The sequence below is a fragment of the Sus scrofa genome, chromosome X (genome assembly GCF_000003025.6).
Source record: "Sus scrofa isolate TJ Tabasco breed Duroc chromosome X, Sscrofa11.1, whole genome shotgun sequence".
Classification (NCBI taxonomy): domain Eukaryota; kingdom Metazoa; phylum Chordata; class Mammalia; order Artiodactyla; family Suidae; genus Sus; species Sus scrofa.
Window position 1 is genome coordinate 74,300,673 of NC_010461.5, and position 1,153,433 is coordinate 75,454,105.

Sequence of the window (1,153,433 nt, forward strand, 5' to 3'; positions counted from 1 at the left end):
TTAGCCCACTGAGCGAGGCCAGGGATCAAAACCCACAACCTCATGGATACTAGTCAGATTCTTAACCCTTTAAGCCACAATGTGAACTCCCCAGTTTGCAATGTTTTTAACATCAGAGAGAGAGGAAAAGGCTTTTTTTCTTTGCAAATGATACAAATAGATTTACTACAATAATTTCAAATATAATATAAATATTTATAGCCAATAATAAAAATTTAAGTTCTCTGTCATCCACTTGGTTTTTAAAGCATTCAGTAATTTGTAATTTTTAGTTTAAAAATTTTTATTGTGTAAAATACATAAAACAACCTATCATATTATCTACTGCTATAGATATGTTTTACAATGATTTTCACTAAATGTGTATAAAATACATAAACACTTTATGTATAAAGTATAAATACATAAAATAAAAATGCAATACATTATTCCCTATATTTATTTAAAAACTTACACTTGGAGTTCCCGTCGTGGCGCAGTGATTAATGAATCCGACTAGGAACCATGAGATTTCAGGTTCGTTTCCTGGCCTTGCTCAGTGGGTTAAGGATCCCGCGTTGCCGTGAGCTGTGGTGTAGATTGCAGACGCGGCTCCGATCCCGTGTTGCTGTGGCTCTGGCGTAGGCCAGTGGCTATAGCTGCGATTAGACCCCTAGCCTGTGAATCTCCATATGCCGCAGGAGCAGCTCAAGAAAAGGCAAAAAGACAAAAATAAAGTAAAATAAAATAAAATAAAAACTTACACTTGAGGCATTGATTCTATATTTAAAATACTCTTTAGTTATTGAAGTTTTATTTCCCAATTGCAAATATTCAGAATTATTACCACTTTCAATTATTTACCATAACATGAATTTAGAAAAAACAAACTATGTTTAAGATAAAACAGGAAAATTGTTCTTAATGAAAAAATGTCATCAGGGAATTTCTTTAACAATGTATTTCCTGACATTGCTTAGATTTTAATTTCAGGTTTTATATCATCCTGTTTTAAAATATCTAACACTGGGGTCTGTCAATAATGATCAATTTTCTTTGGTAATTTTTGTTTTATATACAGTACAAATAACTTGAAAAATAGTGCATTTCTGTAAGGTAAGTAAGGAATTTTCAATGAGTAATCATGATTACCTCTAAACCAGGAGAATAAATCATAAAAGAAAGTTCATGTTCTTGCATTTGATGGAAATGCAGTACATGCTGAAATCAACTGACATGGGAAAACGAAGCTGAAATTGTTTTACTTTATTCTTGTTCTTTCCATAAATTCCAGCCCTAACTTTTCTCCAAGCTTGAAGATGCAGAAGGAGAAAGATATAGGAGAGTTAAAGAAGTGATAGAGGGAGAGGGCCTATGGCTGGATTGATTTAGACTCAATCTCACAAATGTAGCTACAGAGTCAAAATTTTTTTAAGAAATTACTTCTTCATATATCCTTACTTCTCTATTATCCCCTAAATCACTAGGCCCAGATCATATGTGTCCTATAATGTTTTCTATACAGTGTATGCATTTAGTGTGCTACAGATTTTTTTTTTGCATACTACGTGATAGCTTTGGATTGTTATAATGCTCTTTCTTAAGATGAATGTGTTCTACTAAGGCATAAATATGATATTTTCACTTAATCCTTGAACATTTTGAAAGTGATCTAATTTATATGACACTGAATTAATTACAATCCCTGGATGATTAGAGCTACTGTGCTAACAGAAGTAACTAGCATTCATGTAAGATACTACTTTTTGAAGAATACTCCAACACATTGTATTCTCTTTTATTAGATATTCATAACTATTCTACAGAATATAGAAATTGAGTATCTCTACTTTAAAGATGAAGAAATTGAGACATGGTAAGGGTAATATAAAAATAGGATTGAAATTAAAATTTTAATGTAATCTTTAATATAATTTCACCTGAAAGACCAGAGTTTACTGAAGTTATCTAGATCATTGGCCGGTGTGTGTGCAATGTGTCATGCATCCAAGCTGTTGTATTATTTTCTGCAACTTCATCTATTTTCCATAACTATTGGAAATAATACTGCTATACACTTAAAAGATATAACATTATGATAAGTGAATCTATTTTTAAATGATTTATAATGAAATAAACAGTCGATAAAGTATAATTTTGAAATTGATTCTAATAGTTATAACATCGAATTTAAGTATGAGTATAGATAAGAAGGGGAAAAGGTGTGTGGGCATACACACAGGTGTTTACACACATTTTTGAAAGAGGGTTGTCAGATGAAGTCTATATGTTAATTTACTTTGCTTATTTCAATATAAACCTTACATTTACATTTACTTTGTTTACATAAACTTTGTTTCCCCTATCTTCATTCTCATACATTCTACCACAATTTTTTCTATGTTCTTCAGCCTTGCTCTATTTGGGAACCCCTGTGCCATGCTCCCCTTTAATTTCCACTGATTCAACTCTTCATCTGACAACCTTAAAACAAGAGTGTATCAGATATAGAAAATTTCCATGAAGTCAGCAAGAGGTTCCAACTATAATCTTCTTTTCCTCAATATCCCTACATTTGTACAAACATGTGCCACATATATTTTGTAAGTAAATTTTACCTATATGAAATGGAAACACCCCGTGTAACTCTTAATTTCAGTTATCTAGATTTACCACCAATACTTTACAAGAATGCTAATGAAGCATTAGACTGATTTATTAGTAAAGGATTTATTGGAACTTCCAACAGGGAGTAAAATGAAAAGTAAAGTAAAATTATAGTAACTCATTGCTCTAGGGTCACCTCAACCTGATTATGTGTTTAACATTTATTTTATTAAAATTAAACAAAATAGTATAAACTGATATATTAAAATTGAGAAAAATTGAAATATAAAATTATATATGCCACCAGCAACTTAATTACTGTTTCAGCTTGAAATAGTAAACATATCTCCTTAGAATTACAAAATCCTCAGTCCTAATTATCATTTTGATAAATAATTCACTAGTTTGATCAATAAAAGTACCCCTGTGATTTCCATTATCTGAAAGAAGAGAAAAAATTATTTCTGTCTCATTTATAAGCATAAATTGATAAAAATTTATAATATCAGTGTAAAGTTTAAGAGCATCAAGCAATAGCTGATGTAAATTCCCACTTCGAGATACCTTTATTATGTCTCCTACAGTTTCCCTGTAGAGTAAATAACAATGGAATCAATTTCAAGTGAAAATACTATTCAGAGCTTTGAGAAATCAAAAGTTGTATTAACTGAATCAAAGATATTGTTGAATAATAGCTATCCTTTAAATGGCCTCAAATACCCAAATAACTAAATTCTCTCTGTCTTTTCAGAAGCAACAGCCATTGAATGTACAAACAGTGTAAAAATTCTAGTTCCCTTTTGACTGTTTCCTTTTAAAAATTGGGATGTCCAACACGATGTTATCAATGTTTTCTTAGCCATATGGACACATTAAAGTTTAAATATTGATTTCCTCTTTTAATGTGCCAAATTTATTTCAGATATGGTACACTAAAATAAGAGTGCCTTAGGCTTAGTTTCTTTGTCCTATTTTGACAGTGCATTTTTCCACTTCCTTTTCATTTCATCTATTTTATATTTTCCCCAATTATTAATAACAGAAGTGGACAAGATATTAGGTGTACATCTTTTGTCACTTTGGAAATTCTGATCTGACCCTCCCAGATCTATTTCTAAATTTGTTCCATGTGCAAAACAAGTGAAGGCAGCATTGTGCTTTGATTCCAATTTTAGATAAACAGTAATTATTAAAAATATTTTCCTAACCATACTCTGTCTTCACTTAATAAATCTGGTCTCAGACTTGTGTAATTCTTACTTCTTTGTGCTTTGGTCTCTGCATTTAAAATATAAAATATTCCCATCTACTAAGTGAATTTTTTTATTAAAGTATATTTGATTTACAATGTTGTGCCAATTTCTGCTCTACAGCAAAGTGACTCAGTCATACATATACATATATTCCCTTTCTTATATTATCTTCCATCATGGTCTATCCCAAGAGACTGGATGTTGTTCTCTGTGCCATACAGTAGGACCACACTGCTTATCTGTTCTAAATGTATAGTCTGCATCTATTAACCACAAACTTTCAGTACCTTCCTCTTCCTCCCCCTCCCTCTTGGCAACCATAAGTCTGTTCTACATGTCTGTGAGTCTGTTTCTGTTTTGCAAATAGGTTCATTTGTACCATATATTTGATTCCAGATATAAGTGATGTCATATGGTATTTGTCTTCCTCTTTCTGACTTCATTTTGTATGAGAATCTCTAGTTCCATCCATGTTGATGAAAATGCAATTATTTCATTTTTTATAACTTAATAGTATTCAATTGTATATATGTACCACATCTTTATCCATTTCATGAACATTTCAGTTGCTCCCATACCTTGGCTATTGTGAATAGTGCTGCTATGAACATACTCGTGCATGTATCTTTTTGAATTGTAGTTTTTTCTGGATATATGCCCAGGAGTAGGATGGCTGGATCATATGGTAGTTCTATTTTTAGTTTTCTGAGGAATTTCCATTCTATTCTCCATAGTGGTTTTGCCAATTTCCATTCCCACCAACAGTGAAGGAGGGTTCCCTTTTCTCCACACCCTCTCCAGCATTTGTTATTTATTGACTTACTAAAGAGAGCCATTCTGACAGGTGTGAAGTAGTACCTCATTGTGGTTTTGTTTTGCATTTCTCTAATAATTAGTGATGTTGAGCATTTTTTCTTGTGCCTGCTGGCCATCTGTATGTCTCCTTTGGAGAAATGTCTATTTATGTCTTCTTCCCATTTTTAAATCAGTTGTTATCGTTGAGTTGCATGACTTGTTTGTATATTTTGGAATTAAGCTCTTGTAGGTTGCATCATTTGTAAATATTTTCTCCCATTCCATAGGTTCCATAGGTTGTCTTTTTTTAATGGTGCAAAAACTTGTAAGCTTGGTTAGGTCCTATTTGCTTGTTTTATTTCTATTGCCTTGGACAACTGACCAAAAAAAAAAAAAAAAAAACCACTTGTACAGTTTATGTCAGAGAATGTTTTGCTTATCATTCCTTCTAGGAGTTTTATGGTGTCATGTCTTATGTTTAAGTCTTTAAGCCATTTTGTGTTCAAACATTTTTGTGTAAGGGTATGTTCTAGTTTCATTGATTAACATGTAGATGCCCAGTTTTCCCAGCACCACTTGCTGAAAAGACATTCCTATCGGAGATTAATTGATCATAGGTGTCTGTGTTTATTTCTGAGCTCCCTATTCTGTTCCATTGATCTGTATGTCTGTTTTTGTACCAATATCACACTGTCTTGATTACTGTAGCTTTGTAATATTGTTTGAAGTGTGGGAGAGTTATGCCTTCTGCTCTTTTCCCCCTTCAGGATTGTTTTGGCAATTTTGTTTTTTTTAAGGTTCCATATAATTTTTTGGATTATTTGTTCTAGTTCTGTGAAAAATGTCATAGGTAATTTGATAGGAATGGCATTAATGCTGTAGCTTGTTTTGGGTAGTGTGGCCATTTTAACAATATTAATTCTCCCAATCCAGGAGCATGGGATATCTTTCCATTTCTTTTTATCTTCTTTAATTTGCTTGATTAATTTTTTTTAGTTCTCTGTGTATAAGTCTTTCACCACCTTAGCCAGGTTTATTCCTAGGTATTTAATTTTTTTGGATGTGATTTTAAAAGGTATTGTATTTTTATATTCCTTTTCTAATATTTCATTGTTAGTATACATAAATGCAACTAATTTCTGAATGTTAATCTTGTATCCTGAATGTTAATCTTGAATTCATTGATGAGTTAGAGTAGTTTTGGTGTGGAATCCTTAGGGTTTTCTATATACAGTATCATGTCATCTGCTTATAGTGACAATTTTACCTCTTCTTTTTTAATTTAAATATCTTTTATTTCTTTTTTTGGTAAAATTTTAAAATGTTCCAAATTAATGTGAAACAAATTGCTTTACAGTAAAAACTTCATTAAGGAGTGAAATATATTTTCTCTTTCTCTTCATTAACAGAAAGTACAGATTTTCTTCCCAGGGTAAGAGATGTAAGGTTATGAACTCTGCTTTATAGATAGCAATGACTATGCCTTTAATCATTTCATAAATATCATTAAGAGAATTGGCAGTGTATTCATTAGAAGTCAGGAAACACCCTTTAGAATTTCTGTGAATAACAGAAAATTTATTAAATACATCAGGAATCATTCCAATACTTAAACAGAATATCATCTCTTTTTTTAATATTGAAGAACTAAAGAATTGCTTTGGTTACTTATTTCATTTCTTATGATAGTAATTAAATTAAAAAAATTGGAGGAGTTCCCTGGTGGTTCAGCAAATTAAATACTTGGTATTGTCACTGTTGTGGCATAGGCTCAGCCAACAAAAATTTGAAAAGTCACTAAATACTGTGACATCTTTTGATATAAATAATTACACTCAGGTAATCACACTCATGTCTGTATAGAGAGGTGACTAACATAATGGGTCATAAAATACAGTGAAGACCAAGGTCAAACTGGGTTGCCAGGAGATCAATTGGTATGCTGAACCCTTCTCCCATTCACAGTCTTCGTTCTAGAGCTACACCAATCACTTTTGTTTCCATGAATCCCTGATCATCCCTTTCTCTGTAACTTTGCTCATGTTACATCTATCCCTGGTAATTCTCTTTCTTATCCTGAACTTTTATGCAGTGCTTTCTATTGCAAGCTCAGGGAGCCTTTCTTAACTACTTCAATTTTTAAGTATCTTTCTTTATTTGAACTAGTGTATTTTCAGTCTACAACACATAGTTTAGCATACAATTTATATTTTTTTTTTATTGTTTCACTAGTTAATCTAGCCTCAATAGTTATATTGTAAACTGCTTGGAAATATGTTTGTATATTTGAATTTTTGGTGTCTACCATAGTTCTAAAAACAAACTAGCAAATAAAGAGTTATTGGTATTTACTAGGTGAAATAGTCCAATCTATATATTCTACCATGAAAACTGCTCACTGATTTTTTTAATTTGGATCTTTGAGATTTTATTATATTTTCCAAACCCACCTACAAGGTTTTGGTGGATTTACATACATGTAATTGAGCATTTAGTTTTATCAATGTATAATATCTTTTTCTGAAATTCATAAATTTGATAAATATTTGTTGGGCACCAAAGTGTGTTGCAGATCTTGTATTAGATGTTGGAATTAAATGAATAAGACTGCATAGTATATACCCTAATATATCTTATAACTTAGTGGGGAAGAGAAATCATGGGCCTCAGAAACTAGATCCATGAATCCTAGGTATCTATGGACCTCATTTTGGGAAACCATGATGCAGCAATTTCAAAAGTGTATTTAGAGATTTAGGAAGAGAATACAGAGAGAAAGTTGCCTCCAGAGTTAAAATAGGAGATACTTAAAGAATGAGAATGTGATCAGGACATTACATGAGGTTAAGTGAAATGAGAAATGGAAATGAAATTGTCCACTACTGACAATCTTAGAACAGTTTAATTAGAATGGCAAGAGCACAAACAAGATTGCAGTGATCTCAGAAATAAATGTTAAATAGGGTAATTTCTCTTCCGGGGGGGGGGGATTAATGGAAGGAGAGATATTAAACTGTGTCAACATACGGTTTTCAGTGCAAAGTGTGATCTTCAAAGTAGCCTAAGTTTTGTTCATTTTACTTCTGCCAAGTAGCATCCTAGAAGCATAATAAAAATTTATTTTATTATAAAATAAATCTCAGCAAGAAAATGAGTGCAAATACTGAATTCACCATGGTATAAAAACAAGGAAAACAAACAAACAAAATGATGTAGGCTCATAAGCATTTTTATAGGGAAATTATGAGGACTATACCAGTTTATAACCTTCCTAAGAACACAAGCAATTTCCAATTCTTTTCTTGTGTATCCTGGAGCCACTATAACTGAGATCACAGATGTTCATTCACAGTAAGTACTAACTAGCTAAACCGAATTGAGACAATAGAGCAAAATGCTAGAGCATGAGAGAAAGGCCAGGTTTCATGCCGTGGCTCCAGCACTTATTTGACAAATAAATTATATTGTCCTCACTTTCCTTTTATGCAAATGGAGATGATTGTATTTGTGCTGTGGTTATTGTGAACATTAAATGAGGTAATGGATATAAAATGCCTATCCCAATCATTCAGTAAGCACTCAGTGAATGTTAGATAGTTGTAATAATGATATAGTATTAAATATACCAATAAAGTATTTCATCAGTGTGTTTCAGTGAAAGACCTAATCAATTTACACTCTATATGAAAACTTTTGTAAATATGTTTCCATCTAACATATCTCACCAGAAGCTTTTATTATTTATCACCAAGATTCAAACAGGATGTTAATAAATATAAAAATTAAAAAGCAAGTGTTCAGAATCTTAACTAAATTAATCAGATTTGACCTTGATTAGTAAAACTGCATTGCTATGTTGAATCATAATATGGTTAAGGTTAATTATTTGGTCTCTATTCTGTACACTCCTTACAGAGTCAAAATTTTCACTGAAGAAATTTAATTTTTAGAATCTGATCCTCAACTATCAAGCTATCAAGAATCAAAATTTTTCAGTATTTTCTTATTTACATTATATGTTCAACCCACTTAAGAGTTATTTTTGGATGTATTATATTTCTGGAATATAACTCTATGATTAATAAACCTACTACTATATCTTCCTGATAACTGTGAAAACAGATACAATTTTAAATGCATTACCCAAACTTACCAGAAATAATGTAGGATGTATTACAGCAAAGTGCTTAAGAATAAAAGCTTGGGCATAAAGTAGACCTAGGCTAGAGTACTGCCTCTTGTCCTTACTGTTTCTTAGTTTCCTCATTGATAAAGCATGGAAAGTAACTTTACCTTAATTAAATAAAATAATGCATTACACTCTTTACTCCAGTGCCTGACACTGAGTAAAAATTCAATAAATGATAGCCATTATCATTGTTTGAAAAAAATCTCAGATCTCATGACATGCTTATGATGTATCACTGTATCGCATTTGTGTAAGTATTGATTAACTCTAAAACATTGTGGTAAAATTCTGATTTAAATTATTCACTCTTGCATTAATCTGAGCTGTGACTTTAAGATTTTGCTGTTCTTTTTATCAGATTTTAAAATATAGCTCTTGTACTAAATATAATTTAATTCAAATGTATCAAAGACATACCTTGAGTGAGAATTTAGAGAGGATACCTAGTTCCATTCACTTAGCTAAATCATTTTGATAATTATATCTTATGTTTATTTTACAAAGTAATCAATTTTACTTTTAGAGACATTAAGCTACTGAATGTTATAGTAAATACTTAAGAGAACAATATTGTCCATAAAGGTGAGGAATAAAGTAATCAATTGGCTAAATACCAGATTTTTAAAATCTAATTATGATTAAGTGTCTAGCATCTGTGGTGGGTCCATGTATGTATAAGCAAAGCAGGGACAGATTGTTGTTGCTTTTTGTTGTTGTTATTGTTGTTTTGTTTGCTTTAGTTTCAGGAAATGGATATTTGGCATTTCATCTAAAATACTGAAGTAGTCACCATGGGATAAATCCAGAAATGTGTTGGGCTTCCTTCTCTTAATTTTGATATTACTATTCTTTTTATTTCAATTCATATAGAAAAGGGTGCCCTCCAATGTATACACATATTTTTGTTGTTGTTTGTTTAAGTTTTCTAAAGGCACTAACTGGATTTGAATTCAAAACATTTAACTTGAAGGGCAGTGGAAGTTATGTGGTAGGACAAGGATACGCTCATGGGTTCTGGTTCTTGGTCCCTCCAGAAATTGGGATATTGACTTTGTTTATCATGTATATCCCATGGACAGCTAGATGTGAATGAATTGAGTTTATATGTGCATATTGAAAACCATTAAATGGCTTAATTTGTAGTAATTATTATTATTTTCATCACCATCATTGGCTATGCAGTTTGTTTTGTTTGGTTTTAATTGCTTTTTAGGGTTGCACCTGTGGCATATGGCACTTCCCAGGCTACAGATTGAATCATAGCTGCAGCTCCTGGCCATTGCCAGAGCCACAGAAACATGGGATCTGATCCCTGTCTGCAACATACACTCACATGGCAGCTCATGGCAATGCAGGATCCTTAACCCACTGAGTAAGGCCAGGGATCGATCCCACATCCTCATGGATACTTGTCAGGTTCTTAAGCCACTGAGCCACAATGGGAACTCCTGGCTATGCAGTTTTGAGGCACGTCCATTATTGCTACTGAGCTTTTTTTTTTCCACATAAATACTGTCTGTGACATCAGAGAGCCAAAGTAAAAAGTATTTTCAGGTAAATAACTGTGCTTATGTACTCGTTTTCTATTCTGCTATGACAAATTTCTACAAACTTACTGGCTTAAATAACACAAATGTACTTATTATCTTACAGTTCTAGAGATAAGTCAGAAAAAAGTTTCATTAGGATAAAATCAAGGTGTTGGTAAAGCAGTATTCCTTCTGGAGGACCTTGGGGAGAATTGGTTTCCTTGAGGCACCTACATTTCTTGGCATGCGGTCCATCAGTCTGACCTCTACTTCTATAATAACATCCCTGTCTCTAGCTCTGACTGTCCTGCCTCCTTAGGGACACTTGTGATTACATTGGGCCCACTCAGATAATTCAGGATAATGGTCTCATCTCAAGATCACATTTGCAAAGTCCCTTTGCTATGTAAGGAAAATTTTCCAGTTTCTAGGGTTTGGATGTGGACATTTGGGAGGCTATTAAACTGCTTCCCACAGCTTGTGTGTTTTTCAGGAGATAAAAAGTTAATGGTTTGATATATGAATATCTTCTATCTAAATGCTTATATATATTTTTTTTTCATTTTTTGTGCCATCTTCTTGGCTCCTTTATTAGCAAATTAACATTTCGCCAGGAGCTTAAGACATTGTTTTTTTCGCAATTAAAATATTAAAAGAATTCACCTGGAAAACCACCTAGGCCCAGCACATTTTTCAAGCTGTGGTTCCTTTGATTTTTAAGGAATATTCACTTTCTTGTTTGTCAGTTTATTCAAATGTTGGAGAGAGAGTCCTGAGATAGTAACAAAAGCTAACTCTCCTTTACACTTCTCCTATGTCCTGTTTCACAGTGCGACCTCATCTAATTCTGAGAGGTAATCTCTGAGTCCCAGTTCTCAGGTGAGAAACCACAAGTGTTGAAAATTTAGAAAACCCTGGAGTACTTCAACAATCAACAACAAAATAGAAGTCGTGTCCAGGACCTTGTCCATGAGGCTGCAGCCTGCGACCTTTGGTGGTCTCAAGAAGAAACCGTGAGACTTGGGGAGCCCTTCCCGTTGAGGTCCAGGTAAGAGGAGAACAGGGACCCAGAGCCTTTCCAGAAAGTGGAGGTTGGAGCCCAAGACAGCCAGAGTCAGGGACGCTTCCTCACCCACAGGGTTGTGATGGCCAAGAGGGATTCAGAGAGCTCGGGCTTCGCAGGCAGCCACTCCGCCCCACCAGGCGGCTAGCCGCCGGACCCACCGCATCCCTGGGCCTAAATAATGGTGCAAGACTATTTTCCAGTTACCAGTTATAAGCGATAGGAAATTTATTTTAAGACACCGACACTTTAAAATGTCTGTTGACTTTAATGGTTATGATTACTAGTTAAAAATGAAGCACTGTTCCATAATTTAGTGTTGTTCATCTGTGGACTAGGTACAGTCAAATATTTCTAATGATTTATTAATTAACCTTTAGCCCTTTGTTGCCATACTTTTTCTTTTTTTTTTTTTTTTTTTTTTTTTTTTTTGTCTTTTTGCTATTTCTTGGGCCGCTCCTGCGGCATATGGAGGTTCCCAGGCTTGGGGTTGAATCGGAGCTGCAGCCACCGGCCTACGCCAGAGCCACAGCAATGCTGGATCCGAGCCGCATCTGCAACCTACACCACAGCTCACGGCAACGCTGGATCGTTAACCCACTGAGCAAAGGCAGGGACCGAACCCGCAACCTCATGATTTCTAGTCGGATTCATTAACCACTGCGCCACGACGGGAACTCCATACATATTTTTACTTAATTTATTGCAATCAGCTTACCCAAAGTATTAGGCTTTGGCTTTTGTTTTATTCAATTACTTGCTCTGAGATTGGGTCATCTCAGCAGAACAAAATAATTTTGTCTCAAAATAGCAAAAAAAAAAAAAAAAGAAAAAAAGATTAATGTATGGAAATACTCCCTTCTGTTTCAAGAGGACAATAAACATATTTTTCTCTTTCTTTTAAATGGCTAAAACTGGCACTTTTTTGTTGGATGCTGTCTATCAACTTCTAAGGTCATGGTTGAGCCAGGACTAAGCCTCTTGGATAATGTTTATGATGTACTCGAATTATTTGACAATGGAACAAATTGTTTTTGATTATACAGTAGTAAAGGTCAAAGAGAAAATTGATTTAGTTAGTCTTGTCTGTTTCCTAAGTACACATAGTAAAATATGCTGTAAAGAATAGTGAGAGATTTTTAACTTTAGAAGAAATTGGTGGCATAGTGATTAGAATGCATGTCTCGTGTCTTTAAATTGCCGGACAGGGACTTTGAAATAAGGTTTATTGTTAAAGGTTTCAGACCAGTCAATTCTAGATTTTTTTCGTTTTATGTTTTCAGTCTTATTCACATTAGAATACATTATTTTTATGAAAAATATGTAACTTATCCCCTTTTCAAGTTATTGGGCATAGTTATCACATGTGGGAGAGGAAGGAGAAGAAATACTCATGATTCCCTGTTGTTACATATATAATTTGGAAAGCCTATATTTATCCTTGTTTAGGATTTTATTCTCCTAATCAGGAATCACTTAGGAACAAAATTAATAAATAAATAAACTGCTCTCTCTCGTGGCTTAGTCCTAGTGAACTTGGCACGATTTTTGCAATTGTAATCCAATAAAGTGTCAATTCAGAAATACCTCAGAAGGATTATTAGCATTAGTCTCCTCTAGCAAATTTCTGTGCTGCATCTGCAAAATCTATGAAAATAGGATCTTAATAGACTTGTAACTTATTCATTAGTCAGAGTTCTACTTATTTAGACTGTCAGCAATTATACAAATTTTCAAGTAAAGTTTAAAGATTAGTTATAGTTGAAATGTGTAAGTGAGAGCCATTATTGTGAATTTAGCTCAGAATATTTTAATGATGTTTCTGGTTTTGAGAATGGGCCAGAAGCAATGATTTTCTTCATGCAAAGCACCCCACTGTAATGTAAGTTGAACATCTGAGAAAAATAATAGGAAAGAGATAGATTATTTTATGAACTCCCTCTATGGCTTACTAGTTCCTTTCATCTGAGACCAGAGGATGCATATTAATGATGTCCACACATGCATATAGTAGTATCTTACTATATGTAAAACATGTAGTCTTGGAAAAAATCATATTCTTTCCATGGGTAAATACCCCAACTTGGGATGCCTTTTGCATTTCATTCCATGTATTCCAAATCATAGCTGTGTTTCTGTTCTATATCATTTTTCCATCAAGGTATTAAATTTCTCGAAACTAGTCTACCACCCAACTTAAAAATAAAAATTTACAAAACTACTGGAAGCACACTCCCTATAAACCTCTTAGTGAGTATATTTCCTCAGCACCCCACAACATGAAGTAAATCCTATGATTAACTAACATTTAGCATCACTAAGCAATATTTATACTTTATTAAAAAATTAATTTATATTTTTGGCCATGCCCACAGCATGTGGAAGTTCCCAGGCCAGGCATCAAACTCAAGCCACAGCAGTGACAACACTGGATCCTTAACCTGCTGTGCCACAAGAGCATTACAATATCTACCCTTTTAATACATATATATGCATCACTAAATAATTTTATAATATTGTTTTTCCCAAGGATTTTATGAAAAATTTTAAAACTTCAACAAAAATGAAAGAATTGTACAATCAGTACTTGTACACACACTATTTAGATTTTACCCTTGCCATTTTACTCTAAGTGATTTATTATACATCTATCCATTTTAATATTGTTTTATGAGTTTTGAAACTTTACACAAATTGTCCTTTTTTTTCAGAGAGCAGATTCATACATTAGTCCTAGTACTTTATTATTATTATTACTTCAGTTTGACTGGCTTAAACATATATACAAGATAAATTAAAATTAAAAATAAAGGAGAAAGAGCATCTGTACAAAAGAAAATAAGCATAGGAAAGATAAGATGGTAAGATACAGTAATAAAATATATGCTATGAAAGCCTGTACACTTGCTAGAGGATGTTCAAAAATTTGACTTTCTATATTTTAATAGCCAAAGTGGAGAAGGAAATATAGCTAAAAGATACATTTATTCATTTATTTAAGAGTATTCATTGAGTTCTGTTAAGATACTCCATTGAAAGTTTCAGTATACTCAAAAATAAAAACAAAATAGTTTCTCAGGAGAAACATAACTCATCCTGGGCCTGAGGCCAAAGTGAAATTTCTTTCATGGGTCACCATAAAGGAATAGTGTGTAATGTAGTGAACAACATATCCACCAACATTCTCACAGTAAATAGAATGATGAGTTTCAGAGGATAGTTTTTATAATGTCCTTCACTGTAGGTTGATTACCTAGTGCCAAAGAGCCATTCAGAGAAAGCAATTATTTGAGAAATCAAAATGATTTGGCTCTATCACACAGCTCTCTGGTTATCTGGCTTCCTGTAGGGATAGATTTTAAAAGTATAGTCAGTTCTGCTATCACATGCTTTATTGTGACCTAAAAAATCACCACATTTTGCAAAATTGCACAGTATAAACCATAGGGCTCATAGGGAAAAATTAGGCTAGAGGCACAATATTCATACACTTTGCTAGTGACACATAAAAAAAAAAGACAAATGATGGGAACCTAATAAATATGGTACCACAGTTTTACATATGTTAAATGGTTAAACTGTAAGGTACATAAATGCTACAATAAATATGGCACTTTATCTTGAAAAAGATCTGGTTATCTTGTGGAAATGGGTTTTGGAAGAGTAGCATTTTGTGAGTTGGCATTGGAGTTTGCATGGAGGGATTATCTGAAATCACATGGAAAGTTGTAGCATCACATTTTGATGGGTATGAGTCATTTTCCTGGCTTTGGCACTATTGCCAAACATCACAATTAGAAATCTTTCCCAGTCTTATATCCTGGCCATGTTTCTCTGCAATTAAGAGCGCTCTAACCCTTTCCTGCAGCTTTTTAAGGCATAAGCTTATAATAGTCATTTAACCAAAATTGAAAATTTGATCCAATGTATAGATTAATTTATGTATCACTGCTGGGAATTATTTTGTGGATTTCTCATCTGCATTCAAGGTTTTGTCTAACAGCTAAAGGGTTCTAAAATTAAAATTGTAGTCATAATTGAAACCACTAAAGTAGCCACCACTAGGATTAAAAGAAGTCACTTCTGCAGGATTAGGTGATTTTTATTTAAAGTTGTTGTGTATAGATAGTTCATTCTCTTTGTGAGAAAATTTATTCCCAGTTTTTGCATTTTTGATCTATTATACACTCGATATTTTTCACTTTCTCAGTTTCTTCGGGTCTTGTTTTTCTTGACTTTACAGCAGTACTTGAATTTTTTCAGCCTGTATGGAGGTTTTTCCATACCAATGACCAACTCTCTGATTCTCCAAACTAACTGCGTATCCAACAATTTGATTAATTTCTGACACTACCTAGAGTTAGCATCAGATCCCATAAGACTTTCCCCACTTCTGATACCAGTAGTAATTTATAGGGACCACTCATACATCTGATTGGCCTGCTATAAATAGGGGATTCCCATGACTCCATCCTCAGGTTTGATAATTTGTTAGAACAGCTCCCAGAATTCAGGAACATGCTTTACTTATGTTTCCTGGTTTAATATAAAGGATACAACCCTGGATTTGCTGAATGGAAAAATGTTTAGGAAAGCTTAAGGCTGTGTGGTGTGCAGCTTCCATGTCCTATTTGGATGCATGATTCCTTTAACACCTTCATTTGTTCACCGACCTAGAAACTTCTTGATTCTTACTGTTCAAGTGTTTTTATAGAGCACACTCTCCAGTCCTCCTTGCCCCTCAAGGTCAAGGATTGTAGCTGAAAGTTCCAAGCCTCTAATCACTTGGTCTTTCTGGTGACTTGAACCATCCTGAGACTAGACTATCTAGGGTCCCCACTTTAAGTCCCTTCACTAGCAAAAATTCAGTTGTGATGAGAAGGGCTCATTATGAGTAACAAAAGACACTTCCGTTACTCATTAAGTTCTAAGAGCTTTAGGAGCCCTGTACCAGTAATCTTGGACAAAGCTCAAATATATTTTCTATTATACCACACCATAGACCTTTCTTTCATTTTTGCACTTAGTTAATGATGGGTCACAAAGTGGATTCCTTTCCCTCTGTTGCTTGGAAAACACATGTCCTTTCACTTATTTTCCTTCTAAACACTTCATAATTTCAAACTTCTCAATACTTAAAATTTTCCTTTTCATGCACTTTGTTGTTTTTGAACTAGAATACTTATAAAGATGTTCACAGTTGCAGAAGAATGGCAAAACAAAACATTGTGGGATGATAATACATGGTGAACTAAGGTAGCTGATAGATTTTTGAGACACAAGTGTGTGTATTTTTACACTGAGCATAGTTCTTTGCGTTCATCTACTGATTTTTGGACTATAGCTGAATAGGAAAGTTTCTTTTAATGGGGGGATGGGGGTGGCACACCTGTGGCATATGGAAAGCTATGGGTTGAATTGGAGCTGCAGCTGATGACCTATGCCACAGCCACAGCAATGCAGGATCCGAACTGAGTCTGTGACCTATATATACCACACCTCATGGCAATGCTGGATCATTTAACCCACTGAGCGAGGCCAGAGATTGAACCTGCATCCTCATGGAAACTAGTGGGGTTTGTTACTGCTGAGCCACGATGGGAATTCCCATGAAATTCTCTTAATTCTCATATTGTTCCTTAATATATCAGTGGTGTTAGAACAAATTCATATCTTTGAAAAATGTTATGGAAAGAGCTCCCATTGTGGCTCAGTGGATTAAGAACCCAACATAGTATCTGTGAGGATTTGGGTTCAATCTCATCTTGCTCAGTGGGTTAAGGATCCTGCATTGTGGCAAGCTGCAGCATAGGTCACAGGTGTGGCTGGGATCTGGCATTGCCATGGCTGTGGTCTAGGCCTGCAGTTGCAGCTTTGATTTGACCCTCAGCCTGGAAATTTCCATATGCCACAGGTGCAGGTGTAAAAAGAAAAAAAAATGGTATAATAAAACTGACCACATCTTGAGGAATAGGTGGGCAGTGTATTCTTTAGACAATACTACCTAAATAATGTATACTTGTATCATCTAAAGTTTTTTATAGTAATGAACAATAGAGCTCAAGTTTGTCTTCTCTAATAAGTACCTGGAATGTAATTATTCTATATTGATATTTACATGAAGTACCACATGCCTTAACCTGGTAAATCAGAGCTAGGGTTTAGGACATAGCCACCTATCCTCTTTGCCAAAATTAGCTAATTAGCTGCAAGAGCATCCTTTAGCGGAAAAAATAAAAGCATCCTTTAGCAGAAAAAAATGAAAGTTTAAAAAAGTTAAAGGCACCGATTACTGATACTACTGCCATCCTTTAGTATTTTAAAATTTAATATAGCTTATAATGCAATTTCAAAGTAAGTCAGTATTTATCATGTTTTTACAAAGTCTAGGAAAACAAGCCATTTACCCAATTAATCAAGCAACAAATATCTGAGTCCAAGTATAAGCAATAAGTTTAAACTCCCTCAAGAAACATATATCATACTTCCCATTTTTCTTTCCTTGCATCCTATTTATTTACTGCTACTGCCACAATATTACTAATACAAAATTTGTTTCTATCACCATTAGATGCTTCCCTATAATTGACTAAGTGCAACTTAGGTCTAGGATTCTTTATATGAAAACTACTGTGGAAATCTTTACCTTAGAAAAAAGCACAATATTATGGTTATGCCATACTTTATCAGCTAGTCTCCCATAAGAGAAAAATACTTTGAGAAAGTCTCTTGCTTTTTGTCATTGTATAATTTATCAAATAAAATGAACAGCATCATCAGCAAGAGATATGTGAAAAGCTGAGTGACTGATTTGAACATTAGCCTCAAAATATTCCCTTTCTTGTCATTTCCAGCAGACAGTATGAAACTTAAATTTGAAAGCTTTCTGTTTAGCAGAGCTTTTGAAATGTCAGCCACCTTTAGGGTATGGGACTATAACTTTTGATTCTACCTAGTGAGAGAGCACTATAATATGAGAAAAAAATCACTATTGTGAACATTTTGCAGCATAAAGATGAATGCTTACTATTAAAACGGGGAAAAAAAAGAAAAGCACACCATTTGAAAAATGGTGACTTTTTTTTCAGAGAAATCCATGATATCATGAATCAGCATATAGGAGAGTGTTCTTATTTCTATTTCAAATGGGTAGAGTCTTTGAAACACTTAAAAGTTTTGATATGAGGTATACTTGTAAAATGTAAATTATAAAGATACATGGGATATGGAAAATATTACTTAAACCTACAATCTTCCGTTCTTATTCCTGGTAGGAAAAACTAAAGTGTTTACTGTTTTTATCTTAAAGAAAAAAATAGAATTGATGGAGCTCCTATCATGGCGCAGTGGAAATGAATCCAATTAGTATCCATGAGGATGAGGGTTCCATCCCTGGCCTCGCTTAGTGGGCTGAGGATCTGGTGTTGCCATGAGCTGTGGTGTAGGTCACAGACACAGCTCGGATCCCAAGTTGCTGTGACTATGGTTTAGGCCAGCAGTCATAGGTCCAATTCTACCCCTAGCCTGGGAACCTCCATATGCCGTGGGTGAAGCCCTAAAAGAGCAAAAAAAAAAAAAAAATGATTTGATGAAAAATATTATTTTAAGGATGAATGTCCCCTTGAGTAGGAGCAGTGTTCCAGGGAATAATATTTAAGTAATCTAGCTACAAAAATATATTTTCTGTTACAATTCTGTAGAGTAATAAGCCAATGTGCTAATATGTTTAATTATTCCTTTTAAAACATTTGAATGAGATATTTATATAGTATATTTAAAAAAATAACTGACCAATAGCTTATACTGTGTTGGATAGTCTTAAGGCTATTTTACTCTTATATTTAGGTTTTATTAAAATTTAATATTTTTATTCAATAAACATTTTTAAGAGTTCCCGGGTGGCTTCATTGTTAAGGATCCAGTGTTGTCATTGCTATAGTTAGAGTCACTGCTGTGGTATGGGTTCAGTCCCTGGCCCAGAAACTTCCACATGGCATGGATGCAGCCAAAAAATAAAACCATTGCTAAGGGCTCTTTTAAGCATTGGGGAAACATAAAAGTCAGATATGATTTCACATTTTGGGATATAACAATATAGCAGGAAGTTCTTCAGACTCTTTGACACATCCTAGTATTACTAAGAAAATACATCGTTGATTATAAGAGAAATGCGAATCAAAACTACCATGAGATACCACCTCACACCAGTCAGAATGGCCATCACTAATAAATCCACAAATAACAAGTGCTGGAGGGGCTGTGGAGAAAAGGGAACCCTCCTGCACTGCTGGTGGGAATGTCAACTGGTACAGCCACTATGGAGAACCGTTTGGAGATACCTTAGAAATCTATACATAGAACTTCCATATGACCCCACAATCCCACTCTTGGGCATCTATCCGGACAAAACTCTACTTAAAAGAGACACATGCACCCGCGTGTTCATTGCAGCACTGTTCACAATAGCCAAGACATGGAAACAACCCAAATGTCCATGGACAGGGGAATGGATTGTTAAGATGTGCTAACCTATATATAAAATGGGGTACTATTCAGCCATAAAAAGACAAAATAATTCCATTTGCAGCAACATGGATGGAACTAGAGATTCTAATACTAAGTGAAATAATTCAGAAAGAGAAAGGCAAACACCATATGATATCACCTATATGTGGAGTCTAAAATATGACACAAATGATCTATCTACAAAACAGAAATGGATCACGGATGTGGAGGGCAGACTTGTGTTTCCCAGGAGTGAGGCGGGAGAGAGGGGAGTGGATGGGGAGTTTGGAGTTGGTATATGCAGACTGTTACATTTAAAATGGATGGGTGATGCGGCCCTGCTGTACAGCACAGGGAACTCTGTTCAGTCTCTTGGGTTCGAACATGATGGAAAGTGAAAAGAAAAATAATAATGTGTGTGTATGGATAGCTGGGTCACTTTGCTGCACAGCAGAAATTGAAGGAACATTGTAAATCAACTATAATAAAAAAAATTTTACAAGAATCAATTTATATGAAGTTTAATTTTTAAAATTGAAGTATAGTTGATTTACAGTATTAGTTTCAGGTGTACATCATACTAATTCAGTATTTTTATAGATTATGCACCATACAGACATATTATATTATTGACTATATTTCCTGTGTTATACATTATAGCCTTGAAAACTTATTTATAGGAGAGAGTTTTTACCTCTTAATTCCCTTGACCTATTTTGTCCATCTATATCCCTATCATAACCACTAGTTTGTTTTTTATATCTGTCTTTCTCCTCTATTCATATATAAGTGAAAGCGTGTTTGACATATTTACTTAACGTAATACCTTACAGGTCCATCCATGTTGTTACAAATGGAAAAATTTCATTATTTTTATGAGTAGTATTCCATTGTATATAAATACCACATAATCTTTGTCCATTCATCAGTTGATGGGCACCTAAAGTTGCCTCCATATCTAGGCTGTTGTAAATAATGCTGCAATGAACTATTGGGTACATATATGTATTTTTGAAAATAGTATTTCATTTTTCTTCAGATAAATACCCAGGAGTAGAATTGCTGGATTATATGGTAGTTCTATTTTTAATTTTTTGAGGAACTCTGTAGTAGTTTTGCATTGAGAATGTACCAATTTACATTCCCATCAACAGTATATGAATGTTCCATTTTCTCCACATTCTTGCCAATACCTGTTATTTCTTGTTTTTTGGTGATAGTCATTCCATCAGTTATTAAGTGATACTTCATTGTGGTTTTTATTTGCATTTCTATTATGATTAGTGATGTTGAGCAGCATTTCCAGTGCCTGTTAGTTATTTGTATATCTTCTTTGGAAAAATGCCTATTTGAGAACTCTGCCCAATCTTTTTTAAAATTGAAGTCAGTTGGTTTACAATATTATTTAGTTTCAGGTGTAAAACATAATGATTTATAATTTTTAAAGATTATATTACATTTATAATTATTATAAAGTATTGACTGGAGTTCCCTTTGTGGTGCAACAGAAATGAATATGACTAGAATACATAAGGATATTGGTTCGATCCTGGGCCTCGCTCAGTGGGTCATGATCTGGTGTTGCCATGAGCTGTGGTGTAGGTTGCAGTCGTGGTTTTGATCCTGCATTGCTGTGGCTGTGGCCTAGGCCGGCAGCTGTAGCTCCTATTGGACCCCTAGCCTGGGAACTTCCATGTGCTGCAGCTGCGGCCCTAAAAGGCAAAAATAAATAAATAGTATTTACTATATTCCCTGTGCTATACAATAAATCCTCATGGTTTATTTATTTTATACATAGTGGTTTGTACCTCTGAATCCCTTATCCTTATCTTGCCCCTCCCCTCTTCCCTCTCCCCACAGTAGACACTAGTTTGTTGTCTATATCTTGGAGTCTTTCTCTTTTTTCACTAGTATGTTTAATTTTTATATGCTGCATATAAGTGATGACATACGGTATTTGTGTTTTCTCTGTCTGATTATTTCACTAAGCAAAAATACCATCCAAGTCCATCCATTTTGGGGCAAATGGCAAAATTTCATTCTTTTTTATGGCAGATATATATATATATATATATATATATATATATATATATATATACATATATACACACACACACACCACATCTTGTTTATCAATTCATCTGTTGATGGACACTTAGGTTGCTTCCATATTTGGCTGTTGTAAATAATGTTGTAATGAACATTGAGGTTAGATGTATCTTTTTGAAGTTTTCATTTTCTTTGGATATATACCCAGGAGTACAGTTGTTCAATTAAATGGTAGTTCTATTTTCGTCTTTTGTGTAACCTCCACATTGTTTTTAACAGTGACTGCACCAATTTAAATTCACAAAAACCATGTACAAGTGTTCCCTTTTCTCCACATTATCAACAATACTTACTATTTGTTGTCTTTTTCATGATACCCATTTTGACAAGTATGAGGTAATATCTCATTGCGGTTTTGATTTTTCCTTCTCTGATGATTAGCAATGTTAAACATCTTTTCCTGTGCTTGTTGGCCATCTGTATATCTCCACTGGAAAAAATGTTCATTCAGGTCTTCAGTGAATTTTTGAAAGAGTCTTTTTTTTTGATGTTGACTTGTATGAGTTGTTAATATTGGATATTAACCCCTTAATGGTCATATCATTTGCAAATATTTTCTCCCATTCAGTAGGTTGTCTTTTCATTTTGTCACTGGTCTCCTTTGCTATGCAAAAGCTTTTAAGTTTAATTAGGTCCCATTTATTTATTTTTGCTTTTATTTCCTTTGCCTTAGGAGACATATCCCAAAAAATGATTGCTACTATTTATGTCAAGGAGTGTTCTGCTTGTGTTCTCTCCTAGAACTTTTATAGTTTCCAGTCTTACATTTAAGTCTAACTCACTTTGAATTTATTTTTTAATATGGTATGAGAAAATGTTCTAATTTCATTCTTTTACATGTAGTTATCCAGTTTTCCCAGCACCATTTATTGAAGAGACTATCTTTACTCCATTGTGTATCCTTGCCTCCTTTGTCATAGATTAATGGACCATAGATATATGGGTTTATTTCCAGGCTCTCAGTTCCATTCCATTGGCCTATGTGTGTGTTTTTGTGCCAGTACCATACTGTTTTGATGATTGTATCTTTGTCATACAGTATGAAGTCAGGAAGCATGATACCTCCAGCTCTGTTCTTTCTCAAGATTGTGCTAGCTATTCAGGTGTTTTGTTTTTTTACGCAAATTTTAAAATTATTTTCTCTAATTCTTTGAAAAAGGCCACTGGTATTGTGATAGGAATTGTATTGAATCTATAGATTGCCTTGGGTAGTATAGTCCTTTTAACAATATTAACTCTTTCACACCTTGAACAAAATATATATTTCCATATGTCTGTGTCATCTTCAGTTCTTTCATCAGTGTCTTAAAGTTTTCTGAGTACCTCCTTTGATACGTTTAGTCCTAGGCATTTTATTCTTTTTTGTGACTGTAAATGGGATTGTTTTCCTAATTTCTATTTCTGAAGTTTTATTTTTATTGTATAGAAATACAACATATTTATGTATATTAATTTTGTATCCTGCAACTTTACTAAATTCAAATGAGGTCTAGAATTTTTCAGTGGCATATTTAGGATTTTCTATGTATAGTACTATATCATCTGCAAAATGTGACTGTTTCGTTTTTCCTTCCCAGCTTAGATTACTTTTATTTATTTTTCTTGTCTGATTGCTGTTGCTAGGACTCCCAATACTATGTTGAATGGAAGAGTTGATAGTGGGCATCCTTGTCTTATTCCTTATTTTAGAGGTAGTGCTTTTAGCTTTTCATCATAAAGCATGATATTATCTGTGTGCTTATCACATATGGCCTTTATTATGTTGAGGTAGTTTTTTTTAATAAATGGGTGTTAGATTTTGTCAAAAGCTTTTTCTCCATCTATTGAGATGATCATATGATTTTTATTCTTCAGTTTGTTAATGTAAAATATCACATTGATTGATTTGTAGAAATTGAACCAACCTTGTGTCAATGGGATAAATCCCATTCGATCATGATATATGACCTTTTAAATGTATTGTTGAATTCACTTTGATAATATTTTCATGAAGATTTTTGCATCTGTAGTGACCAGTGAAGTGGCCAGTAATTTTCTTTTTCTGTGACATCTTTGTCTGACTTAGGTATCAGGGTGATCCTGATCTCACAGAATGAATTCCAAAGTACTGCTCTCTTTGTAATTTTTTTTTGTAATAGTTTGAGAATGATAGATATTAACTCTTCTCTAAATATTTGGTAGTATTCACCTACAAAATCATATGGTCCTGAACTTTTTCTTGTTAAGAATTTTCTTTTTTAATTACTGACTCAATTTCATTACTGGTGATTTGTCTGTTAATATTTTCTATTTATTCATGCTTAAGTCTTGGAAGATTTGACATTTCTAGTAATTTGTCTATTTATTCTTGGTTGTCCATTTTATTGGCATGTAATTTTTGTAGTAACCTTTTATGATCCTTTGTATTTCTGTGGTGTCTCTTTGTAACTTCTCCTTTTTCATTTCTGATTTTATCGATTTGAGCCATCTGTCTTTTTTTTCTGGATGACTCTTGGTGATGGTTTACTGATTTTTTTTCTTTCCAAAAAACTAGGTCTTAGTTCCATTGATTTATCATTTACTTTCTATTTCATTTATTTCTGCTCTGATCATTATGATTTCTTTCCTTTTACTAACATTGGGTTTTGTTTGTTATTTTTCTAGTTCCTTGTATAAGGTTAGATTGCTTATTTGAGATTTTTCTTGTTTTCTGAGATATCACTATAAATTTCCCTCAATTGTTTTTGCTGTATCACAAGATTTTGGATTTTCATTTTTGTTTTTCTCCAGGTATTTTTTAAATTTCCTCTTTGATTTCCTCACTTATCCATTGTTGTTTAGTAGCATATTTTTTAGCCTCCATTTGTTTTTTTTGCAATTTTTTTTTCTTGTGGTTGATTTCTGGTCTCATAGTATTATGATCAGAAATGTTGCTTGAGATAATTTCAATTTTCTTAAATTTACCAAAGCTTGTTTTATGGCCTACCATGTGATATATCCTAGAAAATATTCCAAGTACACTTGAAAAGAATATGTATTGTGCTGCCTTTGTTATAATGTTCTGTTAAATCCATCTGGTCTAATGAGTCATTTAAGGCCATGTTTTCTTATTGATTCTCTGTCCGGATGATCTGTCCATTGATGTAAACAGGGTGTTAAACTCCCCTACTATTATTGTATTACTGTTGATTTATCCCTTTGTATCTATTAATATTTGCTTTATGTGTTTAGGTGCTCCAATACTTGATGCACATATATTTACAATTGTTATGTCTTCTTCTTGGACTGATCCCTTGATCATTATATAATGTCCTTCTTGTTTCTTGGAAGTCTTTGTCTTAAAGCCTATTTTGTCTGATATATGTGCATTGCTATCCCAGATTTCTTTTGATTTCTATTTGCATGGAGCACCTTTTTCCATCCCCTTACTTTCAGTCATTGTGTGTCTTTCAATCTGAATTGACTCTCTTGTAGGCAGCATATATATGGGCATTGTTTTTGTATCCCATCAGCTAGTCTCTGACTTTGAATTGTAACATTTAGTTCATTGACATGTAAAGTAATTATTGATAAATGTGTTATTATTGGCATTTATTAATTAGGGGATTTTTTTTGTCTTTTGTCCTTTTAGGGCTGTACCCATGGCATATGAAGGTTCCCAGGCCAGGGGTCTAATCAGAGCTGTAGCTGCTGTCCTACGCCAGAGCCACAGCAATGCCAGATATGAGCCATGTCTGTGATCTACACCACAGCTCACAGCTACACCGGATGCTTAACCCACTGAGCAAGGCCAGGGACCAAACCTGCAACCTCATGGTTCCTAGTCAGATTCGTTTCCACTATGCCATGATGGGAACTCCTGGGGAAGTGTTTTTGTAGTTCTTTTTTCTTCCTTTCTTCTTTTCTTCTCTTGTGATTTGATGACTATCTTTAGTGTTATATTTGGATTCACTTCTCATTTTTATGTGTGTTTCCATTATAGATTGTTGGTTTGAGGCTACCATGAGCTTTATATAGCAATATGTATATGATTGTTTTAAGTTTTTGATCTTTTAATTTCAGGTGCATTTTAACAACCTTGCATTTGTACTCTACTCCCCTCACAATTACTGTTTTTAACCTCATATTTTACATCGATTTTTTTATGAATCCCTTAACTGCTTATTGTAGATATAAATGATTTTTACTACTTTTATCTTTTAACCCTTCTTACCAACTTTATACCTGATTGATTTTCTACCTTTACTGTCTATTTTCCTCTACTGATGAGATTTTTCCTTTCCTAATTTTCATATTTGTAGTTGTGGCCTTTCCTTTTTGCTTAGGTAAGTCCTTTTCACATTTCTTGTAAACCTGGTTTGATGGTGTTGCACTCTTTGCTTTTGCTTGTCTGTAATACTTTTGGTCTCTCCATCAATTTTGAATAAGAGATTTGCTAGGTAAAGTGTTATTGTTATATATTTTTACTTTTCATCACTTTATATATATCATGACATTTCTTTCTCGCCTGCAGAATTTCTGCTGAAAAGTCAGCTTATAGCCGTATGGGAGTTCCCTTGTATGTAACTTGTTGCTATTCTCTTGATTGTTTTAATATTCTGTCTTTATATTTAATTTTTCCATTTTAGCTACTATCTTTTGGTGTGTTCCTCTTTTTTCAACCTATTTGGGACTCTCTGTGCTTCCTGGACTTGGACGTATGTTTCCTTTCCCAGGTTAGGGAAGTTTTCAGCTATTATGTCTTCAGATACGTTCTCTGTCTCTTTCTCACTTTCTTCTCCTTCTGGGACCCCTGTAATATAAATGTTAGCACATTTTTTGTTGTCTCAGAGATTTATTAAACTATCTGTATTCCTTTTCATTCTTTTTTCTGTTCTGCTTCAGTGGTTTCACTACTCTGTCTTCCAACTTGCTGATTTGTTCCTCTTTATTATTTAGTCTATTGTTGATTCCTTCTAATCAGTGATTGTATTCTTCATCTTTGTTTGGTAATTATATTTTCCAACTCTTGTTAAAAAATTCTAACTTCTCACTTTGTGCATCCATTCTTCTCCTGAGTTCTTTGATCATCTTTATAATCATTACCCTGAACTCCTTCTCAGGTTGATTGCCTATCTCCACTTCACTTAGTTCTTCATCTGGGGTTTTATCTTGTTCCTTCATTTGGAACTTGTTCCTCTGTCACATCATTTTTCTTAAGGTGCTGTTTTTATTTCTATATATCTGGCAAATTAGCTATGTTTCCCTAACCTTGGAGAAGTGGCCTCTTGTAAGAGACATCCTATGCATCCCAGTAGTGCACTCCCATCTTGTCCCCAGAGCTATATGCTCTAAGGGTGACACATCTGTAGACTGTGTGGGTCTTTGTTGTGATGGGCTGACTACTGTGGGTGGTCTGGTAGGCTTGTTTTTATCCCAATCCAGTTGATTGCCAGGCCCTGCCTTGTGCTGGCTGCTGGTTGGTGGGGTCAGGTCACAAGGCATCTGGCTGCAGAACTCTGGGGGGCTTTGAGGTAGTTCTGGCTCACTTGTGGGAAGAGTCAGCTTCAGGAGATCCTGGGACTTATGCCTGCCCCCTGGTGGGTGAAACCAGGTTCTGAAGCTAGTGCTGGCCCACTAGTAGGCAGAGCCAGGTCCTAGTGTCTGGCTGCAGGGCCCAAGGGTCTCAGAGCTAGTGTCATACCACTGATGCTTAGGATTGATTCCTGACACAACTGGTAGCAGAGTTTGTGTTGTCTCAAAGCTTAGCTTGTGTTGGCTTTCTTATGGGCCCTACTGGTCCTGGGGCCAGTACTGGCCAGCTGGTAGGTGGGCTGGGTCCACAGGCTGTAGAAATGCTGTTGTGCTGTGGCTGGTTTCTGCCTGCTGTTTGTGGAGCTGGAACTCCAGATCTCTGGTTGCAGGGCCCTGGAGATTCTCACATCTAGTGCCTGTGCATTGGTGTGTGGGACAAAGTCCTGGGCTCTCTGGTGCACAGGGCCATGTCTCAGGAAAGTTGTGGACTCATGAAGGTCTTAAAGTAGGCACACTACTGGTTGATAGGGTTGTATCCCCAACCCGCTAATTTGCTTTCCACTGGACATCCCAGTATTTGTGCCTATAATCTGTTGTGCTGGTGTGGGGCTGGGTCCTTATTTTTGTGGATTTCAATTAAGGTAATAGGTTTGTGGTAGAATTATCTATTTTTAACAGAAGAGTATTAGTTTGGAACACTGAGTTTTGGTTACCAGAAGGTACATTAGTAATAGTGACACCTCAGGAAAATGTCCTAAGATGTTTGTATTCAGGATTTAATTTTTCCCTAAAGTAGATCCCTTTCTTTTTCTTATTTAAGTCTTTTCACTCAGATTAGAGCCTCCATCCTTGTCTGAAATTTCTTTCCATCAACTGTTGTGATTATAGCTGTTTCTCTCACACATCAGTAGTACCCGAATTTTCTCTTTATTTAAAAAATCTTTTTCAATTCAACCCTGACGTACACATTTAATATGTATACACATTACTCCTGTGCTTGAAATCCTTCAATGGCTTCCCTTCTTAGTAAGTTTAAAAGCCAGAGTTCTCTAAAGCATTATACAATGTGAATATTCTGAATATTGAACTTAATAAGGAAAAACAAAAGTGAAAGATAACCCCATGTTTTATCTTTAAATTGTCCAGTAACTTTTTTTACCCTTCTGATGTTTCCTTAAGATATAAAAGTTTATTTTAAAAAATATATTTAAAAATCACTGTCATAATACAGGACAAGCATTGTACTATCCCATTAACCAAATCTTCATGAAAATCTTTTTGGCATCAGCAAAGGTAAACTTCCCACAAAATTTGCCTTAATTTGGTGTTAATCATGCAGCTTGCATTAATACATTTACATTTCAAAATAACTCAGAACTGGCAGAAATCTTTCCTTTTTCTTCAACTTCTAAAAATGGAGATATTTTAAATATTTTAGAAATAAGAAAAAGTTTCTTTATGCCTTATGACATCACTTATCCACACAGCTGATGATGAAGTTTGAAGAACAATTGAATTCCATTCTACACAGAGCTGAATTCTATAAAAGTCTTTGGACACACAATAACGAATATCACAGTAATATGAGCATTTTGCTCATCATTATACAATTTGAATTCATAGTTTTAGTAGTGTATTATGCATTTGCATTTAATTTGTCTACACTAATATACAACATAAAATACAGTTATAGAAAATCAGTGGGTAGATAAAAGAATTGACAATCCCAACGGGGATAATGAACAGAGATTTCAATTTTAACAAAAAGACAGAGAGATACCACTGAGGCTGAGAAACAAAGGAAATACACTTCAACTAGTAAGTTTTGCTAGCTTTTGTTTTATCATTTGGGACATATCAAATCATAACCCCTCTGTCGTAGTATGTTCTGGTTCCTCTAATAAAATCCCAAAAACTGGTTAGCCTATAAACAACAGAAATATCTTCCATTCTAGAGGCTGGCAGTTTGAGAGCAGGATGCCAACATGGTCAAGTCAGGGCACTTTTCCATATTGTATCCTCACATGGTGGCAGAGGCTAGGAAACTCTTGAGATCTCTTTTTTTTATTTTATTTATTTATTTATTTTTTAATTAAAATTTTTTTTTGTCTTTTTAGGGCTTCACCCATGACATATGGAGGTTCCCACACTAGGGGTTGAATAGCTGTAGCCGCCAGCCTACACCACAGCCACAGCAACACCAGATTTGACCTCCAGCTGCAACCTATACCACAGCTCATGGTAACACCAAATCCTTAACCCACGGAGCTATGGCAGGGATTGAACCTGCGTCCTCATGGATACTAGTCAGATTCATTTCTGCTGAGCCATGACGGAAATTCCTGAGATCTCCTTTTTATTGTTGTGTAACTTTTTAAAATTACTTAATGAATTTTATTACATTTATAGGTGTACAGTGATCATCACAACCAAATTTTATAGCATTTCCATCCCAAACCCTCAGTGTATCCCCCCTGTCTCCTTTTGGAAACTGTAAGTTTTTCAAAGTCTGTGAGTCAGAGTCTGTCCTGCAAAGGAGTTCATTGTGGGAGTTCCCGTCATGGCGCAGTGGTTAACGAATCCGACTAGGAACCATGAGGTTGCGGGTTCGATCCCTGCCCTTGCTCAGTGGGTTAACGATCCGGCGTTGCCGTGAGCTGTGGTGTAGGTTGCAGACACGGCTCGGATCCCGCGTTGCTGTGGCTCTGGCGTAGGCCGGTGGCTACAGCTCCGATTCAACCCCTAGCCTGGGAACCTCCATATGCCGCGGGAGCGGCCCAAGAAATAGCAACAATAACAACAACAACAAAAAGAAAAGACAAAAGACAAAAAAAAAAAAAAAAAAAAAGGAGTTCATTGTGTCCTTTTTTTAGATTCCACATGTCAGTGATAGCATATGATGTTGGTATCTCATTGTCTGACTGAAATCACTTAGCATGATAATTTCTAGGCCCATCCATGTTGCTAAAAATACCGTAATTTCTTTCCTTTTAAGGGCTGAGTCATATTCCATTGTGTATATGTCCCATATCTTCTTTATCCACTCTTCTGTCGATGGGCATTTAGGTTGTTTGCATGTCTTGGCTATTGTATATAGTGCTGCAATGGATATTGGAGTACATGTATCTTTTTGAGTCATGGTTTTATCTGGATAGATGCCCAGGAGTGGGATTGCTGGATCAAATGGTAGTTCTATTTTTAGTTATGGATAAAAAGGAACTCTTTTACACTGTTGGTAGGAATGTCAGCTGGTGCAACCACTGTGGAGAACAATATGGAGATTCCTCAGAAAACTGAGATCTCTTTTTTATAAGTACCAATTCCATTCATTAGGGTTTCACTCTCAAGATCTAATCACCTCACAAAGGCCCAACCTTCCCATTAATAAGGTTAATGGAATAACCTTCTTATCTCATTGTACATAAGGATTACAACATGTGAATTTCAGGGAGACAAAAACATCCAAAATATAGTATCCTCTGCTTAAAATATTTCAGAGGTTTCCTATCTCTGTGAAGGTTAAAGCCAAAGTGCTGCAAGGTCCTATGAAATCTGAACGCCTTATTTCTCCGACTTCAACTACTTTGCTCATTTCACTCTGTCAATATTATCTGTCTCTTTATTTCTGCACAGTCCTGCTCAGAGCTCTTGCATTTGCTTTTCTTTCTGGTAAGAATTATCTTTTCCCAGCTATTCATATAGTTCACTCTATTGCCTCCAGATCATTGCTCAGATGTCACCATCTCAGTTAGCTATTCTCTGACCATCCTATATAAAATTTCAAATTCCACCCATGCCTCTTTCTTACTTCTTTTTTTAAACACTTAACACCTTCTAACATGATATATAATTTACTCCTTTATTGGTTATATTCTATTTTCTTCCACAAATATGTGAGCTCCATGGGGGAACTCTGTTCTATTTTGTCATTGCTATTTCCCCAGTACTTGTAAAAATTTTACACACAGAATAGGTGCTCATAAATACATGTAAATGAATGAATAAAAGGTGGATAGTAGCATAAAGGAAAACATCTTTATATTACACTTACAGTATATGACCTTGAAGCTTTCTCACAGTTAAATATATGCAATATTCTTACCAAAAAATTGTATAAGCCACCTCCCCCTCTTTGTCTCTAACTGAAACTTACCTTTTACAGTCCTAAAATAAGTATGATTCATATTTTCAAACTAATGATTTGCATTTTCCATTGAAGAGCAAACTGGAATGTTTTTGAAAAGAAAGATAACCCCATAAGTGAAAGTATATTTGAAATCCACAACATAAACAGCATTTCAATGCTCTTTGATAGGGTACAATATTACAGGAAGCTAAATGTCAAAGTATAGAAGCTCTTCCTTTCTTGTCATGTAATATAGCCCTAAGAACATGCTCTCTTATATGTTTGAAAATTGAGGGTTATTCATATTCTAAATGGAACTTCCAGGAAAATGTGTGTATATTGGGGGGTGGGTAGACAAGACGGGGGATGTCCTTAAAATTAACAGAAGCCCATGAGATCTGATATAAGATCAATGCCTTTTATTCTTATAACTTTGTGTAGAATTTATATGAATTATTTATTTAGCAGTATATCATCAGCTGAAAAGGACTGGTAAGTACAGTAAATGATTAATTTACAACCCCTTTGAACAAAAAGCTATCTTTTTAATCACTACAGTGCTAAAGAATCTCTTAGCATAAAATAATAGGTATCATTGCCAACATGGGAAATGTCAGTGTGATTTTTAAAATAACTCTTCTATTATCACCTAGATTTTTACAGAAAAAGCATGCTGTGAATTCATCCCTGAAAATTGATTCACCCTATATCAGTCACATATGCTAGAAAAGATTGTAAAATGATTGTGAGAAAGGACTATTGTCTGCACAATGTGAATGAGTAGATTTGAACTGCTATTAAAAAATAAATTACCAAATTTGGGTTAAAATATTTCATGTGGTAAAAATTTATTATATAGCACATTATTAAAATATGCTCTATTTTCCTAATGGGCATCTGGCATTCTAGTTAATAAGTGAAATCCTATGGACTGGGTTGCAATCCTGTGCATCACTGGTTGTATATTCCCAAGGCTAGAATAAGTCCGTTTGTGCATTGGATTGTTTGAAAAGACAAAACAATGGAATATTTTCTGAAAAAAATCTCCAAGACAAGACACCACTTAAATTAATTGTTTGTTGTTTTAGGTTATGGACTTTAATATATTGACCAGGAGAATGTACAATAGCAAGTTATTTCCCTTAGTAGAAAATATAAAGAATGGAGATTTTAATTTTAAAATTATATAGAGAATTATCTTTGTACTCTAATCTCTTGTTTATAATAACTTTTCTTTTCTGGGCTTCTAAATCAGGAGTTTAAACATCTCAGATTAGTTAATCTACTATACTAACAGAATTATACTCTTCTCCAGATTACACTGGACTGGAGCAACTGCAGAGTGAGGATTTTGTGAGAGTTATTAATGATTATATTGTAAATACACATTTGCACATGCACTGCCCTGGGAATATTAATTATTAAACATTTATTCATTAAAAGAACATTTATTTATATACACTGAGATGCGAAATATGGCCATGCTTTCAAGGAGCTCACTATCTGATTGGAGAGCATCATATAACACAAATAACCTATACTCATAATATATTGTTCTAAGTGCAATTATAGAGATATATCTTTAGGTTTAATGGTATTGTAAGAGGACTACTAAACTCTGCTTGTTTGGTTCAAAGGAATTTTTATAGTGGAAGTAACATTAGATCTGTATTTTGAAGGAGTGTCATATAACTATGTGAAAGATTCCTTTCCACCGCTCTCCATCACCTATTCTAGATTTACATTTTTTCCCCCTCAAATCTAACATTCCACCTTCTTCAGTCTCAGCAAAAGACAACCTCCCACTGAACTGAGAAAATTAAGAACACAAAGCAAAAATTCTTACAATGTTTTTCCTTCCTGCTGACTGTTTCTCCATATCCATGTATTCTTGTTCTTCATCACTCATAATTCAAATGTAAGAGGGGTTCCCTTATTCTCCACATGATAATTTCTCTCCTTTCATTTATTTTGCTTCTCTAAGGAACATGTTCCACTGGATACCTTCTTTGCAACCATTGTAAATAGCATAAATCTTTCTAGCTATCAAGCTGTTTTTATTTTTTTAATTTTTTATTACTTAATGGATTTTATTACATTTATAGGTGTACAACAATCATTACAACCAAATTTTACAGCATTTCCATCCCAAACCCCCAGTGCATCTTGTCACCACCAACCCGCCTCCTTTTGGAAATGATAAGTTTTTCAAAGTCTGTGAGTCAGTATCTGTCCTGCAAAGAAGTTCACTGTGTACTTTTATTAGATTCCACATCTCAGTGACAGCATTTGATGTTGGTGTCTCATTGTCTGACTGAAATCACTTAGCAGGATAATTTCTAGGTCCATCCATGTTGCTACAAATGCTATTATTTCTTTCCTTTTAAGGGCTGACTCATATTCCATTGTGCATATATATGTACCACATCTTTATCCACTCTTCTGTCAATGGACATTTAGGTTGTTTCCATGTCTTGGCTATTGCAAAGAGTGCTGCAATGAACATTGGAGAACATGAGTCTTTGAGTCATGATTTTATCTGGATAGATGCCCAGGAGTGGGATTGATGGATTCTTCAATATTCATAAATCAATCAGTGTGATACACTGCATTAACAAACTGAAGAATAAAAACCATATGATCCTCTCGACAGATGCAGAAAAAGCCTTTGACAAAATCCAACACCCATTTCTGGAAAAAAAACCCTCAGAAAGTGGACATAGAGGGAACCTACCTCAACATAATAAGGGCCATATATGACAAACCCACAGCTAACATCATTCTCAATGGTGAAAAGCTGAAGGAATTCCCGCTGAGATCAGGAACAAGACAAGGATGTCTGCTCTCGCCACTACTATTCAACATAGTTTTGGAAGTCCTAGCCACAGCAACCAGAGAAGTAAAATAAATAAGAAGAATCCAAATTGGAAAGGAGGAAGTAAAACTATCCCTATTTGCAGATGACATGATACTATACCTAGAGAATCCTAAAGACTCTACCAGAAAACTGTTAGAGCTCATCCGTGAATATGGCAAAGTCGCAGGATGCAAAATTAATACACAGAAATCGATGGCATTTCTATATACTAACAATGAAAGAGCAGAAGGAGAAACTAAGGAAGCAATCCCGTTTACCATCGCATCCAAGAGAATAAAATACCTGTGAGTAAACCTACCTAAAGAGACAAAAGACCTGTGCTCTGAAAACTATAAGACACTGATGAAAGAAATCAAAGGTGACACAAACAAATGGAAAGACATACCATGCTCTTGGATTGGAAGAGTCAACATCATCAAAATGACTGTACTACCCAAGGCAATCTACAGATTCAATGCAATCCCTATCAAATTACCAAGGACATTTGTCACAGAACTTGAAGAAAACATTTTAAAGTTTGTTTGGAAGCACAAAAGACCCGGAATAGCCAAAGATATCCTGAGAAAGAAAAGTGGAGTTCGAGGAATCAGACTCCCTGACTTCAGATTACACTACAAAGTCGCAGTCATCAAAACCATGTGGTCCTGGCACAAAGGCAAAAATATAGATCAGTGGAACAGGATCAAAAGCCCAGAGTTAAACCCACGCACCTACAGTCAACTAATCTATGACAAAGGAGGCAAGAATATACAATGGAGAAACGAAAACCCCTTCAATAAGTCCAGGGAAACTGGACAGCCACATGTAAAAGAATGAAATTAGAACACTTCCTAACATCACACACAAAAATAAACTCAAAATAGATCAAAAACCTAAACATAAGAACAGATACTATAAAACTCTTAAGAGGAAAACATAGGCCAAACAGTCTCCAACATAAATGAGAGCAACATCTTCTTAGATCCACCTCTTAGAGCAATGACAGTAAAAGCAAAAATAAACAAATGGGACTTCATTAAACTTAAAAGTTTCTGCACAGCAAAGGAAACCCTAAACAGAATGAAAAGACAACCCACAGAATGGGCGAAAGTCTTTGTAAATGAAGCGACTTACAAGAGATTAATCTCCAAAATTTATTAACACCTTCTGCAGCTCCATACCAAAAAAACAAAAACAAAAAACAAAACAAAACAAAAAAACAACCCCATCAAAAAATGAGCAGAAGATCTAAATAGACAGTTCTCCAAAGAAGACATACTGATGGCCAAAAAACACATGAAAAGATGTTCAACATCATTCATTATTAGAGAAATTCCAGTCAAAACTACTAGGCAGTCCCACCTTACACCAGCCAGAATGGCCATCATCAAAAATTCTACAAACAATAAATGCTGGAGAGGGTATCGAGAAAAAAGAACCCTATTACACTGTTGGTGGGAATGTAAATTGGTGCAACCACTGTGGAAGACAGTAAGGAGATTCCTCAGAAAAGTAAAAATAGAACTACCCTTTGATCCAGGAATCCCACTCCTGGGCATCTATCCAGAGAAAACCATGACTCCAAAAGACACATGTACTCCAATGTTCATTGCAGCAATATATATAATGGCCGAGACATTGAAACATCCTGAATGTCCATCGACAGAGGAGTGGATAAAAAAGATGTGGTACATATACACAATAGAATATTACTCAGCCCTTAAAAGTAAAGAAATACTGGCATTTTTAGCAACACGGATGGACCTAGAAATTATCATGCTAAGTGACGTCAGTCATACAGCGAGACACCAACATCATATGCTATCACTGACATGTGGAGTCTAAAAAAAGGACACAATGAACTTCTTTGCAGAACAGATACTGACTCACAGACTTTGAAAAACTTATGATTTCTAAATGAGACATTTTGGGGCATGGGTGGATGCATTGAGGGGTTTGGGTTGGAAATGCTATAAAATTTGGTTGTGATGATCATTGTACAACTATAAATGTGATAAAATTCATTGATAAATTAAAAGAAGAAAAAACATGCATAGTGTATAATTTATTGTTGATCAGATTAAATCGTACTTGAGAAAGAGGTTCTAAATGCATAGGCAACTTTACTGAATATTCCCTTCATATGGTCTCTTTCTACTTTAGATATAATTTAATGCAGAGATGGTTACAAAGTGCAAGGCAACATAGGCTCCCTGAGCGAAACCGAATGATATTGACTAAGTGTTGTGTCACTGGAAACAGACATTCAGACTCCCTGACATTTTAATTTTGGCTTTAATTTTTTGATAATGCACATAGTTGCATCTCTTTCTCAGACGGTAATGAGATAAAAATGACAAACTAAACCATTAGGCAGTTTGTATCTACTTTTTAGAAATACTTTCTCTATTTTTAATATCCCAAATCTTGATGCCTCCCTGGATAATAAAAGAGTTGTGATTGAGTTATTATCTGTTAAAATATAATGACTCATAAAAAATTAAATAAAAGAGAATTGTTCATTCTAAAGTGATATCACTTTTTCCACATTCTCATAATCAAGTTCTCATTTACCTTGGCTATATAAATATTCAGTTATATGCTCTATCTTTTCCTATTTCCTGCACTCTGATCAATGTTTCTGTGACCTATTGCTATGTAGAACACATCTATTTCATGAGCATTTATTCAGATCATAAAATGAAGCTTATGGAAAAAGTATATTTTATTCTAAAAACATTTAGTTTATCATATAAAAGTCAATATTCCTGAAAATTTTCCAGTTGCTTGATTTTCTTTTTTTTTTTTTTCCCACTGTACAGCAAGGGGGTCAGGTTATCCTTACATGTATACATTGCAATTACAGTTTTTCCCCCACCCTTTCTTCTGTTGCAACATGAGTATCTAGACATAGTTCTCAATGCTATTCAGCAGGATCTCCTTGTAAATCTATTCTAGGTTGTGTCTGATAAACCCAAGCTCCCGATCCCTCCCACTCCCTCCCCCTCCCATCAGGCAACCACAAGTCTCTTCTCCAGGTCCATGATTTTCTTTTCTGAGGAGATGTTCATTTGTGCTGGATATTAGATTCCAGATAGAAGTGATATCATATGGTATTTGATTTTCAAAATTAAGGCCAAGGTTCAACTCCTCCACATTTGTAGCAGCTTAGAAAGTTTTGTTTTGTCTGTATCAATTTAAGTCACTGATTTTATAAAACTCAAATTCTTAGATTATAAAATTGTATGCTTTGCTACTAATACTGAGGGTCTTTTAAAAACAACTTTTTCCTAATTATTCAAAATGACTCCAGATGTGTTGGGGTCAGAACTAAAGTATGGTGAGAAAGAGATAAGAGCTAGAAAAGAGAATAATAGCCACTTTAAAAATTATAATATACACAAAAAATAAAAATGAAGTTTGTCATCACATTTTTTGCCTACTGTGATAATAATGAAATAAAATGAATAGTAACCTTTATTCAGTGTTTATTATTTGCCATGAACTCTGCACTCAGTTACCACTGTACATAGATATTGTTATTTATATTTTACAGAGAGAGCAAAGAACTAGGTAATTAGACCCCAAGTCCCTCAAATATTAAGGCTAAGGTTAAATAAAATTCAGTTAAGACATCCAGGCTTGCTCTCATGGTTTCTGCACTGCACTGGTAGAGTAGGGTATAACCTACTCTTCATATTCTGGTGAAATTCAACTTAATCTTTCAGCACAAATCATGTGAATCTCTTACTTTGTAGCAAAGGCTTTTGTTTTATCAATCTACTAATAAGATGAGATAAAGCTCTATATTGTTAGACTTTGTGCAAAGAGTTCAAGGGATGATCATATTCTTAATTGGCAGATAAAGTTTTCCTATATAAAAGGTATTTTTTTCTGACTGTAGCAGAGAATATACATTTATTCTCAGGAGAGTGGTAAAAACCAATGGGAGTCTGTGTGTGTGTGCGATAGAGAAGCAATTTTGTGACACTCAGATTTAAATGCCAAGGAAGGAAATATAATCTATTTAGCACAACACTAACAATCTCTCTTACAGAGAAACATCTGCAAACAACACACTGAGAGGGCTTGTTATTTTGACCTATCTTGACTGTGCATCTTGATAATGCTCCCTATTAGCAAGTTTTGCTACAGTAGGTAACTCCTTACAAACTGTTAGTGACTTTTGAATAGATCAAGTCCCAGGTCACTTAGATATCTGTTAAGAAAATTATGGGTAGGTGTGGACTTATTCTGCAAGGAGCAAAAATCTCAGAGGCATAGAGTTGCCTAGAGACCTAGATAACGTCTTGTAGTGCATTCCAATGCTATGATTTTAAAGTTCTGTGGTAATAGTGATGAGGATAATTTCTGTTCTTTTTAGCTCCCCAAACCCATTGCAGAACACATTCTGAAATTTCCCAGGTGATGGAAGTTAAAGTTTGATTAAATTGACAGTTGTGAAACAGTGGCTAGAGGGCATACAGCACAGTTAGAAAAAGAATAAATCTCGAGTGAGAGTTTACTGTCTTCCTCAAAAGAGGGCCTAGGGTCATGGTTCTGTTCTTGTTCTATGAATATCTGTAGTGCCAGGTCTTTTTATTTTCCTGAAGCTTTTTTAGCACCATAGAGTGAAACGAAGATTATTGAACAGGAAGTTCAAAGTTGTGAAATTGTTTAACAATTTCATCTATACATTTGACATTGAATTAAAATAAGGAAAATAAATGATGTGGACTCTGAGTTAGGCAGTTCTTTAGAGAAGAAGGAGCATGGGAAACTGTTTAAATTTTTTTTTTGGCTGCACCCACAGCATGCAGAAGTTCCCAGGCCAGGGATCAAACACTCACCATAACAGTTAACCACACTGGAAATGCTAGGCCACCAAGGATTCCAAAACAATTTGATTTATTTTTTTTCTGTGAAAAAGTCTCAGCCTTAGATTCAGAGAATTTATCTGATCAAGGAAGAAAATAAACTTAATTTAATTGACTTCTGAGTGCCTGCTATGTGCCGGCAGAGGTTTTAGATGAATGCAAATACAAGTTAGAGAAGATCTTTACTTTTAAGGTGGTCCGAATATAACCAGAATGACAATTAGCAAAAAAAAAAAAAAATGGATTTTTCCACACACTTTAGTTAACTTTTGGATTATATAAGTGTGTACTATCTAGCAATAATCTTGTAAGGCACAGTGAAACCATTTATAAATTCATTTCCAATGTATTAACTAAAAATTATAGCCAGAAAAAAAAATTTCACTATTCCTTTTTTTTAAGATCAAGAGAAATCTTGCTCCTTTTTTTCTGTCAAATTCTGAGGCTGTGCTTTCATTCTGTGTGGCATTTTATTTATCTATTTTTAAATGATTTTTATTTTTTTCATTATAGCTGGTTTACAGTGTTCTGTCAATTTTATACTATACAGCATGGTGAGATTCTTTTTTCTCACATTATCATGTTCCATCATAAGTGACTAGATATAGTTCCCAGTGCTACACAGCAGGACCTCACTTGAAGCAAACAGGGAAATCTCTGTTAAAGAAGTGAGGTTTTTTTTATACTACTCAGCCATAAAAAAACTCACTTCTTTAACAGATTTCCCTGTTTGCTTCAAAGTACACACACAGTACAAGTCTTTGACTTCCTTGGCTAAGGTTATTCCTAAGTATTTTACTCTTTTTTGATGCTGTTGTAAATGTGCTTGTTTTCTTAATTTCCTCTTAGATTGTTAGTTATTAATGTATATGAATGCAACTGATTTTTAAAGTTGATTTCGTATCTAGCAACTTTACTAAATTTATTAGTTCTAATTTTGTTTGTGGAGCCTTGGGTTTTTTTAATTTTTATTTTTTCTAGTCCCTTCAGCTTTAATGTTAGATTCTTTATCTGAGATCATTATTTCTTTTTAATATAGGCATTCATCATGACAAACTTTCCTCTTGGTACTTCCTTAGTACTTCCTATAAGTTTAGATACTTTATGTTTTCATTTTAGTTTGCCTCAAGATACATTCTAATTTTTTTTTTATTTTCCCACTGTACAGCAAGGGGATCAAGTTATCCTTACATGTATACATTACAATTACATTTTTTCCCCACCCTTTGTTCTGTTGCAACATGAGTATCTAGACATAGTTCTCAATGCTATTCAGCGGGATCTCCTTATAAATCTATTCTAAGTTGTGTCTGATAACCCCAAGCTCCCGATCCCTCCCACTCCCTCCCCCTCCCATCAGGCAACCACAAGTCTCTTCTCCAAGTCCATGATTTTCTTTTCTGAGGAGATGTTCATTTGTGCTGGATATTAGATTCCAGATATAAGTGATATCATAGGGTATTTGTCTTTGTCTTTCTGGCTCATTTCACTCAGTATGAGATTCTCTAGTTCCATCCATGTTGCTGCAAATGGCATTATGTCATTCTTTTTTATGGCTGAGTAGTATTCCATTGTGTATATATGCCACCTCTTCCGAATCCAATCATCTGTAGATGGACATTTGGGTTGTTTCCATGTCCTGGCTATTGTGAATAGTGCTGCAATGAACATGCGGGTGCATGTGTCTCTCTTAAGTAGAGTTTTGTCCGGATAGGTGCCCAAGAGTGGGATTGTGGGGTCATATGGAAGTTCTATGTATAGATTTCTAAGGTATCTCCAAACTGTTCTCCATAGTGGCTGTATCAGTTTACCTTCCCACCAACAGTGCAGGAGGGTTCCCTTTTCTCCACACCCCCTCCAGCACTTGTTATTTGTGGACTTCTTAATGATGGCCATTCTGACTGGTGTGAGGTGGTATCTCATGGTAGTTTTGATTGGCATTTCTCTTATGATCAGCGATGTTGAGCATTTCCTCATGTGTTTGCTGGCCATCTGTATATCTTCCTTGGAGAAATGTCTATTCAGGTCTTTTGCCCATTTTTTCGTTGATTGATTGGCTTTTTTGCTGTTAGGGTGTATAAGTTGTTTATATATTCTAGAGATTAAGCCCTTGTCCGTTGCATCATTTGAAACTGTTTTCTCCCATTCTGTAAGTTGTCTTTTTGTTTTCTTTTGGGTTTCCTTTGCTGTGCAAAAGCTTGTCAGTTTGATGAGGTCCCATGGGTTTATTTTTGCTCTAATTTCTATTGCTTTGGAGACTGACCTGAGAAAATATTCATGAGGTTGATGTCAGAGAGTGTTTTGCCTATGTTTTCTTCTCGGAGTTTGATGGTGTCCTGTCATATATGTAAGTCTTTCAGCCATTTGGAGTTTATTTTTGTGCATGGTGTGAGGGTGTGTTCTAGTTTCATTGCTTTGCATGTTGCTGTCCAGGTTTCCCAGCAATGCTTGCTGAATAGACTTTCTTTTTCCCATTTGATGTTCTTGCCTCCCTTGTCAAAGATTAATGGACCATAGGTGTCAGGGTTTATTTCCGGGTTCTCTATTCGGGTCCATTGGTCTGTCTGTCTATTTTGATACCAGTACCACACTGTTTTGATGACTGTGGCTTTGTAGTATTTCTTGAAGTCTGGGAGAGTTATGCCTCCTGCTTGGTTTTTGGTTCTCAGGATTGCTTTGGCGATTCTGGGTCTTTTGTTGTTCCACATAAATGTTTGGATTGTTTGTTCTAGTTCTGTGAAAAATGTTATGGGTAATTTGATAGGGATTGCATTGAATCTGTAGATTGCTTTGGGTAGTATGGCCATTTTTACAACATTGATTTTTCCAACCCAAGAGCATGCAATATCTTTCCATTTCTTTACATCTTCTTTGATTTCTTTGATTAAAGTTTTATAGTTCTCGGCTTATAGGTCCTTTACCTCCTTGGTCAGGTGTATTCCGAGGTATTTGATTTTGTAAGGTGCAATTTTAAAAGGTATTGTATTTTTGTATTCCTTTTCTAATGTTTCATTGCTGGTATACAGAAATGCAACTGACTTCTGAATGTTCATCTTATATCCTGCTACTTTGCTGAATTTATTAGTCAGTTCAAGGAGTTTTGGGGTTGAGTCTTAGGGCTTTGTATGTATAGTGTCATGTCATCTGCATACAGTGACAGTTTTATCTCTTCTATTACTATATGGATGCCTTTTGTTTCTTTTGTCTAATTGCTGTGGCCAGGACTTCCAAAACTATGTTGAAGAGCAGTGGTGAGAGTGGGCATCCCTGTCTTGTTCCAGATTTGAGTGAGAAGGCTTTCAGTTTTCTCCATTGAGGATTATATTTGCTGTGGGTTTACCATAAATGGCTTTTATTATGTTCAGGAATATTCCCTCTATACCCACTTTGGCGAGGGTCTTGATCATGAATGGATGTTGGACTTTGTCAAATGCTTTTTCTGCGTCTATTGAGATGATCATATGATTTTTGACTTTTTTTTTGTTAATGTGGTGTATGATGTTGATTGATTTGCGTATGTTGAACCATCCTTGTGAACCTGGGATGAACCCAACCTGGTCATGGTGTATAATTTTTTGGATATGTTGTTGGATTCAGTTGACTAAGATTTTGTTGAGAATTTTTGCATCTATATTCATCAATGATATTGGGCGATAGTTTTCTTTTTTGGTGGTATCTCTGAATGGTTTTGGACTTAAGGTGATGGTGACCTCATAGAATGTCTTTGGGAGTATTCCTACTTCTTCAAACTTTTGAAAGAGTTTCAGGAGAATGGGCACCAGATCCTCTTTATATGTTTGATAGAATTCACCTGTGAAGCCATCTGGTCCTGGACTTTTATTTGTAGGATGTGTTTTTATGACCTCTTCAATTTCATTTCTAGTGATCAGTCCGTTCAGTTGGTCTGTTTCTTCTTGATTCAGTTTTGGCAGGGTGTAAGATTCTAGAAAATTGTCCATTTCTTACAGATTTTCAAACTTGTTGCTGTATAGTTGTTCATAGTATTCTCTTATGGTTTTTGGTATTTCTGCTGTGTCCATTGTGATTTCTCCTTTTTCATTTATAATTTTGTTTGTTTGGGTTCTTTCTCTCCTCTTTTTAGTGAGTCTGGCCAGGGGTTTGTCAATTTTGTTTACCTTTTCAAAGAACCAGCTCTTGGTTTTATTAATTTTCTCTATTGTTTTTGAATCTCTATTTTATTGATTTCTTCTTTGACCTTTATAATTTCCTTCCTTCTGCTGATTTTAGGTCTTTTCTGTTCTTCTTTTTCTAATTCGTTTTGGTGGAGCGTTAAGTTGTCAATTTGGGATCTTTCTTTTTTTTTGAGAAAGGCCTGTGTTGCTATAAATTTCCCTCTGAGCACTGCTTTCACAGCATCCCATAGATTTTGAGAGGTTGTGTCTTCATTATCATTTGTTTCAAGTTATTTTTTAATTTCCCTCTTGATTTCCTCATTGACCCATTGGTTTTTTAGTAGCATGTTGTTTAGTCTCCATGTAGTAGGTTTTTTCTCTTTGCTTTTCCCATGGTTAATTTCTAATTTCATGGCATTGTGGTCAGAGAAGATACTTGAGATAATTTCTATGCTCCTAAATTTATTGAGATTTGCTTTATGTCCCAATATGTGGTCCATTCTTGAGAATGTTCCATGAGCATTTGAGAGGAATGTGTATCATGATTTTTTTGAATGTGGTGTCCTGAAGATATCCGTTAAGTCTAATTTTTCTATTGTTTCCTTTAGGATCTCTGTTGCTTTATTGGTTTTCTGTCTAGAGGATCTGTCCATTGATGTGAAGGGGGTATTAAAGTCTCCTACTCTGATTGTATTCTCATCAATATCTCCCTTTAAGTCTGTTAATATTTGTTGTATGTATCTGGGTGCTCCTATATTTGGGGCATATATGTTGACGATAGTAACATTCTCTCCTTGGATGGATCCCTTAATCATTAAGTGGTGTCCTTCTTTGTCTTTCTTTATGTCTTTTGTTTTAAAGTCTATTTTGTCTGATATGAGCGTTGCGACTCCTGCTTTTCTGTCATGTCTATTGTCGTGAAATATTTTTCCCCACCCTTCACTTTCAATCTATATGTATCTTTTGTCCTAAGGTGAGTTTCTTGTAGGCAGCATATTGAAGGTTTTTGCCTTTTTATCCACTCAGCCACTCTGTGCCTTTTGATTGGGGCATTCAGTCCCTTGACATTTAAGGTGATAATTGATAGATGATTATTTATTGCCATTTTGAACCTCGTGTTCTAGTTGATTCTATGGTTCTCCATTCTTCCTTTCTTTTTTTTTTTTTTGGTTGGATGGTACTGTTATTACCTTCTTGAGTGTTTTTTTTTTTTTCATTATATTGCGAATGCAATATTTGGTTTTGGCTTGTGATTGCCCTGTTTTTTAAGTATGTTAACCCCTTCCTATAATTGTGTTTTTTAGCCTGATGGTCGTGTAGGTTCAAATGCTTCATTACTATATTAAAATTAAGAAGAGAAACATACAAACAAACAAACAAAAAGCGTCTATTTATTTCCTAACATCACTTGCCCGCATTTTATGGTTTTGATGTCTCTTTTTTATTTTTTTCTTTTTATTTGAAGAAAAAAGCATGCTCTTGATTGAATCTGTATGCTGGCTCATTTGTGACTGCTCTCTGATTGTGGTTTCCTCAGTCCTAGTTCTTTCTCTTCTTTTTTTTTTTTTTTCTTCCCTTTCCTTCCTTTCTTTTTGTTTTAGAGAAGCCCTTTCAGTATTTCTTTTAGCCTGGGTTTTGTGTTGCTGTATTCTTTAAGTTTTTGTTTGTTGGAAAAAAAATTTATTTCCCCTTCTATTTTAAATGATATTCTTGCTGCATAGAGTATTCTAGGTTGCATTTTTTTTTCCTTGTAGCACTTTAAATATCTCTTGCCATTCCCTCCTGGCCTGTAGTGTCTCTGTAGAGAAATCAGCTGATAATCTTATGGCGGTTCCTTTGTAGGAAACATTCTGCTTTTCTCTTGCTGCCTTTAGGATCCTCTCTTTATCACTAACTTTTGCCATTTTTATTATGATGTGTCTTGGTATGGGTCTATTTGGGTTTAATATGTTTGGAGCCCTCTGTGCTTCCTGTACCTTGAACCCAGTATCCTTTAGATTTGGGAAATTTCCAGTGATAATTTTTTCAAATGTATTTTCCATCCCCTTATCTTTTTCTACTCCTTCTGGAATTCCTATTATGTGTAGATTGGCCCGCTTTATATTATCCCATAGGTCTCTTATATTGCTTTCCAGTTTTTTGATTTGGTTTTCTTTCTGCTGACCTGATTGAGTGATTTCCATTATTCTATCTTCCATATCACTGATTCGTTCTTCTGCATTATTCATTCTGGTTTTTACTGCCGTTAGTTCAGTTTGCATCTCTGCAAATGAATGTTCTAGTTTTTCTTGGCTCCTCCTTATATTTTCTAGTTCCTTTCTGAGGGTATCTGCATTACTGTTCATATCTTCTCTTAATTCCTTCAGTATTTTCACTATTTCTCTTTTGAACTCCAGGTCTGTCAGACTGCAGAGATCTGTTTCATTGTTGACTGTTTTGGGTAAGTTCTCCTGTTGGTTTGACTGGGGGTGGTTTCTCAGCTTCTTCATCTTGCTTGTTGTTTTCTTTCTCATGAGGGAGTTGTACTCTCTGTGATCGGGCAGTGTTTGCCTTGTCACTGCCGTGGAATGTTTCCCAAGGGCTGGCATTGTTGGTCAATCTTTTTTGAGGCAGTGTGGCTTTTCTGGAGTGTTGATGGGGCTAACAGTGTTTCTTTGAAGCAAAGGAGGCCTTCCTGAGAGCAGACAGGACTGGGAGGTCCACACCACGATGGTAGCAGATTTCACTTGGTCAGGCAGAGCTTGCTCTGGTGTTTTTAGGCTGTGGGGTTCTTGCAGGAGGTTGTCGATGTTGTGCAGCTGTTCCTCAGGAGTGCAGCACCCCCTGAGGGCTGTAGCACCTATCTGGGCCACTGTGAAGCCAGGAGGCTCCTCCCCATGGCAGCCTGACTCAGAAAGACTGTCCAAGAATTAGGCAGATTTTTTTCATATCCTGACCAGGCTTGTTGTACCTTTTCTGGGCTTCAGTGGGTGCTGCCTGAAGCTGGCAGTCCTATGCAGCTGATCCACTAGAGCTCAGCTACCTCTGAGGGCTTGGGCAGCTGGCTGGGCCAATTCCAACCCAAGAAGCTCCTCCCCAGGGCCGCCCAACTCAGAAAGACTGTCCAAGAATTAGGCAGATCCTTTCATGACCCAGCCAGGTTTGTTGTAGCTTTTCTGTGGTGCGGGGGTGCTGCCAGAAGCTGGCAGTCCTGTGCAGTTGATCCACAACAGCTCGGCTCCCCCTGAGGGCTTTGGAAGCTAGCTTGGCCACTGCCAACCCCAAAGGCTCCTCCCCAGGGCAGCCCAACTCAGAAAGACCGTCCGAGAATTAGGCAGATCTTTTCATGGCCTGACTAGGCTTGCTCTAGCTTTTCTGGGCTGCAAGCTTTTCCTCGGGTGCTGGTGCTGTTTGGTGCTGCCCTGCGGGGGTGTAGCCCCTCCAAAGGGCAAGCAGCCCTGTGCAGGGACAGCCCCTGCAGTGGTAGACTTCAGGCAATTGTTGAGGCCAACCCTCCCGGATGGCAGGCAGCCCCAGGTCCGGCAAGAGCATGGGGGAGGGGTGGGGGTGGGGGGAGGGGATGCACTGGGAAGCACAGCTTTCTGCTAGCTATTGGGCCTGTAAGCTTGCTGTGGCGTGTGGAGTATTCTATGGGGACCCACTCCTTCCCTCCCCTCCCCAGCACGGGCGCAGACCAGCCTCTTCTCCCAGGTTCCCTCTGATGTGGCTTTCCACTTCCCTGCCCCTAGAGTATTGCTCCCTTCCCCTGTGACAGCTTTGCTTTCTAGTCTCCCAGGCAGTCTCTTCCCCGTCAAACTTGACAGATCGGTTTCTAGACCTCCCAAGCAGTCTCTGCTCCACCCCACCCCCCAGGCCTTTCCTGGGGACCAACCTCCAGAGCCGAGGTCTCGGTGCCCAGCCCCCCCCAGGCGTCTCAATTTTTGGTGACTGTGCCCATAGTTTAGAAGGTCCGTTCAGTTCTCAATCTGCTTTTTAGAACTCCAACTTACTGCTACACTCTTCTCTGCATCTGGAGATTCCTCTGGTATTTTGATCTTTCCCCCGAGTAGGTGACTTTCCTGGGTGCAGGATCCCTTTATCCTCCACAGTTCCCTTTCGGGAGTGCCCGTCCTGCTTGGATTCACCTTCTGTCACTCCTCCTTTCTCTTGTTTTACCTAGTAATGTCATGAACTTCTTGCCGTTATTGGGGTTTAGGTTCTTCTGCCATCAATTGGTTGCTGTTCTGTGCGAGTCATTTATCCTGTAGATGTGTTTTTTTTTGTTTGTGGGAGAGGGCGATCGTGTACCCCTACTCTTCCACCATCTTGTCTCCTCCCCATCTCCTATTTTAAATTAATTGATTTTTATCCTTATCTTTATGATTTTCTTCCCTCTTGCTTTTGGTGCATTTTGCTCTTTTTTTTCCAGTTTCTATAAGCAGAAACTTAGATTACTAATTTGAGTTCTTTATTTTTTTTCATATATGTGTTTAGTGGTATACATTTTCTCCTCAACACTTCATTTGCATTCCATGTTTTAATATGTTATATTTTCATTTTCATTCAGTTCTATGTTTTTTTTAATTTCCTTTGAAAATTCTGTGACTAATGGAGTATTTAGAAATCTGTTTACCTTTTTGTATATATTTATTGATTTTCCTCTTTTTTTCCATTAATGATTCCTAGTTTGAGTCAATTATGATCAGTGAACATACTTTGTATAAATTCAAGCATTTTTAAATTTGTTGAAGTTTGTTTTGTGACTTAAGACTGTCTATCTTGGCAAATATTGTATGAGTACTTAATAAAAATATTGAATGCTATTGTTCAGGTGGAGTAATCTATAAATACCAATTAGACACTGTTCATTAGTCCTATTTAAATATTCTTTATCCTTGCTTACTTTCTCTTTAGTAGTTATAGCAGTTACTAAGGAGGGTATTGCAGTCTTTGACAATCTGGGTATGTGTTAGCTCCAACTATATTTATTCTTATGTGCATACACTTTTGAAATCATGTTAACTTCTAGTGTATTGACCTTTTTTTCATTGTCTAATGTTTCTTGTCTCTAATATTTTCTTTTGCTTTGAATTGGTGATTTGTATCCAATTAATCCAATACTAATACAGCCACTCCTTTATTTATTTGATTATTGTTGACATGATATATCATTTTTCATGATTTTGCACTGAAACTATATGTGATGCTGAACTTGAAGTGGATTCCTAAGGCTTTAGTTGGTGTATTTAGACTTTTTATATTTAATATAATAACTAGTGTGTTAGTGATTAAGTCTGCTCTCTTATTTGTTCCCTGTTTCTTCTGTTTCTCATGCCTCTGTTCTCTCTTCTTGCCTTCTTGAGGGTTATGTAATGTTTTTTTAGGGTTCAATATTAATTTATTTACAATGTTTTTGAGTGTATAGCATTGTATAGTTTTTGTAGCCATTCCTCTAGTTATTATTATATATCTTTTTTTTGGTCTTTTTGTATTTTCTAGGGCCACACCCAGGGCATATGGAGGTTCCCTACACCAGGGCCACAGCAACATGGGATCTGAGCCGCATCTGCAACCTACACCATAGCTCACGGCAAAGTTGTATCCTTAACCCACTGAGCAAGGCCAGGCATCGAACCTGCAACCTCATGCTTCCTAGTCGGATTCATTAACCACTAAGCCACTATGGGAACTCCGTTATTATATATCTTTGTATCAGCATTTTACCACTTTCAGTGAAATTCAAAAATGTTACTTCCATTTAGATTACATTACCTCCCCCACTTTTAAACATCATTATTTTGAATTTTGAAACATGTTTTAGTTTTGTTTTAGTCTTTAAATGTGGTGTTTAAAGCTCATGGGATGAAGGCTGGTCTATTATATGCATCTATATTTCTGCTCTTCCCTCTTTGCTTCCTTCTTTTCTGATACTTCAAGATTACTCGTCTTATCACTCATTTTATGTTTAAAGAAATTGCTTTAGCCAAACTTTAAATGTTGGTCTGCTAGCTTAAAATTATTTTGATTGTCTTTGATCTGAGAATGTCTTTATTTTCCTTTTTGCTTTGAAAGAGAGTTTTGCTGGATATAGAATTCTGGATTTTTTTTTTCTTTTTAGCATTTGCAGGTAGTGTGTCACTTCCTTCTAGTCCCTATTATTTCAGATTAGAAACCCGAATGCAATTAGTGTTGACCTATATATAATATATTGTTTCCCTCTGTAGCTCTTAATAATTTTTGTTTTTAGTTTCCAAAAGTTTAATACTGAAGTGTTGTGACATGGACATCTTTGGATTTCACCTGCTTGGATTTCAAAAATCTATAGGGTTTTGTCTTCAACTTGAAATAGGGAGGTTTGAGAAATTATTTATTTTAATACTTTTTCTGCCTCACTATCTTCCTCTTCTCTTTCTGAGACTTTGATGACACAAATATTTTGTCTTTTTTTATTGTCCCACAGATCCCTGAAGCTATTTTTTTCAGTCTATTTTCTTCAGTTCTATTGACATGGCCTCAAGTTCACTGATTTATCACCTGTTATCTCCGTGTTATTGAGCACATCCTTTAATTAATTAATTTTATTTTATTTTTCTAATTATTTCCCCAATACAATTTTTTTCTACTGTAAAACATGGTGACCCAGTTACACATACATGAATACATTCTTTTTTCTCATATTATCATGCCCCATCATAAGTAACTAGACATAATTCCCAGTGAGTGTTACACAGCAGGATCTCATTGCTAATCTATTCCAAAGGCAATAGTTTGCATCCATTAACCACAAGCTCCCAATCCATCCCATTCCCTCATCCTCCCCCTTGACAACCACAAGTCTATTCTCCAAGTCCATGATTTTCTTTTCTGTGGAAAGGTTCCTTTGCGCTGTATATTAGATTCCAGATATAAGTGATATCATATGGTATTTGTCTTTGTCTTTCTGACATTTCACTCAGTATGAGTCTCTAGTTCCATCTATGTTGCTGCAAATGGCATTATGTCATTCTTTTTTATGGCTGAGTAGTATTCCATTGTGTATATATACCACTTCTTCCGAATCCAATCATCTGTTGATGGACATTTGGGTTGTTTCCATGTCCTGGCTATTGTGAATAGTGCTGCAATGAACGTGCAGGTGCATGTGTCTTTTTTAAGGATAGTTTTGTCCAGATATATGCCCAAGAGTGGGACTGCTGGGTCATATGGTAGTTCTATGTATAGATTTCTGAGGTACCTCCATACTGTTCTCCATAGTGGCTGTACTAGCTTAAATTCCCACCAGCAGTGCAGAGGGTTCCCTTTCCTCCATACCCCCTCCAGCACTTGTTATTTGTGGACTTATTAATGATGACCGTTCTGATGGGCATAAGGTGGTATCTCATGGTAGTTTCGATTGGCATTTCGCTAATAATCAGAGATGTTGAGAATTTTTTCATGTCCTTGTTGGCCATTTGTACTTCTTTTGAAAAATGTCTATTTATGTCTTTTGCTCATTTTTACATTGTGTTGTTGGCTTTTTTGCTGTTGAGTTGTATAATTTGCTTGTATATTCTACAGATTAAGCCCTTGTTAGCTGCATCATTTGGAACTATTTTCTCCCATCCTGTAAGTTGTCTTTTTGTTTTCTTTTGCTATGCAAAAGCTTGTCAGTTTGATTAGGTCCCATTGGTTTATTTTTGCTCTTATTTCTATTGGTTTGGGAGACTGACCTGCGAAAACATTTGTAAGGTTGATATCAGAGAATGTTTTGCTTATGTTCTCTTCCAGGAGTTTGATGTTATATGGTCTTATATTTAAGCTATTTGGAGTTTATTTTTGTGCATGGAGTGAGGGTATGTTCTAGTTTCATTGACTTACATGCAGCTATCCATGTTTCCCAGCAATACTTACTGAAAAAACTGTCTTTTTCCCATTTTATGGTCTTGCCTCCTTTGTCAAAGATTGATTGACCATAGGTGTCTGGATTTATTTATGGGTCCTCTATTCTGTTCCACTGGTCTGTATGTCAGTTTTGGTATCAGTACCACACTGTCTTGATGACTGTGGATTTGTATTATTGTCTGATGTCTGGGAGAGTTATGCCTCCTACTTGGTCTTTGTTCCTCAGGATTGCTTTGGCAATTCTGGGTCTTTTGTAGTTTCATCTTAATTTTTGGGTTGTTTGTTCTAGCTCTGTGAAAAATGTCCTGGGTAATTTGATAGGGATTGCACTGAATCTGTAGATTGCTTTGGGTAGTATGCCCATTTTTACAATATTGATTCTTCCAACCCAAGAGCATGGAATCTTTCCATTTCTTTACATCTTCTTTAATTTCCTTGATTAATTAATGTTTTACAGTTCTCAGCATATAACTCCTTTACTTCCTTGATCAGGTGTATTCCCATGTATTTGATTTTTTTGGGTTCAATTATAAAAGGTATTGTATTTTTGTATTCCTTTTCTAATATTTCATTGTTAGTATACAGAAATGTGAATGGTTTCTAAATGTTAGTCTTATATCCTGCTACTTTGCTGAATTTGTTGATCAGTTCAAGTGGTTTTTGTGTTGAGTCCTTTAAGATTTATGTTTCTGTCATACGTTGTTATATATACATTATGTAATTTCTGTATGGTTTGTGTAAATAACTTGTAATTGTCAAAGCTCCTCTATGGTGACTGCTTTTACATCTTTGACATATAATTTCACCATCTGATTCACTTCATTTTTGACAAGAGTTCATTTTCTTTTTGCAGTCAATTCTGATTTTCCTGGTTATTGCTATGATGGATAATTTTCAGTTGTACTCTTGTCATTATGTCTATTACTTTAGAAGAGAATTCCTAGGCCAGGCTTGGTTTTGTTACAGGTTCTCTCTTGCAAGTATCATTTGGTCACCGTAGAGTCTTCTATGCCATGCCATTTGTTTTGGCTGAATCACTATTGTAGCTGCCTTTGGTCTCTGAGTATCTCTCAGTGTGAAATGAGAGTCTTTGGCCTTTGGGACAAAGGAGATACCCAAATTTGGCTACCTTTGTCATAAAATCTCTCTTAATGGTGCTATTCTACCATGCTAGTTTCCCTCAGTGGGAGCATGAGAGTCTCAGACAGAAAAGAAGAGCACTACCAAGCAGGTGGCATAACTCTCCCAGACTTCAAGAAATACTACAAAGCCACAGTCATCAAAACAGTGTGGTACTGGTATCAAAACAGACAGACAGACCAATGGAACAGAATAGAGAACCCGGAAATAAACCCTGACACCTATGGTCCATTAATCTTTGACAAGGGAGGCAAGAACATAAAACGGGAAAAAGAAAGTCTATTCAGCAAGCATTGCTGGAAACCTGGACAGCAACATGCAAAGCAATGAAACTAGAACACACCCTCACACCATGCACAAAAATAAACTCCAAATGGCTGAAAGACTTACATATATGACAGGACACCATCAAACTCCGAGAAGAAAACATAGGCAAAACACTCTCTGACATCAACCTCATGAATATTTTCTCAGGTCAGTCTCCAAAGCAATAGAAATTAGAGCAAAAATAAACCCATGGGACCTCATCAAACTGACAAGCTTTTGCACAGCAAAGGAAACCCAAAAGAAAACAAAAAGACAACTTTCAGAATGGGAGAAAACAGTTTCAAATGATGCAACGGACAAGGGCTTAATCTCTAGAATATATAAACAACTTATACACCCTAACAGCAAAAAAGCCAATCAATCAACGAAAAAATGGGCAAAAGACCTGAATAGACATTTCTCCAAGGAAGATATACAGATGGCCAGCAAACACATGAGGAAATGCTCAACATCGCTGATCATAAGAGAAATGCCAATCAAAACTACCATGAGATACCACCTCACACCAGTCAGAATGGCCATCATTAAGAAGTCCACAAATAACAAGTGCTGGAGGGGGTGTGGAGAAAAGGGAACCCTCCTGCACTGTTGGTGGGAAGGTAAACTGATACAGCCACTATGGAGAACAGTTTGGAGATACCTTAGAAATCTATACATAGAACTTCCATATGACCCCACAATCCCACTCTTGGGCACCTATCCGGACAAAACTCTACTTAAAAGAGACACATGCACCCGCATGTTCATTGCAGCACTATTCACAATAGCCAGGACATGGAAACAACCCAAATGTCCATCGACAGATGATTGGATTCGGAAGAGGTGGCATATATACACAATGGAATACTACTCAGCCATAAAAAAGAAGGACATAATGCCATTTGCAGCAACATGGATGGAACTAGAGAATCTCATACTGAGTGAAATGAGCCAGAAAGACAAAGACAAATACCCTATGATATCACTTATATCTGGAATCTAATATCCAGCACAAATGAACATCTCCTCAGAAAAGAAAATCATGGACTTGGAGAAGAGACTTGTGGTTGCCTGATGGGAGGGGGAGGGAGTGGGAGGGATCGGGAGCTTGGGGTTATCAGACACAACTTAGAATAGATTTATAAGGAGATCCTGCTGAATAGCATTGAGAACTATGTCTAGATACTCATGTTGCAACAGAACAAAGGGTGGGGAAAAAATGTAATTGTAATGTATACATGTAAGGATAACTTGATCCCCTTGCTGTACAGTGGGAAAATAAAATTAAAAAAAATGAAAAGAAGAGCACTTCCCTTGACTGTTATTTTACAGCAAGGATTTTGATCAGTCACATTTGCTGATGGCATTAGTTCAAATGGTTTTGTCAGAGGGATTCACATTCAGTTAGGAGCAAGAAACAGCATACTTGGGATGCCTATATAGCTAATCAGGTGTCAGGAAATGTTGAGACTGGATTGCCGTATCAGTTTCCTATGCTAATATAAAAATTACCAAAAACTTGGTGGTTTAGAACAACACAAATTTATTATCTTATAGTTCTGGAGGTCATAACAACAAAATGGTTTCACTGGACTAAAGTCAAGATGTCAGAAATAGTATATCTATTCTGAAGGGTCTAGTGGAGAATCTATTTCCTTGGTGTTTCCAATTTGTAGAGGTTTCCCACACTTTTAACTCATGACCTTAAATCACTGTGACCTCTGCTTTCATTGTCATATCACTTTCTATATCCCTCAAGTAAGGACCCTTGTGATATTATTGGCTCCCAAGGTAATCAAGGATAATTTTTCCATCTCAAGAACCATGATTTAATCACATCTGAATATACTATTTTACCATATAAGGTAAGATATTCTCAGATTTCAAGGATTGCTCTGAATATTTTGCAGTGGGAGGGCATTATCAACCTAACTACCACATTATCTATCTACCACAGTTGCTTTCTTCTCTTTGGTGGAATTTTATAAGATTCCTTGCCACAGTCCTGGAGTCCCTAACTAGTTTTCCTCTCTCCTTCTATTTCCCATAGTTATCTCTTAATTTTCTTTGCCTTTTTTTTAGGGCTTTATACTTATACTTAGGGTGGAAGAACATGGTAAATGAGATTATGCCCTATTGTCCTGATCAGAAAAAGCCTTATTGTCTTTTATTCTTTTTGAACTGCATTTCAGTGATTTAAAGGCCCTAGCATTTTTGACCCCTGAATATTTCATTGTCTTTCCTGCCAGTTCCTTAGCTAGAGCCATGCTTACTATCCTCCTGTCTGAATGCTCCCAGACCACAGAATGTTACTGAATAAAATTATGTAATAAAAATGGTCTTATCCATTACATACTGTGTAGAACTAAAGGTGTCTTTGTTGGACTAGATGGTTTTATTGCTGAGGATCTAGCATAAACTCTACAGGTTGTAATCTAAATACAGTACCCTTTACTGATTCCTTGAAAGTTTCCATCTATATTTGGCAGATATTATTTAGGTGGTATTGAGATCAAGAACATCTGGTTTGTCTCTGGTCCATTTACTTCAAAATATCTTTGTCTTTTTATCCTATCCTTTCTTCTTGATTTAAGGGGAGAAGAATACCTGTCATTTCTAGTGCTAATATTATCTCATTTACTTTTGATAGTATTTTTATAACCTCTTTCAAATTTTTGCTAATGTTACTTCTCTTTTTAGGCTTTCCTACATGCATGTGTTTTCTTATCTAAAAAAATATTTTTATAGGCAAATAGAATTAAAGAAAGGTAAAGTAAAAAGTCAGTTCTGCTACATATTTGCTCTCATTTTTCTCTCTAAGCCTCAGTTACCTCTTTCTAAAATTATGATAGCAATAACATCTACCTTATAAAATTGAGAAAATTAAAACACTTATGTGAGCAAATTTCTTATTACAGTGTCTAGCATGTTATTAGCTTCCAATAAATTGTAGCTATTCATATTAATATTAATTATCACCATTTTAATAGCATCTGTAAACCACTTTGTTCTTTTCTTACTTTAACTTCTTTATTGCTGTATCTTTCTCCTATTTTCCTCCAAATAAGAACATTATCCTTAAATGTTAAGTTTTCTATTCTCTTTTAATACTTTAAATTACTACAGGTGGTTCCAAATTTTACCTTCAGCTATTGTCTCTTTCATGAGCACCAATTAGCAAATTCTTACTAATACTTACTTTATGAAGCATATTCTCCATGTAATTGGAGTTATTTCCACTCAATCCATTCTAAGTCATTGCAAGAGCCTCCTAATCAACATCTATGCCACAAATCTTTAACTCTTAACAACCTATACTGTATTTTATTTGGATCATGACTCTTTTCTGCTCAAAAAGTTCAATGTCACCTTGTGTGAGATAAATATACTACTTGGCTGACATTTAGAGACTTCCAAATTTATTCCTATCTTATTTTCTAGCCCTTTACTTAGAAATTCAATACTTGAGGCCACCACTCCAAATAAGCTGCCTGACTACTCACTGTCCCTTGAATATACTTAGTGGTTTGAAATGCCCATGTATTCACACCCACAAATTTCCTTGCCTTGAAATCATTTTCTTCCTTCTTGTTGTATTAAACTTTATAGATCCTTCAAGGCTGAACTCATCACTTCAGTGAAGCTTTCCCTCAATAATTCTTCCTCTTATGATCTCAATCTTATTTGAACTTCAGTTATATTTATGTTCATTCTTTTGCATTTGAAGCTAATTTTCTTGTGTGCATGTTTATTAAGCAAGCATTTATGAATGTCTCCTATATGAAAGACACTGCACTAGACCCTTGGAGGAAATGGTCTCAATTCTTCAAGGATTTTCATACATCGCCTAAATTAACTGCACATTCATGGTGGGCAGGGTTGTGCTTAATCCTTAGCTAGTCCACAGTACAAAGCACTATTGACATTATGGATGTTGTGACAAAGGTAACTGTGGCATTCTAAACCATTCCAGGTTGTCATTCCACTAGACCAGCTGTTGGTGAGCCAATGGCAGAAGTCTGCTTCCCACAACCACAGGTATGTGACATAAGAAGAATACATTATTGTAGGTACACTGATCTTCCTGGGAAATGCTAAGGACTATGGTATTGGGAGTATATGAGACTAAAGATGTGAAAAACAAAGTATTTGAGACTGGCTGGTAAAAATAAGTATGAGAAATAGGTCTGTTACAACACAATGGTAACCTAGAGAACACGCTCAATTTGTCTGCTCACATCACCATGGTGTTGGGTTTAGGCCTGGCTCTGGTGATAGCCCTGACTATGGCTGCTGTTTTCCTGGGTCTTGCCAGGAGACATCATGCTCCTTTCTACATTTGATGTGCCCTGCATAAGCTTTCAATGAAAAATAAAGTGAACAAGTTTTTAGATAAAAAAATTAAAAATCACCTATTAGGCCCAGTGCCATGCTGTGCATCAGACTCAGTGATCAATAAATTTTGTTGATTACTAAAATTTTGTTAGAAATTTTAGTTGAATAAGTTTTTAGAGGCAGGGTTTTTTATATATTAGAGTAACTGTCTTCAGATTGGAGAAATTTCAGCTATGCTGGCATATGGGGGCATGTTAGACAGTAGAGGAAAGTAGAGGAAGGTATAAAAAGTCAACTGAGTATGATACATGTATGAAAAAGTTTAACAAAGAAACCAACAAACACTCCAATATAAACTTGCATTGGAGGCTAATTTGCCACACAGACTAGAGGACACTTTTTCTATTGATACCTAGGGTGTCAATAACAAGTATGACTACCTTTCCTACACCCTATTGGATTGCGCCTTTAGTTGTCTCAATTGTTCTTGCCATTTTGGTGTTAGCTTGTTGGACTATTGAATGCACTCTATGATGGCAACAGCTGGACAACTGCTGGACTATTGTGTCTAATTATGGCAGCAGATGGTTCTGCCATGACAATTAATCTTGAAATGTGCAACATGCTGAGGATATGAATTTTATCCTATTTATGCTTATAGTTTTAAGTTTTAAGAATTGTAAGGAGCAGTACATAGCAATAAATAAAAACAAAAGTAAAACAACCACTGCTAACTATATTTAAATTACTTTTTAAAAAGATAATGAAATCTTCTCTTTAAATCCTGCCCTATTTAATGACACCAATGTTATATAATGATAGTTCTAGCATATTGTCAAATTTGATTTTTTTCCTCCAAAAGACACTCAAGAGAAGAATTTTATGAAAATCATTTACCAAAATAATAAAAACTACTTTCCCCTTAATTAATAAAATAGATAAACTTCTTTAATGCCTAACTATATCTGAAAAAAATAGCCATTCTTTAGTGAGAAAATTCCTATAAAAATAGAGATTTTTCAAGATATAAATAGGTTCAGGAATTTTTTTTCAATGGCCATACCTGTGGAAGTTCCCAGGGGAGGTGGTCAAATCAGAGCTGCAGCTGCCAGTCTATGCCATAGCCATAGTAACTCCATATTCAAGCCATGTGGGACCTACACCACAGCTCATGGCAATGCTGGACCCTTAACCCACTGAGCAAGGCCAGGGATTGAACGAGTATCCTCATGGATACTAGTCAAGTTCTTGACTCACTGAGCCACAACAGGAACTCCAGGAAACTCTTTTTTGTTGAGATAGTTTTTTGCCAATGAGAGGCTTATTTATGTGATCAGTTTTACCTGAGTCATGGTGAAACCTTGTCTGATGGTATTAAATATTAGTAAATCGAATAAATCCCATCAGGTATTGTGTATGTTCATTTGTAAATTATTAAAAATTCTTTCTTCACTATTACAGCTCAGCCTTTATCATTGAGTTTATGGTAATTTCATGTCAAAAACCACCATGAAAACAAGATATTTTGATGGAAAAAGCAATATATGAGGAGTCAGAAAAAATGAATTTAGTAATGTCTCTTGCTGATTAATCATATCACTTTTGTAAGAAATAACATTACTGAATTTCAATTTTCTAAACAGTAAAATAAAACTAATAATATCAGCCCTGTTCTCCTTAAAGTTGTTCTGATTTTCAAATGAAGTCATGTCAGTGATAACATTTTGTATATAGTATAGATATAGGAATAAATTTTAAATAAATTAAAATATATTTAAATATATTTAAAATAAATAAATAAATTTTAAAATAAATAAAAGTATAGATATAGGAAAAAATTTTATCAGTACCTTATTTGGGCAATTTCTACCCTTATGTTCTGAAAATTTTTTAAACTACTGCTCCTTCTTTAGAAAGAGTTATCATAACAGCTGAATCTTCAAAGAAGTTGACTCATGGCCTCCATAGTCATTGACAGTTTAAACAATGAAGAAATATCATCCTAAGATTTTTACAGGTAATTTGGATTTGCTGATTTGACAATCTATTATTGATCTTAAATTCATAGATAAGAAGGAATCTTCAAAGTAATGTAATCCCTCTCCAACATCCCTGACTTGTCTTCCAGCCTGGGCTCAAATATCTAAGAGTAAAAGGGAGTTTACTTCCTTAAATAAATATCTGAAAAAAAAGGTTTTTTCTTTTTTTTTTTTTGTCTTTTTAGGACATGGCATATGGAAGTTCCCAGGTTAGGGGTTGAGTTAGAGCCACAGCTGCTGGCCTACACCACAGCCACAGCAATGCAGGATCCTTTAGGCCACTGATCCAGGCCAGGGATCAAACCCGCATCCTCGTGGATACTAGTTGGGTTCATTACCACTGAGCAACAGGAACTCCAAAACATCTTTATACTGACCCCCCAAATTCCATACACTTCTGCCCTGGGGCCCTGGCTTTCTTGAAGACTATATAGAATAATTATAATCACTTTTCTACATTACAACTTTTCAGATACTTAAAGGTAGCTTTCAAGGCTATCTACTTTACCCCAGCTTAAACATTTGATATTTCATCAAATGCTTTCCATGGGACCCAGTTCAATTCATAGAAATGCTATTGCATTGATAGAGAGGAGAGGCAGTGAAAACCTAACCTAGGATACTTGCTGTGGGAATGAAGAGTAAGAATCAATGCAAAAATGTGTTACAGAACTTGGATCAACATGATCTGAAAAATAATCGCTTTTGTGTGTGGCAAAGAATGAATCGAAGATGACACTGAAGTTTCAAGCCTAAGCCAATGTGAAGATAGGAAATGGGAAGATATTGACACTTACAGCATAAATTAAGAAAATTGGAAAGAAGAGTTTGAAAAGGGGGAAGCTAAGTTGATGTTTAGAAGTATAGCTTTAGATACTAAGATATAGAAATGGAAATGGGTAGCCCAGAGTTTAAAATGTGGATTTAAAACTCAAGAGATTATATGAGACTAAAGATGTGAAAGAAAAGGTATTTGAAACTGGCTGATAAAAATAAGAATGCAAAATAAGTCAGTTACAACACAGTGGTAACCTAGAGAACACATGCTCAATTTGAATTCTCAACAAACAAATCACATCTATGAATCATGCTTGGTATAAAGACTTCAGTTTACATGTTCGTTATGTATAGAGAAGAGAGCTAAGGAAAAAAAAAATCCAAAGAAACAGCATGCTTTCATAGGAGGAGGACATGTGAACAGAAAGGCAGACTGCATATAAGTACATGAGAATGAGAGGGAATGGTCAGAGGAGTAGGAATACAAAAGCTAGGAGAGTATACATAATTGCAAGAGCCAAGAAGGAGTCAAGAAATTTAAATTAAATAACAGAACCTAAGATAAATAATGAGGAATGCTACTGGGTTTTTTAGCTATTGAGCTTTGAGTGCCATAGCATACTTTAGTTAGAGAGGCATGGGAAGGATTTATAGAATGATTTGGGTAATGGAAGATAATTCTTTTGAGAATCTTGAAATGAAGGGAATTGAAAAAGACATTGTAGTTTTATTTGCATTTCTCTAATAATCAGTGATGTTGAGCATTTTTTCATATGCTTGTTGGCCATCTGTATATATTCCTTGGAGAAATGTCTATTCAGGTCTTTTGCACATTTTTCCATTAGGTTGTTGGCTTTTTTGCTGTTGTGTTGTATAAATTTCTTGTATATTTTAGAGATTAAGCCCTTGTCAGTTGCATCATTTGACACTATTTTCTCCCATTATGTAAGTTGTCTCTTTGGTTTCTTTTTGGTTTCCTTCGCTGTGTAAAAAAGCTTGTCAGTTTGATTAGGTCCCATTGGTTTATTTTTTCTTTATTTCTGTTGCTTTGGGAGACTAACCTGAAAAAATATTTGTGAGATACCACCTCACACCAGTCAGAATGGCCATCATCAGGTCCACAAATAACAAATGATAGAGGGGATGTGGAAAAAAGGAAACCCTCCTGCACCATTGGTGGGAATGTAAGCTGGTACAGCCACTATGGAGAACAGTATGGAGGTACCTCAGAAATCTATACATAGAACTACCATATGACCCAGCAGTCCCACTCTTGGGCATATATCTGGACAAGAGTTTCCTTGAAAAAGACACATGCACCTGCATGTTCATTGTGGCACTATTCACAATAACCAAGACATGGAAATAATCCAAATGTCCATTGACAGATGATTGGATTCGGAAGATGTGGTATATATACACAATGGAATATTACTCAGCCATAAAAAAGAACAAAATAATGCCTATTGAAGCAACATGGATGGAACTAGAGACTCTCATACTAAGTGAAATAAGTCAGAAAGTGAAAGACAAGTACCATATGATATCACTTATATTTAGAATCTAACATACAGCACAAAGGAACCTTTCCACAGAAAAGAAAATCATGGACTTGGAGAATAGACTTGTGGTTGTCAAGGGGGAGGAGAAGGGAATGCAATGGATTGGGAGTTTGGGGTTAATAGATGCAGACTATTGCCTTTGGAATAGATTAGCAATGAGATCCTGCTGTGTAGCACTCACTGGGAACTAAGTCTAGTTACTTATGATGGGGCATGATAATATGAGAAAAAAGAATGTATACATGTATGTGTAACTGGGTCACCATGTTGTACAGTAGAAAAATGAATTGGGAAATTAAAAAGAGAAAAAGACATTGTACCTTGAGGAATCTGAGGATTTAGGGAGTTTTTGGTTTTGTTTTCATTTTTGAGTGGGGACATCTCGAATTTGTTTTCATAATGAAGGCAAAAGATTTGATGTCAAGTGAGAGATAGAAAACAAATTAAGGAAAAGGCAGGTGAGAGAGCAAGAATAAGAAATATCAAAAGTGAAAAAAGAAGAAATATAGGGCCTTCAAAAGAAAGAAACCAGATGTTTTCTCTGAGACAGGAAGAAAAAAAGATGATAGGTATAAATAAAGATACATTTTGAAATCCATAGCAACATTGAGCATACTCATGCAAAGAGTGATACATTTATTTCTTAGGCATCAAAGAGGGCTAAGACAATGTATTCCTTTTCTATCACAAGATTTTTAACAGCTTTATTGAAATATAATTGACACATAGACTGTGTATAAGTTTAACATGTACAACCTATGTTTTGATATATATACATTGCGAAAGGATCACCACAATCAAGCAAAATAATACATCCATCACCACCACATATTACCATTTTCTTTTGTGTATAGATGTATATTTGTGTGAAGGGGTAATAAAAAGACTTAATATAAGATCTACCTTCTTAGCACATTTCAAATATACAATAGAGCATAGTTAACTGTAATCACAATGCTATATACATTAGAACTTATCTACCTTGCATAACTGAACTTTGCTGATGTTGGTCAAAGGATACAAAATTTCACAGGATTTTTGATCAAAATTTTTTCATAACTTTGACACCTAGAGCTGCTTTGGAAGCAATGGATTGATAATCCTCTATGCCAACGGAAGGTAAAATTTGCAGCTTAGTAATATGAATATATTTTGTAACAATAAAATGATTTTCTTCTGTAGTTTCTTCCAAATATTTTTATACATTTCCACTATATATCCCAAAATGTGTGAATATAGCATCAATTATATACTCTGTGACTAAGAGTTAGTAGTTTAAAATATCATTAGGGATCTCAGAAGAACAGTTTTGTTGTACTTACTGTGCACCATGGTGTGATGTCCACTTCATGGAACTGAAATTTTATATTTTGCTGCAGAATATTTGGTCATGGAAAATCTTTGAAACATGTGTTTATATTTCAAAACCTGTGTTGGATATTCAGGTTTCTCTTTATAGATAAAACCAAATACAAGGTGCAAATGCCAACACTTGTACCACTACATTTTCTCCTCTATGGAAGAAATAAGTAGGTGAAAATTCACTTCTCCTAGCTCTTAAAAAACACCTATTTTCTCTAAACTCATTTAGCAATTATATCCTATTATCTAGATAATATGCTTATAATGAAGAGGAATCTAGTTGTAAGGCATAAAACTGTGACATCATTATGTGTGAACTTTTTAAAGAGTAACAGCTCAAGCAGAACTGATCCTCTCAAAAATATTACTGAAAACTCAGTATAAGGTAAGGTATATTGAAGACCTTATTCATTAAAACAGAAGTGCCAGAGTCATACTGACATTATGAAGTGTTGCTGCTAAATACTGGAACACTTGCATACAACACCTGAGTCATTAGAAGTCTCCAAACTATTGTTCAAACAGGATGAGAGCAATGTACTGTACATAATGAGGTTTCATACTGCAGTGCAAAATAACCTTTTTATAAAAGGGTAATCACAAAAAAGTACTTTGTTGGAAAGACCTTATTGATTGCAGAGAAGTAATGGAATACTTTGTGATAAAACCTGCTCTGTATATTTCAAATTACCTAGAGAGGAAAGAAAAGATGTGCTTTTGGCTTCATACCACCAAAACAGGGCTTTCTTTTTTTTTTTTTTTTTTTTTTTTTTGTCTTTTTAGGGCCACACCTGTGGCATATGGAGGTTCCAAGGCTAGGGGTCTTATCAGAGCTACAGCTGCTGGCCTACACCACAGCCACAGCAACACAGGATCCGAGCCATGTCTGCGACTTACACCACAGCTCACGGCAACGCCGGATCGTTAACCCACTGAGCAAGGGCAGGGATCGAACCCACAACCTCATGGTTCCTAGTCAGATTCATTGCTGCTGTGCCATGATGGGAACTCCCAAAAGAGGGCTTTTATAAACAAACTTCATGTGCTTCACAAGTTATTAGCTTCTGTTAACAGACTTCTTTGGCAGGCATTTTGAGCCATATGCTACTGCATAAATATTCATCTAAATTAAAATGTCATTTTCTAATCAATGGTCAATTTTTCATTTACATATCAAATGGATAACTAAAACTCCTACATACTCAAATGTTATAAAATAAAACTAGTTTACCAAAACAACAATCTCTGACTGTACTACAAGCATAATTTTCAAGTAACTTACATTTGTTTTTAAGTAGAATATTTACCCCAAATTACTTCCTTGATGATCTGAGTTGGCATTTGTTTCAATAAAGTTATTCAAGAAAATATAAAGCTGAATCACAGAAAACTTAGAGAGGTCCTAATTATGACAGGTAATCTTAAAAAGTGATAAAAATTAGGCATTTTGAATCTATGCACTCAGCTCTAATGTCTTTGCATCTGAATTAATTAAACAATACTTTCAAAATTTTTTTGTAGGGAAGTCATGGAATCTTATTGCTTGAACCCATGTCACTGAATTCGTTTTGAACACAGAGCATAAAAGAAAGAATGCTACTAAATGTTAAATACCTACTTGCTCTCACATCTACTGTCAGCACTTCTGAGTGTTCTCTAGGCTTTCAAACACATGGTCCTTAATTGGCATCTTAGTTGGTAGTTAATAAAGTTTTCCTTATATCTTAATTGTGGAAAAAGCTCCTAATTTAGCTTGTGATATCAAGAACTTATTGGGAAGCAGAGGTGAGCTATATTTGGCTCAGCTCAATCTGCTTGAATTTCAAGCTCAGCAAGAACAATGAGAGGTTGAAAGGAAAAGTTGTTATACATTCACAGTAGAGGGTAATGGTTAAAGAGCAAAAACTCTGGAGTCGCATTGCTGTGGTTCAAATTTCAGCTCCCCCACTTAATAGCTGCATGATCTTGGGCATGTAAGTGATATTCGGTGTGTCTTTTTTTCATCATCTATAAAATGAGGTCAATCACAATGTCCTACTTATAAAATTAATATGAGAGTTAGTGAAAATGATTTATGTCAAAAGCTTGTTACAGTATCTGATATAAAATAAGCTTTTAATATTTGAACTTTTGGGTGTTCATTATTATAGTATTCATTAGAGCACTGAATAAATTCAAATTGTGTAATCATATTGATTATGTCACTTTGTTCTTGCTGTTTTTGTCATTTCCTCTAGGAACTGATTTTAAGATCTTTTTTTTTTTTAAAAAGTGGCTTCTCAAGTGAAATAGAGGCATGTATGTAGAGCAATTAATTTTATGAAGGGATTACTCTCAATAAAGATTTTGACTCTGCACGCTGGAACCATGGGAGGGTGTTTCATTGTTCATTGGGTGGTCAGGCAGTACCACAAGATAGAATAAAACATGAGTGCAGCCAAGGTTAAAAGGTTATATAGACTATAACAAAAGTGCCACCCAAGGAAGAGACCAGTGCATGAATTGAGGTCACTGAGAACAGACAACATGCACACCAGTCACAGTGGTACAGTGTTTATCTAGAGAGAATGCACAAGATCCATCCCCTTGCAATGCATTTGTCCTTCACGGCCAGCAGAACCACTCAAAAGCCAACATGTTGGTGTACCTATACACACCCTAAATTGTGCTGCAGTTGTCCCCACTGGCAACAAATATAGCAGTGGGGTTGGCCAAGTGCCATGTGCTTCATACCTAAGTAAAGCAAAGCATACATCAATGCCTGAACAGGGAAAGAAATTCCCAAACAATGATGTATGCCCAGTACAGGCTGTGAGGGTTCTTTATGTCTTTGCAAGGAAATGTTCCAGGCCCAAGGCTGCTCTTATATGACCATGCAAAAGTTGACAAGCTGAAATGACTATCTTTCCTAACAGAGAGCTTTTAGAAAAATGAGAAATATTAAACTATGTTTGTTTGTTGATTTAGATGAGAAAGCAATACTTGCAGGATGATTGTAGTCATGAAATTTTGGGTCAGGAGTGGGTAAGATTCAGTGAGCAGGTGGAGTCATTCACTTATGATAAGGACAAGGCAGAATATATGGGTCTGCAGGACAATAGTATGGTCGATACAATAGGGGAAATTAAAGACAATTTTTTTCTGTTTGTACTATGTAGTGAACAAGAAGCAAGGGCTTTAGTCAAGAAAAAGAAGAGGGAAGATGTGCTAGGTGTTTGAGAAGAACTAAGAAGGTGATATATAGTCGCCTTAGAGATTTGAGAAAGTTTACTGACAATGGAATTGAATATGACTGCCAGGCTGCACTAAGGAATTGCTTAAGGTTTGTGTTCATAAATTTAAAGTAAAAGCAATCAGCATGATTGAATATTTTCCTATTTTTTTGTATTCAGCTCCTTAAGTTTGGTACAGGGAAGAAAGACAAATTTAGTGATATGAGTATGTTGGAGGCATAGAAGGTCAAGGTAGTTCAGGATATAGGTAAGAGAGTAATTACAATAATGGTCCATGGAATCTAAGATGGAAGTTAAATTACTGTTCTAATTTGGATTTTAGGAACAAGCCTTTTATTTTCTCACTCTCTTTTTTTATTATACTTGATTTACGATGTTTCTTTGATTTCTGTTGTACAACAAAGTGACCCAATCACACACAGCTCCCTGTGCTGTGCAGTAGAACCCCCTTGCCCATCATTCCAGATGTTACAGTTTGCATCCACCAACCCCAAACTCCCCATTCATCCCACTCCCTTCCTCCTCCCCGCTGGGAACCACAAGTCTTCTCTCCATGCCCATGGCCTATTTCCATTTTGTAGATAGGATCATCTGTGATATATTTTAGATTCCACATATAAGTGCTACCATAGGGTTATCTGTCTGATTTACTTCACCTAGTATGAGAATGTCCAGTTCCATCCATGTTGCCCAAAATGGCATTATTTTGTCTGTTTTATGGCTGAATAGTATTACATTGTATATACATACCACATCTTCTTAATCCATTCATCTGTTGATGGACATTTAGGTTGTTTCCATGTCTTGGCTATTGTGAAAAGTGCTGTGATGAACATAGGGGTGCATATATCTTTTTGGATGAATGTTTTGTCTGGATATATGCCCAGGATATTGGCATATATCCTGAGATTGTTGGATCATATGGTAGTCCTATATTTAGTTTTCTGAGATACTTCCATACTGTTTTCCATAGTGGTTGTATCAATTTATATTTCCAGGAACAATGTAGGAGGGTGTGCTTTTCTCCACAGCCTCTCCAGCATTTGCTATTTGTTGACTTGTTAAAGATGGCCATTCTGACCAGTGTGAGGTGGTACTGCATTGTAGTTTTGATTTCCATTTCTCTAACAATTAGAGATGAGTTTTAAAATTTAAGTTAAAATGATTGTTACTGTAGCTATTATTATGTCCATATAATTTTGGACAGGTTAATTAAATTCTCTGAGCCTCAGTTTCTTCATCCAAAAAATGTGGTTCTATCAATCAAGGTAGAAAACGAAAAGAAATTATTCTAGGTATTTTAAGCATAAAGGGATTTACACAGGGAACTAGATCCTTAAAAACTGGAGGATAGTCTAAAACAGCAAATGTCAGAAAGTTTCTACTTGCTTTCATATGTCATTGAGAAACATTGGGCCAGAAATGTGTTCAGCATTTCAGAAGAGATCAGGAAACTAGTAAATCATGACTGATGGAGCTTGCCCATAACTATGGGACAACTGAGAGGAAAAATCTCATGTTAATTTTCTTACAAGGTGGGCAAATATACAGGGAAAATTGGAAGAAAATGTATGGGAGACAAAAGATTAAAGGGAGAATAGGGCGGTAATGGTGATGAGCTGTAGCAGATACTTAGGGAGCAGGAGACCAAGATGCAGTGAATCATAATGATAAATGGGCTACCTTCTTCTCACACTTCAAATTCTGGGAATTGGTCTCCTTCTTGTTATTGACTTCTCTCTCCCTCTCACCCTTTATATCAGTTTCTTAAGCTGACTTCTCTTTTTCAAAATTAAGTTCAAAAAATATTTATGGAATATCTACTGATCATTCAGCTAGTCAATTATTCACTCATTCGCATAACAGATATTTATTGAGTACCTAATATATGCCAGACACTGAGAACACAATGCTGATCTTTACCATCATATGCAACTGAGGGTACTAGTGCTGTGTTTGGGAACACCATTTGAGTATTAGAACATTTCCTTTGGCAATTGACAATACATGTAGGCATATTCAAGGCTCTGGGAAATGCTGAAGTATTTAATCTAGCATTTTCCAAACATACTGAACAACAGAATCCTCTTTCTTTCATTGAAACACCTATTAACATTCCATAGAATATCACAACCCTCTCTTTAGAATAAAACCTAATTAATTAGTTTAGCATACTAAGCCTATCTGTCTAATCCAAGTGCTCTCTTTCTCTCTCTCTCTCTCTCTCTCTCTCTCTATATATATATATATATATATATATATATATATATATATTTTTTTTTTTTTTCTGTTTTGGCTGCATTGTGGCATACAGAATTTCCCAGGCCAGGGATTGAACCTGCAGCATAGCAGCTGCCCAAGCCTCTGCAGTGAAAATACCAGACCTTTAACCCACTGAGCCACAGGAGGATTCCTGGTCCGAGCTGTATTACTGATTTCTTTCCCACTCTCCTCCACAAACCATATACTTCATTTAAAATTCTGAACTACTCGAAACCCAACCCCACCTTCCAGAACACAATATTCTTGTTGCTTTGCCATAGTGATTCCCACAGGGATTTGGGCTGGAATCTAATGAGATGAATCTCTGGGTAGTAGTGAAACTACTGCCTCTATCCATCATTAAAATTGATATACTCCTTATCTGTGATTTTCAGAAATGCTGTGTGTAAAGAAAAATATCAGAGATGAGAGTGTATTTTACCTCTGAATGTTCTATAGGCTCTGTTTAACACCAGATTAGAATGCCATTACCATTCTTATATTCATATCAGGATCATGCCCTTTTTTCAATGTTTGATGTTCTTTGTCTTTTCCTTTTAAGATGTCAAGGATTCAGTTCATGTTGCTTTCAGTTAACTACACCTTTCAGCAAGAAAATTCCAAAAAAGAGAGAACTTTCATATCCAATTCACTCTGAGCATCCATATTTAAGTCATCTGGTTTTGTATATCTCAATCTTTCCACCTGTGAAAAGGGAAATGTACTGAATATGTATCATTAGCTATTTGTAACAAAAATAATGTACTTGAATATAGAATGTATTAAATTAATACAGCATTATTCACCATTCTCATGAGAATTTTGTACTACTAAGTAAGGTCATATATATGAAATCTCTTTTATACATGTAGGTGTAACTGGGTGACCATGTTCTACAGTAGAAAAAAAATGTATTGAGGAAATAACAATTGATTACAGTTTTAAAAATAACTATATAAAAAAATAAAACTGTAAAGCATTAAACATAAAGTATCATTATAGAAGAACAATATGGTATTTACATCTTTGCTAAGTACTTTATGAACATTATTTCATTTAAAGTTCTTAGCAAAGTTGTATACAGTAAATGCATGGTAACTTCACTCAGTAAATCTAATTTAATAAAATCTAATTCTAAAAATAATTTAACAATAATTTAATAATTCTAACAATAATTGCTGCATATAATTAGTATTATTATATATTAAATATGCTTAGTTTCAAGTAGGTGTTCTAGAAATAATATACTTTTTCAACTGGTTAGGGAAACCTAGAAAATAGGTAGACCATTTTTTGAACTATCTTGTCCTAAGAATAAATGGCCATATAATTTTAATATGTTGTCATATAAATGCTAAGATAGTATTGACTTAAAAAATATGCACAACCTAAAATTTGAGAGTTAAGTTTTATTTGAGGAAAAATGAGGTCTTAAGGCTGGGAGGCAGCATCTCAAGTAAGCCTGAGAAACTGCTAGAGGAGATGGGGGGAGCTAGGATATATAGGAGTTTTGCAACAAAGGCCAGGTAGTGGGAACTTCAAAAGATTACTGTTAATAAAAGAAAACTAGATATCTCAAGTTAAGGAATTTTTTTCTGTGTAGGGGAAGATGCAAAGGTCTGGGCTTACTGAAATCATTCCTTTGATATGTATATCAGCTATCTGGGGACTGTATACTGTGTTCTCACATCCTGAGTTCCCTAAGGGCTCAGTGGTTGACCATTGGAGGTGGCTGCAATCCCTGATGACTCTGACATCTTTTGTTTACTGATATGGCAGGCAATATTTAATTTCTCAGTAGTAACATTCTTAAAAATGTAATGACTAGAAAAATAAAAATACTAGTCTCTGACTATGCTTAAATGTAGACAACTAAAAAATACTTACTAGTTCTTATTTCAGTAAATTAAGGGTAAATCAGTGTAGCCCATTGTGGACTACATCTTTATTGACATCCAAAGAAGTCCCATGATCTGCATACATGGACAGTTTATATTTTAAGGAGGTGTGGCCTTTTGAGATATGAATAGTGTCATTGGAAGATGTCCCACAGCAATGATAGCCAGTATATTGAAAAAATATAACTACTCATTATTAGATACAAACCATCATTTAGATATTATTTTACACATGTATGTTAGTATGTTAGTAATGTGCATGTGTATACATATACCTGCATTTTTTATTGATTTTCAGTAGCATATATGTACATATGTATCATAAAGAGAAAGAATACAGGGCAGGAAGATGAGGACATTTCATTAGTCAATTAAAGGAGTGGAAGACTTCTGAGCCCCTTTCTAGTCCTGGATTTGAAAATGATGGTAATAATGACAATGTTTTTAGTAATAGCTCCACTTATTTAGTATTTAATGCATCTCAAGATTTTCATATTTTATCACTTCACAATAAATTTGCATATTTGATATTATTTGTCCCCTTTATGCAGATGACAAAAATTGAAACTCAGAGAGGCTTGGTAATTTGCCTAAATCCACACAACTGGTAAATAGGGGAACCAAATGAGCTTTATTTTGTATATTGTGCTTTCAAATGACATAATATTTATATATTGAGATATAATTTACAGATTGTAAAATTCACCCTTTTAAAGTTCACAATTTATAGTTTTTTAGCATATTCACAAAGTTGTGCATTCATCACCACTACCTAGTTCTAAACATTTTCATAAGAATCATTTTCCATTCCCTCCTCCCCTCAGACCCTGGCAACCACAAATGTACTCTCTTTCTCTATAGTTTGCCTATTCTAGACTTTTCATATAAATAACATCAAACATATGAGATCTTTTGGTACCTGGATTCTCTCACTTAGTATAATGTTTGCAAGGTTCATTAATATTATAGCATATACCAGTAGTTCATTACTTTTTCTTATGGCCACACACACAACATATGGAAGCTCCTGAACAAGGGCTAGAACCCTCACCTCTGCAGATACCCAAGCCACTGCGGTCAGATTCTTAACCCACAGTCCCACAGGGAGAACTCCAGTAGTTCATTACTTTTTAACATCAAGGGATATTCCATTGCATAGATATTCCATATTTTATTTATCCATTCATAAGTTGATGGACATTCATTTTTATCCATTTTTTATTATTATGAATAATGCTGCTATGAATATTCATGTTCAAGTTTTGATGTCAACTTATGTCTTCAGTTCTCTTGGACATATACCTAGGAGTCAAATCCATGGTTATATTTTAACTATATTTTTATTTTTATTATTGACATATGGTTGATTTACAATGTTGTGTTAATTGCTGTTGCACAGCAAAGTAATGTCATATTGTAATTCTATGCTTAAGTTTTTGAAGAACTGACAAGGTGTTTGTGAAAGACCAACTGACTTTTTAAAACAATTTTTTACTTAAGAAATAGCATTTATAAAATAACCTCCAAATTCATAGCAACAAGATGAAAAAACCACTGTGCAGTTCTCCCTTTTTATAAGTAAAAATGCCCCAGGGTAGCTCAATGAACTAAATGATAAATGGTTATTCTAACCACTAGTATAAATATTGACCAAATAGCTCTGGGGTTTTGAGGGTTCAAAGTGGTGCAAAAAAAGATAAACCTCTCTAGTGAAGATCTGCTCATTTTCCTAATTACACTGTCTCAATTTTTTGTTTTGTTTTGCACTTTTAATGTCAATGTGCACACTATCTTAAATTATACAGATAGCATTAAAATCTACATTAATTCATTTACTGATTACTCTCTATATTTAAAGCCATATGTTTGAAAAGCCAGCATTATTTTGCAACAATCATGAATGGAAAATTTATATTCTCTCTATTACTTGTACAAAATCAGAGGAAGAAAAGTCATTGTAAGAGGAATTTATAACTGATCATTCTGTGGAAATTAGTACTCTTTTGTATTTTTGTGAAGATGCAGTTTATTGTTTTGGAATGTCTATATATCACATACCTTCTCTAAGAGTCATTTTGTTTAATTTGACTTCTCTTAAAATTTGCCACTTGCAACCATTAATTTCTACAGTGATCTCTATTTCTTCTCTTTGTACTTTTATTCAGTGGATCCATGGTGTTAAAGAACTGGTAGTTAAGTGTTTAACCCAAGATCCCAAAGCTAATAAGTTGGATGAGGTACTTGAACTTATTTCTCTATATAGATATGTGGACCTTATGCTTTAAAAAAATTATTTTGAAAGTTTTTAGGAGGGTGGTAATTGGGAGCAGTAACCAGAAGCAAAGTAAAATCTGTCATGCTTTCAATACTGAAATGTTAAAGACCAAAAAATAGGTCTTATGATGTCCAAAATAATTCTCTGGGAAATGAAAATAAACTTGGGGCTAAAGTTCCTCCTTTGGAAGATGTAGAGAATGTGAGCTTTGAATGGATTGGGGAATTTTTTTTCTCTTCCTTTCTAGTTGTTTTAAACCAAATTGAAAGCATTAATTTGCTATGCACTGTCATCAGTATGGTTTACTCATGTATGATTGAACTGAGAAATGTATGTGCAAGAAAAAGAAAGTGGATGAATTAATAGTAAGATAAAGAGAAGCATGTCAAAATACACAATTGAATGAGATACTGAAGAAAGGGAAACCAATTTATCCCAACATGCAAAACACTTCAGATCTGATAATCTACCACTCAAGGGTTAATGAGAACAATTTCAAACTAAGCATGAATAGCAAATAGAGCTCCATGCATTATTTATAAGTACATAGGGTGATCTCAAATACTGATTGTCCTTTATCAGAGCTCAGTCTATAAAAAGGGGACTTTTACAGTGATACTGTCTTGTTAGATACTTCATTGCATGGCATAAACAAGCTACTCTCAAGTGTCTTTTACTGCAATGCTACAATAAGGTGTTCCTTAACATGGAAAAATAAAACTATTTCTTAGGTTTCTCTGTAAAAGAGGCTAAAGGTATGAGCTTGATTGAATTTTAGTGAAACCATTTCCTTGTTATATTTTCTCATTACTAGTTAGGAACCATGTGAATAGATTGTAACCTCCACTGAGGGCAAGTGTTTTTGTTGTATTATCTTTTGCTGACCACTAGATCCCAAGCACCTATAACAGTCTCTGACACGTAGTAGGTACTTAATGAATATATTTTGAAAAATTAACTTTATGGCTAATGAATCAAAAATTATTAAGAATGATTTTAACTCTGAAGTAGTTATACACAATAGAAAATCGAGATTCCTGGCAGGATGAAAATGCTGTGCATTTTTCTAAAATGTGAAAAAGGTAAAATTAGCTAGAATTATGTCAAAGATATTTACTTTTATAAATGAATGATCAAGACGACATCTAAATACAAAAACACATTTCTACTCCAGTATGCAAAAATCACACAAGTTCTCAAGAGGGATTAGTGAGAATAATAAGTACAGTTTTTATCAAGGCCAATACTCTTTACAGGATTTTATTTTTTGCATTCATGGTAAAAACTCCTTAGTTTTTTACTTGTTTTTGGACTGAGTCTCTGAGAACAAATATCTATGATCTGTGTGGGCTTCTTGCAGTTTGAGTTTCCTTGGTACATTTGGCTATTCCTCCCTTTTCCCAACATGAATAGGTTACATTATCTTCAAATAGCTTTGATTTTTCCTTAGAATGTCAAATTAATACATTATTAGGAATTTTCTTCTCACAGAGGGGTTCCTATTGTTTGGGGCAATGGATTTTTTGTTTATAAGAGTGATTGTTTTGTTATGAGGCTGTTTTAGCTGCTGTAACAAAATAACACAGACTGGGTCTTTTATAAACAACAGAAATACATATCTCACAGTTCTAGAGGCTGGAAAGTCCAGGATCAAGGCACTAGCATGGTAAGGTTCTCTTCCTGGTCCATAGCTTATGTCTTCTGACTTTGTCTTCACATGGTTGAAGAGGCTAGGGAACTTTGAGAGATCTCTCTTATAAGAGAATTAGTCCCATTCCTGAAGGCTCCACCCTCATGTCCCAATAACCTCCCCAAATACCACTTACTAATACCATCACTTTTGAGGGTTGGGGTTTCAATATAGAATTTGGAAGGCATACAAATATTCAGTTCATACACAACTTTTTTTTTAAGAGTAGTTTTAGGTTCACCACAAAAATGGGAGAAAAGCACAGAGATTTCCCATATAGTCCTGCTCCAGCACATGAATAGCTTTCCCCATTATTAACGTCCCTCATTAGAGGCATATGTTTGTTACAGTTGATGAACCCACTTACATTGATACAACATAGCCACCAAAATTCCATAGTTAATCTTAGGGTTCACTCTTGGTATCAGATATCCTAAACATTTGGATTAAAATATAATGACATATATCCATCATTATAGTATCCTATAGAATAGCTTAGTGGTCCTAAAATCCTTCATGCTCTGCCTATTCATCCATCTCCCTATACCATCCCTGGTAAACACTTATCTTTTTACTATTTCCATAGTTTTGCCTTTTCCAAAATGTTATATAGTAGGAATTATATGCTATGTAGCATTTTCATATTGGCTTCTTTCACTTAGTAATAGACATTTAAGGTTTTTCAATGTTTTTTTCATGGTTAATAGATGATTTCTTTTTAGTGCTGAGTAATATTATGTTGTCTGGATGTACTACAGTTTATTTTTCCATTCACCTACTGAAGGACATCTTGATTATTTGTAACTCTGGCAAATATGAATAAGGCTGCAATAAACATCCATGTGCGAGATTTTGTGTGGACATAAGTTTTCAAATCCTTTGAGTAAAAACCAGAGGGCATAATTTCTAGATCATATGGTAATATTATGTTTAGTTTTTTGAAAGAAGACTACCAAATTGTCTACCAAAGTGAGTGTAGGTAACATTTTACATTCCCCCAGCAATAAATAAATGTTCCTGTTGCTACACATCCTTACCAGCATTTGGTATTATCAGTGCTCCAGATTTTGGCCATTTTAAGAAGTGTGTATCTCATTTTAATTTGCATTTTCCTGATGACATGTGATGTGGAACATCTTTTTGTATGCTTATTTGCCACCTTTATATCTTCTTTGGTGAGGTATCTGTTAAATTCTATAAATTGTTTTTGAGTTGATTATTTTATCTTTTTTGATTTTTGAAAAATTTTTTATGATTTTATTTTTTCCATTATATCTGGTTTACAGTGTTCTGTCAGTTTTCTACTGTATATCAAGGTGACACAGTCTCACACACACACACACACACACACACACACACATATACACATTTTTTTCTCACATTATCATGCTCCATCATAAGTGACCAGCTATAGTTTCCAGTGTTATACAGCAGGATCTCATTGATTATCCATTCCAAAGGCAAGAGTTTGCATCTATTAACCCCAAATTCCCAGTCCATCCCACTCCCTTCCCCTCACCCTTGGCAACCACAAATCTGTTCTCCAAGTTCATGATTTTCTTTTCTGTGGAAAGGTTCATTTCTGCTGAATATTAGATTCCAGATATAAGCGATATATGGTATTTGTCTTTCACTTTCTGACTTACTTCACTCAGTATGAGTCTCTAGTTCCATCCATGTTGCTGCAAATGGCATTTTGTTGTTCTTTTTATGGCTGAGTAGTATTCCATTGTGTATATATACTACTTCTTCCTAATCCAGTCATCTTTTGATGGACATTTAGATTTTTTCCATGTCTTGGCTATTGTGAATAGTGCTGCAATGAACATTTGGGTGCATATGTCTTTTTTAAGGATAGTTTTGTTCAGATATATGCCCAAGAGTGGGATTGCTGGGTCATATGGTAGTTCTATGTATAGTTTTCTAAGGTACTTCCATAGTGTTTTCCATAGTGGTTGCACCAATTTACATTCCCACTAACAGTGCAGGAGGGTTCCCTTTTCTTCACACTTCCTCCAGAGTTTGTGATTTGTAGACTTATTAATGATGGCAATTCTGACTGGTGTGAGGTGGTACCTCAAAGTAGTTTTGATTTGCTTTTCTCTAATAATCAGGGATGTTGAGCATTTTTTCATTTGCTTTTTGGCCATCTGTATATCTTCTTTGGAGAAATGTCTATTCAGGTCTTTTGCCCATTTTTAAATTGAGTTGGTGTTTTTGCTGTTGAGTTGTGTAAGTCGTTTGTATATTTTAGAGATTAAACTTTTGTCAGTTGCATCATTTGAAACTATTTTCTCCCATTCTTTAAGTTGTCTCTTTTTTTATGGTTTCCTTTGCTGTGCAAAAGCCTTTCAGTTTGATTAGGTCCCATTGGTTTATGGTTGTTTTTATTTCTGTTGCCTTGCGAGACTGACCTGATGTCACAGAATGTTTTACCTATGTTCTCTTCTAGGAGTTTGATGGTGTCTTGTCTTATAAGTCTTTCAGCCATTTTGAGTTTATTTTTGTGCATGGTGTGAATATGTGTTCCAGTTTCATTGATTTACATGTGGCTGTCCCCGGTTTTCACAGCACCATTTGCTGAAAAGACAGACTTTTCCCCATTTTATATTCCTTCTTCCTTTGTCAAAGATTATTCGATCAAATGCAAAAACACAGAAGCAATATAAGAGATCTATGGGATAATATGAAGTGGGCCAATCTATGCATAATAGGAATTCTAGAAGGAGAAGAAAAAGGGCATTGAAAATACATTTGAAGTAATTATGTCTGAAAACTTTCTAAATCTAAAGGAAACTGATATCAAGATACAGGAAGTACAGAGGGCCCCAAACAAGTTGATCCCAAATAGGCCCACACCAAGACATATTGTAATAAAAATGGCAAAAGATAAAGATAGGATTCTAAAGGCAGCAAGAGAAAAACAAATCATTAATTATAAGGGAACCCCCATAAAGCTATCAGCTGATTTCTCTACAGAAACCCTACAGGTCATAAGAGAGTGGCAGGATATATTCGAAATTCTGAAAGGAAAAAATTTGCATCCCAGAATACTCTATCCAGCAAGAATGTCATTTAAAATAGAGAAATAAAGAATTTCTCCCACAAAGAAAAGCTAAAAGAGTACAGCCATACTAAACCCATTCTAAAAGAAATACTGAAAGGACTTCTCTAAATAAAAAAAGAAGAAAGAAGAAATAGGATGGAGGATACCACAATTGGAAAGCAATCACTTAAATAAGCCAGCATTCATATCTAAAATTGGGAAAAAATCTACTGTAAAAGTGATGATAAACACAAAGAACGGAAAAGGAAAACATGAAGATGTTAAAAAGGGAATTTAAAATCATAGAATGTGGGGAATGAAAGTAAGAAAATCGAGACTCTTTTTTTTTTAATGATGTGTTTGAGCCTATATGACTATCAGGCTAAAGCAAGCAGATACAGAAAGGGGTAAACATAGTTAAAAAACAGGGCAACCACAAATCAAAACCAAATATTACGTTCACAAACACTAAAGAGAAAAGTACACAAGAATAAAATAAATGGAAATCATACAACCAAAAAAAGAAAGGAGGAAAGATAAACATAGAATCAACTGCAAGACAAGGTTTAAAATGGCAATAAATACATAGATATGAATAATTGTCTTAAATGTCAGTGGACTAAATACTCCAATCAAAAGACACAGAGTGGAAGATTGGATAAAAAAGAAAAAACCTACAAATTGCTGTCTACAAGAGACTCACCTTAGGGCAAAGCACACATATAGATTGAAAGTGAAGGGATGGGAAAAGATATTTCATGTCAATGGACAAAACAGGAAAGCAGGAGTAAAAATACTCATATCAGACAAAATGGACTCTAAAATGAAGGCCATAAAGCAAGACAAAGAATAACACTATTTAATGGTTAAAGGATACATTCAAGAAGATGATATTACAATTGTCAATATATATACCCCTACTATAGGAGCACCCAGATACCTACAACAAATACTAACAGACATAAAAGCAGAAATTGATGGGAATACAATCATAGTAGGAGACTCCACTCACTTCAAATGACAGATCCTCTAGACAGAAAATCAATAAGGCAACAGAGATCCTAAATGACACTATAGAAAAGTTATATTTAATTGACATTTTCAGGACATCACATCCAAAGAAAATCAGAACATACATTCTTCTCAAGTGCACATGAAACATTCTCAAGGATCAATCACATACTGGGGCACAAAGCTAACCTCAACAAATTTAAGAGTACAGAAATTATTTCAAGTATCTTCTCTGACCATAATGGCATGAAACTAGAATTTGACCACAGGAAAAAAATGAGGAAAAACTAACGACAAGGAGATGAAACAAACATGCTACTAAAAAACCAATGGGTCAATGAGGAAATCAAGAAGGAAATTAAAAAATACCTGGAGACAAATGATAATGAAGACACAACCATTCAAAACCTATTGGATGCCACAAAAGCAGTGCTTAGAGGAAAATTCATAGCAATACAGGCCTTCCTCAAAAAAGAAAAAAAAATCTCAAACTGATAACTTAACCTACCACTAAATGAATCAGAAAAAGAGTAACGAACAAAACCTTGAGTTGATTATTTTCTTATCACTGAATTTTAAGTGTTCTTTGTATATTTTGGATAACAGTCCTTTATCAAATGCATCTTTTGCAAATATTTTCCTCCAGTCTGTGACTTGTCCTCACATTCTCTTGTCCTTTTGCAGAGCAGTGTTTTTAATTTTAATAAAGTCTATCTTATCAATGGTTTCTTTGTGGATCATTCCTTTGGTGTTGTACTAAAAAGTCATTGTCTGACCCAAGGTCTTTCAGATTTTCTCCTATGTTATCTTTTATGAGTTTTAGAGTTTTGCATTTTACATTTAAGTCTGTAAGAGTAATTTTATCTAGACATTTTATTTTGGAATAATTTTAGATTCATAGAAAAGTTACACAAATTGTAGCATGTCCTATACCTATACCTCCTTCAACTAATTTCCCTCATTGTTAACATCTTACATCACCTTGGTACCTTTGTCAAAACTAAGAATTTAACATTGGTTCATTACTATTAACTGAAATCTGTTATACTTTAATAACTTTATGCAACTTACTTGATAAATAGAAAATGATTTTGAAGATAGAGACTTCAATACAAAATATTCAAAAATTAGTTGATAAGACATTTTTGCATAGACATTCAATGGACACAGATCTTTCAAAATAAATTAAGTAGAACTCTCCAGCTTTGTATATCAAAAATTCCTCCGGACAAAGCTCTACTTAAAAGAGACACATGCACCCGCATGTTCATTGCAGCACTATTCACAATAGCCAGGACATGGAAACAACCCAAATGTCCATCGACAGATGATTGGATTCGGAAGATGTGGTATATATACACAATGGAATACTACTCAGCCATAAAAAAGGATGACATAATGCCATTTGCAGCAACATGGATGGAACTAGAGAATCTCATACTGAGTGAAATGAGCCAGAAAGACAAAGACAAATACCATATGATATCACTTGTAACTGGAATCTAATAGCCAGCACAAATGAACATCTCAGAAAAGAAAATCATGGACTTGGAGAAGAGACTTGTGGTTGCCTGATGGGAGGGGAGGGAGTAGGAGGGATCGGGAGCTTGGGGTTATCAGACACAACCTAGAATAGATTTACAAGGAGATCCTGCTGAATAGCATTGAGAACTATGTCTAGATACTCATGTTGCAACAGAAGAAAGGGTGGGGGAAAAAACTGTAACTGCAATGTATACATCTAAGGATAACCTGACCCCCTTGCTGTACAGCGGGAAAAAAAAATTCCTATGGGAAACACAATGGAATAATGTTAAAAATAATATAATGTTAAATTATGTTAATAATGTTAAATAATGTTAACAATGTTAAATAATATAATGTTAAAACTATATGAATTCTGTGGGATACTCATTTTGCTTTCCTTTGAATTATCCTTATACTGGGCAACATTTTATGTAGATTTGAATTTAATTGCAATATTCTGGTTTTTCCTTATAATTTTTGAAGTTCAAGGATCAATCTGCTGATTTTTTTTCTATTTGTGTTTAAGAACCAGTTTAGGAATCCCATCTCTGCTGAATAGCCATTGAACCTGTCCTTAGATCTGTGACTGGAATATGATGATATAATAATTAAAAACCCAAAGTTTGCAAGCTGCTTTAGGAAGAATTATAATATTCTTCACTTTTTCCCACCAATTGAAGTTATTTTTGTAAAGTGAAAAGATTAGTTTCTAGGTTAAATCATAGAAGTTAAAAAGGAATAACAGTCTATTACAACTAAAATTGTGGAAAAATGTCTACCAGAGCAAGCATGAATTTACATAAGTCACACATTTGCTCTGATATTTAATGCATTTGGGATTCTTTTTTAAAAATTATAATGCTGTCTTATCATTTGGAGACTTTGAGACCAACTTTCTCATTGGATTCTGGACTTATAGATTCTTTTTAATCCAAGAAGTACTTCCCTCAAAACTGTTGGTGTATGGAGTTCCCGTCATGGCTCAGAGGAAACAAATCTGACTAGTAACTACAAGGTTGCAGGTTGTATCCCTGGCCTCGCTCCTTGGGTTAAGGATCTGGCATTGCTGTGGCTGTAGGTCACAGATGCGGCTTGGATCTGACATTGCTGTGGCTGCAGCACAGGCTGGCAGCTACAGCTCCAATTCAACCCCTATCCTGGGAACCTCCAAATACCACAGGTGCAGCCCAAAAAGCCAAAAAAAATTGGTGTAGTTGCTCTTATAAACTAATTTTTCATTTGGAACACAGTAGTGTTTTTCCTTTCAACCTTCTGTATGTTGTGTTATTAAATATACTACAAAGCTGTATATGGAAATTCTCTTTATTTCAACTATAATCAAATGTAGGTAAATGCCTTTGAAAAAAGAAAGGTTTAAAATTGAACACTGGATGTGACAATCTAAAAGAAAAATTGTGAGAAGTACAATTCTAAATATGATACTTACATGATAGGAAAAGCAGAGTGTCCCTTTAAAATTATTTATTTTGAAATTTTTATATTTAAAAAACCTCTTACTTTATGTAAATGGTAAAAATTATACACTTGTCCAACATGATTCTAACATACTAAGAGAAAGGACACTTATTTTTCAATTCAAAATGAAAGCAAAATCATTTTTTTCTAGAGCATGTTCATAAAGAACTCACAATGTATGTGTAAGTGTATATCTTCATTTTTACTAGAGAAAGAAACTGTTTTATTGTAACCTGAGCCAAAGCATATACACAATTTTTAAAATACAATTTTCCATTTGAGTACACTCATGGAAAAATAACTTGGGGAAATGAACTTTCTTAACCTCTAATTGTAATTTGACTGTTCTTTAAACATTTCAGAATAGAAAGCAAACTACTGAATATTTCATTTGGCAGTTACTTTCTGTATGAAAGCAAAAAAGACACCATCCTTGTGGAGAAATACACTAACTTTCTCACTAATTTCACTAAAAGCCATTCTATATACCATGAATTAATTGACTAACTGGTAGTCTATCTGCCAGAATGTTCATTCCAAAAGTTTACATATACTCCTTTGGAGAACTTCTTGACTGACTGCTACTCTTCCTACCCAAAACAGAGTTATATAAAGTTTGATCTCAGTCTTAAAAAAAAAACTAAATATTTCCAGGTTTGATTTCCATTCTCTTATAGTATATCTTCCAAGAACTGTTTCTAGAGAGTGAACACAAGTGGGACTATACATGAGAAGTGTGAAATGAATCATTCCATAAATTAAGATAAATCTAGTGGTGATTTGTTTAGTCTACAGATTGATAATTCAAATTTGCTCTACTTCTGGTCACTTTATTAGCACTTCTGTAAATAGGAGTTAAAATTCAGTTTTGTCAAATATATTTCAATTTCATACTTTTCTTCCAATGAAGGTAATAGAGGAGCTTATTTGGTGGATTGGCAGAGGCTTCAGGTCATGTCTAATTTTCACATGCCTCCTTGGGCTAGCAGAGACAATTAAGATTAATCTATATGTGAAAATATATCACATATTTACTTAACACCAGCTTATTTTGTTGTGTCAGATAACAGGTTAAAGCAATTACTGGAGCACTGAATTGTGGCATTTTGTTTTTCTGAATCATAAAGTTAATTAATTTGTAAACACAAATATGAGGCATTTCTAAATCCTAGATAACATATATATTCTTTAGAACAATACTTTATATCCTTGATAAAGAATGGCTTAATAGATGAAATCTCCATTTTCAGTAAGTTGTTTGCCTCAAAGGATTCAATAAAATGTGTTATATTACAATTCTATTTTTCTAAAATAGTAATCTTGTTTGACTTAAGATTTTGAGTTATAAACATTCCATTTTTCCATCAGACTTGATAGCCTTTGATATGATGAAATGACATGTGGAATTACTCTAATACAGAACAAAAAATAAGTATCAAAAAGAAAGGTAGAGCAGTAAAGGAGAATAAAAGGACAACTAGAACCTCATAAACATATTTCAGCATCTGTGTGCTTTGTATTTTAGTTACTTTTATCATTCTTAGAGTCTGAAGCCTTATTTGTATATAATGGGACAAAACAATCAATCCATAGAATGAAAATGAAATTGCCATGCCATATGTATATGCTTATAATAATTCTTTAAATTTTAATGAAGATATACTAAATTCAGGAACAAATTATTGTAATTGTAGGCACCAATAATTAAATTCTGAAGGGGGTGTAGAGAAAAGGGAACCCTCCTGCACTGTTGGTGGGAATGTAAGCTGGTATAGCCACTATGGAGAACAGTATGGAGGTACTTCAGAAATCTATACATAGAACTACCATATGACCTAGCAGTCCCACTCTTGGGCATATATCTGGACAAAACATCCTTAAAAAAGACACATGCACCTACATGTTCATTGCAGCACTATTCACAATAGCCAAGACATGGAAACAACCCAAATGTCCATTGACAGATGATTGTATTAGGAAGAAGTTGTATATAGACACAATGGAATATTACTCAGCCATAAAAAGAACAATATAATGCCATTTGCAGCAACATGGATGGAACTAGATACTTTCATACTAAGTTAAATAAGTCAGAAAGTGAAAGACAAATACTATATAACATCACTTCTATCTGGAATCTAATATACAGCACAAATGAACCTTTCCACAGAAAAGAAAATCATGGACTTGGAGAATAGACTTGTGGCTGCCTGGAGGGAGAGGGAGGGAGTGGGAGGGATTGGAAGGTTGGGGTTAATGGATGCAAACTATTGCTCTTGTAATGATTAGCAATGAGATCCTGCTGTGTAGCATTAAGAACTGTATCTAGATACTTACATCGCAACACAACAATGGGAGGAAAAAGTATGTATACATGTGTGTGTAACTTGGTCCCCAAGCTGTACAGTGGAAAAAATAAATAAAAATTGCATAGAATAATCACTGGGAAAAAACCTCAATCTTGGTTTAAAAAAAAAAGAATACAAAGAAACACTGAAAAATCTAGGACTTCTAGATTAAAACAAATATCAGTTTAAGCACTAGTAAGGAAAAGGTAGTTGTGGCACAGCTGAAATTTTACCCTCCTTTATTTAGGACAATCACCTGTGCCAATTGCTTTATTTAGTATGCATTCAACAACTATATATTTGTTGGAGTTCCTGTCGTGGCACAGTGGTTAACGAATCTGATTAGGAACCATGAGGTTGTGGGTTCGATCCCTGGCCTTGCTCAGTGGATTAAGGATCCGGCGTTGCCTGAGCTGTGGTGTAGGTCACAGACGTGGCTTGGATCCCATGTTGCTATGGCTCTGGCATAGGCTGGCGGCTACAGCTCAGATTAGACCCCTGGCCTGGGAATCTCCATATGCCATGGGAGCAGCCCTAGAAAAAACAAAAAGACATAAAAACAACAACAACAACTATATATTTGTAATAACTTGCACACAGTTTAATTAAAAAACATATTTTTTCTTTTCATTTGAAGGAACTATTACCACTGCTAAATTGTAGTTCAGCTGTTAATATTTCAGTGACTTATGACTGGTCACAGTACTCAACTACTGCTAGATGGAGTAAAAAGAGGGGAAAAAGTACACATAATTTGAAAAAAAGAACCCATAGTCATACCATTAGTACAGTTATGAAAGGAGTTAAGATTCAATCACTCCAGTGTTTATAGGGACATATACAGGTGTATTTATTGTTACTCCTGCTTTGGTGATAAGCTTGGAATTCTCTTTGCTTAAGTTGCCTTCATGTTGGTCTATGCTTTTCTTCTTGCAGAGGTAACAAACAATTTTGAATTGATCACAAATCACTGAGTGAATTTTCCAACTCCAGATCTATATAGAGGGAATTTGTTGTATTTTAGTGATAGTTAGATTTTCATCTATCTTTAGGTTACCAGATAGTTGTATCAAATTTTCATTTTTAAATTGTTTAGAGATGATTATTTTATTTAAATATGACCAAGAGTCCCCATTACATTTGAAATGATGGGAAATGTGTGCCATTTTACATTAGGTGCCTTTCAGGAAAACAAGAGAAAGGAATTTAATAGCCACATGAGACATGGTAATCATTGCCCCTCCCTCCAAACACAATTTTGTTGTGGTTATTTAGGGACTATAAATATTTGAGACTATGGAGAAGTTTGCCTTAGGACATGAAATATATTGTTCGAAAGATAAAAATATTTGTTTTTTAATGCATTTGAATATTTCGTACAACATAAAATTAAGACTGTGTATTCGTTAGGTATCAAAAATGAAAGAAACACTGACTCCTGTGAAGCTTAATAAAATGAATTTTGTGCCTCATAAATCAAAATCCCACAATTGATTCTACTTTCTCTAAACTGGCTATTTTTCTTTTTACATACTCTTAGCCTGTTAGAAACTTTTGTGAACTTTTGCAATATTTTAATTTAAAACTCAGACATTTCTTTGGGTGCCGAATACAAGCAGTCAGTTAATTATCCGATAAAGATTAAAGAAGGCATACAATACAAAAGTCAATTAAATTGCATATGATTGCTTAATATGTTGAGAGCTGTTTCTACAGGCAACAAAAATTATAATTATGCAAAGCTAACGAAGTATTGTTTTGTCTTCCATATCTGTATCTCCCATTGACTCCCAGAGCTTTTGCTTCATTTTTATGTGATCTCTTCCCAGTTGCCCTAAAAAGCTATTGCTCTAGTCATCCTCTTAGTTATTTTATTGCAGTACTTGCCCTGGTGGTTTTATTAAATCAGAGGAAAGTGTTTAATCATCAAGATATTTCTAAAGCAGTTTAATTACCAACACTGAAGCAGATGGCAGAGCTACACACAAGTCATGTTTATGCCCCCCCATTTAATTAAGCACCCACACCTTTTAGACATAGTGAGAATACTTTGCTCTTTAATGAAGTGTTTATTGCTCTGTATTCTCCAGCATCATAATGACTTTCATATTTGAGGATATCTTACCTGTGTTTTATAGGTAGAATGGTCAATAGTCATGTAAAAGCAGGAGCCTTTTCTTAATAAGAGTCTGTATTTACAGATCAATTCAAAAGTCTACCAACTGAAATACACACTCCAAACTATCTAAGATGCCAGTTACCCCTGGGTGATAAAATTAAGAGGGTAAATAGGGCTTTGGGGATTTCATTCTTTTACACCTTGCTGTATTATTAAAAATTGTTACAATGAACACACAACTTAAAATGATTCTCCTGATACAAAGCAAGCCAGCAAGTGTTTACTAGTCAAAAAATTTCACTCTCCACCAAATTCAGCCTAGGCAGTGTCTTACTTGCTTTGGCTTTTCCATACTTCATCACTTTACAGTCAAAATTTACCTATGTATAGCTACATTTCTCCTAAATTGGCAATACATATTTTTGGGTTAATCTGCTAAATTAATCCTCTGATTGTGTCACCATTCTCAAAGGTTAGGTTCTTTTCTCAAGGAATTCAGAGGAAATTGTGAGGATTTATTTAAGTGAGGAATACACCTCTTAAGGAGTGGTGGGCAGAGAGGTGAGCAGCTGCTTTTCATATTTGGCCCACTAGTTATATGGGCATCCAATTGCATGGGTGGGAATTTCACTGGGACTGTGGGATTTGGGAGTTTTATTCCTTAATTTTTATCCCAGCTTCAGCTTCCCAAAGAGAGGAGCGATTTTTGTCCTTATTTGATTTTATCGGAAGTGACATTGTGTCAGTGTATAATGGGTACTTCTTATCTGCATAGCTAATTTTATTGTAATGAGGGCATAATGAACAACAGATTACCTGTAGCCTTTTCCACTTTTCTTCATCTGTCTCTAAGGCACTTATCACCTCAAAAGGTGTGGTTTTCTATCAGTCTGCAGGTTCTGGCGTTTCTTTGTCTGCCCAGGACCCTGCTGTTTGCATGATGCTTGGATTCCTGCCATCTGGCCCCATGCCCCACTTCTCTGTTCATGCCTAACTATCTGCCCGCTATAACACCACTAGTAGTATTTTATAGTTGTCTAAATTCCTCTCATATATTGGCTCAGGTAACTTACAGCCTAAAAGAAGAACCCTAAGGTGCCAGAGTTTTTTAATCAGGATTTAAGGATTTAAGTGTAGATGGTGAAATATTTGGTAACTCTCATTTTTTTTTTTTTTTTTGCTTGCCTCTAAGGCCAGCCTTGATACTGTACTATAGTTAGAATATATCAAATATACAGAAAATACAAAAAACTCTTGTAGAACCAATTGAGTTGTACTTTTGCTTTTTATTTTAAATGGTGATTTTATAATATATAGGTTTTTCATCCATGCATTACTGATATACTAATTTTGGGGGTTTTGAGAGTGACAGAATCTCATTATACCAAAGGAGCAATTTTCAAATGCAATTACTGAAGGGAGAGATAACATACTGAGACACTAACACCTTAGTGAAAATTAGATTTTATTAGCTCAAAGAGTTTGGTGAAGAAGAGTGAACATTGGTCTCATATATTAATCGATTCTCTTTATTTGTAGAAAAGCACTGTGTTACTCTTTTCCAAATTATGGATTTGATTTTACAGTTGGAATAAAAGTCCTTTGGCATTAACAAGTCACAGTTACCAATTGCTCTATTAAAAGTTACACTATCTTGAGAAAGCTCGTTACAAGTATCCTCAAGTGTTTTCATACATTCTTTGGCAAACAGGAGTTAACACAGTACAAGGTTCTTAAGTACAAGTAATAAAGGAAGTTTTGGGACTATTTGAAAGAAGGAAACTGGTTTTGTTTACAATGTTGAAAGATATTTTTTTTTGTCAATATATTTGTGTTCAATAGAAGTTACATGAATCTTCTGATAAAAATTGCTGTCGGCATTGATACCTATCCTAAGCTTCTGCCTTTCAGTAGCCTAGGGGCATCTTCAAAATTTTATTTGTGTAAATTGCCTTTAGATGTATTACATCGAATTTTAGAAAATGCCTTAAAACAAAAATATGGGAAAATAGTGGTGAATGGCACAAGCTTCACTGTTTCCTCAAGGCACAAATGACACTGCTAATAAACATGGGTGGTTTGTTTTTACACTAACCTTCTTGCTGCTCCTGGCCTTCTCAGTTGTCAATGATCATGTTTGTGTTTTGCTTGTTTGTGTTTAACTTGCCCAGGGTCTCCTAGTACTTTTGCAGAAAATCATTCACATATCCTGATTCCTCAGATAGTACTCTTTCCACTGACCCATGCTGTTTTTCTCAATTCTCTGTTCATAAATGATATGTCAGAAAGGATTTCTGTACCATTTGTTAACTCTCTAAATTGATCTCTAAGAGCAATTCAGCGACTTGAGGCAGATTACCTTTTTTCCTTCCATATTCAATCATGAATAATATTAAAAGAAGGGCTTTTGAATAAACTAAAATTAACTGTGAGATGTAGATTTATATATCACAAAGCATAGAATCACCCTTGCCTCTATTCTATATTTTTTTTCCTAGCCATCTCTCAATTAGACTGTTATGAGTTAGAGTAATAAGAATTTGGAGTGGAAAGGGTTTTTCCCTAGCTCAAATCCACATTTCAACACTGTCTTACCCTAATAAGTTCTTAATGTACTGGTAAAATTGCCTTTTTTGCCTGCACGGGCTTATGCCTAGAATCATAAAAATCCAGCATCTTGGAAACATTCCCTTTGTCCAGTTATAAATTTTTATCATGAAAGTCTTCAAATTTCCCCCATATTTCTTTTGAGATGTTGGGGAGAAGGGATAGTAAAAAAAAGAAAGCAAAGTAGGACAGAACAGAGAGGTCAAAAGGGATTTTTCAGAGTAATATATGCATGGTGACAATTGGGGGAACAAACTTAAATTTGCCACAAGAATAACTAAATTGACACAATATTTTAAATCAACTATACTTTAACTAAAAAAGAAAAAAAAAGAAAAAAACACTAGTGCTCATTAAAAAAAAAAAAAAAGAATAACTACCCTTTCTTTCTTTCTTTCTCTAGCTTGCCTGTTTCCTTAAAGATTTCACAATACATTTTAAATCAGAAAAAGACTTTTGCCACTATCTTATATAATACTGTAGAAGTGGTGTTATATTTATAAATTGATTACTACACCCAAAGTCAGATAGAATTTGGTTTGAGTAACAGACCCTCCTCTGTTAGTTTTGTGAGCTAGTATGCATTTTTGTACCTCTCAAAGCATGCATTTCCCAATCTTTAAGCATGCACAAGAAAGTTTTCACTCATAAGAATGATGTGATGATTCCATGAGATAATTTTTTTGAGAATGCTTTCTAAATTGCAAAAAGCCATTCAAATGTAAAGTATTTAATTCAACATGCTCTGGATCCTGTTTATCTCTCCAAGCATATCCCATTACTTTCTTCCTTGCTAATTTTTCTTCATTCCTACTGGCTTTCCTTCTGCTCTTTAAATCCACTAAGTCCATTTCTGTCCAAGGGCTTTTGCACAAGCTGTTTCCTCTATCCTGGCATGTTCTTCCCTCCTGTCTTTACATAGCCGGATCTTCCTTGCTATTAGATGTCAGTCAGCCAGACTAAAATTATAGTCAATAATACTGTATTAATAAATATCAAAGTTGTGGAGTTCCTGCTGTGGTGCAACGGGATCAGCAGTGTCTTGGGAGCATTGGGACACAAGTTCTATCCCCAGCCCAGCACAGTGGGTTAAAGATCTGGCCTTGCCACAGCTGTGACCTAAGTTGCAACTGCAGTTTGGATCTGATTCCTGGCCTGAGAACTCCATATGCCACAGCACAGCCAAAAAAGAAAAAAAAAAAAGATAAAATGTCAAAGTTGCTGAGCAACTAGATGTTAATTGTTCCCACCACAAAAAAGAAATGATAATTATGCGGCAGAGTTATTAGCTAATGCTATGGTAGTGATCGTATTGCAGTACATAAATGGATCAAATCAACACATTGAACACCTTAAAGTTAGTGTTTTATGTCAATTATATTTCATTGAAATATAAATGTGTGCAGCCTGAGTTCAAAACTCTGCTGTAATTCTCACTTAACTATATGACCTTGAGCAAGTTAATTCAATTATATGATTAGTTTATTCACCTATAAAATTTCTTCAAAAGTATACACCACATGCAATTATTTAGGGGATTATATTTGTTAATATTAGGACACAAAGAAGCTGTATATAAATGGTTGCCATTTTAAAATGTCACTTTCTCAGAGAGGTCTTCCAGACCACTCAATATGGAGTAACTACCCACTCAATGTAGAGTAACTACCCTTAGCACACATTTTAATTATTGGCATAGTACTTGTTATTCACCAGTATATTTTGTATATCTGTCTGTCTATATATTTGTTCATTTTTCTCTCCATCAGTCTTTCTTCCCCACTAGAATCTAAGCTCCATGAAGTTATGGACAGTGCATCTCTTGTTAAATGCTATAGCTCCAGTCCTCCCAAATTGCCTAATATACATAAAAGGTATGCAATTAATACTTGTTGACTGAATTAATGACTCTTTTAAAGTACTTTCATCCAGTTTTATGTTTGAGACTCCAAGGAAGGAAATAACTTATCCAGGAGCAGTAGGTCTAGTTAATGTGAGAACTGAGTTTTCTTGATTCATTGCCCAAGCCCAGGGCCAGAAGAAGTCTTGTATTCAAATCCCATTTCTCACTCTCATTCATCTCTCTGGATATGGGAAAGTAATTTAAACATACTAAGCCTCATTTTCTCGTCTGTAAAACTACTAAAGAAGTATGAGATGGCCCCTTGGGGTTAAAAGTTTAAAAAAAACATGATCCAGGAAGGATTTTTGTTTCCAATTCAGCCAGGTAGTTGGACTTGGCAAGGTCCCTTTGAACTATTAGGAATCCTTGATCCATTCTTTCTACTTAGAGGTGATGGAGTGTCATCACACTCTGTATAGTGCTAAAGTCATCTCTTGGTATGTCTAAACATTTCTCTCTAGAACAGTCCTGACAATCTTTTTTTCTCCTCAAAGTGTGTTTCTTCTAGTCATTTTAATTTGACATGATCTACTGATCTCTTGTCCAGATATTGCACCTATGAAACTGTCATATAAGGTAAAAATATTTTGAACATGAAAAATACAATTACCAAACCATTTTAGCACGTCCTTCATATTTTAGGCAGCTCTTGGTATTCTCGATTTTCTTTGAATCTTTCAAAGTACTCATTATGCCTTAATTCCTAGAATGCAACTATTGAAGTTAAATATTGATAGATAATCTATAGGTCAAATTATTTGCCTAGTTTACATTTTTGTTCAATCTGTAGGCCATCTACATGCTTGGTGTAGTCATCTTTTCCTTTCTTAGAGTGCGATACATTTGATTGCTCTGTGATAGGTCTGATCACCCTCCCCCCTTTTTTCTTTTTATGGCCACACCTGTGGCACATGGAAATTCCCAGACTAGAGATTTACTCTGAGCTGCAGCTGCAAGCTGTGCCGCTGCAGTCAGATTCTTAATCCACTGTGTCACAGTGGGAACTCCCTGAGCCCTTTTTGATGACAATCTTTATTTCTTTCTCTACAAAATTTAGAAGCCATGGTAATGAGATGTTGTATAAATTAAAAGTGGAATGAAGTGTTTGGAAAAATAATCACTCATTTCATTCATAAGTATGGATGCTGAAAGAAAAAATTCTATAAATTAAAAAAACTACATTAGGCATTTTTTTCTTCCTGTTTTTAGTATTTGAACTATTTCTTACTTATGTTCAAAGTAAAAGACATATTTCCAAATTATCAGAAAAATCAAAGTTGGGGTATTTATTGCTTTTGTAAGAAATGTAAAACTCATGTCCTCTTAGATAATATTAAATCAAACTCAGGTGGTGTTTCTGTGCTTGGCTGCAGCAGGGTTTTGACCATCAGCTTAGGTCACACTAAATTACACAGTGGAATGAGATGTCTGGCCAAGAGGCCTGGTCAGAATGAGTCTTGGAACAAATCTCAAAACCATCTGGCCTCTGTGTGAGTATTGTCTTGTCTTAAAACAAGAGGAAACCAGGCTACTAGGCCAGCAAGCTAGAAAATGATTCTGAATGCTGGAACACAGTGTTGTAAAATACTGAAAGAATTAAGTCTTCTCCTGTTTTGTGGATTCCTGCCAGGCAAGGATTTGTTTCTTTTATTTATATTAGAGTCAATAACATATTTTTGAATTATCATGAATTATGAGGACAGTGGTACACAGTAAGAGAAGTGAGTTTGAAGTCTTTTTTATTTTTTGTCTTTTTGCCTTTTCTAGGGCTGCTCCTGCGGCATATGGAGGTCTAGCGGTATAATCAGAGCTGTAGCCTCTGGCCTACACCAGAGCCACAGCAACACAGGATCCAAGCCATGTCTGTGAACTACACCACAGCTCAGGCAATGCCAGATCCTTAACCCACTGAGCAAGGCCAGGGATTGAACCCTCAACCTCATGGTTCCTAGCTGGATTTGTTAACCACTGAGTGATGATGGGAAATCCAAGTTTGAAATCTTGAATGCTGATTATTTTGTGTTCCATTGGGGAAGGCAATATATGAACACATTAACTTATTTTTAATGATGATTTCACAGATTGTACAAGTCAACTGGAGAAGGGCAGTTTAAGTGCAAATGTATTTTTCAGATAAAATAAATAATCATTCATTTCCACATTTCAGTTGTAACCATAAGAAAGTAAATATACAGTAAGGGAATTATAATAAAAATGCAGCAAATTCCCTTATTTTTAGTACTAATGGAATAAACATATGAAAATAAAACCCTTCATAGTATTATAAAATAAAACTGGTATTTATGATATTGAGTTAAAAATAGGAAATTATGTATGAGTATGTATATGAGATAAATATATATAGTCCACATATAAAGCATATATAACTTTTTTCAGGCAGTAGAACATTAAAAAGTTTTAAATAACTGACTGACAGCTCTGGAGAATTGTTAACAAACATCAAATATATAAATTTTTGCTACTACTCACTCTGCAGTGAATCACATGGAAGAAGCAGCAGGCATTTGTGAGCATTTTGGACTGATTTAATAAGTAACTTACTTTTGTTTTAAAAGCTGCTGTTGTGTGTCCCAAAGGAATCCCAAATATATTTGGTAAGATTCGGTTAAATTGTCTAATTTTGTTAAGTGATGCAGTATAATAGAAATTTTCAGTACAAATAGAAAATTTATTTTGTTATTTTTAAAATTTTATTGGAATATAGTTGACTTACAAAGTTTTATTAGTTTCAAGTGTGCAGCAAAGTGAATCAGATATATATGTGTGTGTGGTGGGGGTATATATATATACATATATATTTTTTTTTCCCATATAGGTCACTACAAACTACTGAGTAGATTTCCCTGAGCTATAGGGATTCTTGTATAGCTTATATATTCTTGTATAAGTATAAACAATATACTTTATACACTAGTGCATATGTTATTTCCTTCCTCTCAATTCCCCCTCCTCCCACACAATTTCCCCTATGGTAACCATAAGATTGCTTTTGAAACCTGTGCTTCTGTTTATAATAGGTTCTTTTGTATCATTTTTATTAGATTCCACATATAAGTATGATCATGTGATATTTGTCTTTCTCTGTCTGACTTACTGCTCTCAGTGTGATAATCTCTAGGTTCATCCATGTTGCTAGAAATGTCAGTATTTCATTCATTCTTTATGGCTGAATAATATTCCATTGCATATATATACCACTTCTTCTTTATTCAACCTTCTGTTAGTGCACACTTAGGTTTCCTCCATGTCTTGGCTATTGCAAATAGTATTGCAGTGAACAAGGGGATGCATGTACCTTTTCAAATTATAGTTTTTTCTGAATATACTACCAAGAGTGACACTGCTGGATCATATGGTAGTACTATATTTAGCTATTTAAGGAAACTCTATACTGTCCTCCATAGTGATTGCACCAATTCGCATTCCCATCAACAGTGTCAGAGTGTTTCCTTTTCTCCGCAATTTCTCTAGAATTTGTTATTTGTAGAATTATTAATGATGGCCAACAGACTGGTGTGAGGTGGTAACTAAGTGTAGATTTGATTTGCATTTCTCTAATAATTAGTGATGTTGAGCACATTTCATGTTATTGATTTTTTAGCCAGCTGTCTGTCTTCTACGGAGAAATATCAATTTAGAGCTTCTGCCCATTTTTTGGATAGGGTTGTATGTTTTTTCGAAATGAGACTGTTTGAGATATTTTTATGTTTTGGATATTAAACCCACGTCAGTTTCTTAATTGGCAAAGATTTTCTCCCACTCTGTGGATTGTCTTTTTTTTCATTTTTCCTTTAATTTTTCATATTACTTAGTGATTTTATTACATTAATAGTTGTACAGTGATCATCACAACCCAATTTTACAACATTTCCATCCCACACCCCCAGCATACCCCCACCCCACAACCTCTCTCCTTTGGAAACCATAAGTTTTTCTAAGTCTGCGAGTCGGTATCTGTTCTGCAAAGAAGTTCATTGTGTCCTTTTTTCAGATTCCACATGTCAGTGATAGCATTTGAAGTTGGTGTCTCACTGTCTGACTGACTTCACGTAGCATGATAATTTCTAGGTCCATCCATGTTGCTAAAAATGCCGTTATTTCGATCTTTTTAATGACTGAGTCACATTCCATTGTGCATATGTACCACATCTTTTATATCCATTCCTCTGTCGATGGACATTTAGGTGGTTTCCATGTCTTGGCTATTGCAAATAGTGCTGCAATGAACACTGGAGTACATGTGTCTTTTGGAGTCATGGTTTTCTCTGGATAGATGCCCAGGAGTGGGATTCCTGGATCAAAGCGTAGTTCTACATTTAATTTTCTGAGGAATCTCCATACTGCTTTCCACAGTGGTTGCACCAATTGACATTCCCACCAACAGTGTACTAGGGTTCCTTTTTCTCCACACCCTTTCCAGCACTTACTGTTTGTAGAATTTTTGATGATGGCCAATCTGGCTGGTATAGGGAGGTACCTCATAGTGGTTTTGATTTGCATGTCTCTAATGATGATTGATGTTGAACATCTTTTCATGTGTTTTTTGGCCATCTGCATGTCTTCTTTGGAGAACTGTCTGTTTAGATCTTCTGCCCATTTTTGGATGGGGTTGTTTGCTGTTTTGGTATGGAGCTGCAGAGGTATTCAAAAATTGTGGAGATTAATCCCTTGTCAGTCGATTCATTTGCAAAGACTTTCTCCCATTCTGTGGGTTGTCTTTCCATTCTGTTTAGGGTTTCCTTTGCTGTGCAGAAACTTTTAGGTTTAATGAAGTCCCATTTGTTTATTTTTGTTTTTACTGTCAATACTCTAAGAGGTGGATCTGAGAAGATGTTGCTGTCGTTTATGTCAGAGAAGGTTTGGCCTATGTTTTCCTCTAAGAGTTTTATAGTATCTGGTCTTACATTTAGGTCTTTGATCCATTTTGAGTTTGTTTTTTGTGTGTGGTGTTAGGGAGTGTTCTAATTTCATTCTTTTCCAAGTGGCTGTCCAGCTTTCCCACCACCACTTATTGAACAAGCTGTCCTTTCTCCATTGTATCTTCTTGCCTCCTTTGTCATAGATTAGTTGGCTGTAGGTCAGTGGGTTTGACTCTGGGCTTTCTATCCTGTTCCACTGATCACGATTTCTGACTTTGTGCCAGGACCACATGGTTTTGATGACTGTTGCTTTGTCATATAGTCTGAAGTCCCGGAGCCTGATTCCTCCAGCTCCATTTTTCTTTTTCAGGATGTCTTTGGCTATTCTGGGTCTTTTGTGCTTCCAAACAAACTTTAAAATGTTTTCTTCAAGTTCTGTGACAAATGTCCTTGGTAATTTGATAGGGATTGCATTGAATCTGTAGATTGCCTTGGGTAGTACAGTCATTTTGATGATGTTGACTCTTCCAATCCAAGAGCATGGTATGTCTTTCCATTTGTTTGTGTCACCTTTGATTTCTTTCATCAGTGTCTTATAGTTTTCAGAGCACAGGTCTTTTGTCTCTTTAGGTAGGTTTACTCACAGGTATTTTATTCTCTTGGATGCGATGGTAAACGGGATTGCTTCCTTAATTTCTCCTTCTGCTCTTTCATTGTTAGTATATAGAAATGCCATCGATTTCTGTGTATTAATTTTGCATCCTGCGACTTTGCCATATTCACGGATGAGCTCTAACAGTTTTCTGGTAGAGTCTTTAGGATTCTCTAGGTATAGTATCATGTCATCTGCAAATAGGGATAGTTTTACTTCCTCCTTTCCAATTTGGATTCCTTTTATTTCTTTTTCTTCTCTGGTTGCTGTGGCTAGGACTTCCAAAACTATGTTGAATAGTAGTGGCAAGAGCAGACATCCTTGTCTTGTTCCTGATCTCAGCGGGAATTCCTTCAGCTTTTCACCATTGAGAATGATGTTAGCTGTGGGTTTGTCATATATGGCCCTTATTATGTTGAGGTAGGTTCCCTCTATGTCCACTTTCTGAGGGTTTTTTTTCCAGAAATGGGTGTTGGATTTTGTCAAAGGCTTTTTCTGCGTCTATTGAGAGGATCATATGGTTTTTATTCTTCAGTTTGTTAATGTGGTCTCTCCGACTGATTGATTTGTGGATATTGCAGAACCCTTGCATCCCTGGGATGAATCCCACTTGATCATGATGTACAATCCTTTTAATGTATTGTTGGAGGTGGTTTGCTAATATTTTGTTGAGGAATTCTGCATCTATGTTCATCAGTGAAATTGGCCTGTAATTTTCTTTTTTTGTGGTATCTTTGTCTGGTTTTGGTATCAGGGTGATGGTGGCCTCATAAAATGCATTTGGGAGTGCCCCTCCCTCTGCGGTTTTTTGGAATACTTTCAGAAGGATAGGTGTCATCTCTTCTCTAAATGTTCGACAGAAATCTCCTGTGAAGCCATCTGGTCCTGGACTTTTGTTTGTTGGAAATTTTTTAATCACAGTTTCAATTTCAGTACTTGTGATTGGTCCCTTCATCTTTTCTATTTCACCTTGGTTTAGTCTTGGAAGATTGTACTTGCCTAAGAATTTGTCCACTTCTTCCAGGTTTTCTGTTTTATTGGTATATAACTGAATATAATAATGTCTTATGATCCTTTGTATTTCTGTGATGTCCATGGTAACTTCTCCTTGTTCATTTCTAATTTTATTGATTTGAGTCCTCTCTCGATTTTTCTTGATCAGTCTGGATAAGGGTTTATCAATTTTGTTGATCTTTTCAAAGAACCAGCTTTTTGTTTCATTGATCCTTTCTGTGGTTTTCTTCATTTCTATTTCATTGATTTCTGCTCTGATCTTTATGATTTCTTTCCTTCTACTAACTTTAGGTGTTGTCTGTTCTCCTCTCTCGAGCTGCTTTCAATGTAAAGTTAGCTTGTTTATTTGAGCTTTTTCTTCCTTCCTGAGGTGGGCTTGTATTGCTATAAACTTTCCTCTTAGATCTGCTTTTGCCGCATCCCATAGGTTTTGGAGTGTCGTATCTTTGTTGGCATTTGCTTCTAGGTATTTTTTAATTTCCTCCTTGATTTCTTCAGTGATCCGTTGATTGTTAGTAGCATGTTATTTCATCTCCACGTGATTGTGTTTTTTGCATTATTTTTCTTGTTGTTGATGTCCAGTCCTATAGCATTGTGGTCGGAAAAGATGCTTGATATGATTTCAATTTTCTTAAAGTTACCGAGGCTTGATTTGTTGCCCAGGATGTGATCAATCTTAGGGAATGTTCCATGTGCACTTGAGAAGAATGTGTATTCTGTTGCTTTTGGATGGAATGTCCTATAAATATCTATTAAGTCCATCTGGTCTAATGCTTCATTCAGGGCCTGTGTTTCCTTATTGGTTTTCTGTCTGGATGATCTGTCCACTGCTGCAAGTGGAGTGTTAAATTCCCCCACTATTATTGTGTTATTGTCGATTTGCCCTTTTAAGGTTGTTAGCAGTTGCCTTATATATTGTGGTGAACCTATGTTGGGTGTGTAGATATTTTAAACTGTTGTATGTTCTTCTTGGATTGATCCTTTGATCATTAGGTAGTGACCTTCCTTGTCCCTGAAAATAGTCTTCATTTTAAAGTCTATTTTGTCTGATATGAGTATTGCTACTCCAGCTTTCTTTGGATCCCCGTTTGCATGAAATATTTTCTTCCATCCTCTCACTGTCAATTTGAATGTGTCCCTGGAGGTGAAGTGGGTCTCTTGAAGACAGCATCTATGTGGGTCTTGTTTTTGTATCCATTCGGCCAGTCTATGTCTTTTGGTTGGGGCATTTAGTCCATTAACATTTAAGGTAATGATTGATATGTATGTTTATATTGCCATATTGTTAGTTGTTTTGGATTTGGTTTTGTTGCTCTTTTTTCTTCCCTTCTTGTCTTGTTCTCTCCTCTTGTGTTTTGATGACTCTCTTTAGTGTTGTATTTGAGTTGATTTTTCTTATTTGTTTGTGTATCAATTGTAGATTTTTGGTTTGCAGTTACTCTGAAGTTTTGATATAAGAGTCTTTATGTATATGAGATTGTTTTAAGCTGTTGGTCTCTTAATTGCAAGTGCATCTCCAGTGTCCTGCATTTGTACTCTCCTCTTCTCACGATTTCTGATTTTGGTGTCATAATTGTGCATGGATGATTTTGTATCTTTACAGTATATATACCTTTACTTGTGAGCCTTGTTATTTGTAGAATTTTTGTTTCCTGTTGCTGTCTTGTCTTTTCTGACTAGAGAAGTTCCTTTAATATTTGTTGTAAGGCTGGTTTAGTGTTGCTGAATTCTCTCAGCTTTTTCTTATCTGTGAAGGTTTTGATTTCTCCTTCAAATCTGAATGAGAGCATTGCTGGGTAAAGTAATCGTTGTCTCTGCATGGATTAGAGGTGGCAGTGTGCCTGAGGTGTCTTTAGGCAGCCTGTTAACTGAGGGGCGGGTCTGTGATCTTGCCTGCATTGTTGTTTTCCCTGGGGCTTCTCTATGCTGATGGGTGTGGCCAGATTTTCCCAAAGTGGCCACCTCCAGAGAAAGGCACACTGCTGAATATTCCCAGTGCATGTGAAAGTCTGTGTGTACCTTTTAGTAATGGTGTCTCCATTTCCCCCAGTCCTCTGGTGCACCTGTGCACAACCCCACTGGCCTTCAACACCAGATGCTCCATGGGATCTTTCTCCCAGTGTCAGATCCCCACACATGAAAGTTGTGGGGCTCAGAACTCTCACTTCCTAGGTGAGTCTCTGTGAACCAGTTAGTTTCCAGTCTGTGGGGCTTCCCACCCAGGATGTACAGCATTGTTTATATCACATAATTGCCCCTCCTACCTCTTGATTTGGACTTCTCTTTGTCTTCTGAGGTAGGATATCTTTTTTAATATTTCTGGTCTATTTGGTTGAAGACTGCTCAGCCTTTATCTGTGAATTGTGTTGTTTTTAGGAGAGAAGTTGAGCTCTAGTCCTTCTATTCTGCCATCTTAATCCCATCTATTTCATTCTGACCTGAGCATAATTAAAACTTAAAATGGCTCCACAATTTTGTATTTAATGTACTTCAAGATATGGCTCCAAACTATTTTTACACATATCTCTTTCAATTATATCCAATGTAGGGGGCAGAGTAAGATGGTTGAGTAAGAGGTTGTGCACACCTTCTCCCACAAACACATCAAATAAACACATCTACATGTGAAACTACTCACACAGAACATCAACTGAATGCTGGTAGAAGAACTTACATGTCCAAAAAGGTCAAGAAACTCTTGACATAACTGGGTAGAACAAAAGAAAAAAAGAGAAAAGGAATCAGGATGGGGCTAGCATTCCCAAAAGGGAGCTGCGAAGGAGAAAAGGAACCAACTTCCGGGGAAGCCACCTAACTGATGGATGATCAGATGAGTTAGCAGGACCCCAACATCACTGAGAAAAGCACAGCAGCTGGACTGAGAGCAGAAAAGCAGAATGAGTGCCGTGGGATCTCAAATTTGCCAAGAAAAATGCAGCACCTGGACTGAGAACAGCAAAGCAGAGTGAGAGCTGCACAGAGCATCTGAACCACTGGCCTGGACACCACAGCCTGAAATGCTTGGGTGTGGGCTGGGTGATGAGACTCAGGCTCCGGAGGTCCTTGCTTTTGAAAGCCCAATGACCATTCACTGACTGCTGACCCTACCCATTGCCTCCTTTTCCCTGAAAACACACTGAGCAGCCTGGGAACAACAGCCTGCTCACACTGAAGAAAGAGACAGCAAATATTCAAACTCCCACACCAAAAATAAATAATAACCCCCCAAAAAAACAGAAAGGGATATTCTTAAATAGAAGTAGCCTTACAAGACTACAGTTTGGCTTTCCCAAACTCACGGAAAAAGAAAAACACAAGCAAGATGAGGAAGCACAGAAACCATTCTCACTTAAAGGAACAGGAGAACTCACCTAAAGCAGTCAACAATGAAACAGACCTCTGCAGTCTGATAGACTTGGAGGTCAAAAGGGAGATAGTGAAAATACTGAAGAAATTAAAAGAGGATATGAACAATAATGCAGAATCCTTTGAAAGGAACTATAAAATATAGGGAGGAGCCAAGAAAAACTAGAAAATTCATTTGCAGCAGAGATGCAAACTGAGCTAAAGGCAATAAAGAGCAGAATTAATAATGCAGAGGGAATGTATTAGTGACATGGAAGATAAAATAATGGAAATTACCCAATCAGGATAGCAGACAGAAAACCAAATAAAAAAACATGAAAGCAATATAAGAGATCTATGGGATAATATAGCGCAGGACAATCTACACACAATAGGAATTCCAGAAGGAGAAGAAAAATAATAGGGAATTGAAAATATATTTGAAGAAATTTATGGCTAAAAACTTTCCAAATCTAAAGGAAACTGATATCAAGATGGAGGAAGCACAGAGGGCCCCAAATAAGCTGAACCCAAACAGGCCCACACCAAGACATATTATAATAAAAATGGCAAAAATTAAAGATAAAGAGAGGATTCTAAAGTCATCAAGAGAAAAGCAAAGCATTAATTATAACTGTACCCCCATAAGGCTATCTGGTGATTTCTCTACAGAAACACTACAGGCCAGAAGGGAGTGGCAAGATATATTTAAAGTGCTGAAAGGAAAAAAAATTTGCAACCTAGAATACTCTATCCAGCAAGATAATTATCTACATTATAAGGGGAAATAAAGAATTTCTCCAACAAACAAAAGTTAAAAGAGTATAGCAATACAAAATCCATTCTAAAAGAAATATCGAAAGGGCTTCTCTAAATTAAAAAAGGGAGAGAAGAGAAAAAGAGAAAAAGAAGAATTAGGATGGAGGTAACCACAATTAGAAAGCAATGACTTAAATAAGCCAACATACAGATCTAAATATGAAGGTGTTTAAAAAAAAAAGAGACATCAAAATCATACAATGTGGGGAAAGAGTGTAAGACAATATATTATTGTTTTATTTTAATGATGTATCTGATCCTATATGACTATCAGGCAAAAGCAAGCAGATATAGGAAGGGCTTAACAAGCTTAAAAAATAGGGCATTGGAGTTCCCTTTGTGGCACAGCAGAAACAAATCTGACTAGGAACCATGAGGTTGCTGGTTTGATCCCTGGCCTTGCTCAGTGGGTTAAGGAACCGGTGTTGCTATGAGTTGTGGTGTAGGTCGAAGACATGGCTCAGATCCCAAGTTGCTGTGGCTATGGTGTAGGCCAGAGGCTACAGCTCTGATTAGACCCCTAGCCTGGGAACCTCCATATGCCATGGGTGTGGTTCTGAAAGACAAAAAAAAAATATAGGGAAAACAAGGAATCAAAGCCAAACATTTCATTCACAAAAACTGAAAAGAAAAGTACTTAAGCATAAAATAAATGGAAACCATCCAACCCAAAAAAGAAAAGAAGAAAAGGGGAACATAGAATCAACTGGAAAACAAGGTTTAAAATGGCAATAAATATATATCTATCAATAATCACCTTAAATGTCAATGGACTGAATCCTCCAATCAAAAGACACAGAGTGGCAGATTGGATAAAAAAGCAAAAACCTACAATTTGCTGTCTCCAAGAAACTCTCCTTACAGCAAAGGACACCTATAGATTGAAAGTGAGGGGATGGGAAAAGATATTTCATGCCAATGGACAAGACAGGAAAGCAGGAGTTGCAATATTCATATCAGACAAGATAGACTTTAAAGCGAAGGCCATAAAGAAAGACAAAGACACTATTTAATGCATAAAGGATCCATTCAAGAAGAGGATATTACAATCGTCAATATATATGCCCCTAATATAGGAGCACCCAGATACCTCCAATAAATGCTAACAGACATAAAAGGAGAAATCAATGGGAATACAATCATAGCAGGAGACGTTAACACCACACTCATAGCAATGGACACATCCTCTAGACAGAAAATCCATAAGGCAATCCTAAAGGACACAATAGAAAAGTTAGACTTAATTGACATTTTCAGGCCATTACATCCAAAAAAATCAGAGTATACATTCTTCTCAAGTGCACATGGAACATTCTCAAGAAGTGATCACATATTGGGGTGCAGAGCAAACCTCAACAAATTTAAGAATATAGAAATTATTTCAAGTATATTCTCTGACCACAACTGCATGAAACCAGAAACCAACGATAGAAAAAGAAATGAGAAAAAATTTACTACATGGAGACTAAACAACATGCTACTAAAAAGCCAGTGGGTCAGTGAGGAAATCAAGAAATTAAAAAACACCTTCAGGAGTTCCCGATGTGGCGCAGTGGTTAACGAATCCGACTAGGAACCATGAGGTTGCGGGTTCGGTCCCTGCTCTTGCTCAGTGGGTTAACGATCCGGCGTTGCTGTGAGCTGTGGTGTAGGTTGCAGACACGGCTCAGATCCCTCGTTGCTGTGGCTCTGGCATAGGCCAGTGGCTATGGCTCCGATTCGACCCCTAGCCTGGGAACCTCCATATGCCGCAGGGGCAGCCCAAGAAATAGCAAAAAGACAAAAAATAAAATAAAATAAAATAAAATAATTTAAAAAAAGAAAAAAAAAACCTTCAGACAAATGAAAATGAAGACATATCCACTCAAAATCTATGGGATAACACAAAAGCAGTTCTCAGAGGGAAATTCATAGCAATACAGGCCTTCCTCAAAAAAGAAAAAAAAATCTCAAATCAACAACTTAACCCATCACCTAAATGAATTAGAAAATGACGAACAAACGAAGCCTAAAGTCAGCTGAAGGAAGGAAATTATAAAAATCAAAGAGGAAATCAATAAAATAGAGATTTAAAAAGCAACAGAAGAAATCAATAAAACCGAGCTGGTTCTTTGAAAAAGTAAACAAAATTGACAGACCTCTGGCTAAACTCACCAAGAAGAGGAGAGAAAAAAACCCAAATAAACAAAATAAGAAATGAAAAAGGAGAAGTCACAGTGGATACTGCAGAAATACAAAAAAAACATGAGAGAATACTATGAACAATTGTATGCCAACAAATTTGACAACCTAGAAGAAATGGTCAAATTTCTGGAAACTTACAGCCTGCCAAAACTGAATCAAGAAGAAATAGATCAACTGAACAGACAGATCCCTATAAATGAAATTGAATATGTCATAAAAATACTCCCTACAAAAAAAAGTCCAGGACCAGAGGGCTTCACAGCCGAATTCTACTGCACATATAAAGAGGAACTTATACCCATCCTCCTTAAACTTTTTCAAAAGGTTGAAGAAGGAACACTCCCAAAGACATTCTATGTTGCCACCATCACCCTAATTCCAAAACCAGACAAAGATACCACCAAAAAAGAAAACTATAGGCCAATACCTTTGATGAATATAGACACAAAAATTCTCAACAAAATTATAGCCAACCGAATCCAACAGTATATAAAAAAGATCATACACCACGACCAAGTGGAATTCATCCCAGGTGCACAAGGATGGTTCTTCATACACAAATCAATCAACGTCATACACCACATTAACAAAATAAAAGTCAAAAACCACATGATTATCTCAATAGATGTAGAGAAAGCATTTGACAAAGTCCAACATCCACTGATGATAAAAACTCTTACCAAAGTGGGTATCGAGGGAACAGATCTTATCATAATAAAAGCCATTTATGCCAAACCCACAGCAAATATGATACTCAATGGAGGAAAGCTGAAAGACTTCCCACTAAAATCACTCCTCTTTCTAAAACAAATAATAACATGAAATATCAGCTGCTAAATTATAGGAGCAGAATTCAAAGTTGGACCCCAAGACTTACTGCCCTCAATGCACACACATTGCATAAAACCTGAGATTGTAAATGTAAGGAATTTTACCCTCAATGATTAGCTTATATGACACAGTTAACTTTAAATAGGGAAATTATCAAAGTGAGCCTCATTTAATCAAATGAGCCCTTTAAAAGAAAAAGGTGTTTTTCTTTTTTCTTCTTCTTCTTCTTCTTCTTAGGTCCCCAGCTGTGGCATATGAGAGTTCCCAGGCTAGGAGTCTAATCAGAACTGCAGCTGATAGCCTACACCACAGCCACAGCAACACTGGATCCAAGCCGCATCTGTGACCTATGATGCAGATTGTGACAACACAGGATCCTTAATCCACTGAGTGAGGTCAGGTATCGAAACTGCATTCTCATAGATACTAGTCAGGTTCTTAACCTGCTGAGCCACAATGAGAAGTCCTTTTCTGGCTATTTTTCCAGACAAAGGAAGAAGTCAGAAATTTGAAACATGGGAAAGAACATGCTATTCCTGGAGGTCATGGACTTAACTAGGAATATGAAGTGGCCTGTTTAGCTGAGAATCTCCCCAAACGGACAGCCTGAAAAAAATAAGGACCTCAGTCTATGACCAAAAGGAACTACTGTATAGCACAAGCAACTATATCCAATCTCTTGGGGTAGAACATAATGGAAGATAGTATGAATAAAATAATGTGTATATATGTATGACTGGGTCACTATGCTGTACAGAAGAAATTGACACAATCCTGTAAATCAACTATACTCTAAGAAAAAGAAGAAGAAGAACAGCATTCTATCAACAATCTGAAGGGGCATGAAAGCAGATACTTCCCCAGAACTTCCAGGTGAGGACTTAGCCTGACCAATACCTTGATTATAGAGTGAGCAGACAACTCAGCCCGGCTGTGTCAGATTTCCGACCTACAGAATTTTGAGATTAAAAAAATGAATGTGGTTTTAAACCTCTAAGTTTGTGATAATTTGTTATGTAGCAATTGAAAACTAATATACCACCTTTTGGAGGAGAAAAATAAATCTGGAAATATGGGTTAAATTTTTCTACTGTTTGAAAGGCTAACATCTGAAGAAAAACACTTCTACTTAAATCATGTCTTCCTTTTAAAATATGGTCTTCTAAGTTGACCCATTAGCTCATATGATGTCTGAAATACTATACTGTAACTTCCACTGCTGAAAACGTTTTTGGAATCTTTAATCTTTTAAAATCTATCTGACTCTTGAATACATGCTGAAAATGCTGATTATTCACTTATAAATGCACCAGGATAGGAAAAGTAAAGTAATGGATATTAGCAGCACCATATATATGATATAAAAACAACTCAAAGCACTGAAATATTGTTAAATTTTAGGGCTCATTTCACAGTTCGTACGTTGTTATGGGTTGAATTGTATCTCTCCAAAAGATATGTTGAAGCCTCAAACAACAGTACCTCAAAATGTGACCATATTTGGAAATAAAGTTATTGCAATGTAACTTGCTAAGTTAACATGAAGTATATTGGATTAGGATGAACCCTTAACCTAATATGACCAGGGTCCTTATGAGAAGTAAAAAGACATATTCAAAAAGTAGATGGCCATAGGAAGATAGAAGCAGAGATTAGACTTATGTGGCTACAAGCCAAGAAACACTGGGGCTACCAGAAGCTGAAATAGGCAAGGAAGGGTCCTCCCCTAGAGGCTTTGGAGGCAACATGACCCTGCCTACACATTAGTTTTAGACTTCTGGAAGGCCCAGAGGACTGAGCATTAAGTCATTTATAATATTTCTCAGGAATTGAAATCTAGTGAAATTTGTCCTATTGGGTTTTGGACTTGCTTGGTTCCCACAATCTCTTTCCTTTCCATTTTTCCCTTTGGAAATGGGAATGTCTATCCTATGTCTGTTCTACCACTATATTTTGGAAGCAGTTGAATTGTTTTCTTGTTTTCTGGTTTTACAGGAAATTCCTCAGATAGAGAGGAATTTTGATCCAACATGAATCATACTCAGATCTCATTCATACCTTATTTAGATGATTTACAAGGTAAATTTGGAACTTTCTGTGTTGATTATATTTACATTAGTTGATGCTAGGATGTGTTACAATTTTGAGGGATCTGGAGATTGTGTGAATATATCTTGCACATAAGAAGAATGTGATTTTTAGGGGTACACAGGTGGACTGTTGTGGCTTGAATTGTATCACTCCTAAAAGATGTATTGAATTCTTAATATCTAATGCCTCAGAATATGAACATATTTGAAAATTAAAGTCACAGAGGATAAGGTAAAATGAAGTCATTCTTGAAAAGGGTTCTTAAGCCAGTATGACTGGTGTCCTTATAAGATGGGGAAAGACACACAAAAAGACAGCCATGTGATGATAGAGACAGATTATGCTTCCACAAGCCACAAAACACCTGGGGTTACCAGAAGCTGGAATAGGCAAAAAAAGATGTTTTGTTGAAAGAATGGCCCTGCCAACACCTTGATTTTAGATTTCTACCCTACAGAACTGTGAGAAAATAAATTAATGTTATTTTAAGCTATTAGTTTGTGACACTTTGTTAAGGCAACACTAGGAAGCTAATACAACAATATGTAAATAATTTGTAAGGATAATATGCAATTTTTGATAATAATTTGATAATTTTTGTCATGTATAGAACTAAAACCTTGTGAAATCATTCATGTTTAACATCTTTTGCTTATATCACCTTTGGAAATAAACAGCAGTTCAATGCTCAGATTATCTTGAAGGAACAGAAAGCAACATCATAATCTATTGCCATTTTACATGTAATAATACAAGGTATTATTGGATCTTTCTTTCCATAGCTGAATTCAATAAAGCTTTAAAGAGTCTCTATTGTTTGAGATAAGTAAAGTGAAAACATCTGTTCAGATGACATATATTGGTTTATGATATCTTTAAAATTTAATTTCTTATTAGTGTTGACCTATAGGATGAAATTTCTGGCTGTCGATGTATAATGTTGCATAATGTTTTAAAAAGTCAGGATCCAATTTCAACCAAATATATACTGACTTCAACCATAAATAAAGACGTAATTTACCTTTCCAAAAAAGCATATAATGAAACATCTCAAAATCAAACTCCAAAATAATGAATGTTTGATGTAAATTGAAATACTGAGGTTAGGCTTTAATTCATTCATTTACTAGTGTATTTAGAAGTAGAAACTGTTAAAATTTGAGACCTTATAAAAGTTGTCCCTTATTCTTGGTTTCCATATAACTTTACCATATAAGTAGATGAGAGAGAGAGAGAATGGCTTCATTTAGAATGTTTTCCTAAAGAATTTTATTTTTCTCTGCAAGTAATAGGGAATACACCAAAGGTAACTACTCTATCATTAATACAACCAGGGACATAATAATACACATTTATCAAAAGCTACTCATTTGCCTTCTCCATTGGTCAGCCATTATGCATATTAATACTAGGAAGATAAGCAGAAACCTTAGTTCTGCAAGATATTTGGGATGCTGAGGGAGGGAGGCAAGAAAATACTAATATTTGAGAGAATTCTTACTATAGGTCAACTATATAAATGAGTTAAAAGATCTTCATAGGTGAACTTGAGTTCTAAATAAAGCTCTGAAACTGCATAAAGGAGTAAACTGTGTAAAGCTGTTTCAAAGGGCAGAGAACAATAATGATCCAGGATCATGGGGTTAGAAGTGATATAAAATAAAATGGTTATTTATACAAGGCAATGTCCCAGTGCTGAGCATAGTTTGTCCTGATCCAAGCTATTATAATCAGTAAACTAGTCTCAGCTTCCACATGACTTGACTTTATAAGCTTACTGATGCAAACTAGATGGTCCAGTCAAGTCTAGTATTGCTTGGTATTCAAGTGTCTTTCAAATTAAGGAATCACCAAATTATTTTCCATAAATTGTATTCCTTCAGAAAAGCTTATTTAGACAATATTTATTATTTATAACCTATTCAAATTAGAAAATTCTTAGTCTCTAAAGCTTTAAACTCATTTATAAACTTATACAACATGAGTTCTTGCTCTATGACAATGCCTTTAATAGTAATAAATATCCAGATTACTTCATAATTCAAAGAACTATGAATTACCTTCCCTATGGAATAAATAGTTGGCTTTCAAATATTTATTCCATTTTTACATTTGTGGAATTGTATGATTATCTCTTTGCTATCCAAAAAGTGGATGTCACAGCTAAGGATGTACCAACCAAATACTTTCTGATTGTTCAAATCTTCAAGTCATACTATTAATAGAAATAGCTATTTTTAGAAAAAAGAAATTATAAGAAGATATAGAACACATTTTCTATTTTTTCTTTTGCTTGCTAGAAGATAAAGAAAGCCTGAATCATAGTAATGTAATAATGTAATTCCATGATAAATATTAGAATAGCATAGTGTTTAAGAAAATATTGTGGTAGTAGATACATGTGCAAAAAGACATGTAAAATAATGGTTATAAAAACACTATTTATGATAGAAAATGATGAAAAAACCCTAAATATCCATAAATAGTAGATTAGAAGAAGGAATTGAAATATACAATGGATTAATATGCAGTTATAAAAAATAGTGAACTATACTGCTACACACAATGGCAGATTGAGGATGAATCTCACAAACATAAGACTGAACCAAAAAAAATCCAGACACAAAAGAACATATAACATATAATCCTATTTATATATTTTTAAATATGCAAAAATAATCTTTGATAATAGAATTGAGAATTGTGGTAATCCAGAATTGAAGCAAAATGGGAATGATAACTGAAGTGTGAGCAGGTAAAGAGCCGTAACACCATTTTTTGAAGAGACTGTCTTTTCCCCATTGTTTATTCTTGGTGGCTTTGTCAAAAATTAGTTAACTATATATACTTGGCTTTATTTCTGGACTTTCGATTTTGTTTAATTGTCTATGTGTAGGGTTTTTTTGCCAGTACCATACCATTTTGATTACTATGAGCTTTGTAACATAATTTGAAATCAGGAAGGGCAGTGCCTCCTAGTTTGTTCTTCTTTCTCAAGATTGCCTTGGTTTTTCAGGATCTTTTGTGGTTCCATATGGATTTTAGAATTGCTTATTCTATTTCTATAAAAAGTGCCTTTAAAATTTTGATAAGGATTGCACTAAATCTGTATATTGCTTTCAGCGGTATGGACATTTTTAACATTAATTCTTCCAATCCATGAATATGGAATATCTTCATTTATTTGTGTCTTCTTCAATTTATTTCATCAATGCTTTATAGTTTTCAGTGTACCTATATTTCACCTCCTTGATTAAATTTACTGTTTTAAAAGGAGTTTTTGGCTGCAACTGTGGCATGCAGAGGTTCCCTGGCCAAGGATCAAACCTGTGCCGTAGCATTGAAAATGCTAAATCTTTAACCCAATGAGCCATCAGGGAGCTCTTACATTTTTATTTACTATAGTTAACCATACTGTATTATATACTGGAAATTTGCTAAGAGAGGAAACTTCAAGCACTCTCAACACACATAAAAAATGGTAAATGTGTGAAAAGATGAATATGTTGATTAGATTTACCATAGAAATCATTTCACTATATATATGAAAAAATCAAGCTCTAATTCAAATATATGTAGTTGTTTTAAAGAAATAAAATAAGACATATATATATATATATATATATATATATATATATATATATATATATAAAGAAAGAGAGTGAAGAATTCAGAAAAGGAAACCTGGCGAAAAATATTCTAGGGAGAATAAACAACATCAATAAAGACATGGGGCTATGAAAGTATGCCATATGTTCGAAAAATCAAATACTGGTTTCAAAGTATGAGCTCTAATTCAAAAAGCTGGAGTTCTAAGGTCATGCTCTGCCACTGCCAATAAGACTTAGGCCTAAATGTCTAAGCATTACCTCTCTTGTCTACAAAATGGAAACTGCATTAGTAACTAACTTTTCTGAGTATTTGAACCCAGATAGTCTGTTTCAAAAGCCTGAGCTCTAACTTCTACACTATGTGGCCTCTCCCTGGTTTATAGAGACATTTAATTCAATTGCTTAATTAAGGATCTCTGTTTATCAAATATTGTCAATTACTGTCATGTTTTGCTAAAAATCAAAGTGAAAGCTGCTGCCACAACTGTTGTTCTAAATTTACAATTATAATAATCCATGTGATCATTTATCTCTTTTATCCCATAGTCACTCATGTCTTAGCAAGGAAAGAACAACCATCACTCTACACTTTCTCTTCCTGGAAGTAATACTTGAATTCCTCACAATGTGCTTGTTCTCATAACTCTACCTTATTATCTTTCAGATTCACAATAGTCTCAGGACTATTAGTTTCATTAGTTAATTTCAAATCTCTGCACCAATAGAATACTAACTCTTGCTCAATCATAGTGCATTAGGGATTATGTCAATGTACATAAATATAATAGTATGAGCAAACAAAACAGATGCAATATTTTTAAACATTGAAGGTAAGCTAATCTTACAGACTGCCAAAAATCCATTTTGTCAGCAATTGCCTATAATTTAAAATAAATTACTTGAAATAAAAATTTTAAAACTCTTTTGTTCTAAATATATTTATTTGTGAAAGTGTAAAAATATGGCATTATATAATAATTCCATTCACCAGAAAATGAAATATCCAGTAAATTTATTATTATATGATGTGATCCAAGAGAAGTGGGAGAGGCAAAAGAAATAATCACAAGTCTTATAAAGACTAAAGAAATGTTCACTTGTTAAAGATCTTTGTGAAAACAGTAAGGGATACTGTCTTATTTGGTTGATTTCACCTAGAAGAACCTGTATGTAAAATAGAAATGATTGAAACCTTTAACAAAAATTGACCATGTTCAACCTAGTCTTTAGAATGGCTATGGAAGCACAATTACTATGGATTAAATGTAGGGTATTAGAGAAATAGAGGAGTCAAGAATGACTATAATTTGGAGCATGAACATCTGGAAACATGGAGTTGCCATACATGAAATGAAGAAAACTTGGGAAGGAGCAGGTTTGAAGAAGAACTCTAAGAGTTGAAATTGATGGCAAAATAAAAAAGATTATTACATGCATAGTTTAAGATAACATGCCAAAGAAATCAGTTATCACTAGAAGGCAAGAAATGGGGGTGAGAGCCAGGGAAAACAAATTTCTTTTTAATTGAGTTACAAAATTAGTAGATCAGAAAAATTCTCTATTATCTTAATTAAAGCAAAAAAAATGAGACAAGTGAAAAAATGTGACCTAGGTAACAGGGTTAGAGGAATTTCTAACTCAGTGGGCAATTGGTCTTAAAAGCATATTAGTTATCGTATCAACGACAAAAGTGGAGAGAGCTTTCTAGAGGTCTGCCATAGGCTTTTGAACTTGGTTCAGTCTTGTTCAATATTAATAATATAAGTTACAGTTGAAAAAGCAGAGTGATATAATAAATACATAGATGACAGAATTAAGTTTTTTAATCAATAAATAAATACTCAAGCAAAATGGCAGACTATGAAGCTCCAAGCCCTTGTTTTCCCTTTGATAGATGAAAACAAACAACAACAAAAATAAAATAAAAAATAAAAAACAGGCTAAAATAACCTTGCAGGTGCTTTGGGAAACAAAATTCTTCAGCAACCAGGCAAACGTCCTATTATGAAAAGCAACATTCAAAGGAAAAGGAAAATTCAGAGCACTTTTGCTTTCTCTTACTCTGTTCCCTCCCTGATGCAACTTGATCTTTGTCTGCCAAAAGCTCTAGCCCAGTTTTCAATTCTCTACCTTAAATTGGAGGGAAAAGACGACCTTATTTGCAATATTCTAACGTGTCCGGAGGCCACCTGAAGGACTGGTCTCTGTTTTGCCTAACTCAGAACTCAGTTGGAAAGACATAATGTAACTCATATCTCAGGCTGAGAAGCAGCAGAAAACAGTGGACGCTGCTTATAAAAGCAGTAGGAAAACCACAGACCTGCAGGAAAACCATAATCCCTGGGCCAAGAGATTATAGAAAGGGTATAATAGACCATCAGAGGCCTTGAGGACAAGCTCAGGTGAAACTCTTTGGGAAATTAAGACATTTAAAAGAATCTATGTATTGGGGAGGGGTGTGAAAAGCAACACACAGGCCAAACAAGAAGCATGGTCAAAAAAGGTATGAATGCACTTTAAGTTTTCACCTTGAGGCTAATATAAGGCTTGTAGCAAATGTACAACTAATTAGTAAAGGACATTTCCAGCAAATAGACTGGAATAAATGGCTATTTTTTCAAAAACCCAATTTTGAACAACAAAAATCATAATGCATAAAAAGAAACTTGAACATATGGCCCATTGAAAAAAAAAAAAAAACCCAAGTAGCAGAAACCACCACTGAAGAAACAGAGGCATCAGGATTACTAAATACATACTTTTGAACAATTGTTTTAAAAATTCTCAGAGAGCTAAAGGAAAGAATGGGGAAAGAAGTAAAGAAAAGCAGTGTGTTCATGTATAACTGAATCACTGTTTTATAGCAGAAATTATCACAACTTTGTAAATCAACTATACTTCAATAAAATTTAAAAAAAGAGAAAATCAGAAAAGCAATATATGGGAAGTTCCTGTTGTGGCACAGCGGAAATGAATCCGACTAGTATCCATGAGGATGTGAGTTTGATCCCTGACCTCTCTCAGTGGGTCAGGGATCCGGCTGTGGTGTAGGTCACAGACAAGGATCAGAAGGTGGCACTTCTGGTTTTAACCTCTTGCTTATACTATCAGGATAAGTGATTATAGGCTTTACTCTTTCATTTTTGGCTTGTTGTTGTAATGGGCTAATGTGGCATCTAACAGCTCAGTGTGCTCTCTCTACCTCTCTACCAGCTTAGCATAGCTTGTGACATCTATTGAAAGAAAGGAAGGGAAGGAGGAAGGAAGAAAGAAAGAAAAAAGTTAAATGTTGGTAAAGATAGGGGGAAACTGGAACGCTTTTGCAAAGCTGATGGAAATGTAAAATGGTGCAGGCACTCTGGAAAATGATATGACAATTCCTAAAAAAATTAAACATAGAATTATATGATCCAACAATTCCACTTCTAGATATATGCCTCCAAAAATTGAAAGCATGATACTCATGTTCATATAGTATAGTATCATTATTCACAATTATCAAAAGGTAGAAGTAACCCAGGGGTCTATCAACATTTGAATGGATAAGTAAATGTGGTATACCTTAAAAAAGAATGAAATTTTGACATATTACAACATAAATGAATCTTAAAGACATTATGCTAAGTGAAATAAGCCAGTCATGAAAGACAGATATTATATGGTTTCTGTTATATGAACTTCCCAGAGTAGTCAAATTCATATAGACAAAAAGTAGCAGAGTAGTAACAACGGGGTGAAGGTGAGGGAAAGAAAGAGTTATTATTTAATTGGCACAAAGTTTCAGTTTGTGGTGACAAAAAAAGTTTTAGAGATGTACAATGGTGATGGTTGCACAACAATGAGAATATACTTAATGCCACTGAACTGTGCATTTAAAATTGGTTAAAATGGTAATCTTTAAGGCCTGTATATTTATTTTGTTCTAATAAAAAATAATGTATAAAAAAAGAATACAATACTTAAGGATAAACTTAACCATGTAGATGAAAGAATTGTACACTGAAAACAATAAAATATTGCTGAAAGAAATTAAACAACACATGAATGGAAGAACATCTCGGTTCAAGTATATTTTACCACAATAAAAAATACTCAATAAAATGAAAGCCTGAAATTAATAATATTAAACCAATCAGGATAGAATAATATATAGTATGATAAAAAGATAACACCAAAATCTCACTGGCTTAAAAGCAGTAGTTTGTTTTTTCCTCATATCACATGTGGACTAAGGAGGGATGCTCTGCTCCACGTGGTCCTCACTCAGGGACACAGTTTGACTGAATATCCACCATCTGGACCATTGCCATTTACTTTGACATTGGGAGTTATAGGGATAATAAGATGCACATTTTTAGGGTCTCCACTTGGAAGTAATACTCATAACTTTTGCTCACATTTTATTTGCTGCTCAAGGCAACTCTAGTGGCTATACCTGTTTTCAAAGTAGAAGAGAAGCCCCAATCTTCAATCATACCTTGAAAGGGAAAAGAATCAAAAAGGCTGGTGAGTAGTAATGTCTTCCACAAAAATAAAAAAAAAAGGAACAATTCTCACATTTGCTGTAGTTATAATTACTGTTGTTATTACCACATTTATAGGTTTTCTAAACATTTCATACAAATACTCTCCTTTGAACATAAGAATAGCTCTTATTACCTTCACTATTCATACAAAACCACTGCAGCTAATAAAAGTTAAAATGTTTGTTCAAAATTACAACAGGAATGATAATAAAGGACACTGTCAAGAATACCAGCAGGGAGTACACTGGAGATATTAAGAAATTAAGTGGCATGTCAGAAGTTTTCATATCATGCCACACAGGTAGCCATTCATTCATAACGATGGGCCATATGATTCAAATCAAGAGAGAATAAAATGGGCTGTTTGTTCCTACTGGGATGAGGTAGACTGATACTAGAAGCATGGAAAATGCTCTGAAAGTGCAGGTAGGGAGAAAACCACACACTCTCTACTAATTATACTTTACCTTCCACGTGTTAATTTTGGAAAAATGCCGCTGGAGCCTGAAAATTGTTTTGAAAAGGCTTATGGAACCAGAAATTCGGTTAAGATTAGGACAGTTAAGGTTGGAACACCTCAGGGCAGCATAACCAAAATGTTCAAAACTCTATGAGTGACTTAGTACCAGGAATTTACGTTTTCTCTGAAATATTAAAATGTATGTTAATTATGCTTCAGTGTTTCCCACCCACAATCCTAAATGTGCTTTTTCTTTATTTCCATATGTAATATTCAACATTACATATATTTGTCTCTATATCAGCTATGCTTTATTATCAAGTTTTAGCTCTATAACTGAATGTCATTCCTTATGGTAATCCTCAAGTAGAAAAATGATCTATTTTATTTCTAATAAAAGAAAAATTGAATGAAAATCTCATAGAAAAGATTGCTCTATAATCAAAACAGTTGTGGGCACATAGGAATAAAGTCATGGGCATTTGTCACTCAGAAAGATATTAACCTACCTAAAACAACTCTGTTCTTCTGATAAACTGCTAAAGAAAAAGAAAAAAAAGAACCTTCTGCCAAAATCCCCACAATGGATGGATAAGCAGAAAACCATGCATCTGAGGGACAGACATTCATCCAAGAGCAATATTATGACCTTAAAATTTTATGTAATATTTGTACTCAAAATTTTTAATATTTCATACTATACTTTATAACAATTTAAACCATAACTTCTTTACCAAAGAAATGAATCCTTCTAAATGGATATTAACAAATCAAAATATTGCAGCTTTAAATTTTGTCACTTGTTTTTTTCTTAATATGTTTGTGTCTATGTTTTATATTTTCTTCATATCAATAGCAACTCCTAGTTCACATCTGATCCTATACAAGGTAAGAGTTTCTCATGGTTAGATTTGCAGAGGTGTGGTTTAGTTAAGGCAGGCTCTAAGTAAAACTGTAAGAATTATTGACCTTTCCTTTCTACACTTCTCTCCAACAGAGAACTCCCCTCTCATTTGGATGGGAAACATCTCTTGACTCTCTTAACTCCTCACACTGCCCATTCTTAACAAACCAACTCACACACAGATCTTATTAAGAATTCCCTGATGAAGTATTTGGGGCTTAAGATAAAATCTTTCCATTAAGCATTTGTCTCATTCATTTTTAAAAATTTGTTCACACATATGTATTGAGTGTTTTTTTTTTCTAGGCACTGTGTTAACTATTGTGAGGACAAGTGCATTAATCTGATGCTACAACTAAAGTGTGGGCAGGGAGCAGTGGGAGAATGAGGGAAATTTTAATTGCCTTGAGGAATCAAGTTGTTCTCAGAGAAAATGAAATTTAATCTGGGTCTTCAATGATTAGAAAGGTTCTCTTGAACCTGGGGAAGCCATTAGGACCTAAAGCATTCTAAAATTTGCTTAACACATTCACTGTACAGAAAATTAAGGATGGAGCCATTTTTAAGAGAGCCATCCACAAAGGGTGTATGAGGACAGGGGAGAAGTTACAGCATTTCTCAGAGGAAAGCACATGTGTGGCCTTATATTCTATTTGAAGACACTCCTGTCTTAAATTATTTTAGGACAAATCTGCATCACAGAATGTGTTGTCATACAGCTTTGTGTCCTACCCCTCAGGTAATTTAAATGGCACAGAGTCAAATGGAAAAAGAAAAAAAAAAGACAATTCATATGGGTGTATTAAACCATGAGAAGCTATAACATGACTGAGTTGACAAGAAGCATCAGATAAGTCTCAAGAAAAATTTAAAGACAAGTAAATGTGAGGTATTTCACTTCAGGAGGGGAAAAAAATAAACTAAACTCTTATCTATGCTGTCATTTAAGGCCCAGGAACAGGAAAAAGGTCATCATTGACTGTGAATTACTCTAGAAAATAACAAAAACAAAGAATCTTACTTACTCTGATATCCTTATATTATATACACTGGGATTTGCAGCATCCATACTACACTAAGTTTGGCCACTTCGGAGTTCCCTTGTGGTGCAGTGGGTTAAGGATCATACATTGTCAATGCAGTGGCTTAGGTCAATGCTGTGGTTCGATCCCGGTCCTAGGAATTTCTTCATGCTGCAAGAACAGCCAAAAATAAATAAATAAATAAATTTGACAACTTCTATTGGAGAAGTAGGAACAGAGAAGGAAAAAGTTTAAAGGAAGGTATGTTAAAGAATTAAAAGAATGATAAATTTACAAATATATAGTGAGACTTAAGAAAAGATCACGAATAAAACACGATGAAAATATATTCTTTGACATTTGAAAAAGATGATGAAGAGATGATGATGGTGACTACAGCTCCAATTTAGTGACCACCAGTCATTGGCTATGCAATTTACATATATTACCTTACTTTAACTTTACCGCACAATGAAGGTAACTTAAGATCTAATTTACAGATGAGAAAAATAGAAATACACTGTATAAAGAGTGATAGCTACAGAAATATGATCCTCCTCCATTGTTATGATCAATACAAAATGTCCTAAGGGATACCATGTTCTTAACTCAATATGTAAAAATAGTTTATAAGATCTGATTTTAGTAACAGTATATAAACTTACTACTTGTATTTTACATTAAAAATAAATTCATGGACAAGAGTCAGTAAGATAATGGTAAAAAAATCAAATTGTTTCAAATATCCTAGATAAAATATATCTTTAATTTTTACTGACATGACTACTGTCAGTTGACTTTTTTCCTGTTTGATATTCCTGCACTTCCACTTTCTGCACAGCTTTTACATGGCTCTCACAGGAGTGCTTTCCACACTGATATGAAGTACTGAAATTATCTCTTCTTTTTACAGAACTCAAATATATCATTCTACTGCACAACTTACCACAGACACTGCATTCCCTAAAAGTTGTTTCCTGACTATCCACTACAATCACATAACTCAAGTAATGATGAAATAATTTTGCATTTGGACACTTACATTTTCATATACATATATTAACATGAATGTCTGTGTTATGATGTAGGACACGGGAAGGAAGGCATTTATTAGAGGAATTTTACATCTGTGTGATGAATATATTGAGAACTTACAATGTGCAACATACTATGAAAGTCCCTATTGCCATATCTTCTCCCAATAAAAAGTTCAACTGGACCAAGAGGGAAATGAAATTGAGTAGGATAATGAAAACATACTCACTGATCTTTCTGATCACAGTGCTTATTTATGATGTTACATCCAAGGTAGAGGGAATCAATCATTATGCAAGCTTTTTTTCTTAATAGTTGCAAACAATTTTTTAATTAATTAATTTATTTTTCTGCTGTACAGCATGGGGGCCAAGATACATTTACAGGTATACATTTTTTTCCACCCTTTGTTCTGTTGCAATATAAGTATCTAGACATAGTTCACCATGCTACTCAGCAGGATCTCATTTTACATTCACTCCAAGTTGTATCCAATAACCTCAAGTTCCCAATCCCTCCCATTCCCTCCTTCTCCCCCTGGGCAGCCACAAGTCTATTCTACAAGTCCATGGTTTTCTTTTCTGTGGAAAGGTTCATTTGTGCTGGATATTAGATTCCAGTTATAAGTGATATCATATGGTATTTGTCTTTGTCTTTCTGGCTCATTTCACTCAGTATGAGAGTCTCTAGTTCCATCCATGTTGCTGCAAATGGCATTATGTCATTCCTTTTTATTGTTGAGTAGTATCCATTGTGTATATATACCACTTCTTCCTAATACAATCATCTGTCGATGGACATTTAGGTTGCTTCCATGTCTTGGCTATTGTGAATAGTGCTGCAATGAACATGCGGGTGCATGTGTCTTCTTCAAGGAAACTCTTGCCTGGATATGTGCCCAAGAGTGAGATTGCTGGGTTGTATGGAAGTTCTATGTATAGATTTCTAAGGTATCTCCAAACTGTTCTCCATAGTGGCTGTACCAGTTGACATTCCCACCAGCAGTGCAGGAGGGTTCCCTTTTCTCCACACCCCCTCCAGCACTTGTTATTTCTGGACTTCTTAATGATGGCCATTCTGACTGGTGTGAGGTGGTATCTCATGGTAGTTTTGATTTGCATTTCTCTTATAATCAGCGATGTTGAGCATTTTTCCATGTGCTTATTGGCCATCTGTATATCTTCCTTGGAGAACAATCTATTCTGGTCTTTTCCCCATTTTTCCATTGATTGATTGGCTTTTTTGCTGTTGGGGTGTATAAGTTGTTTATATATTTTAGAGATTAAGCCCTTGTTGGTTGCATCATTTGAAACTATTTTCTCCCATTCTGAAAGTTGTCTTTTTGTTTTCTTTTGGGTTTCCTTTGCTGTGCAAAAACTTGTTGGTTTGATTATGTCCCATGGGTTTATTTTTGCTCTAATTTCTATTGCTTTGGGAGACTGACCTGAGAAAATATTCATGAGGTTGATGTCAGAGAGTGTTTTGCCTATGTTTTCTTCTCGGAGTTTGATGGTGTCCTGTCGTATATTTAACTCTTTCAGCCATTTGGAGTTTATTTTTGTGCATGGTGTGAGGGTGTGTTCTAGTTTCATTGCTTTGCATGCAGCTGTCCAGGTTTCCCAGCAATGCTTGCTGAATAGACTTTCCTTTTCCCATTTTATGTTCTTGCCTCCCTTGTCAAAGATTAATGGACCATAGGTGTCCGGGTTTATTTCCGGATTCTCTATTCAGGTCCATTGGTCTGTCTGTCTGTTTTGGTACCGGTACCACACTGTTTTGATGACTGTGGCTTTGTAGTATTTCTTGAAGTCTGGGAGAGTTATGCCTCCTGCTTGGTTTTTGTTTCTCAGGATTGCTTTGGCGATTCTGGGTCTTTTGTTGTTCCATATAAATGTTTGGATTGTTTGTTCTAGTTCTGTGAAAAATGTCATGGGTAATTTGATAGGGATTGTATTGAATCTGTAGATTGCTTTGGGTAGTATGGCCATTTTCACAATATTGATTTTTCCAATCCAGGAACATGGAATATCTTTCCATTTCTTTACATCTTCTTTGAGTTCTTTGATTAAAGTTTTATAGTTCTCGGCATATAGGTCCTTTACCTCCTTGGTCAGGTGTATTCCGAGGTATTTGATTTTGTGAGGTGCAATTTTAAAAGGTATTGTATTTTTGTATTCCTTTTCTAATGTTTCATTGCTGGTATACAGAAATGCAACTGACTTCTGAATGTTCATCTTATATCCTGCTACTTTGCTGAATTTATTAATCAGTTCAAGGAGTTTTGGGGTTGAGTCCTTAGGGTTTTCTACGTATAGTGTCATGTCATCTGCATACAGTGACAGTTTGATCTCTTCTCTTCCTATATGGATGCCTTTTGTTTCTTTTGTTTGTCTAATTGCTGTGGCCAGGACTTCCAAAACTATGTTGAAGAGCAGTGGTGAGAGTGGGCATCCCTGTCTTGTTCCAGATTTGAGTGAGAAGGCTTTCAGTTTTCTCCATTGAGGATTATATTTGGTGTGGGTTTATCATAAATGGCTTTTATTATGTTCAGGAATGTTCCCTCTATATCCACTTTGGCGAGAGTTGTGATCATGAATGGATGTTGGACTTTGTCAAATGCGTTTTCTGCGTCTATTGAGATGATCATATGATTTTTGACCTTTTTTTTGTTAATGTGGTGTATGACGTTGATTGATTTGTGTTTGTTGAACCATCCTTGTGAACCTGGGATGAACCCTACTTTGTCATGGTGTATGATCTTTTTGATATGTTGTTGGATTCAGTTGGCTAAGATTTTGTTGAGAATTTTTGTGTCTATATTCATCAATGCTATTGGCTGATAGTTTTCTTTTTTGGTGGTATCTTTGCCTGGTTTTGGACTTAGGGTGATGGTGGCATAATAGATGTCTTTGGGAGTGTTCCTTCTTCTTCAACCTTTTGAAAAAGTTTATGGAGGATGGACACCAGATCCTCTTTATATGTTTGATAGAATTCGCCTGTGAAGCCATCTTGTCCTGGACTTTTATTTGTAGGATGTCTTTTTATGACATCTTCAATGTCATTTCTAGTGATCGGTCTGTTCAGTTGGTCTGTTTCTTCTTGATTCAGTTTTGGCAGGCTGTCAAGCTTTTGATCAGCATAACACCTTTTGCCAACATTGAAATAAAGAAAGAGTATATAGTAGTTTCCATGCTAGTGCAGCTGGTTACGAATCGGACTGCAGCTCAGGTTGCTGTGGAGATTAGGTTTCCATTCCTAGCCCAGGTGCGGTGGATTAAAGGATTTGTCATTGCCACAGCTGGAGCTCTGGTGACAGTTGGAGCTCAGATTCAATCTGTGGCCTGGGAACTTCCATTTGCCTTGGGTGCAGCCATTAAAAAAAAAAAAGAGTATAGGATAATATCTTTTTTTCCCAATCCAAGTAAATAATTATTTCAATTTTTTCTTTCTTAATGACTGAAAAACATTTATTTTTGTATCCAAACTCTGTATATGCTTTACTAATACAGATATTAATAGAATCATAAGGCTGAAAAATAACACATTCCAGAGTCTCTAATTTTGGTAGAGTCACAATAGGAATTAAATTAATTGAGGAAAAGAGAAAGAACTGAAACTTTAATTCTACTAATAAAATGAAAATCAATTTTTTCACATCTATGAATAGGTAGCTTAAAATAATGTAATATGTATTATAATACGTGTCCAGATATTTAATTTGAGTATGTGTCAAAAATTTTGAGTGCTGATGATAAACACACACAGACATATTCACACACAGATATTATTAGAAAAACTAAATTATTTCAGTAACTAAATTCAGAACAGTATAATTCATGCCAAAGAAATGTAAATTGTTAAATTTGATGAAATAGCAATTCAAATGTTCAAATATACTTATGCTTTAGAAATTATAATTATTTTATCCTTTATTCCCTGAAGTGATTCAACCGATAAGTTCAAATCATGGTTAATTAAGACAAAGTTATATACTTGAAAGATATATTAATTTTAAAATTGTTTCAGTGTTATTTTTCTTGTTCATACCTTGAGACCTTTTATACATTACCCCAGAGGATGAATAATCAGAGTGATGATAAATTTCTTGGAAATTTTCCCCCAGGGAAGAAGGATCCAGAAAGCCAAATAGAAGGACTAAAGTAAAGCAAGCCAGAGAACAATTTTTTTCCCCTTGATTCCTTATATTTGTTCAGAAATACATAACAACATAAATAGAATTCTAGTTACAGGTAAAAATGAAGCCATCTCTTGAAAAATGCCTCAGATGGCTGGGATTAGCTCCAGTTTTATTCCCTCTCCCTTTCACAAAATGGATATTCTATTGACTATATATATATTTTTTTCTCTATTAGTGATCAAATGGCATAGACACCTAATTTCACCAGAAAATCTGTGCAATTGGTGGAGGGCTGAGGGAAGATATTCTTCTCTCACACTGGAATAAAGAACATTCACTAAAATTTAAAAGAGTAATAATGCTCTTTGTACTTGACATTGGAATTAGAATTAATATCTGCTGAACGTTCTACATTTCACAAAGCATATTAATATATATTATCCTATTTGCTTTCTCAGCCAAACTGTGAGGAAATAAATATTATTCCCAATTTACAAATAAGGTTCAGAATTCCTGTCTCTTATGCCTGAAACTTTTTTCTAAAAGCAATTTGATTTACTACATCATGTATACCAAAAGAGAACAACTGCAATGCTGTATGTTAGACATTCAATGTGTATTCCTACAGAATCTGTTAAATATCAAAATGTTGCTGTTATTTTTGATAGCATCTTCCATCTAAAACACTAATTGGTAACCTCTAATAGGAATTGGCTTACCCTCTAGAGCAATAACTACAAATAAACAGCTCTTCATGTATACTATTTCCTCAAACCTTTCTTTAAAGCCAAAGTACCTTGCAAAGAATTTTTCACTAAGGCTCTAATATTTTAACAGTGAAGTGTTTTTATGTGTGTGGCAGAGAAAAACATTGAGTGCAACTGCTTTGGAGGAATAAGAGCGTTTCCCCAGTATGAAAGTGGTAACTGATGAAGGGACCTTTGAGAACTCCAAGGCTTGTTCACCTCTTATTTTACTTTCATCTCATAAAATTGTGGCAGCTTTCCTAGTGCTACTATCTAGTTTAGTAGTCAAGGACTTTGTTTTACAATAAATCATTCCCAACCATTTTTGATATCCCTTCTACCTGGGCTACAGAATCCCGAAAAAGCAAAAGTTGAATAAATCTCTCTCTGGGAAGGTTTCACGTTATACAGCTGTGGCATATCTGACATACAGATGTGCAGGTTACAGGAATTCTTCTGTGTAACAATTTCAAATGTACTCTAGTTTAGTGCACACATCATTTTCTTTCCCAAAGAGAAATTAGAGACAGAGATGGAATATGATGTTTAAGTATATCCCATGCTTTTAATTTTAAGCTTTTGTATATAATCAACAGCAATTTTAATTGAAAATACTTCCTATTTCATCTTCCTCAAATTTTCACTACCAAAAAAATGTGTATCATGATCACCTTGAACATGATCCCATACTAGATGTGATGGGGGTTTGCAAGAGCCTCTGTATAGACAGTAACAGCCCTCACAGAACTTCCAGTGACTGTCAAATATATTCACATCCTTTTACTAAGGGGAATCAGTATAAAAGTGACTCTTAACTCTTTTAAGTAAGGAGTTAAATTTTAAAGATCTTTGTGAAAATTCCTTGAACTTAATTAACTATTACTACATTAATAGCATTTGACCAGTATTATATCTTTACATTTAAACAAAATCCTTTTCTTTTTTTTTTTTAACTGAAAGGTAGCTTCTCAAACCAGTGAAGTTGTATGTATAGAGATCAGATCAGAGATAAGAATGACATAGATTCTGCATTAATTTTAAGGGACCATTTCTCATTGGAGTAATCCTCCATGTAAAAAATGGCATGAATCTCTTTACTTAACCCTAATACAAGGGGCAAAATTCCCAATTTACAAGCACTTTTGCCTTAATGTGACAAAAGGATGTTATATTAAAATGCAAAGGTTGGGGTTTCCACCATGGCTCAGTAGTTAACGAGCCCAATTATTATCTATGAAGATACAGGTTAAATCCCTGGTTTACATAATGGGTTAAGGATCCAGCATTGCCGTGAGCTGTGTGTGGTGTAGGTCGCAAATGCGGCTCAGATCCCACTTTGCTGTGGCCGTGGGGTAGGCCAGCAGCTACAGCTCTGATTCAGCCACAGCCTGGGAACCTCCATATGCCTAAGGTTAGGCCCTTTCTTAGGACAAAAGACAAAAAAATAAATAAAAATAAATAAAATGCAAGTATTAATTACCTGGTATTTTGGCACAGGCAGATCCTTTCCATATAGAGTAACACAGTGAAACAATGGAATGGGCATCAAAACCATTGTGAAACAGTTGATTATTAAACAAAGTTCTGGACTACCCTAATGCTACTAAAAATCTCCAGAGCCTCTTTGATTTATATAGTGACCTAGAATGTGCACCTCAAACCTGATATGGAATAGTTACTAGAGCAAAACCCCTTCTACATCCTCATCCTGATTATACTTACTTCCCTAGTACTGGTACAGCAATGAATACAAACCTAGCATTTCTGCTATAAGCAATAAGTGCATTATTTATTTTTTTTAAATGGCTGCACCTGTGGCATATGGAAGTTCCCAGGCTAGGGGTTGAATTGGAGCTGCAGTTGCCTGTCTACAACACAACCACAGCAACACTAGATCCAAGCTGCATCTGCAACCTACACTGCAGCTTGCAGCAATGCTGGATCCTTAACCCATAGAGTGAGGCCAGGGATTGAACCTGCATCCTCAAGGACACTATGTCAGGTTCTTAACCAGTTGAGTTACTACAGATACTCCAAAATGTGCATTATTAAGTGAAATTCACAGTCTGCAAAATCACTCATGGAAAAGGAAAGGTGCTGTAGGGAAAAACAGGTTTGAGTAGTCCACTGAAACACTATGCAAATTGTGAAAAGCAAACAAATTTTTTAATAAATCTTAATAAAATAATAGCACTGATTACAAAAGATCCATTAAACTCCTAATAAATGAAGAACTAAAACAGTAAATGTAAGCTTAAAAGAAAAATGTAATGATAGTTCAATGGAAAAAGTTGTGAGGAGGGTTGGAGTTCTTGAAACAAGACCAAAATGCACAAGAATGTGAAAAATAGCTGCAATAATCACTTCCAAGACAGAACATATACATTAAGCTTAGAAAAAGACAATATTGAGAATGGACACTGTGTGACGTGCAATAGTTTTCTGTGATTAGCTACATTAGGCAGTGTTAGTGTACTTTCGTTAGGCTATTGTTATATGGTGGAACAGACCATTAACAATCTAGGAAAATTTTGAAACAATGGAATGTCTGTCCATCCAAAAATAGCCATAAATTTGGCTATATAAACATGCTTTGCCAAATAAAATGTGTTGGTGGTTTACTTTCTTCCCTGCTCCTTCCCCATTACTGTAATTGTAGAAACTGTCTTAACATAGAGTTGCCATAAGCAATCCAGAATGCCAAGACAACACATGGAGGCCAAACTGATTCGTGGAGTTGCCTGAACTCACAGGAGAACAGGTCTGAGCAAAGAAGAAACTTTGTTTTAAGCTACTGAGATCAAGATTTGTTTTTTTACCACAATATAACCCAACATTTCCTAACTAATATAAGGAAATTACAGGAAAAGTTGAAAATGTTTCCTAAAAGAGGCAGTGATTAATATTTTCAAGAAAATCCTTTTTCTTCATAACGAGAGTGTCCTACCTTAGATTTTCCACCCATTTGCAACATTATGGCACCTAGATGTGTTGGACAACCACAGAACTTGGCATCCACAATAATGGAGACTTTGTGGCATCATACAAAAAGAGATAATTTCTCCTCTGGAATATGACCTCTGCTAGGAATTCAAGGAAATGTCACATACACAAATATAGTGACTGGAATGACACTCTAATGCTTGTGTCTTCCATAGGAGAAGTAGTGTCTTTCACAAGTGACTACTCTTTACTTGCTCTCAAAAGCTGGAAAGACATCTCTACTAGTCTCTATTCCTTTCCTTGCTTTCTTTAAATTTGAGTGAAGTTCCCATACCAGCAGATTTTTAAACTATTCTCCATCTAAGGTCCTGCCTGTAATTTGTGAAGTGGTGTCAGATATCAAAATTGTATGCTAACTAATAGAGGTTACAAACTACCGTTAATTTCAAAGACATTATTTATTTTGAATGTTCTAGCAAATGCCTAGGTTTTCTCTTTCCTATATAGTCAGAGTTGGTACACTAGTACATTTTGTTTAATATTACTCAAAGGATGAAGGAGCTGACAGCAATCAATGCCATGTATTCCATAAAGGAAGGAAATTGACAAATTTAGCAACATATTGCTTCATTTTACAAAAACGCCTAATTTCCAAGTACAATGATTAACATCTGCTATGCCAACCTCCAACTAATTCAATACGAAAATGGTCTCCTGAAACGTTTTTCTCAAAATAAAAGTCCTCCCTAGCTAATTCAAAAAGTTTAATTTTTGTTCTCAATTCCGTACAACAAAAATTTATTAAAAGATTACTATGTGCCAAGTACTATGTTAGACTTTCTGAATAGAAAGTTAAATAAGACATTGTTCCTGGCTTTGGAGAAGGACAGTGTAAATGTCTTTTCTGGGTCCCTTAGAACTATTTTTCTTCAAAAATAATCCCTTAAGTTTCTATCTTACCTGAGTTTTGTCTCCTCTTCTTCTATCAGTATATGTTCTTATATTGAAGCTAAATCTTTCATGGTCAACAGGAGCCTTGACCTGATGTACCCAAGATTTGGAGGCATCTGCATTTCATTCATTGTAAATTTGATGACTTGGAGCCCTTTATTCCCTCCAGGAAAATTCGGTGAGTGTTAAAAGGAGGGAAGTAGTGTGCTTTTATATAAAATCCTTCTGAGAAAGATTAGGCTTATTATTATCTTAACTATAAAAAGAAGACAGGAAATGTGTGGCCATAGTCACAAAGGAAACCAGTGACAGAGATCAGGATTAATCTCTGTCCTTTCTGCTCCCTAATTAACTAAGATCAAAATGATCTTATTATTCTGGCATGTGAATGCATACTTTTAGTATTATTTGAAATTCATAACAACAAGAAATTTATTTTTGCTTAATGCTGATGGAAAATTTGCCCTTTTAACAATCTTTCATTTCTATAATAAGTTCTCCCTGTCAAATAAGTTATCTATTAAAATATTATACAAAGTTTATTAGTGATGTAAATGTCATGAATTAGAGTCTAAGAATAGGCACAGATTAATAATTTACAAACGTATGCATTTTAAGATAAATAAATAACATGAGGAATTGTTAACACTTTACTCTCGATCGTGTATATTTAGAAAGAAATAAGTATTTGCATGTCAGAGTTGGTGCAGCAACATCTATTTCAGAATCATTTTCTTTTTTCCTGCTACCAGATGGATCCTACTGTTCATTTTGAATCTAGGACATTTTAAAAGCCTGTCTCCCCTTTCCATCTGACTGAGATCTTTTTGGGAGCGAAGACAAATCTATATCAATACAGTAAAGAATCTTATTTTCCATCTTTCAAAACACTCTCATGTAGGTGAACAAAGCAGCAGTTAGGTACAAACAAATTAGTTCAGGAGACTGAATATTTTTATTTCAAATTTTTAAATTCAAAAAGGGGAGTTTTCTTCTTCTTATAATATATGGAACATATGGAAGCCTTTTTCCCATATCTTTTCATATGCCCTGTGTATGCCACTACACTAGTAGTTAAATATTTAGAAATGAAAGGTCTCACTATATAAGACTTTGCCCTCCTGAAGAAAAAAAAAAATAGCAAAGATAGATACCAATGGGAAAAATATTTTTTTTTCAAATTGGGTGTAGGGATGAAAATATCAGGTTAAATATAGGATGTATTCATTGACACTCAATAACTTTTAAGCTTGCTAGAGTTTTAGAGCCACTGTTTCCCTAGTGACAATGAGTTGAAGAAGAAAATACTCTTGTACAAAGACTCATGGACATAACCTTCAATCATGGCTGAGTGATGTCCTACTCATGTAGATTTTGAAGGAACATCTTTTTCTAAATGTAAAAAATAATGTCCACCATTTCTCAAGTGAATGTATTATTGTTGCTCAGAAATACTTGACTTTTTTCTGCAGGGTACTGTAAGTCCTTACTTTAGGTTCAACTTTCAAGATCCTTTCCCACTACATATTAATAATTGAAATTACAGGGAAAACAGAGAAAGGGTCTTTTTCTTTTAGTCACTTTCTTGATTCTCTAGTCTTGATGAGAGGAAAAACTGATTCATTGGTTTAATTTACTTCAAGGATCTTAGTGAGACAGAGATAGAAAGAGATAGATGGGGGCACGGAGAGAGAGAGAAAGAAAAAGAGAAAGAAAGAATAAAAACAAGATGAGTGCATAATAGAATGCAGAATAATGAGAAGACAGTTGTCCTTGTGCATCTGCTGTCCTAATATTATTTGACAATCTGCTTCATTTTAAATCCTAATCATATGAGTGAGATGTGTTCTAAATTGTATACATTTATTGCCAAATGACTGGAAATTTGCTCCTTAAGTGTCAGGTGGAAGAAAACACTTTCTCAGGTGCAGAAAGAAGCAATGCTTGCAGTCAGTGGAAAGAAACATTCAAACAATTATACACCCTACTGCTCCAAGTCATATTAAAATAATATGTAAAGTAATGCAATACTAACACAATACTTCATAAATGGCAAATGGGCTCAATGAACAGCTAATCTTCCAAGTTAAAAAAATACAGTATTATTGATTTGTTCTGTAAGTGTTTAAATGCCATATCTGTTTTTATTCATAGTATGTATAATCAGAATTTTGTATATGAATAATATGGTCTTTATAAAAAAACACATGATAAATGTCTCATTTTTATGGGGCATCTTTCACAAAATAACTGAAAAACATCACAAGAAGAAAGCTTGTAGCACTTGTAAAAATGTTTATACTTGAATTTTTGACATCCAAATATCTATAATTTTCTTTTGCTTTGCAAACATGTGGCCATGAACCAGCATATAAAGTTTAAAGTTATAGATTTTATAATTTCACAGTTTTGGCTTCTAGTGTTTATTATAAATATCAATTAAATCCTCCTTGCTACTCAAAGTGTGTTCCACAAAACAGTAGCATAGGCATCACCTGAGATGTTAAGAGAAATGCAGAATTTCAGGTCCTATGCCAGACATACAGAATCATAACCTGTATTTTAACCAGGTCCCCTGATGATTTATGTGACCACAAAAGTTAGAAGAGCACAGGGCTACAACAGTAAATTCGGTGTGACAGAAAAAAAACAATGAACCTGGTTTAAAGCCTAGCTCTGCTTCTTCTGCCTTTCTAAGTCTGTTTCCTCATCCTAAAAAAAGTGACAATAATTCTGACATGACTACCTCAGATTTAATCTATGGATCAAATTAGCATCTATGTGAAAAATATTATGATGCAAGACACTAAAATTGACTGAAAAAATATGGTGGTTGATCTCCTTATAAATGGATTCAAAGGTGGAGGAGTAACAGAGAAAACAGATGGGATGGTGAGGACTTAAATCAATATCTACCAAAAGTAAGTGAGGAAGAAAAAAAGAAGAAAGGCAATTATGTCAAGGAATAAAGTATAAACTAGCATGATGTGCACTTTCCAAACAAATTGTAGCTCTTTGTTAACTAAAAATGATAATGTTGATGGTAATGATAATAATCAGAGTAAGGTCTAAACTTTTTTCATTGTGTTGAAAAAAGTCAACACTGGAGCTATTTCCCTCTACCAGTCAAAAAATGCTGCAGACAGTCAGTTGAGAGGGGAAAAAAATCAAACAGAATGCTTAGCATAAGGTTAAAAAGAAGAGCTAGTCAAAGAAACACAAGTAAGCTAAACAACTTGTTTGGGTGTGTTAACTTCCTAGTCTTGCCGGAACTCGGCCTCTACTCATGAACAGACAAAGTTTTGGGTGAAGGAGAAAAAATAGCTTTATTGCTTGCCAGGCAAAGGAGGGTCACAGCAGGCTAATGCCTTGAAGACTGTGTCTCCCCTAGGAGATTTTGGGAGGTGGTTTTATAGTTTTGGGAGTGAAAAATAGGGCCCCAGATACAGATCAGGGAACTGGTAAGTTTGCATTGTTTTTCAGTGGTCTGGTGGACTTCTTTCTGGAATAAAGAATGCTTCAATACCATCTTCCATTTGTTGGGGGTTTTAGTTCTGCTGAGGAACTCAAAGCTATTTTTATCTATATTCCCAGAGGAGGGACCAGGACTCTGCCCAAGGCTGCACTATTGTTTCGTGACTGCTCCTCTCTGGTCTCTGCATTCCCTCCCTTCCCTGATGAGCAACTGTTTGAACCTGCCCTTTGGAACTCAGGGAAAGTCATGGAGGCTGAAGTTTATTCCCTAAAAGCAAGAAATGGCGGGGGGGGGGGAAGTTCCCATTGTGGTACAGCGGAAATGAATCCAACTAGGAAACATGAGGTTGTGGGTTCAATCCCTGGCTTCGCCGGTTAAGGATCTGGCATTGCCATGAGCTGTGTTGTAGGTCGCAGAGGCAGCTCAGATCTGGCATTGCTGTGGCTCTGGTGTAGGCCGGAGCAACAGCTCCAATTATACCCCTAGCCTGGGATGTGGCCCTAAAAAGACAAAAGACAAAAAAAAAAGAAAAAAAGAAAGAAAGAAAGAAAGAAATGGTGGATACAGAAAGGCTTGTGTGCTCAGGAGCCCCACAGGGCCCTGCTCCGTTTCACTAGGACTGTCATAACAAATTATTGCAAACATAGTGGTTTAAAACAAAAGATACTTATTTTTTCTCAGCTATGGAGGCCAGAAGTCTGACATCAAGGTATCCTCAGGACTGTGCTTACCCAGAAGTCTCCAAAAGAGAATCTGTTCTTTGCCATTTTCAGCTTCTGGGCTCCAGGATTTTTTTCTTATCGTATGACTTTTGGCTTTGCCTCCATGGTCATATTGCTTCTCAATCTGTCTGTTTAATGTTCTTCTGCCTCATTCTAAAAAGGACCCTTGTCATTGGATTTAGGACCCACTGAGATAATCTGGAATAATCTCCTCTCAAAATTCTTAATCACATTTTTCTGTCATGTAAGGTTATATTCACTCTTGCCATATAAGATAAGAGTCACATGTTCCAGCATCAAGGAATGAATCTGTCTTTTTGAGGGCTGCCATTCAGCCCACAAAACCTAGTTACCACATAGTTTAGATAGAGCAGATTCATGTTCAAAAAAAGATGAAGTTTTTTTGGCATACTATGATAGCAAACATTTATTAAGTGTTTATTCTGTGCCAGGCCTCATCTTAAATTTATATATATTGACTCTTTTTATCTTCCTAGTAACTTCATGAAACAGGTACTGAAACTGACAGCACTAATGGCTTGAACCTAGCCGGAATCCAGATTGGGACTCAAACCCACATGCTGGGACTCGAACCCAGATTGGGATTGAACCCATGTGCTGGGACTAGAATCCAGCCAAAACCCAGATTGGGACTTAAACCCACAGTTATAAATTAGAATCACTCACCCAGTGTCCGGACTTAATGAGGTTCAGATTCTTTATGCCTCTGTGTAGAAAGAGTTCAGTGAGAGACAAAGTGATAGGGAAGAAATAGATTTATTAAGATAGGATGCTTGTGAGAGATGCAACAGGTAAGGTGTGTATTCAAATCAGCAGAAGGGCAGTCCTCAAACTCAAAATGGAGCCGCTGCTGATATCCTACACCACAGCCACAGCAAAGCCAGATCCAAGCCATGTCTGTGACCTACACCACAGCTCACAGCAACACCAGATCCTTAACCTACTGAACAAGGCCAGGGATTGAACCTCCATCCTCGTGGATCCTAGTTGAGTTAGTTAACCACTGAGACATGAAGGGAATTCCCAGGAAGCATAGTTTTATACACTTCTTGCTTGTTTTAACCTGGAGTCTCATCTAATGCAGAAAAAGCTTCAATAATATAGAGGAAAAAAACTGTGAATTGGAGATTACAATGAGGATGAGGAGGTTATAAAAAGTGGCCTAATCAAAAACTAAAACTTACTGAGGTCATATCGAAGTGTATAAGAAAAAAAAATATTCCAAGAGGTTTATGTTCACCTTCAAGGCATTTCCCACAGTGGTGCAGCAGAAATGAATCAGACTAGTATCCATGAGGATGCGGGTTCAATACCTGGCCTTGCTCAGTTGTTCAGGGATCTGGTATTGCCATGAGCTGTGGTGTAAGTCGCAGATGCAGCTCGGATCCCACCTTGCTGTGGCTGTGGTGTAGGCTGGCAGCTGTGGCTCTGATTAGACCCCTAGCCTGGAACTTCCATATGCCATGGGTACAGCCCTAAAAAGCCAAAAAAAAAAAAAAAAAGGAATGTAATGTATCTTAAGCAAGAGGGAGTGAAGTGAAGCAGAGAAACTATAACACAAAAGCAGATGAGGCACACCGCTAACCTAGAAAGGGCTGTACTATTGCAGACTTCTTGATCTTGAAATAGATATTATTTTTTTCTGGAAGGCATTTTACTTTGGAAATTCAAAGCATTTTTTAGTAATTCTACTAGTTCATCTCCTCCTCTCCCCCTTCTAAAAACACCACTCAACCTCGAATGTGGCCTCCTTTCTGAGCTTCTCCTACTCAGCCCATTCCCGTAAGTATCACTGTTTATCAGAGCTCTAATTTACTGATAATCTGGAGTCTACAGACCCCTAAAAGCCTAAGGATAGTATTCATGTGATTTGGATGGGGGAGAATTACATCGTTATTTTCATTAACCTCTTAGAGTTTAAATGAAATTATTATCTTCAAAAAATCAAAACATTATGAATAGTATCCATAGCTTAGTCACCTATAGAAATCAGATAATTTCATATTGCATCACTGTTGTTAAAAATATCCCATATTATCATTTGGAGTCTTCATTACTTTGAAGTTATGGTGATCATTATTTGTCAATAAAAAGTACATATATTTTTATAACAAAAGATTTTAAATATTTAGAGAACTTTATTTTCAATATAATCTATAATTATAGTATTATTGTATACTAAATTATATTACTAATATTAAATATATAATTATGTAGTATAATATGTGTATGTTTATGCCTATGTATCATATACACTGGCAAATACACACAATTATATAATTAGGAAATGTAATTCTGAAAGGAGTTCCTGTAGGCTTCACCAGACTGCTGAAGGCATTAATGGAACAAAAAGGTTTAGAACCCTTTGCTCTATCATAAACCATTTTTTCTTGTAGGCTTATACATTCTCTCAGGGCCATCTCATTTTTTTTCATGGTTTCACATGCCATCTCTGCACAAATGACTCCCAAATCTCCAGCCTTAATCTCTCCTCCAAACCCCAGACGGCATATCCAGCTGCTCACCTCATATCTCCAAGTATGGATAAACCTAAAATGATGGCCTCCATCCCCCAAATATGCTCCTTTTTGTGCCTTCCTTACATCAGTGGACAGTACACCAGCTGTCTAGTTGCCCAAGCCAATAACTTGAGAGTCATATCTAACTCTTCCCAATCCCTACATCCAATCTATTTTCTAATTCCATTGATTCAATCTATTAAATAGTCTGAAATTTCCTTCCATTCAGTCTTATTTCTTCTTCCCTTGTATCGGCTGTCATCATCTCTCACTTTCACTACTACAACTTATTCTACATGGTCTCATCTCCAGCTTTACCCAATTTAATTCTATTTTTCACGTTGCAGTTAAGGTAATATTTTCAACATACTAATTCTATCTTTCTATCTTTATTTTATATTTCATTCCCCATGTTAAAATAGTCAACTGACTCTCCTTTCTCTCCCCCCAACATATTATCTTAACTTTCAGGTCATCGTGGTCATCTGATCCCATCCCTATCTAGCTCTTCACCCTTATTCATATTCAGTTTCCACCTTATGCTCTGTCCCAGCCATCCTGAAATTATTTCATTCCTCTTCATTTTATTGGGTTTCTCTAGAGTCTCTTTTCTTATGAATTTGCTCTTTCTTCCATCTTTCTCACCCCATCCAAACTCTTATTCATGCTTTTTCTTTCAGCCTGAATGAACTTTATCCAGGAAGTCTTCTTTGAGCCATTATCTTTCATCCACTATGCTCACCAACACCCTCTTTCAGTCCCTTCCCATGCATATACATACGCACACAGGGAAGGTGGCTTTTGAATGTGCTCCCTGAACACACTGTAATCCCCACAGCGTATCATTAATGACACTGCAGACTACTTATTTATTTGCCTGCTTCCCACAATAACTGTATCTTCATCATGAGTCAAACAGAGAAGGGGTCCAAATGATATTTTGGACGAATGAATATACTAATACATGAATAACATTAAGATACGAAGCATATAACTATGGTAATGTCTAACATTTATAATGTGCTCTTTATGTGCCAAGTACTGTTCTAAGTGTTTTATATATATTAACTCATATCCTTACAAATAACCTATAGTATATACTCATTGATATTCCCATTTTATAGACCAGAAAATTGAGGCAAAGAGAGCAAATAGAGGGAAAAGTAACACAAGAAGTAAATGGTGAAACCAGAATTTGCATCCATGCAATCTCACTCCAGAGTCCATGTTCTCAGCCATTATTTGAAAAACATACAGACATAGAATTTATGACACACCAACACTGTTCTCACTCATATACACATATTGATCCCCTTAATCTAAAAACAATCATCCAACAGCTGAATGATACATGTGTAATACACTAGTACTCCCTGCATTGCTCAAATTTGGGGGAAGGGCATAAAAGGAGATCTCTTTCCCCAGGGAACTATTTATTTTTTAGCTAATAGAAGGTAGTGCTACCAATTCACATTTGTGAAGCAATTGTATTCAAAGCACTTGCATGAGTAAGGTGACCTTTTTTGTTCTGGGGCCCAATAATTTGAAATAATAACATTAGTGATATTATTTACTAGTTTTATTTTACATTATAAATCTGATGGTGTATGAAATTGTATGCCCTTTAAGCCCACTACAGGATACAAAGTAACAACTTCCAAAGCAGCCTTTTAATCACCAGAATGAATATTTCAGTAGTTTTACATTGCAGGTGCACCATATGACCCAGTATAGCTCTGTAATATGTGATGATGAAAACTAGCTTCATGTTAAAAGATTTTTGATTGAGAGTCAAAAGTGCTGGCTTCCATACCCAACCTGACACTAACTAGAGAATATAAATTACCTGAACCTTAGTTTTTGCATCTGTGAAATTAGCATGGTGGACAAAATGAGCTCTTTATGATACTGAACATCTGATTCTGTAAAGCCACTAACCACTCACAAAAAAAGAGTGTAATTATTTTATAATACCTCTTCTAGCCATCTTGAAAAATTAGTAAATGGTGGCTCTTTTTTTTCCCTGTTGGTTAGACATACAAGATTATAAAGCAAGCATTATTTACCCTTCATCACAGTTTTGAGTAGTAAGGTGACACCTGCTTCAAAAACCATAACGTTGGATAGAAACTCATTTGAAAATATCTATATTATGTCATGTGTGAGCAGGAAATTATCATCATGATACTAGTAGATGGAGTGGTCACAGAGTATTAATTATGAAACAATGCTAATTGAATAATACATAGCAGTTATTAAGAGGAGATTTTTGAAAGCTGATATGGTATGACTCCACTGCCAGTCAGCAGTGAATTATTACACTACAGAGCCTAAGTATAAAGAATTGCTGGTACCAGTGATAGGGATGTGTGAAGGCTATCTGGCACCAAAAATCATGGTCTATACAGGGTGTGAGCTGACTTATAAAGCATCTGCTGGCAGAAAGAGCTATCCAAACAGTTATAAGCCACATATTTGGTAAGCTGTTTTCATAGACCTTGAATGCAAAGCTGATGAGATCAGGATAAAACTTTCTAGGAGGTCATCCTATAGGATTTGTTCTTTACTCTTCAAGCACTGTATATAATAATAGTAAATATCATATTTCAACAGAATTACTAAGCAAGAACAGCTTACCTACCTCCTGAGTGAAGGAGACAATAGAAAAAAAATGCATAAAAGGACAAAAGAATCTGTTTTCAGAGCTTCTTACAGGGAAGTACGGTTTTAATGAATGTTGGTAAGTACAAAGAAGTCAGTCATGCCATAAACTCAGGAAGCATCAAATTTACTAAGCATTTATTTTTAGCTCTAGCAAGACCTAAATGAATGCACTAGAATATTAATCATGGTAAAATATAAAACTAAAAAAAGATATCATAGTTACATGTTTTATTTTTAACAAGAAAAAAATTTCCATTAACACTGACTTATAGTATTTCCCTGAAATATAAAACATCTCTCTCTTCTTAGTTAAAGGTCTTTTAACCAGAAAGGACATAGCCTTATAAAAAAATTTCCTGATAATGCTATTAAGGAAATTACCTTCTAGCATGGGTTGGGGATAGGGACCACAAAGAGGAGTTCCAGGTTAACAGACCTATGAAGTTCCAAAAATATATTCTGAAAAAAATTTAATTAATATAATTTCTTTACTACACTGTTTTTATTTTCCATGGTCTCAGTAGTCACCAAGGGCATTCACAGAGAAAAAAAAATACCAATTTAATAAGCTGCTTCCAGAAAGCACTATTCTTGATGAAGGAATATAAATTCAAATAGAAGACAACAGTACTAGATGTGGAATTATAGTCTTTCTGAGCTGAAAGGGGCCTTAAGATCTTCCAGTCATCCTTGGAAATTTTTCAAAAGGAACAATTTTGTTTCTCTGAGCAGTCTGCTCTCTAACATATTCCAGCTGTCCAGTTCCATAAGCCAGTTCAGTCAGGGAGAACAAAGATGAACAAGATCAACAATAACAAGAAAATCACTGGGAATAAATGGGTTCCCGTGAGGTAATTCAGACTTTGTAATATGAAAATGTGAGTGTGATAAAGCTGCTGATGAAATAGCCTGCAGCCATTTGGCCACAGCATGAAGATGGCACTGATGTTTTTACATAAGCAGACAAATCATGCTTGTTACTCCAAGATTTCTATAGTCATTATTTGGAAGGATGAGGTAGCAGTAGTTCTGAACTACTGAATAGTAATACAATGCACAATTTTTGCAATGGATAAGCCAGCTAACAAAAGGGAGGAGATTTATTTCATGAAATCTCTCTCCTGTCAGTGTACAATTTCCACTTGGAGAAAAGCAAGGCAAGGAGTCCTACAAACTAGGCATGACTGACAATATACTCTTCACCCTTTGGGCATGGCCTTTAATTCCTGTCCTTGCCCTTCACTCTTCTCTGTGATGCTCTCTTTCTCATGCTATTACCACCTGCTTTCTTTTAGCATTCTTTCTTGCCCCAACCCATAAGGGAAAAAATAAAACTCTATAAGATATATAATTTCTCTAATTCTTTACTACCATAATGTACCCAAATATTTGTGATTGTTATGTTCTTCTTCCTTATTTCTCTCTTTCTCTTACATAAACACAGAAAATTATTTCTAGGACTAAACGTCCTAGAAGGCAGATATATTTCTGTGTGTGTGTACGTGTGCATGTGCATGTGTGTGTGTGTGCATGTGTGTGTGTGTGTTTACCTATCTATTATATTTACTACAGAGTTACCGCTGCCATGTATACTTGAAAAGACAAGTGATAAATTAATAAGCAGAACTGTTCTAAAACCAAATGAAATTTAGCCTTTTGGGGAAAATAGAGAGGATTATGAATTATAATAACTATAAAGATATTTTAGAAATTTCACATACAAAGTATACCTCCTCTGATCCAGAGCCACCCATCTAAGTTCAGATATGGAGACTAGAAAGATAATTTAACCAGAAATTTCCTTTATCAAAACACATATGATACCCATTGATGTTGACAGGAGCTATGAATGCACATCCAAAAAAAAGGATTTGGTTTACAGTAACGAGAGCTACAGTGAATGAAAAGGCTTTTGTTTAGGATTACAAAATTACACAGATCACACCTGTACATGGATTACCTGCTTTCTCAGGAAAAATTGTAATGAGTAACAAAACACATCTGAGAGTGTCGAGCATCTTAAAACAACTTAGGGCAAAAACTACACCTTTTAAATATTCTTAAGAATCAAAAGGAAATTTTTCTTTAGGACCTAAGAATCAGCTCTAACTGAGGCATGACAACATGCTCCAAGAATAGAAAATGAGAACTGACAGGTAAAAGGCTTTGCATAAAACAAATTGAGTGTACAGGGTATGTACACAGTTAATTTCCTCTTATCCATATCAGTGAGTGGGGGCAATCACATAGAAAGTCCACAATGGTGGGTCTTGAAAAACACATCAATATTTGGTTTTACATGTCTGGAGCTATATTTGAATACGAAGACCATAACTGCCCTATTCCTTTCTTTTCCCCCTACTTGTGCTAATCAAAAATATATTAACATTTCAATATATTAGCTAAGAAATATACACCTTAATTTATATCTGTATCTATATCTTTTTTTTAAGCTCTCTCTGGTTTACTCAAAAACCATGGTATATAGCAGAATGACTGAGTTAATCATTACTATTACTATTAACACTTCACTAATTCAAACTAAATAGCTGAGCAATCTAAAAGAGAAAAGAGTTTGAATTAGAGAAACTATTAAAACTTGACTACCTCATGTTACCAACAGGTTTTTGAAGAGAAAAATAAATCCAATACTTCCTGGCCTTACTGAGGCATTTCACATTACTTTCCAACTCTTTCTTGACATCCTCTCAACTTACATGATGCTACACTATCATAGTATATCTCCTACCATTTGTATCAGTCCTTCATGAACCACTTTTAAGACTCACTGTCTTCCTTCAGCCTCTAAAGTTATATTGATAGGTGTCAGTTCATTTGGGCTGCTTCAACTGGGTAGCTCTCTGGGGTCTCTTTTAAAAGGGCACTAATCCCATTTAGGACTCTATCTTAGGGACCTAATCTCCTCCCAGAAGCTCAATCTCTTAAATACCATCACATTGTGGGGGGGGGGGTAGGAGTTCAACATATGAATTCGGTGGGGATACAAACATCCAGTCTACATCAAAAAGTTTTCTCCAGCTCTGCTCTTTCTTCTTTTCATGTTTCCTCTCACAGTTCACATCTTGCTATGTGAACTTGAACAAATAACCTAACATCTCTGTGCCTCAGTTTCCTCATATGCAAAATAAAGACAATAACTTATCTACCCTATAGGGTTATTAAGAGGTTTTAATTAGTTAATACAGACATAACATGTGGAATAGTACCTGGCACATAGAAAGCATACATCTCCAGTTCTTCTGGAGATTTTTCCAAGCTTCACAACTAATAGATATTTTTTTAAAAACTGGACACAATCCTATAAATGCCTGCTTTTTCTCATAGCTTATTGAATACTGATGTTAGCCTTTCCCTGAAATCCAGCTGTCTATCCCTGAGTTTTCATTTCCATTAACATCACCATCGTCAACTAGATATCTGAACTAAAACCCTCAGTCAACTTCTACACTTTATATGCCCCTTGTTCAGGTCCTATCAAATCTTTCATCAGTTACCTCCTTTTAATGTCCATTGCTACCGTACTAGCAGCTCATCTTTTTTCTTCTCACCATTGGATTACTACACTAACCTAACAAAGCTTTCTTTCTGTACCCTCTCCTGCTCTACTCCTAATTCATTATACTAATCACTATCAATCTAATGTCCTGAAGAGTAGTTCTTATACTCAACATTTTTCAATAAGTCTTTGCCATATGGCTCCAAAACTCTCCAAAATCTGCCCTCTACTTTTAAAATCCTTACTCTTCTGAATTTATAACTTATATTGCCATTAATTTTGTAATTAATCAATTTCTTTACCTTGTAAAAATATTAGTATTTAAAATTTATGGGATCATATCTTAAATGTACATATAAAATTGTAGGCTTCTTGTGGACAATTATAAAATATTATATTTTTCTCCTATAGTAACTTGCCTTAAAATATGTGCAATGCCTATTAAACCACTTTCTTTAATATTATTACTTGTGTATTTATAGACTGAAGTTGATTTGCCATCTTAAATATCAAGTTAATTGGTAACTGTACCTCTCCCGTTGACCTTATAAAGAATAATATCTTACACAACAAAAAAATATATTGGTAAGATATAATTAGTCATTGTGGTCACTAACATTTGTATTAATATTCAAGGGCAAATACCAGACCACTTTAAGGACACTTTTCAGTGGGACTTTAAAGTCTCTTTTATTGGTGCTCAGAAACAGCCTCCTGCTCTCCACTTCAAACTCTTCAGAGATATGTTTAGGCTTCTTTTCCTAGAGCAGAATGAGGATATCCTGTACTCTAGACAAGTGATTCCCTACCTGGGGCAGTTTTACCTCTCAAGGGACATTTTGCAACTTTTGGAGATGTTTTTGGATGTCACATCTGGGGAAAGGGGAGTGCTACTGGCATCTAGTAGAGTAGATGTCAAGGATGTAGATGCTAAATATCTTATTCTGCCTAAAAAAGCCCCCACAATGAGGAATTACCCAATCCCAAATGTCAGTAGTTCCAAGGTTAAGAAACACTTTTGTAAATACTTTGACACTTAAAGCTGGTTTCTTCTTTATAGGTCCTTTTCCTCCTCAGATTCAGCTATTTTCCCCTTTAACTACTGACTTAGCCATGCCCTAATTATTAAATCAATCTCATCTTTGGCTAGGAGAGATCTAATGCTGACTTTATGCCCTGACAAGTGATTTTTTTTTTATTTTGAAGATCAAGGATATTTTAGTATAATTTTGATAAATGATTCTATATTTTGCCCTGTGATCTTGACTACTCCAGTAACTCAAGGGTTAGAGTTTAAGTTACTCTTGCTAGTTGTCTTCCTAAAAAAATCTTACTCCCTAATATCCCATGGCTGGTCTCCTTATTAGCTATCAAACTTCCCTTACTATTGCCTGCTTTTGGATATTCCAATTTTATTCTCCACCTGTCTGTGGAGTTATCTGCTTATCTCTGCAGTTGACATTGTCATTATACTGAAAAATCCATTCAAAGTTGGCATTTGTCATAAAAATTCTGTCAGCTCTATGCTTGGAAATAATTCTCTAACATAACTACTGTGGTAACACAGAATATTACCAATTCTCTTTAGCCCAAATTTATAATAAATTTCAAGAGAATAATGGTAACATCTTTATCAACATCTCTGCTTATGTCTTAGATGGTGCAGAAGAAAGTAGATGCAGCACTTAAAAAATGCTCAACATCGCTGATTATAAGAGAAATGCAAATCAAAACTACCATGAGATACCACCTCACACCAGTAAGAATGGCCATCATTAATAAATCCACAAATAACAAGTGCTGGAGGGGCTGTGGAGAAAAGGAAACCCTCCTGCACTGCTGGTGGGAATGTCAACTGGTACAGCCACTATGGAGAACAGTTTGGAGATACCTTAGAAATCTATACATAGAACTTCCATATGACCCTGCAATCCCACTCTTGGGCATCTATCCGGACAAAGCTCTACTTAAAAGAGACACATGCACCCGCATGTTCATTGCAGCACTATTCACAATAGCCAGGACATGGAAACAATCCAAATGTCCATCGACAGAGGATTGTATTAGGAAGAAGTGGTATATATACACAATGGAATACTACTCAGCCATAAAAAAGGATGACATCATGCCATTTGCAGCAACATGGATGGAACTAGAGACTCTCATCCTGAGTGAAATGAGCCAGAAAGACAAAGACAAATACCATATGATATCACTTATAACTGGAATCTAATATCCAGCACAAATGAACATCTCCTCAGAAGAGAAAATCATGGACTTGGAGAAGAGACTTGTGGTTGCCTGATGGGAGGGGGAGGGAGTGGGAGGGATCGGGAGCTTGGGGTTATCAGACACAACCTAGAATAGATTTACAAGGAGATCCCGCTGAATAGCATTGAGAAGTATGTCTAGATACTCATGTTGCAACAGAAGAAATAGTGGGGGAAAAACTGTAATTGTAATGTATACATGTAAGGATAACCTGACCCCCTTGCTGTACAGTGGGAAAATAAAATAAAAAATTAAAAAAAAAAAAGAAAATGTAGATTGGTTTCCATTCACTATCTGACATTTTCTGGATCAGGATTTCAGTTTTAAAAAATAATGACAAATAATTACTTTGATATTTCAATTTGGTTGTAACTGAAGAGTAATTTTAGAAGGAAGGAATGCTAAGAATAAGCAAAAAATAAACTAATGGGTAATAAACAAACCAACCCCCTAAAAATCCATTAGCAAAAAGAGCTACAAATTTTCAGGATCTCAGAAAAATGATTATACATATATTTTTCTCTGAATTCAAGCACATGCAGTTTTGTTTGAAAGTCACAAAAAGCACATGTAGTTTACTATTTTAGTTGTTATGACTGCCCCGTAGTGGTAAATCTAAATATTAAGGAATAAGACTTCAAAATTTTTCATATTCTGTTCATAGAGACAGAGAAGAATTATTTCTTTCACCATTCCATATTAATAGTCAATATTTATAGGCCAAACCAAACGTAATCCAACATCACATTACTCTAGGGTGTGTTTATTAGAGAGATAAAGTATCTTCTCTTGAATATTGCTACATTTTCTATTTCTAAATGGTAGTTTAGATGAAATGAAATGGAGACACACATATAGTAGATAAATGATACTGATTCAGAAAACAAGCTAGTCACTGAATCCTAGAAATAAGGAATGATATTTAAATAAGAACTCATGAATGGTAAAAGTTTCAGGGCAAGCACTTTACATGTCTGAGTATATGAATGTGTTATTTTAGACCCTGCCTGAGTCCATCCAGCCTGAGTGTGACATTTTAGGTAACATCACTTCTATTTTAGAATGCATAATAATTTAGACATAATGACTAGTGATCATTACATAACAGAACAACTACTGCCTTTGCCGTAATAGCACTTCGTTTATTATAAAATTTATCTTCACCTAGTCATAGCATATATGAAACTTCCATTTTCATCCATTTCATTAGAGATTATGGCCTTAGGTGACAAAATTATTTTTTCTTTCGAGTGCATTAAGTTATAAAAATCAGCAGGCTACTGCTAGATCTGTACTCTATTCAAGTCTAAAACAACAAACAAATAAACTGTTCATAAGTTGGACATGTTTGCAGCCACAGGAGTTCATATTTCAGGAGTTCGTATTTTAGCATTTTCTCAGGAAATTTGAAATCTCTAAATCTGACAAAATATAAATACAATAAAATACACTAAGGAAGCAAATAAATTCTGTTCATAACATTTCATGTAACACTACTGTTTTTTCACTTGTTTTGGTTTGATTTTTGTTTTTGTATCCAAAATGATGCTGAGATAACTAGAACTTTATAATTAATAGGGTTAAATGGAGTTCTTCTCCAATTTTATTATTATACTTTGAACTGCTATGACACTTGGGGAAAACTGGAAAGGCTAGCCTATGAATGCACAAAAGTAAAATAAAATACAACATATAAGTTAGCTTATAGTAGTTTAAGTCCACAGTAGGATGGCAAAGTTGCATTTTTGTTATAATAGAAAATATTTCAACAGTATCCTCTCAACCACTTTTTTTTTCTTTTTCTTGAAACATCTGTGTGATGAATCATAAGGGTTCTGACCTCTTTTATTTCAGAAAGGTTATTAGTTACAAGGCTTTGGTTTTTAGTTTACAAGGCTAGGAATCAAACCTTATACCCTCTGGTCACTTTAAACATACTGCACTGCCCAACCAGAGCCCTAATGAATTATTACCTCTTTTCAATAAACAGGATGCTAGTTCTAAGAAGCACCTAGTGACATTCACAATTAAAAGTCTTACCTAATAAATCTGTTTATGGAAAAATTAGCCTCATTAACTGCTTTGCCACAAAGTCACTCTTAATGATGTTCTGTGGAAGAGATTAAAGGTGAAAAGGGAAATGAAATTGAAAGAGAAAATAAGTATGGGAACAAATAACCTTCTACTTGTGATTGAGTTTTTCAGGTCAGTAGTTGCATTGACAATTGTCACAACTGCCCCTGAAAGCAATGGTATTTGGGATGAGAATCAAAAGAAAGTCATGTGATAGGATGTGACTTTATCCTGCTTTTCTGAAGAACTTGGCCATAAAGCTATAAAGGGAGCTGCCATTAGCTCATAGAGCATCTTCATATGATTTTTTGAAGGCGTTTATATTGGTTTTTCTATTGCTATCATATATTGCCACAAATATAGATCCTTAAAGCAACATCTATTTTTATCTCATAGGTCTATGGGTCAGAAATCTATGTGGACTAGACTGGGTTCTCTGCTAAGGGTTCACAAGGCTGAAACCAAAATGCTGGCAAATCTGTGTTCTTTTAGTACAGGTTTTGGGAAGAATCTGCTTCTGAGCTCATTCAGGTGGTTAGCAGAATCCAGTTCCTTAAGGTTATAGGACTGAGGTTCCTGTTTCCTTGTTGGCTTATGGCTGCTCTCAGCTCCTAATGGCTATCTGTATTCCTTCTCATACAATACCTTACATATTCAAAGCCAGAAAAAGCATTCTGAATTTCTCATGTGCTTTGGATTTGTCACTTTCTCTTTTGTGACCAGCAGGAGAAAATTCTCTGCTTTTAAAGAGATCATGTGATTAGGTCAGACCCACCTAGATAATATCTGTATTTTATGTTCTATTGACTTGGGACTTTAATTGCATCTGCTAAATCCCTTCATGATAGAATCTAGATAAATGTTTGATTGAATAGCTAGGGCATTAAAATTTTGAGCAGGATTCAGGAGTGGAGGGTGTTAGAGAGCAGGGGGGCGGGGGGGGGGAAGAAAAACAGTTGACCAGAGCAGTGAGATCTCAAGCAAGATTTATTGCCTAGCAGAGTGGCTGGGAGCCCTAAGCAAGAGGAACTCAGAGCCCCCCATGGTGAGAGAATCAGGTTTTATAGGCAGAGGGTCATGTGCTGAGTTCTATGGGTCTGGGATGGTGGTTGAGATCATAGTATAAAAATTTAACTTTCTCCTTGGGGCTGTCTTTGTCCTTGGAAAGTCAACAATTTCATGGGCTTGGTTGTTTCACCTGTGGAGGTCCAATAAAGTGGAGACTGCAGGTCTAGGTCTAGGTGGGTCAATGAGTCATGCGGACTTATTCTTTTTTAGGCCTTCATTTAAGTTTCCACTGAAGAGAGGTATCTTTAAAATTCTGGCTGCCATAGTAGTCCTTCCTATAAAAGAAAAACTCTTAGAATGCTCATCTTCAATTTAAGTCCCCACTTATCCTGGTAGTAAATCACTTGTGCTGTGAAGAACCGCACAACCATACATAGCAGTCCTGAGCTATACCTTCTAGGGGTCAAGTGTTATTGCCCTTTCCCTTTGGCTTCTTAATTTTTTTAGAACCCTTCCTGCCCTGTCCAACAGTATTTACTGAAGAGACCTTATCTTCATAACCTATCTCCTTTTCACCTTCTCCTAAATTCTAATCATTGTTTCCCTATATTTGAAAATTTCTAATCTATTATTGGTAATAATTTGTACATAATTGTTGATCTGGAGTATACCTCTATGCCTAATTTATTTCTGTTACTGGAGACATGTTTTTCCACAAAGAACTACATCATTCAAATGGATCTTCTTCAATAATTGCTTAATTTAATTTCAAATAAGTGAAAAGCCACGAACCCATGAGAATAGCTTTTGTTTTTCCTGTTTACTCTTTACTGGCAAAAATGTAGTTGCTAAATTCCAACATAGACAATGGTCAATTGAAAAGTATATAAATGCTGCTAAGATTATTATCTCTTGCAAATGTATTTGTGAAAGAGGTTCTACCATTAAGAAGGCATCTGAGGTGACATAATAATAGAAACAGAGTACATATAGTAACCATGAAAAATACTTTTTTTGTTGTTTTTTTGTTTGTTTGTTTGTTTGTTTTGGTTTTTAGGGCCACACCTACGTCATATAGAAGTTCCCAGGCTAGGGGTCAAATCAGAGCTGCATTTGCTGGCCTACACCACAGCTCACAGCAACACAGGATCCCCCACCCACCGCATGAGGCCAGGGATCAAATCCACATCCTCATGGATATTAGTAGGATTCGTTTCCAATGCTCCAGAAGGGAAACTCCTGAAAAATACTTTCAATAGATCTAGTAGAGATTTAGAAAAAAACAATTGTTTTAATAAGCACAATCCTAGAGTATGAATTATCTAGGAACTAAAAGGAAATTTATTTACATTTCAGAGGAGTTAAACTTCTAGTGAAGTGATGCCTCCTTTAGAAACATGGAGACAATCTCTCTACTGGATGGAAAAGTAGATATGAACTTATTCACTTGAAAGCTCTCACAGAAATTGACCAAGAAAATTACTATTTTATGCAAATAGCACATGACCATAACCCCTCCTCAAACATTAGCATTTCTTTATTCTTTAGGGTCATTGCAAATCATGAAAGGGCTTATCACACCTATTTTAGAGGATCCGTAAGTTTATTGCAGCGAGGTCTTTTGGCACTGTAAGACAGAGGAACTAAATAATTAAAAACAAGGTGGCTGGAACTCTGGCAAGAATGCGTATTTTCACTGGTCTGCATATATTTGTCATTTAAGATGCAATACAGTTTATTAGGAAAAAAATGCTAGCTTGAATTTAGAATGTGTGGATTTTAATTTGAGCCCTTTTATTTAGCCTGAGTTTCAGTTTCTTCATCGATAAAATGGGAAAGTGAGCCTAGATATTTTAAAGTTCTCAGTGAGTTCAGAGAGTCTATAGTGACAGCATCATGGACTTCTGATAAGCATTTTGTAAGGGCATGTGTCACATCTGTGTAAATTGGCACTTTGTAGACAAACCGCTATTAGAACAAACTATGGAGTCCCTGTTGTGGCTCAGCAGTAACCAACCCACCTTATATCCATGAGGACACGAGTTTGATCCCTGGCTCTGCTCAGTGGGTTCAATATCCGGTGTTGCTGTGAGCTATGGTGTAGGTCACAGATGCAGCTCGGACCCTAGGTTGCTGTGTTGCTCTGATTCTACCCTTAGCCTGGAAACTTCCATCTGCCTCAGGTGCAGCCCTAAAAAGCAAAAAACAAACAAACAAACAAAAAAACTATGATTTAGGGCAAACCCCTGGGTGTGACAAGAACTTAGTTTTCATCCTGTCTCTGCCAATAATGTTGTACAACCCTGGCGGTTTTATCTCTTTCAACCTCATCTCCTTATGTCTAAAACTGAACTAAAGTTTTCTTTAACCAGTAAATACTGTTATTTCCTGAAGATCAAATCAAATAAGACATAAAGCTGTTTTGAAAAGTTCAAAATAATGTATAAATATAAGGAATAGTAAATATATCCTAGTTATTTACTTTGATGAACAATTTATTCTGCCACTCAGTAAATGGGTATGCTCATAAATAAGTTATTAAAATCCACAGGGCCTCAGTTTTCTCAACAGTAAAATGAGGATGATGGCCTAGATCAATGATTTTTTTTAAGTTGCTTTTCATTTTTTAGCAGCAGAACTCTGACTTCATTCAAAATATGAAGTGGAACCCATATCTACATCAGGAAAACAAATGAACAAACAAAAAAAAGCAATTCTAAATAAGGATGACCCAGGGTCTTTCCCAACAAGCTTATTTCTCACTGCACCTCACACCTTAGCTTCTCAGGCATCTCTCTTGTCCTAGGATTCCGAGGAATACAGTGTAAAAATATGTGGAGCAGATAGATAATCATGAATATGTCTTTCAATTTCAAGTGCATATTTAAAATTATGACAACTGAAAGGATCTATTCAGTTATTTTATATAGAATTTTTTTTTATTATCTAAGACTAGAATAGGAAGTAAATCCCATACTTTTATGGTAATGTTTTTTTCATTTGTGTTATCTGTCCTTTGATTTTCATACTTTAAAAGATCACAATTCCACAAAATACGATACCTTTTATAATTGCACCTCACAAAATCAAATACCTCGGAATACACCTGACCAAAGAGGTTAAAGGACCTATAAGCCGAGAACTATAAAACTTTAATCAAAGAAATCAAAGAAGATGTAAAGAAATGGAAAGATATTCCTTGTTCATGGATTGGGAAAATCAATATTGTAAAAATGGCCATACTACCCAAAGCAATCTACACATTCAATGCAATCCCTATCAAATTACCCATAACATTTTTCACAGAACTAGAACAAACAATCCAAACATTTATGTGGAACAACAAAAGACCCAGAATCGCCAAAGCAATCCTGAGAACCAAGAACCAAGCAGGAGGCATAACTCTCCCAGACTTCAAGCAATATTACAAAGCCACAGTCATCAAGACAGTGTGGTACTGGTATCAAAACAGACAGACAGACCAATGGACCCGAATAGAGAACCCGGAAATAAACCCTGACACCTATGGTCCATTAATCTTTGACAAGGGAGGCAAGAACATAAAACGGGAAAAAGAAAGTCTATTCAGCAAGCATTGCTGGGAAACCTGGACAGCTGCATGCAAAGCAATGAAACTAGAACACACCCTCACACCATGCACAAAAATAAACTCCAAATGGCTGAAAGACTTACATATATGACAGGACACCATCAAACTCCGAGAAGAAAACATAGGCAAAACACTCTCTGACATCAACCTCATGAATATTTTCTCAGGTCAGTCTCCCAAAGCAATAGAAATTAGAGCAAAAATAAACCCATGGGACCTCATCAAACTGACAAGCTTTTGCACAGCAAAGGAAACCCAAAAGAAAACAAAAGACAACTTTCAGAATGGGAGAAAACAGTTTCAAATGATGCAACGGACAAGGGCTTAATCTCTAGAATATACAAACAACTTATACACCCCAACAGCAAAAAAGCCAATCAATCAATGAAAAAATGGGCAAAAGACATGAATAGACATTTCTCCAAGGAAGATATACAGATGGCCAGCAAACACATGAGGAAATGCTCAACATCGCTGATCATAAGAGAAATGCCAATCAAAACTACCATGAGATACCACCTCACACCAGTCAGAATGGCCATCATTAAGAAGTCCAGAAATAACAAGTGCTAGAGGGGGTGTGGAGAAAAGGGAACCCTCCTGCACTGCTGGTGGGAATGTCAACTGGTACAGCCACTATGGAGAACAGTTTGGAGATACCTTAGAAATCTATACATAATACTTCCATATGACCCTGCAAGCCCACTCTTGGGCATCTATCCGGACAAAGCTCTACTTAAAAGAGACACATGCACCCGCATGTTCATTGCAGCACTATTCACAATAGCCAGGACATGGAAACAATCCAAATGTCCATCAACAGATGATCAGATGAGGAAGAAGTGGTATATATACACAATGGAATACTACTCAGCCATAAAAAAGAAGGACATAATGCCATTTGCAGCAACATGGATGGAACTAGAGACTCTCATAGTGAGTGAAATGAGCCAGAAAGACAAAGACAAATACCATATGATATCACTTATAACTGGAATCTAATATCCAGCACAAATGAACCTTTCCACAGAAAAGAAAATCATGGACTTGGAGAAAAGACTTGTGGCTGCCTGATGGGAGGGGGAGGGAGTGGGAGAGATCGAGAGCTTGGGCTTATCAGACACAACTTAGAATAGATTTACAGGGAGATCCTGCTGAATAGCATTGAGAACTTTGTCTAGATAGTCATGTTGCAACAGAACAAAGATGGGGGGAAAAATGTAATTGTAATGTATACATGTAAGGATAACTTGATCCCTTTGCTGTACAGTGGGAAAATAAAAAAAAAAATGAGTTCAACAGAGCAATAATAAAAAGAAAAGAAAAAAGACAGACTCCACAGGTAATTAATTTGGGGAAATTTGGGGTTATAAAATGTTGAATCTACTTTGCTGCAATACAACTCAGAGCCTTTAAAGCTAATATTAATTACAAATTCAAGGAACATGCTTTAGAAAACACCATCCTAAGTAAATGTATCATTGAGGTAATAAGATTTAGCAAGGGTTATGTGGTTGTGTAATGAATCTTTCAGGTAGCTTAATCAGCAAACCGATGGATCAGTTCTCACTCTTCTTGCCCTGAGTATTAAAATCATTGAAATGGTAAATGAGCCAAAAAATTAATTGCCCTATTTAGATTTGTTGATCCCCTAACACTAAATTTGGTGGTGCATGACCTTTGATTCAGCATCAAATGTTTCAGAATAGAAAGCTTAATAAGTTTCTTAGGTTTCCAATTTAGTTTGTGTTCCCCCTATCATCCTTCACTTGTATTAGTATTATCAACATTTGGCCAGTAGAGTACTGAGTTTTGACATTCTCTGTGTGTATGAACAAGTACCAGGAGGAAAAGAAAGACAATTCTTTCTCCTTATTGTTATTGTGATCTCAGGAAGTGTTAGCACATTTTTGGCATCCTTGCTTAATTGTCTGTATCTGTTTTAACAAGCCAAGTTAAAGAAGAACCTTATTCTTTCAAACTTGGGATTTTGAGATTCATTAGTTTAATTAGTTAGAGCATTGTGCTAATGAATCCAAGGCCGTGGATTTGAGTCACATATAGGCCAGTTAATTTTGTACAGAAAAAAACATTTTGTTTCCACCCACATTGAGGCTCTTTGCCATTAACCAAACCTCTAACGAATGTCTATTTTTTGATCTTAAAGGAAACCCATCGCTAATGTTATTTTTTTTAAAAGGAGCAAGCAGGATCATATGCATATGTAGGTATCACACTTGTTCATCATTATTAACTAATAGATCTTCAGCTATACCTCTAAACACATACTTTACTTACAGGAACTTCCCCAAGGGGGAAAACTCAAGATTTAATCACATTTTAACTAAAAAATGTTCCTTCTGAACAAATTTCAAGCTGCTCTTTCTCTTATACAAGTAGCAACCATTTTTCCAATTGAAAAATATGTGTAGTTTTACAACAAACATAAAAACAATTAAGAGATTCATGGGCTATTATTATCTGCTAAAATCTAATTACTCTGTATTTTCATAAAAGAATCCCATTCACTTTAATTTAGTCTATAATTTATAATTCCATTTTTTTCTTCTTAGAGCAGATTGTAAATAACAGCACAGAATTTCAATTGGAGTGGATAAAATTATTGCATTGCTTCCTATCCCTTGTCATTTAAAAATAAGCAAAAATGACAGCTGTTCTGAAGAAAAGTTTTGAAGTTTGACTAATGTTCCTTTTGGGTGAAATATACTATACTTAGCAGTTCAAAGTGGAAAAAATCTAATCCAAGGGAGGATTGTCATCACAGAACTCAAAAGTAAGATTTATTTGATAGTTTTCTATTTTATGTTCAATACAAAATTCCATTTCATTTGATTTCTCATGAATTTCATATATTCTTTAAACATGACAGATGATTATCTGAGAAGAAAAATGTCCTATAACCAAAAGTCCAAAACCTGTACAAATCTTACAATTTCCAAGACAATAAGGGCAACTCCTAGTTTACAAGGCTCCATATTGTATGGATTGTAGGCTTTTTGTCCTTTAATGAAAGGACTGAAATCTCTTCCATAAATGTGTGGAAATTTTGTTTTTTATTTTCCCTTAATTGCTGATGTGGCTAAGAATCATATTCCAGAAGGCTATAGAAATGAGTAAAAATTTTTCAGAATCAAAAATTGAAGTCATTTTGTAGGTTTAAATTAAACTATGCAATAAAGACCCAAGCCTGTAACTTAAATTCTATTTTTAATGGTATTTTTTATGTCTTTCAGAAGAATAAAAGGCAAGTATTTTTTATTCTTTTTTTCTGTGACATGTGGAAGTTCCCAGGCCATGGATCAAACCCATGCCACAGAAGTGACCTGAGCCACAGCAGTAACAATGCCAGATCCTTAACCCGCTAGGCCAGCAAGGAAATCCAAGAGGGAAGTATTTGGCATGAATAAATAGGGGATGAAACCTGGTATTGTGGAGACTGAAGCTTATACACAGGGACACTCTTTAACAAAAAGATACAAAATTACTAATACTGCAGAGTTCCGGTGGTGCACAGTGGAAATGAATTCGACTAGGAACCATGAGGTTGTGGGTTCGATCCCTGGCCTTGCTCATTGGGTTAAGGATTCGGCGTTGCCATGAGCTGTGGTGTAGATCACAGATGTGGCTTGGATTTGGCATTGCTGTGGTTGCGGCGTAAGCTGGCAGCTGTAGCTCTGATTCGACCACTGGGAACTTTCATATGCCGTGGGTGCAGTCCAGAGACACACACACACACACACAGAAAAAAAAAATTACTAATACAAAATTTGCTATAAACAAAATAGTAATTTATAGACAAAAATAATCACAACAAATGACAGATTTATAAAAGCTGATGTTATAAAAATTGCAAGTGTCATATATGTGTACTAATAAACTGTTTGATATACCTCTGTAATACTTTTTTCGCAACATTTTTGGCTGCATGTCATTTATCTTTTCATATGATGATTTTCTCGTATCAGGCCTCGGAAGATGTCTATGCAAGTGAGGTACCTTAAGCTAAAACCTGATTTGCTGTGTAGTAAATCTTCTTCTGTTTATATCAGTCATTTGATCACTGTGTGGCTGCTCAAATAGTCTAAAGTGTGACAACCTGCTTTTTCAAAATTATCTATCTATCATCCATCTATCTAATCTATTCATCTATCTATACATACATGTGTATACACACACATACATAATACAAAGAATTAATTTCAATTTTGGAGTGTGTTTAAGGACAAATGGTTCCCCAGGAAAGATGTAAATTATATGTTAGAGGTGGGGTAGAAGGGAGATATTTATTTTCTGCAAATGAACTGAAGTTATCAATCCATTCTCCCTTCCTCCCTCAATTAATGGGGTTGTACTCAGCATTATATAACTCATCATCTAGATCTATAAAATGCATGTGAGATGGAAAGACTCTTGAAGAAATTAATTTACCTAAAATGTGCCTTAAATATACAGGTCTTCATTAAATATTTGTGTATGAATGAATAAATGAACTAAAAAACTAGTTGATGAATAATAAAGCAATCACCAACTCCCATTTTCTTTTACCTCAGTGACTGCTTTTAGATGTGTAATGAAGTCTAAATCTATTGGAGCATTCAACTACATTAAACTATCTGTGTCAGGTACTCCATTAGCTGTGTTTATATTCATTATCTCATTTATTCCACAAAACGATTCCCAAGATAATTATATTTCTCAGTACACAGTTACTGAAATTGGAATTTAGAGAGTTTAAGTAACTTATCAAATGTTCTGCATCTAGAATGCCACAGAATCACAAACTGAATCTAAGCTTTCTAGACTCTTACATAAAACACACCAGAGCTGTTTTTGTTCCTGTCATATCAAGATGCAAAAATATAGCCCCCTCAAAAAAAAATTATGAGAGACTGTTAAATTAAAATTGTATTCTAGGCAAGTTCAATACAAAAAATGAATATATTATGGCAAAAAATAGTTACAACAAAATCTCTCATTGTGCTACAATGCACAGATTTCTTCAATTTATTCCTTTTAATTTCCATAACCATAAATTGATCTTTCTATCCCCAGTTTTGAAATGGAGTCTAGTCTGCTTTGGGCAACAGCATACAAGGGTAACATGAATGTTAATAGCATGACATTGCTATATGCAGAGGGATTAACCCCATCACATGGGGCAAATAGGTTTGAAGAGCTGAAAGGTGCTTTTAAAACTGCTTAGTGGCAGAGTTCCTACTGTGGCACAGCGGGTTAAGAATCTGACTTCGATGGCTCTGGGCCTTGCAGAGGCACAGGTTCAAATTCCTGACTGGTGCAGTCGGTTAAGGATCTGCCATTGCTGCAGCTGGGCATAGGTTGCAGCTGTGTGGCTTGGATTCAATCCCTGGCCTGTGAATTTTCACATACTGTGGGTGTGGATGTAAAAAGCAAACAAACAAACAACTACTTAGCAACATTTTTCATACTATTTCAAAAGGGTTCCTAGTTTGAGTAAACTCTGCATAGGCCACTGCTGAAGAGTCACTACCCATATTAAAGACATAGGCTGTCCTATTCCAAATAAACCTGTTTCCCCTCTGGGCAGCACCCCTCCTCCCTCCTCCCCTAACTCCAAATTTATTCTATGCTGCCCTTTAAAGGGCTTCAGCACACACACTCTCATTGTCATTTCCCCTCCTACTTATACTTCTACTTCCACTATCCTGCTGGCACTCTGGCCCGGGAAGCTCAAAGTAAAGAGGGCCTTAGGGACATGGTTCAAACATGGATCCCTATCTCTCCATGGCTAACTGATAACTCCCTTTGTTTCTTTCCAGAGTCTGCCCTGTGAAAGTTATTGTGAAGAGAATGGTGACTTCAATTCCCTTTTTATTATCACTTCCACTTCCCCCCACACTACTCTCAAATTAGCATTTGAGGACCCTGAGTTTGCCTATTCTTCATACCCCTTCTCTTCCTCCTCCTCTTGGAGACACACATGCTTTGGACGAAAAAGACTGTCTTCTAGTTTTGAAATGTCTTTTCATTTATTATTAGTTGAACAGCAAAATTAAGCCAAGTTAATTTTGTTAAGATTTTATTGAACTATAATTTATAGCTTCTTGTTAGAACAAATCTAATGTAACAATAAAGATGTTTGACAACTTTGCCAGTCGACTTCATCTCATGCCTAGTTGTTCTGTAAAGTATAACAAGCAAGCAGAGAAAATTTTAATTTATATTATTTTTGTGCATTGTTAACCCAGAAAGACCTTAGAAGAAGAGACTAGAATGACACAGAGTTAAAAATAAAAGTTAATTTAGAACAAACTATTTAATTCTCTATGAAATGTAAGTTGAGAACAACAGCTGACAAACACAGTTTAATACTTTCAATATAATAAGTACATAATTCTTGAGGTTCTTGACTAAATTTGGAGGTACATATTTCATTGTCTGTGTCACTAATTGACATTTACTTACCATACATCTTAACTTGTAAATGTATTTTAAAATATTATCCCCTTTTCAGAAATCCGCTCAGGCTCCCCACCTCACGTGATCCTTGTGAAAAGGGGTACATTTTAATAATTCATAGGACATTTGGAAACTTCTGTCATTTAATAAGTTTATGACAAAGTTAATTTCATATTTTCTGATATTTTATTTGTAATTTTTTTATGATTGTTATATCCCTATGGTTATTTTTGGAGAATAATTTGTAATTGATGGGAGTAGAAGTGTGGGTGTTAATTCAGTTGCACTTTTCAAGAATAATAAACATCTTTGAATAACATATCATTACTTATTGTGATGAACTGCAAAAGGCTTACCAACATAGCCTACCCACTTCAGCATCTTCCATAGAATAAATGGCCCAAGAATGTAAAACAAAATGTGAGGCCAGAGTCATGAGTTATTTTGGTATTTACAGGGAAGTTTTAAGAAAGTGTTCCTGTTGGGATCATGACCCCCAGCCAAGAAGGTAATATTTCATTGATACAGAGCCTATGGCACCAGGGACATGGACTGGTGGAAACTAGGCAGGATTCGAATACTCCAACTGAGTATCAGAGCCTGCACAGTGGTCCTATGCAGTGCGTACTAAGTGGACTTGGAGTAAAACTTAGATTTGTTGGATTCACTACTAGAACACTGAACAGTGGGTCTGAAAGAGATCAAATTAAAAAACCCATCAGTTGACAAGGTGGAAATTTCAAAGGATTCTTCAGTATGACGGGATTAGGTTCAGTCTGAAGGGAAAGTCCTTTAGCACTTTGAGCTCCAGCAACAGATCTAGGGAAGATGGCTCCTAATATTAACAATAATCATGGGAGTTTCCTGGTGGCCTAGTGGTTAAGGATTCCACGTTGTCAATGCAGTGGCGTGGGTTCAATCCCCGGCCTGGGAACGTCCACATGCTGTGTGTGGGACCAAAAAATAAATATATTCACAGTGGAAGGAATCCAACAACAACACTTTATTTTCATTGCCAATTTTAGGCACACTTCTTTTTTTCCCTTAAAGGAACCATTCTATGTTCCAAACACTTTTCCTTCCCTATCTAGCCTGTCAAAAAAGATAACCACGATAGGATAAATACTGTGCCAGACTCCATCTGTGTTTCACTTTATTTAGAAGTTAGTCAAGAAAGGAAAATTAATTGAAAAATTCAAGACATTGGCTTTTTATTTTTTGGTGTAAAAGTAAAATGAATCACCATTTTTCACCTTATGTGACAGGAAATCTAAAAGGAATAGTTGGGACCAGCTGCATTTTGGCAACTAAGAATTCTTGTTCTTCATATCTTATCCAAAGAAACTGACATTCAGCTAAGTTTAAGTAATGACGAAATAAAAACTATTCAATCTTAAAACAGAAGCCCTATGTTGATTATCTAACTGCATGTCTAATCACTTAAAATGGGATGTCCTCATTACACCGGTCAATGAAAAATAGCTCAAAGTAGCCATCTATTAAACACTATGTTGACTAAACCACAGCCATGGTTGTTAATAAAAAACATAAAGCAGTTTTCTTACATGTTTCAATGAAATGCTTCATATATTTGTTATCATACATCAGAAAATATAACTGATTTCGGAAACCATACAAAAGTTAAATCTACGTACTTCATAGTAATATCTTGTAATAGAAATAAAGAGGCTTAAAAAGTAAAGAAGGCTCAGAGTGGTATGGGATTAGTCCAGGGTTCTTTTAAAATGTATATTTTTATCAATCCCAATATATTGCTTTGGAAACATTATGTGATTGTTTTAATAGGTGTGTGTATGTCCTAAATTTTAGAACAGTAGCTAATGCCTATTTGCTGAAGACATGACCACATAGGAATTTTGGTAGGATGGAAAAAAATTCAATCTCGACATTAAAAGAAACAACAAAAAGGAATCTGCTTTCCTCAGCAATCAAAATCTCTCTGAATCTTTCACCTCACCAAGCAACATCTGGATAACTCAAGCTAAAGCCTGTCCTAAGGAAACAAGAAGGATAGAAATCATTAATAGCATTCTGATCCTTCTACGCTTTAAAAGACAGGATAATTTTCCCTGCTCATGTGCTTCCATCACAATACAGGCCTTATGTGGTACAGTTTGCAACTATTCATCTGTTAAAAAAAAAAAAAAAAGAGAGAGAGTACAGTAAGGAGAAGTGTGTTCTTTAGTAGGAAACTGCAACCTTGAGGACAACACCACGTACCTTTACTCATTTAATTGCGTTAATCAGAACTCAGTGCTTCAGCAGAGTTGAGCTATATACATAAGGTCATAATACCCAGGCTTCTCTGAAAGAAATTCAGCTGCACATGTGTAGCCGTTCAAGCCTAGAGAGAAAAAAAAAATCTTATATGGAATGATAACCAAAAAATCGTCTCACCCATACTTAATTGCAGAGGTTGTTGGAGTCTTTCCTTCATTGAAAGCCCTTTCCTGTGTATTCCCCTCTTTGGGCTCTAGTAAAGTGTTTTTCTCAGAACAGGGAAACATTTCAAACTTTTCCAAATTATTTGCCTAAGTACTATAGCAAATTTCTAATATTTTATTATTTTAGGAAAGCTGTAAGGCCAGCCTCAGGACTAAAAAAAGAAAACAGATGCAAGTCATGTTCAGGAAGGAATGGAGAAGTGTTAGTTTCGTTTCGCAGGTATGCCCTTTTCAAATTCTTATAATCTATAGCAGTGGAGGGGGGGAAGGGTGTTGGAAGATTTTATTTATCCTTCTAAACGCTCACTAATAGCACCCTCTAGTGTCTCCAGTGGAGCTATGCATTTTTGTAATTAGCTAAGTACAGTATTTCTGCTGCTGAACTACTGAAAACAGAACTCTGTGACTACCAAGTTTCTTCTATTTCTGGATCTTCTGCAGAAATTCACTTGCTTTATGTGTACCTGCACCAGTTTCAGTCTTATTTTCATTTTTGACTTGAATTTCTCAACACTAGAAATATCTTCCAATTAAATATAAAAGTGCCTTGCAACTTACTATAGTAAAAACGCTTGGAATTGAGAAAGTACTTTTAACTCTTCAAAACACTTGCACACGCAGTATTATTTTTATATGTCGCAAATATTGTCCTTCCCCCCCCACAACTGTATGTTTGCCCTTGTTTTTAGAGGGAAAGGTAGAATGATTTCACTTGAGTTAAAGAAAACTAATTTGTAACTAAAGCTTTTCTCTTTGAGCAGTCCCTAACCCATTCAAGTTTATGGACTTTGTTTTTTAATTTTACTCATCTTTATGTCCTAAATCTTGGAGAGTGGCAACTTTTAAACTAAATGTCAGGCCCTGTGCTAAGCATCTGAGGTGCATTATTTTATTTAAATATCAATATAACAATTTGAGCTGAAAAAGATTAGTTGTAGATGAAGAAACTGAAGCTTTTTAGGATAGCGCCCTGCAACAAAAGTATAATTCAAGCCACATATGTAATTTTAAATTTTCTAGTAACCCATTAAAATATTGAAAATAAGCAGATTAAATTATTTAATGATATTTCATTTAACCAGTTAGTCCAAATATTATCATTTCATATGCAATTTATATAAAATATTGATTATATATTTCATATATGTGTGTAGGTACATGTGTTAACTCTTCAAAACCGGGTGTGTACTTTGTATTCACAGCCCATCACAATTTGGGTAGTCAAGTTTCACATACTCAATAGCCACATGTGACTGGTGGCTGTATTACACAGTACAAGTCTACAGATTAATTTGCCTACAGCCACACAACTAGAAAATGCCAGAGCCAGAATTCCAAATTTAGTTTAAAACTAGTTCTTTTCTTAATCATTGGGCTTCACTGCCTCCTACTAATTGCTGTTGTTGTTGATGGCTAACAATAAATATGAAAAATATCATGAAAAATGTAATGTATCCATTCTTACAGTTTCGTGTCCATACATCCACCTATTTTCTCAATAACAATGATGATTTTTTGATTGTAACATTTGTGTGCAATGTAAGTGCAAGTTGTTGTGGACAACATAAAAATGAATGAAATGTGATGCAAAATAACTGGCATGTGGCGCAAAGTACTCATTCTCATCCATCTGCAAGACCTGTGCATTCTCTCTCTAGACAGAGTACATGGGAAGGCAAATCACAATCAGATGGTAAAATGATTTATAAGGCGTGTTTCAGTGCATAGGGCACTGAAATCTCAGAGTATTTGATTAACTTCATCAATCTCATATCAAGGGTGGTTTTGTCAGTGAGATGAAAATGTACATGTGTTACCAATGTAACAAAGTGTTACCAATGCTCATTGCTTTGAAACTTCTTTCACTAAGTCTGATGAAACTTTTCTTTAGATTAACACATTATTTCTCAGTTTTAATTGATTCTCACTGGCCTGAGAAACATCTTAACTCAACTGAAGTGTTTTAATTATCTTGTATGAGCCATTCTCTAAGTATATAATGGCTGTATAGTTTAATCATCAGAGATTGGACATATGGTTCCATGTTTATAGGGTACACATTACCATAATTTTCCTTTTCTGATCTTAGTGGTACCCTAGTTGAAGTTCCAAATTGGAACACTCAACAAACACATGCAATAAATATAGCTTATTTCATGACATCTCCTCCAAAAAACAAATTCCTAAAGTTTCCTTTAGTTAATTATAAATTTTTTGATATAATGCAAATTCTAAAAATGTGTAATCACACAATCTGGGAACCATATGCTGAGGGTCAGCACAGTGGACTGGAAATGACACGGGTTTGAATTTTCCAGCTCATATATTTTATAGCTATATAACCTTGGACATTTTACCTAGTCTCAGTGAGTCTTTGTTTTCCTTATTTGTTAAAAAAAAAATGAAGCTAATGATACCTATCTCATGGAATGATTTTAAGGATTAATAAGACAATGTGTATAATGCAAATGGTGCATAAAAGGCATTCAGTCAAGGAGTCCTCTCTGTAACCAAGCAAAATAGAATTCTCATCAGTCCTTTTAGAGTTAGGGCACCAGGTGGACAGCTTTGGCCAGGTGTCCTTGCTTTTGGTTATTCCATTGCTCATTGGTGCCACCATCAGACAGAACAATGAGAAGAGAAAATGAGAACTTTTTTTTCATTATTTTCAGATGTGGATTTCTATCAGTTTTATCAACAAACTGAATTTCTCATGATTTTCTTGGTTGCTTCCTTCAACTAGTAGTCTCCTTGGTCTGTAAGTGATGCTTCTACTCTACAGAGATCATTTTCTATTGGACCATACACTTAAAACTAAATGTTGTGAAGAATCCAGATTCATTATAAAGTTATCATGTAGCTGAATTTAGGAGTAAACACTGAATAAAAATACAGAGTCTGCTACTCTTTAGCTCCATGGTCTTGTGCAAATTACCTGTCTGTGAGCTTCAGTTTCAGGAACTGTAAAATGTGGATAATAATATAAATCTCACGAATCTGTCATGATGAGGACTTTAAATACTTCATAACAGTCACTGAATAGTTCTCTCCCCCTGCCTTGGGTTTAGATGGACATGTCTAATGTGGATGTTATGAATGATTAGTAGTGCCCTGAGAGTGCCTCCATGGCATGGCTTTGCCACACCTTCCTAGATCAATCACTGATTTTATTTTCATTGAATTCCTGCCATCACCTATGACTGAGTCTTATACAGCAGTGCAAACCCCAAGAGTCAGAACTGTAAGCTGTAACTATTTGACAGCTTCTGGTTTCAGCTCCAAAACATCCCCTAGCTCTAAAGAAGAGGACCATGCCTGTGCTGAATACTGTGAATAACAGAGGCAGAGTTACAGGAGGAATGAAATGTAATAGTAAATCCTTCCTTGAGTCCTCTTTCACACAGACTGCACTGAACTGTGGTGCTAACATCGCTCCCAGCAGTGACTTTAGGTGAAAAAAAAAAGCAAAAGGAAAAATAAAAAGGTGATGTGAGGATTATTTGAACCTGGGTTTTAACCTTTAAAAACACCAGGAATTGAAAAGAAGGCAGTTATGAAGAAGGAGAGAGACATACTGGGGAAAAAAGAAAGATCTGTCCGTCAATAAAAACAACTTTCCATGAAGAAGCTACTAGATAAAATCTACTCACGATAATTTGCAAAATTTTTCCTTCTTGATGTTCTACCCCTATGCAGATGCATTCCGCCTTCCATTCAGTAGAAGGAAATAAAAATGGATACTGTGCTCTTGGTGCCCGAAAACATTATCTACTTTTCCTCCTTTTATTTCAGGAAAGAGAGCCTCCTCTTTTCAAAAACAAAGCGGAGCACTAGAAAGATAAGTTTTCTATTGATTAGGCATGGAAAATGGATTTTTCGCTTAAAACCCTGCACTTTTCTGGAGAGGAATTTAAAGAATTCACCTGGTTCATTCTCTGGCCTCTGGGTAAATTTAGGACTTGCTCCTTGGAGCAAGAATCAGAGTAGACCAGCATGGAAGGTTTTGTTTGTGGTTGCTATTTGCTTTTAATCCCACTACAGGGACGGAGGAATTAGCCCTGCTTCTACATACCCACGACATATCCGAGCCAGAAACCAACCACAATGCCCCAGTTCGCTTTAGTGGTCTTGGAAGACTTGACACTCCGATGCCTGCCCGGGCGTCGCTGACTACGCAGCCAGAGAGCGCTGGCAAGCACTAGTCCTGCGGCTGGGTTCCTCCCTCATCTGCATCCTTTTCCACCTCAAAACGCGCTGTACACGCCCGCAATGCTGCACGGTCCCTGGCAGCGAAGCGGCTGGACCCCACTAAAGCAGCCCAAAGCCTTCGACCTGCTTACACTCACCCGTACTTGCTCTCTGGGTTAGCCAAACGTTAGGTCTCCACCCTAACCCTTCTCTCCGCCATCCCCAGTAGGACAGAAGGCAATCGTGGTACCAGACCCGGCTCACAGCTGAGTATGATATATGCAGACACGGTCTCCCGGCTCCAACTGTGGCTTTGCCCGGCTTCTGCCCTTGCTTCCATTGGTCTAAGTACCCTTTGTATGATAAAATGGTGCTGCCGGATGCTTGTTCTCTAGCTGGGGTCAGGGTGGTCAGCGGATGGAGAGCAAAGCACACATAACAAGAAAAATAAAACTTCTGTAAGATAATGTGAATGAGTTAAACTTAAAGGGAGGCCTCAGAGAGCAGCCAGCGGAGGATCGAGTGGAGCAGTCCCTGTCCTCGATTTTTGCTCTGCAAAGCGAGAAGCACGAAAGCGGCGCGTTTTTCCCAGCAGCGGGTCCCGCACGCAAGGGTGCCTCCAGCACGCTTCCTGCCGCCTTATTGGGGCGGCAAACAGCAACTTCTTAAGCTTACCTCCATCTAGCCCCCGCCCTTCTTCCCTGGTTCAGCGTTAGCCGAGAGGAGCCGCCCCCGGAGCAGCCGAAGATGTGGGGTGCAGGGAGTGGGGACCAGAGGGGGGTACCCAGCAGTTGGTGCTGCGCCATCCCCTCCCAGCAGGCGGCCCGGGCACTGGTTCACTTTTCTCCCCCCTGTCCGCCCTCCACTCGCTCAACCCCCTTCCCGCTTTTCCCCCTCTATCTAGTCCCTCCCCCTCGCCATTGAAAAGGGCTGGCTCGGCACTGGCTCCTTGCAGTCGGCGAACTGTCAGGGCGGGAGGAGCCGTGAGCCCGAGCTGCACAAGGCGGCCCGCGCGGCAAAGCAGAAAGCGAGCGGAACAGAGGGCGCAGAGTGGCAGTGATAGCGGCGACAAAGGCAGCCCAGGCGATCCGGGCGTCCCAAAAATCCTCAAAGGAAGCCTTCGCGACTCCAGCTGCTCCGCGGACTGCGAGCTGTGGCGGCAGAGCCCCGCTACGGCAATCGCAGTCTCCGTGGAGCTAGCGGAAGCTTTTCTCTTTTTCATTTCCCACCTCATTTCTACTCTAGTGGCTTCGACAACAAGGTAAGTATCCGGTCCGGGTGCCAGAAATGTGCGCGGTGTGTGAAGCGTGAGTCCCGCACTTGCTGCGCGGAGGCTTCCTGATGTCTGCTCTTGGTGTTTTGCCAGTGACCACAGAGCGGTTTTAGAGACGCTTCCTGTGTCCTCCCTTACCCTTCCCCCATCGCCTCCCTAGAGATAAGAGAAAGAGCAAACCCCGGAGGAGAGCGCAGCTAGAATATTTTTTTTAGCGCAGCCACCAGTCGGCTTGGCTTGGTTACTTTGCGAAAACTGTCACTTCTGTCAGAAAAGTGTCCGCGCGTGAATTTCCCCCACATTGGCGGTGCTAAAAGGTCTTTCAATTTAACGGAGGCAGCCAGCTTCAGCGAAGCTGAGACAAACTCTATGGTTGGGGCAGGGGATTGAGAAAAGATCATGTCCCGTACTCTCGGGTGAACCTAGCAAAGCGGTCTGAGCTGAGGGGCAATGCCGCAAGCCCGGAACCGTCTCGGAATTGGCGCGTGGTCTGGCCTCGCTGCGCTTCAATCTCTGGGGGCTCCGGTCTGGATCCCTGCCAGGCTGGTTCTAATCCTTGAGGGCCCGACCCTTGGCGCAGAGAGAAGGAGAGCGCAGAGCGCCCCGGGCCCCCGGTGCCATTCCGCCCACCGCTCGCCTCCCCGCCCTTCCTTCCCTCGTTACTTTTGGGGCTGTGCTCAGCCAGCACCCGCTGGATGTGGAGATGGTAGGTGTGGAAAATTTCTGCTCATATTTTTAAAAAGGAAGTTCTTATAATCGCGTTGCCAATAAACGGAACCATTTTCTCATCAAAAAAGGGGGGGTTCCTCTTTCTCTAAAGAAATGACTTTTCATCCCTTTGCCAAAACCCGCCTACCTATCCCATAAATGAATGACGTTTACTAAGCTAGAACCTCAAAACATTTTATGGATTCCCCAAAGGAATTATTTCTTTTTTTAAGCGCGTGGCCGTGAAACAGCCCCCTTTCGCGATGATGAATACCTCTTAAGAGCGTAATCGGAAAAGGTGACTTTTGCAAAGCGCAAAGCCGCAAATGGGTCTTTTCTTTACAGACTTAGAAAAGCGGAGCGGCAGTCTACCCTTGGTTGGAGGCACAACTTGCACGTGAGCGCTTAGCCTCAAAGCGACATCCTCCCTCTGCAAAAAAATAAGGGGGGGGGGGCGAGGAGAGGATGTCACTTTCCAAGAGTGTATAGCTCCAACCACTTCCTTTCCTCTCCAAAGGAAAGATTTTATAGAGCTCCACCGAAAACGGCCTCTCCTCTTCCCGAATGAATTACTCCGCCCTTCAGTGTTTTGGCCGCCTTTGCGGTTTGGGGTGCGGGGCACTGGGGTGTGCGTGTGGAGTGCGTGTGCGAGCGCCTCTGCGGGCGGGCCTTCGAATCTCTGAACGGGGTGCCCTTCCAAAATGTTGGATGGATTGGAGGGGATGGCTGGGAACTTGCGCCACTGCGGCACACACCCACAAAGCAAAGACTTGAAAGCAAGAAGGGCTAGGACAAAAGAATAAATAAAATTAAATAAGAAGAGCAAAACAAAACGAGTCCTTGTGTGGAAACATCCCAAGGTTGTGTTGAAACCTGGCATAGGAGCAGTTGCTGTGCGAAGGAAAGCGTGTGACGGAAAGCGCTGAAAACCTGGGATAGGCGGGGACAGGGGCAGGAAGTATGGGGAGGGGGATGGTGGTGTTAGAGGAGCCACAGGCGGGCTCTGAGCACGGCAACAAGGAAACAACCTGAGGAGCGTACGGAGAAGAATCCTGGACACGGAGCGAAACACCGGAGAAGGTAACGGCGCTTTAAGACTAAAGCGACTCTCTCCCCTTCCATAAAAGGTTATAACAGGAGTGACTCAAAAAGAAAACAGCAAAAACCACCAAATCGGGTACTTGCAGGCACCTTCTGAACTTTATGAAGACTAAATGCAATTGCAATTCTACTCTTGACCTTGTTTGAAACAGCCAGGGCAGGAAATAGCCTCAGGGCTGTCCTTCCGTGGTCAGGGATGGGGGTGCGGGAGGGGGACACGTGAAAGCAAGTCAAAGTAATAATAGTATCTGTACTTGTTCCCGCTTTCTTGCCTTTGTCTGGTTCACCGGAGGAAGGCGGACAGTGTGCGGGCGGTTCTGACGAATGAACTGAGATGGACGCGCTAAAGTCTAAAGATACGTTTCTCCCTCCGCTAAATTAAGAATTGCCACGCGCAGCTCAACGCGGGCCGAGTCTGGCCGCCACCGCGCTGCGCCTGCCAAGCGGCAAGGGAGCGCCTCCGCCGGCGAGGCCCGAGTCTCCTTCTCCACTCGCCTTTGCACTGGCAGCCCCTCCTGACAATGATGTCAGCCCGGGAACGGCTCGGCGGGCAGAGAGGAGGAAGAGGAGCAGCAGGTTCTGACCGGGAGCGCGAGCAGCCCTGCTCCGCGCGCTCCCAGTGCGCAGCCGCCCTCGGTTCTCGGTTTCCTTCCCGCGCTCTCTCTCGGCTCCTCCTTCCCGCTCACTCGCTCCCCAGAGGCGCGCGGAGGCAACCCGGGCAGGGGAGGTTATTGCGGCGCGGGCCGCGGCCGGTTGGGAACCCCTGAATCCGACACAGATTTAGGATTTTCCCGCCCTCCTTTCCTCCTTTTCACTGTCCCTCCCCTGCGCCCCCCTCCCTGTTCTTTCCTCTTTTCAGTTCGCACCTTCACAATCCACTGTGAACATACTCATTTAGCGGCATTCTAGAGGGCAGGTTCTTCAGAGGAAATAATAATAGTTACCAGTTTTAAATTTCCGCTGTTTTCTCTCTTCCCCGGGTGATAAAGAAGGAGGATGTGAAGACCGGCATCCTTAAAATCCTATGGCTGTCTCTGCCTTCAACAGAGCAAGCTCCCTAGAAGGCGAAGAGGGTTGTCTTCCCAAAGAAATGGTGCGAAGGGGGAAGGGGACAATCGGAGGCGCTGGCGCAGGATGGAGAGTCCCCTTATTGAGAGGGACTGGAAATTGGAAGTTGCGCAAAGGCTCTAGGAGCTGCTGCCGCAGGTGAGATGCCACCGTCCTCTTTATGATAAGGCTGCGCAGTCGCTTCTAGAGACCGGCGCGCCACATTGGGAAGCTTCAGTAATGGGATTTTACAAGACCGAAGCCCGCTGCGGCGCCCCTTCGGAGTTTGCTCTTCTCATTTTAAAGAGCAACACCCTGCTTTCCCGAATTGGAGGCTAATCCGTTTCCCCAGATTGCAGACAATTCTTTCTTTAGCTCCGGGAGAAGGACCACATCGCGCAGGTGGAGAAGGTTGCACAGGGCAAGGGGTGGGAGTTGGAGGAGAGAGGAGGACAGAGGCAGGGCATGTGGAGGCATCTGGGCCTCGGAGCTGAGTTTCCTTACCAAGGAAATTACAGCAAACTGCTTCCCTAGGAAAACTCTACAAACCGTTTACCTACTGAGTATTTTGGTTTGGAGGCAGGTGGGGGATTTGGGGGAAAAGTGAGCAGGAGCAAAGACTTCGGTTTTATAAATCTCCGGTTTTGTTTTCTTCCCTTGGATGGAAGGCTTCCTTTATTTGACTTAATCAGCACAGGCAGCAAACTTAAAGTTGCTGTGCGTTTGAAATACAGGGATAGGAAGGAAACTCAGACCAAGCATAAAAGCACATTCATTTTCTAGAGTTAACTCATTCGCTAAGGGTTGAAAGGAACCTTTTTTTTTTTTTTTTTTTTTTTTAAATCACCCGAATGCGAGTCTGATGGATGCCCAAGGACTGTGGAGCCCTGGCATAAGAGACTGCAGTTGTCACCTTATTTCTTCTTTTGGTATTCAAAACTTTATGTTCTTGGTTAGATAGAAATTCCTGATAGAGAACTTCCAGCATGCTGGTGGCAGGAAGAAATCTGGTACAGGATTTAGAAGGCAGAAAATTCTCCTTTTCTCAGTGTAAGCAGTCCACGACAGACTTTAGCCAGCATTTATAAGGTTCTTGGGGAAGGGAGGGGAAGCACAGGAACAAGGAGACTCTATATAAAGCACTGACTTTAAAATAAATTGACAAAATATGTATGGCCGCCGCATTTTCTACTAATGGCAAGGGGAATTATTCAGGGGATGAAATTTTGAAGTCTAATTTTCTCCAGTAATCTTGCTTCATGTATTTTAAAGGAGGTGTCACCTGTTTGTTTATTCACCAAAGAATCTGCAAACATTAATTAGTCACCTACTGTGCCAGACAACATGCTAGGATCCAGGAATACAAAAGAACTTGGAAAGGTAGCTTGAGCCTCTGTGAGCCAGGAGACTGACAAATTTATGATACAGTGTGATTAATGTTCTAATTGAACATTATGGAGGGAGGAATTAATTTTTGCTAAGAGGTTGAGAAAAGATTCATAAAGAAGGTGTCTCTCTGGCTTTGAAAAATAGGCATTCCTAGGCAATGGCTAGTCAGGAAGTAGACCTGAAAGAGCCTGATATAAACTAAGTAAGGAAAGGTGTGGGGGCTTGATGCCCCATTGTGGAATTAGGAGGTTTGTGTGTATTTTGTAGGCATAGGTCACTTTGAAGATTTTTCAAAGTAGATGTGTTAAAAACAGCAAAACAGGGTGAGAAAATTGGGCAGTAGGGGGCACACAATAGAAACATTTTTGTTGTCTTTAAATGTATATTTGGATAAACTAATGCATTGGAATAGAGAATAGAGGCAAATAAGTTAAGAAAATAATGTAACATCCAGAAAAGAGGACAGATGAATGAAGAGGGGCTAAGGTACAGCAGAAGAACTACAAAAGTAGGGAATGTTATGTTGGAAAGAGAATTTCTCTTTTGTCATAATCATCTCTACAGTTATATCTTTATGTTCATCTCACTTTCCCCACTCAGCCCTCCAAACTCCCCATCTTCCACCATTGGAGTAAGCTCCTTCAGCCACTTGCAAGCATACTTATGCTCACTGCACTCCATTTTCCACACACCTCTCCACATCATATCTGAGCCCCTATATTATCTCTCCCACCCTTATCCACTTGAGCTCATTTCTGTACCAACAATTAGACGTCCTTAATCTTGGCTTTTTCCTCCTTTTAGACATTAGCACACAGCTCTATCTCTACTCTTTCTCCTTTTCCTATCAGTCTTCCCTCAGTGCTTCTTCCCTGCATTGCCTAGATAATTTCTCCACTCATTCCCATTTTACTTCTTCCTTTCCACTAGCCACCTTGGACTCCTCCCCTTCAGTGACCTCAAAGAAGTTAAAACAAACAAACAAACAAAAAAAGGAGCCAGTGAGTGTCTACCTCAAACTTACAGATTTGTCAAGTTTTCCTCATCAAGATTTCTTGCTGTTTGTCTTTTGCTGTTTTATTTCCAAAAAGATTTAGAGTGTAATTTCTCAGATTTCTTATATTTTTTATTATGCCTACAAATGTCTGTTTTCCTTTGGTTACATCTAGGGATTTAAATATTGTATTTTGGGGAGTATGTCTACCTTTTCTGAATTTCTCACCACACACTCCTTAAACTGTTTCTCTGCATCTGATCCTTTCTGCTGTGTCCTCTTCCCATGGATCATTCTTTTTATGTTTTCAGTGAAAGTTTCTTGTTTTTATTCCCTTCTCTTTTTTTGCAATGTAGGATTGTCCAAGTGGCTCGAATTTAATTATTTTTGAGGGGGCAGAGGGCGTCCTCAGACGCCCTGTAACACACCACACACACACACACACACACACTTTTAAGGCCTTTGTCAAAGCATGCTCATACAAAAATACAGTTACTATGTCAATCTTCATTGGCAAAGGAACCCTTGTTTTTTACTGTATTCATTCATAGAAAGTTATTTTTGTATGTATGGAAATGGGCAGTTCACAAATTCCACATGCACTGAGGTTAGCTCAATGTTGTAATTGGGGAAGTAAGAAAGAGCATACTGTTAAAAATAGATGATACATTCTATCATCAATGACGTGTAAATTTTACCTTTGGAAAAAAATTTATAAGTACATTTAATTGGATTGACTTTATAACATTCAAATTACATATCATAGTCTGAGAAGAGTTCTGTTATCTGAAGGCTTTATTGATCATTTGGTATCCAGGATGAAAAAAACTAGGTAAGATGCCTTGATATTCCAGACTGGCTTGCATTGTTTAAATTAATCTAACACAGTTTGAAATGGTGCTATTTTTCACTGGAAGTTCATCACAAAGGCACTGTCCCCAAAATGTGGTCATTTTTTGCTAAGACAAAATGTCAAATGACCTGTATGCCATTGTCCCTCAAGATTTAGGCCCTGTGAAGCATTAATTGTAAAGCACAGGTATATCACATGGAGAAAGCTATTTTAGGATGAAGTGTCTTGAGGTTTGGTTACATCTGTGGAAAGGCTGCATTCTCATTATCAAACAGTAAAAATAAATTGCATAAAGAATTTTTTTCAATTATGGTTTTTGAATTAGAAGAGTGATTTGGCAGAAACCATAAATGCTTCCATTATCTTTTGCACTCTAGACATCCTCAACTGATCAAGGATTTAAACTGCCCTTTTAATTGTCTTTAATGTATAAGCATCAAATCAGTATAATAAAATTTGAAACTAAGAGTGACAATGGCTATAGTTGTCATTTCCAGCCCAGATCTGAAAGAATGATTTTTTTCCACCTAATCTGCTCATCTTAAATACGTAGATTTGAGAAAACAAAAAGAGGAAAGACAAAAGAAGGAAGAGAGAAAATCCTGGGAGAAGATTTTTCTCTCTTCAATAAAAACTAATTTTATTAATCTAACATTCTTTAACGTAACAACAATAAAACTAATTTAGTGATGGATTTTAATTAAACTATATGAAAATTCATTTTTTAAATCTTAAGGTGATTAGAATGCAAGTTGAGATTTTACCTATTTTACAATTCATTTCTTGTCATCGTATGAAATGAAAACAAAACATTTTTTTCTACCTTCTTGTTTTAATTCATTCTCTTAGTTTAATTCATACAGTATTCTCTACTTTCTATACTTTTAAAAGTAAATATATTATTTTAATCTCATAAAAACCTTTATGAATAGAAAAAGCACAGTTATACCTATTTTTTCAGTGGAGAAACTGAAGGTCAGACAGGTGAAATCCTATCTCTAAGGCTTTCTCATTAATAAGAGGGGACACCTATACAAGATTTTTGATTTCCAAAGGGGGCTTTTCCCAACACCTTGCCTTACCTCTCATTTCTTTGAGTATATTTCCTCAAAGTTCTTAATGTTAAAAAGAAGACTAAAAACCAAAATGCTTCTTGATTTAAAAAATAAAAATTTCCAAGTATATTCAAATATATTCAAAAATTCTAACAATTAACTAATTGTGTCATTCTCCTCTCCTTCAGAGTGTTTGTGCACTATACATGTAAATAATATGTGATAAAATATACTATTGAAATTTACATGTTCAAAAATGCTCATGCACTTCCTCTTTTTTATTTACAAGAATAATTCAAATTATGACCCAGTTAATGACACTCCATAAAGTTTACTTGATGTGGCAAGTATTTAGTGTTGTTGCCTGATTCATTTTCCTTTTAGGATATCTATTTTTATATATGATTTATTTTAGAGAATATTTGACATTTATTTTCAAATAGCATTTTCCTTCTGACATGCCGTCTTTGAAGCAAAATATCTTTGGAAATCACTTATGTGTAGGTTTGTATAATATCAACCAAAGGACATTAAGCTCCCAATACGCAACTCATTTTCTATTCTCTTCAGGATTGTAAACTCCTTTTTCTCATGGTTTTTAGTACAGTAAATAAGAGCAGAGGTTTATGTAAATTGTGTGAACACAAGGTATTTTATGATTTATATTTTATTAGTATCCAGAGAGTGACCTTAGACAAATAACTTCATTTCCCTGGAATACAGTTTTCCCAAAAGTAAGATGAAGAAATTTGAAATTATTTCCAGGCCCTTTCCAATGGGGAAAAAAGTTATATGATGTTTTACAGAAAGCTGTACCATATATTCCTTCCTGGTCCCTTGGCTCTGCAGGTATTCCCAGTTTCAACACAACAGTTCATTAACCATCCATATCTAAAATGTTGTTTGTCCAGCATTGCAGTATTTCAAATGTGGTTGTTAGGATGGGTTGAGAAGATGGCCCTTAAAGTTCATCACAAAGGCATTGTCCCCAAAATGTGGGGAACTCATGTAAGGTATTGGGTGATAACATTAATTAATTTACAACCCTTCCTCTTCCCTACTTTGCTCAAATGTAGTAATAGTCCTATACCTTATCAGAAAGTTAAATATGTCCAGGACTTCATTTCTTTGGCTTTATTAAACTAGACAATTTCTCAATCTGACTTAGATATAGAAAATACTATATTTTGGAGTTCCCATTGTGGCTCAGAGGGTTAAACTCGACATAGTGTCTGTGAGGCTTCAGGTTCAATCCCTGGCCTCACTCAGTAGGTTAAGGATCTGGCGTTGCTGTGGCTGTGGCATAGGCTGGAAGCTGCAGTTCCTATTCGACCCCTAGCCCAGGAACTTCCATATGCCCCTGGTTCTGCAGTAAAAAGAAAAAAAAAAAAAAAAAAAAAAAAAAAAAAGGAAAATGCCGTATTTTCAAGCCTTTTTAAAAAAAACTTAGATTATTTTAAAAAAAACTCTATTGTGCATATTATGTTATAAAACATGAAAAATGTAGTCTTGACATGAAGGCAGAGTGAAGACTGAAGCATTAATGTTCTAAAGTATGTAAATATTTTAACTCTTTAAAAGTGACTTGAGGAGTTCCTGTCATGGCTCAGTGGTTAATGAATCCAACTAGGAACCATGAGGTTGCGGGTTCCATCAGTGGCCTCGCTCAGTGGGTTACAGATCCAGCGTTGCCATGATCTGTCGTGTAGGTCGCAGACACAGCTCGGATCCTGGATCCTGCATTGCTGTGGCTCTGGTGTAGGCCAGTAGGTACAGCTCCGATTAGACCCCCTAGCCTGGGAACCTCCACATGCCATGGGTGCGGCCCTAGAAAAGGCAAAAAAGGCAAAAAAAATTTTAAAAATAAAAAATAAAAATAAAAATGACTTGAAAAGCACATTTACTTAAGACAGCAAGAAATGTACGAATGAATTTACCTAAGGACTTAAATTTACATTTTCCTGAAGGTTTAAATATAATTTGAGAAAGATTTTAAATGAATTTTCTGAACTTTAGTCTGTTGCATGATCTTATTGCTCATGTCAAGTGGTTGTGTGTGTTAGGGATCAGGCAAAGTAGGCAGGCAAAACAAGCCAAAGTAAAGCTTTCCTTTCTTCTGTAAATAACCTTAAACTGCTTTATTTTACTTTGTGACAGAGGGAAAGGAAGAGAAAAATGAAGAAAATCAAATAGGGAAGAGCACTGCCAGAGTTTTAGGTGATAGGGCCTGGTTTTCAGTTTAGGGTGAAATATGCAACTTTTGGGATACCTTAACTGTTACTTGATACTTGTTTGCTGGTTTTACGTGGATCAAAAATCTTCAAAAAAATGTGAACACATTAAAATTTTTAAAAGAAGCTTAGCAATGGGTAATAAGCACACACAAACAGGATAAAACTTTTCTACACAGGAGCTTGCTTTATGGTCATCAGGCAGAATTTCCATTGTTTTTCTGTTTACGCCAGGAAAAAAAAATTGCTCCGTGTAACACTGATATTTTAGCCTTCAGTCAGGCTACATGATTCTTACAGCATCCCTTCTCCTGCAACTTTACTTAGCCCATGAATTCAGTTTTAACATCATAAGATAAAACAGTTACAATATATGCTAGCCATTTTATAAAGTGAATGAGTGCAAAGTAGGATTATTTGAGGAAGGGCGTTTGAATCCATTAAATACCTTAAAGCTTCTGAATGCCTTAGAATTGCATACAAGAGTAAACAATTATGGGAATATAAGGCCAATTCTAAAAATATATGTAGCAGGTTAGCTATAACAGAATCTAAGTACTTGAGAAAGAAATAGAGCCAATACACAACTTCTAATCAATCACTGTCACTGCTGATGACTTGTTATTTTAAACTCCAATTTCTAGGAAGTTATATTCTATTTCTGTGCTTCTCAAACTTTAATGTGCCTACCATTCATCTGAGAACCCTATTAAAGTGCAGATTCTGATTCAGTAGATTCTAGCTGGGGCCTGAAATTCTGCATTTCTGACAAGTTCTCTGGGGATGTAGATGCTGCTGCTTCTAAGACCACACTGAGCGACAGGGGGTTAATACTTAGTCTGGTAAACAAGCATGAAAAGGGTGAAAGGTAACAGATTTTTAAAAAAGATTCAGTGTAGCTCTTTTGCAAATAATGAAATATTTAAAAAGTAAAATGATATACAATTTTTTCATTTGGATATTAAATTTGATTTTAACCTTTGATGTAACTTAGATCAGTTGAAACTGTAGTTCAGAATAAAACAAAGTTGCTTGCTGGTCTCTGACATTTTTCAGGGCAGGAACAACGACAAAAGAGACCTGGTAGAGGTTATTTTATATTTGCTACCCCCCCCCAAGCCCCCCTCAAAGCAGGAACAAATGGTGGATTAGACACCACTTTACACCTAGATTTTGATCGTAGACTACAGCAGAAAGCCATTCAATCTAAGCTAAATTTTCATTCATAATCCACTTAGGAAATCTTCATAGTTCCTTTTTTTTTTTTTTAATGTGTAGTACATCTGGGTATGGAACCAGTGTCAAATTAAAACAAAAAACATTGAAAGCAGCTATTGAGATAAATCAAGTTGTAAGTGTTTAAACTGTGTTTGTTAGGAGGCACAGTTGTGGTTTTGGCAGAGGTAGGGAATCAACTGAAAAAACTGTCACTTCAAAGCTGGGATTCATGTCTTAATTGTGGCATTGGGATTCAGCAGCTACTGCCTTCCTAATGAAACTATATTAGTCTTTTCTAAGCTCTGATACTTTAATAGCAACAGAAGAGCTTGTTTGGTGGTAACTTGAGGATCCCAGTGAACTAAAGTGCCAAGTGGATTAGAATGGTTTTTGTAAGTGCTAAATGAGCTTGGATGTCTGCCAAAATTGCCTGGATTTCATTACTCTTAACATTATTTAATAATGTTAAGCATAGACTATTTCCATGTGCCTGAGGAAGGCAAATATATATATATTTTTATATGGCAGGCAAAATATATATATATTTTTAAAGAGGAAACTCCAAAATACATAAAAAGGAAAAGAAATCCCAAAACAAAACAGAACAAAAAACAGATGAGAAATAACAGACCTCTTCTATTTTCAAGGAATAGAAAATGGAAACTTGCTCTATAGGAAGTAGAGATATCACTTCTATGAAAATATGCCTGTCAAGACTTAAGACAGGATGAGAAAAAAAAAAACTATGTTAATTTACAATGGCATTGGAACTCAAATATTGTATAAAATTCATATGATGTTAAAAAACCACACTACTTCAGGATCATAACAACTGGAAAAAATGAGATAATTTCTTGGACTAATCTAACAAATATTAGAAGTGCTAAAAACGTTAAAGTGTTGTTAATTAGAGTAATAAAACCCAGTAGTATAACTTTAGGTCATTTTTCCTTTTTACTCTTTCAGAAGCAATGTGGATATATTTTTTTTAAAAAATGAGATTTTTTTTCAGTTAGAGGAAAATATTGATTAACTGGACAAATTTTAGTAAGTCGGTAAAAATTTAAAATAGATATCAGTGAAGATTAAATGCAATTGGCCAGTAAATAAAGCTATTTAATGTACATTAAATGTTGACAGTACTTATAATTGCTATTAATATGATAGGATTGCAAAAGCTAGTAATAGCATTACTAAGGAAATGGGTAGATTATATTCATTAGAAAAAAAATAGATTTCCAAGTTAAGTTAGGTTCCAGGATGGAGATTTGACAACTCAAGGAAGCATCATCATTCAAAAAAGTGGAAGACACTCTTGGGGATATGTTTAATACTTTCTTTGAAAATGTCTTCACATTTTATATCTCCTTTCTATCAAACACTAATGATAGCTACAAAATTGTTTAAGAACATGCCTTGCCAGTAATTGAAATAACTAAGGTTTTGAAAACAAAATGAAACTAATAATTTACAAAAAAAAAAACCCACAGTGGATTCATCATGAGTCTTTGCATTAAATCTTAAGAAATTAACTGAAATAGCACTCCTCAGGAAGTATGAAAGGCACTACCATCAGGATTTTAACTATGTGAATGATTACATGATCATTTAAAAATTGTTTTCTTGGAGTACCTTCATGACTCAGCAGTTAACAAACCTGACTAATATCCATGAGGCTGCAGGTTTGATCCCTGGCCCCTCTCAGTGGGTTAAGGATCCGGCCTTGCCGTGAGCTGTGGCGTAGATCACAGTCAGATCTGGTGTTGCTGTTGCTGTGGTATAGGCCAGCGGCTACAGCTCCAATTTGGCCCCTAGCCTGGAAACCTCCATATGCCGCGGGAGCAGACCAAGAACTTCCAAATGCCTTGCGTGCAGCCCTAAAATAGCCAAAAAAAAAAAAAAAAAAAAAGAAAAGTTTTCTTTGCACTTTAGGGTTTTACAGATTTTATCTCATCTGAATCTCACAAGAGTTCTATGAAACAGGTACTAGACCATTTTGATACACGAAGAAAGCCACACAGACAGGTTGTTTTATTTTTGTTTTTTATTCCTTACAGCCACATACCTGTAAAGATAGTACTAGATCCTTATTCTAATGATCACTGGAACAATATTCATTCCATCAGTCTGTACTCAAATTTCAGGTTCAAATATGATTAAGGCTGTAAATCAAAGGAAAACAATTAACTATATGTTTATAATATTTAATCCTTTAAAAATTTTGAATTTGTATTAGAAACTCGTAATGAGCACTCATTGGATCTTATCTGGCATAATTAGGATAATATTACTGGCTTTAGTAATTTCAAACATGTAACACAGATATGCAAGTGCACAACAGTCATAGTGGACTGGGAAATAAGGATGTGATCATATTGAACAAAAAAAGACTACCAGGATGGATAAATCTGATAAACCGTTTTAGGGAAAAAAAATGAGGATTTAGTACCAATTTAAAATAGGCTCAGACACAAGAGCCAAGTTCCTAGAGTTTTCTTTCTCAGAAAAGATAAAAATATTTGTTAAAATAGGTCTGGAGGGAGAGAGTTTGGAAGAAAAAAAAATGGAAATCTATTATGGCTATGGGTTGGCTTAGATATGGAATGTTAAATCACAAACTAAGGTGTATTGCTCTGCCTAAGTTCTGGCAATGCTTGCAACCTGGAGCTTTGGGAGGTTTCGATTTCTCATTTTATTTGAATTACATTTAAGCATTTCTGTAAGATAGATTTTTGTAATAGTAGTTAACCACGTGGGGTGAATAGTTTTACCCACTGGGAGATCATACTTGTTTTCCCTTGGAAGAACTAGATTATTAGAAGGTATTACAAAAATATCTTTTGTTGTCAGAGAAGCAAACCCTGTTTAGTTTCTTTAATGAATCTCATGAGATAATTAGTAGACTTAAAAGTATAAGCGATGACACATATTCTGCCAAAGTGCTACTGGATATGAAAGACAAACACTATCCTTATTGCAGTTTCCTCTACTTAAAATTAATATTTTTTTGTGAATTTGTACCTGACAAATGACTTCACTTAAAATCCCTTAACACTCCAGACAACCTAGTTAGTTAGGTGGCGCAGACATTTTTATCCCCCTTTTCTTTCTTTTCTTTCTTTTTTTCTTTTATTTTTTTTAAGTGAAGAATCAGTGTAGTCCAGAATTAGCTAAATTAAGCTTGCCTAAGACCATCAAGTTAGGAGTAACATCAAATTCCATGAGCTTTCACTATGCTAAATAGATTGGGTCACTGGTTGTAGATAACTTATCCGTGAATTATTATGCAATGATGTAAAATTTTTAACAAAGGAGGAGAAAGGAAGTATTTTTTAGATTTGGACTATAGCTTAGGGTTAACCTTTCGCTGAAGACAAAAATGCGAAGGTTATGAGATACTCAAGCTTAATAGAACTAGCAGTATACTGAGATAACTCATAACTGGCAGTGTTGATGAAAATAATTTGTTTGCTGCTAGGATTGTCCTTCTTTTCTCATTATTAGTGCTTCCAGCTAGAGAAAGTAGGGACATCTCAGTGAAACATATTCGTAGACACTATATAATATCCTTGAATCTCTTGTTTATTCAGTTTGGGGCTTTTTTGTTTGTTCGTCTGCTCGTTTCTTTTGCTTAAGAAGGTCATCCTTGGGGACTTTTGGTCTTTGTACATACCTTGCACTTTTTCTAAAATAACTTAATAAGACACATAGACTGTTTAATGTGATCAGTTACACTTAAGTTTTGCTGTTTTCCAGCTTACATTTTTTTTTGTTGTTGTTGTTCTCACCCATGGATTATAGAAGTTCCCAGGCCAGGGGTAAAATCCGAGCAGCAGTTCTGCCCTACACCACAGTTGCAACAATGCTGGATCCTTAACCTGCTGCACCACAGCAGGAACTCCTCTACTTCTTGTTAAGTGACTTGCCCAAGGTCACAAAAGGTAGTTAATGACAGAATAGAGTAGACTTTAGGTCTCTCTGGCCAGCCTTCTTTTCACTATATCATACTGTCACATCTTTTACCATAGTAAAACGGCTTACATAAATAATACAAAATTAGACGTGTAATGATCATATAGCCTGAAATGTTCCAAAGTGCTACTATTAATTTTGGTTACAGATTTGGATAGTAAATATGAAACAAAAGTGTATTAAGTAGCAAAAATGGTGATTCTTTTTGAATAAGGTAAAGACGTTAACTCATTGACAAATTTTATGAAAAAAGCCCTACATTTTATAAGGTAATATTACATATTTTAAAGAATTTACCAACTTGAATATTAGATATATCTTCTACATGAGTTTTAATGCTGCAATTTAATGTTGACTGAAATTTCACTGTAATACTCTGCTGTGTTGCAACACACATCTGTATTGAATCCAAGAATTTTATTTTGAAAAAAATGACATAAAAACAGTTTTATAGTCATCTTAACTTTAATAGCATGCCTCTATTTCTAGGACTCCAAAATACATTAGTTTTAATGTTTCATAAACTCTATGAATGATTTAATTTATTAAACTTTGTTTTGTTTATTTACTGAAAATTAAATATTTTCCCTGTTTATTTTAGAGGTGTTTGCTTTCCTGCTAAAAATGTCTAACATGTTAGCCTTTTAATAGATTAAATGGAGTGGAATTGTAAACTTTGGCTTAGGAAACACACCTTCAAAGGTCATGCTGCTTTTCAAAATATAAATTAATGACTTTTGATTAAATATAAGGAAATAGTCTAAAATCCAGAAACCTCAGTCATATTTTGCTCTAGTTATACTTGTTTGGATGATAATTTATTTTACATAACTAAGATTATATCTTTTTTCTTTCAAAATTTAAAGACTTTTCATTATGAATGGTCAATAGCATTTTATCTTCCATAGTTATTGGTCTACGATTTGTTACTTTTTTTTTTGGTCTTTTTGTCTTTTTAAGGCCATACCCGCGGCATATGGAGGTTCCCAGGCCAGGGGTCTAATGGGTTCTGTTGCCTCCAGCCTACGCCAGAGCCACAACAATGCCAGATCTGAGCCACGTCTGCGGCCTACATCACAGCTCACCGCAATGCTGGATCCTTTACCCACTGAGCGAGGCCAGGGATCGAAGCGGAAACCTCATGGTTCCTAGTCAGATTCATTTCCGCTGAGCCATAACGGGAACCCCTGTTGACTTTTTTTTTTTTTTTTAAATCAGAGCCGTCTATTTTTCTCCATAGCATAAACTCTGAAATTCTTTAAAGAAATAATTTGGATGTCAATTTGAATTACAGAGAAAAATTTTAGGTGTAATTTTTTAATACCATGACTGTTATGGAACTATTATACAGATAAATTTGGAAATACTAGTTATGTGGTAAAAAAGTCAACGTAGACGAATCTTTTCCTTTCAAAAGCTCCTCAAGACAAACAGGTAAAGTTGGAAACTGTTAAATGACTAAAAGGGGACAAAAATTTTCTCAGCGCTTCTTCTACAAAAGGCTTACTTGATAAGCTGATTCTCAAAACTAACAAGTTTTAATAACTGAAAAATCCAAGTCATTAACCAAAATGATTACAATATAAATGCATATTTACTCACAGCTATTATTTATTGCACACTTGATAATCACTGCATATATATATTTGTACTATGTATATATTGCACATTTGATAATCACTCTGTATATATACTAAATACTAAAGGAGGTTTCTGATTTTATATATATATACATGTGTGTATATGTATATATTACATATATGTTGGTTAAAAATAATCAGAAGCCTCCTCTATTATTTAGTTACCTTTATCTTAGATATCTACATTAGTACCCCTGTGAGGTAGGAGGTATTCTAACTATTTCCATGTTATAAATATGGAAATTGGACTTGCCCAAAGTTCAACAGAGAGTCAATGACTATGTCAGATATTTTTTACTTCACAGACCAGATTTTTAACTGCAATGATAGAGTTTATTTTTATCTACATTTTTGAAGTATCATTTAACTATGTTAATAATGACTATGTATGTGAATATTTTATTTCTCTTCAGACATGTTTAAAATTATAGCCATTTCTCAGTTTTATTAGTTGTATTAGAGCTGTAGAACAGCATGCCTTGAGGAAACAAGAAACTATATCAGTCAAACTAAATATTAAGGTTTTTTTTTCTTTCTGGACATCTTAATTGTAGGATAAATAATCAATCTAAAAAGTCACCTGTCATTAACAATTCAGTTATAGCCTGGAAAATGGACACATACTTACTAGTCTAATTTAAAACCTAGACTTTATCGTTTGATAATTCCATTTTTGTTGTAGATTATATAATCAGTTTAAAAGTTAAAATTATAGATGGCTTATGATCTTTCTCATCAAAGATGGTTGCATTTTTATTTAATTTGTATTTGAAATTTGACAGCTTTGATGTAGAGGCATGTAGCAATTTTATTTTTAATGGATTTGCTTAGACTACCCCAAGTTAAAATAAAGCCTTCAAGTCTAGTCTCTGTTCAGAAATCCTTATACATAATGCTAGGATTAATACCAGAAGGATATAATGTCTTTCTTTCAGCATTAAACAGCTAAATCACTAACATTCTCTTAAACCACTTAAAACTCAATTGAACCCAAAATTAATCTGTATAGAATTATAGTTTATTATTTTAACTGAATTTTCAAATTAACTGCTAGTTTTATTTTTATATGAGCATTAGACTTATTGTCCAAATAACTCAGTCTGTATTTCTTCTTTAGACAAATACAATACAGCAGTTCCTTATTATTTAATCATGACCTTAGGGCTGATCAGCCAGGATGGAAAACCATGAGTCAAGCACATTGATCAAAGATCAGTCAAGGAGTTCCCATCGTGGCTCAGTGGAAATGAATCTGACTAGTATCCATGAGGATGCATATTTGATCCCTGGCCTCACTCAGTGGGTTAAAGATCCAGTGTTGCCGTGTGAGCTGTAGTGTAGGTCGCAGAGGCGGTTCAGATCTGGTGTTGCTGTGGCTGTGGTGTAGGCTGGAGGCTACAGCTCCGATTTGACCCCTAGCCTGGGAACCTCCATACGCCACAAGTGTGGCTCTAAAAAGACAACATTAAAAAAAAAGAGGAGTTCCCGTCGTGGCTCAGTGGTTAACGAATCCGACTAGGAACCATGAGGTTGCGGGTTCGATCCCTGCCCTTGCTCAATGGGTTGACGATCCGGTGTTGCCTTGAGCTGTGGTGTAGGTCCCAGACATGGCTCGGATCCCGTGTTGCTGTGGCTCTGGTGTAGGCTGGCAGCTATAGCTCCGATTGGACCCCTAGCCTGGGAACCTCCATATGCCGCGGGAGTGGCCCAGAAATGGCAAAAAGACAAAAATAAAAAATAAAAAAAAAAGATCAGTCAAAAGTTAAAATGTTTTGTCAGATTTTTTTGTAATTAATATTATTATCATGCAGTAATGATGCACATGCAGTGTAAATCAGAGAACATAGATGAATACAGATGCCTCTGCTTGATACCTACAAACAGGGAAGCTTAGCAGGGTGGAATTTTGCCTAAGTGGACTCTTATTCTGTAGGCAGACTATGAGTTTTTATATTATTGTGATTTTTAAAATCTTGAAAAAATAGCCTCACTTCTCTAAAATCCAAATATACACACACAAATATCTTAAAATTTATGATATAAATTTCATATATTCATATATTCTGCCTAGGTATTTATGAACACTAGAATTCCCAAGTTTCAAAGTGGCATTAAATATTAGTAAGAAGGATAAATTTTAAAGTTTTATTAAATATAAATGTTTATCTATACCTATATATTTTAAAATAGAATTTTCTCTGATAAACCAATAAATATATTATTAAAGATTTATAGATAATAAATTTTAAATAAGCTTAACTTTTTTCTAATAAGTTAATGATATATTTAAACAATCTTAAACTTGTTCTTACTTCTTCCCTGGTTAATTTTAAATGACAAGAACCACTTTACATATATATATAGCACTGCTATTTCATGTTCTATGGAATTCTTGTAGATAAAGAACATTTGGAATCACAACAAAATGGCAATCCAGACTTTTTAAACAATTTTTATGAATTTTTCAAAAGAATTGGCACCAATGAACCAATATTTCCTGAATATACTTTTCACATATGCAGATTTTTCAAGATCTTTACATGAGGCTTAAGTAAAAATTACTGTTGGAGAAATCTTTATGAATAATGCATATCTCTGGAGAAAGTGAGATTTGTAAAGTTGGGACTTCTGATTTAATTTTCATATAAGTTCCTAAAATGGAAACATTGTTCCATTTAATGTCCTTAGTGCATATTATCCAATTATGAAACATCAGTTTCCATGAGATGTAGTATGAAGCAAATCTATTTTCCAATTCAATTACTTATTGAATGAGTAGACATTTTTCTAATAAGAAGCTAAGCAGTTGGATCAGAAGATGATATTTAGTTCATTTTACAGGAGATTTATAGTGGTTTTAGTTTAATAGAGATTATAGAAACATGTGGAATGAGACGTTCATGTATTTGTTTAGCCCATTATCAGAAAATTGAGAAAATTCAATTCCTGAGAAAAAGTTAAATTAACAAAACCATTTGCCATCAAGTACCTTTCCTATTTTGCCTAGAATTATATTTTCATACAAACCATTTAGTGGGTGATCCCCTTGATAATCTTGATCTAGATTCTAATTCTAAGACATTGCTAAGTTTTGTTTATAATAAGTGAACACATAAACATGTTTTGTAATGTATAAAGTCTGTTTAATAATAGTTAGGTAAATAATATAAATCTTCGACTTCTTGACTTGGTGGCAGTGCTAGCAAAAGAAATCCTAAGTCACTACTGATGAACCTATCTACAGAACAGAAACAGACTCACAGACATGGAGAACAGATTCATGGTTGCCAAGGAATGGGCAAATAGGATGAACTGGGATTTGGGTGTTATTAGTGCAAACTATTACATTTACAATGGATAAACAATGTGTGTATAGCACGGGGAACTACATCCAATCACTTGTGATAGAACATGATAAAGACACTATGAGAAAAAGAATGTAGATATATGTATGACTCGGTCACTTTGCTGTACAGTGGAAATTGACAGAACATTGTATATCCACTATAACAAAAATTTAAAAAAAATTTTTTAAATAATTAAGATTAATCTTACCAAGAGTGTGAAAAGACTTGCATTTGTAAAAAGGGAGATCATACCACATTAACATTGCTTAAGCTGACAAAGAATATTCTTTATTTGTAGTGACTTCTACACAGAAGATGAATTTTTGAGGTCCCAAATTCTTTCTCCACAAACTTTAGTTTCATCATACAGTTTTCTGGCATTCTTTAAATTAGACACTTGCTTCTTTTGACTTTAGATATTGTATATTTCATATATACATATTAAATATATACACATATACATACATACATATACATATGAGTGTATTTTTAATCAGTATTTGTACTAACTTATTTTAAAAAGGAATTTCAAATATTCTAAGGCTCTAATATTAGAATAGAACCATTATATTTACCAGAGTAATTTTCATTGGTTACATGTATTATATTTAGAGCAGGTTCACACTAAATTAAGTGATCAAGACAAAAGATATAGGGCAAAAGAAACAGAATGTTTACCCCTCCCTCTAATAAAGGGAAAACAAGACTCGGTAATATGAAAGTGACATTGGATAAGTGAAGTACCTAGGACATTTTTCTTGAATAATTTAGTACATTTTATGTGAATAATTTAAAGGACTGCAAAGTGGGGAGATCAGCAGGACTATAACTGAGGGGCAAAAGAAAGGTTACTATTCAAACTTGATTTAAATTGATTGCCTTTGTAAAGACAGATGGTCGAGCATTTTGATCTCATAATGAATAGTCTAAAACTTTATTAGTTTTTGAAAATTGGGATGAAATACTTATGTTTTTCTGTCTTGTCTTGGGGTATGCCAGAAAATCTTGCTAGAAGAATAAAGAGAATGAAGGTGAAGGAATGTCTTGTATTTGCTAAAGCACAACAACTTAAAGGGTTTGATTTCCACAAGAAAAAAAGTTGTTTTGTTTTAAAATGAGAGCATGAGCATTTTATGTTTCTCACCTTTCATGGTTGTGACAATTCTTTTAGATATCTTAAATTCTCTTAAGTGCAGATTTGTCATAATCTCCACTCTACACCTGTTTAAAAAATTGTAGCCCACAGAAATCTGAAACTACAAAAGAAACTTTTCTCAAGATGACAAGTCACAAGGAGTATAAATTTCAGTTACCTCACCTGTGGGAATTTCTTTTCCTATTACTTTTCAACTAATAAAGCACCTAGGTAATGGGAATTTTAATCTTACTGAACTAAATCTCTCTGTGCAAATTAAATATGCATAAGCAAGTTAAAATTTGAGTTTAGGTTGAGGCTTAAACTGGTAGAAAGATAATAGGCAATGTGGAATTGGTACTTGACCACAATTACTGAGTATAGAAAAAAATACAACAAAACATTCATAAACTTTTTTTCTTTTTTTAAAATTATAGTTGCTTTATAATATTAGTTTCAAGGATACACCATTGTGATTCAGTATTTTTACAGATTAGTACTCCAGTAAAAGTTATTACAAGGTAATGGCTATAATTCCCTGTGCTATACAGTGTATTTCTGTTGATTATCTATTTTTCATAATTTTTTTGATATTGACAGGGGCTAGTGTCTAGTTTCCCGTTTTCTCTTACCAACTGGATTCATGCAATCATATCTGAACATGTGCAGAAGAGCAGAGGGTAAACCACATTTTACTCATAGCGTCTGTGAAATATGAGTAAGGAGGAAGGTTTTCTACTATCAAAAATACCAAGGATGTGGTCTCATAGACCTATGCATCTAATGATCAGAGAGAAGCAATGAGATAAATACTTCTAATACAACAAAGTTCAAAAAGTTTAACTTTTAACAGAAACTTCTTAGTAAATTTTACTGATGTAAAATTGAATAGGGAGAATCAATATCTAAGGCAGGCAGTGACTGGAACTGATAAATTAATGCATAAGGTTGAATCAACCACTGAAGATGCCTATCTAATGGAGACTGTTGAGGAAGAGAGCCCAGTCTGTTTCCTATAGCTGATAAGTTAGTTTCCTCTCTCCCTAGTCATCTTTATCTGATTTTCTTGTGTATTAGCAAAATTTTAGGTCATACCTTTCAACCTCCTTTAGCTATGTGGTTGACTGTCTCAACTCTAAAGTCATTAGAATAACTTTTTCTTACACCTAGAAATAGTTATGAAAGACAGTTCTTTTAAGCATTTGTTGGAGTTCCCATTGTGGCTCAGTGGTAACAAACCTGACTAGTACCCATGAGGATGTGGGTTCAATCCCTGGTCTCCTCGCTCAAAGGGTTAAGGATCTGGCATTACAGTAAGCTGTTGTGGTAAGCTGTGCTATAGATCACAGATGTGACTCAGATCCCGAGTTGCTGTGGCTGTGGGGTAGGTCTGCAGCTGCAACTCCTATTCAACCCCTAGCATGGGAACTTAGGTGCAGCCGTAAAAAAAAAAAAAAAAAAAAAAAAAAAGAATGTTTGTTTTATTCCATGTTTTCTTTGGTAAGTTCTCAGAACCTCATGGAAAATATTATGGAATTTCATCTGATCTGGTGAAAATATTTTGGCCAACCAGAAGAAAGTAACTTATGGAAGTAGTATATTGCTTTCTATTAACCTTTCAAACATCCAGTGATATTATTGTAATCTCTTATTTTCTTCCTGCACCTGAAAATTTGCATAATCTCTTGCTGTTCTGTACAGTGCACACTACTGTTGGTATTGCTAGACAACTCTTGGAAGGTAGTTCATCTTAGTAAAGCTGTACCTGAAATTTGGTTTTTCACCCAATATCCAATTTTCCTACAATAAATGTGCTTAAGTAATTTTTGCTTTAAGTAATTTTTGCTTCACTTTGCAATTATACAAGTTTATTAGTAGTCATTGGCTAGCAGGATTAAAATGGAGGAACCGAAAGCATTAAGTATTAGCCATTCTAGTTTTATTGTAACAATTTATCAGGGCAGAAGCTATTCTTTGAGAGGAGGTCAATTGTAGTTAGCTATATTTCGGCTTCTATGGTATAAAGCAACTTCATATTGAATTCCAGAGAAACTACATCGCTACATAAAATATGCGTATCCTAAATGTACCATCAAGTCAATTACTATTAAAGCTAATCTCATAGCCAGTTATGTTTAACGTTTTGTTTGGAGTGAATTAGGCACATTGATGTGTTGCATTACCAGGAACTAAAAGTAATTTGAATAGATAAATATGATTCAGTCCTCAGACATTTGCATTTATACTCTTAATTAAGAATAAAAATAGTGTGTTTGAGTGTAAGAAATTGTGATTTCTGTGGTGTGTGTGTGTGTGTATGCGAGGGGGCACGGGGGAGATCAGAAAAGTGGTATTTTAATTCATTCACCAACGTACTATTGGGTGGACAAGCTAATAGAGATACTTTTTATTAGACAGCAGAACTTCCAGAAGAATCCATGTGTCAGCAGACTGTATATTCACAACCTCTTGATCCTCATATATCATTCTGGTAGGAAGAAAATTCCCTACATAGGCATAGCCCCTAAGTCATAAAGTGCACCTGAACAGTTCATAAAATATTTAAAATCTACAACTCGTCAACTTTCAAATTTCTTATTAATGGAAGAAATGAGCACTCACATTATTTAAATTTCTGGAAATCAGAATTTTCTCAAAAGAAAACACCATATCTGTTAGCTCTGTAAATCCAGAGAAAAAAATTCAGCTGTGAAAATAACTTCAGCCTGTTACAGCCTCAGGCTTTATTAAAGGCAAAAATAAAACCCCAATTATTTCCCCCACTTCAGAGTACATTCAAATTAATTAAGTTTTGATATTAAATACCTGATCTTTATTTAAAATCATATTTATTCAAACTATGGAAATCTTCACTTTTTAAAAATTTTTATTTTTTCTATTATAGTTGATTTACAATCTTCTGCCAATTTTTGCTATACAGCAAATTGACCCAATGAATTCTTTAATTCTCTATTTGCAAAGGAAGCAAAAAGTATTTTTTGGTTGAAACAGTGAATATTAATTGAGAGAAGCAAAATGAAACTAACAATGAGGTGTGCAGATAAATGTTCACTTTTATTCAAATTTAATGCAGGTTTATAAATTTATGTCCGAAAGCAATGTGTGATAGATATGGCAGCAGTAAAGCCATCAGTTGGGTTCTATATTTATGGCATTTGATTAGCTGCCTACATCACATTAGAAGGATGTCTACTTCCTCAAAGTGTTTTGATCTTTGCTTTCTGAGGAATTTAAGGCACTCTCCTATTGCATGGAAAAAATTTTGTATAGCTTAGGTTATCTGGTACTGCCCAATAGGAATTTTATATAAGAATTAAGAGACAGTACACATATGTTTGTGTTTGGCTGTTCTTACTGTAGCTATCTTAATATTTAGTCTTTGGAGAACAAGATGGAAGTTTAGGTAAATGATATCAAACCTCCCCACTGATCTTATTTATCATTTGTACAATAACAATTTTAACATATAGAGTTAGTTTGATGGCTAAAATTTTAACTCATTTTAAATTAAGTTTTATAACAAATTTTTATAATCAAAAACTTTCATAAATATCTTAGATTAAAATACATTCTCTTATTTAACCTCAACATTTTCCTACAAAACATGTTCATTCTCCTGACTATCTGTTTTGACACAAAATTTTCCAGTCATTCAGACTTAAAAAGCCTTGGAATATCCCTTTTTTCTTATCCCCACATTTCAGTCTAAACTTCAGACTTTGCTATCATGCAAATTCTTTCCCTTATAATCTTTCTTGTGCCTTGCAACCACTTATCAAAAACATTTAACTCCAAGAATCTCTTCCTAACTCCATTATCCAAAAGTGTTCTTTGGATAGCAAGTTGCTCTTTCCTTTGTCAGTTAGCTTATTCAATGTACAGTATTATTTATCTTTGTACAAGTCCTGTCTTATCTCCCCTAAGGTAAAAATTTAACCTAATGGAAAGCCCCTCTATTATATAAACTTAACATAGTGCTTTAACTACTGAGGGTGCTTCAAAATTAAAACTCAACTGGATGGATCAATGGATGGATGGCTTGAAGGCTGGACGGATGAATAAAAGCATGGGGAATCCTAACAAAATGCATTTTCCATATGTAAGTCATGCATATCTTAAATTAAATACAGAATATGAAGTGTCTCTGTAGAGTGTTGTTCAATACTGTAGTTAGTAGCAATTAGATACTTAAAAATTAGTTAAAATTAAATAAAATTAAGAATTCATTTTTTCAGTTGCACTAGCCACATTTCAAGTGTTTAATAGCCATTTGTGGCTACCATATTGGACCATGGAGGTATAGGCTATTTTATCATCACAGAAAATTCTGTTGCATAGCACTGCTCTAGAAAGGTTTGATGGAAAAATCAATGTGTGACACGTTTCTGGAATTAGAGGATTCCCATTTCCCATTTATTAAGTTTAAATTATAGCCATTTACAATGTAAATAATTATCCCCTGAAGAACATTTATATTAATATCATTCTAATCAATTGCCATTTAATCTATAAATTTTTGCAACACCAATATAAAACTTAAAATGCAATAGAAATATGTAATAAGTTGCCATAACTTCTTTGCACATATGCATTAAATACTTTTCTTTTCCTTAAAAGATTTGTGTCAAGCTTAAAATGTTAACAGAGAGAATGGATGCGGGGAAAGGGAACATATATATTCTAGGAATATATTCTAATATACTGATTGATATCATGTGGGGAGAGATGTAAAACAGCAACAATCAAAACATCCCAAATTATAGTAAATATTTATATTGACTTGGATGACCATGTACACCATCAGTGTATTGTAAATTTCTAAAGAATCAATTCTGAGAAAAGAAAATAAACTCTAGCCTGATTGATGGTAACCTATGAAGATATAAAGGCCCTTTTGGATCATATAGAGGTATCATTAGGACCATTAGTTATCCATGTACTGATAAATTACAGAAAAACCTACTTTCAGAACAGTTACCTCCTTTGTAGACCATGAGCACCCTAGCTACAGGGACTGTTCTTCCTTATTTTTGCATTTCCAATGCCTGGTACTTAGAAGGTATTCAATAACATATATCAAACTAGCAAATGGGATTTTTCTAATGAATAAATATATGGGATTTCTTGTACTGATAAGATGATGATTTGATTAACCAAGCTAGAAGTCTATACCCCTATCTTCATTTAAGTGTTTAAAACTTTTTAAATTCTATTGAATTAAATGAAATTTTAAATAATGTTCAAAGTGTCATGGGAAGTATTAAATTTTTCAAAAATCATTTAAGTTTGTAGACTCAGTGACTAATATGTCCTCTGGTGCAGTCCCTCAACCTTCTCACAGTACTAAACAGCATTGCAATAAAGTAGTACAATATATTTTATATTTTGAAATAATTTAAGTTCATTGTCACAAATTCCCATTCTCAGTTTTTCTTTTCCACATGGCAGAAGAAGAAGGTAAAGTATGTACTATGCCCTTACCCACTGCCACCCCTGACATTCCTGAAAGAGGAAAGTCAGTGCAAAATTTCTCCTGTAATTTAATATTTACCTATGGCAGAAGAAATTTAAACAAGCTTCTTTTAGTTTTTGCATCATTATCTTCATTGTTCCCTTCTGTTATCTCCATCATCCCTCCATCTTTTCCCACCATTCCCGTCAGGTACTCAGATCCACCTTCACTGGGGCCTAAGACCTTCCAGATCTATCAAATCACCCCTTCCCTGTTCTTTTCAATCTGTCAAGTCTCCCATTCATTGAAGTCATTCTCAGTTCATTAGTTTCACCAAATTCTTCACTGGGCATTTAAGTTTCTATGAACTTCCAAGTTTCTACACACTCATTAGGTTCCTCATCTTCGACTTGCCCGGATAGTTTTCATCTATCCTTGTCCTGCCTAGATTTTAGGAAGACTTCTCATTCTCCTAGTCCATCCCAATACTCAAAATCATTCCTTGGCTCTCCTTAGTATTCCCATTCTTTTCACTTTTCCTCCATAGACCTTTTCATACTCTCTGCTCCTCCTAGTTTCCATAGTGCCTTGCAGTCCTTCCTGAATTTGTTCAAGGCCCTTGCAGGTAGTCGGAATATAACTTGCCACAATGTTAGTACATTTATAAACATCTTGGGTTTACAAACTATTATGAAAAAGACCATTTGTAGTTTAATTATTGGTAGGCTGATTCAGTCCTATTCTTTATTACTCCTTAATATGCACACAATGTTTTAAAGACCTGACGTTTGTACCAGGTTTGCTTTCAAAAGGACTTGAGATAGTAGAGTAGAATTACAAAAAAAAAAAAAAAAAAAAAAAAAAAAATTAGGAGGTATGGTCCCCATTGTCTTAGTGGTAGTTTACCATTAAGATATCAAAGCCAAGTTAAAACAAGGTTAAAAAAAATTATTAAATAAAACATTCAGTTCAAAACAATATTCTGTACACCTTTACAGGATGAAGAAGAAAGAATAGATAAGTTAGGGAATGTGCTATTCAAATGCACATGACACACAATAACTATTAAAGAGTTTTTTTTCCAAATTAAAGTTAAAAAAAAAAAAAAGACTCCTCCATGACTTTGTTGACTGCCTTCTCCATAGTAGCCACATTTTAACTAAAAGTCCCTTAAGCACGTACATTTAGCATTATCCTTTACCCTTATGCTTATGCTTATTCAGATATTCCCCATGTGATGTTAATATGTGAAATTTTCTTAGAGGAAATGAGTTGTGAAAAGCAGATGATGACCTTAACTATCAGAGATGTGGAAAATGTTATGGCTAGAAGATGGGTGTTGTCTTGGCTAAAGAGGGGAAGTCATGGCTTATAAATTGATAAGAAGGACATATGTTAGATGCAACTAATTAAGGATCTTTGAATGCTAGGCCGAGTTTAGATTCTGTAGATCTTAATAGGTAACACATTTAGTTTTTGTTTTGTTTTGTTTTGTTTTCAGTTATTGTATTGGTTTTAGTTGTATATTTTGTTTTACAAAATAATTAGTATTTACTTTCCATCATTAAAAAAGTAAAAGTAGTCAATAAAAAAAGTACTGGTTGGATAGATAATATATTTAGAAATGTTTTGTTTTTAAAAAGCTTCTTCTGAATAAAAAAAGAGGTGGAGATGCTATCCTCATGTCAAATCTGACTCACTTTAACAGTTCCTCTTAAAAATTAGCAGCTGTAACTAGTGGAAAATTTTGAAGGTGCAATGTCGTAGTTGTCAGCTGTAACAGGTTTTAATTATCTTTTTAATTTTAAAGTGATCAACTTTATAGAAGTTGAATTTTTATCATTTTCAATACAAAATCATGGTGACATTTTAGTTGGAAATGCTACTGCAAAAAAAATCATTTGATTTTGTGAGATTTGTTTAATTCAATATTTTAAACACAGTGCTAGATTATAGGGATTCAAAATGTATTATAATTATTGGTGAAAATAAACTCCCACTTTCTCTGATATTTGTTCTTAAAAAAATCAAATGTAAATTAAAATCATCCTATGAATCAATATATATTGCCTAGTTCATCAAAGGCATAAATTGGCCAATTTATGCATTTGAAAACTAATCATATCATAGTAATATCTAAAGATAAATGTCATTGCAGTATATCCTTTTTGAAAATGTTATCAAGAGATATAAAAATTTGAGGAGAAAGTTTATTACCAAAAAACTTTGAAAATGGAAAATAATAATTAAAATACTCTTTTAAAACAAGGTTTCCATTCTAAATTATATGAAAAATTATTTGTTGCCAAGCTAGAAACAACCATAAAATCACTACTATAGGAAAAAAGGCATAGTCTTTAAACCTTATAAACATAATTTTAAATCAAGCATGATTACATGAAATATGCAGATGGTAACTAAACAATATTTTGGATTTATACATGGAATTGTGATATAAAATTTTTTAAAGCTGTAGCATTCCGTATAATTGAGATCCATTAGGCAAATGACTAGAGATTTATGATGAAAGCTTATTTCAATCATAAAATGCTAAAACAAGAAAAGATCTTCTAGGTGAACCTCAATCCTACTCACTGTAATGAAGAAGGTGAGGCACAGATGATTAAATGACTTGTCCAAAGTCATAGCTATTTAAAGGCAAGTTAGTACCAGAATTCAAGTCGATTTTTTTCTCCCATGGGATTAGACTTATTTATTTGCCTTTTGAGTACAGAATATACACTTTTGTTTATTTTCTTCAGTTTAATATTGACAACGATTGCAAACACATACAATACCTCTTTGGTTCCAGGAACTGTTCTAAGTGTTCTACATATGTTAATTCATTCAGTCTTCATAATAACACTATGAGGTAGATGCTACTGTTATCTCTATTTTTTAATGAGACAGAATTTTTTTGAAACACTCATGAAGTTATAAAACTAATAAGTAGTGGATGGTGGATTCAAAAGCAGGTGATCCATCTCCATAGCTCATGCTACAAAATCTTAAATATATCTTTTTTAAATTTCGTTGTGCCAGAGCAGTTTATAGTTGGATATAATAACATTTTTGTGACTTTGATTTTTAAGTAGAGAAATGAATGTTTGTCTCAATTTCCATGTCCAGTATATTCAACAATAGCTCTAAATGAATGGCCTTGCTACAATGTATGTGAATCCCTGAATCAATGATTTGTCTGAAGTCAGGTCATTACAACAGTAGCAAGTATGGATCCATATAGGGTCTTTTGGCTCATTCTGCTTAAAGATAAATTTTCATTTTTAAAACAAGAAGCTCAAACCAAAAGTGTATTTTTATAGTGCTTCTATAAAATGATTTTGTGTGAGCATGGTGGAATTGGCTATCAATGAAGTATTTTTTCATACGCTTGATAAGGACTAAGAAAAATTGATTTTACATTTTCTCATAAATATGGCACAAAACAGAAATAAAAGTTCTATTTTTCTCTAGTTTTTTTTGAGTCTGTCAACTCAATACCTACTTTGAAAGTAATATTGGATAAAATCATGCCCTTTTAAAGAGCATACTTTGACATTGACATGTTAACCTATTGACATATGAGAAGGAAATAAGTAATAAGTAAATGAAAAGCCATTACAGAAACATTATATAGTGTAAAAAAATAATACCTTATGCACAAAAAAATGCCCAGGCTAATTTACTGTTTTATATATAATGTAATAAATTGTTAAACTTATTATATAAATATTTCAAAAAAATTAGAAAGTTAAATCTTCCTCCACTCATTGCTTCTATTTGTTTACTTTTTTCCAAATAGGATTTAAAGACAATAAGATTAAGTTTGGGAATAACTCACTTATAAGAAATAGGAATTCTGGACAAAAGAGACTAGGAGGGAGTTCCCATCATGGCTCAGTGGAAATGAATCTGACTAGCATCCATGAAGATGCAGGTTTGATCCCTGACCTCACTCAGTGTTTAAGGATCCCGCCTTGCTGTAAGCTGTGGTGCAGGCCGGCAGCAGCAGCTCTGATTTGACCCCTAGCCTGGGAACCTCCTTGTGCCACTGGTGTGGCCCAAAAAAGACAAAAAGAGAGAGAGAGACTGAGAGATTAGGAGCCTGACTAGCTATTGCACAGAGAAAAGGAAGGATTCCATTTCCATTTCAGGGGATAAAGGCTTTTACTAGTGGTTTAAATTACTTTGTCTAAGTTTTTAAACTCTCAGAGCCTATTATTTATTAAATGGTATTTCTTTCTTTCTTTTTTTTTTCTTTTTTTTTTTGTCTTTTTGCCATTTCTTGGGCCGCTCCCGCGGCATATGGAGGTTCCCAGGCTGGGGTCGAATCGTAGCTGTAGCCACCGGCCTACTCCAGAGCCACAGCAACGCTGGATCCGAGCCGCATCTGCGACCTACACCACAGCTCATGGCAACGCTGGATCCTTAACCCACTGAGCAAGGGCAGGGATCGAACCCGCAACCTCATGGTTCCCAGTCGGATTCGTTAACCACTGCGCCACGACGGGAACTCCTAAATGTTATTTCTTAAAGTGTATGTATATATAATATATATAAACACATAAAAATTAAAAATCAGCATTTGTTAAGACTATCCAGCACTATGTAGGACTTGGAGGTCGAGAGTTGTCTGCACAACAATAGAAGTATGAGGAAATTTGTAAACTATACCAGCTAATTCAGTGCTCTGTGTGTTCAGAGAAGGAAGGGAGCAATATGGACTTGGTGACAATAGAGAGGTATTGAAAGTAAAAGTAAAATGGTAATTAGGTATATTATAAAACAGTTGCTTGCATTGCATGGTCCTCTATTGTAGATACTTACAGTATGCATGCACTTCTGATATTATAAAGTGAGACAAACTTATATAGTTGTATACTAGGATCTTTATACTGTGCCCTTCAGTTTCCTGTCTGAAGTTCTTGAAGACTTAATGATTTCTATCATGCATTATATTCTTCGTATTATCCATATAAGATTATGATGATGTTACATAAGTCAGGAAAACATGGTGAGTACCCCACACTCTGTTGACCCTACACAATATACTGAAAACTATCAAGTGGGTAGTTGTCTTGGTATATTGCATCTTCATAATTTTAGTGTCTCAGATACAGCACATTTATTTATATAGTATTTCTTCTAGGTTTTATGGGGATCATATAATGTTTTGTGAAAATAATTTAAGGTACTATTTATAACTAAAACTGCATACTTTTTTCTCTCAGGTGATCTAAGCAGTTTGATTTCTAATTTAAAATGAGGGGAAATTTGATTGTTTGTCCTTGAATTAGCAAGTTGCCAATCTATAAAAATATCCACTGTCTAATAATAGTTTCAAGATTTGATATCATAACATAGCTTCCTTACTAAATGATTCAATAATAAATTTTACCACATAATCCCATTTTATCCTTTTTTGTTCCCTGCCTATGAATCAGGTACCTCAGCCATCATTTCACTTTCCTAGATGCATGCATAGCTCAAGATTATTTTCCTCTTGCTTTAGATCAGTACTGTCTAGTAGAACTTTCTGCCATGATAGAAACACTCTATAACCTGCAGCATCCAAAATTGTAGCCCTTAGCCACATTAGCCTATTGAACACTTGAAATGTGCCTAGTGCAACTAAACAATTGGATTTTTTATTTTCATTTAATTGTTATGGTTACATATGGCCAGGAGGACTACACTGAACTGCACAGCACCTAGTGCTTATAGTCTAAATATGACTATAGAGTGGAAAAAAAATCTCCTTTTTTCTTCCAAGGCATAATCACATTTGCTTCTAATTTTTGTTCTTTTGCCATCTATAATATCAAGTCTTGATACAAAGCAATTTTACGGTAAATAGCACTGGCCTTCATTTTCCAGGACTGTCAATTTATAGGAAGGATTAATGCAGCATGTGATCATAATTTCCTAGAGTGAATACCAGGTACAGCAAGTGTGAGATAGTTCTGGTTGTGATAGCTCCTTCTATTATCTCCTTTAAGGTTTGAATACCTTTGCAGAGGAAATAGTCTTTTCAATATTTCAAATATTTCTTGGAATAATAAGAAAATGTGAGGACAATATTATGTATTTATCACCTATACAGAAATTGTGATTTACCTTATTTAAAATAAGACAATGGCCATTTTTCACCTATTTCATACTCTATTTCAAGTTGAAATCATCACAATGTGAGTTGTAATTCTAAAATCCAAAAATATTTTCGAGATAAAGTAACACAAATAATTTGTGTACCTAATAGGAAGAATGATGTCTTTATTTGAAAAACTTTGTCGAAACAAATGTGAAATCTATTTTTCAGAAGATAAATTTAAGTTTTTTCACAAACTTTCCTAAATAAGTAAAATCCACGTTATATTTTTCATGAGCAGGGCAAGAACTAAATTTAAAAAATAGCAGTGACAGCAAATGCCTAAATAAAATATCTATTTGGTCTCCTTGTGTATTAGTGTGGGACACAGCGAAAGTATTGCATGTGGAGACTGCCTTAGTATGAGAGTAATTCTGACTACACCACTTGGATTTCAACTATTGTCTTATGTATTGGCATCTCAATTGGCAATTTGCATTGAAACAGTCTGTGCCCTTGTGCATGTGAGCATGTGCGCACACACACTCACATACAAGGATATACCCACAGTGGAACATGAAGATGACCATTTTAAACATAAAAATGAGCTATCTCATGAATATTCCACAATGAGGATTTGGCTATCATTTGCTAGTCCAAAGAACAAAACTGTATCCAACTCTGTGGAAATGTAACTTGTTTATTCTCGCCTTCCTATTTGAAAGTTAAAGTCACTTAGAGGTTAATGTACATTTATAAAAAAGTAGCATAAAATTCTTCCTCCAACATGTGAGCCTATTACTGTGTAGAGGGAAGACTCTTCACTTACGGTGGGAGAGAATGGAGTATAGTGAATGAAGTCTAATGATGAAAGTAATTGCTTTTGATTCTTTTATGAAGCTAAGTGGAATTTGTAGTACTCCAAAGTAGAAACCATGATAGAAAAATTCAATAAAAGTAGTCTACAATACTTTGAAAATGTATTGGATTTGTTAATTAATTTAAATATTTTTTGTACTTATAGTTGGGAAAATTGCTTGCTTAAATACAATTTAGTGTAATTTGTAATGAAAATACCTGCAGGAGAAGATTGTACTTAAAATACACTCTTATTAGAAAAATGTAGGGTTTTTTAGTAAAATACAATGAATACTTCAAGTTGTTGTATAGAATTTCTGTTGTCTTAGAATCTTTGCCAGTCCTTGTAGTAATAGGATCTTGAAAAAAAGAGTGCGAAACAAAAAACTTGGAAATCCAAAGACCTAGTAAATATTTCTTAAGCATTTAAGTATTTGGCACAGTGCCCATTCATTGCTAAACTGAGTATAAAGGCCTACTAATAAATTTTGTTATATATTTGAAATAATTCATTTGCAAGCAGACTAAAGGATGACACTATAAAACATTATGGATCTATATAATCATTTCAATTTATTTTCATGAAATATGAATTTTATTCCTAAATTTCTGTTTTTTAAAGACTAAATCTTTAGGGATTATTTAGGTTTTTACACATAAAAGCATCCAATATACAACTGACCGTTTCATACACTTTCAGATATACATTCAGATATACATGTAATATTGAGACAGGACCCAACAGATCTCTAAAATAAGGATTTCCCAACCTTAGCATAGTCTTTTTGAATGCCCAAATTGAAATTTGAATGATTAGAATTATATTTATATTTGGAATTAAAATGAGGTAAGACAAAATTGAAATAATAACTCACTACACGTTCTAGGGATATTTCTATTTCTTTTTTTTTTTCTTTTTTTTTTTTTTTTTTTTGCTATTTCTTGAGCCGCTCCCGCGGCATATGGAGGTTCCCAGGCTAGGGGTCGAATCGGAGCTGTAGCCACTGGCCTACGCCAGAGCCACAGCAACGCGGGATCCGAGCCGCGTCTGCAACCTACACCACAGCTCAGGGCAACGCCGGATCGTTAACCCACTGAGCAAGGGCAGGGATCGAACCCGCAACCTCATGGTTCCTAGTCGGATTCGTTAACCACTGTGCCACGACGGGAACTCCTAGGGATGTTTCTAAAACAAGACTTTTCCTCATGTGAAAACTTAAAAGAAAGAGAAAGGAAAAATAGTAGAAATACTAACATTTACAATTTGTCTTGTGTGAGCTATTTATAAATGCATTTGAACTGTATTTGTTATAGAAAAAAAATTCCTTCATGAAAATGGGGCTAACCCCAGAATGTGAATTTGTTGTGCAAATTAAGAACTGACAAGAAGTAGTGTTTAATATAATTCGTAAATGCTAATTCAGTTTTTAAAGCTAGAATTCTATGTTATTACTGTTCTGCCCTAAATTAAATGTATCAAAATGTAGCCTTTGTATGTCCCATTTATGGTTCAAGTGTTTTTCTACCCATTGATTCATTGATGTCATCGTTTTTAACCTGTCATCCAGTTTGTTTTGGTTTTGAGGTGACACAAAGTGAAAATCACAGAAATAATATTAAAATATGTGTCAAAGAATAAGGATAAAAAGAGAAGGGATTCTTGCTGAACCTTTACACTGAAGCACTTGTTATTAAGCAGTTGATTAACCAAGTAGCAAGATTGGTTTCTTAAAAGTTACTATGTCATTTTTGCTTAGTGGTCTATGATGTGCAGCCACTGATTGAGGATTTATGTCACCCTAAATTCATCTTACCAGGAAAAGCTTCTTTGTCTCCCTGGGTGAATGAATACAGCTATTAAGGATGAAAGTCATCTCCCCGGTCCTTGGAACAATAGGTTGATAGATACTATTCATCTTCTAATAACTAATATCTTACCTTGATTCATTTTTCAGACTATCAGCTGGGATCTTGTTTTCAACACTGCTTCCAAGATATCATTTGCTTTTAACTGTTGATTTTATTGCATCACAAGTTTGATAAATTAACAGCTGATACAAATAAAAAATATACTAGGTCATCACTTATTTTTTTTCTGTTTAGACCTACACTGTTTTATTAATTCTTCAGGACAGGAATTAATAAAAGTAATCACTTATCCTTACATATCTAAAAACCCATAAATTCTCGGTAAAGTAAAAAATTTATCCCATTTATTTACCTGTATAAAACATGATCTTAAAAACATAACCATCTAGAGGATCTATAGAGTGTGAAAGTACTCTCTAGTTGATATATACATTTAATATGTAAATTAATGCCTATAGAGATTCATATGAAACATGTAGTTGTTATGAAATAACTGATTTGAATTTAGAGCAATTAAAATACTATATCAAATGGAGATTATCCTTTTAACCTCAGTGAATCTAAAAACTATTTGTTATGATAATATGTTACCTATAGACCAAAAATTTTACAGTAAGTAGTAGACGCTGAAATAATCATGATTAAATTCACCCCAAGGTGATAAAAAGATACATGATGATAGACAAGCATTATAATTTTGCCATATGGAATATGTCTCTTGCTTGATTAATCTGTAAAGCCTTTTATCAAGGCTCCCTAAGTCATATATCAACAATCCAGAAAATTAATATAGAAAAGTAGCCTTCATAAATTATCTTATAAGTGATATTTGAGCATTGATTATTAACAGAATTGAAGGTCTCTTAGAGAACACTGCACTAATTGTTGTTAGAATGAATAAATAAAATATAAACATTTCAGAGAAGAAAGCAATATTGATGGAATCCACTTCTTGGAGAAAATTAGACCCAAATGTGGAAATCAGACCCATTTAAAAAGTAATACAATAAATGAGCTCTTTTTGGAATAAAATTTAATAAAAATATCAGTTTTATAGAATTAAAGTTATACTATTTAATCTTTCATTCTGACATTTAAATTTTTAGAATGCATAGGAAATAGTCATGTCAGACAGGACAGCCAATGCACTTACCCCATTCTATTTGTTGTGGTCAGTCCCTTTGAAAATACTGAGTTTCTCAGTTACTCCAGTTTGTTTTTCTCCAGATGTGGTGACTTTTCTTGCAACGTCCTAGATTCCTTCCTGTCAACCTGAAGAACTACCTTACTGTTTTCCCAGTCTGTGAAAGAAACTTTGTGCATGAGAATGAGGACATATAACTATATAATACATTATGGCTGTTTAATTGTGCATTTTTCACTTCCTGGGACATTAAAGTAATTAGAATGAGAACCAAGTGGAGTTGGGATCACAGGCAATGTATAGATTATTTCTTATTTTCATATAATACCCAAATTTGTACTATTTTTAATAATTTGTTTTTGAAGTCTGTAAGCCACTCATTCATATAGAATTAAGTATATTACAAATTAAGGATAGCACTATAATGAAGGAAAGTGTAACAAGTATGTCAGGGAATGGTGCATTGGAATCCTGACAAACCATTTGGATATCACTTTTATGGTTTGAAATCTTTAGAATTGCATAGAGTAAGGACTTAGTTCCCCTACCTACTTACCTTTTTAGAACTAAATTGCTCAGAGACTATAAAACAAACTTGCATTTTTGCTTTTCATATCTTAAACTTTCAGAGTTCCTTTTATTTTGTTTCTGCTTTTGCTTTCTCTGATTTTCATGATTCTGTCCCTCCAACTATGACTATTGCCTACCCAACCCTCACCACATATTGCCTGTAAAAACATCACTTAAATAATGCTGGCACTGCTAAAACTTGATGAAAAATTTGTCTCTGTATCTGCTTTCATTGTACCTTCCTTATTAACTTCCAAACTAAACCATACACAATAGTAGCAGTGGGATGTTGGGAGAACAGTAAAGAAATTTAAAGTTTTGTGGGGTTTTTTGGATTTGTAGGGCCACACTTGTGGCATATGGAGGTTCCCAGGCTAGGGGTCAAATTGGAGCTGCAGCTGCTGACCTACACCAGAACCACAGCAACACGGAATCTGAGATGCGTCTGCGACCTACACCGCAGCTCATGGAAATGCTGGATCCTTAACCCACTGAGCCGAGGCCAGGGATCAAACCCGCATCCTCATGGATACTAATCAGGTTCGTTAACCTCTGAGTAAAGACTGGAACTCCTAAAGTTATCATTTGTTCATGAGAGAGAAAATTAGAGCCAGGTAAAGGTATGTGCATATTCCCTGAATATCTGAGTTAAATTAATCATCTTTCTAAAATTAAGCACTGACTCTTGATACCCATATTTATTTATTTATTTATTTTATTTTTTGTCTTTTTAGGGCTGCATCTGTGGCATACAGAGGTTCCCAGGCTAATTGTTGAATCAGAGCTGTAGCTGCCAGCCTACACCACAGACATAGCAACGCCAGATCCAAGCTGCATCTGCGACCTACACCACAGCTCATGGCAACGCCGGATCCTCAGCCCACTGAGTGAAGCCAGGGATTGAACATCCTGATGGAGGCCGAGTTGGCTTTGTTATACATTGGTTGAAAACTGAATCAAAGACATTCGGAATATTTATATTATCAGATATAAACTCGGTGAAAGCAAAGGTTTTTGCCTGTTTTGTTCACTGATTTATTATCAGTGCTCGCAACAGTGACTGGCGTATACAAATTGCTTAAATATTTGTTCAAAATGTGACTACACTTTCATGAAACTACTTACTAACTAGACAGTAAATATTCCTTCTAGATTTGCAGTATGTATATTTGCCTAAATTTTAAAAATTCAGTTATTTTTTCACAATTTTTTTCCTGGTTTTAAAAACCTCTGAAAGAATTTTGTGATGAAACATTTTAAAATGTTTTTTTGATGCTGTTATTAAAGGTAGAGTAGAACATACTTAGAATGGAGTGGGAGAGGGGAATTGCTTAGAATTAGGTCACTTTCTTAATCCCTCCTCTTGTGTAGAGGTATTGCAACATTCATGCAATGTTTTTAAATTAATGGTCTGTAGTATTCTTCTGCCAGTTGTAATAATGTGTAATACCTATGAGTAAGATAAGAACAGAGTGGTAGTTTTAATTTGAATCATCACTGTCTCATTTTTATTTTTGCTTATGTTTACATAGTATTTATTTATTTATTTATTTATTTATTTATTGTCTTTTTGCTATTTCTTTGGGCCACTCCCATGGCATATGGAGATTCCCAGGCAAGGGGTCTAATCGGAGCTGTAGCCGCCGGCCTACGCCAGAGCCACAGCAACACGGGATCCGAGCCGCGTCTGCAACCTACACCACAGCTCACGGCAACCCCGGATCGTTAACCCACTGAGGAGGGGCAGGGATCGAACCCGCAACCTCATGGTTCCTAGTTGGATTGGTTAACCGCTGCACCATGATGGGAACTCCTATGTTTGCATAGTATTTATAAAATTACTCACATAGACACTCAAATTCTTTTAGATGTCCTAGATTCACAATAGGACACGTATATGTATGCATATTAACTCATAGTAAGTAAAAATGAGGTATTTATATTCTCATATTCATAAGGAATATAAGCCCAGTAATTCACAAGAGAATGAATCTTGAAAAGGTTTTTATATTATGTAATCCCAAAGCTCATCATTGAGTAAATGATGCTAAAAATACCACAGGCAAGTCTTTTTGTGTTGTTTACTAAGATAGAAGATGTCTTCAGCATTACCCAATATTTACTATTATACTTAACATTTTTCAATAAATAAAACCAGTTATAGGAAACAGGTTGGACCCATAATATGTAATTTTTAATTCTGTGATAAAAATTTATGAAATGAGATGCTTCAAGTCTCTTTAGCTCATTTCTTGGTTCTATTCATGACCCAAACTATCTCAGTTGTTGAAACAAATGCATTTATTCTATTACTGATTGCAAATAGTAAAGTTTCTTTCTCCCTACTTTTTTTTTTTTCCCACTGTACAGCAAGGGGGTCAGGTTATCCTTACATGTATACATTACAATTACATTTTTTCCCCCACCCTTTCTTCTGTTGCAACATGAGTATCTAGACAAAGATCTCAATGCTATTCAGCAGGATCTCCCTGTAAATCTATTCTGTGTCTGATAACCCCAAGCTCCCGATCCCTCCCACTCCCTCCCCCTCCCATCGGGCAGCCACAAGTCTCTTCTCCAAGTCCATCACTTTCCTTTCTGAGGAGATGTTCATTTGTGCTGGATGTTAGATTCCAGTTATAAGTGATATCATATGGTATTTGTCTTTGTCTTTCTGGCTTATTTCACTCACTATGAGAGTCTCTAGTTCCATCCATGTTGCTGCAAATGGCATTATGTCATTCTTTTTTATGGCTGAGTAGTATTCCATTGTGTATATATACCACCTCTTCCGAATCCAATCATCTGTCGACGGACATTTGGGTTGTTTCCATGTCCTGGCTATTGTGAATAGGGCTGCAATGAACATGCGGGTGCATGTGTCTCTTTTGAGTAGAGTTTTGTCCGGATAGATGCCCAAGAGTGGGCTTGTGGGGTCATATGGAAGTTCTATGTATAGATTTCTAAGGTATCTCCAAACTGTTCTCCATAGTGGCTGTACCAGTTTACATTCCCACCAGCAGTGCAGGAGGGTTTCCTTTTCTCCACAGCCCCTCCAGCACTTGTTATTTGTGGACTTCTTAATGATGGCCATTCTGACTGGTGTGAGGTGGTATCTCATGGTAGTTTTGATTGGCATTTCTCTTATGATCAGCGATGTTGAGCATTTCCTCATGTGTTTGCTGGCCATCTGTATATCTTCCTTGGAGAAATGTCTATTCATGTCTTTTGCCCATTTTTTCATTGATTGATTGGCTTTTTTGCTGTTGGGGTGTATAAGTTGTTTGTATATTCTAGAGATTAAGCCCTTGTCCGTTGCATCATTTGAAACTGTTTTCTCCCATTCTGAAAGTTGTCTTTTTGTTTTCTTTTGGGTTTCCTTTGCTGTGCAAAAACTTGTTGGTTTGATGAGGTCCCATGGGTTTATTTTTGCTCTAATTTCTATTGCTTTGGGAGACCGACCTGAGAAAATATTCATGAGGTTGATGTCAGAGAGTGTTTTGCCTATGTTTTCTTCTCGGAGTTTGATGGTGTCCTGTCATATATGTAAGTCTTTCAGCCATTTGGAGTTTATTTTTGTGCATGGTGTGAGGGTGTGTTCTAGTTTCATTGCTTTGCATGTTGCTGTCCAGGTTTCCCAGCAATGCTTGCTGAATAGACTTTCTTTTTCCCGTTTTATGTTCTTGCCTCCCTTGTCAAAGATTAATGGACCATAGGTGTCAGGGTTTATTTCCGGGTTCTCTATTCGGGTCCATTGGTCTGTCTGTCTGTTTTGATACCAGTACCACACTGTTTTGATGACTGTGGCTCTGTAGTATTTCTTGAAGTCTGGGAGAGTTATGCCTCCTGCTTGGTTTTTGTTTCTCAGGATTGCTTTGGCGATTCTGGGTCTTTTGTTGTTCCATCTAAATGTTTGGATTGTTTGTTCTAGTTCTGTGCAAAATGTCATGGGTAATTTGATAGGGATTGCATTGAATCTGTAGATTGCTTTGGGTAGTATGGCCATTTTCACAATATTGATTTTCCCAATCCAGGAACATGGAATATCTTTCCATTTCTTTACATCTTCTTGATTTCTTCAATTAAAGTTTTATAGTTCTCGGCATATAGGTCCTTTACCTCCTTGGTCAGGTGTATTCCGAGGTATTTGATTTTGTGAGGTACAATTTTAAAAGGTATTGTATTTTTGTATTCCTTTTCTAATATTTCATTGCTGGTATACAGAAATGCCACTGACTTCTGAATGTTCATCTTATATCCTGCTACTTTGCTGAATTTATTAATCAGTTCAAGTAGTTTTGGGGTTGAGTCCTTAGGGTTTTCTATGTATAGTATCATGTCAGCTGCATACAGTGACAGTTTTATTTCTTCTCTTCCTATATGGATGCCTTTTATTTCTTTTGTTTGTCTAATTGCTGTGGCTAGTACTTCCAAAACTATGTTGAAGAGCAGTGGTGAGAGTGGGCATCCCTGTCTTGTTCCAGATTTGAGTGAGAAGGCTTTCAGTTTTCTCCATTGAGGATTATATTTGCTGTGGGTTTACCATAAATGGCTTTGATTATGTTCAGGAATATTCCCTCTATACCCACTTTGGCGAGGGTCTTGATCATGAATGGATGTTGGACTTTGTCAAATGCGTTTTCTGCGTCTATTGAGATGATCATATGGTTTTTGACTTTGCTTTTGTTAATGTGGTGTATGATGCTGATTGATTTGCGTATGTTGAACCATCCTTGTGAACCTGGGACGAACCCAACCTGGTCATGGTGTATGATTTTTTTGGTATGTTGTTGGATTCAGTTGGCTAAGATTTTGTTGAGAATTTTTGCATCTATATTCATCAATGATATTGGGCGATAGTTTTCTTTTTTGGTGGTATCTCTGCCTGGTTTTGGAATGAGGGTGATGGTGGCCTCATAGAATGTCTTTGGGAGTATTCCTTCTTCTTCAACCTTTTGAAAGAGTTTCAGGAGGATGGGCACCAATTCCTCTTCATATGTTTGATAGAATTCACCTGTGAAGCCATCTGGTCCTGGACTTTTATTTGTAGGGAGTGATTTTATGACCTCTTCAATTTCATTTCTAGTGATCGGTCTGTTCAGTTGATCTGTTTCTACTTGATTCAGTTTTGGCAGGCTGTAAGATTCTAGAAAATTGTCCATTTCTTCCAGATTGTCAAACTTGTTGCCGTATAGTTGTTCATAGTATTCTCTTATGGGTTTTTCTATTTCTGCTGTATCCGTTGTGATTTCTCCTTTTTCATTTATAATTTTGGTGATTTGGGTTCTTTCTCTCCTCTTTTTAGTGAGTCTGGCCAGGGGTTTGTCAATTTTGTTCACCTTTTCAAAGAACCAGCTCTTGGTTTTATTAATTTTCTCTATTGTTTTTGAGTCTCTATTTTATTGATTTTTTCTTTGATCTTTATAATTTCTTTCCTTCTGCTGACTTTAGGACTTTTCTGTTCTTCTTTTTCTAATTCATTTAGGTGGAGAGTTAAGTTGTCAATTTGGGATCTTTCTTCTTTTTTGAGAAAGGCCTGTATTGCTATAAATTTCCCTCTGAGCACTGCTTTCGCAGCATCCCATAGATTTTGAGAGGTTGTGTCTTCATTATCATTTGTTTCAAGGTAGTTTTTAATTTCCCTCTGGATTTCCTCATTGACCTATTGGTTTTTTAGTATCATGTTGTTTAGTCTCCATGTAGTAGGTTTTTTCTCTTTGCTTTTCCCATGGTTGATTTCTAATTTCATGGCATTGTGGTCAGAGAAGATACTTGAGATAATTTCTATGCTCCTAAATTTATTGAGATTCGCTTTATGTCCCAATATGTGGTCGATTCTTGAGAATGTTCCATGAGCATTTGAGAAGAATGTGTATTCTGCTTTTTTTGGATGTAGTGTCCTGAAGATATCCATTAAGTCTAACTTTTCTATTGTTTCCTTTAGGATCTCTGTTGCTTTATTGGTTTTCTATCTAGAGGATCTGTCCATTGATGTGAGGGGGGTATTAATGTCTCCTACTCTGATTGTATTCTCATCAATATCTCCCTTTATGTCTGTTAATATTTGTTGTATGTATCTGGGTGCTCCTGTATTTGGGGCATATATGTTGATGATAGTAACATTCTCTCCTTGGATGGATCCCTTAATCATTAAGTGGTGTCCTTCTTTGTCTTTCTTTATGTCTTTTGTTTTAAAGTCTATTTTGTCTGATATGAGCGTTGCGACTCCTGCTTTTCTGTCATGTCTATTGGCGTGAAATATTTTTCCCCACCCTTTCACTTTCAATCTATATGTATCTTTTGTCCTACGTGAGTTTCTTGTAGGCAGCATATTGAAGGTTTTTGCCTTTTTATCCACTCAGCCACTCTGTGTCTTTTGATTGGGGCATTCAGTCCATTGACATTTAAGGTGATAATTGATAGATGATTATTTATTGCCATTTGAACCTCGTGTTCTAGTTGATTCTATGGTTCTCCATTCTTCCTTTTTTCTTTGGTTGGATGGTCTCCTGTTATTATCTCCTTGAGTGTATTTTTTTTTCATTTTTTGCAAATGCAATATTTGGTTTTGGCTTGTGGTTGCCCTGTTTTTTAAGTATGCTAACCCCTTCCCATAATTGTGTGTTTTAGCCATTTACTTCCTAACATCCCTTGCCCACATTTTATGGTTTTGATGACTCTTTTTTATTTTTTTCTTTTTAATTTTATTTTGTTTGAAGCATGTTCATGATTAAATCTGTATGCTGGCTTATTTGAGTGACTGCTCTCTGATTGCGGTTTCCTCAGTCCTAGTTCTTCCTCTTCTTCTTTTTTTTTTCTTTTCTTTTTTCTTCCCTTTCCTTCCTTTCTTTTTGGTTTAGAGAAGCCCTTTCAATATTTCCTTTAACCTTGGTTTTGTGTTGCTGTATTCTTTAAGTTTTTGTTTGTTGGAAAAAAATTTTATTTCCCCTTCTATTTTAAGTGATATTCTTGCTGGATAGAGTATTCTAGGTTGCATATTTTTTCCTTGTAGCACTTTAAATACCTCTTGCCATTCCCTCCTGGCCTGTAGTGTCTCTGTAGAGAAATCAGCTGATAACCTTATGGCAGTTCCCTTGTAGGTAACATTCTGCTTTTCTCTTGCTCCCTTTAGGATCCTCTCTTTATCACTAACTTTTGCCATTTTTATTATGATGTGTCTTGGTGTGGGTCTGTTTGGGTTCAGTTTGTTTGGGGCCCTCCGTGCTTCTTGTATCTTGAATCCAGTATCCTTTAGATTTGGGAAGTTTCCAGTGATAATTTCTTCAAATATATTTTCCATTCACTTATCTTTTTCTACTCCTTCTGGAATTCCTATTATGCGTAGATTGGCCTGCTTTATATTATCCCATAGGTCTCTTATATTGCTTTCCAGTTTTTTGATTCAGTTTTCTGTCTGTTGACTAGATTGAGTGATTTCCATTATTCTATCTTCCATATCACTGATTCGTTCTTCTGCATTATTCATTCTGGTTTTTACTGCCCTTAGTTCCGTTTGCATCTCTGCAAATGAATGTTCTAGTTTTTCTTGGCTCCTCCTTATATTTTCTAGTTCCTTTCTGAGGGTATCTGCATTACTGTTCATATCTTCTCTTAATTCCTTCAGTATTTTCACTATTTCTCTTTTGAGCTCCAGGTCTGTCTGACTGCAGAGATCTGTTTCATTGTTGGCTGCTTTAGGTGAGTTGTCTTGTTGGTTTGACTGGGGGTGGTTTCTCAGCTTCTTCATCTTGCTTGTTGTTTTCTTTCTCCTGAGGGAGTTGTACTCTCTGTGATCAGGCAGTGTTTGCCTTGTCACTGCCGTGGAATATTTCCTGAGGGCTGGCGTTGTTGGTCAATCTTTTTTGAGGCAGTGTGGCTTTTCTGGTGTGTTGATGGGGCTAACAGTGTTTCTTTGAAGCAAAGGAGGACTTCCTGAGGGCATACCGGACTGGGTCTTTCTCCCTAGTTTTGTGTCTTCAGGACTGTCAATATGCACAGTTTCTAAAGTTATTTAATGTAATACAATGTCTGGCCTAATCAGTAATATCTGTAGTAAATTATTTATACCATTTCATGAGTCCTCCTGTTTTTAGAACTATTAATAAAATTTTTGTAAATTTTTTAACTGGTTATCAATTACCAAGAAAAAATGAGCACTTCTTTAATTAGACACCTATATGAATTAATAGTTTTAAGTAATGGATTTTTAAATGGCTATCTGTCAGCTGATCCTTTAAAACTTATGAATGACCTGATAGCTGCATTAATCCCTACTTAATTATAAAAATAAAATATCTGATAGGGTTTAATGTAGTGAAATACAAATTTCACTTTGTTTTTATATAGTATATTACCTACAAATAACATCAAGAAATGTATTAAAATATTTCATATACTAGATATTAAAAGATATTTAATGTATGAAATTGAGACTGTATCCAACAAATCAAATCGAGAAGTGTAATTGAGAATTAATAAAGGAAATTGAAAACAAAATTTGCAAATTATAAAGAAATAAAAATGCCTTATTGAATTTTTTCAGAAGAACTAGAGAACTAAAATAAAATGGCAGATTTCACAGTTCTCATCATGGTTCAGGGGTAATGAATTCAATTAGTATCCCAAGTCTGAGGGTTCGATCCCTGGCCTCACTCAGCGGGGTTAAGGATCCGACATTGCTCTGAGCTGTGGTGTAGGTCACAGATACGGTTTGGATCCTGCATTGCTGTGACTGTGATGTAGGCCATAAGCTACAGCTCGACTGAACCCTTAGCCTGGGAACCTCCATGAACTGTGAGTGCGGCCCTAAAAATACAAAAAAAAAAAAAAAAAAAAAAAAAAAAAAAAAGGCAAATTTCAGTGAACGGAAAATAATAAGCAAAGGGGGGGGGGGGAAGCAGCCAGAGATGTTGTTTGTTTTTTGACTCTTGGTAAAGTCTTTTAAAATGCCGTTCTTATTTTTAAACCCTAGTCAAGCTGTTGCTTGTATCTGGGTAATTCTTTTTTTTTTTTTTTTTTTTTTTTTTTTTTTTTTTTTTTTTTTTTTTGTCTTTTGTTGTTGTTGTTGTTGTTGCTATTTCTTGGCCGCTCCGCGGCATATGGAGGTTCCCAGGCTAGGGTTGAATCGGAGCTGTAGCCACCGGCCTACGCCAGAGCCACAGCAACGCGGGATCCGAGCCGCGTCTGCAACCTACACCACAGCTCACAGCAACGCCGGATCGTTAACCCACTGAGCAAGGGCAGGGACCGAACCCGCAACCTCATGGCTCCTAGTCGGATTCGTTAACCACTGCGCCACGACGGGAACTCCGTATCTGGGTAATTCTTATGTCAGTTTATAGATGTGAAAACTCATTTCCACATGGACTTCTTCATGCAATCTATAAACAAATTCCCAGAGTTGTGATGTCTTCTAATCCAGTTCTCTTATTGAATGTTTGGATGTTGTCTAACAAATCATAAATATGTAGATCTAAACTGATGATATGGCTTCTCTCAGTTCTTTCAAATATATGGAATTCAGTATCTCCTGAAAACATTTTTCCAGAATGCTTTAATAGGCACTTGTTTTTGTTGATCCGAAAGTTGCCTCTCTGTAATTGTAAGCCTATTCTTGTTCCTCTTACCCATAGAATAACTTTAATCCCCTTTTTACATGATTCCTCTTTCTTTAATCCAGACTTCTTAATCTAGATCAATATTTATATTTTGATGCCCAGAGCTGAACACATGGAATACTCTATAAAACATTCACTACATACAGAAAAATTGCATTTGAAAACCATATTATAATGGAGTAAATGATTATTTTTTTGTTGTTAATAACAAATAGCCCTTTACTTTTCATTAACTATTGAATTAAATGTCTTAAATTATTTTTATTACTTTTAACTACCTGGTTATAAGATTATCTTTTATATATTTTATCTTTTATATATTTATATATATATTTTTATGTAGTGAACACCTTTATAAATACTCTGGGTCTCTTAATTAATCAAGGTATCTTGCTTAATTTACCTTTCATCTTAATAAAAAATGCATAATATCAGATTCAAAGCAAACCTGTCATTAGTTTATTTAACAGTGTCTATTGTGCTAGTATTTTCATTTAATGATTTTAATTTAAAACAGTATTTAACATACATTTAATGCTTGGCTTTAATAATTTCTTCTTCCTCTTCCTCTTTGTCTTCTCTTTCTTTTGGTCTTTTCTCTTTGACAGTTCTCTGTGGACTGATAGAAGGAACTAGTGCAATCGAGCCTGGTATGGACTTGTTGTCCGGGACGTATATATTTGCGGTCCTGTTAGCATGCATCGTATTTCAATCTGGCGCCCAGGAGAAGAACTACACTATCCGGGAAGAAATGCCAGAAAACGTCCTAATAGGCGACTTGCTGAAAGACCTCAACTTGTCGCTAATTCCAGACAGGTCCCTAACAACTCCTATGCAGTTCAAGCTAGTGTATAAGACTGGGGATGTGCCACTGATTCGAATTGAAGAGGGTACTGGTGAGATCTTCACTACTGGAGCTCGCATTGATCGTGAGAAATTATGTGCTGGTATCGTGGTGGATGCTCATTGCTTTTATGAGGTGGAGGTCGCCGTTCTGCCTGATGAAATATTTAGACTGGTTAAGATACGTTTTCTGATAGAAGATATAAATGATAATGCACCTTTATTCCCAGCAACAGTTATCAACATATCAATTCCAGAGAACTCGGCTATAAATTCTCGGTATGCTCTCCCAGCGGCCATTGATCCTGACACAGGAATAAACGGAGTTCAAAACTATCATCTAATTAAGGTGTGTTTTAAAAATACTTTGTTAAATATAGCTCATTTTTTAAAAGGGAAAAAAAAAGGATCTTAGCGTATCTTTTTTTTTTCAGTGAATTTTATTACATTTATAGCTGTACATCGATCATCACAACCCTATTTTATATCATTTCCATCCCAAACCCCTGGTGAATTTGAGTAATTTTTGAGTAAGCCATCACCACAATTTTTCAGTTTAATCAAAGCATAGTGTAGAAAATTTATCAATGCAGTTTTTGCAATTGCATGGGGTTTATGAATCTTCATTTTATGTATATTCATTTTCAAGCAGTTGTTTGTATTTCCACTAACAATCTGTTATAGGGGTTGGATAAGGAGCTCAGCCTTGCTGTTTACAAATCAATATCCTACCCAATATCTTACTTTTAATCTGTCTAGTCATGATTCTGTCTCAAACATGGCCTAAACAAGCAAATCTAAATGTCAAGAATGAATCTACAAACCTCTCAGTTTTTCCTAGTTATTACTTTAGACAGAAAGCATTATCTTGCTATTTGAAAAGATACCAAATAAATTTATTTTAGAACATGTTATTACTAGCATTTCTACACATATGTGGAGTAATAACAAATATTTTTTATGTTAATTTCAAGTCAAGGCAAGATCTTTAAGTATCTCCTGAGTCACAAAATGAGATTATATTTTAGCCATGTGTTAATATTAAATAATTTCATTTTGTTCCAATTCTTTGAAATCACAGAACACTCATTTACTGTAAAGTAAGTTTTTTAGCCAAAAAGCTTCAGTTAACCTGAAGAAACCATTCTGGTATGATTTGGGTCTTGGGGTGGATAATACAAAGGGAAGAATAGATGGAATATTTGGTATTTTTTGAAATATGTGCAGAGGGCCTGCACTTACCAAGTGAATGGATGATTACCTATATGGTATATAGAGTAGTAGAAAACTCTGATTTGGCTGTGAAATAATACAGTGAAATAATACAGTGTACCTGAATGATCTTGGCAAATGGTAAAAGAACAAATGTGCAGATATAGTACAGATATGGCCAAGGGATTTTCAAAGTTTTATAAACATTTTCTGACTATTCAGTACCATATTATGATTATCATAGTGACTAATGTTAAAAATGTTCAAAGAACGCATAAATAAGATATGGTGAGGTATATCAGCTGAAGGTCTTAGCTTGGAGGATGAACAATATTGGAAGACTGCTTAGATGATGCTGATATGTTGTGAAGATATATTTGTTTATAAATACATTCAGAAATCAAACTCTACAGATCTTTTGAGTGATTTCAAGTGAAATGCAGATTTATGTGTGAATATAAAAAGTAAAATCTGAAAAGGGATTGCTGATTTTTAAATTAGCATCTTTAGGTAACGTCTCTGCAATGGAAACTCCTTATCTAATGAAATGGAAAAACATGCAGGAGTCAGAAAGATAAGGATCACAGCTTTGTGCTTACCACCAACTAACAAGCCATCTCCAGCTTAATCTTGCTGACTTTTAGTTTCTTCAGTCATAATATAAGGATGATGATATAAATTGGGAAGAATAAGCACTAAGTACAGGGTAGATGCATAGAAGATTTTTGGAGATGCTTTGAAACATTCGACTGTTTATAGAAATGTGAGGCTTATTACTTTAAATAATAAGTTGTGTAGCTGAGTGGATACTATCTCTGAAAAAACACACTGTCCAATAGAACTTTCTGCAGTGATGAAGGAAGTTCTATAATCTGTGGTATCCAATATGGTAGCTACTGGCCACATGTAGCTGTTCAGTACTTGAAATGTGGTTAGAACTGAATGTTTAATTTTTCTTAATCTTAATTTTAATAGCCACATGTGGTAAGTGGCTACCGTATTGGAGAGCAGAGCCTAAACAAAGAAGAAGTTTGTTTGGAAATTGGAAATTGACAGGTTAAAAGCAAAATGGGACCTTAACAGATTTAAATCAGGAAGTGGTAATAGGGTCTCTCCACCCAACCATCCTAACAAAAATGTTATTTTGAAATTCAAAGCTTTACTCAAAGAATAATTTTGTCATATCTCCCTCAGGGCATGTTAACTAAAGATATTTCTGATTTGTCTTAAAAGCTGCTTAACAAATTCACATAAAACAAACCCACTAGCTTAATTTCAGTTCGTTAAAATCTATTTTCATTTGAACTTCTTTCAAAGATTTTCAGCAAGTGACATAAAGGCAGACTCACTAGAGGTTCTTAGATGAGTCTTAGAAATAGATATGCTCTAAAATTTCATCCTATTTTAGAGTGTGTGATAAGCCAAAAGTGAACTATATGATGTACCTAAAAGTACTAGAGCATTTGTATGGCCCCATGGGCAAATACTGTCCTGACCGCTTGTTAAAAATAATGAGTATGAAACACAAAGCATAGCCCTGGGCTTTCAGAAGGTCATGACATGGGTTAACTGAGTGCCCTTTGACTTACAAGAAGGTCTTATCATGCATGAAGGTGGTACGTTCGCTTGGTGGGGGGGGGGGGTGGATAGGGAGTTTAAATAAAAAGAAAGAAAAGAAATATGTTATGATTCATCCATAAACTTTAATAAATGTTAATTTGAAAATAAGTAGGCCAACCATAATAATGTAAAGGCCCTCAGTCCTGTAGAATAAGATGAGAATTTCATTAATATTATTCTATTTTTGTTGAATAGACAAAACTAGCAAAATCACACTTTATCTTAACTAAGGAAATATAAAATTTATATGAAAAGTTCAGATAACAAAGGGATGATATAGAGAAAAATTCTAGGAAAAATTAGGTCAATTTACACATGAAATGTTCTTGCTATTGACAATTCTATGTTAACTGACTTAAGATAATTACCTTATAATAAAAGCATTTGATAAATATATCAAAATGTATATAATAAAAAGTAGCATAAGACAAAATTTACAGTATTAATCTTCAAAACTTTAATAGATTTTTTATTTAATTTATGCATTTTTATGATATAAGGTGTGCCTTGACATAAACATGGAAAGCATTATTATCCCACATTTTAAGTATTTAAAATGGAAAAATATATAGGAGTCAGAAAGAGTAATAATTTATTTCATTTATGATCATATGACCAGTAAATTATAGAACTGGGAACCAGAATAAGGTCTTCTGACTCTTAGATTTGATTGATACACAGAAAGGCAGGCAGACAAACCTTTGGGGTAGATCATAGCAAGTTCATGACTTAACAGGAAGGAAGAAGAAAAAAAGAAAAAGAAAGTGAGAAATGAATAACATGATCACCAAGTGATTCTGCTTTGTAAAAAGAAAATTATGTTAAAATAAAACTTATTTATGTGACCTTGGCAAGGTTAATTTTCAATTTTTTGAAAAATTAGGTTACTCTAAAGAAAAAAATGATTCATCTATAAAAGTTTCTGATGTGAACTGTCACTTAAAATCTAGAAGTGAAACCTCTTTTCCCTGTTTCAAGTAAAGACATATAATAATGAGAATTCCCCATGATATTTTGATATCATTTCCCTTAATTTGAACTACTTATGCTAAAGATTTATATCCATATATATTCTATATAGACACACACATAGATGTATATATGTCATTTTATATATCTTATAAAATATATATTATATACAATGTATACACTATACATACAAATGTACACAGTGTGTAACATATATATATATATATATAATTATCTGCATCTGTATATATACAATTAAGTCCTTGTAGTATTTGATAGAGTTGTTGTCCAGGAGTAGGAAATTACAGTATTTCTTTAAATTCCATTGTATTATTCTGATGTCCTGTTATTTATAAAGCTTTTTTTCATATTCAAAGACTTGTCAGGGAAGCCAGTATTTTCACAAATAGAAATATACTTCAAGCACCTAGTCTGACTCAGGATATGGATACAAACCACAGGGACCTACTTCTTCCCATGGTTGGAACTCAGGGGAAATTAGTTTGTGTAATGATGCTACATATATCTTCATTTTCTGCTTCAGATTTTCCTCTTCCCTCACATGTATCAACAGTAGTATTTCTATACTAGCCCAGTGACAGTGTGTTGATTGGGCCCCTCGAGGCAGGGGTGACAATGTTTCAAAAGTTGACTGTGCTGGCAGAGCATCATGAAGATCAAGTTTTTTTCAGACTGGTGACCCCACGCAAAGCCTTCAACACATTTTTGCCCATCTCATAAAGCATCCTCATCTTTCCATCCACTTCAAAAAAAATTCAGTCTTGAGGAGTCTTTTCACATCATCAAGGTTTGGGCCCTTGTTTCTATTTTATTTAAAATAAGATACATTTGGTCTTTACTTTTAAAACTAAATAAACTGGGTGGATGTGATTGGCCAAGACTCACAACTATATATGGAATAAATGAGAACCAAACATCTTCCCTGTTGATCAAGAGCTTGGATTTACTTAAGAAACTAAGATTAGATTTAGATTTTCTTTAAAATCTGGGATTAGAAAATTCAAATTGTGAAAAACTTATCTACCATTATATTTAGTAATCTTGAATACTAAATTGCCAAGAATGAGACATCAAATAATATATTTTGGAGATAAAGTTTGAATATAGAGATTTCCTCCATTTTTCCAACTATAAAATAAAGTATTATTTGGAAGTCCATCCTTTCGGCTTTAAGATAACTTCATTTTATATTATCTGAATTCCATGACGTGCAGATTAACATTTTTGATCTGTGCTAAAAAGCAAAAGAGATGACAATCAAATGCTAATGACCATTAGGTCCCTGAAAGCGGAAGGTTATCAAAGTGCACATCCAGTAGGGAAAAATGACAACATGAGGCTCACTCTCTTCATGAACGGATCTTTATTAATGCTGTCAGGTCTTATTAAAATGAGAGTGTGACACTAATAGGATTAAGTAACTTTTGATTTCATTGCTATTATCAGAGTCTTGGTTAATACTCATAGCCCACTAATGCCTTTTATTAAATACACGTTATTAATAGTTCCACATAAACCACATATATGTAGGACATTTCAGATAGCTCAATTCTAGAATTTATAAAATGAGATTCTGAACAGCAAATGTGTCCCCAAGTTTGATTAATTTACTCACATTCTGCCCTTTGACCTGATGATAACTATAAGAAATGTCTAAATTTTATGTCAATTAAAATTAGTTACAGGTTTATTTCATCTGTTGTTATTCCATTATTCACTCTCTCTAAATAAAAAACAATTTGATGTTTAATTTTGTGTCTGCCAAAGGGAATTACTTAAAAGCTAAATAAATATACATTTATACAAGACAAAATTCTTTGGTATAGGACTCTTTAATGAAAACATGAGGTATGGCTATACAGATCTACTTGGCTCTCATAATTCTGATCAATACTAATAATCTAAGATAATGAATGTTTGTTCCAATGTGGGTAGTTAGTTCAGCATAAATTATTCTTTTTGTCTACACCACTATATACTGACTATATAACAACACTCTGAAGTATGATCTTTCATTGAATCTTAGACCAAAAAAATTGATGGATCAGTAAAATTTTTGTACCAAAGGTAATAACTTCTTCAGAAGTGATGATAAAGCAATAAGGTCATTTTGGGGGAAATTTCTTATTTTGATTTAATTTGAGCAGTAAAATAATTTATATAGCATTATGCTTTTGTGTGAATTTGGACCAATTTTGAATAAATTATTCTTTAGCAAAAATGTAAATTTCGTATGAAAGATAATTCTCATTTCAAAATCAAATGCCATAAATGCTCTCTTTGCATTTATTAGTTAACAGTCATCTTCATAACTCAATAAAAATGTGTGAGTAATTCAATAGCATAATAGATCAAATAAATTGCTTTGACCACAAATTAAATTTCAGTATATCTTTGTCTAAGTGTCTTTTAGCTTCTGAATGCCGGTAGAAGGTGCCAGAGGAAGTAAAGTATTAGGTTCAATGTAATTATGACATAGTGCTTAAGTAACTATTTTTGAAATGTTCTTTATGTATTGCTCTTTTGCTTGCAGAAATTAAAAATCTCCACCAACATTATTCTGCAATTATGTGACAATGTATTTTATCCATAAAAGTTAAATGTTCATTACTAGAGAGCTCAATGCATCAAAATATAATATCCAAGTGTATGCAAACAGAAATATGTCTTTTAGTAACTAAAACAATAAAACTATAGTCATCCATATACTTTTCATTTGTTGTGAAATATAAGATGTAATTCTAGATTATCAGTCATAAGAAACCTATTTCTCTCCTTTAAAATGTTTAGTGGTATTATACGTTTTGTTTTGTTTTATTATTATTATTTTTTAGTAGTTATTTCCCCAATACAATTTTTTTCTACTGTACAGCATGGTGACCCAGTTACACATACATGTACACATTCTATTTTCGCACATTATCATGCTCCATTATAAGTGATTAGACATAGTTCCCAGTGCTACACAGCAGGATCTCATTGCTAATCCATTCCAAAGGCAATAGTTTGCATCTATTAATCCCAAATTCTCAGTCCATCTCACTCCATACCCCTCTCTCTTGGAAACCACAAGTCTATTCTCCAAGTCCATGATTTTCTTTCTGTGGAAATGTTCATTTGTGCTGTCTATTAGATCCCAGATATAAGTGATATCTATGTATGGTATTTGTCTTTCTCTTTCTGACTTAAAGTTCACTTAGTATGAGAGTCTCTAGGTCCATCCATGTTGCTGCAAATGGCATTATTTCATTCTTTTTATGGCTGAGTAATATTCTAGCTATAGTCCAGTATGTGTACATATGTACCACATATTCTTTATCTGTTCATTAGTGGTATTAAATCTTAATCACTGTGTGTAGACGTCTGTAAACTTGCAGGTAAACTAAGAAAAGTAGTACAAAGTTACATAATAGGAAATACAAATACAAGAATTTTGAAAAAAGTAATTTTAAACTTTGTTTTATTCAACAAGAGAAGGAGTTTTAAAAGTTGAATATATAAGATGAAATTTTGGGTTATCTAACCTAATTTACATTCGTCCTTGAGATCTCTTTTACTCAGGAGTTTTATTTTATGGAGGATATTCTCATGAACATTTCTGATCCTTTTGCTTATTTTGAATATGGAATTTAATTGTTTGAAGCCTTTCCAACAGAATGAAGTATAGCTCTAAAAAGTGGAATATTGTTGTACTAAATATTTTCTTAGTCTAATTCCTGTCATCTAATTTAACATATACTTACTTAGTGCCCAGTGTACAAAATCTTGAGGGATAAAATACGTTTGAAAAATAGTCACTGTGACCAAGGAGCTTTATTAGGGACATTACGGCATTATGGGGAATATATTTCTACATTAACGATAGTAAGGAAGAAAGCATATTTATTACATTTAAAATACATTTTATTTTAAATTGCTCATTCTGACATTAAGCAAATCTTCACAGTTTCAGAAAAGTTAAAATTTCCCAGTCTACTTTTAGTAGATTTTTATTTAGCACCTTCATTAATTTATGACATTTTATTTTTTAGAAGATCTGCAAGTATGGCAGTGATGCTTTCTGCCAGTGTTTATCTGCAAAACAGTTTTGAGACTGCAAATAAAATCTTTTTATTTACTTTTTGTCTTTTTTTTTTAGGGCTTCACACACAGCATATGGAAGTTCCCAGGCTAGGGGTCAAATCAGCACTGCTGTAGCTACTGGCCTATGCCACAGCTCAACACACCCCTTAACCTGCTGAGTGAGGCCAAGGGTCTAACCTGAATCCTCATGGATACTAGTTGGGTTCGTTCCCACTGAGTCACAGCAGGAACTCCTGGAAATAGTCTTTTTGATGAAAATGTTAATTCCTGTGAGTTAATTCCATGAGTCTTTCTATTACCTTAATTCTCAAACATGTTATCTATGATTCCAGTTTCCCTCCTATACAATGGAAAAATTAAAATTGTCCTTATCCAGCAGACAGGGATATTATAAAATTAATGAAATAAGAAAAATATAAAATTTGCTTAGTGCCTTAAACTGTTCTATAAACAATAGTTATTGGTTTTGCTCTATAATTTAAGATTAATTATAGTCTTCCCCAGTTTTTCTGAAATTATGCTTTATGCTCTTTAAAAAGCTTATTTTACAACCTAAACTTTTCATATATATGTTATATATGTATGCAGAGAAAAATATGACAACATTCTTTCTTTCTCAATCAATGCACTGGTTCTGCATTTATTTCTGGACCTAGTTCAATTTAAAACAAACTTCAACTTACCTTCTTTAACTTGTCTCTTGGATCAAATGTTTCCTTCTCTTCATTAGTCTTTCCATCCTCCTGGCCCTCCATATGACTATGATACTGCTAATGTGAATACTTTCTCATATACAGCTTCTACCATCTGCAATTGCTTTATTTACATCTCATTCATACGCCATTTTAAAAAATAAGATGTCCTATCTTGTCTTTTCTTTTTTGCACACTGAAATTTTTTCTTTCTATTTTCCTCTTTTTTTTCCTCGTGAGTCAATAGCGATTGTCTTTTTGCAGTGGATTCTGTAGGAGAGATATGTAATAAAAATTTTGAATTTTAGAGTTTTTAATCATGCTAAATTAAATAGGCTTTATTTATTTATTTATTTATTTATTTTTGGTCTTTTGTCTATTTAGGGCTGCACCCATGGCATATGGAGGTTCCCAGGCTAGAGATTGAATTGGAGCTGTAGCTGCTGGCCTATGCCACAGCCATGGCAACATGGGATCCGAGCCATTTCTGCAACCTACACCACAGCTCATGGCAATGCCAGATCCTTAACACATCAGTGATCGAACCCGCATCCTCATGAATACTAGTCAGGTTCATTAGCCACTGAGCCACTATGGGAACTCCTAAATAAGTTTTAAATATCATTTTTCTTGCAGGAGATATGCTAGAATTAGCCTTTCATGGATACTAGTATGTTTTCCTGGCTTATGAAGATGGCCATTATATTCTCTGAGGACGAGAGTTTACTTAGAAACATTGATTTAAAATGGCTTAGTCAGGGTCAAGAAGAATTTTGCTGTCAGTAAGGAAAATAATTAAGTAAATAGTTAACAGAAGAACAAAGTGATGCTCTAGACAATCCAGGGATGCATAAATAAGAAAATTAATGGATTATAAATAAAGCAGTTTAGAACTTTATTACTTTTAGTTGAACATAGTGCTTTATTGAAGTCTCTGAATGATTGTATGAATGAATATGAGAGTGCATGTAGCTAACAAAAACCTGGAAAATATCACGTTTAGTTACAAACTAATGAATATTCAATTACCTCAGATATTCAACTCCTTTCAATAAATAAATAAATAGATATAAAATGAAGGCTACTTAGGTTGGTTGAATACACAAAAAGGTAAGACTCTGACGTCGATTATTATATTCTTGATTTAGTGGTATCACTCTGATTTTTCTCTGAGGACTTAAATATTTAACAGATTTTGTGAGTTTCAGGAGGCAATTCAGACCTTTAATTTTACTGCGAGGAAAGTGATTCCTAAAGGATCAGCTACAGATAGCCCTATCATTTCCTTTAACATCATATCATCCCTTAAAATACATCATTATCCTAGATTCCAATTAAGTTGAAGTAGTAGCAATGACTCATCTTATTTTTAAGCCTTTGGAAGCCACTGTATGAGAATGCACCTTTAACTAGAATGCCCCTAAACTCGTGGGACTGAAAAAGTGAGAATTTCCTCATTGGGGCTGGTATATATGGCACTTAGTTGGAACATTGTTGTCTGGCTTCTATTTAGGCTGAACTAGTTTATCCATCTGTAGCTTTTAGGATTCTAGACATTACTCTGAAATCTATTCTCTCCAGAAAACCCATCTTGAGTTCTCAGGCACATGTAACTGTCTAGAGTTTTGCCTTAGTCCTTCAAATAATGCTTAAAATCAAATAACTAACTCTTATAATGAATGGATTTTTTTATAAAGCTAGAGGTCTCACCTAGAAAACCAGTTTACATGCAAAATGGGTAGATTAATAAAACTGAGAGTTTAATCTCTTTAACTCTTAGAAATATGATTTCTTTGCTATCTAACAGACATGACTTCTTGAGCTGTATTTGGCTACATAAATATAACCATACTATGGCGAATTTAAGTAATTTAAAGTAATTAAAAATTTCATTTGTTTGATGCTTGACTTTAAATATATCTGGTCTTCTATAATCTGAACTGTTAAAGGTTTGAGGCAAAAAAAAAAATTGACTCCTATCTGGGATAATCTTCTACATACCCCAAAAATTAGTGCCTAGCCTTATTTGGGTATTGATTAATATAAAAATAGCATTTTACCAAATAACATCCTGATATTAGCAGACAACTGTGGAATTTGGCAAAGCAATTATTTTTGTGTTTTTTCCCCATTTTAAGGTATAGTTTATTAATTAGATACAGCTGAAAGTGAACATAAACTATTGCCTTACATAACTTCATTCTTTGCTACACAGTTTATTGGCAATTGTTTCATGTGCTGCAGCTGTTAAGCTTTCTTAAACTTGATTGCTCCAATGAGTTAGTGATAGTTGATTTACCCATATTTACAGTGCATTGCCACACTGAATTAATGACAATTCTTTTTACTAACAATAGCTTTTGTATTTTGTTAGTGTGATATTGAAAGATTTTCTCATTGTTTTCTTCTCCACAAATAATTGACTGCATAACTCTGTGCTTTCACACGTTTAGCAATTTCCATTTCACAAATAATTGGATCTGCTGACCTAGTTGCAGTTATTAGTAGTTGCTTTAAAAGATGGCTGCTTATTTTGATTATTTCTTAGGCAATATTTGTAGTAATTTCAAGTGTTGTTTTCTCAAATGATTTCCACAGAGACAGTGGACAAATTGTAGATTAAAAGAATTATCATTGAGTTCTTTCTGTATATCTTTTTGTGTATTTTTTTTACCTCTACTTTTTCCTCATCTGATTTTCTCTTAACTATTTTCATTGTATATAAAATGAGAGTAACCACATAATTTATCCTCCAAATAAGGACAATTTTGAAAGTGAAAGGTGTTACTCAATAATTAAACAGGGACAACAGGATATATATTCACAATGCAGAAAACCCAAAATACCTAGATTAATTTCTTCTTTGCCATTTTATGTTTCCACGTCTTCCTGAAGGTCTGAAAAACCTTGAGCCAGAGAGCTGCCACTTCCTGCATAACATCAGTGAAGTAAACTAGTACTTGCACATACTCAAACTGGATTCTCCACTTATTTTAGCTGAACATTCTCAGGTGAACAATTCTGAGTTAGCTCAACTGGCATAAGATTAGCTTGTGAAGAATTATCTGGCAGCATATGCTATCCTAAAATTTATATAGGATGAATCCTTTTCTGAGCTGACATTATTCATCTCACATAGTGTTCGTTAAAGCTAAATAGGCAAGAGAATGGCATGGAAAACAGATGTAACTGTATTAAAAATTCTTTTATTTTGGACATAAGATGTCCTTAATCATTATTCAACTATATGAACACTATCTGATCTTTGCTTCCAAGCTTTCACTCATAAAAATTAGGAGGGCTTAGACTTCTGGCCATGGTTCTAAACAAGGTTTTAAGTTAAATGTTATCCCATTTCTCCTTTTCTACAGTTTTCATTAAATAGCTATTTATCTAGGGGCCATTTGAGTATAGCCTAAATAGTTAATGAGTTAGAAAACCTCCAGCACTTCTTTTTTTTTTAAGATTTTTATTTTTCTCTTATACTTGATTTACAATGTTCTGTCAATTTCTGCTGTACAGCAAAGTGACCCAGAATATATATATATATAAAAGAATATACATGTAAAAGAATATATATATATTATTTTTCTCACATTATTCCCCATCATGTTACATCACAAGTGACTAGATATAGTTTCCTGTGCTATACAGCAGATCTCATTGATTATCCACTCCAAATGCAATAGTTTGCATGTACTAACCCCGAACTTAGTCCATCCCACTCCCTCCCTGTCTGCCTTGGCAACCACAAGTCTGTTTTTCAAGTTCATGAGTTTCTTTTCTGTAGAAAGGTGCATTTGTATGTTTATTAGATTCCAGATATAAGTGATATCATATGGTATTTGTCCTTCTCTTTCTGACTCTTGCAGTTCTCTTCAAACTAAGAATAAAGTTGTAGATAAGAACCTTGAGTGGTTTTTCTAGGAGAGGAATAGTGATTTTATTAGCATGGAATAGTCTTCATAAATAATTTTAACAGAATAGTTTATATTTACCTTTATTTTACTGATTTGAGAGTAACTGATACTATGAATGCACTATCAAATTGTACTATGTTGCTGTTTCTCCACTCACTAACATTAAAAAAACATGATGTCACCAATAATCATTTAATTATTTTTGCATCATATGCTTTGGTTTTCTTCATCAGTTTGCCTGGATTTCAGTCAGGGTTTTGAAGATTATACATATATGTATTAGATATACATATTTTTAAATATATAAATATGGGAACTTGTCACCATCAGAAAATTTTATTATATATAGGATAACTATATATTATATAGTAAATATATCAAGTATATTCTGATGGTGACTTGAGAGTGCCTCTATATGATTCTAGTCCAGCTAATCATTTTTCTAAAGATACATTTAAAATTTTTTTTTTTTTTTTGTCTTTTTGCCTTTTCATGGGCCGCTCCCGTGGCATATGGAGGTTCCCAGGCTAGGGGTCAAAACGGAGCTGTAGCCGCCGGCCTACGCCAGAGCCACAGCTGCATCTGCAACCTACACCACAGCTCACGGCAAAGCGGGATCCTTAACCCACTGAGCAAGGCCAGGGATCGAACCTGCAACCTCATGGTTCCTAGTTGGATTCATTAACCACTAAGCCATGATGGGAACTCCGATACATTTAAAGTTTAATCCTAGACTGTTCTATACAGATTGAGTCATTAAACCAGATGTGATGTAGAATTTTATTTTAAAATTCATTTGCACATATCAGGATTACTGATTTTTATATGACATTATCCATGAAAAGCGAAGTTATTCAATGAACTAGTAAACACATTTCAAGTATGTTTATTTTGAAACCTCTCTTTAATTCCTAGAGATTGGCTGAATATTTTAGCATAGTCACTAATAAAAAATAATTGAATTATATTCAAATATCTAGTTAATAGAGTTAGCAGCAGTTGCTACAAAGCTAAATAATTCTGATGATAATAAAAATGAAGTTAAAAACAAAACATGGTGTAAGAGTTCAGTTAGTTAAAAAATACAGTGGTTTAATAGTATACATTTGATTTTAGAATAATGATGTTTTAAAACGCAAATTGATTAATTATTAATTCCTTAACTTTATGTTAATTAAGTGTTCTTCTTCCACCCCTTGGCAGTTTACCAAATCACAAATGATTTTGATCAGAGAAGAACGTCTTTTTTCAGAAGTTAAAAACAGTATTTATTAAATGTTTACCTGTCTACTATCGATAGAGTGTTACTATATTTCAAAAATACATATTCCAGTGTTGTCAAATTTTTGAAAAATTGTGATTACATTAAATTAGAGTTTAATAGTCAAAACATAACTTCAAAGTCAATCACCTGAGCACCGCTTTAATACTGAGGCATCTTGTGCATGTCTTTATGTGCATGAGTATAATTGATCATAATTCTCTAAGTTATTCATTCTGAACTATAACCAGTACTTTGTTATTCTGTAGTTAATCAAATCTGAGTGAATCATATTCCCATTACATTTTATTTTTCTTCAAGATACTTTAAAAATACTTCCTAAAATTTTTCTACCTCAGCAAAAGTGTATCAAGACTCCCAGACTGTACAGCTGAAACTAATGCAATATTGTAAATCAACTGTACTTCAATTAAAAAAGAGGAGACTCCCAGAAAGCCTTTTTACATTCCAGAATTATTCATGGGATTGGATAAACTCACGTGTCCATTAGACCTTTTGCCATGTTATTAGTATACTCTCCTCTTTAGCTCAGATCAGTGTTTAGCACCCTTGTCCTTGGTTTTTATTACATATAGAATATTTTACAAGGAACAGCATATTCTCTCTTCTAAGAAGATAGGTCAAAGCAAATTGGTGTGCTTATTTAGAACAGCAGAAATTTTTAAAGGGAATTTCAAACTTTGTAGGTGCCACAAACCTCAATGTATTGGGCATCATTGATAAAGAATTTCCTCTTTTAACTTTTTTTTTTTTTTTTTTTTTTTTGGTTTAGCTACATTCCCTTTGAAGATTTTTTGGTAGTTGTAAGTTTCTTTAAAACATTTTTTTCTTCTAGCTATTTGTTTACTGAGGTTGTGAAAACATACAGAGGCTGTAGATACTTACAAGTTTATGTTCTGCTTTGATTTCCAGAGGGGAAATATATATAAGGGCTTTGACATATGAGCTCTTTATTAATTTTTAGTCACGCCAAAAAATAATTTTCCAATTTTTACCAAATTGCCCAATTATCATTTTTAATCAAAGTAACCTATTAGGAGTTCCCGTCGTGGCGCGGTGGTTAACGAATCCGACTAGGAACCATGAGGTTGCGGGTTCGGTCCCTGCCCTTGCTCAGTGGGTTAACGATCTGGCGTTGCCGTGAGCTGTGGTGTAGGTTGCAGACGCGGCTCGGATCCCGCGTTGCTGTGGCTCTGGCGTAGGCCGGTGGCTACAGCTCCGATTCGACCCCTAGCCTGGGAACCTCCATATGCCGCGGGAGCCGCCCAAGAAATAGCAACAACAACAAAAAAGACAAAATAAATAAATAAATAAATAAATAAATAAATAAATAAAATAAATAAAATAAAGTAACCTATTAATGCTCCAGATAGTACTCATAGGCATTATAGTTTAGAACTCTATTTTAAGACTATTTTATTCTAAAAATATTATCAAGACCTGTGACTTTCCAAATATATAGTATTTTCATATTACAGTTAAATTGTACTTCTTTTTGTCTTCTCATCCCACCCTTTTAAACTAAGACTTGTTGCTGCATGAGGACTGAAAATACCTTTGCTTATTTATGACCTTAATTGGTAAACTTTATTTAATGTAAGTCTTTAAAGGGAAGTGAAACCACTAAAATGCCCCAATTCAAAAGAGGATTATACTAAAAATTCCTTTCTACTAACTTTATATTTTGGAATATTTATTTTATAATCCTTAACTGTCACGAATTGTCATATCTTTGACATTTATGATAGCTCTTTTAGTAGAATAAGGGGAAAGCATTATTATAATAAATAAAGGATAAACTAGAGCAGCTTTCTGGTAGACTGAAAACAGTGATAATTCTGCTGTCATGCCCTCATCTTTTCCTGTACTGTTCATTGGGTTATCCATTATTACTCAATATGATGCAAATTAATTAAGATATATATTGAGGTGTGAAAAATTTCTTATATTTTGTCATAAGCATATGTTTATTGACTGTACATTAATAAATCACTAAGCAGTGCATGTAACTCTAAGAATTAGATCATAGTATTATGAAAAAATCTATAAAAACCTAGAAATTTAAACCACTTTGATCTTTCATGATATTGTCACAGATCAAATATATGTATAATTTTCATTGAAAAATAATAAACAGTATTAGATTTAAATTAATATAAATGTGCAATAGTTACACATTTATCCATATCAGATAAATAATGTCTTCTATGTATATATAATATTTTCCATATGTTCAGTTTTTCTTTGTTATCTATAGATTTAGCTCTAATTGAATGCCAATATGTCTTAGAACCTGAATCAAAACCTGATTTTAAAATTTTACTTGGTTGGAATTCCTGTTGTGAGTGAGTGGGTTAAGAACCCAACTAATTTCTGTTAGGATGTGGGTTCGATCCCTGGCTTCACTCAATGGGCTCGGAATCCAGCATTGCCACAAGCTGCGGCATAGATGCGGCTTGGATCCGGCGTTGCCGCGGCTGTGGTGTAGACCTGCAGCTCCAGCTCCAATGTGACCCTAGCCTGGGAATTTCTATATGCTACAGGTATGGCAGTAAAAAAATTAAAAAAAAAATAGTTGATAATCAAATATCAGATTTCTCCGGTTCTATAGCTAGATGATCTGATCATTAGACACTAGTTGGATTCGCTTAATTTCAAGCATTGTATTTTAAAAGTGTATTGATTTTTACCACCTGTAATTTGAAGCTATTGTATAAACCTTGGAACTTTTAAATAGTACATCCATTGGTCACAAAGAGAAATAAGTTTGCTGCTATTCTGGCTTAGCATGCAAATAATCAAAGTCAAAAGCTTCTCCTCTTAGAAACATTTTAAATCATTTGCACTTTCATAAAATTAGGTATTAGTGGTGACATTAGGGTTTTTGATAGTATAATTAACCACAAGACAGGGATAGCCTATACAAAAATATGTTTCTATTCAGCTTACTGTCATAGAAAAGTGATGGTTGTACAAATGATTCTAATGACCAAATGTAATTAATTTCTTTCCATTTATATTTCTGAGGCTCTCCTGATTATTTATTTGCTAGACCCTACAAATATAATTGTAATTACACATATTTCAGAGTAAAACCTTGTATTTGGACACAATTTAGTCTTTTTCTTTTAGCATTGTAATTCTCAAAGTGTTGGCCCAGGGTTTCTTGACCTTGATACTATTGACATTTAGAGATAGAAAATTCTTTCTTGTGAGGTAGGGTAGGACAGTACGGGGTGTCCTGTGCATTGTATGAGGATTATTAGTATACCTGGCCTCTACACTCTAGGTCCCAGTAGCACCCTCCTGACTAGATGTGACAACCTAAAATATTTCCAAAGTTTGCTAAACATCCCCTGTATGTGTCAGGGTGGAGTGGGATGGGGTAAAATTTCCTCAGCAGAGAATTACAGCTTTAGCCCATCCTTGCATGTTGTAGTGTGGTAGGAGTAGATTTTGTCCCTTTTTGTAACTCCAAGGACATATCATGGTTTGGAACACTTCCCCAAACCTTCAAATGATGAGTACTTCCAGATGAGAAAATACTTCATAGATGTTTAAACAGTAAATGCAATTTTAACAGTTTCTTAAACCTTAGGATTCATAAGTGGGAAAGTATTAGCACACAAAAAAGTGTTAGCACCTTTGATAGAGCTTTTATGAAATAATAGTGCTTTTTATAATTTGTAAAATGTTATAATTAATTTTCAATGTAGAAGTTACTTTCTTATGTATATAACTTAAGGGGAAGCAAAGTAGCGTGAGAGATGGTGTTCTAATTTCAAGTGGTAAAAATTCATTAATTACACAAAGGTATTTCACTATTTATTTATTGTTTTATTATATATCAAGAAAACACATTTATTATCAGCCCTAACAAAATCTCACTTTATAAATTGAATTTTATATTAAACAAATGTTTGAGTACTTTACCAACTGAATTTCTAATCAGAATAAAAATTAGAAGGATAAAATTAATATGTATGAGTATGTTTGCAAAATGTTATAAATTATAGGAGCTCAGCTAGTAAAGTAAATTTATTCTTTTCATTAGTAAAACATTATTTTTCTGACTTGATTTCATGGTCATATAAGAACTATTAGTTAAAATACTTAAACTTATTACAGTTAAAATAGTAAGCTTTGAAAAAAATTGTTATCATTAAGGATAAGAAATGCTAAAAATTAACATTTTTCTAGTATTAGACAAATTAAGAACTGATTGAAGACACAGTATATGAATGGAACACAGTCTTCATTGTTGCATGATAGCACTAATATGACTATCTTATTAAAAGAAGCATTTATTAAGCCAATGTTTTACTAATGGATTTATTTATGGTCAAATATTCTTAGAGCTTCAGTTTTATTATTCTTTTCTTTTAGTATTGTGGGACATAAAAATATATTTTAACCTAATGTCTATAATAATTTTATCTAGACTGCTATATTCATCATTGAAAATATCTATGCTTAATTAGTTAATTAGTTAATTAATAGCTGTACCCCCTGGCATGTGGAAGTTCCCAGGCCAGGGATCAAACCTGTGCCACAGCAGTGACTGGGGCCGCTGCAATGACAACACCCAGTACTTAATCCATTGTACCACAAGGGAACTCCAAAAATGTCTATGCTTTAATGTGTAAAACGGGGACCAATTTCATTAAGTTTGTCATTGGCTGTGTCTGTAAAGAACTAATTAACATAATAAGGCTGGAATTTTCAGATGCTTGCTTGATTGACATAGTTGTTAGATGTTGCAGCATAAAAATACTAGTTCTGCTTTTCAAGGCATCACCTTAATTTTGGAGACTTTTATAAACATTACTATTCTCTAGATGGAGTTAAATTTTATAGGGTATTGATGCTCTAATTAAAAAGTGTGATTCAGTGCACTTGAGGGAAAAATAATTACTAGTAGTCTGAAAAATACCATGGTCTTTCCTAATTCAAAATGATCCCATACATAATTTAAATCAGCCCTGGAATAAGTGCCATGGGGTATAGTATTTGCTGATATTAAATACATCTAGTAAATTTGAGTAGGTTAAGGCTCCTTCAATATATAAACATAGTTAGGCTTATAGAACACTGATGGCTTTTTTCACACCAAGAAGCTACTTTAAGAAGTCATGATTTTTTTTTTTTTATTGGAAGGTAGCAGCAAAAAAGTATTTTTGTCACCTACTATGCTAATTACTCATTTAGTTAGCACTAGCTTATGTAGTTTAGCTTTCAAAGTGAATAGATATTAAAATTAATTTTGACTTTGTTGGTTCCTTCTGTTTTTATGTAAAAGATACCTGTTTTGGCCTATGGGACTGTTCGTGTCAGTTGTTCGGAAAAGGTAGTGCCTTCAGAGAAGGAAAATTACTACAAAAATCATGATAATGATGACTATAATGACGATAATAGCAATAATGATGATACTGCTGGTGATGAAAACAATGAATTTTATGATGATGATCACTTATTTGATGATATAAAAATGGTACCCATGAATTGCTTAATGTCAGCGATCTGGGCTTCACGTTTCTTCATGAAAACATGGGCAATAATGAAGAATCAGAAATGATCTCAGAAGACGTGGTTCTTCCTTCGAAAACAGAAATCATAAAAACACTTAGGCAAATGTGCATGAGTTCCTCTTGTCCTTAAATTAAAACAGAAAAGCATAGGTCAGAGAGCAAAGGAGTTGATTTATTCTTGCAATGTTTACCCATTTTCAAGAGCATGTAATTCATGGGCAACTTTGTCATTGACTTAACTTCTCTCAAGAAAAGTTGCCACCATCTTTATTACGACATTTGTTTAATCAATATTCAGATATCCTGACACACAGAAGACATGGCCTTCCCATATGGTGTAGCAACTGAAATCCCTTTTTGGATTTCTAGGCTTTGAAGATTAAGTCCAACAGAAATTGATTTAGAACTTTTCACAGTTCAGAGGGTAAAACCAATCAGAGTTATAACCACTCAAGAAGCTCTGAGACTTAAAAGATAAAATGTGTTCATAAGACCTTAGATTTTCTAACAGTATCTTTCCTGACCCCCAGACTTACCTTATGTACTGACTGTTTTTACCTGATGTTTTCTCTGACATATTGGACCAGAAGCATCTTGAATTTTATCTTCCTGATAAGCAACCAGGTTTGCAAGAGTTTCTATTAGTAAAAGATCATATTTCCATTTTTTGATGACTAAACTTTTGATATGGTTTGACATAATCATGAATTTTAATTAAAGTTAACCATAAGGTCTTTACCTTATTTATTTTAAACAATAGTTCAAGTGAAGTATGTAGCAACGTAAAAAGCTTTTGGATTGTCTTCCAGAAAGTGTTTTTTACTATTTTTTAAAAGAGAAATTTAAGAAAATATTCCATGAAATATAGAAGATTTATATTGATTATTTTAAAAAAGTAATGATGATGTGAGCCACATGGGAAGTCATGTATATGTAACTGTGTTACCATGCTGTACAGTATAAAATTGACAGAATACTGTAAACCAGCTATAATGGATAAAAATAAAAATCATTTTATTAAAAAAATAAAAATGTAAAAAAAAGTATTGATGAATGCCATTTTGAGAATCTGACCCTTCTTTATGTATAGAAATAATGTAACTTTTTATATTTTAGAAGGTATTTCTTTGCTTTCTTTTTTCAGTAAATATTACTCCTTAGGGTGGTAAAATAGATTTGAAGGGAACAAAGAAGAAAACTCTTTGTCAGAGGCTCAAAGTGGATTAAGGAACAGTTTTGTTTGTTTTGTTTTGCTCTTTTTTGGATAATGATTACCTGATGATTATCTCATGTCCAAGAACTCTCCATAGTACAAGAATTCTTGCCAGCATCAGTAAGGCCTCCCTTTTCAGAGTTAACCATAGTTAAAACTATTGAACTCAAAATCAAGAGACTTGGCTTTCAGATCTGGCTCTGCAGTAAACTAGTTGTGTGATCATGAGCAAGTCACCTAATCTCACTGAGTCTCATTGTCCTTTTTGTAAAAGGAGAAGAAGGAAGGCTAGATGATATCTGAAGTTCCTTCTAGTACTGGTATTCAGTGATTCAGTATACTGTGTTCTTGTTTTCTTATGAAACCAGCTAATCTAACTTGAGCACAAGAGAAGCAGTTGCTAAAAAGAGCTGATTAACAACAATTAGGAGTGACATTTCATTTGTTTTGCAAGTCTTTTCAATTAAAAGCAGTTAGTGATTAAAATCACATGCTTGAAAATGTATTCCTTAAAATATTTTCAAATAAAATGTAAAACATTAAAATCTCTGGGATCAAGTCCAATTTGTATTTTAAACATTTATCTAGTATTGAAGAGTATTTTTTAATATGGTAAGGCATGCTTAGTCTTTGCAAGTGTTAAAATCTGCACAGAGAGAGAGAGAAAGTGAGCTAGCAGGAAATGGAACAAGTAAGAAAGAGAATGCTGAATTATTATACATGCTGGTAAAAAATGATTTGTTTCTTCCTGAGATGTTAGAATCAATCAGATTATGTCTTTTGTTTCATTTATATATATCTCATATTTAGTCAATTGTTTAAGATTTTCCCTTTTTGTCTGAAAGTGGAAAATTTGGCTTTTCAAAACTAAGTGAAGAATAGACTGAAAAAATGGAAACCTGATGAATGGATTTGTTTCAACATCCACCTGTTCTCATGGATATAACCACCCTGATATCTTCAATTAAATTGCCTTTGTTCCAACCCATAACATTATGAATTTAAGTTAACCCTTTAAAACATTTCAATCTGGGGAGTTCCCTTGTGGGACAGTGCATTGTCATTATAGGGGCATGGAACTTTCACATGTCATTGGCATAGCTAAAAATATTTTTTTCAATCTGAATACTTATTCCAAATAATATGATCAAGTAGTTTGATTATTCTCTCAGTTGGAGGACACAGAATAATGACAGGGACACATGGTCATAAAAAAGGAAATCGATAGTATTTACCATGTATCACAAAAAAAAAATCCTGAATTAAGGGAGGAGTACATATGAAGACAGAAGTTAGTATCAAGATGCTATCATTTTCAATGACCTTCCTGAGTACCTACTCCTTTGTCAAAGAGAAAAAACAAACACACTGTTCCTAGTGTTGAAATCTGATGAAATAGAGGGGAAATAAGGCAGCGTTAGGAATTACTTTTCTTGGGACTAACGTTTAAAAAAAGAACCATATGCTATAAATATCATTGTTCTACTAAATAGTCTTTGGTAAATATCAAATAGATAAAATAAACATGTGTATATACTAAACCTTGTGCATAGCTTTGCAAAAGTGAAAGCCAATGCTATTAGTGATTTCTTGTAAATTCATTTCTTCCAAAGAGAGTTGATATTTTCTTAAAAAAAACATGACTCTCCATAATTTAACTTTAAAGTAGGTAAGGACTTGGTGATTTCAAAGTTATCATCAAATGTGTGACTAATGGCTCAGGTCATTTTACTTGTAATCCATTTTTATTATATTTCCCTTGACAGTGCTACAAATGAAAGCTAAAAGAAATGTTTTGGAAATAGTGCATAGAATCTAAATGACATCACAAAGCTGAATATTTCAGAAACAGTTGCTATTCTCTTCAGTAGTTCTAGGCACCCTATAGCAAACCAATAAAATTTTTAATGGAATTAAAGGAAATTTATTATAGTACCCATTACATTTGTATTGGGAATACTAAATTTATTTTCCTACTCTTTTCTAAAATAGACATATCTCTGTGGTTTTATCCATTTGAAACTATGTCCTTGAGTTTCACTGACCCAAAGGTGTGTCAGCAACAGAAAGAAAAAAACAACTTTTTTTTTTAAAGTCAGGTTGGTTCTTGGTGAATCAGCAGTGGTAAAGCTCAGAAATAAATTTTTAGTCTTTCCCCAGCATTCCTCGATCTTCAGAGTAAACAGGTTTTATTTAATCAGTTTTAGAATCCAATCTCTTTGGAACTATTTTTAGTACTTACTGGCACTGTATGCATTTTCTGGGCAACTGTACTAGATTTATAGCTCTGGAAGTGCTGTGTTATTTATTACCTTCCAATAGGCAATGAAGTGGTTGGTGTCTTGCACATGCATATGTCAAAAAAGTTTAGTACAATGGTTCAGTTAATTCTTTCCCAGAGCAGTAGGCCAAAAAATTGCTTTTAATTTGGCAGGGGAAATTCCTTATTCATTTTTTTCAAAAGCAAAAATATTTCTCTTGGGAATTTCATATCCAAAACCAACATTCTCTTCCTTGATTTTACAAATCCCTACAAAGAACTAAAGTCTCAGATGAGCTTAATAATACCTTGCTTATTTCACCAATTATTGTGCTGAATATGCCAGCTCAAAGCTTATTTTTAAATTTAGGAAGAAATATCACTCATAAATGAAATTAAGTTTTTTGTAATTACATGAAGTTATTAGAAAGCCGTAATTTTTTCTTAACCTGAACTGGAATTGGTAATTTTGTGTACTTGAAATCAAACTAGTTTAAGATATCAGGATCCAAAATCAACATATAACGTGTTGCATCCAATTCATATAATATGTTGTTTTCTTCTCTGAGTTTTTGTTTTCTCTCTTATTAGTACATATGTGTGTTTGACAGATGTAGGGTTTTGTATTTTATAAGTACTACACTGGCCACTTACCACACTAAGTACTTATCATTATTTCTTCTGAAAATAAAGGTTTACAACCAGGTTTTAACTTTTTACCAGAGAGTGACACTGAAGCTTATTATATCCCTATCAGAAAAAAAAGCAGTTGTTTTATAAAATAATTTCGAAATTAAAGTAAAGAAAAGGACAACCTAAGTCAACAATTACAATATATTCCCGTGCTGGCACAGCGGAAACGAATCCGACTAAGAACCATGAGGCTGTGGGTTCAAACCCTGGCCTCACTCAGTGGGTTAAGGATCCGGCGTTTCCGTGAGCTGTGGTGTAGGTTACAGAGCGGCTCGGATCCCGCGCTGCTGTGGCTCTGGTGTAGGGCAGCAGCAACAGCTCCCATTAGACCCCTAGCCTGGGAACCTCCATATGCTGCGGGTGCGGCCCTAAAAAGAAAAAACAAAAACCAAAAAAAAAACCAAAAAAAAATCCAAAAACAATATATTCCTATTCCAGCACAGACTGAAAGTTAAAAACTCTGCTAACCAAACTCTGCTCTTTCTCTTTTTATGTTTTAAAATAGGACTCATCCTTTTAATTCATGCATTTCTTCATCTAACAAATACTTATTTAATGTTTTTGTACACACTGGGTGTTATGTCCTTAGAGATTACACATATGAAGGAAGCTTGATGCCATTTTATTCTAGACTTGCATCCATTAGTGTAATACAGGTTTAAGTATATTACTAAGAGATACACACATGTGAATGATAGCCAGTGCTATCACCAAAGAAAGACCATTTGGGAGAGATAACAAAGGGTTTAAGTATATTACTAAGAGATACACACATGTGAATGATAGCCAGTGCTATCACCAAAGAAAGACCATTTGGGAGAGATAACAAAGGGTTTTTTCAGGCTGTTTGTCCCTATAAACAAAGGGAAATAATTTTAAGTAGGTTTGGAATTTAGTATACTACAGGTCAATTATCCCAAACTTCTAACTTTTTTTTTTTTTAACATATAGGACACATCTATGCTAAAGTTAGCAAGGTGATGAATTAAGGAGCTGTATATCTTCATTTTCCTTTTTCACTTTTCCCATTGTTTTCATGTCATAGTTTCAAATATGGCAAAGGCCTTCAGTTTTTTTCATTGTTCCTGTGGCTTTGAGTTTCCGCTGAGCAAATTGACATGGGATAGAACTAATGTTGGATCCAGGTGTTAGTCGTTCTTTATTCCTAAAGAAACAAGACAAAGGAATGTCCTTGATATAGTTATTCAATAATGGTAGTAAGCTCATATTGGTACCACACTTTGGCATCAAACTTATGTATATAGCCAAAACTTTGTTGAAAAGTATTTATGTCTTACATGTGGGCAACTCCTCTTCGAATTTCTTGGACAATATTAAATTTAAATATGCAAGCCAGCAAGTTATTTGTAGAGCTCTAAATATCTGAGCAGGGAGTATGAACCCAATCACCTGACTAAACACAGATTTTTGTTAAAGAAAAATATGAGATCTTAAAACAGTCCAGTCCAGTAGAACTTGGTGTAATGATTGCCAAATTCTATATCTGTGCTGTCCAATGCAGTAATCACTACCCACATAAACTGGACAATTGAGTCCAAAACTCAAGAACTTAAGATATTTACCTGTTCTTTTAATACTATATTATATATGCCAGTTTCCCTTTATATAACCTCTAATAATACTTTATAATCTACCTTTATATCTCTTATTAAAGATGTAATTATTCTCAACTAACATGAATCTATTAGTATCAACATCAGTACATACTTAGATTGCTATTGATTTTCTCTCCTCTTAGCTAAAATTTAATTTCCATTACATTAGTAAAATATTTTTACTCACCATCATATCCCCAGTGACTAGAAGAATGCTGTGACTGTATTAGCCACTGAATATTGACATGCCAAGAATTAAGAAAATTTTATTAAGTGCCATGCATTTTTGTGAAGTGCAATTCAGAAACTATTTTTTCTACTCATAAATAAGACATTCTAGATTTGAACCTTCCTAAAAGCCTTTTGAGGGAGTTCCCATCGTGGCTCAGTGGTTAACGAATCCGACTAGGAACCATGAGGTTGCAGGTTCGATCCCTAGCTTTGCTCAGTGGGTTAAGGATCCAGTGTTGCCATGAGCTGTGGTGTAGGTTGCAGACACGGCTCAGATCCCGCGTTGCTGTGGCTCTGGTGAGGGCCGGAAGCTACAGCTCTGATTTGACCCCTAGCCTGGGAACCTCCATATGCTGTGGGAGCAGCCCAAGAAATGGCAAAAAGACAAAAAAAAGGCTTTTGAAATATAATTACAAAAATGAAACTATCATTAATCACTAAGTTTATTTAGATGACGTTATCATTAAAGTTAACATTATGTCTATATTTAATGTTGTTGTAAAATACTGTTTTTCTTGAAATAAAAATCTGAAGAATAGATTATAGTTTGCTAATTTTCACACTTGTCAATAGATATGAAAAATATTTCCCTTGGCAAATAAAGGCAGATTTTTTATTGATTTATATGAATAAAATATTAATAGAATGCTCATTTTAGTTTACAAATTAAAAACAAAATTAATACACACCGTTTACGTCATATGAAAAATTTTTTAAATTACATGGAAGCATAATGATGACTTTAATTAATATCTCTGAAATGCCAACTTAAATTTTGTAATAAATATTTAATTTTTCCTTCAAGATATATTATGGTTCTGGATTTGAATAAAAGTGGAAGTGAATCTAAACACACATTAAAAAAATAACAAAAAATGCTGAAATATCTTCAGGCAATTCACTACGAAAAAGGTAGTTGTACTTGAGTATTGTACTAGATTATATGTAAGCAATTATTACACCTTGGTAAGTTAAAAAAAATAATATGACCATGTAATCTCACCATATTGTAGTGATCCCTGAAAACCTGATATTGTTCATTTGTTTCCAACTTTTAGGATCTTGTTTTAGACACTGGTATGAAAAAACTATGGGGAAAACCCTCAGATATTATCCCATTCTTCAAACAGAGCATGTAAATGAGATCTGAATAACTGATCTTCACCACATGCCAGCAAGTTTTCTGTTAAAAAATATATGGGTGAATTAAAAATTGTAGTGTATGGTTATGTGTGTGTGTATACATAACGGTTCATAAATCACTCATGTATTAGGAATTTTAAAATCTTTTGATCTTTTCTTCATAGCCTCCAGTAGCTTTTTATCTTAATCATTTCTGTCAAAGTGCTGCAAGTAACATTGGATAGGACTGCCCCTGAGAGCCTGTCAACACTATTCCTCAATCAGCTAGCAAGGTCACTATTTATGTGTGTAGGGCTCATCTTACTGCAGTTCAGAGGAGGGACTTAAAATTTTTTTATTGTCTTTTGATAAATTGGACTTTATCAAAATTATTTTATTTGACTATTTTTAAAGCTTAACTGTATGCTGAAAAGTCTCTTAAGAGAGCCCAAGCACCTTAAGTATTTTAGAGTTTTTTTTTTTATTAATTGAACCACTTCCTTGATGGTTTTGAACCAGTGGAGATTTATTTTAAACATTCCCATAATCTGACCTTACAGGCAAGAAGAGACTATAGATAACTGTTCCAAGCTATATCTTCCATTTTGACATTGTGGCATGTGAATTTCAGTCCATCGTGTCTGTTCCTTAAAAATAAGAAAGTAAATAGCATTGTGTTGTTAATCTCCAAGAAAATTTCATTTTAACTCCTGTTTCTATGGGGGGGAAGGAAAGTCTATGTATTTTACTTAAGGTTTTATTCTTAACAGTGTTTGCATATTTTCTCCCCATGCCAAAGGTTTTACCTGTATTTATTACATGTGATATATGTTCTTTGAGATAATTATTTTATACTTGATTGTTACTTTGGTGGTCAAAAACTGTCCCAGACAACTAAATCTACAATAAGATATTTTAATTCATTTGAAGTAACCATGGTTAACTCACTTATAACTTTGTTCCTCATGTGAAACTTAGTGACAATTCTTAAAATTCTTCATACTTCTTGCTTCTGAAATCTTTAATAGTTCACATAAAAGAGTTACATTTATCACCATAAAATGCTATGGCCTGAAAAGCCCTCAGAACATCTAGCACGACTCTAATTTCACAAATGTCTGGAGAAGTTAAGCAACTTGTTTGTGGTCACAAAATTAGTTATAGACAAAGTTAAGACTTAAAACTGAAGTCTCTGGCACTCACTTATTTCTAGCTGATGCTATGTCATGTGGCTTCAAGAAATTGAAAACTGGTCTCATTAAAAAGACAAGTAAGTCAGAAAGAGAAAGACAAATACCATATGATATCACTTATATCTGGAATCTAATATAAGGCACAAATGAACCTTTCTGCAGAAAAGAAAATCATGGACTTGCAGAATAGATTTGTGGTTGCCAAGGGAGAGGGGGAGGGAGCGGGGTGGTTGGAGAGCTTGGGGTTAATAGATGCAGACTATTGCTTTTGGAATGGATTAGCAATGAGATCCTGCTGTGTAGCACTGGGAACTATGTCTAGACACTTATGATGGAGCGTGATAATGTGCGAAAATAGAATGCGTATATGTATGTGTAACTGGGTCACCATGCTGTACAGTAGAAAAAAATTGGAGAAATAACTATTACAAATAATAAAATAATAATAATATAATAAGCTAAAGTATTTCATTCTCTGTTTTCTAGGGTCAAAGTATTTTTGGGCTTGATGTCATTGAAACACCAGAAGGAGAGAAGATGCCACAGCTGATAGTTCAAAAGGAGTTAGACAGGGAAGAGAAAGATACATATGTAATGAAAATAAAGGTTGAAGATGGTGGCTTTCCTCAAAGATCCAGTACTGCTATTTTGCAAGTAAGTGTTGCTGATACAAATGATAACCGCCCAGTCTTCAAGGAGAATGAAATTGAAGTCAGTATACCAGAAAATGCTCCTGTAGGTTCTTCAGTGACACAGCTCCATGCCACAGATGCCGACATAGGTGAAAACGCCAAGATTCACTTCTATTTCAGCAATCTAATCTCCAACATGGCCAAGAAGCTGTTCCACCTCAACTCCACTACTGGACTTATAACAATTAAAGAACCACTGGATAGGGAGGAATCACCAAATCACAAATTACTTGTTTTAGCAAGTGATGGTGGATTGACGCCAGCAAGAGCAATGGTGCTAGTCAATGTTACAGATATCAATGATAATATCCCATCAATTGACATAAGATACATCATCAATCCCATCAATGGCACTGTGGTTCTTTCAGAAAACGCTCCACTCAACACCAAAATTGCTCTCATAACTGTGACAGATAAGGATGCTGACCATAATGGTAGGGTGTCATGCTTTACAGACCATGAGGTCCCTTTCAGATTAAGGCCAGTATTCAGTAATCAGTTCCTTCTAGAGACTGCTGCATATCTTGATTATGAGTCCACAAGAGAATATGCCATTAAATTACTGGCTGCAGATGCTGGCAAACCTCCTTTGAATCAGTCATCCATGCTCCTCATCAAAGTAAAAGATGAAAATGACAATGCTCCAGTTTTCACTCAGCCTTTCCTAAGTCTTTCTGTTCCTGAGAATAACTCTCCTGGCACCCAATTGACAAAAATAAGTGCAATGGATGCAGACAGTGGGCGTAATGCTGAGATAAATTACCTGCTAGGCTTTGATGCTCCATCTGAATTCAACTTGGATCATCGTACAGGCATTCTGACCGCAGTGAAGAAACTGGATAGAGAAAAACAGGAAAAATATTCATTCACAGTTCTAGCAAAAGATAATGGGATGCCACCTTTAATGACCAATGCCACGGTCCTTGTGACTGTTCTTGATCAGAATGACAACAGTCCAGTTTTCACGCACAATGAGTACAACTTCTATGTTCCAGAAAACCTTCCAAGACATGGCACAGTAGGACTAATCACAGTAACTGATCCTGATTATGGAGAAAATTCTGCAGTCATTCTCTCCATTTTAGATGCAAATGATGACTTCACCATTGATCCACAAACTGGTGTCATCCAACCAAATATCTCATTTGATAGAGAAAAACAGGAATCTTATACTTTCTATGTAAAAGCTGAGGATGGTGGTAGGATATCACGTTCTTCAACTGCCAAAGTCACCATAAATGTGGTTGATGTTAATGACAACAAACCAGTTTTTGTTGTCCCGTCTTCCAACTACTCTTTTGAACTGGTTCCACCATCCACTAATCCAGGTACAGTGGTCTTCACAGTAGTTGCTATTGACAATGACACTGGCATGAATGCAGAGCTTCGTTATAGCATGGTAGGAGGAAACACAAAAGGTCTATTTATAATTGACCAAACTTCAGGCAACATTACACTGAAGGAGAAATGTGTCTTTGCAGACCTTGGTTTACACAGATTGGTAGTCAAAGCTAAGGACTTAGGACAACCTGATTCTCTCTTCAATGTTGTAAATGTCAATCTATTTGTGAATGAGTCAGTGACCAATGCTACACTGATTTATGAATTGGTGCGCAAAAACATTGAAACACCAGTGACCCAAAATATTGAGACAACTGATGCATCCTCACCATCCAGTGACTATGTCAAGATAGTGGTTGCCATTGTGGCTGGCACCATAACTGTCATCCTTGTTATTTTCATCACTGCTGTAGTAAGATGCCAGCAATCACCACACCTTAAGGCTGCTCAGAAAAACAAGCAGAATTCTGAATGGGTTACTCCAAACCCAGAAAACAGGCAGATGATAATGATGAAGAAAAAGAAGAAGAAGAAGAAGAAGCATGCACCTAAGAACTTGCTGCTTAACTTTGTCACTATCGAAGAAGCTAAGGCGGATGATGCTGACAACAATAGAAGCAGCATCACACTAGACCTTCCCATTGAGCTGGAAGAGCAAACCATGGGCAAGTACAACTGGGGCACTACACCTACTACTTTCAAGCCTGACAGCCCCGATTTGGCCCGGCACTACAAATCTGCCTCTCCACAGCCTACCTTCCAGATCCAGCCAGAAACTCCCCTGAATTCGAAGCACCACATCATCCAGGAACTGCCTCTTGATAACACCTTCGTGGGCTGTGATTCCATCTCCAAGTGTTCCTCCAGCAGTTCTGATCCCTACAGTGTTTCTGAGTGCAGCTATCCAGTGACAACTTTCAAGACCCCTGTGTCTGTGCACACCAGACCGGTAGGTAATCCAAGTTTCTAACTGATCTTTCTAACTTTATTTTATTTTTAAAAATTATTTTCAGTTGAAGTAGGGGCTTTACAGAATCTACTGATTCATCATGGGATCAAAACGATCATATTCTACAGAAATATCCTAAGAGAAACATGGATTCATTTTAAGTTTGGCAGAAAATCAGAATAAAATGACTCCTGATTATAGGAAAATTGGGTGCAGAACGATGATTATAATAGGGGAAGTGTTGTTTGTAGATGGCAGTGTGACACCTCTTGCTAGAGAATATCCTGGAAAAACTCCAAAATAAAGGGTCATGACACTGTCCTCAGTAATAATTGTGTGCATGAGGGCAGAAGAGTCAGGGCTAGATACATCACAGTAAAGCCTTTTGGAATCTGATAAGCAGATCTTAATGGTGCTGAGACTTCCAGCTTCACTTGGGGAAATATGTGTCTACCCAAGATAATCAAATAACATCAAGATATTCTCCCTACCCACCATTTCCTCAAACCACCACAATGAAAAGAGAGTGTCATTTTCAGATTAGGAGCTCACCATTACTCTAGTTCATCAAATCTGCATTGACACCATGTAGCAAAAATGTGATTAGGAAAATGAAGTCATGCTACTCACTTTTATCTCCAAGCCAGAGGATGAAATATATATGAGGTTTCTATTTTAGATATCTATTTGAGTACTTGCATATCTATGCAAGGTATTGAGAACCCTTCAGTAGACATTCTTAAAAGATAATGATTTTTGGAAAATGAAGTATGCTTGCTTTCTCTAATGGGCCTGAGGGAAATATGAGCATATTAAGACCCAATAAATCTGTATATGATAATTTAAAACCCAATAAATTTATGAAAACAAGTTTATACAGTCCTTTTTATCTGTATTCTATGGAGAAATGAATTAAAATGTATCTAGAAATTCATAATTAAATGATTTAAGTAAGGTTATTACGTTAATGAAGTCAAGTGATGAAATTTTATTTTTTCTATCAAAGTCAACACCACATGTTGACTTTATTATTTCATCTGTGTTACTCCTAACAAGGTCTTCTTCATCTAAGTTTCAGTGAATAAAGACTTCTGGAAACCCATTCAGGCTTAATAAAATGGTAGTAACGTGAGAGTCAAAATAGGTTCCCTCTCACCAAAGTTAGAGATATTAAAGAAGTCTATCAGGATTTAAAATAACAATGAAAACAATTTACCATAATTTAGGCAATGGTTTTAGGAATTAACATCACGCAAGGATATGCACGATTAAATTACACAATAACATTGACCTTTCTCTCTTAATCACACAGTGAAAAGAAAGTAAGGTACTAATTCAGTTGTGCGTGCATTTTTTTACGATAGGTTCATAATTATGCTATTGCAAATGGCAAAATAGAACCCTACTCTTTTTGTGGAGAGTTCTGTTATGCTTAGAATGAGTTTATTTTTACAGTTCACAGCAGCCCTGTGTTTTCTGACCAAGATGGATCTTAAATGGGTGGCAAACATAGATGCCTAACATCTCATCATGGTGTGTTTTTGTTTATAACATAGACAAAGGAAAAAATTGAGGTGTTTTTCAAATATCTTCCTCTTTTATTACCTTTTTGAATATTTTTTAATCCTGAAAAAGTAAATAAAATTAATTTTTTTCATTATGCCATTTTATTTAGCTAAGAAATGGGACAATAACTTAATGACATAGGCAAAATACGGAAAGTAAATGCTAATAAAAATAAATTCTTGACTATTATTGGGTTTTTATTAGTTAAAAGGACTATCCTGGAATCAGTGAGTTCTCAGATGATGTATTCTATTTTCTCACATCTTAAAAAAGGTAAATTGTACATTTTATGTTATTGGTTCACAGATGTTTTGGATTAATTACTAAATATTTTCTGGACATGGATTAGTGAACTTAGGCAGACTAATATGATACTAAAAATAATTTGAATCCTTGTATTTTGTGCTACATTTGCAATGTCCTTCACCCTTTCTATACACACTTCAATTTCTGATTAATGCCAGGAGAGGCATCTTATATTCACTGATGTTACAGAATGCTAATAAGGTAAGTAAGCACTGAAAATGAACTCATGTATTTATAAAAATTCAAATACAGTAGGTGTGTCCTTTTTAAAGAAACATCCTACAAAATGGGGAAAAGTGTCAGCCAATAAAATTCATTGCCCCTTAAGGAAATTCTGACAGTGGAATAAAATACTACTGTTAACAGAAGGCAGAATTATATTCAATTGATTTTAAACAACGTGAGAAGTGCATTTTCAAAACGATGGTTTAGGGTGATATTTACTTTTAGTTCATTACCCCTTTGAACAGAAATATGAAAGTGAAGAAATGAAATGGTTCTAGTAGGCTATAAAATATAAGGTGATTTATCAGAAATTTCATGTTTTAAAAATGGAATCAAATACATTTTATAGTTTTTTTTTTCTGACCTATGTTCTGAAAAAATATGGTACATTCATCAGATAGAAATGTATCTATTGCATAAAGCCATATATACCTGGGGAATATGATGGATTCTCCTTTTGATGTAAATTTTTACAGATATTCTGGAAGGCATTTTTATATAGTAGTAGAAATTAAAAATGTGAGGAGTTCCCGTTGTGGCTTCAGTGGTAATAAACCTGACTAGTATCCATGAGGACACGATTTCAACCCCTGGCCCCATTCAGTGGGTTAAGAATCTGGTGTGCTGTGAGCTGTGGTGTAGGTTGCAGACATGGCTCAGATCTGGTGTTGCCGTGGCTGTGGTGTAGGTTGGCAGCTGCATCTCTGATTTGACTCCTAGCCTGGGAACCTCCATATGCCGTGGTGCAGCCCTAAAAAGACAAAAAAAAAAAAATGAAATTTGGAAGATGATATTACTCTTTACTTTCTGTTAACGTTTTTCAGAGCAAGCAGATATTGTTTGGTTGGTGCAACTCTAGAAAAACAGTAAGAATAATCATTTAGAATCAATTTTGATAATTGTTGTATAAAAGAGATATAATGCCAAAACCAAGTCTTGCTTAACAAAGCTGTCACATTATAATATTGTGAAGGTATATATTTCAAAAATAAGAGAATAAAAATGAACTTATTACTTTGAAAGGAACTTCTATGTACAAGTCACTGTCTTAGCACAGTGTCACATGTATTTGAGGTATTTCATTTCAAAGAAAAAATTCACCATTATATGAATGTAGATATTATACATGGATTCAAAATGGTAAGAGGAGTCTGAGTTAGCTTGGAGTAGGATTGGTATTCACTACTGTTAAATCCCATAACTTTGATTTTTATGCGTCTGTATTTTAGTAATGTGAATTTTAGCCGTGTAGCATGCTTGGCAACTAATACTCCTAGAACAAAACCATCTGATTTTGATAACATTTTATTTTTCTTGTCCTAGACTGATTCCAGGACACCAACTATTGAAATCTACAGTGAGATATAACTTTCTAGGAACAACATAATTCCATTCTCCTTCCAAAAAATTCCAATGATTTGTGATTTCAAAATTTGGCTAAGATCATTAATTTCGTAACCTGAATTTCCCACTATAAAGGCAAGCAAAACAAAAACCACCTTAAAAATTTTGTCCCACTGAGCCTTGTGCTCATTTTAGCTATAATCTTGCAATGGAAATTTAAAATTTGTGGAAGAAACAGTGCAGTATAATAAAAGAATTTTATCATGCTGTGTCTCCATTTGCTTGCTCTGAATGTCAATGAGTGTGATATAATGTGTCTTGCTGTACAAACTGATGGTTAATATATCAATCACAAAACATGGAATTACTTGCCCTGTCTGATTGCTGAAGAATTTAAAGATCATCTCTGGGAGTTTGGAAGTGAAGCTGAACTATCCAAGCTACCCTCTGAAAGGTATCCAGGGCAAGAGATTTTCCTTAATACCAAAAGCAAACAACAACAACAAAACACTTTAGCACATTTTTTTGAAAATATTCTCATTATATAGTGTTGAAAAAATAATTATAATTATCCATCACTTTTCTTAAAAGTTAGCTGATATAAAATAACTTTAATGTTTTTTATGTTGATTGAAATCATGTTGTTCCACTACTTTAATCATTAAAGATATTTTTGTTGTGATCATGTTTCCTTTTTCTTTAAATACTGAAAAAGAAGCTTTATCTATTTTTAATCTATCAAAAGGAGAATGTAAAAGTTCTTTATACTCCCCAATATTTTGGGAAAAAAGTATTGATATATCTTACATAATGACATAATTCTAGTCATATGAGAGTAGTCTCATAATTCTAGACATATGAGAGTAGAGTCAAGGGTTTAAATAGGATATTTTGAAAGATTTTATCTTAATTTTGAAACTACCTAGAAAAATGTAAGATACTAAAGTTGAAGCTAAATAGATTTATTTCTCTGACATCAAATTACTGAATGTATTTCTTTACTTTGAGTAATTTGCCCTTTATCTCATCCTTCACACCATTTTGATTAATTACTTTCCTACACAAATGACTAAATGCCTCAAATTGGGTGTACATTAAATTTATTGAGGAAGGAATGCTGTCCCAATTTTACACTGTATTCTTTAAGCTGCTTATAACTTAATAACAGTACTAGTACTAACAGAATATTTTAAAAACATGATTTTTCAGGGAAAAAAAAGGGAGTATAAAGGACCCTTATAATCATGACATATGTTTCCTGACTTCTCATTCAAATGCTTCATTGTGTTACATTTTATCTTGCAAAGTGTGAGTAGGATTTGGTCTATATGTATGTACATTAAATTAGTGTATTACTTGTTCTGTGGTGTAAAGGTGTTTAGAAGAGGTTTATGCTCTATTTAGCATTTTTGATTAGTGTAATTCTTGGATATTTAATAAATGGGCAGGATTTTGAAAAGATTTTTGTTAAAATTCAACATTCCCATTTACTCAGTACAGAATTAGTACCTCTAATAACGTCAAGTTCCTTGAACATGCTTGCTATCTGGCTTTTTAAACATTACTTAGTTAATTATAATGACTGAGTGTAACTTTTTTACTGGTAGTGAGATATGTCTTATAAATTACAATATTGTGTTACATACTTATAAATAACTATTGTATAATAATACTTAAAATTAAACTTTACCTTTGTGAAAGTTATTCATATAGAATAATTTTGAAATTCCTCCCCCATTTTTTCCTGATAAATATTTCAGTTTAATTCAAATCATTTCAAGGAATGTCAAAATTGAGCCAATTTACTATGCCCTTAGAGTTAGTACCCTGCAGGCACCAAGATGTACTAAGAGTAAAATTCGTAGTCTCAATTTAATTGTGAACAAAATGATGATGCCCAAGAAAATGAATCAATATTTCACTTGTCCTGTGACAGACTACTGTGGCTTCATGACCATTTGTATATGTAATTATTATATAAACACATTTTAAATGCCTGTGTAATGGCCATGCTTGTCTCCTTTTCTGCACATTTTGTGAGCTAGAGGAGAATATCTCATTTTTCTTCTGCTTCTGTGACCTTTTCCTTTCTGACTGTAATAAGGAAAATTCCTAATCACTCCTTTGTGTATATGAAGATGAAAGTGTGTTGAAAGAGTTATCCAGAATCTCTAAAAAAAAATTCCTCAATATTTTTATGGGTGTCATCTTTGCAGAAGATGAAAATAGAAACTTTATTTTTAAAGCTGCAAGTGATTCCATCTCTCAGAATACAACTTGTGTGAGAAAGGAACTTCTAAACTGATTTCGTTCCTGCTCTTTGAGGCTAAAATATTTACCCATATAAACCAATAATGACTGAGATTTAACTGTATTTAGAATTTGGCCATAGATGAAAATGGATTCTGCTTTTGATTATTAACTACCTTTGATCTGTCCTTTGCTTATGCTTATGGAAATAATATTATTGGAGAATAAGATGGATGGCATTGAAACTAGTTTTAGACAAAAGCTAGAGAAAACAAAAACATGCATTTTCCTACTTGTTTCCTTCTTATCAGTTGATTTGATGAAACTTTTAATTTAAATATTTTTGTTGTTACATGTTTGGCCTACAAGGTCTCAGATATCTTCCCATCTCTTGTTGTAATAGACTCCTGGAATATTCTCAATGAAGTGTCCTTGACTGTCTCTGTTGTTCTTATTCTAGTCAGTGTATAGAGAAAAACAAAAGGAAAGCAAATTTTAAGACTAGTCATAAAATAAACTTTTAGGGACTAATTGATGAACTACAATGGCCTGTACACTTTCACCCCTATAGGCACTCAAATTTGATTAAAATTCATGGTGGTCTTTTTTTGAAAAAAGCTGCTGAAATACGTTTTCTTATTTTACATTAAATGTAAAAGTTTATTTTTAGAAGTAGAATATTCAAGCCATTACATCTCGTAAATTAATTTTACTTTCAATGATTTAAATTGAAAAAGTTATAAAGCAATTTAAATTCTGTCCAATAATAAATCCTTTATATATACTTCTGTTTTCTCTGCTGACTGTCATGTCCACATCATTACTGAGAACACCTATACTCTAGAATAATTTTTAAAAGTTGAATTAAGATTCAATCAATCATTATTTTGTACAATAGTTACTAATCTTTTTATTTTGACACAAAATAATATTGTCTCATTCTACAGTTTGTCACCTGCACTTTTCACTGTTTAATTAGCTTTTGTAATTGTGCATCTAGCTAGGTGTGATAAAAAGCCTGATTTCAGCAGAAGTGCTTCAGGACAAACAGCTCTACTAAATAATCTTATATAAATTTAAGCCACAATCTGTAAAAGCTTCCTATAGGTGCTCTTGTGTAATAGACAGTTTTCCTTAGGTTTTATGTAACTTAGTTTTTGTCTACTTTAAATATTGTTTAGATTTAGGTTTCTAAGATATTCAAAGGTGCTGCAGTAATATAAAGCTGTGTGTGTTGTGTATAACTAGTATTTTAAAAAAGAACTATTGTGCAATTTATTTTTTCATACATTATGGGTGTTCATACCGTGGTTTTATGTGCTATTTAGAATTTGGAGTAGGCTTTTTAAAATTGTGGGTAGATTTTGAATGGAGGATTTTAGATCTTTGTTTTTATTTTAAGCTATACCAGTGAGTTTTTCTTTATAACTTGCTTAGTAATTCTGTTTAACCTCTGGAGTTGGTGCACTTTAAAATTACAGACATATTCTGTTCTTTTTTATTTTAAACTATACTTGAAGAACTTTTTTACACATAGTGGTTATTTATTATGCATATTATTTATTTTATAAATATATGATTAGACATTATGTAATAGTGTAGCCTAATTAGTTGATGGCATAATACAGAGACATACTATATATCTCCATCATAAGACTAATCTCCCCTCAGTTAAAATACCCAATCTTGATGAAAAAGCTTTTTCATTAAAAAGAATACCATCAAGAAGTCCAATACGCTACCCATTGCACCACAGCGCCTGATTAAGAATCCTTTCTTAATATCAGCCAAAACTTCCCTTGGAATGAACATTCAAGTTATCTAATTATTTCCAAAAAGTCTCATAAGCAACTCTTACCTTTTTCTTTTTCTTTTTCTTTTTTTGTCTTTTTAGGGCTGCACATGCGGCATATAGAAGTTCCCAGGCTAGGGGTCCAATTGGAGCTGCACAGCCACAGCAATGAAGGATCCAGCCATGTCTGCGACCTTGCACCACGGGACACAGTAACAGTTACGCTGAATCCTTAACCCACTGAGTTAGGCCAGGATTCCATCCTCACAGATACTAGTTGGATTTGTTACCACTGAGGCACAGTGGGAACGCCACCTTTTTCATATTCTAGATCTTCTCAATTAAAATTGTTTTAACTGTCCTTTTTTAAGTGATTAATTATATTTAATTATCTACACATACACTGGTACCATCCAATTAGGAGTAAGCCTTTTTTGGTGAAGTGAAAAAAATCACATTCTATTATGTTTCAGCTAGTCAAAATAACACAGTAAGGAAAATGAGGTATTTCAATGTATATTCTGGAAATACTTGCACTTGTGTCCTTTGTCCTGGAGCCTTGTATTTATTAATTATTCATTGATTTACTTCATAAAATGCTATTCTCCTTGAAATGCATTTTAAAAGCATTTTCCTTTTTGTCTTAATACTTGGTAAAAACATTGGATAACAAAATAATGTTTTCATTAGATACTTAGAGAAAATTTAATACCAATTTTACTCTATTTGGTAGTAGTTAGAAATAAATGAATGTTCAGCACTGGTGAAAGTCATTTTCAGAAATTCATAAAATAAATTTTAAAATGTATTTACTTGTCTTATCACATACCAGTTTTAATCTCAATTTCAAAATCAGTGCAGATCACCATTTCAATGATACTTTTAACTAAACAGAATTGATTATAAATACTATCAACTTACATAAACATGTGTCCAATAATTCAAATATACAGCTCAAATAGTTGTTCAGTGTCACAGCCTCAGAGTAATTCCCCCCACACACACAAATCTAACCAGCTCTTTTGGCATGTAAACACAGATATAATCTCATAATCAAGGAAGAAAAAAACTCACAAACATTGCATGGACTTTGGAAAACTAGTTTAAGAATTCCTAAATGAGAAATTATATTTCATTATTAATTTTATTTATTTGATCACTCACTTATAATCATGTATTGGGTCCCTTTTGGTAAAAAATTACATAAATTATTTATGATGTTCAAATTGAATAATTACATTTTTCACACAAATATAATTATTCAAGAGAAGGTGCTCAGTTCTCCTTCAGGTATCATAGCTTTGTCTACATGATACCAAAATATCTGGAAGCATGTTCAGTGAACATGGGAATATTTTGTCTACCTGACAAATTGTTTGACTTTATAAAGCTGCAGATTTTATCTAGTACTACAAAATAATATTATAATCATTTCATTTTAGATAGGAGAAAAAAATTGACGTGCTCTAGAAAAGTATTATCTGACACTAGAGCAGTTGATAACATTTAACAACAAAATTCTTCACGGTACTATAATTCAACTTTACATATATAAATTGTAGTTGTTTGTAAGACTATACACATATTTATTTCAAAATGCATACCAATTATAGAAATGATGAGGTACATAACAATTCTTTTTAGGTGTGAGACTTAAAAGACAAACATACCAAAGTCTTAAAATTAAGACACCTAGGAGTTCCCATCATGGTGCAGTGGTTAACGAATCTGACTAGGAACCATGAGGTTGCAGGTTCGATCCCTGGCCTTGCTCAGTGGATTAACGATCCGGCATTGCCGTGAGCTGTGGTTGCAGACATGGCTCGGATCCCGAGTTGATGTGGCTCTGGTGTAGGCCGGTGGCTACAGCTCCGATTAGTCCCCTAGTTCGGGAACTCCATATACCACAGGAACGGCCCTAGAAAAGGCAAAAAAAAAAAAAAAAAAAAAATTAAGAGACCTAATTGTCAAACCAGAGGAAAATTCATTTTGATTTGATCTTTATGTAATTCTAATACAGTGGGATTAAAATGGGTTAGAGTATGTATAAGCACACATACATTTGCATGTATATGTGTGTATTTAGGTTTTTCAAATTTCTAGCAGAAAAAATAATATAAACTTTAACCTAAAGACAACTTGTTCAGAGATCATACATCTACATTTACAAAGTTATTCTCTCTTCTTTTAAACTCATGCTTCACTTACACACTTTAACCATCCTTTATCCCTTATGTCATCTTATACAGCACCTTTTCTTTAATAAAATACCTGTCCTATCCAGTGATTCTGAATATGTGCTCATGTGTTTTTAAATAATTTCAATCAGATTATTTGCCTCAAATGTAACAGTTCCCCTGTTTTCTAAAAGATCACAGATCCAGTAACATTAAATTATACATTAAAAATTAAACCATTTTTTCCTATGTAAGTACCAGTGTAGATTCTGCTTTGTTTGTATACAAAAAAGCTAAGATAAATTTGCCTGCAGTAATGGTCAACTTCTGCTCAGCTGGTATATCAAAAACATATAGAAAAGAATCCATTAGATTAACCCTCCTTATTTGCATTAATACCTTACTTAATTTCAACACTTCTGAAACCAAAAATGAAATAAGTAATTCTCTCTTAGTTCTCTGTACAATGTCAGATTTTCAGTTTCATAAATCTGCAACTTTGTGTGTTAATGTTTCTATCAAATGCTAAGATATGGATTTACCATTATCATATATAGGCATACATATTATCTATGTATGTAAATACAAAATACACTTTTATAAATGGCTCAGTGTGGACTGTGGATTGACCTAATTCATGGAAATATTTGTGAGGATAGATTCAGTTTTTTGATTGGGTAATGTGTACAATTTATTGTCATTTCTGCTTTTAAATGGAGTTAGTATTAAGAACTGCAATTGAGGAAAAGCTGTGCAAAGTAACATTAAAATTGTGAAGATTTAAAATGCAAGAGCATTCACAAACATTCTTTCTTAAAATTTTGTTTTTGCTTTACTTGTAGCTGTAATTTAAAAAAGTCAATAACAGGTTTATGTGTGAATATATTAGAGTGAAAATCATAGAGCATCTTTCAACTAGAATACATGTTGATACTAACACTGGTTGTATTTGAGGTATTTTCAGTGCATAAAGTGTGTGTAATCTGTATTAAGTGAAATACATACAAATAAAGTTGTTTCTGCATTCCAATAACAAATCTTCTGATATTTTTTGAAGTGCTGCTTCAGTACAGTAGAGGCTACCAATTTCATTAACATCATCAGGGATCCTAAAATACATTTTAGTACATTAACATCCTACAGTTTCAGGGTATGTCTTGTTATCTGAGTTGTATGAACTGGAACTTTATATATTCTCATTCTTCGTCACTAACATTGGGAGATTACTGGTCTTTTCCAATTAACCCAAAGCAGTGAAGTATATAGAAATGATTCATATTCACTAAAGTTTTTAGCTCTGTGCATTTTATTGTATTCAAATACTTTGAGCATTGGTAATATGGTGCTACTTATTAACTACTATTTTTCATAAAACATACTAGATAATGGAGTTTACCATGAGTTCAAGTGAGATTAGTTGAATATTTCTCAAACTCCTCCTATGAACAAAGCAATGTAGAGAATAATGGTGGTTATGGTGAAGGGTGGGTTATAAAGGGTAGGTAGGGATGTGGGACAATAAAAGAATTCCCCTGGTTGCTAGTAGTGTAAAAATCCCTTTATCCGAGAAAATTATGTTAAAAAAAAACTTTCAGTTTTTCTAGAGCAGAAAATCCCTGAGTATACAATGTTAAAAAAATTGAGAAAAATTAAAATGTTTTATCATAATAATTAGGAGTGTGTGTGTGTTTGTGTGTGTGTGAACATCACTAGTAGAGTACCTTACAAGTATGTAGTAAGTAGATACTCTTTCCAAATCTCTTGAAATCTGAACTGAGCAAGCATATACTTAACCCATTTCAGGAAGTATCTTAAAGTCATCAACATTTTCCTGAGTCACATCCAAATAGTAACCAAATACTTTTAATCTTGCCTCTACAGTGCTTTGGACATTTTCTCCTTTGCCACTTCTTTATTTTTATTTGTTTGTTTTGTCTTTTTGCTATTTCTTGGGCTGCTCCCGCAGCATATGGAGGTTCTCAGGCTAGGGGTCGAATCGGAGCCTACCCCAGAGCCACAACAACGCGGGATCCGAGCCACGTCTGTGAACTACACCACAGCTCACGGCAACGCTGGATCCTTCACCCACTGAACAAGGCCAGGGATGAAACCCACAACCTCGTGGTTCCTAGTTGGATTCGTTAACAACTGCGCCACGACAGGAACTCCGCCACTTCCTTATTTAGGTCTTCATTATGAGTTACCAGCTCCACTACTAATAGGTCGTTCTGCTTGTTACCTTCATTTGTCCAATTTATTTTCTATCCTGTACCCATAATACTTTTTTCTAAAACAGATCTAATCAAGTGAAGCCTATGGGGGAAAATCTTCCAAGGCTTTCCCAATAGCATATAGAATAAAAACCATTACTGTATTTTTCAAGGATTTTACAATTTTAACCAAGTCTATTTGCTCATCCTTATCTCCTACTACTCCATGCACCCTATATTTTTGTCATGCCTACTACCCTTTTTCCTTGACTATGTTATGTACTTTTATGCTTCCACAAATCTGAACAATTTACCAGAATTATATTGAGCACTTCCATTGGTTAAGATTCTTCTGTGTGGACAACAAAAATAAGCCATGGTCAGAGAGTTGGAAATGTAATTGTGGAAATAAGGCAAGAAAACATACTTTTTAAAATGGAATATGATAAAAATCAGAGTGCTACCTATGATTTTATTAAAAATGGAAGAAGCCTGGATATTTCTTTCTTCAATATCTTTTCTGTTTCTTTTTTCTTTTTTTTTCTTTTTGTTTTTTTGCCACCCCGCGGCATATGGAGCTCCCAGGCCAAAGATCGGATCCAAGTAACAGCCTCGAACTGAGCTGCAGCTGTGGCAACACCAGATCCTTAGCCCACTGTGCCGGGCTGAGAATTGAATCCATGTCCTAGGGCTCCCAAGACAATATTAGTGTGCCCCAGCAGGACCTTCTCTTTTCTGTTTCTTAACATTAACCTTACATAATTCTTGTAAAATTAAATGTGTCAATAAATGAGTAGGTCATAAAACTTTTCAAACAGTAGTTTCTGGAAACTATTTCCAGCAAAATTGATGTCATATCATTTTTCTCCATTAATCCTAGAATATTTTAAAATAATTACCTTAGATACTTTGATTCTTATTTTATTTCCTGTCCAGAGGTTGCACTTAAAATGAAAAGTATCAATGGAAAATTTTACCCCATTCGTTGATCTTAATGTAGTCCATATACTGAAGAACCACATACTGCGTTTAGGCATTTTAGCAAAAGAAGCATCTCAATGTGACATTTCTTTCAAATATGGCAAGAAAAAATGTGTTTTTCTTCTCAGAGGAAATTTTTCTAGTGAATGGTAACAGATATTGGGAACTCTGGTTAAAATGTGCTTGTTTAGGTGTTCCCTGGTGGCTCAGCAGGTTAAGGACCTGGCATTGTCACTGCTGTGGCTCAGGTCACTGCTGTGGTGTAGGTTTGATCCCTGGCCTTGGAACTTCTACATGCCACGAGTGTGGCCAAAAAAAAAAATGTGCTCGTATATATATAAAAACTGTCACAGAAGTACTGAGATAAAATGGTCATCCTAGATAGAAATCATTTTATCCCTTTCACCTCATATTGAAAGTCAAATTTATTAAATTTGTCAAAACAGCATAGACGCAGAAAACCATGAGATATTAAATGTAGATAATAACGAAATTATAACATGATAGAGCTACTCTGAAAATTCAGAAACCATATATCCCTATGTTGTATGCACACACACACACATCTTTAAGTAATGCACTTCTTGGCACATATACTGGAAACAAGTATGCCACCTGCTTCCTAGAAATAGATGAAAATAAACCACATAGTTCTCACATTAGCCCTTTTTTCTTTTGTCCTTAATGTAACAGAAAAAACTTTCTAAGTGTCATGCAGGAAACATCCTTGGGTTTTGGGGTTTTGTTTTGGTTTGTCTTTCATATATTTGCTAAATAGTCTTATATTGGGATGCTGGAATTACTATAAAACATTTCCATTCTACCTGATGATGGTTCCATTCTACCACTCATTATTTATTTCACCTCCTTATGTAAAGTGAATAAACATAATCATGAGTAGGCACATGTTTTTTTAGCTCAGTTATAATCATTGAGAGTTTTCCAACTTTCCCATATAAAATAAAAGCAATTACTAACATTCTTCAAGTTAAAGTCAGTGGCTACTTTCTTCAGTACATATCCCTGGAGAATATAATATAAACTGGTAATAAAGTGGAAGATTGGATATAAAGACAAGGCTAAGGACTCAATAACATGAGTAACACATTGCCACATTTCTACTGAACAAACATTCTCTTCATATTTGTATGTTTTTTTTATATATTTTTGAAGTGCTTCTATCATGGCAGAGGGAAGATTATTATTCATATTATTCACTTTTAATTTGTTAGAGCCAAAAAACATTATTTTTTACTATGATTTATTTCTTGGGAACAATCCTATGTAAAATCAGTCTAACTCAAAAATTACCACAGCTATATGCTAAATCTGCCTTAACTGTATTCCTACCATAACTGTCTTAGCATGTGTGTATGAAATTTTAAATTTCATGGTGCATTTTACTTTTCATAGAGAAAAATTCCATATCCCTTCTCATATGAAAACCTAAGAGAAAATTCTGAAAATAGAGTTGTCAGCATTTCCTTTCTTCTTCAGGTTGGCCTGGCTACTAAAATGTGTTAGAACCCAAGGTGGACTTTCATATATAAGCATGGGAAGTATTGGACCCACTGAGAGATACTTATCCTCTTATTGCATAAAGGGAATATGCTGTAAGTCTGTCCTCTCTATTCTCTGGGAAACTTTTGCAGCCCCATATTCAGATAGGAACATGTGTCTGGTCTCTTATCCAAACTCTGTCAATCCAATAGGAGAAAAACTTCAGTTACTTAGACATTTACTTGAATAGTTGAAAATACTTTTTACTCTTCTGGTTATATTATGCTGACCATCTAATTCCCAGATCTGTATTATTTCCTATAACCTTTATGGGCTATATTGTTACATCTGTGACCTGCTTCTATTTCAGAGATTATGCGATATCCTAGTCCACTTCTACTATTTGGCAGACAGTAGAACCAAACTTTATTGAGCATCTATTTTATGTCAGGCAGTGTGCTAGTCACCTTACATATAACAGTTCTTTATCTCAGAGTAAGTGGCCAGGAGAAGCTGAGGCTCCGTGGTTAGATCTAAGTAACTCTCAAGTTCTCCTTCCTCTCTACGTCATGTCTGGCAGAGTTATGGCCCCCACAACTCTTGTTTTGAAGTTCAGAGGTTCTTCACTTTTACCACCTTCTCATTAAATTTCTTCTCAGCTGTAAACTGGTGTACATTTTCCCAACTCTTTTTGCCCCTTCCTGGACTCATCCACAAGTATTTAAACTCAGACATGATCTTTTAGACGACTCTCGTTACAAGATTTTCATAAGCTTAGCAAGTACCACGCTCATTCTGGAAGCTATGGGGCATAATTCCCTGTGAATAGATCAGTTGGAAAAATGCAAATAGGATAGACAAAGAAGACTCTCTTCTTCCATCTATTTCCACTCTCAATATATGAACTCCTGAATAAACTTTGAAAATAGCAACTATTCAAAAAGTGTTTAACTGAACTGAACTTTGAAAGTTCCCTTTCCATTCCACCTTTGCAACATTTAAAACATATTATTCTAATGTCCTGCAGTTTGGTGAGCCATAAGATGAGTTTGAGAGAGAAGAGTATATATGTGTGTCACCAAATATAAATTAATTTCTATATCAATTTATAATAAAAAGGATCATTGTAATATTCAGTATAGTTATGAATCCCTAATAAACCATATGAGATGTATTGGAAATAACCAGAAATATATATCAAATATGGACCACCAGATAGTTATAAAAAGTATTTAAAATTATCAACTCAAATACATTATGAATTTCTTTTAGTCATTTAGAATGAATAACTTTGGATTACATAGGAAAACTTGAAAAAGTATTTTGTTTCTAGATCATGCTTCCTAGTTTTGCCAATTCATATGTAGCTAAAGGAACACTAATTTTTAACAGTGACCAATATGTCCTAAATTATATTACGTAATACTTTTTTTTTCAAATGGGAACAGTTTAGCACTTAGGAAGCTGCATTAATTCCTTAATAACAATCAGGGAATATATATATATATATATATATATATATATATATATCAGATGCCCATGATACATTAACTTCTGAAAATAAAGATGAAGGGAAAAGAGGAAATTAGGAAGGTATAGTTCAAGGAAAATTTGGCGAGTGCCTTCTAGGCACTGGGAATAATATTAGGCTGTACCATATTTTCCAGTTAAATGGATTGTTAAGTGAGGATTTGAAGACATTAGGTATAAAAACGTGCATTGTACAGTGTCTGGCATAAAGTAGACACTTAATAAATGTAAGTCTGTTCCACATTGATGAACTCATCTAATATTTGGAACAATACAGTGAGATAGATGTTATTGATATCATACCCCTTAAAGACAAACAAACAAACAAACTGGGTCTCAGGGAGCTTCTAAAATTTGCCTAAGCTCAATTTAAACAATTTAATTGTGCCTTCCCTACATCACAGCTATTTCAAATTAAGAATCTAGACAACCATATTTTTTATTAACTGCTTAACTAAAGCTGACCCAGACAGCAATCTTGCCTTTTGAACCCTATCATGTGTGTTCTTTACAGGAGCCTGAGCAGAGTTATTGAGTATTGCTCTAGGCAGTAACGTTAACTTCAAAATCCTTTCAGTTGTAGGTGAATGAATTTTTAAATGTGGCTGTTGGAAATAAAGTTTGTCGAAAACTATTGACAACACTAATTTAGTGTTAGAATCATAAAACGTTAGATGAAGAAGATTAGACTCCCAAATGTGAGAGTGATTTGCCCTAGGTCCTACAGTTAGATTTTTAAAGAATCAGGTCATGAGTGTTAAGCTCCTGACTTCCAGTTCAAGATTCTTACCACTGCATATCCAACCTATTTAGTCTGTGATAACTTTGTGCCCTGAATAACTGCTATATGAAGTGATACTGAATAGTATTAAAATTGTGGAAAAAGCGAAACTAATAAAAATAAAACTGTTGTAGGAATCAGTGATTGAAGTTTAAACTTTACTCTGTAGTAAATCTGCTATGACCTTGGAAGATCACTTAACCATCTCTGAGACTCAATTTCTTCACGTGCAAAATGAAGATGATGGGTTTTTCAGAACCTTAGATGATGTTTCAAATAGTATTTGAAAAATGAGAGATTTACATGTGATAATTATTATCAGTAAAACTAAACAAGTCTTTAAAAATGCTCTACACTCAGGTTTCTTCCCTCACAAGACACTGAAAACGATGAGTTCTTGATTACAAATGCTCTATTAATATTTTATGCAAGTTCCCAAAGTGGCCAGCTTGTGATTATGTGGGGAGACTGGGAGACTCCTGTGTTTCTAAAGTGCACTTTGTAACTCTTGAACTAAGCTATACCAAGTATTTCTTAGTATAGTTTAGAAACACATGAGATCAAATTATTTAAAACCATGGGTTTGTATGGCATTTAATTAAGGAAGCTGAGACAGCTTTCAGTGACATGTAAGAGCCATTTTGGAAATGATAGTGCTATAGTGAGTCTTCTCAAAAAAAAGTGGGGGGGGGGAACTGTTCTTGCCTACTCTGGATAGGCACATTGGAGCAGTAGGAAGGGGATTAGCTTCCAAATCAGGCAATGTGGGCTTTAACCATGACGTAATGGTCTTTAGCTGTTGGGTCTTGCATAACACTTTTTAATGTTTCTGAGTCTGGGGATCTTCATCCATTAAAATGACTATAATAACGTCAAACTCATAAGGTTGTGAAAACTAAAAGAGATATCCTATAAAATGTGACTGGCACATAACAGGCACTTACTAAGTGCTAAGACCCTTCATTGATTGTCTCAGCTAATCCACCCAACTACCTAATGAACAAGATATCTTTAGGGTCATCCTCACACTGCAAATCAAATTGAGAGACTGAGTCTCAGAATTTCACTGATTTGCTCAGGCTCAGGCAACTGATATGCGGCCTGTCTGGAATTTTACCAAGATTGGCCTCTCAGTTTCAAGTCATTTCCTGTCCACTGTTCTGCCTCTGGCATAGGACCCAAAATGCCTCTGTTCAGATGTAGTTTAAAAACTCAGAAAATTCAAGTTTTTATGCATGGCATTAAATATATACTTATCTTTTTTCACATTCTTTTTCCTTAGGCATAGGGAGATATGAGCAAGACTGTTTATTCTTGAAACTATGAATAAACAATTTTAGAGGGGAAAGTTTATAATATAATGATAAGAATCTGACTTAATATGTGATTTTAATATTAGCCATTTTACCTTATTATCTCCATATACATGAATGACTATCTTACAAAGCATAGTTCTAATTAAAATAGGTATCCAGAAGTAAAACATTAAGATGAAATTTTAATAGAGTCCAGGTTCAACATAATTGGAATTCATATGCTATGGAAACTAAATTGCCTAAAAAGCTTTTTGAAACTTTATATTATACATTGTTTAGAATCTATTAAATAATTTTTTAGTTAAAGTGTTTTATTTCCATCACACCTGGAATGCTAAGTTGTTTATATTGGTTTAGCAAATCAAATTGCACATCCATAAAATTTCAAATGAATAGTTTATAGATTTTCAGCTCAGGAACACAATTATTTTATTTCTACTACACTTAATTTTTCTGTCTATAAAATTTTATGATAGAAGTTTAAAAAAAAGAAAAAAATACAGTGATGGAAAAAGGAATCATTTTATAAGCCTGCTATTCAAAATTAACCCCTTTTAGCATTTTGATAAATACATCTCTAATTTTTTTCTAATCATCAGCTTATAATTTAAAATTGTTTATTATTAAAAATTGTATATTATTTAAAATGACAGGGAGTTCCAGTCATGATGCAGCAGAAACAACTAGGAACCATGAAGTTGTGGGTTGTATACCTGGTCTCGCTCAGTGGGATAAGGATCCCACTCGCATTGCCGCGAGCTGTGGTGTAGTATGCAGATGCGACTAGGATCTGATGTTGCTGTGGCTGTGGCATAGGCTGAAGCTATAGTTCCAATTAGACCACTAGCCTGGGAACCTCTATATGCTGGGAGTGCACCCCTAAAAAGCAAAAATATATATATAAAATAAAATAAAATGACAGAATTCTGACAATTTTGAGACTTTATAAATGATTATAAATGATTTCTTCATTTAACAATTGAGTAATTCGAAGACTGGTTTTAAGATTGAAAACACATTATTGAGACCCATAAATTGTACGCCCATGAAAATTAATACCTAAAATACAAAGCAGTATAGAAGTAATTTTTATTTTATGTTTGAAGAGAGAAACCACTGTGAGCTCAGGTAGAATGAGAGAGAATCATGGAGGAGAATGAACATGATTTAGTTTTTAAAGTATGGTTTGGAAATATGGAGAGGAAGAAGTCGAAATCAGTAGCAATTAAATGACCTAAAGTACATGTCATATTTTTAGAAAAGGGTTTTCATCTACCTTTGAGGTAAATTTAGGAAGATATGTTGGGACTATATTATGGATAACTTTGAGGAGGCAATAAATACCAGACTAAAGGAGTTTTGATATTTATTTTTGGAACACTGTTTCTTGTATATCCTTCTCAAATGGCAGGATTACATTTATTATCTATACTTCTTCAATTCCCATTTATTCCTTAAAATGTAACATCTGCTTACTACTCACATTTTTCATCTAGTTTGCAGTGGCTTCCTATTTACTAAACTCAAAAGACATTTTTCATTTGTGTTTCTTTCTCCTTCATTTGACACTTTTCCTCATTCATTCACTCCTTTTGGATTTCTGTTTTCTTGGCCTCCATGATTATATTCTTCTCTGATTTTTCTTCTGCCTTCTAACAATTTTATTTTCTGTATGTGAGTGGGTACTTCATCATCTGTCCATGGCATCAGTGTTTATTTTTCTTAGAATGATATCCTTCATTTATTGTTCTCATCACTTTATACTCTCCCTGATTTTTCATATGTGACCTATATCCTGATGAGTTCTAATCCCCATATATAGTCCCTACCTCTCCCTGCAATTTTGACAGATATACAAAACTTCTCTATGGACATCTTCCCATCAGTGGTCCATGGATCCTCAAACTCAATGTTCTCCAAATGGCATCAATTCCCTCTGACTTCCTTTTTCCAAATCTGGCTCATTATCTGTATCAACTAATTGAGTCACCATTCACTCAAATTATTGAAGTTCAAAACAGGTAATATCTTCTTTCCTTCCGTGTGACCCCTCCCCATTCCAATAATTCAACAATTTTTTTCCTGATTTTCTGTTTGAAATATTCTTAATAGAATGAAAATAATAGCTGATTATTATTATATTTGCAACTTTATAAATGATTATAAATGACTTCTTCATTTAACAGTTGAGTAATTCAAAGACTGGTTTGAATAGACAACTATTATATTTTGAAAATTTCCTAGAGGCTAGGCATGTGCCAAGAACTTTTATTTTTGCATTTATTTCTTTTGCCTTGGAAGACTGAGCTAATAAAAATATTGTCACAACTTCTGTCAGATAATGTTCTGTGTATGTTTTCTTCTAGGAGTTTTAGGTGTCAGACATATCTTACGTTTAGGTCTTTAGACTATTTGAGTTTATTCTTTTATATGGTGTGAGGGAGTGTTCTAATTTTATTGATTTACATGAGGCTGTCAGCTTTCCTAATACCACTTGCTGAGGAGACTGTCTTTTCTCTATCGTATATTCTTGGCCTCTTTTGTCAAACATTAATTGACCCTAGGTGCAGGAGTTTATTACTGACTCTCTATTTTGTACCATTGATTTATATATACATATATGTCTGTTTTTGTGCCAGTACCACACTGTTTGATTTCTGTAGCTTTGTAGTATTATCTGAAGTCTGAGAGGGTTATGCTTCCAGATTTGTTCTTTTTTCCTCAGGATTGCTTCGGCAATTCCATTTTGGTTTTTTGTTTGCTTGTTCCTTTTTTGTGGTTCCATATGAATTTTAGGAGTATTTGTTCTAGTTATGTGAAAAATGTCATGGGTAATTTGATAGAGATCACATTAGATCTGTAGATTGCTTTGAGTACTGTGGTCATTTTAACAATAATAATGTTTCCAATCCAGGAGCATGCCAAGACCAGCTCAGCAGGATGGGGCTGAAGAATGGGTGCTGTGAAACTTAAGGAAAAAAGTTAACATAAGACACAGAGACATTTATCTTAAGTAAAGGTGGGAACTGGGGGACTCAAGAGCCCTGCCTCAAGAATCCACACAGCTTTTATTGTGCTTTTTAGGATTATGTCAAGTGAGAAGGGGGTTTTAGGTGCAGGATATAGGTTTTTTTTAAGTTATTTTAAAAGTCACATAGCAGGTTGCTGATTAAGCTTTTACTCTGACCTTTAGGCATTTAACAATCATTAGCATTTGAGGAAGCTTGGCATCAGCTATGTATGCATAGCATCTAGAGAATCTCCATTGTGCTTCTGCAGACTGCATGCCTATCTGCAGCACCCCAGTGTGCCTAGGTTTGCACCTCGGTTCTTCTTTGCTAATGCATATCCTGCTAATGACCCCTCATAAACACCTTGGGGCCATAGGGCTCCTCTTTTATTCTTAAGAGGATGTATCATGCTGTGCAAATGGCTTGCCAATATGCACAGGTCTGGAGTGCCTAGACCAATGCATTAAGTCCTCATTCAGCTGACCCTATGAATAACTTAAGCCTTTAGGTCTTTGTCCTTAAGCTTAAGTCATTTAGCAGCACTGTGACTGTTTTCCAAGCAGGAAGATGGGGTAAAGTAAAACAGGACAATATAGAGTTTTCAGCAAAGAGGCTAAGAAAATATTGTAGAAACATGTCTTGCGATAGGAGCATATCAACCCATTAGTTCTTAATCTTTATATATGTAATGATCTACTTGTTAATTTTATATCTCAAAACTAAGAGAATTCACTTCGAAAAATTGCAATTCAGGGTGCAATTTTCAATGTACATTTAATATCTTTAAATTGTTGGGCCATATTCAAAATAAAGACTAGTATATTAAAAGCTAAGAAAAAGTATAACACTGTCTATTTAATATCGTGATAGAGAAGACATCTTTTGCTTACAAGTAGCTCTAGAAGCTGATATTAACATATCACCAATATGTAGATATAACTTTAAATCTCATTTTACTATAATTAAACATAATGAAGTCTTTGTTTTCTATGTTGGACATAGAGAATTAAACTATCTAATAAGCAATTTTATATTGAAGATTCTTCAGTATTTTGCCAATTTGTTTTTACTTAGAGTAAAGCAGACTTCACCCTCTCCCATTTTTAGAATGGGACAAACAAGCTGAATCATCATTGACCCATTTTATTAACCATTCTGTTAAAAATGATTTTTTATTTGATCACTGTCTAGACCAATGATTCATAACACTGTCTGTGCATTAAAATTGCATGTGGAGGTCAGAATCTCTCCCAAGAGATTCTGATAGAGTAAGTCTGAATTGATGCCTAGCTATATTTATTTTATTAGCTTAACAGATGATTTGAATGTGCAGAGATATTAATACCTCCATTAAATGAATCCTTATTTACATATCTGAAACATTGTTCATTAATAAGCTTACTCACTAGACTGAGCTTTTTTTTTTTTTTTTTGTCTTTTTTTTTTTTGCTATTTCTTTGGGCCGCTCCCGCGGCATATGGAGGTTCCCAGGCTAGGGGTCCAATCGGAGCTGTAGCCACTGGCCTACGCCAGAGCCACAGCAACGCGGGATCCGAGCCGCGTCTGCAACCTACACCACAGCTCACGGCAACGCCGGATCGTTAACCCACTGAGCAAGGGCAGGGACCGAACCCGCAACCTCATGGTTCCTAGTCGGATTCGTTAACCACTGCGCCACGACGGGAACTCCTAGACTGAGCTTTTTGATGGCAGACAAAATGTCTGTATTAGTTCTGTACCTCTAGTAACTAGCTCAGTTTTCATCATATGGTCACTTAGGGTTTTTTTTATTTGTTTATTTATTTGTTTAACATAGTAATAATAACTCATTAAATCAAAAAAGAATAATGATATAGTTAGATTCATAGTAAGTGACAGGTAAAATGATTATTAAATCCCTACTTAAAAATCAAACAGAAAACTACTTTTGGAACAAATATTATCATTGCTCTTTTATTGTTCTTTTTTTAACAAGGATATGTCTCCTTGAAGAAAATCAAGGATAATTTTACTGGAAAAGCATTTTCACCATTAAGGTGCTAATAGTCTCAGTGTACATTGCCAAGAAATAAACTTTAGGAGCTCCACCAACTCAATGATATTCAGACAATGTATAGTTTGTAATTTTACTTTTAAAATAAAGTAAAATAATATGGCAAGTTGAAGTATAAAAATCATGTATACTATACAACCATTTTTATAAGTATAATTTTAAAGTGTGAGCAAATATTAAACTGATTTTAGTAGTTTTGTAAATAACAGATCTTTAGATACAGGTAAGGTGAATCTGGTACTTAATTTTTATTTGTTGAATGGCTTCTGAATTTCTCTATTTCTGTTAATTTTCCAAAGACCAACCATTGGTACCCACATACACCTACAAGTACACATCACTCTCAACACACACACACACACAAACATACCTTCACCTACATGTATTGTAATAGAAAAATATAGATTTGCAAGCTGACATGGTCTTAACTAGTATAGATATTTTTTTCAATTTATATTTTAAAAAATCAAATGTAATATATTGCCAATGTAAAGGACAACTTTATTCACTTTAGTTTTTTTTTTTTTATTAGAGTATAGTTGATTTACAGTATTGTGTCAATTTTGCTGTACAGCATAGTGACCCATTTCTTTACCAGTTCTTCAATCATACATAATTGTGTAATTCTAAAGCTGTACAAAATATTCAAAATTAAGTAGAAAATAGCACATTGTAAAGTCATTTCTTTGAGAAGAGGCAGTTTTATACAACCTATTCAAAACAAGCTATTCCAAATGAACGGTTTTTTCCAAGATTTATATTCAAATTAAATCTCAGTGGAAATGTGATTGTTCTCAATTAGCTAAAGAACCTTTTTGGGAAAAAATAAGTTTCAAATGAGAAATTTAAAGACAAAGTTCAATCTGAACAATTAGATGCTTCCATCCACAACTACTTTGTAAAATATCAACTTGTCTTTCTGATACCTCTGCTTCTGTCACATTTGGTAGCTCATATGTTGCTAATATGTCCCATCTTTTAAACATTCATAATCATGAGAAACTCAATGCATCCAAAGGAAAATGCATTAAAAATATATACAGCAGCTCATAATATTGAAGGAATCCACTTAAAACTTTTGCAGTGTCTTGCTGGTTTAAAAAAGTCTCACTGATACAGTGAAAGAAGGTGCAGGCATTTCTTATGGCTTGGTAACTTCAAAGGAGTGTAATTCAGGCTAAAATAAAAATCAAATTTAGCAATCTTTTTGATGCCTCACTAGATTCAGAATCTTACCTGGTATTGCCTAATAAATAGTTGAAAACTTCAGCTCAAGAGAGAACTTGGAAACTGGTACGTCACATCCATTTTTTAATTTGTCTGTGAAGGTGGCACATTATATGATTAGGTTGCCAATTTTAAGGTAATTTTACTCTGTAGTAATGTCTTCTTTATAACACTTTCCATTTTTGGCTTGCAGAGAGTTATTGCCCAGTAGTACTCAGCTATTTAAGCCAGATTCACTAAGATATGATCCCTGGAATATACATTTTTTTTTAAAACAGCATCTGTCAGTGAAACAAAATGTTCCAACTAATCTGAAAGGACTGCTTATGAGCACACTGGCCTTTCTATCTCTGGCTTGTCTATGGATATCACCATAATAAGGTTTTATTTTATGTGAAGCAATAAAAATAACAACACTTATCTTTCCCTTGCTGGGCCTTATTACTTCCCAGTAAAGTCTACCTAAAGTGGGAAGAGAGGAAATTAGAAGGCTGACACTAGCATTGAACCATGGCATACATTCCTTTTATAGGCATAGCCAAAAACACCATCCTTTTTTGAACTTGGTGATTTGCATGTACAGTGAAATGTTACTATAGGAAATTTCAAGTTTCCTTGGGGAGAAACATCCATACACAGTTTTCAGCAAGTCCTTAATTCTTCAAATAAATATTCACCAAAATAAACATGAAAAGAACATCTTCACAAGCTTCTAGATAAATAATATTTGACTTCTTTAAATAAGTAACATCCTATTATTGACACTTGCAAACCTCACAGAGGACATTACATGACAATCTATAAGAACAGAAAAACATCCAAGAAGAAAATATTGGAAAGATTTTTATATCAGATCACATTTACCAGTATCATTGCCTAGTTTGCAAAGTTCACCATGTCAAATGTATATTTTGTTTTATATGAAAATGTCTAAACTTTATTTAAAATGTCATTATCACCTTATTCCCTAAATCATAATTACTTTGTTTAATTAATGAAGTATAAAGCAGTTTGGCTTTTTTTTTGGTACCATACATCATTATGAGATAAAATTCATAAAACACTATCAAAATAGTTCAATATGGACCTCATGCAACTATTACTAATTTGAAATTTGTTTTAGGAAGTCTAAAAATAGAACAAAAGCTAGACTACTTTGGAAGGTTTTGAAGCCATGTTTCTGTTTCAGAAATTCTAAATTAATAAAAGCTCATTGTCTGAATTTCAAAGACAGCTTTTTGTAAGTTTATAAGCTTTAAGCTTATTTATTTGGAAGTAAAATCACAAAATGCCAAAGGTACTATAATGCTAATCCAATTAAATCCTTTCTTTACTATTACTACATATACATGATCCTTTCTGATTATTTTAGTTAAAATCTACTTCCAATGTCCAAGAATAAAACTATTACCTTGTTATTTATATCAAAATAAATGTTCTAACATTTGAAAGAATTTGTTGAGCATATTTAGTAGTACTTTCAAATACACTTTGTAAAGATATTACACTTTTGTCCTTTTTTTTCAAATTTTGAAAATGCATACATACATGGCAATTTTATATGCCTGCTATTGTCACTGAATATAGCATCTGATCAGAAAAAATTATGTATAATTAAATAACATAAAAATTGGTTAATGTACATTACAAAGCCAGGACTAATTTGAGGCGAATGAGGCACCGAGGGCACAAAATTTGAGAATATTCAGTCTCCAGGGCCTGCAAGTACCCTGATGAAGAAACCTCCTTGTCTCACTGCAATCCTGACTTTGGAACATTGAAGCTGACATATACAGAATTAATTATGTTTATTGCTTTACTTAAAAAATAAATTTAATCTCATCAGATCAAATGCTCATACTTGACTCAACAAAATAACTATTATAGATAAATGTACTCAGTTAATGTAACCAGTGCACTTGGCACAAAGCCTACCAGTGTGGTCATGTCTACCAGGCACCAAAATACAGATGTGGATAACAGTAGAAAGAATTTTCTCAAAAATAATGATTTATTTCCACAAAAATCAAACCATTCTGTGTCATGGTCCATAAAACTGTAAATTCCAGATCTTAAAGACAAACCGAGAACAATTTGAATAAAATAGAACAATTTGTGTCAAAGGAGTGTAGAATCAAAGGGAAGGTAGGTCAGACTCAAGTTCCACTGACTAAAAATTCTAGGTGCATTCTTGTTATAACCTTAAGCATTATAGTGCTGTGACCATTATAAGCGTTATAATTATGGAAGAGGATAGGATTTATAACTGAAAAGAATAAAATCTTATATATGAGAAAATGTGGCTTAATTAGGCCCACCAGTAAAATGTACCCATAAAGTGGAAGGTGAATTACAGAGAATGCAGACTGGGAAATAGGATTCATGACAGTCTAATCAAATCTCCTGACTGCTACCTAGTTCAGCGATTTTTTTTCCAAGACACTAACCTACCTTCTCGGTTCATATTACTTGCTTTATCAGTGATAATGCCAAGAAGCATTCATAAATATACATTCACACACACACACACGCAGTGTCAAATAAACTGGTGTTTGGACACATTCTGAAGGCTTATTTTAATTTTTCCACTTTAGTTGGCTGAAGAATTCTAATATAACCATAGTTTGATATTTTTCTTATCCCTGACAAACTATTTAGAACACTTCCAAGTCAAGCAAGTGACAGACTTCAGAATCACATCAGTGGTTTCTCTTCCTTAATAGTATTACTGAAACTCCATTAATTTTATTTAGGTCTATACAAAGATAGTTGATTTTATATTTATTTCTGAAATTTGCAAACACATAGGGACTTTGCATATTCATTCAATATGAAATAATGAAACTAGTTAAGTCAGAGTAATTAAGCTTATTTCTAGAGGTTATTTTTAAATAATTAATTGAATATATATGTAGAAAAGATATTTTGGACACCCAAAGAGTTTGGACCTATTAAAAAAAGGGAGTATAATCAGTTTATTACCACCAAGGCTAAAAGGAAAGTTGTTTCAATTAATTAGAGTAAGGAGATATATAACAATTCCCACATTAATACATTTGATAACTCAGTAATTTGTGTATTATTTCCTTGTCAGCTTTTTATGGCCACTTGACTATTTAAAAATCATTGGATATCTTTGTTTTGTGGGATTCGCACAGTTGCCAATAAAGGAACACAAACCAAGTGTGTTCGGTGGAATATGAAGAAGGAAGTGTAAGCACATCAATTTATATTTGTAGACTTCTCTGAGACTCAGTTTTCTTATCTATAAAAAATTGAATGCTGTATTAGTGTCTGTGGTTGTGTAGTAAATTATCACTAACTTAGCAGCTTAAAACTACTCACTTATTATCTCACAATTATGTAGGTTAGAAGTTCAGGCAGGTTTGACTGGGTTCTTTGCCTAAGGTCTCACAAAGTCAAAAACAAGGTGTTGACCAGGCTGCCTTTTATCTGGAGTCTCTGGGGAAGAATTTGTTTCCAAGCTCATTCGGGTTGTGGAAAAATTTAGTTCCTGGGCTGAGTTCCCATTTTCTTGCTGACTGTCAGCTAGGGACCCTTCTCAGTATCTAGAGGCCACTCTTAGGTCCTTAGTCCAAGGTCCCCTCCATCTCTGCAAAAGAAATACCTCTCAAGTGTTGAATCCTTCTCACATTTTGAATCTCTGACATCTTCTACTGTCAGCTAATGAAAATTACCTACTTTTAAAGGGTATTGTAATTAGATTAGGCCCACCTAGTTCATCCTTTTTGTTGAACTCTAAGCCAATTGATTAGTAACCTTAATTGAATCTGCAAAATTTCTTTTGCCATTTAACACATCGCAGATATCTCATCACATTCACAGTCCCAGAGACTTTGATGTATAACTTGAGAGAGGGGCATTTTAGTATTCTGCCTATCACAAAGCTGTTGAATGAAAATGATCTCTTAAGATCTAAATACAGTTATTTTAATCAATTAGTCTCTGGAAATGAAGTGGACTCTAGGTAATTCATTTTACATACCATCAATTCTTCAGGGAGTTTTCATTTTATTTCTAACTCAGGTGAAGAAAGAATAAACAAAATATACCATTGTATGCTCTCTTGCTAAATTAATGAAAGATTTAGTCCAACAGTTAACTCTGCAAGAGATAGGAACAGAATATTAGACTTCATTACTATCGAACAGCAATTTTAGCTCTACTGAGAAGATAAGGCTACCTATTCATAAGTAAACTATAGTCTATAAAATAAATATTCAAAAAGGAAAGAGGAAGAATCTCATTTGCATTAAACCTGGTGTCAGTTAAACTATAGGGTCTCCTGCTTTTGTCTTACATGTTTCTATATACTCAGTATAAATATCTAATAGGTTAGATGAATAGTGCTTTGTCAGTGGAATGCTAAAATTCTTGGTGGCTCCAAGCATCTAGATTTTTTTTGTATTATGGGAACATAAAAAATAATTTGCATATGTTCTGTAGTATTACTTAGGCAGAGCATATAACCATGTGCATTGCAATATTTTGGGGAATACTTGGGACACTTGATTACATGTAAATTGAGCTTTTCTGGTAACATTGTTTAGTAAAAGTTACATAAAATTATTAGATGAACATGGAGTTCCTGTTGTGGTGCAGTGGTTAACAAATCCAACTAGGAACCATGAGGTTGTGGGTTCGATCCCTGGCCTTGCTCAGTGGGTTAAGGATCCAGCATTGCCAGTGAGCTGTGGCGTAGGTAGCAGATGGGGCTCAGATCCCACATTGCTGTGGCTCTGGCATAGGCCGGCGGCTACAGCTCTGATTAGAGCCCTAGCCTGGGAACCTCCATATGCCACGGGAAGTGGCCCTGGAAAAAGGCAAAAAGACAAAAAAAAAAAAAAATTATTAGATGAACAGATGTGATTACAAATTTTGTAATATTTATTTCAATTTATGAAAATTGAATGATGTACAACATTTCCGTTAGAAAAATTTATTATATTAATGCAATTCTTTTCCACTGAAATACGTGTCTTTAATGTTTTTTTGCTACATCTTCACATCATTTTCACTTAGTGTTTTATATTTAAGCATGATGGAACAAGTAAAAAGGAACTGCAGTATTATGAGAACTTTATTTTTCATACTTTAGACTTTTGTAAATTTAACCACTGTATTTATAACACTTGTTAACCTACCGAGAAAATAGGAATTAAAATTATGAAATTAAAGAGTGAATTAAATAATGAAATTAAATGTCCTGAAACAGTAATTTTAAAGAAGTGGCTATACTTAAAATAGATTGATTTATGAATCATGATTTTTGTAGGCAGTTGAAAATATCCCAGTTCTGTGAACCATATCACTCCATAACTAATTAGTTAATGTTTAAAATGATTTTGAAGATATAATACTTTTTTGGAGTTATTTCACTTAGCATGTAACCAGACTTTTAAAGCGTCCAGTCAAATCATTTAGAAATTTTCAATGATTAAAGTCAACATTCCAAAAATATCACAAAATATTTATGGTACTTTACACTTTCTATATCTCTACCGATTGTTTGAACTTCTAAAGATAAATCTGCCCCATGGAAAGAATGAAGCAAAATTGTTGTTTGATGATACACATTTTGTTGGATTGAAAAATACCTGGATTATTGTGAGTCATTCAAAAACAACTAAGGTATATATTGGGGATCTATTTATACTAAATTTTGGGTGCTTGGACTACAATGCATATATATATATATATATATATATATATATATAGTGGTTGCCCTAGATGAGTTAACAGTTCAATAAACAATCATAAGTTGCACAATCCATGAATTTAGTGACTTTTTCCTCTTATATATAACAACTTTTAAAAGATTTTCATAGCTTTTACTATTCAGCCAAGGATGTTAATTACTTTGGAAAAAGTTGTCTAGTTGATTTTGATAACAAAAGAAGAAAGCAAGGAGATATGGAGGCCACAACTGTTGTGAATATAGCTCTAAAATTATTCCAAGGGTTAGAACTTCACAAATTGAATCTAAAAGACATGGATAGGAAACAACCTAAATGTCCATCGATGAATGAATGGATTAAGAAGATGTGGTATATATACACAATGGAATACTACTCAGCCATAAAAAAGAACAAAATAATGCCATTTGCAGCAACATGGATGGAACTAGAGACTCTCACCTGAGTGAAATTTGTCAGAAAGAGAGACAAATACCATATGATATCACTTATATCTGGAATCTAATATATGGCACAAAGGAACTTTTCCATAGAAAAGAAAATCATGGACTTGGAGAATAGACTTGTGGTTGCAAAGGGGGAGGGAGAGGGAATGGGATAGACTGGGAATTTGGGGTTAATAGATGCAAACTATTGCCTTTGGAATGGATAAGCAATGAGATCCTTCTGTATAGCACTGGGAACTATATCTAGTCACTTATGATGGAGCATGACGGAGGATAATGTGAGGAAAAAGAATGTACATATGTATATGTGACTAGGTCACCTTGCTGTACAATAGAAAATTGACAGAACACTAAACCAGCAATAATGGAAAAAATAAAATTATTTAAAATAAAAAATGTACAAAAGACAGAACAAATTCTGTAAAAACTTTGTAAATTCAATTGAAATATACTAAAATTATGATAAAAATAACATAAATTAACATTTTAATGAAATATCAAGTAAAAATAAACAAACTTCAGGATAAATAATTGGAGTTTAGACATTTCAGTGTGTATATACGTAATTTTAAGGAGATTTATTTTCAACTGCTGAAGTATGAAACATTCAAATATTTCTCTCCAAACATGGTGTAAGCAGGTAACCTTATGGAAATAATAATCCAAACTCAAACTTCAGCCATCCATCATCTATATTCTCTAAAGAGAGTTTCTTCATCACTGATAGTTACAATATAAAAACATTAAATATACAGAATCAGGCCAGTGAGATTTCCTTTAACTTTGCTTTCCTGCAACTTGTTTTATCTTTCAATTTAAGTTGCTTTTGCACAAAATAAGTGACAATATAATTTTCTGAAGTTAGCATTGAGTTAAAGCATTATTGAAGTAAATGTAAGTAATCTTTACAGCTCTTAATTCAAGGCTTTATAATTATGTGAGTTATTTACATATAGGGATCCAAATGCACAATAGTCATATAGCCAAGATGTATTCATTTGTATAAAAATAGTTAATTTGGGATGTCTATATATTCATAATTTTTGTTAAGATGTTTATGTGTCTATTCATTTTTACAATATGAAATAAATGAAAATTAATCACAAGCAATGGGTTTCTGAGACCTTTGAAATAAAAGTAATAAAGCTACTTCATGCTGTTCATATCTAACTAATTCCAAGTTCTCTTGTTTTCAAGTTCAAAATAGCTCACATATTTCTATTACCAGTACTGCCATCTTAATTCAGGTCCTTATTTTCTTATTTTTGGTAAATTTTTTTGTGTTGAAGTAAAATATACACTTTCATTACCTTTAATCTTAAATATTTAAATAATTTCCTAAATGATTTTCCTGGCTCCAAGCTATGTCCTCTGCAGCCTATCCAACCAATTGGTATGAGAATCATCCTCCCATAGTCATATTCTGATAATGTCATCCTTTATTCCCAACTTACCACTTAGTAAAGAGAGTTCAAACTTCCTCATCATGCATTTAAGATCTTCCATGATCTGGCTCTAATCTGAAATTCATAACTCATTTCTCAAATCACCTTATCTTCTATAACATACAACCAAACAGTACTAGCTGCAACCTGTAGAGTATATTCATCTAAAACAATTAAAATCATTTATCAGAGTTTTGTACTGTTAGAAGTTACAGATATTAGAATTTGACTCTAGGATTATGATAGATAGGTTGAACTAAAAGTATTTCTTAATATTTATAGGGAATCTTTAAACTTTATGATAAAATAACAAGGCAACATATTTATAATAGTATTCTGTATTCATAAAATATATGTGCATTATACAATAAAGGAACTAAATTATTTAACTTAAACTTATGAGAATCTTTTATGAAGTATGTGTTTTAATATATACATTAAATTATAATTCTATAAAACATTCAATTAGAATCATCTTAATCTGGGAAAGTGATGTATAATTAGTAAGAGAATATTCTATATATAAAACCCAAAATATTTTTCTAGAAATCTTGAAGCTACTATATTCCTGTCAGCAAACATACAAACTTTTTGCTAGTTTCCCATTGTAAACTGCATAGAGAACTGAGATCCTATTCAGAAAATTCTAGTGAAATGAAGTTCTAACTGTAAGTTCCTTTCTGTTAGTAGGGTATTTAATTAAAAATTGTTTGCTTTGCTGTATCCTACTTATATTGTTAATTTTTTTTTCATTGTTCTTTGATATATTAGCAAATGAACATAAAGAATCAAATACATGTTTATTCCTAAACGTCCTGTAGAGAGAAGAAATCTTACTGTTTGTTACTTTTTTACCTGACTGCTTTTATTGTGGTATATTATTACCACATTTAAGTCTGCTGTTTGGCCTTCCCAAGGAAATCACTACTTAGTAAATAGTCAATCGAAAGTCTCATTGTTGTGTGTGTGTGTGTGTGTGTGTGTGTGCGTGTGCGTGTGCGTGCATAATTATTACAGCACAAAAGATACATTACTTGACACCTAAACATTGGAGTATAAAAGAAGGAAGACAGCTAATGATGAAAGATAATTATGAGCTTGGTGTAGATCAAGATGTAGTTGATCAAGAGGCATTCTACTGGGTCTGAAATGTGTTCAAGGAATACTGCTGTGGGGATAATTACTCCAAAATTTTTTTTTTTCACATTTTGTTCTAATGGAGGGTTTTCCACTTTTAATCATGGAAAACTCTCAATTTCTTCAGGGAATTTTTGCTTTATTAAACCCTCCTGGAAAATCAACCAAAGTTGTATCTCATGTATGAGATTTTCTTTTTAAATTTACCATGACTTCATGATAAATGACTTCTTCAAATAATCACTGGTATTCTATTTTATTTATTTATTTTTTTGGTCTTTTCGAGGGCCGCACCTGTGGCATATGGAGGTTCCCAGGCTAGGGGTCTAATCAGAGCTGTAGCCGCTGGCCTATGCCAGAGCCACAGCAATGTGGGATCCAAGCCCCGTCTGCGACCTACACCACAGCTCACTGCAAGCCACATCCTTAACCCACTGAGTGAGGCCAGGGTTTGAACCCACAACCTCATGGTTCCTAGTCAGATTCGTTACCCACTGTGCCACGACGGGAACTCTCATAACTGGTATTCTAGTTCTGTCTCTTTCTTTTCAAATTTCAAGAAAAATTCTAATCCACAGAATAGTATTCAGGACAATATAGACTTAAGAGAAGTGCAGTACTTCCCACTGAGGCAGTGTAGATAGAATATCACCCATAGGAGAGGATAAAAACCCTTCAGGGAAACTGAAAAAAAGAAAGTCAGAAAATTAGAAACTACAAAGGAAGAGATTACTTTTCAATTCAGTAAGGGTCTGTAATTCTACACTGCTCAGGTGCAGAAGAAAACTCCTCAGGTCAGAATCGAGTCAGTTCAGTAAGAGATGGCACTAAATAATGAGCTGTTCTCTGGTGAGTCACTCACTACCAATTGCCTGTTTAAAATGTCAAGGTCAATTGGCATTCAGCTAATGGCAGCACTGACCTAGTGTCACTTACACACAGTCTTTAAATTCAATTTGAAGTCTCAAAAAAGGATTATCTTTGTTTTTAGAGACAATATTTGAATCAATAATGTTTTGGGCACTGCAGTTAAAGAGTGGTGTGGGTTGATTCAAGTTTCCAAGCTGTAGACAATTGTCCATTAAAGCAATTACGTTAACCCTTCAGGCTGGTTAGAAATCAATGTTGAGGCAGAGGCAGAGTATTTGCATATTTTTTCTCTGTCATTATGTCCTCAACAAAGCTTTTGGAAATTGTTGTTTTCAATGCATTTTACACTCCACAACCAGAGCTAAAGAGTGAGGCACTGAGAAAAAGAGAACCCAATCAGGAAGAGAAAGAAATACACAGTAGAAAGAAATGGAATGAAATTTGGTTAAAAAAAAAAACTCTTATTATAAATATTAAAGGAACAAGGTATGTTTCCTCCAAAAGAACTTGATTAGACACTTCTTGTGACTTTTTTTAAATTACCTTTCATGTACTTTTCAAGTAGATAAGTGATGTGAACCCAGCTTGTTGAAAACTTGCTTAGTTACACATTCAACAATCCTGATGGACTGTGTTGATTATTTTTGCCCTTTATGAAGTAAGTGTAAAGTAACACTAATTAAAAGCTTTTCTACTGAATAATCTATGTGCATTACCTTCCAAAGTCTAGCTTAAGGGGTCTTCATTGACACAAACACATTTTATTCCCTTTGCTTAATTTCATTAGTGGGACTCCACTTCGACTTTGTGGGAACATTTAGATTTTCCTCCAGAGCATGTTAGAACACAGAATGATTAGCAGAGCATTTGGAATAACCACAGCTCAGGGATAATGGGAATGAGCCCTATAGAACTGTGCAAGCACTGGGGCCATTTATAGATGTTCTGTGCAATGGTGGATAAAATAGAGATGCATTATATTGCGCCAGAAACATTTTCTCTGGAGCCCTCAATAAGTCTCTTCTATGCTAAATAATTCAAACTTATATTTTGCATGCAGTAAACAATTGAAAAGAAAAGGCAATGAAGTTGTAAAAGGAGTGTTGCTCAATCAGTATACTTCTTTCACTTTAGAAAGAAAGTGAACATGAAAAACGTTCCCGAATTGCCTGGCACCCTACAAAAAATTTAAAAGTTTTGGTCTTTATTGCAACTGTTATAACTTGCTTTGTGACACTTTCTTGACAATTGAGACATTTTAGACTGCATTTATTATTTACATTTTTATATAAACATAAGTGATGAGAAAAAATATATTTGTAGAAAAAAAATTCCTGAATTTATCTTGCTTTTGCCTTAAATTTTTGTCTCCCACTAACTCTAATTTTACTGTTACTGAGTTCATAATTTGAAAAATTCTATCTTAGGGAATCTTGGAATCATGTAGATTCTCTCATTAGCAGACCTATAATTTTAGGTAAACCTCAGTTGAGCCCTGAATAGCCAGTTACACTAATTAGTCTGTAATTTCATAATCTGAGTGTTTGTAAATAGCACATACTTGAAAAATTCTAGATATACAAATGCTTTTGGCTGTATGGATTTCTAGACAAAGTCAAAGTATCACCCAAAAAAATATAATAAAAGTTGCCACAGAGCCTCCAGTGGTGATTCCTCTATGAATGAATTTCTCATTTACAAACTTGCCCCCAATGAATCTCTCTCCTTAGAAATAATCTATCCTCTTACATTTTGATGATAATAGCAGATATTTCAGCCATTTCTGATTCAGTGTTTTCTATCTTATAGAAATGGCTTTTTAAAGTCCCATATTTTGCATTACACATGCACATATACAATTTCCATTTTTAAGTGAGGCTGTGTTCTATAATATAATTAGTAGTTGTGAAATCAGTCAAGATCTATTATATTAATAATGCATTGTATTAAACATTTTAAATAGATAATTTCAACATTTATCATAACTTGTTAATAAGAACTAAAGTAACATGTATATAGCACTTTACTGTGTACCAGGTTCTGTTCTATTGACATATATTATCTCATTTAGGTAATATTTTGGATTCTGTTTTACAGATTAAGAAACTAAAGCATAGCATGAGTGGTAAAGATCAGATTTAAACCCAGTCAGTTTAGCTCTAGAGTCCATGCTCTATTTTGAGATTATGGTAGAAATTCTTAAGATATTGTCAATGACAGAATCTTAGGCCTCTGGTAAATATCTTTCAGAGTTTAAAAACACTTTTGCAGCATGTAACCATCATCAAAAGCAAGAGATGTAAAGTATCTCCTACTTACTCTTAAACCAGATTCAGAGGATCTGTAATTTCATATAGACTCTGAAAGAGAACACTTTCTGGAAATCCTAAATCAAAAAAACCAAATAATTGAATTAATAGAAACGAAAAACTAATTCATATTTTGTGGGCTTTGATGTAAAAACTACATGTTCTACTATGATGAAAAATGTCCTCCCAAAGATGTTCAGGTTGTAATCCCTGGAACCTATGAATATGAAGAGCTTTCCTATCATATTTCTTCACTTTATTGATAAGGAATCTCAGGCAACCAGAAAAGTCAAATGACTTGTCTCAGCTCATGCAGTATACCTTTACTATCCGTAGTAACCTTTCTGAGAATTTCCCCCATTGCAAATGGCCGCTGGCAGAGAGAGAAGTCGGGGAAAAAACTTTTTTTGTTTACTTTTTTCATCTATAATGACTTTTATTTTTTCCATTATAGCTGGTTTACAGTGTTCTGTCGAGCACCTATTTTTCAGTTAAAAATAAAAAAGTTGAGACTAATAGACACTTAAACTGGAAATTAAGTTTCAAGGTTTATTTCAGTGATTCCCCTTATCTCTACTCACTACTGATAGCAGCCTGTGAATATGTTCCTGACTGCTGCAGTGAGTAACACTTCCCTCACTATGCATATAAAAAAGACTAAACTATTTATCCTGGGGTTTTGTAAAATGAACAACCTAATGAAACTTGGCTCATGTGGTTTGTATTCTTTGCACGCACCTATAGTAAAAACATCATGCTGAAGAGCATCATTTATTCGTATATATTATATAAAGAGTAGTTTCTTTGCTAAAAGGGCTATGATTAATTTTATCAGACATGAAATATATAATGATTACTGTAAATAAGAAAAAAAAATGTAGCCTAAATCAAATGCAAATATTTGTCTGAGAGGAAGGAAATAAGGATTTTATTACATTTACTGAACTTTAAATTTTAAATCGAATGCAAATATTTGTCTGAGAGGAAGGAAATAAGGATTTTATTACATTTACTGAACTTTAAATTTAAGGAGTTTACCCAGACAGTACACTTTGAGACAGCCTCAAATTGCAATTCAACAATTAGTGGTTTGATGTGTCAGCAAACATCTTTATAGATGGAAATGAATGGCTGGTATATCCTAGCTGAGAATGTAAATGTCATGGGTAAGAGTTCATAATGACTGATACATGCTCTGAAAATTATACAAAAGGATGTTGACTTCTTTTTAAGTATCGTGATCTGAAATTATCCTTGAAACTGACATTAAGTAGCATATTTCAACTTAAAGAATTCACTGCTCCTGGATGTCATAGAATTAATCAAATGCCATTGGTAGATTAGGGGAACAAATGAATTGTATAAGCATGTGAACAAAATTTAAACAGGAGCAAATAAATCAAATATTTAGGTTCGTGCATTTACATAAAATTTTGTTTTTTTGTTTATGAATCCCCTATATATAGATGTTTTAGGATATTAAAAAAAATGTTTTTGAGTTAGAGAACTTGAAAACTATCAGCTGAGTCTGATTAAATGGCGCCTAGCTTAGAAGGTAATGAACAGCCTATTTCATATACAATTTAGTAAATTTGAATTATAAGATGAAGTAATAAATTCAAATTCTGACAAATCAATTAATTCTATTTAATGGATTTTTTTCCTGAAAGCTGAAATGTCCTGTTTCATAAAATCACCTTAATCATTTTGATAGTTGGTGTGAATTATTTGGTTTATATTTAGTTTTAGCTAACATATTACATTAACAGTCCATCTGAAGGTCATGTACAGAGAGACTCTAAAGAGGAATAATAGAGTTTATTGAGTTCTTACTATGTACCAAGTATTAATTTAAGCACTTGAATATGTGTAACACAATAGTCCTATGAAATACATTTCTTTATATCCCTATTTTCTAGGTTAAAAGAAAACAAAACTAAAGCCCAGAAACACTAAATTGCCCAAGATCATCCACCTATTAAGTAATGGAGCTAGGATTCAAGCCCAGGCAGTCTGGCTAGAGAAATCCAGTTTTAACTATCTTTATTGATTACTATGGCTATATTGTCAGCAAAACAAATAGCATTATTACCAGTACACTTATAAAAGATTCAAACATGCTATAAAAATAGAAATCTGGGGCAATTTGTAAAATTAACTTCATAGTAGAGAAAGTAAAAAGGGAGTGAAATTGGAATTAGCACGGTTAATAACTTCAGTCTTTCAGATTCCAAGATTCTTTATGGACAGATATGTGGTAAAGATTTAGTTGACTCTAGAGATTTTGGTTCCCAGAAAGTTGGTTAGTTTTTAGTACTGCTTTACTTCTATCAGCATTATACAAATTCATGATATGTTGATGATTCTGTGTTCTTCAGCTACTTTACAGGATCACAAATAATCACTGAGGAGAGTGGAGGGATCTATTTAAAAAGAGAATGTTAGAAATGACAGAAAGCAAGTTGGAAGCCAACTTGCTTCCAACTTTAGTAGTAGGAAAACTAGTTAATAATTAATAAATATAATCATTTAGAATAAATCCAGGAATTAGACAAGAAAAAAAAAAGACCCCAATAGGAGCAGTTTCTTCAGGCCAGAACACTCTTTTAAATATGTTAGATCCGCTCACATGTCTTCAGATAACTCTGAAGTATAGAATATTTAATGCATTAAAGTGATAGAAGAAACTTGGTAGAGATGGGTAGAAATTCATTTTAAATATTAAAAATTGGCGAAATTTCAAAGCTTATCTGATAGTAGTGGTAAATTGTTCTGTGTATGTGTATGTGAGAGAGAGAGAGAAGATTAGTAAAAGAATAAAAGAAAATATTCCCTCAGGAACTATGGAAAGATATATAATTCTGAAAAATAACAGATTAGACAATATAGGAGGGAAAGATACTTAGAAAAAAGACTAGAGACAAAATAAGAGATCCTCTTTAAAGAAACATTTCTAATTTCTTTCTTTTTCTTTTCTTTTTTTTTTTTTTTTTTTTTTGATGAGAAGAAAAGGAAACTTTGGGATCCAACTTGTAGTTGCTGTAAGTGAGAAGTGGCTTCAGTCACCCTTAACTACCAGATGCAACAGAGCTGGTGCCCCTGCAGCCCATTTAGGGTTCTGTTTTTCATAAAGAGAACTATTCATTTGGACTTGCAAATAAGTTTGATGCTTTAATTTGGCCCTTGATGCTGGCACCAGAGGGCATGGTGGATAAACTCTGAAGCTGGCCTAGTGTCTTCCCAGGATTGGTCATTATAATGTAAATTTCTTTGTGGTTATAATGTTCAGACATGAAAATCTAAGCATAAAATTTATATGCAGATGGGGAAATTCTGTGTGCCACTCTATGGTTATTCTCAGGTAGATGTAGATCTCTAAGTATATAACATTTCAAAGTCCAAAGAATCCCAGATGAAATATTCAGAAACAGTGTTTAGGAAAGTGGAACTTAACTGAATTTAGTCTTTGGGGTTCATTATGGGTAACATTTTCACTTGTCTTTTTTTCTTACAAAATTGCATGTGTGATCCTTAATCTTAAATTAACTGTCAACATAAATCGGCATGAAAGAAAACCATGGAAACTTTTTCAGTTCGTTTCAATTAACTTTTATATAATAAGATGCAGTAAAAGTATGTGCATGTTGGGCTGCCATAAAAACAAATTTTGAAAAGCAGAATTAATTATGTTGAAAACATTGTGCTAATGTACTAGGAGTAATTAGTAGTAACCTATGAGGGGAGTTTACACAGACAGATTTTATTTCATTAGAAGGCAGAATTTTCTAATAGAATGGACTGAGCTATCTAATGAGGTAGTTAGATTCCCAATACTGGAATTTAAACATCAAAGGCCAGATGGCCACTTACAAAGGATTTTGTTGAAGAAGTTCATAGTAGGTTGTACTGTATTAATGGTATTAATGCTAAGGCTACTCCTGTGGGTTTTTTGTTTTTTGTTGTTGTTTGTTGTTGTTGTTGTTTGTTTGTTTGTCCTTTTGCTATTTCTTGGGCTGCTCCTGCGGCATATGGGAGGTTCCCAGGCTAGGGGTCTAATTGGAGCTGTAGCTGCCAGCCTACACCAGAGCCACAGCAACGCTGGATCCGAGCCACGTCTGTGACCTACACCACAGCTCACGGCAACGCCGGGTCCTCAACCCACTGAGCAAGGGCAGGGATCGAACTCGCAACCTCATGGTTCTTAGTTGGATTCATTAACCGCTGCGCCACGACGGGAACTCCCGGGGTTTTTTTTTTTGTTGTTGTTGTTGTTTTTTTAATGATTTATTTAAATATCTCTAGCTGCAAAAGAAAACATTTTAGATGTTCATTATCCAGTCTTTCATTCAGGATTGGATTCAGCAAAAGATGTCTGAAAATTTTTCCATGTTTGGTGAATGCAATTGAATCCCACAGAAAAGTCATATTTTAGGGGGTTAAAATTTTTCCACTCAATAGAAAAATATACCATTTTACTGTTTTATGATCTGTCCCTGACCAAAGCTGAGTCAAACAAAAATTGTTGCTGTAGAACACCATATATGATTGTGTGTTAAAAAAAAAAAAAAGACAAAAAATACCATGAAGTTTTGTGATTTTTGGCCAGAGAAACAGGGAGAGAGAAAAAGAAGAAAGAGAGAGGCGGGGTAGGAGGGGAGACAGAGGGAAAGGAGTACAGTAAAGATGAAGTGGAGAAACATGGGGAAGATGGTGGAGGTGGGATAGAGAGGTAAAGTTAAAAAGAGTGATGATAAACAACACACTACTGTATAGCATAAAGAACTATATTCAATACCCTGTAATAAACCATAATGGAAAAGAATATGAAAAAAGAATGGCTATGTATAACTGAATACTTTGCTATATACCAGAAACTAACACAATGTTATAAATCAACTACAATAAAAAATAAATTAAAAAAGAAAGAATGACAGGTGGAGAAAAAATCTGGGATACATAGAGAGAGGCAGAGAGAATCTACAACAAAAGAGAAAAGAGTGAAAAGGCAGGGAGAACATGATGATGGGGAAAAGAGAAACACAGGTATGGAGAACCATGTGGAGGACAGAGACAGAGAAAAAGAAAAAAAAAAGATAATTTCTAGAGCTACTCTGGGATGAAACAGTACCCATCATTAAATAGTATCTACTTAATAATGTAAAATATCTTATAATCATCCTATTAAATTAATGATTTAATTACAAGTAACATTTCAAATAGGAGGTATAGATTGCTTGTATGCTTGCTCCCTGCCTTTCTCCCTACAAGTCTTATAGGAGTGTAGGGCTTCTGGAATTATACACCTCCTGTTGTTACTCTTGATCCATCACCTTTGGATAGAAAATCCTCCTTTAATGATCAATTTTGAAACAATGCATTTTTTTGCAGATGTCAAGAAAAATGCTGTCATGAAAAACATGATTTCAATTCTTGATTTCCTAAACATCATTCTCTTGAATATAAGATTGTTTTAGGATCATCAAGTGAGGCCTTGATTTACCTATTTTGAAAATCCCCTCTAACTGGTAAAAGCAGACTTGTACCTTGCAAAGCAGTTGCCACTTCTTAATTCCTGATTAGAGCCAATTCCAAGACTGAAGTAATTAACAAGCCGTATTCAGAACATTCAGACACAACCAGACAAAATCATTTCCTTTGGAGAGAGAAGGGGCTACTCATTGACCATGACTTCCTAAAATGTGTAGTAAAAATATTAGAGGATGTTTATATGTATAATATTATTTCATGCTGGTGGATTTTTATTATAATATAGGCATTATAATAATAAATACCTACATTATTTCAAGCATGATTTAGCACTGTTTTCTATGCAAATATTTGAAGATATTTCCACACTTGATATATTTTAAAACAAATTTCTCTAAGAAAAAAGACTCCAGCTTATATAGGAAAAGACAGCATTAATGTGAGTTAGTAATCCTGATATATTTAGATGCATTTTTGTTAAAATATACTCTAGTTTCCTAGTTTGTTGATAAAAATCAATGCATATTTATGAACTGCTTAGGTAGTAAACAATTATTTCTAAATTTGTCAGTGAATAAGAATTGCTGAATGGGATAGTTGGTGTGAATAAGTGAATATTTTAGGTGTCAGACATGCCTAAGGAAATTGCTTGAAATCAGTGTTAAATTCTCCCCTTCAAAAAGTTTCTAGCTATAACATGTGAGCAATAAACACAAATCACACGAAATAATCAGGTTTCTGAGTAGAAACATTATTAATGGCCCTTTTGTCAAGTGTGCTTTAGAGAAAGGATGATAGCAAAAAGATAGAAAGTTGTCGTTAAAGATATGTATCCGTCCAAAGAAAACATCCTAAGCCTGTTAATCAGGACAACAATAGAGCTAGCATCCCAGACACCCAGACACATTCTTTTCTTAAAAGATAGCTAAATATTTCACCTCAGCTGTTTAAATCTTTATTTCCTTTTAAGATGGAAAATGTGTTCATCTTACTCTTTGCTGTTTCCTTTGTTCATTGTTCCTAACCATGGAAATGTTATTGTGAAAGAATTGCACAGCCCAAATGATAAGAATCATTGATTAGTGCCATTCAAATTTTACCAGCATTAGGGGAAAACTTCAGCCTGAGTTCCTCCAGCCTGAGTTAGAATAGTACCCACAATTAAAGATGTAATGCCTCTAGTTTTAATGTTTTAAAAAGATAATCTGCTCTTTCTGAGAATGTGGCCTTTTTTCCCCTGAGACTTAGAGGTCACCCTTTGTTTCCTGCTATAACTGGAAATTCTTGGCACAACACTCCACTGTTGCCTAGATTACTTCTGACTGTAGTAAGGTTTATAGACATTAGTTATAGGATATGTTCTTCATGTCTCTCTGGGCTATGCTAAAATAAGCTAGGAAGACCCTATCCAGTTCTTTAGAACTATATGGAAACAATTTAAGTTAGATTTTAAGTCAATATATGATTTTAAAATTTCACTTTGGGACATACTAATTCAATTAATACTTTACACAAAATCCTAATAACTTTGTTCTATCCATCAAAGTGTTTGCGTTCACATGTCACCAATCCAATGAAAACCATAGTCATTGTTTTTTCCTCAATGAAGGACTTTTGGTTGCTCTTTACTGAATTATGTGTTTTCCCACCTGAGAGTCCTAGACTAATGAAAGAAGTTAGACTGGAATCCCACTGTAGATCTGTCAGTAAATTTAAACTGAAATAACACTGTGTTTAAATCATCTTAAAGCTGGAAAATGAACAAAGAGAGACATTGGGCTTTTAGGACAACAGTTCATTTTGTAAGATGCAACTCAAAAAAGTAACAAAGCAATGAAATTCAACAGACACAGCTTAATGAAGACCAGAAATTTGAAAGGGAAACAAGTATTTTTCAATGTATGCTAATTCGGGTAGAAAATATCTCCACAAGATGTGTCATCCCAATTATTTACAAAGCCTAAGAAATTCGAGTTTAAAAAAAAAACATTGTATAAAAAGATAAACTATGCAAGTGAGAGAGAATACTGTAACATATTTTCAATTTATCGTGCCTATAGATATAAGAAATGTCTGTTACTGGAAAAAATCTACTACAGAAGTTTTAAGAGTTATTCGGTGAAAAAATGTTTCTAAAGAAATAAGTGAAAGGGACATCATGAAATAAGAAAGAGATAAAAGAAAATATTTCAGTTTTTATAGATAGCTAAAGTATTTTCTTCTAATTTTAGTATACCACTCTTTATACTGAAATGTCCCCCACTATAATGTCACTTATTCTAAAGATAAATTACTTCTCTTAAGCAGCATTAATTCCTAAAAGTATATGCTATTTTATATTATCAGTGTGTTCCTATTCATTTAATAATACAGAATTAAATCTCCATAGTGTATTAATACTGATAATATCTACCATATCTACTAAAACTCTGTCACCTTTTTCTTGATTACTGCTGTTTTGGGGAGTGGCGAAGTATCAGTTTCTTTGTTCTGTCCAGGTGCCCTATGTTTTTCAATCAAGCTATGTAAGATCCAGGAATCCAGCTATGTATGGGTTGTTTCAGTAGAATGGGATCTACTGAGATAATGTTTCTCTTCAATCAACAGTGCCTAAAAATTGGAAAGTAGTTAAATAGTAACTGGTAGTCCTCTGAGATGAAAGTTAGATTTTCCTGAGTAATGTTAGCCCTTCTTCACATTCAGCTGATTCACACACTCAGAATCATATTTGACCTTTTACAATTATCTCAAACTCCTACAAATCACAATTGTATTTTCATTCTTAACTTTCATGTTTTTGAAACATCTAGCTCCTCTTTGAAATATATAACCTGCCCCTTAGAAAGTATAATTTGAATAACATTGGAAAGGGTCCTTGTCTATGAGTCTTGCCATTTGCCATTAACTTGAAGATAACATTTGAAGTTTTTTGTTTGGTTTTGGTGTTTAAGAATCCTGAAAAGAATGATTTCTGATTGATTTATTATTTAAGTTCAGATGTAGGCCAGATTTTTGTATTACTCAAGCCTTGCATAAGTAAAATTCATTGTTTATGAGTAATGAAGTGTTATTAAGAAAATGATAATTGGATAGGCTTAATATTTTATCTCTTTTTAGGATATTCAGTGAGGATGCTTACTATTTTCCTACTTTGTTAGAATTAACTGTTAACTGTTATTTCAATAAGCTTAAATATGGTATATGTTTTTGTAATTATTTAGATAATGACAAGTATTTTATTCAGTCACAATTGGCAAAAGAATAATTTTTGTTAAATTATAAAGGTTTTTAATAGTATAGATTGAAAGTCTATATATCTGATTATATAATGCCACCTAATACAATATGAATCCATCTTTCTAAGACTATATATATATATATATATATATATATATATACAGATTTTGTAAGGATGACTTTAAACTCACTGAATTTTTTCATTCAACGGTCCATATACATAATAAAAAGTAAAACAATAGAAAGAGCATCTTCTGTAACTCAGTCTATATTACAGTTTTTCCTTTTAAATAATACTAAGCACCAATACTGTACTGTTATACTTTCAGAAGCATAGTAGGATTTAAATATACTTTTCTTATATAGTACATGAAATTCTTTGTCTTCCTCTTAAATGCTATCTGTCCAGTTATCTTATGCAGTTTGTAAAATGAATATACCTGTTGATTAAAGTCAGAAGAATATTTACTCTATAATCAATAAAGTGCATCATACATAGGAACAAATATTAAATGTCCAAAATTTATGCATCATGATAAAAGTGAAATATCATTTAGTTCGAATGAATGCAACACCATTTAGGAGGTCTAAATATTGGCCACTTGTGAAATTACTGCTATCAGTTTTATTAATTTTTTTATCCACATTTTTATGAATCTAAAAAAATAATATGAGAAAACATATTTGATAATCTTGTATTACTTTCAATAATCCTCTGACTCTAATATGCATAGTAGTGATTACATTTATTAGTCTCATTGTTTAAAGCATTACAGTATCACTCTTTGCCTTTAGTGTCTATATGCGATTTTCCTTCATCTGTAGTATAATTTCAACATACTGTATAATTTCAGCCATTTTTCTTTTCTTCATCAATTTTTTAAAAATTAAGCTCAATTTCCTCATGCAAATAAGAACTTTATGCCTCATGGAATTTAATCGAATTCATTATGTATTATTATTTGTCCAGTTGGCCCAATAAAGTCACCGTTAATTTGAAATTGGTCATTTGTTATACAATTCTTCTCATATTGTGAAAACTAGCACTAGCACTAGAACATGATAAAATGAAACTGTGTCAATCTCTTCAAAAAACGCATAAGCTTCTATTATGTATTCATCTTCATGTCAAATTTTCAAAAGAATGATAATATGCATAAATAAATATTGTCTTGAATCAAAGTTGCTATAATTTCCCTTTTTTTTTTTTTTTTTTGTCTTTTTTTTTGCTATTTCTTGGTCTTGGGCCGCTCCCGCGGCATATGGAGATTCCCAGGCTAGGGGTCCAATCAGAGTTGTAGCCACCGGCCTACACCAGAGCCACAGCAACGCGGGATCCGAGCCGCATCTGCAACCTACACCACAGCTCACGGCAACGCCAGATTGTTAACCCACTGAGCAAGGCCAGGGACTGAACCCGCAACCTCATGGTTCCTAGTCGGATTCGTTAACCACTGCGCCACGACGGGAACTCCTATAATTTCCCTTTAAAAGCTAAAGTTTTGAGGAGTTAGAGTAGCTTGAAATTTCTAAATTGGAATCTGCATATTTGTACAAGGTACATCCTTAGAAGCACAGTTGAGGGTTTTGAAATTACTTCTGCCTCAGCCCAAGATGGAGTAAAGGGAATCAGCTTTTACCTTATCATCTGAAACAACCCAAAGAGAGAGAGAAGGAGGGAGAGAGACAGACAGACACACACACAAATATATATATATATATATAACAAAACTGTGAACATCTACGAAACTGTGAACCTCAGGAAATGAAGGACAGTGTTCCATTAGAGACAGGAAATGATTACCACAGTTTCAATCTTGAGGGAGTTTCCTCAAGACACAATACAGGGAGAGGTAATCCAAATGGAGCCTGGAAACTCCCTGAAATGAGGAGACAGGGATGAGAATCCAAAGAGACCAAGGGGTCTAGAGTTTCCAGACACAGTGTTGAAAAGAAGAGAGCTACACTACAAGGAAACCCTGAGAATCAGTAGAGCATCTCCCTCAGATATTCATCAGTTCACCCATCAGTGTATGTGTGAGGAAACCATTTGAGGCCAGTGAAAAACCATCTGGTAGTATTATAGAATGGTGCCAGGTGCTTATATAAGTTGGGAATAGTACTTGTTCCCACTAGCCAAACTGAAAAAATTCATACTTCTGGGGCATTGAGTAGAATTCTCAGGAAGGTCATGATTAGCAGTAGGGACTAACTAGATCTCAATGGCATATTACTTTTGCTCTATCTAGCAAATAATAAAAGGAAGACTTAAAAGGATCAAACTATTTCCGAGTAACTTAAGTGCATACTAGTAAAAGTGCAATAATATTTATGGGACTAGAAAAACATCCAACATACAGAAAAGTGAATGCAAAATAAATGGAATCCAAAGAAAGATTTCAGGCATACACAAAAGCAGAGAAACATAGCATAATGAGGAGAACAATCAAACAATAGAAACTGACGCAATACTGACATAGATGTGAGAATTAGCATAAAATGACACTTTGAAAATGTATTATAAGTGTATTCTATATGTTCAAAATGCTAAGTTTAGATTTGGAAGATATTTTAAAAACTCAAATAAAACTTCTATAGATGAAAGCTACAGTGTAAGAGATGGAAAAATGGCACAGGATAGGATTAACATGTGATTAGACTTGGAAGAAGAAAGATTAGTTAATATGAAGAAATTGCAATACAAATTATCCAAGATAAAATACAGAGAAATAAATTTAAAGTGATAAAAAGAGTGGAGTTCCCGTTGTGGTGCAGCAGAAACAAATCCGACTAGGAACCATAGGGTTGCAGCTTCAACCCCTGGCCTCACTCAGTGGGTTAAGGATCCGGTGTTGCCACGAGCTGTGGTGTAGATCACAGATGCGGTTCGGATCTGGTGTTGCTGTGGCTGTGGTATAGGCCAGCAGCTGTAGCACTGATTAGACCCCTACCCTGGGAACTTCCATATGCCACAGGTGTGGCCCTAAAAAGACAAAAGACAAAAAAGAAAAAAAAAAAATATATATATATATACACATATGTGATAAAAAGAGTAATTGAGCTGTGGGACTGCTTTAAACAGCTTTATATGTGAGGAACTGGAGTCCAAGAAGGAAAGAAGGTGTGGAACAAAAAAAAAATTTGAATTAATAACAGCAATATTTTCCAAATCTCATGACAGTTTTTAACTCGCGAAGTCAAGGTTAGTGAACATCAAGCAAAAGAAAAATGAAAAACTACAGCAAATTCATAATAAAATTTCTCAAAATCAGTGATAAAGAAAATTCAAAAGCAGCTAGACAAATGAGACACATTATGTAGACAGTAGCAAAGATGAAAGCAGGCTTCTTATCTGAAACAATACAAATGAGAAGATGGTGGAGGAACACCATTGAGGTGCTAAAAGAAAAAAAAATTATACCCAGCTATTTATTTTTTTTAAAAAATATACTTTAAACCTAAAGGCAAAATAAAGAAAGATATCATTGACATATAAAAGCTAAAAGAATTTATTACCCACAGACATGCATTACAAGAAATATTAAAGGGAGTTCTTCAAGCAGGAAGAAAAAATATAAGACAAAAATGTGAATGTATATAAAGGAATGTAGAGCACTAGAAATGATGATTACAGGGCAAATATATAAGGTATTTTGTTGTAACTTAACTCTCTTTTTAGGTAACTTGACTACACAAAATGAATGACAATATATTGCATGGATCATAGCACATACAAGTAAAATCTAAAAGGTATTTCAATAATAGCTAAAGATTAGGAAAGGAAAATAGTATATCATTGTAAATTTTTATATTACATGTGAATTAGTACAATACCAATTGAAAATAATCTGTGATAAGTTAAAGATGTATAAAATTAATTATAAAGCAACCAATTAAATAATAGTTTAAAAATATCTAAAAGACAAAAAAAGAGGACAAAATTGAATCATAGAAATGTTCAATCTAAAAGAAGGCAGAGGAGTTCCCTTTGTGGTGCAGTGGAAATGAATCCGACTAGTATCCATGAGGACTCAGGTTCCATTCCTGGCCTTGCTCAGTGGGTCGGGGATCTGGTGTTGCCATGAGCTATAGTGTAGGTCACAGTTGCGGGTCAGATCCCGCTTTGGTCTGGCTGTGGCGTAGCTTGGGAACTTCCATATGCCACAGGTGTGGCCCTAAAGATCAAAAAAAAAGAATTTAAAAATAAAAATAAAAATAAAAGAAGGCAGAAAAAGGAAAATGAGAACAAGGGACAAATAGAAAACAAACAGAAAAATTATTAACTCAATCCTGAATATATCAACAATAAAATTAAAAGTAATGAGTCTAAGCACCTCAATTAAAATGAAGGGACTGTCAGATTTGATTTTAAAAACTGGCTACTGTAACTCTGTCTATAAAAAATGCATTTTAAACATAAGGATAGAAATAGGTTAAAAGTAAAATGATGAAACATTATATACTATTCAAATAATAATCAAAATATCAGAAAAATAGATTTCAGAGTAAAGAATACTAGTAGGGATAAAGATATTTCATAATAATAAAGACATTGATTCTTCCAAAGGACATAATAATACTACATGTTTATGCACCCAAATATATAACTTCAAAATACATGAAGCAAAACTGATAGAATTGCAGAAAGATATGAAAAATGAACAATTTTAATGAGGGATTTCAATACTCCTCTCTCATTAATTGATATAACAAATAAAATGATAATCAGATAGGATGTTCTAGACTTGAACATCATTATCAGCCAATTTGACCTGATGGAATTTATTGAACACTCCACCCAACAGAAAACATTCTTTCCAAGTGCTGCCAGAGAGTTTACTAAGATAGACTATGGAGTATAAAACTTTTTTTTTTCAGTAACTTTAAAGAATTCCAGTCGTTCAGAATGTATTCCGTGGTCAGTGGAATTAAAGTATGCATCAATAGGAAAGGACTTCTGGAAAATGTATTCAAATAATTGAAAACCAAATAACACACTTATAAATAAACCATAGCTCTAAGAAGAAAATGTTTTGAACTGAATGAAACCGAAAACAGTTTATCAGGATTTGTGGCATGATACTAAATGAGGAAATAGGAGGACATTTATTGTGCTTTAATTAGAAAAGATGCAAAGTGTAAAATCAGTGACCTCATGCTCTACTTTAACTGGAAAAAAAAATTAAACTCAAAGTAATCAGAAAAAAAGGAAATAATAAAGATATATATAAAATAATAGATACCAAAACCAATGAAACTGGAAACAAACAAAAAAGAAAATCAAATAAATTTAGACAACAGTTCAAACTTTAAGACCTATTGGAAAGTTATAGTAAAGAAATGCATGTAGTATTGGTAGGAGAGACACTTAGAGCAGTGGAATAGAAAAGAGACTCCAGAAATAAACCTACATAGATAACTGAATTTTGATAAAAGTGCAAAGGTAATTTAAATAAGGATAATATTTTCAATAAATTGTGCTGAAAAAGATGGATATGAAGGTGCAAAAAAAGAATGTTGATCCAGGAATTCCCGTCAAGGCTCAGTGTAAATGAATCCAACTAGTAACCATGAGATTGTGGGTTTGATCCCTGGCATTGCTCAGAGGGCTAAGGATATGGTGGTGCCATGAGCTGTGGTGTAGGTCACAGATGCAGCTCGGATCTGGCGTTGCTGTGGGTGTGGGTGGTGTAGGCCAGCGACTTCAACTCTGATTCAACCCTTAGCCTGGGGACCTCCATATGCCTCATGCACAGCCCTAAAAAGACAAAATAATAATAATAATAATAATGTTGATCCATGACAACATGGACATTAACTCAAAATAGATCATAGACTTAAACATAAAACCTAATAATATGAAACATTTAGAAAAAAGAGTGGGAGAAAAATTTATGACTTTGGATTAGGCAGTGTCATTAAATATCATATCAGAAATCATGATCTAGGAGTTCCCATTGTGGTTCAGGAGTAATGAACCCAGTGAGTATCCATGAGGATGCAGGTTTGATCCCTGACCTCGCTCAGTAGGCTAAGGGTCTGGTGTTGCCATGAGCTGTGGTGCAGGTTGCAGACGTGGCTTGGATCTCGTGTTGCTGTGGCTGTGGTGTAGGCCCGCAGCTGCAGCTCTGATTCCACTCCAGCCTGGGAACTTTCATATGCCATGGGTTCAGCCCTGAAAAGACAAAAAAAAAAAAAAAAAAAAAAAAGAGAGAGAGAGATAGTTAAAATGTTAAAAATGTTAAAAACTGACCATACTGATCAATTATTGACCAAGGGTTGGTGGGGTGTGGATGGATGAACTGGAATACTGCTAGTTGAAATGCAAGTGGTTCAAACACTTTGGTAAACATCTTGGAAGTTTCTTAAAATGATAAATTATACACCTGCCATTTGATCTAGCCATTCCCTCATGACTATTTATCCCAGATAAATGAAAGTTTATGTCTCTACAAAGATTTGAATAGAAATATTTCTAGCAGCTTAATTTGTTATGGTCAAAAATGGTAAACTCAAAAATGTCCATCAGCTAGTGAATGGAAAAACACACATTGATATACCCATACAATAGAATATTACTTAGCAATAAGAAAGAAACAAATTAAAGATGCATGTATAATATGGAAGAATCTCAATTATGCTGAGTGGAAGAATCCAGAAAAAAAAAAGAGTACACACTCTTTGGCCTATTTACATAAAATTGTAGAAACTGTAAACTATCCTATAATGGCAAAAAGCATGAAATAGTAGTTACCTGCAGAGTGGGAAGTAGCAGGGATCATGTAGAGTGATGAGTATGTTCACTATTTTGTGCTCTTGGTTTCAAGGATGTATACATATTTCAAAGCTTATCAAATTGTGCACTTTGTGGATGATTTATCAGGCAACAATTATATCTCAATAAAGCTGTTACAACTACATATTTTAGAAATTAGTAAATTTAAATCATTTCACTAAAATCACATTATTAAATCATACTTGAGTTAGACAACAAAACATTTAACTTTTAAAAAGATATTCTGTTTATTTATTGGTAAGAAGTACTCACAAAAACAATTGTTTGAAATTCTAATAGGAAAATATAGCTGGATAGAAACTTGTGAAATGTAGTGGTCTCCAGCACCTCAAAAATTGTCAAAAAGCTTATATTTTGAGTTCACTCAAAAAATTTATACATTAATAGGGGAGTTCCCATCATGGCTCAGTGGTTAACAAATCCGGCTAGGAACCATGAAGTTGCAGGTTCGATCCCTGGCCTCGCTCAGTGGGTTAAGGATCTGGCCGTGCTGTGGCTGTGGTGTAGGCCGCTGGCTACAGCTCCAATTAGACCCTTAGCCTGGGAACCTCAATATGCCGCGGGTGTGGCCCTAAAAAGACAAAAGACAAAAAAATATATATATAAAGTAATAATTTTTTAAATATTGAGACATAAAATACACGAAGGAAGTAATTTTGATTAGAAAACTTTCAATATATTTTTCCGTATTATGGCATTTCCTTGTTTATATTTTTTTGAAGACTTAAAACTACTGTTAAAGCAAAAGTTTCAATTGGTATATTTGGGGGTTAAAATTATATTTGATGCATACACAAATAGTTGCTTAAATGTATTTTGCAACTAGTGTATTAAGCTAATGATGTAATTTTTAATCTATGAGTATTTCACATTTGACATTTGAAAACAGAAAAATATTGTTGACAGACTTAAAAAACAAAAAATATGTTAACCATGATACTCTATATTTCTTTCAGGCTGAAAAACAAAGAACTGCAAGTCTAAAGGCTTATTTCCAGTTTTTGATATAACCATTAAAATATTTGACATAAACAGAGAGAACCATCTGTGATTACACCTTACCTTGCTTATCTGTTTTTCTCCTTTTAGAACTGTGTGATCCAAAATGATATGCCTTCATGGACTTTTGTTGTAGTTGCTATTGTTTTGGTTCAGTGCTTAGTAACAGACTTAACAACAGCTTTGCCCTTTTAATATACAACTTCCTTGATCACATTGTGATAGAATTAGTTAACTATTCTACACACAAAAGACGAAATTGATACTAATGTGTGAAATGACTGAATTTAAATAAGGAGCACTCACCAAAACAGTTTAGTTTGCGATTTTAATAAGTAAACATAGCTACACTGAAACTGTTGTGGCTAAAGGAAATGGTCAGTAGCACCTCAAAAACTGTTAAAAATGCTTGTATTGGAGTTCCCATCATGGCTCAGTGGTTAACAAATACGACTAGGAACCATGAGGTTGACGGTTCGATCCCTGACCTCACTCAGTGGATTAATGATCTGGTGTTGCTGTGGCTCTGATGTAGGCCGATTCAACCCCTAGCCTGGGAACCTCCATATGCTGTGGGTGCGGGCCTAGAAAAGACAAAAAGAAAGAAAAAGCTTGTATTTCAATCCAGACAATAGGCATTTTCACCCTAAAAATCTATACATTAATAATTTTTTAAATATTAAGAAATATAGGAGTTCCCGTCGTGGCGCAGTGGTTAACGAATCCGACTAGGAACCATGAGGTTGCGGGTTCGGTCCCTGCCCTTGCTCAGTGGGTTAACCATCCGGCGTTGCTGTGAGCTGTGGTGTAGGTTGCAGATGCGGCTCGGATCCAGCGTTGCTGTGGCTCTGGAGTAGGCCGGTGGCTACAGCTCCGACTCAACCCCTAGCCTGGGAACCTCCATATGCCGCGGGAGCGGCCCAAGAAATAGCAACAACAACAACAAAGACCAAAGACAAAAAAAAAAAAAAAAAAAAAGAAATATAAAATATATGAAGGAAGTAATTTTTCAAATAAATCATGAAGTGCATCATTATGTAACATCAAATAATTCTTTGATATTTCCTCATTTTATACACTGGCTCTATCTGTGGATAATAGATTGGAAGGGAAATATTCTTATAGAACACAAATTTTATTTTAGTTGATCCCTTAAAATCCCCTGGTAATAATGAAAGAATTATGTATGGATTTACTTTTGAAGTGGACTTACACATTTAACCAATCCACATAATATGAAATTAGTGTTTTTATTATTTAGCATAATGTTACCATTAGTTGGCAGAAAATAATCCTTTTGTGGAACTTTAAAAAAGACATTTAATACTATTAAAATTAATGGTTTTACAAACACAAATCAAATACATCGATCCATTAAGTAATCACATCAATAATTAGTTCAAAACCATAACCTGACACATAGTTCTATAAAATCGTACTTAAAACCCCTATTCTCTGAAATTCTTTATATTAAATGCAGCTATCTCACTTTTTCTTTTTTTCTGTCTTCATAGGAGTTATGTTTATCTTTTAAAATGTCAGGATGATGTCAGTGTTTTCATATACATTGGAAATAATCAGATTTTTAAAAATACACTGCCCCTATGGAAAATTAATCTCTCAAGCTTAAAGAAAAATGCTATTATTCCTGGTGATAAGGTGAAAAACTCTGTATGAAGTAACTAATTTTTATTTCTACTTTATGACCTTTCAGGAATAAAACTTTAAACCTCATCCATAAAATATGCAAATAAATATTGCAGCAACACTAGAATGCCATGTTAATTTGCCTTGCAGTCATGTGCTAACAGTCGAAACTGAAAGATTAAGATTTTATGGTGGTGAGAAGGAAATAGAAATAACTCTGGCCTTTACAACTAAAGTCAAACATAACCCCTAAGTGAAATTCCTAATTTTACAATATCCTTGTATTAACCTTGAAGGAATGTACTCTATTATTTAAACATCGTTTTAAATCAGAAGACAAGTACATTATAATAAATCTCAAATTTCCAAGGGTGAAAAAATGTATTTTCTGATATTCTGAAAATGCAGCCTGTTCATATCATATTTGATAACTATTATAAGTTCAAAATAATGGCAAATTTACAGTTTATTATAGAGAATGAATTATCTTACCCTTTCTCAAAAACTGAAATTCGTCTCCTAAGTTTAGGTAATAGTAGGATGAAACAATCTTTAGCTGCTTTGAAATTGCTTCATGTTTCCAAACTCACTTTGGATTTTCCATACCTCTCACCCATTCCTAGTTGTGTCACCAGACTTCAGTTTAAACATTTAGGATGAACTACTTTTTGTATGAATCGATTATTCTGGAAGTAGCTACACAATTTTTAGTTTGTAGGTGCTATACCTATAAAATATTTTTAAATGAAGTACACAACAAACACACTGGATGAGGAAGATTATCTATGTGTGCACATAAAAAAAAATCTCCCATTGAAATTGAATACTCTTAGCTATTTTATTTAGTACACTAGGATGTTTGGGTATTTTATATTGACTGCAGTCCTCACAATCCCTACAATACTCCTTTTGCTACAGGTATTATTGTTGTTTCCATTTGACAAAAAAGGAATACATATAGATTACATCACCAGGCCAGAATCACATATCTAGGAGGCAGTTTGTAAGTGCCCATCCACATTATTTTGCTCTAACTAGATGTCAAACTTTGCTTTTTATGCATACTCTTAGTGTTGGGGATATTATAATTTAAACATTATCCAATTAATGTAATGATGCTGAAGAAGCTTTCTCAGTAACATGATCTTGTTCTTAACCAATTTTTAACTGAAAAATCTTGAAATCTCACACAAGGTTAAAAAAAAAAAAAATAGCCGTATTGTATTTGACTGCAGGTATAGTGAATGACCGTAAAAATTACAGGGGAAGTGTGCTTCTCTCACCCATGATTCATGTCTGGAGTTTGGATTTGGATTCAAATCTATTCCTTTGTTTTATTTTCTAGTATTTGAAATGTTCAATTCGGAAAATCTTGTCATCTCTTTTTAAGTAAAGCACAGGTTGAAGCAATGTTCATTTTTAAAATTTAGCAGTGATTTGCATCTTATTAATTATGAATTCATTCTTTTACCTTCTCTCTGATCAATTCTTCTTTTCTTCTTCTTTTGATTCTTATTCAAATTGCATCCATATGATATTAAGGTGTACTTCTAGGTGTTTAATAAAATAGGCCCGGTTAAAATCTCTGAAGTTGGACATTAAAACAATCTTCACTTTATGTGTTCTGCACTCCTACCTGAATGCATGTGTTAATTATTGGGGTTTAGAGAATGAAATTTGATTCTGAAACACCTAATGCAATCATATCTATAGAGGGTGAGGATAAACCCCAGGTGCCGGTATGCACAAAGTTGATTTTGCGTAGTGGTCAACTAGGGGGTACAGTTACCATAAAAAAAAAAACATGCTATCAGCCTATTCCCCAGGAAGAGTTTTTACTTAAGCTGGGACCTTCTATAAAAATGTCAACACTAAAAGTTTTTGTATGTGCGTGCACTTGTGCTTGCAAATTAGGGGGAAGTGTGTGTATGTGTATGTGTGTGTGTGGTGGGAGGAGGAATATAGCAGTCTAAAACAGGTCTATTCAGGTCCCGTAAATAGTTGATTAGACCTTACCTAGGTGAAAATCTTGATGCAAATAGAACACAAGAAACTGTAGGTGTTACTGAATGCAAGTTCCTATGACCAACTCACATCAAGCCAAACAAACCAGAACGTTGGCGTTTGGAGTAAAGAACAGTTTATTGCAGGGCCGAGCAAGGAGAATTGGATGCCCCAAAACCTGGAATTCCCTGATAGTTTGGCAGGGAGCAGGGGGGTTTATAGTCAACATTTGGGGTGAAGACTGCAGGTTGTGTAACTTTCTTCTGACTGGTTAGTGATGAGGTAACAGGGCAATGCTCCAGGAATCTTGTGCTCAGCCTGAAGTTACCATCCTCCACCTGGTTAGGACTTATTTCCTGCAGAAGAACTAAAAGACATTGTTATGCAGTTTTTTTTTTTTTGTTTTTTTGTTTTTTTTTGTTTTTGTTTTTGTCTTTTCTAGGGCTGCATCTGAGGCATACGGAGGTTCCCAGACTAGGGGTTTAATTGGAGCTGTAGCTGCCGGCCTACACCACAGCCACAGCAATGCAGGATCTGAGCCACATCTTAGACCTATACCACAGCTAACAGCAACACCAGATCCTTAACCCACTGAGAGAGGCCAGAGATCAAACCCACAACCTCATGGTTCCTAGTCGGATTGGTTAACCACTGAGCCACAACAGGAACTCTTGTTATGCATTTTCCTTGAGGAGGAACCAGGACCCTGCCCCAAGGCAGCAGTATTGTTTCTGGACTGCTCCTCCTTTGTCTCTGCATCCCCTCCCTTCCCTTGATTATCAGCTATTTGAACCTACCCTTTGGAATTCGGGAAAGGTCAAGGAGGCTGAATGAGACCTATTTCCTACAGAAAAGAAAATTGGTTAGGGAAAAGATTTGTACCCCAAAGGGCCCCACAGGGTCCTCTTCCAGTTCATAGGTAAGAAGCAATCTAAGAATAGGGAGGATAGAAGTCATCCATTTCTCTCTATTCACACTTAAGGAATATTTGTGCACTTTCATGATATGTTTTATATAAATATCCTCTACAAAAAATTACATTATTTTTCCAGACATTTAGTAGTTGGTGGAGATTTATGTTTGACAACTCCTATATTCGATTTGGTTGTTTTAGATGCAACTGATAATTTTGCAGATTGAAATTGATCTAATTTTTCAGTTAATGATTTAAAATATAATTTTATTAAAGACATAAATATAATTTTGCACTGAGGGGTTTAAAAGAAAGGAAATCTTAGGGAGGAGGAAAGGCCTATAAAGGTTTTTATCCATGGAACTACAAGGCAGGGTTCTGTGTTAGCAATTCCTTCCTCTTATCACTCTTTTGGTAGCACATAGAGTTATTTTGCCTCAGGCCCTGGCATGGAAAAGGTACCAAAATGACTGAATCTAATCACTTCCAATTCTCTGATTGGTATGTGGGATATGGTTACCTTAAACCATAGTCTCTTTAGGTAACTAAGTCTCTCTAGGTAACTAAGTCTCTCTTAGGTAACTAAGTCTCTCTGGGTACATCTAATAACTACGGTAACCTGCTAGTATCTTCCCAATTATCCAAATATCCGGAAATCAGAAGGCAATTCTGCTTCTATCTCTAAAATCAGAGCTGACCACTAAGGAATTCTTAAGTCATTCCACTCAACCCACATCACCTTCCTATTCTAGACCCCTGAGGCTTCTGAGATGTTTTGAATTTTGCAAGATGGCAACCTTCATTTTAGAATATCCTAGAAGTAAACCTCAGGTACTTGCTCTGTTTATATATTTCACTGACTTGTAAAGAGTCTTACTATTCTTGGATTCTTAGCTTCCAGTGCTGTGCTTTATCTGTGAGTTTTTAATTGTTATTAGAATAAAATTATTTTTAAATGAAATCTTTAGTTTTCCTACCAATATTATCTATTTAAAGAAAAGAAATGCCAGTAAAAAAATAGACACAATAAAAGCAGCAAGCAAAGCAAACAAAAAGGAAAAAGCTGTGTTTAAATAGAAGTTGAAGATTTGCCCATCACATGGGCAACATGGAGATGGCAATAATATGGTGGAGCTGTCGTTTGAAGTTTAAAGGGAAAGGAGGGAGCAGTAAGAAGGTATTATGTATGACCTCTGGGGGTTGATTACCTTGAGGAAGATTCTTACAAAGATGAGTTTAAACAACAGCAGCTAAACAAGCACAGGAAATGACTAAAACAGTCAATTTTAACTAAAACAGTTAATCAGATAAAAGTTTCCAAGGATTTTTCAGAGGCAGATGTAGGAAGAAAAATCTGCAATAGAAACTACTGTGCATTCTAAATAAATGAGCTAACCTGAGAGATATTATCATAGCCTAACGCATTTGGAATTTGCTTGCATCTTATTATTATAAAACATAGATTAGTGACCAGGAAAAAAATTAAAATAAAAGTGTATAAGCAGTTTGGTGGAGTGAAAAAAACTTCACCGGGAATAAAGTGCTAAGGTTTCAGACCCAGTTCTGCGTTTATAACCTAGGTGACTGTGAGTAAATTATTCAGCCTCTAGGACCCAGTTTTCTCTGCTGTAAAATGAAATTAGATTAGAAGATCTTTAAAATCCATTCCAGAAGTGTTCCCATTGTAGTGCAGTGGTAACAACTCTGACTAGTATCCATACGGATGAGCGTTCAATCCCTGGCCCTGCTCAGTGGGTTAAGGATCCTGTGTTGCCCCGAACTGTGGTCCCAGACACAGCTTGAATCTGCTGTTGCTATGGATGTGGCGTAGGCTGGTAGCTGCAGCTCTGACTTGACCTCTAACCTGGAAACTTCCATATCCTGGAGGTGTGGCTCTAAAAAGAAAAAAAGATCCACTCCAAATATAATGTAATGGTTTAATATTTGAGAATTTAACTAGAAAAGAACAATAATTATTTAATTAGTTGGTATTATAAAAGTTCAGAGGAGGAAGAAATAAAGGCTGAAGTAATTGGAAGGATTTTAAGGATGAGGTAGAATTTAAATTACTTATATCACCATTGCTTAAAAAGCTGGGTAGCCTTTTCATAGGCAGAGAGAAAAAGAACAAAGCAGTGTTGTAGGAAGGGGGGAGGCCTTCCAGGGCCCCTTGGGAGTGGGCTCTTTTTTCACACTTGGAAATGAATTGTCCAAGGAGACGCAAGTGCTAACAAAGCAAAATATATCTGTACGAATGCCTGGGTGGAAAGCAGCAGGGTGAGGGAACCCAGGAGAACTGCTCTGCCTCATGGCTTGCAGTCTCAAGTTTTATGGTAATGAAGTTAGTTTCTGGGTTCTCTCTGGCCAATCATCCTGTTCGTGCCAGTATTTGGTCTGACTCAGGGCCTTTCCTGGCAACAGGTGCGTCTCTCTCAGCCAAGATAGATTCCAGTGTGAGGGCTTCTGGGAGGTTGGAGGACATATTATAGGCTGGCATCTCCTCCTTCCTTTTGGCCCCGCCCATTAGTTTTCCTGTGACAGCACCATTTTCCTTATTAGGGCCTCCTCTTGTGAGACAGCTCATGCAAGTGGTTATTATCATGCCTGGCCAAGGCAGGCCATTCCAGTCAGTGTTTAGGAGTTCCTTAACACTGGTAAGTGAGTGATGAAGAGAAATGTAGGTGTATTTGACAGGAATAGGAGTGCTTTGTAAGTGGACCACTAAAGAGAAACCTCAGAGGAGAAGAAGGTTGAAAAGGACACATCAGACAGGATTGAATGACTTGGCAATTTATACTACCATATTAAGTTCTCACAGAACATATTTCAAGACCAAAATATATTTCTACATTTCAAAGTATATTTCAAAACACAAAATATTTTAAAATACATAGTCATGAGGGGAGTCTTTGCTCTCTCCATTAAGATGTAAGCTCCATGTGATTATTGTCTACTTTGTTCCTTCTTTAATCACAGAATTTAGAATAGTCCTTGGAATATGAATACATTTTATCCAGGTTAAAATTTTCTTTTAAAAATTCAGAATTGGTTTTCACATCTTGAAAAATGGGATATTACATTAAAGGAGACTTGTGAAATCACTCCTATATATAGAGAGATATAAGGAAGTTAAAATTGCTCTGCGCAACCTTATTATTTTTTTTGAAAGGAGATCTAGACATTTTTGTAGCTTTTCAGCGCTAGGCATTTATGACTAAATCCTAAGTATCAGTAAATAACGGATCTTCATTTTTCAGGTAGAAATGATAACTAGCCAACCATGGTTTATTATTTTTACTCTCAGGGCACTGTGTTAAATGTGAGTGTACCTAGACTATAAAACAACCTCTGCCACTGGAGTGAAAGCCATCTCAAAAGTCAGTACAACTACAACTCAGTACAACTACAACTGCTGCTTATTATGGAACACTGTGTGAGACTACTATTCGAAACAATTTAAAACAGCAGGACAGGAGCTCTACTCAAAGTCCAACAGCATTTGCGTGGACTTCATTTTCTGCAGGCTTGGAGAATAGTCTTTCCATTCTTCTATGTGATTTTTAATGAATTTCTATTGCAAATCAATGTTATGTGTTGAATGTTTTCCTCCTTGGTGCATGAAATATCCCAATTTCCTGGAATTTTTTTTTTTTTTTTTAATTTAAAGGGTTTTTTTTGTTTTTTTTTTTTTTGCTTTTTTTTAGGCCCGCATCTATCTGTGGCATATGGAAGTTCCCAGACTAGGGGTCAGATCAGAGCTATAGCTGCTGGCCTACGCCACAGCCATAGCCACAGCAATGCTGGATCCGAGCCGTGTCTGCAGCCTACACCACGGCTCATAGCAATGATGGGTCCTTAACCCACTGAGTGAGGCCAGGGATAGAACCCACGTCCTCATGGATACTAGTCGGATTTGTTTCCACTCTGCCACAATAGAAACTCCTGAAATTTATTTTTTACAAGACAAAATTTTCAATGAAATTCATATGACTTCTGATGTCATTTTTTTTGTTTTTTTATAATTGTCCCCATCCAATAATGACATAATAAACAGTTAATCAATATGTATGAATTTTCCTCTCATTGAATAAATAAAGCCATGGAGAAAAAAATTTCATTTTCTGATGATTCTCGGCTAAGGGTTTGGGAATTTCTTATGCTTTCATTATTATAGATGACCATTAACACTGGTGGGAAAGAAAGGTTCTGGTTGCTCTTTGAAGAGCCCTTGCCTGCTGCTCATTGGTATGGCTGCTACTATGTTAGTATCATGAGTGTTGTAACTGTTGATACCTTGTTCTTCCATATTTCTTCCAAGTTCTGTTAGTCATCAGAGCTGGATGCCAAAAACAAATCTCCCTTAAGTACACCAGTAACATGTTCTACCCCTTTGCCATTGCTTTTTGTACAGAAATAGGCTTCCTGGAAATTCACTCTGTGGCAAACTTTCCAGAATATCTACCCAATACCAAAGAATATATGCTCCAAATATATTTTAAATGAGTTAGATAAGTTTGTTGCAAATGAGAGTTGATGTGACAATGGATTAGTTATTAATCAGTAGTATTTTAGTATAAAGGTAATAACACTTGATTCTTTTATGGCACATAATGTTTGAGATAGATTGAACAAAAGCATTTTATGACTTTTTCTTGACTAAAGTTCAGCAACAAGTAATATTTTTCTGTTTATCCCTTTTCTTAGGTTAATTTAATGATTTCTCATTTTTACTGAAAAAAGTTACTATTTTTCAACTTTGAAAAACTATAAAGCTGGCATAATAAGTAAACAAATAAGTAAATAAATAAATAAAACTAGGCAACAACAGTTCTTTTGGTGCATTGTTTGTGTAACTATATTGGAAGGAAAAAACCATTTGCTTTGGTACATATCTATCAGTGGAGATTCCAGTCACAATCTAAATGAAGGAGATGCAAAAGAACCTTGAAGAGGTATCAGATTTGTTTTTTTAGTTTTTTGTTTTTTGCTTTTTAGGGCCACACTTGTGGCATATAGAAGGTCCCAGGCTAGGGGCTGAATCAGAGCTACAGCTGCCGGCCACAACCACAGTCACAGCCACAGCCATGCAGGATCTGAGCCACATCTGTGACCTACACCATAGCTCACGGCAATGCCCGATCTCTGATCCACTGAGCAAGGCCAGGTATCAAACTCACATCCTCATGGATACTGGTGTGATTTGTTTCCATTGCACCAAAACAGGAACTTCCAGATTATATATTTTAACTAAAATAAAATGAATTGGTACACTTGGTAGTTAAATAATTTCCAGGGAACCTGTGTTAGTTACACTTCGGCCCTTTTAATTTCAGAGAAAGTTATCACAGAAGGAAAAAAATCAGAAAGTCAGCATCCACTATTAATTTCTCATTAGAGGTCTAGACACAAATACAAGTTGCCTGCTCTCCTTGAAATTTGAATCTTGTTTCTCCATGCAATTTAGTATCTTACCAATAGGTTTTATTTTTCTACAGCACTGGGAGAATCAGTGTATCCAGATATTGGTATATTTCTTAATGGTCTATTAATAAATGAAGAACCAGATAAGATTGGTTTGCTATATCACTACTACTTGGGTCAGGAAGTCAGGTTGTTTCTTATGAAGTTCTACTATGTAGTTTTGATAACATGGGTCACGTTGACATCTATACGAATATAAGATTAATGCTTATTATATGTGTGAAAGGCAGCATTATAGAAAAGTAGACATTGTAAGGAACATTATTGTAGCTCTCAATCTTGACATATAAGCTAATATAATAATGAAAAATATTAGAAATGCTAATAAGGTACATGTCAGTATAAAGTGGCATTGTTCCAACTAGACAGAAAATGCATTTCTATTAGCATCTTATTGATAACATCAATAGCAACAGTAACAAATCCATAAGCCTTGCTTCTTTTCTCCTTGAATTGATTCAGAGAAGTTCAACCTGATTTTTGTTAAAAAAGTAAAACTTTCACAATATTTACTTTTTATTAGTAAGTTGACTTTAAGTTGTCAAGTCCTGCCTAAGACTCTTATACTACAAGGCTTCATCCCGATTTTTAGCTAGCATAAATATATGTTGAATGCTAATATGATTAGACCATGTTATATTAATGAACAAAAGCCCTTTTACTTTGAAAACTTAGTTACTATGGCTGCATGAAGGCCACTTAAGAAAGAATCATGATGGTTATGCTATAGAGCTTCATTCTCATTGAATTTAAAAGTTTTTACATCCTCTTTTCTACTTAAATGCTCTTGCTAAACTGTGGTTTTCTCTTCTAGGCTTTTCTCAATCAGCAGCACTTACATGTGCTTTGTTTAGAGAACTGAAAGATTTTGCTAGATCACCGGTCATCTCATATATGTTCCTCTGTGGTCCAGCAACATGCAATGTGAGATGACCTGTAATGAACAGGGTACAAGCCTGGACCCTTAGGATCTTCAGCAACAGTAGATAGCTCTTGAAAACAGGAGAAAGAGATAAGGCCTGAGCTGAAAAAAACTGCTTATATTTAGTTTAAATGGTGCCAAGTCTAGCTATAATTTGTGGGTCACTGAGTTTCTATCTTTCATACAGATGTTTTTATATAACGATGACAGATACTGAATTTGAAGTAGTCTTAACATTTTAAAGATGCATAAAAATGGGAAACATTCTACTCGCTTTTGTTTTCAGTAGTTTAAAATGCATCCTGCTCTTTAAAAAAAAAAAAAAACTGAGGATGCATTTAAAGTTATTGCAAATAGAGGGAATGAATGTGGATGCAAAGTTATGCTAATCCTCTATTTTAACGAATTATAATGAGAGTTGAAGATAATATAAAATGAAGGACAGTGAATGGGAAAGAAGAATATAGGATGATAAATAAAATTATAGCGGCTAGGAAGATTGTTCTTTATTTTATTCAATTTGTGAGTAAGTTACATTTGAGGGCACACAAGAGTAGAAATAGACATTTACACAAACACAATTTATCATTCTTTTATGTTAAGCATGCTGATAGGTCCTTGTAGACTTGGTTTTGACATTCTTCTTTCCCTCTGCATTCATGGCCAAAATAAGATTTAGAGGCCATGTAATGACAGCAAGCATTAAGTTCAGTGCCTTCTATACACACTTGTGAGTTAATTTATAGTTGAATAAGAAAAGGACCAAACAATTAGGGGACTTGCCAAAAACTACAGAGTCAGTTCCACAATTCATAGAACCTGATTTCCTTGCTTCAGGTTACAAAGAACTGATTTTCCACTTTCTGTTTCCTTGTATCTACCTCTTAATAAAGGTTCTGCTTCAGTTAAGAAAGTCCTTTAAGCAACTGTTACACTTTCTGAAGTCAAACACATTGACTTATAAGGGAATGGAAGTCTATAGAATGGTACTTTTGGTTCTCTTGAAGTTTTAGAAGGCCACATTCTGTAGAATTGAATGCATGACTATTTGGTGGTTTTGGAGGTAAATTAACTTATTCAGAACTTTCTTTCCTAGAGTATAGAGAAGATGTGTTTCTCACCTCAAGATTTTATCCTATACTTTTTCCTATTTCATTTGACAGTTTGTTGGGTGAAGGGAAATTAAATTTAAGAAAGATTTTGGGGATTTCCCATCAAGGCACAGCGGAAATGAATCTGATTAGGAACCATGGGGTTGCGGGTTCCATCCCTGGCCTTGCTCATTGGGTCGATGATCTGGCATTGCCATGAGCTGTGGTGTGGGTCGCAGACATGGCTCTGACCTGGCGTTGTTGTGCCATGGTGTAGGCCTGCAGCTACAGCTCTGATTGGACTCCTAGCCTGGGAACGTCCATATGCCGTGGATACAGCCCCAAAAAGGACAAAAGACAAAAAAAAAAAAAAAAAAAAAAAAGAAAAGAAAAGAAAGATTTTTAGGGGGAACTATTTTATTTTGTTTTTGGTTTTTTTGGTCTTTTTGCCTTTTTCTAGGGCTGCTCCTGGGGCATATGGAGGTTCCCAGCTAGGGGTCTAATCAGAGCTGTAGCTGCAGGCCTACACCATGGCACAGCAACGCCAGGTCAGAGCCATGTCTGCAACCCACACCACAGCTCATGGCAACGCCAGATCATCGACCCAATGAGCAAGGCCAGGGATGGAACCCGCAACCCCATGGTTCCTAGTCGGATTCGTTAACCACTGGGCCACGACGAGAAGTCCAGGGGGGAACTGTTTTTATGTCAGTTTCTTTTCTATCTCCTCTTTTGTTTTCTCAGTTACCTGTGAGTACTTACTGGAAGGGTGTGAACAGACTGTATGGTTAAGAATCCTGTGGGAAAAAGAGATAAAAAGAAACATTTCCTTATTTCATAGTCAGCTTTCAACATTCCCAGAGAGCTGACAAAGTAGAACAGAGGCAGAACCCCTTAACAATATGACATGAATAGGCATCTTGAATTTGGGCATACTTTATCCCATTGTCCCTATTTAGAAAGACCAATATTTAACCTTTCTAAAAACTATATTGATAATAGCAACTTAATTTTCACTTATAGTTTAGAAAGCATGTTCAAATTCTTATTTCATTAACATCTTTGAGAAGAAATATTATTCCGATTTTAGTGATAAGAAATTTATACTCAAAAGTTTCCCCTTTTTATCCAGCAACCCAGCTCAAACAGGGTCTTTTGAATATAATCTATTTGCTTTTCCCCCTGGCCCCCATATCTGAATTACAAAGTAAATTAGAATTCAGAGTTGTGAATTGGGTTGGAAAGGCAAGCCTTCAAATATGAGCTGATTTAAAAACTGAACTCTCCACTCAAATAGAGCTTTAGCATTGATTTTTAAAAATCTTGTAAAATAAGAAATTGTTAGCAGTGGTGATTTCTGGAGAATGGATTTCAGATAGGGTGTTCACTTTTCCTTATAGTTCCTTCTGTGTCATGTTACCGTTTTTCTAATTTCTAATGTGTTCATTCCATTAAGTATTTATATGCAATATATCTTCAGTAATAAATAACAAAATAAGAATAAAATACCTTAAGTTTGTGTATAGTATTTCCTCTCTTAAAACACTACTACATCTGCTTTTTTTTTCTTTACTTTGTTATCCCATTTAACTGTTTAAAGCAACTGAGTCCCAAGCAAGTAAAGAGTGTTGCACAAGATCTCACAGCTAGTTTGTGTACAACATCAATTTCATGTCCCTGATTCTAGACCAGAGCTCTTTTGACAGTAAAAGTATTTTTTTATTTCTCTTGTACATCTCCTCTTAGGCAGTCTTAGCTTAATTGTCTTGAGGCTGATAGGACTTTAACATGACATATTACAGCCGTGCTTAACCATTTACCATTCTAGGTTATTATCACATATCCTGATAACCCAAAAACTCTTCTAAGAAACGTTATTTTCAACTCCAGAAAAAACTTATCCATTTGGAAGGATCTGGTTCACAATGCTGCATTGAAATATTACAATAAAACATTGTGATTTATGACACCATATTTTTATAAATCTAAAAGTGGGTGACCTAGTTCAGTTGGACTTTGTGGATTCAAATACAGCATATACATATAAATATATAACATGAAATTATTCAACTTTAATTAATGTTGGTAGAATTCAATGTAGCTTAGAACTAAAAAAGGGCATGTCTGACTTTTTATATCTGTTAGAAAATGTGAAATCTTCAGTTTCAGCAATGAACTTTCACAATCTAATTGAAATGTAAACAGAAAAGATGTGTATTTTTTTCCCTACTCCCTTTCATTTGCATAATGATTATAGGTTCTGGCAGACACAGAATGTTTAAGTATTTAGTGATAACATCTTTTAATTAAAATACTATACAGCATAATTGCATAATACCAGATAACCTGTTATTACCCAAAGGAATGTAGTTGATGATATAAAAAATAGTTGGTTAAAAAGTGATCACCTCAGAAAGGGTAGTTTAATTATATTTGCATTTTGTTGACTCTAGAAAAGAATAATTTGCAAGCCCAAAGGCAACATTACAAATATATCCACATGTCAAAGCAGCTTTCCCTGTACCAATTAGTATCCAAACAAAATTTTGTTCTTTTCACATGCAATTTCTTGGAAAATAATGTCTTATTAGATATGAAATAGTTGTGATTGCTTTAAAACATAGTGTCCTGTTAGAAAGTACAAGACACATTGCTTAGAATTAACTGAGCATCTAGGTAGTAAGGATGATCAAAGAAGAGTCTTCCTGTTTGGCACTATGGTCTGGTGGAAAGACAGTGGCCTGGAACCCTGATTCTGCCAATTCTTGCTGTGTGACCTGGGATAATTTATTTAACCTCACTGAGCCTCAGTTTTCTCATTCACAAAATAAGTGTAATAATACCTCTAGCATAGTTCCAGTGAAGATTAACAATTAAGTAAATTTCATAGTGCAATATGTAGCAGATACTCAATAAAGGCAGTTTGATTATTATGCTGCTTTTTAAAGAATCAAATGCCATAAAACATGATGCAAAACCACAACGATCCTTTGGATCATAGATTAACAAAATGGGAGAAAGTGCTTAATTTATAAGTGCAATTGAGAATACTTTCTAAAAGTAGAACCTTTGAGGGTATGAATTCTACTTCTTTCCCTAATTAGTTATGTGGTCGTCTGTGATTTACTTGATTTATGTGACTCTGTTTCTGTATCTAAAAATTGGGGTATAACAGTACCTATTTCATTGAGAGTAAAATGATGTGATATGATGAGTGTACCTACCACAGTGTTTGACACCAAAAGTTTCCAATGAGTGTCAGTTACTTTCAAATTTTGAATGGACTGTAATGTCCAAATGCAAGTGAAGGTTCAGGGCATTGTAAACTGTAGTGTCATGCAAATGATACTTAGTATTACCATAATCTTAAAAATCACTGAAATTCTCATAAATGTTTTTGCTTACAAGAATAAGTAAGGGAGAAAAAAGCATAACTACCTATTCTGTACTAATTTTCATTATTTAAGAAAACATTAAAGCAACAGTAAGACAAGATGTACAGTTCAAGTAAGCAAAAAAAGCTTTCTTTTTGATTTTGCACTTTGGGGATTTTTCTTGATCTTACTCTTCAAAGGGAGCAGCAAATTCATTTATGAGAGGCTGAGGTCATGATTATTACAAAAAAAAAAGAGAAGAAACTGAACAACTTTGCATACTTTAGTAAAACGAAACAATTCAATTAAGTGTTTCAGTGCATCCTGGTGTTTTAGCAAGGTTGAAAAGGACATTGACTTCTGTTGTTGAGGGGGGCTTTAGAGTCGTTTATATCTGTACAAACACGTTACTCAGTTTTCAGCATGTGAATAAGGTCTAATCCAGACACTTTTGTCAGTTATGTAAACAATGAATCCAGTCTGGAAGATAAATTGTACACTGAAGTTAAGGTGGCTGAATTTCTGATATAAGTGGCCATATGATCATGAGGGATTTTACCTCTAATGATAACACAGGTGCTTCTTCTTGAAAACAGTTACTTCTCCCTTGGTGAACACTTTGTCTTGTACACTTAATGCATTAGCCTCTTAAGTGACACATTTTTTTGCCTGTTCTGAAAACTCGTTGGCAGAGTTCTGACAGTGAACAGAAGCAATCAGACAAGCCCTTGATATTTCTTCAAGTAGCTGATCTGTTAAAATTTAAGCATTGAAAGCTTTATTGAAACTGGAAGAAAACTTGTTTTACTGTTTTAGTATGACTTTTCATATACTATTCTATGTCAGCATAGACAAACTGTTAGCTATATGTAAGCCATACTTTAAAAGTAAAGTTAACAGATATTTTGTGAAGCTTCTCTATTAAGGGTATTTCCCATTTGTATAAATTCCCTATTCTTAATTTTATAGTAGTGGAAGCCTTTTTACAAATATGAAGAAATTTTTTTCTATAATATGAGAAAATCTTTAAAAGAAATGTTAAAATTTAAATTGATGACTTTGATTAATTGTACCTCAACCTCATGACCAGTAATCCTTACCTTTTCATGATTTATTGGATATTGGTATAGTAATAATATTAAAGAATATATGACGTACAAGTTCTTTTTGAACATCGTAGATTTTAAGTGACCGTGGGTTCAAAACTTGACTATGGAACTTACAACTTATTTGACTCTGGTTTTGTTATTGGAAAACAGGATCCATTATAACATTCTGACTTGATTGTCATGAGGATAAAATGGGATAATATATGTAAATATCTTAGCACAGTGACTGACACATAGAATGCATTTAACCCTCTCTTTGATTTTGCTTACTTTTTTGATAATTATTCTAAAAATAATACCAAAACTCTAAAAATTAAACATAAATTATCTGATAAATTGCCTTTTATGATAATTTAATAGGCCATAATAAATATTTTCTGAGTATTTTTGGCCCAGGCATTCTTCTAGATGCTTGAGATGAACAATAAAAGCTGTCTGTCTTTATAGCACTTTCAGTCTAGCAAGGGAAGAGAAAATATTAAATGTTAATCAAATTACTAAATTATAGAGAATGTGATAGCCGTTTTAGAGCAGTGTAAATGGGGTTAGAAGGACCAGGGCTTGTGGGGTGTGTGTGTGGCAGTTTTGTAGGTGGTCAAGGTTTGATTCATTTAGAAGGTGACAGTTGAGACAATATTAAATGTGGAGAGGGAGTTAAAGTAAGTATTTAAGGACGAATTTTCCACCTAGAGGGAATAATTAGGTCCTTACCTGAAAACATGACAAGAATGTTCAAGGAACTATAAGGAGGCCAGTGTAGCTAAGGCAGCTTGAACTGAGGGGAGATATTTAGGGGCAAGGACGTGAGGGGAGGGGATGTTGATGGTGGCTGGGGAGAAATTTTTAAGGTCCATATAAGAAGCCACTGTGAGGACAATGGCTTAACTTGGTGTAAAACAGGGAGTTGTGGCAGGCTTTGGCCAGAGGAGTGAAATCATTTTACTTGGATTTTGAAAGGATCGCTTTGGCTTGTGTGTTGAGAGTAGTGTCTGTGGGGTAAGGGTACAAGCAGAGACCTATTGCAGCAATCCCCAGGAGAGAAGCTAGTGCTCTGGAACATGATGGAAACAGTGAAGTTGCTGAAAAGAAGTTAGATTTTATATATTTATTTGAAAGTAAAATTAGGATGATGCCCTGACAGACTAAGATGTAAGGTGTGAGAAAAATAGAGATGTCAAGATAACACCAAGATTTTTGGCTTCGGTAACTGAAATAATAGAGTTCCTATTAACTGAAATTGAAAAGCATCCAAGTGAGGCACATTTGTGGAAGAGAACAGGATTTCAGTTTGAGATATCTTAAGTTTGAAATGTCTATTAGACATTCATGCCAAGATGTTAAATGGTCAGTTAGATATAGGAATCTGGAGTTTGGGAGAAAAGTCTGGTCTGGAAATATAAATGTGTTGGTTGACAGAATATTGCTGTTATTTATTTATTTTCATCTTTTTAGGGCCACACCTGCAGCATATGGAGGTTCTCAGGCCAGGGGTCTATTGGAACTGTAGCTGCTGGCCTACACCAGAGCCACAGGAACACAGGATCTGAGCCACATCTGTGACCTACACCACAGCTCATGGCATTGCCAGATCTTTAACCCACTGAGCGAGGCCAGGGATTGAACCCACAACCTCACTGTTCCTAGTTGGATTCGTTAACCACTAAGCCACGAAGGAAACTCCTATTGCTGTTATTTAAAGATGAGAGATTGGATATCACTAAAGGAGCAGATGTGTAGAGACAGAGGGGAAGAAACAAAGTTCTCCAAAATTTGGGGATCTGGGAGAAGAAGATGAACTAGCCAAACATGAGGAGTGGCTCAGAAGAAAGCCTAAGTATGTGGTATCTGGGGAGCCAAGTGATCAAAGAGGAGAGAGTGAGCCAATGCGGTAGATGCAGTTGACAGCATCAGATAAAATGAGGAATAAACTGGCCATTGATAAGATAGTTTACTGACTTGTGTAAAGCAATATGACTACTAAGTGAAAAAATATACTTTAAGACCATTAATAATAGATGACTTTGGGTTCAGAGGTCCCAATCTTATGGCATGCTGGTCAAAGATGAGCTTTGACAATGTTAAGAAAAAAAGGAATTGAATATGAGATTGGGAGATATGTATTCTCTTATTGGTCATAGACCCCATCATCTCAAATTATCTTGTGTTTGGGAGACTTCCTATATTTATGATGTTTACTCGGCTCTTGGAGTCTTTTGAATTTTCGACCCTTGGCTATTAATTGCATTTTTGCTTTGACAGAGAGAAAATGATCAGATGTAATTTTTGAAGGCAGAATTATTTCCTTTCTTATAGACATAAAAGTCTTTGATTTTTAGCTTGGGGTAATTTAATTTTTTATCCAAATTACTTCAAGACCAGACATTTTTTTCTCCCTTTTTACAAGTGCATTGAGTGATAGACTGTTTGTTAAAAGGAACTCTTGGTTTGCAATTAGGCCTTCTTCACAAGAGAGGAATCTGAACACAGAGATTTAGTGTCTTACCTAAGGTTGCACAACAAGTGGTCAGCTGTGGTATGATCAAGAATTTATAAATTCTCACTCGGCTCTTGGATTTTTTGTTAAGTGTATTATATCAGTCTTCTAATACGAAGTTTGCCATTCTATTCATTCTATTATGCTGTCTACTGTTCACTTAACCTATTCATTAATCACCTGACATATACGAGCCTTACTATGTCTATGTAAGTGATACATGTAAATTGCAGTCATTTTTGAAAGCAGGAAATGCATCTTAATTGTGTGCTTAAATGTATCAGAATTGCATATGGTGCTTTTTAAAATAAAATACAGTAATTTTAAGATATTTATCCATATTACCTCAGTAATAATTTATGATCAGGTTAGCTTAAGTGAGGAAAATCATTTTAACATTCCACTTTGGTTTTGAGATAACCACCTGTATTCAATCCACTATTCTTATTATCCATTAGAATTATTGTTTTGTCCAGAAATTATTCAACTCTTAGAATTGTCTCTGCACTTCCTCATTTATGTTTCCCTTACTCCAACTCTTAAGTAGACTCCATGTCTGCAATCTTTCCTGCCACACATGGTTGTAGATAATATGCCTGTTTAGAAATAGATCAAAGTGAAGGATTAATTACTTAAACTTATAGAAAAATTGCAATTGAAAATAACTTTTGTTTTTTAATGTCTACACCCATGGCATATGGAAGTTCCCGGGCTAGGGATTGAATCTGAGCCATAGCTAATGCTGCAGCTGAAGCAATGCCAGATCTTTTAATCCACTGTGCTGTGCTGTGGATCAAACTTGTGCCTCCTCAGTGACCTGAGCCACTGCAGTAGGATTCTTAACCCACTGCCCCACAGAGGGAAATCTGAAAATAACTTTTAATGATATAGTCATTTTGGTCTCTATAACTGCTCTAGCATAGGTTTTGTTTGTTTGCTTGCTTTTTTTTTTTTTTTTTTTTGCCCAATTGCTTAATTTAGCCACTGTCCATCTTAAGAAATAGATAATGTAAAAAATAAAACACCATCTGACTAAGGCTAAGCAATTTTCTTTATTTCTAAGACGAAGCTATGGTTTCAGTATTTTTTTAATGGCATCTATTTGAGGTTTCCACTGTGGTGCAGTGGTTTAAGAACCTGACTGCAGTGTTTGGGTCACTATGGAGGCATGTGTTCAATCCCTATGGAAGAACTTCCTTGTGCCATGCGTGCGTCCGTAAAAAAATGGGATTGACTTATACCTATAAGTACCCAGAATTTTTTGCCACTGACAGTTCATAAGGGGCAGGGTTTTCTCTCTTACTCTTTGCTTAGCCATTACTGGATGGAGTCAGTAAGCATACATTATGGCATTTTTAGTGTATATTCTAATTTCTTAGTGATTCAGAAATAGCTGGAACAGTTCTATTCACCACTCAAGTAGATCTGGAATTCATTATCTCTTTTTCATTCCTCATTTCTCCATTACATAATTTAAAATGTTATCCTCCCTTCTCCTATATCTGATTAAAAAAAAAAAACAAAAAACTGGCATCCCTAAAGCAAATTTAAACCTAAGTGAAGCTTATCAGGATAGTTTATGTATTTATTTACTTTAATGTAATGCCCAGGGTACGGGGTCGGTGTCGGTGTGGTCCAGGTTCACAATTGCATTATTTGTCAGGACTTTGAAAGCATCTAGATTTTCAATCTTTGGCTAGACCATTGTAACCCAAGTCTTCTAATTAGCATTTCCCCCTTCATTGTGGCAGTCCTCCCTATCAAGTTACCACTCCACACTTTCCCCAGCTACACCATTGTAAAAACCACTTCTTTATAAATCCTGTTGACTTCCTTTTAACGTGGCAGACCCTCTGACATGGCAGATGAGAAATTTCATCACCTGGTTCCAATCTACTTTTCTAGTTACTTCATTTCTACTTTTCTTTATGCGTGTGTGTGTGTGTGTGTGTGCGCGCGCGCATCTTTTTTTTCTTTTCTAGGACCTCACCTCCGGCATATGGAGGTTCCCAGGCTGGGGGTCTAATCGGAGCTGTAGCTGCTGGCCTACTCCAGAGCCACAGCAACACAGGATCTGAACTGCATCTGAGACCTACACCACAGCTCACGGCAATGCCAGATCCTTAACCCACTGAGCAAGGCCAGGGATCGAACCTGCAACCTCATGGTTCCTAGTTGGGTTTGTTAACCACTGCGCCACAACAGGAACTCCCATGTCTACTTTTTCTTATCCTCCTGCCTCTACAATATATACACCATGAGCTCTAGCTTAGAACACTACACCTGGTCCCTTTAGCCTTAGTGCTTTTTCCTGTCCCTTTCTTTTACCTGTACTTTTCTTTGCCTATACTTGCTTTGACTCCCTCCTCCAAGTAGAAAATTTCTATTCTTCTACTAAGTGCCAAATCATGTGACAGTCCCCTCGTGGAGAGTTTCCTGAGCCTCTTTGGCAGTTGATTCTTTTCCTGGGCTACCAATCACTTTTTGCACATAGCTTTATTGTAACACCTATCAACACTAAATTATTTAATATTTATGTGTCTCAGCTTCACTTGCTGTAAAGGGAGCTCTCTGATAAGCAAGGTTGGGTCTAATCCATTTTTGTATCAACAGCACCCATCAGTGCCTGGCACATAATAGGTGCATAAGGGATGATTCTAGAATAGGTGAAATAGTGATTGTCCTATTTATCTCTACTTATACTCTGTGGGCAGCTGTTATGCCACTGCTTGTCTGCCTGAGTCTCAATCTCTTCCTCTCATCACTGCTCAGACTTCCTCATGACATTGTGCTTATTCATCTCAAACCCATGACCTCTGGTTTTGGAGATGGTGATAAAGAGAGGGCCCAGGGCGCTGTAGACATTGCAGTTTGGTTTGGCTCCAGCATCAGTGAGAGCAGCTGCCATCATTTTTCTCAATTTCCAGGATTTTTTCCAATATCTTAGGCCATAGTATAATTCTAGAGATACCTCTTATGATTTGAGGCTTATGGTATGTGTAATTTAGTACTTCATGTCTGAATTTATTATACAATATAAGCCTTCCATAAAGGGCAGTTTTGTCAGTTTAAAATTTAACAACAAATCAAAGATATTGAATTTCCTATAACTCTGAATGCATTATTGGGAAACTGTTTTAACATCATACAGATAGAATTTAGATTGAAAACATGGTATACTAATGATATCTTGTTTATGTGTCTGTAACAAACATGGGAAGGATATTGGTTTTGAATAAATAACCATGATAAAAATCAGTAGGTTTTTTCTTGAGAGTGAGATGACACAAATTCTAAAAGAGCATATCTGCTATTTGGCAAGATGTAGAATATGAATTGGGCAGTTAGTCTTCTGGGGTTTAAATTAATGTGTAATAATTTGTATGGCTTAAAACTATTAAAGGCACCTTAATACTTTTGCTAAAGTGTCAGTGCAAGATAAGAAGAAGGACAGGCTATTACTTTTTATGCTGTCTTCTTTACTGTATTTCTGTTTCTCCTTCCTTTCAATAACATTCATATTACATTATTTGTACCATGAAAATAGAGCATATCATCTTATAGATAAGGAAACAGAAACTCAGGGAATCTAAACGACTCGCTCAAAGACATGCAACATTAATAACAGGGCTGGGACTAAAATCTAAGTCTTTGCTACCACATTGGGGATCTTTACCCTGTTCTATGCTGTTCCCCTTCTTTTGACTTTTTTTTCCCAGAGAGTGTACAGTTGTCTTTATGACACAAAAAAGATGTTTGTATTTCTCTATAAAGTGATTATAAATTGTTTGGAACTGTAGTCATCGTACATGTTCCTACCAATAATTGACATACAAAAATTTAAATAAAAATCTTAAAAAAAAGAAATACAAAAATTTGAAAATGCTTTATCTTTACAGCCAATGGACATGTAGCCAAATGTTAATTACTGAATAGCAAGAGTCATATAGCAGCCAATCAATTGTCAGATATTATGTCTGAAGGCAAACATTTTTTAAAAAGCAATGAATCAATACAATTTTTCAAATTCTGGCTCAACAAATAAGAACTGAAGTTCTTAATAGTCAATGATTAGAGGGCTACATCAGAAACTGAGGAGGCACCAAGTTTACTAAGTGATATATCCTATCCTGAATTGCCCTGGTTTAAAATTAGCAAGAACATGCTTGGTCTCTAATTTCTAAGAATTAAAGATAGCTGTGGCTGTTTACCCCATATTTAAGGCAAAATTGAATTGAATGAAAGCAAGATGTGGAGTAGAAATGTTACCATTTAAAAAGCTGACAGCTCTAACCTGAACCAGAAATATTTATCTTTCAAAAATAGTCCCAGGACCCTGGATTAAGCCATTCTTGCTTTCTGAACTGCCCTCCTCACACATCTCCACCAGTGATAGGCAACATGTCTCTCAGAGTCAAGCTGACCCAAATAGCAGTGATGCTTCTTGACCAATCACACCCCATTTGAGTGATTTCTAAATAGTATTCAAGGTTTCTTCTATCTCTTTAATTATATCTCTTAATGGCTATCTTAGGAAAGCAATTTTAACAAGTGATAATTTGAGCTAGGGATTTTATACAGTATTTTGTGTTGCCTTGATGAAGGGTCTATGTAAAAATAATAAAACTGCATTACTATTTATTTTCTATTAAAAAAGGAAGGAAATAAGAGTTGGAATTATTGATTTATTAATTCAGTAAATATCATTGAGTGCCTACTATATTTGAAAATTTTTGCTAGGCTCTGGGTATAAATATTAAGCAAGATTTGTTCCATGTCTCCAAGAAGCTCTTAGTGTAGCAATAATATTACATTTAGTAAATGTTTAATACTGGACTCTACAGTACTATAACCAACATGGTTTTTTCTTCTTTTTCAAATTGTACTTCCCTCCCCATTCAATCACTGAATGAGGAATTAAGAGGAAAATGAAGAAGAACCAAGTTCCATCAAACATATAACTACCTCACTACCTCAGATAAAGTTTTTTTTTTTTAATCCAACAGAAACTTATTTGTCCTTGTTAAAATCAAATATTCAACAGGGACTTAGAGTTGTGGTGTCTTAAGTGGCCTGGCTGTCTTTTTATCGCAAGATCTGATAAAAAGCATGAGTGGCTACTTAGTAAGTCCTCTATAGCCCGCTATTGTTGCACAAAAGATGAATTAATTAGAAAAAAAATCAAGTCAGAAATTATAGGCATTAATTTTTAATCTACTACTTAACCATTTATACTGCTACTAAAGCCAATTTAATAAAATGTAGAACATACATCCATGTGAAAGATACATACTATATTATAAACTGTAAACAGAAAATATCATAAAATTGCTCATATGTTTGACAATATTTATCATATAAGTATGCACTATTAAAATTTAAAGTTTCATTTGAAATCTTTAATTTGACTATTAAAAATCATCCTGATTTATTACTGTGTATTTCCTGTGGAAAATTGCTTTTCTTTTTTTTTATTTTTTGGAACTACAAATATACATCTAGATTTGTATAAGTCAGTGATGTTCTTTAACCTTGGGACTGTTAAAGTATTTTATGTTTTTAATTTATTTATTTTTTTGTCTTTTCTAGGGCCACACCCACGGCATATGGAGGTTCCCAGGCTAAGGGTCTAATCAGAGCTTCAGAGCTGTAGCCACCAGCCTACGCCACAGCCATAGCAATGCAGGATCTGAGCAGTGTCTGCAACCTACACCACAGCTCAGAGCAATGCCGGATCCTTAATCCACTGAGCGAAGCCAGGGATAGAACCCACAAACTCATGGTTCCTAGTCAGATTCATTAACCACTGAGCCACAACAGGAACTGCAGGACTGTTATATTATTTTTAAATCAGGGGAAAATCTAAGATAAGGTGAACTCCATGTGGCATGACTGTCCTAATTTTTACTGTTATCTTATTAAAATGTTTTAATAGTTTTTTTACTCATTAGAATCATATCGCCCTTGAGATTTTCACTTGTTTAATAAATATTCTGCTAGATTTTAATTTTGATAGATACATATTTATTTTTTACTAGTTTAATTTCTTTTAAACTATTTGTGTTTTGTGATCATGTTTCATTCTTTGCTTATGCTTTAAAAATTATTTTGTTATTTCATTGATTGATTTAAAGATATTTCTTTTCTTCTATCTAATGACTCTCAAAAGTTCCTGGAGGTAACAACAGGGATATTTGTGTGGCTATTGACTCTTTTTTCTGGGAAATTGTGAACTTGGAAATAACCTTTAAAGATTGTTTATCTGTAGGAATTCTATTCTGCCTGGATCAAACATGCATCCTTCTGAACAAGTTTCAAGTTTACAACTTGCCAGGCAACCCAGGAATATTATGTATTGGGGACCCACTGTTTAACTCTTTACTTTGGGCATCCCTTGATCATGTGAATAGCATAAATTTAGACCACAACCTGTTAAAATACAAGTCTGTTTGTAAATTCTCATGAGAGACTTTTTTTCCCACCCAGAGGCCAAAGTTAAAAACAGATTCTTGGAATCTCATTGCTCTGGCTGGTAATTAAAAGAAGAAGAAAAAAATTCAACCTATGTATAATTCTTTAAATATCTTGACTTTATTCACTGATCTCCTTTACAATTCACACCTCACCTAGTATGCACCTAAGACTAGGCCTTGCAATAGAATCACAAACCCTTTGATTTCAGAACCTGTAAATTCCTCCTTCTCTAATGTGGTAATCACCAGGGAAACCCCTATGTCAATTCCTCATTTTCCTCTCTCTCTCTCTTTTTTTTTTTTTTAAGTCCTCTGAGCATTTTTTTTCCCTTTTCTTTTTCTTTTTGAGTTCTTAGTATTAAGGTGTTGTCATATTTTACCTTCCAATTCTTCCAGTTCTGAGTTCTGTATCAGGAGAGTTTTCAGGTGATTTATTTTGCCCTATCACCAGAAATGGAAGTCTACTAGGTTTACATACTCAAAAGTTTCATTTGTGATATACAAGGGAAAATACTCAAAATCTATTTCCTTGGAAGGTATGCTTTCTTCAAAGAATATTGACATCTTCCCACAGAAACTTAGAGATTTCTCTGAGCTTTTTGTTTGTTTTCCTTAAATCTGGACTTTCAAATACATTCTTCTTGTATTCTTTCTTGTTTTCTGAGTTCACATAGTTACCATCTCAGAAGGAAGGGATACTCTTTATAAAACTAGAAAAAAGCCGTGTCTAACTTGAAATCTATTTTGTGGGAACATTTAAATTAATTCAGAATAAAAATAAGCAAAATGCTAAGTTAAATGCTAGTATGGAAAATAGTCTTTTTTAAATGCATCTTTTTGAAGACCTTGAAATGTCTAGTGGAGAAGCATAATTCTTTCACAAAACAGTTTCATGAAGCACAGATGTTTTTCAGCCTCCCACAGGGATATATCCCACCACAGTGAGGACAGCAGATGCCTCTTCTCCCACTTTTTTATCTGGCTCCATTCCTTGGGCATCTATTTCTTTCAGTGATTAGCTCAAATAAGATATTTCACACAGTGAACCTCAGCCTTTTCTTGAAAGTAGATTTTGTGATATGAGGAAAGGAAGTAGACAAGCTCATCCAAAAATTCTGGCAGCTCCAACTGCTAATTTTTTGGAGGTAGCAGTTTAAATTATGCCCACCAAAAAAACCCCTGAGAATTCAAAGTCCCTTAGGAAGATAAAGTTAATATGGATTTAAACTAATGGGAAACATTAATTTGCAAACTCTAAGTTAAATTATGTATGAATCAACCGTTTTATAACATATTCTCTATGTATGTCAATGACGCTGTGTCAGTGTTAGTATGCAGGAACTGAATCGTATGTATAGATATTCATTTTCTAGTGATGCCATATCAAATTATCACAAATTCAGTAGATTAAAACAAGGCAAATAAGAAATCTTACATTTCTGAAGATTAGAAGCCCAGCACAGATCTCAACGGGCTAAAAGCCTAGCAGTCAAAACATGTTCCTTTATGGAGGCTCTAGGAGAGAATCTGTTTCCTTGTTTTACCTTCTTATAGGGACTGGCTCATGGTCCCTTCCTCCATCTTTAAAGCAGCAACTTTGCATCTCTGTCATTCTTTTTCTCCTAATATCTCCATTTGACTCCATCCACGAAAACCTAGAAAGGTTTTCATCTTTTAAGAATTCATGGGATTAGATTGGGCCCACTTTCATAATCCAGAATAATCTTCCCATCTCCAGGAATTTTTTTTTTCTTGACTTTTTAGGGCTGCACCAGCAGCATATGGAAGTTCCCAGGCTAGGGGTCAAATTAGAGCTGCAGCTACTGGCCTACACCACAGCCACAGCAATGCAGAGTCCCCGACCTACTGGGCAAGCCCAAAGACCAAACCTGCATCTTCATGGATACTAGTCGGATTCCTTCCCAATGAGCCACAACGGGAACTTCCACCATCTCCAGGAATTTAATCACATCTGCAAAGTTCTTTTTTTTTTTTCCTTTCTTTCTTTCTTTCTTTTTTTTTTTTTTTTTTTTTTTTTTTAGTGCCATGGGAAGTAATGTGGTTACCTAGGTTCTGTGATTGGGGCTTGAACGTCTTTGGGTGCCATCATTCTCTCTTATCACGGTGTATGTAATTAAATCTTGCTCTTGGCTATATTAAAGTTTGCCTGAGCAAAATGAAATGCAATGTAATCAATCCAATTCAGTAATATTGTCATGAAAAAAATTTAACTGAAATATGATATATAGAGCCAGACTTAAAATGAAAACCATGTCATACAAAAAGAATGAATTGAATATTCAACAAATATTTCTTGAGCACCTATAATGTGCCAGACATACTGGTTTTTAATCAAAAACATTAAATTGGCCTAAACATTATTCGACTTGGTGAGTATCTACTGTTCACTGTAAAACTAGGTTACAATGACTAAATCTCATAATTATTTATATAAAAGTTTGTATTTTAAAGTTTTTATCTATAAAAATATATAATAAATTTTCATACTATTCATTATGAATATTTTACATTATATGAGAAAAAAGATAAAAAGCTCCACCATAATTTTATTTTACTAAATATTAAGAATATTATTGTAAAAATTGTTTTCATTTTAAGAAATAAAATACTGAGGAGTTCCTGTCATAGCACAGCGGAAACAAATCCAACTAGGAACCATGAATGAGGTTGTAGGTTTGATCCCTGGCCTCATTCAGTGGGTTAAGGATCCAGTGTTGCCATAAGCTGCAGTGTAGGTCACAGATGTGGCTCGGATCTGGAGTTGCTGTGGCTTTGGTGTAGGCTGGCCTGCACTTGTAGTTCCGATTAGACCCCTAGCCTGGGAACCTCCATGTGCCGTGGGTGTGGCCCTAGAAAAGGCAAAAAGACAAATTAAAAAAAAAAAAAAGACAAAAAGAAAGAAAATACTGAGAGATCCACTGTGGAAATAAAAAATACAAAATCTGAAGCAATTAATTATTACCAAAAAGGGGCTCTTTTTATATTTCAAAAAAGAATAGAATTTGTAATAAAAGCAAATTTTATGACATAATCTAGTAAATCACTCTTTATTCAGAACCAGACATTATATACTGAAAGTTATTGTAGTACTCAGTCAACGATTCATTTTGTTTTTCCTTTGTGTGAAGTTTTCATTAATGTAATAAACCTTTTATGAATTAAGTAATTTGCATTTCACTGAGGTTTAAGAATTGAAACATTTTTGAAACATACTGTGGTCTCTAATAAAACTTTCACAATGAAAAAGTAAATTCCTTTGGAGAGAAATCAAGTCTTATTCATTTTTGTTTCTCCCATGGTGTGATGATGATTTTATTGTTGTTATTTAATTTATGAGCTGTGAAGATATCCAAGCCATTGTTGTTTTTTTTTTTTTTCTTTTTAGGACTACCCATGTGGCATATGGAAGTTCCCAGAGTTTTTAGAAGTTAAAATTTTAAAACACAGGAGTTCCTGTCGTGGCGCAGTGGTTAACAAATCCGACTAGGAACCATGAGGTTGAGGGTTCGATCCCTGCCCTTGCTTAGTGGGTCAACGATCCGGCATTGCTGTGAGCTGTGGTGTAGGTTGCAGACGTGGCTCGGATCCCGTGTTGCTGTGGCTCTGGTGTAGGCTGGCAGCTACAGCTCCGATTCGACCCCTAGCCTGGGAACCTCCCTATGCCGCTGGAGCGGCCCAAAGAAATAGCAAAAAGACAAAAAAAAAAAAAAAAAAAAAAAAAATTTAAAACACAGAAAAAATGTCTCAGAATAGAGTTTCACTTATTAGAATACTTCTTTTGAGTAGCAATAATACAAGAGATAGCATCATTATTACAGCATCAGATTAATATTTTATGCAGAAACTTATATTTATTTTCTTTTCCCTTTTCTTTCTTTTTCCTTTAATTTTCCCTTTTCCCTCTTACTTTCCTACTTGTTTCTTTCCAATTTTGCCATCTCTCTCTTTGCTCTATTTTCTCTTCCTTTCTTTTACCCACATCTAGCCCTCCCCCTTCTTATTCTTTTTTAATATATTTATTGCTAAATTAAAATATGGCTGATTTACAACGTGCCAATTTCTACTGTACAGCAAATTGTCCCAGTCATATATGTATGTTCCTTTTCTTGTATTATCTTCCATCATGGTCTGTCCCAAGAAACTGGATATAGTTCCCTGTGCTATACAGTAAAACCACATTGCTCATCCATTCTAAATGTAATAGTTTGCATCTATTAAACCCAAATTTCCAGTCTGTCCCACTCCCTCCCCACTCCCCATTACTGGCTGCAACCACAAGTCTGTTCTCTATGTAAAAGAGTAGTTTTAGAGCAGTGCACTTTTAGGCTTACAATGAAATGGAGATTAAGATACAGTGATTTCCCATATACACCCCGCCACCCCCCCAGCCCATCAACATCCCTCACCAGAATGGTCCTTTTATTCTTTTTTCTTTTTTTAAACCAAGGATGAACCTATATTGACACTTATTTTTTAATTTACAAAGAAGAGAAAGAGGAAAAAAAGCTAAAGTCCATTCAACACCTCAGGAATGAGTGACCCACATGCACATCACACTTTGCACTTTCCTTTCTTCTCAGCAAAAAACATCATTTATCAAAAGCAAAAACAATCTTACCTTGACCCTTCTCATTCTGGAGTCATTTACAACCTTGCTATTTAAAAATGGTTAGTCAGGTTAATGGTTAAACTGTTGTGGCTCAGCAGTAATTAGCCTGACTAGTATCCATAAAGATGTGGGTCTGATCCTTGTCCCTGCTCAATGGGTTAAGGATACTGCCTTGCCTTGAGCTGTGGTGTAGGTCACAGATGCTGCTCAGGTCCAGCTTTGCTGTGGCTGTGACATAGGCCAGCAGCTGCAGCTCTGATTCAACCCCTAGTCTGGGAATTTCCGTATGCTATGGGTGCAGCCCTAAAAAGAAAGAAAATGGTTAGTTAATACATACTAAAACATATGTAATAATGATATATGATATTAACTTAATGTATTTTCCCCTTTATTTGGTTGCTGAGGGATATATTGCCTAATCTTTTCTCCAAAAACCCTACAGACAATTTACTTTTCTCTCTCATACAAATAACCATAGCCTAATGATAGTAATCAATTTATATGCAGTAATCACATTAGCTGTGATAATTATAATATGTATCACCTGGATCTGTATTTGTTTTAATAGGAAGAATCAATAATTCTCAAGTGGGCAAAAGTGTGAAGCTGATTATATGTTCAAATGATCAGAGATTAGGCAGCATTTGATTAAATGAACTGCTTGGAGATTTTGTAATTACATTTCATCTGCAAAATAGAAGGTACTTATAACAAATCTATATTTTAAAATCATATTCATTTTATCTTTGCAGCTCTGTTGTCATATTTTTAAGGAATTCACCTGCTATAGATTCTCCATGTACTGCCTAGTATCTCCATGTCAAATAACAGAGAATAAAATTATGAACTCTATCTACAGATAACATACTTATTTCAGTAAAATGGTCAATATAACTTACTTTTTCAGTATTTCTTTTTAAATTTAAACAATTTGCCATTGTCTTTTAAACCACTTTAAGTTGGGGACAAGTACTGAAGGCATACATAAGAGGATTTCATTAGGAAACAATTTATTTGTATCTAGGGTTCTAGAAACATTGATACATTCTCTTTTGAAGCAGTAGAATGAAGCATTAAAATTCCACACAATTTAAAAAAGTAAATATGGAGTTCCTGTCGTGCCACAGCAGGAATGAATCTGACTAGGAACCATGAGCTTGAGGGTTGGATTCCTGGCCTCGCTCAGCGGGTTAAGGATCCGGCTTGCAGTGAGCTGTGGTGTAGGTCACAGACATGGCTCGTATCCTGTGTTTCTGTGGCTCTGCTGTAGGCTGGCAGCAACAGCTCCAATTAGACCCCTGGCCTGGGAATCTCCATATGCCATGGGTGCGGCCATAAAAAAAGACAATAAATAAATAATATTTTGAGTAAAATAATATCGGATTTTAATTTTAACTGTAATATACAGCGACATATCCAAGAATGAGTAAGAGTGGAGGTAAACTTGTTGGATTAATCCGGATCAACAGTATTACATTATGATTATTTCTAAAAGCTTGGTTTTAATAGAATGATTAGAGCCCTTGACAGAAAGAATACTGTTTCAGAGGGAGATAAATAGGACCTCTAGATAGTTTGGGGCTCATTGAGCTTTATTTTAAAATTATAGTCACCATGGGAATTTATCTTTACTGAGGTCCTTAAATAGTACTTTGGTGGTAAGAAAATATCCTTTATATTCACTTATGAGGTAATTTCTATAAAATCTTCCAGAGAAAGGACATTATCTGATTTCATGTTGTATTTCTTTTAGAATACAAACATATAAAAATGTTTATGTGGATCTATCAGGGTCCTTTCGACAATCTCGAATGCAACTGTTTTCTACAGTTAGTCCCACAGGCAGAGAAAATCACTGCCTTTTTTCATGTTTCCACAGTAATTTATCCACACCTTTTATAGTACTTATCATACTGTACTGTAATTCATAAGTTTGTATTTATATCTGCCATAGTATATTGTGGACTCCTTAGGGGCAGTGATTATGACATTAATTTCTATAATATCTGCCTGTCCATCAATGTGTCTACGAAATATATAAATAATATCAGCATTGTCACATATTGCACTTTGCCCGAACCATACATATTAGGCTCTCAATAAAGATATATTGTGTGACTTGGGAAGGAGGATTAAGATGGCAGAATAGAAGGACTGGAGCTCAACTTCTCTACTAAAAACAACAAAATTCACAACTAAAGGCTGAGCAATCTCCACCCAAATGGACCAGAAGCCTTAAAAAAAGATACCTTACTCCAGAAGAAAAAGAGGAGGCCACATCAAGAGGTAAGAGGGGTGATTTCACGATATAAACAACTTCATACCTCCAGGGTGGGAACCTCCACAGACTGAAAACTAACTGGTTCACAGAGACTCACCTGCAGGAGTGAGAGTTCTGAGCCCCACATCAAACCCTCACCTGTGGGGATCTGGCACTGGAAGAAAGAGCCCCCAGAGCATCTGGCATTGAAGGCCAGTGGGGCTTGTGTGCAGGAGTGCCACAGGACTGGGGGAAATGGAGACCCCATTCTTAAAAGGCACACAAGGACTTTCACGTACACTGGATCCCAGGGCATAGCGAGGTCTCCATAGGAATCTGGGTCAAACCTGGCTGCAGTTCTTGGAGGACATCCTAGGAAAACAGGGGTGAATGTGGCTTGTTGTGAGGGACAGACATTGAAAGCAAAGCTCTTGGGAATATTCAGCAGCATGCCTTTCTCTGGAGGGGGCCATTTTGGGAAAACCTGGCCCCACCCATCAGTCAGCCCTGAGAACCCTCAGGGCAAACAACAACCCAGGTGGAATCACAGCCATACCCATCAGTAAACAGGCTGCCTAAAGACCCCTCAGCTACACAGCTGCCTCTAATCCCATCCAGAGACTAAGCCCCACCCACCAGAGGGATAGGAATCAGCTCCACTACCAGTGGGCAGGCATCAGCCCTTCCCATTAGGAAACCTACAGCAACCCCCATTCTGACTTCAGCCACAAGGTGGGCAGACATCAGAAGTAAGAGAGGCTACAACTCTATTATCTGTAAAAAGATCACCACACCAAAAACCTATAAAAATGAAAACACAGAGAACTATAACTCAGATGAGGGAGAAAGGAAAACCCCCAGGAAATCAGCTAAGTGATGAGGAGGTTCTCAGCCTCCAGGAAAAAGACTTTAGACTGTTGATGTAGAAGATGATGCAAGACATTGGAAATAAACTGGAGGCAAAGATGGATAACTTACAGGAAACACTGAGCAAAGAGATACAAGATATAAAACTTAAACAAGAAGAGATGAAATAAAAAACTCACTAGAAGCAGCTAACAGCAGAATATAGGAGGCAGAAGAACGAATAAGCGAATAAGCGAGGTGGAGGACAGATTAGTGGAAATTACAGATGCAGAACAGAAAAGAGAAAAAGATTGAAAACAAAATGAAGAGAGTCTCAGAGAACTCTGGGACAACGTGAAACGCACCAACATCCATATTATAGGGGTGCCAGAAGGAGAAGAGAGAGAGAAGGAGACAGAACAAATATTCCAAGAGATAATAGCCAAAAACTTCCCTAACATGGGAAAGGAACCACTCACTCAAATCCAAGAAGCACAACGAGGACCATATAAAATAAACCCAAGGAGGAATACCCCAAGACACATTATTAATCAAACTGACCAAAATTAAAGACAAAGAGAACATTTCAAAGCAGCTAGGGAAAAGAAACAAGTAACATACAAGGGAACCCTGATAAGGTTATCAGCAGATTTTTCAGCAGAAACTCTGCAGGCCAGAAGGGAGTGGCATGATATACTTAATGTGATGAAAGGAAAAAACCTCCAACCAAGGTTACTCTACCCAGCAAGGCTCTCATTCAGATTTGAAGGAGAAATCAAAACCTTCACAGGTAAGCAAAAGTTGAGAGAATTCAGCAACACTAAACCAGCCTTACCACAAATACTAAAGGAATTTCTCTAGGCAGAAAAGAAAAGAAGCAACAGGAAACAAAAATTCCACAAATGACAAGGCTCTCCAGTAAAGGTATCTATACAGTAAAGATACGAAATCATCCATGCACAATTATACCACCAAAATCAGAAATCATGAGAAGAGGTGTGTACAAATGCAGGACACTGGAGATGAACTTGCAATTAAGAGAACAACAACTTAAAACAATCTCATATACATATAGACTCATATCAAAACTTCAGAATAACTGCAAACCAGAAATCTGCAATTGATGCACAAACAAGGAATCTCTGGAGAAGAAATATATCTCATAGTAAATAAGTGCATAATCCACCATGAAGGGGGTCATTTGACATCATTCTTGGAATGCTGAAATCTCCTTAGGTCTGATTCTGATTTCCTCTCCATCAAAGAATTTATGATAATTATAATTAAATAATGCAACTGTACAATTAAATAATATAGTTTTACAATTGTATTAGTAATAACCATTTCTCTCCATGGTACAATGTAAGATCTATAATGTCTTGTTTATCACATCACCTAGAATGGTGTAATGCCTATATTGAAGAATCAATAAGATGTAACAAATTGTGAGGACATATCTATATAATTACACTGTTTTTTAACCAATTTATGCATTTTATATTTTACTTATTTTCAGAGGGTGTATTATTTTTGATATTCTTACCAGTTATGCTTTTTATTATGCTATATAAAATATTTAATGGTATATAAGGCTTTCTTCTTTATAAATTTTAGTTGCATAATATACACAATTTTAATATAATACTAATTTTTAAAGAAAAATTGAAATGTAATAGTTAATACTAAATAGTAAAGATGAAAGCCATACAAAATGGGATAAAGTATAGAATAAATTTCCTATTTGTCTCAGCATATTTTCCATTCCACTTCTCCAGAGGGAGTCGCTTAATCTGTTTAAGATCCATGATATAATAATCTGTGTGACAGTAATTGTGTTTAAATATATGTGTTTTATTCTGTAAAAAAAATAAAAATAATAACATTAAAAAAAAGAAATACCTCAAAATATCTGCAAATTATTAGAATGAAGAAGAATGTTTACTAAGGTGTTGGGTTTATAACCAATGTAGACATAATCAGTGAAAACTTTACAAGGTGGTCACAAATGCAAATTGTAGTTTGTAAAGGTATACAATTTACATAATAGTAACAAAATGTAAGATTCAGAGCAAAAATAACCAAGGAAGTACAAGACTGTACTGCAGAATTGAAAAGCAAATATTGAAGGATATTTATGAAGAGACAAAAATAGGTGTGGAAATAAACTTTGCTCTTGGATAAAGATTCTCAAAAAAAAAAAAAAGATATATTGCATGACTGAAGCAGTATCTGAACATCAGAATGACTCAAAAGAGTAGTAAATATTCCTGAGTATAAGCAGTGTAAACTGTCCCAACAAATACCATTTAAAAATGAGGTCATTTATCTTTATGTTTTCTACAAGGCGGCAGTGACAGGGACAGCAATTAAAGCACTTTGTTACAACTTGGTAATGGTGGGAAACTAGGGCTTGTGCTAAGCTAGTGTGTGTAAGGATGGTGTCACATTTTTTTCTGTAGTGTTCAGCAGGAGTCAAGAGGTTGTTGTCTAACAATTTCTTTCTGGCTAAGCTGTCCCTTTCCAGGAACTTTGGTTACTGAGAGCAGGCTTTTGATGGGTTTTATATATTTTTTCTATGTCTGTTGGTATTTCCAGGTTACTGATTTCTCCAGTATGCAGTCTGGATACATGAGGCAAAAAGAAAACTCAGGGCCTCACCATTTTTGGGTTCTGAGGTCCCTGGCCACTGGTCTGCCCTCTCTCCAACTTTTAGACACTATTTTTTTTTAATTGATTAAAAAAATTTTTATTATGACTAATTTACAGTGTTCTATCAATTTGTGCTCTACAGCAAAATGACCCATTCTTTTTCTCACATTATCCTCTATCATGTTCTGTCACAAGTGGTTAGATATACAGTTCCCTATGCTGTATAGGGAACAGGATCTTATTGCCTGTCCACTCCAAATTGAAGAGTTTTCATCTGCTAACCTGAGACTCCTAATCCATCTCACTCCCTCGCTGCACCCCCTCACCCGGCAAATATGAGTCTGTCCTACATGTCCATGATCTTTTCTGGTTTGTAGATAGATCATTTGTGCCATATTTTAGACTCTACATATAAGTGATATCATATGGTATCTGTCTTTCTCTGACTTACTTCACTCAGTATGAGAGTCTTTAGTTCTCTCATGTTTATTTTACATATAATGTTTAGTGTTTTGAGCTGTAGTTAGCAGAAAGAACAGGGAAAATAATGTCTTCTTTATCTTTTCTAAAAAATTTTTATTATAGTATACTTGATTTATAATGTCGTGTCAATTTCTGCTATACAGCATAGCAACCCAGTCATACACCTATATACATTCTTTTTCTCATATTATCTTCCATCATGTTCTATCCCGAGACTGGATATAGTTCTCTGTGCTGCACAGTAGGACCTCATTACTTTATCTTTTGATTGTATCTTTTATGTTATATAAGAAATGTTCAGGAGTTCCCATCATGGCTTAGTGGTTAATGAACCTGACTAATATTCATGAGGACACAGGTTTGATTCCTGGCCTCGCTAAGTGGGTGAAGGATTGGAATTACTGTGAGCTGTGGTGTAGGTCGCAGACATGGCTGGGATCCCACATTGCTGTGACTCTGACGTAGGCTGACAGCTACAGCTCTGATTCAACCCCTAGCCTGGGACCTTCCATATGCCACAGGTATAGCCCAAAAAAACAAACAACAAAAAACAATAAACAAAAAAAAAGAACGAAAGAAATGTCCAGTGCCCAAACCCATTATTACACTGTGGTTGCATCATAATTTTATTACAATTCTATTATTGATATTTATTTATTTATGGCCCCACCCATGGCATGTGGAAGTTCCCATGCCAGGGATCCAACCCACACCACCCTAGCCACTGCAGTGACAATGGATCCTTAACCTGCTTTGCCAAAAGAGAACTCCTTTGCTTTTTATTTATTTTCCTGAATAAAAGAAATGCTACCCCTCATCTATTATTTGGTTGCCTAGTGGTACAATTCACATAAAAAAAAGGAAGATAAAGGTGTGATTATTTCACTCTACTTACCAGTTTCTAAGCTGGCGAATTGATTCTGTCAAGACCAAGTAGATTATTTTTGTATCATTATGAATTTATAGATTTAAACATATTTGATGTGTTTCATTGAATTATAATTCTTATTCTTATTTATGCTCATATTGTCCAATTTCTGGCCAGTGAGCATCTCTTCAAGTTGGCTCTCGAGTTCTTTTGGCAAGATCCTAATAATTTTGACAGGTATTTGTCATCTGGTAAGATAAAATGTTTTAAGATTACCTTGTATATTTTGTTTTAGATCTTAAATGTGCCATTATTCCAAGAAGGTGTTTTTTATTTTTTAAGTGAGTAATATTTTGAAATCATAATATAGATGTTAAGGATCTTCATTGCTCTTGGTTGGGTCATTCTTTTAAGTCTTTTGAGTGGACAGAGATATGAAATGTGTGTGTATGTATGTGTATACACAGACATCTATATATTTAAGGATAAAAACACTTCATAGATTTACACTGAGATTTCAAATTCAGGACTGAAAAATTTTCAACATAATGTCATATAAATCTGTACCTTCTTTCTTTAAGATCTATAATCCTCGTTCTCAGGGACATAAGTTATGAAAAAATCAGAATAGTCTCTGATTATTATTTGCTTCATACACTTCTTACACTTCTTCACTTCAATCATTTCAAAATAATAATAGTACATATACTAATAAGACTAATCATTGAAAAGAGTTAAAAATATCTTGGGCTATTCTCCCTCATTGTACACTCTTTTAAAAATAGTTGCTACCTTCTCTTTTAGTTTGAATTTAGTCTTCATTCTACAATAACTTTATGCTTGCTTGATGCTTAGTACTAGTGTCTATTTTTTAAGTCTCTCCAGTCTTTTGGTTGTCTGAAATTTATTATCCAAGGGAATCATGGACCACTCATGGAAACAATATTCCTGAGCACTTCCATATTGATAAACATGGTTTATGTTTTTTATAATAGTTTTACTAGATATAAAATCACCATATGCTCCATTTCCTTCTGGCATAGTTACTACTGAAAAGTCTCATGAAAATATGTTTCATTCTGTAATAAATCACACATAGGTATTTTAATATTTTTTTCCCTCTTTTGTTAATTCTAGTGTTTTTCAACAAAAATATAATGTATTGGTCATTCTGGGTTAACATTTTCAGGCATGTGTAGTTTCTTTTTTTTTTTTTCCTTCAGTTTGTGTTTGTTCTGTTCCTTCAATTTAATTTTCTTCTTCAGTGAGTCCTATTATTTGTGTATTGGATATTCTTTACCTGCTTTCAATAACTGACACATTCTATTAAATCATGGTCATCTCTTTTTTAAATGTCTTTTTTGTTTGTAAAGTTTTTTCCTCCATTTGGCCTTTAATTATCTTTTATGTTTATTTTTCTGTTTCTTTAAGTTTAGAAGGAACATTTCTGAAATGAATTCTTCTTTTGTTTCTATTTTCTCCTGTCTTCTGTCACCTTGATTTTTTTTTACAATTTATAAGTCTACATTTCATTGTTCTTTCATGTATTATACAATTTTAATGTCTTTTAGCTTATCTGAAAATAGCAAGTTATAGTTTTAATCCATTTCTATGAACTGTAAGAATGTTATTCCACTCCTTATTTTCTTTTGTCTTATAGCAACTTTGTACGATGCTTACCCCAATATTATTTGATTGTTCATTCTTATGTAGAATCATTAGATTTCTTGAACTTTTAGAAGGAAGCAGTATACAGGGTAGCTCATGGGAGCTACATACACAAGTAGGTCTCACTTCACAGAACTCACTTCACTATCGTTGTGCTAAAAAAAAAAAAAGAAAAAAAAAAAAGATGATTGGAGTTCCCGTCGTGGCATAGTGGTTAACGAATCCGACCAGGAACCATGAGTTGTGGGTTTGATCCCTGGCCTTGCTCAGTGGGTTAAGGATCCATCATTGCCACGAGCTGTGGTGTAGGTCGCAGACGCAGCTCAGATCCTGTGTTGCTGTGGCTGTGGCATAGGCCGGAGGTTACAGCTCCGATTAGACCCCTAGCCTGGGAACCTCGATATGCCCTGGGAAGTGGCCCTAGAAAAGGCACAAAGACCAAAAAAAAAAAAAAAAAAAAAAAAAGATGGTTTCCTTTCTGAGATATAATGGTATTTTCTTCACCCACTTTATTTAGACTTTCTTTTTCCTTTGTCACTCTTGTCCCTTTAGTGATTTCACACCCAGAAGTTTTGTCTCAGTGTAGCACCCTGTCCTGGAAGGGACCTCTGACTGGTCATTTTCAAAAGTTTGTTAGGGTACAGTACTGCAGTCCCTTCCATTACAAATGTTGGTTTTCACACTTACTTTTGGAGTGAGCTAAAGCCTTATCAACTTCAGCTGCTCTCTCAATTTTGTTCACTGTGCTCTCCACTGAATACTTCTTTGCTATTTTGGGATTTTCCTGTTTAGTAACCCTGTTGCTTCTGCTTCTTCCTGCACAGACCTTGATAAAATGCTGGTCTTATAATTATTGGTGATTTTTCCTCAACGACTTTTATTTTGAGAATCATGGGAATACCTTGTCACTTAGTTCAGTTGTAAATATTGTCCCAGTATTTTGGTTTTGCAATCTAGTTGCTCTGTCTGTTTTTCTATGGGCATTCTGGAAGTTTCAATAACTTCCACCACCACCATCTTCCAAGCAATATCCTCTATTACACTTAACTCTGTGCTCATAGGTTGAGAAGTACTATTTTGTTCCAGCTTATCAATGACCTTATGGGACAATTCTTATTATTATCTCTATATTTTAGATGAAGTAACTGAGGTTGAATGACTAAAACAACACAGCTAATAAATGATGGAGCAAGGACTCATCTCAGGTCTTATCAACATTAAATGCCATTCTTTTAATTTTATAGAGCTACTTCTATACTATTGTTTTTTTGTTTTTTGTTTTTTGTTTGTCTTTTTAAGGCCACACCTGTGGCATGTGAAGATTCCCAGGCTAAGGGTCTAATCAGAGCTATAGCAGCCAGCCTACACCAGAACCACAGCAATGCTAGATCCAAGCTGCGTCTGTGACCTACACCATAGCTCATGGCAATGCCAGATCTTTAACCCACTGAGCAAGGCCAGGGATCAAACCCGCAACCTCATTGTTCCTATTCTGATTCTTTTCTGCTGCTCCATGACGGGAACTCCCTATACTATTGTTAATAGGGATCTATTTAAGGGTAGAACTTGGAAGCAATAACTTATGTTTTTCATTAATTAATTTATACATGCATCAAACATTTAATGAAAACATCATATGCTAGATATTGGGCTTGGCCCTGGAACTGTAAAAGTGAAAATAGTGGTAGAACCCTTGTTATCAAGAATAAATAGGAGTTCCTGTCGTGGCGCAGTGATTAACGAATCCGACTAGGAACCATGAGGTTGCGGGTTCGGTCCCTGCCCTTGCTCAGTGGGTTAACCATCCGGCGTTGCTGTGAGCTGTGGTGTAGGTTGCAGATGTGGCTGGGATCCAGCGTTGCTGTGGCTCTGGCGTAGGCCGGTGGCTACAGCTCCGATTCAACCCCTAGCCTGGGAACCTCCATATGCCGCGGGAGCGGCCCAAGAAATAGCAACAATAACAACAACAACAACAACAACAACAACAAAAAAAAGACAAAAGACAAAAAGACAAAAAAAAAAAGAAAGAATAAATAGAAGTCATTAAATCAGAGATGGCATTGGCCACGCAAAAGTTTTACCAATGTTTGTTTGCAGGAATAACTAAACATTTTACAAGCCAGCTTAGATCTGTTTGCAAAGATGAACATACTGAGTACAATAAGGTGAAATTTGTTGAAGTTTGTAGTCTTTTCAGATGAACAAATTTGCCGAGACTGCGAGACTGTGTTCTTGTTAATTAGTTTCACAATGTGGTATGTTAACAGAATGGCCTGTATTTTATGAAAAGTAACTTTGAACAAATATTACCTAATGCTTTTAGCAGTCAAACTTAAATTTGAACAGTGTATATTCTATTAACTTTTTCCTCACCTAAAAGGACTGTGATTTATTTCAAAGATTAAAGTTGCTATGACTACCAGTGTTTTGAATTATCCTTTTGCAGATGGAAAGCTGCAGGTTAAATGAATGATATACATATTTTAAAAAACTTCATTCTATGAATTCTGCTAAAATTCAGATTACAATCTTGGCTTCTCTCTCTGCTTCTTTGAGAAAAAGAGATGGAGGGGGATGCCAGTACATTAAAGTTGTGTTCCTGCGAATTGACAAATACAAAGCTGATGGAATTAGGAAAACCTAATTTTCTTCAGGACCTGAAAATCTGCAGGAAGGCTGACAAAGCTGCTTTAACAAGGCTACTTTCAGGGAAATATAAACAAATAGGTCTGTTAGGGTCTTCTTCTCTTCCCCTTGGCTGTAGGAGTGATTTTCCTTTATGCTAATTCATCTGATTTCACTTATATTTATTATTAATGTCTAGAATAATAGTTTCTGTTAGTTACTGTGCTTATTTGTGTATACTGATCCTCTGATACATTCTTCCAATTATTGCACTGTGCTTTTTACTTTAGTTTTCATTAGTGAATCTTGAAGAAGATGAACATAAATTCTATGTCTATAACTACCTCTTCTTTTCTTTACTTGAGAACTTTTGATTTAGGATGTAAGTTTATATTTAACTATTCTTTTACTACTGAAGATTACTGCAAAGATATTGACTGTTTTTAAAAATAGAAAAATATGAACTAAGGAGTTGAAAGCGCCAGAATATATTGTAAGTTTATATGAAGTAAAGTAAAATTACAAACAGATGAGCTTTTGAAATTCTATAATTTTAATGACAGTCCACAGGAGAAAAATGTATGGGAAAAAGTTTTTCAAAAATGACTATAAGATCTATATTTACACCAAAGGTATATCTTGATTTAGGAGGTGGTGTCTTGTCTAACTTTAATACTTAGATTGTGAGCAGAAACACTACATTAATACACCTTCAGACTGTCCATTTAAACCCATGTCCTACTGTTCTCAGAACATTCCACACGAAAAAGCTAGCTTTCCTCATTATTTTTTTTAAAATCAAGATTGCCTAGACAAAAGACTAATTATCAATATAAGCAGAAAAATAAAATGCTTGCATATATGTGTATAGGTATGTTTGTGTGTATGTGATTACTGTTTTTATCATATACATCCAATACATTGATTAATATATATGCTGTTAACAACAGCCAAAAGTTACAAACAACCCAAATGTCCACTGAGTGATGAATAGATAAGCAAAATGTGGTTTATCCATAAAATGGAATTTTATTCATTCATAAAAAAGAAATGAAATACTTCTACATGCACAATATGGCTGAAACATGAAAACATTATGCTATGAGAAAGAAACCAGTCATAAGAGCCTATACACTGTATGATTCCCTTTATATGGAACACCCAGTATAGTCAATACTATAGAAAAGAAAAGAGAATTAGTGATTGTCTGTGGCCTGGGAGATGAAGGAATGGGGACTGACTGCTTAATGGATATGTGGTTTCCATTTGAAGTGATGAAAAAGTTCTGGAACTGAGTGGTGGTGATGGCTGCACAACACTGCAAATGAATGTCACTGAACTATGTATTCTATACTGGTAATTTTATGTTGTGTATATTTCACCAAAATAAAAGTATATAATATGTATATTGTAGACTTACTCTGTATCTGTCCTGCTTTAAAATGGAAGCTCAACAGAAGCATAGGCCATTGACATGTTGCATTTCAATCTTTCTTCAATGAAAGAATAATACATGGCTTAAATGATTTTGTAATTATTTTGCTTTATCATCTCCATTTTTGTTTCTGTATTCCTATCATGGTATTTGTTTATACTACAAAATTCTCACACAATTCTACTGTATCTTAACTTTGTAGTTTTAGTCCATTCAAACTAATCATTTCTTTTAAGTATGTATCATAAGATTTTGAGTGACTGCGTGTGTGTGTGTGTGCAGATAATTTATGTATTTATATTTGTGTTGTCCTCTGACATAATAGTTTTCTCTCCAACCAAGTTATAAGCTTCTTGATGGTTAAGATTTATATGTTTGATTTCCATGGCTAATACAGTACTGAGCATTTACTAGGTATCAGTAAATCTGTTTCCTGATTGATAGCACATTTTTGTAAAAGAATAATACAGTAACACTTCAGTTAACTGGCATGTTGGTGACTATGGTATTTTGATAAATTAGTTTTTCATTTAATGCTTTTCATCATTTTATGCAGCACAGTTCTTTAAGATGGGATACCCCCCAAAGAGAATCCCGGGATCAACCACCAAAACACTCAAATCTGTGTGTTGATATTTGCTTGCAATCTTAATTACCATTTTTTTTTTAGGAAGACAACTATGTTTCTCATGAAACTTCAATCAGAGCAATATGCTCAGAAAGAGGCCACATCAAAATACTCAACTTGGAGTTCCCATTGTGGTGCAGTGAAAAACGAATCCAACTAGTATCCGTAAGGATGCACAGGCTCCATCCTGGGCCCCGTTCAGGGACCTGGCTGGTGTTGCCTTGAGCTGTGGTATAGGTCACAGATGCAGCTTGGATCCCCCGTTGCTGTTGCTATAGCACAGGCCAGCTGCTGTAGCTCAGATTTCAACCCCTAGCCTGGGAACTTCCATATGCCACAGGTGAGGCCCAAAAAGCAAAAATAAATAAATAAATAAATAAATAAATAGGAAGAGGGAGGTCTCTGTCTCTCCCTCCTCTTAAAAAAAAAAACAAAAAACAAACAAACAAAAAAACCCCTCAACTTTGTTATTAAAGAAGTCACATAAAAAAGCATAATGTTAAAAGAAAAGTTAAAATAATTCTTCCAAAATTCACAAGGTTCAAAGAGTGGAGAGACTGGAGTTTCATAAAAAATGAGAGCTGCAAACTTTTACTTGAAGAATATAAAATTAGCATTGGTTCTGCTTGAGGATGGAGAGTTGGGTGTTCCCTTGTGGCACAGTGGGTGAAGGATCCAATATTGTAATTGCTGTGGCACGAGTTCTACCCCTGGCCAAGAATTTCCACATGCTACATGTGTGGCCAAAGAAAAAGAAGTTATTCACAGAATCCGATGGAGAGAAGAGTGACCCATTTATGATAATTGAGATTTCATTGCTCGTGTTCATTCAAATAATCCAGCAGGGCATATCTTTCTCCCTTAGCGTTTCTTTCTTTCTTTTTTTTTTAATCCTTACCGAAACTGCATGTTCTTGGATTAAGGCTATAGGAGTAGCAGGCTTGCTCCCATTAGTTCAGAGTAAGCAGCTTGGCAGTGACAACATTGTAAAAAAAATATAAAGTGAAAAAACAAAAGTCTAACATTGGCTCTGGTTCTCTTAGCTAGCCAGTTTTCATGACTGAAAAACATAAGACAGTTGAGAGGCAAACAGGTTCTACCCTCCCCAGGTGAGAAAGTAATGATTATGTATGACAATGGCTAGAGCATACATAGGGTACTCTGAAGTGATGTTCCTTAATTAATGTAAATAACTCAGTTAACTAGAACCCAGTAGTCCACTGGCATTTGGCAAATCTGTATGTGAAAAATGAGTTGTAGTTAATTGAGGTATTACTGTATACAAAAAATAAAATGGAATTTTATGTGTTGTTTCTCTTACATTGAAAGTTATATTAATTATATTAATTAGAGTCTTGTTTCCTAATGAATATGTTAAATTTCCCTTTGGTACATTTATCAGTAGATTAAATATATATTATTACACAAATGACACAAATCATTGTACTGATCAAAAGTAAAGTATATTTACAAATAAATCAACACTAATTTGTCCTCTTCAGGAAATAAGTAAACGTGAGCAAAACTCTGCCTAGGCCATTTTATGGATATATGTTTGATGCTTGGTAGGCACTGATAAAGAAAAGCGTATCAGACACAACTTAGAATAGATTTACAAGGAGATCCTGCTGAGTAGCATTGAGAACTTTGTCTAGATACTCATGTTGCAACAGAACAAAGGGTGGGGAAAAAAATGTAATTGTAATGTATACATGTAAGGATAATTTGATCCCCTTGCTGTACAGTGGGAAAATAAAAAAAAAAAGAAAACAAAAGGAACAAACCCAAAACAAAATAAGCAGGCTAATCCCACCAATAATTTATGTTACACAAACAATAATGTAGCCAAATGTGAATACAGGAAATATAACTGTGTTTATGGATAAGGAATAAATTCTCTATCTCCTTTATACTAACTATATTAAAAAGTCTAAGTTTATTCCCATCATTAAGATTGGACATAGTTATGATTAGAATTCCCTTCAAAAGAAATATTCTAGTGCATTTCTCCTAGCTTCCAGGTAAGAATAATGGAAATATTAAAAAAACAATTGTTATTTGGAAAAATTAAGCAAGATATTTTGTGGTCCCGTTCTGAAAGCATAATTTTATGTCTTTGAACTTTAATTTTTAATAAGATATTCTATCCTAAAGCTTAAATATAATAAGTAACAAAATAGCATAGAATAATGAAATGTATGTGGCTTCTTACATATGATATACTGAGGGAATGCCATCATCGTGCTAAAAGTAAAATGGAATATTTTATTATTGATTTATTTCTGCCTCAAAACAGTCCATTTACTTTCCTCCTATCTTCATATGAATGTTCAGATGTACTTATCTTTAATCATTTACTACAAAGTTTTCCACAAAAGTTAGATTATATTCTGCACATAATTAATTGCATTTTAGCTTAAGAAATTGCTTATTGAAAAATTAATTTTTCTCTTACAAGTAATATTATAAAACATTCTTATAGAAAAATAATTTTTGAAAGCTATAATTTTACCCAAACATTTAATAATATTTACTAATATTCAGACAAACTTTTTCAATATATATTTAAAATGGAGCTAACTGTATTTTGGGGTGGGATTATGTTGAAAAATTTACAGAAACTTTTCACATTAATCTTTTATGAAGTATTTAAAATAAAATGAAATTATGATGTAATTACAAGAAATTCTTGAGGCATTCCTGTTGTGGCTCAGCAGTAACCAAACCGACTAGTATCCACGAGGACACTGGTTTGATCCCTGGCCTTGTTCAGTGGGTTAAGGATCTGGTGTTGCTGTGGCTGTGGTGTAGGCCAGCCACTACAGCTCTGATCAGACCCCTAGCCTGGGAACTTCCATACGCCATGGGTACAACCTTTAAAAAAAATAGAAATTCCTAAGTATTTCAATATTTTAAGTATACTGATATCTTGGAATTTCTCAGCAAAGAGTACTATGACAGGAATGTGCGTTTTCAATGTGATGAAAAATAACGTTTTCTGGAGTTCCCATCATGGCTCAGTGGTTGGCGAATGCGACTAGGAACCATGAGGTTGCAGGTTTGATCCCTGGCCTCACTCACTGGGTTAAGGATCCAGTGTTGCCGTGAGCTGTGGTGTAGGTTGCAGACGCAGCTCGGATCCCACGTTGCTGTGGCTCTGGCATAGGCCAGTGGTTACAGCTCTGAGAAAAAAAAAAAAGAATCGCAGTAAGGAACGTGGCGAATGTGACTAGTAACTATGAGGATGCGGGTTCTATCCATCAATCGCTGGCCTTGCTCAGGTTTGTTAGGGATCCGCCATTGCCATGAGTTGTGGTGTAGGTTGCAGATATGGCTTGGATCCTTCATGGCTGTGGCTGTGGCTAGCAGCTGTAGCTCCAGTTTGACCTCTAGCCTGGAAACTTACATATGCCAGAATTGCAGCCCTTAAAAAAAAAAAAAAAAAAGACCGAAAATTATTAGTGAAAACCATAGTCTTAGAGATGAAGCCATTAAAACCCAAAGAACAACAATGACTTGCCCAAAGTCAAAAATCGTGTTAGCAATAGAGCCAGCCTTAGAATCTATGCCTCCTGACTCTTGGTCAAATATTTTGCCTATACAGTAGTTCCAATACATTTTAAAGTCACCCTGTGAAACTTCTAATATCCAAGAAGTAATTCTTATTTTTTTATGATAGCTTTAAAAAGGTAACCTTGATATATGTGTCCATTACAACCTAATAGGTAAATCTAGCACATATCGTTTTTATTCTAAAAACTTCAGACACAATTTGATTCTTTGCTTTATATGAAAATAATGAATTGGTGGTGAATATACTGAACAGCTGTGTGTTCATAAAGACCATGTGTTATTTTTGTTTAGTGTTGTAATGTTTTGATGTGCTGCTGAGTGGCTTGTCTTTGGGAGACAGTAAAATGGCAGCTGGTTTTACCCTAGAAGACCTTTTACTAATGAAATTCCAGCTGTGAATATATGATGCTTCCTTAAATGGGCAAAGAGAAGTTAACCCATATGTAAAATTGTTCTGCACATCTGTACTGCTTTAGGAACCATATTCTCTTGGAGTCTATAAGAAGTTGTTTTTCTCTTGAAAATAAAATGTAGAAAACTGAACTTACATAAAATGTTTTTAATAATTTGAAAGAAGGTTTTAAAAGTAACTTTTGCAAATGTGGTCTTCTTGGAAGTATAAATGTATACCAGTATTTGAACAGAACTGAGGACAATCAGTTTAAGTACTTAAATTAATCTATGCCTTACTTTATAAAATCCCTTCTTAAAAATCACTTGTGGATTTAAAAAGCTAAACCTGGTATAGTTCCATATGCCCACAGAGAAAAATCCTCTAGATTTAATGGAAATGTTATATTGCATACCCTTAATAGTAAATAAATATTTATATTTTATACAAAATAGTAGATATTTATACTTTACCAGGTTATGAAATGTATGGATGCCAACAACCATAAAAAAGCAGGAAAATTTTTAGGTTAAGGTAACTACATAGATAGTACAATATCTATACTACACCATACCATAGTCATTATTGGGCATCTGTTTGTCTTATTCTTACTGTCTTCTGCCAGAGCCAATGGAGTCTTGTAAAGGGTTTACCATAGAAATGAATAGAGAATGACTAGCTGAAACCATTATCCATTTGTTGAGTCTCAACCTCAAATTATATTAAAGATTGCTTTTCAAAGTATTTACTAAATAAGTATGTGTCAATAGTAATAATTTAAGAAGTTAGTTAAAAGAATGAATAAATCAATATTCATACCTTGATGGAATTATAAATGGAGTTATAATTCATGTTGTGCATCACCAAGTAAGACATTATTGCAAAGGTAATATTACCAGTGTTTAAACAAATATATGAGAATGTAGAGTCTGAAATGCCATTGCCTTCATAGCAATTACCTTGAAATACAATTTGAAATCAAACATTCCAAAAATGGTGTGAGCAATGGAATTCTCCTTGTGAGTAATGGATATAGCTTCTCAAGATAACTACTTGGAAATGGCTTTTACTCAGATATGTACGTTCTGTTAAGTTTGTTAATAATCAGTTGCGTTAATGTATAGCCATGCCTTATTTATTTATTTATTTTATGGCCACACCCATGGCATATGGAAGTTCCCATGGTAGGGGTTGAATTGGAGCTAAAATTGCTGGCCTACACCATAGCCACAGCAATGTGAGATCCCTAACCTACCAATCGAGGGATCGAACCTGCATCCTCATGGATACTAGCTGGATTCGTTTCGGCTGTGTCACGATGGGAATTCCATCATGCCTCATTTAGAGTCTAACTGTGTTGTGTGTGCAGAAACATGCATGTACACACACACATAGTATATTTTATCTCCCATCCTGTTGGAAATGAAAAGATATATCCCATTGCCTCTCTTTCATTTCCACTCTACTTCTAGTCATAATCTTACATGTGCAAGAGAGGACCTCGGGGACTGTAAATCTGGGGTTAACAAACTATGACTCCTGAGCTACAACCAGCCTGCCTATGAGCTAAGAATTGTTCCTACATTTTTTAAAAGTTGAGATAATCAAAAGAAGGATAGTGTTTCATGATGTGTGAAAATTAGATGGAATCAAAATCTCAGTGCCCATAAGTAAAGTTTTATTGGAACATAGCCAGATTCATTTATATGTCTTCTGTGTCTGCTTTCACAATTCAATGGCAGAGTTGAGTAGTTGAAACAGAAACCATATGGTCCACAAAGCCTAAATTGTTTATGGTCTATCCCTTTACATAAAAAAGTTTGCTGACCACTTAGCAAATTGTTAAATCATCTATTTAGGAAAAAGATGTGAGTGTAACTGGGGATACACTTCCCCCTGGACTCAAAGAACACTCCTTATCTAGTCTTGAGATAAAATTGCATGGGTTTAACAAACAATATGAAGGAAGCAAAATAGTATCTTCATGGATTTCCCTTAGAACTTGGAGGAAGAATACCTTTCCAATCTTAAGCATTAAATCACTGTGAGCATATTTCTGAGTACTATAGTTCTTAATAGGGTAGGGCATGGGTGGAAGGAAGAAAAGATGCCTTGTGATTCTACTCTATCACCTGATTTTTTCTTCTTCCTTCATGTGAGGGCAGAAGTTGTATCTGCTTCAAAATGAGTGTAGTTCTTACCTGGTGGTCTTATTCCCTGACTAGAATGCAGATGCAGGGAGGCAAATGGCTACCCTGAAGCCACAAAGTAACACTTCTAGGCTCAAAGGGAAGAATTGTATCCACTTGGAATTTAGCCTGTTTAATTAACCTCTGACCTTTATTTCATGGAAATAAAACTGTGATGAGCATTTATTTTTCACAGTCATCAGGGTTACATATTGCCATTTTTGTGAACATGTCTTACCTTTTCCTGAGGAATATGCTTTCTTTCTTGCGTGAAAATCAGTGTGTGTGGGTATATTCACATTATACACAATGTATACATGTGTATTTACACACACGGTGCAAACATTAAGTGTGTGCATATATATAATGTGTTATTTGCATATTATATTTATACATGCATGTGTCCCAATGATAGTGTCATTGCCATAGCAACATGGTGATTATTGGTATGATCTAATAAAATTTAGCTTTCTTATTTCACTGGAATACAATCACCAAGGGGCTTGTTGATCTGTATAAGAAAACTCCTAATTGGTATCTAAATGCCCTCATAGTAGCTAAATTTCCATCTACTAGCTGTACAGAAGCCAAATAATATAGAGGATAGGGGGGCAAAGCAATTTTCACTGATTGCTTCTTAGTTGAAGAATAGGAAATACGCAGAACTAGTTAAATAGCCCTAGGGACCGTGAGTATTATCACTAAGAAAGACAGAAATATGAGTCATAAATTAGGTTTATTAGATCTTGTATATGGTATAGCAAGAGAAGCATGAAAGTGATACCATATAACTCCTCTTTTCATTCATCTATATTAGATTTATCAATTATGCTTAGTGGTTAGTCCATGCATGAAAGAGGCATTATAAAATCCATATAATCTTATAATATAGCTGCAAAAATATAAAGTATCTGACAGTCACTTATATAAACTAAACTATAATATTCCAGAGGGGACTGACTTAACATTCAATGTTTTAGCCGGAATATGAGATCAAAGTTATTGTTATAAATTTCAATGACATTGAATTGCAAGAAAAGCAACTACCTAAATTTCTTACCATCTGAGTTATGCATTTTTAATATTTAATGGATTTTTTTGCTAAAAATTATAGACCTGAACCAGCTTTCCTATCATCTAGCCTTCCCACTCCAGTCTAAGTACAGAGTTTTCTAAATATTATTATTATATTATCTCATAGTGTCTAGTGTAAACTCCCTGCACAGTTAGTGCCATCAAAAGCTTATTAACTAATTAAGGAAAACAAAAGTAAATGTTAAAATTGATTTAAAGATCACAGTGAGGGAAGTCTCTGAAAACTGGCTGAAAATTCTCCAAAGCCTCTCTATGGGTCCCATTACATATCTCATATTCTGTAAGATAGTGACAGCAAAGATTAGGGCCAACTTGAAAATTTTAATCATTGTTTTTAAGCTTACTACTTGTGCCTTTAAATCAGACTTAGAATTTATTAAACAATTTCCCACCACCTTTACTCTTTGTACCCTAGTCTGAACCACCATTTTCGTTTATCTGAATTATTTCAATGGTCTTCTGTAATTGTCTGCTTATTTTCCCACTTTCTTTCCCACACTCTCTTTTCAAAAGAGTCTCCAGAGAGAGATGGTTAAAAAGAAAGTCAGCTAATTCTTCAATTCAAATTTCCAAAACTCCCCATCTCATTTAGAGTAGAACCCAAGGTTCTTACAGTAGTGTAGAATAGCCCTATAAAACCATCCTTCAGTTTACCAATGTGAGTCACTTCTGTTTAGCGTCACCTCCTTTCCTTCTCATCTAAACTAAACTCTATGCTCTTCTCTATAAATTATCATGATGAGTTCTTTTTCACATTTCCTCTTTTTGAACCCCATGAAACTAAAATACTCACGAATAACTTTCTAAATTCTTGTTCTCTAAATAGTTTCCCTAGGACTCAACAGGTGTAAAGATTGGTGCAAAGGAGACTCCCCAACCCAGCCAGAGCAACAACAAGCTGTCTGTCCTCTCATTTTGAGATCTTTTTGCTTAGACTACAAATTATGCCAGATTGGAGTAGAGGTTCAATGAGCCATTGTGAGCAACCTACACACACTGTTGGTTTTGACATTTTCTTGTCTTTTTGGTGGGCCAGAGGGTACCATTGAAAATTATTTCTTCAGCGCCTGAAAGGGTTAATGTAGCTGCCAGAAATGATTATTACACTCCCCAGGAGCAGCTTATGCATTACGAGAATCTGGCTTAGTTTGTGGGTAAAATGCACTTCTGCTGCAGGATAGGATAGGGACGACTATCAAATAAAGGAGACTTCAGTGACTCTGCTCCTTAGCAGAGCACTATCAGAGCAAGTTTACTGATTATGAAGTGCTTAAAGATTATATTCAAAGTACAAAGCGCCTTTTATTACCCCCTCCCACAGGTAATTAAATGAACATAATCAGTTACTTTATACATTCAAATCCTCTCCCCCGCCTCGTCCCTTTTAGCTGCCTTTCCATCTCAGTTCACTCATCTCTATTTCATTTTGGACACTCAAATGAGGCTGAAATCCCTCCCTTTATGTAGTTAAAAATCTAAAATTTGTGAAATCATCAGAAATTGGAGGAGATCATGCATTTATAATGGATATAAGATTTGGGGGCTGCCAATATCATTCAGATTCCTGTGCCATAATTTTCCCAGGTCCACTATATTTGAGGGATTAACATATCTATTCCCTTAACATTACCAATTCAATCTGACTTTAGGCAAGTTATTCTTTAAACGTATTGTAGCATATGCTATTTTAGGAGTTTTCTTTGCAAAGAAATACAGGAGAAGGATTACATTATGAAACTGTTATTGCCTTTAAGTAGCACTAAGTGTTTCTGAATATCAAGAGAAAATGTTTTTTAATGCACCTTTAATTCATTATAATTTCTCATGGTGTAACCTTATTTTATTACCTATTACATAAAGAGAAATCTTACCTGATTTGTTTGTCCATTTCACACCAGGGTCCCTATTAATATTGATAAATCATGCCAATAAGACATAAAGAGGAGTTCCCGTCGTGGCTCAGTGGTTAACGAATCCGACTAGGAACGATGGAGTTGTGGGTTCAATCCCTGGCCTTGCTCAGTGGGTTAAGGATCCGGCGTTGCTGTGAGCTGTGGTGTAGTTCACAGACGTGGCTCGGATCCTGAGTTGCTGTGCCTCTGGCATAGGCCGGCAGCTACGGCTCTGATTAGACCCCTAGCCTGGGAACCCTCCATATGCTATGGGAGTAGCCCTAGAAAAGGCAAAAAGACCAAAAAAAAGAAAAAATAAAAAAGAAAAAAAAAGACATAAAGAGGTGCAACAAGTAGATTTTAACCTTTTAGTATTTATAAATAGTAACTGAGATGTTTCACATTTTTATACTATTTTCTGATGGGGCAAAGATTTTACCAAAAAATAATGCATTTTGAAAATATAGAACTGCCGGGGCCAGCTCAGCAGGATGGGGAAGAACGGGTGCTGTGGAACTTAAGGAAAAATAGTTAACATAAAACAAGACACAGAGACATTTATCTTAAGTAAAGGTGGGAGCCGGGGGACTCAAGGTCTCAGGGACCAAGAGCGCGGGACTCAGGGTCTCAGGGACCAAGAGCACCGGGGAACTCCAGATCTCAGGGACCAAGAGCACTGCCTCAAGAAACCACACTGCTTTTATTGTGAGATTAAGTGAGGAGTGGCTATGGGTGGATGATACAGGGTTTGTTTAGAAAGCCACTTAGGTGGTAAAGGGTTAAGCTCTTACTCTGACCTCTAGGCACATAAGTCATTTATGCCTTTAGGTCTTTGCTCTTAAGCTTAAGTCATTTACCAGCACTGTGACTGTTTTTCCAAGAAGGAAGATGGGATAAAGTAAGACAAGAAGATGGGATAAAGTAAAGAAGGACAAGATGGAGTTTTCAAGGAAACATGTCTTGCAACATAGAACAATTCCTTTTTCAATGGTTTTAAGATTTTGCCATTAAGGCAAAGCTATGGTTCAGTATTTTGGATATTTTAGGAGTTACTGCTCATGCTTTTAATCATTTAAAAAGAAAGACTCTTTGAAAGGTATACCTGTTTATATAGTAGACCACAAAATATAAAACCTTAAGTTATTTTCTTATGCAACCACCTTACTGGTACTGTTTCATAAGAACATTTTTCTGTTTGGTCTTGATATTTTGTCTCATAATCATCTAATGCAAACCACAACATAACTTAGTTATACAAACATGCATAGTTTTGAAATCACAGTCCAGGGTGTCTACTTCTCCCTAAATTTTCACATTAAAAAAGATAATGTAAGGTAACATGTTTATGTAGTTAGATCAATAAAGGAGTAAATAATTCCAGGTTCTGTTACTTGCATTTTAATTGATTTTAATATATCATGTATATATTTTGTAGTTGTAAAAGGGTGAATCAGTAACATATAAATGACGAGTATTAGGGTTTTTAAAAAACTCTTCACTGGCGTTAATCTTGTGGCACATCAGGTTAAGGATCCCGAGTTGTCACTGCAGTGGCTTGGGTCACTGCTGTGGCGTGGGTTGGAACTTCCACATGCTGTGGGGGGGGTAAAAAACAAAACAACTTTTCACTAATTTTGATCCCACAATGTTTACTGATATACCAATTTTAATGAATGTGATGTAATTCTAAAGCATATGTTATCTAAATTTACTGTTAATTAAAATACTATGTGATAAGAACATGAGTGTGAATATTTCCCATTTAATCCATTAAAGTTTAATGTTCAGGAGTTCGCGTCGTGGCGCAGTGGTTAACGAATCCGACTAGGAACCATGAGGTTGCGGGTTCGGTCCCTGCCCTTGCTCAGTGGGTTGACGATCCGGCGTTGCCGTGAGCTGTGGTATAGGTTGCAGACGCGGCTCGGATCCCGCATTGCTGTGGCTCTGGCATAGGCCAGTGGCTACAACTCCGATTCGACCCCTAGCCTGGGAACCTCCATATGCTGCGGGAGCAGCCCAAAGAAATAGCAAAAAGACAAAAAAAAAAAAAAAAAAATAGTTTAATGTTCAAAATTAAGAAACAACCCTGTCTATAAGTAGCCTATATCTTAAGTTATTAAATTAAAATATACTGTGGAGTAGGGTGCTGTCACGCACGTACTTTACTAAATGATCAGAATTTTTGTCTTGAATAAATTTATCACCTAAGCATATTTAATTTTATTAATAGAGGCATAATTCTTAGTGGAAAATTAATCTGTATTAAGCGTATCTTTCTGAAGATTTCTCTATATAAAATATTGTATGACTCATTAAAACACATAGTTTGTGAAACATCATCTCTGAGTGCAAAAACTTTTGACAAGTGGTATAATTTATTGTTTTCTTCTAATGGACACCTGCCATAGGTTTTTATAGTAACATACATACACTAATTTTCTATCAATGAACTACATTTTGCTATTGAGTAGATCTTTCCATATGCAAATAACTAAAAAAAATATGGTGGTTCAGAAAGCTATATAGTAGTTGCTCCTTTTTTTTTTTTTTTTGTCTTTTGTCTTTTTAGGGCCGCACCTGCGGCATATGGGTGTTCCCAGGCTAGGGGTCTAATCGGAGCTGTAGCTGCTGGCCTACACCACAGCCACAGCAATGTGGGATCTGACCTGCATCTGTGACCTACACCACAGCTCACGGCAACGCCAGATCCTTAACCCACTGAGCAAGGTCAGGGATGGAATCTGCAACCTCATGGTTGCTAGTAGGATTCGATTCCGCTGTGCCATGACAGGAAATCCATGTTGCTCATTTTTTAGTAGCACATTTTAGTGATTTTATGATACAGCTGTAGCTGACCTACATATAATTATGTGTGTTTCATATATTAGATATTTTATATTGTTACTGGAGAAAGATGCCCTAGCTTTCTTCTTGAAAGGAATGATGATAATTACATATTAATACATATCTAGTTTAAAAGTAAGCAAGTATATTATTTTTTAGAAATTGGTATATTGGCCTGTAAGAACAATAGCACTTGAATATACAAAAAGTCCTTTATCACATTTTACTTTTATTGGCTTTTTTTCGGTGAAGTTTCATTGAAATTTCTGCAATTAGTGGTTTTTGCTCTATTTGTTTCCCTGTCAGTGCAAGTATGTAATGGTTGAGTATACAATAGAGGACTGAGGTGTAAAACATTGAATCTATATACACAGCTGAGGGCTTAAAAAATCTCCAGCAGGTTGTCAGGGTTGTTATCCTATAAGGCTCATACTTTCTAAAATATTTCAAAGCTTGTGTTTAGGAATGAACATTTTTCCAAAATAGATATACTGATATTCTCTCAGCCCTTCACCAGAGTACTAAATGATTTTTCCCTCTCAAGCTTTCATGGGCCATTGCTCCATAGTGATAGACCTAAAACCCAGAGCTAGGAAAAGGAAATTAATATATGCAGAATGAAAATCCCTTGGCTGCTATAATTTATAAGCAAATGTTCTCTGTATGAAAAAAACTTCACAGAAATAGAAAGTTGTCAATTTATCAAAGTGACATATAATACCCATAGAAGTTCAATCATCTACAAACCCTAATATAAAATTTTAATTTGCCTTTAAATGGTTTGAGCTTCACTGACAAACATGCTATTATACACATAACTTTCTTGAGGTTTAAAACAGCAGCATCAATGTATTAGGTATGTATAGTCTCATATTTATAGATGATTGATAGAGTTAATGAGAAAAATCCCACTTATTTAACATCTTGCAAGGCTGAAATACTCAATAAAGTATTTGTTTAACTTGTCAATTTAACATAGGTATGTTGTTGAAATTCCTAAGGATAGAGCCTAGTTGCCTGGCAATGGATTGTAGTGAAATTCATTTAAAGTTCTTTGAACATGGGAAAGATGTAATTTATTCAAATCCGTCACTTATTAAATCAGGATTTGACTTTTTAAAATATTTATTTTTCCAACTAATAAAATGGACTTTAAAAGAATTAGCAAAATCTCTCTAGAATTGTGATAGTAATTCTGATGACTCTTTTGTCTATGAAAGTTTTCACCTACAGGAACTGAGGGCTGAGTTGAGATGAATATATTTACTACTGTTTAGAGGATTTGTTTTCATTTTGATTTATTTTCCAGAAATAAATTTAGTTCTAAATGCTCTATAATCTTGCCAAGGCCTCCCTTTCAAGATAAATAATGTGATCCTATATCTGCATATTTAATGGGCATATGTAGTTTAAAAAAAAGTTTCCTGGATTTCTTAATACATAACTAATGAGGTAGGTAATAGAAGGGCAGAAATTTTCCATGGCTTTACTGTATTGATAAGTAAAGATAAACTTTTAGGGCCTAAATATGTGGCAATTAAAATATGTAAACTTTTAGCATTTGACTTTGAGTTTGCTTTTATTCACCTTATACACTGGAGTACACAGCTTTTTGTTGTATTTGTTGCAGTTGTTATTCTTTACATGTAGGTTACCTGCTCACAACCATGTTTGCATCTATCCTCTTGAGTTTTCAAATCTTAAACCTTGTGTTTCTTAGCAATCTATGGTCAAGACCCACTGTTGAATTCTTATTATTAAGAGAAATGTCTTGTGACTTAGTCAAGAGTTACCACTACAATGTTTTCTGAGTAATGTAGGTACAGTGGGGCTAAAAGTCAAAGAATTGGGTAGAAAAATGAATTATTTAAGGACTTCTTTATTTGCATCAAATAATGTATGTGGTATGTAATCATATCTATGTGGTCGTGTGTTCTCAGCCCTCTCATTATTTCTTTCACTGAATTACAGAACAGATTCTTAAAGAGAAAGCTACATGGTCTCTAACTTGATATTTAGCAATAACCAAGATAGATAAGCTTTAAGTCAAATCTTGACAGAACTGATAATACATATTCAAAAATGACAACACTGTTTTCTTGATGTTTTTGCTCTAATAAATAATGTGTGAGTACTGAAAGAGTTCACAGTGTCTAAAGCTCTAGGAAATATAAATATGAATTACATCTGGTGCCTGCCCTTAGGAGGTACATAGTCAAATTAGGGGAAATAAGAAATGTAGGCCAATAACTATAAATTGAGGGAGAAACTGATTGATTCCAGAAAGGAAATTGAAAGTCTAAGCCATAGGAGACCAAAAGAAGGAAATATTTGGGCAAGAGAAGTATTCTTAGTTCAGGTGGCACTTGAGCAGGTTGTAGAAAGATCAAGTTTAGGCATGTGAGTCATGAGGAAAAATGTGTTTAAGAAGTAAGAACAAAACCATAAAAGGCACAAAAGCAGGACATTTCTGGTGTACATTGATATATATATAGACTAGTTCAGTTTTATTGGATTAAATATATGAAATAGACTTGTTGGAAGGCAGCTACACTCACCACTGTACAACCAGCACTGTATTCTACAGAGGAATGGATAGAGATGATGTGGTACCTATATACAGTGGAATACTACTCAGCCATAAAAAAGAATGAAATAATGCCATTTGCAGCAAAGTGGATGCAACTAGATATTAGAATACTAAGTGAAGTCAGACAGTGAAAGACAAACATCATATGATATAACTTTTATGCAGAGTCTTAAAAAATGATACAAATGAACTTATTTGCAAAACAGAAACAGACTTGTAGACTTTGAAAACAAACGTATGCTTATCAAAGGGAAAATGTGGTGGGGAGGGAGGGATAAGTTAGAATTTGGGAGATTATATATACACACTACTATATATAAAATAATCAATAAGAACTCACTGTATAGCACAGGGAACTCTACTCAATATTCTATAACAACCTGTATGGGAAATGAATCTGAAAAAGAATGGATATATGTATATGCATAGCTGAATATGTATATATACTTTACTGTACACTTGAAACTAACACAACATTGTAAATCAACTATACTCTAACATAAAATAAAAATTAAATTAAAAAAATGAAGAGTTGGAAAAATTTGGAGAAGTGCTAGATTTAGGTCTTGGATCTAAGTAAAGGAGCTCTGTTGACATTTATGATTTAGGGGTTGGAGAGTCAGAACTATACTTCAGGAATTTTATTTTGGAGGAATACTAATAAAATATCCCTTCCTAATATGCTTCACTCTCTTCATAACCACTGCTACTAAAGATATACTGACAGTGGTATCTTGGAGCCAACTAATCTCTGCTTATAAAAGTAACAAGATATCTTTGCAATGATGTCTTACATTTAAATGTTTTTTGGGGAGTTCTCTTCGTGGCTCAGTGGGGGAGAGTATGATTAGGAACCATGAGGTTGCAGGTTCGATCCCTGACCTCGCTCAGTGGGTTGAGGAGCCAGAGTTGCCGTGAGCTGTGGTGTGGGTCGCAAATGTGGCTCAGATCTGGCGGCGTTGCTGTGGCTGTGGCATAGGCTGGCAGCTGTAGGTCTGATTAGGACCCTAGCCTGGGAACCTCCATATGCCTCAGGTGCAGACTTAAAAAGCAAAAAAAAAAAAGTAAAAAAAAAGTTAAAAAAAAAACAAACCAGGTTTTCTTCTTTGCATGATATATCCTCTGTTATAATATGCATTATAAGGCTAAAGGAAATATATATAGTGATTATAGTAAAATAATACTGCACAATTTATATATGGAAATAATTTTATTTGTATTTCAGTTTTATTATATGCCTTGAAACGTAAACATTTTTGTACACTATACTCCATGTGCGTAACATGGAAAAACTGGGCTTCCGCCTCAGCCATTCTCTTTTTGTCTTGATTGATCTTGTTTTGTACACCTAGACTGGGTCACTACTGGGTGTCAGGATTGATACACCTTCCAGTTTTTTAAATAATCAGTACATTTTAATTTATCTGTTATTTATCTACTTTGACTCTTTGACTAGTTATAATTTTACTTGATCTGGGATTTGTGCCATATGTTAAAGGCTGATATGTGGCAAAGTGTAACTTAGAGTATATTTATGGCTTGCACTTCCAGATAACGTCTAGAAGGGTGAATCATATTTTTTCTTTTGTTGTTGTTGTTTCTTAGAAGTCAGAGTAAATAGTTTCCCACATCTTCTCTTTTATCAGACAGAAATTTGAAACCCATTGTGGTAAAAAGAATACAGAGACAGATTTTCGGAAGTCAGATTTAGAAACATTCACACAATGTGTTTTTGAGCAGCTAGAAAAGAAGGTTTTAACAGCCCCAAAAAGGCAGGCATTATCCAGCTCAATGAATTGTCAAAATCAAAGTAGATATATGCACAGGAACCACTTTGCTCACACAGTCCTTTTGTGGATGAACCTTAAGTGCAAGGTGGATGGAATCACTGCATTCAGATGTATAGAGGGAAAAGAATATTTGTTAACTACTTTTTTTTTCAGGTCAGGCTAAAGTTCTACTATTTATCTCAACATCAGATGTTGGAGTTCCTGTCTTGGCTCAGTGGTTAACGAATCCGACTAGGAACGATGGAGTTGTGGGTTCTACCCCTGGCCTTGCTCAGTGGGTTAAGGATCTGGCGTTGCCGTGAGCTGTGGTGTAGGTCGCAGACGCGGCTCGGGTCCCGCGTTGCTGTGGCTCTGGCGTAGGCCGGGGGCTACAGCTCCGATTAGACCCTTAGCCTGAAAACCTCCATGTGCTGTGGGAGCGGCCCTAGAAAAGGCAAAAAGACGAAAACAAGAAACAAAACCAAATCAATATCAGATGTTGATTTTTACCTAGTTATATATCATGCTTGTGAATGTCTTCAAATTCAGGACTTTCATAATTCAGAAGAAATGACTGATAGACCTATTTACTGAGGTTTGGAGGAGTCATGTGATCATCTGAAAACATCATTTCAAAATACGAATCATTATTCCTTGTAAGGTGATATGAAACTTTGCTTTTCAAGAAAAAAAAATTTTCTTCTCTTTCTCAACAGCTACTTATTCACTTGGGCCATATTCAAAATGTTCTTTCTCTCAAATATTCATTAAAATTTTGAGACTACAGGGCCTCCATTTTATATGATAAGCTCAAACTAAATGAAAAAAAAATAGCTCTTTCTTAAAGACCAAGTTATTCAGTTTCAATGAGTAAATTCAAGGCACTTAACATTTATGAGCCAGATATTCAGTACCAAAGACTTCAAAGCTTAGTTATATGAAATACTAAAAATGAAAATACCTTCTTTTTGCACAGTTTCTTACCCAAAGAAGCTAAATGTGGCAAAATGTCTGAATTTTTTGGTTAAAAGTAACACTTTTTTTGATTAAAAGTGCCATGTGAAAATATCTATTAGAAAATAAATTTATTTTATGGCATTAGCCATTATAATTTCACATTGAATGCAGTTTTAAGGTATCTCCTCTGAAATTAAAGAGATTCACATTGTTCGAATTTCTATTATAGCAATAGTGAATTAAGCCTTTAAAGGGTTCAAATTGCATTCATAGATGGAAAAGACCAATATCTGTAGAGAGATATGCATTTTTTATTTAAAACTAAATATATCACCAATGTTTTATATTGACTATAAAGATTGTTTCTTTCATATTTATTATAATATTTCCATAATTCATTACACAAAATTATTCAGTGCAATTTAAAAATATTTTATTCATCATATTAAGTTTATCTTAGCACCAATGACTGCTGGTGTGGTTTATTTTCAAATTTATCAAAAATTTGGCATCAAAATAGAACTTTTATTGATATAGACATACCAAAATTTTGATGACCTAAAAACATACATTGTTATAGCTGTAAGAAATAAAATTATTTTTCCTTAGGAAAGCTGGAATTCATACTTCGAGAAAAACATTTTCATAGCATGTGGCAAGATACTAAAATAAATTGAAGTTATGTCTTTTCTTTTATTGCTTATCATTTTATTGGCATAAACTTGAAAGATTGTAGAATGATTTCCCAGGATAAAATTCATAGGCTACTGGAATTATGTTCTTATACTTTTTCACTTATTAAGTATTCACTGTAGAAAACGCTATGTATAGAGCCCATTTTTAAAAAGAGTGGACTCTGGGGCTAGATTGTTTAGGCTTGAATTTTTACTCCTTGACACTTTCTAGCTGTGTGACTTGGGCCAAATCAGGAAATTGTTCTGTGCCTCAGTTTCCTCATCTTTTTAAATGGAGTTATTAATAATAGTACTTTATTTACCATAAATGGTATTTAATTTAAGTACCAGGAAAGTAGACTATAAACCCCTCAAATGCAAGGCTTATGACATATATCTTTAAATACCAAGTACCTAGAAGAGTACCCACTAGATAAGCAAATAAACATTTTGAAGTAAAATAAATGCTCCATTGCATGTTGGAGTTAATTTATAATTTCCTTACAATTTCTGCCTCAGATTACACTGGAACCCAATGTGACACCACTTTGGACCAAGTTTTTTGGCTCACGTTTTTTTTTTTTTTTTTTTTTTTTTTTGCTTTTTTAGGGCCACATCCACAGCATATGGAAATTCCTAGGCTACGGGTCAAATGGCAGCTTCAGCTGCCAGCCTACAACCACAGCCACAGCAACACAGGATCTGAGCCACATGCGTGATTTACACCAGAGCTCATGGCAATACCAGATCCTTAAACCATGGAGTGGGGCCAAGGATCAAAGCTGCCTCCTCATGGATACTAGTTGGGTTTGTTACCACTGAATGACAGTGGGAACTCCCTGGTTCACATTCTAATGCAAGAAATATTTGTTGAAAGAACTTCATAACATGATGCCCCATTTCTTTTGTTTGTGTCAACACTATTAGATGACATCCTTTTTTTTGATACAATAAATGTTTGAGTTTATTCATACAAATTTCTATAGCATGAAAATTAGCATTCCAGGGAGTTCCCGTTGTGGCTCAGACAGGTCAAGAAACCGACTATTATCCATAAAGTTCAATCTTTGGCGTCGTTCAGTGGGTTAAGGATCCAGTATTTCTGTGAGCTGTGGCATAGGTCGCAGATGCAGCTCGGATCTGGCATTGCTGTGGCTGTGGCATAGGCTGGCAGCTGCAGCTCTGCTTCAACCCCTAGCCTGGGAACTTCTATATGCCCTCGGTACATCCCTAAAATGACCAAGAAAGGAAAAGAAAAAGAAAGAAAGAAAGAAAGAAAGAAAGAAAGAAAGAAAGAAAGAAAGAAAGAAAGAAAGAAAGAAAGAAATTAACATTCCTCAATTCAATAGAGTTGACTCATAAGTTAAAGGATGGATGAATGGAGGGATAAATGGGTGGATGAAAGAATAGACAATCGGATGCAACATATAGAATATAGTTTGAGAACGTTACTACCCATTCAATTCCAAACACTTAACCAGTGGGATACTTTTATCCATTTCGTCCCCTTTCGTTCATCAACATATGACAAATCTTTCTGTCCTAATGTCTCTTTTCTATATCTCCAGTGTTGGTTTACAATTGTCATTACCTCTTTACTACTGAAAATTGGATAATTGAAATTGCTGTTAAACATTTAATGTAAAAACCATCGATGCTTCAGAATAGGTTTCCTGGAGTTCCCGTCGTGGCTCAGTGGTTAACGAATCCGACTAGGAACAATGGAGTTGTGGGTTCTACCCATGGCCTTGCTCAGTGGGTTAAGGATCCAGCGTTGCTGTGAGCTGTGGTGTGGGTCACAGACGTGGCTTGGATCCCACGTTGCTGTGGCTCTGGCGTAGGCTGGCAGCTACAGCTCTCCTTGGACCCCTAGGCTGGGAATCTCCATGTGCTGCAGGTGCAGCCCTGGAAAAGACAAAAAGACAAAAAAAAAAAAAAAAAAAAAGAAAATGTTTCTTTATGATTGTGTAATGATAAATGACCCAGAAAGGATTTCCAACACAGTATGTTTTAAGTGCCAAGCTGACGGAAATGCACCTATATGTTAATTAGGTGTTTATTATTTACGATTGGGAAAAAATATCACCAATGGTTGAGACACATATATATGTGTATATTGACATTCATATTTTTACTGTACCTGTAAAATACAATGAAAAATAGGCAAATCTACATTCTTCTTTCTAGCTGTATGGGAAGATGTAAGGATGTTTGGGATTTCATTCTTAAGATTGTACAATATTGGTCTCAACAAATCCCCAAAGTTTCAGATGGCTGTTAGGGTAGGAGTTTCTAAAGCTAAAGGATATTAAAGTTTGATAAGAAGCTAGAGTGATCCTGGGTAAATAATTCTAAGCATTCAAGTGAATAACCAAAAGAACATGTTTGATAGTGCCGATAATTGCACAAAATTGAATACACACAAAAAAACCAATGAATTATACATTTAAAAAGTGAACTTTATGGCTTTTAAAATTATATCTCAATAAATCTGTTCAGATACTAAAATGCAAACACTTTAAAAAATGTAAACTCTATTTTGAACACTTTCAATTCAACAATCTCACAAAACCTTCTGCTTTAGTCTCTCCATCCAGCTCCAAGTTGAAAGCCATCACCTACACATTGAGGGTAACAACGTGGGAAAATCCTGTTTTCTTTCTTCTTCCAAGTTTGCTCCTCACATCATTCTTATCCTCTTAAGTAGCACAGAAGAGTTGGAATGAATGTTCTATCCCCTATTTGTGCTGTCTTAGCAAACCTGCTTGTTTTATATATTGTGCATTGACGCATGTTTTGGAATTTAGATTCTGTATGATTAAAGACACTGGTAGGTACAGTATTTTTGAAAACTGTTTATTATTGCAGGAAAAAATGAGGAATATTCTTATGAAGGACCATTTATTAAATTATATTTATATGTAAGCGGGTTTTGTTGGAATTGGTGATACTAGTCATTGAAATTATTTGTTTTGGAAAGGATATATAAATGTGTGCTGTTTTTCAAGTCTTCATTTATTGATTTGCCCTTTTTAATAGATTATAATTCAGAGGAATAAAAAATCATGGTGAATATATCATTCAATTCTGAGGGAAAAAAACTATGAAAAACAGCATCATATGTATAGCCCAGTTATAAATCATTCTCTCTCTCTCTGTTTAGTTCTGGATTTATATATACTAAGGCTACATAAGTAGAGTAGAAACTAAACTCTCAGACAGACATATTCCTTAAAATTCTAATCAACTTAAGTTTAGATTTGTCTTTATTTAACTTAGTTTATATTTTTCTTTCTAAACCATAGTAAACATCTTATGTTAACATCACAATTTTGCAGATTATATTCTGTCTATTGTGATGTATTTGAACTTCATTATATTTATAATTTTGATTCTCCAAAAATTTTGTTTCCCATGGAATTCCTAGATTTCCCCTCTCTATTTAGGCTTCCTAGTGTATACACTAACAAAGCTTTATGAAGCAAGAAAATTTTATTATTTACTATGGACTTTTTCTTTGAATTAAAGTCACGAAATAATTTGAAAAATAGATTCTTTTTTTTTCTTTTTAGGGCCACACCTGCAGCATATGGAAGTTCCCAGACTAGGGGTTGAATCAGAGTTCAGAACTGTAGCCACTGGCCTATACCACAGCCATAGGAACACCAGATCCGAGCCGTGTCTGCAACCTATACCACAGCTCACTGGCAACGCTGGTGGGATCCTCAACCCACTGAACGAGGCCAGGGGTCAATCCTGCGTCCTCATGTTTACTAGTCAGATTTGTTTCTGCTGAGCCATGATGGGAACTCCCATTGTATTTTTACTGCTGGAATTAGGTGTAGAAATATTTTTCCACTGTGAAAAGAAAGATTTATTAATACATGTTCACTGAGTGGTAAATGCATTTTTATTCACAGAATTTATTTCATGTGTGCTAATATTAATTATAATACCAATCATGTATTTACATACTTGAGTTGTAATCTGAATTTAGAAAGGTATTAGGAACACTTTATTACATCTCAGGTGTTTCTCAAATCTCCCGTCTTGTTATTACACTAACAGAAGACAATTTATTTTTAATTGGCATATTGAATATATGCTTTAAGTGCATGATAAAACACAGGGTCACAAACTACGTTAACAGGCAATGATATGAAAATAAACCCCAGAAATCAACCTATTATTTTTAAAAATAGTTATGAAATTGACTTTATATCAGATTTATAAGATTTTGTATTCTTCATAGTGGTAATTCATAATTGGTGACCTATATTTCTGTAATTATTAAAAATTTCATAATATGGTGTGATCAGGGATGTTTTGAAAATCATAAAACCCTAAGATGTTTGGTTAACTAGGATTTTTATGGTAATTACTTTTCAGATAAGAGGCAAAAGGCAGAGCAAACATTGAAATGAAAGTCTAACAGCTTTTTAAAGTTTCTTGCCTAAGTGTTTTCTTTTCTTGTCTTTTTGCCTTTTCTAGGGCCGCTCCCAAGGCATACAGAGGTTCCCAGGCTAGCGGTCTAATCGGAGCTATAGCTGCCAGCCTATGCCAGAGCCACAGCAGCACAGGATCCGAGCTGCATCGTCGACTGAGCAAGGCCAGGGATCGAACCCACAACCCCATGGTTCCTAGTCAGATTCGTTAACCACTGAGCCACGATGGGAACTCCATGCTAAGTGTTTTCATCTGCACTTACTACATCATTTAAATTTTCAGAATATTTAGTTGAGGTTGGTACTGCTATTCCCATTTTCCAAATGAGAAAATGAAAACTCAAAAATAATTTAAAAAAATAAGAAACTTGGCCAAGATCACAGAACTCCTACTTTGTAGAACTAGACCTATCCTCCTGATTCCCCTTCACAGACAACTGTTTAATTGAAAATGTTTAACCTTTCAATGTTCAGCATTGCTATGAGGATAATTTGAAGTGTGTCAAGAGCTTCTATAAATGCCTCATTCGTTCCTAAATCATTTACAAGTGTAAATTCATCTTAGCTTTTTATCTCTTTAGCTCTATTTTGGACCTAGAAGTAAAGAAATGCAATTTACAAGAAATTAACAAGGTCAGTGTTCTTGTCATGTCCCGGTTTTTTAACCTTTTCAGTCACTTCATCTATTAAAATATCCCATGGAGATGACATACACCCAACCTACAGGGTTTTGTGGGAGTCCAATGACGTATTTCATATGAAAACTTTTGCATCATCATTCAAAGCCTCATCAGTAAGAATTTTCCACATTATGCCCAGTTTCATGTAGTTATTGTTACTCCTGCAGTTCAAGGGAGAGGTACTTAAAAAAAAGTAAGCTCAGTGTGATTTTTCATTTAGCCTTTGAAACTGAATACAAAACAAATATTTTAAAGGAAACGAGTTGCTCAAAAGAGATTATCAAAGTGTATAAAGTATACTTTAGAGAAGGGGAATTTGTCTTTCAACTAATATGAAATACCCATTGTGTGGTTATCAAGAGCACCAAACTGGTATGCCCAAAGCCTTGCATTTCTTATTCCAGAAAAGGTAAAGTGGAATTTTTAAAGCAATCATTGCTTTAACTTTTCCCAGATGAGGGTGGCTGTGAAGAGCAAATAGACTTAAAGGGATATGTTGGCATGAAATATACTGATAAATATGTCTGAAAAAAATTTGAACTAAGTTCTTTTATTTTACTTTGATTTATACTGCCACTTGATACATATTAGTATACACATTGCAAGACCATATTATTATTATGTGTCATTAGAAAAAGATCAATTTAAGAACCATTCATTGACAACCGATTTAGAATTTTATTTTTAAATGGAAAGTCAGTATTGAAATTAAACCAGACACTGTGGAAAGTGTCTGGAATGGAAAAGACTATGAATCTTCTGTAGGTTATTTGAAATGTAAACAAATATCATTATGCTACTTTAACTGAGTATATTTCTATCATGCCTGTCTTGAGCTTTACATAACAACCATGTTAGCAGTCATTTAAATTAATATTCATGTATTTAGATTGAACTTTTAAAATTTGCATTCCTATTCTAAAAATTAAGCTACTTGAATTTTTTTGATATTTTACTGAAGAAATAACATGCACAAGACTTGAATATTCTTCATTTATATGGAAAAGTTTTTTTATGTTTCAAGCAATAACATTTTTTTCTTTCATATGCATTTATATTGTTATACTGCATTTATGACCTTATTCTTCATTTTGGTCAAAGTTATATAGTTATGTTTTTAGGTGTAAATTACACTTGAATGCAATAAGGTAGGTTTTCCAAACATTAAAATGGACTCTGAAGTGAAAAAGGAAGCATGATATTCTTTTCTGTAAAAATGATTTTAAGAAATTAGCCAACATTAAAGGAAATTATGAGTAGCTTTTCTTTTATACAGGGGATTATATGTGCATATTGATGTCTATATTTATAGAGATGGTCTACAAATTCTCTGCTTTAAATCTATTGGAGGGTCAATTTCTACTCTTTATTATGAGGCTTCTTTTTGTCCCAGCTAAGAGGGAGCTAGTTCTATTTGACCAGTAAGTGACACAGGCACAGAATCCTGCCATAGGAGTTTTCTGCTTAATGTGGTTAAAGATAACTTGTAGTATGTATAAAAAATCATAGCAAATTTGACAGCCTTTAGCATTTAGCACTGGCGAGCTTGATATTGAAACTAATTTTACTTTGACAATTGGAAATAGTATTATCTTGATATTTTTCAGGTATTGAGAAATGTCTTTCAGTTTACACCAAGCTTTCATTTTATTATTGAACTGGGACTGAAAACTACAAAAAACAAACAAAATAAATAAAATAAGGAACATAAATGGTGTTTAGCTCACTTGTCAAAAACTAACAGAGCAATCTTTGAAAATTGATTTTTCAGTTCTGAATTTACATTGTTTGCCATATGTTCATCTCGAAGTTATATAGCATAGCTCATTTTTATAAAGTTATACCATCTACATATATTGAGGGTATGATTTATAGCTCATCTTTATAGATAAGTGACTAAATGAGTACTGGCACTTTTTAGAGAATAGGCATTTTGCTCATTATATTGTAGATCCAATTCTGAAGCCAACTATTTTGCCTTTGCAGTTGAAATTATTTTTTAATCATAATGATAGTTGATAATTTCACAGCCACATATAATAAAATTGCAGAGTGTATTTAATATGCTTCAATTCCTCCTGTAGCTCTGCTGCTTTTCTCATTTCCGTGTTGTCTTAAATATTCAAGTCTTGGCAGGGATCTTGGTCCACTTCTCTTGGGCCTCTGCGCTGTAACTCAGTTCTCTAGAATCTGGTGGCTAATGGATGGATGTTTCCCAATTAGACATCTACGTTTCTATTTTTATCAGTGACTACTGATGCCTAAAAGTGAAAGCCCTGGTGGTGAGAGGTATATTTTATAAACTTACTTAGATGAGCTATTAGAGGTTGCAAATGCTTGAATAAAATCAGTTATATATACATAAACATATATGTGTATGTGTTTAATTTTCAAATAGTGTGCCTAATTAGTCTATAAACATGCATGGGTCTCAGTGCTTATACAATGACCACAGCCAAATTCTCTTTTACTTGTAAGACATACCTTTAAAAAACATTTTGGACAAGAGATACTATACTTAGTTGTTGATATTGGTATTATATTTCAAATTTAAGTGTTCAGGTACATGTGTGTTTATGCTTATGAATTTTTACCAGAATTCAGATTTACAGTAAAAAGATAACTAAGAAATTTAAAATACTGGCTTTATGGGTATTTGAATTTGATATCACAGTTCAATCAAGGTGCATATATTTCTTTCATCTCTGAATGCTTTCCGTCATCATTAACAGTGGCAGACTCTTGGAGGAGTAAGAAAAATACAGGCTATTAAGTGTTGGTAAAATATAAAAATCCAAAGGTTATAGAATTAGGTTTTGGATCTAAGTTAAACCTAAGCTTGTAATATGGTGCTGCTATAGAACTATTAAAAGCTATTAAAATGCTGATTCCCTGTGTCTAATAAAGATTTGGCTGTTATGACATGAGTGCATTAGTTTTGTACTTGAAAACAAAATGTCTAATTTAAAGTTCTAAAATTTTTTAAATAATATAAACAGTAAAATTCTGATACATACTTCTTGACAATAAATATTATGTAGCAAAAAACAAGCATGAGGATGATACTACTTAATGTTTATACAGGACTTTCCCATATGTTACATTATTTGATCCTCAAAACCCCTGTGAATTAGCTGAGACAGGGATTATTAATCTCCACTGAAAAATGAGAATTCTGAAATTCTAGAAGGTATTTTACTTTTCTAGAGTGCTAACAGGTCCAACGATATTTTTAGTACACCTCACTGCTTCTGTGTATTCAGAATTTCATTTTCACCTAATAAAGGGCAAGGAAGAATCATAAAATTAGAATGGTTTTAGGCCTATATATCCTTATAATATGTGGGTAGATATTCATATAGCAAATGAATTCTAAACCAAAGCAATTCTAGCAACTAAGTGTTCTATGTTGATTCCTCATTTTCAATTTTTAAAAATTATATAAATGTCATATTAGAGGAAATATCATACCTGCAAATGAGGCATTAATTTTTATGATGGGAGAACAAAGCAGATCTCTGATCCTAGATTATAATCCTACAATTTAGACCTCTTCAACATGATAATTTTATAATAACTGTGTAAGCATGGGGATAGCTACTACTTAGACTTTCTGCTTAACTATTTCACAGGCATTTAATGTCTATTTACTCATCATTTGATAAACATATTCTAGCCACAGCTAAATGCATCTCTTCTGCTTGCATATGCATTGTGATATGCACAACTCATTGAATATCTAAGCACTTCCCTTGATCCAATTAGGCTTTTCTGTTTTATTCATAGGTACAGAGTGTTGCAAGTACTAAAATTGCATCCCTGAGAAAATGTTTGCCTCTAAAAAAATGGATTAGCTAGTTTTTGAAACAATTTCTTCCATACCCTGGTTAACTCTCAATTTAAAACACTGAAAAAACTTTAACCCTTAAGAAAGAATTCCAGACAAGTTAAATGAATTGTTCATGGATAAGGCAAATGATGGAGCCAGAGCTGGAACCATGGTCCTTGAGAGGCATTAGTATATACTATTTCCAGACAATATGAGGACAAAAAGAAAGAGCACTGGAGCTTGTTATAGTTGACAAGATCAGTGATTTTCAACTGTAGCTACTAATTAGAAGGACTAAGGGCCCAATAGTATATCTTTTAGGAAATTCCCAAGAAATTCCAATGTGCAGCCAAAGTTGAGGATTGCTGTTATAGACACAAAGACAGTGATATGGAGGCAAGTTCCAAGTAAAAACTTTCTTGCCTCCTCCATTCTCTTTTTTTGTCTTTTTAAGGCCGTACCCATGGCTTATGGAGGTTCCTAGGCTAGGGGTCGAATCAGAGCTGTAGCTGCTGGCCTACACCACAGCTACGGTGATGCCAGATCCGAGCTGGATCTGCAAACTACACCACAGCTCACAGCAATGTCAGATCCCTAACCCACTGAGTAAGGTCAGGGATTGAACCTGTGTCCTCAAGGATGCTAGACAGATTTGTTTCCGCTGAGCCACAATGGGAACTCCCCCATTATTCTGCTCTTTCTTAGCATGAAATTCAATTATGTATGAGAGGGTATATCTGCATATCTACGTTAATACTATTACTATCAAATAAAACTTGAATATCCTCAGAACTGCTGTTCCCTATATCTTCTTCTTCAGAGGTACCTACATGAATATTTACCTAAAAAGAGAAGATGTAATTGTTTTAAAATTGCTGCTGCTGAATTCAATTGCCTAATGGATACATTTAATTTAGTATACATCCATCCACTTAGAAAAAGTATACTCAGTAATAAATAATGTAAGCTTCCTGCTCTTAGAAAAGTATATTGGACTCAGTTTCATCTGATATCATCCCTGTGATTATCTCTATCAGTCATTCTCCTGTGGAAGAGAAGCTGTGTATCTGATGCTAATTGTTACAATTGTTACTATAAACCTGCCATTGCTATGAGTCAAACTTGTTTTCTTTTCTAAGCATGCTTACTTTAGCCACTATTTATCTGTTCAGTTATTGAATCCTTAAAGGCACAGTCAAATGATAAATGCTTAAATATCTATACTTCCTTTAAAATCAATTTCTTATGCATATAGTTTAAAAAATAAGTTTACAGTGTCTAAGAAGACTGAATCTAAAGCAGTTAGAGTGCCATGAAGAATTGTCTGATATGCAGTAAGACATGCTTAAGGATAATGGTTTATCAAATTTGCAAAATCCAATTATTATAAATTTTCAGGCCTCAAATAAATTTTGACTTTTTCAAGACATGGCCATTGATGTAAAATAAATTATCAGAAATTATTCGGAAATAAAATAGCACCAGATAGACTCTGCCTACTGAGATCAGGGAAGAGCGGCAATGTCCTTCTTAAAGAAAATTGTGTAACATGCTTTGACTTTGAACCAATGCCAAAAATGAGGCAGACATTAATCATCCTATATCTAATAGAATGAGTGGAACCTAAAAAGCCAACTGATAAAAGGAGTGATAACAAAATAGGCTATATAACCATAGTTTATCTAGCTTACCCACTTTTTCTTTTCTAATTATCTGCAGAGCAATTATAGAGGAAACTGGAGGTGATAGAGGGAGTAGATTTGTCTGTGTGAACAGATGCAGGGCAAATGGTGAGATCAGTGGGTATCTGATGGTTATTTGCTGGAGGGTCAGTTTTTCAGATGCAGTAGGAGACTAGATAAGGTAAGTAGACTCATTGATGATGGGACAATTAATCTAGATGTTTCAAGAAAGGTGGGAGTGGTTTCTTTTGTATAGGAAAACAGCTGTCTGAGATGTGCTGAGAGGCTGTACCCATTTTGGAACTGTAGCAGTTGAGAGTAATGTAGACCAATCCAGCTGCGGCAAAAGCTATTAATATGTACAGGACAATGTTAAGGTGCTATTTCCAAATGCTTTGCATATGTATAATAGAATACAATTTGATGCTCAATAGGTTCATTTATTTTCTTAAGATGTCATTTTCATCTGCTCATTGAAAGCTACTTTATTTCCATTGGTATGTTTCTCAAAGCATCATCTATAAAAAACTGAATAAGAATTATCCGGGGAGCATAATAAAAGTATAATTTTGATTCAGGTGTTTGCTGGATCCACAAGAAACACCTATCTCTTTGATTCCTCTTTGCCATGGTGCTACTTTATATTAAACTCTTTCTCTTGTTAGCCATTAATTATAATACTTCTGTAATGGAAAATCTTTTAAAAGCAAACTATGACATTGGACATTGGAAAACAACAGAAATAACAGCAATTATTCTGTATTCCAATAAAGTTAAAATGGGGCAAAATTAAAAGACATAATTTAGCTTCAGATATAAAGTAAATTATGCTATGAAAGTTTTACTATTTTTAGGAACTTTAAATGAACTTACGTCTGAAATAGAAGAGGAAAAACAAACATCCATGTTTCCTATTGCACACACTGAGTTTTAAAAACTTTAAATGTATTGATGTATCCTATAATAGTTTATCTTTCTTGGTGTATTTCAGTTGTCATTCTCCACTACCCGTGGGTCTTTTATGTTATTTGAACAATACTCTTTTATTTATTCACCTATTGTCCACTCAATTTAGTTTATTGGAAAACATCTCTTTGTGAAATTGCAGTTATAGAAATAGAAAGCAGGGATGGAAACAATGCAAGAGATCATCCATTCCTCTTCTAAATAATCAATATTTTTACATATAATGCACTTTTATCCAATATTTAATTTAATAAGTAATGAATCATCTATTAATTTGGAATGGTGTTAATTCCAGCTAAAATCATTGTTTTACTTTCTATATTAGAAAAATTGCTTTTCTTTCCTCCTTTATTTGTTTTCTTTCCTAATAGCTTTGCATTGCTCTTACTTCTATTTACCCTGGAGTTATAAACAATTGTGTGGTGTGACATCACAACCACTGAATTTACTCATCTTAGCAACACTTCCCAATTCTGTCTCTCTATTTATGTACTCAAAGGAGATAGGTCTTATAAGGAAAAATCTATATCAAACATGAAGTAAAACAAAGTTACATAATATATGCATGGTGGTACTTGCATTCTTAGTAGTAATTACAAAATGGGGTTATTTTCTCCCTCATGCAATGCTGGACTCAAGATTCAAAGATCCTTGAAATAACCTTTCTAGTTTTTACTTAAATCTCATAAAGTCCTTAATAAGAATGATAAAATAACTAATCATTTATTTCCTTAGGTCAGTGGGTCTCAAAGTTTTAGCATTCAGAAAAATCACCTGAGAATCTTGATAACATGTAGATTTGGTAGGCCATGGGTAATGTTCAGAAAACTGTATTATAAGTAGGAACCTCAGCACCTTTGACTGCAGATGGGTCTCGGGTTCAGCTCTGAGAGGCACTGATTTAGGTTATGCCTATTCTGAGAAAATACTTTGTATGGGATTTCTGTTTGAATGAACAAATCATATTCCCCTCTGTGGCATCTCAGTATCACATTTGAAAAACCATGTTGAGGGAGTTCCGGTTGTAGTGCAGCAGGTTAAGAATCCTACTAGTATCCATGAAGACATGGGTTGGATCCTTGACCTCGATCAATGGGTCAAGGATCTGGCATTGCCGCAAGCTGTGGTGTAGGTTGCAGACACAGCTCAGATCTTGCGTGGCTGTGGTGTAGGCTGGCAGCTTAAGCTCTAATTTGACCCCTAGCCTGGGAACTTCCATATGCCACAGGTGTAGCCCTAAAACTGTATTGAAGTAAAGCAACAAACTTTCAGAAATTACTCAGACTTTATATTACTGTAGATATTTATTTTTTCTTTGAGCAAATTTAACTTTTTTCAAGGGAATTTTAGTTTTCATAGACAAATAAAATTTCTGTTCAAAGGTCATTCTACTTAAAAAAAAATCAAGAACCATGAAATGAACTGGTAAGAGTTGAACAAATTCCAACCACATTCAAAAAATCTGATTTAATCCCTACAAAAATTAAATAAGAGTTACTATCCACTTTTTCATTTTACAAATGGGCAAATGGAATTTCAGTGTGATTAATTTCCCCAAGGGGAAAAACAAATCCAAGTTTCAGATGTATTCATTTTACACTGTGACTCTCTTTCCACTGTATCAGGTACTGGTGTACAAAGGTATAGTGGATAGTATATTTATAATGAGAGGCTATGGGAAGGTGTGTGTGACTTTTTGTTGGTATCTCATTCTTTATTATGGAAATGAAGGAATAGTAAGACTTCCGTGAAAACAATCCAGTTGAAAGACATGTGGTACCATCCTTGTAACTACAACTGATTATCTGAATAGACAAAGGAGGAGTTAGAGAGACTTGCTGATAAAAGATGAAGAGAAAGGAAGTCTGTGTAAGGAAATATGTTAGCTTCTAGCTCAAACATTGTTCCAATGACAGTAGGTTTATGACCTCTAAAAAGGTTATGCATCATTTTACATGAATTCTGTTTCTAACATTTTCCCTGTCTCTGAGAGAAAACCAATGAGAGACCACAGCAACTGTTCATAATCATCTTCATCAAATGAAGATAAGCCAAACTTAGAAGTCATTCCTAGTGCAATGTAGTAAGAAGCCAATGTTTATTACCCAGAAAGAAAGCAAAGGACTCAGCTATAAACTGTTTGGGAATTTTGCCAGTCAGGTCTGTGATCAATTAAGTGGTTCCTCTGTTGGATTTTATTGAGATCAGACTTGGATGCTCACAATGTGGAATAGATGTATTAAAATGGTTGGGAAAGGATCAGTGTCATAAAGGCAGAATTACACCAAAAGGGAAAAATAACTGGAGCCCCATAGCCTTGTGGGACTGAAGTTTCCCTCACCAAATATGTAAAAATCTTCAAATTGTATTATTTCAGTAAAACCCAGTTTGAGTCATTGATTTTTATTGGCATTTGGCTTTTTTGTTTCCTGCCAGCTAACACAATATTCTGAGCTGAATACATAAATACAGTAAAATTGACATCTGCCCAGCTGGATTTACTCAAAATTTCTAGATTCTCAGTTTTTATTTTCTGGCACTCAAAATACACAAAAATCTTCCCCTGTGCTTTCACATGATCTCCTAGTTACAAAGTTAGACTTAGTGTATTAGAAGTATGGGCATGGGAGCTCCCGTCGTGGCGCAGCGGAAATAAATCTGACTGGGAACCATGAGGTTGCGGGTTTGATCCCTGTCCTTGCTCAGTGGGTTAAGGATCTGGCGTTGCTATGGCTGTGGCATAGGCTGACAGCTGTAGCTCGGATTAGACCCCTAGCCTGGGAACCTCCATATGCTGAGTGTCCAGCCCTAAAAAAGCAAACAAATAAACAAACAAACAAAAAAAGAAGTATGGGCTGAAAATCTTTGGGGAAAAATAGATTTATTTGATAAAGAAAGCTCTTTTCACTTGAAATATTAGAAATAACTTCACAAAACCCCTCTATATTCTAAAATACTAATGTTCAATGAAATAGGCTCATTGTCTTTTTTCTTCTTCATATACCTTTTCATGCATATCATTCAAACAACAAAACTCTTTAGCATCATGTGCCAAGAATTGTGCTAGGTACAAGGGAATAATAGTGAGCAAGACAAAATTGTTACTGGCCCTCCGAGAGTTTATACACTATCCCAGACAGCTATTCAAAACTCCCTATAGCCATTAAGCATTCTCATCTTTTATTGATGGTAAGTATTATGACAAGAGTCTTTTTCTGACATATATAGCTATTTACATCTGTCTGCTACCATGTCCAGAAGACAATTACTCTACCATGCAAATTTCTTTTGTAAGTTCATACATATCTTAGTCATCAGCATGTCTAAAATTAAATTCTAATTACTATCATTTTAAACCTTATCTGGAAACCTTGAGTACAAAGAGGTGAGCCAGGCCCACGATCATAGCCTTTGCATGACCCTTGGACCATAGTGAGCAGTTAGCGCATCCCTGTCCTTATATAGAAGACACCATAATGCAATCGAAGGAACACCGGAGCAGAAGTAAGGAAATATTCATCCCAGCTTTAGTTCTATTGTTGAATCACAATGTTATAGTTGCAAAATTGTTTCCACTTCATGGGCTTCAATTTCCTTAACCGTAAATTCAGGACGGTGAACTCCATGTAATTTATTTCCTTCTAGTTCCACCAATATAGAACTATATAATACTGAGAATATCATTTGGAAGAAAGTGTTTTTGATTGCTTCCATAGATGTCCTTATTTCTGTTGGCTGCTTATAGTAAATGTTTCAAAAACAGAAAGAGAGAGAAGGAAGGATGAAAGGAAGGAGGGTAAGGAGGAAGGAAGGAAAGAGAGAAGACATTAAGTGAAAAGAAATTGATCACATAAATTCCATTGTAGCATATAGTTCAAAAACTCCTAAAACGTAAGAAACACATAAGGATATATCTATGCTTGGTTCTTAAGGAATTTAAACTAAAGCTTAGTGCTAAATACATTTAATCTGACAAACTCAGGAATAATTTTATTTCTGTTAAGACTTTGGATCCCCCAAAACTTAATTTAATCATTTCCACAATTTTTCACTTAGTAATTAAAATGTTAAAGTTTTAGTTATGATCGTATTTAAACTGTCACATTTTGAGTGCCTCAGTAAGGAAAATGAGTGCCTTATAAATATTATTATTACTGCTCTCATGAGTGCTATGCTTATTCCTGGAAACAAAGTAGAGTACTTTTCCCTGTGAATGCAATAGATTAGTAAAACTATTTTGTCTCTTTCCTGCACACTTTACAAAAATTATATTCTCATTTGCTGTTTGAGCAGAAGTATATGTATTGCTAAGCCTTCACCTTTAATTTTTATAACAATCATAGTTATGAATAAATTTGTCTTTTTATTTACTGAAAATTGAACTTCAGGGTCTTTTTTTTTCTTTTCTTTTCTTTTTTTTTTTTTCAATGAAGATGCTGGAAGATTTGGCATCCTTACAATATTTCAGTTTAAGCATTGCAAAGATCTGCTCACATTGCAAAATATTTATAAAATGTTTTATCTATTGCAAATGAATCTCAATAGTACAGAAAGCTTAAATCCTTCCTTTCTCTTCTTCGTTTTTTTACTTGTACAGATAATATACTCATTTTAGGCATCATTTGTTTTACTTTTTGAAATTCAACATTAGGCATGTATTTACCAGTGTTGTTGATTTAGGTAAGTTTTCTTGAGACCTGCTTGTAATATTTGCAGAGGGTACTAGATACAAGTTGTTTTAAGGCTGCTAATGAGTGATTCTTAGGATTTTTGGCAGAATGAGGACAGTTATAAAAAGAAACAGCAACTATGTCTGTATAGCATGGTACCACTCTTCTAATTAACAGTACTTTACATTAAAACTTTTGCTCAGCTGAGCAGCTGACTATGCTAATTCTTCAGAGTTGTGTTAAGCCTTATTTATTTATTTATTTTCTTTTTCTACTAAGCCTACTTGCTGGGAATAGTAAGAGAAAATGAAATTGTTCAAGGTTAGGGAAAATGAGATTAATGGCCATTTCATTGGCATTGTCATTCAGTGTATTCTAAAATATTTGCATTTCTGGAGATCTTGGTCCAGTTGTAGCTCTTTCATGATCTTGTACACACGCATATATACCCATATAGAACTTTCATGGTACTGTATCTATCTATCTATCTAAATACTTTCTTTCTTTTTTTTTTTTTTTTACTATCATTAGCTAAAGATTCTGCTTTATTCAGATATCCTTAGTTTTTACCTAATGTCCTTTTTCTGTTCTAAGGTTTCATATTATATTTATGAGATATAATTGGCATACAACATTGTGTAAGCTTAAGTTGTACAAATGTCGATTTGATACATTTATACATTGCAAAGTAATTCCCACCATAGTGTTAGCTGCCATCTCCATCCAGTCATGTAATGTAAGTTACATTTCTTTTCTTTTCTTTTCTTTTTTTTTTTTTTTTTTTTGTCTTTTTAGGGCAGCAACCATGCATATGGAAGTTCCCAGGCTAGGCGCTGAACAGGAGCTGGAGCCGCTGGATGCCAGAGCCACAGCAACGCCAGATCCAAGCCGCATCTGCAACCTATACCACAGTCCATGGCAACGCCAGATTTTTTTTTTTTTTTAACAAATCCAACTATGTTTTATTTGAAACAAAGAAGGATTGAAATTTGTAAAACCTGGATTCAAATTTTGTAGCTAAAACTCTTTTTTTATTTAAAAAAATTTATATAATGATTTTTATTTTTTTCCATTATAGCTGGTTTACAGTGTTCTGTCAGTTTTCAACTGTACATACCTTTTTTTTTTTTTTTTTGGCATTTTGTATTTTCTAGGGTCACACCTGTGGCATATGGAAGTTCCCAGGCTAGGGGTCCAATTGGAGCTATAGCCGCCAGCCTACTCCAGAGCCACAGCAACACAGGATCCAAGCTGCATCTGCGACCTACACCACAGCTCATGGCAACGCCGGAAACTTAACCTACTGAGCAAGGCCAGGGATGGAACCCGCAATCTCATGGTTCCTAGTGGGATTTGCTAACCACTGAGCCACGATGGGAACTCCCATAAATACTTGTTTGATTTACCGTATGTGTTATGAGATCAAGGAATATGTCTCTCTTCCTAGAACCTAGAACATTTCTTAGTACACAGAGATGCTTAGAAAATAGAGCTGGTCTTCATTATTTGCAGAGTCTGTATTTGCGAATACACTTTCTCACTAAAATTTATTTGTACCCCCTAAATCAATACTTGTGATGTTTTCACAGTCATTTGTGGACATGCAGAGATGTGAAAATTTTGAATGGCTGGTGTTCATATTCTTTGCTGAGACCCATCAGGTGCCACTCTGCCTTGTTTCAGCTCTAAAAAATGATTGGAAGATGGGGCCAGTGGAAGCAGTGCAGTGCAGTGTAAGATGCTTTGGCTAGGGCCAGCTGAATGGGATTTAAATTTCAACTATAGTAACTGCTAATGTTTGTCCTCAGACAAGTTAACATGTATGAATGTCATTTCCTCCTTTGTAAAATAAATAGAATATAATAATTGTATTTCAGGCTTTAAGAATATATATGTGTGTGTGTGTGTGTGTATATATATATATATAAAATATAAATATATATACGCATGCTTCTCCTGGGAATAACAATTCAGTATTGATTAATTCAGCATTCACGGCAACTTTATAGAACTACTGCTAATAGAAGTAATTGTATTTGATGAATAAAGGAATGAATCTCTGACCAGAAACTGTAATCTATATTATTTATTTTGTGACCAATTTACACAAATGAATTCTAATTATTGCTCAATTATTTCCCAAATAATGTTGTGGTGGGCAAAATAATAGCCTCCCAAGGAGTTCCACATTCTACTCTCTGGTAATTGCGAATATGTTAGGATTCATTGCAAAGGAAAATTATGGTTGCAGATGTAGTTAAACTGATCTTCGACTGACTTTAAACTAGGAAAATTGTTATGGATTATCCTTAAAAGTAGAAGAGGGAGGCAGAAGAGGGAGAACCAGGGATGGTAGTGTGACAAAGACTCAGCCCAACACTATTGACTATGAAATTGCTGGGGAACCATGATTCAAAGAATGTGGGTGGCCTCTAGAAGCTGGAAAAGGCAAGGAAACAGAGCTTCCAGAAAGGAATGCAGTCCTGCTGATATCTTGATTTTATGTCCATGAGATCCATTTAAGATGACTGACCTCCAGAACAATAAGATAATAAAGTTGTGTTGTTTTAAACAATAAATCTATAGTTTTTTTTTTTACAGTAGTGATGGGAAGCAAATGCAGTATCTTCGATTAATAACTTGATATTTGCTGCTCATGTTGATATTGTATTGGTTAAAATGATAAAATTAAACTGGTACTAAAAAGAGTCAAATGAGAGCAACAATTTAGCTGAAAAAAATTTCCCTTCAACATCATGTTATCTTTGAGTAGAAAAGTTTGGTGATGACAGCACAGTTTGGGAAATTTAACGAGGATTCACTCTTGGATACAAAGGATTTACTTTGACGCCAACAAAAACACACCATTCATTTCAAGTCCAAGAAGGTGTTGCTTTCCTGTCAATGTGTTCCGTGGTCATATGTTTTTGTAAAATAATATTATTATTTTCAAAAATAATATTATTAAAATAATAATACTAAGATACTAAAAAGTGGCTCTCACATAATTTTCAGGGCCCAGAAAACCTTGACACACCCCTACTTGAATACTTTATCAGGAAACTGAGAGACAGAGGAAGAGAGATTCATTCTGAACGAAAACATGTCAGCAAATTGAAGCGCCTGTATCTCATATACACCTGTGCATGTTTTGCTCTCAAAATTCATTTTCTATTGTAGAGATGCATATGACAATGATATATGAAGAGTGAGAGATGGAGAGCTGGTATCAAATACATAATTCATCTAGTGTTGATCAATTAAGTGCTTACTATGTGGCTAATCAGTGTGGGCTACAAGAGAGATCTATAACTCACTCCAATTTCACTAACAACTTACAGTCTAATTGGGAAGATAAAATGCGCACTGACACATCATCATTAATATGATCTAATATATAATTAAGCACTAATATGTAAGGCACTGGAAATTAGAAAATAACATAATAAAGAACAGCTTTAGCTGAGCCAATAAGACATACACACACACATGCACACATACACAGAGAATTGGAGATTAGTTTTTTTTTTTAATAATTTTTTTTATTTTCCCACTGTACAGCAAGGGGGTCAGGTTATCCTTGCATGTATACATTACAAGGAGATTAGTTTTATAGAAGAGGTAAGAACTGAACTTCTTAAGGGATGACTATTACATGATGTCTATTTAATTTGCAGCAGCCACTCAAATAATGTCATAATAGATGAAGTCTATTCATCTTATGAATACTACAAGAAAAGGCTTGATTAGAAAATGTAAAAATACCTAACAAGCTGAGTGTCTCACATTATTTATTCAATTTTATCTTTGTTAAATCCTCTATGGCAGGTATTATTTACTATCCTTGTTTCACTGATGGAGAAACTGAGACCTAGGATTATTTAACAGTTTTCCCAGCGTCACGTATCTATTGTGACAAAGTCAGGACAGAAACTCAGGTCTGTCTGACACCAATCTGCTCTCACACATTTGAGGAGTTGGGAGATAGAGAGGAAATACGATCGGGTAGGTTTCAAACACTTAATGAAGACTTTGTTCAGTTTATAGTAAGCATATTTCTTTTCTTTTCTTTTTTTTTTTTAGATCATTTTATTTATTTATTTATTTATTTTGTCTTTTTGCCTTTTCTAGGGCCGCTTCCCATGGCATATGGAGGTTCCCAGACTAGGGGTCTAATCAGAGCTGTAGCTGCCGGCCTACGCCAGAGCCACAGCAACACAGGATCCGAGCCACGTCTGCGACCTACACCACAGCTCACAGCAATGCCAAAGCCGGATCGTTAACCCACTGAGCAAGGGCAGGGATCGAACCTGCAACCTCATGGTTCCTAGTCAGATTTGTTAACCACTGTGCCATGACGGAACTCCAGCATATTTCCATATAGGTCATATCTTTGCATATACATACACCTAAACTTTGAGAAATTATTATTTCCTCAATAGATTAAACTAGCAATCTCCAAGAGACTTCTGTATTTCTTTGACATAACTATGTAAATTGTCGAAGTATGTATTAAGTAAAATCATTTGAATGCCCAATAGAAATGAAGTTAATACTTTGCTCTTATTGTCACAAGGATAATATGGAGTAGTTAAGTGATAGGATAGTCAAATTAAATATTCTATAAGTCATATTAAAAAGATGAGTGGACTTAGGAGTATTGCTTTTGTTCAGAAAAAGTATATATGTTTGTGTGTGTGTGTGTGTGTATGACTGGGTCATTTTGCTGTACAGCAGAAATTGACAGAACACTGTAAATCAACTGTAGTGGAAACAATAAAAATCATAAAAAAGAAATGTCAATTATTGATACTTAAATCAAGTGGGCAAATGAATTGGAGTAATTTCAGTGCATGTGAAAGTTAGTACATGACTAAGAGCTATATAAATCTGAATTATTGTTTAAGGTAAAATTTGAAATGCTTTAGGAGAGTATACAAAATTTTATTGTCAGTAATTAGAGACATTAACAAGTGATGGGATGTGCTATTAATCTCTGGTTGATAATAAGTGGAAAAAAATATATTCTGACAATTAGCAGCTTTTTTAGGCTTTTAAACTTTTTATTCACTATCTTAAAAAAGCTAGGTGTTAACTTCACAAATACAGAAATATTAATGGCATAATTATGCAGAATTTAGAGAAGCAGCTGTGTAATTTTATAATTTAATTGAAACATATAACTGAATATGTAAATTTTGATATATGAGGAATTAAATCTCATCAAATAGTAAAAGAATGAAGTATATTAGATATGAAAGTTTGCATTCATCTTTGAGAGCACTAGTGTTATGTATAAATGAAAAAAGAAACTGGCTGTCAATTTTCTGTATGTATTTCCACACAATTGGAAACCATTTTGAAAAAACAAGTCCTGATAGCTGTCCATTTTAAGTCAATATATTTACCACAAATTAAAGAAATCTAACTACTATGTTTAAGATAATTGATGTGAACCATCAAGATTTGTTAATTTCAGAGTAATCTAAACAACAAATGTTGTGTCTTGACTTCACGATTGGATCACTTGTTGCCTAGTATAGCCACAGCTTCTAACTAGTGTGACCTTGAAAAGGACTTCTCAACTCTACTAACATCATTTCCTTATCTTTCAAGTGAGGGTGTTGGTTAGATTTTTATCCAGTGCATTTCTCAGTCTAAAATGCTAAGGTTCTTTGATTTTGTTGACATTGGCTGATACCAAGGCATTCTACATTCTCAAGAAAATGATGAAATGCAGTTGTTTCAATTTGAAAAGTAAAATTGGACACATTTATTTCTTCTGTGTTTATAAAAGATGATACTTTCTCACATATTTAATGTTTATAAAGACTATAAATAATTGTAAAAAGTAATAAGGGAAAATAATAGACATTGTTAAGCAATTCAAAATATTTGGTCTTTAGATGTTATTATATGATAACAATTTGTATTTACTAAATAATTTTAGAGGAATGCAGATTTAAAATAGTTCAGGACCACAGCAGTGCGTAGATGACAAGGCCAAGGTTGTGGTTGAATGCCTAGATGATATTAACACTACAAATGATCAGAGTTAACCCTAATACTGTAATATTAGAAAAGGGTATCTTGTCAGTTATGATGCATTTATCTAGGAAATATATGGTTGGATGGAACTGTGTCAGAACTGGCAAGAACCACCAGAAATTTATGTGGACCATGCAATTCTTTTTTTATTATTATTATTAAAGTGCAGTTGATTTACAATGTTGTGTCAATTTCTGCTAGCAAAGTAACTCGGTCTTTTTAAAAATATTACATCCTTTTTTAAATATTATTTTACATCATAGTCCATCCTGGGAAGTTGGATAGAGTTCCCTGTGCTATACAGTAGGACCTCATTGCTTATCCATTCTAAACATAATAGTTTGCATCTGCTAACCCCAAACTCCCAGTCCATCCCACTTCTTCCCCCCTCCCCACTTGGCAACCACAAGTCTGTTCTCCATGTCTGGGAGTCTGTTTCTGTTTTGTGGATAGGTTAATTTGTGCCATATATTTCACGTATAAGTGATATCATATGGCATTTGTCCTTCTATTTCTGACTTACTTCACTTAGTATAATAATCTCTAGTTATATCTGTGTTGCTATGAATGGCCTTATTTTGTTCTTTTTTATGGCTGAGTAGTGTTCCATTGTATATATGTACCACATCTTCTTAATCCATTTATATGTTGATGGACATTTACATGGTTTCCATTTCTTTGCTATTGTGAATAGTGCTGCAATGAACATGGTGTGTATGTATCTTTTTGAATTATAGTTTTGTCTGGATATATGCCCAGGGGTGGGATTGCTGGATCATACAATAGTTCTATATTTAGTTTTCTGAGGAACATCCATACTGTTTTCCATAGTGGTTGTACCAATTTAAATTACCATCAACAGTTTAGGATGGTCCCCTTTTCTTCACATCCTTTCCAGCATTTGTTATTTGTGGACTTATTAATGATGGCCAGTCTGACTGATGTGAAGTGATACCTCATTATAGTTATGATGTGCATTTCTCTAATAATTTATGATGTTTAGCATCTTTTTATGTGCCTAATGGCCATCCATATGCCTTTTTTGGAGAAATGTCTACTTAGATTTTCTGCACATATTTTGGTTGTGTTTTTTTTTGTTTTGTTTAGTTGTATGAGTTTATATATTTTGGAGTGTGATGCTTTGGTTTACTATATATTACTTATTTTTAAATTTCACTAAGTGCTGAAACTGTGTTTCATAAAAACCTTATTGCAATGGGATTTTAGCTCACATTATTGGTTAAGAGAAGTATATTCCAACCTTGAAAGTTGCACTTAAATGAAGCTGTATGCCCATTTAAGAATACTGCAGAATAGGAGGGAGGGGGCAAGAAGGCAGAAGAGTAGGGGGACATGCTCGCCCTCTCCCACAAACACAACAACAAAAAAACACATCTACAGGATAAATGACTCGCACAGAACAGCAACCAATCGCTGGCAAAAGAACCTAAACTCCAATAAAAGCAAGAAGTTTGTGACATTACTAGGTAAAACAAGAGAAAAGAGGAGAATGACAGAAGGTGAATCCAAGCTGGATGGGCGCTCCCAAAAGGGACCTGCGTAGGAGAAAGGGATCCTGCACCCTGGAAAGTCACCTACTCGGGGGAAAGATCAAATGAACCAGAGGAATCTCCAGATGCAGAGAAGACTGTAGCAGTAAGTTGGAGTTCTGAAAAGCTGATCAAGAACTGAATGGACCATCTGAACAACGGGCACAGTCACCAAAAATTGAGATGCCTGGGTGGGGGCTCTGGAGGTTAGTCCCTGGGAAAGGGCTGGGGGGTGGGGTGGAGCGGAGACTACTTGGGAGGTCTAGAAACCGGTCGGTCAAGTTTGACGGAGCAGAGACTGCCTGGGAGACTAGAAAGCAAAGCTGTCGCAGGGAAAGAGAGCAATACTCTAGGGGCGGGGAAGTGGAAAGCCACATCAGAGGAAACCTGGGAGAAGAGCTGGGTCTGCACCCGTGTTGGGGAGGGGAGAGAAGAAGGGGTGGGTCCCCATAGAATACCCCCCATGCCACAGCAAGCTTACGGGCCCACTAGCTATTGGAAAGCTGTGCTTCCCAGTGTATCCCCTCCCCCCACCCCCACCACCTCCTATGCACTCACAGACCTGGGGCTGCCTGCCATCCAGGAGGGCTGGCCTCAAAAATTGTCTGAAGCCTACCACCACAGGGGCTGTCCCTGCACAGGTCTGCTTGCCCTTTGGAGGGGCTTCCCCCCCCCGCGGAGAAGCACCAAACACCACCAGCCACTGAGAAAAGGCCTGCAGCCCAGAAAAGCTAGAACAAGCCCAGCCAGGCCGTGAAAAGATCTGCTTAATCTCAGACAGTCTTTCCGAGTCGGTCTGCTCTCAGGAAAGAGCTTCTTGGGTTCACAGTGGCCCAGGTAGTCGCTCCAGCTCTTTGGAGGAGCTGCACTCCCGCGGAACAATGGCACAGGACTGCCAGCTCCAGGCAGGACCCCTGAACCCTAGAAAAGCTACAACAAGCCTGACTGGGCCGTGAAAAGATCTGCCTAATTCTCAGAAGGTCTTTCTGAGTCGGGCTGCCCTGAGGAAGAGCCTCTTGGGTTTTCAGTGGCCCAGCTAGCTGCTACAGCCATCGGGGGGAGCTGCACTCTTGAGGAACAGCTGCAGAGGACTGCCAGATCTCTGCAGGACCCCCTGCAGCACAGAAAAGCTACAACAAGCTTGGCCAGACTGTGAAAAGATCCGCCTACATTCTCAGACCGTCCTGAGTTGGCTTGCCCTAGGGAAGAGCCTCTTGGGTTCTCAGTGACCCAGATAGCTGCTCCAGCCCCCAGGGGGTGCTGCACTCCTGAGGAAGAGCTGCCCAACACTGCCAACCCCCTGCAAGAACCCCACAGCCTAAAAACACCAGAGCAAGCTCTGCCTGACCGAGTGAAATCTGCTACCATCGTGGTGTGGACCTCCCAGTCCTGTCTGCCCTCAGGAAGTCCTCCTTTCCTTCAAAGAAACCCTGTTAGCCCCATAAACACTCCAGAAAAGCCACACTGCCTCAAAAAAGATTGACCAACAACGCCAGCCCTCAGGAAATATTCCACGGCAGTGACAAGGCAAACACTGCCTGATCACGGAGAGTACAACTCCCTCATGAGAAAGAAAACAACAAGCAAGATGAAGAAGCTGAGAAACCACCCCCAGTCAAACCAACAGGAGAACTTACCCAAAACAGTCAACAATGAAACAGATCTCTGCAGTCTGACAGACCTGGAGTTCAAAAGAGAAATAGTGAAAATACTGAAGGAATGAAGAGAAGATAGGAGCAGTAATGCATACGCCCTCAGAAAGGAACTGGAAAATATAAGGAGGAGCCAAGAAAAACTACAACATTCATTTGCAGAGATGCAAACTGAACTAGGGGCAGTAAAAACCAGAATGAATAATGCAGAAGAACGAATCAGTGATATGGAAGATAGAATAATGGAAATCACTCAATCAGGTCAGCAGACAGAAAACTGAATCAAAAAACTGGAAAGCAATATAAGAGACCTATGGGATAATATAAAGCTGGCCAATCTACACATAATAGGAATTCCAGAAGGAGTAGAAAAAGATAAGGGGATGGAAAATATATTTGAAGAAATTATCGATGGAAACTTCCCAAATCTAAAGGATACTGGGTTCAAGGTACAGGAAGCACAGAGGGCCCCAAACAAATTGAACCCAAATAGACCCACACCAAGACACATCATAGTAAAAATGGCAAAAGTTAGTGATAAAGAGAGGATCCTAAAGGGAGCAAGAGAAAAGCAGAATGTTACCTACAAGGGAACCCCCATAAGATTATCAGCTGATTTCTCTACAGAAACACTACAGGCCAGGAGGGAATGGCAAGAGATACTTAAAGTGCTAAAAGGAAGAAATATGCAACCTGGAATACTCTATCCAGCAAGAATATCATTTAAAATAGAAGGGGAAATAAAAATTTTTTTCAACAAACAAAAACTAAAAGAATACAGCAGCACAAAATCCAGGCTGAAAGAAATATTGAAAGGGCTTCTCTAAACCGAAAAGAAAGGAAGGAAAGGGAAGAAAAAGGAAAAGAAAAGGAAAAAAAGAAGAAGAAGAAGAGGAAGAACTAGGACTGAGGAAACCGCAATCAGAGAGCAGTCACTCAAATAAGCCAGCATACAGATTTAATCAAGAACATGCTTCAAATATAATAAAATTAAAAGGAAAAAAAAGAGTCATCAAAATCATAAAATGTGGGCAAGGGATGTTAGGAAATAAATAACCCTTTTTGTTTGTTTGTTTGTATGTTTCTCTTCTTAATTTTAATATAGTAATGAAGTGTTTGAAGTTACAGGACCATCAGGCTAAAACACACAATTATAGGAAGGGGTTAGCATACTTCAAAAACAGGGCAACCACAAGCCAAAACCAAATATTGCATTCCCAAAAAATGATTAAAAAAAACAACAACACTCAAGCAGATAACAACAGAGATCATCCAACCAAAAAAAAAAAAAAAAAAAAGAAGAATGGAGAACCATAGAATCAACTGGAACACGAGGTTCAAGATGGCAATAAATAATCATCTATCAATTATCACCTTAAATGTCAATGGACTGAATGCCCCAATCAAAAGACACAGAGTGGCTGAGTGGATAAAAAGGCAAAAACCTTCAATATGCTGCCTACAATACAAGAAACTCACCTTAGGGCAAAGGATATATATAGATTGAAAGTGAAAGGGTGGGAAAAAATATTTCACGCCAATAGACATGACAGAAAAGCAGGAGTTGCAACACTCATATCAGACAAAATAGACTTTAAAACAAAAGACATAAAGAAAGACAAAGAAGGACACTACTTAATGATTAAGGGATCCATCCAAGGAGAGAATGTTACTATCATCAACATATATGCCCCAAATACAGGAGCACCCAGATACATACAACAAATATTAACAGACATAAAGGGAGATATTGATGAGAATACAATCAGAGTAGGAGACCTAAATACCCCCCTCACATCAATGCACAGATCCTCTAGGCAGAAAACCAATAAAGCAACAGAGATCCTAAAGGAAACAATAGAAAAGTTAGACGTAACTAATATCTTCAGGACACTACATCCAAAACAATCAGAATACACATTCTTCTCAAATGCTCATGGAACATTCTCAAGAATGGACCACATATTGGGACACAAAGCTAACCTCAGTAAATTTAGGAGCGTAGAAATTATCTCAAGTATCTTCTCTGACCACAATGCCATGAAATTAGAAATCAACCATGGGAAAAGGAAAGAGAAAAAACCTACTACATGGAGACTAAACAACATGCTACTAAAAAACCAATAGGTCAATGAGTAAATCAAGAAGGAAAATAAAAAATACCTTGAAACAAATGATAATGAAGACACAACCTCTGAAAATCTATGGGATGCTGCAAAAGCAGTGCTCAGAGGGACGTTCATAGCAATACAGGCCTTTCTCAAAAAAGAAGAAAGATCCCAAATTGACAACTTAACCCTCCACCTAAATGAATTAGAAAAAGAAGAACAGAAAACACCTGAAGTCAGCAGAAGGAAGGAAATTATAAAGATCAAAGAAGAAATCAATAAAATAGAGATTCAAAAAACCATAGAGAAAATTAATAAAACCAAGAGCTTGTTCTTTGAAAAGGTGAACAAAATTGACAAACCCCTGGCTAGACTAACTAAGAAGAGGAGAGAAAGAACCCAAATAACCAAAATTATAAATGAAAAAGGAGAAATCACAATGGATACAGCAGAAATACAAAAAACCATAAGAAATACTATGAACAACTATATGCCAACAAAGTGGACAACCTAGAAGACATGTATAACTTTCTGGAGACTTACAGCCTGCCAAAACTGAATCAAGTAGAAACAGACCAACTGAACAGACCGATCACTAGAAATGAAATTGAAGATTTCATAAAAACACTCCCTACAAATAAAAGTCCAGGACCAGATGGCTTCACAGGCAAATTCTATCAAACATATAAAGAGGAATTGGTGCCCATCCTCCTGAAACTCTTCCAAAAGGTTGAAGAAGAAGGAATACTCCCAAAGATATTCTATGATGCCACCATCACCCTCATTCCACAACCAGGCAGAGATACCACCAAAAAAGAAAACTATCGCCCAATATCATTGATGAATATAGATGCAAAATTCTCAACAAAATCTTAGCCAACCGAATCCAACAACATACCAAAAAACTTATACACCATGACCAGGTTGGGTTCATCCCAGGTTCACAAGGATGGTTCAACATACGCAAATCAATCAGCATCATACACCACATTAACAAAAGAAAAGTCAAAAATCATATGATCATCTCAATAGACGCAGAAAACGTATTTGACAAAGTCCAACATCCATTCATGATCAAGACCCTCGCCAAAGTGGGTATAGAGGAACATTCCTGAATATAATCAAAGCCATTTATGATAAACCCACAGCAAAGATAATCCTCAATGGGGAAAAACTGAAAGCCTTCTCACTCAACTCTGGAACAAGACAGGGATGCCCACTCTCACCACTGCTCTTCAACATATTTTTGGAAGTCCTAGCCACAGCAATTAGACAAACAAAAGAAATGAAAGGCATCCAAATAGGAAGAGAAGAGATCAAACTGTCACTGTATGCAGATGACATGATACTATACCTAGAAAACCCTAAGGACTCAACCCCAAAACTACTTGAACTGATTAATAAATTCAGCAAAGTAGCAGGATATAAGATGAACATTCAGAAGTCAGTTGCATTTCTGTATACCAGCAATGAAACATTAGAAAAGGAATACAAAAACACAATACCTTTTAAAATTGCACCTCACAAAATCAAATACCTCGGAATACACCTGACCAAGGAGGTAAAGGACCTATATGCCGAGAACTATAAAACTTTAATCAAAGAAATCAAAGAAGATGTAAAGAAATGGAAAGATATTCCATGATCCTGGATTGGGAAAATCAATATTGTGAAAATGGCCATACTACCCAAAGCAATCTACAGATTCAATACAATCCCTATCAAATTACCCATGACATTTTGCACAGAACTAGAACAAACAATCCAAACATTTAGATGGAACCACAAAAGACCCAGAATCGCCAAAGCAATCCTGAGAAACAAAAACCAAGCAGGAGGCATAACTCTCCCAGACTTCAAGAAATACTACAGAGCCACAGTCATCAAAACAGTGTGGTACTGGTATCAAAACAGACAGACAGACCAATGGAACAGAATAGAGAACCCGGAAATAAACCCTGACACCTATGGTCCATTAATCTTTGACAAGGGAGGCAAGACCATCAAATGGGAAAAAGAAAGTCTATTCAGCAAGCATTGCTGGGAAACCTGGACAGCAACATGCAAAGCAATGAAACGAGAACACACCCTCACACCATGCACAAAAATAAACTCCAAATGGCTGAAAGACTTAAATATATGACAGGACACCATCAAACTCCGAGAAGAAAACATAGGCAAAACACTCTCTGACATCAACCTCATGAATATTTTCTCAGGTCAGTCTCCCAAAGCAATAGAAATTAGAGCAAAAATAAACCCATGGGACCTCATCAAACTGACAAGCTTTTGCACAGCAAAGGAAACCCAAAAGAAAACAAAAAGACAACTTACAGAATGGGAGAAAACAGTTTCAAATGATGCAACGGACAAGGGCTTAATCTCTAGAATATACAAACAACTTATACACCCCAACAGCAAAAAAGCCAATCAATCAATGAAAAAATGGGCAAAAGACCTGAATAGACATTTCTCCAAGGAAGATATACAGATGGCCAGCAAACACATGAGGAAATGCTCAACATCGCTGATCATAAGAGAAATGCCAATCAAAACTACCATGAGATACCACCTCACACCAGTCAGAATGGCCATCATTAAGAAGTCCAGAAATAACAAGTGCTGGAGGGGGTGTGGAGAAAAGGGAACCCTCCTGCACTGCTGGTGGGAATGTCAACTGGTACAGCCACTATGGAGAACAGTTTGGAGATACCTTAGAAATCTATACATAGAACTTCCATATGACCCCGCAATCCCACTCTTGGGCATCTATCCGGACAAAACTCTACTTAAAAGAGGCACATGCACCTGCATGTTCATTGCAGCACTATTTGCAACCCAAATGTCCATCAACAGATGATCAGATGAGGAAGAAGTGGTATATATACACAATGGAATACTACTCAGCCATAAAAAAGAATGACATAATGCCATTCGCAGCAACATGGATAGAACTAGAGACTCTCATAGTGAGTGAAATGAGCCAGAAAGACAAAGACAAATACCATATGATATCACTTATAACTGGAATCTAATATCCAGCACAAATGAACCTTTCCACAGAAAAGAAAATCATGGACTTGGAGAAGAGACTTGTGGTTGCCTGATGGGAGGGGGAGGGGTGGGAGGGATCGGGAGTTTGGGCTTATCAGACACAACTTAGAATTGATTTACAAGGAGATCCTGCTGAATAGCAATGAGAACTATGTCTAGATACTCATGTTGCAAAAGAACAAAAGGTGGGGAAAAAAAATGTAATTGTAATATATACATGTAAGGATAACTTGATCCCCTTGCTGTACAGTGGGAAAATAAAAAAAAAATATGTGCAGGCAAAACTATCACAGTCATATTGCATTATCTCTATTGTTTTATTTAATTTTTCTTACTGAAATAATTTAGCTGTCACTTTTATAATCATCACTTGCAAATTCTTGCTTTAAGCAAAATTGAAGGTGTATGTTCTTTTGCAGACTTAGTGATAATAAATCACCCTTTATAAAAATTAAAAAAAAAAGAATACTGCAGAATAAATCCAAGAAATAAATTGAAGCAAACACAAAATTTTAACTTCAGGGTATATTTGACTTTTGAAAACTAATCTAAATAACGCTTATTCTGGATTGTTTTAAACTCCAGAAAAAAAAAAAAGGACCTTTTCTCTTTTAAATATGTGAAGAATTTTCACATACATGGTCATGTAATGTACAAAGTAGGAAATCTACAAATTTAAGTATTTGTTTCCCTTACACAACACTGTTACTTATATCTGCATTAAATAGGTCAAAGGAACACTACAAGTTTATATAACCATTATTTTGGTTTGTGTTAGACTTTACATTCCTTTTTAAACTTATAAGGCCTCCTTCTCAAGCCCAAATTAAATTTTGTTTTACCTGAGTTGAAAGTGTAAATATGTGATACCTACTTTACAAAAGGAATCTTGCAGTGGAAAGAAGCGCTTGGTAAAACCACTGGAGTAGCTTACTTTATTTATGTAATTTACTCAAACATTTTTGTGGTCACCCGTTTTTAATAAAGTTTTCTGGAGCCTAGTTTTTTGGAGAATTTGGAAGAATTCAGTTAATATGATTGAATTTACTTCTGAACATTTTGTTTCATTAAAATAGTCTAATATTAACAAGAGATCAAAGATTTTAACTTTAATAATTTATACATATCAAATTAAAAGAGATTTGATTATAGCAATAAGAAAATTTGGGGGTGTCTTTAGCTAGTATGCAGTAATTGCATCTCTAGAGGATCGCAGGCACTTAGTTGGACTACCAGAGTTGGAACTCATCATGACTTAAGAGAGTTTTTAAAAGAGTCATTACATAATGGCACATCAGTGGAAATAGTTATATAATTGCTTGAAGCTATAGTGTGTTTATGAGCGAACTTAGCTTACTTTCTTTAATACCATCTGAGTCAAGTACTCATTTGACCAGAGGTTTCTTTATTGGTATAAGATAAATATTATTTGCTACATGTAGCACTAATTGTTTGGAGTTAAAATTAACCTTTCAGTATGTTATGCAGACTGGAGTTAAAATAACCTCACCATCACCCCCAATCTGACTCCTCTTGTGGTAGAAATTCATTCGCTAAATTCGCTTAATGTGGTGGCCAAAAAAAAAAAAAAAAAAAAAAAAAAAAAAAAAAAAAAAAAAAAAAATGCCACCCACATGCTATGGCTGCCTGTGTTCTTTTACCCTGGAATTCTGCCATTACTTAAAAGTATGTGCTCAGCTATGTTAAATCTTTTACAACCCCCACCCTTATATTGTAGAAGCAAAAGAAAAAAAAAAAAAAGTCCACAGAAATTCTACCATCTGGCATATTGAGACTTTGAAAACTAAAGAAAGAATGTTAAGTTGTGTCAGAATTTTTTTTTTCTTTTTCCAATAGCACCTCTGCAAGAAAGAAAAACAAAAATATCACAGAGCTGGGACTTTATAGGCTTAATTCACTTATATTTATCCAAAGTATAATACCTTTGTAGGAGATCTTTTCCACCTCTGCTGGCAAGTATGGTATCTAGTAGTCATGTATGGCTATTGAGCACTTGAAGTACAGTTAATCTGAATTGAGATGTGTTCTCAGTGTAAAATATTTACCAGATTTTGATCACTTAGTATGGATAAAAGAATGTAAAAATATCTTATAGATGATATTTAAAAATTTTATTGAAGAATAGTTGATGTACAATGTTATATAAATTATAGTTGTACAGTTTAGTGATTCACAATTTTTTAAGATTATACTCAATTTATAGTTATTATAAAACATTTGCTACATTCCCCAATATATCTAGGTAGCTTATTTTATACTTAATAGTCTGTACTTCTCAATCTCCTTGATTGCATATTGAAACAAAAATATTTTAGATATATTAGGCTGAATATATTCAATAAATTTCACCTATGTCTTCTTGCTTCCTCTACTGTGGCTCTTAGAAATTACATAAGTCTTACGTTTTTGTTGGACAGCTCTTTCCTATAACAAAAGTAGTAAGGAAGATTTTCTTTGAAGGCTAATTGAAACTGATTATTTTATATTATGGCTGATTAAAACATAATATCAAAGGCAAAGGAATACACTATTTATGGATTTTAATATTATATATTATTATAAAATTACTGTTATTAATCGCATGTGTATTAACATTAAATATGCTTTTAAGGATCCAAAAACTTAAGAATCAATTAAGGACTCCACCTCTCCTTACAGTACATTCTAAAGGGGATTATTTTTTAGGCCATAAAAATGATGATAACTGCCTAATTGGAAATGATGCTTATGAAAAGTTTGTCTTTTAATGATAAGGAGCTACCTGAACTTCAAAATAATAAATAAACTTAAAACAAATTTTTTCTGAGGACATGCTCATTTTGCCCCTTGCATTTCATATATGTTTGCACTCAAAAGCACAAGGTATTTTTCCTTTTTTAGGTGTTTTGGAATTATGAGAAAGACAACCACACACATTTCTTTATTTTAATATATCAAGTATATTTTATGACAGACATATTTGAACATGATTCATATCTAATCAAATCATGATACTTATTTCCAAATGTTTGTTGAAATTTTTCATCATTTAATGTTGGAATTATCAGTGAGCCAGCTAAAAAAGGTACTCATTTCATAGCATATCTACTGCTGTTTTGCCCTCCAAGTATGTACATGAAATGGCAAATAATGATTATGCTGTATGATTAATGGGAGTAAAAGAATGTTGATTTTAATTAGTTTGAAATTTCTTACTTGCTTAGTCAGCAATTTAACCGCATAAATAAGGTCTTGATTGCTTGGGTTCTCCTAAAGCGCCAATAATTTTGAGTGTGAAATTTCCAGTTTGGGTAAATTTCATGGAAATTTGAAGTTACGTCAGCTATATTCAGTAGAAGTAAATAAGGAAATATATATTATTATAAAACTATACTTAAAGTAAGAGATTAAGTGGATTTAATAAATTTGCATGGTTATAGAACTATTAGGCTATGTAATTCTGAGCAACACCTTTTTTCTTTGAATGTTGTTTTCAATTATCTTAATAGTTGCAGCAGTTTTTTTTAAAAAACAATGTTACCAATTATGTCATTATTTTAGATTAAGTGTTAAATATTCTTCCTTTAAGGAATTCTCCTTTTTTCACTACTTTGAACTCGTCCTGGGAAATCATTATGCATGTCTACTCATTTAGTTAGTCCTTGAATTATCTGACAATTCTCATTTTAAATAAGTAGGAAACAGGCTATAAGAAGAGAAATTACTTTTGCTTATTACTGTTCCCCAAAATTATGCTCTAAAGCTCAAAGACACTTTCAATTTATTAGCTAGTGTGTGATTGGAGGAGCCAACATACATCTGGGAAATATATAGACTCAAATCAGAATGCCCAAGTATAGAGTAACTGACTGGATTTCCCTAGTGCAGAGTGTGTTTCTGTGAACTGATTGGAAAATACTCCAATAATTTTTTATATTATTTTTCCTCAATTCTATTAGAATTGGGATTTCTTTCCCTCTACCTCCTTAGGACTATTAATTTTTTTTGGCATATCCATCAAATTTGGAGATCTTTGGACAGTTCCACAAAATACCACCATCTTAAAGGTAACCCATTCATACATTAGTATCCTAATGCTATTTTCAAATTCTTATGCTCAGCTACCAGAAAAGAGGAAATTACCAAAACAAAACAAAACCTAGGATAAGTTTTGGAATGAGGAGACAGCTCATCTGAACAGCTGAAGATAACTTCTTGTTATTAGGCAGTGTGCAATGATCCTTTCAGATATTTACAGATAAACATATTGGTTTTCTTTTTTTTTTTTTTTTTTTTTTTTTTTGTCTTTTGTCTTTTTGTTGTTGTTGTTGTTGCTATTTCTTGGGCCGCTCCCGCGGCATATGGAGGTTCCCAGGCTAGGGGTTGAATCGGAGCTGCAGCCACTGGCCTACGCCAGAGCCACAGCAACGTGGGATCCGAGCCGCATCTGCAACCTACACCACAGCTCACGGCAACGCCGGATCGTTAACCCACTGAGCAAGGGCAGGGACCGAACCCGCAACCTCATGGTTCCTAGTCGGATTCGTTAACCACTGCGCCACGACGGGAACTCCAATATTGGTTTTCTAATTGTATACCTTGAATATAAAACATTCACAAGACAATTATATGCTCTGGTATAACTATACATATAATATAGGAGACAATAATATTCTTTAATACAAAGAGAATTATGGTATCCATTCATTAAATTGAAGAATATGTAATCTTCTTAAATAACAATTTAAATATTATATACTCATTTGATTTCTGAATAACATGAATGTGGGTAGATGTTAAATCATTTTTGCCTATTATAGTTACAGGAAATTATATGGTATTAGAGTCATTATGTTTTTAATGTTTCATAGTCTCTTGAACTCAGCTTATGGGGGATGTCTAAAATACACGTCTCTATTTTGAACCACATTTGGAAAGAATAGACTCTGATTTAATGGCATTGCTAAGAGTGGTAGATGTTAGAAATGTCAAGATTTACAATTGAGTGTATAAAGAGCTATACAGATAATTGAACACTTTCAGATACAGCTTTAGATACATTGCTACCATTTTATTGAGGGCATGATAAACCAGCAATGCAATTTTTCGAAGGTTCTGTACAGCAGCAATGCTTCCAGTAATAAGGACTGCATGAGAGGAACTCCTTGCAAAAATGGGTTCTATTTGAGTTCATGTTTCTAATCTAATCAGTCCACAGCTTTTACAAACACCTAGACAGGAGTTTCCGTCCTGGCACAGTGGAAACAAATCCAACTAGGAACCATCACGTTGTGGGTTAAATCCCTGGCCTCGCTTAGTGGGCTAAGGAACAGGAATTTGCCATGAGTTCTGGTGTAGGTCCCAGATGTGTCTCGGATCTGGCATTGTTATGGCTGTGGTGTAGGCTGGCAGCTGTAGCTCCAATTAGACTCCTGGCCTGGGACTCTCCATATGTGGCAGGTGTGACCCTAAAAAACAAAACAAAACAAAGCAAACAAAAAAAACACCTAGACAAATGCCAGTTTTGATACTGATATTCCAACTTCATCTTCAAAGGTAATTGCCCTGGATTTTAAAATGGTAGCATAAAGGGCTACTGACATGAATGCATATAAAAATGAAAAGTGGGAAAATAGTTACATGAGTGAGTCAGACACAAGAAAGTGGAGGCTAGGCCTTCACGTTTTTCAGAAGTAACCATTACTGAGAAATGGAGACAGAATCAAGATAGACTAGAAATCCCTGAAGTAGGAAATACATAACAAGTTTTTTTAATTGCTAATGCATTTAATTGCTAACACAGGGCAATCTATGACAAGTGTGCTATCAATAATTACTGAGACATAGTTAAGGAATAGACAAAGCAACAAGAGATGATACTGCCAGACAAATGGAGGTCTGATAATTGTTTGCAGTATCAAACTCTCATATATAATGATTTCTGAAGGGTGAGGTTTATGAAAGCAGTTCATTATGTATTTCAAACAAAGCTCTATTTTGCTATTGTTCTTCCATTGACTGGAGTAGTAACTGCATCTGAAATTTTGCCCAAGGGAACTCATGTCTACTGGTTGGTTAACCTTGTGACATTCCACTAAGAAGCACCAGGGTTTGTTTGTTTGTTTGTTTGTTTGTTTTGAAATACATAATTCATGAACCTGTCTGATTGTTTAGCATTGATCAGCACTTGAATAAATTGAGTTGCTATCGTATTAACATACGTAGTAATGCTTTAGTGGGGTTTTTGCTTTTTCTTTTTTTTTTCCTATGGTCGATCAAATGGTTCAGAGATTTCTAGTTCTTAGAACAGGAAGTCAATTTAGAAGACTGCAGTTAAGAATCCAACAATGATAGCAGAAGGCTGTGAAGTACATCCTTACAACTGTTTGCATATTCCATTTTAATTCCCAGATTAGGCTGCCAGTATAGATTTGTTCTCAGACTTCTTGTCTTCTCTGTTGTCATATATGTCTATTTTTGCATTTTTCAGCTCTATACATAATTACTCTCAAATCTAGGTAGGTTGATGTGATTACATAATTGACCAATATGTTAGCAGACAAGGAAATGTAAGTTATATCCTTCAGGACCTGACAAGACAAGATTGATGAAGACATTAATCTTTCTCTAAGGAATGCAAATGGAGCTAGCAGTGATCCCCAGGGATATGGAGAATTGTGACTATTGTGTGCCAAGGGACTGAGTTTTCATCTTCACATGTTGAAGAGTGAGAAGAATCCATTTGAAAATGTGATTTAATGCATAGGAGTCATTTTGCTGTTTTTCTCTTTTAAACCAGGTAACCATTTTAGCAAGAAGAAATCATTATTAACTATGAAATAATGTTATGTGCAGTTTGAGCTAGAGAAGAAATTTATTACTATAACAATGTGAGTTGTGCCATATTTGAATAGACCATTTAAGATAGGGACAGGTGGGTTTTGTAGTGATAGTAAGAATTCTCTCAGTGAAACTATGCTTATTCTTAGGACAAAGTTCCCCCTATGAAAACTAAATAAGCGCAAATGTCTCATATGATTTCTTACCTAATCACTGTAGAGGGTCATTTATGTGCACCCAGCCCTTCAACTCTAAGCTTTAGGAATATCTCAGTGTGAAAAGCAGTAGCCTTGCAAAATGAGTTGTAGATTGCCACCAAGGATGCCAAGTGTCTAGTGAGCCAAAAAGGAGGCAGATTTATCAGAAAGTAACTCAATTTTCCAGTGTTATCAGTATTTGTAGGACAAACATATGATGATATGAAAGAGATTTACTCTCCAAAAATTTTTAAAGTCATTTTGGTCCTGTGTATTAAAATGTCCACATTCCTCACTTAGTTAGGTTATTATTTGGCATAAATAATTTGGTACACATTTGCTTAAACTCATGACTTTATTTTTGTCATAAATCTACCTCTTTTGAATAAATCTAAATTGCTATGAATTTTTATTCATAAAACTTTATTCCTTTCCACTTATTTATATCATTTCTTCAAAAATACTCACCATAGTTGTTGAACATCCCACAGATAGTGGCTTAAATAACCAAAAAGAGAGAGACCATAACATCTTATCAAACCTTTGCTTTGAAAAAAATATTTGAAATATATACATAAAATAGAGATAAGTTTAATAATCATTACTGAATCTATTTATAGTGTATATTTAAAATAAAAATTATACTTTGACTCATCATCCCTTGTTACAAAGTCCTTTGATGCCCTATGATACGCTTATGTTACTTGGATGTAATTGCTCATATCTAACTTTGAGGATATCTAGCTCTATTTGAGTACTAGCCCTTTTTTTCTTTCTAAAGGAAGACACAAAAGATCAGGGTGTTGGAAATATGTCTTGTTTCTCCCTCATTTTTTACCCTAGGCCAATTTGAGACTCCTTATAATTTCCAACTACTCTATCATCTCCATTACTAGGCTCTATGCCAATTGGAAGATCATACTTTCCAGTTCTCCCAGCCCCTAGCAATTCAACATTTAGAACAGTTTGATTTTGCCAGCAGAATTCTCCAGAACAATATGCTGTGCCTTCACAATTATTTCCTAGCTTTAGAAAGAATTTTTTTTTTGTCTTTTTTTTTTTTTTTGCTATTTCTTGGGCCGCTCCCGTGGCGTATGGAGGTTCCCAGGCTAGGGGTCTAATCAGAGCTGTAGCCGCAGGCCTATGCCAGAGCCACAGCAACGTGGGATCCGAGCCGCGTCTGTAACCCACACCACAGCTCACGGCAACGCCGGATCCCCAACCCACTGAGCAAGGGCAGGGATTGAACCCGCAACCTCATGGTTCCTAGTTGGATTCGTTAACCACTGCGCCACGATGGGAACTCCAAAAGAAAATTTTGAATGTTTTTGAAAATATGCTTATAGAGAGTGTTTTAAAATTAGTATTATAATAATTTCTAAAATCTAGAGATTAAAAATATTAAAATACATTTTTGATTGGATTGCTTGCAATGGCACACACATACACACACAAACACACACACATTATTATCAATGCTTAGATTAAAGGTGTTTTTTCCAAGAGCAAAGCCTTTTCATTACAGTATATATGGTAACTCTTTCAGTATCACCAAATGAACATAGACTAACTGAATTCTGGGGGTGGGGGTGGGGTTTCATTCTAATGAAAATGCAAAGTCAAATCCTAAATCTCTATACTTGAAACTCACTCAGTTTGATATCTTTTCAATCCCTGTCTTCTCATGTCATTTTCACCACAGAAATATCTAGATTACCATTAGTGTTTGATAAAAGCTAGTGCATTTGCTCTCCCAGAACCCTCTATTTTTCACATTTTTCTGTATTTTATGTCTTCCCTTTGCCTCTTTGCCTGGTTTTTTGTATCTGGTTACTTTTATGAAACGTTGTACTATATGTCTTCATAATTCAATTCTTAATACAAAATATATTTTTATTCTCCAATAATAACTTATTTACTTCATAATATTCTAAGTTGTTGTTTATAAATATAGATCCCTAAAATTTTATACCTTTTAATGTGTATTTAAAAAAATGAAAGAATTTCATTTTGGCATTAGTATGGTACATCCCAAGTGATGAAATTTATATTTCGCCCTCTTACTATAATTTTAGTGGGGTTTCCTATCTAGAAGTAACCTCTTTTTCATGTAGTGATCTCTGTAGTCCTAAAATAAATCTAATTCAAAGTTTAAAAAAATAAGAAATCTTAATCGAGCAGTTACTTGGTAGTTTATCATATCTGAACATGTGCCCTACACTTCAACAGTAGTGACTTTGTGCTGTTTAATAATTAAATTTGTATACATTGTGAAATTGCTTATGGATCTTGACAAGCCAGAGATCTTTACATTGGGAAATCTTCCCTTTTCCTGGAAAATCTTTGAAATGTTCTTTAAATGGCAATAGTGTTGACTCAAAATTGCTTTTTAATTCAATTTCCTGGACAAAGTGGATCATTGAATGTTTTTAGGCCAACCATTATGTATATCTTGTCAGAAAAATCTAAGATGTTTCACATTTTCAGCAAAATCTTGAAATCCATGATATAAAAAATATTATAAAATTGCAAATAACAGAATTAGTCACCAACATAAGTTATCACAGTGGGCATCAAGAACAAGGAATTTTCCTTGCAATATATTTTAAAAGAATGATAAGCTAGAATTAAAATAATATTTAATACATTCTATAATAGAGTCACTTGCCAGATTAATCTTCATTCAAATTTTAAATAATCAAGAGAATATCTACTGATTCATGGATGGAAGAAATAGAGATCCATTCTATATATGAGCTCCTTTCACTGTTCTGAGCTAATTTAACAAGACGCTTTGAAGATATTACATCTCCTTTCTCTTACAGAGTTTCTGTGAGAAGACTGAGCAGCCAAGCTACACATAGTTAGCGGGCCCAGAGTGGTATCCATGTGTTGGGGGGGTGGTAGGATGAAAATCTGAGAGAATTTAGATTTAACAGGGAACTGAATCTTAATACAGCTGCCAAACACAAGTCAATCATTATTAGAGATGTTTGTCTTTTGATAACATTTTAATTAATAAGAAGGTATAAAATATTGATGATGATGCTTCAATCTGTCTTTAATTTTATTTAGTTTCTCATCTCAGATTAGAAAGCAAACTTTAAAAAGTCCTCACGGAAGAAGCAAGGAACTACCTTTCACTGCACTGTTCCCCTTAACATCAACAAATTTTCTTTTTTCTTTTCATTTCCTTTCAAGAACTTTACATCTCTAATAATAGTGTATATCCATGTGAGAAATTCATTATTTAGCAGAATTAATACTCTGTTAATATATAAGATTATAGATTATGACTAGATAGCTAAAAATGAGTTAAGTAGAACTTCATGGAGTTTCAAGACACGAATCTTTATTTTAGTTGTGCTATCTCCCTATACATAATATATAATAAACATTCAAATAAACATTGTATATATTTATTGTATATTATATATTCTATCTAAATATATTTTATTTATATTAAATTAAATCAATTCTAAAGCATAGATGTTTAAGAAAAAAGGTAATGTAGCAGATAATGTCCATTGATCTTAAGGATTTACTTTTTTTCTCTCTTGTACGAGCATTTTCTCACATACTAATCAAAGTAGTGAAAAACTACATTTTATGTTGTGAAGTTGTGTGGTCAGAACTTGAGAACAGGAACAAATTTAGGTGGATTTAGATTCAATTCTAATATCAAGTCCTCAGTAAATGTGTTTCGAAAGTAGGCACAGAGAACTAATAAGATATGACTATTTCTTTTTTTATTAAATTTTATAAACTCTTATTTAGATATATATGTAGTTAGCCATTTAAACCAAACAACTAAACTGAAACATCATGTTTGAATTTGCTCTTCATATTTTTCTTCCCTGGGGCCACTAGCTTGGATCTTACCCATTGTTAAAGCACAGAGACAATTCTAGAAATGTACTTAGGATTGCCAGAAATCAACTGAGCAAGCTGTGCTAGTCCCATAAAGCTCCAAATGCCCTCTTTTATTTGATCATTGCATATACATATGGATCTGTGTGTTCCTAAAATCATAACACTGAGTCATATTGGCCACATCAAGGAAACTACTACCTTGTAAGTCATATCTATTTTACAGAAACATCTCCAAAAGCTGCTCTCATACCCTAATCACTTTTTGTTCTTGGATTTTTTTTGTCATTTCCTGGTTTGAATTGTTTGTTCACAACTTGGCTTGCTAAGTGCATTGTGTTATTAATTCCATGTGTACAGCTGTTTAGAAACTTTTACAGAAAGTCTGTATTTGTTTGGAAATGGATCCAATTAAGAAATATAAATGACATTTCTTTCCAGCTTGGCAGAAACTGTGAGAGAGAAATTATTGCCAAAAGTTTATTGCTGTGTCTTCTTTTCAGTACGCTCCCTTCAAACTTCATGGCAGTAAATGCCGAAGAACCTCATGTATCAAACTTACAGCAAGCTGTGAGCCAGGTGTCTTCAATTGCAAGTCATATGCTGAGCTACATTAATCATTTTAATCTTTTGAATAAAATTCCCCCAAATTGAGTAACCTTAATCTCAGTGAAACTGTGGTTGCTAAATTCTTTATTCTTCCACTTCTGAATTCTGTGAAATCTTCTGCCTGCAATAATTGTAGGAAAAGGAAAAAGCACAGTTTTTGACCCACAGAAGGTAGGCAGTAAGTGTTTTGAGTAAATTTAGGCTGTTAGCACCTTGAGAACAGGGGCCAGTGCCACACTTTTATACAAAACTCAATCATTTAATCCATTGCTATGTCTCCTGCTATCACTCAGTGAAGATCTGTTTATATTTACCTAATAAAAAAAAATTGTCCAGGGGAGTTCCCATCGTGGCTCAGTGGTTAATGAATCCAACTAGGAACCATGAGGTTGCGGGTTCGGTCCCTGGCCTTGCTCCATGGGTTAAGGATCCAGCGTTGCCGTGAGCTGTGATGTAGGTTGCAGTCACGGCTCTGGTCCAGTGTTGCTGTGGCTCTGGCATAGGCTGGTGGCTACAGCTCTGATTCAACCCCTAGCCTGGGAACCTCCATGTGCCACGGCAGCGGCCCTAGAAAAGCCAAAAAGCCAAAAAGCCAAAAAAAAAAAATAAAATAAAATTGTCCATGGTTTTGTACTGCTTACCATAGCCATCAAAACAAATTGCAGTGTGCACTATGGTATGATGTTTAGGTAAAAAGAAGTGATCTTCTCTATAATTTCTCTGAAAACCAGCCCCAAGTTACAAAGAGACAAAGAAAAATGATGGCTGAACTCTAGATTGATTCCAAATTATCATTAAATCAAATATATTCTTAAAACATTTCCACCATATTAGTAAGACAACCATGAGCAGCACTTAGTAGAATGTATATTCTGTACCCTTGCCCTTTTTTTCTAGTGTTTAACTTTTTTAATTTAGCTTTTTGGGGTTTAAATAGGTAATGTATTTGAATGGTTCAGAAATCAAAACCATGTAAAAAGGTACACGTCTAGAAACCTTATTTCCATGCCAGTCCCTGCCTATCCCATTTATCTTTGCCTCTATAAGCAATGATTTTCAGTTTTCTTATGTATGCCTCCAGAGTTTCCTTATGTAGAGATAAGTAAATATTCATAGAATGAATCCTAGTTGTTATAAACAATCCCCTGTAGATGGATACCAGGATTTTATTATAATTTTAAAATGGTAAAGAGTGCTATAATAAATAACAGAAATAACAGTGCACAGATATCATTCATACATATTCCCATAAGTGTGATTGTTGGGTCAAATGAACTTGAAAAATCAATTTATCTAGTTCTAGAAAAATGTTACTATTGTTTTGGGAATTATATCAAATTTAATATTAATTTAGGGAGAAGCATCTGCTTTATGAGGTTGAGCCTTCCTATCCAAGATTATAGCATGTCTTTTCCTTTGTTCCACTTTAAGTTTGTGTGCTGAAGTTTTTTTATTTTGAGTGTTTTGTTTTGTTTAATGTTATGGCCATACCTGAAGCATATGGAAGTTCCTGGGCCAGGGATTGAATCAGAGCCACAGCTGTGACCTATGCTGCAGCTGCAGTAACATGGGATCCTTTAACCCACTGCATCAGGCCAGCACCTCTGCGGTAACCTGAGCCACTGCCGTCGATTCTTAACCCAACGTGCCACAATGGGAACTCCTGAAATATTTTAAAGATTTTTCTTATTACCATTGCACAATTTCAGTTATGTTTATTCCTAGACACTTTATCTTTTTCATTGTTGCTGTTGTAAATATTCTTGCAATCTTAGCAAAGTAATTTCTGCAATGTAAGAAGTATGAGAATATCAAGCAAAATTGGTAGCACACACTATATTTTTATCAAATATAAGCTAATCCAAATACTTTATGAATAATTATTTCTCTTAATAAGTTTATGATACCATAGTAAAGGACTGGGAATTCTTCAAATACTTGCTGATTAATACATTATCATAAAAATTTTCAAATTAGAGAAAATAAAAAGAGCCTTATTATTATTTAGTGATTTATCTCCTTAAACAAATTCAAACACTGAATTAATTCTATAGTTAACAGGATATCACTTACATTTTCTAAGCTGTTTGTTGGGATTTAGCTGTGTGACACTCTGTGATGTTAATGGGATCCATTGCCTAAATCTCCATGAGTAACTTTTAACATGTATGTGAGGAACTAATGTCACAACTGCTGTATTTTTTATACACTTCTTTATTCATTTCATTATGTATGTATATATATATATATATATATGTATTTGTTAGTAATATTAAACACTTTCATCTTTAAAGCACTGTTAACTCATGAAATCTAACACCTTTAAAAAGAGAGTAAGTATTTTACCTTCGTGTTAGCTGAAGGACAGTAAATTACTGAGGCCAAGTCATTCACAATATTAAAAGTTGCTATTTGAATTGAATGGCTGTTGAATGTAGGCATAGGTCAGATCCGAAGTAAAAACTTGAAGCAGAAAATTAGTGCAAGAACCTTGCAGTGTGTATCGACACTTGCTTTCAGCTTCCTAGCCCACAAGCTAGCCTGGCCATCCTTGCACTGCCGAGCCTAACTTGTCACTTTCTTTTCTCTTTTTCCCAGCTCTTGCTGTAGAATAACTCAAACCTTCTCTAGTTATTTCAGTGGATACTGCAAAATATCAAGCATTGTTTTTCTTAAACACGCACACACACACACACACACACACACACACACACACACACACACACACACACACACATCATTTCAGGACTTCCCTTGCAGTGCAGCAGGTTAAGGATATGGCATTGTCACTGCAGCGGCTCAGATCACTGCTGTGGCATGGGTTTCATCCCTGGCCCGGGAACTTCCACATGCTGTAGCTGTGGCCAAAAAAATATGTAACTTCATATCATAAACCACAATTTTAATTTTGTTCATAACAAACACTTTCCCACAAAAAAGCTGTAAGTAGGGTAGTCTTAAGATAGTATTTTTAGCAGAAGGGAGAGGAGTGGTAGTCAAATGAAGAGTTATAAAGGCAAAGCTCAATTAAGGTATGGAATAACTGAAAAATAATATTTGGATAGACAGCCAGAATGTCATATTACCCAGTTTAAAAAAGTGTAAGTTCCTTGATCTAGTAACCTTTACAATATGCATAGAAAATTACTGGTCAGATTAACTTGTTGGTGTTAATATTTTACAAAATGTCTTTGTGTATAAGTAATATGAACTGATAAAGAGAAAACATGATTCTGATTATTAGGAAGCAGAGTTCTTTGACAAATCCAGAGAGTAAGACTTAATAATGGAGTCTTAGTTGTGACTTACTTTGTAAGCATCACACTGTTCAATATCCATCCCTGAAAAGATACCGGGTTCAAAACATAGATTCGCTCACAATGTCTGCATTGGTATCAAAGGAGAAATATAAGACAATTTAGTTCTCTAGTTTATTCCCCTTTTATATTATGGTGTTGCAATGGCAATAGACTGGTGAGCGTATTCAGCTAAGCTCACTCAGGAGAATTTAGCATTGTGATAAGAAAAGGAATAAAGGGAATGTAGTATTTCCAAGTCTGACTGCCTTGGGAAGACACTGTATTTTAAATCAACATGCATTAATTCAGAGTATTAAGAATGGAACGGAAACAAATGTTTAGCAGAGTCTTAGAAAAATAAAAAACACTATCATCCTGAGGTTAGTTTTCTGCTGCATTGTTTTACCTTCCATACTTCAATATGATAAAAACTGTCCCTCAATCTATCAATATAGATTAATGTTTTACCATTATGGTATGAATATAATGCAGAATGCTCTGTTTCCAATTCTGACCTTTACCACAAAACTTTTTTATAGCAGACTATGGAAGGAAATAATTTTTAAATAGAATTCCAATAATGCATTTGTAAACACAACCTCTATCCTTTGAACTACCAAGTGTTAACCTTGCTATAAAATATGTCATTCCTTTAGTTTTTGAATAAGCTATTAGATTAAAGGACATAGAATTAAAATGTAAAGGTAATTATGGTCAGAATTATCTAAGATTAATCTAAAATTTATATTTCTAAGCATTGAATAATGCTATATAAAATGTTTAATTACTATTATGGGTTTTAAGTAGGGTGAAGTTAGTTGAAATTTCATTTGGAACTGCAATTCTTTTTAGCAGTTAATCTTTTCTAAGTTACTTCATAATTCAAATGGCTATTTTTAATACTTTGATTAGCCTCTAAATATAAATTAATCATAACTTTTAAAAGGGTTTTAATTTTAAGCTTATACTTGTAGATAAAACTTATTGGAAATTCCAGCTTATGAAAATGAAGAGAATTTTTCATGTACTCTAAGAAATTCAGTTGGAGTAAGAAATCTTAGGATCGCCCAAAGAAAGAGAAAAATAAAATCCTAGATTAGGAGTTCACAGGAGGTATGCGAGTATAGACTAGATATCTAAAAAAATCAAAGAGAAAATATTGAATTTCAGAAGACATATTTTTGACAACTCTAAATATCCCTGTCAAATTCTACTTTGTTTTCTTAGTGGAACCAGGGCGTACAGATAACATTTCTTAAGGCAGGCAATGTATAAATCCAGCCAGCATCTGGGGTATTCTGGGACTTTGGTAGCTCAACAAACAGAAAATATTTTCACCTGAAAAGAGTGTCTGTATTCTTAGGCTTCTTGACAAAAACATAATAATAATAATTATGAGTCTAATTTAGTGTAATTTGCGTCAGTGATATTTTATTACTAACACTCTCTCTGTAGGTTTGGAGGCTATGAAAGTTAGCTCTATATTAGCTTTAAACATTCCAAGCTGGCTTTAAATCACTTAAAACTCAATTTTAAAGAATTTTCTACCTTTTTTTAACTACTTAAAAGTTAGCATTTTTTTCCAAAACACCTGAATACTCTGAGTAAAAATGATTTTAAAAATGTATCTACCTGGAGTTCCCGTCATGGCACAGTGGTTAACGAATCCAACTAGGAACCATGAGGTTGCGGGTTTGGTCCCTGGCCTTGCTCAGTGGGTTAACGATCCGGCGTTGCTGTGAGCTGTGGTGTGGGTTGCAGACGTGGCTCGGATCCCACGTTGCTGTGGCTCTGGCGTAGGCCGGTGGCTACAGCTCCGATTCAACCCCTAGCCTGGGAACCTCCATGTGCTGCGGGAGCGGCCCAAGAAATGTCAAAGAGACAAAAAAAAAAAAAAAAAAAAAAAATGTATCCACCTAAAATTTTCCTATCTTAACTTAATGCTTCTGGCTATTGGTAAGAAAGAAATTTTTCCAAATCATATATATATATATATTTTTAAGGCCACACTGTGGCATATGGAGGTTCCCAGGCTAGGGGTCGAATCGGAGCTGTAGCCAATGGCCTACGCCACAGCCACAGCAATGCGGGATCTGAGCAGTGTCTGCAACCTACACCACAGCTCACAGCAACGCAGGATCCTTAACCCACTAAACGAGGCCAGGGATCTAACCCCTAACCTCATGGTTATTCTTTGGATTCGTTTCTGCTGAGCCATGAGGGGAATTCCCAAACCACATACTTAATGACAGAACTGGGGCTAATATGTGTCTTGCAACCCTCTCTCTAATGCTCATTTCCCTAAACTGCACTGGCACTGATTATCACTCAACCAATCATTGTTGGGAATGCAAATATGTATATAAAAGCTATAATCCTTGCTCTTATGGAGCTGATAATTTAGTAGGAGAGATACGTACACATGGTCAGGATAGGCTAGATGTCTTCTATTTGTGCAGAAGACCGATAGATCATGGTGAACTTGTAGGGTTGTGGGAGGTTTGACAAATAGTATCTGGGGGGAATTCCCGTCATGGAGCAGAAGAAACGAATCCCACTAGGAACCATGAGGTTGCGGGTTCAATCCCTGGCCTTGCCCAGTGGGTTAAGGATCTGGTGTTTCTGTGACCTGTGGTGTAGGTCGCCAATGTGGCTTGGATCTGGCGTTGCTGTGGCTCTGGTGTAGGCCAGCAGCAACAGCTCCAATTAGATTCCTAGCCTGGGAACCTCCATAAGCCATGGGTGCGGCCCTAAAAGAATAAAATAGACAAAAATAACAAACAAAAAAATAGTATCTGAGAGTAGGATAAGATTGTGGTAAGAAATATTACTTTACAGTTGTTATCTTGTCATACTACTTTAAAATTTTTATTTTAAATAATAATTTTAAATAATAATTTAATTTTAAATAATAAATAATTTTAATTTTAAATAATAAATAAATAATAAGTGATTTCCCCCAAAGTAGAAGAAATGTTTGGTATTTTGTTTTTTCTTTCAATATGAAAAGCAAATGAACTGAAATATTAATGATTTTGATCATATAATTGCTACTATTCTCATTTGTAGATAATTTGAATAGGCATGTTAATTTTTCAGCTAAAGAGATTTATTATAATGTTTTCATATGTCATTGTTATCATTTTTATTATTTAAAAAATTATTTACTTCTCTTGTTTATTCCACCATGATACTCCATTTGGGTTAATTCACTGTTATTAAACTTCTAATCATGAGTTAAGAAAATCTTTGCTATTAATTTGTTCAGCCATTTTTCTCCTTTATGTTTTTTGTCAGGACATCTGAGTTCTAATAATTAATTTTTGAACTTAATCATTTGGAGATTCCTTGAAGCATTGCTCAAGTTGTTTCAGTGTAAATCACTTAACTTTAAAGAAGACAATGATTTATATTTTGTATTTTTGGTGCTAGGTATTAATACCAGTGGTAGATTATTTTTATCTAAAATACTTTAACCAGGGAACTCCCCAAGGTTTTTTTTTTTTTTTTATTTTAAGCTAAACTTCTTCCATGAATTCTTTTCACTTATAATAGCTGGAAGTGACCTTTCTATTCACCGAACTCCAGTACCATTTATCACTCATCATTATCACTACCTAATATTAGAGTTATCTATGTAAACTAGATTAAAAAATTCCTTATTTTGACGATTAAAATGTGTTGAATGAAGGAAAATACTTATATTTTTCATGCATCACAAGTTTTGCAAGAGTAATAAAGTTTTATTATTCTTCAAGCTTCAAGGAGTATGAGAAAACATATGTTTAACAAGGAGGGATTTCTACAAAATCACTATTGTGTAATGTTATCAATCTAGGAGTTACGATTGTCTTATAATCTCGGATTCAGAGTTTCTCAGATAGTTGCTTATAATTTAAAATGTATTATTCTGCAGCAATATTTTTTAAGAGTTGTAGCTTAAAAAATCAGCTCTTCAACACTTTACTTTTTAACACTTAGAAGTGAATATTTGAAATACATTTTTTAATTTCTCTTGAGAATTTGCCTAAAGCTGGGATTAACCTATTAAAGACATAGGTCTTGCCTTCATTTATTATCTTGAAGGCATGTTTTTCTTGTAGCCTGTAACAGTTGATTTAATTTTAAAAGTTTTTAACTTTAAAATTGACTCATGATGGCATCAAGATTAAGTTATTGAAGTAAAGAGAATCAAGAAGCAGCCTTTTCTATGATCTTTTTGGGTTATCAATCAACCCATTTTAACTTTTAATAGCAATGGGGGCCAAAACCAATACTAATACATTGGCATTAATGCTGTTGTAGACAGATATAGAAAGCTACAGGACAGGAAAGTTTTAGAAAATCAATCTAGCTGTTTTCTTCTTGCAACACATGTATTTTATCATTAAAAATATCAGAGTTCTTGTCATGGCTCAGGGGTAATGAACCCGACTAGGATCCATGAGGATGCGGGTTTGACCCCTGGCCTTGCTCCATGGCTTAAAGGTCCTGCATTTGCATGAGCTGTGGTGTAGGCCGGCAGCTGCAGCTCCAGTTCAATCCCTAGCCTGGAAACTTCCATATGCCATGAGTGTGGTCCTAGAAAAAAGCAAAAAAAAAAAAAAAAAAAAAAAAAAATTCAATGTCAGCTCTTTGTAGCCCAGTGGGTTGCACAGCTGGCATTGTCATTGCAGTGGCTTGGGTTGCTGCTATGGCACATGTTCGATTCCTGGCCTAGAAACTTCCATATGTCGGTGTGGCCAAAAACTTATTGTTAGAAGGGCAGTGTTCTATAGTACAAAAATACTATCCTGAATATTAGGAATCCCATGTAGGAATTACCTGTGTGGGTCTGGGAAAATCTGGACCTCCATAGTCACCTGAATTTGTCTCCTCTCTAAAATGAAGGCTTGGAATTTGTTGATTTCTTTTTTTTTATGATTTTTACTTTTTCCATTGTAGTTGATTTACAATGCTCTGTCAATTTCTACTGTACAGCAAAGTGACCCAGTCATGCATATATATATAGATATCATATATATATATATATATATTCTTTTTCTCATTATCCTCCATCTTGTCCAACCATAAGTGACTAGATATAGTTCCTTGTGCTACATACATAGCAGGACCTCATTGCTTATCCACTCCAAATGCATTAGTTTGCATCTATTAACCCCAAACTCCTAGTCCATCCCACTCCCTCTCCCTCCCCCTTGGCAAACAGAAGTCTGTTCTCCAAGTCCATGAGTTTCTTTTCTGTGGAAAGGTTCATTTGGCCATATATTAGATTCCAGATATAAGTGATAGCATATGGTATTTTTCTTTCTCTTTCTGACTTACTTCACTCAGTATGAGTCTCTAGTTCAATCCATGTTGCTGCAAATGGCATTATTTTGTTCTTTTTTATGGCTGAGTAGTATTCCATTGTGTATATATACCACATCTTAATCAGTTCATCTATGATGGACATTTGGGTTTTTTCCATGTCTTGGCTATTGTGAATAGTGCTGCAGTAATATTGGTGTGTGTATGTTTTTCAAGGAAAGTTTTGTCTGGATATATGCCCAAGAGTAGGATTGTTGGGTTATATATTGGAACTTGTTGATTTCTAAGTTTTCTATAGTTATATCCTTTTATGTCTTTAGACTTGCAAAAAGAAGGAAAAATCCTCAAAAGTAATATCACATTTACACAAATGTTCTCCAGGAGAACAAATACGAAAAGATCTGTAGATACTAGTGGAAGTTGTTTTTCAAATTTCAGTATCTTATTCCTTCATGTCATGCATGGGAAAGGTGGTAAGTTAATTTTGTGCTAAATAAAGAAAATAAAAGTAATTAGAAATATAGGGGTTGATTTCTGTGGCAGTAGAAAGTCTTCTTGCATTAAATAGAGGAAGAAAAACTGCCTCCGAAGTGCATTTTAAGAGAGCTATATTCATTTTCTCAGGAAAGATTCAACATCTCTAGTAACCCCTGGGTCCCTTCAATGTAGTGCTCTAATTTATACATCAAAGTGAGAACAGACATGTTGAAACATAAGGTCTGAAGAAACAACTCAATGTTTCTATCAAAATGTAGTTCAGCAGTTACACAGTCCATGAAGTGCTCATTAACAAGCTGAAGTAATATGCACTGAGTATACAGGTTCACCTTTGCATATTAATGAGCAATGTGTAATAACATTTATGGCTCTTGCTGTTCCACATGCAGGGAACATTGAGATTAGAGCTGGGCTATATAAATGTCAAATGGATGGATGGCCATGCATGCTGCTGTTTTAAAACAGTAGTCTCTTAACAGCCACAAATGTCCCATTTATATGCAGGTACTTGGCACCTACCTTATTTCTTGAGCCACAGATTACTTTAGCTATAGATTTCCAACCTACAACACAGATCTACCACCAACAGCTTTATGGAGCCACATGCCCTTTAGAAACAATGCAATTTTGGTTTTCCTGCCATAAAAATGTACATTATCCTAATGTTTCATAAAAAAGTTTCATTTAGAGAGGGCAAACCAAGATATCGAAATGAAAAAAATTCAGCTGACATGTAACTAAACAAGACTGTAAGTGCTGGAATTAAAATACGGTTTTCTGTTTTACTAGCAGCTTGAGATCTCTTCAGTCTAAAAACTCCAAGCCCACAAGAAGGAAAGAGGGTAGAATATAGACATTTATTCATTCCTTTCTAAGCATCCTTTGAGACCTCAAAATCAGAAAACAATGATATCAACCTCTTAGCTGCCATCTCCATTTCTGTGAAGTCTTGCCTGGCCAGCCTCCACTTCACAGCCCTCCTCCACATGTGCTTTAGAATATGAATTAAACCTATATCATTAAAAATTAATAATTCTACATTTTCTTTCAAATTTATTACATTCCAAAATTTATTGAATTTTGTGTGCAAGCTAGGCATGCATAGTTTTCAGTTCAGTTCTAATGCAAAGTATTGAGAAAATCTTATAATTTATTTTTAAAATTTACATGGTAGAACCAGACATTAGCAGCAAATTGCCTATGTGGTATTAACTTTTTGGAGTATAGTATTGGATGTCAATATTCCACATTAACAAAAAGTACTTTTTTAGAATAGATAGGAAATCAGAAAAATGGAGGTGGGATTGTGGAAGGCCTAATGCAATTCAGTAGCCTCCTAAAACAAAGTCAACTCATTAGAAGTAGAGCCGATTGTTTTTACTTATTATTTCTATTATTTCCAAATAAACTTCTTTAAAGAATACATGCATTCAAGACAGATTTAATGGGTAGTACCTTGCTTGGCAAACTGTCTGTGCTCTTAAGTATATGTCAGATAGCTAAGATTTATTTATACATTTTAAATATATACATTTCTTTGTTTATCTGTAACGGAATTTAATTTTTTACAAAATAAAACTGGAGGCTTTCACATAGTAGTATTTTTGTCTTTTTGTACTTTTTGAGGGAAAAAAGTACTTTTGCAGTCTTGATCATCAGGTCCATCGATATGATATATCAGAAAACTGCTTCAAAATACAGTGTCACAATGGAATAAGAAGAAAAGGGGCAGGGAGAGTATACTAGGATATTTTTCTAAATATCCAAAGTTATCCATAATATGTACTATGAAGTAAAGATAATCTATCGTAGAATGGCACCTTTTCCTAACTTTCCTTAGACGCTTGGGTAAACAACAACAACAAAAAATAAGTATAGTTAAATTGGAGTTTAAGAAGAGGTAGAATTTGGAATTCCCATCGTGACTCAGTGGTTAATGAATCCTACTAGGATCCATGAGGTTTCAGGTTCGATCCCTGGCCTCACTCAGTGGTTTAAGGGTCCAGCATTACCATGAGCTGTGGTGTGGGTCACAGATGCAGGCTCAGATCCAGCGTTGCTGTGGCTCTGGTGTAGGTCGGGGGCTATGTTTCTGATTGGGAATCTCCATTTGCCGTGGGTGCAGCCCTAGAAAAGACAAAAAAAAAAAAAAAAAAAAAAAAAAAGAATAGGTAGAATTTCATTTCTAGTGAAGTAATTTTAGATGCTAATTGTCAAATTCATATTTTATATTTTTGGATCTCAAGCTTTATATGTTTAGTGATACCTTTAAGAGCCACGAATGAAGGCAGACCATATGAATTTGGGGGCTAATGTCTTATTGCAGAAAATGGCTTATCCTTCATGAAGTGACAATTATAACATGACTATGATTGGTGAAAAGGGAATTTATTTGAACATAGTTTTGTCTTAGGCATAAATGCTTGAGATGAAAAAATTAATAACATAGAGTTCTCCAAAGGATTCATTATGTGTAGAGTGTGCACAGTGGATTATGACACCTTTTAATCATGTAGACTTTATTTAAAAGAAAAGTATTTCAGAGGTCTAGTACACATTCAAGCATTTATTTCACTCTATTCAATTATTAATTTTCTGACCGTACTACATTGTCTTGATTGTATGAACATGTAGCCTTGGCCAATAAGCTAATTTATTTAATATTTTTTATGATAATGTTACTTGTTATAATTTTAATAACATGATATTCATTTTAAAACACATCTTCTAACTTTTTAAATTAACCTTGACACTCAAGTAATTTAGGTCTTTATAAATGTTATATCAAGTTACTACGGTGTCTATACTCAGAATGCATATTTTCCCTAATCTGTGTATCACGTGTTACATGATGCTTCTCTTATCTCTTGCAGTTCTTTAGGAACAATTAAATAGTTGGGGCAAAAGATAATTCCTGTATTCAAACAATGATAGCATCATTTTTTTCCTTTCTTAAGTGATTTTACCTTTTCACTATTATTTTCCTTTAAATAATTAGAAATCAATAAAGCAGAACATTGTATAATTATATAGGGGTTATATGATTAGAAGAAAGTAATACTTTTCCTAAATTTCATTATATATACTTTTAATTTTAAATATAGGAGTTCCCGTCGTGGCGCAGTGGTTAATGAATCCGACTAGGAACCATGAGGTGGCGGGTTCAGTCCCTGCCCTTGCTCAGTGGGTTAACGATCCGGCGTTGCCGTGAGCTGTGGTGTAGGTTGCAGACATGGCTCGGATCCCGCGTTGCTGTGGCTCTGGCGTAGGCCGGTGGCTACAGCTCGATTCCACCCCTAGCCTGGGAACCTCCATATGCCGCGGGAGTGGCCCAAGAAATGGCAAAAAGACAAAAAAAAAAAAAAAAAAATTTAAATATAAAGGGTAAAATCACAGTAGAATATGCCTTTATGATCCACCTTTTTCCCCCCTACAAGAAAGCAAAATTCAAAAAAAATTAAATAAAAATGCCAAATTCATAAACAAATAATTTGAAAAGGAGGTAGAAAGGCCCTTTATGACATCAATCTTCAAAGAGCAAATGAATATAAAAGAAGCAGTCACCTCTTGAAAAACAAAATCCAATTAGAATTTTAGCCACAATATTATTCCTATGCCTGAAATAAACATGAGACTACTTTGGAAACAATTTCTGAGATTATTGAATTTTGAACAGGTTGTTTTCTTGGTCTGCTTGTAACTAGTTTCAAAATGGTTTCTAAGATAAGAATTCTGTAGTTCATAATTCTGAGTGTTTCTTTTGTACTTAACATGCTTATTATATTTGTGAACCCGGCTAGAAATTACCTCTACAAAGAACAAAATAAAAAGAATCAACGGATATCACATTAAATGGTGGTATAGTGAGAATGAAGCCCAAGTGATACTCTTGAGTACTTAATGCTTACATTTAAGAAAATTATAACCTCAAAGTATCACCCTTCATTCACCCTATACTTTAACCAGTTGGACGACCTATGGTTCCTGTAATGTGAACAACTTTGTCCTGTATACTTATTTTTGGGAAAATTTATTCTCACCTGATATCTCTTCCATTTATGCCTGTCACCTTGGCATGTTGCCCTGTATAACTTTTTTCTTTAATACCACATCAACTTTATCTACCCAACATTGTCCTTTGATTTTCCCCACCTATCCCACCTATAAGAATATTCCTTTCCTTCTGTCTTATCTGCCACAGTATATCGTTGCTGTTCCTCAGTTTATCATAATCCAGTGATTTTATATATATATATATATATACACACACACACACACACACACATATAATTAGACTGTAAGCCTGTAAGTTCTTTGTGAGCAGGAACCATAAAATCCATCGTCACAGCATCTACTAAACCTGTAAATATTGTCTTTCCTCAGATATCAATGCTAGACTACTTTCTACTTTTCCCCCGTGATTTCTCTCAATGTTATTATTCCCTAGGGCATTAAATAGTATCTATATGCTGATGACACTTCTTCATCTCTAAACATGTGTATCTAACTGCCTACTTTATATCCACACTGGCATAAGTCACAGGTATCCTAGAATTTAACTGCTATTCTACTGTGCCAAACCTGGTTACTTCTTCATCTTCCCTTTATCAATAAATAGTAGGAACATCAGCTCAATTTATCTCTATTTCCACTATCCAACCTCCATTCTATCTGAAAATCAAACCCTATTGATTCTGCCTCAAAATTGTCTTACTCATCAACTTCTTACCATCTACACTGCTTCAACATTAATCCAGCCATTGTCCACCCACCACGCATCATTGTACTGATCTCTTAAGCAGTCTCTTCAACTATAATTCTCACATCTCTTTACAATTACATTCTTTTCAGAATAGCTAGAGTGATGTTGAAAAATATAAATCAGATTATGGTGACCTTCCAGTGCATTTAGAATAAGCAACAAATCTTAACTCATCTATAATACCCTACATGATTTTACTGACTCTTGTCTGTCATTAACCTATTTCATTCCCTTTTCCTCCTTGGTATGTATATTCCAGGCACACTGGCTTCCTTTTTAAATTTTTTTTATTTTTATGCAAAAAGGCAAGCTTTGTCCTGCCTTAGTGCCTTTGCCCTTGCTATGCTTTCTTGCCAGGACACTTGCCATTCTTCTCACACTTCAGGTTTCAGCATCCTCAGAGAAGCTGTCCAGAGCCCTACTAGCTATTTTTTTTTCTTTTGCTTTTTAGGGCTGCATCAGCAGCATATGGAGTTTCCCAGGCTAGGGGTCCAATTGGAGCTATAGCAGTCAGCCTACACCACAGCCACAGCAACCTAAGATCATAATAATCACAGATTTTTAATTAAACATCGACGGTAAAATACTCCCTCTTTTGATTTGAAATAAAATTTTCAGCAGAATGAAGATGCGCGTGTGTGTGTATGTGATTCAGTTAGATTTTAAGCGCAAAGAGGTTAAAGTGTGACATAATGTAATTTAAAGAATAATACATTAAAAATCACAGTTTAGGAGGAATACCCTTTTTTCATATTGTTTGAACTATGTAAACAAAAGTTTCACTGTTAATGATGTCAGTATTTCAAACAAAAGTAGCTAAGTTTTGTTGCCAAGTAGCAAGATTTTGATAAATATATTATCTGATTCAGTTCTAATCCAAGTCTTTTCTTTTTCATTTTAACCTTTCTTAATGGGCATATCTGATACAGAAAAGTTCATAATTGTTTGAAAACTAATTCCATGTGATAAATAAAAACTTTTTCAGGATGATATGATAAAATGAGATATGTGGGCCTAATTAATTACTGCTTCTAGGAAGCATATATGTTTTATCTTATGTATTCATTGCCAAGCCAGTGTTTATTATTAAAATGTATAGTTATTAAATTATATATTATAAATATTAATAAGTATCTATAATATTCTCATATTTATTAATATTCTCATATTTTTTCAATATAGAGAAGTTGATGCTGAGTGACTGACCTAAACTGAAAAAATTTTGAATCTCCCTATTACTGGATTCATTTGTTTTATTTCTTCCACTGTTGAATTAGACTGATTACCTTTATTGTATTTGATTATAATTATGCTGTGAGTTTATTTTGGTAATTGAAATATGAGTGTTAAATTCTCTGTGGAATAAGGCAGGGTTTAAATAAATAATTTAAATAATGCATCAGAAGCAGCCACATAGTTACACTTTCCTCTTTCTTTTTCCCCTTTAGTTACATACCTCCAATCCAAGTGTAAAATATTATCAGTGTAGAACTTTTAGTTTTATGTTACTGTTATTGTGATTATTGAATCAGACAAGACTCATGTAGAAGTGGGGATATGGTTTTTTAAAAAGAATAAATAAACATTCTCTATGTGGTGTGTGATGTTTTGTAACTTCTTAAAATCTCTAGTCTTCAAAATTCTGGCACCAATGGATCCACCAAATAAGGTGTTGCTGTTAACTATAATAAATGTGAAAGCAACTTGAGAATATTAAATGCCATAGAAATGTAAAACATTCTCCTGGGAGTCTGAGCTAACTAGTACTTACAGAAAGAGAAAATAAAGCATTGATCTGACATCTCTAAAATCATTCTCCTGGGGTTTCAGTCACTTAGCAGCACACTTGAACGAACAGGTAATGTTCTAGGAATTGTGTGTGCCTTGGGCAGGGAAGGAAGACCCAGATAACTAAAAAAATAAGGTATTTACCTGAAATCTCTCAGTATTAGTTCTTTAAGATGATTCCTGCGTCATCAGAAAATATTTTTCACAAATTAAATGAATAATCGAAAAGAACACATTATCAAAATTCATTTCACATTTGCTGATACAAGGATTTGCTATTAAAAGGACATATTTTTACAGGTGATATAATCAATATTAGAAGAGTATAATCTGGAGTTCTTGTTGTGGCTCAGTGGAAATGAACCCACCTAGTATCCATGAGGATGTGGTTTGATCCCTGACACTCTGCTCAGTGGGTTAATGTTGCGGCATTGCTGTGAGTGTGGCTCGGATCTGGCGTTGCTGTAGCTGTGCCTTAGGCTGGAAGCCTTAGCTCCTATTCAACACTAGCCTGGGAACTTCCGTATGCCACACCTGCTGCCCTAAAAGACAATAAAATAAAATACAATTAAATTAAAAAATTTAAAAAAGAATATAATCTTCCAAACATACCTACTTAAGAACCCAAGCACAATATATTATAGCTATTAGAGTTGTCATTGTTGGAATTGATGTTGCATGATATATCCAGAAAATAAGTAAATTAATAAAAATAATGAAATCATTATTTTCATCCAGTTCTTATGTAGAAATAAATACCTTATATAATATATATTTCTAATTAATTCCTTACCATCATTATTTTTTGTGCCATTACTTTTTTATTACTCAATGAATTTTATTACATTTATATTTGTACAACGATCATCACAACCAAATTTTATAGCATTTCCATCCCAAACCCCCAGTGCAACCCCCACACTCCAACTTGTCTCCTTTGGAAATCATAAGTTTTTCAAAGTCTGTGAGTCAGTATCTGTTCTGCAAAGAAGTTCATTGTGTCCTTTTTTTAGATTCCACATGTCAGTGATAGCATTTAATGTTGGTGTCTCACTATCTAACTTCACTTAGCATGATAATTTCTAGATCCATCCATGTTGCTGCAAATGCTGTTATTACTTTCCTTTCAATGGCTGAGTAATATTCCAATGTGTATGTGTACCACATCTTCTTTATCCACTCCTCTGTTGATGGACATCTAGGTTGTTTTCATGTCTTGGCTATTGCAAATAGTGCTGCAATGAACATTGGAGTACATGTATCTTTTCAAGTCATAGTTTTCTCTGGATAGTTGCTCAGGAGTGGGATTGCTGGATCAAATGGTAATTCTATGTTTAGTTTTCTGAGGAATCTCCATGCTGTTTTCCACAGTTATTGCACCAATTTACCTTCCCACCAACAATAGGGTTCCCTTTTCTCCACACCCTCTCTATCATCCAAGCCATCTACCATATCCAGTTTGCTCATGAGCCCATTGAATGATGACAACGATCCCTGAGGAAAAGAGATTGATTATTCTCTACTGAACAGGCAATCTAATCTATTTGATTTTCTAGGATTCTCCTCTGCCGTGGGCACCCGTTGATGAGCCTTTACATGGGACAAAGCATAATGTTTGGGTATATGTATACATTGTAAAAAGATGACCACAATCAGGTTAGTTAATGTATCTTTTACCTCACATAATTATTCCTTTTTTTTGCACGTTGAGAACACTTGAGAATTATTCTTATCAAATTTCAAGTACACATTATTAATAACTACAGTTACCATACTATATATTAGATTTCCAGAAATTACTCATAACTGAAAGTGTGTACCCTTTGACCAGCACCGCCCATTTTCTCACGCCCAGCACCCATTTCTCACCACCATTCAATTCTGTGTTACTGTAACTTTGACTTTTTAAATTTTTTGTTTTATTTTAAAATGTATTGAAATATATTTGACATAACAATAAATTTAAGAAGTAAAACATATTTATTTGATATATTTTTATACTGTAATATAAATGTAAGTATAGTGATAGTACCTCTATCACATCATATAATTTTCACACTGTTATCCACAATGGCTATACCAATTTATTTTTCTTTTTTGGTGGTTAAAATAATTAAGATCTAGTCCCATGGCAAGCTAGATTATTAGAATACACTATTGTTGTCTATATTCACTATACTGTGCATTATATCTCTAGGTATTAGCACTCATTACAAGTTTGTAATGTTAATCATCATTTTTTCTATACAATACCATCAGCCCCTGGTAACCACCATTTTATTATTTTTTATGAATTTGGATTTTAGTTTCCACAAAAAGTATTATCATGCAATGTTTGTCTTTCTGTGTGAATTATCTCACTTAGAATAATGTCCTCAATGTTCATCTATGTTTTCCAAAATGACAGGGCTTTCTTTCTAGTGGCTGAGTTTGATGTTTTTAGATTCCATATAAAGCGAGCTCATTCAGTATTTCTCTTTCTGCCTTGTATACTTCACTTAGTGTCATGTCCTGCAGCTTCAAACGTTTTGTCAAAAATGGCAGATATCCTTATTTTTAAGGTAGAATACCATTTTATCTTGTGTTTGTATATATTTATGTATATATATATATTGCACATATATAAATATATATACATATATAAACTATATATATTTTATATATACATACACCATACATACACATACACATATATATGTATACATAATCTCACATTCTCTTTATTCTTCTTAGGTTGTTTCCAATCTTGCTATTACGAATAATGATGAAGTGAACATGGAAGTGCAGCAATCTCATTGAGATACTGATTTCATTACTTTCATATATATATTCACAAGTGGGATTGCAATATAATGTGGTAGTTCAATTTTTAATTTTTTTGAGGAAACTTCATACTGTTTTATGTAATTGCTATACCAATTTACATTTCAACCAATAGAATAAATAGAACAAAGAGCAGATATTCTTTGCACATTCCCACGCAAACTAATCTTTGGTCTTTTTGATATAAAACATCAAAATAGATTTGGGTTTATATCTCAGTATGGTTTTGATTTGCATTTCCCTGATGATTTGTGATATTAAGCATATTTTTATACACTTGCTAGCCATTTGTATGTGTTCTTTGGAAAAATGCCTATTTGAATCCCTTGCTACTTTTTAATCATGTTATTGGTGCATTTGATATTGGGTTGCATGCCTTCCTGATATATATTGGATATTAACATATTATATATATAATACATATAGACATATACTGAATATGTATGCATATGTATATAATGTATATGTATATAAACATATAAATAATTTTATTCTCCAAATATGTTAGGAATATTAAGAATGCATATAACCCATATATATGTGTATATATATCTATAAATACACACAGATATTATTTTGCAAATTTTTTCCATTCCATTAGTTGCCTTATCATTTAGTAGGTTGTTTTCTTTGCTGTGCAGAAACTTCATAGTGTGATATATTCTCACTTGTTTATTTTTGCTTTTATTGTCTGGGCCTCTGGTGCAAAAATCAAAAAATCATTGCCAAGAAGACCAAAGAGAAGGAGCCCTACAATATTCTTTATACTATCTTCTAGAAATTTTATAGTTTAACGATATATCTTTAGGTGTTTAAGTAATTTTGAATAGATGTGTTTTTTTGTGTTTGTGTTAATGGTCCAATTTCATTTTTTTGCATGTAGATATCCAGTTTTCCCTAAGCAATTTATTGAAGGGCAATGTCTTCTCCATTGTATATTTTTGGTGCCTTGTCAAAGATTAGTTGACCAAAGATGTGTGGATTTATTTCTAGGATATCTTTCCTGTTCTATTGGTCTTAGTGTCTGTTTTCATACCAGCACAATGCTGTTTATATTACTAGAGCTGTGTGATATAATTTGAAATCAGGAACTGTGATACCAACAGCTTTGTTCTTGCTAAATGTTATTTTGGTCATTTGAAGTCATTTGTGAATCCACATGAATTTTTACATTGTTTTATATTTTATGTGAAATATGCCATCGAAATTTTAATAGCAATTGCACTGAATTTATAAGTTGCTTTGGATGTTATGAACATTGGAAAAATATCAAATCTTCCACTTTAGGAAAAATAGATATATTTTGCATAATTGTTCTTGATCTTTGGGGACATGATTCAACTCTTCACCATTGAACATGATGTCTTGTCATACATAGCCTTCATTATATTGAAGTTTACATTCTGATTATTTTTCTCTTCAATTCTGTTAATGTTTAATTTATATATTAAGTTGTTCCAGTGTTGGGTGCTTATATACTTACATTTTTTAATCTTTTTGTGAATTGACCCCTTTATCATTATAAAATGGACTTTGTTTCTATGAACAGTTTTGATTTATCGAGTATAGCTCATTTGTTCTTTTAAAAATATAAATTTTTATTGAATATCTTCTTCCATCCATTCACCTTTCAGCCTATATACGTCCTTAGGTGAGTCTTTAGTAGGCACTATATAGTTGGATCTTGGATTTGTTTTATATTTTCTTTTGTTTTGCTTTTTTTTGCTCTTTTTAGTTTTTTTAGTGAATTTTGTTACAATTATACTTGTACAACAATCATAAAGACCAAATTTTATGGCATTTCCATCCCAAACCCTCAGTGTATCCCCTGATCCCCCAACCTGTCTCCTTTGGAAATCATAAGTTTTTCAAAGTCTGTGAGTCAGTATCTGTTCTGCAAAGAAGTTCATTGTGTCCTTTTTTTAGATTCCACATGTCAGTGATAGCATTTAATGTTGGTGTCTCACTATCTAACTTCACTTAGCATGATAATTTCTAGATCCATCCATGTTGCTGCAAATGCTGTTATTACTTTCCTTTCAATGGCTGAGTAATATTCCAATGTGTATGTGTACCACATCTTCTTTATCCACTCCTCTGTTGATGGACATCTAGGTTGTTTTCATGTCTTGGCTATTGCAAATAGTGCTGCAATGAACATTGGAGTACATGTATCTTTTCAAGTCATAGTTTTCTCTGGATAGTTGCTCAGGAGTGGGATTGCTGGATCAAATGGTAATTCTATGTTTAGTTTTCTGAGGAATCTCCATGCTGTTTTCCACAGTTATTGCACCAATTTACCTTCCCACCAACAGTGTAATAGGGTTCCCTTTGCTCGACACCCTGTCCAGCATTTATTGTTTGCAGACTTTTTGATGCTGGCAATTCTGGCTGGTGTAAGGTGGTATCAAATAGTGGTTTTGATTTGCATTTCTCTAATAATGAGTGATATTGAACATCTTTTCATGTGCTTTTTGGCCACCTGTATGTCTTCTTTAGAAAACTGCCTGTTTAGATCTTCTGCCCATTTTTTTTTTTTTTTTTTGTCTTTTTGCCATTTCTTGGGCCGCTCCTGCGGCATATGGAGGTTCCCAGGCTAGGGGTTGAATCGGAGCTGTAGCCACTGGCCTATGCCAGAGCCACAGCAATGCGGGATCCGAGCCACGTCTGCAACCTACACCACAGCTCACAGCAAGGCCAGATCATTAACCCACTGAGCAAGGGCAGGGACTGAACCCGCCACCTCATGGTTCTTAGTCGGATTCGTTAACCACTGTGCCACAACGGGAACTCCTTCTGCCCATTTTTAAGTGGGGTTTTTGGTTTTTTTGGTATTGAGCTGCAGAAGGTGTTTATAAAATTTGGAGATTAATCCCTTGTCAATCGTTTCATTTGCAACTATTTTCTCCCATTCTGTGGGTTGTTTTTTCGTTTTGTTGTTGTTGTTATTATTTTTAAAGTGTTTCCTTTGCTATGCAGAAACTTTTAGGTTTACTTAAGTCCCATTTGTTTATTTTGTTTTTATTGTCATTACTCTAGGAGGTGGATCTGAGAAGATAACATTTGATATATGCAAGAGACTGTTTGGCCTATGTTTTCTTATAAAAATTTTATAGTATCTGGTCTTATATTTAGGTCTTTAATCCATTTTGAGTTCATTTTTGTGTGTGATATTAGGAAGTGTCCTAATTTCATTCTTTTACATGTGGCTGTCCAGTTTTCCCAACACCACTAATTGAAGGGGCTGTCTTTTTTCCATTGTATGTTCTTGCCTCCTTTGTCACAGAGTTGTTAACTGTAGGTGTGTTGGTTTAATTCTGGGCTTTATATCCTGTTCCACTGATCTGTATTTCTGTCTTTGTGACAGTACCTTTTGACTGCTGCTTTTTTGTATAGTCTGAAGTCCAGGAGCCTGATTCCTCCAGCTCCATTTTTCTTTTTCAGGATGTCTTTGGCTATTCTGGGTCTTTTGTGCTTCCAAACAAACTTTAAAATATTTTGTTTGAGTTCTGTGAAAAATGCCCTTGGTAATTTGACAGGGATTGCATTGAATCTGTAGATTGCCTTGGGTCGTCTGATCATTTTGATAATATTGACTCTTCCAATTCAAGAGCATAGTATGTCTTTCCACCTATTTCTGTCATCTTTGATTTCTTTCATCAGCATCTTAATAGTTCTTGGAGTATAGGTCTTTTGTCTCTTTAGGTAGGTTTATTCCTAAGTATTTTATTCTTTTTGATGTGATGGTAAAAGGGATCATTTCCCTAATTTATCTTTCTAATATTTTGTTGTTAGTATATAAAAATGCAGTCAATTTCTGTGTATTAATTTTGTATCCTTTGACTTTCCCAAATTCGTAAATGAAATCTAACAGTTTTATGGTAGCATCTTTAGGATTTCCTAGGTATAGTATCATGTCATCTGCAAATAGGGATAGTTTTACTTCTTCCTTTACAATTTCGATTCTGTTTATTTCTTTTTCTTCACTGATTGATGTGTCTAGGACTTCTAAAACTATGTTGAATAGTAGTGGTGAGAGCAGACCTCCTTCTCTTGTTCCTGATCTCAGCAGGAATTCTTACAGCTTTTCACCATTGAGAATAATGTTAGCTCTGGGTTTGTCATATATGGCCTTTATTATGTTGAGGTAGGTTCCCTCTATGCCCACTTTCTGAAGGGTTTTTGTCAGAAATGGGTGTTGGATTTTGTCAAAGGCTTTTCCCGTGTCTATTGAGAGGATCATATGGTTTTTCTTCTTCAGTTTGTTAATGTGGTGTATCATACTGATTGATTTGCAGATGTTGAAGTATTGTTGCATCCCTGGGATAAATCCTTGATCAATCACATGATCATGCTGTACAATCTTTTTAATGTATTGTTGAATTTGGTTTGCTAGAATTTTGTTGAGGATTTTTGCATCTATGTTCATCAGTGAAACTGGCTTGTAATTTTCTTTTTTTGTGGTATCTTTGTCTGGTTTTGGTATCAGGGTGATGGTGGCCTCATAGAATGAGTTTGGGAGTATCCCTTCCTATGCAGTTTTCTGGAAAACTTTCAGAAGAATAGGTGTTAACTCTTCTCTAAACGTTTGATAGAATTCACCTGTGAAGCCATCTGGTCCTGTACTTTTGTTTGTTTGGATGTTTTTTGATAAGAGTTTCAATTTCAGTACTTGTGATTGGTCCATTCATCTTTTCTATTTCATCTTGGTTTAGACTTGGAAGATTGTACTTTTCTAAGAATTTGTCCATTTCTTCTAGGTTGTTCGTTTTATTGGAGTAATGTTGCATGTAGTAGTCTTTTATGATCCTTTATATTTCTGTGATGTCCATTGTTACTTCTTTTTCATTTCTAATTTTATTGATTTGAGTCCTCTCTCTTTTTTGCTTGATAAGACTGGCTAAGGGTTTATCAATTTTGTTGATCTTTTCAAAGAACCAGCTTTTCGTTTCATTGATCTTTTCTACGGTTTTTTTTTCGTTTCTATTTCATTGATTTCTGCTCCGATCTTTATGATTTCTTTCCTTCTAACTTTAGGTCTTACCTGTTCTTCTCTCTGGAGCTGCTTTAGATGTAAAGTTAGCTTGTTTATTTGAGCTTTTTCTTGTTTGCTGAGGTGGGTTTGTGTTGCTATAAACTTTCCTATGCACCCCACAGGTTTTAGAGTATCGTATCTTTGTTGTCATTTGCTTCTAGGTATTTTCTAATTTCTTCTTTGATTTCTTCAGTGATCCATTGGTTGTTTAGTAGCATGTTTAGTCTCCATGTGTTTGTGTTTTTTGCAGTTTTTTTCTTGTTGTTGATTTCCAGTCATAGAGCGTTATGGTAGGAAAAGATGCTTGATATGATTTCAATTTTCTTAAAGTTACTGAGGCTTGATTTGTTGCCCAGGATGTGATCACTCTTAGAGAATGTCCCATGTGCACTTGAGAAGAATATGTGGTAGGCTGCTTTTGGATAGAATGACCTATAAATATCTATTAAGTCCATCTGGCTAATGCTTCCTTCAGGGCCTGCGTTTCCCTGTTGATTTTATGTCTGGATGATCTGTCCATTGCTGTAAGTGGTGTGTTAAAGTCCCACAGTATTATTGTACTATTGTCAATTTGTCCTTTTAAGGCTGTTAGCAGTTGCCTTATATATTGAGGTGATCCTATGTTGGGTGTATGTATATTTACAATTGTTATACCTTGTTATTGGATTGATCCTATGATCATTATGTAGTGTCCTTCCTTGTCTCTTAGACTATTCTTTATTTTAAGGTCTATTATTTCTGATATGTGTATTGCTACTCCAGCTTTCTTTTGATTCCCATTTGCATGGAATATTTTCTTCCATCCTTTCAGTTTCAATTTGTGTGTCCCTAGAAGTGAAGTGGGTCTCTTGAAGGTAGCATATATATGGATCTTGTTTTTATATCCATTGAGCCAGTCTATGTCTTTTGGTAGGGACATTTAGTCCATTTTCATTTAAGGTAATTATTGATATGTATGTTCTTGTTGACATTTTATTAATCGCCTTGGATTTGTTTTTGCTACTCTTTTTTCTTCCCTTCTCTTCTTCTCTCCTCTTGTGGTTTGATGACTCTCTTTAATGTTGTATTTGAGTTGATTTTTCTTATTTGTGTATGTATCAATTGTAGATTTTTGGTTTGCAGTTACCCTGAAGTTTTGATATAGGAGTCTATATATATACAAGATTGTTTTAAGTTGTTGGTCTCTTAATTGCAAGTGCATCTCCAAGTGTCCTGCATTCGTACCCTCCTCTTCTCACGATTTCTGATTTTTGTAGCATATTTTTAAATGGATGATTTCCTACCTTGGCTGTATATATGCCTTTACTGGTGAGCGTTGTCATTTGTAAAATTTTTGTTTCTGATAGTGGCCTTTTCTTTTCTGCCTAGAGAAGTTCCTTTAGTATTTGTTGTAACACTGGTTTAGTGTTGTTCAATTCTCTTAGCTTTTTTATCTATAAAGCTTTTGATTTCTCCTTCAAATCTGAAGGAGATCTTTGCTGGGTAAAGTAATCTTTGTTAGGGGTTTTTTCCCTTCATCATGTTAAGTATATTATGCCACTCCATTCTGGCCTGCAGAGTTTCTGCTGAAAAATCTGCTGATAACCTTATTGGAGTTCCCTTGTGTGTTATTTGTTTGTTTTCCTTAGCTGCTTTCAATATTTTCTTTTTGTCTTTAATTTTGGTCAGTTTGATTAAAATGTGTCTTGGGGTGTTTTTCCTTGGGTTTATTTTATATGATACTCATGCTTCCTTGATTTGAGTGAGTGGTTCCTTTCCCATATAGGGAAGTTTTCAGCTATTATCTCTTGAAATATTTTTTCTCTCCCTTTTCCTCTCTCTTCTCCTTCTGACACCCTTATAATACAGATGTTGGTGCATTTAACATTGTCCCAGAGTTCTCTGAGACTCCTTATTTCTTTTCAATCTTTTATCTCTTTTCTGTTTCACATCAGTGATTTCCAATAATCTGTCCTCAACCTCGCTTATTTGTTCTTCTGCCTCTTGTATTCTGCCATTGGTTGCTTCTAATGAATTTTTTCTTTCAGTTATTATATTTTGCATCTCTGCTTGCTTAAGTTTTAAATCTTGTATTTCTTTGCTTTGTGTTTGCTATAAATTATCCACCCTTGCCTCCAGTTTATTTCCAATGTCTTGCATCATCTTCAGCATCATCAGTCTAAAGTCTTTTTCTTGGAGGCTGATAATCTCTGGATCATTTAGCTGTTTTTCTGGGTTTTTTTTCTTGCTCCCTTATCTGAGTTATAGTTCTCTGCATTTTAATTTTTATAGGTTTTTGAGGTGGTCCCCTTTTTGCAGAAAATAGAGTTGTAGGCTCTCTTACTTCTGATGTCTGCCCCCCTTGTGGCTGAAGTTGGTATGAGGGCTTGCTGTAAGCTTCCTGATGGGAGGTACTGGTGCCTGCCCACTGGTAGGTGGGGCTTATTCTTCTCCCACAGGTGGTTGGGGCTTTGTCTCTGGCAGAGATTAGAGCAGATGTGCACCTAGAAGGTCTTTAGGCAGCCTGTTTACTGGTGGGTGGAGCTCTGATCTGACCTGGATTTTTACTTGGCCTGGTGCTTCTCAGTGCTGATGGGTGTGGCCAAATTTTCCCAAAATGGCCACCTCTAGAGGAAGATACCCTGATGGATATTCTTGAGAGTTTTGCCTCCAGTGTCCTTCCCCCACAATTAGCCACAGTCACTCCCTGTTTTCCCAGGATGTCCTCCAAGAACTGCAGTCAGGTTTGACCCAGATTCCCATGGAGACTTTGCTTTGCCCTGGGACCCAGTGCACGTGAAAGTCTGTGTCTCCATTTCCCCCAGTACCATGGAGCTCCTGCACACAAGCCCCACTGTCCTTCAATGCCAGATGCTCCGGGGACTCTTCTTCCAGTGCCAGATCCCCAGGCATGGATACCTGATATAGGGTTCAGAACTCTCACTCATAGGTGAGTCTCTGTGATATAGTTACTTTCCAGTCTGTGGGCTTCCCACCCGGGAAGTATGGGGTTGCTTATATCAAGTAGTTGCCCCTCCTACCTCTTGATGTGGCCTCCTCTTTGTCTTCTGAAGTAGGATTTTTTTTTTAAGGTTTCCAGTCCATTTGTTTGATGGTTGTTCAGCGTTTGATTGTAATGTTGTTGTTTTTATGAGAAGGTGAGCTCCAATCCTTCTATTCTCTCATCTTAATCCTGTCTCTGTTCTTTAATATAAGTTTGTACTGTTAGAGTATAACCATTTGATGAGTAATATGGCTCATATATATTTATAGATATTTTCAAATTTAAGTTCAGGTTTCTTAATATTATATACATCTTTCTATAAGAATATAAAATATATTTAATATATACGTTTATATAATACTAGAAAAATCAGAACAAAGTTTTGAACTTTGGTGATTTATTTCTTCATTAAAATGTTATACATATTGGCAAGATTCTTCTTTGGGTTATTATTGCAAAAATAACATTAATTCTTTTAGTGCACAGATGCCATGTTACTGCTTGTAGAATATAATTATCTGTGGAAATATATAGAAGAAACACATACATGTTTATTTGGACTGTATATTGGAATGCTTTCTCTATCCTAATGTGAATAAATAGTCTTCCTTGCTTAAAAAAACTTCATTAAGACTGTAACTATATCTACTTTGTTTACCTGTAAATCTCTTGGAATAAACAGAATACCTGGTATGTGATAGTTATTCCTAAATATTTGTTGAATAAATGAATGATTATATTGTTTTCATGGAGATTGGGAGAAACAAATTATTGCTTCAAAAATATCATATGTTATATTCATCAACTGAGGAGTAGTTTTGAGCTGGAGAAATTGAGGTCATTTTCAGATTTTTAGAGCTGAAATAATCATAATGTAGTGTTCAAATATAAAGTTAGAATATTTTCTAATCTTTTACAAACTTCTTAGAGAAAATCAGTCATGAGTGCAAAATACATTCCACTTCTCAGAATGTTCTCATAATATTGAAAACAACACACGTATGAATCACAGTATATATGTGAATCAATCTTACTGAATCAGTGTCTGGACAAGATGATTTTCTAATGTCTTATATCACATCATTTCAAAAGTCAATAGTTTTATTCTATTAAGGTGTTATTAATATTTATTGAATTTAAAAATATGTACAGTGTTCATTTTACCTTTCAAAGCCTTAAGGTCAGAGTAAATTTTTTATGGATTCAAACGTTAAATAAAAAGACAGAAAAATAAGTAAAGGTTAAGGGGGATTTACTTACATGAGACACAGCAAGAGTTAGAAACTTCTTCACTCTGGGAGAAAATAACCTACTGTGACATGGCATAATTATTATTTTTTAATTTCCAACTTTATTCACAGTTTGCTCTAAAGAATTAATAAGAAAAATAAACTTTTGGATTAAGAATAATTCATATCTTTTTCAATTAATAATTTAAAAATCTGACATTTCTTAACATTTAAAATTGTTGTCCAATAAGTGCATGTTTAAAAGCAAAACAACACAAATTCAATATTCCTGATTTTGAGTTTTTGAGGGCCTCTTAAAAGGAAAAGCACTTAGCTTTATTTCAATTTCATGTAAAATAATTCCTCAATTAATGACATTGTACACTGATTTATATATGTAGAGAATATAATCACATTAAGTAGGTTTTTTACTTTAAAAATCATGGTAATTAACTTACAACATTGTCTAATGCCATTGTGCTGACTGGTTGTAACTTTCTCTACAAATTGTGAATGATTATATTTTGCTACTATCAAGTCCAAAAGTTTTGTTCACATTGATCTTAATAAACTTTAGATACTTTTAAAAAACTTATTTTTAAATTCCATGTATAACTTGTATGATAGGAAGTTATGAAGTTTCTTGTTATTTTGATAGATGTATTTTTATTAGAAGCCACACACCAAAGGATATAAAAACAATACTTGTGGTCCATTTGTATAGATGGACAGATTGTTTCAGAAAGGAACAGTATGTACATTCTGGAAATGAATTATACATTCTTCATAATAGAACTAATAGTTATGATAATGTGTTTTGGAAAAACAGCCACCCTCCCCCAAAAAAGAAACAAATATTTTCTCAGAAGAAGGGATGTTTTTGCTATTACAAAGTAACAAATATTTGGAAATAAAAATAAGATAACCCGGAGTGTTTCCATTCTATTAAAGTATGATAGTCTGCTAGGATTTGGGTACTTCATTTTATTGTGAACTAATAAGACAGCATGTAATGTATTTTATAATGTAATTTTGTGATTTGTTTTCTCTAAGTCCAAAGTTCATTATTATCCTGTATCTGTCCTTCTCTTCAATGTAGCTTAACTAAAATGGAGATTAGCGTTGTTCATTGTCTCATCACATCCAATCTGTCACAATGATAGCTTAATTAAATGCATTATTTCCATTCAATGAAATCCTATCCAAGAATGAATAATTTCTTCAAATATAATAACAAGTGCTTTTTACTCTATAGGCCATGATGATTTTGTGCAATAAAAAGTCCTGTGTGAAAGCCTTAATTTTTTTCCTAAGTAAGGCTCTACATTTCAGTAATATTCTGCTTTATTATTCCAGTAAGAGTGCTAGAATATGTCCCTCAAGGTCTTATGAACGAGTAGGGTTTATATTTCAATAAAAATATTATTTTGAACACTGCCCAAGGAAATTATCATATATCTCCTGGAAAGAACAGTGTACTAGTACAAGACAAGTTGTACCTACCCCATAATTTAGACTTTAGTTCTGTGATTATAGTGTACATATGTGTGTATTTGTGTGTGTGTGTGTGTGTGTGTGTGTGTGTGTGTGTGCTGGTAGCAGCTGTACTAGTAGTGGAATACATGAAATCAATTGGAGGATCTGCCTTCTGAATAGAGTAATTACAATGAAAATTATAATCTTGGTGAAGAAAATCTGAGCTTTCAATCTTTGGTAATGAGAAAGAAATAACAGCCAATAATACACATAGTGTCATTTGAAGATGACATTAGCAAAAATGTCATTAGCTCTAAACAAAAATATTTGGGAGCAGGTGATAGGTTGCTCACTTGTAATTATTCAGTCAATAATTGGTTTTCAGTTACAAATTAGAAGCATGTGTCAAAGTAGTCTTCTTATATGTTCAAATTACACTGAAATGCTAATTAGTCCCACATTAGCTCATAAGCACTGCTCATTAGCAAAGCAAAGAAATAAGCCAAACACCTTGTTGTGGATATTGTGGGTGACAAATGAGCAAAGATGTGAGAGAGAGGAGAGAGTCAACCTTGTGATTGTCTGGGCTAAGTGGATTACCTGCAGAAGGAACAAGATTACAAGGCATCCCCCCCAACCCCACCCCCATCCCCTGCCATATGCCTGATGTAGACAGAAAGATGAAGAGCATCTCTTGAGTCAACCTAAATCATTTCCTAGGAGCAGAGGAGTAAGGGACAGGGCAAGAGAGACAGCAGGAGTCTGCAAACTAGGCCTGTTTTTAGACAGCCCAAGAGCTCAGACTGGTTTTTAGATTTTTAAAAAGCCAGGAAAAAAAATCCCAAGAAAAATATTACTTCACATGTAAAAATCTTATGAAATTCAAATTTCAGTTTCATAGATAAAGTTTTATTGGCACCCAGTCATGCTCATTTTCTGTGCTGCTTATGGCTGCTTTAGTCCCACAAGTGCTGAATTGAGCAATTGCAATATGCACCTTAGGGCTCTGTAATGCCAAAATATTTACTATCTGTCTCTTTGCAAAAACTGTTGGCCTGCTGAAACCCCTGTTGTAGAGCCTAATCAGAGTGAAATGAGAAATCCTTTGATGGTTTTTAAGCAGAGGAATGATATCAGCTTATTTACTTTTTAAAAAAGGGTCCCTTTTTTTGCTACATGCCATATTAACTTGGCAGGGTTTGGGGAGGGGGTAATCGGGTGAGTGGCTTCTATTTTCCTTACTCCTAAAAAAAAAAAAAAAAAAAAAAACTTCCTAACAGGAAAATGAATCTTCTAACAGGTCTTCCTTTTCCTTCTACAGGTCATTTTTCTTATACTATATGCAAATATATATATAGACGACTGTGTATACCAAAACATGTGTACCTATATTGCTATACGTGTGTGTATAGGAAATGTAATTATAAAATGAGTTGGTTTTTGTTAAACTGTAGAATGAAGGAAAAATTTTTTTTTTTTTTTTTTTTTGGTCCCTTAAAAAAGTCACCTTGGAGAGCTTGCAATTCAAGTTGAAGAATGTATGCAGTAGCAAAGGTCAACTTGAAGTGACTTTAATGGTTGTAAATTACGTTGTCCTTAGTTTCGCAGGCAATGAAGCATAAAGGCATCTCATAAGATGTTTCCCTATATACTGGAGTATACGAAGTCCTTTTCGGTGGGAATAGATTTATTGAGATATAAATTACATACCATACCATTTACCCATTGAGTATACAATTCAACCTTTTTTATTACATGCACAGAGTTGTGCAATCCTCATCACAATTAATTTTAGAATCTGTTCTTCACTCTAAAAAGAAGTACAGTATCTATTACTAGTCACCCCTCCTACTCCCCCCCGACCCAGCTGCTGTCTGTCTTTATAGATTTGTCTATTCTGAGCATTTCATGCAAATAGAATCAAGCAATACAGAGTCTTTGTTGCTAGCTTCTTTCACTCAGCATGTTTCCTGAAAGCTCTTTAGTGGCATGCCATGTTATAAAAACAGGCATGCCCTCAGTTTTACTCTAACATCAGAATCTATTTTCATTTCAATAAATTGTTGCAGCATAGGCACTTGAGGGGAAATATCCTTTAATATGTGCATTGGAAATATAGTATCAAATGTGGTATATGTTATACTCTCTGGATATCGAAATAGCCTAGAGTGTCAAAGCACATTGTAATTTTTAGTCCTTATACTAGTCTTGGCTTAAAGAAATGTCTAATGTATCCCAACCCTGAAATTAAAGGAACACAATATAATTATAATATGTTATGGGCAATCATTTGTAGTATTATCCTCAAATGCAAATATTTATTTTAATGTTAATCTATCTAATTAGTTTCTCTAATCATATGCATAATGTATTGAACAGCATTTATATGCAAAAATAATTATGCCAAGATTCCATTTTTCTAACACATTTAGGATAGTGTGTAACAAAAATATATTAGAGTAAGGTCTATCATCAGCTTTATTTTTTCACCAACAGTCTTTCTAGGCATTTCACACATGCACAACACATTTGAATTTTATTGGATGGAGCAAAATGTTCAATCTGGATGCAAATGCTTTGGCTAATTGTTAATAGCAGTATCATGGTGCATGTCCTTGAGAATGCACTTACAAAGAGATTATTTTCACCTCTCCTCTTTGATTGGTAAATGTAGATGCAGTGAATGAACATTTTGATTTTTCATGAAAATTCAGCTCAGTTTTTTTTTTTCCATTTTAAGTCCCTAACATTATCTGCAGATAATATTTGGTGCTTTTAGAAAAAAAGTCAATTTTACTTCACTTAAAGTTTTAATCAGAATGACAGCTGTAGGCCCATGTATCTTACTCAAATAAAACCTGTAGTTCTCTATGAACTTTTTATACAGAAGACAGAAATAAGAAATGTTTATGAGAAAGACAGTTAATCTGTGCACTGTGGCTGTCACTTTTCACAAACTTATTGAAAATGTTAATAATTAAACACAGTATACACACTAGTGTTTATGTGGCATGACTCAGCAGAGAATTGATATACATACACTTTAATATTAAAATACTGTTTAGGATCTATTATCTAACAACAAAGAGGGGACAATTTATATCATTCCCATTTATTCATTCTTGTTTTAGCCTACCCTACTGCGTTTATATAATCACTTTTAAGTAAGGGTTGAGATAACCTATTATCCATGCTCCTTGACTCCTTTCATGTTTTCTTTGACCTCAGAGAGAAAACATGAAAGGAAAAAACAATCAGGATTAATACATATTGAAAAAAGAATAACTTTTAAAGTACATATGTAAATACTTTCTGCATTTTAAAATGTCTTCAAAAATAGAGTAAGGCATTGCTATGAGCTGTGATGTAGGTCACAGATGCGGCTCAGATCCTGTGTTGCTGTGGCTGTGGCGTAGGCCAGAGGCTACAGCTCCAATTAGAACCCTAACCTGGGAAGCTCCATATGCCACGAGTGTGGCCTTAAAGAGACAAAAAGCCAAAAAAAAAAAAAAATAGAATCTTGAAATGCAAAATATAAATATATGTATAGGAGTTCCCGTGGTGGCGCAGTGGTTAACGAATCTGACTAGGAACCATGAGTTTGCGGGTTCGATCCCTGGCCTTGCTCAGTGGGTTGAGCACCTGGCGTTGCTGTGAGCTGTGGTGTAGGTTGCAGACGCGGCTCGGATCCTGCGTTGCTGTGGCTCTGGCGTAGGCTGGTGGCTATGGCTCCGATTAGACCCCTAGCCTGGGAACCTCCATATGCCGCGGGAGCGGCCCAAGAAATGGCAAAAAGACAAAAAAAAAATAAATAAAATAAAAATAAATATATGTATATATGGAAAAAACATATCTGTGCACATTTACATGTGTGAGTATGTATATTTATGCATGTTTGTATTTGTCATACTTATGAATATAATGAACAGGAGGCATTTATGAGTTCAACGATTATTCCAAAAGATGTTTTTTCAGTATTAATTTTCAAAAAGTAGATTTTTTATCTCTGTTCAAACACATATTTAAAATTTTGTTACATATTTTTTTGCTATACTCTATCATATAGTTAAAGTATGCTTACCTTTAAATGAAGTTATTTCTAAGACTTCACTAGCTGTAGATTTTATTAAAGCAGGACACACTAAAAGAGATGTTTTTTAGCGTTCTTGTGTAATTTACCCAGGAACAGTGAATGAAATAAAACAGTGAATAAAAATAAAAATAATGACTGTGCTTTTACATCACTTTTTCCTAATCTTTAAATGAAGATCCTTTTATAATTTTTTTCTTGTGTTCCAAACACCCACTCATGAAAAATCAAAAGTCTTAAGAAATAAAAACCTTGCATTTAAATTTACAGAACAAGTAGCTCCTCTTCCCTCCATGTTATTTCTCCCGTGAATTTATCCTCCCCTCAACGCCCTATGAACAATGTTCTTAAAAACAATCAGTTCTGTACTGCAATGCATGGATGCTCCCAAATCATTTATTTAGGGTTAGTGCATATTTAGTCAGTGATTCTTCTCCCCTCTTAGCATTCAGTCTAAGAGGTTCCTGAGAAAATTGACATTAAATGAATATATAGTAGTAAACATGTATTTTGCTTTTATGAATACAGAGAAAAAGTTAATGAGTATATAAATAAAGCTATAAAAATAGCTGATATGGGTAATATATATTTTTACTCATTAATAGCTTATCATTCATTTTACTTGGGAATAAATCACCATCATTCTGTTTAATTTGTGTCTGGATCCAATACCATCCTCTATAAACTTATTATAGTTTTTTTTTTTTTTTTTAGGGTTGTACCCGAGGCATATGGAAGTTCCCAGGCTAGGGTTGAATCAGAGCTGCAGCTGCCAGCCTATGCGCCACAGCCACAGCAATGGCAGATCCGAGCTGTGGTGTCTGTGACCTAAGCAGGGCCAGGGATCAAACCCACAGCTTCATGAATACTAGTTGGGTTCATTTCTGCTGAGCCACAACAGAAAGTCCTTTATTGTTATTATTAAAGAAGGAGAGACAGGTGGAGAGTAGAAAACTATGCTGACTTGATTTAACTTAGCCCATTTTTAACATTCTTCTTATACAAGTGAATTAAATTAATTGAAATTTGATCTGAAATGCATGCAGGATTATATTGGTAATCAGTAATATTGAATGTTGCATAGATTTTTTTAATTTAAGATTTTATTTTTCACTGTTTATGACATTTGCTAAAGTGTTAACATTGCACATTAGTATGCTATGTTATTAAGAGATCACATCTTGACATATTGCTGGATCAGCAAGTGTGAAGAGGAACATGATAAATTATTTAGTTTATTAAAAAACATAAAGGCAAAACAAGGGATTGCTGTCAAGAGATTATCACATCTTAATTTAAGCCAGACAAAGACAATGTTTTAGTTCTAAAAATTAAAGCTATAGGCTACATTGAAGATGAAATTTTTCCTTTCCCATTTTAAATTCCGTATTGTTTGTAAGTTTGATACAACAAAAAGACCATTTAAACCCAATCTTGGCTTTGAGATATCATTTTTCTCTCATATCAATCGCATTAGCATTTTATATTTATAAATCCATAGGCTCAAGTTAAATAATTAGCATTTTAAAACTAATTTTGATTACAATATTTCTACAATACATTCATTATGTATATAATAGTCTGGAAAGCCAAGTTACAGCAGTGATACATATTCTAAGGGAACCCAACAAAGTTAAATTTGAATATAGTTCTATATTTCAGAACATGTTTCTAGCTGCCTATGTTGAATATTGCTTCTGACCTAATACTATATGTAAGTTTTAAGATGTGACTCTTTACTCCATAAAGTTCTGCATCATTTGGTAAATACTATTTTCTATGTTTGGGTAAGTCTTATGAGACAAGGGAGAAGTACATAATTTTATAAAATTTTACATTAAAAACTAGTTGTGTAAGTTTAGCTGAATACATTTTAGAGATTGTCTCAAATTCACCAGATAACTATAAAACATCCCTGTCCTAGTATGAGCATGTATACAAGGTACTTTAAATAATCTAGTAGCCTTGTTCTTTGTAGATCAAGTACAGAGATAGGGATTAAATGAATCTATTCTCATGACTGAAATCATCAAAGTACAATATGGCAACCAAAGTATTTCATAGTTTTAGTGTTTAACTGAAATACTTGGGCATAGGTTCTTATGACTCACACACCTACAATTACATACACAGGCATGCCTACACACTATATCTTTAAAATACTTAATCTGTTTCACAAATACAAATAACTTTTTGGCAGTGAATTACTGGATCATGTCACATCCTATTTTACTTTCCTTTAATTTTCTTATTCTTGGCAGTCATATAGGATGGTTCCAATCTTTACTTCAAAACGTTACACTAAATTTTACACACACACACAGATGCACTTAAAATTCTATACGACTTACTTGCTCCACCCTACTTTTCCTAATTTCCATTTTCTTTTTCCTTCCTTCTTCACATGTTCAAAAAGTTTGATAAAATACAACATATTATTGTTACAAATGATTTCAAAAATAATGAATTATATATTAATTTTACGGTTTAAGATCATTACTGATTCTTTTGTATGATGTATAGGAACTGGTTGCCTTGATATATGTTTATCTCTGCTTTTTTCACATGTGCAGAGTTTATATTTTTAAAACACTCATCAAAAATATACCTTCCAATGTTATGAGTTTTTTAAAAAATATTATTTGGATTATAGAGAAAAATCTGCCATTATTACTATAGAAATTTTAAAATCAAGAAAAGGGGATTACTCTGTGAGGGGACTGCATGCTGATCTCAAGATGCAAATTAATACTGACAATAAAAACAAGTGAATGCCCTGAATATTCCTATTATGTTAGTAAATTTCGGTTCTGGCCCCAGTGTTTTAACAGTTGTACCAATAAATTCACAGGACAAACTCCAGAGAAGCCACTTCAATTGCCAAAAGATTTTTTTTCTTTTCTATAGTAGGAAAGGAAAACCAATTTCCTAGAGTTTTCATTGTCTCCCAGAAGCCAATAGAATTCAAATCTACTTCAGAAACATTGTTTTTTTCAGAACATAATCTGAGCATCATTTTGAAATGATAACACAGAACTCATACTTTAGTGTTGTGCTTTTTACAGTCCAGGACACTGATGTCTGCAAAAGTTGTTTCAGCCAGTTATGGATAGAGTAACACAGAACAAGTCAAAATCCTCAAATAAGTTCAGTTAATCAAAGGGAAGGAAAGAAAAGAAAAAAAGTCATGGAATATGTACTTTACAATGCTCATTTCAGGAAAGCTGTTGCCCTACTCTGAACATAAACAAATATGTGTTTTGGGTTTTTTTGTGTGTTTTTCAATTATAGTTGGTTTGCAATGTTGTGCCTATATGTGGTGCTTTAAAATACCATTACAAATTTAGTTATCCTTGGCTGCTCTCCTTTGGTTATTGGGTAGTTTTGCACTTTGACATTTTCAGACAGTATCACTCAACATTTCAGATTTGTTCTCCTCTTATTCCATAATTCCCTATAGACAGCCATCCTAATGTTATTACTCCTAGGCTTTCACTGGACTACGTTCTTTACCTCTGAATTTTTCTTTGTTCTTCATGAAATCAGTAGAAAGGGATGGAACAATACATGGACTATGTTAGAAATTTAAGCATTGCTAATTTTCTGTGTATGACTTTGGCCAGTTGATTTAAACTTCTAACTTTGAACTAGATCTACAGAATTGCCTGTTGCATTTAGAAAATCTAAATGGCATGGTGTCATTGGAGTATATATAAACATCTTTGGGGAACTACCAAACTATACCACCATTCTACCCATCATTTATTCTGCTGAGCACTATTGATCCATCATTTTTCATTGCTTTATCTATTTAAAATCATTGCATAATCACCATAGTGTCAGTGTGGGCAATAAACTTGGCTTTCAAATGAACATCACTTGTTGACAGTGAGTGATTGTGCAAAGTAAATAACTGCTTGTATTTAATTCAAATACATATACAATGGCTCCAATTTTATATTAATTAAATATAAACAAAGGGAATCAAAAAATGTGAGGACAGCCCTCAAACAGATTAAAAAAGAATTGGAACTTTCAGAGAAGTTTTGCTGTAGTTACTTGATGAATATTTATCAACCCGAATATCTACAGTTGTTACTTGTTTTCTTTCTATTATTTATTTTGCTTTTTATAGTGAGGAGGAAACTATAGAACAGAATTTAGACTTCATGGAAATCATCTGACATTGCAAGTGAAAGCAATGTTTCCCAGAGACTTAAAAATATATTAGCAAAAGGCTCTTGTATCAAATAAGATTTCTTTCTTTATAAATTGTGTATGTAGAAAATAGCTAAATTACTTATTGAAAAAATATATAAGTGTAGCTAGATTTTTTATGTGAGCATTTTAATTAGAGGTGGCAGATTGAAACTTCCATTCAATAATTTCAGTTGTAACAGTATCATAAACTTTATGTCTATCAATGCCTGACACAGGCAGGTACTTAAAATTTGTAAATAAGCAGATTAATGACCTGGTCTTATTCATTTAAACTATCACTGTAAAAATTCATTAATTTCCTTTGGAAATAGAGACTTGAGAGTCAGATTTAACTTTGTATAGCTCCAGAATTCCCCATTCCATTGGACTGTTGAATACATTTGTGATGACTTAATAATGCTTTTTTTTCAGCAGTTTTATAATCTCTTGAAAGATGGTTCCATTCTACATGCTTAGAAGCTATTTTTCAAATAAAAATGTCAAGCTGTTCCAATGTTTTTATTTTTTTAATGTGTAATATATCCATTTGGAGACTGCAGAAGCATTAAATTGTTATATTGCCTCTGGTCTAGTGCCGTGCAAATGTGCTTTGCACGTAACAGACAACCCCTGAATATTTTTTTCCCTCATCCAAATCATAAGACCTAGGAAACATTCAATAGAACTGACATGAGTAATATTTTTTCATAAACATCACATTTAGTGGATGTTTTAGTATATTCCTCTTTCCTTCCTGCCTATGATGAAGAATAGGCCAATAAAAACTGAACTATTATTTTGAAATTTAATTTGGACAACTGAAAATCCCTAAAGACATTCTAGTCAGGTACAACAATCTTTTCTGTCACCCTGGTAGTCTATTAAACTGGAAAACACTGCTGCACACAATTGCTTGCTTTTTGGAGATAGTGGAGCAAAGTTAGAGCCCTTATATATGTGCAACTCATGCTGTAGCCAAAAGTCAAAATGTTTCCCAAAAAGGAACAATAGAGAACAACGGTTTTTTTCCTATTAATTAAGGTCTTTATTTTCCAAAATGCTTGTTTCTTTTTTTCTGTAAAAACAACACTAAGCACTTTGGGGTGGACTTTGGGGGCATGTCCACGTTGCAGAATTCCCCTGGTAATTCTTAGTTCCTTGTCTAAAAACACTCTAAAATTGTAGAAGACCTGTTAATATACTATAAATGCCACATAGAATTTGAGGTGTGGATAATTTAGAAGTAAAACTATTGCTTTGGTAATATATACTCATAGAATGTTGCTAATAGATGTAAAGATACATGTTATGAGGGTACATTTTGATTTCTTTTAAATGGAAAAGAGATAGCTATTATTTGAGGCTCTATTATAATGACTACTATTTTAATCTGAAAAGGAAGAAATTGGAGTTTGGGATTATAAATTTTTAAAACCTTCAGCAGAAACAAAACTGTGAATGGAACCACTGAACTACTTTAGGTCTAAAGTAATTTTTTATCTTTTTAAATATAATACAACTTGATAAAACAAATCTTATTTGATCATAATCTCTAATTGCAACATTTTCTGAATAACCTTATATCTTCAGAGTTTTGGGGAAAACTTTTCAAATTTCATTCCCAGGGGACTTCTTTTCAGATTCTACTTTAATGTGTACTCTAAAAGAAGACATTTTTTTTGACTGGGCTTTGGGCCAGTAAAGCTTGACAGTACAATGACAAATAATTGAAGGGGTGGGGAAAAGAAAAATGAGGAACTTTTCTTGTAAATCCTGCTATTCTTTAATCTATTGGCAAGGTGTTCCCAGGTCTTTCTCATATCCTGCAGAGAACTTGATGGCAGTTTAACTTCTTCCAGCAATAAATCATTGATTAATTTGCTGTATGCCTATGTATCAAGAGGGAAGTTACTACGATTGCCAAAGGCAAGCTGACAACTTTGGAGCAGAACACTGGAGAAGTGTCAGAGCTATGATTAACGACAATGACACATTTTTCTACTCTTATTTTCAGGCAAAATAACAGAATTTTTTTAATGTTGGCAGTATTTAATGAATCATAGATTTTTAGATAAATACAAGGAAGGACACATTTTTATAAGTTAATGGTAGAATAATACAGTTGTACAATGTTTTCTTTTCAATTCTAGGCTCTGTGTCTGCTTTTTTTGTAACACCTAATGTTATGACTTGTACATAGTAAATGCTGTAACATATTTCAGGGACTTCAGGCCAGGAAGAGTTCCTAAAACCTTTGAAATCTGGGCTAGAAACCTCTAGCCCCAAGTGGCTATTGAACATTTGAAATGACAACCGTCTGAATTGAGATGCACTATGAATGTAAAATACATACTGGATATTAAAAGATTAGTACCAAAAAATCTTATTAATAGCTTTCATATCTATTACACTTTAAAATGATTTTTGTATATATTGGGTTAAAGAAAATGTATTATTAAAGTTATCTTCACCTGTTTTTTTTGGTTTTTCTAATGTGGCTACTAGAAAATTTAAAATTTCATATATGGCTTATATTTGAAGTTTACGATATCTCTTTTGAATAGTGTTTAGTAAAAGAATGAAACAAAGTAACTTTTCTAAGGTGATAAAACTTCAGATGAAGGGAAGGCTGGTAGGACAATCCTAGATATTAGGAAACCTTTTTTTTTTTTTTTTTTTTTTTTTACTTTGTTAATTGGATACATAGCAGGCACAGGCAAGGCCCAAGCAGACACGAAGCAATAACAAAAATGAACAAACAAAAATGTAGGCAGGTAGTAGCAGTTAGTTTGAGAGATCGTGGCAAAATTTATTGAATGGAACATTCATCCCAAAAAAGTTACTTAGGTAAGAGGCAATTTTAGAAATACAAATCTAAGAAATTCAATTAATCTTAAAATTACTCAATATTGAATCTAAACAGCTGCTACAATAAGGTCACCTAAGTGCCCAGATTGTAATGAAATTTACTGTATTATGTAATTTGAATTTGACATTCTAAACTCTGCCTTTACCCTATTTTTACACCATTATATATTAAATAAGCAAAGTTTTATGTTCCTATTTTCTCTTTAGCTTCAGAAGAGAGCAACTTGTTAGGGCATTTTAGTTATTTAATGCTCTTGAAAATACACCAACTGGTTTTCCATTAGCACGGAAGAGACTATGGAATGTTATTGTGTGCATGAAAAACTACTTATAAAATTTCTAAAAATCTACTTTAAAAATGGTATTGTCGTCCTAGCAAAAACCTTCTCAAGGTTTTTTTTTTTTTTCTCCTACTATATATTTACACTCCTCACTGAAATTTTTAATATTCAGGAATAGGATTTATGATAGAATACATCAGAACCACTTAGCATGTCTAATGTAGGCACATCTATATTTACATAAAATATACATTAGCAAATTATTTTTTATTTCACATTACATGTTCTTCGGCCACTTAATTATTTTTTCTTTATAGGGTCATCTGTAAGAATAATTTCAGGAAGTCACTTTGGATAATATTTAAAATTTGTAAAGTATAATTTGATCATTTTTGACATGTATGAAAGAAAGCATTGCCACAGTCAAGAAAGTTAACATATTCATCATAATCAAAAGTATCTACATTCCTCTTATAATACCTTCCTCTTCCCTCAACCTTAACCTGAGCAACCACTGATCTGGTTTCTGTAACCATATTTATTTATTTATTTATTTGTTTATTTATTTATTTTTGTCTTTCTAGGGCTGTACCCATGGCATATGAAGGTTCCCAGGCTAGGGGTCAAATAGGAGCTTAACCCACTGAGGGAGGCCAGGGATCAAACCTGCATCCTCATGGATGCTAGTCGGGTTTGTTAACCACTGAGCCACAAAGGGAACTCCTCTGTAACTATATTTTAGTTTGTATTCTCAAGAAGTTTATACTTATGGAGTCATACAAATATGTCTCTTTTTTTTTAAATGCCTGACTTCTTTCAGTTACTGTGTTGATGTCAAGGTTTATCCATGTTGTAGAATGCACTTTATTCCATTTTATTACTGAATAGTATTCCATTGTACAGACTAAACACATTTTATTGTCAGTTCATCAGTTGAGGGCCATTTTTGCTATTTCAAAGTTTTGTCTAAACAGATCCATGAACATAATATACATTTCAATTATGTAGTTTTTTTTTTTTTTTTTTTTTTTTTTTTTTTTTTTTTTTTAGGGCTGCACCTGTGGCATATGATAAGGAGTTTCCCAGGCTAGGGGTTGAATTGGAGCTGCAGCTGCCAACCACAGCAACACCACAGCCACAGGAACACCAGATCTGAGCTGCGTCTGTGACCTACACCATGGCTTATGGCAACGCCGTATCCTTAACCCACTGAGCAAGGCCAGGGATCGAACCTGTGTCTTCATAAATATTAGCCAGATTTGTTTCTACTGAGCCATGATGGGAACTCTCAATTATGTAGATCTTATTAAATTTACCTTGAAAATATTTTCTGATTTTTAATGTAGAAATCATAGGTAACTTTGTTAGATTTATTCCTAAGGTGTTTTATGTTGTTTGGCATTACCGTCTATGTGGTTTTTTATTATTCAAGTTATAGTTATTTTGTGTTTCTATATAAGAATACAATTGATTTATGTGTATTAATCTTGTAACTTACAATGTCACTAAATTTATTTATTAATCCTTATCATTGTTTTGTAGGCTCCAAGATGTTTCATGTAAGCACACATCATTTGCTGATAAGAGCAGTTCTAGTTTTCTCTCTCTCTCTGATCTTTATTCTTCTATTTTGCTTGATTGTTGCTTTATCCTAATTGCTATAACTTCCACACATGTTGAATAAAAGTGATGATAGTAAGCATTCTTGCCTTGTCCCCAATCTCAGAGGAAAGGCATTTATTCTTTCATCTTTAAGAATGATCTTAGCTATAAATTTTTTCTTTATTTTGTTAAAATGATGTATTATATTTATTTTTTAGTATAATTTGGGTTTGAAACAGAAGCTGTCAATCTATAATCTGTCTTACTGTGCTGCTAATTTTAGAGATAAAAAGTGAATAACAAAGCTTCACTTTAGTATTTATTAAGATTTAATATTTATTATTATTACATTTATTTTATCCTATTTGTAGGCATGGCTGAAGAAAAAGGTTTTTCACATTCACAAGCAAATCTTAGAGTTTATTTACATACTAATAGTTATTTTATCAATCCAATAAATTTCTATAGAACTATTTCTCTGAAAACTTGAAACAGTTTAATATGGTATTTACTTTTGACATTCTAGATCTAAAATTTTAGGAGGCAAATCTCATGAAAGTAATAGATAAGATACTACAAAGGCATTACAAGAGAAAGTAAGAAAAACGTATAGTTGATGCAAACAGAATATATTTCAGTATATGTGCTCTGAAAGCTCACCTTTTTTTTTTGGTTCTGTATCTTTTGACTCTGGCATCATAGCTTTTGAATGGCATCATGACGTACTAACAGATGTATTGATTGTGCAGACATGCCAATGAGGCAGAATATACTTAAAACATGAAAGAATTTGTGCTGGTGATTAAGAGGACTTCACTGTAGTAAAGAAATGCCTTTACAAACATCAATGAACGCATTTTTAAAAAAATATTTGAATAGTTTCTTCCAATATTATACCAGAAAGTGATTAAAATGTTACCAATTTTTTAATTTATTTTTAGTATTAGCCACATAGTCTAGTAAAAATACTTTAATTTTATATACTTTTCAATTGTAGCTCAATGTAGGAAACATTTCCAAATTTTTATGTACTGGAGCAGATTGATATTTTGCTTGTTTAGCTTCAGTTACACTTCAGGAACACTTCATGAGTACTTGGAATACTAAAATGTTTTGAATGGTGGAAAGAAAGTCATAAAGACAATGTGCTTTAGAATTACACTTTAAACATTTATTTCAAGAGCCTTTGCTTATTTAAAATATATGAATGTTTTTGTATGTTTATGTATATACATAGCCACAAAATACAGATAGGATAATCTTATGAAGCCCACTTCATAATAGCAAAGCTTTCTTCAAGTTTCATGAAAAAAGTTTAAAAAATGTAAAGATTCATTGCATCTGTTTTGGTAATAGTAATATTATTATTATTCCTAATAAAATATGTTGAAATTCTTTTGAGAATACATTTTTCTCCCAAAGATGTACTTGGGGGACATATTAAAATCTATATCACTATATCACTATAAAAAGTCTGATATTTGACACACAGGAGGATGCATCTGTACCTTTCCTTTATGTGGAATTTTCATTTTCATGAACCAAATCCAACTGAAATAAAATGCCATTCCTATCTTAGACTGTGATGTTATCCTATATGCTGTATATAAAAGGAAGATAATCCTATAAAACAGAGTCTCATTGGACTTTGTATGCTGCTTGAAAGTAGTGATTGTTTTCCAGCGATTTGTTGTGTTTTTGGTTTTGTTTTGTTTTGGTTTTGGTTTTTAGGGCCGCACTTGCGGCATATGGAAGTTCCCAGGCTAGGGGTCGAATCGGAGCTGTAGCTGCTGACCACAGCAACACCACAGCCACAGCAATACCAGATTCAAGCTGTGTCTGTGACCTACACCACAGGTCATGGCAAAGCCAGATCCTTAACCCACTGAGTGAGGCCAGGGATTGAACCCACATTCTCATGAATACTAGTCAGGTTCATTACTGCTGAGTCACAACAGGAACTCCTGTTGTGGTTTATTTTATTAAGTTGAGAAAGAAATAATGTAAGAGCAAATTTAAGAATATTAGGGGTGTATTGAAATCCAAGACACTTCTTTCGTAGGCAATTTATCTGTAGAATGGGGTTATTTTTTTTCATGCTATTTATTTATATTTAAAATATTGTATTGTTTTTATTATTTAAAGGATTTCCTCCATTCATTGTAAGTGGGAGGCTAGCAATGGACAGATTTGTATTGGGATTGTGAACATGGCAGGGAGTATAAGAATTCTATCACTAAATAAATCTAGGGTTTTTGTAAGGACTATATAGTTTAATACCAACACTAATTTTATAAGAATCAACAGATATAACAGAAGTAATAAGAACAAAGTGCTCTTGTCTATAAAGCTGTTTTATTACAAATTAATTCATTCTTTTTGATGAAAGCATTCACAAAGAAAGATAGAAGCACCATAGCAACAAACCACAGTAAAGTAGATATACCAAAAACACCAAAAATTAATGGCCATGGAAAAGTTTTTAAAGTAGAACATAAACGACCAGCCTAACTATAAATAAAGCATCAAAATATTTAGGTTTAAAAAAACTATGTAAGAGCTGTACTATAAATATGTTACTCAACTTTGATGAACAAAATCTGCTATGGCTAGCCATGTATTTGTAAATGTAAATACATCTACCTATATATTGGTTGGAAAGTAGGAAACCTGACCCCCTGTTTTCTCAAATTTCCTTCCATTATTGATCAATTGTTATATAATTGTATTAAGATAGTTTAAGTGATTTAAGATACTTCAGAAAAAGGTATTTAAGGCATTCCTATATAGAATCTCTTCTATGTCTTGAAGAACAATTCTATTTGGTACATAACAAATTAAATTCCAAGTAGTTAGTCTTTGTCTTAATCTACTTTTGTTAGTTTTTCTGGGCCAATGTGGTTTATACCTGCTGGTATGGTATATGCTATGTAAACACTGCCTTTCACTCTCGAGTATACAGGTTGAAGGGAATATATTCTCTTTATCTGTTACTTTCTCATAAGAAAATACTTCTGGGGAGGACCAAAGGACCACAATGTCAAGAAGGCTTAACCCTAGGCTAAATTGAGATGAAATAATTCTAAAACTCCTCCAAGTAAGCATTTTATCGCTATACCTGGTTTTTCAGTAGTAATCTTCTTAGATTAGCAAGTGTCAACACCATCTTTCAAGTTGCTCAAACCCAAAACTTTGAAGTCACTCTCTGTCTTTTGTCTTTCATACCCACATTCACTTTGTCTAAAATCCACCCCCTCTTTTTTGGGAGAAAATATACCTAGAAACTTCTCACATTTTATCACTTTTATCACTACCACTCCAGTCCAAGCCTCCACTTACTTGCACCTGGATGACTTCAGCAGCCTCCTAATTAGTCTTTCAGCTATTACTCCTGGCTTTTCATGTCAGTTTTTTACACAGTAGCCAGAATGACTGTGATAAACTTTAATTAAGATGATATCATTCCTGTTGAGAACACTCAGGGTTTCTTACCATATGAGATGTAATATATATATAAAATTATGGACTATCACTCTGTCATAAAAAATAAAATAATGCCATTTGCAACAACATGTATGGATCTAGAGATTATCATACTAATTGAAGTCACAAAGAGAAAGACAAATACCATATGATATCACTTATATGTAGAATCTAAAACAATGATACAAATGAACTTAATTTACAAAACTGAAAAAGACTCACAGACATAGAAAACAAACTTATGGTTACCAAAGGGGAAAGGGTCAGGGGAGGGATAAATTAGGAGTTTAGGATTAACATATATACACTATTATATGTAAAATAGATAAACAAGGATGTATTGTATAGCACAGAGAACTATACACAATATTTTGTAATAACCTATAGGTGAAAAAAGGTGAAAAAATGTGAAAAATGAAAAACATATGTATAACTGAATCACTTTGCTATGCACCTGAAACTAACATAGCATTGTAAATCAACTATACTTCAATTTTAAAAATTATTTAAAAATAAAATTAAATAAAAATAAAAAATAGATATAGTCTTCAAGGGGGCATAGGGCCTTAACACAATCTGTATCCTCTCCAGTGACCTCTCTGGCTTCATCTTCCTTCTGCCTTCCAAGCTCATATACCTCCAGCCACCTCTGCCTTTCTGTTGGTTGAAGCTGCCTTAGGGCCTTTGCATTTTACTAATTTATTTAAATAATGCATTACCACCCCTAAAAATCTATCTCCAGAATACAAAATCAAATGGCTGTAGTATGTTCTGTATCAAAGCAGAGATCTAATTATTTAAAAGACCATTAGAGCACATTTTCCAAACCACATTTTCCAAACTCAGCACAAGTCATCTACCCAATCTCCTAAGCTTCGAGACGTATACCAAAAGGCATTTCTCTGGTGTGTAGGATTGTGTCTTTTATGAGTGTCTGAATTAAACCAGTTTCCTATTACTAAGATAAAGGCCCTACCATCCCTCACCTTAAACTTACTAAATAACCAGGTTTGTTTTCTACCATTCTTCTGCTGATCATCATAGGTACTGGTTTAATTGCACCATCAACAACTTACAAATAGTCTACTTATTTTCCCTATTGAGATTTAGAATTATTTGCCATTACTTATTAGGTGAGAGCAAAAGTGGAGGATGTAGAACCATTTAATGGCAAAAGCTAGAATCATTGGTCTATTAACTAAATAAAAATGACATAGTGTAAAAGAAAGTTGTTACATGGTCAATTGTTATAGTAAAACAATTTTAAAGCACATCAGGGTACCATTTAAAATGAAGTAGTCTCTAGCAATATGCTTTTTTTCTGTTAAAAATGATGTTTACATTAAAAAGAAATAAATGTTGACAGACTCAAATATTTGCTTTTTTGGCTATTGTTCTGATGATCAGCATTATTCAGAAACTCAATTAAAACATAAATATATTTTGTATTACTAAATTTTTATTTTCATTATATAAATTTTCTTTTATAGTTTTTATTGTGTTCATTCTTGTAATGTAAATAAATATTTGAACAATAGCAGTAATAATATTTGTTACTTATAACATGGAAGAGAATGAATTATATATTAAGAACCAGTTCATCAATGTCTTTCTGTTCTGGATTAGGGAATATCAAGAATACTTTTTAATAGTTTATAAAATTTAAATGCTAATATAGTTGTATTTCACAAGAAATTTATTTCATAGATAATTGGCTCTATTCACCTTATTTATCTTTATGATCATTAGCTTGGGTTTTAAGACTGCTCGAATAGTAATGCACTTTAGAATCTTCTCTAGAATAGAATTTTTTTCATATTTTACTGAACCACACTCATTTTATTTTCCTCCATTTTTCTGCGCTAAATGCCTCTGAGATTTCGAGGACAAAAGCAAGTACATATTATAAAAAGAACTTATTATCTCATGGATTTTGTAGCCTCTATCAAATTAACATGCTAATCACATTCTTGCCCTTCTAATTTAAATATTTGAAAGTACAGATACTTTAGAAGGGATTTAGGCTAAATAATATACAGGAATACATGAAGTAATAATGAATAAAGTTTGGAAATATTAGCTGTGGGTTAATACATATGTGGAACCTCTTGGTCTGCTGTTAAATTCAGATATGCATGTAGGAGCATGGTTTTGCTAGGTTCTCATGGGAGTCACTGCAAAAAGTTTAACAGGTGCTTAGTGGAGAAAAACATCCTTCTTAGTGAAGAAGGATGGCATTATGAATTCCTGGTTTGTATACAATAAGCTCATCATATTATTATTTTTTAAAGTTTTCATAGTTCATTTGGTAACAGTCTGTATAGTTTATAATCAATCTGTTATTTTGTTTGATGAAGTAGAAGTTTGGGATTAAAATATACACACTATCATATATAAAATAAACAACAAAGACCTACTGTATAGTACATGGAATTTTACTCAAAAATCTTGTAGTAACTTACAATGGAAGAGAATATAAAAAAAAGAATGCATATGTTTATATATGTATAATTGAATCACTTTGCTGTACACCTAAACTAATACAGCATTGTAAGTCAACTTTATTTCAATCAAATGTTTTTTAAAAAGAAAATAAAGATTGCAGAAACTGTAACAATAAAGGTTTTGTTGCTCAGAAGAATAAAAAACAAAAGTGTCAGTATGTTCTCAGTATAGAGAAGAATTATTGAGAGAAAATACAAAGGAATTTGGTGGATAACTCAATCTTGGGAACAAAAAGATGGCAATTTACGAAATTGGCTTTAGTTTTACATGACAAAATAATCAAAAGCTTTAGTAATTTCAGGATTTTAAAAAATTAAGTTATCATCTAGACAGACTGTACTTTCTAAATATAAATGAATAATCTTGACACAAATTGAAAACTTTAATAATTGGATTATATTGTTTACAATCCTCTGAAATTTAACTTAGTAGTAAGATGTGTTTAAGTTGACAAATTATGAGGAAAATACCTTTCTGACAATAAGCATAAATGTTTTTTATGAAAAGAACTAGGAAAATACACAAACATGAATGGAACACAATCATCCATACTTCCACCACTCAAAGATAACCATTCTTAACCTTGTAATAAGTAAGAGAAAGAGAGACAGAGAAATACAGGTAATAATACCTAAGAATGTCTTTCATTTCCTTTACTTTTCAACACCAGAACAGAGAAACTATGAATAAAGATTTGACTTCCCATGTCATGAGTTTACAGAGTATGTAAATAATTTGTCTTTATTATTTTCTCCTATTGTTAACTTAAAAACATTTATTGAAGTACTAATTTACAATGTTGTGTTAATTTCTGCTGTCCAGCAAAATGACACAATTATATGTATTCTTTTTTGTGGCCACACTTGTGGCATATGGAAGTTCCTGGGCCAAGGATCAAGTCCAAGCCACAGCTGCAACTATGCCAGATCTTTAACCCACTGTGCCACAGTAGGAACTTTATATGTATATTCTTTTTCATATTCTTTTCCATTATGGTTTATCACAGGATATAGAATATAGTTCCATGTGCTATACAGTAGGACCTTTTTCTTTATCCATCCTATATATTATAGTTTGCCTCTGCTAATCACAAACTTCTAGTCCTTCCTTTTCCCACCCCACTTGGCAATCATAACTCTGTTCTCTCTATATATGATTCTATTTTTGTTTCATAGATATGTTGATTTATGTTGTATTTTAGATTCTGTATATGTGATATCATATGATAGTTGTATTTTTCTTTCTGACTTAAGACTATAATTTCTACAACCATCCATGTTGTGGAAAATGGCATTATTTCATTCTCAGCAAAATACTTTTTTTCATTTTTTTTATTACTCAAATGAATTTATCACATCTGTAGTTATATAATGATCATAACAATCCAATTTCACAGGATTTCCATCCCATAACCCAAGCACATCCCCCCACTCCACAAACTGTCTCCTCTGGAGACCATAAGTTTTTCAATGTCTGTGACTCAGCATCTGTTTTGCAAAGAAGTTCAGTCTGTCCTTTTTTCAAATTCCACATGTCTGTGAAAGCATTTGATGTTGGTGTCTCATTGTATGGCTGCCTTCACTTAGCATAGTAATTACTAGGTCCATCCTTGTTGCAAAAAATGCTGGTATTTCGTTCTTTTTAATGGCTGAGTCATATTCCATTGTGTATATGTACCACTTCTTGATCCACTCCTCTGTCAATGGACATTCAGGTTGTTTCCATGTCTTGGTTATTGCAAAGAGTGCTGCAATGAACATTAGAGTACACGTGTCTTTGCAAGTCATGGTTTTCTCTGGATAGATGCCCAGGAGTGGGATTCCTGGATCAAAGGGTAGTTCTATTTTTACTTTTCTAAGGAAACTCCATACTGCTTTCCACAGTGGTTGCACCAATTTACATTTCCACCAACAGTGTACTAGGGTTCCTTTTTCTCCACACTGTCTCCAGCACTTATGGTTTGTAGACTTTTTGATGATGGTCTTTCTGGCTGGTGTAAGGTGGTACCTCAGAGTAGTTTTGATTTGCATTTCTCTAATAATGCAATAATGAGTGATGTTGAACATCTTTTAATGTGTTTCTCCTCTGCCCATTTTTGGATGGGGTTGTTTGTTTTTTTTTTTTTTGTATTGAGCTGCAGAAGGTGTTTATAAATTGTGGAGATTAATCCCTTGTCAGTTGATTCATTGGCAAAGATTTTCTCCCATTCTGTGTGTTGTCTTTTCCTATTGTTTAGGGTTTCCTTTGCTGTGCAGAAACTCGTAAGTTTGATTAGGTCCCATTTGTTTATTTTTGTTTTATTTTATCCACCACTCTAAGAGGTGGATCTGAGAAGATGTTGCTGTGGTTTATGTCAGAGAGGGTTTGGCCTATGTTTTCCTCTAAGAGTTTTATAGTGTCTGGTCTTATATTTAGGTCTTTAATCCATTTGGAGTTTGTTTTTGTGTATGGTGTTAGGGAGTGTTCTATTTCATTCTTTGCCATGTGGCTGTCCAGTTTTCCCAGCACCACTTATTAAACAAGCTGTTCTTTCTCCATTGTATATTCTTGCCTCATTTGTCATAGGTTAGTTGACTGTAGGTGCGTGGGTTGAATTCTGGGCTTTCTATCCTGTTCCACTGATCTATATGTCTGTCTTTGTGCCGGTACCATGTGGTTTTGAGGATTGTTGCTTTGTAGTATAGTCTGAAGTCAGGGAGCCTGATTCCTCAAGCTCCATTTTTCTTTCTCAGGATGTCTTTGGCTATTCTGGGTCTTTAGTGCTTCCAAACAAACTTAAATATATTTTGTTTGAGTTCTGTGAAAAATGTCCTTGGTAATTTGATAGGGATTGCATTGAATCTGTAGCTTGCCTTAGGTAGTATAGTCATTTTGATAATATTGACTTTTCCAATCCAAGAGCTTGGTATGTCTTTCCATCTATTTGTGTCACCTTTGATTTCTTTCATCAGTGTCTTATAGTTTTCAGAGAAAGGTCTTTTGTCTCTTCAGGTAGGTTTACTCCTAGGTATTTGATTCTTTTGGATGCGATGATAAAGGGGATTGCTTCCCTAATTTCTCTTTCCGCTTTTTCATTGTTAGCGTGTAGAAATGCCATCGATTTCTGTGTATTAATTTTGTATCCTGCAACTTTGCCACTTTCATGGATGAGCTCTAACAGTTTTCTGGTAGAGTCTTTTGGGTTCTCTAGGTACAGCATCATGTCATCTGCAACCTGTGGCACATTGCATTTCCCAGGCCAGGGGTTAAATTGGAGCTGCTGCAGGCCTACGCCACAGTCATAACAATATCATGTCTAAGCCACATCTATGACCTATACTGCAGCTTGTGGCAGCACTAGATCCTTAGCCTACTGAACAAGGCCAGGGATCAAACCTGCATCTTATTGACACTATGTTGGGTTCTTAGCCTGCTGAGCCACAACAGGAACTCTGGAAAGTACTTTTTATTAGTATTATTATTTGGTTTTCAAGTACTCTGCAATGATACCTGCACCTTGCAAAAAGTTAGTAATAATATTTATGGCATTGTCTTCTGGTTACTGACATATACTAATAAAAACATATGTTTTTTTTATTGTTGTTGCTTGTTTTGTTTTATTTTGGTTTAGTAAACATAAGGACTTTTTTTTTTTGGTCTTTTTTGTCTTTTTCCTGGGCCACACCCATGGCATATGGAGGTTCCCAGGCTAGGAGTCGAATCGGAGATGTAGCTGCTGGCCTACTCCAGAGCTACAGCAACATGGGACTGAGCGTATCTGCGACCCACACCACACCTCATGGCAATGCTGGATCCCTAACCCACTGAGCGAGGCCAGTGATTGAACCTGCAACCTCATGGTTCCTAGTAGGATTCATTAACCACTGAGCCACGATGGGAACTCCTAAACATAAGGATTTTATTTTTGGGTTATAACATTAGAAAAGTACATTTTAGCTTATATGTAGGGGGCAAAGTAGAAAATTAGTTAAGAAGGGATATGCTACCAGCTAAATAAGTGAAGTTATAAAATTAAGATAACTATTTTTCATTTGTCTTACTAAGTATAAGCAATTATATTTTTCTATGTATGGTTTCATTAGAAATTGTCTGAGATATGAAAGAAATGAATGATGTATTTATGAATGTTCTTGAATGAAAACTTTGGAGGGAATATACATGAAAAAGCAATATAAATGTGAATATGTGAATAAGATAAAAAGTAAAGACAATTGCTTAAAACAAATACTAATACATCTCACCAAAAAAAATTCTTGAGTTAAATAAAAAGTAGTATTCCTTGTAAGTTTGATGCAAGAAGTCCATTAGTATGATGTATGATAAATAAATTATCCTCACAAGATATTTTAGGATTAAGTCATTGACTTGATAAAAAGTAAAGCATATAATTTAAAAATATCATAGAGAGTTCCCATCATGGTGCAGTGGAAATGAATCTACTAAGAACCATGAGGTCGTGGGTTCAATCCCTGGCCTCACTCAGTGGGTTAAGGATCTGGCGTTGCCATGAACTGTGGTGTAGTTCGCAGGTGCGGCTCAGATCTGATGTTGCTGTGGTTGTGGTATAGGCTGGCAGATGTAGCTCTGATTCGACCCCTAGCCTGAGAACCTCCATATGCTGTGGGTGTGGCCCTAAAAAGCAAAAAAAAAAAGAGAGAGAAAAGAAAAAATTTAAAAAATCATAAATAGTTATTACAAAGAGTTCTTTATATATAATAATGCAGAGTGTTATTGTGGACTCAATGTAAAATCTCTGTAATTTAAAGATGCTGTGATAAGCAGTGATCTCTATGTATATTTTAAGGATGAAAATGAGTTGAAATTACAATCTGATTTTCTATTTGATTGATATTGTTGACAGTGCACATGGACTCCCTCAAATAAAGCAGCTTCTGCAAAACCCTTAATGTATTCTCAAGTCATCTTGCCTATGGGATTTTGATCTCTGTACAGGGTATTTGTCATTATAAAATCTATCTTTTTTTCTTGCTCTATTACATATGTAATGCTCCACTTAAACAGGATTAGCCAGCACAAGTGAGAGATTCAGTCCAAGAGGCAATTGGCTTTGCTGTAAAGTGCCATGGATGTACCATAATTATATACAACCCTACATTGCTTCTGATGTTCCGTAATTATGACCATTGATATATATTATTGATTTTAAAGCAATTTAGAACTGGTCCATGTTCAGATTTGAGTAGTTACGTGCCCTATGATTGCCTTGGTAATATGTCTGTGTTATGTTTAAATCCTTGAAGATGGCTTTCCAGCTAATGAAAAATCATTGTTCGCACTTTTGCATTTGTAGTACCTCCTGTTATAAATGCATCGTTCATGGCAGGAAATAATTTTTTCATGAAATTCCTAAAAGGATTATGTGACTATCACTAGACACAGGATTTGCAAAGGGAATTTGGCCAGAAAGGCAAACTAATAACGTTATATCATTTGCATTACAGAAAGGCTTGAATGCTCAACATTGGCTGAAGGACATTTACCTGATTTTTTTAGTTACTGTGCTGATAGGATTTGCAAATGACATTACTTCTATTGTGTAAACTTATGAAAATCTGTTTTAAATAAAGATAGCTAAATGTAATATACAGTAATATTAATAATTAAATATAAATTGTTTCCATTTTTTTCTTTGTATATCATATATTTCTTTTATTAAAGTTCTAAAGCCACTGTTTTGTTTTATTTCATCATACATCCATAAAATGTATTTTAAAGGAAAAAAGTCATCATTGTTATACATTAGTACTTATGAGATCATGTTCAGAAAATACACATTTTTATTATGTTAATGTAATTACTTCATCAACCTTATTTTTGTAAAATGATATTCTACATATAGTTTGATGTTATTTCTGATACATAATGATTTTGAGTAGATACAGTTATGATTATGCCTTTGAATAGCAGAAAATAAATTTTAATTTTACAAACCCTTTATGTGGGTTTTCCACAGACCTTACAATCCTATATTTTTGTATAGTATTTCACATGGAGCTCTTGCTAATAAATTAGCTTTTGCTAATAAATCCCACTGAAATCATCTGAGCACCCATATATCAAAAAAATGTTCAAGCAGAAGTTTTTAAATATCAAAACTTTTTTTGCCCAATTAGAATTTCCTGTAATGTTTCTGTTGTAAGAAATTCATCTGACAAAAGAGGCAATTATTTTGCTGAATGACAACAGAAAATGTCACCAATGGCTGTAAATTGATGAATTCTATTCATTATTATGTTGGCAACTCTCCTTTTTATGAACATTAAAGTGATCATTTTCCTGTTATTTAAACCCGCACCCGCATATCTTTTTACTAAAACATCTTAACCTCAATTGTATGCTGTAGTTTTACCTGCTAATTTTTGTTTCCTTTTCCTCCCTCAATATGAAGTGCCATATTAACCCTCAGAGTATGTATTAAAAGGATTCTCTAAAAACTATAAAATTGGAAGTTATATTGCTGACAGAGAATCTTCTCTGAAGAACTTTTGAAACAGACATTGAATGACACTACAGATGAACAATTTTAGTCTAAATCAGAAAATAAATAAGCTAGAGACTCTCAAGTCGAAGAATCATTAAAAGAAATATTTATTCATGCTTCAGTTGAAAATAGACATATAATAATAGTTTATTTCAGTAAAAGTTCTTTTTTTAAGTATCTACTTTAGAGGAAAGTATGTCATATTTAATTTCAGGGAATTGTATGTTTCTTAAAAGAGTAAAAATCAAATTTTGTGTTATAAATTTTGCCTTTTATTCATGTTCCTGTAACAACTATTTTCCTATGTTGTCTTAGGATGAAAACAAAAGCCAAGTCATAGAAAATCGGGAATAGATATTTTTTTGCTTTTCAATGGTAGATGACTTTGGCCACCTAGTGAAATTCCTGGAAAGATCTTGTTACCTGTTTTGTTATTTTGTGGTTTCTTACCATAATCTCTTGTTTATCTTCTTCCTCTTCTAAAAATAGGGCAATTGGAAACATATAGAGGGTGTGATATCACTACAATCTGCTTTATAAATGTTTAAATAAAATTAGTCACTGTATAATAGAAAATGGAAAAGTACATATCCAATGCATTCTGAATGGCATTATTATTATTATTATTATTATTATATATTTTTTTTGTCTTTTTGCTATTGCTTTGGGCCGCTCTGGCGGCATATGGAGGTTCCCAGGCTAGGGGTCGAATCGGAGCTGTAGCCACTGGCCTACGCCAGAGCCACAGCAACGCAGGATCCGAGCCGCATCTGCAACCTACACCACAGCTCACGGCAATGCCGGATCCTTGACCCACTGAGCAAGGGCAGGGACCGAACCCGCAACCTCATGGTTCCTAGTCGGATTCGTTAACCACTGCGCCACAACGGGAACTCCCTGAATGGCATTATTAAAGAAAGAAAACAAGTTAGAGCTTCTAGGATGAGGACGACATCAGCCTGTGGTGCAAAGGTTAACACTGTTGCTTACTTTGCAACAAATTTGGAGTACATGATAATCCCTTAAACTATGTATGTTCCAAAATGTTGGCAGAAAATAAACTTGTGAGTGTGCCCATTCTTTGTAGTTTTGAGGATAAAGGACCAGGTTTCTATTTTGTACCATAAAATCATTGAGTGGTAGCATTGAAAGTTATTTTAGATATCATCTGTCCAGTAATTTCATTCAAAAGATGAGGAAAAGTTTGAAGGGTCATCTTGCTAATGAAAGACTAGAAAATCATGTTCTTGATTCTATATGGACAAAGAAATAAAATAACAGTGCTTCTCTATATATTTCTTATCACCCTCAATTCCTAACAAAGTTGTCCCTATTAACTGTCTCAAAATAGGGCTAAGCTGTATAAACAATTACTATCTTTTCCTACCTAGATATTAAGGATAAATTTAAGGGAAATATTAATTTTATGAATATTTTACAATTTATCTATGTTTTTCTAGCCATACTATATTATATAAAATATATGTATAAAAATTATGCATCCACAGAAGTTTAGTTCTGTAGTCAAATAGAAAATCTAAAGTTACTAAAGGACAGTTCAAATAAAAATGGAAATGTAAGAAAATATATCAGTCCCTGTAATAGAATCAGTTCTCAAACTTTGTTCCAAGTGCGGAGAAATGAAAATTTTTACACATACGGAAAAGAATTTAACATTGAGTTTAAGAATTTAATAGTAGATATCAGTATACTCAAGACCTAGATTTTACCACTAACATTTCCTTTTAAAACCTGATTGTTTTCATTTTTTTTTTTTTTATGGTCAAAAAGTACTTTCTCATACAAATTCTCACTTCTAATACTAAGCACAAATATTATTATGCTGATTTTACAAATAAAGGAACTGAGGTTCAGAGTCATTTTTTAGTTCAGTGCCTGGAAGTGTTCTTTACATTTACAATGTGGTTCTTGATCTTGGCTGTGCATAGTATTTGGTCAAAAGCATTAAAAATATTGATAACCTTATTCCTTCCCCCAGTAATTTTTAGAATTGGTCTGGGCGAGTGTCTGGATGTTGGGATTTTTAAATGCACTTTGGGTGATTCTAATGTGCACATAATATTGAGAAATTAAAAGTGGGTTCTCAAAAAAATGATCATTGAATGAATGCTGAATACATTTTTAAGAATTATTTTTACAACAGCTTTTTTGAAATACAGGTAACATGCTGTAAAATTCATTCATTTAAAGTGTACAATTCAAAGTTTTGGGGGGTATATTTACAAAGCAACTGTCATCACAAAGGATTTTAAAGCATTCTTATCACTCCAAAAAGAAACCCGGTATCAATTAGCAGTCACTAACCAAATCCCAATATGCCTAGGCAACCAGTGATGTTTCTATCTCTATAGATGGGCCTATTCTGGACATTTTATATAAAAAGTAACTAAATAATAAGTGGTCTTTTGTGTCTGACTTCTTTCACTAACACAATATTTTCAAGGTTCATGCATTTGGCATGTATTCAGTACTTCATCCTTTTCATGGCTGAGTAATATTTCATTGTATGTATATACCACAATTTTTACCCATTCATCAGTTGATGGTCATTTAGACTACTTCCACATATGACTATTATGAATAGTGCTCTGTGAGCATTCATTTGTGTACAAGTTTTTGTATGGACATATGTTTTCAATTCTCTAGAAGGGGAATTGATGGGTCAGTGATATCATAACTCGTTTTGAGCAAAACTATTGTCTTGAGCACCTGTACTATTTTACATTCCCATTAGCAATGTTTGAGAGTTCCAATTTCTCTACCTCACATATATAATTTACAAATTTTTCCATATTTTGGGGTATTGTTTTTTCACTTTATTTGTGGTATAATTTAGAGCAAAAAAGTTTTTAGTTTTGATGAATTCCAATTTAATTTTTTCTTTTATACTTGTGCTCTTAGTATAACATCTTAGGCTTTGCCTAATCTAAAGTCATGAAAATTTCCTCCTGTGTTTTTTTATGAGTTCAAAGTTTTAGGTCTTAAATTAAGGTCTATGATCTATTTTGAGTTAATTTTTTCATATGGTGTGAGAAAGGAGTCCAATTTTTTTTTTTTTTTTTTGTATGTGGATATCTGGTTTTCTAGCAACATTTGCTGAGAAAACTGTTTTTTCCTATTGAGTTGTTCTTGGACACTTGTCCAAAAGGAATTGACTGAAAATGTGAAGGTGTATTTATGGACTCTTAATTATGCTCTGTTGATATATATTTCTCTTATTTTTAGTACTGGACTTTTGTGATAATCTTGCTTTGTAGGAAGTTTTAAAATTATTTTTCATTTTCAAGATTGTTTTGGCTTACTTCTTTCAGTTACCCTATAAATTTTAAGATCAACTTGTCAAGTTCTTCTAAATGATACAGTTGGAACTATGATAGGGATTATGTTGAATCTGTAGATCAATTTGAATAATTTTTGCCATATTAACAATATTAAGTGTAAGATCCATGAACATGGGCTATCTTTCCATTTATTTAGTATATCTTTGATGTATTTCAACAGAGTTTTGAATTTTCACTGTATAAGTTTTTCACTTTTTTGATAAATTTATTGGTATTTTATATTTTAGATGCTATTATAAGTGGAATTATTTTCTTAATTTCTTTTTTGGATAGGAATTGCTACTATAAAGAAATTCAGTTAGGATTTTCTGTATACAAAACCCCATCATCTTCAAATAGAAGTAGCCACACTTCTTCCTTTCCAACCTGGATGCCACTTATTACTATTTCTTGCCTAATTGTTCTAGCTAGGCTCTCCAGTACAATGTTGAAGTACAGGATCAAATATTTTTGACCTTAGTAAGGAATAATTTATTCTTGCACCATTAAGTATGATGCTAGCTGTGGCTTATTTTATAGTTAGCCTTTGTCAGGTTATGGGAATTTCCTTAAATAGTTCTTGTTTATACTTTTATCACCAAGGTCTGTTGGCTTCATTGAGATGTTAGTTAAGAATTTTAATTGACCTTAGATTTCTAGTGAAACTATATGTACCATTGCTCAAAGTTCAGTGGAAGAGAAGCAAAACAAAACAAAATACCTCATGAGCAAAATGTTTAATCCGCATTGTAAATTTCAGCACATAGTTACTGCTGATTAAATGTGGAAGACTGATCTGGGCAGCAGATGGTTCCAAAGAAAATCAGTTGCTTAGAAAATACCTGAAAAGTGTTCTTAAAGGAATATAGATTTCCTTCTATGTTTAAAATGAATAAGTCTTATCTTTACATGTTTGGAAATATTGCAGTCACTGGATATTGTATGTTTATTCCAAAGTTATTTAAGGCAATTGTCCATATAATTATGGTTACCAACTTTCTTCAGAAGATCGTTTTCCACAAAATATCCAAATGATTGACAGATTTATGTTTGAATTCTATGGAAAATTATCTCAGTACCTTATAATTGAAATTGTTCATAATTTTAAAGAAATTATCTTTATAATTATTCTATTGTTTTAATCTTCTATGGCCAGATAGAATATCTCAAATCATATTCCCTAACTTTAGTTTTTAATTGAAGAAATATTTTAACTAAATAGTGCCAGGAAATGAATTAATCTTTCTTTCCAGAGGTCCTAAAACAGTAAGCAATACAGGGTATTGAATTTGAAATTAGATTGCATTTAGATGATATATCCTAATAGTCTAGGACTTATTGCAGGTAGGTCTGTACTGACCTCAGTGCTAAAGTCTTGTTCAACCATGAAATAGACCCTACTGTGTGATTTTTCAGAAGTTGAAAAGAGCCATTAATTTCATTTGCTTATTTGTTTGAGGTAATTGTTTTAAATGTCTTCTTATTGCTTATGAACTTGTTAGAAGTGATAATGACATAATCTGACAAGTCAAATAATATTAATTCATTCCCTCTTGAAAATAACCAGTCAAAATTGATTATGTCACACACTAGGGATGATTTCAATGTACACCAGGGTAGTGGACATGTAGAAAAATAAATATTTAAGAGTCTCTATTTTCCTATTTAATTGGCACAAGTTATTTTTCCTGGAAAGTCTGATTTTCAAATCTGTGATTTCCAAATATATTTGTAATTCTGCAGTGTATACGGAAATAGAAATATAGTGTTTACATGTGAAACTTATATAACATTATAAACCAATATAAAAATAAAATGAAAAAAATGAAAAATGTAATGTAAACTAATCATTCAACCTAAACAGAAGCTTTGGTAAAATGAGAATAAAGATCAGAGCACATCTATTTAAGGAGAAGGACAAATGCAATAGTCCACAGAATCTTGGAAGGAAACTGGGGGAAAGGTACTTTTATTTTAGTGTCAAAGGTGATCCTATAAACAAGAGACTATAGACAAGAGTGATTAAAATTAGTAATACAAGGAGGTAACAAACTCATAAAGCCCAGCTTTAAATAAGCAAAAAGGGGTAAACAGAGCAAAAGGTAAAAATGTTGTTATATGGCTTGGAAGAGAATGTGATGATTTTACTAGAGCCTTTCTTGAATATGAGTTCACATTTTTGGAGTAGAGGCTACCAAAGATTTTGCCACTGCTTGAAAATGATACGAAACATGATGGGTATGGGAAAACAGGGAATGGCTGAGCATTGATGAGTTGTTTTTGATAGGTTATAGGTCTCCTGGCACATGCATGTGAGAATCAGAAAATGTAGAGCATCAAATACTGGATAAAGAGCTAAGACATAGTTGGAAATGTAGATTTGAGACAATTATATGCTGAAAATTAGAAAGTGATTTTAAAAGATCTAATTGGGAGTTCCCTCTATGTCACAGTGGGTTAAAGGATCTGGCCCTGGCTCAGATTCAATCCCTGGCCAGGGAACTTCCATATGCTGTGGGTGTGGCCATTAATTAGAAAGAAAAAAAAGATCTAATTGTCTAAGAATGACAGATTTTATTGCATCTCCCAAATCTATGATAAAATATATATTTTTGCATACCATCCATCTTTCACCTATATTTCTGAGTCCTCTTGGATGCATATAGTTAAGTCCTTAAAAGTATCCAAAATAAATGCTTCTTTCCTGATGTTAAGATCTAGAGCCTTAACCATTTTTTATCTAAAAAAGCATGCAAAATTATAACTTCATAGCTCTTAGTACTTCAGTAATGAAAAATGATAGTTTCCCAGCAACTATTAAATGTGGCTAACCACAATAGAATAATCCTAAGAAACTTATTTTCAGCATAAAAGCATTTAAAAGGTACAGAACTTTAAAAGTGTCATTTAATCATTCAGGGAGAAGAAAAGTAGATATTGTTTATCTGTAGCTTCCCGGCAAAACTGCCATAGCCTAGCACATACTTCAGTGTACAGGAGTGGAAAATCTAATTTTGCAAGAAAGCCATGAAGAATAATATACTTTTGGATGATTAATTAAATGGCCCTACCAAGTCTGTAAGATTCATATGTTAGATCAATAACCAACAAGGTCCTACTGTATATCACAGAGAACCATATGCAATATTGTGTAGTAACCCATAATGGAAAAGAATCTGAAAAATTGTATGTATATATGTACATATTAACTGAATCACTGCTGTACAGCTGAAAGTAACAGAACATTGTAAATTAACAGTATTTCAAGGAGTTGCCGTCGTGGCGCAGTGGTTAACGAATCCGACTAGGAACCATGAGGTTGCGGGTACACTCCCTGCCCTTGCTCAGTGGATTAACGATCCGGCGTTGCCGTGAGCTGTGGTGTAGGTTGCAGACACGGCTCAGATCCCGTGTTGCTGTGGCTCTGGCGTAGGCTGGTGGCTACAACTCTGATTTGACCCCTAGCCTGGGAACCTCCATATGCCGCGGAGCGGCCCAAAGAAATAGCAAAAAGACAAAAAAAAAAAACCCTAAAAAACAGTATTTCAAGATTGGTCCTATTGTACAGCATAGGGAAATGTGTGTGATTGGGTCACTTTGTTGTACACCAGAACTTGATTAAACATTGTAAATCCACTATAAGTTAATAATAATAAAATAAAATTTAAAAAATAATAATTAGACCAAAAAACCGATTCAAATATTAGGCACTTTTAGTTAAAATTTTCTAACTTTTTGAAACAGGTAGGGATAATAAATAAAATTATTGCTAAATGAGTAAGATATCCTCTCTTCTGAAAAGGACACACATATAAACAAAAATATGCATGTATTCATATGCCTCTGTGATAACCTAAAATCTCCCAAAAAAGAACTTTCCAATCTATAATTCCATGAAGGCAAATTTTTCAGATTGGTTTCCTCCTTTGGTAAAACATTGTAATTTTTCTATTTAACAGTCAAAGTGACTGCCTTAAAACCACAGAAAAAGTTAGTGGCAAAATAAAACTAAATCCAAACTTCTGATTTTTTTGTGTACTCTTCCACTATAACACACTGACTTGCTACAAATTTACTGGAAGAAGCAAAATGAACAAAAGCAGCTGGCATATGGTTCATCACTGGAATGTCACTTTGGTTTCCAAAAATTTAGGATGTACTTAGGAACAGCCTTCTCAGATTGGGTCTGGACAAAAATGAGTAGATTTAGGGATACTTTTGACTTGATTCTTATTATTCATTGTATTGGATTTCAGTAGAGCTTTAAAATCCTCACTGAACATGCCAAAGGAATTTAATGGATTAGTCAAATCACTGGCTTGTAGATATTTTCAGGCAATGTGCTGAGATGCTTGAAAAGTAAAGCTTCCTTAATCTTCCAAATTTAACTTCCTTCAATTCCTGCAACACCTGCCAATGCATACAGCCATACGCAATATAGTAGGGAATATTGTTTCAAGAATGAGATCCAAATTCAACTTGCAGAATATTTGCCAACTTTGAAAAGTTAACCTTTATATCCTTGCTCATAAAACCACATGCAGTTCTGTAATTCAAGCTCTCTACTACTTTTACATGGGAGTGGAAGAAGAGAATAAAATTATATACATGGAGATATGATATCCCTATCTAAGACCTTCTGCCATGTTCTCTAATATTCTCTATCCCATACACCACAAACACTTAGGATAGACTTCCATATCTTTTTGGGGGGCTGAGGAGGTGGGGAGGCAGTCACAACCCTCACTGTAACTAGCAGCTGTTCCAAGCTATAAACCAAATGATTCAAGTGATTTTTAATCCAAACTTAATTTGGGACATTGTGCCTTGTGATTACATTTCTTTGGAGAATTTCTTTTATAGGTAATGAGCCTAGCTCTTAGAAAACAGAAGTTAAAAACACAGCCTATAGACAGTGGCACATGACTTTATTACAAAAGCATCCTTGGGAATTCTTTTGGAGTTCTCAATTCTAGAATCCAGAATTGAGATGATCTACAACCCTCTCATGCTGGAGGTGGTCTGTTTTCTAAAAGACAGTGTAACTTATAAATTAGTTGAGTGATGGGGCCATTTAAGTTTGTCATTATTCAACCAAGTAAATTTTATCCTTTGGGGCTTGTTCATATATGTTTTGGGAACATTTTGATGTGTTCAAAGCACAAATGTAATCCTGAATTTCAGTGCAATATTCAAACAAAACCTGGAATGATTTAGTTGAACCAGTTTTTTGGTATGTATTCTTAGAAGGTGGTAGGGATTGTATGCAATCGCAATCACTTGAAGGATTTTTTATTTATGGATCCACACACATATATATATATGTATAATTTTCAAAATGTTCTATATTTGATAATAGTACTTAATAGTTGTTTTGTTTTGGTTTACTCTTAACACCTCTCACCAGCCACTCACCACAACTGCATGACTGTCTTTCCATGGAGTCTTCATTCATTTCAAAGAAAGACTATAAGCCATGGATAAGTGAATTGTGAAAAGAATTCAGATTGATTTACTTCCCCATTATTTTAAATATAAAATTCACAATTACAGAACAAAAGACATTTTTACAGAAATAATTTGAAATCTATTTTGTGGATAGTAGGAATCTCAGGTAGAATGAAAGCACTTAAATCCTTGGTACAATCTCGAAGGATCTAGTGACTCTCAAAATAATGAAAATTGAAGAATAATGTCTGGAATTTGCAGCTTGTTGTTTAACACACAGTGGTGTGTTTCAATAACACAGGGAATAACCATTGAATATTGTTCAATAAACTAGGATGGCTATAGAAATTCAATTTATGTTAATTATTTGCATCTATTCTTTCTTGCTTCAGATATTCTATAGCCATAGAATTACATCTAGCTTCAGACATATCTCAAGAATTAAACATGCATTTATTTGGTATTCATATTCTTGTGATATTATTCTGTATTATTTAAAGCAGTGACCTAATGGTATGTCTTCAGACTCCAAATTTTTGAAAATTAGAGTTCCTATCATGGCTCAGTGGTAACGAACCCGAAGGGACCCATGAGGACACCGGTTCGATCCCTGGCCCCACTCATCGGGTTAAGTATCCAGCGTTGCTGTGAGCTATGGTGTAGATTGCAGACACAGCTCAGATAGCATGTCGCTGTGGCTGTGGTGTAGGCTGGAAGGTACATCTTTGATTTGACCCTTAGCCTGGGAAACTCCATATACTGTGGGGTTGGCCCTAAAAAGACACTCCCCTAAAATAAAATAAAATAAAATAAAATTTTTGAAAATGGCAAAATATTATGGCAACTTCATGCAATTTGGAAAGGTATATTTAAAAATACTTCATCTCTAATTTGATTGTTTACCTTGCTTAATATTCAACAGATATTTGTGCAGTTTTCGCTTCCTATATCCGATATTCCATGGTTTTCAGGTTCTAAGTTTTATTCAAAAATTCACATACATTGAGCTTCATGTTTATTTATCAAGGATGAGGCTTAATATTCCTTCGTGTAGACAGATATTTCCCAAGTTCAAAAAGACTTCATCTAATGATTTAAATAATGGATTTTACCACATACTACAAGTCAAACAAAATTCACATCATTAAGAATAAAAATTATAAAGAAAAGGGTTTTTTTCTTTCAAGTTGAAGTCAGAGACTATTTCAGGATTAAATGAAACATTTTATGAAAAATAGTCAAGGATTTTTTCATTGCCATTATTAATACTAATTAAACACATGGATTCCAGATGAAATGTTTTCAAATACTAACTCTTTTTTTCCATCAGCTTTTCCGTGTATGTATACTAAGTTTCCCAATCAAGAATAACTCATGTTTTCCCATGTACAGGAGGTAGAAGAATGAAACAATTTAACTAATCCAAGCTAAAAGATCATATTCCCTGAAATTTATAATGAACAGAAGTAAAAGCTGGATATTTTTTATTTTGTTTTTGAAAACTGCTTTATTAACTCTCAGTATATAATGAAAATTTCTCCATGAACTAGGTAAAACTCTCCTGCTGACAGAAACTTAAGATTGGGTCAAAAACACAACATTCACTTAGAAGCTGGTAAACCTGAATAGTTTTTTTTAATCTTAAAGTACTTGAATTATTTCTTTAATTTTCCATTTCATTTTGTACATATAAGTAAAATGATATTGGCGGTTTAAGGCAAGTGAATATTAATATTTATAGTATGCCATTTTATGAAGGATATAAAGACATAAAACTATCAGTTTTAATTTTACAAAAGCAAAACTATTTCAAGTAACCCTCTTTTCAGGAGCATTTTTTGTTTTCCATTTATTTTATTTTATTTTATTTTCAGAAGGACTGCACTTATTTCATTTTTTAAAAAATTTTGTTTTATAGTTGATTTGCAATGTTCTGTCATTTTCTACTATACAGTAAAGGGACCCAGTTATACATATACATACATTCTTTTTTTGCATTATCCTCCATCATGTTCTATATATCCACCTCTAATGATGACAAAAACATTTCAAAATTGTAATCCATCTGAATTTCAAAAAATGAATACAAAACCATATTATCATTGACTATAAAGACACATGTATTAAAAAAACACATTTAAACTGCTCAGCCGTATAATTAGAATGATGTGGAGAAAGAAAGGCAGTGAAAAAAAATAGTGCAGTTTTATTGAAAGAGCTTTGGTTTGAAGTCACAGTTTCTCATCAGGAAAGTGCTTATTACTTTGTGTATATAGCTTATTTAATGCAATAGGCAGTGTTAAAAAAGAATCCATGCTTCTATCATGGTATCCTTTTGAGCTTATTCAGAAAGCAATTAGAGGTAATATAGTTGAAGAAATGTGAAAAACGTTTGGAGAGCCTGACAGATATCTTATCCCCTTTAGTCAGGAGTTTCCCTTACCACTTGACTGAAGTAGCTATAGCAAGATCAGTATTTATCTCTCTGTGGCTATATATAGTAATCAGTTCAAAATTCTTACCTTACTTCACCTGCCTACAGCATTTGGTTCAGTTGGTCACTCATTCCTACTTGAATTACTTTCTTCCATTGGCTTCCTAGACCGTACACTCCTTTTTTTTTTTTTTTCTTGGTGGGGGCCACATCTCTGGTACCCCCTGACATTTTGTTATTTTATATTGCCGCTCTAACCCCAAAGACACTCATTCTAAGTGTCTGTTGCTGAATCTTCGTCTCCCCAGCCTCTCTACATTGCAGTGGCCAGGGCTCAGTCCTCAAACCACTTCTCTTTCCTCTTGAGTCACACATTCTTGGTGAGCTTATACTCTCTCCTGGCTTAAATAACATCTACACACTGCTGACTTCCAAATGTATATCCCTCGATCATCCTTCTCCCCTAAACTCCAGAGTCTCCACCTGATGTCTTATAGGTGTTTCTAACTTAATATGCCGGATTCAACTCCTGATTCCCTTCCTCCAAATCTGTTCTTGCTGAGGCTTTGCCATCTCAGCCATTCCTGCAAAACCTTTGGTATCAATCTTGACTCCTCTGTATCTATCACACCAACAACTTCTTTGGGTGCTACCCTTAAGACAGATAGAATCCAGACAGCTTTGACTCTTTCATTGCTACCACCCTTGTGCAAGCCACCATCATCTCTATCCTGGATTGTTAAAATGGCTTTCTAACAGGTGTCCCTACATTTTCCTTGTCCTCAAATTCATTTACATGGCATCTAGAGAAATCCATTAAAAACTCATGTCTGATGAGGTCTCTCCTCAGTTTAAAGTTTTCTGACTTCTTATCACTCATTTGGAATAAACATCATTGTACTTATAATGGTTTGAAAGACCCCATACAATCATATAGGCCTTGTGTCTCTTCTCTAATCTCATATATATCTATCCTCCATAATCATTATACTTTAACTACACTGGTCTCTTTGCTATTCATTAGACACATCTAGCACACCAAATATGTTTCTCTGTCAGGAACATTGTTCTTGCTGTTTTATTTGCTTTTCCCTAGATATCGCTGTGGCTTGCTTTTTTCACTTCCTATTTAAGTCTCTACTCAAAGTCAATGAGACCTTCCTTGATTGCTCTATGTAAAATAGCAACCATACTCTCTGGAAGTTTCTATCCCTCTGACTTGTATTAAATTTTGTCCCACAGCACAATATAATAGACTATGTATTTTGTTTATTTATTGTTTTTCATTCCTCCTATAGCATATAATCTCCATGAGGACAGAGATCTTGATGGCCTTATTCACATTTGTATCTCAAGCATGTGGAGCAGTGTACAGTTCCTAGTACAGGTGTTCATTACATATTTATTGAATAAATGAGTAAATGAATGTTCGTCTTAAGCATCCTTGTCTTTAGTGTCCTGCACAGATTGTTGGTGATCTATTCTCATGAGATTTTATGTATTTTGAACTTTGGTAGAGATGTAGATATTACAAAAGCCATTGAATTTTCTTAGGTCCCAATATGTCAGCACTAGCCAGTATTTTCAAGGCTGCAGTTGCATTTTTTAATGTTTTGTGTCTATCCTATATATTTACACATTTCAGAATATCAATGGTTTGAACTTAACACTTAGCGGGTATATTTGTTTCCTGTTTTTACCGTAATATATGCCACAACACCAATGGCTTAAAACAATTTTAAAAAATTATTTTACAGTTCTGGACATTGGGAGCCCAGAATGGTACTTATGAGGCTGAAATCAAGGTGTTAGCAGGCCTATATTCCTTTCAGAAGCTCTTGGAGTGAATCTCTTTTCTTGCCTTTTCCAGCTCCTAAATGCTGCCCACATTCTTTGGCTCATGGCGACATCAATTTGACTTCTGCTTTCCCCTTTACATCTCTTTTTCTGACTCTCCTTCTTCCTTTTTTACTTCATAAGGACCCTTGAGATTACATTGCACCCACCATGATAATCCAGGGTAATCTTTGCACTTCAAGACATTTAATCTAATCAGAAAGTTAAATGTTCACAAATTCAGTGTTTAGGATGTGGACATGTTTGAGGGGTCATTAATGTGCCTACCACAAAAGGCTGAATTTTTAATGAAGTTAATTTAAAGTGGTGATAGGAAATACTGTCAACATCTAAGCAAATAATGAAATTATTCCAAAAGTAACATGTGGATCATAATATTTTAAAATTTGGTGTAAAATAGAATTTTTGTGCTGTCTTATAATTCTACCAGGACTTTTGAAAGAATACATGCTGCAAAATAGTCTGCAAGTATAGGTTTGCATTTCAACAGAGGAGAAAATGCAGATACTTCTGAAAATTTGATTTAAAATATTACCAGAGCTTTATTAAATAGCATGATTGGTTTGTTTCTAGTCTGGGATGAAGTTTCAAGTGACTTTTCTTTGTTCTAAACCAAGGCTAATCTTGAATATAAACATGGGGATATTTGTTCTTCTCTGTGTTAGCATAGACTTAAAAATCCCCTGTATCAATTTTTATAGTAATTGTAAATAGGGAGCAAAAGGTGAGAACTTGGATGAGGTGCCTAGGGAGAGTGAAACATAGATGAGAACTGATTACATAAATTTCTTATAAGCCCAGGAGTCTAACCATCTAATTGAAATAATTCTCATCTCCTTCCAAGGGTGGATTTTATACTCATATTTACCCATTGGATAGAGTAGGAATTCCTAAAACCTATGTGTCAGAGGTTGAGAAAGCTGTGAGTAGATACCCCAAATGGGGTAACTGGGGTAATGATAAGACAGAACTACGAGGAGTTATCCCCTAGTTTCCCTGCCTGCCTTTCTTCTTTCTAGATTCTTCTAAGAAAGTATGTTAAATGAAGCATCTTTGCAAGTTTCTACTTTTTAGGCAACTTAAAAAGACATCCACATGTAATAAGTTTATATGCAAAAGTGATCTCAAAGGAGATGCTAAAGGCATTGATTTTATGACATTTACAAGGGAGAAATTTGAACAATAGAAAATCTTTACAGTAATAGGTCTTCAATATGATCACATATTTGTGTGATTTTTACCATGATTATGTATACTTAGAATATAAATTTGCATGCTCAAATGTGGTTAGCATTAAGCCATAAATGTAAGTGATCTTAATCTAGCTACTTGACTACAATTCTAAAACCTGTAAGCAATCTTAAAAGTAGTGTTATACTAAATATATTGAATATATATTTAATGTAAATATATTGAATATATAAATTTATATATAAATATAAATTATATTTAACATAAATATATTAAACATATTTAATATAAATATATTTAATTATTTTAGTACTTGGCATAAATATATAATCTGTATTAAGATCCTATAGAAATAGTTTTGGGGAGCAAGGATATTTATAATTTAAACAGTAGAATTGCATTTATTATTTGTGCAGATATTATACAGATACTGAGCTATTAATGATGAAATTTTTGTCAGCCTATTACATCCACATTTTAGAAATGATTTTTAGAATTCTGTATTTTGGCACTGTAGCAAATTCCTCTGTTGATGATCTCTTGGTCTAGAAAGTATGTCTTATTTAATTAGCGGATGCAACTTTATTTTTAATGCCAATCTCATATATATATATATATATTTATTATTATTATTATTTTTGCTTTTTAGGGCTGCACGTGCCCCATACGGAAGTTCCCAGGCTAGGGGTCAAATAGGAGCTACAGCTGCAGGCCTACACCTCAGCCACAGCAATGCCAGATTCAAGCCACGTCTGTGATCTACACCACAGCTCATAGCAACACCGGATTCTTAACCCATCGAGCAAGGTCAGGGATCAAACCCACAACCTCATGGTTCCTAGTTGGATTCATTTCCACTGCTCCATGACGGGAACATCCCCAATCATATTTTTAAAGTATATATTACTAAAGATATTTATTTTTTCTTCTTAGTATATAATTTGATAATTTAATTTAACATTTTATACAATATTTTTATATCTGACTTTTTTAGTGTAATCATATCCATTTTAGTATAATCTAGCTAACGCTTTTATTTTCAGCTCTTATTCTTGACACAGTATTTTGGCTGTGTCTGTAAAATACTTAATATCTTAATGAAAATGAGGGTGGTATATTAGTCAGTTTTTCAAATGTCTCTAAATCCTTGAGACAATGATATTGAATGAGAACTTATCAAACATCATATAATAATGAAGACCCAATCTTAGACAGCTATCTTTTACTCTACATCCTACAACTCTGTCTGGCATGTAGTGGTTTCTCAGTTAATGCTGATTGAGTTAATTAAAGGACATAATCCTGTCTCTCCTTACCCCACAGTCTTAATATCAACTTGCTCATTGCTAACAAATAAATTACCAATACTAGTCACTACTCTAGGGAATGAAGTGAAAATTATTTTCTTTTTTTCCTTTTCTTTTCTTTTCCTTTCTTTCTCATGTAAGTACTTTGACTTCAGGGGCTCCACTCTTTTCTGTATTTCTTAACACAGTCTTACCCCTTTTTCAAATTCTCTTTCCCTTTCCTTTTCTATTTTTGGCTTCAATTATCTTGATAACCCCTGTCTCATCCACATTTTCTTCTTCTATTTATTCAACACATATTTATTAAACTCCTACTTTGCGCCAGAAATTGTCGAAGGCACAAATTTAAACAAAACATTTTTAATTCTTGTCATGGGCAACATTCTAGTGGGAAGACTAAGAATTAATAGATAGATCAGTTGATAGATCAATCAATAGATTGATAGATTGATAAACTTATATAGAAAATTAATCTAGCAGGTTAATATGTGTCCTTGAGAAAGATATATCCAAGTCTTAATCCTCAGTACCTGTAAATGTGACCCTTATTTGGAAAAAGAGTCTTTGCAGATAAGACCATTATGGATTGAGAGGGGGAGATTCTAAAGCCAGTGACAGATGTCCTTATAAGAATAGGGGAAGACAGACACAGAAAGAAGGCCATGTGAATGTGGCAGAGATTGGAGTTATGCAGCCTCAAACCAAGGAATGCCAAAGGTTACCAGTAGTTATCAGAGGCCAGGAGAGAGGATATGTGGTACAGATTTTCCCTCAGAACCTCCAGAGGGAAGCAATTCTGCCAAAACCTTGATTTTGAATTTATGACCTCCAAAACTGTGAAAGAATTTTCTGTTGTTTCAAGCAGTCAAGATTATGATAACTTGTTACAGCAGCCTTAGAAAACTAATATAGTCAAGATGCTGAGAAGTACTATTGGATAAAATAGAGAATGAAGTTAAAAATTGTGAGAGCATATTGAGGAATTGCAAATTTAAATATATGAGGCTATGACATTTGGTCAAAGATCTGAAAGCAACAAGGAATTGAGCCATATAGAAATCTAGAGGAAAATATTTTCACATTCAAAGAACAAGGGCCCAGAACTTGGCTATACATTAAAAGAGCAGTAAGGACAGTGTGGGTGGGTCAGTATGAGCTAGGACAAAGGGAAATAAGGTCAGTTACATAGCCTGAGGCTGCTTCATAGTCTGTCTTGCAGGTGATATTATACATAATGAGATGTAAATTGTTAGTAAGTCATGCTCAAAGAAGTGATATGTAATAATTCAAGCACTGTATTGGACTATGATTTTCTTCCTTCGTGGACTCTATAGGAAGCTAAAATAGACCCTCTTATGCTCAAATGTTGATTTACAATGTAAGTGATTATATTTGCTTTTGACTGACATGAAATATATGGCAGCATATACTGTATACTAATGATACATTCCAGGTGATACATTAATTGCTGTGGACACAGGTCTGTTCAATCCTAATACCAATCCCGTGAGAGAAGTGTTTTCATTCTCCTTTTTAAGGACGAGGAAATTGAGATTTGGTAAGTTAACTAACTTGTAAAAGGTTTTAGAACAAGTTAGCATGCACAAATGGCAACTGATTCAGATATGTGTGATTCTAAAACCTGTCTTCATAAATTGTGTTATTTTTACCTATCTATTCAAACTATTTATATATCAAAAAATCTTATTACAAAGTCAAACTGATTAAATATTTAAAACAAAATATTATATGTAGGTCTTTAACTAGAAGAATCTTTATGTTCTTATATTTTTTGAAAACCTCTTTTTGACATATTATTTACTCATGTTAGGCTTAGGGTGAAGTAGGCAGCTTAAGAAATTGTCGCTTAAGGAGTTCCCGTCATGGCTCAGTGGAAACATATCTAACTAGCATCCATGAAGATGCAGATTCCATCCCTGGCATTGCTCAGTGGGTTAAGGATCCGGCATTTCTGTGAGCTGTGGTGTAGGTCAGAGAAGGCCCAGATCTGGTGTTTCTGTGGCTGCAGTATATGCCAGCGGCTACAGCTCCAATTCAACCCTTAGCCTGGGAACCTCCATATGCCACAGGTGCAGCCCTAAAAAGACAAAAAAAAAGAAAAAGAAATAGGAGTTCCCAACGTGGCTAAGCAGTAATGAATCTGACTAGGAACAATGAGGTATGAGTTCAATCCCTGACCTTGATCAGTGGGTTAAGGATCAGGCATTGCTGTGAGCTCTGGTGTAAGTCGCAGATGTGGCTCGTATCCTGTGTTGCTGTGGCTATGGTGTAGGCTGGCAGCTTCAGCTCCAATTCAACCCCTAGCCTGAGAACCTTCATATGCCACAGGTGCGGCCCTAAAAAGCAAACAAGAAAAAAAAAGAAAGAAATAGTAGCTTAAAACTTTTTCTATTAATTTAGTTTACTTCTGCAATCACTGTACCCAGTCAACACTGCCAAGCAATTGCATTTTCCCATGACTTTAAAAGGATTTCAACATTCTGGTCTTTCTCATCAGTCTCAATATTGTTCCCATGTATGGATATAATGAGTGTGCATTCTTTTAAAATAAAATTCCAGTGAGTGTAGTAAATAAATATTTCCTCAATACACTTGATAGGAAAATAATATTACAGTGATCTCAATATTTGAAATGTTTTCTTTCTCAGAAATATAGATCATTCAGCTTTACTTCTCCTATTTTAACTAGTCCTTAAAGACAATTTATTATGAAATCAACTGTGAAATAAACCTCAGATTTTAATCTAGCTTAGGTTTAGAAATCTATTATAAAGAGATATAATTGTGGTGCTGGTGTTTTGTTGATGTTTTAGTTATTTTTATTATAATGTTATAATATGTAAATCTTTCCTAATGCTCTGATGCAAAGATAACTAGTGCTAATTTTTCTACCCTTTGTAAATTAACTCTAATTTTAAAATTCCATTTTCATATTTGCTTATTATTCCTTTTGTTTTGGTCAAGGTAAATTTGCTCTAATTAAGCTAATATGGCCTCTGTTTTGTTTTCATTGTTGACATTGGAATATTACCTCTTTCCCCAACTTCCTTTCTAAATTCAATAGATAATTGCTTAGGATAGGTATCCAATTATAGAAGTCACATCTCTATTTTGCCTAAATTATTTCCTGACATATTTTGGATAGCTTAACTTCTTTCTTTCCTCACTAATTATAGTTACTATTTTTCCATTCTTACTTATTTGAATAACTCTCCATTCCTCCATTTATTTGTTTCAGGCTTTTAGCTGGTCGATGTAGGTTATAGACTAATTCAGGTCAATATATTTTTTTAGCATATCACTTGAGATTCCTAGAAGGATCTCTTGGGGAGTTAGAAATGTAATTTTTATGTGAAGGGCTTTAATATAATCATAATGCATATTTTGTAGTTTCTTACAAAAGGAAATTAGACTTACCAATACCTTAGTCTAGCACATTTTTTAATTGTAGAAATTGTCTTAACAGTTCATTACTGGCTTATTGATATCAATCTAGAGATTGGAGATACATATCTTTTGAAAGCAGTACTGATGAGTGGTTTTAAAATTAGTAAGCTTTTGGTGCTGAAAACCAATTTTAATTAATAGCTTAAATAGTATGTCTAAATGGATTGTTTTTAACTCTTTAGTATTGAATTTGTACTTACATAGCCAAGTTCTCACAGTAGCAATGGGGGGGTCCCTATTTGGCCATGTTTATGTTGCCAAATAATTTAATATAAGTGAATCTTTGAAAAATTCAGAAGACTTTCATGATAGCAATCTCACAAGACAATTTTCTTTTGGACAAGAAATCTAGTAAGACTTTTTTTTTCTACCTAGCATATACATCTTGATTGGAGTTGAAAACAGAGTTTCTAAATTTTTAACATAACTTCACTAAATTCTAATGTTGAGAAGAAGTCCCTTTTTGTGCCTTATGATATAAATGTTGAGGGGAATCATGATTTCCATAATGAAATAAGCCTGTTCCCTCTCTGTCCCACACTTGAACCTAATGTCCTGACATTAGGAGACAAAAATTTGTTAATTATTTAATTTTTGACTTGTAATTTGATTTGGGGAGAAGAAAGCTAATTCATAATTGCTGTGGCCACCAGCTCTCTGATAAGCTTTTTTTGCATAGATTTTGTGTTCACAGGGAAAACTACAGAAGAAAAACTTGATAATTCCATTCTCTAAATAATTGGTGTCATCATATTCATGTCTGAATGATAAGTTAGAGTATGTACAGATGATACAATTATAATTCATGTGTGGTTAAGGGCAGACATGTTTAACATTTAGGAATTACCAATCCAGATTTTAATATGTAAATGAAAAATATTTCTTCGGTTAGCATAATCATTAGGAAGACTTCTGGCAAGATTAAAGACCGATGGCAGCGATGACATTATTTTGTGTGTGTGTATTGTGGAATATGGTTAATTCATCTTTACCATAGATTGTGGGGTGATGTGGATATTAGTACTATTGATATACAGCAGATCCTCTTCATGATGACATCTAGTTTATACACAGTAGAGTTGCTCTATTGGAGACAAGAATGATTCCAATAACCTAAACTCTTCTTAATGTGTCATGTTTTCATTGTGGGGCATAGTTAAATCTTTAGAAGTTTAGCCTCATCTGTACTGTATTTATTTCTATGAATAATAGAAACATTATAATTTTTGATTGATTGCAATCACATTTAGTATTTTAAGGATATATTTGGCCAAACTTAACTGTATTTTTCTTTCCAACTACAAAATAATACTTTTAATTTCAAATTAAACATTGCTATAACATAATAAATTATCATATATTTCTCCATTAAAGGGATTTATGCATGGAAATATTTCCAAGTGAAAGACGCTTGTTTAAAAATGTTCAATAAACACATGAATTAATTCTGCTCTGATACTTCTTAGAAAAAATATAAAAATTAATGTTTATATAAAAATGGCCCTATATTAGGCTGCTAAATAATCAATTAATCTCACTCTTTTGAGTTCTTTCAATTACTACTGGAAAAAAAATTATTTTAAACAAAGCTTTACCACTACCTCTACCCTTGCACCAACAATTTATAAAATATTTGAAAATGTGTAATTATTATTTCTGCATCATAAGTTTAGAATAGTTTTTATTGCTTTCCACCTTTAACTAGTTTGAAACCACATTTAAGAGATTAGCCCAGATGCTACTTATATTGTGTATTCTTAGGAATTTATGGTGACTGCAACAATAATTACTTCGAAATGAGGACTAAATGAAGTTTCTAGTAGTGTGTGTGTATGCATGTGTGTGTGTGTGTCCTTGTGCACACTCGTGCCTTTATTAGGGCCTAGTTCTAGAAAAATAATTGGTAGCCATTAGTTTGAAATATCTGTGTCTACTTTGAGGAGTGATTTCCAGCCATTCTCAGAGAGGTGAAAGCAAGAAATAATCTCATGAATATGCACACATAAATTATTCTTTTAAAGTGTTAATAATTTACTGTTATTTTTTGATAAGTGTTGATATTTAAGAAATGAAAGCTCAAATGATCTGATGTTAAAAATCTGATGATGGCATAACTCTTCTGCATATTTGAGGCTTGTTATTATGGCATATACCTTTTAATATAGGCTTTCCATAGAAATTTATTTTTCCTTTTTACAGCTGCACCTGTGGCATATGTAAGTTCCCAGGCCAGGGGTTGAATTGGAGCTGCACCTGCAACCTATAACACAACCATGGCAACACTGGTTCTGAACCACATCTGACCTACACCCCAGCTTGTAGTAATGCCAGATCCTTAACCCTTTGAGTGAGGCCAGGGATCAAACCTGCATCCTCATGGACGCTATGTTGGGTTCTTAACCTGCTGAGCCATAATAGGAATTCCTCAGTAAGAATATTGAAATATGAAAATACATACACAATTATAGTTCTGTGTATTACTCTTTTGGTACTTTGCATGTTTATCAGAATACATATTTTTAATGTGTAGTAAGCTTAAATTATGTAAAATTGATAACGTCTTCTTCTTCAAATAAAATTAAGTTGGGACTAAACATAAATTACCTAAGAAATAAATAATATACTTTATCCTTTATCTTTTTTCCAGTAATGTCTGTGACATACAATCTCTCCCAAGCATCTGGGGTAGGCCATCTCATAGAGCTATGATCACTGGGTCTTGTTATCTAGGTCTGGCTGCTTGTCAGGATTGGATCTCTTCAAACAAACATTAAGAAAAAGCTTTTGCAGTGTGAACATTTCAACATGTACATATAATCTGTGTGAAAGCATTGTTCCTCTATGGATGACCTCTTTGCACAGAGTGATAGCTTTATCCTTTTTTACACCATTATGTTTGCTGGGGAAAAATCCTGCTGTGCTACATCATAATAACATGTAATCTTCTTGCTTAGTTTAGCTGAGATTTAAGGAGACTCTGTTCATAGAAGCTGTTCTGGAGCCTGATCTATAATTTTGCAGAATCACCATAGTAGAAGAGCAAGAGGCTTTATAGGAGAGATACAAACATTAAAACTCTTAAACGAAGATTAGTTTCAAGTTTTACAGTCTGGTACCAAACCATCTGGCAAATCTCATGTCAGGTTTTGTTAAACCTCTGAGCTTTTAAGTGTTAATTCATCCCCCTTTTATAACATTCCCCTTTTCCTAGACACACAAGCATACACTTGACTTGTTGATGATTAAGATAATAGGTCTAATTAAGTGTTCCAAGCTTGTTGATTTTTCCACCTGGTGATTTGTTACCCTTGAAGACAATTTCAAAATAGCTATTTACTTTTGGCAGAACCCTTGGAATCCTTATGGGTAAATGATATACTTCTTCCAAACTACTCCCCTTCTTTTGCCACATTTTGCTTAGGTTGATCTACAACCAGAAGGAAGATCAGCATATTCTTTTGATGCCAAACCACTTCTGAGGGACTCAGTCCAGTATGGAAAATACTGGACATGCACATGGAATAATCCAACACTGTTTTCCTTAAACCCTCATCAATGTAGCTTTGATGATAGCAGCTATCCTAGAAAAATATATGTAATCTTAAAATAAATTTTATGTTAACCTGGTATTAAATCTTTTCTACACCATTCCATCTACCTCTATCAAATGTGTGCTTTAATTTTATAAACCCATGTCTCTTAATATCAAGGTACAAGTAAAAAGCAAAATAAACAAAGAAAAAAAGATCAAACAATAAAGGAGGATTAATCATAAGGCATAACATGTTCCAGATCCACATTATGCTATCTATGCCAGAATGCTGATAAGCATAGGTTTTCTTACCCTTTAATTCTGACAAATGTGTCCCAGTTACCTTATGGAAAGGTAAATTGTGTACTAGTAAATTGTGTATTTTCTGGCCTGGCCGTATCTCCAAAAATATGATAAAATTTAGTTTGTGAGTTTATATGGGAACATTTTACTCTGTATAACTTATTAGAAAAAATGTGTCATATTTCTTCAAGCATGTTATCTATACAGTACTTTTAGGAAACAATATTTTAAGGAGACCTGAAAATTTTAATGAATACCAAATATCAAATTCCATCTTTAAATTTATTCACATCAACCCCTCTCCTTTTCGCCTCAATCCAAATAAATTTCATTGAATTTTAAGCAAATTTACAACCATTCTATAACATTTTAATTAGTCAATTCATTTAAAAATTCAATAGTCAGTTTGGCTTTGTCTATCTTTAGGCATTCATAAATATGATTAATATTTGTTCTCAGATTTTCAAGATTTCAGGAACTCTCCAGTTCTGTAAACCAACTTGCTGTTGGAATGCTAACTAAATTCACAAATATTTATTTTTATGTGGCTAAGAGGAATTTATCCATAATCAAAAGATGTCTCCCCAAATATGAAGTTATGCAATAATTGGAAAAACTAAAGAATATTATCCATAATCAAAAGATGTCTCCCCAAATAAGAAGTTATGCAATAATTGGAAAAACTAAAGAATAATCCCTCCATCCTCAACCATCACATAACTGTGATATTTTATTGAAGCCATTGGTAATTTTAATATTTCAAATATACAAAAACATTTTATAAATAATGGGAATTTCTAGTTTCAAAAATGTTGAGGTGAAAGAGAGGGGGAGAAGGAGCGAGAAAGAGAGAAAGAGGTGGATGGCTCTAGTTGGTTTCCACTTCATGTGATTAGGGAAGATATATCCATAATAATAGCTCAAGTGAAGGGGGTACTTATAAAGGGCCTGGCACTTTGCTATAGTAACTCAGTATAATACAATAATCCTAAGAGGCTCATATTACTATACTCATTTCATAGATGTTGAAACTGAGAGTCATCTTTAATTTGACCATTTGTTAAACTAGTAAGATAGAGAGCCAGATGCAGATTCCAGAGGCCCTGCCTTTTCCACTATTGAATCATATTGCTGAGTAGATGTTCATTTCTCTTAAACACCTGTCTTTTTTTTTTTTCTTTTTTTTTTTTGTCTTTTATTTTGCTATTTCTTTGGGCCACTCCCGCGGCATATGGAGGTTCCCAGGCTAGGGGTCGAATCGGAGCTGTAGCCACCGGCCTACTCCAGAGCCACAGCAACGTGGAATCCGCGCCGCGTCTGCAACCTACACCACAGCTCACGGCAACGCCGGATCTTTAACCCACTGAGCAAGGGCAAAGATCGAACCCGCAACCTCATGGTTCCTAGTCGGATTCGCTAACCACTGCACCACGACGGGAACTCCTTAAACACCTATCTTTTCCTCCATAGATATTGCCTACACTTTGCTAATTGTCAGACAGAAAGGCATGCAGAAGGACTTAAGTAAGAAACACCAAGGATAGTAGGAGTTAACTAAGGGATTTGTCCTATTTCAAGAAATCTCCAGAGTGCATTCACTGCCATTGAAATGTTCCCTATAATTTATTACAAAAATTATAAGTTGATGTTTTGCCAAGGATTTTAACATGAAATCCTTCACTAAATATATCATAGGCAAAAATAAGGATCAAATTATTCTTGATACTTGTAAATATCACCATAGTTTTAAGATTTTGATTTATTTTAAAGAAGCAAATGAGAATAAGGGAAAGATTTTATAAATGTCATCACCAGAAGTATTACCTACATAGTTACAAGGCTTTAGGCATATATCATTGTGGTAGATATTACATAAGACTCTCCAAAAAAATGTCTCATATGCTTTTTTTTTCTTTTTATTTGCTTTTTTTGGGGGGGCACACTTGAGGCATATGGAGGTTCCCTGGCTAGGGGTCTAATTGGAGCTGTAGCTGCTGGCCTATACCACAGCCACAGTGACGGGGGATCTGAGCAGCATCTGCAACCTACACCACAGCTCACGGCAACGCCAGATTGTTAACCCACTGAGCAAGGCCAGGGACTGAACCCGCAACCTCATGGTTCCTAGTTGGATTTGTTTCCTCTGGGCCACAACTGGAACTCCACATATGCTGTTTTGAGAGGACTTATTTCCCTATCCTGTCAATATGTAAAATATATGGCAATAAAATAACAATAATATATTAGTTAAGCTCACTTGTAGTCTTTGGTAGCTAAAATAAAAGAATGATTGTGACAATTCAGAATGTCATACTTCTGCAAAATCTGAGATGTATGATTATCAAGAAAATGGAAGCATACTTATATTTCTAGTGGATTATCAAGAAAATGGAAGCATACTTATATTTCTAGTGGAACATCTGCTACATTTGAGAAAGAAATGTAATTGCTGAGTCACTGAAGCTCCTCTGGATTCTCTTTCTCCTAAGCTTTGAAACAATAATGTAATGCTGAGACTGTGGTCAGAAATATCTTTATCTTATTCAACTGTGATTTTCTTACCATTAGATTTAAGTGGCAGTAAAATTTCCCAAGAGGAAGAATAAAGGATGCATTCCACATGTCACCTTAAAATTATCACAGAATCAGTTTGGGTTTACCTAACCCAGTAGTTTGGAAATTAGGTTAAGGAATGCAGTTAATATGTTAAGTCTCCAAAGCTCAGATTCTGTGTGACACTGTCAGAAAAACATTTAGGAAGACCAGGTAAAAGGTCTTAAGCTTTTTTTTTTCCACAAGGCAGTTATATTTGGGGAAGTGAATTTTACTTTTTTTAGGTCACCTCTAACAGTCTATTATTTTTTTTGAAAGACTAAATTCTTTGGAAGCTGAAAATATTTTCCCATTTATCACAAATGTCTATCACTGTATATATTTTGAGCTATAATTCACATTCGTGAATGGAAATTTGGCTGAAAATTGCCTTACTTCTTGCCCCAGACAAAAAAATTGAGAGAGATTTAGTAGAGCTTCAGGCATTTACTCTGAATCATTGCTCCTTATTAGCCAGACTCTTCCCACAATCACAGATAAAATCATTGAAGCAGACTATAGACAACTTTTTTTTTTTTTTCTCTTTTTGCTATTTCTTTGGGCTGCTCCCATGGCATATGGAGGTCCCCAGGCTAGGGGTCGAATCGGAGCTGTAGCCACCGGCCTACACCAGAGCCACAGCAACGCGGGATCCGAGCCGCGTCTGCAACCTACACCACAGCTCACAGCAATGCCGGATCGTTGACCCACTGAGCAAGGGCAGGGACCGAACCTGCAACCTCATGGTTCCTAGTCGGATTCGCTAACCACTGCGCCACGACGGGAACTCCTATAGACAACTTTTTAAGCCACGAAATTTCTGGATTCTGAAAGAAGAAATAAAATAAATGGCCTTTTTTTTTTCATTCACATATGACTATTTCATTAGACCAATAGGGCATCACTGGTAAAATATTAGTTTTAAATGTGTTCAACATGTGGGAGGTTCCATCATGGTGGAGTGGAAAGGAATCCGACTAGGAACCATGAGGTTGTGGGTTCGATCCCCGGCCTTGCTCAGTGGGTTGAGGATCCCGCATTGCCGTGAGCTGTGGTGTAGGTCGCAGACGCGGCTCAGATCTGGTGTTGCTGTGGCTCTGGTGTAGGTCGGCAGCTACAGCTTCAATTAGACCCCTAGCCTGGGAACTTCCATGTGCTGCAGGTGTGGCCCTAAAAAGACAAAAATAAATAAATAAATAAATAAATAAATAAATAAATAAATAAATGTGTTCAACATGTAAACTATGTACTAGTAATATCTGAGTCAAGAATGATAAGGAAATCCAATATCTATCCATTTTTCTCTTGGAAGTATTATTTTTTATTTTTAGCCATAATGCCAGTGACACTTCTCAAAACTCTTTAAGATCAATGGTAAGACATACTTCTCACTTTTCACTTTTGAGCAGTCTTAATATGAACGGCATTCGAATGAGGCTTAAATCTATAAAGGTGGTGATTATTATAAAGCACTTTATTCTTTACTTGACAGCTTGACATCTGATTCCATAAAAGGGATGATACATTTTGGTTCAGTATGTGGTGCCTGTAAGGAAACAGAAATGTAGATCTACATTCTATTTCTCAGGTGTCAACAATGAACCATATTTCATTTTCTTAAAAAAGTCAAGCAGAAATGTTTTGAGCATTAATACTTCTTAGAATTGTCATTTCTCTCACTTGCACTATAATTCATCCCCAGCAGTTTTGTATGTTAGAGCTATTTTTTTTTAGATGATTTCCTAGTTATTAGTGTTAAAACTGTGGGATTTGATGGAAGAAGGAGAAGTAATGGGAAAAACATTGTTAGGGGTGGGAGTACTATTTTACCTTTAAACTGTCATTTTTGTACAATAAAATTCAATAAACTTTTCCTAATATTTGACTATTGAAGTATATTATTCTATGGGGATGTTTAGTTTCCAAATTTAAATGGACAAGACACAGCTGCATAGCCTTAAGCACTTACCCATTTAAAACACCATCCCTATTTAATTCAACAGATATTTGAATGTTGTCAGGGAGGAAAAAACTTTCCTCTACCCTTCTAAGATCTTCTGGCTCATCTAAGGATTAAATTAACATAAGACTGATAACAGAAGAAAAATCAAACAAAATTTTAATAACATGTATACATGAAAACGACCTAGGAAAACTGAGTAACTCACCAAAATGGCTGAAATCCTCATCATCTTCAGCTGTAGACAAAGGAGGATGTTGGTAGTAGCGGTTTGGGAGTTCAAAGTGGAGGAAGGCAATTTGCGTGGAGATGAAAAATAATATGTTTGGTAAACAAATGTTTCCTGGGCCATGTGGAGAGGATGGAACACACATTGGACTCTGATCTCTAAGCCTTGTGGAGTTTCCCCTATCTCAAGTAGTCCATATTCTTTGCAAATATCTCTGGTGATAGCTCTATTTGTGGAATAAGTCCTTTATCTAAATTCTTCTAGGAAGTTAAACAGGAGGTAACAAGAAAAACTTCCTGGGTTTTCTGTTTCTTAGAAATAATCAGCTTAAATTAATCCTTCAGTCAGACACATTTTGGAGTGGCAAATTTTGCTCCCCTACTATGTGGCATTATACATTTGACAGAGGGCCTCCTAGACAGACATAAAACTGCTCACAATTGACAGAAAATTTTAAAAACAGCTGCTTAAAATGTGCATAGGAAATGCAACTCTAATACTTAGTTTAAAAATAAAGTTAAATCTGAGACCTGAGCACAAATCTGTTTAGAAATTCCTGTAGCAGAGGAGACTTTGATCAAATACATTTGAGTGTTTTGGCTTTGCTTAGTGTATAACTATAAAATCACCAGCTCACTTCACAAGCCCATTAGGAGTATGTTTTTAATTCACTTGCTCAATTATTTGTCCCATTATTCAGCTACATCCTCATGGCTCCCCAGTAATACAGAACACATCCTGGGTTTCCCTACCTTAGACCATATTGCTCTTTGCCAAAATAATCTCTTCTTCACCCTCTGCATCAACTGTTTACCAGACTTTATTGATTCCATAAACTTGTCCATTAATCATAGTTATTAGTTTTTTTTCTCCTTCTAGATTAATGGTCTGAAAACTTTTTCAATAGAGGTCCAGAGTAGGTACTTATATATAACAAAAGAGAAGCCAAATTTCCACAAAATTTTAATTACTGATATTCAAGTCTCCATATCTCATAATAATGAGTATAATTTTTTTACATAATAGAGAACCAATAATGAAATGAATGGACTTGTGTATCTGATCTCTGAAAATGTCTTTTCACACAGATAGTTTCTTCCAAATACTGACACCAATCCACAAGCATGTAGTTTTACCTCAACACTATCTATCTCTTGGAAGGTATGTGAAAAATTCTATTAGATTATTTTCTTCATATTTGCTATTTAGCATGTCATTATATTGAAGAGTAATCATTTCTAATTGAAAATTTGGTAAAAGCTTCTCAATTCCATATTTATCACAATCTACTGCAAATTTGTGTTTTGACACAAATGAAGGTTTTGCTTCTTTTTTAACTTCTACAAGTCTGGAATGTACAAAGTGACTGAACATTACTTATGATTCAAGAAATTTTAGTTGTCATCAAAATGACTTTACTGCAGTATAAGTTTTGTGTATAAGCACTGTTTCACCTTAATTTATAGATTAATTTATTGAGACTTTATCAAATCTACAACAAAAACTAATTGCCAGAGTGATTCACTGGTTGATAATAGTGGTCAAGGGTGTGACTTCTTATTCAGCAAAATTTCAGTCTTGGCTTTGGACTCAAAAAATCTCAATAAACCTTTGCCATCCTGAGGGCAAGTCAGGATATTCAGCTTGCATTTTTGACAAATAGAGAATGGCAATGGTTCCATTACCAATAGTAAATGAAGTTCACTATTGAAAGTCCTGGTTCAATAACACATAATAGACTCAAACATTTTGCACAAAGGACCTGCTGATGTATAATACAATAAATAACCATAGGCTTTGATCACTTTACACTTCCCTAAACCTTGTATATTTACCCAGCTAAAGTATTTTTTTCTGCACAATATATATATTTTACCCATCATTAGTTGTAACACAACTTAAGATATCCCACATCAGGTCTTACTAAATTAATGTCTTCTCAGATTCTTTGAAAATATTCTTGCCTGTTATGTTCCACACAGACAATCCATTCATAGAGGCTAATTCTTCAGTCACTTCAAACTTGCTATTGCTTCCCCAAGTAACAGCAATTGAACATTGTTGGTAACATCTGTTAATTCGGGAAGACAACAAGGAAAACCACTCAATATTATTTGCCCCCCCTTTTTTTTTTAAATTCACCACTAATGTTGCTCTCAATATCCTCAACTTTTTGAGTAACTGTACTTGGTGAAATGTTAATTGTCTGAAGTTTATTTTCTCTAGACATATTTCTTTGGTTGTTGTAAGCAAACATGATTTAATAACTCATCATCAGTAGGTGGTTCTCTCTGCTTGACCAACAAATTAGCTTTTTAGAAACTTACTTTAGTCACTCATTTTCATTTATGTTTGTGACAAAATTCTTCTATGATGAGACATTTCTTTTCTATTTCCTAATTCTTCTGTTATTTCCTTTGATTTGGAATATTGTGATGAGTGCTTAGTCTGATAATATCAATGTATATTGCATTCCCTTACTCACAGCTATAGTGTCATTGCATAATAAATAAAGTTTGTCATTTGACAACAAAATAATTATTGTTCAAATGGGCCTTCAAAATGTGATGTTCCAAATCTGATTGTCTCTTCTTGATCTGATATAATGGGCATGCACAAGTAATAAAAATATAAAAAATAAACTGTCATGGTAAGGCAATATATGGACACTTGAAACTGTGGGGAAGGAAAAATAATTTTCCCTCTACCCTTTTGGGCACTTGGCTGCGACCTCCCGTTGCCCACCTCATAATAAAAGACAGATTAACAGGATAAAAACAAACAGAGGTTTAGTAATATGTACACTTCCTGTATACATGAGAGATACTCAGGAAAACTGAGTAAATCTCTGAAATGGCCCAAGCCACCACCTTAAATACCATCTTAAGCTAAAGACAAAAGAAGATGCTGGGGGTGGGAACCATGGAAGGCTATGATGAAAGCACAATAATCAAGGTTAAGGTTGTTATGAAGATTTAGATCTGTTACCTTCTCCACTGACGAAAAAGTTTCTAGAGATTCAGTCATCCTTCTCTTCTTGGTAAAGAGAGGAAGACATCCTTACAAATGGAGATCTCCCTCACAAATGTACATACCCTTTACAAAAGATATTCTCTTGGTTTTCAGAGCTTTTTTCCTGTCAACTGTTTCTTAAAAACAATCAGGTTAGGAGTTCCTGCTGTAGCACAGCCGGTTAAGGATCTGGCATTGACTTTGTAGTGGCTCTGGTCGCTGCTGAGTTGTGGGTTCAGTCCTCAGCCCAGTGCAGCCGGTGAAGGATCTGGTGTTGCCACAGCTATGGTGTAGGTCACAGCTGAGGCTTAGATTTGATCTATGGCCCAGGAACTTCCATATGCCATGGTGCAGCCAAAAAAAGAAAAGGCCTAAAATAATCTTTATGTCAAAGAGACATACTTGGGGTGGCAAATATGCTCCCCTTCAAAAACCCTGTTAAGTAATAATTGCATAACTCTAATTGGCAATATACCAAACATCAGTACAAAGTCCTGAAAGTGTGACATCAGATCTCTATGATTACTACTAAATTCTATATTCTGCTATTATAACCCAAGAGCTTCCAATAATCACTGAGCTGGCTTTTCTTCCTTGGGTAGATAAAAATGATAACTTTTTAACAAAACCCTCTACCTTATATACTAAAATCACATATACAGAAAATGTGTATAGTATACATTCAATATTTTTAAAACAGAGCATATTCTCTCTGTCCTGAGGAAAGTGAAATAGATATAGATATTGTCTTTTCAAGACCTTGATAATTATTCTGATGTGGTATGCTAGTATCTATGCATTGGTTCATAAATTTCTTGGCATTTATAATAACTATTAAATATATTTATATGATATAAAATTTGTGATTTGGTGGCAAACACAGGATAGATTTTAATTTCAGACACTGAAAATTCACAAATACAAGCTGTTGATGCAATTGAGTTGTGAAAGCATTGGACTGAAAGTCTTTCCAGCTTAAAATTTTAGCCATTGAAATATTTTAAACTGTCCTCCACAATCCCAGTCATATCTTAATGGAATTCTTAACAGTAACACTGGAATATAAGCTCCATGAGAAGAGGAATTTCTTTTCTTCTTTTTTTTCCTCTTGTTTATTCCCAGTACCTTAAGCTGTACTTATCACATTGTAAGTCCTCAATAACTATGATGTCGAGAAAGAAAAAGAGATATTTACCCAGGCATTGTTTTACTTTCCTGTATTTCATGCATGCGTGCAATGCACTATGTTTTTTACTTGTAACAAACCATTTAAAAATACTTCTATTTTTTTCCCTTTCTAAAGCCAATGAAGGAGGCTATACGATCTCACACTCCCATGAAAGAGACAACTACTGTGGAGATCTGGACTCATCCCCAACCACAGGTATGAAGGGAACACTTGATTTCCTCTCTAATTGATTTTTATGAACGCATAAAAATATTCTTAGGTTGTATTTCTTGATGTGTGTTCCATGAAGTTTCTTTAGGTGATTCTGTGGTGGGCTTTAGTGTGGAAAATATGACAGGAAATACATATTTCTTCCTAGTATGGTTTGATAATAGTGGGGATAGTTTATTTGTTGGAGGTACAAACATTCCTCTACCAGTATCTTCTAAATAACTGTCTATTCCACTGATGTTTAAATCTAATTGTGAGGTCATGGAATGAAAAAAAAATTGAGAACTGAGGTTTCATAATATGACTTAAATAAGTTTTAGCATAATATAGGACAATTTGATTTTATACTATTTAAGCATATTTTAGTAAATCCTCCCTAAAACAATCCAGTTTGAATTTTAAAGGAAATTGGCTTATAAGTTATTTTTAAAGAATTCATTTCAATCACGATATCTCAAAATGTGACTAACAAATCCAGTCAAATTTATTTTCCTCATAGGGGCCTAAAGGGAATCTAAAAATAAAGTGAGGAGACCAATCTAAACATTTGTATGCTATTTGTTATTCTGTGGCTGGTTAACTTACTGTTGTTAATAACATAGAGGTCCTGAATCTGACTCCTCTGTACCAAATTAATAACCATAAATTATCTTCTATCGAGTTATTTTAAAATGTCTTCTATGTGCTACAAAGGATATAAACCTTGAAAAGGTAACTATGTAAATATATATCTACAGCATTAGAAAACAACCCAAGTGGGATGAAAATAGAATCACATTGTTGTTATTTATTATTTCTTTACTTCATGAGTGCTTCTGAAATTCATGAACATCATGTGTTCTATAATAATAACACCCTATTTTACTGAGTTAATTTGTTAATTTATGCACTTTAGAAGAGCTGCAGAAATAATACATGCACTATGGGAAGAAACAATTAATTAAATAAAGGTTCATTGCAACCCGGGAGCTGTCCAAATTGCTACTAGTTTTAAATTACTCATATCTGAATTCATGAAGTTTTGCCAGATTTCAAAATGACTTGCCAGTCTTGAATCTTTGATATGTTCTCAAGAAAATTGATGAGGATGTTGAATACACAGTGATAAAATCCACATCTATATCCTTAAGAAGCTATAGTCTTCAAAATAGCAGTTTTGAGGAAAAGTACAAAATTTAAAAATATGCATATATATATATAGACAAATATGTATATATTTGTCTTTTCTAGGGCTGCACCCGTGGCATATGGAGGTTCCCAGGCTAGGGGTCTAATTGAAGCTGTAGCTGCCGGCCTATGGCACAGCAAGGCCAGATCCAAGCAGCGCCTGCGACCTACACCACAGCTCACAGCAATGCCGGATCCTTAACCCACTGAGTGAGGCTAGGGATCGAACCTGCAACCTCATGGTTCCTAGTCAGAGTAGTTAACCACTGAGCCATGACGAGAATTCCTAAAACATGTATTTTTAAGGTCCAAAAATTTGAACTACTAGGGTAAAATGAGGTAGGACTAGGTTAGCTATATGTCAGATGAAATTATACATTATTATTAACACTCTTCCTCTATAAGTTTCTGCTCTATGGGCAATATTTTTTATCTAGCTAGTTTTTCCTGATTGTATCCAACCAAATGGAGTGCAATATAATTAACTCTACTAATTTCTTACCAATTACTGATTCTTTCGTTTGTTTACAACCTTAAAAAATCTTGTTGGAGACACAGTTTTTTCTTATATAGTGGGTCCTTTTCCTTCAGGCTCTTTTATTAGGTTCATCTTTTAGGTATCTGACAGCTTTGACTGTCTTTACTGCCTGAGACTTCAGTTGAAAATTAAGATGTGCCACAACGCGGTGGATTACACTGGGTAGTATTACTATGAATATGACAGAGATAGGGAGTTTTCCACCTCATTTGTAATTACAAACTGTGCTTGCCTCTGAAAAGTTTAAAGAAAATATGTGTTTTATGAATAAGCTTTTACGGTTTCTTATGAAATACATTTAGTAAGATATTTAGTACTCATTTGTGGGATTTCAAAAGCAACAATCTGAAAATAGAAACTACTAAAACTAAAGTGCAACCTGAAAATCAAATTATTTCTATTCCTCCAATGAAATCTTTAAACTCTTTGATAATGCCTGACTCAACCATTCAGATAACAATTAATTAAAATTCATGATACAGATAGTGACTTGGAGGGTTTATTTCTTTTAAATGGCAAATATTACAATGGTGTCCCATAAAGCAGAATGGCTTTTAGCTGTAAAGGCCAACTATTCAACTAATTAAAATAACTCATGAACTGTAAAATAGGTCAACTTCTTTGAGTAAAGAAAATCAGAATGAGAATTTCCATTTCTGTACAAGAAATATCCTTGTAAGTCCACTTCCTTTAGCATTTTTATTAGAATCTATATAAAATATTTATGTACACACCTACGATGCATGTCCTGAAGTTCCAAGTTAGATTTTTTTTTAAATTAACGTGACTTTGAAATAACATTGGAAAACAAATCAAATGACCCATAGCAGTTTTTAATGTGAAGGGGATAGCAATGTGGTCGCAAACATTCACTGTAGCTAACATCCTAGCATCTGCGTAGTACTAGGGGAAATTGCTACTCAGAAATGGCTGTTGACCAGCTTTGCACATGCCAGTGTGTATGGAATTCTTACTTTTTTTGTAATGAAGCATTTTATAATGACTTGATCTTTTCCCCTTGCATAATAAATTCTTCCCACCCAATCACCTTCTCTGTCCCTTCTTATTATAAGTTACAATTCTCAATGTGCCAGCAGGTCTAAAAATAAATAATGATCTGTCAAACATTTGAAACAAAATAAAACTAGTATATTTGTGAGGTGAACCTTTTTCCTGGTTTTATATGACTTTCAATAACAATAACTTTGCTTGTGAAAACACTCTGAAGGCAGTCTTATTATGAATATAAACATTAATTTGGCTACCACTGTACTTCATTAAATCCATATATATTGTGATCTTGACATATTCATATTCATTGAGAAATAAGTAGCTCAGAACCATAGTATTAGGCAAATGTTGTGGAATATGTGAGGGTGGGGGATGGACCCATTGCTTGACAGTAATTCCCCAAATCTTTTTTTTCTTTTTTTTGGCTGCACCTGCAGCATCTACAAGTTCCCTGGGCCAGGGATCAAATCTATGCCACAGCAGAAGCCAGAGCCACAGTAGTGACAACATCAGATCCTTAACCCATTGAACCACCATGGAGCTCCATAATTCCCCAAATTTTCATTCCCACAGCTAGGGATTCATATCTCCACAAGAAGCATAGTTGACCCTTAGCACAGGAAGAAAGTAAAATTGTGCAAACAGTGTGAAGTGATACCAGAGAAATAAGAAAAGTAGAACAAACTTTGACATTGGAAAGATGATGGAAGTCATATGTGGCAATGGAATTTATTTCTTTTATTTAACAAAATCTATACATACTTACTATATACCAGATAGTCTTTTAAGCAATGAAAGCAATAACTCAATTCTCATTACAAACTTATAACCATTAGTAAACCTATTATTATTATTGACCCTATTTTATAAATGAGTAATTTGGGGCACAGAAAGATGCTGGCGAGTACCAAAGACAGGATCCAGATTCCCTGGGTCTGGCTCTAAAACTCCTCTTTTAACAACTATGTGATAATTTTTCATCAAGAATGAACATTAATAATAGAAAGTGGTCCCTGGGACAAGAAATATTTTAAAGGATTCTCTTTTATGGTGTCAAACATAATTTTCTATTCAGCTAGAACACCTGCACATATTTGCATATGATAAAATAAAATGACCCTTTTATGATACTGGAATGAAAATAAAAGAGCAATAAGACATACAAGCCCTAAAGCCTATAAGGTTTTAAAATTATAAGAAAAGCACAATTTTTAGAAATATTAAATCTTTGATGGTAATCCTTAATGAAAATCTTTCTGCAGGATGAGAAAGGCTAATTAACAGTCATAGAATGCAAGAATGCCTACAGTTTTAAAGAATTACCTTGTAATCTTGGAATAGTGTCTAACAGGATCACTAATTCAATATGTTAACAGTAAATTCATTTGATGAAGGAATTGCTACACTAATCTTATATTTTACCACAGCATGGTTAGGAAATCCACAGGGCTTTGGTTAATCAGTTTTTATAAAGTAAAATCAACTCTTATAATTCTTTCATATTGTAAATGGCCTACAACTATTGATAGAGTAAGTCACATAAGTTTGGGTTTTTTGTTTTGTTTTTAAATAAAGCAACCCTAAAGGAAAGTTTAGATGCTCAGGTTAATGTTCAATACTAATGTTCAATACTAATGTTCCTTCTCTTGCAAGGAAAAAAAAAAAGATAATTCTAGAAAACTGCCTTCCTAGACTGCATAATTGAATCATGAAATGTTAGACTACACTTAGGCAGCATTTTGTACTGATTTCAATATGTATCTACTCAGTGGGGCCACTTATAATGTTTCTTCATTAGCAGCCAAAGTATCTTGAAAAAAATTCATTGGGGTCATGAAACCACAAAACAATTTCTAAGGTACACATACCATTAACTTCCTTATTTGTCAGCCTTGATTTCACATTAGATGATATTTTTGATAATGCTTTTAAGATATATGTGCATTTAAATAAAAAATTTTGATCCACACATGCTTCATAATTCATGTTTTCCTCAAAGCCCAAAGCACTTATCTTTTGGCTGGAGATTCAGGAAGTGTTTTTTTATGTTATTGTTAGATTTCTTGATGTTGTAGAGAAAAGTATATGTTCTATGGGAATGTAAGCTAATGATTACCATGCAAAGATCTGACATCAGAATGTTTCCAAAACTTAATCTGGGAACATTTGTGGCTTATTTTCATCTTCAAGGGTTATTTTGTGGAAGACTTTAACATCATGCCAATTTTAGATGTAAGTCTTTACACAATAGGAAGCCTAATTTTTTTTAAAAAGCCTTAATGTCATATTACATAAAGGTTTTATTTTCAAACATATGGAAAATATTCAACATTGTTCCCTCACCAGAGTCCTCAGATTTAGCCATTGTCCTTTACCTTTAGTGCTGTAGTGGTGTGAGTACTTTTAATTGTTAATAAATTTTATTTTTATGTCAGCACAAAAGGCATCATGTTAGGTGCTCTACAGTAATTTCCTTTATTTCAGTCCCTATAACAGCTTTTTTGAGGTGTTATTGGTTTTTTTTAGTTGAGGAAACTGGGGCTCAGAGAAGTTAAATAGAGTTTGCCCAGCTTGCAAGTTTTAGTAAGAAAGATTCAAATATAAATGTTTTGATTCTAAAGTCCATGATTTGTCCCCAACCATATACTGCCTATATTCACAGAGGATGTCTCTTCAATAAATATGCTTCCCATGTGTGACCTGGCATTCCACTGATCCCCATGGCATTTTAGTGAATCTCAGCAATGTAACAAATTTGTGCCATATTGACAGGTAAAAGACTTGTGCCCACGGCAGATGAATTCACACACACTGCATCAGATGGGGGCCATTCTTCTGGAGCACTTAGACTGCAAAATATTGGCAACCGGTTTTGAAAAGAAGTTACTAACTATGATATTAATATCTACTGGTTATTAAGCTTTAAAATAGAAAATAGACTTAAAACAGCATTTGGTTCAATAGCAATTCAAATGAATAAAATATATAGAGTCTCAGTTTTCAAAAATATAAGGAAGAAATCAAAGATGAATTTTTTCATACATTATTCATATTAATTGTTTTCATATTAAGCATTTCTTTACATGGAGTCCAGATTATGACTTGACAGCCTGCACGAGTCCTCTAGCAATGCCCAGCACCCAAGAAAAATAAATTGTATCTGTAATTACAGATGAAACCTTTTTGATGACAATGAAATCAAAGTACTGAAATCTCATCACTTGGTTCATTTATCATGTGGCCTCACAAGTAAAGCATGTTAGAAGTTAAATGTAGGCCAGATGGGGGATGAATAAACATCAAATTCGGAAGAGCTTGGATTTGGGGGGAGCATCATTCAGATATGGGGGACTGATGAGTGTGTGATCCTCAAAGGACAGTTGTCGATAACAATTTAGAGTGCTTGAGGGGGAACACCACAAATTTGGACTACCTTTCAGGAGCCAAAAGTACTGAACTGATGGGAGGGATTCTGTGAAGAAGTTGTTTAAGCAGTGCTGATATGTATGGTCAGGAAACCATATTATTGGGTTCTCTTTGTAGAAAAGACTCCAGCCAATGGCCCTCCTGTTAACTGTATGTGAAGCCTGGGGCCAGTGATAAAGTATAAAATCCACAGATACTTTATCACTGTTTCCACATTTGTAATATGAGGATATTTATATTTTCTTATAGAATTGTCATGAAAGTTAACACAATAGATTCTAAAGCAAGCACACAATAAATGCTCAATATGCAGATATCCAATTTTTTTTTCTCCAATTGCATTTACAAATTGGAAAGTAAAACAAAAAGCAAGGAAAAATTTCAGGTATGTTAGTTGGGCAAGTGACATTGGCATTAGCAAACATGAACATTCATGTGTCCACGATCCACTCTAGCACATTCAATTCCCAGTGAGATGACTAGGCATCTTAAAATATTCCCAGATAAGTTACAGATCATTTCAGGACCAAGGGAGAGCTGGTTTTCATCTCCTGGAGTTCAGTGTGCTGACAACCTTCAGAAGTATCTATAAAGCAAAACTAGATAATTGCCAGACATCATATGTCCATGCCTCTTTGTTTTGATAGGAGATATCCTGAAGGAAAAAAATTGCAGTTGATTCAAGTTTATACATTGGTTTCTCTAAAACTAATGTAAGCAAATTAAAGAAATTCTTTTTTTTTGTCTTTTTAGGGCCTCACCCGTGGCATATAGAGGTTCTCAGGCCAAGGGTCGAATCAGAACTGTAGTCACTGGCCTACACCACAGCCACAGCAATGCTAGATCCGAGCCACATCCATGACCTACACCACAGCTCAAAGCAATGCCAGATCCTTAACCCACTGAGAGAGGCCAGGAATTGAACCTGCACCCTCATGGATGCTAGTCAAATTCGTTTCCGCTGAGCCATGAGGGGAACACCCCGAAATTAAAGAAATTCTATTGGAGGAAACATTGCTAAGTTTGGTCAGACCCATAGTAACAAATGTGTAAAGTCTCTAAGTCACTTTAATACATTTGCTGATGTAATCTAGTGCTAAGTTAAAAATTAATAAAGATAAAAGTAAACTATATCAAAATCTCATCTATAGGTCTATCCTATGAACAAATCATTAGACCAACTCGATTTCCAGCATAAATGTTTTATATATATATATGTAAAATCATGTATATGTACATATATGTGTGTATATATATACACACATGTGCATGTTTTTTAAGGAATATATATATGACTATATGCAATATATATATATAGACAAAAATTTCCTTAATGTGATGTGGAAGTATTTCACATCATGATTTTGACAGATAAAAATCTGAATAGTACATCTGTCATTCTAGGGCTTGTTTGTTTAGAATATCTTTTGTCTCACATGCAACAATGTCAAATTGCCTCATTTAATGTTAGTATGTCAGGGAAGCAATGCTAGAGCGATTTAGCAGTTTGCATGCCTCCGACACTAAAGATTTTCCTTTTTTGTTTTGCTTCCTGTTTTATTTGACTTTGGTGTAGATCATCCTTCTCCTCTGCTGCTATTTCCTGCTGATAATTCCTATTAGCATACATTGTAGATCATCCTGATCCCTTTGCAGTTGTCAGCCTTCCTCTATGATATAGAGCTCTTTTTTTGTTGTTAACTAAAGTTTTTGAAAAATAAGTAGGACAACTAAAGACTTTGTACTCATACTAAAACTCTCACCAGGTTTCTACAAAGATCTTTGGTCAGATTTATCTAGAAAGAATTCATCAGAGTGAGTTTGCAAACATATTTCATCTGCATATCCTTTATGATAAAGCTGCAAAAACACATCACCTGGACTACTGCTATAAAACTCCATCTCCTCCCCTCTCTCCTGGATTTCTCTTATCCATCTGTTCTCAGAGAGCTACCTATTTTCATCCTGAATCCCAATTCTGATTGGATGGTCCATATGGAGACTCCTACTTTACAAATCTTCAGCTGTCTCTCATAACTCAGGAAAAGAAGTTTAGTTAGTTACATCCATACTTCTCCATGTCTTGGCCCCCACTTTCTTTCTGGTCTTTCTATACTTTTATTTCTGGCTAATTGCTTAATGCCTATTTATTTTTCAGTTAAACTAGACTCTTTACTCTTCCTTTGATTTTCTTATTATTCCCTACCCGATTATTTGTATTTATTTCTCATTTTCCAAACAATGCTTCTCCCTTACTCCTCATTTGCATAATACTCACCTTTAAGGTACCATGTGAGATACTTTTCAATTCACCCAAAGGGCTATTAGCTCTCTGTTCTCTGGGCTCACCTAGCCCTGTCTGTACCTCTCAAGGTTTCTTCAATCACACACAGGGTTACATTTCAAATATCTGTGCCCGTGTCTTAGTCTCCCACTACAATGTTAGTTCTCATAGAGCAGGGATGGTTTTCAACTCATGACTCCACACCTAGTGTGTAGTATCTTGAATTCACTAAGAGTTCTTCAGTGCCAGGCACAGTATTCTTCTCCCCCTTAAACCCTGGTATTCAATCACACTTTTCTTGAAGAGGCAATATGTCATGTTGGATGAGTTTGCACTTTGGGTTCAGATAAGACTAGGTTTAAATATCAGCATTGCTGCTGACTAGTTATGTAAACTTTTCCAAACTATTAATAGATCTGAGCTGTATTTTCATCATTTGTCATGACAATAATAGTATGTCTCTTTTATCAGGAATTTATAGAGAATATACATATGTGTGTATGACCTGTAAGTTCTTAATACAATGTTTGGCACATAGTAAATATTCAATGTGTTAATTATATTATATATAAATATATATTTAATCATATACATATGCTCCAGGCCACAAATCAGTATTTTATAATTAAATGCAATTTTATTCATTTACTTATCCACTCTCAAAAAGTCTATGCTACCCTCTTTTCATCCCAGGTCATCTCACAGAGAGGTTTCTCTTTTTGTTTTAAAGTCTCTAAAGAGGAAGATTACTTAGCCTCCAAAACAACTAATTCATTAAACTCTGCCCTTCTTTGGCAAAGAGTCAAATGGTGGGACCTAACAGAACAAGAGACCCATGAAGCAAAGCTGACTGTCCTACTTTCCATCCATCATCACTGCTACTCTTCAGAATTCTATCAGTGTTCTTGGTCTGTGAAGCTAAATCTGAAGCATGATCAAATGAACTGCCACTTGGAGGCCCCAGTAATTGACATCTTAATTAAAGCTACTTTAAAAAAATCAACTGTAACTAATTTGCCTGATACTATCAAGTGATCTCTTAAAATACTCTATAAACTAATTTTTAGGGCAGATTATTTCTAAAGTATCTGCTTATATGTGAACCACTTTTATATTCTGTATATTTTCAAAAAGGAGAACCTGCTTTCTAGGCATAAATACTGAAGGTACACAAAGAGAGGATTTAGTGATCTGCCTTGCCACTTTAGTGCACGTGTTATTTGTACCATGAGAGATAATTATGAGGACCTCTTGGGTCACTGTCTTTCAGCTTTATTGAGATATAATTGATACATAACTTTGTACAAGTTTAAGGGGTCCTTCATGTGTAGAAAAAATTGGTTGTTGTAAGGAGGGTCTCAAGAATTGTGATGCAAGAAATAAGACAGGCAACCCCTCCGCATCCTAGCCCCCCATCCTCCTCACCCACTGACCATAGGACAAGTATCTAATTGAGTTATGTTGACAGTTAGGGAAGATGAATATTTAGCCCCACATCTATGCTGAATCTTCTTTGAGGCAGTGATGCATATTCAGGCTTAAGATACTTGAAGACAACATTGGGGTCACTTATCCACTAGCATACCTTCTCCCTCATGCGCTAAGGAGAGGATAGTTTATGAGGAAAGGGTGGTAAAAAAATATTGCAGATTTTTTTTTTTTGAGCTTCAAAGGCATGTTACACTTGCATTTCTACCTACAAGAAAATAATTACATGAACAACTCCAGCAACCCCTTAAAAGTGGTACTCAATCACAGAACAGACGCCCTAGCCATCATTTACCTTTGCTCTGTCTAAAATGGTTATGTCTTAGCTAGTCAGGGGTGCTTTGAGAATTCTGTGGGTGTTCTCCACCCATGCAATTGCCCTTCCCCCTCCGTTGTATCACCTCTGAGTGTTTGACATTGTTGTTAATATGTAGCATGGAAACATATTGGGCTCCTGTTGATTTTTTTTCTATTATAACAACTTTTAAAAGCTCTGTTGTTATTTTGAAAGGGAGTTTTACAACATGTCAAATGCAAATTTTTTCTTTGAATATTCTAATAAAAACGTCTTTGAGAGTTAGCTCTTCTGAGGTGATATAATTTACACCTGTACAAAATGCATTTTGCTCTAAATGAAGGTAAATAAATTATTTGTGCCATATGTCTCATTCTGCCTGTTTGGTCTAATATTTTCCAAAGTAAAGCTGTTTATACTATTTCTTCCTTGCTTTATTGTCACTTAACACAATAATTCAAAAAAAGTATTTATTGAGTATTTGTGCGAAGTCCTGAGGCAAGTACCAGATATACAACCATGAAAACAGAAAAAGGGAAAAAATAATGCAGGCCTTGTCTTCCAGTAGCTCACAGTCTAGTAAGAAAAAAAAAAAAATGTGCTAACCACTAACTATAAAATGAAATGGAAATAAATAGGTGCTAAATATTTGAATAAATGACAATACTATAATCATGCAAAAATGATTGCATTTGACTGGGAGTCGAAATCCTGAAAGATTTCTGGTTGATGGTAGCATTGGACCTGGAATTCAAAAGAGTAGAATGGTAATACTGAAATTAGGATCAATGGCACATTTGCTTTTTTTTTTTTTTTTTAAGCACAGTTCTTTGTTTTGTTTTTTTTGTTTTTTTTGTCTTTTTTTTTTTACTATTTCTTGGGCCGCCCCTGCGGCATGTGGTGGTTCCCGGGCTAGGGGTCCAATTGGAGCTGTAGCTGCCAGCCTACTCCAGAGCCACAGCAACGCGGGATCCGAGCCGCGTCTGCAACCTACACCACAGCTCACGGCAACGCCGGATCATTAACCCACTGAGCAAGGGCAGGGACTGAACCCGCAACCTCATGGTTCCTAGTCGGATTCGTTAACCACTGCACCATGACGGGAACTCCTAAGCACAGTTCTTTGTATTCAGCAAACCCTCTATCAGTAGTAATAGTTATTATATCACGACCTCACACAGGTATTAAGCGATAGAGTTGGAAACTGGATCTCCTGTTTTACATAGTAATTTCTTTCTACAATATTTTTCTCTCTCTCAAGATTCTGTCCTGATTAACAAAGTTGTCTCAATATCAACAGAAAAAATTTTAATTTGAATTGGATCAATTTTAGTTTGAACTGGATTACCTTGAGAACTTTCATTTTGGGGAACAAGTACATGAGGGAAATATTTTAAGATCAAAAATCATTCTTGATTGTGAGGTACTGAAAAGTCAGTTGAACCCCAAATTCAGAAGAACTTAAAAATAACCTTTTGGGAATATTAAACACACACACACACACACACACACACACATACACCTTGTGTCTTTTGTAATATTTGGATTCTGAACTTTCATCATGGAAGCACATTAAAAGATTCAGAAGTAAAGAGGCCAAAACAGGTGAGCTCTTAAATGGCCTGTATTTTAAAATTTTAATCCTTAGAAGAAATTTTTGAAGCAGACAAGGAAATGCTCCCAGTTAATCTATACTGTAAATATAATTTAAGGACACATTTAGTTTTAATATTGAATAGGTAAAGTATTAATTTTGAGCATCAGCAAGTTTACAAGTGACTGTATATATTATTGTCCCTCCTGTCATATACACCAAGATGCATAAATATCCAACTTCCCTCTAAGAGTACACCTAGAATGTCTGCATTTAAATTTTACTCTTTGGCTTTTCCCCAGATTTCCTCTGCTTATTTCATTACCAAATGTAACACCTGATCCCTGCATTGATCCTATGAAATATGCTAGTTTTAACTCCTCTTTCTGTTGTTTTTCTTCTTTTTTTCCACCCCGGCATTACTTAATGTGTCAAGATCTATAAACTTGATGCAAATTTCAATAAATTACAGTCATTTGTATTCACCCAAGTTTATTTTCTGTTCAGAAATATATTCTTTAAGAGAATGTGACAATGCTTCTGGATATGCCTAATATTTATTTGCATGGAAAACAGGTTATAGAGTGGCAGGGTGAGGATTGGGTGATGTTCCTTCCCTAGTAGGGAGTGAGAAGCCCAGGCTGGTCAAGGTGGTGGAAGGAGCATTATAATGAGACATGGTCAGAGGCTTTTGTGTTTAATTTCCTTAAAGAGGATTTGAATCCTATAACAGCCTCAAAGAAGTTAATGATGTTTTCCATGTTCTCTAACAGATACATAGAATATATTTAAAATCCTTGCAAGACAGAGGAAATAGGTACTTAAATTTGGGGGTTCAGACAATATATAAGAAAATTAAATATTCATTAGTTATTTGATGTACTGTTACTATCTTCTACTAGTCTTATAATAATATATGGGCACATTATGGGCAACAAACATGTTTTTTCACTTCTGGTACTCCTTTTACATATTGTTGAATTCCTGTAATCATATTACAGAAAGGGTAAAAGAAGCTTGTTAAGTGAATATATATTGAGTTTAAGGAAATATATTGTACAGATACTACAATTTGATTTGTGCAAAGAGAATTTAAACAATCTGTAATTAATCTAAAAATCTTGAGGTTGAACTGCTTTTTAAAGGAAAAGCCACCAGATACGTACCAGCAGGGCTCAGCAACAGACTAAATAATGGTATACTTAGAAGACAACATGGGAGTTCTCATCGTGGTGCAGCGGAAATGAATCCGACTAGGAGCTATGAGGTTGTGGGTTTGATCTCTGGCCTCGCTCAGTGGGTTAAGGATCTGGTGTTGCTGTGGCTCTGGCATAGGCCAGAGCTCCCATTTGACCCCTAGCCTGGGAACTTCCATATGCCGCAGGTGCGGCCCTAAAAAGACAAAAAAAAAAAAAAAAAAAAGACAACAGTAACCGAAGGAGTAATTTATGTTTGTCCCAATAGCAGGGACTAAGAATAGACTTTTCTTTTAGCCGCTCATTCCTAGCCTCCTTTTTTTAAATTGAGATCAAGCTATTTAATAAATAAAAAGAATAAACTTAAACTTTTCTGCTAGAGGTACAGAACTTCAAGTGACAATATGAAAGTAAAAGAAGTAGATATAGAATCTAAAAATTCTAACATGAATTCAAGACTTTATATTTGGGCTATGTTTAGAAACTCCCATACCTGGCATTGCTATTCAGTCATTTGTAATCTTAAACAATGCATAAGAAATTTGTGGACCTGCTCTTTTCAATGGGGCTTCAGTTCAGCAGCTTTGGTACATACAGTCAGCTAACCTTGTGCATACCAAGTAACTTTGAAGGTTAAGTACAAGGGTTTAGCAGAGAGTACTTCCCTCGGTTTCTCTTTCCTCCTTTACTAAATATGTCAAAATGAGAAGGTAAGTTTCAGTCACACTCAAATGAGAGATTCAGATACTGCTTTTGAACTGCCAGAAGAAAAGGGATCCAGGCAGGGAGACCTCAGGGTATCTCTTAAATTCTGCACCTGTGATTCTATTTATATTCAAATTTGAAAGCAGATATTCTGCATTTACTTGCTCTCCATTGAATTCAGTTTCACTCTGGGGAGACAGTAAAACATACTCCAAGCTTAAAATACATGGGCTTTGTAAACAGTCACACTGAGGTTTGGATCTTAATCCCATTTTTACTAACTATACAACAATGGACAAACTAGTTAATTTCTAAGTCTTGGCTTTCTCCTCAGGAAAATGGAGATAACACCATACCTGTGTGCTTGGGCTGTTGGAAGGATTAAATTCAACAATGCATGTGAAACAGCTGGATGAGTGATAGGACATAGTCAAAGCTCTAAAACAGCAGCTGTTATTATTCCTTGAATCTTTTTTTTTTTTTTTTTTTTGACATTTTAAAAGGGACTTTATCTGGGCTGCTTGCTTTATTTATCTTCAAGGACTAGTAATAGCCTTTTTTTTTTTTTTCACTGAAAAGTAGTAATTAATTCCTTCACTATGAGAGACTTTATCAATTCATATAGACATCTCACCCAAAGCAATTTATCAGATTCTCAGGTGTGCATTGTATGAGCTAGGAGATATATAGATACTCAAAGGCAACTTTTTTCCAACAAACCTATGCCTTGGTGTGGGAAAAAAAAGTCGCATTAAAACTCATAAATGTGGAGTTCCCTTTGTGGCTCAGAGGTTAACAAACCCCACTAGGATCCATGAGGACGCAGGTTTGATCCCTGGCCTTGCTTAGTGGGTTAAGGATCTCATGTTGCCATGAGCTATGGTGTAGACTGCAGATGCGGCTCGGATCTGGTGTTGCTGTGGCTGTGGTATAGGCCAGCAGCTGTGGCTCCAATTCGACCACTAGCCTTGGAACTTCCATATGCTGCAAGTGAGGCCCTTAAAAAAAAAAAAAAAGAAAGAAATCACAAATCTGTTTTAATCAAGAGCTAACTAAAATCATGTATCACAGACTTAAGATAATGTAGGAATCATGGATTGGTATGACTGATGTGTGCTTTAGTACCCAGTAAAGCTTCTTAGAAAAGCTGATATGAGTTCTCACTGTGACCCATATCACACTCTCAGCAGGATAAGAACTCAACCTAGCTGATATGAGTTCTCACTGTGACTCATATCTCACTCTCAGCAGGATAAGAACTCAACCTAGTGTCTATGAGGATGTGGGTTCAATCCCTGGCCTCACTTAGCTAAGTGGGTTGAGGATACGGTGTTGCCACAAGCTGTGGCAGAAGTCACAGATGTGGTTTGGATCTGGCATTGCTGTGGCTGTGGTTAGTTAGATTCAACCCCTAGCCCAGGAATTTCCCTATGCTGTGGGTATAGCTGGAAAAAAAGAGAAAAAGAAATAAAAACTGATATGCCTTCAGAGATGAGTATGATTAGGATAGAAGAAAAAGAAAAAAGGGAATATTCACTTGAGCTGTAAAGTGGGGAAATTCGTCCAAAAATGGCCTCTGTGGGGGGGGGGGGGAGTAGCAATCAGATCATAAGGACAACACACAGTAGCCATTAGGTCTCCTGTCATTTGCCAAGATCTCATTTTTCTTTTCAGATAATCCCAAAAGATAACTGAGTGGTAGGATTGCTTGGCACACAAGAGTTTAGATTTGTTTTCTTCTCTGCTAAGTGATTTTGAGATATAAATGCTAACGCCTAGAGAGTTGTGCTTTCAGCTTACTGTGTGATTCCATAAGGGAGCCATTAATAATGTCAGGATGCATTAACAGCCTAGAGAGGAAAAAAACTCGAGAATTGAAACTTTCATGACAGCACCTGAAATAAATTGTTAGCTAATATCAGAGGAGTGGCAGAAGTGACATAAGATTTTTTCTGGGTATAATTATATCATGGCTTTTCCAATTTTATATTAAGTTATTAGCCCTTCAGGTCTCTGACAAGTCTAATATAAGATTTTAATATTTATTCTGGGTAAGCTGAAATAAAAAATAGAAGGAAATTGTAAGTAAGCTTATTTATTTCTTAGAGCATGACCTCAGTTGTGCAGCCTAGGGCCTGATATAGTCAGTGAGTGAAATTATGTGATTTTTATTTTACAATCTCACTTTATTGAAAAATAATGTCTGAGCACCCCAGGAAATGACTTCTAAAACAACAAATGCCTAGTTAGGCATAGTTTATAATACCTTATAAAAGTGTATTAAAACCACTTTCAAGTTGAAAAACACAGAAATGTTGATGACTACTGCTTTGAACTAATGTCCTGGGGATTACACTGGATAATTAAAGTCATTGGAGGGTAATCACAAAAAATTTGGATAATCTGAAAGTGAGTATATCCCATCTTTGTAAGGCAAAAATCCTGGTCTTATTCTGACATACATTCATGCTAAAAATATTTGAAAACCATTTGAAGTATAAGCAAAATTGTTTTAGCACAATATCCATGTGCAGAAAAAGACAAATTCTTTAATTTCTTGTAATTAGTACACCAGATAAAGTGAAAACATAACCTTCAGACAGTTTGAGCAGTGATACTCATACTGTCTCCTGGAACTGGAGTTGTTTTCTTATTGTCTGATTTTTGTTTTTAATACCCAATTTTGTCCTAAAGAGTTGCTATCTATGCACATAAACTTAGATATCTCTCATGTTGGAATGCAAGCACATTTCTCTGCCCAGAAGTCATCTTGGTTTGGCCAATATTGGTTGGCTAGAGCAACCAATTGAGTTGGTGTCCAAAGAACTTGTTCCATTACTTTTCAGTGACAAAGAGACAACAGGAAGAAGTTTCTGTACAACTTGCCAGAGCTGTTGACAAATGTTCTGCCACTGTCAACAAATATTCCAAAGAAGCCAGACCCTGCAGGGATATTCCAATTTGATTCTCTGTTGCTAGTCTTACCGCAAGAGAATATGGCTGTGCAAAAAGGCCATGAAGTGCATTAGTCACTGTTTCAGGGACTTATTTTAAACCTGCCACACCTATAGAATATGGTCTGAAGGTACAGAAGGTGGCAACAGGGAATAAGCAGTCAAATCACTGCAATTCTTCACTAACATCTGCAAATTTGGAGAACAATGGTAGCAACTTTAAGCGGTTTTCAGTAAATACTTCACTTTTAGTGGAAAATTTGTCTATGTTTAGTAACTTCATCCAGCGTAGAAATAGAAAGAGGACTCTAATTCTCTTCATTAATTCTGTCTTAATAGAGAAGAACATCTTATTTTTTCTGTTTTTCCCAAATGTGCCTATTTTGAGGTAGCAGAAGAGAATTAGAAATAAGCTCCTTTTCATTAGTTACTAAGTGAAAAAGCTAGCTAGTGGGGAAAAGCTTCATTCATTTAAAAATAATTTGGAACTCTTGTGTGTAATGTTTGCTATTCTGTAGCTTAAGATCTAAGACAAAAAACCTCCAGATTATCTGGAAGAAAGAGCATCCCTGAAAAGTTCATTCCTTTTTTTCCACCCCATTGTTTCAAATAATTCTAATAACAGTAATAAAAAATGTCAGTAGGAGGCTAAGTGGGTGAACGGGGAAATTCCATTCTGGATTAGGGAGACCAAGTGCTTGGCAGTTTATTGTTTGTATTAGGCCTATGAAGGACTTTAATATGTCTATATTTACCCTTGGCAGCTGTGTAGAAATATAAGGACATTCCAGTACAGTTAAATATGTGTTTTCTGTTTGTTAGTCATTAACAATTAGTTGAATGAGAATCTTAAAAATACAAAAAGGATCATCTGATGTATGAAAATGTTTGTAAAATAAGAAATAACTAGATAGAGGTCAATTTTAAGTCCTATGGACATAGGCTATTATGATAAACTTCTCCCCAAGGATACCACTTGGCCATGGGAAGTCCCAACCCATAATGCTGTATTATTGTGAAAAGGTTCATGGGGCCATTATGAATCTCTTGAGTACATCTTTGGGCTGGAGTAAACAAAGAAGACTCTCATTTCAGTCCAATGTGACTATGCAGAGCAACTTCCAAAATAGACCACATACTTGGTTATTTGAGAAACTATGAGGAGAGCAAAAGTCTACAGAGTGCTCCAACTGTATTATAAATTTTGTGAGGACAGATGGATGAATGCATTTGGGATTCATCCATTCTTGGACCATGATCTATATCATTGCCATTATTGTTGTGGGAATCAGGTGTCTTTCATGCAAAATTTCTGTAGTTTAAGATGGACAGTGATAGAACAGATTTATGGTGGTGGATATTATAAAGGCTGTGTTAATTGTGATTATTTATCTTAAAAAAATGGAATAGAATGGGAAGTGGTAATTGAGTTAGATAGAAGGGACACATAACTGAAATAATTGCCAAACAAGAGTCCTAGGGGATATTGTCTAGTCCTAGGGGATATTGTCATGTACTGCACTGAACCACTAGATGGTGCACTCTTCAACTTTGTCAATTACATCTTCCAAGTTTTGAAAGATACCCCAAATGTCCTTTGTATATGAAAAATATAAAAGTTTCTTCTAAAATTCTTAGAAATATAGAATATTTCTCTTACTTGTAACTCTCTAAAGGCTAGTGCACACAAATCTATTTGCCAATTAAGATAATTTTATTGCCCTTGGAGGAACTGCACATGTTCACGTGCAGGTGCATGCATTCACTCATTTTTTTTCCCAGGCCATATAGAAATATGTACAACAAATCTATGGTTGACTAAGAGAAAAGTTGCTAATACTGACACTCAGGCAAGCCCTAAATATAGTTCAGCATTTACATTTGACTCCATCCCAACTCCTCACCTATTCCCACTGGTTGCTTCTTCCAGTTCCCTGAAGCCTAAACGCAACTTGATGCCTCCTAGAGCCTCACTCAGTTGTACTATCTTAGGAAACAACTCATATTATGGATTGCTTCCTTATATTTGGTAATATCATGCTATGATGATAAACCGTGACCTCATTGATTATGTTTATTTCTTTCTCTATTCTCATACTTACTACTTAGTAGCATGTATATTTTCTAACTTGTTAAATAATATATAAGTATTATGTATATGTAATGCTTTACATAATATTAATTTAATATGCAACTTTTAAACTTCTGGAACAATATGTCTTAGGTCTTGGTGGTTACTTAGCTGTTTCTTTGTGTTTTACTTGTCATGCAAGGTCAGAGCAAAATTCATTGCTTAACTATAAAATTAAAATACCTATGAATATGGTAGTATATATTTCTCAATTCCTAATACTTTATTTTTCAGTTTTTAGTTAAGTTTTTTCTATTTTATTCTGAGATTTATTGTGTAAGGCTAATTCAAATCGTTATTGGAACTAATCAACCTGTGTGTGTGTTTTAGTTCAAAGAGAAAATTATTTTCATTTTTGAATTTATGTATATATATATATATTTCTTATTTGAAACCAATATAATTAAGAATATTTATTAAAGCTATGGGAATTTTTGATTTCATAGAATAGTTATACTACCCACAAATATTTCAAGTGTGTCTGAATCTTAACTAATAAAGGCTACTGTGGGTCTATGATGAAAGAGTAGTGTGGTGTTTCAATTTTACCTTTATTACATTTTTAACAAAATACTTCATTCTTTTTTCAGTAGTCACTGATTTTGAAAAAAGCAGTTCTCCCAAATGGAAGAGAAATCCAAGTTTATGGCTATGTGAAGACATAGCGGTTTCAATTTTCTGTGGCAACACTCACATAGTTTTAACAACTTGACTTACTTTCACAGAATAATGCAATATCTCTAGACCTCACATTTGAGGATGCCTTCAAGGAGCCAAGGCAATCCAGATAGTTCAATAATATTGTTATAATTAAATGTCTAAAATGGGAGAATCACTTGCTTCTTTTCTCAGAAAAATATGTCCTTTTCAAATACATCATTTGCTGTTAATTGGCATAAGCTCTACAGCATTGGGTAGAACAATTTTTATTTTTACCTGCCTATGGCATTTCAATAGTTGTACTAAATTAAAATTTACCTACAAAGAAAAGACTGGCTAGTCAGAGCATGCAGAGAAAGTGATAACTACAGAGGTAGGTTTGAGAGGGTGATCAGCTACCAGGGTGGAGAAAGAAGGGCCACTCACAACCATACCAGAGGAGATTCAGGGGGCAATATCCTATGCAGAGCTATGCATTAATAAAGCATGACGACATGTACTCAATGGACTAGTTCTAACCAGACAGTATCAAATCTAACATATAAGGTAGTTTTATCATTCATCTTTATGACAAAGCTCACAGAACACATAGAATATCACATTGTTTGCTCTAAGTGAAAGAATGAATAATAGAAAGGATTATTGTTCTTATTCTAGCTGCAAAACCACTTTTCTTTTTCTTTTTTCTTTTTCTTTTTGTATTGTCAGCATTTACATTTGGAGAAAACTGTCACTTTAGTAAGTGGGCCTTGGAGGAACCAATGAGTTTTAATCAAATTCTCAGAAGGAAAAAATTTATCATTGGTTAAACAATGTCTTTTTTAAGAACTGGTTCATTAAAAAATAATAAAAGAATTCCTTTTCCCATGTGTGGTTTTAATTGGAAAGGACAAAAATTTTTTATGTTATATATCTTCAAACTATATTCTAATACATTAGGAAGAAACTTCAGAAGTATGATTTTTAATTGAAAGTACACATGAATACAATAAAAAAGAAAAAGAAATCCAAGACCAAAATATGTCCTTTTCTTTTTTATAACTATATTACAGTCCAGGAATCCAGTAGCTTGCTTATATAGATGATTCTTGGTTATATTCTTGGATTTTCAAAAGTAACCCTGAGACTCCCTGAGGCTTTGCATGATTGGGTTGCTCTGAATTCTAGCTGTCAGGTCTGGGTTATGATTTTAGTGACAATGTTAATTCTTAATTATGTAAGAGTTTTGATAAATAAGGCTCTTTAATCCAAATATTTTTAGTTAAGGAGAGTATAGTGTAAATGATAGTATGAGACAGAATAAATAAATAAACTGGAAAGTATTTTCTGCCTTTTAATCCAGGAGTTCTAATTTTGCTTTTGAAGCTGGTATGACCTCTCAAAATTTTCTGCAGTGGACTTGATTATTTTATTATCATTGCCGTAGAAAGTGGCAACGATGGTTTGTAGCTCTAGAGCTTTGATAAAGCCAGCAGAGCAACCCTCCACCATTCAAAGCTGTCCTTATATTCCTTCTCCCGCAAGGGAGAGAAAATGGAATAAGGGGCCAACTTATTTAAAGAACCAATTTGGATGCCCATGTAGTGGGATCATGTTGAGAGGAATCCAGCTTTGCACTTGCTTGAACTGCATCTCAAAATTAAATGATTGTTGATCAAACAATAGCTTGCAATGTACTTCAGAAGTCACCATCATCCTGCCTGTACAGCTCTGTGCAGGATTTGTTTTTGTTTTTGTTTTTTTTTCCTCTGAAAAACTTGTCAAGATTGAATTAATGTTTTCTTCAGAACAAACAGATGATATGAGCTTAGATGACCTAGCCAATTTCCACTGCATTACCTTATTCTGATATTTCCATGTGCTAAGGTAAATAGTGATAATATTTTCTTTACATTCTATATACTAGAGAGCTAACAATTTCTATTACATATATTCTGTCTCATAATTTTAACAAAGAAATTTGAGACTTTTGGTCTTTTAATTACTTGCTAAATAGATTTAAGTACTGTAACTGCTTTAAACATCTAAAGATCAAAGAATTCATGTATGATGGGGATTAATCAAGTTAAAGTCTGGTCAGCTGAGATCTGAGAAATAATTCCAGACTCCCTACTTTAGTCCTGACTAACTAATATTAATGAATGGGATTTGAAACTCAGACATGGGAAAGTGATTTTTTTATGAAAAATAATTTTGGAAATGATCTATATTTGTTTGCATTTTGAGAGAATGAAGAGATAAAAAATGAAACTAATTATTTTTTGTTTTTCTTAATAATGATTTTAAAAGTTATAGAAGTGTCCCTTGTGTTACCTTCCTAACCCATTTCTCTCATGATGCACTAACTTGTTTCTGAGTTTCCAAAATTTCACCTGACTGCCAAGACGCCCCACTAGAAAGATTAAAGAATGGGTTAGTGACTGGGAAAACATATACAAGTTAAAGAAGACACAAAAAATTTTAAAAGCTAAAAATTATTTCCCAAGAAGCTAATAAGAATTGAGCTAGTAAAAAGAGAAACCTGACAGGTACTGACAGGGTGATGCTTTTCTGCAGAAATTTTTGAAAACTAAAACATTGAAAAAAGATACTCTGTTATCTTGAAAACTTTTGACTTCTTATCTTGCTTGAGAATTATAAGATTAAAATAAAGGCCAATAATTTGTATGTGCGTACTGTGAATATTTTACGTAGACATCTAATTGTCTATGGTCATATTATACAACATTGTTATTTGTAGATATCATATTCAATAGGCAAGCTGGCTTTATGCATGATGATTAACAGAATTCAGCAGATATACAATGAAGTCATTCCTGCCATTTACAAGGTGACTAATTTGGGGTGAGTTATGTAACATCTCTGAGCTACAGTTTCTTCATCTATATAGTGAAGTTAAAAATAAACTATCTCTTTGGGTTAGTGCCCAGATTAAATGAGGTAATATAGATAATAACATAAGGGCTTCTAATAATGTCTGATCTTCAGTAAGTGCTCATGCATTCTAGTGTTTTGCTGTTGTTGTTTATAATTGTTGTTGCTATTGTCCATCTATACAATTAGGTAGGCTAGATTGGGAAAACAGTTGTACCTAACTCTTACCATTACATAAATACTGCCTATAAAATGCATGTAAAGTGCTGTGCTTAGTAAGTAGTAAGTGCTCAATAAATGGCATTTTAAAATTTATAAATACTGCACACTGCTGGTGATTCATAGGTTCTTAACGACAAAATGTTCCAGTTATTATTTTAGAAAAATAAATTAGTTGGCTTGCTTTTTATATTTCCTTTCTATCCAGAGATATATAGCTATTATCTTCTGCAAGTCTTTAAAATATGTGCTTTATTTATCTTGTAGTCATTTCGCTTCATCTCATCAGATATCATCTGCCTTTATTTCCATCCATCATTCATTCCTCATTCATTTATTTTCCACATATCTCACATATTGGAACTTGGAATAAGAGTTTATGAAGTGAGTGGGTCACTCCTTAAATATTGATTCAAGCAGCAAGAATATGAAACCAGTATTTTGCCTTTAATATGCAGTCTGTTATCCAAAAGGATTCTGTGAGGAATGATATTTGGCCATTTTTTCCTTTTTGTCTTTTGCCTTTTTAGGGCCACACCCACACCATATGGAGGTTCCCAGGCTAGGGGTAAAATTGGAGCTGTAGCCACCGGCCTATGCCATGGCCACAGCAATTACAGATCTGAGCTGTGTCTGCGACCTACACCACAGCTCGCAGCAATGCCAGATCCTTAACCCACTGAGCAAGGCCAGGGATCAAACCTGCACCCTCATGGATGCTAGTCAGATTCGTTTCCGCTGAGCCATGACTTGAACTCCCATTTTTTTCATTGTTTAGTTAATTCACATATAGATTGTGGTTTGGGGGTCCACTAGGCATAGATTAGCAGTAACATAGATAGTTGGTGCTACACAGATACCAACTTTAAAACCCATTCTATAGAGAAGTAAACTGGTTTCAAATGGGAAGCACATATGCTTTTCAATATCCATGGTAAATTCACTTTCAATCAGTTTTAATATACCTAATCATGAAAATTAACTTAAAAGTGCTGATATGGAGAAACTGGAATTGAAATGAATTTTTTTTTTTGTCTCTGAGACTTTTAAAATGATCTTCACTGAATCATGCAGTTCTATATCACTGACAATGCACATTACTCTCTTTCCAGACAAGTAGGGAGATTGATGTGCAAACCTTTAGCTCATACATTTACTGACCCAACTGTCTGATTAAACGTTGTAATGTAACTCAGAGCACTTTATTTCTCTTTCATCATGCACCATGCACTATAGCTATTTATTATCTTCCATTACTGGTATCTGCACCCTCTACACATGCTCAGATGAATTATGCCTGAGATTAGTAAGTAGAAACCTTTATTTTTCCACTGAGACCAAAGCTTATTGTTGTGAAGATTAACAAGCCACTTTGCCAATATTGCTCACCCTTTTAGATTTTTTTCTTCTTATCTCAACATTTAATTAAAAGAATGTTCAAATTTACAACAAAGTTGAAATAATGTTCCAGTGAATACTTGTATAACCATTTATTAGCTTTCTCTTGCTGACTAACACATTACTTAGTAGCTTAAAAAAACACACACAAATTTATTATCTGACAGTTTCTGTAGGTTGGAAGTCCAGGCACAGAATGACCGGATTCTCTGCTCAGGGACTCACTGGGCTGAAACTAAGGCATGGACCAGGGCAGTAATTCTCATCTGGGGCTCAAAGCCCTCTTGTAAGCATATCAGTTGTTGTCAAAATTCATTTGCTTGAGGTTGTAGGACTGTAGCCCTCATTTATCTGCTAGTTGTTGGCTGGGTTCAACTCTAGAATCCACCCACAATTCCTTGATATGTGACTTTCAACATAAGCAGTTCACAACAGCATTGCTTGTTTTCTTCCAGAACACCTGCTCTGCATCGCTCTGATTTCCTTTTCTTTGACCAGCTGGAGAAAACGCTCTGCTTTTAAAGGGCTCTTGTGAATAGGAGATCCAACCAAGATAATTTCCTTTTGGTCATATGACATAATCATGAGTGTGATATCTCACACATTCTAAGCACCATCAAAGTACAGGGGCTTAGACAGGGGTGAGATAATTGGAGGTCAACTTTGATTTCTGCCCAGCACAATACACTACCTACATTGTCATTAAAATGTTTACAGTTTCAATGAAGTATAATTAGATATACCATAAAATTTACCCTTGCCGCTTAAGTTTTAAAGTTTGCATTTTAAATTTAATTTTTTCATTTTTAATAATCACTTGGTAAATTTTCCTATTTATAATGTTTGTATAATTGTCAAATATGTGGCTCTCCTAATGGAAAATTATACAATTCTGTTTGTAGAAGTTGCTGTAGAATTATGATTTTTTTAAACAGTCAACTTTTCTCAATTGAAGTTTACAATTTGGCAAGATTAGAACCAGGCTAAAAAATGTCTCCACGTCAAACATCTACAGTTTAATGCTGGCCTAAGGGTTTTTTTTTTAATTAATCTCAGCAAAAATCTTGAAATTATGAGTAAGAGGATAGTTCGTGTATACATTTTTAATGCAGGTTACTCTGCTTAAGAAAAATGTTGCTTAGTATATATTCATGTGATGATATACAGGAGCTGATACTGAAATAGTAATGATAAAGATGCACTGATTTAATGGTATGCATTTAAATATAAATGAGAATAGTGATCCAAATTAATCCCGTCATATTTTGAACAGAGTTATTATAAATTACAGTCACCTTGCAAAAAATAATAAAGAAGGCCTGTTGGCTGGCTGTGAGGACCAACACAAATGAGTATAGCTCTAAAAAAAAGTGGAGATATATTTTTTTCTTTTACAAACTGCTAGATAAAATTAGAAAAAATGAAATGAATACATCAACAAAGAAATGGTGTGTAGTGACTTATGAAAAACAATATATTCTTCTTAACATATTTAATCTTGTCCATTTATAACACACATGAAAAGTTTGCTACAATGGTGTCCAAATCCAATATATTTCCCATTATGAGGTCTTTCCAGTTTCATGGTTATATCTTATTTCATTTTCCATGTTTTAGTTTCCCTTGTCATTTCTTTAAAATAACTGAGCATTAAAAAAACTCCAGTTACTAAAAATTTGTTATAACTGTAAAAATTAGACATACCTGTAAAAAGAAGGTTTTTGCACCAGAGAAAATGTTTATAGCCAGTATGTTTTGTCCCAGACTTAGCAACTTATTGGCTTCTAAAAATTCTGCTTTTCCTTAATTATTCTCTTTTTAAACTCAAGTAAGCTTGGGTTTTTAAATTGTAATTTTTATTGAGGTAATTCTAGATATAGACTTGTGGTTGCCAAGGGGGAGCGAAGGGAGTGGGATGGATTGGGAACTTGGGGTTAATAGATGCAGACTATTGCCTTTGGAATGGATTAGCAATGAGATCCTGCCATGTAGCACTTGGAACTATGTCTATTCATTTATGATGGGGCATGATAATGTGATAAAAAAGAGTATATACATGTATGTGTAACTGTGTCAGCATGCTGTATAGCAGAAAATTGATAGAACACTGTAAACCAGCTATGATGGAAAAAATCATTATATAAAAAAATAAAAATTTAAAAATTTAAAAAGGTAGTAAAACAAAACAATACAAAACAAAAATGAAATTGTAGATTATAATACAGGGAGTTCCCCTATATCCTTTACCGGTTTTCTCCCAATGGTAACATCTTGCAATACTCTAACATAAGATCAAAACCAGGATAGCGACTTTAACATAATCCACCAACCTCATTTAGATTTTATTAGATTTACATACACTCATTTGCTTTTGTGTGCATGTTTGTAGTTCTGTACAAACTTATCATAGGTATGTGTTCATGTATCTACCACCACAGAGAAGAAACTGACTGTTCTATCACCAAAACCTTCCTTCCTTCCTGTTGCCTTATTATAAGCATATTCATCTCCCTCATACCACTTCTCCCCATACTTAATCTGTTTTCAATTTTTACAATTTTGTGATTTTTAAGAATGTATATAAATCAAATCATACAGTTCGAAACCTTTAGGGGTTGACTTTTTCACTCAGCATAATTCCCCAGAAGTTCATTCAAGTTGTTGCATGTATCAATTGTTCATTCCTTTTTATTGCTGAGCAGCATTCCATGGCATGGATATGCCATAGGTTTGTCTAACCATTCACTTATTGATGGGTTTCTGAGCTGTTTCCAATTTTGGCTATTATGAATTAAGCTGCAATCAATATTAGTGCTCAAATTTGGATGTAGATATAAGCTTTAGTTTCTCTGGGATAAGTGTTCCAAAGTGTAATTGCTGGGTCACATGTTTAGTTTTATAAGAAACTGTCATATTTTTTTTCCACAGTGTCTATACCATTTTTATCCCCATCAACAATGACCGAGTAATCCGTTTTCTTTGCAATCTCTCCAGTATTTGGTAGTGTTACTTTTTTTTTTTTTTTTTAACTTTAGCTATCTGATAGATGTGTAATGCTCTTTCATTGTTGTTTAAATTTATATTTCCCTGATGGCTAGTTGCTATGGCGTGAATGTTTGTGCCCCACCCCAATTCATATGCTGAAATGCCAGCCTTCTGAAGGTGTTTAGGTCATGAGGCCAGAGTCCTCAGTGGAATTAGTGTCCTTATAAAAGATGCCCAAAAAAGCTTCTTTGCCCTTTCATCATGAGAAAATACAGCAAGGAGCTACCTCCTGTGGACCAGGAAGCAGCCCCTCCCCAGAAACCAAATCACCAAAATCTTGGACTTCACAGCCTCCAGAATTGTGAGAAATAAATATTTGTTGTGTATAAGCTGCCCAGTTTATGGTATTTATTTATTGCAGCTGAAATTTAAGATACTAATAATGTTGAATATCCTTTGATTTGCTATCAATATATCCTCTTCAAGGGAATAGTTGTTCATACCTTTTGTTTATGTTCTAAATGGATTGCTTGAACTTTTTTTACTGTTGCATTTTGAGAGTTCTTTATATGCTGTAGATACTATTCCTTTGTCAGATACATGAATTGTAAATATATTTTCCCAAATGGTCGCTTCTTTTTACTTCCTCTTCAAAGGGTCTCATAAATCAAACATGTTAAATTTTGATGAAATAAAATCAATCTCTTTTACCTTTAAGGATTGTGTTTTTGGTAATTTTTTTGAGGAATTTCTATACTCTTTTCTATAGTGGCTGCATCAATTTACATTCTTACCAATAGTGTTGGAGTGTTCCCTTTTCTTCACATCCTTGCCAATATGTGTTATCTCTTGTCTTTTTGATCATAACCAAATGCTTTTTCAGCATCAATTTATAGGACCATATGATTTTCCTCCTTAGCCTGTTCATGTGGTGGTTTACATTGTTACTCCAATGTTGAACAAGTCCTTACTCACCTGAGATGCTCTTGAGCATGGGGTATAATTATTTTTTTACATTGTTGAATTTGATTTGCTAATATTTTGTTTAGGATTTTTGCTTCTACACTCATGAGAGATATTGGTTGGTAGTTTTATTTTTATACTGTTTTTATCTAGTGTTGGTGTCAGCATAATAATACCCTTATACATGAATTGGGAGGCATTTCTCCTCTTATTTTACTTGAAATATACCTGGAATTAACTCTTCTTTAAATATTTGTCAGAATTCTCTAAAACTCTAATCATACCACTGTATTTTTTCAACTAGTAGAACTTTCCCCTTTCACTTTAATCTTGTTTTGATATATTTTCATTCCAAGGAAATTACTACATTAAATTCTACTTATTTTAGCCATGACCTTTTTTAGAGAAACAGTGGGCCAGTCCTGATCTTTTCATGTTGACATGCTACAACTTGGAAACATGTCTTTGTGATGAACAAAAAATGTCAGAGTGGTAACTCACCTAGGAACAGCATACTATCAAGATAAAACTTCAGGAAGCGCTGACTGAAATTCATTTTCTACCCTTTTTTTGGAGTAAAAATAAATAATTAAGGTTTCCATAACAGTGAAAGAAAAAAATTTGATGCTCCCAATGGTAAATTTTACCCTCATCTGAAAGTAAGCCAGATTTTTTTTTTTTTTTTTTTTTGGCTGTCCAGCAGTATACAGAGTTCCCAAGCCAGAGATTAGATCTGAGCCACATCTGTAACCTATGCTGCAGCTGCAGCAGTGCTGGATTCTTAATCCACTCTTTCAGGCCAGGGATCAAATCTGATCCCAGTGTTCCAGAGATGCTGTTGATTCCATTGTGCCATAGCAGGAACTTCAAGCCAGATTTCATTACAGCATTTCTAATTACTTACTTTTGTTCTGGCTTATAGTATCAAGCATTGTTCATATAGCCCATTTTTAAGTTTTGCTATCTGTCTGTACAGTATCAGTTATGAAATATTTTGATTTCTGCTGTTCTTTGCTTGCATGATTAATTCCTAGTCAGGTGATGGATGTGAATAAAGGGTGGCAATTACAATTTCTTTAATCACTTAGTAATGTGGGTCCAGGACTCAATTGAGATTTTAGACATATATCTAAAGGAATTATACTGAATTTTCCATTAATCACTTCATCCTTAGTGCTGACAAAGTCTCTAACAATAGATCTAATCATTTCAAGATGAGCCACAATTAGAATGAAAATGATAAAAAGCTCATCATCTGGGCCAAATTCTGATCCCATGAGCCCAAGATAGAAACCTCTGCCTCACTACTTGATTTCACATTAAGGGCCATGCATTAAGTCTCATGGCTCTAGAGATTTATAAATGTTTAAAACCCTTAATAAACTTAGCTTTTTACTTTTGGACCATAGTCACTAGCTGAATAAAATGTTTGATTTTTTTTTAACTGGGACTTTATTTTATATGCCTCAGGAAAACTAGATTAGTATTATACAGTTTTGTATAATTCATTTTCATGAGATAGCGATTCACTTGGGACCCCAAAGCAAAAGTTTTCCCTCTCACAGTCTTTTGCAACTACTCAAGGCATTTTCATATATATCAGCAATTAATTCATGGATCATCCCTTAAGCATTTTTTAGTAGCTGACTTGGTCAGTAGATTGCTAAGATTCTTTCTTGTTTTATAGTGTTCACAAGGTTTACACAGTGCATGGTTAAAATAATGGTGATGATATTAACAATAAAAGACAGTATTTGTTGAGAGCTTACCATATGATGATAAGTACTCTATTGTATTGATTCAATTAGCCCTCACAACACCCTATCATGTAGCTGCTATTTTTATTCTCAGTGTTTTACAGATAGACAAGTTCAAGCACCAAACAGAATAGTTAAGTAACTTGCCCAAGGTCACACAGTTAATAAGTGGTAGAGATGACTTTTGAGCCAGGCAGTCTGCTTCCAGAGCACATGATCCGAAATACTATGCCTATCACATAGTAGATGCTCAATAAATATTTGTTGACTGATAAAATTCTATACTTAAAGCTCCCAAAGAATTACAACTTTCTCATTCTTCTAAAAATACTAACCATAAATAACCAATCATAAAAATAAAAATGTCCTGAATACAGAGTTCTGCTGAGAATAAACCCAGCCAGAGAGATAAATGGAAACATCAGCTGTTTTATGTTGAATTGGAACCTGAAAATAACAATGTCAATGTAGTAAATTGGAAAAAAATGAAAATCTACATGATAGATTCACAAAGCAGTAAAACATGTACAAGCTTAAAATATTTTAGATATTTTAAGAGCTAAATACTGGGAAGATGCCTAAGGCAGATGAGCCTCTAGGGGAATGAAATACCTTTTTAAATAAAACTCAGACCCCATCTTATGTAGTTTTAATGTAAGGCTTTGATAATTCAAGACTTCATGGATCACTCAGGAGGAGTGCTTTTATTTCTGTGTTATAGAAATTAGGCAGCATCACAGATATTAGAATTTAGCTATGGTAAATATTCAGTTGTGCCTTTAATTAATGTTCACTCTTTATCTCTGCTAAAGCTATAACTAAATGTTTAGAAATTATTCTCTGGGAAAGAAAATTATACTAGGATACCTCTATTATTGAAAAAAAGTGATGAACTATTTTGAGATCACAAGTATTATAATTGTTAGGTTTGTCAAGGCAAGAACATGCAAGGCCAAGTTGGTAAAGCAACAGGGATTTATTAAGCCATCAGAAGGGGACAGGCTGAGCTCAAGATGGTGCCAGCAGCAACTGTGAGGAGATACTAGGCTTATAAAAGATCTGTGACAGGAATCTGTGGTTGGAGTTTATGGCAGGAACTGGTGGCAGGAACAATGAAGAAGGAGGAGCGGAAAGTCAAGGGAGGGGTAGGGGGTCGAGTCCCATGGCAGAGGGCAGTTAATCCTTGTAGGTGGCTAATCTATGCAGGCAGTAGTTTTTTGCAGGCCATTGTTTCTTGCAGCCTAACTTGAGTGTCCTCATTCTGGGAGAGGTTGTCCACAGCAGATCTCCAGGGTGAACAGCCACATTAGGGGGGGGGTGTGTAGGGGGGGGTCTGTCTCTGTCCTTCTGGAAACCTATCAGTAATTATATATATTCTTATCTCTATTCCCTTATGAAGAGTATAATCTCTGTAAGGGCAAAGATAATTCTTTCTATCTTTGCAATCACTGTATCTTGGTAACAAGCCTGGTGAATAAATGAATGAATAAGTTAGAAATGATATAGGAAACAAAAATTCACTCTAGGAGATTTTTTTATGGTGCAGCAGGTTAAGGATTCAGCATTGTCACTGCACTGTAGCCACCTGGGTCACTGCTGTGGTGCAGTTTTGACCCCTGGCCCAGGAATTTCCACATACTGCAAACACCGCCAAAAAAAAAAAAAAAAAATCATTCTAGGCTGTGCCTTTCCCATCATTGTCATACTGAGTAGTCCTTACCCTGAAGGGGAGTTAGATTGTGAATCCTTGGTCTTTTCTCCACAAATAAGATGATCTCTTTACATATAATGCATCTGAATTAACTAGATAGAAATTGAACAAAGAATTAAAAGGGTTGAATTGTAAAATTGGCCAATTATACAATTTAGTATTTTGCCTACATTATAGAAAATAAACTAATACTAAAAGCTCCAGATTATGCAGCTGGCCATGTTACTTCCATATGTAAAAACACTGAATATTCTAACAATTAATATAAATGTTATTGTAAAGTTTTGAGGAAAAATTAATTTAGAGAAACCCAGTAGGTAAATACAAATGTAAATTGCCTCATGTTAAAATCAATGCAAATGGCTTCTGTGGAGAACATACCTGGATGTTCTTTCTTTAGCATAGATAATCATTAGTTAGGAAACAGTACTGGAGTTCCCATCGTGGCTCAGTGGCTAACGAATCCAACTAGGAACCATGAGGTTGCGGGTTCGATCTCTGGCCTTGCTCAGTGGGTTAAGGATCCAGTGTTGCCGTGAGCTGTGTTGTAGCCTGCAGATACGGCTCGGATCCCGAGTTGCTGTGGCTCTGGTGAAGGCCAGCAGCTACAGCTCCAATTGAACCCCTAGCCTGGGGACCTCCATATGCTGTGGGTGCAACCCTAGAAAAGGCAAAAAGACAAAAAAAAAAAAAAAAAAAAAAAAAAAGGAAACAGTACTATAGGGATATGTATTATTTATCTATTTGGAATTATTCATACATATTTGAAACATTATTCATCATCTAATTTATTTGTTGCTAGTTATCGGGGCACATAGGACATTAACTTCCAGCAGTATAGTATTTATTCTTGATGCATTTATACCTAAGACTTACAACAGCTGTGTGACACTGAGCAAGTCCCTTGAACACTCTGAATCTGTTTATGAATCTGTAAAATCGAGATAACAATAACAATTCATATTCCTCTTACCTTCTGAGATTATTTGGAAAGTCAGATAAAATTCTCTTACTCCTCAGCCCTCCTTTCTTCTTTCTTCTTCTCTCCCAACTGAGTGAAATATTTCCTTCCTGATTTGCAGTTTATTCAGTTTGAGTACATTGTATAAGTCTCTGTACCTCAATTTCCACACATGTAACAATAGCAAAATTGTATTTAACATGATGAACTATTTTAAGGATTAATTCAGATAATGTATATTGAATACCTAAGATACAGTCTGATTCATAGGAGTCTTAAAAATAGTAGATGTCCAAAACAGTTGGGAGAGAAGAAGAAAGAAGAAAGGAGGGCTGAGGAGGAAGAGAATTTTATCTGACCTTCCAAATAATCTCAGAAGGTAAGAGGGATATGAACTGTTATTGTTATCTCCATTTTACAGATTAATAAACAGATTCAGAGTGTTCAAGGGACTTGCTCAGTGTCACACAACTTTTTACTCCCTGTGGTATAATAGTATTTTATTCATCTGCCCATTATAACACTTAATATTGTAATTATCAATGTCTCTGTCTGGCTTCCCTATTAAATCGTGAGATTCTTTAGGGCAAGGGCCTTTTCCCATTCATTTTTCTATAAGTTAGAACATTTGTACATAGTACCAAATAGGCTTCTGCTAAATGTTTCACAAATGAGTGGGTTATCTGAAACTGGAACCTATATCTGGCTATTCAAAATCAGATATGTTATTTCTATCGTATTATATACTTACTTATAATCACCCCAGTCCTCCAAAAACTTACATATTATATGAAATATAGTGATTTGTGTTCAGTGACCTTTCAATGCATTTTTATTTGATAAATCATGAAATAGAACAATTTATTTTATAACCTAGTGTATTCTTTTCCTGAAATGGGAGTATATTCCCTTAGCTAATTGTATTTTTAACTAGGATTACCATAATGAATAACCAAAAAATTGGGTTAAAACAACAGAAATCTATTCTTTCATAATTCTGTATGCTATAATTCTGAAATCGTGGTGTCCACCATGCCATGCTCCATCTGAAATCACCAGGGAAGAATTTTCCCCTGCTTCTTTCAGCTTCTGGGGGCACCTGGCAAACTTTGGCATTCCTTAGCTTGTAGCTGCACCACTTCAGTTTCTGCTCCACCATCACTTAGCCAACTTTTTTCTGTCTGTGTTTATTTCCATCTAATAAGGAAACCAATCATTGGCTTTAGAGCATCTCTAAATCCAGGATGATTTCCTCTCAAGATCCTTAACTAACATCTACAAAGACCCTATATAAGATCAAATTTTGAGTTTGGAGTGATGAATTGTTGGAGGACGCTACTCTATCCACTAAAGCTATTATATTTCATTCCATTTGATAGTGTCATAATGACACCTCACAAACCTACAAACTATGAATTCAACTGGGGAAAAATGAAGGACCTTGAATTTTAGGAAAACTATATGATAATGCCAGAAGAGAATAGTTTTTCCACACAGGAAATAAATAAGAAATGACAATGTGTATCAGATAATTATAATAACTTAGTCTGAAGTAAACTAGGCAGTATTAAATTAAAACTAAAGCTGAAGGATATATTAAAAGGAATGTAACTATAGCTTAGTTTCAGTCAAAATCAGAAAGTCATATATTTTGAGTTCTCTTGGATTGCAACAGATTAAGGATCTGGAATTGTCCCTGTAGCAGCTTGGATAACTGCTATGGCACAGGTTCAATTCCTGGCCTAGTAACTTCCATTTGCTGCAGGCTTGTCAAAAAACAAAAAGCAAAAAACAAAAACAAATAAACAAACAAACCCCAGAAATGTCCTATGCTTAACTATGACTAGTATTCATATAAGCTCATATTAGACTAGTATTCCTGTAAGCTCATATTAGAATTTAACTTTCACTTTATTTTTTTGCATCTTTTATTACTCAATGAATTTATTACATTTGTAGTTGTACAATTACCATCACAATCCAATTTTATACCATTTCCATCCCAAAACCTCAGCACATCCCCCCACCACCAAAACTGACTTCTTTGGAGACCATAAGTTTTTCAAATTCTGTGAGTCAGCATCTGTTCTGCAAAGATGTTCATTCTGTCCTTTTTTCAGATTCTACATGTCAGCGAAAGCATTTGATGTTGGTGTCTCATTGTATGGCTGACTTCACTTAGCATGATAATTTCTAGGTCCATCCAAGTTGCTAAAAATGCAGGTATTTCATTCCTTTTAATGGCTGAGTCATATTCCATTGTGTATATGCACAACAACTTCTTTTTTGCCTTTTCTAGGGCTGCTCCTGTGGCATATGGAGATTCCCAGGCTAGGGGTCTAATTGGAGCTGTAGCTGCTGGCCTTCACCAGAGCCACAGCAACTCGGGATCCGAGCCACATCTATGACCTACACCACAGCTCACAGCAACACCAGATCCTTAAGCCATTGAGCGAGGCCAGGGATCGAGCCCACAACCTCATGGTTCCTAGTCGGATTTGTTAAACACTGAGCCATGATGGGAACTCCCTGTACCACATCTTCTTGATCCACTCTTCTGTCGATGGACATTTAGGTTGTTCCATGTCTTGGCTATTGCAAATAGTGCTGCAATGACCATCGGAGTACATATGTCTTTGCGAGTCATGGTCTTCTCTGGATAGATGCTCAGGAGTGGGATTGCTGGATCACATGGTAGTTCTATGTTTAGTTTTCTGAGGAATCTCCATACTATTTTCCACAGTAGTTGTACCAATTTACAATCCCACCAACAGTGTACTAGAGTTCCTTTTTCTCCACGTCCTCCCCAGCACTTACCGTTTGTAGACTTTTTGATGATGGCCATTCTGGCTGGTGTAAGGAGGTAACTCATAGTGGTTTTTATTTGCATTTCTCTAATGATGAGTGATGTTGAACATCTTTTCATGTGTTTTTTGACCATTTGTATGTCTTCTCTGGAGAATTGACTGTTTAGATCTTCTGCCCATTTTTTGATGGGGTTGTTTGTTGTTTTGGTATTGAGCTGCAGGAGGTGTTTATAAAATTTGGAGACTAATCCCTTGTCAGTTGAATCATTTGCAAAGATTTTCTCCCACTTGGTGGGTTGTCTTTTTGTTTTGTTTAGGGTTTCCATTGCTGTGCAGAAACTTTTAAGAAAAGACAGCAACAGGAAACAAAAATACCACAAATGACAAGGCTCACCAGTAAAGGTATATATATAGAAAAGATACGAAATCATCCATGCACAATTATGCCACCAAAATCAGAAATCATGAGAAGAGGTGGGGCAGGGCACTGGAGATGCACTTGAAAATAAGAGAAAAACAACTTAAAACAATCTCATATATATATAGCCTCTTATTTCAAACCTTCAGAATTACCGCAAACCAAAAATCTACAATTGATACGCAAACAAATAAGAAAAAACAACTCAAATACAACGCTAAAGAGAGTCATCAAACCGGAAGAGGAGAGAACAAGAGAAGAAGGGAAGAAAAAAGAGCAACAAAAACAAATCCAAAGCAATTAATAAAATGGCAATAAGAACATCCATATCAATAATTACCTTAAATGTTGATGGACTAAACGCCCCAACCAAAATACACAGGCTGGCTGAATGGATACAAAAATGAGACCCATATATATGCTGTCTTCAGAGACCCACTTCACTTCTAGGGACACATATAAATTGAAAGTGAGAGGATGGAAGAAAATATTCCATGCAAATGGGAATCAAAAGAAAGCTGGAGTAGCAATATTCATATCAGACAAAATAGACTTTAAAGTGAAGAATATTTTAAGGGACAAAGAAGGACATTACATAATGATCAAAGGATCAATCCAAGAAGAAGATACAATAATTTTAAATATCTACACACCCAACATAGGTTCACCACAATATATAAGGCAACTGCTAGCAACATTAAAAGGACAAATCAACAATAACACAATCATAGTGGGGGACTTTAACACCCCACTTACAGCAATGGACAGATCATCCAGACAGAAATTCAATAAGGAAACACAGGCCCTGAATGAAGCATTAGACCAGATGGACTTAATAGATATGTATAGGACATTCCATCCAAAAGCAACAGAATACACATTCTTCTCAAGTGCACATGGAACATTCTTTAAGATCGATCACATCCTGGGCTACAAATCCAACCTCGGTAACTTTAAGAAAATTGAAATCATGTCAAGCATCTTTTCCAACCACAATACTACACAACTGGATTATATCAACCACAAGAAAAAAACTGCAAAAACCACAAACATGTGGAGACTAAACAACATGCTACTAAACAACCAATGGATCACTGAAGAAATCAAAGAGGAAATTAGAAAATACCTAGCAGCAAATGACAACAAAGATACAACACTCCAAAACCTATGGGATGCAACAAAAGCAGTTCTAAGAAGAAAGATTATAGCAATACAAGCCCACCTCAGGAAACAAGAAAAAGCTCAAATAAACAAGCTAACTTCACATCGAAAGCAGCTGGAGAGAGAAGAACAGACAAGACCTAAAGTTAGTAGAAGGAAAGAAATCATAAAGATCAGAGCAGAAATCAATGAAATAGAAACAAAGAAAACCATAGAAAAGATCAATGAAATGAAAAGCTGGTTCTTTGAAAAGATCAACCAAATGATAAACCCTTAGCCAGACTTATCAAGAAAAAAGAGAGAAGACGCAAATCAATAAAATTAGAAATGAAAAAGGAGAAGTAACAATGGACATCACAGAAATACAAAGGATCATAAGAGGCCACAATATGCAACTATATGCCAATAAAACAGAAAATCTAGAAGAAATGGACAAATTCTTAGAAAAGTACAATCTTCCAAGACTAAGCCAAGACAAAATAGAAAAGATGAATGGGCCAATCACAAGAACTAAAATTGAAACTGCGATTAAAAAACTCCAAAACACCATAGTCCAGGACCAGATGGCTTCACTGGCGAATTCTATCAAACATTTAGAGATGAGCTAACACCTCTCCTTCTGAAACTATTTCAAAAATTTTCAGAGGAAAGGATACTCCCAAACTCATTCTATGAGGGCACGATCACCCTGATACCAAAACCAGACAAAGATACCACAAAAAAAGAAAATTACAGGCCAATTTCACTGACGAACACCGATGCAAAAATCCTCAACAAAATCCTAGCACACTGCATCCAACAATACATTAGAAGGACTGTACATCATGATCTGGTGGGATTTATCCCAAACATACAAATGTTCTTTGATATCTGCAAATCCATCAGTATGATACATCACATTAACAAACTGAAGAAAAACCATATGATCCTCTCAATAGACATGGAAAAAGCTTTTGACAGAATCCAATACCCATTTATGATAAAATCCCTTCAGAAAGTGGGCATAGAGGGAACCTACCTCAACATGATAAAGGCCATATATGACAAACCCACAGCAAACATCATTCTCAATGGTGAAAAGCTGAAAGAATTCCTGCTGAGATCAGGAACAAGACAAGGATGTCCACTCTTGCCACTACTATTCAGCATAGTTTCCGAAGTCCTAGCCACAGCAATCAGAGAAGTAAAAGAAATAAAAGGAATCCAAATGGGAAAGGAAGAAGTAAAACTATCCCTATTTGCAGATGACATGATACTATACCTAGAGAATCCTAAAGACTCTACCAGAAAACTGTTAGAGCTCATCCATGAATTTGGCAAAGTCGCAGGATACAAAATCAATACACAGAAATGGATGGCATTTCTATACACTAACAATGAAAGAGCAGAAAAGGAAATTAGGGAAGCAATCCTGTTTACCATCACATCCGGAAGAATCAAATACCTAGGAGTAAACCTACCTAAAGAGACAATAGACCTGCACTCTGAAAACTATAAGCCACTGATGAAAGAAATCAAAGATGACACAAATAGATGGGAGGAAATACCATGCCCATGGATTGGAAGAGTCAGTATTATCAAAATGACTATACTACCTAAGGCAATCTGCAGATTGAATGCAATCCCTATCAAATTACCCATGACATTTTTCACAGAACTCGAACAGAAGATTTTAAAGTTTGTTTGGAAGCGCAAAAGACCCAGAATAGCCAAAGCCATCCTGAAAAAGAAAAATGGAGCTGGAGGAATCAGGCTCCTGGTCTTCAGACTATACTACAAAGCAACAATCATCAAAACCATATGGTACTGGCACAAAGACAGAAATATATATCAGTGGAACAGGATAAAAGCCCAGAATTAAACCCACACACCTACAGCCAACTAATCTATGACAAAGGAGGTAAGAATTAACCTTACTTTAAATCAATGCAGTTGAACTAATAATACTATTTTAAAATACCCTTTTTTTATCAGAGTTTGATATAAAGGCAGGTAAATAGGTCACTTTTAAATTTTTACTTCTTATCATAGTTCTCATAAGTCATTCTTTCATCTAATATAAAAAGCAGGCATTCACAGAATTAAGTGGATGGTAGATACTGCACTTTAAAAAATGTTTTCCGCCTCCACCTAAACGAATTAGAAAAAGAAGAACAAAAAAGTCCTAAAGTCAGCAGAAGGAAGGAAATTATAAAGATCAAAGAAAAAATCAATAAAATAGAGACTCAAAAAACAATAGAGAAAATTAATAAAACCAAGAGCTGGTTCTTTGAAAAGGTGAACAAAATTGACAAACCCCTGGCCAGACTCACTAAAAAGAGGAGAGAAAGAACCCAAATAACCAACATTAGAAATGAAAAAGGAGAAATCACAGCGGATACAGCAGAAATACAAAAACCCATAAGAAAATACTATGAACAACTGTACGGCAACAAGTTTGACAATCTGGAAGAAATGGACAATTTTCTAGAATCTTACAGCCTGCCAAAACTGAAACAAGTAGAAACAGACCAACTGAACAGACCAATCACTAGAAATGAAATTGAAGAGGTCATAAAATCACTCCCTACAAATAAAAGTCCAGGACCACATGGCTTCACAGGTGAATTTTATCAAACCTATAAAGAGGAATTGGTGCCCATCCTCCTGAAACTCTTCCAAAAGGTTGAAGAAGAAGGAATACTCCCAAAGACATTCTATGAGGCCACCATCACCCTCATTCCAAAACCAGGCAGAGATACCACCAAAAAAGAAAACTATCGGCCAATATCATTGATGAATATAGATGCAAAAATTCTCAACAAAATCTTAGCCAACCGAATCCAACAACATACCAAAAAAATTATACACCATGACTAGGTTGGGTTCATCCCAGGTTCACAAGGATGGTTCAACATACGCAAATCAATCAGCATCATACACCACAGTAACAAAAAAAAAAAGTCAAAAATCATATGATCATCTCAATAGACACAGAAAACGCATTTGACAAAGTCCAACATCCATTCATGATCAAGACCCTCGCCAAAGTGGGTATAGAGGGAACATTCCTGAATATAATCAAAGCCATTTATGATAAACCCACAGCAAAGATAATCCTCAATGGGGAAAAACTGAAAGCCTTCTCACTCAATCTGGAACAAGACAGGGATGCCCACTCTCACCACTGCTCTTCAACATATTTTTGGAAGTCCTAGCCACAGCAATTAGACAAACAAAAGAAATAAAAGGCATCCATATAGGAAGAGAAGAGGTAAAACTGTTGCTGTATGCAGATGACATGATACTATACATAGAAAACCCTAAGGACTCAACCCCAAAACTACTTGAACTGATTAATAAATTCAGCAAAGTAGCAGGATATAAGATGAACATTCAGAAGTCAGTTGCATTTCTGTATACCAGCAATGAAACATTAGAAAAGGAATACAAAAATACGATACCTTTTAAAATTGTACCTCACAAAATCAAATACCTCGGAATACACCTGACCAAAGAGGTAAAGGACCTATATGCCGAGAACTATAAAACTTTAATCAAAGAAATCAAAGAAGATGTAAAGAAATGGAAAGATATTCCATGTTCCTGGATTGGAAAAATCAATATTGTGAAAATGGCCATACTACCCAAAGCAATCTACACATTCAATGCAATCCCTATCAAATTACCCATGACATTTTGCACAGAACTAGAACAAACAATCCAAACATTTAGATGGAACCACAAAAGACCCAGAATCGCCAAAGCAATCCTGAGAAACAAAGACCAAGCAGGAGGCATCACTCTCCCAGACTTCAAGAAATACAAAGCCACAGTCATCAAAACAGTGTGGTACCGGTACCAAAACAGACAGACAGACCAATGGAACAGAATAGAGAATCCGGAAATAAACCCGGACACCTATGGTCCATTAATCTTTGACAAGGGAGGCAAGAACATAAAATGGGAAAAGGAAAGTCTATTCAGCAAGAATTGCTGGGAAACCTGGACAGCAACATGCAAAGCAATGAAACTAGAACACACCCTCACACCATGCACAAAAATAAACTCCAAATGGCTGAAAGACTTAAATATACGACAGGACACCATCAAACTCCGAGAAGAAAACATAGGCAAAACACTCTCTGACATCAACCTCATGAATATTTTCTCAGGTCAGTCTCCCAAAGCAATAGAAATTAGAGCAAAAATAAACCCATGGGACCTCATCAAACTGAAAAGCTTTTGCACAGCAAAGGAAACCAAAAAGAAAACAAAAAGACAACTTACAGAATGGGAGAAAACAGTTTCAAATGATGCAACCGACAAGGGCTTAATCTCTAGAATATATAAGCAACTTATACAACTCAACAGCAAAAAAACCAATCAATCAATGAAAAAATGGGCATAAGACCTGAATAGACATTTCTCCAAAGAAGATACACAGATGGCCAACAAACACATGAAAAAATGCTCAACATCGCTGGTTATAAGAGAAATGCCAATCAAAACTACCATGAGATACCACCTCACACCAGTCAGAATGGCCATCATTAAGAAGTCCACAAATAACAAGTGCTGGAGGGGCTGTGGAGAAAAGGGAACCCTCCTGCACTGCTGGTGGGAATGTCAACTGGTACAGCCACTATGGAGAACAGTTTGGAGATACCTTAGAAATCTATACATAGAACTTCCATATGACCCTACAATCCCACTCTTGGGCACCTATCCAGACAAAACTCTACTTAAGAGAGACACATGCACCCACATGTTCATTGCAGCACTATTCACAATAGCCAGGACATGGAAACAATCCAAATGTCCATCAACAAATGATTGGATGAGGAAGAAGTGGTATATATACACAATGGAATACTACTCAGCCATAAAAAAGAATGACATAATGCCATTTGCAGCAACGTGGATGGAACTAGAGACTCTCATAGTGAGTGAAATGAGCCAGAAAGACAAAGGCAAATACCATATGATATCACTTATAACTGGAATCTAATATCCAGCACAAATGAACATCTCCTCAGAAAAGAAAATCATGGACTTGGAGAAGAGACTTGAGGTTGCCTGATGGGAGGGGGAGGGAGTGGGAGGGATCGGGAGCTTGGGCTTATCAGACACAACCTAGAATAGATTTACAAGGAGATCCTGCTGAATAGCATTGAGAACTATGTCTAGATACTCATGTTGCAACAGAAGAAAGAGTGGGGGAAAAACTTTAATTGCAATGTATACATGTAAGGATAACCTGACCCCCTTGCTGTACAGTGGGAAAATAAAAAAAAAAAAAAAGAAAATAAATAAAAAATGTTTTCCTTCTTGTAATTAAGAAAAATCATTTGTATTCTGGTGTTTATTCTCACAATCACTTTATTACTTTGATGTTCATTGTGTAATCATATACAAGCTTTAATAGACACAATGCAACATTCTCAGATTTTTACATTTTACAGGAATGACACATTAAAGTGATCTGTAATTTAAAGTGATATTGGAGACAATTGCTTATGTCTAGACAAAGGTATCTTTATACAAAATTCAAACAATTAAAGATGGAACTTTGTTCCCACAGACATGCAATATTTTAAGAAGGCAGATGTGTCTGTCACTTTGTTTTTGTTACAATGTTTTCAAGAAGGCAGATGTGTCTGTCACATTGTTTTGTTATTCTCATAGTATAAGAATGTTTCAAGGAAAGAGTAGAGTTTTGAATAAACCAGAAAGATTATGTGAGAGTAAGTTCAGTAGTAATCCATGTCAACCCTCTCTTCTGATAAGAAACTGGGAATTTGGTATCATTCATAATATTCTGCTTCTAGGTCATTTTGAGAATATTTTATTCTTGTTTAGCTTTGCTAGATTGATTCCAGCATCAATCTTGTATAAAGCATTGCTTCCCCCCTGCCCCCCCCCCTTAGTTTGACTCTCATTCTGGTACTTTTATAATCTCTCCATGTTCCAATTCCAAGATTCAGGACCCTTGAAAAATCATTTCAACTGGATTTAATCCAGTACTCTCAATCCCTTTCCCACATAACTCAGCAAATGCAATGGCATTGTCCCATGATATCCTATGTCTTCTTCCAAATGTTCTGTCAGACTTTAACAGTGATACACTATACAGTAGGTGGATTTGAATAAATAATAATTTGACAACCATTTTTAAGTTTCATTCACTTTAGCAGAGGGAATCTCCGATTTGACACATGTATTTCAAATTATGTGTAAATTCATGGCATGGAATTGATAACTTTTCAACCCTCTGAATGGATGAGTTGGACAATTTGTTCACTGGTATCTCAGTACCATAGAAGAGTACATTAAGCTTATATAGTAGAATAGTTCACACTATATAATATTTTTTTTGTATTTTTTTTAGGGCCACACCCATGGCATATGGAGGTTCCCAGATTAGGGGTCCAATTGGAGCTGTAGCTGCTGGCCTACACCACAGCCACAGCAACATGGGATCCGAGCTGCATCTGTGACCTACACCACAGTTCATGGCAACACCAGATCCTTAACCCACTGAGTGAGACCAGGGATAAAACATGCGTCCTCATAGATGCTAGTCAGGTTTGTTTACTGCTGAGCCATGACGGGAACTCCCATGCTACATAATTTTACTGATCTAATTAAACTAACTTTGGATCCCAGTATATATTTTAAAAGTATTCAGATGGGAATTTAATTCTAAATATTCTAATATGTAATATTTAATTTTAATATTTAGACATTCTTTAATTCTAAGGTTAAGGAATTAAAAATAAATTACCTTGTTGGCAAGGATGTGGAGAAATCTGAACCCTTGTACACTACTGATTTTACTGAGTTTGAAATTATGCAACTTCTTTGTTAAACAGTCTGGCATTTTCTCAAATGATTAAACATAGAGCTATTCCACTCCTGGGTATATGCCCAAGAGAAATGAAAACATATACCCATGCAAAAACTTGGATATGATGTTTACATAAGATTTATGAGATACATTCTCATAAATGTGTTCTTTTGAAACAGTTGTTTACATTTCAGAATGAAAATAGGTAGTAAACAAACATCACATGTTGAGATTCACCAGTATCTTTCCTTTAAAGCCAACTGCACTGTAAGTCGATAACTGAATGAAGTTCTGAAATATAATGTCAGATGACCTACCTACTAAAAAAATAAATGAGGCAGTGGTAGTTATATTATTTAAACCAAGTAAAAATTACACTTAAAGTTCTGATATTTTTTAAGTGTCAGTTGGGGGAGCGGTGGGTATTCCACAGGGTATAGTATTAGAAATCTGATTCCATAGACTTATAATTTGTTATGTTATACACACACATGCACATACAAGGATAAAAAAAAAATTTCTTCCTCCATTGAGTCCATTTTTAGACAAATATTTATTCAAGATATTCTATGGATACACAGTCATAAATATTTTCATTTTGACTATGCCATTCAGAAAAAGTGCAATTGCTATGCTCCTGATGTCATTTTAAGTGCTTTTTGTTAAATCTTGACTGTTAAAGGACATATCAAGTTGCTATTGCACTTGATTCAACTGACAAAAATTTAGTGACGGTTAATGTTTTATTGAGTGATAATTGTAACAATCTTTTAAAAATAAATCTGTGCTGATAGAATGCATTGCCTCCTATATATATTCTGTTCTATTTCTTTCCTAAACAGCAGGCAGGGTAGTGATTTAGAATAAGCTCTGATATCTTTGCTCTGTAATAGGTTTCTTCTTTCTATTACCTGTTCTTAGAGATGTGGCTTCCTTGACTTCTGACTCTAGTCTTGCTCCCTCTATTATTAGTCTTGGTGATCCAAAATTCCTAATAGTTGTGTTCAAGCGGATAGCTGCTCTATAAGCAGCAGCAATACTCAGGAATATCCTACATGAAGCCAGAGTGAAGTTAGCAGCTATATGAAGCCAGAGTGAAGTTAACAGCTATACTTTACACAAGTAAGAAAAGGAAAAGTGGTAAATCTGGGAGTTCCTATGTGACTCAGTGAGCTAAAAGTTGGCATTGTCACTGGCGAGGCTCGGGTCACTGTTGCTGCTGTGGCATGTGTTTGATCCCTGGTCTGGGTACTTCCACTTGCTGTAGGTGTGGGGGAAAAAAAAAAGTAGACCTGGAGATGGGTAAAAGAATGAATTATGACTTCTCAGAAAGACTGTGTGGTGGCAATACTCTTGGGTTCTAGGTCTCTTCTTGTATTGACCTCACCCTTTGTCCTTGTGTTCATTTTGAATGCACAGGCCTAAAACAGGTAAAGCTAAAACACAAAGGCACGTGGATATGAGAAATACCAAAATTATTTGATCTTATTTCTTTCCATTATGCCAATACAGCTATAGCCTCAGTGTATACTTGAATAACTCTTCACTGTGGTGACTTGTCTGCCACCATTTTCCACTGAGAGAGAGCTGGTTAAAATTTAAAATGCTCTCTTAGTTGGATCATACCTTTGATAATAACAAACTTTGTTGCTTCTCTTGTACCCTATAACTTGTCCCTTCTTTTTCATTAGTGTCAATCAACTCTATCAATCTAGAAGATTAGATATAATAGGAGCAATGTTCATTTACTGGTAGTAAGAGTTAAAATTTATTCATATCATGAGGTTAGTAGGAATGTATGAAACTACATGACTAATGTATATTATAGAAAATTCTGAGCCTGTAACATTCAGACTAATGAACTTTTTTCCTTCCCCCACTATACATAATTTAGTCTGGACAATGATTTTGTTGATTTAATGTTGGTCATTTTTGGGTCATTTTTATAATGAGATAAAAATTCATGTCACCAATAAAATAGAAGTTGCTTTTCAGCATGTTTTTCCTGCTTCTAGAATAAATTTTTTAAATGTTTCTATCATCAACTTTGGTGTCAATATGCCAACCTACTCACATGCCTGCCGATATATTTCTGTGCTTTCTTTTAATTCTAATGCTTGTCTTGTTGTCATGCAATAGGTGACAGATTGTGTTGTGTCTATGTGGTTTGGAAAATGCAAAGACTATGATTTTATATTTCCCACTTGATTTATTTTAAGCTTTTCTCAATAGAATTTCTCAGATAAGGGCAAAATAACACAGCATAGGCAGTGCTCTTAATTAAAATGTATAATTTAGGGAAATAAACACATATCCTAGAGTTTTGGCTACACCCACAGCACATGAAACCTGAGCCAGAGATCGAATCTGAGCTGCATCTGTGACCTATGTATGCCACAGTTGCTGCAATGGCGGATACTTAACCCACTGTACTCAGGAACTCCTGGAGTTGCATTTTTTCACTGCAGTGGTAAAGAGGTGCTCTCCTCAGTATGTTGACTAACCTTAGGTATTGTCATTACTTTTTCTAACTTATCAAGATAGATATAATTAACAGTTCCTTATCTTCACTTGATTTGCTAAGGAGTTTGGATTGCTCAGTAGTGGTAAAACATCGAACAAAAATCTACTTTGTTCTTGAAAGTAAATTCTAATGGAGCAAATATAAAAAAAGACCCATTGTGGTTTTGCAAAGTAGACAATGATACTTTTTAATGTTATAGTCTTAGATATGGATAAACATTTGAGGTTTTTTTTTGTCCATGATATTATTTCTGTTGGAAAGTTGAAAATTAAAACCTATGATTTAAGCATTATTAGTCATGATAAAGAGTTGTAAATACCAATTGTTTAAAGACATTAAAACCCAAGGACATTTTCTTGAAAGAGATTACTCAAGGTATTATCCTCAGGATACACCTTCACAGACAAGTAGAATGTTAACTCTGCTGATTGAATTTGATCAACTTATAAGAACAATACCATTATCTTAAACTAAAAATAACTACCCAAAGTGGAAGGAAAAAACACATATTTTGATTTCCTTAGACAATAGAATTGTGCCTATGTCGGCATATCTGCCTCAATGTCAGTTTTGGAAATTCAACTTATATTAAAATATATACCCTTTTTAGTCTGAGAATAAGCCATTGGATAACAAACTATAGAGTCTTTGTTTTGTTTCAAGGCAAATTTTGCTCAAAGACTGAAATTGTCTTTGCCAATATTTTATTTAACACAAGTCCACTGTGGGAATCATAAAAATCACAAAAATTTTGCAAATCTATAGCATACAAGATAATGTCCCTTAATAAGCCAATAAAGAAAGAACATATTCCACACCAATGGTAGGTTAATCACACTATTGTTCCAAGCAAAGGGCAAGAGGAAAGGAATAAAGTCCAAATTTAGTTGAGGTGTACCTTTTTATGAGATGGTTCTGGGGAGGGAGAGCTTAACCAACTGAGAACTGATGTCCAACTACTGACACAAAGATGAAACTACCTTGTTGCTAAAGGACGTCATTAGGAAATGAAAGCACTGATACTGGTGGGCAAGATGATAACCTTCCCCAGGGTCACTGAACAGTTTTCACCACTGCTAAGCAGAGATCTGTCTTCCTAGGAAGGAGCTAATACCCCAAGGTCTTCAGAGAGCTATTTAGATCAGCAGAATCATGTTGCCAAGACTGAACACCCTCAGATGATCCTCACAGACTCTGGGTATTGATACAGTATTGGCATGCTTAATGCCCCCTTGCCACAGTTGCTTCCTCATGTTATTTATTTATTTGTTTATTTATTTAGAGCCATACCTATAGCGTGAGGAAGTTCCTGGGCCAGAGATTGAACCCAGGTCACAGCAGTGACCCGAGCCACTGTGGTGACAACTCCAGATCCTTAAACACCAGGTCACCAGGGAATTTCTAGAAATGTATTTTTTTAATTTTATTTTACTAAAGTATAGATGATTTACAATGTTGTATTAAATTCTGCTGTACAGATCAAAACAACTTAATTTTGGAGGGAACAAATAGATTTGAACTGAGATCAAACAACAACCCAACATCATTCATCCTTTTGCTATATTTATTGTATCTCTCTTTGTATTTATACTTATTTCAAAATCAACCCTATCTCCTCACCAATTTTCTGTGATTCTTCAGATTCTATAAAGCTCTCACATAAACTTTTGCATTACTGTAGCAATGAAAAGGAACTGAGATAAAATTTGAGGAGAAAATTTTGGGGAGCATTATTTGCTAGAAATATTATACATGTAATGCATTTATCATGGGACATATTCATCCTCTATAAAGGAACATGAATCCAAGGGACAAATGACCTAAAGTCTTCTGGAGTCTTCCAAATCAATTTAAATCCATTTCCTGAGGTTGGATGGGGGTAAATAAAGAAGTCTTATATAAAAAAATGAATGAAATGACTTTGCCAGGATGGCTGCAAAAAGGATTTAGTTGAACAGAAATGAATTAAGGTGCTCCTAAGACCCACCAAAATTAACATTTAAAGACAGTACCCAAAGCCTCATAGATATTTATATTTATTCTTAATTCATGACTCTCCAACAAGCATAGTTCTTTTTTAAAAAAATTGTGTCCATGCTTGAGATTAAAAACTCATTCATTTAAAAATGGATGGAGAATAAGAGAATATCTAATTGGAAAGAAGCTTTTTCATGACAAATGCCTATGTGAGCTAAGCACATAATTTTTTTTTTGATGCTCATTGACGCTTTTTATATGGGTCTTCATATTGTTGCATGAGATTTGTAATATTGTTATACCTTTTTACTAAAACAGCTGTAGAGTTCAACAGATGAAAATAGTTTCATTAGAAGTGCAAAATTGGGAGTTCCCGTTGTGGCACAGTGGTTAACGAATCCGACTAGGAATCATGAGGTTGCAGGTTCGGTCCCTGCCCTTGCTCAGTGGGTTAACGATCCGGCGTTGCTGTGAGCTGTGGTGTAGGTTGCAGACGCGGCTCGGATCCCGCGTTGCTGTGGCTCTGGCGTAGGCCGGTGGCTACAGCTCCGATTCGACCCCTAGCCTGGGAACCTCCATATGCCGCGGGGAGCGGCCCAAGAAATAGCAACAACAACAACAACAACAACAACAACAAAATTAAAAAAAAAAAAAGAAGTGCAAAATTGTGTATTATTGCACTGGGAATATTGACATGCTTTTTAAAAAAATATATTTGCAGTAACAAATTAGAGCTGATTTTTTGTTTTTGTTTTTGTTTTGTTTTGTTTTCCTTTGCTTCCTTTGCCTCCATTTTATCCTAAATCAGCGGAAATCCGAGGGGAAAAGGGCAGGAAAGGTAAGACTGTAAGTTTCAAAGAAAATTGATTTCAAAGTATGTTGTGCTATATTTTTCTTAAATTTCTGAAGCTACAGTAGCTACTTAGTGGAGTTAAAATTATAAGTATTTAAGATGACATATGTTGTAGTTCTGCCTTGAAAGAGCTTCAAGCTGAGCTGTCTCTACCTTTTGTATCATTTACACAGTCCTAGAAGCAGTTTTCAAGTCTTATTTTATTTTTCACCAACACTTTCTTTTCCAACTGTGCCAAAACAGCATACTACTGACATCACTTTGTGAATGCTCTAGTAATAGTTATTTTATGATAAATTTTAGCAATAAAAGGGACCATCAAAATTCACAATTTAACAGTGACAGCAAAAGTGAGTGAATATGAAGCATGATGATGTCTGATAAGGTCATAGAGAAAAATACTGTAAACTAAACATGATTAATCAATAAATTGATATTCTCTGAGAAACTGGGCTTTAGAATGTAATCTTTCAATGTGAAAAAAATTTTAATGAAAGATAGTTGATGTACAATATTATGATAGTTTTGATGTATTACACAGTGATTTTACATTTGCATACATTATAAAATGATGACTACACAAGTCTTGTAACCATCTGTAACCATATAAAGTTACTACAATATTACTGACCATATCCTTTATGCTGTATATTACATCCGATGACTTTTATTTTAAAAGCTGGAGCTTAATACCTCTTAATCCCTTTCACCTATTTCACCCAATTCTCTCCCCTCTGGCAACCATCCTTTCAGTCTCTATATTTTTGGGTTTTTTTTTTGTTTGTTTTTTAGATTCCACATATGAGATCATATAGTATTTGTCTTTCTCAGTCTGATTTATTCAACTTAGCAAAATATCCTCTAGATTCATCTATGTTGTGCAAATGGCATGATTTCTTTTTTTAATACCTGAATAGTATTACACTTATACATATGCCACATTTTTATCCATTCATCTATTGATGGAGACTTACGTTGCTTCCACATCTTGGCTATTGTAAACAATGCTGCAATGAGCATTAAGGTGCATATATCTTTTTAAATTAGTGTATTTGTTTAAATTAGTGTATTAGTATTCTGTATAAATACTCAGAAGTGAGATTGCTGGATCATACAGCAGTTCTATTTTTAATTTTATGAGGAACCTCCATACAATTTTCCCTAGTGACTGCACCAATTACATTCCTACCAGAAGTGCATGAGGATTCCCTTTTCTATACATCCCCACCAACACTTGTTATTTGTTTTCTCTTGATGATTGCCATTCTGAGAGGTGTGACGTGGTATCTCATTGTGGTTTTGATTTGTATCTCCTCAATGATTAGTGATATAAAGCATATTTTCATGTCTGTTAGCCATCTGTATGTCTTTGCTGAAAAATGTCTATTGTGTTCCTCTGCCCATTTTTAACTGGGTTGTTTGTTTTCTTGACATTGAGTTGTATGAGTTCTTTGTATATTTTGTATATTAACACCTTATCAGTTTTTTGAAAATATATTCTCATTCGGTAAGTTGCCTTTTCATTTGGTTGATGGCTTCCTTTGCTGTACAAAAGCTTTTGATGTACTCCCATTTGCTTATTTTTGCTTTTGTTTACCTTGTCTGAGAAGATAGCATACCTCCCACATACCAAGGTATTGCTAAGACCTATGTCAAAATGTATACTGTCACTATTTTCTTCTAGAAATTTTATGGTGTCAGGTCTTACATTTAAGCCTTTAGTTGATTTTGAGCTTATTTTACTTTGATTCTTTTACATGTAGCTGTCCAGTTTTCCCAATATCATGTATTGAAGAGGTTATCTTTTCCTCACTGTGTATTTTTGCCTCCTTTGATGTGAAAAATTTAAATTTTGCTCACATATTTATGAACAGTCTTTCTAGGAAAACTTGGATTTCTACTATTAAAAAATAATTTATGTCACACATACTGTTGAATTTTAATTACTTCATTGGTTAAACTGCACCATCACTAAATATAAACAGTTTTTTAGCAGTTTACTGATATTTGTTTAATAGAATGTGTACCTTGGTTTCCTCTTCATGTTTTGAGGTTAAAAGAAGTGGATTTCCCTTAAACTTCTGATGGAATATATTTTGGAAGTTAAATTCAGTAAACCTTAAATGCTATCTATCTCAGGAACAAAAATGCTGCCATAACTGTATGCTAGGTTAAATCTGAGCTATTTAAAGATGAGTTAGCCCGTGCTAGTTTGAGCAATCAAATTTTGTCTTTGAAAAAGAACTTGCCAAAGGGTGGTCTAGGCTATGCCAGAAGTACTCTGTTAGCCCTGGATGGCTTTATCAGATGTGAAAGTTACCTGAAAATGGAGCCTGACTAAAATGTCAAAATACATTTTCATTACTGTTTGAGAGATAATCTAAAATAACATCATTAGAGAATTTTCACTCAGTATACCTTTTCGAGAGTTTTCAAATGCTGGGCTCAACTGTCTTATCACTGTGACCTTAGAGTGATGACTTTTTAAGAGTTAAATCCTCCCAGAAAGCAAAAGGTCATAGAAAAATTCTCCAATTAAAAGGAGGGAAACAGGAGTTCCTGTCATGGCACAGTGGAAATGAATCTGACTAGGAACCATGAGCTTGAGGGTTTGATCCTTGGCCTTGCTCAGTGGGTTAAGGATTTAGCATTGCTGTGAGCTGTGGTGTGGCTGTGGCATAGGCCATCAGCTGCAGCTCTGATTGGACACCTGGCCTGGGAATCTCCATATGCTGTGGGTGCGGCCCTAAAAAGCAAAAAAAAAAAAAAAAAAAGAGAGAATCAAGGGTAATAAAGTGTCAGTAGCTATATAAAGTGAAAGAGAGAGAGAGAGATTGAAGCTCTACAAATTTTAGGTGTTCCAACACTCTGGTACATTTAGAAATGCCCCTGTTGCTCAGTTATTTCAAATTTGGAATTTGGAAGAATAGAAATATGGGCCAATTTTGTCTAGTGTAGTTATTCTATAAATAGAAAAGTGTTTTTGTTTTAAAAAATTAGGTCTCTGTGTACAGCATTATCAGGTGAATTTATTTTCCTGTTCAGAAAACACCTGGGTCATACAATTTTAATATAAAACAGTTCTATAGTGAATATTAAAACAGTAATATAATCATAATATCAGGAACAATGGAAAATGTAGTTTTCAGTGAAGGATAGCTTTTTTGGTCAAATAAAAGCAAATCCTAGACTTACAGAATGTTTTTATTCCAAATAGAGAGAAGGCGTCTGTGACCTACACCACAGCTCATGGCAATGCCGGATCCTTAACCTACTGAGCAAGGCCAGGGATCAAACTGCAACCTCATGGTTCCTAGCCAGATTCGTTACACTGAGCCATGATGGGAACTCCAGGTGTTTCGCTTTTTAAAGTAGAAAGGGGTAAGCAGAATCTTCTAAGAAGAAACTAGACAAGCCAGATAAATGACCGATGGGGTCCACCAAGAAATTGTCTTGCTGATTCCCAGGAGACCTTGATAAAGGGGACGTGGTCCACATTTTTAGTGTTTGCTCATTTCTTGGGAGCAAGCAGAGCTCAGGACCCTATAGGAAGGAGAGATATCTGATAAAGCTTGGTCAAGACAAAGTGTTATAGGAGAAAGAGAAGGGAGTGAGAGAATGGTCATATTCTAGGTGTTTGGTAAGTCCCTGGGTCGGGTTGTCAAGTGAAGTTCAAGGCTTTGCACAGGTAAGAACTCAAGAGTAAGCTGAATTAGATTGAAGGCAGATTTATTCAGGGAGGCACACACTCCATCGTCAGAAAGTGGGCCATCTCAGAAAGTGAAAGACAACTCTAGAATACAGAGTTTTTAGTTTTTATGAATTGGGTTAATTTCATAGGTAAATAAATGGGAGGATTATTCCAACTATTTTGGGGAAGGGGCAGGATTTCCAGGAACTGGGCCACTGCCCACTTTTTGGCCTTTTATGATCAGTCTCGTCATGTGAGTGTGTCACCTAGCATGCTAATGTATTTCAATGAGTGCATAATGAGACTCAAGGGCTCCCAGAATTTAACTCTTCTGCCATCTTGGGCCTGGTTGGTTCTAACCAGTTTTTGTCCTATCCTGTTTTTATCAATGGCTGTGTCATTCTTTTAATTGCTGTGCCCTGACCCCTTCCCTTCTGTCTCAAAGCAGAGGATAAGAAAGGGACAGCTGTGAGCACTTGGTCATTTTCCCCACTACCTTTCTATACCAAAGTAAACATAGTAAAATTAACTTACTTATAGTGTGCTTGCACTGTTCCAAGCACTATGTGTGTGTGTGTGTGTGTGTGTGTGTGTGTGTGTGTGTGTATACATATAAGTGCGTATATGTATATAAGAATTCTTCTACATCTACATGTTTATACCTACTACATATTTAGTTCTAACAATAATCTTATAAACTATTTTGCAGATTAGGAAACCGGGGTACAGAAAGTTTAAGTGACTTGCCTAAGATTACAGATCTTACAAGTAGAAGAGCCATGGTTTGAAGCCAGCCAATCTGGCTTACAAAAATACCTTTTGTAACCAAGAAAAAAACTTGAAATCATAGGAGTTCCTGTTGTGACTCAGCAGATTATGAACCTGACTAGTATCCATGGGAATGCAGGTTCAATCCCTGGCCTTGCTCAGTGGGTTAAGGGTCTGGCATTGCTGTGAGCTGTGGTGTAGGCTGCAGATGCAGCTTGGATCCTGTGTTGCTGTGGTTGTGATGTAGGCTGGCAACTGTAGCTCCTACTGGACCCCTAGCCTGGGAACTTACATATGCTGCAGGTGCAGCCCTAAAAAGCAAAAAGAAATAAAGCAAATACTTCTTTTATCTCAAAGTATTTATTTTATTATATTTTAGTAATTATCTTGAACATATTTAATGTTTGAAGATATTTCTGAAAGAATATATTTAAAAAAATTTCTACTTCTGTCCACTCTGATGATGTTACAGACCCCTCATCAAGCCGTTTTCACTAGACTATACCCATTCTATACCTAGCCTAACATAATATGGTTAACATATACCATGGAGATTAGGTCTGTCTTCTAATGCCCTTTATTTTTGTTTCATTGCACTTATGTATACATTTGAAGGGTATTTTGGATATTAAATTCAAGAAGCTATAAACCTTAAATATATTAAGTGTCAGAATATTCATTAACTTTAGATTTATTACAAATGTTTCCATAAAAGTTGAATTAATCTCTTGAACTCCTGAACTTCACCTATAGGTTTTTTAAATATAAATTATAAAATATGACTTTTATGTTCATTTGTGATAAGTGAAAAAAATAAGGTTCCTGCATTTGTTAAAAAAAAAAAAAATTGGGCCACTCATTATCTTGGTTAAGCATGAAGTATCTAAATGAATGCTTATTGTTGGTTAGATTCTCAAACATCAAAGGACCTATAATTTCTCAATTACTTCCCCATCTATTTACGTTTAAATGACTTCAGAGGCCCAACAAAGAGGACTAGTTTCAGATTGCAATCAGAGGCTTATGTTACAGATAGACGTGTTTTTCTACCTCCCTCCTAAAAGACTATTTCACAGAGAAGCTATTGGCATTCAAAGAGGAGAATAAAAGCAAATGCCACACTCCATTGTTCTTTCATTCTTTAGTGTGGGAGGGCTAAGAGTTAATTGAAAGGAAAACACGTTTCAACACATACTGACCTGTGATTGAATAAATTAGTGATAGTAAACTTGATTTTCAACTAAAAGAGAGAAGTACAATTTTTCGAACCTGGTTAATATTAAAACAAACAAACAAACATGTCTTGCTTAAACACAAACTGGCTCCCTTAGTACTAACCTGAAAATTTCCATCTAGACATTTTTATTCAAGATCCCTCCCCTTTGGTTAAGCCTAAGTCTAAATTGCCCTCAGGGTTTGCACAAATGGTCATGCTTGTTAAAGAGTATGTTCACCAAAGTGCTAAACTGAAGATGGCAGAAACAGAACTGACAGATTCTCAAAGGAGTATATTTCTTATTTCTTTATATTTGCCTGAGGTAAATTTACAAAGTGGCTTCTTTCAGACTAGGCTAGAGGGTATCAGAAAGAATAGCTATAGTAAAAAAAGCAAATAAAAGCCATTTTCTGTCATTGGCTTCTCTTCTTCCAGACCCCTGTCATTTGTGTTGCCATTTGCTGGAAGACAACACGAAGAAGAGGGAGACAATGAGAATATTTGAAGGAACATATAGTAAAGTAACCATTTTACTGGTGTCTCCAAGGCACTTCTTCCCTTATCCTCTTCAACAATCCAGAAATGTTGAGAAATTTCATTATAAATTGTCCTCAATGTATAGCTTAGGAATTTGAATAAGACATGGCATAGTGAGATATTTCTTAAATATTAGCCCCAAATGGAACTAATTCTAAAGGTATATTTCTGAAGAGATGTATCAACATGCCTTGGCTCTAGTCAAGGATTATTTTCATACATATTTTTTGGAGCATGATAATCTAGTGAATGCATGAAGTTAAATCTACAGCAATTATGAATGCTATTTCTTTTATACTAAGCCATTATCCTTATCAAACATTCAATTGAATGTAAATGCGATGAAAAAATTAAATAGCACTAAGAGCTCTAATTTAGCATTACCACCTACAAGCAAACCTATTTGCCTTTTTCCTACATATATTCCATAGATACGATATTCCAGGGACATTGTACTATAGGCACACTGAGTTTTGTGGTCTTAACAGCTTCTTATTTTGCTTTAGAATAGATTATTTAACTCAGTTGGTAGTGACTAAAAACTTGGTTAGTGGCAAATTTGAAGGACATCTCTGGTTTGATCTTTGGATTCCCCTTCTAATGCTTACTCAAGACTTCTGTTTACACCTGACATTCAGTGTTAATTCAGATATCTTCACAAATAAATATCTGTTTTGCCTTACGTGCTTGTTTTTGTTGCTTTGTTTTTTAATTTTGTTGATTTTTGTTCCTAGGTTTGTCGACTTTGTGGCACCTACATGTACATATGTGCATTCCCTGGATCTTATTTTCATGTGATTACAAGGACTCCATGATTTTGAACATTGTCTTCTTTTTCTATGATCATAACTTTATTATTTGCCTTGTGTTATCCTATCTGGTTAACTTGAATTTTCCCTTCGTTGGATCCTCCAATTGTTCATCCTGCTTTATAAAATTCCTTCCTGGTTACATTTCTTTCCTTATCTCATCATTGCCATCCTTGGCTTATTACTGTTTGTAGTGCCGATTTCCAACTGTTGTCCCCTCACAGATTGTATTCTCCACAGGCCACTGAACACTCTTTGGCAAAAAACCCCCACAAAATCGTGCTGAATAATCTAGCGTACTACACATTCATTGTATTCAGCTCCTGTTGGTGTTCTAGATGTTGTTCAGAAGTCTTTTAATTCTTTTTTCATTAACTTTCTGCCCTGGGCCTTGAATGACTGTCACAAAACGTTTTGACCATCTTCAAATCCCTTATAAAATTTCCAACCCTGAGTTGTCAGCAGAGTAATTTTGGTCCTACTATGCTAAAATAGAAGCTGTCTTTGTAACCCCACTATATTTCTGAGTTCCTTTCTAGTCTCATATATTCCCTTTCAATTATTGTATTGTAATATCTAGCTCTTTAGTGTCTTTCTACATGTCATTTCCATTTTTCCTTTAAAGATACATAAGTGGGAGTTCCCTTTGTGACTCAGCGGGTTAAGACCCAACATGGTGTCCATGAGGATGCGGGTCAGATGCCTGGCTTCGTTCAGTGAATTAAGGATCTGGCATTGCTGCAAGCTGTGGTGTTGGTCAGAGAAGTGGCTCAGATCTCGCATTGCTGTGGTTGTGACATAGGCCTCAAGCTATAGCCCTAATTAGATCCCTAGCCCAGGAACTTCCATATGCTGCAGGTATGACCGTAAAAAGAAAAAAAAAAAAATATGCAAATGATATTTGTCAAGGAAAATAAATACGAAGTAATCACCCCCTTCCCCAAGTAGACTGTATCCTCTTTAGCTATTGCTGTAACTCACTACTAAATTGATGGAATCATCTGTATTAACTGCATTTTCCCATTACACATTCTTTGCTATAATTTATTATCTTTACTTCCAATTAAAATATAAACCTTTTGTCGTTTGCCCAAGATTTTCTGCTTACTACTTCCAGACGTTCTGTTACATTTGCCATTTTGAACGTAGCTCCTCTCTCAGTATTTCTGGAAACGTTTCTTCCAGAAAGCCTTCTGCAATCTGTCCATCCTTCTCTGTATATAAGTATAATGTTCACACCTGAATTGGGAGCTCATATTAATCAAGTACATATTTCTTCTGTATCCTTTCAATTTCTAGTGTAGGAGAGGGGATCTTTTCCCTTTATATTTTCTAGGTTCTATGGCTGCTGTAATGATTAGATTGGCATAAGATAAATTAATTGGACAAAAACTAATTTCATATGTATGGGAGCTCATAAAATAATATAATGCTTAAAGAAATGAACAAAGCAGGCAGCTTTTGTGCCTTTTAGACAAAGAAAAAATTTATGAAGAATTGACAAGACAGGGGGATTTGGGCTTGGTATAGTAAAATTAGTAAAGAAGTAACAAGGTTTGTTTATAGCCTTCTCAGCTCTGATTCTCTGTCTCCAGTAATGAGGATCTCTAGCTTTCTCCTTGTACAGGGAGGATATTTTTCACCTTAGAGATTTATTTCCTGCTTTTAGGGGGACAAAGGAGGGTCAGAATGTCCCTCTTGCACTTCCTGTTTCTTAAGTTACTTTAATTCAAAATAATCAATATGCCAAAGTACATATCTTGGGATGGCCTGCCTTGAACCCCATCACGAACACATTATCATATTTCACTTTTTATAAACACTTAGTATATTTATCTTATTTTTAATTTCCAAATTTTGATAAGAGTTTAACAGAACTGAGCTAGTCCCAGGGAAACTAATTTTCTAGAATAAAATGTGGAGTATTCTACTAATGTAATTGGAAATGCTTGATTACACAAGATTTAAAAAGCTTCTTTTTGGGGTCCTCTGACTTCACGTGAAACAGAAAGAAATATGTATCACGAATGATGAACTATGCCTTAGCCTTAATTCAGGCAGTTGTAATCCTGTTCTTTGGTGTGCATGGAAGTATCCTGGGAAAATCAATGACGCGAGGTATCTTCTTTTTAAAACTCTGATGCTCTTGGAGTTCCTGTCGTGGCTCAGTGGTTAATGAATCCAACAGGAACCATGAGGTTTCTGGTTAGATCCCTGGCCTCGCTCAATGGGTTAAGGATCCGGCACTGCTGTGAGCTGGGGTGTAGATCACAGAAGCGGCTCTGATCCCGCGTTGCTGTGGCTCTGGCGTAGGCCAGTGGCTACAGCTCCAATTAGACCCCTAGCCTGGGAACCTTCATATGCTGTGGGTGCAGCCCTAAAAAGCCAAAAAAAAACAAAAAACAAAAAACAAAAAACAAAATCCCTCTGACGCTCTGAATATTTTTCCACATATTTTTTTTCTTTAAGGTCCCAAGTGACTAAGCTGTCCAATTTGGACTCTTTATTTCTTTAAAAATATTATTTTTCTTTGTTCTAATGCCAAAAAAATGGACAAGGTGCAGGTGGGGGAGAGAAGCTATATGATCACATTGCATCTCCTTTCTCATTACTACTGCAAACTCTAAACCTCCCTTGAAAATGTTCCAAGCCTTCATACCTACCATTGTCTCACCTTGAAGCATCAAAATTCACCCATTATATCTCTGAGAAACAGATGTTTTCACTCTGTGTAGAGCACACTATTGAGGATGTTCTGAAATAAAACCATACATATTCATTTCAGCTCAATGCCCTATTCTGTATGTATGGGAAACAATAGACAGTGACATCTTAAGTAAAATAAGTCAAGGTTTTAAAAAGTTTTGAAATATATTTTATTCAAAGCCTTAGAAAATAAGAAAGCAATTTAAAAGTTTATTTGAATAGCACTCTTATGGGTATTAAATACACTATTCCCAGGTCTTCAGCTTTACAATATTGTTAGGCATAGCTACAAGTTCAGACCTTCTCATATGTACTCTTTCCATTTTTACAGATTGGGCAGTTTTCCATTCCTTTTTTTTTTTTTTTTCCTAGCAACTCTTGAAAGTCCTTGTTTTTGTTCATTCAATGCCATCTAACTCAGTACATGATTTAGAAGCCTTGTCTGTTACTGTCTATGGCTAATTCAACAACTAAAACACTGAAATTGATACTGCCAACTATAGAGTTTTGTTTAGGATTTATATCTCTGATCTCAACCAAACAATTAAAACAATTACAATTCTATTCTAAACCTAGATTTTCTTATTTAGAAACAGTGACATTCATGTCCTCACTGCTAAATTAATAACAACTTTGAAATGCAAATTCCCCTATTTTAGGAGAAAAGGATTTATTTTCATCTTGCTTTGGTTTAACAGCTTTGTCGGAGATATAATTCACCCATTTATAGTTTTGTTTTTTAAGTTTACTTCTTATTTATTTATTGTTTTAATTGAAGTAGCATTATTTTACTGTATTGCTTTCATGTCAAGTATATCACCTTCTTAATTCATATCTTTTGATTTCTTTTTTCTTTTCTTTTTGTCTTTTCAAGGCTGCACCCACACCGTATGGAGGTTCCCAGGCTAGGGGTCGAATCAAAGCTTTAGCTGCTGGCCTACACCACAGTCACAGCAATGCCAGACCGGGCCACATATGTGACCTATACCATAGCTCACCACAACACCGGATCCTTAACCCACTGAGCGAGGCCAGGGATTGAAACTGTGTCCTCATGGATACTAGTCAGATTTGTTTCCACTGAGCCATGAGAGGAACTCCATCATATCTTTTGACTTCTGAAAGTAACTAGCAGGAGAAACTTTCTTGGGCAGTTTACTGGATATTTTTTTCTAATAAAGTTTGCCAGTACAATTGCTATAGAGGTATCTGCTGACCACTCTCTTTTGGACTACTAGACAAATCATGTTTATTCCATTTAATCATATGTATTTCTCCATGCTCGAGCTAAGACTTAGTTATTCCATGATCAATTGCTTTCTTGCCACTGGTAGGGGACAGATTCTTTTTCAGTTTCTCCTGAATAAACTAGTCATATTCACATGTGTTATACCATATTCTTTTGCAATGATACCAGTTTTTCATCATTTTCTAATATTCATAATTTTGTAAGCTTTGTAGTAATAACATTCATAGACTTTCATTGTATCTTTCAGCCATCAGAAACTCCTTTATCTTATCTCATATATGTATTGTATGTTTTATAGTTTGAGGACTAGAACAAGTGTTTTATACCAAATCAAAGTCTGGGTCTGCTTGTCTATGCACAGTAAAGTCAATCTTACCAGGTTGTGGTGAAGGAAAGTGCAGCATATGTTGTAGGGCAGCAGTAAGCAAGGGGTTCAGGACAACTAGCGCTGAAAACACTTGAACTCCACCGTGGATTTCAAGAAAGCATTTTGTTTTCATTATAATTGAATTTTTTAAGCTTTTATTGAAGTATAGTTGATTGACAATGTGATAGTTTCTGCTATACAATGAAGTGATTCAGTTATACGTATACATACATCCATTCTTTTTCAGATTGTTTTCCCATATAGATTATTAAAGCATATTGAGTAGAGTCCTCTTTGTTATACAACAGGTCCCTTTCGGGCAGTCATTCCATATACCACAGTGTGTATATGCCAGTCCCAACCCTCAGTCCATTCTCTCCCACATGTCCCCTTTGGTAGCCATAAGTTTGTTTTCAGAGCCTGTTTGTACAACAGAAACAGACTTCTAGGAGAGCACTTTTTTTTTTTTGTCTTTTTTTTTTTTTTTTTTTTTTTTTGCTATTTCTTTGGGCCACTCCCGCGGCATATGAAGGTTCCCAGGCTAGGGGTCGAATCGGAGCTGTAGCCACTGGCCTACGCCAGAGCCACAGCAACGCGGGATCCGAGCCACATCTGCAACCTACACCACAGCTCACAGCAATGCCGGATCGTTGACCCACTGAGCAAGGGCAGGGACCGAACCCTCAACCTCATGGTTCCTAGTCGGATTCGTTAACCACTGCGCCACGACGGGAACTCCCCTAGGAGAGCACTTTTAAAGGTCAGTTGAGGAAAGAAGTTTGCAGGGTATGTGATCAGCTGCATAGTTCTCTGATTGGCTGATGGTGAGGTAACAGGCAGTATCATGGGGGTTAACATTATCGACCCTCAGGCTTAAGAGGTCTGGGGGATAAGTATTCATCCTCCTCAAACTGTTAACATCTCCCATTTGGTGGTGGTGGTGGAGGTTCACATCTGTAAAACAACTCAGGAAATGTGTATCAGATACTATTATCTAGGTACTTCAAAGAGGAGCTAAAGTAGAGGATATGAAGGAGGGGATCTGTCTTTGAAAGACCCCATAGTGTTACAAACACACTAATGGTGAGAGAAATGGTATAAGTCCATTGGACCTATGGAAATGGAATAAGTCTGGCAATGCATGACAGTACTGATTCAAATATTTTGTCTTTTTCTATGACAAAATATCTGGACCTAAGAGTGCAGTGTAAGTAGAGACCTCTGCAATAGTGACTTAGAATCATCTCTCTTTTTTATCAAGCAACGTTAATACTGAAAGGTTGAGAGGTTTTCTTCTGAGCACATGTTTCTTCAATGGAGTTAGCAGTAGTTGCTGAGTTAGACACTGAGACATTTATAAATAAGAATTGAGATTTTAAATTCTCATATCTTGTGACCATTAGGTAAGATACATTATCTTTGGCATATTTCCTTGCATTCTTTTACTTCTCATATATTCACCCATCATCATGCATTTAATTTTTAATGTGGCTACATATTCTACTTAACTCACAGGGAACTCACAAGGAAATCTCTAAGAATTTATTTTTTGTTGTTTTTTTTTTTTTTTTTTTTTTTATATTTTCCCACTGTACAGCAAGGGGGTCAGGTTATCCTTACATGTATACATTGCAATTAAAGTTTTTCCCCCACTCTTTCTTCTGTTGCAACATGAGTATCTAGACATAGTTCTCAATGCTATTCAGCAGGATCTCCTTGTAAATCTATTCTAGGTTGTGTCTGATAAGCCCAAGCTCCCGATCCCTCCCACTCCCTCCCCCTCCCATCAGGCAACCTCAAGTCTCTTCTCCAAGTCCATGATTTTCTTTTCTGAGGAGATGTTCATTTGTGCTGGATATTAGATTCCAGTTATAAGTGATATCATATGGTATTTGCCTTTGTCTTTCTGGCTCATTTCACTCACTATGAGAGTCTCTAGTTCCATCCACGTTGCTGCAAATGGCATTATGTCATTCTTTTTTATGGCTGAGTAGTATTCCATTGTGTATATATACCACTTCTTCCTCATCCAATCATTTGTTGATGGACATTTGGATTGTTTCCATGTCCTGGCTATTGGGAATAGTGCTGCAATGAACATGTGGGTGCATGTGTCTCTCTTAAGTAGAGTTTTGTCTGGATAGGTGCCCAAGAGTGGGATTGTAGGGTCATATGGAAGTTCTATGTATAGATTTCTAAGGTATCCCCAAACTGTTCTCCATAGTGGCTGTACCAGTTGACATTCCCACCAGCAGTGCAGGAGGGTTCCCTTTTCTCCACAGCCCCTCCAGCACTTGTTATTTGTGGACTTCTTAATGATGGCCATTCTGACTGGTGTGAGGTGGTATCTCATGGTAGTTTTGATTGGCATTTCTCTTATAACCAGCGATGTTGAGCATTTTTTCATGTGTTTGTTGGCCATCTGTGTATCTTCTTTGGAGAAATGTCTATTCAGGTCTTATGCCCATTTTTTCATTGATTGATTGGTTTTTTTGCTGTTGAGTTGTATAAGTTGCTTATATATTCTAGAGATTAAGCCCTTGTCGGTTGCATCATTTGAAACTGTTTTCTCCCATTCTGTAAGTTGTCTTTTTGTTTTCTTTTTGGTTTCCTTTGCTGTGCAAAAGCTTTTCAGTTTGATGAGGTCCCATGGGTTTATTTTTGCTCTAATTTCTATTGCTTTGGGAGACTGACCTGAGAAAATATTCATGAGGTTGATGTCAGAGAGTGTTTTGCCTATGTTTTCTTCTCGGAGTTTGATGGTGTCCTGTCGTATATTTAAGTCTTTCAGCCATTTGGAGTTTATTTTTGTGCATGGTGTGAGGGTGTGTTCTAGTTTCATTGCTTTGCATGTTGCTGTCCAGGTTTCCCAGCAATTCTTGCTGAATAGACTTTCCTTTTCCCATTTTATGTTCTTGCCTCCCTTGTCAAAGATTAATGGACCATAGGTGTCCGGGTTTATTTCCGGATTCTCTATTCTGTTCCATTGGTCTGTCTGTCTGTTTTGGTACCGGTACCACACTGTTTTGATGACTGTGGCTTTGTAGTATTTCTTGAAGTCTGGGAGAGTTATGCCTCCTGCTTGGTCTTTGTTTCTCAGGATTGCTTTGGCGATTCTGGGTCTTTTGTGGTTCCATCTAAATGTTTGGATTGTTTGTTCTAGTTCTGTGCAAAATGTCATGGGTAATTTGATAGGGATTGTATTGAATCTGTAGATTGCTTTGGGTAGTATGGCCATTTTCACAATATTGATTTTCCCAATCCAGGAACATGGAATATCTTTCCATTTCTTTGCATCTTCTTTGATTTCTTTGATTAAAGTTTTATAGTTCTCGGCATATAGGTCCTTTACCTCCTTGGTCAGGTGTATTCCGAGGTATTTGATTTTGTGAGGTACAATTTTAAAGGGTATCATATTTTTGTATTCCTTTTCTAATGTTTCATTGCTGGTATACAGAAATGCAACTGACTTCTGAATGTTCATCTTATATCCTGCTACTTTGCTGAATTTATTAATCAGTTCAAGTAGTTTTGGGGTTGAGTCCTTAGGGTTTTCTATGTATAGTATCATGTCATCTGCATACAGCAACAGATTTACCTCTTCTCTTCCTATATGGATGCCTTTTATTTCTTTTGTTTGTCTAATTGCTGTGGCTAAGACTTCCAAAACGATGTTGAAGAGCAGTGGTGAGAGTGGGCATCCCTGTCTTGTTCCAGAGTTGAGTGAGAAGGCTTTCAGTTTTTCCCCATTGAGGATTATCTTTGCTGTGGGTTTATCATAAATGGCTTTGATTATATTCAGGAATGTTCCCTCTATACCCACTTTGGCGAGGGTCTTGATCATGAATGGATGTTGGACTTTGTCAAATGCATTTTCTGCGTCTATTGAGATGATCATATGATTTTTGACTTTTTTTTTGTTACTGTGGTGTATGATGCTGATTGATTTGCGTATGTTGAACCATCCTTGTGAACCTGGGATGAACCCAACCTGGTCATGGTGTATAATTTTTTTGGTATGTTGTTGGATTCGGTTGGCTAAGATTTTGTTGAGAATTTTTGCATCTATATTCATCAATGATATTGGGCGATAGTTTTCTTTTTTGGTGGTATCTCTGCCTGGTTTTGGAATGAGGGTGATGGTGGCCTCATAGAATGTCTTTGGGAGTATTCCTTCTTCTTCAACCTTTTGGAAGAGTTTCAGGAGGATGGGCACCAATTCCTCTTTATAGGTTTGATAAAATTCACCTGTGAAGCCATGTGGTCCTGGACTTTTATTTGTAGGGAGTGATTTTATGACCTCTTCAATTTCATTTCTAGTGATCGGTCTGTTCAGTTGGTCTGTTTCTACTTGATTCAGTTTTGGCAGGCTGTAAGATTCTAGAAAATTGTCCATTTCTTCCAGATTGTCAAACTTGTTGCCGTACAGTTGTTCATAGTATTTTCTTATGGGTTTTTGTATTTCTGCTGTATCCGCTGTGATTTCTCCTTTTTCATTTCTAATGTTGGTTATTTGGGTTCTTTCTCTCCTCTTTTTAGTGAGTCTGGCCAGGGGTTTGTCAATTTTGTTCACCTTTTCAAAGAACCAGCTCTTGGTTTTATTAATTTTCTCTATGGTTTTTTGAGTCTCTATTTTATTGATTTCTTCTTTGATCTTTATAATTTCCTTCCTTCTGCTGACTTTAGGACTTTTTTGTTCTTCTTTTTCTAATTCATTTAGGTGGAGGGTTAAGTTGTCCATTTGGGATCTGTCTTCTTTTTTGAGAAAGGCCTGTATTGCTATAAATTTCCCTCTGAGCACTGCTTTCGCAGCATCCCATAGATTTTGAGAGGTTGTGTCTTCATTATCATTTGTTTCAAGGTATTTTTTAATTTGCTTCTTGATTTCCTCATTGACCCATTGGTTTTTTAGTAGCATGTTGTTTAGTCTCCATGTAGTAGGTTTTTTCTCTTTCCTTTTCCCATGGTTGATTTCTAATTTCATGGCATTGTGGCCAGAGAAGATACTTGAGATAATTTCTACGCTCCTAAATTTATTGAGACTAGCTTTGTGTCCCAGTATGTGGTCGATTCTTGAGAATGTTCCATGAGCATTTGAGAAGAATGTGTATTCTGCTTTTTTTGGATGTAGTGTCCTGAAGCTATCCATTAAGTCTAACTTTTCTATTGTTTCCTTTAGGATCTCTGTTGCTTTATTGGTTTTCTGCCTAGAGGATCTGTCCATTGATGTGAGGGGGGTATTAATGTCTCCCACTATGATTGTATTCTCATCAATATCTCCCTTTATGTCTGTTAATATTTGTTGTATGTATCTGGGTGCTCCTATATTTGGGGCATATATGTTGACAATAGTAACATCCTCTCCTTGGATGGATCCCTTAATCATTAAATAGTGTCCTTCTTTGTCTTTCTTTACGTCCTTTGTTTTAAAGTCTATTTTGTCTGATATGAGCGTTGCGACTCCTGCTTTTCTGTCATGTCTATTGGCGTGAAATATTTTTCCCCACCCTTTCACTTTCAATCTATATGTATCTTTTGTCCTAAGGTGAGTTTCTTGTAGGCAGCATATTGAAGGTTTTTGCCTTTTTATCCACTCAGCCACTCTGTGTCTTTTGATTGGGGCATTCAGTCCATTGACATTTAAGGTGATAATTGATAGATGATTATTTATTGCCATTTGAACCTCGTGTTCCAGTTGATTCTATGGTTCTCCATTCTTCCTTTCTTTTTCTTTTTTTTTTCTTTTTTTTTTTGGGGGGTTGGATGGTCTCCTGTTATTATCTGCTTGAGTGTATTTTTTTTTTCATTTTTTGCAAATGCAATATTTGGTTTTGGCTTGTGGTTGCCCTGTTTTTTAAGTATGCTAACCCCTTCCCATAATTGTGTGTTTTAGCCTGATGGTCCTGTAAGTTCAAACACTTCATTATTATATTAAAATTAAGAAGAGAAACATACATACAAACAAAAAGGGTTATTTACCTCCTTACATCCCTTGCCCACATTTTATGGTTTTGATGACTCTTTTATTTTTTTCTTTTTAATTTTATTTTGTTTGAAGCATGTTCATGATTAAATCTGTATGCTGGCTTATTTGAGTGACTGCTCTCTGATTGTGGTTTCCTCAGTCCTAGTTCTTCCTCCTCCTCTTCTTCTTTTTTTTTTTTCTTTTCTTTTTTCTTCCCTTTCCTTCCTTTCTTTTTGGTTTAGAGAAGCCCTTTCAATATTTCCTTTAACCTGGGTTTTGTGTTGCTGTATTCTTTAAGTTTTTGTTTGTTGGGAAAAATTTTTATTTCCCCTTCTCTTTTAAATGATATTCTTGCTGGATAGAGTATTCTAGGTTGCATTTTTTTTCCCTGTAGCACTTTAAATATCTCTTGCCATTCCCTCCTGGCCTGTAGTGTCTCTGTAGAGAAATCAGCTGATAATCTTATGGCGGTTCCTTTGTAGGTAACATTCTGTTTTTCTCTTGCTGCCTTTAGGATCCTCTCTTTATCACTAACTTTTGCCATTTTTATTATGATGTGTCTTGGTGTGGGTCTGTTTGGGTTCAGTTTCTTTGGGGCCCTCTGTGCTTCTTGTATCTTGAACCCAGTATCCTTTAGATTTGGGAAGTTTCCATCGATAATTTCTTCAAATATATTTTCCACCCCCTTATCTTTTTCTACTCCTTCTGGAATTCCTATTATGCGTAGATTGGCCCGCTTTATATTATCCCATGGGTCTCTTATATTGCTTTCCAGTTTTTTGATTCGGTTTTCTGTCTGTTGACCAGATTGAGTGATTTCCATTATTCTATCTTCCATATCACTGATTCGTTCTTCTGCATTATTCATTCTGGTTTTTACTGCCCCTAGTTCAGTTTGCATCTCTGCAAATGAATGTTCTAGTTTTTCTTGGCTCCTCCTTATATTTTCTAGTTCCTTTCTGAGGGTATCTGCATTACTGTTCATATTTTCTCTTAATTCCTTCAGTATTTTCACTACTTCTCTTTTGAACTCCAGGTCTGTCAGACTGCAGAGATCTATTTCATTGTTGACTGTTTTAGGTGAGTTCTCCTGATGGTTTGACTGGGGGTGGTTTCTCAGCTTGTTCATCTTGCTTGTTGTTTTCTTTCTCCTGAGGGAGTTGTACTCTCTGTGATCGGGCAGTGTTTGCCTTGTCACTGCCGTGGAATATTTCCTGAGGGCTGGCGTCGTTGGTCAATCTTTTTTGAGGCAGTGTGGCTTTTCTGGAGTGTTGATGGGCTAACAGTGTTTCTTTGAAGCAAAGGAGGACTTCCTGAGGGCAGACAGGACTGGGAGGTCCACCCCACGATGGTAGCAGATTTCACTTGGTCATTCAGAGCTTGCTCTGGTGTTTTTAGGCTGTGGGGTTCTTGCAGGGGGTTGGCGGTGTTGGGCAGCTGCTCTTCAGGGGTGCAGCACCCCCTGGGGGCTGGAGCAGCTATCTGGGTCACTTAGAACCTAAGAGGCTCTTCCCTAGGGCAGCCCAACTCAGAAGGACGGCCTGAGAATGTAGGGGGATCTTTTCACAGTCTGGCCGAGCTTGTTGCAGCTTTTCTGGGCTGCAGGGGCTCTTCCAAGGGGCTGGTGGTGCTGAGCAGTTATTTCACGGGAGTGGGGCACCCCCTGGGGGCTTGGGCGGGTAGCAGGGCTGTTGGAGACCCAAGAGGCTCCTCCCTAGGGCAGCCCAGCTCAGAAAAACCATCTGAGATCTTTTCCCGACTCGGCCAGGCTTGTTGCAGCTTTTCTGGGCTGCAGGGGGTCCTGCCTGGAGCTGGCAGTCCTATGCAGCTGGTCCACTAGAGCACCCCCTGGGGGCTTGGGCGGGTAGCAGGGCCGTTGGAAACCTAAAAGGCTCCTCCCCAGGGCAACCCGACTCAGAAAAACCGAGAAAAACCGTCGGAGAATTAGGCCGATCTATTCACAGCCTGGCTAAGCTTGTTCTAGCTTTTCTGGGCTGCAGGCCTTTTCTCGGGGACTGGTGGTGTTTGGTGCTACTCTGCGGAAGTGTAGACCCTCCAAAGGGCAAGCAGGCCTGTGCAGGGACAGCCCCTGCGGTGGTAGGCTTCAGGCAATTGTTGAGGCCAGCACTCCTGGATGGCAGGCAGCCCCAGGTCGGGTGAGAGTGTAGGGCATGGTGGGGGTGGGGGTAGGGGATGCACTGGGAAGCACAGCTTTCAGCTAGCTAGCGGGCCTGTAAGCTTGCTGTGGCGTGGGGGGTATTCTATGGGGACCCACCCCTTCTCTCCCCTCCCCAGCATGGGCACAGACCAGGCTCTTCTCCCAGGTTCCCTCTGATGCGGCTTTCCACTTCCCCGCCCCTAGAGTATTGCTCCCTTCCTCTGCAAAAACTGCAAATGCTTTGTTTTCTAGTCTCCCAGGCAGTCTCTGCCCCGTCAAATGGTTTCTAGACCTCCCAAGCATTTTCCGCTCTGCCCCGCCCCCCTAGCCCGTGGACTAATCTCTGGAGCCGAGGTCTCGGTGCCCAACCCCCCCCCCCCGAGGTGTCCCCCGGCCCTTTCTCAGGGATTAACCTTCGGAGGAGAGGTCTCGGTGCCCAGCCCCCACCCAGGTGTCTCAATTTTTGGTGACTGTGCCCGTAGTTCAGATGGTCCGTTGGGTTCTTGATCGGCTTTTCCATACTCCAACTTACTGCTACACTCTTCTCTGCATCTGGAGATTCCTCCGGTTCACTTGATCTTTCCCCTGGTAGGTGACTTTCCAGGGTGCGGGATCCCTTTCTCCTCCACAGTTCCCTTTCGGGAGCACCCGTCCCGCTCGGATTCACCTTCTCTCACTCTCCTCTTTTCTCCCGTTCTGCCCAATAATGTCACGAACTTCTTGCCGTTATTGGAGTTTAGGTTCCTCTGCCAGCGATTGGTTGCTGTTCTGTGCGAGTCATTTCTTCTGTAGATGTGCTTTTTTTTGTTGTGTTTGTGGGAGAGGGCGAGCGTGTCCCCCTACTCCTCCGCCATCTTGTCCTCTCTTAAAATCTCTAAGAATTTAATCACCAGGTGTTATTTTACCAAAAAATCATGAGTATGTTAGTCATTTTCTTCGCTGATTTATTGAGGATCCCTGTGAAACTAGTTGTTCTAATTTACTTGAATTGTTTCTTTATTGCCTAAAAGAAGTTTCTAAGATTAACTTTTATGCTTTAGAGACATTAGAGTGATAAATTCTACACTCTAATACTGAGATATAAAGAACTAATAATTCAAGATGTCATATATTTTCCTTTAGTCTATGCCTAACAAACTACTTGAAACTTAGTAAATATTTAATTAAAAATTGTCATTTATTTAACAAATATATATGGAATGGCTTCTATGTTAATGCATAGACTCTGCTTGGTGATGAAAATATCTAAATATCTAAAATATCTAAAGAATGAGTTTCTTTGACCTCAAAGAACCCCCCTGTATAGTAAAGAGAATAGATATGTAAACCAAAAATTCAATCTGATATAGCTAGCTTAATTTACTGTCACAACCTGTTACAGAATATTCTTTTTGAATAAAAATAAATTACACTCATATTGTACTTAGGTATTCTGTAAATCTTCTCCATTTAGAGATAAAAGCTTCCATAAATTCACTAACTTTTCTTTCAAATATAATGGCTTCTTGTTTATGTTTTTTAGTAACTACATTTTGGTCTCTTTTGAGTTTCTGTCAGTCATATAAGCCATTGTATTTTTATTCTGTTCAAATGGCATACCCCTTCCCATTATATTTGACTCCTCTTGGCCTAAGGTATTTATCAGATACACTTTAACAGCTTGTTTTATTATTTATGAATGAGAGCTATTGTTATCCAAATATACTTTAAACATTGATTTAAGAGCTGGGTTTTCTCCTTGAAGTGCACAATGCTTCAAAGGGTGCATCTCTTGACTAACATGACAGATTATCCTTCTTACTTTTGTGAAAACAACATGTGTAGTTGAGCAAATCTCAAATACTGACCTTCAGTCTTTTCAATAGTAAGCAGTTGTGAATGAAATGCTGTAAATCTCCAGCATTTAAAAAACTGTCTCTGAGATCTGTTTCATATTCTATAATAAAGGTGATGGCTGGAAATTTTTTATTGTGTAACTCTGGAACAGGTTCTGTATCATTTTTATTGATGAGAAGATACCATCTCTATAATGCCTGTGTAAAGTTGTCTGTGTGTTAAATTGATTTAAAACATTATGCTTTGGATTATCCATAAAAATTGCAGTGACTATTGCAAAACAGGAAATTCCATTAGAAGACTGAGCAAATAAGCCACCTGCAACAGGAAAAAAACTAACTAAATAAATCACATTCCATGGCAGAAACCAATGCATTTTAACTTAGTGAAAGAAAATTCCTAGTGGGTAAGATTTTTGGCTTTTGTTGGGCTTTGTGAAACAAGTAGCTAGTACATGCTTAATTAGTCCAGTTGTTTGTCCTTATGGTCTTCAGTTAACATGGCTTACTGCACAGTGATTTGCAAGTAAGGGGGGAGTTTTTGAAGTGCTTCTCAACTCTGGCTGCAGGTGAGAATCACCTAGGGACCTTTGAAAAACAGAAATGCCTAGTTTGCATCTCAACCAATTATATCAGCATCTCTGGGGTAGCGCTCAGGCATTGGTATTTTTATAAGCTCCCTAGATGTTTCAAATACATAGCTAACTTTAAGAACTACTTTATTCCATTCTTACTGCCTTTAATTTAAATTTAGCAAATTAAATTTAGTAAATTGTCTTGGTTTCTGTGGCAAAGTCTCTATATAAAATATCAAGTTTCATTGTGAAAAAAATTGAATTGATTGGTCTTTTTCTGAATTTTATTAAAATAGAGCCCTAATTTTATTTATGAAAAATATAGAAACAGTAGCTACAGAAAAGGCAAGCAATGGCCAGTAACATATTTTCCAATGAGGTTAATCAACCCTGCTGAATATATGCATGTGTGATTGTAAATAATGTAAAACTTTCCAAAAAGGCAGCACATGCTTTCAATAGGTTTATTCAATCCCTGGTTAATAGAGCCCAGTTAGAATTGTTTCCTCAATCTTGCAATATGGTAATATTTAAAATATTATATAATGATTACTGCATACTAGATCTCAAGTCTAGGTTTAAGTAAGGATAGTGATGTGCCCATTTAGGCTGATCCAAATAACAAATACAGTATGTATAATTTCCCTATTTTGTTGTTCTCGAATGAAGTATTGAAATAGTGTTGCTTCCTGACACTCTCCCAGTTCAACATAATAGTGTATTAAGTATATTCATTTGAAATCTATAAACACATAATAGCTGAATAACATATCCATTCTTCCTGTGATTATATTGTAGTACCACTGGAGAAAAAAAAAGCTTTGTTAGACAGGAAAGACAGCAGGGAAATAATCAGAGTAGAAGGTAGCCAGCTGAAAGTGGAGCTCAATGAATGATGAGGATGAATTAAAGGCAATAGTAACAAGAGAAGTACTTAAGAACTGGATGGCAAGGGAACATTAAGCATGCATGAAATAATGCTCAGTAAACAGATGAGGTATGTGAGTACTCTTTGACCTATTTAAAGAATGTATAAAAAACTAAGATTATACTGCTTTTACCTAAAGAGTGTGAACTGTGAATCCTTCATCTTTCACTGTGCACTCATTATTCAAGTGGCTGTTTTCACGAAATCTGTTTAAATATGAATGGCATCCCATAAATACTTGATGTATTCTTGGCAGTGTATTAGAGGACTAGAGAAATTTCTTAGATATAGAACCTTTTAAAATAAGTGTTATTATCTGCCTAGCACATACTATTCAATATATAAAATCTACTTATGTGATAGCAATATTTTTGAGAGATGTATTCATTGTGTATTGAATTGTTACAACACTATTATTAATACTTTTTCTTACAGAGAATATTACTGCTATTTCAGTGTCTCTGTTGATAGCTTAATATACTAGCACTAACCATGTTTAGGTTAATATTTATTTAGAGCATATTTTTATCAACATTATCAAGAAAAAGCAAACAATGTCATTTTTATTTTATATTCTATATGCTTTTGCCTAAGTTTATTTTATAATATGCTTTCACTATAGATAAGAATATTCTCAATAGATGGAATCTATAGTGCATAACTTCCTATTATTGCTTTCTAATTCCATGCTGCTACTCTCATTGTTTGAAACTATCTCATCTTGTTTTGCTTAAAATATACAACAACTGTTAAGAAAATATATTCTGTGCTCTTACAGTAAGCAGTCATTGAAATTTGAGGAGTTGTGGCTTAAGAGATTGGAAGTTTGAAAAGAAGGGATATTATTCAGATCTGAATATTATTCAACTCCAACTTTAAATCTCTCCTTTGGAGGTGTGTGACTTGACAAGAACTATATACATTTTCAAGTAGGGGATCTTAAGTATATTGAATAAGCGCTCAAGAGTAGACTCAAAGTTTTCTCTCATCAGAAACACAATTCAGGAGTTTCAATCGTGGCTCAGCGGAAACAAATCTGACTATTATCCATGAGGACACAGGTTCGATCCCCAGCCTTGCTGAGTGGGTTAAGGATCCAGTGTTGCTGTGAGCTGTGGTGTAGGTCACAGACGCAGCTCAGATCCTGCATTGCTGTAGCTGGAAACCTCCATATGCCACGGGTGCAGCACTAAAAAGACAAAAAGACAACAACAACAACAAAAAGAAACAATTCAGACATTGGTCATTGAAAAACTATCACAATTTAGTTCACTGATCACCTGTTAGGACACAAATTAAACTATATGTCGTCAGGTCAAGAGGAAGGAAACTCATGTGTGATAGAATAATAGTTGGGAATTATTAATCCACTGGGAAAGAACTATCCTAAGGGATTATAGATTTGTCTTAAGTTATATTTTACTTTATTAGAGCAAGTATTATTTTCCTCCTAAGAAGTCTTTTTTCCTAAGTAGAAAACTCAACTTACTATAATACAAAGCATACCCTGTTTGAATTCAATGTATTGGATTTCTATCTAGCTTTTTACCTTTTAAGATATATCATTTTAAAATAAATTATTTTACATAAATCAATGTGCCAATAAAATACATTGAAATGATTTGTAGTAATTAAACAGAAATAAAATAATTTCTAAAAGCATAAACCAAGAAGTTCCCTTGTGGCTCAGCAGGTTAAGGATCTGGTGTTGTCACTGCAGCAGCTCAGGTTGCTCATGTGGCATGGGTTTGATCCCTGGCCCAAGAACTTCCACATGCCATAGGTGTGACCAAATAAGCAAATAAATAAAAATAAAAGCATATACTGAATTTCAAAATTTAGATGAATCACCATTGTCAAATGGAACTTTATATATATATATACACACACATACTAGTTTTAAGACTAACAATAGCTTGGATTTTCACATTTGACTGGTGGAAAGAATCTAACTAAAAACAGACATAATTTGAATGTAATTGTTACATTTTGAAATGACTAACAGTGATTGAAAAAGATATGTTTGTAATTATTGAAAGTAATATCCATTTACATATTATAGTGAAAGCATTTTCAATGCAATTTTAAATACACAGTTCATCTCAGTCTTTGGTTTATGGCCATATCTGTACTCATAAGTAGTTTGACCTTTTTCATTATTTATACGAGCAGCATAAATTGTGAATATGCTGGGATTGAAATCAGAAAAGCCAGTATCTGTTAATTACATGATGTTCTATTAACCATATCGTTTTTTTTTTTTTTTTTTTTTTTTTTTTTTCACAACCATGAGTAAGTTCAAGTTGTTTTGGGGATGCCATCATTCTTTTTTTTTTTTTTTTTTTGTCTTTTTGCCTTTACGTGAGCCACTCCCGCGGCATATGGAGGTTCCCAGGCTAGGGGTCGAATCGGAGCTGTAGCCACCGGCCTACGCCAGAGCCACAGCAACGCGGGATCCGAGCCACGTCTGCAACCTACACCACAGCTCATGGCAACGCCGGATCGTTAACCCACTGAGCAAGGGCAGGGACCGAACCCGCCACCTCATGGTTCCTAGTCGGATTCGTTAACCACTGCGCCACGACGGGAACTCCCTATTAACCATATCTTAAACTAAATTAATTTAAGTAATTTTTCAGTTTTTCAGTCACTTCAATTTTCTTTTCGCTTCCGATAATTCTCTTCATTGGACTTTAACTTTTCATAATGCCACATTCTTATCTTTCCCTTCTTTTTCCTTCAAGCTATGCCTATATCATATCAAAATATTTCTACTGAAAAGTGGAAAAATTGTTCAGAAATTGTGATGTTAATTTTAGAAGCATGTCAATAATCATGCTATATGGAAAAATTTTGTTCAGTGTTTGATCAGTTCACTTTTTATTCACACATATGATGATATGTAGATACAAGTCATTTTTATTTCTCTTATTTAGAAGTGTCTTAAGTTAATTAATAATCTTTTCATAATTCTATATATACATGTTTTGACTAAATTGAAAATATAATTAAAGACTTTGAAGTCACTTTTCAATAAATTAATGAAAAAATATAAAACTAGAAAATTGACTTCCAGTTGTCTAGATTTCTAGTAGAATATTAACATTTAATAACTGGAAGTATATTTAGATAGAGTAAAATCCAATAATTTTATTTCACTCATGGGTAAACCAAGGCCCAAAGATTGAGTAACTTTCTCAAAATTGTATGTCTTAACAAAACAGAAATAGACTCACAAACATAGATAACAGACTTGTGGTTGCCAAGGGGGAGGGGAAGGTAGGCAAGGATTGGGGTTTGGGATTAGCAGATACAAACTATTATGTATAGACTGGATAAACAAGGTCCTACTGTATAGCACAGGGAATTATATTTAATATCCTGTGATAGTAATGGCAAAAAAGAAAATTGAATGTATATATGACTGAATTTCTTTGCTGTACAGCAGAAATTAACACAACACTGTAAATCAGCTATACTTCACTTTAAAAAACCATGTCTGGAGTTCCCGTGGTGGCGCAGTGGTTAGCGAATCCAACTAGGAACCATGAGGTTGCGGGTTTGGTCCCTGGCCTTGCTCAGTGGGTTAAGGATCTGGCATTGCCATGAGCTGTGGTGTAGGTTGCAGACGCGGCTCGGATCCAGCATTGCTGTGGCTCTGGCGTAGGCTGGCAGCTACAGCTCCAATTAGACCCCCAGCCTGGGAACCTCCATATGACGCCGGAGCGGCCCAAAGAAATAGCTAAAAGACAAAAAAACAAACAAACAAACAAACAAAAAAAAAACAACAAAAAAAAACCATGTCTCTTAGTAGAAGAGTCAAGAATTAAGCCTAGGCCTTCAGAATCCCAGTCCAGTGTTTATTTACTATGACTTGCTCAACAAATATAAGTTAAACATACCTTAAATATTTACTGACTAGTTTATTATCCCTTTCTTCTACTCTAAGGATCAGGTGAATAACAACAATGATAATTAACTTTTCACTTCATTCTCAAAGCTGATGTGCACCATAATAAACATAGCTTAACAAAGTAACTTTTACTTGGCAATATGCTACTTGGATCCTATATTAGTTGGCATATATTTGGTGATATATGAATGGCTATTGTCCAGCTAATTTTTCACATTTTTAGTTATTCAAAATATTGAAATTTCAACGAAGGTCACTGCAGAGCTGATAGATTTAGGATATCAAATAAAAAGTCATTGTAACATTTTACTCAAGAATTTTTTTGTATACTTTATTTTCCAGTTCAGTTTCTTCCACATTTTTAGTTAAATGTCAAGAAAATTTTGCTCCAAATTAAGTGATTACAAACATGAGATTCTATAAAACTAAAAACTGGTAGAAAATGGGAAAACAAATAGGATACTTTGGACAAACAATCCTTTGAAATACAAAGCTATTTAATTTAATAGATTTTTTTATTTTGACATTTGAGTTAAAAGTTCTTTATTTATTGATTGTAGTATCAAATGTGGGAAAAACTTGAGATCTCATCTAATATTACTGCCCAACATAAATCTATGAGATAGGAAGAATAAAAATTGTTTTGAGCAAATGAATCAAGGAATTGAAAAAATAGGTTTCAAGTTCAGAACCAGTTTCCTCTATACTCTTGTAAATATGAGCACCTTTTTTTTTTTAACTAACTGAATTTTAAGTATCTGTGATGGTGATGAATGAGGACCATTTGTGTCCTAAACTCATTGACTAGAAGATGATAAACCAACAGAGCTTGCTTCTCGATGTCTTACTGGCTGTTTCTATTAGTCCTACTGCTGCTTATCTCCATAGCAACTTAACCTCCTTTCCATTTCTGAATCAAGGATTATTTACATAAGGTCAAGCATCTGTATTTCTATCTTTCTAATTTAGTTTATGTATGTTTGCTTATACACATTATGGGAAAAAAATTGGTGGTTAAAAAATTAAAGCAATCTTATGCAGCTGGCAGTAAAAGCTGCAAAGTTGGATTAATAAAAGTAAATAGTCAATTTGAAACAAGAACATATATCAGTGTGATTGAATTATATACAATTTACAGGGAAAATTAACATTGATTAATCTAAAAGTCCTAAATTATGAAGCATAAAATTATAATCTCTGGTGACTGGGTTTTCTGACTCCCTTGTTACATGGCTTTTCCTTCAAACAGTGAGGCCAAATTAAGAATATGTGAATTATGGATACTGACCTAACAATTATCCCATATTTTCAACTCATCTGGATCCTGTATTTTAGCTTCATATTCTTAGACTAAACTGGTAGCAGATAAGAATGAAGCTGTTCTGTATAAATACACATTATCATGTATGCTATGGGGACTCAAATTCATCCATTCATTTAACATTTATGGAAGTCTCACTGTGTGTCAGGAACTGAGCTAGTTGTTAAATTGCCACATTTACATTAATATATACATAGAATTTATCTGATATATTTATATCACTATATATATCTACATCTATCTATATATATCTAGATGATATATATAGATATCTAGATATATATATCTAGATATCTTTAGATATATATCTATGTGAAGATATGTAGATATACAGATATATAGATAGGTATAGATAGATATAACTATATAATAATATATAGATAGACATATAGATAGATATGGATATATATAACTATATAGATAGTCAACTCATTTAAACTTTTTGGTCTGGAATTTCTCTGAGAAGAAAGAAGAAGAAAGGGAAGAGTTAGAGGAGGACAGGAAGAAAGAAGAGGGAGCAGTAGGGGATAGAGGAAGAAAAGGAAAACTAAGAGAAGGAGGGAAGTGGGAGAGGGCCAGCATTTCTACAATAATGTTTGTGGAGTTAATTCATTACATGGGAGCTGTCCAGTAAATGATTGCTTGAAAAATACATAATAAATTACTAAATTTAAAATGTATTTCTGCTCTTAGAGTTGAAATTTGATAGAGTTCATATTCAAAAATAGATAAAATTATAAAATTTAAAGGATTTTAAACTTCATATATGTAATGTCCTCCAAAAATAATACCCTAGTTCAATTTTTGAAAAGGATATAGAATTTAAAATCATAAAATTTAATAAAAATAAGGACTGAAAGAAGATACGGTTCAGTATTACAGTTGACCCTTGAACACACAATCCTCATTGCAATTGAATCGAAATTATGAGGTAGTTATTAGGTCAATATCCCTAATTCACTTGTTCTTAATAGAAATTAATTGAATTGTGTGGCTACACTTATGTGCAGATTCTTTTCAATAAATACATATTATAGTACTACACAACACATGGTTGGTTGAATTCAAGGATGCAGAACTTCAGATACTGAAGGCCGAGTGTAAAGTTATACATGGATTATATGTAAATATAATAATTAAACTAAATGTATATTTAGCTAAATATTAAACTGACAAGAAAATACATATCCCTAGCTCCCTACATGATAATTCCAATATAAAACTAATATAAAAATTAGTTCCGCCATTTCTGGTGGGAAGGCATGGACATACTATTAGAATTTTTTTTTTTTTTTTGGTCTTTTTAGGACCACACCCAAGGCATATGGAGGTTCCCAGGCTAGAGGTTGAATTGGAGATGTAGCCGCCAGCCTACACCACAGCCACAGCAATGTAAGATCTGAGCTGCACTGGCAACCTACAACACAGCTCACGGCAATGCTGGATCCTTAACCCACTGAGTAAGTCCAGGGATGGAACCTGCATCTTCATGGATGTTAATCAGGTTTGTTTCCTCTGAGCCATCACAGGAACCCCCATTATTGGAAAATTATAAATACTATTATCTGTAATGCTGAAATTGTGAATCTATTCTACATTTAAAAAGACACATAAAATCAATCTTAGTCTCCTGATATTAGAAAAAGCAGACCAAAATTAAAAAAAAAAAATTTCTCTCTGCCTCTAGATATACCACTGGTTCAAACTTATTATGCACATACCATGTACCAGGAAGTATGTGAAGCTGGGATTTGAAGACTCAGTATGATATGAGAGGCAGATCTCTCTTTTTGAAAGCGGTAATTTCTTTTTAAAAAAATTAATTGAAATATATTTGATTTACAATGTTGTGTCAGTTTCAAGTGTACAGCAAAGTGATTCAGATTTCTATATATAATATATATATATAAATATACATTCTTTGTTTTTACATTCTCTTCTATTATAGATTATTATAAAATATTGAGTACAGTTCCCTGTGCTATGCGATAGATCTTTGCTGATTATCTACTTTATATATAGTATTGTGTATATGTTAATCCTAAACTCCTAATTTATCCCCTCCCCACCCCTGCTATCCCTTTTGGTAACTACAAGTCTGTTTTCTATGTCTGTGAGTCTGTTTCTGTTCTGTAAATAAGTTCATTTGTATCCTTTTAAATTTTATTTAAATTTTTATTTATTTATCTTTTGATTTGCTTTTTAGGGCTGCACCTGTGACATATGGAAGTCCCCAGTCTAGGGTTTGAATCTGAGTTGCAGCTACCAGCGTATGCCACAGCCACAGCAATGCAGGATCCGAGCCACATCTGTGATCTACGCCACAACTCATAGCAACACTGGATCCTTAATCCACTGAGTAAGGTTAGGGATCCAACCTGCATCCCCTTGGATGCTAGTCGGGTTTGTAACCTGCTGAGGCACAATGAGAACTCCCCATTTGTATCCTTTTTTTTTAGATTCCATGTATAAGTGATATCATATTTTTTTTGTCTTTGTCTGGCTTACTTCACTTAGTAATATAATCTCTACATCCATCCATGTTGCTGCAAATGGCATTATTTCATTCTTTGTATGGCTGAGTAATATCCCATTGTATATCCATATACACATATACTATATTTTCTTTATCAATTTATCTGTCGAATTACACTTAGGTTGTTTTCATTCTTTTGACTATTGTGAATAGTGCTGATATAAACATTGGGGTGAATGTATCTTTTCAAATAATGTTTTTTGCAGGATATATGCTCAGGAGAGGGATTGCAGGATCATATGGTAGGAGAGCCAGGACGTGAGCAAATATTAAACTGACAAGATAAGAGAATCCATATCCTAAGCTCCCTGCATAATTCCAATTGAGATTAATTGTTTTAGCAACCCATTTGGCAATACTTACTACCATATAAAAGTGGGTATTTTATTTTATTTTTTAATTTAAATTTTTTTTGTGTTTTTAGGGCTGCATGTATGGCATATGGAGGTTCCCAGGCCAGGGGTCGAATCAGAGCATAGCCGCTGGCCTACATCACAGCCACAGCCACGACAGATCTGAGCCTCATCTGTGACCTACACCACACCTCACAGCAGTGCTGGATCGTTAACCCACTGAGCGAGGCCAGGGATCGAACCTGTGTCCTCATGGATACTAGTCAGATTCGTTTCCGCTGAGCCACGATGGGAACTCCCATGAAAGCAGGTATTTTAAACTGAATAGATTAACCAATTTATGCTACATTTGGGGTTATGGGAGACAGTTTCCAGACATGATTCCATTTCTAGTTCCACAAATCACCTTCTTTTCTTATACAAAGAGGTTGCCACTTTTCATGATCTGATGAGCAGTTCTGCATATCTGGCCATACAAAATGCTATATCATCATGTAATATAGCCAGCATATATGCATATTTATTCCATTCATTCACCTTTCACTAGCCACACAGCTTTATATAAATTATTTTATTTGAGGTCTATATTTTGGACTCTTTAGATTAAATTTTTCCTTGTACATGAAGTATGAAATTATGGAAGATATATTTATTTCATTGTATTTTCTTTTTTATAAACAATGCACAATGTTTATTAACTGATTTCAAACTTCTCATCTTAGACAAGTTACTTTTTTCTATTAGTTGACTAAATTACCCATGTTTCTTTTAGTGGGTTCAAGTTTTTAGACTCTCTCCACAAGCACTAACTGACTGAATTTAACATTTTAAAATGATTATTGTACTTAATTTTTTCCTAAAAAAATTCAAATTAAGACATTATATGCGAATTCTATTTAGAGTTCTATTGATAGTCAATTTAGCCAGTTATTATTAATATAAATCAATCTTTTAATGTAAATTTTGTGGCCAATATTAAATATTCTTGTTATCTTTCACTATATTTGGGAGAAAGTTAGATAGTACTAACCATCATAATGGCTCATATTTATCCCTGCTAGCTCTAAGATTTTGTCTTTTAATTGTATTTTCAGAAAAAAAAATCAAAGCTTCACATATGGAAGAGAATATATGTAAGACTGAATCATGCTGTTAGATATTGTAAATCACTATGTGCTTTTTAAGCAATTATAATTTAACGCAAAAAGAAAAATTATGCTTATACCTGTTGTAAGGTCTATTCTCTTACACAGCCCCAGAACAAAAGACATCAAATAACAATATTTTAATCTACAATGAATGTCCACAATTTAGGATAGTTGTAAGAATGGGAGAAAGAAATATTACTGAGCCTCCTCCTGATAGGTACACAGTGACAGCCAGCTAACACAGGATAAGAACAATTTTTGCTGAAAGGCAGGGCCACTCTGTTCAGAAGCTTTAAAGGAAGCTAAAATTTTTTGTGCACAAGAATATTTCTACTGCCTAAAAAAACACAGTTTATTTTTATGTTTGAGCAGGATATATTCTTATGCAATATAGAGATTTTATTTGGGGGATAATATGGTGTCAACTCTCAATGGCTTTTTGCAGAAGTTTGTGTAAAAACGAGTGGGAACTCTGGGATCTAGTGTATGAAATACTATCTTTTCACATCTGGGACTGTATTTCAAATTTAATCTGAAGGGCTTGATGAGATATGCCAAACTGCCTGAAAACAATTTGGGTAGCTAGTGAACTGTGGTATCTGGAGGCTCATAGACACTAAAAGCACTTGTCTTTGCTTTTTCCCTTTTCTTTCTCACTCCAAATAACTTCAAATTGCATACATTCAATCTATAGTGATATTGCAAGGGAGACACACCCACAGATCTTTTTTACTGTGATGAAAGATAACATTCAGTGTCCAATTGTTTTATTATTATTATTATTATTATTATTATTATTATTAGGATATCAATAGGCAGTGTGCCATAGATATGCTAACAAAATCTATTGTACTGGCCCCATGTTATTATACAGTATGGATTTTTTGATAGACTGCAGCATATTTTAAGAGAAGCAGCAAGTCAATCCATGTATGTAATAATGTAACTTTATGCTTTGAGTTTGGTCATAGAACTAAAATTGAAAACAAGAAAGCATATTTGACCTAAATTATCTATTTTCTATTCATATATATCTGAAATATTTACTAGAAAAAGAAAAGTCTTTTCTACACTGCTTTATTGCACCTAGGTCATTTTTGCTTTGCTTTCTTTAATGAGCCTAGAAAAAAATTCTTGATTGTTGGTGCACAAAAATATTCCAGCATTCATGGAAGATTCAGACCTTAATTGAGGTGTATTGATGGTTGGCCAAAACTCCACTCATCATTTTGCAAAATAGAATGGAATGTTACGTATTGTTCCTCTTAATGCTTCAAATGCAGTTCGAAAGTAAAAGAATAAATAAATAAATAAATAATAACAGAAAAGTGAATGGCTACAGTGTGGATAGACTCTTTAAGAGAGGTCATTCATCTCATTCTAAATTAAATGGACTTTTGTACTTACAAACTGATGCTTATACAAAGGTACATTTTTTCTAAATGATCTTACTAGTTTCCAAGTCTGGAGAGTCTTATTAGAGAATCTAGTTTATTTTTTAGTTTTATTTGAAGATTTTAAAAAAGAAAATGTACCCAAGACTGAAAATCTGATAATATAACAAGAAGGGTGTTATAATCTACAGATATTGGTTCCCTTTGAACTATCTCATACCTACAAACATGAAAGCATTTTAAGTGATCAAATAAGGTGGTTTTCAAGGAGGTGAAATGAAGATAATAATCATGCTTACTTCTTTGGGTTGTTGTAAGGATTAAATAAGTGTGTATTAAATAAGTTCAGGGAGTTCCCGTACTGGCACAGCAGAAACAAATCTGACTAGTAACCATGAGGTTGCAGGTTCCATCCCTAGTCTCTCTCAGTGGGTTAAGGACCGCATTGTTGTGAAATATGGTGTAGGTGGCAGATGTGGCTCAGATCTGGCATTGCTGTGGCCATGGCATAGGCCAGCAGCTGTAGCTCCAATTCGACTCCTAGCCTGGGAACCTCCATATGCTGTGCGTGTGGCCCTAAAAATACAAAAAATAAAAATAAATAAATAAATAAATAAGTTAGGGTCTCTAAAATTAATTGTAACAGTGCCTGGCATGTAGAAGCACTAAGCATTTTAGCTATTATTAGTAGTAGTAGTGAGAGCGTGATTCAATGCACTGTACTTGCACGACTTTAAAACAGTGGATACCAAACTAGTAGCTTGTTTTTGTAATTGGCTGTCAGTAAAAATTAGAATGTGAATACACTAGTTCTGTTTTACCTGTCCCAACATAGATCCTTTTCAGTTTCCACCATCTGCCTTTCTACTTCAGCACTTAGATGTCCTCATTCGTTCAGTCAACCAACAGCACAGATACTTGTGTTGGATGTCCCAAAGGATCCAACACTATTTGGACAATATCCTGGATTCTAGAATTCTTCTCCCCCCATCTCCTCCTCTAAATCTTCCTGTCAACATATTCTTACCCAATATTATTCTCCAAGCTTTATTCTCTACACAATAAACAGATAACTAACTGGTTCTACTAAAATAAGTCTGTGCTATTGGATTTAAGGTATTACTAGGCTTAGAAATGCACTTTCCTTTTTGACAAGGAGATTGCAAAGTCAAAAATTCGTGTCTACTTATGGGAAACTTAGCTCTCCTGTGAGAGGTCTGGGATTGTAGTCAGTGGGCTCTACAATCTGAAAGGTTGTGCTTGGTCACTGGAAGATAGTGGGATCGCTAAGGTAGTATAAATAAAATCCACAATTAAAAAGTACTTATTTTTACCATTAATCAGGAAGCCATTGTTTCTTTGCATATGCTGTGGTATTTACACTGGTTAAATTTTATTGTCAGCGTAAAAAATAAAAATCATAGGAAATACATTAAACAGCTCTTTGTTTTTTGGGTTGATATTTTTTTAATTTTAATTCCATCTTTCAAAATCATGTACCAGATTTTATATTATCCTAGGAAACACTCCCAGTCTGAATTTCAAAATGTTTTTAGGAGAGTATCATGAATATGAACATATTTTATTAATTTTATAAACTATCATTTGATCAATATTTCTGTAATGTAAAGGAGAAACTGATGGATGGTATATTAAAGGTAACCACTCTGCATTTGATCCCATTATAATTTCTATTTATTTAGGAACTTTGAATCATCAACTAAAATACTGAAAATGTTTGTCTTAATTTAGATTATATGAATATTTTCTTTTTTTTTTTTTTTTTGTCTTTTCTAGGGCCACTCCTGAGGCAAATGGAGGTTCCCAGGCTAGGAGTCTAATCAGAGCTGTAACTACTGGCCTATGCCAGAGCCACAGCAACGCGGAATCTGAGCCACTTCTGCAGCCTACACTACCGCTCACAGCAACCCCGGATCCTTAACCCACTGAGCAAAGCCAGAGATTGAACCCTCAACCTCATGGTTCTAGTCAGACTCATTAACCACTGGGCCATGACAGGAACTCCTGAATTTTTTATTTTAAAAAATTTAATACTGAAAGTATCAAATAGAGTTTTTGCTTAATCTTAACTTGGTTCAATTTTTATATTTTATAGCTGCTCCTTATTTATTGGATAATAGATCTATTTCCTTCAAAGCGTAGTATTAGTTTTTGATTCATATAATTAAAATGTTTACTAAAATAAAAACATATTAAAATACAGGTTGTTAATAAATGTATTGATTACAGTAAAGTTTTTATCTGAATTTCTGTCTATGTACTTAAAATCACATATGGAATCATATTTTCTATCTTCTCAGTGAACACAACATGTGACATCAAGGTGAATATTTATTAAAGTTGCTTTTTTGTTGTTGGAAATCAGATTCTGTTTTTCCAAAGTGATGTAACAAGAGCTAATGCATAGCTCCTGAAGAATAAGTAAGTTAATTAACTGCATTTTCATGATTTAAATTACAGCCCAGTTTATTTCAGCTTTCACTTATGTACTGATGAAGATGAACAAATGTACTTAAAATGGAAAGGGTAAATATTATTTTAATAGATTTTAGCAAATTAAGAAATGAGTACTATTGCATGAGAACAAAAAAGAGTTTCTGAAGATATTCACATATACATAAATATCAAATCATTATGATGAGGTCAGATACTTAGATTCAGCTTAAAAAGTGCAGCTATATTTTATATGGACTTGGTAATTGGAGCTACAATCTAGTGAAAGAGCATAATTTAATACACAGAAGCCAATACATTTTTTCTTTTAGCTAATTAATATATATCATAATTCTTCATATAAAAAGTTTCATAGATATGTCATCTTATCTAAAAAGATTTCCAAGGGAAGTTTATCATTTATTTAGGCTTTCCCAAATCATATTTTCTTTTAACAAATTTTTTTTTTTTTCTGTCTTTTTGTCTTTTGTTGTTGTTGTTGTTGTTGCTATTTCTTGGGCCGCTCCCGCGGCATATGGAGGTTCCCAGGCTAGGGGTTGAATCGGAGCTGTAGCCACTGGCCTACGCCAGAGCCACAGCAACGCGGGATCCGAGTCGCATCTGCAACCTACACCACAGCTCAAGGCAACGCCGGATCGTTAACCCACTGAGCAAGGGCAGGGACCGAACCCGCAACCTCATTGTTCCTAGTCGGATTCGTTAACCACTGCGCCACGACGGGAACTCCTCTTTTAACAAATTTTTAAAGGAACTGAGTCATAGACAAAAATCTGAAACACATTGGTCTAAAACACTTCTTTTATATACGGGTAGTAGTAGCAATGACAGAGATGACATTTAAAATTCTCATTAAATATAGCTCCAGTTTTGATTGATTATTTGCTTTAACAATTATAATTTGATTATGATCAAAGTAACTAATAAAACTATTAATGAATCAAATTAATGAGCATTAATTACACTTTCATATTACACTTTCATATTCTATTTACCTTCAGTTTGCACATATATATATATATTAGAGATGGTCAGACATAAAATATGCTAATTTTTACAAGCTATTACAAATCAGTGGTTATTTCTTCCACCATGATTGGAAAGATGTTATGATTAGTATACCACTTCCACAGATTGATTTGGTGGTTAAAAATGCATTGCCAAAGCTATTCAATGAAATAACCAAGGAAGAATAATTGACTTCTAACATCTGGCTCCACAAGCACATTTTTTAACCTTAATTCAGATTCCACTACTTAAATAGCACATACGGTCATTTTGGAACCATCAAGGAAAGTCATAATAAAGATACTTTCAGTAATTTTATAGAAAGCATATCAATGTGTTGACGTGTGGAGAAATTGAATTTGTTCTTTGTAAAAAGAATAAAATCAAGGGTTTTTGAGGAAACTGTCCTCCTATGTTGTCATGTTTGTCTGTAGTAAGTTTAATATTTTGCAATGACTAACCAATGGCATAACTAAGCGTGAAAATATTTTCAAAAGAAATAAATCTGATTGAAGTCATTGGATGCATTTTATCAACCACATTATTTCAGTATGCAAAGTTATTGCATAGTGGTTACATTTGCATAGTAGTAAGAACAATGTACCACCATGTATTTATTAGTTATATGATTTATACTTTTAGAGCCTCAAAGTAATTTACATGGAGTGTGTAATTAGTGGATGAAAGATGAACTGAGAAAGAAGTTTTCATTTATTTAAAGATACTGTTACAACATTGTCTTTCCAAACATTCTTGCTTGGGGAATAATTAATAAGTCTGTGTATGTGTGTGTCTAGGGCAAAGAGATATATATCCTGTGGCCTAGATTCATGTCTAGTAGCTTTAAATAATTAACAATAATTTCAGAAAAAAAATAAAATGCTCCTTGTTGTTGAAATCACAGAAAACTCACCCTCTTACCATATAGAGAGAACTCACAGATGGATACACCATATTTGTAACTTTCAATGTTCAGTAAAATATAATGCACATCTGCTCTAACCCAATTCCAACCTTTTAAAGCCTATGCATGCAACCGATACAGGATAAAAAATGGTTATGGGATCTTAAGCTAGCCAAAAGAACTAATTACTCTGTGTTGCTTAAAATATATTAAAGATAATTAGTTTTTAGTTTTGTTATTTCCTCTTTTTGAAAAAATTCCTTAAACTATTACTAAAATTATATACTTCACTTTTATTTTTCATCTTTGGAAAGGAATCACACAGTAGTTTTTGTACCTGAATGCGCAGAGGTAGAAAAAAACCCTATCTTGGACGAAAGCATCAGAGAAATGATTTCTGACTTTTGTAAATACATCCAAATCATGACTTAGTCTACAGTGTGACCTTATGACAATGTATACTGCTGCAATTAGTATATATGAAATTTTACTGAATCTTGACAATGCTTTTTTAGAGGCAACATATGAGCTTCCTAAGTGAAAAGCAGTGTGGAACTCAGATGAATTTCACCTCCTTTCCTGCATCTGTAATTCAGCTCTTTGAAAGTACAGTTACACTGCACTATTTATTTCTGTGAAAAGGACAGAATTTGAAAAATAGATCTGAAACCACGCATTCAACAGAGCTATCCCTAGGCAATTAAAAGACACAGCTGTGGTTGCCTGCTTTTTGTCCCCGCTGTTTCAGACTGACTCCTTACATCAGGGAGTGAGAATTTTGTGCAGTAAAGTTGCTGTTTTTAAATCAGAGTGAGCGAGAAAGGGGTTCTACTTGGTTAAACTTAATAGTTATCACATGTTCCATCATTTTTAAAGCATTACAATACAATATAGAGTAGTTAACACTAAAACCATAAGCAATATATTCTTGAAACCTTTTTCTAGTAGTCTAGGTCAAAATGAGTTTCACCAACTGGGGGGAATCATGAATGCCAATCCTCTCTCTAGTGGTAAAATGGACAAATTGTGGTTAATAGAGATTTGCAGTGGACAGAATTGCAAGCAAGCAGTATTTACTATAGATTTCATCCAGAAATGTTGGCAAACGTCTCTTCCCTAGACCTATTTTTCAGTTCTGAGGGAAAAGAACACAGCAATGCTTCATCATAGAAAACAATTTTGGTATTTTAGAGTCATATACAGTCCAAATGTGGGAAGCATCTTTTTTTTCTCACATTCTCAACATGAAATCCAGGGAAGGGATTAGACAATGGGGATGGCAGGGGTGGGGTTTTTGAATGGATGAATGAAATGATAGACAAAAGATTTCCTTTTCTTGAAGAAATGACCTTTTCCATTATGTAAATGCAATCCCTTCCTTGGATCTCAGAGTTGTAAGGAAAGAAGGATAGTTTCTACGTCTGTCCTTTATATGACTCTTAAGTTACCTTGATTGTTTTCCATGATGAAATTCTGCTGCCCACTCTTCCTTTAGAACTGAAAAAAGGAACAAAGGAAGAGAGGCTTGCCAACAAATGTCTGGGTGAAAATTTATAGTAAATGTTTCTTGCTTATAAATTCTGCCTACTGGAAATCTCTTTTAGCCACAATTTCTCCAGTAGAGCTGCTGTGATTTTTGGATTTGGATGGTAGATGGGGCAAACATAGTGAGCTGATCAGTCAGAGTAAACCTAAGGGTTTTTTATTTAATTTTTATTTTATTTTTAGTATTGTGAGATAAGTGGAAAACATGGAAATGGGCCTGTGGCAATATGAGGCTCTGACTTCCCTTTCTTTCTCTTATTTCCCCAATTTTTTCTGTTTCCTTCTTTTTCTGGTTTCCTTTCAAAAACTCCAATACCTTTCTTTAATTTTCACCTGTCTTCTTCCATCTCTTCCTTCTTCAAGAAGAAAAAATACATATTCCCATTACTAACTTATTTTTTCACTAAATTCCTCTTGTAGATACTGGATTGATTGTGAAGAAGAGTAATGGTTCTTTATAGGGAGTGAAAAGCAAAAGAGTAAGGAAGATAACAGAAAAGGAAGTGTATTCTAGGAATAGCAGGAAAAAGCATGGGAAATTTCCTATCCAAGAATCAGTAGTAACTTTACAAGAAAAGCTTAGAACAAGTTTAAAACTTTAGAATAGGTTGTCAGAAATCTATCTGAAATATCTGGCATGCAACTTATACACTATAAGTTTTAAACGTATGTAGAATAATTTTTTTTTTTTTTTTTTTTTTTTTTTGCCTCAGCAAGCAGTGGGTTGAGGTGGGATCTCAGTTCCAAGACCAGGGATGGAACCCAGGTGGCAGCAGTGAAAGCACTGAACCCTAACCACTAGACAATCAAGGAACTCACAAAATAAACTTATACTAATATTTTGCTGGTGACCTCAATAGGTGCCAAGACCAGCTCAGCAGGATGGGGCTGAAGAACGGGTGCTGTGAAACTTAAGGAAAAAATTAAACATAAAACAAGACACAGAGATATTTATCTTAAGTAAAGGTGGGAATTGGGGGACTCAAGGTCTCAGGGACCAAGAACCCTGCCTCAAGAAAGCACACAGCTTTTATTGTGTTTTTCAGGATTATGTCAAGTGAGAAGGGGGTTGTAGGTGCAGGATATAGGTTTTTTTTAAGTTATTTTAAAAGTCACATAGCCAGTTGCTGATTAAGCTTTTACTCTGACCTTTAGGCATTTAACAATCATTAGCATTTGAGGAAGCTTGGCATCAGCTATGTATGCATAGCATCTAGAGAATCACCATTGTGCTTCTGCAGACTGCACGCCTATCTGCAGCAACCTTGCATGCCTAGGTTTGCACCTCAGTTCTCCTTGCTAATGCATATCCTGCTAATGACCCCTCATAAACACCTTGGGGCCATGGGGCTCCTCTTTTATTCTTAAGAGGACGTATCATGCTGTGCAAATGGTGTGCCAATCTGCCCAGGTCCAGCTTGCCTAGACCAACGCATTAAGTCCTCATTCAGCTGACCCTATGTATAACTTATGCCTTTAGGTCTTTGTTCTTAAGCCTAAGTCATTTAGCAGCACTGTGACTGTTTTCCAAGCAGGAAGATGGGGTAAAGTAAAGCAGGACATGATGGAGTTTTCAGCAAAGAGGCTAAGAAAATATTGTAGAAACATGTCTCGTGACAAATACGGTTATGGCTCAATCCAGGAAAAATTCACCAAAATAGACTTATTGTCTCTGGTGAGTCCTACCTTTCAATCTGCCTGGTGCTTTCATGCAACTGCTCTGGGTGTCCAGTCAACTGGGTTAGAATCATTCTGTCTTATTCCAGGTGTGCCCCATGGCATGGTTCTTTTTGCTCCCAACTTTTTATCTGCATCGTCCTATCTGTACTCCATTCTTAGTTCTTGGTCTCTACTATGAAAAACTGATAATTGTGATAAAATGGTAAAGAAAAATGGAGTCTTCCTACCTATTCTTTAGTGGTAGCATATTTACCTCTTGACAATCTTTATGATTGGGTTTGGAGGTATCCATATTAAATATGTGACCAATACTTTAAGAACCATAGCCAAACAGGAGAGATGATTGTCTACCTCAGGCAAGTTTTGCAGTACCTTTCTCTTTACTCTGTGAATGTCCTTAAACAAGACTTATGGTACCACAGCAAATTGTTTCCTCACAAATAGATAAAAGTCCCTCCAAAATCTCAGAAAATGTGTGCCTTTGCTACACAAATTACACTAATTTGTTAATTTCTCAATAGTTTGATAGATACACACTGCCCTTTCTTTCTACAAATTGAATTTGATCCCATTTTGATCTCCATTGTCACTCTTAGTTCTAAGCTGAAATTTTGATTACATGTTAGTAGACATACTGTACATTTCCCTGACTGCTTCTGGAGACAGATGAGCAACTTTCCATAAGTTAGAAATGAGAAAGTGATTGCTGTAATTCTAATTGACTTCCTGGTATGCAGAAATAATCAAAAGTGGCCTGGTGGTTGCAGCCAAAGCTGTAGGAGATCAGATTACCTTTCAATAAACTTTCAAGTCCTGTCATAAATATTTCAAAATGAGTTATTTCTGATGGACTGTCCATTCTTATTAGGAAAAAGAGAAAATTCCTGAATATTTTGAATGACATTATTTACCTAATCCTAAGGCAAAGTCTTTAAACACTTTTAAAAAATGCTAATACTAAATTTATGATTTTTGATATGAAAAAATACATCATCTTCTCAGCCCCCAATGCAGGACCTATTTATTACATATTCACAAGCTTAGCACTTCTCGTCAGGCAACACCTGACTTCTACACCTCTTTACCGTGTTTACTGGTATAATTAAGTGTGAAAGCTCAAAGTAGGAGAGCGTAAGTAATATTAGAATGAGAAATTAAAAATAGCTTTACATTTTTCCTTCTTCACAAAGGAAACTTTTGTTTGAGTATTTCATGGGGCACTTGTTATAGGAAAGGACAATATGTTATTGTAGGCAATTGAACATCTGATGTGATTCATCTCCCTGCTGTGTTGAACATCAGCAGAGGCAGAGCTGTAGTTACAAAAGCAGATTATAAACTATGACAAAGCCTATTCACTTTGAGGAGTGTTCATTTCCTGTGAAGCATATTTAGCCCAATTAAGAAATAGAGAAGTTTTTTGAGGTGTCTCTTATGAAACCTTAAAGCAGGTGGATAATTTAAAGATCATCTGCTGCACTGGCATCATTTTACAGATGAAGAATTTAAGGCTTAGAAAATGAAGGGAACAACTGGCTTATATCAGAGGCAAGACTAGAACCAAAATCTGTTGCTTGGTGGCTCAATGACATTTCCTCTCAGGAAGATGATAGAAAGTTTGCAATAGACCAAGTTTGTCTTTAGTTCTGCTCTATCTCCTCCCTTTATAATGGCCTTTCTTTCACTCAAATGCTTTACATCTCATAGGATTCTAGCTATTTAGCTTTCTTCTTTATAATCCCATGCCTCATATTTTGGCTTAATTTCCACCCCTTCAGGTAAAATTACATTTTCTTTCAGAATTGCTCTAAATGGAGTTCCCTGGTGGCTCAATGGGTTAAGGATCCAGTTTTGTCACTGCAGTGGCTCCATGGGCACAGTCTCCACCCCTCCCCCAAAAAAGATTGCTCTAAATGCACTGGCTGAATCTCTAACAACAGTAGTTAGTCATTATGAGATACTGTGGGTATGAAAGTGTTGAGGTGGAAATGGTCATTATTTGACAAGTTGGCTTTCTCCCCTCCATTCCTCTGATGTATCACTTAGGGAGCCACTGCCTTCTGTATGTAAAACTACTTATGAATAATGACTTCAGGAGGTTGCCATTTGCAATTTTGGTCAGAACTTTTATTCTCATCATGCTCAAAGTAGAGACTAAGACTGCCTGACAGCAGGCATCAAGTAACAGAGAGTGTCTTTGATCTTATCATTTGAATTCCAGGATGATTTTTCTAAGGGAAATTACTGAAGGGTTATGAAAAAAAAATTGAATAGAAGGAGGAAACCAGGAAAGAGAGGATATCCATCTGACATGTCCATTAGTGATTGGAACTAGACAGAAAATGTTTTGTCTGATTTACTAACAGTAGAGCTGGAACACAAATGAAGGTCTGAAAGCTTTGTTCCTTCTTCTCCAGTTTATCTGTAGTTACACGGTATTTATTTTATCTGTAGTTACTAGTATTTATTTTATCAAGTGCTCAGAAATATGATGATGATGTTGTTCTAGTGGGAAAAAAAGTCAGATATAATCAAACAAAATTGCATATTTGGAGTTTTTTAAGTAAAATGTGATATAAACTTCTTCAACTACATTGTTTCATTTCTAAGAAATAGAAAAGTCTCTTATTTTTGCTTTTGGATATTTTTGGTTATCAGACATGTATTTACATTGAGGATATGTAGGTAAATATAGTGTCATAGATAGCAACAAGATAGATTTGAAAATCTTCATATGAGGCTGTTTTGCAATTTTGTGTAAAATACTCATCCTTGAGAGTGAGTTCATTTGAAAATGCAGTTACCGATTTAGATTCATAGAAGACAGTGTTATGGTGTATTGTTGATTATATTAGTGGTGATAAGGCTAATTTGTTTTTAGAACTGTCAAACAAATTCATTTTAACCAGGTATTCATGTACTCAAGTTCTTCGACCTGCAAGTTCAAGAGAAAGTACATTGCCTCTCTTTTTACAAACAAACAAAAAATGATGCAGGCTTAGTATTTCTTACTGTTCTGAAAACATGAATGCCAGTGAAAACTAGAATAATTGATTTTCTTTATTAGTCTACCCTAGAGACTTTCTGGAAAATCAGCTCTGAATAGAAAGAATGTATTGAGGTATATCTCTTTGGTTAAGTACTAGTAGATGGTCATATGCATTCCAATAAAAGATAGGCCATTATATATAATACTGGGTTTTCCATATAAAGTTATAACATACTAGATAAAGAAAACATAGAATTTAATCTTGTCTCTCTGGATTATCAATGCAGAGAATCATTTGCCTCTTAGAAGTAATAAGGTGGTTGAACTTGCTTATCAATACATGAACGGTTTTCAGATTCTATGCAGGGAAAAAAAGAAATTTTCACTTTAGAAAGAGTATTTAAGTGCCCTAACAGTCAATAGATAACTTTTACTGAAAACAATGGGGAATTTATAAATTGGAAAGATCTTTAGTGGATTTGCATGTCGCTGGAGCACTTTACTTGCACACTGTCCTTTACATGCTCTCACTCTCATTTTGCTTCTACTTATGCAATTTTCATGGAAGTCATTTCTATGTACTACTTGCTAGGTCAAGTTACCTCTTGTTCTATTCTACTTGAAAAAATTCAGGAGACCTTTTGGAGTTTGGCACATAGAGTATGATTTAAAAAAACACATCTCTAGATATTTAAATGAAACAGTTAGCTGCTGTAGCTACAATTTTCTGGGAAAGAAATTAAGAAAAATCAGAAAGAAAATGTTCAAGGAAGATAATGTCTTCCTACCTCTTGTCATGAAATCTTTACTGTTGGTGCACAGTACCACAAAACCACATACCCTCCAACACACATAATTACACACAGTCACTGTTAAGAAAAACAGGCAAAGATGAAAACTGCTTCATTATTTATTGGTATTCAAAGTACTGAAGAGTCAAGAAAAGAGAGCTACAGAAAGGGTACAACATGAATAATTTATTTAATTCCTTCCATTTGTTGACCTTAATGAAACATAAAGTGATTTGAACAGAGTAATTAACAAGAAAGGGACTGCTTAATAAAACCAAGAAAGAATCATATTTATTTTATGAATCAACAACCAGAGACAGAAGATCATAACAGAACCATTCAGCAGAGACAGAAGATCATAACAGAACCATTCAGAAAGAGCCTTTCGCCAAGGCAGTTGTTGTGCTATACATACACACATCTGTGCAGAGATTTTTAAATGTATCCCTGGAAAGAAAGAAAAGAGAAAATACTTGCTAAATGTTTAGGAATGTGAAAATTTATTTGTTAAACTATCCAATACTATAATTACAGCCAGTGCACTCCTCTGCTGTGTCGGCAATAACCACTCACTACCAAACAATCTTAGTGAGCCAATCAAATTAGAATGTTCTTTTCCTTTAAGTGTTTGTGAACAACTGTATTGGTTCTTGTATCATGGTTATCATATCTTATGACTAAAACTCCTCAAGAAGGAACAACATTATATGTCTACATGCCTAGGTAAAGTTGAGCTGACAGGAAAAAAAAAAAATTAATTATGTATTATATGTTATATTCCATGAATTTCTCGAAACATCTTTTGGATTTCTCAATGTTCTTAAGTGGGTTAACAATGACCCAAGCTGTAATTGACCATGAACTTGCACCAGATAAGATTTCATTACATGAAAATTTCTTCTATGGAAAATAAAGTGAGAATTCTGAAGTAGCAGGCAGGTCTCAGTGACACCAAAATGTCATTTTTGATGCCAAGTTTAAGAAAAGCTGTGTGTGGTGAGTGGCATACAACATATTTTTTAATTAAATAAAATATTCCAGGGTGTCGAAAAGTAAAACTTAATACAACATGGAATAAAATTTAATTAGTCGCTTTGGAATTATAATGGATATAATAACCTTTCAAACTTGATTCCTTTCTAGTTATAATAAAGACATATTTTATTTCATTTTAGGTGTGTATTTTGTTCTAAGGATTTCAGAGTCCTCTAATTGGCCAGTTCTTGCTCCTCTTACTAGATACATCATGAGGGCAAATGTGATGCTTATTTTGGAAATGGGTAAATTGAGATATAATAATTAACTCATTTTCTTCCATTTTTAGAATACCATCTCATCAATTAGTTGATAAACTGCTTGGTCACACTTTCCCCAAAATATTTATATTCTGAATTAATTATTGGGTGAAAAGGAATAAACCCTGATGGCCATGCTACCACTTTATATAAAATAAGGCTGAATCAGTAAAACTGAAAGCATTAAATTTAGTGACAAAATTTTTACAGAAAATAAATGTAAATAATTACATACTGCTTTGTTAATCATTAGATTATCATTTACACATTAACAAAACAATTATTATAACAATAAATACATTAAAGTAGTAGTGGTGTCAGAGTTAATATGGCCAAACCAAATAGGGTATACCGAGGTAGATTAGGTATACAAATTGTACGATATTGCGATGAATCCCCTAGGATTAAAGAACATAACCTGAAAAGTTATTTGGGGAATAAATCACTGCTTTAAGTTTATTTTCATTGTGATTTATGTATTTCTTTTAAAATGTCAAGGGTATAAAAACAGGTTCTGAGAAGCTGGGAATTTTGTTCAGCATTTCGTACTTCCTTGTATAGTTCTAATTATATTTCTAGCCATGATATATCTTTATGCCAAGATAACTTTTCAATCATATGGTAAAAAGGACAAATGAAAAACAGATAAAAAGGAAAGAATGCAACCATCTAATGAAAAATGTTTGGGGATTTCCCGTCATGGCTCAGTGGTGAACGAATCCGACTAGGCACCATGAGGTCACGGGTTCGATCCCTGGCCTTACTCAGTGGGTTAAGGATCCAGCGTTGCCTTGAGCTGTGGTGTAGGTTGCAGACGTGGCTCGGATCCTGAGTTGCTGTGGCTCTGGCATTAGGCCGGTGGCTACAGCTCCGGTTGGACCCCTAGCCTGGGAACCTCCATATGCTGCAGGAACAGCCCTAGAAAAGGCAAAAAGACAAAAAAAAAAAAAAAAAAAAAAAAAAAAAAAAAAAGCTTGGTATGGCAGTCTAATATAAATCAAATACAATTAAAACATAAAAGGCCCAGCTTTTAATATTCTTTAGAAGCTTGTGTCTAATCAGTTAATATTGACATATCTAGGCCTAGAATTGAAAGTTGAAGATTTATATAACTTACCTGGTTGCCTTTGAACTTAAAACTAAAACTGTAAACACATTGTCAAAGGCTATATTACATGTTGAAACACAACTTTTTGTCCTTTGCTATGAAATCTGAGTTTAAAAATATAAAATTTTCCCCAAATTGGGAGTTTCCATTGTGGCTCAGTGGTAATGAACCCAACTAGTATACATGAGGATGCAGGTTGGATCCCTAGCCTCTATCAGTGGCTAAAGAATCTGGCATTGCCATGAGCTGTGGTGTAGGTCGCAGACATGGCTCTGATCCTGCATTGCTGTGGCTGTGGTGTAAGCTGGGAGCTACAGTTCTGATTTGACTCCTATCCTGGGAACTTCCATATGCTGTAAGTGAGCCAAAAAAAAAAGTTTTCCCTGAATTGAGGGATATTCTATAAAATACCTAATCAGTAATACTCAAAATTATCAATGTCATCAAAAACAAAGTCTGATGGAAGTTCCCATATGGCAGAGCAAGTAAGGATCCAGCATCTGGCACAACTGTGGCATGGGTTAGATTCCCAGCCTGGGAACTTTTACATGCCATGGTCTGGCAACAAATAAAAACAAAAAACAAAGTCTGACAAACTTAGAGCCAGGAGGAGTCTAAGGAGACATGATAACCAAATACAATGTGGAAGCCTGGATGAGCTCCTGGGACAGAAAAGGGCATTGGGTAAAAACTAAGGAAATCCAAATGAAGCATAAATTAGTTAATAATAGTATATAATATATTGGTTTATTAGTTGTGGCAAAATGTATCATAGTAATGTAAGAGGGAAAAATGTGTGTGGAGTAGGGAAACTATCTGTACTATGTTTGCAATTTCTTTGGAAATGTGAAAAAACTATAAAATAGACAAATCATAATTTTAATAATATATTTAAAAAAATCTTAATTTTGCTCTGATAGCAGCTCAAGCAGTATTAATAACTTTTACTCCAATCTGCTATTAAGTCCCTTTTACGGACTATGCCCATTAGTTAAGGACACAGCTTCTCCAGTCATTCCAACATTCTGCAGTAATGGATATTCCAATTTTCTTCATACATTTTAGGAGCTGTGGTCTTAAGGAAAAATAAGTGGCCCCACAGCGACTGCAGAGAAATTTTTTATAAACTATTGTTCCATAAGTGCTATATGCTAGTTCTCATAAAAAATACCTTAGTGTTTTCAGTTGTAAAACAAAAGCATCCTGTCAGAGTACTACTGTGTGGAGATACATAAAAATGGATAGTAATTGTTAGATTCAAGGCCTCAGAGAAGCATATGCCTGCCATCTTCAGTGAGTATGATGCTATTACGATCTTGAGATTTGTACAGTGAAACATCTCACACTGTAAAAGCTTATGGAGTCAGAGAAGTTTTGAAGTTTTCTACTACTCATTCAGGTATTTTAAACTATTCATTTGAAGCTAAAAATGGTAACTACCTAAAAGGAAGTCAGCTATTGTGTTTGTTAATCAATTGGAATAAATAGATAATTGTAGTTTTATGAATAAGAAAACTTTTACTGAAACAAAAAAAATAAAGAAAATAAGTATGAATAGCTTAAATTTTGCAAAGGGCAAATGCAGAAATATGATTTATAAGGAAAACTGTAAAATAAACTCTGAACTGCAAGCAAGTATAGAACCAAGAAAGCATTGAAAAATGATAATGTCCAAAAGTGTAATATATTGTTTATATGATATTATTTATATTTGTGATATCTGAAAACAAACAAAAAATAATTGATGAAAACAGATTTTTTATATGTTGATCTTGTATTCTGCAGTGTTGCTGAACCTTTTTATTAGTTCTAATTATTTTTATTGGGTTAAGATTTTCTATATACAAGATCACGTCCTCCGTGAATAGAGATAGTTTTATTTCTTTCTTTCCAATCTGGATGTATTTCATTTACCTATTTTACTTAGCATTTTGCATAATTGATCAAGCAAGAATCTCTAGAACTGTGTTGATAGAAGTGGCAAGAGTGGACATCATAGTTATATTCCTGGTCTTAGTGGGAAATATCCAATTTTTTTTTGCCATAAATGACAATGTTAGATGTGGGTTTTTCATATATGCCCTTTATTAGAGTGAGGAAGTTCCTTTTTAGCCCTAATTTGTTGAGTATCTTTCCATAAAAAGATATTGGATTATATCAAAAATTTTTTTCTCCACATCTATGAACATGATATTGGATTTTGTTCTTTTCCCTAATTGATGTAGCATATGATTGATTTTTGTGTGTTGAAACACTTTTGCATTCCTGGGATAAATCCCATTTGGTCATGTTGTATAATTATTTTTATATGTTGCTGTATTGGTTTTCTAGTATTTTGCCAGAATTTTTGTGTCTATAGTCATTAAAAATACTGGTCTGTAGTTTTTCTTGTGATATTTTCATCTGTTTTTAGTTTCAAAGTAATGTAGTCCTCATACAATGAGTTTGGAAGTGTTCCCTGTGCTTCCACTTTTGGGGGAGTGTTTGTGAAGAACCAGTGTTATTATTCTTCGAAATGTTTGGTAGAATTCAACAGTGAAGGCGTCCATTTTTGGGCTGTTGCACTTCTCTTTGAGTGAGGCTCTTGCTTTAGATGGTGAGGGCTTGATGAAGGAAGGAACGGGTAGTCACAGTTGCTTCAAACCTTCTCAATTTTCCTCTCTGGGCATGGAACCATGGAACCTTACAAGCCAGAGTAGGGCAGATTGAGACCCTAATATTCTTAGAGGGGTCCAGTCCAAAATAGAGCCTCCATTTGATGAATGAGAGCTTGGTGAAATAAGGCAGGCCCTACTTCTCAGCTGTATTCACTTGTAACTTTGCCTCATCAATAGGAAGCCAGGGCCTGGATGAGAAATGCTAACCTTTTGACCATCCCAGAAAGAGTTACTATGACTGGAAGCTAGGAGAAAAGGAGCCCTGTGATCTTGGCTGTCCCAGGATACAATGGAGTTTTGGTCTTGCTGAGACAAGAGAGGAAGGGAATATATGGGTCTTCATTCAGATACTAAGATTCTTGCTGTTTTTACCAAATTTGAGTAGGTTATCTTGAATAAATATTTCATCATTTTTTGGATGTCTTAGTATATTTCCAGAGACTTAAAATGGCTGTTCTTCCGTAATTTTGAACAGTTTCACTGGTGAACAAGTCTATGGAGTTCCTTAGATGTCATGCTAGAAGTCACTTTTCACTCCATAATTTTAAGATAAAGGAATATAAAATCAGAATGTGTTAGTTGGAGCACTTTTTGTTTTGTTTTAAATAGGCTAGAGCTTAAAGTATGAGGTTACCATAGATTATGAAGGGCCTTGTATATCATACTAAGAAAACTGAAACTTATCCTTTCAGCAATATAGCACCCTTAGGACCCTCTAAGATCCCCAGTGATATGACCAGATTTGGGTTTAAAAAAATAATTCTAGCAGCTGTATGGAACAAGAATTGGAGTAAGCTAAGTACATATGGACATAATAAATTTCTTAAAAGCCTAAACCATGGCTCTAATAGTAAGAATAGATAGAGAATGAATTCAGAAGAGACATAAGGGATAGAAAGTTGAAAAATTATTGACTGAATATGGGACAAGTAAAAATTTGATAATGGTACAATAGTTTCTAGCTAAGTTGTGATTTCAACACAAGTAAGATGGGGAAGGAAAAAACTTGAGTCAGAAGGTAATGGATATGGTTTTGGAGACATTACTTTGATAGAATTGAAGGATATCATGATAAAGATGGTCTGGAGGCAATTAAAATACAGGTCATGTTCTGAGAGAATTTGATCTTGGAGATAGAGTAGTGGGAGTCATGACAGAATATATAGTATTTGAAGTCGTTGAAATAGATGAAATTACCCAAGAAGAACGCATGGAAGAAGAAGATAACAATTATGAACCCTAGCACAGTACTATTTTAATGACATGATGGCAAGAAAAAGAGTCAAAAATTTCACTCTTATGCAAGAAGATAATAGAATGGAACAGAGCAAAGTAAGAGCATTGCAAAGGAAATGATTGACAAAACTTCAGGAAGGGAAGTGTCAGCATTTCCATATAGAATTCTAAAATTCAGTGGATTTTTATATCTCCCCCTCTAAGATGATCATTTACATAGTATCCTAGAGAACCCCTAAGTGAGTTAAATCTGACCAAAGGAACAATCTTGACAGTGTATAAGTCCATATCATTTAAAGAAACACTATCTCATAGTGAATGCCTGCCTTGTGTACAAGTCTCATTTTATGTCTCAGACTATTATTATATTTGCTCTTGTTTGGCACCTGTAAGCATGTGTTTAAATGTTTCTTGGGCTCCAAGATATCTAAGAAGTGCTATTATTAAGGCTTTTAAGAAGTACAATTTCATTCTCATTTTTTAAAGATCATTTTTACATAGTAATCCCATAGTGAGAAGCTGCTTTTCCCTCCCATGAATATAACTGACACTAACGTTTTCAAATACAATCCAAAACAGCCTCTTTTAATGCCATTAATACTAGTGTTTTAGAATCACGCCTCATAAAATAAACAGTGCTTAAATGAGTCAGATATTTATTACACTATAACATGAGTTTTAAATGACTAAGATGAGATATTTTATGGTATGAGCATGAAAACCCTTAATTTCCAGTGGAATGAGAAATTTTGTCAGCAGTGATGTTTAGGGAAAACAAACATGGAGAATATATAAAGGTGAATAACAAAAACAGAATTTTATGCCTGTGTTATATTTAGGTTATATCTACCTAGGGTCCTTATGGTTGGCTAGTTAAATTAATAACATTAATTAGATACCTGCAAACTTCTTTCATTATGTTTCCCAGTTTAGCTATGGACTCAATGTTGACCAAAATGATGAAGTAAATTGGTTTTACTGAAGGCTTTTAAATACTGCATTCATTTAGAGAATGTGATCTATAAAATAATGTGATATATAAAAATGAAGATCTTGCTATCATTGAAAACTTTAAAATCCAAAGTATTAAGCAGAAACAGAATCTGACTCAAATTCACTGGAATGTATTAAGTTGACAAAATGATGAATAGATATATTAATTTTGTTTTTAATTGACATGCATTTGTGAAATTGAAAAAAAAAATCTAATGGTAGAAACATGCTACTTCTGATGTCCCCATGTATCTTAGATGTGTTTGTTTATGACTGGTGTAATTCATTTCAAACAAAATGAAGAGAGCACATTATGTAAGAAGAACATTAATCTTACGATATTATATTATCAGAACTGGGGAAATCTTTAGGGATTATCTAGTTTACCCACCCACCCCCATTTTTCAGATGATGAAAATAAGGTTTAGGAGTATTAAGTCAGATTCACTGACACACAAAACACCATACTGTCAGGAACAGAATAACCATCCTTATGTTCTGACCTCTGTCTGCCCTATCTTCTACTTTACTATAATACTCATTATGTTAAAAGTCATAATAATCTTTGATCAAAGAGTAATAAAATACAACTGTTACCTTGGTCAATTCTTCTCATGAATTTGAAATGAAGACAAGATGATGTCAAATTGAGATAAACTTAGAAAAATGACAGTTTCTTAGCCCTCTTAGGTTAGCCATGATTGAAAAGAATATAATCCTGCATCAATTTTTTTTTATATTTCCCAGGAGATGATATTGAAAACAGGAATATTTGAAAGCAATCTGGTATACTCTCATCTGCTGGCCTTCACCCAATTAAATAAAAATTTCCTGTTAATTTGGTATATTTTAATAAGTCTGCACTTAGCAGCAGATTACATAAAATACTCAGAAAAAAATCCTCAAGAAACCCCCAAATTATTGAGAATGGTGCCACACATAGGCAGCCAAGAATCTGCTGCTAGGTCTGCTATAACAAAACCACGGGCTGGGTGGCTTAAACAATAAGAATTTATTTTCTAGATTTATTTTTCTAGAGGATAGATTTCCAAGATCAAGGTGCTTCTCAGGGTTGGTTTCTGATAAGAACTCTCTTTTCACATGTTCTCTTTTCTGAGCATACATGTAGAGAAAGATTTGTGGTGTCTCTTCCTCTTCTAATAAGGACACATGTTCTATTGAACTAAGACGCTAAACTTATGATTTCTTTTAACCATATACTTCCGTAAAGGCTACATCTCCAAATAGTCATGTTGGGGGTTATGGTTTCAATATATGAACTTTTTGAAGATACTGTCCACTCCATAACACCACTTAAACATATCAATTTTCTTTTACTTTATCGTCACACCTTTGCTACTCAAAAACTTTTAAAGCGGAATCTACCTAGAGCAAGAGCTGGTGCATACTTGTATGTTACTAATACAGTGAAATGTGATTAAGTGATATGCATTTAAACTTTGTCACCACACTTATTTCTTGCTTTTTTGGTTGTACTTATCCACAATAACATTTAACCAACATAAATGAGTAAGGAAAATTTTTGTGGGGGAAGAATTTTGAACAACAGCAAAGATAGATGACAATGGTAATTGTCTGTTTTTTAATTATTTGTGATATGTTATAGATAAGTTTTGCTTTATTGTCAATATTCCATAAGCTTTGTATGTAGTGATCATTTGGAGCACAGCAGACTGAAAGGTGCTCCCAACTGGGTAGAGACATAATTCTACACACTTATAACCAACCCTCTTTGAAACAACAATAAGATGTTATCTTTGCATGCCACTTTTATTTAAATGTGAAGCAACAAAGCACATTTATTATTTAGAATGCTTTCATTACAGTTCCTAAGGAAGTAGGTATTGAGTTGTTTGATGCTGAAGCAGAGCTTTATGGATGTTTGGAAGGAAGCTTCTCTGAAGATGGAGAACATAGAAACCATGTGTGGCATTGTGTACAGTAGCACTGATTAGGTTAATACTTTAATAAGGAGAAAATTCTGTATAAATAAATGTTGAAAGCTAATAGTAGATGATAATTCAAAACTGCACAAGAATAGAAAAATTGATCATTTTCAAGATGTGAATCCATTTGTTAGTAATGTGTTGTATTTCTGGGTTAAGCTATGCAACAGACCTTACCAAACTAGCTAATAAGAGCAAGAAATTTAAGAACTCAAACCTGGAATGACCAGAAGACCAATATAGAAACAGAGAACTTGAACAGCACTATAGAAATTTGGAAAGGACAGACATGTACAGAACATTCTACCCATCAACAGCAGAAAACACATTTTTCTCAAGAGCATATGGAGCGTTCTCCAGGAAAGGTAATATGTTAGGCCTCAAGATAAGTCAAAATTATTTTAAAGACTGCAATTACACAAAGTATTTTTTTTCCATCACAATGGAATGAAAATAGAATCAATAGCAGAAGGAAAATCCACAATATAGAGAAATTTCTTGTGGATAAATATAATGAAATTTCAGTGGACAAATATAAAAACAAAATGTGGTATATACATATAATGAAAGATTTTTCAGCCTTAAAAAGGAAGGAAATTCTGACATATGCTACAACATGGAGGAACCTTGAAAACATTATGCTAAATTAAGTAAGCCTTTCACAAAGGGAAAAAAAATTCTGTATCAATTCACATGTATGAGGTACCTAGAGTAGTCAAATTCATAGATCTTGAAAGCAGAATGTTGTTGTCAAGCACTGGGAGGTGGAGGTGGGAGAAGAATGAAGAGTTACTGTTTAATTGGTTTGGGGGTTTTGTTTGGGAAGATGAAAAAGTTTTGGATATGGGACAGTGGTGGTGCTTGCACAATAATGTAAATGTCCTTAATGCCACTGAATTTTACAGTTAAAAATGCTAAATTTTACGTTATATATTTTTTACCATAGCAAAATAAACAAATTTAAAACAAACAAACAAAAATGCAAGCCTGTAATCCAACCATGTCAAATAAAATGGGACTTTCTTTCCACTAAGAATACAAAGGAAAGCACTTGCTAACAGTGCACCTTTCACTGCCAGAGAAATTTCTCCAAGCTCATGACAGTTGCGACAAAATGAAGCTACTTATATTGCAGAAATTTCCTATTTAATACTGAGCTAGATTTGCTTCTCTGTTGCTTTCTAAACACCTGTTTCTCAATTGTGCAAATTAGCATTTTTAAAATTGTATTATTATTATTATTTAAGGAATAGAAAAGTCTGGCTCAATTTCCAGATATTCCAGCTTCTACCCCTCAGTCAAACTACCATTCCTGTTTTCTTTTTTCTATTTTTTTTTTTTCTTTTTTTGCTGTGCCTGTAGCATGTGGAAGTTCCTGGGCCAGGGATCAAACCTACACCACAGCAGCAACCCAAGCCTACAGTGACAATGCCAGATCTTTAACATGCTGAGCAACAAGGGAACTCCCCTGTTTTCTTACATGTATCCCCTGCCCTGTTTTTCTCCTCCCAGGTCACTAGAGTTACTTGTTTTTGTTGTTTCTTATATACTACTCTATTCAACTTTGCTTATGACCTGACTCTGCATATTTTTCTCTGTCATTTCCAGTACCCTCTCATGAATTGCTCTTCTGTTCAAGTTGTATCGTGGCTTAAGAAGAAGGTTTGATCAGGCAACTTAGGTGTAATTAAATTTAGAAATAGGGACTTTGCACTTTTATAAACATCATCATATTTGAAATGTCTCTTATCCTCCCAAAACCTAAGTGATTTTATCTAGAGTGACTTTGACCTCAACAAAACTTTGAATTCACTTTATTTCTATTAGAAGAAAAGTAGATGGGGAATAAACTTTTATACATGAAATATTGAAGAAAAATAGAAATGTAAAATAAAGAAGATACCAAGCTCTCAGTTTTCTAAAATAAGAAAATAATGCATAAAACCTACAAGAAACATTGTGGATATTTAATTATAGTATGCTCTTTTCTACTTTCAAGTTAGTTTTATTTTCACCTTGAATCCATTTCAAGGTGGAGTCAACCTCCTAAAACCAGTGGTGTTCTACATTAGTTAATTGCTTGTTTTCTAAGTAGAGGAATTTTGCATTCATTATTTCTTGTCTTTCTTTTTCTGATTATTTTGTAATCTCACTTGATGTACCATCAGCAGAGGGAATTATTGTTTAAATACATAGTTCAAAAATTAGAAGAAAAAAATATACCAAAGCTCTAGTACTTAAATATTGACATTGTTCAGTTAAAATAAGGAGCCACAACATTTGGCAATTAAAAGTAAATTCTTTAGAAAAGCAATGAAATCACATTTTTTCCCAGTAGCTCACAAGATTTATCTCAGTACTACTCCTATTGGCCTCATGCATTCCAGAAAGGAAGCATTACAATGTCTGTGACACATTTTTGTTCCTAACATTCAGTTTTACAATTTTAATGTGGGAATTCAGGTCTTCTATTATTTTTTTTAATGGAAAGAAAAGATATAGTCCTTTTTCCTCATTTTATATGACGTATAGATAAGATGTCTGAAATGTATGATTAAGAAGCAGCAGGATGATATTAACAGTTTTTCCATAGAATAGGATTATTTTCTTTGTTGTATAGAAAAGAAATAATGGTTATTATTTATTGAGAAAATAGGGCAACAGTATCTGCTCTGAGTAGATTAGATAATCTAAGCATTGTCAAATAAACTATTGGTTTCAAATTGTTATGCATAACCAAATTCTGCATCTTTACAATGTAAAAGGATGTCTTGGTGTCCTTTGCGATAAAAGGGTCAGATCTGCCTATGCACTGACTGTTTTCTGATAGTGGTTATGGAACTGTTACATAATAAACTAATTTTTCTATTTTATTTGCCTCCCACAAAACAAAGTTGTATACCTTCTTTTTTATAGTACAGTGGAATGTTTGGCATGAAGTAGTTCTATCCTTTAGAAAAGTTGTAGAGCAAAAATAGGAAAATGGAGACATTAATATCACTGACAAGTTCAAAGAGGAGTTTGTATATAGTATGAAAAACTTTTATTAGTGCAGATGTTTTATATTTCATAAAGTAGTTTTATTCCAGTGCCAGTTTCCTTTAAATTAAAGTAGCTTAAATTTTTATATTAACTTACATGTGAAAGCAAGACATTAAGTCCCCTGGAAAAAATGTTTTGACTAATCTATTACCCAAACTAATAGTGTAACCGACACAAATATTATATTATTTTCAAATAAGTTACTTCATAATAACACTATAGAAAAAAAAAAAAAAGCAGGTGCCTGCTTCAATTAGTTTTCCATTTGCAGGAATGCCAAGCAGTTGCTCAAAACCTTAGAAATTAGAATGAATTTTTCACCAGCCACCAATCACCTTAACAGTTATAAATTTACATTCAAGTGGAAATTTTGCATTATCCATTGTTTTCCTTTATTTTAGATCATTTTTCTATACAAGGCCTTTTTTTTTTTTTAATAGTACATATCCTTGAATGAGGGAAATTAAGGAGAATACCTCTAAGGCCTGCAATACCTAACTCTTGTTCAGCAAAAGAGGCTTCCCCCAGTGTGTGCTGGTGACATGGACTTATTTTGTCAAATATTTAGAGCTGTCAATGATGATCTCCTGATTTTCTTCATGCTGCTATTCCCTACATGACAGTTTCTTCATTAATGGCTAGTTTGTTGTATATTGACCATTGTCCATGTTCTCCCAGTGACAAGAGTTTTTCATTAGTCCTGACTTAGGAGAACCAAGGCAGATCAGTGACAGTAGCAATGGAGGGACAAAGACAGCACCTCCGTGGTCTGTAATTCCACAGTATGTAGGTTTGTTTTGTTTGTTTTGGTTTTGGTTTTGGCTGGTTTTGTTTTTGGTAAGAAATATGGAAATTAACATTTATTGAGTACCTACTGTGTGACAGGACATTACAAAATACTTTAGCTAAAGGTAGGTAGTTACTTTTAGCTCTCTTCACAGATGAAGAAACAGAACCTTAGAGAGGCTGAGAAACTCAGCAAATGTCACACAGCTAGTTACTGACTGATGTTCTGAGAAGACAAACCTACATCTATCTGGGCAAAAGTTATGTTTCTTCCATCATTACACACTGACATCACATGGAGTCTGGGGTTAATAGATGCAAACTATAGCATTTGGAGTAGATAAGCAATGAGATCCTGCTGTATAACACAGGGAACTATATCTAGTCACTAGTGATGGAACATGATGGCTGATAATGTAAGAAAAAGAGTGTGTATGTGTGCGTGAGACTGAGTCACTTTGCTATACAGTAGAAATTGACAGAGCACTGTAAACCAACTATAACGGAAAAAATAAAAATCATTATAAAAATAAAAAATAAAAAGGGAAATATAAAAAAATAAACTATTTGATTAATTTCTTGTGATCCTTACATTAGAATATCTTCTAAGCATTGTTTCCTTGAACAAATTATACTTGTATAATTTTATTCAAATGATACTACTCTTTGCACAATCTTACTAAATACATTATTACAGAACACTGGATTTTTTTGACAATACCTTAAACATTGAGATACTCAATTATGTAAATAGGTCATAAGATTAAAAAAATAGGGCATAAGACTGTTTACCAGTCTCTGAAGCATGAAAAGTGAAATGTTTGGAGACCAGGTAAATCAGTGTTTCCATAAAAACCTCCACAGGTGAAGATTTCAATATGTGTAAATTTGAACACCTTATAATATGCCACGACTTGGGTTTCCATTTAATTTCTTTTCCTTTCAAGTACTGGCCTGAATTTTGCAAATCTCCATCCATGCCCCCGGGAAGCTCATGCTGCAGGAAGAGTGGAATCAATACGTATACCTCCCAGAGAGCCCTGAACAAGTTGAATTGCTACACACCTCTCAAATCTTTGAATTTTTATAGATGCACATGGATGCACAATGACATTAGCTGTACCCTCTATGCCGTACTAAAATAGTCTGTAACATGTACCATTTACTCATGCCAGATCTATATAACATGAAGTCCCTAGTAAGACTGGCATCTGTCTGATAAGTTTTAATCAACAGAGAGCCTGTTTAGATATTTCAAATTCCCTTTTCTTAAAAGCTGTTTTTTTTTTTTTTTTTTTTTTTTTTTTTTTGGTTTTGTTTTGTTTGCTAGCTAGACCTAGATTGCTTGCTTAATTATTGACTGGAATCACCAGAATAATTTCAGTTGCATAGAACTGGCCTCTGCAAAGGGACCTTGAACCAGAACATCCATAGTGGAAATAATAGAATCATTTCATTTGGGGACTTTTTTTTTTTTTCTTTCACTTATTGATGCAAGTGCACGGCTTGCTCTGGAATTGACCAGAATTTAGACCTTCTTAGCCAAAACCAAGTGGAGAGCTGAGAGAACAACTCTGGCAATTAATGAAAGTATGGCAACCAAAACAAAACTGTACTTCATTTTTTTTTTTTTTTTTTTTTTTTTTTTTACTCAGATGAACTTGGCAAGTGAATACAATGCAAGCATTGCTTTAGTTGATAGAATGAATTATTGGTGCCCTGCTAATGTCAAGGGAAGTGCTGAATCCCATATGACTTAATCATCAAATTTTCTGAGAAACTTTTGTGCCTGGAACTATACTGGAATCTGGAGATTATGAACAAGCAGGTCATAGTGCTTTAGAAAAACTCATAATAGTATGAGAGGAAGACAAAGAAACTGCAAATGATAAAACAATATATTTAATGTTTTCTCTAAAAATTACCAAATGCTAGGTAAAGATTCTTGTGTGAATGACTGTCATGACATGTCAGAAAATCATGGAAGGATGCATATTTGAGTTGAATTTGAAGAATAATAAGTCATTTTCTAGGAAGAGAAGCAGAAGGGAGGGCATTAGTAATAGCAAGATGTAAATAACAGTGCACGGCTTGTTCTGGAATTGACTAGAATTTTGTTTTAGCATCAGTTGGGTCAGATACCCACATACATGGGGGAATATGAGAGAGGTGAGGAACAGGGTAATAGTCAGTCTTTCTTTGTGACACCACTGGGATGATACCAGGGTATGTAAAAGTAGAGATATTTGAATAGATAGAAGAAAGCAAAATAAGGGAATTAGTATATAATGACCTTTTATTTTACTACAGTGGAGTAGGTTATCAATTGATAAGGGGTAGGAAGGGTGGGGGTTATGAATAGTTGTGCTAAAAGTGCTTTAGGAACTTTGTATTTTCCAAATAAGTGTTAAATAAAAATGGTTTGACTTGCTCATTTGGAGTGCATATACGTAGACAGTAGGAAGGGTTGACGGAGACAGAAAATTTATTTTTCTCTATCTCTCTATAGCATGGGGAAGTGCTTCCTCAGGCCTATAAATGCTCTTATTTAAGGAATTTTTTTTTTTAAATTACTCTTGAATAATGACAGTACTTTGAAGCTATCTTTATAGAGATTGTAAATTAAACATTGTGCACCTATATCATATCTTTAAAGACTTTTACTCACTTCCATCAGTGTCCTCTGATTTCATTTTAAAAAATCATATAAACCAGAGAAATCATTATATATCCTTCTTCATCTCTGCTGACACATTGAAACTAGTTTCCATAATCCCATCAGATATTGCTTAAGATGCAGAGAAATCTAGACATCTCTCTAAATAGAACAGTAAATGTTGAATTTGATTAATCAGTTAGCCAAAATTTAATTTTCAAAAGGAGTTCTCAAATTAGTGTCTTCTTTATATCCAAGACAATTTAAAATATGATGTAATGTTTTTCTCTTCTTAAAATAATGTGAAACTTGTTTTCATGAAAAGACATCTGTGATTATACACCCAATAATCCATTCAGTTTAGAAACTTAAACATTATTAAGGATTTTTAGTGTTATTGTGAAAGATACTATTGTGAAATTATTAAAACAGTGATATCAAGTTTGTTTTTGTTATTTTAACCTAATATTATTCATTTCTTTAATTTGGGACTCATTACAAATAATTTACTGGGGTCAAAACAGTTCTGAGACTGATATCAGAAAGAATTTTGAGAAAAGTGAAGTTACTATGTGTTTTAAGTTTTAAGGGATTTAAAATTGGAAGATTTTGGAAACTCTTCTCCTAGTTCTGCTAAACCAAGGAACTTTCTTCCTGAAATTTTATTCTCATATAGTCCCCATACTCACTGAAGAACCAGTCAAGGATAGAAAAGGAGAAAGTCATCTGTAAAATTGTTAAGTTACTTCTCCAGGAGTAACAATTAATTGAAGACATACTGACAGATGTCTTTGCTATGTCTTCAGAAATTCTTTAGTTATCCTCTTTTAATTTATAAAGTGTATTTCCACAGCCTTGCCTCAGATTTCTTCATCAATCTAATAATTTCCTTAAAGGGTCTCAAACTTTAGATTATACTTTAGGTTTCTGTTTGTTAAAAGAATAGTTTTTGTTTGCTTGTTTGTTTGAATCTTTCTAATACTGCTCCACTTTTCACAATGTATCAGAGTCATAAATTGACAATAATTATTGAGAATATTTTTTAGTAGTCTGTAAAATATCCTAGTTATTTCTCAGTTGTAATGATTGTCTGGTTACAAAAGCACTAAGTAAACATCTATATAATTTTTTTTTTTTTTTGGCTTTTTAGGGCTGCAGCCATGGCATATGGAGGTTCCCAGGCTAGGGGTCAAATTGGAGCTACAGTTGCCGGCCTATGCCAGAGCCACAGCAACGTGGCATCCAAGCCACATCTGTGCACTATACCACAGCTCACAGCAAGGCCAGATCCTTAACCCACTGAGCAAGGCCAGGGATCGAACCTGCAACCTCATGGTTCCTAGTCAGATTTGTTTCCACTGCGCCATGATGGGAACTCCCTATAGAATATTTTGAATCAAGATTTATAATCCATAGCAAATCTAAGCAGATCATCAAATCTTTTCTTTTCTTCTTCTAATACTTCAGTGTAGAAGACAGTTTAGTATAGGAGAAAAGCCTACACATTTAGCATTAGACATACCTGAGGTTAGATAGATGCTGGCTATTCTATTTACTGGCTATTTGAAATTTAGCAAGTTACATAGCTTCTTTTTTTTTTAACTATTTTTCATTGAAGTACAGTTAATTTCCAATGTTTTATTAGCTTTAGGAGTATAACAAAGTGATTTAGTTTTATATACAAATCATATATTGTTTTATATATATATGTATGTATATTTATGTTTTCAGATTCTTTTCCATTTTACATCATTATAAGACATTGAGTGTAGTTCCATGTGCTATATATTAAGTCCTTGTTGTGTATTTATTTTATACATAGTAGTATGTATATGTTATTCCCAATCTCCTAATTTATTTGTTTATTTCCTCTGCACACCCCAACTGCCATCTCCTTTGGAAACCATATATTTGTTTTCTATGTCTGTGAGTCTACTTCTGTTTTATAAATAAGTTCATGTGTGTCATATTTTAGATTCTATATATAGGTGATACCATGTGATATTTGTCTTTTTCTGACTTACTTTCCTTCGTATGATAATCCCTAGGTCCATCCATATTGCTGCAAATGGCAATATTTTTTTTATGGCTGAATAATATTCCATTGTATATGTGTACCATATCTTCTTTACCCATTCATCTGTCAGTGGACATTTAGGTTGCTTCCATGTCTTGGCCAGTGTAAATAATGCTGCTATGAATATAGGTGTGCATGTATCTTTTTGAATTACAGTCTTCAAAGGATATGTGCCCAGTAGTGGACTAACTCCTTTAAAATTCAGTTTTCCAAACTGGTGATGGTAAGTGCCTCCTCTGATTACTGAGAGCATTAAATATATCAATAGACATAAAAGATCTCAACATACAATACTTCCTATTAAATGTTAGTTATTCTTATTAGTAGTAGTTGTAGTAGAGGTAGCGACAGTAGTAGTAGCAACTGAAGTACAATTTCTCTGATTATTGTTAACTTATTTTTGACCTTTTCCATGCTTAAATCCATAGTGAAAAATTACTTCTATAATGCCATATTTCTTTGGTCCTAAGAAAAATTTAGGGCAATCAATTTTGCATCATGATGCCTATGGATAAAATGCGCTTTGAATAAAATTGTTCCATCAGAATATACCATCTGGATGAAAATGCTTTCCTCATGTTTTTATTGCTTATCTGCATTTTGAAATTGATATATTTTTATCCCTTGACTTGGAATTTGCCACATTCCTGAAAACTCCATGTACCATACCCAAACTTTATTTTGCCATGCTTTGTGACAGTTGTCAACCAGAAAAGTCTTGCTTATGAAATCTAGCAATCAAAAAACACATGCAAATGCAAAAACAAAAATAGGAATAGTCAGGGGGGAGCAGTTTTGCTGAGAAATTTGTCCTGTCTATGATTGTGCAGCCAGACTCTAAGTTGCCTGTTGAAATACAGAGATTGGATAGTTGAGGTTTATTTGCATACATCTTTTTGCTTCTCCTGCTGGATACTTGTTACTCTTACAATGGTGTGAGATTAGTGTTTGACATCCTCTTCTTGGGTGTAGGTCAGCATCTTTATTATTTCAAAACTCCTTGGAGTAGAAAGGGCTGATTTAAAGTATGATAACCTAAAATCTCAGTAAGTCTTACATTATCTCTATCATTAGAGAAAAATGGACTTTACAAGAACAAATTGAAATGAATACCATCCAAGGAAAATGCAAAGAATTCTGTAATTTTCATTTCTTCATCAGTTTTAGCGATCAGTGAGAGGGTGAGGAAACTGTTAACATCCTTGAAGACCAAGAAACCCATGGTCATGTAAAGACTTCACAGGCTCTATACCATGAAAAGTTCTAGTTAATGAAACTATCATTATCTTTATATAATGCTTTTTCCTAACATACTAGTAGTAGTATGCATTGTCTACTTTATTAAAAAAAATGCAAATTCTTTATATTTGTTAAAAAATGTAAATTCTCTTTAAAAATAGCCCAATTTTGCACACGATTTGAAAGCAGCCTCATTGCTATGTGACAGAGCTGTGACTAAACCAAAAGATTCTATTAACCTTCAAAACCTTTTGTGGAAATATTTAGATAACTTTAATCACCACCTGAATTTTGCATTTTTATCTCCACATTTGGTACTGTAGAGCTTTACGTGGGGCTCTTGACCATCTTGAGAGTGCGTGGTTAAGTCCACCTTCCTTTTTCAGTTGGTCATGTATCATATATGCCAGTCTACAATACGTATCCCAAAACCACCCTGCAAAATTGTCAACTTAAATTTTAATTGCTCAAGATAAACACATATTAATGCATGGCAGCTTTGAACATGGTGTTTAAAAATCAGTGAGATAACAAAGTATGGAATTAAATAATTTAGATCAAATTTTAAGATCCAGGTTTCTACTTAGTAAGAATGAGACAGTGACCTCAGAATTAAGAATTATGTAGTCAAGTTATTTTCTGTTAAATGCAGATAATCATGTCTATCTACCTTAGATAGGGTTATCAAGAAAATGAATTGAGATTTTAACATGTAAAGTGGTTAGCCCAAAGTCTGGCATATTATGAATGCTGTATAGATGAGAGCTGCTATTATTGTCAATGACAAATTAAAATTTGAAAATGCAAAGTAATGCTGATTAGTAGAACAAGACTTTTTTGATTTGTGTACTAGTGAATACAGAATACATTTTGACATGTTGCCATTTATTTGTAACCTTCCCTGTGCTTTCTTTCTTTTTTTTTTTTTTTTGTCTCTTGTCTTTTGAGGGCTGCTCCCATGGCATATGGAGGTTCCCAGGCTAGGGGTTTAATCAGAGCTGTAGCCGCTGGCCTATGCCACAGCCATAGCAATGTGGGATCTGAGCTGAATGTGTGACCTACACCACAGCTCACAGCAACCACTGGATCCTTAACCCACTGAGTGAGGTTAGGGATCAAACCCATGTCCTCATGGATACTAGTTGGGTTTGTTAACAACTGAGCCACAACAGGAACTCCCCGTGTGCTTTCTTAAAATATTATGCATTTTTTTCCATTTTTGCTAAGTGAGCATTATGGTATAATTCAAACCAATATTCATCTATGTTTAGTAATTTAATTAAAGGTACCATGCACTACCAGAATTGTTACTACAATTTATGGATTTGGGTTAATTACCAAAAAGTATGTGATATATTCTATATGTACTTAAGGCAAAAACATCTCATTTTATCTACTCTCATGAAGTTCAGTTTTATGAATGGTACACAAATACTGCATGTGAGAAATATAAAATATGAACAATCATTGTAGTAGACAAAATTCTGCCTTTTATACTCTGAGTTTTACACCTGCCTGTATAATCTCTCTGAAATGTATTGTCCTTGTCCCCTGCTGTTGTTACAGAACTTAACAATGTTGAGAGGAAATGGGCAGAGAGTTATCTATGGGCAGACAGATATCTATCTCTCACACACACACACGTTTGTTGAACCAAATCAACCATATGGAGAATATATGATGAATAAATCATATCACTAGCTTTCATATCACAAGCAAGTAAATGGTATTACAGATTTTTCAACTAATTTTTATGGTTTATTATACATAGGTTATTCTAGCAATATATGAAAATATTAGGATGAAAGGAAAAATTTACTTTCAGTCTTGTTATACCCATTATTCAAACATCAAGTTTTTTTAATGTTCTAGTTTTTGACTATATTCACATGTAACTTTCACATAATTGCACACATAGCATAAAAATATTTTCTATTTTTAAGATTTTGTAGCAGAAACATATATATTTTGTTGATATATAACCTTTTAAATTATAATTATTACCTGATAACTTTCTGTTGATATTCTCTGATGGCCAATTTAGTCAGTTATACACTATAAGAATTTGATCCTATGTATTTAACACGTGTGCACATATAACCATTTATCAGAAATAAAGAGTACTATATATTCAGTATTACCTTAATTATAACTAGCTTGACCCTAGGTAATTACTACTAACATTTTCCAGAATTATATGCAGTATTCTTCAAATGCATAGTGACTGAACCAAATATGTATGAGGAGGAACACTAACAATAGCAACTACAAAAACAAAAATAAACATTTACTCAGTATTTACTATGTACTTTCTCTTCCTTATTTCATATAATTCAGAAGAACCAAAGAAGATTACTTTCATCAGTGTTTTACAGATGGCAAAACTGAGGCTGAAAGGGGTTAAATACCATACAAAGAACATAAGAAAAACGTGGGCTTAATAATAAAGATGTGAATATAGGCTTAGATCTTTATGAAGTCTTTATGTCTTAATTTAATTTTATCAAGTTTCTACTCATCCAAGTACAAATATATAAAATAATCTCTCAGTATCCATGAAGGATTGATTCCAGAATCCCCACATATATCAAATTCCAAAAATGCTCAAATCCTTTATATAAAATGGCTTAGTATTTGCATATAACCTACACACAGCCTCTGTATACTTTAAATTATCTCTAGATTACTTATAATATCTAATACAATGTAAATGCTATGTAGATAGTTGTAAATACAATGTAAATGCCATGTAAATAGTTGTAAACGCAATGTAAATGTTATGTAAATAGTCACTGCCCAAGGCAAAGTTAAGTTTGTTTTTTGGAACTTTCCAGAATTTTTTTTCCAAACATTTTCTATCCACAGTTGGTTGGTTGAATTCATGAATGCAGAACCCCCAGGTGTGGAGGGCTAACTGTATGACGCATCATAAAAACAGATAACTCTAAAAATACTTCTTGACAAAAAATTAGTTACAAGAGTCATTTCCTAACAATACTAGTTCAAATGCTATTAATAACAATATATTAACAGCACTAATTAAAATTTATTGCAACAGGAATACTGTCATTTTAAGGACAAAAGAATGACAGAGACAAGGGAAAAATAGCTTGAAGCCATAGAGCTATAGTAAAGCTGAAATGGCAAAGAGCATGCTGATTAATACTATTTTATCTCAGCTCCTCTTTTAGTGGTGCTATGTCCTTTAGATCTGTGGAAAAGCAAGCTTGGTTTCCTCTTTCGGTTCCATATTGTCCTTTCATTGGCATCACTGGGAAAGACTATTAACTTGAAATTGATGATACGTTTACAGCTACTTCGTTTAGTTGCTGAGTAATGGCACTATCCTTTCTAGGTTATTTGCTTGTTTAAGCAAGAAATCAACCAATTAAAAAGCAAGTGCATTATAATAAACAAACACTTCATAAAGGTTTCATGGGGAAAAAGCCCATTTCTTTCTATTTAATGCTATCACTATGCTTCTGTGAACAGAAAATATCACAGTGTTTCTTTTAGAATGGAAATAAGGCTTTTCTTATAGAGAGTCAAAAGTATGATACATTATAAAAACTAAAAGCTATCAGACTATGATTTCTTCCCCCTGGTGTTATACTGTTTATATAGGCTGGCATTCAAATTGTTGTAGGACCAGAAAGAAGAGTGACTATAGGAGTTGTCATTTACCTCCCACTGTAATATGAATAAGGAAGCAATAAATCCACAGATCCATTCTTGAAACCTGCCTTCCATGCATGTCTCTTCTCTGGTGGCCTAGTGGATCCCTGTATGGGAGAATGTTATGTGCTTATCTTGTAGTATAGTCCATTCCTCTCAAATTGCAGATCCTGACATTTTACTAGGAACACAGTTGTGTGCCTCTGGGGAAGGGAGGTTTATTATCATGCCCTAAGATCCCTCTTATCAGATTCACCTGCTTCTAAAAGTGTCAAATCCATCTCTTTTAAATATCTGGATTTCTCTTCATTATACTAGTAGAAATGAAATGGAATTACTTTATGCCTTTTTCAATTTTTCCAGGCTTTAATAACATCCTTAAGGCCAACCCAGGAAAATTAATTATGTTAAAAATAAAGTCAATCAATATTCGAGAGTGTAGTTTTAGATCATTAGTAGTATATTGCCTAGCTTATATACTCTGTATTTCTTTATTAAAATTATCTTGATAACAATGAATAATGTGTTTCTGTTTTAAGCTAGCAGTTTAGGATGGGACTAGAGAGAAGATCTTGGCTTATAAAAGGTAGGCACATAAAAGAAACCCTCATATACTTTTTTTTGATGAGCAGGAGTATGGCATTTCTAGTATAGTTCAGGGTTTTAACATGATGTGCTAAAGTCAGTGATTCTTGCTCTTCCCTGTCAGCTAGAGCGCTCAGGTCACACATGAGGCCACGGCCACCCCAGTGTACAGGGTCTTCTGTGTAAACCTGACAACCTGTTGCTAGAAGGCAGTGCACTAATTTGGTGGTGTCCACAGTACTTATAAATCAACTTGGCAATCCCTCTTTGCAGTACCAATAGAGCAAACAATCCGATTTCATAGGTCAGATAAATTTACCTTCATTTAGAGCTTCAGAACGTCACAGGCACTCTGTAGAGTTACTGAAATAACTCAGTGACATTCTTCTATTTTTCTTTCAATGACTCCAGGAAACAGTAAGAGAGACTATCTTAAGTAATATTTATCTAAAAATTATTGCTGAGTTAAGGTCCTAATATGGAAAAATTAACTGTGTAGTATATAATAATATTTATCACCATCACCTTGAGTGCCATTATTTACATACTTCAATTCTCTGGGACAAAAGGATATTTGGTTGGGAAGGAGAGAAACTGAGCAACCAACATCTTTAGGGATGGTCTCATTTACTCCCAAATTTGGCAACATTTTATGGCTAAGGATTCAAGAAGTAAGGACTCACTCTTGCTCACACCATTCACTCTCTGATCTTAAATCAAGTAATTGAAAATAGAAAAGAAATGATAGTAGCCATTAACTCTTGCTTTTCTCACCAAATTATGTATAAATTTCAAAAAGCATTAATATGAGTACAATCACTATTATTTTAAAATAGTCTCTACGTAAATAATTCTAACATCATGGAAAACAATAATTTAATACATTTTAGGAAATCTGTCCAATTTAAGTAGCAAAATTGATTTTAAATGATGTTTTCACTCAATGAGAGAAAAAAGTCCCATTTGTCTTCTTGTATTGCTCCAATTTCTTCCTGTGATATAGAGAAAGCATATCATAACTGTGCCTCAGGTAACTTTACAGCTTGGCAAATGCACAGTCAGCATAACCCTGACATACTTTAATAACACTTTGGTTTAGCAGACAAATCTTATCTCTGCCTCCAATACATCCCTTAATCTAGCACCTGTCCTCATGTTGTACCCTCATTGCCCAAAGCCTTCTTATATTAGTTTCATCCATTGCTCCAGAATTTTCCCGAGCTCCACATTCTTATCAAGGCTAAACTTTCCCCCATTAATTCCCTTTATTTATTTATTTAAAAAAATTTTTTTTGTCTTTTTGCCATTTTCTTGGGCTGCTCCTGGGGCATATGGAGGTTCCCAGGCTAGGGGTAGAATCAGAGCTGTAGACGCCAACATACGCCAGAGCCACAGCAACACGGGATCCAAGCTGTGTCTGCAATCTATACCACAGCTCACAGCAATGCTGGATCCTTAATCCACTGAGCAAGGCCAGGGATGGAACCTGCAACCTCATGGTTCCTAGTCAGATTTGTTAACCACTGAGCCACGATGGGAACTCCCCCCATTAATTCCCTTTAGAGTCAACTGCTGCTCAGAGTAATTAATACCACAGTATTTATAATTGATAACAGCAAAACATGTCAATGTTTTAAAATAAATCAAAGGAATGTGTGTTTTGATTATCTATTTCTATGTTACAAATCACTCCAAAACTCAGTGGCTTAAAATGACATCATTTTTTTTAATGTTTCATAGTATCTATGAGTCAGGAATTTGAGAAGGGCTGGACTAGAGGGTTCTGGCTTGGAGGCTTTCATGTGGTTGCAGTCAGAAGTTGGTGAGAGATAAAAGAGGTGACTGAAAGAGCTAGAGACTAGCAGGACAGCTCTTTCTTCATGTAGACTCCAGGCTTCTCCATGTGGAGTAAGTTGGACTTCCTTGCAGTATGGCAGCCTTGGGGAAATCAGGTTGCTTATGGGAGAGCTTATGGATCTAACAGCAGAGCAAGTGGAAGTGCACAGTATTTTTATGACCTAGCATTGGAATTCATATAGCATCATTTCTTTTATGTCTATAAGTGGAAGAAGTCACAATGACCCACTCAGATTTGAGAAGAGGGATTTGGTTGGTAGAGTGGCAGTTTTCTAGAGGAAATTCTAGGATAAGAGATAATTTTGTAGAATTTTTGGAAAATAACTATCAGCCAAAATGATTAATATGGGCAACTTGTGGCCTTCATTATTTTACTCTGTAACATGTAATATTCAATTATTTTTGATAAATGTTTATCAATATACAAAGGAAAAGAAAATGATAGGAGCATTGACTGAAGGCCATTAGGAATTTTTATTTCTCAACTTTTCTCTAGGGAAGACTGCCCCCAAACCTAAAACTCTTATTTATCTTTTCCATGTTTATTATCAGTATGTGAAAAGTCAGAATCTCCTGGAAAATTAGCAAAAAAACTTGTGGAAATTACTGGAAATATCAAATCTTCATATCAAAATTTGCAGATGTAATAAAGATTTATGAAATATTCCAATATGAAGTCCCTTATCACTCTTATTTTACATTATTTTTTTAATTACTCAAATGAATTTATCACATCTGTAGTTGTATAACAATCTGATTTCATAGGATTTCCATCCCAGAGCCCAAGCACATCCCCCCACCCCCCAAACTGTCTCCTCTGGAGACCATAAGTTTTTCAATGTCTATGACTCAGCATCTGTTCTGCAAAGAAGTTCAGCCTGTCCTTTTTTCAGATTCCACATGTCAGTGAAAGCATTTGATGTTGGTGTCTCATTGTCTGGCTGACTTCACTTAGCATGATAGTTTCTAGGTCCATCCATGTTGCAAAAAAATGCTGGTATTTCGTTCTTTTTAATGGCTGAGTCATATTCCATTGTGTATATATACCACTTCTTCTTGATCCACTCCTCTGTCAATGGACATTTAGGTTGTTTCCATGTCTTGGCTATATCAAATAGAGCTGCATTGAACATCGGAGTATATGTGTCATGGTTTTCTGTGGATAGATACCCAGGAGTGGGATTGCTGGATCAAATGGTAGTTCTATGTTTAGTTTTCTGAGGAAACTCCATACTGTTTTCCACAGTGGTTGCACCAATTTACAGTCCCACCAACAGTGTAATAGGGTTCCTTTTTCTCCACACCATCTCCAGCCAACACTTATTGTTTGTAGACTTTTTGGTGATGGCCATTCTGGCTGGTGTAAGGTGGTACCTCAGAGTGATTTTGATTTGCATTTCTCTAATAATGAGTGATGTTGAAGATCTTTTAATGTGTTTCTCAGCCATCTGTATGTCTTCTTTGGAGAACTGTCTGTTTAGATCCTCTGCCCATTTTTGGATGGGGTTGTTTGATTTTTTGATATTGAGCTGCAGAAGGTGTTTATAAGTTGTGGAGATTAATTCCTTCCCAGTTGATTCCTGGCAAAGATTTTCTCCCATTCTGTGGGTTGTCTTTTTGTGTTGTTTAGGGTTTCCTTTGCTGCACAGGAACTTTGAAGTTTGAGTAGGTACCATTTGTTTATTTTTGTTTTTGTTGTCAATACTCTGAGAGGTGGATCTGAGAAGATGTTGCTGCGGTTTATGTCAGAGAGTGTTTGGCCTATGTTTTCCTCTAAGAGTTTTATAGTGTCTGGTCTTATATTTAGGTATTTAATCCATTTGGAGTTTGTTTTTATGGTGTTAGGGAGTGTTCTAATTTCATTCTTTGCCATGTGGCTGTCCAGTTTTCCCAGCACCACTTATTGAACAAGCTGTCCTTTCTCCATTTATATTCTTGCCTCCTTTGTCATAGGTTAGTTGGCTGTAGGTGTGTGGGTTTAATTCTGGGCTTTCTGTCCTGTTCCACTGATATATATTTCTGTCTTTGTGCCAGTACCACATGGTTTTGAGGATTGTTGCTTTGTAGTATAGTCTGAAGTCAGGGAGATTGATTCCTCAAGCTCCATTTTTCTTTCTCAGGATGTCTTTGGCTATTCTGGGTCTTTTGTGCTTCCAAACAAACTTTAAAATATTTTGATTGAGTTCTGTGAAAAATGTCCTTGGTACTTTGATAGGGATTGCATTGAATCTGTAGATTGCCTTAGGTAGTATAGTCATTTTGATAATATTAACTCTTCCAATCCAAGAGCATGGTATATCTTTCCATCTATTTGTGTCAACTTTGATTTCTTTCATCAGCGTCTTAGAGTTTTCAGAGTACAGGTCTATTGTCTCTTTAGGTAGGTTTACTCCTAGGTATTTGATTCTTCCGGATGTGATGGTAAACAGGATTGCTTCCCTAATTTCCTTTTCTGCTCTTTCATTGTTAGTGTATAGAAATGCCATCCATTTCTGTGTATTGATTTTGTATCCTGCGACTTTGCCAATTTCATGGATGAGCTCTAAGAGTTTTCTGGTAGAGTCTTTAGGATTCTCTAGGTATAGTATCATGTCATCTGCAAATAGGGATAGTTTTACTTCTTCCTTTCCCATTTGGATTCCTTTTATTTCTTTTACCTCTCTGATTGCTATGGCTAGGACTTCGGAAACTATGCTGAATAGTAGTGGCAAGAGTGGACATCCTTGTCTTGTTCCTGATCTCAGCAGGAATTCTTTCAGCTTTTCACCATTGAGAATGATGTTTGCTTTGGGTTTGTCATATATGGCCTTTATCATGTTGAGGTAGGTTCCCGTTACACCCACTTTCTGAAGGGTTTTTATCAGAAATGGGTGTTGGATTCTGTCAAAGGCTTTTTCCGTGTCTATTGAGCGGATCATATGGTATTTATTCTTCAGTTTGTTAATGTGGTGTATCATACTGATTGATTTGTGGATATTGAAGAACCCTTGCATCCCTGGGATAAATCCCACTTGAGCATGATGTACAGTCCTTTTAATGTATTGTTGGAGGTGGTTTGCTAGTATTTTGTTGAGGATGTTTGCATCTATGTTCATCAGTGAAATTGGCATGTAGTGTGTTTTTTGTGGAATCTTTGTCTGGTTTTGGTATCAGGGTGATGGTGGCCTCATAGAGTGAGTTTGGGAGTATCCCTTCCTCTGCAATTTTTTGAAATAGTTTCAGAAGGAGAGGTGTTAGCTCTTCTCTAAATTTTTGATGGAATTCGCCTGTGAAGCCATCTGGTCCTGGACTTTTGTTTGTTGGAAGTTTTTTAATCACAGTTTCAATTTTAGTTCTTATGATTGGTCCATTCATCTTTTCTATTTTGTCTTGGCTTAGTCTTGGAAGATTGTACTTTTCTAAGAAGTTGTCCATTTCATCTAGGTTTTCCATTTTATTGGCATATAGTTGCCCCTCATCAGTCTCCTAAAATATCTGTTTCAATGTTCTGAAAAACCAGAGCATGTATATCCTATATAGCTTCAGCCCATTATCACATGTATTCAAAGGCCATGTTTGAGAGAAATCATTATACTGTAGAAAGATAGAGCTTAGCATTAGACCTGAAAATTTATATTACTGGGTCAAAGAATGAATTCGGAAGCCCTTGAACATTTTGAATGCTTGAATTATATAATTTCAAAAGCAACTGTAATAAATAATCCTATGTCAATATATTGTGAGGATTTGCAGTGCTCAATTACCCTCAACATTTCTCATTTGTCACCTGCACTTGGGCTGTCTAAGTGATGATATATTAAGCTATATTCTGAAGTTCTGAAGGGGTTTATTAGAAATAACACATAAAAGCCTTCCTTTATACTACCTGCAAGTCTTCCATGTGCTTTTTGTTACTTGATAAAATAATATCCATTGTATGATAATTGATAATTTTTATTCTGAAAAATAAACAATTAATTTCATCATTTTATTTCATTTCCTGGCAGCTTCTGCAAAATTTAATTATTGAAGACATCTCAAATTATCAACATAGTATGCACCTTATATTGGTACACTTAGTGAGACTTCTATTCAACTAGGATATATCATCAAAATATATTTTAATCCTCCTTAAGGAACACTTCTCCCACAGAAAGACTTTTGAGCAAACAAGATATTGGTGATTAAGATGTAAATAAGATCACCTGTAAACATTTCTTAGACAGAAATCAAGTGCTTCTGAATCATGTAATATGTTCCTAAAAGTGCCCTATTTTTAACTTTTTTCAGAAACCCAGATATTTAAGGTAATAATTATATTTAAATAAAAACAAGTAATAAAATCATTTGGTCTCAAACATATACAAACAAATGTATAAAGCAATAGTTCTCAAGATATTATACATAAGTTACAAGGATAGTGATGCTAAGAGATAGAAAACAAACAAGGTGATTTCTGCTATTGCTTTAGATTACTTCCCAGGTAACATTTCTATGCTGTAGCACAGGGAGAAGGAATCCAGGCAGAGTACAATGGACTCTTGAAGTCAACTTTTCTAGAATTATGAGTCAAGGGAGTCTTGAGGCTTGAGTCCCATGGTAGTGTTAAAGGGAAATTAATAGCATAGAATTCTTATATCAGAAAAGAAACACTGTCTAAGCTTCCACATTAAGGAGTTCCCATTGTGGCTCATCCTCCCCATGAGGATGTGTGTTCAATTCTTAGCCTCACTCAGTGGGTTAAGGATCTGGTGTTACCTCAAGCTGTGGTGTAGATCACAGAAGCAGCTCAGATCTGGTGTTGCTATGGCTGTGGTGTAGGCCAGCAGCTGCTGCTCCAATTCGACCCTTAGCCTGGGAACTTCCATATGCCATAGGTGTGGTCCTAAAAAAAAAATTAGTAAGAGAAACATGAATTAAGCAGAAAAGAGATAATAACAATTAGAGAGTAGACCAATGAAATAGAAAAGAGAAAAACAATGGAGAAATTAGTGAAAGCAAAAGCTTGATCTTTGAGAAAATTAGTAAAATCCATAAAACTGTAACCAGACTGAGCAGAAAAAAAAGGAAGACACAACTTCCTAATATCAGGATTCTGAAAGATGACATCACTACAGATTCTACAGATGTATGAAGTATACAAGGGAAGTATTAATATGTATACTTATACATTTGGTAACTTTGATAAAATATAAAAATTGTTTCAAAAAAATCAAAGCCCACTCAGGAAGAAATAGAAAACCTGAATAGCTTTATATCAATTAAAGAAATTGAATTTGCAGTTAAAAAGAATCTTTTGAGAAAGAATACTACATGCTTGGATGGCTTCATTAGGGAATTCTACTTAAAACCTAAACAATATTATTTCTGTACAAATACTGATATAATTGAATAGGAAAGAATATATCCCAAATCATTCTTTGAGGCTGAAATTCTGATATCAACACCAGAAACAGATATTAGACAACAAGGAAACTTGCACACCAATATTCTTCATGAACATACATGTGAAAACTCTTAACAAAAGTTTAATTTAGTGAATCAAATGCAATAACATAAATATAGTAACAGGATAATATGTCATGAATAAGTGGGGCTTGTCCCTGGTATGTAGGATTGGTTTAAAAATTCAAAATTAATCAGTCTAATTCACAATACTAACAGATTTAAAAAGGAAAACCATATGAACATCTCAATCAATACAGAGAAAGAATTAGACAAAATCCAGCACTGGCTTGTTATAAAAGAGATTTGCAATAGATGAGGAAAAAGAAGAGACATTTTGCAGTTTGATAAAAGATATCTATGAAAACCTGTGGTTAACATCATACAGAGTAATGTAATACTGAACAATTTCTTCCTAGGATCAGGAACAAGGCAAGAATTTTCCTTCTCACCACTTCAATTTTAACTTATAGTGAAGGTATTAGTCAATACTTAAGGTAAGAAAAAGAAATAATATTGGAAAGAGAAAGCTTTCTTCACAAATGTCAAAAAATCATACTCAAAACCTGCTAGAACTAACAAGTGACTTCACCAAGGCTGTAGGATATAAGATCAATATACAAATGTTGACTGCATTCCTATATACTAGCAAAGAATAACCAAAATATCAATCATAGATTGAAATTCTCAATATTGTCAAGATGTCAATTTTTCCCAAATGACTTATACTTTCTCTCAAATTTCAATCAAAAGTCTGTAGGTTTCCCTTTTTTATTTGTAGAAATTGGCAAGATGATTTTAAAATTCATATGAGAATGCTAAAAAAAACTAGAACAACATAAGAAACTTTGAAAAATAAAAACAATGTTGAAAGACGTTATGTGATTTCAAGACATTAATGCTACAGTAATCAATACAGTATGGTTTTTGGGGAAAAAACCCAAATAGATCAGAGTAATGGAATGGAGAGTCCAGTAATATACTTACAAGTATAAATAACTGATTTTTACCTTCCAAGACCAGCACATTCAGTCCTCATTCAGCTGACCCTATGAATAACTTATGCCTTTAGGTCTTTGTTCTTAAGCTTAAGTCATTCACCATCACTGCAACTGTTTTTCAAGCAGGAAGTTGGGGTAAAGTAAAGCAGGACAAGATAGAGTTTTCAGCAAAGAGGCTAAGAAAATATTGTAGAAACATGTCTTGTGACATCTCCCCCTTTTTGTTTTTGCAGGAGGGCAAAAGTAGATCTTGCAACTTCTTTCTTCCTTACTTCTTGGATTGTTCACTTTGTGCATCTATAGACTAAATAGAAAATTATTAAGAATCCTAGAAATGCAATTAATGATCAGATTATTCCTACACCAAAATCTTTAAACCATTTTGAAGGATTAATTATTTTTAAATCTTTCAGAATAATATCCATTACCTCTTTATGAGGTACATTTTGTAGAGATGCCTTTTGAATACTCAGGACTCTAGTCTGCAGTTTTTTATATATCCAGAGTCAACTTAACTGAGTGACCTCATAAATGTTTCTTAATTTGTTTCCATGATGTTACACTAGAATTGTACTCATAGGGAGTAACACAATAAGAAGTAAAAGATTAATTCATTTTCCTTTTTGACTTTTTATAAGTATAATTTCCATCCCAGGTTTGAGTATTTTTAAAGTTAAGAGTAATCTTCCACAAGTCAATTTGAGACTTGCTATTATCAAATTGAGCATAGGGAGGCACAAGACCTGAATCTTTCCAATGTATGGGGCTTTTGGCTTTAGTTATTATTTTTTGTTGGTCTGATTGGCTGGAGACCATCCAAGAGAGTAATTCATTAACAGAACACAGAGGTTGATGGCCCATATAGACAGGAATCGGCTTCCCCTTAGAGGACCAATCCCATACAGTTCCATAGGAACCATTAAGCAGTATGACCCCCTCCGTTGCCCTGCATATATTCCAATGAATTTGATTTTTCATCCTCTTGAAGTTATCTGTCCTTTTTAAGGGACATAAAGGCCTGTCAGACATCCCCATATTAACTGGTTTCACCTGATGGTAAGCAAAACTCCAGCCTGTAACTAAATGTACATCTTCACTAGTGGGCATATCTAAATTTCCTGAAAACCACATTTGAGGTTCAGGAGTTAAACATAAGGTTTCTTTTCCAATACAAATCAGCTAATTTTTAAACCCTAAAATTTGATTAAAAGGTGTCCCTTCTTCCTTTTTAAAATAGGGCTGTTTGTCATCCTCCAGCCCAGGGACTCAGGATAAATCATTAATAGATAAATATATATGCACTGGAGCCTCACCCCATTCCACAGATCTCAATAAAGGAGGGTTGGGGATATAGGCCCAGTAAGTATAATTAGTTTCTCCTGCTGCTGCTAAGGGAATACTCACTGTGATAGAAACCAAAGTAAAGACAGTTAGGACCAAATTATTTGGGTGAGAGGCTTTCCTTTTCTTCTTAGCAGATTTTCAGCTTCTTGGGTTAGATGTTTTATCTGACCCCAAGTGGGAAGATGAGCCCTTTGGGTTTGTGGCAGCAACACAAGAGTTGGTGTCACAGACATCGCTGCCATATCCATGTTGGGCAGCTCTGGATCCCAAATCATGAATCTGGGTCTCTTCAGTATGTTTTCATCCATCATCCTTCTTCTGGGGTCCAGAGCTGAGGGATGCTTCATGGGCTCGTTCATGATATGGTTTGATTCTTCTTGATGGAATCCAAACATGATGTAATCCATGACCTGGTGAAATACAAGCATATCCCCTACCCCATGTAATAAGTTTTCCCAGGGACCAGACATTTGTTAATGGATGCTGCCACCAAATCAAGGGCTGTTCAGCCTGAGGAAAGTTAATTTTATTTCATTCTGTATTAAAATGTCTTTCTGCAGCCATTTTTTCGTCAGAGGCCAAATTTAAAAAAATTTAAAGTGAATAAGGTTTTGTTTAAAAGTGTTTGTTGTGACAACTATTTCTGTGTCTCCCCCTTTTTGTTTTTGAAGAGCCTGTTTTACATATAAATTGGCTCGTTCCACAACAGCCTGTCCTTGGGGGCTGTAAGGGAGGCCAGTGGAGTGAGCAATATGCCATGTATTCAGGAATATTTTAAGTTGAGAACTGATATAAGCTGGACCATTATCAGTTTTAATTGCTTGTGGCAGGCCCATAACTGCAAAACAGGCATATAAATGATGAATAACATGTTTAGTAGATTCACCAGATTGAGCAGTAGCCCAAATCAATTTAGAGTAAGTGTCAATACACACATGAATAAATGACAGTTTTCCAAAAGATGAATAATTAGTAACATCCATCTACCAGAGAGCATTTGGGACAAGTCCCCTAGGGTTAACTCCAGGCTCAGATTGAGAAGGATTGTTAATAATTTGACCTGCAGGACATTGATGGACAATTGTCTTAGCTTTAGCCCATGTTATTCCAAATCTCTTTTTAAGGCCTTGAACATTTACATGTGTTAAATCATGAAAATGTTGATCTTCCTGTAACACAGGTGTCATCAAGCAGTCAATTTCTTTATTTTCTGCAACTAGAGGCCCAGGTAAGTTAGTATGTGCTCTGATATGAGTAATATAAAATGGATGTCTTCTTTCCCTTACATCAGTTTGTAATTCTGTAAACAAGTCAAATAACAAGATGGGTAAATTTGTTTAATGGTAGTGGTTTCAATCATTTTGGGGGTATGAACTACATATGCCAAATCAGAAAGAATATTGGTTGGCTCAGGATAGTACCTCAAGGCATGGATTACAGCAGTTAATTCAGGCTGTTGGGCGGAAAGGCCAGGTATTTTTATAATTTTAGATTGATTAGCCACATATCCTACCTTCCCTTTACTAGTCCCAACAGTAAAGATCACGGGGGCTTTAATTGTTGCGGAAACTGCAAAAACCATAGCAACGGAAGGAGAGAAACAGCACTCGGAGATATGGAAAAGCAAGGTTTATTCAGCACTGGTGCGGGCTCAAAGGAGTCACCTCCAGAGTCTGAGCACCAGGTCTTTGTTCTCAGTAACTTTTATACACTACAAGGTCTGGATTTTCCCATGTAAGCATCCCAGACCTCCCCCATCCCCAAGCAGACAGTGTTCCTCCCTAAGAAACTGAGCAAGCAAGGTTACAGAAGCAGAACTGATAAGCAATGCTGGGTACCTAAAGAGCAGGGGTGCTGGCTTGGAGAGGGAGCACACAGTTGTTACATTATTACAAGAAGGGTGGTAACGTGATTAGCACAGCTGGAAAGGCCTGCAGCTGCCTTCTTAGCCAAGGGGGGGGGTTGTTCTTTAGTTAAAACTCCATTTCATTCCCCCTCTTGATGTTCAGGGTGCATCTGCACCCTTTACAGATCATCATGAGTCATAACCCTTTGATAGCCTCTAATAAGTAGCAGGTGGGAGGCTGTTTTTCTTTTAACCATGGTTTTTATAAAACCTTTTATAATATTTATCAGGAGAGGTACAAGGCAGGGAACAAGCAGGCACCCTGTGAGTATAACCCTGACTATTTTGACCATTGTCTTAATTCCTCCCAACCAAGAGAACCATTTACCAAAGAGACTGTCTGCATCTCATCCTTTCCAAGTTTGTACAGATACATGGGCAAGTTTAGTCATGCGGTCAGCAATTTCTTCTACCACCTTTCCAGTGTCATCTATTTGTAGACAGCAATTACTTAAGTTAAATTTCCCACAAACCCCTCCTTCAGAAGCAAGTAAATAATCCAAGGCCAAGCGATTTTGGTAGATTGCATTGTGCATTTTAGTTTGTTGTTGGGCCAATATAGTCAAGGCCCTTGCAGTGTCATTTGTTATAAGTTCCAAAACCGCCTGTAGTCTGATGATGCGGTTCAGCATATAGATAGGGGTGCGATACCCCCAAGAGCCATTCTCTGCCCAGGGGGCAGGTCCATAATATTGAATTATCCGTTCTGGGGGCCATTTATCATCTTTCCAGTCTCCAATTTGGAGAGCCCTCCAGTCTCTCTGGGCACCCTGTGCCCTATATATAGGAACCCCCAGTTGGTCCCCTAGTGACAGTGGGAGCAGGAAGAAGGAAGGTCTGATTATTTCCAGTACACATGCCCCAGCCTAATTTGGGGGGAGTATGGAATAGGCCATTTTTTCACAAATCCAATATAATCCCTTTGGTGCCCGCCACTGGATATTAGCACTGATATCTTCCCAGGCTTGTCAAAGGAGGGAAAAGTTAGACAGGGATTAGGTTTGGGCTCTGAGAGATTGGAGGATGACCACCATTGAGTCTTTCGGGCAGTCAGATTATAATACCTTAGGCCTAAACATGTTAGGCCTCGAACTGAAACATTAAACTGTCCTCCCCACCTCGCAAGACAATTTTTCCCTATAATAGCAGTTCTGAGGAGCCATACCCCATTGGTGAGTTGGGGGTATGCAGTCTCATTATGAGGCTCTAATGGGTCCAGTTCTCTGGCTTGCCAAGGCCAGTGGTCTCCTGTGTTCGTTCCCCCGCATACATAACAAGAGGAGACCTTGAGAGTTTGTGCAATAGTTTCTGCCAGGGCTAAGAACAAGTTCTTAGTTGTGGCCGGAATGGGAGGTGGGGTGTTTCTTATCTCTTCATAAAAGGAATGAAAGATGCTGTGAGAGGCAGCTTGGAGCACAAACGTGATTCTCTGGAAATGTAGCACAGCTCCAGGGTCAAGGCCTCTTCTGTCAATGTGAATGCTTATTTTGAAACCCTCCTTCCATTTGGGCTCACTGGAATTGAAAATAGTGAAATTAACTGGGTTACAAGCTTTAGTCTGGCAGTCTGGAGAGGCTGTACCCTTTTGAAGGACAGCTGTTTTGTCTCCCTTATTCCAGGTTGCCCAGGCCACACAGCTCCAGTAAGTGCATTCCAGGCAATCACTCCAGGTGGTCCCCCAGCACATATATTTATGCTGGAGCCTATATTCTCTTTTCCATGATGGGCTTCCACATGGTCTAGTAGAAGTCCATGACCCATTCATAGCTTCACAGGCATCAAAAAATATTGATATTGGCAACTTGGGGTTGGTAATTTGGGTTCGATTAATTAGCTGCCCTGATTTATGAGAGCGCCGGACTTCTAACCATTCTTCAGTTGGTGAGTATCGTGGATCAAAGCAAGTATATTGGTCCCCCTGTTGACAGAATAAGTGGTCCTGTTGTGAATACAACTTCCATGAATTTCTCCGGAACAGGAGAAATGAGTGGAGTAAAGCAAAGTCCATGTAACCCCTTGATCTGATCGGGTCACTCGAATGTACGGGTCACATGAGGACATGGATCCTGACAGAACCAAAGGGGACCAGATTAACAGCAACAGGCAGCAAACATACATGTTGGTCATAAGATAACAGTATATGGCAGTTAGAGAGTCTCGTGTGGAAGGGAGGTAAGGCAGTTTATTTTACCAGGCTGCCGATTCCTCAAGCTTGAGCCGTGCGTTGACTGACCAGCTTCCGGTGTGGTCAGAGCAGGGCTTTGAGATCGTCATCTTCTTCTCTGTATTGTCAGGTGAAGAGGTCTCTCCGGATAGAGGGCAGTCTCCCACTCTCCAAGGTCGTCAGCTGTGCCAGCTGGTTTTACTCTAGAATGATGGATCCAAGCATCTATTCCTGTTACTTTAAGAGCAGTGGGGGGTGGTTAGAATTACAGTATAGGGGCCCTTCCATACCGGCCTCAAAGGCTCCTTTTTCCAGTCCTTTATCCACACCTGGTCCCCCGGCTTGTGGGGGTGTACTGTTATACCTAAGGACACAGGTATTCTGTCTGTGACCCATTTATGTATCCGAGAAATAGTGAGCCCCAGTCCTTGTAATTGTTTATGTAATTCCAAGTCTCCCAACTCCCTGGTGTTTCCTTTTAAACTGATTAGTGGAGGTGGCCTTCCATATAAGATTTCAAATGGCGAGAATCCTATTCCCGCTCGGGGAGAGCATCTCACTTTTAAGAGGGCCACCGGCAACATGTCTATCCAGGGCAAGCCAGTTTCCTGACATAACTTTACCAGGGTCTGTTTAAGGGTTCAGTTCATGTGTTCTACTTTCCCTGAACTTTGAGGGCGATATGCAGAATGTAGTTTCCATCGGATCTGTAAAGCTTTTGCCACCTGTTGTACTGTTTCAGCCACAAATGCCGGTCCATTATCTGACCCGATGGTCAGAGGCATTCCATATCTGGGAATAATGTCTCTCAGGAGTGCCTTGGTTACTTACTTCCCTTGCCTTTTTAGTCGGGTAGGGAAGGCCTCTACCCATCCTGAAAAAGTACAGATAAAAACTAGTAAATATTTGTACCCCTCACTAGGGGTGACCTCAGTGAAGTCCACTTTTATATCCTCAAATGGGGACAGTCCACAGTGTTGTGCCCCAGCTGGTCTGTGGGGCCCCTGGCAGGCATTATTCTGTAAACAGGTTATGCATCTTTGGGAGACAGAGGAGCAGAGTGCAGGAAGATGAGCAATGAGATAGTACCGGCCCAGTAGGGTTTCCAAGGCAGTTTTGCCCATGTGGGTTAGCTTATGCTCTTGGTGGACTAGTTTGTAGGCCAGCTGTTCTGGAATGTAAACTCGGTGGTCCCGTGTGACCCACCATCCCATTTTAGATTTAGTTCCTCCTTCCTCCCTTATCCATTTTTCTTCCTCTGGAGAATATCTGGAGACAGCTGGCACTTCTGGGGCCAGCAAGACCTTAGGTTTGTCTGGCTGTTGTCCCCGGGCTGCCTGTCTGGCAGCTGTATCAGCACTACGGTTTCCTTTTGTCACTGGGTCATCCCACTTTTGGTGGCCTTTACAGTGGATAACTGCAACTTCTTTAGGTTTCCATACTGCCTCTAGGAGCTTTAAGATTTCAGCCTGGTTTTTAATTCCCTTTCCTTCAGCAGTGAGGAGCCCTCTTTCTTTATATAAGCTCCATGTACATGTAAAGTTGCAAAGGCATATCGTGAATCGGTATAGATATTAACTCGCTGGTCTTGGCTGAGTTCCAGTGCTCTGATTAAGGCCCATAATTCTTCTCTCTGTGCTGACCAGCCTTGAGGAAGCACCTCTGCTTCTATCACTTTTAAGTCAGATACCACAGCATATCCTGCCATCCTTTTTCCATCCTCCATAAAGCTGCTGCCATCAGTATATAAAACCAGGTCAGGATTTTGGAGTGGTTTATCAGTCAAGTCAGGCCTGCTGGAAAACACCTCATCTAGTACCTCCAGGCAGTTATGGTCTGGGGGCCCCGCTTCATCTGGCAGAAAAGTGGCTGAGTTCAGAGTTTGTATAACCTCCAGTTTTACTCATGGATTTTCACATAGTAACCCTTGATATTGAGTCATTCGTGCATGTGTGAGCCAATGGTGGCCCCTGGTATCCATTAGGGTTACAACTGAGTGTGAGACTTTAACATTGAGGTTTTGACCCAGGGTCAACTTGTCAGCCTCTCTTACCAACAAGGTGGTAGCTGCCAGTGCTCGGAGGCAGGGAGGGCATCCGGCAGCAACTGAGTCAATTTGTTTAGACAGATATGCCACTGGCCTCTGTCAAGGCCCCAATTCTTGAGTTAAGACTCCCAAAGCCATCCCATTTTTCTCATGAACAAAAGGTTAAATTCTCTGGTTACATCAGGAAGTCCCAAGGCTGGAGCCTCAGTGAGTTTGGTTTTGATTGTCTGAAATGCTGTCTCCTGGCTTGGTCCCCATTTAAGGGGAGCCTTTTCTTCCCCTTTTAGAGCCTCATACAGAGGCCTGGCCAGGTCTGAAAACCCGGGGATCCATATCCGGCAGAATCCTGCTGCCCCTAGGAACTCACAAACCTTCTGGCGGGTGGTAGGGACAGGAATGGCACAAACTGCCTGCTTTCTTTCAGTCCCCAGCATTCGTCGGCCCTGCATGATGTTGAAGCCCAGATACTTGACTTGTTTTTTGCAGATTTGTGCCTTTTTTTTTGATACCCGATACCCGGCCTCCATCAGTAGGGAAAGGAGAGCTCTTGTTCCCTCTAGGCACTGAGCCTCCATGGTGCCAGCTAGTAAGAGGTCGTCAACATACTGTAGCAAAACACAGCCCAGTTTTTGTCCAGGAAATTCAGCCAGGTCAGCAGCTAAGGTGCCACTAAAAAGAGTGGGAGAGTTTTTGAATCCTTGTGGGAGTCTAGTCCAGGTGAGCTGTTCCTTTGTCCCTGTATGTGGGTTCTCCCATTCAAAAGCAAACAAGGGCTGACTGGCAGGTGCCACCCGGAGGCAGATAAAAAGCGTCTTTTAAGTCCAGGCAAGTAAACCACTCAGCAGTGGAGGGGATCAGCCCTAAAAGGGTATATGGGTTAGGGACGGACAGGTGTAATGTGACTGTTGCTTCATTTATGGCTCTCAAGTCCTGTACTGGGCGGTAGTCCTGTGTTCCCATTTTTTTTTCATGGGCAGTAAAGGGGTGGTCCAAGGGGACTGACATTTTATTAACAGTCCATGCTGAAGCAGCCTATCCAGGTGAACCTGGATTTCCAGTCGAGCTTCTCTGGGAATTGAGTATTGCCGTAGCTTTACCGGTTGAGCTCCGGGTTTTAGATCAATTAAGACAGGAGCATGGCGTTTTGCCAGTCCTGGTGGGTTTCCTTCAGCCCAAACCAATGGGTATTTAGTCTCTAGTTCTGGGGGAACGGTCGCCATTTCTGAAGGGGAAGAGTACAAGAGCCATTTCTCTTCCCTTTTTATAGCAACAGCCATGATTAAAGGAGAGGGGGGTTCTGTCAATTTAAGTTGGGCCGATCCATCAGTAGAAAAGGAAATTTGTGTCCCCATTTTAGCCAGCAGGTCTCTTCCCATCAGGGGGACTGGGCAGTCAGGCAGGTAAAGAAATTCATGTATTACTTCATGGCCTCCTAACCGACATCGTTGAGGACCACAGAAGGGCCTGTGGGTTTGGTTACCTGTGGCCCCAACAATGGTGGTTTCTTTCCCCGAGAGGGGAGCCACAGGTTGTGTAACCACAGAAAGTTTGGCACCTGTGTCAACCATAAAGTCTATGGGGCGGCCCCCTACTTGAATTCTGACCATAGGCTCTCGGGGGCCCAGTTGGAGAGAGCCTGGTCCCCCCTAATCAGACTCAGCTAGGCTGATCAGGTTGGTGCTGAATGGCTCAGATGGGTACCGGCTAGGTGGGGCCTTGGTCTTTTTCTCAGGACAGTTGGGGCAATCATTTTTCCAATGTCCCTTTCCTTTGCAGTAAGCACATTGGTCATGTTCCAGGGGACTCCTTTTTCCCTGGCCTTGTGCCTAGTCCCCTACAGGGTGGTCCCACTGGGGGCACCGGTTTTGACAGAGCAGCTGCCAGAAGAGTCACTTTTTGTTTCATTCTCTTTTCTGCATCACGGCGGGCCACCTGGTCTCAGTTAATAAAAACCTTGTTGGCTATTTCCAACAGTTTAGTGGCATTCTCTCCTGCAAATCCTTCTAATTTCTGTAGCTTTGTACGGATATCTGATTGGGCTTGTCCTACAAAAGCAGCATTTATCATCCGTTGGTTCTCAGGGGCCTCGGGATCAAAAGGGGTGTAGGTTTGGAAAGCCTCACATAGTCTCTCATAGAATTTGGCTGGGCTTTCATTCGGCTCTTGTAGTATCTCACTGATCTTAGCTATATTAGTGGGCTTTTTAGCCCCAGCTTTTGCCCCCTGTAGGAAGGCCTGCCGGCACCTCCCTAGGTTACGTTTCCCTTCCCCAGTGTCATAGTCCCAGTGGGGTTTTTTTCTGGGAAGGCTTCCCTCACCCAGTTTGCCAAGTCTGCTCGACCCCCCGCATTGGCCTGAAGCCATTTTTGGGCTTCTGTTACAATTCGCCAGTGCTCTTCAGTGTCAAATAGAGTAAAAAGGAGTTGCCAGCAGTCTACCCAGGGGGGACAGTGTGTCTGGAAAATGAATTCTAAGAGATCAATCAGCACCTGAGGCTTTTCAGAATATGAGGGAGTATGGTGTTTCCAGTTGAGGAGATCAGCAGTGGAAAAGCGCTGGTAATAATAAAAACGTCCCCCCTCTTGTATGGTCCCATCGGGGGCGACTTGCTGTGGTCCCCGTGTGTCTCCCGTAAGGGCATTTGTAATGCTGGAGTGTCTGCTCCCTGAGCTGAATGGAGACGCCTGCTCATAGGTTCTGGAGAATCTGGCTGTGGGGGTGATATCACCTCAGGAACTTCAGAAGCAGAAGCAGGAGGAGAAACAGAAGGCGGTGGGCTATCTGGCATCTGGGGACCTTCGGCTCCTGGAGGTGGGGCCGGCAGCACATAAGGTGGTGGCATAGGGGGGCGAGTCCTCAGGTTCCCCTTGATAAATAGGTGGCTCCTTCTTTTGAGACAAGGTTTTCTTCTTGGACTGGGCTACTAGCACCTTACACTGTCCCTGGTCTGTGGTGCAGAACCAAACCCATGGGGGCCTCAAATAGGCAATTTCCAACCATTGATCAATATATGGAAATTGGTCTGGGTGTCCAGGGTCTCCTGCTATAACATTATATACTGCTGTAACTGTGAACACATCTAAGGTCCCTTCCGGAGGCCAGCCAACACCAAAAGAGGGCCACTCTAGGGCCTAGAGGGTACACAGTTTTCCAGGACTCAGCTTAACACCATAATCTCTAGAAAATCCTTTCTTAAAATTCTTAACCATATACTCTAAGACAGTGGGCTTGGAAGCCGATTTACCCATTGTGTGAAGTCCCACCCTGTGCCGGTGACGCAAGACAAACAGTGAGGGCAAAGCCTCAGGTAACAATCGCTTCGTCCGCCTGACCACTCCCCCAGAGGAGATATTTCAGACGCCTCTTAGCATAGGTGGGACTGTATAAACAAACCCCAACATCAGGATCCCCCTGAAGAGGGCCACCATAAGCCGTATGAGGTCGCCGCGGAACTGCAGGTTAGAACTCACTCTGGCTCTGTAGTCCAAGGACGGTGGAGCACAGGCTCTTGTTCTCTCCAGTCACTCACACACACACACACACACCAGAATTGACAAGCCTCCCAATCCCAAGGGAGCAAACCCTGACCTGAGTGACCCTTTGGTCACTGAGAGGTGATCAGTCTCTCCTTCCGCCGTATGGCGGGTCCTGACTTGGGCAGATGTCCCCGGGGCACTCACCAGTCTGACGTCCTGTCCAGGAACCTGTTTCCACTCTCCTTCTGAGTCCATTCGGGAAGCGGTGTGGGCCAAGGCCACGGCCCGAGTGAGGGTCTGGATCCGGCAAAATGGCGGGTGCGCGCTATCCACCACCTGTCACCGGGCCAGCGACCGTGGCCTCCCCTGGTTCCCCGACAATGGTGGCACAAGAGGCTAGCTCGGTTGTCGACTTCCCGGCCAATGCACCAAAATGTTGCAGAAACTGCAAAAACCATAGCAACGGAAGGAGACAAACAGCACTCGGAGATATGGAAAAGCAAGGTTTATTCAGCACTGGTGCGGGCTCAGAGGAGTCACCTCCAGAGTCTGAGCACCAGGTCTTTGTTCTCAGTAACTTTTATACACTACAAGGTCTGGATTTTCCCATGTAAGCATCCCAGACCTCCCCCATCCCCAAGCAGACAGTGTTCCTCCCTAAGAAACTGAGCAAGCAAGGTTACAGAAGCAGAACTGATAAGCAATGCTGGGTACCTAAAGAGCAGGGCTGCTGGCTTGGACAGAGAGCACACAGTTGTTACATTATTACAAGAAGGGTGGCAACGTGATTAGCACAGCTGGAAAGGCTTGCAGCTGTCTTCTTAGCCAAGGGGGGGTTGTTCTTTAGTTAAAACTCCATTTCATAATGATGGGTGAATCCTTCACTTTTTTGAGAAGAATCCATTGAGTTAGCTTTCTAAATTGTAAAATAGTGTTTTTTTTGGATAATGATTATCTATTGATCCTACATAATCTGCAAATGCAATTTGCCAAACTATATGGTTTTGAAAACAATTTTGGATTTCCTTAACAGTTAAACTAACAATTACATTATTCAAATCTTTTCTAGACATTTGTACACAACAAGTATGACCTTTTAGAATAAGTTGTGCTATCAGGTCCAGGTATGGAGACAAAGATTTCATGACATTATTGGGAAGAAAAAGCCACTCGAGTATATTTCCTGTGGGAGAATGAGGAGAAGGTATAATTACTAACTGAATGGGCTGTTTTAGATTGACCCGACTTAGTTGGGAGTTTTGTATTTTACTTTCAACCTTTTTTAGCTCCCTTTCTGCTTCCACAGTTAGAGAGTGGGGACTGTTTAATTTAGAATCTCCCCTAAGTAAGGAGAAAAGATTTGACTTAGGAATCCCCAAACAAGGTTGGAGACAATTAATACCTCCTAACAGTTTTTGTAAATCATTTAATGTAGAAATTTGATCTCTTCTCAATTCTACCTTTTGAGGGTGAACAGTGGTATGTTCAATCACAGTTCCCAGATATTGATATGGACTTTTCATTTGAATCTTTTCAGGAGCAATAATCAATCCCGCTCCTTTTAGACAGGGTTGCAAGCATTGAAAAACCTCAGTCAGCTAGCTACTCCCGAGAGGGTGCAGCGCAAAGTATATCATTCATATAGTGAACAATATAGCATTTAGGACATTGTCTTCGGACCGGCTCAACAACTGAAGCCACATAATACTGACAAAAGGTAGGGCTGTTTAACATACCTTGACGTAGGACCTTCCATTGATAAGGCTTTCTAGGGGCTATACTGTTTATCACTGGCACTGAAAAGGCAAATTTTTCCTTATCTTCTGGGTGTAAAGGAATTGTGAAAAAGCAGTCTTTTAAGTCCAGGATAATTAACAGCCAGTCAGCTGGTATCATACTAGGAGATGGAAGGCCTGGTTGAAGGGCACTCATAGGCTGAATTACAGCATTTACACCTCTTAAATCTGTTAACAATCTCCATTTTCCTGATTTTTTTCTTTATAACAAACACTGGTGAATTCCAAGGACTGAAGGATTCTTTTATATGGCCCTTCTCTAATTGTTCTTGGACAAGATCATTTAAAACCTTTAATTTTTCTGAAGAAAGAGGCCACTGCTCAACCCAAACTGGTTTTTCTGTTGTCCATTTTAATCGAATAGGTTCAGGAGAAGCATAATTATTTTTACAAGCAGTGGCCACTAATGAAAAGGCCAATATTCCCAAACCATAATTGTCCAAGACTTAAATTGCAAGTATTCACTAGGTGATAGCACCAGCACGGGTTAAGTTATGCCAATCAGCAGGAATCATATGATTTCCTTCAGCTACTCCCTGCACGATTCCTTTCGTAAAGGGAGAATTTACACCATAGTTTTGAATGGCCTGTTTTAATTCTTTAAGAATTTTAAAAGGAAAGGGCTCATGAATGAACTCATAAACTCCATCAGGGTTGGCAGGATCAATGCCTGGAGTCACTGTTTCCCTGACAGTTACTGGAAAGGCTAAATGTACGGACTCCAAATTGCCTTCCCTTTGAGCCTGTAAAATTCCCTGTTGAATGGATGATAGATGGCGTTCAGGGATAGCACCCATTTTCTTTGCAACCCTAAAAATAGAGGCTTGACCAGTCCTCGTCACCTCGCTCCTCATAGGAGGCAATGGAGGAATATCAAAATCAAAATTTGGAGCCGAAGGCTCAGGAGCCAAATATTCTCTATGATAATTTTGTTCAGGGACTGCATATTTAGGCTCCTCCAACAAAGGTGTAAACTCTCCTTCTTCCTCCTCCTCTAAGTCCTCCATGATCTGTAGAGTTTCTAAAACTGATTTAATTAAGCTCCAAGTACTCCAAATAGACACAGGAATTGGAACGCCCTCATCATGCAATATCCTAAATTCCGTTCCCATGCTTTCCCACATCTTTAAATCTAACATATCTAATGTAAAAAACCAGTCACAATGTTTCTCAATAGTCTGAAAAAGTTCCAAAAGCTTCCTTTCATTTATTTTTGCACCACCTTTTTTAAGGAATTGTCCCAACAAAGAAATGTAAGGACTATAGTTTCCTGCAATTACCTTATTTCCCATGTTACCCCATAAATACCTGAGAGAGGGAATGCATCTGCAGGATTTCTTTAGCGTGGCCATGCAAAATTCCTCCCTTCTCCTCAGGGCTCCACAGCACTTCCAGTGAATAAAATTTCTGCTGTAGTCACGGTCCTTCATTCTTCGTGCCTGTCTGTCTGCCCCACGTTGGGCACCGCTTGCCAAGACCAGCGCATTCAGTCCTCATTCAGCTGACCCTATGAATAACTTATGCCTTTAGGTCTTTGTTCTTAAGCTTAAGTCATTCACCATCACTGCAACTGTTTTTCAAGCAGGAAGTTGGGGTAAAGTAAAGCAGGACAAGATAGAGTTTTCAGCAAAGAGGCTAAGAAAATATTGTAGAAACATGTCTCGTGACCTTTACCAAAGGTATAAAAAATTTCAGTGGAGAAATTATATTCTTGCCAATACATTGTGCTGGAATATCTGGATAATCACATGTGAAATGATGTCAATTCATATCTCACAACATGTATCAATAAACTAAAATAAACTCAAAGTGTATCATCAACCTAAATGTTAAACCTAAAACCATAAACTTTCTAGAAGAAACCCAAGATCTTTCCTTATAAGAAACACACACATGTAAACAAAAAGATTAATTGTGCCTCATCAAAATTAAGAATTTCAACTTTTTAAGACATTCTTAAGAGAATAAAAAGACAAGCCACAGAAAGAGAATTTATTTGCAAATCTCATATTTGATAAAGGACTTGTATCCAGAAATATATATTTAGAAACTCTCATAACTTGGTAATAAGATAATAACAATTTAAAATGGTCAAAACAATTTAAATAGACACTTCACCAAAGATGTATGGATGGCAAATAAGTACATTAAAATATGCACATCCCTAGTCATTAGGGAAATGCAATATAAAACAACAGTTGTAATACTTAAAATTAAAAGCTCTTAGTTAAGATGTGGAGCATATGGAACGCTCATATATTGCTGGTAGGAATGTAAATTGAAATATGCTGGGAAGCGATTTGATAGCTTCTTAAAAAGTTAAACGTACTCCTATTATATGACCCAGTCATTTTACCCTAGTCATTTGCCTAAGAGAAATGAAACTAGATATGTATATGTGTGATATATCACAGCTAGTATAGTCAGCTAGCACAAGACTGCACACTTCTAGGAAATTTATCTATCTATCTATATAGATAGATATATGGAGAGAGAGAGAAAAAAAATGTATAGAGGAAATTGAGTTACCACATATTTTATTCAATGATCCTTTTCCTTCTTAGCCATCTATGTTTTTCTTTAAAATCTGACTTTAAAGCCACTTCCTCTATAAAGCCTTCCCTAATCAATCTTTCACTCATCCACAGTCTTTAATACACTTTCTCTCAAGCTAGATGAGCTCAGTTTTTCTAATTTAATCTGCTTACTTACAGCATTACTTCTTTAACTGAAATCAATTGTGATTAGGGATCTTATTTTCCATTTCTTTTGTATACCTCCTTGTTAAATTCAGTGTTCCATGAATGACAGACATTCATATAAGTAGTATTTTCTGGCACACATTAATTATAACATGTACCATAACTAGGGTTTTGTTATTTCCAATGTGAAATTTACAATTATACTGTTTTTTAAAATGCCCTGTTAATATAGTTATAGTGAAATCACTACCATTTGCTAATAATCAACTAACATTTAAGAGTTGGAGTCACCTACATTTCTTGAAAAAAATGACATTAATATTCACTCTAATAAGACATATGAACAACAGAAATTAAAAAAGCAAGTAAGTACTTTCCAAATGAGTATTTCATTTATTTTGATAAAGGCATTTTTTTAATTGGTATCAAAGGCAGCTTCACCCTTAATAAGAACAGTCAGATTGTATTTTTATCTTATTTTCCCAAATCTTTGTTTTGTGTGTGTGTGTGTGTGTGTGTGTATGTGTGTGTGTGTAGGTCTCTTGGGATGTAAAGAGTACAAATGTTATAATAAGAGCATAAGATTAGGATCTTTGGCATTTTAATTTGGTCTCCTATGTATTTCTTAAAGTAGTATGATCACTACTCAGTCCTGGTATACATTGTCTGTCAGTGAAGAAAAAATAAATCTGTAATGAAAATTATTGGCTTTGATTTACTAATATGTCCTGGCAAGTTCTTGAACTAAATGCTATCATTTACCCTTATCATGTACTTAAATATTGTGTTTCTTCCTAAGCAATGGGTTGGGTTGGGTTAGTAGACCAATGATTCTCAAATTATAGTTCCTGGACCAACAGCAGCATTTGGGAACTGAGTCTAAATGCACATTCTCAGGCCCCATACTGGACCAACTGAATCAGACTCCAGGGTTGGGGTCCAAAAGTAGATATTTTTATAGGCCTACAGATTATTCTGATGCACATTAAAATTGAGAACTACTGGGTTAGACCAAATGAAACTTACCAACTTAGGTTTCTGTCTAGGTGTTCAGAGGAACTTAGCCAATAAGAAATGTTATCATGGAAATGGAAAATCTATGTGACATGTACATGGGAGGCAGCACAGAGAATTAATTTAGTGCCCTTCCTTTTGTTTGAAACTGCTATTTTCATGCCCAGCTTCACCAGGAATTAGCGATAAAAACTCAAGTTATTCAAAACTTCTGTGATTGAATTTCATAACTGCAAAATGAGAATGATGATGCTTGTACCTGACGAATAGCATTTTGTGAGGATTAAATGAATTAATACGTATTAAGGATTTGAATTGCAAGAGATTTAAATCCCAAGATTTTTACATGAAAAGACTTTGTTTTTTCCCTTTTTTTTTTTTTGTTGCTTATGTTATACAACTGACAATCAATGTCTGTATGTGAGTTATAGAGTGATTAAATCATTCCTACCTGTTTGAAAAAGTCTTTTGCACAGAAGAACTAATGTTTTATCAAGCATTCAATTTCTGGAAGGTTGCTTTGGCAAACATTTTTCACTATTTAGAAATTCACTTGAAGTGTAATATGCAGCTAGATAAGTAAAGATATTGAAAGAACTCCCTTTGAGATACTTCCTGAGGGAAGGTGGGCATTGAGCAGTTTTCATATTCTGAATGCAGGTTGTAGTCAGCACAGATAGATTGCTTGTTTAGTTTCACCTGACAATTTGTCCAATTTGGTTTAAATACCTTCCATTCCATTCAATCTTTTGATACCCAGTTAGCATTAGAAATTATCTTTGATATTTCTAGAAAGTAAAATTAAATTAAGATGTGTTTATTAACATCTTTAGTGACAGAAAAATATTACAGTCCTTTACCTTTATAAATAACCTGCAAATTATCATCAGTGTTGAAAATTGACCTGGAATATGTTTTGTGCTTTTGAGATTTAACTGCATTGGAAAGCTTCCATTTGCAGTTCAGGCTCTGAATATAGCATTTGTTTCTTTCAGAATTACGGGCTTAGGGTCAATCAGATCCAGTTAGGGAAAAAAACAAATTTCACTATCTATTCCTGACATGTTATAACCCCCTTCTTTTTTTTCAGTTTGAAGACCATAAATTATTTTCCCAACATTGGATGCATGTGGCCACCTTGATGTAAAATTTTTTACACCTTGAGTAAAATTTTTTTTTGATCCCAAGACATGAAAATAACTATTTTCAATTCCAGATGAACACCAAAGTCCATACTTTTAGACTTCACATGAATCTTGATTCTACAAGAGAGATTGCTTTTCTATTTTGTTCACTTGTAAGTAGCTTCTTATGTGTAAATCATGCTTGTATCTATAATCATGAATCTAAAAGTAATGTGCTCCAGGCTTTGATTCCTGAAACTTGCCTGGAAATAAGTGAAAATCAAGGCATTTGTAGGAAATTGAAATGTATTCATCTTGAATGGGCTTTGATGCATAGACATGTTTTCCAATCCATTGTTGGACTAGAAACAACCAAATGATAACAAATCTTAAGAGTGAAAATGAGCTCCTCTCTAATCTGCAAGTATTAGATCAATAACACTCCATCTGTTAATGGAGCAGACCAACATGCTTGAGTTTTCAAAACTGTGTGAAAATCACACTTAAAATGAGTAACAGAAAGCATCTACCAGAAACTTTGCAGGAGTTTCTTTAAATGTACTTTGCTAGTTAGCCAGAAACTTCACTATCATGAGATCATTTATTTCTAGCCAGTATCTTATAAATGTTTGTATATGTGTGTGAGTAGATAGACACCAAGTGTAAGAGTGTGTTTTTGTAAAACATTCATAATAGTCATTATTCTTTGACAGTTAATATCTAATATCTCTATTTAACCTCATTTAAATTTTGTTTTTGTTGATCTATATTTGTGCCATGCTTGGCATAGAAATAAGACTAGAATCTTCATATTAGCCAGTACTGGTCAATTAGCAAAGCTGTGTTATGATTTGGAGATTAATGAGTAGACCATACTTTAAATGCTTGTAAATTATGCATACCACAAGATAACAACCTCAGAAATAATCTTAGTGATTTTGTTTATGGTCATTACATTATAGTTATAAGGAAACTGTTGTCTAAATATGTCACAATTATATAATGACAATTAACATTAAAATCATTTAATTTATTCTTATATTATTTTTCACATGCAGGGAATGTTTATTTTCCAATTAAATCCATCGAGAACATACACACAAAATTATTTTGAAACAAAGGTGACTTCAAGGTCATAATCAGATTGAATCTTGAAAAAACTTGCAAGGCTCAGTTGTAATGCTGATGTAGTTAACATTTATGAAAGAAAACCCTAGGTATTTCATGACTCTGAAAATAAATAATTAAAAAACTTATTTTATATACATGACAAGTATATCCAAAATATTTAATTAATTAATTATTGATTATTCACATTATCTCAAACTTGAAATGTCCAAACCTAATTTCTGACAACATATGAAAATTTTTCATTCAAATCAACAGTATATTTCCAAAATATTTTTGTTAGGATTTTTTTTTTGGTTCAACTATGAATTCATTGACTTTCACCATGTGTGCTATAGTGAAAACTGTATGCTGCACAATTGCTCTACATCAAATTCGCTCAAAGTTTTCACAATTTGGAAACATTTATCACATTTATGGTATGTATAATTCATGGACAACTTCATCAACATACTTAGCTATTTGTAGCTAATTAAGATTTTGAGGCAATCTGTTCAACAACGTTGGAAGATGTGGTATATATACACAATGGAATACTACTCAGCCATAAAAAGAATGACATAATACCATTTATAGCAACATGGTTGGAACTAGAGACTCTCATACTGAGTAAAATGTCAGAAAGAGAAAGACAAATACCACATGATATCACTTATAACTGGAATCTAATATACTGCACAAATGAACATTTCCACAGAAAAGAAAATCATGGACCTGGAGAATAGACTCTTGGCTGCCTGGGGGGAGAGGGAGGGAGTGGGAGGGATTGGGAGCTTAGGGTTATTGTATACAACTTGGAATGGAATTTACAATGAGATCCTGCTGAGTAGCACTGAGAATTATGTCTAGATACTTATATTGTAGCAGAACAAAGGGTGGAAAAAAATGTATGCATGTATCTTGGCTCCCATGCTGTACAGTGGAAAAATAAATAAATAAATTAAAAAAAAAAGAAAGAAAATAGAGAGGCTATGATCCCATTAACTCAACTAGACCATACAATTCATAGAACACACTTTTGGATTCTCTTCCTCACAATGCTCTCTTAGCTTTATATTTACATTAAGAACGGGTCAATGGACTCAAAATATTTGACATCTCATTCCAAGTGACAATGAATTTCTCCAAAAATAAATGGATATATGAAGGTATTCTTCAGCTTTTGCACAAATAATGAGTTTGATCCTATTCAAGCTATTCATATTTGGCAGTTCAGAATAGAACCATCTTTTTTATAATGCCAAAAAATAACTGGAAATAGAGGGAACACTGAAGTTGCTTCAGTAAGTAGGGTGATGCATTTTCTGCCCTTGGCTTTTAAGATAGGAAATTTGTATTTGCTAACTGGGAGGCTGTCACCTTACTCTCCACAATGCCTTACACTACTTCTGGCATATTGTTGAATTCCACAAGTTCTTTATGAAGAACCTAGTCCAGTGCCTTGATCATGGTAGATAATCAGTATGTGTGAGTTCTCATTCTCTTTGAAAAGTTAACAGACTTATGGTTTCAGTCATTCATTTTTTAGAGAAAGGAAATATATTGTCTTCAGTAACATCACTGGAAAAAAGGCTAACATCCATAGGTCATTCATTCAACAAACTATTGAATGTCCTCAATGTATTCAGTCATTGCTCTTGGCCCTAGAAATATAGGGCTAAATAAGACAAGTTTCCAACTGGAGTCAAGTTCATAATCATTCAAGATACATGAAAATTTGAAGATGTAATACAATGTAAATAAATTGTGAAATAAAGATAATAATTGATATGACAGCCTATCATTTATATGAGAGAGTAGGAAGCAAGTAAATCTGAGTAATTAGAGTAGATTCGCAGAGATTAATTGCTATAACCAGTCTTGATTCCAGAGAACTCATCTTAAGGGTTTCTTAAGGTTGTTAAATATGGGTAAATGTATAAAAGGTGGTGATTTACTATGGAAAAGTGAATAGTATATCTATATAGACCATTTATAGTATTTAGTATATGCTAGGAACCATGCTAAGGAATGTAGACACAATTAAAAGCTTATGAACGAAAAACCTTTTGGGACATGAATATGTAATTTTAAAATACAGTATTTGTTCCCCAAAAGATGAGGAAAATAGCTTAAAGAGTAAAACACACTTGCCTCAGGTCACACAGCTAATAAATATTTCATTCTCCAACTCAGTTCTTTGATTAGACTACAAACAAATATTCTTAACTTCTATATTATATTGCCCCACCCCATTTAGGTCTATATTTCCATATCTAACAATTAGAATTATTTTTGCCTGTGCAGTTTGCTTTAAAAAGGTTCTTGAATCAAAAGTCTATATACACACAAAGAAGGCACGATTCAATTTTGGCAGAGCCACATCGGTTTTTTTTTCAAAGAAAACATTAAACCAGGTTGACAGTCTTTTCACATGGAAGCTTCTTATTCGAATAATTAACCACAATTAATCCATTATGTGAACTTCTTACTTCTCAGTTAGGAAAAGTTAATAATTTATCTTCTACTGTTTTAGAGAATCTAGCTACACTCTGTATTCTTAAGTCCAGTTGTAAAAGCAAAGTGCAAAATTTGCAGCTGGGGAGTACTATCACCATACCCCTTCTTTGAAAATTGGGTAATCTGGACATGGAGATTAAAGAAATTCATGTAGAAACAATTACAAGCACATTAAGTAGAAAATCTATAGTTAATTTTCTCTCATAAGAGAGAAAGCAAGTTCATAAGATCACACACATAAAGTTAATTCTGGAGTTCCCATCATGGCTCAGTGGTTAATGAATCTGACTAGGAACCATGAGGTTGCAGGTTTGATCCCTGGCCTTGCTCAGTGGGTTAAGGATCTGGCGTTGTCATGACCTTTGATGTAGGTCCCAGACATGGCTCGGATCTGGCATTGCTGTGGCTCTGGTGTAGGTTGGAGGCTAGAGCTCTGCTTAGACCCCTAGCCTGGGAACCTCCACATGCCATGGGTATGGCCCTAGAAAAGACAAAAAATGCAAAAATATAAAAAAATTTAAAAAAATAAAGTTAATTCTTTGCCAAATATTGGTAGCACTCCAATATGTAATACTCTTCTGCCTTGGATAATTGTTGGATTTAGACCCCGCTATAGTGGTCTTAATTTGGCTTAGAAATATAGAAAAATGTAAGCATGTTAAATATTTATAAATAGCCCATAATAATTAGATCAAATTATTAATTCATAGTGTTACCAATTCTTCTGCAATAAATGTCTGGGCCATATAAGTAGATATCCTAAAGCTCAGGTATTAACACTGATTTTGTAGTGTTTGGTTTGCTTTCTCTCCATTCATAATCACCAGTTGCTGATCAAGGCTATAACTTAAATTTATTTGCCTTGTTAAGAAATTCAAAATTAACAAAAAAATTTGAAGATAATTATATTATTTTTTTATCTTTCATGATTATTGGATTATATCTATTTCATGCTCTTTAGTAGCTAAACAAACATTTTCCAAGCTTAGCAAGTGGCTAAATGTGAGAATATTTCTAATTAAATTGCATGTTTTATTTCATCAGAATCAGGATGAAGACTCTATTTGCTAAAGTTGGCTTGGTGCTAAACATCTTTAATTGAAATTCAAATAACTGTCTCATTGTAAATGTGTAGTAGACAGATTTCAGGCAATGTCTATTTTCAAGATGGTTTTCATCAAACCATTTGGAAGACCAAAGTTTAAAATTGGATGAATTGGGGTTCCTGTCATGGCGCAGCGGAAACGAATCCAACTAGGAACCATGACATTGTGGGTTTGATCCCTCGCCGTACTCAGTGGGTTAAGGATCCGGCGTTGCCATGTACTGTGGTATAGGTTGCAGATGCGGCTTGGATCTGGTGTTGCTGTGGCTCTGGTGTAGGCCAGCAGCAACAGTTTCAATTAGACCTCTAGCCTGGGAACCTCCATATGCCATGTGTGCGGCCCTAAAAAGACAAAAAAGACCAAAAAATAAGTAAATAAAAATAAAAAAATAAAATTTGATGAATTTTGGAGATTCTATCTGCCTTGTTGAGTGTTAGATAAAATAGAATTTAGCAGAAACCAGTTGAGCTTTAATGATATAAACCTATACGGTTCTATCACTTTGGAAATAAATCAAAAGCACTTAGAAATTCAGACTTGCTTTTAGAATAGGTTTTCACCTCACCTTTTAGGAAAATAAGTTATATTACACTGAAGGGTGGGGAAAGGAAACAATAAATTTTAAACTTGTAATAACACTTTGAATCACTCATATTGAATGTGAAAATTAGGGGACATACAAGAAATGTTTTATCTAAGGCTTTATCTCTAGGTATCATTCTTTATGTAAAAAAGACTTTGTCTTTAGGGAAAAAAAATCACATTAGATAAAACTTTTAGTGTTATCAAATTCATTTTGAATTTGCTGATCGATCTTGTTTATAGTTTAACAAATCCACAGTGCATTTTTATACATTTTAAAATGGTTTTAATAAAAAAATAGGAAAATAATGCTACCAAATTTAATACCTACTTCAGTAGCATTAAATATTTTTGGACATTCAATTATGCATTATATATAAACCGAATTGGGTCTTGAGTCTGTATGATGTGAATCTAATTGTGTTTAAGAATCTAGCTACATGAGAAACTTTATGTATTCTACCCCTACATCAGGTTGTGAATTCCTTGAAGTTGAATTACATGATTTTTTTTGCTCCTGAGCAAAAAGTTCCTTGGCTCCTTAAGTTTTAGCATATAAAACTTGTTTTCTGTATATAATTGAGATTTGATAAATGAATACTTTTTTCCTTTTTTTCTTTTTTCTTTTTTGCTTTTTGGGGCTGCATGTGCGGCATATGGAAGTTCTCAGGTTAGGGTTCGAATCAGAGCTACAGCTGCCAGCCTATGCCACAGCCACAGCCATGCGGGATCCAAGCTGTGTCTGCAACCTACACCACAATTCAGGGCAATGCTGGATACTTAACCCACTGAACAAGGCCAGTGATTGATCCTGCGTCATCATGGATACTAGTCAGGTTTGTTACTGCTGAGCCACAATGGGAACTCCTGAATCATTTCTGATATACAGAATATAAAGCTAACAAATTATGATATCTGAGGATTATGTCCATCTGGCCCTTTCCTCAGGCCTTTAGAAGAAAATTAAGGGTACTGTTTAATTATTGATGAGGCAGCAAGAAGAAAGTACTGTTAATTCTGTTTTATAAATAAATTAACCATATGGGTATTACATTATTTTATCAAAGTTATATAGCAAGTCAAGGCAGAGAGAGAAGCATATTCTATATGTTTTCTCTCAGTCTCAATTCTCCCTTAAAATTCTCCCTGCTGTTTTCTTCCACTTTATGGCAGAGATGTGATTAATATTTCAAAATAAATTTGTATGTAATGCTAGATATTGGCAAGAATAAAATCTTGTTTTTTACATTTCCCACAACTGTACTATAGAATGCTATTGGTTACAATAACTTCCATGGATTTTATAAACATATCACTGAGGCAAAGAAAACTAATGACATTTGATAAGGAAATAAAACAGATTCGTTTGTCAAGAACATTTTGACAAATAAAATAAGCTACTCCTAGGTTCTTTCTCAGCACCCAAGTTTATACAATAAGCTCATTTTTCTTATTCAAAAAATTATTCAAAAATGAGAAAAAAGACCATGGTAGAAGTAATAACAACAAATAATATTGAAATTATTAATGTTAAATAGAAATTTAAAAATAATATAATGAGCATAAATCTGGGAAGATAATCCAGGAAGCTAATAAAGTGCTGTCTACTATCTCTTCAGGAGGCAGGAATAGGACTAATTCCTCCCACAAATTGTTCCTACTTTAGTAAGATCAAAAGGCGGAAATGTTTGCCCTTCATCTCTTTGTTTTCATTGTTTTCCATTATTCCTTCTCCACTTTCTTTTGATTTTTCCATATGTCTCTGGATGTTTAGTAGTTCTGTTCCACTTGGTTCAGTTTTTGAGCTCTTTGAAGAACAGGGAGTTTATAAATCTTATTGACTAAATAATATTGAACATGAAGATATAATAACACAGCTTCATTGAGAAGAGAGTGAAAACAGAAATAAACATCTGTTCAGTTTGGTGCATGAGTTTTCTTTTGTATCTAGCTACTTGCTTTTCAATAACATGACTGAATTCAACTATGACTACTACCCCTTACAAACAGACAAATCATCAAAAGTCACTTTGAAATGGATACAGGTAAACTAGTTGTGAAGTACTTTCACATAGAACTCATTAGCTTGAAAGTAATAAATTTGAAGGGATTACAAAGACAAAACCACAGAAAAACTCACTTAGATACAAAGCTTTATACCTTTTCTACCAATATCCCCAACTATACAATACAAATATTTTTAAACACTATCAGAATATTAGAAATGGCCTTAAAAAATCTTTAAAGAAATGCCTTCAAGGTATTTTATTAAATCCACAATGCTCTTAATTTATGATTTTAACATAGATTAATTTCAAAAACTGTAGTAATCTCAGAAGAAGAAATCTCAAAATAGAACTGCTTTATAAAATAAGTTCATAGTTAATAGTTATTTATTTTCTTTTTCATGTTATAGAAATTCAACAAGTTATTTTTGACATCTGCATCTGTCCTTTGGAGTTACTCTACAACTCAACAAAATAAACTCATTCATTATCTTCCAGAATAAGTGAACACAGTAGATGTGATATTCATAACTGATTAGTTACTTCTGAGCACATATTTGAATAGTATTGAAGGGTTAGAATCTGTATTCTAAAGACTAGATTATAATGTGTGAATTACCAATATTTCAAAAGAATCCTAAAGTATGAAGGAGAATATGCATAGAACTACATCTTTTAAAAATGTTGTTTTGAATTTCTAATTACAGGTTATGGGTCTTTTTCTGTATTTAATCGAAGCAACAAACACTAATGGAATTCTTAGATGTACATTAAAAACTACCAGTGCTATATTGCCAATGAATCTATCTGCTCATGACAGGTTCAAGATTAAGTTCTTATACCTTCCATGACATTTTGAAGTAGACCATTTTCGTTGTGGGGGAAAGAAAGAGGAAAAGGAAAGGTCAGAATTCTTATCAGTCAGTCATATTCTCCTGTAAAATAGCAATGCTGTTTAATGTCAGTGAACAACTCAGATGGGGATTCATGGATTATTTGTTAGAGCAAAACATTTTTACCTCATTTTACACCTCAAGGCTTATAATCCTTTAAACTTTGCAATAATAGAATACTCAGTCACTAGGTGTATCCTCTGTGCAATAGAAGTTATTTCTACTTTCCAAGCCTCCTCTTCTCATAATATCAATAAAATCTCACAGATTCAAGAACCAATAACCTTATCTATCTTCTGAGAAAGTAAGACTTTGTATTAAAAAAATGTACCTATGACACATAGAATTAAATCTTTAAGTGAAAACATAAGCATACATAGTAGACTATAATAAATATTGAAGAAATAAATGTTTGTGTATCCTGATGTCTTACAAAACAATTATATATCCTCCCAAATTCTATTGGGTTTGTTTTCTTGATGTTCAATAATTCATTCCAGTCAAGGGGCACATCTTAGTCCATTCTTATTGTGGCAGTCATAGACATTTAATTATAATATGAATAGATAATGCTTCAATTCACTGTTACATCACAGTTTTCAATAGGCATCTTTCTACAGGTATTTAAACCTTAAAGGAAAATGACCTATAACATATTTTTCCCACAGAAAATGTTTTGTGTAGCATTCACTTAGATAAGATCCTTTCTAATTGATTTTATACTAACTTTATGTTAATTAAGGGTAAAAGACTAGTTTTATTAAATCACTTTCAAATTAGTCACCTGAAGTATCTACCTATGTGTCTTTTGTGCTAAAATAATCTTTCCTAATTTTAGATACACTTAAAATTCTCTTTTAAGTCATTAATTATATATTGAATTACAGCTGCACCTTGCTTTATAAAATATATTTTTTAGTTATTTGCATATATGACCATATTTTTGCATGTGTGGCCAAGTTCAGCCATAAACCATGTTACTGCTAGTGATAAATGTCAGATTAATCAACAATCATATAAACAACTTGTTCATAGACAAGTAACCCATTAAGTAATTTTAAAAATTGTAGAAAATGAAATGTCATTATATATTCACATAGTTTGATGTAATGAAATGTTTGATGTTAAACATGACACTAATAGTAAAGAGGATTTTTTCCCTTCAGATGCTTTTACAATCTTCTAATGCAACAAATTTTCTAGCAGTTATAAGGCAAAGAATGAAATAAAGGGCTTTTGAAATCCTGGTCTAGAATCTGAGAGGTTTCTCAGTAGAAATGGATTTCCTGAGTACATCTTTGCGTAAAGGAAAGCAGCTAACCCTCAGAAACACTCCAAGCTATTTATATCTACGTTTTATACACAAATTTATGACACCCGGCTTGTGTCACAATGTATTTTCCACTGTTTGCAGCTGAAGATCTAGGACTGCTAGATGCCATGGGATCAAATCTACATCATCCTTTACGATCTCCTAGATCTTCCTTTTTTAATAACATACCTTTGGGAAAAATGTATCTTTTTATCTAAGAAAAAAAAAACTTTATAATCTGCATTGTAGTATAAGCATAGTAGATTCCACAAAAATATTTGAGTCTTTTATTAAAGCTTTGCAAATCAAAGATAATCCATATTTTCATTCTTTTCTTTAAGTGGCATCGATCTGGGGCTTAATGCTATCTTTGAAGATAAACATTATATTAGGTTACGGCCTTAGAGATGACATGAAACAGGAAGACACACATTCGAGCCAGAGACAAATTTAAAAAGATAACAATGGCTGATGTCAGTCAGAGCCCCATTTTCACTTCAGAGTCATGAGCTTTCTTGTTAGGGTAATTTATAGTACCCGCTCTCCCCAACCCTACTCTAATACTTATCTGTTCTTTTGCACAATATTCTCACCTGGATTCCTCAAGGTCAAGAAAAGAGGTTTGTTTTAAGCACTTGAAGGAGACTTGTCACTTCATGTCTGACAACCTATGATGGTGAATCTGTCACCTACCAGGAACCAGTTATTTAACCCTAGCTTGTTCACAAAATCAAAAGGAAACTAAAACAAAATACAAAAATAAATATTAAATATTTTAAGCCAAGAGCTCTGCTAAGCTAGTACATGGAAGAAGTAGGATTATAATTCTGGTCTCTTTGACTCAACAAGCCCAGAAACTCAACAAATATGCTGCACTACTTTCTCTTCAGTAAACTTCAAAAATCAATTCATGTATTAAAACTGTTCATCTATGAGATGTTTTAACTCCTAGAAATCAAACTCACCAAATGATAATGGACACATAAAGTTTGGGACATTGATCATAGTCAGCACCATTGGATTCTTGGCAGCAGTCACATTTTTCTGCCCAGTTGCTCTCCTAAACTGAATCATTCATTCTAAAAAATTCTGAGCATCTTAAATATATGAGGGTTAGTGCATAATTGCAGCACAGTGCATATGGCTGTAGCTGGTAGAGCTCACAGGATCTCAAACATGGTAACTTTTTGCTTAGATCTTTGTAAAATGTACATTAAAAGTTATATTTAGAAGATTAAAGTTATTGTGTGCTTACCTAAGAATTAAATTTTCTCATGACTTTTAAAATGTAAATATACAAATTAAAATTGTCATTGTTTAGGCTATATAATGATTTATATATTCATTATTTGGATTCCTGCATCAGAATATTAGTTCTATCAGACCAGAAATTATTTTGTTTTTAATTAATATATCCTCACTGCAAATGACCATTTCTAACACACAGTAGATGATGAATAAATATTTGTTGAATAAACATGAATGACTTTTTTATGGATTTTAGTTGATGATTAAGTTAATTATATAAATAAATTTGAAAAAAGACTCAAAAATAAATTGCATAATAATTGCAACTATGGCCTATCTTTCCTGACAAATATAATTTATGTTTCTATGTAGTGATTTTATTAATGTCTTAAAACATTTGCTATTTCTTTCCTAACTTCACAAAAAAAATTGTATTTCATATAAATTCCTATAGACCAACATTTATAACTAGAATACAAATGAACCAGAATAGCTTATCAGTAGATGTGTAAAAATTGTAGACCTGTGACCATTTATTCTGTTGTTACACTTATTTTTATGCTATTGTACTTCAAAACATATCCATTCTACCCATATCATCCATTATTCTCTTCTTTTGTCATGAAATATTTGTGCACTGATAGACAATGAAAATTGGCATGTTTCTCTAAGTTTTCCATTTCCCTGATGGCAGCTTTTGAACTTATACAGACTACTTTGCAATTCAAAGAGGAAGAAAGAATTTATGAGCTGATTTCAAACTTCTGAGTAACCTTTGTTTGGCACAATGTTTACTTAACTGTGATCACAGTTTTATTGTTCTTCAGTCCTAAGAGACAATGATTCCTAATCAGGTACATCTGTTTCAAGAATTAAAATTACCTCTATTTTACAAGGCTCACTTTTTCTGAACCATCCTTTCAATTACTTTCTACCCCCACAAAGGTCTTTTGTGTTCATTCACAAATAAATAGTTTCAAGTTTCCTTTCCTTCAGAATAAACTGCCCAAGAATAACTCAGACTGGGTTCAACTAAAGGATGACCTAATTTAACTTCATGTAAACTAATGATATTTAATAGTATTAAATAATATTTTGTTTCATCTAAGTCTATAATGTGCATTTAATAGTAAGTTTTTCTCTGTTTCTTTAGCTCTCTTTTAAAATTCAAGTTGAGTAATTTTGTAAGATATGTAATTATGCTATATACAATTTCATCCTAAGTGTTATCAATGTTATTTATGATATAATACTAATTATATTTTTTTTACATTTGAATAATGTACACTGAGCTTAGGCCATATTTTCTAACATAATCATCAAACGTTACATGCTCTTTTACTGCAAGTATCATGTGAATCACAGTTATTTGAGGTGAAGTGCCTTTTTATTCAACTGCCTTCATAATTCTCCACTGTGATTTCTCCCTTCATCTGGGAAAATCTGACTGAAGTGGAACTTCCATGGTATTGGGTGTAGGAGAGGTTCATTCACTCCTAATTCTTGGCATATAAACTATTGATTTACTGAAAGGATGTTATGGTTCCTTAAGATCATTACATATGTAAATGTTGCCTATAAAGCATCACATAGTTTACAGAGATGAACTGCAAAGTGTCTATATAGAAATCCTTATTTTTAGACAGTGGGAAATTGGGGAGAGTAACTCAATCCAACTAGATGACATACCATCAATTGAGAAGAAATTTATTTCCACTTGCCTTAAATTGGACAGAGTAGCATTCTTTATTATTGTCAAGATTTTTCTACTTTATGTAATAAGAAATATTAATTTTAAGGTTGTGGAATATTTTGTTCACACTCCATTTGTTGACCTTCATTTTAAATTAATTTGGGCTTGTGCTGAGTGTTAACCTATTTCTGCAAAAGCCATAAAATTTTAGAGAGGAGAAGGATATTAAAAGTTATAGACTGACCTAACCCTGTCATTTGACAGATAAGAAAACTGATGTCATGTTTTGATTACCTGGATTTACATGAACTAGAACTAGAACAGAAATATGAGTCTCTCAATTCACAATCTAGTGCTTTTTGTACTCCATTAATCTCTCCTTATTATGAACTATATCTTGCACATTTTATATAAATTAAGGATTGAATATAGGATTTTTTTTATCACTAAGACAAGCATCAGTGTTGACATATGTAGTTAAAGAGAAAATAAAATGGTTGAAATTAGTTGAACTTTTAATAAAGGAAAACCATCAAACAGTAGATACCCAGTGAAAGAAAGGAGCTCAGCGTGGTAGTTTTAAAAGCCTTGATAAATGTGAGGTCAATCAGTAAAATAATGACAATGACCTTATGTGGCTTATAACCTAGTGCTGAAGATTAATCTGAAAAAGAAACAGCAAGATGTTGTAAACAATAGCAGTATCATTGAAATAAATTCTCCCTATTTATGCTACTCTGTAATTAGAGTTCTAATTAATTAGTAATTTTTATTGATTTTTGCTTTCTAAAAGGAACAGCTATTTTTATAGTCTTTATCTCCCTTGACCTCTGATAAAATCTAGGCTGATTACTTTAAAAAAAAAAGGTGTTGAAGGAGAATCTCCTATATTAAAAATAATGCAAAAACAAAAGAAATAAAAAACTCTTCACTATCTGAAGGTTACAAATAAAAGATACACTTTCAATTATTATTACCACAATAAATTATTAAAACATGACATTGTGAATGGTTTCTTCATTTATTAATAGAGTTTAAATTGTAAATTTCTGAGACTCCTTGCATTTTTTGCAAATTTCGTGTTCTATATCTGGCTCACAGATACCTAGTTTGATCAAGAGCAAGCACTAGGAGCCTGAGAATCCACTTAGAGGGATATGAGAAGAGAATATACATTCATATTGCAGTATTTTTGGAACATTTGTAACTGATCACTGCCATCAGAGAAGTAGGCTACCTGATCTCGGGACTGTGCAAATATACAATTTCAGCAATCTCCATATAATCCTTGTGAATTCAAAAAGACTGTAAATGTTGCCTTAAATACACCCAAGTGTTGCTATTTCTATAGCCTCGTATTTCAGCTGGCCAGCCAAGCAATTCATATATAGAATGAAAGAATAGCTCTTGTTTTCTCTTTTGATTAGACCACCAGGAGTTCCTTCTATGGCAGTGCTCCTGGGAAATGCTTCAACTTTTATTCCCTAGAGAGAAACCTAGGAGATAATTTGGAGAGCAAAGCAAAGGTTGTATGTAACATTTTTTTCTGCTTCTTTGATGCAATAGGAATTCATTTACTTTATCCACAGACTGGCCTTGCTTTGCTAGCAAAGAAACTAGAATTTATATTGCTTTATAAAAAGGATCCATTAACAACACTAAAAAGTTCCATGTCTCTAAAAATGTGGTATATAATTACCTAATGTTGAATTATTTGAAGAAGAAAAATACCAAATGTAGCTCTAATATGCCTGGCTATATGTCATATAAATTCCATTAAGTTAACTATCCTAAGCTTAGAATTATTAAGTGACTCACTCTTCAAAATATTTCCCCTATAGTTACAACACAGTTTAGAGTAGAATCACTTTGTCATAATAAAATTTAAAATCAATATCCTCTTGATACAGGAAACAATAAATGTGACAAGAACATAGTAGCATGAGTGAAAGTAGAAAACAAGTTTGATTTGGGTGGTATCTTTTTTATAGGAGGTGATGACTTTTTTTATTGTGTTATCTTGTTATTGTTTCCATAATCACTGAGTAAGAAAATGAAATAGCTTAAACTATATATCTTTCAATGCTAAGAGAGTAAATATGACCAAACCATTAATAATTATGCCACAGGGTATTTTACTGCGGAATTTCTGTGATCTTTAGAGTAGGGTCTTTGGCCACGTCAGTTCCTCTAGATATCTACTTACAGTGCTTGCCATTTACGTACAAATTACTATTACCCAAAGATCATGTACATAAAGATGCCCACTCTGGATGATTCATTGACTATAATGGAGAGCATCATTGTTAAAATCAACAGGAAATGCTTCTCTTTGAAGGGAATGGTGGCTCCTATGGAACAGTGAATGTAGGAAGAGCTGAGTGCCAAATGTAGGTGTCTCAGGAAGGAACAAAATTTGAAAAATACAATTTTATTTTCAGTGGAGTTTAGTCCATTTTTTTGCTGAATGAAACACCAAAATCATTATTTGCTAGATTTTTCTAAAAACAGAAAAATAGGCCATTAATTAGAAGTCCTGGTGTTTCCTTTGCTTCATTTTTAAAATGCTGTAGAATGTGATTACCAAAATTGCAGAGCTGGAGGAATGTAAAAAGATAAAAAAAAACTGTTCATGTCTTAATATTGTCTTTGTCATTAACTCTTATAATTCAGGATATAATTTGGCCACACCTGCAGCGTAAGGATATTCCCAGGCTAGGGGCTGAATCAGAGCGATAAGCTGCTGGCCTATGCCATAGGCACAGCCACAGCTACAACATAGCTTGTGGCAATGGCAGATCCCTACCCAACTGAACCAGGTGAGTGATCAAACCCACATTCTCATGGACACTAGTCAGATTCTTAACCTGCTAAGCCACAATAGGAAGTCTGCAGGATGTAACTCTTTACCCCAGTTATCCACTTTGGAAAAAAAAAAAATCAATCCAGTTTCTATTTTCCTGAATTATCTGCATTAATCTTTTTAATTATACATGTTTTTCTTAATTTTATTTTATAGTTTTAAAGTATTCTACCTGTTTTATAATACTTAAGCGAATTGAAAATGTTGAAAACTGGAGTTCCCGTCGTGGCGCAGTGGTTAACGAATCCGACTAGGAACCATGAGGTTGCGGGTTCGGTCCCTGCCCTTGCTCAGTGGGTTAACGATCCGGCGTTGCCGTGAGCTGTGGTGTAGGTTGCAGACGCGGCTCAGATCCCGCGTTGCTGTGGCTCTGGCGTAGGCCGGTGGCTACAGCTCTGATTCAACCCCTAGCCTGGGAACCTCCATATGCTGCGGGAGCGGCCCAAGAAATAGCAACAATAACAACAACAACAACAAAAGAGACAAAAGACAAAAAAAAAAAAAGAAAGAAAGAAAATGTTGAAAACTAACTTTCAAGGATGAATGTTATTTATTTTTATTTATTTATATTTTTATCTGCAGATAGAGTTTTAGTCACAGGCTAAAACTGTAGGAATAAATCAAAAGGTCTGATGGGGGTGGGCAGGGAGATATTTGGGGCATGTAGAGCGTGTAGAATGGATAAGAATTGGTAATGTCTTATTTATGGGGCCAAGGTCAAAGAACAACAAGGAATATGAAATAGAAGTACAAGGAGAAATCTGGGACAAGGGCAATGTGGATTATAGTTTTGGATATGGTGATTTTGAAATGTTTATGAGCAGTAAGTTGAACATTTCCTAATATGTAGTTGGAAAAAAATATGTTTAAATCTCAAAAGTAACATCTGACTAGGCTGAAGGCAAATATTTGAAAGTCATTGGATAGAGGCAATTATTAAAGTTGCAGAGTAGGGAAAGATTCTAGAGCCTCTTTATATACATATATGCCTATGTATATACACACACACATACTTACATATGTATATACATTTATTCATGTATTCAACAAAGAAGTTTGACTACCTATTATATGCCTCACACAAAATGGTGAGAAGATATAACCTTTGTGTTATTGAAGACACAAAGATGTTCAAGGGGTGAATTTATTTAAGGTATAATCTGTATTTTTGCCCATTTCCAGATCCTTTTAAGTACTAGAATGTCAAGCTTGTATGAAAAAAAAATGTTATAATACTTCTGGTAAGTTATATATATGTGTGTGTGTGTGTATATATATATATATATAATTTATGTTATACACTTCTGGTCATTTGCTTTACTGAACTTTATTCTAACACAGGTATATGATTATTGGGATATTTCTTTGTCTCTCCATAATCAGCCATGTTTTGTATTGTGACTTAAAGAAATTCAGTATTCCTCCTGGCTCTAAAGTTACTAACAACACTATCTGGGGACACACAGCTACAAGAAAATACCCTATTATGTTCATAGATAGAGACAAAGGTGTGATCTTGGGCAAACAGAATGACATTTTATCCCACCTCCATTATTTCCTCTTATTTTCTTTTACAATCTAGAATCTGAGATCTATAGGTTCTTCTACTCATTTATTACAAATTCTGCTCCTAAGAGCTCTGCTGTTAGTCTTACAGGAAGTTTATACTTCAGGCTGTAGAGTCTTAATAAAGCAAGGACATTTATGGTTTCATCAATTCTCACTAACTTGCAGTCCTTCAGCCTTATAATCTGATTCCTGTGAAAGGCTGTCATTCAAAGGCAGTAGCTAAAGTGTATGTTTTCTCTGTAAATTGATTGTCACATATTGTTCTGTGGTGGTGCCTCATGCTTGGGGCAGGAATATCTATTTTTCACCAGATCTCATTTGTGTTCTTTGGTACTAACTGCACTTTGTTAGAAAAAGTATATATTCATGTGATTAATTTAAGAATGGAGGTGATGAACATACGTTTTGTGTGAGTGGATTATCTCTACCTTTTGGGATGTGCAGAAGGGATTGGCTGTTTATAATCATTCCTAATAAAGTCAAATTTGGGATCTCATTATTTAAAGTTATTGATCATGGGAAAGGAAAAGCACTGTGAGAATGTATTGTAATTAAAACTCTATAAGGTACTACATTAGCTTAAAACATCTAAGTAGATTTCTCACAACAATTAAGGATAAATGTATCCCTTGGTACATATACACAATGAACTGCTTGGATTGTTATATTCAATTTCTTACACAGTACAATAAAAGCAAACTAATTGATGTTAAACTTTAGTTTAAGGCAAAGTTCATGTCTCGATAAAATTTAGTGGATCAAAAATCAATGTTTCTAGCTGACAACATCTGATTCATTTCATAACACAGTAGATTTGATTGGCTCTGCCATTTAAGATATGCAGAGTAAGCACATGAACTAAAATATGTATAATTTGGTGCCTGAAAGTATAAGAAATCTATGCATTTTGGGTTCTGTGCATAGTAACTAGATCTTACTGGAATAAGCACACAAAAGTATTACCAGATAGCCTCTCCTCAAGGGAATTATTCTATCATATAAAAAATATTATAGATAGGATATTCATCATAGAATCTACTTATTTTCTGTTTCTTACAACACAATATCACTCCATTAAAAAAAAAAAAGTCATTCTGGTCCTCCTCAGTGCCTTGCACCCAGTACATACATAATATATCTTTTTAAATGAGCTGTCTATAAGAGCTAAAGAAATCTATTAGTGTAAGCATTAAAAAAAGAAAACCTTCAATCAAATTTCATTGCTAGGGTCCTTATTTTCTCACTCCTTAGGAAATTTTTTTTTCAAATTATCAGAATTTGAAGATCTGAAGTTTTATAAAGCTTAAAATATACCTTATTTTAAAACCGTATAGATTCTAATTGTTTCTTTTTTTTTTGACCTTTTATCACTTTGTGAAAGTAAAATATAGCTTTATCTCTTGCTTTTCTGATAATACTTTTCACTTACACTGAGAAATTATTTTATGGCAATAGCATTATTTCATTTCTATTTCAAGAACACTTGAAAGACAAACATTTTAATACTCAAAATATTTTGAATTTGCCCAATATATTACATGTGAGACGGATGAATAGAACAGTCTTTTCTAGAAATTGAGCTTATCTAAATGGATGTCCATAAATCAGGTAAGCAATTCTAAAATGGGATTATTTAAAAATATAGCTGAGAAAAATATTGGACATCTTTCAACTCAAGATCCTGTTTCAGGAGTTCCCGTCGTGGCGCAGTGGTTAACAAATCCGACTAGGAACCATGAGGTGGCGGGTTCGGTCCCTGCCCTTGCTCAGTGGGTTAAGGATCCGGCGTTGCCGTGAGCTGTGGTGAAGGTTGCAGACGCGGCTCGGATCCCACGTTGCTGTGGCTCTGGCGTAGGCCAGTGGCTGTGGCTCCGATTCGACCCCTAGCCTGGGAACCTCCATATGCCGCGGGAGCGGCCCAAAGAAATAGCAAAAAATGACCAAAAAAAAAAAAAAAAAAAAAAAGATCCTGTTTCAGTATGTCTGGTCTAAAATAAAGCTTAAATTTCTCCCATTCATTTTGTAGTTTAAAAAAAAAGTACCAGAAAAACTGCCTTCTTCTAACTTTTTTTTTTGTTGTCTCCTATTACATCACACACATTTAAAAAGACATTGTACCATTAATCAGTCAACAAGCTCTGTTTAGTGTCTGTGTGCTCTGGGCACCATTCTGGGCACTGTAGGTCTTTGTTAGGTCACTAAAGTGTCGTGGATATTAAAATGAATGGGTTGAATCATGTGAAAGTAAGTATTTTGTTCTTCTGTTCACAGATTTCCAAGAACAGCTGGAAAATATGTTTCTTAAAATGACCTGTCTGGGAGCACTGCAAAATCACACTGTCAGGGCTCTTGGTGCCTCTGGGTGATATTTTTATTAGTCCTCTTATTATCTCTTTCTTTTTTTTTTTTTTTTTTTTTTTTTTTTTTTTTGTCTTTTGTCTTTTCTAGGGCCGCACCTGGGGCATATGGAGGTACCCAGGCTAGGGGTCTAATTGGAGCTGTAGCCGCTGGCCTATGCCAGAGCCACAGCAATGCAGGATCCGAGCCATGTCTGAGACCTACACCACAGCTCACAGCAATGCTGGATATTATCTCAATTACTTTCTTAGGAAGATTAAGATAATTTAAAACTTGGGTTTCTCTCACTTTTCCTCCTCTACACTTGGGAATATTATTGAATCTTTCTTTTTACTGTCTTTTCTTGCTCCTGTCTTTAAGGAACATCTCACCTTTCAATTCCCCCATTTTGCATCTTTAAGTCATTATTCCATTTGGTCTTTCTGTATCTTTATGCATGATGAAGTCATTATTTAAAAAAAAATAATTCTAAATATCTTAAACCCTGCTTTTCCTTCAGCCTTATGCACAAATTCTTCACTTTTGCCTTCGAATTATTTAAAAGATCTTTCCATAGTTACTGCTAAAAGACAGTAACTATTAAATGCCTTAAATCCTGGAATTATTTTTCAGAATTTTGTCATTTTATTTTCTTAAAGGAAGCCAGTGATTACCAATATCAAGTGGTTGTTCTCAGTTCCTAGCATCTTGAAAATCCCTGGTTTATTAGTTTTTTGATTCTTTTTTACTGTCCTATTTTATACAGCTCTCTCCTCTCTGAACATTTGTGGTCTTCCACTGTAAGCTTTACAAAAATTATGATAAAACATAAATAACATTAACTTTACCTCCTTAATCACTTTTAAGTATAAAGTTCATAGGTGTTCATTCTACTTTTTGTGTCTTTTGATGCAGTTTTGCATTTTGATGTAGCCCAATTTATTTATTCTTTTGTTGTCTGTACTTTTGTCACTATATCCAAGAAATCATTGCAAAGTCCAAGATCATGAAGTTTTGCCCCTACATTTTCTTCTAAGAATTTAATAATTTTACCTTTTATGTTTAGGTCTTTGATCCACTTCTGAGTTAATTTTTGTATATGGTGTAAGGTAAAAGTCTACCTGCATTATTTTTCATGTGGATATCAATATTTTCCAACACCATTGCGGAAAAGACTGTCCATTTCACATTAAATGTTTTTGGCACCCTTCTTGAAAATCACTTGACCATATATGTGAAGGTTTATTTCTGGTATTATTTATTCTATAAGTTTATTCTGATCATTGGTCTTTATATCTGTCTTTATGCCAATAATATACCATTTTGATTACTGTAGCTTTTAATAAATTTTGAAATCAAGGAGTGTGTGACTTCTAACTTTTTTCTTTTTCTTTTTTTTTAATGGTGACCATTTATTTTTTTAATACTTATTTATTTATTTTTTGAATTGTTATTTCCCCATACAATTTTTTTTTCTACTGTATAGCATGGTGACACAGTTACATATACATGTACACATTCTACTTTTGCACATTATCATGCTCCATTATAAGTGACTAGACATATTTCACAGTGCTACACAGCAGGATCTCATTGCTAATCCATTCCACAAGCAATAGTCTACATCTATTAATGCCAAGCTCCCCATCCACCACACTCCCTCCCCCTCCCCCTTGGCAATCACAAATCTATTCTCCAAGTCCATAATTTTCTTTTCTGTGGAAAGGTTCATTTGTACCATATATTAGATTCCACATACAAGTGATATCACATGGTATTTGTCTTTCTCTTTCTGACTTACTTCACTCAGGATGAGAGTCTCTAGTTCCACCCATGTTGCTACAAATGGCATTATTTTGTTCTTTTTTATGGCTGAGTAGTATTCCATTGTGTGTATATACCACATCTTCTGAATCCAATTGTCTGTCAATTTATATAATTTGGGTTGTTTCCATGTCTTGGCTATTGTGAATAGTGCTGCAATGAACATGCGGGTGCATGTGTCTTTTTCAAGGAAAGTTTTGTCTGGATATATGCCCAAGAGTGGGATGGCTGGGTCATATGGTAGTTCTATGTGTAGTTTTCTAAGGTACCTCCATACCGTTCTCCATAGTGGTTGTACCAGCTTACATTCCCACCAAGAGTGCGGGAGGGTTCCCTTTTCTCCACACCCCCTCCAGCACTTGTTATTTGTGGACTTATTGATGATGGCCATTCTGACTGGTGTGAGGTGGTATCTTGTGGTAGTTTTGATTTGCATTTCGCTAATAATCAGGGATGTTGAGCATTTTTTCATGTGCTTGTTGGCCATCTGCACATCTTCCTTGGAGAAATGTCTAACTCCAGAAGGAAAATAAGACATATTGATATACTTGAATATTTGAAAATCATGTTTTGTGTGTGTATCTTATGTAACTTCAAGATTATATCTTTTCTGTCCTTTTCTTGCTTATTAAGACTTAAGTCATAGTTTATTTTATTTTATTTATTTTTTTGTCTTTTTTTTTTTCTGTCTTTTTTAGGGCCGCACCCATGGCATATGGAGTTTCCCAGGCTAGTGGTGTAATTGGAGCTATAGCTGCTGGCCTATGCCACAGCCATAGCAATGCCAGATTCTTGCCATGTCTGACCTACACCATAGCTTATGGCAATGCTGGATCCTTAACCCACTGAGTGAGGCCAGTGATCAACCCTGTAACGTCATGGTTCATAGTCGGATTCATTTCTGCTGCACCATGACAGGAACTCCTTATTTTATTTTTATTTTTTGCTTTTTAGGGTTGCACCTACAGCATATGGAAGTTCCCAGGCTCGGGGTTGAATCAGAGCTACTGCCACCAGCCTATGCCACAGCCACAGCAATGCAGGATCCAAGCCTTGTCTGTGACCTACACCACAACTCACAGCAATGCCAGATTCCCCAACCCACTGAGTGAGGCCAGGGATTGAACCCACATCCTCATGGGTACTAGTTGGATTCATTTCCACTGCACCACAACAGGAAATCCCCTGAAGTCATATTTTAAAGTTTAAACATCACAACATATATTTTTTTGTTCTCATTTAAATCCAAGTGAAATCCGTTCTGTAAAATGAACTACAAATAGACATTTCAAGCTTGTTTTTAAAATGAATTGTGTGGTGAACAATTGTCTTTAATTTGAATTTATCCCATTTCTTATGACCAACTTCTAAACTTAAACATTTTACCATCAATTTATTTATCTTATTTTCTCAAAGTGATGTAATTATTTTGGTTTATTACTACAACAAAATTTGAGTAGGTTCATAGCTAGGCTATTTTAGAGGACCATGAAAACTAACCTAATTAACCTAAACACACTGAACAAATTTGAAGATTTGTGGTTCCATGAAGCTGTTGAACCCAAAATATCCAGAAACATAATATACAGCAAATTCATCTTTCAACAATGGAGTTAAATTAATTCTTTTGTGCCATGTTTCCATCAGGAAGCTGTGAAGGATTTTAAGTTGCCTGGTTGCAGGTGGTTGCTAAGTGAAAGTGAAATCTTGATTAGCAAAATATTTTACATGGGCTGATGTCAAATGGAAGCAAATCTTAGGTGTCTACTACATTGTTTTCCTTTCAGTAAAATAGTGCTAGAACTCTTTTCAGTACTACTTTTTGAAAAAAAATAATAAAAAGAAATCTTTTTACTTATTTATGGCAATAACTTAATGCTACAATATTTAAATTTTAATATTCTGTCTGAATTTAAATGTTATTACCTAATGCCAATTCCTAAAGTGTCTGTCACCAGTTCTTAAGCCTGATCCTTTTGTCATTTACTCCTAAGCTATTTACCTTTTACTTAAAGATTTGAAAATATGTTCAAAATCATTCTTTTCAAAATAGATCATTGCTCAGTAATGTTGGGAATCAGTAATACTAAAAACACTTTCAGACATCCAAGGAAATATTCTATATGATTTCTAGGTACAACTATAATTATTCAATGTGTTGTTCACTTACTGAAGGATTGACGGGGCAGATGTGGAAAGCACTAAAAGGCATTATTTCAAAATCTCATAGGAACATCAGATATCTAGAGATAAAACTCCTCATTTAACATTGTAAAATGGGACCCAATGTATTCTGTAGGATCTAATCTTTTCCATTTGTGTATCTTAAGCCAAATTGTAGAATGCACTTCAGAAGTAAGAACTTTTGGAAGATTCATTGAATTTGAACACTAGTTGAATTCAGTATTGAACCTGGAGTCATATTTAGTTCAGAGTATTATAAATGAAGTTGTTTCAACACTGGAGAGCTCATAGAACTTCTAAGTACAAACATATCATAGCAAAATTTTTTCCTCAATGGTGTCAAATTCATATATTTAATTTTAACAATTTTATCACTGAACTTATCTTCAGTGAAGAAGAATTTTGTATTATAAAGACTGTACCAAATAATAATTAATGTGGTTATTAAATAGAAATTGTGTTATTCTATCATTCATACATATAAATAATCTGAAAATATATTTTAATACATATAGTACCTTTGGAATCATCCTTTTTTAAATTCAGAACAGTACTGTATGTGAGCATGATCAAGTTATAAAAACATAATTTTATATTACATTTCCTGAATGCAAAGTCATTCTAGCAGTAGGTATTAATTAAAATGAATTAAAAAAAGCTGATAAAACTATGTGGTTAAATAGATATAGTGACTTAAAAATATATACAAATATAATTAATCAGAATTCCTGTGAGTAAATATGTTCATGCTTCAGAGCCAATTTTGATTTTTAATCTTATCATTCTTAAGTATTATAGAACTTAATTATTCAATAGATTACAAATTGTCAGTAATCATGATTTCTTTGATCAATACAATGCATTTATGACCTACAAAGAGAGTATTTGGACAACAGAAATCCCAGAAATGTTACCACTAATGCTTTCAAATGTTTTGGAATGACCAGTTTTGTAAGGTTAAAAAAGACATTCTTTTGGGTATGTATATTTTTGATTGGTAGAAAGTAATGATTCGAGTTTAGAAGTTTTCATTTTGTAGTTTTGGGGTGTGCTGGGAAGCTGAAACTGGTATATTGAATGAAGAATATAGAGATTATGACTTGCTAAATGAGGGAGTATCATCCACCCACATGTGGTGGCATAAAGCTCCCTCAGCATCTGAGCTCCCAGTTTGGAGAGGTAAAAACTATGGTGTTTTTCTGTTTGAAGGGACAATTTCAATACACTCACACAAAGGAAGTAAAGTCACAGTATTTATTACTTGCAGATCCCAGAATAAGGGGCCAGAGGAGGGTTCAGTGAGTTGACAGAAGGGTGGTCCTTTGTCCCAGGTCACTAGTGAGCTAGAAATTAGGGTAGCAAGAACCTGTTGCTTATAACGTGTTTGGGGTGGAGGTCACTAACTTTTTCTAGGCTTAACTAAAGTTGCTATTTCATTTTATTTTTACTTCTTTGGCTATGCCCATGGCATGTGGAAGTTCCCAGGCCAAGGATCTAACCTGTGCCATAGTAGTGACTCAAGCTTCTACAGTGACAACACCAGATCCTTAACCCACTGCACCACAAGGGCACTCCATAAGTGGTTATTTTAAAAGATGCCATAAGAAAAGCGAGGTGGAAACTTAGAGGGAGAATCCTAAACTCAACTTCTTATCTAAATGTTTATAGACTCTGGGTGTGAGCAGGGTTATCATACTGTAAAATGCCTAGGCAGCAACTAAGAAAAACAAAAGTTGTTTTTCTCATCATGAGTTGGAAGAAAAATAGATTTCCTTCTATCCTTCTGGGTTCCTGGCTGAGACCTCCTCATCAAAAACCAGATTAACAGGAGAAAAACAGAAATTTAGTAACATGTATACCTTCTGTATACATGGGAGATGCCTAGGAAAACTGAGTAACTCTCCAAAATGGTCCAAGAAATAACCTTAAATACCATCTCCAGCTAAAGAAAAAAAAAAAAATCTTGTGGGGGAGGAGGGCAGTTAATGAGAAGTTTTCAGGAAAAGGACAGTTAAAGAAGGTATGGTTGTTATGCAGATTTAAGTCAGCTTCTTTCATTGATAGGAGTTTCTAGAGACTAAGTTATCCATCCTTCTCTTTCTGACACTGGGAGGGTGCCACCCTTACAAATGGAAATCTCTCCCGTTAATGTAAATGTTTTTTTCTTTTTCTTTTTCTTTTTCTTTTTAGGGCTGCACCTGAGGCATATAATAGTTCCTGGATTAGGGATTTAATTGGAGCTGCAGCTGAGGGCTAAGCCACAGCCACAGCAAGATGGACTCAAACTGCATCTGTGACCTACACAGCAGTTTAGGGTAATGCCAGATCCTTAACCCACTGAGTGAGGCCAGGGATGGAACCCACATCCTCATGGATACTATGTTGAGTTTTTAATCTGCTAAACCACAATGGGAACTCTGTAAATGTCTTTTAGAAAAGGGTAACTTCTACTTAGTTTTCAGAGCTTCTCCTGTGTCTGATGTTTCTTAAAGATAATCAGCCTAAAATAATCCTTATGCCACAGAAATATATTTTGGGGTGGTAAATTTTGCTTCCCTTCAGTAGATTCACTATGAATTGTCTTGGTGTATCAGTCCCTGCATGTCAAGGTAGCAGATGGGATTAAATACAATATTGTCACAAGTAGAGATGTCTATTGTTTAAAAATTATGAAATAATGATTTTCTAAAATTTTCCTAATCAGATTACAGTCTGGTGTTAGAGTCTCATTATTCTGAGCTCAATTTATTTTAAAATGTCAAACAAACTCTCTATTCAAAACTCCTTCTTTTCCTCTTTTCTCCCTGAAATTGCAGTCAAGGGATTATATAACTCAACATCTGAGTCCTACCTTAGACCTTCTCAATCAGAATATTTGAGGGTTGGAGCCCTGGAATCTGCATTATTACCACATCAACTAGGTCATTTGTGTGTATCTAGTTGTTTCCAAAAACCACTGAATAGCTGATTACCTTAGCTAGCTATCAGTTTTACTGAATTCACATGCTTTATTCTCCCTAATTCCCAAATACAAAGAAAGGCAACCAAAGTAACATTATAATAGATCTAAATACTATATTTAACATATATGTATAAGATTGATTTGTGGGTTTGGGGTTAGGAGATGAAATATTTCACTAGTATCTATTTCATCCTCCCAGTTTATATGTATTTAAGAAATATGTGAATATAACTTTTTAAAAGCAATGAAAGGATACTGCCATATAGATTTTCTCCTGGGACAGTAGCATAATCATTTTTTCCCCAACTTTTTAACTTGTAGATCACTTTGAAGTTATTTTTAATACTATTTGTGTGTGTGTGTGTGTGTGTGTGTGTGTGTGTGTGTGTGTGTGTGTTAGACAGAATGTAGGGGTGTTCTACTTTGTATCTTAAAAAAAAAAGAGGGAGGTCTGCTTTTAGAAAAATACTTCAGTATAAAGAGTTGCACAACAAAAGAGTATGGCACTACCAGAGATACTAAGTCTTTGCAATTCTGCTTCTCTCCACCCTCAACTATATTCACCCCTACATTGCTTACTGATATCTTCCATCACTGACAGTTGTTGCTGGAAGATGACTCTATTTTAATTTACTCTTTGATTATTAATGGGAATTATAGAACTCTAAATATTTTTTCAAGAGTATCAAGTGTTCAAGGGAAATATTGGTCTTTTAATCTCATGTTAATTTCTAAGATATGACACATTTTCCATGAGTATAGTTGTTTTTGATGTACTGTGATGAGCACCAGGTAAAGAAGATGAAGTTAAACATGCCTTACTTACACTTGAAAGAGTCTAAAGTAGACAGGTTACCAATGTTTGGTAGAACACACTAAACAAATTATTACCATGCTAGCTTATGTGCACACTCTTCAATTTTATTATGAAGTTTTCTAACTCATTATTATTTTTAAACTGGTATTTGATTACCAACACCTACTTTCTTGATTGATTTCTACCAACATTAAATAAGAGAATAGTTTGTTCCAAGTGTTTATGCAGTAGAATGTTACATCTCTCTGTGTTATTTCTCTCATTTCTTGCATACATTCAGCAAAGATTTGGAGTGGTGGGCCATCTGTCAGGGAACCTGTTCCAGCTGGGAAATGTTGCAGCAGTGCTGGGATAGAGGCAGTGGTTCTGTCACATCAGAACCAACGCAATGTTAGGGATGGAGGCAGGCAGGCTTTCTAGGCAGGCGTGGCAGTGTCCCCTTAAAACAACAATGCCTTAGGTCAAAAGTTACAGCTTTCATTAGGGTGCTTTTAAGGGGGGGCATTCCTGGTCCATCTCCTGAAAGAAAAACACTGCCACTCTGAGTTGCTTTGGAGATTGCAATCAAGTTCAAATCAAGTTCTCAGGAGTGTATGACAAATTTATTCATGCCCTCAGAGAGAGCAGGCTGCCCTGAAGTAGGGACTGGCTCTACTCACAACTGGGTCTTCCCTTATATCACCATGCTTCAGACTTGACTGTGGGCCCAATTTCTCCTACCCCAGGACCACCAATATTTCCTGTCCCAGCCTCCCTGCACCTCGTGTAAGGGCTGAGTATTGTTTGATCTCTGTATGGGGGCACATTTTTCATCCTCTAATTGTTTTTGTGCAAGGTGCCTTATCCATATGGGGAATAGGTTATAGGGAAGTACTCTCCAATGAACATGCCTCTGGTATCTGGGCATGTCCTTATTCTTTGATCACAGGCCTCCTGTTTGTGGTAATACTAAATGGCCTGAGTCACCTGGGTCCAACTCCCTATCCTATCCTACCTAAGATAATGGCAATGCCAGCTTTTTGTCTTTCACTACATACTACATACTACATAATGATTCCAACCTATATAATTTGAGTCAGAAACCATCTATTGCTTGAATGACATTTGGTTTGTTTAAAATCCATCAATTAAGCAGACATGTTGTGTAACAATGGCAATAGAATACTTTTTTCACAAATATAAAGAAGTCACAACAGAGACAAAGCACCATTAAAAACAAAACTTGGGGCTTCTGTCTTGGAAACACATTTCCAAACAATTTAACAACTTGAAAATATTAAATATTGACTAATATTATGAAAAATAAAATGATTTTTTGTATGATATATGATCTATAAATCCATTATCTCCCAAGTACATATTATCACCAAGAATAGAAGGTTAAATACTTAAGGACTGAATTTGTTAATTATGTAAATAAACTACATGAGCAAAAAGGAAAATTGTTAGTAAAATGCTAAACTGTCTGAAAATGATGTGTTGGGGAGGAAGAAATTTTCCTTTAACCTTCTAGGTTTTTTAGCTGGCTTAAGAATGAAATTGACATGCGACAGATAACAGTGGAAAAATCACACAAAAGTTTACTAACATGTATACAGTATAACTGAGTAACTTGCCCAAATGGCTACAGCCCCACCTTAAATATCATCTCCAAACTAAAGAGAAAAGAGGGTGTTGAGGGTGGGGAAAGTCTATTATGGGAGGTGACCAGGAAAGGCACAATAAATAAGTTCCTTATGCAAATTTGAGTGACTTCTCCATTGATAGGAGTTTCTAAAGATTTAGTCATCCCTAGTGAGGGAGACTCCATTACAAATGGAAATTTTCCCTTACAAATGAAAATGTTTTTTCTAAAAGAGTAACTCCATCTTGGTTTTCAGAGATTCTCCCATGTTTACTCAGAAGCTAGAAAGTTTAAAATAATATGCCAAGAAGACATATTTCAGGGTGGCAAATTCTGCTCCCTTACAGATACCAAATTAAGATGGGGCTTGTAGTTTGGAATAGACTATATGAAATTTAAATATCTTCAAACACTGGAAGGCTTGTCAGGTAGAGGAATCACACATTCTATATAGCTACAGAAGACAAATTTTTGGGGAAAAGTGACTCTGGCTCAGAACGTCAGTGTCTGAAAGTAAGACACATGAACATGGGGAGATCTTGACAAGACTCTTCTGTAGAAAGGCATGAATGCTCAAATAGTGTGCGCAAAAGAGGGAAGACCCCCCCCATTTATCCCTAACACAGGTGGTATGTCTGTCCCCTTCCCATTGGTTAGGTCAGGTCTTGGCAGGCTAATTTGAAACAAATTGTTACTGGGAAAAGAGGGAAAGAAGGTGGTGGAGGACAGTGTCTCATATGAAGCAGAAACAAAATAGAGTAACCAAGACCTGCTTTGATAGAAAAGAGGTATGTTAATTCTCACAAGATCTAGTAATAATTGGTAGAAATTTCACCTTCTGTCAATGTTTTCATTTCCAGCTGCTACCAAGAGTTCTATTACATTTTGAGCTGGAGAATCAAATAACCAAAAGTGTTGAAATTAAATATAAAAGCTGAGTTAAGGTAGATATGATTCTGAACATGAATTTATGGATACATATTTAGCATTTTGCATGCCTTTTCTTTTCTTTCTTACTTCCTGGCATGATCGCTTTTTGAATAGTTTTGAGGATACCATATAACTTCCTCTGGTTAATGAAGGTCCTATGATGATTTATATATTTGGATGTAAATCACTAAATCTACATGTGATTAGAACCAAAAACAATGTTGAGATGTTTCCTCTATTTCTTTTATTTTTTAATTTATTTAAAAATTGTTTTAATGAATACTTTGGTTCTGTCTTAGAAACCATTGCAATGGTCTGCTGTCAATTTTAGCATCTAGTTTTAATATTACTTAATATCATTTTTGGACACATGCCACTTTCAAAGCATGTTCATTTCCATTTTGTTCTATTTTAACTGCTTGTCACACAGTTGTATTTTCTCAAACACTTGTAAATTCAAATTCACAAAACCCTGCAAATGACTAATTTAATAATTTCCAATCAACAACATTCTGTAAAGCAGAACATTTATGGTACCTAACTACAAATTATTTCCATTTTGATTGAGTGGAAACAAATCATACATGACTCAAGGAAAATGCTCTTGAGGCAAGCCACATAGTCTTCTAATTATCAAGTGAATATATCTGACTCGTTTGTTAAAAATTAAAGAAATAAAATAAATTTTAGTAATTATCAAGTGCAAAAAATATTAATGGCAAAATAATCAGGGCTAAGAGAATATGTGATTCTTGGAAAATTAAGCCTCATGAAAAACGTCCTCCACATGCTAGTAATAAACTATGGTATTAAAAAACAGTAAAAATCTTGAAGGGTAAAAAATTCAAAAACATAATGTGAAGGAGAAAATGAGAAAAGAGACAGACCTTTCGAATTTTATGAAATGGATCAGTGAAAAAACAATCAGGTGAACTGATCTATCCTGCAAGATAACTTGAGTTAAAAAAGTAGATTTTATGACTACAAGTATAGTGTCAAGTAATAAAGGCCTATGGTAAAATATGTCATCTGGGAATTTCTACACTGGGAATTATGAATCTACACATGAGATATATGTGCTGACAATGTAATGCTGGTGAAAATTTCGAGTTTCTAAGATATTTTCACATTTTACTTTATAATATGTTGAGTAATTATAAGTTCTTTTGCTAAGAGACAGGATCCATGGGAAAATGCAGGCAACCTTTGACATTCAGAATGAAGCTGTTGATTATTATAGAATCTGGGAATTCAGATGCTTAAAATATGTTAAATAGCTTGATATCAAGAATATTTTATATATAAATCAAAAACAACCCTGCATATGGTAATCTTTTAAAAATAATAACCTTATCTAGGATTAACCTTTCTAATCAGAGTTTCTGGTAATGGCAGTGAATCTAAGGTAGGCTGGGTCATGCTGTATTAGAATTGGAGTCAGGGGAAATGCAAGGTTGTATGATTAGTTTGAAAACTTTGACAGGTAGTTCTAATGAGCCCTCTAGAACATGATACTCAAGTGTTCCATAATGAAATTCACAGGCTGGCCTATCTGTATGCAGCCTCTCTGCTGCCAGATTAACCTTTCTAAAATGATACTTAATCATGTTATGGAAATGTAAGGACATTCACCAGTTGTTTAATATGGAATTATACATTCATGATGCATAATGGAAATAAGAATGCTGGGAATTTTTTTATTACTCAATGAATTTATTACATTTGTAGTTGTACAATGATCATCACAATCCAATTTTATATGATTTCCATCTCACAACCCAAGCACGTCCCCCCAGCCCCCAAACTGTCTCCTTTGGAGACCATCAGTTTTTCAAAGTCTGTGAGTAAGTATCTGTTCTGCAAAGAAGGTCAGTCTGTCCTTTTTTCAGATTCCACATGGCAGTGAAAGCATTGGATGTTGCTGTCTCATTGTATGGCTGACTTCATTTAGCATGATAATTGCTAGGTCCATCCATGCTGCTAAAAATGCTGGTATTTCCTTCCTTTTAAAGGCTGAGTAATATTCCATTATGTATATGTACAGAATCTTCTTGATCCACTCCTCTGTCAATGGACGTTTAGGTTATTTCCATGTCTTGGCTATTGAAAGTAGTGCTGCAATGAACATCGGAATACACGTGACTTTGCAAGTCATGGTTTTCTCTGGATAGATGCCCAGGAGTGGGATTGCTGGATCAAAGGGGAGTTCTATGTTTAGTTTTCTGAGGAAGCTCCATACTCTTTTCCACAGTGGTTGTACCAATTTACAATCCCAGCAACAGTGTACTAGGGTTCCTTTTTCTCCACACCGTCTCCAGCATTTATTGTTGGTAGACTTTTGGATGATGGCCATTCTGGCTGGTATAACATGGTACCTCATAGTGTTTTGATTAGCATTTCTCTAATAATGAGTGATGTTGAACATCTTTTCATGTGTTTGTTGGGAATCTGTATCTCTTCTTTGGAGAACTGTCCATTTAGATCTTTTGCCCATTTTTGGATGGGGTTGTTTGTTTTTTTTTTTTTTTTTTTTTTTTTTTTTTTTTTTTTGTATGGAGCTACAGAAGGTGTTTATAAATTCGGGAGATTAATCCCTTGTCAGTTGATTCATTTGCAAAGATTTTCTCCCATTCTGTGGGTCGTCTTTTCATTTTGTTGAGAGTTTTCTTTGCTGTGCATAAACATTTAAGTTTAATTAAGTCCCATTTGTTTATTTTTGTTTTTACTGTCATTACTCTAAGATGTGGATCTGAGAAGAAGACGCTTCGTTTATGTCAGAGAGGGTTTGGCCTATGTTTTCCTCTAAGAGTTTTACAGTGTCTGGTCTTATGTCTAGGTCTTTCATCCATTTTGAGATTATTTTTGTGTATGATTTAGGGAGTGTTCTAATTTCATTCTTTTCCACGTGGCTGTCCAGTTTTCCCAGCAAAATTACTGAACAAGCTGTCCTTTCTCCATTGTATCTTCTTGGCTCCTTTGTCATAGGTTAGTTGGCTGTAGGTGTGTGGGTTTAATTCTGGGCTTTTATCCTGTTCCACTGATATATATTTCTGTCTTTGTGCCAGTACCATATGGTTTTGATGATTGTTGCTTTGTAGTATAGTCTGAAGACCAGGAGCCTGATTCCTCCAGCTCCATTTTTCTTTTTCAGGATGGCTTTGGCTATTCTGGGTCTTTTGCGCTTCCAAACAAACTTTAAAATCTTCTGTTCGAGTTCTGTGAAAAATGTCATGGGTAATTTGATAGGGATTGCATTCAATCTGCAGATTGCCTTAGGTAGTATAGTCATTTTGATAATACTGACTCTTCCAATCCATGGGCATGGTATTTCCTCCCATCTATTTGTGTCATCTTTGATTTCTTTCATCAGTGGCTTATAGTTTTCAGAGTGCAGGTCTATTGTCTCTTTAGGTAGGTTTACTCCTAGGTATTTGATTCTTCCGGATGTGATGGTAAACAGGATTGCTTCCCTAATTTCCTTTTCTGCTCTTTCATTGTTAGTGTATAGAAATGCCATCCATTTCTGTGTATTGATTTTGTATCCTGCGACTTTGCCAAATTCATGGATGAGCTCTAACAGTTTTCTGGTAGAGTCTTTAGGATTCTCTAGGTATAGTATCATGTCATCTGCAAATAGGGATAGTTTTACTTCTTCCTTTCCCATTTGGATTCCTTTTATTTCTTTTACTTCTCTGATTGCTGTGGCTAGGACTTCGGAAACTATGCTGAATAGTAGTGGCAAGAGTGGACATCCTTGTCTTGTTCCTGATCTCAGCAGGAATTCTTTCAGCTTTTCACCATTGAGAATGATGTTTGCTGTGGGTTTGTCATATATGGCCTTTATCATGTTGAGGTAGGTTCCCTCTATGCCCACTTTCTGAAGGGATTTTATCATATATGGGTATTGGATTCTGTCAAAAGCTTTTTCCATGTCTATTGAGAGGATCATATGGTTTTTCTTCAGTTTGTTAATGTGATGTATCATACTGATGGATTTGCAGATATCAAAGAACATTTGTATGTTTGGGATAAATCCCACCAGATCATGATGTACAGTCCTTCTAATGTATTGTTGGATGCAGTGTGCTAGGATTTTGTTGAGGATTTTTGCATCGGTGTTCGTCAGTGAAATTGGCCTGTAATTTTCTTTTTTTGTGGTATCTTTGTCTGGTTTTGGTATCAGGGTGATCGTGCCCTCATAGAATGAGTTTGGGAGTATCCTTTCCTCTGAAAATTTTTGAAATAGTTTCAGAAGGAGAGGTGTTAGCTCATCTCTAAATGTTTGATAGAATTCGCCAGTGAAGCCATCTGGTCCTGGACTATGGTGTTTTGGAGTTTTTTAATCGCAGTTTCAATTTTAGTTCTTGTGATTGGCCCATTCATCTTTTCTATTTTGTCTTGGCTTAGTCTTGGAAGATTGTACTTTTCTAAGAATTTGTCCATTTCTTCTAGATTTTCTGTTTTATTGGCATATAGTTGCATATTGTGGCCTCTTATGATCCTTTGTATTTCTGTGATGTCCATTGTTACTTCTCCTTTTTCATTTCTAATTTTATTGATTTGCGTCTTCTCTCTTTTTTCTTGATAAGTCTGGCTAAGGGTTTATCATTTGGTTGATCTTTTCAAAGAACCAGCTTTTCATTTCATTGATCTTTTCTATGGTTTTCTTTGTTTCTATTTCATTGATTTCTGCTCTGATCTTTATGATTTCTTTCCTTCTACTAACTTTAGGTCTTGTCTGTTCTTCTCTCTCCAGCTGCTTTCGATGTGAAGTTAGCTTGTTTATTTGAGCTTTTTCTTGTTTCCTGAGGTGGGCTTGTATTGCTATAATCTTTCTTCTTAGAACTGCTTTTGTTGCATCCCATAGGTTTTGGAGTGTTGTATCTTTGTTGTCATTTGCTGCTAGGTATTTTCTAATTTCCTCTTTGATTTCTTCAGTGATCCATTGGTTGTTTAGTAGCATGTTGTTTAGTCTCCACATGTTTGTGGTTTTTGCAGTTTTTTTCTTGTGGCTGATATAATCCAGTTGTGTAGTATTGTGGTTGGAAAAGATGCTTGACATGATTTCAATTTTCTTAAAGTTACCGAGGTTGGATTTGTAGCCCAGGATGTGATCGATCTTAAAGAATGTTCCATGTGCACTTGAGAAGAATGTGTATTCTGTTGCTTTTGGATGGAATGTCCTATACATATCTATTAAGTCCATCTGGTCTAATGCTTCATTCAGGGCCTGTGTTTCCTTATTGAATTTCTGTCTGGATGATCTGTCCATTGCTGTAAGTGGGGTGTTAAAGTCCCCCACTATGATTGTGTTATTGTTGATTTGTCCTTTTAATGTTGCTAGCAGTTGCCTTATATATTGTGGTGAACCTATGTTGGGTGTGTAGATATTTAAAATTATTGTATCTTCTTCTTGGATTGATCCTTTGATCATTATGTAATGTCCTTCTTTGTCCCTTAAAATATTCTTCACTTTAAAGTCTATTTTGTCTGATATGAATATTGCTACTCCAGCTTTCTTTTGATTCCCATTTGCATGGAATATTTTCTTCCATCCTCTCACTTTCAATTTATATGTGTCCCTAGAAGTGAAGTGGGTCTCTGAAGACAGCATATATATGGGTCTCATTTTTGTATCCATTCAGCCAGCCTGTGTATTTTGGTTGGGGCGTTTAGTCCATCAACATATAAGGTAATTATTGATATGGATGTTCTTATTGCCATTTTATTAATTGCTTTGGATTTGTTTTTGTTGCTCTTTTTTCTTCCCTTCTTCTCTTGTTCTCTCCTCTTCTGGTTTGATGACTCTCTTTAGCGTTGTATTTGAGTTGTTTTTTCTTATTTGTTTGCGTATCAATTGTAGATTTTTGGTTTGCGGTAATTCTGAAGGTTTGAAATAAGAGGCTATATATATATGAGATTGTTTTAAGTTGTTTTTCTCTTATTTTCAAGTGCATCTCCAGTGCCCTGCCCCACCTCTTCTCATGATTTCTGATTTTGGTGGCATAATTGTGCATGGATGATTTCGTATCTTTTCTATATATATACCTTTACTGGTGAGCCTTGTCATTTGTGGTATTTTTGTTTCCTGTTGCTGTCTTTTCTTTTCTGCCTAGAGAAGTTCCTTTAGTATTTGTTGTAAGACTGGTTTAGTGTTGATTAATTCTCTTAACTTTTGCTTATCTGTCAATCTTTGGATTTCTCCTTCAAATCTGAATGAGACCTTGCTGGTTAAAGCAATCTTGATTGGAGTTTTTTTCCTTTCATCACGTTAAGTATATCATGCCACTCCCTTCTGGCCTGCAGAGTTTCTGCTGAAAAATCTGCCGATAACCTTATCAGGGTTCCCTTGTATGTTACTTGTTTCTTTTCCCTAGCTGCTTTGAAAATGTTCTCTTTGTCTTTAATTTTGGTCAGTTTGATTAATAATGTGTCTTGGGGTATTCCTCCTTGGGTTTATTTTATATGGTCCTCGTTGTGCTTCCTGGATTTGAGTGAGTGGTTCCTTTCCCATGTGAGGGAAGTTTCGAGCTATTATCTCTTTCAATATATTTTCTGTCCCTTTTGCTCTCTCTTCTCCTTCTGCCACCTCTATAATATGGATGTTGGTGTGTTTAACGTTGTACCAGAATTCTCTGAGACTCTCTTCATTTGTTTTCAATCTTTTTTCTCTTTTCTGTTCTGCATCCATAATTTCTACTAATCTGTCCTCCACCTCACTTATTCATTCTTCTGCCTCCTGTATTCTGCTGTTAGCTGCTGCTAGTGAATTTTTTATTTCAGTTATTTTATTTTGCATCTCTTCTTGTTTCAGTTTTATATCTTGTATCCCTTTGGTCAGTGTTTCCTGTAAGTTATCCATCTTTGCCTCCAGTTTATTTCCAATGTCTTGCATCATCTTTAGCATCAACAGTCTAAAGTTTTTTTCCTGAAAGCTGAGAATCTCCTCATAACTTAGCTGTTTTTCTGGGGTTTTTCCTTTCTCCCTCATCTGTGTTATAGTTCTCTGTCTTTTCATTTTTATAGGTTTTTGGTGTGATGACCTTTTTATAGATAATAGAGTTGTAGCCTTTTGTACCTCTGGTGTCTGCACCCCTATGGCTGAAATCAGTATGGGGGCTTGCTGTAGGCTTCCTGATGGGAGGGACTGATGTCTGCCAACTGGTAGGTGGAGCTGATTCTAATCCTTCTGGTGGGTGGGGCTTTGTCTCTGGATGGGATTAGAGGTGGCTGTGTGCCTGGGGGGTCTTTTGGTAGCCTGTTTCCTGATGGGGGGGGCTGTGTTCCCACCTGTATTATTGTTTTTTGGCCTGGGGCTTTTCAGCAGCTGACTGATGGGTGGGCCAGATTTTCCCAAAATGGCCACCTCCAGAGAAAGGCATGCTGCTGAATATTCCTGAGAGCTTTGCTTCCAATGTCCTTCCTGCACATGAAGCCACATTCACCCCTGTTTTCCCAGGAGGTCCTCCAAGAATTACAGTCAGGTTTAACCCAGATTCCTATGGAGACATTGCTTTGCCCTGGGACTCAGTGCACGTGAAAGTCTGTGTGCACCTTTTAAGAATGGGATCTCCATTTCCCCAAGTCCTGTGGAATTCCTTTTACATGAGCCCCACTAGCCTTCAGTGCCAGATGCTCTGCGGTCTCTTTCTCCCAGTGCCAGATCCCCATATGTGGGAGTTTGATGTAGGGATCAGAACTCTCACTCTTGTAGGTGAGTCTCTGTGAACCAGTTAGTTTCCAGTCTGTGTGGCTTCCCACCTGGGAGTTATGGGGTTGCTTATATCACATAATTGCCCCTCCTACCCTTTGGTGTGGATTCCTCTTTTTCTTCTGGATTTGGATATCTTTTTTTTAAGGTTTCCAGTCCATTTGGTTGAAGATTGCTCAGTCTTTAGTTATGAATTTTGTTGTTTTTAGGAGAGAAGTTGAGCTCCAGTTCTTCTAGTCCGCCATCCTAATCCCATTTCCAAGAATGTTGGGAATTTGATAGTTAGCCTGTAAATGATTCACCTAGGTGACACCAATATTATTTCTGAGCATTTGTACATTCTGGGATTTTGACTGATTTGAGCTAAAAACAAGAAATGCAGATTATAGGATGAATTTTCTAATGCTTTGAAAAATTTAATGATAAAAATACTTGAAATATATTACTTATGTCTTCACTGAAAATTAAAATATCTCAACAGTTAAGCATTGTAGTGGAAGCAACTGTAAATTAGTCTCACACTAAACAGGCCTATTTTATATACAATGATTTTTTTTGTCTTTTTTTCCTTTTAGGGCCGCACCCATGGCATATGGAAGTTGCAAGGCTAGGAGTCTAATTGGAGCTGTAGCCTCAGGCCTATGCCAGAGCCAAAGCAACACCAGATCCGAGCTTCATCTGTGACCTACACCACAGCTCACAGCAATGCTCAATCTTTAACCCCTGAGCAAGGCCAGGGATCGAACCCGCAACCTCATGGTTCCTAATTGGATTCATTTCTGCTGTGCCATGATGGGAACTCCCCTACAATGATTTTTTATGTGTTAAGTATTATCTTGACTTTAAGTTAGATATAATAGCTAATTGTAGATAAATGTCTACAATGTAACATTTCCTGTTTTTCAGGTCTTACATTTTTAAAAAAGTTTGTAATCATAAATGTTTATATCTTGGAGTGGCTGAAAATATATTAACAACTATAAATAAGTTTTGGAATTAAATAAAGTTTAACTATAACTAAATGAGTTTATAGTTTCTCAGAGAGAGAACAGTCAAATGCAGCTTTGCTGGACTGATAAAATTATCTCACTCTGTCCTCACATGGTGGAAGGGGAGAAGGAGGTCTCTAGGGCTGCTTTTCTAAGGACACTAATCCCATTAATGAAAGATCCATCCTTATAACCTAATCACTTCCTGAAGGCTGCACCTCCAAATGCCATTATGTTGATTAGGATTAAACATATGAATTTTTAGAGGACATAAGCAGACTATAGCAATGATCTTCAAATGTTTTCATATTTCTACCTAAAGAAATGGCTGACTGTTAAACTGAACTTGTGAAAATATATGCATTCTGTCATGGAAATTTCTAGTACCTAATTAATTACATGTGCCCTTTGATATGTATAAATTTCTTAATCATCTCTAAATTGCACCTTTTATACTACTAGTAGTTAAGTGTTTTGGTTGATCTATTGCTGTATGGCAAACTATCATTAATCTTTGGAGCATAAAACAAAAATCAGTTGTACTTTACATTTTCTAGTTCAGGAATTTACGTAGTAATAGGAGAGATTGCTCTCTCTGCTCCACCATAACTGGTATCTCAAGGTGGCTCAAATGTCTGGAGATGGCTGGGATAGATGGCTCCAAATGAGGCCATAAGCTCTGAAGTTAAGAATAGATTCTTCATATATACGCTTGCTACCTGAATAGCTGGGCCTCTCTGGTTATTATACTTTCTTTCTAGAGAGTCCGTCCACGTGGCCAGCTTGAGCTTCCTCACAGTATGGCAGTCTCCCAGTAGTCAGACAAGGAAGCTGAGTTTCCTAAATGAATATTCTAAGGGAGCAAGGTAGAAGCTGCAAGGTTTTCTACATAGGGTCTACTCATATTTATTGTGGTAGAGAAGTCCATAAGGGTCTGAATACCAAGAGGTGAGGTCTGTTATCAGGGCTAATTGTGGTGACTAGTTCACATATAGTAATGCTGAAAAAAAAATCATCTACTGCTGCATCTAGTGGAATTATCACATTCCTGGATGCCATGAACCAAATGCTTTGTCTTTATATGCTGGCATGTATCTGTTTTTTATATTCTGCTATAATTACTATCAGAAAGGATATTGTTGACTTAAAAATATGTGCGACCTGAATGTTGAGAGTTAATTTTTATTTGAGGCAAAATTAGGACTTAAGCCCAGGAGACAGCATCTCAGGTAGCCCTGAGAAACTGTTCCCCTCTGAGGTGGTGAGGGAGGAGCTAGGATATATAGGAGTTTTTGCAACAAAGGGCAGGTAGTGGGAACACAAAAGAGGCCTGAACTTACTGAAATTATTTCTTTCATATGCACCTCTGCTATCAGGGCCAGTATCCTGAGTTTTCACAGCCTGTAGGACTCACCAGCTTTCACCCTTGGAGGTGACTACATTCACAAATGACCATGACATCCTTTGTTTTATATTAACTACAGCCAATGTGGCAGTATTTCAGATAGCTCTGAAATGCTGCCCCAAAGAGGAAAGGGGGAATATTCCTTACCTGGAATATCAGGATATGATATAGGTGAGGGGAAGGTGCATGCAGCCATACACACATTTTACAAAATGTGTTTTCTGCCGAAGGTTGCAAGAAGCAGACATCACCATGAAGAATTTTAGTGTTTTTCTAGATATGAGGAGATGCAAGAATTGGACACATAAACTCTTCTAAAAATCTCCAACTATCTGAAGACCTGTTCTAGTTTTTCCAGATTTTCACCCTGAGTTCTGCTTAGGGGGTGCTGCAGGTCAGGTTGGTAGCTGCAGTGGCTCATTTAATCCATGTAGAGCCTAATGGCAAGTGCCAAAGTTCAATTCACAATACCTATAGTTTGCTTTTATAATTATCAACTGTTTTCCATCGTGTGATTATTTTTTATTTTTTAGAGTATAGAATTGATTTAAATGAATTCCAATTCAAAATCCTGCCCCTAAGATTCTTTGAAAAGATGATTTGTACCTTTAATTCATAAGCTTACATGATTGAATAAATTTGAATTATTATTTACTGTTTCACCCTGCCAGAATCTTACAGATACAGAAATAAAGTTTTGTTATATTTATTCATGCTTATTATTCAAAAAATGAATTGTTGTCAAATTATAGTTAAATAAAGCCATGTTCAAATGATAATCAGAATTTCCAATTTACTCAAATGTCTACATAGGTGACAGCCTCTTGCTTTAGAAGAAGTTGACTTTTTTTCTGCAACTGAATGTGCCTTGTTTAAAAATATAATAAAAGCAATTCTGCTGCTAGGTGAAGCAGGTTTGAACACAGAGCTGACTATTCACAAAAGCCTGAAATTGTTCACAACTCAAGATAATGTTACTGTGACTTCACTAGATAGCTAAAATAATACATTTTCTAAATTGGATGCATTAAGCAAATATTCAGATCATAGCTGAAACCCTGTAATTTTCTGTCTTCCTTTCAGTCCCAGCGGCGTGTCACATTTCACCTACCAGAAGGCTCTCAGGAAAGCAGCAGTGATGGCGGACTGGGAGACCATGATACAGGCAGCCTTCCCAGCACATCCCATGCCTTGCCCCTTGGCTATCCTCAGGAGGAGTACTTTGATCATGCTGCACCCAACAATCGCACTGAAGGGGATGGCAACTCTGATCCTGAATCTGGTAAGTGATACATCCCTAGTCCTGCTGTATGAATGGCTTATTGTATTTGCAAGTCAAACAGTTGTAGCCATAGTAACACTTGCCGTTTAATTATCCTAGGAAAACATTTTTTAGAAGGTAAAAATACAGAATCAGGTGGAAGGCATATATGCAGCAGTTAGTTTATAATTTTTGAAATATGTGATCATATCTACTTTGAAATTTATTATGAAATTTAATATAGTCATTTTGTTTATGCATAGATAGAATTTTCTATTTACCTATACATATATATGTATTTATATGTAGATAATCAGTAGCTTTATTTTATTCATTTACTTGTGCACTAATAAACTATTTTTATAATCCATATAAATTATTTTTAAGATTTAATTTTTAATAGAGATAAGAACCATAGAAAATTAATTCTTTTTTTTGAGTAAATAAGTGATCCTGACTCCAATGTAAAGGAATTGGTCTGAGGTTTTCAATAATGTGTTGAAACCACATACCTTAAGCCAGGTTACTGTTTAGAAAGACATTCAGATTTGGTCTCCAGACTGAAAGCATAAAGGCTATATTTTACACAATCCAAAGATCTTGAACTCTTAAAAAGGATCATGAATTTGATACTAAATAGAGAACTCCATTAAATTTGTATCTTAAATATCCCTACTTCATAATTTTAGGAAATACAAATTTGATAAGGTTTACATATCTCAGAAGATTCTTGTATTCAAAGAATTATAATTTGCCTCAGATATGCTTTATGTACATAAACCTGTGTAAGTCCAAAAGAGCATACCACATATGTGATAGAGAAGAGCCATAGGTATCTAAAAATATATGAAAAAAATGGATCAAATAACTAATATAAACATATAAAATAAATTCACATTAAATAGACATTTTAAAAAGCTATTTTGAGCATAAGGGATTGTGTGAATATATAATTTAAATAAACATCTAGTTTTAAAAACAAAATGTCTTCCCCATCATTGTGTTCTAACCCCCTACCGTTAGAAAACTCAAAAAAAAAAAAAGGGAAAGATATAGATTAAACATCAGGAGGTAATCAAAGACTAAACATACAAAAGCAATGACAGTATAACAACATTTTTCTTTCTTACAAATAAGACACTGGATATTAAAGTTGTTTTCAATATGCACATTTTAGAGACTTTTTAGAAGTCCTAAACACCTATCTCTATATTCAATTTTATACTTAAAGCAATTTATCTGTGTTAATTCTGAGAATGAAAAATTCTATAATATGCAACACTAATCTACCTTTAATTTACTTATGTACAACATGACATAATGACTTCTGATAGAAATACATAACTGTGACTATATCTGTTGGGAGAGGGTGGCTAATATTGTTCATAGCAAAAAAAAAATAAAATAAACATTAACCCATAAATATTGTTAGATTTGTATGAAAATGGATATTCCTTTAATTATCCTTCTCTCACTAAATCAGAAACTTCCTTCTAAACCATATTCCAAGAGAATTCTGTCCATTTTGGACAATAATAGGACCTTAGTAAAGAACCTTAATACAAGTACAGTAAGCACAATATTTCACTTTAAATAAAATTCTATTATCTTATTTTAAATTGTTATTTCCCCAATACAATTTTTTTTCTACTGTATAGCATGATGACACAGTTACATATACATGTACACATTCTACTTTTGCACATTATCATGCTCCATTATAAGTGACTAGACATATTTCACAGTGCTACACAGCAGGATCTCATTGCTAATCCATTCCACAAGCAATAGTCTACATCTATTAATGCCAAGCTCCCCATCCACCACACTCCCTCCCCCTCCCCCTTGGCAATCACAAATCTATTCTCCAAGTCCATAATTTTCTTTTCTGTGGAAAGGTTCATTTGTACCATATATTAGATTCCACATACAAGTGATATCACATGGTATTTGTCTTTCTCTTTCTGACTTACTTCACTCAGGATGAGAGTCTCTAGTTCCACCCATGTTGCTACAAATGGCATTATTTTGTTCTTTTTTATGGCTGAGTAGTATTCCATTGTGTGTATATACCACATCTTCTGAATCCAATTGTCTGTCAATTTATATAATTTGGGTTGTTTCCATGTCTTGGCTATTGTGAATAGTGCTGCAATGAACATGCGGGTGCATGTGTCTTTTTCAAGGAAAGTTTTGTCTGGATATATGCCCAAGAGTGGGATGGCTGGGTCATATGGTAGTTCTATGTGTAGTTTTCTAAGGTACCTCCATACCGTTCTCCATAGTGGTTGTACCAGCTTACATTCCCACCAAGAGTGCGGGAGGGTTCCCTTTTCTCCACACCCCCTCCAGCACTTGTTATTTGTGGACTTATTGATGATGGCCATTCTGACTGGTGTGAGGTGGTATCTTGTGGTAGTTTTGATTTGCATTTCGCTAATAATCAGGGATGTTGAGCATTTTTTCATGTGCTTGTTGGCCATCTGCACGTCTTTAGAAAAATGTCTACTCAGGTCTTTTGCCCAATTTTCAATTGGATTGTTGTCTTTTTTGCTGTTGAGTTGTGTAAGTTGCTTGTATGTTCCAGAGATTAGGCCCTTGTCAGTTGCATCATTTGAAACTATTTTCTCCCATTCTGTAAGTTGTCTTTTTGTTTTCTTTTTGGTTTCCTTTGCTATGCAAAAGCTTGTCAGTTTGATTAGGTCCCATTGGCTTATTTTTCTCTTATTTCTGTTGCTTTGGGAGACTGGCCTGAAAAAATATTCATAAGGCTGATGTCAGAGAGTGTTTTGCCTATGTTCTCTTTCAGGAGTTTGATGGTGTCTTGTCTTATATATGTCTTTCATCCATTTTGAGTTTATTTTCAACATACACAAATCAATCAATGTCATACACCACATTAACAAAAGTCAAAAACTACATGATCATCTCAATAGATGCAGAAAAAGCATTTGACAAAATGCAACATCCACTCATGATAAAAACTCTTACCAAAGTGGGTAGAGAGGGAACATACCTTAACATAATAAAAGCCATTCACGACAAGCCCACAGCAAATATAGTACTCAATGGAGAAAAGCTGAAAGCCTTCCCATTAAAATCTGGAAGAAGACAAGGATACCCACTCTCACCACTCTCATTCAACACAGTATTGGAAGTCATAGACACAGCAATCAGATAAACAAAAGAAATAAAAGACATCCAAACTGGAAGAGAAGAGGTAAAATTGTCACTGTATGCAGATGACATGATACTATATATAGAAAACCCTAAGGACTCAACCCAAAAACTCCTTGAACTGATCAATAAATTCAGCAAAGTAGCAGCATATAAGATTAACATTCAGAAGTCAGTTGCATTTCTATATACCAATGAAATATTAGAAAAGGATACAAAAATACAACACCTTTTAAAATTGCACCCCAAAAAATCAAATACCTGGGAATACTCCTGACCAAGGAGGTAAAGGACCTATATGCCGAGAACTATAAAACATTAATCAAGGAAATTAAAGAAGATGTAAGGAAACATAAAGATATTCCATGCTCCTGGGTTGGGAATAATTAATATTGTAAAAAAGGCCATACTCACCAATGCAATCTACAGATTCAATGCAATCCTTATCAAATTACCTATGACATTTCTCACAGAACTAGAGCAAACAGTCCAAAAATCTACATGGAACCACAAAAGACCCAGAATTGCCAAAGCAATCCTGAGGAACAAAGACCAAGCAGGAGGCATAACTCTCCTAGACTTCAGGTAATATTACAAAGCTACAGTCATCAAGACAGTGTGGTACTGGTACCAAAACAGACAGACAGACGAATGGAACAGTATAGAGAACCCAGAAATAAACGCAGATACCTATGGTCAATTAATCTTTGACAAAGGAAGCAAGAATATAAAATGGGAAAAAGACAGTCTTTTCAGCAAGTGGTGCTGGGAAACCTGGACAGCAGAATGCAAATCAATGAAATTAGAGCACAACCTCACACCATACATGAAAATTCTATTATCTTAATGTGGCATACCAGTGAGATTTTTAACATATGCATGTGTGTTCTGTTTTGACTAAAAGGAAAAAAAAATAGCTGATGCAAAATTTGCCATAGCAAAATAATCTCTTTAGGCTATTACAGATTATAAGGTACTTTGATTCTTTAAAAAGAAGCCCTATAGCTCTGAAATAGTACATAATAATGGGTTTTGTGATATGGAGCCAATAAACCATGCAGTGTTAGTCAATAGCACTACAAATAAGAATGTAAACTGTTAGAGGAAATAAATGTGTTCCTTAAGCAATAGAATTAATTTATGCAGTGCTCATTTCATATTTTTAAATGCATTACATCTTCAGTCTGCTTTCTTTCATGCTAATGAATCACCCAAAATAATACATAGTTCTGGAAATTCTTTGTAAGTTCACAAAAATGGATAGAAATGCAACTTTTATGAATAAGATTTTCTCCAAAAGTTTCTAGAGGGATTTATTAATACTAGTTTAAAATATAGTTCCCAGGTTGATAAAAATCTTCTGATTAGATGAAGAAATTATATTATCCATTCTCTTGAGTCTTTTGTCAAGAATATTAACTTTCCTTTTAAAGATAAAGAAGAAACAAGCAAACTCAGTCCAATTATTTCTCCTTCAGAAAGCAGGTTTAGTAAAACATTCTATCTCATTCCATTTCAAGGCTCTTTAAATTTTTAAATTTCACAGTGGCAATCTCCTGACTTTAGCCTTTGGTATGAGGGTTGCTTAATGCCATTCAATGAAGTTTTTTTTTTCCTCGGTTAATAACCTACGTCCCAGAGCTTTGCTCCTATCATAACCTCTTCAAATTCTATGTACCATTTCAAAGGCACACTGTTCTTTGAAGCTAGCTAATTAGGTAAAAACATAAACAGAAATCCAGCCCATAAGTAGCATTATTGGTTGATGCTGGGTTACTGTGAATGCTGTCATCACAGGTTAAGTCTTTGCATTTTCAGAGAATCTTGTGGCAACACATAAGACTGTGGCCCTAGTAGACAATAGAGTGTGACTGTGTACTGCTGAGAATTTTATATGTCAAGCTATTTTTTTAAGTGAAAGCAGGTTTATTGAGAAAGATTCCCATGCCATAGACAGAGGGTGGGCCATCTCAGAAGATGAGAGTGAGATATAGTATTAATTGAGAGATCTGAGGACAGTGTGATCCTATTGGGACTACTCTAAACACACTAAATTACACATAGCCCTGTGTTCATACCTATTTATTTACAAGCAGCATCAGGCAAAATATAATTTAGGAAGAGAAGACTTAAAAATACTTCCCAACTTTCTTTTGTAAAACATGGCTCTGATATAATAATTCAGACAATATTCTGAGACACATGGAAATATTAGCCAGGGTCTACCATGTTAAACTTCAGAGATTTCTGTGTAGTTCATACACATGAAGTCAGAATGTGTGTACTTGTTTTCCCTTAGATACTCCATTTCTACTCTCCCACAATGGGTAAGATGGCATAAAAAGGGTAACTACTTCTAACTTTGTAATCATCTGCTGGCATATTATGATTTGACAGATCATAGACAACATCCATGTTTCTTTGGAAGATAAATGGTGAAAAAAAAAGTTACTAAAGAGATTCACATCAGTCTTCAGTTAATAGTCCATTTTCAGAGAAAATCCTCCTAAATGAAGAGGAAAAAAAAACTTCATTTAACCCGTGTTTTAATGTTTTTCAACTGCAAAAGTTACATCCTCTGCATTTTTGGAAACTTATTCATTGGATGTGGTCATTTCACACATGATGTCACTCTATCTGAAAGTGTTATAGTTGATCTAGAATCTAAAACTTGAACTTAAAGTAACAAAATATGTGTAAAATTTCATCAAATTAAAAAAATATTCTGTAAGGTTTTGCTTTTGCTTTATTCATTTCTCTGACGCAAAATTAAAAAAAAATAGAATTCCAAGAGCACTTAGGGCTAAAGAATTTCTATATTTAAAATAAAGAGGAATATATTTTATCATTAATTTAAAAATGATGAATCTCTCTGTTAGCATATCTCTTAGGTTAACACATCTCTTTGACATTCATTTTTCTTTCACTAGATCAGGTTTGCTAAGCACTCTAATGTGGTACTAATTAATTCACAAAAAAGGAAGTGATTAATCTTTCCCTGACAACACATTTTGATTGATCCTTTACCAGTAATCTAATTAATTGGTATAGAAAGTGAGAGACTAGTTTGATTGACTAGAGTACTATTCAGAGAAATGCCAAATTGTCTTGTTCTGCTGAGACTCTTGACATGAATAACACTATGGTATATATTAGTTGAATGTTTGATTGGTTGAATATCTAATTCTAAATGTAGAAATTGGTAAAATTAAAAAAAAACTAAGAACATTTAAAAGGATCATCTAATAATGGATCATTAAAACCCAGCCCTTTATAATTAAAAGCATTTTGAGTCAGATATCTAAAGACAAAATGAAACTACTCAAGTATTTTTTTCAGGCAAATATGATAAACTAGCACCGTGTTAATTATTCATCTGAAAAATTCAATGAAATAATACCATTCAGATGGTTAGAAAGAAGAGTAATAATGGTTTATATATTTTAGGGGTCAGTAGCCCTTACTTTTCCAGAAGATGTTACAGAAATTCATCTAAATCTACAATTTAGCAAATATTACTCATATAAAGGTTAGTTACTTTTGCTGTTGCCAAATACCCAGGAACTTTGACTTCATAAGCCCTCCAATATTTTTTAATGCGTTTTTGAGGGAAGCCACACATCCATTCCTATATTACAACAAAATAAAATCGAATGCCATCATTTTGTTAAATAAGAAATGTGTTTAATCTAAGAAAGAGAAGTTATGCTCCTTTTAATGGTTAATTATCCACCCAGGCCAATTTTGTCTCTGCTGGCTAGGTATTTGAAAGATAGTTTTCTAAAACTGTGCTCATTCTTAGCCCATATAGGAGTGTCATTCCAGGGAGGGAAAAGTAAAATAATTTGAATCAACTCAAGAAACCTGAAATCATCAGTTTTGAAAGATAAATCATCCAGCATTTCTAAGGCGTGACATTACCAACTATCAATTCTATTAATTACGCCCCACTTGGAGAAAGGGACTGAACTCAATGCTCCTGGATTCTGAAGGTATAAGACAAATGCCTGCTAACTTTCAGTGCCTTGCCAGTAGACAACAACTTATAGCTTTATACTTCTATTGAAATTAAAAAAAAAATCCTTCACATAGAGTAATCTTTTTTTTAAGCTACCAATAACATCAAAGTCACTTTTATTCATTCTCACAATCACTTCGGTCATGAATACTGCCTGTGACTTCTTGCTTATTTTAGTCCCTGATGTATTATGTAAATAATAGAGTATATAAATAGATGAGAAAGAATGGTTCCACCCAAGAATTCAGCTGTCTGCCATTGCTTGGGAAAGAATAAGGCACACTTGATAGTAGTCTGTATACTAAATGAGCTTAGGCAGATAAAAACAGTTATCTAGTGGCAGATGCTCTGTAATATGTATTAATTTTACCCCTTCAACTGACAGGCCTTTGAAAAGTCAATTTTTTTTTTCTGTTCAAATTTAGGAAAGCTAAAATATATACCATAATAAGAAAATGGGTGAAACAAATCTTATACTATCCTATCATATCAAACTTTCCTATGGAGGAAATGCAATCACCATACAGACCAATCGAAAAATGACATCTCATTTGGAATATCTAGGCTTTGTGAAGGCAATGAAGGATTTATACTAGGGATGATCTTAAAAAATAAAAGTCACAAAAGTCACAGATCAAAATGAAAAGTGTACATCTAAAGTTGGAAATTTGAAGACATTTACAGGATTCCATTTGGGTGAGAGCCACTAAGATGAGTGTATCTTTAGTATCTTATATATAATATGGATTAGATAGAAGTTTATCACTCAAAAGCAGGCCACTCTAAGTAAAGCAATCTCTTATCTTGTCTTTTCTGTTTGAAAATGACAAGCACTAGGGGCTTGGCACAAGCTGCCAATTGAAAGCCAATGCCATTAGGTCTGGAATGTCAGTACGCTTGAAAAACCACCTTCAGTGACATAGAAAATGTGGCCTTATCTTCACAATAAGCCTTCCTTTGCATCTAAATTTTTATTAAGCTACCTACACCATATAATAAATTCATTTGACATTTATATTTATATTATATATGAGCCATGAGGTAGTTCTTTTTATGACCTTCTTCTGTCTTTCTTCTACTTCTTTTACTCTCACTTCTCACTTCTCTTTGCCTATAAGACAAGTATGTTTGCCATTTGTTCTTTTTTGTAGTTCTTTGAAAGATAATACAATCAACTTTTGGGTGACTTGGCCTGTTTAGAAGAGTTAGCCACATACTGATTTCTTATTTTAAAATAATTTATAGATTTTAATGAATGAGAAACATTATAGTAATATGTTTTGTCCCCACAACACTTTTAAGTTGCACAGTAACTTGCAGTTCTTATAACAGCTTTCATCAACAGAACACTCAACGGCTAGTGAGTATATCAAGGAAATCATTAAATAATGAATAATTATAGATAGGTTGTCTTACCATGATTTCTGTAATTTGTCAATTTACAACTTTATTGAATGATGAAGATTCCCAACAGAGAATAAAGTGACAGTGTTTGTTGAACCAATTTTTTCCCCTATTTTAATCAATAATTTCAGTAATTGTAGTCCCAGTTCCACTAAAATAAAAACAAAGTAAATAATTGCCTGGCACCTTATTTCTATCAATCTTATGTTGGAAAAAATTGCAGGTTACATTAAAAAGTTCTTCTAAGTGGTATAGGTGAAATTAGCCTTTATAAATTTATCATTTTTCTCAGAAATGTCTTCCCCTATTATGTGCATAGCTCTTAAAAGCAATGAGAAAGTGGATGATTTTTAATATTGTTTTGGGTGAGTTCCTATTGTGGCTCAATGGGTTAAGGGTCTATTGTCTCTGTGAGATGCGTGTTCAATCCATGGCCTCACTGAGTGGGTTAAAGATATGGCATTGCTACAAGCTGTGGCATAGTCACAGATGCAGCTTGGATAGGGCATTGCTGAGGCTATGGCATAGGCCACAGCTGCAGCCTGGATTTGACCCCTGGCTCAGGAACTTCCATATGCCACAAGTGTGGCTGAAATAAATAAATAAATAACTTTGGGGTATCTATGTAAATCATACTTTACAAAAAGTTGGATGTTGACTAATAGTTTTATTTTAATAATTCATTTTGTAATTACTATTCATGAAATATTTTTACCACAGACCACAGATATCATCCTGTTTAGACCATTATTTTGCAGATTACAGGGCTCTAATTCATAATTAACTAGCTATGTGGCCTTGGACAGGCTTTTTCACCTCACTCTGTCTTTTTTTCCTTAGCTATAAAATAAGGGTATTATACTGATCTCTAAGGTCCCTTCTAGGGTCATAATTTTGCAACTATTAAAATCCCAAAATGTACATGTTCAGATTTTGGCATTTATATAGTCTTTGAATTTCAGAGCTCTAAGGGACCTTAATGCCATTTAGTCCAACTCCCTCATTATGCAAATGAGAGAATTGAGCATTAGACCTTTTAAGCAATAGCTCACTGTCCTAAACTAAAATTTAATGTTCATCACGTTCTAAACTAGAAGAGTCACTAATGTTGGTAAGCAGCTATTTTTGTAACTTAAATGAAGCAACTTGTTGAGAATAGACAAGTATAAAATTTAAATATTTACCACCCCTCCAGGGGAATGTTATAATATATACACATGTAAAATTTTTTTTCTATATGTAATGAGGCCTTGTATTAAAAATTTTTAAAGGTTCCCATTTAACATCTTCTAAAACTGAAAGACAATTTGAACAATATGGACTGATAATTTCTAAAATTATTATTACTGCTAACTAGTGAAAATTTTATAAGGAAACTGCAAACATGCTGAATGTTAATGATTGCTATGTCAGGAAAGCTAAGTAATCTTTACCATAATTATCTAACATAGATACAGTTTTGATTGTGTGTGTATGTGTGTATGTGTGTATACATACTACCTACAGAGCAAATTGGGATTAAAAATGAATTGTAGAAGGTAAATTTCCTCTGAACATGGTGAAAAGTACATAAAAAGAATCTCAAGGGAGTGAAACAAAGAATAAATATCTAAATATATCCCTCATCCATTCTGCTGAAAACCCAACTCTTCCTCCATTCCAAAATTCTTGTTAGTCTACCCTACTTCAATATCCTAGCAGAATGATGAAGTTACAATTAACAGGAAAATAAGTGATTTTGATAGATTTTGATAGTGATTTTGAATTAATAGTGTGCTGTATAGTAAAAATGTTTGGAAAAAACATTTTAATAGTCTTTTATGGACAATGATTAGAACTGGAGAGAAAAGCAGGAAAACTAAATCCTGCTAAAAAGGAGCTGCACTTTGCTGAAACTTTTAAACTACCTGAAGTTTGTCTTAACTATGAAGTCTATTTGCTTGTCTTTATACTAAATTGATGGCATGGAAGTTAAATCTCTGGATTGAGATAGTCATGTTGAAAAATACTTTTGTGTCTCAAAAACAATATTATTTTTAGAGCTCAAAATTAAATATGTAAAATGTGATTTTTTTTAAGATTTTACTCCTATTCTTTGGCTTGTCAGTGGTGCAGGACTCACTGGCACATGATTATTTTTGTTTTAATGGGCTAGTTTTCCAGAGTAGGGATCAGATCAAATTTACTCGCATGTAGATCTGTGCATGTAAATTAATCTAAAACTGAATTGCGCAATTCTTTCCTGACTGATAGTTCTATTTAAATACACCTTGCCTATCTCTTGGCAAAAATGTATGTCCTCATAATGCATAAGTACTTCTTGGCTTTGATTTGAAGGAGGAGTCGATTTTACAAAGGCATATACATGTTGTCTAAGGCCTGTTAAAGAAATGTAGCAAATTAATCTTTAATGTGGCAAATTATTTAAGACTGAGTTAAATATTAACAAGGAATTCAGGGATTCTTTGCTTAATTCAGACTCTAGTTACAAGGATGAAGAGCTGATCAGAGATGTTTTTGAAATAAGAATGCACAAAAAGCCTTCTCAGTTGTTGGATCATCATGCTTTTTATTCAGCTGTTATTGTTTAATCATTTTCTTTAGGACATCATTTTCTATAACAGGTAGTTTTACAAGTTTAGAACAATTGCAAACATTGCAATACTAATGTTTTCTAATATTTTGTCCCCTCCTCTTAATGTTGATTCTGAATTGAATTGGGCAGGAAAATGGGATATATCAAAAACTTCACACTAATATCTGTTTTTATTCAAGTAGAAAATTGGAGTTTGGAGATTCAACCAGAGTTAAGTCCAAATAATGAAATTCCAATTAAAATTGCCATCATATTGAACTATTAAGACTTCCCTTCTGAAAGAATTAGCCATTACCTTTTCGCAGAACAGCTTAGCTTCTAAAATATAATATCTGAAATCCAAAGATCTTAAACACACTGAACCCAATTCAATACCCATGTAACTCTTTGAAATATCCCCTCTGGGTTTCAAAGGCTATGAACTGTGGCTAAGCAGAAAAAAAAAACAAAAAACAAAAAAACAAAAAAACAAAACTTTCATCAAGGAAGAGCCCATAATGCTCAATAGTCTGAAGTGAATCTGTCTATACATTATCACTCAATATAGGTAAAAAGCAGATTGATTTCAGGACAGAGAGAGAACGACCACTGCATAGGTGAAACTAATCACACATTTTAAACTGAATTTTTAAGCAGTTTCAGCAATACTATTTTTGCAAAAAGAAAGAAATATTGGAGCAAATTCAAGCTAAGACCTTAAGAAAACTTGACTTTAAAAGACATTGATTTTCTTTGTTTACCACTCCCAGAAGGTTTTTCTTTTTTTTCCTGAAATTGCAGAATATTAACTCTAAGATTAAAAAAATACATTAAGATGAAGATCAGGTATGTTTTGTCCTCTCCCATTTCTGTTTTAATCTCATATCTATAAGTGAGCCTAGTAGCTGTTGTAATATGTATGATTAAATAATTAGTTATGAAGAAAAGCAATCTCTTACAATGAAACCAGGCTTCTTGGTTAGACTCTCAGTCCTGCAACTCACTAGTGATATGACATTTGGCAAGACATTTAAGGTCCCTGTGCCTCAGTTTTCCTCATCTTTAAAAGGGCAATAATAATAATGACTGTCTCATAGCATTATTGTATTAAAAAAAAGTATGTGTACATGTGTCTGAGTTTATATATATACATATTTATGGCATTTACCAGGATTTTTTTCTTGAGATAATGCACATTCTCACACAGTACTTTCCAAAGTGCAGTGTGTACACACACCACCTGGAGATCTTTTTAAAATGTAGACACAATAGTCTGGTATGGGAACCTGAGATTCTGTATTTCTAACAAGCTCCCAGGCAATGTTGATCCTGCTAGTCTGGTAACTGCACTTTGAATAGCAGATTTCGAACAAATGTGTTGAGTAGCTGACCAAAATTGAGATAGAGCAGTGCAGCAACTGGCCATGAAGTATTAAGACATTAAAATAACTCACGATGATCTGTGTAAAAGCCTCAGTGAAGGTTCTGTTATATTTTCAGATATATCAAAATTTACTGTATCGAGTTTACTTTATATACGCTTTGAGATAAGTCTTGTACTGAGTGTAGAAAAACATTCTAGACAGTTTTGAAGTGTTAGTGTATACTCACTCGATTCTTCAACCAAAAGATTTTCTCTCCTACTGTCTCTTCACACACACACACACACACACACACACACACACACACACACAGAAGTATACACAACATCTTATATTTCAGACAATTTCTATTTCAAAAACAAAATATTCTATTTATATGTCACCATGTCACATCATCTAGGTGAGGATAAATGCTCTTTTTATTCTAGGTGTGCAGCTCTATACAGGCTGTCCATTTCTGGGAAACTAATGAGAACAAGAAGGCAGAGTGGGCATTAGCAAAGTAGACTAGCTGCCCAGTCAACTAATCCAGTCAGCAAACATCTTATATGCACATGAAGTCATTAAGTTTCCCATTACACACAAGCTGATTAAGACTCCTTCTGGATCATTGCTAGTGTTGATCTGATTTCTGTGAGCTATTATCAGCATAGAGAAGGTGCATAAAGGAAGTCAAGAAAATGACAAGTAAATGCAAAGAGTTTTCTATTGAATGTAGGGTGCTGGGCTTTTTTTTTTTTTTTTTTGACATAACCCAAGGCATGTGAAAGTTCCCAGGCCAGGGACTGAACCCATACCACAGCAGTGACCCAAGCCACTGCAATGACAATGCTGGATCCTTAACTCAATGTGCCACAGGAGAACTCCTGGGCTGTTTTATTTGACTACTTTTGCCTGTATCCAGAATAATCTGCTTTTTGTTTATGTTGACTAAGTCATAAAAAAGAAATGTCCTGTTGTTAAAGTCCTAATAGTTTTGAGAGAATATATTTGCTTAGCAATTCAATGTGGATGTATTCTATGATAAGAACTTTAATTGGGTAACTGCTGATTATGTGTGAATTTTATTTCTTTCTTTATTTCATTGCTTACTAAAATATCCCAGTTTGGTTTGAAAGAGTGAAGAATTATTGACTGATTATTTGGTCTTGCATAGTGTTTTATTATCATCATTCATTTTCTTTGCAATCTTTCCCTGTACTCTCCCCCCTCAGTTTGTTTTAGAGGCTCTATGCCTCAAGTCTAATGGACATAAAATGAAAGGAAGTCTGTGTTTTTAGCATGCATGATGTTTTCTGAATATAGATTTTGAGGGAAATTGTAGGCAGATGTGTTTTCATCTCTCATGGTATATGGCTTTTTCTATTCCACGGTAGAAATTAAAAGCAGCCAAGTTCTATTCACCATTGTGACTTATTTGAATTAAAACTTCATAGAGCTTAAAATATATTAATTGCTTTATTTATTTAAAATTATTTTAGAATTTTTAAATTATCAGAACTTTTCCCAGAGATGAATAGCTTATGATCTTAACAGCAGCCTCAATGGTAATCAGTCAAAAGTATGATGGTCATGTTGAAATTTATAGACTGTATACTTTGCTTTGTAAGTGGGTGGGCTGATATGTTAGAAGAGATCAGTTGAGAATATGTTACTGCTAATTTGTAAATCAGGCCTACCCTCACACTCCATAGGCATAAGTGCAAATAAATATTCCTCCCCAGGGTAAGGATTGAACATAAAGCAAACAAACTCTCTCAACAGGAAGAAATAAAAAGAATGCTTGCCATTTTTATAACTTCCACCATTTCAGAGATATAAACCATCTTTAATATTATGTTTTTATTGTATAAACATGGCAGCCCCATGCTTTTGCTCCATTACGAAAGCATTTCTTAGTAAATTATATTTCTTGAATGCTCTGTACAATGGCTGTATTATATGAGGCCAAGTCATTTTATTGGAATATTTTAAGGTGATTTATTGCAAGTAAATCCATAGCAAAATACCATTTCTTTATACAAAAAAAAGTCATAGGTGAGTACAAAAATATGTTTTTAATCAATGAAATTTGATTTAAAGTATTTAATCTTGATATTAGTAAAGAAATGTTCTATATCTGGAATGCTGGATGCCCTATTAGACTTCAGCCTGTGCTGATTTATAATGAGTAATTATCTAACAAAGATAGTGTGAGACATGCATGAGAGTTCTTGAAGCCATGATTTGCAGTTTTGACAAATTACTGTAGATTAAATGATAATGCCTCATTTATATTCTTTCTCCTTTTTCTTGAATCTATATCCTTAAGCAAATATAGAAATGGCTTTTAAGAGAAATATTCATGTGCATGGAAAAGTAAATGGTCCTTAGATGGATACATAAATTAATCCTTATTGTCCTCTTTAAGTTACTCCTTCCTGTTTTTGAAGGAAAGAATAATTTTGTTATGAAGTTAATAGATACACATATACTTGGTACTGTATATTCCATGGAAAGAACATAGTTAGGGATAAGGGGATCTGAGATATAGTCTAGATTCTGTCAATAACTCTTTGTGACCTTGAAGAGGTCAGTTATTTACTTTAGGCCCTTGTTACATATTTGTAAAATAACAGGCTTGGAATAGCTCTATAGTTTTGTGGTTCAATTTTTCCCATACATAATATATTCCACTTAAGTGGCAATAAAATTCTCTACTTTTTTACTGTTATATTATCTTAATTTATTTCTGTTGAATAACAACTATCATTAATACTTGTTTTTCATCCCAAAGATTGAATTTGAACTTTCTTTTTTAGCTAACAAAATGGTATGTAGTGTTAAATATACAATAACTTCAAGATGAGGGTGAAAACCTTAAGTACCTTAAAAACTCACCAGCCAAATACCTAGGAGAATATCTTACTCACCGGCTTAAGCCTTAACTGGTAGACAAAAAGATGTGATATAACTTTAAGAAATATTAGAGAAAATAAAGGAAATATTTTCAGAGATCAAAGGCAGCCATACAACTTTTTTTTTTTTAATATCATTGAACTATGGTACTATACATGTTGACTTCTTGTAAGTAATTCATAGGTACTGAATCAATCATGTATAAATTTAGGAAGATAGAACATTTCCTAGAGAATTCTGATAAATGTTAGGGTGCTTGCAGTAAAAAGTATTACCTAAGGAAAACCATTATAACTGAAAAATATTTATTTTTTCCATTTTAACACTTAAAAGGTAACTTAACCTATCAAAATTATTTTTCATGTAATAATTAATTCACAAATACAGGTGACACTCTGGTGCGGCTTTAAGAATGGAGGGAGGAGTTGGTAAAATATTAATTGTCTACATTTATTATCTGACAAATAGAATGGGCTCATGAAGGACACTATTCCACCATTGCCCACTGCCTTCTTGACTTTTATGTTTTTATCCTGTGGTTATTTTGACCACACAGCTTTCCTTAGATCTTCACTTAATAACACCAAATTTCACAATTTGCTTCTTAGGCACATATAAGATGATATACATGTGCCTTCATATAATTTTGGCAAATGTGTTTCATTCAGCGTTTTTTTTGTTGTTGTTGTTGTTTTTTGTTTGTTTGTTTTTTTCATTAGTTGGAGAAAATATTACCTAGCTAAATATTGGGATGAAAAATATACACTTTTCTCCCTATAAACCTGCTGAGGGCTTATGCTTTTTATGGGTTAATGATAAGCCTTACCTCCCACCTGTGGGTTGGTGAATAGAGATTTTTATTTCACTAGATTTCATTTGGGTAGGAAGGGATGATGTATGTAGTTAAAGACAAAGTTAATTATACACTGCTTTCTTTTTTAATATACCATGAAATAATCAGTTTATTCAGCACAGGCCTAGTAATAATGTTTAATGATTGTATTTTTGTTAGAGGATATAGTACAGATAAGAGAAAGTAACGAATACCCTTGCGTAAATATAGTTTCTCACTGGGAGCAATTAGGTACTCTACAACACAAATACACACACATATTTTTTTTTCAATTATGTTTTATATTTTGTGTTATCTCTGGAAAGATATACTTAAAGAGCCCATGAAAATATTATATTAAAGACTTATATTGGATATATGACATAATACTGAAGCCAAGTAACTTTAATATATTTTAAAATCCATTAAAATAGTTTCTAAGTAATCAGACACATACAATATGATCCAAGAACTTCTATTTTGTTCTCAGGCCATTAATGTGATGAAGTTAGGTTGAATTCTTGGTAGAGTTTCAAACACAATTTCTGATACCCTTAATACTTACCATCCAAAGACTAATTCAGAGGTCACTCCCATTGTCGTCACTTTGGTTTAATGGATTATTTGTAATTTATGTACTTAAAAGTCTTGGAATTCTCTAGTGGCTCAGTGGATTAAGGATCTGACATTGTCACTGCTATGGATCTGGTTACAGCTATGGCATACTTTAATCTAAGTTAGGCTATTCATCATGTTTAAAACCCAAGGTAATCTGAAATTTTCTCTAGAAATGATGGTGGCCTTCCTGTGATAGGTTTTTTTTAAGTCTGTGAAGATTTTAGTTTGATATAATATTTTCCATTTAAAAATGTGCATTACATAATGATAGCTAGTAAGCATTATTACTTCTTGATAACTCAATATTAAACAACAAAGCCATTTTTTTCTCTGAGATTATGATTTAATTTTGATGTCAACATTACTTGAGGGGTTGATTGCTGAATGATATTTCAAAGGAATTTCAAAAATTACTAATAATGCCTTAAATGTCATTATCTATAAATTTTTTTTCTGTTCTGCTTATTTTATAACTCAGTTGAAAACTAGTGGCGGGTTTTGCATTAAAACCTACGTAACAAATATCAACAATAAATACTGTAAGAAAGAAATTCTTTGGGTAGGAAGCTGATTTGTAAAAAGAAGGATAAATAAAGGAAATAAAAATTATAGCTAAAATATGCCTTAAGAAGATCAAGCTATGGTACTGACATCTGTTTTTTGAACATTATATAAAAATTGCTTCTTCTGAGCTTCTAGATTCCCTTTTTCAATCCAAGTATTTATCGAAGGCAGTGATATAGTGGTGAATCATTTTAGTAACATATTTTATATATATAATAACAAAAACAAAGCAGCAGGTTGAAAACTAAGTGTACCAGATTTTTATAGATTATAATTAAAGGTGAATAGTGCATTTAAATCCAGGAAATCTTATGACAATGCCTTTGAGTTACTGATAATAGCTTCCAGAACAAAGTAACACATCAAAGAAATGATAAACTGTAAATCACAAATAAAATATAATGAGTCCATTTTTATCCAATTTAAGATAAAGATGACTTGGACATTTGGGCAGAAGATTGCTGTCTGTCTTGAAATAATGAAGCTTCCTCAAATCTTAGAAATTTCCCTGGCTTTTATATGAGATCAAATCAGTCTAAATTATTAATTTATATACAATCAACTTAAAAATCTATGAACCTCCTATTTATTTTGGTTCAAAACATCATGAGTTGTTGCATATTTGATACCTACCTAAGTATCTGCTTATATGCATGTGCAGAGATATGAGTGGGATATACACTGTCTATTTATTTTGTAGAATGTGAATTTGTAACTCACTTCATGTATTCCTCCCATGACTTTAAAAATAAATCTCTTCTGCTTGTTAAATCAAGCTGTAAATACCTCATTTATTCTGCTACTACAGTAACTCATAAGAAGAGAAATGTTGCTTTTCCATATTTTACCTCTGGCCTCATTTTATGCCAGTGACTGCTGATTATAAGTACTATTAGTGAAACTGAAATCAGCATGGAGCACTCAAGTTGCTTTTCAAATAAAGTTCTTGTTTCAGCATTTAGTTTCCCAAAAGGCTTTTAATCAAGGTTATGGGAAAGTCCATAAACTTTCTGCTGAATATTTAACAAGCTGGAGGTCACTGCAAACATGTCTTATCAAGGGCAAGTGAAATGAGATTGTAATCAGGAAAATAGGAGACTTGATGATAAGCAAATCTTTGTCTCATAAAATCTAACAAAAAAATCAAAGTGACTCACATTTTCACCTTTCTTTTGTGGATTTAATTTTCTTGGTTTGAGCCATAATTTTCAAAAATGGTAAATAGGACTGAGTAATTCATTTGATTTGAATCGCTAGCTTTTCTTTAAGATGATGATTGTAATTAATTCTGCAAAATGGAAATACTAGCAGAATTTAACAAAGAAGTCTTCAAGTTTAATATTAAAAACATAATTCCTTTTGATAAAAATAAATTTATAAATGCCATGTAATATTTGTACATTTTCTAATTGACCTAACCTACTTTTACTACTAATACTTAGGTCAAAAATCTAACAAAACTATGTTTCTACCCTCAGAGGAATCAAAAGTTAAAAAAGAAAATAGAACCATATTTTAAAATACTTACATATTTCACCATTCTCAGAAATGAATGAATGAATGAATGGGCTTTCAATCTACCCTCATTGAAGTTCAAGTTACCTATATAGAGAAGTTGTCTTTAGCTGGGTCACATGGAAATGTAGAATGAAAATTTCAAATATATATATACTCTCCTAGCTAATTAACAAAAATCTATGTATGAGATTTAGCTTTCCTATACCTTCAAGTTTTAATCTACAGTAAAAATATAATACCATTTGTTGTTTATCTTCAAGTTGTATGTATAGGAGTAGGAACCTTATTCTTTTCTAAAGAGGAAGATTTTCTAAGGAAAAAAATAAGTAGCAGAAATGCAAATAGATTACAACTTCCTGTCTTTCTGGTTACGTATCTTTGGAACTCTTTTTCTAGCCGACTTCAAGTAGAATTGTGAGTAGCTAGGCCATAGATTGGTCTTTGAAATTAATCACTAAATTTTACTACTTGATCCAGTGGCTGGGTGAGGTAGGCAGATATTGGAGAATGGACATAAGTACATATAATATAGCCAGCCTGGCTTCTGCCATTTTGTCTAAGCAAATTCAAAACTGAAGAATTTTAAAGGACACAATTGATTTGTTGGGTTAGAAAAATTTTCAAATAATATTCTATTATTGCCCCAATACTTCCTATGAAGAATAGAAATGTGCATTTTAGGATGATATATAGTTGTGACTTTGAGGAAGTTATTTACTTGTGCTCCATCAAGTGTCTTCCTTTGTATAAATGTATATAATGATAATTCCTACCCCACTGGATTGCTTTCAAGATTAAATGACATAAGCATTTAGCACCATATCTGATATACTCAAAAACAACTCAGTAAGTGTTAATATTAACAGTGGATACTTTTCTAATCAGATTCAAGTAATGAACCCCCTCCACAGAATGATGAACATACATGAAATTGTCTTGCATCTGATTTCACAAATTCCATAATCCCTTTCAAGAATCAGTTGTCTTTGGCTTGATAAAGAAAGGACATAGGTTTTAGTTTACTCAGTTAGAGGAAGTCTCATTAACCATTTCGTATTCTCAGACCAGTCCACTCCAGTAAATAAATGGTCTCTCTGGTTCTTTTTTAGAAGATAATTGGAATACTGGAATTATTAAGAAATAAAGAGAATAATAAATGCCAATATATCCACTCTCATATTTTTTATTTTAATTTTTCAAATCTGATATGTGAAAAATGGTACCTGTTTTTGTTTTTATGTGCACTTCCTTGTTTACTAATAAGATTGAGTACTTTTTCAAAAATTCTTAAGTTATTACAGTTTGTTCCTTCTGAGGATTTCCTATTTAGAAATATTGCTGATTTGTCTATAATATTTTCTTATTTACTTTCAGGTTATTTATATAGTCTTAAAAACAAAACTTGCATATATGTGTATTGAATGTACCAAATTTTCCTCCCCATTTATCTTTTCTTAATGTATATTCTTTAAAAAATATATTGGTAGATATTACTGAGCTACCTAACATAAAGGATAAGCTAGTTTATGATCCCACTAAATGTGTATGAGTTTGCACTTTCTTTACACTTTTGCAGACACTGGATATTATTAGTGTGTTTAATTTTGCCAAAATGATATGTGAAAAACATCTCATTGATGTTTGAGTATAATTTTCCATATTTATGAGTGAGATAGAATATCTTACCATGTTTTAACATGTGTTCACCAGAATATTAATTTTGGCTATAAAAATTTCTCTTTATCATTATTACTTTTGTATATATTAGAGCTTTACCAATTACTTCATGTTTTTAAAAGGAAATTCTCAATTTCCCAATTATATAAAATTGGATGCATCAAAATTAATTTGCATTGTTAAACTCATACAGAAAACAGAAGAAACACCCCAAATGTTAGTGTTTGCCATAGTTTACTAGAATATATGTAATTATGAGAAATGTCTTTTTTATCAAAATTTTTACAGCATTATGTTTTATATAAATCTATATAGATTTTTATCTAGATAAAACATGTTTGGCATTAAAATATTTTTTAAAAGATTCCTGGCTAATTATATTTAAGCTAGGAAATGCCAATATTACAATGATATATTATGTACTACATACTTACGGAAGAATAGGGGAAAAAGATATCATTTACTAATTCAAAAGAAGTTTTAAATACTTTGATAGAATTTATTTTGCTACCATGACTTCTTTGATTGTGGCTATACTTATTTTAATCATGCAGGACCAATTTGAGAGATGCTATTTACAATACCAAACACGTTTTTAGAATTAACCTAAATTATGTGTCATCAAATAATGTGCCTGATGTTGTCATAGGTCAGCAGAGGACAATTTTAAATAGCAGCTATCTCATATAGACATAAACATACCAAACAATATTCAAGCTAGAACTTTGTTTGACATTCTATTTAAAGACCACATCAAAATGGTAAACTTCCTCTGCTCTTGATTGCTTTGAGTTCAAGAGGTATACAGGTTATAAAGCACTGTTTTCTTGTTGCTATAACTATTTTATTCTAAGGATACAGTCTATGTTGATGAATAATTCATCCAAATTATGTATATTAATGGAAGTATAGTGTAGATATGGCAAGTAGATTGTAATGAGACAATGCCATTTGGTTGAAATGATATGCAGGGTTTTTCTCCCTTAGGTCTGGAATACAAAAAAATTTCAAACTCCATGGTTCACAAAATTATGTTATAATGAATGCATTAAATTGAAATTATGCTTTGTTAAAAATTAGGTTAAAAGTAACAATGGCTAAACTCAAATGAAGATTTGGTCCTTAAGTCTATTTGATTAACATTACTCTTAGTTAATTGCTTTACTCTACATCATTTTGCTTGTGCTTATTCTATTTCAATTAGTGGACTCAACATTTGTATTTACTGAAAATTAATGCCAAGAAATTGCTTATTCAAGACTTATGCTTTGAAGTGTGAAATATCTATCTTTTTCCCAGCACTTTAAAAGACTTATCTTTTAATACTTTAAAATAAACATATATTTACACATAGGACTGGTGATAGCAGAGTTTAAACTAGAAATAAGACTGTAGTAATAGCTTTATTTACTTCATAAGGAATTTAGAAAGACAAAGATGTATCCATGATGGAATAAAGGCTTCCCTCCCTCTAATGGCATCAGTATAATTTATTTTTAAATAAGCCATCCTTTATGCATTTCAGGTTTTTTTTTCCCCCTATCATTGTTATTGGGGAAACTGGTAGGAAGGAATGTAATTAAGGGAAGAGAATCACACTTAGGGGTGATCAAGCGTGATTATCTCTTCTCTTCCCATTGCTTGCTGAGAGGCATACCTCCAGGTGTTTAGGTAGAGATAGTCATTTTCCTGGTAAATATAGAGAGTGACATTCTTGGCAACATACTGTCAATGTTGAGAATTAGTTGCACAGAGACAAAAGATATATTCTTATCATCTTTTCAATGTGAAATTGGTACTCAAATGGTATCCTTCATGCAGAATTGCCCCTGCAGTATCCGGTAAGAGAATTTTAATGCTACATCTGCAAGAAAAGGAGAATAAGAAAGGGGGTGAGGAAAAGATGGCTTTGATGAGAGATAGTCAATTCCTTTATGATATAAAGGAAAATATAATTTGTTATTATCATTAACTTATGCCAGTTTGGCTTAAGACCTTTAAGGACTTATTTGCCTGTATATCCATAAGTCCAAGCCTGATATTTATTATTATAAAATATAGTAGGGGCATACTAGAATTTTAGAAGAGCTATTTTGAAATCAACAATGCCAAAAAGTTATGAGACAATGAAACATAAGAGAATCTGCATACATAGTAGTAGTGCTTTCTTGAGGGATCGGCAGGTATTTGATGACATCGAAGGATACTGGTCTTTTATTAAAATAAAAATTCTCTGCTTTGGGAGTAAGAAAGAGGTATTTGCAGTATCTCTAAAAAGCAATGTAGAAGTTCCCATCATGGCGCAGTGGAAATGAATCTGACTAGGAACCATGAGGTTACATATTTGATCTCTGGCCTCGCTCAGTGGGTTAAGGATCTGGCATTGCCATGAGCTGTGGTGTAGGTCACAGATGTGGCTTGGATATGGCATTGCTGTGGCTGTGGTGTAGGCTGGCAGCTACAGCTCTGATTAGACCCCTAGCCTGGGAACCTCCATATGCCAAGGGTGTGGCCCCAAAAAGACAAAAAGACATGTACACACACACACACACACACACACACACACACACACACAACAATGTATATCTATGTAGTATTAGTTAGTAAGAAAAAGACAATTCAAAAAAGCCATTTATGGAATTCCTGCTGTGGTGCAGTGGTTCTGACTGCAGCAGCTGGGGTTGCTTTGGAGGTGTTGGTTTGATCCCAGCCTGGCACAGTGGGTTAAAGGATTTGGCATTGCTATACCAGTTCAGCTGCAGCTGGAATTCAGTTCTTGGCCCAGGCACTTCCATATGTTTTTGGTGGAGCCATAAACAAACAAATAAACAAACAAAGCCATTTATATTCTATAATTAGCTGTGGAAGTGGATAAAATCAGCAGATTACAGTTTAAATAACCTCAGTGGTTTTCTTTACTCCTGGTTGTTTTCTATAACTAATTTTAAAGCTAATAAAAATATGAAGCAGAAAGATTTTTAAATACACTACATTGCAAGAAATTGTCAGAGAAAATTTGAGTAGTTCAATGCTATGAAGACACTTCGGACATATATTTCTATTAGTCATACATATTTCTATTGAATAAATTGGCAAAATTACATGGTTGTACTTATTTTTCAAGGCAGTTAAGAGTTAACAGGAAACACAAATTAAACATGCTATCTCAGATGATTAATCAGATAAACTGATAGTAAACAAAAAAATGTTACTACTGTTTCTTTCTTTGTGTTGTTTACTGTATAACAGATCCAAAATTGTGGCCCATGAAGAAGCAAGGTGATAGCATTTGTGTTGCTTTGCTATCACTTCTAGATTAATTTAAATGTGCCTTTATGTTTTATTTCTCTTTTTAATTTATTTCACTTTGCTGTATTAGATTTCTTCCTCACCTTTTTGGTTTTGGTTATGGTGGGAAGAAAAATTTTGACCACTGCTAGGTGAAAAAGATACAGATCAGTAGTGGTTATCTAGTAGTGTTGACACCCAGAACATATAGGTCCTTCAATACTTTGATGATTGAGTCATTCACATTTGACTAATTGAATCTTTAAATAGTAATAATATATACATGACATAATTACAGCCACCTCTCAGATGTCGCTAGAGGAATTGTTCACACTCTGACTTATCTTGCCATCAATTAGTCAGAATTACTTTGTTGATAATATACTATATCTTAGGGAATTTTTCCTAGTTTAGAAAAAGAATGAGACAAATCCTGCCATTTAAAAGCACTCCAAATTCCCTAGAGCCCATTTGAGAAAAGGCATATATCACTAAATAATATAGAGAACTCAGCTCTGATATTTTATATTATTCTGGATGGTTAATCAAGGAGAGAGAGGAGAGCAGTAGAAGAGAACGGAGTCTGTTTATATTATTTTATGGTTCTGAACTTCTAGAGAAACAGATCTAACAACTTTATTCAATATATATCTAATTATTTCCAAAACTGTGCTGATAATCCATCATTTTACTATAGTGTTCATTCATTCATTTAACATATATTCATTGTTCAATTAATACATGGCTGACATTGTTTTAGTAACTGGACCAAACGAAGCAAAAGCCAACATTAAACTTCATAAAGCTTATTGTCTATTTCTCCTTTAGTCCAATAATTGTTTCTCTATATTTATATGTAGGATAATATTCATTTTTCTCTTTCAAACATAATCATATTTTAACTCATGTGATACATATGTTGACTGAAAAAAAGTACACAACCTAAAATTTACTGGTTATGTTTTATTTACAAATCTTACTGAGGACTATAGCCTAGGAGACAACCTCTCAGCTTTGAGAAAATGTTCCAAGGAGGTAAGGCAGAAGTCAGGATATATAGGAGTTTTTGCTAAAAAAAAGATATATTGGAACATTAAAAGATTACTGCTAATCATAGAAAACAGACATCTCAAGTTAATGATTTTAGTGTTTTTGTGTGTGGGAAGATGCAAGAGTCTGTGCTCATTGAAATTATTCCTTAAATATTCATCTTAACTACTTAAAGGTCAATATCCTGTTTTTATCCATCCTGAATTCCCCTTAGGGTACATAGTCTGGGGGTGGGGTGGGGGGAGTGCAGAGGCTTCATGGCAAGTGATGATGGCTTGATGGCAAGTAATATTCTGTTTACTGAAGTGGCAGCCAACCTTTTTTTTTTAATCTACATGTCTTGTAGAATATACTCTCTTTTATTACAGAGATGACTTACCCTTCAATAAAAAGTATTATATTTCAATTCTATAAGTAGGTATGAATTGTATAGCTCTTACATTTTCTAGCAGGAACATACACTCAGAAATGGCAAGTGTCTGGATTGCAAAGTTAGGTGAAATCTTACTCTGTAAATTAGCAAAGAGTCCTTATTTTCAGTACTCTAAATAACAAAGGAACCTAGGGTAAGAGATGTTTGTGTTTAAATAATTAGAATGTAGTATTTGGCAGTCTAATATTTTTAAAATATTTTTTAAATTCACTTTTAAAAGATATTTTAGGTTTACAAAATTATTGGGAAACTAGAACAGAGAATTCCCATATAACCTGCACCCAATTTCCCATCATGAATATCTGGCATTTGTATGGCCCATTTGTTATAATTAATGAATCAACATAGATCCATTCTTATTTACTAAAGTCCATGGTCTAGTTTTTACCTCATGTCATTTTCTGGCCCAGGATCTAATCTGAGATACCACATTGCACTTAGTTGTCTCCTTAGGCTCCTCTTGGCTGTGACAGTGTCTCAGATTTTTTGTTTTGCTTTTGAGGACATTTTGAGGATTATTGCTCAGATATTTTTGTAGAATGTCCCACAATTAGGATTTCTTTGATGCTTTCCTCATGATTGGGGTGAGTTGGTGGGATTTAGGGAGGAAGCCAATGGATATAAGTACCATTGTCACCACATCATATCAAGATTACACATTATCCACATGACTTATCACTGAGGATATTAATGTTGATCACTTGGCTTAGGTAGTGTTCTTCAGATTTATTCACTGTAAAGTTTCTCTTCTTTTCTCTTTGTATGCTCTGGACAGCTCACACTTCAGGATTAAGAAGTTACACTTCCTTGAGGGCAGAGTGCTTACATAAATTATTTGTAATTATTCTATTGGAGAGATTCCTCTTATCTCCTCTGTTTATTTATCCCTTCCTTATATCTAGTATGGACTCATGGATATATATTTTATACTAAAGGTTATATATCAATTCAACTTTATTTTGTTGCTCAAATTATTCCATCCTTGGACATTGGGTGCTTATTCAGGTTGACTTTTACATCCCTTTTACATGTACTCATCATTGTCATTTTTGAGCCACATATTTCCACTGACAAGTCTTCAAATTCACCCAATCTTTGTTCAGCCACATGGAGGTTACTGATCAGCCCATCAAAAGCATACTTCATTTCTGTTACAGTGGGATTTTTTTGTTGGTTTTTTTGTTTTTATGGTTGCGCTCATGGCACACAGACTTTCCTGGACCTACACTGCAGATGGGGTAATGTTGATCCTTTAACCCACTGGGCGGGGCCAGGAATTGAACCCATGCCTATGAAGGGACCTGAGCTGCTGCAGTTGGATTCTTAACCCACTGTGCCACAGTGGGAATTCCCCTGTTACAGTGTTTTTGTTTTCTAGCAATTCCTCTTGATTTTTCTTAGAGTTTGCTTCTCCATGTATTCAACAACCATTTGTTTTTATATGTTGTCCATTTTTTTTCTATTAGAATCCTTAATATGTTGACCACAGCAATTTTATTATTTTTTTAGATTTATTTTTATTGTAGTTGATTTACATTGTTCTGTCAAATTTTGCTGTACAGCAAAGTGACCTATATGGATTCTTTTTCTGCACATTATCCTCCATCATGTTCCATCGCAAATGACTAGGTATGGTTCCCTATGCTATACAGAAGGATCTCATTGCTTATCCACTCCAAATGCAATAGTTTGCATCTGCTAACCCTAAACTCCCAGTCCATCCCACACCCTACCCCTCCCACTTGGCAACCACAAGTCTGTTCACCATGTCCATGAGTTTGTTTCTTTTCTGTAGATAGTTCCATTTATGCCATATATTAGGTTCCAGATATACTGATATCATATGGTGTTGCGGAAACCGCAAAAACTGTGGTAATGGAAGGAGACAAACAGCACTTGGAGATATGGAAAAGCAAGGTTTATTCAGCACTGGTGCGGGCTCAAAGGAGTCACCTCCAGAGTCTGAGCACCAGGTCTTTGTTCTCAGTAACTTTTATACACTACAAGGTCTGGATTTTCCCATGTAAGCATCCCAGACCTCCCCCATCCCCAAGCAGACAGTGTTCCTCCCTAAGAAACTGAGCAAGCAAGGTTACAGAAGCAGAACTGATAAGCAATGCTGGGTACCTAAAGAGCAGGGGTGCTGGCTTGGAGAGGGAGCACACAGTTGTTACATTATTACAAGAAGGGTGGTAACGTGATTAGCACAGCTGGAAAGGCCTGCAGCTGCCTTCTTAGCCAAGGGGGGGGGTTGTTCTTTAGTTAAAACTCCATTTCATTCCCCCCTCTTGATGTTCAGGGTGCATCTGCACCCTTTACAGATCATCATGAGTCATAACCCTTTGATAGCCTCTAATAAGTAGCAGGTGGGAGGCTGTTTTTCTTTTAACCATGGTTTTTATAAAACCTTTTATAATATTTATCAGGAGAGGTACAAGGCAGGGAACAAGCAGGCACCCTGTGAGTATAACCCTGACTATTTTGACCATTGTCTTAATTCCTCCCAACCAAGAGAACCATTTACCAAAGAGACTGTCTGCATCTCATCCTTTCCAAGTTTGTACAGATACATGGGCAAGTTTAGTCATGCGGTCAGCAATTTCTTCTACCACCTTTCCAGTGTCATCTATTTGTAGACAGCAATTACTTAAGTTAAATTTCCCACAAACCCCTCCTTCAGAAGCAAGTAAATAATCCAAGGCCAAGCGATTTTGGTAGATTGCATTGTGCATTTTAGTTTGTTGTTGGGCCAATATAGTCAAGGCCCTTGCAGTGTCATTTGTTATAAGTTCCAAAACCGCCTGTAGTCTGATGATGCGGTTCAGCATATAGATAGGGGTGCGATACCCCCAAGAGCCATTCTCTGCCCAGGGGGCAGGTCCATAATATTGAATTATCCGTTCTGGGGGCCATTTATCATCTTTCCAGTCTCCAATTTGGAGAGCCCTCCAGTCTCTCTGGGCACCCTGTGCCCTATATATAGGAACCCCCAGTTGGTCCCCTAGTGACAGTGGGAGCAGGAAGAAGGAAGGTCTGATTATTTCCAGTACACATGCCCCAGCCTAATTTGGGGGGAGTATGGAATAGGCCATTTTTTCACAAATCCAATATAATCCCTTTGGTGCCCGCCACTGGATATTAGCACTGATATCTTCCCAGGCTTGTCAAAGGAGGGAAAAGTTAGACAGGGATTAGGTTTGGGCTCTGAGAGATTGGAGGATGACCACCATTGAGTCTTTCGGGCAGTCAGATTATAATACCTTAGGCCTAAACATGTTAGGCCTCGAACTGAAACATTAAACTGTCCTCCCCACCTCGCAAGACAATTTTTCCCTATAATAGCAGTTCTGAGGAGCCATACCCCATTGGTGAGTTGGGGGTATGCAGTCTCATTATGAGGCTCTAATGGGTCCAGTTCTCTGGCTTGCCAAGGCCAGTGGTCTCCTGTGTTCGTTCCCCCGCATACATAACAAGAGGAGACCTTGAGAGTTTGTGCAATAGTTTCTGCCAGGGCTAAGAACAAGTTCTTAGTTGTGGCCGGAATGGGAGGTGGGGTGTTTCTTATCTCTTCATAAAAGGAATGAAAGATGCTGTGAGAGGCAGCTTGGAGCACAAACGTGATTCTCTGGAAATGTAGCACAGCTCCAGGGTCAAGGCCTCTTCTGTCAATGTGAATGCTTATTTTGAAACCCTCCTTCCATTTGGGCTCACTGGAATTGAAAATAGTGAAATTAACTGGGTTACAAGCTTTAGTCTGGCAGTCTGGAGAGGCTGTACCCTTTTGAAGGACAGCTGTTTTGTCTCCCTTATTCCAGGTTGCCCAGGCCACACAGCTCCAGTAAGTGCATTCCAGGCAATCACTCCAGGTGGTCCCCCAGCACATATATTTATGCTGGAGCCTATATTCTCTTTTCCATGATGGGCTTCCACATGGTCTAGTAGAAGTCCATGACCCATTCATAGCTTCACAGGCATCAAAAAATATTGATATTGGCAACTTGGGGTTGGTAATTTGGGTTCGATTAATTAGCTGCCCTGATTTATGAGAGCGCCGGACTTCTAACCATTCTTCAGTTGGTGAGTATCGTGGATCAAAGCAAGTATATTGGTCCCCCTGTTGACAGAATAAGTGGTCCTGTTGTGAATACAACTTCCATGAATTTCTCCGGAACAGGAGAAATGAGTGGAGTAAAGCAAAGTCCATGTAACCCCTTGATCTGATCGGGTCACTCGAATGTACGGGTCACATGAGGACATGGATCCTGACAGAACCAAAGGGGACCAGATTAACAGCAACAGGCAGCAAACATACATGTTGGTCATAAGATAACAGTATATGGCAGTTAGAGAGTCTCGTGTGGAAGGGAGGTAAGGCAGTTTATTTTACCAGGCTGCCGATTCCTCAAGCTTGAGCCGTGCGTTGACTGACCAGCTTCCGGTGTGGTCAGAGCAGGGCTTTGAGATCGTCATCTTCTTCTCTGTATTGTCAGGTGAAGAGGTCTCTCCGGATAGAGGGCAGTCTCCCACTCTCCAAGGTCGTCAGCTGTGCCAGCTGGTTTTACTCTAGAATGATGGATCCAAGCATCTATTCCTGTTACTTTAAGAGCAGTGGGGGGTGGTTAGAATTACAGTATAGGGGCCCTTCCATACCGGCCTCAAAGGCTCCTTTTTCCAGTCCTTTATCCACACCTGGTCCCCCGGCTTGTGGGGGTGTACTGTTATACCTAAGGACACAGGTATTCTGTCTGTGACCCATTTATGTATCCGAGAAATAGTGAGCCCCAGTCCTTGTAATTGTTTATGTAATTCCAAGTCTCCCAACTCCCTGGTGTTTCCTTTTAAACTGATTAGTGGAGGTGGCCTTCCATATAAGATTTCAAATGGCGAGAATCCTATTCCCGCTCGGGGAGAGCATCTCACTTTTAAGAGGGCCACCGGCAACATGTCTATCCAGGGCAAGCCAGTTTCCTGACATAACTTTACCAGGGTCTGTTTAAGGGTTCAGTTCATGTGTTCTACTTTCCCTGAACTTTGAGGGCGATATGCAGAATGTAGTTTCCATCGGATCTGTAAAGCTTTTGCCACCTGTTGTACTGTTTCAGCCACAAATGCCGGTCCATTATCTGACCCGATGGTCAGAGGCATTCCATATCTGGGAATAATGTCTCTCAGGAGTGCCTTGGTTACTTACTTCCCTTGCCTTTTTAGTCGGGTAGGGAAGGCCTCTACCCATCCTGAAAAAGTACAGATAAAAACTAGTAAATATTTGTACCCCTCACTAGGGGTGACCTCAGTGAAGTCCACTTTTATATCCTCAAATGGGGACAGTCCACAGTGTTGTGCCCCAGCTGGTCTGTGGGGCCCCTGGCAGGCATTATTCTGTAAACAGGTTATGCATCTTTGGGAGACAGAGGAGCAGAGTGCAGGAAGATGAGCAATGAGATAGTACCGGCCCAGTAGGGTTTCCAAGGCAGTTTTGCCCATGTGGGTTAGCTTATGCTCTTGGTGGACTAGTTTGTAGGCCAGCTGTTCTGGAATGTAAACTCGGTGGTCCCGTGTGACCCACCATCCCATTTTAGATTTAGTTCCTCCTTCCTCCCTTATCCATTTTTCTTCCTCTGGAGAATATCTGGAGACAGCTGGCACTTCTGGGGCCAGCAAGACCTTAGGTTTGTCTGGCTGTTGTCCCCGGGCTGCCTGTCTGGCAGCTGTATCAGCACTACGGTTTCCTTTTGTCACTGGGTCATCCCACTTTTGGTGGCCTTTACAGTGGATAACTGCAACTTCTTTAGGTTTCCATACTGCCTCTAGGAGCTTTAAGATTTCAGCCTGGTTTTTAATTCCCTTTCCTTCAGCAGTGAGGAGCCCTCTTTCTTTATATAAGCTCCATGTACATGTAAAGTTGCAAAGGCATATCGTGAATCGGTATAGATATTAACTCGCTGGTCTTGGCTGAGTTCCAGTGCTCTGATTAAGGCCCATAATTCTTCTCTCTGTGCTGACCAGCCTTGAGGAAGCACCTCTGCTTCTATCACTTTTAAGTCAGATACCACAGCATATCCTGCCATCCTTTTTCCATCCTCCATAAAGCTGCTGCCATCAGTATATAAAACCAGGTCAGGATTTTGGAGTGGTTTATCAGTCAAGTCAGGCCTGCTGGAAAACACCTCATCTAGTACCTCCAGGCAGTTATGGTCTGGGGGCCCCGCTTCATCTGGCAGAAAAGTGGCTGAGTTCAGAGTTTGTATAACCTCCAGTTTTACTCATGGATTTTCACATAGTAACCCTTGATATTGAGTCATTCGTGCATGTGTGAGCCAATGGTGGCCCCTGGTATCCATTAGGGTTACAACTGAGTGTGAGACTTTAACATTGAGGTTTTGACCCAGGGTCAACTTGTCAGCCTCTCTTACCAACAAGGTGGTAGCTGCCAGTGCTCGGAGGCAGGGAGGGCATCCGGCAGCAACTGAGTCAATTTGTTTAGACAGATATGCCACTGGCCTCTGTCAAGGCCCCAATTCTTGAGTTAAGACTCCCAAAGCCATCCCATTTTTCTCATGAACAAAAGGTTAAATTCTCTGGTTACATCAGGAAGTCCCAAGGCTGGAGCCTCAGTGAGTTTGGTTTTGATTGTCTGAAATGCTGTCTCCTGGCTTGGTCCCCATTTAAGGGGAGCCTTTTCTTCCCCTTTTAGAGCCTCATACAGAGGCCTGGCCAGGTCTGAAAACCCGGGGATCCATATCCGGCAGAATCCTGCTGCCCCTAGGAACTCACAAACCTTCTGGCGGGTGGTAGGGACAGGAATGGCACAAACTGCCTGCTTTCTTTCAGTCCCCAGCATTCGTCGGCCCTGCATGATGTTGAAGCCCAGATACTTGACTTGTTTTTTGCAGATTTGTGCCTTTTTTTTTGATACCCGATACCCGGCCTCCATCAGTAGGGAAAGGAGAGCTCTTGTTCCCTCTAGGCACTGAGCCTCCATGGTGCCAGCTAGTAAGAGGTCGTCAACATACTGTAGCAAAACACAGCCCAGTTTTTGTCCAGGAAATTCAGCCAGGTCAGCAGCTAAGGTGCCACTAAAAAGAGTGGGAGAGTTTTTGAATCCTTGTGGGAGTCTAGTCCAGGTGAGCTGTTCCTTTGTCCCTGTATGTGGGTTCTCCCATTCAAAAGCAAACAAGGGCTGACTGGCAGGTGCCACCCGGAGGCAGATAAAAAGCGTCTTTTAAGTCCAGGCAAGTAAACCACTCAGCAGTGGAGGGGATCAGCCCTAAAAGGGTATATGGGTTAGGGACGGACAGGTGTAATGTGACTGTTGCTTCATTTATGGCTCTCAAGTCCTGTACTGGGCGGTAGTCCTGTGTTCCCATTTTTTTTTCATGGGCAGTAAAGGGGTGGTCCAAGGGGACTGACATTTTATTAACAGTCCATGCTGAAGCAGCCTATCCAGGTGAACCTGGATTTCCAGTCGAGCTTCTCTGGGAATTGAGTATTGCCGTAGCTTTACCGGTTGAGCTCCGGGTTTTAGATCAATTAAGACAGGAGCATGGCGTTTTGCCAGTCCTGGTGGGTTTCCTTCAGCCCAAACCAATGGGTATTTAGTCTCTAGTTCTGGGGGAACGGTCCCCATTTCTGAAGGGGAAGAGTACAAGAGCCATTTCTCTTCCCTTTTTATAGCAACAGCCATGATTAAAGGAGAGGGGGGTTCTGTCAATTTAAGTTGGGCCGATCCATCAGTAGAAAAGGAAATTTGTGTCCCCATTTTAGCCAGCAGGTCTCTTCCCATCAGGGGGACTGGGCAGTCAGGCAGGTAAAGAAATTCATGTATTACTTCATGGCCTCCTAACCGACATCGTTGAGGACCACAGAAGGGCCTGTGGGTTTGGTTACCTGTGGCCCCAACAATGGTGGTTTCTTTCCCCGAGAGGGGAGCCACAGGTTGTGTAACCACAGAAAGTTTGGCACCTGTGTCAACCATAAAGTCTATGGGGCGGCCCCCTACTTGAATTCTGACCATAGGCTCTCGGGGGCCCAGTTGGAGAGAGCCTGGTCCCCCCTAATCAGACTCAGCTAGGCTGATCAGGTTGGTGCTGAATGGCTCAGATGGGTACCGGCTAGGTGGGGCCTTGGTCTTTTTCTCAGGACAGTTGGGGCAATCATTTTTCCAATGTCCCTTTCCTTTGCAGTAAGCACATTGGTCATGTTCCAGGGGACTCCTTTTTCCCTGGCCTTGTGCCTAGTCCCCTACAGGGTGGTCCCACTGGGGGCACCGGTTTTGACAGAGCAGCTGCCAGAAGAGTCACTTTTTGTTTCATTCTCTTTTCTGCATCACGGCGGGCCACCTGGTCTCAGTTAATAAAAACCTTGTTGGCTATTTCCAACAGTTTAGTGGCATTCTCTCCTGCAAATCCTTCTAATTTCTGTAGCTTTGTACGGATATCTGATTGGGCTTGTCCTACAAAAGCAGCATTTATCATCCGTTGGTTCTCAGGGGCCTCGGGATCAAAAGGGGTGTAGGTTTGGAAAGCCTCACATAGTCTCTCATAGAATTTGGCTGGGCTTTCATTCGGCTCTTGTAGTATCTCACTGATCTTAGCTATATTAGTGGGCTTTTTAGCCCCGCTTTTGCCCCCTGTAGGAAGGCCTGCCGGCACCTCCCTAGGTTACGTTTCCCTTCCCCAGTGTCATAGTCCCAGTGGGGTTTTTTTCTGGGAAGGCTTCCCTCACCCAGTTTGCCAAGTCTGCTCGACCCCCCGCATTGGCCTGAAGCCATTTTTGGGCTTCTGTTACAATTCGCCAGTGCTCTTCAGTGTCAAATAGAGTAAAAAGGAGTTGCCAGCAGTCTACCCAGGGGGGACAGTGTGTCTGGAAAATGAATTCTAAGAGATCAATCAGCACCTGAGGCTTTTCAGAATATGAGGGAGTATGGTGTTTCCAGTTGAGGAGATCAGCAGTGGAAAAGCGCTGGTAATAATAAAAACGTCCCCCCTCTTGTATGGTCCCATCGGGGGCGACTTGCTGTGGTCCCCGTGTGTCTCCCGTAAGGGCATTTGTAATGCTGGAGTGTCTGCTCCCTGAGCTGAATGGAGACGCCTGCTCATAGGTTCTGGAGAATCTGGCTGTGGGGGTGATATCACCTCAGGAACTTCAGAAGCAGAAGCAGGAGGAGAAACAGAAGGCGGTGGGCTATCTGGCATCTGGGGACCTTCGGCTCCTGGAGGTGGGGCCGGCAGCACATAAGGTGGTGGCATAGGGGGGCGAGTCCTCAGGTTCCCCTTGATAAATAGGTGGCTCCTTCTTTTGAGACAAGGTTTTCTTCTTGGACTGGGCTACTAGCACCTTACACTGTCCCTGGTCTGTGGTGCAGAACCAAACCCATGGGGGCCTCAAATAGGCAATTTCCAACCATTGATCAATATATGGAAATTGGTCTGGGTGTCCAGGGTCTCCTGCTATAACATTATATACTGCTGTAACTGTGAACACATCTAAGGTCCCTTCCGGAGGCCAGCCAACACCAAAAGAGGGCCACTCTAGGGCCTAGAGGGTACACAGTTTTCCAGGACTCAGCTTAACACCATAATCTCTAGAAAATCCTTTCTTAAAATTCTTAACCATATACTCTAAGACAGTGGGCTTGGAAGCCGATTTACCCATTGTGTGAAGTCCCACCCTGTGCCGGTGACGCAAGACAGTGAGGGCAAAGCCTCAGGTAACAATCGCTTCGTCCGCCTGACCACTCCCCCAGAGGAGATATTTCAGACGCCTCTTAGCATAGGTGGGACTGTATAAACAAACCCCAACATCAGGATCCCCCTGAAGAGAGCCACCATAAGCCGTATGAGGTCGCCGCGGAACTGCAGGTTAGAACTCACTCTGGCTCTGTAGTCCAAGGACGGTGGAGCACAGGCTCTTGTTCTCTCCAGTCACTCACACACACACACACACACCAGAATTGACAAGCCTCCCAATCCCAAGGGAGCAAACCCTGACCTGAGTGACCCTTTGGTCACTGAGAGGTGATCAGTCTCTCCTTCCGCCGTATGGCGGGTCCTGACTTGGGCAGATGTCCCCGGGGCACTCACCAGTCTGATGTCCTGTCCTGGAACCCATTTCCACTCTCCTCTGAGTCCGTTTGGGAAGCGGTGTGGGCCAAGGCCAGCATGGCCCGAGTGAGGGTCTGGATCTGGCAAAATGGCTGGTGTGCACTATCCACCTGTCACCTGGCCAGCAACCGTTGCCTCCCCTGGATCCCTGACAACAGTGGCACAAGAGGCCAGCTCGGTTGTCGGCTTCCCGGCCAATGCACCAAAATGTTGTGGAAGCCACAAAAACTGTGGTAACGGAAGGAGACAAACATCACTTGGAGATATGGAAAAGCAAGGTTTATTCAGCACTGGTGCGGGCTCACAGGAGTCACCTCCAGAGTCTGAGCACCAGGTCTTTGTTCTCAGTAACTTTTATACACTACAAGGTCTGGATTTTCCCATGTAAGCATCCCAGACCTCCCCCATCCCCAAGCAGACAGTGTTCCTCCCTAAGAAACTGAGCAAGCAAGGTTACAGAAGCAGAACTGATAAGCAATGCTGGGTACCTAAAGAGCAGGGCTGCTGGCTTGGACAGAGAGCACACAGTTGTTACATTATTACAAGAAGGGTGGTATAGTGAGGAGCATAGCTGGAAAGGCCTGCAGCTGCCTTCTTAGCCAAGGGGGGGTTGTTCTTTAGTTAAAACTCCATTTCACTGGTACTTGTCTTTATCTTTCTGACTTCAATTAGTACGAGAGTCTCTAGTTCCATCCATGTTGCTGCAAGTGACATTATTTTGTTCTTTTTTATGGCTGAATAGAATTCCATTGTGTATATATAACATATCTTCTTAATCCATTCATCTGTCAATGGACATTTACACTGTTTACATGTCTTGGCTATTGTGAACAGTACTGCAATGACCATAGGGGTGCTTATATCTTTTTCAATGAACGTTTTGTCTGGATAAATGCACAGGAGTGGGATTATTTGATCATATGGTAATTTAATATTTAGTTTTCTGAGGTACCTCCATACTCCTTTCCATAGTGGTTATACCAACTTACATTCCCACCAACAGTGAAGAAGGGCACCCTTTTCTCCATACCCTCTCCAGCATTTGTTATTTGTTAGCTTTTAATGATGGCCATTCTGACCAGTGTGAGTTGGTACTTTGTTGTAGTTTTGATTTGCGTTTCTCTAATCATTAGTGATGTTGAGCATTTTTTCATGTACCTGTTGGCCATCTGTATATCTTCTTTGGAGTAATGTCCATTCAGGTCTTCTGCCCATTATTCAATTGGGTTGTTGGGTTTTTTGCTGTCGAGTTGTATAAATTTCTTGTATATTCAAGAGATTAAGCCCTTGTCCATTGCATCATTTGACACTATTTTCTCCCATTATGTAAGTTGTCTTTTTGGTTTCTTTTTGGTTTCCTTGGCTGTGCAAAAGCTTGTCAGTTTGATTAAGTTCCATTGGTTTATTTTTGCTTTTATTTCATTGTCTTGGGAGACTGACCTGAGAAAACATTTGTAAGGTTGATGTCAGAGAATATTTTGCCTATGTTCTCTTCTAGGAGTTTTATGGTGTCTTGTCTTACATTTAAGTGTTTCAGCCATTTTGAGTTTATTTTTATGTGTGATGTGAGGGTGTATTCCAGTTTCATTTATTTGTATGCAGCTGTCCAGGTTTCCCAACACCACTTGCTGAAAATATGGTCTTTTTCCCATTTTATATTATTGCCTCCTTTGTCAAAGATTAATTGACCATAGGTGTCTGGGTTTATCTCTAGGTTCTCTATTCTGTTCCATTGGTCTGTATGTCTGTTTTTGTACCAGTGTCACACTGTCTTGATTACTGTTGCTTTGTAATATGGTCTGTCTGGGAGAGTTATGACTCCTGGTTTTTTTTTACCCCCTCAGGATTGCTTTCACAATTCTGGGTCTTTTATGGTTCTACATAAATTTTTGGATTGTTTATTCTAGTTCTGTGAAAAATATCACAGGTAATTTGACAGGAATTGAATTTGTAGATTGCTTTGGGTAGTATAGCCATTTTAACAGCATTATTTCTTCCAATCAAGGAGCATGGAATATCTTTATATTTCTTTGAATCCCCTTTAATTTCCTTGATTGTGGTTTTATAGTTCTCAGAATATGTCTTTCACTTCCTTGGTCAGGTTTATTCCCATGTATTTTTTTGGGGGGAGGTATGATTTTTAAAGGTATTATACTTTTATATTCCTTTTCTTTTTAAAAAAATTTTTTTATTACTCAAATGAATTTATCACATCTGTAGTTGCATAATGATCATAACAATCCAATTTCACAAGATTTCCATCCCATAACCCAAGCACATCCCCCCACTCCCTATATTCTTTTTCTAATATTTCATTTTTAGTATACAGAAAAGCAACTGATTTCTAAAGGTTAATCTTGTATCCTACTAATTTGCTGAATTCATTGATCTGTTTTTGTAGTTTTTGCATGGAATCAGTGTTTTCTAGATATAGTATCATTTGATTAGCCGGCAGTGATAATCTTATCTCTTCTCTTCCAATTTGGATAACTTTTATTTCTTTTGTTTGTCTGATTGCTGTGGCTAGGACTTCCAAAACTATGTTGAATAAAAGTAATGAGAGTGGGCATCCTTGTCTCATTCCAGATTTTAGTGGGAAGGCTTCAGCCTTTCTCCATTGAGCATTATATTGGCTCTGGGTTTATCATAAATGGCTTTGATTATGCTAAGTTATGTTCACTCTATGCACACTTTGGTAAGAGTTTTTATCATAAATGCATGTTGGACTTGGTCAAATGCTTTTTCTGCATCTATTGAAATGATCATGTGGTTTTGACTTTTCTTTTGATAATGTGGTGTAGGACATTGATTTATTTGCATATGTTGAACCATCCTTGTGAACTCGTGATGAATCCCACTTGGTCGTAGTGTATGATCTTTTTTATATGTTGTTGGATTTGGTTGGCTAAAATTTTGTTGAGAATTTTTGCTTCTATATGCATCATTATTAGTCTATAATTTTCTTTTTTGGTACTATCTTTGTCTGGTTTTAGTTTTAGAGTGATGGTGGGTTCATAGAATGTGTTTGGGAGTGTTCCTTCTTCTTCAATCTTTTGGAAAATTTAAGAAGGATGGGCTCAAGTTCTTTTTGTCCTTGGTAGAATTTGCCTGTGAAGCCTATCTGGTCCTGGACTTTTATTTGTAGGGAGTGTTTTTATTTCATATTCAATTTCATTTCTAAGGATCATTTTTAATGATCAGTCAATTGATCATTTCTTCTTGTTTCTCTTTTGCCATGCTGTATGTCTTTAGAAATTTGTCCATTTCTTCTGGGTTGTCAAATTTGTTGGCATATAATAGTTCATAGTATTCTCAGTTTTTTCCTTTTTTGTATTTCTGCAGTATTCATTGAGATTTCTCCTTTTTCATTACTTAGTTTGAGTTCTTTCTGTTCTTACCCACAGTTATTTTAAATTTCCTTATTGATAATTTTAATATTTATGTCTTATCTGAGTCTTATTCTGGTGATTTCCTTCTCTCTATAGCCTATATTTTTGCTTGTTTTTTGGGATGCCTTGTTGCTTTTTGTTAATAGTTGGACATGTTGGGTAATGGGAACTGAGGTAAACAGGCCTCTTTTATAAGGACTTATATTAATTTGGCTAAGATTTCAATGTGTTTAGTATTTGCTGTATCTGTAGGCTTCAGAGGTTTCAAGTTCTACTATTGTACTTGTTTTTGTCTCTTCCTTTGACTCTAGGTTTCCAGAAGTACTCCTCCTCAGCGAGTCTTTCTTGCAATTCCTTCAGCTATAATCCAATACTATTTTACTTCAGTGTTTCCAAATACTATTGATTGTAGTGGTAAAGTATGGGGGAGTAAGAGTATTTTATAATATTATGTTTAAATTTTAATCTTTTAGGGAGTCTACATCTCATGGCTGTGACTTCACAATGTTTCTCAAGTAGTGTAGCTCTGCCCATTAACCTCTTGGGTCAGGCTAGAGGAGATTGGAGTGGAAGAAATGTCCTTCCTCCAGCAGAGATGAGACTTTGGTAATGTCTTTTCCCCTGGATAGTAGGCCTTTGTCCTGGAGAAGAATCTGGGTATATTTCACAATGATAACTCTTCCTTGCCCTAGCCAGAGCCACAAAGGGATTTTCCCAGATCTTCATCTTGACAACATGGTGGTCTTCATAGGGATAAAGTCCATGAAATGTGAAATCCTCACCAGAAATTAGGGTCTTCAGGAGTTTTTCATTCTCAGAATAGTTCACACTTAACTTCCAGAATTTCTTCAAAATTACCACTCAAGTGTTTTTATTAGTTTATTACTCTAGACACTTCTGCTCCAGGTATGCAGAGGTGACCTGTGACTCTGGTTTTGCCTATCTTTCCAGATTTGGGGATGGCAGTTTGCCCTACAACCTTACTTTTCTGAAAAGAAAAGTGATTGATCTTCAGCTTGTTCAGATTTTTCTTATAAGGTCACAAACTCTTTACATATCAAAGTAGAAATTAAAAGTTGCCTCATAACATTATATTTAGCTCAATGAAAATATATTTTAATCAAATTTTACATTCAATCACTATATATTAAAAAAAAAGAACATTTTGGAGTTTCCATCTTGGCTCAGTAGTTAACGAACCCAACTAGCATCCATGAGGACACGGGTTCGATCCCTGGCCTTGCTCAGTGGGTTAAGGATCTGGCATTGCCGTGAGTTGTAGTATAGCTTGCAGATATGGCTCTGATCCCACATTGCTGTATCCCAGCAGCTACAGCTCTGATTGGCCCCTAGCCTGGGAACATCCCTATGCCATGAGAATAGCCCTAAAAGACAAAAAGTCCAAACAAAAAATCACTATATATATTCACCTTTCATTGTCCTACTTATTTTTCTCTTTTTCTTGAATAACCTTTTTGTTTTCCTAAAAAGTAATATAGTACTAGAAACAACTAAACAACAACAATTTTAAAAAATTTGTAACAGTATCATCTCTCCTTTAAAAATTCCAAAGAGTGACTTTTTAAAAGAATTTTTTATTAAGTCCTCACTATATATTCAATATAGATACTTTTCTTATTTAATGAATCATTATTTTTTGTTTGGAGCAACATGATATGACAATAGATTTAGGGATATTGATCAGAAAATTCTACCTAAATTTCAGTTTTAAAACCTAGCCTTTCTACCTACCAAAGTGCAAATAACCAATATCATTTTCATTAGTTCTTTTTAATTTTTAGATGACCTAGTTAAGAGGTATTCAATATAAATTGCCAATTATGGGTAATCATATATTCATTTTGATCATTCTTTTTACCTGGGGCTTGTTTCTTTGTTATTGAAACCAAGTTTTATTTTTCCTGATTCAGGCCCCCATGTTGATTTGCTATTGTTATACAGAGAAATTCATGAAAGTTATAATAAATAATCTTATATTATTTCCTACAGCATAAACAACCCAGAATTTATTAAGTAGAACTTGGAAACCTTTGGATCTATCTATATATTTATTATTTTCTCAAGAACACAACAAATTCTGTTGCTGTCTCTCTTTGAGAGAAATCAAATATTGATGGACATACTTTTCTAAGAAATGTCTTACTACAAAGTATATCCAATAGGCTTATGTATGGTCTCTCAATTCATATTTTCTTAATATACCATAATAGAATGAATCAAGAGGTAATTGTGGAAAATACGACAAATAGGACAAACTAAATGTTTGAATATTGCTATTAACCACTAATTAATAATGATATCAGTGCCTTTTATCATGTTTTTACTCTGATTAAGGCACTAGGATTTATTCTCAGGAACAAACATATAGGATAGTATTTAATATCTCAAATTTAAAGGTTATTAAACTGAGGTTTACACAAGTTAAACAGGTTGCCCAAGTTATATCATTAGAACATGATGGAACTAGTGGTATATCCGATTCCAATACCTTTGTTATTAATTATTAAATAAACCTGACATAAATGCTTATTTCTAGATTTTTGATGTCTGCATGTACACATTGATTATGGATTGAGAAAGAAGTAAAGACATCACCAACTCTTTCAGGGAAACATTATTATTATTATTTTATTCTAAAAAGTTACAGATGAAAAACCACTCTTAGCCAACAAAAGTCACATGGCCATTCCAGCATGATCTCAAATCTTGAGACCGAGGATGAAATTCTTATCCAAAGAATAACATAAGCAGCCATAGTGGAACTTTTATTCTCAGCCAGTCAATGGCCTCCAAATTGAGAAATTGATTTCCAAAAGGCAATAATATTTCTCAGCATTTATTTTGGTTATAGTGTATAATTTGCTGTCCTTTATTTTAGTATCAATTCTCAGTTCTGATCAATAATGCTAGACTGAACACGAAAGAAGTTTTCTCCACAAGCATGGGGCTTTGGAATGAAACATAGTACTCTTTAAAGCTTTGCTACATAATTTTAGCTTTTGTTTTTTTCTCTGAAGCAGATGTCACTGAGCAAAAGTTTTGTAACTTGTTAGTAATTTCTCATTCACACTTTACTGAGATGGCAGCAGGGTGCATCTACATCAGAGGAGAGTGCTCTACTCTCAGTTACACTTCTGCTTTTAGGAGGACCACTTAACTTCCTACAAGAGATAATTTACCTTATATGGGTGAACATAGATGTGCTTATCATTTATTTATTAAAATAATTTCCAAGAGATGATGGACCTTTACTTCATTATATTAATGTACCTTTACATCACTAACAAAATTTAATTTCTTAATATGAGTTAGACTACTAATCCCTAATGAAAACACAAGCATATCAGTTGTCCTTTCTGAATATTAAATATATTTTCTAAAAAAGAAATAATAGTATTTTATTGACTCAAAAATATGAAATGAAAATTTTTCATATATTCTAAAATACAAGTCATCATGTATGTGCATTGAATTAATCAAGAAGATACAGTGTACAAAATTTAAAAACATTTCCAAGAGAAATTATTTTAGTGACTTTAAAGCTGAATTGTATGGAATTTTATAAAAGAAAGAGAATTTATAAATATGAGAGGTATGTTTAGCCTATTTAGATACATTGCTAAACAGCAATCATGCAAGTGTGAATTACAGGTCACAATTTATGTTGAATGTGTTTTAACTCATAGGTGAAATGGCTCAAATTCCAAATTCTTCAATTAAAAATATTGACATTCTACAATTCACTTACTAGAAAAAATGATTTCCAAAGCTTTATCTTATTAGGAAAAACTAAAGATCCATAGTTATTTTTCACTTTGTATGATTGGAATAATTGCTTTAATATGTGCTTATAGAAAAGTAAACATTGTTGGGGTGGGGGGATGGGCCTGGGCTGTGGGATGGAAATCCTGCGAAATCAGATTGTTATGATCATTATACAACTACAGATGTGATAAATTCATTTGAGTAATAAAAAAATGAAAAAAAAAGAAAAGTAAACATTGTTTTGTTTTTCTTACTGTGCTGTACTGAATATATGTATAAAAAAGCTTCCCAAGTGACTTGAATTCAAAATATTTCTAATGTTTTCTAACCAATTAAAAGCCACAGGTATGCTGTTTAAGCATGTGTGTATTTGTTTTCTTAAGTAAACTTATCAATATTTAGTGTATAGATGTCCAATTAAAAAGAGAAGAAAAATAAGGCATATGTTTAAAAAGAAGATCTGGGCTTAATTGAGAATGGAAATTAGAAAGTTGATTCCTCTGGGTTTTTTTTATGTGTGTGTGCATATTTCTCTTTGAGAACATTAAACCTGGTGCTTCTATTTATTCTAGTAACTGAATATTTGTTAAATATAAATCAAAGTTGTACATAATTTATTGGGTTTTCAGGATCCAAGCCACTTTAGTGGCTTTTTTTTTTTTGAGTTTTAACATCATCTCATAATTATAACTTAAGTATACTGGACAATTACTTCATTTCATATAAATGCATCTCACTGATTTTAGCAGTGACAGAGGTGGGTGTTTTTTTTAGCTGTTGTAGTCCTTTTCTGAGTGATGGTGTAGTATGCATTAAGCATGTGATAAATGCCATCAGTAGACAAATTAATAATTTGTTGAAATAAAGGTAGCAATAAATAAACCCCCAGTAGAATTTAATGAACAGGGTTAGTTGAATTGTAAAAAGCAAATAAATATTAGTTTTTGCATATTGTATGAGTTATTTCCAAAGTATTAATAATTTCTTTAAAATATGTCAACTACTGTTATAATTTTTAAAATTTTCTTATTTTTATTTTTTTATCATTTATTATATATTTTTTCTACTGTACAGCATGGGGACCCAGCTACACATACATGTATACATTCTTTTTTCTCATATTAAGTTTCCTTCATAAATGACTAGACAGAGTTTCCAGTGCTACTTACATATTTTTTCCTATTATAGTGATGATGTCTTACCAGGCACATAGCTGCCAAACTGATATTATTCTCTTAGATTTTTATAAATTTTGTTAGCATTAGAACAAAAGATATGTGCTCTGCATTGGTTGCAGCTGGCATGGCTCCCAAATGTGTCAGTATTTGAATTATGGATATGCTCTACTAGCTTACAAGCAGATCTTTTTATTACTTGCAATACTGAAATAGAATTTTATTCTAATTTTCTTTCAGGAAAGACACATAGGGAATATTCAATATAAATTTGAAAAATATATTTCAATGTTTAGAGAGTTCTAATCTATACATGTAATTTTTGTTAAATTTTATTTTTGCTCCTCGCTTACCCTAAATTTAAAGGCAATAATGACTGGTTAAGGAGACCATGAAACTCTTATAGGCTGTAAATAATGCAGAGGTTTAACTCATTGCCTATGTGTTTAATTAGTATTGAACAACCACCAAATCACTTTGGCTTACAGCCATGGTCACACAGTTTTCTTTTTTTCCTTCTAATTTTTGTCTTTTTCATCTCTTATGTAAAAATCTCTTTGTATTTCATATACTAGAAGGCTAAGCTTTGAATAACCCACTCCCAACAAACTGGCTTACTATGTGTGGTGTGTTCATTTTACTCATTTTTTTTTTTCTGACCATGTCCTAGACATTTGGAAATTCCTGGGCTGGTGACTGAACCTGTACAACAGCAGTGGCCCAAGCCACTGCAGTGACATCACCAGATCCTTAACTCACTGTGCCACAGGGTAACTCCAGTTTACTCATTTTTAATATAACAGTCTTTTGACCTAGTTGGACAAGGATTTTATGTTCTTAATATGATGGAGAATAAAATTCAACTAACTTTCCACTGAGGTATATTTCTTAGATAAACCTTCTGGTGCCATTTTCTCACTCTTTGAAATATGTCAACTACTTGCTTATGCTTCTGTCACCCAAAGCCAGATATCTCCTTAACACTTTTGATGTTACAAGTTGTTTCACCCAGTTTAGGAATGTGGAATAATGACTATGAAGTTTTTTTGCCTGCTGAGACAAAAGCATCAAAATAGAGCAAACTCTTGATTATCCGTAATGAGAGATAATCATAAAGTAAAAATGGCCAGATAATCACAAAAGTGTACCTGCATTTCAAATGTATTATTATTATTTTTTTCTTGGAAGTGAAGGAAGATATAATTTCCTGATTTTTTGAGTAATATTTTATTTAGAGGCTTGCTGTGATATTTAAATGATAAGTAATCCATATCTTGGGGTTTTGATAGCAAACTTTAGGTGTCTCCTATCCTTTGATAATGATGAATTATTCACTTAGAAAAAAATGTTAGTAAAGTAAGGCGAATTTTAGGAATTTGCTAAGCACTTTCTGCACATTTAGGGCACTCTAAAATACATTATTCTCACTCTCCAGTTTGCATTTTCAGAACATAATAGAAACCACTATATTGTTGGAAATGAAAATAATTCTTCAGGCATACAACTAGAATTCGAGTGATAAAATTTTTACCAGATCTGGCTTTTGTTGATTTTTTTTTTTAAATTACAATTTGTAAATAATGACAGAAACTGCTATTTTTGCAGTAGGCAAGAAGATCAGAATGTTCTTCAGATAATCAGGCCAATAAACCTCAAAGGAAGGGAGAAAGGAATTCTTAACCTTGAATAACACGAGATTAGTCCCCATGAGATTTGCTATACATTATTCATATTATTCACCTAGAATGGCATCAAATTACCTTGTGCTGTCTCCATAAGGTACTACAACGGAAATGATAGCTATGTAAATTTCATTTTTTAGTGCAGTGTGACATATTTCAAAGAGTGAGAAAATGGCACCAGAAGACATTTTATGATCTATTTAGCAGGGGATTCATAGCTTTCCACTAACTTTCCCGCTGCTGTTTCTCTACATTCACTTACTGTAAAATTCATTTAATAATTTGTTTACTGGGGGAAAATTGACAGACAAATGCCTTTTCATGGATGTAGGTTCTTGGGGCTACAAGCCAGATTCTAATCAGTGAAAACATCCAACATTCTACAAAGCCTGATAAATTTAATTTATCAGGTGCTCTGCTATCGCAGTGTTAGTATTTGCAGACACATTCAGAGTAAATTCCATTTTTAGAGGAAAGTTTATATTGAAAAGGGACCCAGTGCAATGGTGAGAGGAACAAAAAACAAACAATTTTAAGAAAAGTAAATGTGCTTATAGTTTTATTTTAAAAATTTCTTTGATAAAATATGTATGACATTATTCCTTTCCCCATTAACTTTTGAGACTGTTTATGAAAGGCTCTTTTATGGTTATGGAAAGGCATTGTGATCACCTTTTAAGTCACCAAAGTATGTGGAACCAAGGCTTTCACAGCTATCATCTCTTTTTTTTTTCTTTTTTTTTCTTTTTTTTTTGGGAGGGGGTTGCACCTGTGGCATATGGAGCTTCCCAGGCTAGGGGTCAAATCGGAGCTGTAGCCGCCGGCCTAAGCCATAGCCACAGCAACACCAGATCCGAACCGTGTCTGCAACTTACACCACAGCTCACAGCAATGTGGGATCCTTAACCCACTGAGCAAGGCCAGGGATCAAACCTGTAACCTCATGGTTTCTAGTTGGATTCATTTCCCCTGCACCACAATGGGAACTCCACCTCTTTCTTTATTAAATCTGAAATCATATTTATTTTATAATGACTTCCCAGATATTTTCCATAGTTTCAGGTCTATTATTCATTTGTAATATTGTGTATATTGTATCTTTTTATTTAGAAAAATGAAGACCAAAAATGTCATCTGTTTGGAATACACGTAGATTTATAGATTGTGTACATTTATCCTTAACACAATCTGAATTTTTCAAGTGGTTCAAATTGGCCTTTGACAGCTGCAGCTCCATATTAGGAAAAAACCATTACTACATATTTTCCCAGTCAATTATGCTTTAAGAAATTTTTTTCTTTAATGTGTGGAATGAGATCCCATAGTTTTGCAAATTTTGTTTCTAATTCTCTGCTACACAGTACTAGACCATAAAGTTTTGATAACCAATAAAGACAGTTTCCATGATCATGGCTTATCCATCACTTGGCTTACATAACTATACTGATTTTCATCAATTCTACAGAAAACAGAGGGTAACTTTGGTCATCTTGTCCATAGATTTATGTTGCCAGAAGTAAAAGTATATTTACACAGTAATGTAATATTTACAATATCCTGTTTATTGCCTCTTTTTATTTTCTCCCACATTGGGCCTTTCAAATAGCCAGCTTTTGGTTTCATTATTTTTTCTATTATTTTTTGTTTTCAATTTTGCTGATTTCTATTTTTTTTTTTTTTTTTTTTTGTTATTTGCTTCTTTTTGCTTGCTTTAATTGCAATTAGTGCTCTCATTTCGTAGGGTGGAAACTTAGAACATGGAATTGAGAACTGTCATATTTTATATTTGTGATATTTAATGTTTTAAACTCTTAACCACAGCTTTAGCTAAATCTTACAAATTGTGGTGTTTGTGATTTTATTTTCATTCAGCAAAAAATTTTCTAATTTCCCTTGAAACTTTCATTTTGGCCCATGTATTATTTAGAAGTGACTTGCTTATTTCTCTTTCCAGTTCTACTCCATTTGGTTTCATGTATTTCAAAGCTTCATTGCATAGAACATATAAATGTTAAGTCTTCTTGGTGAATTGATCCTTTCATTATTATATAATTTTTCCCTTTATCCATGGTTGTATTCCTTGTTCTGAAGACTACTGTTTCTGATATTAATGTAGTCATTACAGTTTCCTTTTGATTATTTGCATGGCATATTTTTTTTCATCTTTCAACTTTTATCTATATCTTTATGTTTAAAGTATGTTTCTTGCTGACAGAATATGCTTGAATCTTTTTTTTAAATGCAACCTGACGAGCTCTTAATAAATGTGTTGCAGCTATTTATTTTGATGTATTTATTGATATAATTATATTTAATTCTACCATTATATTATTTGTTTTCTGTTTGTTTCTTCACTTATATATTTCTTTCCCCCCCCCTTTTTTTTGCCTTTGGATTCTTTGACTATATTTTCATATTCCAGTTTAATTTACCTACTGACTTTTGGTTGTACCTCTTGTATTATTTCTTAGTGCTTGCTCTAGGCTTTATAATGTACATATCTAACCTTTAACAGTCTACTCAGATTTACATTTTATCACTTCATGAAAAATGTGGGGTTATCCAGTCATGTAAGTTCCTTCTCCTCTCCTCTTTCAAACTTTTCATTACGATTGTCATATTAATAAAATGACAAATATTATAATTATAATAAAATGGCACATTATAAATGTTAAATCTATATAAATTTATTTCAATGGGCATATTTATTTTAAAGAACTTAAGAAAATAGAATTTTATATTTACCCATATATTCACTGTTTTTCTAGCTCTTCCTTCATTCCTGAAAATACTCTCTACTGGACTTCAAATGAACCTCTTATTACTATAATAGTGAAATATAATTGTAAAAAATATATTCTTTCAAGAAAGAGATTTAATAAATTCAAGTTTATATCATTTCTTTTTAGCTGAAAAATTTCTTTTTTTTTAATTAATTAATTAATTAATTAATTTATTTATTTTTTTTTTTTGTCTTTTGTTGTTGTTGTTGCTATTTCTTGGGCCGCTCCCGCGGCATATGGAGGTTCCCAGGCTAGGGGTCCAATCGGAGCTGTAGCCACCAGCCTACGCCAGAGCCACAGCAACGCAGGATCCGAGCCACGTCTGCAACCTACACCACAGCTCACGGCAACGCCGGATCGTTAACCCGCTGAGCAAGGGCAGGGACCGAACCCGAAACCTCATGGTTCCTAGTCGGATTCGTTAACCACTGCGCCACGACGGGAACTCCCTGAAAAATTTCTTTTAGCATTTCTTGAAGCAAGTCTATCAACAATGACTTTTTTGAGTTTCCCTTTATTTTATAAATGTCTTTGTTTATCCTTTACCCTGAAGAAGATTTTCCATGTACATAAAATGTTGAATTAGTGACTATTTTATTTCATCCTTTTAAGATGCTGACCCATTGTCTTCTGGCCTCCATGGTTTTTAGTCAAAAATAAGTTGTAATTTGAATCATTATTCACTGATTGTAATGCATTGTTTTTTCTCTGGCTGTTTTCAAAAGTATTTTATAGTCTGTTGCTTTTAGTAGTTTAATTAGAATGTGTCTGGGCATTGTTTTCTTTGAGTTTATTGTGATTGAGTGTCTGCAGAGCTTCTTGAATCTGTAATTTTATATCTTTCATCAAATATGGATGTTTTTGGCCCTTATTTCTTCAAATATTTTTTCTGCATTGATCTTCTTCTCTTCTCCTTCTGAGACTCCAAAGACATATATTTTAGAATTCTTGAGATTGTACTGTTGTTCCTTAAGGAATTTTTCATTCTTTTTATATATATTTTTTCTGTTCTTTGATTGGATAATTTCCATTAATTTAATTCAATTCTGTTGAATCCTATCATCTCCATTCTGTTATTGATCACATTAAATAAATTGCTTATTTTATATTTTGTATTTTCAGTGCTAAAATTTTCATTTAGATATTTTTCATAGATTCTACTTCAATGAAAGAAATAGATATTCTACCTTTCGATGTATCTCATGGGGATACCGCTTTAAAATGTTTGATAATTCACTGCTTTAAAATGTTTGATAATTCTAATACTGGAATCTTTTCAGTGTTGGCTTCTGTTAATTTTCTTTTCCTAAGTCTTTATTTTATTATTATTATTATTTTGTCTCTTAGTGTCACACTTGCAGCATATGTAAGTTCCCAGGTTAGGGGTCCAATTGGAGCTACAGCTGCCAGCCTACACCACAGCCATAACAACACCAGATCCAAGCCATTTCTGAAACCTACACCACAGCTCATAGCAATGCCAGATCCTTAACCCACTGAGTGAGGCCAGGGATTGAACCCACACCCTCATGGATACTAGTTAGTTTCATTACCACTGAGCCATGATGGGAACTCCTCCTAAGTCTTTAGAATTGGTCACATTTTTGTAAGTCTTTTTAATGTCAAATTTTGTATGTATAGATCCTGGACCTTATTTCAATTTTCTGAATAATGCTGTTTTTGTTTTGTTTTGTTTTTTGTTTTTACTTGTTTGTTTAGCAGACGGTTGTTCTAATCTCAACTTGTAAAAAAAATTTCAATTTTTATAGGATTTGCTATGAAGCTTTGATTAGTCTAGTACATGTGTGCCTCAAGGGTTAGTTGAGGCTTAGGTTGTAGTTTACAGAGGTATTTCGTTTTATTGTGCTTTACTTTACTGTGCTTGACAGATGTTACCTTTTTTACAAATTGAAGGTTTATGGCAACTCTGCATTAAGCAAGTCCATTGACACAATTTTTCCAATGGCATTTGCTCACTTTGTATCTCTGTGTCACATTTTGGTAATTCTTTCAATATTTTAAACTTTTTAAATATTATTGTAATATTTGTTATGGTGGTCTGTGATCAATGATCTGTGATGTTATCATTGCAAAACTTCTGGGTCATTGAAGGCTCAGATGATTGTTAACATTTTTTAGCAATAAAGCATTATTAACAAAGACATACTTTAAAAAAAACATAATGTAATTATTGCAACTCAATAGACTAGACTATAGTGTAAACAAATTTTATGTTCATAGGGAAACCAAAAACATTATTGCAATACTCATTTTATTGTAGTAGTCTGGAACCAAACCCACAATACCTCAAATGTATGCCTTGATATCATGGTTCAGTTCTCAAATTCCTTAGTTAATCTGCTTTAAGTCTTGTTTATAACTTATCCAGCTCAAAGGTAAGCCTGTGATTTGTGTGGGTTCATGCACAGTCAGGGAGTCTCTTTGTTTAAATTTATGTTTCTAGGACTTGGCTAACTTTCTCTGACCTTTTTCTGGCTCCTCTGGCCAAAAAGACTTCATTTCTACTGGTAAGTTAGCTGTCAGCTCTACACCTCTGCCCAGCTTTGCAACTGGGACCCTATGGGCAAATCCATGAGACAAAAGAGAAAAAAAGTACAGGGAATTTCATTCCTGAATAGAGTACTTCATATTTTGATTCCTCTCTACCATTTTCCCTCTTTTTAGTTATATTTCTGCATCCTCAATTAGTTGCTTTTTAAATATTTTTCAGAGATTTTAGTTATAATCAGTGATAAACATAGGCTATACTGGGCTTGCCTCATTTTGGATAGAACTACAACTCTGTGAGAAGGAGGTGCTTCTCAGTTGGTTCTGATATCCATGAGCATAGAGGAGGATTCTGTGGCCTTGAGACTTCAACCTTTGAGGAGATGCTGGCCCACTGGTACAGCTGTCTCTGCAGAGGTGATGTGATTTGATGGCTTCTTGAAGTGTTGAAACAACTGCAAGCAGGTTTCAGCAGTGGCTCCTCAAACAAACTATTATCAGCATGGAGATGTGAGTCTAGGATAACTCTCAAAGGAGGGCCTTGAGCAGTTAAATGGCATGATTTAATGTTTAAGATGATCACTCTGACTACTCTTTGGAGAACAGACTGAATGTGACAAAAAAAAAAAAAAACAAGGAGACCAGTTAGAAAATATTACAATAATCCAGATGAGATTAAGATGGCAGAATAGAAGGACTGGAGCTTACTTTCCTCATAATAACAACAAAATTACAACCAAATGCTGGACAACCTTCTAACAAATGGACTGGAAACCTTCAAAAAGATGTCCTATTTCAGAAGACAAAGAGGAGGCCACATCAAGAAGTAGGATGGGGGATTATGTGATATAAGCAACCCCATACCCAATGGGTGAGAAGCACACAGACTGGAAAGTAACTTTATCACAGAGACTCACCTATAAGACTGAGAGTTCTGAGCCCCATGTCAGGTATCCATGCCTGGGGATCTGCATTGGGAAAAAGAGCCCTGGAGCATGTGGCATTGAAGGCCAGTGGGGCTTGTGCAGGAGCTCCACAGGACTGGGGGAAACAGAGACCACATTCTATGTGTGTATCAATTTTGCAAAATACAATAACTGAAAGAAAAAAAAATTCATTAGAAGCAACCAATGGCAGAATATAGGAGGTAGAAGAACGAATAAGCAAGGTGGAGGACAGACTATTGGAAATCACTGATGTGAAACAGAAAAGAGAAAAAAGATTGAAAAGAAATAAGGAGTCTCAGAGAACTCTGGGACAATGTTAAATGCACCATCATCTGTATTATAAGGGTGTCAGAAGGAAAAGGGAGAGAAAAAATATTTCAAGAGATAATAGCTGAAAATTTCCCTAACATGGGAAAGGAACCACTCACTCAAATCCAGGAAGCACGAGTATCATATAAAATAAACCCAAGGAGGAACACCCCAAGACACATATTAATCAAAATAACCGAAATTAAAGACAAAAAGAAAATATTGAAAGCAGCTAAGGAAAACAAACAAATAACACACAAGGGAACCCCAATAAGGTTATCAGCAGATTTTTCAGCAGAAACTCTGCAGGCCAGAATGGAGTGGCATAATATACTTAACATGATAAAGGGAAAAAAACCCCAACCAAGATTACTTCACCCAGCAAGGATCTCCTTCAGATTTGAAGGAGAAATCAAAAGCTTTATAGATAAAAAAGCTAAGAGAATTGAACAACACTAAACCAGCGTTACAACAAATACTAAAGGAACTTCTCTAGGCAGAAAAGAAAAGGCCACTATCAGAAACAAAAATTCCACAAATGACAAGGCTCACCAGTAAGGGCATATATACAGCCAAGGTAGGAAATCATCCATGCAAAAATATGCTACAAAAATCAGAAATCGTGAGAAGAGGAGGGTACGAATGCAGGACACTTGGAGATGCACTTACAATTAAGAGACCAACAACTTAAAACAATCTCTTATATATATAGACTCCTATATCAAAACTTCAGGGTAACTGCAAACCAAAAATCTACAATTGATACATACACAAATAAGAAAAATCAACTCAAATACAACATTAAAGAGAGTCATCAAACCACAAGAGGAGAGGAGAGGGAACTAAAAAGAGCAACGAAAACAAATCCAAGGCAATTAATAAAATGTCAATAAGAACATACATATCAATAATTGCCTTAAATGAAAATGGACTAAATGCCCCTACCAAAAGACATAGACTGGCTCAATGGATACAAAAAAAAAAAAAAAAAAAAAAAAGAAAGAAAGACTGAATTTCTATATACTAACAACAAAATATCAGAAAGATACTGATTCACAAACTTTGAAAAACTTATGTTTTCCAAATTAGACAGGTTAGGGGATGGGGGGGCACCCTGGGGGTTTGGAATGGAAATGCTGTAAAATTGTGTGGTGGAGATCATTGTACAAGTATAAATGCAATAAAATTCATTGAGTAATTAAAAACCAAACCAAACCAAACCAAACCAAAAACAAGCATGTTGTTGCCAGAGGGTAGGGATATGAGAGGAGTAAAGAAATACTTGAGGAAGATTAGGAGATACAAACTGCCAGTTAAAAAATCAATGAATCAGGGCTATGAAATGTATAGTGTGGGGAATACATTCAATAACTATAGAATATCTTTTATGGTGAAGAACAACTAGACTGACCGTGTGACTATTTTGAAATCTATAGAAATATTGTATTAATATGTTGTTTAACAGGAACTAACATAGTGTTGTAAGTCAATTATACTTCAAAAACAAAGAAACTCATAGAAAAAGAGATCAGATTTGTAGTTACCAGAGGAGGCAGTGGGGAGAGTGGAAAATTGGATGAAGGTGATCAAACATCCAGTTATAAGTTAAACGAGTTTGAGGGATGTAAAGTACAACATGATAAATATAATGAACACTGCTGTATGTTATATATGAAAGTCGTTAGAGAGAAAACACTGAGTTCTCATGACAAGGAAAATTTTTTTCTCTTTCTTTAACTTTGTATTTATAGGAGATGATGGATGTTCACTAGTGATAATTATTTCATGATATATGTTAAGTCAAATCATGTATGCTGTACACCTTAAACTTATACAGTGTGGTATATGAATTCTAACTCAATAAAACTGGAAGAAAAAAATAACAATTCAGAGGAGTTACAGTTTATACTAGGATGGTAGCAGTGTATTTAGAGGATAGTTGTCAGATTGTAGGTATATTTTGAAGGTAAAGTTGATCAAATTACCAATATATCAGATATGCAATTTAAGAACCATGGAGAAACCAAAGGTAGTCCAATTTTTTGACCCAAGGATATGGAAGTTTGTATTTTTGTAATTGAAATGGTAAAGATTGTGGAAGAAGCAAGTTTAAGGTTAAAGGAAATTTCCATGGGGGAGGGGAATATTGGCTTTGCACTGCCTCTTTCACATGCAGATAGAGATGTTAAGTAGGCACCAAGATATACAAGGTTGGATTTTAGGCCAGATGCCTTGGCTTAGAGTTAAGAGTGTACAGATGGAATTGAAGCCTTGAAGATGGATGACATCACCTAGGGAATGAGCATAGATGGAGAAGGGAAAGGGTCTGAGACCTGATTCCTAGAACATCCCAACCTTTAGATGTGGAGGAGGTCAGAAGAAATCAGCACAGTAGAATGAGAAAAACAGGATGATGTAAGAGAAAAACTAAAAGTCAGGGGTACTGGAAGCCACAGGAACAGTATCAAACATAAAGTCAAGAAAATGGGATCTGTCAAGTAAAATTAGATCTGAGGATTAACTATTTTATTTTAGCACCACAGAAGTTATTTGTACCTTGATAGAATTTTCAGAGTAGTGTTGGAAGTGAAAGTCTGGATCAATGAGTTCAAGACAGATGAGAGGAGAGAAATTGGATACAACTGGCATAGACACTTATTTTGAAGGGTTTGCTAAAAGGGAAGCAGAGAAGTTGCAAGAGTTTGAGGAAAACATTTTGAAAGAACAGAAATCAAGAATGTATTTTGACAAAAGATTATGATTTTATTAGTATGTTGCTTCTTTTAGCTGTTGCATTCATTTTTCTATTGTTATGATTAAGCTATTAAATAATCAATAGATACCTATTAACCTCAAAGTATAATGGAATTGACCAAAATGTTCTACTACTGGTAAATAGAGCATAAGTAATATTTACAGAGCTAGAAGTATATTTCAATAGTTCTAGGCTTCAGGCATTGCTGCAAGCAATTTGAAACATTACTGTCCTATCTTAAAAGGGCAATGCAAGGTAGAGAAAGAGCAACCTAAAATGACTACAAAATGTATTTTCATCAATTTCATGAGTATTTTAATAACAATTTGGCTTACCTTACTTTGGGATTATGTATTTAGGACTGACATATATTTCAAAATAATGAAAAATTTGCATCAAACTACACTTTCATGGAGAAGCTAAAAGCAAGTGTAAGGAATAAGATACTCGTTTTTAACAATATCATACCTAATATCATGGAGTTCCCACTGTAGCACAGTGGGTTAAGGATCTGACAGATCCAACATTGCCACAATGGAAACCGTTGCCGTGGTTGTGGCTTGGATTCATCCATGGGCAGGGAATTCCTTATGCTATGGGGACAGCCAAAAAAAAAAAATCATAACTAATCAATGCTCAATATTGTTACATAAAGTAATACTATTTTAGGATATTATTAAACATTACTTTATATTCATGAAGTTGAAAATATGAAATAAGTTTAAATGGTGAAAACAGGGTGTGACTTATCTTCAATATACTCTTTTTCAATAGTATTTTATATTAAAATTAAAGTGAAAATATTAGAGAAAATAATATAATTTTATTTGGAAGGAGCCCTTTAAATGGTCTGGTCCAAGTTTATGTATTTTATAAACATAGATATTTAAATATGATGTATATAATGCCTGGCCCAAAGTAACACAGATAATTTATTTTGGTATCGGCTAGTTTTCAGAACCCTTGCCACTTTATTTTTCATAATAATATTAAAGAAGAAAATTAAACTTATTAGGAAAATGTCTTTTCTTTCTCTTCCACTTCACTACCGACCGAAAAGGCAAAACCTTTTATTCCCTCCCTTCTTTTCTCCCTACTCCCTTTTAGCTTTTTGCTTATCCTTCTTCTTTAAGAAAGCAAGATTTAAGTGTTAATGAAATGGGAGAAGGTTGAAAGACAATTATTCTAGTACTTTTCCCTATCATTCTTTACATTCACACACACACACGCACACACACACCACAAAAGCCATTTGGAAGACAATATGAAGAGCTCTAATGTTCTAAATTCTTTTTAGTTAAAAAAAAAAATCACCTCTACTATTTCAGAAAACAAAATAGCCCATATATCCTGGGACAGAAAGAAATAACAGTAACCCTGCAGATTTATTTCATAAACTTCAAATCAATCATGTTCTGAGGTTTCTTTTTCCTCTGGCCTATTGACCAATATACCTAAAAGTTAGGTATACCTAAATATACCTAAGAATGCAGACAACCATGGTTTTATATTCCACTTCTCAGAGTAATCAGACTTTTAAAATTCACAAATAATTTAAAACCTTAGATCCTCAGTTTGTTAATCTAGAAAATAAGGAAAATGATGCTTACTTTAAATGCTGTTGCTAGGTTTAAATAGTATACCTGGAAGAGTATAAGTACTCATAAGTGTTATTTAATATTATTATCATAAACAACTATCTTCAAATGGGAAACACCTTTCTGAAAACTGTGTATAAATAGTCACTGTTTCAAAGAATAGCCATAAGTAGGGCCTGTGAACTATGGAGCTGTGCTACATAAAATTCAGTTAGTAGCATCATAGATATGTGGAGGCATAAGAAGATATATAATCTAAAGTAGTAGTATCTTTGCTTTAAGACTTTTGGCATGTGTTCATATTCTATCCTAAGAAATCCAATTTTTTCATAATTGTAATCAAATTGAGCTTGTTATTAGAGTTTTTAACTATACTGTTGAATGGGTTTGAGACTAAACTTGATATGCAGAATTTTATTTATGTGCCTCAAATTAGCATTTACTGATGCCATTGCAGCTTCTCATACAAGTATACAAATTATATAGCAACATTTCTTGCAGTGCTACCTTCAGAATCATAATAAAACTCATGCAGAACATGTACGTGCATCATAAAGGAAGAGACAATGATTTTTCTCTGGGAACTGATGGACCTTATTAGCATGAATTGAACTGTGCATCTGTGTTTATAGCAGGCTGAGTGATGTGGCAGTGGATTGCTTTGTATTCATTCCTGTGCTTTCCCTTCTGTTTGCCCCTCTGTTTGTTATCTTCCCATCCAGCCCACCCAGGTGAGAGTGACGTTTTTCTCTTCCCGACTGTACTATCTGGAGATAATGGAGGAAGGCAGGAGCACGTGCAAGCAAAAGTTGTCACAGCCTCCCTTTTCTGGTGTCCCTCTTGATTTTCTTCTTTGCCTTTGAAATGACATTCTGGGCAAAACTTTTTTATAACCCATCATGAGACGGCCCCTCCCACCCATCCAGCTAGAACAGGTAGTTGAATGCCTTGAACACCATGCCTTTATTCATTTCTATTTATAAAAATGCCTCTTCTTTTAGTATTGCCAACTCTCATACGTTTATGTATTTATTTTGTTTCAGTGATCATGCTGGTACTGTTGTGCCATCTGAAAATTTAGCCCTTTAGCTTCTTAGATGGCATAATTAACATGAACTAAATAAATCCAGCTTGTGCCACAGCTGTCAAGGCACCTGTGTATTTATAGTTTCACCCTCTCTTCTCGGGCAGGAGAGCTTTCATAACACATATGGTAGGGTGAATCTGGAGCAGATGGACTTGGATACTCTGACTTTCAATAAGGCAAGAGAGGATAACGCTGCATAAGCCTAGTCACAATTCTATCAAGGCTACTGAATTAAATATGTCCTGAACTAGATAATGCCTGGGTCCAACCAAATACATTCTGGATGACTCCCAATGCTGGGGTTTTGGGTCCTGAATTTTAAGACAAAAATAAAAATGTTAGTTTATACAGAAAATAATTTTCTCCTCAGTGGCCAATAACAGAATAAATAACCTTTTGCGTTTATTCAGAAGTTAACTCAGAATGCTATGTGGCTTTCCCCTTTCACCTATATTACAAAAATGACTTTGACCGATGAAAATTCCAAGAGTATCTGAAAAGAAACTCCTGGGGCATAGGAAGCAAAAGAAGTTCTGAAAGTGACAACTGGTATATAAAAAAGAAACAGCTTGAGAAGTCTATTAGCCCTAGGAAGGCACAGAGACCCTCCTACAGAATCATCCTGCCCAGAAAGCACATGTGGCAGCTAGCAGCCTGATGATTAATATCAGAGATAACTCTATTATCTGTGTAGTATCTGCCATACACACCTTTTAGGAATTAAATAGGTCAGTGAAAGCCAATGTCAGGGAGTTAGTGTAATTTTAAAAGAATAATACACACCTGGAAAATGAAAACACTGAGACTGATGGAGTTTTAGAGGCTTTTATACCCAAGCCCTTGGTGGTAGTCTTCTATTCCTGATGGGGTAAGAGAAATCCTGGATTATCAGAGAGGTAATGTGCCTCTAGGGGACGCAGTCAAGATAACAGATGGGCTCTCTCAAATTACACCTCCTCTCTACCCAGATTCTCTGAAGTTCCTGTTAGAATCACCGCCTGGTGAGCTTCACTGACAGATAATATCACACTCAGGTTTGTTGAGGTGGAAGAAAAGGAAGTGATGACTTTTCTTCCTCCATAATAAGTTTTCTTAAAACTTCCAGGACATTGTTCAAAAAGAGAAAAGCCCTTTCAGTTTCAGCAGCCTCTTTCTGTATAGAAGCATGAAGTATGTTTCATATGAGAATATGAGACTTACCATCTGTATTAATGTCTTTGGAGAACAGTTATCAATGACTTCTTTCTGGGGTTAAAATTAAATAGCTTTGAGCTTATTGTACTGTGAGCATCCATTGTTAAAACATCCTCTAAATGGTATTCGGCCAAATATTAGGCCTTCTTATGAAAGTTCACAATTTGTGATGGTTCATCCTAATATGCATAATATTTCTATTCTGATTCCATTTTTGAACTTTTCATGTTCTATTTTTATCTGAGGATGGAGATAAGGCTAAATAAGATTCAGAAGAAAAAATATTAAATGGGAAAAATAGCAGTTAAGAATTAATTTCCCATGGCAATTGATTACATGTTTATTCAGTAGTTTGGCACAGTTGTTTGATGAGGATTTTCATTTCCAGTGTCAATTGAGCAGTTTATCCATTTTACTTTAGAGTGTTCATTTCTTTTATGATAATAATTTCCATGTTTTTGCACTAATTATGTTCCAGGAAGAGGTAGCTTGCTGATAGAACAGTTTAACTTCAAAGAGTTTGGTCTCTGTGGCTGTAGATATCTTGGCTCTGTGGTCGAACTTTCAACACTTCCCCTTTAAAAGTAATTTACAACCTCTACTGCCATCAATCTTAGGTCTATATTCATCAGTGTGTTAGAAGTATATCTAAAAGTCACAGAGGAACAAAATTGTATTATTTCTGTTGTGGAAGACTGGTTTAAAATATTTGTTAGAAATAGTCTGAAAGTACAACGTATCATCATTGTATTTTGTCATACGTGGTTCATTGTCATTAGTCAGAGGCTGCACTATATATAATACATAAAAAAAGTCAGATTTATAATTCTGGATCCATCTGTAATGCACAACAGCATATGTTTTATAGTGTTGACTATTAAGATAATACATCTTTGTATTCTCAAAACTTTGAAATTTCTTCTCTAAATAATTAATGCTTAGAATTAAAAGGTAAAGTGAATTCCATTGTACTTAGTTTTCTACTGACTTTACAAAATGCAGATTTACCTATAGGAGACATTCTTTCTTTTTTTTTAAGATAAAGACATTAAAAAAGCCAATTTTGCCTCCATTATATAATATATTTTGGGAATAAAAGGAAAAGTACAAGATTCCTTACACTCTCCCTCAAAAACTAACTGAAAGCGGTGGCTTTTCCCCATATTTTGTTCAATACATTTAGCTCTAAGTCTCCATCCTTGTGAAGAAAATGTTTTGTTGATGTTTTATGTGATAGAAGTAATGCATTTAGAAAATTTGTTTGTATATAGGACACTTTCCACTGAAGGTATCTGACCTTTAGATAATGGTGCTTTAAAGGGGACTTTTTTTTCTTCCATAGATGAAACTGTCATTGAGTTAGCTTCAAGATAAAAAGGAAAACTTTTAGGATTTAGCAGAATTTCATCAAATTTAAGAGAAGGGAAGTGGGAAAATGTAGTTAAAGGTAATTGAAGCATTTGTAAACACACAGAACTTAAATATATTTATTTTTGGGATAGGTAGGAGGCGTTATCATCAAGATATTATTATTTATCATGTGTGATATGTCTAGTAATTCAACACTCAGCCACCTTAATCACATTATCTTCAAATGAAGAGAGAACAAATTCTCAGTCCGCCCATATCCTTTTCTGCCTGAAAATCACCAACTTACAATATAGAATCAAGCCAGTAATTTGGGAAGTTGCATATTGCTTAAGAACTGAATTAGGAGTTCCTGTCGTGGCTCAGCAGTTAACGAATCCAACTAGGAACCATGAGGTTTCGGGTTCGGCCCCTGGCCTTGTTCAGCGGGTTAAGGATCCAGCATTGCCGTGAGCTGTGGTGTAGGTTGCAGACGCGGCTCGGATCCCACGTTGCTGTGGCTCTGGTGTAGGCCGGTGGTACATCTCGAATTTGACCCCTAGCCTGGGAACCTCCATATACCGCGGAAGCGGCCCTAGAAAAGGCAAAAAGACAAAAAAAAGAAAAAAAAAAAAAAAGAACTGAATTATCTTACTGTGTATTACCTTCATGAAAATTAATTAGTTTAAGTCTAGGAGTCCATCTGTTTCCACTCTTCTGAAAATTAGATAAGATTATAATCCTAAATAATTTTTGAAAAATTTCCTTTAAAGAAACACTATAAAAGAAATACTTCTAAATCTTCAATTAAATTTGGATTAGCCTAGTAATTAATTAGATTTTTAAACATATTTTAATATAAATTAAAAAGTGGATTTTAAAAAAATTAATATTTGATTGGCCCAGAAATGCACCACCCAACAAGTATGAATAAAACATCTTTCTTTTTTTAAATTTACTTTATTGAAGAATAGTTTATTTATAATTTTGCGTTAATTTCTACTATACAGGAAAGTGTTTCACTTATACATATATATATTCTTTTTCATGTTCCTTTCCATTATGGTTTATTATAGCATATTGAATATAGTTCCCTGTGCTATATAGTAGGGCCTTATTGTTTATCCTTAAATCATCTCTCAAGTAATAATGAATTGCTTGTTTTATCATAGTTAATGATTCCTTTTAATTTTTGTACCAGAATTGGTACTATTGTTGTTTCCAAGTTTTCAACTTTGCATTTGTTTCAAATTCATTTAAAATTTTTATTGTCAAGTTTAGAATTTTTAATTGATTACAAATCATGTGGCACCATACTTCTGACCAGTTTTTCTTATAACCAGCTGAATATTTATATCAGTGGCTTTTCACAGAAATAGTGTGTAGACTGGTTGAAAAGATTTCATAGATTAAATTTTACACATCAAGCTCTACTTTATTTATTTATTTATTTATTTGTCTTTTTGCTTTTTGAGGGCTGCTCCCGCGGCATATGGAGGCTCCCAGGCTAGGGGTCCAATCAGAGCTGTAGCCACTGGCCTTCTCCAGAGCCACAGCAACGCGGGATCTAAGCCACATCTGTGACCCACACCACAGCTCACGGCAACGCTGGATCCTCAACCCACTGAGCAAGGCCAGGGATCGAACCCGCAACCTCATGGTTCCTAGTCAGATTCGTTAACCACTGAGCCACGATGGGAACTCCATCAAGCTCTACTTTAAATCTGTTTGCCATTTTAAAGTTTTATTCTCCAGTATGTGGTATTCCTATATATGAGTGACATCAAAACCATCTCTTTAAGAATGTAAAAATTCCATCACGTGTTAATAAATGCAATATAGCCCCAAACACTCCCTTTTCTTTTCTTTTTTTTTTTTTTTCTACTTATCCTTTGGTAGTTAGTTCAGTGCTTGATGACTAGTAGGAGATGAATAATTACTTGTGGAATATGCATGGAAAAAAGTTGCTTAAGAAATCCTGCCAGAACATGATTCTAATTTCTGTGGGCACTCCTTGTTAAAATGGGGGTTCAGTGTTTATTTATCTAGAAATATTACAGCTAAATAAAATTAAAATATAATTATTTAATAAAAATAAGTACTCATTATATTGACAGCATCATTATACTTGTTTTATTACTCTTGGCTATGAAGTTTTATAATTAGAGCTCTAAATCTTTAGAAGAATACACAGGAAAACCTGGTGAGCAAACTTTCATAAGTTTTCAAAATGTATTTATTTCATTTTCATGCTTTAAGTCAATTAAGGCTTAATTTTCAATTAAATTATCTTCAACACAATTTCGGTTGAGATACACTAAGGCATGTTATATTACACCAAAGCATGCTGTAAATCCATTAATATGGATTTGGGCACAGCAAATTGGAGTTTGGTTTAACAAGAATAGACAATAAATGAACTACTTTCATTTCATTTCTGCAGTAGTTAATGGTAGGGGAGAGATTTTGTAGCAGTGGTTTTTGCAGCTAGTATGTTTGGGTTTTTATTTTTCTGTTTGTTTGTTAGAAACTGTCACTGTAATCATTAAGGGAATATAAGCCAAAAATATACTTATCCAAAAATAAGTTTATAAACTATTTAGTGTTTTAAAGCTTTAATATCTCTTTCCTTAATTTGTCTTTACCAAGCAACCAAAAGTAGCAAGGAAATAAGCAGTTAGCATATAAATAAGACATTGTTTAGAGTAGTAATAGTAATAATAAATAAATAATATTCAGCCTTCTTTCTTGTAGGTCTAGAAGACTGATATACATTTTGGGAGTATTCTGTAGAGGTCTACTTTCTCAGTGTGGAATATTCACCTTTTATCATACATAAATAAAGTATTGTGAACATATGAAGGAGATGTAAGACAGCTCAAAACTGTTCCATAAGCCTTACATCTTTCTCTTAGATTTTATGTTCTGAGAACATCCATGGTAGGAGTCCATGGTGTGTTGCCAAATGCCAGTGTTATGGAACTTTGTAATACATTCCTCAGATGTTCTTCAATTACAATTGTGAAGGGCACATGAGTTTTGGAATCAGTCCTGAAAGTGAATGTTGACTTGCCTGTAAAATGGATCTAATAATGCCTGCCTCAGTGGGTAGATATGCAAATCAAATGACACAATGTATATAAAGCTCATGGTATAGTCCTTGAAACTTATTAGCTGCATTGTTGATACATGATTGTTTTTGTCATTTTTATTGATATATTGAGATTTAAGAATAAGGTGCAACTTGACACATACATGTCTTTCATGATCAAACAGCATCAATGATGTGAGTAGTGGTAAAACAGTGAACACACAGCAGACTCATGGAAGCAAGAGAACACAAAAATCTGCATGTAGAATGGAATCACTGTTGTACAGCAGAAATGATCACAACATTGTAAATCAACTACACTTCAATAAAACTTAAAAAAATGGAAAAAAAAAAAACACCAAAAGCAAACTAACTTTGTCTAGAGTTAGCTTCATATTGTGCATACAAGGAGAATCTGTTTCATCACTTTTTCCTCTTTTAAAACCACACAATGCATATATCTATATTTTACAGATATATTTTAACTTAAATTTTATCTTCTATTATCTATATATTTTTCTAACTATACTTGCACATTCGATGATGTGCAAGTAGACTTTTGCCATTTACCAGTAAGCTGCTTTACATTTGATCCAACAAAAAGAAGCTGAATGAAAAGAACATGAATAAACTATCTTTTATAAGTGCCACACATATATTTTTCAAAAGTCATGGCAAAATTTCATAATAAAATGATACTACTCTTTTCATTGGCATAGCTGAAGGGAACAAAAAGGCAAAACTGTTTAAGTGTCAGTCTTTGGCAGACTGTATTAAATATCTTTACTCATAGTGAATAAAATTTAAATGGTAAAAAAATAGACTAAGTTTTTAAAAACATAGTAATAAATGGAAACCTTAAGTAATAGTGTATGGCCATACTAAAAATTTGAACTTCCTCATATTTTTGATAGGTTGTCCAGTACTAATTTAGGAAAAAAATTACCATGAGACAAAACACACATTAAAACTCCCAATTCATAGTGAAAATAACTTGGAGGATAACAAAACTAAAGGATCTTCAACAATTTTTTAAAGTAATAGCATTTTTTTTTGTAATGCTAAGTAAGAAGAACTTTTGTAGTAAGTAAAACTAAAATTTTAAATTTTAGGTCATTTTAAATGGTACAAACAAAAAACTCTGCATGTATAAAGTTGAATGACAAAAAGAGTAAATTCTAAATGAATGAACAAAATAATAAAATAATAATAGAAACTATAATATAGAAATAGCTGACATATATTGTCATTAAAGTAATACATATAGTAGACAACATCCCTTGTGAAACACGAATTTAATATAAGTTTTAAGAAAAGTTAGGCAGGAGTTCCCATTGTGGCTCAGCAGCTAATGAACCCAACTAGCATCCATCAGGACCCATGAGGACATGGGTTTGATCCCTGGCCTTGCTCAGTGGCTTAAGGACCTGCATTATTGTGAGCTGCGGTATAGGTCACAGATGTGGCTCAGATCCTGCATTGCTGTGGCTGTGGTGTAGGCTGTAGCTACAGCTCTGATTTGATCCCTAGCCTGGGAACTTATGTATGCTGCAGGTGTGGCCCTAAAAAGATTAAAAAAAAAAGTTAGGTAAAAATTAATAAATTGAGAAATCAGACATATACCCCAAATCCTGAATTCTCCTGATTAAATATCTAGTATTTCTACATGGTAATATCTTACAACCAATCCCCCAGCTTGCATAAACTTGTGGGTATACTTACTACCCGAGGGATTAAAATAAGCACTACGTCTGATATTTCATTGCTTTCTATAGTTATTACAACATCGACAATGTATCACTGAAAACTAACAAAAGCCAGCAGTAATAAGGTGTCCCTTATAATGCTTAATAGCTCACCACTGGCTAACTCATACATTGCACTTTTTTCTATTTGTTGTTGTCTATCTGTGAGTATCAAACAGCTGTGTGTAAGTCTTTTTAATGAAGAAAACCTGAACATTGTGAACATTCTGTTTGATATGTCTCAACTGTCTACCTATAAAAAATAATATGGTAAGTCATTTAATCTGGTTATAATAAGACTTTATGTCTTTTCTTAATTCTAAAATAATTTGTGTCCAAATTTGTCACCTAACATTTTCTTATCAAGAACAAGGTAATCATCAAATTTGAGTGTGAGTTGGAGCAAAGGTTTTATTCAGGTTGCTAATATATTGCCATTTAGAATCTATAATTGCAATTAACTTTCATAGAGTGTGTGAGATTGAGTACAAAGCCAATTCAAACCCCCAAGTATAAGTGTTGAGGAAAAGTAAACATTTGGCCTTGCTGCCAATAACATGGTTAACAACATGGCTGAAACAACATGGGGAGAAAATATGGGAGTTTTAGATAAGACTATTCAAAGAAGGACTTTGAAAAATTCATGGTGCTGTTATTAATGAGACACTAAGTAACTTAAAATATATACATAGCATTTAAAAAATAGAGAGACAAATATAGTGTATGTATGTATGTTTTATATAATGGCTCAAGCTCAACATCAACAATAGGAATGAGTGGTGAGCAAAATAATAAGTCATGATTCTGTTTACAGTTCTACTTAAAAATAATCACATAATCATTTCAGGAAAATTTCATATCTTTTCTACAAGTGTCAGTAAAATTCTGTAATGAATCCCTTGAATGAATCCATACCCAGAAAAATCCATATACTTGAAAGTTAAATGTAAGTTTGTGGAGTTCCCTGTGTGGCACAGCAGAAACGAATCCAATTAGGAGCCATGAGGTTGCGCGTTTGATCCCTGGCCTCACTCAGTGGGTTAAGGATCCGGCATTGCCATGAGCTGTGATGTAGGTCGCAGACTCAGCTTGGATCTCGTGATGCTGTGGCTCTGGTGTAGGCTGGAGGCAACAGCTCCAATTAGACCCCTAGCCTGGGAACCTCCATATGATGCAGGCACGGCTCTTTAAAAAAAAAAAAGAAAAAAAAAAGAAAGGTAAATGTAAGTTTGGAATGTCAAACTGATAATGATGGCTAAATCACCTTACTTAAAATAAATATATAACTGACCTTAATAATAGAGATGTAAATATGACTATAATTAATTTGCTAATTGTCCATGTGTTCCCTCCCTTCTCTCTTTAAACTTAGCAACTGCTTATTAATTAATTTCACTGGCTTTAATTGTATCATTTGCTCTGGCAATGTGTTGTTATTGCCTTTGAGGCTTTTAAAGAAACAGAAGAGATTTCTCACGTGGAATGGTCCATGGTTTTAAATGGAAACAAATCTTGCAACAGGTGCAGAATTTTTCTTAGGTGGTATGTAATACATATGATTGTTGTACACATAAGCTATTCCTATAAGAAAGCAACTGGAACTTAAAATTAGTTTGAAAGAACTGGATAGTGGGAAAGGATGCTGATATAGGCCTTGATTAAAATACAGTTTGCAGGAGTTCCCATTGTGGCACAGCAGAAATGAATCTGACAAGGAACCAGGAGGTTGCATGTTCGATCCCTGCCTTTGTTCAGTGGGTTAAGGATCTGGCGTTGCCCTGAGCTGTGGTGTAGGTCGCAGACTCAGCTTAGATCTGGTGTTGTTGTGGCTGTGGCACAGGCCAGCAGCAGTAGCTCTGATTCAGCCCCTAGCCTGGGAACCTCCATATGCTGCAGGTGCAGCCCTAAAAACCTCAAAAAAAGAAAGAAAAAGAAAAAAAAAGGGAATTATGCGTCAAACATTCATGGAGGGAAATCTGATGCACTTTAGCATATATGTCATGAGACAAGTAGACATACATGCGGTTTTTTTTTTATTATGTATTTTTCTGTTAACGAAACACTCAGGAGAAACCTGGCTTTTCAATGCATATCAGACTGTAAATATAAAACAGGCTTCATCTGGCCTTCTTCGGTGCTATTGTGGATTAACAGCATTTACATAATTAAACTGAGGTTATAAACTGCCATAAGAATAAAGAAGGAAAGAGGAGTGTTTCTAGGATCACATCTCTAAAGGTAATAAAACCGATTGGCAGTGATAATAAAAATAATTTAGCTCTTGTATTGTCCTAGCAATCACCTTGGATTGTGACCATTTGTGTTTTATTGAAATAAGATACCAGAGCTTAAAAGGACCACAATGTGTGGCCTAAATCTGGAAGAATATAGACAGACTACATACTGAATCAGAGCCATGGAATCTTGTTTCTTATAATGATTTTTAAAAATGCAGCTTTTCTGAGTGGCTGTTGATCAGATCACCTAATACTAAAACCATTATAGTCTAGAAGCAGATATTTGGAAGAGTATAAAAAAGTACCTGAGTTTAAAAATAAAAAACTCGCTTGAAGAGTTTTCTTATTTACATTTAAAGACAGATGCTATTTAAATAAACATTCCTTCAAGCATTTTAAACAGATATTTTGGGAATTTCTTGAGAGTTCAGTTTTAAGTGTGTAAAAGTATTTCAACATAGAAATTTCAACTCTCTCTTTTCCTCCTTCCCTCTCTTCCTCCTTTCCTTCCTCTGGCCTCCTTCTTCTTTGTGCATCTACTTATGCATTAGAGACATTTAAAACGAAATGATTCCAAAAAGAACACCATATTCACAAACTTTGAAGACTAAAGAATTTTTTAAAACAATAAGCCAAAAAGTGTTGTAAACGACAGGATATAATATAAGAGCGTGGAGTATGAAATGTTACTTTTTAAATAGTCATTTCTACTTGATAATACTTAATTATAATGCTGTGATAGCTTTTTAAATTTTAATTTCACTTGCTTTTATTATGACAAACTAATATGCTTTTCCCGTTAGATTCTCAGGTACAAATCTCAATTTTAATCTTAAATAATGTTAAATGTTAACTTTTCCTTTATAGACAATTCTTCCAATGATCTCTTACAATTTGTGAGATTTCATTTTCTTATTATTTATTTTTAATTTTTTGGACATACCAATGGTATGTGGAAGTTCCTGCAGCAGGGTTTGATCCTGCACCACAGCCATGACAACCCCAGATCATTTCACTGCTAGTCCACCAGAGAACTCCAATTCCATATTTTAAAATACCACAAAATTGTTTAAAATTGCTGCAAAATACAAATTAATGCCAACATAGATTTCAATAGTTCACACCAAATAAGACTGAGATTTAGCCATAAGGTGTAACAGGGAAAGAACAGCTTAGAAGCCACTTTCTAAAACTGAATAGCATGCATCCTAAATGAATCAAAGATTCAGTGGTAAATTCATTAACTAACATGTTAGAGAATCTGATTATGAAAGGTGTAATATTCAGATCTTGGATACAGTTAAAGTGCTTATGATTAAGGGTAACCTTAATTTAAAGACTATTCAGAAAAACTCAGATAACCGAAGAAAAAATTGAAGTTAGATCTGATGTAATTAGGGGAATTTTTATTTGTTTAATTTTTTGTAAGCACAGAATAAGGGATGCAGCTAAAGTAATTTTCTTATCCACTAGTCATGTGTAATAAATCTACTATCTATTTCATTATGTGATAAAATGAACATTTTTTAGGTGAAATGATTTAAATATCACCAAATTATGGCACAGATTTTTATGACACCCAAACTTAAATTTGCAACAAAGAAGTAGGATCACATACTTTGGATCAAGTTAGAAAAGTATAAATCTTATAAGTAACAGTCCACATAAAAGAGAAGAGCTTTGCTATCATTCCTTTACAACTGAGAGATGGTTAGGGTTTGGGGCACTATGAATTATGAAGACTGTTTAAAAACAACAACAAACTAGTATTCAGAGTAGAGCAAAAAACCCCAAACCATTCAGGGTAAGAAAACATAACCCATTAGAAAAGCTTTAAGGAATTGGGGAGGGAAAGGCTGAAAAGTGATTTTAAAAATTTCAGTTATTTTAAGATTTATGAAAAGAGAGTTTGAAGTTCTTTATTTTCACTAAGTATAGAAAAGGACGTTGAATTAAATTCAGAGATTATACAAGCTCTAAGAAACTGTTTTTTTAGAGTAAGACTATTGCACAAAGTATCTTTGGGAAATTATGGAGTCATGTCTCCTGAGAATAATTAAGAGAGCAAACCAAAATTCAGCCTTGCAGACTGGATTAGGAGAATTATTATTTCATCCCTACTCTCTGATTCTATGATAAACCTGAAGGAATAAAACATATTATCAAATGCCTTTGACTTCAATAAAGTTCTTAATTTAACCTTATATTATCTGTTTTTGTCATTGTTTTACTGAATCACATCCGGCTAACGGACACTCAAAAACCAATACTGGAGAGAGGCAAGCAATAGAAAGCAAAGTTTCTCTTCATTAGAATAGTGGCAATCTGGAGAGATGATGGGCTCAATGTCCCCTGAAAACCACCTCAGAAGATTCTGCTTGGTCATGAAAAATTTTAAAGGGAGAAAAGAGAAGTAATCTCAATTAATCATTCAGATAGGGCTCAGCGTCATCACTATCCCCTACTGTTTGTAGCTTGTCATGCAGGCTGGTCTACTTCTGTGCTCTCTTGATCACATGGTTTGTCACAGGATTACTGAAGGGAAAGCTAGGTAAGAGGTCTGGTCTTCTTTAATCACTTATTTTTCATTTCTACTTCTTTGATCTATGGAAAGAATGGACAAGTTAGGCAAGATATTGTGTGATTAAGATTTGAAAGGCATGCTAGGACTGTAGATGAGCCTAAGGTTGCCTGGGTGATAAGACAAAAGGGGCCTCCTACAGAGAGTTCTTTCCCACCAAAAGCTACTTACAATGGTCCAACATTTCACCAAAGCCAAGACAGATTTTACATTTTGCATAATTACTTAATAACATCTACATTTTTGTGTTTTTTGGCCATAGCTGAGGCATGGGGAAGTTTCCGGGCCAGGGATTGCATCTGTACCACAGATATAACCAGAGCCACAGCAGTGACAATGCCACATCCTTAACCCACTAAGCCACCAGGGAACTCCAATAACACCTAGATTGTTAATCTTAGAAAGACAACTTTCAAGGAATTATGGAGTAGAATTAAGAATACTTTTTACTTCCTGAATATCACCCAGTATTTGATTCGAGGTCAAGTCAAGCCTCTCCTCTTAGTGTACAAATAATGTGGTTCTTTTCCATATTAAATACACCTAGGAGTTAGCACATGTAAACTAGAATATTACACAAGGTTGTCATGAATTTATCATATGTAATTTCCCCTCTCTTTTAAAGTGAGGACTAAAGAAACTGAATTTATAGGCCAAATAAGTTGGGGGGTAGGGAGTAGGATTTAACCATTCCTAATCTGAGAATTTTGAAAGACAAAATTCTGTACATAGTATATGTAAGTATTGGCTTAGTTAATTGATTTCAGTAATTTCCTATAGCCTGAATTTTATTGTCCATTAACTAGTAAAAGCCTTATGTTTTAAAATATATAGCAACATGTAGCACTGAGAACTATGATACTAGATACTTAGTTCACAACACAACAATGGGAGGAAAAATTATGTATACATGTATGTATAATTTGGTCCCCATGCTGTACAATGGAAAAATAAATAAATAAATAAATAAATAAAATATATAGCAACAGATTTTCAGATCATTTTAGAATTACTCTCATAAGTAAATCTGCTCATTTGCAGATGGCTTTGACATTCCTCAGATAGGCATCATTTAAATGTGATGTAGTATATAGGACTTTTCTAAACTCCTCTTCAAATGAACCATAAGTCATTACTTGTATTTGCCATGTTTAACAAATATATGTTTGACATTCATCTGCTAACTAAATTGGTTCAGAACAGAAAGATCAGCATAGCCATACTCTGAATCTTTTGCTCATTCGTGATGGATTACAATCTTAACCTACAAGTAAGGTGTAGAATTTTCCTTTTAGAGAAAAATCTTAGCAAATAGCACAGGTATTGTACTTGGACATTTCATGTATAGATAATATGAACAGATAATTATAATCAACTAAACAGAAGCAGGGGAAAGCAAGATATTTGGAAAGTATAAACACTTTCTTATTAACTTCTAATATAACAGCTTCAATCTTCTCTACCACAGATTTTAATAAACTATTAAATTGAATTGTTATATTTGAGTCCATACCATTGTCAGGGAGATATTCTCATGTGAGATAGAAGACTAAAAAGAGATATAAACCAAGAGAATAAGGATAAAATGTGTCTCTGGTCAACCTACTAATTAAAAAATTACTCACTGATGAGTATTACAAAAATTTTTCAGGAGTTCCTGCTGTGCTGCAGGATGTTAATGATCTGGCTTGTCTCTGTGGAGGCAAAGGTTCAATCCCCAGTCCAGTGCAGTGGGTTAAGGATCCTGTGTTGCCAAAAAAGGAAAAAAAAATTTCAATTCCAAAGTGAGCGTTTAAATTAATAGACATAGACACTCATTTATACAAATGTGAAATTGAGGTTGAAGAATAGGTTATCTGTACAAAGTTACGTAAAATGTAGCACTTAGGCTAAAAACCAGTCACAAAATTGTATTGGAATCTTACATGAGAGCTTGCCTTGTGTTCTGCCAGGGAACATTGTGGAGGAATATTGTCATGTAGTGATTAAGCCCACAAAGGTCTCAAGAGTCAAAAACTTCTTCGTATCAATCTCACATCTGCCCCTCATCTTCTTATCTGAACCTCAATTTCCTCATCCATTATATAAGAATGAAGTAGTATTTACAAACTTAGCTGTTGAATAAAATGCATGCAAAAAGAGAGTTCTTGGCATATAGTATGTATAGCAAATAAAAGTGTATTGTAGTGTTTTTTTTAATTGGAAATATATAATTATATAACTTTAAAAATTATTATTTGGTCTCACATTGAATAAATAACATTTATTATAGAGTTCCTAAAATGACAAAGATAGAATTTATTAAATTGTGTCTGTTCCAGATCATTGGGAACTTTTGCTTCATATAAATATATGTTCATGTACACACACCAAGAATTAAATCACAAAGACCAAAAATGCTTCCAGAATTTTATGGTACCTTTTCTGAATCTTCTGCAGTTATCTTGCTCAGATACAATTCTATGGCAAGTCTTTGTGCAACTTGCCTTTAAAGAGTCTTTCTAAAAAGTTCAATTTAATCTTCTTTGACACAATTACTTTATATTCATATTTTATTAGTTGACATAAGATTTTAATTAAACTAAATAAATTTAAGAACAAGTGCAGCTGATATAAACATATCCAGGAACTCATTTCTAACTTTTCCTAAGCATAAAATTCATTTTGGCAGGAAAAAAGTGATTGGACACATACTATAAAGTATCATCTTAATTGGGGATATGAAGCTTTCTGAGGTCGACAAGTCAATATGTCTTATTCATGAAGAGAGAAATGAAGTTTGTTTGACCAGTGGATTGGTTAAGTAGAGATCTGTTGAAAAAGTTTTTGGTTCATTCATGTTAGGATATGTGCTATATCAAAACAAGACATCCAGTTGTGGATGGATTTCACCCCAGTTTAGCACTGTATTTACATACCCAAACTGAAATTGTGGTGAAAGACAATACTGCATCATTCTAATATCTAAATAATTTTGTTTGCAATTTGCATAAATCCTTCACAATTACTTGACTGCTACATGACTGTAGAACCAGGCTTTAATCACAAATTAAAGGTTTTGAATGAAATAAGTACAAAAGAATGGTTTTTAGAGTAGTTAAAGGCATCTCAAATTTTCATGTGTAAGTGCATCACCTGCGGGATCATGTTAATGGAAATTCTTTTCCAGTAAATTTTTATGTTACATATATTTTTACCACAATAAAATAAGCAAAAAGTATGTTGATGGCATGTCCCACTCTAAGCCAATATTATCATTTACTCTGGGAATGGAACAGAGCCGGAAATGATACTTTTGCAAAGTTATCCAGTTGGTTACAAATGTAAGCAAATTAGAGAACCATTATTTAAACAGATAAACTCAAAATACCTTCTAATCATTTACCCTAAGCCAATATTATCATTTACTCTGGGAATGGAACAGAGCCGGAAATGATACTTTTGCAAAGTTATCCAGTTGGTTACAAATGTAAGCAAATTAGAGAACCATTATTTAAACAGATAAACTCAAAATACCTTCTAATCATTTACCATTTGAGTTCTGGTGAGAATGAAGGTAAAGTTTTATCACTGATGTCATCAGTTCTTTTTGTCACAAAGGAAGAAAATATGTTTACTAAGTAGGCCCATTCTCAAACCTTTGTTAGCCTAAATGTAACAGAAAAGGCTTCATGAGAAAAGCAGAGAAACTTGATTAATAGTGACTAATTTAATGAAATACCCACAAGTTTCTGGCATTCTACTTTGCTTATGTTCGACTATTTAACAGTATTTGTTTGAGGATCACAAAATACTTTACTAGGCAGATGAAAAGCAAAATTTTCCTTTAATCACATCAAATTCTTCTTGAGCTAAATTAAATGATTTAAAAATTCTCAATATAAAGGAAACAGGAAGGCGATCATTAATTACTCATATAAATATTAAAATTTTGTCTGCTAATTATACAATAATATTTTTATGAATCTTAGGATATTCATAGAACTGATGTGAAAATTGAAGAACTGTTATAAATATTTTAGTGCACATGAAAGTGTGAATTCTAATGTGTAGTAATATTATCTATGTATGAATATGTGGAGATAGATTATATAAATAACTTGATAGATAAATATACATATATTACATCCAACATAAATATTTTCTGAGCATATTGATCCATGTGTAGACTCATTTATCAAAACAAAACATTTATCAAAAGAAAGAATATAGTTATCAAGATCAGATTGTCTGTGTCCAAATATTAACAGCTTTGTAAGCTTGGGCAGGTTTAACTACTCATTTTCTGAGTTCCTTAACATCTACAATAAAAATTCCTTGTAAGAAGAGAGATGAATCCATCCTGACAGAGTATACAGATGATCTTTGAGCACAATGGTGCAAAACTAAGATGATGTCTGGAGTTCCCTTATTGCTCGACAGGTTAAGCATCCAGTGTTATCACTGCTATGGCTCAGGTCACTGTTCTGGTCTTGGCGTGAAAACTTCTGTATGACATGGGCATGGCAGAAAACAAACAAACACACAAAAGCTAAGATCTAAAAACAAAACAAAATTTTGTATGTATATACATACACATAAGTAATATAAGATATGTAATGGAATATGAAACAATACAATTTGGGGGGTATTTCTATGTCTTCCTTCTTTTACTTCTATAACCTCATTTTTTGTTATTCTCTTCTGCCCCTCTTTTACAAGTTTCCTGACATACTTAAAGAATGACCCATATAGAATTATAATTATGCTGAATATTTATAGAGATGTCAATATTTATAATAGTATTTGAGGTACACAAGTTCCTCTCTTAAATCTCTTATAAATGTGACCGGTAATGATATAGCTTATGCAGTATTAAATATTAATTTAGGATTATACATTAATTATAATGACCAAGTGACTTCCTTGATTGCTAAGTCAGCGGAAACAAGAGAAATGACTTAGTTTTGTTGCTGTGCAATAAACATTTCATTTGTACTCGTGCACACCACAGAATCGCAGTATATAGAAGTGATAGCAAGTATTATAGTCATGAATATCTATTATGAATTTGGTCCTAATTAATGTTGTTTTATGAAAATATAAGATGATCAACTCTTGTCTTAATTGTTTGAAATATAAACATGTATTAACTTGCAAAATACTTTTAAGTCAGTAGACGTTACATACCAAGTAAGGAGTATAGTCATAGATGTTTGAAAACTGGATGAGTTATCTTTCTACTCTGTATCAAACTTAGATACTTTAAAAATGCTATCAAGTTCAAACATCATAAAATGGAATCCATCCCAAGGTTTAGTCAACAGAATAAAATTCTATTTCTAATTTATGGTACTACTTATAGCATTTTTAGACACTTCTCTATTGTCATATAAACTATTTTTTAATAATTGCTTCAGCTAAGACAGTCTATGATTGAATGTCTTTTTGAAAACCAAAGAAGGCATTTCTTCCATTTGAAATCATATTTAAAATATTTATATTCTTAAAGCTTGTAAAGCGATTGCACATACCTGCAAATCAGGTGAAATTTGCATGGGCTCTAGTCTTTCGACCCTTGTAATATTAACATTTTAAATGATAACAGTACATACCCTAACCCTAACCCTAACCCTAACCCTAACCCTAAAGAGCTTTTAGCTGTTTGAACATATTCTAAAGTTTAAAGTACCAATAATAGTTCCATTAAGTTGATGTTCTGTGATCTATATATATATATATATATATATGACTTGGTCACCTTGCTGTGTGGCAGAAATTGGCACAACATTGTAAATCAACTATACTTTAACAAAAAAATATGTGCATCAAAAAATAAGTCTAAAAGAATAAAGTGACTCACTGAGGTTAAGCCATTTAGACAGCATACCAATGGGAGAATGACAAAACTACTCAAAAATGCTAAATAGAAGCCTCACATCAGCATGTCTTCTACTAAATACATATATTTTTTAAAGTTGTGCAACACTCATCACAGCCAAATTTTATAGCATTTCCATCCCAAGCCCTCAGTGCATCCCCCCACTCTACAACCTGTCTCATTTGGAAACCGTAAGTTTTTCAAAGTCTATGACGCAGTATCTGTTCTGCAAAGAAGTTCATTGTGTCATTTTTTTTTAGATTCCACGTATAAGTGATAGCATTTGATGTTGGTGTCTCATTATCTGACTGACTTTACTTAGCATGAAAATTTCTAGGTCCATCCATGTTGCTGCAAGTGCCATTATTTTTTCCTTTTAATGGCTGAGTAATATTCCATTGTAAATATTCTCTGACATAAACGACTGCAACATCTTCTCAGATCTACCTCTTAGACTAATGATAATAAAAACAAAAATAAACAAATGAGACTTAGTTAAACTTAAAAGTTTCTACACAGCAAAGGAAACCCTAAACAAAACAAAAAGATAACACACAGAATGGGAGAAAATAATTGCAAATGAATCTACTGAGAAGGGATTATCTCCAAAATTTATAAACACCTTCTGTAGCTCAATACCAAAAAAACAAACCCCATCAAAAAATAGGCAGAAGATCTAAACAGAAAATTCTGCAAAGAAAACATATGGATGGCCACAAAACACATGAAAAGATGTTAAAAAATACTCATGCTCAAATCAAAACCACTCTGAGGTACCACTTAATACCAGCCAGAATGGCCATCATCAAAAAGTCTACAAACAATAAGTGCTGGAGATGGTGTGGAGAAAAAGGAACCCTAGTACACTGTTGGTGGGATTGTAAATTGGTGCAACCACTGGGGAAAACAGTATGGAGCTTCCTCAGAAAACCAAAAATAGAACTACCATTTAATCCAGCAATCCCACTCCTGGGCATCTATCCAGAGAAAACCATGACTCGCCAAGACACATGTACTTCAATGTTCATTGCACCACTATTTTCAATAGCCAAGAAACAGAAACAACCTAAATGTCCATCAACAGAGGAGTGGATAAAGAAGATGTGGTACATAGATACATATTTTTTAAAAAAATTTAAGTGCCAGGTGATCAGGGACGATGTTCTTTTTTTTCCACCAAAATATTCTCAATACAAAGCAAGGCCTGAAACATAATAAATGGGAAATTTTTTTTTTTTTAATTTTCCCACTGTACAGCAAGGGGGTCAGGTTATCCTTACATGTATACATTACATTTTCCCCCCAGCCTTTCTTCTGTTGCAACATGAGTATCTAGACATAGTTCTCAATGCTATTCAGCAGGATCTCCTTGTAAATCTATTCTAAATTGTGTCTGATAGGCCCAAGCTTCCGATCCCTCCCACTCCCTCCCCCTCCCATTAGGCAACCACAAGTCTCTTCTCCAAGTCCATGATTTTCTTTTCTGAGGAGATGTTCATTTGTGCTGGATATTAGATTCCAGTTATAAGTGATATCATATGGTATTTGTCTTTGTCTTTCTGGCTCATTTCACTCAGGATGAGAGTCTCTAGTTCCATCCATGTTGCTGCGAATGGCATTATGTCATTCTTTTTTATGGCTGAGTAGTATTCCATTGTGTATGTATACAACCTCTTCTGAATCCAATCCTCTGTCAATGGACATTTGGGTTGTTTCCATGTCTTGGCTATTGTGAATAGTGCTGCAATGAACAAGCGGGTGCACGTGTCTCTTTTAAGTAGAGCTTTGTCTGGATAGATGCCCAAGAGTGGGATTGCGGGGTCATATGGAAGTTCTATGTATAGATTTCTAAGGTATCTCCAAACTGTTCTCCATAGTGGCTGTACCAGTTTACATTCCCACCAGCAGTGCAGGAGGGTTCCCTTTTCTCCACAGCCCCTCCAGCACTTGTTATTTGTGGATTTGTTAATGATGGCCATTCTGACTGGTGTGAGGTGGTATCTCATGGTAGTTTTGATTTGCATTTCTCTTATAATCAGCGATGTTGAGCATTTTTTCATGTGTTTGCTGGCCATCTGTATATCTTCTTTGGAGAAATGTCTATTCAGGTCTTTTGCCCATTTTTCCATTGATTGATTGGCTTTTTTGCTGTTGGGTTGTATAAGTTGTTTATATATTCTAGAGATTAAGCCCTTGTCAGTAGCATCATTTGAAACTATTTTCTCCCATTCTGAAGGTTGTCTTTTTGTTTTCTTTTGGGTTTCCTTTGCTGTGCAAAAGCTTTTCAGTTTGATGAGGTCCCATGGGATTATTTTTGCTCTACTTTCTATTGCTTTGGGAGACTGACCTGAGAAAATATTCATGATGTTGATGTCAGAGAGTGTTTTGCCTATGTTTTCTTCTCGGAGTTTGATGGTGTCCTGTCGTATATTTAAGTCTTTCAGCCATTTGGAGTTTATTTTTGTGCATGGTGTGAGGGTGTGTTCTCGTTTCATTGCTTTGCATGTTGCTGTCCAGGTTTCCCAGCAATGCTTGCTGAATAGACTTTCTTTTTCCCATTTGATGGTCTTGCCTCCCTTGTCAAAGATTAATTGACCATAGGTGTCAGGGTTTATTTCCGGGTTCTCTATTCTGTTCCATTGGTCTGTCTGTCTGTTTTGATACCAGTACCACAGTGTTTTGATGCCTGTGGCTTTGTAGTGTTTCTTGAAGTCTGGGAGAGTTATGCCTCCTGCTTGGTTTTTGTTTCTCAGGATTGCTTTGGTGATTCTGGGTCTTTTGTGGTTGCATATAAATGTTTGGATTGTTTGTTCTAGTTCTCTGCAAAATGTCATGGGTAATTTGATAGGGATTGCATTGAATGTGTAGATTGCTTTGGGTAGAATAGCCATTTTCACAATATTGATTTTCCCAATCCAGGAACATGGAATATCTTTCCATTTCTTTACATCTTCTTTGATTTCTTTGATTAAGGTTTTATAGTTCTCGGCATATAGGTCCTTTACCTCCTTGGTCAGGTGTATTCCGAGGTATTTGATTTTGTGTGGTACAATTTTAAAAGGTATCGTATTTTTGTATTCCTTTTCTAATGTTTCATTGCTGGTATACAGAAATGCAACTGACTTCTGAATGTTCATCTTATATCCTGCTACTTTGCTGAATTTATTAATCAGTTCAAGGAGTTTTGGGGTTGAGTCCTTAGGGTTTTCTAGGTATAGAATCATGTCATCTGCATACAGTGACAGTTTGATCTCTTCTCTTCCTATATGAATGCCTTTTATTTCCTTTGTTTGTCTAATTGCTGTGGCTAGGACTTCCAAAACGATGTTGAAGAGCAGTGGTGAGAGTGGGCATCCCTGTCTTGTTCCAGATTTGAGTGAGAAGGCTTTCAGTTTTTTCCCATTGAGGATTATATTTGCTGTGGGTTTATCATAAATGGCTTTGATTATATTCAGGAATGTTCCCTCTATACCCACTTTGGCGAGGGTCTTGATCATGAATGGATGTTGGACTGTCAAATGCGTTTTCTGTGTCTATTGAGATGATCATATGATTTTTGACTTTTTTTTTGTTACTGTGGTGTATGATGCTGATTGATTTGCGTATGTTGAACCATCCTTGTGAACCTGGGATGAACCCAACCTGGTCATGGTGTATAATTTTTTTGGTATGTTGTTGGATTCGGTTGGCTAAGATTTTGTTGAGAATTTTTGCATCTATATTCATCAATGATATTGGCCGATAGTTTTCTTTTTTGGTGGTATCTCTGTCTGGTTTTGGAATGAGGGTGATGGTGGCCTCATAGAATGTCTTTGGGAGTATTCCTTCTTCTTCAACCTTTTGGAAGAGTTTCAGGAGGATGGGCACCAATTCCTCTTTATATGTTTGATAGAATTCCCCTGTGAAGCCATCTGGTCCTGGACTTTTATTTGTAGGGAGTGATTTTATGACCTCTTCAATTTCATTTCTATTGATCGGTCTGTTCAGTTGGTCTGTTTCTACTTGATTCAGTTTTGGCAGGCTGTAAGATTCTAGAAAATTGTCCATTTCTTCCAGATTGTCAAACTTGTTGCCGTACAGTTGTTCATAGTATTTTCTTATGGGTTTTTGTATTTCTGCTGTATCCGTTGTGATTTCTCCTTTTTCATTTCTAATGTTGGTTATTTGGGTTCTTTCTCTCCTCTTTTTAGTGAGTCTGGCCAGGGGTTTGTCAATTTTGTTCACCTTTTCAAAGAACCAGCTCTTGGTTTTATTAATTTTCTCTATGGTTTTTTGAGTCTCTATTTTATTGATTTCTTCTTTGATCTTTATAATTTCCTTCCTTCTGCTGACTTTAGGACTTTTTTGTTCTTCTTTTTCTAATTCATTTAGGTGGAGGGTTAAGTTGTCCATTTGGGATCTTTCTTCTTTTTTGAGAAAGGCCTGGATTGCTATAAATTTCCCTCTGAGCACTGCTTTCGCAGCATCCCATAGATTTTGAGAGGTTGTGTCTTCATTATCATTTGTTTCAAGGTAGTTTTTAATTTTCTTCTTGATTTCCTCATTGGGCCCATTGGTTTTTTAGTAGCATGTTGTTTAGTCTCCATGTAGTAGTGTTTTGTCTTTCTTTTCCCATGGTTGGTTTCTAATTTCATGGCATTGTGGTCAGAGAAGATACTTGAGATAATTTCTATGCTCCTAAATTTATTGAGATTCGCTTTGTGTCCCAATATGTGGTCGATTCTTGAGAATTGTTCCATGAGCATTTGAGAAGAATGTGTATTCTGATTGTTTTGGATGTAGTGTCCTGAAGATATTAGTTAAGTCTAACTTTTCTATTGTTTCCTTTAGGATCTCTGTTGCTTTATTGGTTTTCTACCTAGAGGATCTGTGCATTGATGTGAGGGGGGTATTTAGGTCTCCTACTCTGATTGTATTCTCATCAATATCTCCCTTTATGTCTGTTAATATTTGTTGTATGTATCTGGGTGCTCCTGTATTTGGGGCATATATGTTGATGATAGTAACATCCTCTCCTTGGATGGATCCCTTAGTCATTAAGTAGTGTCCTTTTTTGTCTTTCTTTATGTCTTTTGTTTTAAAGTCTATTTTGTCTGATATGAGCGTTGTGACTCCTTTTAAAGTCTATTTTTTCTGATATGAGCGTTGGGACTCCTGCTTTTCTGTCATGTCTATTGGCGTGAAATATTTTCCCCACCCTTTCACTTTCAATCTATATGTATCTTTTGTCCTAAGGTGAGTTTCTTGTAGGCAGCATATTGAAGGTTTTTGCCTTTTTATTCACTCAGCCACTCTATGTCTTTTGATTGGGGCATTCAGTCCATTGACATTTAAGGTGATAATTGATAGATGATTATTTATTGCCATTTGAACCTCGTGTTCCAGTTGATTCTATGGTTCTGCATTCTTCCTTTCTTTTTCTTTTTTTTTTTTTTTTTTTTTTTCTTTTTTTTGGTTGGATGGTCTCCTGTTATTATCTGCTTGAGTGTATTTTTTTTTTCATTTTTTGCAAATGCAATATTTGGTTTTGGCTTGTGGTTGCCCTGTTTTTTAAGTATGCTAACCCCTTCCCATAATTGTGTGTTTTAGCCTGATGGTCCTGTAAGTTCAAACACTTCATTACTATATTGAAATTAAGAAGAAAAACATACAAACAAACAAACAAAAAGGGTTATTTACTTCCTAACATCCCTTGCCCACATTTTATGGTTTTGATGACTCTATTTTTTTCTTTTTAATTTTATTTTGTCTGAAGCATGTTCATGATTAAATCTGTATGCTGGCTTATTTGAGTGACTGCTCTCTGATTGTGGTTTCCTCAGTCCTAGTTCTTCCTCCTCCTCTTCTTCTTTTTTTTTTTTTCTTTTCTTTTTTCTTCCCTTTCCTTCCTTTCTTTTTGGTTTAGAGAAGCCCTTTCAATATTTCCTTTAACCTGGGTTTTGTGTTGCTGTATTCTTTAAGTTTTTGTCTGTTGGGAAAAATTTTTATTTTCCCTTCTCTTTTAAATGATATTCTTGCTGGATAGAGTATTCTAGGTTGCATTTTTTTTTCCCTGTAGCACTTTAAATATCTCTTGCCATTCCCTCCTGGCCTGTAGTGTTTCTGTAGAGAAATCAGCTGATCTTCTTATGGGGGTTCCCTTGTAGGTAACATTCTGTTTTTCTCTTGCTGCCTTTAGGATCCTCTCTTTATCACTAATTTTTGCCATTTTTATTTTGATGTGTCTTGGTGTGGGTCTGTTTGGGTTCAGTTTGTTTGGGGCCCTCTGTGCTTCCTGTATCTTGAACCCAGTGTCCTTTAGATTTGGGAAGTTTCCATCGATAATTTCTTCAAATATATTTCCCATCCCCTTATCTTTTTCTACTCCTTCGGGAATTCCTATTATGTGTAGATTGGCCTGCTTTATATTATCCCATAGGTCTCTTATATTGCTTTCCTGTTTCTTCATTTGGTTTTCTGTGTGTTGACCGGAGTGAGTGATTTCCATTATTCTATCTTCCATATCACTGATTCATTCTTCTGCATTATTCATTCTGGTTTTTACTGCCCTTAGTTCCGTTTGCATCTCTGCAACTGAATGTTGTAGTTTTTCTTGGCTCCTCCTTATATTTTCTAGTTCCTTTCTGAGGGAGTCTGTATTACTGTTCATATCTTCTCTTAATTCCTTCAGTATTTTCACTATTTCTCTTTTGAACTCCAGGTCTGTCAGACTGCAAAGATCTGTTTCATTGTTGACTGTTTTAGGTGAGTTCTCCTGATGGTTTGACTGGGGGTGGTTTCTCAGCTTGTTCATCTTGCTTGTTGTTTTCTTTCTCCTGAGGGAGTTGTACTCTCTGTGATCGGGCAGTGTTTGCCTTGTCACTGCCGTGGATTATTTCCTGAGGGCTGGCGTTGTTGGTCAATCTCTTTTGAGGCAGTGTGGCTTTTCTGGAGTGTTGATGGGGCTAACAGTGTTTCTTTGAAGCAAAGGAGGACTTCCTGAGGGCAGACAGGACTGGGAGGTCCACCCCACGATGGTAGCAGATTTTACTTGGTCATGCAGAGCTTGCTCTGGTGTTTTTAGGCTGTGGGGTTCTTGCAGGGGGTTGGTGGAGTTGGGTAGCTGTTCCTCAGGAGTGCATCACCCCCTTGGGGGCTGGAGCAGCTATCTGGGTCACTGAGAACCTGAGAGGCTCTTCCCTAGGGCAGCCCAACTCAGATGGACAGCCTGAGAATGTAGGCAGATCTTTTCAGAGTCTGGCCAAGCTTGTTGCAGCTTTTCTGGGCTGCAGGGGGTCCTTCCTGGAGCTGGCAGTCCTATGCAGCTGATCCACTAGGGCACCCCCTGGGGGCTTGGGTGGGTAGAAGGGCCGTTGGAAACCGAAGAGGCTCCTCCCTGGGGCAGCCCGACTCAGAAAAACCATCCGAGGATTAGGCAGATCTATTCATGGCCTGGCTAGGCTTGTTCTAGCTTTTCTGGGCTGCAGGCTTTTTCTCGGGGGCTGGTGGTGTTTGGTGCTACTCTGCGGAAGTGTAGACCCTCCAAAGGGCAAGCAGGCCTGTGCAGGGACAGCCCCTGCGGTGGTAGGCTTCAGGCAATTGTTGAGGCCAGCACTCCTGGATGGCAGGCAGCCCCAGGTTCGGTGAGAGCATAGGGGGTGGCGGGGGTGGGGGGAGGGAATGCACTGGGAAGCACAGCTTTCAGCTAGCTAGCAGGCCTGTCAGCTTGCTGTGGTGTGGGGGGTATTCTATGGAGACCCACCCCTTCTCTCCCCTCCCCAGCATGGGCGCAGACCAGGCTCTTCTCCCAGGTTCCCTCTGATGCGGCTTTCCACTTCCCCGCCCCTAGAGTATTGTTCCCTTCCTCTGCCGGACAGCTTTGTTTTCTAGTCTCCCAGGCAGTCTCTGCCCCATCCATTGGTTTCTAGACCTCCCAAGCAGTTTCTGCTTTGCCCCCCCCCCCCAGCCCAGGGACTAACCTCTGGAGCCGAGGACTCGGTGCCCAGCCCCCACCCAGGCGTCTCAGTTTTTGTTGACTGTGCCTGTAGTTCAGACGGTCCATTCGGTTCTTGATCGGCTTTTCAGTACTCCAACTTACTGCTACACTCTTCTCTGCATCTGGAGATTCCTCCGGTTCACTTGATCTTTCCCCCGTGTAGGTGAGTTTCCAAGGTGTGGAATCCCTTTCTTCTCCGCAGTTCCCTTTCGGGAGCGCCCATCCTGCTCAGATTCACCTTCTCTCACTCTCCTCTTTTCTCCCGTTCTGCCCAGTAATGTCACGAACTTCTTGCTGTTATTGGAGTTTAGGTTCCTCTGCCAGCGATTGGTTGCTGTTCTGTGTGAGTCATTTATTCTGTAGATGTGCTTTTTTTGTTGTGTTTGTGGGAGAGGGCGAGCGTGTCCCCCTACTCCTCCGCCATCTTGTCCTCTCTCTCTAAAGAGGGTAAATGTTTTTGTTTTAATGAATGTCAGAGATGCTTTATTTTATATTTCAGATTTGGGAATTCCCTCTAAACAAGTAGAGTCGGTAAAAAGTATCTTTCTTCTTTGAAGGTTAAAAATCATGAAAGATGAGAGTTCCAGAAGCTCTTATTGGTGGAGAATTCATGACTTGGTAAACCAAGGCAGTAATGTCAAAAGATGTTCATTATAACAGAAATAGATTATACAAAATCTGAAAAAAAAGGCCATTTAGAAAATTTGCCCCAAAACGATAAGAAATAGGTTAGATATGGGCATACAATATAGACTTTTTTCTCTCATCCTTAGATTTGGTTTTGTTATTTTTCGCTGAGCTGGAATAAGAGTCACAGGGGGATTGTGGCATATTGACATTCAAACATTCAACATTTTTTCATTGACTTAACAAATATTTGTCAAGTACTTAACAGTGCCAGATGCTATTCTAGGTTGTTCTTTGTATAATCTTTTCCTAAATATGTCATACTGAACTTAGTCTTAAACCAAAAAAGTGATCAAAAATATTGAATGTATTAATAAATTATTACATGCTCTTAAATGTATTGTATCATTTTAGCTCAGGATATGTTTGGATTTTTGATTATATATGGCCTGAACATATTTCCCCTATGTAAAGGATTTGTTTTCTGAGAATTTTTTTTTTTGTCATCACACATGCATACTTATTAATATTTTTAGGTTTAGTGACATCATGTTTATTAGTATCAGTACTGCATTCTGTTAAATATTTATGGCTCCTAATCCTTGATTCAGATTATATGATTAATTGTGAATTATATCTTATTTCCAATGTATCTCATTTAAATTATTTGAATTAAAGAGCAATATGATAGTCAGGAATATTGTGTGTCCATTCCTGAAAGTGCCTATTTTTCAAAATGAAAGCATTTTGTGATAGGTCTTCAGAGTTTATTGATAATTACATATGGTTTTAAGTTGCAAATATGTAATGGTACACTAGCTTTGATTCTTTTTGATGTTATCAATTAAATTTTATAGGAAGTAAAGTTTAAAGAAAATAATTACAAATTCATGTATATTTAGTTCAAAACCGCATATCATATTCATCTTTTAACTTAGCCAAACTTTAGGGATAATCTATATTCTTAAAAAAAAAAAAAAAAACAAGCAAAATTGTTCTAGTAGAAAAAAAAGCCCTCTATTCTTAGATCTAAATCAATTAGCATTCATTATTTAAAATATCAATATGTTTCTCTTTCTCTTGACAATAGAAATCTAGGTATAATATTTCAAATTAGAGAGGAAAGCTCGGAATAATTGAGTATTGTGTTGTTGGAAACATACGTTGTGGTTTGGGTATTGAATTTGATTACTGAATTTTCCTTTCAATTTTACAAAGTTCATGTAGAACTTGAATTTAATTCTATTTAAAAAACATATAGTAGAATCACTTTTCAGTAAATTGTAACCATGTAAATGAGTGAATACTGGTTACTTCTCTATATGATCCAGTACAAGCATAGAAACAAAATAGGAAAGTATTACTACTTAAGGATCAGGGATCAAGGGACATGCTTAGAATATTGTAATTGTCCTTTCTTGAACATCCTTGTGTCATAATGTTTTGAGTACAATGAGCATTAGAGGACTAGATAGGTCTGAAATACATTTTAAATAAATGCCTTGTCTGGTCATGGTTTAGATTTTCTTAGGCCAAATTGCAGTCAGATTCTTAGCAATACTAATCGGCATATTTGACACAATTCATGTATGGATTCCCCAACCTGGCTAGCAAAAACATTATCAATTTGTGTTTGAAGAAACTTAGCTAAAGTAAAGGGAGAGATTAATACTTAGGAACTCAAGTGAATATAGAATCAAACTTATACTATAGGAAAGATTTATATTTCTTTCCTTATTGTGTAAAAAGTAGATCTTAGGTAATATTTTATCTCCAAGTGATATGTTTTCCTTTTGCAAACACCAAATATATAACATTTATATTTTGAGTATTCAAAGAGCTTTTACCTTGAATCTGTGTCTTCTAATCATGAAGTGCAGATGATTTCTAAGGCAGATAGCATTTGGTTTATTCAAAAAACCTTTTAACATGGCTTGTGCAGTGAGTTAATCTGTCATACTGATAAAATATGTCCTTCCTCCTCTTCCTCCTCTTCCTGTACATATAAATTTTTTTTTATTCTGAAATTTTATTTTTACTTTTTACAGAATAAAACACATACATTTAAACACAATTACATTCACACAGATTATTATATCATAGATCTTAAGAAACAGATTAAGTGACTCCCTCTGGAGTTATCTATTACATTTCAATTTTTCTTTAAAAATTAGCATTATATTAAAATTGTGTATATTATGCAACTAAAATTTATAAATTTATAAAGAAGAAAGCCTTATATACCATTAAATATTTTATATAGCATAATAAAAAGAATAAATTAACTGGTAAGAATAAAAAAAATAATACACCCTCTGAAAATAAGTAAAATATAAAATGCATAAATTGGTTAAAAAACAGTGTAACTATATAAATATGTCCTCACAATTTGTTACATCTTATTGATTCTTCAATATAGGCATTACACCATTCTAGGTGATGTGATAAACAAGACATTATAGATCTTACATTGTACCATGGAGAGAAATGGTTATTAATAATACAATTGTAGAACTATATTATTTAATTATACAGTTGCATTATTTAATTATAATTATCATAAATTCTTTGATGGAGAGGGAATCAGAATCAGACCTAAGGAGACTTCAGCATTCCAAGAATGATGTCAAATGACCCCCTTCATGGTGGATTATGCACTTATTTACTATGAGATATGTTTCTTCTCCAGAGATTCCTTGTTTGTATATCAATGGTAGATTTTTGGTTTGCAGTTATTCTGAAGTTTTGATATAAGAGTCTATATGTATATGAGATTGTTTTAAGTTGTTGTTCTCTTAATTGCAAGTGCATCTCCAGTGTCCTGCATTTGTACACTCCTCTTCTCATGATTTCTGATTTTGGTGGTATAATTGTGCATGGATGATTTCATATCTTTACTATATATATACCTTTACTGGTGAGCCTTGTCATTTGTGGAATTTTTGTTTCCTGTTGCTTCTTTTCTTTTCTGCCTAGAGAAGTTCCTTTAGTATTTGTGGTAAGGCTGGTTTAGTGTTGCTGAATTCTCTCAACTTTTGCTTATCTGTCAATCTTTGGATTTCTCCTTCAAATCTGAATGAGAGCCTTGCTGGGTAAAGCAGTCTTGGTTGGAGGTTGTTTCCTTTCATCACGTTAAGTATATAATGCCACTCCCTTCTGGCCTGCAGAGTTTCTGCTGAAAAATCTGCTGATAACCTTATTGGGGTTCCCTTGTATGTTACTTGTTTCTTTTCCCTAGTTGCTTTCAAAATGTTCTCTTTGTCTTTAATTTTGGTCAGTTTGATTAATATGTGTCTCAGGGTATTCCTCCTTGGGTTTATTTTATATGGTCCTCATTGTGCTTCCTGGATTTGAGTGAGCGGTTCCTTTCCCATGTGAGGGAAGTTTTCAGCTATTATCTCTTCGAATATTTTTTCTGTCCCCTTCTCTCTCTCTTCTCCTTCTGGCACCCCTATAATACGGATGTTGGTGCGTTTCACATTGTCCCAGAGTTCTCTGAGACTCTCTTCATTTGTTTTCAATCTTTTTTCTCTTTTCTGTTCCACATCCATAATTTCCACTAATCTGTCCTCCACCTCACTTATTCGTTTTTCTGCCTCCTATATTCTGCTGTTAGCTGCTTCTAGTGAGTTTTTTATTTCAGTTGTTGTATTTTGCATCTCTTCTTGTTTCAGTTTTATATCTTGTATCCCTTTGGTCAGTGTTTCCTGTAAGTTATCCATCTTTGCCTCCAGTTTATTTCCAATGTCTTGCATCATCTTCAGCATCAACAGTCTAAAGTCTTTTTCCTGGAGGCTGAGAATCTCCTCCTCGCTTAGCTGATTTTCTGGGGTTTTTCCTTTCCCTCTCATCTGAGTTATAGTTCTCTGTCTTTTCATTTTTATAGGTTTTTGGTGTGGTAACCTTTTTTACAGATAATAGAGTTGTAGCCTCAATTACTTCTGGTGTCTGCCCCCCTTGTGGCTGAATTTGGTCTGGGGGCTTGCTGTAGGCTTCCTGATGGGAGGGACTGAGGCCTGCCCACTGGTAGGTGGAGCCGATTCTAATCCTCTGGTGGGCGGAACTTAGTCTCTGGATGGGATTAGAGGCAGCTGTGTGCCTGAGGGGTCTTTGGATAGCCTGTTTACTGATGGGTATGGCTGTGATCCCAACTGGATTGTTGTTTGCCCTGGGGCTTCTCAGGATGACTGATGGGTGGGCCAGATTTTCCCAAAATGGCCACCTCCAGAGAAAGGCAGCTGCTGAGTATTCCCAAGAGCTTTGCCTTCAATGTCCCTCCCTCACAACAAGCCACATTCACCCCTGTTTTCTCTGGATGACCTCCAAGAACTGCAGTCAGGTTTAACCCAGATTCCTATGGAGACCTCGCTCTGCCCTGGGATCCAGTGCACGTGAAAGTCCATGTGTACCTTTTAAGACTGGGGTCTCTGTTTCCCCCAGTCCTGTGGAGCTGTTGTGCACAAGCCCCACTGGCCTTCAATGCCAGATGCTTTGGGGGCTCTTTCTTCCAGTGCCAGATCCCCACAGGTGAGGGTTTGATGTGGGGCTAAGAACTCTCACTCCTGTAGGTGAGTCTCTGTGAAGCAGTTACTTTCCAGTCTGTGGTGCTTCCCACTCCTGAGGTATGGAGTTGTTTATATCGTGAAATCACCCCTCCTACCTCTTGATGTGTCCTCCTCTTTTTCTTCTGGAGTAGGGTATCTTTTTTAGGTTTCCAGTCCATTTGAGTGGAGATTGCTCAGCCTTTAGTTGTCAATTTTGTTGTTTTTAGGAGAGAAGTTGGCTCCAGTCCTTCTATTCCTCTGTCTTCCATATAAATTTTTATTTAATTTAGTTTGAAATAGCTTGCTTCTACTTTTCATTTCCTCTTAATGTTTGTGGCACTGTCTTTTACTCTTTGTTCTTTGCTGACAAAAGTATTTATCAACATATCATCTAAGAAGATTGGTTCCCCACATTGGTGATAACCAATGCTTCACCATATGGAAAATGTCTCTTCTTATTTATTCCTAAGTTCTCTATCCAGACTTCCATATGTCAGGTTTATCCACTGACATTTGAGATTTAAAACTAATTTGACATTTGAAATATAAAATAATTTTATGAATAAAAATTACCTGTGGATATTGTCATTAATTACTAGATTTTAAAATAGTTTACATCTAAACGTAAAAAAATACTTCTTTTGGTATCAAGCAAACATGAATTTGGATTTCATTTCATTTTACTGTCCTAATGGAAATATAAGTCTTGCAATACATTTATTTGTCATTTGTCTTCGCTACAATGCCTTAAATTGTTGAAAGGATAAAATTAGCCTGAAACTGTTTTTTAAGAAATGACTTATTGCTTCAAATTTAACTCCTTTCTCCAATGTTAAAATACAACTGATGAATAGCTAGTCAGTTCCAAGAATGAAAATTTCTGCCAAAGCTTTTGATTATACTGTCACAAAAGTCCCAATAAAATATATATAAGAGAGAAAGGATAGAAAATAGAAAACAAACAAAAAATCTCCAATTATTTAAAATTACCAACTTGGTATTATGACTAAGCTGGTATTAATTCACTGTGATTACAGGAAATCACAACTTCCTAGGTGCTAGCATAGCATATGAGAAGATGAAAGCATATGTATAAAGAGAATCCCTGTGCTATACTGTAGGTCCTTGGTATCGATCTATTTGTAGATCTTATGGTATATGTCAATTCCAACCCTCTCTACTTCTTTAATTTCTCGAAGAGACAGTTTGGGTATAAAAGCCTTAATATGACAAAATTTAGGAACCCTACATTCTGTTATTTGTGATATACAAGATTTTATAATGACGTTTCAACCACTGTACCTTGTCCTCTGGGATACTCATCCATCCTCTTTGTCTCTGGCTTAGAATCATCAAGTCCTCCAACACTCTTCATGGGAGTTTAAATTGGTACAAGCACTACTAAGGAAAAAATTGTGGAAATACCTCAAAAAACTAAATATAGAACCACCATATGGCCCAGCAACCCCACTCCTGGGCACACATCCAGACAAAACTTTCATTGAAAAAGATACATGCACCCGTATGTTCATTGCAGCACTCTATATGCAATAGCCAAGACTCGAAAATACACATTTTCTCCAGTGTTCATTGAAACACTATATACAATAGCTAAGACATGGAAACAACCTAAATGTCCTTTGACAGAGGAGTGGATAAAGATGTTGTATACATACACAACAGAATATTACTCAGCCATTGAAAGGAAAGAAAATAATGGCATTTGTAGTAACATGGATGGACCTAGAAATTATCACGCTAGGTGAAGTCAGTCGGACAGTGAGACACCAACATCAAATGCTATCACTTACATGTGAAATCTAAAAAAAGGACACAGTGAACTTCTTTGCAGAACAGATACTGACTCACAGTTTGGAAACCACAATTTGAAAAAATCATGGTTTCCAAAGGAGACAGCTTGGGGGGTGGGGAGATGGGCTGGGGGTTTGGGATGGAAATTCTATAAAATTGTGTTGTGATGATTGTTGTACACCTACAAATGTAATAAAATTCATTGAGTAATTTCAAAAATAAATAAAATTTAAAAATGAAGAGGAAAAATGAAAAAAAAAAAAGAGAATCATCAAGTCAGATTACACTTCCAACACCATACTTTTTCTTTCAGTCATTTTATCTACCTAAATATGTGATATGTAAATATTGAGATACATCATAAAATAACCAATTTATTTGAAATTTTCTTAGTCCATCCAGACACATCTCTCTATATTGATGCATTGGGAGAAAAAAATACTATCAATAAATAATGTTTACAATCTTTCTCATTTGGCACAGAATTTTAAAGTGAAATTAATAGAATATTGTTTTGGAAAGCTATGCAGTATTTATTGACAGTCAAAAATAGAATATTATTGAAAATAGTTTCTTATGGATTTTAAAATTATGCTTCCTTGTATAAAAGTGTATCAACCTCTGTCCAAAGAATTAAAGCAGGTTTTGAAATGTTAATTTTATGCCCTATTTCCTTTCCTTGTTTCTATTATGTATATTATATATAAATATAAATATAAATATAAATGTTTCTCCAATGAAATCTCTTTGTTTCTGAACTGTACCTTAAATGGTGTGCAGAGCTTAATATTTTTAATAATGGGTATATTCATGTGAAAAGACAAAATACCCTGTGGAGTTCATGGCAACACAGGATCACGGCAACACAGGATCCTTAGCCTGCTTAGTGAGACTAGTTGGATTCATCTCTGATGAGCCACAATGGGAACTCCCAAGATTTTGATTCTGAAAGTATGCTCTTCTCTTATTTTGCCCTTGTCAATTGGTGTGTACATAGAAAGGTAAATAACATTTCTTATTCATCTACATTGGAATTTCCCCTGAATATATTCTAAAAGCACTGATTTTTTTTGATACTTCCTGTAATGTTTGTCTTGACTAAATAGGTTTTGATACACATATTTTTTCCATCTCTTGGAAATGATCAATAAACCATCAATAAAATATTTCATAGAGTGTGACTTCTTCAGTAGAGAAAACGTGAGTCCTAACTCTACTTCCTTTAATTAGTTACGTGGCTCTAAGATAAGTAATTTCACTTCCTTTTATTTATTAATTGACTTATAACCTTGTGTAAGTTTAAAGTGTGAAATGTGTTGATTTGATATATTCACATTTTGCAATATGATTACCACTGAAACTTTAGCTAATACCTCGATCATGTCACATATAATTATCATTTCTTTTTTGAGGTGAGAAGATTTATGACCTAGTCTCTTAGTTTTGAAGTACATTATTTTTACTGTAACTAGTATACTAAGCCTTAGATTTCTATACCTTATGTATCTTCTAGTTGTATGTTTGTACATTTTAAGTCATTTCATTTTTTTTAACCTCATATGTATACTGAGAATGTTGAGTCAAACATTGAGTCAATGGGCTTAGGTCCATGGCCTGTGAACTTATTTTATACTAGATAAAATTTAAATTTTACCTTATAGTTCTCTTGTGGAACAGTGGGTTAAGGATCCAGCCTTGTCACTGCAGCAGCTTGGGTTGCATCTGTGGCGCAGGTTTGATCCCTGGCCCGAGTACTTCCATATGCCACAGGCATGGCCAAAAAAAAAATTTAAGTTGTACATCTGTGCTTAAACACTGTCAACATGAAAAAGAAAATGACACTTGAAAGTATTATCTTTTAGTGGTCCCAAAGACATCCCCTAAATAAAAGGTCAGAAAACCAATTGATTATGGATTAGAAAGATTTTGTGATGCATAGGAAAAATGAGTTAACTAGAGGAATTTTAATAGACATACAAGTCTAAGCTGTGGCCTGAAAAATATCCCCTGAATTAAAAGGCAGAAAATATAGCCAATAGTTTATGAATTAGAAAGCCTTTGTAATATTCATTACAATTCAGAAAAAAATGTGTTAACTTCAGAAATTTAAAAATATGTACCACTCTAAGCTAAAAAGGAAGAGGAGCCATTTGGTGTGGCACAGCATGAGTTTGGTCAAGCAAAATTATATTATTGTAGAAAATAGTAACTGCATATTTAGTGAAAAGAGTTGAATTTCTAAGTTTTAGTCTCTATATTTAGTTGTCAATTTGTTAATGAATATTTCTTTTTTTAAATTTTTTTTATTACTAAATGAATTTATCACATCTGTAGTTGGAAATCCTATGAAATTGGATTGTTATGATCATTATACAACTACAGGTAATGAATATTTCTTGATCCAGGAGTAAACTAACTTATTGAAACTCAAGACCCAAAGGTATATGGATGCAAATTTTAATATACAGAGATGAGAAATTTAGTTTATATTTGCAACACTGCTCATGTTATAAATAAAATAATCATTATACTAATCACCTTGTAGATTTTGCATTTGCAGCCTTAACCTTTCACACAATTTGAACAGAAAATTTGATTTGAATTTCACTATTTGTGTGGTTCAGGTTTCATTATTTTTTTTACACATGCAATAATAATATAAAAATTTAATTTTGTGTAAGTGCCTACTTTGAAATATACTTGAGGTTATCTACATAAGTACAATAAAGCCATAGATTATTAGTTTTGCAATCAACAGGAGATGCACTGGGGTGATTTGAATTCTACATCAAGAAGAATTGGATCGTCTTGGCACATCTTGTAGAATGCTTTAAAATTAGCACTATTCAAAGAAAAGCAGGTATCAGCCTATTAATTTGGCATTGCAAAGTTCAGTATTTTTATTTTTATACTGATTCTGCTGTGACCTTCAGTGCAAAACCCTGTGTGGCTTGGCATAAGAAAATAAATGAGGAACTTGTTCTCAAAAGTTAGTCCATAATAGGGTGTTCCATTCATGGCTCAGTGGTAACGACTAGAATCCATGAGGAAGGGTGTTCAATCCCTGGCCCTGCTTAGTGGGTTAAGGATCCAGAATTGCTGTGAGCCATGGTGTAGGTCACAAATGTGGCTTGGATCCCATGTTGCTGTGGCTATGGCATAGGCTGGCAGCTGCAGCTGTGCTTTGATCCCTAGCCTGGGAGCTTCCATATGCTGCAGGTGTGGCCCAAAAAGGCCAAAAAAAAAAAAAAAAAAAAAAAAAGCTAGTCCATAATAACTTAGAATCCATGTTGAGTTTTAGGTGAATTGGATCTTCACTTATCTTTTTTTTTTTTTTTTCCTGTTTTGGAAGCATAATAAGCAGTGCAAAGTACTGAGTTAATGAGAAGACATAGATGATGCATAGCTGAGTTAAGGAGGAGACATGGCAATGTATTAAATAAAGAAACATTTAAATATTTACTTAATACTTATAGAACACATTATCCTTCAATTGACTCTATTGATAAATAGAGCTGATTATCTCCAAATGAATACCTTAAAAATGCTCTCAAATCTAGAATTCCCTTAAAGATCCAGTGTTGTCGCTACTGTTGCACTAGTCCAGTCCCTGGCCTGGGAACTTCCACATGCCTCAGGCACTGCCAAAAAAAAAGAAAAAGAAAAGAAGTTATCAAATCTTATTAATCCTCTACATTATGATCTTTCAGAAATTTCATTGAAGTAGCTTTATTATGTGACTTTAAAAATTATACATAATAAATCAACTATAATCATTATTACTTTATTGAAGTAAATGGCAGTTATAGATTGATACATGATACTTGATCAACAAACATTAAGCCAACACTCTCAATTTTGTGGTGAGCTCTGTTGACCTTTAAGCTACTAAGTATTATTTATCAGTAATTCTTTCACACTTATCCAGATATTTTCACACATGCACAACACTTATTGCTTGTTGAGTATTTAAACACTCCTGTTAGGATTATGAACAAAATGTTAAAATACATTTGCAGAGAGTAATACAACATTTTTGGGTATTGTTATTGTGAAAAATTTTTGTAATTTTATGTGACTTATGTAGAAGCTGCATTTCTTACTATAAAATGTGTTTCCTTAATTTAAACTTTGTAGTACAAGAATCCCAGTAATTTATGCTGTTTACTAATTAATTATTCATGTTACTTTGCTAAAGATTTTGTTTGAGGTATAAATTTAGAAAGTAATATAAAAACCTCAAGTATGTTTCAAAGTAAGCACTTACACAAAGTTAAATTTTTATATTATTATTGCATGTGTAAATAAAAATAATGAAACCTGAACTATTAATTGTGTTTTAATTTATTAATTAATATATTAAATTGTTGAATACTTATCTGGAAAACAATTTTATTGGTAAAAGCTAATGCATCTTATTAAATATATTCATTATTTTATTTTATTTATTTTTTGTCTTTTTAGGGCCGCACCCAGAGCATATGGAAGTACCCAGGCTAGGGGTTGAATAGGAGCTGTCCCTGGATCCTTAACCCACTGAGCAAGGTCAGAGATCGAACCTGCATCCATATGGACGCTAGTCAGATTCATTTCCACTGAGCCATGACAGGAGCTCCAAATATATTCATTTTATTAGTAAAATTTCACTTTCAGTTACACATAAATTATACAGTCATTCTAATATAACTGGTTGGATTAATTAGTAAAAAAAAAAATCATTGCTGGTATAGTGATTGACATTGATCCTAGTATCTCAAATGACAAAGGCTATGCTTACTTTGATCTTGGAAAAATCTTGAGAAATGTGGATGCTTCAAAAATATCAGTGATAAACCTTTAAACTTTATGAAGCAATTGGTATTTAGGGATGCATTTGGAGATGGACTTTATGCAAAAAATTTTTGTAATTATAATGACTATTGATATCGTGTTAGCATATGAGAACTTATATTGCTTTAGAGTGGGAAAATGTGACCCTTTTTGACTATTTTTCATGTGATGAATTTAAGTATCTTCAGAGCTGAAAATTTTATTCAGAATCTGCTTATTGTCCTGAATTTTAAGGAAAATTGATCAATATTTGACTGTATTGGTTTATAAACCAATTTTCATTTTTCAGCTTGGAAGCTAAGTGTCTCCTGGGATAAGTTTTTAAAATGTTTGTTTTCTTTTTCATTGTTTCCATGTCACTTGTTTTACATCTTTTATTTGTGCCTCCTTATCCTTAGAAATAAGTCTAGACCAAGCACATTTATGTTTTTTCTGACCCTTTCAGTTACCAAATTAGAAAAGATTTTATTAACTAAGGTCTGGACCACACTGAAATTAGCCTTAAAAATGAAAGCAAGCACTTCATTATTTCTCTGCTTAAGGCAGGTTTTCTTTTTCACTCTAGTACATTAGATATTAAGGAATTGATCATCAATTCCATTAACAAATTGAAATATTGTGTGTGTGAATGTGAGAGAGAGATACTTATCATTGAAGTAAAACCATTACTTGAGTGGTGCAGGGTTGAAGAATTGTATTTAGAAGATCAGTCTTACCTAATGTGTCTTGAAAAAGAACTGTTTTTTTTTTATTTTATGCTTCAACTCGTATTACCATTAAATTACATTGCTTATAGATGAAACACTTTATGATGAAAAATAAATGTGTCGTGTATATGTCGACACTTACAATGCTGTGCATTGCTCTCTCATTAATCCATATTATTGTGTAGAAACATTACTTTCACCTCCATTGTTCTGTCTATCCCTGACCTATTGCTTCTCTCTAAACATTTCATACATTTTTAGTTTCATAACATTTGAATTTTATTCAAAATAGATTTTAAACAAGTTCAAAATGTTTATCTTAAAAATTTTTATTCTTATACGCATGTTATTAAACATATCAGAAAATAATTTTTACTCTTGGCTTTAAAATTTTACAAATAATAAAACTGAGAGTCATTTGTCCAAATCAACACATATTCAAGTGTTTATAAATATATAATAGACTTTGCTATTTGTTTTAGGCCAAGCATTATCTTACAGTGTTTTGAAAGAAGTCGCTTAATAATGCAATGCTGGAATTTATCTGGATAATAACTATAATGATCTCAAATCCTCCATTTCTAATGGTGAGAAATAAGTGAAATTTTAGTTGTGAAAATAGCTGTATTATTTTTTTAAAGTGTCTTAATCATGTTAGTGTCTGGTAATTTTTTCCCATTATTTTTTCCATATCAGACTTGGAGGAAAAGCAACAATGTTTTCCTTATACTACACTTCCTATAGGAGGTTCCATGATTAAAACTGAAGTTTTAGTAGAGACTATACTTTGTTACCATAGAAAGTAAGTGAGAAAAATCTATTGAGTTCTTGCAAAAATATTGAGTTCAATAATACATGGCTTTAGGAGAAGGACCAATCATTACTTCCTAAGAGGTCAGCATAGGCTTGATCTGACTTTAGAAAAACACACTACAGGAGACAGGTTTTTATGGGTTATCATATTCTACCTTATCTATCTTAGTTATCACATTATCTGCAAAATGAAGTTGAAAATATATTGCAATGTATTACAATTTACATTTATTTAAGTAAATTAATATAATGTGTTGGGAATAAGAGAAAATATTTATTGTATTTAATTTTATCAAACTCTCTTTTTAGCTTTCATTCCTGGACTAAAGAAAGGTACAGTAGAAATCAACACAAGTCATAACCACGGTGCATGTTTCATTTTAAAATGATTTTGTGTTTGTTTTTCATAAAACATTGCAATTTCAACTGTTTGCTTCAAATACGTTTTTAGTATGCTTAAAACAAACTGATATCTAAGAAAGGTATTCAGTCAGTTGGATATAACTGGATGCTTTTTCCAAGTTATGTATAATTAATTTTTAGATGTTAATGTGGCCCTATAGTTATTTTTGACTTACCATAGTTACTTTCAAATTACCTATGAATTTAATTTTTCTCCTCTGACAGTGTAAGCATATTCAGGATTTTGTCTGAGGATGCAATAAAGATATAATTCTGCTTTTCTATATTTTCATTCAAAATTGATATCTAAACTGTATATGCTGTATATACACATAACAAAATAATCAAAGTTTGCATTCATTGTGAACCAGTAAATAATATGCATTTCTTTGCCAAATTAAAATATGGAGATTACACACAAATCTATACTAAGTTAAGATATGGTCACAGAAAACAGCTATCTTTAAACCTGGAGTTTAAGCAGTCAGTTAAAATGTATATAATTGTATTGTGCTTATAAAGTTTTACAATGCTGCAGGGTATTTTGAATGTTCCAAATCTATTTGTTTTCTCTGTGTATATGCTCTCTTTTCTTTACTGTCTACTTCATACTTCAGGATGGATCTATCTTATTGTTTCATTGTTGTTTAAGACAATGTATCATTTCACTTCATATATTTTTTCCAAGAGGAAATAACAAAGAATAAATTTTTCTGAAATCAGTCATAAAAATCTAATTTGTTATGTAAGGAACTTGCTCTTTAATCTTTACTTTTCACATATCATTAGTACTAATAGCAATCTTTATTATTTTTTGATATTTTAAATGTTTTTGCAATGTTGCCTTGGTCTTTTTATATTGCATTGGAGTAGTTCTCTTGTGATCTTATATAATTACTTCTAACATCCATGACACATTTTTGACCATCCTCTAAATAGCGAAGTTTCAAGCTAAATATTTTACTCCTCAGGAAAGTCTTAATTATTAAATGGTTAACATGGGTTATTCAAGGGAAAGTGGAAGCATTGTATGTACTTTTCATTGTTTTTCTCTCCTCATTAATTTTTAGGTATCCTCTGATAGATACTGTTCAGATTCTACAGCTATATAATCATCATAGAGATGTATTTGTGGTTGTGATACAAAGTCAAAATGTTTTGATCATAATTATTCAGAGGTATAGTGGAATGAGCATTTGAATGTGAGCTGGGACATCTTGATGTCTAATGACCTGACTAGATGCTTACACTTGGCCAAGCCTTTAAACTTAAGAGTCTTCATTTCTTTTTTCCTTTATTAAAAAAAAATGTAATAATCATAATTATGCTTAAGCCTTAAAGAGAAGTCATGTTGCTGAAACATATGAATATAATAGTAAGAAAAAGAATAAGAATAAGAAACAAAAAATCCGAAACAGCGTATATACTATTTTCTATACACTGCCACAATAATCAACAAATGTCATAATCTACACCACTTCTATGTATAAATTCTATCATCTTATCTATTTTTTGCAGAGGTAGAAACTGAGGCAAAGGAAGGTTAATTAATATAAAAATTCATTTGATAATTTTAAAGCACTATATCTGTATAAAACACTATTATTTAGATTTTTGAACTTTCATCAATACACAAATAAGTAATGATCATTGCAATTAAACCCATATTTTAAATTTTGCTGTAATTGAAAGCTATTTATTTAGTATATTCATAATGCATCTGGGATCTTACTCTGAGCTGCACTGAAACACCATAGTGCCTTTTGTGGCTATATTTTATGATAATTTTCATACTATATCTTGTATATCCACTTTCCATCATCAGCTCATTTGAGTAGACTTGCTATTATTTAACTCGCATAATACAATTTCTTCAGCATATTTCATGTAATTAAATGTCAGCATAAAAGAGGAAAAAGCCCTCTGTGACCCTAATCACAAATTTCTAAAACTAAGATTATTTCATGCATTTAGCTTTTCTATTGAAGTCTGACTGATTACCAAGGATGACATTGAATTTTTTTTTAAATATGAAAATACACAGGCTCTTCCCCTCATAGTAAATTAGATATATACATGTGAATTCTTAGTAGTAAGAGAATTATATCTAATTCTGGTGTGCTTTACTTGTCCGCATGGAAGAAATTGCAAACACATACTTGTCAAATCATTCAGAACAAATTCTTCTGTACCTCCTCCTGAGGAAAATGTATATTAATAAACATTTATAATGTAATACTCTAATAATTCTTTGAATTTGTAAGTGTAATTTCTTTTTTTGTGGACATGGACATGGTTTAACATAAGAATAAGAGTTTCAGATATAATATATTAATTACATTTTCTGTTTTCATTGAGGTCTAGGGTTTGAGCAATAGAATGCCAGTGATTTTGTCTACCTGCAATCATTTGTTGTCCACAGTAACACTCAGCTATCTAAGCTGATTGTTTGCATATCTTTACAGTATTTTATTACATAACTTTTACCCTCTTGGCCCTTAGATAAGTCTCGGAGGTCTCTTCTTGAGCTAGGTTTCTATATTTATTGTCAGTACTCAAGATTCAGCTGTAATTTAGAAGTTCATTACTTTAGACTTGGAATGTTGAATTTGAGTCTGGAGAAACTGTTTAGGGATGAGATTGTGGGGGAAAACAGGTTGAGGTGGAAGCTTCTAGGAGAGACTAGGAAATTGAATTATCTCTCAGCCAAATGAATCCCCTCACTTATCTTCATCCAACTACTTAGTTAATAAGAATTTGTGAATATAAAATATAATTCATCCTCGTGCCTGATACATGTGGAGTTTTTCATATGGCAATTAGTAAAAAAGTATTGTCTTTTCACAAGGTATCTATTTTCATGGCCCAGAGTTAATGAAAATGCATGATGTAAGTTTCAAATGAAAAATTTATAGCATTGGCCATAATATTAATCACTTCATGCTAATTTAGTATCTGCCTAAATTTTCAGACAAATGACAAAATCACTATACCTTTTTGTTAGTTTTGTATTAAATTACTAATAATTGACAATAGTTTATGAATGTCATAGAACAATACTTGTAAAAGAACTTGTCTTATGAAGCATTTGCATATTTTACCATCTAAAATTGCCTTCTTTAGATAATATATAAGTTCATTCCACCATATTATATATTATACATTGACACATAGAACTATAACAAATGTGCTTTATAATAAAATTATATTGCTTTTTTAGTTTATTTATAATGAAGGAAAAAAGAAACAAATGTAATATTATTTATCATGCAAAAGTAGACTAGGGAAGAAAAATTAGTATCTTTTTGAGGCCATGCAGTGTATGAAAGTTAGAAAATGGGTGAGGTACTACAGTCTGATAATTCTGATTAAAACCTCTTGGCATAGCTTTGAAACCATGTATAATTTGTAAGTAGAAAATGCATTTGTTAAACTTCATACTCTGGGTTTATACTACTGTTCTTTTAAAGATCTATGTAGGAGAAATAAATGGTATTGGTAAGTGACATATAGTCAGCTGCTCATTAGCAAATCATGGCTCAAACATTTAAATGAGCCATAAGCATTATTTCTGCTACAGCTAATTAAAATAGTAATCCTCATTTCATAAAGCATAAATTTAATACACATCACTTCTATTACATTGTCTTGAAATTGATACTATTTGACCGACACAGTAAAATGACAAAATATTACATTTTTTTGACTTTGCAGATGTCTTATCAAAAGCTGGGTCTACCATGAGGCAGAAATTTTTGGTTGAAACATAACTTTACAAATGGTGTTTTTTTCTAGTACGCACACACACAGAGCAATTGATTGTTGAAAAGGCCATTTTCTCATTAGGTAAATTGTTGATCTGAGAATATAACCCAGGAGTCTTGAATATCAAGTGATTTATTACTATTGATTTTGATCAGCACTGTCAAGTGGAAATATTATAAGAGACTCATGTAATTTTAAATTGTCTAGGGGCTACATTTAAAAAAGCAAAACAAAAAAAAAGGTGAAATCAATTTTAGTAATATATTTTATTTAACCCAAGATATCATTATGCAAAATATCATTATTCCAACATGTAATTAATATAAAATTATTAATGAGATAGTTTACATTTCTTTTCATAGTAAATCTTGAAATCTGGCATGCGTTTTATGTGTAAAGCACATCTCAATTCCAACTAGCCACATTTTAAGAGCTCAGTAGCTACCTGAGACCAGTGGATACTATATCAAAACAATTTCAGATCCCTCTCAAAGACTAAGGATTTGGGATTGGGCTGTAGAGAAAAAAAAGGGGGGGGGGCTTGGTATACACTGGATTGATATTATACCTTGATGAAAAACAAACAAAAAAAAAAACCCTCAAAGTCCTTGAATTTATACTTATCCATCTGAGAATATTTTCCCCCTGGCTGGTCAAATTTCAAAGAAAAAAGGAAACATTTGGGAAAGATACTCTTGTTGATCTTTGCTGCCATGAGGGATAAAAAAATGTCCAATGTGAAGCGGCAAAAGGGCTGCATAGATCAAAGTCAGCACTTTGAATTGTAGACTTTGTGTCCTATGTTTGAGGTTCTTAAGAGCCACAACCCACTGCAATTTGTTCTTGAAATTCTTGAGTAGTTTTCAAGAGGAGTCCTCAGTAGAGAACATTGATTGATGCTTGCTCATCTTGGAGCATGGATGATTTCAAAACATGTATTGTATACGGTTTTATAATAATCAGTATGAATCACTACCAGAACTGGAGCCAGTAGGCTAAAGTTTCTTTCGTCCAGTTCATAAAAAAAATGTGGTACTTTAATTTTAAGAGATTAGTAATATAATTTACCATGGTAACGTGAATGTAAGATTGTGAACTTCTAAGAACATGAAATAAGAGCCTGTAATCTCCTAAACAAATCTAAAATATTTATATAATAGATGTATACATGTGGTATTCATGGTCTACATATTCATAGGGTGTATTTCCTAGACTTCGCAGGTTAAAAAATGACTTTAAGCAGTGCTGTGTGCCAGAAACAAATTTGGCAAGGTATTTTGAAAATGATCATCATTCCAAAATAAAGATCCAAGAAATTATAGTATATCAAACATATAACTATAAACCTGAGGCCATACAGTTTAGGACAAAACATATGACTACTCATTAATCAAAGAAATAGGCTTCATTTTAATTTTTATGCCTGAATATCTGTGTAATTTGTGGCAAGATTAGTTCTAAACATTTCTAGTAAAAATGTTTAGTTGAAATACTGAAATTAGTTCTCATAGAGCACTTTGGAAATTACTGTTACTCTTGGTTAGTTTTACAAAATTTTCAATTCTAGAGTGATTCTGTTGTCATTAATTTACATATAGCTCTTGAAAGAAAAGATGATTGCAGAATGCAGGATGTATGGCATTAAGTCATCGCTATTATCTTTTTTAAAATATCCATTTTGATGATAATGATAATAATCACCAACTTTTAATGAGCAGATATAAAACATTGTTCACATTTCAAAGTTCACATTTCAAAGTTCACATTTCAAAGTTGCAACAGATGAAGTCTATCACTTTCAAACAATGGGTTATTTTTAAATAGGTGTTTACATGATTTCCTCTAACAGTTATTCATCAAACTGGCTTATATTAGTAGATATAGTCCTATTGTTCCTTTAATGTTAATGCACCTTGAGAATAAAGAGTTCCCTAAAAGGCTTACACAGTCCTACCTTTTTCTCCCAACCCTCCCATTCACAGACCTCTTGACAGCTTATTCGACAATCTTTCTTGAGCATCTGGTACATGCCAGGCACTATATTAATTCCCTTCCTTCATCCTCTAATCTCTCCCCAATAGGCAAGGGATGACATGGGAGGAATTTACTAGTATAGTCATAGTTATAGATGGAAGTTAGAGGCAGAGGTGAAACTATTTATTCATAAATATGTGAAATTAAGATTTTTTAATATTATTGTTCTACGGTATTCTATGTAGGACTTTGCTTTAGGATAACATAGAGATAAATTTTGAATGGAATTTCTAGGGAAAAACATACATTTTACAACATTTTATCAAAATATTCAGATGCAGAAAGTATTAGCCATAGTCTGCCTGAATAGATCACTTTGAGAATGTACTCTTGCATGCCTCCTATAAGACTGCATTTCATTTAAAAAGCAAAATAGTATGTAAGTTTCATCATGAGAAATGATATTGGAATTTTGTTTAAAACTGTATAAACAAACCTAGTTTTTAATCATATATACTTTTGCATATTCTTCCACATTTTTCAAGCTGCTAAAACCATCAGGATTGATTTAGAGTCAGATAATAGAACTACTTAACTTGGTAATCTGATTGCTCAAATCTAAAATCATTCCTTTTCCATAGTTATCAGTAACTGCTTGGCCTGATTTAATTCATTTTTGAGGTTAGCGCTATGACCTCCTAAGCTTAATATTTTATTATAATTACTTGATGCTCAAAAAAATGCAGTTTTAAAAAGAAAATACTACCAAAGCTTTATTTATTCCATATGTTCTTTTATATTTTCATGCATTTTATCTATGATAATATTATAATAATAATTCTTATTTACACCCTAATGGAAATTAAAAATCAGCATTATACCATGCAAATTTGCTTGCTTTTAGAATTTACTTATTAATTAATACTTTCTCTACTGGAAATTATAAAATTATAAAATTATAAAATTTTTTTGACTAATTAACACATCCTGATTTTAAAGAATTTGTTGCATTGTTATGAGTTTTAGCTGTAATATATGTTGTAATTTCTTCAACTTTTCAATTTTCCCTTAAATACAATTATTATAAATGTTTGCTCTTTGAATGCTTATATAGCAGAACTATAATATGTTGATTTAATGTTTTTATTGAGATAATAATATTGAGTTGTAAGTATTCTTTCTAAATTCTGGATGTTAATAACATATAAGATGTGATCTGCAAATAAGTCCTCTCATTTTGTAGGTTGTCTTTTTATTTTCTTGATATTGTCCTTTGAAGTACAAAAGTCATTTTGATGAAATCTTATTCATCTATTTAAAAACTTTAAAAACTATTATAGTTGATTTACACTGATCTGTCAATTTCTGCTGTACAGCAAATTGACCCAGTCATATATGTATATACATTCTCTTTTGCATATTATTTTTCATCATGTTCCATCACAAGTGATTGGACATAGCTCCCTGTGCTTTGCCATAGGACCTCATTGCCTATCCATTCTTAATGTAACAGTTTGTATCTATTAACCCCAAACTCCCAGTCCATCCCACTCCCTCCCCCTCCACCTCCCCCTTGGCAACCACAAGTCTGCTATCCCTGTCTGTGAGTCTGTTTCTGTTCCACAGATAGGTTCATCTGTGCCATATTTTAGATTCCACATATAGGTGATACCATATGGTATCTTTCTTTTTCTAACTTACTTTACTTAGTATGAGAATCTCTAGTTCCATCTATGTTGCTGCAAATGGCATTATCTTGTTCTTTTTATGACTGAGTAGTATATTCTATTGTGTATATGTATCACATCTTCTTAATCCACTTATATGTTGATGGACATTTAAGTTGTTTCCATGTCTTGGCTGCTGTGAATGGTGCTGCAATGAACATAGGGGTGCATGAATCTTTTTAAATGAGATATATATATATATATATATATATATATATATCCATATATATCCAGGAGTGGGATTTCTGGATCATATGGTAGTTCTATATTTAGTTTTCTGAGGTGCTTCCATACCGTTTTCCATAGTGGTTGTATCCATTTACATTCCCATCAACAGTGCAACAAGGTTCCCTTTCTCCACACACTCTCCAGCATTTGTCATCTGTAGCCTTGTTAATGATAACTATTATGACCAGTGTGAGGTAGTACCTCATTGTACTTTTGATTTGCATTTCTCTAATAATTAGTGATATTCAGCATTTTTTTTCATATGCCCGTTGACCATCTGTATGCCTTCTTTGGAGAAATGTCTAGGTCTTTTGCCCATTTTTCAATTGGGTTTTCTGTTTTTTTGGTGTTGAGTTGTATGAGTTCTTTGTATATATTGGTGATTAAGCCCTTTTGGATTGCATCGTTTGCAACTATTTTTTTTTAATTCTGTAGGTTGTCCCCCTTTTTTTTTTATGGCTTCCTTTGCTGTGCAAAAACTTTTAAGTTTGATTAGGTCCCATTGGTTTACTTTTGTTTTTATTTCTGTTGTTTTGTGAGATTGACCTAAGAAAATATTTGTAGGGTTGATGTCAGAGAATGTTTTGCCTATGTTCACTTCTAGGATTTGATGGTGTCTTGTCTTAATGTTTAAGTCTTTAAGTCACTTTGAGTTTATTTTTATGCATGGTGTGAGCGTGTGTTCTAGTTTCATTGATTTACATGCAGCTGTCCTGTTTTCCCAGCCCCATTTGCTGAAGAGACTGTCTTTTTCTCATTTTATGTTCTTGCCCACTTTGTCAAAATTAATTGACCATAAGTGTCTGGGTTTATTTCTGGGCTCGCCATTCCATTTCTTTGGTCTGTATGTCTGTTTTTGTACCAGTACCACACTGTCTTGATTACTGCAGCTTTTTAGTATTGTCTAAAGTCTTGGAGAGTTATGCCTACTGTTTGTTTTTTTGTTTGTTCGTTTTTCCCTCAGGATTGCTTTGGCAATTTTGGGTCTTTTGTGGTTCCATATAAATTTTTGGATTTTTTTCTAGTTCTGTGAAAAATATCATGGGTAATTTGGTAGGGAATATATTGAATCTGGTAGATTGCTTTGGGTAGTATGGCTATTTTAATGATATTAATTATTCCATTCCAGGAGCATGGGATAGCTTTCCATTTCTTTGAATCATCTTTAATTTCCTTGATTAATGTTTTATGGTTCTCAGCATATGTCTTTCACCTCCTTTGTCAGGTTTATTCCCAGATATTTAATTTTTGGGGGTGTTATTTTAAAAGGTATTGCATTTTCATATTCCTTTTCTAATATTTCATTGTTAGTATGCAGAAATGCAACTGATTTCTGAATGTTAATCTTGTATCCTGCTACTTTGTTGATCAGTTCAAATAGTTTTTGTGTGGAATCCTTAGGGTTTTCTATATATTGTATCATGTCATCTGCATAGAGTGACAATTTTACCTCTTCTCTTCCTATTTGGATGCTTTCGATTTCTTTTGTTTGTCTGATTGCTGCAGCTAGGACTTCCAATACAATGTTGAATAAAAGTGGTGAGAGTGACCATTCTTGTCCTGTTCCAGATTTTAGCAGGAAGTCTTTCAGCTTTTAACCATTGAATATTATATTGGCTGTGGGTTGTAATAAATGCCTTTTATTATATGTTCCCTCTATACCCACCATGGTAAGAATTTTTATCAAAATTGGATGTTGTATTTTGTCAAATGTTTCTTCTGCATTTATTGAGATGATCATGTGGTTTTTGATTTTTCTGTTGATGTGGTATATGATGTTGATTTATTTGCATATGTTAAACCATCCTTGTGAACTTAGGATGAAACCCACTTGGTGAAGTTGTATGATCTTTTATTCATATTTTTTTTTCTTTTTAGGGCCACATCCATGGCATATGGAAGTTGCCAGGCTAGGGGTCGAATTGGAGCTGTAGCTGCCAGCCTACACCACAGCCATAGCAACGCTGGATCCTTAACCCACTGAGCAAAGCCAAGGATCGAACCCATAACCTCATAGTTCCTAGTCAGATTCGTTTCCACTGCACCACAACAGGAACTCCTATTCATCTATTTTTAATTTGGCTGATTATGCTTAGGTTTTATATCAAGTTATCAATATCTATTACGAAATCTTTAAGAATTGCACCCATGTTTTCTTCAAAAAACTTTATAGTTTTTAGCTCTTACATTTATCTTTGATTCATTTTGAGTTAAAGTTTGGATATGGTGTGAGATAAGGGTTCAACTTCATTTTTTTTTTGGTACGTGTAGATCAAATTTTTCCAGCAGCATTTGTTGAAAAGACTATTCCTTACCCATCGAACTATCTTGGCATTCATTTCAAAAACTGAGCAAAGTGAATGGGTTTATTTCTGGAATGAAATTGTGGTCCATTAATCTACATGTCATGATTGTGCCACAGTGTCTTGATTATTATAATTTTGCTATAAGTTTTGGAATCAGAAAGAATTCCTCCAAATTTGTTCTTCCTCTTAAAGATTATTTTGGCTAATCTGGATCTCTTAAAGTTCCATAAGAACTTTAAGGATGGCAAGTCAATTTCTTAAAAGAATCAGCACAGATTTTAATAAAAATTGTGTTGGCTATGTAGATCAATTTAAGAAGTGTTACCATTTTAATAATATTAAGTCTTCTAATCCATGAACACAAATATCTTTCAATTTATTTAAATTTTCTTTATAATTTTTCACTGTTTTTCAGTTTTTAAAGTTTTGCACTTCCTTTGTTAATATATTTCTAAGCATTTTATTATTTTTTTGTGAATAGAACTGTTTTTTAAATTTTATTTCCAAGTAGCTCATGGCTAGTGTATAAAAATTGACTTTTCTATGTTTATCTTATATCCTACAACTTTGCTAAATTATTTATTAACTCTAATAGTATTTTTGTGTATTTGGATTTTCTGTATACAACATTATCTCATCTGTGAAAAGAGAGTTTTACTTCTCTTCCAATATAGATGTCTTTAATCTCTTTATTGCCTAATTTGTTATGTGCAGCCACTGAAAAATTTACCTGCATAACTATCTAGTAAGCTGATGATTGGACAGTGCTTTCCTTAAATGCCTTGAACTACAAATCTCCTAGCCTTTGCTGAGAAGATCTTTGTGTCTGTTGAGCATGTCTTTAACACTCAGCCAGGCACTTTAAATCTCTGTCTTAGCTTTTACTTGGACTTATACAGAGCCTCAAAGTTAGCCAGAGGCAAAAGTTGAGGGCTTTATCAGGTCCTTCCTGAGAATGTAACGAGGCCTTCCCATGTGTGTTTGTAGCTACCCGAGAATGTATTGTGGCTTATCAAATCCCCTGTTGAAATTTCATCCCCCATCTTTTCTCTTAAGCTTTTGGTAAATCTATTGTATACTCCAACTGTTATCTATCTCCCTGCCCCCCAGGAAGCTGAAATGTTAAAACACTAGCCTGTAATTATTTTCAACAACAGCTCTCTGGAAGAAGGCTTTTAGAACTAGGTGAGCTCTGTATCATTCTAAAACTAGGTCTTACAGGGGATCACAAAACTGATAATATAATAACAACTCTTTGGGAATGAAGCTTTTCAAATAGCTTCAATTCCATTCTACTTTCTCCAGGGGCTACCAAGCTGCCCCCAGAATGTGGGCTGTTGTTTTTCAAGGCTACTCAAGCTGAATGATTGAGAATGGGTCTAGTATAAGTTAAAACATGCCAAACCTTGCTGTTCAGTCATTTTTCTTGAATAAATGCTCTGGCTTGCTTAAGGCTTTGGCAGTTTCAAGAGTTCTGAAAAAAAAATGGTTGTGGTATTTTGGCCAGTGTTTTCATGAAAGAGAGGATTTTGTGAATTACTTACACTACAATGCTAGCTGACACCACCCATTGAATCAGTTTTAAGTATGATTACATTTATTGGATACATTTCATCTATTGTAATATTAAAATATGATAAAGTCTATTTTTCTACTAGTTAAGGTATACCATTAGAAATAAAAAGCTAAAATAATAGCAATCTTTAACTGAATATATAGTTCTAAATTCAGTATCTTTTAATCCTCACATGGTAGATATTATCTTCAGGTTACAGATGAAAAAGCAAAAGTCAAAATACAATTTCTTGACCATTTCACAAAGATAATGTTGAAGCAAGATTTTGAGCCTAATTCTGTATGCCTTCTAAGCTAATTGTTTTCACCATCAAAATTTAATTATAAAACTATCTTAGTGCTTAAAAATCTTATATCTTGTGAACTATTGTGACAATATAAAATTTAGCTTTCAATGAAACAGGTGCTCAATACTCTGTGAACAGTTTTCCACAATTTAAATTGTGAAATGAGGAAATAAAAGAATTGGACTACATTTATGTTATTTTTAATAAATTCTATTATTTTATTAGCTAAGAATAGCCTTATTATCATGTTCACTGATGTATCTCTAATGCCTGGAATAGTGTGCCTGGCTCATAATGAATTAATATTCATTAATAAATTATGTATTAATTACCTCATATAGATTATTTAATTATTAATAAATAATTATATACTGAATTAGTTTATTTTCATTATTTATAGTGATCGAATATAAGAATATAGCAGATCAGAGAAAAATTTTTCATAATGAACTGAGATCTATGGTTCAACAAATATTCATGTTTATGGTACTAATTAATGTGGATTCTTAAAATAGCACAGAATAAAAAGTACGGATTTATCAAAAATGTGAGAATATGTGTAAAAATAACATCAGAGAGAAAGTTGGTGTTAAAATACACTTACTGAGGTTACAGGATATATAAAATTTTTCAGAAGGTAAAACAGAATATAGGTTCAAGATCATTGACAGTAATGGTGAAGTTAAATCAATAATAGCTGCTCTATTTTTTTCTAATGTTCTTTGGAATTGCATACATTTCGAGATCATTTACACAAAAGAAAATTAATTTTTAAATAGTTTTGACATTACATATATTTAATAAAGAAAATACTCATTTAAATCCAATTTTATAGATCAAAGTCAGTTTATTGAGTTTTTTTTTTTTCCTTGCAGAGCTGGTAGATCTGTAATGATCATTGAAAATGACTTTTTTTCTGAATAAAAGGTCAATTTTAGAATAAATTCATACATCTCATTATGAGAAGGTCCTTATAAATAAAGGAAAATAATGAATAGGTAAGGATTATGAGATATCTTGATATCATTCTTGTACGCTGTACCTTAGTCTGAAAATTATATATAAAACAAAATCAAAAGAACTAGAACAAAAGTAGTTTGGCATATTTTGGGAGTTCCCTGGTGGTGCAGAGGATCCAGCACTGTCACTGTAGCAGCTTCAATCCCTAGCCAAGGAACTTCCACATGCCAAAAAATAAAAAAAGACATTTTTTAATATCTTTAAATTGATTAAATGTTACTGCTTATTAAGAATTTATCCATTTAACAAGTTCATAATTTTCATATGATTAATGTTTCCAAGAATGCTGTCCATTCAGGTAGTAACAAGAAATAAGGTTACATTTTCTAATTTAATTTTTAAGTTTTCTTTAAAAAATTAAACTTAATAGTTACATAAATAACCAAGATAATTCATATCAAATAGCATTTTTCCTTCAGGAGTTTGAAGGAAAAGAGAATGTTAAACCTATTAGTTTTTAATATAAATAAGCAAGCAGGTAGAAAATGGTAGAAATACTTTTGGAATGAAGCTTTAGTAATGGCAAGTTAATTCCTGAATATTAATTTGGCTATTAGATTTGGAGATATACTGGGATATAAATAATATATATGACATATATATAAATGATATATATATAGAGAGAGATAGATATAGATGCAGATATAGATACATGGATGTAAATTTTATCAGTCTTTCAAGGTATCTTGCATACCTTCTCTGTTTTCAAAATCAATGTCTTAACAGGCTTCTACTGAATATTTGTGAGCAACATATTGGATAGCACATAAGATTACTAGAACAATAAGCAGATTGAGCAACTTTCCACTTGTACTATTTTGGTTTTTTTTGCCATTCATTCATGTCTTCTTTTTTTATTTTTTATTTTTTTGGTTGTTTTACTTTTTAAAATTATTTAATGAATCATATTACATTTATAGGTGTACAGCAATCATCACAACCAAACTTTATAGCACGTCTATCCCAAACCCTAGGTGCATCCCCCCACCCACCAACCTGTCTCATTTGGAAACCATAAGATTTTCAAAGTCTGTGAGGCAGTATCTGTTCTGCAAAGAAAGTCAGTCTGTCCTTTTTTCAGATTCCACATGTAAGTGATAACATTTGATGTTGTTGTCTCACTGTCTGACTGACTTCACTTAGCATGATAATTTCTATGTCCATCCATGTTGCTGCAAGTGCTATTATTTCTTTCCTTTTAATGGCTGATTAATATTCCATTGTGTACCACAACTTCTTTATCTATTCCTCTGTCGATGGACATTTAGGTTGTTTCCATGTCTTGGCTATTGCATATAGTGCTGAAATGAATATTGGAATACATGTGTCTATTTGAGTCATAGTTTTCTTTGGATAAATGCCCAGGTGTGGGATTGCTGGATCAAATGGTAGTTCTATTTTTGGTTTTCTGAGGAATCTCCATACTGTTTTCCACAGAGGTTGCAACAATTTACATTCCCACCAACAGTGTAATAGGGTTCCCTTTTTTCCACACCCTCTCCAGCACTTATTGTTTGTAGACTTTTTGATGAGGGTAATTCTGGCTGATGCAAGGTGGTAAAGCATAGTGGTTTTGATTTGCATGTCTCTAATCATGAGTGATGTTGAACATCTTTTCATGTGTTTTTTGGCCATCCGTATGTCTTCTTTGGAGACTTGTCTGTTTAGATCTTCTGCCCATGTTTTGATGGGGTTGGGTGTTTATAAATTTTGGATATATAAAAAAAATGAGTTCCCATCGTGGCACAGAGGAAATGAATCTGACTAGGAACTACGAGGCTGCGGGTTTGATCCCTGGCCTCGCTCAGTGGGTTAAGGACCCAGCATTGCCCTGAGCTGTGGTGTAGGTTACAGATGTGGCTTGGATCTGACATCGCCATGGCTCTGGCATAGGCCAGCAGCAACAGCTCCAATTAGACCCCTAGCCTAGGAACCTCCATATGCCATGGATATGGCCCTAAAAAAGACAAAAGACAAAAAAAAAAAAATTGGAGATTAATCCCTTATCAGTCGATGCATTTGCAAATATTTTCTCCCACTCTGTGGGTTGTATTTTTGTATTAGTTTCTTACAGATGCTGTAATAAATTACTGCAATCTTTTGTGTCTTAAAACATAATAAGTATATTATTTTACATTGTCCAAAGGCAAAGATGAAAAATGACAGTCACTTAGATAAAATCAAGGCATTGGTGGGACTGTGTAGCATTCTGGAGCCTGTAAAGAAGAATCCATTTTCTTGCCTTTTCTTAGTTTCTAGAAACTACCAGCATTCCTTGGCTTATGACCCCTTTCCATTTTCAAAGCCAGCAAGGGCTGGTTGAGTTTCTCTCACAGTATCATCTCTCTGGTTTTGACTCTTCTACCCTTTCCCTCACTTAAGGATATTTGTGACAAGGTTGGGTCCACTGGGATAATCTAGGATCTCTTAAGATCATCTGATGAACAATCTTAATTCCACCCACAATCTTACTTCCCACTTGTCATATAATATAACTTTTGTAAAGATTCCAAGGATTTAATTTAGACATCTTGGGGGTTGGGGCTTTATTCTGCTTACCAAACCACTCTTTACTCTTTTAAAAACAACTTTTAATGCATTACTATGCTTAAAAGATGTCTACATATACTTTTAATAAAGGAGTTTCAATAACTTTGACCTTTGAGCTATATCCAAGAAAGCTAAGAACTATTTTGGAAATTGGGGTGATTTCTGACATTCCAGGTTCATTCAGGTTTTTAGGATATTAAATCCTGATTGATTTTAAATGATCTATTCCACAATTTACAGTCTGACTTGTTATAAAGGTATTTCCTAGATTAGCCTTTCAAATTATAAACCCTTACTTTTCTTCTTAGCCACACCCATTTAGGCTCCTAGAGTCACAGTTTCCTCATTCATAAATTATAAATACCAATATACAACAATTTCATAGAGTGTAATGAGGATTTAATTAATTAATGCTTACAGAGAACATAGCACTGTCTTTTGGACATCATAAAGGTTCAATATTATGCTAATATGAGAACAGCATTATTTACCATTATTATTTCTCCGAATGCAAATTATACTTGATGCCTGCCTAGCTTTTAGGCAAAGTTCATTTTATTTTATTTTTATTCCAAATATAAATAAATAAAAGGGATACTGCTTGTTTTCATTAATCCATGAAATATTTTTTTTCCTATGAATTTTAAAAATAAATCTGCTCATGTAATTCTATTGCTTTATCATTGTCAGTATTTTCAGGCATATATGTCTTAAATTAAAAAATAAGAGAGATACTTCTTAATGAGTTTATCAAAGAAGCTTATAACTGTTAAATATAGTTTGAGCCCTCTATTCTTATAATTGAGTGCAATTAGCATTTATCTTTAACTAAGCTACTTTCCCTTTTAACTTAATTAATGTCTTAACCCTAAAGGTGATAAGTAGGCAACAAGGTTAATTTACATATTTTACATACATTAAAATTAATGCTAAGTCTTGATAGAAATTTATAATTTATGCATATAAATCTATGGTTATAGTAACTCATACCTATATATGTTCTATTAAATTGTAGGGATGTTCTTCCTTTACTTGTTTTTCTTAGTCTTTACAGTTTTGTGTGTAGATCTCTTATAAATAGTCTCAACTTGATTGTTAGTTATAGAGAATATCTTTTTAAGAATCAGGCAGCAGCATGTGCATTTTAACATCCATGGGAATGCTATATTACATCTGAATTAAGAATCTGACACTAAACAGTAAACAGTATTTCCTATCCTATCTCATCCTTTGATACTTTTTAGTGTATGAAATATTTTGAGGGAAGATGTGAAACATGTAAATTAAATATCTCTTTTTACTCTTCAGTGATAGATAGGGTATTTATGAAATTCCCTGCGGTTATGACACACAGCTGAACTGAAACTAAGTTTTCTGCTTCCTGTAGGCTTTATCTATGACATTACAATAATCCAGATTATATTTTTTAAATGACAAAATGAATTTATAAATTAACACAGATACATGTGTTTCATAAAGACAAAGAATTGTTATGATTGTGGCACATGGCTTGTTTGATATTCCTTGCAGCTAAACAATTGATGGTTTTTTACACAGACTAGTCAGAGGTAGTGAAGAATTACTGGGAAAATGGCATTTTACAATTCTTTGGAGTTTAAATCATTCTTCAAAGACACAGTTCCTGCAATGAAGATGTAGTTGTGTTGCCACTTGAACAACAGATTGCCTGCTGCTTGCATAGGAATCATTTGTCTCATTATTTCACATGTGATGCAAATATTAATTTTTAATCATCATGAGGCATATGAACAGTTTTGCATTGAAGGAGAAATGAGAGAACATAAAGAGAAAAGTACTTCTTCAGCATTGCAATATCTATATCTATAGTTTATGAAGGCTCAAAACTCAGAGGTTCTGACAACATACTCTGAATAAGTCCTGTGTTCTTTCGGTTATATATATTTTCCATTTAATTTATATAAATTATACATTTCAGTGTCGTATATTCTATAATTTATTTTATTCATAAAATTACATGCAACATATTGCTAAAATTCATCACCCCTAAATCTAACAGAAATTATATCATTTTTTAAATTATGTACTTAGATGATGCTACTAATTTAACATTAATATGTTTCATTATGGAAGGTGGAGAACATAAGAAAACATTTTTATATGTATTTTTTATTTTAATATCAAAAATCTTATTTTATAATTTTACCACTGAAATAATCATTTAATGGGTTTTATATATTCACAGAGTTGTGTAACCATCACCACAATTTAACTTTAGAATGTTTTTGTCACCCCAGAAAGAAACCCTATACCCATTAGCAGTGACTCCATATTGCTCCACTCCACACTCCTGGAGATAAGCAACCATTAATCTATCTTCTGTCCTTATTGATTTGCCTACTCTGGACATTTAATATAAATGAAATTATTTATTTGGAATCTGTCTTCTTTCACTTAGCATAATGCTTTCAAGGTTCATCCCTCTAGTAGCATGTGTATCAATACTTTAATTTCATTTTTTTTTAACTGTGACATAAACCATATGACATAGGGCATTCCCATCATGGCTTAATGAACCTGACTAGCATCCATGAGGATGCAGGTTTGATCTCTGGCCTCGCTCAGTGGGTTAAGGATCTGGCATTGCTGTGAGCTGTGGTGTAGGTTGCAGAAGTGGCTCAGATCCTGCATTGCTGTGCCTGTGCCGTAAGCTAGCAGCTACAGCTCTGATTCAACCCCTAGCCTGGGAACCTCCATATGCCATGAGTGCAGCCCCAAAAAGACCCCCCCCCCAAAAAAAAAGAAAGTAGGAGTTCCTGAGTTGTGGCTCAGCAGTAATGAACTCAACTAATATCCATGAGGTTGCAGGTTCAATCCCTGGATCCAGCATTGCTGCAGGGTAGGTCACAGGCATGGCTCAGATCCAGCATTGCTGTTACTGTGGCATAGGCTGGAGTTACAGCTCCGGTTTGACCCCTAGCCTGGGAACTTGCATGTGCCATGGGTGGGGCCCTAAAAATAAAAACAAGGACATAAAATATACCATCTTAAGTATTTTAAGCATACAGATCAGTAGTGTTTTATTGATAAGATCTCATAGTATGGATATGTCACATATTGTTTAGCATCTTATCACTTGATGGATATTTGGGTTGTTTCTCAATTTTTGTCTATTATGAATAATGCTGCTATCACCAATTGTATATGTTTTTAAATTTCTTTGAAGTATACACAGGATTGGAATTATTGGGTTATATAGTAACTTTATACTTAACTTTTTGAGATGGCAAAACCATTTTCCAAAGCATTATTTTACATTCCTGTCAGCACTTCATGAAGTTTCAAGTTGCTCCACATTTTCTCTGACATTATTATCATGTTTCTTTTATCATAGCCATTATAATGGGTATAAAGTAATATCTCCTGACTTTGACTTGAATTTTCCTAATGACTAATAATGTTGAGTGTCTTTTTGTGTGCTTATTGACCACTTGTATATTTTCTCTGTATAAATGTCTTCTAATTCTTTGATCATTTTTAATTGGGTTGCCTGTTTTTTATTGTTGAGTTGTAAGAGTTCTCTATATATTCTGGATATACTCCCTTATAAAACATGTGATTTACAAGTATTTTCTCCCCACATTTATTTTTTCATTCTTTTAATAGAACTTTTGTCAATTTTTTTTAATTTGATGAAATCCAATTTTGTTGCTGTTGTTGTTGTTTGTACTTTTGGTAGCACATCTAAGAAACTATTGCCAAATCCAAGATTTCAATTTGCTGCAATGTTTTCTTCTAAGATATATATAGGTTTAGATCTTATATTTAAGTCTATAATGTACTTAGAGTTAATTTTATACGTGGTTTTAGGTAGGGGGTCCATTTTCATCCTTTTCTATGTGGATACAGAGCAGAATTTGTTAAAAAGACTATTCTTTCCCTCATTAAATTGTACCGACGTAACATTATACTTTCAACTGTGTTAATGGATTAAATCCCTCTAAAATCTCCTGAATACTTTCACATCTTTGTTTTTGCTGAGTTGTACAATTTTGGCATTGAATTATAAGTGAGTTGGCAAAAGATGTGAAAATATAAACATGAATAAGATGGGGCCTTGGTCTAAAAACAATCAAGACTGAACAGTTATCCTACCTAGTGCTCTGGGGTAATATGAAGGAGAGGACATATGTGATTTTCAGTGAGATATTCATCTGGTAATCCATTGTGACGTTAAGAGAAATTCACTGGATCCCGTGACCTAGCCATCTTCAAAATCAGGAATTGTATCCATTTCTTTTGCTCTCTTATTCAGTTTCTAACTAGAACTCTGTAACATATTCCAGCTTTCTATACAGTACTACAACACATAACATTTTTAAACTCCTGTGTTCAAGTACTTAGCTATACGATTTGCATATTTCCATGCTCTGACTACATGAATATAGTATATTTTAAAGGGTGAGGTAGTAGTTACAGACCATTTGACAGAAAACTGTATAATATTATCTATTTATTGTCACTATATCAATTATTAGTAGTAAAAATACTACAACTCTGACTTGAATAGATTATTGGCAATGATATTTGATAGATAATGCCACTTACTGTTTTTCATTGGGACAAGTCACTTAATTTCTCTGTGCCTCAAGACTTTAAGTAGCAGTCTCACAGTTCAAACCCAGTCAATACTGTTATGAATTGTTTTCCCATTTTATTCTACTGTTCCTGCTTTTCCCATTTTGTTTTACTGTTCCTGAATAAATTATAGAGGACACAAATAATGTGATAATTTGAAAGACATCTTCTAAAACAAAACAAAACAGAATGGATGCTTGATTTTAAATTATTTCACATAATTTTAATAATTTTTAAATTAAGAAATTCTGGGTTCGATTTCCTATCCCACAAGATAAGAACTACCTTTGAATAAATAGAGCTATGCATATGCAATGTTACAGATACATTTCGTACTGTCATTTCATGACTGTCTATAGCTGGCAGAACAACATACTGAGCCATTTTTACTGTTTCTATTTTATGGCTTCCTTTAAACGCATATGCCAAGTATCTATGGAAATTCTGAGTCAGAGTTAGAAGGGTTAGTTAGATGACTATACTCTACATGAAGCCATATCATGAGTGGGTGTCAAATTGGAATATGTTTTGAGCTTAAAGTAGCATAACAGTTTTTGGCCGTATAATGAGATTAATCTGAAACTAGTATCTTCCAGGAACTGCAATTGATATCTATAGGTGGGTGGGTAGAGAGAAGGGAAGGTATGAAGACATAATGTAGGAAAACTGGTACAGTTAGAAGTACTTCTTTTTTTTGTCATCAGAAGTTATCCCTAACCTTGAAATGTACATTTAATGGTATTAGAAATGAATGTGTTAGTGACTGCGTGAGAACTTCACCTACAGATGGATGATTTAGATGATGATTCAGAACTGTATAAATTAAATGCTACTCACACTTTTTTTTTTTTTTTTTTTTGCTTTTTAGGGTTGCACCCACAGCATACAGAGATTCCAGGCTAGGGGTCAAATGGAGCTCAGCTGCCTGCCTATGCCACAGCCACAGCAACGCAGGATCCAAGCTGCATCTGCGACCTAGACCATAGCTCACGGCAATGCTAGATCCTTAACCCACTGAGCAAGACTGGCAACCTCATGTTTCCTAGTCAGATTCATTTCCGCTGCACCACGATAGGAACTCCACTAGTCACATGTTATAGAGGCATATTTTGCACAAGAATTTATCACAAAATATTTAGATACCTCTATTTTATCAGAATATGATTCAGTACATATTTATACACATAAGTTTATTCATTTCATTCTATTTCCCTCAGTTACAAGAACTTTAAATAATATCCTTTGAAAATCTTTTTTTTTGAAATTGGGGTTAGGTGGAGAAATGGCGCTTTTAGCTTAAAGGTTTTCATTCCATAAAATGCTAATTTCACTTAGTGTTTAGAAGAAAATGAAGTTTTCTCCATCAGTTTAGTGTTATTTACTTGATTTTTTTTCAGTGAAATGAAGTCTCAGAAAGTCACTTAAAGTGCCTGAATGAGCCTAAAAATAGCTTTTATTTGCTTATTGGGAAAATAATGTTTCTTGTTAAAAATGTACTGATTATGTAGATGACCAGTCCTTAATAAGGCCTCTTTTTAGTTGTAGTCATGTAAATGTCATGATCCATTTAAAAATCATTTCATTTATGTATAAGATTAGTTAGGGAAATTGACATTTAGATATTTTCATGAAATTGGTCTGCATCACTTTGTCTAGCCCATTTATTCTTGTAAAAAGTTATGATTATAAGGAAACTTGTAATTGATTGGAAATTCAAACTCCTCCTTGTAATAGCCTTGGTCCTGTGTGCACATAAGCACCAGTTAAGTTTAAATCCCTAACTTGAGAAAGCACATTATCTTTTATTTTATTCTTTTGTAATCCACTCCATAGGAGAAATGGCTACTTTATAGATAGTTGGTTTAAACACTTAAGCAGTATTTTGCATTTGACATGTTGCCTAGAAATCAAAGTGTCTATTCCAGTGTAGTTATTTCTGACTTTATATTATTTTTTGCCAGAGAATGTAAACTACTAAAGAAGCAGTGACGTAGTAGTGTACTATGTAACCATAACCCTCTAAGCATTACTGATTAGCTTAGGAAAGGAGAATGATTCAGTAGAAAGAGCACTAAAGTAGACTTCAGGGATCATAGCTGTGTGCAAAATTAAGGAAAGCCTTGGAGTTCCTTTTGTGGCACAGTGGGTTAAGAATCTGACTGCAGTGGCTCAGGTCACTGCAGAAGCATGGGTTGGGTCCCCAGCCTTGCACGGTCGGCTAAAGGACCTGGTTTTGCCACAGCTGTGGCATAGTTCACAGCTGTAGCTCAGGTTCAATCCCTGGCCCAGGAACTTCCATATGCCTTGGGTATGGGCCATAAAAAAGAAAAAATGAAGAAGAAGAAAGAAAACACTTAAATTACCATTCAAGTGGTGAAAGATGAACCCATTTTTGTACTTGTAAAAAAATAATGTGAAGTCATAAAGCACCATTAAAATATAAGGGAATAGGGATGACTGACTTAAAATTATCAATCATTTGTTGGGCAAGTTTCTACTATAGCCAGGTACAAAAATTACCTTGATATTAATATCTGCTTTGTTTTACTTGTTTTGTTTCTTTCCCATGCCCAGCATAGCGATCATCCTAGGATAAGAAATACTGGGTCTTTGGAGATAACCTATGTTGGAGAACCTTATCGTCATTCATATATAGGCTCTGTTTACCTCTGTCTACATGATATCATATTAGCATTTCATAGTGTGTAAGGGGAGTTAAGGTGATGGATCTCAATTCTAGTTGGATTTTCTCTTATCTTGGTCATCACAGTCAAGTTCTGAAGGTAGATTAGTTACAATACTATTGCACAAGTTTCATGAACTTTCTTATTGACAAGGTTCAATTTTGGACAACTGAACTTCTAAGATTAATCAGATCAATTAATGTGTTATATTGATACATATTAAATAATATATTTGAAGGAAATTCCATATGTTTCCATAAATTAGTACTTTAAAAAAGATTTCTATGTAAAATAGAGACTTTATATAAAAACCAATGTGTGTATAATTTCAAGACATTTTAGATGATCACCCTTGAATTGTATTAAAACTGCCTGATTTTTATCAAAGTATGAATTTTCAACTTGCAAATGGTTAATGCATTTATCAAATAAAAATGTTTTTGAAGTTTTAAATAATTATAATAGTAAAAATCATATTGTATTTGGAACACTTTTTCATTGGTCATATGAATAAAATTGTTAAGGCTATTTAAAAAGATAGCCGACATAAACATATAGTAGTGAATTTACCCCAGAAAAATTAGTGATTAATGATAGTAACACAGGAAAAGTTCAGGAAGTCTTCAGTTATTATGTCAAACATGCTCATATTTTTTCACATATCATAAGCACATTGACAATGAAGACTAATTGTGCCTTTAATAGTAAGAAAAGGGTAAATTGTATAACAAGATGAGTCAATTTAGTCTATTTAAATACAAATTTTTCTATAAAGTTAATAAAAATTGAAGCTATTTTTAAGCCCTGAAATTTATTATTTTTAATAATCAAAGTTTCAATTATTTGTGATAATAAAGTTTATATTATTTTCTCCTAAAATGTAAACTTGCATAATAGAAAGATTGATGAAATGGTCAGTTAATGTTAAACTTAGAAGAAACATTTTTTTTATGAGAGAAGAAAGTCTTGTTGTAGCTCTTGAAACATTTTTCTGTCGAGTAAAAATTGAAAATATGTAAAAAGCCTTATTTATCCCATTAAATGTAGAACTGAAAGCCTTTTCAGGCTGCCTATTGAATTAGCAAGTACAAAACTGAGTACTTTGATTATGCCCTCCTGCCAAAGATTCAGCCAAGAGGATTTGGGTAGCTTTATTAAAACTGGGTTGGATGGAGGGACTGAGTACTAATTCTTTATGTAGTAGAACATAAGATTCAAGCTTGCCTTCTGGGACTGCTTTTTCCTCGTACTGGAATATGAGATTGAAAAGTGCTGTCAGAATGCAGAACAGGGTATAGAGTTTGTGTTAACTATCTTGATGCATTTTTCCCAGTTTAACAGCAAGATATGAAGTACTTTAATTGCTATTATTAAGTAAAGTGGCATTATTCCCCAAATACTCAGAGTATAAGAAAATATAAATTACCTATTTTGACTGTTAACTGGGATATAGAGATGGGCAAAATTCACAGATTAAATGATACAGAAGGCATTATATTTAACATGGAAAACATTGTAAATTTATTAAATCTTATAAATCTCTCCATTCTTCAAGGATTTCATGAAAATAATCTGATGCAAATATATTAAATAAGAAGCAGGAAACTTATGACTGCTATTTATCACCTTAATCTTTAGAATCTGAAACTCTAATACTTTTGATTTCTTTATCCATAATGTGGGACAGCACTATGTTAAAACTCTTATTTGCAAAACACCTGTCATATTGTAAATGTTCGATATTTACTAGTTGCTCATAAAAACTAAAGACAATTGGCATACAAGCCAAAGGTATTGAAAATAAAGTAATTCTTATATACTCCAATTTAATCCCAAGTTAATTAAAAAACTGTATACTCCTATATTCAAATTCTTCTTTTTGAGAAAATATAGTAATAATTTTACCCAGTATGCTCTAAACACAATTACATCATAGTTCATTTATTTTTTCTGCCTCATCCATTTAATTTTTTTCCCTGGAGAACTATTTTACTTATGCAAATATATTGATATGAGCAAATAAATTTACCAAATATTTCTGATTTTTTATCTTTGCTCACACAATTAAGTGCACAAATTGAGAACAACATTTTTAGCATGTGTCTTTTAATCTTTAAACAGTAGTAATATCATCATGGTGTCAAAAAGAATTTTAGTATACCCTTTTAGAGATACTGTATTGCATTTTTCCAACAGTCATATAATCCTCGTAAGTTTTAAATTAGAGTATTATATTGTGAATGTTCAGAACCCCATATGATTGTGGATAAAGTGCTTTCTTTAACAAAGCTACAATGACATGACAAATACATGGAATTTTTCAATTCCAAGAAATATGCTTTCTACTTTTTTGTTTAACTTGAACTTAAAAAAATACAACTTCAGAGTTCCTATTGTGGCTCAGTGGAAACGAATCTGACTAGCATCCATGAGGCCTCAGGTTCCATCCCTGGCCTCTCTCAGTGGGTTAAAGGATCTGGCGTTGCTGTAAGCTGTGGTGTAAGCTGCAGACACGGCTCAGCTCTGATGTTGCTGTGGCTGTGGCGTAGCCTGGCAGCTGTAGCTCTGATTCGACCCCTAGCTTGGGAACCTCCATAGGCTGTGGGTGTGGCCCTAAAAAGCAAAGAAAGAAAGAAAGGAACACCTTCCCAATTTGGTAATTAAACATTTTGGAAAGGATATGAAAAAGAGAAGATTGCAGAGGATAGTACTTAATACTGTTAATTTTTCTGCCCTTACAGACTTATGACTCAGATTGCATTTGTTTAGTTACTATCTCTGGCTGCAATAACCAGAAAATATCTTAAAACACACAGTTCTACATGAACACACCCATCCCAACTTTCATCAGATCTAAAACAAAAATTCCAGATTACTTTATGGAATACCTATTTACCTAATAATGCCCTAAGATTAAAAGAAAAAGTTGCTATGTTTCTAGGTATAATCACAAGAGTCACTTAAAAGCAATTAGAGGGAACCACTAAATCTTGTTAATAGTGATAACACTGATGATTTCTGGTATTTTTCCTTTCTCTTTCTTCGAACCCCCGTGGGCAAATTTAAGAGTCAGGTTTTAATATCTAGGCCTGTACTGTCCAATATGGTAATCACTAGCAACATGTGGCTGCTGAATTCTTGTGATGTTGCTAGCTCAAATTAATATGTTCTCTAAGTATAAAACAAATATGTGCTTTTAAAGACTTAATATTAAAAACTAATGTAAAATGTAAAATATCTGAATAGTTTTTCATTTTGATTGCAGTTGAACTGATAATAAAACTTTGGATATATCATATTGAATAAAGTATAATATTAAAATGAATTTCACCTGTTTTAAATGGAGCTATGAGATAATTTTATTTTAAAATTTATGTTATTGAAGTATAGTTGATTTAAAATGTTGTGTTAATTTCTGCTGTACAGCAAACTCATTCAATTATACATATTATATTCTTTTTCATATTCCTTTCCATTTTGGTTTATTACAACATATTGAATATAGTTCCCTGTGCTATGCAGTAGGACTTTGATATTTATCCATTCCATCTACAATAGTTTGCATCTACTATCCCAAACTCCCAATCCATCCTTCCCCCATCCTCTCTCCCCCTTGGCAATCCCAAGTCGGCTTTCTATGTACAAAATGAATTTAAATTACATATATGTCAGAATTCCCTTGTGGCACAGTGGGTTAAGGATCCGGCATTGTCACAGCATGGGTTCAGGTCACTGCTCTGGTGCAGGTCTGATCACTGGCCCAGGAAGTTCCACATGGTGCAGAAGAAAAATTACATATGTGTTATGTATCCATGTCTCTCATATTTTTGTTGGACAGTGCCATCATAGAGGAAAGGAGTAGGTTATCGAGGACTTACTGATCAAAAGCAGGTGGCACAAAAAAAACTGAGGCCCAGAAACTATGTGACCTCCTAAGATCTTCCAGAGTTAGTGTTCACTTAGAGGAGAAAAGTCTCATTGACCTTTTATCTAGAATTCTATCTATAAGAAAGTACTGACTTCCTGCAGACCCACCACCACCATTTTGCAATAAATAAACAAAACAGCTGCCTTTGGAACTCAGCCAAAAACATTTATAATAGCTGTCAAAAATAAAATAAAGTTGTTTACCACCTTACCAGTTTTTCACTGATAGTCACTGAAATGTTTAGTTACTATTGTCAGCTAGATATTGACAAGCTATGTTAGAATTCTATTTCCTGTCATTTTAGCCTGCATTTATCTAATGCAGGATTGCTCACCATTGGCACAATTAACATTTTGGGCTAGATAGCCCTTTGCTGGGGAGTTGGGGGCTATCCTGTACATTGTAGAATGTAGAGAAGCATCTGTAGCCTCTATTCTCTTCCAGCTGATACAAGTAATAATCCTTCCCCTCCCCGGAGTTGTGACAACTAAACTCTAGACATTATCACATGTCTCCTTGGAGGCATAGTTATGTTCCATTGAGGTCACTGATCACATGCCTTTTTCATCTTGTATTTGAGCTAATAAAGTTTGTAATGCAGTTTTCTAATATTGTTATAAAATGCTAAGTATTTTAGTACTTAATTATGCCAAGTTTTTTCTTTATACAGAAAAACAACATATAGAGGTAAGATTTTTAAATGGTGGCTATTTATAAATGATATTTAAATCTTCATTTTAAAAAGAGTAAGATAATTTCTTGTTCAGTAATACTCAGTTAGCAATTCTGAGCCTTTATGCTGTGTCAGGCATTGTGGTAAGACCTTCAGGTTCAGAAATAAGTATATTGCAATCTCTGGTACTAACACAGATTTAGATTCAAAAATAGATAATTTCAATATAATATAGTAAGTGAAGATATAGTTATGAAAAGAGTTTTCTGCTCTGGAGAAATAAGAAGGCCTTTTAAATCTGACTCCTATGAACTAATATGTTTCTCTAGGACTCTTAATATTGGCACACTAATGATGTGTATGTACCACTGACAAGAATAATTCATCCTTCAATGAACACCCCGTAATGATGTGATTGAATTACCTCCCAATTAATCTCAAATTCTGAATATCAGTAAGGGGTGAATCTGGTTAATGTTTTATTAGAACCAAATCATAAAATCATCTCCTTGGTTAACCTCATAGCATCAGTAATTTCTTCTAAAGGTACAGGTTGTAAGAAATGACAAGAGGCCTCTATTCTTTGGAGAGTACTGTTTAGTGTGTGAGTATTAGCAGAGGAATTTTTTCTTGAGTCATTTGAATGTAAGTTCACTAGAATGAAAACTCTGTGATAGCTGTGTTCTGGTCTGTGTTATTCACTGATGCTTCCCACCTGGCTATAACAGTACCTGGCACATAGGAGCTTTTTAATAAATACTTGCTCAGTGTATTTTTGTCCAATTGTAGCAATCATTTGTCTATTTCTTTAGCAAGGTACAATTAGAGAAGTCTTATAAATACATATATGGTTCATGTACAATAGCTAAGGTTGAATTTACATTTTTAAGCTGGTTAACTACTAGAAAGCTCTAAATCTTTGATTGTTAGACTCGGGGCAGGCTTGAAGAAGCTATTGTTTGTAATTCTAAGTTTTATTCGAAATGGTTTCAGTGTGTGCTACAGAAAAAGGCATAATCAGTTTAAATCTAGATGTAATAAAACTCTTATTGCTACAGAGCATATATATACCCTACAAACTCTGATCTACAGAAATGACACTTGTTTCAGAAGCCATAATATATGGATTTCCCTAGAGTTTATTTTTACCTGGGCATGAAGGAAAGAAAGAACAATCACGTATGATATGACCAATTTTCAAGATTGTTATTTGGAACAACTTATTCCAGCTCAACATTCCAGAAAATTACACCTGAAGCTCCGTGGGGATGATTTCATACACAAGCTAATTTATACCTGTTCCAAATGGCCAGATGCTCCCAGACCTTGGACATGGGCACACACTCGCATTAAGTGAACATTTTAAAATATTCTGTCTTATAGCATAGTTTTAAATCCAAACTAATGGTTTAACTTTGTTGACTTAGACTTTTAACCTGTAAACATCAGACTGGAATAATTATTTTTTAGTATCACAATAGATTGGCATTTATTATGATCATAGTTATGGTGGTCTTATACCACCAGAAATATAAATGTGATGGAGTTCCCATTGTGGCTCAGCGGGTTAAGAAACCGACTAGGATCCATGAGGATGCAGGTTTGATCCCTGGCCTCGCTCAGTGGGTTAAGGATCTGGCATTGCCAAGAGCTGTGGTGTAGGTCAAAGTTAGGGCTCAGATCCAGTGTTGCTGCAGTTGTGGTGTAGGATGGCAGCTGTAGCTCCAATTTGACCCCTGGCTCAGGAACTTCCATATGCCATGAGTACGGCCCTAAAAAGACAAAAAAGACACACATACACACACACACACACACAAAAGAAATATAAATGTGAATGAATTTTTTTCACTCACTTTTAGACTCTACCGATTACTCCTATGTCTGAAAAAAATAAAGACATAAGGATATGACTTTTCTGGCATTGTATCCTGGTGAAAGTCACCCACCAGCTTTGAGACAAAATGGCTATCATAGCCAAAATGGCCACACAGGCAATGACCACATCAGGCTTGGGGAAAACAATGGCTTCTTAAAGACCTTAACCTAGAAACTTGGACATATTTACACTTTCATATTCATTTATTACAAAATATATATGTCCTTATCCCTTCTCTCACAATGTTTATTTTTCCTCCTGGGCAGGGTCAAACTTTGTGAGTTTACTTAAGCAAATTCTACAGTTATTTCCATCCCTCCTTTTTTTTTTCCCAGATCTTCATAGAGCTAAACTGAAATAATATACCCTTTTCTGTCTTACTCTGTTCTGTTCTTACTGTGAAAAATATTTAATGGTTTTGAAAAATCTGCATCTCCACCCTTTTTTTAAGTCTTTTAGGGCTGCAAACACAGCATATGGAAGTTCCCAGGCTAGAGATCAAAGCAGAGCTTCAGCTTCCAGTCTATGCTACAGCAACAGCAATGTGGGATCCAAGCCATGTCTATGATCTGAACCACAGCTCATGGCAATGCTGAATCCTTAACCCAATGAGCAGGGCCAGGGATCTAACATGGATACTAGTTGGGTTCGTTACCGCTGAGCCATGACAGGAACTCCCACGCATCTCCACCCTTTTAATCTTTCAAATTCTAGCCCATTTCATTTATTGAAATAACAGGAGTCATGCCACAGAAATTTTATGTATATCCTTCAAGTCACTCATATCCTCACGCAAGCTACTATACAAAACAATATGATCTTATTTGAACATAGTAAGTTTTCATTCTGGCATATTATTTTTAACACTTACAGTTCTCTAATAATTATTAAAGTACTATTAATCATAACAGCAAAAACAATAACATAATAGCTTTTGCAAATAAAATTGGTCTTCAATTCAGGCAAATCAACTTTGTGACCATGGTAAAGTAATGCCAGTCCTTGGACTGCACAAAAGTAGAAAAAAGTTTTGCCGATACATAAACATAATAATTTCTTTAGAACTGATACTAGTAGGTGAAATGGTGGTCAATACATTCTCAGTACTTCTGGTGCTAAGAACTTATACAAAAGAATTAAGAGTAACAAGAGCATCAGAAACAAATTGGCAGTGAAATAAAGACATGGATTTTCTTTAGAGTAGACAATTTAATCATGTACTTTGCAGCAATAAAACATCAAATATAATTTGTACTACTTAAACTTCTATAGATTTTTTTCTCCACATATCTTTATCTCATACTCTGGAGTATTTTTCCTCCCTGTATTTATAATGATGATGCTTTTAGATTTATGGCAAAAACAAGTATTTACAATTAATAAAACCTATGTGTGATGATGGATGCAGGTTGAAATTATAAACCTCTAGGAAGTATAATGCTACATTTCACATCAATGATCATGAAAAATCTGTCTATGTATTTATAATGAACTTGTCTCCAGTAGAACTTAAGCCAGATATCACAGAGAGGGGCCCCAGAGACCACAGTTCTCTATTAAATACACAATACAGAAATGGCATGTGCCCTGTCTCACCACTGTGCCTGCCTTGGAGACCTTCTTTTAGGAGAGAGACAGAAATTCAGTCTTCACTGAGCCATTCAGGCTTTGGCACATTTTCTGAAATGACAAATAGAAAAGAAATTAATGACAACTATGATTTTTGATGCAGAGTCTTAGGGAATTTTAAACTGGGAGTTTTGACAATTGAATGACTGTAATAAATTACAAAAATATCAACCAAAAAAAACAAAACAGACCTCAGAAGCATCTTGTAAAGCTTCTTGTGATTTATTTTGTGATATATTTTAGTATGAAGTTAAACAGTTCTTTTTTTTTTAATAATTTTTTTATTTTCCCACTGTACAGCAAGGGGGTCAGGTTATCCTTACATGTATACATTACAATTACATTTTTCCCCCACCCTTTCTTCTGTTGCAACATGAGTATCTAGACATAGTTCTCAATGCTATTCAGCAGGATCTCCTTGTAAATCTATTCTAAGTTGTGTCTGATAAGCCCAAGCCCCTGATCCCTCCCACTCCCTCCCCCTCCCATCAGGCAGCCACAAGTCTCTTCTCCAAGTCCATGATTTTCTTTTCTGAGGTGATGTTCATTTGTGCTGGATATTAGATTCCAGTTATAAGTGATATCATATGGTATTTGTCTTTGTCTTTCTGGCTCATTTCACTCGGTATGAGATTCTCTAGTTCCATCCATGTTGCTGCAAATGGCATTATGTCATTCTTTTTTATGGCTGAGTAGTATTCCATTGTGTATGTATACAACCTCTTCCGAATCCAATCCTCTGTCGATGGACATTTGGGTTGTTTCCATGTCCTGGCTATTGTGAATAGTGCTGCAATGAACATGCGGGTGCACGTGTCTCTTTTAAGTAGAGCTTTGTCCGGATAGATGCCCAAGAGTGGGATTGCAGGGTCGTATGGAAGTTCTATGTATAGATTTCTAAGGTATCTCCAAACTGTTCTCCATAGTGGCTGTACCAGTTTACATTCCCACCAACAGTGCAGGAGGGTTCCCTTTTCTCCACAGCCCCTCCAGCACTTGTTATTTGTGGATTTATTAATGATGGCCATTCTGACTGGTGTGAGGTGGTATCTCATGGTAGTTTTGATTTGCATTTCTCTTATAACCAGCAATGTTGAGCATTTTTTCATGTGTTTGTTGGCCATCTGTATATCTTCTTTGGAGAAATGTCTATTCAGGTCTTTTGCCCATTTTTTCATTGCGTTGTTGGCTTTTTTGCTGTTGGGTTGTATAACTTGTTTATATATTCTAGAGATTAAGCCCTTGTCGGTTGCATCATTTGAAACTGTTTTCTCCCATTCTGTAAGTTGTCTTTTTGTTTTCTTTTGAGTTTCCTTTGCTGTGCAAAAGCTTTTCAGTTTGATGAGGTCCCATGGGATTATTTTTGCTCTACTTTCTATTGCTTTGGGAGACTGACCTGAGAAAATATTCATGAGGTTGATGTCAGAGAGTGTTTTGCCTATGTTTTCTTCTCGGAGTTTGATGGTGTCCTGTCGTATATTTAAGTCTTTCAGCCATTTGGAGTTTATTTTTGTGCATGGTGTGAGGGTGTGTTCTCGTTTCATTGCTTTGCATACAGCTGTCCAGGTTTCCCAGCAATGCTTGCTGAATAGACTTTCTTTTTCCCATTTGATGGTCTTGCCTCCCTTGTCAAAGATTAATTGACCATAGGTGTCAGGGTTTATTTCCGGGTTCTCTATTCTGTTCCATTGGTCTGTCTGTCTGTTTTGATACCAGTACCACAGTGTTTTGATGCCTGTGGCTTTGTAGTGTTTCTTGAAGTCTGGGAGAGTTATGCCTCCTGCTTGGTTTTTGTTTCTCAGGATTGCTTTGGCGATTCTGGGTCTTTTGTGGTTGCATATAAATGTTTGGATTGTTTGTTCTAGTGCTCTGCAAAATGTCATGGGTAATTTGATAGGGATTGCATTGAATGTGTAGATTGCTTTGGGTAGTATGGCCATTTTTACAATATTGATTTTCCCAATCCAGGAACATGGAATATCTTTCCATTTCTTTGCATCTTCTTTGATTTCTTTGATTAAAGTTTTATAGTTCTCGGCATATAGGTCCTTTACCTCCTTGGTCAGGTGTATTCCGAGGTATTTGATTTTGTGAGGTGCAATTTTAAAAGGTATTGTGTTTTTGTATTCCTTTTCTAATGTTTCATTGCTGGTATACAGAAATGCAACTGACTTCTGAATGTTCATCTTATATCCTGCTACTTTGCTGAATTTATTAATCGGTTCAAGTAGTTTTGGGGTTGAGTCCTTAGGGTTTTCTATGTATAGTATCATGTCATCTGCATACAGTGACAGTTTGATCTCTTCTCTTCCTATATGGATGCCTTTTATTTCTTTTGTTTGTCTAATTGCTGTGGCTAAGACTTCCAAAACGATGTCGAAGAGCAGTGGTGAGAGTGGGCATCCCTGTCTTGTTCCAGATTTGAGTGAGAAGGCTTTCAGTTTCTCCCCATTGAGGATTATATTTGCTGTGGGTTTATCATAAATGGCTTTGATTATATTCAGGAATGTTCCCACTTTGGCGAGGGTCTTGATCATGAATGGATGTTGGACTTTGTCAAAAGCGTTTTCTGCATCTATTGAGATGATCATATGATTTTTGACTTTTTTTTTGTTAATGTGGTGTATGATGCTGATTGATTTGCGTATGTTGAACCATCCTTGTGAACCTGGGATGAACCCAACCTGGTCATGGTGTATAATTTTTTTGGTATGTTGTTGGATTCGGTTGGCTAAGATTTTGTTGAGAATTTTTGCATCTATATTCATCAATGATATTGGCCGATAGTTTTCTTTTTTGGTGGTATCTCTGTCTGGTTTTGGAATGAGGGTGATGGTGGCCTCATAGAATGTCTTTGGGAGTATTCCTTCTTCTTCAACCTTTTGGAAGAGTTTCAGGAGGATGGGCACCAATTCCTCTTTATATGTTTGATAGAATTCCCCTGTGAAGCCATCTGGTCCTGGACTTTTATTTGTAGGGAGTGATTTTATGACCTCTTCAATTTCATTTCTATTGATCGGTCTGTTCAGTTGGTCTGTTTCTACTTGATTCAGTTTTGGCAGGCTGTAAGATTCTAGAAAATTGTCCATTTCTTCCAGATTGTCAAACTTGTTGCCGTATAGTTGTTCATAGTATTCTCTTATGGTTTTTTGTATTTCTGCTGTATCCGTTGTGATTTCTCCTTTTTCATTTCTAATTTTGGTTATTTGGGTTCTTTCTCTCCTCTTTTTAGTGAGTCTGGCCAGGGGTTAGTCAATTTTGTTCACCTTTTCAAAGAACCAGCTCTTGGTTTTATTAATTTTCTCTATGGTTTTTTGAGTCTCTATTTTATTGATTTCTTCTTTGATCTTTATAATTTCCTTCCTTCTGCTGACTTTAGGACTTTTTTGTTCTTCTTTTTCTAATTCATTTAGGTGGAGGGTTAAGTTGTCCATTTGGGATCTTTCTTCTTTTTTGAGAAAGGCCTGGATTGCTATAAATTTCCCTCTGAGCACTGCTTTTGCAGTATCCCATAGATTTTGAGAGGTTGTGTCTTCATTATCATTTGTTTCAAGGTAGTTTTTAATTTCCTTCTTGATTTCCTCATTGGGCCCATTGGTTTTTTGGTAGCATGTTGTTTAGTCTCCATGTAGTAGTTTTTTGTCTTTCTTTTCCCATGGTTGGTTTCTAATTTCATGGCATTGTGGTCAGAGAAGATACTTGAGATAATTTCTATGCTCCTAAATTTATTGAGATTCGCTTTGTGTCCCAATATGTGGTCGATTCTTGAGAATGTTCCATGAGCATTTGAGAAGAATGTGTATTCTGATTGTTTTGGATGTAGTGTCCTGAAGATATTAGTTAAGTCTAACTTTTCTATTGTTTCCTTTAGGATCTCTGTTGCTTTATTGGTTTTCTGCCTAGAGGATCTGTGCATTGATGTGAGGGGGGTATTTAGGTCTCCTACTCTGATTGTATTCTCATCAATATCTCCCTTTATGTCTGTTAATATTTGTTGTATGTATCTGGGTGCTCCTGTATTTGGGGCATATATGTTGATGATAGTAACATCCTCTCCTTGGATGGATCCCTTAATCATTAAGTAGTGTCCTTTTTTGTCTTTATTTATGTCTTTTGTTTTAAAGTGTATTTTGTCTGATATGAGTGTTGTGACTCCTGCTTTTCTGTCATGTCTATTGGCGTGAAATATTTTTCCCCACCCTTTCACTTTCAATCTATATGTATCTTTTGTCCTAAGGTGAGTTTCTTGTAGGCAGCATATTGAAGGTTTTTGCCTTTTTATCCACTCAGCCACTCTGTGCCTTTTGATTGGGGCATTCAGTCCATTGACATTTAAGGTGATAATTGATAGATGATTATTTATTGCCATTTGAACCTCGTGTTCCAGTTGATTCTATGGTTCTGCATTCTTCCTTTTTTTTTTTTTTTTTTTTTTTTTTTTTTTTTTTTTGGTTGGATGGTCTCCTGTTATTATCTGCTTGAGTGTATTTTTTTTTTCATTTTTTGCAAATGCAATATTTGGTTTTGGCTTGTGGTTGCCCTGTTTTTTAAGTATGCTAACCCCTTCCCATAATTGTGTGTTTTAGCCTGATGGTCCTGTAAGTTCAAACACTTCATTACTATATTAAAATTAAGAAGAGAAACATACAAACAAACAAACAAAAAGGGTCTGTTTATTTCCTAACATCCCTTGCCCACATTTTATGGTTTTGATGACTCTTTTTTATTTTTTCTTTTTAATTTTATTTTGTTTGAAGCATGTTCATGATTAAATCTGTATGCTGGCTTATTTGAGTGACTGCTCTCTGATTGTGGTTTCCTCAGTCCTAGGTCTTCCTCTTCTTCTTCTTCTTTTTTTTTTTCTTTTCTTTTTTCTTTCCTTTCCTTCCTTTCTTTTTGGTTTAGAGATGCCCTTTCAATATTTCCTTTAACCTGGGTTTTGTGTTGCTGTATTCTTTAAGTTTTTGTTTGTTGGGAAAAATTTTTATTTCCCCTTCTCTTTTAAATGATATTCTTGCTGGATAGAGTATTCTAGGTTGCATATTTTTCCCCTGTAGCACTTTAAATATCTCTTGCCATTCCCTCCTGGCCTGTAGTATTTCTGTAGAGAAATCAGCTGATAATCTTATGGCGGTTCCTTTGTAGGTAACATTCTGTTTTTCTCTTGCTGCCTTTAGGATCCTCTCTTTATCACTAACTTTTGCCATTTTTATTATGATGTGTCTTGGTGTGGGTCTGTTTGGGTTCAGTTTGTTTGGGGCCCTCTGTGCTTCCTGTATCTTGAACCCAGTGTCCTTTAGATTTGGGAAGTTTCCATCGATAATTTCTTCAAATATATTTTCCATCCCCTTATCTTTTTCTACTCCTTCGGGAATTCCTATTATGCGTAGATTGGCCTGCTTTATATTATCCCATAGGTCTCTTATATTGCTTTCCAGTTTTTTGATTCGGTTTTCTGTCTGTTGACTGGATTGAGTGATTTCCATTATTCTATCTTCCATATGACTGATTCATTCTTCTGCATTATTCATTCTGGTTTTTACTGTCCTTAGTTCAGTTTGCATCTCTGCAAATGAATGTTCTAGTTTTTCTTGGCTCCTCCTTATATTTTCTAGTTCTTATCTGCATTACTGTTCATATCTTCTCTTAATTCCTTCAGTATTTTCACTATTTCTCTTTTGAACTCCAGGTCTGTCAGACTGCAGAGATCTGTTTCATTGTTGACTGTTTTAGGTGAGTTCTCCTGATGGTTTGACTGGGGGTGGTTTCTCAGCTTGTTCATCTTGCTTGTTGTTTTCTTTCTCCTGAGGGAGTTGTACTCTCTGTGATCGGGCAGTGCTTGCCTTGTCACTGCCGTGGATTATTTCCTGAGGGCTGGCGTTGTTGGTCAATCTTTTTTGAGGCAGTGTGGCTTTTCTGGAGTGTTGATGGGGCTAACAGTGTTTCTTTGAAGCAAAGGAGGACTTCCTGAGGGCAGACAGGACTGGGAGGTCCACCCCACGATGGTAGCAGATTTCACTTGGTCATGCAGAGCTTGCTCTGGTGTTTTTAGGCTGTGGGGTTCTTGCAGGGGGTTTGTGGTGTTGGGCAGCTGTTGCTCAGGAGTGCAGCACCCCCTGGTAGCTGGAGCAGCTATCTGGGTCACTGAGAACCTGAGAGGCTCTTCCCTAGGGCAGCCCAACTCAGATGGACAGCCTGAGAATGTAGGCAGATCTTTTCAGAGTCTGGCCAAGCTTGTTGCAGCTTTTCTGGGCTGCAGGGGCTCTTCTAGGGGACTGGTGGTGCTGATCAGCTATTCCGTGGGGGTGGGGCACCCCCTGGGGGCTTGGGCGGGTAGCAGGGCCGCTGGAAACCCAAGAGGCTCCTCCCCAGGGCAGCCCGACTCAGAAAGACCGTCTGAGATCTTTTCCCGACTCAGCCAGGCTTGTTGCAGCTTTTCTGGGCAGCAGGGGGTCCTGCCTGGAGCTGGCAGTCCTATGCAGCTGGTCCACTAGGTCTCTGCACCCCCTGGGGGCTTGGGCGGGTAGCAGGGCCATTGGAAACCCAAGAGGCTCCTCCCCGGGGCAGGCTGACTCAGAAAAACCTAAACAGTTCTTTTGAAAGGTGGAGATAGTTGAGAAAAGTGTACGTGAGTATATTTTTTCTATTAAAGTTTATTTTAAATTGTAACATATAAATGACTGCCAGAATCGTAATTCAAATTTCATTCAAATAGTTTAAAAGAGAAACTGGAAGAGAAAGAAGGACAAAAGAATGTAAGGTACATAATAAATAGCACTTTGAAAATTCTAGAATCTTTGTTGTAATGTAAACAACAAATGTAATAAAGAAAATATTGGACATTCCTCCGCATGTTGCATTTCCAGGACTACGTTATATAGTTCGAGTGGCTTAACATAAGAGACTTAGTTTGCCAACATCATATATTAAGTCTCTATTAACAGTGTGATTTGTGTGGCATGCGTTGGCAATATCTGCATCTAAATGTCAGGAAACTCATCAGTTTTTAATTTAATATAGCAAAATATACACTAACTGGAAAAATTGCAGTCTTTAGTGGTGACAAGCCATGCTCTTTTTAAGTTTAGGTTTTATCCTCAAGCCTACTTTATTTTAGCTGTTTGTGAAAAGTAAAATGAGCTGTGATGAATTAGCTTTTTAATTTTTAAAAATTGTATTCATTTATTAATTTTTCTTAATTGGTTCTGAGCCTCTGGGTACACCTTGTAGGATTATATGCTACTTATACTCCTACAATAAAATAATATGCCACTTAAACTTTCACGTAATCTATATCATTAAAAAAGAGTATTTTTACAATAGCAGTTTATACAAATAAATTGCTTTGATTCAATTAAATTGAAGTCTCTTTTGCAAGCATAACAACCTTTATTGTGATACTATCCTAACTACAGAATAGCTAGGTACCAAGTATTCAAATAACTTTCCACATATATTGCATCACTTCAGATAATCATTTTAGTGTTTTGCTCTATCACAATTTTTTAGAGTGAAACATACATGCTTTGGAGAAAGCTGCTTTTTTTGTTCATTGGTCTTCTGAAGCCAAACTCTTTGTTTTTATTTATTTTTATTTTATTTTATTTTATTATTATTATTTTTTTTTTTCCTTTTCTAGGGCCACACCATGGCACATGGAGGTTCCCAGACTAGGGGTCTAATCAGAACTGTAGACACCGGCTTATGCCAGAGCCACAGCAACATGGGGTCTGAGCCACGTCTGTGACCTACATAACAGCTTATGGCAATGCTAGATCCTTAACCCACTGAGCAAGGCCAGGGATCGAACCTGTGACCTCATGGTTCCAATCGATTCGTTAACCACTGAGCCACGACGGGAACTCCCTGAATCCAAACTCTTATCGTGTCATTGATTAGAAATCCAGGCGGCAAAGATGTCCCAAAATTGGTGCACAATGAGGGCAAAAATAGGTTTCAGATCCCAGTCTGCCCATAAAAAGTATTTTGTTTAGATTGTAGATGCAGACTATACAAGCTAACACTATAGTGGAGATGTCACACCTTCTCTATCTTTCCTGCAGAAAACATATAAGACCAGATTAATTAATTAATCAGTGCTTCTATTTAGCCATAACATCTGTTCTGGAGTTTCAGTAAAATAAACAGATGTGTTTTGATAATTGAAAACATGCTATATATGTAAAGCTGATGTCTTCTTTTAGCCCTAATAATAGGTTACAACGTCAGCTTTACATGAACTTCAAAGTGTCAGAGGGTGGGAACCTAGAGATGGGCATTTTCTTCCTAGCTCTTTTTGTGCCATTTATTTTGAGGAAAATCACATATGTTGTATGTAGTTTGGCTGCTTCAATATCAGACGGGAATGATCAGCCCCACCTGTGCTTTACTGTCTGGAATGTCATGAGACTTGGATGGGAGATAATGGACTCATTATCAAAGCTGAAAGGACTGTGAACATACTAGGCTGTATTTCTCAGTGACTCAGATGTGAAATTAATTAGGCTGCTCCTAACTCTTCATATTTTGGGATTTTCAGTCCATGTTTACACATTGTCACACCATAGGGGTAGTGAAGATGGTTTGTTAATATGAAAATAGTGCCTACTATGTTTCAGCTGTCTCAGAATATAGCTATGCCCTCTGAAAATCATCTGTGTACATCTGCGTTGAGGCATTTCATAAGTACTAATGTTATCCCAGGAGTTGCTTCCCACCAAGCCAGCATGGCTTAGTGAGCTAGGCAGAACATTTAAATATTTAAATCCCAATACATCTGTGTGTCCTTCTGTAGGTTCCTTAACCTTACCGTGATTGATCTGGAAAATAAGCCTTCAGAATGCCATTAGTTACAGCCCTGACAATAACATGCTCTTAAATATATGGGTCATAGAAGATGTATTTGTCAATCTGTATGTCATTTGTTAAGCTGCATATGTGAAAATTATGAAAGTGTAGATTCTGGGTGATGTGGAACTTTTGAGGCAAGTATTTTAGGGACTAATTTTCCAGAGAGGACCATGAAGAGAATTTCGTAATCTTTCTGTTTTGTAGAATAATCTCTGCTTCCATTTCCCAAAAAGCCTACTTACTAGTACATAGTTTAGAGCTGTGGAAAGGTTCTAGAATCTGCAAACAACTTTATAAAACACAATTGAGATCCCAATATTTAAATATTGAATAGGATTTGATATCTCTAAATGTAAGCTAATAATGATTTATAATCTTTTCTTTTAAAATCAGAATCGGGCGTTCCCATTGTGGCTCAGCGGTAATGAATCCAACTAGTATCCATGAGGATGCGGGGTCAATCCCTTGCCTCACTCAGTGGGTTAAGGGTCTGGCATTGCTGTGAGCTGAAGTGTAGGTCACAGACATGGCTTGGATCCTGCCTTGCTGTGACTGTGGCTGTGGCTGGCAGCCAATTCGACCCTAGCTGAATTCCACCCCTAGATGGCTGTGGCTGCGGCTCTGATTCGACCTCTAGCCTGGGAACTTCCATACGCTGTGGGTGCAGCCCTAAAAATAAAATAATAATAATCATAATAAAATAAAATCAGAATCATGTGAAACAAAGTACATTTCCAAAGTGTCTATATAAGCTATATTTGTAATGTGGATATATGGATGTATATTGCACATATTAAAAGGTCATAAATACAGACTTTATTATGTGAGAATATAATATATTCAGTGAGATATTTTATTTTTGATTTCAAGGTTAACTTAAAAAAAAACCCTCTAAAATCTTATTTCATTAAGAACATCAAACTGTCATAAATAAACAATATTGGCATTCCAATATAATAAAAAGACAGTTCACACCCCTGTCTTGGTCTCATTAGAAGTCAATAAAGCAGTAGTATGTTCATTTCCATTACAAAATCCATCTTTGCAACCAAAAAAGATGGGAAAATTTTATTCTGTACTTAGATTCCACATAGCACAGCAAATAGAAAACTAAAGCAGTAAAACCTACATAATGTTTGTCCCCTTGATTTTTATAACCCTATTTGCCAACATTTTATAAAAAGGTTATTTTCTTTCCTTTCACAAGGCTAAGTAATATAATGCAAAAAAAAAAATGAGAAGCATATGCTGAAGTGTCAAACACATAACTCAACCAAAAAATTCATTTTGCTATTTTACCCATTCATCTATTCTAAAGGGAGTTGGAAAACCACATCTTAAAAATTCAACAATTTTCTTAAAGAAAATGAGGGTCAAAATATTGTACAAGAAATAGTAAAGTGGTATATATTGTTCAGAACCTATTATTATAAAATAACCTGAAGATCATGCAAATATAATCCTTCTAAGTCCTTTTCATGTCATTTGTCATTCAGGAGATATATTTTGTCCTGGCCTTTCAAGACGATATCACTGCACTTTTGTCTTTGCTGCATGAACTACCAAGCGGTTTCACAGATCAGAACATCTATCCCCTGTTAGGAGTATTAAATGTCACTGTCAGTTTATCCTACGAAAAATGAAGTATATGTTAGTGGGGCTGTCATACCATATGTATGAACAGTTCACCTTTCACTTCGTTTCAGTAGAGAGAGGCTGACATTTGTTTTTGTTTTTTGTTTTTTGTTTTTAAATTCACCTTGATTTCTCCAGTGAATATTATAGGCCAGCACCATTGTAATCCATCCTTTCTCACTGGCAATACTGAATTCACATAATGCATTCAAGAAAATGCGTTGGTCTACAGCTATGTTCTCTTTCTAGAATAATGCTCAGGCCCTGAATACTGGTAAGAGCTTTTTTCTTTAACCTGAGGTATCTGTAAATGCATCAAACTTGGGAATTATTCACCTGTATTGTCAGTAAAACTGAACATAATCATTTGCCTTCCAGGTTCTCATTTTACAGCTGTTATCTTTAGACTGAAATTTGCCATTCTGCAGTTGATGACCCTGCCAGATACAAAAATACCATTGCATCAGTGCTATGTCCACAATATCTAAGCAATTTAAGTTGTCAATATGCAAACTGAGATTCAAAGATGTTAGGTAAATCTCCTGTGGCCATATAGTTATTAAATAGAATGATTGATATTTAAACTCTGATTTTTCATACTCTATTCTAGTCTTTTGCTCATTATATCATACAACTTTTTAACAATGAAGTTCCTATAATATTTGTATAAAAACTTTATATATTGAGGCAGCACTTTTTCTCTTTTACCATTTTCTTTTATCATCTAATGCAAACTGCTTAGCCTAACAAGTCTTCCATGATCTGTGTACAATCTGTCTCTCTACACTTATTTCTTCACTTGTCCCTCAACTCAAATGCTTTAAAGAATCCAAATAATTTAAAGTACACTTAATAATACACTTAGCTTCACTGTTGGTTTATATACTACTTTGTTTAGAATGTCCTTTTAAAAACACTTCTCATCTTTCAACCCACAGCTCAGAAGTCAATTCCTTTTACAGTGCTTTCCATGACACCACCCCACCAGGTTGAATTGAATACTCTTTCCTCTGTGCTCTCACCGTATCCTATATGGACCCCTATCATAGCAGCTAAAATAAACTCAGAGATTTTTTTTTTCCTCAGCTGTGTCCAGGCTACTATCAAGCCTATCAGAGATATTCTTCATTATTCTTCATTTCTGTTTCAGTGTTTTGATCTCTACTATTTCCTTTTCATTCTTTCCATCTCTTTGCTAGCATTGACCATCTGTTCTTGCATGCTCGCTAGTTTATCCATTAGAACCTTTTATATATTAATCATAGTTATTTTAAATTACTAGTCTGATAATTCCAACATCCCTGCTGTGTCTAGTTCAGACGATTGTTCTGTTGCTTCTAACTGCGTTTTTTGCCTTTTAGTATGCCTTGTAATATTTTTCTTGATAGCTGGATATGACAGACTATAAATAGTTCTTCATTAATGTGGCAGAAAAGTATAGAGGGAGGAAAAGTGTTCTGTAGTCTTATTATTAGGTGTTAGTCTTTTAGTGAGCCTGGGCCTCCGGACCTTAAACTTCACAATATTTCTCAGCTTCCCCACTCCTCTTTGGAGGGACAAGATGGCTAAAGTGTGTTGGAGTTTTGTATTTCCCTTGTCCCATTTAAATGTCTATAGCAGCAAATTTGAGTATTTCCCTTCCCCTAAATTGGTTAGGCTCTGATAAAATCCCAGCAGGTTAAACTCTGGTTAAATATTTAAATAGTTTCTCTTAAATGCAGGTCTTGTTAAGAAGAACAGAATATTGTGGCATCTTTTAAAATGATTCTTTTTCCCCTTCCCCCAACCAAAAGACCCAGGGGGGTTTTCTCACTGCGAAAACTTGGTAGAGCTCCAGATGGTAATACTCAAAAAGTGTTGCACTCCCCGCCCCAGTAGCTGGATCCTGCTGGAGATTTTATCTCTCAGACTTGTTTGCATTGAATATCCGGCAATTTCTCAATTACACTTTAGATATTCCTCCTATGGCACTGGTTTCCACATTGGTTTTTGCTTGTAGGTTTCTGTTCTGATAAGTTGCCTGTTTGTCTCTCTAATTTTGAGGGCATTGTTTTGCCCTTCTTGCTGAAGGCAGGCTAGGGTGATTAGATTAGAAGATGGGAAATTCTTGCTAATATTTAGCAATGCAAGCCTGAGGACAAAGCACAAGAAATTAGGCAATATTGAAAAAGGGATTAGCAGAAACTGACCAAATTTACGTAGAGGAGAGAGTCTTTGTTGCACTAATATAATGTTTATCACATTCAACTTAAACATCTTTTCTAAAAATTTTTGCCTATTAATCACTAGATGGGAAGCTTCAGGAAGATAGAGATCATTCTTAATTGAATGCTGTACTCCTTGCAAATACCCTAATGCCTTGCACATAGTAGGACATCAGTAAGTGTTGGTTGAATTGAAATTAACTTTAAAGTACAGAGCATAAGATAAATCTAAACTACTCTTTTTTTTTTTTTTAAGGTATAGCATTAATGTCTGTTGTTCACTAGGATTTAGACACTGGGATTCGATAGTCAAAAGATGAATCGTCCAAAATACAAATTTTTGATTGAAATGTTTATATATACTTAGTAATTATAAAAATGGAAACTAGGAGTTCCAGATGGGGCTCAGCGGGTTAAGAACCCAACTAGTATCCATGAGGATGTGGGTTTGATCCCTGGCCCCACTCAGTGGGTTAAGTATCCGGGGTTGCCACAAGCTGCAGAGTAGGATCTGGTGTTGCTGTTGCTGTAGCATAAGCCAGTGGCTATGGCTCCAATTCCACCCCTAGCCTGGGAACCTCCCTATGCCATGGGGTGCGGCCCTAAAAAAACAGATAAGTAAATAAATAAATAAGGAAACAATTTGATTATTTGATCTATCTTTAAAACATTTAATATTGTTTTGTTTCAAATCATTATCATAATAAAGAATAATCTTGTTGGTGTTATAACTAGACAGATACAGAAAGATAGATATACACATGAGTAGACAAATACCTCATTATTTGCCAAATATATCAATATTCCAAGTTATTTAAATTTAATTTGATATGATTTTGTAAAGATTGCTATGCCCTTAGGTGTTCTATGCACTTAAGAATAATATCTACAGGGTGACAAAAAGTCTGACTAATTTGTTTTGTGGGAGAAAAGTCAAACGTTCATTTAATTAGTTCTTTTCATTTTTTAATTCATTGTTTTGTCAATAAGCAAAGACACATCTTTGCTGATTTAAACTGCAAAATATAATAAACATTTTCTTAGAGTATAATGGTACTTTTACATTTGCACCATTATCTCAGATGTCCGCAAATTAAGCATGTCCTGAGAGTTTTCCTTTTCTCTTTTAAAGTTATTTTTTTGAATGTATGCTCTTTAAAAGAAATAGTTTAGTTTGCCTTAAGTTAAGCAAAATTAGCCAACCTACAAAAGTAACAGAAGCATAATGCTAAATTGCAAAGTTTCTATAGCAAAGATGTTACCCTATTGGGACAGCATGGCATCACATATGGTATGCCAAATTACCCACTCTTTAGAGACACCTGTGTTTCACTAACAGAATGCGGTGTATTATAACTAAATATACAGACATTTGATAGTTTAAAACAAATCTGCTACATTATTGCAGTAGAGCTTTTTTCCTCAAAAATTCTGGTGCCCAGTTTGTTAAAAATAAATACCATGACACAAGAATGAAACTTCAAGCCTGATTATTTGTTACAGAGTTAGCCTTATAATGTACTAAGTTGGTAAAAAAAAAAAAAAAGTGATTATGAAACTGTTACAAACTTTGTGTATTGCATACTTCTTAATATATAGCACTTTTTGGAGTTCCTGTAATGGATCAGCAGTTAATGAACCCGACTAGCATCCATGAGGACACAAGTTCAATCCCTTGCCTCGCTCAGTGGGTTAAGGATCTGGCATTGCCATGAGCTGTGGTGTAGGTTGCAGACACAGCTCAGATCCCATGTTGCTGTGGCTCTGGTGTAGGCCATGGCTACAGCTCCGATTGGACCCCTAGCCTGGGAACCTCCATATGCCATGAGTTCGGCCCTAAAAAGACAAAAAAAGACCAAAAAATTTAATATATAGCACTTTAATCATAAAATACTTAAAAGTAAAGATCAAACTTATAGATACAAAATGCTTATATCTTGAAAGTAAAGATTACATTTACAGACAGGAAAAAATATAAACATAAAGCAGTGTAAAATTCCCAGTGGAAGATAAAATCTTTAATATGAACAGAAGCAGTCTCTTTGCAAAACTGAGTAGTTCCTTAATATATATTGCACCTCAGCAATAAATTAGATATTGTAGCAAAATTCAAAGTATGTTGGCTGTATTCTAGAGATAACTTGGGGATCTTAAAAAATAGCATAGGGAGTTCCCATTGCGGCTCAGTGGTAACAAATCAACTAGTATCCATGAGGACATAGGTTTGATCCATGGCCCTGCTCAGTGGGTTAAGGATCCTGCGTTTCTGTGGTTGTCGCATAGGCCAGCAGCTGCAGCTCAGATTCACCCCCAGCATGGGAACTTCCATATGCCATTTTAAGGGGTGTGACCCTAAAACGACAAAAAAAAAAAAAAAAAAAGAAAGAAAAAAATAGCATTTTTTTCTGGGAAATTCTTTATAATCTTCCTGAAAAGAAATCTACAGATACTTATACTGTTTTACTGCTCTAAAAATTCTCCCTAAATCTACTAAATATCTCCTAATTGCTTTATTCTAGTTTCTTTTATATCTTATCTTCTTTCATTAAATCTAAATCTCTTTAATACAATAAAAAACAATTTTTTAATTCAAAATTAAAATGTTCCATGAAATTTGTCTTGAGATTTATGGCTATTGGAGGGAAAAATTATTAATTATCAGTATGATATCAATTAATTTAGATTTATTTCTCTTTAGTGCATACAAATAACTGTAAAACAATCAAATATCCAATTTTATATTGTAGTAATTTTTGCCCAGATATAAGCTCTGGATTAAAAAAAAAAGAATAAAATAAATGAAAATGCCTCACTCTTTGGAGTTTCTGAAAATCAGTGGATAGTTATTGCCATCACTAATAATGTACTTTAGAAATAACTTTGAAGAAGGGCAGTGATTTCAATCTTCCTCTGGCCTTTATCATACTAGTTTTGGTCACTGTAACATGTATAATTTTCTTCAATTATGAATACAGCTCCTCATTGGATTTGCTTTGAAACCCATTTCTTTTTCTTTTTCTTGTCTTTTTGTCTTTTTAGGGCCGCACTTGCAGCATATGGAGGTTCCCAGGCTAGGGGCCAAATCAGCGCTGTAGCTGCTTGCCTACACCATAGCCACAGCAATGCGGGATCCAAGCCATCTTCAAACTACACCACAGCTCATGGCAACACTGAATCCTTAACCCACATCCTCATGGATGCTAGTCAGGTTCGTTAACTGCTGAGCCACGACGGGAACTCTTGCAACACATTTCTAACGCAGTTATTGAATCTTTATAGAGATTATTTATTTATGAACATTTTTGTGGCTTAAAACACTTTTCTTGTAATTGATACTCAGTGAAAATTAGGCTTAAAAATCTAATGAAGTTATAAAATGTTTTAAAGAAATTGTATTCCGCTTTTTCATATGCTTATCCAAACAATTTATCTTTCAAGTAATTTCAATTCCAGGAATCAGGACCCTTTTATCGATCTGATTACTAGTGTTTAATTTTGGGGAAAAAAGTTACTTTCATCTATAAAAAGCGTGTGATTTCTTCTACCTTTTATTTTCCTTTTTACAACATCAATGCCTATCCTCATCTGCAAAGGCAGAAAACATAATGGAGAGGGTGAATTTATTTCTGGTTGTTCTCCCTTGAGGAAAAGTGGCAAAAGCCTGTGTTTTCCATCAGGGCTGAGCTAAGAGAGATCCTACAAACTGTAAGATGCCTGAAACATATAACAATATAGAGGCCTGAGAGATACCTGGTGGACTTATGCAGAAAACAGGGAATATGAGCATGAGGTGGGATGGAGGATAGTTCTGGACCTGTAAATCAGAGCAGCTTTTCAACAGTTTCAGAATTGCACTTTTATAATCACTTTGAATTGAGTGCTCCAAATAAGAAAACATTCAATTGCAAAAAAATGAAATGCCGTGTCCAAAATGCATTCCCAAACTAAATAGAGATCCCTTATGGATTAGCCTTGTGACAGTCCTCTGTTGGGCCAGACTAGTGAAAGCTGACTAGATTGATTTCTTACAATGAGAAATACAGATTTTTAAGTTAGACAAATTTCTTTAGAAACTTACACTTTATTCATTTAAAATCCAAATGCCTGGCACAAACTTCTGTTAAATCATCTAGGTTTCCATATGGGTATTAAATATTTGATTGGCACTTAAAAACTTTTATGTGTAAACTGATGTTTAACTGATGTTGGAGTAGCAGTGAAGAGGCAGGGCTGCAACAACAGCCTTTACTGGGGAAAGCACTGCTCTGAGCTATCATGATCCCTAAAGCCTGTGGATTCAAAAGAAACTAAAAGTGGAAGAGATATTGCAAAAGAAACAAGAATACTAACATTGTAACACAGGACCTCCAGCACATACCAGTCCTCTCAGAATGTATAAATTTTATGGATATTTTACAAATGATGTAAAGCTGAGATTGACATAAAAATCATTATACTAAATCATGGAGTTCCCATCGTGGCTCAGTGGTTAACAAATCCAATAGGAACCATAAGGTTGCAGGTTCGATCCCTGGCCTCGCTCAGTGGGTTAAGGATCCGGCATTGCCGTGAGCTGTGGTGCAGGTCGAAGACAAGACTCAGATCCTGTGTTGCTGTGGCTGCGGGGTAGGCCAGCCACTACAGCTCTGATTGGACTTCTAGCCTGGGAACCTCCATATGCTGTGGGTGCGGCCCTAGAAAAGACAAAAAAAAATTACCAAAAATCATTGTACTAAATCAATATAAGAATAAAATAACTGGAGTTCCTTGGTGGCTCAGTGGATTAAGGATCAGGCATGGTCACTGTTGTAGCTTGGGTTGCTGCTGTGGTGCAGGTTTGATACCTGATCTGGGAACTTCTGCGTGCTGCAGGTGAGGCCAAAAAAAGAAAAAAGAATAAAATCACTAAAATTAGAGCAAAATTTAACGTAGCATTTGGAACAGAAATTTAGCTGGAATTTTAACACATGCCTGAAAATTGTTTTGTACATACAAATAAGTGGAAACGTGTTTTTAAATTGCCTAAAGAACAGCTAGTTTTATTCAATATTGAGATCAAAAAATGAAATTTTAACACTTTTTTCTTCTGCCTTAATAGATTATATCACTTAAAAATTTAAGAGTTTTGAGAAGATAAAGATAGTGCCCATTTATTCATATTGGCTAGGAAAAAAAAAAAAATGTCTGGTGTTAACCACTGCTCTGCTTCTATAGTTATGTTAGACAAAAGTCAGTGTATATGTTGGGAGAAAAAAAACTTCACAAGCACCTATTTTTATTCACTTTCATAGCAATTTCCAAGGGAAACAAGACATATTAAAATTTAAGCAATAGCAAGGAAATCGTTTACTAAGGTGAAGCTGAGGAAAGCAAAAGCGACAGCAGTTATAGAAAGTGGCAGCAGCTCTTGAAGTTAAGCTGCTCTGTCACATACCATCAATTGGACCATTATCTGGTGCAGGAGGGCTGTAATAAATTGTCAGATTTGCTTCTTAGCTGAAGTGATGGGATGGAAATTGTGCTGTGTATATGAGGGTTGGGTGGGGGTGGGCAGAATGAGTATATCAGATTTGCCTACATGTAAGAGCTACAGTGATTGACAGCCTAGCACTAGACCTACAGTTTCTTCATATAAATTATAACTTGGGAATCTGGATATCCTGCTTCTCTAAGGACAAAAATGTCAGATTAAAAAAAAAAGTGCTAATAATAGTGACAAGAAATATTTGTTTCCTTTTTTGAGACATATTCTGATTATAATTCTGCAAAACGGTTTTTGTTTCAGAGTCTCCTTTTCTTTTAGATAAGTATTATTTGAGAGCAGCCTACATACTTATGGACGACAGCTTCCTAGTCATTCGTTATAAGAGCTAATATTGCCTCTGTGATATTTTTCTTATTTATTACTTCTGCATTTCAAGAAAATGAACAATGGCAAATGGGAAAAAAACATGGGGCTGGGCTGGAAGTTAGGTGACCTGGTTCTTAATTTAGATCCTGGAATATAGGAGGTGCTTAATAGCTATTAGTTTCCATTCTCACCCCTGCATAAAGAATCATTTGGTTAGACAAAGATCAAATTCATAAAAGCTTCTTTGTGCAGCATATAGAAACACTAGTAGGTAAAAAGTAATTATTGATCTTTGAGGTAAACCTGTAAATTTTCTTAAGTCATATTCTTTTTTGAGCCTTTAAAATGTCTTCTCCCTTTTTTTGAGACTCCCAATGAAATATGTCACAATTTAAAATAAACAGTTTTAGCCAGAATCTCATGTCAAAAATTAAAGGATATATAATAATGAGACAATATGTTTTCTTTTCAGACATTTTAATGTATAATTTTATAACTGTCATGCTTGTATGAAAGTAAACATGAAGTAAAGAACTTGAGGGTATACGAAATTATTTATAATTTCCTGCTTCAAAACAAACCTAAATCTTTTTTTTTTTTTTTTTTTTTTTTTTTTTGCTTTGCTTTTTAGGGCTGCACCCATGGCATGTGGAAGTTCCCAGGCTAGGGGTTGAATCAGAGCTGTAGCCGCCAGCCTACACCAGAGCCACAGCAATGCCCGATCTGAGACCTATACCACAGCTCATGGCAATGCTGGATCCTTGACCAACTGAGAGGGGCCAGAGATCAAACCCTCAACCTCATGGTTCCTAGTCAGATTCGCTTCCACTGTGCCACAACAAGAACTCCAAAACAAACCTAAATCTTAATGTAATTGGAATTTATATCTCACTGAGGACAACATTGAAATATCTAACTAATAGGAACCACCGCCAGGCTATAATATCTTGTCTATAGGGTTGTTCTCAGTTGATTATTTCATTCCTTTAGTGATAATGAATAAAGCCTGTTTTCCGCTGTTCCTGAATGACAACTTGGAAATAAGAGAAACACTTGAGCTGATCAATATGGTTAAAAGAATTACATAAAAGGGCAACAGTCTTGCAAATGCCAGTTTCTGAATCTTTTAAATTAGCTCTCAGTATAAATTTGGGGAAAGGGTTTTGTCTAAATTATCCTGATACAATAATTGCCTCAAATCTCTACTTTTCTTAATCAGGAAGATGCAACCTAAGAGCATTTAGTGCATTACTTCCTATTTTCAAGCCACTGAAATGGCCCTGAGAAGGCCTTGAAAAAGTAACTGTGCTATGAGAGCAACCATACTTATCGTCTTGGAGTGATTCAGGGATTGAGGTGAATCTGGCTAAATGTTAACAATGCCTCCCTGGATTAACAGACTGTATCTTGGGCAGTTCCAGAAGGTACAAGTTCTCTCAATAGAACTCTCCTGCTTGTGCTTTTTATAAGATTGTTAAGAAATTCATTTCATATTATCCTAACTCATCTCGATTTTTAAGTACACCTTCCCCAAAGACATCAGATTCACTCTGCTTTTCAATTACTGAGCATGAAAGGTATTCTTAAATTATGGAAATTCATTCTCAGGCTTTCAATTATCTTAAGTGTTTATCTCTAAAAAGTGCACATTTAGCAATACCTTTTAAAGTTGCTGAATGTTCAGACAGCAGACAGCAACACAGAGTGTGCTGGGTGGTGCTGCAGGCCAATTCCCCAGATGCAATTTAGGAATACAAAAGGAAAGCCTGTAGTGATTATAGTTTCTCACGGGATGTTGTGTCTTTGTTTGTGTCTAATACACATTCTGGTGCCATCTCTTCTGGAGAGATGAGGATACTTGAAAATTGCTCTTATCTGTGATCCAGGTCTGAAAGTCATTCCTATAGCTGCTGGGAGATTTTAGGAATCCCAGTAATTATACTGACCCCAGACAGAGACAATTGCAGAGCATTGTTGGAACATGTTGCTGGCAGTTACTTATATTAAAAGGGACAACAGGGACTCATAAAATTCAGAATTCCCAGAGCTCCCTGGCTGCTCAGCTGGTTAAGAATCCGGCTTTGATGCTGCTGTGACGTGGGCTCAATCCCTGACTGGGGAACTTCTGCATGCCATGGGCACAGCCAAAATAAAAAAAAAAAAAAATTCAAAATCCCATTCTTAAGTAGTAATGAGTAAATAGGCAACATTCAAATAATCAACGTTGGAAAGGAGAGTGAAGCTTTGGGAGAGCTAGTCCGAATTTAAGTATTTATTAGTTATTAGCCTAGTATGTTTCAGGTGCAAAGTGGATTGTGATTATATTGAACTTAGTGCAAGCAGGGGTCCTTTAACAAACACTAAGCAGTGTGCCTGTAAGAGAGTGCTATCTAAATCTGTCATATCTACCATTCCTATCATCGCTATTAGCATTATTAGTCCTTGGATGGACAAAACAGAAATTAACTGAAATGGATTATTCTGAAACCTAGTCCCAAATCAGTGTACTTCTGCCTTGAAGCATCTTAGTGAGAGAGAACAGAAATAGGATTCTCTGTGTGGTAAGATTTCTCTATATTTTCTAAGAAATAATTTCAAACAGCATTAAAAAAAATCCTCTGAAACTCTACATTGTATTCTTTGCTTCTTGACTGTGTACATAGTGGACTCAAAAGTTTTCAAGGAACCTCTACACTACTGGAATATGGGGGGCAGGTGTGCCTAAAACTATGATAAGTCTAGCTTCTTGATGGCAAACTTACCAGAAATCCAACAAGGCCTTTACCTATGACACTGTGTAGTGATGTCTATTGCTTTTCTGTACTTCTTTTTAAGGGTATTCCTAGAAATATGGGTCATTATAAAATGTTGTTGTTGGGGAGTTCCTGGTGGCTCAGCGGGTTAAGGATCCAGTTCTGTCACTGCTGTGGCTCAGGTCGCTTCAGTGGTTTGGGTTCCATCCCTGGCCCAGAAACCTCTGAATGGCAGGGGCACAGCCAAAAAAAAAAAAAAAAAATGCTGTTGTGGGGAACCTCTTCCCTGGGTATGTATTACTTCATGTTAAAGCAATGGATTACAAATTAGAATCTTTAGAAGCCTCTTCACCCATGAAGCTGATTTCACATACCATCTGCTAGGTGAAGGACATACTAACATAATATAGTAGTCTATTTCTTTGAGGCATCAACACATTCACACAGATACCTGTCCATTTACCAGTGCTTTGGAAAGTAAAAGAATATTATCTTTTCACTGTGGTTCATTGAATTGAATTAGGCTTTCTCTTATGAAGGAAAGAGATATATAACTAGAAAGTGAATAGTCTTTGATGAGTACAACGTTTCCAAGATCAGTAGACAATAGTAGCATGTTAATACTGGGAACCATTTGGGGGCTAAATATATTGAGTTCTTCAGAATTCTTTTCCTCTGTTAAAACATTTTTAGAGAACCAACTAAAATGTCTTGAGGGGACTGGGTTTTTGAAATATGGAATTGAGATGAGTTTCTCCTGAGAACTAAATTATTTAACTAGGAAGAAATTACTAGAGGAATGTTTAAAGGGTGATACATGAAAGAAAGGAAAATGTTTAATTAAAACTATAGTTAGTATCTTTGTAACTATGGGCCATAAAACTGAGCCATCATCTCACAGTGGGTGTACAGAGTGCTGAAGCACAATGGGAAAAGTGATTTTTTATAGTACATTTATTAAATCAAACTTTTTTGGATTATTTTGAAATGTGAGCTTGAAAATTTAATAGGAAGTGGGAGGCAACATTAAGCAATGGTTAAACCCATGGCTTTGCAGTCAGACTACTGAATTTTATTCTTAGCTCTATACTGATTAGCGTGGTCTTGGGAAGTTACTTAATTGTGCCTCAGGTTTCTCATCTGTCATGCTATTAATACCTACTTCATGGAAAAGATTAGATATAGGATGATGTATATAACATGTTTAGAAAAGTGCCTAGTATATATTAAGCCCTTAATATGTTTTAGCTATGAGAATTAATTAATAGATAAACAATGATTTAAAGTAATTAGGATGGTGTTTACTCAGTACAAATTATCTCTTTTTTATTTATAAAACATCATGTATTCTCATGCTTACTATGTTAAAATACAAAGAAAAGTGGAGACTAAGGTGAATGCATTTTTTAATCATACATCTGTACACATACCATGTGCAACTTGACTAACTTGATGTTTTGCCCCTTCCTTCTAAAAAAAAGGCAAATTGTTTTGACCAATAATGGATAGTAGCTTTTGTTGTTAAGAAAGTAACAACCTTAATATTGTGAAAGTGCTAAAAATGTTACTATCAAAAATAATGATACAAATGGAGAATACAAATGGAGAAATAACATTTGTGGAATTGATAAAAAAAAGTGTAATGAGGAAGTCCTTAATATTTTGTAGTATACAATAATACAAATATTAGAAGTATGGCCACCACTTAATATGGACACTTCATAAGGTTTTTGTGATCATAAAAATTTCAATGTGTGATTATTGTAGCTATTGAAGACCTGAAACACCCAGACTTGGAACAAGGGTAAATCTTCTGAAAAGTCACTTATTTAGATACTCTTATTCCCTTCATTTGAACTTTTCAGTTTGAAAAGTGCTTTTTTTTCATTTTATGTTCTTATTATCATGTTTCCTTACATTGTGTTTTTTTAATGTTTCATCTTTGTTTTACAGATTTTTTGAAGTAAAATTTACATGCCATAGAATTCACCCATTTTGAGTATACAAGTCAATGATTTTTAGCAAATTTACAGAATTGTTTAACCATCACCACAATCTAGTTTTAGGATATTTTCATCACCCTGTAAAAGATTTTTTGTGCCCACTCCTTTTATTCAGGGAGGGGGGATGTTCCCAAACTAGCAGTTGAATAGGAGCTTCAGCTGCCAGCCTACACCACAGCCATAGCAATGCAGGATTCAAGCTGTGTCTGTGACCTACACCACAGCTCATGGCAACACCAGATCCTTAACCACTGAGCAAGGCCAGGGATAGAACCTGCATGCTCACTGATACTAGTTGGGCTTGAAAACCTCTGAGCCACAATGGGAACTCCCCTCTTTGGGTACACTCTTAACTCTAGGCAACCAGTGTCTACTTTCTGTCTCTATTGGCCTATTTTTTTTTTCCAGATGTTACTTATTTTTTTATTTTCTTTTGTTTTGTAATTATTATTATTATTTTAATAGTTATTTCCCCAATATAATTTTTTTTTTACTGTACAGCAAGGTGACCCAGTTACACATATGTGTACACATTGTATTTTCTCACATTATTATACTCTATCATAAGTGACTGGACATACTTCCCAGTGCTACACAGCAGGATCTCATTGTTAATCCATTCCAAAGGCAATAGTTTGAATCTATTAACCCCAAGATCCCCAACCACCCCACTCCCTCCCCCTCCCCCTGGGCAACCACAAGTCTATTGGCCTATTTTTAATGTAAATGGAATCATACAATATGTGGTCTGTCTTGTTTTATTTAGCATAATATTTTCAAGGCTCATCCATATAGTAGCATGTATCAGTACTCCATTCTTTTTTTTTTTTTTTAAAGACTGAATAATATCCCATTGTACGACAATACCACCTTTTGTTTATCCATTCATGAGTTGATGGGTATTTGGCTTGTTTCCACTTTTTGGGTATTATGAGTAATGCTGCTACAAACATTCATGTATAATTCTCTATATAGATATATGTTTTCCTTTATATTTGGTATATGCCTCGGTGTGGAATTTGCTAGGTTTTATAGTAACTCTTTTGTTAACATTTTAGGGAACTGCCCAACTGTTTTCTAAAGCAGCTGTACATCTTACATTCCCACTAGCATTTTAATTAATGAGGCTGAATAAAATCAGATAAGATTTAGTGCTATCAAATCAGTTTTTATTATAATTATTTAAGAACATCTAGTTTAACTGTTTGAAGTGATATACAAAATTAATACTTATAAATCACTCTTGTCCTTCAAAATTGATTTTAATTATTGCCACAGGCATGGCTTTGTCTCATGTGAAAAAGTGAATCTTCAAATGACATTATTAAACCAATCTTATTAATTAATGGAAAATTCAGCCGTTATGGCAAGTGTTTTGGGGAAAATATGTCATGAAGATATTTTTCATTTATTTACTAGTTTAGTCCTTATTTCTCACTATTTTGTAATGAAAATCTTTCAAACACCGTAAGTTAGTAAATCAACAATTCAATGTCCAATCTCCTAATGTGAATTTAAAGAAGGGGGAGTTAGTCAAATTGAAATCTCCTTATCTGAAGAAGTTACCCATCATATTGAAGGGGGTGTCAGTTTTTCTGTAGAATAACAGTAATAAACCTTTGGCCTAAGTAAATATTGCACATTTACCTAACAAGAAAAAATATTATGCATTTCCCACTTAAATACACATATCTGATATTTTCTATTGGAAAATTCCTTTAATTTGCAAATATGCCTAATGAAGCAACAGACCAAATGAAAAAGAAATTTTTTTCTTGCAATATTGTACTATTCATCATTCAGTAAATGTCTGTATCCTGTTTAGTAAAGAGGAAAGACCCATAGGCCTATATCTCCCTATAAATTTCTCTTTTGCTAAGTGAAGTCTTGAGAATTTCACCAGCCTTGGAACAAATTTAAAGAAGTGACTGATTAATATCTTTTTGGCTGTGTGAACAAAATTCTGCCTATTGAATTGAAGGGCTATTAATCCCTCACAATCATGTTTGTGCCAAATTGATTGCTAAGCTCAAAATATTTCTAGTCACAGGAGATTGAAAAAGCACATGAATTTTAGAAAGGAAACAGAGAGAAGATGGTGATTCTAAATGAAAAAGGAGCAGGACTAAACAAAAATGTTGATATCACAATTTTAGAAAATGAAAGATTCTGTGAAACGTCCTGCAACTCCCTGGGGAAATAAAGAAATAAAATTGGGATTTTTCAGCTTGATTAGAATTTGATTTATGAGCTTTGTATTGTTAACAGTGGTGGAACAGGGGCAGAATAGGATTTACCTTCTAAGGGAGAAAAGTATTTTGAAAAATTTCTTATAGCTCACACAACAACAACAACAAAAACTTTTTTAGTACACAATGCTGAGGTTGGTTTAAAAAAAAATCCTGAGATAGGAAAAAGCATTACTGAATCACATGTAGGTTCATTACAAATAGTTTAGAGTTTCAAGTTTTATTAGTGTTTCTTTGTCTCAAGTATGTGTTTGCATTGCATTTTTTAATCATCCTTATTTATTGATATTTGTTGGTAAGAAATGTTTCATTATTCATAGTAATTAAATAAAACAAATTCTTATTAGATTATAAAAGGGGAATAGCACATATAGCATGAGATATTCTTCTACTTTTCTTATGAAAACTCATAGAGTTTTGTTTGGTTTTCTCCCTGCCTGTGTCCTTTCAATTTTATGCTAAGATGTAGCTTATTGGCCCTTTAGGAAAGATTTTTCTAAGGATTTACCTCCAGGCTTTGTCAGATTTTATTCTTTTTTTTTTTTCTCATCGCAAAAATATTATCATACACAACACAGCTTTTTCTGTCTCCATGGCATCCTCTTTCTCTTTGCATGGGCCAGTCAGAACTTCTCAGCTACTGCATCTCATCTATGTATGGAAGAATTGATCTCTGTACTCAGTCAACATTATCTTCCTCTAAGGAAACTCTTAATAGGGATCAGTATCTGTCCTACAAACATTCAGATTTCCCAATTCTTGTCTTAATTTCCTCCTATAATGCAAAACAAAATACACAACAATAGCAAACAAAAAACCCAACAACATAAACCCTAAAAACAACTATCTAAATAATGAAGATTCATGTCAGAAACTATCAACTTTCTAACATTTGTCATCTGCCATCCTCAGGACAGACTGAGAAAAAAGGGTCTGACTGTGCAATATAAGTGCAAGATAAGGGGATCTAGGTTAAGCAAGGCTGCTTGTTTTCTGACAATGATTCTTGCCAAATAAGAAAATGAGCTTCAGTAGAAAATTGTGAGAAACTAAGCCTGGGTTGATTTATATGAGGTACTGTCCAGGCTGAGAATGAACTAGATAATGTCTCCAAGTACCCAAGATCTATTAACTATTGAGGGAAAATTGGAGAACTGATACAACTGTTTGAATTATTCAAAACCTTCCTATCTTCTGCTTATCCCATAGCTTTTCATCTCCTTGCTATTTCATTGTCTACGTGTGTGTGTGTGTGTGTGTGTGCATTTTAAGGTTTGAGTATATGAGTTACGTGTGTACATATGTGCATGTGTGTGAGTACACATATATATGTATGTCATATTTCAAAAGTGAATTGGAGCATCATCAGAGATCTCTTTGTGGAACAATTCAGGCTCTAGAGAAAATTGTCATCATTTACTCATAGCTATGTCAGAATGTCATCCGTTTTGTAAAACAAGTAATGGTATAAACTTTCCTTAGCCTTTGTGATCATTCAAACATGAATCATTTTATGTTAGATGGGAAAAAAAAAAACTTCGAGACAAGAAAATTAAGAGTGTGAACTAAATTTCAAAGGAAATGCTGTACCCCAGGACACTAGTCTCAAATACGTAACATTGGGACTAGCCTACTGTATAAAAACAACTACTCATTTTAAGTGGCATTTGTTCTTTTCAAGATATTAGATTTTTTTTTTTTATTGCCACAACAGTGGCATTTAGAAGTTCCTGGGCCAGGAATGGAATCTGAGCTGCAACTGCAAAGTACTCCACAGCTGCAGCAATGCCAAATCCTTAACCCACCTCCAGGCCAGGAGTTGAACTCGCACCTCTGCAGTGACCCAAGCTGCTTCAGTAGGATTCTTAACCCACTGTGTGACAGGGGGAACTCCAAGAAATTTTATCTTATAAGATTTATATTTTTATATACTACTGAAAGTCTATGAAAGTTTAAAAGTTACATTTATTTTCTAAAATATTCACTTTAATTCAGTCATTTCTCTGAAGCCTGTTCCTCCTTCTCTTTTCTCTTCTCAACCCTACTTTATACCATTAAAGTTTTGAAATGAAATATCTACAGACATGAAACTTTGGGCAGACTTCTTCTTGAATATTGAAACCTAATTTAATAGAATCCCTTCCCTACTTTGAAAAAAAAAAATCCTTTGCACACACACAATTTGTTAATATGCCCCCTATAATCTGATTCTTTGATGGGTTTTTTTAAAGATATTACAAAGCAATGACAATATTTCCAATCACTGGAATTCTCACCTCCATTTTCTCACCTCCAATTCTGAAAATTGTTTGAACTAAGATGATAGATTAATCCCATGTTTTCTTGCTTTTTTTTATTACTCTCATACTATAAATTGTTTTAAACAAATGAGTATGTGAAAGCTGTCACACAGTTTCAATATTTTTCAAAAAACAAGTTATTTCCTATCTGCCCTAAACTTGTTTGTCTTAACTAAATTTCTTTTAGTTTAACTGGATTTTTATCTTAAAGAACATTTGTAAACTCATCCAAATTGAGAAGTAAAATGCTGTTATCTATTATCTCTTTTTGGAATTTCTTTCTTTTCATGTTTATTTTCTCTTTACCTATCATGTGGACATTCTTATTACATGCTTCTTAGTAGCAACTGCCTTTTAGATATATGCATAAAGATTGATGTTATAAAATATTTTTATAAGACACAATCACAACTATGTGTGTGTGTGTGTGTGTGTGTGTGTGTGTAGAATATACACATACTCTCTAGGCTCAGTCCAGTGATTGCTAGGAAATATGATCTAGAGCAATTCAACTGAGTCTTCTTAGAAGGACATTACTACGTACCTTTCATCACTATGGAAGGGAGCTGATGTTTTACATTCTCCACTTGGTCTAGGTACCCTTTTGACTTATGTAAATAAGGCCTATTTCTTCAATTTTCCAAAAGCTAGAGTGATCGGGCCCTTTAGCATTATATCCTTGGGTGACCTGTTGAAGACTTTCTGACAGCATATTAGTAAAAGTGGACTTTGCTAGTACGAAACAAATCTTGCATGGAGCATTCAGTAGGATTTCTGATCCTGCTACTACTGCCTACTAACTGCGTGACCTTGGGCAAGCTCTTAGACACTCTGAACCCATTTCCTCATTTGTAAAACGAGGATCATAATATTAGCAACTTCATTTTGTATAAGAATACATAAAATAATGCATGTCAAGTGCTTTATACCATGTATTGGCAGATGAACTATGTACAGAGAACCTGGATAACTCATTCAAGCTCATACAGAACTGGGTGTTAACTCATTCATATCAAAGCCAAACGTGTTTATTCTTCTAATATAGAAGCAAACAGATTTATCATCTGTATCAAATCATGACCTTCTTCTTCCCCTAACACCAGGTAATATGTTCTTTGTCTTTATTTTACTTTATGATTAAGCTGGTACTACTCTCTGTCTTCCAGAGTGCTTAAGTATAATTAATTATTTCTTTGCTAGAGATAAAAAATATTAATGACTGTAGACTCATCTATCAAAAGGCATATTAACCTAGCTCCATTTGTTGTTGCCATCAGAAAGTAGAAATACCATAATGACATCACATTCTTTGGGTTTTTTTTTTTTGACATATGACAGGAAAATCAATCAAAGTGATATCTTTACCATTAATTAATAGTCCCAGTATATTCAAATAATGCATTTCTTTTTCAGCATGTCATTTTTACAGTATTATATTCTCCCTTTATCCCCTCCACTATCTCTTTGCTTTCATATGTCCCCTTGAAGTATATATTAATAGGAAAAGCTTGTTCTTTGCATGAATTTTTTTTTTTTTGGCTTTTTGCGGATTTGTGATCAGAGATGACAATAATGTCAACAGCTATATCTTTGTAGAGTTGAATTTGTACTATAACAGTTGGGAAGTGATACTGCCAAGTATTAAGTGTTTTCTTTGCCCTGTGGGAGGAAGGAGCAGTTCATTTGCTTCTAATTATATGAATGATAGAGGAAATGGGATAATTAGATACCACTTGTGAAAATGACTCATTGTTTAGAAAAAATTGTTGATAAATACAAATATCTTGGGAATGAGGGCAAGAAATAGAAAAGAATCAACATAAATATTTATTATAGTTATAATAAATGTTATTTTATTCATTTTCCAGGTCCCATGTTAAACAATTTACATACATTATGTCTAATTTTCAAAATAGTCTTTGTGATGGATAAGAAATACATTTACTCTGCAGCTTAAGGAAAAGGGGATAAGGGACTCTAGGAGAGCTAATTAACTTTCCCAAGATCAAAAATTCTTCAGTGCCAAAACAGAGAATCAAGCTCAGGTCTGTCTGACTTATAATTCTTATACTTTTTCCAGAACTTGACACCACTTAAATAAAATGTATTCAAGAGTTGTTCTTTGTAGTTAAGATTTTGACCATTCAGAAAGTCAGGCTCTCTGACAGCTCTGCCATAGATGGACCAATCAGTGAGTGAGCTAAATATACAGGAAAGGAAACAACGGTCAAGCCTTCTGCACTATTTTAATGATCCTTAATTAAATGTTGTATTTGGGGGCAAAACTGCTGAAGGTAGCAAAGTAAAACTTCTCAGGCTGTTTTAGAAAACTATAAAATTTGGTTGCAGATGGTTTGGTCCGGAGTATTGTTCGGCTTATGTAGACATTGTGTAAATATGCAAGGCCCTTAAAAGATGTCTCATTTTAAAGTCTTCTCCCCCAGAATGACATCACAGTATCAGGCAATCTATTTTGTCACTGCCATCCAATGTCATATCAACTTTTCTCAATGATGCACTGCTTTGTGACCAAAATGATGATATTTATTAGTTTGGATGAGTCACCTCTTTTGCTTACTACTCTGCCCACAGGCTCTTTTGAATCCTTCTCTAGATATACACAGAATTATAGTTGGTCTGTCTCTAAAAGTTCCTATTATTAAATTGGTCCACAAATGTTTTATCTACTTATATCATTATTTTTCCCTCATAATGTGCTAGATAGCTGTGAGCTACATTTTCTTTCTATAAATAGATGGAGTAATATTAGACATTTTTTAACATATCAAAAAAAAGACATCTTGGATAAAGATTGAAATTTGACATTAACTACTGCTATCAAAATCTTAACTTTGTGACCATCAAGTTCAAGTTCACCCTGGGACTCAGTGGCGGGGATCTTCTCCAATTTCCTCCATTTCTGCTTTGGTACTCTGCCTGTAAAGTTCACATGGCCTCCCTAAGGGAGTGAGCATGTGCCCTAATGAGCACAACCTTCTCTTTTAAAGATTTTCAAGGAAAGAGATTTTGCAGCAATGAATCAGTTAGCCTCTCTGGTACTTAATATCTCACACCATCACAAAGTTCTGTCTTTCATCACCGTCACTTTTCTTACATCCTGAATCTAACACTTGCCCCTTTTTTCTTGTTCTTATTTTCAAAAATGTCCTTGACCTCACAATTCAACATGATTTGTTTTTAATGTTTATTTGTAGCATTTTCCCCAAATGAAATAGGTCTTGTTTCTTTATTCTTTTTCAATGACTTCATTTTGAATTAAAACAAGCTATTTTCAGATCCCAAATCAGATCTTTTTCCATATCTCTAAGAGGGAAGATAGAAAGCATGTTAGTAAATAGTTACTATGGAGGGAAAAAAATGATTCTAGAACTTCTGGAATATGGCTTCAAATGCAAGCATACATTGGACCAAAATTCTGTTTTCATGTATTAAGTATTATAGAGTTCTATTTTAAATATCACGACACCTCAGTACCCAGGTACTACTTTTATCTTTACTGATTTATGGAAAATTATCCTCTGGGAAAATATTGTTCCCTTCTTTCTTCAAATTGCTCTGGGGTTGTGAAAAAGGTTTACAATCTGAAGCATAACACATCATGCCATAAATTAACTACCTAGGCAGTATAAACCTGTCTGATGTCCAAATTTGCTCTATGTCTCTCACCCAAAATCTGAAATTTACTTATTCATTTCCCAGAAGGAGCATCCATAAATGCATAGTATGGTAAAACTAAGGCAACAATATTTATCTGGCTTATCCTCTGATTTCTGACATGTTATTTTCCAATATGAGTATCCACTCTTGCCTTTCAGTTATTTCATCCTTATTTTTATATCACTATAAAAAGATTTGTGTTTAGTTTTCAGGGTCGTTTTGCCCTTTTCTTTTCTACAGCTAAATACAGGTTAAATGTATCTTCTTCATGTTCTGTCCCTGTAACAGACATTTGTTTCAATCTATTGCCATTTTGTTCTTTGCCATTCCCTTGAGGTCTGATAAGTGACCACAGTTAACTTAACAGCAGGATAGATAGTTAAGAGAATGTCACCTTTAGAATGTGTATTGGAATGCCTAAAGTCCAGTACATGGTTTGTACTCATGTCCCTGACCAGGACCTTGTTTTCTGCTGAAGAACGCCATGATTTTTGTAATTGATCTATACTCTGCACCTACCCAAAAGGAGTTTGGGGTTAATAGGTGCAAACTATTGCCTTTGGAGTGGATAAGCAATGAGATCCTTCTGTATAGCACAGGGAACTATATCTAGTCACTTGTGATGGAACATGATAGAGGAAAAGGGAGAAAAAGTATTTATATATATATATGACTGGGTCACTTTGCTGTACAGTAGAAATTGATAGAATGCTGTAATCAACTATGATGGAAAAAATAAAATTTAAAACAAAAGTAAATCTGACAATGAGAAGCAACCTTGTAAAGGTTTTCTTCATTCAGTTAATGAATAACAGTGCCAGAAAAGAGTCCTTAAATGGAAACTGTAGAGAATCTTCATAAAATATTTATTATGTCTCAAAACCATAAAAGCAAACTTAAACTCAATTTCTATGTGGCATTATGATTAATATTATCATATCCTTTATATCCATTGTGAAGTCTCTTTTCAATAATTGCTAACTTTTCCTTCACTAATTATGTTTTCTTTTTCAACTTAATAAGAAGCTGCCTGTTTTTTCCTTCATAAATATAGTTGTGATGTCAAGAAAAAGATAAAAATAATTAAAGCTATTCACAAAAGTGCTACTGCATAAGATTATGAAAAATAAGATTTTTTAGAAAAACATGGAATCAGGTACACAACTGCTAATTGAAAAGTTAATATATTCTCTATCAATCTTGCCTTTAAAACATCCTAACCATAACCTTTCTTGAAGCCAGTCTAAAATTTAATTAATAACCATTTAAAGGAAAAATATTATAATGATAATGTAACTCTAGCTAGAGAATAGAATCCATTCATTGGGTCATCTCCATTTTTTTGTTCTAATTTTTTTTTTAATAAGAAGATAAAGCACAGAGCACTTTAAAGTGACCTAGGAATTGGGATACAAAATTAAGAAATGGAATTAAGAGTACTTGGGGTACAGATTTCCTGTTGTTTCTTGTAGCTAAATATTTCTCAGATGTCAGAATACAATAGGTCAGCATCTGAACTTTGAGGACAGTACCTGTCCTTGAAATAAAAGTCGTTCTTAATTCATCACAGGAGGTTTACATCCATAGACTGACTTTAGCATTTCCTTCCTTTCTTCTTTTATCACCTGTAGTATTTGATAAATGGTCCCACTTCTATGATCAGTAGCTACTTTTAGGAGTAATGAAGATGGTGGAAGCCAAGTGAGGAAAAGAAGAAGTCAGTGATTTTTTAAAACCCTACATTTCCTGAAAATTGGAGTTTTCATGCTGCATAATTTGTTAGAGAGAGAAAGACATTCTTAATGGAAAATCCTGAAGTCATAAGTAAAAATATAAATCAAGTAGATTTTAATCAGAGAGATAGCCAGTGCATATGCTATGTTCAGATTCAGAGTGAAACAAGAAATTTTCATTCTACTGGTAAAAATTGAACTTTTTGGTTTTAAGCTGTGGCAAACTTGACATGCAAATTTTAAAATGTTTATAACATTATAATAATAATGTTACATTACAACATTATCATTGAAATCTTCCTATATTTACCTAAATAAGCAGTGTAATATCTCATGTAACATCTTTGATGCATGTAAAGCTTGAAAGGAAGTTTTATATAATTCCTTATTAGACAGAATACAAGATTCAAGTATTTTTGTGATAAATCATAGAAATGCACAGATCACATGCATAAATGAAGATATTTTAAAATTTAATGTAATATGTAAAAATTAAACCAGTGTCTTCTTTTGAAAGTATTAATGAGTACAATTTCCCATAAAAGATATTTGGAATCACTGGACACATTTTTTTTCTTTTTAAATTACATGTAGTATGACTCCAATATCTTTAGAAAGCTTAGAACCTATTTTAAAATGCTGGACATTTTGACAAACTGACTAGAGCTATTTAATACAGGCTGGAAAATTAACTCTAAAGTTAATTTACTTTAAAAAAACTTATCACTACACTTAAAAAGCAAACACTTTTAAAAAGATCAATATGCAAAATATATTCATCTACTCAAGAATCCTGCCCAAGAGAAGTTATCTAATAAAATTGACCATGTCTTTGGAATGACATTCATTCATTCCTTTAAGATCCAAGTAAATTTTTAACCCAATTATCTGTATTGTACTTCATTTATAAAACAAGATTCCCTTCTTTTAGTCAGTAATGTCAAGCATATTTAAAAATCAATCACTGATTTATTTTGAATGAATGTAAGAATGCATAAGTGAATGGAATGAACCATAATCTGACAGTTTTCCTGATGGGTCTTCAAGCTTGAAAGCCATTCCCTATTCCCAGATGAATAGGTGAAAGTGAAAGGAGAGTGTGAGGACTACCTCTAAATGTTCTCCTAGCCCTAGATACTAATCAAAAGAGGAATGAGATTGATGATTATGAAACTAGTGGTAAAATCAAGTGTCTTTAGGGACCTCCTTTTCCCTGGTGGCTCAGCAGGTTAAGGGTCAGGCATTCTCACTGCTGTGACTCTGGTTGGTGCTGTAGTGTGGATTAAATCCCAGGCTCAAGAACTTCTGCATGCCATGGGTGTGGCCAAAAAACAAAAACAAGAGAAAATAAAACAAAAAGGAGGTCTCTTTCATTAGTGAAAGGAATTTGATTGTTTTTCCAAGAACAAAGGGTCACAAAAAGCATCTAACAAAATTAAAGTTTCCTTTTAAGACAATTAAAATTACACACCCACAGACACAGACAGACATACACATGCATGCACAATTCACACACATTTAATGAGTCCTAAATTGTGACAGGAATTCTTAGTTAAATTCTTGTTCAACCCATTTTCATATACCTCTGAAAAGACTGTATCTATCCGTGTTTTAATAAGAATTTGAATTTTTATTTTAAGATCTCTAAGAAAAGAGGAAGTAATGTTTGTACAATTTTGAGGGTCAAAGAAAAACAGTCTTTATCCTTAAACCCACTACCTATAAAGATATATGTAACTTGGGTGATAAAGTAAGAGCATCATCATCGAGACTTAGGAAATTATGCCCAGTTTAAGCCTTAACATTTTTTACATTATTAACTGATGAAAGATTAGTACAGGATTGATAAAGGTCACAGAGGGAATCACTGAATGATGCAATAATCAGATCCACATACCTTAAAAAAAATGAAGTCCTATGTTACATTTAGATTGCTGGCTGGATTAATGGGTAGAACTCAATACACCACTTTTTCCTGAAGCATTATACTAAACATTGTGGAAAGCTGCCCTTTTTATGTGTTTATCAGATGAATTTTTTTTAAAGAAATCAGGAGAAAGGAACACAGTTGGATTGATGTTTACAGAACAGGCAGTGATTAGTGTGCAATCTGTGTTGATGTAACGAGCAAAACAACATTGCTTGTTTTTTTGATGGGTTATTCATACTAAATGCATTAGTCAGGGTTTCCAGCATTAATTTAAATTTATTCCAGGCTGCAAGTGTTGTTCAAACAGCAGAATGTGCTGTGATACCTTTCAGAGAAATGCTAATCACAGTCCATTCAATCTATATGTTTTAGTGCCATTACCACTATTAGAGCTTAACAGATTTTTATTTCTCTGTTATTTGTGTTCATGAATCTTGGTAATGCAGTACAGCCCTTATACCATAGTAAAAAGAACAACTAAGGAAGCAATAGTCAGTCTAGACTCTTGCCCAGAGTAGCATCGGGATGGCAATGAATATGTATAGGATTAACAAATTTAAAATAGTGAATAATTAGATATAAGTAGCCAAAACAGATCATACATCCTTTTTCTGGGATTCATTGGTTGAAGAAAAGGAAATTAGAATTAGCCCACTCAAGGGTGTATAAGTAGTGATCAACATTTTTTAAACTATGTACTATGGAATGCCAATGAAGAGATATTTTTTGAAGAAGTAAAAGTAAATAAATACAGGTTCTGTGATCTGTTCATGAATGAAAAAAGAAAACGAAGTATATATAACTTGATCCAATAATGGCGTCCATCATTGTTGATCAATCTTTTCTGGATTTCGTAGAAACAATAATTGATTTTTTGTAGAAATAATAATTGAAAATTATATAAGGATTTATTGGGAATATATAGTCAAAAGACTTCTCTACAAGATACTGTGCTTTAGCAAGGACTATCTTTTTTGTGAAACTTGGTTTTGTAAATAAAATATATATAATAGACTTAAGGATATTAAAACAAGTGATTTGATTGAAATATTCCACCACCACATTTTCCTCTTAAAAAAAAAAAAAAAAAAAAAAAGGAAAAGGAAAGAAACTTTTGAACCTGAAAATTAGCTTTCTTTCTTTCTTTTTTTTTAGGACGGCACTCATGGCATATGGAGTTTCCCAGGCTAGGGGTTGAATCAGAGCTCTAGCCACCGGCCTATGCCACAGCCAGAGCAATGCCAGATCCAAGCCATATCTGCAACCTACACCACAGCTTATGGCAATGCCAGATCCTTAACCCACTGAGCGAGGCCAGGGATCAAACCCACATCCTCATGGATATTAGCTGGATTTGTTAACCACTGAGCCACGATGGTAACTCCTGAAAATTAGCTTTCAATCCAGACAAAAAGAAAAAAAATTAAGATTAAATTAAAGATTAAAATTTAAGATTAAAATTTTTTTCTTTATTATTCTTTGAACCCCCAAATCAAGGTATATATTAGAACTCCTAACTAGTCTTCATCTATGGGGGAAATAGAAGTTATTTCAATAAGGTGCAAAATCATTCAACTATTGACTATTTTGAAAAATTAGCTTGACTTCTCCTTTTACCTATGACATGTACAAAGGCAAACCCTCTTGAGAAGGCTGGGAAAGAACACCTACTCCCACCAGAACAGACCCCGGATTGTTGTCAATATACTAACTAAAAAGAACATTAAGCCTTTCTCCTGTAATAGATAAAATGTATAGCTATCACACAGGAGATATCCCAAAGATGGGTGCTAATAATGCTACTTTTCTAATACTATGTCATGTGTATCCTTTTCAAAGACCATATGGTCTCTTAATACTTAAGTCACATTCAGGCTTCACAATGATTCCATGCTTAAAGACTAAGATTGCAGAATTTTAGAAAGGTCTACCAGGCATTTCTCGGCCTCAAATAACCTAAAGATAGAATATGATATCACTTAGGTTTTGAATATGTGAATCAACTATTTTTAGCTCATTTTCTCTTTTCTTTCTTTCTTTTTTTTTTTTTTTTTTTTTGTTCTAAGTAAAGCATTTTAAATTATTCTTTTATGGATGGAAAGTAATATATAGTACCAATTTCAATTGGTCTTAAAAGTATATTGGTAGCAAAAGCAGAAGTAAAATGTATTTTTTAAAATTCTCAAGTTAACACATTATCCCCAAAACTATTATGTTGGGAGAACACATCTGTGACACTTTCACATGTGAGAAAAACACTAGAAATGGAGAAGTTTCCTTGAGACTAAAAATAGATAGATGGATGATATAAAGATAAATTTAGTAGAATTAAATGCCAATTTAGGAGTTCCCATCATGGCTCAGTGGTTAGGTAATCCGACTAGGAACCATGAGGTTGTGAGTTCAATCCCTGACTTTGCTCAGTGGGTTAAGGATCCAGTGTTGCTGTGAGCTGTGGTGTAGGTCACAGATGCAGCTTGGATCCTGTGTTGCTGTGGCTCTGGTGCAGGCCGGCAGCTACAGCTCCGATTATACCCCTAGCCTGGGAACTTCCATGTGCCACGGGTGTGGCCCTAGAAAAGACAAAAAATAAAATAAAATAAAATGCCAATTTAAAAATGTGTAGACACACACAGGGTCTTAATTGAACTCCTCTGAGTTTTCTTTTGAGGATTTAGGACTAAACATAATGTCTTAAAATTAACTCTATAAATAAAACTCTATCCCTGGTGTACCAAAAACAAAGGGTAAGACATCCACAGGTATTATCAAAATGCCAAAGCTATGACTTTATCAGAATTTCAGTGATCTCATTTTTTTTTAACTTTAGATGGCAAAGTTACATTCTCCATAATTTTCTGTGATATAAATCACTAACAGAAATGCGATATTTTCTAAAGAAGATATGAACTTTGTATGCATATCTTTAGTGAATTTGTTTGATTCATAAATATGTTCCTACATATTATTTTCTTAAGCTGGCTTATCTGTTATTAACATATGTCATGCTCTGAAAATCTGCTCAACAAGATTTTATGAAAAATTGAGGGTTTTCATGAATATATTAAATAAGCAGGTAAATATTTATTCTGAGACTGAAAAAAAGCACATTTGAGAATACCTGATAGATCAGAGAACTTGACTTGAAGGTATTAATATTAAGCAAATGACCCACTTATGTAATCATTCTTAGCTGTGAGCTTTTCTGAGTTTAGCGAGAGTTTTATATTGTCAAAAAAATAAAGTCAATTATCTTTTTCAGAGAGGAAAGCATTAAAGACCATGGCCTAACAATGTGCCTGAGGGATGGGAAAAGAAAAGTTCTTTGTGTTCATTAATTTAACTAATGTGGATAACATATACCTATTTTTCACAGGTATTCTAAGGATAAATGAGATTTTCTGTCACACTGCAGTAATGTACTAGTAATGATACCACAGAGGCACCTAGTACAGGGACAAAGTAGACACTGGGGAAAACAAGGTCTAGTATATGGAATTTCATGAAAGAAAGATATACCTATAGAAATATAGTTTAATTTTGATAGACCCTAGAGTAACTTGAGAGTATCTGGTCTGTCCTTTTATATTTCATTTTCCATTATTTAGCTACTGTCCATAAAGCTTGGCTATTGATAAATATAGTGTGCATTCTCCCAAAATGTTCAATAAAAGGGGAATGAGGACATCAATAAGAAACTCTTTGCAGACTGAGGAGTTCCCGTCATGGCACAGTGGAAACAAATCCAACTAGGAACCATGAGGTTGTGGGTTCAATCCTTGGCCTCACTCAGCAGGTTAAGGATCCGGCATTGCCATGAGCTGTAGTACATGTTGCAGAAGTGGCTCTGATCTGGCATTACTATGGCTCTGGCGTAGGCCATTAGCAACAGCTCTGATTAGACCCCTAGCCTGGGAATCTCCATATGCTGCAGGTGTGCCCTAAAAAGACAAAAGACAAAAACAAACAAAAAAAAGAAACTCTTTGCAAACTGAAATGATTAAATAAATTCAGTTACAATTTTTTTATCCTAAAGAAATTAGACTTAATGATATCTTTACTATTCAAATATGAGAAGTAGCTCTAACTTTCATTTAAAAAAAATATTGTTTACTAAATAGAGTATACTAACACAGACCATACTATAATTATCACCAAATAAAGCTATGTTGTACTTAGATATTTATGGGAGTAGAGAGTAGAGGCAAGAAGTGATTAGTTGGATGGAGGAAAATAAATCAGGAAATAGCAGAAATGGAATAAAAGATACAAATCAGGTTCAAGTAAGATACAACATAGAACATGAAAAGATGTTCACGTTAGGATACAGTGAGATTTAAGAATATATTAAAAGAGACTGGGAGTAAGTTGAGGAGTAATATATTTAGCAAGGAAATGTCTGCTGCTTTTAAAATTTTAAACATTAAAAACTATTTAGAAAGGAATGAGAAGTTTGTTTGGAATCCTTGAGAAGGACATCATAGTCAAGATAGAATGATACTAAAATGCCTTTGAGAGGGAAAATTAAAAAGAGGAATAATACAAAATATAGCCCTAATACTTGTGATGCGATAACATAATTTTATATTTATAATAAAAATTTCTTTAATAAGGATTATTGGGATGCGCTATACCAGGCCCTATTCCTGGTGACTGGATTCTATCAGAGGACAAAACAGAAAAGAAAATGTACTGCCCTCTATGAACTTATATTTTAGTAGTGAAAGAGAAAAAATAAACAATAAGCTTAAGAAATAATTTTGTAATATGTTAGAAGGTGACAAGAGCTATGGAAAATATAGAGCAGAGGTAGAGATTTTGCAAGTTGACTTTTAGGGGTAGGTCAGATTGTATTTCAAATGGGCCTGTCTAGGTAGAAATCTTGAAAAGGTTATGATTTTATAAGACCTGAAGCAGATGACAATAGTCACTAATTACATTATGTAAATGTAACATTTCTGTGGTCTATGTAACCAAAGCTTACCATGTAGTGTGAATACTTTTATAATCTATAGTAGGAGAAAAGAAAAATTATACTTATGTGTATTTTAGAAGACTTTTGAAATTATAATAAATTATCAGACTCTGGCTTTAGAACTTTTATAACCAATTTTTAAACAAAGATATTCACACTATATTCTTAAGCTTTCCTGAACTTCTTAGAAGCTCCTTAAGACATGTAGTGTAATAGTCTCCATAATATAAGCTTGTAAAGATTGTACAAGCTTCTTATATGGTATTTTGTAGAACAGTAATGTTTCAAGAGTAAAATTTTAGCTGGTACAACTAGGTATTCCTTATGAGAAATTTATTAACTGCTACTGTGTATCTTTAGTCAAAAGACTATAGAAACAAACACTAATCATTGCCTCACTAAGCTATATAGCAAAGCCAGAAGATTATAAATATTGAAAATTTTAGTGACTAATCCTAATGAGACTCATTTTTTTTCAAATATAAAGATTTATATAATAATAGTTGCCATGGTTTCAACATATGTACCAGATAGATTGTGGGAGGAGTGTGATTTGTTAATATTAACACCAAATCATATTAAGAATCTTTAATAAATAGTGATATGTAAATATTTTTATTTGTTCAGATAATTTCAGAAAAAAATTAAGTACTGCTATTGAAATGAAATAATTTTGAGGCTACACAAATCCTTGTTAAAACTACTAAGCCATCGTAGTCTATTTTTCTATATTAAAAAAAATGTGAAACATCTACCTTAACTTCATTACCAGTGAGATCCATACAGATAAAACTTTTCTGGGGAGATTGAAATGTTAACATAAAAAAGATTATGGGAAGGACAAACTCACCAGAGAAACAGCATATCAAACCCTATAAAACAAAATACTTTATAATGATTTAATATCAAGTTGAAAGGATGGACCTCTGAGACATTTCTTATTCACCTAGCCAATATGACACCTTTTAAAAGGCAAAAGCTTTTGTCAATTCTGTGCAAAACAGTTCTAGGCTAGGAAAGACTTGAGAAGATATATTCGTTAACTTAAGATCATTCTACGTAAAGTCGTGTTTTCAAATATGTATCCTTACTGGTATCATATTGTACTACATGTTAATATTCCTATTTTTGCTTCAATTTCTAATTGACTAATATTTGATTACATGAGAAAATCCAATTTAGATCTATTTTTATTTCTAAATTATTTAGGGACTGATAAGTCTATTAAAAAAAAAAAACAATGCAGTGTTGTTTGATACCATTTTACGCACAGTAGAACTTCTTTCAAAATTGGAGTCGATCCTCTCAAACCCTGTCCCTACTTTATCAACTAAGTTTATGTAATATTCAAAATCCTTTGTCATTTCAAAAATCTTTTTTTTTTCTTTTTTTTTTTTTTTGTCTTTTTGTCTTTTTAGGGCTGTACTCATGGCATATAGAGGGACACAGGCTAGGGGTCTAATTGGAGCTGTAGCCACTGGCCTATGCCACAGCCACAACAACACCAGATCTGAGCCATGTCTGTGACTACACCACAGCTCACAGCAATGCTGTCTCCTCGACCCCCTGAGTGAGGCCAGGGATCTACCCCGCAACCTCATGGTTCCTAGTCAGATTCGTTTCTACCGTGGCACAATGGGAACTCCTCAAAAATCTTTATAGCATCTTCAGCAGGAACAGTTTCCATCTCCAGACCCACTTTTTTTGCTCCATAAGAAGCATCTCCTCATCCTTTAAAGTTTTACCATGAGACTGCAGCAATTTAGTCACATCTTCAGGTCACACTTCTTATTCAAGTTATCTTGCTATTTCCACCTCACCTGCAGTTATTTTCTCCACTTACGTAAATTTTGAACCCTTCAAAGTCAACCATGAGAGTTGGTATCAGCTTCTTCCAAACTCCTGTTACTGCTGATACTTTGACATCCTCCATAAATTATGAATGTTCTTAATGGTATCTAGAATGGTGAATCCTTTTCAGAAGGCTTTCAATCTGCTTTGCCCAGTTCCATCTGAAGAATCACTATATATGGAAGCTATGGCCTTATGAAATGTATTTATTAAATAATGACTTGAAAGTTGAAATCACTCCTGGATGTTATGTTAGCAGGCATGAAAAGAATATTAACCTCATTGTCTATCTTCATCAGAGCTCTTGGGTGAACAGGTGCATTGTCAATCAGTAGTAATATTTTGAAAGGAATCATTTTTTTCTTTTTTATTTCTTTTTGCCTTTTCCAGAGCCGCTCCCGTGGCATATGGAGGTTCCCAGGCTAGGGGTCTAATCAGAGCTGTAACCACCAGCTTATGCCAGAGCCACAGCAATGTGGGATCCGAGCCACATCTGTGACCTCCACCACAGCTCATGGCAATGCCAGATCCTTAACGCACTGAGCAAGACCAGGGATCGAACCCACAAACTCGTGGTTCCTAGTTGGATTCAATAACCACTGAGCCATGACAGGAACTCCAGGAATCATTTTTTTTCTGAGTAGGAGGTCTCAATAGTCAGTTTAAATATTCAGTTAACCATGGTTAAACAGATACACTGTCATCCAGGCTTTGTTTTCCATTTATAGAGCATGAGCAGAGTAGATTCAGCATAATTTTTAAGGATTTTTGCCGAGACCAGCTCAGCAGGATGGGGCTAAAGAACGGGTGCTGTGGAACTTAAGGGAAAAAAAGTTAACATAAAACAAGACACAGAGACATTTATCTTAAGTAAAGGTGGGAACCAGGGGACTCAAGGTCTCAGGGACCAAGAGCCCTGCCTCAAGAAACCACACTGCTTTTATTGTGCTCTTGAGGATTACATCAAGTGAAAAGGGGGTTGTAGGTGCAGGATATAGGTGTTTTTTTTAATTATTTTATAAGTTCTTTTATTATTTTAAAAGTCACTTAGCTGGTAGATGGTTAAACTTTTACTCTAAACTTTAGGCATTTAGGAATCATTAGCATTTGAGTTAGCTATCTATACTCAGAGAGAATCCTCACTGTGCTTCCGCAAAGGGCATGCCTATTTGCAGCAACCCTGTGAGCCTAGGTTTGCACCTTGGTTCTCTTTGCTAATGCATATTCTGCTAACTACAACTCATAAACCACTTGGCCATGAGGTTCCTCTTTCTCTTATTCTTTAGAGGACATATCATGCTTGTGCAAATGGCATGCCAATATGCACAGGTCTGGCATGCCTAGACCAATGTATTATGTCCTCATTCAGCTGACCCCATGAATAACCCATGCCTTTAGGTCTTTGTTCTTAAGCTTAAGTCATTTACCATCACCGTGACTGTTTCTCAAGCAGGAAGACGGGACAAAGTAAGGAAGGACAAGATGGAGTTTTCAGCCAAGAGGCTAAGAAAATATTATAAAAACATGTCTTGCAACAGATTTTCAGAGTGGTGAATTAACACTGACTTCAACTTAGTCACCAACTGCATTAGAGTTGCCAAAATTTGGCCTCTGTTTACCAGTACCAGATTGAAACACAGAGAGTTATGGGTAAAGGAGAAAAAGATAATTTTTATTGCTTTGCCGGGCAAAGGAAGCACAACAGGCTAATGCCTTAAAGACTGTGCCCTCCATTTGGGAAGAATTGTGGGGAATTTTATAGTAAAAAGGAGAGAAACAGGTTTTCAGATAGGAATCAGGATTGAGACAAACATGCATTCTTCTTCCTTTGGGGGAATCTTAGTCATCAAAGCTGGAGCCAGGAGATGTTCATGATGGTGGTCTTCTGGGTTATTGCCTAGAATAACAGTACTTACAAAAAGGGCATATTGATCAGAAATTAGAACAAACTAGGAAAGTTCCTGAAAAATATCATGTGGTAATAATCTTTAACCCACAGGCAATTGTGCTCAGAGTGCCTAATCTTTAGTTTACAGGTGAATGTGTTTAGGGTGCAATTAAGCCAGGGAGAAGGACAAGGAAGGACTCTAAGCTGTTCAATTGTAAAGTATTAATTTCTAAAGAAGCATAAGGAATATAACTTTTCTCTTAGGTATATAAGATGCCTACATCATTATGTGTATCCCTTGAGAGGGAACCAGAGTCCTGCCCCAAAGCTGAACTATTGTTTCTTTACTGTTCCTCCCTTGTCTTTGCAGCCCCTTCCTTCCCTGATCAGCAACTGTCTGAACCTGTCCCTTGAAACTCAGGGAAGGCCATGGAGGCTGAATTAGGCCCATTTCCTAAAAACAAGACATGGGAGACACAAAAAGTGCCCAGGAGCCCCACAGGGCCTTGCTCGGTTAAATTAGCTCTCATCAAGAGAGTGAGCCTGTCCTTCGAAACTTTGAAGTTCAGGTATTGAATTCTTTCTAGCTATGAAAGTCCTAGATGGCATCTTTTTCCATTAGAAGTCTATTTTGTCTGCATTGAAAATCTAATGTTTATGTAGACATCTTCATTAATTAGCTAGATCTTCTGAATATCTTGCTACAGCTTCCATATTAGGATTTGCTGCTTCACCTTGCTCTTTGATGTTATTGAGATGGCTTCTTTCCTTAAACCTCCTGAACCAATCTCTACTGCTTCAAATTTTCTTTTTCTTTTTTGTTTTCTTAGGGCCACACCTGTGGTATATGGAGGTTCCCAGGCTAGGGGTCAAATCGGAGCTACAGCTGCCAGGCTATACCACAGTTGCAGCAATGCCAGATCTGAGCCACATTTGCAACCTACACAACAGCTCACAGCAATGCCAGATCCTTAACCCACTGACTGAGGCCTGGGATGAAATCTGCAACCTCATGGCACCTTTTAAAGGGTCCATGAATTTTAATAAAATTATAATGAAAATAACATTATAATTTTTTTATAATTTTTTCATAAGAGATCATAATGAGTCAAAATCTTGTGGCTCTACATATGCTTCTTAAAAATAATCTGTAAGAGAATCATTTGAAACCAATTTATATGAGATACCTAACATTCTCCTTTTAGATGAATGTTACTTTCTGTGAAAGTATACAAAATAAAATCAACAAATAGAATCCTTTCACCATTTAAAAAAAGATTGTCACTTTTTTCTGGTGACTAGTATTCTATATAAAATAATTAAAGCTTCTTGAGTGTCAGAAATCTACAAAGTTCAATGCAGTTCTCAAAAAAAGAACACATGATCTTTAAAAATGCAATAAAGCAAATATCATTTTACTATCTGGAGAGCCATCTTTCTAGATACTTCTTGGTACAGAAGAAAAATGAAAATTTTCAACTAATTCTGTTAGTAATGATCCTGAACATGATTACTCATCGAAAGATATCAAAATTCCTCAGCACATTATTTCATCATTCAAAAAAAAATATTTTTTAGGTCTGGATTATAAAACCACTCCCGCATTTTTTTTTTCATTCAGAATATGAAGAACTAGTGAGAGTATCTGATTTCTACAAATATTTGAAAGAGTCATGTTTCCTTTTTTTTTTTTTTTACTTTCCCACTGTACAGCAAGGGGGTCAGGTTATCCTTACATGTATACATTACAATTACAGTTTTTCCCCCAGCCTTTCTTCTGTTGCAACATGAGTATCTAGACATAGTTCTCAATGCTATTCAGCAGGATCTCCTTGTAAATCTATTCTAAGTTGTGTCTGATAAGCCCAAGCCCCTGATCCCTCCCACTCCCTCCCCCTCCCATCAGGCAGCCACAAGTCTCTTCTCCAAGTCCATGATTTTCTTTTCTGAGGTGATGTTCATTTGTGCTGGATATTAGATTCCAGTTATAAGTGATATCATATGGTATTTGTCTTTGTCTTTCTGGCTCATTTCACTCAGTATGAGATTCTCTAGTTCCATCCATGTTGCTGCAAATGGCATTATGTCATTCTTTTTTATGGCTGAGTAGTATTCCATTGTGTATGTATACAACCTCTTCCAAATCCAATCCTCTGTCGATGGACATTTGGGTTGTTTCCATGTCCTGGCTATTGTGAATAGTGCTGCAATGAACATGCGGGTGCACGTGTCTCTTTTAAGTAGAGTTTTGTCCGGATAGATGCCCAAGAGTGGGATTGCGGGGTCGTATGGAAGTTCTATGTATAGATTTCTAAGGTATCTCCAAACTGTTCTCCATAGTGGCTGTACCAGTTTACATTCCCACCAACAGTGCAGGAGGGTTCCCTTTTCTCCACAGCCCCTCCAGCACTTGTTATTTGTGGATTTATTAATGATGGCCATTCTGACTGGTGTGAGGTGGTATCTCATGGTAGTTTTGATTTGCATTTCTCTTATAATCAGCGATGTTGAGCATTTTTTCATGTGTTTGTTGGCCATCTGTATATCTTCTTTGGAGAAATGTCTATTCAGTTCTTTTGCCCATTTTTCCATTGATTGATTGGCTTTTTTGCTGTTGGGTTGTATAAGTTGCTTATATATTCTAGAGATTAAGCCCTTGTCAGTAGCATCATTTGAAACTATTTTCTCCCATTCTGAAGGTTGTCTTTTTGTTTTCTTTTTGGTTTCCTTTGCTGTGCAAAAGCTTTTCAGTTTGATGAGGTCCCATGGGATTATTTTTGCTCTACTTTCTATTGCTTTGGGAGACTGACCTGAGAAAATATTCATGATGTTGATGTCAGAGAGTGTTTTGCCTATGTTTTCTTCTAGGAGTTTGATGGTGTCCTGTCATATATTTAAGTCTTTCAGCCATTTTGAGTTTATTTTTGTGCATGGTGTGAGGGTGTGTTCTAGTTTCATTGCTTTGCATACAGCTGTCCAGGTTTCCCAGCAATGCTTGCTGAATAGACTTTCCTTTTCCCATTTGATGTTCCTGCCTCCCTTGTCAAAGATTAATTGACCATAGGTGTCCGGGATTATTTCCGGGTTCTCTATTCGGGTCCATTGGTCTGTCTGTCTGTTTTGATACCAGTACCACAGTGTTTTGATGCCTGTGGCTTTGTAGTATTTCTTGAAGTCTGGGAGAGTTATGCCTCCTGCTTGGTTTTTGTTTCTCAGGATTGCTTTGGCGATTCTGGGTCTTTTGTGGTTGCATATAAATGTTTGGATTGTTTGTTCTAGTTCTGTGCAAAATGTCATGGGTAATTTGATAGGGATTGCATTGAATGTGTAGATTGCTTTGGGTAGTATGGCCATTTTCACAATATTGATTTTCCCAATCCAGGAACAAGGAATATCTTTCCATTTCTTTGCATCTTCTTTGATTTCTTTGATTGAAGTTTTATAGTTCTCGGCATATAGGTCCTTTACCTCCTTGGTCAGGTGTATTCCGAGGTATTTGATTTTGTGAGGTGCAATTTTAAAAGGTATTGTGTTTTTGTATTCCTTTTCTAATGTTTCATTGCTGGTATACAGAAATGCAACTGACTTCTGAATGTTCATCTTATATCCTGCTACTTTGCTGAATTTATTAATCGGTTCAAGTAGTTTTGGGGTTGAGTCCTTAGGGTTTTCTATGTATCGTATCATGTCATCTGCATACAGTGACAGTTTGATCTCTTCTCTTCCTATATGGATGCCTTTTATTTCTTTTGTTTGTCTAATTGCTGTGGCTAAGACTTCCAAAACGATGTTGAAGAGCAGTGGTGAGAGTGGGCATCCCTGTCTTGTTCCAGATTTGAGTGAGAAGGCTTTCAGTTTTTCCCCATTGAGGATTATATTTGCTGTGGGTTTATCATAAATGGCTTTGATTATATTCAGGAATGTTCCCTCTATACCCACTTTAAATGAAGCAACAGTCACAAAATAAACCAAAAGGTGAGAATATCTTAAGAAATGTCTAATCCATATCATTAATGTGTGGAAAGAGAATGTAATTGTCATTTATTCAAATAAGGTTTAAAGTGTACCACTCAATATTTTATTGCTCGATGGAAATATAGTTGATGTACATTATATTAGTTGCAGGTGTACTAAAGAGCGATTTGACATTTGCATACATTATGAAATGATCAACAGCATAAGTCTAGTAACCATCTGTCCCCAAAGTTATTACAATATTATTGACCATATTCATTATGCTGTATATCACATCCCCTGGCTTATTTATTTTGTAACTGAAGGTTTGTAACTCTTAATCCTTTCACTTGTTTCAACACCATATTCCCCTACCCTCTGGTAACCACCCATTTGTTCTCTGTATCTATGAACCTGTTTTGTTTTGTTTTGTTTTGTTTGCTTGTTTTGTTTTTTAGATTCTTCATATAAGTGATTTCATATAGTATTTGTCTTGCTCTGTCTGACTTATTTCACTTAGTCTGATATGCCCTAGATAGATCTATGTTTTGTTGTTGTCTTTATTGGCAATATTTCATTTTTCTATGACTAATATTCCATTATATATCTATCTTCTTTATCCATTCATCTACAGATGGACACTTAGGTTGCTTTCATATCAGCTATTATAAATAAATGCTGCAGTGAATACTGTTGTGCATATATCTTTTTGAATTACTGTTTTTGAAATATCAATAATGAAATTTCTGGATTATATGGTAGTCCTATTTTTAATTTTTCAAGGAACCTCCATACTGTTTTCCAGAGTGGCTGTATCAATTTACATTCTCACCAACAGTGCAAGAGTGGTCCTTTTTCTTCACATTCTGGCCAATACTTGCTATTTGTTGTCCTTTTCATTATATCCATTTTAATAGGTGTGGGCTGATATCTCATTGTGCTTTTAATTTGCAACTCCCTGATGATTAGTGATGTTGAACATCTTTTCATTTGTCTGTTGACCATCTCTATGTCCTCTTTGGAAAAAAATGTATATTCAGGCCCTCTGTCAATTTTTTTTTTTGTCTTTTTTTTTTTTTGCCATTTCTTGGGCCGCTCCCTTGGCATATGGAGGTTCCCAGGCTAGGGGTCCAATTGGAGCTGTAGCCACCAGCCTTCGCCAGAGCCACAGCAACGCGGGATCCAAGCTGTGTCTGCAACCTACACCATAGCTCACGGCAACGCCAGATCGTTAACCCACTGAGCAAGGGCAGGGACCGAACCCACAACTTCATGGTTCCTAGTCGGATTCGTTAACCACTGCACCACGACGAGAACTCCCCCTCTGTCAATTTTTTAATCAAGTTTTTTTATATTGAATTATATGGGTTAATTGTATATTTTGTATATTAAACCCTTATCAGATATATCATTTGCAAATATATTCTCCAATTAAGTAGTCAGCCTTTTTGTTTTGCCATTCAATATTTTAAAATAGGCACCATATAATCTGACCACAATAGAGCTAGATACAATAAAAAAAATTAAAACTCCTATATTCTCACAAAGTAAAGTGACACAGAGGTCCAAAACCCTGCCTTCAGAACATTATGAGGAATACTAAGGTGTAATTGCCAAATCTCAAACCAATATTCAATTCAGAAACTACATATTTATAATTAGACTTTGCTTCCCTAATTTAAATTTTAATTTAATATGTTACATTGCCTTATTTTAGAGCAGTCATTTATAGTTTATAAAGACTTTCATATACATTACTTCTTTCATTTTGAACATGAAGTGAATTTTCATTTTATTTCATTTGCTGCTTACTTAGACAATATTTTGATTTGGGTTCAATGCTAGGAAATACTGTCCAATCTGAAATTAAGTGTCTCTCTCTGGTGTTTATTTTGAGTTTCAACCCATTTTCTTAGTGTATGCAAATTAGTTCTGGAATGATAAAATTAGAAGTTATGTAAACTGATGAACATTTTCAAATTTGTGATATCTGAATTCAGGTTTCTTAAGTTCCTTTGTGAAATCCTCCTTTAGAAAATATATATTTATCACACTTATTAGCACCTATTTTCTGTGGTTTATCTGTTCTGAACCCAACTTTAATGATTTATTTAATCTTTCCCTGACATTCTTTTTATGATGGCAAAAGAGAATAAAGAACATATATCCTTTTGAATAAATAAAAAAATGGTAATTTTTAAAAGAATTAAATGTACTATTAAATAAAGGGTTGACTTTTTTTCTGTTGTAATGTAGTAAACTTTTTTTAATATCTAGATTTCTTTTCTGTTTTATGTAGTTACAAATAAGAGGCATGACCAGAATTGTATACATTTTTGGAATGCTAAATAAACCTGCAAACAACCTTTTATATTATTCAAAATTGAGACTATGGATGAATTGCAGAAGTAACAGAGAATAAGGTGTGTGAGTTCAATATATTTATCATCTCAGTTTATCATTACTGGAAATATTTCCCTCTTCATCCAGAGTAAATTTTATTCCCATGCAATGAGTATTAGGTCCTCACTGTTACAAAACAAAGAACAGTCTTGCAATCATACAACAATCTATTTTAGAAGCAGAATATACCTTAAACATCAGCTATCCTGATTCTTCTCAGCATTTTCCACCAAAGTGCCCCCATCAGTGTAGCAAAGTGAACTGGCTATTCAGATGACCTGTGAGTTCCATAAAACATATATTATTTTATTTTATTTTTTTTTTTTGGTCTTTAGGGTTTTTTTTTTTTTTTAATTTTCCCACTGTACAGCAAGGGGGTCAGGTTATCCTTACATGTATGCATCATATATTATGTTTTAATTGTTGCAATTCAAGAACATTTTGCATTCCACTCCTCAATGTATTTTTACATATTAAGGAAAATAAAAGCAGTTTTTTAATTGCTTTTACTTTTTTTTACTCCTTTGTCCTTAAATTAGAAATAGCTAAAGTCTTTGCATTATTTACATCTTGTTGACTGAAAAAAAAAAGTATAACCTAAAAGTTGAGAGTTATGTTTTATTTGGTGGACTTTCTGAGGACTTCAAGCCCAGGACAGGCTCAGAAAACTATTCTGAAGAGTCAAGGGGCAGGGAGCTTGGATATATATAGAAGTTTTTGCAACAAAAACACAGGTAGTCAGAACATCAAAGGATTACTGTTAATTTAAAAAACCCAGATATATCAAGTTAAGCACTTTTCTGTATATGGGAAGATGCAAGAGACTGGGCTCACTGAAATCATTCCTTTGATATACAACTCAGATATCTGGGGCCAGTATCCTGTGTTTTCTTTACCTGAGTTTCCTCAGGGTGCACCATGGTGGGGGAGCAGGTGGGGGTAGGGTGGGGGTCTGCAGTGGCTGATTGCTGGATGCGCTTTGCAGTGGGCAGCCTGTAATTCTCCATCTTGAGTTCCCTCAGGGCTTACTGTCAGGGTGGCTGTAATGTGAGGCCTTGATGGCTGCAACATCCTTTGTTTACTTATATAATAGGAAATATTTTATTTCTCAATTTAAATGCTCTACTTTAGTAGTGTCCCAGTAGCCTAGCAGTTAAGGATTCAGTGCTGTTACTGCCTAGGCTTGGGTTTGATCCTTGGCACAGGAACTTCCACATGCCTTGATTGTGGTCAAAAAATAAAAATAAAATAAATAAATAAAAATACTCGACTTTAAAGTAAGTCAAACATCATATGATTTCATTTATATGTGGAATCTAAAATAGAAAAAAAATGAACAAACATAACCAAACAGAAACAGAGGTAAAAATACAGAGAACTGGTGGTCACCAGAAGGGAGGACATGGGGGGAAAATGAGTGAAATTAGTGAGGGAGATAGGGAGGCACAAACTTCCATTTATAAAGTAAATAATGTACAGCATAAGGAATATAGTTAATAATATTGTAATAATTTTGCATGGTGACAGATGGTAGCTAGATTTACCATAGTGATCATTTTATAATGTATAAAAATATCAAATCAGTATGTTGTGCACCTCAAACTAACATAATATTGTAAGTCAATACTTCAATAAGTAAATAAATGCTTCAATTTAGCTTGGCATTCAAGGCTCTCTAGTCTGAGCTTAGCCTAGCTCAAAAATTATAAACCTTTAGAATTAAAAGGGTATATATATCAATTACACAGTTCAAACATGCATATTCAACTATCACCCCTTCAATAATCTTCCATTTCAGACAAATCAGCTATTCTTTATCCTATAGCACTTTTCTGCACCTAATTTTTCAATTTAATATCACTTCTCTTAATGCCTACATGAAATTGTTACATTTCTGGGCTATTTCTTTTGGTTCTTGCCCACTGGAAGCAAGGAATTGAGGCTGCAGGCTTTAGGGATGTAAACAAACTCTTTAGGTTGGAGCGTTCCAGCTGTGAAGTGCTGCAGCAGAGCTGGTGCTGGGATAGAGGCATTGGTCGGGCTGCGTCAGTACCAAAGGGAACCCTCTTGAAGTGGCATTAGGAATAGAGGCAGGAAGTCTTTCTAAGCTGGAGCATTCCATTGGGATCCAAATGGCAGCTGGTCAGAGCTGAAGGGAATCCTCTTAAAACAACAGCATCTCAGGTCAAAATTTAGAGCTCTCATTACATGCTTTAAGGGGCCATCCCTTGATTTGCCTTCACCAGAATGAAAACGCTGCCACTGTAGGTTGCCTTGGAGACTGCAATCAAGATGAATCAAGTTTGCAGGAACAAAGTGTACAGCAAATTTATTTATGCCCTCAAAGAGAGCAGGCCACCCTGCAAGCAGGGACTGGCCCAATTTTACGAATAGGTTTTTCTTATATCCCCATACTGTGGACCTGAGTGGGGATCTGGTTCTTTCTACCCCGGCCCACTGATTCTTCCCACCTGGGCCCACTGTGATTGTGTAAGAGCTGAGTGTTGACTGGTCATTGTATGTGGGAATATTTGATCTTCTGATTGATCTCAGGCAGGATACCTTATTTTCATGGGGAACAGGTTATATACAAGGCGAGGTGAGGAACGGGCCACATACCTTTCCTAGTAGAGAGTAGGAAGAAGTAGTCCATGTTGCTCAAGATGGGGGAAGGGGCATTACAATAAGACATGTGGGATGATAAGTGTCTGGTAATTCTTGTCTTGGCCAGAGGTTTTGGGGTTTAATCTCTTTCAAGGGGATTTGAAGCCTATAATAAAATGACTGAAATACTTCAAGTATCTTATAATTTGTCCCTTGCATTCTGTCAGAGTAATCTCCTCATCTCTTCCTGCATGCCCTTTTCTCCTCCAACTACAAACTATGAACAGTCCTACAAAGGAGATTTACTTTCATGCCTGTGTGCCTTTCTACAGGCCAGCCCTTCCCATTGCTAATATTGCATTTCACACAAAACCTTTCACTCTGTATTAGACCTCTCTTTGTTCCCTTAGCCCTTAAAAATACTTCTTTTTTTAATTTAATTTTTTATTATAATTGATTTTCAATGTTCTGTCAGTTCTTGAATTAGAATCGTTGAATGTAATTATTAGCTTACATACTTGTGTTCTCCATTAGAATATCAGGGCCTTAATGGCAGGATTCCTGTGACATTTATCTTTGTTTCTACAATGCCTAGAACAATACCCAACTCAAGATAGGTGCCTCATAAGGTTTTAAAAACTTCATTAAATTATATTAGCATAACAAAGGAACTTAGAGATCATCTAGTTCTACATTTGCATTTTTAAAGAAAGGAAAATTGTGGCCCAAACAGCAGAAAAGATTTACCAAGGTTATATCTCTGAGGCTTTGTTTGGTGTGGCAGGGTTCTTTCAAGAGTAAGTTTTAGATGTGAAAGAAATATTTGACCTTTAGCATGTGTTTTAGATAATTATATAGGATCTATTATGATGCCATCCAGGCATTGTGATAAAAAAATTAGGTTTATGATGAAAATTATTTTTTAACTTCACCTTTTCCTGATTGATTTGAAATTTTAGCAGAAAAATGCTTAATGTTTTTTGCACATGATAGTACTATGATTTTGATGTAACCAAAAACATGAATTTATAGGTTAAAGACTTCAGCAGAATATTTGAAAATTCACTTAGTACTTGAGGTTTGGAGAAGACTGAGGACTTTAAATAAAAATCACTTTTTATAAGTAGCACTACTGCATTTCCATAGACATAATTTCTCTTGCAAAACTGTTGCGGAAACCGCAAAAACCGTGGCAGTGGAAGGAGACAAACAGCACACGGAGATATGGAAAAGCAAGGTTTATTCAGCACCAGTGCAAGCTCAGAGGAGTCACCTCCAGAGTCTGAGCACCAGGTCTTTGTTCTCAGTAACTTTTATACATTACAAGGTCTTGATTTTCCTATGTAAGCATTCCGGACCTCCGCCCCCTTCCCCAAGCAGACAGTTTTCCTCCCTAAGAAACTGAGCAAGCAAGGTTACAGAAGCAGAACTGTTAAGCAATGCTGGGTACATGATTAGCAGGGCTGCTAGCTTGGACATAGGGCACACAGTTGTTACATTATTACAAGAAGAGTGGTATAGCGATGAGCATTGCTGGAAAGGCTTGCAGCTGCCTTTTTAGCCAAGGGGGGTTGTTCTTTAGTTAAAACTCTTATTTCAAAACCACTACTTACTCTTTGCATAACATTTGCATTACCATACCAGTCAATTTTAGCAAGGTTCTGTCTTTGACACAGGTAAATGATCATTAAGAAGTCTTAATTCATAAGATAGTGTATTAGCGGATCCTAGAAAGTCCCTTTACCTAAATACATGTGTGTTTCTCAGGTGACTCTGTATTTGAAATATCACACTTTAATCTTGGCAGTGCCCTTTCCTTGTACATGCTTCTATCATAACATTCATTCCATCTTTTCTTTCCTGCCTGTTACGGCAGATACCCATCAGCCCTGCGCTGCAGCATATCAGCTCTGGCGACAGCCCTGTGGCTGTAATGTACCAGCTCCGGCAGCTTTGTGGCTGTAGTGGATCAGCTCTCTTACCCGGCAAGAAACCAAGCGAGCACTCGGAGAGTTGGAGAACTCAGGTTTATTACGCCAGCAGGCTCAGAGGAGATAGCTCTCCAGAGTCTGAGCCCTGAAGAAGGGTTTCACAAGGCTTTTATGGGCTATGTCTTCTGGGTCCAAGCTTGGCTAGTTGGACTGGAGTGACGTCAGGCAAGGTAGTAGATACAGAAACAAATTTACAGAAGCAGATGCATGGGGGAGGACTGGTTGGGGCAGTTGGCTAGACTTTGCTTAGTCATCATGGCTGGGGTCTCTCCTTTCTACATTTTATTGGGACATTTTCTCCTACATGCCCATTTTCTTATGAGTTCTGTATTTTGTTTCACAGACTTTTTTTAGAAATTATATCAATTTGCTGAATTGAAGAGATGAATCATCTTTTAAAAAATCACATGCTCTTAGAAGAGTTGATACAATGTTACTAACACCATAATATGAAAGAATGTATCAAATATTTTTCTAACTATCTGGAAATATATAGTTCATGGGGAAGGGACAAGTTAAGGGTAAATTAGACCAAGACTTATTAAGTATTTGAAGTACTGAATGGAAACAAGAAAACAAATTAAGTCCATCCACCATTGCACTCAACTTTGGGTGACTTGGCATGCTTTACTGGACCCAGGTGATAAGATAAATAACTTTTAATGTATCACAAATGATACTGATACTCATGAGAAAAGTGTTATTTTAAAATGTATGTAGAAAAGGTGAGAACCAATTTGAGATGATTAACTTCCTATTAAAATACATTTGCCATCCTATAGACCTGTGTTTTACTTATACTTGTTTTAGTAGTTAAAGAATTATAGCTAGCTTCAGGATGTTGGGGACAAGGCTCAGATCATCAACATCAAAAAATGAGACACATGAACATGGGGAGATCTTGACAAGGCTCTTTACTTCTGCAGAAGGTCACGGGTACTCCAAAAAGCACCTGCGCTGAACCAAGGACACTCCCCTATTTATCCCTTACACAGGTGATGTACCTGTCCCCTTCCCATTGGTCAGGTCAGGGTGCACATTCTTCCCAGTTGGCTAATTTGAAACAAATTGTTACTGGGAGAAGAGAGAAAGAGGAGGGGGGTCACAGGAAGATGTTTCAGTTGAAACCAGAGCAAAATGGAGCAACCAAGTTTTCCTTTGAGAGAAAAGACATTATGTTAACTTTCCACAAGGAGAAGTTGGTGTTATCTTATCTTGATTAATAGTTCTTGATTAGTTAGTCACATGCACTTTTTAGTTAGTTGTCATGTTAAACAACAGTCAAATATAATTACCCTTGCTAGGTTTTTAGCTTATTTGCAGCATTAAATTTTTGAGAAATTATGAATCATATAATTTTTTTAATATAGGCTATGTGAACACATTATAATTTAATTTTAGGGTAATAACTAAAATCCAAATTGGATAATTTTTGCCAAATTTTCCATTCAGCAGGTAGTTTATTTTAGTTGTCATTAATTCAAAGTAATCAGTAGGAACTTGGAGATGTGTGTGAAGACTTTTGGATGTTTTGCAAATAACTCAGAGGCTTTGCATGGAAAAAGAAATGTTAACAAAATTTCTGAAAATTATATTCATTGTGATGAGTGCTTTGGAAAATGTATGAGAAAAAATTATTTGCAGAATTAAGAAAAAGGAATTGAAATACTACATAATGTAATGTATGTTCCTAATTGTTTATGACTAATTGGTATTGCTGTTTGTTAAATGTGCCATTTTAAAAATACAAATAATATGCTTAGCTTACTTTAAACAAGAATAAATCTACATTTCAGATGTACCAGAGATCTTTGGAAAAGTTACTCTGTTGAGTGTTATTTTGTATACAATGTTTATATCCAAATGAAATTGACAGGAAATTTTCTACCCCAAAACAAGGTTATTGCTGTTATTTTGGTCTAAATATTACTTAGTAATCAGCTATACAAAATCCAAACTGATTAATCAAAACATTAATCCAATATTATATATGTACTCTAGAAGATAGAAGAAAGTAGAATATGGAGTTATTTACTATATTTTATATCATTTAAACTTTACATAGTGAAGTGAAATATATTTGAGAATGTGCAAGGGCCAAATGTCAGTGAAAGCATAACGAATCAATTTGTTCTATTAAAATTTCATTGAAAAAGTGAGTTAACATGAGCTCTTCTAGAATTGCAATTAACATAGAAAGAAATGAAAAATAGAATGACAAATAAATGTTGTTATTTAAGCAAACATGCATACATATCTGTTTAAGCATAGATTAATTAAATCCAAATTTAGAAATATAAGCTCTGAAGAGCAACCTGAATGAATATACATTGTTACCCAGAGGAATGAGGTCAAACTAATGCATTGATGTTACTTATTCCTCCTTCTAAAACATGCCTATATTTCTACTATATAAAAAGTTAAAATAAGTACTTTCACTTCATTTTTAAGTATTTTAAAAGTAAATATTTTAACAAAATTGAGCTTTTAATTTTCATTTAAACTTAAATAGTCCCCCCCACTTTTTTTGTCTTTTTGCCTTTTCTAGAGCCCCTCCCCATGGCACATGGAGATTCCCAGGCTAGGGGTCAGATCAGAGCTGTAGCCACTGGCCTATACCAGAGCCACAGCAACACAGGATACAATCCATGTCTGCAACCTACACCACAGCTCACAGCAATGCCAGATCCTTAACCCACTGAGCAAGGCCAGGGATAGAACCTGCAAACTCATGGTTCCTAGTTGGATTTGTTAAGCACTGAGCCATGATGGGAACTCCTATTCCCCCTTTTTAAACCATTTAAAAATATTTTCAACTTTTTTTGAATTCTTGTATCCCACTGATATTGATTTATTTGTGTTTCTTAAAGTGCTGAGTATTTTGTAGATTTCAATGATGTTTTAAATATTATTGGAATTACTCTAAGATATTCTTGAAGCTAGACTTGGAAATCACCCTTTACCAATGCTAAGAAATATCCATGAAGAATAGCAGAGTAAAACTATAGGTCTGTCACAAGAAGAGCTGCCTTTTATGAGTGACATATTAAAACTTATCTCTGAAACTTTTTAAAAACTATATTAAAACACCAGAATCTTTAAATAAGATTTCATTATGACTAGCACCACTTTATTCTGAATTTTGAAAAGAGCATACAACCTAAAGCATTGTAATTGCACAAAATATTTTAAAATGAAAGTGAGAAAGGGTCAAAAATGAAACATTCAAAAAAAACCTGGCCAGTTATAGGACAGATTATTTACATGTCTTTTAAATATATTTCTGGCTAGTTATGAATGTCTAAATTCCCAGTCTGAAGCAAAGTAAAACTTAAATATTTTTCTCATTTTAAATGACAATATCATATGATTATTGAATTGAATTGTCTTTAATTTTCAATGATTCTCAATACTTTCATGTTAGAAAATAATGAAAATAGCATATTTTAACCCTTCCTTCAAATTTGCTCATGGAATTTGCATTAGTTAAAATCTCTCTTCCTTGTTCATTATTGGTCTTCAGTTTCAAAGGAAAGAAGTGATGAAATGTTACATATTCCTAATACAATTCACTCAGTAATCCCTGCAGAGGCATTATGCCAAAATGGAAAGTGCATAAGATTTTGAGCCTTAGGCAATGTATTTTAAAACATGTTTTAGTCACTTAATTAGTTGTCTGGCCTTTCAATTTTATTTAACCTCTTCATTTTTAGTTTCCTCATCTGATACAATAAAAAAAACTTACCTACTTTTATAGGTTGACAATAATAGCTAAATAAAATATCACATGAAATATATCAGAAACTGCATTTAGCATGAACTTGGTTTTTAATAAATGTTATTAATCTTGTATTGAGGATCAAACTATCAGTTGAGTACTGTGTCATGCAGCAACACACAAAAACATACATGTATGTGTGTTTTAAATTTTATTTTGTCCATACATCAATAAATGCTTATAAATTGTAGAAAATACTAAACATGTAGAAAAACCTTAAAACTTTGCAAATAAAAATCACTTAGGCATAACTACTGTTAAAATGTTGATGTGACACTTTGATTTATTCCAATCCTTTTTTTAAATATCAATATTGTTGTTTATTTGGTTTTAAAACATTGGGATCATAAACTTGATGTCTTTATTTTTTAAACTTAATATTTTACCATTAGCTCTTCCGATGTCATTAACCATTCTCTGAAATTTTATTTTTAGTAGCTCTATTGTATTGAATGCCCTCCATTATATTTTTATTCCTTTTGAATAAATTAACACTTGAAATCACATATTCATTGAAATATAGCACAATGTATTATGCTATTTTACATGTTTGACACCAATTTAACTCGAGAAGTAATCATTTAAGTTTTGCAAAAACTCAAATGTATCATTCAACTTACATTTGTATACTGTTTTAAAATCATGTAGTTTAAATTTAATATATGCAATAAAAAATATTTCTCCATTGAATTTTACATGCACATTCTTATTGCATTCCTTTCTAGAAAAACTTAGTTAATGATTATCATTTCCATATCTTGGAAATATATTAATTCTTATTTTATTAAATATAATTATAAATAGTATATTGAGAGAGAAAAAAATGTATTGTCTAACATGAATCACTTGACTGTGTTAGTCTATTGATTAATAGCTTGTAATCCCCTTGTGAAGCAATGGTATTTCTGAACAGCTAAATTACTCACTGTCAATCAAGTTTACCCCTTTGAGGTGCCATTATTAAACTACAGTTCTTCACTGCATGCAAAATAAATTCAGTGAACTTACTGATCATTATAGCCTCATGGAAGCAGAGAGGGAAGGGTTTTAAAATGTAATCAAATCAATATTGGGAAACCTTAACTTCATTTTTCTCCATTTTCTAATCATCCTACCACAGAGTACTCCAAAATTACATTTTCATCCTTCAACTCTCAAATAGCCCAATTGGTGGGAAGCTTGTTCATAGCTATGATAAATTATTCCCTGTAAGAATCTACACCTATCTTTTCAAATCTGATCATTTTTGATGAATATATTCTGCTAACATGAACTAGAATGAAAGTAGTGGGCTATAATGATTAAGTATAGAATATAAATAGCATTTTCTTGAGAAAGCAGGTTAGAAAATAAATAAGAGCAGAGAACAAATAATAAACAGACAGATATTTCACACTCCTTACAAGACCTCTTTGTTTTAATTGGCACATACTAATTGAATACTAAATATAATAAAGAACATATTTGGCAAATTTTCAGAACTTACATTTATTACCTCACATTTTTCAAATAAATGGCAGAGTTAATTTAAAGGTTTTATAAAAATAGAACTCATCATTGCTTTTATTCCCAGGCACATATACCATGTGAAGCTCAAAATGAGGATGAGATGTTAGTTCCTATTTACTTCCTTGACTGTTCTTTCTGGGAGGATTTTGAGCAGATGCTTACAATTTCCATATATGTATTATAAAAAGCAGTGTGCAACTTCTCTGTTTAGTTTTAAGGTCAGAACACACAAACATAGTTATTATTCTCCATTAAATATTTAATGATTATTAAATTAATATTTTAGTAAATTAAAATGTAATTCATTTCAAAATAAATGAAAATTTAAAAAATAATAATAATTAAATATTAAATTAGTGTAAAGAAAATTATTTAATGGAGGAGTGTGGAGTTGATATTTGGTACAATAAGATGCAGTAAAATTATCTAGAGTCACTTGAACTATAACTCAAAATCTTATGTACAATGCCTTCTTTTTCCTTATGAAGAGAGCAATCTGTCTTCTTAATTAACTACTTGTCATTGTAAATATTATTGACTTATGAGAGGCGCTATATATAAGAATTGCTATGATGAGTCACAGCAATGCCTATTCTAGTAGAAAAATAACATTATATATGATCTGGTAATTTCATTTGATTTAAGCTAGGTTTTAATAGGAGTCACTACTGAGAAATTATCTGTATTCCTTGAAGGCTTAAACTCATCCACCACCACCACCAGCCACTTTTTGTTTTAAGTCCTTATAACTAGGCTGAGCAGAGAGGTTGGAGAAATATGGAATGGGACCAGTATAAATAGGTTAAGTTAAAATAATATTTGGAAACCATAACATCAAGCAAAAGAACAGTGAATATAAAATTCTCAGTTAAATGGTATTTGACACCGTGTGAAAAAATAACTAAATTAAGACTTTAATTTTCATTATGTTCATGTAGATAAAATTTAGAGTTTATATGTAAATAAGTCTTCAAAATTAGACTTAAATAGCCACCCTCAACATTCTAATGGAGGTAAATAGACAATTGTCACTATGTAACAATAGTTGATATAGTTGAAATAAAGTTAAAATAATTGATAGCTTAAAAACTAATTCTTCTTACCATTAAACTTCTATTGCAAACTATAAATCAGAAGCGTGTTTTCCATATTCTTTGATTTTTATGAGAGTTAATTAAGAGCAGTTCTTAACAGGCACCTGTTACATGACATCCATGAGCTATAGAGAAGTATCAAATACAGCTAATAATTGGCTGCTTGTGCCTTATGTTCCAAAGAGAGGAAAAGGAAGTGATGAAATGCTTGACTGTCTATATTCTGATCTCAAGACTTATTCAATTTTATGATTTTATGCCTAAAATTTAGGAGTGGTTTTTTTTTCTTCCAGAGATTTAAATATTGTTACTATTTTATTTGTATCACAATTATGTAATCTCTTATAGAAGAGTGAAAGTAAATTAGGGAAATAGAATGCAGATTTTAAAAATGAAGTTCAAGAATTAAGAAAATGAATTCACATTATTTTCCAGAAAGAATAAGAACACAGACTGTGATGTACTTCTGAAACATTGTATTCTAATGTGAATGCTAAAAAAATGATTCTACCTTTTAAAATGTGAATTTTAATGCTTTTGAATAGAGAATATTGCTCATTACATGTTGTGCTCACTACCCCACAAGAACTAAAGGTAATTAAAAAATGATGGAAAAAATAAATAAATAAATAAATAAATAAACAATAGGAGTTCCCTTCATGGCGCAGTGGTTAACGAATCCGACTAGGAACCATGAGGTTGCGGGTTCGGTCCCTGCCCTTGCTCAGTGGGTTAACGATCCGGCGTTGTCTTGAGCTGTGGTGTAGGTTGCAGACGCGGCTCGGATCCTGCGTTGCTGTGGCTCTGGTGTAGGCCAGTGGCTACAGCTCCAATTGGACCCCTAGCCTGGGAACCTCCATATGCCGTGGGAGCCGCCCAAAGAAATGGCAAAAAGACCAAAAAAATAAATAAATAAATAAATAAAAAATGATGAATTGAGAATAATGAGAATAAACTTTTAGGCCTATCTCTATTGTAGGAGAAAATGTCCCAATAAAAAGGTAGAAAGGAGAGACCCTGGCCATGATGACTAAGCAAAGTCCCCTAACCACCCCTAAGCCAATTGCCCCTAACCACCCCTCCCCCACACATCTGCTTCTGTAAATTTGCTTCCACATCTACTACCTTGCCTGACCTCACTCCAGTTGCCAAGCATGATCTGGAAGAGGTAGCCCATAAAAGCCTTGTGAAACCCTTCTTCAGGGCTCAGACTCTGGAGAGCTATCTCCTCTGAGCCCGCCAGCATAATAAACCTGAGTTCTCCAACTCTCTGAGTGCTTGCTTGGTTTCTTGCCAAGTAAAAGAGCTGATACCATTAAACTTCCTATTGCAAACTATAGGTAGTGTACCAGCTCTGCTGAGCTGCTGGAGCTGGTACACTATAGCCACAGGGCTGTCGCTAGAGCTGATACACTGCGGCCGCGGGGCAGCTGCCCCAGCAGCCCCCAGAACACTATCACTAATTAGATCTGTGACTATTGGCAGTACATTTAACTTTTCTTTGCCTTGGTTTCCTATTCTGCAATTAGACAACATAATCTTCAAGGTATCTTCAATTCTTTACAAAAGAAGAAATAAATCATTTTATTTAAGGGAATTGGGGTTGGAGTAAAAGTAATCAATCTGGCTTTTATTGAACAATCCTTAATAAAATAAAATAATACAGAAAAAGTGTCATTATTCAGTCTCATTCCCTCTATAGGGTCTACTAAAAATTGATGTGCTCATCCTTGAGGTCTGGAAGGATATTCATTCAACATGTAGTGAACCATATGAAGCATTTATAATGTAACAGTGATAATAATTTACATCACAATACACTTAAAAATGAACTGAAGTTTTTATTCATGCTTGTTAAGAAGTCAAGACATTTTCATCAAACTCCTTTCAGTAAATTCAGTTACATAGAACTGACATATCTATTTCACACAAAACCCATTTTATCTCTAAATTTTGTCAATTCCTTGGAAATAATAACAATCAATGTAATAAGAGAATAAGGTAAAGATTTGTAGGATTCTAATATGAGGAAAATTGGCTATATTTTCCATGATGATAAATATGTGCTTAAGAGGAGAATAATAGAAATAGTCGCAGAATACAAATTAGGCCACTTTTACACAGATTATCTTGGTTAAAATTGAGCATTCCATATTCCAAAGGAAAAACTACAGTTTAATATATGAGTGTTGTTAGGTGTAATTTGTGTGTCCCATTTAAGACTTTGTATGTCTCTTCCTGATATACTTATAGTATTTAGAATGCATAAATCCTTTCCCATACTGTAAATATAGTGCAATGCATACCAACTTTGAAGGATAGGAATAACTTCTAAATTATTTGCATCATAATATGGAGAGTTAAGGTAAATTGGTTTCTATTTTCTTTGGAAAAAAACATTCACTTTCATGTGCTAAAAGCATTCTTGTCATGCCCTAGGAAGTAAATTTTCAAAGCTATTAACTACACTGTTATATTCAAAATGAAGTGCTTTTTCTTAAATTCAGCACTGAAAGTTTAAGTGAAATTAGTGAGTGGTGGTCTGACTATTTCACCTCCAAGTTATTTTAGAGAGAAATAGTTACATTTTCTTTATATAACATAGAAGCTTTTCACTATGATGATTTATATTCAATTTACCAAGACCAATAAACATGAAATGTCTTCATCATGATGCATTAACTCAACCTGATAATACCCAAGTGCTGAGATAATTAAGGTGGGAATATTGGGTTTCATGGAGTGGGAATATGAAAATACTTAGCCAAAATTCAAATTATGCTTTTAAGATCCTCTCATATTCTTGACTCATGAATAGAATATATAGAAGAAATCATTAATTCATTCTCTCAAAGTAATATAGTAAACCTTTCAGTTAATTTTCAACTATTGAAAATGCCCTTCAAGTCTTTTAATATCATCATCTAGTGGAATTAATTGACTTAGTTGTTCTTTTCCCCATATCAAGTGCATAGGCATAGGCATTAAGTGATTAGATTGACTAACTACTGAGCTAAATATTTGTTTAAATTATTTCAGTGACTCTTTTTAAATTTAAAAAGTTTATACTTTTGACAGGTAGTCTTTTCATATTAGATGCCTGGATAGGGAGGTTGTCAATATTTGAAGATTATTTATAAAATTATCCTGTATTTGGTTAAACAGTTATTTTTCTTACCCCTTAGAAGTTTGGTTGAGCCAGCTAATATGAATATTTACTTGGAAACTGGGAGACTATTGAGAAAAATGTCTTCAAGCATATGGTCATACTTTTAATATAAGTGCAAAAGTACATTTTTTGGTATTTTAGACAAATTAAATATTCCAGAATTCTGAAAATATAAGAAAGGCAGACCTTCAGTTTTTCAACAGTTCATCATTTTATTTAGCTTGCTTATTACAAATAATCAAGCATTATATCTATTTACATTTCAAGTTGCTTAAATTTGGACTTATGCACAATGAAAAATAATTATATATGAATACATATGTTACAGCAGCTACCCAGCAGCGCTGTACCACAGCGTACCAGCTCTAGTGACAGCCCTGTGGCTGTAGTGTACTAACTCCAGCAGCTCTGTGGCTGCAGTGTATCAGCTCTTTTACCTGGCAAGAAACCAAGCAAGCACTCGGAGAGTTGGAGAACTCAGGTTTATTATGCCGGCGGGTTCAGAGGAGATAGCTCTCCAGAGTCTGAGCCCTGAAGAACGGTTTCACAAGGCTTTTATGGGCTACTTCTTCTGGGTCCATGCTTGGCTAGTTGGACCGGACTGATGTCAGGCAAAGTAGTAGATGTGGAAACAAATTTACAGAAGCAGATGTGTGAGGGAGGTGTGGTTAGGGCAGTTGGCTGGACTTTGCTTAGTCAAAATGGCTGGAGTCTCTCCTTTCTACCTTTTTATTGGGACATTTTCTCCTACACATAGATATATTTTTATGTTAATAAAGAATTCATAATTTGAAGATTTCATATATAATTTACTTAAACTATCTTATCCATGCCAAATTGACTGTATTATAGGCTATATTTTCTCTTATATTATCTTTTAGAATTTATACTTCCATTGTTGCTGCCACCAAAACATTTTAACACTTTTTAGGTTTTGCTTTTAATTTTTAACTATTTTTTAAAATGAAAGAAATATAATTTATTAAAAAAGTGATATGAAAAGTGGACTTTTTGGCAGCCTTCATTTCCTTCTTTCATCTTAGGATACAATTGATTTTATAGAGTAATGTATTACCATAGTTTCATTACTAATGTCTTGCTATTCAGAAAACTGATATCTACTATTATGCTTATGTAGAGTTGACTGAAATGAACGATGTCATTGTACTTCTAGCCTAAATACAATTTATATTTTTACAGTGTTCATTTAATAACAACCCCCTCAACAAATTCCTTCAGATGTATGTTCAGAGCAGAATTAGGAAATAATCCTCCTCTGGGTGATTAACTAGTATCTGTGTGGTAAAGAAGCAAAGAGCCCTCAAAAGTAAATTTTGTCTTTTTGGTCCTATTTGATGCAGAATTCTTAATCTTGACTCCTCATTTTTATACATAGTGCCCCTGTGATTATAAGTATCATGCACTGACATAAACTAGTTGATCTCCCTGGAAGGAAGTTTTGTAGATTGCCTGAGTAATTTTGATCAACTTCTGCCATTGCATATACAAGTGCAATCTCTCTCTTTTTATACATTTTAGAATGTCAGAAATACCTTTATCTTCTGTGTTTGCTATTATTGTGTATTTTGTCATATTACAATGTATATTTTTTACACCTAGTACCTATAGTATTTTCACATCCATATGAATAAATGTTTAACTCTTATAACTGGTGAACTATTTTCAAAGTGTTAAGTGATGACTCTCTCATGAAAAGTTACTTTTACTCTTCAAAGCTTCACTTTAAGGATGTAACCAACTAAAAATACAATACAATCCACTTTTTTAAAAATGATTTTTATTTTTTCCATTATTCTGGCTTACAATGTTCTGTCAATTCTTTATTGTACAGCAAAGTGACCCAGTCTTACAACATACATACATTATTTTTCTCATCATGCCCCATCATAAGTGACTAGGTATAGTTCCCAATGCTATAGAGCAGGATCTCATTGCTTATCCAGTCCAAAGGCAATAGTTTGCATTTATTAACCCCAGATTCCCAGTCCATCCCACTCCCTCCCCCTCCCCCTTGGCAACCCCAAGTTTGTTTTCCAAGTCCATGAGTTTCTTTTCTGTGGAAAGGTTCATTTGTGCCATATATTAGATACCAGATATAAGTGATATCGTATGGTATTTGCCTCTCTCTTTCCGACTTACTTCACTTAGTATGAGAGTTTTTATTTCCATCCATGTTGCTGCAAATGGCATCATTTCATTCTTTTTTATGGCTGAGTAGTATTCCATTGTGTATATACACACTACATCTTCTTAATCTATTCACCTGTCAATGGACATTGAGGTTGTTCCATGTCTTGACTATTGGGAATAGAGCTGCAATGAACATGCAGGTGCATGTGTCTTTTTCAAAGTTTTGTCCAGATATACGCCCAAGAGTGGGATTGCTGGGTCATATGGTAGTTCTATGTTTAGTTTTCTCAGGTACCTCTGTACTGTTTTCCACTATGGTTTTACCAATTTACATTCCCACCACCAGTGTAGGAGGGTTTCCTTTTCTCCACACCATTTCCAGCACTTGTTATTCATGGACTTATTAATGATGGCCATTCTGACTGGTGTGAGGTGGTATCTCATGGTAGTTTTGATTTGCATTTCTCTAATAATCAGGGATGTTGAGCATTTTTTCATGTGCTTGTTGGCAATCTGTATATCTTCTTTGGAGAAATGTCTATTCAGGTCTTTTGCCCATTTTTCCATTGGGTTGTTGGTTTTTTTGCTGTTGACTTGTATAAATTGTTTGTATATTTTAGAGATTAAGCCCTGCCAGTTGCATCATTTGAAACTATTTTCTCCCATTCTGTAAGTTGTGTTTTTTTTTTTTTTTTTTTTTTTTTTTTTGTCTTTTTGTCTTTAGTTGTTGTTGTTCTTGTTGTTGCTATTTCTTGGGCCGCTCTCGCGGCATATGGAGGTTCCCAGGCTAGGGGTCGAATCGGAGCTGTAGCCACCGGCCTACGCCAGAGGCACAGCAATGCAGGATCCGAGCCGCGTCTGCAACCTACACCACAGCTCACGGCAACGCCGGATCGTTAACCCACTGAGCAAGGGCAGGGACCGAACCCGCAACCTCATGGTTCCTAGTCGGATTCGTTAACCACTGCGCCACGACGGGAACTCCGTGTTTTTTTTTTAAGGTTTCCTTTGCTGTGCAAAATCTCATCAGTTTGATTATTAACAATCAGAAATTGATCACATTTCTGTATACTAACAATGAAATATTAGAAAAGGAATACAAGAAACAATACCTTTAAATATTGCACCCCCAAAAATTAAATACCTTGGGATAAACCTGACCAAGGAGGTGAAAGACTTATATGCTGAGAACTATAAAACATTAATCAAGGAAATTAAAGAAGATGTAAAGAAATGGAAAGATATTCTATGCTCCTGGATTGGAAGAATTAATATCATAAAAATTGCCATACTACACAAAGCAATCTACAGATTCAATGCAATCCCTATCAAATTACCAATGACATTTTTCACAGCACTCAAACAAACAACCCAAAAATTTATATGGAATCACAAAAGGCCCAGAATTGCCAAAGCAATTCTGAGGAACAAAACCAAGCAGGAGGCATAACTCTCCCAGACTTCAGGCACTATTACAAAGCCACAGTCATCAAGATAGTGTGGTACTGGTACCAAAACAGACAGACCAATGGAACAGAATAGAGAACCCAGAAATAAACCTGGACACCCATGGTCAATTAATCTTCAACAAAGGAAGCAAGAATATAAAATGGGAAAAAATCATCTTTTCAGTGGTGCTAGGAAAACCGGCTGCTGTATGTAAATCAATGAAACTAGAACACGCCCTCACACCATCCACAAAAATAAACTTAAAATGGCTTAAAGACTTAAACATAAGACAAAACACCATTAAACTCCTAGAAGAGAACATAGGCAAAACATTCTCTGACATCAACCTTACAAAGGTTTTCTCAGGTCAGTCTCCCAAAGCAACACAACTAAAAGCAAAAATAAACCAATGAGATACAATGCACTTTTCTAATACAAAACATCTAAACTGTTTTTCAGAAACATTGGACAATATACAGAAACACACTTGTACACTGTTAGATTGGGTAAGGGCACTATGAAATCTGGATTGTACTATTTAGCATTATTACATATTTGAAATAATTTTCTTTATCAAAGAGGATTAAAATATCTGTAATTCAAAACATTTTTTTCCTCAGATTGATGTGAAAATTGTAGTGTTCATATTATTTCTCTTTATCAGTTTGCCTAGGCATTCCCTCTTCATTTAAAATACTAAATTTTTCTTTCAAAGAATGTTTCATTTTATGTCTATACTTTTGGTGCAACTAATAATAAAAGTATGTCACTTTTTTTTACCCTTTTTATTGTATAAGTCATTACCATATATTTTAAAACATTCATATCTACCTACACCTCTTTATACTCACTTGGGTAAATAAATAAACTTCCATCATTTTGATGACTTTTAATTTTGATGAGATTGATCTAAATTTTCTTTTTTGTTGTTCTTTGTTTCTTTTTTTTTGTCTTTTTGCCTTTTCTAGGGCTGCTTCCTGCAGCACATGGAGGTTCCCAGGCTAGGGGTCTAATGGGAGCTATAGCCGCCAGCCTACTCCAGAGCCACAGCAACGTGGGATCCGAGCCACGTCTGTGACCTACACCACAGCTCACAGCAACGCCAGATCCTTAACCCACTGAGTGAGGCCAGGGATTGAACCCTCAACCGCATGGTTCATAGCTGGATTCGTTAACCACTGAGCCACGACGGGATCTCCTGATCTAAATTTTCAATGAGCAATAAAGAATACTTGTTTTTAAATGAAAGGAAGTAATTATTATATTTGATAATATATGCAGTTAAATGTACATAAAATAAATTTTAAAATGCCAATAAGATAGTAACTTCAAAATATAATTAATTGTGGGCATACATATGCATGTATTTAAATATATATGTATGATATCTATTTCACCATTATTTTGAATGGAGTAAATGTGAAACACTGGTGGTATAAATGTTAAGATATATTTTCCATGTTAGTTGTGTTTGTATTCTTTGGAACATGACTAATGGAATCTAATAAAGTTTTCTAAATTATATGATATCCAAAATGTGCTCAGTTAAGAGACATAAAATTGATTTCAATTATATTTTACTAACTCTATGATATTATAAATAATTGATGACACTAGCTGGGAATATACTCAGTAGCGGAGTATTGAAAACTGCCTGCATTGTATTGTTCCTAGAGGTGTAATATTGTAGAGCAATTTAGGTTTTGAAAATATATATTTTTTTTCCTAAGTAAATAGCATGAATCACCACAGAGCTATAAAAACTTTTTAATATGTAATCATTAAAGTATAAAGCATATTTTCAAGAGTTCTATAATAGTATAGTATTGACTATGTCAAATCGATTTGATAAAATATTATAGTTTTAATAGTGAGTTTTATTTTACAAGTTATGAAACCACACAATATCATGAAATGTCTACTTCAAAAATCCATTATATTTCTATTATATAATTATTGCTCTGTGAAATCCGTAGATGATTCAAAACTTGGGAAAAATGTATTCCGGGTTTAAATTGCAACAATTTTTGGATGAATACAAAAATATAACCATACTTTATACTTACTGTTTTGTTCAGATACAATTTTATTTTTAATATCATTGGTAAAAATAAATAATATAGGTACTTATTATCACTTATGTTTATAACACATTTTCATTTTACAATAGCTCAAAAATCTTCTTGTACCTCGTGTGATAAACGTTCAAAATTTGGTTTGTCTTTCTTATGAATGTTGATCCTTGGTCACAGGCAGGGCCAAGCAAGAAGTATGACTATCTCAGTATAAATCCATGACTTTCTTCAACAAGGCTCTCAAATCTTCTCCCCTGCTAACTTTGAATAGTACAGTAATATTCATACATGAATCATCATTTATTAGTTAATTTTTTTTGTCTTTTTTTAGGGCCACACCTGCGGCATATTGAAGTTCCCAGACTAGGGGTCTAATTGGAGCTACAGCTATCAGCTTATGCCAGAGCCACAGCAACACCAGATCCCAGCCGCATCTGTGACCTACACCACAGCTCATGGCAATGCCAGATCCTTAACCCACTGAGTGAATCCAGGGATCAAACCCACAACCTCGTGGTTCCTAGTTGGATTCATCTCCACTGTGCCACTACAGGAATTCCTATTAGTTAATATTAAGATGACCAGAATAACTACATGTATTTCCTTAAACATCTCTTTTTTTTTTTTTTTTTAACTCACTTGCTAAAATAGATTGCACCACAAAATGAAAAGCAACAGATTTACCAGTATGTTCTCTGTGGTCTAGTCTCCATCAGTATCAGAAATATTAGAACTAAATAAATACTCATTATTCAATATGTCTTTGCTGGAATAATATAATATATTCCCTGGAAAATGAAACAAATTTTTCTGAGAGTAGGGAAGGGGCTGGTCTGATTTAATAAGTTAAAAAAAGAAAGTGTTTATCAAGACCTGTGATTTAATTGGAGCATTTAATATTAAGAAGGCAGTTCTTCTCTTTCCCCATAAAATATGTGGTTTATAATGTTAGGATGTATATAAGAAATGTATTGTAACATTATTATTTAAAAATTTGCCTACTATGCATATACAGGGGTTAAGTCATCTTTTTAACATGTAATTGAAAGTAAAATACCATTAATGTTGTTTGTGGTTATTATGTGCTTACAAAAAACTCATGGACACATTAGAGCATTATATCAAGAATTAGACTGTCAGATAAAATACAGGATGTTCAGATAAATTTGTACTTCAGATAAACAATATTTTTTAGTATAAGTAGGTCTAAATATTGCATGAGGCATACTTAAACTAGCAAATTAGTTGTATTTTATACGAAATTCAAGTTTTACTGGGGATCTTGTACTTTTATTTGTCAAATCTGTCAGCCTTAGTTAAGAAGCACTCTTAAAATCCTTTGGATTAAATATAAGAACATGGTCTTGAAATACTCTCTGTTAACTGTGATATTTATATTAATTATAATAACATTATAATGTCTGTCTTATAATGTGCCTGCAGGGTTTAATATCATGATTATTATTGGATCATTGCTTAAGCTTCCCAGAAAAGTGGTAAAGAGAAAATATAGACATTTTAAATATTTGATTTAAATTATAAATATAATTAATATCTTTCAGATTTTCTTTATTCAATTATCAGAACAGTTTTTATCAAATAACTTTCTTCCTCTCCAATATTAATTTTCTTTGTTTTAATAAAGAAATAATATGCCATACCCCAGTTAACATAATAAGCATAGCACCTTAGCGTCTGATGGTAGGAATAAAAGCATTATCATGAACCTGGTTTCTTAACGATTATTTTGAGACCAAAGTTTTGTTGCTATAGTGAGTAAATGCAGGTCCATCTTTATAGCCTTTGTACAACTGAATCCCTAGAGAATTTAGTGAGTTAATGACAGTTTAAAATATGGGGTTAATCCTTCCTCCTTTACTTACTAAAAGAAAGTTCATGTGTATGTACTTAATTGTGCTTAAGTTGTGTATGTATGTATTACAGTAAAATCCATATTTGGAAAGGAAGATACATGTTTATAGTGAGGAAAAACAATTTCAGGAAAAAAATGTATTGAATTAAGTATGCTGCTTAATTCAGGGAGTGTTGCTTTATATTCTATCTTAATCTGCCATCATATGTACAATTCACATGTTCCGTCTATTTTCATGATAATTTTTGGTGCATTTTCCTCAATCGAGAAAGAATACTGCCTTGGGAACCTTTCCCTTCACTTTACATTCCAATTAACTATCCAGAGGACTATTCACACCAGCTCACTACCAATCTCTCTGTACCTATTTCTGTCCTTTCCTTCACTTATTTCCATCACCCCAAGACCTCTATGGATACTGTGCTCTCTTCCATGACAACTACAATCACATCTTCTCTATTTTACGAACACACACACACACACACACACACGCACACCGTCTTTGATTTTGTTAACTCAACCCATAACTTATTTACCATCTTCCTGTTAAATAAAGTAGTTAAATTGGCTGTCATTTATAAATTACATGCATATATTTGGATCAGGTACATTTTAAGGTAATCTAATTTTTTCTATCTCTTCAGCCATTTTGTAAGAAATATGATTAGTCTGTTACATTAGAACAGTTTATCTACATGGTTAATTAAATTTCAGTTTCTGTGAAGGAAGAGTGTCATTTGAATGAAGACTATCTCCATGCTTCTCTATATGTTTTTATGGCACACACCTTGCCTTTGAAATCTTGTACAGAGTAATTCGAAAGCAAGTTGTCTGCAGTGCAAACATCAAAGTTATAGTTCGTTAGACTAAATTTGATTCATTGCTTGCCCTTCTTACATCTGTACAAACATTCTAATGCTCTTCATTATAGAACTTCAGATAGTGTATTGAGTCTATATGTATAATACAACTGGAACACCAGTTGCCATTTTTGAAAAAACAGTTTGAAACAAAATGCTTCCTGTGACACTTCCAGTACAGTTATGACGTCTGCATTAGTAAAAGCAAGCAATTAGACTTACCTCCTGACCAATTAAAGTGTACAAACATTATTAGTTCAAAATTATATAAAGCATTATTTTTTCAAAGACCTACCTCTAAAATATATGCAACTCAGTACAAGCACAAATAGCAAACCAGGTACTAGGCATTCTCTGCTTCCAAAGAGAAAACTAACATTTTATTTCTCTCACTCAAGTGCAATCAACATATTGACATCAGGAACATAATGAACTTAGCTAATTAAAATACAAAATACCGAATAAATGCTCACATGCAGAATATTTGGCCAAGGTAAATCAGAATTCATTGAAAACTGCATTCAAATAATATGTAATATTTAATACCAAATGGTTAACTCATACCCAACTATTATGGAAAATAGTTCATCATTGTAACAGGAGTAAGAATATTGCCCCTAGAGAAATTTAAATCAATTTATTCAAATTTACTTTAGGATAAATATTTTCACATTTGTTTCATTATATACTTTGACATTTCCAAATCCTAACCCAGAATAACCTAGAGGTGATCCCAGCAGTGGGAAAATATGGTGCCATGACTGTTTATCCTGAGTTTTATTACTGCCTTATTCAAAGAGCATCATTAGAGGAAGACATCCTTTGCTTTCTTCAGATCATAAATGGTTAGCAATGATGATAGTAATAGCTCACATTTCCTCTGTTGTACATGTATATATTTTCAGTATAAAAATCAATTTTATAGAAATAAAACTATTTAAATGGAATGTCCAAAGGCATTTAGATATCTGAGTTTTCTTTCTACATATATCTTTAAGTAATGTTTGATAGTATTATATATGACAGACAGCACTTGTTTTTTAATAAGCATGAAATGGTGCTTTTTCAGTATCTTTAAAATATACTTTTCAGTATATTTTTTCTTGTACTTCTTACTCTTTATATCGATGCCAAAGATACCAATACTGTAGATTATGTTGAAAGGCGTATTTAAATGGCATGTTTTTAAAAATATCAATTGCATTTTAAAATATCAATTGATTATATATCTCTTTACTCACTAATATTAACTCTTGCTTTTGCAAAAATAATTCTTGAATAAATAATAGAAAATACTTGAACAAATATTTCCCCAAATATCACTAAAATGTCATGAATGGTTGGTTTTATGTTAATAGTCACCCCTGAGTTTCAGAAATAATATATATTAATATGTTTAACTATTGTAGCCATTGCTAATAAATATACTGACAGAATTTATTATTAATGATTTGGTATTCTAAAACAACTCATTATTCGAAGAATGTAATGTGCTTGCAAGAAATTCTCAGAGTTTAGAATAAGGGAAGTTTATAATGGTGGCATTATTAATTTTTAAATGGAGAACAATTTCTATTTCTTATAAGATATATTCAAAAAATGGATTGAAACTGAAGTGTGAAGATTTTGCCAAATGAGTTCTTACACAAGGCAGCTGTGTCCCAGTTTTCCTAATCTAAGTAAACACAGGCTTCCTGCTTTATAGAATAAGCAATAGTTTTTTTACCAAGCCCACTTCATTAGCACAAATAGACCAAGTTTATTGGATGAATAGTATAGGCTACACTTATTGATCACTAATAATTTTCTATATCTTTGATACATCTGTAGCGATTGACCAAAAGCCACTTTTTCCATCTTCTAAAAGGAAAATCTACAAGTCGGATAGATTCTTCATTAAACTAAAAAAATATTAAAAGTCATACCAAGGCAATGGCCTTGTTTGCTTTGAACTTGGGTAGATACTAAGTTCAGGCTATCAATCAAACTCCTAAAGAGTAATAAAAAATTCTCCCCTAACCCTCCAGAAAACAAAATGTTTCTCTTCCCAATTACAAAAGCCAAATACAAATAATGCTTTTTGGATATACTTTGCATTACAACACTCCCAACTTGATAACATCTTGCACCAAAATGTCATTGCCCCTTCAACAAGTACGTGTGCACTATTTTTTTTTTTTTTGTCTTTTGAGGGCTGCACCTTGGGCATATGGAGGTTCCCAGGCTAAGGGTCTAATCAGAGACTTAGCAGCTGGCCTATGCCAGAGCCACAGCAATGCCAGATCCAAGTCACATCTGCGACCTACACCACAGCTCACAGCAATGCCGGATCCTTAACCTACTGAGTGATGCCATGGATCGAACCCACAACCTTATGGTTCCTGGTCAGATTCCTTAACCACTGTGCCATGACTGGAACTCCTGCACTATTTTAATAAAATGATAAAATATAAAGGAATAAAGTAATTAAAAATGTGAAATTTATGTGCATTCCGTCTTAGTTTTGGATAGATTTGCATGTTCAAAATATTTTGCAGTCACTTGATGCAGAATATATCACAGAATTTTGAAATAAGAGATATTACAAGTCATTTTATTACAGTGTGTCAATTTATGTTAACAAATCAGTTTTAATTCTTTCAAAGTATTGCAGATAACCACAAACAAATTTTTTCAATGATATTATACATGGGGTTATTTTTGGTTGCTGCTGCAATTTAGAGGATTTTCTTTTCATACCAGGCTTGAATTGCTATTTTCATCAAATAGCACTTTTAAAGGGAAAATGGAGATATCTTGGTGTATATTGTTAACTGAACCAGTATAAGATTGTCACCATCATTTTGCTGAGGTCCTAATAACCTGATAATATAAAAACTGCTAGATTTGTTGATTAATCAGAAATGCTATAGCAAATGAAAGTCAATTTTCATTGTTTCATGGTTGTTGACATCACGAGCTATGTGGTCATGTTTGTGCAGTATTTTGAAATGAGAAAAATATCTTTGCAATTATAGACTGTTTCATTTTGTAAAAAATATTGCTTCTTTCATCATTTTATTCTAAATGCAATCTTAGGTTTTAATATTAAATATTTGCTTAATTTAAAACCCGCTCTTTGTTAAGCTAGGTAACTTATTTCATTTAGACTTTAAGTTATATAAGAATAAAACACTGGGGAGTCTAAATTTGAAACATGTGATTATGGAACCCTGGATTGATTAAAGGTCTGGTGTAGAATAAACAATTTAGTGTCATAAAGTATAGAGTATAACTGTATTATAGTTGTAAGGTAGCCAAATCTAATGATATTTTCATAGTAAGCTTTCCAACCTTGACAATTTCGAGATATTTGCTTATTCTTTTTTTTTTTTGCCATTTCTAGGGCCGCTGCCACAGCATATGGAGGTTCCAGGCTAGGGGTCTAATCGGAGCTGTAGCCGCCGGCTTATGCCAGAGCCACAGCAACGCAGGATCTGAGTCACATCTGCAACCTACACCACAGCTCACGGCAACGCCAGATCCTTAACCCACTGAGCAAGGCCAGGGATCGAACCCTCAACCTAATGGTTCCTAGTTGGATTCGTTATCCACTGAGCCACGATGGGAACTCTGATATTTGCTTACTCTTATGGTCCCCAGTTATTATCTTGGTGATGGTAACTTCACTCAATGTGTTCTCAACAAGTCTCAGTGGATATTGGAGAGATGCCAGGTGAAAATAAGGTCACTTATCTAGTGATATTTGTTTCTAGTGTATCCTTTTACTACTCTGGCTAAATTCACTTACATGAATAGGTTGAAGGTATCGATTTGCAATAGATTATCTTCAGCATTATTAGTGGAAACTAAGTCACACAAAACTCTAAATAAAAAGTGAAAATCTGAGGATTCCTACTGTGGTTCAGTGGGTTATGAACCTGCCTAGTATCCATGAGGATGTGAGTTCGATTCCTGGCCTTCTTCAGTGGGTTAAGGATCAGGCATTGCCACAAGCTGTGGTGTAGTTTACAGATGTGGTTTGGATCCCATGTGGCTGTGGCTGTGGCATAGGCCAGCATCTGTAGCTCCTATTTGACCCCTAGCCTGGGAACTTTGATATGTTACCGGTGTGGCCGTAAGAAGCAAAAAAAAAAAGTGAAAATCTGGGTTGGATGTTTCAAATTCCTTTACTATGGACCACATTAAACTCAACACTGAACTGTTGTCCCATTAGACAAGTTGTAAATTATTCAGTTATTCACTTGGGAAGACCAAATGATGAACTATTGAGGACAGTAATTTTTTTTGCTGAAATAAATATATCAATTACAACCTCATTTTCCCTAAAACATGACATTGAAACTATTTAGTAGTACAATTGAGAAGCTACTGAAAGAGTAAGGGAATAAACTATCAAAACAAATTTACAACATCTCATTTTTTATATGAGAATTTCAGCCTTGAAAACTAATCAAATGACCTGTATAAGAAATATATCATGTGCAATTTATTTATTTATTACTGAAATGAATTTATCATATCTGTAGTTGTATAATGATAATAACAATCCAGTTTCAAAGGATTTCCATCCCACAGCCCAAGCACATCCCCCTACCTCCCAAACTGTCTCCTCCAGAGACCATACGTTTTTCAATGTCTGTGACTCAGCATCTGTTCTACAAAGAAGTTCAGTCAGTCCTTTTTTCAGATTCCACATGCCAGTGAAAGCATTTGATGTTGGTGACTCATTGTATGGCTGACTTCATTTAGCATGATAGTTTCTAGGTCCATCCATGTTGCAAAAAATGCCGGTATTTCATTCCTTTTAATGGCTGAGTCATATTCCATTGTGTATATGTACCACTTCTTCTTGATCCACTTCTCTGTCAATGGACATTTAGGTTGTTTCCATGTCTTGGCTATTGAAAAGAGTGCTGCAATGAACATCGGAGTACATGTGTCCTTGCTAGTCATGGTTTTCTTTAGATAGATGCCCAGGAGTGGGATTGCTGGATCAAATGGTAGTTCTATGTTTAGTTTTCTGAGGAATCTCCATACTGCTTTCCACAGTGATTGCACCAATTTACAATCCCGCCAACAGTGTACTAGGGTTCCTTTTTCTCCACACCCTCTCCAGCACTTATTGTTTGTAGACTTTTGGATGATGGCCATTCTAGTTGGTGTAAGGTGGTACCTCCAAGTAGTTTTAATTTGCATTTCTCTAATAATGAGTGATGTTGAACATCTTTTCATGTGTTTTTTGGTCATCTGCAAGTCTTCTTTGGAGAACTGTCTGTTTAGATCTTCTGCCCATTTTTGGATGGGGTTGTTTGTTTTTTTGGTATGGAGTTGCAGAAGGTGTTCATAAATTTTGGAGATAATCCCTTCTCAGTATATTCATTTGCAAAGATTTTCTCCCATTCTGTGGGTTGTCTTTTTGTTTTGTTTAGGGTTTTCCTTTGCTGTGCAGAAACTTTTAAGTTTGATTAAGTACCATTTGTTTATTTTTGTTTTTATCATCAATGCTCTAAGAGGCGGATCAGAGAAGATGTTGTCATTTATGTCAGAGTGTGTTTGGCCTATGTTTTCCTCTAAGAGTTTTATAGTGTCTAGTCTTATACCTAGGTCTTTAATCCATTTGGAGTTTATTTTTGTGTATGGTGTTATGGAGTGTTCTAATTTCATTCTTTTCCATGTAGCTGTCCAGTTTTCCCAGCACCACTTATTGAACAAACTGTCATTTCTCCATTGTATATTCTTGCCACCTTTGTCATAGATAGTTGGCTGTAGAAGTGTGGGTTTAATGCTGGGCCTTCTCTCTTGTTCCACTGATCTATATGTCTGTCTTTGTGCCAGTACCATACGGTTTTGATGATTGTTGCTTTGTAGTATAGTCTGAGGTCCGGGAGCCTGATTCCTCCAGCTCCATTTTTCTTTTTCAGGATGTCTTTGGCTATTCTGGGTCTTTTGTACTTCCAAACAAACCTTAAGATATTTTGATTGAGTTCTGTGAAAAATGTCATGGGTAATTTGATAGGGATTGCACTGAATCTGTAGCTTGCCTTAGGTAGTATCATCATTTTGATAATATTAACTCTTCCAATCCACAAGCATGGTATATTGTTCCATCTATTTGTGTCATCTTTGATTTCTTTCATCAGTGGCTTATAGTTTTCAGAGTGCAGGTCTATTGTCTCTTTAGGTAGGTTTACTCCTAGGGATTTGATTCTTTCAGATGTGATGGTAAACAGAATTGCTTCCCTAATTTCCTTTTCTGCTCTTTCATTGTTAGTGTATAGAATTGCCATCCATTTCTGTGTATTGATTTTGTATCCTGCGACTTTGCCAAATTCATGGATGAGCTCTAACAGTTTTCTGGTAGAGTCTTTAGGATTCTCTAGGTATAGTATCATGTCATCTGCAAGTAGGGATAGTTTTACTTCTTCCTTTCCCATTTGGATTCCTTTTATTTCTTTTACTTCTCTGATTGCTATGGCTAGGACTTCCAAAGCTATGCTGAATAGTAGTGGCAAGAGTGGACATCCTTGTCTTGTTCCTGATCTCAGCAGGAATTCTTTCAGCTTTTCACCATTGAGAATGATGTTTGCTGTGGGTTTGTCATATATGGCCTTTATCATGTTGAGGTAGGTTCCCTATATGCCCACTTTCTGAAGGGTTTTTATCAGAAATGGGTGTTGGATTTTGTCAAAGGCTTTTTCTGCATCTATTGAGAGGATCATATGGTATTTATTCTTCAGTTTGTTAATGTGGTGTATCATACTGATGGATTTGCAGATATCAAAGAACATTTGTATGCTTGGGATAAATCCCACCAGATCATGATGTACAGTCCTTTTAATGTATTGTTGGATGCAGTGTGCTAGGATTTTGTTGAAGATTTTTGCATTGGTGTTCGTCAGTGAAATTGGCCTGTAGTTTTCTTTTTTTGTGGTATCTTTGTCTGGTTTTGGTATCAGGGTGATGGTGGCCTCATAAAGTGAGTTTGGGAGTACCCCTTCCTCTGCAATTTTTTGAAATAGTTTCAGAAGGAGAGGTGTTAGCTCTTCTCTAAATGTTTGATAGAATTTGCCAGTGAAGCCATCTGGTCCTGGACTTTTGTTTGTTGGAAGTTTTTTAATCACAGTTTCAATTTCAGTACTTGTGATTGGTCCCTTCATCTTTTCTATTTTGTCTTGGCTTAGTCTTGGAAGATTGTACTTTTCTAAGAATTTGTCCATTTCTTCTAGATTTTCTGTTTTATTGGCATATAGTTGCATATAGTAGTTTCTTATGATGCTTTGCATTTCTGTGATGTCCTGTTGTTACTTCTCCTTTTTCATTTCTAATTTTATTGATTTGAGTCTTCTCTCCTTTTTGCTTGATAAGTCTGGCTAGGGGTTTATCAATTTTATTGATCTTTTCAAAGAACCAGCTTTTCATTTCATTGACCTTTTCTATGGTTTTCTTTGTTTCTATTTCATTGATTTCTGCTCTGATCTTTATGATTTCTTTCTTTCTACTAACTTTAGGTCTTGTCTGTTTTTCTCTCTCCAGCTGCTTTCGATGTGAAGTTAGCTTGTTTATTTGAGCTTTTTCTTATTTCCTGAGGTGGGCTTGTATTGCTATAATCTTTCTTCTTAGAACTGCTTTTGTTGCATCCCATAGGTTTTGGAGTGTTGTATCTTTGTTGCCATTTGCTTCTAGGTATTTTCTAATTTCCTCTTTGATTTCTTCAGTGATCCATTGGTTGTTTAGTAGCATGTTGTTTAGTCTCCACGTGTTTGTGGTTTTTGCAGTTTTTTTTCTTGTGGTTGATATAATCCAGTCATTTAGCATTGTGGTTGGTAAAGATGCTTGATATGATTTCAATTTTCTTAAAGTTACCGAGGTTGGATTTGTAGCCCAGGATGTGATCGATCTTAAAGAATGTTCCATGTGCACTTGAGAAGAATGTGTATTTTGCTGATTTGTAATGGAATGTCCTATAAATATCTATTAAGTCCATCTGGTTTAATGCTTCATTCAGGGCCTATGTTTCCTTGTTGATTTTCTGTCTGGTTGATCTGTCCATTTATGTAAGTGGGATGTTAAAGTCCCCCACTATGATTGTGTTATTGTTGATTTGTCCTTTTAATGTTGTTAGCAGTTGCCTTATATGTTGTGGTGAACCTATGTTGGGTATGTAGATATTTAAAATTGTTATATCTTCTTCTTGGATTGATACATTGATCATTATGTAATGCCCTTCCTTGTGCCTAAAAATAGTCTTCATTTTAAAGTCTTTTTTGTCTGATATGAGTATTGCTACTCCAGCTTTCTTTTGATCCCCATTTGCATGGAGTATTTTCTTCCATCCTCTCACTTTCAATTTGTATGTGTCCCTGGCAGTGAAGTGGCTCTCTTGAAGACAGCATATATATGGATCTTGTTTTTGTATCCATTGAGCCAGTCTATGTCTTTTGGTTGGAGCATTTAGTCCATTAATATTTAAGGTAATTATTTATATGTATGTTCTTGTTGCCATTTTATTAATTGCTTTGTATTTGTTTTTGTTTCTCTTTTTTCTTCCCTTCTTCTCTTGTTCTCTCCTCTTCTGGTTTGATGACTATCTTTAGCATTGTACTTGAGGTGATTTTTCTTAGTTTGTTTATCAATTGTAGATTTTTGGTATGCAGTTATTCTGGAATTTTGATATAAGAGTCTATATATACATGAGATTTTTAAGTTCTTGTTCTCTTAATTGCAAATTCATCTCTAGTGTCCTGCATTTGTACACTCCTCTTCTCATGATTTCTGATTTTGGTGGTATAATTGTGCATGGATTATTTCTTATCTTTTCTTTATATATACCTTTATTGGTTGAGCCTCTTCATTTGTGGTATTTTTGTTTCCTGTTGCTTCTTTTCTTTTCTGCCTAGAGAAGTTCCTTTAGTATTTGTGGTAAGGCTGGTTTAGTGTTGCTGAATTCTCTCAACTTTTGCTTATCTGTCAAGCTTTTGATTTCTCCTTCAAATCTGAATGAGAGCCTTGCTGGGTAAAGCAGTCTTGGTTGGAGGTTTTTCCTTTCATCACGTTAAGTATATCATGCCACTCCCTTCTGACCTGCAGAGTTTCTGCCAAAAAATCTGCTGATAACCTTATCAGGATTCCCTTGTATATTATTTGTTTCTTTTCCCTAGTTGCTTTCAAGATTTTCTCTTTGCCTTTAATTTTGGTCAGTTTGATTAATATGTGTCTCAGGGTATTCCTCCTTGGGTTTATTTTATATGGTCCTTGTTGTGCTTCCTGGATTTGAGGGAGTGATTCCTTCCCCATGTGAGGGAAATTTTCAGCTATTATCTCTTCGAATATTTTTTCTGTCCCCTTCTCTTTCTCTTCTCCTTCTGGCACCCCTATAATACAGATGTTGGTGCGTTTCACATTGTCCCAGAGTTCTCTGAGACTCTCTTCATTTGTTTTCAATCTTTTTTCTCTTTTCTGTTCCACATCCATAATTTCCACTAATCTGTCCTCCACCTTGCTTATTCGTTCTTCTGCCTCCTGTAGTCTGCTGTTAGCTGCTTCTAGTGAGTTTTTTATTTCAGTTGTTGTATATTGCATCTCTTCTTGTTTCAGTTTTATATCTTGTATCCCTTTGGTCAGTGTTTCCTGTAAGTTATCCATCTTTGCCTCCAGTTTATTTCCAATGTCTTACATCATCTTCAGCATCAACAGTCTAAAGTCTTTTTCCTGGAGGCTAAGAATCTCCTCCTCACTTAGCTGTTTTTCTAGGGTTTTTCCTTTCTCCCTCATCTGAATTATAGTTCTCTGTCTTTTCATTGTTACAGGTTTTTGGTGTGGTGACCTTTTTATCTATACAAGAGTTGTAGCCCCTATACTTCATGTGTCTGCCCCCCTTGTGGCTGAATTTGGTCTGGGGGCTTGCTGTAGGCTTCCTGATAGGAGGGGCTGATGCCTGCCCACTGGTACATGGTGCTGATTCTAATCCCTCTGGTGGGTGGGGCTTAGTATCTGGATGGGATTGGAGGCAGCTGTGTGCCTGAGGGGTCTTTAGGCAGCCTGTTTACTGAGAGGCAGGGCTGTGGTCCCACCTGGATTGTTGTTTGCCCTGGGGCTTCTCAGTGCTGACTGATGGGTGGGCCAGATTTTCCCAAAATGGCCACCTCCAGAGAAAGGCATGCTGCTGAATATTCCCGAGAGCTTTGCCTTCAATGTCCCTCTCTCACAACAAGCCAGGTTCACCCCTGTTTTCCCAGGATGTCCTCCAAGAACTGCAGTCAGGTTTGACCCAGATTCCCAAGGAGACCTCGCTCTGCCCTGGTACCCAGTGCATGTGAAAGTCTGTGTGCGCCTTTTAAGACTGGGGTCTCTGTTTCCCCCAGTCCTGTGGAACTGTTGTGCACAAGCCCCACTGGCCTTCAATGCCAGATGCTTTGGGGGCTCTTTTTCCCAGTGCCAGATCCCCACACATGAGAGTTTGATGTGGGGCTCAAAACTCACTCCTGTAGGTGAGTTTCTGTGAACCAGTTAGTTTCCAGTCTTTGGGCTCCCACCCAGGAGGTATTGGGTTGTTTATATCATGAAATCATCCCTTCTACCTCTTGATGTAGCCTCCTCTTTTTCTTCTGGAGTAGGATATCTTTTTTAAGGTTTCTGGTCCATTTGAGTGAAGACTGCTCAGTCTTTAGTTGTGAATTTTGTCATTTTTAGGAGAGAAGTTGAGCTCCAGTCCTATTCTGCCATCTTAATCCCATCTCAAAGAAAATTTTAAAATCCTGATAGTTGAATATATTTTTTACAATCCCAATATGACGTTATTCCACCCTTTTTTTCCTTGACATTTAGTCTGGTTTCACGCACTTATAGGGGGTCGCATGCAGAGGCCTCACTCCCTGCATTTGAGGCCTGTGTTCCTCATTTGAAGCAACTATGTGGACACCTCAGCTTGCTAGGTGGCCCTGTGCAGAGGTGCTGCACGTTGCTGTGCTCAATTCAAGATCTAGGCTCCATCCCTGGCAGCAGTGGCAGCTCCTTGGTGGGCCTCCAGCAGCATGGGCCTGGTGGTGGCAGCAACAACCACTCGGGTGGCAAACCTGGGGCCTGCAGGGCACTCAGGTAGCAGGGCCTGCAAAACCTATCATGTGCAATTTAGTCTGAGAGATTAGCAGATACATTAAATGGAACATTTTGATTGGAGATTTCTTTATAATGAAGATTCAATTCAGTTTTGGAATAGCACTTAGGAAAATGTCTATAAAATATTATTTGTCTTCAAATTGATAAAGGTTAGAGAATGATAGGGAGCATCACAAGAGCACATTTAATCACATCTATTAACTTATCTGAATTTTGAAAGATTGGAATTTATTCCTCTGTTTCTTAAAACACATATATCAGCTGATTAAATAAATACATGTTAATAGATAGTACTCTAAAGCAATTTAAAGGTCAAATAAGTATAAGCATTTAGAATGAAGGAAAAGATTATCCAAATGAATTTATTTAACCTCGTAAGAGCACATTTTCTTTCCGAGACAAAACAGATGAATTACCCATTAATGGTGATCTTCATTTCATTGTGCTAAAAATATATTTCAGTATACTGACATTTTCCTCACTCCTTGTCAACAAATGCAGATGGTAACAGTTCTCTTGTAAATGATTTCCAAAGAGAGATATTGGGTCAATCTTCTGTGCAATATATTCTTTGTAGATAAGTATTTTTATTACCCTGTTGTATATTTCATTTTCCCAATACTGTGCATATTGGCTAAAATTTTAGCCATCACTTGAATCATAACGTTAGTTCAAATTGACTTTTCAACATAATAAAATGATTAACAATATGACTACATCACATTTTCCCCATAGAAGACTACAGTGATATCCACAGTGTATTTTGGTGCTATTCAAAGATAATATATTTCCCTAGGAAAAATATTTATGTCTTCAAAGTTAAATGTTCTTAATGAGTTACAAAAGCCCTCAGAGAATGCTGTTTTGAGTGTAATTAATTTGAATGCTACTAATTCACAATGTATGTTATTTTGAACTTGCATTGAGTTAATCTGTGCATGTCTTGTACTATCTTCTTTGGGAAATAATCTGTTAAGCTAAGTAAATGGTGTCAATAATATTAAGGAAGATAGTATATTCCACTGAAGGAAATACATTTAAAAGAATATTTTAGTGGAGTTCCCACTGTGGTGCAGTGCATTAAGAATCTGACTGTAGCAGCTTGGGTCACTGTGGAGGTATGGGTTTGATTCCTGGCCCCATGTAGTGGGTTAAGGTTTGAAGCTGCAGCTCAGATTCAATCACTGGCCCAGGAAATTTCATATACAATGGATGTGGCCACTAAAAAAAGAATATTTTAGTGGCATTCATTGAAATAAAAAGTCTTAAAATATTAAATACACTTCTGTTTTTGTGTATTTATCTAATATTGATTCACTAGTAGTGAATTTTTTTGTACTTATATAAAAATAAAGCTTATTATAAAACGATTTAATTAAAACTAGGATTTTCACCAAGGTATCTTGAATTCTGAGATTAAAAAAATTTAACTAAAAACAGTATTTTCATAAACTGTACACACAGTATTGTGAAAAATCTGTCCATTTAATTGAGTATAAGAATTACATTTAGTAGCTCAGGGTATATGCTTACAATTTGTTGTAGCTTGTGAAAAGGTTTTGGCACACACCAAAACAAACAAATACCCAAACAACCCATTTAAAAAATGGACAAAGAATTTGATAGACATTTCTCTAAACACAATATACAAATGGAAAATAAGAAAATGAAAACATTCTGCACATCCCTAGTCATTAAGGAAGTTCTAATCAAAACCACAATGAGATGCCACTTAATACATATTAGGATGTCTGTTATTAAAAACAAAAGAAAATAATAAGTTTCAGGGTAATTGGCTAGGGAAATTCCATATACAATGGGTGTGGCCATAAAAAAACAATATTTTAGTGACATTCATTGAAATAGAAAGCAACTAGAACCCTTGTGTATTGCTAGTGGTAATATAAAATGGTGCAACTGCTCTATAAAATATATGGTGATTCCCCAAAAAAATTATATATAGAATTACCATATAACATAGCAATTTCATCTTTGGGTATACAAACAAGTGAAAGCAGGGTACAAAGATATTTGTATGCCCATGTTTATAACAGCATTATTAAAATTCTATATATATATAGAATTAATACATATATACACACACACAATACCAGTATAAAAGAGGTGGGTAGGAGCAAAATTGAATTGGAGAAACAAAACAACACGAGATGGTAACTCAAAATACACAGGAACAAGAAAACAAGTGAAGATAACTAGAAATGGCAAGTGAGAAGTTTAATAAAAAATAATTTAAAATTAGGTACTTACACTCCCATGCTTGCTTCAGTTTCACTAAAATAAAAAAACACATAAAGTAATCATTATAAGAATACATTGAGCTTCTTCTACATACATAACTATGTGATATATGTATAGTATATATACATATATAAATGAATAATAAAAAGAAGAATGAATACAGGTATACAGGAGTAATATTTTTATCTCACTGAAATTAACTCATAATAAATCTGAAGTAATTCTAATAAGTTAATACCACAAGACCTAGACATATAAGAGAATAGCATATGCAAACGCACACTCAAACACATGCATATTTGTGTATATGTATACATATTTACATATAACATTATATACATTCTAATTATATGTACACATATAGTGGAAAAATCATTAAAATAATTACAACATTACACTAGAAATTATTCACTTAATGCAAAAAAAAGCTATAAAGGAAAAATAGAGTAACAAAAAAAGGCATGAAACACATAGCAAGCAAAAAGCAATATGGTAGATCTAAATTTACTGTATCAATAATAACAGTGAAAAATGAATGGATTAACCAGGGCAAACAAGGCAGGAATTGTAAGACTGAATAAAAAAAAATCAAATCTAAATATATGCCTACAGGTTGCAGACCTTGGTTTCAAAGCTACAATAGGTTAAATATGAATTGACAGAATGGAGTTCCCATTGTGGCTCAGTGGTTAATGAATCCAACTAGGAACCATGAAGTTGTGGGTTTGATCCCTGGCCTTGCTCAGGATCCAGCGTTGCAGTGGGCTGTGGTGTAGGTCGCAGACGTGGCTTGGATCCCGTGTTGCTGTGGCTCTGGTGTAGGGCGGCAGCTCTAGCTCTGATTGGACCCCTAGCCTGGGAAACTCCATATGCCACAGGAGCAGCCCTAGAAAAGGCAAAAAGACAAATAAATAAATAAATAAAAGGAAATGACAGAAAAAGTTATATCATGCACACAGAAATCATGATAGAGTAACTACATTAATATCAGACTTATTTAAATTAAATACACTTTAAAAATGTTATTAATGTTACTAGAGATAAAGAGGGATATTTTATCATGATAAAAGAGCCAAGTTATCAAGAACATATAATAATTATAAACATATATGCATCTAACAACAGTGCTCTAAGACTCATGAAGCAAAAACTGTCAGAATTGAAGGGACAAAATAGACAATTCAGTAATAACTGTTGGAGATTTAAATATCCTACTTTCTAGATACAAACTATTACATTTAGAAAGGACAAACAAGGTTCTACCATATAGCCCAGGAAACTATATCCAATCTTCTAGGATAGACCATGATGGCAAGAATATTAAAAAAGAATGTATATATGTATAACTGCATCACTTTGCTGAACAGCAGAAATTGGCACATTATAAATAAACTATATTTTTTTAATTAATAAAGAATAAAATAAGCTTCCAAATTATAAAAAAGTACCACTTTCTGTAATAGAACAACAATGTAGGAAACTACAGAAGAAATAGAAGTTAGCAGTACTCTATTAGACCTAACAGACATCAATAGAACACTATCGAATAAGAGCAGACTATATAGTCTCTTTAAGTACACATGTACCATTCTACAGGATAGAATGCTATAAAATATGCTTTGATGAATTGAAAGAATTATATTCATGCAGAGTATATTCTCTGACCACAATGGGATGAAATTAGAAATAAATAACACAGACAAATTTGGAAAATTACCATGTATGGGAAACTTAAACCACATGCTCTTAGATAATCAATTGCTCAAGGAAAATAATCACAAGAAGAATTATTAAAAGAATTACATCATTAGGGAGTTCCCGTCGTGGCGCAGTGGTTAACGAATCCGACTAGGAACCATGAGGTTGCGGGTTCGGTCCCTGCCCTTGCTCAGTGGGTTAACGGTCCGGCGTTGCCGTGAGCTGTGGTGTAGGTTGCAGACGCGGCTCGGATCCCGCGTTGCTGTAGCTCTGGCGTAGGCCGGTGGCTACAGCTCCGATTAGACCCCTAGCCTGGGAACCTCCATATGCCGAGGGAGCGGCCCAAGAAATAACAACAACAAAAGACAAAAAAAAAAAAAAAAAAAAAAAAAAAAAAAAAAAAAGAATTACATCATTAAATCACTTTAATCATGAAATACTCTATATTTTCCCCTGAGATCAAGAACAAATATAGGATGTATGCTTTCATCACAGCTATTAAACATTATACTGGAGGTTTGAGCCAGGACAATTAGACAAGAAAATATATAAAAGGCATTAATATTGCAAAGAATGAAGCAAAACTATCTCTATATCACCAAAAACCTGTTAAAACTATTAATCAAGCTCAGCAGTGTTATATAGGCTTTAAGAGAAATATATAAAAATCAAGTATATTTCCATATTCTAGCAATAAACATTCCAAAAGGGAAATTAAGAAAACAATCCCATACAATGGAATAAAGTAATTAGCAAATTTAACAAAAGGAGTTCAAGGTTTTTACTTTGAAAAATTTGATATAACTACTCAAAGAAATTAAATATATAGGTGAGTGGAAAGACATCTCATGTTCAAAGGTAGGAAGATGATACTGTTAAAGTGCAATATGCAACAAATTGATCTTTAGATTAAATACAACCCCTATAAAAATCTGCAAAGTCTAAACTGAGTTTCTGTAGAAAGTGAGTAGAGGAATTGGAACTGTCATATATGTCTGGTGGTAATGTAAAATTGTGCAGTCAATTTGGAAAACAGTTTGGTAGTTCCTCAAAATTAAACATAAAGTTGCCAAATGACTCAGCAACTCCACAATATGTACATTCTTAAGAGAAATGAATGTGTTTACCCAACAATTTTTACACAAATGTTCATAACAGCATTAGTCATGATAGGCAAAAATTGTAAACAACCCAAATGTCCATGAACTGATGAGTAGATAGATAAAATGTGGTATAATTATCCAAAGTAAACTTATGAGCAATAAAAAAAGAATTGAAGTGCTGACCCATGCTACAACATGGAAGAACCTTTAAGAACATTATGCTAAAAGAAATAGGTCAGTCACAAAAGACTACATTTAAAAGATTCTATTTATATTACATATTTAGAATGGGCAAGTCTATGGAAGAAAATTTCCTCATCAAAAAGGGGCAAATAACTCAATCTTGAAACTGTGATATATTCTTTTGCTATAAAATTTAAGACTGCCAGATCATGTGCTTTTCTGATGGTGAGGAAATTAAATTTTTTTAAATATAGTTTTTGTGTGTTTATATATTTCCATGCATACCTTTATGATTTAATATCACACAAAATACATAAAATTCTACCTTCTCAACTACTTCTCAAATGTAATTGTGCAAAAATATAAAATATTTTAAGTGTTAATTTCATAGGGAGTTTTCAAGTGTCTTGTAAATGCAGAAAGGTAAACGGTTATCTAATGGAGAAAATTAGTCCCACCTAGAATCTCTCCTGATACATCCTATTCTTTGGTTTTAAGTGTGATATGATAATGATAGCACCTGGAATCCATATCCTATTGAGGATTTATTTTTAAATTTTATGATTGTCGTGTCTTAGAGAAATTATTTTTTTAAATCATGTTTTAATTATAGCTAATAACATGCCTTGCTCTAAAGTCAACTTTTATATTGATATAGCTATTTCTACTTGTCTTTATATAGTATACTTATGTATTTTACTACTGGCATTTGAAAACTTTACAGAAACCTTATAAAGGAGTTTTAAAAAGTATTATAATTTAAAGCTAAGTATTTTGGCTCTGCAATTTATTATGCTGCTAAACTCAGATTTATCATGATTTCAGAAAATGTGGAATACAGAAATCAATTGTCTTTGAGATAATTATAGCTATATTTCACTCCTGAAACTAAAAGGCATATCTTAGAGTCCAATAAAATATGTTTCCAAATTAACCTAATTTATTCTTAGATTTATTCTCAGATTAATTAATTAGATTTTTAAGCAAAACCATTCACTATAATTGGTTAGATCATTACATGTTTCTCTGACTGGTTTCTCCATTAATTTCACTCATGCTCTCTGTGTTGGTTAGGACCATATTTCACCTGACCTGTGTGTAAACATCAAAGACCAAAGTTTCCATTCATAGTCACAAACTATTTAAAATATCTACATTTGGGAGACAAGGTCAAAATATCCTAATTATAAAAAGGAGACACATCCTCTTACTCCTGGTTATTTATATTACTGTAAGAACTATTTCTTGACAATTTAATACTAATTGTGAAACTATTGGAAGTCTCTGGTGCATTTTTATATAGGTTATTAAATTTTCCTGTAACAATCTGACATTTTCAAGTAGCTCATCAAAATATACCTTTGAAATATAAATTTTATCATTTGTTTCCCACCCTAACAGGGGCAGAGATAACTGTTGAACCAACTGTGGAAGAGGCCTCTGACAACTGCACTCAAGAATGTCTCATCTTGGGGCACTCTGATGCCTGCTGGATGCCAGCTTCTCTGACCCACTCCAGCCCTCAACAGACACAGGCCTCTGGTCTATGCCACAGCCCGCCCATGACACAGACCACTCTTCGCCACCGCAGCCCTCCAGTGACACAGACCGTTGCCCTCTGCCACAGCCCTCCTGTGACCCAGACTATCACTCTGTGCCACAGCCCTCCATTGGCACACACTTCTGCTCTCCACCACAGTCCACCTCTAGCCAAGGCTACTCCTCTTCGCCACAGTCCCCCACCAGCACAGGCCTCAGCCCTGCACTACAGCCCTACCCTGGCACAGGCTGTGGCTATCCAGCACAGCCCTCCTCTGCCACAGGCTGCTGCCCTCCATCGCAGTCCTGCACAACCACAAATGGGTCTGCAGCAAGGTTGGGGGCAAGGTGCTAGCCCTGATGGACTTAATTCTCTCAACCAGGGATTACAAGGTAGTGCAAGATCTCAGTTTTACACCATGTCTGAAAGACTTCATCCTAGTGATGATTCAATTAAAGTCATTCCTTTGACAACCTTCACTCCAGGCCAACAGGCCAGACCCTCTAGGGGTGAGTCCCCCATTATGGAAGAACATCCCTTATAAAACTAAAACAGCTACTTCACATTTTCCAAGTTGTATATAATCAAAGTTTAAGATCCAATTTCAATGACTACTTAAAATTGTTAGATTTGTAAATAGCTGTGTAAATAGAACCTATACCAGAATCAAGTCTAGAGCTAGGCCCTTAGTCAAAACTAAAAAAAATAAATAAATTTATAATTTTATTAATTCAGAATGTGTATTTAAGAAGAAAGAAAAAAGACACACAACTTTGTACAGAAAGGCTTATCATGACAGATGTCAATATATAGTATATATTGTTTCTGATGCGCTGTAATTTTTCATTTATTTTTACCAACATGTGCAATATTACTGAATTTTTTCCATTCTGGTTTTTGTGGACCCAGTACATAGCTAATGGAAAACTAGCAACATCTGATTTTCCAACAGTACCGTTATTCCATCTAAACTTTTGTTTAAAAAGCATTAGAAGGTATAAGTAAGGTAGCATTTTTGTTTGTATTTTTGTTTGTATTTGTTGTTGTCTTTACTTTTTATTAGTTTTTCTACAAAAATGAACAGTAGGGAATGTAAATATCTCTTATTTTTTGTCTCTTTTTTTATGTTTTCTACCTTTATTTTAATAATATATTGTTGATATAATTTCTATATATATTCTCAGTAAAGATCATATACAAATTTTATAGATTTATGTCTATAACCTATTTCTCTACTCTTTAGTAGAGTTCGAGACATTGAAGTGCAATAACTGTGCCCAAATTAGGCAATTATTTGCTAAAAAGGGCCCCTTTCTTTTTTTAATTAATTTATCTTTGTAGTTTAGTATGTAGTGCATCAGAAATCATGTTGCATCTGTCATCTTAAGTCTATATTCCACTATTAATTGGGTCTTGATCTTCTGAAATTTGTATATAACAGCCTATAAAATCACAAAGAAGGTGGATATATTCAACACCTAATTCAAATAAATATACCTGTAGATAAAATCACATACTACACTTATAAGACTAAGGGATTTTTGTCATTCTAGCTCAACCTACTGAAGAAAACCACTGATAACAACATGAAAGTCAGGAAGGAACTTTTCAAGGGATATAACTATAAATCTACATCAAACATGTTACTGTATAGAATTTTAAAGAAATGTGCAGAGGGAGAAATGAGGTTCATGACTGGCTCTTGGGGTAGATAATAAATACCCCAATAACACACACACACACACACACACACACACACAACTAACAAAATCTCACATATGAAACAAAATATGTCATTCTAAACAAAGAATACATGAGTATTCCTAGGGAATATTAACTTCCTTCTGTTATTGTTCTTTATTTTATTCTTTATCCTCTTCACTGGCTGTGATCTTCTGTGTGCACATTTCATCAATTTACAGAAACACCATCAACTTAGTTTTCCCCCATAGCAAAACTGAGAAAATGTCTTGTTTCAGTATTACACTAAACCAACAGACAATTGATGTTTTTGCTGGATTTTGGGGGGTGGTGAATATTTCTTCTTGATTAAATTAGATGTAGACTTTGTAATGTGCAACTTGAAGATATGTAATTTATGATTAAATTGTGTGTAAATGTTGTATTATTAACTGTGGTAAATTTCACATAATTTCATTGGTGAAAGTTTCTACTGAATGTTGTAAAAGCTTCTCTTCATGTCCCCAGCAGGTCACGTAACGTTTTGAGAATATATTGTTCCCATTACGAAGCTCTTTAAATCAAGTCTGATTTGGTGTGTAGAACTTCTTAACTTTTAACTACTAGAGTTTAATTACCAAAATTTCAAATTAATTAGAATTATTGATTTTTTTCCTCCTTTGTGTTTGTTAATGTTCAAAAGAACCTGGAGCATCCTGGTATTCAAGTTGCATGTAAATCTGGAAGGACTTATGCTGTTTGAAAGTTGATTGAGATAAAACCATGTATATGTGTTGGTATTATTGCTGCTATGGTTGGTGATGAAGATTTTAGACCTGGGGAAGATAAAGAAACCCAGAATGACAAAATCAATGCTTCCGGTAGATTTTAGAAATTTTTTCTTTCTCTAAAACTTGCAAAGATAATGTGAGAAGTTTTTCTTCAATTTTAGTCATTTCCACATATTTTTCTCTCCACATTATTGGTAAAGATATACACACACAAGGAAACAAATAAAAAAGGAGATAAAAAGGAGAAACTGAAAAGTCTATTAAATATGTCTGCAGCATGAACAGTTACTATCTATGTTAATGAAAATCAGACTAGAATCCAAAGTTAGATTTTTTTTTCCCCATAGTGTGATTTATTGAGTTATATGGCTGGCTTTTAAATCCTCATATGTAGAAATTTGTGAAGTTTTGATACCTTTCCTAGAGTTATAGGAATGAACAAATATGCTTTTATTGCCCTTTCTAATTCTGATTAGTCAGACTTAGATTGTGTTTAGAATATTAAATGACTGGGCACCCTCTTCTGGGTCTGTACCAGAGAGGCTTTGATTGGAAGCAGGCTCAAAGAAGCCAAAGAGGCAAGGGGTGTGAGCCCAGTTATTGTCCCCTATGCATTCTCTTCTTAAGCTTCCTCTAGGTCTGGCCTTGGCAACCTGTAACTTCCAAGGTTTCAGACTGATGAGATATTTCTCATCACATTGCAAATTCTTTCTTTGAATGGATGGATAGAGCTGGAGGTTGACAAAGCTCACAGGTGGCTTTTTTAATGTACAAAAAATTTAGTCCCAGTACTCCAAACAGTCTTATTTTACCACCAGTCAAAAAATATTTCCCTTGAAAAAAGTAGCATTTGATTTAGTTGGAAATAAGAACTTTGAATTAAATGACAAGCATGATAATAAGACATTCAGTCAGACTGATTCTATATTGTGGCCATATTCAATTACATGTGATTATTAATTTACTAGTTATAACATAAATATACCACATCTATAAGTATGTATTGAAACACTGTATCTTATGTGCTAAGTGCATACATATTTTTTCCTTGAACTTTATCCTCAAGTTTTAGCTAATACTGTGTCAGTGTATTAAAAACAAACTTACATATGGTACAACAATGTGATAAATTAGAGAGTACATTTTGTGTAGTCTCATTTAATTATTTAACATTTTATTTCTGATAATGTAAATTTGGTTAGAAATAAATGATTGTTAAACAATTAGTGCTATCGTGTATTGTGACAATTATGAAGAGCCTCTGCCTTCTCAAACTAATATTTGTCACACACTTTTATTAAAGTGGAGAAAAATAGACTAAAAAGTCACAAATTCTGCGGTCCTTAAAATGGAATCATGTCACTCATTAAAAAAAAAAGTCCTTTTCAGTGATGGGAAAATTGATTTATCCACATGAATATTTTGACATTAGGGTTTTTTTGCTGTTTATATTAAGGCTGAATGTGCATATATCTTCTAATCCACATTTATGAACATCTGTTTGAGCTTTTTTTTTATATTCTTCTGATATATGTTTTCTACTATGGTTATCATTTCTCATCTTCTATCATATTTGTTCTAAACAAAGTTTTATAAGTTATTTTTAGATAAACTTTTTCTTGCAATCATCAGACACTATTTTGGCTATTTCCAACTGGCACAATTGCCCTGGAAAACATGGGAGCAAGAGAAGCTGAACTATATTTGGATAGGAACCTTCTTACACTAACGTGCCAATTACCACACCAGAGCAATTTTAGGCAGAGGCCTTAAAATATTCATTTATAGTGGCTTTCTTACACTAACCATCCATGTGCTTTCAGTAAATATGGTTTTTAAAAGCAGTGCAAGTTGACATGAGTAGAAGTAGCAATGAAAATGCCACTCAGAAAAATGTGTGTGCACAAATGAAAAGAGAAATGAAGGCAATTTTTTTTAGTGACTGTATGTGATACTTTTACAAATAAAATATGTGAAATTTATGCTATCTCTGCTTAAAATACTTGGAATTTAATGAAATATGTATTTATGTTTGTATTTTGAGAAGATTCCTCCTCTGTGACATCATAGAGCATCTGAAAGTGAACAGCTTTCCAAAGCAGCTCAAGCCATGCTTTGAAAGTAAGAAGGTTGGATATTGTATGGCCGAGAGTGGCAGTATGTAGTCCAGTGGCAAATATGTATTAATTGTTCAATATCACATTCTGTATTGCATGCTTTCCTATTCATTAATATAGGTATTAATAAAGGTATGAAAAATAAATGTAATTATTTATTGTATGTGCATGCTAATTCAACAGTTAAAGGTTTTATTTTACTTTAAATCATTTTTCAAATCTGAGTTCTGTGAGCCACTGCAGCAAATTAATGGAACCTGAGGAATAGGCACCTCCAATCTGTAGCTGGTCAGTCAGAAGCACAGGTAACAGTCTATGCTTACCATTGGTGTCTAAAGTTGGAGGTGGGTGGGACAGTCTTGTAGGACTGAAGACTTAACATATGGAATCTGATGCTATCTCTGGATAGATAGTATCAGGATTGAGTTGAATTGTAGCACACCCAGCTGGTGTAGTAGAGAATTGCTTGGTGTGGACAAAACCTTGCACACATTCTGTGACTAAAAGTATAAGAGGTGAAGTACTCTGTGTGAAAAGTAAAGGAGACACACAAGAAAAGAAAAAACACAGAAGGAGGTGGAAAACAGGTGTTTCCTTTTATAATGGCAAGTAGAAGAAGACACTGAGCACCTAAACACACAGAGAACAAATACGATAAGAAAATATACCCTGTTTCTAGGGTTGGGAACAAGAATTACTGGATTCTAATTTGTCTTACTTGTCTTGGAGTTGTGAAGAAGTATAGATAAATTTATTATTATGTGATAGATTGGTGCTTTGAAGCTTAAGCTTATCTACTAGGGGATATTCACCAGATATTGTCAAGGGAAAAATGCTATCAAAGATCTATCTAATGAAAGAAAACTGTTAGCCCTTTTCTTAAGTCTTTTTAAATTTTACGCATAAACCAATTGGCTCTTTGGCACCATATATCTGGAAGTTAGAAAAATTTATTACCAAACAATACACTCAAAGTGGGAGAGTGAAGTGATTTTTCATGAACTAAAGGGAAAAAGTTGCTGCTTTCAATTTAGAATGCTTCCATAAGAACATTTCAAATTTATAGAGCAAATTACACTGTGATAGCCCAAGGTAAATTTTTTCCACTACATTCTTTATTCATAGGAAGAGAAAAAAAATCAATTACTGGATGACACTTGATTGCCTTTTAGGCACAAAGATGATAATGTGTGTCACTATATATTTTCTATGAAAGCATTCATATGGTCAAATGCAATGAAACTAAGGGGCTAAGTCATACACTGCCCATTTCCAGTACTTAAAGTTATTGTCCTACATGTTACATTTCAGTCACATGCCTAGAAGGGAGCATTCATTTAAAGATTAGGCATCAAGTCCTCATATAATTAACTAGTGTGTCCAGTAGCATGTCAAGAAAGATTTTCCTACACACATCTGTTTCTTAACCGAGAATGACATTGAAAGAAGCTGAACTTTAAACATAAATAGTAAGGATACAAAGTACTTGTCTTGCCATCAATCCAATTAGAAAAAGTATCCAATCATCCTAATATGCTTATCTTCAGTATTACTGAGCAAGTGGAAAAATCCAGGAAATGCACTCTATTTAGAAAATCTCATTGTCTGTGTCTCTGGTTAAAAAAAGTCACAGTAGGGAATTCCTTTTGTGACTCAGTAGGTTAAAGATCTGACATTGTCTCTGTGAGGATATGGGTTCCATCACTGGTCTCGGTCTGTATATTAAGGATCAAGGGTTGTTGCAAGCAGCAGCGTAGGTCACAGATATTGCTTATATCTGGTGTTTCTGTGGCTGTGGTATAGGCCTGTAGCTGCAGGTCCAATTTGACCCCTAGCCTGGGAACTTCCATATGCTGCAGGTGCCACCATAAAAGAGAAAAAAAAAAGTCACACCTGATTTTACAACAAAGTCAGTTCCAGCAATTAAATTTGGTAGGAAACGAAGGCAGAGTACTGATATTCTGTGATAGTTGATTTTATGTGTCAACTTTGGTAGGTCATCTTGCAAGATATTTGGTCAAACATTGGTCTAGATGTTATTGTCAAGGCACTTTTTATATAAGATAAACTTTTAAATAAGAAAACTTTGGATAATGCAGATTATCCTCTATAATGTGGGTCAGCCTCATACAAACAGTTGAAGGCCCTAAGAGAAAATCTACTGACTTTTCTCTAAGAAAGGGGGAATTCTGTTAGCAGACTGCCTTCAGATTTGAGCTATAACATCAATGCTTCCTTGGGTCTCCAGCCTGCCATGGTACCTTCAGATTTTGAACTTTCCAGCCTCCACAACTATGTGAACCAATTTCTTAAAAGCACCCTCTCTGTGTCTGTCTCTATCTCTGTCTGTCTGTCTCTGTCTCTCCATATAGAGTTCTGGAGAACTCTAATATAGATTTTAACTTCAAAAAAAATACCTTACCTAAGATCATCATACAAGATTAGGCCTGATGAAGTGCCATTCCATTCCATATTTAGGTTTTGAAAGATGTTTCTTTTGATGTGTAGGTGAGCTTATCTAGAATTATGCCTCCAGTATTTATTTAGTGGTTATATTCTAAAACCATACAAATTCTGCTTAAAATCTAGATTACTTACTATGGGGCAATTTTTTTTTTGGTGGCACCCACAGCATGCAGAAGTTCTCAGGCCAGTGATCGAACCTATGCCAGAGCAGTGACCCAAGCCACTGCAGTGACAACACTGGATCCTTAACCAGCTGAGCCCCATGGGATCTCCTCCATGGGATAATTTTTAAGCCTCCATTTTCTAATTTTTGAAATGGGGTTAATATAGGTAAATTTTGTAGAATCATGGCAATATGTGACTTGAGAAATTTGGCTGAAGAAGGGAGAAGCTAAATGATAAAGAAACGAAGTAAAAAATTTTTCCTCTGGAGTAACACATATAAAATTCACCTCACTAGGCTATTACTTCTTTCTATTCAATGGGGAAGCACAATAAAGAAGAATGGACTAGTTAACCCTTCTCTGCCCTAGAGAGGGTTTCTCAGCCCTGAGATCCTTGAAATCTAACCACCTGATGAAGTGAAGTTTTTAGTCACCTGAAGAATACAAGGGTCTCTCATCCCATTGGAATTGAGGAAATGTTGACGGGTATTTTCAAACACCTAACCTGATCATGGCCATTATATTATGACTAAAGTTTTACGCCTATGACATTATTAGTGAAGAAGAAAGCAGTAAAGGGAAGAACTTAGAGAAACAAATATTTAGAGAATGAGGTAGTGAGGCAGGGAAGGAAATAAGAAAAACACGCTTGAAAGAGAATTCATAATTCAGTAGGTATTTAATCAGTGCCTATGAGATGAAAGCACTGTTCTAGGCACAGAAGATACAATTATGAGATGAAAAAAGGTTTCTGCTCTTATGGAGCTTGGGAACAAATGATATGTAGGAGACAGGCAATACATAAGAATACACATACATTTATTAGAGAATGTCTGGTAGTTATAAGTGAGGAAAACCAAACAAGGTAATGTGACAGAGGCTGACCCTTTACCTAGGATGTGTATTAATTAAGATGCTTTTAGCTTCATATAATAGAAAACCCTGACTCAAATAACTTCAAAATGAGAAATTTCATTATTCAACTTAACACCATATCCTAAGGCAAGTGAGTTTCAGATACGGTACATCCAGGCTCTAACTTTGCTTCTTTGTTAATTCTCTTTGTTTTACCTACTATTTTTTGTTGGCTTTATCTTCAGGCTGGGAATAAGAAGATGGCTGCCATTTTATTGTCACATGTAGACATAGCAACATCCACAGAAAGAAAAGGAGATATTTCAGGAATGAGAAAAATCTTTCTCAGGTACCTCCTAGCTGACTATTTTCTGGGTCAAAACAAGGTCACATGTCCCTAATGAAACAATCACTGTTAAAGTGAATGGAGTTGTGATGAATAAATTAGGCTAGATGGAATAGGTTTGATTTAGTCAGACACAGAACTAGTTTTTTGTGATTTTTGTTCAAATTACATTTGTTAGGTAAAGCCTTGTGATGTCTGATGGTGAGCTACCAGTTCAACAAAAACCACAAGTGAAAGTGAAATAGATGAGGTTATTACTCACAGGCCCAGGAAGATGTAGCAAGCACATCTCAGAGTCCACATGGGAAGCTCAAGTCAGGGTACAGTCAGAGAGTGAGCACCAGGACTTGGGACATTTGCCTTTGGTAAAGTTCATGGTTGGAATGCTTCTCAGGTTCCTGAACTAAGGTAAGATATGTCAATTCGAACCAAAAAAAAAGTGGATTTTAGGTCTTACCTAAGAGGTGCATAAGAAGAAGGAGTTGGGAGTCAGAAGAGACCATTGAGAAGAAAGAATTTATACTTCCTTGTGAATCCGAAGGCCATTATCTATGGCATGCACTTGTTAGTGAGTCTAGTGTCAGTTCAAGGCCCCTGTAGCCCAATTAGCCATGTGAAAATGCTGAGGCAGCATTATCATGGTAGTTTAGCCAAATTCTCAACAATCTTAGAAGGTGTCTTTGAGAAGATATTTGAGGTGAGATGAGATACAAATAAAAGAGGCAACAATATAATGAATTAATACAGCAAAGTAGAGATAATAGAAAAAACAGCAAGAGTAGTTTGGGGGAAGTAAAAGAAGAAAACAGTATCAAAAAAAGAAATGTTTGACTGTTAAATGTCAGAACTTTAAGTTACTGTACTTTTACCTCAAGTGGACCTTAATGCTGCCCAACAGCTGTATCATATTAGTGTATATTTTTCTTCTACTCTTCTAAATGACTAACTTTCATCCTTGACTGACAATATTGCTCCTTATTTTAACAGGAAAAAGTGATCAACTCAAACAAAATTTCCACAAGCTCCTACCACCAATTCCTATTTCCAACTAACTGCGTCTGTGTCCATACAGTGGTCCTTCTCTCTTATTTTAACCCCAGAAGTGTCTTTATGGCTGTCTCTTTCTCTGATTGTCTCTGCTAAAGTTCCAGCTGGTCTATGGTTTGTCTTTTTGTTCTCATGGGTCTAGCAGTGTCCTCAGAATTGCTTATCACCAAAATTTGCATTGTCTTCAATGCATTTCCTAGGCTTAAACATCCCCACAATCTCTTCTAAATATAGCCTGATAAAGGGGTGAGATTCAGAATTTTCTGTTCTTAACAACTTGTCTCTATCATTGTGTAAAATCTTTCAGCCATTGCTCCAGACTTTGTGATGCTGATAGTAGCTTATTACTTTCAGACATTCCTGTTTCATGCTCAAAGTGGATGGCAGCTTCTGGATTTCTCAGTTTGCCTCCTTACTAAAGAATTCCAACATTATAAGTAATCTGAAGTGAAGGTAAATAAATCCCAGTATTCTTGACCTACCATACCAAGAGAAGAGCTAACACCCCATGAGTGAGGCCTGGGTGGAGGAAGGGATTCCCAAAATTAGTCTTGCCTTGAATAGAGCTTCTGCAACACAGAACAAAGATAGGTAAGACATACTTGTAGCCCTTCCATCCCTGGAAGACCTTGTAACACAAGACTGGAAGTTGATGATGGGTAGAGAATCCTGTATTCTTGGCTGATTCCACTATGAGTGTATCTCCCAACATGATGAGCTGAAGTTGGAGACAGGGTGTGGGTTGTGGCTCAAATTCCACATATACATTCTGCTCTTATCAAGATTTAGTAGATTTTCTTGAAAAAAAATTATTATATGCCCTTGTTATAGGCTTCAAGTCCCCTTCAAGGAGATTAAACCCCAAAGCCCCTGGACACGTCTCATTTTAATGCCCTTCCCCCCACCTTGATCAAACTATGCTGCTCACTCCCTACTAGGGAAGGAATGTGACCTATTCCTCACCCTGTCTCTATATAATCTGTTCCCCATGCAAATAAGGTATCCCACCCAAGACCAATCAGAAGATCTAATATGGCCCACATAAGATCATAAACACTCAGCTCTTACGCATGGCAAAGGGGGCTGGGGCAGGAGAAATGGGTCTCCACTCAGGTCCACATTATGGATATAAAGACAATTTCAGGGCAAGTCAGGCCCTCTTTTTTAACCTGCATGCAAGTTCTCTCTCTCTGAGATGTATTTTTACTTTAATACATGTGTAAAATGTCCACTGTTCCAATGCTTTGCTACAGTGAGACAGGGACTGAGAAAACCATGACTCTAACATATTAATGGTGCTCTATACCCAGATCAAGACAGGAATCCCTCCTCCCTAGAGGGTTTGCTCTCCATCTTCCACCTAAGACTGGCTATTCATGGGGGGATGTATAAATGGGAGGTACTGAACTTTTTCTTGCTGCTGCTACCGCATTGTCCACCTCACTCACCAAGCCATGGCAGCCTGAGGTGAGCATGCAGCAGGACAAATGACTGGGGACTGGGCCTTGGTGGGTGCGCTAGCACCCACTCCTGGGAACCACCCACCCCATGCTGCTGATGCTGCAGTGTGGGCCAGGCCCTAGCTATAGGGCTGAGGCCCCCACAAAAATGATTAAAAATGTGTTTTCCATTTGGGGTATACTTTCTATAATTTCCAGGAATCAAGACACCTGTTTTTCTGGACAAGTAATATAAGACAAATTTTTTTTCCTCACAGACTTCTTAAAATTATCAGTTACTATTGTCCTCAATCATCAGGCAATATCAACAAAACTAATAAAAAAAATGGAGTTGTACGGAACAAAATTAACAAGTGGGATAAAAACAGCTAAGTATGATTATAATTTTGTGACTTTTGTTTAACATATCACTGGCTTTTGATCTTTGTTTTTCAGATATAAGAAACCTTTCTGGAGTTCCCGTTTTGTCCCAGCAGTTAACGAATCTGACCAGTATCCATGAGGATGTGGGTTAAGTCCCTGACCTTGCTCAGTGGGTTAAGGATCCAGCATTGCCATGAGCTGTAGTGTAGGTTGCAGATGTGGTTTGGATCCCAAGATGCTGTGGCTATGGTGTAGGCCAGCAGCTATAATTCTGATTTGACCCCTAGCCTGGGAACTTCAATGTTTCAAGGATGCAGTCCTAAAAAGACAAAAGACAAAAAAAAAAAGAAGAAACTTTTCCTTTTGAGTTACTTAATGAAGAGCAACAATTTGTCTACTTACATCTGTGGGTAAAATTAAAAAATTTTTCCTTAGAGTTCCCACTGTGGCTCAGCGGGAATGAATCCAACTAGTATTCATGAGGATGCTGGAGAGAATGTGGGTTTTATCCCTGGCCTTATTCAATGGGTTAAGGATCCTGTGTTTCTGTGAGCTGTGGTGTAGGTCACAGACATGGCTTGGATCTTGCATTGCTGTGGATGTGGTGTAGGCCAGCAGCAGAAGCTCTGGTTTGACCTCTAGCCTGGGAACTTCCATATGCCACAGATATGGCCCTAAAGAAAAGAAAAAAAGAATTCCTTTTTCATTGCCTGGTCCCTCCAAAAATTCAAGTCCTCTGGGTTCTTCAGCTGTATTAGGTAAATAAAAACTGTCTCCTGAAATGTAAATATTATCTGCTCTGACCTTGACCATGAATTTTCTTCTAAGGTTACTGAGTTTACTGTTTAGTGTCTAGAAACTCACCCTGGATAGTTCTTTGTTTCTATGTTACATTACTGTAAAATTTAATTGAATTTTAAAGAAAATATTCTAGGTGTGTTTTTGAAGCTGATTGCTATAATCTATATCAGATGCCCTATATGTACTGGGAAGGGTATCATTTGAAAGACTGTCTCCAAGTGAGATAAAAGGTTTCTTTTTAGGTATTCTTAAGGGCCTCATGCACAAAGAAATTGAAAAATTAACTCAAATTTATATTTCTCTCTTAAGAAGGGCCTTGCTTTGGACTGGTCTATACAGTGAACTCCAAACTCAAAATAATGTTCAAATAAGAAAAAGAAAAATGCAAATGCCAGGACAATAAAGACTACCTCAGAAATAGACAGCTATCCCAAGACTGCCAGACATGACCATATGGTTACTTTTCTTCTTGGTTTCTTTTTGTTTTATACACAAATCAAATGCTTTCTATCATGGGCATGATCCTATGTGAGTTTTAAAAATCAATCTAATTGTTTGGTTTGCAGTCAATTACCCACAGCTAGTACTTATGATTTACTTTGGTGGGTTTCTTCTCTGCATGGCTGTTATTAGTCAGCCCTTTGGTAATTTATTCTAGGAAAAATATAATTTTGTTCAGGCCACTATTCATATTACTATGGACAAAGCCAATATATAATTTCCCTTAAAAAGAAAGAACAGACAAAGCCAGGTGAACTGGGATATACTGGCCTGCATTTGGTAAAAGCTCTTGACTTAAATTTCTATTTATAATTTTACTAATACTACCAACTATACTATTTTCTAGTAACTGTATTTACAAAACTGTTATTTCTTACATAGCCAAATTTATAATTGAGTCTCTGAAATAATATACAGTTTCATATGAGATCAGTGTAACTCTAGATATGAGAAAATGCAACAAGAGGGTATAATTTCCTTGACCATAACAGACTAGTAAAATAGGTGGTCCAGAGAATTTTGGATACTGTTAATAAGGCCTAGTCCATTAACAGCACATTGAGTGACCTGCCAATGAAATCTTCACCTGACCTGGGAGTGAGCATTCCTAGCACTGTGGGACAAAATGGTCATGAAATGTCTCCCAAAATCATGGTCAAACTTGTGACCAGTGGGATCCCTGTGAACTGGAGATTGACACTTGCCACATGCCTCTACATGGATTAAATCATGAACCACTGTAGCTGCTCCCTCAACACCCCCTGAAAGGAATTCAGGGTGGAGTTCAAAAATGAGGTACTCTATGCTCTGGAAAAACTGATGGAACAATATAGATATTTTCAGGTAAAGATTTTTATGAGCCCAAATTCTTGCTTCTTCTCATGTCTAGGAAAACAATAAAATCATTAACAGTGACATCTGCTTTAGCCATTTAGGAGAAAAATAAAATTAAGACAAAATGAAATAGCTGTGTTTCAGACATCCAAGGTAATATCAGATACTATTTTGGGAGTAATTTTAGACAAATGCTTGTATTGCTAAGAACTTAAGGTTTATACACACTTGATGTCACTAGCCATTCTCAAAGCAACATCAGCTGGCAGCTGGGAGATGTGACCTTACATTTTCAAGGGCCCCTCTTGTAATAATGAAAAGATAAAAACATATGATGACAAATAGCTCGTGTTATTTATTAGTCAATACCATATTGATGGTTAAAGTCTAAATCTACTTAGATAAAAGTAGACAACTAACTACCTAGAAACGTTTATCCCCAAAATGCCAGGTCCAAATTATGTTTCATGCCTGTTCAAAAAATGAAATTTCTTTTGTCTATTAACATTCAAACCGTGACTTCTCCAGTTGTTTCTGACTGTGTCTGTTACACCTACATTAAATATATAACTGCATTAAGTGGCTTCATTACTTTACAATAATTCCCTTGCTTATATTTGGCCTCGACTTTTAATCTGCTTGTTAGGTTTGTTTCTTCTAGAATACAACAAGCAAGTCTCCAAAGGATAATTCAATGGGGATATCAACCAGTAAACACCTCAACAACATTGGAACAAGCCATCCCAAGAAGCCACACCTCCCTCTTCAGAAATGCCCTGACAGAGAACAGGCAGAGGGAAACCAGAGCCCTACAATGCCCCTGTTCAGCAGGAAGCAGCTAGAGCAGTTATTGGCCCCTTTCCCTTATAGTCTGAGTTCCCAAATGCCATAGAGGGAAATAGGCAGGTAGTTAGACATGAGCAGAGTATTCAAAGGGGAAGAAGACTTGGCCCTCAAGAAAAAGAGGGGGGTATGTTATAGGCTTTGAGTCCCCTTCAAGGAGACTAAACCCCAAAGCCCCTGGCCATATCTCATTGTAATGCCCCTTCCCCCACCTTGACCAAACTGGGCTGCTCACTGCCTACTAGAGAAGGAATGTCAGCCATTCCTCACCCTGCCTCTATATAACTTGTTCCCACGCAAATAAGGTATCCCACCCAAGACCATCAGAAGATCAAATATGGCCCACACAAGATAAAAAAAAACACTCAGCTCTTATGCATGGCATTAGGGGCTGGGGCAGGAGAAATTGGGTCTCTACTCAGGTCCACATTGTGGGGTACAAAGACAATTGCAGAGTAAGACAGGTTCTCTTTTTTAACTTCTGTGAACATTAGTTCTTCCTCTCTCTGAAAATGTACTTTCACTTTAATAAATTTGTAAAATGTCTGCCATTCCAACGTTTTGCTATAGTGAGACAGGGACTGATGAAACTGTGGCTCTATCACACTTAGAACAATTTCCAGAGACTTTATATGGTTGCTTTTACTTTTTAATGACTTTTTACCAATTATGGTTGTTTTATTGGAGCAAGCTCCTCACAATGCTATCCTGGAATCCATTTCCCTAAAATTTAATCTTAAAAATTGAAGAAATGGCAAATGAAATCAAAGGTTAATTCTTAAATAAAACAAATAAAGAAGATAGCACTCTATCTAAAATTAGTAAGGATAATAAAGTAGCAATATATCACATAAGAAATAAGAAAATATATAATCATGGATATGGAAGTTATTAAAAATTTTAATGTGGAACACTACTACAATAATTTTAAAATCTGAAGGAAATAAATTATTTCATTGTAAATGTAAATTACCAAAATTGACCAAAGAAATGTACAATACCTAGAAATAAAAGTAATCTCATAATACAGAAGAGAGGAAATTAAAGACCAACCTATTGAAAAAGTGACTAGACATAGATGTTTTCCCTTTCAACTATATATAACTTTTAAGACATATAAAACTCCTAATTTTTTGAAACTCATTCCATTGCTAAGGAGGAAAATATTTTCCTTTATGCTTCTAGGTTCTTCTGGTTGCTGTAAGAATTAAATTGATATGAGACAGATTAAGAGGAGAATATCTAACAAAAGTATAATAACATATATACATGGGAACAATGCAGGAAAACTGAGTAATTCACCAAAATGGCTGAAACTCTTAAATATCATTTTCAACTAAAGACAAAGGAGGATATTGGGGATAGTGTAACCAAGCTAGTGCCCTGTGTGGTTCCTAGGCACACAAGCATTTCTGTGTCCTACATTTCTTGTTTTTAGGGAATAAATCTCAGCCTCCATGACCTTCCTTGAGTTCCAAGGGGCAGTTGCTAATCAGGGAAGGGAGGGGATGCAGAGACCAGGGAGGAGCAGTGCAGCCTTGGGACAGGTTCTGGTTTCTCCTCAATGAATATACATAACAATATCTTTGAGCCTTTCATAGAACTAAAACATCCAACAAAGAACTACTTGATGAAACATTCTTCATTGGGGAAGAAGGAGGACCCCCCCAGAACCAGTCCTGGGGACGCTAAACACCAGCTTTGAAAGACAAAGCAAGCTTTCCTCTACCCTGATCCTTATTCTACTCCCCATACTATAAAACCACCCCCTAACCCCTTCCAAAGGGGGCACAGTCTTTAAGGCATTAGCCTACTGTGGCTCCCCTTGCCTGGCAAAGCAATAAAGGTATACTTTTCTCCTTTACCCAAAACTCTGTCTCTGGGTTTCAATGTGGCACCACAGACAGAAGCTGAATTTTGTTGACAATAGTGTTTTGGGTCTTCAAAGGGAAGAAGGCAAATCACATGGAGATGGAAAAGCAAATGTTTGGTAAACTAATGTTTACTAGACCGGGCAGAGACAATGGGACACAGAAAGGAATTTTAACAAATGGATTTTGCTAGTTTCCTCCATGTCTACACACCCAGTTCATACTATAATTATCTATGATGATAGCACACTTCTTAAAATATGTCTTCAATCTACATTCTTTTAAGCAGTTAAGGAGAAGCTCAAAGTTTCTTCCTGAGCCTTTTGCACCTTAAAATAATAAACCTAAATGAATCTTCATGCCAAAGATACATTTTGGTGATGCAAACTTTTGCTCCCCTACACCATCTGTAAAAAAAATATCCATAATCCAGTTTATGAAACTAACAAAACTTGGCTACTTAAATATTAAAGCTCCAAAGTAACACAAAAGGAGAAAATGTTAAACAAATTTAAATTATACATAAAGTAAAAAAATCTAAAAAATATTTAGTCTTTCAAATTAAGCAATAAATGAGGAGAACAATGTACAAATATACCATGATGACAGAGTATATTTTACACTGTATATGTAAAATTTGGCTTTTCTTTAGAAAACCTATCAACAGAATTCACTTTGCCAATAAATTAAAGAGGAAAATATATGAATATATCAATAGATATTGAAATTAAACAGCCAACTCAAATAAAAATGTAGATAAATGGAAATTAAAGGAACTACAAAATATGGAATACATTTTATAATAAAACTAACAACAGACATAAATAATAATGAAATACTAATTTCCATTATTGTCAGAAAAAGACAAATACATGCTATCATCACTATTATTCAACATTTTTGGAGATTTTATATAGTGCAATAAGATGATAAAATGAAAGTTTTAGTATAAATCTTAAAAAATTAAAGAAAAACTTATTTTCAATAAATATTGAAAAATTGTTATTTATTAAATGTTCTAGGAATTTACACTCTTCTGAAAAATAGTGAAAATAGTAAGACAACTTGACATACTTGAAATCAAATTAAAGAGTAAAAAATATTTTTTAAAGGTCAATAGCTTTTCTGTAGACTACTCAATTAAAAGTAGAAAAAAAACTTATTCACAATAATATCACCACAAAATATACTGGAATAAATTTAATAGGAATAAAGCAGGGTCTATATGAATAAATCTTTAAAGTTTCAAAGAAAATCATAAAACCAAATCTGTAAGTGGACACAAAAGCCATATTCTCAGATGGGAAGATATAATACCATCAAAATATCATTACTTCATAAGTCAATACATTTCTTTAGTCATCAAGTAATAATCCCAATGGTGTTATTATTTTGAGAATCTACATCAAATTATTTTAAAGTTCAAGTAAGTATTTTTGAAAAAGAAGAGTAATAAGGAGAGTGACTTGCCTCACCAGATGTTAAAATTTACTATTTACTCCTTAAGATATGACTCTAAGACAGAAATAGAAAAATAAATCTCTGAAAGGGAAAGATTAGAGGGTCCAGAAATAGACCCAAGTACATACATAATGTTGGCTAGGATTAAGTTAAACTGCAAGAAATCCAAAACATCAGTGGTTCAAAAAGAGGCAATTTAACTTCTCTCATTTGTCCGGTGGAAAAAATTCAATGCTGGTATGCAATGCCACTGTGTTAGTGATACTGACTTCTGTCTTCTCTTATTCAGTCTTCATTTTCAAGGTCATTTTTGATCCAATGTAGTGACTTCAGCTCGTCATTCAACCTGGATTCCACTCAGTAAGAAAGAGGAAAGGAGAAAATAAGGGGGGAAAAAAATCCTTCCTTTATTTTCTGAAAAGTCACAAACACAACTTCTACTCAGAAAGTAGTAACCTAGTCACACCAAGTACAAAGTAAGTCAAAAGATGAAAAATATTTACTTTTGATAGCCATGTGCCTAATTGAAAAGTGGAGGATATATAACTATAGAGGAAGGGGAAAACAGATTGATAGACAATGAGCTATTTCTAAAAAATATATGACAAGGTTAGAATTTCAATTCAGTGAGGGTGAGATAGGTCATTTCAATGATTCTCAAACTTGAGCATGCATCAGAATAATCTACAAGGATTATTTCAATACAGATAGCTAGGTCTTATCCCCAGATTTTCTGATTCAGAAGTTCTGGGATTCAGCCTCTAAAATTGCATTCCTAACAAACTCCCTAGTGTAATAGAATTTATGGTAGACTCTGTGACCTCCACCACCTATTGTTTATTCTTTGATGGAATTCCCTGTTCTTAATTACTGGCAGTACCTGTGACTTGATTTTAACCAATAGAATATGGCAAAAGGGATGGGATGTTGTTGCAAGACATGTTTCCTTGAAAACTCCATCTTGTCCTTCTTTACTTTATCCCATCTTCTTGTCTTACTTTATCCCATCTTCCTTCTTGGAAAAACAGTCACAGTGCTGGTAAATGACTTAAGCTTAAGAGCAAAGACCTAAAGGCATAAGTGACTTAAGCTTAAGAACTGTTATGTTCCTAGAGGTCAGAGTAAGAGCTTAACCCTTTACCACCTAAGTGGCTTTTTAAATAGTAAAAGAACTTATATAATAGTAAACAAACCCTGTATCATCCACCCATAACCACTCCTCACATAATCTCACAATAAAAGCAGTGTGGTTTCTTGAGGCAGGGGGCTCTTGGTCCCTGAGACCTTAAGTCCCCGGTTCCCATCTTTACTTAAGATAAATGTCTCTGTGTCTTGTTTTATGTTAACTCTTTTTCCTTAAGTTTCACAGCACCCATTCTTCAGCCCGATCCTGCTGAGCTGGCCCCGGCAAGTGGCGCCCAATATTAAAGCCTGTCAGGAAGTGGGGACAGAGTCCTTTAAGGCCTCAATGCTAGCCCAAGCAATGGCTAATTTAAAAGTTAAAGACAAATTTTCAGGAAAATGTTTTAATTGTGGCAAGACAGGACATATTAAAAAACAATGTCGTGCTCTTCCACGAGCCCGACTTTTCTTTCATGGAGCTTCAGCACCTTCTAGTAACAATAATAAATAGCCCAGACTATGTCCAAGATGTAATAAAGGAAATCACTGGGCTAACCAGTGCCAGTCCATCTTTCATAAAGATGGAACCCCCTTGTTGGGAAACTACCCTTGGGGCAATCTTCCAGCCCCGTCAACCAAGGAAGCATTCCCCATTCAGAACAAGAGCCAGACTCCCTGGAACTACGCTCTGCACCAGAGTTCAACATCACAGTAGATCTCCCTAGTTTACAGGATTTAATTCTCCTTCCTAGTGAAACTCCTACTTCTATTACAACCAAATTGGAAAATCCATTACCATCAGATACAATAGGATTGATAATAGGAAGGGCAGAGCTAACAGAACAAGGAATTCAAGTTCATACCAGGATATTGGATAATAGTGGGGATGATAAAGTACAAGTGATGGTTTCCACTGCAATTCCTTGGAAAATTACAAAAGGGGATGGGATTGCTCAACTCTTAATTTTACCTAGAGTCCAGAAGAAAAAAGACAGGAATAATTTTAGACAGAAGAGATTCAATACCACAGGAGGGGCAGGAGTGTTTTTATCAGAAAAGGTCCTAGAGGAACGACCCACTTGTCAAGTTATCATAAATGGGAAGTCTTTTAGAGGATTGATTGATACTGGTGCTGATGTTTCAATCATTAGCCATTTACATTGGCCAGACACCTGGCCTCTTCAGCCAGCTGATATTGAAGTCACTGGGTTAGGAAAAGCAGAGGGTCTCAAAAAGAGTGCCCAATGGCTTAATTGTGAAGGACCAGATGGGCAGCCAGCTAGATTGAAACCTTATGTTGCTCAACTCCCTATCAATCTATGGGGAAGAGATTTATTACAACAGTGGCATGCAGAAATTTACTTACCGCCAGTAGATCAATATAGTCATCAAAGCCAAAAAATGTTGCAGAAACAGGGTTACATTCCTGTATTGGGATTAGGAAGACATCATCAGGGGAGAGTGGAACCTATTGACTCTGAGATTAAAATGGACAAATCTGGTTTGGGATATCGGCCTTTTCATTAGCGGCCACTGCTTATAAAAATAATTATGTTTCTCCTGAACCTAGTCGACTGAAATGGACTACAGAAAAACCAGTTTGGGTTGAGCAGTGGCCTCTTTCTTCAGAAAAATTAAAGGTTTTAAGTGATCTTGTCCAAGAACAATTAGAGAAGGGCCATATAGAAGAATCAAACCATATCATGAGCAAGCTTGTGAAGCATCCCTCGACTCTAGACACCAGAAGGAGATGATAAGGGCTCATCTTCCCACTTGAGGTCAAATCAAACATCTAACCTGAGAAGCTGAAACCTAGCTCTCCATCACAGTGATTATTCTCACAACTGGCATAGAAATCATTTTATTACCTGTATAGTACAGGGATTAAAAGCCTCATGAGTAAAACCCATTAAAAACTATTGAAGGTTTAACAAGATAGTCCATCAGCTTTCTTAGCAAGACTCAGAAGGGCATTGAGAAAACATACAAAGGAACCCAGAAACAATGGAGGGCCAAATAATTCTTAAGGATAAATTCATAGCTCAGTCGGTGCCAGATATATGGAGAAAGCTCCAAAAATTGGCTTTTGGCCCTGATCAGGATCTGGAGCACCTCCTCAGAGTATGTTATAATTGGGGCCAGGAAGAATGAAAGGAGAACAAGAAGAGAGACTGAGAAAAGGCTGAGGCTCTAGTTATGGCGCTACAGGGAGTCAACCTGGGAGTTTCCAAGGTGAGAGGACTAGGGCAGAGACCTATGCCCAGAGTCTGTTTCCTCTGAGGAAAAGAGGGACCCTTTAAATGGGAATGCCCCAAGACTCAGATACTGGAAGAGGGATTGCCCCTGAAGACGAAGGTCTCTGTGATTGACCCCTCAGGCTAGGATCAAGACTGATAGAACATTTCCATAATGGCTCCTGTCCTTATCACCATTCAGCCCTGGGTGACTCTAAATGTAGGAATACAGAGCCACTTTTCAGTCCTCCTCTCCAGTCCTGGGCCCCTCCCTCATGAATCTGCCACATTTATATTTCTGGCAAGCCGGTTACAAACATTCTTTACACAACCTTTGAGTTGTGACTGGGAATCTGTTTTCTTTTCTCAATACCTTTCCGATTGTTTCAGAGTCCAACTCCTCTTTTAGAAATTCTTAAAATATGGAAGGTAACTACATACACGTTGTTACAGTTATCAACATTAGGTATAATATCTTATCATACCTAGGTTTAACAGAAGTCAAATGAGACACTGAAACATCAGTTACTAAACAGAAACTAAAGGTCTTTAGAATGATTAACCAATATGATCAGTGCCACCCTGAAATGGTCTCTATAAGAAAAACTTGTTTTTAGAAATTATAAAGGAAAGTCCATGGTTGTTTTAGAAAATTAGAATGAGTGTGTTTTCAATATAGAAGGAATGAGGAATGGAATTGCATCTTATTAAGGCAAAAGAAAGATAGTCTGTCTTCAGCTGATTGCTCTGGTTGGAAAATAAGGGACAGACTAATACGGATACAGAAAGTGATACAAGGTGTGTGGCAAGTGGACATTGAGAAGAGAATTTTGAACATGGTGGGGACTGTTTAGAATATATTTGAGTAAGTTAACTTTAAAAGTAAGGTGGTGCCATAAATCATACTGTTCAAAAGGACATAAGGTAGCTTTCCATTGCATGCTGACCAAGGCATACAAATGTTTCATAACCAGCCAGAGAAATCAGAAGAATCATGAGTTACCTGTGCTATTATAAAATCTAAATGTTGTATTCCTGATTGTTCACAGAATGTGTCTAATTCCCTGCTAGATCATCATCAATAGATTCATGAGCTGTCCAATCCAGCTCCAGCTTTTGGAGCTGCCCTGTGGAACCCGCTGACCTCCTCCTCCTGGTGAAAATATTTCTTTGAGGTATCCAAAGCAATGTATCAAAGCCCACTTGACCATTCCATGAGTGGAGACCTAACTCCTTTCCCTAACGATGCCCCTTTTCAGCAGGAAGAAGTTAGAGCGGTCATCACCCCTTTTCCCACAGTTAGAGTCTCCAACTCAAAGGAGGGAATTAAGGCAGATTTTTAACTCAGGTAGTCGGTGTAGGGATATGGGCTTTGATACATTCTTTGTGGCTATTTATTAAAATTTGTAAACTGAGGGTCGCATAGCAAGCCCAACTGCTATAAAGGTTGTGGGTATTGCCCCATGGATCCATCACATCAGAGTGAAGAAGGTTGCATCTGCTGCTGACATGGACACCGGGGAGGCTGTACAGCACCTTGAGAATCTTCATGGTCAAGTTCCAGAGACTCCCTTTGCCATCATCAGAGTGCTAAGCCCTGCTCTGGCTGCCCGTGGAAGCTGGTCAGTCTATGCACAGCAGAAGCCCGAGGAGTTCCATGTGAGACTTAAAACTTGAACTCTGAGACTTAACTTGGACTATGTTCTGTCTAAGCGCATAATTCAAGAAGAAATGAAAAAAGTTTCAAGACCTATTTTTGTCTTCCCACAAAAACAAAAAGGGGGAGATGTTGCAAGACATGTTTCCTTGAAAACTCCATCTTGTCCTTCTTTACTTTATCCCATCTTCTTGTCTTACTTTATCCCATCTTCCTTCTTGGAAAAACAGTCACAGTGCTGGTAAATGACTTAAGCTTAAGAGCAAAGACCTAAAGGCATAAGTGACTTAAGCTTAAGAACTGTTATGTTCCTAGAGGTCAGAGTAAGAGCTTAACCCTTTACCACCTAAGTGGCTTTTTAAATAGTAAAAGAACTTATATAATGGTAAACAAACCCTGTATCATCCACCCATAGCCACTCCTCACTTAATCTCACAATAAAAGCAGTGTGGTTTCTTGAGGCAGGGGGCTCTTGGTCCCTGAGACCTTGAGTCCCCGGCTCCCACCTCTACTTAAGATGGATGTCTCTGTGTCTTGTTTTATGTCAACTATTTTTCCTTAAGTTCCACAGCACCCGTTCTTCAGCCCGATCCTGCGAGCTGGCCCCGGCAGGATATATGTGATTATGTGTTTGTGATGATGTTACCTAAGATTATAATTTCTGTGTTGCTAAGAGGCTCTCTTCCTTGCTGATTTAAGAAACAATCAACAATGCCATAAGCTGCTGTATAACAAAGGCCACTTGGGAAGGAAATTAGGACATCCTCTGATTGATAGCCAGAAAAAAAAATAAAAGTTTTTAATTCTTTATAACAGTAGCCATATCAAATGCTCAATCATCACATTCATCTAGTGGCTACCATATTGGAGAGTGAAGATAGAGGATATTTCTATCATTATAGAATGTTCTGTTGGATAGTGTTAGTCTGTACACAGCAAAGAAGGATAGTGGTAAGCAGAAACTATTAGGAAAGTCTTTTGAACAAAGAACTACAATTTCTTTTCTCTCTTATGATCTACATAAGTAATAAATCTGACATTTTGATCACTTGTCTATATCATACATCTATCTCTTAATTGGTTCCTACCTTCACAGAGGAAGAAAGGAATTTTATGTAATCACCTTTAAAAAATTCAACACTGTTCATCAGAATAAAAATGTAACATGATCACTGTCTTATCTCATATAAAATCACATGCCAAATGGCTTAAATATCTAATTATAAAAATAAAAAATAATTTGATGAAGGTATATGAGTCCATTGATACCTACTGGGAAAGTCAAGAAAGAAAACTTGTTAAATTTATACAGAATGTGTCCCAGGTTACTAGGAAAATCCAGCAGATGGCACAGAAATTAGTATTATGTGGAAAAATACATAAACATATAACTTTGGATTTGAAGACCAATTCAGAATGTTGGGCTCTCAGTGTAAAAAAAAATTAGGATTTTTTTTTTTTGTCTTTTCTAGGGCTGCACTTGCGGCATATGGGTGTTCCCAGGCTAGGGGTTGAATCAGACCTGTAGCTGTCAGCTTACTCCAGAGTGACAGCAACATGGGATCTGAGCTTCATCTGCAACCTACACCACAGCTCAAGGCAACACCAGATCCTTAACCCACTGAGCAAGGCCAGGGATCGAACCTGCAACCTTGTGGTTCCTAGTCAGATTTGTTAACCACTGCACACCATGACAGGAACTCCAGGAATATTTTTAATCAAGTTACTTCATATATGTTTTCTTCTTTGTGCACATTAAGGATTATTGTATAAAATCTACATCTAAATAAGTGTTAAATTTTAATGAGATTTTTATAAGCTGTAAGTGATAAGAAAGTATTGTGTCAAAAAAAAAAGAAAAGAAGAAAAAAAAGTGTTCCCTGGTGGCCTGGTGTTAGCGATCCGGCATTGTCATGCTGTGGCTTGGGTTTGATCCCCCACCTGGGAACTTCTACAATGCTGTGGGAGCAGCCTCCAAAAAACAAACAAAAAAAAAGAAAGTATTGTGTTACTTGAATTGGCAATGCCATTTTCTTTCTTTGTGGCATATAAAATAATGATCCATCATAAAATAGATGGTGTATTAATAGAATTAAATAAAAAAGTAATAATAGTAATATTTATTTTAGGAGAAAATTTGGTAAAATATTTTGTATAAACATGAGAGGAGGAGAAATTAAGCTAAGAAGTGAATCCACAATCTGTAAAGCAAAATATGAATATTTTGATTGCCTAAAAAAAGTTACTTGGAAAAGATACCACAAACAATGACAAAATATGAACAGTAGACTGAGAATAAATTTTTCAAAATGGATGATGGAGTAAGAATTATTTGCATAAATATATAAAGAGCTCTTAAAAATTGAAGCAAAAATCAAATAACTATTAAAATATGAAAAAGGGATATTGAAAGAAAATTCAACAAAGCAAGATGTTTTAATAAAGAGAATAGTTGCATCATTCACTAATACTATACTCTAGAAATTCCTTGCAAAGTCCAAAGTCCTGGCTAGAGTCTGAGAGTTGTTATTTATTCTGATCACAAGCTTTAGCAAGAATCCTGCTAAGAAAATATAGCTAGAACACCCCCATTCTTAACATCTGATCAAATTCTACTTTCCCTGCCTTTATGAATTAAAGTCTTCTTAATAATTTTTTATTTACTGACTCCTTCATCCTGCCCATCAGCTATAACTTCACATATGCCCTTTATGTATTTGCATTTGAGTTCAGTTATGTACTAAGGTCTCTCTCTCTCTACTACAATAGATCAAACACATTCTATGTTAATATTTTTAACAAATGTCTAGTGCAATTTCCTTTTAATAGGTGGGTCAGCCCCATAGGATATTTTTGTGACTGTTTAAGAAATTTCATTAGAGATTATATTTTAGGTATTATTATTGTTTCAATTCTAAATATTTTGGGTATGGTAATGGTATGTGAACCCTTGTTTTAGGAGATACATGTAGAAGTATATACAGGTAAAGTTTCAGGATGTCCAAAACACACTTTCAAATGATTTATCTACCATGTCAAATGTATGCATGTGTATGTGTGTGTGGAGAGATAGAGATAGGGATTGCAGTAGTGCTCATCGTTATACTTTAACTTTGTTGAAGCATTGAAAAATTTCAAAATATAAACAATTGGAGAGAACAAAGAGTACAAAGCATCTGTAAAGATGCAAATCTTGTACCAACTTCTCCTTCCACACAATTCTGCTTCTCCCCATATGGCTGCTTGGACTTTCTCACAGTTATGTTAGCTAAATTCTAAGAATGAGAAACCAAAGAAAAACAAACAGAAGTGTTATCATGTTTTATGTTCTAGCCTCAAAAGCCACATATTGTCATATCTGACATAGTCAAAAGGAGAATCAAAGTCATATTGTAAGAAAATTGTAATAAAAACTTATAGGACTGGCTATCTTTTGAATTAACAATCTGACACACAAGTTTAAGACAGAAATTGGAAATAATAATTTTAAAGTTCAATGGAAAATAAAGTAGGCTAGAGGAGCCAAAAACATATAAGTATAGAAACATAGAAAAAATAAAGAGGAACTTAGTTTTTCCAACATATGGAAACAATATGGTACCAGCAAAAATATGATTAAATAGGTTAATTAAACAAAAAGAGAACCTAGAAGTAGATTTCAGCACATACTGAAATATATTCAAAAGACAGTATTCCATGCAAATGGTGAAAAATATTTTATTCAACAAATAGAATGGGCACATCATTACCCTTCTGGGAGAAAACACGGTTAGACTCCAAAAAACATCATATTCAGAAATAAATTCTAGGGAGTATAAATATATAAATATAAAATTAAGAGCAATCATAACCTTTTTGAACTTATAGATTATATATGTAACCAATGACCTGGGGAGAATTTTCTAAGATAGGAAATACAGAATCTATAAAATATAAGAAAAAAATGCTTGACTATTTAGGAATTATTTTTTTTTTCAAGAGGAGTTAAATATATTAACTACATGAGGTAATTAACGTGTTAATTATCTTGATATTTATTCTATATGTATATGAATATCAAATCATAATGTACACTTTAAATATATGCAAATATATTTGTCAATTATTCCTCATTAAAGTTAAAAAAATTAAAAATGTTTTGTCAACATGTATATTATACAAAGTCAAAAGATAAACAATAGATTAGGAAAAGATGCATGCAAGGCATATGACCTAAAAGGTTGATGCCTAAAGGTGTGGATTTCTCAAATTGAGAACAAAATACAAAAATCTTAATATATAAATGAGAAAAGAGTATGAGCAGATAATTAACATAAGAACAAATCCAAATGGCTGATAAATAGAAGATCCCTAATGGAGAAATTCAAATTCAAATTCAAATGAACTGTCGTTTTTTACCCAAAAGATTGACGACATTTTTGAATGGCCATAAAAATATTCCTGGCAAGGAATTGTCTCTGGAAAATGATACTCATTCATTGCCAGTGGATTTGCAAATTGTTTTAATTTGTGGAAACATTCTTGCAGGAAGAATATAAAAAATAAGTGAAAATATACCATTGCCTTTTTGTTTTTGGTTCTCTCTCCCTTCTCTCTCCTCTCCTCTCCTCTCTTCACTTCTCTCCCTCTGTCTCTCTCCATTTTCTCTTTTTCAGCTGTTCTTCAGAGAATCTATCCAATAGAAATACATTTACACAAGAAAAATTGCAGCTTTCTTTGCACAATATTTGGCAAAACATGGAAAACACAATGTGAATACTGATCACACAATGGAATATGATGCAGTCATTTTGCAAAAGAGTTGGAGGTCTATCACTTAATTTCATATAATTTTCACAATGTACTTTAAAAAATTATTGAAGTACAGTTGATTTACAACATTGTGCTCACAATGTACTTTAGATTGATATAAGACACGGAGAAAGATAGTAAAATCCTATTTTGTTAAAAATTGCATATGTAAGTATAAATGTACATTTGTTTGGATAAATATGAACATGGAGAGAGCCACACCAGGCTGTGACCATTGGTTAATTAGAGAGTGTAGCTGGATTAGATGCCTAGAGGTAAGGGAATGGGTAGTAGTGTAGAAAACTGCAAAGAGTACTATTTTTGTTTTGTTTTGTTTTTATTTTTTTTTAAAGCAAGCAAAATCGGGTTGTTGGAATGAATGAGAGATCAGGAGATACTGAAAGGCCTTGATATTGAAACTCTAGAAGACATTTAATCAAATAAATAATTATAAAGGCTCTATAGTGATGTTTCAACAATATATGATAAATATGTATGCTCATTATATGTAAAATAAACAAATTAGTGTATCTACTACTACTTGACAATGTATCTATATCCACATCTATATTTCTACATCTGTCTCTATCTATCACCTAGTTAGCTGGCTAACAATATTACATACACATATGTACAAGTACTATAGGGGAACATGGAAAAATGAGTATACTACAATTGTTTGGGATGGAATGTTGAATTTGTTACCATTTTTTGATTTACTATCTATGCTACCATTTGGCACTAAAAAAATCTTTCCACTGGAGTTCCTATAGTGGTGCAGTGGTTAAAGAATCCAACTAGGAATGATGAGGTTGTGGGTTTTATCCCTGGCCTTGCTCAGTGTGTTAAGGTCCCAGTGTTTCTGTGAGCTGTGGTGTAGGTCACAGACATGGCTCAGATCTTGCATTGCTATGGCTCTGGAATAGGCTGGAGTATACAGCTCTGATTAGACCCCTAGCCTGGGAACCTCCTTATGCCACGGGAAGCGGCCCTAGAAAAGGAAAAAAAAGGAAGAAAAAAAAAATCTTTCCACAAAATATGAGTAGTTGCAACTTATGTTGTACATAAGACATTTTCTATTTCTCATTTTCTATCACTACTGTGTATTTTTTTTCTATCCTCTTTTTTCATATCTAAGATTTACCCTTTCCATATGTTTACCTGTTCATTTTTAATGCTATTAGTTTTAGCATCTATATTTCTTTTTCTTATTTTTTTTCCTTTCTCTGTGTTTACCACATTTTATTTATTTGATTTTTGTTGTGTGCTTTACTATACCTCTCTTATTTATTTATTTATTTTGGCCTTGCTGGGAGCATGTGGAAGTTCCTGGGACAGAGATCAAACCTATTCCATAGCAGCTACCCAAGACACTGCAGTGACCATGCCAGATTTTTAACCTACTGTGCCACAAGAGAACTCCCTACACCTCTTTAAATTGGTGAATTTATCATGTTAATTTTCATTCAGGTTGTTCCACATGTGCAATACAGGGTTCTGCCAAGATTCTGCACTGTGACAGCATGACCTTCCTTCCTTCAGCCTTGTGATCTTCTGCCATCAACATCTACATTTACAGGAGCAATTTTACCAGGTGGAAGATTCCCACACCACTAAAGAGCCATGGTTTCCTAGAAGATGGAATTTGGAAGACTATACACTTGTTCCCTTTTTCTTTGTTTCTGTCTTTATTATAAAACTTTCCTGTTCATATAGCTCTTCTTCTATTTGCTGTAGATAATTATATTAGTGTATTTTTTCCTTTTTTATTATTCTCCCTATCTATTTATTATATATTTCTTTGGATTTTATAGACTCTCTGACTCCAACATTCTCTAGGTTCTTTGTCTTGTATTCTATCTTTTTTTTCCTAAACTTCTAATTTAGTGTTTTACCTATTTTTTTAATACTTCTATTTCCTGTAATTTTTAAATTCTACTTTTACATCTGTCACCTGCTCCTCTTTACTTCAACCATGGAAGCATGCTGTTCTTTTCAGCAGCTCTTGATTTATGCTGTGTACTGTCTTCATAAAGAAATAATACCAGTAGGAGTTCCCATCATGGCGCAGTGGTTAACGAATCAGACTAGGAACCATGAGGTTGTGGGTTTGATCCCTGGCCTTGCTCAGTGGGTTAAGGATCTGGTGTTGCTGTGAGCTGTGGTGTAGGTTGCAGACGCAGCTCGGATCCTGAGATGCTGTGGCTCTGGAGTAGGCTGGTGGCTACAGCTCTGATTGGACCCCTAGCCTGGGAACCTCCATATGCCGTGGGAGTGGCCCAAGAAATGGCAAAAAGACAAAAAAAAAAAAAAGAAAGAATACCAGTAATTTATTGAGAGCCTACTACATGCTTGATACTGTATTTAATACATGACACCTATATTATTTTATTTAATCTTTAAAGTGGACATGGCTGTGTTCCAAAATACTTTATTTACAAAAATAGGCAATGATCTTAGATTTGGACTATGGACTGTGGTTTGCAGACCTTTCTGGTAGACATTCATTTATTTGTTCTTTCATTTAATAAATATGAATTGAGCAATCTGTACCTGAAAATACAGCATAGTGGTGAAAACCATATAAGTCTACAAATACGACTTTAGATTTCCAATCTGCCTCTACTATTTACAAGTCATATAAATGAGGTAAGTTATATCTTCTGTGTACATGGTCTTCAATCATTAAAGAAAGGTAATAGTTCCTAACTTATAAGGAAATCATAGACATAAACAATTTCTAGGCATTTTAAATAATGAGTATGTGGTAACTATTACTATTCTAGATGTTTGGAATATAGCAGTAAGTAATTCACTCACAATTTGCACCATAGAGTGGAAAGGTCAGAGAGGAAACAGATAAAGAAAAAATAAACCCCATTGGTAAACATATTGGTGCAGGAGAACAGATTCTAGGAAGCCTAGAGTGGAAGCATAAAAAAAAAAATAACAATCATTTTTAATAACCCAGGCAAAGTATCCCTGGTGAATATGGATACAAAAATTCTCAACAGACTACTAGCAAACTGAATTTGCAGCAAATTAAAAGAATCATATACCATGTTCAATCAAGACTTAGCTCTGGGATGGATTTTTTTTTTTGAAATTACAATACTTTTTTTCAATTTTTCTTTTATTTTCTAATCAGAAAACAAAAAAGATGCAAATACGCAGGGTATGATATTGTTTACTTTCTTTAGGAACAATGGAAAAATTAATGAGAAATATTAAGACATCCTTGAGAGTTAATCAGCATATGTTCTTGATGTTGTGACTCAGTAGGAAAAAGGCAACTGCTTAGTCTAAGGCTGCAAGTTTCACTGGACCTCTGTGGTACACATCAATTTGAAGGTGTGGGTTACAGAAGTATTGTAGTAGGAAAAATGCTATTTTTTTAATGTTTGGAGATTGTTTTTCTTTAAAAAAATCTTTTAAGAAGTATAGTTGATTTAGAATGTCAAGATTTTGAGAGCAGTATGCTAAGGAAATAAGACAAAGAAAGACAAGTACTGCATGATATCACATATATAGAATATTTAAAAAATGAGCTCATATCAACAGATGGAAGAGAAGTCATTGCCTGGGACTAGGGGATGGGAGAAAAAGGGAGACTTTGATCAAGGGAACAAATTTCCAGTTAAAAGGCAAATAAGTCCTTACATTATAGCATGTAGAGTGTAGTTAACAGTACTGTTCTACATATTTATAAGTTATGAAGAGAGTAGATCTTAAATATTCTTACCACAGATACACAAAAGGGATAATTAAGTGAGGCAATGGATGTGTTAAGTAATTGTATGGTGGTAATCATTCCACAATATATAGGTGTATCAAATCATCACTTTATACCTTAAACATACACAATGTTATATGTCAATTAAATTTCAATAAAACAGGAAAAAAATTCTAAAAATTTAAATATCTACCAATAGGAAAATTTGTCATCATTAAAATTGATGATTATACATACACTATAATGTAATAAGATATTTTGAATAAAATTTAAAGAAAACAAACAAACACACAAAAAAACCTACCCAAGAAATGCTGGTTGTTTAGAGAATTTAATGGCATTGGAGATGGCTGGAGTCCCTGAAAATATAGTATGTAGCTTAGTATAAAGTTACGGAGAAAATGTTCCAACTAAGATATAGGCTCAAAAAGGAGAAAAGTCACAAATGAACAAGGTTTGACACATAAGAGTAGACAAGCTAGACTACCTAAAGTGAGTAGACTGCTTGGAAAAACAGTTAAATAAAAATGTATTATTTGGGACATCAGCAAGATGTTGAACTGGGAAGCTCCACGTTCTTATTCCCCCCATTGGAACATTAAATAAACAACATATAAACCAAAGTAGCTTTATGGGAATGATAGAAACCAGTTAAGAAACTGTAGCAACAAAGTGAGCCCCAGGCCAAGAAAAAGGCACACTTAAAACAGTAGGAAATGTGGACTTTTGCTTGTCTTTGCCCTATCCTCTCCCCAATGAAGCATAGTCAAGAAGAAGCTGTCCAGTTGCTTCTCTTTGGAAAGCCTGAAAATACTAAAATTTATTTTCAGTTTTATGCTTTGTCTTGGAGCTGCCTAAGAAACTGATTGCTGTCTCACCTGATCAGAATACTAGCTTGAATGGTAAAATTTGAATATTAGTTTGGAGGTCAATAAAAGTAGTGACAGGCACTACTGTGTAAGAGAAGCTACAGGGAGACTACAGACCCACAGGCATCTGAGAGCAAGAGACTATAGGTTAAAAAAATTACAATATAATATCTAAGGATCTGAGAAGATATATGAGTGGGACTCTTAGGAAAACTAAGATGTTTAAAAGTATCTATGTATATGGAGGAATTGGGTGAAAAGCACATGCACAGGCCCAGGGAAGGACTCATACCAGAACTGGATCTAACACTATAAGTCCTAACTCTAGGCTGATTAATGAAGTTCCTCCCCTGGACAGAACCACTCAGCAAAGACTAGGAGTTCTTCAAGAAATGCTAATATGAGTTCTTCAAGTTAAAAAAAAAAATGGCACTAGGTAGTAACTTGAACACAAACAAATAAAACAAGCATTATTAAAATTCTGGTTGGAATCTCACTTTTAATTATTTTATAGGATTTAAAGATAAAAATAAAAATAATTATAAGTCTATGTCAATGAAAAAATAAATAAAGATGCAATTTTATGACCTGAATAAAATAAAGATTGACAGAGATATAAAGGAGTAAAATTTTTGTATGATTGAATTTAAGTTGTCATCAGAATAAGCTAGACTGTTATAATTTAGGGATGTTTTATGTAATCCTCATGGTAATCACAAAGAAAACATCTATTGACTACACAAAAAAGAAAAGAGAATAAAAAATATCTGACTAAAAAAATACCGACTACACAGAAAGAAAGCATTAAGGGAGGTAATGAAGGACAAAAAGAAGCAAATAATGAAGTGACAATGGTGAATCCCTTCAGAAATTACTTCAAATGTAAATGGCTTAAACTTTCCAATTAAAAAAAATAGTTTGTGGGAATGTATTTAAAAATAAACAAATGAATAAGATCCAACTGTATGCTATCTAGAAAATAATTACTTTACCTACAACCACACATGTAGGTTGAAAATGAAAGAATGGAGAAAGATATTCTATGCAAATTATAAGCAAAAGAGAGCTGGGGTGGCTAAAATAGCATCAGAAAAAAATAGACTCTAAGTAAAAAACTATAACAAAAGACACAGGACATTACATAATGATAAAAGGGTCAATTCAATAAGAAAATACAGTGATACACATACCAAACATCAGAGCTCCTTGATATATGAAGCAGACCTTAACAAAATTAGAAACTTTTATAATAATAGTAGAAAATTTCAATATCCCTGTATTAATATTAAATATTTGATAGAAAAAAGAGCTTCAAACCTGTGTTCACTGTTGATCTGGAACTTCACAATGCATTTAAAATGTTAGGAGTTTGGGTGACAGAATTTTAGAAAATAAAAATATCATGGAGTTCCCATCATGGTGCAGTGTAAATGAATCTGACTAGGAACCATGAGGTGGTGGGTTCAGTCCCTAGCCTCACTTAGTGGTTTAAGGATCTGGCATTGCCATGAGCTGTGGTGTAGGTTGCAGGCGCGGCTCGGATGGCTTGGATCTGGCATTGCTGTGGCTGTGATGTAGGCCAGAGGCTACAACTCCAATTAGATCCCTAGCCTGGGAACATCCATATGCCACAGGTGCAGCCCTAAAAAGAGAATAGACAGAAAAAAAAAAGAAAAGAAAAATATCAAAACAACCATTAAATAAATAAACAGTATTTATAATAGTCATTACTACAGTATAATATAGACTCAGAAAGTCTACAATATCATCAACATGTATCACTCTATTCACTAATCTGTTCCTTTAGTTAAATCATTAAAGCTTTTTACTGATTTGAACTTACCCTCTTATACACTCATGAGGCAAATTTCACTAGCTTTTCACTGAATGAAAGATTTTTGTATCTAAAAGAGCTTGATGTTTGCCATACATTTTCCTTCTTTTGTTGCATCTCACAACAGCACAGCTCAGGATTCTGACAGGTTTTGCTAGAAAGTATGTATTCTTAGTTATAACAAAAATGAAATGTATGAGTTCCCATCGTGGCTCAGTGGTTAGCGAACCTGACTAGCATCCATGAGGACACAGGTTCTATCCCTGGCCTTGCTCAGTGCATTAAGGATCCAGAGTTGCCATGAGCTGTGGTGTAGGTCATAGATGCAGCTCCTATCCAGCATTGCTGGGACTCTGGCATTGACTGGCCTCTAGAGTTCTGATTTGACTCCTAGTCTGGGAACCTCCATGTGCTGTGGGTGCAGCCCTAAAAAGACAAAAAGACCAAAAAAAAAATGTATACTTCGACAGATATTTGGCAATGTATTGGGAAGGGGTTTATGGCACACATGACTCTTTGAAAGTCTATGTCTTAGTGATGGAATTCAACATATATCTGTTCATTACAAAGGCCCTGTAGTTGTTTACCAAAGTGTCTAAGTGCACAAAATTGGCTATTCTTCACTTAGTATGACTGGTCAGTCATAGAAGTACAATTATGGGAAAAAGATTAGGAAGATAGAGTAACCGTGAATCATATCTGAGAGTACTATGAGGATAAACCATAATCTCAAAGATATTTTACCCAGATATGGTTACCTAGATAATCTCAGGAAAAAGAGTTCATTCTAAAATCAGGGAAAAGGGGTATTTTTCTATGGCTGTGCTTGTCAGAATGCTAACCTCGCTTATCAAATCCACCAAGATTGCTCTTCACATCATACAGTGGCTAACTGTATTAGAACATCTATGATTTTTAGAATTACTTTCTCTGAATGTTTCCCACTGCTTTCTCAAAAGAAAGATTTGTGAGTGAAGTAATACATTATTAATGCTACTTGTCATAAAGTAAAATATATTCTTTTTCAGATCTTGATTCTGTAATCAAAAATAAATGAATGTATTTGAATTATTCAAAGAACTTAAAATTATACAAATTATACTCAAATTGAATATTTTGAATATTCTATTCAAAATGTAACAAAAGGGATCACTCTTCACATTAACCTATACTTTTACAAGGTACCAGTTAGATTCTTACATGAAATATTTAATCATGCATTCTTTATGAATTAAAATGAAAAGAATGTCTTATAAATTGGAAAATGTGCATCAAATGCAGAGTAAAAATTCAGTTATCTTGACATGAAAAAGTTATTGTGCTAGAATGAACCTCAGGAGGTCAGATTCTAAAGCATCCCATTCCATACCTTTAGCCAAACGTCAATCAAGATTGCCATGACAATGTGATAGCTTTCTATCTTAAGTGATATTTATAACTTCTGGGTGGTTTTCAATGGCTACTTGAAAAATGGCTTTCTCAAAATGCTACAAATTAACAACAATGTTTAAATTTATCCTGTCACACCTATGAGAGAACAGAACTACATGAGACTATAAGAGTCTAGGATTAGAGGTAACCTATTTTTATGATGTCTAGTCTTTTTCTTTCTTTTTTTTTTTTTTTTGCCTCAGGCCTTCAGTCTATGGAATGGATATGTTAAATGTATTTTAATGGAGTTTATGTTGTTATTACTTAATTGCTTAATCTATTAGTTACAAAATTAGTTGAATTCCACTATACTGAAGACAAAAATAACATCAGAATTCTAAGCTTTTTGTGTTATAGTAAAATAGAGAGTCACTGTGTACATTAAATTATTTGAAGAATGCAAATCATATTACTTGACAACCAATAATAGTAGCTGGTGCTATTATAACTATAATTCACTCATCTACATTTACACAAAATGGTTCTGCTATCCTTTAAAAGTTCTCCTAACTATACCTTATAGGACATGATAATAACTATTCCTTGCACAATAGGAATTCCACTTCTGTAAGGATTCTCTGTCTCTGTTTTCATTCTTTCTTTTAAATTTGTAAACTATTTCTTTTGCAACCAATCCTACAAACCTACAAAAAATTGTATGATGTTATTCAAAATTAGAAAATAAATTAAAAAAAAAAAATTAGAAAATATCTTGAAGTGCCCAGGCTCACATCTGTAGTTGAATAAGTTATTGGAGTACCTGTAGGCAGAAGCTTTCATTTATCTGTCAGGTAGACAAGTTTCCATGCCATCATGTGTGCTCTTTACAAGTACTCAGCCTCTTTGGAGTTCTGCAGTACCTATTGTTACATTTTCTACTAGGTAAGAGAGTTTTAGAAAAAATATTGTGCAGAAAATAAGAAATTGACTGAATGACTGAATACTGAAGAGTAAATTTTCCATTTGGTTCCTCTCTCCTAGAAAAAAAAGTGCTACTTCCCAAAGTCTATTGATAAAATCAATTTTTCTAATCAAAAATAAATTGAACCTCCCAGAGTGAAACTTTCTGAGTTCTAGCATTTGGGAATCCACCAATATAATGGCCAAATCTCAGTCCAATCAAAGAAAGCTCTACTAAGCTCATCAGTAAGAAAGCCACATCAACCTATACAGAGCATCTAAATAGTTTTTTGTTCTTGATTCTTACCTTTGGAATAAATTCTTACTTTTGAGGAAAACTGGAATATAAGTCATCAATTAAAATGGAAAGGAAGTGATGTTAGCAAGATGGTAAGATAGGAAATCCCAGCCCTCATTCCCTGACAGAAACATCAATTTTACAATAATATATAGATCAAAATACCTTTATGAAAAGTCTGTAATTCAGTTAGAAAGTTGCAGTACTCCAGATGAGCACAAGACAAAGAACAGTCACATAGAAAAGAGAAAGAAGAGCAATTTTATTTAACCTGAGCCAGTCCCTCCACCAAGTTGGCACAGCTCAGCACCTAGAAATAACTTTGACCTGAAACTTCTTTCTCTTCAGGGGAAAAAGAATGGAACATGCCTCAAACATCTTGGTGTTTACATGCATTGCTAGAGAAGTTGGTTTCTGCCTTGCCTCATATGTACTGCTGATAAAACTGGCAGAGTTCAAAAGCCAGGGAGTGGTTAAGAAAAAAGAAAATGGGGCAGACAGCCTGCTATGGCTAACACTGCTCTTTGAGGTTGCAATCAAGTGCAGAACCTGAAACTTCTCCCCTTGGAGAGAAAGAGAGGAGTGGAGAATATCTCCAACATCCTGGCATTTTGCTAGTCTGCCAAAGATGCTGGTTTCTGCCACACCTCAACAAGGACCTTGATGAAAACAACCTAGTTTTATGAAGGCAACTAGAAAGAAGAAAAAGTGAACAGTGTCTTGGTGTTCTCATTATTGCTATGCACAATTGGGAGAAGGGAAAGATCTTAAGACTTTTTCAAAGGGAAGGAGAGAAAGGAGTAGAGCATGCCTCTAATGTCCCAGTCCTAGTGGTTAGACATCAGAGAGAGAAAGAGATCACAAATTCTTGATCCCCCAAAAAAAGAAAGAAAAAAGAAAAAGAAAAAAAGAAAGAAACCAGTAAATAACTCTAATTCACAATCTACATGCCCAAGTTTAGTGAAGATACATTCATACAAAAGGTTTGAGAGGCTCCCAGAAACTCTAGCTTGGCTGATTAGTGAAGGTATTTTCTTGTCAAAGCCAGTCTGTAAAGATTGGAAGATGCCGATGTTTCTTTGGATGCACAGACATAAAAGCAAAGCTACAAGGAATACAAAGAACCAGGAAAACAAGATACAATGAAGGAACAACAATCATCTAGTAATTGACCCTAAAGAAATGGAGATCTATGATTCATTTGACAAAGAATTCAAAATAATCATCTGAAAGAAGCTCAGTGAATTATAAGACAACACAAACACATAACTAAAGAAAATTAAGAAAGTAATACTGTTATGGCAGCTGCCCAGCAGCCCTGAACCACAGTGTGTCAACTCTAGTGACAGCCCTGTGGCTGTAGTGTACCAGCTCCAGCAGCTCTGTGGCTGCCGTGTATCAGCTCTTTCACCTGGCGAGAAACCAAGTGAGCAGAGAGTTGGAGAACTCAGGTTTATTAGGCCAGCGGGCTAAGGGGAGATCACTCTCCAGAGTCTGAGCCCCAAAGAAGGGTTTCACAAGGCATTTATGGGCTACCTCTTCTGGGTCCATGCTTGGCTGGTAGGACTGGAGTGAGGTCAGGCAAGGTAGTAGATGTGGAAACAAGTTTACAGAAGCAGATGTATGGGGGGGGATGATTAGGGGTAGTTGGCTGGACTTTGCCCAGTCATCATGGCCAGGGTCTCTCCTACAAGCCCACACTTATGATTAGAGGATTACAGAAGGACATAAAATATCAGGAAATGGGAATTAGAGGTAATCTCAGGGGCTTCTTTACGCCATAGTTATCCTATAAGGCATACTTTTCTGCAGCATGTTTTTGGTTATCATATTTTGTATATTTATCCATGTCAAGCCATGATTTAATCATTTTAAGTATTGTATAGTACAATTTACTTAACCATTTTCATCATGTTAAGAGGCTAATATAGTTTTATATTTTATACTCCTACCAGAATTGTACAAGAGAACATAATTCCTTCAGCTTTGACTTTCAATATTTCTGTATTATTTTCCTTTAGTAGAAAGATCAGATATGGCTTCTGTACTTAGAACAATTATTAGAAATTATAGCATAAATTAAAATATACATCATTCAAATCTGCGTGTCACTGTGATCAGCCCTATCATGTGACGTTAGACAGAAACCCAATGACAACCACTACAAAGTCCTGAAAAACAATTTAAATCATCATTAAGTAATTTCAGAGGAATGCATATACATGACACATCTAGAAGTGCTAAAATTATCCATCTCTCATCACAATGTCTAACTCTCACAATGCTATTGTCCAAACTCTAAATCCATTATGATCTCAACTTTCCCAAGAATTACTATAGATTTTAAAATTTCAATTTATTTCTCTCAATTGTCCCTCACTATATTATTTTATAAGCCATTGTAGTATCTCTGGATTTCACTCAGGTGTTTTCTTCACCCATTATCCTGTTTGCACAAATTGCCCCAAAACTTAACAATTTAGGCAAACACAGGAATTTTCCTGAGAGAGGGGTGAGTTTGATATGAATAAGGGAATTGGAGAAAGAAAACCTGTAAATGCATTATAATTCTTTGTTTCATAAAACCAAACTCTACCTTGAGAAAAGAAAAGGAAGAATGTATAAAGAATCAACTTGGTTTAGTACATTAAACTGGTGGGTTTTGATAGTGTCAAAATTTAAATCAGTTGCTATAATAAAAATTATTCTACCCAACATATGTTAATGGCACAATATCAGGGAAACTGAATTTCAAATTTCTCTTGAATTCTCTGATCCATCTGTACTCTGTTTCTTTTTTTTTTTAAATTAACATATTAGGATGTTTATCCTAGTAGATATAATAAACACTACATTTTAGTCAAAGACAATTTATCTACTCAGTCAAAACAGAGATATGCATATGAATCATTCCTGATCTAACAGGGATTATACAGAATATTGATTACTAGCTATCTTAGTTGGCTTTACAGTCATTTAGAAGTATTAAGGAACATAGAAGTATTAAGGGACAAAGTAAATAGTCATGCCTAACTCATCTAAATGAGGTCTTCAAAACTAGCATGCATGCCAGAATCTAAAATAAAATAAAATAGTCTGTTATTTAGGCAAGGAAAAACTATGCTGTGCCAAAATAATCTTCCCCTTATTTTCCCACCTTCAAACCTAGAAAGGATTCTGGATTCACAGATATCCTATCCATTCTCCCACTGAATTTAAATGTCTAGTCACTGTCGCTATAATATTAAGTCATCTTGGAACACATCTTGGCTGCAGCTGGGCCCACATCTTTAGTTTCTTATGCAAAAGGGAAAGGTTGTGAATTTCAGTTAGGTCTCCAGGTATCTTGCACTCCAGCAGGATATGGGTCTTAAAATAGTCAGTGTTTATAGGCTGCCTGCCCTCTCTTCTTCCATTTCTCTTACTAGAAGTAGTGTCTGCTTCTTTTTGATCCATAATTCCCAATACTGTTATATCAGAATCAAGAACCAACTTTTAATCAGATTATTTAAATTTAAATTGCCCTAATTAGAAGCAGATGCCCAAGTGTCAGAGATTCAACTCTTTTATGTTGCTTAATGAGAGAAACTTTAATATGAGTAGCCAAAATATTCTTTAGGCCATATAAGCAAGGACTAGTATACAGTGTTTATTTTGCTTTGTCATAATACTTGAGATCATAAAAAAACTTGATTTGTTCTCCTTTATGCGTCCCTAAAGAGAAATAATCACAAGCAGAATTTTAAGACATTCCTTACTTTAAATCTAAATTGGACTTTCATCACAATATTCCCCAAAATTATTTTGATGTCTGTATGTTCATCTCAACCATTTTTTACAGATTTTTCTAAAATTCTAAATTTTTTTTCAGATCTAGACATTACAGTCTCTATTGGAAGTTGTTGAAAAAAGGAAAAGAGCACAATAAATAAAGAATAAATAAAATAGAGATCTATGGAAAGAAAATTTGCTAAAAATTATACATATAAAAATAATCAGTGCATTCTTTAAAAATAGGTCAATTTTCTTCTTAACAATGTAAGTAATGGCTGCAGTACTGATAAATCTTGAAAAAAGTTTAAATATATTTTGATGTAAAACATACATTTGCTCTATAATAAAATACTTTAAAAATCCCTGTGTATAGAATAAAAGTTGACAATTTATGAGAAGATAATAAAATTCATTTGTATTTAATGTGTTTGGAAGTTATGCTTTTTTTCCTAGGGTATATTTAGTAGGGTGAATAGATATCTATGTCACTCCCATAAAATCTTATTTAACTTCTAAAGTCCCTTAAGCATTGTTCTAAATAGATTGTAGCTCAGAACATTATATTATGTTTAACAAAGCTTCTATGGAAAAATATGTTTACAGTTCCAAATTAGACTACTAGGAATAATTCATCCCTCACTGAGGTAGGTCATTGTAGATAACACTTATTGAGCACTCATTCTGTGTTGCAAGAGGATGCAATGCTTTACATACATACAGCAGGATGAATTTTTCAGTATTTCCCTAGATGATTTACCTTCTGTATAACTTTTTTTTTAACCTTCCACCATTAACACTAAAACTAGAAATTGAGAATTACATTCTTCAAAGAAGAAAGAAAAGAAATATGTATTGAGATAATTATAGATTCACATGCAGTTATAAGAAACAATAGAGTAATCTACTGTGTATATTTTACCTGGTTTTCCCAATAGAAATGTTTGAAAATAATACAATAATATCACAGCCAGAATATTGATACTGGTAAAACTCAATGATCTTGTTCAGAGTTCACCAGGTTAACTTGTACTTATTTGTGAAGTGTGTGCATGTACATTTGTATTTAGTTCTACAACAGTTTATCACTCCTCAAAGCTCATGAATCTGCCAGCACAGTCAAGATAATGCACATTTTGATTAAAAAGAATCCTTAACATTGCCTTTCTTTAACTGCACCCACCTCTTTTCCCCTCCTTCCTGTCTCTAATCCCTGGAAATCTCTATTTTTTCTCCATTTCTAAAACATTTTAAAAATGTACATAAATTAAACCATATGGTATGTAACCCTTTGGGATTGATTTGTTTTTTTTTTTTAGCTCCATATAACTCCAAGGAGATTCAACTAAGTCAAATCAGTATGTTTACTTGTTTAAATTTCTGAATAGTTTTTGTTTGTATCAATAGTTTAATTGCTGAGGTAGTTTTCCATGTTATGCATATGCCACATTTTCTTTAACCATTCACCAGTTGAAAGACATCTGAAAATTTTGACTCTAACAAATATGGCTGCTACGAACATTTATGTACATACTTTTGTGTGAATATGTGTAGTTGTTTCTTTGGATAAAGGACCAAGAGTGGAATATTTAGATCATATGGTAATTGCATGCTTACTTTTATTAGAAATGGCCAATATTTCCTAGAATGGAGAATTTCAGTGTATGAGTGCTTCTGTTTCTCTGGATCTGGTTGTGTCAGAAATTGGTGTTGTCAGTATTTTTATTTTAGCTATTCTAATAAATGTGTAGTGATATTTCATGGTAGTTTTTGACTTGGATTTCCATCATGGCTAATATGGTGCAACACATTTTAATGTACTTATTTTATATATACATATACTTTTTAGTGAAATATTTGTTCAAGTATTTTGCTCATTTTTAATACAGTTCTTATAAATGCTTAGTTTCAAGAATTCTTTATGTAATCTAGTTCTCGCTTTGGCAACACATATACCAAAGAATTCTTTATGAAATCAAGATTCTAGTCCTCTGTAGGTTATGTGGATTACAAATGTTTTCCCCAAACCCATGACTTGTCTTTTTATCCTCTTCACATGGGTTTTCACAAAGAAAAAAATATGTTTCTAATAAAATATCTTTAAATACATGTTTTTAAAGTTTTTTAAATGAGGTTCAATTAGTCAACTTATCTTTTTATAGATCATGCTCTTGGTGTCAAGTCTAAAAACCTTTTGCCTAGCTCTAAATCATGAAGATCTTCAGTTACTACTTTTCTTACATTTTAGTTTTACATTTTACATTTGTCTGTAATAATCCATTTTGAATTCTTAAAAAAATTTTTTTGTGTGTGTATGGATGTCTAATTGCTCCATGATCATTTGTAGAAAAGGTTATATTTCCTTGTTGAATTATTTTTTTCATTCTTGTCAACGGTCGGTTGGGCATATTTGAATGGATCTATTTCATTAACCTTGTGTCTATCCCTCCATACAAATCCTACACTGTCTTGATCACTGTAACTACATAATAGGCCTTAATATTGAGTGGACAATACCTCCCACTTTAGTTTTCTTTTCATGATTATTTTAGAATAAGCTTGTTTATGTCTTCAAAATCCTTGCTCTGATTTTGATAAGAATTGCATTAAACCTATATAGATCCATTTGGGGACAATTAACATTGTGACTATATTGAGTCTTCCAATATACATATATGGTATATCTTTGCCTTTGGTTAATCTATCTTTGATTACTTTCATCAATTTTTTTTTTAATTTTCAAAACCCATGTATTTTTTTTTGCAGTATATACCTAAGCATTGAATTTTCTTTACAGTGATTATAAATAATATTTTGGTTTTAATGTTAGTTTCCAAATGTTCATTGTTAGCACACAGAAATGCAATTTATTTTAAAAATTTGATTTTCTATCTTGCAAATTTGCTAATCTCACTAATAAGTTTTAAGAGGTTTTTAGTAGATTGCTTGGGGTTTCCCATGTATACTACTGTAACCAAACCTGATTTCGGCTGCTCTGTGCTCATAAGCCAAAAATTTGAGATGCAAGTGTCAGTAGAAGGGAAAGATGCTTTAATCAGAAAAGCCAACAATCTGGGGAAATGGTGGACTAATGTTCAGAGACCAACTCTCAAGATGCTGCTCAGCCATGACAGTTTTTTAAAGGGAAAAATGGCAAAGGTTTGGGGGAGCAGAGACTCTCAGTGGATAGAGGCAGAAGGTTGAGTTCTGCATTATTCTCCATCGAGTGCAGATTGTGTGTGTGTGTGTGTGTGTGTGTGTATTTGGTGTCCCTTATATATATTCTGGCTATCTAAGTCAGAGATAACTTTACCTGATGGAGTTCATTTGGCAGTGTCTGTAGACATTTTTGGTTGTTACATTATTGGGGATTCTACTGCTGACAAAACTCAGCTTCTGTCCACTGGTGACAAAGTGAAATGTGGAGACAGAGTTTTGGGTGAAGGAGAAAATCATAGCTTTTATTGCTTTGCCAGGCAAAGGAGGCCACAGCAGGTTAATATCTTAAAGACTATGCCCTTATTGGGAAGAACTGGGGGTAGTTTTAAAGTAAAAGGAGAAAAAATGGTTTTCAGATAGGAATCAGGATTTGGGTGAACATACATTCTTCTTTCTTTGGGGGAATCTTAGTCTTCGAAGCTGGAGTCAGGAGATTGGCATGATCATGATGGTGGTCTTCTGGGTTATTGTCTAGAATAATTGTACTTCTGAAAAGGGCATAATGATCAGAGATTAGAATAAACTAGGAAAGTTCCTGAAAAACATCATGTGCTAATAATCTTTAACACAAAGGGCAATTTTGCTCAGGGTGCTTAAATTTTTTTTTTTTTTTTTTTTGCTTTTTAGGGCCACACCTGAAGCATATGGAGGTTCCCCAGGCTAGGAGTCTAATTGAAGCTACAGCTGCCAGCCTACACCAAAGCCACAGCAATGCCAGATCTGAGCCACATCTGTGACTTACACCACATCAGGGAAATGCCAGATCCTTAATCTACTGAGTGAGGCTAGGGATCAAAACTATAACCTTATGGTTATTAGATTCATTTCTGCTGCACCACATGGGAAATCCAGGGTGCTTAATCTTTAGCTCAGGAGCAATTGTGTTTAGGGTACTTAAATTAAGCCAGGGAGAAGGACAAGGAAGGACTCTAAGATGTTCAATTGTAAACTATTAATTTCTAAAGAAGTACAAGGAATATAACTTTTCTCTTAAGTGTATAAGATGCCTATATCATTATGTGTATTCCTTGAGGGGGAACCAGGTCTCTGCCCCAAGACTGTTTCTTGACTCTTCCTCTCTTGTCTTTGCATCCCCTTCCTTCCCTGATCAGCAACTTTCTGAACCTGCCTGCTGGAACTCAGAGAAGGCCACGGAGCTTGAATGAGACCCATTTCCTAAACCAAGAAATGGGGGATACAGAGAGAATTTGGTGTCCCATGGGGTCCTGCTCAGTTACACTACTGATATCTAGTGGAATGTTGTTAAATACTCTTAAAATGCAAAGGATAGTCCCCCTCACCAAAGGATTATCTTACCAAAAATTTTAATAGTACTCCTACTAAAGCCATTAAACCCTGGCTCAAAATTGTCATCAAATTTGGAAAATTTTTCATGATTATTTCTTGAAAGATTTTTTTTTCTTCTTCTTTGCTGAAATTCAAATTACACAAATATTTCTGTTTTTCCCCCTCTGTGTTCATTTTGGGTAGCTTTATTGATATGCCTTCAATTTCACTAATCTCTTCCTTTGCTTTTTCTAATCTACCTGTAATCTCAACCAGTATATTTTTCATATTCAAAAGTTTAGTTTTTTATTTCCAGAAGTTAATTTTGTCTTTTTTTAAATTTTCCACATCTTTTACATGCTTGTTCATTCTAACATCTTAAAGATAGGAAATATTTTCATAATACATATTAAATGTTCCCCTGTATCAATTTTATCATCTTTTTTTTAGGTCTGTTATTATTATTGACTTTTCTCAAAATTATGAGTCACATTTTCCTGCTTCTTTCTGTGCCTGGAAATTTTCCTATAAGATACCAAGCATTGTGAATTTCATATTGTTTAGCGCTTATGCTTTATTTTAAAATCCACTTAAATAATTTTTAGCTTTGTTTTGAGAAAAAAATTATTTGACAACAGTTTAATTTTTGTGAGGTTCTCTTGTAAGCTTTATTATGTGAAGCCAGAACAGTCTTTAGTCTAGGGCTAGTTTAACATCATAGCTGATGCAATATTCTTTGGATAACTCTATCCAATGTGTGTATGAAGAGGTTTCTCCTTTCTTTGGGGAGCATAAACTAGTGCCAGTTTTATGTGTGCTTTAGGATTTTTTCTCATTGCTAATTTCTAGTGGTTCTCTCTCTGTCCTCTAGTAGTTTAGAAACTTGTTTTGCACTAATGAGTGATAAACTGCACGCTCAAGATAAGCCTCTGCAACCCTCCAGAATTCCTTTTTCGTGTAGCTCCATTGGTAGTCTTCCTTGTCATTGCTGTTTTCTTTCCTAGATTTCTCAACTACATCTCTTCAAATCAGGACCATCAGTGTGCTTTCTGTAGGACTGCTATCAATGTGATTCAACTTGGAAACTGGGTCAATGATAAGCCTGATCTCATCTGTTTGTCTTTTCCCGGGGATCACAGTCTGGCACCGCTCATTTCCCAATGTCTATGCAGAATTTTTTATTTACTGTATATTTCTGTTGTATGAACTGGTAAGGTAAACTCCTTTTTTTTCCCCCTCAGTTGTCACTGGAAACAGAACTCCTAAATTCTAACTGTGATTACTGATGAAAACCCTTGGTTAAAAAAAAATCAATAGATATTTTTTTAACATGGTAATGTATATTTTTTCTCTCTTAAATGAGTGTCTTAATTAATGCAAAACACCAAAGTCATTTTCACTCTTGTATATAAACAAGGTAAAAAAGCTCATTTTCATCAATACTATTTATCATTGTGTTTGAGGTACTAGGAAATGCAACTAGATAAAAGAAAACAATGGAGGCTTAAGAATTAGAAAGGAAGAATTTAAAGTATCTCTATATGTACTGATTTTTATACTACATTTGTAAAACACAAGAGAATCAATGTTTTTTTTAAAAAATCCCTCAAAATATAAAGAATTTGAATGAGATAGGAGGATAAAATATTAACATGCAAAAGCAATATACAATAGATATCTGAGTAGTTGAAGATGCTTCCAAGATCTGTTCTTTCAGAAACAATATGAAAATAGAAGATGTTTTCACGATCCTGGTACAGGCAATGATTTCCCAGATAGGATGCAAAAAGTAAAAATTAATTAAAAGTAAAAATGTATAAATTGTACTTCATAAAAAGTAACAAGTTTTGTTCTTCATTAGACTATTAAAATGAAAACCAAAGCAATGGATTGGAAGAAAATATTCACAGTAATATGTACCTTTCCAATACATTATACTTAGAATATATGAAGAACTCTTACAATGAAAGACATACTACTCAATTAAAAATGGTTGAAATATTTAAATGTGTCATAGAAGAGGATATGCAAGTGGTCAATAAACACATGAAAAGGTAATATAAATATTAAAAAGAGAAATTCAAGTTAAAATGACAATAAGATACTATCACATGCTCACTAGACCAATAATAATGATAATAATTTTATCAGGCATTTGTTAGGTTGTGGAGCTACTGGAATTCTCACATGTTGTGGTAATAAAAAAATTGTACAATCAACTCGGAAAACAGCTTGGCAGTTTATTACAAAGCTAGGACAACACTAGCTGTACCAGGTAGCATTTCCACTCCTAGGTATTTACACAAGAGAAATGGAGAAATACATCCACCCAAATAGTTTTAGAAAATATTCATAACAGCTGTTTTTATAGTAGCCAACAACAAAAAACAAGTCCAAACCTAATCAACAGAAGAGATCAACAAATTGCAATATATCCATTCAGTTGAATGTACTTGAAAAACAAAAGAACAACTCGTACCTGCAATAACATGGATGGGATTTCCCTGGTAACTCAGCTTGTTAAGGACTCAGAGTTGCCACTGCTGTGGCTTGGGTTAAACCTGTGGCACATGCCCTATGCCTGGCCTCAGAGCTTCATGTGCCATGGGTGTGGCAGAAAAAAAAAAAAGATGAATCTGGAAAACAGTGTGCAGACAAAACCAGAAGAAGACACAAAACAATGCAAGCTATATGTAATTGATATGAAATTCATAAATGGGAAAAGCTAATCTATATTGAAAGAAAATGGGACCAAGAGTTGAGAGGAATGAGTACAAAAAGGCAGAGCTGAACATTTTAAGTTAGATAGAAATAGTCTGTAGCCTGATTTGGGTAGTGATTGTAGGTTTATATACAATTACCAAAACAAACTGAAGTGAACTCTTAAAATCTGTGTTTTTTTTCTTGTAAATTATATCTCAATATTGTTGATTTAAACCTTAAAATAATTATTCCAATTATGGAGTCTAGGCACTGACCATCATATTTTATTTGTTTACTGAATTCTTTACTTGGGAAATTGTGATTGTAGCTCTTCAAGTGTCCTTTATTATTTTTCTATTTCTGTCTTCATCTATTTCCCTCAGCAAGTTTTCTTGATGTACTTGAATGTATTGTGTATTCTCACTGATCCCTATTTCTGGTAGTTTGAACCACTTAAATGAATTATTTAAATTGTTACCTCATCGCCATTTAGATATGGTTGTTGGAGTATTCTAACCACTAGTTTTTGTAAAAAATGGGAAGGAGGAAGTACTCTAAAATGTATCCTCTTGGGCTGGCAATCGATAAGCAGGCAGGCTACTAGTTTTCTGCTGAAGTCCCTCTGATTTCCACATAATCTCACAACATCAAGGACAATGAGGACTCAACAAATAAAAAATGAAAACAATTTAGTAACAAGCTAAATGTCTTTTATTCAAAGGAAAACAGTCTAAGGATCAGGGGAGTACAGTGCCTTACAAGCAGTGGCACACTCTTCCCAAGGGATTTTGGGCAAGAGTTTTCTAACAGCGTTAGAAGTGATAACATGGAAACAGGGCTATGTTTGGCTAGGGTCGTATATCTGATTTGTTTAGAGAGATCAAGGAATAAAGAAACAAGTATGAGCCCAGACTTGGCCTGGCATTTTGAGATTGGCTAATTGGATATACAGTTGACCCTTGAACAAGGCAGGTGTTAATGCCAACAGCCACACAGTTGAAAATCTGTGTGTAGTCCACCAAATGGAAAGGATTTATATTGTATTCAATAAAGTATATTTAAAGATTTTTTAAAAAGAAAAAAACAATGTAAATCAATTATAATGGAAAAAATAAAAATCACAAAAAATAAAATAAAATGAAATGAAATAGCTCATTAAACAAAAAGAAAAAAGAAAAAAAAAACCCAAACATATCCATGGTTCCACTCTACAGATTCAAACAACCTCAAATCATGTAATACTGTAGTACATATTCATTGAAAAAAAATCCTCATATATGAGGACTTACAGTTCAAACCCACATTGTTCAAGGGTCAGCTGTATCTCATTTCTGGTCAACTGCATTTTTGGTCAAGCAGAGCATTTATAGTTTGGTTTGCTGACTTGGCTACTTGGGGAACACTACGTAGTCAACTTCTTTTGCCTTTTGGTGGCCTCATTGACTAGAGAAACACATATTAACTAGTGGTTACCTGCTTCCTGAGAATTGTGAACTGAAGTTTGGTGCTTGGCATCAGCCTCTACATGGAGTAAAACATGAGCCACTGCAGCTACCAACTCACAGTACTCCCTGAGTGGAGCTCAGGATGGAGAACAGGAGTGAGGCACTCTGTGCTCTAGGAAAACTGGAACAATAGGCCTTCAGATAGTCAGATATTTTTAGGAGAAGATTTTATGTGCCCAATTCTTGCATCTCCTCATATCTAGAAAAACACTAAAATCCTTCATGGTGATGCCTGCTCCTTGTGACTGGTGGTAACATTAAGGAGATCAGCAACAAATGTTTGTAAAATGTATGTATGCATTGTAAAATGCGTGAATGTTGCATGCACCTCCCCCTCACATTTATCACATCCTGATATTCCCCCTTTTCCTCCTTGGGTAGTATTTCATTCAGGTCTGTAGTTAAGGATAAAGAATGTCTCCAGTGAGTCCTGAAGGCTATGAAAACTCAGGATACTGGCCCTGATAGTGGAGGTGCATATCAAAGGAATGATTTAGTGAGCCCAGGCCTCTTTTGTTCCTGCTCCCTGCCTATATATCCTAGCTCCTAACTCATCACCTTGGAGGGGAGTGGTTTCTCAGAGGTAAGTGAGATGCTATCTCCAGGGCTTAAGTTCTAATTTTGCCCCAAATAAAACTTGACTCTCAACTTTCAGGTTGTGTATTTTTTTAGTAATCAACAGATCATTGTAGGGGCAACACTTTATAGAATCATTAATATGCTTTAGGAACTTTAATATAATTAATCCAGTTTTTAAAAGAAGAATAAAGAGGAAAGTATAAATTTAAAAAGATGAAAAAAGAGACAAACATTAGGGAGATAATATACAATTTAAATATATAACATTTATTTGGAATCCTATATGAATAATCTGTAAAGTGTGAATCAGTGGATGAATTTAAACAGACAGGATAGTGATTTTTATTATTTGTTTTATATGTGATAATGTTATTATGATTATGATTTAAAAGAAATCTTATCATTGGACATTAAAAAATAACCTGGCCTGAAACTCTGGATTAAGAATATTCCCAAGAAAAACAAATATTTCAGTATGTGATCCAGGAGAATGAAAATCTTGTAAAGTTCTTCTTTGTTCCATATAGATTATAAATGTTGAGTAGTGTGGAAGATACTGCAGAATGACTACTCAAAGCTGTATACAACTCAATTTTACCTTACTTTAATGACTAGAAAACTAAAATATCCACCTTTTCAAATCCTTTCTTTTGCAGATAAGTTGGTCATTTGTCCAGGTTCTGGTCAGTAAAATGTAAGAGTAAGAAGCTTAGAAATGTCTCTTGGAATTCTTTTGAAAGGGACAGGATCAATGGCTATGTGGAAGTAAAGACCACCCAAATGAGAAAAAGCAAAGGCTATTCATTCAGAGCTTGCTATATAGCAAGTGAGGCAACTTCATTGTATTTAGCAGAAGCTCAAAGATAAGCAGAGGAGTGCAAAGCTTTATAGTGGTAAAATGGGAAGGCTTCAGGTATGCTCTTTTGGAGGCTGTTGGGATAGGACTAACTAGAAATGGGACATCCTATTTGATTAGTTAAGGGTACATATTTAACTTCCTCCAATTGGTCCTAATTTTGAAAAGGGAGCACAACTTAGAATAGTTGTTAGTCATTAATCGAGCCTTGATGATTTGGGACCTATTATTTCAGGGGTTATTGTTTGGCTTCCTAGATTTGTTGCTAAAGATAATAGATTGATTTCCTGGAATGGATACTATAGATAATGAATTGGCATCCCAAGCATGTTGTTAGAGATTTGGGGCTAGAATCCTATTTTTATATGTGATCTGACCATTCTCCACTTGTATATTCAATATCTCAGCTGTTTCATTGAAATTTTGCCCTTTGCCCTTCACCTTTCTTCTTTTTGGAGGTGCCTTAGTTACCTTGAGAACATAAGGACAAAAATCACATGATGAGGATAGTAAAGCATGAAGTAGAGAGACTGGGTCCTTTATAACATTGTTTCTGAATTACAAGGGTTCTGGACTTCCAAACTTCTTATTACATAAGAAAAACCTTATGGTTATCAAAGGGAAAACAGAGGAGGGATAAATTAGCAGTTTTGGATTAACATATACACACTGCTATGTATAAAATAGATAACCAACAAGGATCCACTGTATAGCACAGGGAAATCTACTTGATAATCTGTAATAACCTCTAAAAGAAAATAATCTGAAAAATAATAGATATATGTATATGTATAACAGATGTATCACTTTGTTGTACACCTGAAACTAACACAACATTGTCAATCTACTATACTTCATTAAAAACAAACAAACAAAAACAAAGAAAATCTCTTCTTACTTGAGCCACAATTAGTGTGGCTCTGTTGTTTGTAGCTAAATGGATTCTTTTTCAAAAAAAGTTTATTAGAGTATAGTAGACTTACAACATTTTATTAGTTCCAGGTGTACAGCAAAGTGAATTAGTTATACATATACACATATCCATTCTTTTTTCTCGTATAGGTTATTTCAAACTATTGAGTAGGTTTCCCTGCTATAGAGTAGGTACTTATTAATTATCTATTTTATATACAGTAGTGTACATATATTATTGCCATCCTTCTAATTTATCCCTCCCCTCCTCCCACCACAGTTTCCTCTATGGTAACCACAATTTTGATTTCAAAATCTTTTTTTTATCATTTATTTTTATATATTTTTCTGCTGTACAGCATGGTGACCCAGTTACACTTACATGTATACATTCTTTTTTCTCACATTACATATTCCATCATAAGTGACTAGACAGAGTTCCCAGTGCTACACAGCAGGATCTCATTGCTAATCCATTCCAAAGGCAACATTCTGCATCTATTTACCCCAAGCTCCCAGTCCCTCCCCTTCCCACTTGGCAACCCCAAATCTATTCTCCACATCCATGATTTTATGAGTTTGTTTCTGTTTTATAAATAAGTTATTTTGTATCATTTTTATTAGATTCCACATATAAGGGATATCATATACTATTTGTTTTTGCATGGCTTATTTCACTAGACATGATATTCTCTAGGTCCATCCACATTGTTGCAAGTGGCAAAATTTCATTTTTTTAATAATTGAGTAATATTCCATTATATAATATTATACACACACATCTTCTTTATCCATTAATCTGGTGGTGGACACTTGGGTTGCTTCCATGTATTGGCTATTGTAAATTGTTCTACAATAAACATTGGGGACTAAATAGATACCTAACTGGTACATGTTGGCTACTGACATGAGTGAGGAGAGAGTCTAAGTGGAAGGTGATAACAGCAACCTAACAGAATCCCAAATACTCTTCCTGTGATTTAGGATGAGTAATCAGTGTTTTCTGGGTTCTTCTAAAAGTTCTATAGAAGTGGCTGGGAGAATATTGGCAAATTATGTTTATATAGAGTGAGTTGTGTTTATTGCCAAACTTGCTAATACTACCCATATTTTTTTATTGAAGTTATATACATAAATAATATCACAAAATGTTGGGAAATATGAGTGCAATAAAAGTGTTTCTATAGAAACTAAGTTGAATGCTCTGGCAAGACTTAATACCAAAGAGATGCTAAAAATAACTACTATATAGTTAGGTGCAGTTAACTCAAAGTTAAAAGGTTGGAGATTGAATTATAGCAATTTAAAAAGTTTCTGCAGTGAAGTTCCCATTGTGGCTCTGTGGGTTAGGAACCTGATGTTGTCTCCCTTAGGACAGTTTCAATCCCTGGCCTAGCTCAGTAGGCTAAGGATTCAGTGTTGCAGATGTGGCTCAGATTAGTTGTATTGTGGCTGTGACATAGGCATTCAAGCTGCAGCACCTATTTGACCCCTAGACTGGAAACTTCCATATGCCACAGGTGCAGCCATAAAAAGAAAAAAGAAAAGAATTTTTTGCCCTTCTATGGTGGCAGCCATTGAAGAGCAGCAGCCAAGGGTCTGTGCAACCCCATGGCTGTGGGTCTTAAGAAGGGCCATGGGATGATCAGGAACATGAGCAAGCCAAGGCACAGCTGCCTCTTTGGGCACCTCATCAAATACACCAAGTTCTTGTGGTACATGATCTGGAGGTGTGCAGCTTTACTCCTTGTGAGTGACAGGCCATGAAGCTCCTCAAGGCCTCCAAGGACAAGTGGGCCCTCAAGTTTATCAAGAAAATTTAGGGACACGCATCTACACCAAGAGGAAGACAGGAAATGAGAAATGTTGTTGTAGCCATGAGGAAAACAGCAGTCAAGAAGGACTGATCCCACTCCCCTCTGAGCATAATAAAGCTTTTCAGAAAAGAAAGAAAAAGTTTCCACCTTCAAATTGATTCACAAGGATATACAAATTATTGCTCCAGTTAAAAAACACGAAACAGGAAATTGTAGAAGTTGCATTATGGATAAGCTTTAGATAAGAGAGGTGATGTGAGGGGGGCCCAGAATACAGCTCCATACATAAAATTATGACAAAAAATTAAGCATTGACAGTATACCAAAAGATTGGTAAACAAATGTGCATTGGATTAACCAACTAGTCTCTGTTTTCAATTTTCTTTCTTTTTTTTTTTTAATTGAATCCTTTGTTTTATTTTATTTTATTTTTGTCTTTTTGCTATTTCTTTGGGCCGCTCCCTCGGCATATGGAGGTTCCCGGGCTAGGGGTCGAATCGGAGCCGTAGCCACCGGCCTATGCCAGAGCCACAGCAACGCAGGATCTGAGCTGCATCTGCAACCTACACTGCAGCTCACGGCAATGCCGGATCGTTAACCCACTGAGCAAGGGCAGGGACTGAACCCTCAACCTCATGGTTCCTAGTCGGATTCGTTAACCACTGCGCCACGACGGGAACTCCTGTTTTCAATTTTCTTATTTACAAATGTGTTTTGTTGATATATTATGATTTCCTTCCTGAGTTTGTCAATATTAAAAGAATAAATAAAAAACCCAAATATTTAAATAATTTTATTTTTTTGTTTATTGTTTTCAATCTAAAAAGATTGTATGTAAAGTCCTCATTAAAAAAAATCTAATGACTGTTTATAGCATCATTTCAATAAAATATATAGATGTGTTTCATAGGAAATATGTCATTTTCTATTTACTTTGCAACACAAATCTGTTATTTATTAGTCATACTCTTTATTTTAATATATTTTAGCTCATTAGTGCTATATAAATATATATTGTCTCAAGACATGTTTCCTTGAAAACTCCATCTTGTCCTTCTTTACTTATCCCATCTTGCTGCTTTGGAAAACAGTCACAGTACTGGTAAGTGACTTAAGATTAAAAACAAAGACCTAAAGGCATAAATGACTTAAGCTTAAGAACTGTTATGTGCCTAGAGGTCAGAGTAAGAGCTTAACCCTTTACCACCTAAGTGGCTTTTTAAATAGTAAAAGAACTTATATAATAGTAAACAAACCCTGTATCATCCACCCATAGCCACTCCTCACTTGATCTCACAATAAAAGCAGTGTGGTTTCTTGACGCAGGGCTCTTGGTCCCTGAGACCTTGAGTCCCCCAGCTCCCACCTCTACTTAAGATAAATGTCTCTGTTTCTTGTTTTATGATAACTTTTTTTCCTTAAGTTCCACAGCACCTGTTCTTCAGCCCCACGTTTGGCACCACTTGCTGGGGCCAGCTCAGCAGGATGGGGCTGAAGAATGGGTGCTGTGGAACTTAAGGAAAAGTAATTAACATAAAACAAGACACAGAGACACTTACCTTAGGTAGAGGTGGGAGCCGGGGGACTCAAGGTCTCAGGGACCAAGAGCCCTGCCTCAAGAAATGACACTGCTTTTATTGTGCTCTTTAGATGAGATCAAGTGAGGAGTGGCTATGGGTGGATGATACAGGGTTTGTTTACTATTATATAAGTTCTTTTACTATTTAAAAAGCCACTTAGGTGGTAAAGGGTTAAGCTCTTACTCTGACCTCTAGGCACATAAGTCACTTAGGCCTTTAGGTCTTTGTTCTTAAGCTTAAGTAAGTCACTTACCAGCACTGTGATTGTTTTCCCAAGCAGGAAGATGGGATAAAATAAGACAAGAAGATGGGATAAAGAAGGACAAGATGGAGTTTTCAAGGAAACATGTCTTGTGACAATATCTGACTGAAATTTTGTTTCCATTGTTTTCTCCATACATTTTTATCAAATTTTGCTTGTGTGTATTTTGTTGCTGTATTGTTGAGATACATACTCAAATTTTCAAAATTCCTTCCTATAGCTTTTATCTTTGTACCATTAAATTACTCCTCTTGAATGGGGTTTCCTTATTTACATCCTCCTTTAGACATAATCACTTTAACTTATGTTTTCCTTGCTACTTAAAATCATATCACAAACCCATCTTTTATTCTATTTAATATTTTTCTAAAAGGAGCTCTTCTAGGTACCACTATATTACTAGATTTGTGATTTATCTCAATGTTCTTTTGATAAAGGAAGTGAGTATTCTGTCATTATTGTTGTATCTGTACTATTTTCCTTTTTTTTTTTGTTTATATATCTTATTGTTTAGAAGGGGAGAGTGTTTTCTCTTTTCCATTATGCCTGTTTAAATTATGAACTGTGTACTATTTGCTGAAATCTGCCAAGACAATAGCCTAAATTTGGCATTACTGGAAAGTGTATATCTATTTTTCTAGGTTCCAAAAGAAAATATTATAAATAACACATACTCCAAGAATGTAAACATGGAAATTTTAGGTTGCTAGGTTGCTAGGTGTGTTGGGGACTATATAGGTCTTAAATTAATTTTCTATCAAATGTTATATATTTTGTGAAAAAAAATCATTGAGAATGGATTAAATATTATAACTATCTAGGAAATGTAGTGTTCCTCAAGAGAAAAAAAATCTTTAAATGAATTCATTTCCTTCAATATCTCTTATGAAAGTTTCAGTCAAAAAGAAATTTAAAGACATTGATGGTACACCATTATGACTGTGTCACATTTAAAAATGTGAAAAAATTTTATTTACATCATTTTATCTTCACAACTACTCTACAAATTAGGTTATACAATTCAAAGTGAGGGAACCAAAGCTTCAAAGGTTTAAATATATTGCTTAAATTATTTGAGAATATTTAAATAATATCCCCAAAGTCTTAGAAAGTGGTGAAGCTGGGATTTAAATATAATTCAATCTAACCCAACAGCCCACTCAAAAAAAAGAAACAAACCAAAAATATAATTTCACCATTCTGAGTCATATATTAACAACAAAACCTGGGATAAGAAAGAAAATATTCTTAATATACATCAGAATTTTGTTGTATAAAGCTGTAAAATTAAAAAAAAATCACATTCTGAATACAATCTAAATGCAATTTTCATTCTTGTGTTTTCTTCATCTCGGTTGTAATGGATATCTATAGCCAAACAATCTTCATCTTCTTTTGGTCAAAATCTTATTGGGTACATTTTCATGTATAATGACAAAAATGACCCTGGCAATTTCATTGTTACACAGGCACATATTACAGAAAAAAAAAAAAAATTCCTAAAGGTTTCTGTTTTTAAAATTGGGATAATACCCTAGCCTGTGATAAGCCACAAAAAAACTATTTTTTAAAGATAAAAGGAAGATCAAAGATCAATTTGTAGTGTTGATTGGTGTTTACATAACATTAAAAAATCAATTACAACAGAAAATTTAAAAATATTCAATTCTTTTATATATGCTTTACTCTTTCTCCATTGACCTATGACTGAAACAATCATTATTAAAAATAAATTGAAATGATTTTTACATTTTTTAAATCTGCAATTTTATATTACTTTCATTTATCTAATGATGATTGAGATATACTTTTGATAAATACAGAAAGTTTGAGGAAGAAAATCTTCTGATTCTTCATATTTCACTTTGCATACAAATTGCCTCTTGAGTAATTCTATTTAAATCAAAATTATAATTGTAACACAGAATAAAATGTATTAAATAAAATATTTACTTACTTATTCTTTCCCTGAAAAAAGAAAAAAAAAAAAAGAAAAGAAAAGCTGCCTAAACAGAAACATCATTGGAAAAAAGTAATCTTTCTTGGTTTTATCATGTTTAAAATTAGATACATGGTATTTGCATCTTCTGTAGAAGAAATACATTTCATTTGTTTATATCTTTCCTTTGCATTACTTGAAAAGTAAATAGATGAGGTGCCAAGTTTATTAAAAAATGCAACATTACACAATGCAGTTGGAAGGTCTAAGGCAGAAATCCTGTTTTTGTCTCCAGGTTAGCAAATTCTATTGATTTGTTCTGTGATATGTTTGGCAGACGATCTCCCTCCATTTTTTAAAAAAATGGTTTTTATTTTTTAGAGCAGTTTTAGGTTACAGCAAAATTGGTAGGAAGGTACTGAAATTTCACACATACTCCCTGCTCCAAAACATGTATACTTTCTGCCATTATTAACATTCCTAGAGTGGTACACTTGTTATAATCAATGAACCTACATTGACACATGATTATCAAACAATGTACATAGTTTACACCAGCATTCACACTTACTGTGTCTTTTAGGAGTTAGGACAAATGCATAATGATATATATTCACCATTATAATATAAGAATAGGTTCATTGCTCTAAAACTCCTCTGTACTTTTCCTCTTCATCCCTCTCTCCCCAATTACTCCTGGCAACTATTGAACTTTTTACTCTCTCCTTAGATTTGTTTTTGCCAGAGTGTCATGTAGTTGGAATTATACAATACGTAGACTTTTCAGAATGACTTCTTCCACTTAGTAATATGCATTTAAGTGTCCTCCAGGTCTTTTTTGATTGATAGATCATTTCTTTTTAGAGCTGAATAATATTCCATTGTCTGGAGGTACCACAGTGTGTTCACCTACAGAAGGACATTGTGGTTGATTCCAAGTTTTGGAAGTCATGAATAAAACTGAAAAACATCTGTGCAGATACTTCTGTAGACATAAGTTTTTAACTCCTTTGGGTGAATATCAAAGAGCATGATTGTTAGACCATATGGTAAGAGTATGTTTAGTTTGGTAAGAAACAAACTGTTTTCTAAAGTGTCTGTATCATTTTGCATTCCCATCAGGAATGAATGAGAGTACCTCTTGCTTTATACTCTCACCAGAATTTGAATTTTTCAGTGTTCTGGATATTGGCCATACTAATAGGTATGTAGTGGTATCTTACTATTATTTTAATTTGCATTTACCAGATGACAAATGACATGAAGTAACTTTTAATATCCTTATTTATCATCTATATGTCTTCTTTGATGGGATGTCTTTTAAAGTCTTGGGCCACTGGTTAATTAAGTGGTACATTTTTTTTATTAAGTTTTAACAGTTCTTTGAGTAGTTTGGATAACAATAATTTATGTGATACATTTTTGCAAATATTTTCTCCCTGTGCAGATATTTGTAAGTTTTATTCATGATTGTCTTTTCATTCTCTTGACAGTGACTTTTGCAGAGAGCAAATTTTTGTTTTTAACAAAGTCCAGGTTACCATTGCTTTCTTTCATAGATTGTGCCTTTGATGCTGTATCTAAAAAGTCATCACTAAATTCAAGGTCATGTAGGTTTTCTCTTATGTTATTTTCTAGGAGTCTTCTAGTTTCACATTTTACATTTACATCTGTGATCTATCTTTAGTTAATTTTTCATATATATATATTTTTTTTTGCTTTTTTAGGGCTGCACCTGCTGCATATGGAGGATCCCAGGCTAGGGGTCCAATTGGAGCTACAGCTGCTGGCCTATGCCACAGCCACAGCAATGCCAGATCCAAACCACATCTGCAACCTATACCACAGCTCACAGCAACACCAGATACTTAACCAACTGAGTGAGGCCAGGGATCAAACCTGCAACCTCATGGTTCCTAGTCAGATTTATTTCTGCTGCACCACGATGGGAACTCCTATCTTTAGTTAATTTTTGTGAAAACTGTAAATTCTGTGTCTAGATTCCTTTCTTTGCATGATGACATCCAATTGTTCCAGCAGCACTGGTTGAAAAATATTTGTCCCTTGTATTATTTTTACTCCTTTGTCAAAGATCAGTTGACTATATTTATGAGTCTGTTTTTTGGCTCTCTATTACATTCCATTGATCAGTCTGCCTATTCTTATGCTAATATCATACTCTCTGGATTACTGTAACTTTACAGTAAATCTTAAAGTTGAGTAGTGTCAGTCTTCCAACTTCATTCTCCTCCTTTTGATATTGGCTATTCTGGATCTTTTGTCTCTTACTGAAAACTTTAGCATCAGCTTGTCATAACCACAAAACATCTTGCTGCAATTTTGAGTGGGCTTTTACTGAATCTATATATCAAGTTTGAAATGACTAACATCTTGACTATATTGAGTCTTCCTATTCATGAATATATAATATCTCTATTTTTAACTTAGCTCTTCTTTGATTTCTTTCTTCAGAGTCTTGTAGTTTTCCTCATATAAAGCTTACACATATTTTGTTAGATTTACATGAGTTTTTTGCTCAGTTGGGACTGCTAAAACTAAATACCATAAACTGAGTGGCATAAATAACAAACACTATTTCTCCAAGTTCTAGAGGCAGGGAAGTCAAAGCCAAAAGTGCTGGCATATTCAGTGTCTGGTGAGAGTGCTCTTCCTGGCTCACGGATGGCCATTTTCTTGCTGTGTCCTCAAATTGTGAATAGAGAGAGATCAAAATTTCTGGTCTCTTCCTATAAGAGCACTAATTCCATCATGAGGACACACTCATGACCTCCTCAAAACCTAATTACCTCTCAAAGCTCTACCTTTTAAAGGCATCACATCGGTTCTTGGAGCCTCAGTATATGAATCTTGGCAGGAAACATTTATTCCATACCATTTCTCCCCTGGCCCCCCCAAATTTATTTCCTTCTCATACACAAAATACATATATTCCATCCCAATAGTCCCCAAAATCTAAATTCATTTTAGCCTCAACTCTGAAGTTCAAAGTCTTATCTAAATGAAAAGTAAATTAGATATGGGTGAAATTCAAGATGTTATTCATCTGGAGGTGAAATCACTCTCCAGAAGTGAAACCCTGAAAGAAAACAAATTATGTGTTTCTAAAATACGATGATGGAACATGCATAGGATTGACTTACCCATTCCAAAAGAGAAAGTAAGAGAGAAGGTAGAGATAATGTGTTCCAAGCAAATCAAAACCCAGCAGGACAAATCCCATTAGATCTTAAGGAGTGAGTAATCAATATTTTTCAGTTTGATATTCTGCCTTCCCCCCCCACTTGAGTGTCAGTGTTGCTCCCATGTTTGGGTTGTGTGCATCTCCTCTTCTGCATGGCAGAACTGTGGCCTGTGTAGGTCTCCCGAGGAAAGCCAAGGCAGATTCTGCAGAGTGGGGGGTCCCACATACAAGACTCTACTGAGTGGCTCACTCTTAGAGCATTAGGTGGCCTGCCCTCATGGTTTCAGGGGGATGCTGTATAGACTTTTGAAATTGAGGTGGTGGTCCTAATGATCTCTGAATTGCTTTTGTGGCCACCATTTCCCTTTTTAAATTTATTTTATTGTTATTATTTTTTTATTTCCCCAATACATTATTTTTTTCTACTGTACTGTACCCTAAGGATTCAACTCAAAAAACTGATCAACAAATTCAGAAAAGTAGCAGGATATAAAATTAACATTCAGAAACCAGTCCTTTTTTTTTTTTTAAAGAATAGCACATGTTCACAGCCAAATAGCTTTATCATCCTGTCCTGTAGGATTTAGGAGGTTCAACAGCCTTCCTTCATTCTGTTTCATCTACATCCCCTTTAGCTTAAACTGATGCTGTTCCTGCTTGAGTAGCTGTTTAGATCCATGGCTCACATCCATATTAAATTCCTTAGAAAGTCTCAGCCCCATCCTTGTAGTTTCCTTCTTAACAAACACACTTTATATTTTTTTTCAATATGGACAGACAACTTTCCAAATCTTTAAGTTCAGCTCATTTTTTGTTTAACAATTATTTCTTTGATTCATTTCTCTCTTCTCATAGTTTACTCTAAGCAGTGAGGAGGATCCAAAATACTTCTTTAACATATTGCTTAGAAATCTCTTCAGCTAAATATCCAATTCATTCACTCTCGAGTTCTACCTTTTACAAAACACAAGAAACAATTCAGCCAAGTTATTTATTAATTTATAAAAATTGCATTGTCTCCATTATTCAATCACATATTTCTCATTTCTAACTGGGACCTCATTAGAATGAACTTATTCAAATATATTTCTACCAATACTCTCTATGTAATTATTTATGTATTCTCTAAGAAGATATATGCTTTCTCTACAGCTTTTCCCTTTTCTTTCTGAGTTCTTACCATAATCATCTTTAACAATTCTTCCAAAGCAACATCAGACCTCAAAGATTTAGTGTCTGGTTGGGTCATCTTCCTGGCTTGCAGATAGATATCTTTTTTCTGTGTCCATCATATGGCTGAGAGAGAGAGAAAATTATATAGTCTCTTATGGCACTAATCCCATCATGAGGACCACACACTCATGAACTTATCTAATCCTGATTACCTCCAGATAAAATCATTTGGGGTTAAAGCCTTCAAGATATGAATTTTAGAGGGACATAAATTCAGTCCATAACACTAAATTTTTTTCTTTTTTTAAGATGCTAATGTGAATGAGATTGTGGGTTTTATTTATTTTTTTATTTTAAATTCCACATATTCATTGCTGGGGTATAGGAAAGCAATTGATTTTGTGTATTAACCTTATTTCTTGAAAACATTGTGTAATTACTATTAGTTCTTGGAGTTCTTTTGTCAATTCTTTTGGATTTTCTGCATAGACATCCATGTCATTTGCAAATAAATACAATATTTTTCTTTCTCCCTTATCAGTATATGCTTTATTTCTATTTCTTGTCTTATTACATTGGCTAGAACTTCCAGTATGATAGTGAAAAGCAGTGGTGAGTGGGGACATCATTGCCTTATTTCTATTCTTATCAGAAGGTTGTCAATTTCCTCACCAATAGGTGTAATGTTAGCTGTAGGTTTTTGTAAACATTCTAAAGAAAATTGAGGAATTACCCTCTATTCCTAGTGAACTGAAAATTTGTATCATGGATGGGTATTGTGTTATGTTAAATGCTTTTTCTGCATATATTGACATAATCATGTTATTTTTCTTCTTTAGCCTCTTAATGCAATGAATTCCATTAATTGATTTTCAAATGTTAAAATATATATAATATATTGGAGCATGATAATGTGATGAAAAACAATGTATACTTGTATGTGTAACTGGGTCACCATGCTGTGCAGTAGAAAATTGACAGAACACTGTAAACCAGCTATAATGAAAAAAAAATCATTAAAAATTCTAAAAAAAAAGAAAAAAGAAAACATATATAATATAGATACTCCTGCTTTATTTTGATTGGTGATAGCATGGTATAACTTTCTCATGGATTTACTTTAAATTTATATATGCATTTATATTTAAAGTGTGTCTCTTATAAATAACATATATTTGGTACTATTGACTGAATTATTATATCCTCAAAAAATCCATATGGTAAAATCATACCACCCCAATGTAATGGTATTGGACAGTAGACTTTTCAGAAGATAATTAGGATCAGATGACATCATTAGGGTGCAGCCCTCAAAAAATGGGGTTATAAAGGAAGAGACCTGAGAGAGTTTGTTTCCTCTCTTAACTCTCTGTCATGTACGGATACAATGAGAATATGAACCTCTGAAATCCAGGAAGCAGGTCCTCAACAAACATAATATCTTCCAACATCTTGATATTGAATTTCCCAGACTCCAGAACTGAGTTATAGATGTTTGTTGTTTAACTTGCCCAGCCTGTGGCATTTCTGTTAATAACAGCCCAAACTGACTAAAACAGTTGGGTTTTATTTTTTGGTCACTTTGACAGTCACTGTCTTTTAATTGGAATATTTGAATCATTGACATTCAAAATGATTATTGAGAGGTTGGGAGCAAATGGCAGAGGAGTAAGATGTCGCACTCACCTTCTCCCACAAACACATCAAAAAAATACATCTACATGTAAAACGACTTTCACAGAACATCAACTGAATGCTGGCAGAAGAAATTAAACCTCCAACAAGGGTAAGAAACTCTTGACATAACTGGGTAGAACAAAAGAAAAGAGAGAGAGAGAGAAAAGGAATCAGGACAGGACTAGCATTCCCAAGAGGGAGCCATGAAGGAGAAAAGGAACCCACCTACTGGGAAGCCACCTAACTGATGAAAGATCGGCTGAGTTGGCAAGACCTCAAAGTCACTGAGAAAAATGCAGCAGGTGGACTGAGAACAGCAAAGCAGAGTGAGAGCTGCACAGATCATCTGAAACACCGGCCCAGACACCACAGCCTGAAACACTCTGGTGGGGGCTGGGCGCTGAGACTCAGGCTTTGGAAGTCAGTCCTGGGGAGAGAACAGGGAATGGCATGAGGGGCTAATGAGCAGTGTGCCATGGGCTAAGGAGGGGAATGCCACAGCAGAGGGAATCTCGGAGAAGGTCTGGACCCACAGGACAGGCAAGGCACCATTGTTGGGGAGGGGATAGGAGGAGGGGAGGGCTGCCATAGGAAACTCCTTGCCCCAAACCATGCGCATGCCCATGGGCCTAGAGGGAGGGCAGCTCTGCAGAGGCTATGGGCAGCAAGAAGCCTCTTGCTCATTTAGGGGACATTAAGTATTCTTGAATAGGCTACCTGTGGCCAGACACCTATTGTCTGGGCTAAGGGCATAAGGGGACTAAGTGGATGTGGTACCTCTTGCATGACCTATAGGTGGCACGGACAGACTGCAGCAGTCATCTCAGAGGCAAGAGGGAGGCATGGCTTGCCACCATGGGGGGCTGGGAGTGGGCTCCACCTGCAACCCCAGTCACCTCAGGGGTTGGCAAAAAAGAAAGAGGGCACTGCAACCAAGAATCATATGCTGTTGCTCTCACTCCCATGGGAAAACACTTGCCCTGCAGCTACCACTTCCAAATGCTCTGAGTGGCACCCAGACACATGGTCACTGTCACTTCCCAAGACCCTACAACTAGAAGCAGCTGGTGCAGCACCTCCTACATGAGCTAAGTGGGACAGGGTGCTTCTTGTATGGTCTGCAGGTGGTGGGGGCAAAACGCCACAGTTACCCCCGTTTCCAGAGGTGAGCATGGCCCACCGCCACTGGGGATCCCTGAACAAAAGTCATTTGAAGCCCCAACCACCCAAAGGGCACCACAGAGAAGGACATTGTTTTGAAACAACACCTGTTGGTGCTCTTGCTCCCCTGGGAACACACATGCCCTGCTGCTGCCACTGCCAAACACTCTGGGCAATGCCCAAACTCTTCCCAGGACCCTGCAACTAGGAGTGGTTTGTGCAGCACCTCCTGTGGGGGCTAAGCAGGATGAGGTGCTTCTGGCATGGTCTATAGGAGGTGGAGGCAAACCACTGCAGTTATCTCTGCCTCCAGAGGTGGGAGTGGCTCGCCACCATTAGCGATCTGAGAACACACACCGCTTGCAGCTCAATTCACCTGAAGGGCACCACAGAGGAAGGCATTGTGACCAAACACCACCCCCGGGAACACACCCACCCTGTTGCTGCCACTGCCAAATGTTCCGGACATTACACCTGATCTCTGTCACTTCCCAGGATCCTGAAACTGGCAGAAACCTATACAGCACCTCCTTTGTGGGCTAAGTGAGATGGGTTGCTTCATGCATGGTCTACAGGTGGTGGGGGCAAAACAAAGCAGTCATTACTGACTCTAGAGATGGTCATGGCCTGCTCCCACTAGGGGTCCCTGAACAGGCACAACCTGTGCTTCCAATCACCTCAGAAGAGGGCATTGCAATGAAACACAAGCTGTGGTTGCTCTCACCACCCTTGGAACTCATGCACCCTGCTGTTGCTACTGCCAAATGCTCTGGTCACCTTGAAGATCTGCCTAGAGCTTATTACCACTTCCCAGGGCCCTGCAACTAGGAGTAGCCTTTGCCACCTTCCTGCAGGTCCTTGCTGCTGTTGAGAGCCCAATGACCAGACACTGACTGCTGGCACTACCCATTGCCTCCCTCTCCCTGAAAACACATTGAGAAGCCTGGGACCAACAGCCTGCTCACACCAAAGAAAGAAACAGCAAATATTCAAACTCGCACACCAAAAATAAATAGTAACCCCCCCAAAAAATACAAAGTGGTATCCTTGCATAGAAGTAGCCTTACAAGACTACAATTTGGCCTCCCCTAACTCACAGAAAAAGAAAAACACAAGCAAGATGAAGAAGCACAGAAATGATTCCCAGTTAAAGCAACAGGAGAATTCACCCTAAGCAGTCAACAATGAAACTGACCCCTGCAGTCTGAAAGACATTGAATTCAAAAGGGAGATAGTGAAAATACTGAAGGAATTAAGAGAGGATATGAACAATAATACAGATTCATTTAGGAAGGAACTAGAAAATATAAGGAGGAGCCAAGAAAAACTAGAAAATTCATTTGCAGAGATACAAACTGAGCTAAAGGCAAAAAAGAGCAGAATGAATAATGCAGAGGAACAAATTAGTGACTTGGAAAATACTATAATGGAAATCACCTAGTCAGGACAGCAGACAGAAAAGCAAATGAAAAAACATGAAAGCAATATAAGAGACCTATGGGATAATATAAAGTGGGCCAATCTATGCATAATAGGCATTACAGAAGGAGAAGAAAAAGAAAAGGGAATTGAAAACATATTTGAAGAAATTATGGCTGGAAACTTTCCAAATCTAAAGCACACTGATATCAAGATACAGGAAGCACAGAGGTCCTTGAACATGTTGAAGCCAAACAAGCCCACAACAAGACATGTTACAATAAAAATGGCAAAAGTTAAAGCTAAAGATAGGAGTCTAAAGGCAGCAAGAGAAAAGCAAAGCGTTATTTACAAGGGAACCCCCATAAGGCTATCAGCTAATTTCTCTGCAAAAACACTACAGGCCAGAAGGGAATGGCAAGATATATTTAAAGTGCTGAAAGGGAAAAAATTGCAACCTGGAATACTCTATTCAGCAAAAATATCACTTAAAATAGAAGGGGAAGGAAAGAATTTCTCCAGCAAACAAAAGCTGAAAGAGTACAGAAATACTAAACCAATTCTTCAGAAATACTGAAAGAGCTTTGTTGCAAGACATGTTTCCTTGAAAACTCCATCTTGTCCTTCTTTACTTTATCCCATCTTCTTGTCTTACTTTATCCCATCTTCCTTCTTTTGGAGAAACAGTCACAGTGCTGGTAAATGACTTAAGCTTAAGAGCAAAGACCTAAAGGCATAAGTGACTTAAGCTTAAGAACTGTTATGTTCCTAGAGGTCAGAGTAAGAGCTTAACCCTTTACCACCTAAGTGGCTTTTTAACTAGTAAAAGAACTTATATAATAGTAAACAAACCCTGTATCATCCACCCATAGCCACTCCTCACTTGATCTCACAATAAAAGCAGTGTGGTTTCTTGAGGCAGGGCGCTCTTGGTCCCTGAGACCTTGAGTCCCCCGGCTCCCACCTTTACTTAAGATAAATGTCTCTGTGTCTTGTTTTATGTTAACTATTTTTCCTTAAGTTCCACAGCACCCATTCTTCAGCCCGATCCTGCTGAGCTGGCCCCGGCAAGTGGCGCCCAATATTAAAGCCTGTCAGGAAGTGGGGACAGAGTCCTTTAAGGCCTCAATGCTAGCCCAAGCAATGGCTAATTTAAAAGTTAAAGACAAATTTTCAGGAAAATGTTTTAATTGTGGCAAGACAGGACATATTAAAAAACAATGTCGTGCTCTTCCACGAGCCCAACTTTTCTTTCATGGAGCTTCAGCACCTTCTAGTAACAATAATAAATAGCCCAGACTATGTCCAAGATGTAATAAAGGAAATCACTGGGCTAACCAGTGCCAGTCCATCTTTCATAAAGATGGAACCCCCTTGTTGGGAAACTACCCTTGGGGCAATCTTCCAGCCCCGTCAACCAAGGAAGCATTCCCCATTCAGAACAAGAGCCAGACTCCCTGGAACTACGCTCTGCACCAGAGTTCAACATCACAGTAGATCTCCCTAGTTTACAGGATTTAATTCTCCTTCCTAGTGAAACTCCTACTTCTATTACAACCAAATTGGAAAATCCATTACCATCAGATACAATAGGATTGATAATAGGAAGGGCAGAGCTAACAGAACAAGGAATTCAAGTTCATACCAGGATATTGGATAATAGTGGGGATGATAAAGTACAAGTGATGGTTTCCACTGCAATTCCTTGGAAAATTACAAAAGGGGATGGGATTGCTCAACTCTTAATTTTACCTAGAGTCCAGAAGAAAAAAGACAGGAATAATTTTAGACAGAAGAGATTCAATACCACAGGAGGGGCAGGAGTGTTTTTATCAGAAAAGGTCCTAGAGGAACGACCCACTTGTCAAGTTATCATAAATGGGAAGTCTTTTAGAGGATTGATTGATACTGGTGCTGATGTTTCAATCATTAGCCATTTACATTGGCCAGACACCTGGCCTCTTCAGCCAGCTGATATTGAAGTCACTGGGTTAGGAAAAGCAGAGGGTCTCAAAAAGAGTGCCCAATGGCTTAATTGTGAAGGACCAGATGGGCAGCCAGCTAGATTGAAACCTTATGTTGCTCAACTCCCTATCAATCTATGGGGAAGAGATTTATTACAACAGTGGCATGCAGAAATTTACTTACCGCCAGTAGATCAATATAGTCATCAAAGCCAAAAAATGTTGCAGAAACAGGGTTACATTCCTGTATTGGGATTAGGAAGACATCATCAGGGGAGAGTGGAACCTATTGACTCTGAGATTAAAATGGACAAATCTGGTTTGGGATATCGGCCTTTTCATTAGCGGCCACTGCTTATAAAAATAATTATGTTTCTCCTGAACCTAGTCGACTGAAATGGACTACAGAAAAACCAGTTTGGGTTGAGCAGTGGCCTCTTTCTTCAGAAAAATTAAAGGTTTTAAGTGATCTTGTCCAAGAACAATTAGAGAAGGGCCATATAGAAGAATCAAACCATATCATGAGCAAGCTTGTGAAGCATCCCTCGACTCTAGACACCAGAAGGAGATGATAAGGGCTCATCTTCCCACTTGAGGTCAAATCAAACATCTAACCTGAGAAGCTGAAACCTAGCTCTCCATCACAGTGATTATTCTCACAACTGGCATAGAAATCATTTTATTACCTGTATAGTACAGGGATTAAAAGCCTCATGAGTAAAACCCATTAAAAACTATTGAAGGTTTAACAAGATAGTCCATCAGCTTTCTTAGCAAGACTCAGAAGGGCATTGAGAAAACATACAAAGGAACCCAGAAACAATGGAGGGCCAAATAATTCTTAAGGATAAATTCATAGCTCAGTCGGTGCCAGATATATGGAGAAAGCTCCAAAAATTGGCTTTTGGCCCTGATCAGGATCTGGAGCACCTCCTCAGAGTATGTTATAATTGGGGCCAGGAAGAATGAAAGGAGAACAAGAAGAGAGACTGAGAAAAGGCTGAGGCTCTAGTTATGGCGCTACAGGGAGTCAACCTGGGAGTTTCCAAGGTGAGAGGACTAGGGCAGAGACCTATGCCCAGAGTCTGTTTCCTCTGAGGAAAAGAGGGACCCTTTAAATGGGAATGCCCCAAGACTCAGATACTGGAAGAGGGATTGCCCCTGAAGACGAAGGTCTCTGTGATTGACCCCTCAGGCTAGGATCAAGACTGATAGAACATTTCCATAATGGCTCCTGTCCTTATCACCATTCAGCCCTGGGTGACTCTAAATGTAGGAATACAGAGCCACTTTTCAGTCCTCCTCTCCAGTCCTGGGCCCCTCCCTCATGAATCTGCCACATTTATATTTCTGGCAAGCCGGTTACAAACATTCTTTACACAACCTTTGAGTTGTGACTGGGAATCTGTTTTCTTTTCTCAATACCTTTCCGATTGTTTCAGAGTCCAACTCCTCTTTTAGAAATTCTTAAAATATGGAAGGTAACTACATACACGTTGTTACAGTTATCAACATTAGGTATAATATCTTATCATACCTAGGTTTAACAGAAGTCAAATGAGACACTGAAACATCAGTTACTAAACAGAAACTAAAGGTCTTTAGAATGATTAACCAATATGATCAGTGCCACCCTGAAATGGTCTCTATAAGAAAAACTTGTTTTTAGAAATTATAAAGGAAAGTCCATGGTTGTTTTAGAAAATTAGAATGAGTGTGTTTTCAATATAGAAGGAATGAGGAATGGAATTGCATCTTATTAAGGCAAAAGAAAGATAGTCTGTCTTCAGCTGATTGCTCTGGTTGGAAAATAAGGGACAGACTAATATGGATACAGAAAGTGATACAAGGTGTGTGGCAAGTGGACATTGAGAAGAGAATTTTGAACATGGTGGGGACTGTTTAGAATATATTTGAGTAAGTTAACTTTAAAAGTAAGGTGGTGCCATAAATCATACTGTTCAAAAGGACATAAGGTAGCTTTCCATTGCATGCTGACCAAGGCATACAAATGTTTCATAACCAGCCAGAGAAATCAGAAGAATCATGAGTTACCTGTGCTATTATAAAATCTAAATGTTGTATTCCTGATTGTTCACAGAATGTGTCTAATTCCCTGCTAGATCATCATCAATAGATTCATGAGCTGTCCAATCCAGCTCCAGCTTTTGGAGCTGCCCTGTGGAACCCGCTGACCTCCTCCTCCTGGTGAAAATATTTCTTTGAGGTATCCAAAGCAATGTATCAAAGCCCACTTGACCATTCCATGAGTGGAGACCTAACTCCTTTCCCTAACGATGCCCCTTTTCAGCAGGAAGAAGTTAGAGCGGTCATCACCCCTTTTCCCACAGTTAGAGTCTCCAACTCAAAGGAGGGAATTAAGGCAGATTTTTAACTCAGGTAGTCGGTGTAGGGATATGGGCTTTGATACATTCTTTGTGGCTATTTATTAAAATTTGTAAACTGAGGGTCGCATAGCAAGCCCAACTGCTATAAAGGTTGTGGGTATTGCCCCATGGATCCATCACATCAGAGTGAAGAAGGTTGCATCTGCTGCTGACATGGACACCGGGGAGGCTGTACAGCACCTTGAGAATCTTCATGGTCAAGTTCCAGAGACTCCCTTTGCCATCATCAGAGTGCTAAGCCCTGCTCTGGCTGCCCGTGGAAGCTGGTCAGTCTATGCACAGCAGAAGCCCGAGGAGTTCCATGTGAGACTTAAAACTTGAACTCTGAGACTTAACTTGGACTATGTTCTGTCTAAGCGCATAATTCAAGAAGAAATGAAAAAAGTTTCAAGACCTATTTTTGTCTTCCCACAAAAACAAAAAGGGGGAGATGTTGCAAGACATGTTTCCTTGAAAACTCCATCTTGTCCTTCTTTACTTTATCCCATCTTCTTGTCTTACTTTATCCCATCTTCCTTCTTGGAAAAACAGTCACAGTGCTGGTAAATGACTTAAGCTTAAGAGCAAAGACCTAAAGGCATAAGTGACTTAAGCTTAAGAACTGTTATGTTCCTAGAGGTCAGAGTAAGAGCTTAACCCTTTACCACCTAAGTGGCTTTTTAACTAGTAAAAGAACTTATATAATAGTAAACAAACCCTGTATCATCCACCCATAGCCACTCCTCACTTGATCTCACAATAAAAGCAGTGTGGTTTCTTGAGGCAGGGCGCTCTTGGTCCCTGAGACCTTGAGTCCCCGGCTCCCACCTCTACTTAAGATGGATGTCTCTGTGTCTTGTTTTATGTTAACTATTTTTCCTTAAGTTCCACAGCACCCGTTCTTCAGCCCCATCCTGCTGAGCTGGCCCCAGCAGAGCTTCTCTAAATTAAAAAAGAGAGAGAAAAGAGGAATTAGGATGGAGGAAGCCACAATTGCAAAGCAGTCACTTAAATAAGGCAACATACAGATCTAAACATGAAGATCTTAAAAAAAAAAAGACATCAAAATCATACAATGTGGGGAAGAAAAGTAAGAAAATATAGATTCTTGTTTTTTATTTTAATGATATCTGAGTCTATATGACTATCAGGCAGAAGCAAGCAGATATAGGAAGGGCTTAATGTGCTTTAAAAACAGGGCAACCACTAATCAAAACCAAACAATACATTCACAAAAACTGAAACAAAAAGTACTCAAGCATAAAATAAATGGAAACCATCCAACTAAAAAAAGAAAAGATAAGAGAAACACAGAATCAACTGGAAAACAAGTTTTAAAATGGCAATAAATATGTATCTATCAATAATCAGCTTAAATGTCAATGGACTGAATCCTCCAATCAAAGACAGAGAGTGGCAGATTGAATAAAAAGAAAAAACTTTCAATTTGCTGCCTACAAGAAACTCACCTCAGGGTAAAGGACACATGTAGATTGAAAGTGAGGGGACAGGAAAGCAGGAGTTGCAATACTCATATCAGACAAAGCAGACTTTAAAAAACGAAGGCCGTAAAGACAAAGTAGGGCACGATTTAATGGTTACAAGATCCATTCAAGAAGAGGATAATACAATCGTTAATATATATGTCTCTAATATAGGAGCACCCAGATACCTACAAACCGAATATTAACAGACATAAAAGGAGAAATTGATGGGAATACAGTCATACTAGGAGACATTAACACCCCACTTATATCCATGGACAGATCCTCTAGACAGAAAATCAATAAGGCAACGGAGATCCTAAAGGACACAATAGAAAAGTTAGACTTCATTGACATTTTCAGGACATTACACCCCCCCAAAAAAAAATCAGAATATATATTCTTCTCAAGTGTAGATGGAACATCTCAAGGATCAATCTCATACTGGGACAAAAAGCTAACCTCAACATATTTAAGAGTATAGAAGTTATTTCAAGTATCTTCTCTGACCACAATGGTATGAAACTAGAAATCAACCACAGGAAAAGAAATGAGAAAAAAACTTACTACATGGGGACTAAACAACATGCTACTAAAAAACCAATGGGTCAATGAGGAAATCAAGAAGGAAATTAAAAAATACCTTGAGACAAATGATAAGGAAGACATATCCATTCAAAATATATGGGATGCCATGAAAGCAGTGGTCAGAGGGAAATTGATAGCAATACAGGCCTTCCTCCAAAAAGAAGAAAAATCTCGAACTAACAACTTAACCCACCAACTAAATGAAGTAGAAAAAGAACAAACAAAACCTAAATCAGCTGAAGGAAGGAAATCATAAAGATCAAAGAGGAAATCAATAAAATAGAGATTAAAAAGACAATCAATAAAACCAAGAGCTTGTTCTTTGTAAAGGTATGCAAAATTGACAAACCTCTGGCTAGACTCACCAGGAAGAGGAGAGAAAAAACCCAAATAAACAAAAGAAGAAATGAAAAAGGAGAAGTCGCAACTGATACTACAGAAATACAAAAAATCATGAGAATACTATGAACAATTGTATGACAACAAATTTGACAACCTAGAAGAAATGGACACTTTCTAGAGACCTACAGCCTGCCAACACTGAATCAAGAAGAAATAGATCAACTGAACACACTGATCACTAGAAATGAAATTGAATGTGTATAAAAATACTCCCTGCAAATAAGAGTCCAGGGCCAGATGGCTTTACAGGCAAAATATACCAAACAAACAAAGAGGAAATTATATCCATCCTCCTTAAACTTTTGCAAAAGATTGAGGAAGAAGGAATAAACCCAAAGATACTCTAAGAAGCCACCATCACTCTAATATCAAAGCCAAAGATACTATCAAAAAAGAAAATTATAGGCCAATATCTTTGGTGAATATACACGCAGAAATTCTCAACAAAATTTTAGCCAACTGAATCCAACAACATATAAAAAAGATCATACACCACGACCAGGTAGGATTCACCCCAGGTGCACAAGGATGGTTCAACATATGCAAATCAATCAACGTCATACACCACATTAACAAAAGAAAAGTAAAAAACCACATGATCACCTCAATAGATGCAGAGAAAGCATTAGACAAAGTCCAACATCCATTCATGATCAAAACTCTTACCAAAGTGGGTATGGAGGGAACATACCTTAACATAATCAAAACCATTTTTATGGCAAACCCACAGCAAATATAATACTCAATGGAGAAAAGCTGAAAGCCTTCCCACTAAAATCTGGAACAAGACAAGGATGCCCACTATTACTGCTGTTATTCAACACAGTACTGGAAGTCCTAGCCACAGCAATCAGACAAACAAACAAACAAACAAACAAAATAAATAAATAAATAAAAGTCATCCAATAGGAAGAGAAGATGTAAAACTGTCACTCTATACAGATGACATGATTCTTAATACACACAGAAAACCCTAAAGACGCAACCCAAAAACTACTTGAATGGATTCACAAATTCAGCAAACTAGCAGGATATACAATTTTCATTCAGAAATCAGTTACATTCCTGTATACTAACAATGAAATATTAGAAAATGAATATAAAAATACACCTTTTAAAATTGCACCCCAAAAAATCAAATATGGGGGTATACACCTGACCAAGGAGGTAAAGGACTTATATGCTTATATAGTAAAACATTAATCAAGGAAATTAAGGAAGATGTAAAGAAAGAAATGGATATTCCATGCTGTTGGGTCGGAACAATTAATATTGTAAAAATGGCCATACTCCCCAAAGCAATCTACAGATTCAATGCAATCCCTATCAAATTACCCATGACATTTTTCACAGAACTAGAACAAACAATCCAAACATTTATATGCCAAAGCAATTCTGAGGAACAAAAACCAAGCAGGAGGCATGACTCTCCCAGACTACAGGCAATATTACAAAGGTACAGTCATCAAGACAGTGTGGTACTGATACTAAAACAGATGTACAAACCAATGGAACAGAATAGAGAACCCAGAAATAAACACAGACACCTATGGTCAATTAATTTTGGACAAAGGAGGCAAGAACATAAAATGGGAAATAGACAATCTTTTCAGCAAGTATTGTTTGGAAACCTGGACAGCTGCATGCAAATCAATGAAACTAGAGCACACCCTCACACCATGCATGAAAATAAACTCTAAATGGCTGAAAGACTTAAATAGAAGATAAGACACCATCAAACTCCTGGAAGAGAACATAGGAAAAACATTCTCTGACATCAACCTTAAAAATATTTTCTCAGGTCAGCCTCCCAAAGCAACAGAAATAAAAACAAAAATATACCAATGGGACCTAATCAAGGTGACAAGATTTTGCATAGCAAAAGAAACCAAAAAGAAAACAAAAAGACAACTTACAGAATGGGAGTAATATTTTCAAATGATGCAACTGACAAGGGCTTAATCCCTAGAATATACAAGCAACTTATACAACTCAACAGCAAAAAAGCCAACAACCTGATGGAAAAATGGACAAAAGACCTGAATAGACATTTTTCCAAGGAAGATATACAGATGGCCAAAAAGCATGAAAAAATGCTCAACACCCCTGATTATTAGAGAAATGCAAATCAAAACTACCATGAGATACCACCTCACACCAGTCAGAATGGCCATCATTCATAATTCCAGAAGTAACAAAAGCTGGAGGGAGTGTGGAGAAAAGGGAACCCCCCTGCACTGTTGGTGGGAATGCAAGCTGGTACAACCACTGTGGAGATACTTTAGAAATCTATACCTAGAACTACCATATGACCCAGAAATTCCACTCTTGGGCATATATCCGGACAAAACGTTCCTTAAAAAAGACACATGCACCGGCATGTTCATTGCAGCACTATTCACAATAGCCAAGACATGGAAACAACCCAAATGTCCATTCACAGATGATTGGATTAGGAAGATGGAATACTACTCAGCCATAATCATGAACAAAATAATGCCACTTGCAGCAACACGGATGGAACTAGAGACTCTCATACTGAGTGAAGTCAGTCAGAAAGGGAAAGACAAATACCATATGATATCGCTTCTATCTGGAATCTAATATAAGGCACAAATGTACCTTTCCACAGAAAAGAAAATCATGGACTAGGAGAATAGACTTGTGGTTGCCAAGGCAGAGTGGGAGGGAATGGGGTGGTTGGGGAGCTTGTGGTTAATAGATACAAACTATTGCCTTTGTAATGGATTAGCAGTGATATCCTGCTGTGTAGCACTGGGAACTATATCTAGTCACTTATGATAGAGCATTATAATGTGCGAAAACAGAATGTGTATATGTATGTATAATTGGGTCACCATGTTGTACAGTAGGAAAAAAATTGTATTGGGAAATAACTATTAAAAAATAATAATAAATATAGTGTGGTTCAGGTTTAAGAAGTGACAAAGAGATCAATGGAATATAATAGAGAGCTCAGAAATAGACCCACATAAATATAATCAACTTACTTTTGACAAAAGAGCAAAGGCTATACAATGGAGGAAAAAAAATAGCTTTTTAAAAGTTTTGTACTAGAACAATTTGACACAGAAATTTCCAAAAAAAAAAAAAAAAAGAAAAAGAATCTAAGCACAGATCTTCCACCCCCTCACAAAAAATTAACCTAGGATGGATCCCAGACCTAAATTTAAATGAAAAATTATAAAACTCTGAAAAGTGAACATAAGAAAAAAAATCTCGATGACCTCGAGGTTGGCAATGATTTTTTAGAAGAAACACCAAAGGCATGATCCTTGAAAGAAAGAATCAATAAGAAGGAATTCATTAAAAATACAAATTCCTGCTTTGCAATGACACTGTCAGGAGAATAAAAATATATGTTACAGACGGAGAAAATATTTGCAAAAGACTCGTGATAAAGGACATGTATCCAAAATACTCAAAGAACAGTCAAAACTCAACAGTAAGTAAACAAACAACCTGATTAAGAAATGAGCCAAAGACCTTAATAGACACTTCACCAAAAGAAGATATTCACCAAAGAAGATATTCAGATGTCAAATAAACATTGAAAAAATGCACTGTATTCTATGTCATCAGAGAAATGCACTTTAAAGCAACAATGAGATACCACTATCCACCTATTAGAATGGTCAAAATCCAGACCACTGACACCACCAATTGCTAATGACTGGGTGGAAATGCAAAATGATACAGCGACTTTGGAAGATAATTTGACAGTTTCTTACAAAAATAAATATATTCTTATCAGCCATAATCACACTCCATGGTACTTATCAAAGGATATGAAAACATTCACATAAAACCATGGATATTTATAGTTGTTTTATTCATAATTGCCACAACTTGGAAGAAACCAAGATGTACTTAAGTAGATAAATAGATAAATTCTGGTACATTTAGAAAATGGAATTTTATTCAACTCTAAAAAAATAAGAGCTACTGAGTCATGAAAAACATGAAGGAAACATGAATGCACATTGCTGGGTGAAATAAGTAAATCTGCAAGGGTTATATACTACATAATTCCAATGATATGACATTTTGAAAAGGCAAAACTAAGGCAATACTTTAAAAAAAATAAGCGGTTTGGAGGTGAAAAAGGAAGAATAGATAAAACACAGAGGATTTTTAGAGCAGTGGGACTAATCTGTATGATACCATAATAGTGGAAACATTATTATACTTGTCCAAACCCATAGAATTTACAATTTCAAGAATGAATCCTAACGTAAACTGTAGGTTCATCAATTGTAACAAAGGTACCACTCTGATGAAGGATGTTGATAATTGCAGAAGTTGTTCCGTGTGGAAGCAGAGGGTTATGAAAAATCTTTATAATTTATGCCCAATTTCACTATGAATCCAAAATTTTCCTAAGAAATAAAGTCTATTTCTAAAAGAGAATAATTTTCAAGCTGTTAAATTAAAAAGTGAACTTGGCATTTTATCACCATAGCTCCTTGATTTCCCCCCATATCAATAGTGGCACAAACATGAGTGGCACAATCCACTCATGTTTCCAAGACCCTGTGATTCATTCTAGATGCTTCCATTTTCCTCATCACCTGCATCCATTCTGCCATGAAATCCTGTGAAATCTAATTCATAAAAATTCCTCAGACCTCATTTTTGCCATCTTCATTGTAACTGCCTTAAGTCAATGTTCATCACTTTTTTTAAAAAAATTGTTTGCTTTCTGATAATTCTATTTCCAGTCCTAACCCTTGCCTGCTATTAAATTACTCTTTTTAGAAAATCACAGATGGGTAATTTTTCATCCTTTATACCATCCTCAGGATAATGATTCAACAAAGTATACAAAGTATAGTGGGATAACTCCTGTTTTTTCCACCACTCTTATCTCTGGCTACATACCCATAACAATTTGAATTTTCCTGTGTATATGTCTTTCTTGTCTGTATGTTTTTGCCAGTGATATTTCCTTCAATGATTATTCTTCTGTTTTCCCACTCAGATTATTTTTACTGGTTACTCAAGACTCAATTGAAGTGTCAGGTTCTTGAGGAAGCCTTTCCTGATTTCTTACATTCACATCCCCATCCTAACCCATTCATGCTTATATACTCTTCTTGTTTTTTTATACTATTGTTTTTAATGCACATGTCACACAGCATTTCAATTTTCTACTAATTATCTTTTCCTCTAGACTCTGGTCTCCTTGAGGGTATAAATCCTCTCTCTTTTATTGTTGTTTCTTAAGCACTTAGGCCTGTGCTAGCATAAAATAGGTATTTAATAAGTATGTGTTAATGACCACCTGAATCAAATACAGTAAAATGTAGTAGGTGCTGGACTAATTGCCAGAAATCTTGCTCCCAATCCCATAATCTTACCTAACAATTGTGTAACCAGAGACAAGTAACCTAACTTCTCTGAGCCTCAGTTTTCTCATCTTTAAAATGAGTTCTACCCATTTACCCCCCCAAAAGTTAAAGCATCTTACAAAATCAATATGCCAACAATCTTTCCCAATTTCTTCTAAGATTTAATTTATTATAACTAAATCACTGAAATAAGTCAGGGCAGGAATTTCAGTTATTTCACCCAGAAGTAAGCCTTCTATATCAGCTAACATAATTTTAGCTACACATAATGAAAAAAAAAAACACATTAAAATGCTTTATACAATGAGTAGTATTGATTATTTTCAGCCAATGAAAAGCTATGGGCTCTTGGTTTCCTATAGCCCTCCTTGCTTCCTTTTACTCTCTATAAAAGCTTTCTCCTTCATTTACAATGCAGGATCTTGCCCATGGCTTGCCATGGTGGCAGACTCTGCATTGCAATTCTCTGCTGCATGCTTATGAGCCAATTTTTACTGAAGAAAAACATGGCAATCTATTTGTTTTAGGTCACATCATTTCCATTTTTTATTTCGTAAGAAATTTCTTCCATTGATCCAAGTATCTATTTATATGCCAATGTCACACATTTAATGAAACATGGTAACTTTACATTTGGTAAAATTTGCTCTCCTGTCAACAATTCTTTTTGTCTAGGTTTTCCAGGTGATTTTTACTTTTTGGTTTGACCAAATGAACTCTAGTTTCAGAACAATACCTAATGGTACTTTTATTGGGATACTTTAATGTAAATAACTAATGAAAATTGACATGTATGATTTTTTTATATTACTCAATGAATTTTATTGCATTTATATTTGTGCAAATCATCAAAGCCTAATTTTATAGCATTTCCATCCCAAACCCCCAGTGCATTCCCCCACCCCCCAAAACGTCTCCTTTGGAAACCACAAATTTTTCAGAGTCTGTGAGTCAATATCTGTTCTGCAAAGAAGTTCATTGTGTCCTTTTTTCAGATTCCACATGTAAGTGATAGCATTTGATGTTGGTGTCTCACTGTCTGACTAACTTCACTTAGCATGATAATTTCTAGGTCCATCCATATTGCTGCAAATGTCATTACTTGTTTCCTTTTAATGGCTGAGTAATATTCCATTGTGTATATGTACCACTTATTTATCCACTCCTCTGTCAATGGACATTTAGGTTGTTTCCATGTCTTAGATATCGTATAAGTGCTGCAATGAACATTAGAGTACATGTATCTTTTCGAGTCATGGTTTTCTCTGGATAGATGCCCAGGAGTGGAATTGCTAGAGCAAATGGTAATACTTTTTGTAGTTTTCTGAGGAATCTCCACACTGTTTTCCACAGAGGTTGCACCAATTTACATTCTCAGCAATAGTGTAGTAGGGTTCACTTTTCTCCACATCCTCTCCAACATTTATTGTTTGTAGACATTTTGACACTATTCTGGCCAGTGTAAGGTGGTACCTAATAGTGGTTTTGATTTATATTTCTCTAATAACTAGTGATGTTGAATATCTTTTCATGTGTTTTTTTAGCCATTGGTATGTCTTCTTTGGAGAACTGTCTGTTTAGATCTTCTGCCCATTTTTGGATGGGGTTGTTTGTTTTTTTGGTATGGAGCTGCAGACAGTGTTTATAAATTTTGGAGATTAATCCCTTGTCAGTCACTTCATTTGCAAATATTTTCTCCCATTCTGTGGTTTGTCCTTTTATTTTGTTTAGGGTTTCCTTTGCTATGCAGAAACTTTTACCTTTAATTAAGTCCCATTTGTTTATTTTTTGTTTTTATTGTCATTCTCTAGGAGGTGGATCTGAGAAGATGTTGCTGTGGTTTATGTTGGAGAGTCTTTGGCCTATGTTTTCCTCTAAGTGTTTTATAGTATCTTGTCTTATATTTAGGTTTTTAATCCATTTATTTTTGTTTCTGGTGTTAGGAAGTGTTCTAATTTCATTCTTTTACATGTGGCTTGACATGTATGATGTTGATTCTTCCTATACAGACCAGAAAACATCACTAATTTTTTAGGACGTTTAGTACTAAAGATGTCAGAAATTAGCACTAAAATATCTATTTTTTGAGTTTTAAAATGTACTTTGAACCATCGATATTTAGAAAGAAGGCTGGGAAGAACATATTCCCCAGCACTCATTTCACATAGAACCAAGAAGGAAATTGCAAATGGGGAATATTCCAGAGTTTAAGGCCAGCACTATGGAGAATGACTGACAAAAGAGCAGAAGTTGAGCTTAACTAAGGCATATTCTTCAACCCCAAGTCAGCTCTATCCTATATCAGAATTTCTGTGTATTGATGACCCTTGTATTTATTTCATATTTTCCATTCTATTTGAGGGTATTCAAAATGCTGATGTTATGAGTGACATCTGAGTTCATCAATTGATAGCTATATTTTAGGGAACATGATTGAATAGCATTCCCAAGTTCTATATTTTGAGGAGATTCTATCCCTTAAAGTGAGTGTAGTACAAGGAAGCTGCCGTTAAATCTTGCTGATCCAAGGACACTTTGTAATTTGTAAAAGACTACATAGCCAAATAGTACTCAAACTTTAGAAGAAAGGTAGCTTTTTTGTAAGTTCTCACATATACTTCTAAAGTTAAAAAAAAAAATGTGCTCAAGCTATCCTTTTAGATACACAGATCTAATATTTTGTTATTTCAAAAATATTTTTTTTCTACAAATAAGATGCAGTATGTTCTGATCTAAAGTAGACATTAAGTAATTTTGACAGGGTATTATAAAAATCTACTTTTGAGTTACCTGGCTTCAGAAATCATCTGAAAAAAATTTACATCTTAAAAACACACTGAGACAACCAAAGTGAGTTATTACATTATAACAAAGCTTTTATATATGCTTTTTTTCTAAGAGCAAGAAATAAATTGATGTTGACAACATGATTAAAAAGTTGTATATAGTACTTAGGCTAAGGAAGTCACACAGCAGGATTTTGATTACCTACAGTAATTATGTCCAGGGAGAGCACACAATTTAAACTCCATGGATAATCATTTTAACCATGAGTTTCACCATCTATGCTATTAGTAAGTGGCCAATTTTCATTTTACTACTATCCTGGCTATCCTCTCCAGGATCATTAAAAGAGATCACCAATGTTAAGGAACATGGGTGAGTTATTAACAACTCAAAATATTCTAAAACTTATCTCCTGCATAATGTAGGATTCATCATGCCTCTTATCTGAGAAAAATGATTTACATATGGATCAAAAGAGGTAGAAATTATTGAAAAGTCTTTGCTTGAGGGACAAAGAGGAACCCAAACTGGACTGGCCAGTCCACTCAATAGACAAATAGCTGAACATTCCTATAATTATTACCCCAATGGAAGGGTGCAAGTCCTTTATGAGCACAATATATCCTTAATGATTCTATAATCTAGAAACATTATTTGAAATTGTCACTGACCTCTGAAGATTCATAAATGAATAGATCACATGATTATTAAACTTAATCACAAATTATGAATGGAAAGATTATTTTTAAAAATTTTATATTTTTGTAAAATATATTACTACCTTAAAAATTAGCTACTACTTTTGTACATTATTTTTTCCTTATGGAGACTTCGGATTGGTTATTTTCCTGATAACTCTTTCATCCTCGAAATGTTTATTTAACTCATGAGTAGCATATTATTACCCTATTTGAATCAAGGTAATATGTCAAAAGGTAATTTAAAATCTTACCCTCGGTGACAAAATTGCAAGGAGTAGGGAAGATTATGATAAGCTAGAGAGCACATGTTTCGCCCTGACAGTACAACTGCTACTCGGCCCCAGTCAATTATTGCCATTCAAATACATAGGCCAATGTTGACAATTCTTCCACTATTTTAAAAGCAGCCACTGATAATTATCATAGTAACACAGATTAATAGTTTCATCATTTTGCATTCTTTATAACTAACAAAATGGCCTAATATAGGGTTTCTGTCACTTAAATTTTTAAGCAAGTTTTTCATACATTTTTCATATCTTGCTCTACTAAATAACTATATTTAAAGTTGCTCTTTCTTATTGTTCATGCCACATGCTGACTGCAAAGACAACATCTGATTACTAAGATTTTTTTATATATATATATCTTGCTATTTATCTTGCTCTGATATACAATTTCATCTTGCTCTGGTATACTCTTTTCTTTTTGCATGGTACAAAACTAGAAGTATTTAACAAAAAGTATTTCCAATTAAAAAAGGAAAAATATGGAACTCATGTTGATGTGAATCAGAGCACATAAATTCTATTTCTATAGAGCATTCTAAACAAATCCTATGATGCTAAGTGGAGGAAGTCAGCATAAAATAATTATGGTCTTCCAAAAATATATTGATTCCCTCATAGCCTAGTGAGCACATATAGTGATGGTGACAGGACAGTTAGCCACATGAAAAGTAGGAGTGTGTGTATGTATGTATGTGTGTGTGTGTGTCTTAGAAAGGAGGGAAGAGAACTTTCCTTTGAAATCTGCAAAAGATAAGTCCAAACAGTTCATCTTTTATATGTGCATAAATGTACATACTCACAATTGATATTCACCTTTTGGTAACAACATGTTACCGAAATAGCTATCAGCGCAGATTGCAAGATTCAGGTAAAAATGTTATAACAAATTTGTTTTGAATAGTTGCTTTATAAAACTAGATACATACATTGTACAGTAGGTAGAGATTGTTTCAACTTCTGTAATTCAAACATTGAAGAGAACTAAAGATTAAACATAGAGTAATGATTTAAGCCTAGATGATACTAGTTCTCTTTCAAGTCCTTATATTTACACTCCATAAATATGATAGAGAATGGATTTGTAACATATCAAAAACCTAGCAATATTCAATATTAATTTAAGATGCCTATTGAAGAGAAATAATAACAACCTTCCCTCACCCCCCTCCAACAGACACAGGATAATAGAGGCTGATACTTCAGGTCACCTGGACAGAAGAATAGAAGAAAGAAAAATCTGAAAACTAAATTCCCATGTGTTAATTTGAATAAAATCATACCCATATAGTAAGCTCATTGTATGACACTTTGGGCCAAGTAGAGCATGAATAAATTTAAAAATCTGCTACCACTTTCTATATCTTCAGATAATATTAAACTTCTCTTCTAAGGATGTAGGCGAAAGCAGAGAGCCTGGAATCAGGACAATGTGCCTGTTGTCCTGGGCTTAGTGTTTATGTTCTTTGTCAGGAAAAAAATTTCTGTCAATATATAACTTATTTCTTATGCTGTACCCGCATAGACTAGATATAATCAACTATAAAACTATGAGACAAGAAGAAATTCCCACTCAAAATGACTCTTTTTTTAAAAAAAATCAATACCCAGGGAGTTCCCATTGTGTCTTAATGGGTTAAGAACCTGACGGACGTAGTGTCTGTGAGGATGTGGATCCATGGCCTTGCTCAGTGGGTTAAGGATCCAGTGTTGCTGAACGTTGCAGCATAGGTTGCTGATGTGGCTTGAATCTTGCATTGCCATGGCTGTGGCATAGGCCAGTAGCTGCAGCTCCAATTCAACCCCTAGCCTAGGAACTTCCATATGCCACAGGTACAACTGTTAAAAGGAAAAAAAAGCCCTAAAATATCAACACACAAAAGTGAAACTAACAGCATGTGTAATAGAAAACAAACCAGAATCAGAAGAATTCACTTCTGAGGAAACAGAAATAAAACAATCTGAAAATGACTTTAAAATGAATATATTTATTATCTATCATGGAAAATGGAAAAGTTGATATTCAAAAAATATCAATAAATCATTAAACAAAAAAGAAAGGTTATAAATCAAAAATAGCTATCTATGGTAATAAACATTTTAGTTAAAAAACAAAATAAAATTAGAGCTGATATATTTAGAACTCAGATGAATAAAGGATTAGAAGACAGTACTGAAGAATTAGAAAAGAATACATTATGGGACAATACATTTATTTAAACTATGAAAAATAAACTAAGAAGCAGAGAATAGTTTGAGATCAATTTTATGGCTGAAAGACATTCCTAATATAGAGAATGGAGGAAATGACATAACAGCATTTTTGAAGAGATAGTAGTCATATTTTATTAGAATTGAAGACATGAGTCATAAGCTTGAAAAATCATACCAAATAGTGAATGAAAGCATTATTTTCTAAAGTATACATTAGGTACATAATAGACTGCAAATCATCATGAATGAAGGCAAAATCTTAACATCTAACTGCAAGTTACAGCACTTTTCATAATGGCCCAAATCTGGAAAGTATATAAATATCTGTCAATAGTAGTGTGTACAAATAATATGTGCTTTAATTACACATTAAAATACTATATCAATGACAATTAATTAATATAACCACGTGCACATTTTAAATTCCTAAAATGGAAAAGATTTATTTCATACTCATAGTGCATGTATATGCAGGTGAGCAAGGGATCTGTGTTTATCTTAGTTATTTAAAAGCAGTTCTTCAATATGGAAATGGAAGTTAGTGGATAAATATCCCAGGTCTCTCACTCCTCAGTTGGTGTAACTAAGAAGTGCATTCCTCACTGTCTCAGAGATCCTCAGTGGGATTAAACTGCAATTACCACACCAATGACAGGTTTGGTAATGTTAACTTTAGCGGTTTACTTTTCTTCTGTCTTACTTTTCCCCCTCCCTGCTGCTGTTACTTAAATCATCTTCTAAATAAACTATTTGCACTCAAATCCTTTTCTCATTGTGTTTCTATAGAAACCTATTTCAAAGAAGTTCCCCTTCTGGGTGAAAAAATTACAAAAAGGAAGACAAATTAGAAAAGTCGTGCTTCCTTCAGCATTATGCAGCTCTTTATCAGAAGATTAGCTTAGTGAGGAAAGTACAGGCTAGATTTCAGTCCCCCATTTATCTCATTGGAAGGGAGCCCTCCTTAAGGAAACATCTTATGAATTATACACATTGACTTTGGTATGTTCTTTCATCAAATAGCCACTTGATTGACACACTTACTGCTTTCAGTTTTCTGCAAAAACATCATAGGATAAATTAAACCTTCTCTATTAGAATCTTCGAATCCCTAATACAGCAAAATCATTAACTACAACTTATGAATCAGTGTATATCCATGTCTTTGTCCAACTTTTATGTAGAATAAAATACTTAAAGTACTGCTAAAATTCTGCCCTCTCGGTTGGGGGTGAGGTGGGAGTGGGGTAGAGGTGGGAGAAGTGGCTTGGTTCCTTCCGTTATCTTCTTCAGTGCTACATTCTGCTGATGACAGCATATCATGTAGAACAATCTGCTAAGTAGGCTCAATTATTATTTTTTTTTCTCAGTGAGTGGGTTATAGGGAGTATCTCAGGAAGCACTGTGATGTTTAAAGAAAAGTTGGATCTGTTGAGTGGATGCTAAAGCCCGAGTGGCAGAAGTTTCTCACTTTAAAACTTGTCACTGTAGGGAGGTTTTATTTCTGGGCTTTCATCAAAGAGGGCAGCATTATTGGTCACTTGATAGATAAACAGGTAGAAGTAAATGCAAATACACACTATATTGCCTAAATTTTTTAAAATCCAACAAAAATTGTGTATATTTCTTACTGAAAGAGGTATAAAGTGCAGCAACTCATTGTTCATGAGGTTGAGATTCACTACCTTGAACTAAACAGAGGGCTGAATTTCAATGATTTGTTGTGGGTTTGTCCAGAGAGAGAATTTGCAGGTGTTTTAACCCAAGTATAGCCACTTTGATCAAAAAAGTCAAGGCAACAATATCCAATTATGAGCTGGAAAACTCTGATATCCCTAGAACTTACTTTCCAATTCTGTTTCTTATTTAAGCATTTGCTTTTCATGATCCCCTGTGAAATGTAAATTGAATATATTTGGCTAATTGAATTAGTCCTCTAGGTTTGCCACAACAAAATATTGGGTGCTTTAAACAACAGAAAATTAGTTTCTCACAGTTCTAAAGACTTTAAGTCCAAGATCACATTGTTGGTAGAGTCATTTTTTCATGTATGCTCTTTCCTTTGCTTTGCAATGACCATCTTCTCACTACGTCCTCAAATGGCCTTTTGTGTATAAACCCCTATGCCTCTTCTTATAAGGACATCAGTCCTATTGGATTAGGGTCTCATCCTTATACTCTCACTTAACCTTAAGTTCTTCTTTTTTCAATTGAATTATAGTTGATTTAAATATTATATTAATTTTAGATGTGCAGCATAGTGATTCAGTATTTTTACAGAAAATTTTCCATTAAATGTTATAATAAGATAATAGCTAAAATTCCCTGTGCTATACAACATATCTTGGTTACTTATTTGCTTTATGCATAGTAGTTTGAATCTTTTAATCCCATACCCCTATCTTGCTCCTCCCTCATTTCCTCTCCCTACTAATGATGTCCACTGGTTTTTTTTTTCTATATCTATGAGTCTGTTTCTTTGCTGTATAAATTTGTTTCTTTTAATTTTTAGATTCTACATATGAGTGGTATACAGTATTAATCTTTCTCTACCTGACTCACTTCACTAAGTATGTTATTCCCTAAGTCCATCCACATTGCTGTCAATGGCAGAATTTAATTCTTTTTTTAGGGCTATGTAATGTTCCTGTGTGTGTCTGTGTGTGTGTGTCTGTGTGTGTGTGTACACCATATTTTTATCAAATCATCTGCTAATGGACAGACCCTTGCATTGCTTCTATATTTTGCTGCCATGAACATTGAGGATGCATGTGTCTTTTGAAATTAGAGCTTTAATTTTTCTTCTGGATATATAACCAGGAGTGGAATTTCTAGATTATATGGTATTTTTTTTTTTTTTGGTCTTTTTGTCTTTTGTGTTTTTTTAGGGCCGCACCTGTGGCATATGGAGGTTCCCAGGCTAGGGGTCCAATTGGAGCTACAGCTGCTGGCCTACGCCAGAGCTATAGCAATGCTAGATCTTAGCCACATATGCGAACTACACCACAGCTCATGGCAACACGAGATCCTCAACCTACTGAGCGAGGCCAGGAATCGAATCCACAACCTCATGGTTCCTGGTCAGATTCATTTCCGCTGCACCAGGATGGGAACTCTGATCATATGGTATTTCTATTTTTAGCTTTTTGAAGAACCTCTATACTGTTTTCCATAGTAACTGCACTGATTGGCATTCCCACCAACAGTTCTTGAGAGTTATTTTTTTCATATCTTCGTCAACACTTATTATTTGGAAATTTCTTGAAAATAGCCATTCTGACTGATGTGAGATGATAGCTCATTAGTGTTTTAATTTGCATTTTTCTAATAAATAATGATTTTGAGCATCTTTTCATGTGCCTGTTAGCCATCTTTATGTCTTTTTTGGAAAATGTGTAATCAGGTCTTTTGCCCATTTTTCAACTTTTTTTTTTTTTTGATATTGAGTTGTATGAGCTGTTTATATATTTTGGATATTAAACTCTTGTTGGTAATATCATTGGCAAATATTTTCCCCTATTCCATAGGTTGTCTTTTCATTTTGCTGATGGTATTCTTTGCTGTGCAGAAGCTTTTAAGTTTAAATAGGTCCCATTTATTTATTTTTGCTTTTATTTCTTTTGCCCTAGGGACAAATCCAAATAAATATTACTATAATTTATGTAAGTGTTCTATGTTCTCTTCTAGGAGTTTTATGGTTTAACATCACACATTAAGGTCTTTAATCAATTTTGAGTTTATTTTATGTATGGTGTTAGAGAGTGTTCTAATTTCATCCTTTTACATGTAGCTGTAGTTTTCCCACCACTATTTATTGAAGAGACTATCTTCTTTCCATTGGTATATTCCTGCCTCCTTTATCATAGATTAATTGGCCATAGGTGCATGGGTTAATTTCTGGGCTTTCTATTATTCATTGACCTATGTGTCTTTTTTGTGCCATTACCATGCTGTTTTAATTACTGTAACTTTGTAGTACAATATGAAAACTAAGAGGGTGATACATCCAGCTGTGTTCTTTCTCAAGATTGGCATTGTTATTTGGGTCTTCTGTGGTTCCACATGAATTTTAGGATTATTTGTTCTAGTTCATGTGTATTTTGATAAGGATTATGTTAAGTCTGTAGATTTCCTTCAGTATTACATCATTTTGACAATATTACTTCTTCCAATCCAATGCAAAAACACAGGATATTTTTCCATTTTTGTATTATCTTCATTTTTCTTTATCAATGTTTTATAGTTTTTTTGTTTTTTTTTTTCCTTTTTTAGAGCTGCACCCACAGCATATGGAAGTTCCCAGGCTAGGGGCTGAACCAGAGCTAAGGTTGCCAGTCTATGCCACAGCCACAGCCACAGCATGCAGGATCCAAGCCACATTTGTGACCTACACCACAGCTCACAGCAATGCCAGATCCTTAACCCACTGAGCAGACCCAGGGATAAAACCCACATCCTCCTGGATACAAATTAGGTTCATTACTGCTAAGCCATGACAGGTGCTCCAATGTTTTATAGTTTAAAGAGTATGTACATATTTTCCACCACATTTGTTAAGCTTATTCCTAGATATTTTATTCGTTTTGATGTGATTACAAACAGGACATTTTATTATCTCTTTCTGATAGTTCAATATTAATGTATAGGAAAATCACAGATTTCCATATATTAACCTTTCATCCTGCAAATTTGCTGAATTTATTTTTTAGCTCCAATAGTTTTTGTGTGGAGACCTTAAGATTTTCTATATAAAGTATCTTGTCTGCAAACAGTGACAGTTTTACTTTTCCCCTTCCAATTTGGATGTCTTTTTTTTCCTTTTCTTATCTTACTACTGTGGCTAGAACTTTGAATTTTATGTTATATAGTAGTGGCAAGAGTAGGAATCTTTGTCTTGTTCCTAAACTTAGAGGAAGTGCTTTCATCTTGTCACCATTGAATATGATATTAGCAGTTTCATAAATGGCCTTTACTATATTGAGATACGTTGCTTCTATACTCACTTTGATGAGAATTTTTATTATGAATGGATGTTGAATTTTGTCAAATGCTTTTTCTGCATCTATGGAGATGAGCATGTGATTTTTGTCCTCCCTTTTGTTAATGTGATGCTTCATATTAATTTATTTGTGAATATTGAAACTTGCATTACTGGAACTTGATTATGAAGTATTATCCTTTCTATATATTGTTTGATTTTGTTTGCTAATATATTTTGAAGACTTTTGCATCTATACCCATCAATGGTATTGGCTTGTAATTTTATTTTTTTATAGTGTCTTTGTCTGGTTTTGGTATCAGGGTAATAATGGTGGCCTGATAGAATGAATTTGGAAGTGTTCCTCTTGTTTAATTTTTTTTTGAATAATTTGAAAGGGATATGTCATAGTTCTTTATATGATTGGTAGAATTCCCCTATGAAGCTCTCTGATCATGAACTTTGCATGTTAGGCATTTCTTAAATTACTAGTGTTTGGTCTCTTCAAATTCTTTCTTCTTGATTCACTTTTATAGAGGATTGTATGTTTCTAGTAATTTGTCAATTTCTTCTAGGTTCCGATTCGTTTGCATATAACTGTAATATTCTCTCATGATTTTTTTTCAGGTTAGTGGTCAAATTGGAGCCACAGCTGCCAGCATACACCACAGCCACAGGAACGCAGGATCTGATCTGTGTCTGTGATCTACACCACAGTTCACAAAACACCAGATCCTTAACCCACTGAGTGAGGCCAGGGATTGAACCTGCAACCTCATGGTTACTAGTCGGATTTGTTTCTGCTTTGCCACAATGGGAACCCCTCTCATGATTTTTTGTATCTCTGTGGTATCAGTTTTTAATTTCTTTTATTTCATTTCTTATTTTGTTTATTTATATTCTCTTTTATTCTTCATGAGCCTGGCTAAAAGTATATCAATTTAGTTTATCTTTTCAGAAAATTAGCTATTGGTTTTATTGATATTGTTATTTTTAATCTCTATTTTGTTTATTTCCTCTCTGATCTTTTTTATTTCCTTCCTTCTGCTGACTTTGGGCTTTGCTCTCCTTTTCTATTTCCTTTTGGTGGTACTTTAGGTTGTTTAATCAAGATTTTCCTTGTTTCTTGAGTAGGCCTGTATTGCCCTAAATTTTCTTCTAGTTTTTGCTCCATCCTCCCATAGATTTTTATCCATCCTCCTGTAGATTTTGGAGTATTGTTTTTCCATTTTCAATTGTCTTCATTTGTATTTTCTTATTTCATCATTGATTTCTTTCATTGACCCATTGGTTTTTTAGTAGCATGCAGTTTAGTTTCCACATGTTTGTTATTTTCCCATTGTCCTTCCTATAATTTATTTTTCACATTGTTCTGGTCAAAAAATTGTTTGATATCATTTCTATTCCCTTAAATTTGTTGCAACTTGTTTTGTGGCCTAGCATGTGACCAATCCTGGAGAACATTCAATGTGCACTTGAAAAGAAGCTAGATTCTGCTGGTTTTGGATGTAATGTCCTACAGATATCTATAAATCCAACTAATCTATTGTGTGATTTGAGATCACTGTTGTCTTATCAATTTTATGTCTATAAGTGACATACATTGATGTAAGTGTAGTGTTAAAGTCTCCTACTATTACCGTATTATTTTCTATACCTCCTTTTATGTCTGTTCATATGTGCTGTATATATGTAGGTGCTCCTCTATTTGGTGAATATATGTTAATGTGCAAAACTTTCCCCCTCTTGTGTTGTTGATCCCTTTAGCATTATATAATGCCCTTCTATGTCTTTCATTATAGTCTTTGTTTTAAAGTCTATTTTATTTGATGTGAGTATTGCTACCCTCACTTTCTTGTCACTTCTCTCTGCAAGAAATATGTTTCTATCCCTGCACTTTCATTCTGTATGTTTGCTTAGCTCTGAAGTCAGTCTCTTCTAAGCAGCATATAGAAGGGTCTTGTTGATTTATCTAATCAGCTACCCTATTTTTTTTGATTGGAGAATTTAGGCCATTGACATTATTGTCAATGTAATTATTAATAAGTATGTATTTTGTTACTTGATTTACAGTTGTTTTTGTAGTTCTCCATTCAGTTCTCATTCTTTATGTTTCTTCTATTTTGGGTTGATGTTTTTCTTTACTAGTATGCTTATGTTCCTTTCTTTTTAGTTTTTGCATATCTATTGAAAAGTTTTGATTTTGAGTTAGCATGGGGTTCATATATATAGACCTATACCTATTTGTTTTAAACCAATAATCATTTAGGCTCAAATATATTCTTGAAGATCTATACTTTTTACAACCCTTCCCCATGATTCTTGTTTTTGATGTCATGTTTTACATCTTCATGTTTATTCTTTAAATCATTATTGTAGTTATAGTTTTCCTATAATTTTTTGTCTTTTAATCTTTATATTGACTTATTTAAGTGGCTGATCCTCAGTTCTTACTATATATTTGCCTTTCCTATAGATTCTTCCTTCTCCACTTAGAGAATGCCATTCAACCTTTTTTAGGGGTAGGTTTAATATTGATAAATTATTATTTTTTACTTGTCTGAGAATTTCTTTATTTTTCTTCTGCTCTAGTTGATAAACTTTCTAGGTAGAGTATGCTGAGCTATAGGCTTTTCTTTTTCAGCACTTTGACTATATCATGCCACTTCATTCTTGCCTGCAAAATTTCCCAAGACAAGAGAGCTGAAAGCCTTATGAGAATTCCCTTGTAACTGACAGTTCTCTTGACACCTTTAGAATTCTCTTTATATATAAATTTTGCCATTTTCATTATGGTATGTCTTGGTATAAGTCTGTTTCACCTTGACTGGGACCTTCTTTGCTTCCTGTATCTAGATATATGTTTTGTTCTTCACGTTTGGGAAGTTTTCATTCAGAATTTCCTCAAATATTTTTTTCAGTTCCCTTCACTCTCTCTTTTTCTCCTTGGGTCACTGTAATGTGAATGTTGATATGATTAATGTTATTCTAGAGATTTATTAAATTGCTTTCAGTTTCTAAAATTTGTCTCTCTTTTTGATATTTTGATTAGTTAATTTCAATTATCCTATCTTTCAGATCACTTATGCATTCTTCTGTGTCACTTAGTATATTATTCATTCCTTCTAGTGTATTTTTTTATTCCATCTATTAAATTATTCATTTCTGAATGGATCTTCTTTATATTTTCTACTTTGTTGTCGAAGTTTTCATTATTTATATCAATTCTTTCTCTAATTCAATTAACATTTTTATTATCACTATGTTGTTGTTGTTGTTGTTTTCGTTTTTTCCCACCCTGTATCATATGGAGTTCTCAGGCCAGGAATAAAATCCAAGCTCCAGTTGTGACTTGTGTCACGATTGTAGCAACACCAAATCCTTAACCCACTGTGCTGGACTAGGGATTGAACCTGCATCCCAGTGCTCCAGAGACTCTGCTGATCATGTTGTGCCACAGAAAGAACTCCTATTACCAATACTTTGAATCCTTCATTTGGTAAATTATTTCTTTCTGTTTCATTATTTTTCCTCAGGGATTTTTCTCTTGTTCTTTCAATCGAGAGTAGTTGCTCTGCCTTTTTATTTTGCTTTCTTTGCTTACTTTGCTTTCTTTTCCTTTCTCTGCCCCTATGAATTTAGGAGAAACAGTTACCTATTGTATTCTTGAGGAGGTATTCTTATGTGAGAGCATTTTTATACAGACTGTGTGTGCCCAATATTTTTGTGGGATAGATGGATTTGACATGGATGCAAGTCACATATTTCCTCAGGATATGCTGCCAGCTGTCACCTTGGCAGTGTATGGGCCTGGAGATGGAAAGGCTAGAGCTGACTCTGGGGGTGAGGCAGGACTTACCCTCTGCTCAGTGGCCATCACCAGTCTATTGGGGGAGGGGTCTGATCCCAAGTTTCTGGAGCAGAAGCCCTGGGGTTCAGGCCCATGGTGGCTTCATTCCCGTTAAGTGTATGTTTTCCCTTCTCTGCACATGGAAAGACTTGCCCAGAGTGGGGGCGTTTTGAAGCAAACTTGCATTATTCCAAATTAGATGTTATCTTTGTCAACCTCTTAATCACCTTTTTAAAGGCATTGTCTCCAAATACAGTCATATTGGGTTTAGAATTTGAACATATGATTTTTGATGGGACACAATTCAGTCCATAAGAGTAACTAAACAGGTTTCAAATGTCTGTACTCACTTAGGTTTGTGTCAGTTCCTTTGTTTTAACATGATGGTTGACATTTTCATGGGCATAACTACACGATTAATGTTAAAGTTAATTTTTAAATAATTATACGGATTTTTACATTAATTACTTAATGAACAAACATAGTGTTACATACTAAATTGTGTCCTTTCCCCTCAAATTTGTATGTTAAAGTCCTAATACTGGGAGTTCCCATTGTGGCTCAATGATAACTGCTCCAACTAGTATCCATGAGGATGCAGGTTTGATCCCTGGCCTCACTCAGTGGGTTAAGTATCCAGCACTGCTGTGAGCTGTGGTGTAGGTTGCAGGTATGGCTTGGATCCTGCATTGCTGTGACTGTGGCATAGCCAGTAGCTTTAGCTCCGATTTGACCACTAGCCTGGGAACTTCCACAAGTATGGCCCTAAAAATAAAAAATAAATTAAAGAACAAAAAGTCCTAACACTATATTTCAGAATGAGACTCTTTGGAGACAGAGACTTTAAAGAGGTCATTCAAGTTAAATGATGACATTGGGTTGGGCTTTAATCCAATGACTTGCATCTTTATAAGAAAAGGAAATTAGGACACAGCCACACACAGAGGGAATATCAACTCTGAACACATGGAAAAGAAAGCCATCTATATGCAAAGAAGAAAGCCTTCATATATAAACAACCCTGCCAACAACTTTAGCTCAGGCTTCTTTTCAGAAAATGAATGTCTGGAGTTTCCACTATGGCACAGAGGGTTAAAGATCCAACTGCAGGGTGTGGGTCTCTGTGGAGGTGCAGGTTTGATTCCTGGCCCAGTGCAGTGGGTTAAGTATCCAACATCACTGCAACTGTGGCATAGGTTGCAGTTGTGGCCTGTGTTCAATCCCTGGCCCAGTAACTTCCATATTGCCAAGGGTTTGCACACCCCACACACACCCCAAAAAAAAAGAAAGAGAAAAAATGTAAACTTTGTTATTTAAACTACCAAGTGTGTAATATTGTTTTGGCAGCCGTAACAGAACAATAGAGGTACTTAGTTTCTACACATTTTTTTTTCGCATTTGACATAGGTCCCATCCCTCTCCTGATCATTGTCTGCAAATTTTTCTGCTGTGGGGTAGGAATTCACATATTCAAATCAATCAGAGACTTGATGTCATCTACTCTTTTTGGGTGGTTTGTCCAGATGATAACCTTGCAGAAACCCCAACTCAAGCATACCAGATTAGGTTCAAACCATGGGAAATTCTGTGCAATTTATTCTTTTCATGCTCTGCCAATTCACTCCAAATGTCCTAGTAACCCAGTAATGACTGAGAAATCGCCCAGAAAAACCTCAATTCTCCTGTCACTTCCCAGATAAACCCTCTCATTTCAGTCTTGTTTTGTACAACTGACAGTGAAAGAAATTGTGAGATGCATCTTGGGAACTGAGAATCTCTCTCTCTCTCAATTTTACAGACTCATTATTGTCTTCACCGTTTCCTGACTGGAGTTGTGAATTACCTCCTCTCTGTAACTAACTGCCCTTCCTCTTTTTAAAACAGGTATCAGAACAAAGAATAACATATATATAGTAAGTTTACTAAATTATAATTGTGCAGGTGAATGAATTGACTAAGCCAATAAACATTGGATTACTTCCAGTATCTGAGCCTTCTTTATGTCTCATACCTATCATTATTCCCATTTTCTTTTTAACACTGAAGTCTTATTTTGCATCTTTTTGTAATTTTTATCAATTGAATCATAAAGTATGTATTTTCTTATTACTCACTTTTTTGGTTTGCCATTATATTTGTGAAGTTCATCCATGTTGTTGCATTTGGGGACATTTTGTCCTTTTTAAATTCTTCATTGTATTCCATTGTATCTATCTTCTGCCAGTAAAACTTCTTGTTGGCTCATTCCACTCTTAATGGACATTAGGGTCCTATCTAGTTTCTAGATATTATTAACAATTGTGCTATGGACATATTTGCATTTTCCATCTGGTGCTTATATGCATTCATTTCTGTTGGTCATATACTCAGGAGTGGAGCTGCTGTTCAAAGGTTATGCATATAGTCAGTTTTAATAGAAGCTTATAAACAGTTTTATTATTTTTATTATTATTATTACTTTTAGGGCTGCACCCATGGCATATAGAGGTTCCCAGGCTATGGGTTGAATCGAAGCTGTAGCTGTTGGCCCAAATCAAAGCCACAGTGATACCAGATCTGAGCCATGTCTGTAACCTACACCACAGCTCACAGCAACACCAGATCCTTAACCCATTGAGCAAGGCCAGGGATCAAACCTGCAACCTCATGACATGAACAGTTTTAAAATGTAAATATTCTCTTTACAATTAGCTTCCATAAGTCTATTTCCCATTTTCCTATTAGGTTGTATGTCTGTCATTAATTTCTAGAAAATTTTTATGTATTATTGACATAAGCACCTTTGTCTATAACATATATTATTAATTAAATGTATTTCAAATATTCAGTCATACTCTGGCTTGCATTTTTCTTTCTCTTAATGGCATGTTTTGATTAAAATAAGTTCATTTTAATGTACTTCAGACTGTTAATGATTTCCTTTATGACTAGTGCCATTTTTCCATTTTATAAATACATTAAGATATTTTTCCATGTTATATTCTAAATGATTTTTAGTTCTACATTTCACATTTAGAGCTTACAAAGTCCTGTTAAAGATCAGTAGAAACAAGCCAACAGCCTGACAAAGTCAGGTTTATTGACTCACCACAAAGGAAGGGCATTTTAGAAAACCTGTAGAATGTCATTTAACAAGATGGTAGAGGAAAGTGTTTTTTTTTTGTATAGTTTGGTTTACTGCTGAAGGATTCTGAGTTCAGTCTAAAGGAAGCATGTATCAGTTTTAGAGTGGCTGCTGTATCTGAGGTTAGATTAGAAGCAGCACAGTTTAATAAGGATTTTGTTACTGGCAAGCGGTGAGAAAAGATTAGCATTTGGGTTTCTCTACTAACAAAAAATAGAAAATCTGGCCTCGGGGTGTCAATAGTGAGAAAGTAGTAGTGTCTCAAAGAAGTGATCCTTAGGGCATGTTACAGTTATTGTATAACATTGGAAGAGAAAATATTTCCTTCTAACCACAGCTGACTTTATCATATCTGTCCTCCCATTCTGATCAAAAAAAGGCTGCCATTTTTTAATACTCAGGTGGCTCAATCTGTTGAAAGGAAGATTCATACCCCATTATTCTAATGTATTATCTTTGAAGTAAATCAGATGACTTTCTATGGGTCTTTTTCTGGACTCTAGATCCTTTATTCTATTTCACTGATCTATTCTTATTAAAAAATGCCACATTATCTTAATTGCTATATCTTTTTAGGCTGTATAATGCCAGTAATTAGATCCATAGTAATCAGGATGAATTTTTGGCTCATCATCGTTTTGCTATTGTGCCAGATCTGACAGGTGGATGGGATCAATTTATTAGTGAGAAGGCCAAATAAAGTGATGTTGGAATTACCAGTTCAAATTGAAGGTGATAATTTAAAATCAGAAATATTGTGCAGTACAGAAAACCCATGGTAAGGCAATAATTCAAAATACTTAGAATGGGTGTGGAAATAGAAGGCACTAGCAGAAAAATGAACAAAACAGAAGACTTAACTTTGGAAAATTTAGCCAGCTGGTAAGCTATTGAATAGAAAACTAAGTGTTTACATATCATTTTGGATATCATTGAATCAGAAAAATTGGTGCCAAGAATTCAGCTAAATTGATTGGTGTGTTTATAAGTTAGAATTTCATCTGGTACCTGGTAGAATGATATGATCTTTGTTTTCAGTTCTCTACTGTTTTTCTAAAATGCTACATCTTCCCATTTTTCTTCTAAATTCATTCTTTCCATATTTAATTTTCATTTCTTCTCTTTCTACAATAAAACTCTACCTATCCCTACCCACTAGTATAACTTTACATCAGTATCCTACTAGGACTCCTGAGTCACCCAGGTCTCATTAGGGCACAAATAATAAACAGCATTCAATGTTTTGGAATGACCTGAACCATCTGCCTTATGCTAAAAGTGAGATTACTTCAGGTCCTGAGATTAGTTAAGCCTATGTGCTTGTCTTATTCATCTGCCTTCCCCATCATTGAAAAATATATCATATCAATAAAGTAATCATAGTTTAATATGATGTGATTTATAACAAGTAACAAAAACTGAAATCACTCATAATGTACTTTTTTCTTTGAATCATATAAATCTGTGTGATTTGGCGCTGTTCATATCTGCCCATTTTTTTTCATGCAGGAGTATTTCTCAGTATCCTCTGAATTGTATTTTAGAAAAATTAAACTAATTAAATTCATTCTTTCTTCCTTTGAACACTGTCAATTTGCAGCCTTCCAACTCCTAGTCTTTCAGGAAGGAAATTTCCTTAAACAACATAATCAATTTCTTTGATCAACCAGAATGTCAAAATTGACATTCTCAAATTATGTAGCAAGATAAGGGTTGTTGAAGATCAGTAAGGATGAAAGGATTGTTTAAACAACTTTAGCTCCCATTTAAGAAATCAAGAGGCAGACAGTTGACTTGACTATAGAGTTTTATGTAACAGTAGCTCAAGATGAAAAAAAAAAAAAAGAAGAAGAAGAAAGCCAGCTCATTCAGGTTCCAGTAAATTCTGGGGAAGAAAACTGAGAAAGGAGAAATAGGAGATCAGATGCTAGGATTTTCATTACTCCTACTAGGACAAATAGATAGGGATGGAAAAATCAGATGGGATGAAAAGATTAGAACTACTGGCACACTGGGAAGAGACTACAAACCTCTAGAATAATCTCCACATTCCCCTAGTATCAACACAAATTTTAACCTGAAATATTGAGGTGTAATTATTAGGCAAACAATTTGCTAAGTCTGTGGCAAAATCCCCAGTTCCCTGTAGCTTGAACAGATGTTCCACTGTGACCCATCAAGGGTGTTACTTAAGGTTAATGGAGCACTTTGGGCACTTGGGATTGCAATGAAGAGAGGCTTAGAGATCAAGGGTCAATGTCCAAGAATATGAGCTTCACAAGTAGGTGCAGCACATAACCTCTGGGAAGGCGGATTAGACCAGTTTCATTTCAGCACTCACAAATCTAGGAAGCATCTCAGATAAACAAAGATCCAGAGAGGCCAATGTGTATCCAAAGGGCTCCTTAAAGGTGCAAGAAATCATATAAAATTTTAGTGCCCTGTCTAACTTCCTTCCAAACATATACAATAGCTGTATGAGAAAAGAGCAAAAGGAAGAAGGTAGAACACTAAAAATTAAAACAGATATTTGAGTATTATAAATAGAGACTGACTGAATTGCCTAAAGAGACCATGTAAGTTATTGGAGTGAAATGAGTTTACAGGTTTTAACCCAATTTTGAAAAAGCGTTAATTTCTATTTTTTTTTCTGCCAGAAAAAATCAAATCTGTTATATATAATAAAGAAATGACATTGGAGTTACATATTTGAGGGTATTTCTGGAATATTGCTAAATATGTGTCTAGGAGTTTTTTGGTGGCGTAGAAAATAGTAATATTTTCTATGTATAAGAGCATGCTGTTTGCAAAAAGTGATGGTTTTACTTCTTCCTTGCCAATTTGGATTCCTTTTATTTCTTTTATCTGATTGCTATAGTGCATTGAAGCTTTTGTTTGTATTCCCTAATGACTAATAATATTAAGTATATTTTCATGTGCTTATAAGTCTTTTATTCTAATTTTATTTTATTTTACTTTTTAAGATTTTTATTTTTTCAATTAGTTGATTTACAATGTTCTGTCAATTTCTGCAGTACAGCAAAGTGACCCAGTCATATATAGATTTATACACACACACACACACACACACACACATGCATTCTTTTTCTCACATTATCCTCCATCATGTTCCATCACAAGTGATTAGATATAGTTCCCTGTGCTATGCAGCAGGATCTGAATGCTTATCCACTCCAAATGCAATAGTTTGCATCTATTAACCCCAAACTTCCCATCCATCCCACACTCTCCCTCTCCCCCTTGGCAACCACAAGTCTGTTCCCAAGTCCATGAATTTGTTTCTTTTCTGTAGGTAGTTTCATTTGTGTTATATATTAGATTCCAGATATAACCAATGTCATATGGTATTTGTCTTTCTATTTCTGACTTATTTCACTTAGTATGAGAGTTGCTAGTTCCATTCATGTTGCTGCAAATGGCATTATTTTGTTCTTTTTGTGGCTGAGTAATATTCCATTGTATATATGCACCACATCCTCTAATCCATTCATCTGTAGATGGACATTTGGGTTGTTTCCATGTCTTGGCTATTGTGAATAGTGCTGCAATGAACATTGGGGGTGAATGTATCTTTTTCAAGTTTTGTCTGGATATATGCCCAAGAGTGGGATTGTTTGGTCATATGGTAGTTCTATATTTAGTTTTCTGAGGTACCTCCATACTGTTTTCCATAGTTGTTGTACCAATTTACACATTTCCACCAACAGTGCAGGAGGGTACCCTTTTCTTCACACCCTCTCCTGCATTTGTTATTTGTTGTCTTGTTAATGATGGCCATTCTGACTGGTGTGAGATGGTGCTTCATTGTAATTTTGTTTTGCATTTCCCTAAAAATTAATTATGTAGAGAACTTTTTTCATGTGCCTGTTGGCCATCTGTATATGTTCTTTGGAAAAATGATTATTCAGATCTTCTGCTCATTTTTTTAATTGGGTTGTTGGATTTTTTTGCTGTTGAGTTGTACTTATAAGTCTTTTGTATATATTGTTTAGAAAAATGTCTGCTGAAGTCCTTTGCTCATTCTTTAATTTACTTTTTTGTTTTTGTGTTTAGTTTCTATATATTCTGGATATTAATTCATTATCAGATATATTATTTATAAATATTTTCTCCCATTGTTTGGGTTTTTTCCCCTCTCTTGATAGTATGATTTGTTCTAAAATTTCTTAATTTTAGTGAAGACAATTTATTTATTTTTCTTTTATTACTTCTGTTCTAAATGTCATATTTAAGAAATCATTGCTAAATAAAAAGTCATCATGACTTGCTCCCTGTGATTTCCTCTAAGAGTTTAGTGTCCAGCTCTTACAATTAGGTCTTTAATTCATTTTGAGTTTTTTTTGTTTCTTTTAATTTTTAATTATTTTATTTTATTTATTTATTTTTTTTTAGGGTTGCACCTGCAGCATATGGAAGTTCCCAGGCTAAGGTTCTAATCAGAGCTGCAGCTGCTGACCTATGCCACAGCCATAGCAATGGCAGATCTGAGCCACATCTGTGATCTACACTACAGCTCACAGCAATTCTGTGTCCTTAAACCCATTGTGTGAGGCCAAGGATTGAACCCACATCCTCATGGATACTAGTTGTGTTCTAAACTCTCTGAGAAACAATGGAACTCCTTGAGGTTTTGTGGGTTTTTTTTGTATGTGGTGTAAAGTAAGGATTCAATTTCATTCTTTTGCATTTAGATATCCATTTTTTACCAGCACCATTTATTGCATACTTTTTTCCACATTGAATGGTCTTGGCACCTTACTATAAATCAATTAATCATGTATATGTGGATTTATTTCTGATCTCTTAATTCTATTCAATTGATCTTTATGTATAGTCTTATATAAGTATCACACTAACTTCATTACTGTAACTTTGGAGTTAACTAACTTAACACCTCAAGGAACTAGAAAAATAAGAAGAAACTTAGTCCAATTTAGCAGAAGAAAGGAAATAACAAAGATGAAGAAAAATAAAATAGAAATGAATAAAAAATATTAAAAAGACAAATGAAACAAGAGCTGTTTTTTTGAAAAGATAGACAAAACTGACAAACCTTTGACCAGACCAAGAAAAGACTCAAATAAATAAAATCAGACATGAAAGAGGAGAGAATACAACTGATACTGCAGAAATGCATAGGATCAGAAGAGACTAGTATGAGCAGTTAGTTATACACCAACAAATTGGATGAACTTGAAGAAATGGATAAATTCCTAGAAACATAAAACTGAACAAAACCGAATCACAGAGAAATAGAAAATCAGAACAAAATAATAATGAGTAAGGAGATTAAGCCAGTAATCAAAAACCTCCCAAAAAAGAAAGGCCCAGGACCAGATGGTTTCAAAAGTTAGGTTGATTATTTCAGATCTTTCTTTTCTTAATGTTACACATTTATCACTGTAAACTTCCCACTTAGATGCTTTTGCTGCATCTCATAAATTTTGGTGTGTTGTGTTTATAGCTTTATTCGTTTCAAGATATTTCTTGATTTCCCTTTTGATTTTTTTGACCCATTAGTTTTTCAGGATTGTATTATTTAATTTCCACACAATTATGAATTTTTCAGTTTTTCTTATGCCATTGATTTCTAGTTTCATACCACTGCAGTTGGAAAGATACTTGGTATGATTTCATCTTCTTAAAATTCCTATAATTTGTTTTGTGAACTAACATATAATTTTCCTGGAGAATATTCTATATATACTTGAGAAGGATGCATATTTTGCTTCTGTTTATCTCTGTTAGTTAATTTGATCTATAGTGTTTTTACAGGTTCATTTTTCCCTATTGATTTTCTATGTGGACAATCTAGCCACTGTTGAAAGTAAGGTATCAAAGTTCTCAATGGCTGGGGAAGCTGGACATTCACTCACACATTTTTCTATCCCCAATGTTGGAAATCACAGGCCAAAAGTTTCTATTTGCACTGAGCTTTATCAGCTTGGGGAAGAGTGTGACATGGGTAAAATGAAACTATTCCGTTTACTCTCGTCAATGTGTTCAATCTCAGATTTTTGTGTGTGTGTGGTGGGGGGGGGAGCATACTCACAGCACGTGAAATTTCCTGGGCCAGTGATCAAACATAAGCCACTGCAGTGAAAATGCCAGATCCTTAACCCACTGTGCCACAAGGAGCAGATTTTTTTTTTCAGCCATGTGCTAGAGCTTCTCTGCTGGCCTCTCAGACTTCCACAAAGGCATATGGGTGATTTCAAAATAGGCATATGGGTGATTTCAAAATTATTGATGTTGGGGTGGTCAAAGAAAACTCTTATTCTGTAATTTTGATTATGTCAATATTTGTGTTATATTTTCAAATAAGGAAGTTTGATCTCTCCAGGGTTTTTTCTTTCTCAGATTGCTTTGGCTAGTAACAGTCTTTTACAGTTACATATGGATTTTAGTAAATTTTTTTGTATTTCTATAAAAATGCCACTGGAAATTTGTTGGGGATAGCATTGACTCTGTAGATCACATTGGCTAGTATGGAAATATTGAGTCTTTCAATCTATGAACATGGGATATCTTTCCACTTATTTATGCCTTCTTTAATTTCTTTTATCAATGTTCTGTAGTTTTCAGTGTACAAGTTTTGCACTTCCTTAGTTAAGTTTATTCATAAGTGTTTTATTCTTTTTGGTGTTATTATAAGTGAGATGGTTTTCTTGATTTCTTTTTTGGATACTTCATTGTTAATGTGTAGAAATGCAACTAATTTTTTTGTATTGATTTGGTTTATCCTGAAACTACACAATTCATTCTAGAGATGTTTTTTTGTGAAACCTATAGAATTTTCTATATATAAGATCATGTCATCTCTAAACAGAGATAATTTTACTTCTTCCATTCCAATCCGGAGGTCTTTTACTTATTTTTCTTGCTTAAATGCTCTATGACTTCCAGCACTATTTTGAATAAAGGTGGTGAGACTATACATCTATGTCTTATTCCAGATCTTAGAGGAAATGGTTCAGTTATTCACCATTTGATATGATGTTAACTGTGGGTTTGTTATATATGTCCTTTATTTGGTTGAGATACAGATCTTCTATACCTAGTCTGTTAAAAGATTTTAACATATGTGTTAAATTTTATCTAATATTTTTCTGTATTCATTGAGATAGTCATGCTATCATATTAATTGATTTGCATATATTGAACCACCTTTGCACCCTAGAGATGAATCACACTTGATTATGTTTTATTATCTTTCTAATGTGCTATTGAAATTGGCTTGCTAATATTTTGTTGAGGACTTTCACGTATATACTCATCAACAATATTGGTCGGTCATTTTCTTTATCTGGTTTTGTATCAGGGTAATGATAGCCACATACTGAGACCAGCTGTGCTGTGGAACTTAAGGAAAGAGCCAACACAAAACAAAACACAGAGATAGTAAAGGTGGGAACCCGGGGGACTCAAGGTCTCTAGAACCAAGAGCCCTACCTCAAGGAACTACACCGCTTTTATTTTACTCTTTCGATGAGATCACATGATAAGGGGCTATGGGTGGATAATCAAGCAAGAAGATTGGAAAAACATGTCTCGCGACAGCCTCATATAATGTTTCGATGTGTTTCCTCCTCATCATTTTTTTGAATGGTTTGAGAAGGATTTTCAATAATTTTCTCTCTCTTTTTTTTTGTCTTTTTAGGGCTGTGCTCATGGCTTATGGAGGTTCCCAGGCTAAGGGTCAACTTGGAGCTCTAGCCGCTGGCCTACACCACAGCCACTGCAACACCAGATCCAAGCCGTGCCTGCAACCTATACCACAGCTTAGGGCAGTGCCAGAACATTTAACCCACTGAGCAACGTCAGGGATCAAACCTGCATTCTCATGGATGCTAGTCAGATTTGTTTCTGCTGAGCCAATGGGAACTCCCAATAATTCCTCTTTAAATGTTTGTTAGCATTCACAAGTAAAGCTCTCTGGTCTTGGATTTTCTTTGTTGGGAGGTTTGGATTACTAATTCAATGTCTTTACTTGTTATTTGTCATTAAGATTTTTTTTTTTTATTTTTCATGATCCAGTTTTAGTAGGCTATATACTGCAAATAATTTATCCATTTCTTCCAGGTTACTCATTTGTTGGCTTATAATTGTTTACAATATTATCATAACCCTTGATATTTCTGTGGTATCGATTTGATGTCTCTTCTTTCATTCTTGATTTTATTTGAGTTTTCCTCTTCTTTTCCCTCAGTTATTCTAGCTGAATATTGGTCAATTTTAATTTACTTTTCTAAAAATCGACTTTTGGCTCATTGGCTTTTGTCTATTTTTTTCCTGTTCTCTATTTAATTTACTTCTACTATAGTCTTTATTATTCCTTCTTTCTGCTAATTTTGGGCTTAATATGTTCTTCTTTTACTAGCTACTTGAAGAATTAACTTTGATTGTTTCATATTTTTCTCTTTTAGTGTAGGCATTTATAACTATAAACTTTCCTCCTAGTACTGCTTTTATAGCATCTCATAAATTTTGCAGTGTTTGTTTTAATTTTTTTGTAATATTTTATGATATCCCTTCAATTTCTTCTTTGACCCTTTTTTTGCTCAGGTCTGTGTTGCTTAATTTTTACTTTTCCAATTTTCTTTTTGTTATTAATTTCTAATTTCATTCTATTTTTGTCAAAAGGGTGCTTAGCATTCTTTTGTTATTAATATGCTTGTATAACAATTATCTTTGTTTTCTTCCTTTTCTTAATCCCATGTTATGTAACAAGACATAATGATTATGTATGATAATGTTTAAATATTTTTAATTTTACATTATAATATTTTTGTTACAAGATATCAAGGAGAAGAATTAATATCACTCAAGGACAGTTTTTCATTTTCTGTGGACAGAAGAATAGTTGTATCATGTTAGGTGGCATTATGACCTCATTGCTGTCTTTATTTGGAGATTAAATATGGTTTAAGGAGATGCATATGGCTGCCAAACTGACAATCAGTAACTGGGCCAAGGAGTCCTCAGATTAAATATTATTTGTGAGTGTGTCTGCAAAGGTTTTTTCCACATGAGAGTAGCATTTATATGGTGGACTCAATAAAGTAGAATGCCCTTCACAATGTGAGTGGGCATCATTCAATACATTGAGGGCCTGAATAAAGCAAAAGGAAGAAGGAAGAATTCATTTCTTGTTCTTTCTGCCTACCTGTTTGATTTAAGACTATGGGTTTTTTGTTTTTGTCTTTGTTTTTTTTCTGCTCTTGGACTGGGATTTATAAGATCAGCTCCCTTAGTTCTAAAGCTTTTAAACTCAGACTGGAATTACACCACTATTTCATTCTATTTTTTTTTCATTTTTTAAACTTTTATTGAAGTATAGTTGATTTACAAAGTTGTGCCACTTTCTGCTGTAGAGCAAAGTGACTCAGTCATACATATATATACATTTCCTTTCTTAAATTATCTTCCATCATGGTCTATCCCAAGGGACTACATATAGTTCCCTGCACTATAAAGTAGGATCTCATTGCTTGTCCATTCTAAATGTAATAGCTTGTATCTACTAACCCCAAACTTGTTTCTTTGGGGAGCTCTAACACAGGTGCTAACACTTTGTGTTGTTATGTCTTCTTGGACAATCAACTCCATAATTATTATTTAATGCCCTTCTTTATCCCTAATAACTCCTTCCTGTGAAATATTCTCTGTCAAAAATGAATTTATCTATTCCACTTTATTTGATAAATGTTACGATAGTATTATTTTCTTCATCCATTTACTCTTTATCTGTATGTGTCTTTATATTTAAAGTGAGTTTGTTGTATACCCATGCTTACTGTTAATCTGAACTTACCTTGTGGCTATAACATAAGGGAGCTGTTCTATAAATAGGATTTATGTAGGCTTCTGCTAGTAGCCAGTGGGAATCCTTTATCCTATGGTATCTCAGGCCCCTATGGAGATTTTAGCTGAAAGTAGAATTCCCAAACCAAGAATATATAAGCCTGAACTTGCCATTTTATTTCCTTAAGCCCTCAGGTACAGTCAGAAATAGACATATAATCTACAAACCTTATATCCCTCATTCCAACAATAACAGTGTATCATAATACCTCCTTATTACAGTCGCCAGTGAAAATTTACATAATGATTTGCCACTGTTTGCTATGAACTAACAGTGATGCATTCTCTAATAGTAACACAATTATCACTGCTTTTATAACCAATCAGGTCAGATAACCAATCCCAAATTCCCAATCTTGAAGTTTTATTGCTTGCAGTTACTTCTAGTACAAAACAGTTTATCTGTTAGGGCTTGTATTAGGTAATAGAAACTGTCCCAAATATTTTAAGTAAAAAGGGGCTTAATATAGTAAATTAAGTATTTATAAGGTTATTGCAAGATTTGGAGGTTGAAGCTCAAGACTGGACCATCAGTAATGGCACCTCGTACTCCTCGGAACAGACATATTAGAAGCACTAATATTTTTTTTTAATCATAAATAGAAAGGTGGAGAATCAGGAGGTGATTCCTTAAGTTATGAACTTTAATGTAACTCCATTGTAGCTATGATCCAGGGATAAGGAAGACTGTTCAGGAAACTATGATTCTTGCTACAAATGCTGCATCTGTCTGGACACTGAAATATAGAATCTAGAAATTATGACAGCCACTATTTGTCTCAATGCTAATGATGATTTAGAAATATTGAGCCTAGCCATTATTATTGTGCTAAATGACACTTAAATGAAACTGGAAATTGAGCAATGACATCTCTACAGTCAATTTTTGCCAACCAGAAAACTGAAAAGCCATTTTAGAGGGCCTATGCCTGATTTCTGCCTTCTAAATCTTACCTGAATACAACTCATTAGCAAAACTCAATTCAACTCTGTAGTTGTTTTCTACTGCTGCATAGCATGTTACCACAAACTTAGCAGTTTAAAACAGCATCCATTATTTTTTAGCTCACAATTGTCTAGTTCAGAAGTCTGACATGGCACCATTGGGTTCTCTGCTCCGCTTGTGATAACAAGATTGGAATCAAAGTGTTATCAATGCTGAGTTATGATCTAGATGGTCAGAGAAAATATCTGCCTATAGCTCATTCAACTTGTTGGCAAAATTTAACTCCATGGAGTTTTAGGACTGAGGTTCCCACTTCCTTAAAGGCTGTTAGTCTGGGGTCACTCTTTGTCCTAGAAACCAATCTCTGATCCTTCCATATTGTCCCCTTCATCTTCTAAGCCAGCAACATCAGGCCCATTAAATCCTCCTGCTTGAAAACTGTGAAGTCATTCTGCCATCAGCTGGAGAAAATGTTCTGCTTTTAAAGAACTTGATCGGGAGTTCCCTTTGTGGCTCTGTGGGTTAAGGACCCAACATTATCACCATGAGGATGTGGGTTTGATCCCTGGCCTGGATCAGTGGGTTAAGGATCCAGCATTGCCACAAGCTGAGCATAGGTCACAGATGTGGCTTAGTTCTTGTGTTGCCATGGCTGGGGCATAGGCCAGCAGCTGTGGCTTTGATTAGATCCCTAGCCTGGGAACTTACATATACTGTGAGTGTGGCCCTAATAAATAGATAAAGGACTTGTTTGGTTCAGGTATCCCAGATAACCTCTGTTTATTAAAATAACTGACTTGAGATTTTAAGTACAGCTGTACACAGTCATATCTAGGTTAATATTTAATTGAATAACCAGAGTATGGGAATCTTAGGGCTGAAAGGGTGAGTTAGAATCATGTCTATCACAGGCTCCATATTCCAGGCACAAGAGAGTTCTGGATATTTATTTTTTAACTAGTACTAAAATTCATGCTAGAAGGAACTCAGAATTGTGTCATTTAAACATATTCAGCCCAAGATATAGGTAATGAACAGGAATACTTTTTAAAAGGAACATATTTAGGAAACTGCAAGAAGTTCAGTATTGTTAAATGAAGGGCAGGCACATGAGGAAAAAGGAAAAAAACAAACCTCTCAATGTCAGCTGAGGAAAGTTATGAAGAACTATGAATGAGTGTATGAGGATTTTGAACTTATTTCTGCAGCTGTTGAGAATTTCTATAAGACAGAGTATAAATTATAAATATTGAAATGATACTGTGATTAATAAAAACAAGCTTATATCCTAGTTTCACTATTAATTAACTTCATTTTGTTGAACATATTAACATTTCTGAGCATCAATATATTTATATGTAGGTGAGGATAATAATAGTAATCTATTACTTTAAAAGGATAAAAAAACTCTGCATATTAAATGAATAGGGTATATATAGCACTTTAAAATACTAGCTTTTATTGTCATTAAATGTACTGTACAAGATACTTATGTAATTTAACATGGATTTTAGAAAGGAAAGCCCTAAATCAATGTGGAAGATAGTTTGGAATGGAGAAGAGACCAGAGGCAATATACAAGTTAGAGAAGGCCCAGATAAGAGATGATAAGAAGGTGTAAACTAAGACACTATTGATTAGAATGAAAATGGAAATAACTGAGAGTCATTTCAGAAATAAAGTTGGGTTATCTGTGTTAATTTATTTAAATCATAAGTGCCCTCGGTTAGTCAATCACAGTACCTACTAGGTCTAAGTCTTTCCCCTGCTAGGGGAGGTGACCCCCAGTTTTTTCTTTATTATGTTCAGGTCACATGATGTCCACTTTATACTTCTACAAAACTATCACTTAGTTATTAGGTATTAGATTATGAGTAGTCATTTGATTTTTACAAGTCATTCTCTAAACTTACCAGAAGCCTATGAGGTGACAAAACACGACTAGTCTGGATAAACCAGACCAGTAACATTCTCTTTTTAAAAAATATAAACCAGAACTCTCAGGATGATGGCACAGTCAATAGAGAGAGCTGAGGCTAAAAGCATGTACAGGGGGATGAAGAGGCAAGAAGGACCATGAAAAAAAATCATTCAACTAAAGTTCATGCGTTGGTCAAAATTATAAGTAAGCAAAAAATTTGTGTAAGTAGGAGATTGTTTTAGGATGATCATGTTACACACAGTTTTTTAAAAAATTATATAAGATAAATTTAGAATTATGAAATATGGTGAGTTATGCATAGTATATCTGGTTAACATCAGGGGAGAAAATATGCTGAACAGATATTAAGATAGCCAATGCAGAGAAGGAGGAAAATAAGAAACAAAGAAAACATCAAGAAGCAAAAGAATAGCTGTGTCCCTTTAATGGAAGAACACCAAACTGAAAATCCATGGGCAACTGCTACAGGGGTTCCCAAAAGCCTTGACAGTCCATAACATAGGGACAATGTTATAGTTCAGTCTGTTAAATCTGACAATACTTCTGCTCATCTTTTGGTTTTCAATGGAAGCCCTATCCCAAATTTTCCATATTTTTCCTCATATTAATGCCAATAACTTGAGCTCTTCTGAGGAAGAATGCGTCCCCTGCAACTAGAAAAGACAACTACAAAATAAGGGAGCTCTATTTGTCTGTTCTTTGTACCATGTTCCATTTATTAATCTCTCTACTGAGTGAATTCTTTTTTTTATTACTTAAATAAATTTACCACATCTGTAGTTGTGTAATGATCATCACAATCTGATTTCACAGGATTTCCATCCCACAGCCCAAGCACATCCCCCTACCTCCCAAACTGTCTCCTCCAGAGACCATACGTTTTTCAATGTCTGTGAGTCAGCATCTCTTGTGCAAAGAATGTCAGTCTGTCCTTTTTTCAAACTCCACATGTCAGTGAAAGCATTTGATGTTGGTGCCTCATTGTATGGCTGACTTCACTCAGCATGATAGTTTCTAGGTCCATCCATGTTGCAAAAAATGCCGGTATTTCATTCCTTTTAATGGCTGAGTCATATTCCATTGTGTATATGTACCACTTCTTCTTGATCCACTTCTCTGTCAATGGACATTTAGGTTGTTTCCATGTCTTGGCTATTGAAAAGAGTGCTGCAATGAACATCGGAGTACATGTGTCCTTGCTAGTCATGGTTTTCTTTAGATAGATGCCCAGGAGTGGGATTGCTGGATCAAATGGTAGTTCTATGTTTAGTTTTCTGAGGAATCTCCATACTGCTTTCCACAGTGATTGCACCAATTTACAATCCCGCCAACAGTGTACTAGGGTTCCTTTTTCTCCACACCCTCTCCAGCACTTATTGTTTGTAGACTTTTGGATGATGGCCTTTCTGGCTGGTACAAGGTGGTACCTCAGAGTGGTTTTGATTGGCATCTCTCTAATAATGAGTGATGTTGAACATCTTTTCATGTGTTTGTTGGCCATCTGTATGTCTTCTTTGGAGAACTGTCTGTTTAGATCTTCTGCCCATTTTTGGATGGGGTTGTTTGTTTTTTTGGTATGGAGCTGCAGAAGTTGTTTGTAAATTTTGGAGATTAATCCCTTGTCAGTTGATTCACTCCCATTCTGTGGGTTGTCCTTTTGTCTTTTCGTGTTGTTTCAGGTTTCCTTTGCTGTGCAGAAACTTTTAAGTTTGATTAGGTACCATTTGTTTATTTTTGTTTTTGTTGTCAATACTCTGATTGGTGGATCTGAGATGTTGCTTGGTTTATGTCAGACTGTGTTTGGCCTATGTTTTCCTCTAAGAGGTTTATAGTGTCTGGTCTTATATCTAGGTCTTCAATCCATTTGGAGTTTATTTTTGTGTATGGTGTTAGGGAGTGTTCTAATTTCATTCTTTGCCATGTGGCTGTCCAGTTTTCCCAGCACCACTTATTGAAGAAGCTGTCCTTTCTCCATTGTATATTCTTGCCACCTTTGTCATAGATAGTTGGCTGTAGGAGTGTGGGTTTAATGCTGGGCCTTCTCTCTTGTTCCACTGATCTATATGTATGTCTTCGTGCCAATACCCTATGGTTTTGAGGATTGCTGCTTTGTAGTATAGTCTGAAGTCCAGGAGCCTGATTCCTCCAGCTCCACTTTTCTTTTTCAAGATATCTTTGGCTATTCTGGGTCTTTTGTGCTTCCAAACAAACTTTAAAATATTTTGTTCGAGTTCTGTGAAAAATGTCCTTGGTACTTTGATAGGGATTTCATTGAATCTGCAGATTGCCTTAGGTAGTATAGTCATTTTGATAATATTAACTCTTCCAATCCATGAGCATAGGATATCTTTCCATCTATTTGTGTCATCTTTGATTTCTTTCATCAGTGTCTTAGAGTTTTCAGAGTCCAGGTCTTTTGTCTCTTTAGGTAGGTTTACTCCTGGGTATTTTATTCTTTCGGATATGATGGTAAACAGGATTGCTTCCCTAATTTCCTTTTCTGCCCTTTCTTTGTTAGTGTATAGAAATGCCATCCATTTCTGTGTATTGATTTTGTATCCTGCGACTTTGCCAATTTCATGGATGAGCTCTAACAGTTTTCTGGTAGAGTCTTTAGGATTCTCTAGGTGTAGTATCATGTCATCTGCAAATAGTGATAGTTTTGCTTCTTCCTTTCCCATTTAGATTCCTTTTATTTCTTTTACTTCTCTGATTGCTGTGGCTATGACTTCCAGAACTATGTTGAGGAGTAGTGGTGAGAACAGACATCCTTGTCTTGTTCCTGATCTCAGCAGGAATTTCTTTCAGCTTTTCACCATTGAGAATGATGTTTGCTGTGGGTTTGTCATATATGGCCTGTGGCTGCCTGATGGGAGGGGGAGGGAGTGGGAGGGATTGGGAGCTTGGGCTTATCAGACACAACTTAGAATAGATTTACAAGGTGATCCTGCTGAATAGCATTGAGAACTTTGTCTAGATACTCATGTTGCAACAGAACAAAGGGTGGGGAAAAAAATGTAATTGTAATGTATACATGTAAGGATAACTTGATCCCCTTGCTGTACAGTGGGAAAAAAAAATAATAATAAATAAAAAAAAGAAAAAAAGAAATTAGCATCTCAGTGGAAAGAGAGCCACTTTTTTTTCACTGTTTCTAAAAAAGTCCCAGGCATGACTATAACCAGTCTAAACTGGGTCGAGTTCTCATTCCTGAACCAATTACTATGAGCATCTGATTAGCTAAGCATGAGTTAGTGCACTATTCTACAGTGGGAGACGGCATCATCTTGACTACAGCCATACAAATGAGAGAAGGGTAAGGGTGGTTTTTGAAAGAAAAATTTAGATTCCATTAGAAAAATAAGATATATAGATAATGGATAGTCACAAAATAACAATTGTCCTTGTATTAGTCAGGGTTCTCCAAAGAAACAAAACAAATAAGATTGATAGGTAGGTACGTAGGTAGGTAGAGAGATAGATATAGGTAAATAGATATAATGGATATATATATATATATAAAATGTAAGCATGATAGTCCCCAAATCTTTAGCAGGCAAGCTGGAGACCCACAAGAGTCAATGGTGTAGTTCCAGTTCAAGTCCAAATGCTTGAAAACCAGGGAAACCAATGGCATACTTTCAGTCCAAAAACCAGAAAGTTTTGAGACCTAGGAAGAACTGATGTTTTAGTTCTGGTCTGAAGGCTGAATAAAAACCATGTCACAGCTTGAAAGCAGTCAGGCAAAAGGAGTATCCTCTTACTCAAAGGAAAGTCAGGATTTTAGTTTTATTGATGTCTTCAACTGATTGGATTCAGAAATGCCTTCACAAGCATACCCAAAATGTTTGATCAAATTTCTGGCGAGGCTGTGGCCAAGTAATGTTGACATATAAACTTGAACATCACAAGACAACCCCTGTTGACTTGGCACCAATATTTGTCTTTTTAAACTATAGTTAATGTCAAAAAAGGGACAATAACAATGTTATAATTCTGCTTAACATGATACAACTATGCTTTATGACCAAGAATGCACTAACCCCTTTCTCAGAAAAGAAGGTAAAGTCCTTGACATCTATAATATGATGTAAGATTAACAACACTTAAATATGATTTCAATTCTATATATTTTATGATACATAAGTAAATAACAGAGAAGTAACAAAGACTTTACATATATATACACATACACACACAAAGATATTCATAACAAAATAAGAAGAAAATATTCGTGACAATCACAGTGTTCATTTCTGTTACTGGTCTTGTGATTATAACTGGTATTTATAACTATCTTTTCCCACTATCTGTATGTATTCCCTTTGCCTTCAGCAAGCACTTCAGCTGGTTGTGGTTCTTCACCTGGTGGGTGAGCCAAACTTTATTCCTGAAGGGTCTGAGCCATTAGTAATCCTACCTAGATTGGATTGCTGTAGTTCTGAATTTATCTTAATCAAAGAGCACAGTAATGCTAAGAGATGTGGTGAGAGCCCCTGTATTGGAAACACAATTTACCTCCACCCGAAATAGTAGTCCAATATCCCTTTGGTAATCAGGATCAATCACTCTAGCCAACACTATAATGTTGTACTTTACCTGTTCTTTCAGAGCAATAAGAATCCCAGAGTGGCTGAGAGTCAGTTTTAACTTTTAGTTCAATGGAGTCATTGATGTACTTCATGCTGAAAGCATTTCTCTCTTCGGAACTAAAACCACTATTCCTGAAAAGCAGAAGGAGACAGGCAGAGGAAGCAAAAATTTTGCCAGTAGGTCAATAGGGTAGTAGTGTCTAATGTCAGTTCCACTCCTTTATTCCTGGACCTGTGAAACCTGGCTGTGAGAGAAACACCATATATTGGATGCAATTTGTAGCACATGCAGCCTTCTAGAGAATCTTTCTCCAGCCCTTCAAGGTATTTCCACTTAGCTGGCACTGTCACTCAGTCTTCAAAAGGCTATTCCACCACTCTATCAGGCCATCTTCCTCAGGATAAGTGAAGAACATGGTAAGACCAGTGAATTCCATGAGCATGGACCCATTGTCACACTTTACTTACTGTGAAGTGAGTTCCTTGATCAGAAGCAATGGTGTGTAGAATGACCTGATAGTGGACAAGACATTCTGTAAGTCCTCATATGGTAGTTTTGACAAAGGTATTGCATGCATGGAAGGCAAATCTATATTCAGAGTATCTATTCCAATAAGAACAAAACATTGCCCCTTTCATAATGGAAGTGGTCCAATGTAATCAACCTGGCCCAGGTAACTGGCTGGCTGATTACTCTCAAGGTTTCTGTCATACAGGAGATTCATTGTTGGTCTCTGTACTGACAGATTGGGGACTCGGCAGTGGCTATACACAGGTCATCCTTGCTGAGTTGAATTTCATGTTGCTGAGCACATGCATACCTTCCATTTCTTCCATAACAGCCAATTTGTTCATGATCCTATTGGGTGATGACAGCAGTATCTGGGGAAAAAGCCTGACTGATACCCGCAAAATAGGTTGTCCTATTCACTTGATTATTAAAATCTGTCTCTAGTGAGATCACCTTGTGATAAGCATTCACAAGGGACAAAATTATCTTCACATTTTTTGTCTATTCAGAGACATCTATATACATACCTCTTTCTCAAATTTCTTTGTCATCAATTTTCCAATCATGCTCCTTCCAAGTCCCAGACCATCCAGCCAAACATTGGCCATAACCCAGAAATCAATATATAATTGCATATATAGCCATATATCCTTCCAAGGAAAACACTACTCAAATATCTGTCCACTAGCATAATTTTTCTTTACCACTACCCTTCAAGGATGTCCCAGAAAGGAGCTGTAATACTGTAGCTGTCCACTTGGGGATAATACCTAAATTTCATGCACAACCCTCTGTAAACCAGTCCTGAGTCTTTTCTTCCTCTGTCAACTGTTGGTAGTGACCTTCCCATGAGGCCAGAGGTATAGACTGGGAGAGAGATAGCAGTGTAGCAGGAGTGGGGACCATGGGCATCTGAGCCACTTCTTTATGTAATTTATAACCTTAGGACTTGCTCTGGCCCAATTACTTATAAACCATTTCCATTTGATAACAGAGTTCTCCTGTGCATGCACAATTGTACATCTTGGTGAATCAAATAGCACCCAGTTCATGATGGAAAGCTCAGATCACATGGTAACTTGGTGGCCCATGATTGCATTCAGCCTCTATTAAGGCCCAGTAGCAGGTACATACACAAAAATTCTCAAAAGAAGAATGCTTACTTGAAGAGGATGGGAGGATGGCACAACTTTGTTACAAAATCCTAAGGGCCTACACTAAAATTAACCTATAGGGGTGTCTCAAAATCTCTAAACAGGGATTGAATTATAGCCACAGCTGCAGCTAATGCCATAGCTGCGGCAAGCTAGATCCTTTAAACCACTGTGTTAGGCTGGAATCAAATCCATACCTCAGCCCTGAGCCAAGCTGCTGAAATCAAATTTTTAACCCATTGCACCACAGCAGGAATTCCTCATTCATCATCTTTAAAGAGACAGTTCAACATACCCCACAACATGGGACTCTTAGAAATTTCACTGAAATAGACAACCTCTAAGATTTTTCTTAATTTCCCATCATCTGACAAGCAAATCTCTTTTTTTATTCTGAAATTTTATTTTTATTTTTTACAGAATAAAATACATACAATTTGTATGTATTTTAAACACAATTACATTCACACAGATTATCGTATCATGGATCTTAAGAAACAGATTAAGTGACTTCCTCTGGAGAAGTGGAATGAAAAATATGCTGAGACAAATAGGAAATTTATTCTACAATTTATCCCATTTTGTATGGCTTTCATCCTTACTATTTAGTATTATCTATTACATTTCAATTTTTTTCTTTAAAAATTAGCATTATATTAAAATTGTCACATTATGCAACTAAAATTTATAAAGAAAGCCATATATACCATTAAATATTTTATATAGCATAATAAAAAGAATAACAACTGGTAAGAATAACAAAAATAATACACCCTCTGAAAATAAGTAAAATATAAAATGCATAAATTGGTTAAAAAACAGTGTAACTATATAAATACCTCCTCACAATTTGTTACATCTTATTGATTCTTCAATATAGGCATTACACCATTCTAAGTGATGTGATAAACAAGACATTATAGACCTTACATTGTACCATGGAGAAAAATGGTTATTAATAATACAATTGTAGAACCATATTATTTAATTGTACAGTTGCATTATTTAATTATAATTATCATAAATTCTTTGATGGAGAGGAAATCAGAATCAGACCTAAGGAGACTTCAGCATTCCAAGAATGATGTCAAATGACCCCCTTCATGGTGGATTATGCACTTATTTACTATGAGATATATTTCTTCTCCAGATTCCTTGTTTGTGTATCAATTGTAGATTTTTAGTTTGATATGAGTTTATGTGTATATGAGATTGTTTTAAGTTGTTGTTCTCGTAATTGCAAGTTCATCTCCAGTATCCTGCATTTGTATCCACCTCTTCTCATGATTTCTGATTTTGGTGGTATAATTGTGCATGGATGATTTCATATCTTTACTATATATATACCTTTACTGGTGAGCCTTGTCATGTGTGGAATTTTTGTTTCCTGTTGCTGTCTTTTCTTTTCTGCCTAGAGAAGTTCCTTTAGTATTTGTTGTAAGGCTGGTTTAGTGTTGCTGAATTCTCTCAACTTTTGCTTATCTGTGAAGCTTTTGATTTCTCCTTCAAATCTGAGTGAAGTAATCTTGGTTGGAGGTTTTTTCCTTTCATCACGTTAAGTGTATCATGCCACTCCCTTCTGGCCTGCAGAGTTTCTGCCAAAAAATCTGCTGATAACCTTATTGGGGTTCCCTTGTATGTTACTTGTTTCTTTTCCCTAGCTGCTTTCAATGTGTTCTCTTTGTCTTTAATTTTGGTCAGTTTGATTAATATGTGTCTCGGGGTGTTCCTCCTTGGGTTTATTTTATATGCTACTTGTGCTTCCTGGATTTGAGTGAGTGATTCCTTCCCCATGTGAGGGAAGTTTTCAGCTATTATCTCTTCGAATATTTTTTCTGTCCCCTTCTCTCTCTCTTCTCCTTCTGGCACCCCAATAACATGGATGTTGGTGTGTTTAGCATTGTCCCAGAGTTCTCTGAGACTCTCTTCATTTGTTTTCAATCTTTTTTCTCTTTTCTGTTCCACATCCATAATTTCCACTAATCTGTCCTCCACCTTGCTTATTTGTTCTTCTGCCTCCTGTAGTCTGCTGTTAGCTGCTTCTAGTGAGTTTTTTATTTCAGTTGTTGTATTTTGCATCTCTTCTTGTTTCAGTTTTATATCTTGTATCCCTTTGGTCAGTGTTTCCTGTAAGTTATCCATCTCTGCCTCCAGCTTATTTCCAATGTCTTGCATCATCTTCAGCATCAACAGTCTAAAGTCTTTTTCCTGGAGGCTAAGAATCTCCTCCTCACTTAGCTGTTTTTTTGGGGTTTTTCCTTTTTCCCTCATCTGAGTTATAGTTCTCTGTCTTTTCATTTTTATTGTTTTTTGGTGTGGTGAACTTTTTATAGATAATAGAGCTGTAGCCTCTCTTACTTCTGGTGTCGCCCCCCTTGTGGCTGAAGTTGGTCTGGGGGCTTGCTGTAGGATTCCTGATGGGAGGGGCTGATGCCTGCCCACTGGTAGATGGAGCTGATTCTAATCCCTCTGGTCAGTGGAACTTAGTCTCTAGATTGGATTAGAGGCAGCTGTGTGCCTGAGGGGTCTTTGGATAGCCTGTTTACTGAGGGGTGGAGCTGTGATCCCACCTGGATTGTTGTTTGCCCTGGGGCTTCTCTGGATGACTGATGGGTGGGCCAGATTTTCCCAAAATGGCCACCTCCAGAGAAAGGCATGCTGCTGAATATTCCCGAGAGCTTTGCCTTCAATGTCCCTCCCTCACAACAAGCCACATTCACCCCTGTTTTCTCTGGATGACCTCCAAGAACTGCAGTCAGGTTTAACCCAGATTCCTATGGAGACCTCGCTCTGCCCTGGGATCCAGTGCACGTGAAAGTCCATGTGCACCTTTTAAGACTGGGGTCTCTGTTTCCCCCAGTCCTGTGGAGCTGTTGTGCACAAGCCCCACTGGCCTTCAATGCCAGATGCTTTGGGGGCTCTTTCTTCCAGTGCCAGATCCCCACAGGTGAGGGTTTGATGTGGGGCTAAGAACTCTCACTCCTGTAGGTGAGTTTCTGTGAACCAGTTAGTTTTCAGTCTGTGGAGCTTCCCACCTAGGAGGTATGGGGTTGTTTATATCATGAAATCACCCCTTCTACCTCTTGATGTGGCCTCCTCTTTTTCTTCTGGAGTAGGGTATCTTTTTTAAGGTTTCCAGGCCATTTGGATGGAGATTGCTCAGTCTTTAGTTGTGAATTTTGTCATTTTTAGGAGAGAAATTGAGCTCCAGTCCTTCTATTCTGCCGTCTTAATCCTCTCCATTGCAAATCTCTTGCTAATAAGTAGGTTGTTGCTTCGTGTTTACTACATTCAATCAGCATAATTTTATATGTAATGGAGCAATGTGATAACTTACAGAAGGGAAAGGAGACTAAGATCCATATGAACTAAATAATGATATAGGACCAGAGAGTTGATATACCTCTAAAATAGGGCAGTAAATATATATTTCTGGCCTTGCCAGCTGAAAGAAAATTGCATCTGGTCATCTTTATTAATATGTATGGAGAAAAAGCCTTTAACAAATCAACAGCTGCATATCAGTTATGAGGGGATGTGTTAATCTATTCAGGCAATGAAACCACATCTGGTACAGCAGCTGCAATGGGAATTACTAGCTGGTTAAACTTATGATAATTCACTGTCTTTTTCTAAGATCTATCTGTCATCTCTACAGGCTAAATAGGCAAATTGAATGGGGATGTGGTGGGAATCACCAACCCTGTATCCTTCAAGTTCTTGACAGTGACACTAATCTCTGAAATTCCTCCACAAATGTGGTTTTGATTTTGGTTTACTATTTTCTAGGTAGAAGCAGTTCTAGTGGCTTCCAGTTGGCCTTTTACACCATCGTAGCCCTCATTTCATAGGTCAGGGAACCATTGCAGGGATTCTGCCAAGTGTTAACTATGCCTATTCCAATGATGAATTCTGGAACTGGGGAGATAATTACAAGTTTGGTCAGGAAACTCATTTGGCCCACCATGGGATTGACCTGAGCTAAAACTCCATTGATCCCCTGACCTACATGAGCTTCTACTCTGACTGGTGGACCACAGTGATATTGACTTCCTGGAATCAATGTCAGGTCAGAGTCAGCATCTAAGTTCTGATTATTTTTCCTCCCAATTCACAGTTATCCTGGTAAAAGACTGTCAGTCCTTTGGAGAAATGCTGGGATAAAGTTTAACAGTGTTGGCAGTCTACCTAGGTCCATCCTCAAGGGGATCTGCCTCCCACTTCATTCAAAGGTCTTTAGGTATGTAAACTAGCTCAAGTCTGAGAATTAATTGATGGGCCATGACTCTCTATGATTCAAGTTAGATTTTGTTTGCTCAATCTAGAAGTTTTCTGTATACAGGTCAAGAAAGAATTTAGTAGGCATTCTATCTATCTATTTTACTTTTAGGACACCATTACCAATTAGCCAATACCATACGTCTGCATGAATAGGACTATTCTAATTGATGCTTTAAATCTGCTGCCCATTCTGGTAACCATGCCCACCTTGACTTTAGAATTTGAGTGCTTCCACTTAAGCCTCTGCCAACCCACAAGTCTATCACTCCTATTGCATTTAAGTTTCCCAATTCAGGGACCACAATTCTCACTGTAAGTTCTGGCCTACAGAGAAGAATGATTATGAAGCTCTTCAAGGCTGTCAAAGCTCATGACATAAATTTGTTTTTCGCAGTGATGATGAATTGTATTTCTTCTGGATCTTTCCAGAGAGGTGAATAAGTTTTAAATGACAAATCTACTCTAACATTCTAATCTCCCTAAGCTTCTGAATCCCTTCTTCTACATTAAACTAAGGGTGGTGTGGCATTTCCAATTCACTGTTCCAACCAGGTTTTAGCCCATGTTTTAGCTAAATAGCCAAACTAATAGGGTCCACTCTAATTCCCCAAGCTACAATATTGAATGTAGTATCTCTTCCTAGTGAATCCATTTCCATAAATTCAGTCTTCCATGATTATGTTCCTTCCAAAATTATGTCAACTCTTAGTATCTATTTCCATATAAGTTCTCTGGATTTATGTTTGTTAAAATTTGAAAAATCAAGTAGTTCTTTTGAAGGGTCATGCATCCCATCATGGATCATACTTCATACCTGCCCTTTATGGGTCCTTGGGACCTGAATATAGTTATAGACCTAGAAGCAAAGAGCGATGGTGGCAGTAGGTTCTAAGGGGAATCAGCATTGTCTTGCATGGCAACTATCTCAGGTGAGAATTTTAGAATACTCAGGCAATGCATGGTTAATCTCCTTAGAAAATGCTGGGGAGGCTCTTTCCACTAGAGGTGGAGAGGCCTTTTTCACTGAGGCTGGAAAGACTGACTCTACTGACAAAGAAGACTCATCAGGATTTAGGGGCTCAATGTCCCTAGCTTCATCGGGGTCTTAATACACATCACATTCCAACTATCTGAATTCTATTCCTTCCCAATCAATTATTTCACTTTAAGAGCAGATGCCTTGTGAGGCTGGGAGTTAAACTTGTGTTGTAATTCAGCCATTAATAGGACGCAATTCTGTAGATGATTTTTGTCAATCTCAGCTTGGAAAGTTAAACACAAACCTCTTAGCACAGTCCTCAGTATGTACATGCATGTGTATGTGCATGTGTGTGAGTGTGCATGTGGTGGTTTGGGAATAGAGATGTAATACTTGAGCAAAAACCTCCTACAATGATGTTATATGAGATGCAAAATATTTAACAGCTAAGATTGTTGGGGGGGTCACATTATTGGAAAGTTAAGTAAATTACTTATGTACATTATTCAGCTGGTATAGAGTCCTAGAGTTTCAGCTGTAAGTTCAAAGTCCATCCAAGTCCCACCTGTCATTTCACCCTGTTTAATTATCTAAGAGAACAATTCTGGGCTGTGTGTACAGCTAGAACTTGCAGAACAGTGGGAGCTTATGGTTAGCTGGGAGGAAGTGGGACATGTTCCCTCTCACTGAGTAAATTATATAGCATTTTTAACAATTTTAAAATATGTTAAGTGACTCTTAAGATTTTGCTTATAAACCTTAGGTAAAACACCATTAAATCAAGACATGATGTATATGAGGAAAGTTGCCAAGGACTGGCATTTTTTTTTAATGTGTGCTCTCTCCCATGTACCAATGAAGCAGGCTCCATCTGTCCATCTGCTTGGTCCCACTTCCAAGCATGCTCTCCCTTATACAAAAACTTATAAATGCCTCTGTCCAACAACCTTAGAAAATATGTTGATCTTTAAAGTTTCTTTAAGGAGTTTTATACCACATGGCAGACATTTTCTCTGTATATTTTTTATTCTATTCAAATTTGGACTCTTATGAAAATGGCCCCACATTTCTTATATACACCTATCATTCACATGACTCTCTCCTTATTCTATCTTCTCCCTATTCCCCTTCTCCTGCTCTATACCATTCAGCCTCACCACCACCCAGCTTGTGTGCCCAGTGAAATTCCCCTCTGCTCACCAGTTACCGTAAGTATTCTAATATGGTTGAAGACTTTGATGACTCTATGGCCATGGGGGTTATTTCTGTATTGAAAATACTCTAGATCCTTATACTTCATAGGCTTTGTAAGACTCTGCAGGCTAAATAGCCTCAAATTCTTATTATAGCATCTGTCCAATAAAGTGTCCTTGCATTTGTGCTAAACCAGTAACAGTAGACTGTATTTTAAACCTGAGGAAGTATCAACTAGCTTTTATAATTTTAATAAACTTCTCCTACCCTATCCAACATACTAATATTATGAGATCAATGTTATAATAATGGCATACCTGGCAGTGTGGAATCATAGCTTAAAGAACTGTAGCACTTCTGCTGGCAGTCATGATGATATTTAAGAAATCTGTCCCAGAACATGATTTCTTTCAAGTCTTGTGTAACTGTATTATACATCAGTGCACTTATGTTATACTTATTCCCATAATGGATCTAAATAGCAACCTCAAAAGGTATCAGAATTCCTGATGTTTTCTCTGGTTCACATGCTACTCCCACCTCAATTCCCTCCCAAAACCGGGGAAGGGATTTTTCTTCCAATGCCCTTTGGTGCTTAGTTAATCCTGAAACTTCTAGTGGAGATTTTTAATTATCAGTAATACATGTCATATGGAATCTACCTAGACATATTTAAGAGGACTCAGATTGTTCCTTTTAAGTTAAAATAAAGATTATCAAATAATAAAGACTATTTTCAGTTACTTCTCATGTTAGCAGAATTTTAAGTTTCTATCCTGATATTAGTGTCATTTGTGAATCCCACACACACCTGTTTCTTTCATCAAATGAAAGATTTCATGGAATTAATATAGATATGTAAGATAAGCATATAGTTGCTATATGGCCTAAACCAAAGGATAATCCTACTTAGCTCTTTGCACAATATATTTTATTTGCATTTACTTAGTCCTCACTGTACTATGAATTTTAATTTTTTTAATGCCTTAAATTTGAAATGATTCTCATGTTCTTTGGTACTGACTTGTCAGCATCAGTGATTCTTTGTCAAGAATATGATTTAAGTTAATCTATATGAAAAATTTTGAAAATAAATGATAGCAATAAAATTGTCAAATTCTATTGGGAAATCAGAGAGTTATTTTTATTTCACACATTCTTATGGATGCCATGGCTGAAGTCACAGCTTGTGCTCACTGTGATAAATTATTCCCACTCCAAATTGTTTATATGAACATGTGGATACATTTTCTTTGTAGCTACAAAGAAACAGATGTCAAGTTTCTGCAGATGGAATCTCAAGTAAGAATCAGATGAATGTGGCAAAGTGGAACACAGGCAATTGATACTGAGTTATACTTTCTTAGGGTTAAAGTTGGTCCTTGGACCATAGAGTTTTAACGAATTGCATTCCTTTGCCTATTGAAAAAGATATTATTTTAGTAAGGTACTAAATTAGTACCAGGTATTGTTTTAGTAACATACTAAATTATAGTCACTCTTTGATAGAGAGTTATAAAATAGGTTCTTCTGCTAGATATGTGACAGAATATTGAGTAAATTTGGTACTTGAGGAATCAGGTTATTGTGCTATTGTGTAAGACTCCAGTTCTTCATAATCAGTCCAATTGTATGGTCTGAGTTCATCTCATTCAGTGAGATGGCAGTGCAGTATGGAGATTAAAAGAGTTCACATTGAAGCCAGAAAATTATCTGGATTTGAAGTCAATTTCTGCCACTGACTGGCTGAAAGATTTTTAAAAGTTTCATAACGTCTCTACCTGATTTTTTAACTTGTAATGTGAAGATAGGAGTTCCTGTGGTGGTTCAGTGGAATGAATCTGACTAGTATCCATGAGGATGCAGGTTCAATCTGTTAAGATGTGGTGTGGGTCACAGACACAGCTCTGGCATTGCTGTAGCTGTGGCATAGATGGGCAGCTACAGCTCTGATTCAACCCCTAGCCTGGGAACTTCCATATGCCATAGGTTCAGCCCTAAAAAGAAAAAAAAATAATAATAAAAATAAATAAATAAATAAAATAAAGTGGGGATAATTATGTGTGCCTCAAAGTATACTTGAAAAATACCTATCATTTCCCCTGGCAGTAGTTAAGTGTTAATTCACCATTATTGCCATACAAGAGGTATCTCTTTTTAGATTCAACAATCAGATTTAAATTACCCTCATACTTATATGATATGGAAACAATTTTTAAAATTATTTCATCAGTTGTACTGTACCTTTAGGACACATGTGACTATGCTCTCATGTCAGAGTATGCTTTTACAAAAATAGGATAATTTCCTTGTCTTTAGCATATAGCAAGTCCAACACTTTTGGGGGGGAGGAACTAATAAACAATGTTTTTCCATATGCTGAATAAGAAAAACAAGTAAAAAACATGCTTCCTGACCTCAAGGAGTTTTAATTTTTGAAGATAAATATGATGTGTTTATAATAAATGTTAGCTATCAATTTAAGAGAGTGTCCCAAATGTTTGAAACGATGTTTTCAATGTGATAAAAGGATAGACTTATTTGGAAAAGAATAATCATTTTCTAGACTATTCTCTGCTACTGAAATCAGAGAGTTTTGGCACACATTTTAGAAAATAAGAATGAATCCAATCAGTAGAGTTTTCCTTATCTCCAGGAGTTGAAAGTGGCTGATAACATTCTTTAGTAAATAACATTAATGATAAGTCATATATTTTTCTATGTTTAAACAGTGGGTCTGGGATAACATATAGAAATTACTATTTATAAGATAAAATTCAGAAATGTATCCTAATTTTGACTGACCTAATGGAAAAGTGTAGTTGCTCATTATTTGGAGTATGCATGCAGCTGATTATGGGAAGTAATCTCTATAATAAAATCCTTAACTGCTTCCACAGCCACAAACATTAATGTTGTATGCCTCTGAATCCTTCTAAATAAAACTTTCCAAATGGAAAAAAAACTCCCAACCTAATTGTTATAGATTTAATGTATTTATTAATATTTTAACAAGTTCAGGGCAAATGTTCAGAAATTTTGCTGAACATTCTCCTTTTCTCTTTTGTGTGTTACTTTAAAGTGCCTATATCACATATTTTATAGGGTCAATACCAAAGGAAAATTGTTCCTAAGAGATTTAAGCAAATGTGCTATAATATGTCAAAAGACAAAGCCCTGAAAAATGTCTTCTCATGTTTACATGATGATTTAACAATGAGATTTATAGTTTATTAAAATGTAATAAATAAAGGATTTCCTTTTTAGAAAAGGTAGCATAAATGTTGTATGTTTATTGTCACATGGATAATAAACACTTTTTTTCAGGTATATAATTTAATATATATTTATTTGGTGTTTTTATAATGCTCAATTATAATATGTCAGAAACATACCTTAGTTCCCCTTATAGAATTGATAAATGATTAGTGTCTACAAACAGTTTTTATTTTGTCTTGTTTTTACTTTTTAGCATGTATAGGAATTTCATTATATAGGACATTCAGAGGTAAGCACAAAGAAATTATAGTTAGATCATGGAGCAGGAGGGCCATATGAACTTACCAACAAAATTTCCCTTCTAAGACAAAGCCCCAAAGTGAGGGAGCCAATGAGATCCACCAGGTTTCAGAAAACAAGGAGCCATATTTTAAAAACATCATAAAAAACATAGAAGGCTAATTACAATGTTCATATATTTTGGGTAGGAATGTATAATGGTAGAACCAATTTGGAGAACAGTTTGACAAACAATCTGCTCAAAGGAATTTAGACATTTTTTATAAAGTCCTTAAAAAAATCATCCAGGCTCTACTCAAACCTTTTACGAAGCTGTTCTCACATTTTTAGATTTTTTTTTTATAGTATAATACCCTTTTGGAACTGAGAAAATATATTAGATTATTTTTTTATTGCTACTGGTGTAAAACAAAGAACCTCTATCCCTAATTTTAGCCATGTGATACCAAGAGTAAAAGAAAACAAAACAGTAAAGTCCACCCAGACTTCTGATTTAAAGAAGTGTGAAAAAATAGATTTGTATTGTTTTAAGCTGCTACCTTTTTAGTAATTTTATGACAGTGTCTTAGTCTGTCCATGCTTCCCTAACAAAATATCACAGACTGCATGGATTGAACAATAGGAATTAATTTTCTTACAGTACTGAAGGCTGTAAAGTCCAAGATCAAGGTCCAGAAGATTTTTAACCTCTTGTGAGGGCTCTTTCTGGTTTCTTGACAGCTGCCTTCTCATTGTGTGCTTGCATCACCTCTTTGTGCTTGGTTCAGAGAGAGAAAGCTCTCTGGGACCTCTTCTTACAAGGGCAATAATCCTATTGTATCTAGGCCCCACTCTTATGATATTATTTAATCTTAATTAGTTTCTTGGAAGCCCCATCCCCAAATACAGCCAAATTGAGGGTTAATACTTCAACAAATGAATTTGAGGCAGGGATACAAACAAGCAGTACATAACAGAAAGTAAAAGAACACTAACACAAGGCATACAAAATTAAACATCATAAATTTTTTTCTAAAAGAGTTACTAATTACAAACATAATAAATGAAATGAGACATAACAAAAGACCCTACAAATTTCAGTAAGATATTATGAACAGTTTTAAAAAATAAAACTTATTAAAACTGATAAAAACATGATCTAAAAGTCCCTAAAAGTAAATATTGTTTCCATTATTAAAAACTTTCTTACACAGTAAACTTCAGGTCCAAATTGCTATATCGTAAAATTAAGAATGAAATTACAGTACTCATACATAAATTCTTCCACAAAATATTAAAAAAGAGAGCTTGTTTTTACTAATTTTTAAGAGGTCAAAGTATCCTAGATACTAAAACATGCCAAGAAGATTTCCAAAAATGGAGAAATGTAAATCAATCTCTTCTAAAAATAGAGATTAAAATATCTGCAACAAAATATTAGAATATTGAATACAAAATATATTAAAATGATACTAATATAAAACCACATAGGGTTTATTCAAAGAATACAAAAAATTAACATTTAAAAAAATCAATAAAGGTCATTTAACAGATTAAGAGAAAAGGAGGACAAATAATGTATGAAGATCTTGATAGATTAAAAAAATGCTTCTAGGACAATACACTAGACCTTCTTTTCCTTAGTCTTTCAGTAAGCACAAATATACTAAGAATTTATACAAAACAAATAAAAAATAGAGAAGGTCAGACTGGTTGGGGATCTTAAAACCCAAAGAAAGACATGGTGGTCAGTTCTTGGATTTCTTTTTATCTCTTATATCCAATATTTAGAGTTTAAGAAACCTGGAACTCAGAAATGCCAATAGATGCAGAAAAAAAAGACACTCCTACCCCTCTGTACTGGAGTGGTGTCAGAGTGATGTCTTATTAGAGAGTCAGGATATTTATATTGGCCCAAAATTAACAAGGCCACCCTCTCACCTGTGTCGGTAGAAGCCATCTGGGGAGTGGTAACAAGACAATCCTGCCTTTCACATGGAGAGATATATCAGTGGAACATATGAGGGTAGCCAGAATACCAAATCCTACACAGCTATAACAGGGAGACCTTTGCCCTTTGGCTGTCAATGGAAACCAGGTAAGGAAACTGGACTTCTACTTCCAAGGGCTAGCTCCCCTGCTATTCTTCAGTTGGCGTGTGTAGAGAAACCTAGGTAAAACAAAGTTGAAATAAGATCTAGAATCTCATAACATGATACCCCAAATATTCAAGCTTCATTTGAAATTCACACAATATAACAAGAACCAGAAAAATCTCAACTTAAATGGAAAAATAATCAAAACATGTGAATACCGAGATGAAAGACATGTTAGAATTATCTGACAAATATTTTAAATCAGTCATCAAAAAATGTATCAACAAGCAATTACAAATATGCTCAAAACAAATAAAAAATTGAAAATTTCAGGAAAGAAATAGAAGTTATAAAGAAGAACCAGATGGTAATTTTAGAACTGAAACATATAAAAACTGAGGCAAAAAAATTCAACCAAGAATTTTTTTATCCGGTAAAATTATCCTTCAAAAATGAGACAATAGTTAAGATATTTCAGATAAACGAAAGCTGAAGGAGTTCATTACCATTGGACCAACCCTGCAAGAAATGCTAAGGGGAGTCCTTCAGATTGAAATAACAGGGGATTAGACATATGAAGACATGAAGACATCTGATAAAGACATAGAAAATTATAAAAGTTAAAGTTATTGTACTTTGCTTTGTAACTCCCACTTTTTGTTTTCTACTTAGGAGACTAATGTGTAAAAGTAATTATTAGTTTACTTTAAGACACATAATGTATAAAGATATATTTTTATGTCATTAATAACTGAAAGGGAGTGGAGATGGAGCAATATGGGTAGAAGCAGTGTTTTTGCATATAATTGAAGTTAACCTGCTAAAAAAATAAATTATAGTTTTATAATTTAAGGATGTAAAATATTATCCCCATACTAACCAAAAAGAAAACATCTATAGAATACACAAAAAAGAAATGGGAAGGGAATTTAAATGTTGACTACAAAAAAAATATATCAACTAACAGTGAAAGACAATAATGCAGAAAATGAGGCACAAAAAAGCTACAAGCACATACTAAAAAATAGAAAAACTGCAGAAATCCCTCCTTATTAGTAAATACTTTCAGGTAAATGGATTAAAATTTCCAGTCAAGGAGTTCCCGTCGTGGTGCAGTGGTTAACGAATCCGACTAGGAACCATGAGGTTGCGGGTTCGGTCCCTGCCCTTGCTCAGTGGGTTAATGATCCGGCGTTTCTGTGAGCTGTGGTGTAGGTTGCAGATGCGGCTCGGATCCCGCGTTGCTGTGGCTCTGGCGTAGGCTGGTGGCTACAGCTCCGATTCAACCCCTAGCCTGGGAACCTCCATATGCAGCGGGAGCGGCCCAAGAAATAGCAACAACAACAACAACAACAACAACAACAACAACAAAAAAAAGACAAAAGACAAAATTTCCAGTCAAAAGATGAAGATTGACAACATGGATTAAAACAACTGAACCAATTCTACAAAATCCACACTCACTTTAGTTCCAAATACACAAATAAATTGAAAGTGAAATGATGGAAAAATATATTCCATGCAAATAGTAAGGAAAAGAGGAAGGGGGCTAAACAAATATTAAACAATATGGAATTTAAATCAAAAAAGGCTATAGGAGGGGAGTAGAGGGAGATGGCAACACAGGAGGCTCTTGAACTCACCTCCTCCCATGGCCACAGTGAATGTATAGCTACACACAGAACAATACCACTAAAAGAAATCCTGAAGCAAGCTGAACAACTACTACACACCAGGAAAACCAGAGAACACACCTATCAAAATGGTTAGGAAAGACAAAGGAACACTTTCAACATAAACCCTACCCCTGGCACAATAAAAAAGAACAAACACAAACTAATGCCATTTGCAGCAACATAGATTGAAATAGAGTTTCTCATACTAAGTGAAGTAAGTCAGAAATAGAAAGACAAATACTGTATGATATCACTTATATCTGGAATCTAATGTATGGCACAAATGAACCTATCTACAGAACAGAAACAAACTCATGGACATAGAGAATAGACTTATGGTTGCCAAGGGGGAGGGGGAGGGAGTGGGATGATCTGGGAGTTTGGGCTTAGTAGATGTAAACTATTGCATTTGGAATGGATTAGCAGTGAGGTCCTGCTGTATGGCACAGGGAACTATATCAAGTCACTTGTGATGAAACATGATGCAGGATATGTGAGAAAAAGAATATACATATATATATGTATTTTATATATATATATATGTATAACAAGGTCATTTTGCTCTATAGCAGAAATTTTAAAATATTTTTTATTATAGTTGATTTACAATAAGAAATTTTTTGCAGAAATTGACAGAACATTGTAATGTACTGGTGAAGGGCTATGCAAAAGCTTGCAAAGTAAGATGTCTGGATGGTATCTCATATGCTAATCCAGGATCAATTGCCTAAGAAGGAAGACTGGATGGTGTATTGTTCTCTGACAGATTTTCAGAAAGCTGTCTATCAAATGGTATTAGAAACAGAAGATGTGACTTTGATACTTTAATCTCCTAAGCTTTATACCTGCAACAGTTGCTGAAAAAGGAGAAATTATTATTATAAGACCGATTCATATAGTGAAAGAATGAAAACCTTGTATTTCAGTTACATTTCAATCCTTCAGAAGCTAGCTAACTATGTCATACTATAGCAGGATGCTAGCAACTCCAAATAACAGGAGACACTTATCAAATGAATATGTGATCAAGCATCTTCTGGATTCCCAGATTTTGTGCAGGAAAGCAAAAATGCAGCCTTTGAAACACTTTCTGGTCCAAAATACAATGAAAAAAAATGAAGTTAAGTGTTCTTCTTTCAGTTTGCATATATATAAGGATGATATACTATATATTTATCAAAAGGTATGACAGGCACACCAACTAATAGGAACAGATGTCCAGTCATTCAGAAGAGATAGTGGTCAAGAACAACTGGCATAGTTGTATCAACATTTACCATCTCACTGTGAACCCTGAACCCTGGTGGTTCTCAATTAGAAGTAGTTACATCAAATGTACTTCAGATTTTCCTTATTGATGTTTTGGTTTCATATCCTTTTAAAAAATATGTCATTACCACATATATAACAGCTTGTCTTCAAAAGCTTGAGATAATCTACCAGAACTATAAATGCTAATGCCAAATAGGAAGATGAGGATAGGCAGTATGTCCCGATAAGATAAAAGAACTTCTTGAGGAGTTCAAGGTGGACAAAGTCTCTATGAATTTTTGGCCACCTTTTTTTTTTTTTTTTTTAGGGCCGTACCTGTGGCATATTGAGGTTCCCATGCTAGGAAATTGTTCAGAGCTGTAGCCAGCCACCTACACCACAGCCACAGCAACGCAGGATCCTAGCCACGTCTGTGACCTTATACCACAGCTCATGGAAATGCTGGATCCTTAACCCACTGAGCGAGGCCAAGGATCCAACCTGCAACCTCATGGTTCCTAGTCAGATTCATTTCCACTGCAACACGACGGGAACTCCGCCTCTTTTTTTTTTTTTAATGTGCTCACCTAGATTGTGAGGTTGCTAAATCCCATTTGCGGCAAGGACTGCTTGCCTCATACTGGGAAACTGACCTGTAGGAGCTGCTTTTGGTGATGTAATACTGAGGGAGGGGTGTGAAAAGAAACACTGTTCTCCAACCATGACGCAGGCATCTGAGAATTGCCTGTGACAGCTTCCTGGCTCCTTGCAGCAGAATTTGTTAGTTAAACTTCTTAATAACTATCACAAATCTTTATTTACGGGTTCCAATATTTAAAAAAAAAAAAACAACTTCTATGTTTTAATGAAGGAAAAATTATTTCTTCTGTCAAAATAAATAAATAGGAAGTAATTTAAAGTAATTAATGTTTATACAGGCAGTGCATCAGAAGGAGCCCCAATCTCTGACGACAGCTGAGCAGCCGCAGCAGCTCATGCCCTGAACTATGATGAGTGCCCACACCAGCTCCTCTTGCTTCAGCACTGCTCCTCTCTGGAGCAGGCCTTCCGGTGCTGGGAGAAGTAAAACCCTATACTTAAAGGGAACAAAGGAAGCTTGGACCTGACCCTCAGGGCTTCTGCTTCAGCAACTTGGGATACAACCCCACCCACAAAAGGATGCTGACAGCCACTGAGCAGAAAGGAAACCTGACCTTACACCTGGCTCTACCCCTAGCTGGTCCATCTCCAATCCCACTTCCTACCAAGGTGATGGTTGCCTGCACAACCTGCAGAAAGACTAAAAGGTATATAGACAAATCCCCTATTATGGTTGGAGACTTTAATACCTCCTTTTGTAATTGATATACCAAGTAGACAGGATATCAGTAAAGATACAGTTGGCTTGAATGTTACTGTCAATCAGCTTAAACAAATTGACACTTATAGAACACTCCATCCAACAATGTCAGAATATATATTCTTCTCAAGTTCATATAGAATATTCACCAAGATAGATGACATTATTGGCCAGAACAAAAAATTTAAAAGAATAGAAATCATACACTGTATATGCTCATACCACAAAGGAATGAAACTATAACAATAACAAATAGACGGAAAATCCTCAAAAATTTGAAGATTAAACAACATATTTATTAATGGCACATGAGTTATTTTATGTTTGTTCCACTTTAGTATACTTTAATTTAGAGAAGTTTTAGGTTCATAGTAAAACTTAGAAAGTACACAGAACTCCCCCATAGACTCCCTCAACCCCCAACACACATAGCCTCTCCTACTATCAACATACCATACCAGAGTGGTACAGTTATTACAATTAATGAATCTACATTGACATGCCATTATTAGCCAAAGTTCACAGTTTCATTAGGGTTCATTCTTGGTATACATTCTATGAATGTGGACAAAAGAACGATGATAATTACACACCATTGCAGTATTATACAGAATAAGTTTTTCTGCCTTAAATTTTTCTTTGTTCTGCCTGTTCATTCACCCCTTACCCTCGGCAACCACTGAACTTTTTATTGTCCCATAGGTTTTTGTTTTCCAAAATATAGTTGGAGTTACACAGTACTTAGCCCTTTAAAAATGGCTTTCTTAACTTAATAATATGTATTTAATTTTCCTTTATGTCTTTGTATGTCTTGATAGCTCATCTTTATAGCACTGAATGATACTCCATTGTTTAGGTGCACCACATTTTTTTCATTTACTCACTGAAGGACATCTTGGTGGGTTCCAAGCTTTGGCAATTAAATGCCAAATGCTTTTGGCTCTAAATATTCATTTACAGGTTTTTAAATTAGCCTAAGTTTTCAATCATTTGGGTAAAGACCAATGAGCATGATTGCTGAATCATATGGGAAGAGAATGTTTAATTTTGTAAGAATCTGCTAAACTGTCTTCCAAAGTGTTTGTACCATTTTACATTCCCATCAGCAATGAGTGAGAGTTCCTGTAACTGCACATCCTCACCAGCATTTGGTATTGTTATTACTTTGGATTTGGGCCGTTTTAATAGGTGTGTTATGATCTCATGTTATATTTTCAAATCTTTGGTGACATGATGTGGAGCAGCTTTTCACATTCATATTTTTCATCTGTATAGTTCCTTTGTAAGCTGTCTGTTCTGATATTTTGCCCAATTTTTAATTGAGTTTTTCATTTTCTTTTTGTTAAGTATTAAGAGTTGGTATAATTATGGATACAAATCCTTTGTAAGAAATGTCTTTTACAAATATTTCTCCCATATATGGCTTGTCTTCTAATCCTTTTGACATTATCTTTTATAGAGCATAAGCTTTTGATTTAATAAAGTCAGCTTTGATTTAAGTAATTTTCACATGTATCTAAAATTAATCATTCTTTCTGCTAGAACAAATGCAGGTGGGTAAATGGAAAAACAAAAATATTTTAAATAGACATATCTATGGCCAGTACAACTTCTTTAGGACACAAGAGGAATGTGATGATACCAAAATATAGAAAGACATTAAAATGTGCTACTTGGAATTACGGCCTCAACTGATTATTCATTATTGCATAGTTTAAGTTGGTACTAGGTTATATATAATAACTGCAAAAACACTAATCCCCTATTCCATAAGTACAGAATGGTCTACACTTTATAAAGTCATCATAAAATCAAGAATTCTGTCTACACTATAAAAATTATCAAAGGAAATCCAAATACTTGAGGCACATCTGGATTATTAGGGCTTTCATATCAGCTCCAAAACCACCATCACAAAATCTCTGGGGACAGCATGGCTTTTCTAAAATTTTCTCAGGTTTAACTCAATCTTTCTGTATAATCTCTGGAATCAACTATGGACTCCAAAGATAGTCATATTTGAGTGGCAGGTAGGTTTTCAGTGTCATATGACTAGTGAATCTGCCCCTCAGTACCTCGTTAACTGGCAGAATCACTACTAAGGATGATATATCTTCCAAGCCTAGAAAGATTTGATGAATTCATTTTCAAATGGCATTTATATTATTTGTGACATTTACTTAGAATACAATGAAATACTTAATATTCACTAAGTAGTAATAATTATAATTTATTAATTTTTTTGTTTTCCATACTCCAAACTAATTTTAATGAGAAATCTATTAAAGTCAGAAACATAGACTTGAACTAAGCAATAAATTATTAAAGTACTAAAATACTTGTCTTATTGGATGTGCGAAGACAAGACTGTGACTTGTTTTCTCATTCTTTTGACAATTTCTTTCACAGAACATAAGTTTTTAATTTTAATGAAGTCCAGCTTTTCAGTTATTTCTTTTAATGAACTGTGTTGGTTTTGTATCTAAAAAGTCATTGGCAAACTCAAGGTCATCTAAATTATCTCCTATGTTGCCTTTGAGGAGTTTTATAATTTTGCACTTGGCATTTAGGCCTATTATCTATTTTGAGTAAATTTTTATAATTATTATTTTTCTTGCAGGTGGGTGTCCAGTTGTTCTAATACCATTTGTTAGACAAATGAAAAGACAATCTTTTCTTCATTTTATTGCCTTTGCAACTTTGTCAAAAGTCAGTTGATTATATTTGTGTTGCTCTATTTCTGGATTGTCTATTCTGTTCCATTGATCTATTGGTCTGTTCTTTCACCAATACCACATTGTCTTGATTACTATAGCTTTATAGTAAGTCCTGAAGTTGCATAATTTCATTCCTCTGATTTTGTTCTTCCTCAATACTGTGTTGGCCATTCTGGGTCTTTTGCCTTTCTATATAAACTTTGGAATCAGTTTGTGGATATCAACACAATAAATAGCTGGGTTTTTGACTGGGATTGAATTGAACCTATAGTTGAAGCAGTAATAATTGACATCTTGATAAAATTGAGTTTCCATGTCCATGAACAATGAATATATTTTCATTTATTTAGATCTTTTTTCTTTTATACATATATCCAATTTGTAATTGAATTTATATGTCATATCTCATTCATCTGCCCATTCATTCATATATGGACTACTTCCACATTTGGTTACTGTGAATGATGCTACCAATGTTATGGCTATACAAACATCCTCTTTAAGACCTTGCTTTCAATTCTTTTGAGTATATACCCAGAAATGGAATTGCTAGATTGTATGATAATTCTATCTTTAATTTTTTGAGGAACAACCATGCCTTACTTAGCTTGGGTTGCTCTACAAAAATTCTATAGACTGGGTGGCTAAAAACCCAAATATTTATTTCTCATATTTACGAAAGCTGGGAAGTCCAAGATAAGGTGCCAGCCAATTCAATTTCTAGAGGGGTCCTATTTCTGGTTTGCTAAGGAATGTCTTCTTGTATCTTCACATAGCAGAGAGAGAAGGAGGGAAACAAGCTCTATCTTATCTCTTCTTATAAGGGCACTGATTCTATTATGAGGGCTTCACTCTCATGACCTAATTATCTCTCAAATGCTCCATCTCTGGATACCATTACACCATGAATTAGGGTTTTAACATGTAAATTTTATGGGGACCCAAATATTCATTCCATAGCATATTGTTTTCCAAAATGATTGCACCACTTTACGTTCCCATTAACAGCACATGTATTCCAATTTCCCTACATCCTCTCCAACCCTTGTGTTTTTTTTATAGTAATCATTCTAATATGTAGGAGGTGATATCTTATTGTGGTTTTGGTTTGCATTTCCCTAACAGTTACTCCTGTTGAACATCCTTTTCTGTGTGTATTGGGAATTTGTGTATCTTCCTTGGAAAACTCTCTGTTCAAATACCTTGTTCATTTTTTAACTTAGTTGTTTTGTTTTTGACATTGTTGACTTGTAGGAGTTTTTTATATGTTCAAGATAGTAAGAGCTTATCAAATACATCATTTACAAACACTATCTCCTATTCCTGGGTTGTTTTTTCACTTTGTTGATTGAATCCTTTGATAGACAAAGGTTTTCCATTTTGATGTGGTCCAATTTACATATTTTTTCTTTTATTGCATATGCTTTTGATGTTTCATCCAAAAAAATCATTGCCAAATCCAATGCTATGAATCTTTTCCTCAATGTTTTTGTTATGAACTTTTTTTTACCCCTAGAAGTCATATCTTGAAGCCCTCAACTCTTGCACTTTTAGAATGTGACTGCATTTGGAGACAGACTTTAAAGAAGTAACTAAGTAAAATTCAGCCTTAAGGCTTGGCCCTAATCCAATCTTACTTGTATCCTTACAAGAAGAGGAGATTAGGGTATTCCAAGAGCATACCAATGTTGTGCTTGCATACAGAATAGAACAAATCAGAGGACTGACAATATCAGGACATAGCAAAGTGGCAGCCATCTTCAAACAACGGAAAGAGACCTCAGTAAAAACCAAACCTGCTAACACCTTGATCTTGGGCTTCTGGCCTCCAGAACTATAAGAAAATTAATTTCTGTCATAACAGCCATCCAGTCAATGGTATTTTTTTATGGCAGCCCTAGCAACTAATAGAGTTGTCTTTTTAGAATTTTATAGATTTAGCTCTTATGTTTAAGTCTTTGATCCAGTTTGAGTTAATTTTTCTCTTAGGTATAATGTACAAGTATAAATTCATACTTTGCATGTAATATCCATTTGTGGAAATTACTATTCTTTCCCCCACTGAATCATCTTGGCACTTTTTCTGAAAACTATTTGATCTTATAAGTGATGTTTTATTTCTGTGCTCAGTATTCTATTCCACCAATCTATACATCTGTTTTTATGCTAGTACATACTTTTTGATGCTTTTTTTATGCTACTGAGAAGTGAATTGCCCTCTTAATTTCTTTTTTTATTGTAAATTTTTAGTGCATAAGAATGAAATTGATTTTTGTCTGTTGATTTTGTATCCTGAAACTTTGCTGAATTTATCACTTCTAATAGTTTTTCTGTGACGTCTTTAGGAATCTGAATATAAGATCATATCATCTGCAGAGATAATTTCACTTCTTTGTTTCCATTTTTGATGTCTTTCATTTGTTTTTTGTTTTTTCCAAATTGCTCACTCTGAGATTACTGTACTATTGAACAGAAGTGGCAAAAGCAGCCATCCTTGTTTTGTTCCTGATCTTAGAAGCAAGATTTCAGTATTTCATCTTCAGTATTATGAGAAATGTGGACTTTTTATATACAGCCTTTATTATGTTGTAATATTTTCTATTCCTTGTATGTTTTTTTTGTATTATAATGCAAATGTATAGAGTTTTGTCAAATGCTATTTCTGCATCAATTGACACGATCACATGGGTTTTTTTTTTTTTCCTCTTTATTCTGATAACTAGTGTATTGTTTGATTTACTTATATTGGGCCACCTTTGCATTCCTGGACAAAATCCCACTTGGGCACAGTGGATATTCTTTTTAACTTGCTGTTGAATTCTGATTGCTAGTATTTTATTAAGGACTTTTCTAATATCATATCACAGAGATATTGACCTATAATTTCCTTTTCTTGCAGTGTCTTTTGCTTTGGTATCAGGGTAATGTTGGACTATTAGGATAATTTTGGACTTGTTCCCTTCTCCTCATTTTTTGGGAAGAGTTTAAGTAGGAATGGTGGTAATTATTCTTTAAATACGTGTTAGAATTCACCAGTTAAACCATCTGATCCTGAGGTTTTCTTTTCAGAGAAGTTTTTGATTATGGACTCAATGCCCCTGCTAGTTATAGGTTAGTTCAGATTTTCTGTCTTCATGATTCAGCTTTGGTATGTAGTATATTCCTAGATTTTGTCCATTTCATCTAGGTTATCCAATATTTTGCATAGTTGTTCATGGTACTTTCTTATAATCCTTTTAATTTCCATAGGTATAGTTTTCCCACTTTTATTTGCAATTTTAGCTATTTGAGATTTGTCCTTTTTTTCTAACTTACTCTTGCTAAAGATTTCTCAATTTTGTTGATATCTTCTATGAACCAAATATTTATTTTTCTCGTTTTTCCATTGTCTATTTTGTTTATTTCTATCTGTATCTTTCATATTTTTCCCTCTGCTGGCTTTGGGTTAATTTTGTTCTTTTCTCTTTCATTAAAATGTAAAGTAAGTTTGCTCATCTGAGACCTATCTTCCTTTTTATTGTAAATATTTATAGCCATAAATTTTCCTCTTAGCATTGTAGAACAAAATAGATATAAAAAGGTATATTTACTTTATATCACTTTCTGAACAATACAAAGAACTTAGAATACTTTATCCTCAAATATCTGTGATCCTGATCCACATGATACTTTTTTTATTATTTTATAAATAATTTTATTAATTTATAACCTTTGGATTTATATACCTGTTTATCATTTTATTTATTTGATCACTATTATGAACCTCAGACTATTCTTCTGACGTCATTTGCTCATTCTTAAGTAGTTAATTTAGTACAGGTCTCTTGTTGGTAAGCTCACTTTTTTGTTCATCTAAAAGTGTCTTTTTCTACCCATATATTTAATATATTGATTTCCTGGGTGTGTGTATAAGTTATCTACTGCTATATAGCAAAACACCATTTATTTTATTTGGTGTTGTTTCTAAGTCTCAAATTTGGGCTGTGTTCAGCCAGAAGTTTCTTCTGTTAATCCTATCTGGGGCTCATTTATATAGCTACATTTAGCTTATTGATCAGTATGAGCTTGTTGGTCTAGGGTAGGATTAACAAACCACAACAGTATTGACTTTTTGAATAGGATAGTTCTGTGTCTGGAGGGACTTTCATATGTATTATAAGATGTTGAGAAGTATACATTGCTTCTATTTTTTAGATGACAATGGAACTTCCAAAGTTGTGACAACCAAAAGTGTCTGCAGACAAATGTCCCCTGGGAAGGAAAATTATCCCTGTTTGAGAAACACTTATGTATTAGTCTCTCATTGTTACTGTAAAAATTAATACATGTTAGTAGTTTCTTTTTTTCATTTTGTTTTTCTTTTTTTTTTAGTTTTTTAGGGCCACACCAGGGGCATCACAGCTTGCAGCAATACCAGATCCCTGACCCAGTGAGTGAGACCAGGGATTGAACCCACATCCTCATGGATACTAGTCAGATGCATTTCTGCTGTGCCAAATGGGAACACCCACAAACTTAGTAATTTTAAATAACCCAAATTTATTACCTCACAGATTTGGAGCTCAGAAGTCCAAAGTGGATCCTACTGGGCTAAAATCAATGTGTTAGCAGAGCCTTCTGGAGGCTCTAGGGAAAAATCTATTTCCTTGCCTTTTCTAGCTTCTGGAGGCTGCTTGCTTTCCTTGACTTGTGGCCCCTTCTTCTGTCTTCAAAGCCAGTATTATAGCAGTATAGGATCTTCAAATGTCTCTCTCTCTCTCTCTCTTTCTATCTACCTATCTATCTAATCTCTTCTTTTCTTTTCTCATTTCTTCTTTGACTCTTTTAAGGAACCTTGTAATGACATTAGATCCACTCAGATAAACCAGGATAATATCTCCATCTCAAGGCCTTTATCTTAATCATATCTGTATGCAAAGTCATTTTTCCTTTGTAAGGTAGCATATTCACATATTCCATAGTTTAGGATGTGAATATCATTGCTGGAGGTGGAAGGGTATTACTTTGCCACAATAGGTCTAGGAGGACCTTACTTGGAATGAGTCCACATAGTTTGATCTTTTAGTAAGCTATCCTAGACTTCCTCATATGATTAGATGTTGAGTTCCCAGAAGCAAAAGGCAAAGCTTCAATTACCAATGGCTTTTAATCCTTAGATTTGACAATGTCTTATTGGTCAAAACAGTTCACAAGATCAACTCTAGAGTTAATGTATGAGAGGGCTATACAAAAAAATAGTTATAGGAAGGAAAAAAATCATTTAGAGCAATTACTGGAAATCTAATATGGTATGATAGTCTAGATTGAGTTATTCTTTCTCAGAACTTTGAAGATATGATTTAGCTATATTCTAGCTTGAATATTTCAAGATGCTGTTGCAATTATAATTATTGTTCCTTTTTAGATGTTCTGTCCTTTCTGGATGCTTGGATATGATGTGATTTCTGGACTTATGGATTCTTGTTTTCATCAGTTCTGGAAATTTAGCCATTATCTCCTTAAATCTTGCCTCTCCTGTAATTATCCATATCTCTCATTTTGTGATTTTTATTAGACTTATGCAAGATATTTAAATTCAAATCTCCAAATATTTTCACATTTTTTATAAAAAATTTGCCATATCCTTATTTTTATGAGCTGTTATTTGGGTAACTTCTACTGGTACATCTTCTACTTAATTGTTTTTAGTTATCTAGCCTACACTTTCTCCTGTCAGATGATGTATTTTTTTTTTTTTGAGTATTATATTGTCTTTCATATACAGAAGTTCCATTTGTGCTTTGAAGTTGTATGTCCATCTCATACTTTAGAGTTGATTGGTGACTTTTGTGATTATTTTCTTTATTTTTTTAACCATTATATGCATAGCTGATCTATATTCTGTATCTACAATCCAATAACTGAAGTCATTAGGGCTCTAAATCTGTTAGTTTCTCTTTTCCCTCTACTTACTTTCTGTAATAGTGGTTTGTTTTTTTTTAATGCATTATATTTAATTGATAAGACTTTACTACTTGTAAATTGTAGTTCTAAATGGAGATGGGGAACCATTCCTCTAGAAATGATTTGCTTCTTACTCTATTTCTAGAAGTTATATAGACCATTGAACTAGGACCAATAAGCCTTCCCTATAGGGTCTCACCTTAGAGTTTAAGTCCAAGATTATCTTTTACCATGCAGCCTAGAGATCAGTTTTCAGATAGCAACTCGGCCTCAGGCATCTCCAACCCTTCTATGCTTTTGCCTCTAGATGGACCAGAGTTCTGTCCTAGCTGATGATCTCCTGTTTTCTTCTTTAAGGGTGAGGACTACTTGGGACCATTCTATACCTTCTGTGGGGCGTTCAATATCTCACAACTAATACCTTGCAAAGTTTTAATTGTTATAGAACTGAAAGCTCACATGGAAGGTCCAAACATCTATAGTGAAAAAACAGAAACATTACATAACTATTAAAGATAAAGAAGAAATTTCCCTGGGTAGAGAAATCAGCATGAATAAAAACACAAGAATGAGAAGTCTAAACTTTATTTCTAGAATGTTGAGCTGTCTCTTCATCTAGAATAGAGGTTAGGATATAAAAATGCCTAGATTACTGAGAAAATTCTTCTCATCCATATGCATATGTACTTACTCTCTTCCTATTCTCTTAAGACATTACAATCTTTGCCAATATTTATTTTACCATAGCAAAAACATGGTAAGAAATATCAATTGATACTTGGCCTTAGAGTTACAGAGATAAAGGAGAGACATTGCAAATTTGATGTCTTAGAGATTACATGTTTTGTTCAAAGGGAACATCTGCTGCTCAGCTTCAGCTTCCTGCTGCAATTCACGAATAAAAGCCCACTATTGGCACATTTTTGATATTTAAAACAAGCCAAAAATTCAGGTGTTTCTGAACAATATGACTTTAGGCAATGAAATAAAGTAATTTTTAAATAATCCTGTGTAACTCAATAATGTGAGTATCAAATTATCAAGGTCTATGGGGGCAGATTTGGCTTCATAGTTTGTGATTTCTTTTATTTTGTTTTTTCTTTTTACAGCCACAGCTGCAGTATATGGAAGTTCCTGGTGCCAGGGGTCGAAACTGAGCTGCAGCTGCCAGTATATGGCACAGCCAAGGCAATGCCAGATCCAGGCCAAATCTGCAACCTGTGTCACAGCTTGCAGGAATACCAGATCCTTAACACACTGAGCGAGGCCAGGGATCAAACCCACATCCTGATGGACACTATGCTGGGTCTTAACCCAATAGTTGGTGACTTCTAACATGCATCAAATTATCTATTGATAGAAAATGTTTAAAAAGTTGAAATATTAACTGGAACTAGACACTAGAAGCCTTTCTCAAGTGTTATACTTTATTTGATAAAAAATGGGAAAATTTTGGACACTTTTAACATGGAAATAGAAGGACTTAAATAGTGTTTCAGAAAGAATAATCAATTCATGATATGAAAGATACACTAGAACAGTGGTATCTATTTTTTTTTTTTTTTTGGTCATGTACTCTTATCAGTAAAAACTATTTGATTATGTTCTTTCTGAAATACAGATAATTATTTGGTTATAAAGTATGTGTATTTCCTGTTGTACTACTTATGCATATTATAAAGCAACTCAAAAATAAAAATTTAAGAAGGATGAAATTTAAATGATATAAATACTTCTATAACATTTATTTCTTAACTGTGATTCTTTGTATTAGCACTAACCACTATCTCAAAGCACATACACATCTAGGGAAAGGTTCATCATTAACAGTAATGGACATAAATATATATTTAAATGTTTTTGCTACATTAGCAAATTTTCTATTACTTCTTATATTTGTCCAGTTATTGTCATTTTTACCTTTTAATGAGACTGCAGTAGTGCTGCTTCTAGAAGTGTCTGCTGCATTTTCATATTATCCATTGTATTTGAAATATTAATATAATTTTAAATCTTCAATTTCATCCTCCCAACATTTTTAGGCCCTTGGCCAATGTTTGATTATTCATATCATTAAAAATAGATGATATAATATTTAAATCCACTGAACTGGAATGAGTATACCACAATATCCAATAAAAGCTGAAGAAAAATGAAGAGTGAAGGCATCAACCTCTCTAAATTGTGGTACTTCTCCTTTGATATAACATGCCTCCTGGCATTGTCAAATAAACATGTACATATGAATTGACTTGGAGGCCTGTGTCAATACAGATGTTAAATATTGATACAAAATAAATTTCTTTCTTATTTTTAAGATATCAAATTAATATAAATCAAATCTCTGATTTTCTCTCTAGAAATCTTGTGGGTTATTTTGAGTAATTGGGAGATGACTGCCCTAGAGCAAATATTATTGAAATGAAGGAAACTATTAGTAGATATTTATGTAGACAATGCATGTATTATGAAAGATTGAACCAGGTTTCTGGAATGTACTCTGGATTTAGAGTATTATATGAGAAACATTGTAATAATGCTTATTGAATAGTTGGATGTTTGGAGTAATGAAGAAAGATATAAATACTTCTAAAGTTTCAAAACTGAAAAACGGAATGGTAACCATTAACAGAATTGAGATTTGGGGCATAAGATTATGGATTAAACTCTTTGAAATTGAGAATGAGGTCTTGGTGGAACATCAAAATACGAATAATCAGCTATCGAAGAGAAATATTAGAAAAATGTCCCAGCAAGGTTTTAACTAAATACATTGACCTCACATAAATGGGATAATTAAGATAAATTTCTAAGGAAACTGTGATAAAATAATGATTTAGGGAGCAGGAGAAAAAAATGAGTTATTAGAAAAGCAACAAAAGCTCAGTTGAAAAGGTGAGAAGAAAAAATAGTAAGGAATGGTCACAAATAAAGTTTACGAGCACTTCAATAAAAATGGTTTGGTTAGTCCACTACTGCAGGGAAATCAATTTTAATGAGAACTAATTATTTGGTTTTATCATTTAGAGATCATTCCAGAGAATAGTTTTAGTATTGAGATGGAGGAAGGAATCAGATTACAAATACTTTGAATGGATTGATGTCACCAAAGTAGAGGGGATGATTACATATTATTTTAAAGAACTTTGGATGAACAGTAAGCCAGAGACAGGAAGAACTTTATAACAGGATTAATGGGCTTGGTGGTGAGATTAATTGTGCCACCCACTGAAGTCTCAATAATGATTTTTGAAATTGGTCCTGAGGAAATCACTCAAACAAAAGTATCTCAAATGTAGGACTATTAAGGAGTGGCCAGCTCTTATCCAGAATATTTTTTCATGAAAAGTAAAAGACCAAAAAATCTTCATTCCCTAGGCCTTTGAGCAAATGTATAAGTCTCTAGTTCTAGTAAAGCTAGGGTACAAGTGAGTGGGAATAGCAAGGAGACAAGTCAGTTAACAAAAGATGTGGTAGGACCCCAGTACTAGAATAAGAAGTTGACAGAAAAAAAAATCATCTGTGAGAATTAACAAACATAGGCCAAGGCAGAGACCGAGATGTATTGAATGAATTAACATGGGGATGGACAATCTAACTGTGAATTCAGGGCAATCAATGAATCCAAGAGTATCCATCAATGAGCCTGTTTCTAGGTTGTTTGGAAGTAAGATGTGGGAGAGGGGAAGCAACATATTTATGAATAGCTATTACTATTTGCATTACCAGAAGCTAAGCTAAGGTCACTGATATCAAGCTTGCAGATTGAAAGTATCTAGCTGAGAAGAGCAGATAAAGCAGAGGCTGAGAAATAAAGGCAAGTCTTGACAAGAAGGGATAAGATTTCAATTTTGTGTTGCTAAAGGTTATCTAAGCCTATGCACTACAGAGGGGAAAGGAATAGTTGAGTAGATGATATTAAACATTCAAGAGAAAGGATAATATTTATGGAAGAAAATAGGAATTAAATGGGAGGAAATAAAGTTAAGATGACACTTTTTCATTAACAAAATAAAAGTTATTTATACAGTGGGCAATTTAAAATATACCTGTTTACAGATTGTAGAGTGATGATTAATCAATAGAGGGTTTTGCTTTCATAGCACATACAATCTAGTATTTATAAATAAATAAATATTGTGATAAAACTTCTATGGAAAAGAACAGGATAATATTTAAAAAAAGAATAACATGGCGGAGAAATGGATTAGGAGACCAATTTTGATCAGATTGTCAAGGAAGTTCTGCTTTAGGAAGTTGAATTAGAGCTGAGACCTTAACAGATGGGTTGAACAAGTTTACCTATTCATTTAGTGTGAGGGAGGAAGTAGTAGGAGAAAATATGATAAAGTCAGTGAAGGTTCAGATCATGCAGAGTTTATAAATTGTAGTAAGATGTTTGGATGTTAAATTCTAAGTGTGAAGGGGAAAGGTATTGTGGATTAAAGGGGACAGTGGAATTATCTGATTTACATTTTTGAAAGATTACTCTAATGGTTGCATTGAGAATGGAATTGGAAGACAAGGGGATTTGGATGCAGAAAGATCAAATTTGAGGCTATTTAAAAATCTAGCCGAGAGATGAGGGTGGCCTGTCCTAGGCTGGTGACTGTAGAAGATAAAGAAATGGACTTATGGAGTATATTTTGAAAGTGGAAATTGCAGGACTTGGTGATAGATTAGATGTGGGTTAAGACTGAGATTAAGATGTCCAGAAAGAAACTATACTTCTAGTTCAAGCAGTACTTGATGTAGTAACTAAGTACATTAAAGAACAGGATTAAAAAGGAAAATCAATATAATCAGTCTGGCAGGTGAAAATCCAATGATCAAAATGGCAATTTATTTCATCTACCAACATTCATTTATGATGAGGTTGAAATTGAGTGGTAGATTAGAATGACCTATGCTTGGATCATTTCCTGCTCCTCATTTTTCAGACATGACTAAAAAATAAAAGCACTTCTGAAACTGAGGATTATAGCCTTGGATTTCTTTTCATGAGTATCAAAATAGAAACAGTTGAAACTTTTGAAATTGAATTGGTGGGAAAATTTTAAAATACTATCTATCACAAAATTCTTCAAAATGTAGGCATATTTTAATTCCATATTGCTTTCCATGAGGCAGCTTGGAAAGATTGAATTGAAATAACAACTGAAATAAAACATAGTAATCTATATGTTTAAGGCTATAAAATATATGCAGGCAAAATTTAAGAATTTGACTTGGTTGACCCTCAGAAAATGAAGTCTTTGTTACAATAAAAACATTTTTCTAAGCATCATCCTTACAATAATTTTGATTAAATGAGGTCTTTCTTTTCTGCTGTGAATAAACCTGGATATTGAATAGATTGTGAAGTATAAAAAACAGACTTTTCAAATTACTTTAGTCTTCTTTTTTTTTTACTCTTTGTTTTCTGTACACTTTTTAGATGTCTAATGTTTTATTTCTGCCTTCTTAATCTCCTTATTCTATTCTAATTGTGGCATCCCGCATAAGGCTAACATCTCTGTACCTCTATTTTGTAGACATTTTCTTCCTTGTTTTACTTTTCAGGCTCCTATCAAATCTTAACTGACTCACAGATAATGTGATCCCATATATTGAAAATCTCATAAGATCTACAAAGTCACTAGAGTTAATAATGAATTCAGAAAAGTTCCTGGATAAAAGGTCAACATATAAATATCATTTCTCTTTTTATATGCCAATAAGCAATGAACACTCTGAAAAAGAAATTAAGAAAATAATTCCATTTATAATACATGTATGAAATAAAATAACTAGGAATAAATTCAACTGAGGAGGTGAGAGCCTTGAACATGGAAAATTCCAAAACTTAGCTTAAGAAATTAAAGAGAAAAATAAATGGAAAAACATCCTGTGTTAATGGAGTAGAAGATTTAATGGTATTCAGATGGTAATACTACCCAAAATGAGGTAAGGATTCAATACAATCCCCAACAAAGTTTTAAAAGACTTTTTTTTCAGAAATGGAAAAGTTGGAGTTCCCATCATGGCTCAGTGGTTAACAAATCCAAATAGGAACCATGAGGTTACAGGTTTGATCCCTGGCCTTGCTCAGTGGGTTAAGGATCTGACATTGTGGTGAGCTGTGGTGTAGGTTGCAGATGTGGCTTGGATTACCACATTGCTGTGGCTCTGGTGTGTGCTGGCAGCTACAGCTCTGATTAGACCCCTAGCCTGGTAACTTCTATATGCAGCAGGAACAGCCCTAAAAATGGCAAAAAGACAAAAAAAAAAAAAAGAAAAGAAAAAAGAAATGGAAAACCCATTCATCAAAACCATATGTAATTAGAAGGGATCTCAAATCCAAAAAAAAGAAAAATCATGAAAAAGAACAAAGTTGGAGAACCCACACTTCCTGATTTCAAAACTGACTACAAAGCTGCAGTAATCAAAACAGTATGGTACTGGCCTAAAGACAGACATAGGGACCAATAGAATAAGATTGGGAAGCCAGAAATAATCTCATATATACCTGATAAATTGATTTTCAACATTCCTGCCAAGATCATTCAGTGAAGAAAGAACTGTCTCTTTAACAAATGTTGCTCAAACAACCTGATATTCACATGCAAAATAATGAAGTTGGAGCGACATCTCTCATAAACAAAAATAACTCAAAATTGATCAAAGACCTAAATATAGAAGCTAATACTCTAAAACCTCTAAAAGAAAATAGAGGTTTTCATGCTTTTCATTACCTTGGATATGACAATTAATTCTTAGACATGATGCCAAAAACACAACAAAATAAAAAATAAGTAAATGACTTCCTCAAAATTAAAAACATTTTGTGCATCAGAGGATATTATCAAGAAAGTGAAAGACAACCTACAGAAGGGGAGAAATTATTTGCAAATCTTGTATCTAATAACAGTCTAGTGTCTAGATATATAAAGAATTCTTATAACTCAATTACAAATGTTGAACAACTCAATTTAAACTCATAGTTCAATAAAACAAAAACCAAACAACATAAGATAACCATTTAAGGGCTTGATAGATATTTTTCCAAAGATCTGCAAATGACAAACAAATACATGAAAAGATATTCAACATCATTAGTCATTAGGTAAATGGAAATCAAAACCAGAGTGAGACACCACTCCCACTAGGATGGCTGTAATATATTTTTTAATGCAAAAATTACTAATGTTGCCAATGATTTAGACAAACTGCAACTACCTCTTACATTGCCAATTATACTGTAAAACTGTTTAGTTGCTATGGTGAAGTTTGGAGATTCTCAAAAATTAAAATATAAATACCATATGACTCAGCAATTCTCCTTCTAGGTGTATATTCAAAAGAATTGAAAATATGTACTCAAAAAATACTTGTACACAAACGATCACAATAGCATTATTCACAACAGACAAAAGTTTGAAGCAACTCAAATGTCCATAAATGGTTGAATGGAGAAAGAAATTGTGATATATACCTAAAATATAAAATATTCAATCTTAAAAAGAAAGAAGTACTGTTACATTCCATAACCTTGAAAATATTTATCCTAAGTGAAAGAGGCCAAAAGCAAAAGGTTACATAATGCGCAATTCAATTTATATGAAATACCAAGACTGGGTATATCCATGGATATCAAAATCAAGTTGGTGGCTCCTGAGGTTAGAGAAAGGGAGAATAGGGAACTGTTTAATGTGTGTTGGATGTTAATCTGGGGTGATGAAAATATTTGGAACTAGGTAGAGGTTGTAGTTGCACAACACTGTAAATATACTACATGTCATTAAATTATTCACTTTAAGATGGTCAGTTTCATTTTATATTAATAGCATCTTAATAAAAAGAAAATACACCTGAGTTGTGTATAATTTCTTTAAACCAGTCTAAGGTTTACATTTAACGGCTGAATGTTCTGCTTCCTCTCAGATAATAATGCTTTAACATAAGGAATTGGCTAATGGTAGAAATTTCTGACAAGGCCAGTTTGATAAATATTATTGACTATGGAGGATGCCTGACCTCCTCACTTAATACAAATGTAAATGGATCTTTTTTACTGGACAATTTCATTACGCTGATAATGGTACTATTTCATGATTTTTCCCATTTTGATGTTTTTAAATCCAAATTATGAGCAGGACTGAAATACAGTGCTCAGAGGAGGTTTATTGAACAACCAAGGCTTTATTTCTGGAAGCAAGTGGTCTTAAGTGCTAGCAGTTTTGAACCCCACATTTTTAGAAATATTATGATGTGTATACATTGTAAAAGGTTTGTCTTTTATAGTGGGAATGCACCTAAGGTTTCTGAAGTGGGCTCATTGATAAGTACATTGTCTGTCACCCTATCATTTAAAAGCTTTCTTTAGTTTTGTGCTTCTATAAATGGACCACTTTAATTTAAAACATCTGTGTCTGGCTTAAAGTGACACTATATTATATAACTGTAAAATCATTCCTCCTTTATGACTATTTAGAGTAAGTGCTATTGAAATAGATGAAACTTTCCTTTAGAGGAAATTGTCCCTTCCTCAGAGCTGAATAAAGTTACCTTTCATTTCTCTCCAAGCAGGTGCAAAAGATAGAGTTACAGCAGTCTTTGAGTTTGTGGAAACTAAATGTTGTCATAAGACTTCCCTATTATACTAGATGTACTGTTAACTTAAGATGGGTGCCGCAACACATTCTAAAAGACTGGAATGAAATGCCAAGCAATGAGAAAAACCCACAATAAAAAAATGATACTGCAAAGCATTTCAATAGTCAAAAAATATGGCTTTGAAAGAAAACTTGCTTCAATTACTTTACCAGAAAAAGAAAAAAAGTAATAAGAAAAAAAATGCCCCAAACCAGTTCCTACTGAAGTTCTGGTTATTTTATGAAAGTTTTATTGTTCAGTTGGCCTAGTCTCTATCTCCTCTCAAAGAGAGTGGGCAGTATTTCATGCAAATTGACTAAATCATGCACATAATTTTATATGTAATATTTTGATGTTTATCAATAGATACCTTCAATAAAGTTAGAAACTTATTATTAGGTGTTTGTATATTTAGACAATTTCTGTTACTATCACTTCCACTAGTGATTTTGGATTTTGGTATTTTAAGAAATTGGCAATTTGATAGCTTTTCATCTTAGGTTCATGATTAGTTACAGGAACAATTAAATGCCATTTGAAAGTACTAGGAAAATTAATGTTTTAAAGGGTAAGAAACCTCATCTATAATCTCCATAAAAAATTGGTCCTATCAAACACAACATTGTAAATCAAGTATACTCCAATAAAAAAAAAAATTGTTCCTATCAAGATTTTTGTTTGCACAGCCTCTAAGATATTGTGAGAAGTCTATAACAATATACCTCTATTCACGCAAACTAAAGGCAAATTTATAAAATCTTCACTGGAGATTTTTCATTCTCCAGAAGAAATGTTAAAGGAATTTATCAGAATTTCAGAAAATTCAGAATTTCCAAGAGAAATCTCTCACAGTGGATTCTCACATATCACTGACACTACTGACTAGCCTGGACTTGCACACTGTCTATTGTGGCATCTTCTTTTATTCAACACTTTATTCGCTCCTTTGTCGTGAGACATGTTTCTACAATATTTTCTTAGCCCTTTTGCTGAAAACTCCATCTTGTCCTGCTTCACTTTACCCCATCTTCCTGCTTGGAAAATAGTCATAGTGCTGGTAAATGACTTAAGCTTAAGAACAAAGACCTAAAGGCATAAGTTATTCATAGGGTCAGCTGAATGAGGACTTAATGCATTGGTCTAGGCACTCCAGACCTGTGCATATTGGCAAGCCATTTGCACAGCATGATATGTCCTCTTAAGAATAAAAGAGGAGCCCCATGGTCCCAAGGGGTTTATGAGGGGTCATTAGCAGGATATGCATTAGCAAGGAGAACCAAGGTGCAAACCTAGGCACTCTGGGTTGCTGCAGATAGATATGCAGAAGAAGAACAATGGTGATTCTCTAGAATGCTATGCATAGATAGCTGATGCCAAGCTTCCTCAAATGCTAATGATTGTTAAATGCCTAAAGGTCAGAATAATAGCTTAATCAGCAACCAACTATGTGACTTTTAAAATAACTTAAAAAAAACCTATATCCTGCACCTACAACCCCCTTCTCACTTGACATAATCCTGAAAAACACAATAAAAGCTGTGTGGTTTCTTGAGACAGGGCTCTTGGTCCCTGAGACCTTGAGTCCCCCGGTTCCCACCTTTACTTAAGATAAATGTCTCTGTGTCTTGTTTTATGTTAACTTTTTTCCTTTAGTTTCACAGCACCCATTCTTCAGACCCATCCTGCTGAGCTGATCTTGGCACTCCTTAAAGGTGAAAACACAAAATTCTTTTGGAATATGGTTCCTAAAAACTTTCTCTCAGTGGCTATCTATCATCCTTTGTCTTCTTCAAGTAACATCCCCATGACTTCCTTTAATTACTTGTTCCCCATTGTGATTAGTTTTTAATGGGAATATTTTTTTCTTCTTTTTTCTTTTTATGGTCACACCTGTGGCATATGGAAGTTCCCAGGGCTGGGGTTGAATTGGAGCTTCAGCTGAGGCCTTCGCTACAGCCACAACACCACCAGATCAGAGCCACATCTTTGACCTACACCACAGGTTGTGGCAGCACCAGATTCATAACCCACTGAGCGAGGCCAGGGATCAAACCCATATCCTCATGGACACTATGTTGAGTTTTTAACCCCTGAGACACAATGGGAACTCCTTTATGGGAATGTTGATCAGGGCTCCCATCCCTTCCTTAGGCAAATTGTGGTAAAAATCCAAGCTTAACTAATTGAAGTCTCTCTTGAGCAGTGTGATCAAAATATGAAAAAAAAAAAAAAAGAAAAAAAGGTTATATTTGATTCATCCCAGCAGAAGCAGCATGGTATGTCTGCTATGTTGATCACTGGAATCATCCTGTTTCCTACACATTTTGCAGGTGTGTGTGTTAAACAAAGTCGATATTTTTGGCTTGAGAGCAAAGGACTTATTTGGCAAAACAATGAATAATATTGGTCTGATGAGGTGTTTGTGAGTATTGAAAAAATTAAGAAATGTAAAATGCTTAGCATGACGTGTGGCACATAGGTGTTTTATAATGATAATAACAATAATGATGAAAGCTAACATGAATTGAGCTTCACTGTGCTGAGAATTTCACGTAAATTATCTCACTTAGTTCTCACTATAGATCTATGAAATAGATTTAATATTATTTCCACTTACAATGAAGAAATTGAGACAGTGAGAGGTGCAAACTTATGCAGCCATTAAATAGTAAGGCTGGGATTTGAAATCTGGCAGTCTTCATGCACACATTTAAACAACTACATTCTAAATCTGTTTCTCATTTTGCTTGTGTGGCAGTGAAGAAGCCCTAATTGGTGGAATCTTTTGTGTATAGTGTAGAATAGTCTTAACTTCCACATGAGAAATTCCATACTGAACAGCTGTTTCTAACAAATAGTGTTGCCCAGTATTGAAGCATCATTAGTTCCCTGCTAGGAGTGGAGTTTCTCGATGGTCATTTGTTGAATAGCCTGTCCCATATTAATAACATTAGCAACAAAGAGTGTTCCCAAAGATGTGTGTTTCCTTCTATGTGCAATAAGGGAGGGATTTTAGTAACTAGATGCAACTGTGTCTTCAATGCCATATACATAATACATCTGTGAAGTAAAATAATCAATATTTGATCTTTGGAACTGTAATTATGTTTCTCAAGTAAATGAGATTATCATGGTCTTTGCAAAAGCAACATCTGCTGTATTCTTGCCCAAGATTCTTCTAGGTTTCTGCCACAGCTACAGGCCTGTAAGAAATGATTCAAGTTTTCTCATACTTCCTACATCATCAAAACTTTTCAGGTTAGAAGCTGAAATAAACCAAATGCTATGTTACAAAAATGGCAAGAAATTTTCCAATGGTTACTGTTACCTTTTTTACCTTTTGTAGACTAGAATTCGGTGCTAATCAAGACTACTCTTTTGAGGTAGTTGTTGATTAGCCAGTGCTCACAAAAGAAATGGTCCACCAGGAAAAGATACTGCTAGATTCACTGTAGAGGAGGGTTGATGCTAATGTCATTTTCACTTGCACTTAGCCATTTTTTTCTCTGTTGTCCTTAGGAAATTGTCTGACCAAGTGATCCTTAAAACACATGGTATAAAGTTTGGACTTAAAGTCATTAATGGAATTACCTCTTGAGTCTGACAAATGAGGATTCAGACTGCCTTCAGGTCTTTCTTTGGCTTCAGACATAATAAGGACATACTTAAATTTTCAAACAGCTGTTCATTATTGTAAATGGAACTGTCACCCTTTCCAGCCAAAGCATACTTTATCCCTCCAGTTTTGGATAAAACCTTATGTATCTCATAGATAAAATAAGAAAGAAGGTATATGCTTGATGTCTCAACAGTTTGTATACCTTCTTTTGGATTTGATTTTTTTTTTTTTTTTTTTTTGTCTTTTTGCTATTTCTTAGGCCGCTCCTGTGGCATATGGAGATTCCCAGGCTAGGGGTCTAATTGGAGCTGTAGCCACCAGCCTACACCAGAGCCACAGCAACACGGGATCCGAGCCGCGTCTGCAACCTACACCACAGCTCACAGCAACGCCAGATCGTTAACCCACTGAGCAAGGGCAGGGACCGAACCCGCAACCTTATGGTTCCTAGTCGGATTCATTAACCACTGTGCCACGACGGGAACTCCTGGATTTGATTTTTAAAAAATCTTTTAGATGTGTTTATTTTCAAAATAATACGTTTACTCAAAATAGCTTCAGAAGTCCTATTTAATTGTTAAATGTCTGCCTTTTGGTCTGAGGACCATGAATCTTTCATAGCTGATACACATATATATATATTTAAATTTAAATTTATCTTTCAGAGCTTTTTGTGTTTTTTATTGAGCTAGTTGTTAGTACTGCAAAATGTCTGATTATGTTGATGGGAACTTTTTTCATGTCCTTTTTATTTTAATTTTTTAAAATTTTATTGGGGTAGAGTTGATTTACAGTTTTGTGTTAGTTTCAGGTGGACAGCAAAGTGAATCAGCTATACATATACATATATGCACTCTTTTTGAGATTCTTTTCCCATATAGGTTATAAAATATTGAGTATAATTCCCTGTGCCTGTGCTATATAGTAGGCCATTATCATCTATTTTATATATAATAGTGTGTATGTGTTAATTAAAACTTCTTAATTTATTCTTCCCTCCCATGTTTCCCCTTTGATAACACAAGTTTGATTTCTAAATCTGAGTCTGTTTCTGGTTTATAAACAAGCTCTTTTGGGAGTTCCCATTGTAGCACAGGGGAAAGGAATCCAACCAGTATCCATGAGGATGCAAGTTAGATCCCTGGCCTTGCTCAGTGGGTTAAGGATCTGATGTTGCTATGACCTGTGGTGTAGGTCACAGACACGGCTCAATTATGCATTGCTGTGGTTGTGGCTATGGCGTAGGCCATCAGCTGTAGCTCTGATTCAACCCCTTAGCCTGGGAACTTCCATATGCCACATGTGTAGTCCCAAAAAGCAATAAATAAATAAATAAAAATTAAAAAATAAAAAAGTTCTTTTATAACATCTTTTTTTAGATACCACATATAAATGATATATGATATTTGTCTTTTACTTCTTTTAGTGTGATAATCTCTAGGTCCATCCATGTTGCTGCAAATGTCATTATTTCATTCTTTTTTATGGCTGAGTAATTCCATTGAGTAAATTCCATTTGGTATATATATCACATCTTTATCCATTCCTCTGTTGATGGGCATTTAGGTTGCTTCCTTGTCTTTGCTACTGTAAATAGTACTGCAATGAACATTGGCATGCATGTAGTTTTTGAATTATGGCTTTCTCCATAGTATCTACTATAAATAAGGAAAATATTACTTGTTTTATTTCAGTGAGTATGTATTGAGCAACTAGTAAGTGCAAGGTTTTATACTCAGTTCTGAGGATAAAAAATTGAATTGAAGCATGATTTCTATTTGGTGAAGCTTACCGGATAATCATTATCCTGGCTTAATTGTTTTTCTCAGACTATTTATATCCTGCCACCAGAAATTAAACTCTGAAGATCATGTTGTATCTCATCTACGTGATGGAGATATCAAATTCTCTCCTTCTGTTCTTTGATTTTTTTTTTCCCTCCATCAATTACTGAAGTATCAAAGTCTAGGTTAAAAAAAGTTGCAATCAGGAAACCTATGGTCTAGTTTCACTATGTATGAGTTGGGGCACTATATGTGTTTAGGCGTTATCTCAGCTATTCAGTATTTTCATCTTTAACATTGACCAGTATATTTATTCCGTAGGTAAACTGAGGCAAATACTGTATATATTTATTTAGTTTGATATCTGCAGTCTATAACTTGTAAATAATTCTCCATGACAAGTATCTCACCCTTGTAAAGTCTCCCTGAGAACTAACCAGGTACTAGCCATCTTAAGACTGCTTAACAAACATTTGTTGAGTGAATCCCATAAGGTCCTCTCCCAGGTTAATGATGATGTATACCAACCACATATGTCATTTTATTTATCTCAGACTTTATTTTTTTCATATTTTACATTTTTTTCAAATCCATTGCTCATTTTTACCCTTTCTTCTACTCTGTTTCTCTTCCAGTTCTTACTTTATCTTAGATTAGTAAGATAATCTAATATTGCTTAAACTTTTGGAGACACCCAGGGCTGAACAAATTTCGTAATACTCCAGGGTTTCCAGGTTAAACAAAAGGTGCTTAGTTATATTTGAGTTTTATAACTCATGAATAATTTTTAGTATAAATATATTTCATACAAATTAGTAAATATATGCCCCATTCTAAAAATCAGTTTATCTGACTCTAATTTAACTGGTCATCATGCATTTTATTTGATAAATCTGACAACTTGATCCTCATTAGAAAAATTTTTAATTAAGATATAATTAATATATAACATTGTCTAAGATTAAGGTGTACAATGAGTTGATTTGATACATTTATATATTGCAATATGAATACCATTGTAGTGTTAGCTAATATTTCCATCATGTCACATAATTATCATTTCTTTTTTATGGTATGAGTATTTAAAATCTAGTCTCTTAGTAATTTGATAGCATATGATACAATATTGTTAATTATAATCACAATACTCTGTATTACATCTCCAGAATTTATTCATTTTCTAACTGCAAGTTTGTACTCTTTGTCCCACTTCTCCCCAGTTGTCCAACTCCCCAGCCCCTGGTAACTACTATTTTACTCTCTGCTTATATGAGTTTGGATTTTTTAGATTCCACATATAAATAAGAGCATACAGCATTTTTCTTTCTGTGACATCTCAGTGTAACGTCCTCAAGATCTATCCATGTAATTGCAAAATACAGGATGTTCTTTTTTCTTATAGCTGAATGATATCCCAGTTATTCACACACATACCACATTTTTTTATCCTTTCATCTATTGATGGATGCTTTGGTTATCTCCATATCTGGGCTACTGTGAATAATGCTGCAATAATCATGGAGGTGCAGATACATTTTTGATATCCTATTTCAATTTTTTGGATATATATCCAGAAGTGGGATTGCCAGATTGTATGGTATGTCTATTTTTAATTTTTTATGACCTTTCATACTGTTTACTACAGTGGCTGCACCAATTTACATTCCCTCTAAGAGGAATATATATTCTGCTGCTGTTGGTTGAAGTGCCCTCTATATAGTTATTAGGTCCATTTTATCTGAAAGTATGGTTCAAGTCCAACATTTCCATGTTGACTTTCTGTCTGGATGACTTATCTATTGCTGAAAATGGGTATTAAAGTGTCCTATGATTGTTGTGTTGTCATCTATCTCTCCCTTCGGATTTGCTAGTATTTGCTTAATATATTTAGTTGCTCTGATGCTGGGTGCATATATATTTGTGATTATTATTCCTTCTTAATGAGTTTATGCCTTATCATTATATAATGATATTTTTACCATTTTTGCATTAAATTCCATTTTGTCTGATATAAGTATAGCTTCTTTTGGATTTCTACTTGCATGAAATATCATTATTTACCATCTCTTACTTTGAATCTGTGTGAGTCCTTAAAGCTGAGGTAAGTCTTTTGTAGGCAGCATACATTTGGGTCTTTTTTTTTTTTTAAATCCATTCAGTCACTCTGTGCCTTTTGATTGAGGAATTAAAATAATTTACATTTATAGGTAATTATTGATACATAAGAACTTAATAATGCCATCTTATTAACTGGCTTCTTGTTCTTTTTTATTTCCTTTTATACTCTCTCTTGCTGACTACTTTTGTGAATTAGTGGTTTTTACACCTAATGTGATCACCTCTGATTACCTTCTCTTTATCAACCCCTCATTTCTGACCTATCTATATCTATGATTTTTCAATTATTAGACTCAAAACCTCATTTTATTCCTTTTTGATTGTCACCCCTTATATGCAAAAACTTTCCAAGTCCTTTTACTTATTTGCAATTTCTCTCAAATTTATCCATTCTTTTCCATAGTGCTCATTAATTTTGTGCCTTGTGTAACATATTGAAAGTATTAAATGAATATTTATCAACTTTTTAGATGGCTCAACTTATGGATTGGTAACTAATGCTGCAGGATGAAAAAACTGGAACTTATCTACTGAGAGACAGAAACTAATGAAATGACATAAATAAGGATATATGTAATGTTTTGCAATAGTCATTTTAAAAAGTCAGCTGCAAAAGTAGAAAATAAGGGACACCCGATTTGCAGTTCAATTTTGCATTGTCATATATTTTTATTAGTAATTATTTGAATTTTTAAAATTCATAGTATGCTTTATATTCACTATAATTTGATTATTTATTTATTTATTTATTGCTTTTTAGGGCTGCACCTGCAATATATGGAGGTTCCCAGGCTCAGGGTCAAATCAGAGCTACAGCTGCTGGCCTATGTCACAGACACAGCAATGCCAGATCTGAGCCACATCTGTGACCTACACCACAGCTCACATCAACACAGGATCCTTAACCCACTGGGCAAGGCCAGGGATTGAACCCGCAACCTCATGGTTCCTAGTTGGATTCATTTCTGCTGTGCCATGATGGGAACTTGAGAGGTGATTACTAATATTATCTCTATTTTATAGATGAGGGAACTGATACTCAGACAAGATAAAGAATTGTCCAAAGTTCCTAGTATATTTTATAGTAGCTTTATTCAAACAGCCAAAAGCTGGGAGCAGCCCCAATGTCCTTCAACAAGTGAATGGATAAAGTTTGTTACAATCATACAATTGAACACTACTCAATACAAAGGAACAAACCAATAATACACAGAATGACTTGGATGAATCTCAAAGGCATTATGCTGAGTGAAATAACTAGTTTTCAAAGGTTATGAACTGTAGGTTTCCACTTATATAACATACTTGAAATGACAAAATTAGAGTGATAAAGAACAGATTACTGCTTTTCATGGGTTAGAGGTGGAGGAAGAGTAGGCTATAAAGAGGTAGCAAGATACAAATTTGCGGGATGATAGAGGTAAATGTTCTCTAATCTGATTGTGGTGCTAGTTACATAAACCTCTACATGTCTTAAAATTCATAGAAATGTGCACTAAACAAAAAGTAGTCAATTTCACCAAATGATAATATTAAGCTAAAATTTTTAAACAGTAAAATATATATAAAAACTTATTTTCATATATATTTTTTGGTCTAGTTTCAAAACAAGCAAAATTCAATTTAATACAGGAGATTATCATGGAACATTTGGGTTTATGTTGATTTAACTGTATTCATAACACAGATTTTATTTTAATCATTTTAGCAGCAAATATGTAGACTTCCTAATTAGTCATATTTTCATACTCTGGAAAAAGAAAAACATAATAGTCAATATGAAAGTAGGCATGAGGTGTTATGTGCTGGGATAGACAATGCTGACACTTTCTGCTCTTAAAGTTTATGATAGAAATAAGAATTACGTGGGAGTTCCCATTGTGGCTCAGCTGGTTAAGAGTCCAACTAGTACCCATGAGGATGCAGGTTTGATCCCTGGCCTCACTCAGTGGGTTAAGGATCCAGCACTGCAGCAAGCTGTAGCATAGGCCAGCAGCTGCAGCTATGATTCAACCCCCTAGCCTAGGAAGTGGCCTTAAAAAGAAAAAACAAAAAAGAATTGTGTGCATATGTCCAAAAAAAAAAAAATGTGGGAGATCAAACTGGATGTAGTCATACAAAAGAATACTATTCAGTAATAAAAAGTAGAAAAAAAAATTACAGTTACATGAAAGAGTATGGGCGAGTCTTAGAAAACTGATATTGAGTAAAAGATGCCAGACTCAGGAGTACACATTGTATGATTCAATTTATATTAAATACAAGAACAGGCATAGCTGAACTGTGGTCATAAAAATTAGAAAATGGTTAGAGTTCCTGTCATGGCTCAGCGGAAATGAATCTTACTAGTATCCATGAGGACATATATTTGATCCCTGGCCTCGGTTAGTGGGTTAGGGATCTGGTGTTGTTGTGAGCTGTGGTGTAGATCACAGATGCGGCTCAGACGTGGTGTTGCTATGTCTGTGGAGCAGGCCAGTGGCTACAGCTCCAATTTGACCCCTAGCCTGGGAACTTCCATATGCCATGGATGCAGCTCTAAAAACACACAAAAAAATTAGGAAATGGTTGCTCAGGTGAGGACGAGGTGAGTGAAGTGGAAAGTGACTGGAGGGAACTTTCTGGGGCCATGAAACTGTACTATAACTTCGTGTGGTTAGCTCTTACATAGGTGTATACAATTGTCGAAACTCATAACACATCAGTTATATGGGTTTTTACATAAATTATACCTTAACACATAAGAATATTTAACATGCTGTGAGTCAAGGTGTAGGTAACAAATGCAGCTTGGATCCCAAGTTGCTGTTGCTGTGGCATAGGCCAGCAGCTGTAGCTCCTATTCAACTGCTAACCTGGGAACTTCCATATATTGCAGGTGTGGCCCTAAAAAGAAAAAAAAAGAAGAGTATTTAGCAATATGAGAAAACATTCAAAATACATTGTTAAGAATATGAGTGCATTAATAAAAATCAATTATATTCAGTTTACATATTCCACATAAATAGTAAAAAAATATATATAAGAAAGAAACTGCATAAGCTAAAAATGTGCTCTTTTAAGCTATATTTTAGAGTGTATTTTGGCTAATCCTCAATTTACATTTGTTTTTTTTTTTTCCTCTTCTTATTCCCTAGTCACAGAGAAAGTCACCAAATGTGTGAATTGAGTCCAATATAAACATTTCACTTATATTTTTGCTACTAAGTGAATGTTTACTTCTTCAAATAATATATCATATTTCACTTGATTAGTGTTTTTTGTAGCTATTATTCAGTCTTTCTACACCTTTAAACTTGTCCCAAATACAATAATATTCCATGTAATTCAACTCAGGTTCACCTTTAGGATTTCAAGGCCAGAGGCAAAAATACAAATAAAAGCTCTTAGCCTAGACTGACCCCTTTCTCTTCCCATCTCTGGATCTGTTTTTCATCCAGAAGACAAGTATGTGGATTTTTATTAGCATTGCTGAGTCAATTACAATCTCTCTTCTACTTTCCACCTTCATATGTTGGGGTTTGATGGAGTTTGATCCGGATTTCATCAAATATGGAGTCTGTGTTTTCATTTTCTCATTTGGGAGTGATTATCAGAGAATAAAGATAGAGAAATCTCTTCATTCTGTCATTCTAAATCCAGATGTATCCTCATGACATTTTTCACTTTATTTTGAAAATATCTATCCTCTTATGTAGCTTTTTTTTTTTGCACAGTTGTCTTAACTCCTTCAATAAATTATAAGCTTTCTGAAGATAGGCTGTCCAGTTTTTATTTCTGCTGAAAAATTTAATTTGGTATCTTAATTATATAAGACATCGGTAAATACTTGTTGAATTAAATTAGGTTAAATCAGGTTCTGGGGTATTAGGAAAAACTATATAAACTGCTTTTATGCATATCCTATCTTCATTAACACAGTAAAAAATTTCATTTTCTTTTGAGCACCCATGGCCATTCATGGAGAGAGAAAACAGTGAAAAGCATTTATTTCACTGATCAGCATTATCTATGAGAAGTTATAATGTTTTTTGATGTCAAATGGTCCCAGATTCAAATTCATTTATTTGCATTACTGGCAAGGTCTTAACCCACTTTGTGGGACTATACAGATTTCATGAAATAAATCGCTTTGTGAAAGCATCTGTAGTGTACTTGGAGCCCAACAAACCACTGTTGTTGCCCCATTATTTCCAGGAGGTAATACAGTGAAACCCTAGTGGCTTTTGCACCATGTGGTGTTAACTGCTCTTAGAGTGGTGAATCAGTCTCTACTGACATTTCTCTCTTACTGTCTCCTGTATTTTATTTCTCCTGTACTTTAACTTCCTCAGTATTTTAACTTCTAATAGTGTAGTATAAAGGTTAAGAATACAGATACTGGAACCAGGTTTTTCTAGCTTCTAATCATGGCTTTAACCTATCTATGCTTAAGATCCCTCTTTTGTAACTTAGTATTAATTCCATAGTCCTGTTTTTAGGATGACATTAGTTATGTTGTATATTTAAAACCCTGTTTAGGGGCAAAAACTGTCTATGGGTTAGTTATAAAAGTTCTGCATTCCTGTTGCTTCTACATTTTGCTTTTTTCAGTAATAACAGGCAAGCATAATTTAACACTTAATTCTAAGCCTCTCTCAGTTTTGCAGGTGGTTCTAGGAATTTTCTGCAGGGAAAGTGCATAAATTCTGCAGAAGCCATCTTTCCCATTTATTTCCAGATTTTTTAGATGATAAAACATATCAATCATATGGTTTCTAAAAATGTGGAAATATGACTAGTGATTTACAAGGTGATTCTGCCAAAACAGATTAGCAGAAACATCTGGTATGCCTCAAATCTGTGAAATTATTCCATACGGCTGTATTCTAGGCTTTGCATGGAAAAAAAAAATAGAATCATCTTGTTCACCAATCTATTCAGTGAAATACAATGAGTTTTTGGTTGGAAAGAGAACTGTTATAGATAACCTCTATATCTAGATCTTTTTATTCAGTACCTTAGCTCTATTTGTTTAAACAATTAAATACTAAAAGTAATATCCTCACCATTACTTTTGCAGCTATATTAGTTGAGTAGAGTGAGAATAGGAGTATATTATTATATCCATAATGAATTCATCTATAGTCAAATAGATAGAGGAGAAATGCAATGAGTTTAAATAAAAAATGAAGAATCTCCTCTCCCTGTCCTTTCAACCAATATCAAATGCAAGTTTATTGACATTGAATTTGGAGTCTTTTCTGCCCATAGGAAAATCTTTGGTTATGGTGAACATTTACTATCATTTATAATTAAATTCCACCATGATTTATTGTTTGGCTAATGTTCCTCATGAGTTTGGAATGCTAATTGCATTCCTTTTTTGTTGTGCTACATTTCATATTACCTGTAAATGCATTCCTCTATCTCTGCAAATCCTTCATATCTCTATGTCAGCAAGTACTACAATTTGTTGAGAATATAGTAGTAGAAAAAGCATTCCTTCCTTCAAATATGACATGTGGTGTATTACCTGCATGTCCAGTTTCGTCAGGGGTGTAGTTTTTGACCTGTAATGCATTACTTGCTTGACTGAGTTTGGGATTATTTATCATTGATGATATATTTCTCTCCAGGAACATACCATTTTTCTTGTCACTGCTTTAAAACAGTAAATGGTGAGATGAACCTGGACTTTTCCAGCAATTTTTGAAAGAAATGAAAGCAATTATTTCAAGTTTCATCCCATCAGAAATAAACTTTATGGTGGATTTCTGATGTGTGTGAATAAACACCATCCTTGCATACAACAAAGGTATATCAAAAGCTATATGCATACAGAGTACCTATCTTATAATTATGCTTAGGGATCATAAAATACAAATGACAATCAGCAAATTATTCTTCAAATCAAGAAAAAGCCTTTTGCAGAGAGTTAATTCTTTTTCTTGTATTCCAAAAATATTTGGAGACCATATCTGTATTCTTCTTCCTAAGGGAAATGAATATATTTCATCTTAATATTGTCAAAATCACTGCAAAATGTAAATAAATTGTAGTGTGCTAGACTCATAGTAACAATATTCCAATTCCTCTTTATTTACTTTTTCATGATTTCTTAATTCAGGCCCACAAAAACTGCACAAAGTCTTGAGAAACAACTTTCTCAATCCCTACCATCCTACTCTCCCTTTCACCATTCTTAGCGTGGCTCAGATTTTGACAGATGACTGCTGTCGGATTTTTTATGATCAGTTTGCATATATTGCAGAGTTTAAACCCATGATAATTTCCCAAAGTCATCACTTTTTGTTGGGTGGGAAATGCTCTTTCCAAAACAATGGTGACAAGAATGTTTCTTCCTATTTCGTAGCAGCCAGTTTTTTCTTCTCCCTCTGGTAGAGTTCAGAGATTAATTCATTTATTCTTAAAGAAATGCATTAATAACTCAATGAGTTCCAATTATATCATATATAATTGAAATCAGCAGTTGTATCAAACCTTGATTTTAACCATCTCTCCCACTAATTTTTTTTAGATCTGCAAGCACCAAGTAGTTGAATTACTTATACTTCATTTACATTTTATCTTTTATTCTTATAAGTGGCCAGTTGGAATTGTAAAATCTTAACAAGTACATAGTTTTTAAGTAACATTATTTCTTATGTTTGTAAAATGGACATCAAGATAACTCACAACTGCCTCTTCCTTCAGATGGGACTGTTCTTAAATTTAGTACTACGCATTCTTGCTCCAGAATCAATTTAGCATTAAAGGATCTCTACAAGGTCCCTTCAGTGGGACCAGTTTTGTAACCAGAGATTTACAACTGTCAAAATTGCAGTCCAAACTGCACATACAATCTACTATAGTAATTTATATGTATGAACATATACATTTCATTCATTCTATAACTTCATATAGGTGACATAATCATTTTTCTTTTACTCAATGTCAAGTTTAATTTGATTTACCAAGTGAACATCTTAGTAAAATATGGAACATTTCTCTCCATGTTACTTGAAATTCAAATGTTACACATCTTTCCTATGTAGATTCAATATACAATATTTGTTTATTAAAGAATAGATTTATTTCAAGTCCATCATTCTATTTAAATTGTTCTTTCAAAATATATTGGTTACTGGCTTTTGGAAATCCAGTGACTTTTCTTCATATGCTATCTGCTTCAACTTCAATGGCATTAATTCACTCAATATATATTTATTGAGCAATGACTATACATCAATCCTGCACCAAAACTAAATAAAATAGGACAGATAAAAATTCTACCCTCAGAAAGCCAGTTATTCTAAGGTGTTCATTTGGTGATGTCAATGGTGAGGTATTTGACACTCCTGAATATTCCAACTTTGTTATATTTAATTCTGACTTTCTTTTCACAAAAAGAAAAGACTCCCTATCAATTTTTCAAATACCACCTTTCTGAAAGAGATTTTGTCAATCATTTTAAAACTATTTTTTGGAATTCCCTTGTGGCTCAGCAGGTTAAGGACCTGGCATTGTCACTGCAGTAGCTTGGGTTACTGCTATGGCATGGGTTCAATCTGTGTTCCTGGTACTTCTGCATGCCATGGGTGGGGCTAAAAAAAGAAATAAAGTATTTTTTAATTGAAGTATAGTTTACGTATGTGAGAAAATGATAGATCTTGCAGGTATAGTATGATTTTTACAGTTGAATAATTATCATTGAACATTTCCATCACCCAAGAAAGATTATTTTCACCCTTTCCAAACTCAGTCCCACTCCTAGAAAACTCCTGTTTTGATTTTTTTTGTTTTTACTACAGATAAGTTTTTTTATGTTCCAAAAGTTTAGATAAATGGAATCATACAGTGTGTACTTTTCTTTGTACAGCTTTTTTTCAGCCTGATGTTTCTCAGTCACCTGTATTTTGTATGTAACAATAATTTATTGCTTTTCATTACTGAGGGGCATTTCATTGTATGCATGGGCCACAGTTTTTAAATTTATTCCTCTGTTGATGGTTATTTGAGTTGTCTCTTATTGGGGGCTATTAAGGTATAAAGTTGCTATAAACAGTCTTGTACAAGTGTTTTTGTGTACATATATTTTTTTAAATTTCTCTTGAGTAAATACCTGGAAGAACTTCTGAGTCATAAGGTAGCATTATGTCCAACTTTAGGAGAAATTGACAGCTGACTTTCCAATTTAGTTAAACAATTTACACTCCCATCTTCAATCTATGATAGCTCTAGTTGTTCTGCATATTTGCCAACATTTAATGTTGTCATTCTTTTTTATTTTAAGCATTCTAAATATTATTGTGGTTTTAATTTACCTTCCTGTGGTGATCAGTGGAATTGAATACATTTCCTGCACTTATTTTCTGTTAGTATTTGGGTAGGCCGGCCCATACCCAATTCCCTGTGAATAGTGAGGTTTTTCAGTCAGGCAGATGGAAACAAGCACAAGTCATATATTTTGGGCTGACTTTTTGTTGTTGTTTTAGTTGGGAGAACAAATCCGTTACCTTTTACCACATCTTATTCACAAGCAAGTATCTACAAATCATTTATTTTTTTAAATATTGTTTCTAATGTAAGCATGTAGAGCTATATATTTTCCTGTAATTATTCCTCCAGCTGCATCCTGCACATTTTGATATGTAATTTTCAATATCATTTAAGTCAAAAAAATTTCTCAATTTTCTTTTAATTTCATCTTTGATACATGGGTTATTTGCAAGTATGTTGCTTAATTTCAAAATATTAATATTTTCCATATACCTTTTTTTGTGATTTCATTTTTCATTTCTTAAATAATTTTTATTTTTTCCACTATAGTTGATTTAAAGTGTTTTGTCAATTTTCTACTGTACAGCAAAGTGACCCAGTCACATATGTATATACATATATATATATATATATATGTATATACATTCTTTTCCTCATGTATCCTCCATCATGCTCCCTCACAAGTGACTAGATATAATTCCCAGTGCTATACAGAAGGATTTCATTGCTTATCCATTTTGATTTCTAATTTAGTTGAATTTTGGCCAGAGAACATAGCCTACATGATTTCAACTTCTTAAAATGAGGCTTGTTTATGTCAAATGATATTGTATACCTTAGTGGATTTTCCATTTGTTCTTGAAAAGAATGATTTTCTTTTGTTGGATTTATTATTATATCTATGGAAATTAGTTTAAAATGGCTGACAGTCTAGTTCAAGTCTTCTACATCATGATTTTCTATTTACCTGTTCTATCAATTCCTGGAATAAGAATGTGGGAATATTCAAATATAATTAAGTTTATTTCTCCCAATACTTCAATTATACTTTATTTCATATTTGAAATTGTTATTTGTTAATTGCATATATTAAATATATGTTAAGGATGTCTTGATAAATTGACTCTTTTGCTATGGTGAAATATTTCTCTTTCTCTGTTTTAGTATACATTGTCCTGAATTCTACTTTCTTAGATATCAGTATAACCATTTCAGCTTTCTTATGATTAGAGTTTCTGTTCCCTATCTGGTTTCCCATACCATAGTTTTTCTCCATTCTCATCATGTTTAAATAACACTTCTAGGACAATCTTCATAAAATATCACTCTCGTAAAGCCCTTACAATGCTCATCAATCTTAACTGGTTCTCCATAAGACACAAATATTGTTCTCCATAAGACACAAATTTTATGGTTCTCCATAAGACACAAATTGCTCAGCCTGACATTCATTGATTTCCACTGTGTGGCCCCAATTTATCATTCTAAATGATTTTTCTAAGAATCTTTTGAATCATTCAAAGTGGCCTGAAAATCACAGGCCTACAAATGGCTTGTGCATTCTTATTGTAGTAGATTGAATTATTGTCTTTAATCTTCAGCTGTCTTGAATCCATACTCTTTTAACATAATTTTCTAGTTCCTTATAATTCATCCACCATTTGACTTTGAACTTGGCCATTAACCTGCTTTATCCAGGTGATGTTAGAAGATTTGACACAAGCAGACATCATATGAGCAAAGGCTTGAAGTGTACTTGCAAGGTCAGGCATTTCCTCCTGTGTTTCTACTGTCACCCTGATATTTTGGTTCTCCTGCTGGTATAAGGAAGATGCAGCTCATGGCCAAGGCCAGCCAAACTTTGGGGAAAACAGCCAACTTCTAGTTGATCCACAAATGCATGAGTGAGAATAAATGATTGCTGTTTTAGGCTACTGACTCTCGAAGTGCTTTGTTAAACACCATTATTATGTCAATAGTTAACTGATATATTACATTTGTACTTTAGTTCATAGTCTTTTCATTTTTCATCAATCATTTAGACATCTCTCAGACACTCATTTTACAAGGCTCAATATAATTCTCCCTCTTAATACTTTTCTGTTTACAATTTAGCTCATAAAGAATTTCTCCATCTTTGTTATTCTTTAGTACTTCTTATCTGTATCAGTACTTTGGGAAATGCAACTTACCATACATACAGATTTGTACATTTCTGTCCCCTATCCCGAATTAACTGCAGCATCCCTTTCCTCCCAAATTAATTGAGGTATAATTGACAAATAGGAATTGTGTATGTTTAAGGTATGCAACTTGATGTTTTGCTGTATGAATATATTGTGGAATGATCACTGAAATCAAGCTAACATATATCCATCACCACACATGATTATTATTTTTCTTTGTGTGTATGTCTGTGGTGAAAACATTTAAGATCTTCCGTCTTAATAAGCAAGCATGCAATATACTATTGTTAACTATAGTTACCATGCTGTACATTAGATTTCTAGATATTATTAGCCCTGCATAGCTAAAAGTTTGTATTTTTTGACCAACATGTCCTCAGTTCTCCCTCCCCACTGTTCCTTCCAACTACTATTCTTTTTATTTATTTTTTATATCCCTAATACATTATTTTTTTTTTGTCTTTTTTTGTCTTTTTGCCATTTCTTGGGCCGCTCCCACAGCATATGGAGGTTCCCAGGCTAGGGGTCTAATCAGAGCTGAAGCTGCTGGACTACACCAGAGCCACAGCAACACGGGATCCGAGCCGCATCTGCAACCTACACCACAGCTCACAGCAATGCTGCATCGTTAACCCACTGAGCAAGGGCAGGGATCGAACCTGCAACCTCATGGTTCCTAGTCGGATTCGTTAACCACTGCTCCACGACGGGAACTCCCCAATACATTATTTTTTTTTCTACTGTACAACATGGTGATCAAGTTACACATACATGTATACTTTCTTTTTTTCCTCACATTATCATGCTCCATCATAAGTGACTAGACATAGTTCCCAGTGCTACACATCAGGGTCTAGAGAATCTCATACTGAGTGAAGTAAGTCAGAAAGAGAAAGACAAATACCATATGATATCACTTATATCTGGTATCTAATATATGGCACAAATGAACCTTTCCACAGAAAAGAAAAACAACTACTATTCTTAATGTCTGCTTCTTAGGTTGTTACCATATCTTAGTCATTACAAATAATGCTGACACTTATGGTTTCAAGACTCAGATTTAATTTACTTTTGATATATCTTCATATGCAGAATTACTGAAGGATATTCTCTATTTTTAATTTTTCGAGGAACTTTTATGCTGTTTTCTATAATAATTGTACTAATATACATTCCTACCAACAGTTGTCCACATCCTCATCAATACTTGTTATCTTTTGTCTTTTTCATAATAGTCATTCTAACAAGTGTGAAGTGATATCTCATTGTGGTTTTGACATACTGTTCTCTGATAATTATTGCTGTTGAGTACCTTTTCATAGACCTGTTGACTCTGTGTATGTTTTCTTTTTTTCAGAAATAATATATTCAGGTCTTTTACCCCATCATATATATGCACAAAATATATAAGGAACTCATACAACTTAATAGCAGAATTCTTGATACAGCACGTTTCCTAATCTCTTCCTACTCCCTTGGATTATTCATTCCTCTTGTTCTATAATTGTGGTAGTTCTCAATCTTCCTCCTCTTTTCAAACTTTATTCACTCTCACATACTTAATAGTATAGACTCTGGATCATATGGCCCAGCTGTGACCTGGGACAAGCTAATCAACTTCTCTTTGTCTCGGTTTTCTCTTCTCTAAAGTGGTTTGTAATAATATCTAACTTATAGGTTCATTGTGAGGTTTAAATGAGCTGTAAGGTTTAAATGAAGTTTAAACTCATGTGTGAGTTTTAATACACATGAGATGCTAAAACCAGTATCTTCAGTACATGTTAGCTACTGTTATTATTGGTGAACTTAACAATTTATACCTCAATAATGATTTTTATTCTGATGACTTTATGGATCTCCAATTTATATTTCTAGCCCTGATTTCTTTCTCATTTGTGTACCATGCCCATATTTTCAACTGCCTGCTTCTCCTTTTTGGTTTTTTATATCATTACCTCAAACCCCATAAGTATGAAGGCACACTTTATGTCTCCTTTCATGCTGTTTAATTATCCTATTTTGTCAGCAATGCCTCTATTCCTTAGCATCTCAAACTAGAAATCTCAAGATGACTATTGATTTTTCACTTACCTTTAAGTCTTGCCTTGTCCATTTTCTCCAAAAGATATCTCAAATTCACCTATTTTTCTCTACTTCCCCTGCTTGTGCTCTAGTCCAGAATCTCAGTAGCTCCTTCCTAGATTAGCACAATTTCATTCTAGTTAGTCTCTCTGTGTCTGGCATCTCTGCCCCAAATACAACCTAAATACTGCCCTATCTGATTAGTATTAATATTAGTATGTATTTTCTGAGTCTAGACCAATTTTATAACCTTATCTTACCTTTGGTCATAACACAAACTCCATTGTGTTCCACACAAATGACATGCATCTTCCTAATCTCTGATTGTTAAGTTTATTTCCTCAGTTGGCCAAGAGCACCCATGGTTTAGCACCCTATAGTACTGACTTTAAAACAAATCAATATTTTATCAGTATTGGTACATTCAACAACTGAACTAAAATTTTGTCTGTATTAGAATATTATATCTGGAAGAGAATTAAAGATCATCTAAACAAATTTCCAAGGTCACACAATAATTTAGTAAAAAAACTAAGGCTGGATCTGAGTTTTTGATGTTTGGTCCAGTGTTCTTTCCATTATATCATGGTTTTTCTTCTCCAAAATATCTTGCAATTTAATCTAAGTCTTGAAAGTAGCAGCTATGAATGTTAACTATTGGATTAGGGCTTTATATTCTCTGATTATTACATATATGTTAAGTTTGCTTCCAACAAATAGATAGTAAGATAATCAATGCTGAGAACATGTATTAAGTTTTCTTTCTTTATCATATCTTGCTCAGTTCTGAATGCATAACTGAACCACAATAAATATTTGTATTGATTAAATCAAATTGTAAATGTACAAGGCATTATTTCTAGATCTCAAATTCAAAGGATAGTATAATATAATGAATGGGCAACACAATATATTAACTAAGTGTGACACTTCTATTGTTTCATTATATGATGCTATATTTTAACCAAGGAGTCAAAATATTATGAAGAAAAAATTAGCATTCATGACTGTGATCTAAAGATTTTTTGATTCAAAATTACTCATGTTTAAGAATGTAAAGTTTAATTATATCACTAGATTCATCAGATTTTTTGTAGTTTTACAAACATAGGCCTACAACACTCTTTCCTCTATTTAGATGACCTTTAAATTTTGTTGAAATGCTAATCATCCAGTTCAAATATTACTTCTTTCCTAAATCCTTCCCAGTGAGGAACAATTGTTCCCTCTCACATACCATGTGATATATTTCTATTATAGAAGGTTTTATTTATTCTATAGTTATGAGTTTACATGATTACTCCCCAGGTATACTTTGGGAACAAAGACTGGACTTTAATTCTGTCTTCATAATGTATAACAAGGTAGTGAGTTCTTTTTGAATGGATGCACTAATTTAAACTGAAACGTGTGTGGGTATATGTGAGTGTTTATTTGAATATTCATGTACATTTTACAAGTGAATAAGGCAAGTTACAAGATACTAACTGAAAGTGTAATCACTGCATAATACATACTCCAAGAAGTACTCTTTAATTGTACATCAATAGGTTTCATACAGAAAATAATTAAACTGCCAAGAGGACCCATGTATGTGTCACACAAATCAATTTTTCACAAACCCATAAACTCAGGAAACAGATCAATATGCTTAATTAACAAACTAGGTATCTTAAAGTCACCAAATGGTCTATTATTTAACTAAATGAATATTCTTAAAAAAGAAGCAAGTATGAAAAATCAAAAATGGGATTAACAGTTTGCTGGGATTTTGTTTGTACATAGGGACTGGCAACTATTTGGACTCATCTAAAGCAAAATTGTGTTTTATGTACTTCCTTGTTTTCTAGGATCCAATGGCTGGGATCTTGTTTACCAAGACCTTAACCACCACCTCCATCTGCTATAGTATTTTGCCATCAGAACTGCTTTGCCTCATTTTCCTTCCTCTAAATCCCCCTTTATTATCTATTATAGTAGTGATCCAAGAAGGTATCTATTGCTAGGTTCCAGGGGCTCACAATTTTACATAATTCACTCAGTGAAAGGCAGGTCAGATATATTTAAGAGTTTGCTAGAGGGACTTTAATAATATGCATAATATTGTCTCTTTTCATTCCTGCTAGTGATGTTACCCATATCATTTTAATGTCATTAAATGAGAATTAGTTTTCTCAGCTATAAAATGGGTTCAATAAGGCCTACTTTAAAGAAGTTTTATAAGTACAGGCAGACACTATCTATATCTATATTTGTGTATACATGTGTTTATATTTATACAAAAGTAGGTACCTACTATGTGTGAGTGTGTATGTATATATATAGATATAGATTTATATATACTTTTTTGTATGGTGTCCAGTGTATTGCAAATATTATTCCCCCTAAGTCCAATAAACTGAATATTTAACTATTTGGTAGAGCGTTATCGTAGCTACTCTGAGAATATCTATCTTTCTTTTTCCTTGGAATACCATTGAAATTTTCTCTTCAGTTCTGTGATGGACAGACAATATGCCTGCCAAATGGAGTGGTTCTACTATATCTTTTTTGAGCAGTATTTTGCTAGTTTTCTCCAAATTTTAAAATTCTCTAAAAATATGGTTCCACGTTTTATGAAATTTTAAATGCACAGCATACTACATCCCTGTATCGGAGAATTACAATTCATATTAGCATGATGAAAGCTGTTTTTATAAATATATGTGTATACGTGTGTTTGTATGTGTATTCATATTAACTTTGATCCAACATTTTCCAAATTTCTTTCACCATGCAGATTTTTTTTAGGTGGAAGATATCCCATGTGTATTTTAGGAAGTCTTGAAGGAATCATGTTAAACCACAAGGTGGAATCCATGACTTCCTGTCATGCTTGCACTCCAGCTTACAGAAAATGTAAGGGTCAAGGGAGGCAAATCCATTTCTTTTTAAGTGCATGTCCCAGAAATAGCATAACATTGTCACTTGAAAACACCAAAATACAAAGGAAGCTAGGAAATATGTTCTTCACCTGAGTATGTGTCAAAATAAAAGTTGCGAGTTTTCTTTGTTAAAGGAAGAAGAGAATGGGTATTGGTAAACAACAAGTTTTCTCTGCTATAAGAATGGGCTGATTTTGCCCTAAAACACTATTACTAAAAAAGTGTATTAGAGAAATGTAGAAAGAATCCTCCATGTGTATAAATCAGGGGTGGGATGAATTTGTCTTCTCCCTGTTCTTTATCCAGCCTTCTTTTGTACAACTAACATGAGTAGTGCAAAGCAAGATTTCCTAATGTCAAATTGCATTATGTTCTTCCAATGTTTCTTTGAGACAGATTGCTGGCTCTTGAGTTAAGGTTTCTGTCCCACACTTCAATTCTACCCTAGGACAGGAGCTGAGTTTGTAAAGAAAAGACTCCTATCCACATAGTGAGTATTAGTTCTATGTTAGGACATCTATGGGAAAACATATCATCAAACATTATGTCCAACCTGTCCCCATGCCTGAAAATTGTTCTTGCTTTTCAATTTATATGTTTTACATAAAGCTTTATGTCCTTAAAATAAGCTTAACCAAATGTCATGCTATATTTTTTAATTATAGTGCTTCATCAAGGATGTTTATTTACATATTTCCAGAAACAATTTTATTTACCAATAATTAAATTTATTCATATTGCTAGTTATCCAAGAATTAAAAAACCTTCTTTACAAAGTCATAAATTGTTTCATTTCATGGTTCTGAAATATTTCCATTTATCTATACTCATTGTACTAGAGCTACATCTCAACAATGTGTAATAATTTGATATCTAGATATTCAGTTTCACTGAATACTCCATATTAGAAAAATGTTAGTTAACTTCTTTATACCACTTGCATCATGTAGATAAAATACATATCTTATAACAGTCCTGAAGACTTTCCAAAGAAATACAACCATATCTAAGGGAATATTACTACAATATGAAGTTATATAGCCAGAAAGAGGAGACATACAAAGTCGAGCACTCTTAACAGCAAACAATAAGTCTCTTTTTCTTTAAATTCTTCCTCGACCCTATTTTCTTGGAAGTATGAAATGAGCATAAAAAACAATGGCAGAAATCATTGGTTTCTATAAATTCTAAGAAGAATCCCTTCTCTCTAAAAAAGAAATATATGTGAGGAAATAACAATGATTACTGTGGAAGAAGGTTCTAGGAAGTGGATAGAAAAAGGAATTAACAGAGAACATAAATGGAGGAATATATTATATAAGATGTTTAGAATTTTTAAATCCCAGTTTATTCATGTTTTCCAAATATTTACATGCACCAGGTTGACCCAATGAAAGTACTTATGATGATGAATTTTCTGGTATAATAGGAATGTATGTTAGTAATGGAAAACTACAGAGACATACATAGTTATATAATTACATTTGGTTTCTTTCAATAAGACACACAATTGTGTAGGCAGAATTGGTCCATTTTTCCTTTGGTAATCCCAATTGCCTTAAACTTGCTGGATTTATTTCTCGAGTTTTATTTCTCTAAAGTATTTGGGCCAAATTCAGCACATTTGGAACTAAAGTACAACTGGTTTGCTGCTCTTTCTACTTTCATTTTATCATTTAGTTTAAAATGCTAAAAAAAAATGAGGAAAGTCACAGGCCAACTATTTCTTTGGCATTTTTACTTTAGGAAACGAAGTGAAAAATATTGACTTAAAGTCAAATAGCAGGTATACATATATTTCAATAGAACCAATGCAAGAATCTTGAAGTAAACTCTTTTTTTACAATTAATGGATTTTATTTCTGAGTTTAGGTTTACTAAAAATTGAGCGGAAAGTATATCCATATACTTTATATATATATTCCCTCAACCACCCCAACATACATGTTTTCCCCTATTATTTACATGTTGCATTACTATAGTGTCTTTATTACTATTGATGAGCTAGTACTATTGACAAGTTTTTTTTTTTGTTTTTTTTTTTGGTTTATTTTTTTTTTTTTGTCTTTTGTCTTTTTGTTGTTGTTGTTGCTATTTCTTGGGCCGCTCCCGTGGCATATGGAGGTTCCCAGGCTAGGGGTCAAATCGGAGCTGTAGCCACCGGCCTACGCCAGAGCCACAGCAACGCGGGATCCGAGCCGCGTCTGCAACCTACACCACAGCTCACGGCAACGCCGGATCGTCAACCCACTGAGCAAGGGCAGGGACCGAACCCGCAACCTCATGGTTCCTAGTCGGATTCGTTAACCACTGCGCCACGACGGGAACTCCATTGACAAGTATTATTAACTAAACTCTCTCCATTAGAGTTCACTCTATGTTGTACATATGAGTTTTGACAAATGTACAATATGTGTTTTAAAATGTATGTTTTGTTTTTATTTGGGTATGGTATGGGCCAGTAGACCAGGAGACAACTTTCATTGAAAAGACAATTTGTAACTCATAGTTCCCAAGCAGAAGTGGCACATATTACCAAAAGAGGTCACACAGAGAAGCACCAGGGTGAGTCAGAAGGCAAAAGGAATAGGGAAAAACATGGGCAAGAGCCTTTATTATAATTTCCATGGGAAGGAACTGATGAGACAGAGTAAGACACTTTAGAATTGGCTGGTTTGGATAATTTCAGCCAACTTTGTGGTATAAAGGATGTTTTTAATTGTCTGGTATTTGCCCCTGTGGTGATAAGGGCAAATAGGTAGTGGCCAAGAGTGTGAGAGCCCTATGAAAGCATGATAAATAAGGAAGTTGGAGTATGGGCTATGGATTGATTTGTTTCCATGTGAAACATATGCTCACAGGAGGATCACTTTCTATCTCTGAGAATTGGTTAGCCTTGGGAGAGCCAATCTTTCCAGTGTCAGCTAGGTCCCAGATATCAAAGCAGTAGAAACACATTGTTAATACACATACATTTACCATTGTAGGATCATAAGAATATTTTTAATGCCCTAAAACTCCCCTGTGCTCAACCTAGACCTATTCATTCTTCCTTCCCTCCCACCACCTGAGCCCCTGGCTATACCTGATTTTTCACTATCTTCCTAGTTTTTCCTTTTTGAGAATGTCACATAAATGGAACTATACAGTATGTAGCCTTTTCAGCTTGGGTTCTTTTGCTTAGTATTCAAATAAGATCAATTTAATTTTTTTAGAGGAATACAGGTAATTTAATGTGGAAATGATATTTTTAATAAGTGGTGTTGGAATTACTGGTTAACCATATTTTTATTCTACATCAACCTTTAATTCACACCATGCAAGGAAAAAGAACTTTAAATAATTCATAGATCTAAATAAAATATTAAAATACTGAGATTTTTAGAAAAATAAGGCAAATATTTATGAATTTGGATAAATAAAGATTTTACAAGTTATATACAAAAGCAAAACCATAAGTGTTAAAAAAAAAAAAGAAGCCTTTTACAAAAATTAGGAAAATCTTCTCTATATAATCTAAAACTCTGGTTCAAGATGGTGAGGTAAGAAGATCCTGGAATGACCTCCTCCCACAGACACACCAAATCTACAGCTATATATAGAACAATTTCCTCTGAAATAAAAGCCTAAAAACTGGTGAATTGACCCCTTTACATTGGGCTAATGAGAGAGAAAACACACTGAATTAGGTAGGAAAGGCTGAGACATAACCTCATCATAAACCCCAGCCCTGACATTGTAACTAACAATTGGAGGGAACTCAAAACCTTGAACTTCTTTCTGAGGAGCAAAGGGTTTGAACCACACATTGGATATCCTAACTTTTTTTTTTTTTTTTTTTTTTTATTATTTTCCCACTGTACAGCAAGGGGGTCAGGTCATCCTTAGATGTATACATTGCAGTTACAGTTAGGATATCCTAACTTTTAATAACAGCACCTGAGAGACAAGTACCCCAAACAGCTAGCTTTGAAGACCAATGGGACTTATATCTATAAGACCTTTGGGCCTGTAGTGAACTGAGAAATGGCTTGTGAAGGATTTGTGCACAGAATCGCATGATCCAGGGCCTAGCACAGAAGCAACACTTTAAAAGGTGCTAGACATTATCTGAAAGAGACTCATTTGTTAAATTTAAAGCATTGTTTTGATGAACAGAAGCCTTCTGGGATATTCTCTGATGACAGAGGCTGTTGGGGACACATTTTACTGCTTTCCCTCTGCCTTGTTAAAGCCGGTGGTACCACCCTTTTTTTTTTTTTTAATTTATATTCTACTTGCACTTTTTTCTTTTCTTTTTTTTTTCTTTTTGCAGTAGAAGCCATTTTTGCACTCCCTCACTGTTCTTTCCAGCCAGTGGGAACCATCTTCATGCTCTCCCACTTCTACATTTTACGGTGCCAGTACATATGAGCTTCTACACAGATTTGGTGCCCTGGGTTTTACATCTGATGACCTTGTTTTTGTGGCTTCCACCTAAAGATGATGTTTTATTACTTGGATCTGGAGGCCAAGAGGGCTTATATTCCTGGGAATATAATAATTGGAGGGACAGTTCTTACGAGACTATCACTCTCAGGGAACTGAAGATAGTGACTGAAATGCTAAATCTTTCTAATAATGAAGCTTATTTGTTTATCTATGAGCTTTGACCTGAGAGAAAGGCTTCTGATTTGGTAAACTTATAGGGGCTTAAGAAGGTGCCTTCAGGGAATGGAGTCTAATGGGGACAATCTTTGCATTTTCATTCCACATCACTCCAGTTCTATGGTATCTTCCAAAAAGAAGCTTATACCTTCTCTCTGTCTTGATTATTCTAGCTGCTACCAGTGGGTATTTCTACATTACCTGGTTCTGGTGGTCAGTGGGACTTATGCTTGCAAGTTTTACAGGACTGTAACCAATGGAGAAAGAGTTCTTAAACAGCTATAACCACCAGGACACAGCAAGAGGAAGCAAACTCAGGTGTTCAACCTTTCTGTAATAGAAGCTTATTGGTTTATCTTCATAGCTGCAGCCCTAGGTACAGACTTTTAATTAAACACATATCCGAAGGCTTTCCTGAGACCTTGGAGAGTGGGCACTCTTTGCACTTTCCCTTCTGTCATGCTTCAGAGCACCAGATTACTCAAGAGAGGGGATTTTAAATGTGTATGGTGCCCCAGTTTTTAAATCCGCTACACTGATTTTTTGCAATTGCTGCCCAGAGGATATTTCCTTGATCACCTGGCTCTGATGAACTGAACTGAAAATACACTAGAGGGGTTCAATAGATGACCAGATGAAGTAGAAGAAAGGATCAGTGAACTTAAAGATAGGGCAAAGGGACTCATGGAATCACAGCAGTAAAGTTAGAAAAAGAATGACAAAAATAGAATATAGCTTAAGGAACCTACATAAATTATCAAGCAAACTAAAATTCACATTATATTATAAGGGTTACATAATGAGAAGAGAGAAAGAAAGGGGCAGCAAACTTATTTGAAGAAATAATGGCTGAAAAATTTCCTAACCTAAAGAAGGAAACATACAGACCCAGAAAGCCCAGAAATATCAAAATATATACATACATACATACATACATACATACATACATACATACATACTTACATACATAAACCCAAAGAAACTCACAGAAAGATACATTATAATTAAAATGTCAAAAGTTAAAGAAGAGAAAAGAGTCTTAAAAACAGCAAGAGAGAAACAGCTCATCATGTACAGGGCCCTCTCATTAGACAATGAGAGGATTTTCCAGGAGAAATTTTGCAGGCCAGAAGGAGGTAGCACAATATATTCAAAGTGCTACAAGAAAATAATTTCCAACACAGCATACTCTACTCAGCAAATTTATTTAAAATTGAAGGAGAGATAAAGAGTTTTCCAGACAAGCAAAAGTTAAAGGAATTCATCACCAGTAAACTGGCTTGCAAGATATGTTAATGGGACTTCTTTAAGTTGAAAAAAGCATTAATTAGTAACAAGAAAACATAAAATTATAAACCTCACTTGTAAAGGTAAATACATGGTAAAAGTAGTTGATTAATCACTTAAAAAGCTACTATGAAGGTTAGAAGCAAAAAGCAGTAAAAATAATTGATACTACAATAAGTAGTTAAAGAATTTCCCCCAAAAAAATGATGTAAAGTGTGTCTTTTATACCAAAGACATAAAATATTGCAGGGGGCAAGAGTAAAAATATAGAACTTTAGAATGCATTCAAAATTAAGATGATATCAACTTAAAATAGACTGTTATAAATATGAGCTGCTCTATGTAAGCCTCATGGTAATAATAAAGCAAAAATATATAGCAGATTCAAAAAGATAATGAGAAGGGAATCTAAGCATACATGAAAGGAAGTCTTTAGATTACAAAGAAGGTGAGAAAGAGAAGGTGAAAGGAGCAAAGGAAATATAAAACAGCCAGAAAAAACACAATAGCAATAAATACATATCATTCCATATTTTTTTTAAATGTAAGCAGATTGATTTCTCCAATCAAGAAACATGGAGTGGCTGAATAGATTAAATAAACAAGACCGAGCTATATGCTGTCTATAAAAGAACCACTCCAGATGTAAGGGATGGAAAAATATTTTATATTAAAATAGAAACCTAAAGAAAGATGGGGTAGTTATATCAGACAAAATAGACTTTAAAACAAAGACAGTCATAAGAGACAAAGAAAGGCATTACATAATCCTAAAGGGGTCAAAACAACAAAAAGACATAGCATTTGTAAATATTTATGCTCTCAACATAAAAGCACTTAAATATGTAAAGAAAATATTAACAGACGTAAAGGAGAAATAGACAATAGTACGATAATAGTGGAGGAGTTTAAGACCCTACTTATATCAATGGATAGATCGTCCAGACAGAAAACCAAAAAGGAAACATTGGTTTTAAAAAACACATTAGACTGGATAGGCTTAACATATGTATACAAAACATTTCATCCAAAAGTAACAGAATACATATTATCAGGTGCACATGAAACATTCTCCTGGTTAGATAACATATTAGGTCACAAAACAAGTTTTTAAAATTTAAGAAGATTGAAAATATACCAACAATCTCTTCCAACCACAATGGTATGAAGCTGGAAATCAATTACAAATATGTGGAGATTAACCTACATGCTTCTGAACAACCAGTAGGTCAACAAAGAAATCAAAAGAGAATTTAAAAAAGCTCTTATGAAAAATTAAATTGGACATGCAACATACCAAAACTTATATGATCCAGAAAAAGCCATTCTAAGAGGAAAGTTCATAGCTACAAATGCCTACCACAAGAAAGAAAAAAAAATCTCAGATAAACAGTAAAATACACACATACACACACATAAAAAAAAAAGAAAAAAGATCAAAGAAACCAAGAGCTGCTTTCATAAAAAGATAAACAAAATTGATAAAACTTAGCTAGACTCACCAAGAAAAATAGAAAGGACCCAAAAAAATAAAGTCAGAAATGAAAGAGAAGATGCCTCAACTGATATCACAAAAATATAATCAAAAAAGGCTACTATGAACAATTATACACTAACAAATTAGACAACTTAGAAGAAATGGATAAATTAATTGTGTGAAACTAATCAAAATTATGAAGAAATATAAAATTAAAAATTTGAATAGACAGATCACTAGTAAGAAGATTGAACCAAAAACTTCCAACAAACAAATGTCTGGGGCCAGATGGCTTCACTGGTGAATTCCACCAAACATTCAATAAGGATTAATACCATTCATTCTCAAACTCTTCCAAAAATAGAAGTGAAGGAAATATTTCCAAGTTAATTCTATGAAGCCAGCATTACCCTGTTAAAACCAGACAAGCACAACATAAGAAAAGGAAATTATAGGTCAAAAATTCTGAAGAAGATACATGCAAAAATCCTCAAAAATATTAGCAAACCAAATTCAACAATAAACTAAAATATCATACACCATGATCAAGTGAGATTTACTTCAAGTATACATAGATGATTCAATATTCTTACATCAATCAACAGTATACACCATTTTAACAAAATGAAGGATACAAATCTTATGATCATCTCATAAGATGTAGAAATTAACTTGACAAAATTGAACATCCATTTATGAAAAACACTCAACAAAGTGGTAATAGAAGGAACATGTCTGAACATAAAATAATAATAATAAAAGCCATATACAACAAGCCCACAGTTAACACACTCAATGCTGAAAAACTGAAAGATTTTCCTCTAAGGTCAGGAACCAGACACTACACTTGCACCACTGTGCCAGTGGTATACTCTTACTACATTTATTCAATGTAAAATTGGAAGTCTTAGAGCAATTATGCAAGAAAAAGAAATAAAATGCATCCAAATTGGAAAGGAAGAACTAAAACTGTCACTATTTGGAAATTGCATGATATTACAGAGAGAGAATCTTAAAGACTCCAAAAACACCTATTATACTAATAAATGAATTCGAAAAGTTTTAGGATACAAAAGCAGTATACGTAAATCTTTTGTGATTCTATACACTACACCGAAAGGAATAAAATACCCTGGCATAAATTCAACCAAGGAGGTTAAAAATCTGTATATTCAAAACCATATTAATTAAAATGGTATGATATTGGCATAAAAATAGATACATAGATAAATAGAACATAATAGAGAAGCCAGAAACAACATCATGAAAATATGCCAATTAATTTACGACAAGGGAGGAAAGAATATACAATGGGTAAAGGACATTTTCTTCAACAAATTGTGTTTGGAAAACCAGACACATGCAATAAAATAAAAATGAACTATCTATCTATATAACACTATACACAAAAATTAACTCAAAATGGATTTCAGATTTTAATATCGACCCTAAACCTTAAACCTCTTAGAATAAAACTTAGGCAATAAGGTTCTTGACATTGGTATTGGCAATGATTTTTTTGGACCTAACACCAAAAGGAAAGGCATCAAAAGCAAAAATAAATTAATGGAGCTACAGTAAGTTAAAAGCTTCTGGAGAGCAAAGGAAACCAGCAACAAAATGAAAAGACAAACTACTGAATGGAAAAAAATATTTTAAAATCATACATCTAGGCATTCCCATTGTTGCTCAGTGGTTAATGAATCCAACTAGGAACATGATGTTGCAGGTTCGATCCCTGTCCTCGCTCAGTGCATTAAGGATTCAGTGTTGCTGTGAGCTGTGGTGTAGGTCACAAACATGGCACAGATCCTGTGTTTTTGTGGCTGTGGCATAGGCAGGCAGAAACAGTTCCAATTTGACCCCTAACCTGGGAAACTCCATATGCCATGGGTACAGCCCTAGAAAAGACAAATAAAAATAAAAATAAATAAAATAAAATAAAATAAAATAATATATTTATAAGGGATTATTATACAAAATACATAAAGAACTCATACAACTCAATAGCAATAAAAAAAGAAATTAAAAATGAGAAAAGAATCCAAATAGGCATTTTTCCAAAGAAGACATATAGATTGCTAACAGTACATGACAATGTGTTCAACATCACTAATAATCAATAAATTCAAGTCAAAACCACAATGAGATACATCTAAAAGAATTATATATAAAAAGAACCAGCAAAACCCAAGGTTAGTACATGGAAAATAATTGTAAAGATTAGACCAGAAATAAATAAGAAACTGAAAAACACTGGAAAAGATCAATGAAACTGAAAGCTCATTCTTTGAAAAAAAGAAAACATACACAGAGTCAACAGGTCTATGAAAAGGTACTCAACAGCAATAATTATCAGAGAACAGTATGTCAAAACCACAATGAGATATCACTTCACACTTGTTAGAATGACTATTATGAAAAAGACAAAAGATAACAAGTATTGATGAGGATGTGGACAACTGTTGGTAGGAACGTATATTAGTACAATTATTATAGAAATAATCAAAAAGACAAGGTGTTCTTTGTGCATCAGGTTAAGGATCCAGTGTTGTCATTACAGCAACTTGGGTCACTGCTATACCATGGGTTCAAACCCTGACCCAGGAACTTCCATATGCTGTGGGTGCAGCCAAAAAATAAAATAAATAAAATAAAATAAAATAAAATAAAATAAAATAAAATAAAATAAAATAAAATAAAAATGGAACTATCATATTATCCAGCAATTTTACATACAAGTATTTATCCAAAAAAAAAAAATGAACACTAACTCAAAAACCTATATGGGCTATATGAACTCACATGAATATTGCCACATTGTTTACAATAGCCAAGATAGGGAAACGATTTGTGTCTATTGAAAATGAATGAATAGGAAGGATCAAGATGACAGAGGAGTAAGACTTTGCACTCATCTTCTCCCACAAACACATTAAAAAAAAATCTACATGTAAAACTATTTGCACAGAACATCTACTGAACCCAGGCAAAGGAACTTAAACCTCCAAAAAGGGCAAGAAACTCTTGATATAATGGCATAGAATAAAAGAAAAAAAGAGAGACAGAGAAAGAAATGAAACAGGATGGGATTAGCATTCTTGAAAGGGAGCTGTGAAAGAGAAAAGGAACCCACACCCTGGGAAGCCACCTAACCGACCGACCTGGAGATCAGCCAAGATGGAGGGACCTTAAAGTTGCTGAGAAAAGTGCAGCAGCTGGACTGAGGAAGGCAAAGTAGAGTGAGAGCCTCACAGATCATCTGCACCACAGCCCCAGACACCACAGCCTGAGATGCTGTGGGGCTAGGTGCGGAGACTCAGGATCTGGAGGTCAGTTCTGGGGAGAGGGCTAGGGTTGGCTGTGTGGGGACAGCCTGAGGAGCTAAGGAGCATACCACAGGCTGAAGAGCAGAGAGCTATGGGCTGGAGAGTGTAACACCACAGATGAGAGAACCTGGGAGGAGGTCTGGGCCCATAGGAGAAGCAAGGCACCATTGTTGGGGAGGGTGAGAGGAAGAGGGGTGGATTGCCATAGGAATCTCTGTGCACATGCACATGGGTTTTCAGAGGGTGGGGCACCTCTGGCACAGGCTACAGATGGTGAGAAGCCACTTGTTTAGTCTACAGGAGACTGGGAGCTTCTTGTGCGGGCTAGGGTGGCCAGGCAACTCTTGTGTGGGCTAAAGAGTGGGGGATAATTGTGACACAGTGCCTCTTCTGTGATCTACAAGAGGCAGGGACACACCTCAATGGTTGTCTCAGAGGCCAGAGAGAGGCATGGCCTGCCACCAATGAGGGCCTGTGAGTGGGCTCCACCTGCAGCCCCAGTCACATCAGGGGTTGGAAAAAAAACAGCACTACAACCTAGCACCACCCACTGTTGCTCTCATCCCCCTGGGAACGCATCCACCCTGGTGCTGACACTGCCAAACACTCTGGACAGTGCCCAGACACTTGATCACTGTCCCTTCCCAAGACCCTGCAACTAGGAACAGCCTGTGCAGAACCTCCTGCATGGGCTAAGCAGGATGGGGTTCTTCTTGCATGGTTCACAGGTGGAAGGGGCAAAGTCAGTTGTCTCTGACTCCAGAGGTGGGCATGGCCTGCCACCACTAGGGGTCCATGAAGAGGCACCACTTGCAGTCCCAACCACCTCAGAGGCCACCACAGAAGAAGGTATTGTGACTGAACATCACCTGTTTATGCTCTCACTCTTCTGGTAGCATACCTGCCCTGGTGCTGCCATTGCCAAATGCTCTGGGCAATACCCACATGCTTGATAACTGTCACATTCCAGGATCCTACAATTAGGAGCAGCCTTTGCAGCACCTCCTGTGGGGGGCTAATTAGGACAGGGTGCTTCTTGCATGGTCTACAGTTGGTGGGGGGCAAATCAACACAATTATGACTGACTCCAGAGGTGGGCATGGCCTGCTACCACTAGGGGTCTGTGAACAGGTATGACTTGTGGCCCCAATCACCTCAGAGGAGGGCATTGCAAACAAATACCACCTGTTGTTGCTCTCACTCCCCTTGGAACTCACCCTGCTACTGCCACTGCCAAATGCTCTGGGCACCTAGCAAATCTGTCTAAGCTCATTACCACTTCCCAGAGCCCTGCAACTAGGAATAGCCTGTGCCACCTTCCTGCAGGTCCTTACTGCTGTTAAGAGATGAGCAACCTGGATCTGATTAGTAGCCCTACCCATTGCCTTCTTCCCCTTGAAACACACTCAGCACCCTGGGGATAACAGCCTGCTCACACTGAAGAAAGAGACAGCAAATATCCAAACTCCCATTCCAAAAAATAAATAGCAACTCACCACAAAATATAAAGGGATGCACTTGAATGGAAGTAGCCCTCCAAGACTATAGTTTGGCTTCTCTAAACCTGCAGATAAAATAAACAAATAAATAAATAAGCAAGATAAAGAAGTTCAGAAACCATTCCCAGTTAAAAGAACAGGAGAATTCACGTGAAGCAGCAAACAATGAAACAGACCTTTGCAGTCTGACAGAAATTGAGTTCCAAAGGGAAATAGTGAATATACTGAAGGAATTAAGGCTGGATATTAAGGAATTAAGAGTGGATATGAACAGTAATGAAAATTTCTTTAGAAAGGAACTAGAAAATATGAGAAGGAACATAGGAAAATTAGAAAATTCATTTTGCAGAGATGCAAACTGAGTGAAGAACTAAATATCAGAATGAATAATGCAGAAGAATGAACTTGTGACTTGGAAGACAGAATAATGGAAATCATCCAGTCAGGACAACAGACAGAAAACCAAATGAAAAAAACACAAAAGCACTATAAGAGATCTATGGGGTAATATAAAGCAGGCCAGTCTATGCAGAATAGGAATTCAAGAAGGAGAAGATAAAGAAGGTATTGAAAATACATTTGAAGTAATTATGTCTGAAAACTTTTCAAATCTAGAAGAAAATGATATAAAGGTACAGGAAGCACAGAAAGCCCCAAACAAGTTGAACCCAAATAGGCCCACACCAAGACATATTATAATAAAAACAGCAAATTTAAAGACAAAGAGAGGATTCTAAAGGCAGCAAGAGAAAAACTAAACATTAATTATAATGAAACCCACATAAGGCTATCAGCTGATTTCTCTACAAAAATTCTACAAGCCAGAAGAGAGTGGCACAATATCTTCAAAGTACTGAAAGGAAAAAACTTGCAGTCTAGAATACTCTAGCCAGCAAGAATATCATTTAAAATAGAAGGGGAAATAAAGAATTTTTCCAACAAACAAAAGCTAAAAGACTAAAGCAGTACTAAACCCATTCTAAAAGAAATACTGAAAGGGCTTATCTTAAAAAAAAAAAAAAAGAAGTAAGAAGAAATAGGATGGAGGAAACCACAATTGGCAAGCAATCACTTAAATAAGCCAGCATATGGATCCAAAAGTGGAAAAAAAAAAAAAAAAAAAAAAACTACTGTAAAAGTGATGATAAACACAAGGAATACCAAAGGACAAATAGAATGTTAAAAAAGGACTTCAAAATCATAGAATGTGGGGAAGGAAAGTAAGAAAATTGAGACTTTATTTATTTTTTTGATAATGCATTTGAGCCTATATGACTATCAGGCAAAAGCAGCAGATACAGGAAGGGGTTAACATACTTAAAAAACAGGGCAACCACAAATCAAAACCAAACAATACATTCACAAAAACTAAAAAGAAAAGTGGACAGGGATAAAATAAATGGAAATCATCCAACCAAAAAAAGAAAGGAAGCAAGGAGAAACAGAATCAACTGGAAAACAAGATTTAAAATGTTAATCACTACATAACTATCAATAATTACCTTAAATGTCAATGGACTAAATGCTCCAACCAAAATGCACGTAGTGGCAGATTGGCTAAAAAAGCAAAAACCTACAATCTGCTGTCAACAAGAGACTTACCTTAGGGCAAAAGACACATATAGATTGAAAGTGAAGCCATGGGAAAAGACATTTCAGACCAATGGACAAGACAGGAAAGCAGGAGTTGCAGTACTCATATCAGACAAAATAGACTTTAAAATGAAGGCCTCATGGAAAGACAAAGAAGGACACTATTTAAAGGTAAAAGGATCCATTCAAGAAGAGGATATTACAATTGTCTACATATATGCCCCAAATATAGGAGCACCCAGATACTTACAACAAATACTAACAGACATAAAAGGAAAAATAGATGGGAATACAGTCATAGTAGGAGATTTTAACATATCACTCACATCCATGGACAGATTCTCTAGACAGAAAATCATTAAGGCATTGGAGATCCTAAATGACACTATAGAAAAGTTAGCCTTCATTGACATTTTCAGGGCATTACATCCAAAAAAATCAGAATATACGTTCTTCTCAATTGTAGATGGCACATTCTCAAGGATCAATCTCATACTGGGATAAAAAGCTAACCTCAACAAATTTAAGAGTGTAGAAATTATTTCAAGTATCTTCTCTGACCACAATGGTATGAAACTAGAAATCAACCACAGGAAAAGAAATGAGAAAAAAACTAACCACATGGAGACTAAACAACATGCTACTAAATAACCAATGGGTCAATGAGGAAATCAAGAAGGAAATTTAAAAAAATACCTTGAGACAAATGATAATGAAGACACAACCATTCAAAATCTATGGGATGTCATGAAAGCAGTGGTCAGAGGGAAATTGATAGCAATACAGGCCTTCTTCAAAAAAGAAGAAAATTCTCAAACTGACAACTTAACCCACCACCTAAATGAATTAGAAAAAGAAGAACAAATAAAACATAAAGTCAGAAGAAGGAAAGAAATCATAAAGCTCAGAGAGGAATCAATAAAATAGAGATTCAAAAAACAATAGAAATGATCATTAAAATCAAGAGCTGGTTCTTTGAAAAGGTAAACAAAATTGACAAACTTCTGGCCAGACTCACCAAAAAGAGGAGAGGAAGAACCCAAATAAACAAAAGAAGAAATTAAAAAGGAGAAGTCAAACGGATACTGCAGGAATACAAAAAACCATGAGAGAATACTATGAACAATTGTATGCCAACATATTTGACAACCTAGAAGAAATGGACAACTTTCTAGAGAGTTACAGCCTGCCAACACTGAATCAAGAAGAAATAGATCAACTGAACACACTGATCACTAGAAATGACATTGACTATGTCATAAAAATATTCCCTACAAATAAAAGTCTGGGGCCAGATGGCTTCACAGGAGAATTCTACCAAACATACAAAGAGGAACTTATACCCATCCTCCTTAAACTTTTTCAAAAGGTTTAAGAAGAAGGAGCACTCCCAAAGACATTCTATGATGCCACCATCACCCTAATCCCCAAACCAGACAAATATGCTACCAAAAAAGAAAACTATAGGCCAATATCTTTGATGAATATAGATGAAAAAATTCTCAACAAAATTTTAGCCTACTGAATCCAACAACATATAAAAAAGATCATATGCCATGATCAGGTGGGATTCACCCCAGGTGCACAAGGATGGTTCAACATATGCAAATCAATCAACGTCATACACCACATTAACAGAAGAAAAGTGAAAAAACACATGAACATCTCAATAAATGCAGAAAGAGCATTTGGCAAAGTCCAACATCCATTCATGATAAAAACTCTTACCAAAGTGGGTATAGAAGGAACATACCTTAACATCGTAAAAGTCATTTATGACAAACCCACAGCAAATGTAATACTCAATGGAGAAAAGCTGACAGCTTTCCCATTAAAATCTGGAACAAGACAAGGATGTCCACTCTCACCACTGCTATTCAACACAGTATTGGAAGACTTAGCCATAGCAATCAGACAAACAAAAGAAATAAAATGTATTCAAATTGGAAGAGAAGAGGTAAAACTATCACTGTATGCAGATGACATGATACTATACATAGAAAACCCTAAGGACTCAACCCGAAAACTACCCAAACTGATCCAAAAATTCAGCAATGTAGCAGGATACAAGATTAACATTCAGAAGTCACACTTCTGTATACAAACAATGAAATATTAGAAAAGGAATACAAAAACACAACACATTTTAAAATATCCCGCCAAAAATTCAAATACCTGGGAACACACCTGACCAAGGAGGTAAAGGACTTATATGCCAAGAACTACAAAACATTAATCAAGGAAATTAAAGAATATGTAAAGAAATGGAAAGATATTCCATGCTCCTGGGTTGGAACAATTGATATTGTAAAAATGGCCATACTCCCCAAAGCTATCTACAGATTCAATGCAATCACTATCAAATTACCCATGACATTTTTCACAGAACTTGAACAAACAATCCAAACATTTATATGGAAGAACAAAAGACTCAGAATTGCAAAAGAAATCCTGAGGGACAAAAACCGAGCAGGAGGCATAACTCTCTCAGACTTCAGGCAATATTCCACAGCCACGGTCATCAAGAGTGTGTGGTACTGGTACCAAAACAGACATACAAACCAATGGAACAGAATAGAGAACCCAGAAATAAACCCAGACACCTATGGCCAATTAATCTTTGACAAAGGAGGCAGGAATATAAAATGGGAAAAAGACAATCTTTTCAACAAGTGGTGCTGGGAAACCTGGACAGCTACATGTAAATGAATGAAACTGGAGCACACCCTCACATTATGTACAAAAAGAAACTCAAAATGGCTGAAAGACTTAAATATAAGACAAGACACCATCAAACTCCTGGAAGAGAACACAGGCAAAACATTCTGTGACATCAACCTTACAAATGTTTTCTCAGGCCAGTCTCCCAAGGCAACAGACATAAAAGCAAAAATAAAGCAATGGGACCTAATAAAACTGACAAGCTTTTGCACACCAAAGGAAACCATAAAAAAAAAAAAAGAAGAAGACAACTTACAGAATGGGAGAAAATAGTTTCAAATGATGCAACTGATAAGAGCTTAATCTCTAAAATAAACAAACAACTTATACGACTCAACAGCAAAAGAAACCAACAACCTAATTGAAAAATGGGCAAAAGACCTGAATAGACATTTCTCTAAAGGAGATATACAGATGGCCAATAAGCACATAAAAATATGCTCAACATCCCTGATTAGTAGAGAAATGCACATCAAAACCACTATGAGGTACCATTTCACACTAGTCAGAATGGTCATCATTAATAAGTTCACAAATAAATGCTGGAGGGGTTATGGAGAAAAGGGAACCCTCCTGAACTGTTGGTGGGAATGTAAATTCGTACAACCACTATGGAAAAAAGTATGGCAGTACCTTAGAAAACTATATAGAGAACTATCATATGACCCAGCCATCCCACTCTTTGGCATATATCCAGACAAAACTTTCTTTGAAAAAGACACATGCACCCGTATATTCATTGCAGCACTATTCAGAATAGCCAAGACATGGAAACCACCTAAATGTCCATCAATTGATGAATGGATTAAGAAGATGTATATATACACAATGGAATACTACTCAGCCATAAAAAGAACAAAATAATGCTATTTGCACCAACATGGAATAAACTAGAGACTCTCATTCTAAATGAAGTAAGTCAGAAAGATAGAGACAAATACCATATGATATCACTTATATCTGAAATCTAATATATGGCATAAATGAAACTTTCCACAGGAAAGAAAATCATGAACATGGAGAGTAGACTTGTGGTTACTAAGGGGGTGAAGGAGAGAGTGGGGTGGACTGGGAATTTGGGGTTAATAGATCCAAACTAATGCCTTTGGAATGGATAAACAATGAGATCCTCCTGTATAGCACTTGCAACTGTATCTAGTCACTTATGATGGAGCAGGATAATGTGAGAAAAAAGAATGTATACATGTATGTGTGACTGGGTCACCTTGCTATACAGTTGAAAACTGACAGAACACTGTAAACCAGCTGTAATGGAAAAAATAAAAATCATTAAAACAAAAAAGAAATAAAATTAAATATCAAAAAAGAAAATTAATGAATAAAAAAATATGGCATGCACACACAAACATACATACACAATGCAACATTATTTAGCCTTAAACGAGAGGATATTTTGCAATTCACAGTGTTAATGGACCTCAAGGGCATTATCCTAAGTTAAATAAATCAAACTGTGAAAAACATTGTCATGATCTCAGTTATATGTGGAATCTAATCATTTTTTTAGAATACTTATATATACTGTTAATAGATTGGTGTTTTCTGGTGGTGGGGAGGTTGGGGATGGGAGAAATATGTCCAAGGGAATCAAATTGTAGAAACTTCTATTTATAATATAAACAAGTCATGGGAATGTAATGTACAATGTGGTGACTATGGTAAATAATACTGTATCAAATTTTTGAAAGTCACCAATATATCTTAAAAATTCTCATCATGAGAAAGAAAAGCCCTGTAATGGTGATGAAAGTTAACTAGATGTTTTGTTGTCATCACTTAACAATATATGCAAATATAAATCATTATATTTTACATCTGAAATTAATATGTATTAATATGCCTCAATAATAAGAAAAAAAATGCTCTTTGAAGAAACTTTTTTTTTTTTAATAATCTTTAGGTCCGTACCCATGGCATATGGAAGTTCTCAGGCTAGGGGTTGAATCAGAGCTGTAGTTGCTGACATACGCCACAGCCACAGCCACAGCAATGTCAGATCTGAGCCATATCTGCGACCTACACCACAGCTCACAGCATGCTGGATCCTTAACCCACTGAGTGAGGTCAGGGATCGAACTTGCATCCTCGTGGATAATAGTCAAATTCATTTCCCCTGAGCCACGAAGGGAACTCTGAAGAAACTATTTTAAAATGAAAAGAGAAGTCAGAGCTGGAGAGGAAGTCTTTGCAATATTTATGTAGGATAGGCAGAATTCTCTGATGCTGCACCTTCCATCCTCACCCCCTGTGGTACACATCTTGTATAATTACCTTCCCTTATGTGTAGAGAAGACAAATGTATATGAAAGGGCATCATTTCTATAGTTAGGTTACCAATCAGTTCATTTTGAATTAAACAAAAGGAAGGATATCCTGGGAAGGTCTGATGTAATAAAGTGGGTGAACCTTTAAAAGAAACAAAAAACAGAAGCAGACATTCTCTTGCTGGCCTGAAAGAAAGAACACATATATGTTTTAAATTGTCTGTGGAGGCTATGGATGGTCTCTGGAAGACAGCTAGCAAGAAAATAGGGACTACAGTCATATACCCACAAGGAAATGATTTTTTTCCAACAACCAGTGAGCATGGAAGATAACATTGATCCTTTGATGAGAATCACAGTCCCAGCCAACACCTTTAATTATAGCTTGAAAAGCAGACCCACTTAAGCCCTTCAGAAATTCCTGGCCTGTGGACATTGTGAGATAGTACATTTGTGTCGATATAAGTTGGAAATTTATAATTTGTTTAGCAATAGGAAACAAACACAATGTGTTTAACAAAGGACTTGTGTCCAGTAATTATAAAACCCAGTTATAAAAATTCAAACAACTTAATATTTGGATAAAATATTTAAATAGACACTTGACCAAAGAAGATATATGGTTGGCAAATAAGCATCATAATAAAACATGCTTGCATTAATTTCCTATTACTGATATGCTAATTGGCCATAAATTTAGCAGTTTAAAGCAACAGAAATTTATTATCTTATAGTTATGTAGGTTAGAAATCTACATGGGTCTACTTGGACTAAAATTAATATATATACACAAGGCTGCACTACATCCTAGACTTCTTTTTTCAGCTTCTAAAGACTTCCACATTCCTTGATGCATGGCCCCCTTTTCCATTTTCAAAGTCAGTAGCCTATCTCTTTAATCATCCTTCTGTAGCCATTATCTCCCTCTGATCCTGACCTCAGCTAGGAAAGAGTCTCCATTTTTAAGGATTCATATAATTAGATTGGACCCACTCAGCTAATCGAAAATAAACTCATCTCAAGGTCCTTAATTCTTTCTTTTTCTTTTTTTTGGGGGAGGGGGATGTGCCTGGGACATAGAGAAATCCCTGGGCCAGGGACTGAACTCATACCACAGCAGTGACAATGCCAGATCCTTAACTGCTGAGCCACCGAGGAACTCCTGAAGTTCCTTAATCCTTAATCACACATGTACAGTCCCTTTTGCAATGTAAGGTAAATATTCTAGCTCCAGGGATTAGGATGTAGATATTTTTGGAATATTATTCTGCCTACCACAGTGGTTAATGTTATTAGTCATCAGGGAAATGTAAATTAAAACTAAAATGACATGATACTATACACCCATTAGAAAAATTAAAATAAAATATACCAGAAAATACTTTGTGTTAACAAGGATAAGCTATGATGTTTCTCATAATAATGCTTATGGGAATAGAATATAGTACAACATTTTGGGAAATATCCTACTCATCTCTTAATTTAAACATACTCACTATGACTCAGTAACTCTATTCTTAGGTATTTACTCAAGATATATAAAATATAAATCCATGGTAGACTTATTCATGAATGTGAATAGTAGTTTTAGTCCTAATAGGGAAAAACTGGAAACTACCAAAACATCCATCAACAAGAGAATAGATAAATTATGTAATATCCACAAAAAAAGAAAGCTACTCAGTAATAATGAGCAAACTTCTGATATATACAACATTTATGGCCCTCAGGATCACAATTTACCAAGCACAAGAGGGAATATGCTGCAAGGTTTAATTTATATAAAACTCTAGGAATGGGAGTTCCTTTTCTGGCTCAGTGGGTTAAGAACCTGACTAGTATCCATGAGTATGTAGTTTCAATCCCAGGCCTTGCTCAGTGGGTTAAGTATCTGTCATAGCTGCAAGCTGTGGTGTAGTTCACAGATGCTGCTCGGATCCTGCATTGCTGTGACTATGGCATAGGCTCTCAGCTGCAGGTCCAATACGGCATCTAGTCTGGGAATTTCCATATGCTATGTGGCTTTAAATAGGAAAAAAAAAAAAAAACTCTAAGAAAGATGATTCTAATCCATTGATAGAAGGTAGACCTGCTTCCTGGGATGGGAAGCAGAGATTTAATGGAAAGGGGCAAATGGAAAACTTTTGGCATGATGAAAAGGTATTATATCATGCTTATGGTGATACATTAAATGGTTGTATGCACATGTTAAATTAATTGAACTGTATAATTAAATATATGTATTTTATTGTATGAAATTATACCTCAATAGTAAATTTCTTAATGAAAGAGAAGTTAAAGACATTTTGAGTCAGATGAAATATAGAACAATTTGTCTGCAGCAAGATCTGTCCTATAAGAAATAATAAAAGAAGTTTTTTTGGCTGAAGATACAGATGGAAACAGGGAATTCCAGAACTGCAGGAAGGAATGAAGAACAAGAGAAAGATTAAATATCTGGATAAATGTAGAAACTGAAAAAAAATCTATATGTTTATCAAAATATCAGTAATCTGTTGCTATGTACCAAATTACTCCTCTACTTCAAGTCAGAGAGAGAATCTCTTTTTCACTCAGCTAAGGCACTCTATGATATAATAATATAATATAATATAACATAATATTATCATGTCTTGGTGACTTCCACATCATGTTTGCCATATTCTATTGGCTAGAAGCAAGTCAGAAGTTTTGCCACACTTAAGGGAAGGGCATTTTATAAGGCATCAATCATTAGAGGTTTTCTTAGTATAGCCTTGCCAAAGCCCACTCTCTGATCTCCAATGATTTATGTCTCTCACATACAAAATATGTTCACCTCATTCCAAGAGCACCAAAAGTTTCATACCATTGCATTAAGTCAAAGTTCAAAAACTCATCATATAAATCTAAACCAAGTGTAAATAAGGCTCATAGATTTTGTTTCTGAGAAAATTTACCCTCCGTCTTGTGGAAATGTGAGACAAATTATCTGTCCTCCATGCATCTATGATGATCCTATGATGGTTAATTTTATATGCTAACTAGACTGGGCCATGAGGAGATATATATATATATGTATATGTATATATATGTATATACACATGCACATATATATGCATACTATATTTATACATATAGTATACATCTATATCCTTATAGATACATATATTGATATACTATATATATACTAATGTTAATGGTTCTATTTTTTCCTCTGGGGAACCCAGACTAATACAATACCCAAACTTCAGTAGTGGGAAAAACAAAGAATAACAGTAATAGATATCCCAGTTCTAATGAGGGGCAAAGAGAAGATGAAAACAGTCATTGCTCCAAGGCAGTTATGTAATCCAGACAAACTCAGCCAAAGTTCCTTCATCAGGTTCAAGGACTAATCCATTGTGGCTCTTGGCTCTCTTCTTGGGGGAAGAGAAAGAGGGGTATTTCTGAATCATCCTTCCTTTTTCATGTGAAGTACCATTTATTTGTAGTGCAGTCTGTGCTCCTCCAGTAGAATTTTAGGGGTCCAAGAGATACTTTTTTTCCCCCCATTTTTAATTGTCCCTGTCTCTTTTATTATAAGCTGGCAGTGTTTCTGCTAAATTAATTTCCTAGGAACTTTGTGAGCATTCCATGTATTTCATAAGGATTCATTCCATTATACCAAAGAAAAACTGGCAGCTTTTTTCAGGATAATCCCTTCCCTAATTCTGACTCCTGTTGAGATGGATGGGAGAGAATGGCCTTAAACTTCCAAGAAGTCCTCTCAGATAGTTGAAGGGATCTGTGAGGCACACCCTTAATCTCGTTAAAGAAGCTTTTGTATGATTAAATACTCTGATGTTAGATCTGTCTTGGGTTTCAGGAAAGGGTTATAGATTTATCCTCAGCCTTTTCTCTGGAGTACACTTTCTCTTAATTTAGTGTCTTAATTTAGTGCCATCTCCATTGGCTGAACTTTCCAAAATCATCAAATCCTGATTCCTTTTGGTATAACAGTTCTTCCCTTGATTTACCTCCTTTCTCTTACATTTTACTCTAAGCAATAAGAAAAATCATGCTGTGTCTTCAACACTTTATTTGGAAATCTTCTTAACTATGTGGGCAAAAAAATGTTGCCTGTCATTTCTGTAAAAAACAAATGTTGTCTGCCATCAGTCCACTGGGCAGTGCAGCTGCCTACCAACAGTGCACCTTGAGGGGATTCAGGATGAAGAGAAAAAGGATACTGGCCCTGGATAGCTAAGATGCGTATCTAAGGAATATTTTCAATGATTCCAGACTCTTGCATCTTCCTATATGTAGAAAAGCATTAAAATCATTAACTTGAGATGCCTATTTTTTGTGATTAGCAGTAATATTTTGATGTTCAACTACTTTTTTTTTTTTCCAGCAGAAACTCCCATATATCCTAGCTCCTCCCTCACATATTGAATTCTTCCTTAAAACTATCTGAGAGGCTGTCTCCGAGGTTATATTCCTCAGTAAGGTCCCCAAATAAAATATAATTCCAACTTTTTTTCAGTCAAAAACTAATTACCACTTAAAAGTTTTTCCACATAATTCAAAGTCACAATTCTGCTAAGCTCTTGCTACTATAAAACACCAGTCTTGCCTTCCTCTACTTTCTAATATTATGTTCCTCTCTTTTTTCTGAGTCCTTACCAGTACTGTCCTCCAAGTCTAGATTTCTAAATGTCTGTTTATCGCGATTTAGGCTTTATTGTGTTCTTTTTTTTTTTTTTTTTTTTTTGGCCATTTCTTGGGCCACTCCCATGGCATATGGAGGTTCTCAGGCTAGGGGTCTAATCAGAGCTGTAGCCGACCGCCTACACCACGGCCACAGCAACACGGGATCCAAGCCGAGTCTGCAACCTACACCACTGCTCACGGCAACGCCCAATCCTTAACCCACTGAGCAAGACCAGGGATCAAACCCGCAACCTCATGGTTCCTAGTCGGATTCGTTAACCACTGAGCCACAACGGGAACTCCTATTGTGTTCTTAAAAAGTCCCCCAGCCTCTGGCTATTGAACTATTCAAAGATATTCTTACAATTTTAGGTACTTCTTATGGTAGCATTCCACTACACAAACAAAAATCTGTATTAGCTACCTATTGCTGCCCAAATTCTCTATCAGTCAGGTTGGAACTAGAGAAATAGAACTGCTAAAAGATCATATATGCATACTTATTTATTTGTTACAAGGAATCTGATGTGCCTGTGGAAGTTAGCTAAGCAAGTCCAAAGTCTGTCAGACAGGTGGTCAAGAAGGGACAGTCATGCTCAGCATGAAAGCCCATTGACATGAACTGAAGCTTTTTGTCCACTAGTGGCAGTCAGTACAGAAGGTCCAAGGGAAAGAGAGAGCAATTTCAGACTCACTGTCTGGAATCTCCCTCATATAGGAGGCATATTAACAGTTTTAAAGGATTTTTAACTGATATATGTCAGTCCCTCCCAGGATAGTCTCCTTTTGATGTGGATATAAATAATTCATGACCTGAAGAAAGAATATGGTAATTAAAAAGTCCACAGGTACTTTTTCACTCCTCTCTATCATTAGATAAAACTAGTACACCTCCACTTCTATATAGTTTGGCCCTGCAACTTACTTGGCCAGTACACTACCGCAGAAAAGAAATGGCAGAGACCAAATGATAAGGAGTTGCATAGGCTTTTTGATGTGTCAACTTGGCTAAGCTGAACTACAGCTCCAACAACCCCCGGTTCTAGTTTGATTTCATTTAGGAAAGACTACAAAAGATATTCTCATAAGATTTGAAGGGTGGAAGGGAGGGCATTGCCATCTATTTGCATATACACACCTTTTTCTAGTTATTTCATCAAAGATTTATCTAGGTGTTGCCATGAAGGGATTTTTCAGATATGATTCAAAGCCTAATCCATTGACTTTTTTTTTTTTTTCAAATCTTTGTGGTTTTTATATTTTTATAATGATTTTTATTTTTTCCATTATAGCTGGTTTACAGTGTTCTGTCAATTTTCTATTATACAGCAAGTGACCCAATTACACATAATATGTATACATTCTTTTTTTCTCACAGTATCATGCGCCATCATATGTGACTAGATATAGTTGCCAGTGCTAATAGAGCAAGATATCATTGCTTATCCATTCCAAAGGCAATACTTTGCATCTATTAACCCCAAATTCCCAGCCCATCCCATTCCCTCCCCCTCCCCCTTGGCAACAATAAGTCTGTCCTCCATGCCCTCTGTGGCTCAGCAGGTTAAGAACCCAACATAGTGTGTGTAAGGATGAGGGTTCAATCCCTGGCCTCATGCAGAGGGTTAAGGACCTGATGTTATTACAGGCTGCAGCATAGGTGGTATATTTGCCTAGGAACTGGTGTTGATGTGTCTGTGGCATAGGCTGGCAACTATAGCTGCAATTAAAACCCTAGCCCATAAAATTCCATATGCCCATATACCACAGGTGCAGGAATAAAAAGAAAAAAAAGTACACTCTCTTCTCCCAAACTACCCTCCCCCACATACACACAGTACCATTATATTTATGTAAAGTACAAGAACAGATAAGACTAATCCATGCCAATGTCTACCAGGAAGGAGTATAAAGGAATTTTCTAAAACATGGGAATTTTCTTCAACTTACTTTGGGAGGGATTCTACAGATGAAGTCAACTGTAAAAGTTTATACAAATAAACAATTAAGATCTATGCATTTTTTGTATGTAAATTTTATTTCAGTAAAACAATGTGAAATAATAAAATTTAAAATAAAAATATAAAATAAAAATATCAAACTGAAAGGATCTGTTTAAAAGTTGATTAAATATAGTTGAATAAAATATTGCTGAATCATAAGTTAGATTGAAATGGAGTTTTAACTAAAGAACAACCCCCCCAGCTAAGAAGGCAGCTGCAAGTCTTTCCAGCTGTGCTAATCACTATGCCACACTTCTTGTAATAATGTAACAACTGTGCGCTCTCTGTCCAAGCCAGCAGCCCTGCTAATCAGGTACCCAGCATTGCTTATCAGTTCTGCTTCTGTAACCTTGCTTGCTCAGTTTCTTAGGGAGGAACACTGTCTGCTTGGGGATGGGGGAGGTCCGGGATGCTTACATGGGAAAATCAAGACCTTGTAGTGTATAAAAGTTACTGAGAACAAAGACCTGGTACTCAGACTCTGGAGGTGACTCCTCTGAGCCTGCACCGGTGCTGAATAAACCTTGCTTTTCCATATCTCCGAGTGCTGTTTGTCTCCTTCCGTTGCCACGGTTTTTGTGGTTTCCGCAACAAGATCTGAAGACATAGTCATAATGCAATACCAAGTGTCAAAGAATGACAAAACATGAAAGAGAATATAATACATGTGAAAAAATAAGAGAATTTAAAATATTTTTAATCAGAGACTCAAAAAGACAGATCTGAGACAATTAATGGGAGTCCATATTTGAAAATATCATCATTGAAAATTTTCCAGAAATGATCAAACACATGAATAATTGAAACTCCAAAAGAGAAATGTGTTTTTGTCTGTTTTGGTTATTACTGTATCACCAGCATGTAGAACTCAACCTAGAAAGAATTAGGTATGTAATATGTGTTTGTTAAACAAATGAATAAATCCTTAGAAATAAGAAGAGCAATGTACACTAAAAAAATAAAGAATTCACTCAAAATTATTTTAGTGAAACTATAAAAGTGCAAGCATAAAGATTAGAACTTAAAAGCAGTCACAGTGAAAAGAGAGATCAACTAAAAGTGAAATACAATTATACCATATTCCCATAAGAATCTGAAAAAGATTTCAAAAAATACTAATAGTCTGCAGAATTTATCCCTGGTTAACATTCTTAAAATAATGTATAGAGTTGTTTTTTTTTTAAATACTAAAACTTTTTGGACACAGAGAATATATGGATCTATATAATACATTTTTGCCAATGAATGTATAGAGAAATTTATATTAATATTCCTCAATTATAGTACAATATTTTGAACAGAATCAAAAATGAGAAAATTTCAAATTACATTCTAAATACAGTTGGTGGAATGCCAGAGGGTGTTTTGTGCAATGAGAGGTCATGTTATTACAAACAGAGCAACTATTTGTTCACAACCCATCCTGTCCCAAGCATAATGTAGCTTGGTTGGGAGCAAGTCCCCCAATTCCGGCTTACTCCCTCAGGAGTGAAGAAAAAGAATGGAGTTTCTTTGCAAAGAACTGACTTGTCTTGGATCTACCCAAAGTACTGGTTTCTATTTCATCTGGTATGGAGGATTTATGGGAACAGAGGCATAGTTTAAATATCAGGTTGGAGATCACTGAATACACACAGGTAAAACAACTAAAATGAGAACAAAATTTTCAACTGAGGAAGTAGAGTCCAGATAAACATAAAATAATACCTACAGGGAAAATAAGTTTAACTTAAACTCTAAACCCAGCTAAACAAAAACTGAGATAGTTTACTACTCACAGATCATTAGTTAATGACCTACAGACCCATAGACCCATATCCCTCAGGAAAAAGGAAGTTGAACTCAGAAGGAAGAAGGGAGATGAAAGGGAATGTTGACCAAAAATAAAAAAAAAAAAAAGTGTTTATCAATCTAAAAAAAAATACAGTGAACAAAATAGAAACACTAATTTGGTAGAATAGTCATAAATAAAACAGATTAAATGTACTTTAACACTATTCTGTAATAAGAATGGAAATGGTCATCAAAGTTAAATAATTCTAAGGTTCTTATTGCCTTGGATTTATATTTTCTCTGTCTAAATTCTTCCATTTGACTGCTGAGTTTTACAGTTTATATGTATTTGGTTTTGTCCCTCAAGTTCATGAACTGTAGATTGTGCACAAGTCGAAAGCAGTTATGTTATTAAGCATTAAGAAATTTATGGAGGAATTGAAATTGGACTTATGGTACTAGCTTTTTCAGGGCCACCACATCATATCTTCCAGTCTTTAAAATATGATCAGACAAAGAGCTTGTTGGACTGAACTGGACACTTATCAAACACCAAAGTCTTTTAAATAAATTTAAGAGACATATAGTATTACCAAATTATAAAGTGGGTAATTTGAGTATGAAGTAAACTCCCCAGGATGTAGAAAAGAGCCAGAATTCTGTTCCTAAACCTAATTTAGTCTTTGACCAAACAGTAAAGAAGGAGCTTATGCCAGATAATGCTTTTCAAATATGCTTTATTCAAATGTTCCTCAAAGTATGACCCACAGGCTACTTGAACCAGAATCAATTTGAGAATCACTTGTTGAAGTCCCATCCCAATGTGTCTTGTTCAAAGTCTCTTGAGAAGTATTTGTAAAACTAGAAGCACATGTTCACTTTTGAGAAAACACAAAATCTCTAATCACAGAGGGACAATTATAATTTGGATAATCATTGTGGTAGTAGTGAAATAAGTAAGGAGAAATGATCATGAACTATTATTAAAGCAACAGTGGGGCCAGACTCTATGTGGCAGTGTTGATGGGAGAGATGAAGTGGAATATGGTCAGCATTAGGGACACTAGTATATTTTCAGTCATAACAAAGGCAACTATTACATCAACTGATGAAAGAAATGGCAAAATTGAAAATAAATATGAATGACTTAGGATCTAGAAAAAGCAAGGAATATAATTACTTCAGAGCCCAGAATCATATTGGATTTCAGAATAATTCCATCTTCTAGCCAGACCACTGCTTGTCTAAAGTATGATATACCCCAGAGGAACAAGGGTAATATGAATAGTCTCTGTGTGCACACTCATGTGTGTGTGTGTGATGCATGCATTTCCATGAAGCAATAATTTAAGTTGGATCAATGGGGTATTTAGCATTTGGAAGATTTTCTGTTCATATTCACAAAAGCCATATACAAGAGCATGATGGAATCTTTTACAGTTCTTGTGCATCTATATTGCCATGCTTTCTTTGGTTAAACTCTGCTATGTCTCTCAAAACAAAACCAGGCCCCATTAGTTAAGGGGAGATATCCATGAAGATAATTTATTTTTATAATAATAGTATAAGATTCAAGACAGATATGTCCTTAAACCTCACAAATATCCACCCATCCATTGATTAGTTAAAAAAATATTTACTGGTCTTTTATTTTTTACACAGTATCTATAGTGGATTGTGATAAAAGTAACAAAACTGATACCCTTATCTTTTGGAGGGGAAGATAGACAAGCACAATAGTGTAGAAAATTATTAAAAACAAGGACCTTGAGTTAAGGCTCCTTAGGTCCATTTGGAGCTCTGCTACTAACTAGTTCTTTGATCTTGGGAAAATTAATTAAGCTGTCTGTGTTGCAGTTTCCTTACCTAAAAAAATAAATAAATAAATAAAATTAAAATAAGTAAATAAATAAAGGTATCTAGTTCATTGTGGATTTATGAAGATAAATGAATTACTACATAGAAATTAGAGTAGTGCCTGGTGCATTAGTACTAAGTACTAGACATCATTATCTTTTAAAATATGGATTAATTAGTACTATGATATATGTGAACATCACAAAGATGTACATTCCAACTCTGACTTGTGGGTAGTGGGGGCCTGGTCAAAGAGAGCTTCATGGAGAAAGGTTAGAATTCAGGCTAGGAATTTGATAAGGGGAAGAGTAAGAGAAGCAGAAAAGGAAATACTTTCATAGCAGAGAGAACAGTCAAAGAGTATGAAAGAGTTGTTGTGAGACCAAAACCTGCAAATACTTCAAATGCCTGGAATATAAATTTGTTAGTGAGACAGTAATAATGAAGGGATGGGTTTAAACCAGAGACATCTTGCAGAAGTCAAATATCTGACGATTAGATAAATTGTAACATGTGATGGGCAAAAATATTGAGAACTGGAATATGAATTTCAGAACCCTTTTGTGTTCCCTTTAATGATGATTGGGAAAAAGGTGAACTGTGGCCTCCTTGGTCTTCATTTGGAACAAGAATAGGTTTCTATGATTAATGATTTTAAAAAGAACAAAGAATGAAGCAACAAACAACTGTTCAGGTAAGAGAAGTAACCATAGCTAAGATAATAAATCAGTCATAAATTCTCTCAGTTCTGACTCAAAAATAAACATCAGCCTGAAGTACTTGAGGTGCTTCTGGAGTTGTTTTCTAGGATACAAACTGCCTTGAGCAATCAAATGAAACCACACAACCCAGATTGGGACTCAGACCCATGCTCTGGGACTCTAACACAGCCAAAACCTAGACTGGGACTTGAACCCACTGTCCTTTAATTAAAATCACACACTTGGTCTCAAGACTTACTGAAGTTAAGTTTCTTCATGTCTTAGTACAGAAGGAATCCAGGAAGAAGCAAAGTGATAGATAAGCAGTAGCTTTATTGATGATAGAGTGTAGGCCATCTCAGCAGGTGAGAGCAGCCTTGAAGATCCACATCCCATAGACAGAAAGTGGTCAATCTCAAAAGGCAAATGAGCAGCCTAAAATATTGGGTGGTAAATTTTTAATGGCCTTGGTAATTACATAGGATAATTAGTGGGAGGATTATTCCAACTATATAAGGGGAAAGAGTGGATTTCCAGGAATTGGGCCACTGCCCACTTTTATGGCCTTTTATGGTTGGCCTTGAAACTACCATGGTACCTGTGGCATGTAATTTAGCACACTAATGTATTACAACTATCTTCTAATGTGGCTCAAGTTCTACTGGAATTCAAATCATCTGCCATCTTGGCCCTAGTTAGTGCTAATCAGTTCTTGTCATATCCCCAATGGCAATGTCATTCTTAAGGGTTGTGTCCTTTCTTCTTTCCTCCTGTTTCATAACTATCTAATGGGAGACTAAGGAATAATGATTCTGAAATTTGCTGACCCTTGTGACTTCAATCAACTGGGTGCCTGGATTTTGTCAACCTAGAGTAAGTAAAATTTGCCTCATTTTAAGGCTAAAATCTTTGCCCCCAGGGTGTGGTTTGCTGCCATTTTTGAACATATGTTTGAGCATATTTTTGCACAGTGCAACACATCTGGAACTCCACCTCTACATGCAAGTTTACACCTGCCCTTTCATGAATATGCATAAACTCTTAGCTTAAAACTTCCATGATTTTGATGTTCGGATAGACAGTGCTTTGAAAGCTATCTCTCTGTCACCTTGCCCATTACAAGTAAGAAATGTTCATTGTTTTCTTTTTTCTTTTTTTGTCTTTTTGCCTTTTCTAGGGCTGCTCCCATGGCATATGGAGGTTCCCAAGCTAGGGGTCCAATTGGAACTGTAGCTGCTGGCCGATGCCAGAGCCACAGCAACACAGGATCTAAGCCACGTCTGTGACCTACATCACAGCTCACGGCAATGCCGGATCCTTAACCAAATGAGCAAGGCCGCAACCTTGTGGTTCGTAATTGGATTCATTAACCACTGAGTCATGACAGGAACTCATGTTTTCTTTTTTTTAATCGAAGTATACTTGATTCACAATGTTGTATTTATTTCTGTTGTACCACAAAGTGATTCAGTCATACGTATACATACACTATTTTTACAAAATATTCTTTTCCATTATGGTTTATCATAGAATACTGACTATAGTTCTCTGTGCTATACAGTAGGACCTGTTTATCCTCTCCATGTATAAGAGCTTACATCTCTTAACCCCAACTTCCCACTCCATCTCTTCTGTTTTAATTAAAAGTGCTTTCTGTGTTCATTTGCTAAGCACCCCAAGGACAGACATATTGAGTCTAATAACAAATTCTACATAAAAGTGATAGGAACTAAGGCTAAAAAATTTGACAGAGACCCTAAGATTTAGGCCTTATGTCCTTGATAAGGATGTTAAGACTCCTAGAAGCCAAAATAGTAATGTTTATTTTGAAGAGTAAACTCAACTCACACAATTTTTATTAAATATATGTTAAAAGATAAGCATGGGTCCTCAGAACAACTTTCAGACAAGCTTAGGAAGACATCAAAATATGCATGATTAAAACCAAAAAAAAAAATGTAAATTTTGTTGTGTGGCTTAGAGGAGATAATTAAAAACAAACAATCTAATTAAGGTCAAAATGAGAAAAGAGAAATAGAATAAATTGGTATTAGACAAAACTTTGATATTGGAATCACAATTCTCCAAAAAAAGGCTAAGAGAATCCCTTGAGAGATTCCTGAGAAGGCTATGAAAGTTGATAAAACTTCAAATTTTTGAACAGATTATAAACTTGAAATTAATAAGGACATTAGAGCAAAAAATATATTGTTTAGACCAACTTGCAATATAGTCTATGTTTTTTTTTGGTTATCAGCTCACAAAGGTAAGCTATTTTTTTACTAGATTGACACAAACATTGTTCTTATGTACAAGCAATTGTTTATTTGCAGGTTTGTCTATTTGTTATATATATATGTGTAGATTAGAAACTTTTGAAGATGTATGTTAAATTTTATTTTTCAATTTCATTCCATTATGTTTGAATAAATTATTTTTCTGCCAATGAATAGAAAGAGGTCAAATAATATTATCAATAGAGATTTTATAAGCTTTCCCATTGTTGGGGACATGGCTTGGATCATCAGTGTTGAAAAATGAGACGCATGAACATGGGGAGATCTCAACAAGGCTCTTTACTTCTGTAGAAGGGTGCGGTACTCCAAAAAGCACACACACCGAACAAAGGACCCTCCCCTATTTATCCCTAATTAAGGTGATTTACCTGTCCCCTTCCCATTGGTCAGGTCAGGGTGCACATTCTTCCTGGTTGGCTAATTTGAAACAAATTGTTACTGGGAAAAGAGGTAAAGAGGAAGGGGGTCACAGGGTTGATTCATATGAAACTGGAGCAAAATGGAGTAACCAAGATTTCCTTTGATAGAAGAGACATTATGTTACTTTCCACACCATCAATAGGGTTTCTTCTTTAGAAATTCTGATGATCTAGTAAAGAAATTGGGAAAGTTTTCCTTAAAAGGCCAGATAGTAAATATTTGAGGCTTTACTGAAACTGCTCAACTCTGTCCGCTCTGCTTTTTTAATATAAAATCAATGAATGTGTGTGGCTCTGTTCCTATAAGTTTTAATCACAAAATCAGTCAATAAACTGGATTAGGCCTTTGGACTGCAGTTGACCCATGATATAGTTATACTGGAGTATCTGGAAGTATAATAAATATTCAAGAAAAATCTTTATACCTGTTTTAAGACAGTAGGAAGAGAATTTTTCCTGTGTCTTCCTATTTTCATTTCCCTTCAGCTCAAAATAATTGTACCAATGTGGCATATTTTGGGGTGGCATACTCTGATCACCTCCATTTCCCCTGTATAAAATTTTACAGGAAATTTTAAATATTAAAAGTAGAGTTGATGACAGTGAAGAGAAGATACAGCTTAATAGCTGAGTGGTATGAGATCTGCAACAGAAGAGAATATTAATTAGAAAAGGATGAATAAGCAGAAGAGAACAAATGTAAGCACACTTGTGTATATCCTGTTAAAAACCAATCTCCAAATCCTGGGAATAGAGTAGTCCAATAAAGCTGATTTATCTGATGGAAAGTATTAATGTTCTCCTTTAACAGGTATAAATTAGACACGATTGGTCCTATTTGATTTACATAGAAGCTCATTTTTTACTAAGCAATGTCCAAGCTTCTCCTTGTTGGACAGGGCTTTGTATACAGGCACAATGTTGACATAACCAGCAATAAGATTGATTTGTTAATGTGGTCAGGATTTGGAAGACTGGTATGAAGAGGTGCTGGGTTTGTCCTTGAATTGTTGAAAAGATAGTAAGTATTACTAGGAATATGGCACAGTTTGAAAGAGAGTCCATACAAGAGGGACATTTGGGTAGATTGAGATTAGAAATTCCCTTTGGCCTTTCAACAAGTGGGGAAAAAGGTGATAAGAAGTGGGGGGCAGTTTGTTTAAAAGGTCGGAATTTTTTTTCCCCCCAAGGGAAGAAAAAGATTTCAAGGGGAAAAAAGAATAGGTGGAGATAATGTTCTTGATAAATATTATAAAAAAATGTTGACCTAAGACATGATAATTAGTGTGGAGTAGTAAGATTCATAAACATTATCTTATGTATAATATTAGGATGATACAGTGAAATATAGGGAGAAAGGTGTCAACTTGACCTCTTATCAGCAGCGGGATGTGACAGCCATCTTTGCTTCTTTATAAAATATAAGCAGAAATGTTACAGCAGCTACCCAGCAGCCCTGCACTGCAGCGTATCAGCTCTGGCAACAGCCCTGTGGCTGTAGTGTACCAGCTCCAGCAGCTCTGTGTCTGCAGTGGCTCAGCTCTTTTACCCAGCGAGAAACCAAGCGAGCACTTGGAGAGTTGGAGAACTCAGGTTTATTATGCCGGCGGGCTCAGAGGAGATCGATCTCCAGAGTCTGAGCCCAGAAGAAGGGTTTCACAAGGCTTTTATGGGCTACTTCTTCTGGGTCCATGCTCGGCTAGTAGGACCGGAGTGACATCAGGCAAGGTAGTAGATGCAGAAACAAATTTACAGAAGCAGATGTGTGGGGGAGGGGTGGTTGGGACAGTTGGCTAGACTTTGCTTGGTCATCATGGCCAGGGTCTCACCTTTCTACATTTTTATTGAGACATTTTCTCCTACAGTACAATGTTTTCTCTAACAATTGCTTAGCTCTGAGATACAAATTTTGACAATTAGTGTTTTCATTATCACTCAGTTTAAAATATGTCGGGAGACATGTTTCTACAATATTTTCTCAGCCTCTTTGCTTCTATTTTCTATGCTGAAAACTCCACCTTGTCCTGCTTTACTTTACCCCATATTCCTGCTTGAAAAACAGTCATAGTGTCAGTAAATAACTTAAGCTTAAGAACAAAGACCAAAAGGTATAAGTTATTCATGTGGTCAGCTGAATGAGGACATAATGCCTTGGTCTGTGCAGACTGGCATGCCGTTTGCACAGCATGATTAAATAAGAGAAAGAAGAACCTCATGGTCTCAGGGTGTTTATGAGTGGTCATTAGCAGAATATGCATCAGCAAGGAGAATGAGTTGCAAACTTAGGCACTCCTTGTTGCCACAGATAGGCATGCCCTTTGCTGAAGCACAATGATGATTCTCTAGATGCTACCCATAAACAGGTAAGGCCAAGCTTCCTCAATGCTAATGATTGTTAAATGCCTAAAGGTCAGAATAAAAGCTTAACCATCTACCAGCTATATGACTTTTAAAATAATAAAAGAACTTTTAAAAATAATAAAAGAGCTAAACCTGCACCTACAACCACCTCCTCACTTGATGTAATCCTAAAGAGCACAATAAAAGCAGTGTGGTTTCTTGAGGCAGCACTCTTGGTCCCTGAGACTGAGAATCTCTGGTTGGTTCCCACCTTTAATTAAGATAAATATCTCTGTGTCATATTTTATGTTAACTTTTTCTTAAATTTCACAGCACTGGTTCTTCAGCCCTCACCTACTGAGCTGGTCTCAGCAAAAATATTTCTTGACTATTTTGATTCCCTTTTCAAGCCATAGGTTATTTATGAATATGTTATTATCAGTTTCTAACTTGTGATATTAAGCTATGCCTTCATTATTATTGATTTTAATGTTATCACACTTATCTTTAGGGATTCATGGAGGCTTTTTATATGACAATAATATGTATTCTATTATTTTAAATATTCTGTGTATGCTTGAAAATATTTTCATCTCGGGAAGGTTATATGTGTACACACACATACAAACACACCCACAGAGTACATATAAAACAGATTTATTTTTAGGGTTTCTACAAAGATGTGTCAAATTCTACATTTAAATTGTTGATTTAGCTGTTTCTCTAAAGTTCTGTCACTGTTTAGTGAAAGTTTATAGACTGCACTGTTAGGGGCATGAGCTTATAATAGATATATCTTCCTGTTCAATTGTTCCTTTTATCATAATTCCTATGCTTTATGCTTTTTATTAAATTCTATTTTTTCAGCTATGTAATAACCCATCTTGAATTTTCTTGGTCATATTTTTATGTACTTTTTTACTTCTTTTGTCATATTTTTATGTGCTTTATTTTTATCTACTTCAGTATTAAAGTATAGATGATTAACAATGTTTCATCAAGTTCTGTTGTACAACAAAGTGACCCAATCACACACATTTCCCTGTGCTATACAGTAGATTCTCATTGCCCTTCCATGCCAAATATAACAGTTTGCATCCCCAAAACTGCCCAAATGCCTATCCATCCCACTCCCTCCCCTCCCCCCCCACCTGGAACCCAAGTCTGCTCTTCTTGGCCATGATCTCTTTCTCTTATTTGTTTGCTGGTTTGTTTGTTATTTTTAGATAAGATCATCTGTTCCATATTTTAGATTCCACAAATAAGTGATATCATATGGTAATTGTCTTTTTTCTTTCTGGCTTACTTCACTTAGTATTGAGACTCTAGATCCATCCATGTTCCTGCAAATGGCATTAGTTTGTCTTTTTATGACTAATATTCCATTGTACATATGTACCACATCTTCTTAATCCATTCATCTGTTGATGGACATTTAGGTTGTTTCCATGTCTTGGCTATTGTGAAAAGGGCTGCTATGAACATAGGGGTGCATGTGTCTTTTTCAATGAAAGTTTTGTCCAGATATATGCTCAGGAGTGGGATTGCTAGTTCATATGGTAGTTCTATAGTTTTCTGAGACACCTCCATACTGTTTCCCATAATGATTGTACCAATTTACATTCCCACCAGCTGTGGAGGAAGGTACATTTTTCTCCATACCCTCTCCAGCATTTGTTATTTGTGGATTTATTAATTATGGCCATTCTGACAGGTGTGAGGTGGTACCTCGTAGTTTTGATTTGCACTTCTCTAATAATTAGTGATATTGAGCATTTTTTCATATGCCAGTTGGCCATCCATATGTCTTCTTTGGAAAAATGTCTATTTAGGTCTTCTGCCCATTTTTCAATTAGGTTTTGGTTTTTGTTGTTTAGTTGCATGAGTTTTTTGTATATTTTGGAGATTAGGCCCTTGTCTGTTGCATCATTGGCAAAGATTTTCTCCGATTCTGTGGATTGTCTTTTCAGTTTTTTAATGGTTTCTTTTACTGTGCAAAAGCATTTGAGTTTGGTTAGGTCCCATTGGTTTATTTGTGTTTTGTCATTATTCTAGGAGGTGGATCAAACAAGATATTGCTGTGATTTATGTCAAAGAGCATTTTGCCTATGTTTTCCTCTAGGAGATTTATAGTGTCTGGCCTTATATTTAGGTCTTTAATCTATTTTGAGTTTATTTTTGGATATGGTGGTATATAGTGTTCTACTTTCATTATTTTCAGTGTAGCTTTCCAGGTCCACAGCACCATTTATTGAAGTGGCTATCTTTCTGGCACTGTGTGTTCTTTCCTCCTTTGTCATTAGTTGTCCATAGCTACCTGGGTTTATGTCTAGCCTTTCTGTTCTGTTCCATTGACTATATTTCTGTTTTTGTACCAGTACCATATTGTTCAGATGGCTGTACCTTTGTAGTATTGTCTAAAGGCATGAAGCTTGATTCTTCCCTTCTTTTCTTTCTTCTTTCTTTCTTTCTTTCTTTCTTTCTTTCTTTCTTTCTTTCTTTCTTTCTTTCTTTCTTTCTTTCTCTTTTGTCTTTTCTAGGGCTGCACCCATGGCATATGGAGGATCCCAACTAGGGGTCCAATTGGAGCTGTAACCACTGGCCTATGCCAGAGCCACAGCAAAGTGGGATCTGAGCCATGACTGCAACCTACACCACAGCTCATGGCAATGCCGGATCCTTAACCCAGTGAGTGAGGCCAGGGATTGAACCAGTAATCTCATGGTTCCTAGTTGGATTCATTAAGCACTGAGCCATGATGGGAACTCCAGAAACTAAAGCTCAGGAAGGTAAAATGGCTTTCCTCAAAGTCACACATCTAATGAGTGACAGAGCCCAGAAAGTTCCTAAGCCTTGCTCTCCCCTTGTTTTTCTTTTTCAATGTTGCTTTGGCTTTTCGGGGTCTCATGATTCCATATAAGTTTTAAAATATTCTAGTTCTGTGAAGAATGTCTTTGGTAATTTGATAGGGATGCATTGAATCTGTAGATTGCATTGAGTAGTATAGTCATTTTGATAATATTGATCCAAGAACATAGTGTAATCTTCCAGCTGTTCATGTTGTCTTTGATTTCTTTCATCAATGTTTTATAGTTTTTAGAGTATAGTTCTTTTATCTCTTTAGGTATATGTCTTTTTGTCTTTTTTTCTAGATACTTTATTCATTTTGATGTCATTGTACATGGCATTTTTTCTCTGATTTTTCTTTCTTTCTTTCTTTCTTTCTTTCTTTCTTTTTTTTTTTTATCTTTTTAAGGGCTGTACCTGCAGCATATGGAGGTTCCCAGGCTAGGGGTTGAATTCGAGCTGCAGCCACCAGCCTATGCCATAGCCATAGCAACACCAAATCCAAGCTGCAACTGCAAACTACACCACAGCTCAAGGTAAGGCTGGATACTTAACCCACTGAGCAAGGTCAGGAAGTGAACCTGTGTCATCATGGATGCTAATCAGATTTGTTTCCACTGAGCCACAATGGGAACTGCTGATTTCTCTTTCTGATCTTTCATTATTTGTATAAAGAAATGCAATTGATTTCTGTGTATTAATTTTGTAGCCTGCAGCTTTGCCAAATTCATTGATGAGTTCTAAGAGTTTTCTGATTCTGTCTTCAGGTTTTTCTAAGTATAGCATCATATCATCTACAAACAGTGGTAGTTTTACTTCTTTTCCAATTTGGATTCCTTCTATTACCTTTTCTTCTCTGATTGCTGTGTCTAGAACTTCCAAAATTATGTTGAATAATAATGGTGAAATGGACATCCTTGTCTTGTTCTTGATCTTCGTGGGAATGTTTTCAATTTTTCACCATTGAGAATGATGTTAGCTGTTGGTTTTTCATATATATTTTGTATTATTTTTAGATAGGTTCCCTCTATCCCCACACTCTGGAGCATTTTTATCAGAAACAAGTGTTGAATATTGTCAAAAGACTTTTCTGCATCTATTGAGATGATCATTTGGTTTTTATTCTTCAGTTTGTTGATGTGGTGTATCACATTGATAGATTTGCAGATATCAAATAATCCTTCATCCTACTTGTTCATTGGTGTATCCTTTTAATATATACTTGGATTCAGTTTGCTAGTATTTTGCTGAGGATTTTTGCGTCTATGTTCATTAGTGATATTGGTCTATAATTTTCTTTTTTGTAGTATTTTTGGTTTTGGTATCAGGGTGATCGTGGCCTCATAGAATGAGCTTGGGAGTATATCTTCCTCTGCTATTTTTTGAAAGAATTTCAGAAGAATAGGTGTTAACTCATCTCTGAATTCTTGATAGAATTCACCTGTGCAGCCATCAATTCCTGGACTTTTGTGTTTTGGAAGGTTTATAATCACATATTCAATTTTGGTACTTGCAATTGATTTGTTCATATTTTCAATTGCTTCCTGGTTCAGCCTTAGTAGGTTGTACCTTTGTAAGAATCTGTCCCATTTCTTCTAGCTTGTCCAGTTTATTGGCATATAGTTCGTTATAATAGTATATTATGATCCTTTGTATTTCTGTGTAGACAGTTGCAATTTCTCCTTTTTCATTTCTAATTTTATTGATTTTAGCTCTCTCCCTTTTTTTCTTGATTAGTCTGGTTAAAGGGTTATCAATTTTGTTGGTCTTTTCAAAGAATCAAATTTTGGTTTCATTGATCTTCTCTATTGTTTTCTTTGCCTCTATTACATTTATTTCTGCTCTGATCTTTATGATATCTTTCCTTCTACTAATTTTGGGCTTTGTCTCTTCTTCCTTTTCTAATTGTTTTAGGTGCAAGGTTATGTTGTTTATTTGAGCTTTTTCTTCTTTCTTGAGGTAAGATTTTATTGCTCTAACCTTTCCTCCCAGAACTGCTTTTACTGTGTCCCATAGGTTTGGGTTATTGTATCTTCAATGTCTTTTGTCTCTAAGTATCTTTTGATTTCCTCTTTGATTTCTTCAATGATCCATATAGGTATTTTAGGATCAGTAGCATATTTTTTAGCTTCAAGGAGTTTGTGTTTTTGCTATTTTTTTCTTGTAGATTTCTAGTCTCATAGAATTATGGTTGGATAAAATGCATGGGATAATTTCAACTTTTTAAAATTTAGCAAGGCTTGATCTGTGGTGCAAAGTGTGTTCTAACATGGAGAATGTTCCATGTGCACTTGAGAAGACTATATATTCCGTTGCTTTGGGATGGAATGTTCTATAAATATCAGTTAAATCTAACCAGTCTAGAGTGTCATTTAAGGCCTATGTTTCCTTGTTGATTCTCTGTCTGGATGATTTGTGTCTTGATGTAAGTGGGGTGTTAAAGTCCCCTGCTATTATTGTGTTGCTGTTGATTTCTCTTGTTATGGCTATCACCAGTTGCCTTATATATTGAGGTGATCCTATGTTAGGTGCATATATATTTAAATTGTTACTTCTTCTTCTTCTTGGATTGATCTTTTAATTATTAGGTAGTGTTCGTCTTTGTCTCTTGTGATTTTCTTTATTTTAAAGTCTATTTTGTCTGATATGAGTATTGCTACTCCTGCTTTCCTTTGATTTCCATTTGCATGTAATATCTTCTTCCATCCTCTCACTTTCAGTTTCTATGTGTCTGTCCTTGGGTCTGAAGTGGGTCTTTTGTAAACAGCATATATATAGGTCTTGTTTTTGTAACCATTTAGCCAGTCTATGTCTTTTGGTTGGATCATTTAATTCATTTACATTCAGTGTAATTATGGATAAGTAAATATTTATTGCCATTTTGTTAATTGCTTTGAATTGTTACTTTGGGCCTTTTTTTCCACTTCCTTTCTTTTGTCTTCTCTTGTGGTTTGATGACTCTCTTTAGTGTCATGTTTGGATTTTTTTTTTTTTATCTGTGTATCTATTGTACTTATTATTCTGGTTCAAGGTTCTCCTATTTTCCAATGTATTTTTGATGTTCTGCATTTGTCTTCTCCTCTTCTCATGTCCGCTAGTTTTGATATCATTTTTTGCTGAAGTGTTATTTTCTTCCTTTATATTATCTTTTTCTTTACCACTGATTTTTCTCTTTTTAAATTTTCTTGTTTCTAGTTGTGGCTTTTTCTTTTCTGTTTAGTGAAGTTCCTTTGGTAGTTGCTGGAGATCTGTTTTGGAGTTTCAGAATTTTTTTAGATTTTGTTTGTCTAAAAATCTTTTGATCTCTCCTTCAAATCTCCTCTAATGAGAGCCTTGCTGGTTATAGTATTCTTGGTTCTAGGTTCCTCTACTTCATCACCTTAAATATATCTTGCTACTCCCTTCTAGCTTGCAGAGTCTCTGCTGAAAGATTGGCTGTTATCCTTATGGGGGTTCCTTTATATGTGTTTTTTCTCTTCCCTTGTTGCTTTAATATTTTTTCTTTGTATTTAATTTTTGTCAATTTGAATAGTATGTGTCTTGCTGTGTTTCTATTTGGGTTCATCCTGTGTGGAATCCTCTGTGTTTCCTCAACTTGAATGAGTGTCTCCTTTCCCATATTAGGGAAATTTTCAGCTATAATCTCTTCAGAAATTTTGTTGGGCATTTTTTTCTCTCTTCTTCTTCTGGAACCCCTATGACGCAAATGTTGGTACATTTAATATTGTCCCATAGATCTCTTAGGCTCTCCTCAGTTCTTTTCATCATTTTCTCTTTATTTTTTTCTGTGGCAGTGATCTCCACCATTCTGTCTTCTACATCACTTATTCGATTTTCTGTCTCTGTTATCCTGTTGTTGATTCCTTCTCGTGTATTCTTCATTTCAGATATTATGCTATCCATCTTAGTTTGCTTGTTCTTTAGGTCCTGTAGCTCTTTGTTAAAAACTTATCATAACTTCTCTGTATCTCCATCTTTTTTCCAAAGTCTTAGATCATCTTTACTATCATCACTCTGAATTCTTTTTCAGTAGAGTACCTATCTCCTCTTCATTTTTTGTTTTTGTGTGTTTTTGTCTTCTTCCTTTGTCTGAAGTTTATTTCTTTGTCATCTCATAATTTTGAACCTTCTATACTTACTGTCCCCTTGCTGACAGGTATGTAGATGCCATGATTGTTGCCTTGTCTTGAAGTTTGCAGAGGTGTTAGTGGCTCATGTGTATCTAGAGCATGTGATGGGAGCAGTGGTACTGCATTATCTCCCTTGAGGCTGGGTGGTTGTTGTTGATAGGGTTTGTGTGAATCTTGGTAGTGATTCACAGTTCACAGGATTGCTTTCTTGGTGGTGGTCATGGTGGGGGTCATGACTGGCTCCTGCCATTCCTCTTTCTCCAGGGAGCTCTCAGGACTATTTCCTGTGATTGTCAACATCAGCAGTTGATCCTGCACTCCCTCCCTTTGATAGGGAGATTCTAGAGATTGTTTCCCTTTCCTTTCCTCTATTTTCAAGTATTCTATGTACTTTTTAACCACACATATAGGATTTGGAAGTTCCCAGGCCAGGGATAAAACCTATGCTACAGCAACTATTTGAGCTACTGCTGTGACAATGCCAGATCCTTAACCCACTGCACCATAGGGGAACTTCAAAATTTTATGTACTTTTAAGCAACATCAGACTGAATATTTGCTTCATGAAAATCTATCAGAAATGGCCCATGTATTACTCTCTTAATTTATTTGCTTATTTACATTATCATGAATACACATGAACCATCTATTCAAACTAATCTGAACATTTTATAATTGATATTTATCTTTATGATCATCTGATCACCCTGACATCCTTCACTCAAGAAATCTAGTATTTGATCCACTTCTCATCATTTCTATTAATACGATTTAAGAAAAGTTCCCCATCACCTCTCACTGAAATGCCTTCTGTGATTTCCAAATTAATTTCACTGTATCTACTCTTGTCTACCAGAAATCAATTTTCCACACTGAAGACAGAATAAAATTTATTGAATGCAAATCTGATTTATTTATTTTTTTCTGCTAAAAAACTTTCAAGTGCTTCTTAGGCTAAAGAACAATGTTGTCATCATGGCGTCCAAGACTTTGATTGGTCTTTCTTTCTCCAGACTTGTCTTTTATCATACATCTCCTTTGCCTCTGAGCACTAGTCACTCAAGTGGTTATTCAGTCTCTCAATAAATACTTCATCCATTATAAATTAAGATAAGAATTTTACAATAATTCAGAACAACAGAATAATAGAATTTGTGAAAATCTGATTTTTTTATTATTGTGATGGGTTTTTATTATTTCTGCCATGTAACTTTTAAAAGTAGTCCTTATACTTATATATCTCCTCCCTTCTATTATAAGAACTTCAAAATCTTTGCTTAATGGGATGTAATTAATCTTCATAATATCTTACAATGTTCAGGAGGATTAAATACTTAATTCTATTTAGTAGATGAAGCCTGGAAATGTGAGGTGACCTCCTTGAAATTATATGGTTATAAGTTAAGCATTGGGAACCAGGTTTTCTAACTTTTATTTGAATACTCTATCTGACCTATCATTATGCTTAAGTATTTCCTAGTATTTTATCTCCTGGGAATACAAGGATTTTTTAAACACTCAGTTGATGTGCAATTTCAATGTTAAACTTGAGTGTTAAAGAATGGGATAAGAAAGTAATTAATTAAATAAAAATAGGTAATTTTCTTCCAAAAGGAATGTTATCAGAAGAAAGAATTGGCAGTATGGATCTGATATTGACTTTATCCTAGATTTGACTAATTCACTTCCACTCTATCAGTCTTCTTCTGTAGTTTTTTTCACAATTTAGATAGATTATATAGTACTTAATCTTTGGACATTCCTGTTGAAAAAACTCACCAGAGTGGATGAATATATCTGCTAGTACTTTGGATTCTAATCTCTTATGCCTCTGGATTTCCCCAATCATGATATAGATCCAGTACTACATTTCTCAGTGAATATAAGAGGATTTCAGAGAACCTGCAAGTTGGAAGGGAATTTTTAGAAGGTGAGATTGAGTTATAGTAAAATTAAGGTTGATTTATGAAATTAATTCGGGAAATATAAGGAGAAAGTTGTTATCCTCACACTTGTAAATAAACTAAGTAGAATATTTTTTAAAAAGCACAAACCTGATGAAGAAAGAAGAGTATTTGTCTCAAAAAATAAGAATGATTCATTTTTGACTTTTTATACTTTAATTATATAATGAGTTTTTTTAACAGATCAAGCAGCCTACTTAAGATATTTCCAATATGTCAACATGAAAAATGTCTTTATCTTTTCTGCATATATAAAATGGGAGAGGTAATATCAGACTTTCCTGTCCTAACTCACAAGATGCCATGAGAAGTAACTAAGTTACAAAGTATAGACATGAAAAGTTTTAACATGTCAAATAAATCTCAGATTGTGATGCCTGTTAAAATGACTTCAAGAATATTTTCAATGTATATATTTTCATAGGATATATCTGAGTAATGAAAATAGTAATCTCTGAGTCATGAGACTTTTCATGATTCTATTTTAAAGTGGCTTATTTGTGTTTTCACTTTTTCTAGAAAAATAATTTATAACAAAAATGAAAAGGGAGTATAACAAGGTGAAATTATTTTGCTTTCTTTAAAATTATATTTTAATCATAAAGTTGTTCATGTTTCCTGTTTAAAATGATGTTTGAAGGTCATGTATAAATTTTAGAAAGTAGGATAACCCTAGATTTTGTCATTAGAGAATGATGTTTTAAAATAGTTCAAAAAAAAAAGCAAATTATTAAACATTGACTATGACAGAATAATTATATAGCAAGTGATATATTTGAGGAAATATTTATTATAATCATTTTACTTAAATACATCAATTAATTCTTGTGGAAATTCTCTAACCAAGGATTGAATTTACAGCATAGCAGTGACCTGAGCCTCAGCAGTGACAACACTAGATCCTTAACCCACTAAACTGCCAGGGAACTCCCATCAATTAATTATTATATTCTACAAAAAATCACACAAAAATTACAGGATGTTATTGAGATTTATGCTAAGTCTAAGTAGTCTACAATAATTAGAAGACCATTATACATGTTATGCAGGGGCCAATAGATTTTGTAAGTAGATTTCATTTTAGCCAAATGCAATAGGTCTGAATTTATAATCATATTTATTTCAAATGTGATTTTCACCACATTAAAAACATTTCCAATATTTAAACATATTGATCAAATTTACCTCATTCAATCTGAATTTTAAACTAGTCACAACCCTATCTAGAGGGTCTCTACAGATCAAAATATCACTTGTTTAAATATAAGTGATATAGCATGTAAGTTTCTGCTCATTTCCTACATTTTAAATATGATCTTTGCATAGCACAAAAGTAGCAAGAGTAAATAGAACTTACCATATAGTGTATTTGTTTAGATTCCTTAACTAATAATATATATTTCCATAATTCATTCAAAGATATACCTTCTCTTTCTCCAGATAACTGGTGGCCTTAAATACACCAAGTAGAAGTAAATTGATGAAATTCTTAAAGCATTAAAACAAAATGAATGTCTCTAGGGGCTTCTTCAAGTAAAACCTGAAAGAAGAATGATGTAGGGCATTCATTAGTTCTTTAAACATACACGAAACCTGAGAATAGATTCATTTCAATACTTATGAATCAGTGGGTGTTAACTTTGATTTAGTGAATTATAGATTAGATTCAGCAAGTTGTGTATCTAATTTAGAAGGTAGTGTTTCTGGTTCAAGAGGTGATGTAACAGATTCAAGCAGAATATCTAATTCAGCAGATTCTATAACTTATCCAATACATGATATATCTTACACAGAAGGTGATACATTTAATTCAACAGCTAATATATTAGATCCAAAATGTGATCCATTTTTCTAGTAAATAATTTTTACTCATAACTGCTGTTTTAAGATGAATTATGCTATGTCTTATAAGTTATTTATTTATGTATGTGGGATATGAATTTTATTATTAATAAAGGTTTTCACTGCAAAATAATTCAGAAATACTGGGATTACTTTGAATCTAGTTACTCCATTTTTCTTCATTTATAAATGGGGTTTGCATAGAACACCCACTTCAGAATAATCAGGAAAGCTTATTAAAAGTATAGATTTCTGAGACCCACCACAGATTTAATAGAGTAGGGCCCAGTAGCTGCATACATAATAAGGACCTGAGCTGATTATTTTTATTTTTGCTATTTAGGGCTGCACCCACAGCACATGGAAGTTCCTAGGCTAGGAGTCAAATTGGAGCTACAGCTGTTGGCCTATGCCACAGCTACAGCAATGCAGGATCTGAGCCTCAACTGCAACCTACACCACAGCTCATTGCAATGCCAGATCCCTGACCCACTGAGAGAAGCTGGGAATTGAACCACATCTTCATGCATACTAGTTGGATTCCTTTCTGCTGCACCACAAGTGGAATGTCCCTTAGGTGATTTTTATGCACAGTGTTATGTTTTATAAAGTTTGAAAATTGTGAAATGTAAACAAGATATATTAAAGCAAAGAAGAGGAAAATATGAGGTTCTTCTAAACATAAAAAATGAATTTATGATGTACTCTAAACTTACCATTTCCTTTGTTGTAATCACCACAACTCTTTATCTTTTGTCTGTACTACCTCTAATATTTAGGATAGAAAATGCTGTGCCAAATGCACCTGTGACTGAGTTTATATAATGAAATAAACTTATCTCTTATTGTGGTCTGATCAAAAGATTGGATGTACTCAAAGTCTGAAAAGTGAAGTCTGTTTTTTAGGGAATTAAAAAAAAAAAACAAAACAAAACAGGGAATTCCCATTGAGGCTCAGTGGGTTAAAGACCCAATGTTGTCTCCATGAGGTTGTGGGTTCAATCCCTGCCCTGACTCAGTGGGTTAATGAACTTGCATTGACACAAGTTGCTGCATAATTCACAGATGTGGCTCAGATTTGGTATTGCAGTGGCTGTGGTGAAGGCCCCAGCTTCAGCTCTGATTCAATCCCTTGCCCAGGATCTTCCACATGCTGCAGGTGTGGCCTTAAAAAGAAAAAAAAAGTCATTGAGACTTTCCTTTTTTTACTTTGATATTTTGGCTTCAGATATCCCCATAAATAATTCACAGTAATCCTTAGTGTTCTACACTACCTATCTCAGACTCCTTTCCAGGGACACATTAAAATTGCATTTTCCCAAATTTCTTAAGTTTTGTATAGTCACATGCCTGGTTTGGCCAATGAAATGTGAGCAGAAATTATATATCTATATCTGTATCAACAGCACTTATAGGTATAGATATATCATGACAATATCTTTACACCAATTGTTTGAAAAAATTTTAATATTTTAAGACAAAAATTATATGAAATTCAAATTTCAGTGTTGATAAAGCTTTATTAGAACACATCCATGCTCATTTGCATATGTATTTTGTCTGGTTACTTAACACTACAGTGGTAGGGGTGAATAGTAGCTTGGCAAAGAGACTATGAATTCCCCAAAGCCTAAAACAGATTCTTCACAATGTTTGCAAATTTATGCTCTAAATAAAGTTTTTATTATTCATAATCAAATAAATGTGAAGACATTTAAATTTTGGTAAAGGAAGTTGATTTCTGATAATTATTTTTGTTTTTATAGTAATTGGGATTTAATAGTAATCTGGTGTTATCATTTAATTTAGATTCCTTAAATATTACAACCACTCAACAGCAATGGATTTTTCAGGAACCACAATAAAGTCGGAAAACCTTTGACAATAATTTATTTCCAGTAGAGTGTGTTTTAATAATAAAGGAAAAATCTTCAGAGATCCTGGAAGTTCTTTAATTTTGCTTGTGCAAATATTTCATATTGACACATTCTTTCATTTATCTTGAAATCATAATCTAAAATTATCTTTATATAACTCAGTGTGAATATCTTGCACAGAATTTTGTATTTTTAAAAAAATATACATATTGTATAAAAGGCTTTGATTTACTTACATGTGAAAAGATTTGTAGCAGTATACTTGAGGATAAGGATTTCAAAAAGAGATAATTCCTTCTAAAATGTTAGCCTCTATTATGTTTAGAATTAAAATTTCTTACTTGAAAAATATGTAGAAAAGTGAACAGACCAATAAAATATACAATATTGGCTAAAAACAATGAAAATGCTAGATAGGGTTATAATATTTTCCAGTTCCTTTTCCTCCAGATTATCCATTTAAATGACAAATTCAGGGAAATTGGGTAGGAATCTGCAACCACTAACAACTATCCCAAATATTATGCTCCTTAAAATGAAATTAAATTTCAGACTTGAAGAGTTCCAATTATGGCTCAGAGGAAATGAACCTGACTAGTATCTATGAGTATATGGGTTCAATCCTTGACCTCACTCAGTGGGTTAAGGATCAGGAGTTGTCATGAGCTGTGGTGTAGGTCACAGATGTGGCTCAGATCTGGCATTGCTGTGGCAGTGGTGTAGGCTGATAGCTATAGCTCTGATTCAACCATTAGCTCAGGAACATCTATATGCTGCAACTGTAGCCCTAAAAAAAAAAAATAGATTTGAATTTATGTCTTTAGTTAAGAGGCTAAAATTTTTATCAAAAGCAACATGTTCCATTAGAAGAAATGTCAGGATCAGCTTCAGCAAAGCAGTATTTCTTTAGGGAGAAAGGCTCACTTTTCTGTTAACTCACTTATATAAGGGAAATATTAATACTTATAATATAAACATTATGTTATTTAATGTATCAAATAGCATTAATATGGTTAATATTGAATTTATATTAATCCATAAGAATGTAGTTAAATATAATATACAGCTTCTATAATTTTTATAATAATATTATGAATACTATTATTAACATTGATACTGGGAATTGTGGGAAATATTTCCAAATAATGAAGGTAAATACTAGACTAGCACTTCAAATACATCTAACTATTTCCATTGGTCATTGTCAGTATCCAAAAGTGATGCAACTAATCACATAGATAATATTCAATAAATTATAACTATTATTATTGTTATCTGATTATTACCACTCAAGGTCCTGCTTACATCATTGTCTTTTATACAGGGCCTGCTACATATCAAGTGTATTATTTAATTTACCACCTACCACACCACCTAGCAGAATATGGATTTAATAAATATTTGTTTGGTGAAAGAATAAGTCTATTAAAATGAAAATTGTATTCTCCCAATTTACAGAAGGGAAAGTAGGGCTTATAATCACACAGCTAATAGTGACAAAATAGTTTGGCTCTGTCATATTCCATTGTGGGTAAGAGGTCAAGTTGGCACCCTTCTCCCTATGTTTTACTCTATCATCCTACTACTGTACATAAGACAAAGTTTATGAATCTTACTATCCCACATTAATTATTATCATGACTTGGGTCAAAATCTTTTATATTTGTCACTTGCACTTTCTATAACAAGTTATTTGCATACACATAAATTTTGTTATCATTAGTTGTTTACTCATCTGCCTTCTCTACTAAACCTGCGCATACCTTGAAAGCAGGGACAACTTTTTAGTAGTCACAAATCATACAGTCATGGGACAGAGTAAATATTAGATAAATTGTTATTTATTGAATATATGAACAAGAATGCAAAACTGAACCAAGAAGGCCAGCATGTAACTTCACCATTGGCAGAGTTCTGACACAGAGTTTATATGAAAAATTCAAGCACATAAAATCAAGGGAATTTTGCTTGAGGGTCTGAGGTATTGTAGACATTACTTAATTTTTTCATCTGAAAGAATAGTTTACAAATAAATTATTTTAGCTATGGAAAATAAAGTTCAAGTGATTAAAGACCCAATCTAATACTACAGAATTCAGGTGCACTCTACAGTTTTCATTGGAATCATTTTTTTGTTTTGTTTTGGTTAACATTTACTGTGTTCTTACTATTTGCCCAGTACTGTGCATACATTATTTTATTTAACACTCCTATGAGATAAGAGTGTTAAAAAGATTTGCTCAACATCATACCTCTAAAAAGGATATGTTATTGCACTGTGAAGATACTGAAGGGTTTTCAAATTTAAGGTGTGTTGCAGGTCAATTGGCACAATTTTTCCAACAGTATTTCCTCAATTCATATGTCTGTGCCACATATTGCTAACTTTCAATGTCTTATCTATGTTTGTTATAAATATAAAACTTTAACAGATGAGGAGTTGCTTCTTATGTAACAAAGAAAGTGGTTTCTGGAAGTGGAATCTACTACAGGTGAAGATGCCATGAAGATGACTGAAATGACAACAAAGGATTTAGAATATTATGTAAACTTAGTGGAAAGTAGCAGCAGGGTTTGAGAGGAGTGAGTCCAATTTTTAAAGAAGTTCTGCTGTGGATAAAATCCTATCAAACAATGTGGCGTGGTACATAGAAATTGTTTGTGAAAGGAAGAGTTGATCGGGGCAGCAAAGTTCAGTGTTGTCTTATTTTAAGAAATTGCCACAGCCTCTCCAACCTCAACAACCACCACTGTAATCAGTCAGTAGCTATCAATATGGAGACAAGACCCTACACCAGCCAAGACATTATGGTTTGCTTAAGGCTCAGACGGTGGTTAGCGTCTTTTAACAACAAACCATTTTTAATATTAGGTATGTACATTTTTTTAAGGACATAATGCCATTTCATACTTAGTATAGACTACAGTACAGTATAAACATTACTTTTGTGTGTATTGGGAAGCAAAAAAGTTCATATTACTCACTTTACTCTGATATTCCTTTTATTGTAGTAGTTTGGAACTGAGCCCACACTATCGCTGAGAAATGCTTGTACCTTTCATCTAGGTCTGTCTAATTTCAATACCCAAGCTGGTACTCACTAAATTAGACTACATATAATATTCTTATTCTCCTCAACAGTTTTTCTGCAACTTCCATGAGCAAACGGTAATAATATAGGTTCATCTATAGTAAATACCTATAATACATATTTACCTACTAACCCAGAAACTAAGCTCCTCAATTCGGTTGACCTAAAACAAGTAGACTGCCAGTTATTCCTCCAGCAAAATGTGTTTATTCAGGATTAGCTAAGAATTGCAATTCATGGTAAGCCACATGCAAGTCCCCATACATCAAGGGAGAAAAGTTTTTATGGAGGGAAAAAGGAAGCTAGGAGGGTTAGAGTAGGCAAAGAATCTATGGCTTTTCATTGGCTAAGTTGTTGCCAGGAAAGAAGAGGAGTCTTCTTCTTCTTGGGCTCTACTATCCTCCCCATTCTCATCTTCTATTTAAGAGGGGTTACTGTTTATTATTTTTTATAGTTCTGTAAAGAGAGATATTTTATATGGAATTGATAATGGAAGGCAAAAGAAGTAATCTTTGGTGATGAAATATGAAGCAACCAAAAACAGAGTACAGAAAGAAGAATTTTAATGGCAATTGAAGATGCCCTTTCATTTCAGAGGGATGGTTTTGTCTCTAAACTTTGTAAGTGATGACTTTGAATAAAATAATTCAAAGAAGATGAAGGCTTATAGGGGATAATGCTTCAAATTCTATATTTTTACCTCTAAACATTGGGGTTTGATTTTTATTAACATATAAATATTATTGAATTGGTAACAGTTTAAGCAGGTATAGATACATTTACCTTAATGTGAGATAATGAATTGAAAACATATTTGTCATAGGACAAAAGGGTATTGGCTTACCCACACAACTATGGTCAATTACAAAAAAGAAGACAGTTTCTTCAGCAAGTGGTGTTGGGAAAACTGTACAATCACATGGAAATCAATGAAGTTAGAACATTCCCTATATAGTACACAAAATAAACTCAAAATGGACCAAAGACTTAAATACATGACATGGTACCATAAAACTCCTAGAAGGGAATGTAGGCAAAACATTCTCTAACATAAATTGTGGCATTGTTTTCTTAGGTCAGTCTCTCAAGGCAATAGAAATAAAAGCAAAAATAAACAAATGGGATCTAACCAAATTTATAAAATTTTGCACAGCAAAGGAGACCATGAACAACAGACTGGGAGAAAGTATTTGCAAATGATGCGAGGGACAAGCACTTAATTTCCAAGATACACAAACAGCTTGTACAACTCAGTAACAACAACAACAAAAAGCAACCTAATTAAAAAATGGACAGAAGAGTTATCTTGTGGCTCAGCAGGTTAGGGAACCAGCATTGTCACTGCAGTGGCTTGGGTCACTGCTGTGGTGCAGCCTGGCCTGGGAAATTCTTAATGCCACAGGCATAGCTAAAATTTTTTTAATTTAAAATATTTAAAAAAAAAATAAAAATGGGTAGAAGACCTAAAGAGACATTTCAAAAATCACATACAGATGTAGGCACATGAAAGGATGCTCAGCATCACTAATTGTTAGAGAAATGCAAATCAAAGCTACAATGAACTATCACCTCATACCAGTCAGAATAGCCCTGATCAAAAAAAAAAAAAAAAAATCTACAAACAATAAATGCTGGGGAGGGTGTGGAGAAAAGGGAACTCTCCTACATTGCTGATTGGAATGTAAATTGGTGCAGCCAGTATGAAAATCAGTATGGAGGTTCCTCAAAAAACTAAAAATGGACTTATCATTTGATCCATCAATCCCATTCCAAGGCACATATCTGGAGAAAACTCCAATTTGAGGAGATACATACATACCAATGTTCACTGTAGAAATATTTACAATAGCCAGGACATGGAAGCAACATAAATATCTATCAACCGATGAATGGATAAAGAAGATGTGGTGTGTGTGTGTGTATATATATATGAATATTACTCAGCCATAAAAAAGAATGAAATAATGCCATTTGCAGCAACATGGATGGATTATCATACTAAGTGAAACAAGTCAGACAGAAAAAGATGAATATCATATGATATCACTTATATGTAGGATCTAAAATATGATACAAATGAGCCTATTTACAAAACAGAAACAGACAAGTTCCCATTGTGGCTCAGTGGGTTAATAAACTGACATGGTGTCTGTGAGGATTTGGCTTGATCCCTGGCTTTTTTCAGTGGGATAAGGGTCTGGTGTTTCCATAAGCTGTAGCATCAGTTGCAGATGTGATTCAGATCCTGTGTTGCTCTGGCTACAGTGTAAGCTTATAGCTGTGGCTCCAATTTGACCACTAGCTGGGGAACTTCCATATGCCTCAGTTTAGACTATAAAAAGAAAAAAAAAAAAAAAAAAGGAAATGTATGTACTAACTTCAAAAACAAATTAATTAATTATTATAAAAGGGAAAAGCGAGGGAAGGGAGGGATAAATTAGGAGTTTGGGATTAGCAGGTACAAATTACAAAACTACTATATATAAAATAGATAAATAACAAGGAATTACTGTGTGCCAAAGGGAACTATATACAATATTTTGTAATAAACTATAATGGAAGGAAATATGAAAAAGAATACATGTATATATATTCAGACCTTCCAAATACAGAATATATATTTCAACTACAGTACACGGGGATCATGAATGAAAACACATAATTGTCCAAAGGAAGTACAAGTTATAAAATTTACATAATACAAATAACATCCTCTGACCACAATGCAAGTAAACAAAATATGATGATAGTTGAAAAATATTTGGAAACTTTAAAATGCCCTTATAAATAAATAATGAATTAAAGGGGAAATTATGTTAGAAATTACACAATATTTAGATCTGAATGCTAATGAGCACCACAAAAAATCTAGTGGATCCACTAAATTGCTATTTAGAGGACAATTTATAGACAAATTAAATTTTTTAAAAAAAGAAATTTTGAAAATACATGATTAAAACATTCAACTTAGAGACATAAATATGGAAACTAGATGTAAATAGAGAAGAAAAAGAAAAACAACAAAGGTAAAAATAATAATTAATTTAAAATAAATATCAACAAAGAAAAACCTTATTCTTTGAAAATATTAAAAATAGACACCGATAATTAAGAAATAGAAGATATAAATACATAGAATTAAAGAAAAAAGGGGAGTGTAATGGGAAGGGCAGTATAGATATCAAAAGTTCATTAGAGGAGTTCCCATTGTGGCACAGCAGAAAAGAATCCAACCAGTAATCATGAGGTTGTGGGTTTGATCCCTGGCCTCGCTCAGTGGGTTAAGGATCCAGAGTTGCTCTGGGTTGTGGTGTAGGCCATAGCATGGCTCAGATCCTGCTCTGGGCTGTGGTGTAGGCTGGGAGCTGTAGCTCTGCTTTGACCCCTATCCTGGGAACCTCCATATGCCACCAGAGGTGGCCCTAAAAGAAAAAAAAATAGTTTATTAGATACTACTAGGAACAAATTTATCCAATATTTGAAATGAAATGAGATGAAAATCTCAAAAAACAAATTAGTAAACTTGACCAAAAATGAAACAAGATAAATAGAATTTAATCAATAATTGAAAGCAGAAACATAAAATTTCCAGATTATTTTTACTAGACAAAAAAGAATAATAATCCCCATATTAAAAAAAAATTTCAGAAGTAGAAAAATACATCTCTAATATATTTGGGAGGAAAATTAGTATAAGAAAGACAATTATAGGCAAATGTCAATTATGAATATAGATATGGAAATTCTACACAAAAGATGAAGAAATATAATTTTCCAGCAGGTTAAAATATATTTATCAAAGTTTTTTTCCAAAAAGCAAAGATCTTTTAAGGTCAGAAAATATATTAATCCAATAAAGCATATAAAGTGACTTCTGAAGAATCTATGATTGTAATAATAGATATAAGCATTCAGTTAAGATTTGATACATATTCAAGGTAAAAATTTGTTTCCGCAACATAAACACAGAAAGCAACTTCGACTAATCTGATAAAGGTTATCTACCAAAATGTGTATGCAAGGAACTCCATTAACCTGATAAAGGCAATGGAGTTCCCGTCGTGGCACAGTGGTTAACGAATCCCACTAGGAACCATGAGGTTGCTGGTTCAATCCCTGCCCTTGCTCAGTGGGTTACTGATCCAGCGTTGCCGTGAACTGTGGTGTAGGTTGCAGACGTGGCTTGGATCCCGCATTGCTGTGGCTCTGGTGAAGGCCGGTGGCTACAGCTCAGATTGGACCCCTAGACTGGGAACCTCCATATGCCGTGGGAGCGGTCCAAGAAATAGCAAAAAGACAAAAAAAAAAAAAAAAAAAGAAATAGGCAGCAAGCATTTCACCTAATTAATGCTACCACTTTAAAACATTACCATTAAAGTCAGAGACAAAACAAAGTTCATCATTTTTCAGACCTGTTATTTAATATTGTATAAAGGTCTTATGTAGTGAAATGGAAGAAACAACCAACTCACTTTCAGTGAGGACTCCTAGCATCAAGAGAGTAGTCTATAATTATCATGTTCTACTAAAAGAAGAGATTCTTAGAGAAATAGCTATTTCCAGTATGGATTAGGAAATGTACAAAATGACCTTAGGATTTCATGTTTGAAAGCTAGTAAACTATCAAAAACTATTAGGATTATGTCAAAAAATAAACCGTCAAAAGTCAACTTGAAGAGGTTCACACTAACCAAAGATAGGAAAATTTGCACATTAGGAAGGAATAATAACAATGAGAGTGAGTGAGAATAGTCAGCAACCAATAATGAAGAAATTTCTTTCAGGAAAAATGCAGTTAGAAACCCATTCAATAAACATTTTTCGTATGCCCTTCATCTGAATAAGCTACAATGAGCTGATTATTGCAAATAAATATGTAGAACATCACTGTATAAAGTTCAATTATGCAGTCGTCATGTTCTTACTAGAATAGTTTGTTGAATGAAATTTCCATAGGTATGGGAAATCTATCACAGCCATAGGTCAATCTAAATAATGGTAAATAATTTATGGAACATCTATATAAACAAATCTTATATCTGGAAGAGTGGCAGGGCTAAACAAACAAAAATACAATGAGAATCTGGGCTGTGGTTCAGTGGCTTCAATAAATACAGAGATTAATTGACCATAGATGTATGGATTTATTTCAGGGCTCTCTATTCTGCTCCATTCCTCTGTATTGTCTATTTTTGAACCAGTACCATATTGTCTTGATCACTGTAGCTTTGTAATATTGTCTGAGGTCTGGGACAGTTCTGCCTCCTAATTGGTTTTTTCCCCCTCTGGATTCCTTTGGCAATTCTGGGTCTTTCATGGTTCCATACAAATTTTTTGATTGTTTGTTCAAGTTCTGTCATGGGGTATTTGATAGGGATTGCATTAAATCTGTAAATTGCTTTGGATAGTATGGCCATTTTAACATTATAATTCTTCCAATTCAGGAGCACGGAATATCTTTCCATTTCTTTGAATCCTCTTTAAATTCCTTGATTAATGTTTTGTAGTTCTCTGCATATAAGACTTTCACCTCCTTGGTCAGGTTTATTCCTCTGTATTTAATTTTGGGGGGTGTTATTTTAAATTATTGTATTTTTGTCTTCCTTTCTAACATTGAATTGTCAGTATACAGAAATGCAGCCAATATCTGATTGTTAATCTTGTATCCTGCTACTTTGATCAATTCATTGATCAGTTCAAGTAGTTTTTGTGTGGAATCTTAGGGTTTTCTATTTATAGTATCATTTCATCTGCATATACTGACAATTTTACTTCAATTATCTTTGACCAAGGAGGCAAGTATATAAAATGGGAAAAAAATCTCTTCAGAAAGTGGTGCTGGGAAAACTGGACAATTGCATGTAAATAAGTGAAACTAGAACACACCCTCACTCCATGCATAAAAATAAACTCGACATGGCTTAAAGATATAAACATAAGATAAGACACCTTAAAACTCCTAGAAGAGAACATAGGTAAAATATTTTATGACATCAACTGGACAAATGTTTTCATAGGTCAGTCTCCCAAGGCAACAGAAATAAAAACAAGAATAAACCCATGGGACCTAATCAAACTTATAAGCTTTTGCACAGCAAAGGAAATCATGAAAAAATCCAAAAAGGCAACCTATTGATTCTCAATATCAATAATTACTAGGATAATGCAAATCAAAACCACTTCACAACCAATAGAATTGCTATAATAAAAAAAATAGGAGTTCCTATGTGGCTCAGTGGCTCAGTGTTTTAAGAACCTAACACTGTGAGAATGCAGGTACAACCCCTGGCCTTGCTCAGTCAGTTAAGGATCCAGCATTGCCACAGACTGCAGCATAGCTCACAGATGCAGCTCAGATCTAGTGTTGTCATGGCTGTGGTATAGGCCTCTGCTGCACCTCCAATTTGACCCCTTGCCTGGGAACTTCCATGTGCCACAGGTGCAAACGTAAAAAGAAGAAAAAAAGGAAAAAGTGTTGGGAATTCCCAGGTTAAGGATCTGGAATTGTCGCTGCTGTGGCTCAGGTCCCTGCTGTGTTGTGGATTCAATCCCTGGCCTGGGAACTTCCACATACTGTGGGCACAGCCAAAAAAAAAAAAAAAAAAATCTAAGTGTTGACAAGGATGTGGAAAAACTAGAACCCTTATGTACTCCTGGTGGGAATGTAAAATGATAAAATGATGCAGACACTTTGGCAGTCTGGCAGTTCTTCAAAAGTGTAAACATAGATGTACCATAAGGCTCAACAATTTTTCTCCTAGTTATGTACTCAAGAAAGATGATAACATATGACCACATGAAAATTTCCGCATGGATGTCATAATATTCATAATAACCAAAGAGTGAAAACAGTCCAAACATCCAACAAATGATGAATGTATAACCAAATTGTGGCATGTCTATACAATGGAATATTGATCAGCAATAAGAAAAATGAAATACTGATACATACTACAACTCCTTTGAACATTGAAAACATTATATTAAGAGAAAAAAAACTGTCACAAAAGAACATACATCATATAATTCCATTTATATTGAATAACCAGAATAGGTAAACCCATAGAGACAGAGTATTAATGGTTCCCTGAGTCTAGGGTAGATGGGAGGATTGTAGGAAGGTAGCTAAAGTGTATAATGCTTCTTTGGGAGATAAATAAAATATTCTAAAATTGATTGTGGTAGTGGTTGCACAACCCTGTGAATATACTAAAAGTCATTAAATTGTAACTTAAATGGATAAGTTGTATGGGATGTGAATTGTATCTCAATAAAAATGTTAACAAAAAATAAAATTGAAGAACACAAAATCATATCAGAACAAAAAGAAAAGAGTGCCATGTTTTTACAAAGGAAGTAAATACAATGAAAATATTAATTCTGATAATTACTTTACGAATTTAATGCTTTTTCATTTAGAATAAAATTGTTTGTGGCTGGAATTTTTAAATTTAGTTTAAAATAATTTAAAAGATTATATAACATAATACATGCCCTAGTATATTCAATAAAATAATTAAAAAATGCTATTAAATGTATCATAAAGCCATTATCATCAAAACAGTATAGCATTGTTATAAAATTATACAAATAGATCATTTAAAAATGATAAAAATATTTGATTCACAAAACAAGGTTTACAGAGTTTTGATGAGTGAAAGTTATCACACTTGAATTTTATACCCCAATAAGTCTTCATTCATGTGTGAAGATATCCAAAAGGGCTTATTGGAAATACATACACTAAAGATTGTTTAACCCATGTACTCTCTGTGAAAAAAATAAATTCTTGATCAATTTCATGTTATTGAAAGACAATTTTTTTTGAAAGACAATTTTTTAAAAAACTCACAGAAGAGGATATTGAAATATAAAGCAATTGGCTTGGATTTCAAAACCCTTTATTGACTTCTGATTTCCAGCTCCACATGTAAGGCACTTAGAAGTTGACCCTCTGGGCTAACAGCCTGAAAAATCAATAACTCTTCTTGTATCTATAAGCAAAAGTAGGACACAGGGCAAACTGCCGCCCCCTAAATAGGAGAGACAGACAAGTGAATACAAGAGTCACAGCTTATCAGCACAGAGGCTCATGACCTGAAGTCAAAAAGGAAAGCAGTGCTGGGGTAGAAAACCTGTACTGTAATTGATGAGTTGCTGGAGGCTCAGTGGACACTCTGAGAGTGAAAAATTCAAGGGGACTGAGTCATTAGAGGTGGGGGCCCCAAATTTTTGTAGTATTTACTTCTAGGAGCTCCACCAGTTTTTCATAGTAAATATTAGAGGGAAAATTCCTTTGTGCTTCTGGCAGGAGGAGTAGAAAAATGATCATTTTGAAATGCATTGGAACACTATTCTTTTAACACGGTCTGCCACTATGAGAAATAAAGCAGGGTAAGGGGATAGATAATATGGGGAAAACAGTGTTATTTTATAGAGGGAGGTCATGGACAGCTACTGGACTAGATGATGTTTGAGTAGGAGCCTAAGGGGAATGAAATAGAACCATAAAGACCTCTTTAGGAAAAACGTCCTAGGCAAAAGAATCAGAGAATGGAAAGGTCCAGTTTTATGAACATGATTGGTATTGGGGAAAAAAAAAAAAACACATGGAGGTTATTATGGCTGGAGTGGAATGACTGAGACAAATAGCAATAGGAAATGAGATCAGAGAAGCAGCCAAGGGCCACATCTTTCTAGAGACTAAGAAAAAACTGTGAGGAATTTAGCTGTTTTTGTTATTTTTTTTTTCTTTTTTAGGGCTACACCCATGACATATACAAGTTCCCCAGCTAGGGGTCAAATAGGAGCTATAGTGGCTGACCTATGACACAGCCACAGCAATGCCACATCCAAATCTCATCTATGACCTACACTACAGCTCACGGAAACACTGGATCCTTAACTTACTGAGCAAGGCCTGAGATTGAACCTGTGACCTCATGGATACTAGCCCAGTTCATTAACTGCTGGGACATGATGGGAACTCCAGGAATTTATCTTTTATTCTGAAAGAAAGAGGATATCTTTATATGATGACTGATATATATTTGTAAAGGATAATTCTGCCTGCTCTATGGTGAATATACTAGCAGGGCAAATATGGATGCAGGGAGAAAATTTAGAGATTATCAAAATACAATTCAAATGAGAGCTAATGGTAGCTTGGACCAGGTATTATTTATGTTATTATTATATATTATATTTATAAAGGAAAATGCTTTATACATATACACATATGTGTATAACATATACACACACACACATAGATATATAATGGTAGTTATATCTGAGTGTGAAATTAAAATTGATTTTTTATTTCTTTTTGTGTATCTATACTTTGAATTTATATTCAACAAATATATTTTTCCTATTGCAGCCATAACAAATAACCACAAACTTACTAGCTTAAAATAACACAAATTTATCATCTTATAGTTCTATGAGTCATAAATCTAACATGGATCTCACTCAACTGAAATCAAGGTGTCAGCAAGGTTGCATTCCTTTCCAGAGGCTCTAGGAGAGAACTCTCTTCCAGCTTCTGAAGGTTATTCACTTCCTTGATGTGTGCTCCCCCTCTCCCATATTAAAAACCATTAATGTCAAATCTTGTATTATTGCACATCTCCCTTTGAACACAGGTGGGAAGTGTTCTTTCCTTTTATTTATTTATTTTATATCATTTAATTTTTTTAGGGCCGCATGCGTGGCATATGGAAGTTCCCAGGCCAGGCGTCGAATCAGAACTGCAGCTGCTGGCCTACACTCAGCCACAGCAATGCTAGATACTAGCCACATCTGTGACCTACACCACATCTCATGACAAACAGGATCCTTAACACATTGTGCAGGGCCAGAGATGGAACCAGAATCCTCATGGATACTAGTCAGGTTCGTTTCTACTGAGCAGCAATAGAAACTCATGTTATCTCCTTTTAAAAATTCATTTGATTAGGTGGGGACCACCCAGATAATTTGGGATAATCTCTTTACCTTAATATCCTAACCTTAATTACTTCTGTATAGTCCCTTTTGCCACATAGTTAGCATACACACCAGTTCTAGGAATTACAACATGGACATATTTGGGGAACTTTTAGTCATTCTACCTCAACAAACAGCCATTTGTGGAAGAAGTATGAGCATGGTGTGATATGTAAAATATTCTTATGTCCCAACCCATAAAAAAAATCACTGTTGAATTTTTAGTCAACATCCTTCTAAAATCTGAGTATGCATACTATCTTGGTACCAAATATGGAGAGAGAGGCTCTCACTTGCACAATAATTTGACTGGACCATTGCCCTCTTGAACATTGCTGCTGTACAGCTGACCTTCTATGAAAGGAATTTAAATGGACACAACATTTGGAGAAAGCAATTGATCAATTTAAAACAAAAGCCTATAATGGAAAACAAAAAAAATATATTAATTACAATAACAATCACTAAGTTAAATATGGCATATCCATTCTATTGAAATTATTCAGATTTATATGTGCAGAGATAGAAAGCTCTTTAAGATATATTGAAAATTGAAAAGGAAAGGTTGCAAAATGATGAGAACCATATTTGTATCAAGGTATACAAATAAAATACCCTGTACTCTTTATTTTTATGGTTATATTTATTGACACAAAAATATACCAAAAAACCTTTTGATATTAAAATTATATTTTAAAATGCTTTGTTGTGGTTTATCTTATTATAGGAGAATATTTTGTGTATGTAATCAGGAAATACACAAAATGTATGTAAATATATGTATAAATTATATTGTGGTAACTCTAAGGTCCAATATTAGTGCAATGTTAAATAAATAAATTTTGGTATATCCATATGGTGCTTTGAAAGTAGTATGTAAATGTTTATAATATATTGTTATATAAATAATGTTGTAGTTTATATCTCTGGTGTCTAACACAGTGCCTGACACTGACAAGTGAATATTAAATGAATATTGTGCATATATTCTTATGTCCCAACCCATTTTACTCTGTCTGCTAGAAAGTGTAGTTGATTGATCAGACTAGCTCTTAATGGGAATTTTTTAAACAACAAAGGCAACAAAGATGTGTTTCTGAATAAAATTTGTAGTGACACATTAAAAAATATACATACAATTCCCATCACAAGTTTATGAAGCTGACCATCTCATATAATGTTGGCTATGGTTTCAATATTAATATATATATTTTTTTCTTTTAGGGTTGCTCCTGTGGCATATGGAAGTTCCCAGGCTAGGGGATGAATTGGAGATATAGCTATTAGCCTATACCACAGCCACAGAAATGCCAGATCCAAGCCATGTCTGTGAACTTCACCACAGCTCATGGCAATGCCAGATCATTTAACCCCTGAGTGATGCCAGGGATCAAATCTGCATCCTCATGGATACTAGTCAAGTTTGTTACTGCTGAGCCATAATGGGAACTCCCTCAATATTAATTTTCACCACAAACAATACTGGATATTTTATTTGTTAATGGCCATTCATATCTCTTTTCATAGTTAGTTATTGTCTGTTTATATTTTTACCACAAAATAGCAATCTTCATATATCAATAGGATTGTTTTGTTCTGGCCCCTAAAATGGACAGGATTGAGCCTATGTATTGGAGCTCAATAGTGCTAGCAGCTGAGTTGTAATTAGGAAAGGTAGTTCTAACAGACAGGTTATATTTGTTGTGTGTAAAGACTACAAAATTAACACCTATGAAATTAGGGATAGAATTAGATGAGGAGGTTACCAAAAACAGGAATGAGCAGTCCAACATGGCTGAAGCATGGATCTCATGCACTGGAAACATAATAAATATGCTTAGAAATGCAGGTTGGAGCCACATTTTGGGGATGCTATGAATTTCAGCTGGAGGAGTCTGTTTTGTTCCTGTTTTTCTTTTTTCTTAAGTAGAAAGAAACTATTAGAAATTCTATTAGAGCTGTGCTGTAGGAAAATTAATCTCCCCACTCCTGAATTTGAATGGAGAAAGGCTGGAATCAGGCAAATAAACTGAGTTCACTCTCTAACATAAAATAAAAACAATCCTGAAGTGGAGAAATACAAGAATTGCTCATTTAGGAATAGATCTGATGTGAGAAGAGAGCTAGGGAGTGATAAGAAAAAGTAAAAAATGATTACAAGGTTTGATGTGAGGGGAACAGAGGTAAAATCAGTAGAAAATGGTAAGGGAAATCATGCAATACAACAAAACAGTAGTTAACAACAAGGACCCTAGTGTTAGATTTTTCAAGTTCAAATCCTGACTCTACTATTTACCAGCTGTATGGCCATAGGTAGTCATTGAAAATTTCTTTGCCTCAGTTTCCTTATCTGTAAAATGGGAATGATGGTAAAAATAGTACCTTCTTCAAAATGTTGTAATAGTTTAATGCTTTATTTTACATAAAGCATAGAACAATAGCAGTTATTTTCTTATTATTTACTAGTGTTTAAAAAAATAAAATTCAAAAAAAAAGAGGAGTTCCTGTCATGCCTCAGCAGTTAACAAATCTGACTAGCATCCATGAGATTGTGGGTTTGATACCTGGCCTTACTCAGTGGGTTAAGGATCCGGTGTTGCTATAACCTCTGTTGTAGGTCACAGATGTGGCTCAGATCCTGCATTGCTGTTGTGGTGTAGGCCAGCAGCTACAGATCCAATTTGACCCCTAGTATAGGAACCTCCATATGCCATGAGTGCAGCCATAAAAGGCAAATATATATATATATATTTCAATTTATTAAATCTTAAGATGTGAAGATCTAATTGGCTGTATTAATGATTCAAGAGTTGGGAAACATCACATCTAGCAACTCTAAGAGATTTCTGAGTTAGAAATGGGAAATTGTTATAGTCAGAAAGAGGGTGGACAAGATGGTATTAACAAAATGAAAGAAAGGGTTATTTTTAGGCTAGTACATCTTTTTTGGGGGGAAATGGAAGGAAAGAAAGGGATTCATCATGCAGATTGCTACTTCTTCCTCTGGGGGATGGAGAAGCATGTGACAGATGACCTTACTGGTAGATGACAGAAAATTCCAGACTGGTCCATTAAGATTACATTTCTGGGAGAGGGAAAAACTGCAATTAGATCAGGCATTAAATCTAGGTTTGGTATTGAAAAGGCCAGTCGAGTGAAAATCCCCCTCATCCGGACTCGGAGGAGGCGACACCCCAAATCACTCACGAGAAGCGGTCTTGATGCAAACAGCAAGAGGATTTTTATTCCAAGCGCGCTGGGGCCCACAGTCGTACGCCACGCAGGGGTAGAGGACTGCGGCCCCGAGTGCGGAGTCAGGACAGTTTTTATGGGATTCACAACAAAGCCCGCGCTTCACAAACCAATCATTTCAAAATATCACAAACCAATCATTTTAAAACTTCGCGAGCCCGTGCTTCGTGGACCAATTAGTTTTAAATTGTTCTGGAGTTACGTGTTTGGGCTTGTTCCTGGGCGGGGGAGACATATTGTCGCCAAGATATGTTTACCAGGATTTTCAACATTTTATGGCGCAGCCGATCTTACTGGGGTTGGTTTAGCGATTAACTTCTCCTCCTTTTATCTTATGCAAGCAGCTTTACAGAAGCCAAACAAGCAGTTAGGAACCCTTTTCCCTGTTATCTCAAGCAGTTTCAAGAAGTTTCATGCCTAGAGGCATGTACTCAGGGGCCTGTTTTTCCCCTTCCACATAGTTTTGTACAGAAAGCAAGCCCTAAAACAGCAAGAAGTATGATCTTTTACCTATAGGGAACAGGGTCTGGAATTCAAGGGCATTTAGAGCTTCTTATTAACTTCCTGGGTTCTGGGAGGGTCAGGTTGCATTTTCATCCTTTCAGTATCATGGGCTTTAGCAGAAATGACATCATTTGAGGCTCATGGCTTTCTCATAATGCTGTCTTTCAAAGAAAAGTGGTATGTTAAGTTTTGGAATAATTAAATTTAGTAATAACCTATATAAGTAGTGAGAAGCAGTGAAAGCTGTAGATTATATCTGAACTCAAGTGAGGGTTAATACACATATTTGGGGGGGTCAATTTTGATATGTATAACTGAAACTCTGGGAGAAAATGGAATAAATGGACAAAGAAAGAAAAAACAAAGGCAAAGAGGGACTAGGGCAAAATTGAGAGAATGTCTAAATTTAAGATAAGAGGAGCCAGCTAAAGATAGAGAAAAAGATCAGTAAGATTGTTAATGTTGCTGAAACTCAGTCTCTGTCTACTATTGCCAAATAGAAATGTGGAGAAAGAGTTTTGGGTGAAGGAGAAAAAAATAGCTTTTATTACTTTGTCAGGCAAAGGAGGCCACAGCAGGCTAATGCCCTAAAGACTGTGCCCTCTTTCAGGGAAGAATTGCAGGTAGTTTTATAGTAAAAAGGTGAAAAACAGGGTTCTGGATAAAAATCAGTGTTAGGGCAAAAATGTACACTTCTTTCTTCAGGGGAATCTTAGTCATCAAAAATGGCATCAGGAGATCTCGGAATTACCCTGGTCATGGTCTTCTGTGTTATTGCCTAGAATAACAGTACTTGTGAAAAGGACATATTGATCAGATATTATAACTGAGAATGTTCCTAAAACACATGTGCTAATAATCTTTAACCCATAGTCAATTGTGCTCAGGGTCCCTATTCTTTAGTTTACAGGTGATTGTGTTTAGGGTGTGGTCAAATGAGGGAGAAGCACAAGGGCTCCAAGCTGTTCAATTTTTAAACTATTCATTTCTAAAAGGAGCATAAGGAATATAACTTTTCTTTTAGGTGTATAAGATGCCTACATCATTATGTGTATCCCTTGAGAGGCAACGAGGATCCTGCCCCAAATCTGTACTATTGTTTCTTGACTGTTCCTCCCTTGTCTTTGCATCCCCTTCCTTAAAACTCACGGAAGGCCATGGAGGCTGAATGAAGCCCATTTCCTAAAAATAAGAAATGGGAGACCCAGAAAGGATTTGGTGCCCAGGAGCCCCATAGGGTCCTGCTTGATGTCATTAAGAGAACTAATAGGCCAGTGAGGACTCAGATAAACAAGACAAAATTTGATGAGAAATGGCCTGTAAACAGTATAAATGGCTTCAGAGAGTCTGGACATTTTTTGCTTGGTATTATGAAGTTTTTAAGAATTTCTATCCACATGGAAGAATCTTCTCTGGAGACCTGATTCAGCCAATTTAAATTGGGTTCCCCTTTCAATGAATTCCACTGTCAAGATAGTTCTATCTCTCCTGAGGGTTAGAGCAACTGGCAGAGGTCTCTTGGGTATATGTGACCATGGTCTGAATCTGCTTAGAAAAATGAGAAAGAAATAAAGCCATATCTGTATTATTTAGATTCTTAAAAAAAAAAAAAAAAAAAAAAAAAGTTGCGATGTACTTGCATTGAAAATGGCTCTCCAGGTTAAGAGAGACATTTCAGTCCTCATTCCTCCTCTTCGTCCTGGGGAATAGACTGCCGCTAAAATGTGCTTTGAGAGTTACCAGAACAGATGACAGACATAAACATAAAAGTTAAGGGAAAAGGTTGACAATAAAACTTTTGCTGAAATCCAATGAAAAGGTCAGTTACTTCAGGCCTAACTTTTTGAATGTCTCCTTCTGTTGTTTGGAATGAGATTGGGAGTGGGTAAACTCAGCCAAGATACTTAGTGCAGGAAATTCTTAGCATAAACAACTTCATTAAAATTTCAGGGGCCTTTAACACCTCAGTAACAGCCTGCCCGAAGGTTAACATTTACTGTTTTGAACTGCCAAACATCTTGCTTTTATGGGACACATTTATATGCTGAATTGCCTATTATGTTAAGCTGTAAGTTCCCATTTAGCAGCATCGGAAATAAGATTTGACTATAAGTGTTTGTGTTTTATTGGTGCTATTCCAGACTTCCTAATAGCTCAAAATTCCTAAAGGCTGAAATTCATTGAATCTTCTTCAGAAGGTGCTTGCCTAAAATAATTTGTTATAAATACTCTATTTGCATTGACTTGAAGTTTTCAAACTTGGGTTGTCAGGAAAAATTACTATGTTTGATTTTACCCTTAAGCAAATCATAAGTGACACATTTAAGCAATTATATAAAGAAAATAAAAGTACAATCTAATGACTACTCCTTTCTTAATGATTTCAGAATAAATCAGCAGGAAACTTCAGGGAAATGAGTGTTGAGTAACGATATGGTATTATAAGCATTCTCACATAAAACAGAATTTCCCGGCATTTGTATGGTGCATCAGAGCCTTCACTTGACTCTACTGACCATGATACAATATTATAAAATATTTAACACAAGAACTACAAAATGTCAAAGCTCAATATCATGTCATAAGGAGCAAAAGTATCGGTTAAGGGCACAGATTGAAAAGGAAATTGAAAATGCCTACTCAGAAGAAGATTCTCCACACTGATGGGTAATGTAGAGAATCAGAGACTAAAAATATGTTCCATTGGGAAATACCATGCCATGCCACCCACCAAGACACCCACCTGTCTTCAGAATGTTTTTTCCTCCTACACTTGAAATGAATTGGCATCAAAACACAAGGAGAACACTAGGTTCATAAATCAAATCACAGAATTTTTAATCCATAGTTTGCATTTATGCAGCATTTTATAATTATAAAGGATTTTATTCCCTTTGAAGATTTTTTTTTTCCTGGCATAAAAACCCCTGAATGAATTTGTTTTCTCCTTAATGTTGAAAGCTTTAGATTTGTAAGGTAAATTAAATAAAGTAAAACAAATTTGTTGAGTACTTAGTATGTATGAGATACTATGTCACATTGTATTCAGCAGATTGGTCACTGCTTTAATGTGCACTTTATCCCTTTTCATTTTGTTGAAGCTGTTTGATTTAGGTGAGATTAACCCTACACCTAGTTCCAGCAAAGGAATTTGATTTTTTTTGTTAATTACTTTGCAAATATCATTTGTTTAGTGTGGGCATATGACTATGAAGTATTCAAACTGAGCAGGGCCCTGTATGGTTCCTGGGCATGAAAGCCTTCATGTCTCCCATTTCTTGTTTTTATGGAATAAGATTCAGCCTCCATGACTTTCCCTGAGTTCCAAAGGGTAGGTTTAAACAGTTGCAAATCAGGGAAGGGAGTGAATGCTGAGACAAGACAAGGGTGGAGCAATCAAGAAAAAATAGTATAGATTTGGGGAAGGGTCCTGGTTCCCCCTCAAGGGATACACATAACAATATCTTTGAGTTATTCTGAATTAAAACCCAGCAAATGGAAGATGTTAACTACTTGATGAAGCATTCTTCATTCTACAAAGAAGGAGGACCACCAGAACCAGTCACAGGGCCACTAAACAACAGCTTTGAAGAATGCAAACTTGCACCTACCATGATTCTTATCTGTGGCCCTATTTTTCACTTCCAAACTAGAAGACCATCTCCTATTCTCTCCCAAAGGAGGGCAAGGTCTTTTAGGCATTAGCCAGCTGTATCCTCCTTTGCCTAGCAAAGCAATAAAGTATATTTTTCTCCTTCACCCAAAACTCTGTCTCAGCATTTCTATTTGAGATGGGTGGACAGAGGCTGAGTTTCAGCAAGAGTATGGTGAGAGGTGAATCTAGGGCTTTCATTCAATATTTAGAGGAGACATGCTTCTTTCCCTCTTGAGGAAAAAAATGAAGCATGTAAATCTGGGAGCAGTTGTCAGCCACTCAGCTACAATGAAAGTAGCCAGCCTGAAAATAAAGCCAACATAACAGAATGGAATAGCCGAGATAATTACAGGAAATTACAGCTGTAATCCTCATGGCATCATAAATCACTGGATCTAACCAACCCTGCGGCCCACCCTCTCTAACCCTGAAAACAAGCAGGACACTGGGAGGCCCTCCTGTGCACAAAAGCCTTTGCAGGTCCTCTGTTTTCTTTGTAGGAAAAAGGTTTTCAGCCTTCTAGACCTTCCCTGAGTTCCAAAGGGCAGATTCAAATAGTTGCTAATCAGGGAAGGGAGGAAATGCAGAAAGAAACAATAAAAGCCTGGTTCCTCTTCAGGAATGTGCATAACAATCTGATACCTGTTCTGGAGTTCTTCTAAAGGAACTAAGGCCTCCACCCAGATGTGGATGAAAACTCCAGGCTGAACACAGGCACTTGACCCCAGAATTTTTGGAACCAGAAGGCTTATGATTGAGATTCCTGGAACGCCACCCTATGACCTCACCACCAACCAATCAGAGGAAGGTTACACATTTTGAAGCCCTCCCCTGCCCCTAGTTCTTCCTTCAAAAACTTCCCTGAAACCCTTGTGGAGTTCTGGTCTTTAGAGCATAAGCCGTCTGTTCTTTCAAGACCCTTGCAATAAACCTTTCTCTGCTCCAAAATCTGAGTTTTTCAGTTTGTTTGGCCTCACTTGTGTCAGGTACACATTTCTAGTATGTGAAATGGGATTTCAACTTCATAGTCTCAGTGCTAGGAATGCTCACTGTTAGTAGATTGGTCATGTTTCTTGGGTTTGACAACACTGCCATATATACCATTTACTTTTAAAAATTATTTTGTATTGAACTTCCTATTGCTTATAAACAAAAAAACATACCTGATATAGAGGTGTTCTTTTTGTGTCTGTTTTTCAGTTGGTATTAGTCTAAAAGTATCTTTATGCCATTTCAAGGGAGATATTCATAGAAAGAGAACAAGTATTTTTAAGAAACCCAAATAGAGTTAGAATCATCTGTAGTAGTTACAGAATACTGGGGGGGAAAGGAGTCAATTTAACTTGAAAATTATGAAGTGAAAGAAAGAATTAGAATTTCTCAGCTTACAAAACCTATTTACTGAGTCATACACTCATAGAATTGCCAAGCAAGAGACACCCTAAAGAATTGCTGTACCAGAAAACTGCAATGATGGACACACTGAATAACAGATATCACAGATATTCAGAAATGTGATATCTAAGAATTGTGGCTTTTTTTCTCTTTGTTCCAGTAATACTTAGTCCTATTTCTATTCTGGCATTCAGTCCATTTTAGTTGTTTTTCCTTCACTGATCTGTGAGTTCCTAACCAGTATAATCCCTCTTACTTTTTCCTCATATTTCTCACAGTGATCATAGTATGTTGCATATAGTAGAGTTGTAGAAGTGTTTTGGGATGGTTAAATGAATAAAAGTACTCTAAGAGAGTAATGGGAACACTCAGAGGAGTGAGAACTCCCTAAGTGTTAGGTTGGACCTAGAAAGACCTTGCTTCTCACTACCATTCAGCACTACACTTACACAAAACTTGATTTAAATAACTAATTTTGAGAAGGTGTTATGAACAAAGCTTTAATCTAGCTCTGAATAGTGCAGGTTATTAAACATCTAAGAATCTTTTTTTCTTTTTCTTTCCTTTTTTAGCCACACCGTATAGCAAATGGAAATGCCCAGGTCAGGGGTCGAATCCAAGCCACAACTGCCACCTACACATCAGTTGCAGCAAAGCCAGATCCTTAACCTAGTGTGCCAGGCAAGAGGCCAGGGATCGAATCTGCACAGCCAGAGAAAATGCAGTATCCTTAACCCACTGTGCCACAGCTGGAACTCCTCTTTTGCATTATTAAAAAGTAATTCCTGGGAGTTCCTGCTGTGGCTCTGTGGGTTACAAACCTGACTACCATCCATGAGGATGTGGGTTATATCCCTGCTCTCTCTCAGTAGGTTAAGGACCCAGCATTGCCATGAGCTGTGTTGCAGGTCACAGATGTGCCTTGGATCCCACTGTTGCTGTGGCTATGGCTGATAGGTGTAGCTCCCAGCTCCAATTCGACCCCTAGCCTGGGAACTTGCATACACTTCAGGTGTGGCCTGGAAAAGCAAAAAAAAAAAAAAGTATGCTTATATAATTGGTAAAAACTGGAGTTACTGCATTATCACCTTAATTCCATTTTTTTTCTTGTAAAATTGAACATTTCAAAAATATGTTTTCCCTTTACTGTATTATCTTTAACTTTTACACAGATTTTGTTGATGGCCTGGAGATCTCTTTTACCATCTGCTGCCTGTGATAACAGCTTTTACCTAAAACCTTAACTGGAAGTTTGGCCTTGAAAGAATGGAGCCAGTTCCAGCAGAGGAGCCTATGTTATATTCTTTACCCAGGTCAACACTTAGTTAATGGCATAGGCCTGTAAAAGCTTCACTCTCTTGCCTCAAGCAGGGGCGGCATGAGTCTGTGGTGAAATTTGAATTATAGATGACCCCACAGGATCAGATTGAGGCAAAACTTCATCTAAAAGGACATCTTTGTATAGCTCTTTTCTTTCCTTATCCCACTTCCCTCATTACCTTACATGTAGCCCTAGCATGAACTCAAGAAGAAGAAGAAGGAGAAGAAGAGGAAGAGGAAGAGGAAGAAGGAGAAGGAGAAGAAGAGAAAGAAAGAAAGAAAGAAAGAAAGAAAGAAAGAAAGACAGACAGACAGACAGACAGACAGACAGAAAGACAGACAGACAGAAAGAAAAAGAAAGAAAGAAAGAAAGGAAGAAAGAAAGAAAAAGGAAGAAAGAAAGAAAACAATCTTGCATTTCAGTTCTGTTTTAGGGGACCCAATCTAAAAAAACATACTGTGCATCTTTACATTGTGTGGCCTTTATATATGATATTGGTGTTTTCTGTTTGGAGATCTGTTTTCATATAATATTTCCACAGGGAAACAGATCAATATGATTCTCTTTACACTCCTTAAGTAAAAATAGAGTCAAGTTTATTTCATTTTGGCAATTAATTGCTTCAAATCTCATTTTCCCAGGAACATTTTTAACTCAATCTAAAGGAGATTTTCATGGTTTCAAATTCCAGGTGGAAAGGGGACAAGAAAGCCTAACAAGCACACTAAGAGGATAGATTTTTTGTTTGTTTGTTTGTTTTTGTTTTTAGGGCCAAACTCATGGCATATGGAAATTCCAGGGCTAGGGGTTGAGTCAGAGCTGTAGCTGCCAGCATATGCCACAGCCACAACAATGCCAGATTCTTAACCTGCTGACCAAGGCCAGGGATCAAACCCACATCCTCATGGATGAGTCAGGTTCTTTTCTGTAGAAAGGTTCATTTTTGCCATATATTAGATTCCAGATATGTGATATCATATGGTATTTGTCTTTCTCTTTCTGACTTACTTCACTCAGGATGAGAGTCTCTAGTTCCATCCATGTTGCTGCAAATGGCATTATTTTGTACTTTTTAATGGCTGAGTAGTATTCATTCCATTGTGTATATATACCACATCTTCCTAATCCAATCATCTGTCAAATGGACACTTGGGTTGTTTCCATGTCTTGGCTATTGTGAATAGTGCTCAATGAACAAAATTGATAGAATACTCTAAACCAGCTATAATGGAAAAAAAAAATAAAATCATTACATTAAAAAATATATAAATAAATATATTTAGAGTAAAAGAAAAAAGTCAGGTTCTTAACCTTCTGAGCCACAAAAGGAAATCTGGATATATATTTTTTAATCAACTTTCACATACTTTCTTCACTAATGTAAAATATAAGCAGGTATTGTAATGCAAGAATGTTTGATAATGGAGATTACAAATATAAAGACATATATTTCAAAGTGGGAATACTTACTAATTTTGATTTAATTGGAAACAAAAAGTTGACATTTAAAGTTTCATATCATATTGTGTAATTATGAATTCAATTTGAATTATTTATCTGGGGATAATTTTTTTATTCATCTGTTTTGTTAATTTATTCTCTTGCATTATCCTCTTTCTTTTATCTGCTTAGGTTTAGTCAATTTTCCTATTCCTAACTTCCTGAAATAGGATGATTAATTTACTGATTTTCAAATTTTCTTTCTTTTTATAATGTAAAAAGGAAATATATAAATTGTCCAATATGCTGCATTAGCGGCATTCCATCAGGAATAAATTTTTTATAGTTATTCTACATATTTTTCTAACTTGCATTGATATTTCTTTTATGACCTATAAGATACATAAAATCTATATTTTCTTATTTCTTTGCTCCAGATGTATAAGGAAGTTAAAAAAAAATCATTTTGTACTTGGTTTCTAAGTTAACTCCAGTACAGCTAGACTATAACGTTTGTATAATAGCAAATCTAGACTTTGTGATCTTGTTCAAGGTCATGTATTTCAGTAAATTATATTTGTTTTGAAACCATTGTATATTTTCTCAATGTTATTATTAGGATCTTGGGAAGGTCCAATATATAGCATGTGTTCTTCCCTTAAAATACAGAGAAAAAAATTGTCATTAATAAATTATAACTTCTGATATTGGTAAACATGACATAGGAGAATATGGCTAATGACTGGGGCAAAGTGAGCTTCCTAATGCTTACCCCATTCAGGATAAAGCAATAATATAACACTTCAGTCCCTACCCTGTGTGGGCAGAGGAGCAGAAAATGTGTGTCCTCTGGACACATTTTGGGTCCCAAAAGGTAAATAAAGTAAAAGTCTGGACAATGCTTACATAGGTCTTTACACAAAGTCAATAATCAGATATCAAATGGTCTCACCTTGGGAAGAGTGAGGAAAGTGGTAAGAGAGGTCATAACTATTTAATAAAAGACGCTTCACATTGATGGAATCATTGTTTGTGGGTTTAATGACTTTTACATATCAAAGTCAAGCATGCCAAATAATATTCAAATCTTTTAAATTCATACCCATTTTTCATCTGCTTGATCTATCAATTTCTGAAAGAAATATGTTAAAATCTTTATAATTGTGGATTTTTCAATTTTTCTTTGTAATACTATAGTTTGCGTCATATTTTTATAGTCTATTTTTTATCAGCTGCATATAAGATTAAAATTGAACTCTCTCTGGTGAATTGTTCCTCTCATCATTTTTTCTAATACAATATTCTGTCTCAATTCACTTTAATACAATATTAATATAACTCATCAACTTCCTTTCAGTTAATATTTGTTCAGTATCTCTTCTCCATTTCTTTCTTCCAAATAATCCATGTCCTTTTAACGTATATAGTTCGTTTCCTGTAATACATTCTGATTGTCCCTTTGAACAGGTAGTTTTGGGCTGTATTTCATATTTTACTCAAAAGTTATTTTCACTCACACATTTATATATTTTTGAACTGGAAGGGCTTTTTTTTTTTTTTTTTTTTTAATCTTTTTGCCTTTTCTAGGGCCGCTTCCTGTCACATGTGGAGGTTCCCGGGCTAGGGGTCTAATCGGAGCTGTAGCCACCAGCCTTCACCAGAGCCACAGCAACGTGGGATCTGAGCCGTGTCTGCAACCTACACCAAAGCTCACGGCAACGCTGGATGGTTAACCCACTGAGCAAGGGCAGGGACCGAACCCGCAACCTCATGGTTCCTAGTCGGGTTTGTTAACCACTGCACCATGACGGGAACTCCAGGGCTCTTTTTTTTTGTCATAAATTTCTAACTTTATTGCATTGTGACCAGAGAATATAATTTGTATGGCTTTTCATTTGTGGAATTTATGGAGACATTCTTTCTGACCTAATATATTGTCGATTTATGTAAATATTCTATGTGAACTATAGGAAAAGATATATCTGCTACTGCTCAAGTATATTGTTTGATATATACCTATAAAATCTATTTTATTTGTTTTATTGTTTAATTCTTCCAAATTCTTTATTTTTGTCAACTTGATTTGTCCTCACTTTGAGAGATGCACTAAAATTAGCTATTATTAATGTGTTCTATTCTTACTTGTATTGCCTGTAATTTCTACTTTGTGAGGTGGTGGTTGTATTATTTTCTGTATTGTTATTCATTACTGTATATCTTATTTGTGTTGTTAATTGTCCTATTATGTAAATTTCCTAAAGTGTTTTGATATCAACAGGGTTTAATAAAACAGTCTGGGTTAGGTAGTGTTTCTGGTTTTCTTGTTCTTAGGAAGAGTTTGTGATTGGTGTTATTTCTTGTAATATTTTATAATTCACTAGTGGAACAATTTGGGCTAGGCGTTTTCTTCATGATAATGGTTTAATTACAGTTTCAATTCCTTTAGTATTCTCTATTCCTTCTTGTACCCAGCATGGAAAGCTGTGCTATCCAAGAATTTGCATTTTTTAGGTTAACTTTTTAATTAATTGACATGAAGTCCACAATTTATGATATTTTCAAGGTATGTTTATTCTGTAGTGATATATTTTTTTCATTTCTGATTTTATTTGTGCTTTCTGTTTTCTCCCCCTGACTAGCTCACTAGAACTTTCAATAAATTTCTCCAAAGATACAGCTTTCAGCGTCATTTTTCTTTTGTTTTCTGTTTCACCAATATCTGCTCTTTAACTTTTTGTTTTATTTTACTTGATTTTGGATTAATTTTGTTATTTTTATAACTCCTTGTGATAGGTGCTTAGAAAACTGATTTTCAGCTTTATCAATTTCTAAAATATATATTTAATGTTTTAAAATTCCTCCTATTCAAACTTTTAACTCTATTCCACAAGATTTTAGAAGTCATATATCTATTATCATCCAGGTTAAGGTATCTTATAATCCACATTGTGATTGTTTCCATTATCCATGGGGTCCTTTAGAAGTATAGTGCTTATGTTAAAACCAAAAGGGAAATTTGTATTTAGCTTCTTGTTACAGGGTTATAGTTTAAATTTACTGTGGTCAAAGAACATATTGCTGTAAGATTTGAGTCTTTGAAAATTGTTGAAACTTGGAGTTCCTGTCATGGTGCAGTGGTTAACAAACCTGACTAGTATCAATGAGGATGTGAGTTCAATTCCTGGCCTCATTTGGTGGGTTAAGGATCCAGCATTGCCATGAGCTGTAGTGTAGGTCACAGATGTGGGTCAGATCCCATGTTGCTGTGGCTGCAGTGTAGGCCAGCAGCTACAGCTCCAACTGGACCCCTAGCCTGGGAACCTCCATATGCCACTAGTGCAGCTCCCAAAAGACAAAAAGACCAAAAAAAAAAAAAAAAAAAAAAAAAGAAGAAAATTGTTGAAACTTGCTTTATGATCTAGAATATGGTCAATTCTTATGAACGTTGCATATGAACAGAAAACGTATATTTAATACCTGGCACATTTATTCACTGAAAAAGTTTATCTTAAATCATTATATTTGAAATTATATATCATTTATATTAGCCACCTTAAAATGTTATTACTTTATTATGTTATCATAGCATAATTTTTATTATACTAGACTAGTTAAGAAAAACAGGACTAGGTTTAAACTCTAACTTTACCATTAATTCAATATATAGCCATGGCAAGGTTGCTTAAATTCTTTGTGCTTCAATTTCTACCTTGGTAAAATGAGAAGAACAATAGCAATTAATACATAGGATTTAGTAAGAATCAAAATTGTTACTACTTAGAAAGTACTTCTAGCAGTTATTAGCACATGATAAGTGGTCTATAGCTTTTAGATGCTATAAATGAACATAAAAAAAGAGAGAGAGGAGCTAGGAAAATGGTTTGAGCTTATGATACATGTAGAACGAAGTATTAAGAAAACAGTCCTTGTGATAGACTGGTCAAAGACTTTAAAATGAGGATTTTCAAATATTGAATAGAAAGCATCCATGCAGTGTTGGAATACCAGCTTAGCATGCACTTTTCACAGATCTAAAGGTAAATGCAAAACTATAAAGTTTCTAAATGAAAATATAGGATAAAATCTGTGTGACTTTGGCTTTAGTGATAAGTATTCATATATAATACTAAAAGCATGACACATAAAAGAACAAATTGCTGGGAGTTCCCATTATGGCACAGCAGAAATGAATCCGACTAGGAACCATGAGTTTGTGGGTTTGATCCCTGGCCTCACTCAGTGGGTTAAGGATCCGGCATTGTGGAGAGCTGTGGTGTAGGTCACAGACACGACTTGGATCTGGCATTGCTCTGGCTGTGGTGTAAGCTGGCAGCTGTAGCTCTGATTAGACTCCTAGCCCGGGAACTTCCATATGTCATGGGTGCAGCCCTAAAAAGCAAAAAACAAAACAACAACAACAACAACAACACAACAAATTGCTAAGTTGGACTTTATTAAAATGAAAATTTCTGCTCTATGAAAGATACCTTTAGAGAATGAAAAAACAAGCCACAGACAAGGAGAAATGATTTGTAAAACATAGATCTGATAAGGGACTTAGATCCAAAATATATAAAAAACTGTTAAAACTCAACAACAAGGAAGCAAATAACCCATTTAAAAATGGGGAACATGGAGTTCCCATTGTGGTTCAGTGGTAATTAACCCAACTAGTATCCATGAGGATGTAGGTTTGATCCCTGGCTTCACTCAGTGGGTTAAGGATCTGGTGTTGCTGTGAACTGAGGTGTAGGTTGCAGATGAGGCTCAGAGATCTGGCATTGCTGTGGCTGTGGTGTAGGCCAGCAGCTGCAGCTCCAATTCAACCCCTATCCTGGGAACTTCCATGTGCTGGTGGTGTGGCCCTAAAAAGCAGAAAAAAAAAAATGAAAAAAAGTCAGAACACCTGAACAATTCACAAAAGAAGATATGTAGACTTTATAGTATCCAGTCTTATATTTAGGTCTTTAATCCATTTTGAGTTTATAAATATTGGTAAAGATGTGGAATAATGGGAACCCTCATACACTTTTGGTGTGGATGTAAATTGGTATAGCCACTCAGAAAACAGTATCAAGGTTTCTCAAACAATTTAAAATAGAACTACTACATGATCCAGCAATTTCACTCCTGGGTATAGATCTGGAAAAAAACACAAAAATTCTAATTTAAAAGGATACATGCACCCCAATGTAAATAGCAGCATTATTTACAATCACCAAGATATGGAAGCATCCTAAGATCAATGTAGTTTATACACACAATGGTATACTACTCAACCATAAAAAAGAATGACATTTGCCATTTGCAGCAACATGGATGGATTTGGAAAGCATTATGCTAATTGAAATAAGTCAAAGACAAATATTGTATGGTATCATTTATATGTGGTTTGGAATCTTAAAAACTACCACAAACTAGTGAATATAACAAAAAAAGCAGACTCACAGATATAAAGAACAAACTGGTGGTTACTAGTGGGGAGAGGGAAGCAGAGAGGGGCAAAAAGGAGGGGTGGAGGATTAATAGCTACAAACTATTATGTACAAAATAAGCTACAAAGATATATTGTACAATGCAGAGAATATAGCCAATATTTTATAACTACGAATGGAGTATAACCTTTAAAAATTGTGAATCACTATATTGTATGTCTGTGAATTATATAATATTGTACATCATCTATACTTCAAAAATAAATAAATAAGTAAAAAAATAGTAAAGTTGGGATATAAACACATAAAAAATGCTCAACATCATTTGCCATTAAGGAAATTAAAATTAAAGCAAGGAGACATCACTATACACCCATTTAAATGATTTAAATACCAAATATCTGAAAATATTAATTGCTGGCAAGGATGTGGAGCAACAGTAACTCTCACTCATTTCTGGTTTGAATGTAAAATGATACAGCTACTTTGGAAAACAGTTAAGCAGTTTTTTACAAAGCTAAACATAGTCTTACCATGCAATCTAGTAAGTGAACTCTTAGATACTTACCCAACTGATTTGAAAACTTATGTCCACATAAAAACTTGCACATAAATGTTTATAGTGTTTATTCATGATCACCAAAAACTGGGAGCACCCAAAATGTTCTTCAATAGATGAATAGATAAACAAACTAGTACATGCATGCTATGTTATACTTCAATGTTTAAAAGGAACAAGCTATTAACCCACTCTCCAACATGGATGAATTCTAAATGTCTATTGCTCAGTAAAAGAATCCAGCATGAGAAGGCTACATACCGTATGATTCTATTTACATAGCACTCTAGAAAACAAAACAACAACGACAACAACAAAAACTATAGAGATGGTTAACTGATCACTGGTTGTCCAAGATTTGAGGTGGAGGAGAGGGACTAAGTAAACCATAGGAGAATTTTTTTTAAGGTGTTGATATTATCATGTATCTAGTGGTAGATACATGACATTATCCACTTATCAGGTCCATATAACTTTATAGCACAAAGAGTAAACCCTAACATGTGCACATTTTAAAATACCAACTTGAAGGACAGGATGAAATGTAACTGTGACAACAAAATCTAACATAACCTGACTGAAGAGGGTGTGGGAAGTTGCTGACCTGAGTAACTTTGGAAATGTATGAACCTATAAGATTAAAGACAAAGGAATGGTTGAGTTCCCGTCCTGGCTCAGTGGTTAACAAACCCTACTAGTATCCATGAGGATGAGGGTTCGATCCCTGGTATTTCTCCATGGGTTAAGGATCCAGTGTTGCCATGATGGATACATATGTGTATATCTGTCCATTTCTTATTGACAAGTGCTATCAAAAATATGCACATGTAGCTGTGGTGTAGGCTGCAGATGCGGCTCGGATCTAGTTTTGCTGTGGCTGTGGCATAGGCCAGCGGCTATACCTTATATGCGATCCCTAGCCTGGGAACCTCCATATGCCATGGGTGTGGACCTAAAAATACAAAAGACAAAAAAAAAGACAAAGGATTGGCATTGGAACTCTACCCACACAACATCCTTCCAGAGTTCAAATATGTAAACATTATATTGGCCTTATTTTTCTGAATATCATGTGGTGAAAACTGCATAATAATAGAAGTTACATGTGCATATTTTTGATAGCACATGTCAATAAGAAATGGCCAGGTATACACATATGTATCCATTATAATAAAAATTCTCACCATTTTGATGTTCGACCATAAGAACTTGAAAGCCCAACTACTCCCATTTTTCTTCTTCCAAAAATCTGGGAAGGCTGATTGAAAAAGTATGCACATTCTCTTTGATGACAGAGGGAAGTGCAAATTTTCCTCACTCTTAACCCCACCCCCAAATCACAATTAAAGACAAAGACACTTGCCCATCCTTTCACTCAAGCCATTTTGGATACACTTGGGTATCTGTCTTTCTATTCACAGAAAGCCCCTCTATGTGAATAATAAAACTTTTCATATATCTTCTTGATGTCTCAACACTTGAACCAAATTGTTTTTTGGAGAAAGGTTGATCCTACACGCTGGCAAACCACAAGACATCTATATAACTGAAGCAATACTTTCACACAGTATGTATACTTGCTATGTGTGGGGCATCTCAATATTTCTTACTTTGCTGTATTCTTATTTATTTCTTTAAAAAATGTTCATTATGGTTCACTTAATCAATTTAAAGATCCTCTAATGTGGTGTTATCCACACTTCCCAAATTTCTTCAGTTTCTAACCCTAACTCACCGTAGGTCAAACATGTAAAATGAAGAAGTAGTTCAAACTACAACTCAGATCTTCTCCCTCTGGCTCCAGTTATACCATGAGTACTTTTCAGTTATGAGTACTTTGTGTGGCAATAGAAATGCTCTTCTGCAAAAAAAAAAAAAAAAAAAGGCAGGCCATCTGTTCATATGATATAATATCTACAGGAAAAGAACATCATTCTGATGCTCATATTCAATCTTCCAGTGTTCACATTAATATTCTTTTTGTGTTTGGGCATAAGTGAGTCTTTAGTAGTTAAAATATATTATGGTAAAATTTACTAGTACATTATAGATTTGAAAGGGATACTGGCTAGCTCTTTTTCAACTTACTATTTTTAACAAAAGCCACTTTTTATGCAGTCAAATGAAATGTTAAGGGGACTTTGCACACAGATTTTTTCTGTTTTTTTAAATGTACATGCTGTTTTAGAATTGTTTAGCTGCTCATCAAAAATGGGCTGCTGACATTTAAAATATCAAAGTGTAAGTGCTATTGAAGCAGGTTCTATATGTAAAGTTGGCATTTAGAATTATATGTGTTTTGAGAAAAGCCATAAATAAGTAATAATTTATAAGTGGAATTGTATGCTTAATATAATCTACACTAATATGTGTTTACAGTAGTGAACAAAGAATATTGACTATAATTTTTTTTTTTTAGGGCTGCACCTTTGGTATATAGAAGTTCCCAGGCTAGGTGTGCAACTGGAGCTGTAGCTGCCAGCCTATGCCACAGCCACAACAATAACGGATCTGAGCCACTGTTGCAGCCTACACTGTGGCTACGGCAACACCAAATCCTTAACCCACTGAGTGGGGCCAGGGATGGAACCCACATCCTAGTAGATAATAGTTAGGTTTGTTACTGCTGAGCCACGATGGGAACTCCAGGTGATTATAGCTTTTAAAAGACCTTTTACCACATTATTATCTGGATATGTCAGGAAATATTTTCTTTCTCTCCTTTTTAATCTTGAAGAGCTATTTGAATCAATATATTAATCAAATGCAAGTAATACAAAGATAGGACATCTTTAATTAAATAATTTAAAAATTTAGAAATATCTGATTCTCATCACAGTCACTTTATTTTCCCTATGCATGCTTCACTCATAGTTAATGAAATTCTTTGCCCCATCAAAAGAGATCAACACACACACACAAAGACAAAAATATAGGAAAGTACAAAGATTAGAGGAACTGGGAGGATTGGAGGAATGGGAGGATTAAATTAAAATGTGACAATATGTATATTCTAATATATATATTCCCAGCTCCCAGTTCCCAGTATAAGGCCTGTATTCTACGAATATTAATTGTATTACTCTTACAATGTGATTGTTATCCAGCCTAAGTTTGCAAAATGCTTGATGTTTTTTAGTAAATTATGTTCCCTGAAAAAAACAAAAATTTTTCATCAAGAGTTTTCACATAGCTCTTCTATGCTCTTGGTACTAACTATTCTAGGTAACAAAAACCAAGGTAAGTGATCAGAGTATCTGCCACCGGAAAGGACACATATTGTGGGCATGGCTAATGTCAGTTGGAAATTACTAACATTAATCGAGTTTAAGATATTCAACAAAGTAAAATCTGTTCATTAGGTAGAGTGAGAAGGTAACATATATATTTTTCACAAATGGTTAAGCATAAGGTACCACAACAAAAGCTCTCTCTTTAGACTCCAGAAGAAGTTTTGTGTATTTGCTGATCTATTGCTATTTTCCTCTTTTATTTTGGGCTTTAATTGGATCTTGACTAGACTCTGATAGTCAATAAATAAAGAACAAGTACAGCAATTTATCAGTTTGATTATCCTTTGCTTGGTATTTTTCTCCTGATGTAAAAGTTACTGTGCTCTGTTAGACAAAGGAAGAAGTCAATACTCAGGCTGAAAAGAAAGCTCGGTATTTGACTTTATAAACAAAGTTCTTTTTTAACCCCAGGAAGAGAATTCTAATAGAAATCTGAATGCCTAGTCTTAATTATTGGAAAACAAACAAAGCAATATTGTCTTGCCAACTGCTAAGTTACTTAGTACCAAATGTTTTCATTTATTTTAGCAGAAAACTATTTCTAAAAGGGAAATAAAAAGTCTGGCAATATTTCTACATTAACATTTTATGCATTTTTTACATTCTGTGAAGAAAATGAGTTATATTTTTTAACACTGATTTTTGTCAGCTGCTCTGTTTTGACCTACTGGAGAATTTAAAAAGTGAAACTCCTAAGTTTAAAATGTTTAGAGAAAGTCATGATTCTCTTTAACTTGGTAAGATAATTGCATCAGTTGTTGAAACTTTCTGTTTTTATCCCTGAATGTATTCCCTCAATGCATTCAATTGGGCATTCTGAGGGTGAAAAAATTTTAAATAATTTACAACTCTATCAGAAAGCAGTGATAAATTTGAAATCCTATGGCTTTTTTCTTGAGTACTAGAAGCTAATAATAAAAGATGTATTTTCACAAATTGCTTCAAAAATAAGACTAAAATTTTAAAAAAAGTACTTTGCTAGAGCGTATATTCCTAAGAACCCTTTATTGCTTCTGCTGAACAAAATAATTACATTTATGTCTACATTCACCAATCTAAAATTCACCAATTTTAGCATTTCTTAGCTATTTTTTCATAGTGATCATTTCAAGAATCTTTATTTTGATTACTACATTAAATATCAAGTAATTATTAAAAGGTATTTCTCATTATTGCTAACAGTAATTTAGTAAATAACAAATGATCACAAATTAGTTTCATCTCCTTCCATAAAGACAGAATCTATTTCTAAGCCCTGTGGATTTGCTCTGGCTTTGTGACTTGTTTTGACTAATTGAATGAGACAGAACTAATGTGGTGCTCATTTTAAGCTTAGGCTTCAGAAGGCCTTAGAACTGCCATTTTCTCCCTCTAGGAATGCTGTCACCATTTGACCAAAACCAAGCTCATCAGTTGAATGATGACAGACTATGTGGGAATAGAGAGCCAGTAAAATCAGTCATTCCAACTATACCACTTGTGGCCCTGCACTTAGTATTGAGTCCAACCAATAGCTCATAGAGCAGAGATAAGCTACCATGGTTGAGTCTAGTGCAAATTTCTAGTTCTCAGCATTGTGAACAAATAAATGATTTTTATTTTAAGCCACTAAGTTTTGAAGTTTTTCATTATAAGCAATGGTTAACTGACATAAGGATCATAAAATGTATGTTATAAGCAATTGAATGTGTGTGTAGATTATTTTAAAGGATTTTTTATGTGATATACAATAGCCTTGAGCTTGATCCTTGGCTCTTCACTTACTCCCTGTGTGATTTTAGGCAAATTGCATAATCACTAAGCCTTTCTTCAACAGTAATATGGGGTATAAAACTACTTTTCAGGGTAGTTGTGAAGATTAAATGGGATAATTGATTTAAATATATAGCAAACTTCCCAATGCCTAATGAAAGTATAATAAATGTATGAAGTTATTATTAAGATGTGCATTATTTACAAAATTTCTCAACATGTTAAAAATTAAAAAGGATGGACTTGAGTAATTTTGTAATGAATTTGGTATCTAAAGAGTTGATCTTCATAGTAAAAACTAAATTAGGTCTCAATATCCTTATATAATAATCAGAAGATTTTCATTGATAGTCAATGACTATGAATCAATCATCCATATACTTCAGTGCTCAACATACCACTGTATTAACTTTAATGAGTAAATTGTTCTGCCTTCTCATTCTTGGTAAGCAAACCTGGCCTGTTATGTTTATTGTAACTATATTGATTTTAACTAATTTGATTAGGTATTTTAAATGTTCACCTGCATTCACAGAATTCTCTTGATTTTACATTATACATAATTTCTAGGAGACAAATTATTTACTGATTTAAAAGGATTTTAAATTTAATTAGAATTGGAGTTCCCTGGTGGCTCAGCAGGTTAAGGATCCAGTATTGTCACTGCTCAGTTGTCACTGCTGTGGTGCAGGTCACTGCTATGGTTCAATCCCTGGCCCTGTGGGCACAACCAAAAAAAAGAAAAATTAGGATATCTATTGTATTATCAATCTCTTTCAGAGAGAAATATCCTCTTAAAAGAAAAACCTAGAAGGATTTATAAGGGTAAATCCATGTGACAACATGGTTGGACCCTAAGGGCATTATGCTAAGTGAAATATGTCAATCAGAAAAAGACAAATACCAAATACTTCATGATCTCACTTATAGTGGAATCTTAAAAACAGAAACAAAAGCAAAAAACTGAACTCATAGAGAAGAGATTGCTGGTTGTCAGATTTGGAGGTTTGGGGAAAAATGGTGAAATGGGTGAAGGGGTCTAAAGGTACAAACTTCCAGTTATAAAATAAGTACTGGGAATGTAATGTACAGCATGATAACTACAGTTAATAATACTTTATTGTATATTCAAAAATTGCTAAGAAAGTAGATCTCAAAATTTATCATTGTGGGAGTTGCCGTCGTGTCGCAGTGGTTAACGAATCTGACTAGGAACCATGAGGTTGCGGGTTCGATCCCTGCCCTTGCTCAGTGGATTAACCACCTGGCGTTGCCGTGAGCTGTGATGTAGGTTGCAGACGTGGCTCGGATCCTGCATTGCTGTGGCTCTAGCGTGGGCCGGCGGCTACAGCTCCAATTAGACCCCTAGCCTGGGAACCTCCATATGCCACGGGAGCTGCCCAAGAAATAGCAAAAAGACAAAAAAAAAAAAAAAAATTATCATTGTGGCACAGCAGGTTAAATATCTGGTGTTTCTGCAGCTGTGGTATAGGTCACACCTGTGTTGTGGGTTCAGTCCCTGGCCCAAGAACTTCCGTATACCATGGATGCAGCCAAAAAAAAAAAAAAAAAAAAAAAAAAAACAAACAAAAAAAACTCATCCTAAGGAAAAAATTGTAATTATGTGAGGTAATGGGTATTAACCAGGGTTTTTGTGGTGATCATTTTGCAATGTATACATATATCAAATCATTATGTTATACACCTGAAATGAATATAATGCATACATCAACTATATCTTAATTTTTAAAAATTAAATATTTTTCTAAGGGAATTCCCACCCCCCTTTTTTTTGGCCAAGGGCATTACTTCCTTTTCTCACCTTTTGAAGTTATCTTCCTTCTTTTATCATGGCATTCTGTTCTTTTCCTTGGATGATTTTCAGTGTCGATCAGATAGCCAAAGAAAAACAAGTAAACAAAAAAGAGAGTAAATAAATAAATATAGAAAATAATTTTACTGCTCTGTTTATCTTAGAAAATAGAGTGCTTAAGTAATTGCATATTTTGCCAGGTACTCTAATTTCACCTTTTGAACAAAAGTTCTTAAGTTAGGTTCCATAGATGACTTTTTGGAGGTCCTAGGCCAAGAAAATTGTATTTAACAACGTATATATAGATGCAAAATATACTTATTTGATATGGTGGGGTTGTGGACCAGAAAAGAACTTTATCATATTTGCAGAGGGTTCCAGGACCCAATAAAATTTTGGAAGCAGTAAGAGGTTCATGGTGGAGACAAGGTATATGACAAAAGAACAATTTGGAGGCTGTTGAAATAATCAAAGTGGAAAGTGATAAAACTTAGACTAGGACAATGGTAGTTGAAACGGACAATCTAGATTTTTAAAAATATTTCCGAAGTAGCTGCCTTATGTCAAGTACCCTAGGAAACAGACTCAGACAGAGTATTACATTGAGGAGGTTTATTGCGAAATGCTCTTGGAAACAACCTTGAAACAGAATGTAGGAAGCAAGTCAGGGTAGAGGAAGAAATATAACTGTGATATGGTAGCAGCAGAGGCCACATCCAATCTTAGGAGAAAAGCTGAACTTGGAATGGCACCGCCCCCTTACAAACTTGCAGTGAGACAATAGGGCCAGGTCTTTTTACTCCTGCATTAACCTGTGATGGGATGCAGGCTACCTTTAGGGAGGAGATATGACCTTGGTGAGACATCTTCCTTTAGCAAAGAGCAATTAACAGGGCAGGGCTCAAAATAAGTAATCAGTGCCAACATTCCCAGCAGATGAAAGAAAGAATGCCTTGGTCATGAGAGGGAATCTAAGGGCCCTACCATGTATCCACTAGAAAAACATTAATACCACTTAAAATATAGAGGTTTATGATAATAACTACTACATGACAGATATGATATAAGTACTATGAATGCAGCAGTAAACAGGAAAAATAATATCATTATTTGCATAGAGTTGTGTTCTAGGGGTAGAAGAAACAAAAATAAACAAACACATAAATAAACAAGATTGTGATAAATGCCTTAGAGAAAATAAATCAAGGTAACATTTTGGGAAGTTACTAGTAAGCGTTTTGTTTTTTTTTTTTTTGTCTTTTTGTCTTTTTGCCATTTCTTGGGCTGCTCCCGTGGCATATGGGAGGTTCCCAGGCTAGGGGTCCTATTGGAGCTGTAGAGGCCAGTCTATGCCAGAGCCACAGCAACACGGGATCCGAGCTGCGTCTGCAACCCACACCACAGCTCACAGCAACGCGGATCGTCAACTCACTGAGCAAAGGGCAGGGACCGAACTTGCAACCCCATGGTTCCTAGTCGGATTCGTTAACCACTGCACCACGACAGGAACTCCCAGTAAGCGATTTTTATCTTTGGAATCTAGAATGGTCTTTGAGGAGATGGTGTTGAATTGAGTTATAAGCGACAAGATGGTGCTAACCATGCAAATACTTGGTAAATATTCTCCACAGAGCAAAAAGGAAGTGAAAATATTCTACAGCATGTACAAATTCTGCTACCTTGAGGGACGGTGTAGCCAAAGAATAGTGCATGAGAGGAACTGTGGTAAAGATGAAAGTCAAGAAAAAGGCAAAAATTACATCAATTAAGACCTTATCAATTCACAAAGGAGGAAAGAACGTAGAGTGGAAAAAAGTATCTTCTATAATAATGCTGGGAAAACTGGAAAGCTACATTGAAAAGAATGAAAGTAGAACACTATCTAACACCATACAAAAATAAACTCAAAATGGATTAAAGACCTAAATATAAGACCAGACACTATAAATCTCCTAGAGGAAAACATAGACAAAACACTTTGACATAAATCACAGCAACATCTCATTTGATCCACCTCCTAGAATAATGACAATAAAGACACAAATAAACCAATGGGACCTAAAACTGAAAAGACAACCTACAGAATGGGAGAAAAATCTTTGCCAATGATGCAACAGACAAAGGCCTAATTTCCAAAATATACAAACAACTAATGCAACTCAATAGCAAAAAAATAAAAATATAACAAAGACCAATTGAAAAATGGGCAGAAGACCTAAATAAACATTTCTCCAAAGAAGACATATGGATAGCCAACTGGCATATGAAAAAATGCTCAATATCACTAATTATTAGAGAAATGCAAATCAAAACTACAATGAGGTACCACCTCACACCAGTCAGAATGGTCATCACTAACAAATCAATAAATAACAAATGCTGGAGAGGGTGTGGAGAAGAAGGTACCTTCCTCCACTGTTGGTGGGAATGTAAATTGGTACAACCACTATGGAAAACAGTATGAAGGTGCATCAGAAAACCAAATATAGAACTACCATATGATCTAGTAAATCCACTGCTGGGCATATATCTGGACAAAACTTTCATTCAAAAAAATACATGCACCCCTATGTTCATAGCAGCCCTATTCGCAATAGCCAAGACATGGAAACAACCTAAATGTCCATCAACAGATTAATGGATTAAGAAGATGTGGTACATATATATGGAATGGAATGGAATATTACTCATTCTTAAGTGACATAACACAATGGCAACCCAACTAATGCCATTTGCAGCAACATGGATGGAACTAGAGCCTCTCATACTAAGTGAAATAAGTCAGAAAGAAAAAGACAAATACCATAGGATATCACTTATTTGTGGAATCTAAAATATGGAACAGATGATCCTATCTAATAAAACAGAAACAGAGCATGGCCCAGGAAAGAAAACTTGGGGTTCCCATGGGGGAAGGGGAGGAAGTATGCTGGATGGGAATTTTGGGGGTGTTTTGAATGTAAGCTATTATATTTGGAATGGATAGGCAATGGGACCCCACTGTGCAGCACATGGAAATGGGTATGATTGGGCCACTTTGCTGTACAATAGAACCTGAAGAAACATCGTAAATCAACTACACTTGACTACTTCTACTGCTAATAAAAACCCTTATAAACCATGTGTTAGTGCCTTAATTTAAGGATTATCCCAGATCTATGACTTGGTCTTGCTTTCTGACTGGAGCAGGCCTAGCAAGGGCTTGTACTGTTCCCATATATAGCCAACTTACTGTAGCCACTGTTTCTACTGCTGCAGGTCAAACATCACCAATCATGACATTAACTGGTAAAACAGGAATATTTGCCTGTTCGTTGGCTGGAATGAACCTGTGGAGTTTTTGTCTTCTCTTGCAGGTTTCTAGTGAACTTAGAGGATGCAAACTATAAGTGGGGTGAGTTCATACCTCATTGATAAAAGTTTAAAAAATGGAAAATAAATTCTTCTTCTCCCAAGATGGACCTTTATGACACACAGTAGGTTCATGCAACCTTTGCAAAGATGTTTTAAGAGACTGAGCAAGACTATTGTTAGCAGAGAAATCTGCTTCACTTGTTAGAAAACTTTGGCTAGTTTGGTAATGCACACCCTCATACCTGCTTTTGCTTCTTCCCTGTATCACTTCTGCTTCACTTGTGTTTCCCTGGGATTGCACTCCCAGGTAAATTGCTAATAAATAAGATTTTGTCTCATGTTCTCTTTTCTAGGGAACTGAAAGTAAAACACCTGGTAAGCAAATAGAATTTTAATTGCAAAAGGATATGTTTTAAGTAGATAAGTAACATAACCCAATTTACATTTTTAAAAGCTCTCTTTAGATGCTATAGATTGTGGAGCACAATGATGTCAGTAGGAAGATTAGTTGAAATTTTATTGCAGTAGTCTTTATGAAAGATGATAGTATATTGACAAATCATTTCAATATTGGAATCGGGGAAGTGGATTGTTTTCTAATACATTTTTAAGAATGGTGGGCAAGACATAATTAAGGAAATATGGGGGGTTGTAAAGAAAAGAATAAAATCAAATAATGCTAAATTTGGGGTTTAAGCTGGTAGGATTAGTGCTAATGTTTTGTTGTGTCATATTCAGGATGAATGAGTTAGTGGAGGTAACAGAGAAATCAAGAACTGCATTTTGGATATTTTAATTTTGAGATGCTCTAGTAGAATTTCAGGTTGAAAGTCAAGAATGAAACTAGATAAATCAATCTGGGGCTTGGTGATAGGTTGTTCTAGGACAGGTAAGTTAGGGAATCACTGACGTATAGATAGTATATTATGGTATATATAAAATCATGAAAACAGATGCTAATTCCTGGGGTATTGTGAGTAGCAACATTGATAAATAAATTGAGTGACTTGTGACAATAGTTTTTTAAAATAAAATACAATAGAATAAAAAATAGTATAGAAAAGATTAGAGTTCAGCATCCTTTGTATGGATAAGTATGGTTTACTGAAATTATACTTTATGATTGTGTATGTATATATATGCTCCATCAGGACATAAAATGTATTTTTTTCTTTTTTTCTTTTATTTTATTTTTTATTTATTTTTTCCGCTGTACATCATGGGGACCAAGTTACACATACATGTAAACATTTTTTTCCTTCCATTGTTCTTTTGTGATGTAAGTATCTAGACATGGTTCTCAGTGCTACACAGCAGGATCTCATTGTAAATCCATTCCAAGAGCAATAGTTTGCATCTGATAACCCCAAACTCCCAATCCCTCCCACTCCCTCCCTATCCTCCTGGGCAGCCACAAGTCTATTCTCCAAGTCCATGATTTTCTTTTCTGTGGAAATGTTCATTTGTGCTGGATATTAGATTCCAGTTATAAGTGATGTCATATGATATTTGTCTTTGTCTTTCTGACTTATTTCACTCCTGACACCTATGGTCAATTAATCTTTGACAAAGGAGGCAAGAACATAAAATGGGAAAAAGAAAGTCTATTCAGCAAGCATTGCTGGGAAACCTGGGCAGCTGCATGCAAAGCCATGAAATTAGAACACACCCTCACACCATGCACAAAAATAAACTCAAAATGGCTGAAAGACTCAAATATAAGTCAAGACACCATCAAGCTCTTGGAAGAGAACATAGGCAAAACACTCTCTGACATCAACCTCATGAATATTTTCTCAGGTCAGTCGCCCAAGGCAACAGAAATCAGAGCAAAAATAAACCAATGGGACCTAATCAAACTGACAAGCTTTTGCACAGCAAAGGAAACTAAAAAGAAAACAAAAAGACAACTTACAGAATGGGTGAAAATATTTTCAAATGATGCAATGGACAAGGGCTTAATCTCTAGAATATACAAGCAACTTACACAACTCAACAGCAAAAAAAGCCAACTACCCAATGGAAAATGTATTTTTTAGTGTAGGCTACAGTAAAAAGTTTCATTTTATTTTTTATTTTTTGTCTTTTTGCCATTTCTTGGGCCGCTCCCGTGGTATATGGAGGTTCCCAGGCTAGGGGTTAAATCAGAGCTGTAGCCGCTGGCCTACACCAAAGTCACAGCAACATGGGATCCAAGCCATGTCTGCAACCTACACCACAGCTCACGGCAACGCCAGACTCTTAACCCACTGAGCAAGGGCAGGGATCGAACCCTCAACCTCATGTTTCCTAGTCGGATTTGTTAACCACTGTGCCACGATGGGAACTCCAATAAAAAGTTTCAAAGTCATTGATCTAGGTAGGGAATCTGGGAAAAAGAAGAGTAAGAGAATTGAACCTTATTTTATGCAATGTACAGTGGTCTAGAAGGTTAAAAGGTGTCAGTGGACATGACTGAGAAAAGGTAACTAATAAAGTAAGAGGAGAACCAGAAGAATAGTGTCTCAGAATCTAAGAGGAAAGAGATTCTTTCAGGAAAATAGTAGTAATTAAATATATTTCATCTGCAGAGTCAATGATAAAATATGATTCTGCTGAGTGGATAAGGAGAATGAGAGTAAAAGAGGAAGTAACTTTTTTTAATCTTGGAAGAAATGGTAAATGATGGTGTCATTAGCATTAACTGAAAAGTGAGAAATGAATCACATGTCATTAAAATAGAAACATTCTTTACTATTCTTTGAAAAATTTTATAGTCAATGAGATAAAACATGGATACTGGAGATGAGTTCAACACAAGAGGAATATATTAAAACATAAAACAAAGTGCTTGGTGAATATTACTTTCATCCTAAATATTGTACAAATACAGTCAAATTAATGGATAAAGTGAGTACATGCTTAATGATAAACACATCCCAGAAGTTGTGTTATCTTAGCTTGAACTTGAAGAAAGAATTTGACATGGATTGACCCAGAAGATAAGTATAGGAATTCTATGTAAAAAGAATGCTATGGACAAAGATTTGGAAGTAACAAAATTACTCTGTTTAGAATAAATAAATGAGAGAAATAACATAAATGGCATTTAACAGAGAACGCTAAGTAAAGGTGAATATAAAATATATGTTTGGAGATAAAACTTAATAGGTACATTGTTATCTCAAATGTAACTCATATGCTTCAGAAGATAATTCATGATTTGTAAATGAATGATATTGAGATGCTATGACTTTTTAAAGAATAGGGCAAAGGGGGTAAAATTTCAGGTTTTAATGAAATATGTCAATATTTAAACGAGGAAAAAATTTTAAAATATTGACCACGTATTTTTTTATCCAGGTTGGAAACTTTTTACAGGTTTACTTTTAATAATTTTCCAATTGCTAAGAGGCAAGTACTTGGTAAATAAAGAGAATATGAAGAGCAGCATAAGAAAAAAATGAGGTAATTAGACAATAATTAATTGAGGTAATTATTAGACAATAATTACCTCATTGTTTCCTTATGCTGCTCTTCATTATTCATTTTATTAAAAATCTTTCATCTGCACTCAGGTCATGGTAGAGGTGTGGGTTTGAGCCCCAGCCTGGTGCAGTGGGTTAAAGAATTCAATGTTGCTGCAGCTGCAGCATAGGTCATAGCTGTGGCTCAGATTCAATCCCTGGCCTGGGAACTTCCATACGCTACAGGTAAAACTATAAAAAAATAGATTGTGGAAAAAAGTATGTATACATGTATGAGTAACTTGGTCCCCATGCTGTACAGTGGAAAAATATAAATAAATAAATAAATAAATATTACGTATGTATTTGTAAGAAAAAAATTGATTGAACTTAATGAAAATGAAAGCATAAAAATTAAAGTTTGTGGAATACAGTTTAGTAAGTGCTGGGAGGAAATTTTATAGTGCTAAATTCTTTCAGTAGAAAAGAAGAAACGTCTCAAAATAATAATTCAAGTTTGTATCTTAAGAAACTAGAAAAAGAAAGAGAAAAATAGACCTAAAGCTAGTAGAAGAAAGCAACTATTATTAAAGATACTTAATAAAATTATTCAATTTTATGATTGACTAAATGATTCAATAAAATAATTAACTTTAATAAATTTCTAATAAAAAGATAAGAAAAATGCAAATCACAAATATTATGAATGAGATAGGGATGTGACTATAGACCCATTAAAAAGATAATATGAGGAAACTATGAAAAATTTTAAGTTCCTAAGTTGGACAACTTAGAAGAAATGAACAAATTTCTTAAAAACCATAAATTACCCAAGCTCAGATGAGACAAAATAGATAATCTGAATAGGCCTATAACATTTAAATAAATTAAATTTGTAATTAAAATTTCCCCAAAGGAAATCTTAATGTCCAGATGATTTCAATGTGTAATTCTTCCAAACATTTTAAGAAGTATTAACATTAACACCAATTGTACACTAATATCTTCTAGAAAATAGAAGAGGAGGGAATATTTTCTTACTTAATGAGGCTGGTATCATTCTTTTATCAAAACAAAAGTTAGTATCCCCCAAAAACAAGAAAAAAAAGAAAAAAGGAAATTTATAAACCAATATCTCATATAGATGCAAAGTCCTCAACAAAATTTTATCAAATTGAATCCAGCAATATATAAAAAGAATTATATACTATGACAAAATAGAATTTATTTCAGGTAGTCAAAGCTGTTTCCATATAATCCACCATATCAATAGGCTACAAAAGGAAAACATGATCGTAACGATTGATACACACCAAAAAGTCATTTAACAAAACCTATGCCATGTATAATGGTAATTCCTGGCAAACTAGGACCATAAGGGTAAATTTTCTCAACTTGATAAAGAGCATCTAGAAAACACCTATAGCTATCATAATATTTAATGCTGAAAAATGTAATTCTTTCCCCCTAAGATCAGGAAAATATTAAGTGTCCATACTTTTAACTTTTGTTCAAAATAGAACTGGAAGTTCTAGCCACTGTAACAAAGTAAGAAAAATAAATAAAAGACACCCAGATTGAAAAAGAAGAAAAAGTTATATATGGCAATAACATGATTAGGTATATAGAAAAAATCTATTAGAGTTAATAAACTTTCCTTCTTTGGAGACAACATGATTGTCTACATAGAAAACCACAAGGAATTTTTATTAATAAAAACAGCATTTCTATCAGGTTTCAGAATTCAAGATCAACACACTATATATAATCAACGATATTCCTTTATGCTAATAACGAACTTGCTCAAACTTTTGCTTTGCAAATCTCTTGATGAGGATGACAAGACAAACTACAGATTGGGAGAAAATATTTGCAATCCATATATCCAACAAAGGACAAATATCTAGACTATGTAATACAATGTAATATTGAAAAACAATGTATTAGAAAATTGACAAACTACATGAAGAGACATTTTCCCAAAGAAACATACAAATTGCAGATTAGCACATGATAAAATATCAACACCATTAGCCATTAGGAAAAAGCAAATTGAAACTACAGTGAAATATTATCACAAATCTATGAGAGAAGTTAAAATTTACAAAAATAATGGCACCACTAAAGGCTGGTAAAGATGAGAAACTGCACTAATCATACATGGCTGGTAGCAATGTAATATGGTACAGTCACTCTAACAAATAGTATGGTAGTTTCTTTAAAAAAAAAAAAAATATATATATATATATATATATATATATCAAACATGAAAGTACCAGATCACTCAGCAATTTTCCTCTGGGGCATTTATCCCAGAGACATGAAGATCACTTTGTTTACACAAAAATTTATACAAGAATGTTTATCACTGTTTTATTCATAATAGCCCCAATTTGCAATCAATGAAATGTCTTTCAGTGGGTGAATGGTTAAACAAATCATTCTACATCTATATGACAAACTATTATTCAGCAATAAAAAGAAGGAACAAAATATTGATGATACACACAACTACTTAGATGAATCTCCAAGGAAGTATACTGAGTGAAAAAAAGGGCAATCCCATGAAGTCACATGCTATATAATCCCATTTATTATTATTATTATTATTACTATTATTATTTTGCTTTTTAGGGCCACAACCACAGCATATGGAGGTTCCCAGACTAGGGGTCTAATCGGAGCTACAGCTGCCGGCCTACGCCACAGCCACAGCAATGTCAGATCCAAACTGCATTTGTGACCTACACCACAGCTCATGGAAATGCCGGATCCCCTCCAACCCACTGAGCTAGGCTAGGGATTGAACCTGCATCCTCATGGGTACTAGACGGATTTGTTTCTGCTGCACCACAATGGGAACTCCTGTACTGTAGTTTTGCAAGACATTATCATTGGGGAAAACTGGGTAAAGGGTACATTACATATCTCCATATTATATCTTACAACTGCTAGTAACTTGTATCTCAAAATAAATAATTGAATTAAAAAATACTCTTTAACTTTACCCCCAAATTTCCCAAAATTTTTGAGCTGAAAACTGTTTTTCAGGTATATGGTTCATACAAAAGCTGCATTTGATATTTACTTCTTCAAAGTGTATAATAAAAATTCAATTCCTCGTAGAAACAAATACCATTCTGAACATAACTATAAAAAACATAAAAACCTGCATGTTTAGGTTCATTTTTGATTCACTACATATGTAACTATAATCTGTAAAAGAGAAAGAAAGAGGTTGTGATTTGGGGAAAAAGTCTATAGTAGCCTTGAAATGTAATTTCTAGTATCACTAATAGTTGAATTTAAGTAGATAACTACATTAGAATTAAGTCATCACAGATGTTTCCTTTAATCCAATATATACGTATCCTGTTACTTAAACTGAATACTTGTTATGAAGGTATTTTCATTATAACATTTGTGCTTAAGATAGTGTGATTCTTATAACAGTAAAGAATATTTGTAAACTTTTTCTTGTTGAATTTAAAAATTATTGCTTAGGAGTAGGAACTCCTGTCATGGCACAGTGGAAACGAATCCAACTAGGAACCATGAGGTTGCGGGTTCGATCCCTGGCCTCACTCAGGGGATTAAGGATCCAGCATTGCTGTGAGCTATGGTGTAGGTCGCAGACATGGCTCAGATCCCACATTGCTGTGGCTGTGGTGCAGACTGGCAGCTGTTGCTAGGAACCTCCATATGCCACAGGTGTGGCCCTAAAAAGACAAAATAAAATAAAATAAAATAA

General features: G+C 34.9%; 1 protein-coding gene, 2 long non-coding RNA genes and 1 pseudogene across 12 annotated transcripts; 3 read left to right on the plus strand and 1 right to left on the minus strand.

Annotated features, from left to right (window-relative positions):
- Window positions 11,238-59,183, plus strand: LOC110257846. The gene is made up of 3 exons (XR_002340854.1): window positions 11,238-11,400; window positions 56,795-56,859; window positions 59,070-59,183. It is a non-coding gene; the product is annotated as an uncharacterized LOC110257846 (long non-coding RNA).
- Window positions 162,139-891,258, plus strand: PCDH11X (protocadherin 11 X-linked). 10 transcript variants are annotated; one of them, XM_021080411.1, is made up of 9 exons: window positions 162,384-162,696; window positions 165,507-165,723; window positions 209,626-210,209; window positions 238,002-240,497; window positions 483,695-483,775; window positions 532,632-532,661; window positions 667,471-667,669; window positions 764,877-764,900; window positions 886,381-891,258. In XM_021080411.1, the coding sequence occupies exons 3-9, from the start codon at window positions 209,670-209,672 to the stop codon at window positions 887,061-887,063; spliced, it is 4,053 nt and encodes a 1,350-aa protein (XP_020936070.1). In that variant the 5' UTR covers window positions 162,384-162,696; window positions 165,507-165,723; window positions 209,626-209,669; the 3' UTR covers window positions 887,064-891,258. The 10 variants fall into 10 exon arrangements, with proteins under 10 accessions (XP_020936075.1, XP_020936068.1, XP_020936076.1 ...); XM_021080416.1 differs by lacking the exon at window positions 165,507-165,723 and having other exon boundaries at window positions 162,139-162,696; window positions 532,632-532,669; XM_021080409.1 differs by lacking the exon at window positions 165,507-165,723 and having other exon boundaries at window positions 162,139-162,696.
- On the minus strand, window positions 233,960-239,044 carry LOC110257787. Its single transcript, XR_002340758.1, has 2 exons — window positions 238,971-239,044; window positions 233,960-234,518 (listed from the first exon to the last, which is right to left on the minus strand). It is a non-coding gene; the product is annotated as an uncharacterized LOC110257787 (long non-coding RNA).
- On the plus strand, window positions 939,432-939,727 carry LOC110257718 (annotated as a pseudogene).

Excerpts from the sequence above, each read along its gene's own strand:
- PCDH11X (XM_021080409.1), top strand. The coding sequence starts at position 209,670 with ATGGACTTGTTGTCCGGGACGTATATATTTGCGGTCCTGTTAGCATGC. Across the intron at positions 483,776-532,631 it reads GGACTCATCCCCAACCACAG|CGGAAATCCGAGGGGAAAAG; the intron begins GTATGAAGGGAA and ends ATCCTAAATCAG. Across the intron at positions 532,662-667,470 it reads AGGGGAAAAGGGCAGGAAAG|TCCCAGCGGCGTGTCACATT; the intron begins GTAAGACTGTAA and ends TCTTCCTTTCAG.